The 1,067,080-nt window shown below is 45.2% G+C and overlaps 38 protein-coding genes and 1 long non-coding RNA gene across 127 annotated transcripts; 22 read left to right on the forward strand and 17 right to left on the reverse strand.

The window, feature by feature from the left end:
• Positions 1–4,212: 4,212 nt before the first annotated feature.
• cpsf6 (cleavage and polyadenylation specific factor 6) lies at positions 4,213–15,644 on the reverse strand. Of its 2 annotated transcripts, XM_029162065.3 has the most exons (11): positions 15,497–15,644; positions 14,185–14,394; positions 13,986–14,089; positions 13,683–13,828; positions 13,342–13,518; positions 12,412–12,519; positions 11,382–11,880; positions 11,182–11,297; positions 10,929–11,082; positions 10,510–10,707; positions 4,213–6,290 (listed from the first exon to the last, which is right to left on the reverse strand). In XM_029162065.3, exons 1-10 carry the CDS (start codon positions 15,554–15,556, stop codon positions 10,521–10,523), a joined length of 1,761 nt encoding a protein of 586 aa, XP_029017898.1. In that variant the 5' UTR covers positions 15,557–15,644; the 3' UTR covers positions 4,213–6,290; positions 10,510–10,520. The 2 variants fall into 2 exon arrangements, with proteins under 2 accessions (XP_029017898.1, XP_040928228.1); XM_041072294.2 differs by lacking the exon at positions 12,412–12,519.
• A 341-nt stretch (positions 15,645–15,985) lies between these two features.
• Positions 15,986–73,135, reverse strand: cacna2d4a (calcium channel, voltage-dependent, alpha 2/delta subunit 4a). Of its 8 annotated transcripts, none has more exons than XM_055511117.1 (42): positions 72,698–73,135; positions 72,571–72,619; positions 71,893–72,077; positions 70,175–70,256; positions 68,966–69,082; positions 68,817–68,876; positions 68,552–68,714; positions 68,328–68,459; positions 68,010–68,070; positions 67,293–67,443; positions 66,813–66,887; positions 66,087–66,176; positions 65,758–65,871; positions 65,595–65,673; positions 64,659–64,792; positions 63,563–63,640; positions 63,252–63,332; positions 63,055–63,129; positions 62,863–62,949; positions 62,633–62,704; positions 62,381–62,442; positions 62,036–62,103; positions 61,902–61,947; positions 61,708–61,805; positions 61,508–61,601; positions 61,317–61,409; positions 60,903–61,030; positions 60,227–60,340; positions 59,565–59,633; positions 25,842–25,903; positions 22,930–22,944; positions 22,466–22,510; positions 22,229–22,291; positions 21,406–21,476; positions 20,637–20,712; positions 20,506–20,558; positions 19,835–19,890; positions 19,519–19,539; positions 18,929–19,049; positions 18,143–18,261; positions 17,684–17,763; positions 15,986–17,562 (listed from the first exon to the last, which is right to left on the reverse strand). In XM_055511117.1, the coding sequence occupies exons 3-42, from the start codon at positions 72,054–72,056 to the stop codon at positions 17,470–17,472; spliced, it is 3,462 nt and encodes a 1,153-aa protein (XP_055367092.1). In that variant the 5' UTR covers positions 72,057–72,077; positions 72,571–72,619; positions 72,698–73,135; the 3' UTR covers positions 15,986–17,469. The 8 variants fall into 8 exon arrangements, with proteins under 8 accessions (XP_055367092.1, XP_055367093.1, XP_055367094.1 ...); XM_055511118.1 differs by having other exon boundaries at positions 71,893–72,081; XM_055511119.1 differs by lacking the exon at positions 22,930–22,944 and having other exon boundaries at positions 72,571–73,135.
• On the forward strand, positions 36,626–57,237 carry lrtm2a (leucine-rich repeats and transmembrane domains 2a). 4 transcript variants are annotated; one of them, XM_055511126.1, is made up of 9 exons: positions 36,626–37,078; positions 37,178–37,238; positions 38,350–38,438; positions 42,662–42,843; positions 50,630–50,859; positions 51,205–51,330; positions 51,780–51,868; positions 52,336–52,493; positions 53,630–57,237. In XM_055511126.1, exons 3-9 carry the CDS (start codon positions 38,386–38,388, stop codon positions 54,160–54,162), a joined length of 1,371 nt encoding a protein of 456 aa, XP_055367101.1. In that variant the 5' UTR covers positions 36,626–37,078; positions 37,178–37,238; positions 38,350–38,385; the 3' UTR covers positions 54,163–57,237. The 4 variants fall into 4 exon arrangements, with proteins under 4 accessions (XP_055367101.1, XP_055367100.1, XP_029016884.1 ...); XM_055511125.1 differs by having other exon boundaries at positions 36,626–37,238; XM_029161051.3 differs by lacking the exon at positions 38,350–38,438 and having other exon boundaries at positions 36,628–37,078.
• Positions 73,136–76,230: 3,095 nt separating the features above from the next.
• Positions 76,231–86,087, reverse strand: dcp1b (decapping mRNA 1B). Its single transcript, XM_029162001.3, has 11 exons — positions 85,696–86,087; positions 85,253–85,293; positions 84,864–84,991; positions 80,081–80,147; positions 79,763–79,928; positions 79,562–79,660; positions 78,648–79,392; positions 78,431–78,481; positions 78,046–78,275; positions 77,709–77,921; positions 76,231–77,601 (listed from the first exon to the last, which is right to left on the reverse strand). The coding sequence occupies exons 1-11, from the start codon at positions 85,852–85,854 to the stop codon at positions 77,524–77,526; spliced, it is 1,977 nt and encodes a 658-aa protein (XP_029017834.1). The 5' UTR covers positions 85,855–86,087; the 3' UTR covers positions 76,231–77,523.
• On the forward strand, positions 81,702–209,151 carry cacna1c (calcium channel, voltage-dependent, L type, alpha 1C subunit). Of its 22 annotated transcripts, XM_041072262.2 has the most exons (53): positions 81,702–82,867; positions 120,285–120,717; positions 124,892–124,997; positions 154,673–154,812; positions 157,561–157,700; positions 158,640–158,792; positions 159,620–159,819; positions 162,142–162,245; positions 164,734–164,821; positions 164,917–165,001; positions 170,184–170,274; positions 172,576–172,602; positions 173,583–173,743; positions 173,901–173,974; positions 174,067–174,218; positions 174,375–174,576; positions 174,718–174,838; positions 175,184–175,298; positions 175,834–175,951; positions 176,039–176,108; positions 176,253–176,388; positions 176,537–176,666; positions 177,319–177,378; positions 177,483–177,589; positions 179,654–179,741; positions 179,821–179,928; positions 180,019–180,071; positions 180,155–180,301; positions 180,455–180,656; positions 181,146–181,304; positions 181,409–181,519; positions 183,274–183,357; positions 184,152–184,235; positions 188,664–188,849; positions 190,983–191,120; positions 192,257–192,322; positions 192,697–192,788; positions 193,857–194,019; positions 194,106–194,233; positions 194,320–194,416; positions 194,614–194,716; positions 194,970–195,071; positions 195,170–195,297; positions 195,440–195,574; positions 196,202–196,566; positions 196,792–196,818; positions 198,202–198,330; positions 198,431–198,555; positions 198,653–198,750; positions 198,859–198,955; positions 199,062–199,170; positions 199,253–199,418; positions 199,508–209,151. In XM_041072262.2, exons 1-53 carry the CDS (start codon positions 82,744–82,746, stop codon positions 200,012–200,014), a joined length of 7,134 nt encoding a protein of 2,377 aa, XP_040928196.1. In that variant the 5' UTR covers positions 81,702–82,743; the 3' UTR covers positions 200,015–209,151. The 22 variants fall into 22 exon arrangements, with proteins under 22 accessions (XP_040928196.1, XP_029017809.1, XP_040928197.1 ...); XM_029161976.2 differs by lacking the exons at positions 162,142–162,245; positions 183,274–183,357 and adding an exon at positions 160,720–160,823 and having other exon boundaries at positions 195,440–195,580; XM_041072263.2 differs by lacking the exon at positions 183,274–183,357.
• Positions 209,152–209,382: 231 nt separating this feature from the next.
• On the reverse strand, positions 209,383–212,889 carry LOC114862074 (zinc finger protein 892-like). 3 transcript variants are annotated; one of them, XM_055511990.1, is made up of 8 exons: positions 212,752–212,889; positions 212,022–212,224; positions 211,782–211,892; positions 211,486–211,581; positions 211,297–211,407; positions 211,097–211,217; positions 210,718–210,903; positions 209,383–210,630 (listed from the first exon to the last, which is right to left on the reverse strand). In XM_055511990.1, the coding sequence occupies exons 1-8, from the start codon at positions 212,756–212,758 to the stop codon at positions 209,609–209,611; spliced, it is 1,857 nt and encodes a 618-aa protein (XP_055367965.1). In that variant the 5' UTR covers positions 212,759–212,889; the 3' UTR covers positions 209,383–209,608. The 3 variants fall into 3 exon arrangements, with proteins under 3 accessions (XP_055367965.1, XP_029017835.1, XP_029017836.1); XM_029162002.3 differs by lacking the exon at positions 212,752–212,889 and adding an exon at positions 212,358–212,601; XM_029162003.3 differs by lacking the exon at positions 212,752–212,889 and having other exon boundaries at positions 211,486–211,576; positions 212,022–212,162.
• Positions 211,866–216,280, forward strand: tspan33a (tetraspanin 33a). Of its 3 annotated transcripts, none has more exons than XM_029162005.3 (8): positions 211,866–211,986; positions 214,115–214,172; positions 214,250–214,377; positions 214,479–214,553; positions 214,655–214,750; positions 214,822–214,950; positions 215,035–215,196; positions 215,267–216,280. In XM_029162005.3, the coding sequence occupies exons 2-8, from the start codon at positions 214,130–214,132 to the stop codon at positions 215,366–215,368; spliced, it is 735 nt and encodes a 244-aa protein (XP_029017838.1). In that variant the 5' UTR covers positions 211,866–211,986; positions 214,115–214,129; the 3' UTR covers positions 215,369–216,280. The 3 variants fall into 3 exon arrangements, with proteins under 3 accessions (XP_029017838.1, XP_029017837.1, XP_055367966.1); XM_029162004.3 differs by lacking the exon at positions 211,866–211,986 and adding an exon at positions 212,932–213,066; XM_055511991.1 differs by lacking the exon at positions 211,866–211,986 and adding an exon at positions 212,932–213,066 and having other exon boundaries at positions 214,515–214,553.
• A 268-nt stretch (positions 216,281–216,548) lies between these two features.
• smo (smoothened, frizzled class receptor) lies at positions 216,549–222,310 on the forward strand. Of its 2 annotated transcripts, XM_029164279.3 has the most exons (12): positions 216,550–217,446; positions 217,653–217,852; positions 217,939–218,148; positions 218,222–218,394; positions 218,459–218,678; positions 218,774–218,897; positions 218,980–219,072; positions 219,145–219,253; positions 219,612–219,797; positions 219,885–220,033; positions 220,275–220,409; positions 220,484–222,310. In XM_029164279.3, the coding sequence occupies exons 1-12, from the start codon at positions 217,185–217,187 to the stop codon at positions 221,092–221,094; spliced, it is 2,472 nt and encodes an 823-aa protein (XP_029020112.1). In that variant the 5' UTR covers positions 216,550–217,184; the 3' UTR covers positions 221,095–222,310. The 2 variants fall into 2 exon arrangements, with proteins under 2 accessions (XP_029020111.1, XP_029020112.1); XM_029164278.3 differs by having other exon boundaries at positions 216,549–217,446; positions 218,980–219,253.
• An 82-nt stretch (positions 222,311–222,392) lies between these two features.
• cax1 (cation/H+ exchanger protein 1) lies at positions 222,393–227,437 on the forward strand. Its single transcript, XM_029164280.3, has 20 exons — positions 222,393–222,593; positions 223,081–223,254; positions 223,382–223,564; positions 223,651–223,781; positions 223,849–223,957; positions 224,047–224,163; positions 224,240–224,301; positions 224,416–224,592; positions 224,668–224,853; positions 224,931–225,030; positions 225,169–225,310; positions 225,391–225,574; positions 225,665–225,764; positions 225,854–225,972; positions 226,073–226,110; positions 226,187–226,448; positions 226,546–226,640; positions 226,757–226,835; positions 226,920–227,028; positions 227,114–227,437. The coding sequence occupies exons 1-20, from the start codon at positions 222,518–222,520 to the stop codon at positions 227,185–227,187; spliced, it is 2,517 nt and encodes an 838-aa protein (XP_029020113.1). The 5' UTR covers positions 222,393–222,517; the 3' UTR covers positions 227,188–227,437.
• A 199-nt stretch (positions 227,438–227,636) lies between these two features.
• Positions 227,637–231,971, reverse strand: klhdc10 (kelch domain containing 10). 2 transcript variants are annotated; one of them, XM_029164284.3, is made up of 9 exons: positions 231,742–231,971; positions 230,977–231,198; positions 230,681–230,835; positions 230,454–230,602; positions 230,279–230,363; positions 229,983–230,049; positions 229,862–229,909; positions 229,614–229,753; positions 227,637–229,513 (listed from the first exon to the last, which is right to left on the reverse strand). In XM_029164284.3, exons 1-9 carry the CDS (start codon positions 231,815–231,817, stop codon positions 229,304–229,306), a joined length of 1,152 nt encoding a protein of 383 aa, XP_029020117.1. In that variant the 5' UTR covers positions 231,818–231,971; the 3' UTR covers positions 227,637–229,303. The 2 variants fall into 2 exon arrangements, with proteins under 2 accessions (XP_029020117.1, XP_029020116.1); XM_029164283.3 differs by having other exon boundaries at positions 231,727–231,969.
• Positions 231,972–232,576: 605 nt separating this feature from the next.
• On the forward strand, positions 232,577–236,508 carry zc3hc1 (zinc finger, C3HC-type containing 1). Its single transcript, XM_029164282.3, has 10 exons — positions 232,577–232,741; positions 233,195–233,297; positions 233,448–233,598; positions 233,700–233,783; positions 233,883–234,010; positions 234,186–234,325; positions 234,461–234,731; positions 234,906–235,094; positions 235,233–235,445; positions 235,525–236,508. The coding sequence occupies exons 1-10, from the start codon at positions 232,608–232,610 to the stop codon at positions 235,597–235,599; spliced, it is 1,488 nt and encodes a 495-aa protein (XP_029020115.1). The 5' UTR covers positions 232,577–232,607; the 3' UTR covers positions 235,600–236,508.
• Positions 236,509–237,014: 506 nt separating this feature from the next.
• ube2h (ubiquitin-conjugating enzyme E2H (UBC8 homolog, yeast)) lies at positions 237,015–254,318 on the forward strand. The gene is made up of 7 exons (XM_029164285.3): positions 237,015–237,303; positions 247,241–247,317; positions 248,038–248,112; positions 248,202–248,241; positions 249,135–249,187; positions 250,032–250,160; positions 250,297–254,318. The coding sequence occupies exons 1-7, from the start codon at positions 237,251–237,253 to the stop codon at positions 250,419–250,421; spliced, it is 552 nt and encodes a 183-aa protein (XP_029020118.1). The 5' UTR covers positions 237,015–237,250; the 3' UTR covers positions 250,422–254,318.
• A 12,679-nt stretch (positions 254,319–266,997) lies between these two features.
• Positions 266,998–277,638, reverse strand: nrf1 (nuclear respiratory factor 1). The gene is made up of 12 exons (XM_029163427.3): positions 277,479–277,638; positions 275,857–275,975; positions 275,621–275,765; positions 275,158–275,272; positions 274,865–274,991; positions 274,625–274,765; positions 272,331–272,489; positions 271,927–272,112; positions 271,720–271,818; positions 271,461–271,618; positions 270,226–270,347; positions 266,998–268,063 (listed from the first exon to the last, which is right to left on the reverse strand). Exons 2-12 carry the CDS (start codon positions 275,932–275,934, stop codon positions 267,903–267,905), a joined length of 1,491 nt encoding a protein of 496 aa, XP_029019260.1. The 5' UTR covers positions 275,935–275,975; positions 277,479–277,638; the 3' UTR covers positions 266,998–267,902.
• Positions 277,639–326,693: 49,055 nt separating this feature from the next.
• Positions 326,694–479,780, reverse strand: plxna4 (plexin A4). 8 transcript variants are annotated; one of them, XM_029163423.3, is made up of 33 exons: positions 479,603–479,780; positions 479,380–479,469; positions 460,100–461,447; positions 452,246–452,428; positions 387,388–387,516; positions 379,778–379,878; positions 370,127–370,250; positions 367,395–367,548; positions 365,496–365,595; positions 365,248–365,362; positions 359,622–359,822; positions 358,665–358,761; positions 357,100–357,290; positions 355,693–355,844; positions 354,302–354,425; positions 354,069–354,205; positions 353,802–353,969; positions 353,595–353,688; positions 352,054–352,293; positions 351,827–351,973; positions 351,031–351,265; positions 350,802–350,944; positions 348,913–349,181; positions 344,847–344,913; positions 344,046–344,192; positions 343,416–343,575; positions 340,675–340,778; positions 338,518–338,617; positions 336,927–337,117; positions 334,263–334,432; positions 331,295–331,507; positions 329,950–330,100; positions 326,694–329,820 (listed from the first exon to the last, which is right to left on the reverse strand). In XM_029163423.3, exons 3-33 carry the CDS (start codon positions 461,342–461,344, stop codon positions 329,725–329,727), a joined length of 5,748 nt encoding a protein of 1,915 aa, XP_029019256.1. In that variant the 5' UTR covers positions 461,345–461,447; positions 479,380–479,469; positions 479,603–479,780; the 3' UTR covers positions 326,694–329,724. The 8 variants fall into 8 exon arrangements, 7 of the variants coding, with proteins under 7 accessions (XP_029019256.1, XP_029019255.1, XP_029019257.1 ...); XM_029163422.3 differs by lacking the exons at positions 479,380–479,469; positions 479,603–479,780 and adding an exon at positions 477,473–477,939; XR_008695782.1 differs by lacking the exons at positions 326,694–329,820; positions 329,950–330,100; positions 331,295–331,507; ... (19 more) ...; positions 479,380–479,469; positions 479,603–479,780 and adding exons at positions 365,036–365,168; positions 477,473–477,943 and having other exon boundaries at positions 359,684–359,822.
• Positions 479,781–492,847: 13,067 nt separating this feature from the next.
• On the reverse strand, positions 492,848–536,100 carry chchd3a (coiled-coil-helix-coiled-coil-helix domain containing 3a). Its single transcript, XM_029162821.3, has 9 exons — positions 535,871–536,100; positions 535,095–535,352; positions 534,557–534,638; positions 529,200–529,293; positions 523,226–523,406; positions 512,466–512,549; positions 505,973–506,043; positions 496,098–496,233; positions 492,848–493,281 (listed from the first exon to the last, which is right to left on the reverse strand). Exons 1-9 carry the CDS (start codon positions 535,949–535,951, stop codon positions 493,258–493,260), a joined length of 1,011 nt encoding a protein of 336 aa, XP_029018654.1. The 5' UTR covers positions 535,952–536,100; the 3' UTR covers positions 492,848–493,257.
• A 2,842-nt stretch (positions 536,101–538,942) lies between these two features.
• exoc4 (exocyst complex component 4) lies at positions 538,943–622,677 on the forward strand. 2 transcript variants are annotated; one of them, XM_029161747.3, is made up of 20 exons: positions 538,943–539,102; positions 540,002–540,191; positions 540,390–540,584; positions 543,482–543,675; positions 544,963–545,072; positions 546,353–546,441; positions 546,606–546,760; positions 550,653–550,833; positions 558,789–558,934; positions 559,180–559,268; positions 569,995–570,091; positions 591,224–591,326; positions 591,410–591,526; positions 601,247–601,383; positions 602,339–602,494; positions 603,756–603,934; positions 609,733–609,868; positions 611,493–611,671; positions 611,872–612,031; positions 620,667–622,677. In XM_029161747.3, exons 1-20 carry the CDS (start codon positions 539,023–539,025, stop codon positions 620,902–620,904), a joined length of 2,931 nt encoding a protein of 976 aa, XP_029017580.1. In that variant the 5' UTR covers positions 538,943–539,022; the 3' UTR covers positions 620,905–622,677. The 2 variants fall into 2 exon arrangements, with proteins under 2 accessions (XP_029017580.1, XP_040928127.1); XM_041072193.2 differs by lacking the exons at positions 603,756–603,934; positions 609,733–609,868; positions 611,493–611,671; positions 611,872–612,031; positions 620,667–622,677 and adding an exon at positions 603,079–603,430.
• Positions 622,678–623,123: 446 nt separating this feature from the next.
• Positions 623,124–634,938, forward strand: lrguk (leucine-rich repeats and guanylate kinase domain containing). 5 transcript variants are annotated; one of them, XM_041072345.2, is made up of 20 exons: positions 623,125–623,420; positions 623,874–623,969; positions 624,114–624,195; positions 624,283–624,386; positions 624,667–624,748; positions 624,914–625,038; positions 626,199–626,342; positions 626,870–626,950; positions 627,062–627,148; positions 627,221–627,327; positions 627,929–628,051; positions 628,290–628,386; positions 629,698–629,811; positions 629,988–630,189; positions 630,850–630,966; positions 631,052–631,209; positions 631,511–631,599; positions 632,012–632,080; positions 633,104–633,219; positions 633,440–634,938. In XM_041072345.2, the coding sequence occupies exons 1-20, from the start codon at positions 623,292–623,294 to the stop codon at positions 633,622–633,624; spliced, it is 2,307 nt and encodes a 768-aa protein (XP_040928279.1). In that variant the 5' UTR covers positions 623,125–623,291; the 3' UTR covers positions 633,625–634,938. The 5 variants fall into 5 exon arrangements, with proteins under 5 accessions (XP_040928281.1, XP_040928279.1, XP_029018571.1 ...); XM_029162738.3 differs by having other exon boundaries at positions 624,286–624,386; XM_041072346.2 differs by having other exon boundaries at positions 623,126–623,420; positions 627,932–628,051.
• Positions 634,939–640,234: 5,296 nt separating this feature from the next.
• col7a1l (collagen type VII alpha 1-like) lies at positions 640,235–686,717 on the forward strand. 10 transcript variants are annotated; one of them, XM_041072341.2, is made up of 109 exons: positions 640,235–640,336; positions 648,173–648,355; positions 651,198–651,378; positions 651,547–651,706; positions 652,371–652,464; positions 653,265–653,438; positions 653,626–653,789; positions 653,889–654,018; positions 654,097–654,213; positions 654,367–654,522; positions 654,843–654,959; positions 655,081–655,227; positions 655,327–655,446; positions 655,686–655,844; positions 656,062–656,175; positions 656,289–656,438; positions 656,851–656,988; positions 657,117–657,263; positions 657,353–657,472; positions 657,711–657,857; positions 657,933–658,217; positions 658,321–658,460; positions 658,914–659,037; positions 659,321–659,464; positions 659,577–659,764; positions 659,878–659,958; positions 660,098–660,115; positions 660,200–660,226; positions 660,379–660,444; positions 660,658–660,738; positions 660,831–660,857; positions 660,979–661,023; positions 661,106–661,180; positions 661,263–661,358; positions 661,529–661,555; positions 661,722–661,775; positions 661,958–662,029; positions 662,110–662,169; positions 662,263–662,298; positions 662,390–662,434; positions 662,578–662,613; positions 662,748–662,792; positions 663,390–663,461; positions 663,547–663,579; positions 663,938–664,009; positions 664,128–664,187; positions 664,278–664,313; positions 664,401–664,481; positions 664,754–664,789; positions 664,919–664,963; positions 665,092–665,163; positions 665,286–665,321; positions 665,590–665,616; positions 665,772–665,810; positions 665,914–665,976; positions 666,172–666,210; positions 666,344–666,397; positions 666,501–666,533; positions 667,117–667,182; positions 667,365–667,409; positions 667,540–667,575; positions 667,662–667,688; positions 667,767–667,838; positions 667,930–667,992; positions 668,226–668,243; positions 668,320–668,355; positions 668,439–668,477; positions 668,571–668,606; positions 668,695–668,829; positions 668,967–669,059; positions 669,266–669,448; positions 669,551–669,655; positions 670,514–670,558; positions 670,971–671,048; positions 671,412–671,453; positions 671,553–671,597; positions 671,759–671,860; positions 672,356–672,406; positions 673,524–673,577; positions 673,652–673,705; positions 673,857–673,886; positions 673,983–674,483; positions 674,589–674,624; positions 679,400–679,426; positions 679,497–679,556; positions 679,833–679,958; positions 680,028–680,099; positions 680,233–680,268; positions 680,368–680,427; positions 680,523–680,567; positions 680,681–680,716; positions 681,473–681,508; positions 681,584–681,640; positions 681,750–681,821; positions 681,903–681,974; positions 682,068–682,103; positions 682,227–682,307; positions 682,385–682,438; positions 682,532–682,585; positions 682,683–682,745; positions 682,833–682,895; positions 683,010–683,126; positions 684,036–684,113; positions 684,212–684,265; positions 684,344–684,392; positions 684,909–685,106; positions 685,911–685,982; positions 686,300–686,485; positions 686,569–686,717. In XM_041072341.2, exons 2-109 carry the CDS (start codon positions 648,280–648,282, stop codon positions 686,586–686,588), a joined length of 8,997 nt encoding a protein of 2,998 aa, XP_040928275.1. In that variant the 5' UTR covers positions 640,235–640,336; positions 648,173–648,279; the 3' UTR covers positions 686,589–686,717. The 10 variants fall into 10 exon arrangements, 8 of the variants coding, with proteins under 8 accessions (XP_040928275.1, XP_055367191.1, XP_029018568.1 ...); XM_029162735.3 differs by lacking the exon at positions 640,235–640,336 and adding an exon at positions 643,984–644,286; XM_041072342.2 differs by lacking the exon at positions 640,235–640,336 and adding an exon at positions 643,984–644,286 and having other exon boundaries at positions 671,415–671,453.
• Positions 686,718–688,970: 2,253 nt separating this feature from the next.
• On the forward strand, positions 688,971–690,915 carry ucn3l (urocortin 3, like). Of its 2 annotated transcripts, none has more exons than XM_029164141.3 (2): positions 688,971–689,257; positions 689,503–690,915. In XM_029164141.3, exon 2 carries the CDS (start codon positions 689,511–689,513, stop codon positions 689,976–689,978), a length of 468 nt encoding a protein of 155 aa, XP_029019974.1. In that variant the 5' UTR covers positions 688,971–689,257; positions 689,503–689,510; the 3' UTR covers positions 689,979–690,915. The 2 variants fall into 2 exon arrangements, with proteins under 2 accessions (XP_029019974.1, XP_029019972.1); XM_029164139.3 differs by having other exon boundaries at positions 688,981–689,257; positions 689,500–690,915.
• A 639-nt stretch (positions 690,916–691,554) lies between these two features.
• copg2 (COPI coat complex subunit gamma 2) lies at positions 691,555–696,986 on the forward strand. The gene is made up of 24 exons (XM_029163829.3): positions 691,555–691,709; positions 692,206–692,258; positions 692,335–692,415; positions 692,501–692,572; positions 692,662–692,741; positions 692,840–692,915; positions 693,027–693,119; positions 693,223–693,309; positions 693,387–693,544; positions 693,673–693,806; positions 693,889–693,956; positions 694,034–694,222; positions 694,308–694,403; positions 694,532–694,775; positions 694,862–694,937; positions 695,015–695,118; positions 695,195–695,320; positions 695,415–695,483; positions 695,564–695,745; positions 695,828–695,957; positions 696,048–696,145; positions 696,242–696,380; positions 696,467–696,565; positions 696,653–696,986. Exons 1-24 carry the CDS (start codon positions 691,673–691,675, stop codon positions 696,781–696,783), a joined length of 2,622 nt encoding a protein of 873 aa, XP_029019662.1. The 5' UTR covers positions 691,555–691,672; the 3' UTR covers positions 696,784–696,986.
• Positions 696,987–698,193: 1,207 nt separating this feature from the next.
• Positions 698,194–701,654, reverse strand: mest (mesoderm specific transcript). The gene is made up of 12 exons (XM_029160759.3): positions 701,487–701,654; positions 700,952–701,155; positions 700,724–700,803; positions 700,579–700,656; positions 700,362–700,498; positions 699,753–699,811; positions 699,577–699,617; positions 699,430–699,500; positions 699,214–699,315; positions 699,060–699,136; positions 698,782–698,845; positions 698,194–698,707 (listed from the first exon to the last, which is right to left on the reverse strand). The coding sequence occupies exons 2-12, from the start codon at positions 701,103–701,105 to the stop codon at positions 698,590–698,592; spliced, it is 981 nt and encodes a 326-aa protein (XP_029016592.1). The 5' UTR covers positions 701,106–701,155; positions 701,487–701,654; the 3' UTR covers positions 698,194–698,589.
• Positions 701,655–702,749: 1,095 nt separating this feature from the next.
• atp2b1a (ATPase plasma membrane Ca2+ transporting 1a) lies at positions 702,750–783,453 on the reverse strand. 7 transcript variants are annotated; one of them, XM_029160752.3, is made up of 25 exons: positions 783,381–783,425; positions 783,190–783,264; positions 782,082–782,189; positions 738,636–738,736; positions 722,976–723,469; positions 717,237–717,434; positions 716,738–716,995; positions 716,529–716,654; positions 715,353–715,514; positions 715,081–715,119; positions 713,028–713,183; positions 712,669–712,883; positions 712,080–712,322; positions 711,736–711,977; positions 710,959–711,196; positions 710,538–710,717; positions 710,369–710,456; positions 710,178–710,284; positions 709,904–710,095; positions 709,448–709,661; positions 709,153–709,364; positions 708,948–709,055; positions 708,276–708,464; positions 707,561–707,650; positions 702,750–705,189 (listed from the first exon to the last, which is right to left on the reverse strand). In XM_029160752.3, exons 5-25 carry the CDS (start codon positions 723,166–723,168, stop codon positions 704,803–704,805), a joined length of 3,837 nt encoding a protein of 1,278 aa, XP_029016585.1. In that variant the 5' UTR covers positions 723,169–723,469; positions 738,636–738,736; positions 782,082–782,189; positions 783,190–783,264; positions 783,381–783,425; the 3' UTR covers positions 702,750–704,802. The 7 variants fall into 7 exon arrangements, with proteins under 7 accessions (XP_029016585.1, XP_040928014.1, XP_029016584.1 ...); XM_041072080.2 differs by lacking the exon at positions 783,190–783,264 and having other exon boundaries at positions 783,381–783,453; XM_029160751.3 differs by lacking the exons at positions 738,636–738,736; positions 782,082–782,189; positions 783,190–783,264; positions 783,381–783,425 and adding an exon at positions 732,058–732,218.
• LOC129604549 (uncharacterized) lies at positions 767,706–768,923 on the forward strand. The gene is made up of 2 exons (XR_008695547.1): positions 767,706–767,981; positions 768,234–768,923. It is a non-coding gene; the product is annotated as an uncharacterized LOC129604549 (long non-coding RNA).
• An 18,247-nt stretch (positions 783,454–801,700) lies between the features above and the next one.
• st8sia1 (ST8 alpha-N-acetyl-neuraminide alpha-2,8-sialyltransferase 1) lies at positions 801,701–807,456 on the reverse strand. Its single transcript, XM_029162052.3, has 5 exons — positions 805,561–807,456; positions 805,017–805,161; positions 803,214–803,323; positions 802,671–802,763; positions 801,701–802,458 (listed from the first exon to the last, which is right to left on the reverse strand). Exons 1-5 carry the CDS (start codon positions 805,737–805,739, stop codon positions 801,978–801,980), a joined length of 1,008 nt encoding a protein of 335 aa, XP_029017885.1. The 5' UTR covers positions 805,740–807,456; the 3' UTR covers positions 801,701–801,977.
• Positions 807,457–808,595: 1,139 nt separating this feature from the next.
• Positions 808,596–810,558, forward strand: LOC114862097 (troponin I, slow skeletal muscle-like). The gene is made up of 7 exons (XM_029162055.1): positions 808,596–808,753; positions 809,123–809,164; positions 809,534–809,575; positions 809,667–809,798; positions 809,877–809,966; positions 810,041–810,223; positions 810,291–810,558. Exons 2-7 carry the CDS (start codon positions 809,144–809,146, stop codon positions 810,390–810,392), a joined length of 570 nt encoding a protein of 189 aa, XP_029017888.1. The 5' UTR covers positions 808,596–808,753; positions 809,123–809,143; the 3' UTR covers positions 810,393–810,558.
• Positions 810,559–815,535: 4,977 nt separating this feature from the next.
• iqsec3a (IQ motif and Sec7 domain ArfGEF 3a) lies at positions 815,536–864,914 on the forward strand. Of its 2 annotated transcripts, none has more exons than XM_029162042.2 (14): positions 815,536–816,382; positions 826,479–826,559; positions 838,008–838,614; positions 844,093–845,357; positions 849,053–849,214; positions 850,557–850,679; positions 852,578–852,744; positions 854,339–854,478; positions 856,880–857,005; positions 857,618–857,717; positions 857,788–857,946; positions 858,875–858,967; positions 859,249–859,292; positions 862,014–864,914. In XM_029162042.2, the coding sequence occupies exons 1-14, from the start codon at positions 815,745–815,747 to the stop codon at positions 862,581–862,583; spliced, it is 4,275 nt and encodes a 1,424-aa protein (XP_029017875.1). In that variant the 5' UTR covers positions 815,536–815,744; the 3' UTR covers positions 862,584–864,914. The 2 variants fall into 2 exon arrangements, with proteins under 2 accessions (XP_029017875.1, XP_029017876.1); XM_029162043.3 differs by having other exon boundaries at positions 815,538–816,382; positions 862,031–862,246.
• Positions 864,915–864,930: 16 nt separating this feature from the next.
• Positions 864,931–874,620, reverse strand: LOC114862093 (sodium- and chloride-dependent GABA transporter 1-like). Its single transcript, XM_055512033.1, has 15 exons — positions 870,858–874,620; positions 869,788–870,171; positions 869,331–869,462; positions 868,746–868,846; positions 868,493–868,602; positions 868,286–868,418; positions 867,761–867,895; positions 867,566–867,669; positions 867,360–867,484; positions 867,110–867,222; positions 866,912–867,043; positions 866,560–866,662; positions 866,226–866,326; positions 865,855–866,022; positions 864,931–865,560 (listed from the first exon to the last, which is right to left on the reverse strand). Exons 2-15 carry the CDS (start codon positions 870,029–870,031, stop codon positions 865,465–865,467), a joined length of 1,797 nt encoding a protein of 598 aa, XP_055368008.1. The 5' UTR covers positions 870,032–870,171; positions 870,858–874,620; the 3' UTR covers positions 864,931–865,464.
• A 206-nt stretch (positions 874,621–874,826) lies between these two features.
• Positions 874,827–881,618, reverse strand: LOC114862091 (sodium- and chloride-dependent GABA transporter 2-like). Of its 3 annotated transcripts, none has more exons than XM_029162047.3 (17): positions 881,478–881,618; positions 880,963–881,111; positions 880,485–880,666; positions 880,140–880,274; positions 879,825–879,965; positions 879,621–879,738; positions 879,141–879,191; positions 878,575–878,704; positions 878,175–878,309; positions 877,490–877,593; positions 877,284–877,408; positions 877,026–877,138; positions 876,811–876,948; positions 876,605–876,707; positions 875,751–875,851; positions 875,434–875,580; positions 874,827–875,356 (listed from the first exon to the last, which is right to left on the reverse strand). In XM_029162047.3, exons 3-17 carry the CDS (start codon positions 880,657–880,659, stop codon positions 875,189–875,191), a joined length of 1,884 nt encoding a protein of 627 aa, XP_029017880.1. In that variant the 5' UTR covers positions 880,660–880,666; positions 880,963–881,111; positions 881,478–881,618; the 3' UTR covers positions 874,827–875,188. The 3 variants fall into 3 exon arrangements, with proteins under 3 accessions (XP_029017880.1, XP_029017878.1, XP_029017877.1); XM_029162045.3 differs by lacking the exon at positions 881,478–881,618 and adding an exon at positions 881,190–881,324 and having other exon boundaries at positions 880,963–881,107; XM_029162044.3 differs by lacking the exon at positions 881,478–881,618 and adding an exon at positions 881,190–881,324.
• LOC114862096 (protein mono-ADP-ribosyltransferase PARP11-like) lies at positions 881,527–884,524 on the forward strand. 3 transcript variants are annotated; one of them, XM_055512034.1, is made up of 7 exons: positions 881,527–881,666; positions 882,319–882,439; positions 882,517–882,592; positions 882,719–882,791; positions 882,868–882,995; positions 883,198–883,349; positions 883,445–884,524. In XM_055512034.1, exons 2-7 carry the CDS (start codon positions 882,394–882,396, stop codon positions 883,759–883,761), a joined length of 792 nt encoding a protein of 263 aa, XP_055368009.1. In that variant the 5' UTR covers positions 881,527–881,666; positions 882,319–882,393; the 3' UTR covers positions 883,762–884,524. The 3 variants fall into 3 exon arrangements, with proteins under 3 accessions (XP_055368009.1, XP_029017887.1, XP_029017886.1); XM_029162054.3 differs by lacking the exon at positions 881,527–881,666 and adding an exon at positions 881,923–882,058; XM_029162053.3 differs by lacking the exon at positions 881,527–881,666 and adding an exon at positions 881,923–882,058 and having other exon boundaries at positions 883,202–883,349.
• Positions 884,525–884,658: 134 nt separating this feature from the next.
• LOC114862094 (protein mono-ADP-ribosyltransferase PARP11-like) lies at positions 884,659–887,695 on the forward strand. The gene is made up of 12 exons (XM_029162051.3): positions 884,659–884,891; positions 884,970–885,084; positions 885,160–885,232; positions 885,347–885,410; positions 885,744–885,823; positions 885,937–886,054; positions 886,153–886,267; positions 886,355–886,424; positions 886,553–886,616; positions 886,727–886,860; positions 886,941–887,092; positions 887,171–887,695. Exons 1-12 carry the CDS (start codon positions 884,802–884,804, stop codon positions 887,485–887,487), a joined length of 1,392 nt encoding a protein of 463 aa, XP_029017884.1. The 5' UTR covers positions 884,659–884,801; the 3' UTR covers positions 887,488–887,695.
• Positions 887,696–889,466: 1,771 nt separating this feature from the next.
• On the reverse strand, positions 889,467–915,319 carry tmtc2a (transmembrane O-mannosyltransferase targeting cadherins 2a). 2 transcript variants are annotated; one of them, XM_029163303.3, is made up of 12 exons: positions 914,904–915,319; positions 901,940–902,555; positions 897,243–898,074; positions 896,967–897,081; positions 896,257–896,342; positions 895,671–895,855; positions 895,503–895,581; positions 894,914–895,035; positions 893,731–893,812; positions 893,004–893,118; positions 891,989–892,052; positions 889,467–890,448 (listed from the first exon to the last, which is right to left on the reverse strand). In XM_029163303.3, exons 1-12 carry the CDS (start codon positions 914,984–914,986, stop codon positions 890,245–890,247), a joined length of 2,583 nt encoding a protein of 860 aa, XP_029019136.1. In that variant the 5' UTR covers positions 914,987–915,319; the 3' UTR covers positions 889,467–890,244. The 2 variants fall into 2 exon arrangements, with proteins under 2 accessions (XP_029019136.1, XP_029019135.1); XM_029163302.3 differs by having other exon boundaries at positions 897,243–898,077.
• A 3,066-nt stretch (positions 915,320–918,385) lies between these two features.
• mettl25 (methyltransferase like 25) lies at positions 918,386–923,695 on the reverse strand. The gene is made up of 12 exons (XM_029161288.3): positions 923,339–923,695; positions 922,795–922,977; positions 922,608–922,714; positions 921,964–922,533; positions 921,548–921,695; positions 920,579–920,673; positions 920,410–920,439; positions 919,877–919,950; positions 919,302–919,395; positions 919,157–919,231; positions 918,859–918,930; positions 918,386–918,662 (listed from the first exon to the last, which is right to left on the reverse strand). The coding sequence occupies exons 1-12, from the start codon at positions 923,553–923,555 to the stop codon at positions 918,555–918,557; spliced, it is 1,773 nt and encodes a 590-aa protein (XP_029017121.1). The 5' UTR covers positions 923,556–923,695; the 3' UTR covers positions 918,386–918,554.
• A 112-nt stretch (positions 923,696–923,807) lies between these two features.
• Positions 923,808–925,199, forward strand: ccdc59 (coiled-coil domain containing 59). Its single transcript, XM_029161296.3, has 4 exons — positions 923,808–924,062; positions 924,137–924,515; positions 924,665–924,773; positions 924,912–925,199. The coding sequence occupies exons 1-4, from the start codon at positions 923,915–923,917 to the stop codon at positions 925,074–925,076; spliced, it is 801 nt and encodes a 266-aa protein (XP_029017129.1). The 5' UTR covers positions 923,808–923,914; the 3' UTR covers positions 925,077–925,199.
• Positions 925,200–925,336: 137 nt separating this feature from the next.
• On the forward strand, positions 925,337–931,829 carry cracr2ab (calcium release activated channel regulator 2Ab). 4 transcript variants are annotated; one of them, XM_029161283.3, is made up of 18 exons: positions 925,337–925,517; positions 926,212–926,583; positions 927,324–927,435; positions 927,509–927,692; positions 927,768–927,914; positions 928,237–928,327; positions 928,403–928,498; positions 928,584–928,771; positions 928,848–928,919; positions 929,007–929,055; positions 929,134–929,216; positions 929,396–930,047; positions 930,123–930,264; positions 930,471–930,552; positions 930,656–930,770; positions 930,917–931,018; positions 931,111–931,187; positions 931,305–931,829. In XM_029161283.3, exons 2-18 carry the CDS (start codon positions 926,431–926,433, stop codon positions 931,390–931,392), a joined length of 2,433 nt encoding a protein of 810 aa, XP_029017116.1. In that variant the 5' UTR covers positions 925,337–925,517; positions 926,212–926,430; the 3' UTR covers positions 931,393–931,829. The 4 variants fall into 4 exon arrangements, with proteins under 4 accessions (XP_029017116.1, XP_029017117.1, XP_029017118.1 ...); XM_029161284.3 differs by having other exon boundaries at positions 930,126–930,264; XM_029161285.3 differs by having other exon boundaries at positions 929,489–930,047.
• On the reverse strand, positions 931,611–940,261 carry prmt8b (protein arginine methyltransferase 8b). The gene is made up of 10 exons (XM_041072321.2): positions 939,417–940,261; positions 938,570–938,788; positions 937,558–937,713; positions 936,817–936,880; positions 936,066–936,208; positions 935,715–935,802; positions 934,591–934,706; positions 933,250–933,400; positions 932,354–932,475; positions 931,611–932,274 (listed from the first exon to the last, which is right to left on the reverse strand). Exons 1-10 carry the CDS (start codon positions 939,483–939,485, stop codon positions 932,191–932,193), a joined length of 1,212 nt encoding a protein of 403 aa, XP_040928255.1. The 5' UTR covers positions 939,486–940,261; the 3' UTR covers positions 931,611–932,190.
• Positions 940,262–942,059: 1,798 nt separating this feature from the next.
• On the reverse strand, positions 942,060–944,105 carry LOC114861739 (E3 ubiquitin-protein ligase TRIM39-like). The gene is made up of 2 exons (XM_029161289.2): positions 943,950–944,105; positions 942,060–943,813 (listed from the first exon to the last, which is right to left on the reverse strand). The coding sequence occupies exon 2, from the start codon at positions 943,809–943,811 to the stop codon at positions 942,207–942,209; it is 1,605 nt and encodes a 534-aa protein (XP_029017122.1). The 5' UTR covers positions 943,812–943,813; positions 943,950–944,105; the 3' UTR covers positions 942,060–942,206.
• A 1,619-nt stretch (positions 944,106–945,724) lies between these two features.
• tspan11 (tetraspanin 11) lies at positions 945,725–970,651 on the forward strand. Of its 6 annotated transcripts, none has more exons than XM_029161293.3 (9): positions 945,729–946,036; positions 947,652–947,780; positions 948,629–948,820; positions 950,572–950,646; positions 951,401–951,505; positions 951,698–951,856; positions 952,430–952,516; positions 953,128–953,251; positions 954,610–957,306. In XM_029161293.3, exons 2-8 carry the CDS (start codon positions 947,694–947,696, stop codon positions 953,203–953,205), a joined length of 783 nt encoding a protein of 260 aa, XP_029017126.1. In that variant the 5' UTR covers positions 945,729–946,036; positions 947,652–947,693; the 3' UTR covers positions 953,206–953,251; positions 954,610–957,306. The 6 variants fall into 6 exon arrangements, with proteins under 6 accessions (XP_029017124.1, XP_029017125.1, XP_029017126.1 ...); XM_029161295.3 differs by having other exon boundaries at positions 953,177–953,251; XM_029161291.3 differs by lacking the exons at positions 953,128–953,251; positions 954,610–957,306 and adding an exon at positions 970,346–970,649 and having other exon boundaries at positions 945,725–946,036.
• Positions 970,652–1,002,070: 31,419 nt separating this feature from the next.
• On the forward strand, positions 1,002,071–1,026,345 carry sema3aa (sema domain, immunoglobulin domain (Ig), short basic domain, secreted, (semaphorin) 3Aa). 2 transcript variants are annotated; one of them, XM_029162623.3, is made up of 17 exons: positions 1,002,071–1,002,658; positions 1,012,024–1,012,184; positions 1,013,239–1,013,301; positions 1,016,014–1,016,130; positions 1,016,778–1,016,868; positions 1,016,949–1,017,068; positions 1,018,555–1,018,697; positions 1,018,791–1,018,905; positions 1,019,007–1,019,076; positions 1,021,039–1,021,183; positions 1,021,268–1,021,487; positions 1,021,598–1,021,689; positions 1,021,787–1,021,828; positions 1,022,062–1,022,219; positions 1,023,350–1,023,417; positions 1,023,506–1,023,654; positions 1,024,066–1,026,345. In XM_029162623.3, exons 1-17 carry the CDS (start codon positions 1,002,553–1,002,555, stop codon positions 1,024,780–1,024,782), a joined length of 2,577 nt encoding a protein of 858 aa, XP_029018456.1. In that variant the 5' UTR covers positions 1,002,071–1,002,552; the 3' UTR covers positions 1,024,783–1,026,345. The 2 variants fall into 2 exon arrangements, with proteins under 2 accessions (XP_029018456.1, XP_029018455.1); XM_029162622.3 differs by having other exon boundaries at positions 1,002,072–1,002,658; positions 1,016,011–1,016,130.
• Positions 1,026,346–1,028,967: 2,622 nt separating this feature from the next.
• On the forward strand, positions 1,028,968–1,066,190 carry pcloa (piccolo presynaptic cytomatrix protein a). Of its 8 annotated transcripts, none has more exons than XM_055511519.1 (27): positions 1,028,968–1,029,115; positions 1,033,052–1,033,892; positions 1,034,280–1,034,459; positions 1,034,752–1,035,750; positions 1,041,800–1,042,000; positions 1,044,223–1,048,240; positions 1,048,558–1,050,098; positions 1,050,274–1,052,344; positions 1,053,569–1,053,616; positions 1,053,945–1,054,027; positions 1,054,124–1,054,199; positions 1,054,717–1,054,842; positions 1,055,811–1,055,919; positions 1,056,071–1,056,135; positions 1,056,476–1,056,660; positions 1,056,738–1,056,788; positions 1,056,881–1,057,011; positions 1,057,991–1,058,017; positions 1,058,813–1,058,906; positions 1,058,978–1,059,049; positions 1,059,138–1,059,372; positions 1,061,079–1,061,267; positions 1,062,135–1,062,276; positions 1,062,373–1,062,434; positions 1,063,066–1,063,200; positions 1,063,336–1,063,481; positions 1,063,566–1,066,190. In XM_055511519.1, exons 2-27 carry the CDS (start codon positions 1,033,257–1,033,259, stop codon positions 1,063,707–1,063,709), a joined length of 11,766 nt encoding a protein of 3,921 aa, XP_055367494.1. In that variant the 5' UTR covers positions 1,028,968–1,029,115; positions 1,033,052–1,033,256; the 3' UTR covers positions 1,063,710–1,066,190. The 8 variants fall into 8 exon arrangements, with proteins under 8 accessions (XP_055367494.1, XP_055367496.1, XP_055367495.1 ...); XM_055511515.1 differs by lacking the exon at positions 1,028,968–1,029,115 and adding an exon at positions 1,030,992–1,031,447; XM_055511518.1 differs by lacking the exons at positions 1,028,968–1,029,115; positions 1,061,079–1,061,267 and adding an exon at positions 1,030,992–1,031,447.
• The last annotated feature ends 890 nt before the right edge of the window (positions 1,066,191–1,067,080 follow it).

Genomic DNA, 1,067,080 nt, shown 5'->3' on the forward strand with positions numbered 1-1,067,080 from the left:
ATTTTGGTGGTGACAGGTGCAGCTGTGGAGGCTGGAGAACTGTGGCAACTGAGACGACGATAGGACCGCATAGGACGATAGGAGAAGTTGTCACCCGTGTCTATGGAGGCTCAATGCTATAAGTAATCGCCTGAGCAGTAATTTACCTGAGTAGTAAAGTGGTGATAAGCTTCACATCACAAAGTTAACAACACATCTGTTTGTGATGTTTCTTCTAGCTTCCTGCAGCTCTTTGCTCCCTCCAGCCTCCGGTCCAGACAGAGGGAGCCTCCCAGTCCTAACCACATAGAGGAAGTGTCTTTGTCACTGCTTTCTCTGTGCTGCTGGGTTTGGGAGACTCTTCACATAATCAGCGGTGTTGGCCTCCATCTCTAAACAGAAGACAGTCGAGACGAGTGATTTTCATCAATAATTTGAAACAAATTGTAATAAATACGTTCCATGTTAAACATCATTTGTATTTGTATTTCTTCATGTTTTACTGTGAGATTCTAAATATGTTTGTTAAAACAGTAAAAATAATGACCTATTACTTATGACGTAACACTTTCATGAAGCGCTAAATAACAGACCGAGATCAGAATTGTGTTGTAACACTAATCAGGTGGTTTATTTGTCCATAGGAACTTCTTCCTTACTTCACTTTACTACATACATCAACTTATTGAATACATGTGATAATTAGGGAGTCTGCAACAATAATGATGTACAGTAACTGCATGTTGCGTCCACACTGGTTCGTGACAATCTCCAGTTCCTGACTTCATCTCTAGGAAAAGGAGACAAGCTGATCTAAGATCAGTGGGAGAAGTAAAACACTATCACAGCCTGATGATTTCACACAGGAGAGCCTTCAATGTCCATGTGCAGATGTTCAGCACACTTTTACTCTGAGCACCAAACATTTTGTGCCACATTCTCACTCATGGTGAGATAAGGTGGCACAAACAATTCTATTGGTGCAGAGAAACATTCCACCAGAGCCAGAGAAATGGGTTAAAAGGCAGAATCAACTTGAGGATCGTGGGCTCTTTGCATCACACCCTCGTGGTGTGTGCACTGATCTCCCCAGCTGATTTTTGATTTGTTGACGTGCACAATCAACATCCATGTTTTTGATTTGCTTTCCCCACTATTTTTATTTTTATCATAAATCTCACAAAAGACAACTCTCATCTGCCTCTTTGTGGGAAATTTCCACCCCATTTTTTGGCCACGAACAGGATCCGCTGCAGGTCGTCTGGACGGTGTGACCAGGGACGATGGTCCTGAGGACTAGGGTCACTCAGCCTCCAAACCTCTACAGACATTCAGAGCTGGGAGGACTGCTCACCTGTCTGGATCGCCTCTGACGAGATCCAACGAACTCAAATTCAAACTCAAATCTTAACTTGGCTCGGCCCGGTGAGAGAGATTTCTTTGTGGTGATTGATTTAATTTGGAAAAACAAAAGATTGGAACTTTTATTTTTAATTTAGCTGAAACATTTCAATTGGTTGACAAAAAAAAGAAAATAAACACTAAATTTGATTAGGAAATTTAGATAAAAAAAAACAATAATCCCAATAATACATGTTCTTAATTAGGTCAAAGTCTGCCCTGGTGGCTGAGACGGTGGTTGCTAAGGGTTGGCTCGTGGAACCGAGCTTTTTGTCTGTACTGAGGATACAGACCAGTGTGCAGATCTGAGCGCAGTCCAACGGGAGTGGACAAGAAAAAGAAAGACGGCTTCTGAAAGACGGAGCGCGTTTGCAGAGGGAAGTAAAAACAACACTTGTTGTTATTTATCAAGCCACATATAAGACTGCATTCGCATTTCCAGAAGCCGTTTTTTTTCTTGTCCATCACTCGCAGTGTGTGCGCTCAGATCTGTAAGCTTGTCTGTACTCCCAGTACGGACAATGGGCCCGTTCACAAATCAAACAGAAAACGCACCACAACTGGTCAAACTAAATGCATATAGTCATGTGGAAATCCACCAACCGTGGAGCAATCAGCAGGGGCTGTCCACTATAAACCTGCAGTGTTCCCAAAACTGTGCAGAACTGAACTGTTACAAGCTGGAACGTCCATGTTCAACTGCAGTTTGCAACTGTGACGACTTGAGACACCTAATGCAAACCTCTGAAATATGTGGTGGAACATTTTCAACACCTTCTGATGGCTGCTGCAAATCTCCGCCTCCCGTCATCCTGTAGATCGACGTGGACCCTCAGCTTGTGTGTCCTTTTGTTCACGACCATGAATCTTATGAGCTGAAAAACGAAAGAGACGAAGGAGAGATGGTCAGATTCAAAGAGAAAAGGAAGTAAAACTGAAGCTGTCGCTGTGATGTGGGGTTTCTGACATTTAGGATGAGAAATGTGCTGTTACTTACGTCGACAGGGTCAAAGACGACCAGTTCAGTTCTACTGACATGTTACAACTGCAGCCACGGAAGCTCAGGCACCCGTGCAGCAGGAGACACATAAGAAGTATGTTTTAGTTGAGCTTCTTGGATAGATCACGTCCAGAAATTACTAATAACCCAGAACCAGGCTCAGGTGGAGGAGAGAGAACAGCCACGTGTTATTTATGTAGTTATTGATCAGTCTGATCACAAGAATTACACTGAACCTCGAAGCTTGTGTAGAATAACTTCAACTTCATATTTCTTGACTCACTGCGTCTAATCATTGTTGAAACACTTCCAGAAGAGAAGCTTTAGCAGCACTTTGCGTAACGTCACATGATGTGAGCTGTCAATAGATAGAGATTTATGCTGTGTTGGTGCAAATGACCAGTGATAGACATATTGTAATAATGGACAAATATATCAGTTACTGGTTGTTTAAAATGGAGGGCAGCAGTGGGTCGCACCATCGCCTCACAGGTCCTGGGTTGGATTCCCGGAGCGAACAGGGTGCCTTTCTGTGTGGAGTTTGCATGATCTCCCAGTGTTCGAGTGGATTCTCTCCGGGTTCCTCCCATGGTCCAAAAACATGCATTAGGTTGATGGGCCTCTCTCCATTGCCCATAGGTGTGAGTGTGTGTGTGAGTGGTTGTTTGTCTATGTGACCTGTCCAGGGTGTCATCTTTACCTTCTGTCTACAGATAATCTCCAGTTCCCATTACAGCTTGGCAGGGAAAACAGGAAAATAGAGCTGATTTCAATAGGGACAAAAGTTATTCCATGTTATTGTACCACTGTGATGGTAAGAGAACAACTCCAGCTCTTTTCTCCTTGTCCCTGCATATTGGTTAGGGAAACCCCATAGCTTTACTAACAAACTGAATGCACATCTATGTTTATTTATGTGGCTTACAAAATTGTTCTACTATTGGGCTCATGGTCCAGTTCAAAGTGGAGAGAACAGATCACTGAGAGCTGGAACCGCAGAGCTGGAGCCTGGAGTAAAAGTCCACCCATGCTCTGACACGAAGAAACGCAGAACCAGCACAGACTCATAGGTGGAGAACAGAGGGACATCGGGCTGGTGACGGATACATTCATGTGTGTGGGGAACCTGGGGCCCAGTGTCTGGTCATGTAGTGTCAGTGCTGCCTGCTGCCAGCAGAGGGCGCCACGTGCACAAGGCCCTGTCTCCAGCCCTGGAGCTGAGGCTGTTTGCACAAAGTCCTCATGAAACTCCAACGACACAGACAGAAAGGCCAAGAGCCGAGTCAGTGCAGATAATGATTGACAGCTCACATCATTACACAATATTATGCTAAATCTTCTCTTCAACATTTATTGTGATAGCGAGTCAACAATTATGAAGCTGAAGTTATTCTACACAAACTTCAGTGTAGAATCAGTGTGATTTTTGTGATCAGACTGTTGCACATCGATAACTAGACAAGTAGCACGGTGCTGTTCACTCTCCTCCACCTGAGCCTGGTTCTGATGGAGGTTCCTTCCTTTAAATCAGGTCTTGTTTGTTTTTGTCCTTGTCAAACTGGGTTATTAGAGGCTTGGAACCCTTTAGGTACTGCACGTTGTCATGTCTTATTCTCCACTGACACATTTGAGCCATACTTCTTTTGACCCCGTGCTCTGAACAGGTGACAGTCTATGTTTCAACCTGTTCTCCCACAGCTTAATTATCCTAGTTATATTTTCATTACTTGAAACCGTGTTTTGTGTTTAGCTGCTCTTGTATGACATGTATCATTACAGGAAAGACACTTTACTCATTTATCAATATAATGAACAAAAAAACTGCACATGTATTAATTGGTTTACATTGGTTTCTTTATTTACACAATCCGTTTGTAGAAGCCTCTAAAACGTGGGAGAGAAATTATGTACAAAACTGGAATTAACCAAAGCAAATTATACTAAAATATTTTTTTATTTGAATGAAATGTGGCTTGATAAATAAGCTACGAAATATAACACTATTTAAAACTTAACATTAAATATTTTTGTTGCAGGCTTAATACATTTTCAACCAGAAAGAAAAGCCTAACATTAGCAAAATACTTTTCAACTTCATGAACACTCAATAACTCCTAGGATTAAAATTTGAGATGCTGAAATGTATGCGCCCAAAATCTGATAAACCGTATTGTTCCCAGGTGGAATATCCACTACAACTCTAGATGTACATCCTAGGGCACGTTATATTGGTGTATTCTCCATGCTTGGCCGCATTTGAAAGTTTCTTACCTGCTGTCAAAGAAAATTACATGTAAAAAAAATGTACAAAGTCAGATTAAATTTAAAAACATTAAAGACCAATGACTATTTAAATCATATGGCCTTGCGCCTTTTAATGACCAAAGGCTGGCTTTGACCTTCGACACGCTCTATCTGAGCTCACAGTTAGTTCTATTATTATTTTGAAAACACAAGACACTTGAACATGTTTCATGAGGTAGTGCTGGTCTGACTTGATGCAGACAGGTTTCTTCTGGACTGGATGGTTTCTTCTAATGCAGTGATGCCGACCTGCAAACACTTACCTTCAAACTGTAGAGAGACATCACGACAAGCCAACAACAAACTATGTTTTAGGAAACTTCAGAAAAACAGCAGTGTCCCCCAATTTTTAACACAGATTTCTGTTGAATCAGTTAACATTTAGTTGTTATTCCATAACTTCTCGGGTTCATGGTTCAATATTTTCACCACATATTAGGAAAACATTAGTTTGAACTGTAATTAGAGGATGGTCATGCAGATTTGACCCAGCATGACACAAGATCAATTAACAAGTAAAACAATACGATTCAACAGGACAAAGACAAACTTAAACAAAAGGGAAAAAAAAGACTTAGTGTTATTGAACTGATAATTCATTAATGGTCATTTAACGTTTTAGAAACACCAGTGACACAATGTGGAATGTCTAATTCTTTACCTTAACTGGCCTGTGGTTAATTTTCAAAACCATACATTACCCAACTAGGTCGAGAAGTATAAAACTCAATTACAAGTTAACATTCAAAGATTCAGTTTGCTGAAAACTATTAAGTTTATATATTCAATGCTTAAACAAAAGTGTATCCCATATGTCTTTTTATCTGTTTAACCTTTAAAGCTGTACACACCCACCCTCCCTATCAAGGCACACTGTATATTCATCCATCATTTTCTTACCAAAAGCAGAACAAAGTCTTTCAAATGCAAAGTCAATGTAAGAAAAATATAAAATATACATTCAATATTAAAGATTAACATGTAGAGAATTCACCAAATGCAGAACGTACCTCAGTAAACATTTTTTTATTACAACATCTAGTTTTTAATCAAAAGCAGAGACATTTACAAACATACTAACAATGAAAATAGAGAACGGGAAGAAGGGGAGGGGGAGAAGAGAAAACATCAAACATGTACCCTATAAAAACTGATCTCTAAACTGAGTGTACACAGTATAGCAAGCCAGGTATTTAAAAAAAGCTAACAAATAGGTTGTAATGTTTGTGTCTTCTGAGGGTTGTGCGGGCCATTTTATTGTTTCTTTGCAAAACAAACATCACACATACTCATACTCATATCAAATAAAACATCATAAAAATAAAAGAGCTGTTTGGAAAGTTTCTTTTCTTTCATCTTTAGTTACCATGAGTATAGATGCTTGAATAACATAGCCTTACACAGGTCAGGGCCTTCCATCTACTGCTGTCAATCAGGCAGACAAGATGAACAGACAGAAGTATGGGTGGAGGAGGAGAGAGATGGAGGGGTGGAGGAGGAGGTGCTTGCGAATCCTGCCCGGTCATGCGGTGTGGGGAGGTGGTGGTGGTGGTGGTGCACTGAAAGCGTTCCTCCTTTTGCTTCCATCCATCCTTGATCCCGTTAGCTGAAAGGTGTCAAAACGAAGGGTGGAGTTTGGTTTCGAGGCAGCCCAACAATAAAACCCCCCTTCCCCTCATCATTCAACCTCTAGGCTATACATACATAGAGCTCCCCAGGGCTGGGTTCAGTTCACAATCACTGAGTCACAAGGCTGGAGATTAGTAGAAAGGGCATTTAGCAAACGCATTGTAGTGAGAAAATGGTCCGTCACAGAGACAGAACTAAGAATATAAATAGAAAAAGTTGAATGGGAGAAAAAAAACAAAAACAAACTCAGGCGACTTAACTGCCCCCAACCCTGGCAATAACTGTTCATCCTGCACTGATGCAAATATATTGATTCACACATATGGTAACATTTTCATGAAGACAGACAGGCAATGGCGCTCATATATAAAACTGCATCAAAGTCAAAAGACGGACAAATTTATACGCTTACCTAAGGAGCATAGCTCACTGAAGCTAAAAGCTTTTTTAATGAAATTGACTAAACTCATCAGACAGTGTGTGACAACACTTAACTCTGGTCCCTTTAGGTTGTATTGCTGGAAACTCAACGTACACTTTATGTGCAAAGTTTTCAAAACTATTCTTACCCGTGTCCACTACAACATAAAAAAAAACAATACAAAACAGGTGGTGTTAATGTGAGTAATCAATGAAGGTTTAGATAAGCATTTTGCTAATAAAGCCTGTACACATTTTATGGACGGAAGATTGTAGTTTGGACTAATTAAGCAATGATACAACAGAACAGTACAGACACAAAACTACAGAAGAAGGCTGCATGCTATTGGATCAGACACAGCAGGAATCAATTCAACTGCATCCTACATCAAGTATCGTGGCAACTGGACGTCTTTCTTAAGAGTCGAGTTCAACGCCTAAGAAGAAAGAGGTTGTGTTGAAGTAAACTCTTAAGAAAGACATCCTATCAAGTCAACCTCGTGGTGATAATTAAAAAAAAGGCATTTGACCATCAGCGATTTCTTTCCTTATTCAAAAATCATTTTAACCACAAGGCAAGATATTTTACACAGCAATTATTTTACACAGTCCTTCAAATTTTGATGTGTATATTGCTTAAAAGGCTGGGGATTCTCATTACAACGCCCCAGCACCACATAGAAGCACTATTACCACCAGAATAGCCTCACTTAACAGGCACCAGGTGAAATGGTTACATAGTTCAAAAATTAAAAGGTTCATACAAACGACACTTTTTGCTGTGGAAGGAATTTTGGTTTACATAGAGCTGCCATGGCCATGAAGTCAACACAGTAGTTGAACTCAAGAAAACGCAACGCTGGTCACATTTTAAAAAAAGGGAACTGGCCTGAAGAGAGTTGTTTAAGTTCCGTCAATGGTCAAGTTACATTCAAGTCTGCCATCAAATATGGGCAATATTGTCGACCCTACTGCACGTTCATTATAGAAAATTAGCTCGAAAAACACATTTAAATCTGTCGTAGTGTGTACAGTGTGTAAATGAGCCAAACCAGGATCAGGCAATGTTAAACATTCAGAGGAAGCAAACCTTTAATTTATCATTATAAAACCCCTTAGGGTATTTTTATATATTTACACTCCAATGAACCTGTTTACAACAAATAGGGTGTTCACTGAAAGGCATGTGATTACCTTGATGTAACTACACCTACACTCAATACATAATCTATTTCTGCCACGAGATTCCCTTTGACCCTGGTTTGACATGAGCAGATAGGCTTGTTTTAAAAAGACACACACCTGCATTCTGATTCTGTGCAAACAAGAGAGAAATATCAGCCTGGTGGGAATACTGTGCATTCCCGTTTCTGGCAGTCAATACTTGGACGCAAACTGATCATGGTCAGATGGAAAATGGACATATTTGGGCTTACATTAATTTTGCCCACTTCCTTTTAATCATATTTTAAAAACATACTTGTGGATACATACGCAAAAGTTACATATTAAACGTTTACAGGCCTTGTGCCTTCTGAGAACCTCTTATTTGAGACAAGCACCTGCAGCTGCTACCGCTCAAACCAATGCAGGTAAGGGGGTTTTACCTGGCGACACTATGAAAATAGAGAAATAAGAGAGAGGGCGCATAAGAAAAAATAAATCTATTTCTATTTAAGAGGTTCCCAGTGGGCACAACATCTCCTTGAAACCTTAAATATGTATAGAAGAAATCAAGGTAACAGGTCAGATTAAGTCAGCTACTGTTGACAGCTAAACTCCACACTCAGACACGTGACACATTACCCAAACAGTTACGTTACAATTATTTGATGTGGGATTTGCCTGTTTTCAGACATCAGAATATCCAGAGCAACACCACCCCAGGTAATATTTCTCAGCATGGAAATCAGAGACCAAACTGATAATGTACAGAGGAAGTTTCCCGCTCTGTCGACACACCTCTATCAAAACAATAGCACATTAGTGAATGGATGTCATTTTAAATAGAAATATTATTTAGGGTGATATATGCTGCACAGAGATTCTGAAGGTCCAGTGTAACCCCTGGTCTGCTCTACAAATATATACAAAAAATATATACTCAATATATACAAAATGCTAAAAAAACATCTCTTGGCCCTCGCACTAACAACACAAATTTTTAAATTTTAGCTGTAGTTCCAACGCATCACAAAATATGATGCACTTGCAGAGGAAACACAAATACAGTATTACAAAAGTATATCAATATTTACCTCTAGTAAATATGAAAGTATAATCTTAGTGGGTGTTCAGCTACAAGTGTATAAAAGCTAGAGTCAAGTAGGTTTTACTAAATACATCTACATCTCATCTCTAACATGACTAAACATCTAAAAAGGGCCATGAAAAGACATAATGAGCCACAATACTGACAGACCGGCAATACTGACTTTTACCATTAAACTGCAGCCTAAACGCTATTTATTGAACATGTAGGTCATATAAAAACAATATAGATTATTACCATCCATCAGTCAATAGCAAATCCAATAGGTTTGATCATGAATTTACAGTACTGATTTTAAATCACGGACAGCAGCTGTCCACATGCACACGCTCAGATTTACTTCAAGCTTTTTAAAGTGCACCTCAAAGTCTTAAACTGGAGGTACAGTAGCTCGAAAATAAGCAACACAGGTCTAGAAAACATTCATCTGTAAAATGCCATAAAACATAACTAACATGCAAATGTGACTAATATTCTCAATGTATTATCCAAACGTCATCAGATAAAGACGAGAACTTGACATGACAACTTTTAAGTGAAACGGATCAAAGGCACACATTACTATGAATACAACATTTACAAGTGAATGTGTAAATTTTATTCTAAAAATGAAATAGATCTGGAAAGGCCACAAAATGCAACATCTACATTAAGTACTGTAAAAATGATGAGGACATACTCTGATTTCTATAGCCGGAATATTACTCCAATGACAAACCCTGTCAGCAGGTAAAACACTCTCCAATAAGCTGCAAGCTAAAAGGCAAAGAATCTCCATACCCAAGCTAGAAAAATATCTGAGCCACTGGCTACAGCCGCTAAGAAAACACAATTCTGACGTGACTGAAAAAGTAGTTTACATAAATAATCAGTACAGCGAAACACAGCACTTAACAGTTTGATTTAAGTGTAACACATTTTAAATCTGTATGTTGTTATGCAATTTATTCAGCACATAAAACAAAGGCAGTGAATTTTGTAGACCAGACAGTAAACCGAATGCAATTCCAAATTATTCTCCAGTAATTTTCCACGCATGTTTAAATTTCTAGGAGGAACCACAGCATTTGTACAACTCATACAAACTCCCTAAGCATAGAACAACACAACAATTACAGCAAGTGCATTGTCTGACAAGCAATATTCAAAACAACATTGTGAGAATTGGAGGTAAAACCTACCTTGCACTTACCTGAAACCATTGAGTTTAAAAGCCTTCTCTTCGCTTACCTTGTCTGTCCTCATCATTACATTTTTCAAATTTAAATTGAATAGTTCCCTAAATTTGACCATCTGATGTTAGATGTGAGTAATTTGGGATGTGGATTGAGGCCGAATGTCATAACAGAAGAAGAAAAGCAACCAAAGAGAACAAGGCAAAACTCAGGGATGTTTTCTTCTTCTTCTTCTGGCAGGTTGAAACCTTTAGTCCAGGTCCAAGACAAAGGTAGGGAAAGAAACACAGCTTGTGACAGGCAGAAGGGGAACTAAAGGCTGTACATACCTCTCGTACACCTAGCGGTGTCTATACTCCCTCTCTCTCTCGCGTTCCCGGTCTCTGTCACGGTCCCTCTCGCGGTGGCGGTCCCGCTCCCTGCTGCGCTCGCGGTAATAGTCTTCATGCCTGTCCCGACTGCGGGACTTGTGGCGTCTGCTTTTTTCCCTGGAGCGGCTGTGGTCACGCTCCCTGGAGCGCTCTCGCCTGGCAGAGACAAAGTAGCATCATTAGGCTGTTAAGACTTTAAATAGCATATCTATCGGGGCCAAATCCCATTTATAAATGGTACCATAGGACATGGTCCTTTTGATACTGGAGACAAAAAAAATGGATACAACTGCAACTAACAAAACTCTGGGCCAAATTCCAGTTTTACTGCACTTTATTACCTTATCTAACTGTTACTTCAGTAAATACACGCTTACCTGGAAGCAGAGCCGTAGCTTTTAGACTCAATGCCATGGAGACAGTCTTGCAAGGAACTGATAAGGACCTTACAACGGTCGTCTGCAGATACTTTGGACTGTTTAATCAGACTGATGGCTGTCACCAGAGTCTCTATAGCGCTGCCATAATCCGCTAAAAGGGCAACAAAAGGATGTGTTAAATTTTAATTTGGTCACAGTGATGTTCAAGCAACCAACAGGTATAGATGCACTATATATTAGTATGAGTTACCTGCACTGGCATCAGACACAGCCCTGGATATGGCACTGGAGGAGATGGCCCTATTCCTGTTCATGATCTCCTCAAACTCTGCCTCACTCAGAGGGGTCCGAGAGGCCTCCATCTCCCTGCAAACAGACAAATTAATAAGCCACAACTTATGTTATAAAAGATCACGGATTACAAGTTTAACTGTATTGCATAATTCTTACCGGCCTCCAGGACCATAGTCTCCTCTTTCATATGGTGGTGGGCGTCCATATGGGTCGTTGGGACCAGGGGGCCCTCTGCTGTCGTTGGGGGGCATGTTATTGTTGCCAGGTGGAGGGAAGAAGGCAGGGTTGACATGGGGGGCTGGTGGTGGTCCACCTGGTGGAGGACCAGGCATGTGTGGAGGTGGAGCCAAAGCCATAGGGGGTCCTATGGGACCTGGGGGACGAGGAGGGAAAGGTCCCGGAGGTGGCGGGCCCTGTTGAGGAGGTGGGGGACCGGGTGGAGGGCCATAACCAGGAGGAGGGGGGCCGGGGGGCAATGGACCCATTGGTGGCTGGCCAAATTGACCAGGGAAGAGAACAGGGGGAGGAGGTCTGTCACCACGATTTGGAGGGCCAGCAAGAGGTGGGGGAAGGCCTTGGCCAGGAGGTAGCGGACCTGGGGGCCCGGGAGGACCAGGTGGACCAGGAGGGGGACGTGGGGGACCCTGCATTCCACCTATAACACACACACAAGTGACAAAATGCAAATGCACTTGAGATACAAAAGCTTTTAATCAATGGTCTTTCATGCACGTTCCAGCGGATGCGCACCACAACATTTTTGAGTATGATGGAAGAATGTGAGAAAATTAGTTTAAAGCAAAACAGACAAAAAAATCCCCTTGAATAACCCAAATGGAATGAAGTGGCACAGCTGTTTTCCGAGGCTCTAGTTAAGCAGTCGGGAGGTTGCTACTTGTGTCCCTTCTATGTAAGCACAGAAGAAGTTCCAAGCAACAATGGGTACATATGGGTTCTGCATTGGCCTTCAGAGAAACCCAATATCTATTCTGAATCTTCTACAGTACAGGATGTTTCCAAGTCATTATTTGACTAAATTACCTCCCTATTTGCTTGAGGATGTTGTTTTCCAGATTTTGAAATTTATTCAGCTGTTTTAAGTACCGTCAACGTTAAGTCTCAAAGACACAACTATCAAAGAGTTAGGTTAAAAAGGCAATCGATCAAATCAGTGGAGGTGTTTCACCTCTTCCATGCCAGCTCCCGTTCCTGCCCCCCGGCGGGAAGGGACTGAAACTCATATCCATCAGAGGGCCATCTTGGTGCCTAATCACATCAGGTCTCATCCCCGAGCCTAATGGGGAAGAAAGCAAACCAATCACAAGTCTTCCCATCATAAGCTTCTGCTTACTGAAGGCCATTTATAACCCAGCAGCACGGGGCACCAGCCACTAAGCAAAACTAGAGACTCAAAAAGGTTGGAGGACGGCAAGACACAAAAAATGCGGGGAAAAAAAAACGAGAGGCTCACAACTTCATTCTTCTCTACTACAAGTGTAAGGCGGCCAATCCAAGTTGAAGGGTGGCAGATAGCCAAGCACAGCTTTGAACAAACTGCTTGTCAAGAAATGGTGGTGGCAACTGTCAGCAAGCAGAGAACTGGAGCAAAGGAAGGACCGTTTGTTCGAATGGTAGTCAGGAGGCCCCTAACAAAATAAAGAAAGCAGGAGAGCACATGCAAAAGGCAGAGCCCTGCTAGAAGATTAAATGAGAGATCCTTCCCTGGTGACAAACTACCAAAGAAAAAAACTTCATGCGGGTGTGAGTAGCAGCAAAGCTTTCAAGGCATATTTCAGTGCTGTTTTAGAATGCTGCACTGCCATGTCACGGCCTTATAATGCATCCATCCATCAAATGTCCTAATGTGTTCACCATGAACTCTTGTTTGTTGTTGAAAGGTACTTCACCAATTATGAGGCAATGAGGTGATTTACAATAAATAGCTGACCAGATCTAATTCTAAACTATGAATTTTAGTTTTAATATTGCAATAACATAACTGAACATTTAAATGATATGTGTAAATTTAAAGTTATAAGGAACATCAAGGTTGCCCTTGAACTGTCAAGGACATTGTCTCTATCCCGGTGAATCATACACCTGTTAATTTACTAACCGGGGAAATGTGGCGGTGGCCCCCCAGGACCGACAGGTCCAGGAAACCTGTCTCCTCCAGGGCCAGGTGGCCCAGGGAACCTGCCTTTGCCTCGACCTCCCATGGGGAAACCTCCACGTGGTCCTGCTCCAGGAGGACCGGCTTTACCTTCCCCAGACATCTGGCCTGACTGAGCACCTGTGAAATAGACAAAGACCACTTAATATGTAGGAAAAAATACTAAATATGCATGATACTTGTATCAACACATCCTAGGCTGTATTGCCTGGTCACTCTTGCTATTCATGCTTCTTCATCTAATAGAATCTAACTCTAAAGCCCAGCACACTTGACCTACTTACTTTTGCGGGACTGCATCTCAAACTGGCTAAGGGACTGCTTGTTGCATGGCGTGACAATGGGATTCTGACCATGCAGTTCCCTCTTTGACAAGAGCTCCATTAACTTCCTGGATGATGCCTCTGAGCCCACACAAACCAGAGCAAACCTGAGACAGACATGCAGGACACAAACATACAGAGCTTGTTCAGATTTCCCATGACCCGTGGGTCATGTAAATAATGTGACTCAATATTAGGAAGGCAAATGTCCATTTGCCTGTGGTTTTGTACAATCTCTCATGTAACACACATATCTGTACTCACCCTTTGGACTGGCCATTGGCTCTGTTTTCAAAGAACTTGATCTCCAGCACGTCTGTGATGCCTATAGACCGAATAGCTTCTGTCAGGTCTTCATCTGTTGTCCACTGCAACACAGGAGAGAATATTTATTACATTCCTGTGATTAAAGTCATCTCATGTCAACATTCATAAATGTATGAGAACTCAAATGCCTGCCCACCCATGTGAGATTTCCTATGTACAATGCAATCCTTTTTCCCGTGTAGGTGTACACCACATTTGGTGGGGCACTCTTTCCACCCTCCGTGCCACCAGGCGCAGGTAGCGTGTCCAAGTAGTCTCGATCTTCTGGAGCGTCGCCATTATTAGCTGATGGTGACATTACATCGTCGTACAGATCGATCTGATCATGAACTGGGTAGTCGGCCTCCTGTGATTCAAATTAGCAAATTAATCAGAAGAGTTTTCACACTTGATGCAACTACACAGTGACCTTTAATAGCCAAATGTGTAAAATCATAAATGAATAACACATTTTCATCCTCCCATCATTATTAACAGCGTGCAGTGGGATGGTAGAAAACCAACACTGAATGTTTTTATCGTTACCCATGTAACGTTAACTGTGTAACAGGAAAAACAGGTTGCTCGAGGCTTTTTAAAAAATTTATTGATAAAAATACCGACACACCTACTTAAGCAGTATGGAATGCTGCCTGTTTTAAACCAGACGTTATAAAAAGGGCAATGAATTGCTATTCATAATCAGTAAGAGTAAAACCAATTGTTTTAAATCGAAAACATCAATAGATTCAGCACAACATGCGCACACGAATCCAAACCAGGTGTAAAACTTTATTACTGAACGTAGCGACGTTACCAAGACGTGAATAAATCATTGACCCTAAATATTCTACAAATAGCCTCCATCCCACATGAGTTTAAAAAGCTTTAATGTATTGAGGAAGGGTCGTGTGCAGGGACATAAGAACACCTAGCAAACACGTAAAGACTACATGCTACAAGCTAACACTGGGAAGCTAGGAAATAAAATATCCTGTTTAGCGTCTCTTTATGTAAAAGATCGTATTAAACCTGAGATTTTACAATAACTTAGCCCAACTTTACGGTTTCGTCTATCGTGCTAATGCTAAGTAGCTACGCGAACGAAACTGCGTTTGTTGGAGCCGCTAACCCGCCACTGGGGCCGAGGCCCGGGGCTCCGGCTGCACAAAACAATGCAAGCGGCTGCGTCGATTGTGTGCACACACAGAAATAAAACACGTTTCTGCACAGCGACCACAACACGGTGCACCACCACGTCTCAGTAAACAACAGCACAAACGCGGCATTCCCACTCGTTGGGGAGGACTGAGGCTGCGGACTACTACCTGCTGCGCGTGGGAAACAGGGCCTGCGTGCGCGTGAGGCTAGTCCAGCCATTAAAGCACGGCGCGCTTCGTCCACGTCAAAAGCACAACAACCTCCATTTATACTTCAAAACCAAGTTAACCCGAACGCAATTTAAATACCTGGCTGAATTCCTCCTCTACGTCGGCGTAGATATCGATATGATCGACACCGTCCGCCATTTTCCTCAGACCCGTCGCTCTCAGCTGCCGGAGCAGAGCAGCACTGAGCCACAAACAATGACGGCAAAGGGAAGGAGGGAGGGAGTGATTGGCTAAGCAGCGCCCCCTGCCGGTGCCTGTGGCAGCGCTCCCTGCCGGTGACTATGACTAGCCGTTTTGACGTTTTATTTTTATTTTTAACTGACTATCCATGATTGCATTCTATATATCTAAAACATCATTTAGACTAGTCGACATTACATTGTGATTGGTCGAAATTATAATTAAAGATACCCGCAACTGTATTCTGACAAGGAAGAATTACCGTTCAAGATATCTACAATTACATTTCGACAAATATAAAAAGAATAGTTGACAGAGTAAAGCTAACACTGCTTCTGTTGTCCACATTAATGTAAGAATTACACACAAAACAACGGACACGTAAAGTAAAAAAATCCATATAATTTAATTTTACCTTGTACAAATCATGGCTTTAGTCAGTCAACAAACAACGTGAATATTGAAATCCCACAACATACAGAACATTGTATTGCAAAAGTGGAATCAAAAACAAAATGCAATAATCAAATGAAGTGAATGACTCCAGAAAGAACATACTGCAGTGATGTGCACCAGATAACAGTGGATTTTTACTTCATAAAAAGGCAAAACTTGAGGCAATTTTGTCATCAGTATTAGTTTAACTTAAAACATGCTGTGTAAGATTATGAAAGTGTGTTTAGAAAAAAAAGATAACTGACTAAAACAATTCAAATATAAAATGCACAAGCAAATGTATACAAAAATACCTTATGCAATTAGATTTACACTCTTCATTTACAGTGGAATTACATAATCCTCAACATGACACATGTTTAACAATGAAAGTATTACTACATTTCTTTATCTTTAGTGCTTTCCTTCTTTTATCATGACATCGTGGTTTTTTATGGCCCCAGAAAGGTGTTTGAAAAAGTGCCTTGGAAATAAATTAAAACTGATTTACAATTAAATGCTTTAGGCCCTCAAACATTTACAGTAAGTGCAAACACTTGTTAGTGGTCATGTATATGCATTTTCATACTGTTAGCAGACACATTTTATAACTTTAATCTATCATTGTTTTATCCATGCTGATTCTAGACCTGAGCATTTTGGTTTCCACATGCCCAGACAAGCAGAAAACATAACTCTAATAGTATGCACAAACACAAAGACAAACAGAAAGGTAGACAAACATCTTTTAAAGAACTGTTACAATAACAAATCTGGGTTCAAACAGTGAGGTCCTGGAACAGTTGACAATTGCCATTCTTCAGAATTTCTATTTGTTTAAATTCTATAGAACCTCATTGTGATTATATTTTGTGTGCAATGGCTCCTACCTTTAAAACGTCAGTGGCTTGTCTTCAGCTTTAGAGTGTTAGGAGCTAAAACTCTGTGCATGATAAAGCGGGGAGTGTTTGAGTACAGGTGTGCATGCTCGCAGCCACATATACAATATGCATGTGTGTCTATGAAGCTTAGCTCAATGTAACAACAGGAAGGAGAAGCAGCTTTGTTGAGTTGCATTCAGTGACCTATAATGCCTTTTATATCAATGTACATCAAAGCCACCACTAGGCAGCCCTTCAATGCATTTTAATTTTGAGATGCAAAGGGATGTGTGAACTAATAAAAAAGTATCCATGGCAACAGTCCGCTTTCACTCTTTCTAGTTTTTAATTGAGACCATGTCCAGCGGTTCATAAATGAATGCTCAAAAACCACATCAAATGCTCATGAGAGACTGGGTTGAGATTTCATAATGAAAAAAATGGTTAAAATTTGTCAGATTTAAAAGAAAAAAAAACTCCTGAGGTTTCCTTATACATTTTTTGCTTTATTCCAGTCTCTTCATTCATGTGAGAATGGGTGAAGCAGTCAAGTCATCAGGAGACGAGTGTGGAGAATATGACACAGATGAAGAAGAGAGGTGCTGAAAGAGACATGAAGGAAGCTCCTCCGCAGTCATCAGCATTTTCCTACAGGAATTAAACAGATGCCAATTTCACTTTGTGTGTTTATTATGCATTAAACATAATAATAATTGCTTGGTTGGTGCAAATATTAATTCCAGAGAATTTTACAAAATAAATCACTGACCTGTGGATGGTAAGAGTGGCAGGACTGAGGGCGTCGGCGAATCTTTTGTGACCTCATCCTGTCACACTTTACTGATGCATTATGTATTGTAGCTATAAGAACTAATAACAAGAATCTGAAGTTTTGTGCTTAATTCATTAATGATCCATTTAACAAATAAAGCGTTTTACAGTTTTGTTCCCAATAAAACACACAATAGACCTATGATTTGTTAGCTGTAAATCAATACATACGCAAACCCTGATTAGTCACTCTACATTGCCCATAGGTGTGAATGTGTGTGTGAATAGTTGTTTGTCTATGTGTTGCCCTGTGATGGACTGGTGACCTGTCTAGGGTGTACCCCGCCCCTCGCCCATAGCCAGCTGGGATAGGCTCCAGCCCCCCTGCGACCCCACGTATGGGATTAAGCAGAATAGAAAATGGATGGATATTTATATACCTGTATATATCAAAGGATATATTTGACTTCTTTGGGCTCCATGGTGATCGGGGGGTGCTGTCTGGAGCAGTCACAGTCTGCTTGCACTACCAGCATCAGCAGATTGCTCTCTGGTATCTGCTGCACTACAAACATCCTGAAACAAGTCATAAGTCACATCTATGTATGAACAAATTACATGTCTGGGGTTTCCTCACCTGGATCACCTAGTCACAGAAATGTAAGGACTGAAAAATTTGGTTTTTGATGGTCGTTATCTGTTATGTCTCCTTTGGCTGCACGGGGGCGCTAAAGCTCAATGTATGATCACAATAACCACAGAAAAGCCTATCTCTCTGTATTTCAAAAACACACGCACATGATGATGCTCCATCCCTCTGTTTCTCCTCTCTATATGCCTCCTGCTGTTTTTACATGTCTACCACCCACTCTTCCCAATCTCAGATTTCTTTTAGTTTACCTCTATTAATACTTTCTCTCAGTTTTCCACTTTCTGTCTCTATTTGCTTCTTGTTTTTTTATAACTCCGTGTGCCCTGATCTAATTCCATTCCATTTTACTTATTTCCCCCTTCCTGATACCCTTGTATAAACAGACACTGCTCTCAGTATGCAGAGCAGAGCAAAGCTGTAGAAAATGGATTTTGGAAGGACAATTTAATATGACTGGTCTACGGCTTAGAGAGGAGTGCAGTTGCAGATGTATGTGTGTGTGTGTGTGTGTGTGTGTGTGTGTGTGTGTGTGTGTGTGTGTGTGTGTGTGTGTGTGTGTGTGTGTGTGTGTGTGTGCGTGAGTGTGCTTACTTCTGGCAGCGTCCACACTTAATAATGCTGTTCGTCTCTTTGACTGACGGCTCGTAAATGAAGCTGGGGTACTCTGTGTCACACGGCTGCAGGATGTCCCCTTTTTTCTTATGAGCAGAGGCTGATAGAGAGATAGATAAGGGCCATGACTCAAGGTTCAGAATATGAATAAGCGTGTGTGAGTTGTATGTGTGGCACTTCGACTCTGATTGACAGGCTGAGAATGTGTGACAGGCTACTACTTAAATGCTTCACACTTGAGCCATTTATTGCTCTTTCTACCCTGACCAGAGGCGCTCTAGTTTGCTGCATAGTCCAAACAGAATTGAATATAGAGTATGCCTGGAGGTAGACTGCAATGTTGAAACCAGAAAGAGGAGCCAGAGCAGCTTGTGACACTGTCACAAGTCAGGTTTGGAGACATATGTTTGGCTGAACCTAGTTAGCATTACATTAGCATTACTGAACCTCCAAGATGTTCTTGATTTTGCCAGCTAGTGCTTATTCACACTGAAAGTTACCATGACCATTGCACACCGATTTGTATTTCATTTAATCAATTACCTAAAAGAAAAGGCTGTTTTACTTACACACACTGAATGATGGCTTGGCTGAATAGAGGGATCATGGTGGTGATGATATGGAAGAGGACATGGGATGGAAAAATGGAGTCATGGAAGCATATAAAAGGTAAGAGGGTCAAAGGACACAAATGAACTTCAAACTGACCTTTATGTTTCACACAGTCACACCTTGACGCATAGCGACCTAATATATAATATAACTGTTTGCCACAACTTTTAAAATATACATGATCTCCACATCCAGGGAGGGTATTGTGATAGAGATGCACAGAAACACAGTTTAACCTTGGAGGGTCAAATGTTTTTTTCTGTGTGAGCTCACCATCTGCAAAATGCTCCGCGTGCCAGAAACTGCAGATATTAAACTCTAGGAGGAACCTAGTGAAGAAGAGGGAAGACGAGAGTGGTCTGAGAGAGGGAGTCAATTAGGCGGCCATCATTATAGACCAAAGCAGATTGCAAGCAGATTGCATGCAGCTTTTAAAAACTGGGCCAGGACCCAAAGTTGTGTCTTGGGAATATTTAAATGGGTCCTCAAGTTATTCTGCAGTAATTGGAAGCTTTGGTAGCTGTCTTTCCTTTTAATAAATTCCACGCTGCATTGTTTGGTTTCTTGCTGAGAGTTACCTGAAAAAAGTTAGGACCACACTTGTTGTACATTATAATAAATAAGGAGCAGTCATTTTTCACAAGGCTCATTTATAATATTCCTATACAGGAAACATATTAAACTTTGCTGAGCTAATCCTCAGCAAGAAAGCAAACACATTTAATTTTTAACCCTTTTGTAATAATCAGTGTTAATGTAACCGTAATACCAAGGATTTATTACCTTGAAGATAATATATCATGTATTGTTGTGTATCTAAAAGCAAACCGTCAGTGGCTTCTACAGATAAATCACAGCACGATTTAACAAAAATCCAATTTATTCTTAACATATTGCTACAAAAACGGCAACAGCCAAATCTGGTTGCCCCTGGCAACGCTTACAGCAGGAAGTTGGACAGGAACCACTTGAGGGCTGAAGCCAAACCGTAGAATGGCTGCAGAGAGAGACAGACAGTTACTGCAGAAGTGATTGGATCGATACACTGGTTATAGAGTGTGTTCAGTGTACGTACGCTGAGGAGTGGACGAGCGTTGCTGACGGAGTGCGAGTGCATCTTACACATGGCCTGGTAATCGAACAGGGATACCCTGAGGAAAAACGCGCACATACACAGAAGCTCATTGCGTTGCTCTTCTGGCAGGCTTTCACTGACTTACATCGATCTCTTGACCCTCTCCAGATGATAACATGTATTGTATGGCTGAGCTTAACCTAAACCCTGATCCCCTACTTTAGAAAAGCAAGAAATCCAAAAGAAATGCTCTCTTTGAGCCCAAACGTACTCCCTTTACTTGAGGACTGACCTTGTGCTGCAGAATTATGCAATATCCCGTGTCAGATAAAGACGAAAAGAAGAGCAAACTAGAAAAGGGCCGGGATAAGTTAATGAGGTAAACACGTAAGGTAAACAACCCAGGGCAGAGACAACAGCGCTATTAAAAACCTTCTGCATCTCTATAATGACAGTAAATAAGGCCCTTGGGGTAGGCATCATATGCATACTAATGCACAGCTTAGTTTAACACAACCACAAGCAAAACAAGAAGCATATAAAGGCCTAACACAACCTGTCTGTGCTACACCATGGGGGTGTATTCATGAGATAGATTTAAATTAATAGTTTTATGAGGATGACATAGAGGAATGAATAAAATATCACTTTACAAGGCACTGCAGCAGGAAGCCACTGTCTTAAAAACTTTACATTGATTCAGATACATATTCAGAACCAGGATACGATGGATAGCGAGACATACTGTAGCCGCTCAGCTAGGCATTACCTTTTGAACATGCCCATTCTGATCATCGTAGTCATGACAGATCCATCAATCTCACCGAAGAACCTCCCAGCCTATCAATAAACAGGATAAACATTGCGTAAAGTCATTTGTTGGATTAATGATAATAAACAGCTTCTATAATTAAATTGATGGCAACTCCTTTAATCCTCTCCATTTAATCCTAAATGTGAATAATTATTTGTCCACATTCATTTTACTTCATTAAATTGTGGGTTATTTTTTTAAAAGCCACTTGTTAAAATGATGTTTTATGTTTGCTGTTGTATGTTTTTGTGTTGCATCATTGTAGGCCAGGAGTTGCTGCTATGCTACTCATATTAGTTGTAGTATGTGCTCAGTTGAAGCACTGAGTCATTGCACTGCTTCCGTGTTTTTTAAATTTACTGTGGGAAAAGGTTAAATTTGTAACAAATGTGACATCACTGTAGCTTGTCCTTGTTGCTGGGTAAAAAACATATTTTTAAATATTCTTAAGCCCAAAGATTCTAAAGTCCTTATAAGCACCAGCAGCTGAGTAACATTAAAGCGGTATGAAATGAGGATATGGGATTAATAGGGTTTATTGAGCACTCTTCATGACTGAACCGTGTGATGGACAGCGGCCTTGCCCTACACACTTATTATAAGTGCTGAGAGAAAATGTAATCACAATGTGTATTTCTGTATTTCTAAGGCAGAGACTCATTTGGGATCCTCTGTGTGTTTTTACAGAGATAATAAGCCACAAACAATTGAGTCAAAAAGAGAAAAGCATTTCAGCTAAATTCTCCCTGTTTCTGAGTGTGATTGTGTATTAACTCACATTAGTTCGCTGCTCCGAAATTAGGACAAAGCCATTATTGTCAATCACGTAGCACTCGATATCCTGACGGGAGGAGACAGAGAGTGAAATGAATCAAGGGAAAGATGTCTGTCAAACACCTGTGAGAAAGGTATTAAACATCACCCTAAATATCCTAGAAAAGGTTATTGTTGTAGCTCCATATACATGTAGTTGCACAGTACACAGTTTGAAAATAACATAGCAGTATATTCTTACCAAGCTGTCACAGCGAAGAGGACAAACTCCCTCTACACCGGAGCACTGGAGCGGTAGAAGAATAAAAAAGTGTTTTTAGCTAGTTACCATGACCAATTCTGTTAGTGTGATGGGTGTGTGTTACATTTGACTGGCACCTGTGTTCAGACTGCTATGTCTCTGTGTGTGAGGAAGTGACTGAAACACATGCTTCATGTTCGCCTGGAGGCACTAAACTGGAACATGTGTCAGTGCCGACAGGTTCATGTGTGAAAGAAGCGTGTCTGCGTTGGTGAGAGGGCGTTAATTTATGTGCGATGTGTCCTACTGGTGCGTTTACCTGGGATAGGCGCCAGAGTGTCTCGTTTACAAGTCTGTGCGTGTCTGTGACTGCGTGGGTGTGTGTGTCTTAAACAGGGGTGTGAAGCTGACTTCACAGAGACAGGCAGGTGCCAGGGATGTTAAATTTAGTCATGCATACTTACATCTGTGTCATTTGGCTGAGAGGATACAGAAACAGGAACAAGGAGAGAGAACGGGAGCATGAAAAGATCATTAATGTGTGTGTTCCTGCATAAAAAACTTCAAACATGGACAAAACAGTGACAAACGCCTCAATTTGGTTGATCATAAGTCAAAAAGTCAAAAGTCTTCCAAACTTTGTGGTAACTTCTTTCATCCACAGGATGTGTGGACCAGTCCCTATGGACAATATGTCTTCAGAATCATGGTCCTGCTATACAGAGCGTGTCGGAGCATGAATGAGACCATCTATCATCCTTTTCAGTCCTATTACAGCAAAATGTCAGTCCTTCCTTCACTCTGTTTCCCAACGCTGCATCCTGAAATAAACTACAATTCAGTAAGCAGGCCAACATAAATGATCCTTCCCACCACAGACTGGGGGGTCGGTTGTGGCTCCATGAGCACAGAAATGTGATGGAAGGTCTTTTTCTTTCTGCTAATTACACCCATTCCGCCTAATGATGGCACTACACAGAGAGAAACGAGGTCATTGAAACTGAAAAATACCTTCCTGGGGGTGCTCATCAATTTCACTGGACAACAGTTTTACCACACAGGAAGGTTCACTCTCAATCCTAATGATGAAAATGGAGGAGTCTAAATCCACAATTCAGGTCTGGATCATTTCTTCTGCTTTATTTACAGTCCATATATTTTACACCTTAACAAGCACTGATGCTTATTTCCACCAACATCGGAGCTGGCTTCCTGACGGGGTTGTTAGTGGCTGCTCCCTCAGATCGTATGCTGTTGTGTCATGTGGGAGCTGCAGGATGAGTCGAGGTGCTAGTGAGGGCTTCAATTACCACTTTGTTCCCTGAACCTGAGTCAATCATGCAGAAACAGACTAAGAAACTAAAAAAAGACATAAATCAAAACCAATTTAAACATACAACCACACACGCCCTAATGCTGCAGCTCGTGTTCTCAGATGGAAAGATGAAACACAGTTTGGGTCTTAGTCTTTATGGGACTCATCTTAGTTTTAGTGTTGCTTTGTAATTTGAACAAATTAAAACAGTCAGGGAGTGCATCTACAAATCCAAAAAAAAAAGAAAAAAGAGGGAAGGGGCAGGAGACATGTTGCTCCTTTTATTAAGGATGTCTGGTTGATTCATATTCCTCTGTTAGGAATTGCTGCAGTCTCATAATGTGTCAATTATCTGTGTCCACTGATCCTGAGTAGGATTTGATTCCTTACGTTTTCCTAAATAAGAAATAAAAATATAAATATATTAAAAAAATATATAAAATAAATAGTTTTCCATACATTTTTCCAGTCATTGAATATGACAATGTGATAGATTGTAACGTGTCCCATTTCGTCATTTTTGGAGAAAAGGCATCTGCCCAAACCCAGAACTCCCACTCCTAATGAAGGAGCAGCGTGTTCTCCAGTCACAGTTCCTGCTCTCATTCTTACCGGTTCCTTAAAGATGGAACCTCATGCTTTATTGGTTGCCTCTCTTGTTCATAAATCATTAATTCCATTAAATTGAATTGAATCAATTCAGAGAGTGAAGAGAGAGAGAGAGGATTTCATGCACACATCTCCGTGCTGACAGAGACGCATTAGCTTTCACTTTCAAGACAGGAATACGCTTTGGATGCACATATCTAGAGACCCTATGAAATAAAAATGCCTGTATCCCAATGCATAATGCCTCTGTGCTGTGAGTACATGGCAGAAAGATACAATGATTACGTAAGTGATCTGAGGAGAAGAGGGAGGGCTGAGGAGATGAGGCGAGGAAGGGAGTATAGGAGAAGAAGACAGGAAGAGGCACAAAATCTAAATATATTTTTACACAGCATCAATCTAGTGCTTAATAAGGCTAACACTAATGTTACCAACGACTCCTTCATTAATGACTATGCACTTAACAACACACTGCTGCACAGATGATCATGCATATGGTGTCTGTCAACACTGCAGACACTGACATCAACAGACACACTTACAGTACTCTTTCCTTCACACCTCAGCAACACCAATACAAACACACAGTGGAGCAGCTGAGCCTAGTGGCGGTGGCCATCCATCATTTCATGACTAGCCAGCAGCTCTAATGCTCTTCTAAGTACTGTCATTTACATCGATGGAAGCAGAGGAGGAGATCGGCCACACTGTCAAACACCTGCTACAGTGGAGGTGTTATGCCAAATTAAGCAAGCTTTTCCTGAATGAAACGTCCTAGGGAGTGTGAAAACACACAGGATCCTTCACTAAAACCACCGCTGATGCAATTCACAGGTTGTAGTCATAGTAATATCCACTTACAACAATTGTCATGATGACCTTTAATATTTCAAAATAATGTCTTAAGCAGAGTAAGCACTTTAACGGGTGCAGTCATGGAAAACCCTGCATTAAGTTTTCACTCAAAACAAAGTCTAAATGATGTAATTACTGCCTAATGGAGCAGAAAAGGAACCTATAATCATACTTGACTCCTTGTTATAATGTAATTTACTGTGTCAGAGTGACCAAAAGGTTTGAGCAGCTATTCCTGGATACAAGACAGAGATCACTGGTTACAATCACTGCTCTTCTACAGTATAGGGATCTGGGCTTGCAACATTTTACAACATTTGGCCTTAAAATGAACATGTGAAAGTGAAGCCTTAATGTAAAATCAAGGCCTCAACACTGGAAAGCTAACAGATACCATGATGAAATAACCACTGTATGAGAGCTAACAACCTTAAAGAGCCTTTATACTTGGGAAAAGATTGAGTATATTATGCAGAATGGCTTTAGATTGTGTTTTATTGCACCTGTTGTATCCTGCAAACCATATATCACCATAATGTTTTTTTTAATTTATGCTTCTGTTTGTGTCATGTATGTTTGTGTCCTGTTTGCACGTACCTGTGCCCCGATAGTCCAGAACCTGGACTCAATCATCTCCAGAGTCATCTGGACACCAATGGCTGCAGGCAGGGAGCGAGACACAGACACAGACAGAGAGTGACAGGGCAGTTAGAGGATGAGGATGAGGAGGCAGAAAAGGTCTGCAGAGAAGGGTAGGCAGAAGAAGACCACTGTTTGTGTCCAGCACAGACAACTGTCCACAGTATTAGTGGCTGCCTTGCCTTCCTATGTTACTGTTACAGTAGGTAGGCGTCAAATAAAAAAAACAACAACTAATGTAACAGTGTCCACTCAGTGGCAAACCCTTAATTTTACCCCAGATGCCTTTGATGCAATCAGACAGTATTACAGGCTGTTGATGGGTGTGCTAGCAGTATCATTAACAGTACATTAAGGACCACTTTGCATATGTTGGCTTAAATGTTTGGTGTCAAAAGTGATTAGGCTCATCAAACAGAAAGCTCTGGGAAAAAAATAACAAGCAAACCTAAACTTAGAACTTTCTATTTGTGGTTAAGTGCTTTATCCAGGATCGAGCAAAAACGTACATGCTGGAGATTCCTAATGCTAAAGTAATCCCATCGCTCTGGTAATAATGCTGCACACCATAAAAATGATTCACAAAACTGCAAATTAATCTTCTGTGCCTCACAGCCAGTTTGTTTCTAAAGCACGATGCCATATCTGCTCCTAGGCGTCTGTATAAATTCACTAGAACCGGCAACTGCTGTGATAATATTTGCAGTTTAAGTGGTGGTGATTAGTAATGATGGTAGCAGAAATACTGTGGCATAAATGGACAGGGACACTTTAATTCCAGCAGTTCAAGAGACAGAGAGAACATTAATGAGGCGATTAATGTTAGACTGAGAGACTACACCTCTCTCTTGCCTCCCAGGCTGGAGGAGGAGAAGGCAACCTGTTGTGCAGATCACCTTTTTTCTCAGAACTCAACTTCAAAATCCTTTCACAGTAACTGGTCTTAGGAGGCTCCGCTGTGCAAACAAACCTCCTTTACGTGTGGCTGTGTGTGTTCACGGGCATGTGTGTGTCCTCCCTCTGACTAGAACACAGCCCCAAAACACTGAGCAGAGAATTAGCGTGTTGTATGTTTCAATGTGGAATGTGGCTGTGTCAGCTTAGGACAGCATCCGTCAGCATTTCAGCATCCTAATGCTAAAAGAAACTGTAATTGCACAAGTTCTGGGCGCACACAAACTGTATGCACCCCCACCCACACACACTGCAAGCGAAGACATGACACCTCATATTACCATCAGAGTTGTTCTCCCAGGGAGCTTCCCACTAAGGAAGACCACAGTGGACTTCATGTAAACACAGGGAACTGCAGACATCATCCTTTCAAACTTTGTCACACATAGTAATAAAATAGACACATGTACAACATGCACGGGGAAGGACAATTACTACAACACAATTAGGTGGCAACAAGGTTTTTAACAGGAAATAGTGGGGAACAAATCCATTTTACTGTTGTACCTGAAACAACAAGGCATACATGGCCACAGCACCAAATTAAGATGTGTAGCTGTGTGAGAATTAACTAAAAACAAAGGAATAAACAGCCTCAGGAGAGAAATACAGACAACAACAGCTTCACACTCTACTATGTTGCTTAATTGCTAAAGCAGACAAGGATTGTAAATTAACTAAATGTGAGCTAATGCATATGTAATATAAAGAATATATAAGCTTTGGGGGTCAGCTGCCCACAACTGGCATAGACCAGTCAAAGTAAAGATACAAAAACACGTTCATCAAACTCTAATGAAATCATTCTGCAAAAACGTGCCTTATCACAAGCAAAACAACAGATGGCAAGACACAACAAATGCTGCCGGAAAGAAACACAGACAGTGCCAATTCAGGTAATTGAGGTAGTTTCAGACTTATTTTTAATATTTTAGACTCAAGATATGCACTGCTGGATGACAACACTACTGTCCAAAGCAACAACAGTACGCTATAAATCACTAGAAGTTAGTTTCCATTCACATCTGTATGATAAGTGAAGTAATATGAACACCTCTATGAACTAGCTATGAACACAGCTCACTCAATTATCCCTAATAGACTGTGTTAGATGAGGAATTATGGGTAAAGTAGCCTAAGCTGTACTTGGTTATAGAACAAAGGCGCTGACGTGTGTCTGATCTTGTGTTTTGATCTGTGAGCGCCTGCATGCATCTTTGGTTTATGTGTCCCTGTCTGCGGATGCCATCCAATCTCTTCAAAATCAGCTGTGATGCCAAATCATGACCGTAATCAGCCTGTAATCAGTCATGTAGACAGAAAAGAGTTAAGCTGATTATGGAGTTGTGTATCTACCGAGACAGGTCACAACCCCCAGAATATTATAACAGGTGTCCACAGAATAGAGAATTATGAACATAGTGCACATAAGGATGGAAAGTCAGCGTCATGTTGTTCATACCAAAAGCACATGTGACACGCCATGTGATGTTCTACATGTGATGTTTGGGTATTTCGGGAAGCACTTTCCTACACACTCACACCCTGTCTCTGTACTTGTGTTAGCGACCTTGAACACATCGTTCTCCCCATAATCTCTGATAAAGGTGTTGGAATGCCCTTACTGGTGCATGGAGGTCACCAGTTATGTGCCGTCCTTACGTCTCTGAGCTGGAGGCTGACAGGCTGAATCTAATTAAAGCTATCACATTGATCTGTGTGTGTGTGTGTGTGTGGCTTTGCAGACCAACCCTGTGTTGCAATCAGTGTGAGCCAATCGCGGGGAAAAACAATTTGACCGGAAATGAATTAATAATGAAATAAATAAAGAATTTAAGCATTGGAGAGGCAGAGTTAATTGTTCATTACACTAATGAAACAGAATGAGAAGTGTGAACGAAGGGAAATGAAGAGGGGAACAGAAGCAAACAGACTAAAAGGCTGAGTTTCACTGCGTTGCTGCCTCATTACATTTTGCCCTCATGTACGTTTTAGGTCCTAAAAATAAAGCTGGGACAATGACCAAAGCTAATTTCAAAATACTTTTTAGAGGTCATTGGACTTCTAGGTTGTGTATTTTTAATGACAGCCACAGGGGACTGTGCTGCTCTCAGTGGGTGCCTGTCAGCGTTCACACATTTCTAACATGGTTTAGTTCGTTTGTGTGTGTTGTGCAGAGGTGACATGGGAGGTCAGCTGGTGTTAAAAGACCAGTGAGTAGCACCGTTGCTCCCTAAGACCCTGCAGTTGGGCTTAAATATAATACACACAATACCGCAATGCACACAAGGAAATACACAGAGAGAATGAAAGAGTCAATAAATTAAAGTGGCGCAAAAGCAAAGTCTCTTGGCACAGAGGGGACATGGAAAATAAGGCCAATAGTGAGAAGGTCACTTCATTCTTTTCACTCTCTCAAACACATAGACACAGACACAGACACACACACACACACACACACACACACACACACACACACACACACACACACACACACACACACACACACACACACACACACACACACACACACACACACACACACACACACACACACTGATACAATGCAGTAGTAGACACAATAAAACATAGCAGGGAAATCAAGTGAGGGACACGCAAAGTCATTCTGTGTATTGCATACAATGCAATAAAGTAGAGAATGGGCTGCACACCTGCACTCACAGTGACTCTCAGAAAGGGCAGCAACAAAGCCTGTAATCAAAGGACCAAACTAATTGATATAATGGAGTCAGGTGGCCCGGGTGAAAGAGAATGATGGCAGGATGAATGGAGATAGAGGGCAGAAAACGAAAAACACAAAAGGCTGAGGATGAAAGAGGACGAACTGATGTTTAATAATGTTATGAGTTGGGAGCGCTTTTCATTTCCATTGAGCGTGGCTATTAATAATACAGAGAGCGAGATCAAATGGTTGTGCACGGCTGCATTAATGTGCATGAGACTATTTATTATTTTACATGTTTATGCGTGTTTTCCAAAAATTTCGAAGCGGGAGGTGAGACGGAGAGAAAGGGACATGGTAAGATCTGACCCATCCTCCTCACAGCGAAGGTGAGAGAGACAAAATGTCAGCTCATTATTCTGGTTGGGTCAACTTTATTAAAAAAAAACTGTTAAATGCTTGTTGGAAACTGTTCTGGATTATTGCAAAATTAGAAGGTGTGTGTGCATCTTGTCTGAAGTTATAAAAGCTGTGTCTGTGTGTTTGTTCGAAGGCTGTGGACAAGAAGATTACTGTTTATCTGAGCAAATGTCAAAGACTTATCAAGTCTCTTCTTATATTGTCTCTTTTTTCCGCTTGCTAGCCGTCAAAACTGACAAAGACGCAGTCACACCAACAAAGACGTGCACAGAGATTATAGCTTACTCACTTAGAAATGTCACTCGTGTCTCTCCCACAAACACACAATTACAGTTATTATCAACAAATGTCAACATTCATTGAGAGACAATCCACATTGACCCCCCATATTTACAGCACCTTTCCTATGCTTTTTAATATGTCAGTGTTTGACCTAATGAAAAGCTCTTCAACACGTGTGTCTCCATCCAGATTCTCTTCATTAGGGTTTGTAGTTTTAAAATAAAGGCTTTACAACATATTTATGGTGTGCTCCTAGTGATTATTAACTCTAACTCACTTCTGCAGCGATGCGGTTCAGTGCTTCTGCTCAGTGAAGTAAGCTTTCAGTCATGCTAATCTGCACACAAACAGTGCTGGCACGGCTTTTTAAAATCAATTAAACCTCACAGATCCGATTTTATTAATTAGTTTTTCAGTAAAGGCACTGTTCACAAAATTATTAGTATATTTACTGTCATTATGTTGTAATTCAATAAGGTCAATAAGAAACTCTTTTCTTATCACAAGATATTCATTGTAGGAGTTATTTTTTTGCAGACTGAGGAACTAGCCTTCTTGTAAAATCTGCAATGCAGAAGCTGAACCTTGCTGTATGAGGTCCTCCTTTGTCTGACTAATATGTCCTATCCCACACACAGAACCACTGTAACTAACCTTATGACCTAAACACCAAACATTACTAGTTGCGATTCCCAAAAGCAGCAGCGCGGTGCTCACCAAAGCCTCAGCAGATCTTGTGACTTTCTGATGGCGAGCGTTCAATAAACTCATGTTGCCAGGCAACAAACTCGTCTCCGGCCGCTAAGAGCAAATTCTTTTAGATTCCACAGAAAAAAAGTTGGATAAAGGATGTTTAGAATGACCCTTTAGGACAGGAATCTTTATTGTCTGAACTCAGCATGCTTATATATAAAGTAACACACATATGCACACGCAACACACACTTGTTGTCCGTCAATGATTTACAACTAACAACTTGTTTAACAATTACACTTGACCTTTCACCTTAAGTCCGATCAAAATAAAATCAGAATTAGCTTTCGTTGGGACAATTTCAGGAGAGAGGCAGAGAAACACACATGCACACCTCCACGGTGAAGCTCGCTAGCCTCAGAGGATTCGCCAGAGGCTGCACTGACATCACGTTACCAAAGCAACAGGCAGAAGCCTGGGATTGGACAAAGGGATGATGAGTCAGCCTCTCTCGCCTCTCTCACCAAAAAAACTCACTCTCTCACTCCACAGAAGTGTCTCTCACTTTCTCATGCGCAACTTTTTTTGCGTGTGAATGATGCAAAGGCGCACGTGATGTTTTCAATTAAAATAATGGAGGTGGCGAAAGCTTTGGACTGTCTGCAGAGGAAAAGCATTGACACAAACACACCCCGGCCGTATAAGGATGCACATGTGGCTTGTGTACCATGGAACAATTACAATGCAATAAGATTCAGACAAATGGTTACACTGCTGGTAGAACTGTGACACACAGTGAGGCAGAATAGAGGATGGGAGGAGGATTCTGTCTGTGTTTTTAAGATAAGAAAAAGAAATGCTTTTGTCCCTGTATAGATGGGCATGTGCACCTTTTAGGACAGCAGAACATACACCACCTTAAGTTAACCTAGTTTCACAGACTTCTTGAGCAGCCCTGACGAAGACACCCTCACTAAATCATTCATAGTGGAGAGACATGAGGACATTTTCCTCCTTGTGTGTGTGTGTGTAAGAGAGAGAGAGAGAAACAGAGTAAAGATAAACCACAGATTCTTTGTCTGTTCTGTGTTTGTAGTTTGTTCAGGTTCATCCTCAAGAATTTAAAAAAAGTATGGTGACATTTTGATACACTAATTTAGTGTGGAATTCAATTACCTACTCAATCTTTTATAATGTAAAAAGAGGTCAACAAGGTTGTGTGTGTGTGTGTATGTGTGTGCCTCCGCTCCTCTTTCATCACCTCATTAATCCAATAATAATGTGGCCGTAAGACTGAAATCCAAAGCAATTACCCAGCAGTTTCTTAAATATGTGAACTCTTTTTGATGTCTCACCATAAACTTACATTTAACTGTCACCACCTTCTGACTCGGTTGACCTCCCTCTCTCCTAGCTCTATTTTTCTGACCCCTGCTCTCTCTAAAAAAGCTGATGGAGTCTCACCTGTCCCCTCCCCTTTTCTCTTTCTATCTTCTTTCTCTCTCTATTTCACCTCTTCTCCACCTTCCACCCTCCCCTGGTTTCCTCTCTCTCTCGCCTACTGTCTGTCCCACTCTACTCACTATCTCCCTATTCCTGTCCTCTAGGAAATCCCTCTCTACCATCTGTCTGGCTGTGATGAATTCAGAGCCTTTCAGAACAAATCAACTTGGCCGCATTAATGAGACTCGGCAAAGGGGATAAACTTTGAGAGTGTGCGCACATAAAATACTTCATAATCCGTTGAATGTACCACTTAATTTATCCTGCAGTGACATATAGCGTGTTAGACAAAATATAACAGACAAGGTTGGCTGCACACACTTAGTTTCTTTAACCATTATACAGTGTGGGCCAGGACCAGATGGCTCTGTTTTAGTTGTCTCTACCTGTTTTCAAATCAGGGTGAGACTAAATTTAACTAAAAAATGTCATCACTAAATTGAGACCATTCATAGAATATTCGCGGTAATGTTATGCCCTATTAGTTTTACAAAAGCACATAGCACCATTTCATCAGATTATTAACAACATTTGTTCCACACTGGTCTTCATTATTCATTATTAGTATTTTTAATCAAACCCTGTTGTTTTTTACAAGATACAAGCGCTTTAAGCATCAGAGTCAAATAAGACTAAAATACAATGTGAGTCATTGTAATATATCAGGCTATTCAATGAAACCCTGTCTGAAAAAATGTGTTTCAAGGAATAAACTAAAACTTTATTGACTTAAAAAAGGACAATTAAAACTGACAATATTGACCAAGGGGCCATGAAACTGTCTGTCAATATGAAGATCACAGATGATCGGAAACATTGACACCAATGACTCCTGACACCACAGACATATATTACATCTCAATCTGTGTGTAAAGGATGGATAGTACTTTAAAGACACTTGGTCTATGGAGGAAGTAGTGGTTGTAGTGCTTAACGTGCCTGACTAGAGCTGGTGTTAATACAAAAATTACAGCCGATTCATCTCACTGACACTCACCCAATAGCACAGTAAATTATAAATTGAGGGAGGAGGGTGAGGGGGTGAGTGTAAAGAGACAGAGGATAAGGGAAAGATGGAGGAAAGGAAAGAGACTCGTAAGAAAGAAAAAGAGAAAAAAGATGTTGGGAGCAGTTGATATCCACCAATATGATTCAAACGTGTGCTGCAATATAGTGGATTTACATTCATGCATCATCAATATAAGGCGCAACGAACAGCAAGGAGAACAGAAATTGAGTGATACCACCAAGACTATTAATAATCCAGTATTCCTGCAGCGGGGGAAGCAATGCTGGGTGAGACGATAATAGCCAGACAGAAGGTTAAAAAACACACTTTCCTGCTCCAAAGCTATTGACAGTCATCATCTTTCATCACACGTATTTCCTGCATCATTGATGAAACAGCAATGGTCATAAAACCTGCCTTAGCAGAAGGTGCTGGCACTTACAATGAATCCCACGCCAGAAGGACGTTTTTCCAGACACATAAACAGTTTTGAAAAAAAAATGAACCAAATAAATCAAGCTTCCCTCGGATTTTTATCCAGAGTCAAAAACCTCACTGAACTAAGTCTCTAAGAGGCTGCCTGAGGAAACTGGCCTGTCACAGTCTGTCTGCTGTCCAATAAAGCTGTCCATTAAACTACAATATTTCAATAATCATGCTATATATACTTTACTAACAGTATTGACTTTTTACTGCTGCTTTAATTATAAAATCATCTTCATTTGCAAATTCTATGACCAAAATACCAATTTAAAAAACCTGATGATCAAGAGATCAAGAGTTCAAGGTGAAGAAACCTTCTTCACAGTGATCATGATTCACCTGAAGGTTACATCCCAGACAGATGTCATTTCATCTGCTCCAATCTGCAAGGACACTGAAAAAATAAGTCAAACAGATGTGAAATCAAAGCAACAACGTTTATCATCCTTGCCAGCAGTTCACTGATGGTCACAAAGGTCTAAATTCTACAGACAAAATTAAAATGACTATGTTTTAACGACTGTGTAACAATGGATGAATGACTACTCTTTCACTGCTGCAGACCTTGAAGCACTCTCTCTAATACCCAGTGACCACTGGGCTAAAAGGTCCTTGAGCTCAGCCATCTGTACAGCTGGATGCATCATGGTGGCTAACTCTGGTCACTGACCAATGCCCTGTTGTGGAGGGGGGGGGGGGCAGATTACCCCTGTGGGATAACACACACACACACGTCACAATATCCATGTGGAACAGCATACAGTTCCTTGGCTGCGTCTTTCCTCAACACCACAGAAGAATGTGTCCTATGAAAACAGAACACTGGCAGCAGCTAATGGCGCGAGAAATAGATTTCTGTTTGCCAGGAAGAACAGTCACACTGACGTCTGAAGAGGAGACCAGAGTGCAGTTTAATATGTAACATAAATATAAATATAATATCCATCCATCCATCTTCTACCGCTTGTTCCCATTCAGGGTCGCAGGAGGGGCTGGAGCCTATCCCAGCTAGCTGAGGGCAATTAACGTAACCGCATGTCTTTGGACTGTGGGAAGAAGTCGGAGAACCCGGAGACAGCCCATGCGAACACAGGGAGAACATGCATACTCGCCCTTAGTATAGTATAATATAATATAATATAATATAATATAATATAATATAATATAATATAATATAATATAATATAATATAATATAATATAATATAATATAATATAATATAATATAATATAATATAATATAATATAATATAATATAATAAACATAACATAGGTAGTGTTCTAACTAGCATGTGCTAGTGTGCTAGTAAGTGCACAGGCAGCTGCTCCTGACCAGTAAACAGAACAGCTGGATGACATTTATTATCGCACCCCACAGACCGGAAATTTGTGTTTTGTTTTCATGATGCCGCAGAGTCCAAAAAAACTTGGACTTAATCAACTTTTATAAAGCTGTCTGATTTACAGCGTGTATTTTGTGGTGTATGCAGTCACCTGTGTGTATATGAACTGCCAACGAAACCCTGTGAAGTGTGAATTATGTGTACAAAACAAGACTATAAAAATGAATACGTTATGAAAACAACTGGATCACAAGTGCAAGAGAGAAAAGGACACTTGGCTGGTAAAAACAGGTTTGATTCAATCCCTTGTGGAAATAACGGGTCTCCTTAGGCATCGCTGACGCCAAATGATTCACATGCTCATTAACCGCACAATGTGTGTGTGTGTGTGTGTGTGTGTGTGTGTGTACTATGATTCAGTCCATGTAAAGTAGCAGCCAAGTAATTATTTGCTGTGTGCAAACAAAAACAATCCCGCCAACAGTTCGTGTCCCACCTCACATCCGTCCGACTCCCCCACTCTCTGTCCACCTGTCTGTCACTGTCACGGGTGTCGTCCAAAGGGGACATTTGTGCTTCCCGTCACTAACAAACACACACGCTGACACCAAGGACAGCGTGTTGACCTACACTGATTCACAATTTGGCCGTTTTAGTCCACCAACGTGAGCGTTGCATGTAAACACGTCTGTTATATGTGCCAATGCCACACAACTGAGCGCGCTCAACGAATGCATGCGCTGACACCATGCCAGCCTTTATGAGTGCTGCTTTAGGGAGCAGAGTGAAAAGGAAAACCGAGCCGAGCGAGGGAGACGCGAGGAGAAAAAAGGAAAACGGAAAACGAGGAAAAAATGGAGGGAGGAGAAAAGCCCATGTGGCAGAGGGAGATTCTCATCTTCACTGAAATCAGCTGATGCCTCCCTCCCTCCACTGCTACAGCTTTCCTTCTCACGTCTCTTTCGGTCTCCCTCCCTCCCTCCCTCCCTCTCCTCTGCCTCCCTCCTACCTCTATCCTTCTCCAGCCAACCTCTTCTCTATTTCTCTCACCGCCTCCCACTATCTCTCTCTATTTTCTCCTCTCTTTCTTCTACTCCCTCTCTCCCAGCTTTCACTCCTTCATATTATCACTCTGTATTCCACCTCCCTCATCCTCTCTCTCTGTCACAGTGGGAGAGCTGCAGGCAGACAGAGGCAGCATACACTAATGTTACTATATTTGACAAGACGCACACGCACACACACACATATTCCCCTGCCACATGCTCGACTGCACGCGCACACACACACACACACACACACACACACACACACACACACACACACACACACACACACACACACACACACACACACACACACACACACACAGTGTGCCTGCGCGAACAAACGCACACGCACGAGTCCGACGCGTGCTGAGTGCAGGAATCACAAACATAGCGACACACGGGAGGGTTAGAGCGTGACGCCAGCAACCTAACGCCGTTGCATTGCTCTCTTTCACACACACTCACGCCTCTCATACACATACAGCAGCGCACGAGCCAGTGAGCAGGACAGCGCTGGACGTATCATTCATGTAGGGAAGAGATCAGAAGAGAAGGATTAACTATCTCCATCCCTTTCTCTCTCTAAGGACATTATCCTCTCTGCCTTCCTCTTATGTTTCGAAGCTTCTCTTCCCCTCGCTTTCTCCGCAATCCCTCAGTTTTTCCCCTTTCAATATTCATTGGCGGGGGAATCGCCTGTATACAGAGAGAAGGATTAGTCTGGCATTATTCATCTGAACCAGGATCTTAAACGTATGGACTTCTTTAACTGGAGAGGTGACAGTTTCCTTTCGATGTTTTTTCCCGTGAGCAGTTCTTGATCATTCCGTGTTTTTCCAAGTCCTTTAAATTTTTCAATTTGTGGGATATTTTTAGAGTGATGGCTGGAGGCAGGAAGCGATAAAGGCTAGTGCTGGCTGAGATATCTGCTCAGGAGGTAAGTCTTTTTTTGGTGTTGGTTCCCCTTACTCATTCACATAACAGGCGCTCACCTTCATTTATTAAAATTAAATATGTCACACAAAGTAACGTAACAAGACTTGATTGCTGGTCTGCCCAAACTAACAAATGAGCAAATCTGATGTGACCAACGGCACATGCAGCAAGGAGGTGGATGCAGAAAATGTCAGACCTTAACCTGCCTCCTGGAGAGACGCAAAACAATCAGAATCTTAGGACTGTGGTTCAGGGGAAAAGCTTGTAGAGGTGGACAGTGGGAGGTGAGCGCATCAGTACTTAGACACAAAAATGGGGCGTGTGATTCATATGAGGCTCTGTCTGACAGTAATATTCCTTGTAATAACAGCTGATCAGAGAATTAATTTATGTCTCATCAAAAAACCTTGATAAGAAACTATATATTATACTATATATATATATATAAGTACTGATTTGATCAATATTAGTACTTTCAAAAGCTATGGTTATAACACCTCAGAAACTTATATGCTATGTGCAAGTCTTTGTTCATCTTATGCAAAACTTACTAATGCACATTTTGTTGCCAAACTAAGTTCAATATTAATATTTTATCAGCAACCCAATATACTGTAGCACCCACAGATGAATACAGAATTTCAAACGGTTGTTGCCAGTCCCCAATGTGCTGCACAGTATGGTAAAGGTGGCAGTCATTTGGCATGCAGGTCCAAATTTGGCCACCAACCTCACATTGCATCACCTCACAGGGCCACTGTGTCTATAGGGGCTTGGTGCAGTCGATCATTATCATCCTGCACCCAGTATAGCAAAGAAAAAAAGGGTTACAGTATGTAATTTAAGCTTTAAGTTAATCACGGATATAGTCGTTTCTTAACATGCAGCACACTTCCATTAATGCTCTTGACCTTTTGTTTTACCCTAAAACTGAGTTGATGCAAACTTGATAGAAAATATAATTAAAATGAATTTAACTTAAAAACAGCTGAAGTGGTTTCGTGAAGATTTAACTCAAATATCTTCACAGCCATATGCCAGTTTCTGTCTTGCATGTTTGATGTCTTCTCTGACCTTCACGGCATCTTATGTAATTTTAATACCTCTGTCAGGTTCAGTTACATGGTGTCCTGTTGATCCTCTGTCTGATGCCCACTGTGCACCGTGTTGCTGTTTCCACCTGCTGTAAAAGACTTTCTGGGTGAGGTGTGATATAAGAGTGATTACTTACAGCAGCTGCACTGTGATCATGTGATGATGCATTTATTTCACTATACTCTCAAAGCTCATTTGCATGTCTGCGTTAATTATCAATGAAGGGGAAGGGGTCTAAATAACCCTGAAGTAATGTAAAAGAACACAATTATGGTCAGTAATGGTCCACTAATATCATGGCTAACACACCAACTGACAGCTGTTGTAGCAAAAGTAATCATGACGATATTATAACTCTACCAAGTGTTGCATGACCCTCCCAGCAGCTGTAATATTCATAACTTCTAGTTCAAATACTCTCAGGCATCTGGCATATGACTCTACTGTATAATGTGCATGTATCTGTAGGTTACTACGGCATTTGTTTGTTTTTGGACACATGCACACTGTGTCTGCATAACTACATGCATGTGCAACTATATTTAGTATCTGTACAAATTTTTGCACCTGTCAACATACGTGGATCCATTTGTCAGGCCACAGTGCAAACGTTTGTGTTTGTGTGCACGAGGGTTACAGTATGCTGCTAAAATCTCCTCTGTACGAAAGCTATTAAAAATTGATTTAGGGAGCTTGGCCGGCACTTTCTGTCTTTGTTAGCAACCAGTTACACACATTAACACACCCACAGGCAAACACATATGTATGTATAGTATCATTATGCAACAAACACTATGGTCTGTTTCGTCAAATAATGGGACATTGGTGGATTCTTTAAACAAGGACCAGCTGCCAAATGGCCAAATGTAACTGTGAAGAGACTCAAGGGTGGTGACTGTGGGTTGTGTGTTTACAACTGTGATGTCACTTATTCAGCAGCCAAACACCTACATTTAAATGCACACACACACACACACACACACACACACACACACACACACACACACACACACACACACACACACACACACACACACACACACACACACACACACACACACACACGGGTAGTTATCCTCTGGTGGTTTATAAATGGTCAGACATCTAGACATATCGATTAGAAACTACATGTCAAACCACATGCCTGTTATAAGAAAAATGAAAATGGCATTAAGAGTGTAAATCTGGTACAAAATTGCACAAGCATCTACACAAAATCCTGTGCTGAGCAGGATTTTTGCATCTCAAAATGTTATGCTTTTGCCTCCATTACAAAAATGACATATTTATTATTAACCAAGCGACTGTATATTTTCCAGTGGTTTATGATATTTAATCCACTTTGCCATATGAAGCAATGACAGCTATGCACACTAAAAGTGGAATTGCTAATTGAAATAAAAATACTTTTTGGCATCAAACTGTGCAATCATACAGTGTAGTAATGGACCTCATCCCAAGGCATAAATCTGTCAAATATTAAAGAATAAATTTCTGAAGATTTCCTTCATCCTGCATCAGGCACATGGGAGGAATCACAGGCTAATCTCTGCGTATTTTCTCAGCCCCCAGGTGAGTGGCTAAATTTTTGAGGGAATGCATGTCGGAGTTCTGCACAAAGCCTCCGTAACGCCCTGCAGAGTATAAATCTGGCTTAAGTGTCGACAGAAAACAGTTGAAACACAGGATGGACTGAGAGAGAAGGAGAAGAGAGGAGGGAGGTTACGTGATTCCTCAACGCACAGGGCCACTTTGACACTCAAGTATTTATATACGTGTGCATGAACGTGTGCGTGGCACGTGTGTGGACTTTGGCTGCCGCTGCGTCCGGGTCAAAATGGTAAAAAAAGCTGTGAGGAGCCTGACAGGCAGGACAGCCACCTCACAGCCTACTTAACATGATGGGATGTGATGGGCAAACAGAAACATGTGGCTGCAGAGGTGACCTTCCACTACGCCTTAGACACATTACAGGACAAGTGCAGCATGACCGCAATAAAAATTGTTTTGATACATTATCATTTCTTTTTGCCTACATGTCATTTGCACCTTTTCATAGCTTAAAACTGCACCAGAAATATCTAATTTGTTTAAATACATGTAAAAGTGCAGCAAATTAAAAAAGCAGTAAATATTTTGGAAGTCTGGAAGTGGTTACATACTGTAAATAATCATGTCTTAAAAATCTATCTAAAATGTATAGTCTTGTAATAAATAATAATAAAATAATAAAAAAAACTATAAACCCTAATATGAATCTTGAAGTTCTATGCATATCTATGTGCAATTCTGTATTTTCCAAGTGAAGCACATGTGTTCATTTAAAAAAAAGCAAGTGAAATTTCCCAGTAGAGCCTGGCTAATGTGACTTTAATCACATGCAGGAAATCCATCTGCCGAATATGCTTGCTACGCGTCTCCGTTCTTTTGTCGGGGAAGGAAGGAGGCACGTAGAGTGAGACAGAAAGAAAGAAAGAAAAAAGTGTTGAATATTGAAAGATGAAGGTCGTAAAGAAACAGAGAGAGAAAGAGAGAGGAAGAAACGTTAAAGACGAGAGGAGCAAGTGAGGGAGTACAATATGAAGAAGCAGACTAAAGCAAAGAGATGAGAGGGCTGAGAGATTACACGAGAGTTTGTTATTTTGCTCAGCGTCTGGCAGGTACTAATAGCAATAATGATAACACAAATAGCACCACTGGGGCACACATACACGATCACGTACTAAACGCACACAGACCATGACACTCAGGATGTTATGGACTAGAATGTTAATGTTCTCCATGTTTACCCAGCGCACCAATTTACCTCCAGTCCCCCTCTAGCATTCTGTCTGGCCCATATTTTCCTATTCATCTTTTCATCACTGTCTATTTTCCACTCCTTCTATTTGAAGTTACTTAACACACTCATAAGGTACTGAATTGAGTGTTACCTCTAGATGAGTCTGTGGTGATATTGTTGGACACGTCTGCCGTCTGTCTGTTTGTCATTATGTCATTATTGCTTGTCGTGATTATGTGAGGTAATACCTGTGCAAATGCATCAGCACTAGAGCACAAATACACATTAATCATAGGAAAATGAACCGTATACTATAGAGAAAAACATATTGGTGCTTGAATTTTCCCCACAAACAGCCTGCCGCCAAACAACAGCGTAATCTGATTAGTGTGATATGTCACACGCTGCTGATTGGGTTTTGACAATACTACATTTTGCAGCACCACTCGAGCCTTTTCAAAATTACACTGATTGGCCCTGGGGGGTGCAAGTCAACATTGTACATTGGTCACGAGGTACCAAAGTTCTTGCGAATATCCTCTCAAGGCAGTTTGCCACTTGTAAAATCTATTTTCATTGTGATTTTTCAACCAGAGCTGAGTAATTACAGTTGCCAACAGTTGCAAACGGTTCCAAAACATGTCAAGTTTTTTTCTTTGTTTTACATTTCATCTCTTCCATCAACAGAAAATTGGTTTTAAGTACACAGTATATGTTTGTATAAAACCATCTATTCAGCTGACAGATGATTCATGACAACAGAAAACCAGAAAAAAGCCTATTATGAGTAAATATACAGCTTCATATTTTATAAACAATAACAAAAACTGTAGCAAATACTTTTCTCTTGCTGAGGGAGCTGAAGTTACTGTATATATGTCATCAATGTGTCAAATTTATTTACATACATGTACAGTGTTCATTATTTTGCCTTTAATTTTTTTCAGCACTATACAGCATGAATGTCAACAGCAGTCAAGCTCCTTGTTGCTCACGCACAGTGGTTCCCTTCATTATCCTTCTCATTATATCTTTCTCTTCCTGTCATTTATCTGCATGTGTCATTCTTGCTGAGTCTCGCTCTCTGTGTCAGTCCTCATGCCAGACAGTGGCAGCAGGGGGTCTGTCTGTGGGAAAGGCAAACTGATTGTGTAAACTGCCAAAGACACACGCATCTATTATTTATGCCTATGAAATACCAGGGGACCGGGTGCGATGCTTGCACATGCACGTACACACTCGGGCCAACAAGCGCCCATGAGCGCAGACTCTTTTAATGTATGCAAGGACGAGTTCTTACCAATGTGACGCACACTGCACCCTGCTGCTTAAGCCTGCTTTTCTTCCTGTGTTTGTGTACATGCACATTGGATTGTGTGGTATTGTGCTCCAACAAATTGATATGATGGGTTTAGAATTAGCATTTACAAATGTCTGAATGGGAAAACATGCGATAATTATACAAATTAAAGCTTTTATTATGTCTCCCTCACTCTATTTATCTATATTTGGTTTGTCTCACCTAGTTTTCTGTCTGTCTCTTTTAGGTGTTTTGGTTTTTCGCAGTCGTTGCCCACCTGGAGGCTGTGGGCATGGCGGCTTGACAACCCCTATATCCATCCCTCTAACAGAGGAAAGCCACAGAGCTCTGTCATGCCCCCCAACACCCACCCCCCTGGGGGCATCAGCATGTCCCCATCAAGTGCTACCATCCACCCGTCCAAGCCTGGTGAGTCCACAAACTAAACAGCACACTGAGGGAAAATTACAAGATGAGAAAAAGAACAGCAATAATGTCACATTTCTACTCAGCTCTAATCTATTTTACTAAAATCTATTGTATCTGTAACTGCACATGGAGGAAGGACTGCTGTCTGTTTTGACAGCTGCTAATGTTAGTATGCCAAGCATGCTTGAACAAACACAGAAAGGATAAGGCACAGAGCATGCTGGAGCCACGTGCCAAGTCCTCCAGTGAAATGCCACATTACTGTATGTATTAATACAAACAGAGTGAAGAGACAATGAAATGGAAGAGAAATGCAGCTTATCAGATGCCTTTACCCATTTACTCCTCTTTTTTTACCTATCCCATTTACTTTTTGCTTCTTCTCTCTCCCCTTCATTCCTTTCGCCTGTCTCTGCTTCCTTTGTCTTCTTTTCCCGCAGCCAGAAACTCTTCCCATATTTATACTTAGTCAGGACAAAGGTCTATCAGAGGCCAGGGGACATAAGAGAACTATTATAACATGACACACGCGTGCACACGTAAAAAATAGTATTAGCTCTGCTCAGTAACTCTAAATAAAGACCATAACAATGTCTTGGTGTTGGAGAGGTATTGTTCTAGGGGTGTCTGGCAAAAACGCCTCCACAAACTGATGTGTAAAACCGAGAACACTAAAAAATAGGTCTGTAAGAGCCTCCGCAAGCTTACATTAGGTAGATAGATAGACCTTTATCTGATCAGGCAGCTGTCCTTGTTTCCGATCATCATTTCATCACCTTTCCTTCATATATCCCTCCATCCCTGTGCTGAATTCAGTCCCATTTATCTCATTTATCTTCCCTCTCTCTCTGTATTTCGTTAAGCTCTATCACCATAAATATCGCATTAAGCTTTTTAGAAATGAGAATTGGTCTCTGTCAGTGTCTGTCAATGCTCTCGCTCAGCCTTACTGTCTCTTTTGTGCAATCAAATTGCTGGCATGAAGGTAACACAATTCTGCCAAAAAGTCTCAAATCAGTACTACCAAGCAAAAACAAGTGCTTTCTCTCTCTTACTGTTGCTCTATTCCTTTTTCAATGCTTGGTAGCTCTTTGATCTCTACAGATGCTGTATCACACTTGCACACAAACATGAAAGATGCATGTGACATAGTAGGACAACATTAGGGTGAGCATAAACATGTGTGCAGTGCTACAGTAGCTTTGTGCAAACCAAAAGGTTTACCTAGGACTTAGAGGAGGAAGCAGAACAGAAAACTAATCCAGTGCAAACGTGGAAGCAGCCTTTGGCAAAGTATGAGCCTAATGTTGTGGAACCCTGGTGGTGTTAACATTGCGGTTAATTGCCATATAATCACTATGCTGGAGTACAGGGCAGTACAGTGACTGGGTGTAAAAGTAAAAGAACATTTTAATGAAGGTCGGGTTGACATTTCATCCCTATTTAATACAAATTTAAAACTTTATGGTGACAAATGAGAATTGAGTCCCTTTGAAGGGGAATTATAACTTGTGAAAACACGTTTATATTTAATGATATTGAAAACAAAAACAGTGGCTTAGATGAAGCCAATTAGCATCAATTACTACAAAGTGGCACAGTACAGAAAAAAACTGTAAAAAATAAGAAAAAGCTATAAAAGTTTAAAAAGTTATAGAAGAGACAACAGAAATGACAGAAAGTGTGAAACTGAGGAAGTGAGACAAATAATGGAAACAGTGTTGAGTGGAAGAGAGGAGGAATATAGATGTGAGATCAAAGAGGCATAGTGAAAGAGAGACGACAGCGAGGAGGAGAAAAGATGGAGGAGGCGAGTGAGGAGAACAGAAAGGTCTAGGAGTGACACACCGACCATATGGTGCCTCCAGGCTTCCACATTCTCAACAGACTGTCTCATCTGACACAACACACACACAGATAGGCATGGATTTAGCCTTACTGTATACACACAAGCACACGCTGTAGCTTAGCTGATATTCCAGGTTGTGTATGTGTTTATGCACCTTGTTGCAGTCCCAGACAAAGCCTGCAGATTAACTGACCACATAGCTTTTAATCAACAGAGTGACAGAGAGCGAGTGAAAGTGGTGGGGATTTAGCTTTGAATGGACACCTAATACACAGGCTGAAGGTAAAACATTTGGTTTGGCGTGGCGCCATAATACGGTGATTTAGATTGTATTGAGGTGTAATGCTTGGAGTATATCTGTTATACAGAATACAGAAGAGCACGGTGTCTGTAGGAAAACAGCTCAGGCTGTTAAACTGACTCAGGCTGGTTTGATGAGTGGAGCCACAAAGTTCATCACTTGGTTACTTCCTGGTGGCACTTTTCGCAACCTGCTGGGACACCGCTGTAGGTCTGGAATAGAGCCACAGCCGTGTGACAAAGTGTGTGTATGAGCAGGATTAGGTTTGGAGTGGGACGCGATCCCTTCACAGAGTGTCACATGATACCTCGAGTTAAATAGAAACAGGGATGACAGCTTGCTGGCAAGTCCCCTGAAGCACCTGGTAATTTCAAGTGTATTTTATGGCTATTTTAATTCAATCAATAAGCATTTCAAAAGGTAGGAATCAAAGGTAGTCACTCTTTTAACCACAAGGTTAATCCACTAAGAGAACATTTTGAAATGTAATCTTTAACTTGTTAACGATAATAAACAGTTTTTTCCTTTAGCTCTATGTAACCCCACCCCCCCCCCCCCCCCCCCCCCCCCCCCCCCCCCCCCCCCCTTCCTAGGACTGAAACATCTACTGTCCAACTACTGTGGCTTTGACCCCGACGGTGGATCAAAATGCAGTCTGATGTGGTGAACCTATGTCTTGGCTATGAGCATCGTCTAAAACTAGAATATTTGTAATGCTGATGCAATGAGCTGTGCACACTGCAGAACGAAGCCGCCACGCACATGGCACGTCAGAGCACACAGCGCCGTTTATTTGGTGCAGGTACAAGCGCAGTGTCAGATCAAGCACACATAACATGGTGCTGCCCACTTCCAAAGGACATTGGCAGAAATAAATCTGGATAATCCTCTGCACCACAAACACCACCACTCAATTTCAGCACCCGCAGAAAAATGCTGAAATGGTATTACACATAAAGCAACTCTAGTACGAACCAAGCATGAGGCTGAGCTTCGCTATGATATGATAAGCACAGCATGGCCAATTCATCAAATAAAATGGTACTTTACTTAAGAAGTAATCATAATCATGAAAAACAAAACGGCTGATAATTGTACAGGAATATAGACATTTGCCACATGCTCAATTTGTCTTGGTGAACACTTCACAAGCCTCTGAAAAGGGCATCCAATTAACAGGAGGAGAGATCTCAAGCACTGTACAACCAGATCTAATATTAGGACGAGAGCTACACCATCTCCCTTAAAATGCCCACATTGTATATGTGTGTACTCTGGATCAATACCATCTATTCCTTATGAGGAATGAGTGGGCATGCATGACAGGACAGGAGCTTTTCTATTCTAGTCATGTTGATGCGGATGTGACATCAAAAGGCAGGCGTCTTTCATTTTCTCTCCAATTACTAAATATACTAAGCCTCTGACTGACGCCCAGTTGAGTGGTCAGTGGACAAAGATGCAACATCCAAAGTAATTATGATACAGTGAAGCCCGCAGCTGTTCCCACATCATGGCTTACTTCTACTCTGGTTTTCCTCACTTTGCTGCTATCTGTTTATCTTTCCCTCTCTTTATTGTACCTGTCATTGCTGCTAATTAATAGCCACTATCACAAAAACATTGTCATTGCATTACACATTCTCCCTAGGGCCACAGTGTTGTGTATACTGTGTGTGCTGTGTGTCGGTACAAATTAACAAAGATAGCATGGATTAGATGGACAGATCCGCCTACACATTACGCAGCTGCCCCTCCAAGTCAGAAAAAGAAATTCTGTCTTACTGGCACAGAATCCATCACAGGAGACAGGACAGGAGATACACGGAGGAGGGCAGGTGGGAGAAAAATGGAGGATGAGAGAAAGACAGGAGTAACCAGACAGGGCAGAAAAACAGAAGGGCCACGGGGAGAGATAATTGGAAGCAAACCCAAAGGGAGAAGAGGAACAAATAATGTATAAAACCCAGGATTTTCAAGAAAGTCTGTGCTGCTCTTCTCCCCTGCTCTCCTCCTCTCATCACACTGTCAGCAGGAGTAAAGACTAAATCCCCTACACCACACTCCTTATCCTCAACCGATGTGTGTGTCAGTGTGAGTGTGTGTTTGTGTGGCCATGATTGCCTGTGTGTGAGTGTGCAATTATAGGTGGCAGTGCGTGAGAGTCATGCAGAATGATTGTATGCATGAGAGAGAAGATAATGTGGGTTAAATAACGGGATGTGATTTGTGAACCATAAACTTTTTTTTCTCTTTGCTCATCAACAACATCTCCAGCGCTTGGTTACTAAGGTAACACAGCACTATCTGATCCATTATTCTATTACACCCCTTTTTACTGAGCATTAGAGCCATAAGAGAATAGCATCTAGAAAAGGTTAGATAGTGTATTTTTTGGGCTAGAAACCATCTCCAGTGTGAAAAATTAAAGAGTGAAGAAGAAAGAGAGCAAGTCTGTCCCATGGAGAACAGCTGGTCAGTCTAGTAATAAGATAGCACCAATTCTTCTGCTTGCATGGAAAACAACTTGTCCCCTGCTAAAACGCAACTAGGCTCAGTAACAGAAGTGGCTGTGGTGATGACGCCATAGCTGGGTCCTGTGTCACCCAGGGGCCCCTGGATATAAACTTACAGACAGCTGAGGGCCTGGAGTTGTCAAGCCGGGTTGCCTAGGAGACACATCACATCACAGACTTTCTCACAGGGTCATCCGATATTAGTTTAATTTTTAGGATTAATTCTAAATTAGGTTTGAGTGTATTAAGGTAACAACAGTATGAATTACATGATGTGTCTGTGTGGACAAATACAGACAAAAGAGTTTAAAAATGTTACTGATATTTTGTTATTTAAGAAAAGTCTGATTTAGAGAAATCTTTAATATTCCTCATGCTCAATAGGATAAATCCGACTATTATCAGTCTATTATCCAGACAGACAATATAATCTTGACCCTGAACAAAATGTTAATGCAACCTGACCTAGACTGCTTGTAAGTGACACAAGTGCAGCCACCAGCTTATTGTCAGAGGTTAGAGCTGAAATGTTTGAACCTAGCAGTGCAAAGAAAAAGCCTCCACACATTTGAGCACAAATGTACAGACTGATAAATACTTACTTTGACAGATGTACAAAACCAAAGAAAGAGTGCTACTACCACACAAAGCGTTTATCCAACTGTCCTTCAAGTACAAAATCAAAACAATCTTCAAATACTGTATATAAAGACAACTGATGAAGACAGCGAGAGCTCTAATGTTGACTTTATGTTTTTACAGCAGTGTTCTAAGCCAAGGAACCAATAATACAGCTGAATTTCATGCTGCTCATTCACATGGTCTGCTTATACGACAACATATATTTGCCTTTCAGGTCTCTTTTAGTTTGTTTAGCTCTAGCTCATGCAAGCAGCACTTTTGCAGCACACATTTAGGACCTCTTGTAAATATTCTCTCTGGAAAGCACTTTAACTCATTTGAACCAAGTCTTTCCATATTCCTATGACTGTGGTTGAATATTTTCCTCTTGGTTTGGCTGTGTGGAGAGCTACAGCGGAAAGGATTTGGAGCAGCTAAAATAAGCCAAAACAACAACCGCCTCCTCCACCACAGCAGCTAAAAACCACTCATAAATACTGGAAGACGAGGGGGAGGAAGGGATGGAGGGTGTTATGGGGAGGCATAATGTACAGTAGCAGAAGGGCTAGGTGATGAGTGAGAAGAAAGAGAGAAAAACAACAGAAAGAGAAGTCTACCTTAGTAAAGTACAGGCCATATCTCAATCTTAGAGATGAATGGTGCACAGAGATGACCGCAATTTTAAAAATATGACAGGACAGGAGTGAGAAGCAGAGCAATTTCTCTCTCCCCGCCTTTCTTTGGCTCTATCTCAGTTGTATAACAGCGCTTTTGCCTGTGAGCCACATTGTCCTCACAAATCTCCTGCACTACTGCACCTTTTCTGTTATGGAGAAATTCACAGTCACTGTGCAGCAAAATCTCTCCAAAGCTGCTGCAGTGAAGGATAGGCCTTCTGAAGCATCTCCACTACCAACTATGACAGTGCAGGAAGCTTTAAAATCTTTCTTTGCATCCCTTCTAAAAGTGGACTTCAATTTCCTTAAAGATTAGGATTTGTAGCAGAAATGATAATAGATTCAGGAACAGTGGAATCTCCTCAAAAATGCTGACCTTTCTTATGAGGTCACAGTCTTCATTTTTGTATTTGATTGTATTTTAAAACATTTATTACATTCCCCATCTATACAGTGGCTAAACATCTCTCTGTAGGTCTATTTATAGCTACTTTGAATTTAATAAAATATTATTTTAATGGGAAATAAAAAGATTCTCCTTCTCAACAGGCCTGTAAGAAGTTATTTCACAGTGTTTCATCACATTTAAAGCTATATGGCCAGTGTGTGTGACGAAAGGAAATTTGAAAATGACTGAGAGCATACAACAACGAGCGGGTGGGACACAATGTGACCAAAATGCATTGGTGCACTGAGAAATAGAAATGCTAATAAGATGCAGATGATGCAAGAGATGAAATTTGCTGGTGAAGCAAAGAGTCTTGTCAGGAAGTACAAGTGCTGCGTCTGTGTCTGGAGTTTTTTAATGTCACGCTTTGTGGGTGCTTAATACACAAGCACAAACCTATGCCCCCACACACACTCACATAGCAAATTGAGATAAAGCATAAGTCGTGCTGATAAGCCGGTGGGTAGAAACAAAGTCAGCCACTATAACGAGACACTGAGGGAATACAGAGTAATGTCGAGAGACTCAATGTGAAACAGAATGAGAAAGATAAAGACAGGCCAGAGAGAGAGCGATAATAAAGTGGAGAGAGGGACAGAGGAGTAAAGAAAGGCAAACAGAAACAAATGAAAAAGAAGAAGAATTCATTAACGGACCCCGAGCAGTAGAGGCCTTTAAGTAGACCAAATGAAAACAGAATAGTAAAAGAAAAGGAATTAAAAGCCTTGAAAACGTGAAACAGAACGAAAGAGAAAGGTTAAAACCATAGACGAAGAGTAGGAGTTATACGATGGCTGCTTTCTGCATTAAAACAACAAACTGAACATAACACAAAGAGAGGGGATTTCCCTGGGTGTCGCTAAAATGCTGCAAGTCCCTAGAAAAAACATGTGACAGCAGAAAGGACTGCTGCCCCAGGAACACACAGACTATTATTACTGTACGGCAAGCTCAGGTTTTGTGTTCTGTTGTGATTATTTAGGCTGGATGTAAGGTTCTGAGCGGAAAGTACAGTATCTCAGGGATGTAATCCACTGTACAAAAACTATGAGATTTGTTTCATTTGCACGCTCAAATGCAGAACGTGCAACATACACCATACTATACATCTACAGCATAAAAGTTTACTGTGTGGCTGATGGAAGGAGAAAGAATTTCACTCAGGTCGACAGCTTTGACAAGTCCCAGTGACAAATTGAGTGCTGAGCAATTTTCTAATTAGAATGTCCAGTTAAAACTACTCCATCATTCTGCACTTGCTTATAATCTTTCACTTTTCTCTCCGGTCTCTCTGTTCTACTAACACTGTAATAATTCACAGGAATTACTAATGAACCACATGTTTTCTCTCTCCCAACCTGTTTGCTCCTGTAGCCTTCCTCTGTGCGCTCTGCCTCCTGGCAGCACTCTTACCACCAGCCTCCTCCTGCCCCCCTCCCTGTATCTGCTCCTCAGACGGCCTGGTGGTGGACTGCGGGGGCCGTGGCCTCTCCTCCCTGCCTCCCCTGCACCTCCTGCCTCCGGGGAGCCGCTCCCTCCTGCTAGCCAACAATAAGCTTGCCTCCCTGGGAGCGTCTGCCTTTGCTAACCTCTCCTCTCTAGAGGTCTGCAGCACACAGTTTATTGTTGTCAGTCAGTGTTCTTCAGTTAATCATGCTGGTGGTTTCTAGTGTGCTCATGCCCAAGGACAAGTAGTACTATGTGGAAAGCTTCATGTCAAATATATAACCTCTGCTCTCAGAATGAAGTTTCTTAAAAAGTTTATATTCTCATTGCCAGTCCATGCAGCTTGCAATAGTCTAATAGTGAAAAGCAGTCAAGCTCATCAGCACTGGCTTTCAGTATGTCCATTGTCAAACACTACTAGTGTTTACTATTTGCACAGCGGTTGCAATAGACTGGACCAATTGCATTTAATTGCAGTAAGTGTGTAAAATTGTGTGTTTCAGGAGTTGGACCTCTCTAATAACTACCTAGACAATTTACCACCTGGACTATTCAGAGACATGTCTAACCTGACTAGACTGACTCTGCACAACAATTCTCTAACTATAATGGACAGAGACCTCTTCCAGGTAAGCAGGTTAATCTATAGTACAGTTCAAAACCAAAACCAAAGAGGAAATATAGAACATGCAGGTTTCTGTGCCCTTGCTAGGGGAGTGTGGATGACAACTTCAATTCCTAGGCAAGGTTCAACACACCTTATTTAGGAGGAAAGCCAAACTGAGCTCATATGCAGTACTTAATGACACGACTGGGCCCTGGTCCAGGTGCTGAATAAGTAATAAACCATTTGCACAACACTCTCATCCACTTTTAGCTGAACTTGTGTCATAACATTACTTGAAATATTTTAGCAGGATTAGACCATAAAGTGATGAAAGCTGAGTACCTTGGCATCCAATACAGCCGATAATGACACGACAATAGGTTTTAGAATATAAATGTTACACACCGTACTAGGTATTGCATAGGGTGACCAAAGAAAAACAACAAAACTCTTGTTGTGATGTTTCTACAGGGTTTGGGGGGTCTTCAGAGTCTGGATCTGTCCCTAAACGGACTGTCCTCTGTTCCTCTGGGGCTACTGGACGAGTTGCAGAGCCTCAGGTAGACACATATATAAAGTGACATGTCTTTGTCCACTGTTCTCTTACAGACTGCAATGTACTAAAACATCCCCAGACTGTAAAAATGTTAAAACCTACAGTGAGACATTCAACAAACAAAGGCCATAGTGGGACTTACAACAATACACAGCAAGAAAGATGAAATAGGAAATTACATAAGGAAATCTGACTTTTTATAGTGGCTGAAATGATCAGAGAGTAATGACTGTAATTTACCAGCAAGGGGATGGAGAAGATTGTGGACAGGAGGAATAATGTTACAATGAGAATTCTATATCTATCTAGAATTAGATAGAGATGGCAATATAATTACAATAATTGCCCATGAAGGACACTATGATGCATGCAGTGGCTGATCTGGTTATGAGCTACCTTTTAAACTACTGTCACCTCCTGTCTTGAGAGAAACAGTCAAAATAAAGGAATCTCATTCTACCTGTTTTAAAGGTGGCTGTCACTAGCCAGTAACAGACTTCATGGTCTGGAGAGGGCAGCGTTTGAGCCCCTTGCCAACCTACAACACCTAGAACTGGGACACAACCCCTGGGAATGTGACTGCAACCTCCGCGATTTCAAACACTGGATGGAGTGGCTGCTGTACAGAGGTACATGTTTGATTTATGCTACATGAGCATAAGGGGGAAAGGGAGTCATGAGGTAGAGGGTGAAAACTGGAAGATGCTGGTCTACATCAGACAAACACGTGGCTGGTTGTGTGTTTACGTTTGTGTATCTCTGAGCTTTCAGCTACAAAATACAACTGTGCTGATGTGAATATGCACATTTACATGCTCATTGTGTATTTTCAGCATTCACAGTATGCTATCCATGTGTCTCTGCAGGCAGTTAGTGCATCAGATAACCGCAGCTGCTCTCCGCTCTCTGTTCATGTGTAAAAATCTACATTCACCTCAGAGCCTGGGGCCTCAGCTGCCCCGCTAATGAAGCATCCCTGCCTTTCTTCTCCTGGTCTTAGTCTGCTCTCTTCCGCTTTCTGGGCTCTACTCTCCCGCTCGCTACAGATTGACGCACAGTGGATATGATAATTCAATAATCATCAGAGCAGGAGAGGAAATTGCAAGGTGACATTTTGTAGCTGAACCAGAAGTCGTTGTCGGCGGCTGTTTAAAGGGTAGAGAATGTGCGATAGGTGTTAAAGAACATTTAACAAAGCACAGAACAAGTGTGAAAAGCTTGGTGACAGCGGCCTGCGAGGATGTCTATCTGCTTAGAGCCCCTTCAAGCACACAGCTGGGATATGTGGAGAGACAGAGCTGCGTCTGCAGAAGGGATTCACACGCCGGGATAAAAGCATCTGGCCCTAAATACACTTCCACTTACGTTCTTTTTTTATTATCCCATTGTTTCTGTGGTTACAGGGGAGGACACAACCTCAGGACAAATATTATGGATTTAGACAAACGGCCATGTAATAATAAAGCACACAACCCAGCCCCTTCCACACGTGGGAATTAGTGACTCAGATATTTCTCTCCTCCAAACACACGCCAGAGCTTGGCTAAAGCTAGGCATGTCATCTCATGAATTATACAAGGGCTTAGCTGAGGCTATCTCAAAACTTAGTGTGTGTGTGTTAAGTGATGTATGACTCATTGCAGTGTTGGCACAATCACCCTCCCTTCTCCACGTCTTTTACTCGCTCTCTTTAATTGGTAGCGCTTTACGGGACATAAGGTATTTTAGAAGACAACCTCTCACTGGCCTCCCTTTTCTCCTTTAGGGGGAAAGGTGGATGCCGTGGAGTGTACACTACCAAAGGACCTACGTGGGAGAGACATCCGTGGTGTTCCGGTGGAAATGTTCAACTACTGCCTCCAACTTGAGGATGAGAACGGGGGAGGAGGCGGTGAGGGTTCTCGCTCCGGACACGGAGGCGTTCCTCCATGCAGCAGGAGTGCTCTTAACCCCAGTGGGGCAACACCAATTTCTGACAACAGTGGGAACACTGGTGAAGACTCCTCATCGAACACAGCAGGCGGTGCCGCAGGAGGAGGAGGAGAAGCCCCGTCAGATTGCGTTCGCGCTCGCTACCGACCTGCGAGTGTGCGCCGCGCCATCGGCACAGTGGTGATTGCAGGCGTGGTGTGCGGCATAGTTTGCATCATGATGGTGGCAGCTGCAGCGTATGGCTGCATCTACGCCTCTCTGATGGCCAAATACCAGAGAGAGCTGAAGAAGAGGCAGCCACTCATGGGAGATGGAGAGGCAGATGGGGAGGATAGGGAGGAGAAACAGATCTCCTCTGTGGCTTAAAGATGGAGGAAGGTAGACTTGTCAAGGGATGAAAGTTGGAAAGTGCAAAAATTAAAAGGGCTCCAAGAGGTGAGAGATGGAAGAGTTTGCAGTATGCACATGAACCGTTACGGTATCTCTCAGATTCTCAAACTGGCACCATACTCCTACTATTTGTCTTCCTTTCCTTCCATCCTCTTTCTAGTTTAAACTTTTCTCTCTCTCTCTCTGTCTCTCTCTGTCTCTCTCTTTCTCTCTCTCTAATACACTCGCTCACATACAACTGATCTGTTCCCTCACTTTCTCTTGAATTTGGAGCCTTTCTCACTGCAGCATTGTGACCAATTTACCCATCCAGTCCGCTTACCAACCACCTACTACTGCTGTTGGCTGCTGCTGAATTCACCATTCTATTAGCCAAGAGCGTAAATGATTTTGTACTCTTTCTAGTATGAAAAGTTAGCTGTTACAGGACACTTTTAGTGCATGGTCAGTCAGTATTTTGTAAAACTGGATGGAATTTTTCAGGGATTTATAGTATGTACTTTGGCGATTGGACCAATATTCACAATAATCATGTGGATTTGTGATATTGTAATAATCAGTTCCCAGCTCTTATTCTAACTGCATCTTTTGCCTGCTCAAATTCTCAAAAGCCAGTGGTTTCTCAAAAAACAGGACCTCAGGTCTCATCTGGACTAAGGCTTCTCCGATATTCCTTTGGACCAGTTCCCAAAACATCCATGGACGGAAATCTCAATGGGTGTAGGGGAATTTTTGTCACAGTCACTTTTACCACTTTGCTGCAGCCAGGATACTGAGGATGCAGCTCATGTTTGACAGGTAATCAAACACACAGTCTCCTAAGTCTCTTGTCACTTGAGGCCTGTTGGATGTCAAGGATTCGACAGAAAACCATTTGGACTGACAAAATAACAATTTGTGGATGACTAGGCGATTCAAAACTATGAGGCCAGAGACTGTGGTTAGATGCTCTAGCCTATCTGGACCGCATCACTTCCCGGGGGGGGGGTTGTGGACCAACAACATCATCCAGGCTTCACAGAATGAGCTGTGCATGAGATTCTTCAGCGGATCATATCAATCAGCTAAATGCAGAACAATTTAACTGAATATTTGTCACCTGCGCCGGCCAAATTCCTTTGCTTTTTTGACGGCTGCAAAACAACGATCAGCATCTGGACAAACTGAGAAAGTGGTCAAATATTCCTTTTCAGAATGATGTTTGCTACTATGGCATGTAACACGCTATCTCAGAGAACCCTGTCTCATTGCAAGGACTACAAAAATATATCTAAGAACTATAAACTCAGACTCCTGCACTTTATTTTCCTAATCGGTTTCCCTCTGGCCTCCTTCTTCCTCTCCCTCTCTTTCTTTCTAGGATGGACGATTTGCCCAAAGGGATTATAACGAACAAGGGATTAAACAAAAAAGACGCTGCTATTTTTCCCCCTCCTTCTTGCCCCTTTATCTCCCGATCCATTTTTCTATTCAGTGCTATTTATGGAAGGTTTTTCACACTTGCTTTAAGACTTCCACCTCATTTCTTTGCTTTTATTCCTCCCTTCTATCAAATTGTTGTATCCTGTGATTCTGCAATATGCAATGGAAGTTCTGTCATCACGACATGAAAACCTTTTCACTGCCAAAGACTTAGAAATCATACAGTAATTTTTTCCAATCTGTTCAATTAGTACATTTTTTCTGTACCGTATTTAGCGCATTCACAATGTCCTAGCTAGTTCCAAGACTACCCCATATGCCTTTCATTGCATATTGCTCCTTTACAGTACAATCAAACTACTGTACTGCTCCCTCTCAAAAGTTAATTGGCTCACATATTACCAGTGTGTATCTTATACTTAGGTATGATGCAAGTGAATATCATTATATTAATCCATTATATAGTGTGTTCGCCCAGCAATTCCCATGTTTTTGATGTAACTGTTAGACATTTCTGTATCAGTTCATATTGTATGTCTTTTTTATTCAGACAGTCTATGTTATATGTTTATTTCAGCTTTAAAATCTCTGTACTGTTTGTTAATTTGTCTTGTTCATTTACTTGTGTTCAGTAGTTTGTAAAATTTCAGCCAGAAGCATAGAAAGAGTTTGGTCAGAGGGGACAAGGGCCCTGTGTTCCCTGAAAACATCAAGTGAGCTGACATGCAAGAGTATAAAAAAAAATCAAATAGTATGTAGGTTTTTGGTACATACTGCTCCTATTACGAGTCATAAGACAAGAAACTTTACATACTTATGTATCCATCATAGCTAATATGCATTTAGTCTGTGGTTAAGATAAAATCAGCTTAAGCATAAATGCTATGGTCATGGTTAAATAATAGGTTGTAGCCATGGTTATATAGTTAAAAGTGTAACTTAACTGCTAGGGACAAGTCTTGGAATTAGAAAATGTGCTATTGATGCAACTTATGCAACACACTAACTCTATTTTCTTTAATCATTCCTAAGCAAGTGGGTCATGATTCATGGCAAACTAACATGTATGGAGCTTAAAGACTTACTTACTTAACATTGCTAGGTATAATAGCAAATGTAAAGAGATGAGGAAGTTTAAGCCTACATCAACCATTGGGATTTCAGCAGGTTTGAGATGAACTAGCATCTTCGAGGGATACAGAAGGTTTTCATTATGTAAGCAATGTGACATTTTCGAAGGTTTTAAATGACAGAACATGTAAACATCAGCAACTACTAAACTCTTTCTATGAATCTAGAAGCATCGTCCTCTCAGGCCCGGTCTGTAGGTCTTGTGTTGTTGGTAGCTAAGTATCTTAGCTAGCTGAATCATGCTCTAATAGCCTGTGTGTGTACAAATAATAAATTATAGTTTGTTACATACAGTACAATCTGCAGCAGCCATGAGGCCTGAGGGCCTTAAAGACTAAACTGCCCAGAACTGCCCGTATATGGTGTGTTGTGTTATTATTATGATTGTGATTATGACAATGATGCTACAATGATAATGATGATGATGATGACGATGAAGCACTTACTGGTCAATATGCATTGATTTAAATAAAACATATCACACTTATGCCAAACTTACATCTGGACCACTGACAAACTTTGAAGATCAGATTTTTTCACAACTATCAGTAGCACAATATGTAGGTAAGAAAACAAGTACACACAAAATAATATATTCCAATTCAAGTCAAGTTTGAAAATATTATGTCTGAAGATAAAGTCTGAAGCTGAGGTGAACGAACTACCTGACGTCAAATGAGAACATCAACGAGTCGTGATAGAAGTACCTTATCTCATTTTTTGTCTGGTGCCCTGTGTCCCCTCTCACCTTTCTCTGCGTCTCATCTTCTTTCTCCTTCCCTTGTCCTCTCACTTATCTCGTCTCCATTTATCTTTCTGTCGCCTCTTCGCCCATCATTTTTCAGTCTTATCACCTTCTTTTCTCTCATCTCTGACCTCTTTATCCTTCCCTCTGTCTGGGCTATTGTGTGTCTTTTTCATTTTTGGCCTCCCCTACCTACCTGCTGTTCTCCCTCTTTTTTCTCCTTCTTCCCCTCCTGCTCCATGTCAAATATTCCCTTTCCATCCTTTCCCTCCCTCTTTTATATTTACCTCTTTATCACTCTTTCTCTTTCTGCTTTTCTCGTGTGTATGCCTGACAGTAGGAGCGTATTAGGTTTATTTACATACAGCCTGTCACTTCTGCCACAAGGATATACTAATCCATTGCTGAGCCTTGGAACAGCATAAACACAGTGTTTTTGTAGTCACAGTTGACTGATTTTGGATTAGCCACTGAAATACCAAATCCTTGGCCTTCATCACAGGCGGAAAAATTAAATCTGCCACCAAAATGCAAGAACATAATGTTTACTAAGAAGCTGGGGAAAACTGACCAGATTCTGTTCAGTCAGACACTGACACCTAGTGGTGAGAAAATGAATGGCAACATTTATGTGGCACACACAAATCAACATTTGCATGGCCTTTGATACACAGCTTACCTTCTATCCACAGTGACTGTCTAAAGACGTTCTCTACCAAACTCATACTAACCTCCTGTTTTCATATTACAGTAATGTTATCAATGTAAGTTGTCAGGTTTACTTTTGAAGGCTCCACTTCCTGCTTCCACTTGTATCTATATTCTAGCTTGATTTGTTCCACTAACCATTTCCATCTGTGCTTGTCTCCTCCCTCAGTATATATACTCCTGATCTGCCAACAGTAAGCCTTTCTAATCACCTACTGTCACACTGAACATCTAGTCACCATGCTTTGTTAGACGCTTATCAGGCTTTGCGTAAGTCATTACTGCCATACTTTTTGATAATAGGTATGTTAAGTCTTTCACTTTGATTTTGTCCAAAATGAGTTTAGGCTAATTTAAGCCTCTGCACTGAGCTACATTGTCAGGCCCTCATCTCACCAGTCTTTGTTCCAAACATAAGTTCTTCTAAAAATCTCTTTTCTGTGTTCTTTTATTTTTTTATTCTCATTTCAGATTCAAAGCGACCTAGATCTGGCACGTGGCTCCTCCAGAAGCTGCCCTTTCCATCTGACTCATTCTTCATTCATTAAACATTTTTAACTGAGTTGTGGTTCTGAGGGTCCTGCATCCGAATCATTACATTTCTGGTTTCGAGGTTGCTGACCTTTAGATAAATACATTAGCCAGAGCTCCACCTACTGTGACTAATAATTCTAAATTGACAGAAGGAAATGATTAAAAAACTGCAACAGTGGAGACGAGCCTTCTTTGAACTCCTCTTTCCTTGCTGTGCCCTTTTCCTTTTACAAGTATCACCTGATTGTTGCACCCAAAACAATTTCTAGCAAAGCTGTGAAATACCGAAGTGTTTTTCAGTCTGTGAAATTGGGTGAAAGATGCAGGCTTGCACTAAAGCACATTTACACATACGTGGCACCCCTTAGACAATCAAGGAAGTCAGTGGTACTTGACAGGAAAAGCACTCAACACATCAGCCAGAAACTGACTATTAAATTTCTGTGTGATTAAGGATGTCACACATGGATGAGTATACAATTTAAGTTCAAAACTAAAATAACACTATGGATGTCAAACAGCTGTCTTGTTCAGCTGCCGAACACTAGGCAATGTTTCCCAATTACTGTTGAATTCACCTCCATAGCACACCTGGTAATGCATAAAACTTATTCATTCCACTACTTGGAAGGTGCTACAGGTAGCAATCACTAAACAAGTCAGCAATAGTGCTACAACCACTGTCATGTCACCAGTAAAACTGCAAGACACAAAAACAGAAAGTATGTGTAAAAAAAGTTTAAAAAGAGAGGGAAAACTGCAAATGTAGGTAGGGTGGAGGACATTTTGTGTCCATGGAGGCACTGACATGACAAACAAGCAAACAACATCACCCTACCTCCAGCGATGGCAGTTTTCTTGCCCACCGTAACAGTGACAGCAGTGGCAGAGATCACGATCCTCCCTGCTGGGAAAGTAAAACACTTTCATTATCTTATCAATACATGTATGTTGAAGCTTGAGAGCATGCATGTACATCATACATTTTTTTATGCATTAACACATGCATGATTACATGCATGTGTGCTGCAAATGCATAATTTCGTCATCTGTTTATCTTTTAATTTTATCTATTTTTCTAATAGTGCCAGAAAGGTTTGAATATCAGATTGACCAGGAAGGTCATGCATTCTACTTCTGTGTGTCTATTCACAGCCTTCATGCATGAAGATGCCAACTGTCACCCAGCCACAGATTCCAGTCAGAATAACATCCTAAACATAAAACAGATTATGAGAGCTAGTCGACTAATACACTTATACCAGCTACAGTCTCAGCGCGCCTTGCATTCCTAATCACTCCACTAAGGAAATGCTGTTTTATGGCCTCATGCAAAGAAAGAAGTGTAATAAAAAAACAAATAAAGATATAATAAGGACAAAACAAAGATGAAGGAACTGAAAACTGCAACAGCAGCACTTGTCATGCTTTGAAATTTGGAGTGAGGAGGGACAGAATGTGGAGGCAACATGCCAAGTATCAATAACAGTTTTGCTCTACCCTCTTCCCCCTCCTCCGCCTCCCTCCGTTTTCTCCCCCCCTCCTCAGTGTGGTACTCCACCTTCTCTGCACTCAACGTGGGGCTATAGTCAGGCTCATAGCTCCTCAGTCCATCTGAACACAACACACTGAATTTATCACCATGCCAATAATTATACAGGACTTAAAGCATCTTAAAGTAGGAAAGAACGTCTACTCTGCCTGTGTTTATATTTTTGTGTTCTGTTGTGCTCTAATGGTTTGTACAGCAATTACATTTCACCATAGGGGACAAATAAGAAAATCAAACCTAAAGGCAGAGAAGAGCCATCACATCTTTTATTTTCACATTTTAAACAATTTAATGATGGAGTCAACTGTTGTGCGATGTGATGACAGGAGCTGTTAACGTTGTCCCTCTGGGGTTGCAGATTATTTTTTATGACAACAAAATCCACAAAACATGAACAGAAACAGAAAAGCAACCACAACTGAATAGACTCTGTCAGTCTGTGCCTGGTTAAAAGCATATTTCTCAAACTCGACAAATCTGCATAAAAATCTGCATAAAAGCACATGGAAGTAAATGTAAAGCAGTAATCATAACCTGCTGGCTACAGAGAAATTAGACTGAGATTGAAACAAGGTGACACTGTGCTATGTGTGTGCCTTCTTAGTCAAGGTGTCAATAGTGTACCTTTAGTGTCCTGTCTGGGCATGTAGTATAAAAACTGTCCAGCTGGGTGCTCGGCTGCTCTGCGGTACCACAGTGGAAAATGGTCCAATGTGAACATATTCTCCTTGTCTGTGGAGGTCAGGAATGACCTGTGGAGAGACAAAAATAAGCTTAAAGAACTATCAGACTATCAGCTATCCATAATGACTGATTTAATATGATTTTTTAAAAATCATCAAAACGGGGGACTTGGAAACTCATTACCAGCTGCTCTCTTAGTGACCACCAGAGGGCAAAGACACACTTTTTTTATTTTACCTTCAGCTTTCTCTTTAATTAATAAAATTCTCACATTATGTATTTTATAGTTGGCATAATGTCAAAAAACAATGAAAAAACAAAACAATGATCATTTGATGTGTTTTTCTTACTCACTTGGCAACTCTTCTCTCAATGCCAGTGTACCTCTGGAATCTCATCAAACCTGAACGGGTTCCCAAGAACGCAGTTTCAATGCCCCTATCCATACTGAGACACAGAGGAACATATCAATTCAAATGTTATACATTATTATCATAGTAAATAGAAAAACATTTATGTGAGTATGCATTTGTATGAATGTTTACCCAGATGTGTTGAGCATAAGAGCAGTCCAGTAAGCCTCCATAGGAGCTGTGACCACCGCATCAAATAGAGTCTGTTGCAACAACGGCACATCACCTAGATGAGACAACAAATGAAATGTAGCTATTTAGTTCTTTGAGGTTCATTCCACCTCCTCATACACAGCTTCTATTTGTGATTTTGCAATAAACTGTCAACTTACACTCCAGGTCTGGTTCTTTACCAGTGAGGTATTGCACCACTGCTTGCAGCTGGCTCAGCTTGCGGTGGGCAGGGTCGATGTCTGTTTCGCAGTACGTCCTACCAGCACACAATGCCAAAAAAACAAAAAGGTAATCTAAAGAACTACAATAACTACTAAGACTGCACTGTACTGCAAACACACCAGCATCTTACCACTCGCTTGCAATGGTAAGATCTGGAGCCAGTAAGTCATGAAGACCTACGAACAAAAACAGAAGACATGAACGAGTTAAGAATTGTAAGAAACAGAAAGGAACAATGACATGAAAAAGATGTAAAAGACTTGCCCTCCTCAACAGAGACATTCCCGATGAAAATATATTGCCCAAATCCTCTCGTCAACACTATACCTAAACTGAAACACAAATAAATTGTTACCTTATCTTCAGTTACTATTATTTATGTTTACTGAACTGTGACTTTAGCATCACATGGTAACATCTATTTAGGGGCACATGAATACTTCTGAAGATAAATATTTATATTTATTTTCAAAAATAATTTTAATAATCTGTGTTTCTTTTATCCTTCATAACCTGTTGTGCTATTTATTTCATGCCAATACAAAAGATGTTGTTGTCTGGTGACTATAACATTAATGGATTCTGTTAAGTTCAAATCAACAGACAAACCTGAATGGTGTCTCATTGATGACAGTGTAGAAGTAATCGTTCTTTAGGAACATCACTCTCCTCTATGAAAAACACACAATTTATTGAAACTGCACAGTCACACAGCTTCTCACTTTAAAATAATAATAAAAGTTTCAAATAAAAGTTGGCCACCTTTAAGAATAATATTGCAGATGGAAGAAAGGGAAAAACTCATTGATATGTCTCTTTCACCTCCTCTTCACACAGACACTCAAGACTTAAAGTACTCACTCCTTTATCCACTGAAGTCCTCACATCTAAAGATAACATCCCAGTGTCTCCTTTAACCATGGCTGTCCTCAGCTAAAAATACAGATATGACATACACAGCAATTAAAGAGCTAAATATATTTTATTTTAAATTATAGATTTTTTTCTTTTTCATCAGAAAACACAGCAGCCTGTTAAAAAAGGTAAAAAGAAAAAAATGAGAACGTGTGTGTAAGTGTGATGTTATTCACTTCCTCCTCTGTGTCCTCCCATTCCACCTCAGACAGATCAACGCTGTTGTAGTTAGGTTTTGGCTTTAGCTTCTTCCCCTCCTTATACTAGACACAAATTATATAGTAATCAATATTTATCACCCTTGGTAAACACGTTGGTAAAGTTTTATCAGTTTTTTATTAATTGTACAATCCAATATTTGTCTGTACCAGAGGTCGCAGGTCAGGATGAGACAGAATGTAACCGTTGTTAGTGATAAGGAAGGCGTAACCATGGGTACCCAGCTGAAACAGCAACATGAAACTATTATTATTAATACACCTTTACTTGGAATTACAAATGCAACAATACAACCTGTCAGCGCAGTTTTTTATTGTATGGTGCATAAGAGGTGTGGATGTCTTACCTTGTACCGTGGAGCTAATCTCATCAGTTCTCTTAGGGCCACGTCAGTTCCCACCACTCCCAACAAAATCCCATGTGACAACTGCAGAGACATACAGCACATTTAGAAAACAACAAACTGAGGAGACCCACTGTAGTTTATGTATTATGATTTGGGTGAGTTATTCAGTACTGATGAGGAAATAAAACTGTAAAATCTCCGTATGACAGAATTGCAGTTTTGAATTACATACTGTATGATTGATAATAGTATTGATAATGATGACTAGTACTTTGAGGATAACAGTATTACTAATGGTGACTAGTACTTACTGTCTCCTTCTTCTTGCTGAATACAGGCATGGCTACGGAGGTCATCAGAAGCAGGCTTTGGGCCTGCGTGTTAAATAGCTGTGACACACATGGCATAGTTTATTAGCTTATGAAGAAATAACTTCAATATAATTAAAGACAAAGGGATTTGTGTTTGTGATACAATACATATGCGTGAACTGGAGTTAACGCTTAATTTTGTACATTTACGTCAGACAAAACACAAATGACGAGCTAACGCCAAAGACAAGCTATGCTACAGTAGTTAAGGTTTAGCTGGTTAGACGGCTAAGCTAACGTTAGCATCTGAACCAAAGGATAAAACACTTACTGGAGTCTAAAACAAAACGGTGTTAACCTGTTGCTGACTCTAAATGAAAGGTTAACATTCATGATTTATTATGACTAACTAACTAACTAACTAACTGACTATTATCAGTTACCTCTTTGGTGCTTGGGAACTGAAGATGGAGAAGAATTGAAACAGCAAACAGTGAAACATGTACAGACGATGAAAGGTGACACAGGCAAAAATATAGAATCTTTTGAATTCTTCTATTTTAAGTTTTAGGCATGACAGATTCAGACTTTTTGATTCTTACCATTAATGTCCTATTTCTCAGGTCTCACCATGACCTTTATTTAAATGTAAAATAAAAAGTTTATAACACATATTTGTCTGGTTTATATTATTCACCTCTCTGCATTTGACAGTTTATACTAATTAAATAAAATATAAATATGTTATATATTACATATATAGATATAAAATACATTTTATATAAAATAAAATAAACCTTAAAAGTCCTGAACATTATTTCTGCACATTGATTTTAAAAAACAGTTGACCAACCAATCTACATACCTATCCTAAATATAAGAATACATTTAAAGTAGTACTTCAAGCTGTAGAGGAATACTTTTGTGGCAAAGTAGCCTACTGTAGTTAAACAGGTAGGGTTATTTGTCATGGGCAGGTTACGATAGTGGTGCAGGTTGAATGTGTGTCTGGGGTGAATCAGATGGAGAAGCTTAGATGTTTAGGAAGCATCGTGGGGCACAGATAACGCATTAATAACGGCAGAAGCAGACTGACCACACTGTCCATGTAAGCCTCAGTCCATATGATGTCGTGATCATGATTGATGACCATAGGCCGGCTGAGAACATGGAGGTACTCCATAACATTTTCCTGGACATCAGCCAGTGTGGAGATGTGTGTGTAATAACCTGCAGGACATAAAAAATGATGGAAAACTCAAAATGATAGCAAAGAAAATGTTTATCGTATTATTTTTATCTTGGCCTCTGGACATCATTTTAAGACCAATAAAGTCATTTATCAGACTTCAGAAAATGTTGAGCTAAGCTGCTTTTTAATGAAAGAACAGTTTGAATCTCCTGTAGGGGTGAATGTGCTTTGATGTTTTTGAAAATCTTGGCTTGGCCCTGGTTTATGGCATTTCTACAAGTGGAAGACTGTGACGTCAATGGGATACCTGCAGTGAAGCTGCTCACTGACAACGGGACGCTGATGAACTGCCAAGTACTGCACGAACATTTAAAAGCAAGCAAAGCAAAAAGCTGCTTTTATTCTTTTATTTATTACTTTTATTGTGGTATTATTAAGACAACCCGCTTACTCGGCTGCACACCGAAGCGTTTTGCTGTAATGTAACACAATGTTGAGATGCATATTTTGTTGTTGGCAGAAAAGACGTTCACAACAGAAGGGCGCGCACCTGTTACCCATTACACACACAGACACATGCAGATATGATATGCTTTGGCCAGGGGTGTGTTTACAGTGCATCTGAGCTGATTATCATGTATTTAGTCAGGGTGTGTTGATGTGCTCCAGTAGGATAAAGGGATGTTTTTAGGTCTGAGATGCTGCATGACCCCATGTAATTCACAAGATGGCAGCACCTGATACCCAGTTCAGTACAACAGCATCTGATCAGCATTACTCTTATTGTTAAGATTGTATCCCAACAAAAAGGCAATTTGAAGACAAGCATTTTGTTTTTACCCTTGTTGTTGCAGGCAATCCATTTGACATTTTCTGCAAATGTCACTTCTCGTCCGATTAGATAGGTGAACACTCGAACCTGTAAAGATAAGTACAGCGCATATCACATAAGTCCCACCCATCAAATACATGATATCTGTCATTGATTATTTTAATATTATACCCGTCGCTCTGGCCAGTTGAACTCCTCAAAGACTTCCTGGAAGTCCTCCATAGCCCCATCCGTTATCAGCATGATGGCTTGATTACACAGGCTACCCTGGCCCTGCGTTGTGGCCTACACACACACACACGCACACACGCACACACGCGCACACGCGCACACGCGCACACGCGCACACACGCACACACGCACACACACACACACACACACACAGACACACACACACACACACACACACACACACACGCCGAACAAATTATTGAATCATCTTAGCAATATTTTTTTCCTTTTAATCAGTAGCAGTTGATGCGCTTGTTGCAGTTACAAACCTCATTAAGGATCCTGAAAGATTCTTTCATTGCGTTTTTCACTTTGCCCTCCCCTTTCACATGAAGCCCATCAATCAAGAGCTTGAAATGCTGAACAGAGACACAACAAAAAAGAGACAGTGTGACTAAGCTCTGGTTCATAGGCCCATTCCACCTCACAATGAAGGTAATATAACAGAATCCGAACTTTAATATTGCCTTCCTGTTAAAGAGTGTGTTTGTCTGTAGTACATGAGGATGGCAACATGTGCAAGCCCGTTCTGTTACAGCTTGCCTCCACACACACATAACCAATCAAATCCCTCGCTAACAGATCAAGTGACCTGCTTAAATTCGACCTCACCTGATCTGCCATGTTATGATGGGGAGTGAAAGTAGGGCAAACATCCAACACACAATGCACCCTCACAATGCGTAGACAGAGAAAGTTCGGTTGTGCAAAAATGGGGATCAGATGAGAAATGACGCAATCACACAATGCGATATTAAAAAATAAAACTATACAAGTAGCTGTGGTCTTGAAGTAGAAAAACATGAAGCAGTTTAATGGATAATTCCCGAAGCAAACAGGTTGAGACCTTAATAACACACGTGCATGATGCTTTAATTGTGAAGCGATGACAGCGTACTCTTAGTCTTTAGAGGATCAGTAAGATACCAGCTTATTCATAGGTTAGCACAGGTTAAGTGAATTAATTAAGTGTACAGCATGTGTGTGTGTGTTACCTCTCTGTTATCCAGATCAGCCTGTACCAGCGTGCCCTTGAAGCAGGGCTCCACATATCTGACATAGTCACTGTACTGTAGAGAGAAACCACACGTACGAGTCAGTGCAATAACAAAAGCGTCATTTATGAGAGGTCATCTGTTTGATCGCCGCGGCACTGAGACGAGCCGTGTCAGGAGAATTAAAGGGAATCTCATTTTAAAATAAATGTCAAGAACTGTTTTTCATTTTGCTGCACGGTCGGTCAGGAGTGTGGCTTTAAATTCTGTGTAAAAACAGCTTAAGGGCAGCGGATTTGCAGGCGGCGCATGATTACACAGAGAGTAATACCAGGATAAACCACGCTTATTACACTGATTTGTAGTTGTACGGTTGCGCATGGCCAAAATCCTAAAAAAAATAAACTGAATTAATTTTGAAGCTTTTTATAGTAATGAAAATGGACGTTTGTGTGTGCGCTTTTCTGTGTGTGCACTCACAGCTATGATGTTAACAAAGTCATTTTCTCCCAGTGTGTCCAGGATTGTATTGATGGTGTGTTTAGCGATGGTCAGTCTGAGTCCTTTCATGCTGCCACTAACATCCACCACGATGATCACATCTTTAGGAGACGTAGCTGCTTGGATGTACCTAGGAACCAGAGAGGGGGAAGCATTAGGAAGCAGTGAATGTTTTCTTTTTATCAGATTATGATGAAAACCTGCTCATCAGACATACAGGACATGGAGGCTGTGCGTTATTTACCACTGGGTTACCAGACTAACATGGCAGACAGGTTCAGGTCTTATCCTTTTATTTGTTCCTCTGCCCTTCTGTCCCTGCCTCGCTTTATCTTTTTATTATCATCCCCTGATTTTCCAAGCTCATTACCCTCAATCAGATTTACCTTACAGCAGCTTTGACCGGCAAATGTCCAGACCTATGCTGTCTCTGTACTGTGATTTCCACCTCCCAAGACACAGTACATTCCCAGAGAGGGTTCCTGGAACTTGAACCTGAATTTATCGGACGTCTCGAAGTTGTAAATAAAAAAAAGGTCACTAAACACTGACCACTTTTGACACTTTTTTACACTATGAACCCCAGAGCCTATTTCCCCCCACGCGTTAGAGCCCTGCGGAGCTCTACGGGAGTCCGTAAGGTTGAGTGTTTGACAACTTAAACTGTTCAGAAGACAAATAAGAAGAGGATTTTACCAATTTCTGTTTCTGCAGTCAAAGGTCACGACACCATTTTCATCTGGAATCCACTGAATCCCTAAAGAGACACACAGAAAGGTTTAGCAAATCTGTTAGTGACATGGAAAACCGCTGTTTGGACGCAACAAATAAATGCATGGTTGGACTTGTCTGACTGTCAAATGATGGAGTGAGTTGGCTAATTACTCCCCAACAGAGGGAAAGTCATCAGCAGCCATGTTGCAGCTGTGGACTGAGTCGTCGTGTTGAACAGGCAGGCTTTAGCCATCATCAGTAGCCCAGCAGTGCATGATAACCTAAAGTATGCGTGTGTACCTGGATACAGCCTGAAAAAACCCGTAGAGCTGCCAAAGTACTGCCAGGTGAGAGTTGGATCTTTCTGGAAGTTGTCAATGAACACATCATTCAGCGCCTCAGACATATAGACTCCATTCAGAATATCTGGATCTACAGAAACGGCATAAATAAAATAAATATCGGAACAGCAATTCAACATGTTACACACGTGTGATGAGATGTCGACCTCCTGTTTGTGTTACCTCTATTGTAGACATTAGTGGGGACTTGTATGTTACTCTGTTGTGTGTTGACTGGCAGTTTATTGAAGTGTTCATTCGGCTCCAGGAGGAAATCTCCTCCAAGAGGCATCGGGTTCCCGTCCTCGTCCACAGTGTTGATTAGCATGGAGTTGTAATAATCAAACTAAGAAGAAACAGCAAATAATGACTTTATAAACACATGGGATGTTCAAGATATGCTTTAAAAGGTTGATTCTAATATCTAATATTCGGTTCCATACAGTACCTCCAATGTTTCGTTGTACTCATGGTACAAATCAGCATCCTCTGCTGCTTCTGCCAGTCTCTGTGATCAAATGCAGCTGGTTAGTGAAACACTCCAAGAAGGAGAGGCTACTTTAAAGAGTGTGTTTAGTTTGACAGCAAGTACTTCACCTTCACAGACTTCATCTTCCTGCCGAGCATCTCCTCCATCTCCTCTGCAAACCTTTTCACCAGCTCTTCTCCGTTCACCTCCTCCATCTTCACCACGCCCTCAATATCCTTGAATTTCTTCAAAACAGACGCACTTACTTTTAAAGCCACAGAATTTTATATTAGTAAAGAGAATGTTGGATCCCTGTTACGCAAAACATTTTTTTTCATTATTTTCAACTACACCAAAGATCCCTCTCAATTTCCTTTACGTACATGAGACTATAAGCAAGACTAAATTGGACAAACAGAAATAAATTGAGAGGACAATAACCAGCCCCTGATGAGCAAATAATAATTTAGAGCGAAAGTAAACATCCAGCAGATAAATCTGCTTCAGTTTAATCAGGCACGAGAACAAAACTATAAAATGTTCTGCGAATGACAGAAAAACGTGATAAAGCTGGCTGATGCATTCACACATCAGTGCAGGAATAAAGACGAAACTAGGAGACCTACTGTATGTCTACACTTCACAGAATGATGTCACACACTGCAACTATTACCATTACTATTACTGATATTTCAATGTACTTTGAAACAGTAAAACGAGTAAAATGGTTAATAAATTCCATAAGGATGAAGAAGAAACACGTTGGAGGAAGAGAAGGTCAGTAGGTGCATATATCAGAGTGTGTGTGTGTGTGTGTGTGTGTGTGTGTGTGGCAGATGGTGAACCAGCCTGCTGGGGATTCTACAGGGTGGCATGCAGAGGAAGTCCGCACGCGCTAATTACTAAACGACACACTCCCAGTTTCACACCATCTCATAATCTCTTTGGATTTTTGGTTTCATTTCCCAAATGACCCCAGTTTTTAATTCAGTTCAATAAGCTATGTACAGCGACACTGCCTTTTATTCAATGTGTGCCAGTGCATTTGTGCTTGTGTGTCAAGTGCATTTGTGATGCCAAGTACTTTGCCAGAATGGTCTTTAGGCCATGTGCAGATGGCAAATGTATGCCAGTCAGTCATGTTTTTGTTGGCTGACGATGCTGAGGCAGAGGGGAGGAGGAGGGACCCATTCCAGGCTCCGCCCACATCAGTGGTACACGATGATGATGAATCCAGCTCTCTCACTCTTACTGTTGTCTTTTTAAATTTGTCACAATCAACATGTATTCATATGTGAGTGCATTTCTACATTTAGTGGATGTGTCCAGTTTCTTACCTTCTGCAGAAGTTTAGCTCCAGAGTACCGAGCAGACAGAGCAGCGATCTCTTTGCCAAAGGACACTGCCCACTGCTGCACCCTGGGCACAAGGAAAACTTGATCATACAATCAAGCAAAGTGGCTGTGATAGATTTTTGTATTTAAGGTTGATGTTGTTGTTAATATTGTCGCCAAAGTCAAATTAAATCACAGTCCCAGATAGATTTAAGCTGTTAAAATGAGCAATCAGTGCAGTTTGGTGGAGCACTTTAAACACAGGCTAATAATAGCAGCCTGAGTGTGCAGGCTGCTATGTTAATAGGTCAGCCAGCATCCACCAATAACAGATTACTGCGAAAGGTAAAAGTAAAATCCGACAGGCTGCCAGGTCAAGAGGTTATGCTGTGATCAGTAACATGCAGTACTTCTACAAATCCTCCGCGTGAATGTGGTAATAAAGGTTAGAGCGCAGACAGGATGTGACAGATGGCTGCACCTATGGGGAGTCAGCCAGCTCGCTGCTAGTCCCCGGGCCAGGCTGTAACAACCAGCCTGACAGTCGACAACACTGATCCTGACAGTGGCTGAGGAGCTTCTGCTCCGTGCCTTCAAACATGCAGCTTCACCGGACCAATCAGCAAATCGTCCTCTGTGATGGAAATGCCATGTGGAGAATTCTTCATACACTTCACAGCTTTAGGTCAGGTCCAATTGTTGTATGAGTTGTTGCCCAACTGATGAGTTGTGTTAGGATGCTGCTGCAGAGACTCGCTGCCCACGAGGCTAAGGAATTCACCTCCGTGAACTGTTCTGGTCAGGCACCGGCTAACTTCCAGAGCCAGAGGGGGCCTGCTGCCAAATCTTACCAGGCAAAGTGAAGCACTTTGGGCTCAGTGACCTGTGTTGGCCTAATGAACCCTGTCATCTCTGGAGCTTTAATCTCCCTCAGTCACACCAGCCTGTCTAGTGACAGCACACAGACTCTAAGCTGTACAAGTACAAAACTCACTTACACTAAATAGAACCCCCACGCTATATAAACACCCATTTTGTCTGATTTGGGTTAATAAATCTGACTTATTGCAATATATTTCACCAGTAATAAAAACACACAGTCAGCATGAGTATATTAAAAAAACTTTGCTGGTTCCAAACCATTCTACTAACACACACACACACACACACACACACACACACACACACACACACACACACACACACACACACACACACACACACACACACTGTAGACTGACGGCATTGTATCGATCTCTGTGTTTTCAGTCAGCAGGAGGTTTGAAACGTGTTCAGGCAAAAGAGCTTCGTCCGACTTCTGAGGAACAAACGTAGCATTTCATTCCCAGTTGAGAAGAAATGACCACTTTACCTTTCCAACTACTGTGAGAATAAAAAACTAATAATAGACATTAGGATCGAATCCGTTGAAGCCATCTTTGTATAAATGTTGTTCTCATTTAATCTGAATTCACATTGACTGTATTGCAGTCCAGTGTGATCACTGTATCTGGTCGCTGGTCAGTTTCTCTCACCTGATCAGGGTGAGGAAATAAACTGGACTGCAGTCCTACTTACAAATAGATATTAAAGAATAAAAGATGCAGAGCATATGTTTTGAACTAAAATAATTAAAATATGAGCATCAAAACTTTCTGAACTGACTTCCTCTTGATTCACACGCAGGGCTTATCCAGTGAACCAACTGTGGCCTTACTTACGTTTCGGGTGAGATCTTCATTTGGGCTTCAACCATCAGGCACAGTGTACTGAAGAGGATAATCCTCAGGGTCCCTCTGCGCGGCCCACTTCTGTCTGACTTGCTGCCATCCCCGGCCTTACACAGGCTGCAGAGCAACATGCCTCCAGCTGCTGAGATCCGCATCACTCGTGGGCTCGCTGCACGCTGACTCCAAGAGAGAACAATGAAATTAGGACAATGCACATCACAGTAAACGCGCTGGGGTCACGGTGCAATCCCAGCGAGAGGCCAGTGATAAACGGGCAATAAAGCAGCCTGTGATCGTCAAGTCTGGGGTGCAAACTGTTTCAGGACACTGAGAGTGTCCAACAACCAACAAATCTACATGAACATCCTAGAATCAACACACTTGTCAGCCTTTCTGGCAAAATAAAGGCACCTAAAGATTAAAGGTTTGTTTCCATTATTCAGGAACAAACATCCAACACGCATGTTGTCTCATAAAGCAGTCACGGACTCAACGCTTCACTAGGCTGCCAAGAAATGATAACTGAGAGGCCGGAGGCGATCAGAGCACAAAAAACTGAAACAATCACAGGACGCTAATTTAAAAAAGACAAATACATGTTGGAATCTAAAAGTGGGTTGCGGTAAGATTAAAATACTGATCCATCATTCCAAACAGAAGATTACTCACTATGTTGGGTTGTCAAGGCTTTAAAACTATCCCCTTGAGTCATGTGGGTCTGGAAAGAAAGTTCAAATGTGACTGGTTATGAATATCTGATGATTCGATGTCAGCTGAGATGGTTATCCCTGCATACAAAGAAGTCTCGAAAAGGTTTGTCTCCAGTGTCAAAGGTCACTTCTGCGCCCCGGGAGTCACAACGGAGTCCAGCCATATTCCTACACGTCCCACTCCACGCTCCTTAATCCTATTTCTGCTGCTCCCATCGTCCGCTTCTCTCCTCTGCGCTCCCTCAACAGGAATCCATGACAGAAGGAGGCTGGCAAAAGACTCAGGGGGTCCCGGTAAGATCATGCAACGTCAGTCCTTGTACGAAGCAGTGTGATATTCCCAGGGCAGTACGGACACACGTTCCCCCCAAAGAAATCCTGCTGCAACTCTAGATTTACTGACCTCAAATCTGCATGGATTCAAAACCAAACCACATGCAGGACTGGAGCTTGAACACACCACTGGATGAGGGTAAGACGGATGGAGGGATAGTGGGACTCTCTCTCTCTCTCTCTCTCTCTCTCTCTCTCTCTCCCCAGTGTGTCTCTCCCTGTTCTCCGGGACCAGTTTACAGCATAATCCAGGCAGGATTAAACCCCTCCTCCCTCCTTTTTTTCCTCTCCATCCTTTTTACTGTCTCACACAAGCAGACAGAACTTTTCTATCTTCCTGATCTTACTCTAATGCTTTGTCACCCCTGCTCCTTATGCTCCTGCTTATTTACTTTCTCTGCGTCTATAACTGAAAAGAGATTAAGGTGATCAAACAGTAAGAGCCACCTGAAGTAATTGGAAAGGACAAGAGGAAGGAGAAGGAGGAAAGAGCCATAAGATGAAAGATGAAATGATGAATGGATGAAAGAGAGACAAAAAGCAAAAGCGAAAGGACGCAAAGTGAGTCCTGGTGGGATGAGTCGTGATTTGAGGAAGACAACTGACTTCTGTTTCTATAAACACACTGAGACACCTAGTGGAGTCTTCGTGTCACACACATTGACCATTAAACTAGTAAACACACACGCAGGAGGCCACAGCTCTGTTGTGTTTTCTAATCTAATAATTAATTACCTCCAGAGTAAATCATGTTCAAATGTTCTACATGTGCTTCCTGGAGCTGCCTGATTATAAAATAAATACATCAAGATGATTGAAAATGTATTGACCTCTGATGACTACAGATAACATGTTAGATGTGTGCGTGCTCAGGCAAAGACATAATGTACAAATGACAACTAGAGCTGAGCGAGCTTTCTGCTGGTGGGACCATTAAGCTGCATTTACCTAAATACAAGCGACACGCTGACAAACACAAACACCAGCACGCACGCGTGTGGGTTTGGCGAACACGCAGCATGGAGGAGATCCAATACACAATAACTGTGTGTGAAGATACACAATGGCACACACACAATAAAGCATCTGTTCATGTTGTTATGGAAATGAAAAGGCAGTAAAACATTGAAACACTGAAAAGGCTTCACATTAATATAATAAGAGTCTGACTGCAACACACACGAGTAAACATACTGTATGTAACAACTGTCAGACTCATCCCTGACCCAGATCAGTAAGAGGGAAAGAACCCCCCCCCCCCGTATGGATTGAACTTTGACATCTCTGTTAGCAAATGAAGTAGATTTATAATATCATTGTATCAATGGATGATAAATATTCTAAATTTAAGTGACAATTATTTTTTGATGTCTCGCCTACACACAACTCCTTCATCCATCAATCATGGACACTTCTAGCCTTCGTGTCAAGTTTAAATCTCCACATAGAAGAAATGGTAAGAATCTTGTGAAAACAATAAACTAGACTCTGAGCATGCAGTGTTACTTACCTGTGCACCTGTAGAGCTTAATTAAAGTCCCAGCTCGTCTTTCACCTGGACAGTCCCCCCCCAGGAAAGACACAGGACTGTATTCTGAAAGTTCAGTGTGAGAGCCAGAAGATTTGATTGGATTTTAAAAGTTTCTTGTTTGACGAAGTCTCTGCTGATTTTCATTCAGATGACCTCTGATCATCATCCTCCATCCGAGGGTGCAGTGGCAACAAGAGCGGACTCCTTCTACAAACTGAAAAGAAGACTCCGCCTCCCTGGAGGACGGACACACACACACACACACACACACACACACACACACACACACACACACACACACACACACACACACACACACACACACACACACACAGTCATTGATTAGTCTAAGCCAGCGTTAATAGTCAGCCCTTACTTTTAGCTCCATCAGCTAAACCAATGGTCTGGAACCTCCTACTGTAGTCGCAGAGGAGTGTGTGTTGTGCGATTGTCGTTGCTGAAGCAACACGAAAATAAAAAGGAATGAAAATCTTTAAGAACTGGATTCCCGTGCGTTATAAAATCTACGTTAAAACATTCTGCTTGGGAGGAGGACGCAGGAAAGATGCGAATAAGAAGACGCGGTGCACTGGTTAGACTCCATTCACCTCATGTTGGGTTTGCTTTCCAGTGTTCGGCTTCAGCTGACAGTACTAGACCCATTAAGGAGCCTGTGACAGCACTAATTGGTGCTAATGCACAGACATTACAATTTGTCACACACAGATTGAAAACACACACGGAGAGGAGATTAGAAATTTTCCACATGATAACGCTAGTGGGATAGTACATATATTACTAATCAGAATCAACTTTATTCTACTATAGTAGTGTATTTTCTTTTCTATCATTATCATGTTAAAATGGTCATTTACAGTACATGTAAGTATGGGTATAATCCAGACCACAGAAGGCTGTATTTGCTATGAGAGATGATTTAATTTCAAGGGTAATTTTCTATGACTCAGTCTATAATGAATCAGCCGGTTATATGATTTATGTCCACACTTGTGGTTTGTTATCAGCTCATTTCCTCTGAGACAACAAACGCCAGTGTTGCACTAGGAATAACCCCAAAGATCTGATCTCACTGGTTCTGAGGAACTGCAGCACTTGATCTTCCTCAGAGTGGACAAGAGGATAGACATGATAAATATTTCCTTTAAAGGAGTTCAAGATGGGAGTGACGGGAGTCTCAACTTCACTGAGCCCTCAAGGTTGAGGTTTTAAAGCTCAAAAACATAATTATAACATAATATCCATTTAGTAGCTTCTAGCTGTAGAGATCTCTAGAGCAGCTACTAAATGGAACTTACAGTAATCATTGTCTTAACTAGGTCACCTTCTCTTTCCTCTTTAGGCCTGGTACAAACATGAAAGCCCCTCATAAGCCAGATTAATACTATTTTGTCAGCAGGTTGTGGTTTATTGGAGTGCGCTTCGTGCTCAGTTAAGCATGACAAACTCAGGAACTGATTCAATATTGGAAAAACTAATGTTCTGTAAAGAATACTGGAGTTAATTGGGTATGGTCTTTCAATACTGCTGGGTGTGTAAAAAGCAGTTGATTAATCACTGTTGACACTTTGTTACACTATTGATCGTGGTACAAGATGGCAATGAAGTGACATTAAAGCAATAATGAATGTACCTTTAATGTGATTAGTGCTACTTGAGGCGGCATCTTGAATAATAACTGTGACGATAGCAGTCAGCCATAGTCACCCAAAAAGAAAAGAGACAGTAACAACTGAGGCAGTTGTGAGAACGTTTAATAGCCAATTAAAATATAATTCAGTTTGTGGTCAAGGAAAATAGTTCTTCACATTCCAACGTGTTGTAAAATTTAAATGACAAAGATTCTGGGTGACAAGCTTTAAATGAAAAGATGACAGCATTAATCACATGAGTTACGATATGTCACAGAAGTATAAAATCTAAATATATTTTAACTGTACAGTTACCGGTATAATGCTGGCTATGTACTATGACGACAATACAGATTTCTTGAGTATAAAAATAAGGAAGAGAATTTAGCATTTTCTCTGCGGTGATGTCTTCTTTTCTAGCTACTGTATGGCTGCATGTAAGAGCAATTATACTGTATAAGCTTTGACAGTATGTCTTTATTTAGTGCGTAAATCTATTTCTTTTTTGTTTTTACTAAACTTGCATCAGACTGAAAACGGGTCAGTGAAGTTATTTTAAGCTATATTTTCTATTTTATCTTTATTGCCTCTAAATGTCTTCTTAACCAAGCTACTGTTATTGACTGGATGTACCAATAACATCAGATCCTCTGAATCTGCTATGAAGTAAAAACACCTCAGAACTATCCGTCTGTGAGGTAGAGCAGGTTCACAACTGTACAACAACAATAATTGGTTGCTTATAGTTTGTAAAGTTGCTTCTTCAAAACCGATGGAAAGCGTGCCCCTCCATGTGTTTTGCTCATACTGTATATTAGATCCATACATGTGAACAAATGAACATAAAGAACGATGCACAAACCACATCTGGTGTCTGCAGATAAAAGTCAGAATGACAAACATCATTTTAATAGCTTCAAAATTAACTGGATAGTAAAACATACTGACTCAAGAACTTTTTTTAAAAGCATGTAAGTAAAATATCAACAGATTCTAGTTTCAAATCAGTTTGAGCTCACCCTTCAGCACTTGTTTACCATCTAGGAAGACTTGATTTATATATTTAGTTAAAGCCAGAGAATCTCGCTGGTTATGGAGAAATGACTAATAAAAAGAAAAAAAAGAGAATATAAACATCCTACTGCACAGACTACAACACACTGAGGTTTCTGCATATTTTGTTTTTAAAGATGTAGATGTCCAGCTTACCCACACCTCAACCACTGAGAGTAAGTGCTGATTAAACAAATTAACTGCTTTTTGTGTTGCATTCGGACGCAAGATTGGTTAGAGCACAATAAAGATAAACTGAGTGTGTGTGAGTAGGGATTCAGAGAAGAAGCTGTTTTTTCCTTGGTACACTGGACAGGCTGTATGTATTGACAGGTGTGAACAGTCATCAGTACTTGCTGCTGGGGTTGTCAGCAAAGCGGCTGACGTAGACTTGATATATGCTGTCCAGGAATGAGCTGTCAGTCTGAAACATACAAGCAAGATCATACTGAATGCCCGTGTGTGTGCATGCATGACGATTTGTGGGTGGTGTGAATCTGTTAATGAAGGCACATGGGAATACCATATTACCTGTATCAGATGGAGCAGTGTGAGCTGGAGCTGGCTTCTGGACAAAACTCTGACCTCCTCCTGCACCAAGGGTCTGGGCAGGTTTAGGGGGGCAGGACAGCTCTCCTTAGCACCTGTTGACAAGCTGCTAGTGGACTTTGCCTGAGAGAACACGCTGGGAGAGAGAAGGAGTGTGGGGGCCACAGTGGCTGGTATTCTCTGGGGGGAGATGACCTAAACAGACAAAGTTATTAGTGCTTGCCTTCGTTTTTCATGGTTTTGCACGACAAACATTCGTCATTTTTAATAATTTGTCGTCCATATTCAAAAACAGAAAGGAGACATTCACACCACACACCTGAAACTGCATTGTGGCCTTTTGATCTAGAGCTGCTGCAGTTTGGTTAAACACCGGATCACCAACGGAGTCTGCACCTTGGCTTTGAGTGGGCCCCAAGAATCGAGGGGCAAGTCCTGGACAGAGTCGAGGTGGATCCGGGGAGGCTTGGATTTGCTCCTGCTGGACAAGCTGGAGCTTATGGAGGAGCTCATGAGGAGACACCACACCTGGCATCTGAGAAGACGGACCTGGAAAGAAAGATGGAACCCGATCGATGCAGCAGTTTATGAAGACAAATGAGGCATGTTTAGACATTGTACATTAAGACAAAGCTTCATGACGTAAAGGAGATTCATGTGAAACCTGTTACAAATATTCAGCGTAATGAACCTTGACATGATACCTTGTAGAGGTTGAATGCCTTGGTCATTCGTCCCCTGAGATGGCAGCAAACCTGGTGAAGCAGAAAGATATTGCAGGGAATGATGAAGCTTTTACTTTTTCAGTTGTAATGTGGAACTGTATTAGTATCTATCACTTAAGCCTGAAAAATAGTGTATATTCTGTAAATTAAAGCTATATATGTTTATAGTATATCAATAATGTTTAATATGCGTCACCTGATCCCTGTGCTGTCAGAGCCGACTGGCTGTTGTGCTGAGCTTCTGTTTGAGGCTTGGAAAGGCTGATAAATAGCTGCTGGTTTTGTTGCAGTTGAAGGTGGGAACATGACACAGGATCCACCACTACGGATGGAGAAGTGAGGTGGGGGTTCTGCTGCAGAGGAAGAGACTTGGAGCAACATGAAGAGACAGTAGAGGGGAAGGAGGAGGAGGAGGAGGAGGCAAGAGGACCTGTCTGTGTTTGAAAAAGTTTTTTAATTGGGTCAGGTTGATGCTGTTGATGGTGATGATGGTGGTGGCGCTGTTGCTGATGATGGTAAAGATGGTGATGGTGGTGGTGATGCTCCAGTGGCACCCCATTGTCACATAGCTTGTTCTCAGGGGACTCAGACAGAGTCTGGAGCACAACACCAGCTCCTCTCTGTCCGTGCATGAGCTTCTGAATGGCCGGACAGTGCTGAGACTGGTTCTCCTGCTGCTGCTGAGCATCTTCTCCCACAGTCCTGATCCTTCCATCTGAACACACAGCCATAGCAACATTGCCTCCCTGGGAGGACACACTTCCAGACTTCAATTTACCATCGTAGGTCAGCGTACGGGCTACAGGTGGCCGAAGAACTTTTCCTGTGGATGAACCTGTAGCAGCAGCAGCCATTGGTGAGACTGGGTCCAATTTAGGTGAATGCTGAGAACCAAACAAGGTGGCCAGAGACAGAGACTTAGGTTCTGTGCCTTCATCGTCCTGCAAGGGATGAACAAATGCTGAAATTATTTCTAAAGACTATTAAACATCTGCTTTTCATGTAAAGTCATGTTCTTGTCCATCAAAAAATCTCTCTAACAGACTTAACAAAAAGAATGAATCGATAGAAAGCAATGCACTAAAGGTTCACTGGACTTAGATGGTGTACCTGAGTGAGTGGTTTAACAGGTATTGGTTTAATCAAGTTAGGGTTTCCATATAGGACACTGCTGCCACCAATCTCCTTTGGCTCCGAAGTGGACTTATCCTGAAACACACAGAAAGCTATGGTCATAAGGCCTTTTGTGATTTATGTGAAGCTCATGAATCATGTGTTGCTGAAACACACTATGCAGTTGAACTTGGCTACCTTATCATATTCTGTGCGTGCTTTGGTCAGCATCTGGATAATGTCTACCGCTTTCCCGTCACTTCCACCCCCTCCTGGTATTCCTAAGCCTCCTCCTCCTCCTCCTCCTCCTGGGGATAACCAACCGCCCTGAGACTGAGCCAAGACCTGCTCCTGTTGGGTCAGGCTGCACACAGGAGTTCACAATAAAAAAATGTATACAAGTGAAGTGGCAAAACATATTTTTCTGTTGGTCCATGCCTTTAAGAACAGCGTTCAGAGAACTATTGCTAAATGTAATGTTTAAAATTGTTGTTTTGTATAATATAGTATACATACATCTTCATCCTCTGAGCAATACGGCGACAGTCTTCTTTATCATAGAACCAAATCCCGTGAATAACCACTAGAAGAATAAAAGATAGATGACGGTTAGGAGGTAAAAAAAAGAGTGTTTCGAACTTAACATATTACATAAAGAGGATGCAAAGGAAATGGCCATGGTTTGCAATAATGACCCAATCACTGCTGAGAATCAGGTTAGCCTTTAAAATAATCAAACTGTCTATGACCATCAGCCAACTAAATGAGCTTACTGACCTGCTACATCCTTACAGTCACATAAATACACAGACATGTAGTAAGAACAACAAGAACAATGTCACATGTGGTTCCTTAATAGCATGGCTGGGTCAAACCCATGTTTAAGATTTCCCAGCCAAACTAATGGGAACAGAAGCCAGCAGTGCCATTATATAGTAAAACATGGTCCCTGGAGACTCCTGGATAAAACATGTTCAAAAAGGGAGACAGACACACACACAAACACACACTTGGTTACATTACATTTTTTTTTTATATTTTTTTAATATTTTTTTATTTACGTGTCATTAAAAGCATTTATGTTTCTGGTGTTGCATAAGTATTCAACTTCAGACACCATGAAGGACATATTATTTTACATTATCTTATCTACACCCAGTGCAGGCTAATTCTAATTTAAAGATGATATGTGAACATAGATTTATAGATTGACTCATCATGTTATTAAACTACTGAGGTGTGGTAGATAAAATACCAAGCTCTAAGCAACAAAGGAAGACATCAGCTGACACCTCAGCACATACAGTACTTTAAAAAAGGAACCTCAAAGCAAAGAAGAATGTGTTAAAGACATGAGAAAGAAAAGGCAAAAAGTAACAGATTAGACAGCATGGATATAAAATGTGACAGAAAAGAGACGGCGAGAGAAATAAGCAAAATAGGCAAGCTACTATGTGGTGGCCAGGATTACTAGAGTGGTCCCATCAATAAAACACACACACACACACACACACACACACACACACACACACACACACACACACACACACACACACACACACACACACACACACACACACACACACACACACACACACACACACACACACACACACACACACACACACACACACAAAAATACTAAGGCTGGGCAGGTCATGGGGTCAAGGATGAGGGAAAAAGACAGAGAGAAGAAGGGATAAATACGTACATACACAGAGTTCAGTTGAGCCTGGGAAAAAAGCAGAGCACGACCAAATAAGTAACAGTAAGTACAGTGGGCGACTGTCTGGTTCAACCAGAGCCACTTAGTACTCGCTGGAGATGAAAGTGTTTGACAGAGGCAGAGAAACACAGTCTCACAACTCCAAGGGCTAGAATTTTGACAGAGAAATAGAAGAAGATGGATTTAAACTAGTAACAAATCAGATGTGTTGCAGAGGAAATTTTTAACCAGTCAAATAATAAAACATGTACATGTCTCTTTGGCTGTGAATGACACAAAAGCTACACATGTCATGACATTGCAGTTATAAGAAAGTTCAAAGAAAGAATAAGAGAATGTGTAATAGGGGATAGAGGGGTGTGTATAGACTTTTTATAGATTGTGATTCTGTCCTGACCCCCGGAACAGGAAAGAGAGGAAGACACAGGGAGGGAGAGAGAGAGAGAGAGAGAGTGAGAAATACAGCGTGGGAGGAGGACTACAACCGCTAGCCTTAACAAACAAGTGCCCATGGCCACAAGGTTAAAAGAGAAAAAGGCTTCAGCTGACACTAGAGAGTGAAGAAGATAAGGAGAAAGGACATCAGCAGAACCTGACCAAGTGAACCAGGAGTTAATAAGTGCAGGCGGATGATGAACGAAGGGTGAGACGACTACGAGGAAGCTTTACTAAGGGAGAAATTACACTTTTCAATGTGAGAGCATTTCCTTGCATCATGAACTAATAGGAATTTATCACTCGCTGTCTGTATAAACAGTAGAGCTAGGTAGTCTCAGACCTACAGGACAGTGAATTAAACAAACCAGCAACTACTGAGCACTAGCACATGTGTACATACTGCTGCGGACCCTTAGCAGCTCTAGGGAGCTGGTGGAACTTGACGGGACATGGAAGTACAACAGACTTTCATTCCAGTAGGAATGCATTTCATTTTTTGAAAATCTGAGAAGTAGCACTTCACTGTTGTTTTTCTTTGTGAAGGCTTTGACACTATACATTTGATTTATGTGTTTGTGACTAGCACAGTCGTCCGTTCATCAGTCAGTAGAACAGCGTTGATATTTTTAGCCTCTATTTAGTTTGACACATATTCATGGGCATCTGTGTGGAACCATCTAATCTTTTGTTTGCAGCAATGGAGTAAATAATGTTACACCTTTAAAGCTTGTAACTGAAGCCCAGTTAAGGACAGATTCTGATACAGTTGGGGTAGCTGTGTGCAGACTACCTGGCCAGACTCAAGAGCCTTGCAAAGCGCTACTCATGAAAGAAGGACACCATCAATACATCTACTGCTACTGAAGAGGTTCCATCTAAAAATCTCTTTTGCTGCACCTCTTTCACTTAAGGAATTACTGGATCCACAATTAAATCTAACTGCCTTCGAGTTCTAGTGGGTCTCATATAGACAATTGCCAAAAGACTGTAAGACAACGGAGAGACTGGTGAAGCCATGCTCAGAGCACTCTTTCAAAGGAAGCCTAAACATGAGAGGCTAGAAGAAGAACCTGAAGTCAGATTTAAAGGCTTGCTGGTGTCGGAGAGAGACCTGGGATACACATATGTACGACCTGGAGGTAAGACTGACATATTAAATGGAACACAGCTATTAGCAACTGCCAGCACATGTACCTGGTTGGTTCAAGTACGTAAACCAGTTAAGCCAGTGTAGGGGTGTAACTAATATTTAACTATATGGAATCAATTATTTGGTCTAGAAAATGTCAGAAAGGTTTGATACTATGTCACAGGTCATGGTCAAAACATGGATCTTGTCCACCACAAGAATACAGTAAGTAAATCATCACCACTGACTAGGTAGAAGTGAGGTTTAGCATTGTATGTGCAAACAAATATTCAACTCTTTAATAAATGCAAAATCTTAATCTCAGAACTCATTCTAATAATTATGGTAAATTAAGAACTAGATCACAGGGACATCAACCCACGGCCAAGATCTGTGTGAGGGCAAGTGGCACAGGAAACTAAAATACTGTGCTGAAATTGACCTATAAATCAAGACACTACACTTGAAACTTTATCAAATAAGATGTTAAAATTATTTTTGGCTGCCTGTGTACCTGTGATGATAATAGGAGCAACAGCAACACTATGATGATAGGTGATTTAGGAAGGAATGTAAAAAGCGTCCTATCTGTTCCGGTGCACTGGGAGATTTGCCAGAGGAATAATGACTTGCTCCAGCAAAATGTTCCTTCCCTGAATCTTAGACTGTTCTGTAGTATATCTCCATGGTGTATTTTTAGCCTGCAGTGCCACTTTGTGCCAACTGCCATTCCAGGAAGTTATGGCAACACAGAGCCAAATGTTTGTCTAATGATAAGGTTCCACGACCCCTGCACACAGAGGTCACAACTCAGTGGGACTGGAAGCATTTCCAACAGCTTTGAGCCTAAGTAGTCTTACCAATCCGATGTGAGTCAGTTAAAAAAATGTCTAAATAAACCCTAAGAACAGCATTACTGGTCATAAGGTTTCACTCCATGCTCCATTATCTTGTTTATCATTTATTTGATACTCGGTGAATGTCAGGATTAACATGTAGATGTTTCCTGCCACATCAGAAGCTGCATCTGAATAATGTAGAGTCAGACAATCCATGTAAATTATAAGCGCTATGGAGATAAGCATGTGCTTGATTTCAGCCTCTCTCTTTTAGGGGATGTTTTACTACATATGTAATCAAACACAGAATCAGCTAGAGCCATTGGCCAGCATGTACACACCCACTCATTACCTCACAAACACTAACACAACATATTTCTATTTTTTAGAGAAATATCATTAGCTTATTTAATGTGCTTTTAAATGCCTCTCCTTCCTATAAGTGAGTCAGTTGTTCCCTTGCTATTAGTTTTCCATTACTGATGATGTGACCACATCTAGAGTACTATCGCAGATGTTAACTTTGGTGTAAAGGGTGCAAAGGGGTCACACACAATTTCAGTTACCTGCCTCTGACCGAGTCTGATGTAGACTGAAGCCACAACAAGGAATGGAGGTTTGTATGCGTCAATGATTCATGATGGGTTTGTTTATCTTATCAGTGACTATTGTGGTGTATCTAATCTCTGCTAGCTGTTTTTGTAGTGCTGTCAGGCCCTTCACTCTTCAACATGAGCGTGTGTGTGTGTGTGTGTGTGTGTGTGTGTGTGTGTGTGTGTGTGTGTGTGTGTGTAAGACAGTTATCAGAGGGACTTAGGCTGATTCACTAAAATATCTAGGCCTTATATAGAATGTCTGGTTCCCACCCGAAATGACTGCATGCTATGCACTATCCAAATGCAGATCTTTCATATGATTCTTTTCCTTGCTACAGGTTACTGTCATATAACAATAGGGTGATCACACCAGTGCAAGATTGTCAAATGTTGATATGATATTTTGTGTGTTTTGGCCGTGTTATGCTATTACCCATGATTTTACTGGTTAAACTATATATAGTCCTGTCTAGTTAAATTTTTTATCCTTTTTATCCCAGACACAAACTTTCAATATAGGTGATGCTGCCAATAAAACAGCTGTTGACTAATCTGTGCTGCTTTTACTTACAACGTGCATTGCGGTATAGCAGGAATGGGTCCTGGAGCTGAAAGTCCAGATCTTTGGTGATTGGCTCTGTCAGATTCTCCATGCTGAGTCTATTCATTATTGTGAAGCCATGCCTGGGAGAGGCCAACCTGAAGAAATAATTTAGAGAATCTATGCATAAATAAGCATTTGAACTGAAAACATTAGTGGGATAGTGACTATGCAAAATGTGCAATTGCCCATTAAAAACTTCAAGCCATTCCTTCAGCATTCAAAAGCAAAATTTGTGTAAAAATTACATCACAATTCCATTCTACAAACTTTATAACATATAAATTATGTTGGAGAATCAGAAAAAACGTGAAAAATATTCCAGGCAGTATTTATAAAAAATTCAACAAGGTCATTACCTCGTGTAAACGAAAAGAGTGCCTTCAACCTCGGTCTTTTCCTGAAAACATAAGACACAGAAGGTATGAGAATAAGACGGATGTACTGTCAAAGTCACTATTACAAAATTGTCTTTTTAAATTTGGCAGACTGCAGAATGAGTTTCATTCAAAATAAAAGCCGTATAAACAAAATTACAGCCTTCTGATGAGCCCATGTTGAGTTTTAGTTACACTATATGTACACATTATTGTTTAAATGAGTCGACAAAAAAAAGAAAATGCACTTTCCTAGTTTATGTCAAGTAACTGGCTGCAGCCTTAGCAACGGTGGCTAGTTAGGTAACACTACTACAACTTTAGTTGAAGTAAATCTGTGCCAGTGACTAAGCGCGCCTACCAGGATAAACCGTAAAGCTAAGCTAAGCTAGCAAATATAAGCATTAACCAAAGTTCCGTCTTACCCACTCATTTGACCTATTGTTGAAAGTATACAAAGCGACTTGGCTTGCGACGTCCACAATATTATTTATGTATGGGTCTTGCCTCCGCAAAGCAGCCAAACTTATATCCAGACCTTTAGCGGCAAGGTAGCTACCGCTACCTGCAGACGTCGCTGTCATTGTTCACTGTAGATAGTTAGCTCGCTAACAAGATAGCTTCTAAGGCTAACGAGACACAAGAAGAGAAATAAAATATCAGGAAGTAAAACATGAACTTGACAGCTGCCCGACAGAATTTGTTTTTCCAAACAGAACGATTAAATGCTTAATTTTTAAGCCTCTTAGAGTTCTAACTGCCATTTCTGACTTTGTCAACCGCCATGTTTTACCAGAGAAATTGTAAACAATAAGACATGAAAAGTCGACTAGTAGCTTTGGAGAGTTCAGTCGTATCAATCAACTTCGAATAATCGATGTTAAGCGCTAGCTGTTGATTACAAAAAATCTAGAACTAGTTATGCCTTTGGCAGAAATATATCACTAAAGTCACGTCTGTAGCTCTTCTTTACCTAAAACTGTTTAAATAATATATATTTAATATATATTATATACATATATTTAAACATATTTAAACATAACACACATATATATATATGTGTGTGTGTGTGTGTTATATATATATGTTATATATATATATAAATATATATATATCTATATATGTGTGTGTGTGTGTGTGTGTGTGTGTGTGTGTGTGTGTTGTGCGTTGTTGTGTACATTTTTACCTAATTATCTTGTCGCTGGGTCCTTGATGGTGCATTTTTTTCTGCTTTATTCTCTCATTTATTCTTAAGATGGTTAAATTTGTCTGCCAGTGCTAAATATAAATATATTTATTTCTATTATGTCGCAAGACTAACTGTGGGTGAAACGGTGTTGTGCTGACCACTGAGTCTTCTATGAGAAACAATGCTGTCATGTTTGATCCTATTTGACACTTCTCTATGTAGTTGAGCAGCTAATGCTCTTTTGCCCTTCATTTGTGTGTTTATGACTACTAAGCAACTTAACCACCAGTTACAATTGACGTCTCCCTCCCCATAATTATATTTTTCTTCAGATACACTAGGGGGCATTGAAGAGATAGATAAAACAATCATCCCTCTCCAACCCTCCAACTGCACATACAGAATATTAGACATATGCTACAGTTTGGGACATTTTTAGGATTAATTTTCTTTATTTTGTTACAAAACCATCCCTATTTTGAATGTGTCAATTGAACAAGCTGACCTGACAGCAGATGGTTTGCTAGACCTCTAGGCATTCTTTAGTTTATACTATTTATTAAACTCTTTTAATAGAATTTCTTGTTCATGGGCCTCATTGCAGTCATTTTAGTGCAAAATTCAGCTCTCTTGAGCTAATTTCTCTCACATTTAATATTTCCTGCTTTATACTATTTCACTTTCACCTTCAAGAGTTGATCATCATTTTTCTGCTTTCTATACTTATATAGAAATCTTAGATTGTAGGAAAATGAATGCTCAAGGTCAGAACAGAAGCTAATAAACAAACAGGATATTTAAAACTGCAAGTTCTTGAAATCCACATCAGCAATATCCAAGTCATATAATATCATCCTGACCAGCTGACAGTGGCTCTATTCTTCCATCATCTCAAGTTATTGTGCACTCAGCTGATAGTAGATACTACTGCACTACTGTATGTGTAATCACCAATTAGTTACTAATTAGTTACTTATCTACTAAACTGGGAAAAGTTCTTTTACCATCTGCATCTTTTAAAAATGAATGAAGCTCAGGTCCAGCTTTAACACTTTCACGTCTTCATTAACATGAGTATGGCTGCTTTTTAGTGAAAACAGCCATGTTGTCAGGATTATTATTATATAATATTTACAGGTAACAGCTGTGTTTCAAAATACAGTACTAAGTGAGTGTATGTATTGTCAGGGCAGTGCTGTATCTAAGGTGTTGGAGAAGGGGTGTTTGACAGTGATGAGGTTAATGAGTCACCCATCAGGAGGTCAATACTGTCAATACCCATTCAGTAGAGATTGAGAATGTGCATCTGATTGGTGGGGTTAGGCCAAGAGACGCTGGTTATTGGCTCACAGGCAGGAAGAGTAATAGGTTGCAATGAGTGGACGGCTTGTTGAAATTGAAAAAGGGGCGAGGCTCCTATGCTTGCTACAGTAATGTGTGTTTTCACGCTGGAAGGACCACAAACACACATTAGTCGTACTGGTGAGACAATGAAATACGAGCCAAGAGGACAGGAGTGGATTTAGCTATTGAAAACCCAGTAGATCCCAAAATACAACACAGAGCTTTGTAATAATCACCGAGAGGATTTTACAGCTCGATTATTCACATCGCAGCGGTTTTCTGCTTGGTCTAATCATCATTAGGCAAACAGCAAGGGGAGCCCACCTTGATCCTCCTTCTCCTAGTTAGCAAAGCTAAAGGATAAAACTGTGCCACATGCCAAACATCACTGCTGTTTAAGTGCCAAATGACTTTCAATAATTAAAATATATTCGTTCTCAGGCAAAATGTTGATTTTTTTGTATTATCACATCGTAAATGAAATAGATTTAAAATTAGGCACTGTAAATTGCCCATTTGCTGCATTCTTATTACTGAGTCGTCATTTTCATTTATATTTTACCTTTATATATTTAGTTTTAAATGTTTAAACATATAAAACAAAACAAAATGTTAAATAAGTGTTCCACTTGAATTTGAACATTTATTGATCAAATTATCAATGAAAAGTAGGGATCTAATAAATAAATATTTATTAACTGTCTGCTGAGCAGGAATTCCCCCGTTGACTGACCAGCGGACAGGAGGGTTTTTCTGTGAGATTCCCAGAAACCAACTGAGCTCAGAGTCACACATACAGAGGTCAGGAACTACAAATATAGAACAGTCCTAAATAGAATTCATATTCTGTGTGCAGCCTAGCTTACACAGGGGTTTGTGTTTGTCTGTCCCCTGGGCACCAGTGTCTGTTCCCACGACCTGCCCTCCATCCTTTCCTCCTTCTCTCAAGCCTTCCGTCCGCAGCTCCGTTCATTCACTGGCCAGTGTAATCAAACAAGAGGCGAGTCGGACTGCTTTTACGCCGCTCGGTGCTTCTGCATGGCTGATCTTTACATAATGCTCTACTGTACAGTATGTGGAGTTCTTTTCAAGTTTTTGAAGTAATATGTCAATTAAATGTGTAGTTTCTCTACAGATGAGATGGAAATGCTGCTGTTCTTGACATGTAATGACACATTCAGTGTGCGCTATTATAAAAAGTAGAATGTTTCTATTCATTCTGCAGTAATAATAATAATCCATAGTTTCACTCCAAATACACGCTATAGTAATGCACCACAAAAACACTATACATTGTTCAATTTAGTCTGTCAAGTGTCATCAATAGAGTCATTTATCAGCTGTCTTCCTGTCTTTACTATGTCTGCAGTGACACAAGTAGACAAAAAGCTTTATTCTATTACAGGATGGTGGGTGGTGATTCTGCACTGTGGCGCTGAACAAAGGAATACAGGCTGGGTTGAGTCATCGGATTCACCTCCTGATTATAGCCTGCGGTGAGACTGACGTGAGGCCGGCACATTGTGAAGTTTGCATTCAGCGTCGAGGACAATTACATGGGATGGCCAGGATCATAATTAGAAGCTGGGATGTTAATTCAGCGCCTTCAGTGCATCCCGATGCTTTATTGAGCCCGATTGTTTCAAGTTTGTAAAGCACTGGCAGCTATTTAATGTGCGTCTGACATCTTTAAATCCTTTAACCTGGGAGTGTGTGCGACCAGATCTTTGTGTCCACGCACGTCAAAGAAAACAGGCCAATTTAAAGATGGTGGGTTATTTGTGCGTGCAGGTCTATCGAAAGAGCCTCCGTAGCAGTGGCAGTGCCAAGCGTACTCAGCCTAATCACAGCCTGGTCCAAGGCTGTTTGCTACGGCAGGAATAAGTAATGGCGCTGTTTGCAATTTGCTGGTTTTCTGCATAAGCTGCTTGCGGAATGGTCTCCGATCTTTAGGAAAGTCACAAATATCAACAAACACAATATTACAAAGCTACTAGGAACACAAACAATTCTAAGTTTTCGTGTCTTTGTTGAACCCATCCATTAAACGTACAGTGATGGTGTATTCACTCTCAAACAGCTCCACTGGGTTTTAGATGCTTGTTCAGCGATTTGACTCATGGCTCCTGAATGCTTTCCAGCTGTTACACTGCTCTGTCACCTCACTCAGCTTGTGCCTTCAAAGAGATCCTGGCTGGGCAACCACAGAATCATCTCCATGCAGAAAACCATTCAATTACAAACGGGACTATTACTTTATGTGACTGTAGCGTATGTTTCTCACTTTCTTTGGCATTTTACTTCTAAATGAATGTTTCACCTCATTGTTTTATCCAAATCAATGGACTTAGGTCTCCGGAAAGCAGCTTTGTTTTCTTTAAGGGCCAGTTCAGAAGGGTTTCTTGTTATCGTTAAAACCTACAGAACCATCATGATTCATAAAAAGGGGAAATAATAGACTTTTAAAACAGGTTTGTTGTCACGTGTATGAAGGGATTCACGCTCAGTGACCTCCTTGAGCCGATCCGTGTCACGATATTTGAGTCCGTATTTACTCACCACCCAAAGATCTGTAAAGAATCAGCTTCCATGTGGTTTCTTACAGTTTAAGAGATCCATGAAAAGATCTGAGCTTCAATCATAAAAGAGCTGAAAACCCAGATATTTAGTGTGTGTGTAAACACAACCTTGGCCAAAGAAAAGAATGGGGCTGAAGGAGTCCAGATGTGTCGAGGCTGTGGGCAAATCAGATGTAGGTACACAATCTCAGATCTCGGCTTCTTCCTGCAGTAAAGTCTGTGTGCCTAAAGTACATGCTATGGATGATTATCCCTTTAACATCTTCCCCGGCTTCCACGCACAGGCGGATGCACAGTTTCCCATTTATTCTGGCTCTTTTGAATAACACTGATGGATTTATTTTACGTCTTTCTACTGTACATCTTTTTTTCCTGGTTGTCTGTCTCCTCCCACCTCACACACACACACACACACACACACACACTTTATCAACATCATCGTGGTTGCCTTCATCATCACCACCATCATCATCATCATCTGGATACCAGCCGCTGGTTCTCCACTGCTGCCTATAGTGTCCCCTCCTCCCCTCCTTCCTTTTTTTCTCTGGCACACACACACACACACACACACACACACACACACACACACACACACACACGCACACACACACACACACACACACACACACACATCTGGAAACAGTCAAAGCGTCTACATGCACAGGGAGGGGGCTACCTCTCTCTCTCTCTCGCTCGCTCTCCCTCGCTCTCTCTCCCTCTCTCAGTATCACTGCAGAGCTGAGCTGCAGGGGCAGCAGAGGCAAGAGAGAGCTCAAACTCCCGATCAGTGAGACACAGGCAGACAGACAGACAGACAGGCAGGCAGGCGGGCAAGCAGAGAGAGCGAGAGAGAGACAGACAGACAGGCGAACAGGCTGACTGACAGACAAACCACCGGACTATCATGGACCGGATCGGGACAGAGAATCCAGTGTTCGGATGAGACAGGACGGCCTGGCTTCTGTATTTTGGGGGGACTCTGCTATAGATCCGTGGAATAACCGACAACCTATTGGGAGAGTTAACCCCGTGCTACCCGCGATGGAATATTTACACTCTTCTAATTTTACCATTTTTCTCCTCTTCTCTTCCTCCTCCTTCTCTTTCTCCACCACCTCCACCTCCTCTCCTTCATCCTCTCACATTTTGACACGCTGCTGAAGATGCGCACGAATGCGTCTTTTGCGCACTTCCATTGCGACCGTCACTGACAGCGCCCGTGCTCTGTAACCTTTTGAAACCTTATTTTTCAATTCAAGAAGGGAAAAGAGGGGAGGACGAACGAGAGGGGGGAGAGCGAGCGAGGTGTGAATTGAATTGAACGCGGTGCTGGTCTCATGTTTCTCGCCTAGGGCCCGGATGTACCGAGGGATGCACCGGTGCGTTTTCCCAACCGGTTCCGCCGAAAGCTCCCTCTTTTTTCTCGCTTTCACCTCCATCATGGGGATTAGGTAATATTCACTCCATCCGAAGAAACCCTCCCCATCAATACAAATAACGGAATACCCCAAACTGTCAGTGCCAGACAGTTCTTTCTTCTTTTTTCCCCTTTTTTAATTTTTTAATTTTTATTTTTTCCTCTTGTTTTTTTCCCTCCTCCTCTCCAGCTTTTTCCTGTCTCTATCTGCCATTCACCTATAGGGATAACGCCGGACCACATTTATGGTAAATGAAAGCAAAAACATGTACATCCCGGAGGACACCCTTGAAAACCATCAAGGTATGTGGTGTCTTTTTTATTGCTAACTGGCAAACATCTTGTAACTGTGTATAAGAGAGGGGGAGGAGGGAGGCAGGAGAGAGAGGCATGATAATTTCGGAATGGGGATGGGATGGGGGGGTGGCAGGGGGGAGGGAGGTGGAGGGGGGGGGGGGGGTGTTAGCTCGCGTCTCGTTTTCAACAGATGGACAGATGCAGCCCTCTGTCTTCCACTTCCCCCTCAGAGTGCACTTTGTTGATTTGATCCTTCCTCCCCGACGTGTGCGGTGCGCGCGGCACGAGTCAACTTGTGCCGCGACCACGCATCGCGGCTGCAGGTGCCCGCGCACGGCTGTGGACGAGGCCATTTTCTCGCTGTTTAAACCGCGCACTCGTGGGTTTGACAGGCCTGTCCGCGAGACAGCGGGGGCACGATGGGTGGGCAGTGGCCATTCAGAGCCAACGGGAGACGGGGCAACGTTGTTTAAGGCGCATTCACGGCGGACAAACCACAGCACAAACACATGTGCACCTTCGTTCCCCTAAAGCGTTTACTTCGGGGAATAAACTAATCTGCTCGAGCTATAAGTCTGGCTATAGGTCAGCGATTCATACCCAGTGGTCGCTGAGGCGCAGGGAATAAAGCAGCGCCCCCCCCAAAACGCGCGCTCGATCACTATCGATCCCCCTTCCTCTGTGATCAGCGGCTGTATTTGTCACGTTTTGACCCAAGTTTTTACGCCCGCGGGTTTCTTTAATAGCAACAAGAGAGGGAAATGGCTCAGAGATGACAGGTGGCAGTAGGAGGGCCTGCAGGTCCTATTTGTCGGCTGAGAACTGGGTTGATGGTGTGCTATTTTGGGGGGGTGCAGCGGAGGACAGCGGGTTGTTTCACGCAAGGCTCGACTCGGAAGTTCAACGTGACGACTTTCTGAGCGCCGAAAAGGCAACACACGCGAAGAGTGTGCTCGAAAAGCGGGGCTGTGGTCTGATTTACGGTGAGGAAAGGGTCTGTTTGCATTGCGCAGTATTACGCGTCGCTCCTTCCACCCACGTTGCAGAGAGCAGAGCCCAGCAGTGCATTCGTTTCCAGCCAGCTGGACCTTATAATTTAGCCGGGGGTTGTTTATCCGATCACCATTATCATCCTCATAACCATCATCATCGTCGTCGTCGCCTTCGTCCATCACAACCACATACCTCTGCCTTGGCGACAGGTTCCATAGCAACAGGGGATGAGGAGAGGGGTGGCGGTGTGTGTGTGTGTGTGTGTGTGCGTGCTTCTGTGTCGCAGCGAGGCACATTCACCAACAGTTTGCTCTGAGGAGCAACTAATCATAGGTTGAATGTCACCTGCAGAAGCTTATATCACGTTCATCCTCAACATGGCAGCTCAGGGAGGCAGCATCATGCGTGCACAGCCTCTAAGACGAACCACAGTTACCTTGATTACCACATGTCATGATGTCATCTGAATCTATTATTATCACCATCACCAGAAAGGGCTGTTTTGTACCAAAGTGTCCAGAGAGGCAGTGGACATCATCCTCACCGTAATCGCAGTTGTAAACAGAGCCGCCTGTCAGCCTAACATAGTGATACTCAGACAGATCAGGAGGCTGGACAGCCGGGGAGCTCAAGCAGGTCTTCATTTCCCCAAAAGTAAAAACATATAAATTATATAAAACTCCTATCAAGATTTGGCGCCCCTGTAGTCCAGCATGAGCCGATCGGAGCCCCTCCAAGCTAATTTGCATAGGGGACTGGCGCTAAACGCAACATCAAAGTCTCCCAACTTATTTCAAGTGCACAGCAGGACGTGTTTGAGGGCTGGGGTCGCGGCAGCACCCAGGCGTGGGGTTGTGCTGCGAATGCTCCGTGTGTTGGAGGTGGGAAAAACACACACATGAAAACACTGTTATAACGATCATCTCCAAGCTTATAGACGCGCTTCTGAATAAACCTTGCAGCTTAAATTTAATCATAGTCATAAAGTGTAACAATACTCAGGGCCGATTGCTAAGTACTTCACACTGGAATCGACTTGGGTGGTGGTTTCAGCACCACGGACAGTTCATTCTTCATTGGTCTATTGACAGTTACATGACAGCTGCTCAAGCGTTACATAGACAGATTGGCGCTTTCGCTATCCTCCTTTCCTCAAGTTGTTGTTGTTGTTCTAAGATTTAATTTGACATTGCTCGCTGATGTGTGACCGCTGGAAAAGCAACAAGTGCATCAGATCATTAGCTGCCTAGGAGTCATTTTGGGTTTAAAGTATCAAAGTCACAGCATCGTGTCAAATCATATACGTTAGTGTGACCTGTAATATTAAAGGCTTGTTGGAGCAGTGGTGAAGTAGCTTTTTAGGTGAGTAGATGGGAATCAGGAGGCACTCAGCGAGCCTCCTGAAAATGACAGATAATGACACTTTGATGCAGAGTCATTTCCAAAACTGCGCTTCGACTAAAAAGTTTATTAGAAGTCCAGGTTAGCAGTAACTCACAATAGCCAGTGACAAGCTTCCAAACTTTAGCTGCGTCCTGTACAGACGTGAATCATGTAGCTTTGCATTCACCTGTGGCAGAGTTCTAAGTCACACACACACACACACACACACACACACACACACACACACACACACACACACACACACACACACACACACACACACTCATTACAGCAGCAGTTTTCAGCAGTGTGTTGATCGACTAGATTCCTCCCGTGGGCTTCGTGCCAGAGGCATGATACGTCCGTGAGGAATATTAATTGGTTTGCGATGGATACCCTGGGGTTCTGGCCGGCTGCCAAATCACCTCACTCTAATGACTCGATGTGATCCGCGCCATGATTCCATTGAAGTCGGCCTCAAAACATGTTGCGGCGGCCCACTAATGTGTTGACTTCATATGTTGCTTTCAGCATAGATTTGCCAGAGTCTGGCTTTAAAGGGCGACGTAAAAGTCTTCAAAAAGAAGTAAGAACTCATCGAGCGTTTCTCTCAAGCGTGCATTAATTAGAATCCACAGGGGCAGAGAAACAGCTAAGCGAGCTAAGCCATCTATCAGTGTACTTGACGCAGATGGAAATCTGGGCAATTAGGCGCCAATCTACTGCTTCTCAAAGCAGTCGCTGCAGCGTTAGTTTGTGGCAAGGTGAAACTGTTAGACGCTGGATGTGTTGTGTCACGGTTAGTTAGTGGCAGGCTCCATATGATCAATAAGGCTCCATGCACCCTGAGGAGAGGCCTCCGTGCCACATGCATGGGCTCAGGACGCAGCTGCAGCAGAGGATGTAATGAGAGATTAAAGGCCAATCAGCATTTAAGAAGTTTATATTAGCGCCTCAGAGTGCGCCGTGGCTTTAAGTTAAGGATGTGACTCAGTAACAGCTGCTCTTAACATAAAACACCCGCTGAGAAACAAAAAAACACACATGGTAGCAAGGAAGGGGGGTGGGGGGTCGGGGGGGATCGAATGAGAAATCAGAGGACAAAATGACAGATTGTGTTAGGAGAGATAAAAGCGAAGGGAGATGGAGAAAGAGCAGGGACCAAGACAAAGGACAGGCAAAAGAAAGAGAGGGACAGAAAAGAGCAAGAAGAAGAAAAGGAGAAACGGGCGAGATAGAGGGTGAGTGACAGAAAGGGAGGGAGAGAGGGAGGGACGGAGAGAGGAGCGAGGGAGGAGGACGGAGGAGGATTATCCGTGACTCTGTCTCGCTTAAGCCTCTGGTCGCGTATTGGAAATCTATCCAGAGGCTGTCCTCTGCTCTTAGAGCCTTCTGGCCTCAGTCTTAATTTCTGCTGGGACAATACGCCAACATCAGCAGCAGCACTGTGTGTGTGAGTGTGTGTGTGTGTGTGTGTGTGTGTGTGTGTGCCTGCATGCGTGTGTGTGTGCCTGCATGCGTGTGTGCCTGCATGCGTGTGTGTGTGCCTGCATGCGTGTGTGCCTGCATGCGTGTGTGTGTGTGTGCGTGTGTGCGTGCATGCGTGCGTGTCTGTGTTACACAGGTAGGTCTTTGTCCGGGCTGGGCCGGGACACACACGGCGGCCACGTGGGCAGACGGCGAGGCTCAGCTGCTCGGCCTCGCTCTCACGCTCACCTTCCCTCTGTATTGATCCGGCCGCAGCCACCAGAGGAAGCCCCGCTTGGAGACCTGTAGCATCCTCTCTGATACTTTCTGTCGCACTTCCTTTCTTTATTATTGATTGCTGATCTTGAAAATCACATCCAGCGTAAAAGGGTCTGAAACCCCTACGAACCAGTCGACGTCTGACGAACTTCTTTGGCTTTAATGCAGGAACACGGATTCCAGCCGTTTTACAGTTTCCATTTGATATCGACTGGCTAAAGTCTCTAAGTGGTCTTCTGACGCTCCAGCACCGCGAGTCAAATAATGGATGTTCTGAGTTGATCATTGAAATGATTACCATGAGCTCACCCCATCAAGCTTTATAAGCAAGCCACGAGTTGAGTCTCACACTCGGTGCCCTGGATTTTGCCTTCCAGGATACAAACGACCTTATTCAGGAGACTAAACAGTCTGAGTGGAGAACTCAAACATTTCTCTGAGCTGTAAATCACTTACTAGATCATGTTTACTCAAATAAGTGTGGGCATTTCACTTTTTAAAGTTACAGGAAAGGATGGAGGATGAGGTAAAGCTCATCCATGCGGTCGCCCCCTCTTTCGATCTCCCCTCCATTTGAGGGTTTATCATTCGCTGGAACCGCACTTCCTTCGCTCTGACCTCATCGCTCCATTTGCCTGCATTTACTGTAACAACCCGCAGCACTTGCAGTAGTTCTAACCACGGGAGAGCCTGCTGCAAACCAGCATTCACTGCCCCATCGGGGATGTAGAAGCTGCACATATTAGATGGATTATGAACCTGTTTTCATGTATATACAGTTCTCTCCGCTCATTATGATGCTGGAGTAATGAGGTGCATAGTGTATCAACAGTGACGATCTAGAAGCCATCACCTTCCGGTCACCGATAAGACTCTAGATCTTATCGGGCTTTTCTTGTCCTCTGCGGCTACAGTGGCCCCGGGTTTTTGCTTTGTGCGTGTGAGAAGGAGCCCGTGAGCGCATCCACATGTTTCACCCCTGGAGGGATGGGTGTGTACGTGGTGGCACAGAAGGCTTTTGCATCTAAATAGCTGCTTCACGTTATGTAACTGAATCCCAACTACTGTAGCTGAGTGTAAATGCCTGGGACACGTCCGCTCTAAAAATACTAATTTAATCACTACTGACATTAAGACAGATTTAATTTTGCAACTTCAGCTTAAAATCTGCACAAACACAGCTGAGGTCCCGGCAGCTGCGCTTCTCGCCGGTCACGCGCCGCGCTTACGCCAGCAGCCATGCACACAACACCAGATACCGTGTTCTACAGATCCACTCCCACCAGACACGAGACATCTCATCCCAATTTATTTTTCATGAGGCTAATTTCAGAGTGTGAAGGAGCAGAGGGATGGAGATGGAGAGGGAGGGAGAGGGGAGGAAGAGTAAAATGGATTCAGCGCAGAAGGAGAGGAGGCGAGGAAGGAGCGCCGGCCACCTGCAGGAGCCACGGCCTCACGGTGAGGGGATGGGAGGCTTGAGGGTCGGAGGAAGAAGTGGGTCTCTTAGAATGAGGGGTTGGGGCTTTGGGTGTGCGCTCCTCCGTGCGGGTGAGGTCCCCTTGTTCCTGGCAAGCAGGACCTCGCCTCTGCGTTTTGCTCTGGCGCTTTGATCTGGCAGGATGGGGTGTTTGAAGCAGGGACACTGTGCTTGTGCTTGTGCTTGTGCTTGTGCTTGTGTTTGTGTGGGGCTCTCGGCTCCGGCGGTCGTGTTAGACCGGCCTATGGTGAGGTTGTCGTGGACGAGTAGCCGCGCTGCAGAGAAGGTGGCCGATCGCACTTTGCTGTGAGTGGATTGATGCGGGTTGTTGGCATAACTGTAAGAGTGTCTTTTTGGGGGAAAGAGCAGACATGAGGACATTTTAACTGGTCCTCACTTTCTGAAACTGATTTCACTCACATACGTGAAGAAACGACACAGAGGAATTGATCTAATTTAATGTCATAAGTGGATTTGACAGAAATGCAGGCATCAACATTTGTTGCTTCCCAACCTTTATTTTGTTGCTCTGTCCAGTCTCTCTGCACTTCTGTTGCTTTTCGGTTGGTTCTTTTTCATCTGCCGTTGCCATAGTGACTGCAGCTGGACTCCAAAGGATGAAACTAAGGTTAGAAGGCGAGTCATCGAAAAAAAAGAACCCTCTGCTACATCCATCTCTCCATCGCTCCTCTTTTATGGCCCCATAGCGTTTTGACATTCTTTATGCCTTTCTCTATAGATGTGCTGTCGTCAACTCTCCTTCTTGAAATTGTTCAGCTGTGTGTTTGCTTCCTTCTTCGCCTCATCCCTCTTTTCTTAATAACACAAGGTGTTCCACTATGAAACGACACAGATATACCGGCCATGAGAGTGTCCTTGACTGTCTGTGTGTGTAAAACAGAAGAGGCGGCTGTGTGTGTGTGTGTGTGTGTGTGTGTGTGTGTGTGTGTGTGTGTGTGTGTGTGTGTGTGTGTGTGTGTCCTGCTATCCTATCTATCTAGGCCAGTCTTGATGCGGGTACTCAACGGACCACTTCCCTGCAGACCACACTATACTGTATGTGTGTGTGTATGTGTGTGTGTGTGTGTGTGTGTGTGTGTGTGTGTGTGTGTGTCCACTTCCCAATAGACCAGGCTCATTTTCATACTCTGGAGCCACAGTGACTAAAACAGGCTTGTTACAGGACTCGGCCTATAACCAGCTCCAGAACCAGAAGGACGTTCAAGCCGCTGGTTTAACTATTGCAATCAAACATTGTGTCTGGAGGGAAGCGAGACGGTCAGTCAGGCCGCCGCTCGTTCATCAGCTGTTGGATGTGTTTCCTAGAAATGAAAAAAAGTCTTGTTATAGAAGATACAGCCCAGTAAATAGTGCTGATTATAATAAAATATAATATTTATCAATATTACACTCTTCCTTGTTCTACGTCCTGCTGTCTTTCGTGTGTGTCAGAGCCTTTAACCACTGCATTTCTTCCAACAAACGTCACAGACACTCACGCAGAATGTAAAACGTCTTCATGTGAGAGTTTCTCCTTGCACAGGATTGATACCGCATCTGTGTGCCTATGATTTATACCAAAGTCACCCAGTATGGAAATGAGCGGGAGCACACACTCCATTTCATCCGACTGAGGGCAGAGAGTGGGCGTGGCGCTGGTTCAGATGTGACTGTTCCTGTGACCGTCTCCCTCGTCCTCCTCCATCCTCTCCTCCACTCTCTCCTCCACCCTCTCCTCCATCCTCTCCTCCACCCTCTCCTCCACTCTCTCCTCCACCCTCTCCTCCACCCTCTCCTCCACCCTCTCCTCCACCTCTCCTCCACCCTCTCCTCCACCCTCTCCTCCATCCTCTCATCCATCCTCTCCTCCACCCTCTCCTCCATCCTCTCATCCATCCTCTCCTTCACCCTCTCCTCCATCCTCTCATCCATCCTCTCCTTCACCCTCTCCTCCATCCTCTCACTCCCTTCCCCTCTCCTCATCTCGTCTCCTGCCATTTGTATTCCACGCCGCTGTGCCTGAGAGGAGGAGAGGAAATGAGGGGGGGAAAGGGGTGATGATGGCTTGGTGCCTGTCGTGATGTCATCAGAACGGGAGGTGCGACATCTCCTGTCTGTTGTCATGTCAACCAAATACGATCCACACGCCCGTGTGGAGCGGGACGGCAAGAGGGGAAGCGGCGGAGGATTAGGGAGGTGGAAGTTTAATTATTCATTTATGTTGTGATGCACTGTTCATTGTTCAAATGTCAGAGCCAGGTATGCGCCGTGATAAAGTTGATGATTAACAGCGTGACCGGGACGTGGCAGCTGCGTAGCCATGGCAATACCACATAAAACAAACGCCGTGGTACAAGAGGAACGGGGGAGGGGGAGATACGATAACAACCCAGGGAGAGGAGATGAGGATGATAATGGTGCTGGTGAGCTGTGACATCCCACAGCTCGGCGGAGGTTATGTCACAGCTCAGACCTTTGAAGTGTCACCTCACTGAAGCATAATGAATCGCTGCCCTGTCAGGAAAGAATGACATAACTGCTCTTCTGTTTGTTACGGGAACTGCCTGGTGGCGTTGGTTTCTGAAAGCTTCTCACAAACCCACACGCCGTTTAAACCCATTTCCTGAAGCTCCCGTTGCTTTAGGCCCGATCACATTTCGTGTTTGTGCATTTCTGTCCGCTCATCGTCGCTCGGGAGCGGCCTGAGTTTATGCCCCACCTTTTTTTGCCGTGGCTCCTTCTGCGTCCTCCCGTTTCCCCTTCGTCTCTGCTAATGAAGCTGTGACCTGCTCGGGGCCATTTTCCTCTCTATCAATATTCTATGTGAATTACCAGGGTTGGGTTATTAGCGCTGACACAGGGAACCATGTCAAGTTGCTCAGGCCTCTTATTACCTCGCAAACCCATAAAACATGTAGGTTCACCATCGTCGCACAGGCTCCTCGCTGAGGGTCAGGGGTCAAAGGTCAGGACCAAGACCCAGGACGCGTTTTTCCTCATGCTGACAAAAGCCCATAATAAACAGCAGCGTGACGATAAGGCTAATCATCGCATGTGCTGACAGCAGGTTGTGCAGCGCTAATGATGTCACAGCACAGCGGGGTCGAGTGCAGCACAGATGTTGGGGAGCGGGTGGCGGGCGGACGCGCGAGCTCGGATTGACATCTGAGAACGGTGAGAAGAGACCCGTTAGCGCTGGATCACCGGTCTTTGACGAAGTCTCACCACGGGGTCTGAAATGGAATATATATGGCTTCATTACAAACAAGCCCATCATTTGTGACAAGCTGCGAGGGAGGGACGTTCCGCTGACTGCTGATCAGCCCAGGTGATGCCTGTGAACGGTGCAGTAATATTAGTAGTCCTTTTAAACGTCCGTAACCGTTTTTAACATATGAAAGGAGCCCTCGACGCCCTGAACCTCATAGACGAGGCCTTCAATTATATGAATAGCTCCGGATTCAGACTAAAGAAGATGTGATTAACATGCGTCCCAGCCAGTGAATGAATTTAGCAACATCTGTTCTGTACACTTAAATACACACATCCACACACACCAAATCCACATTTCAGCTCGTTTAGATTTTTCCAGTTGCTGTGAAGAAGCCGAGGGTTTTGGTGTTTGGCACCTCAACCCAGTGACATAAGCCAACTGCCCCGTCTGATGGGCCTGACTGATAGAGGGCCTCCAATGAATGCACACACACACACACACACACACACACACACACACACACACACACACACACACACACACACACACACACACACACACAAACAAACACAAGTACAAATTCCAGAGAGGAAGCAACATCTGCAACATCTGGCCAATCAAAGCTTTGATCTGAGGTCGCATCACAGCCATTTTGGAGCCGCGTGACAGCCCTCTGTCCTCGCTGGCGTGTTGTTCGCTGTCCACAGATCAGGCACAGGAGGAGGACGGCTTGAAAAGTCAGATCCTGAAAGCTCCTTGCCCTCAGGAAGCTGCTCCACGGGCCGCACGTCGCTCACTCCCCTCTGCCGCCTCACGTACAGGTCTGTGCATGTCTGTGTGCACCTCCAGCATCTGGTGGCTATCAGCGCTAATCGGCCAAGCCTCCTGTGAGCGCCGGCGACACGCGCGAACGCACACGCGGACGCACACACGAATGCACACGCGAACGCACACGCGAACGCACACGCGGAGCATGATGCGACGCGAGAGGAAGGGCAGCGGGAGGACACAGGGAAAGGCTGAGAGGGCGGTGGGAAGGAAGGTGCCTGTCACATGTTTAGACGCTCAGGAGTGGAAGGACCTGAATGTCAGCGCTGAGCAGCAGCAGGAGGTGTTAAATGCGTGGAGAGAAAAAGCAGCGCTCATTTAGAGCACAGGAGGCAGAAGAGAAAGACACGACAACAAACACGGATCAACATCTGAACCTCAGACCCAGATGAAAACTAGCTGTAAACAGAGGCTGGAGTCAAAGTCGGACTTATCACAGGCTATGTGATATCACAGGCTCTGTGATAGCAGGTCAGGGCCTGGAAGCCATGATTGCGCTCATGAAAGTAAGACAGATGGAGGGAGGGAGACGGGTCGAACCGGGTCGAACCCGGGCCCCGCTCCGACGCTCTGCTGACGCCTCTCCTGTAGTTTGAGACCAGCTACACTTCAGCATTCACTGTGTGGAGGCAAAGGTCAAGCTGCGCCGTCGCGGCCGCGTATCGTGTTATTTCATATTGTCCCTCATTCAGGGAAGTCGTCCATGTCTTATCCCTCACCGGCGCTCCTCCGACAGCTGCATCCCATCTAAAGTCTGTCCTGTCAGACAGACAATAGAAGGGCATCTGGTGCTCTCCATGTGCGCGTCCCTCTATCGCACTGTCTGCTTTTCATGACACTCTCCTTTCATCCCGTCCTCCATCCTCCCGACTGTCATGTTTTCTGTTTCCGCCTCTCGTGTGGATGTTTACAGGGCCGTGTTCCACGCTCCAACAAATAAGCGAGATTTGCGGTTAATGTTTTTTATTAAGACTATAAATAAAGTCGCACGAGACGCATCATCCAGCGTGTCCAAGGAGGCGCAACATGGCAGGGAAACCGGTCCACTCGCTTCCCTTTGCATAGGTCTGCACAAACATACGCGCCGGCAGCTTTCCCCCAGTCGTGTCGCTCCCTCCTGGGACCAGTGTGAGCAGCTGCGCTCGCGCTCGTAGTAAATTTGAACTTCCTCCTAATTGCCCCGCCTGCTTGGGTGAGTAGTAAAAATGAAATAAAAGCAGCCGGGGAGAGAGAGAGGGAGAAACGCTTCTCTAAGTCAAACTGGGAACGTCGCCTTATTCCAATTGGATGAATCAGATCTACATTCATCTGATGAGTTTTCTGTTCTTAGTCCTAAAATCCTTTCATCACCGTAACACGCTCATAATGCAGCGACCTGAGGACGTTGCCTCTCTTCGTGACGCGAGGCCTCACGCCGACACGCATGTTCCCCTCTCGCGGCGCCCCCTCGGCCCCCGCTGCAGGACGGAGTTTTCCCCCGCGCCCCTCGATCATCTGTGTGTTAATCAGCACCGTGCGGAGCCACTCGGCGTTCATTACTCCTTGATTAATCCTTTAATTATGAGAAAACCCGTTGTTTGACTGTGGATGCGTTGTGTTGTCTTCATAAGCCCGCGTGCGACTGCATACCTTAGTTTTGTCTCTGCAGCATCCAGTGAACACGGACACAAATATCATTTTATACATATCCTCTATGTATAAGTTTAATGCATGTTGTCGTGTGTGTGTGCACTGAATGCATTATTAAGCGAGAGTGGATTTAATTTGCGGTGAGCTAATAGAAAGTGGCCGGGCAGGCGGACCCAGCCGTGCATCACAAATGGCTGCAGCTGGCCTGTTCGCGGCTCAAGGTCACATTCACCTGAGAAGGTACATGTGTCTGTGAGGGCGTGAGGCACCCGCTCCCGCCTGTGTCCCCTCCCACAGAGGGGGAGACTGGGACTCCCACGCCGCCACGGCTGCGTCCTGAGATCCAGGAAGTCATGTCATAGCGGGAGGCGGGTGCGCATGTGATTCCCATTATTACGCAGCAATTTCTGGAAGTTATACAGAATCTGCAAGAAAAATGCTCCCCCCCCCCCCCCCCCCCCCCCTCCCGGGAGGATCTGGTGCTCCATATTCAGCCCTGTGACCCCACTCGCATTGTCTATGCGATAATTGAAGCAGCAGTATAATCAGTCCTGCTGGTCTTAGTCTCGGTTGCGTCCTCATACACTATTTCTCCTTCAGCCTTTCCTGCTCAGGCACCATCGACATCAGACCCCTCGGGGGGGGGTTGCCGTCTGCCTCCTCCAACCTGGCCTGAATAGGAGGCCGACGTCTGAGCCACAGCGTTTGGCTCTTTGAAGCGCAGCGAGAGCGAGGGCTTCAGCCTGTCCCTGAGCCCTGACTCCACCTGAGGATCGAGCCATTCACAGCCTCAGCGCTCCACGCCTTCACCTCTGAGGCCTGTACAGCAGCTGCAGTCTTCTCGCCTGTCATCAGATCATGAGATTCTTATGATCTGATGACAGGCGAGCTGGTGTTCTACTCTGAAAGCCAGAACACCGATTGTAGTTAATATTTGATATTGTTATAATACCCGGCATTAAAAGCGGCAGCAAAGGGGGAGTGAACTGCTGCTGTCAGTGCGGGACACTTCTTCTCTGCCTCCCAATCATAGCGTGTGTTTATCTTTAGTCTTCCTTCCTCCTCTTCTCCTTCACCAGCCTTTTTTCTTCTTCTTCTTATCTCTCCTCTTCCTCTCTCATCACCCCAATCTTCCTCTTTCTCTTTCTCTGTGGCAGTGGATTATTTTTGGGCTGCCTGGTTAATTTCAGTAGGAAGTCAAGCTCCGTGCCAAGGAAAGTGGAACGCATATAAAGAAGCCAAAAGACAAACAGAGACATCAAACGGCTCCTCGTCTTTTCTCAGCCTCTCAGCAAGACGCGGCGTTCCGTCTTTGTCCTCAGTATCTGCGCATGAGCTCGCGTGTGTGTGTGTGTGCGTGTGCATGTGTGTGTTAAAACTTGTTTGTCACTAAATAATATGATTAAATTTGCCTCTCCTGCGCTCTGACAGCTTCCATCCCAACAGCGGCTAACGTGTCCGTCAGCCGCCGCGCAACATGCTAACGTGTCCTTGAGCGCGACACCGACAATCAGCGTAATCACTGTAATTTATTTGGGACCAGAGCTTCAATTAAAAGCCTCAGATGAACTGCAATGCTTTAATCACCTCTGCAGAAGTCACTCTTTCTTTTGGGTTTTCATGGAGATGTGTGCACGCATGTGTGTGGGTCTATTCGTTTAATAGCAACTGAATTCCCCGCTGCCTAATGGCTGCGGCCCGGCAGCTTCCCGCCGCGTGAGGCGCAGACTCGGCTTATTACTAATTCGCGTGTGAATATGTGCGTGTACGTGCGAATGACAGCCACAGGTTACGCTTAAGACGGTCTCCATATGTAGGCGGCACATGAGCGGCTTAGGGGACGAATACGCTGCAGACACTCACAGGCAGGCGTTAGTATCCTCCTGGGCACGTCTGACTCATGCAGTCTATTCACTCTCTCACTTTAACTCGGTGACTCACAGAGAGGTAGATTGCCCTCAGGTGTCATGGCGTAAGATGAATAATTCACCCCCAGGACCCCTCGCCCCTCTCCCTCTCTCCCTCTCTCTCCCCCCTGCCCTTTCTCTCACCCAGTCTGGCTCTGGCTCGCATTTTTTTCCCTCCCCCTTTTGTAATTAGTCTCTGTGTATGAAGGAAGTGGCAGCATATGTTGCACTGAATCAGACTGAGAGAGGCAGCGAGAGAGAGAGAGAGAGAGAGAGAGAGAGAGAGAGAGAGAGAGAGAGAGAGAGAGAGAGAGAGAGAGAGAGAGAGAGAGAGAGAGAGAGAGGAAGGCTGAAGGGAAACATCGGTTTGAGAAGCGCTGGACAGAAGCGCTGAGATACGATGCGAAGCTGAGGAACAAAACGAGCCGCGTCCTGACGGGAACGGGACGTGGCCGCGTGAGAGGGTGCGAGGGCTCCTCTGAAACGGGCACCCTCGTTACCAAGAGGGGCGCAGTAATGACACGGCAGAGCCAGCGCGCTGCACACGCAGGGAGGATTCCTCCCAGGCGAGCCAGCGAGTGATGTTTGGACGCTTGTCAAATAGCACATTAACAGTCTTGGCTGGACAGCGGCGCAGGTTTGGTGCCTCCGCTGCCTGAGACGCCAGCCCCCCCCCATCACCCTGCACATGTCTGCCAGAGTCGCATGTGCCAGTAAATACAGACAATCTCTGATACATAAGCACCAGCTTTCCTGCGGGTGAGGGAGACGAGCATGGGGGGAGACTGGGGCGGGGAGGGGAGGCCTTGAGCCTGGACCACGGGTCTGTTCTGCCTGTGTTCACGGTTACACAGATTCAGAGCAGGGAGCTTGTCAGTGCGATTGTTCTGTGCTGCGATTAGTGGACGCACCGGGCACGTCGGGTACTGGCAAGTTGCCTACAGCATTATATTATTGGGGATAATGGAGTTCTATGTGGGGATGTGGCTAAACAGTGAAGCATCTTTTTTTCCTTGTAAATTAACTGTTTTACATCTCATCATGTGCTTTTGACTGATGTGCTTTTGTAGTGGCTCCGTGTGATTGGTGTATTCACCAGGATCCGTGCTTGTGTTCCCATTTTGCATTTTTAATGCATCAGTAAAGTGACAAATATGAAAGCACTGACGGGATAAAAATATCTGCTCGGACGACTTAAGATGCTATTTCAGTCGCTTTGCGTCTCACATTAGCTTTGAAAACACTTGACAAGCGCGCTCTGTCATTTCTCCTCCTCATTCGCTCGACGACCGTCTCGAAACGAAAGAAGAAAGAGACACAATCGCGTGAAGTGCGCGAGATGGAGCAGGTAAAAATACGGTTCAAAAGCAGCGGCGAGGACGGGAGAGCGGAGGCTGGCATGTTTGCAGAGGAGCAGAACGAGGATGCTGCTCTGCTCCATCGCACCTCAGCTCCGCCTCATTCACCGGATTCGCGTCCGCCTGGCGAGGTCACGGCCCCCCTGCTGAGCCGTGATTGGGTGAACTCTCCTCCACCATTACACACACACACACACACACACACACACACACACACACACACACACACACACACGCTTTCTCACTTTCCTCACCTCGCTCTCCAGCAGTATCCAAAAATATCTTTAAACCCAATTAGTGGAATTAATTTCACTTATAGCAAGTTAATTATTTTGTGATGGATTGAAAAAAGGAGGAGGTGAGAACGGAAAGGGAGGAGAACAGGACAATGTAAAGAGCAGAAAAACCTGAGAGGAGTCCTCAGGGGAGAGCTAAACTTAGTCTCTCCTTTCGGTCCTTCTGTCTCTTTGTCGCTTGTTCTTCATCCAGTCTGTCTGTTCATCGCTGTTTCTGTACTTAATCTTCCCCCTTGTGTCCCTATCATGTCTTTATTTGCTGTAATGTCCCAATATAAATCCTCACTAACCCACGGCAACAAAGTTAATTATTTAACTGACTGGTACCGGTACAGCCAGTGGCTTGGCTGCAGCTGTATGAAGCCTGATTAACAGTGGTCAGAGTCTGCACTTCTCAGTAGGGTCAAAAAAATAACTTTAACTGAGAGAGAGGATGCTAAGGTGTGGCTGTCAGAGGTCAGAGGTCAGAGTGGGAGTGATGTGTGATTTCACAGACACATATATATATAGTGGGAGAGATATACACCATCCTTAAACCAGTATTTTCCTGCCTTCCTGCCAGTTCTCGTCTGCATGTGGTGCTTTAAAGTGCCGTCAAGCTTATTCTGACCTTGTGGCCTCCACAAAGATCACTCCATGTGCTAGACGGAGCCGATAAAGGCTGCACACACAACCAAGGACTCCTTGGACACAATAAATATATATCTCGAATGGAAAGGCCATTATGCTGTTAAAAATATTGGCTGCTCTAGTCTGAGTTCCAGGATTCTCTTTCTCCTTTTACGTTGTTCTGTCTCTCTTTTCTTCCAACCATTATTATTCACTGTAGCCTGTGGTTTTCCCTGACCCCCCCCCCTTCTCATTCTGGGCAACCTTCCAGTTTGAAATGTCACATGGCTTCCCAGTATTCCAGATTTTTCCAACTGGAAGTCTGGAAGTGTCGAATTCCCCTATTCGAGGAATGCTTTCTGGAAGACCTGCAGCCTGCCCGCGTGTTTTATCAATTTCCCGCAATATTAAACAGCCCCAAATTTCAAAGTAGAAAGATCATGAAAATCACAAAAGTATAAACTTTAAACAAACACATACAAAGTGAAGGGAGCGTGTGTGTGTGTGTGTGTGTGTGTGTGTGTGTGTGTGTGTGTGTGTGTGTGTGACATGCCTGAGCTGATGGCGCTTGAGTCTAAATGTTTACAATGGGACCTTTTGGTTATGAAAGGAGGAATGCAGGAGAGAAAGGAGTGAGCTCGTGGCCAGCTCTCTGAGAGCTTTATGAGTCAGACGTGCTGGCAGTCAGGAGGTGCAATTGTTCTTTCTGTGTGTGTGTGTGTGTGTGTGTGTGTGTGTGTGTGTGTGTGTGTGTGTGTGTGTGTGTGTGCGTGTGTGTGTGTGTGTGTGTGTGTGTGTGTGTGTGTGTGTGCTGGATGGGCCTCATACACTAGCGGTAAAGGACGAGTCACTTGTTTATTGAAACATCAAACCTCTGAACCATTTAGTCCCGCGCACATACACAACTCACCCTGACGCAGTGGTTTTGGGACTCACACGCGCCTTCAGGCAGGGGGTATTTTGCCTTAGCCTTCGACTCTGTGTGCGTTGAAAGGGCTCCAAACAGACTCTTTTCATACCAATACGATCCGCTCATCGCCGACTGGAACTGCAAACGACACCGTCCAGGAAGCAGGCAAAGGGTTGATAGTGTTTAGTGCAGAGGCTTTAACCTCTAGTTTGGTTTTGTCAGTCAATTAAATCTGCAATGATTAATAAAGTTAGGTGAGACAAGTGGTGTGTACTTATGTTACAGTCATACTGGGCCTAATGGCAGCTTTGCCTCAATTTGAGTGGTGTTGGGTTTGATTGCCTGTGTGTGTGTGTGTGTGTGTGTGTGTGTGTGTGTGTGTGTGTGTGTGTGTGTGTGTGTGTGTGGTGTGTGTGTGTGTGTGGTGTGTGTGTGTGTGTGTGTGTGTGTGTGTGTGTGTGTGTGTGTGTGTGTGTGTGTGTGTGTGTCTGATTGCATAGTGGATGAGGGGACACTCTGGCGTCACCGCTGTAACCGTGTGAAGAAATAAGACGTGTGGAGTGTGACAAGAATAGTGTGACACAAAATGCAGAGGAATCAGGGGAGAGAGGGAAAGAAAAGGGAAAGTTAGATGTGCAACAAAAGACAGATGATGCTCTTGGAGAGCTTGAGGATGACTCATCCATAAGCTGGTGATGCCACACACACACACACACACACACACACACACACACACACACACACACACGGAAAAATACTTTCACACGCACACAAACATTCAGTCGTGCGCTCCAGCACACATTTAAACACACACCAGTCATTCATTAGTATTTTCCTGATTCAGTGAGACGTGCTTGAGAGGCTTGTTCTTAAAGAGCCAAAATGGCCGCTGCCGCGCCACAGATTCCAGGCCAGAGCAGGGAACAGCCCCAGGGGCAGAGAAACTGGGCGAGAGGACGGATCAGAGGGGCTGGATTTAAATGGAGCTCATTAGCTCATGGTAGCCGTGAGAGGTCCCTGCACACTGAGGACACACACACGCACGCACACATACACACGGAGACACACTTAAGTATGCATGCAAACACAGACGGCTCGCCTTGTGTGCATACAGTATGCACACGCAGACACGCACAAGTGCTTCTCGGTTATATTTTACAAGAGACGAGAAGCTCTGTGCGAGGGTGGGGCAGAGGAAGGGAAGGCGGCTCAGGCCGGGTTTTGCTGGGGAGCTATGACTGTCCAGGCAGCGAGCTCTGCAGATGGCTCAGACACTCGCATGTTTGTGTGCGTGGATTTGATTTTTGCCAGTTGTCCCCCCTTCCCCGGCTTCCCAGCGCGTCCACCCACTCAACATATGTCCTCCCTTCCTCTCCTGTCCCCTCCTCTCCCGTCTCCCCTCCTCTCCGCTCCTCATCAATAATCCTTCTAATCATCATATATTCTGCTGTGTCACTTCCCCCAGCCCTGTGTTTGAATATAAATGTGGGTGGTACGCGTGATTGTGTCGCAGAGAGCGCCCTTTTGTGCTTCACTTCAGAGCTTTCTGATGTATTTATATCCATAAACACACGCACGCACGCACACACACAGAGTCGTTTTCAGCTTTACAGCCAAACTGTCATCAAAGGGGGGGTTTGAGTTCTTCTTCTGCTGCCCAGACCCCACATGTCCCAGGAGGGTGAGGGAAGGAAACGCGGGGAGGGGCTGAGCTGTAAACCCAGCACCCACTAAGCCTCCCAACTATAAATCTGCAAAAACCCCATTAGACGCTTTGTATTTGTCAGTCAGACTCTTTTTTGCTAATCTTCGTCGAGGAAATTCACACGAGATTTGTCGTGTGTCTGCTCTGCTTTTGTCCGGATTTGTGGGAATGCACACTGATCACTGGTGCAATGCAGCGAATGTGGGATCACACAGTCGGTGCAGTCGCCGGAGGGCAGATTTTATTAATATAAGGAGCCACACACGAGCACAACGACGATCTGGGAGCTACCTGTTCTTTCCAGAACAACCTGCTGCGGCCTTCGCTGTTGCTTTGTTACATGACCAACCCTCCGTTGCACAGTTTAAACTAAGAAGGTGTTTAGTTCCAGCGCCTCCGCTCCCATGGCCCGTCTCCTGATGGGGGGGATACGCAGGGTGGGAAGGGCCTGAGTCATAAACCTAACGCTCCCTCCGAGACTGTGACGATGCCAGACTGTCGCGCGGAACTCTGAGAGCACATTCATTAGTGTTTTATAGCTTTGCAGCCTCGTCGGTTAATCACAGGCCCGGAGACGCCGCGCGGCCACACGCGCTCCCCATTCGAACGAACGCCGGGATGATTGTGCAGAGTAGAGATGGATCCTGCGTGTCGTCCACACAAAGACATCGCCGCATATGTGCTTGGCTCGATGGCTCCCTGATGTGTTGTATTTCACACACACCTACTCGTGTCTGCGTATCTACTTCTGTAACACACACACACACACACACACTGTGTAATGTCTCTATTCCGTCTGCGAGGACACATATTGACTCAACAGTAAAACGGCACCACCTCAGCTCCCCTCCACTCTGCACTTTAAGGCCTTATTGAAGGATTCCTAGCAGCTCTTACTGTAAGTGTGGGATCATTTATAGTGCCAGGGTCATCGCTGCCCATAGATCTGCTGATAATGAATAACGACAAAGCCTTTTGTAGGTTGCTCTGACATACGTTAGTCACAGTCCAGAGTTATTCACTATTTTACAGAACACTTCATTTGCATGTAAATGTGTAGCAGGTGCCTGACATGGTATACTGGAGATGTAGGTCAAACCGACCCGGTTACTATAAGCACCGTACATGTATAAGGTCCTTCGTAGCAGCGACGCCCGACTCTCGGAGGACTTGACGCAGATACGCACCGGGACAGATCACGGCCGACACAGAGTCATGAGCAGGAGACAGACCATAGAGCAGCCCCGCGTTCAGTGCGTTCAGTCAGTCTGCGCACTCGGGCGGAACGGCGGTGGGGCTGCAGACGTGAAGCGACAGCACCAGTGCATCGCAGCAAGCGTGAGGCTAAATATGACTGATAAAAACCCACAATCTGATGATGATATTACCACTAATATTAGTGGGATCTATAGGAGTGTGACACGTGAGGAGGATGCAATAATAATAATAATACGTATTGTTCTTAGCAATAGATAAAACCATGGTGACACTTTTAATGCCAAGTTTATTTGTCAGTTATTTCATATTAGTTATTATTAGTTTTCTTCTAAGGCAGAGCCAAAAATTGTGATTCTGTTTGTTTTTCACAGCTTAACATCAAAACTGCCACCAATTCTCTCCTCAACATGCTCTCATTGTTTTGTTGTGTAATGATTTTTCATATTTCGCTCATATTTCTTGTTTTTTAATGAGGACCTTACGGTTTTCAGTTAAAATGCGTGTGTGCTTTAAGGCCGAGGCTCCTCCAAGGGTCTGTTCAGGAGTTTGGCCTTTCAAAGTCAGCGGGAAGCAAAACCAGTGTCTCCATCTGCAGCAGTGTAGTTATACATTGAAAACTTATGTGAGACAGCAACTGAATATGATGCTGTGAAATATTAATTTGTTGCCCCTGTTATAAACTAAATATTGATTTTTGACTTGTTCGCCTGCACTGACAAAAAACAAAGTTTCCCAGTGGAGGCAGAAAATTAAAAATACTCGATTTTTGTTTATCAGACGTCTGTAATGTTTGCATTTGTGTCCCCACGAAGCAAATATATAAATGTCCCTTTGATAAACTATTAGAGTTGCTTCCATGTTGCCGTCTACCAGGCAGCCGCTCCCCAGAAGCATGTGACTAATGCATCCAGGCTTTAGCATGTGCGCTGTTTATTTTGTCAGCGTGTTCAAAGCAGAGAGAAGCAAAGGACAACATCTCTTAAAATGAAAACCAGCAGACGCACTGCTCAAACTCAACAAAGCGTTGCGCTATTATCTCGGGACTGCTCCGCTCTCTGAACACATAAAGTCCTCTCAGTCCGCTGAGGAACAACAATTACTGATAAAAATATTTAAACACAATTGTTGTTGTTGTTTCTATCGCTGAGTTTAATTTTCTTCATAGAGAAATTCGCTGTGAGACAGCAACATTTCCTACTTGCTCTGCTCCACATTCATGCCATTCCACACTCTCGTCTGGCAGCTGTCCAGCTCAACCACGGCTTCCTAATTAGGGTTACATTTCTTGCTCAAGGGCACTAGAGGCGGCTAAGTCTGCACTCTCTCCATGCAGATTTCCCCTGTCTCCTGTAGCCGTCCTGTCCATTATAGCCCGCTCTAACCTCTCGCAGACCCTGTGGCTGCTGCACCAGTTAGCGGCAGCGAGTTGCGTTTGGACCGCCTTTTCCGAGCGTGAGGTCACCGAGTCCTGCTGGCACACTTGGCAAAGTCTGTAAAGTAGCCAGGAGGGCGGCACAATGGCCTTGTCTCACAATTCCACAGTGCCTGCTGCTTGTTCCTTAGATTATTTGAGATAAACACATTAAACAGTCCCTTAGGAGTGGCAAAAGCATAAGAAAATGATTTCTTTAGTGAATGTTAGATGAGCTTATTCATGATCATAGCCCCTGCTGAGAGCACGTGCTGGAATCTCCTCACAGAAGGCACCTGGCCCACCCCAGGGCTCCAGCACAGACTGAAGTCAGCTGAACGGCTGTGCAGTGATACTGGAGCTGCCCAGTTATCAGCCATATTCCTACCATCTAAAGGGGTGTTTACAGGACGTAGACTGAAGAAGTGAGTGACTGAGTTTGCAAAAGATGGCTTGGTTTGCTGCCAAAGTGGCAGCGCCAGCAGCCAAATGATTATTCAGTGTTTGGATTCTGATTGGCGCCGTTTTTGACGACCGGTTGAATGACACGCATGATACGAAGCTACGGTGGATACTGAAGTAGCTACAGTCACAGAACATGTTGTTTTATGAATGCGCTGCAGTGGAACAGATGACCCTGAGTAAGACCCTGCAGGTGATGACCTTTCTACGTTTGAGGTTGAAACCACAGACATCAGGTCTCTGACACCTCTATGCTTTACATCTTTTCTTACATTGTCCCGGTAAAACATTCTGGTGTCAGCTCAGTGACTTATATGTTCAGTGCAAACACACATCATGAAGGTTGTCACGTAAGGAGCAGCGCACAGAGCGAGACAGGTAGGAAGACAGTTTGTATCTGGGTTACTCTGGCCTCACATCACTCCACTGCAGATGAATATTAATAAGGAGTTATTAATATCTGCTGCCTGCGCTGTGTGTGTGTGTGTGTGTGTGTGTGTGTGTGTGTGTGTGTGTGTGTGTGTGTGTGTGTGTGTGTGTGTGTGTGTGTGTGTGTGTGTGTGTGTGTGTGTGTGTGTGTGTGTGTATGTGTGTGAGTGTGTGTGTGTGTGTGTGTGTGTGTGTGTGTGTGTGTGTGTGTGTGTGTGTGTGTGTGTCTGTAAGGTCGGCATGGAGGCGCAGTGTGAACGAGCCTTCTCCTCCTTCTCCTCCTCCTCCAAACACGTATCTTCTTTACTTTTAGTGCTTCTTTCATCCTCTTCAACCTAAAGAAGACAAGCATCGTGTCTCAGTCGTTCCTCTGCACCAACGTAAAGCACAGTGACTCATACAACCTACTGTAGAAGGATGGTCAAAACATTAGAACCCCCTGCTGTGACCTCCGTAAACATGTACTGTAAAAGGCATACTGTAAATACCAGAGTTACTGTAATGACTCTCAGTTATCTCAGAATGAAGACATGTGACTGTGAGCAGTGGGTTGAGCCCCAGCTGTAACAGGTAGAGGTGTGTTCACTGCTCCATATCATTCTGATAAATGGGAAGCACTTTGTTTTCAGTGGACAGTAAATGAGCAGGGATTTCCCCTGACAATGGCTCCTTTCGTCCATTAACACTGAATGGTCTCTACAGTGTAATAACTTTCCAATTTGCTTGTTTAGCAGGTCACGTTGTGTTATTTGCTGCTTCGTGTGCTCTGCTTCACTCTGTGGATTCGGCGCGTGCACGTGCGCTTGCACGTCTGTCGTCTGGTGGAGGTTATAGATCACGGGAAGCAGGTGTGTGTGTGTTGTCTTTTAGCAGGATCTGGTGTGTGTGCGTGTGTGTGTGTGTGTGTGTGTGTGTGTGTGTGTGTGTGTGTGTGTGTGTGTGTGTGTGTGTGTGCACGTGTGTTGAGAGGAGCAGGTGTTTCTGTTCCGCTGTGCTTACTTGGCCAGATGAAGCAAGAGAGAAAGAGAGAGAGAGAGAGAGAGACGAATGACGAATGGGACGCACACACATTGTAACACACATTGCACATGTACACACACACATGCATGTGAAGCCGTGTGCTACTGGTAGAGAAGAGCTCTTACTTTGCTTTTGAGTGTTTTACTGTAATATCTCCTACAGTACAGTATGCACGTGCGTAAGTGTGTGAGAGTGGAGGAAATTATTAAAAGGCTCACAGTATTTCTGTTGACAATGATAATGAGGGTTAAGTATGACGGGATGTCATACGAGCCTTGCAAAACATAGAAGCAGCGCTAATTAGTTCTTATTTAAATTATGCAATGATTTCACTTCCGTTATATTAAATGTTCAATGTTTTAGATTCTTAAAGTCAGTGGTGAAGCAACATGGTGTTTTTGGACCAGCAGCTCTTTTCAGAGAGAGAGAGACAGAGAGAGAGAGAGAGAGAGAATAATTATTAGTCGCTTGAAAATGACAGAGAGGGAAGTGGTGTAAAAAAAAAGAAGGGAGAGGCAGCGAAGCAGGAACGATGGAGAGAAATGGAGAGATAAGGAAGGAGAGATTGATGGAGGAAAGCAGGACGGGGTGCGTAGCTGAAAATGAACTTATCCCCTGCCAGAGTCAATGGAGGGAGTGAGGACTAAAAAGATTAGGGATGGGAGCGGAGAGGAAGGGGGAGAGGAGGCGGTGTAAGTCGGAGGAGGGAGAGTATGAAGGGATGAATGGAAGTACAGTATGACAGGGTGAGGGATGAAAGAACGGGACGCTTCGTCTCCGTCGTTTATGGTAGATGTGGACTTAGAGCTGCTCTGGGTTGTTGTGTGTGCGCGTGTGCCCCACTAATTAGCATCTGATCAAGTGGCATCATCGGTTAACTGACAGATAAGTGCATCATCGCTGTCCACCCAAACAGATCCCTGTTGGTAACGGGCGAAGGAGAAGGAAAAGCGCACGGAGGCAGAGAGAGAGAGATGAGACGGGCGTGGATGAATAAAACAAGGACGGGGAGGCGGCGTGAGAGACTGATTCAGGGTGGGATAATCTGATTGGATCTCCTGCTTTGTCTGTTATCTATTTGAGCCAATTAAAGGACCAGAGCCGCTGAAGGCTTTGCGAGTCGGGATCAAGTTCGACCAGCGACGCGCTGTTTGCTGCTGCACAGATCTGAAGTTATTTGTATGTGTGCAGCAACGTCGTGTTTGAAAGTGGCAGAGACGGCATCTCCCTCCAGCCTTTATCATTACGTTGATAACAGCTCCACCAACCTCAGTTCACAGCCCAACTTCAAGTTCAGTTCAAGTTTGCGCCCGTAGCACAGATGTGAAGATGCTCTGCACTGTTTTAGAACATAGGAGCCCTTTTCATGTGTGTCCCAGCTACCACTACAGTTTAAACATTTTCTTACTGTAGCTCTGTGATCTCACAACACGTGCAACAGGTGTTGTCAGTCACTTAGTAACTGTGAGGTAGAACTGTACTATTATATGAGCAACGCCAATTTACTATAAAGCTGCTGAATGACTGCAGAGGACTTCAATGTACAAGTGAATTAGTGTGTAATGTTTTATGCATTCAAAAAAATAATAAGACCTAAAATGTGAACTTCATGTAATTTAATTACATGTAGATTGTGCATGTAATTTTATCCCATGAATACCGGGTAATAAGTTACTGTACATTTAATGTGAAGGGTTTCAGTCAGGTTAGGGTTATGCCATTAAATTACATAACTCAAGAAAGAAATATACTTTTTATTGATTCTCTTGGAGAGATTGCATTCTCTGCATGTGACCTTTACCTTAGTGGACATTCTCAGGGAGCTACTGTGAAGTGACTTACGCAAGGAACTGGTGGGATCAATTAGGCTTGAACTGTCAACCTTCTGCTTCCCATCCTAATGTTACAGCCACTGAGCCACAAGAAAATTTCTATGTATATATGAATTATAACTATAAATAACTTTCAGCAGTTTTACAAGGACTGCTCTGTTGGGTCAGTTGATATAGTGTTACATGTGAAGCAGGGGGTTTGCAGTTTAAGTCCAGTTGATCCTCCTCATGTATCTCTTATATTGGTAGATATTATCTTATCTTTTAGTGGATATTTCACACACTGTAAGCCTTAACTGGTGAAATAGTTAACATGCAAATTAAATGTAATTAAATTTAATTTCATTCAGTTTAGGTATTAGTCATGATTACGTTTTAGACTGACCAGTTTCATTCATTCATTCATTTCAGATGTTTTTTTGATGTTTTTGCCCACAGTACATTACAGTACAGTACCCTTTGTGTTTTAATCTCCTCTTACTCTTCTTTCCTTGCCTACTGTATATTTATTTCCCCTTCTTCCTCCACTGTTTGCCTTTCTACTTCCTGCATCCTGTCTTCTTCACCCTCTGCCCATTTGTTCTTTTATCTTCCATCATACTTTTACACACATGACTGCACGCACACACACACACACACACACACACACACACACACACACACACACACACACACACACACACACACACACACAGTGGCACATGCTCAGACAGACTATTAATGTTTTACTACTATTGCAGTTCACACAGCACACAAATGTAGGCCTGCTGTACAAACACATGCTCTCAGTGGTGGCAGGAAGTGAGAGATCAAAATGAAGAAAATAAAGAAAATCAGCCTCCATTGACGTGAGTGGTAATAAGGCTGCGTATAAAGCCTAGTGACGTCACCGCTGGTGAATGTGGCTCCTACTGCGCAGATAAATCTTGTGTTTTTTTTTAGTTCTGCGCATTTGCGTTAAGATTAACCTGAGGGCACTGCAGTTTTATTGTAGCTATAATTAAAATAATGAAGTTTATTTATGTCGCTCTTATCCAAACAAATAGGCTATTAAAAGAGCCTGAAATTAAACAGACAAAATATTACAGGAATGAAATCAGTGAAGTGCAATATCAATAAAACAAGTCGTGATATAAAAGTCTGAGACGCTGAGTGTATTAGGCAGTTCAGGGGGAAGATATAGGGTTAAAATAAAATTATTGACAGGCTCTTTAATGAAATGAGCTCCTCAGACGGGTCAAGGTGCCCTGACTGTCGCAGCACCTCCATCTCTCTTGTGTTTCACGAATAAAGGTGGGTGGAGGCGCCACGAGGATCCACGAAGGAGCAGAGTAATATCAGCTGTACAGTAACAACTTAATGCTTTAGATTTGATAACTGCGTCATAGTTAACGGCGCGTGAGCTAGCTTGTTGGCGGTTCCCGGCGGTTAGCTTTATACTGTAAGGTTTAGACAAAAAGAACGGTTTGTCTCGTTTTAAATCACTAATAATGTGTCGTTTTGTTTATGTCACTATTTTGCTAGTCTGCTGGAGGTGCTTCACGTACGTAGCAGCTGAGGAAAAGCAAAATTACTTTATTTCTCAACTTCTAGACTTACAGTAGACTTACAGTAGTTGTGTTGAATAGCAACAAGCTAGCTCTACCTTTAGCTTATGCTACTTACATTTGAAAATATTACTTTTAAAGCGTTGAATTAATCTCATCAAGGTTCCGGCATACACATAGTGCCAGTGAATAACGAAGGGATAGTTTAAGCACTTTAGGAATAAGAAACCAAAGAAATGGAGCTTAAAACATTAATGCAGATAATTGCTAGAGTCATTTAGTAAAGTGACATTTGAATTAATAAGCAAATGCTTGAATTCGTTTTGTATAGGTATATAGCTGTCTGGTTCTAAAGGTTACCGTGGAAAAGATTGTGATTCAGATATAAAAAACAAATGGAGCCTTCATATATTACTGATTAGGTATTTTTAAAACGTGTGAAACTGGTACATATGCATACACTGTGTTAGTGTCTAGCTGCTTTTGGGGTCAGTGATTTCTTTCTCAGTTAAGTGGCAGTAGTGTCTCTGCACATCAGTAGCGTCATGTGACCATACATGACATACTCAGTGTATGAGACCCTTTATGAGCATAGATAACGATCATAGATAATGACTGCAATTAGAATAATTGCGCAGCTTTATTGAATGGGTGTGTTTTGATTGAAATTACACTTGACATTGCCACATTATTGCGCCTGGTACATAGGACAGTATGTCTGTGTGATTAGAAACATGTGAAGGTATTGAGGGTCTGATGTAATGTTCCCCTCAGGCCATCGTAGTCTGTAAATGCAGAAACCTTTAGCTCTGATGTAATAGGAATGGGACTCAGTGGATACTGTAACTGTCTGGTAATCATCCTCTACATACAGGATCAGTATATTTTTCTCTGGCTTGTCTATTTAAACCCCCCACCAGAAACCAGAAACCCCTTTCTCGTTTTTTCTTGCCTTATAACTGGTTAGATTAACTCTTTGAAGGATCTTAAGATACATTTTCCAAAGCACTGATGAAAATACAATACGCCTCAAACCACCATGGCCAAGACTGATGTCTCTGTTTCCACCGGGGATGTCTGTGCTAAAAAATGCATTGACTCATTACACTGCAGCATGTACCCCAGTGTATATATTACAGTCCATGATTCATGCATTTTTATGCATTTACTATATTTGTTACTCTGTACTTAGGCAGTGTGCAGTTATATATATATTAAATAAACATGAACCTAAGTGAGTCTGGCCTTTGTAGTTTCTCTGATGCAATGCAGCATTTTCTATTGTATCTTTCATGTGCCTGCTTTTTGACACCAAGCTAACATTACTGTGTATTTTCTTAAACCAGAAATAATATATCATATATTATTGCACAGAGAGGTCTGTCTAATGAAAATTGAGAGCATTTGTGGAATCCGTGTTCACGTCAGAGAGAAAAGGAGGCTGAGAGGATATTATAGCTGTCTTTAATCTGGCTAAGCATACAGTATGGATAATCCGCGCTCGCTTACTTTTACTCAGTCTTATTCCTTCGTTTTGTCTGGATGATACAATTTTGTAATCTGACTGAGATTATTGTAATTCTGTCTCTCATTTCTTACTCATCTCGTCTTTTATTCCACTACATACATTTGTCTTCAATCTTTTCTCTGACCTGAGACATATACTACTATTACTATATACTAGTGTAAGTGTTAATGCTTTAATTATATAGGGAACCTTAAGTACTATTAGGGGAATAGATATTTTGTATTTCAGAGCTTTTATTAATATATCTTTGGTAATAATATATATATACAAAATAAAATCTCATGACAGCTTACATTTTATAAATAATCATTTTTTATTATTGAATAGAGAGTATTAAATGTATTAGCTAGTAATCATTGGAAAGAAGCGACTGTTGACACAAAATAAACAGACAGGGTAACCTACACAATATGCAGAGGATCTCAACATCATATGCTTAGCTGTGCTGACAGATCTGAGTATATTAGTCATCAGTTTGTTTCCTCAGGGCCTTCAATGAAATATACACCGAGCTCACCAATTGATGTCATCAAGAGTTAAACCTCCAATGAAAATTCAAGGAAATGTGTGATTTGTAAAACCAACATGTGTACCCCTACTACTACTGGTGATTATTAAGAGCTAAACACCTGTGTGATGATTAATGACTCAAGCTTCTCCTGCTCTTCTCTCCACTGCAGGCTCCGACTACTCTCCACCTCCACCTCTGCCACGGCCTCCTCCCCCCGGCTTGACCAATGAGCACAGCGGCAGCAGTAGCCGAAGTGACCATGGCGGAGGAGGGGGCGGGGTCAACCATGGAGTTGGCGTCGTGGGCCTGGCACCGGAGCACATCCCTACACCCGGGGCGGCGCTGAGCTGGCAGGCAGCTATCGACGCTGCACGTCAGGCCAAGATGATGGGCAATGCGGCGTCAGGTGGAGGAGCGGGGCTTGGATCGGGAGGGGTCGGGCCCATCTCCACAGCCAGCTCCACACAAAGAAAGAGACAACACTATAGCTCTAAGCCCAAGAAACAGACAACGACGACGGCCACAAGGCCGCCACGGGCACTACTCTGTCTCACACTCAAGAACCCCATTCGCAGGGCCTGCATCAGCATTGTAGAATGGAAGTATCCTTTACCTAACTAACTTCATGATGGAAATAACCCTTCTTTTCTTTCTCAATCATGTTGTCCCCTCTTCCTCGTCTCTGTTTTGTTTTGTTCTCCACTTGTTCTTTTTAATCCTTTCCCTCTTTCCTCTGTTTTCTCAAAGGAGGATACAACAAATTTTGTCATTTTTATCCTTTCTCAACACCTGTCTCTGGAACATTTCTTTCACCCACCAACCTTTTTTTAACCATATGCCCTTTGTGCCTCCTCTGCATTCTCCCTTCTTTACTGTAGTGTTTTGCCCTCTATTTATTATCCATCTCGGCCTCCCTTTATTTTCTCTAATTCTCTTGATGCCTGTTGTTACCCCACCATCCTTCCATTATGCCCTTCATCTCCTCTGGAGTTTTTGTTTTGCTTCTCTAAGCTGCTGAACATAATGACTTGGTTTTCCCTCAGGGTGAGATGGAAGGAGAAAAGAGGGAAAGAAAGACATGGTCAGAGTCACAGTCACAGTGATCACATGAGCATCAGCTTTGCCAGAGCACAGTGAATGTATCACCCTGAGAGGGGTAGAGGGTTCATGGAAATTAGAAGGGCAGAGATGTGGGCAGAACACCGATGTCAAAATGAGAGATGATGAAGTATTATAGTTAAGGTGGGAGGAAAGGAGGTATTAAGGAAAGGAAAGACAAGGAAGAAAACAGAGCACATGAGGCCATTAATTGAGGAAGAGAGGAGTAGAAGGGGTAAGGAAGAAAAGAGTGGTTGTTTGGGAGAGAATGATTATCATTATTATCATTAAATGATGAAGAAAGGCATGATGAGATGAGTTTGTCTCTGTTTTCAAGAGACTTGCATTAGGGAATTATCAAATTAGAACAAATCAGAGCTGATAATTTTCCAGGCTACAATAAGCAAATGTGTTTTGGAAGATTCCCTCCCAGAGGCATAGAAGAAGCTCAAGGACTGGTCAAAGCACGTGTCACAATACTACCAAAGTTGAAAATAAACCGGAAAATAGTGACTTTGAATAATAGTAGTAGACTTTTCTAGAAATTACTATAAAACTGTACTGTACTCTCCAGCTGTAATAATGCTGGAAAATGGTAGAAAACAGTATGTAAATCCTTGGGGTCTGTCGATGAGGCTCACAGTAAATGATGAACGTTCAGATCATTGCCCACAATTCCCGAGACCAATCATTTAAACTGCTCTGAAGGGTGGGAAGTAAGAAAGATGGGAATGAGTGGAGGAAAAGACGGCATCAAAGTGGCACACAGGGACGATGAATGGAGTGAGAGACACAGGAACATGGGAGAAACACTTGCCACATTACATTAAATTATGTCCTTCACGAAATTAAAAAATCCTTTAAACTCTCACTGGGTTTGCTTTGCTCTCGAACTAATTCCGAGACGCGTGATATAGTTATGCATGTTCAATGTTTATAAGGTGCTTATGTGTTTGCTTGACTGTATCCTCTTTTCTGCTAGTGCCTTTTTTCTCTAGAGATAGCAGATCCAAAATGTTCTGCTTTTTCTCCGTTGTTACCATGGCGACCGCTATTGCTCTCAACAGGTCAACAGGGCCTGTTTCAGCTCACACATCCACATAAAGCGCACACTTAGGTTTTGAGAAATCTAAGACGCATAAACACTCTTAGAAAACATGTGCATGATTACACTTGGGTGATAAAGACCTGAAACACTCTCACATGCGATGTAATTATAGCATTTAAGCATTACCTGCTCACTGCAAGGTCAGCGTAAGGCCCAAGGAAAGAGCAGGGGCAGGTGTTCTTCTAACTACTGTGTTTCATCTATAAAATCATACTAAGTGGTAGTTTCAAAAAGTTGTCACTGAGTGCATTTACATGCACACACACACACTTTGGAGTCTTAGCTAATGGCTTATACATATCAGGTCACATGAGGCATTATGGTATTTGTATACAGCAATGAATCACTCAGTAAATACTCTCAGCAGAGTGTTGAGCTTGCTATCCCAGATAATATCAGTTTATCCCAGGTTTCTTATTTGGGTTTGTCAGAATAAGAGATTAACTGTTTATTGTGAGCTGCATGTGGTGTTTATATAAGCCAACAGCTGAATGCAGAAAATGTCAGAAAATAACAGTGACCTGGTGTGTATGTGGATGCAATCCCACTGTGACAGTTTGTGGTAAGCGTAGTTATTAAAATACTAGCTATACAGAATGCAGAATTTACTCCCTGGTGACTCCTCTTAGTTGAGAAAACCGCTGACTATTTATTGGTATCTTTATAGAAATCAGAGTTAGTTGTTCCAGTTCCTTTAGGCAAAATCATCATTTGAATTTGCTGTAGAAGATGCACATGTATTATTTACTGATAATCCATATACTGTCCAGTTCAATATCAATAGAGTTTCTATGTAGTTTGATGCTTCACTTAGCGTTTTCTCCAAGTGTTGTTTTGCTTTCAACAGCACAGCAGGCAGCAGATTTATTGTCATGCTGATGGAAGCAGACCTCAAGGGTTTTTAAAATTATGGGTCAGGAACCCAGAATGAGTCAGAGGCTTGTTTTTATGTGGGTCTCTGCATGTCTGCAGTGTGTTTTAATGAGCCCTCTGTACAAGGGTGAGTGATTTTTTTTGATGCATTTTAGTCCCAGGTCTGATGATCTTTTGGCCAGGGATGTTCAGGAGTTGATCCCTAATTCAAACATAAACAAAGTATTAGCTCCACTAAGAAAGTCCTTTCTCTTTTTTGGTTTTCTTCTGTCAGCAGGAGTAGAAAAATCAGAAGTTAAATGTTCTAAAACAATAGCTTATCTATTCACGACTGCTAAAATGGTTATACTGCAGATGCAAGAGTGTAAACTTACTGTGTGTTATTTGTTTTTTAGGATAGCTCCTCCATTCTGTTTAGTTTTATCTGTATAGGGCTACTGAAGCATAAACTTCTCTAAGTTTATGTTTGTTCTTTTTGTTTCCTCGTGAACATTTAGGATGTAAATTTTAACGGGTAAGCAGAATTAAATTTGAAATGCAACTTGTTTTTTGTAAGAATGTAACACAAGTAGACGTCCACTGACTGTTATGTAACTGTAGCATGGAAAGTAGAAGATTACTCTGGCTAAACTCTAGCTGAAAAAACAAACAAACAGCTATTTAAGTTTTGTCAAAGTCGCTATGAAATTAAGTAAATCATAATGCATTTCTTGGCTACTATTCTCCAAATCGGTCACTTGCGTTGAAAAATTTTATAATAGTAGATTTCAGTATACCCATACTGTTCGTCCTGATGTTTCCCAGCTAAAAGGAGCTATTGACTGTGTGATAAATGTCACAAAAAAACTGTTGTTCAGTTGTTTTGTTATCTGTATTTTCGCCTCTGACATCGCTGCTTATTGTTCTCTAAGAAGGTGTGGAGTCAAGACCAGTTTGACATGTTGTCAAGAAGAAAAGGTAGAAAGCGAGGTAGAAGGGTAGAAAGGAACGAATGGCAGAAAAGAGGAGGGAGAGCAAAGAAGGTGACTGGAGGTGACAGCGGTGGCAGTTAGTAATTGTGTTGACACAAACCAGACCTCCTCTATCTCTCCTTCACATTCCCTCTCTCCCTTGCTCTCTTTCAGCACTCCCACCCTCTCACTTAGTATCCCTCCCTCTCTGTCTCTGAGGCCAAAAATAATGAGGTCACTCCCCTCTCAAGGACCGCTCCAAATAAAAACCCTCTGTGTTTTTCCTTTCTCTCATTCCATCTTGCTCTGACTCTTTCTTTGTCCACATCCCGTCTTCCACGCGACAGGCCTGCTCCTCACTGCACCATATTTGGGCATGCACTGTCTGTCTAATCCTACTCCACACAAAAAAGTTCTAAAGTGACCCACTATTTCTTAACACAAAGGCAAACTCAACAACTTTGATGTCTTTTATTATGTCATAGTGTATATACAGTAGATATATACATATATACAGGACATGTAAGGATGTATGCCACAATACACCTGCTAGAGTATAAAGCCTCTTTATTTGAGGACAGAAGTCAGTGTCTTTCAAGAGTCTAAGCTCACAGTCGTGGGTTAAACATGTTAAACATACCCAGGTCATACTAACTTGTCCACTTGTTGATCTGTGTAAATGCATCAGCACACACTGCACCTTTTCTTGTTTGTACAGTATTGTACATACCTTAACCCTCCTCTCAGACCATTTGAAATCATTATCCTGATGACCATTTTCGCCAACTGTGTGGCCTTAGCCGTCTACATCCCCTTCCCTGAGGATGACTCCAATGCCACCAACTCCAATCTGGTGAGTAAATGTTTACCTGCTGAACATATTGATGGTGACTGATCCAGTAGTTACTGGTTTATGCAATGTCTCTGCGGCTTCACTATGGGTATGAGTTCTGTGGTTTTGTTTGTGTGGCCTCACACCAGAGCTTCAGATTACTTATCGTGACTCCTGTGTAATTAGGTGCACAAGTGATTATGAAACATTTCATCAGCATAATTTTCTGTTAATTAGCATTTCTGTGCAACATGTCATTTGCACGTTTCAAGCTGATTCTATTGTGCATGTGATTTAAAGGTGTTTATCCAGCAGGCAGGAGTCCCAAATGTTACTGGCTCATGAGGGTGAAAAGCCCAACGGATGGCATGAAAGGAGTAAAAATCACAATTTGATAGGGAGCAGGAAGGAGGAAAGAGTAAAAATCAGGTGTGGAGAAAGAAAGCACAGCTTTTCATATGGGTGATAGCTGAAGAAAATTGTGGGCTGGTTATTTTGACTGTGGACTCTTGAGTTGCATCAGATAAAACAGTGCTAGTTGATTGGATCAAGGGGAAATCTTTTGATTTCTTTTGGACAAAACATTCTTTTGACTAAGGTGAAAATTGCTTTTTTATAGAAAATTCATGAACTTGATGGCTTGACCTGCTTAATAGCTATTGGTGTTAAAATGATTATACTTATTTAATACAAAAATAATCTAAAAATAAAAGCATTTGTCTCCTAAAATATGAATGGTGTGGAAATAAATGTGTTGTTGTGTTTTTTGCTATATACAGTAACAGCTGTATGTTTTTTTTCAGTGCTTAGAAGGTGTGTTCGAGGTGTATGTGTCTGGGTGCAGATGTGTACTGTACCAGTGTATTAGTATGAAGAGGACACTAATCCCTTTCCTTCTTTCTAAGAATGACTTTGTCACATTTACTAATGATTTGTGCTGTATGGTGGGTTTCAAATTGTGAGTGGTGTATCTGGATTCTGGGCTCTGCCAGTTGACAATGGCGGCATGTTCCGTGTGGTGCATTACTGGTTTCACCCTTATGGGGACGCAGCATAATGTTTATGCTTTGGGTTCTTCTCTGTCTATTAGTTCGTCTCTGCTTACTGCACTTGTGTGAGTGGAGAAATAACATTTATTTTTATGTACTTATATGGAGATACACAAATGAAAAAGTAAATATGAAAACTAGAGGGTGGACAGCTGTTTTCTCCACAATCTGATCACCTTCTCTCTCATCCTCCCCGTTTATCTCTTACTGAAGTTTATAGAAGGCCAGCAGTACTGTATGCATAGTAGTTATATTACATTTTACAGCATAGCCAATGTTATACAGTATAGCTAGATTTATGACTAGATATTTTAAAGTTGTTGTTGAAGCTCTTAATAATTATCTGAAGGAATCAGAAAAGTTTTTAACCTTTTCAGTATTATCAGCAAACATTAAAATCTTTATCACTCAGTCAGACACAAATTAAAAGCTTTGACTTTCAGAATCTGTCTGGACAGTCTCCTGGATAATAGTAACAGGTTTTCCAGTCTCACAGCTTCTGTCAACACCATGAGGAGAATTTTAATGCTTCTCTGTTTGCTGTTTTGAAACAGTATACAGCAGTGGCACGCAGACACACATAGTTGGATGAAAGGTTTAGCCTCCTAAAACAGCCTATTTCCCAGTCTGCTATTATAGCCGGTTTATTTTTGTGTTACTGGTGACAACCGTTGTTACTGAAAAGATATACAGTAAGATGCACATATATACACACACCTAAATCCTCTCACCACAACAACAGCTGTGGTCAATTAGTTTTATAACCTTCTGAGAGACAGGAAACACTGTGCAGATGAACTGTTTTGTAAGGAAGGTAGACGAAATGCTGCTTGTTACAGGCATCAGCCAGAGTTTGAGATGCTTTAGGTCAGACACTGTGGTGATATGTATGTCCAATATGTCACTTCTTAATTTAAACATTTGGAAAAGTGGACCTATGCTACTCTTGGATCATTTGAACATTAATAGCATTTACATCTTAAAGTGTTGCTTTTGCATTTCAGTGTGACAACTGTGATGTAACCTTCTCACTAAATATAGTGTGAGTTTAAGCCACAGGGGATCTTGTATTTCCTGTATCAAATCACTTTGAATTTGGTTCACTCTGAATCCCTTTGTGCCTTGACTGAGATTGTATTTTGTTTTTTTTTCTGCCTTTCAGTGTGATGTTCTTGTCTTCGTCCCATGTGATTTGGTTTGAACTCCCCCCATTTTTGCCGATGAACTAAAGGGTTATATGATGTTTAGAAAAATATTAGTTTAAAGCGGCCATCATCACTGTTGCTAAGCATCTTAATGATGGTCATTACATTTACTCTTCATTTTGTGTGATCAAGCCTGAGTATTATTTTTAGTGTGGCACCGCCTCACACAGGTCTTTCTTATGCAATACCAGAGATCTGTTGTATTGCTTCCAGTACAAGATTTCTATTTCTGTCGGCATCCCATAATGTGCCGCTCTGTCTCCTTGACGACATGCCCAATAATAGCAGCCAGAGAGGTTGTCATGGATATTGTAACCGTAGTGATGCACCTCATCTGTCCTTGGTTACAGAGAAAAAAAAGGGTAGGAACCAAAGTGTGAGAAAGTCTCTTCTCTCAGGGAGAAAATACATGCTGCACTTTTTAGTACTTTAGTAACCACAATATTCTATTAGAAATGGTAAAACTAGAGGAATTTAGTTCAACTTTTATACTGATCAGTTACTTATCTTATTTTGTCTGCCTCTGATAGTGGTGATACTGTGCATCAATTACAGGCTACATAGTGTTTGTATACTGTGTCACGAGCGTTTCCACATACAGTAATTACATGTACCTAAATTTGTAGTGTGCAGTAGTTACAGTAGATGTGTTCATAAGGTGACAAGGTGTACAGTGTTAGATGAACTAGCTCCTGGCTCTTTGGTCAAACAAATAACTGTGAATCATATCTTAGATGGTAATACACCTCATCTGATCATGCACACCCACATATCAGTGTTGATGTGTTTTATCCAGATGTGTAAAACAACCAACAGTATTATACTACTTCTACTAATACAGCCGACATTTTCCTAACTTTCACCGAGCTGAACCACAATTTATTCCAATGATGTTTTGTGAATTGCGCTGTTTGTGTTTTAGAAGTACATGTACAGCTACTTCTGAGAATGTTGCTTTAATCTGTTTTATGAAATCGTCTTGATATTACGTACCGATAAGGATTATTCCCAGTATACTTAATATCGTTTGAACTGATGAAATCACCTGAGTTAAGCCTACAAACAAATTCATTACATTTATTGCACCACATACTGTCTGGCGTCTGTTCTTGTCCTCCCTCTTTTCGCTTCCTCCCTCTCCCGATCATTTCTGCTGTGGAGGATCAAGTTAACATGCTGTTCCTTTGGGTGCTGCTCTGCTGGTTGCTAGGAGTGTCTATTTATAGATGCTGAGAAACAATCAGGATCTGTCTGTACATTCACTTATCTAAACAATGTTGGTCGGAGCTTTCTTGTGGTGATGGCGATGTGCAGCTGTGCGCGTACATGCTTTTCTAAGTCGCAGTGGAATGCGGCCACTGGCTGTGAATCCGGATAAGGATTTAGATGTGTGTTTATGACGGTGTGTCTGGTGGTCTGGTGGTCTGGTGGTGTCTGAATTTAGCAGTATATTACCTTTACCGGTCGGGTGTGTGTGTCTGTGTGACGGTGTGTGCATCTGTTTAGATACACACTGTTTATATAAACAGACAGAGCTGAATAGGATTCACTACTGTATTTTATCTGCTCGTATACACATCCGAAGGTCCCTCCACACAGATGGGAATCTGTTGCAAGTTTTCAGCAGTACACTGACTTCCAACCACGCTGTACCCTGAGGAGTCATTATTTGGAAATTAAAAATGTTGTTCCTTTTTTGGCTCCCAAAGGAAGCAAGGAACACCCGAGTTACCATTCATACTGAAGACCTGGGCATTTTCCATCTCCAAAGCAACTTCTTCCTTCAAATGAATTATATTATTGAGGTTGAATAATGTCAGTGTGATTCAGGACACAATGATCTTTTGAAGTAGATGTATTTACATACATTTAATTCAATACTTTTTTAAATTTTACCATAATAGACACAAGTAATTTATTAATTTATTAGAACTGAAGAGCCTTTGTCACTCTTTATCTCACTGGTTGAAAGAACTAGTTGTTAACAGACATTATAATTAAAGTGCATCACTCCGTTACATGCTGTTGTGACATGCACTGTGTTGAATAGTAGCTTGTTATAAAATATCTAATAGGCACGAAATTGTGGTTTTGTTTCTGCTTTAGTCTGTCTCACTCTTCCATTTTCACCGTCTTTCTCTTTTTTCCTCCTCCAATAAAGTGAAAGATAAAGACTCTAACTGATGGCAGCTGTGGCACCACATTCATTACAGCACCATTTCCTCTTCCCTCTCTCGTCCCCTACTTGCCTTTTAATAGTCCCATTTTGGTGATAAAGATTGGAAAGTTTCCACACAAAAACCTAACCTCTCCATCTTTGTTCTTTTCTTTCTTCGTTTGCCTTTATGTTCATTTACCAACTATAAAAAGTAAAGAGTATTCAAGTACTTGTATTTGAGAGTCTAGATAAAATGAATTTGTGTTCCAAGAAGCAGTCCGCTAAGTTGTGTTAGAACACTTTCTTAGACATGTATTGCCTGATTTCCAAAGCAGATCCTTGGAATTGTCCCATCATAGCCCTCTTATTTACTTGAAAATCGTTTTGGTGCATTTTTGTGATGATATATATTTAGTATAATACAGCATATATATTTATTGATTGATTGTAGGGTATACGCATACTTTTGTGTAGGGATTTGTGTGAGGTTGTATTTGAAGTCTGTGCAGACGAGTCATGGTTAAATTGGGTCATATGATCCTTACGAAACTGAAATAAAGTTTCCCTAATTCCGATGCCAAGTCAGAAATTATTAACATTACATAACTGTCTGAAAAGGCTAGTAATAGAGAGGTGAACGTTTGATCATTGGTATGAAACTCCAGATGTCATAAAAGCGAGAGAGACACTGTGAGCTAGAGAATGAGACATAGGAGGATATTTTTCCTGAGCTAAAAGTGTCCACCTCTGCCTCACATCGACCCACATTGCAGCTCCCACAGAACACACAGGGAGAAAGCAAGAGTAATGCCTCTGTCCGTCACGGAAACACAAAGTTCTCAGTGCAGCCTTCCGCAGGGAGCAATGTCAGTCTTAATGCTCTCGTTTCACTCAGAAACATTCTTGTCATTGCTTGCTGTTAAGTTCTTTTGACTAAAGTTCAGTGGCTCTGTTAAAGTCATTTTACAGTATAATGCCAATTTTGAAAGTCATTGTAACTCATAATTGGATTTACTTTTCAACAAAGCAAAATATTTTCCTATACCACAGACACCACTGGGATATTAAGCTTAATTTAGATAAATAAAACCTGTTGCTGCAGGTCCTGTAGATGCAGTACATTAGATGCATTTTGAACACAGTTTGCTTTGTGCTAAGCCTAAAGTAGCTTTCTTCTCAAAAACATGACCTATGACTATCATGTTGTTACTGGTATTGCATAAACCCACACACACCAATTACATACACAGTAAATATTAGAGCCATGGCAACAAAGGTAATGGGAGTCACAGTACACTTCTGGGCACATTACAATGGTGTAATATGTGCGCAGCCTGTGCATGTGTGTCATTGAAGACTAATATTTGACTAGCGTTAAAAGCCTGCTGTGACATCAGTACTGTAGGAAAAAGAAAACTGCACACTTACTACTTAAAGGTAGTTAAAAGGTCCCCCATCAGTCAGTCTCCACTCTTAATGCAAAACATGTCACTTGCTTTAGTTATTACTAGAGGTTGCAGCATTAGTACTGTATACCCGCTTGTAACGTAAGTAACCTTCTCCTGTAAAGAGAAATACCAAATAACAGACAATAGTTCATGGCGGACTTAATGATTACAATGGTCACCCTTTCATTGCTAGGCCTGTTTCTGGTGAAATGCTATGTGTGTATTTATTTCTGGTCTCATGTCTTCACCTAGAAATCTTGTGGTTAGTTCAGATTCTTTTTTTCAAATCCAAGTTCAGAGACCAAAAAGTACGTTGTTTAAAATGGCATAAATGCAGATACGTGCTCCCTTTCATAGGTGATGCAGCGATGCTGTCTACTGCTAGGGAGAACTTGCAGGGATGTTGGTGTGGTATTCATTGACATTTAGCCATCTGGTCTGGGATCTGGCAACCACACATCCTCTTTCGCTCTGTTTCTCTGAGCGTCTGTGTTTCCCTTCTACGACCAGTCAAGGTGGCAATATACATAAAAGTACACACTCTGCCTGTCAATGAGGCATGTCACTGTGATGCACAACACACAGCATATGTGTGTGTGTGTGTGCGCGCTTGCCATTTGGTAGTAGGGTTTGTGTGTTATACTTTATCAAAGGCTGGGTTCCCATAGAAACAGATGTTTCAGTTTTGTTCCTTGGTGGCAACGTGTGACAAACTGTTTGTCTGTGTGTGCTGTACAGTATGTGTGATGTGCACAGAAATCCCTACCACAAGGACATGTGCTTTTTGATTAACTAGAGTCATAAGCCTAACACAGATACACCCATATCCTGCATTTACCAGCCTTTCAGATCATTGCCAAACACAGACTCTACTGTATGTTCACACATACTGTACAGACAAAGGGGCAGTTCAGTATTGAAACAGCGTCCTTATGTTTTGTGCATTCATTATTTAGGCCCACCTGACATGCAGTCAGCATCTCCAGTATTTGTTTTATTCATGTGATGACTCATCTACAGCATGTAGTGAATTAGCATCAAACGATGACTATCAGTTAGCTTTTGCTGCTGGGTCTTTATCGTTCATTGCTGAGAGGCTAGTAGGAGGTAGCTTGGTCATGATCAATGAAGTGGCCTTGCTCACGGTACTTTAATTTAACGCTTCCACTTTTATATTTTACTGCTGTAGGATAAATAGGCCCAGCATGTACAGCAAAGCTTGATGCATAAATTAAGGACCATGCAGTGAAATACAAACCAGAAGAGCATTTCCTTAACTTAGTAGTGTAAGTGACATTTATGCAGAACTTTGCCTTGACAGCCTTAATAGATTTCCATACCCAGATAAGGAATTAAAAGCCTAAAAGAGCGAGAGGAAGTTTGATCAGTTGGTGATATGCCTAATATGGCAGACAATGAGGTGGCATATGACCTCATGATGTCACAGTGTGTGGGTTTTGTGCTATTCATTGGATCTGGACTATTGATCACCGTTTCCCAGTAGCTGTCCACTGCCTGCTCTTTTTGTCATCTTTTCTTTTCCTGTCCTCCAACTTTGTAGGACAACTATCAGGTGTGTCTGTGTGTGACAGCGACCTCCCTCCGCTGTACCCCCCGCACCCTCCTGCTCTTGGGAGGTGACCCAGTTTCCCATGATCCAATGCGGGTGCTTCTGCTGCGTTGCTGTCGGAGTGGTATTGCGAGGTCCTTTAATGCCGACTGTGACTGCACTATGAATAATGGATAAAGAGAGTGACACAGTATTAGACAGAGGAGGAGAGAGAGAAGGGACGCTGGGAGGGGACGAAGATGGAGAGAGATGGGGTAAAAGGTAAAAGAAATGTGAAAAACAACAATAAAAAAAGAAAAGGATGAAAAAATGAAAAAAATGAAATCTGTGCTTCTCTAAAAGCTGTGGCTAATTCGGTACCAATGATATGGTGTTGGCACATATTTGAATAAAATCATTCAATCAATAAGCTCATTAAAAACTTTTCAAATGATCCTCTTTTCCTACAGATGGACGTAATCAGGATGTCCTTTTCTCCACAACTGGTATCAGAGATTGATGGGTCTTTGTCTAATGTCCATTAATGTCCCACCATCCTATTCCCAAAGGACATACACCACATTAGTGTGATAATTAGAACAATTCAAGAGCCTGGTTAAAATGGCTTATGGTTAGTGTAGATAATTTTTTTATGTTGAAGTGCAGCTGCACAAGGTGAAAAGGTCACTGTACTGTCAATCAGTGTGTCAAACATCTAACATGACATTGACGGCTTGGAAACACATTGTGGTGTATGCATGAGTGTGTATGTGTTTACTGTATGTGTAGGTGTGTGTGCTCTTGTGGTCATTTGCATAGTTAACCTCTGTCACTGCTGCCTGCAAAGTCTACCTGTTGAATAACGCCTCAGCTGTCGCACAGTCGCACGCAGTATTTCTCCAAAGCAGACACATACACGCAGAAGCTGCCTATCACCTTTCTGCCAGAGCTCTCAATCCGTGGCTGGGTTGAGTTTGTAAAAGCAGTGGGTTCAAACACATGCAGTCATACACAGCAAAGACTCTCTTTCATTGGCTGTTGTGAATAATATATTTCACTTGGTCTAAAAGGCTCTAATGTGCCCACACAGCCTTTTACTTCAAAGCAGAAAGTTAACACAGGCATGCATGCATTTGCTCAGTAAAAGAAACCAAAGGAAGAGACTACAAAATTTTAGCGACCGGCTTATGTTGTGTTATAATGTGGGGGCTGAACACATGTCTCTGCTTCCCTGTAGTTCATTTTTCAGTGTGTTAATTGTATGCACACAGTTCATGAAAGCCACATTTAAAATGGTATGTGAAGAATTTTCTTCTGGTTTTGTCTTCTTCTTCTGTGCTTCTGATTTATCATAAGTTTAAGTTCCTTTCTTTTCCTGTCTTCCCTCTTTTCATTCTTGCTTTTTGTTTATCTCACTATATTTTTTATCACAGTGTGACTTAACTCTATTATGGAAAACAATAATTCTTGCTTTGCGACATCACAGTGGGTGGTTGTGGATGAGGTTTTAGTGAAGATGCCCAAGAACCACAAGATCAAGGGTTTGATTATGATGTTTATTCTGGCCACATGTACATCAGATTTGTGATGATCACTAATCAAAGGGCCTGTGAGTGGTTAGTGTAGCTCACATAATGATTAATATTTCAACTTTGTGTTGAAACTGTTTATCTCTGGCTTTGAAAGGAAATACGTTTGCCCACTAATTATATCAGAAATGGTTAACAGGCTTAGATGCACATGAGAACATGCTGTCTCTTCCCTCTCCTCCAGTTTCTGTCTTCTCCTCTGTTGCTTCTTATCTCTTCACTTTGCCTTCTCTTCCAGCCTCGCTCTTTTCGTGCCTTTTCCCTGATCTAATTAAAATGCCATCTTCAATTCACTGGTGAGCCCCCTCCCTTCTTCTCTTTGTGCTCTACTGCAGTGTAAACATGCTGTGTCATATTAGAAGTCCTGAATCCGCTTTGTCATGTGTTGGTAGCTTAGCAGCTGAGCTGCCATGTTCTCAGATGGTTCTCGAACAGTTTGACTCTGCCATGGTAGATGACACTGTAGCAGGGGCTTTGAATAATATGTTATGTTTAGACATGTTTGCTTTGGGCCAGTATTGCCCTTGTGGAATTGTTGTGGAGGTTTGCTGCTAATTTCCACATCAATAAATCCCAGTGTACATTTCTAAGTTCCTCCCATGAGGAGATGCTGCAACACAGACCTCTATTGTGGTGGTTGCACTCTGTTCCTTTTTTTAACCTCCTAAAATTGCTTTTTGAAAAACCCTTTTCACTTTTTGCTCAAACGTAATGTCAAGCAAACAGATGAAAGTGCGGTTTATTTAATCCATACATCCACCTTTGCCATCCTGTGTTGAGCCACTCATACTTCATCAGCTCAGAATGAAAGGACAGATTCACAACGTGGAGTCGCTCTCGCATTGGTTCAGAGATGTGATGTAACCTCGTCTGTGTATCATGCACATTGTTGAATGAGTGTTAAACACTAATCTAATTCTAATCTTCAGCGACCTCCAAGTCAGATTTAATTATGAACTAAAACACTTAGACACAGACAGCTTGTAATGCACACCCACATCCACACACAAAGGAACATGACACTTAGCCTCTGCTCCATAAAGCAGGAACGAAACTTTGAAAGAGCGAGTTACGTCGTTCCAGGTGCTTGACCCCTTCCGTTTTCTCCACTAAAGCCTTCAATGTGGCAGCAACATTCCAGCTGTTGTTAACTCTACTGTACTATGTCGACTCACTGAGCAGTGATAACAAAGTGCATGAGCCATTTGCGTGTTAGGCACTGAAAGTGTTTTCCAAATCGTGCTAAAGGACTGGAAAATAACAGACATACGGTCTGTTGTAATTGGGAAGACATTTAAAATGAAAATCTTTTTTTATGTTTTCCCAAATACTGCATGTCACTTCTGTCTAATTTTGGATTTTCTGTCTCACTAATTTTCTTGTTTCTCCTCTTTACTCACTATCTCTCTCTCTATCTCTGTTGCTACCTGGCAACAAGCTCGTTTCCTTGGTGATGGAGCTTAGAGACAAATGATCTCCCTCTGTGACTTTCACACTGAAGTTTTAGGTTGTAGTCACAAGGGAGACAGATGGGCTGTGAAGAAGATGGGTTCAGTTACGCTGTGTTCGACAAAGAAAGGGAGAGATGTTTGTCAATCACTGCAGCTACACTCTCTTGCACACACATACAGTATCGTACTTGGGTGGTGCAGCTCTCCTCTGTTTGTCGTGTTGGTGAACAGGGAAACAAGTGACGTTAAGAGAAAGAAATAGTGAGAGAAAGTGTTGTTGGTGGTAAGATGACATTTTAATGAGTCAAAATAGCAAACAGGGATGGAGGGAGGAACTTCTGTTACTGATTTTGCTTTATTAAAACATCATAACAGCCTCTACTGCTTTTCAGAAGTGTCATTACGCGGACTACGTCTTCCTCTGTAATCAACTCTGAGCTACTTGACTGCTCACTGTGTGTGAGTTAATTGGAGACGTTTGACAGAGGAAACACTTTTGGTAGACTCATGTGAAGTGAATATGTTGCGTATTGAGTGGGGAAGTGCCAAAAAAAACCCCAAACCAAACCAAAACCAAACTAAAGACGAACAGTACTGTATGAACTACCAGATTTAAACACATTTGCGCGTAAGGGTGGCTTTGATTCTGAGTGGCCCCCATCTTCTACCACTCTCTCTATAACTGGTCCTCATATCACAGAGAGGCTAATTGGAGTGGAATTACCTCAACAAGTCCTAATGACATGCTAGCTACAGACACAGAGGGCTCTCTCCTTCAACAGTAATGAGTCAAACTCTCAACACGTCTCAGTGGCGTGCTCTCATTTACCTGCTCTTAGTCTTGATAATTGCTAAAGAGTAGATGGCAGAGAATGGTAGTTAGTAGAGTAGAGAATTTATGAAAATATTTTGTGTTTGTAATTTAATGTCATCTAAATTCAGTATAATATGAGATGGCAATTTTGGGGTAGAACATCTAAGAAAAGTGATGAACACAGTATACAGTAGGTTAATAAATGATTTATTCAAATAATGTCAGTGAGAATATGTAGCGACTGAACATTACCGACACAGTGGTTCTCTCTTTCACAGTGGGTCCCTGACCTTGGCAGAGAGGCTGGTGTGACTGGCCATCTCCCTGTGCTCTGAGTGTTGCATGTGTGTGCTTGGCCTGTAGGCCATGTTGTTGCCCTAGCCTGGTGTTATAGTCCATCTGTCTAGGCTGCTAGCCAAACAGCCCTCTTCACTCACTCTCTAGCGACTTCATCATGATGGTTGTTGAATGTGTCTGATAGAAATGATACAGCCCTCTGGTGGAAATCCAGTCCTTAATTGAAATATCCTCAATTTAATTTAATTTACAATTCAAGATGGATCCTTCACAAGTGAAGGATATGAATGTTATTGGAAAAAAGAGGTTGTATTTTTAACATTTAATTGTGCAAAACTGCTTCGCCAGTGATAACAAGAACATTCTTTGTTTCCCTTTCATTCATGTGGCCACTAAGCTGCCGCATAGCAGTTGGTGTCTAAGTGCCTTGCTCAAAGGCCATATGTTGACATTTGACTAACTGTATAAAAATGAGTTAAATGCCTATCCAAACCTTACAAAGCTTCAACCCATGCAACACAGAAGTGACTAAAGAATATTTGGAATTAGGAAACCGAAGTAAAGTCTTAGTAAATGGCATGTGAATCTCTGTGTGCTCTCACTTAATCACTCTCAATGAATAATATCTATATTTACCTCCTCTGTGTTTCTGACCGTGGCCTTTGAACTGCTTTCTGTCAAAGAGTACGATCATGCTGACAGCTACAAACATCTCTTTGTAAACATTTATATACTGTAAACTACTATATACAGTTAGTGGTCGCAGTGGTAGAAATGTATTGTTTTTCAAGTGTAGTGAATCAAGTGAATCTACAGTATTAGTGTTGGTCACACAAATGTAATCAGCTCCTATTTTTTAATGCTAATTTATTTTTATTTCATTATCTTTAAAAGGCAGTACCTGTGAATTCATTGAAATGTCTATGTCACACTAACAGTAAATAGTAGTCAAGAAAATAATGTACTTTTTGAAAAAACAAACCATATTGTGCCAGTAATAATCAATTTTTGTATTGGTACCATGTCTGAAAAACCCTGCACATATTAAAGATCCGGGGTGTAAGACTGATGCTGTGTAAGCTCAAAGGTACAGTAACCACAGATGCTGCACTCACACCTACATGCTAATTTTAGTAATAATAATAATAATAAATTATATTTGTAGGTGCCTCTCAAGGAACTTGAGGTACCTTAGTTCATGATATTAACTAGCAGTTTAAAAAACTAATATAACTTTAATGATAAGAGTATTTTGTCAGAAAAGTGTTGTACTGTGTGTGCGTTTGTGCGTGAATGCCATATGCCCGCTGACCTGTGTGAGCAGTGGCTGTGTGTGTGACCAGTTGTTCCATCACATCCTATTTACCATCACTCCCCTTCAACTCTTGCTGTTTTGCCCACAGGGCAGAAAAAAGACTTTAGTTTACTTCGTGTCTTGTTGTATAAATGTTGGCCCACTGTACACTTTCACTCAGACAGCTTCGACTTTCTTCTTGTCATGTGTGCAGATCTTGTGTCATCTTCACTTTTCATTCTCATACAAAGTGCTCCTGTTTTTAAAAAAGTATGTTTTATTAAGAACCCTATTAAACCATATAAAACCTTATATTAGTATACAGTAGACAGATAAATTTGAAACAGGAATTTCTTGAATATTTATTACTAAATTTTTTGTAAAATTCCTATAACTCTACTACTTTCAAAAGCACTGGGTGCCTTCTATGTGGAAGGTGTGTGTGTGTGTGTGTGTGTGTGTGTGTGTGTGTGTGTGTGTGTGTGTGTGTGTGTGTGTGTGTGTGTGTGTGTGTGAATGGTTGTCTGTGTGTGTGTGTTGCCCTGCGATGGACTGGTGACCTCTCGCCAATAGATAGTCCAGTACCACATGATCCAGTATGGGACAAAGTGGTAGAAAATAGATGGATGGATGGATGGACTGATGTTTTTACCATATTTCATAACATAGTTGTACATTTTGTAGTTATTTAGTTTTACAATGAATTAATTCCTATCAATGGTTCATACAGACTAAGATTTTATCAACAGGACTTTTGACGTAATCTCAGCAAAATCTTTTTAATGTGATTAACAGCTTATGACTCTAGAATTATACTGCCACATTTTTATAGGACGTTTTCCTGGCAACAGGAAAAATGCAGCTCACTAAACACAGAGCGTGAAGGACAATAGGAAAAAAAACAGGGGAAAGAATTAGGGGAGAAGGTAAGATTGAGGTTCCTGGGAAAGAGAAAGAGGAAAAGCAGGGGATGGGAGAGGTGTTCGGACTTTTGTATGACGCTGACCTAGTTAGGAGGAGATTGGACACACTTCAGCACTGGAGGGACACCGTCACAGCTGCAGTGGACATGCGCGTGTTTGTGTGTGTACATGCGTGCCTATGTATGTTCACTGCAGAGTATATGATGTGCAGCTTTGCTCTCTTAAAGGTATTAAAATTTCCTTAAATCTTGTGTTTAAATGTTCAGTGTGTGTGTCTGTTGCATTATGAATGGCAAGCAAGCAAGTGAGACAGAACAATGAAGACGGTGAAAAGTTAAGAGAAGGACATTAAGAAAGCGGATATCGGATAAATGTGCTTGATTGTTGCATGGTTTGCTTTAATTTAATTTTGGAGTGGAAACAAGGAATCAATAAGGACATGAATTAGGTGGAAAGATATACATAGCTTTGTGGTAATTGGCTAAATAGCATGTAAATTCACATTTTATTTTTGTAGTGAGCTGTTCTCCAACAAGCGGATAAACTGTGCAGTAACACATTTCTCAGGTTTTTTAAACTATTTGAAAGTATTGTGAAAAGTATAGTGTGCCATGCAGACTCTGTTACTGTGGTAGTGAGCATATGATGTCCATATGCTCACCTACAGTAATGTAATGCAATGTCACATTCTACAAATTTCTTCTTCTTTTTGTAATGTTTATGTCTTTAATCGAATTGAATGTTATTTACAGTAATTAGACACAGACCTTAAGCGGGATTGTCTGCACCATTAGTAGTATTCATTAGCGTGTCCCTTTTTAAATCGACTGTCTAGCTGTCAGTACTGTACATAAAAGGCAGTTTGAGTCACTACATTGATTCACAGAGAACTGCTGTTTGAACTGAACACAGTGACGACATCTGGGTGTTGTTCTCAACAAGTTACACATGTCTCTGTCTAGGCTTTATCTGTCAAGTGGTGACTGACTGAACCTGCTCTCTCCCCTCTTGTTCTCTCTTTTCCTTCTCTTTACCTGCTCCGTGCGCCTGAGCCAGCTACAGGCTTTCAATGTTTTATACGCTGTGTCTGAGGTAGGAAACAATGGAGGGAAATAAGGACAGCGTCCTTTTTGGCTGGTGTGCACGCAAGCTAGCTGCTGCTTGTACAGTTTGTTCTTTTTCAATAATAAAAACAATAATACCACCAACTAAATGCCACTATTGTTTTCACACAGATATTCGGTATTTTTAGTTCATCTTTTTTACTTGATATGTTTCCCAACCTTATTTTTGTAATTGTAATTGTAATTCTTTGTATTGTGCCCTGCGATGGACTGATGTCCTGTCCAGGGTGCACCCTGCCTCTCACCCATAGATAGCTTTGATGGGCTCCAGTACCCCCGCGACCCCGCATGGGACTTAGTGGTAGAAAATGAGTGGATGAATGTATTCTTTTTACTGTAACATCTGATTGGGAAAGTCCAGCTTTTCATTGCAATTAAGCTTCATTAGGCTAGACACAGACCTGCATTTTCACAAGTACATGTAGTTTTACTATATCTGAACGTATGGTCTGACCCTCTGTTCTTGGTTGGTATAAAACTGGCGTATGTTTCTTAGGCAATTTCTCCTATGGTATCACTGTGGTATGCACAGAATTTACCTTCCTATTCCCTTTCTTAAATTATTAACCAATTATGAGTCAGAGTAGTGTGTTCAAAAGAAAAAGAAGTTCAGCTCGGTCAAATATGGCCGCCAGCTCCTGCGTGCTCCTCTGAGGGAGATTCTGGGTAGAGGGGCTATGAACATTTCTTGCTCTGTGTGCACATGTACTAGTGTATGTGTGTATGTGGGACAGGGTGACGCATCATGCGGCAGTAGTCTGAATATTTTAGCAGGAAACATTAGTGACGCTTTTCCATCTCTCTTTCATCATTTTCGCCCTTCTTGCTCTCCTTTCTCAACATTTCTCTCTGCCTCTTCCCCTTTTTTCCGGGTGAGTGTGATGAGGAGAAAAACACTTTGAACGCTAACATTGTAACAGTCTTAGCTTTGAATACAAACACCAGCAAAACTGCGTAGGACAGGACACATACACAAACAGACACAAAGACTTCTTCTTTTGTGAATTTGAGTGCAACTTTAGACTATCCCCCCTTGCAGCTTTGGCTCCTACTGTGTGGTTCCTTAAGGGGAAGACATTTTGCAGCTCACTGTTTATAGAATTTACTGGCATCACGTGTCTCTTTATTGTAGAATGTGCAAGTGTCTGTGTCTTTATACTAGCATAATCCCTATAGTATACAGTATGCACATTTGTGTTTTTACTGAGCACTTAGCATAACAGCCGGCAGCATCACTATGTGTCAGAGCCTCTTGTAGGCCTGATAAATCAAGTTTTATTCTACCTGTGCATGTGTGCTTCAGGAAGAACTGCAGACAGAGGCTGTCAATTTCTCTTTTAGGTTCGAGTGTAAATGTGTAAATGTTCCCATTAAAGTCCATATTCAACTTTAACATCCTACCACTTGTAGCAAGGATTCCTCCTTTTTTGGCAAAACAAACTTTTAGTTCATGTGCACTCATCAACGTACAGTAATCACAGACAAATAAGCACATACAGTTGATGGAAAACATGTCAGGAAACCATAGAGACATACAGTACTGTATCACTATGTCTTTATTTTGTATTGCACTCCGTTTCCTATTATCTGTCTATTACTGTCATTGTCCCCATAAAAGACCCAAACCAACAATGAATTAATCCTACTAACATGTATTTCTTGAAGCCAGCGCCAGATTTTGTTTATTGCTCTATACCACAGACATCTGTTGCTTAAAAACATCAGTGCACAATCCATTGTCTTGGCAGGATAGTTTATTAACTTGAACATGGGCAATGTGGTGAAAGTTAAATAAATCCCACACCCATATACATCATAGTGCTGCAATAAATAGAATGAAGCATTAAATATTTGGCTCCTTGTCCCTAAAACATTGCTGATTAATCTGGTGGAAATTCAGTCAAGAAATTGAAGTAGTAGGAGACATCATATTGCTCTCCACGTGGTGCAGTTCCAAATCAAGACATGTCATCATTCATGTGTGTGCATATAGGAATAGCATCCTGTGAGTAGAAAGAGGGAAAATAACAACTGTGTTTTGGTCAAAATATTCCAATCTTGGAGTGTCTTCAATGTTATTTTCATGAAATAGCTAAAGATACACACACGCTAACGTGCCACATTGTCACTATAAAATGACTTGTTGCCTTGGAAACACTGAGGTAGGCTTGCTGCCATCTAGTTAACACAATGGAATTATAGTTTATGTGTGTTGGACACAGCAGTGATTGTGGGTATGTTTTCTCCACATGCTGCATTGCCTCTGTGCTGTCCTGCTGCCAAGACACTGATAGCTTCAAGATGTAAAAGAGTGAGAGATTGACTACAGAAGGGAAAAAATGACATAAAATGGACAAAATGTGAAATCAAACGAGGCAGAGACATCTTGCTACTGCTTGCTTCACTGAAACCAAGCTCTGGGAATTCACTGGAGACTCACAAATAATCAGCACCGGTTTTTAAAAAGCAAAGTCACCCATCTACCAGGGGACTATATAAAATGAGCTAGAATGAGCTCAGTGCCATTACCTGAGTTTAGTACACAAAAACCATGTTCTAGTGGTTTGTGTCTGTAGGAAGTGGTCCAGAAAATACTATAAATATAAATATTTAGCCTAGAGATGTGCGGAACCAGTTGCTTCTTCACCCAAAAGATAAAGAATTAATACTTTATAAACTTTGTTTTTGGCAAATCTGTCCATATATGAAGTGTTGCCACATATAATAGGATACATTGGCCTGTTGACTGAGGAAATAAAGGAAATACTGTTTAGGCAATACACAAATTGGAGCAGGCAACCAGTACAGTATGTCCACTGCGTCCATTTGCACGTTTAGTTGCTAAGTAAATCTGAGCTTTATATGAGAAGAAAGCCATTTTGACTTTGAAAAATAGAGATGTCACAATTGGTCTGCTTTGCTGCGTCTTGCACAGGGTCATACTGTGCCGGACGCAGTGACATCAGAGACCTGCTGCCCAGGGTTAGTGTTAGAAGCTTAACCACAACCTCTGTGATGTTGCAAGACATCACAGGCCAAAATGTTCACCTGGAAGATCCTAACAATGATGCTAAAAAAATATTAGACACCAAACTGATGGTTGAGAAGTAAATCATTTTCTTAGTTAATAATTCAGTAGTGAGTCATTTAAAGGTTTTAAATATATCCAGATAATCTTCATTTTATTATCTCTCCCCATATGTACTGTATTTTAAAGATGCCGTGCATGTGTTACCTTGCTCTACACTTGGCTCTGTGTGTGTGCACATCTTGGGTGTGTTTAGGTATGTTGGGGGATTACAGGGAGCCCTGTAAATCCATTTGTTGAATGCTTATTAACCCTTGTGCCCTTTACTGTGCTTTTAGTGTATCAGCTTAGTACCATGAAATCTCCTTTTAGCTCTGTGCTTGCTTCTTTCTGACACACACAGCAGCGAGATGGCCACACGATAACGGAGCACTGCTGAAGGGTGGGTGGTAGAAATTAGGGGGAAAAGAGATGTTCTGCCACACAGGTGTTCAGTTTTTTTTTATCTTAGGCTTAGTGCTAGACATGCTCATACATATAAGCCCTCCATACGTTTCACAGGCAGCCACGCTTTCATCCCCAGCCTTTTTTCACAAACATGTCCTCCTGTTTATCTGTAAAGGCCACTTTACTGTATATTCCACCTGTCTCCATCCTTCCCTTTCCTGTGCTGCCCTGTCAGCCATTTTGGCTCCAGGCCGCCAGCAGGGATCTTGCCCCTTGGGTCAGCTTCCTGCCAGCTGCAGGGAGATTGATGAATCAGAGGTTCTATCGCAGCTCTAGCTCCAGGCCAGTGTGGGGGACAGGCTCCATCAAACACCAAGCAAGCAGAACTAATGGGCATGCTCTGGAGACAAGGAGGGGAAAGCAGCAGGGAGAGGTGCTCTTATGTAAAAGGTGCAGATGTTTGGAAGAAAGACACACATTGGAGACATTGGAGGTTGGGCAAAGAAAGAGGCAGAGATTTGTAAGAGGGAAATATGCAAACTAATGAAAGAATCAGTGCAGAATAGGAAAGATTGAACAGGGACAGACAATAGTAATAGCTAATTACAGTAGCTTTAGCATAAAATACACTTAAGGAAGAGGCACATTATGTGATATGTTCAAACAAGTCAGGAAAGGATAATAGCATGATTTATACTATTAAATGAATAGACATTGGAAAGGTCAAAGTACAGTAAAGATAGAAAGATAATCTATTAATTTATTTTGAAAATGCCACAGCCCAATACTGTGTTTAAAGAGTCAGTCTTGGACGCTCACACCCTGCAGCCCCTGTGTTTTTATTCTTACTTGCCGGTTTGTGCTTTTCCTTACTTAGTGAATTGGTTTTCTGCTTTCTCACTAACCTGTCTCGTCCGTACACAGGGACACAGACAGAAGGACACTTGTGTCTGTTATGTGCACTATTGCATCACATTTTTCCATGTTAAGTGTGTCAGCTTCATCTCGGATGCATGTGTGTGTGTGACCTGTCTGCTGTACATCATCATAACATTATTGTATCCAGACGGGTACAGTTTGTTCCCTCCTGGGAGGCGTAACTCTGTGTCTGGTCATCACCCTCTAGCAAGGCGTTAGGACACTTCGCCCTACAGATGTGCTTCCTATGCAAGGAAGAGTTTCAGGTTGCCATGGTGATAAGTGTTATCACCATGGCTAACAGGTCAGGTTAGATAGTAATTTACGTCTTCAGACAGACTGATCTAAAGTACTTTTCTACAAAGATGGTGGATGGAAAGTAATGGTGATATTTTGCACATGTTCTGCTTCACAATCCCACTTTGTGTCAGTGTTTAGCCTGTTACCCGCAACATCTTCTGGGCACTAACAATGGCAAAAGAAACTGGAATTAACAGAAAGCATTATGTAATAGTCAGGCAGTTGGAGGCTTAATCCAACAATCCAGAACAATGCATCAGTTATGCTATGTCAGATTTGGGATCACTTGCAAACTGTGCCAGCAGCATGAAAAAGCTTCTCAGATTTTTCAAATAGTTTAGTATGTTACACAGACATAGTTTGAAATAACTGTGATACTGTATTTTAAATAGTAAACTACCATGACAATTGGTTGTCAATATCGATTTACAGTATGGATATTAATGTTGATTGACAGATTAAGAGACAGATACAGTAGATGTGTCAGTTGTTCATGTTCAGGCTGTATTTTTATTAGAAGTCGTACTTCCTGGAGGCAGCTGAGAAAACGCAGAGAAACAAAACATGATAATGATGTAGGGATGGATTGCAAGAGCTGGTCAACATGCCAGACGCAGCAGGGGTTTACATCACAACACTGGATGAAGAGCTAATGAGAGTCCAACTCGCTCTCTCTTTCTCTCTCTCACACACACACACACACACACACACACACACACACACACACACACACACACACACACACACACACACACACACACACACACACACTCACACGCACGCACGCACACACACGCACACACACACACACACACACACACACACACACACACACACACACACACACACACATATACTGTAGATATAACCGGGTACACAAGAGGATCGGAGCTGGGTCATTGTAAATGATTCAATCAAAAAAGTAATGACGTGCCGACACAGCTTTTGACAAATCGCTGGTGCTGACATATGCTGCGCACATACTGTACTGATAACTGTGACGCATGCTCCCGAAGGAATAACGTGTAAAAAAGTTTACAAAGAAACTTGTAAAAGATGGTATCAAAGAAGAAAGGAAACGCATGATGAGAGAGACAAACAGACGTATATTGGTGGGGAGAAAGAGAGAGAGAAAGTCAGATTATTGCATGTTTGCATTTATCTGACATTCCAGTTTGCATTATCAGTCATTGCTCATAAAATACAGTATAATCACTGATGCAAACAGTCAGCATTAAAAGAGATCAGGAACAGTGTGCAGAGTGATGCTAAGAAGGCTGTGGCGAACCCATTACCCATAATTCATTTCATTACTGCTATTAAATTTCATTAAATTTTATTTTTTCAAAACTATAAAGCAACACAAGTAGTTTGATTCCTACGGGATTCAGCTCCTTCCTACAAGTAAGAAAGTGGGCAGAGTACTGTAGCTGTGTTAGTGTGAGGATGAGGTTGGGAATCTGAACGTGCACACACGTTGCATTATTCCCCTTCTACACAGACAAGCATGCACACACAAAGTTTGCATTTCTTCCTGGTAGATATTGACTTGCCCGTACCGCACATGATAAATCGTTGCCGAGGCGAAAACGACTCTCGTACCTACGCATGCTCGGTCTTGTTGCAGCACTAGCTGAATCAGTAAAAGCGCGGGCCAGATGAAGCTTTTGTGTCCACAAAGGCCTCAGTCAGCACGAAACTCAGCACTCGACCACTGCACGGTCAAAAAAAATCACATCGGCGTTGCATCAAGCCATCAGCCAGATGACAGTGCACCAGATCTTTCTGCTGAACTCCTGTTTTAACAAAGTATGGACGTCATTTAGAAAAGAAGCTGAAACTTGCCTTTCTTTTTTTTTGTCTGATTTTCTTTCCCATGTTTTCCCTCCCATTAATTCTCTCCACTCACCTTTTACTTGCCAGTTGTAAACCGTAATTGTGGTATTGGCACATGAATACACATGAGGTATCACCTCATTATGCTGTTCTGTAGCTACAGGTAATTGTGGTTTATAATGGCCACAACTGTACAGCATGTAACAAAGACACATGCCTCGCTCACTGTGTTCCCCCACTGAGCCTAAAGGAAAATGTAGTAGTCTGCGTCCTTTGATTTAGGAAATAGATACAGTACAGAAGAAGGTTTTTGTCCTATAATCTTTGTGGTTATAGGAAGAAGAAAAGGAAGCGTCACATAATAGTCATACAGAATGGTACAAAGTTATTAGTTCACGTGTGTAGTTATATTTGCATCAGGATAAAAAAGGATACAGGATGCATCACAGTCCCCGGGGAACACAATGGGCTCCTTGGTGCGCCCGGAGCAAAGCCCAGCAGACTCGCGCAGAACGAGATGTGGAGGTTACAAAATGCACAAGGGAAGAGATGCTATCACAAGCTATGTTTAGGAGCAAATCATAACAGGACGATGTTGGGGCGCCAGAGGAATAAATCAGCAAAGCCAGTCACAGTGGCTGCAGTATGAATGATCAGAGGAGAGTGAGAGTGCGAGTGTCAGCTTATGTATCCCAACTCAGTTGATACTGATCAGCTGACGGTGTGCTCTGACAGAACTAGTGTGACGCCCTGCAGGTTCACTCAGCTCCTCTACATCACCTCCTGACTGTATCATGAGACTGCTTCTGTTCTGTTTTTGTACAATGGTTGCTGCAGCCTTGTTTTTTCTTGTTACAGTGTCTTACTGTGTCACTCTTCCCAGACTGATTGGAAACATTTCAAAGTTTTAGGAGTAGAGTGAGTGAAAGAAAGAAAGAGTGCAAATGAATATTCATAGCAGGAAATTAGAGTTCTGTTGCAATTAGATGACTAATTCCTTCAAACTAGTTCTAATTATAATTGAAACATAATTAATAGACAGACATTTCAATGATGAGAGAAACATGTCTACTGGTTGCTTGTACTTTTACTGGTCAGATTAAACAAGCGTCTTGCAATGTTCACGGACTGAAAACTAAGTTATATACAAACATACTAAATTCTGCATGCTGCTTTTTACATGGTGAACCATTGATTCATGTAAACCACACAGGAACTGTGCCGATAATATGTGATCATCATATGTAACTTATCCACTCTGATTATTATTATAAAGATCACACGCAGAGACACTAAGCAAACTCAGGTGTTCCTGTTAGATTGACTTAAAAGAATAAGTTGTGGAGTGGTGAGTTTTCACAGATGCAGACTAGAAAGTTTATGCAGAGGTTGATACAGTAGGAGACAAGGTGAGGACAGATCAGCTGAGGCTCCAACAAGGAAGGAAGGAAGAAAGAAATCGAATTTGCTCTCATTTGTCCTGATTAATAACTGTTGTAGTTTTCTTAAGCCTTTGCCCTCTATATCTCCTTTCCTGCTCTTTCCCCTTTTTTAAGTGTGCTTTAGTCAAATCAAATGTGTTAAACACCAACAAAAGATGAGTTGGTAACCTCTCTTCTCATTGCCCCCTCCCCTTATCTTAATTACTTTCTTTTTCTATTTCACTTTTCGCTTTCCTGAAGTTGAGTTTGTCTTTTTATAGCCTGTGGGTCGCTGTTTCAACAGTGCTACTATGGTAACAGCAGGGGAGTGGGTGTTAGCAGCTAATTCTGCCTGGGCGTCATGATGGCATTGCCATGGTTCCCAGTAGGAGAGCTACCCAAGATTTTCTTCACTTTAAATGTATTTTGGCAGCAGAAATCTGGGAAGTCAGAGGTTAAAATGGTAGAATTTCACTCAAATAAAAGTTCACTTTAAGTCATCGTCCTTCCACGCACAGAACAGACTAAGACTTGTCTCTGTTCTCTATACCAGAAATCTCTAGTTGCCATAGTTTCCTGTTATATTATTGGTGTGTCTTTAAACTACCTTGAGAAAGTGACAAAAAAAACAATATCATTCTTTACAAGCTAAACACACAAATAAGTTTGTTTATTTAGTAACACAACAAGTCAGGAGAAAGCGAAATTCATGCTACTATTAAATGGAGGGTAATGGAAATCGTGAGCAGTGAATAAGAATAATAAAACAGTTTGGCAGGAGACAAACGTGGTAAACTGCAGTGGAAATCCGGTGTTTTATTTAAACATCACTTTCTTTTTTGTCTGACATGCACACTCTTACACATCTGTTTTGTTGTCGTATCTCTGTTCCTAGTGTTGTGTTGTGCTCTGGTCTCGCACCACTGGACATTAAGACGCGCAGGAATGATTCTCAACACACAGACTCGAGGCTTTTCCAGCGCTGCAGGAAGATGGAGTGGTTTGTTTTGTGTGTGATTGAAGCAATGCAGTCCAGTCACAATAAAGACAGACACAGTGAAAGAGATAGAGAGAAAGACTGGGGGATTTTTTATTTGTTGTGTAACAAAAACAAAATCTTCACAAGATTTTGAAATAGAAAGCAGTGGGACATAGAGTCTTTCTGTTTTACAAGCAGTGAATAATTTTTTGTTAATAATCCGACTTCTGCAATTGTGCGTCATGTGCCTGAACTATTGAAAATGATTCTGTTGATAAACGGATGAGTAATCCATGATGTCATGTTTTTTTAAGGGAATGTGATTAATCAGTTTTTGTGCCCTGTGCACTGTGTGAATGTGGGGACAGTAACACTGATAATCCTGTTTTGCTGCGAGACAAAAATTGTAAAAGCATGTGTTTGTCTTATACGGCACGCCAGGCCTCATTTGGTGAGCCACAGGGTGACAAATCGACAGTTGGTCATTAATGGGACATCGCTGTTGTTTTCCTGTTCCTTAGACTCGCTCATTCATCCAACTATGTCTGTATCTTCCTGTTATGCAGACAGGAGAACTGATTGAGAGAACAGAGAGCACAGGGAGAGATATGGAAAGGCTGGAAGAGAAACACAAATGGACAAAAAAGGAGAAGATGTACTGTAGAAAGTGAGCAAAGCAGAGAGGTGGATGTGGACAGAGAAGGAGAAGTAAGGCAAGTGTGAAGGCCAGTGGATAAACGAATGTGCTGACTAGACACAAGCATAGCTTTACTTATTGGACTGTGTGTGCAGAAAAAGACTGGAACCACACAGAGATGATTTTTACTGTAACGACAAGCTTTATTTTAATAAATTCTTTTTAGTGGATTATTTTTTATACTAATTGTTGCCCATCTCCACCTTTGCCATATAATATTACGATTACTGTAGGTTCTTATATAGATTGTGTGTTGATCGACTGGTTATATTTCTGCCCCATATGATTTTATTTACTAATGTTTTTTAATCGACTAATCAATCACAAATCATTGAATTTACACCAGAAGTTATACACAGTCTTTGTACAGTAGTGTTGCTGATCACAATTACGTTTTGATATATTAGGTCTGCCAGCTGTTGGTTCTGTTGGTATTTACACATGGTATTTTTAATCTCACGGATCCCTGAGCAAAAGTGACATTTAAGACAAGTGAAGTAAAGTCATGAATATGTTATTTGTGATAAATTGCTGCATGCTGTTGTCATTCTTTACCAGCTGTCAATCGCTTTGTCATCCTTATAAGTCAAAGTAACATTATCAGCCATATTGTGGCCTATTCAGACTCGCAGCCACACTGATGCACACAAGCTCAGTTCCATGAGTCATGCAGTGGGTTATGGAGTGTAGTGATCTGTCTTATCCTGTCAGTTTAGCGAGCAGCTACTCTGATCTTGATGCACCACAGTGATCTGTATGTTTGTGTGTCACTTCACTTTGTCTTCATTTGTAACTCAGCGCGTGTCTCCGACTGCACAGTGAGGCAGGAGGCAGGAGTCGTGATAAGTCAGCGCACATGCAGATGAGCGCGAGAGGCGGTGTTTTACATTTGTGAGTAAAAAGAGAGAGTGTATGTAGCTGGCATGTAGTGATAAGTGGAGACTGAGCAAAAGGATGCTGTCTGACTGTGTCATTTGGCCTGTGTGGTTTACACCATCTAATTCTTTTTGTCTTTCTGCTGTCTCCTGCGTTCTTACCCAGCTCCTTCTCTCACAAAGGTACAAGTTACTGTTCCCTCAGATAGCAACTGGCTTGCACACAAGCGTACGTTTTGCACACGCTCACAAACACACGCTCACACACTAACTGGATGTCTGTACGAGATGATTTATGCTCCTGTGTGCTTTTATTTTTAGACCAATTACTCTGTTTCGCTCCCTGTCCCTATCTTTGCTGCTCTCTAGTCCCTGTTCTTTGAATTTTGCCGTGATTCTCTGAACATTTAGTTTTCTACACCTCAGTTTATTTGCAACGTTAAATGATTGTTTTACATCCAATATACAGTTTTTCCTCTAGTCCAAAGACATGCAGGTCAGACCGACTGGATATGTCTGTATAACGTTGGTTAGTATAGATCCTTTAACGTGACTCTTTATCTAAAATGCAATTGATAGTAAAATGTAAGATATCAGCTTTTAATTCTTCATCTCATAACCTATTACCTAGAAAAAGAAAGCCTTCCAAACTTCGATGTGCATGTACATAATGCTTAAGGAAACAAGACAAACAGAAGAAAAGTAATGGATTTGATCAGGCGGCACCAAGAGTGATGCAGAAAACTTTACAGAAAATATACTTTAAGGATATTTAGTCTAACTCATTTCCTGACATATTACCATAAGCTGGCATTATAACAAATGAATCTATGAGTGATGTGTTTGTGTATAAGCAAAGCAATCGTGAGTTTTATTGAACTGGGTGAGTTATAAAGTACATTGAACCATAGACAAAAACTTTTTATGCGAGTGTTTTGAAACCAAAGAATCAAATCTTTGCTTGAGGACCCATGCAGCAAAAATGAGTGGAATAAGAGAAATGAGAGGAAAACACTTTCATTTTCCTACTAAAGGAGCATAAGCACCTGACAAACATGACTGTCAGTGTATCAGTCTTTAATAAAACCCAAGACATAGCCCAACATTGCTATCTCAATATCACTTACTTTGTGTTGCTCATGTCACCCATTCAAAATGTTAACATCTTGACTGCTGCCTTCTCACCGATTTACCTTTCTTATCCTCTGTACTTTATGTCTTTAGTGCAAGACAGAGGATCAAGTGTACTTTTTTTCTATTTATGGTATTACTGTACATATGGGGGAACTTACTGTACATACTGAGACAATGCTCTAAAACCTGCCATTTTCACTTTTGTGAGACTATTAATCTGTCGTTCTTTATTTGACAGCTTTGATTTAGTCTTTTAACGGATGGGGGAACTAAGTGCAGTGAATGACATGGACCATTGGAGCCAAATACACAAACTGTTTTACACATACTGTATACAGAAGCACAGACTCACAATAGGATGGTTGCTCACTGAAGAGTAGTAATTAGGACTATGTGCTGTGGATATTCTTGGTACAATACTGCTTCATGTCATCTGTGTGTGTTTGTGTGTGTGAGAGAGAAAAAGAATGTCTGCTGTTCCACAGTTTCCATAGTAACGTCGATCTTGGTCTCCATGGTAACTCATGGTTGGCACCTACAGAGAAAGAGAAAGGGATGTGGGGAAGAAAGAGAGAGAAGGTGAAGACAGAAGTGTGGGACAACGCTACAAAGCGAGCCAGAAAGAGGAAGAGAAGTGAAGAGTTAACTGTCAAGGCAGAAGGTCTTTGGCTGGATATAAGAAGTGGCTGTTGGTTCAAATCCAAGGTGCAAGGGAGGACATGTAGTAGTTGTAGTTATTGATTATAACAATAGCAAAGTAAACGCTGTGACATGAATTCAGGAAAGTTCAATAGGGTAAGAAGTGAACCAGCATATTGTTTGTTCTCTCAGCTGAATACTAGAAGTTCAGGTAACCAGGCTTTTTGCTGTTGTCTGACTTCAGACTCACACTCTGTTTTTCCCATGCATGCGTGTTTTTCAGAGTGCAATTTTGTCATTATGAGAGTAATAATTTAGTGTAAGGTTTTAATGAAACAGCTATTTCCTGTTCTTGCAAAACTATTGTACAGTGCTTTACTGTATAAGTTTATCTCAACCACACTTTTATCACTATGGTTAATACTTTTTAAATCAAGCCTTAATACATACCTGTACAGTATGGTGTGGCTTAAAGACAACAATTGAATGGTGTTATTGCCGGTGGAAGAAGTGGTTTTAAGATTAAATGCATGTACTTGCAACTTGCAATGTGCAACAACTAGATATGTTTTGCTGTCAGGTGGTAAATTGTTCTGTTCTTGCTCATCATTACTATAGTGTAAATAAGCATCTTGGCAGTAACATGAATACCTTCATGCTGTACCTGCACTGCTCACTGACATGTCTGTGCTATCCTTCCAATACAGCTTAATGGCTAATCCTGCCTTGCTGCAAATGGTATCATTGTCCAATACATGACAGAAGGTTGACGCTATAATCTGATTGGCTTACTTGATGGATGGGCGGTTTGGTTGACCTATCACAGATAACTGAATTATTGCGCCCATATACTCACCTGTCTGTCATTGTCTGCCTCCTTTTTGCTCTTATTCTATCTCTTTAGTCGGTGTCTCTTCCCTCTCTCGTTCCATTCTCCTTCTCTTTCATCCATCCTCCTCCACTCTTTGGGTCTCTCATCATTTCTCTCTCATTTCTTTCCAGTCACTAACCAGATTAGTCGTGGCCCTTATGGATTTTGCCCTTTATAGGTCCGTATGAGCGGAAGGAAAGGAGGCAGAGAAGTGTTTCGTTTCGTCAGGCTGAGCTGTTCCCACCAGATGTTTTTCTGTGTTTTATTCTACAGAGCGCCGCACTGTCTGCCTGTCATTGGCAGATACACAGCCTGCGTGTGTACGCGCGTATCTGTGTGCCTGTGTCATAAGAAAGTGATTGAGAGTGTTTGTGTGTTTTACAGGAAGGGTCCATCTGTGTATGTGTTGGTGTGAGATTAATGAGTTGTGGTAGAGGGTCTGTAAAATAATTCATGGATATAAAAGCAACTGACACATGCACAGGTAGACCAGAAAGACAATGGATGATTTATCTTAAAGACAAATAGAGAAAACATGTTCAGGTGCAGAATCTCTGACCTAAAAGTCAGTTGCCTTTAAATTTCTCAGTGTTTATATTATATATCATGTCATATTATTAAAACAAGTCTCTTTTCAACTTATAGTACTGGGGTTGTAATTTGATGCAGAATGTATTGTATAATTTCTGAGTCATTTCTGTTACTGACAGGTTTCCTTATACTTAGTAGCGCTCTGAAGTAGTGCAGCTAAAGTTTGCCTGATCATCAGATTATACTAAAGTCATTTAGAATAGGAGCAACTTGACACTCTGAGGAATGAGGCTAAAGCCTGGAGAGACCTCACTGGCCTTCTGTCCCAGGCCGCTTGCCCTCTGTGTGTTTCTGTCCATGGGAAAATGTGGGAACAGGAGATGGATGGACAGATGGATGGACAGAGCTAAATATATTCTGATGTTAAAAAAAAACTACTGGGACGGAGAGAGAGGGTTCCTGAAATACACAATGTCTAAATATACAATATTACTGTTTATTTACACAGACATTTAGTTGTTTCAATAGTGCCACATTGTCTTGAACTGAATCTGCTTAGTTGGAGTTTTTAAATGGAAATATGGAGAGAGGTTTAGAATTTAGAATCAGTGCATTATCTCTCGTGTGTTTTTTTCAAGGCCATTTCAGGACATTTCCCAGGACCCCCTTAACCAGGGTCATTCAACTGACAACAGTCTCTGTAGTAGAAAAGTTGCATGTGTATGTGCCTTTGTGTGTGTAGCGACACATGCAAGCATTCCTTGCTTAATACAGTAGCCTCTTAGGACAGGAAGAGAACTGCTTTGATTAAATAATCAAAATGCTCTATGTGCAAAACATCTTAGAAAAATACACACACAAAAACAATAACACAAAGACCGACAACACAAAGAGCTGGCCAAACAGTAACAGAACATCCTATCCAGGCTGCATACAGTAGACCACAGGCTATTCTTCTCAGTTCCCTCAAATTTTTTTTGTCACATAAACCAGTCAGACTTGACCCTACAATTCCTTTCTATAATCTCCTCTTTTTTATATTCTAGCTTTCTCCAGTGCACATTCATACTACTGCAGATCTGTTGCAAATAAACGACTCTGTCTTGTCTGTCTCTACAGGAACGTGTGGAGTATCTGTTTCTCATCATTTTCACTGTTGAGGCATTCCTTAAGGTAATAGCCTACGGCCTGCTCTTCCACCCCAACGCCTACTTGAGGAACGGCTGGAATCTGCTTGACTTCATCATTGTAGTCGTAGGGTAAGTGAGTGGAAATGAAAGATCTTTGAAATACGTATGTTACTCTGAATGTGTGTCATTTCAAGGACAGCAGACCCTGTAAAACTGTCAATCACTGCCAAGTTACGGGTTTTAAAAAGTGCTACCTGACAACAGTAACATTAGCACATCATTGACAAATTAGTCCTAGTGCCTTGGTATAATTCAAGTCAACAAACAAAACCACAGCCAAGCCATCCTCTGCCTAGTGCCAGGGGTTCCCACAGTGCTAGAGACTGTTAAAAGTAACATCACATTTCCAGTAAACACATCTGATTATTGTAGCAGAGACAAGGAATCAGCTTCACATCATCTTTTTCTCGATGACATTGATAAAACGCATTCACTACTACACTACACACAACAACTTCTAAATAAAGTGTTGTTATAAAACAAGCTATCCTCGCAGTGAATTTGTATTAGAGCCCAACAGTGTATTGGTGGAGGGAGCCTAAACTGATTAGCTTGTTAGATGCTGATAGCAAAGCTCTGCTCCGTTTTTCTTTATCTGCAACTCAGCAACATGGCCCATCTGCTAAACCCTCTGCGCCTGTGTTGTGGATGTGTGCGCGTGCCCTGCCTGCCAGCTGTGCTTTGTGTACAGTTTTGTGTGAGGGTAATGGTACAATAGCCAGTAGACCTGACAGTTACATTAATGCTATAAAGATGGGCTAATTGACCGTGTGTGTGCGTACAAAAGCGTGGCTTAACAAGAAAGCACCTCTTAGCCTGAAGGAAGGGTCTGTGAACACACACACACACACACACACACACACACACACACACACACACACACACACACACACACACACACACACACACACACACACACACACACACACACACACTGGCTGAGTCTTGTTCATTGCCGGTCAAGTGTTCACTCACATTAGCCATCACTAACTGAACATGGTTGGCTGCGCCCCATAGACACACACCCCATCGGCTGCTATCATGGTGCCAGTGCCCCAGGCATAAACACAACCTTTACCACTTTTATGCTGTTATCTACCCTCTCTGTCTGCCTCTCTCTCTCACTCTGTATCGCTCTCTCTCCCTGTGTCTGTGTTTCCTCCATCTGTCTTCATTTCAATTATTAGATTTTATTATAACACGTAATTATATAATGTTAAAAATTATGCTGTGTCACAGTATGTGAATGTTTACTTATACTGCGTTGTTTACGGCAAGAAAATCGTGTTTTCCTTTGCAGACCTTGCCACAGAGAGGTGGGAAGTTATAGTAAAAGCTGATGCTCTGGCATTGACAGGGTTCAGTGTTTTTGCCTGAGACCTCCAGAGAGGCTGTGGAGATCTAGGGACGTGTTCAGCTGTGATGACGCTGTATGTGTGCATAGCTGACTGCTTCCCACCCTGCCTTTGCGTTTGTGTGTGTGTTTGCGTAGATGAGAAGTGGCACAGGTCAGTCCCTCTGGAATGTTCACCATATGGGTGAAAGACTTTGTACCTGGTGTTCAGCCGCCTCTGATGTACACACCCACCTTCACACACACGGCTGTTCCCAGGTGCCACATGCATATAAATGCATGCTAATTTCTGCTTTTAAAGCTTACGGGCTGTGTTGTCTTTATGAATGTTCACATGCATGTACTATCTTTTGCTATGGATGTACACAAACCATTGTGTAGGACTACACTTAAAGGCTCTAATTACCATCTAACACCCCATCACAGCAACACATGTTGGGCAAAATGCTGCTGGTGCAAAACTGTGGATCCATGACATGTTTTTTTTTCATTCTCTATTTCACAAGCATGTTTCCCACAGTGCGAGAGAGAGAGAGAGAATGAATTAAATTGAGAGGGAGGTAGCGCGAAATAGAGAGGCCGAGAGAGTGAGAGGCAGAGAGAGGGCGATATGTTTTGAGAGGTCTTTTCAAGTGGCCATTTCATCTGTGCTAATTGATAATTCTCCATGACTAACATGCTGCTGACTGGCCTTTGAGCCACGCTAGCTGGAAAAAGGCATTGTATGGTGATTTCTAAAGGATCTCAGAGAGACAGAGAGAGGAGGCGAGCGTGATTAGCTCAGCTTGATATACATACATTCACGCGGGTGAGACACTTGTAAGAGTTGTCTGTAAATAATTTCACCAATACGGGAACTTAAAAACTATATTCAGAGATTTGCTGTTGTATATCCATGAGTATACTGTATACTGTATATGTCAAGGGGGTCTCAACCTGTTTGGTCAGAGGTATCCACATACTCTATGCTTTCCGTATATTTGTAAAGTACAGTATCTGGGTCTCAGTGTAATAGATACATGCACAGCACATACACACATGTAAACAGTCATCAGCTATAGCCACACAGACTTTTGTTGAGCTGCCTGTCAAATCATTAAATCCTCTCTTCCTTATCTGTGAAAAACAGGGGACAGATGAAACATTTTCTGCTGTTGTGTTGTAGAGCTACCCAATTAAGGTGCTTTCTTTTCATCTGTTGACTTCTCTTCAACAAATACTGCACAGATGTCTCAACCATTCCCTTCAAACCAGGCCAATATCAAAATTTACTAATGCGCTTATAGCTCATAAAATAGGTGATGCAAACTGTGGAACTAGAAAAAAAGACCATAATGGCAACAAAGGCCTTCACATTGTTTATAGCTTTGTGTTATATCCCTTTATAGATCTCTTTGACTGTTTTCACACTCAGAAAAGTTGTAGTTTGTGCTAATTTTAAGGCATTCCATTCTGTCTTGCAGGTTATTCAGTGCGATTTTGGAACAGGCCACCAAAGGGGATGGGGCCACTCCCATCGGAGGGAAAGCAGCGGGCTTTGATGTCAAGGCTCTGAGGGCATTCAGAGTACTCAGACCCCTCAGACTGGTCTCTGGAGTACCCAGTAAGTACTGTAAGCTGTGGAGAGAAGAACGAATGAATGAAGGACAGATAAGAAAGGTCATACTAACAGCGCTTCGGGGGATCAGGTGTGAATGGTGATTGGCCAGGGTGGAGGAGAAAGGAACCACAAATTGGAGCTTATATCGGTGCTTGACGCTTCACTTGCTGGCCTGATGATGCACATGCACAGATGCAATATAGACACACACACAAGAACATACTCACAGAGAGTCTTGTCTTGGTATACCAGACTGCAGGAGTAGTACTGTACTGTAGATGAGTTGTCTGTCAGCCTGTCTCTATTAGTGACTCCAGAAATCAATAATCTATCTGGCTGGAAGTCAGAAGGATCATATGTCATGGAGAACAGCTGTGTGACTGTGTGAACTTGTATTCATGTTTATGTGTGATGCTAGTATACATCGCGCTTCTGTTGTTTGATTTAAAAGCAGAACGCTGCGGTGCCTAGTGTTTAGACTGAACCCTGTTCAACTTCATTGACCTGTGTATTGACTTTGCTGTCAGGGCAACTGATCAGTGTTTAAGCATATTGACTGACAGATTTGTCTTTCTGACGAATTCCAGTGCCGTTGTTGCTAATTGTATTTACAGAGAAATTTTTAAAACGCCGTTCCCTGATTGAGGTTTGTAATCAACTGTTATGTTTTTTAATCAACACTTACAGGACCACGGCAATAACTTACTGATGTGATATCTTTACTTTGCCAAATGATGTAACTGACAAACAAATCAAAATCTAAGTGGGACCATCATTTGCCCCAGACAATCTTGTGCACACAATGTTTTACTATATGTATTTATTATTATCAACCTATTATTGTTACAGCCGTTAAGACGGTTGTTTAGCACTTTTTGTATTTCTGTGTCCATCCACATATTTCTGTATACTTAGCAGGATCTGTGTGTGTGTGTTCTCCAGGTTTACAGGTAGTGTTGAACTCCATAATCAAAGCCATGGTTCCCCTGCTCCATATCGCCCTGCTGGTCCTCTTCGTCATCATCATCTACGCCATTATCGGCTTGGAGCTCTTCATGGGCAAGATGCACAAGACCTGCGTTTACAAGCATCTAGGTACACAGAAAGAGAGAGTCAAGAGAATGCACACAATCCAGAACTCAGATACTGTATATGCTGAAGCATGTAAACATTTACATGTTGAAATATCCTCTCACACCCAGTTGAATACACAAAGGTTTAGACACTTGCTCCAACTTTAGCGACTGCAACACACAACTGAAAAAACTGAAAAATCAAAGTAAGCCATAAAGTAGACGTACTCTCACTATTCTACTTCCCAAGGTAATAAGTCAGGTACAGTAAGGTAATGATTTGTGCATAATTCTCAGTCATCAACCCTCAGTTAACAAGGAAGAGAGAAAATGGAGTATGTACCTTAAACAGTTTAAATGATAACCTCTATTAATATTTTAATTCATCATTTATGTTTCTGGGTATGAAAAATATGTGCAGTAATTGAAACAACAGCCATAAATGATTGAAACAATTTTCAGTAAAGGCCTCCAGGTATAAATGGACTTGAGTGCTGTTCTAGTGATGTTATAGGTCTCATGAGAGGTATTAGCTTTGTGCCGGTTAAGTGCTGGTTGAACACTCTATGTAATGCTATACATCACTCTGGAGAGCTTATTTTGTATAATTAGTACACCTTTTAATATTGATTTCAATATTACTGGTCTATTTGGTTTTAGTTCAGTGTATCATTTAAGCTTCTTTAGATGTATCACTTTTTTCTTTTCGACTAGTTATATTTGGATAAATGTACTAAAATGTGCCTAGATGCACTTAAACATATCAAGCAAATAATCAAACTAATAATGTGAGCTAAAATTGGATTCAAAATTTAATATGAAGAACACGCTTCTATTTTTTTGCCAAAGGTACAATTGCAGAGGAGAAGCCAGCACCGTGTGCACCTGATGGAGCTTACGGTCGGCACTGTACACACAACGGGACAGAGTGCAGAATGGGATGGGAGGGCCCCAACGACGGCATCACCAACTTTGACAATTTTGCCTTTGCCATGCTGACGGTGTTCCAGTGTATAACTATGGAGGGCTGGACTGACGTACTATACTGGGTGAGCCGGACACCACATTAATGTGCATTTGAGTGTGTGTGAGAGCAGTTATGCTTGATGTGTGTGTAGCCAATCATCACACATGGACGCCTTTCAGGAAAAATATGAAGTTCTCAGACAAGAAAGTGAGCATGTTCCTGTGTAGATGAGTGGTTTGTGGTTGTTTATGTGTATACACATGGAGCAGAGAGCCTACTACTGTAGCTCTACACCCCTTCTGCTTCTACACTGCCTGCTGCAACCTTTTGTGAACAATGTACTCAGCGTCAGATACTTTGCGCAGGTCACGTATTATGAGAGCTCTAGTGTAGTACGACCCATTTATCAGAAGTTATGAATACAACTGACCATACAACAAATATTTGCATTTGCATGGACTTTATTTTCACGTATATTGAGGAATATGGAGTAGGGACAGGCACTCCCTGTCTCCCGTCCTTTATCTGCTCCCGCTTTTCCTCTCTACTCCACTAGTTTATTCACTATTTATTTTTTATAGCATTTGAGGTGTATTTAGGGTTTAGTGTACACTTTACTGTAGTTCAGTATTCCTGGATGTGGATTTTCAAGGACCTACTCTCCAGCTGTACAAAAGGGTGCACAAACATTTAATCATACAGCACAATACTGCCACTCTTGCTTCACCGGGTCTTTCTGCAGCTCTTTTTAACAAGCACTGCTCTTTTCTTAATTCCTGCCTGTCCCCTTTTCTCTTTCCTTTCACTTCTTGACCTTGACTCCCCCTCTCTCATTCATTTGGACGTTTCATCGTCCTTCCCCATTGTCCTCACTCATTCCTTCCTTCCACCTCCCGAATCTTATCTCTCTCCACCCTGACAACACTACTCGTTTTCCTTCCTTTACCCTGTTCCTTCTCTCCTCTGTCTTTTTCTCTCTCAGATGCAGGATGCTATGGGCTATGAGCTGCCATGGGTCTATTTTGTCTCTCTCGTCATCTTCGGCTCCTTTTTCGTTCTCAATCTCGTTCTGGGGGTGTTGAGCGGGTAAGAGGTTAAGCTGTTCTCATGTGTGTACGTACTGTACTCTATGTTTGTGTCTTACAGTATATGTGGGTGTATAGAGTATGTGTAATATTAGAAAAGACAATGTAACAAGACTCCCTTTAGAAAAAGAAACAAAAGTGCACTTTATGGTAGATTTTCTTGTAGGTTCAATGGAGCATAAAAACTTCATGAAATTAAAGGGAAGCAAACAATGGCGTCAAACTACAAAAGCGTGATTGTGTCAGTCCCTTGTCACAACATGCATTCTCACATAAACACCCAACTACATAAAAAGCTCAGTATGATGTATACACTTGCTGGTTTCAGTACTTTTCATGTTAGTCTCCTGTGCAAATTAGCTGGTTTCTGCTTGTAGTGTTGCTGCATATTCCTTACATGTTCAGTGTGTGTGTTTTATGCAATAAACGTGGTTCCAGCAGGCAAGCTGGGTGCTGTTTACCACGCTCTGCCAAGTCACGCAGGCTTAGTACAAGCGCCACCCGGCCTGTAGGGACACACTGGGGCATAAATAATGCACCCCTCAGGTCAGTCATGAAGGTGGAACGCTGGAAACTTGCACAACAGGGATAACAGAGCAGGCAAAAAAGCTTCTCCTGAGGACAGATCAAATGGCATTAAAATGGAATTTATGGGATGGAAGAGTACACAGAGTAAGTGTTCAATAAAAGTGGCTTCAGGTAGAAAAATTATTTGGTTAGTTTAGATTTGAAGACAGTATAATAACCCTAAGAGCAATAATCACAACTAATGAGAAACAATTTATGTGTCTTTTACAGACACTGACAGAGAAGGACTGTACATGTCCAGTCCATGGGAGTCTTGCTGCACAGTCTGTTAAGGCATCTAATTCAAATTCCTACACAGTGTCTACGCCTGATGTGGGCCGATTTAATTTAACATATTACATCTTTTCACAGAAATGCATTAGTTCACAGACCTCACACTGGTTGTTTACCATGTGAATCATTCATAGTCTTCTGTCAGGATCACTGTTGTACTGTAAATTATAATTTGTCGTCCAAAACATCCATCGCTTTGCAACTTTTCCGTGCCAAGTTAAATACAGCTGACTGAATACACTGCCATGTGATTCATTAAGTGATTCTGACAAATGCTATGAAGGCACTGTTTGGAACGTTGACTAGGAATTTAACTCCTTCCTTTGCTTTTTTCCTCCCCTTTTACTGGTTGATCCTTTCATTCGTACCTTTTAACCTTTTCAATCTTATCTACACTGAACTATCTCCCTTTTTCTACCCTCTGTTTGGATTCTCCTCTCCATTGCTCCATCTCCTAGGTAAACGATGCAGTAGGTTACATGTGGCCTTGGGTGTATTTTGTCACCTTAATCATCATCGGGTCCTTCTTTGTGCTAAACTTGGTTCTGGGGGTGTTGAGCGGGTAAGGGCAGGGTCAAATGTCACTTGAAACTAACGTCTCTCTTAACCTTTTGCTGTTGTTTTTGTCGGCCTTTTTTTCTTGTCTTACTGAGAGGAAATGTTCATTTTCACCTTATGTTTCTTCCTTATGTTTCATTTGGTGATGCTTGTAACCACGTACATACTGTATGAGGCTATGGAGCTTCACCCAAGGAGATACAACAACAGCTCAGCTGTGCTGCTGTAGGTTCACTATAACTGTATATCGCTATCATAAAATGCCCACCGCTCAGGACTGCTCAGATAACATTAAACAGTTTTATCTCTATTTAAAACAACCTGAACAGAATATATTTTTCTCTCAGTGGCCACCAGCCTAATATTACACTGAATAAAAGCTGTGTGCAGATTGCATTTGTGTTTCAGCTTTTGGGAATACATGAAATAAACAGAAAGGAAATTCAATAGATACATTATGGATGTTTGACAAATCAAAGCTTATGTGTGCAAGGTTTCAGTTTTCGGGTTCATACAGTATGTTCGTTCTTCTGTGATGCAGCTTGGTAACAAACAGGTCTAGTGGGCTAAAGAGTGTCTCACCTCTGACTGACTGACCTGAATCTGACTTTTGATACCCAAGATGAAGTGACAGCAGCATTGTGGGGAAAATAATAGAGGATTATCTGGCCCAAACAGCTTGGGGGGGGGGGGGGGGGGGGGGGGGCTGTCTGACTCTTTGACTTCTGACTAATGATGCTGTCAACACACTACACAGCGTGACCTTTTACCAACTGCTTCCTCCATGGTGTGTGTGTGGGTCTCAGATTGGCATAATAAGTAATGGCTAAACAGAAAGAGGGATAGTGATACAGTACATGCATTTGTCTGGGTTTGATGTAATATGTAAATTGGAAGAACAGAGCGAGGCTAGTTTGGAAGATTCTCCAAACAGGAAGTGTCAGAAAAAGATAATATGTGAAGCAGACCTGCACACACACACAAAAACCGATCAGTATTACTGGTCTCCTGCTAATGTTGACTAGTGTGTGCTAATGCTTACTGATCTAAATAAATGTGTGCTGCTAACAAAGCCACAAAAAAAGGATAGCGTGTTGATTTTCCAAATACAGTCTTGGTCTTTTTAAACCATCATGGAGGAAGAACCTCTTCCTGAATGTAATTGTCAGTGGGCCTCACTGCTGTGAAATTTGACATTGTAACTAGAAACGTTCCCAAACCTACCAGGTCCTGCCAACTCCCATCCAAATAAATATTCTTTGTTCAAACTGTGTCTTTGACTTTAGCCTGACTTTGACCTTCCCCAAGTGAAGTGTTTAATCAAGTACTACTTAATTCTTTCTTCCACGTTGACACCTGGGTATAATTTCACCGGTTTTCATCAGAATATTTCAGTGTTGTACATTTTTAGTCTTTGTTTCTGTCATGGCCAGTATCAGAGCAGGGACGACCTAAATGCACACTGGCCAGCATAAGAACCTATTATAGCGTTATTATCACTCACACATCTTTCAGGCAATTTAGTGGACATCTAGAGGAAACCTACCTAGACCAGGAAGACTATAGTTAAGTGTACACTGTATCTCTCCTGAATGAAGAATAGCAAACATTATAAGCAAAATACTGTGGAGCCAAATAAACAGCAAGTTCACCACTATACTCCAACTTTATTACAACCTCTGGCCAGTGCATCTCTAGTGACCAAAAGAATGAGTTGGCAGAGGGTTAGGAGCTCAGTGAAGCAGGGCAACCTCACAGCAGAGCCACTTTTCTAGTTTGACAGGAGCAAGCGCCTTCGCCTTCCTCTGGGGCTGTACTAAGCACATTGCATCTTGGAGGTAGACCCAGAACAAGCTGCAGAAATCTCAGCAGACTAGGGAGCACCCTGTACAGCAACACATGTTTATCACACTGTTGAACAGTAAAATACAGAATTTACATTCAATACAGTACAAAAGCCAACATATTTATCACATCCCAGTGTTTTTGATAGTTCTTGCCCTTTATTAATTTGTGTAACAGATTAATTTTGTTTACATTGTTTACATTTTCACATGGGCATTAGGTATACAGTATGCATCAATCAAACCTAAACCATAGTCCAGTGCAATCAGTGCATTGGTGATGTGATTACATAGACTTATAGTACTTGTCCCTGCAGCTCCTTTTGCTTTAAACTGATTGTGTTCAACTGTTCAACAAAAGAAAAAGGGACCTGTATTCAAGTAAATGTGTCTAGATGTGCTTCAATTACTCTTTGCTCACTAACATGTTTCTCCTTGGCAGAGCTTTTCCTGATCACTTTACTTATTTCTTCCTTTGGCAGGTTTCTCCTCCTTTTTATTCCGCAATTCTCTGCATTATCACAAAAACACAAACCCAAAACCTTCAGTCTGGATTTTCAGATGCTTTCTCTGTTCTCTCTTCCCCTGCTTCTTTTTTTGCCCAACTCTCTGTCCCCCCGTCCCTGTGTCATGTTTCCCTTTTCCCAGAGAGTTTTCCAAAGAGAGGGAGAAGGCCAAGGCACGTGGTGACTTCCAGAAACTCAGAGAAAAACAGCAACTGGAGGAGGACCTCAAGGTAGGCCACTACAGTACATACTCACTGCATGTTGTATTTGATTATGTCATTGACAGCAGCCATCTTTTTTTTTATTTATGTATCTTTGCACACAGGGCTATTTAGACTGGATCACTCAGGCTGAAGACATTGACCCAGAGAATGAGGAAGAAGGCATGGACGATGACAAACCCAGAAACCGTGAGTTTATGTTTATGTGACATATGTGTCATTTATTAGGTGTGGTAGCATTGGCATTGACCACAGGTTTTGTGTCCATATGTAAAGCCTTCTTGTGGTTATTTGATCAGAAATGTTGTGATAAACATTCGTGTGTACCAGGAGCATATTTTAATGTAATATGCTCGTGAAATGACTTCTCTTTCACATGGTGGTAGTTCATAGACAGTGAAGGAAAGGCTGCCTTACTGACTGACATACTGACAGGATGTGGATATTGTCTGCTTGTTTTGGCTGAGTATCCTCCTGGGGTTGGAAACCTGTATGGATATCAGTGGAATGTGTGAGACTGTAGCTAATAGCCTCTGGGCACGCGCTCGCATACACTCAAGATACACACACACACACACACACACACACACGCACACACACACACACACACACACACACACACACACACACACACACACACACACACACACACACACACACACACACACCGCACTTCTGGAAACTCACACACAGTGCACTGTAAGTATACACCCTTAGGAATGTGTGTACTAACGTTTTGACAGAAATTATACACACATATTAACACCCTGCCTCTCTCTCTTTGCAACACCTCCAGAGAGAGGCTGCCACACATGGCACATGTCTTCTCAGGACTGAGGTACTTTTCCTGGGGAGGGGAGGGTACAGCATAGACCTCTTTTTGCCTGGAATAAAGAGAAGACAAATAGAATGAGAGAGGTGCTATGAACGATCTGTGCTATTGTCAATACAGATGGTGGACACATACAGTAGACTAGATTGCTAGTAAAGAACCGTGGTTCATTCTGGGAATAAGGGAATAAGAAGATAAATTATTTCAGTTAATCTAAAGAAATTATTAATTAACATGACAGCAAAGCACAACAGCCTTTGCCTGTTTTCACCTGTGACTGCTGGGCTGCGCTGGGCCAGTGTGATGTCTTCTTCCTGGAAATCATCACGTTATTAGTGTTAGTTGTAGGTAAAATCACATGCTTAATATTCTAGTTTTATACTGTACTGTATATGTAGTTCTTAATTTTGCCAAGTATTAAAAGTAGAGGTATCCATGAGATGCTAGACTCAGTCTAGTGCCTTTACTAAATGGTATAACTGACAGAGTGATTCATAAACGTGATACAGCGTTCTGCATCAGAAAGATCCATCATTCCTCTGTTTGTGAAGGTGGAAAATCAAGTCACTTGTTCTTTCTATTGCTCTGCCTCCCTCATTCCTCGATGAATGGATTCTCCTCTGGGAAGATGAATGAGGGCAGTTTGTCCCTCCTGCCCGGGACATTTTGCATAGGCTTGTGCACACATGCACACACATACACATGTCCTAAGTAGAGATAGGAGACTTAGAGGAGTCGATAAGAGGGATATGGAGGGGAAAATAGATGTGGCGATAGAGAAAGATAGAAATAGACGCTGTGTGTGTGTGAGAGAGAAAGAGAGAGAGAGACAGTGAGAGAGTTAGATGTAGAGGTTGTCTGGGACAGAGAACAGATGGGATTTTACATCATGACTACATGTGACCACACACTCAGACACAGACCATACGTCGTTACACATCTTTAAATGAAGAGTTACAGGGGCATAACATTGATTGATGCATTGTGTAATGTTTATATTGTGTATGTGTGGAAAAATACTGGTGCAGTTTACAGTACTTATTATCTTATATTATCCTATTTTATCTTGGATCAGAGGACTAGTTACGGTAGTTTTTTATTTTCCACACATTCTGCTGAATCTCAGGAAGGTATGTTTTGGTCTCAGTGTCTAACTTGTGCTTATTATCTAACTCAAGCCAAGCCTTGGTTTAGATCACCTTCCAGAACACAGTAGGGGGTTTACATAGCTAAGAATTTGTGCATGGTGCTATTTACTGAGACCTGCTGCTATACTAAAGTGTTACTGCAACTTGTGTTTAGTAGATTTTATATTTGAAACTAAAGTATCTGATCATTCTGGTTGATGACAGGACATGTCCTGTCTTAGCTGTTGATATGTTTCTTCATGACCTTTTGGTATTTTGGGGTTTAAAGTCAGTATGAACTCACTTATTGTCATCTGTGAGCCTTTACACTGTCTATGTGTGCCTACTTTTGTGCCATCCTGTCTTAGTGTATGAGTGTGTATGTCTTGCTGAGCCATGCTCTCTGTCCCTAGGTAAGCGCCGTCATTTTCAGTCTCTGCGTGGAGCCGTGAAGAAAAATGCGGCTTTCCTTCGTAAGGCGTGTGCGTCTGTTTGCATGGTCAAACTCCAGTTATCCTCCTTCGTCCCTGCGCCCCGATACAGTATGAAGTCACATGTTGCACTTAGAAAAATGAAACCTGGACCCCACTTGACTTCCTCCTGCCAACCAAAATGGACACACCAGTTGAAAGCAAACGCCCCAAGCTGATTCCAACTTTAAGTTGAACTTAAAATATTTGCTTTCAACTGGCGAAAAATACCCGAAAAAACTCTGCTGATGGAACAAAACTAACCAAGACCAGATTTCATTATTTTAAGTGTGCTTCTGAAATCAAAGCTTGGGTCTTAATAGGTTACAGGTTTACTGGAAACCTAACTCTGGTCTTACTTCTTGCTAGATGCTCCTGCTCTCCTCACTTTTTGTCCCCTCTGATCACTTCCCCTATTTTCTTTTATTGCACTGGAAAAGCATATTTTAAGCTCTCTAGCTCAAGTGGACAATGGCTGCCTTTTAACACTATAACATAGTTTATTCATGTTGTTTTCCCTCATCCCCTTTGCACGCGTTTCACCGATGGTGAATCGGATCTTAAAGACCTGCATATACAATTAAGAACTTTGGATATTGTGATTGCATTAAGGGTATTTTTTGTGCCCCCAAATTACAAAAACATGACAGGAAATAGGCTGATGAAAGAAAACAACATCACTGTATTAAATCAACTCTCCTGTATGGTTCTGTATGTATAGGAAATAGTTATTAATATAATTGCTTGACTCCTCTAAAAAAAGGACTATCTCATCAGATTTCAATACAGTTTACTCTGTGTGTGTGACAACTAAAAATGATGCTATAGTCCTCTTCCTAGATTCTCCCTGCGTTGTGAGAAACCATGCCAGCTTCTGTAAAAACAATGAAAAGGTGGTTTGTGATATGGAGTTTTCACCAGGCAATTGTTACATTTCTTAGTAGAACTGTGTGTTTTTATTAAAAAATATTTGACCCTTTTATTTCACCAACTTATTAATGGTTATTCTAAATTAATTAATGACAATTGCCTTGTGAGGAAAATAAACTAAATCAAAAATATAGGACTGAAATGTGTAAGAAAATATGCATGAAAACGCCGCTAGGATGAATATCCGGGTTTAAATGAAGAGCTATGTAAATGGTACATTTTGGTCTGGTTCAACTTCTGAAAATATATGAAATATTTAGATAAAAAAGATGAAGGTATGGCCAAGTAATATCTCACTGACTCTATTTTTTATGCTGACTCAGATAAACAGATTTGAGATACAGTGCTACGGTATATTAGCACTGGCTGGAGTGAATAAATTCCTCTTCCTCCCTCCTGCCGCTTATTTCTCTGCCATGCTCTCTTTTCCTTTCCTTTGCTTTTCCTCCTTCATCTCCCTCCTTCTCTCAGTGACACTGGTCTTTGGGGTTTACTCTAACAATAGGTATTAAACTAGTTCAGCGCTCCGCTGAGGAGAAGGCACAGGGCTTGGTTTATATTTGAAAGGCTTTAGCCTCGGGAGGCACCGGAGGGCCCTGAGTGCTTTTAAGTAAGTGGCATAGCAGCAGGTGGCACGTGCTGAGCTGAGGGAACAAACAGCATGTTCAGGCAAAGGTCTAAATGTTCAGACAGACCAGCCTGATCTCTGTAACACTGTTCGCTCCCTGTGTCGTAATGATATAAACCACTCTGAAATAACTTAAAACTTGTGAATGCTACTAGTAATACTGTACATCTGTGATTTAGATGAAAACAAAGATCAACAAAACAACATGATTATATGATCATGTCTCAGACTTTTCAACAGTACAGTAGGTTTTGCTTTTTTGTTGCAGTCTTATCATACTTTAACATTGGGATTCAAATGTAGTATCTGACCCTGGTACCCAGAGGGCGTTACAATAAGTGTCTGAGGTGACAGTGAGGGGAGCGCAGCTCATCCCTGCAGGCAGGCATAGACTGACAGAAGCAATAAAAAGCAATGTATCACTTCATATCACTCACCCAACCAACCATCTCCACATTCATCGCATTCTCTCTCTCTCCTCGTCACTCCATCCATGCCTCCCTCAAAGCCTCCCCCTTTAACGCTTTTCCATCCTTAGCTGACAATTCATATTACTCCCGTCCTTCCTCTACTGGAGTTTTTACCCACATCTTCCTGGTATTCATCGTTCCATCTTCACACATCATTACACATGCCTTTCGTTGGAGGACAAAGTAACACATTTGCAGTCTCCTTGCGGTTTTATAAACAAAGAAGGATTGGAATCAGTGAGCGTTCTACCTGTTTACATTTCTGTAAAAGGATCCTTTGATCAAGTTAATTTTTAGATGTTTGCATTGACAAAATTGCTGCACAAACTCTTAGATAGAAGACTGAGTAAAATTAGGTCATTAGGTCCTTTTACCCCTATAGCGTTTACACACCAAAATCTGCTACATGACATGTGAGGACTAAGTTTTTAATTTAAATCATATGGTGGTCCCTCAATTAAAAAATGACATCCATCATAATAGTATTTGCAGGGGTTGTGTCCCAGGATCCTAACCTGTAAAAAGTGTTTGTATGACAACTTGTGTGTAATTAGTTTAGGCAATCAGTGTAAAATTTGGTAATGGTTTAATTGACTCAAGGGACTGTGTGTAATTGTGTCTTAATTAGTAGGGTTGACTTTGAAATTACTTCATGATCCTAGAAATTACTTGTTTGGCTGTTTGAACCTGTGCCCATCACAGTTCTGCTGACCTATAAAGATTTCAGTGCACCTTGGACCTTTTGTGCAGTCATACACTTGTACATTGATTTGCATCTTTACAGTTTCTGGTCCAGTGTTTAGAACAAGCATGAGACGATTTATCTTTCTGTCTTCTGAACATAACTATGGTAACATTATGAAAATCATTGCCTGACTCTGACTCCCTTTCTCTGACTCTGCTCTGTTTCTCAGTGAGCATGCCAGCCAGTGAAAATGAGTCAGTCAACACAGACAATGCCCCGGGGGGAGACGTAGAGGGGGAGACCTGCTGTACCCGGCTAGCGTAAGTACCTCGCCCTCTTCCACGCTCACACCTCTTTTCCCTCTATTTCTCAGCCCTCTCCGTCACCTTGTATCAAGCCCAAGGTTGAATTTTATCCCACATAATTTCTGTATTAGGACAACTGTTTGTCGTGGCACTGTAAAAGTGGCTCAGCCTGCCTCTGTCTCACGAGGCCACACTCCTGACTTATCAAGCTCAGGTCTGGGGGAATTTAATTCTGCATAGTGGAATACAGTGTGTTGTTAAAGTAAAAACTGATGAAATTTAAGCAGAATTAATGAATCCAAAGCCTGAGGCGCTGCTCCCAGAGGGCAGTCTTTTTCATTTTCATATCAGTAAAATTATTTCTGTGACTGTGAAACTTATGTGAATATCCAGCTAAAAGTTAAAAATTCAGGTTTATTGTTTAAGCATCTATCAACAACCTCTCTCATGGTTTAAGTGTCCAGTGGCTGTAAGATAAATGGATCGTCTTTCACGAAAACATCACAAAAGCACCTCAGCAGTGGAAGGCACGTGAAGGAAGCCCATCACTCGGCTAAAGAGACTCTTGACTAGCAAGGTGCAAGAAAAGTGCCGTAATGATTTAGGACCTGACAAAGAGTAGAAAAGCACCACATCTACATCTGTAATTGAATAATTGCCCCCCGAACCCCCATCCCTATCTGTTTCTACTCTCTTTCGCTCCTCTGTGTGTTTGCTGGTGAAGTGCTTTTCTTCCTCCCCTGTGGGAGCTCACGAACAGCTGACTCACTCACTCCTGCTCTCCTGTCTCTTTTTATTTTTTCTACATTATTCAAACAAGTGCTTTGCTTTTTCTTAGACACAAGGCCACGCTCAGCCATGACCCAAGCGGGTGCACTTCAGCACACAAAGCAAACACACCTACATAATAAACTATTCATCACTGTGAACATAGCAGAGTAGAAATGAACAGAATAGAAAAAGTTGCAGTATAAAATAAACAGAGGTGAAATCAAACTGAATGAAAAACTCTCAGGAGCATCACTGCTGGTAAACCTGGATGGCACACTGTGTTTATCTGTAGTCTAGCTGTCCATCTGTTACTTTGTCTTTTGTTATGTTATTTGTTCGTCCTCTGTCAGGCTGAAACAAGTCTAAATGAAAATATCTCAACTGAATAAGCAGGAAGTGAACACATAGAATGTTGTAAAATGCAGCAGCTTCAGCAGCATGTTGTAAATGCCTGCAAGTATAGATTGTTTTAGAATCTGCTGGTAATTTCCTTGATTCAGTTTAGTAGTTGCTTGTCATTTTGATCATGGTGATGATTTCCCAATAACATTATTAATATCCCAATAAATAGTAAAAGTCGCTGCGACGGGAAATGTGAGCCGTGACTCTTCCTCTGCGACACTGCAACAAGTTTGGCTGGAGGCATTAGCTCACACTATTATGGAGATAAGACCTGAGAGTCTCCGTCTTTGTCAGTTCTTCTTCACATCGCTATGGAGACAGACCTCAGGGTAGGAGCTACTTCGGCGTCCGCTGATCTCCTAATCGAAATAGACACATGGAGAGAAGAGACGTGTGTACTGTCAGCCTCCATATCCAGCCAGTCAGTCATTTTATTCTTTCCTTCAGTCAGTCACTGAGTCACTTCATTGCATTAGTCAGCTGGTCAGTCAGTTCATCTGCTTGTACAGGGAACAGGGATCAGTACAAAGCATTTGCACCAGCACCCTAAACGCTTAACGCTTTCAAGTAATTCTTCCAGTCAGCAGATAACATTTTATGTCTACTATAAACTACATGCATATACATCCTCTCTTCTCTTCTTTCTTTCCAGAGACAAAATGTCTTCCATTATATCTTGTCCTCAGTTCTTTATGTATGTAATTATTGCTGTTACAGTGGTGAACAGTCATCTAAAATATTCTTAATTAAGTCAATAAATTGGGATCTTTTTCATATTAAGGTTGACTGAAGGAAATCCAAACTCAGTGTTGTTTGTTTTGACTGGATTCCACTGTATACATGTTGGCAAGGGGTGATTTGTTCAAAAGACAACTTTGTTCCAATGAAAATCTCCATTTTGTTTTACTTTTCCTAGAATTGGACACACAAAAAGTGTTTTTTTTTTGATCATGTTTTAGTTTTGCAGAGTGAGTGTGTGTGGATTTCACCTCACTCTAGACAATGTGATATAACATGATCAAATCTAAAGGTCCGCTCACCTCAGTCCACTCACCTTTATCCCTCTCAAATCACCCCTTTCATCCTGTCTACATGTGTGTTATGTGTGTGTGTGTATAATCCATTTTGTTTTCTGTGTTCCAGAAATAGGATCTCCAAATCCAAGTTCAGGTTAGTACATGTTGTTTACCATAGTCTCAAAACTCACCTGCTCTGATGTCTTTACTCCTGTTGCGTTTGTACTGTCACTGAATGTGTGTGTATGTTTCTGTGCAACTACAGTACTGTGTGAAGAGACAAACTAAAAGGTGATGCTGTTTGAAAAAATGGTTCAACCTGGAAGGTGTTTTAATCCAAACAAACACTACTTCTTCCCTGCATTTATATATTCCCTGCAGATACCGGAGCTAGGATTTGATTGCTGTTAAACCAGTTTAGCTGCTTTTAGTTTTCACTTATCCCTTTATTAATATATATCAAATACTTTGCTTTACAAGAGGACCTTTAATGCTAATGAAAATGCTAATATAAATGAATGAATATACAGTCATCTAAAGCTAAACACATACAGTAAGATGCTCCAGTGCTTCTCTACCTGAGCACCAGTTGCTGTCTCTTCGTGTGACCCTCAACTGACAGATAAGTCCTTAAGTGTTAAACATGCTATTAAAGGGAACAATAGCTCTAATTTTCTGGTGCAGGGAAAGAAAAGCCCAAATGACAGATGACACGAATCACTTTTCCTGTTGAAGATTTTATCACAAACCCACTAAAGCTAAACCACTTTACTTCAAATTTGTGCCCTTCAGTCATTTGCTACGAATAAATTGTTTGCTTTTCGTTTTTGTGTATCTACTCGTGCAACACTCCTCAAATTGACCTTTGCTGGGTAGAATGACTAACTCTGCTCTGCAGCTCTGCTCTCAAACGACAACCACAGACCCATGGATGATGTCATCACTACACTACACTACACTACACTTTAGAAAAACTGACCCTTTTCTTTTCATCTCTCTCTTCTTCTCTTGGTTTTCACAATCATCACCTGTTCCTTGGGGATATATTATAACTTTTTCTCCCTCTTTTGTCTTCTCATTTCTTCCAAATCTCTTTCCTGGCATCTCTATGTCTCTCAATCTCGTCTTTCTTAGTCGTTACTCTCGAAGGTGGAACAGACTGTGTCGGAGAAAGTGTCGGGCAGCGGTCAAATCACAGGTTTTCTATTGGCTCGTTATTTTCCTGGTTTTCCTCAACACTCTGACAATTGCCTCTGAACATCACCAGCAGCCTCAGTGGTTAACTGATGTACAAGGTGCGTAAACTCCCCTTACACAACTGTAAATTGTAAACTGTATATACACACAGAATGAATGGATGTCTGATCTCACCTTTCTCCTTTCTCTACCTTCCCTTCTCTTTCACACGGTTTTTCTTTTCTGATGATGTCCCCTTTCTTCCCTTCTCTCCAGATATAGCCAATAAAGTGTTGCTAGCCCTCTTCACTGGTGAAATGCTGTTGAAAATGTACAGTCTGGGCTTACAGGTAGGAAGCTACAATTTCCAGGACAAACCTAAACCCTCTCCTGTGACTTCTGCCTTTTTTTTACATATCTACATGTTGTTTGCTCTTTACAGGCCTACTTTGTTTCGCTGTTTAATCGCTTTGACAGCTTTGTAGTATGTGGAGGAATTCTTGAGACGATTCTGGTGGAGACCAAGATCATGTCTCCTCTCGGCATCTCTGTGTTGCGCTGTGTACGTTTACTACGAATCTTCAAAATAACCAGGTTAGTGGTATTGATACATATGGATCAGTGTGCAGTTCATACACAGACGTGGACACACACCTTGAAAGTCACTTGAATTACTGCATAGAGTAGCATATGTTATGCATACACACACATGCAATGTCTTCCAGTATTAACTGGACCTCTTTTCCCCAGATACTGGAACTCCCTGTCCAACCTGGTAGCCTCCCTTCTAAACTCAGTTCGCTCCATCGCTTCCCTGTTGCTGCTGCTCTTCCTCTTCATCATCATCTTCTCACTGCTCGGCATGCAGCTCTTTGGGGGAAAATTTAACTTCGACGAGACCCGACGCAGCACATTTGATAATTTTCCCCAGTCTCTGCTCACTGTGTTTCAGGTAATGAAGTTGTGAATGTTCTGTTAACATGGCATTTTTACTAATATAGGTCCATGAAGGTTACCATAAAGTGAAACATAACAAGTTGATTCAAGTGAAGATACTGTAGGTTCATTCCAGCTATTCCTTTTGTTTCCATAGATCCTAACAGGAGAGGACTGGAACTCTGTGATGTATGATGGCATCATGGCGTATGGGGGGCCATCTTTTCCTGGCATGCTTGTCTGCATCTACTTCATCATCCTCTTCATCTGCGGAAACTGTATCCTACCACACCAGTGCTTTACACAAGCTACTGGATCTTGATCTGAAAGATGGCTGTGAAAGACTAAAAAGAAATAAAGCTATGACAAGTCTAGACCTGGGTTTGACAACAACATTTATTTTCCTATTCTGGTCAATTTTATCTTATCAAACTGAACACAGTATGACGGTTTGAGATTTGAATCCCCACAACGTTTCTCTACTCTGGCATTTGGCTGTTTAGTGTCTTTTAGGTGCAGACAGGTTGCTGATTATTCACTTATCCTGTCAGTGCTGTTTCCAGCCCCCCCAACACTGATGATCTGATGGATCGGCAGCCTTCTTTGCTTAACCCCTTGAACAGATATCCTACTGAATGTCTTCTTGGCCATCGCTGTAGACAATCTGGCAGATGCTGAGAGCCTGACATCTGCCCAGAAAGAAGAGGAAGAGGAGAAGGAGAGGAAAAAACTGGCCAGGTGAGGAAGGAAAAGAAAAGAATGAATCCCATAAGAGGTGGGAGAGTTTGGCCAAAGGCATCAAGCCAGAGATTTATCTTGCAGCATTTTATATGTTAAGTAATGTCCAGATTAAATATGATGGTTAGAACCTAAATGTATTATCAGGATTTATTACAGGTTAACAGATGCCTACTTTGCTTTTCAGTTTATTTTTACTGAGTAATTTTAGTGTTTCGCTTGCTACAAAAGGTAATTTGTCAGCAACAATAGATGTGAGATTTTAGTGCAGTTGAAAAAGATAATGTTCCCCTTTCTGGTACAAATCATTAAATTGTCATTAAGTGTGATGAAAACAATTATTTTCCTGTACTTTGGCGTCTTTGTTTGATGGCAACAGGACTGCTTTTCTCTGGAATATAAATAATATAATTAGTGTTTTTTTCCCCCTCTTGTTCATCCAGTGGATTAAAAAGACACTGACACTGCCACAATTAAAAGAAGGGAAAATATACAAAAAAATTAAGGGTGTTCTCTTCTTACTTCTTTTCTCTAGATTGGCTAGTCCCGAGAAGCGACACGACAACGAGAAGCCACCTTTGGAAGAAGAGAAGAAGGAGAAGATAGAGCTGAAATCCATCACTTCAGATGGAGAAACCAACACTGCTACTAAGGTATCATATGAACATACATACACCAAAAGGTTCTGTTTATTAAAAAACTAATTAAATTATTACAATATATAAATCTACACTGTTTAGATCAACATGGATGACTACTGTGGAGATGAGAGTGAAGAGAAGAATCCATATCCTGCAAATGATTATATAGGTACAGTCTCAAATATCAAAAGAGTGGATCAGTGAATAAGTGAATGACTGAAAGAAAAATAAAACCTTGCAGTGATCGTTTTTAATCTGTGTTTATTACCCTTGCTCTCCCTTGTGTGTTTTGTCCTCACTTCCATATCCACAGTAGGGGACGAGGAGGACGAAGAGCCAGAGATGCCTGTGGGCCCAAGGCCACGGCCACTGTCTGATATTCAGTTAAAGGAGAAGGCCGTCCCCATGCCTGAGGCCCGTGCTTTCTTCGTCTTCAGCCATACCAACAAGTACGCCCCTGACTTCTATGCTTATGCTACTTTTTGTTTATTTTTTTGTTTCCGCCTCAGTCTATTTCTTTTTCTATTGTCTTTCTGTCAAGAGACTCAACATGATTATCTCAACATGTTTTTTTGTTTCTCTTTCCTGATTTTCTAGATTCAGGGTTCTGTGCCATAAAATCGTCAACCACAACATCTTCACCAACCTCATCCTCTTCTTCATCCTGCTCAGCAGCATCAGTCTGGCAGCAGAGGACCCAGTCAAGAATGATTCCTTCAGAAACCAGGTAACAAGCAATTTTTCCAGGTCAGCCACAAACACAAAGTACCTATGTCCTCATATGGCTTCTTGTCACATTTACTCAAGAAAGATTCAGTTAATTAATCGATTTTAATGGCATGATGCATCTGACTTTTTTACTAATCTCTGTGTACAATTTCTATAATAATTTCTATAATTTACCTTAAGCCAAATACTGAACCCACATACAGTATGTTTGCACTAAATAGGCATCTACTGTATACATATTGTTTAGTGTTCACTGACACCTGTAAACTGTGTTCAAATAAGAACAAAGCACTATGTTTCTGTACCTAGAGAAATAAGAGAATGGGCCTTAGTTCTAATGCAAATGCGTTTTGTTGTATTTTTCTTGGCTTTTGCATAGTCTTTCCTATATTAGTTTAAATCAATTAACCTTTGTCTGAAACCTTAATAATGTCTGATTCAGTCTAACTGGAATTCATTATCTGTAGACCTGAACTTGAACCATAAGATTTTCGGTATGTTTTAAAGTCTACCACCAAGTGCTTCCTGTTGTTTCCACCATATTTGAATTGTGTCAGATCTGTTTTTAGTAACCTGATCAAGCTGTTTTTGGTGAGGTTTTGAAGGTTGCTGGATCAAGTGATGAAACAAGGCTTACTGTATGCTTTCAGATCCTGGGATATGCTGACCATGTCTTCACTGGACTCTTCACTATAGAGATCATACTTAAGGTAGTTTGGAGGATAGAGTAATGTAACTGTTAATACTGTGTCTTTATTATAACCTAGTGGATTTGCTGCAACAGGACCTGTTCATATAAGCTTGATCTCCACAGATGACAGCGTATGGAGCCTTCCTCCACAAAGGTTCATTCTGTAGGAACTATTTCAACATCCTGGATCTGGTGGTCGTGAGTGTGTCCCTCATCTCCTCTGGAATACAGTGAGTTCATTATGATGCTTGTCAGATGCATAAATCATCAGTGACATTGTACAGTATATTTTGGTTATTACTGGTCAGATTAGATCAGTCACACAGTATAGGGACTTCTGCACGAAACACTGCACAGAACAACAAATCATATTCTAAATTGCCCCATGCTTCACTCGTGTCTCTATTCTCTAACAACTTTACACCTCATTACCCTCAGTCCTTTCTCTCTTTGTAATTTTTATTAGAAATGTTCTCTGCTTCTTGTAGCAAATAACTCCTTGAAATGCTGTGATATTTCTGATTTCTTCTGTTTAATATGCTATACTACACTCTCTGTCTCTAATGCTTAATAGACTAGACTTCTCGACGTAAGTCCACATTAGTCAATATTAATAACCCCCCCTAACAGACCTTCACCTTTACTGTGTAAAGCTGTCACTCTTTTGATTTGGTATTTCAATGGTCTTGGAGAGTTTAGTTAAAGACTCTGTAAGAGCAACTCAGTGATGATTGGATTCAGCTGTATCAGTAGTAAAAATGGTAAAAACATTACATTATGTTTGCAGTAAAGGCAGCTTTTAAATTGGACAACTGGTTAGTTTGGATAAAAGATCTGAAGCATATTTCAAATCCAAGTAAGTTTAATCTATTGGTTCTTGTAGATTTTTCTGATATTTTAAATTCAACTGAACTCTCCTGGGCGATAGAAATGAAAAGTTAATGCTAAAACTCACTGGGTTTTGCTTGTTAAAGGTAGTGAGTGTGTTGGGGATTTTTCCTAAAGGCATCACAGTCAAAGTACCTGTGTTGGACTGCACTGGACTAGTTTATTTACCTTTTTTATTGTCACACTGTATAAAAAGTGTATAAAAAGTATAGAAAAGTAGGATGTGACAGAAGAGTCACATCTTCTATCACAAGGGTATTAGTGAATAGTGTGCAGAAACAGTTTTAAGATGTCTGGTCTGTACTATCGTTGCTGGAGTCCTCATGGCTAGTTTGACTGTGATGTGTTATTGATCATATCCTGCTTCATATAAACTACCTTTAACTGTCTTTAAACTGGACCTTCCTGTGTAGGAAGTTAGGGCTTTTCCTCACTTTCTGTTTTGAAGTCAACACAGGGTAAAGTCACTCTCCTTAAATCACTCCTTTGAAAAGATACATTGACATTTTGAATACGTATTTTCCTCCTGCTTTGGTCGCATTGTTGAAAAAGGTTTTTGTATTTGTTCTTCAGCTGGAAAGCTGAGTAACAGATTACTGAAGAACAAATATAGAATCTTTTAGTTGTAAAATTCAGAATGTCAAGGTATTATTTTACTTCCTCTGTTAGTATGTAGAAACCTTTCTTTTAAAGGTCACACTGTTTGACCTTTGGCTTGTACTGACACTTTCTTACAGCGCAGTAACGATCTGTTTGCCTGTAGATACCTATTTGTTGGTCTATTTGTGTTGTACCTGTGCGTGTTTGTCCATGTGTCATTTGTACTTGTGTGTGTTTTGTGCTTCAAACATTTCTACTAGAATCTATTGCAGATGATTTGTGTTAAATGCTGTTTGTTCTCCTTTGGTGAATTGTGCTATGATATTTGGACCTTAGTGGCACAAGCTGTATAAAACCTGGATGAATCACTTTTTTGATGTGTGTGATAAACAGGTTAGCTATACTGTATGTATCTGCTTTCCTTTCCAGTCCTGTGATATTTGTAATAATAGTAACATACATAGTTTTAAGTACGTTTCATTTTTTGTCTCTTTTCAGATTTTACTCTATAAAGATTATATTTGTAGTAACAAATGTATTTATCTTTATAAAGGTTACATTCATTCATTTCCTGTTATTTTTCATTTTTTCACCTTAATGTCATTTGATTCTTCTCTTGAGCATAATTTTGATTAAGTTGTTTACTTTTTCAATTTCTTTACCTTGTTTGGTCTCACACCTGAGATTAACTGATGCCATGGTTTGTGTTAAAAACTTCCTTAGGCTCTGTATTAATAGAAAAATATGTATATACTGTAATAGAACAACTGGTTGGTACTGTAGTTCAATCCCTATGTATGTTTCAGGTCCAGCGCCATCAATGTTGTGAAGATCCTGAGAGTCCTGCGGGTGCTCAGACCACTGAGGGCCATCAACAGAGCCAAAGGACTTAAGGTTAGCACGCCTTAAACAAAATTCATTTTAACAGGAGACAAACACCTTAACTCTCAATCATTTCTGATGTGTTTTGCAGCATGTTGTGCAATGCGTGTTCGTGGCCATCAGAACCATTGGCAACATTGTCATCGTCACCACGTTGCTCCAGTTCATGTTTGCCTGTATTGGAGTACAGCTCTTTAAGGTAAGGATGAGATCTACAGGCATGTCATCAGTGGTAATCCTGTAGGGACATGTGCAATTCTTAAATACTAAGTCCTCATATTTTCATCAGGGCAAGTTTTTCTTCTGCACCGACAGCTCTAAACAAACCCAAGCAGAGTGCAGGTAAAACATCATCCACACAGCCGCTCCAGTCTCTCTCTTATAGTGTTGATGTCATTATTATATAACTCTGCTTGTATTTACAGGGGTTCCTACATCATGTACAAAGACGGTGATGTAGGGAAGCCTGAAAGAGCCCTGAGAATCTGGGAGAACAGTGAATTTAACTTTGACGATGTCCTACAAGGCATGATGGCTCTGTTTGCCGTGTCCACCTTTGAGGGCTGGCCAGGGTGCGTGTCTGCATGAAAACACAATGCACATGTTCTTTATATGCATATTCTCCTGTGTATACAGTTTTTTCAGCACTGGTGTCACATCTTACCATTTCCATAAGTCTTTATTTTCTCTCCTCTTTCTGCCTATGTTCTCCACCCTGTCCTTAGGTTACTATACAAGGCCATAGACTCTCATGCAGAGGATGTTGGGCCCATCTACAACTACCGTGTGGTCATCTCTATCTTCTTCATCATCTACATCATCATCATTGCCTTCTTCATGATGAACATCTTTGTGGGTTTCGTCATTGTCACATTCCAGGAGCAAGGAGAACAGGAATATAAAAACTGTGAGCTGGACAAGAACCAGGTAATGTTTGTGTTTGTTCTGTGTGAGACTAGTGCTCTGTGTTACTGCAGAAGGACATGAAGTAACTCTGCTCTTCTGACTAAAATGGGACAGTCATTTTGACATTCAAGAGACACAAGGGAGAAAGAATGCAGGCCAGCAATGGGAGCGAGACATGGAAGAATCTGGGCAGGGTGAACATGAGTTTTAGGGGCTGTAGCACTTCAGGAGTCCAGCCAGGAGGGATCTGCAGCAGTTCAGACAGAAGATGAGTTTAAAGCTTACAGAAGGAGCTAGGCCAAGTCCCTGCAGCTGTGTTCTCTGTGATGATCCATGTCTCAGAAAGAGCATGGAAAGGCAAACAGAGGGTAGAAGAATAGAAAGACAGTTTGGGATGGAAAAGTCTTTTTTAGGCTGCCAAGAAAACAGCTGTTCCTCCATGATGGTCTGAGTACAGAGATACAAGGAGATGAAGCTTTGGGGAACTGTGTGTTATTGTCTATGTTGCAGCGTCAGTGTGTGGAGTATGCCCTAAAAGCCCGTCCACTCCGGCGCTACATCCCTAAGAATCCCTACCAGTACAAGGTGTGGTATGTGGTTAACTCCACCTACTTTGAGTACCTGATGTTCACGCTCATCCTTCTCAACACCATCTGTCTGGCAATGCAGGTGAGTCACACACACATACTGTACAGTACTGTACTGTATGTGCATTCACTGCTCCAGTTAAAGTATTGTTTATGGACCATAGTGACCATAGTGTTTCTTTGTAGCATCATGGACAGACGAAAAATTTCACTGATGCCATGAACATCTTAAACATGCTCTTCACTGGACTCTTCACTGTGGAGATGATCCTCAAATTGATCGCCTTCAAACCAAGGGTAGGTCGGCTACTCTAACAGATGTAGGAGAGGATAACTGTAGATGTAGGACACACTCATTGGAGTACAGTAGAAAAAAATGTAATAGATTAAATATATTAGGTTAGAAACGTTTTAATCTAATGAGTCACATTTCAAAGTAATTGCTTGCTGATGTTGAACTGTATTTTCCAAATCTCTATGTCATGTATTTATAACTTAATTAGCAGACAGCATTTGGATTTGCTTTTATATTTCACCACTGCCTCGTTGTCCCTACCTTGCTGTTGCTATGTACACGTAGCTGTGGGATAATTTCTTCCTGTCCTTTGTTGTCTGTGTTTTTAAACAACACAGAGACAAGCAGCTTACTAACACTTTTGCTCCTCAGGTCAATGTGCTCCTGGAAATCGAAGTAGTAGCAGTTGCGCCGTGGAGATTTATGCCTTTCACTTTTTAACAGGTTTCAGGATCAGCCTGTCTCCAGTGGAACATCAACAGTTGCAGGAATTCTTGTGCTGATTCTGAATATTTTGCTACACCTTTACACCCTTGCAGCCTTTTTTATTTGCAATATGTTACTAAAGACGAAAACTATGGCCCAGCCTTCACTGTTCTTAACATCATCAACATAATCTAATCTCTCACGGTTTAATCCTTCCACTTAAATTAATCTACTGTTCAGCACTGGTTCATACTAGTGCTGCCCTTCTAATGACAAACATTTAACAGTAACATCCTCAAACCCTAATATACCTCAGTAAAGCCACCAGAGTCCATGGATGGCATAGGATGTTCCCGTAAGTCTTCTTCCACTGGGTGATTTCTTCTATTTTAATACAGATTAAAGTAGAGCCAGTGTTGATCCGTTTTAAGCTGTATGATTAAACTCGATTAGCATCCCTCTATTTACCATTCTACCAGGTTGATGCAAACAGCTGAGTGGGACTTATTTCTGTGTACGGTCCCACTTCAGACTGTTGTTATATAGTCAGAATATATGTCCTCTAATGTAAACGATGCCTGACTTCTAAGAATACAAACTACAGCATCGGCCGGCCGGCCCCTTCTCCAGACAGCGACACTTAGAATTTCCACGACCAATTTACACCCTTCATTTGACACACAGTAACAGACTCCTGCAGTTTTTCTATTATTAGAGACAATGTAATAAAACAGCTCATAGCCAAGAGTCAGCAAAATTCTGTTTCATTTTTTGAAAAGCATCCATCCAGCATCTGAGAGGCATTTTGTTCTGCGGTACGATGCGGGCCGTGTGCCAGGCCACTTTTAAAGATCTGTTTGTCACATTCCTTTCGCTCAAGTGTAAATCCAGCTGTGTCTACACTGGCAAATACTTTTTTAGATACAGTTCTGTCTGCTTACGACATCTCATTTCACACCAGCCTAAATAAAGCGGTTTTGGCCTGAGGATGTGTATGTAGATGTTTTTCATAAATACTCACTGCTGAAAATCAGCTAAGTAAACAGTGGCCTATAGTGTAATCACTGCCACCATACTCCAGAAGAAATATACAGATGAAGAAGTACTATTAAACACACCGTCCCTAACAGAGAAGGAGATTCAACTGCACCTGATGAACAGATACTGGCAAAGAACAAAGTTGATTCTGTTCATTCCAATTAGAATGAAGCATACTCGTACTGTAGAGCCTCATACCGTCTTAATAGACCTGCAAAGTGGCAGCAGATGTTGTTTTCCTTCTAACCTACCTTTCTTGCCCTCCTCCTCTTGCTCACCTCATCTTGTGTAGGGGTACTTTAGTGATCCCTGGAATGTGTTTGATTTCCTCATCGTAATTGGCAGCATTATAGACGTCATTCTCAGTGAGATCAACGTAAGTATGACTCTCCCAAACTCTCCCTTTCCTTGTCTCTCCTTCTCTCCTTCTCTCTGCCTTGTGCCCTTGTGCTTCTTCCAACCTTTCCTTTGTGGCCACTCTGTGTATTCTCTTCTTATCTCCCTTCTTATCTTTCCCTCCTCTTATCCTCAAATCCGAGACTGCCACTGCGACGTGGGGAATTCCCCCCACTCTATCAACAAGTGTTCCTGAACAGGGTCGAGCTTCTTCTTGGCTTTCAGAAAATCTAGGAGCAACACAGGCAGGGCTTAGCGTCGACCGCAAAGGGTTTCAGTCGTGCGTCCTCCCTCCTAATCTCTGACTGTATCGCAAAGTTGTTCATTTCAGCCCCCCCCCCACACACTTTTTGTCAAACTATGAGATGTCCTCCAGCTTGATTCTGTAACTAACTGGACTAACTCACTGACTAAACCTATTTGTCTTTTGATTTTTTAACCAGATGCAACAAGGGTGTTTTTTCAGTTTTGATTTTGTTGCAACATGTTCTTTACTGTGGTTCTTGTTGTTGACGTATATCTCACATGGACAAGCATGACCAGTCGCTGCTGCTCTTCTTCTGCTGTCCATCTATTCCAGACTGTCCCTTTTCTTTTCTGCCATTTAATTTTGCTGATTCTTCCCCCTCCTCCTACTAAAAAATCCAGTGCTCATATATACTGTCTTTATCTTATTTTTCCTCTCTCTCGTTTACGTTCTGTTTTTCCATTTTTAAATGTCTTATGTTGTGTCCTTTTCTTCTGTTGTTTTTCTGTTCTTCCGCCCCTACGCAGCATTATTTTGTTGATGCATGGAACACATTTGATGCCTTGATAGTTGTGGGTAGCATTGTTGACATAGCCATCACTGAGGTTAACGTAAGTAGTTCAACTCCCTCCCTCCCTTCCTGCCTGCCTGCTCTGCCATTCCCGCACACACAAACAGACCAAGTGCTGATACCCATCTCGCATGCGTTCACATGATTAGGAAACTAAAGCTGCACAACATTTGAACTTTGGCAGGTTTGGCAGGCGAATCAGCCAGATGTACTGTAGCACAATCAAAGCAAATCTCAGCATCCTTTGAAGGAGTTGTGCAAGTTAGAATCTAGTTAGGTTGAGTTTTATTTTAGTTTATCCTTTGATATCTGAATATGTTTTGGCAAAGTCAGTTATAATTAATCCCCTTATATTATTTCCTGAAATTAGACATATTCCTTCCTAACTTCAGCTTGTTTTACTCTTTACAGTTTAGCTGTAAAGGAAAGTTTCCTTTATTGGTTTGCTTTACCAGCATTTGGTTGTGTTTTTCTAATATTTGAACCTGCCTCAGATAGGTATTTATGACTTGGTCTGCTGAGCATCATTAGGCATCAGACACTATTGCATTTGTCTGTGTAACCTATTGCATTGTCTCTTGCACTTGTTTGGTTTCACACTGAGTTTATTTGATTTGTTGTTTTATTCTTATTGCATTTTTATCACTGCCATCGGAGTAGTGTCTGTTTTCCTTGCATGATACACTGCATAGCATGACAGATGTAAAGGTGATATATCAAGGCCTGGTAATAAATATAATTTAGAAAAAAGCAAACTCATCTGGAAGAAGAAAGATTGCAGTGTTTCCCCATTTTAGAACAATGTTGTTTTGACCAGCAGATGATGAAGCAAATACTTAAATCACCCTGGAAACTTTTAATTTCAAATGAGGACCAGAATTTGCAGGGTTTTCCTGCATTTTTGTCCAACTATAGTAATGTGCAGACTTGGGGAACAATTTGATCCATAAATGGATTTACTCAGGATGCGTGAAATTTATGTAAATGCATGTATGAATTCATTTATTTTCAACGTGGAAACCCTATGGTCAGAAGAAGAATGAATATCCTAAACACAAGTCAGATGTTGAGTGTCTATCGTATTTACACTTTAGGGATAATTGGTGTTTTTTTTCATTGGCAGGCAACTAATTTACAACACATGCACATGTGGCAGGACAGTTATTTGGCTTCTTAAAAAAAGTCATTTTCTGCTATGATCAACCTGGCCACGGTGGCAATCACAAAAACACTTATTATATGAAGGAGGTTCTTGTCTTGTAGGACAGCATGTCATTTAATTCCACTTGATGCCTCATCTATAAAACTAGCAGCAAACACAGTGTATCTCACTGTGGTACAGTACATGAAGGCAGCTCCTCTGGAGCACCAGTGATTTATATTTACGTGATTAATTTACAGGTGTGTGGATGAAACCCTCTCATACCTGCAACTATAAGCATGCTGCTATTGAGCAAGAGCATAAGTGTGTACAGGCGCATGGTGGAATGCAACGTGTTCCACCTCAGCCAGCGCTAGTCAGGCATACAAATAAGGTCAGAGTATCCCAGGGGTGTATAAGCTTAGCACTTGTTTTCGTGCCTTTAGATGAGAAACCTATTTGTCCCTGTGAGAAGCTGACAAAGCTGCTTAAGAAGGAATACTTTGATATTTTACAGCAAATGTATTTTATTTGCTATTTATTTGTAGTCATTAGGAATTAGATGTGTGATCATGGAAATATAAATGCATCGGAGCACAAAGCTGAGTTGTTCACACAGACAAATAATCTTGCATAAATTTGTATGTATTGCAGTTATAGCATATGCTGGGAACTGACAGTATATAATTGCTGATGGGTTTGCGAGCACATACTGAGGATTATTGGGCCAAAGATATACATCTTTGTCAACTATACAAGTTGATGAAGTTGCACTTTTGGTTTGGAGTTTGATTATTTTGACTGATGGTGTGCAGTTCATTATTTTTCTTACACTTCTAACCTAAAGGCATGCCCCATCTCTTTATTTTTTCTTCTCCCGTGGTTTTCGACGGTCTGGGACGATGCGGTGCCCGAGCTGCCCTTTGTTCCTTTTCCTTTTTAAGAAATCCTCCGCACTTCAGTTCTGAGAAGCCTTTTTTGAACTGGGACCCTGTTACCTAAACATTTTAAATTCTAGTCTGCCACTGCATTTCATCAGGCACTAAAGGACAAGTGCATGCTTTTTAACCTACTGAGCAATGCAATTAGAAACTAATAGTAGCAGCCTGCCAACAACTACCTCTCTTTCATTCATCCCTAAGTGCACAGTGGCGTGCAGTAACAGGCCAGCTTTTAAAATGTTATTACTTTGCCTTTAGTAAATATTAAAAGGCCAAAGCATTCCGTATGCGTGCACCCACCTCGCTGCTCTATGGGGTGCATGTTCACTTAGATTAGCTGCATTTTTGGTGGTCATAGAAATAGAATACCTCCTTCGTCTTGGGCCTCTAATTCTCCTCAGCAACCTGCGGGTGCTTCTTATATCGTGTATGTCTCTCTTTTGCGCTTTTTGGGTTTGGTTTGAGTAGAAGTAGTATGAAGAGACTGATAGTTGTTTGCTCTGAGCGGTGTCTTGCAGATGATGGACTGCATCTATTTCTCTTTTTCTTTCTCTACCTTTGGAATGCCTCCTGTTCTCTCCTTCTTTTCTCCGTCTTCTTTTCTTGAGCTTTTTCAGTTCACCTAACTCTTCTTTAATGGATGTTTATCTCTCTCCTTCTCTCTGTGGTGTTGCTTGCTCTCCTAAAATGCAAGCTGGGTAACATGGGTCTTTTGCTCTGCTTGCTAGAGTGATTCTAATTTGTTGTGTAAGTTAAATTAGTAGCTATGTTTTACTATGTTGAGGCAAAACCACATACAGTATTAAAAAAAAAAAGTCAGATAAATACATGTCAGGACCCATGTTACCTATTGAACTGACTGAACTGATTTGCTTTGATTATGTGCAATGTGAAGCCCAAGTTCAATACACATGTATTAATTTAGTGAGCTGCAACTAAGGCCACTCACATTTGCGCTGTAGTTCAGCCAGCATTCATTTCCAAATTAGCATTTTGGCTATGTCGACACTTGGCACACAGATCTTCCAGGGCCACATTTGGCACATTTGCAATGGTTTGTTTAGTGTCCGGTCATAATAAGAAATAAGAGAAAAAGTTTAATCTGAGGTTTGATATTATTTCTACCTAATCTGACCCAGTTGGCCCTGTGTGTAACTTGCACTTACACTAGACTTCTGCATCAGACAAGTTCACACATACAGTATGTACTCAAATACACAAATGTTCTTTCTCAGACAGTTCCACCTTCTTAAAATTTTAATTTTCTCAGTTTGTGCAGATGTTAAAAATGCATTAAGTAGATTTTTAATACATACGTTTATTTATTAATTATTGGTAATAATGACAAAAATTTAAAATATTTCATCTTGTTGCATTGTGTACTGTACATGATTACTGTATGTGACCATTAAGGGGTGTATAGTCCTGTTAATATTCCTTTGAATGCCTCATTCTTCCCTTCACTTCCAGTAAAAGAAGGGGAGTAAGGTTGCATTTACCGTGTAATATTTTAACATGGCTAATACCAGGCCAGAGTGAACACCATCCTGAGATGGCTTAAAATACTAGTTCACTCCCAGTATCTGTAATGCAGTATCAGACTTGACCTGTGGAGGTCTGTCTACAGATGGGCTCCAGTTTCCAAAAGCATCTAAGATCTGCTTTGCCATTAGCTAAAAAACACCATAACATGTCTTATATATTGTTATTGTTGCACAGTTTCATGACTCTTTGACCTGTTAGTAGAATAAAGTCCAAATCAGGTTGATTGACAGCTATTGATCCACAGACATACACATACATCGCATATTTATTCGTCCCGCAATCATGACTATTCTCAGGTCAAAGATCATCTGGAATAACATGTATGCAGGCATTGCTTTTAAATGCCAAGATGCATTTGGTAAACATAGCCTCAGGTAAGCTAAAGCTTCAGTCACTGTTACCGTACTACAGCTGTAGCTGGCAGAAAGAATAACAGATAGGCACAGAGGCGCCCCTGTTACCCCAGACATGCACATTCACAGGAATATGTGACATTTCTGTTGCTGCCCCAGATCATCCAGGCTTGGGAAGTGAAATATGTAAATATCCCTACAAGCTTCTGTTTTTTTATAAGGAAATGTGGCCCCTGTGGAAGATTGCCGCAGTGTCTATCTGCAGGAATATGCTCAAAACATCTACAATTTAGCCCAAATGACATTAAATCTTTTAACTTTTCCACCATGTAGTGGTTAACACTGGACCTTTACTAGCCTGGTGGTTTGTGAGTTATTTACTTTGGACAAGTGCTAAATTCACTCTACGTATTTGAACATGCACGCACACATGCCCACACTCAGTAAGGCGCTGCTCTGGTGCTGATCTTTGTTGCCTTTCCTTAAAGCCAGCTGACTCCTCCTCGTCCTCGTCCTCCTCCTCTTCGTCCTCCTCCTCCTCCTCTTCCTCCTCTCACCCCCCTGTGGTAAGGCCAATGGTACGCTCCAACGGTAACCTCGTCCGCCTCCCTGCCTCCTCCACCATCCCTCCATCCCTCCATCCTTCCATCCCTCCTTCTGCTCCGCCATCCATGGTATGATCCAGAACTTCTGGCTTCTCATGTGTCGTGTCATCTCTCACTAAGCTGCAGCATGTCCACAACTGTATGTCCCACGTTTATATACTGTAGTAGAGGACACTGTAATGTTAGACCTGATGTAAGTGGAACCCAGTGGCATGCAGTTTGCTCTCTCTTCCCTTGTGGGTTTTGTCTTAAGTGCTTTAACCCTATTGCAAGCATCATGGTCACACTTTCACCCTGTCACACTATTTTTCACTGACCTACCACCCAGCAATCTTTCTGACGTTCTGTCTAAAATGCAGTCTGTTTGTTTGGATTTTAAATAATTCAAACTATTCTTCATCTTCAGTCTCTGTGTCTCTCTTTCCATCTCTCTCTCTCTCTTTCTCTGTCATTGTACTGCTCCTGCTCACTCCCCTAAATCTCTCGATGGTGCAGTGGTGCCCACTGTGGTCAAGTTATGGTATCACATGCAGTGCAGAGTTTTGATTTATGCTCCTCCAAAGGATGTGTCATTTTCAGCTAAATTACTAGTGCAGTTTGGAATAACAAACATCAGATCTTGAGTTACTTGTCAACACAACAGCAGAAAAATGTGACACAGAACTTTTGAAAATACATTAATAGATGCTAAAATTAGTGTCATTAATGTCCAAAATTGGATGTGTATTGAGTATTTTTAGACACTAAATCAGTATTCTGATAAGCAACATGATATCTGTTATCCCAAACTGCAGTGCTGTTTAGAGAATGGCAAGTTCTTTTTAGGAGCACACTGTGTGTTCTCTGTGGGTTTAGCGTGACGGATGGATGGCTTCATGGAAAAATGATAATGGCAAAAACAGATTCAGTGGCCAGGATGTGTTTTTACTCTTTACATGCAGTTAAGACAGAAACTGTCCCTGTTACTCTGTTATGGTCGATACAGTAACTGATGCTTTATTGAGCATTTCTTGTCTTTGGTTCCTGACATTTGTGGTTTAGCTATGATTTAGATTATTCTTGTTGCATATAAGCTGCATCGTGCTTTAAGCAGATCCCGATGTTACCTTTGTTTTTCCACCTTTTTCCGTCGAACAAGCAGCAGCAGCATAAATAAATAACTCTAAATTGGACTAGCACTCAGAGAGACGGCTGAATATTTCATCATGGAGTTATTTCCTGCGGAGGACTTTTGGCACAATAGACAGTTAGAAAAGCTACTGTCTCTCAACCTTGTACTTGGGAAATTTGCCTAATAAAAATCAAAACTTGCGATTAAAAACATTGTTGTGATGAACAGTTACCAGTTTTTCCTGTGTGAGATCGTAGCCTTCGACTGTAATAACTTTATCCACCTGAATTGCATCTTGCTTCCATTTGTCCTCGAGGTGGCCGGTTTCTGTGACAGACAAAAAATTAGCCTGCCTGAATGATTTATTGAAACAGGGAGCTCCCTGTAGACTAGGATTTTCACCGTATTTGTTGTGAATTATTATCTGTGATTTATGAAATGTCTTCCCTCCATCAACGTAAGTCCTCTCCAGAAGAATCTAATCCTTCAGCTTAGTTTGATGATTTAGCACAGGAGATGTTGGTTTGTCAGAAAAGGATAGATTTAATTCTAATATGACAAAGTAACAAGTGTGTGGTTTCATGTAAAGGTTTTTTAGGATAGTTTCTTGAAGGTTGATGGACTTTGTTTGCACAGATAAACAGTGGACGGATCAGGTGTTCTGAGCAGCTTGAGGAATCAGGGATCTCTTTGTTGCCATGTGATTTTTCCATGAAGCCACGAAACCAAGCATGATTGCCCGATTCTCTCCCAGATCTCTCTTGTCAGTTGATTTTGATGGGATTTTGTAGGACGCTGATTTCCATTTATTAACTTTGTGTATGTGTGTGTGTGTATGTGTGTGTGTGTGTATGTTGCATATTTACAACCACATGTGTGGATGGAAATCTGCATTTTTGTTACTTGTGTGTCTGTTTTTGCATCTTTGTGTACATGTGTATGCTTTTATGACATCTTTACGTATGTGTGTGTGCCTGTGTGTGTGTGTGTTTGTGCGTATGTGAATTTGTTCCTCCCCTTACCTATCTGCATGTGTCCCCTTGCGTCCTGTGTTTTTTCTAAAAAAAAAAACACCAAACCCCACCAAAAAGGGACTGCAGAACTCTGAAGAGAACGCCAGGATCTCCATTACCTTCTTCCGGCTGTTCCGCGTGATGAGGCTGGTGAAGCTGCTGTCTCGCGGGGAAGGGATTCGGACCCTGCTGTGGACCTTCATCAAATCCTTTCAAGTGAGGGGAGAACCGGACACAACATGCTAGTACAGGAGGTTGGGTCTACACAGGACAGAGATGGCAGAAGACTCAGATTTCAGCTGTTTAAATGTAGTGACTTATTTACGTAGTCATCTGCTTAATAAATCCAGAATAGATTTTTTTAAATAATGCCAGAATTTTAATTTAAGTCATATGGGGTTGGATCATTTTTATTCTATGATAAGTCTTACAAGCCACCTTTCCTATCCTTTCCTCCTCCCTCATTATCTTCACCTGTTTACAGATGACATATAAAAGAGGGAAGATGTGAGGTAACGGAGAATTGGTTTAGAGTGGGGATTATAGTCAGGAAGTCAAAACCCTTAAATATATATACTTTTTCCTTTCTTCTTTTCCCCTCAGTTTTTCTTCTACTTTTTTTGCACCTAAAAACCCTACTAACCCCTGAAGGCTCGCCATTCCCTCTAGACAGGTTAAGCATTAGTGTAAGTTTAATGAAGCACTTCACCAAAAAATTAAATCATTTGAAAGAGTAATGGGAAAATGAAAATATTCTGTTCTCTCTCTTGTGTTAGCTGCAATGGGCCACTTCATGCAACAGTCCAGTGAACTGAAAAAAAAAATAGGGGATAAGGCACAAGCCAGACTCATAAAATGCTTAGCAATATATTAGTGTTCATGTTACTTTATATTTCATTCCACTTCAACACTTTTTGTTGGTGACCTAATGGACTTTTTCATGACTTGGCCCTGCCCTCTCAGGCACAAGGGTAATGTTGGCCAGTAGCTCAGTTGCACACAGTTGTCCAGGTGTGTACAAATAGTGAACGCACCTCTTCTAGCCATGTCTGTTCACGATGGGACTGGTCGTCTGGCTGAACTCAGAGAGCAGTTTGTATTTTACTGTGCTTTTCCTCCAAAGTCAGATGATTTGTCCTGCATTGTTTTTGGTGCTGAGTCATACGGGACTGCTGAGCAGTTCACTTTCGTTCATGTGATCAGGTTTCATATTGCACACATTGAACCGTGCATGTTTTTAGTCAGTTGCAGATTTGTTTGAGTTGTACAGCATAAATGAAAGTGAACCGCTTCCAGTCTTGGTGCGTAGTTCTGTGAATGACTTTTTACTGATGTGCCTCTCTTCTCTTCAGGCTCTGCCCTACGTAGCTCTGCTAATAGTGATGCTATTCTTCATATATGCTGTCATTGGCATGCAGGTAAGCTCATTTGCTCTCCTCGTTTGACTCCCTCTGTCTTGATTTCTTCTTCCTCCCTTCAGTAGACCTGTCTTTGTCCTTCTGGAGTCCTGTTCGACCATGTTCCTGTTTGGTAACATCATCCATCTCGTCACTTTTCCCCCCTTATAGCTTTTGATATCTAGTTACTTTCTGGCTTGGTCTTTTGTCTGTCTCTCCGTCTGTTCCTATGTCTCTTTCAAAAACTGTTGTATAGTTTGTGTCACTGATGATGAGAGGGAGACATTTTGATTTGATTTGTTGGGAACACCGGGCCTCTAATTTAGATTGACTCCTTTTATCAATACTGACATCATATGCCGTGTGCTGTTGCTACTTCCTACCCCCCTGTGCAGATGTTTGGTAAGATAGCGCTGCGGGACCACACGCAGATCAACAGGAACAACAATTTCCAGACGTTCCCTCAGGCAGTACTGCTGCTCTTCAGGTGAGGAAGATTATTACCCTCTTTAGCATCATTATTGTCTGCTCCTCTCCTTTCTTTCCCTCCATCATCTTCCTCCTTTCTGCTCCTCTCACATTTTAAGACAGGAGTGGGTTTCCAGAATATCTGTAAATGCCAAGCTTTAAATCCATCTGACTCTGTGACTTGACTTTGTGTAAATGTTAGTGTGAGAAAATGTTTTGCCAGTTTTAACTACGATACCGAGTTACTGTCAAAACGGTGGGAATTAGGAATGAGAATGTTCTAAATAGCTGCTAGGCAACAATCATCCAACGTCCACCTGCACACTCACTTGGTAGATATCTGATAATAATTGAGTTTTTTTGATATTGTGATCCACTGAGGAAGTGGATTACAATATTTCTTATATCCTGGATTCTCTCCCAGAAACCTGTCTGTCCTGTGTTGTAGTGATGATGGTAAGATTCCATGCAAGGGGGGGGGGCAGAAACTAAAAGGATGGCTCCTGCTAAACCTTGCTGTTAAAGCTCATTGTTTTTTTCTAAAACATTTTAAGCGTGATTTGTGTCCATTCAGCTCCTGAACAGACCCCTTTATGAGATACAGTTTATTGAATAGTTCTTCCATTCAGGGAGACGCTGTCCTTGGATACTTCAAAAGTATTCCTATAATAGTTTTAGTTAGCAGTCTTGAATATGATATAAATCTAGCAAATACTTAATTTTTCATGTATACAGAAATATCAAATCCCATCATAAATCACCTGACAAAATGCAACTAAAAAGCTAAACAGTGCAGAAGTATTCAGAATGGAAGATAAATCTGCGCAAGGTTTGAGCATACAGTTTAATATTGGTAATTAGAAAGTCATATAATATGTTTGTTATACTATTACAAGCAGTTTTTATTCTCTAACACTTGTGTCTTACTGTTTTTGTCTTTGTGTTTATGTGTGACAATAAATGCTTGCATGGCTATATTCATACACACGCACACCCACGATCCTGTGTGTCTGTGTGGTTGTTTGCATGCCTATCTGTCCATGTGTGTGCATATCTGCATGGACGTGCGTGCACATGTGTATATCAGATGTGCAACAGGTGAAGCCTGGCAGGAAATCATGCTGGCGTGCAAAACCAATCGGCCATGTGAGAAAGGATCGACCAATGAGAACAGCACATCCAGCGAGGACTGTGGCAGCCAGTTTGCCATCATTTACTTTGTCAGCTTCTACATGCTCTGTGCCTTTCTGGTGAGTTCACCCACAAAACTTGAAAGATGCAGTTTCTTAATGTCTTAAAGTGTACATTTAAAATATACATTTCTGATTTTGTAAAGATCATCAACCTGTTTGTGGCTGTCATCATGGACAACTTTGATTACCTGACACGTGATTGGTCAATCCTGGGGCCACATCATCTCGATGAATTCAAGAGGATCTGGGCTGAATATGACCCTGAGGCTAAGTAGGTTTATAATAATGAGCTGAATAATCATTCTCTCATCTACTGGTCTTGAATTCGCAGCCTCTTTAATACTTGTCCCCTTATAGGGGCAGAATAAAGCATCTTGATGTGGTTACTTTGCTTCGGAGAATTCAGCCTCCTCTTGGCTTTGGAAAGCTTTGTCCCCACAGGGTGGCCTGCAAGGTAACCACACACACACACACAGACACACACAGACACACACAGACACACACACACACACACACACACACACACACAAACACACACACACACACACACACACACACACACACACACACACACACACACACACACACACACACACAAAAGTCAACATGATACCATTTGGACATCTACCTCTACTTTACTCTACTTTGTAGCGTCTGGTGTCCATGAACATGCCTCTGAACAGTGATGGAACAGTGATGTTCAACGCCACTCTGTTCGCTCTGGTCAGAACAGCTCTCAGGATCAAGACGGAAGGTAGCATGAAACTTGTCACTACAGTCAACTAGACACGCGCACATGAGGGTGGACACTTAGCTGTATGAATAGAAATTTTCTTATCAACATATGTAAAAGGTACTTCTACTACAAACAGTAGGACTGATAGGGATACTAGCTTGTAGACAATTTACTGACCAGTAATTTGGCTGCACGTGTGTGTTATTAAAGTAATGTTATACTGTGAAACAACCAGTCATGCTACTTTGAACAAAGAGGACCTTCTGTGCAGGTAACCTGGAGCAGGCCAATGAGGAACTGAGAGCAATAGTGAAGAAGATCTGGAAAAGAACCAGCATGAAGCTCTTGGATCAAGTAGTGCCCCCTGCTGGTGGTATGCATTTTGTTTTAAATGGCTTCATACTCCCTGTTTAGTGATACAGTAGACTCCTAATAATAAGCATATTTTTTATAATATTCATTTTTCTTCAGATGATGAGGTAACAGTCGGGAAGTTCTACGCCACCTTCCTGATCCAAGAATATTTCCGCAAATTTAAGAAGAGGAAAGAACAAGGGCTGGTGGCCAAGGTGCCCCCAAAAACCGCCCTTTCTCTGCAGGTACACCAACATATGTGACATACATAAAAGGCTTTTTGTTCTGATTGCACTCTGGTAGTATAGATACTGTGATTCAGAGCACTGATAACAGTGTAAACAGTCAGTCACTAAGTTCATCCACTTTACTTTTGTCTGTGTGTAGGCTGGCCTGCGGACATTGCATGACATAGGCCCAGAAATTCGGAGGGCCATTTCTGGAGACCTGACTGTGGAGGAAGAGCTGGATAAAGGCCTGAAGGAGCCTGTGTCAGCTGCATCCGAGGACGATATCTTCAGGGTAAAGGTTGGATACACACACCCTCACTCACTCTCCAGAGAGAGACAGACGCCGGCCAGCTTGAAACTCACATGCATGTGCTCAGGTGTTCAGAGAAGCCTCATTTCACACCAAAGCTTTGCTACCGGCTAAAGGACCTACTGGAGTCAGTTGTTGAACTGACCACCGGAACAGCCACACGCAAACACAAACACACACATACTGTATATACACAACATACATACAATCCTTGATGTCAAACAGGTGAGTCAAGCTAGTCACCAGCCTTTCATTTTCACTATCATCGCTACATTAATATGCTCATGGTTTGCTATATAATTTTGTTACATTCACTTAATTGTGTGTAACATAATTTGAAACCAATAGGGCAACATGAATTAACCAGAAATCCAAATTTCTCAAATAACTTCAAATTGCACCTCTCATTGGTTTTTGACATAAGACCATTGCTTTGTATTTTCCTTATGGCTGGGTACAGTTTTGTTGCTGCTAATAAAGCATGTAACTGAAATAATTGTGACTGCATAGTCAAATGTTTTGACTAATGCCAACTTTCTGTCTTTTTATTGTTCTCTATTTTTCCCATCTATCTGTGACTCTTTGTTGCCCTTTCCTCTCACGCCACAGCGTACGGGTGGATTGTTTGGCAATCACGTCAACTACTATAATCAAAGTGATGGCCGCGCATCCTTTCCACAGTCCTTCACTACCCAGCGTCCTTTGCATATCAGCCAGAAGGGCTCACCCTGTGAAGGAGAGAGCCCGTCCCATGAGAAGCTCATGGACTCCACCACGTTCACCCCTTCCTCTTACTCGTCATCAGGCTCCAATGCCAACATAAACAATGCCAATAACACTGGCATGGCTGGGGTAGCAACCAAGGGCATCAGTCGATTCCCAAGCCCATCCATAAGCACCGTGGATGGGCACACGGGGCAGCCACTCACTCCCATCCTGCTGCCAAGATCTGCATGGTGCTTTCCTCCAAAGAGGTGGGTGCTGGCCAGACAGCTGGCTGTGTTGTTAAACATGATTGCCTGGTATATTAGCTATATTAGTGTTAGCTTTCTATTTGCACCAAGGAAGCATGATTACTTCTCTTGACATATATAAAACTAGCCAGCTGATGAACAATGGACATAAATGGCTTCTCTATTTCTTTCACTTCCTTCTTCCTTCCTCTTCTCCCCTGTGTTTTTTAATCTGGTGGCAAGCAGGACGTGTTTTTATGACTCCCTCATGCGGTATGTTGCCAGGGAAAACTGCAGGCAAAAAGGCTTCATAATGCACAATTGCATAGCTATCAAGTTTCTATAGTGACACTTGTTGCTATGCGTGTTTAATGTTAAAGCCAAAGTACATGCTGCTACGATAACATCTGCTACCGAAGCTACCAAAGCCAGAGATAGTGTTTGGTCGACATGGCCAAACCTTGCTTATCCAGGGCTCTTGATGGTGCTGTTTTATTGTATTTTTACGGTAGGTCTGGGTTGGACATGGTCTCAGCTCTTTGTCTATTGGTTCTGTAGAAATATTAATATGGAAGCATTTGAAATTCTTGGCCTTCACATTTTGTGTATTTCATTTGATATTTATTGGGAGAGAAGTAATCCCTAAAAAACATTACTTACAAATCAGCTGTATATATTACATTTAGTGTTGAATTGCTAAAACTTTGAAGCAATCAAGTTTTATTTTTAATCTAAATACTATTCTAACCCAGAGTTTGCTACCAAGCCTATTACTGTATAGCTAGCAATTAAGGGACATCTTGGCATTCAGAAATTTGATTTAGATTCTCTTCACCCGAAAGAAAACACAAAAATTAGTTAGTTGTGTTTGTAATGTTCATCTAAATGCAAACTACACAGTTTGCTGGGAATGTTTGTTGATGTCTATTGGCAACAATTTGGCAAAGTAGAATAGCGTAAAATTCAAATGTCAAAATGTCTCCTTAAAGCTTACATCTGGAGTATCAAACAGATGTGTTACAGAAACGGGGACAAGAAACACACAGGTTATATGCAGAGTGATGCTACTAACCATGTTTTTAGCTCTTCATTTCCCAACTCATTTTCGGCTCTGGTTCCTGCAAATTGTGAACTCAATCAAACCAATAAATTCTATTGATTATTGCAGACTTTGCATGTGCTTCTAGATGAGTAGGTTAGCCTCCAATTCCTGATTGACCTTCATTTTAAAAGATGATCACAGCATAAACAGTGCCTCTTTAATTTCCCAGTAGGCCTAGATCTCAGTACTGCTCTCCAAGTATTAGCTATTAGAACCTCATTAGTTGTTATGAGATCCTATCTTGTCTGTCCTAAGGTTGTTTTTTTAAAGATGCCGGCACCTCAGTTGTGCCATCAGTTTGTCATATTCCAGATGTTGCCTTTAACGCTTTTTACCATGTTGCTTTAACTAAACAGTTGCAGTTGCTCTTGCACCTCGCTCACCTTCTTCTCTAACCGTTGTTTTTTCCTTTTACGTATTCTTACATGCAATAATGTCTCTCATTCTAAACTGCTTTACAAGTTGTTTGCTAATAGCTTCCTTTTGTGTTTGTGTTCATGTTCTTTGTTCATTTGTCTGTTTTGGTTTTGTTGTGTTGTGTTTGCATTTCGCAGCTCGGATTCGAGTGACAGCCGTCTGCCAATCATCCAGAGAGGGGAAGGGTCAACAGAGGAGACATACGATGAAAGCTACGGCGACGACAGGGAGTACCACAAGGATGAGCACTCTCTCTCCTCTGACATGTACTGTCCATTAACAGACAAACGTTTTTAGCATTTGCATGTCCAAATCTGTGTTAGTTTCCACCAACAACCACAACAACCTCCTGTGTGTTTGCATTAGGCTGGTGTATCATGATGAAGCATGTAAGCAGCTGACTCCCATGGAGGAAGGAGAGGAGGTAGAGGAGAGAAGAGGAGGAGGGTGCCAGTCTCCGAGGAGAGTCTTCCTCTGTCCCACTTCTCTGGGTGAGTAACCAGCTACAAAGGTAAAAGTATTCCTTAACTTATTACATGTTACATTTTAGAATTTATGTGTGTTTGCATATGTGTGGTTTGGGTTCAGGCCGTAGATCCTCCTTCCATCTGGAGTGTCTCAGGAGACAATCAAGGCCAGATGTGTCGCAGAAGACGGCGGTTCCCTTACATCTTGTACATCATCAGGTAGAAGACAAATACCACACTCACACTTGGACACACATAAACCAGCAGGCATAGTCTTCCTTCACTGCTTCTTTTCAAGCCTCGCTCTTCTCTTTCCTCGTCCTCCAGGCTTTGGCAGTGGCAGGTTTGAGTCCCCTTCTACGAAGGAGTCACTCACCTACCCTCTTCAGCCGGCTGTGCTCCACGCCTCCAGCCAGTCCCACAGGTGAAGAACATCTTCTGTATATTTGAGTGGATCAAAGGGTGTTTCTGTCATTGTGCTCTTTGAGAAGGTTTGTCCTAAATGTTAATGCTGCTGTCTGTTTTTGTAGGTCATGGCAGTGATGCCTCCTACCAGCGGGTGCCCTCTCTGAGGCTCGAGGGCTCCAACTCCCATGAAAAGCTTAATACTAGCTTACCCTCTGTCAACTGCGGGCCCTGGTAGGACTCGGAGCTGCCGACCCAGGTTACAATTATTGTAATGTTGATAGAAGATTGTTATTGTATCCATAATCTGCCACAGGTACAGTGACAGTAATGGAAACAGTCGAGGGTCTAGCCCTTGTCCCAGCTCCAGTGTCCCTGTGTCTACTGAAAGACCTCGGCCAGTGTCGCTCACGGTGCCCTCACTACTGGGAAAGGACTCCAGCTTGTTGTCACATGGCAGCGCAGGCAGCCTAGTAGAGGCGGTGAGTGTCTCGGGTGAAAACCCACTCCATCCATGTATTCACAGTACCACAGTATCTCCACTTACCTTTTTTCCAATTTCCATTTCAAGGTGCTAATATCAGAGGGTTTGGGTCACTTTGCCCAGGATTCGTCGTTCATCGAGGCGACCAAAGCTGAGTTGGCCGACGCCTGCGACATGACCATTGAGGAAATGGAGCACGCTGCCAACAGCATCCTCAATGGCGACACCACTGCAAACGCTGCATCTAGCACCACCTCCACCTCCCAGCACAGCTCCAATGGCAATCTCCTACCCTTTCACACAACAGCAGCAGCAATGCACATGGACCGAGTAGTCAGCTTGAGTCCAAATGAGGGTGAGGAAGAGGCTGGAGGAAGCCGAGCGTCTGTCCATGGACCGTCCTCTCTGGAGGAGCGGCAGGAGCTGCTAGCGGAAAGCAGAGGACAGGAGGAGGAGGAGGAGGAGGAGGAGGAGGCAGAGGCTGAAGGGAGCGAGGAGGAGCACCACAGAAGCTCGGTTGCGGTTGGAGGAGCGCGGCAGAGAAACAGCGGGCTCTTGGAGGACGATGATTCGGAGTGTGTGACAAGTTTGTAGAAGCCAGCTGGATATGTTTGGCTGGCTCCCTCTGACGTCCTCAGAGACTGATGCTTGTCAGTGCCGGTAGCTGCACTGTGGCTGGCTCTGTCTGTCCCCACCTCTCCCACACACACCCTGTCTGCCTCTTAGTCAGACGTAACTAGTCTGGGCGATGGCGGCCAGTGACGCAACACTTGGTTAAGACTTTGTCACGTTATATGAGTTTGTGTGTGTGAATGTTTCTAGTAAAGCATACCACACAATACTCTGTACTATCCGAGTGTATGTCTGTGCGCGTATGCGACCTATGATTTTCTCTTTTGTATGTGTATGTGTGTGCTCTCCACACGTCTGAGTGTGTCTCTAAAGTGCCTCACAGTTTTATCATGTCCTCAAAGTGTGACGAGCAGAAACGCAGAGACGGGCAAAAAAGGACAGAGTATGAAGAAGAGGTGGAACGGGAGGAAGAGAGGCAGGAAGCTGTTTTTTCTGCAATTGAAAGTGTTTGTTTTCATTTTCTATGCCTACTTTAGTGTGTGTCATTGTTGTTTATCTGGCTGCCATGAAGCCAGGTAGGGGACAGCAGACCAGCTTTTGGAGGGGGGTCAGTTAAAGTTTTAAGTCTGACCACACCAACTCCTCCTCCTTGGTTCACTGATGCTGAAGCGCTGTACAACAGGGCAAGGAACACCCTGGTTGAAATCTTATTTCTCCTTCTCTTCCAAAGCTAAGGAACATCGGAGCACAGCCCTGCCAGCCAGAGGGTTGGGTTGAAGGTGATGCACCACCCCAAGCCACGGGTGGAAGGATTTGAGGGATGGACCTACAGCCACAACAGGGCTGCTTTAGGCGGGCACAGGCAGAGGGACTCTCGCCAGTTCTTTTTTCAGCTGGTCAACCAGACGCCAGCAGGAGTCAAACTCTCCTCGTCTGTCACCTCGATCTGGCCTCGCTCCTCCTCGGCTGCTTTTCCTTGTTTGGTCACGCCCACTTCCTGCCTAAAGCAGGAAATGGGAGGAGCATGTGGTGGCTAAGCATAGACAGCACGCCGCCTTTCTGCCTCATACCTTGCCGTTCCTCACTCCTCCCTCTCTCCTTCCTCCCTCCTCTTTGGTCATACCGCCATCCCTCTCCCTCCATCGCTGGGTTTTTGCTTTTTCAGCCCTTGGGGAGATGTGTGCGTCAAACAGGGCGACAGAGACTGAAGGGTGGAGGAGACCACGGGAGTGACTGATTGAAAAGTAAACAGACTTTGGGCATGGATCCATACCTGACCGGCCCATCAATCAACCTCACTTTCTTCTCCAAGACCCTCCTCTTCCTCTCAGCGTGGAATAGTATGGGATTTGCTGCCACACACTCTCTACAGACCACACCCACTATGTATTTAACAGTTCAATATTGTGCAAAACTGGCTAGCCATGACTATTTTGTTTTTTATTCATGATGTTACTGGTTTAATTTATCCTTGATTTGTTTGCACAATCGGGGTGCTGGTCTTATAAATGTATTTTTGCTCGGTTTATTTTAGAAGACTTTTAAGAGGTTTTAAGTATCGAAGCAGGGCGTAGTGTTTGCGTGTGCGTGTATAACTATATTTGTGTGTGCGGACGTGTGTCTGCATTTTAGTACAGGATGCATGAGTGTGTGACTGTGTGAGATAGTGTGTGTATCTAAAAGAGGGTTCTTTCTCTCTATCAGTATGCACCTTTTACAGATTGTATCTATTTATTTATTTATTTTTCCCAGAAGAGAAAAAAATGTGCGAGCGAGCGTGTGTTTGTATGCGTGTGCGTTTGCCAGTGTTTGAGTGGTTACTTATCTATTCTAAAAAGCTGATTTTAAGCATAGACAGTAAATTAAGGTAGCATTACAAGTATGGTGTGTGTGTGTGTGTGTGTGTGTGTGTGTGTGTGTGTGTGTGTGTGTGTGTGTGTGTGTGTGTGTGTGTGTGTGTGTGTGTGATTATGGGCCTCCTTAACACAGGGTTACCATGGACAGGCATGCTTCCAAAGCTTTGTGATTTTTTTAGCACACGATTTCCTTTGTAGTCAAGCTGCAGAGTCAGAAGCCACTCTAGCTCTGAGGATGAGTCATTGCAAACCTCTCTGTTTTTCTGTTCAGTGGTAGTTAACCCTAAGGTCACAGTGACAGTTACGTTTATAGTCTTGATTAGTTTCGGCATTGAGGCTCGGTTAGAAGGTAATTGCGCCTTCTGTTAATTGCTGCTTTCTTTCTTCATGGACGGTTGCTACGAATGGTTGAAGCACCAAATTTGTATTGCCACAGTGACGCCCCCCTCTCGTATGACCTGGGGGGGGGGCGACGCGCTGTGTGATTGGCTGTAACACCCTGCAATCACACGATCTCACCATCCAGTCAGTATTTCACTCCAAATGAACTTTTAGGGCTGGTGTACAGATGCTGCAAGACCTCTCGATCACATTTCTTTGGCCGAGGTTTGCTCACGTCACAAAACATTATGATTTATTCATACTGAGTCTGAATTATAATATGCTGGTAAAACTGATTACAGCAAAATATAGTACACACCAGAAATCCACTTAATAAATAATAATAATAACTAGATGCTAAATGTTGGGTCGATGTGTTAAAGTATTGGATACAGATCTGAAATGGCTTCTAGTTATATGATTGACCTTTAATCTAGTCTGGTCCTTGATCATATTTCACATTAGACAAGTGTGGCCACAGTATTGCCATAGCCAGGTTTGGTACTCAGGCCTTTACATTGCACAGGACACAAGTCTCATTTAGGTATTTCTAACTATTTTACAAAATGAATATGGTGTTACTTTATAGGACGTAAGCCCACTCAGAATCAGCTCGTGGTGTGAGGCGTCATACTAATCTGGACATTTGTCGTCCTGGTGCACAGTCAACGAGACCCCAGGACTTGACTGAAAGTCTGTATCATACCAGAGGAGACTCCACCCACACGGTAACACACGTCAGCTTACGACCCTTAGTCCTCACTTTACTTCTTACCGTTATGGACTCACTGCTCTGACTCGCTCCTACGTGTTAAGCAAAGCAGGACTGTGGCGTGGAAGGGTACGGGTGAGCACATCGCCATACACTGCATCCTGTGCCAGTAACAGACTTCTGACATTATTATGCAAACTGAATGTGAATGTTGAATGTGTTTCAGTGGCTGTTGCTCTTTTGTGGTTATGCTCGTGCTGGGAAACCTAAAGACGCCTGTAACCTTCATGGCATTTCTGTCGTCCAGTATTATTTGGCTTTCCTTTCTTCTTTTGTCCTTAAAGCACCTCGTTAAAACAGGCACTGTGGTGTTGGTACCAGAAGCTAACAGGTTACATTCTAGTGTGTGTTAGTTTAAGCTTCAGCTGCTCTACTGTTCAAACTGCAAGTTCTTATGGTAGATTTGGGATCGGTTCAGTGGGTCATGGTTTTATGTTTTACTTTATGTATTACTTACTTGTTAACTATTAGTTTCCTAGTTCTAAGTTTTACAGGGAGACTTTTGAATGGTGAAGTAGTGGAAATAGTATCCAAGCTGCTGCAGTGGACTCCTATCAGCCAGTAACATAACAGCCATCAATGAAACTATGTAACAAATGACAGTAGTAACTTAAATCCAAGATTAAATTACAATAGGAAGATTCTTGGCCAAAGTGTAATAACATTCATAAATGTCTAGAAGTTCAGATCCACTTACTTTCTCACAGAAGGACACAGAATATAGTAAACGTGCAGCCACTCCAGAATCTAGTTCCGAGGTATATGTGAATCCTAGTCACACCCAACACTGTCCATGTGTATCAGAAGTGCCAAAACAGAGCCAGTCGTGTCTGTTTAAATGCTGTTCGCTTTTATACACAGGAGAGATTCAAAGACCTGTGGTGCCCCCGTGTGGACGGAAGCAGCATTGCAGTGTTTGTTATACATTATATAGGTTAACATGAGTTCTGAGGTGTTGTGTTACAGTAGAATGGTATGAGTGGGTGTAATCCTACATCCCACAAGATATGCAAAAACAATGCAATAACAATGACTGTATACAAGGATCCCCCAGTAAATATAGTAGAAAGTACAATGTCACAAGATTTTTAATTTCCTGTGCTGTACATTTAAGTAGACTCAGCCATGTCCATGCCAGACGACCTATCATACTTGAAATCAGGTACATTGAAGTGCAGTATAGCAAACTATATTTATTTATCTTTCTGGTATCAGAAGCGATGGACCTGCATCCAAAGTCAACAATGCGTATTGAGACAGTGGCCTGAGTGCAGGTTGTTGTGTTTGTGGGTTAGCAACCAGCCGAGAGGCTGATGGTTTATTTTGGCGGCTCAGCAGCAGCATCAGCTTCACTTCTCCTTCCTGACTCAATACTGTTGGCTGTTCTTACAGTTCATTTCCAGTTCTCCTTTTCTTTTTTATTTCTTGTTACTTGATGGAGCTCTGATGTGTTGCGGTGTTGCATGAGGTATTTCACTAGTCTATCACCTTATGGCAGTAGCTTATCTTATTTTGCTTTCGTAATAGTTACTAAGCTCTGCATTTCTACATTAATATGTGAATGTTGACAGCAGCTATTTGGACGATGATGGAAAATGATTTTGGAAATCTTGCCTCAGTTTAATTATCAGTTCTTAACCTTGCAAAGGATAGAGGTCATATTTAGATTATGATTATTAATGCCACGAGACATGGGATAAATAGCAAACTGCTGTTTTCTGGCAGGTGTCACTGATTCCTTGTCGTTGTGTTGCCACAGTCTCTCGTCTCACTTTGTCTCCACCTTGTACTTGTTCCTCTGCTGACGTGGGAGACCGACCAGTGGGAACAACTTGAATGAAATGGACCAAATTATTTATCATTTGTGGTTTTAGCATAAAAATACTATTAGGTTAAAACCTCGGACTCAGGATGGACAAATACACACACAGAAAGCACTAAGTAGCCTCTACACCTGCTTAGTTGTTATATTCAAGCACAAAGTGAACAGTATGAAGCATCTACAGGATTAAAAGCTAAGTGTAAGCTGGTCTTAAGCATGTAACAGACAGGTTTAGGGCTTTAGAGTTGAATGTATAGAAGAAAGAACATTACCCAAAATCCACCTGTAGTATTTTTCTACAAGTTCTCTTTTCACACAACATTTAAACTGTCTTAAAGTATCAGTCAGAGATGGCTCCAAATCATCATGCCACAGTTCTTCTATGTACCCATGATGGTAATTACTCTACAATGTGTGGAGTTCCCCTTTAAAGCTAATTACACCTGGCCATAGCTCTAGTCACGTACTGTATGGGTGTTTGTTTGTCCGTCCTGCATCCAGTGGTCAAACTCTCCTCCGCCGCCTCCAAAGGTGCAGTCAAAGCTCCTACTCCTCCCTCAGACAAACGCAGAGACGAAGAAGCCGGCCTGGTTTCTGTCCGGACAGTGTGTGGTTGTAGGAGGCTACTTTGAGGGTTGTATGTTTGGATTTCGGATAATGTTTTATGCGTATGGGCTCCTCCAGGGGATAGAAGCGTCAGTCATGTGAATGAGAACAAGGTTTGTCTCACCACTAGGCAACGATTGTATATTTTTAATAACACATATAGCAAAATATATAGAAATATATCATATTTACTCACCAGAATGTTAGAGCAAGGAAAGGGGCAACACTTACAGTATTAGAGAATGTATTTAATGAAATATTGGTCATAATGTGTGTTATATAGGCCTACTGACTAATAGTCGGTATGTTTTTAATGAACAGTCCCACATCATTAGTTTCCAGCAGGGAATGTATCCTCCTATTTACTACAGAAGAAACATTGTATAGTTCGATGGCATGTAAGCACTGGGCAGGTTTCACAGCAGACAGAGGTGATTCCCAGACTGGATTCTCAGTCCACACAAATATGGCTTGATCTTCTCCATCCATGACAGGTGATACAACTCCTGACATCCGTCTAGCGTTGGTCACGTTTTTAAAAAAAGGCCCAACGCCTCATGTGCTTATCGTGCTTCTTGTTTGTGTTGTTAAATTGGCTGAGGGACGTTTAACCTACCAGCAACTTGTCCTTGCGAGTCAAAGTCTGGACACTCTCCGACTGTAGCAACGAGAGGCTCGTCTCTCTTTAACTAGTCCTACATCAGCGAAATATCTACAGACAGTTTTACACTGTTGTGCTTTTTCAGATGTGTTAATGAAGCTCTCTATGCTTTGAGCCATGATAACATGTAGCCTCTTTCTTCTTCCAAGATGGATTTTGGGAGAACCTGAGCTTCTGGCGTCAGAGAGAGATTAAACAGAAGAGCTGTAGCTGCTGTACCTGACAGTCACTGAGCTGCTCAGTATATACAAAGACATTGACGAAACACGAGAGCTGTGTGTTTAAACCTGTTGATTTCAGAGCGTGAGGCTTGAGAGCAGGAACTCCTCTTGTCTCGATCGCGAGGATCTCCCCATTCGGATCCACAACACTCCAACAGATGTATGTTATATTTTCTTGTAAAGTGGAGCGTTTGACGGTCATTGTTTGATTCTGACAAAAAAAATATTTTAAGAGGACTATTTTGAATATAGATTTATTTTTCTTTGATTCTAGGTAAATCAGCGTCGCCTGTCGCTGTAGGATTCTCATTAGTCTGTCTGAATCCAGTTGAGACGTGAATTCCCTTTTCAGGAGAGCAGCAGAGCGTCGCCTCCTTGTTTTCCTGTCCTAAGGATTTATTTTGATGTCACTGATGGTGATGAAAGCTTTGAAAGAAAGAAAGCAAATATATTGTCAAGAATAGGTTTATATTGCAAGTGTCTTATATTTTAGCTATTATCTATGAAAACTATGTCTCTAATATAAAGTATTAAAAGATAGTATGGAGTGAGATGTTGCAGTGATCAAAATGACTCTTGTTTGGGGCTAAGATGCTCAGATTGGGTCTAGAGGTGCTGTAGATGTATTGTTTGTCTCCACACAGGACAGCGTGTCAGTAATGGACCCGAAGCACAAACCCGTCGGCTTTATCATCAGCTGAATGTTTGTACTAGGTTGAAGGACATTTGCCTTTGTAAAAGCAGGATTTGTGCAGCACATGCAGTGGGAGTCCGAACAAAGGTAATTGACAGTATTCAAAGTTCCCCTCCTGTTATACTGCACTAATAACACTTTTGAATTCTTCTTAACTCTATTGATTTTCATGCATGACAAATCTCACAGGCGCATGTGAAGATGTCACCAAGTGGAAGATTTGACCTGTTTTCAGTAGATACAAACCCCCGTTCGTGTTCTCTGGGGCTCGTGAGTCCTTTTATGAATCTGCTCGACAACATGTGCTTTCCCCCTAGATTTAGGAGTAACTTATAGCGTAGCTGAATATAACTCACCCATTGTGTAGCAGCACCTACAGCAGCATCCCTGTGTGAACATAAAAGTGTTACTGTAAGGACCTGGAAAGGATGGTGTTTGTCCACTCACTCCTTGTGTTATTGTTCATCTTACACTTACTTGAATCATGCGTCATGAGAGCCCTGTTTGCACATGTGACAAAACCACGAGCACCACTTTCCTGAAGAAAAAGAACGCTGCACCCTCGGCCCGGCCGGCCGAGGAGGCTTTTCTGTGCCAGCTAGTGTTTACTTCAGCTAACAGCTCTAGAGGTGTGGCAGTAGCTTTATGATGCAGACTCCTTGTCAGTGGTTCTGGTGTGAACGCGACCCGTTCTCTGTCGCTGCCTCCTCCTCCATCTGCTCATCCTCTCGCACCGTGAATGGTAATTGTTTCTACTCTATCATCTCTTGAATGTAGGACGCAGCGATGCTCTTACTGGTGTTTGGGAAATCCTCATTTTGTATTTGGAGGTTAGATTGAAGCTACTGGTTAGTGTTTGGATATTTATTTCTGACTACAACAGCCATGCAGGATCTGGTTTTGACTCTTTCTTGACGCACTCGATCTTTACAGGTCCCGATTCCATGTGGCTCCACCTTGCTAAGAGTTAGAAACTAGTGCTCCTCGTATGCCTGTGTGTGTAAATGCAGCTTTACTGAATGACCTGGTCCTCGTGGGGACATCGCAAGTGTCATGTACAATCAGTGTTTTCTTCCCTCAGTTACGTGGAAACACCTCTTTACTGCATGCAGGCGTTACTTAAACTTTCTCTCCAGGCAGAGCGTCCCCGGCCGTGTGCGACTCTGACGATTCAACAGCACGCGGTCCACAGCTCCATGTAAAGTCGTGTGCAACGAAGGCTTTTCTGTCGGGCTATGTGGCTCTGGTCTCCACTAGTCGGTAGTGTCTTATAATCTTGTTCATAGTCTTAGTTCACAACTCATGCAAAGTGTTAAAGGGACTTTGACAGGATTAAGATGTTTGTTTGTTTTTATTTTTTCTGTCAGGGGGAAAGATTGTCGTTAATTCTCTGGACTATTCTTTGGGAGAGAGATGTTCACAACGAGACCAGTTTGTTGTAATATTAGTAGTGACACTACTGTTAAATGTAGAAATTAATAACAGCACTATTTACGGTCAGAAAATGAACTAGAGTGTATTATTGTGCTTGCGGTAGCTTTGGAGGCAGGTGGCTGTTTTCTGAGTTCTCTAACATAAGCCACTTACCCTCAACTGTGCGAGGGGTTCCATTGGTTCTGAGGTTTCTAAGTGACGCTGGCCCAACATCATTTAGGCTCCTCAGTTACCATCTGTCTCCATGGTGACGACTGCACGGTCTCACGGTTGACACACCCTTTTCTTCTTCTACTTCTTTCAATTTTCTAATTGAGAGTTCTTGATTTTTTTTCCTTTCTGTTGATGCATTTCATTTTAGATTTTAGAGAGAGAAAGAATACAAATGAAATAAATCAGAATATTAATTCAATCACTTTTTCTACTCCTATTTTCAATAAAAAGTGAAACAAAAAAACAAACAAAAAGTTGATTTGTAAATAAGTAATGTACAGTTTGTATCTGTAACTTGTCAGTCTGTCATTGGTGACAGAGTCTGTCTTGCTTATAACGCACGCTACCAGTAAATAAAAAAGGAAAAAGTATATTTAGACTGTATGGTCCCTTGAAAGCAAGTTTTAAATTAATATCTGATGTATATTCCTGTAACATTGCATTTTTATCTGAGGAATGATGTTATTAAAAAATTGCAAATAAATTGCATTTCCTACAGCTGCCTTCTTCATTTACATGATTGCGAGCCATACAGGACCGGCTCATACCATGAAGCTACTAGAAGCTCTTCTTCTGCAATGATGGCTATATTTATATGGTAATCCATCACTGTTAGTTCACTTTTTTCTGTTACAGTTCTGACCCGAGACATTTTGTGCCACATTGGAATCTTGAGTCCTGGCTCTTGGTTTAAATTTCATAGTTAAGAATAACCACAAATAAAGAAGCTTCTCTTATTAGGTTTGCAGAGGTTATTAATATCAGCACATTTTCATTGCCAAGCAGAGATTCTCGAGTAAATATCAAATAAATATAAAAACAGAAATGTTAAATGCTAAATTAAATATATATAAAAAAACAGATCATTTTAAATGTCTTAGGTAAAAGAACAAGACATCAAACAATCTGCTACAGATAATGCCATGACTGAGCCGAGCCTTGAGCTGAAGCCACATTATGTGTCAGTATTGTGAACTGATAAATGTCTTTTCAGATTCCCCTGCTGAGAGAACTCTCTCTCACAGTGTGGGCACTTAAAGGGCTTCACCCCGTTGTGGCTCAGCGTGTGTCTCTTCAGGCAGTTCAGTGTGAGGAAACGCTTTGGGCACTCGGAGCACAGGTACGGCCGCTCCCCCGTATGGGAGCGCGTGTGGATGTTCAGGTGGCCCTTGCTGGAGAAACCCTTCCCACACTGGGTGCAGGTGTACGGCGTCTCACCAGTGTGCGTCCGAGTGTGCAGCAGCAGCTCCCCCGAGGACAGAAACGACTTCCCGCATGTGGTGCACAGGTAGTTCCTCTCCCCTTTGTGCATTAGAATGTGTCTTGCAAAGCCTGTTTTGCTGAAATGTTTCCCGCAGATGGTACAAAGGTGGCTGGGGCCTTTGTGCAGGCTCTCGTGCTGCCTGAGTGCATTCCTGCACAGGAAGCCCTTGTCGCACTGGCTGCAGATGAATATTCGCCCCCTCTTATGGACCAGCTGATGCTGGTAGTAGCCCGACTGGCTTGTGAAACCTTTCTCACATTGGCTGCAGCTGTATCGAAAGCTGTGCAGCTTGATGTGAGCCTTCAGTTGATTTGGATGTTCAAAAACCTTTTCACATGTCGGGCATTTAGTTTCGTCCTCTGTGAAGTTTTTGTTCGTCGGCCGGGTGCTCAGGAACCTTTTGTCCTCACCCATGGGCTCTTTCCGTCGGCGTCGTAGCTTATTTTCCAAGTTGTCTTTCTTCTGCTTGCTTTCACATTTTATTTCAACACCATCTGCCTGTTTGTGCCTTCTCTGTTTCTCCAAGTTGCCATTTTCTGTCTTCTCTTCATTGTTCACTTCTTTACTTTCCTTGCCAGTCTTGCTTTTCCCAGATTGTTTTTTCTGAATGGCAGCTGTTACATTGTGCTCCTGCTGGATGTGCTGTTGGACCTTCTTCTTTATGCGGTGAGCAAATGAACACTGAGGGCAGATGAATAAACATGACAGCGGGCCTAGGAAGAGCAAAAACACAACTTGTTAGTGTAAAAACATTGGTAGTCTTTATTTAAGGCCTCCATCAGTGTGCTGTTCTGTCTAACCTGATTTCTTTTTTGGTAACAAATCATCTTCATTGATGTCCGAACTTTGATTGGACTCTTCCAAATCCTCCAGTGCCATGGTCTCCTCCCTGCTATCATAGATATCCTCAATTAGCTTTCCCACTCCAGTTTGAAAAGGGAGAGCCAGTGTTGACAAAACAGTATCATCCTCATCACTGGATGGACCTAAAACAGAGAAGGAAATTTAATATTTGGCACATTAAACACTCAAATGTTTATAAATATGTATGTGGTTATACAATAACTACTAATAAATAACTTATGCACTGAACGGAACATACAAACCCGTGTTTGTCTTTTCTCTCGATGAAGAATTCTTTAATCTGATGAAGTCCTGCTCAATTTTTGTTAAGCTCACCTGAGCTGAGAGTTCCGAGCTGTCTGTGGTGAAGCAGCAGACTTTTCAAGTCAAAAGGTTCGTCCAGATGTCGTCCTACTTCTTCTGACACAGCTGTTCTATCGGTTAGCCATGCTGCTGTCTGAGACACAGAACGAGGAGATGCACAGCGAGCGTTTGTTTTTTATCAGTTTATGAAGTCTGCCCTGCTGTGCAAGTACCTGTTGCAGGTCTGGTATGGGCAGCAGCTGCTCCAGCTTAGACAAGAACTCAGACACCAGCTGCTCAAGTCGTTGGTCGTAGACCGAGCCATAATTTACAGGAAAAACTTCCTGTAGAAACAATCAACACTTCGCTGTAAATGGTTGATTCTTTGACCAAAAAAATGTTTTTCTCACAGCTGGACTCACTTGGAAGAAGAACTCCTTCTCAAAAGGAACGTTCAGGAGGGTTTGAACAAGGTTGGCGAAGTTGCTGTAAGAGGTCTTCAGGATATCACTACTGCTCTGTCAAAATATGGAAATCGGAAATGTTAAAAACGGTCCAGATTGTTTTGCATTTCAGCTTTATGATCTACATGATCCTGTTTGTCATTAACAACAACAGCGTTATATATTAAAAAATGACCACACTAAGCTGTGAATGTCAGATTTCTTAGCATTATGACAACAATATTGAGCCTTTTAAATGTGCTTTGAACCCCCACCATCTGATCAGTGGAGCCAAGTTCAACGCTGCAGGTGTGGATTTTGTCCAGGTGCCTCTGAATGCTCTGCAGATGAGCGACGCCATCACCACGGCACAACTCCAGAACCAGCTGGAACCACAAAAAGCCTCACTCAGCACGACATCGGAAGAAATATGTTGGCAATATGTTGAAATGCAGAAGTTAAAGGAAGGTTTACAAAAAGGTAATGCGCAAGTTGTCTGGTTTATCATTCCTCACCCTTGCTCTCAGGCCCAAGACAAGCTGAGCTCTCTGCTTTGGGCTGAGGATCTCAGGGACGATCTCTGTCGCCAAACCGATGAAGTCCACCAGCTTGTCGTACTGCATCACGCTGTGCTGCTGTATGACCCGCCACATGAAGGCGGACATAAGCCTCACTGGAGGAACCAGGAGATGCAGGGAGGCCTGGGGAAGCGCAGGACCTGCAAACGACAGTCAAAACAAGCGTCAGTGTTATACATGTTATACATATAGACACATAACACGTTATCTGCTAGCTAACGGTAGCGTCGTTTAGTAGTAGTCTTCACATATCTAATTACGATTTTTAAATACCTTCGCTTTTCCACGCCATTTTCAAAGTTTTCTAAAATCATGTAAACAAAGCTCCACTTTAGCATTAGCTACATAACTAGCAAGACAAGTGACTTCCGGGGGGCAGGTTGTTGCTGTTCCTTAGTTCTTATTGGCGCTTGGCAACCAGCTCAGAGGCGCGTTACCGCCACCTGCTGGGCGGGTGTGGAACTACACCTGTGTTTGTTGTGGGGAAAGAACCAGACTTTTATGGCCTACTCGAGACTAAAATGAAAATACAATCAGACCTGTTAATTACTTGAATTTTGTATAAAGAAAGCATATGGTTTCGTGGTCATTTTCAGGCTTTTTCGTGAAGGTTAGGTGGATGAAAAGGGTTATAAACCCATTAATAAAAGCAACCTCGTAAACTAACCTTGCATCGTCCGGGGGCTCCGGCTCCAGGTTATGTCGACGGACACGCCCACTTTCACCGCCCAGCGTGAGACGCGCCGTCCGCAGCCTGCATCCGCGCAGCGAGCGAGACACTACAGACAAAACTCTTCACCCTTATTATGCTGCGACGCCTTTGTTCGCCCTGCTAAGTTCGCGTTAGTGCGCAAACGTGCTCTGGACGCACGGACACACGCTTGTGGCCATGGGGGGACGAGCACCTGAGTCCAGCGAGGACTTCTCGCACGTCAGCCCAGTTGTCAAGTATCTGCTGTTCCTGTTTAATTTTCTGTTCTGGGTGAGTTTATTCCACTATAAAGACTGTGATGGTTAATCGCTTGTGTTACTTTACACTGTTTGTTCTCGTGCGATTTAAAAAGTTAATACTCTGAATGTGATGTCATTATTTCCACCCGTGCTTGTTTTTCATGTGACCGACCGCTTTGTTGGTTTTAGTTGTTGTTTAACTTTGAGAGTGAAAGGGAACACGAACGCGCGCGCGCGCACACACACACACACACACACACACACACACACACACACACACACACACACACACACACACACACAGGGAAAACTAATAGCTTGTGTTTAGTACATAGAACAAATCTGACTGGTTTCTTTTCTCAGCTCAAAGCAAAGTCCACAGCGCGGGTGTCGGTGTCAGGCGCCTGGGAGCTGCCAACGTAAGGCGCTTTCCCAGCCGTCCCAGCTGATGGGCCGCTGCGTGCTGGAGCTGCCTCACTCACGCCGGGCCGTGTACAGACAGGACCGGGCCGTGTTAAAACGCCAGCCCTCCCGTGTGGAATGTGTTTGCGTCGTTTCTGTTCGTTTCTGTTCCCCCCGGCTACGACCAGCTCAGTACATGTAGGATGATGAGTTCACGGCCAGGGTGTGTGTTCTAGTGTGTGTTTGTGGATCGGACTCGGCGTGGAGCCCGTCGTCCAGTGAGTCGAGCCAGAACAAACCCGCGTTTCTTCCCACACACACCTGTTTGCTTCTGTCTCGCTCGCTGCGAAACGGGCCCTTAACAGTAGCAGGCTGAATAATCACCAGTTTCAGGCTCTCGTAACTGGATCTCCCTCATTCAGGACACTGAAGTCCCTCTATTATGCTGCTGAGAGCGGAGCGCGCTGACTTTAAACACAGCATTTTTTTTCCATCAGCCCGGCTCTGCCACTAAACACCAGCACATATTTCTTCTTATCGTGACAAAGCGTTGGTGGTGAATTGTGCCGCTCCCTTGGCAAGTATGAGCACTGAGGCGATTACTCTACCCGCCGTATTATGGGATGTGCGTGACCCGTGCAAGCGCAGCTGCTGAAGTCGTGCTCTCTTCTCCTCAGATCATCTCGCTGGTGATGGTGTCCATCGGCGTGTTCGCCCGAGTGACCAAGCACGCCGGTAAACGGGTCCCTCCTCATCTCTGCATGTCAGGCTGAATCCTCTGATCCCACACTTCCTGCTCTCTCTCCCCCCAGAGACGGCGCTGGCCTGCCTGACGGTGGACCCGGCTCTGATGCTGCTGGTCGTGGGCATCCTCATCTTCATCATCACCTTCTGCGGCTGCGTGGGCTCCCTGCGCGAGAACATCTGCCTCCTCCAGACAGTGAGCGGGGGGATATTAGTGTGCTTTTATTTTGAAGGGCCACGCGTTCTCCCGCCCCACGGCCTCATTAAGCTACCGCCGCCTCTTTGTGTCCCTCACAGTTCTGTATATGTCTGACAGTGATCTTCCTGCTCCAGCTCATCGCTGGCGTCCTGGGCTTCATCTTCTCAGACACGGTAATGATGCACACATGCGTTCTGAGGCTCTCACGTCGCCTCATGCTTTATTACTGATCCCAGCTGTGCTCCTGTTGTGCTGAACCGCTCTTCCACTCAAGGCCCGTACTAAAGTGACGGAGATCATCAATAAGGCCATCCTCCACTACAGAGACGACATCGATCTGCAAAACCTCATCGACTTCGGTCAGGTGGAGGTGAGACCCCCGCGCCGACACCTGCTCCGTGAGCGTCTCGCCTGCGTCTCACCGTCTGCCTGTGTCCTCAGTTCAACTGCTGCGGTGGCGTCACGTACACCGACTGGTCCCAGAACATGTACTTCAACTGCAAGGAGGAGAACCCCAGCAGGGAGCGCTGCTCCGTCCCGTTCTCCTGCTGCATCATCTCCCAGGACAAGGTGCTCTGCTCCTGGAGCCGCCGAGGGCCGAGGGCCGGCCTTGTCGCGCTTCACGTGCTCATCTGCGTCTGTCTTGGTGTTCAGATGGTGATCAACACCATGTGCGGCCACGGGATACAGGAGCTGGACTACGGTGAAGCCGGGAAACACATCCACACCAACGGCTGCATCGACAAGCTGGTGAACTGGATCCACAGCAACCTGTTCCTCATCGGAGGCATCGCGCTGGGCCTGGCCATTCCACAGGTAGGACCGCGTGCAGCTGCTCAACCCGGCGCCGGCCGCCGCCTCACTGCTGTGCTTCGTCCCCCTGCAGCTGGTCGGCATGCTCCTGTCGCAGATCCTGATCAATCAGATCAAGGACCAGGTGGAGCTGCAGAATTACAACCTCAGACACCGCTCCGACCCCTGGAGCTGAGCTGGGGCGGAGCGGAGCCGGGTATGTGGCTGAAACCACTGTAAAACTGGACCGGGTGGACGAGGACTCTGTCGCCATCTGCTGGCTGTGGCGCCTCCCTGCATCCACAACCCCTCACTGTAGTTCCGCTTATGGGAGTGTGTTTTACAAGAAACACACCTTAGCAAAGACTGACATTCATGAGTCCTGCTGCTTCATACCTAGAAGCCTAATCCTGGTTTTACATTCAAATAAAGCGTTCCGCTCAATGACACTGAAATGCAGCCATGTTGGGCCTTAGGCCGCTCCGCCTCCACCTCCATCCCTCTGACATGTGCATCGTTTGAAACTCATCCTCGCCTATCGTGGTCTTGACTCTCTGGTCAAACTGTTTACAGTTTGTGTTCCCTGGTGAAGTGCAGCGGCAGCGGGGACTCCCCGCTTCTCCACCAAAAGAAAACAGTCACGTCAGCGCCTACGGGACTTGTTCCTGGAGTCTGAGTTCCAGGACCTGGCAGTGAGCAGACTCTGACTCCAAAAGTCCAACATGATTTGGAAAATGTCGCAGCACGATCCCACGTGACCTGTTTTAATCCAGCAGAAGCCTCTGAGCGAAAAGGAAAAGTTCTGGTGTGCGAGAGTGAACGTGTGCTGCCTCTGTGTGTGGTCTCTGACTCACTGGCAGCCATGTTGCTGTGTTATAAGGAGGAGCCCGTAGTCACAGAGGACGGGGCCGAGTTGGCCCAGTTTAACTCTCACAACCCCGGGCGAGGCACCATGACGATGGAGGCGGTTTTACATCCTCAGAGCACCTTCAGCTTATGTTTAAAACAGTGTGTAGGAGTGTTGGGATTGTATTTTATGTTTGCAGCCACCTTAACCACAGCTGGAGGCCCATGTATCGATAATATGTAATAAATATTTAGTAATCAAGGCTGATTAATGTCATTACTGTCTGTAATGTGTGTGACCCCCCCAGACACACACACAACCAGGGCACGCTGTGTGAATGCCATTCAACGCAAACACCAGTCTACGTGAGACTAAACCCACGGGCTGCGGGTCCATGGAGTTTTCCTGAGGGGGGGGGGGGGTCCTTGAGATGAAAACCCCCGAGAGAAGCGTGCCATAAGGCGCATTCTTCCACTGGCGGAGGGGGATGGGAGGACTCGTAGCTCGGGCTCTCCCCCCACCATGTGCATACCACGGACAAAAAGCTCCCAGAGACAGAGCTGCGAGGCTGCGGGTCGCAGCGAAGCCCCAGAAGGCGCTCATCAAACACGTCCCCGGCTGGAAAAGTCACATTTACGGACAGCTGGAGTGAAAAAGGCTCATTTACAGCGTTATTTTGGTGCCAACACAGAAAAGGGGGGCCACGGGGAGGGGGTGGCGCGTCTGAGCCAGAGATCCTATTACAGACATCCAGAGTTTTTCATGGACTTTTTTTGGAAGTGGGGGGAGGGCGAATCCGCCACTTTCTCGGCCTGATGTCTTTTTCATACGCGGCCCGAGCGCGTCAAATTGAGCTTTACGCCACTTTTGGCTGATTACGGGATCATCCGCTGCCGCTTTTCTACGCTCGAGCGCGGTTTTGGGGGGCGCAGAGTTTGGGTGATGAAGGAGTCCGGGAGGATCCCGCAAGGAGACGAGCCGTGCAGAGTGAAAAAGTTCGGGGGAGCTGCGAGGAAACTTTGAAGCGAGCCGGAGCGTTCTTTGGGTCCGCAATGCCGCGTTGGGTTCTTGCATCGAATGAAAACGGCCAAAGACGCCCGTCGACGCACTAGAACACGAAGCAGCGCGATCTGATCTTCGCTCGGCGACCTCTCCCTCTTCCAAGATGTCTTCCCGCAGCCGGAGCCCCATTGTTGGACTTTACGGGATGCTCCGCGTCCTGGCCGCGCTGCTTCCGGGACCCGGCGCGGCGCTGTCCCCGAACGGAACCGCGTTCGAGGACCACTGCAAGAAGACGACGACGTGCGAGGCGCTCAAGTACAACACGTGCCTGGGGTCGCCGCTGCCCTACACGCACACGTCCCTGGTGCTGGCCGAGGACTCCGGCACCCAGGAGGAGGCTTTCGAGAAGCTGACCATGTGGTCGGGTGAGCTCCGCTGATAACACACCTGTACCAACCGCACCGACGAGTAACAAGTCATTACCGGTCGTTATGAAACAGCAGATGACAACGGGCGCAGGGCGATGGGTCGTGAATCAGTGCATGCAGTCAATGACAGATGTTCTGCGGGAGGACGTCCGCGTTCACAGGGTCCGGTCGGTGCGTGACGCCTCGCGCCTTTGTGCCCCCAGGTCTGCGCAACGCCCCCCGCTGCTGGTCCGTCATCCAGCCGCTGCTCTGCGCCATCTACATGCCCAAGTGTGAGAACGGCCACGTGGAGCTGCCCGGCCAGAGCCTGTGCCTGGCCACGCGCCGGCCCTGCAGCATCGTGGACCAGGAGAGAGGCTGGCCCGCCTTCCTCAAGTGCGACAAGTTCCCCGTGGGCTGCTCGGTACGCTGCCGGTACCGGCGTGGATGTGGAGGCTGGAGGTGCGGTCCGCTTCATGCATGTGTGCGTGTGTGTGTGTGTGTGTGCAGAACGAGGTCCAGAAGCTCAAGTTCAACACGTCCGGCCAGTGTGAGGCTCCGCTGGTCAAGACCGACATCCAGTCCAGCTGGTACAAGGACGTGGAGGGCTGCGGGATCCAGTGCGACAACCCGCTGTTCACGGAGGAGGAGCACGGCGACATGCACGCCTACATCGCCTACTTCGGCACCATCACCCTCCTCTGCACCTTCTTCACGCTGGTACGCCGGCGGAGCTCCGCCCCCTCACTGTGGCCCGCGTGTGCCGCTGGGTAACCGCTCGCTCCCCTTCCAGGCCACCTTCCTGGCGGACTGGAAGAACTCCAACCGCTACCCGGCCGTGATCCTCTTCTACATCAACGCCTGCTTCTTCGTGGGCAGCATCGGCTGGCTGGCCCAGTTCCTGGACGGCGCCCGCGAGGAGATCGTGTGCAAGAGCGACAACACCATGCGCCTCGGGGAGCCCTCGTAAGTGGAGGCGCCGGCTTTTTCCGTTTGCCACTCGGCCGCGTTTGAACCCTTTCGCCCGCAGGTCGTCGGAGACGCTGTCGTGCGTCACCATCTTCATCATCGTCTACTACTCCCTGATGTCGGGCGTGATCTGGTTCGTGATGCTGACCTACGCCTGGCACACGTCCTTCAAGGCGCTGGGCACCACGCACCAGCCGCTGTCGGGCAGAACCTCCTACTTCCACATGGTCACCTGGTCCATCCCCTTCGTCCTCACCGTGGCCATCCTGGCCATCGCCGAGGTGCGCCCCCCCCCCCCCCCCCCCCCCCCCCCACACACACACACACACACACACCTGCACAGGTGTCAAACGCTCATTGCCCCGCTGCTCCACAGGTGGATGGCGACTCGGTGAGCGGGATCTGCTTCGTGGGCTACAAGAACTACAGGTACCGCGCCGGGTTCGTGCTGGCCCCCATCGGCGTGGTGCTGGTGGTCGGCGGCTACTTCCTCATCCGAGGTGAGCGCGCGGCGCACGGCTGGCCCGTCGGGTCCCACGGCGCCGAGTCCCACCTCAACTCGTGTTTCTCTCCGCTTTCAAGGCGTCATGACCTTGTTTTCCATCAAGAGCAACCACCCGGGACTCCTGAGCGAGAAGGCAGCGAGCAAGATCAACGAGACCATGCTGAGGCTCGGTAGGTTCTGGCGCTTAGAAGAAGGAGGGTTCTACACCGTCCGCCTTCACCTTGTCACGTTTCCCTCCGCAGGCATTTTTGGGTTCCTGGCTTTCGGCTTCGTTTTCATCACCTTCGGCTGCCACTTCTACGACTTCTTCAACCAGGCCGAGTGGGAGAGGAGCTTCAGAGAATACGTGCTGTAAGGATGTCTTTGATTTCCCCTGGTCGTTTGCTCACACGGGCCACGAGGCGGTAACGATGCTTTACACCTGCTCACTGCATCTGCTGCTGCTCCGGATCCGCCGCTTGCATCCAGCCACATGGAGAAATCCACAAAGCGATGCTGCTGGGACTTCAGAGCGCTGCTGCCACTCAACTTGCAGCCGTGAATGCGGCCTTATTTCCCTACAGTGTTGACACTAGCGGCACTGGAATTAGTTTAGCCTCAAAAATGTAGACCGCCCTCTCCTGTAAAAGGCCCATTTATCAGCGGCAGCAGCTGAATGAGGGTGCTGGAGGGAAAAGGCTGATTGTCTCGCTGGTGTTTTTTTCCACAGGTGCGAAGCTAACGTGACTATCGCCTCTCAGACCAACAAGCCCATCCCAGAATGCACCATTAAGAACCGGCCCAGCCTCATGGTGGAGAAAATCAACCTGTTCTCCATGTTCGGGACAGGGATCGCCATGAGCACCTGGGTCTGGACCAAAGCCACCATCCTCATTTGGAAACGCACCTGGTGCAAGTAAGTCAGGATCAGACTAATGTGTGATATGAGAAATATGTTTTCAGTCTCTGTTTTTCAAGCCCGCGTTGCATATTCTTGCGTCAGGATCATTGGCCGGAGCGACAACGAACCCAAAAGGATCAAGAAGAGCAAGATGATTGCCAAGGCATTTGCCATGAGGAAGGAGCTGCACAAGGACCCGGAGAAGGAGCTGTCCTTCAGCATGCACACGGTGTCCCACGAAGGGCCTGTGGGTGAGTGTGTCCCTGCATTTATTACATAGATTCTGATTATTTGTTCTAAGCTTCATTTGAGTAGAAGACAGTAATGGGCTGCTTTACTACTTTGAGTAAAGTCAGCTGAACCATGTCCGGGGATTGCTGCACGCTGCCACCTCGTGGTAAAGATGCGGAACTGCAGTGGTTCGTGTTGTAGGTGCCACATTAAAAGTATGTTGGACTGAAGGGTGTGTGATTGATGTCTTCTAATTCACAGCTGGAATCAACTTTGACCTAAACGAGCCATCTAACGACATGTCATCCGCCTGGGCGCAGCACGTGACCAAGATGGTGGCGAGGCGAGGCGCCATCCTGCCCCAGGACGTTTCTGTCACGCCCACTGGAACACCAGGTGAGAACTGGAGGACGTGTCCCCTGTTCGTCTCCTCCTCGGGGGGAAATTACTCACTTCTCCTTTTCCTCCAGTGCCTCCTCCAGAGGAACGAAACAGGCTGTGGATGGTGGAGGCCGAAATCTCGCCGGAGATGATAAAGAGGAAAAAGAAGAAGAAGAGGAAGAAGGAGGTCCGCCCGGCGGAGGAGCCCGGCCCGGCGCCGGACCGCCAGCCTCACCAGCCGCGTGAGTTTGGACGCAGCGCCGTGCCCCATCTGCCCAAGCTGCCGTGCCACCCCAGCCTGGTGGCCAACCTGCGGGAGCAGCAGCGGCTGCAGCGGCACGCGGAGGAGGAGGCGCTGCCCGGATCCTACCCAGAATTCCCGCGCTCACACCCGCCGCCCTGCGAGGAGCGGCGCCGCTACCCGGCCGAGTGGGGCGGCCCCGAGCGCGGCCCGCTGTCCGAGCCCATCCTGGGCGAGCGGCCGGGGGACCTGGGCCTCGGCCCGCGCTGCCCCCCCCCGGGGTCCACGTGGCAGCGCGGGGGGTCCTCCCGCTGCCCGGGGGACCTGACGGACGGGCTGTCGGAGAGGATGGCCCACCTGGCCCGCGTGCCAGCCGGCAGGAGGCCCGGCTATGGGCCCGTCCACTCTCGGACCAGTTTAATGGAGGCAGAACTCATGGATGCCGACTCTGACTTCTGAGAACGGAGGTTTTTCCCCGTGGTACACAGACAGTAAGCGATCAAAGTGCTGGATACTTTATAAACTCTTGCTAAAGTGCCTAGAGGTCAACAGGAAACTTTTTATAATTCAAAGGGAAAAACAACGTGTTGTGAATAATTTAAGGAGAAATATTTTTTGTATATTTTATTTTTGTCCAATGGATCCAAATTCAAAGACAACTACGTGAGGACAAGATGAACAAGGCAGCTAACCTGTACGAGGCTTGAACCACTGTGGATGTGTTTATTCTGAGGACGCCTCAGCTCAGACCCTGCTACCGGCACTAAACCACATTAACCGTCACAGACAGAGTCTGCCTCAGAACCTGAGCGACATCAACTAGGGCGTAAACTTGTGTTATTTGAAGTCACAGTGCAGTAGAACCTCACTCACGCTTGGCTGCTCGTTCCCTGGTCGGTTCTTGTGTGTACAGTTATGTTCAGATACTAACCATTACCCCCGTAGATCATTTACTTCATTATTATTAATAGTAGCACTAGTTGGTGCACAATCAGATATTAAGTATTACTCAGCTAACACAGTTCTTTTTTCGTTGCCATTGTTGTGTCTGGAGGACGACCCACAGCAGTTATTGACTGACTTTCCTTGTATATTACAGAAGGCTCCGTCTTCTGAGTAGTTTTTTTTACAGAAGCATTTGTACTTTTGCTAATCTGTTGTATATATTCAGTCTGGGCTCCGCTTGTGTTGGTCCTACATCACTGTCTGTCACTCTTTTTCTAACGTGTGTACTGTACATAAGCTGTGTATAGATTCCTCAATACGTTCAGCTCTATAATCAGATCACGTGATTACTCTGCTGATGCGTTATTAAAAGGGAAGAATTGACTGTAACCGTTGTCATGTAACCAAAACATCACCCTGTACGTTCACCCTGCGCTCGCTGTGGATAAATGATGCTGCCCACATCCACATAGTTAGCTTCTTAGCCGTTGAGAGAATATTTATGGTATTAGTTGTATTCACCGCATTGCTTTGCAGCAGCTGATGTCCACGTAAAAAAGCTGTTTAAGATATTAAATGAGGATTAATTTTATGCCTTGTACAGTAACAGTCGTTTTGTTTGTGTAAGTACTCTGTGAACCTGTGCTTCGTCTTCCAGCTGTGTGAAAACCGTTCACTGACGCTTTTATTATGCAGCTCTGTTATGTAAATAAAAGTCTTCCTAAATTTCCGTGTCACGTTTAAAAGTACTATTTATATTTTAAAAATGAAAAGCAAATGTTATTTAGATAAATGTGATATTAACAGTTACGTCCCCGCCCTTCCCGCCGTCGCCGTGTGTCAGTCTGCTGCGATGCGCGAGCGCTGAGCGCGTGCCAGCTTTTTCTTTTTAGGCCCGGGCGACTCGGGAGCGACACATGGGGAGTAAATAGGCACAATGTCTCAGGGAAGGTCGTCACCGCCGCCAGGTGATGCGGAGAACCTGCGGAAAAGGTCCGTGGACAAAGCGCCAGGTGAGGCCTCACGACTTTTAGCTCCCAGCGGGTCGCTCTTTGCTTCGGTTTGATTCGGTTCGGTTCATTTAGCTTCTTTTGCTACGCGTTTAGGTTTAGCTCTGCTCATTAAAAGTCACCTGTGCTGCGAACAAACCACTTCCGGTATTTGTAAAAAAACAGAAGAAACACTTTTTCTTGAAATATTGCTTTCGTGCTGATTGTTTTGTGTTGGTGACGTCACGGCGTGGTTTAGCTTTGCCTCATTAGGAGCAGCTGAACACTTTGACCCGTGAAGACGCTGCAGAGAAGTGTTTGCAAAATAGAGTTGTTTCAGTCGTGTTGCGTGTCCATAACCAAACTGAGATTAATCAGGAAAGCTCCTCATTGCTGCACGTTGCCTGTAAACTCTTCCATGTCTCCTTAGCATAAGGCAACATTTGAAGCTCCAGTCTTAATTTAGTCAGAGCTATACCTGTTGAAATCTCTCTCTGTCTTGGTGTTCCAGACAGTTGTGTCGATCAGGAACAGGGGTTTCCACGGCGACAGTCTCAACCTGAGCGGCTCTGCGTTGGCAGCCAGCATTCAGAGATGGGCCCAGCCGAGACGCCGCCTCCGGATGCCTCTGCTCACCACTTCTGTCACCACACTCCAAAAAGTTCCACCGCGGTGTCTCACAGAGGTGAATGAGAGGAAAAATGGGTTGATGCTAATAATTTAACACATCAATGAACCAGAAAACCTTTGAAACACATGTTTATGACATTTCTCTCCCATAACCACCTTCTGCATTGTGTTACCTCATTCAGACAATGGCACTGATGCTGAACACCACCACCACCAGTTTCCACGGCGACAGTCTCAACCTGAGCGGCTCTGTGTTGGTGCCCATCATCCAGAGATAGGCCCAGCGGAGACACCGCCTCCAGATGCTGCAGCTCACCACTTTTGCCACAATGCAGCCAAATGTTTCCTCACGGTTCCTCACAGAGGTGAACGAAGTGTTAATGGCTGGTTCTTTTTGTCTCGTGAGACTCTTGTTGTGTTTTGAGCGTTGCAATGGTTAATTTCTGTACAGGAGGACATTGCACCTCAGTCTGGTCTACTTCGTCTCGGTACGGAGACGACGCTTGGCACGAAGGAACCACAAAGACCACAGTCAGAGTTGACAATGAAGTGGAGGCGCACAGGGAAGCCAACAACTACAAGGTGAACGACGGCACGTTTAGCAAACCTCAGTATTGTTTGTTTGATGCATCCTGACACTCGTTTTCAGTTTGGCTTCAGGAAGTGGAAGGGAAACGTTACAGAGAAGCCTATTGAAGAACAATCCGACATCATCAAAGAGCTGCACTCCGACCTTAGTCTTGTTAAGCCCCATGAAGGTTTGTTCTTTCATATTTTGCTTTCATTAAACCGATCTTTAAGTGGTTTAATATGAAGACTCCTAATCTGTGTGACATCTGTCTTTCAGGCTCAGTAGTAACCTTTGGGAACATAGTTTATGTCTGTTTATTTGGATGGTGGATATCTTTAATCTACTTCCTCCTGTGTCCTGTGATGTACCTGACGATCTTCGGCGCCCCCTATGGTGCATATTACAAATAGCTGCATCGTTCAGCATTATTCCTACATACGAAACACTCACACTGCTAATTTATTTCCAGGGAAACTTTGTTTCAGGATGTCATGGTACTTTATTTGGCCATTTGGGAAAATAGTAGAGAAGGTAATATGATATAATAATGTGTTGCCCTGCAGCAGGCTGAAGGCGCATTACACAGATTTTACATTTGTTGTCACCTTCACACATAACAGTTGACACGTGATGTGATGGTTTCAGGCTGGTGGTCTAGTGATGAAATCTGCCAATCCTTCCAAATACGAGGTCATCCCTGAAGCTGAGGACACTGACGACTGCAAGGAGACTGCTCCCCTCATGGTGTCTTCTCCAATGCACCCCTCCCGTGTTGAGATTCCGGTCTCAGAGCTGCCATCTAGAAAAACCTCAAACCACTGGGTAAATATTAGCATGATCACATGAAATGGTGTGCGGAAACCATTTTAATTGTTCTGTCCTTTTTTGTTCTTTCAGTGTCGCATCAGTACTTATGTTTGGCTGTTACTGGGTTACCCGGTTCTGGTCTTGGTCCACTGCCTGGTCTGTGTTCTGTCCTGGCTGCTGGTCTTCAGCGTCCCTGTAGCCAAGGTGAACGCTCGCACACTGGTCACCGTCCTCCTCATGGCCCCAGAAGACGTGCACATCCACAGAGTGGAGAAGGTAGCAAGTCATCAACAGCATATGAGTGTTGACAGGTTTTTAAATTAAGGCTCTGTAATTGATCTTCTCTTATCCAGACATCTGGATGTAAGACCAGAGTCATCCTATGCTGTTACCAAGCATTTAACTGGTATTACTACAAATACGCTGTCCATGGAATCAACATTTTTGGCCTCAATATCCTTTTAGAGTTGATGAATTTAACATTGGGGGGCTTGTAAGAAAAATCTGAGGTTGGCTGTTCATACCATAATACGTTAGTCTACGTTCTGGCCTTTTCATCCTGCATGTTTTCCTTAACTCTGTTCCCTGCAGACCTGCTTCCCTTGGTATTGGCCAGTCTGGTTATTGGTTATACTGACTCTGAGCACCAATACTTGAGTCCTGAGATGAAGTTTGCTACAGCCATCACTTCCATCATCCCTCTGTCCTACTATATTGGCATGGGAATAGCAAGGTAAATACACTTGGTCACCGCAGGGATGCTTAGCTTTTATCACCTTCTGTTTTGTTTCCTATTTGTGCATCGTCCCGCAGCATTTCTGCACAGAGTAACTTTGCACTAGGAGCAGTGGTGAACGCGACGTTCGGCTCCATCACTGAGCTGACGTTCTACATCACGGCCCTGCTGCAGGGACAACGTGTCGGCAACAAATGCTACGAAGAACTTGTGAAGTCAGCACTCACTGGAACCTTGCTGGGGTGTATATTGTTCGTACCCGTGAGTGTTGGATCCTGATGCCACTTTTAATGCAAGATTTAAGAAATCAGTAGACAGATGCTCATGCTCTCAATCTTGCCTTGCCCACAGGGTGTCTGTATGGTCGTTGGGGGGATCAAACACAGGGAGCAGCAGTTTAACAGTCGTTCAGCTGGAGTAAGCTCAGCTTTGCTTTTCATATCCATAGGGGGTACGTATGGCCACATTCTAAACCATAATTCCTCCACAACCCCACAGAATCCTTCATTTTAATCTGATAATCAATGTTGTCATCCCTAGGTGTGTTTGCTCCCACCCTCTTCTCTAAGACCTTTGGTAATTTTGTGTGTGAAAGCTGCACCAATGTCTCGGACAACGGCACCGTACCCTTCATCTGCAGAGGCTGTCACTACGACATGGTGAGCTGTGTACAGTGTTATTCCCCAAGATTGCCTGAAAATGATTAAAACCTTTTTTAGCTCAGATGGTTTAAAACTTCCTTTTCATCCATCTCAACAGAGTCAAAGTGACCCACATTTGGTTCTGTCCCACATTGAGTAAGTCCATACACAAATGTGAATCTACGCTGTCACACCTCACTGCACTTAGCCAAATATTTGATCCCACTTTCAGGCCTCTGGTGTACACAATCTCTGTGCTGCTGCCGGCTGCGTATTTGATTGGCCTCATCTTCACGCTGAAGACCCACTCGCACATTTACGATATCCAAATCAGCGACGAGCACGGCCACCACTCGCATGGTCACCACGTGGTCCACTGGTCCCGCTGGAGGGCACTTGGAGTGCTGATTGTTGCCACGGTGCTCATGGCCTGCTGCGCTGACCTCAGCACAACCAACATTGAACCCATGTTGAGCAACTACTCCATCTCACAGGTATTTGAAGAGCTTTATTTGGGGAAGATGTCTACACACACACAAGTAGGGCTAAAAATATTGTTTCTTCTCTGTACTGAGGCCGGTTTATTTGCAGTATTTCATAGGCGTCACAGTGCTGGCTATGGTGCCAGAGCTTCCTGAGATTGTCAATGGGATCCAGTTTGCCCTGCAGAACAACATCAGCCTGAGGTATGAGTTCGCTAGATGCCAATTCCAGTTCTATTGATGGTACAGGAGACTGGATTTTCACTTTGTTTCCAGTCCCTAAATGGACAAAATTGCTGTTAAAACGTTGTTTTCTGCAGCCTTGAAGTGGGCAGTTGCATTGCTGTGCAGGTCTGCATGATCCAGATTCCTTTGCTCATCCTCTTCAACATATTCTTTGTAAGTTACAAGCCTCATTGTTGCTAGTTACTCTATTTTATGCAAATGTTTCCTTAATGACATTAAGTTTTTTTTTTATTACAGGATGTTGGATTTGTGCTTGTATTCAGTGATATTCACCTCTGGGCGAGTATTTTCAGCGTCATTTTGGTCAACTACATCTTCATGGATGGAAAATGTGACTATTTTCAGGGTAAGTCACATTAAGGTCAAAGTCGCATACTAGAATTAACAGCACATATTCTGTGAAAATGTAACTGACCTTGTTGTGTCTGCAGGAACTGCTCTAGTGGTGGTGTACCTCATCCTTTTGGCCCTTTACTTCTTTGCTCCTTCTCCGAAGTCTTGTTGATTTGACGTTCCCCAAGAGCAAACACACTGTTCGTTCATCTGTAGTCTGTTAGAGTTCAGTGGCGCAAAAGACGGATAAAGTTTGAATTGTCACACCTGAGATGTAATTACACTGGATGGTGTCTGGTGTGTATGAAGGTTTACTCAGGTCTGACTCTTAGTCTAGTAGTGCTTGCATTCAAATGTAAATCATGTTGGACAAAATTTCATCAATTTACGAATAAACGTAAAAGCAAATGCTGCACCGCCTACATCTTCCACAAAAGAATGCTGTTTATTTGAGTAATTATCATTAGAGTCTTTGCTCTGTTTGGGTTTAATTTGTAGTTGGCTCCAAACATTTCATTGGTATTTTACCACATTCACCACATGTACACATGATTTATGTTACAACAAACAGCACAACAGGATTTAATGACACTAAGCGAAGGAAACGTATAAGCAAAAAGCTATTTACAGAATACTTTTATTGACAACAACATTCACACGAGGTCATTTCACAGCTGCTTTAGTTATTTTCCAAACAATGTCTTACAGTAAAAAGTTGATAATATAAAAAGCAAGTAATGAACTAATTTCAATGTAAAACTAATGTAGGATCATGGTAAAAAGGTGACAACGAACAGCAACATCTCATCCTTAAAGTCTTTTAAGACTTTTCTCTTTAAGGGGTAACATTGTTTGGCATCACATCTTTCATCATTCATCAAATGCATGAACTATACTGATCATGTCAATGGCACAATATTAAATATAATACCCCAAAGACTCGGTAAGATTCCAGTCTGATCGGTCATTAAAAAGGGATCTAACATTAAGACAAAATAATGTATGTGGCCACAAACATGTTGACTGAATATGTAATAAATGAAGTGTTATGGGAAATATCTGCTTACTCCAAAACATAAAATCTGATCTTATACTGCCGTTATTTGTGAACTTTTAACCTCATCACACCTTTGCAAAAGGCACTGCAGTATGAACACATGTTTTAGTCTGACAGCAAAGCAGCGTCCTCAAATAAGGGAAGTACATGTCTGAACAGGTTGAAGTCTTTATTTATTAAAATCCTTTTAAATTAATTTTAAAGAGCACCAGATTCACAGTGATGCTTCGTGTGGTTCGATTTACAAAGAGAACTAGGAACAAACAGGATGAATGAACAGGGAGTTAAATAGTCTTAAAGATACCCAGCTTCCGTTAACCTTTCTCCAATCTACGCTGCAACATAATGTATCACAGATATTCAACCTATAACAAAAAGGGCTCAAACAGACAAAACCAGTAAATACTGGTTTTTCTTAAGCTTGTTATCAGTGTTTCTGCAGGTTTTAGCTAATTTAACACAGTCTCTACGTTAGTAATGATTGTATTTAAAGCGTAGACTTTTAAATATTTTGTACCATGAGTCTAACAGATCATTTAACACAAGCAAGTGTCAGGTTTTCTGGAGACATTCCTACCATAGCAACTGTAAAATTACACTACAGCGAGCCAGCAGCAAAGATAATTATGCGTGGCATTTGTATTGAATGGGCTAAAATGTGCAAAAACACTTTCCTTAACAGTTAGATAAAATGGACTGTGGCGATCTCTGCTTAGGGAGCTATTAAAATAATTAAATGCCCACAAATATAAAGGCATGCAAACAGCAATAATGGTGAGAATAACCCAGAATTACTGATTTAGTTCTGTAAATAAACAGACATGCATTCTTCCTTTGCACAGAGGTCTTAAAAGTAGTAGAGATTGATTTAAAAAGCAGAGGATATGACTTGGCAAAGTAAATACTTCCAGCTGTCTCAGTTTGGAGGATGAAAAGCAGGAATTCATACTTAGCTTGACACAAAGGCATCGTGTAAAAAAAAAAAAAAAAAAGGTGGGTGAGGTGGAGTAAAATCCCTAAAATAGTCCACATTTATTTATGATGATCACTAACGGCAAAAAAAGAAAAAAACAAAAAAGGCATCATATTGTTTTGGTTTTAAGGCGGGGCTACGTTAGGCAGGGGAAGAAATTTGCTCTGTATTCAATTCTGTGCTTTCTCAGACCTTGTCCCAGTTCAGTCCTTCAGATAACATCCAATCCACGTGTCTGTCTTACCTCCACAGTGCAGCTTATTTCAAGCGTTCAATGAGTTCCTGTGTGAAGCCCAAGTTAAGCAGCTGCATGGTTGGGAGAGAAGTCAGGTGAGGAAAGGCTCTGAGAAGTTTCTCCCAACAAAGCTCTAGCAGACTGGGAACGGCCAGCCAGATCTTAAACAGTGAGCCAGTTCTCTTGTTTTCATGAATGTTCACCACCCCGCCATGTATGTACATGCAGCCAGCCTGGAGCAGGAATGCAAGAAGGAAAAATTTAAATGTTACAAGCTGAAGCAAACTCTAAAATGACCAATTATCGGATTGGCAAAAAGAAAGCATTACTAACTGGGGTGACAGCAGCACAGTGGAAGTAGGCCGGCTCAGGCATCACTGCTGGGAGTTTACTCCACTGGAAAGTGTGTAGGCTGATCTTCCACAAATCAGCTAATATCAATTCCCCATTGTAGCCACCACAGATAAATACATCTACAACAGGGAAACGTTAAAAAATGTGTAAATGTTTTTTTTTTAAATGTTTTGTTCAAGTCAGGTTTAAGACATCACAGAAGCAGGCAATGCTCATTTATCACTCACCATTTTGTATTTGAACACAGCTATGGCACCTCCTAGGAGCAGGATAACCTGTTAAAAGCATGACATGTAAAGACGTATGCAAGAAGACAGAACAGATAGAATGGAGGTGCAGGATACAAACCTATTTTATCATGAGGTTTAGTTGTAATTTCCTCCCAGGAATTTGTCTCCAGATTGTACGCATGTATCTGAAAAAAGACAAATAATGAATTCAGTAATGATAACTGGACCTTTCTTAAAACAACTACTGCACCAAGATTCAATACAAACCAGTGTGTATTTCGATTCAAATACAAAATTAAGCATGAAGAAAAAAAATATATAAAGAGGTTTGGAAGGGACCCTGAAACATTTTGAACTTGAAAATGTGTCCGATATGCAAGATTGGTAATAAACTTTACAGGATAATAATGGTACCTTATCCAGAGGATAAGATGTCCATGAGGTTCCTCCACCCAGAATGTAGATCCTTTGTCCATCATGTGCTATTTCATGTCTGTACCTGTGAAACACACATCAAAATGTTTTCACTGTATTCGTGAGATTTCTAGCTTATTCTTTGGTTCTTCAAGTGTATTCACAAATACTCTACCTTTCCTCAGGCAGGTCATCAGGAGGGTTATTGGGCTTGAGATGGATCCACTCCCTGGTGGTCAGGTCCAATCTATGTAGGTCTGTGCTGTATATATATCCCGTAGTCCCTCCAAACACGTAGAGGAATCCGTTTATAATGACCATTGCCTGAGGGTGTAGAGTTATGAAGTTGCTTAATTGTATCCTGCATATAAATGCTACACAACACTCAGACTCTGAGATTACCTGTCCATAGATTCTGTTGGGCTTCTTCCCACGACAGTTGAGCAGGGACCATCTCTTATACTTCACATTACAAACATGGACATCATTGCCGTTATTTTCCCCAAATGGGATCCCAGTGCCTCCAAACACCAGGAGGTTGTTGCCATGCAAAACAGCTAAAGAAAGCACAGAAACGTCACTTAGTTTTCTGTAGAATGAAAGAGTAAATAGTTTATTTAACAAATACTGATGGTGCGTATGCTTGGCTACTAACAGGTGTGAAACAACAACAGATTAATACACATGAAATGCTTCACCTGACATAGACGCCAACTCTGTAGGCATGTAGCCCTCTGTTCGAATCTGCTGCCAGCAGCCTGTGGCAAAATGGTACCTCCACAGCTCCCTGAACAGTGGGTAATCTTCATTTTCGGAGCCTCCGGACTCGTCATAGTCTGGGTTGTAGCCTCCAAACACGTAGAGGTTGTTGTTATCAGCGACACAGCGATGTCCACTGCGGGCAGGGGGAGTGCGAAGACCTGAGAAAGAAGGAACACACTTTTATAATAGGAGAATGTTTTCAGAGAAACTACCTAGGTATTAAATTAGCACAAATTAGATGAGCTCATCACTGAGAAATTAAAGACTCAAATTAAAAGAATCATCTGCAGCTTTACCAAAACAAAATAAAAATGCTTAACTGGCTGAAGGATTCCCATCATCCCTATATACTTTTCACATTATCTTAACACTTATTAGCTTTACACTAGTTTAATGCTTCAACACACTCAGTTACATTAACAGAAATAAATTAGCTCTTTATTAGTTTTTAATGGCTAACTGGATTCATGGCCAAGGAGGGAAGCATATGGGCAACATAAGAAAATATACAAAGGCAATAAAGCTACCACTAAGACATTCAAGCTGAAAGTTAGCAGTGAACGAATCTTTTATGACAACGTAAGGCACAAATGATACATAAAGAGTGTATATATTGGACCTGCAGGCTCTATCTGCGTTAAGTTAAACCCTGTGGTTAGCATCGCTTGCTAATGTTGTTGACCGACCTGCTAGCGTCTCACCGTGCGGCGGCCTGCCTGTCAGTCTCTCGAATTTATTCAGCTGGTCTGGACTATAAGGACCTTCAGCGACAGACATCGTTCCCTCGTCACACTCCGGTCCTGAAGGTCACATCAGATAAAAACTACATCTACTAAAGTGCCGATAAAACATTGTAGCGTTAAACCATTTCACGGATCACTCATTCACACATTTTACCCCCCCGCCGGTGGCGAGACGTCGACCAATCAGAGGGCTTGTTATTAGACCCTGGCGTCATCAGAGGTGGGCGGGGCTGTATGAGTCACTCCAAAACAACAACAGGTTCAACAAGTGAAAATTTCGTTTAGTGACGTGATTAATAATTGGTTGACATACAAAGTTCATGTCATCAAATTCACACTGTCACCACAAATAAAACGCTAAATTTTTAATTTTCATTCGTTTTTTCTGTTTTTGACTTTTAGGATATTTTGCATAGATCAGTATCATCAAAAGAAAAACAAAAGGTCAACAAGTTTCAAGTGACGTAAACACACTTTCTGTTATTATTACGATTTTATGTGAAATACAGAAATAGGCCAGATTTAGATTAAAATATTAAATGTTAAAGAAAGTCGTACATTGCATTCACGAGTGTTTTGCCTAACTTGCTAAAAACCACATTCAGTGCCAATCTAACTCGTGGGTGCAAATTGGCTTGTATTAAATAATTTTTTTACAACTTTCCAGATACATTATTCCTGCTTTAAATGTTATTTAAAATGAATAAAATAAACGCATGTGTAGCCATGTCCAACACAGCACGAGTTTTTGTGCCCTTTCTGGGTCGCACAAAGCGGAACCTTTGTTTCCGAGGTTCATTTTCCGGGGGACCACAGAGCCGATCATGGCGACTCTCGGCGGCAGTCGTGGGGATCGTCTCGGCAACTCAAGTAACCAAAAGTCTTCTATCGCTTCTCCGGAGAAAGTTCGTGAACTTCTTAATGAGGGGGTCTCGTCGACAGACGTCAGCGTAAACAGGTGCAGTTTGCGAGCAATCGCGTTAAATCTTCTCGATTTAGAGGGAAGAAGAACAAGTTGACGTTAACGGTAGCTAGTGTGATTAGCCACGTAGCCTGACAGCACTGCTAATGTTACTCAAACCGCATTTATGACAGTGTTTTGCATGTGATTGTATTTATGATTATATTCACCAGCCTAATAGCTCTGTTATAGGACTCGTTGCGTTGTGGCTCCGTTATAATGAAAGAAGTTTTGACCACATGTTTCTCCAACAGAATACTCTTTAAAAATACACAATGTGTACTAGTGAGACTATGCATCATGCATACCATAGTCATTTAGAACAGAGCAGGAAATTTGTTCTTCTCTGTTGTGAACATCTACTTTAATTGAAGCTTGTGTATACTGGTGTAATGTTTTAATGATTTCAATTATTGAAGTAATAAGAAAATGTGATTTTGGATGTTTCAGTGGACAAGGAGATCTGAACAATCTGGATGTGCAAAACAACACTCGAGCGCCTTGTGAGGCAACAGACAAAGAAGATTTTTTCTCTAGAGTGGAATCTTATTCAATATCCTTTACCTATTTTGGGACAGTGTTCAGTTTTGTTTTACACTAAAATGTAATTTTTAAAAGGGCAGCTTGTAATGTTTACACATGTTAAAATATTGTGGGGATATAATATTGAATGTGATAACTAAAGTGTTCCTTAGCAGATTACTGTTTGAAATGGGCAGGGAAGCCCCGGGCGCTGTCCCCTCTCATGTGTGCCAGATATGGCTGGATCAACATTGGCTGCGACATGCTCAAATGCTCCAGCTGCCAGGCTTTTCTTTGTGCATCATTACAGCCTGCTCTAGACTATGTGAAATGTAAGCAAACCCTGAAGCAACAAAAAAGGCAATGTCTAAATCAGGGCCTGAATAATTTTGCAGTTAAGATTAATTTTCATCCAAATTTTACCGTTCAATAGATGAATCACGCATTGCAGAGATATCAAAGCAGCTTCAGACACAGCATGAGAAATTTTGTCCTTGGCCTGACTTTCCTTGCCCAGGTGATTTTTTTTTTTTTAGTGTGGAGAACAAAAATAATCTTTTACATGGCCTATCTTATGTCTTTTTGACTATTATTGACTATTATTGCCTTTTTTCAGAGCGGTTTTGGTTGGTTCCTGCCTGTGAACCGTCAGCACTTCTCGCTGCCTTTTTAGAGCGTTTCCAGCGCACCTGTCTTATTTCACAGCAGCTGCCAGCCATGAAGCCAGAGCAGCTGAAATCTATGGTGAGGAGGGAGAACAATCCTGGTCTGTTAGCCTGTCACATGCACACTTACAAATACAAATACATATTACACAGAACTGGCTCCTGATGTTGTACAAAAGATAGGACAGAATAATTTTATAAGATTTTATACAAGCATTAAGCTTTGTATGTTTGTTTTTTTATTTTCTTTGCAGTCCTTGACTGAGGATATAATAAGTATTATACTGCAGCTGATTGAGGAGGAACAAAAAAAAGGGGGAACTCCTGTATGTTCTGAACCTTTGGCTGTGCAAGTGGCTGCATGCATTGTGTCTCTCTGTGGCTGGGATGCAAGGTGAGACTGTTACATATATGCTTAGTTATGCACTAACAGCATAAGGGAAACTACATTGAAAGAATGGGTAATGCAGCTATTAAACTTAAAGGGACATGGTGTAACATGTCAGTTATTCAATTGCATCCATTTCAGCCCAGTTCTGCACACCATGAACCTGCCCATCCTCAGCTGTTCATACTGTAAGCGAAAAGTGGGCTTGTGGAACTTCCACCAGATGGAAGGAATGGCTGGCGAAGGAGATGCTATACCGAACACTGTAGGCCAGTCTACTCAAGCAACAGCTCCTGCCTCCTCAGCCACAACGGAAGGGCAGGGAGACAATTCTATGTCTGCCTCACCCTCCCCTGCTACAACTCCATGCCGCATGAAGCTAAGAAGTCAGGACAACACCCGTTCTGACCAGGCAGGTTTTACAACTTAAGGCTATTCACATTTATAACTTGAGTTCATACAGTATGAACATGTTACTTTAATCAGCACAACATCATGCTATGTGTACCAGTGGCAAATTTTGGTCCATCTTTTGAAATGGACCAGGCTGCTTCAGCCTTTCATTGTGTTCTCGTTTTTTTTAAAGGGTGAAGGAACTTATTCTCTCGTAGCCTTGCGTGCTCGAAGCAGCCCCAGTGATGAGCTGCTGAGTCCTTTTACGAGGGGCAAGAGGCCTGCAACTCGCAGCAGAGGACAAGGAGACACCTCTGGGTCTGACGGGGCTGCCGGCCTGCAACACCCTCCCAAACGCCTGTGTCTCTCAGCAGCTGGTCCTGTAAGAGCGAAACTGCTTGTTTCAATTATGGTTTACATTTTAAGTATGAACAACAACTGCTTAAAAGTTTGTGTTGATGCAGCTTTATATTACACTATTAGAAGAACGAATATCTACAAGAAGTGACTATATTTTCAGGATGGGCTCCTGCACAAGAATCCATTTGACCCCCTTGCTCAGCATAGAGATTGGTGTCCGTGGATTTCTATGGGAAAAGAGAACGCAGACCCAGGGACGATTCCCTTTTTGGATGGAGGCTCAGGACTGCATCAGCAAGGCTGGAAGGCTGCTCTCGATGTACTCATCGCCATGAAAAAAAACCCCAATACAGTGGAAGGCAGCACTGCACAGGTGTGAATAACAAAGAATGATCAAGCATAACAAAACACCTTGTATGTTCCTGACTAAAAAGAGTTCTTTGTTTTTTCAGGACCCTCGTGACAAGTCTAAAAGGGTGTTTGCTATATTTCGTCAGTGGCAGGTATCTTCCTCCTCATCTCAGTAAATCAGTAAAGTGTTTTCACCCAAACAGCATTGCAACACAGAACAGATGAACTGACCTGTTCTTTCCTTGTGGTACTGAATCTCTAGTGCCAGAGGGCCGTGGTGTCATATAAATCAATGTCTGTCGTCGCTTACAGTCGCGTTTACAGTGTTTCTATAGAGAAAGGGATTTGATTGCATTTTTAAGCAATTGAGTGTCTTCTCCATAAAAAGTGAAATGTGAATGATTCATGTGTGGATTTAAACTGTTGAAATGTGCTATATAAAATTCAGAATGAGCATCTATTGAGGGGTTTATTAGCCTTGGATCCTAATACTTACATAGTTATCAAGCAATACAATACGTCTCAGTATATACTGTAAACTGATCATAAGCCAAGCATCCTCTGTTGGCTTCACATGAAGTCTGCTTCCATAGTCCTTCAAAGATTCTTTGCTCATGAGAAAAGCCCAAATGGCTCGACACTGGAAACGCTGTTTACTTTTGTTGTATATTGAGTATTGAGTCATATGTGGGAGCGGTAAACATTAACCTCTGATCGGCAGAGAACTGTGAGAAGAGCCATTGTGTTTGTGTGCTTGAAAGCAGTGTGGATATAAGTTCTCCGTTTATGACTAGTAGTCGGAGCTATAACTGACTTTTTCGAAGACAATTGAAACCATGTGCCATGGTCTTTAAAGCAGTTTTAAGTTTGATTCAGCTTGCTTATCTTAGTCTTTGCTTTTCTTAAACTACTCATTCTTAATGCAGTCCTCAATGTCCAGCATGTGCTTTTGTCTTTATAGAATTTCATACAGTGGTTTAATAAAATACTCTTTTTTTTAAAAAAAAAAAAGATTTTTCACCTTGTATGTCATTTCTTTGATGTTTTTCACTTGGAGTTAAAGCAGAATAAACACCCCAATTACAGGTCTTGCAAAGATTTTCTTTCTTCATTTTGTTTGCTTTTTTTTTTACCTCAATGTTAAGTTGAACAAATGATGATTATAGATATTGGTGTTTAGATTAGAAATATTATTGTTTTTGGGAAGTGGAATTATGGTTTATATTTCCACCTTTCAGCCTTACTTTAGTCTAATTCACACATTTGTTAACAAATGACCAAGTTAGCTAATTTAAATATTGTTGCCCCAAATATACCATTATACTCTCAGGGCAGAAATGTGAATACTGTAGGTCTTGCTGGGAAACCTTTAAGAAGAACAAAAACCTGAAGATAAATGAGTAAAAGCAAAGCCCCGATCAGCATTTAATGGCGGTTTGCCTTTTAAATTTTCCATAAAACACCAATGTAGGGGTGGTGAAAATCATTTATTGGGAGAAGTTGGCTACAAAACCAAGGGCTTTAAAAAAACTACAAACATGGCCTTTTGGGGGGACGAGGGGTCGCACGTATGTGACGTATCCGCGGAAGGATCCCAGCTTCAGCGCTCTGGCCAGAACGCTGAGAGAGGCAGCGAACAGTAGAGGTCCAGCGTTAGCCTCGCTACTCATTCGGACGGGGAGACGCTGATCCGAGAAGAGGCTTCGCTGGGAATATTCCCAAAAGCAAATGTTAACTTTCGGCTAGCACAGTTTGCTAGGCTGTCTAGCGCGTCGGGGGGCTAGCTCTCAGTTCGCTCGCTGCTGTTCTACGGGGGAAATAGCAAAAATGTCGTCTCCAAGTCCGGGTAAAAGGCGAATGGATACCGACGTGGTGAAACTGTATCCTTTCCGAACATAAACAACAGTCGCTCCGTCGCTGTCTACTCAGCTATTTCTTGCTAAATGTGGAAATGTGACCCCAGCGAAGCTCATTTATGGACGAGGCTTGTTTGTCAGGGCAACTCCAAGTAGACAGAGCTTTCATTGTGACTGGCTGGTGTTTTATGTAAACAACATTCTGCTAGCAAAGACAAGTGTTGGGGCTACCTATTTGTGTCCTGCGAACCTCCAGTGGCCGTTGGGACAGCGGCGTTATCTAACCGTGTATTTTCAGCATTTCCCAGCTCCGTGTTTGTTCTGACATCAACGCTCGCTGTCCGCATTTGAAGATTACCGCACGAGCCCGGACGGACGCTAACGTTGTCCCCATACACAGGGTTGTCTCTCATCTCGCTGCAGCAGCAGCGGATGTCTGTGTAAAAAAAAAAAAAAACCGTCTCGCAGTTTTACTTGTTCCTCGTCCGGGGCTGTTGTTTTTCGGGCGGCTGAGTCAAAGTGGCCCCTTTACACGTTGACACGGCAGCTTGTTTACATAACGTACGGCTAACGTCAACTGGAAACGCTGCTGTCTTTTGTTCTGCTCTCGTCAACGCGTTGGCGTTCGAGCAGCGTGTTTTAGCCTCGCTGCTCTAATTGCTGGTGCCTCGATCACCCGCCGAGGGTCCCTTTTTTTGTCGTGGTGCTTTCGCTTGTGTCACTAGAAATGTTACCTTGTAGCGCTGCCGCCGCTGAGCCGAGTTGCTAGTCTACTGGTTAATTTCAACATCAAAATGGCCACCTGATCTGTGTCTCACTGTACTCCAGTGTCTGCACACAAGGATACAAAAGGTGAACTTTTATAGGGTTACACTCGTTAAAATGTGTTGATTCAAGCATTTTACATGGATGTCTGTGTCGCACCTGTTTAAGCGTTTGAGCATGTGCCACGAGCCTGCTGCCGTCCCCACTGTGGATTAGTTGAACTTTGAGGCAACCTCTCGTGTGTTCTTCCGTCCCCACGCTCACTTCTACACTAGTGATTATGTAGTCGGCCTCACTCTGGGTCGACATGGGGACATTACATCCTGACAAGGTAATTCCGGCCCGTGCTGTGTTTTAGAGGATCACCGGGAACAAGAAGTTTTTGTTTATGTCCCAGCACTGTGGAAACCAGTTTAATGATTGGATCGCCTGTTACTAGCCGGAAACCACAAGAGGGGAGGGACTTAGAACATCTGATGGGATGGCAGTAAAGCGTAGTCAAACATGGGTCTGGAACTGGGCTGGTTGAAACAAAAGCAAGGGGAAGTTGTGCTGACAGGGTCTGTGTAATGGTTGCCTCTATTATTACTGTTCCTGTGACTATACCTGTCATGTGGATGACTGACTTCATACCTCCACATCATAATTGTAGTGTCACTTTATAGCCGGTGCGCGTCAACTTCAGGCTACATCATCTCTTGTTATTTTGGCCTTTTGCCCAGAGCATTGTGCTACATCTGCTAGCCAGCAACAGGTCGTGTCTGAGCAAGTTCATGCCCTCCCCACATGACTCCACTCGTGTGTAGGCCACGGCAGCCATGACAGGCTGGCGACTCGCACAGAACGAGCAGAGGCTTTAAAAATTGCAACACACACACACGGGGTTTGACGGGAGCAGTGCGACTGCTCCCGTCTTTGAGCAACAGGCAGCGGCTGGTTTTGCTTCATGCCACCTGCTCACTTCCATACAATGACCTGTGTGTGTTTATGATAGCAGCGCTCTAAATGTAGGTCTTCAAAACTGAGATTAAGTGGCTTACATGGCACGTGGCTTCGCTGCTGACTAGGCTGTCTTGCTGGATTGTGTAGGGAGCGCTCCAGGTTAGTGGTGTAGCCGAGCGTTCCCTCCTCTGGTTTGCGTCCCCAGAGCCAAAATCCTGAGGCAACAGCCTCTTTCCTGTGCTCGCTATCCGAGCGTCTCCGTGGTGTAATCAAAACCTGAAACTCACACTGACGTTTAGACAGGAGCGGGCTCCTTCTTATAGCCTGACACCGAGAGTCATCGCACGTTAATTTGCTGTGGCCGCTGGAGAGCTCAGAATGTGGAGCGGAGGTCATTAGGGAATTTTTAAAAATGACTGTCAGAATGGCCTCCGCATGTTGTATGACTGGGTTTAGGCTTGGTTCATAGCCACGGTGAAGAGTGTCAGCCTGCTTGTAAAAAATATTAGAATAGTTAGTTGTTTGTTTACACTTGTAGTTTTTGTTTATTGTGGTAAATATGTAATGATGACAATTGCTTTACCACTGTAAACTAAATGCATACCTAATCCTTAGGACCTGCATATCAGTAGGACACCTGAGTTTCACTCTCTTTATTTTAGAAGACGGTGCTTTTCGACAACCTCTGTGTGCCATTTAAGAAAAAGTTTAAATTCACATTTTGTGTGTGTGGGTGACTACACTTGCTGTGTAGGTAGCTGTGCTATTATTTGCATGCATTCAGCACTTTCACGTTGCTTTCGTGCAGTGAGCTGCAGGAATTTGAGCACAGGTATGAAGGACAATGCCTATTGTAAACGCTAACAGAGGCTCTTGGGGTGTCTGAATTGTGCATTTTAATACAAGAACGAGCACAAAACATGTCATGTAGTCAGAGAACTGGAAAGGAAGTCAATTGTGCACTTTCTATATCATTTGTCATTAAATGAACGTTTAACAGTTTACATAGTAAAATGTCATTAAACAGACCCTGCATCCATCACCGGCATCAGCACCTGTGTATGTGGGTCATCGGATGCAAATCTGAGTTACTTTTGAGGTAATACTGACGTGTTTAGTTGTCCATACTGAGGGGTTGGCTTGTGGAGGTACCGTCCACCCCTCCCCACTTCCTCATTGACAATGTCCCTCCACCCTCCCTGAGTGGAATACCAATCCTTAGCTTTATCTGCTCTCCGCTTGGTGGTTCGGCCCCATTGTGCCCGTGTAACATGACATCCGGACAGCAATAACAGCGGGGTCTTTTGGTTTCCCCCGTTCAGAGGAGACCCTGTGAACTCCACCTCCCACTGCTGTGTCAGAGCATGTCACACAGTCACTGGAAGTTAATCTGCACCCACTGCTATTATTTCAGGCCTGATCCATCTAGATCCAGTTACTTTAGGGAAGGAGCCAGCAAATTTCTGCCGCTGCCTGCTCCTGACAGAGTGTCAGTGAATGAATAGGAGCACGACGAACCCATGACAAGAATAGGAAGAGCTCAGGTCAGATGATGCAGCTGCATGATTTAACAACATGATGTGTAATAGAAGCCAGTTTACAGTAGTAGCAAAAGAGCCTAGGCAATGTGCTGAACATTTGCAGGCCCTGCTGCTACTGCTGACAGAAAACATGGCATGTCTTAAAGGTATGCAGGGCAAAGCATATAACAGATGCCTCAAATTGCTTCAAGTGAAATGTAGATTTTTTTTTTTTGGGATGGGAGTCTGGGAAATGGGCTGTTTACCACTTTTCCCTGCATCAGTAGGCCTTTACTGTTTATGCATTAGCCCATATGAATTGTGGTTTGATGTGTTGGGGGAGGCCCTGTATATAGGATTTGTACGTAGCGGCCCGTGGGCTGTGTGCCTGTAGAAATCTGCAAAAGTGAAGCCTGGAAAAATGTAACTCGGAGCAACTTCTTCGCTACGAAGAAGAATGGCTGGCAAACGGATCCACCGTCTTTGTTGGAGCACTTCGTTACACATTTTACTGCGTTTGTCGTGGTCTCTTTTGTTTATGTAGGTCTGAAAGCTTGAAGAATCTGCATCTTATTACTGCGTCTTGCATGTTGGTCAAAATATGTTAGTTCTCTCAGCTGCAAGCAGGCGCCTCATCGTTTCCCGTTTTATCTTTTGACAAGTGAACATTAGGTAATGTGGTCGACTGTGAATGAGGCCCCTTCTAGGCAGGGGCCCTTATCTTGATTGACAGGGCTGTGCTGGCGATCGAGGAGCATGGCATCCCTGGCAGGAGGAGATTTGAGGCCCTCACTGGTAATCCCACTCGGCAAAGAGAGAAGCTTCCCGCACGCATGGCTGAATTGCCTTAGAAAAACAGATGGACTGAAGTTCCTCTCTTGGTTTCCCATATTCTTTCTCCTCTGGCTCTGGGAAGTCGAGCCTGATTCTGCAGCTCACGTGCACCGCAGCCTCAATGTGGAAGAGTGACAGGAGCGCATTTATTTTCTGAGCAAGTGACACAGAATCCTGTTGCAGAAGAAGGATTTATTTTAATATAATTATATGGAAAGATGTACCCGTTTCGGAAGCATGTGAGCCTCATCGGCCTCTCTGACAGTCTTGCTCTTATTACGGGTCTGTGTGAAGCTGATGAAATTAGCGGTGTCGCACAGATTCAGGTTGTCTTTACAGAGCCGTCACTGTTGAAGACATTTTTCCAGCTCGGCTAATCTCGTCTGTTGGATTCGCTCATTAGATGGTCGTCTCGGATTCAGGTCATTGTTTCCGCTGGCCCGGCTCACTCTTGTGATGGCTAACGATCATTTCATTTGCGTGCACGTGCGCACACGCACAGGCCCGGCGCTGTCGCTGTAAATAGACTGTTGATTTAGTGAAGGACTGAAAGGAGGAGCAGCTGAAGGATTCACATTTGATTGCAGTGGGTGGGCTCTCATCTCTCTCCAAAGAAGACAAAGAACTTAGCCTGTGCAGCATTGTGCTGCTCCAGCTCTCACACAGCAAGGTAGCCATCAGCCAGAATAGTCTGCTCAGGGCTCTATATAAAGGAAGCCGGATTTGCATTGCAAATGAGTTATGATATTTTGAGTTAATCGTTGAGCGTTAACCTGGGTCTTTTGTCGCCTTCTCTCTTTCTCCCTTTGATGACTCTATGTACACGTTTCTGTACGAGCTTCGAAAGCGTATAGTAATGAACACAACGCTTAACATTCAACATCTGACCTTTAATTATTCAAGCAGAAATGAAACTGAGATGTTGGTAGAGTTAATTTTCTTCCCGTCCGCCATCCGCCGAGCCCAGCACCTAACAGCTACCAAGCATTTACATGTGGATCTCAGTGAGTCAGGCCTTTGGGGCCATATGTCCATTGATATGTAAAACCTGCTGTGTGGTTTTCTTTTGCACAGACTGCACAAGCTGAGCGCTCCATCAGTATTTCACACTTGATGTGTCAGAAGGAGCTGCACGCTTTAGGAACAGTCGCTTTAAGTCGGGCTTTGCTTAATAACTCCAGACGTGAGAGGGTGAAACAATAGCATATATTCAAAGTTTACCAGATAATTCACTTAGAATAATTTTAATATGCTTTATTATTCTAAAACACAATTAGACCTTTTTTTAATTCCTTCATTCATCCATTCCTGACTTGGGACAACTGCAGATAAGGAACTAACCAGCTCAATTTTGTGCTTCCAACACAACTGCTAGAAGTTACGTAAACAGAACTACTGTCCATGTGGCTGGTGGTGATAAGAGTGTATCATTAACAGCCCGGGAGCAGTCTAAAGCCTAAACCTTGTTAGCCATCAAGGGTTAATAGGCACCAGACCGCAATATTAGGCAAATGCCTCAATGTAGATTTCCGTATTATCCACAAACAAAAGTCTTTAATATTCCTTTACCTGCTTTTATGTGAGGCAGATCTGGTAGAATAACTGTTATAATTGTTTTCCTTTGTTTTGCTTCCACAAAGACCAGTCACATGGATAATCTGTTTAAAGGCACGCTGTATAAAGTCTGCACAGCTAGATGCTTCCACTTTGAAGGAGGAGCAGGAGGCAGGATCATAGGGATTTTACTGCTACATCATTACACCTCTCACCCTCATTTATTTTTTTATAGTAGAGCCGATAACGTTAGCGGCGTTAGCATTTGGGGAACTTGTATGGCACTTGTATGATTTGGATTTTCTAGCGTATGCGCAGCAGTAGATGGTGAAGCCAGACTGGGGGTTGATACATCGGTTTCCAAATGAGTTAAGCAAGGTCGCGTTCAAACAAATGTTCCTGCTGACGTGTATGACAAATTGAAGGACTGCTTTTTGTTTTGCGAAAGAACAAATGGCAACAGGCAGCTGGCATAATGGTTTATAACCATTTAATTAAAACTGTCAGTAGTCTATGAGCTGATATCTTCCCATTTCCTCTATTAGCTCATTCCTTGAATCCATGTCTTCCCTGGATTATCTTTCAGTGGAGTCAGTGAGTTGAAGTTTGACACGTGAAGTGACTCAGTCAAGCGTCAGATCGGCACTGACAGTGACTAAGAGTCTTGCTCAATGAGCAATAAACAGCTGAGGGAGACCACGTGAGAGTCCATCGGTTTGGCTGGAACCCCGGTCCTTTGGTTAAACAAACCCCTGCCTACCAGTCCTCCTGCTGTTGCTGTGGCAGGGTGCTTGCTGTGCTACGCTAGCGGCCTCTGTTTTTAGCCTGCAGAGTGTGGTGGAGGTCACAGTAATCCCATTGCACTGTGTTAATACATGGGCAAGCAGAATGTATAAGTAGGCACGTTTGAACAGAGGCTATGCTCTAAAATATGCATTTCTAACATATTGGCCAGATAAGACCAACCTTCCATTTTGAGTCACATACCTTCATAGCAGCCTGCAGTGTTTCAGGACAGAAGGCCCCATGCTGTTGCATAGAGAAGGCTTCTTCATAGACCTGTAGCTAAAGGTCTTGATGCGCATGTGCTGGGTGTTTTTTGGGGAGGAAGTCTCCCTATTGCCCACACCCTGGGGACAGCGGTGCTTCCTGCCTTTCATCTGCAAGGTCTTTTGCTCGTACTGTCTATTGTCGCTGCGCCTGAAAGTGAAAGATGGGTCTCTCGCTCTGCGTTTCTCATCTTAGAACAAACATGAAGTCTCGCAGCGGTAAATCCGCGCGAAGCAGATTGTTTATTCCATTGGAAGCGACCGTATTAAAACAACGCAGCCTGTGTTGTTTCACCTCACAGCAGGTTATCGCTCGGTTCGAGACCGCACCAAAATCAAAGAAAGAATATTTGCTGCTAGCGTGAGTTCACTAATGTAGGTGTGCCTCATTAGACAGGCCTCTCTGAAACACAGCTTCATCCACTATCATCAGCAGAACAAACCAAAGCACATTCTTATGAAATCTTGATCATCTGGCGTCTGACTTGACTCTAACGAGTGCCTTCGTTTTTCTAGCCTGAGCCTCGTCATTAATCAACAAACAGGTTTTGTGTCTGGGTACAGTCGTCACCAGCCTACAGTCCACAGCAGTGATGTCATTCCCGTTCGCGGATCTGCCCAAGACCAGGCTTGAACCCCGTGCCTGCCTAACACTTGATTCTCAGACATCCCATAATCTTCTCATGCTCTTTTCTTTCCGGCCTCGGCTCTGTTTGCAGGCTGACCTTATGCTACCGTCTCTTTCTCTGCTCTTTTGGGGGTTATTGACTATCTGTTTTCCAGACAGACTTCCTAGCTTTCCACGCATGACGAGCGCTGCTTTAAACGTTCAGTCACCAGCAGTCTTTGCGAGCCAGCGCCATTAAGAACTGGAATCTCCTCTGGTGTTTTGTAACCTTAGGCGTTCTCCACGTCTACGTTTGTGTGTTCTGCTTTCCTGTTATTCCAGCCCAGTCGCTCCAGGAGTACTGTACTTTACTGGAGGCGTAAGCAGGTGGTCTGAGTGTTGTTCAATAAGACCTGAATGCTCTGAACGAGTCGGTTTCACACAGAAGATTCCTCTCGTTCTTCTCTTGTCAACACAGTTTTTAAACTAAAGAGGCAGTTTAGCACATCCTTTCTGAATCTGTGGGGGAAAAACAAGGGCTTCCGTGTTGCATCCTCCTTTTGCTCCTTTTTCCAGAACAATCCTACGGATAGTTGGCGCTGTGTTGTTTGACCGAGAGCTCCTGATGACTCCCCGTGATGTCTGTGCTCCATACTTAGAAAGACCTCGGTCAGCCTGCAATATTTTCAGGCTGGGATAGTGGCCGAGAATGACCAGAATGAAAACAAGGCACGTCTGGACCACATCCGTAAACGCTGCATGTATAGGCCGTGTATTTTGGTTCCACTATTTATATGGATGAACTTCCCTGTTGATCAACATTAAAAGACGCAAACAGGTTCTCTGTCAGTAGCTCTTCACTGTGTTTTGAAGTCTGCATGCAATAATAGTGATATAGTTTCCACATCGGAGGATGTGTTGCTGTTACAGACTTTCTGGGTTGTTTGACTGGACCCATTGCATCAGATTATATGCGTGTATGTACATGTTGACCTGCTGATTATGATTTATCTATTCTAATCCAAGCTGGAGGTTGGACAGACGCAGAAAGGACATGACCCTAATCAGACGACCCTATTGGTAATTTAAGAATGTTAAGAAACATGTCGAACTCTTAGTGATTTAGATTTATTCCTGTTGAGGGTTAAATGTGCACTGACGTTGCTTGAATCGAGAGGTGAAGCTCACAGTGCTTGTGCTCCGTGCTGTGTGCGTGTCCTCGTATTTATCTCTCTGCTGACTGACGGTGCAGCTCATCGTCAGCTGTACTCGCCAGCTGTCTGTCAAAGCATCAGACTGCCTGGAATTTGCAAGTTGTCCCAGTAGCAACCCCTGGTTTAATAGAGCTGTCAAACTCCTGCGTAACAGGAAGAAGCTGCTGTCGACTGGGTTCTTTTTAGTTTCGAGGTAGGAGGGACGAATGTATGCTATGAAACCACTTGGCCGCCCATCAGAGACACAGATAAGGGGTGGGAGTGTCGAGGCTGACGTGAGCCAGGGATTGTTTCCTAAGATGATTGCTAGTAATGACTTTGCAGCTGTTCCAATGGCGGTCGCACCGCTTGATGTGTGTGCCATGTCGTTATCATCTGAGTTTGTGACCTACCTCTTGGTTTTGCGATTATGATTGACACAGCAAAGATCTGTGTCCATTTTCCAGCTAAATGTCAAAAAGGCAAATGTAGAGAAAGATCAGTCCTTCTCTTGCCAGTCACTGTGACCAGTGTCAGTGTAATCAGTAACTGCTTATCCCGCTGCAGCCTACACACTCCATACCATCCCCCTGCCTACGAACCTCCCCTCCCTCATATGATCAAACACACTCACATCAGTGGTTTTCCTCCGGGTTAGATGTCCTTACACCAAGGGCATGGCTGCATCAGCTGCTGGATGTAAACACTATCCAGGCAAACACTTTTGCTTTGCCAGCCGCCTTTAGGTAAACGTTGTCCTGTCCTGTCGTGGCGTCAGCGTTTATTCTTTCACAGGCCTGGAACGGCTCCTTGACTCCAGCGTGGTCAGAACACGGAGGTTCCTCTTCTGCCTGACAATGACACATTTCCTTGCCGAAGCCTCCTGTTCACAGACTCAAGCAGAGCTTAAAATAACCTCCCCTTTTGATTTAACCCGTTGGGGGTCAGCGTGCTGCTAATGGGATACACACTCGATCTGGATTGACAAGCCAGCTGCTGCTGTGTGACATGAAGAGCAGAGTTTTATCCCATCGTCTGTCTCTAGCGTGGTTCTGCCCGTCGCGTTTCTCAGTCTTCGACCTTCCTTTTGTCAAGCTTTTCATTTCCTGTTTCTTTCACCTGCATGAAAGGAAGATAATATTATTATGATGAAAACCACCTTTGGTTCGATTTTTCACACATTATGTGGCCAGCGTGAGCTTGTGTGTGTATAGATTTTTCATTTTGAAAATGGCTATCTCTCACACTTAGTGTATTAATTTAGTGCGCCATGTTCCCTTTAATCTTCATAACTAGATGATATGAAAGAATAATGTTCTCTTCTTTGTATCAAAGCAACGTGTTTGAAGAACTCTCCTTTTGTTTTTTAGAGAGAGCGAGAGGACGACCTCTTAGTGACCCTGAATATTTTTCCAGAATTGTTCTTAATTGTTCTCCCACGCGCTGTGTTTGTTTTTATGCATTCAGTGAAACCATTGTCCTTAGCAGCCTTTACAGCATTGAGAGCAAACATGAAGTCACCATCCTCAGCGGACTCAACGAATTTGTAGTGAAGTTTTTCGGGCCACAAGGAAGTAAGTATTTTGCCTTTTGGTCACACGTACTGCACATGGGAGTTAAACCGGTCAAGTGAAACCTTGAAACCTGTTCCACAAAGAAAATGTGATGTTCTAAGTAGTGTCAGGACATGGTCTCCTCTGTTCCGGAAGCCCAACTTTCCAACCTCTAGCTCTTGTACAGACGTTCACACATGCTGGACAGCACTGTAGCCCCTCAGTGACAGAGCAACCAGGCGGAGAGAGAGTGGACAGACGAGAAGAGCAACCTCATCAGCAGGAAATAGTTCTGTTAACAGCACTGAAACCACCAGCACTTACGCCAGGGCAAAGGGAGGAAGTGGGTGCTTGTCCCTGTTTACGATGCCTAGAAACAAGTCCAGCTCAAAGGGTGCTGCCGTGCACACATGCGCTTATCAACATTCATCCTCAGTGTGTTTTTAGTGGTCTGCCATTCAGCTTCAGTGTAGTACACATGCATCTGTACCAACACAATAACACAATCTTGTCCTTGTCCTCTTTGATGTCGGCCTATTCTAATTTGGAAGTAGGAATCCCCCGGGCTGAAATGCATTACTGCATAAAATGGCAGAGAGAAGTGGCATGTGTGTCTCATTTGTCAAGTGGCCCTCTCTCTGTTGTGGTCCAGAGCGGAGGAGAAAGGAGCGGACCAAATTGGTTGTGCTGTATAGATGTGGTTGAGTGAAACGAATGTCTCTTTTCTCCCCTCGCATTCAGCGCCGTATGAAGGAGGCGTGTGGAAGGTGCGAGTAGATCTTCCTGACAAATACCCTTTCAAATCACCGTCAATAGGTAGGATGTAGTGTGCACATCCCATTGTTTTGGGTTTCACTTCCCTTTTCTGCACTGTCCTCAACTCACCCTTGTTTTTTTTCCCTCAGGATTCATGAACAAGATTTTTCATCCCAACATAGATGAAGCGTAAGTTGATTTTTTTTTATTGTCACTTTGCAGTTTTGGTCAAATAATCTGCGATTTTAGCCTTTCAGTGAGACAGGACTCTGTTGTTCTCTGTACCTCTGGGCTCGTTACGCCGCTGCTTAAAGGCCAGGGCTCCAGTGGAGGAAATTCAGCCAGTCTCTTTCATATGAATTGAATGCGTAATACAGTGCAAACCTGGACTATCAGGGACTCGGCCAAAATGATGCAGTGTCATGCGGGGAAAAAAGGTTGGATCAGCCTCAGCTTTTTCCTGCAAGGTGACGTCATCTGGCGAGGCTCCACACGGGCCATCCCCATACATGCAGTGACACATTCCTACTGGAAAACAGTGTTCCTGCGTCCAGTCTGTTGAGATCCTAACACAAAACCCTCCGCAGCGCAGTCATGGGTGGGAAAGTTCTGGCTGCTTTCATTTTGACCCCCTGTGCTGTGTTTTGGAGTCAAACACATATATAAATCCTTTCCTCACTGGATGTCTGTAGATGCTCCAGGACACGTCTGCTGTCAAGGAAAATGTAACCTTGTGCATGGACCCTAAATGTGAGGACGCGCAGAGGCAGTTCTCCTCCAAGTGTTACATGTGTCACCAGGGAATGACTGGCCTAGTGTAAATACCAGCAGTCAAACGATACCTTTGTTACTGTATATTTCAGCACATGAAAAACAGGATACGGCAGTAAACTGATGAAAGCAACCTTCTCTATTATCGTGTCATATAACACCTGAATGCAAACTAAAGATGAGGTCTAACGGGTGTTCCTGTGATGTGAAATGGGCCTCGTCCATTCTCTCCTTACCTCGCCTCGGCCTCATCGTTCTGAGTCTCTTTTTTTTTTTTTTTTTTGGTTTTTTTTTTTTTGTCGGCTTCCCAGGTCAGGAACAGTTTGCCTAGATGTCATCAACCAAACGTGGACGGCTCTGTACGGTGAGTGGCCCCACTGCCTGCATGTCCATATTGCATTTCCTCACTGGGGTCTGTGTGATTATGTGCAAAGAAGTTGACACACTGCCATCACCAGCCTAATCTACTTATGGTGGGGAGAAGTGAACACTAATGAGGTAATGCCCCCCCCTCCCCAGACAAGGTCAGAGACCATTAACCTTCTAGAGGAATGATTCACTCCGTCAGCTCCATACTCTCCACGGCAGATATTGTTCCTGGTGTTTTTCACAGCTGATCCCGTCACTGTCACTGTGTGTTTCTGCCACTCTCCATGTCAGCGTGCCCTTCCCACTGAGCACTCACACTGAGTAATTTCCCAACAGATGTTTAAGCATCCCTGCCTGTTTGTTTCCACTAAAGATCTGATATCATTTAGCACAATGTCATTGTCCTACAGCACATGTTCAGTTCCGTTGATGTAATTTAACCACATATATGGCTCATGTAGAAGAAAATAGACATTTAACCAAGTATTGTGTAACTCAGAGAGGCCGAAGCTGCTGTGTAAATCATGTAAAATGAATGCACTACCATAGTGAATATGAAGCTTTGGCTTTCCCAACTTGAATGGACCCAACAGTGACACCTAGAAGACAACAGCAGGACTACACATTGCTAGCAGGCCTCAGCTGTGAGAGAAAGCCAAGGCCTGCTAGCAGAGAGCTAGTCCAGGAGATTAGCTGGTTTCTACTGTTAAAGAGTGTGTGGCACTGTGGTCCTCTATCTAATCTAGTCTGAAACATGTAAATTGATTCAGGTCTAGGTCTCATTGGATATGTAATTGGTAATTGTTGGTATAATTGTCTTCTCGTGCCTGCTTCCCCAGATCTGACCAACATCTTTGAGTCGTTCCTGCCTCAGCTGCTGGCGTACCCCAACCCCATCGACCCTCTGAATGGAGACGCAGCCGCCATGTATCTTCACCGGCCAGAAGAGTACAAGCAGAAAATCAAAGGTTTTCCTACTGAACATGCATCTGACTATAGAGCTGAAGTTTTGACTTATTATCCAGCAGATTGTTGTGCATTGCAGTTCAATAACACTGTTTGTGCCTGGTCTGACCACTGATCCCCGTGTATCCTTCTGTACAGAGTACATCCAGAAATATGCAACAGAGGAAGCCCTGAAGGAGCAGGAAGAGGCGGCAGGTGACTCTTCATCTGAAAGCTCCATGTCTGACTTCTCAGAAGATGAGGCGCAGGACATGGAGTTGTAGTGATAGGAGGGCTCCCCCATCCCACCCCCTCCTCTAACCCCCACAGAGACTATATTTGATTTCCTAACCATGAGAAAGCAGACTTATAATATTCATATGTAAACAAGTTGATTTTTTTATTATTATTACTAAACAAGGATTTTTATGGATATCTAGCCCTCGGTGTGTTTGACAGACACCCTTCCCATTCTGTAGCTGTTTCTCCCTCCAGATATCTCGCCTGCCTTCACAGTGTCTCCATGTCACCTCTGCATTTTCAGCTGTGCCATGTCGTTGAAGGCAGCGAATCTCCCCGTGAACATCTCGTTTCTTTACTCCAGTTTTGCTTTTTAAAAACACAACTGTCTACGTTGACCTGACTCCTGATTCCCGTCGTTTTTCCCCACAATGCCAGTTGATTCTGACCCACACTATCCTCCTGGCTCGCCTGCAGAGCTGCGTGGATGTTTCTCTCCTGGGTGCTCTGATGTATAAAATATTACCGTGTGGTCAAGACAGTATTTTAAGGTGCACAATCACACACAAGGTAGCACACTTTATATAAAGATGCAAAACAAGTGTAGTGCCATAAAGACAGGAGGATCAAGCCCAAAGGTCTCGACTGAGACACGTCAGTGACACGACGCCTTCTCTACTCAGTGCGGATGCTACACTTGCTGTTACTTTTTGTTACTATCGATCTGATGCAGTTTCACGCGTCGCTCTGCAGGGCTTAATAAGTTTTGTTTAAGAAATAAATGACATACGTGTTAGGTGGTGAGGTGACAGTAACCGTGTTATGGGCACTTCTGTGGCCGTTTTGTTGAACAATCAAAGTAGTGTTTTTTTGTTTCTGAGGGGTTTGTGGAGATTGTGGTCAGATTCACTTGGTATTATGGTGATTGAAAATGAGAGCAACTTCAACCATCTGACCAGTTTATGTTTCACACGAATTACACTGTTCTGTTATTAGGCAGCAGCTCAAACTCACAAGCAGCATTTATTGTGCCCTTTTGCTTCTAAAGGGGCTCAGTGATAACTGTCCCGGGTCACGAGGACAGGTGGCGATTTATTCCAGTAAACTCAGAAAACCTGCATCAAAGTTAACTTTGCTTCCTGTGTAAAGCAACAACAGTGGTCATATGGTTGACTGGAAGCTCTCAATATGAGATTTGTTGAAGATTTGAGTTTGTGACAGATGAGCCCTCCTCGCATTCCACTGATCCTGTTTGGATCCTGTTTGTGTTTGCTCCAGTGCATGCCCTTCACACTGCTCTGACCCGTAGTTTGTACCCCGGCCACATCGACCGGTCTGTCAATTCATGTGTGTCGACCATTGGATTATTGGATTACTAGTTTGAAGATTTAAAACAGGAGCCCAGTGTTTGGCTTGTAATAATTTTCATTATAGGCAAATTAGTTTAGGGGAAGTATGTGCAAATTGGACAGAGAAGAAAGTTCTTTTGTTGAATCACTGGCAGGTTAAGATGTAGATCCATCCCTTGTGGACAGAGATGGCTGTTGCTGCTTTGTGTTTTTTATTTTTTTTTTTAATTCCATGTCCTCACATTTTTGCCCGATGGGGGGGTCAACATGTTAGTGTGTGTGTGTGCGTGTGTGTGTGAATGCGTGTGTTTGTACAGCATCTACCTTGTACAGTGATAAAACGCATCTCTGTAGCCTCATCGAGTCTCCGCATTGAACCCACAGCTCCGAGTGTTGCTTATCGAGGCTCACATGACAGTCAAACTACCTAGAAAACATCGGCACAGGTCAGACAGCGTCGTACTCAGGAGGTCACGTTTTCCTTTTTGATTTTAGTGCGTGTGCCTCATCGTCAAAGAGGTGTCCATTTAATTAAGTCCCCAGAAGCTATGAAGGTCAGACATAACTCAAAAAGCACATTGTTTCCAATCATTTACCTTTTCTTTTCCTTCTTCAATCTGACCCTGAGCAGTGATTTTTCACATCTCCGCTTTCGCTCGGTTGCAGAGTAGGGAAACGACCCAGGCCCGAGTGCCGCTGGGTGAATTCGAGTTTCTGTAGGATTGTTGGACGTTCATGGTTCAGGTTTGAAATGCAGCTTGGTTGATTCCATTGTGTGACTCATAAGACGTGGTAAGGTTGGAAATCATGCTAATATTTGTGGAACTGTGCTTTTGACATGTCAGGGTAGTTAGTTTTGCTGGGTGGTGACTTCAACTAAACAACATATGCTCTATGGCTGTATTACAGGTAAAGTTAGCTAGTTTGGTATATTCACCTAATGAACAATTCATTGCACATCTGACCTTTAGTTAGTGACTTTTGTGTGGTTGTATGTCGGATACTGTCTGCTTGTTCTCTTCTTGCAGATGCAGGTGTAGATTTCAGTCCGGGCTGACGTTTGGCCTGTAGTGAGCCTGACAGATAGAACTGTACAGAAATCAAAGGCGTGGTTTAGACCCTTTCCCCCAGAAATAACACATTTCTGTGTGCAACACAGAGGCACCTCCTTTAATCTCCAGTTGAAGCATTGGGGATGTTTAGGGGGTTATCTCGTGGTCTGCTTCCAACAGGATGCAGCATTTTACTGAATATTGTTAGAACAAATTGCAGATTGTATGCAGAACCACACTTTCACAATCGGCTTGTGTTTTGCCCATAAGCTGCCTATAAATGTGTATTTATTCATCTAGGAGACCTGTTCTTTTTTGATTTTTAATCTTTGTCATCGAGCACCACTGCTGTAAGTTATGGTTCCGCTGAAACATTGGTCTGCTGAGGACACGCTCTGGAGTTTTTGGGGTTTGTTTTAATTGAAACTCTTGTTTTACTTTGCATTTCTGAAGTATTGTACTGAAAATAAATTATGTCCAAGTTGTGAATTGTAATAGCAAAATATGATGCAGTGGTGCAACAGGGAACTCTTGATATTTTTGTCCTTCTCAGAGACAAGATACTTGTGTTTAGGTAAAATAAAAAAGGGGTTGGTTTTCAGCATAATCTGCATCTGCTGGGCAATAAACAACAATGTATGACCTACTCAGCTGTGGCCTGGTGTTGCTCCTGTAAACATGACAAACACCCAATCTTCAGTGGCCTCCTTTTGGTTTATTCTTTGGTTTGTTTAATCTACATGTTTACTTATTCAGTGTCAAGTGAAAAAATTACTGCCTTTCATTCAGGTTCTCTTCACCTTGAGAGTTTCTTCAAAAATGCTGATGCCCCACTGCGACTTGAATTCTTGAATTATTTTTGTAACTGAATGGACAAACCTGCTTTTAATTCCTTTTTAGTTTTCTGCTCTCCAGCTTTGATAACACACACTTAAGCGTGTTTACTACCCTGAAATCTGGGGGTTTCCACGAGTCCACAAGCCTGCATAGAAAGTGGAGTACGGAGCCATAGCAGAACAGTCGTACTCAGCAGGACGAAGGGCCTGAGTGAACTGCACGGACTGGTCTTACACTTAATCCCTGGACAGGATTTCCAAAGCCAGCTCCTCATTCGCGTCTGCAGCTGCAGAGAATCCTCCCTCGCATCCCACGTCGCCTCCCAATGTGTTGACTGTGTCTCTTTGCGCACTTGCATGCTTCCGGCGTGGGGGTCGAGGCGTCCCACTCTGTGCCGGCCTGCTGCCGCCATCAGGGCATCACCACATGCACAATGGCAGTTTTTATAGAAGCTGTGTATTTGGTACTTAGCGTGTGATACTGGGGGGTTCAAAGGATTTTCTGTTTGGAGAAGTCCATCCTTGGTCTTAGTTTAAATCTCACTCTTTGCCCTTCTCTTGTTCCTTTCTTTGCATTGTGAAGTAGGCATGCCTGTCAAAAAGACAAATGCTCTCTATTAATAGGCTTATAACCTCCATAAATAGTTGTGTATAAAATAAACTGTTATAACTTCTTTTTTAATAAAACATTCAATGTGTATGAACTGGCTTTGTCCAAGGCTGGTGATTCTCATGTACTCTCATTCTTTTCTACAGACTTCCACATATGCTCAGTCACAAATTCATATTTGACTTCTGACCCACTTGGGTTCATTTCAACATTTCCACAAGGTGTCAGTGTGGCACCACGCTCCTGCCTTTCAGCTGTGAACCTGGACAAGGATTATAAACCGTTTGAAACGGTGATGCTCAGTGTCTGCAGCCGTCCATGCGAGTGCTGGTTGTACAACAATGTAATCGCCGATCTGCCTTAAAAGTGTTAGCGGGCCTTAAATAGCATTGCACAAGTCTTGTAGACTCCACCGGCCCGATCCAGATCTGCTAAGCATCTGAGACACTGACTGGGGTTCTATTTTGAAGCCAGTCGCCAGACTGTGCCAGATTAACCTTGGTGTGAGGGCAGCCTCCATGTGCCACAATGGATGCAGCGGCGACATGGAACCAGGTGGGGGCGCCGCCGCCTCAGTCCTCAGCTGCAGCTCCCTAATCACAGCGGGGGGAAATAAATGCTGTGACATAAGGCTGTTTAATCCTCTCTCCTCTGAAAAATGTATTCTGTCACGCAGCAATCCGCTCTCTCTTCCCGTCAGTCTTTTTTTTCTTTTTACCAAAATGTCCACTCAGATTTTTCATTCAGGTTTTGGATGAAGGAGCCGGGGAAATGGAGCCTTCTTCCACCTGCTGCCTCTCATTCAATCAGTAAATTCACACTTAATCTCTCGCGCCATTACGTGTGGTGAGTATTATTAACTGACAACTTCCGAGGCTGTAGTAAGAATATGGATTATTCCGTGTGATCCAGTGTATTATTACTCTGCTCCATCCTCTATACACACTTCACTCCGGGTAATGAATACTCTGTACTGGGCCACAAGCTTCAGCATGTCCAGATCTGAGTCCTCATTTCTGAACAGGAATGGCAGATGATCCGCATGTGTCATCTGTGTGATGGTGTTTGCAGATCAGAGATGTGCAGAGCTGCAGACGTGTGATGAATCACCGTCTTGTAATTACAAATTAAGAGGATGTTGCTGCAATGCATGCATTAGATGATTACAAAAATAAATCAAAGCAGTCCTAGCTCCATTATGAGTTAGAGTAACATCATTTTCTGCCCTGGAGCCACGTAAAACATTAGATATTTGTAACTGACATTCACCTGTGAGCTGTCCCTTTGTCTGCGTACACAATGACAGCAAATGCATCCTGTGCAACCTGCTGTTATGCAGCAGCAAATTCAAAAATACAATCTGACAATTCAAATGGTCACAAACAGCCCCTCGCTGTTTTTTAAGGCCTGTGGTTCAATATTATTCTTCATAACCCTCCTCCATAATCAGAGGACGGGGCTATCTGTCTCTTCACAGTCCTGACCTCCAGAAGTCCAGCAACCTGAGATGCTCAATGAAATATTTAAAGCTTCTGTTTTATCCGCAGTGCGTTGGTCAAGGCGAGCTGCGGGCCTCCATGACGTAATGCCAAAGCCATGCACCAGCTGTGGGATTGGTCTGCACGGAGCAGGGCGGTCAGGTGATCTGTGCCACTGTGGCCTTTTAAGGCATTACCCGGCCCTCAGGCTCCACATTACGCTCATAGACGTCTGCTGCAAGTTATGATCAATGACTGGTGGATGCAGCATTTTCACTGGCAAAGTGTGCAGCTGCAGCACAATCCTGCCTTGTTTATGAACTGACAACACTGTGGTATTTCAAAAGCAGCACATCTCGACAAACCTGCTCATTCTCAGTAATTAGTAATAATTTGAATATCTATTTCCAGTCCAGCTGACAGCTCATCATCCGGTCTGGTGCCGGTCGTGTAGTGGGTTTGTCAGGCTGCAGGGCCTGGTGACAGCCTTCTCTCAGGTTTCAAGCTCTGTTTCAGCGGCACAGGAGGGGGTGGATGGTAAAGTAACGGTCGAGCTGCAGCAGCATCCCTTTACTAATAGATGAACCACTGATTAACGTGACCCCACTGCTGCAAACAGAGCAGAATAAACTGTCAAAATGAATGAAATGCTGCCCCTTTTAAACATTTATTGCATCAGTTTTTTAATCTCAATTATTGCTATAAAGCCAGTGTGTAGCATTGTTTTCATTATCTCACTCTTACTGCTTCATTTTGCTTAGTAAGGCTGGAGCAGCTGTTCAGTAATAGTCTGCACCACTTGGAGATAAACACAATATTCAAATCAGACTTTTTTTCAGATTTAACATTTTTATTTCTTGCAGCATTATTTTTTTATTTTCATATTAATAATATTTGAAATTAATTAAGGCTCAATAATCTGAATTATTATATTAAATGAAAATGGATCTTCGTTGAAATAATACATATTGTACCACTTTATCAACTGATATAATAATAAAGGTCTCTGTCTCGTATTTGATGCTGAGCACCGCCTCCTCATTACAGTGATCTGCATTGTTTCCTTTATATTTTGCTTTGGGTCATTATTATTTCATCCGGCGTCCTATCGTATAGCCTGCATCCATTTATTGGAGACGGGCGGCGGCACAAACGCGCGGCGTCCATCTGATCCGTCCGCTGGCACCTGTTCCATTGGCTTCTGGCACGGCGGCGCAGAACCAAATGAGTCTCTTAAATATTCATCGGGCGCTACTCATCTCCTGCACGCGCTCGCCTCTCGCGCAGATGATCCGCGGCTCCAGTTTCAGCTGTTCCAGGTGGAAACCATGTCAAGGGTCGGAGAGCTGCGTGCTCCGGATCCCCAACGCTGAGCGGCAACGACGAGTCACCTCGGATACATTTCACAGTCTCTAATGACTCTGAAAGGAGCGTAACCGAACCCAGAGCCATCATCTCTAAATATTAGACGAGTTTTGTTCACCTAGTTATCTGCCTAATTATCAACAGCAGGTAAGTGGACTCTGGCCTGCAGCCGGAGTGCACCATGGGTAAATCTCGCCCTCATATATTAGGCATCAAAACGTGAAGCAGGGACATGGCTCGGGTCCACCCTTCAGCAGGAACCGAACCAGGAGCCACACCGAGGCCTCCGCCAGCTCCAGCAGGTTGTATGGCTTTGATTTTGAATGAGCACGTGCGGGTCAGAGACGCGGTGGCATTTTTGCAGAGGCATCTTCTCGCTCTCCTCTCGGAGGAAACGTTACGCAATGTGCGCGCAGCCAGGCCTTCGCCGGTGCACGCTCTGAATGCGGCGCTTGATAATCATTAGCCATCTGGACGTGGTCATTTGATACCGCCGCATCTCGACCCGAGAACTGCAGCCTCAACAGCATCAGCCGACACTAACACTAATCCCCGGGATGGGGGCTGGGAGGATGCGACGGCCAGTCTGTGGGACGCTGTGCGGATGTAATACCAAAAATATACGTATTGAACGATCTATTAGGCAGTAGAGTGATTGTGCGTTTTAAGGGTCCGGAGTGATGAGGACAGTGGTTTTCTACCTATAAAAACACACATCGCCGCCGTACTCCTCCTCAGGCCGCCTCCCTCTCTCCATCCCTCTGCATCCACAGGCCTGCAGGCCTCCTCTGCCCGTAAAGGCCTGGGAGAACAGGCCGGTGAGGGCTGGTAGGTCATAGAACAACATGCATCTCTGCAAAAATCTGTCCGGAAACAGGAGGTGCACGAAACGTGCAGCGCATCCTGTAGTGCCGCTTTATTGAAATCAAGCCGATATCGACGTCGCAATAAAATAAAGCAGGCGGATGCGCGCGTCCCCGACGCAGAGGAGTGTCTGTGTTTTTGTGACCGTCTGAAGAGGGGGCTGGTCCAAAATATTAGTCAGGAAATCGTTTAATCCGCAGAGACAAAACCAATCCTCAGCGCTCGGCCTGCTGCCGTCCCCGGGTGGAAACGGCTCCGCTTTTAAGGTCCCCTCGCCTGCACTGAGCTCCACCTTAAATAAACTGGAGCCAGGCATTAGGGCCCGTGAGCGCGTGAGAGCAGGGACACGCTCGTATCTCGGATTATCGCTTTGATGTGGCGTGAGATGCTCGGTAGTGTTCTCTCTTTGCTCCCTGGACCGGCAGCTTGAGCCGAAGATGGAGACCTGATGGGGAACGTTTGGGTCCTGCGCCACGGAAAGAGGCCCACCGTTAGAAACACAGGTACTAAACAATTCTGGGGTTGTTTTAATGGGTGCAGTGTTTTTATAATAATAATAATTATGATAAATTTTCTGAGCACGGATTAAACACCGGTCACTGGAGCACAAGCCCATTTTAATTCTCTTAAACGAACGCATCACGTTTCGCACCGGGCGCTCGGCTCTTTGTGAGTCTGCGCCTTTAAAAAGGTGCGCGGGCACCCTCTGTTCTGCCAGTGTGCAGCCGGGACGCGCAGGTAAAGGGAGGAGATAGAGTTTGGAGAGAGAGAGGGAGAGAGAGAGGGAGAGGGAGGAGAGGCGTGAGAGAGCGCCGAGAAAAGGAGAGAGGAGGAGAGGACGGGAGCGCAGGGCTGAATTTGATATTTGATACTCAGGAAGTTCAGGACACCGCTTGGATTTCTTTTGTTTCATTGTAATTGCGCAGCCCTGCTGCGGGCGACGCACACCGAAGCATTCTGTTGTTTCGAGACAATTTCGCAAGCGGAAAAGCCTTTTAATGATAATGATAGGTTAAAATGTCCGGTGTGCGCCGTCAAGCCTCAGAGCTCCCTCACGGCGGGACGCGGAGGAAGGTATGGATTATGCATTGTTTTCAGAGTTTTTAATATTAGCTATGACGTTTATTTGATCCAATAATCTCTATTGATGTTAGGTAAAGATGGAATTTAATTTCAAAACGTCAAAGTAGGGCTGTGTTTATGTGTTTCTTGACTTATTGCTGCGTTAAAATACATCCGAAATTAAAACCCAACAAACAAATCTGTTGCAGCCTTGTAGAGTGATCCTGTATTTATTTAGTTTATTATTTTGGCTGCAGATGATCGATCTATTTAAAAATAAAAACAAAATAAAATCCACCGTATTATATAAATATGTCACGTTTAGCTGTGATGTTAATACATTATATGTTGGTCGTGTCCTTTTCTCAATGCACCTGCTTCTATTTCCTTACATACCAGCGACATCGGTTGTAGCGGCTTAATCCCGTGGACTAAAACCGAGTTTTTTTTTTTTCTTAGCGTCGAAGTTAGATGGAAAAAATGTGAAAAATTAATTTGACATTAACTTATATCCGGCTAAACGTGGAAAAAACAGTAGAATGTGAAACTTCACATAAGCATCAAAGTGGAATGTCAGATTTGTCTCGTTTCTCTATTTAAGCTGGGAACAGAGACACATGTCAGGTTGCATGACTGATAGTGAATTCGCTGCAGGACTTAGACGGGTGATAAATCCTCCTGAAATAACCGTGAAGTTGAGGACTTGTAGACTCTATTCGGACAAATGCGATTACGTGAAGGGGCTTTGGAGCAGCTCTGCTGCTGGAGCTGACGATGGCTCCGAGCCATTTAATGTTCCCTGCAATTCACCTGCTGCTTAACGAGGAGGGGAAATAATCATTTCTGAACATCTTCATAGATGTTATATATAAAGGGTTTATCTTCTAGTCTCTGGAGATTTATTTGAAAATGATTAGAGTGGGAAATTAGGAGCTGTGTGACTGCGGAGATGCACAATGACTAAACATAAAACATAACAATATAATAATTCCCATGAATCAGTTTGAAAATTTTTAATATAAAATAATGTTTCCGGTTCATGTAGGCTATCGTGTGTGATTTGTATTTCGACAGCTGGGCATAATGACTCTTCACAGCCAGTTGACTTTATTTGTCATGTATTTACCAGGTGATTATACAAACATTAGAATTGACAGACTAGAGAATAAACACCAGGTCTTCATAATTAAACAGAGGCTAATATAGCATAAAATAATATATTCTATTATTCTATTATATAAATTAAATGAGTTATGCTTCAAACTGCGCTGAACAAATAATGTGCTTGTTTTTGTGTTCGAGCCTCTTGTAATATTATATTTTAAAAATCGAATGAAAACTAATTAAGGTATGGAAAAGAAAGAGATGCACAAACCTTTAAAGGACACGGGTTCTTTTTGACTTTGCTTTTTAGTGTTATTGATTTCTCCAGGAAATGGCAATGGGAGTCTTGCTCTGGGAGCCATTTGGGCGTCTGAGGAATCACTTAGTACATGGTTTGATCGCTGGAATCAATGGGAGCTCCGTGCACTGCAGGGCCCAGGGTGAGGGAGCTAATGGCTAAACTAGGGTGGGGCGTCTGGGCCCTGCCAGGAGAAAACTGAGCACAGGCAGCCTCTCCGGCTGAGATGATGAGAAGCAGGAGATGCTGTGGAAAACGCAGATTTAGCAGAGAAGGGCTTGCAATAGTAACAAAGTTTCCTAAATGTCCACATTCTTGTCAGTTCAACTCTTGGCTGTGAATTACATTAACACTTTGAAAGTTAAATATATATATATTTTTTCTTTACGTCTATGATAGATTTCTAATAAAATGAACACGGATTAAAAAGGCCTTAAGGTGCACTGGTGTAATGGAGCAGACAATAACCTGAATTAGGAGGGTGTCACCCTTTAGACAAGGAGGACAGATCCCTGATGAGATGACATCACCTGCATAACGTTTGCTTCCTTATTGTGACACAGTGTCAAAATAGTGGATTATTTGCAACATTTGATTGATTCCTGAAGATGTTTGTGTTGAGTCCCAGATTGTGCAGAAGCAGCCTCACCTCATACCCAAATCAAAACAACATTGCTCGAACTAACAATGTGAAAATTATATCACACCCTGAATAATGGCTCCTTCATCCTTTCCGAGAAATCTAAAGAGGCCAGTGCAGGTGATTAGCAGGGAAGAGTTAGATGAGCATGTTTGTCCACCCGCAGGATTGACTGCTCTTATTTTTAGTTTCCCCACATTAAGATACAGTCGCCTTTGACCTGGGAGTCAGTGTACGGATCTGCCCACTGCACTGCAGTGTGCCAGTTAAGCTGCGTCACCGCAACACTGGAGGCTGTGGATGCTCCTCTTCCCGTTTCGCTCCATTTCTTCGCTTGCCTCTCGTGCCTTCCTTCACTCTCTCTCTCTGTCTGTCTCTCTCTCTCTCTCTTCGGGCTCTTGTCTCTCCTCTCCTAATGGTGCACGGTGTCGTACTTTGCATAGCTTTGCTTCTCTGGGCTGACTCTCCTCGCTGGCCTGGGTGCTGGGGTGATAATGACTCCTGTTCTGTGTATGGCACTGGTAGAATTCACTGTGAGAGCTCACTATCAGTGAATTACCATAGGGCCATAAACAGAGCAGAGAAAGAACCACTTGATGACAGGACGATGCCCGTGTGCGGCCGCGGACTGTCTGCAGCGCCTCTCCTGTGCTTGTGGGTGGGGTGGATGTGATGTAATGGCTCTGCTGCGGTTGCATGGGCTGGGATGCGCACGTCTCGCTGGGCACTTGGACACGGTGCTGTCCTGGTGCGTCTCTGTAGCGCTGCTTGCATTCGGATGCCCCAGCCACTCCTCTTCTTTGCCCATTTTGGCACTAGCACATTTTTGCTTCTGTGTATATACTTTGAGCAATTATGTGTAGTGCCAATATAGGACAAGACAGACTTCCATCACTTTTGCGTAACCGTGGATTACTCGTGGTTTATTTATGTTTTTAAATCAAGAAATACCTCAATTTGTCCTTCTCTGTTTCTCCCTGTCACTCATTTGATGTAATTCTTATATATTTAACCCCTTGTGTCATTCTGAGAATCCATGTGTATGTCCCACATGGTTCTGCACAGGTCCAACAGCTCTCTGGTGGTGTTTGGCAATGGTAGAACTCACACTGGTGAGGTAGATGGATCCGGTGGTTCTAGACTTGCCAACTACCGCCTGAGAGTGCCGACCAGCAAAAACAGATGCAGGGGATGAAACCGGGCGGCCGATCCCGAATGAGGAAACAGCGTTTTAGACAGTGAGTGAGTGAGTGGCTGATGGTGGTGAAGGGTGGGGTGAGACTCCGTTCCTCCCCTGCACACCCCAGCCTCAAAGCTCCAGTGACTCTGAGGACCGGTACGTGTGGTGATCAGAAGACAGACTGAACAGAACCTGAAGCAAGCGCTTGGAAATATATTGGGTTATGACTTTAAAAGGATCCACTTTGAATCCTAACCTCTGTTTCGGCACAGTAAGGCCAAATATTCTGGAGGCAAAGGAATAAAAAAGACTTTCAGCTTTGACAAAATCGAAATGTGGTCAAAGCTTCAAACGAACGTGATCCTCGCATTCATTTATTTGAAAAAAGAATCTAATTTAATGAAGGTGATAAATGAGGAAAGCAATGGTCTTGTCTGCATCTTTTACAGGAAGCGTTGGGACCCTGCAATCTAGATTCATCTAGATGTTCAGCTATTCTGCCCTCAGCCGACAATCGGGGGTTCCTCTCTTAGCTCTGTGGCATAATTGGCAAATCGTGCGGTGTCATCTTACCCTTCCCCTTTCAATGCAGCCTTTTTCCCCCCTCCCTCCCATGTGAAGAGGGTGGAGAGGCAGAGACCCTTCCCGGGCCTGGATGTGACTTTGGTTCACAGTAACACTCCACTGATAGAAAAGCTCGAAAAGCTGAGTTCCATATATCGGCCAGGGTCTGCCAATGTAGGTGACAGGGGGATCTGGGGATTTAAACCTCTTTATCTGCCTTTGCATAAATCCTCCTTTGGAGCCTACACTTCAGCTTTGCCTAATATGAATTGTATTGTTACCAGTTTGTCTGCAGGCTATAGTCGTGTTTGATCTACAGTATGTGGACGTCTTCTCCAGAACTGTCAATTAAAAGCCAGAGGGAAGAGGTAAGTGCTCAGATTGGGGTGATGTATGAATAAATATCAGGTTAACTGTAGTTGTGTCTCCTGGTATTGAACACGTCCTGATCGTCTGACCATGTAGCGATAAAATGTTTAACACACAGGCTTTTGTCTCTCAAATGGAATATTGCTTTTTATCACACACATTCTCATATCTGTGATGCAAATAAATACTTTCAAAAGACAGTGCGTGTCAGACTCCGTCTAATGATCTTCTCTGCAGCAAAGTGCATTGTGGGATAACCCTTGTCAATGCGAGGCCTTCTCCAGATGGACTGTGCTGCTCAGGTTACACCGCATTTTTCAGTGGCCCCTCTATCCCACAGCCCTCCCCCCGGCCCCTGTCTCCATCTCCCTCTTTCTCTCTCTCTCACACACACACACACACACACACACACACACACACACACACACACACACACACACACACACACACACACACACACACACACTCTTTCCTGGATGGGTAGAGTCAGGCTGAGACAGTGCTTCGCCTGTGTTCTAATGCAGACTGCAGAGCATTAGTGAAATGAGATTATCATCGTTCTTACGCAGTGTCTGAGCTGGAGGTGGACAGAGGTGTGAGTTGGGAAGGTGAAGATCCATTATTAGACCATTAGAGTACATGATTGAGGTAGACGCTTCATCAGCAGGCTGTCTGCGGGGGAACAGGCTTTATAGGTTTATAGTGGTGTGTGTGTGTGTGTGTGTGTGTGTGTGTGTGATATATATATATATATATATATATATATATATATATATATATATATATATATATATATATATATATATATATATATATATATACCATTTGAAAAATAACTTTAAATAATTTCTTTCTCCAGCTGCTCAAATGCTAACGTCATTCGTCGCCAGAAAACACATACTTTTAAAATACTACAATCTACCAACTTGAAGGTTTTCTATAGTTCTGTCTTGGGGCTCCTGTCGCCGGACTGACCTGCTCCTCTAAATTTGTTTGTCTTTTTTATCTTTTTTAAATGTTTTTTTGTTGCTCCATAATAGAAATAGTCAATAACTGATACATTTGGACAAAATCAAATTGCCATATCATAATTTCTGCCTCTTTTGTTTTGTTTCGTTTGGACTGGTACGTACGTAGTCGTAAAGTGAGCGTTCGGTCGTAAGGTTGACATCCTTCTCCAGGTGTGTGTTTAAAATTATACAATACAATTTATTAAGAATGAATTATTTTACTAACATGGCAATGAACTAAACAAAAATAAATTAAAACTGTATATATGCCTCCGTAAAATGCACAGGTTTTTGCGATTGCCATGTCGTATTATTAAGCTAGCTTTCGCGTAAACCAATTTTAGCAAGCTAAGTGGCTAACGTAGTGGCAGTTATATTAAATTAAGCTAACGGTGGTGGCTACGGTCATATAGCTTAGCATGCTAACGAAACTAAACCTAAGATCGTGTGACCCGAGCTGCTGCTACTGCTTTGTTAGGTGAAATATGATATTTTGTGTTTTTTGTAATGACGATTTATAACGTGTGTGGTGTTACTTGGCGTTACAGTAGGCAGTGCCTTAACCACCAACAAAGTTAACCAGAACAAGAGGCGCAGCAGAGCTGGAGCCACCGCCAATTCAACAGGTGACACATAATGGACGTATTTTTTTAAGACTCTATTAGTAAAAATGTTACTGTTGTGAATAATGGTCGTTTTTTTTAGCACTATTCAATATTTCTGTATCCTAGTACATGTTTTGTATATATAAATCTAGACATACCCTAATACTTTAATCTAATTTCTGGGGTTTCACCAGGTATCGCGACAGCAAACAACTGTCAGAAACAGTCTTGGTGCATTATTATTATTATATTACAGTGAGAAAGGTGATTCAGAAATGATTAAAATTGTTGGTTGTGAAACTTTGAATAAGGAAATATACTAGTATCATAGTATAATCATATATAGCAAGACTCAGAAACCGCATCGAACAGGTAGAAATTAGTAATGTGATGGTAATATCTGAGTTTGTTAAAGGGCTATGGCACTAACAGTAGAATAATAAAAACAATAGATGGCGTGGACGGTGATTTTGGGACAAATAATAACTGCAGAAAAAACTGTCAATGCAAGTCCTTGATTAAGTTAATGATCAGCAAGACAAGATTATTCCAGCAGAGAGCCAAGTGAGGGATTATAATCTTTAGTGTGTAACGTGGATTTCTTTGTGTTAATTACTCACTGAGAAGCACTAAATTTGATAAGTTTTATTATTTATTTTTATTTTTCTATGAAGGTTTGCATAAATTGACAACCTTTGGAACAATATTAAAATTAAAAAATATATTCTATGGTATCTAACTTTTCCATTAGCATCGACTTCTGTCAATTAAAAGCAGAGCTGCTGGATGCCCGTGTACAGTATGCAGGGCATTTGTATTATCTTTTCTTGTCTCTCTGCTACAGGCTGTTTTTATTTTCAGCCTGCTCCTAATACAAGTACATGCTGATGACTGACACCCAAAATTGTCAGCCATCGGGGCGGTGTGTTGACCTTTTTACTGGTTTGAGCAACAGACCCTAAAATTGTCTATGCACATCCCTGGGCAGGAGATTATCTCATGTTAGAGCAAGCGGGGGTTTGGATACCAAGCAGTTTGTGCATATGTGTTCGTGCCCGTGTGGAAGTGTTTGTATGTGTGCATGCGTGCGAGGGGGGTGTAGGGCCAGGGATGCACGTATTAAGAAACGATTAGTGGAGATTAAAGCTCTGCCCCAGAGTCTGCCTGCACGACTCCGGGCAACAAGAATGACTAACCCCTCCCTTATCACCCTAGAATACCCCCCCGTGGAGCTGGGTCACTAAAGCCCTGGCTGCTGCCTTGTCCACCGGCTGAGGAGAATCAATTGAGCTTCCTTTCCTGTGTTCACGGTTCTTCCATCATTGCAGTATGTCCGCATGGGCAATGTGTTCAAACACTTGTACTGTAGCCTGACAATCTAGATTTTAATGACATCCACTCAGTTAGTGAAGGAATCCAGTGATTGGAGGATGCATTGCAGTGTGGCGCATGATGATGTAACTATTATGGCTGAAGTAGAGCTGCTCCGAGGTCTAGATGTAGGTCTTTAGAACAGTAGATTTTATTTTGGTGTAGGAAACAGGTTCTTTGGATGGAGTTTGATTCAGCTTTAATAATAAAAGCTGTGATGTTTAAGAACACTTTGTGTAAGTGAAGCTGAGTGGATGGATGCTGTAAAGACAGATATAAAGAGAGAGGCTTAGGTACCATGAGGTGTAGGCCTTTTTCCAAGAAAGCACACTAATTAGGCCTCCTTAATCTGTAGCAGGTTTGTGTGCATGTCTGCACTACACTGACTCATGAAGTTCCCTCTTGCTTGCACAGACCCACACCCTGCATTTTATCTCAGAGGTGGACATAAAACCATAAAGCAGAAGGAAAATGGGATCTTTTCATCTTTGTGAATGTAACCTGGTTCAGTTTTAATCTGGAGAAAAAGCAGGATATACACTAACGCCTGACAGATTAAGGCCGGAACGCTTCTCTCTCCCTCGCTCTCTCTCTGTTCTACTCTGCAACAGAAGGCCCCTGCTAGCAAATCCCAGGCTTTAAAGCAGAGGAGGTTCGGGCAGCTTATGATGTAATCATTGCCCTGTCTGTCACGGCAGGGGCGGTGGAAGAGCTGTAGAGGAGAGTTTGGAGGTTATTGGGTTTGTGGAAACTATAATTGCAAAATTCCTGCTAAAACATGAAACGTACATGTAACCCGTGAAGACAAGCAGAGTGGATATACGTGTTGCTATAATGTAATGCAAGACAGAAATGCAGCAGCATAAACAGCAGGTAGTTTATTGGACTTCTTAAATACATTTACATTGGTGAGCGCTGCATCAACTGTTACCGCTGCACTGAATCCAGTTGATTCTTTGCAAGCAATATTTACAGAAATGCTTTTGATGAAATTTGTATCACAAATAATGCAGCTTCTGTCCTGTAAGACCTCCCTGTGATTTACAAAGTGACACAAACCACAGTTCTAAATGACATACAAAGGAGTTCATGTTACAAAAATAACATGTTGTGTAAATTTATACTTTGCAAAAAAACTCCGCTCAGCAAATCCAGCAGTAAAAAAAACTTGGTGAATATCCTGAGTCTTGACACATCTTGGCATGGATGACTTTAAGACAGCACAGAGAAAAGCACATGACATGAGTGTATTGTAAATAATATTTTACTATTAAATTTTTACTGTAGCTAAACTGAGGTGAAAAGGAGATAAGTTTAAAATAATGATCACAACATATGGAAAACACAGAACTGATTTCTGACCATGGCACTGAATTTCAAAAGTCCTAAAAATACAGAACTCGGATAATGTGAAAAATCCAGGAGCATGTTAGTTAACACTCTGCGTGAATCAGCTGTAGCTTTTCTTCCAGGCTTTTTGGTTCATATTTATTTTAAGTAAAAAATATTTTCAGGAAATAAATACTACATACTTAACATCACAGAGCTACAAAAACATGAAGCTACTTGGGGAAAAAAATAATACACCAACAAAAGCAAAATCTTTACATAGTAAACACAATGCATTCTCACTCACTTTTTTTCTGCAGATGTAGATTAAAAAATATATTTGACATTGTACACAGCGTGGTGTCTTGGAAAACAGTAGGATAAACAAATCTCCAAAGTGGCCATTCAGTGCCTTTCACTCATTCCAGGGTTTTAATTGTCACTGCTCTAGGGTCACAACTTCTACTGCTTGGCCATCCAGTGTGACAGTGTTATCTATGCGAGTGGCGACAGGTGCCATGGCAACCTGAACGGGCCGATTGCCCTGAGCGAGGCTGGTCACTACTGTCTGGTACATGCTGACTGGGATCTGGACCAAACCTGAGGGAAAAATAAATGTAAGACATTTGGACTTAGTCACAGTGACCCAGTGCCATGAAAACCATCATAAATCCCAACATGATCCTATATTTATTCTAGTTGTGTAGACTTGTATAAACATTTTTGTTTAGGCTTAGAGAGAGACAAAGTGGGAAAGGGCTGAAGTTTCAAGACTCTCCAGTTTTAGGATTGGCATATTTTTTCTGGGAATCAGATAATCAAAACCGTAACACAAGGGAAAGAGATAATTTATAATTAAGATGGCCCTTAGCTGTAGCCCCAATGCTATCAGATACAGGCTATTTACTCTGAGCAAAATAACTTTTGGTAACAGAGTTTACGCTTCACAGTGCTTGGGAGACAGTTGAGTCCAAGTAGTTGTCTGGGCCAGGAGGCAGCCATGATACAGAGCCAGCATTTCTGAACAATGGTCCAATTGAATGTTCTCGGCTTGCGTCTCCCATACCCAGCTGTGTGTGTGTGTGTGAGCCTGTGGGGATTATTGCTGCAGTCACGTAGGCCTCTGCCCCACCCTACAAGCTGTTACAGTGTCACAGGAAGGCAAGAAGGTCAGGGTAGAGGATGGCAGTGGCCATGCCTATTCCTCTTACCATGAGCTAAGATACTGAACATGAAAGAACCATTACAATGACGTGGTGCAAATATGTGTCAGAGATAAAAGAAGCCTCTAAATATATTTCAGTCCCTAAAATTAATTGCACAGCCTTATTAATTAATAGTTTACCCAACAATAAATGTAGAAACCTTTTGTAGGACTGGTAATTGTTGGTCCTCTAAAGTGGGCCCTAATCACTTGCTGGTGATTTATGGCAGGTTTAAATTTTGCTAATGCTCAAAACCGTGCCGTGATTATGGAAGAAGGTTTAAGGAGCGGGGCATTGGCCAGGCAGTGACGGCCAACCAGCCCAGTGACAGTGTGTCAGTGCAGGGTCCCTATACAAGCCAACCTGCAGGGTCTGGGCCAGCGCACTTCAAACAGTGCTCTGCACTTCAGTGTAGCACTCCAGTGATTAGCCAAGGTCAATAGCTGGCAGAGGGTCTGGCTTTGACGGTTACGTTAGTTGTTAAAGGAAACTCCTGGAGCCAAATGGCTCAGTGCATGGAAGGATGCAAATTGAGCAAAGGAGTGCAGATGCTGTATTTGAATAACTTCAATTTTCCCAGGTGTACAAATGTAGACTGTCAAAATGTACATCCTTTTGTATTTTGCCCTTGTTTTTGATGTGTATGGAGCTGTATGTATGTGACAGAGGCTGGTGTGTGTACCGACAGCTGGCCAAGTGATTAGACCATGGACTGATAATGGAGTGGAGTGGATCAAAGCTCTTTAGGAGGGCCCCTGAGGGACCTGCTCGTGTTGGACAAGTGTACTTGATTGTGCTTGTGCATTTATCTAGTTGTAGGTTGTCACTGATTCAAGGAATTGTGAATTAGAACAAAATTCACAATTGGACAAGATCAGACTGTATCTGAGCTTTCTTAGGGGAGGAGCTATCTGTTCCTTAACACTTAGTTAAAGAGTCAGTTATGAAAATGAAACACAAAATTAGCATTAGCTCATTTGACATTATCACAAGTTGGAATTGTAAACCAATTAACACATGTTTTAAATCCTATTTTTATGTGTCAATAAAACACCAGGAAACACTGGGAAAATGCCAATGATGTTACTCATTGACTAGTAGTATATAACATCCACCCTGAGGTGAGTGAACATATGCCAAACATGGTTGTTGGTGTTGCTACCACGAGCCCAGAAGTCCCAGAACACAAACGGCATCACTGCAGTATTTGAAATATATATGTAAGGAGGCTGATGATAGGGTCACGTAGCTAACACATCATTAAAATAAAGGAGGACTGCTACAAGGCGCTGCACAGAAACACACCATCTGTCACATCAGCACAGAACAGATTAGAGTGTAGGAGATCTGAGGCCTTGCCACGGTGTTATTGAAGGGAAGCTTACACTTAGTGAGACTAATGAGAAATGCCATTGGCTGGGGAACACACAGGTAGCAATTAGTAAAGATAGGATTCCAAAATATAGCGATAAAACTATTACATTTTAGTTGTAGCAGCAAACCGTAACGAGCAGAGTTTGTAGTGATGAAAGTATTGCAGATGCATGTGTACAGTACCTGTGGCATCCTGAACTCCAGCTAGTGCCCCAACAGCAGCTGCTGCTTCTGCCAGGACAATCTGCCCTCCGCCTTGTAGCGTGGCCTCTGCCAGTGTCGCCACAGCATGAGCTGCTGCCTCGCTGTAACGCACAGTAACACATGTCAGATATAGGCAGGCGCGCGCGCACACACGCACGCACGCACACACACACACACACACACACACACACACACACACACACACACACACACACACACACACACACACACACACACACACACACACACACACACACAGCAAGGGTTATTAGATATGTGGGTGAAGAGGTACGACTGTATGTGCTCTAAGAGGCTTTTCTAGTCTGGACTTATAGAGAATCTGTCACATCCCCTGAGGGCCAGGTGCTACGAATCAAACAAAGCAGTTTTATTAACCAGATCTCTCCAATAGAATTACCATGAGCTTATTACCACGTCAGTGCTTCATTCTAAAGTAATAGAACTGTTCACATCTTGGTTGATAATCACATCACAGGATAAGAACAGACAGAGAAGGTAGTCTATATAATGATACAGTCACACTGTGCCTGGGGCCATGGGAAAGCTTTGCATTTCTGGCCACAATGTCACCATAACAGTAATAAAGAATAGGAAAAAAGAATCTAATTTGTTCATCTGGAGCTGGAAAACTGAGACAAAATGTTCCAGAGCATGTAGAGCTGGGAGCAGAGAGCAGCTTAGTGCAGGTAAACAGCAGGAGGGGAGGGCAGGGGTGAGGAGGGAGGCTCAGGTGGATGCAGGTAACAAGCCCCAATGGGACATACCCATACACAACTGAAATCATTGCCTTGGCACTACAGCAGTGAAAACCAGCTAATATCTCTGTATCTCTTCAGTAAGATAAAGTTAGCGCAAAAAAAGGGAAACTTATTTCCCAGTATCAAGTCATGCCATTACCTGAACTAGTAATTTGAGCAGTTGCCACGTGGAAGACTCAGTTTAATGGTTGTGCTTCTTGCATGCTGCCCTTTTAAAACTACAACCTAATTAATTAGGTGCTGAACTGGGATCAGCAGTAGTAGATTTATCTGCAGGGGAAGCCTGCCCTGACAGTTGTGTCATTCTCATTCAGCCATGGGATGTGTCTGTGTGGCAATTAGGGATTCTTCTCATGCTGTACTACGTTCAGCGGCTCCACCACAAGTAACCATGCGTTTTATGTTGGTGTCGTTCAGCAAACTGTCAAGTGTTACCTGTTGAGAGCCATTGTGACTGTTGCTCCAGGCTGAATCTCCTGACTGGCAGCAACAGCTGCCTCAGCTAGGGATGCTACTGCCTGTGTGGCCTCAGAGGCTTGAGTGGTTTGGATTGTCATTTCTCTGCCCTGGAGTGTCGCCCAGTTCTGCTCCACCTGGAGAATTTAAAAGTTGGATTTATGAAGAAATTAACTAAGCATGGGCGATAATGGGGTAATTGCTGTTGTTGGACTTGTGCATTTCATGTTGATTTTACCTCTCCATCAGTGACAGTGGAGTAGTTAACCTGTGCCAGTGTCACACCCGGCAGCTCTGATGCGTCTGCCAGAGTGGCAACTGTGTGTCCTGTGCCAACCTGAGGGATGCAGTTAAGTAAAAGCTCAGTGAATTAAACTCTAACAAAAAATTAAACGAGATGATAAAACATTACAAATGCAATTTGAAAAACAAACAATAAATGTACCTGGATGAGCGAAACTGTTCCATCGGGGTTATTAATGGTCTGGACCACAGTCTGTGAGGGCACAAGGTGAGCGATGCTCTGTGTGGTGGTTACCTGCTGGTCCTCAAAGGCATACAACAGATCCTCACGGCCATGCTGCTTGTAGCAGTTCTTTACAATGGTCCGTAGCGCCTGCGTCCAGGACACCTGGTGAAGTAAACGTATGACTTAATGTGTGCCTTAGCAGTACTGTACATAGACACTACAGAAAATAACTGGTAATTTAGGCACAAACTATAGAAGCTTAATAAGGAAAACACACCACTTCTTGGAAAATACTTACTCTTTATTCTCACAATTAAAATTTGTAGAGTTAACAAAAATAACATAACATTCAACAACATTTACACCTGTTTTTTTCTCACCCTCTGTTTTTGCTCCTCTGTGCGAACGTCACTACGAACATTGGCCCAAGGGATGTCTTCAGGCCACCACACTGGCTTGCAGCTCTCCTTACCCCAGCCAGGCTTCCCTCGCCCTGTCGAGTACTTCAGCATCTCTGGAATGAACGCTCGCAGCTGGGCCTTGGGAAAAACACATGCAGGAAGAACACACATAATATAGACACCAACACTGTACTGCCCTGAGCATACACAAACACACATGCCCTTGAGCAAGCAGCAGGAGGTTGTATTGATCGGGTACCTGCTGCGGGTGCTGAGCTAGGCAGAGTCTGCAAATAGAAACAGGCTTTCTAAAAGGAGAACAATGTACTCATGTTTATTAACAGATTAATCCATGACTGTGGCTCCAGCCTGATGTGTTAGACCAACACGACATGGAGCATTAAGTAAGTTAGATCCAGTATTGTTCAAAAGAAAATCAATGTCAAACAAAGACGTTAAATTAACCTTTTTACAGACTTCCAGTTTATATAATGTCAGTAATGGGAAATGAGAACATAAATGATTCCACTGCAGTTTTTTTAATGCAGGTAAGGAAACTATTGTAATTGTGGGCTAATTGCTTTGTCTTGTTGCTGTAGAAATGTATTTTTGTCTTTATAGTTTTGAACAGAATTTAAACTGTGGTGAGGTTAATTTGTGTTTTATTATTTGCTTTTTAATGTATAAATGATTTGGATTCAGTATAATTATATTGTCTGGGTATTGACCATGCGTTGTACCCGTGAGCGACATACATGCCGTCGCAGCAGCACTTCCAGAACAGGCACACACTTAGATTCACTGACAGGCTGAGGTGGGGTTTAGTGCCAATGTCCTCAGTGTCCTGGTAATATGCAAGCATCACCAAGGGATTATATTGCACAATGAGGCACTGCAGCGTCTGCCTGCCTTGACATCACTGGGCTAAATTTGGTTCCGGGAGAAATAAATCTCTCTCTCCTCCCCCTTTCTAACTCACTATCACAAACCACCAATATGCAGTTCCGTAGTGCATCACACACGCAGATCTTGAGAGGGAAATTGACTAACAGCACGTTATTAGATCAGCTTTTGAAAAACAAAGGTGGCACCCAGTGGCTACATTAAAGGGGCTTCACATCTAGCCAGCACTGGGTTTAAGTTAGCCAGGCAAACAAGGACTTAAAATGAAAAAGTTTCTTGTATCTCCACCTGTGGTTGGTTGATGTATGTGGATGTATGCATGCTAGGCCAGATGGCCTAATTACAGTGGCTAGCGAGTTAAGTGGCATGTTGCCCGTGCACCCACCACTCCATCCCCCAATCATAATCCTCTAAGCAACGGTCCAATCAGCATTTAGGAAAGCGGGTCCCTGGCCCTAACAAGGCTAGGGGGTAATTATGGGCTCAGGTCTAGAACCGAGATCACCTGCTGCAGACCTCACTTGGGATTTCTTCAGCATCACAAAACCTACAGAACAGAAGACAAAGCCTTCCTGATACAGACAGAAGTTTGAGTCAAGCTCCTCTTTTATTGTAGCACTCTCGTTTTTACTCTCGCCTGTTGCTTCCCAGGGCTGTCAGCTTTTCCCAGACACGCTAGGCACCTTCCTGTCTCTAGCACACAGAATACAAACACCTCCCCCCACATCTTTCTGCCCGGCTTGGTCGCGCTGAGCGAGGCAATGGGTTACTCACAATAATCTCTTACTACAACCACCAGAAAAACAAGCACCAGCTAATAGCTGCCTCCAAGGACTTATCTGACCCTGGGATTGGCTGCTTTGCTCCAAGGGTTGAAGGCTGTCTCTGAGGGCCACTGTCATACTAGTTGCTCTGATGATGATCCAGAGAATGCGTCAGCAGCCCTGGGATGGCAGAGTAAACAAGCCGGGTTCCCTGGAGTAAAGACAGGGCTCGGCTAGTGGTGCTAATGTTGCAGTGCGAGGCTGGCCAAGAGCAGGGAACGCTGCACTTGCTTTCACTGTGTAGCTTATTTTGAGATACTACACAAGGGGTAGAGCCCACTGTATGGATCAATTATCACAATGGTGTTAGACTGTACTACTCAATTAATTTAATTTATTAATTGAGATGGCCTGACATGTTGGCATTCACAAATATAGCCAGCAAACCTCTTCTTTACACCAAATATCAAACACGTTGTGATTTTGATTTGTTGTCAACCAGCGCCATCTGCTGGTAGCTTTGAGTTATGCAATTTCAACAAGAAGGAGCTTCTACACGATGCTAGACCATTAGGGTTATAATACAGAACTAAGTCACAGTCATACCTGAGTCATCTTGTCCACAGAAACGGGGATGCCATCAATAGTGAGAGGGGGCAGCTCCGATGCCAGCTCTCCACCGGCAGGGGCGTGTTCAGCCAGCGCGTTCTCAAGGTCCTCTAACATCATGCTCTTATACTTTCTCACCTGGAGGACATACATTTGTGGCAGTGCAGTGATTACACAATAATTACTTGAGCTTGTCTGTGTCTTCCTATTAATAATTGTACTGTATGTACCACTTACCACATTCTCCAAAGGAGCAGCACCAAACACTTTGAATACTGGGTTGGGTTTGGAGGGAGAGATACACAACACTATAGCCTGTTGACCCACTCTGGTAGTGTACTCATCCAGTGTAGCTCGTAGTTTCCTGTAAGCATGAATGTTATTTACTACATCATAATGAAAGGCTAATACAACCTCCATCAGAAAAAAAAATCTCAAAAGGCGAGATTACCATTATGGCATCGTAGCCTTTAAGGATGATATGAAGTAGCAGGGGGGTAGTGATTGGTTTATTGGTGCTCAAGGCTCACCTGAGAAGACGGGTCTGCTGCCTCTTGCGAATGGAGGGGTTCGATTCAAAGATGTGGGGCCTCTTTCTTTTCTTACCAGTTGCCACGGCAGCAGCTGCTGCCATGCCTACTGGCCCTGTGAGAGGAAGATGGAACAAGCTTTAGTGTTGCTAAAATTGCAGATAGCTTATGGTAGTAAACACCATGTTGTAAGTAGGCGATAATTATAAGAACTGCACAAACGATGCTCATAAACCACCTGTTTTGGTTAAAAGCATTACACTAAACTGGATATTTTACTGAATTTCTAGACTGTTAAATCTAGACACAATAGACAAGATGTTTTGGTTTGCTCATTAGGCGCATGACTTTATAATATTATACAAAATAATCTGTAGGTATTCCTGTATGCTACTTAAAACCGATTCCCACTAATCTGGAACTAATATGCTCAGTTTTTTTTGCTCTTGTAGTTTTTACACACCTGCAGCAGCTAGGTGGGCAGTGACTTCATCTGTACCAGCCGAGTTGAGGATATCTGTGTCATCGTAAGGGTCGTCATCTGGGGAGGACGTCGAGTCCTCCTCTGCACTCATCATAGAAGCCTCAGTGTAGGTAGCCACGTGTACCTATTAACAGTAACCAACAAGGTAAATGGGTTAAATCGCTATACAAAATAACACAGTTCATAGCCTTTAGCCATTATGCTCATCGTTGCACCTGCTGGACCTGCTGGCTGACAGCGCTGGCCTCAATGGTGGTCATGTGTTCTGTCTGGTGAACTGTGTGATCCTCCATTATCAGCCACCTGGTTTACACAGCTACTGGTGATATACAGACTGAGGAAAGAAACAGAAAAGGTGCAAAAGATATCGATAGGAACTACTGTACCTGGTGTCACTTAGGTGAACCCCATTCATTATTTATACAGGCACAGATTGGGAATACTGTTTACTAAGAGATTTACAGCTAAACAGATGCTTATTATTGCATACTTAACATGAGTTACTGGTCAGGTGGATGATTATTTCACAAATATTTACTTACCTTACTGCCTAAACCATTAGAATACACTATTAGAATAAACATGGCTCCAGTCCTATTGCATTTAATGCACCACTGCTGAACTACCGCTAGAGGGCGCCATACTATATCAGCACGAAGATTTCTGTTAAATAAAATAACTGTAATCAAAGCATTACAGGTGTGTTTTCCCATGCATTACATGGCAAATTAGAGCTCTAATAATACATCTATTATTGTTTTTAAAGAACCGATTCATTTTGCCTTGTCCTATTTGTATAAAGCCATTTATTAGAAATCAGTTTCTGGTTTAATAACATGATCTACATGTGAAATAATGGGTGTATCTGCACTTTTACTGGTGAATTTCATCTATATGTGGAGCTGAGGGTTATAATCAGACAAGGGGTGAATGCAACATCCTTTCAAACATGCTTTTATTAACTTGGGAATCTATGACTTGTAGACCCTGTGAGTAAGATGAGAAACTGAAGCTGTTTAATGGGAGTGACCTGTGCTTACAATGGAAGCTGCTTTATACAAGTATGTATTTGAACGAGAGGAACGTCGTTGCTGTATGCCAAACAAAGTGTTAAAAATTCTGCAGAGCCAGGAAGGAGTATTAACATCCCATTACACCACAATTAATGCACTGTAGCTGCTGGCATCAATGGGATGCTACATGAACTGATGCAGAACTCAACAATAACATGATGCACAGTTGTATCAATATTCTGCAATAATGCTGGTTTTCCACGGCACCTAGTAAAGAGGCATGCCTGCCTGTACTAAATGCGTTAGGTAATTAAATTACCCAAGCATTGCTTTAGCAATAATAGGCGAATTGCTGGTTGGTTGACAACTGAGCTAAGCTAGCAATGTCCTACATTGGGCTAATTAGCTAGCTAGCTAACCATTTGGCGGTGTAGTTTCGATTATGTGAATGAACATTAACTCCGATCGACAGATACGGTGGTTTTTTTCTGAAATCCTGCAAACCGACTTCAATAAATTGGACGATCGGTGAAAGCTACGCCGGGATAACACAGCAGCTAACACGAACCCCGCGTAATATGAAACAAAACACAACGCCAGGACAGGCCCGACGGCCCGCCGCTCATCCACCGCTTTTCAACTACATCTAAGCTTGTTGCCGATACGCGCCTACAACGTGATTCCCCACAAAATCATGTGTGCGTCCAGATCCCGCTCCAGTCAACATCTAAACAATCTGCATCTTTCATCCCAGCGCTGCCGGGTTCGATGATGCGGCTGCGCCGGGGCTGAAATAGATGGAGATTGCGCGGTAGGGCACTAACCTCAGAGCGGCTGCGCTACTTCGGGCCTGCGCCGTACAGAGGGGACGGAGCCGAGCTCTAATGGAGGACGGAGGGAGCCAGACGGAAGCAAACACAACGAGCGGTGCGCACACAGCACTGAGCTGCACTGGTGATGCCTTCACGTGTCTTCCCTGACAATCGTACAATTTGCTCTCTAACGTGGAAGCGCGTTTTGGCGGTTTACTAATACTTTTCAGACATTTATGCTCAAAATGAAAATTCGGTGTTTATTTTATGACTATTACATTTTAGTCAATGTGCCATAATGGAGCATTTAATATGCAATAAAACAAAACAGTTTTAAAAAAAAATATGTGTTACGAAGTGGCATTAAGAGAACAAAATGTTCTATATTTTGGATATTGTATTGACGAGTAAATATTTTAGAGCGGCATGAATCAAGCTGAAGTATTTATTTACCCCCGGGGGCTCTCTCTTAATAAGAATTAGGTAGTCTGTGACATTTGCAAACACAAGAAACAAATTTATAGTAATTTTTGATAACCTAATTTTACTAGCATATGTGTTCTTACATTTTCATTGATCTCAGATATTTCCGACACTTGGTTATGGGCGTTTTATTTTTATCCTCTATTGATACAGAAAGGGCGCATTTCATGTGAGTAACCGGCAATCTTTGAACGCCACATGTTTGATGTCAAACCACGCCCCTTTCTACACCACTGCTGCAAGCTTCGTGTTTGTAGCCAGTATACTGTATGTAAATAGGCATACATTTACGGAGAGATAGCTATAAATCTAAATATCACGCGTGGTTCAGTGTGTGCAGGTTTATCCACTAAATTTTACAGAATATAAATGAATTATTTAATATTATTAAGATTAATTAGAACCCAACCTTTACGGTGCTTTAAGAATTTTAAAAATACTTTAACATGTTGTGATGGACACACTATTACTTAAAAAGTGATCACTTCACTTTAGACCTCTGTACAAATACAATAACATTTAAAAGCAAGGGCAATTTTAACGTCTCTTAAGTTATGAATTCCACAAGATAATGCAATTTATATATGATCTTCAGTGATGCTATAAAACTAACCATTTTGTACTCGGAAGAGGCGTGAAGAACATAGAGTATCTGCTAATAATAGATGACATAATTCACGGAAAGCTGCCTGAGAAGATAATCAAGTAGGTCTCAAAAGGTTAAATACTCTTTAAATTACAAGCTGTTTGATATTCACTTGTAGTAGGAACTTAACATGTTCCAATAACCCAACAGCCATGACTTTTACATACCTCAAGGGGGCAGTGTTGCATTAGAAATCACACTTGGACCTCTCAACCTCAAGCTGGTGTAACCAGAGATGGCAGTGATGCTGTTTTCTGCAGGTACCCTGGCGTGCATTCAGGATGATGGATGTTTTACATTAGTGTGTGGTGACAGCAGCTTATGTTTGTGTTTCACTAAATGTCATCAAGTATCATATTCAGAGTTCTGGCAGGACAGTTGCAGAGACTCAACATTTTACAGCTTCTGTAATGTGTAAATGATACCTGTTTCTGTCAAACTTGCCTCTTGCCTTCGATTTCTTCATCTGCAGATAGGATGCCACATTATCAGTGGGATGTCCTCTAATGCATGGGAGATAATGTAGGGCCAGACACAAATGGGTATACCTTTCCTTTAGGGTTTAAGATTGGATTAGATCAATTTTGTCAGTACATAGCAGGACATGCAGTTAATATCTGACCAAAATAGCATTGTTGTCAAAAAGACAGATGCATTTGTTGATCTTTCTTTGTACTTTTTGGTTTTATATTAGGTATTCCTACTTTAGCTGTTGTTTCAGTTCAGTTTAGTTCAGAAATGGTGCTTTTGTGCCCGATTTTACATTTTTTTAATTTGTTTTTCAAGGTCACTGCAATAAGAACGGTTTGTTTGTTATGGTGTGATGTAGGTGGACTGAAATGTAATAATGAATGATAAGGCTTCTATTATTTGGTTCTATTCTTGCCTTTTCTTCCATGGGCTGTGCTTGGGTATAGATAAGGCTTTCAGCCCGGGGGTCTGAAATCAATAATGGATATAATTGGTGAAGTGGAAGTGAGGATAATTGAAGGTAATTGTGTGGACCGTTGCAAGCCTTGGAGCCAGGTCAAGACAGCAGACAGTAGATGTTGGAAATGGGAACAAAAATAGTACAATACTCTTCCACTATACAATAGTTTTACTGTAAGAACTGCTTAATACTTGTCTTTAATATATTTTGAGGGTAATGGCACCTGGTGAGCTGATCTTGGTAAACATGAGCATGTTCGCTATTGCATATAGATGTTGAGATTAGGGAAGGTTTTTAAAATAGTTAAAGTTGCACACATTTGTCTTACTTTGCATTGTGTTTTTGGTTTGTATCACATTCAGTCACTTCATTTATTTACATTTACAGGTGTTCTCTGCCTCAGCTGTGTCCATTGTTCTAGGAGGCACTGTAGTTTTTCTTAGCCGGTGGGAATGACACGAGGACAAGTGCAGGTAAGAGATGAAACGTTCTTGGTGGACAGCAGGGGGCACTGCAGCACCACTTATTAACCTAAAACTCAACAGCACAGGAAACTTTTTGCTGCTCTGCAGAGTCATTACCACTAAATAAAGCACATTCATTCATACTTCACTCTAAAAACATGCAGAAATGACTTCCATCTAGTAGCCTGTGACTAAATTAATCCCAGATCCATGCTGTTATCTTACTCTGAATTCGCTGCATAATTTATTGCTGAGTTCTGCAGTTGAATTTATTTTGGGTGCAAAACAATATTTTGTTTACAACATCAAAATATTGTCTATTGTAACCTTGACTGTACAAATCTGTGATAGGTAATATTTTTTAACATGCTGCTGAAATGCATTAGCAAAAGTCGGCTACACACAGAATGTCATGATAAAACTGTTTACCTTCCAAATAAAAGATTATACAGCAGTTTAGACATTTGTTGCTAGCTACAGACATACATTCTTTTTATAGATGGGAGCAATGGCTGGATTGACAGATGTGAACTCAGTGATACAAGCTCATTCACCTACAGCCCAGGGTTTTTAGCTGGTCATATGGCTCTACAGCTTTGCTTATGGTTTGCTGTGTCAGCTTTCCTCCCTGGAGGCCTGAGTCAAGGATGTTGTCAGTGACCAATGGATTTGTTGTAGTTTGGAAGTGATATTGTGATCTTTCTGTAACTAGCTGGTAGAGAACGTCAATAAGTGGAAAACTCTTATGGTATTCCTCGCTAATGTTTTATCTTACCCCAGTTGTCGGTCCTCCGTCCTCTGTCTTTCTTATATAATATTTGACTGTCATATGTTGTTCAGTAGATACAAGATAAATAGACTCTAACAGAATGAATGTATTTGCATTTGAGAGAGAGCAAGCGTGCCGCTATATAAGAGTTGGGAAGGGAGGGGGGAGAGTAGTGTTTTCATTACAGATAATCTAGTCAAGGCTTTGGCTTTATTCACGAAGCACAGCCTGTTGTCAAGAGAAACAGGAGTGTAGAGAGGATGATAATAAAGGGCAAGAAAAAAACAGGATAAAGGGGAAAAACAAGCCAAAAATGTAAAGAGAAGACAGCAAAATAACTATCAGCGAGGTATTTCTCTCCTCCCTCTGTTCCCATTCATTACTCTTTATGGCAGTGTTCAGCGTTCGCACAAAGGTATTGTGCAGATGTCCAGGATAAGATCTACGAAGGGGAGAAATATTAGTAGGAGGGAATTAAAACACAGGGGACAAATTTGAGTCCACTGAAGGGAAAACAAGAATCATGGATCTTCATACTTTGACATAAAAAGAGATGCCGCAGGTGTACGTTAATGTCTTTTCACACATGCTGATTGTTGTGACCGAGATAATTGGGCCCCTGTCGCTTTGTGTTGTGCCGTGAACGCTCGTAACACCTGCCCAACGGGACACTATAGCTCCGTAAAGGCGGGCTACTGTACAACCTGCAAGCGCAGCTTTTCACCGCAAGGCTGAACACCACGAACGAAGCAGAAAGTGCTGTGCGCTAGCGCTGCTAGCCGCTAGTAAGGTGACATTTAAAGTGAGGAGATGCGGGGCTTCAGCCGCCTCTCCCCAATCTCCACAGAGTTGACTATATGCTGGCAGGCAGTGTCAAGGTCAGATTATCACAGTGTTTGTTGCAGGTATTCTGTGATGACTGAACTAAGGCCGGCTCTGAATCATCACACAAGTCCAATTTTTCTTACCCAGCCACACGTAATAGAAAATAAAAACACTTCCCTCTGCTGTTTTAACTCAAATGAGGTTGGTTAAATGCTTGATGGAGTTCATATTTTGACACAGTGACTCACTTTGCCAAACCTAATAGCCCAGTACATTTGACTTCATGAGTTTCATTAAGTTATGATGACTCACTGTGGTTTGGAGTTTTTTATTGCTGTTGTCAAGCTGAGTGCTTGTATAGTAGACTATTATCATAAAACCTTCCACTCTTTTTGCAGTCCATCGTTAAAGCTGGTTATCTTGTCAAGTGTCACTACATGTCTCACACTACAGTTTACTCAAACCCTTTCTTGTATATACAGTATCTCTGCAGCACTTCGATTTTTCTTTTATAGTCAAGTCTTCACACCACAACCAATGGCATTGTGTTCGCCAAGATTCCCCGATGCGGCAAAAAGAGCTGATGAGCGGCGAAAAGTAACCTCAGGTTTTAAAGGCCAGCCACTTTCACTGTGTGTGTGTGTGTGTGTGTGTGTGTGTGTGTGTGTGTGTGTGTGTGTGTGTGTGTGCTGTCCTTTCTCTAATTGACCAGCTGTGGCTACGTGTTCTGCCTTCTTAAAACCCCCATTGATCTCAAAGCTGTTTCACAACAGGCCCCATTGCTTTGCTTGTACCCTCTGTTCCAGCTGTCCGTAACACTTCTGGAGAGGAGGGAAGGAAACGCTGGGAACTGTGATTGCGGTGTGAGGCAGAAGAGAAGAATTGCAGTGAGGGGAGAAAGCAACTGGGGGAAATTGATAAATGTGGGGAGTATTGAAGGATGCAGGAACTTAGCTAGAGAATAGATGACCAGGTTAGCCTGAGTGTTACTGTGAATCTTAGTCCTCTTATAAAAGCAGTTGGTATTATAGATTAAAGAGGACATTATATTAAGCAAATCATGCCTTAGGAACCTACCTAATAAAGTCTGCAAGGATCAATACATCGATACTAGTACAAATGAATTGCTAAACATTTCCACAGATAGAAGCAACATGCAGAAACAATGTTCTGCAGTTTGCAGTTATTAAAATGCAAATGTCCCTACATTTCTTAAATGTCAAACGTAGTCTCTCTAAGAAAGGCTGTGAGGTCTATGCATGTGTTCCCATCTAATATATAAGACCAAGTCTTGCCAAGGTGTCTCGTAGAAACATAGCATAGCCTCATGTTGTCGTTGGATGTGGCCAAGTGTCCTCACTGTTGCTCTTCTCTACTTTTTGTCTCTTAAAATCAAGAAGCTTTTAAAACAAAAAGTGATTGTAATTGCCTTCAATTTTGGACTATGGTCAGAGAATGTGGTACTTGACTGGCTTTGAATACAAGCTTAAGCATAGTTGGGAACTTGGGAAACTCTTGCTAAGCAGAATTTAGTCTGTTTTGTAGTTAATGCAAAGATGGAATCCTGCCAAACATCCCACACCTTATGAATTCTTGCTCTCTAATATTATTCGAACTTTGACCTGTCTTCCTCTAGGACTCTTCTTTGGGGTGGTGGGCCAGAGTTAAGGCCATTAAACCTGGCTTAATAAGCTGCTGAGCTCCCCTCTGTTCAACCCCTACAGGTCTAGAGGTCCAGAGTCAGCAAAGTTACTTCGGTCCTGTCAGCAACCTTCAGCATTGTCTGAACACTGTGTCTCTGTACTGCCTTTATATTCATCATGCTTGGCTGATGCATGTTAATCCCTATTAACAAGTGTTTAGAAACAGAAGGAGAAGAATACCTGGCGTGTTTGACGCTCGTTTGGGAATATATTAGATTTGTACATTTTTCATTGTTATCTATCTTCTTCCTTCCTGCATTTATTTAGCCATAACCTCAACCTAATGTAATGTTGTAGAACTTCTCAGTCATTCTGCTTTTTGTGTAATTTTATTGTACATCTGCATACATAATACAACTTGGTAATACCACATATGTTCTTGGTCAAAATTTGAAATCAACAAGGCCAAGCTCCAATGTTCTGATCCCCTTCCTATTTGTTTAGCACTTCAGTTTGTTCTACAGTGTCTTACTCTTGTGAGCCCATGCATTTTTAATGTGAACTTATTTTAAACTGAATAATTTAGTGCGTGGTCAGCAGCCGGGGTGATCCAGGATCCATCTGATGGGCAGAAGGAGAGCAGAGGGTATATCTAACTCAGGAAGTGAGAATGGGCATTTTGTAGCACTGTGGGTATTATGGCTGGAGGTAATAGTTGGTACATGGCTGGTGCATTTACCGAAATACACTTATGGCTAAAACTGTGCATGTATCACCGTAGAGATGGATGTTTTTTTTTTTAAATTATATTCGTTATGGCATGTTTGGTCTAGGTTTTGCATTGGTTTACTACAGGACACTGTGGCATAATAGGGCTGTTTCGTGTGGTTGTGCATCATGTCCAATGTGTTTATGATTAGCTCGAGTATCTGAATCATATCCAAATTATTAAGTATAATCAGAAGCATTCAGATTAATCTTGTATTGCAGTTCATGTAACGTATGAAAAGATGTTGTCTAAATGTTAACACTAATTTGTTGATGCTTCAGTTAGACCAAGCTCATTTTATCCTCTCTGACCTCATCCCTTATCCTGACACACAGACGTTTGTTTTACTGCATTAGAGCATTATGCAAATATGTGCATTGTCAGTCTCTGGAGGGAAAGTGTGCTGATGGGACTGAATAGAGCATCCGGAGAGGGCAATTTAACAGCCAGCGATGAATGCCCTGTAACATATGTCAGCTTGTCACACACACAAGTAGGCATGATTCTTGCCATGATTCTTGCAGGGGAGCGGGCGGACCCATCTGTGCCAGAGGTAGGCTGGGCATCCGGGGGGCTCCGTGCCTTTCATTTACTATGGCTGAACCCCCAGTGTGAACTTAAGGTTTGTGAATGGCCTGTTATTAATGGGGCCTCATTTGGGCTGCTGCTTAGTGGCGTGCCCTCAGCCAACGTGAATAACAAAAGGCAGAGCGGGATCATTAGGCCCCCGGATGCCCGAGGGGTCCGTCACGTTAATCACGCCGCGTAATGAATGCAGATGCTGTGAAATGCTGCTTTTTCATAATGTCTCCAAAATGCAGTTGTAATGTGGTATTGATGTCGCTGCTGCCTCGCCAGAGGTGGTGTGTGTCTGTGTGTGTAATTGAAGAAACCAAGATGGTGTCAGCTTTTATGTTGTGTAGACAGTGGTCTCGGTGTTGGTTGACTATGTAACAATGTTATGACAGGCCTAAGGTCACGTTACATTCATCATCAGTCTGGGATTTCCTTATTGAGCCTTTGTGAATATGAGAGATGAAAATTCACAGGCTCCCGAGCATCTGTGACGGTGAAATGTTGCTCCTGTTAATCTGTATTAATCTGCTTCTCCTAATTTGGAACTTGAATCTTTTGTGAAAGTCTTGATTGTGTGTTTTTCATTCTCTCATAATCCAGGCGTAACTTTTTCTGCCCTGTTCCTTCTGCTGAGAGGGCAAAGTCTGTTTCAATAAATCCTGCCACTCGAAAGCGTGATGAATTGTACAGGACTCCAACAGACTCAGGATTACAGAGTTGATTTTGCTTAGGTTCACAGAACTGTAATGGTGTTCCTGAGAATCCCACTCTGCCTCTTCTTTTGGCTGTCATACTGCTCTTCAGGGGGAGTGTATCCACCAGCCTCATACCTCATGACTTGTATCCTAATTTGTGCAATTGATAACTGTGTTTGCTTATTTGTATGACAAGATCATGTATTACTCTTCAAAGATGTATATTACTTTTCAAAGTGTTACCTATACTGTCTACTGTAAGGCCATTGCAAATCTGCTTTCTTATATCTGCCATGTTACTATTGCAAATTCAAATAACCCCAGTGTCAGTCCTGTTTGGCTGAAGTGCTCATGTATATTCCTTATACGAGTCCTCAGTGAGCAAAGGTCTGCTTCATGCTGCTGGACGCATGTGTAGAGATGGTTGTTTGTGAATTTTAGTTTGTCTATTTGCATAAGTATCGGATGCTTTGTTGCTGTCAGTTTAATGAATGGGGGGAGACACCCTTCGAGGCAAAAAAGAGCATTTTGACGGCAGTCATGCCTTCATGATCAGCTTTAATAGGTTATTTTACTGGGAAGTTGTAGTGAAGTAGAGTACATTAAAAAACAGCTTAAAGTGAAGTGCTTGGACCCTGCAGCACTCACTGTCATCATCACCTAAGACACACAAAAGCGTTGCATTTTGAGTATTTACCGCCTCGCCACACTTCACCCAGCGATTTTAGATTCCTAGGTCTGAAGTAATGCTGAGCTTAGCATGCTGTAACAGAAATGTGCCTTTAAGAAAGTAAACTGTCAGGCATGACAGGCATGCTCTGTGTATGCGACTTAGACCAGAGTCACTCATTCTTTTTATTCCCTCTGTTTTAAATGTAGGACCATAATGTAGGAGGACGTGCTGTCAGCTTAAATGCCATTTCAAAATAACTATCTGACTTGAGAAATAGCTGGGTTTTAACAGCCAGTAGCTAAATCCGACCCAATAAAGGCCTCCACGCCAAAAATCCAACAACCAGCTCATTTTATAATTGACTGCTTTCCAAGAAATGCAGATTGAACACATTGGCTTTAGTCGGTCTTTATGCACAGACATCCCCTATATGCAGTCGTCATCTGTTTATGTAGAATCAGAAAAGAAGCAACATGAGTAATAAATAATGAATCATTTCCATTTGTCAGTTCTGAGGTGGGAGAAAGTCGACACATAGCTCAGCTGCTGAAGTAATGCAACATATTTGGTTTCAAGGCAAGTCTTGAAGTCTGGGAATTAGAGGTGAGCAATAAATGGACTTCAGTGAGGTACCAGTGGGTAGTTCCTTCATCCACTCCTCTGAACATGCCACTTTCTCCTTACTTTAGGTGCATCTAGCATGGTTAGCCTATTAGGACTACGCTCACTGGCCACTTCCTTATTCACAGTACACCTGTACAGTCTAACTGGAAACTGGAAACGACTTTTTGAGGGAGTATAATGCTGCCTTTGAATTTTTAACATGTTATGTGAGAAAACAAAAAAACTACAAGTATTAAATCTAAATTTACAGATAGAGCCTATTATTACCTCTAGATGTTGAGCATACCTTCTGTTCAGCCTTCTGAGTGATCCCCCATGTACGCTGTTTTGTTCTTAATATCATCGGCCAGGAGAACGTCTTTGTTCATTTTCTAATCCCAGTCTTGTTAATTGGTAACCAAATGACAACCTTGACCTGGGTTTAAACCTGCGTGTCTGTACAGTACCTGCACGTGCGCTGGTGTGTGTCTAAGAAAGGGAAGGAGACGTGAGAAAACGAACGGTGCCAAGGTATAGAAGCTGAGATGAGGCTGAGATGAAGAGAAATGGATGGAGAGGGCAACTTTGCACTTGGCCCCTATTCAGCCCGCATATCAGCTGTCTGTTGAGCTTTTTCAAAGGCAATTTATTTTTAGATATTTCAAAAACTCATTTGAAGGCGATTTTCACTCTGTGGTTGCAGCCCTAGCCTTCGGTATCCTCCCTCTGCGCCAGTGTTACTCCCTCTTATGTGGCTCCCGATGTGTCACAGAGCCCATTCCTTGGCAGTCAGCACAGTTTTGATTTAATTCTGAGAGCCATCTGTAATCCCCTGCAGGACATGCGGGCCTGTAGCCCGGCATACCACACCTCACTCCCTACCTTTACTTTCCTCTCAGGGGCTACCTTTTCTTTATTCTTCAGTTTCAGCAGCCCCCCATCCATCCAATTACCCCTCCAGCTCTATTGCCCCTCTATGGAACTGTCAACAGATCTCATACATGCAGGGATAATGGGATAGCAAAGCACCAGGCACTTACTCCTGGCATTCCCAGAAACAGATATGAGCCTCAGGACTATAAATACTGGTGTTCTGTGTGGGGTTTTATTTAAGTAGTGGGTCATGTTTCACTAGACACAAACACATTATTGTTTAACTTTATTGTAATGTATTAACTTAATAAAGACTTTAATTGCACTTATATTGTGCATGTTTTGCGCTAGCACGTTAGCGCTAGCTTTACTCCTTCAGTCAGCTGTGCCCTATCAAATCTATAAAGGCACTTGCTGTTTAATCGCTGTAGTAACTGCCACGATTGCTAGTGAAGTATTTTTTCCATTTAGTTCAAGAATCCTCTCTACTGGATCAGTCCTTGTGCCACTGTGCTTGGTGCTTGTGGGATTTCTCAGGTACTTACTGTAGCGTGGGTCCACAATGCTGGAGACTTAGCAGACAGCTTAGAGAATCAGGAGTCGGTCTTTGTGTCTGAATGGACATTTGGACTGGGTCAGTATCTCGTTTCCCCTTTGTCATACATTTGTACTCTTAATAAAGCAAATAGTTTCAAGATTAACGTCACACACCTGCATGATCCCACTGCCTCGTTGACAACCAGCGCCTTTTAGCACCATTGGTAACTTGAGGATATGTTGAAATAGGAGCTTGTGGCTCTTGAAGCGTAAATGTCAGTGTTCTGAACTCGCACAGAACTGTCATAGAAGTTTAGAAAGCGCGTATCGGCTGCTGAGAAGTTACACTAGCTTGGTGAAAATATCTTTCCCGGACATTGCTCTTCACAGGCTGATTGGAACTTACCTTTTGAGTGTCTGACTGTCAGGGTAAAGCAGTTTGGCGGTCGGTTGACTCTGTAAGCTCTAGACGGAGATAAGCACCTGGCTGGAGAGCTTTTCCATTTCCTCCCAAAGCACCCAATCAAGCAGTGTCTCCAACTCAGCGCTAAAGAGACCTAAATACTCCTTATTCTCCCTGGTGGAAGTCTTTCTGACATGTGCCTTCTCGTTGTCTTTACAGTTCTTTCATTTTCCAAAATGCCAATCAGTCACTCATTCTTTCCCAAAGAGCTTCAGTCCATTCAGTACGTTGCAGCCAGACGTCACGTATCTCATCCTTTTAGGATTCAGGACATATTAAATTTTGTGTTGAGGAATGCTCATTTTATCCCGCTTTTGTAGGCATGCGCTAATCTGCCCTGTTTTGGCTGAGTGTTGAAGTTGTTGAAGCTAGGCTAGGACATCATCAGTGGGTGTTAATTTTGAAAGATCAAGGGGCCACAGTGCCTTTAATCCATCCTGTCTGATTCAGGCTGAAACGTGTGGCCTAATCTTTAAAGTCCGAGTTTAAATTATTGGAATTAGCTGCTTGTGACATTTGCAGGTAAAATATACAAACTGTAATGATCAACTAATGTTTACTAGTTCAAGAGTTATGAGTTGTAATTTAGGTAAAAAGGTAGAAAGTTGGAGGATTTGATGTAACTAAAATATGGATTACTCTAAAAGTGCTCCTCTAATTGTAAATTATTTATCTAAATTGTCAGATAATATTATGGTAAGTTAGATAATACAACCAAGAGAGTGACATCCAGGATTTTTATGGATATTGTTCAGTCAGTTCCAACATGAAACTTTCAAGATGATGTCCTGATGTCCTAAAAAAACATATATAAATACTTACTGTACGTCTTTATGTATTCCAGATAATATTGCTTTTACGTCTTTTAAACTTTTTACATCTATACCTGTCTTGCCATTACAGTCTGTTCATTTTTTACAGTCTGTTCATTTTTTAATGGTACATTTAATGTCTGAAGGTGCTGAAAAAGCTGTGCCCACAGCGGCCTGGTGGCTACTTCTTCTCATGTCTTACTTGTGACCTTTGCTGCTCGTCTGATGTCCAAAACAAATTGCCCCATAACATCAACATGATCATGCAGTGGCAAGACAGCACAGAGAATAACAACAAGCTTGTCCACAGTGCCTGCACATTTCAATTCATCCCTGTCTGACTCCACAAGAAACACAGTGTGCATCTGTAAATATGCTGTGTCTAATGACACAGTTATTAATTTGGAAAGTCTGCATTCCAGTTCATATTCTAGTCTATTTAAATGACAGGCATATGCACATTCACAATTGGCTGCCTGCTCAGCTGTTTTTGCCCCCTCCCCTCCTTGTTGCCACTGGTTTTAGTTATTAATATGTTGCATGTTATTCATTCCATGCTAATGGCCTGTTGGTCACTGCTGTGAGTGCCCGTGTCATCCACGAGCACTGTAAAGCTTGTAATTACCTTTGTGTTCAATACAGTCCGTTGGCCTTGAGCAGGCTGATCTGGGCGATCTGCTGCTGAAGCAGGATTTTATGGTGTGTACATGTGCAAGTGCAGACGCGCGAGTATACACAAACATGGGCTCGTGGCAGTGACTTCACATCCAAACGTCACTAATGGAACCCCTCTGTGTTGTGAGTCATTAACCTACTATTTAGAACCGCTCACACACGAGTGGTAAAGCACTCGAACACGGCTAGTCCTTCTATCCAGATTTGATGGGCTTTTTCCTAGCCAGGGTCACTCACGTGGACCTGTGAGCCCCCATAACACTCTCAGCTCAGCATGATAGATGAGCACTCTTATTGTCGAGCTAAGCTAGCTAACACCCTCTGCCCCCACCCCCAAAAATCCCAGCCACACGTACACTATGCTGCTGTCGCAGCACCGCACAGGCACACACCTTCTTAAAGTTCCAAGGGCATCGATTCAACTCTGCTTCATTAATATGTATTGGAAATTATTTTCCACTTTGTTAAGGCAAGTCTTGCTCCCCTGAAGGTTAGGTCCAGTGGGAGTGTGTATGCATAGGTGTTCAGTTCTTGCTCAGCAGAAAAGGAAAATGCATTTTGTGACTTGCTACTTGGTGGCATGTTGTTCAGTTTGTGTTCTCTATTATTAGGAGCTTAAAAAGTTTGGTAATGACATTAGCATTTCTTTAAGGTTAATGATTCAGGAGAAGTGGCTGGGTTATGATGGGGGAAGCTCGTCTTACACCCCAACTTCATTTTGTATCTTTAAAATTAAACTGCTGTTCTTTATTGAGGAGCATGTTATTAATTCCAGGCAGCCAGCAGTTTTACCACAGCTCAAAGGGGCATTTTTGACAGCTGGTGAACATGGAGGAAATAAACAAAGATTGGAACGGGATGTGGCTTCATACTGTTCAGCCAATATTGAGCCATCAAGAAGCGCTTGGACCAGTCCCAGCATCCATCCTCTGGGTTGACTTGGAACACAGCTCCTGAAAGTTTCTAGGAAGGTTTTCTGACAACAGGCTTGCTGCTGGTTTGGTTGTTGTAGTAGTAGAACAGCAAGTTCATGAAACAGGCTATCCATTTAATATGTAACTTAATCTTTGGTTTCTTTTCTGCATAAACACCCAAATTGCCATATGTAATAAATGTGACATATTTTATGTCTAATAACATCCATCACTTTGCTTCTTATACTCCTATGATGCAGACCCCAGGCTCCCAGTACTCTTAATTCCTCTGATTAGTGTTAATCAGTGTGTGTGTGTGTGTGCTGGGTATTGTTTCTTAATGGGGCATAATATTGGCAGCCTTGGCACAAAGCTGGCCTCAATGGGAAGCTGGTGACGCCCGGGGCTGATTTGATTAAAGCCAGCACATTTCCTGTGTAAGGCTGCTCATGACACTGGGCAACCAGGGACCCAGTGACAAAAGCACTTAGCATATGTAATAGCTAGGTAGTGGGAGATTTATGTAAAGATTAATGGGAAGGTGAAAGGTGCCCTGAAAAGCTGGAGCAAAACATGAAAACTTTTTTTGTTACGTGTAGTTTACCCTAAAGATATACACTTTATTGATGAAATGTCAGGAGTAATTCTAATGTAGCTCATGTTTAAAATATGGGCCTTTCAAAGAAAAAGAGACCAAGAGCAAAATGACAGTTTTCAGACCCTGGGGCCAATGAAAACACAGGAACCCGCATTAGTGTTATGAATATCCTCCCAGATGTCTAGAATTAATCCACGAAAATCTGCACCTATTTTTTCCAAAGTGCAGGACGTGTTGCCTTCTTTTTAAATTGAAAATATCAGAATGAAAAATTTTTACTGCACAAGGCATCACATGCGCTTACCCCCTGTGTGCGGGCTCATAGAAGATGATTCTTCCTCTGCATCCTTTTAGAAATACTGTAAGAGATTTAAATGGAGGTGTCAGCACTTGGAAGATGGATAGGTCTCAGTTAATGTGTTTTTTCTTTTCCCCCCTTTCACTTGGTGGAAATTAACTCCTCTTCTCTCCCCTTGCTCACCCGGGATCGGCAGAGTAATGAACCCTAAAAGGAAAGCGCTGAGCATGTTTATCTTTTTTTTTCCCAGCATCTCTACTGCCCCAAACCAAAATTCCTTGACTCAACCCATGACTTATTGAGGGGCTCAAAGCTCAAAGCCAATTTCACAAACATGTCCTTCATCTCCTATTTACTTATAGGTGTGTGCATTGAAGGGAGAAAGAGGCCTTTGGTGTATATGGGTTAAGATTTGTGTATAGCCTGAGTGTGATTGTGAAGGAGTGTATATACAGTGTATGTGCTCCTAGGGAGCTTTGCCCCCCCCCCCCCCCCCCCCCCCCACAGAATAAAGTAGGTTTTGTTAGTATTGGATTTTGTTTTCCATTCTCCAGCGAGCTGACCAGTCTGTACAGCTGGAAGACGGACAAACAGACTATTTTCTCTATGCAAGCTTAACGAAAGTACTAAGGTGTTAATCGATTTTCTGCACAAATGCAAATATGATGGATGTGCCTAAAGTTCTATTTTAGGTCATACAGTTGTTCAAAATGGGCTGTAAGCATTCTGGCTGAAGCAACAGTATAGAGTATCACAGTCAGATGCTTTACCAAAGCAGAGAACACACATGTTTGATCGTCAGTGTCAGTGCCAGTGCCAGTGCGGCTGGGGAAGAACCTGAAAAATTTCTAATTAATTTGATAATACAGACACAGCATCAGCTAGAAATTTCCATTCAGCTGACTCGTTAACATCAGATAGAAGGACATATTACAGGAAACTCTTTTGTGAACCTTCTTGTAACTGGAGATAGCTCTCGTGTTAAAAACGTGCATCACTATTTATATTAAGTGTTTATTGATTTATTACTGTTTACTGTACTCCATTTGGTGTGAAGTGCAGGGATCCTCTGTGGAAAGTGTATCTGGTTTCATTCACGTAGCATTTCTGGATGAAACTGAAAGGCTCATAAGGGCTGTCCTCTGAAAACAGAGGGCCTGTCCTGGTCTCTAGAGGACTGCTGTATTTGACTCCTCACCACAAGGCAGCACCTGACCGAGCTCCTGTCCTCTGCTGCCTAGACCTGGCTCTCTGCTTCCCTGTATTTCCCCTTGCTTACCTTGACATCCGTGACAATTAGCTCAGGCCTCAGGGAGAGGACGAAGACGACGCGCACATTTATGTACTGCATGAAAATTTGTGCCCTGCACTGTGTGCACATACAAAATTAGTGACCAATAGCAAAAAACCCACATTTTCATAAGCATGATGTTAGGAATATGTAGATACTGTACTAGGCTCCCACATACTGTGAATGGAACATCCATCCATTTTCTACTTCTTAGTCCCATGCGGGTCGCAGGGTTAGTGGAGCCTATCCCAGCTATGGGCGAGAGGCAGGGTACACCATGGACAGGTCACCAGTCCATCGCAAGGTTTGAATGGAACAGTACACAGAAGAACAACTATAGTTTTGTGTCCTTATCCTTTCCAGTTCATAGAATGAACCCAGTTGGTGTGAAGCGATATTCTCCACCCAACCAAAGTCTAATTCCACATCTTCAATCCTGTTTGAGGACACATCAGATGGTTATTGATGTTAATTAGCCAGCTTCTACTTAACAAGTTGGGTGCTCAGCATTATCGTCCATTTAAATTGTGTGTAATGTGCCTATTGAATAGATTTTCCTCTAACGAGATAACTATCCATCAATCTGTGTCAGCTATTGAAAGGTGGGTAATGAATTGCTTCTTCATGTAACCATAAATAATGCAATTCACCCTATCAGGGCATTAAACTAAGTCACAGCCTTCTGTGTAGCCATACAGATTGATGAGCTCAAGACTTTGTGCAGCTCCGGTTAAGGTTAAAGTATTTACTCTTTTATTGTCAGAAAACACTTTATATTTGACTGTATTGTCTGTGTTTCCTAGTCAGCCAATTAGACAGAAACAGAACTAAAAATTAAAACAATCACCTTAGAAAACATTTTTTGTTTTAGTTTTTTCATTATACTCCTGTGGTTTGTGGATGTGCCAGACCTAATTCCACACAATGATAGCCAGGCTCTGAGCCTCTATTTGATTAGAATCCTTTTCCGTCAGTGAAGATCAGCCCTTTGGATTGCTTTGTGCCATGTTTAACAAGATTAGGCCGCCTTTTCCCCCTTTGGGAGACACACCAATTGGTTGCAATATTGTGCGTTCTACTATTCCAAATTACTGTACTACTGGATGGTATAATGAGAAAGAGTCATGTATGTAAACACACATTGGTTGCGATTATTTATTACGTTAGTAGGCAGTCGAAACTGGCAGAAAGCGGCCTGTTCTTATAGAAGTTTTCATTTGCCTGAACCTGCTGCGTACAGCTGTGTTCGCCACTTTTAAGTCCATATGTTTGTAACACTGAAGTTGCTTTATGTACATAATTAAAGTCCTAACAGCTGCCATGTGAGGCACTGCCAAGTCATTAAGGCCTTTCACTGTTTAACTCAATTAAACCAAAAGTGGTGAATCAGCTTGTGTGTGTTAGTCAAGTCCAGACTAGAAGAATCTGCAAAGTATGAAGTAAGTCTCAGAACTCACAAACACTCACAAACATTGACATCCACAATACTTGATGTAAACGCAATCATTATAATCCTGCCAGTGCATTGATTCGCTCTCAATTAAAATTGTCAAAAATGGTTGCTGTCAGTAACATGGAATAAATTGGATATCTTCTCATCACGCGTAAACGTCTGACTCAGCAAACGTGCAGTGATGCGTTCATCCAGGTGTAGAAAATGGGCGTATTGATGTCAGAGTAAAAGAGAAAGTGTCAGCTGTTTTACAGCTCACAAGCCAGGCGATCACTAAAATAAATCAAGAATGGCCCAGTTTTCAAATGTAATGTTGAGAGAAAGAAGCCAAGATTTAAACAGAAAATAGCCATTTACCCTCAATCGAATCCTCCTGCACATACAGCAGTCATATCAGTTTCCTTGCTGTAACACTTACATCACAATCATGTAAGCATTGACTCAACAGTAACAATTGCCCTATTTGTATGCTGGCATTTAAAATGATGTGTCACGTTGCAAAACATGACAGCATAACTGTTACTATTACTTAACTATGAAGGCAGTCTGAACGAGCACCATTAGACTTGGCAGGCAACACTCAGAGCAACATCTGACCTTGGAGCCATAATATTTGTAATACTTTGTGATGCAGCCGAACTGCGTTACGTATCACAAATATTCAGTCCCATAAAAGTTGTATCCTGTATCCTAAACTCAGCTCTGCCAGTGGGCTTTTACAGTTTTTATTGGTAGCTTTGACGCAGCCGTCCAGTGAAACAACACATTTTCTTGACAGTTCACAAACAACAGTTCTAAACAGCTGCTCCAATGCCAAAATGACACGCTTTGTTTGCTAAAGCTTCTAACTGTGTCAAAACATTTGAAGTACGCAGTTAAGAATCATTTTGCCTTCAAACAATACAACTTGCAACCAAGTATATGATCAGGTCCAATCAGTTATTACACAGCAAAATACTAATCCCATCATTGATAGTCATTGGAGCGTGTTGCTCTTTGTTGACTTTGTAGTTTATGTCAATTTTACCTTTTATGCAAAGAATTGGATCCAGATGAAGTGAAGTCAAATGCTTTGATTTATTGAATTCATGACATTCATTTTTAAAACCGGGGCAGAAAACTGAAGTACTGTAAATATTACCGAAAATACATGTAAACTAACTAACTAATACAGTCAAATCTTTTGGAGGATGAGACACGGCCACTGTTGATACTCAGTCTCTGCTTTAGACTTCCTCCATCCATGCTGGTAAAGAGAAAAACAGAACTGGCACCAGCAAATTGAGTGATTGTAGAAACCAGTAATTACAGTTTTTATTGGTCGCTTTGACGCAGCCGTCCAACGAAACTCCACATTGTCTAAACAGTTAACACATAGGCATTAACAGCTGCTCCGATGTCAAAATGACATGTTTTGTTTATACAAATATACAACAAAAGCTAATTTTGATTCTCAGTCTTTGCCGTAGACCTCCTCCATCCATGCTGGCAAAGGCCAACACAGACCTGGCACCTTTTTTAAGGTCTGAAGACGGATGCTAATTGAATATTTGTGTAAAGGAGTGTCAAACAGTTGCTACCGTGATTTCATACTGGTCTTGCTAGTTTGTAATAATTAGTATTAGACAGTTTCTGTTTGGTCACCAGAGCTAAAACAATGGAGTTTAGACTGTCTGACTGACATCAGTGTTAACTATTTTGCAAAAGGTTGAAGAAAACGTGTCAATACAATGAGAATGAGTTTACACATTTGCTTCATATGTCTGATGCTCTGCTGGAATAGTGATGATAGTGATTATGGAGACTGAATGGAACCTAATTTCTTAAAACAGGTTACCACAAACCTGTTTATTTTTGTAGTGCATGAAATAAAAAGTGTCTTTAGTCGGTGCAACACTAATGAAAACGTTACAATACCTCAACGATCTGTTGACATAAAAAGAAACAATTTTTTACAACAGCGGAAACCTGTAAATCATAAAAAAACAAATAGTTTCTTAGTAAGATTCACAACATGATACTTTGCAGGTTCGATTCCTGTTACTAAATCACCACCATGTGAGGAAGCACAACGTGAAATCTTGTAAACAAAGTAAAAAGCTATTGTTTTGTACATGGCTTGAAGATGGAGAAGTTGTTTTCAGATCCAATCAGGAAACTTTGAAATGATGAACCTGAGCAGTAAAACCTAACATGGCAGTGTTCAGGGGCCTAATGCGAATCTGTGGCCGTCGGCGATAGCGGCAGTTGCCTGGTGACTTTCTCCTCATACCACTTCCCTTGTCTCCGACCCAGAAGGCTCAGCAGTCCCACAAAAAGATTGGCTGAGATTACTGTGCTCCACTGCATCAAAAACGACCTGCCCAGGGGCAAATTTGATTGGATAAAACACGGCATCCATGGCTATTTTCCATGTGGTAGAACGGAGGCCCACAGCAACACACCAGCAGAGCAGATTCATAATACATATTTATACCTGTAGTCTGAGGAACATTTATACCTTTACACTTTTCATTTATGTGTTGCTTCTTATCTACTCACCCCTGGCTGTGTTTTTCATTATGGGGGCAGATTTGCCTTTTGTATTTTTTTATGATTTTTATTTTTCCTGCTCACCTTATGGAGAAAGGCTCCAGGGAGTTAATGATGGAAGCAGCTGGCAAAGAATAATAAAGTGATGTCCCCAGTAACAAACTTTTTTATGTACTTTTTTCGTCTATGTTGTTTTGGTACACTTTGAATTAATTGGCCTTGTGTGTTTGGTAAGTATAAAAAGCTCATTGAGAATGGTTGAATTTTGCCATTTTTTAATGAAGTAAAGGTGAAGTGTAGCCTCTTGACTGTGATACACTAACAGTGTTTCTCTTTCTCAAACAAAGCAGCCATGAAAAACAAGGGTCCATATGGGCTCATTTTTGTGAATTGTGAGTTGTAATCCTACAGTGATAAAATCACAGCAATTTCCTGTTGGCTCTCCTTCTTTAAAACGATTCCTCTTTGCGTGTAATGTCTTCGATAATTGGCTCAGGTTGACAGGAACAATTATGAACTGTACAATTATTAGTCCAATTGTATGTGATGTAGAGCAATAAGACATCTTTTCTGTTGTGGAGAGAACCTTGAAGCAAAGGTGGAGTGATTTGCAGCATTATACCGTTCTGACTGACATAAAATCCTAGAATTGCGAACGTCGTCGTAATGGCAATGGAAATCTTCGCAGATACAATTGCTTGCTGCCATTATGCACCAGGGCCTCTTGCTTTTGTGGAGTAGACACAAAATTGCTATGCTATTATCTAACCATTCCCCTCCTCCTCCTCTCATCATCTCTCTTTGAATAAAGTTGCCCAGAGAGCAGGATAAGCGGGGACGCAAGCTGGGAGGTTTTTTCTTCTTTAAGATACCAAGACAAACCTCTGTTAGTTGTCAGGAGTGATGAGTTGTCCCTGTTGTGTAGAATAAGAGGATAGCGAAATGTGTTTTTCAGCTGGTTCTTGAGCCAGTGATTCAACTGAAGGAAGGGATTTCCTATTGACCTACAGTATGACCTTCGTGCTTGATCCACAGCCAAATATTCTGCCACGCTTACAATTTGTATCCCATTTTGTACATCAACAATATATTTTTATGTTTTCTACACCATCCTCTCATCATCTATTACCTTTATTATAGTCTCTCGACCCTCTCCCTGAGGGAAAACATGAGACAAGGCATAAAGAGTCTGAACCACAGCAGTTCATTGTCCGTCAGTGTTTCCATTGCTCATTCCTGTGATTGTCAGTAAAAAAGTGTTTATTTAACAAAATTGTCACAATATCATTCTCACCCTAACCTCCTCTCCTCTGCGATCCCGCTCAATTGGTAATGTTGAGACTATTTCTGTGACCTGCCCGCCCAGCTGAGGCTTGGTGTGTCTTCCAATTACATTTCTTTAAAAGTCCTACCTGTCAGGGTTCCCAGCTCTGCATTTTCCCCCTGTCCTTACCCTGTCCACCTGTACTGCCAATTTAAAATGGGCCTGCACTATTCCCAGAGAGGGAGAGAGAGAGCACAGAGCTAGCTCTTATTTATGATGATGCTCTGCAGCAAAGTAGAACCAGAAGAAGGGGACTGACGTGGAGTGTTTATCAGTCATCTGCCGTATATAGGGCTTAAATTGGGCCTGAATTTTGTACAGAACGATTGCATTATAGGTTCCTCGGAAAGGCCAGAATTTGATTGAAATGGAAAGCGGGGCCTTCTTACTCTGAAAATATATCAGATTTGATTAGATTATGAAGAACTGCAGGGGTGGAAGGGAGAGTGTTCAGGGCAGTGGCAGATATGAAGGCAAAACACGAGCAAAATGTAACGTGCAAACAGACAGGAAGAAAGCCGAATTATAATAATGAATGTGGCGTAAGAAGGGAGAAAGTCGTGCATCCTCTTGACTTTTCACTCCGCTTGCAGTAACCTTACATTGATACCGCATTAGCTGGAGTCAGAGGTTCTGCAGCGAGGCAGCTCACCTTTACATTGACAGACGGAACGGATCCCTGCCATTCCCAGCCACAGGGCTCCCAGGCCTTGCATAATCAATTAGCAATTAATGGAGTAAGTGGCTGTGGAGGGATATTAAATGTTAATTGCTGTAAGGTATTGATAACACCTATTGAGCTTCTACATCATTTTTAATCGGTGAAAACAAAGATAGATTATACCAGAATGACATGAAGCATTTTTCTACCAAGCCATAACATATATGCTGATCCTACTGAGCTGACTCTCTAAACGTGGCCTATCTGGTATTATGTTCATTTCTTTGCAAAGCTCTCTCCGTCTGTGTTCTTCTATCATCTCCATACAGCACGCCTGTCTGCTGGGCTGAGCTTGGTGGGGTGGATAGGGAGTCCGGACCACTCCTAGGCCACCTGAGAGGACTTGGCAGGCCCTGGCGAGGCGTCGGGTCAGAGTGGCTACTGAATAATGCATGGCCTCAGGGCTGTTGTGCTCTCTAATACCACATGACGGTGAGACACCGCTCCTTAGGATCAATAACACTCAGAAGCTACTTTATAATGAAGGAGACGCTAAAATTCCATCATTGGGCAATTAGTTGAACTCTACCTCTTAATCCTCAATCCTCCTCCTCCATTTGCCTCCTGCCGTGCTACAACGTCAGGGACACCACTTGTTAAGATTTAGTAATGGATACAAGGGCTTATGTTTAATAAATCAATCTCTGCATTGAATCAGTTTTCTTTAAATACAGTCAGATTCCTCTCCTGAGGTGTATATTGTTTGGCACTGGATTTGGAACGGTTGTCCAGAGCATGTACTGGTCATTATCACACATGCACCCACTATAAGTACCGTGTATAATACATCATCCAGTAGACATAGAGTTATGCGGTTTAGGTGCATGCATGCATCTCATGACTGAATAACCTCTAGACAGCACACGACAGACAGATCTTTGCTCTACTCCTCTGGGACATTCAAGGGTCAGGAAGCCATAATGGAGTTTAAATGTACTGCTACAGGATTTTGGAGTTCATTAGAGGTCCATTACAACCTTTGAGTGACATCACTCTTTGGCAGCAGGATGAGAGGAGATGTGCAATTTGTCCCACAGTGTAAATGACGAAAACGCTTAATTGTACAATAAGCATTTTTGAACCTTGTGTTTCATAATAGAGAACAGTATTTAAATATAAATATATATAAAAAGCTGGGTCAGTTTAGAAGCAGAGTGTATGGCAAGGAGATGACATTAACGTAGAGGGTTATCATGCCATTATTTGTCTTGGCTGTTTGTTGGTGAGATGCAGGGGAAGCAGTGTAGAGCAGTCAGAGCCGTGGAGTCATCCAAGGCTGTGTTCTTCTTCAGGGGATCTCTTCTCTTTCGCTCCCTGGGTCCTGGAGGTCAGCTTAACTCCGGCCTCCTCCGTCAGTGTGGAATAATAGAATAATGGCATAATTAACTGGCAAGAAGATTTTGCCCTGGGGACGCGCTCTGCTGCTCTATTAGAAGAAGCTGGAGCCTTGGCCCTTTCTGTAATTAGGTCTCCAAGGGTTCTAATTGTCCTGTAGTTGGAGTTTAAATGGTAGCAGTGTAGTGGGAAGAAGAAGAACTGTGACGTGTAGACCCAGACACAAGGTGTTATCTGTTAGGCAGCACATGGATATGATGTGGACAAGACGCATATATTTCTGTGGCGACTAAAATGTGACAATGGGTTAAGTTGGAACTAGGACATTATGGATGTTTGTGCCTGAAAGTTTTATCAACACATGCTTCAGCGCTTTTGATGGATTTGATTGTTCCAGTGGCTTTTCTGTTCCCCATCACTGTCCACCACATAGATAGTTTGTTTTTTGCAGCACCATAGCTCCTAGCGTAATAGAAGAGTATACAGTATCTGTAGTAGTTTATTGACTCTCCAGGGTTTTACCAGTGACCCCTAGGTGTAACCTATCCACCCCACACACTGCTCGTTGAACCGGATTGTTCTGGTTCTTATTGTTTTTTTCATACAGCTGTTTGTACTGTGCTTCACCGTAGTCCGAGGAGAGCTCTGATTCATTCCTGCCGCTGATTTATTTGAATTTTCATCACTCCAATTGATCGAGACCCTTTACTCAAGGGACAAAGATACAGACTAAATGACTATTGACTGCCAAGTGTTTGAAAAATGCATTTGTCAGACCACCAGTGCTATTGATGAGGGTGTATTAAAAAATGTATCTGAAGAATCGATGAAGAGGAAGGAAACGCTCCAAAGCAGATTCCTAGTGCGTCTTTTGCTAGGTCGTGTTCTCACTCTTGTTGTAACTCTGACTGTATTCAGCCTGTCTTGGTGTCCTGGAGCTCATGTGATAACCACTCCTGGTGCATTGCAGTAAACTAGGGGAGGCAGCGTAGCGTATGTGTGTCTGAGTGTGACAGAGGGAGGAGCAGCAGCAGCATCAGCAGACGCATCGACAAGCACCTACGTACGAGTTTACTGTTTCCATAAATCCCACTTACTCACTGCACGTGTGCACATCGCAGCCAGAGGTGCTGACCTTTTCTTTTTCATTTCAGTACAAAATGGTGATTAATTTTAGAATTTCAGTAACACGCAACATGGCACGGTTGAAAGAGATGGGTGTTGAATAAGAGAGAATGTCCAGTGAGTGTCAGTTCCCTTGGCAATAGGGGACAGAAAGGCAGCGATAGTCCAGTAACAGCTTGTTACAATCAGGGTAAACAGGAGAGCATCTCTGAATGCAGTGTGTCAAATGTTAGAGCCGATCGCCCGCCGCAGCTGAAGACAGGAAACCGACTCACAAAGGCTCCCCAGCAGACCAGACAGCACAGGGTTCAGTTGTGCTGTGACATTTGTGTGGTTAGGTCAAACTACATTGTAAACATGAAAGTGCCACAGTGTACTATCACGCTCCTCCTATTCCAGCAGGATAACACACTTTGTCACTAGGATAAAATCATCTCATACTGTTGTTTTAGATCTTAGTCTGATTTTAAAGAGAAGGTTTGCCTCATCAAGAGAGAGAAATGCGAAACTGGCGATGTGCAGCTTTTGTGGGATGGTATCATATTCACATATAGTATTCATCAAAATGCGTAAGAGGTGTGGAGTCTACAGCACAGTTTATGTTGAAAACATTGTATATAATCTTCAGAATTTTAAAATCCCGTTTGCATTGGGGGTGAATCACGTTAGCTGTCAGGGAGCAGGACGTGCAGTTTGATGGTTGTTTGCTGTTGGATTTTAACATCCTCATTTCATGACTGGCTAGACTTTATAGACGAGATGATGAAAGGTGCAACAGTCCAAGCTGTCTCGTATATCACGTCCTTTTTACACACGCTCACTGTTTCTGTTTTCCCTCCGAAGCTGTCCTCATTTTATTCCTCCCCATAATCTGGCAAACCGTCCAGCTAATGCTCCGTCAGGACCGCCAATGAGTGATGGACACCTCTTCATCTGTGTCATCACTGACTGGTAGGATGTGTGTATGTTTAAGTCCCAGTCAAATTAGTAGCTCAGGCGCCTTTGACAAGTGACCTTTGACGTTTGAAAGCAGGAAACAGAACAGGACAGAATGATAATGGGCCCAGATGAAAGCAATAACTTTAGGCTGGTTTGATTTTGTACGGTCTGTAGCGTTGAAGGAAAATAAATGGCGCCGGGAATATATTTGTAGCTTTGAAGTAGCTGTAATGGCACTTCTGTAATGTGACCCTTAAAGCAGGAGGACATCAGCATCACTGCTAGTTTTTTATTGTAATTTTGAGTGCAGGTGTAGATTATAATTACACCTAGAAGGTGATTTTGACCATGCTGCTGACTCTCGTTCTCTGAGGTTCAAGTGTAAAGTCCAGGTCAAGAACGACTTAGAGTTAATTAGAGACAGAGAAAGGACTTGAACGTGAGCTTGCTTATCTCAAGGGTGCAAGGCGAGTGATCACAGATTAAAAGGTCAATACACGTCACTTTGTCACATAGGAGGGTATGGAACCGAGCACGTGTGCACGGGCACTGTCTGATGTGCACGCAACTGTATGTGACACCCAGTGAGCAAATGAAACTTGTCTGAGTGATGAATGGCATTGTAAACATTGAGCTGGGCCAAAACAGCCCCCTGGAGACCGTCCATGTTTGTGTGAGATCAGCAGAAAAAGCCCTTATCAGGCCTATTACGGGCCTTCCCCTCAGTGTGGGAATGGCGTGTGCTTTGCATCCTAATGTCCTAATCTATTCTTCATTAAAGCTCAACACAGCAGTTAACTCGCCCTCTGATAGCATCACACCGCGCCCTTGCAGCAGCACGGCCGAGGCCTGCGCGCCACTGATAAAGTTACAAAAAGCAATAAAGATGAGTAAAATATGGCTCAGAGAAAGCTAGCTCAGGATGCGGCCTCCGCAGACGTCCCATCTCATTAGGAATACTGAAGTGTTAATTTTAAGGGAGCGCTCTCCATATCTCAGATGCCTCAATAATTCAGAGAGGATGGCCACGTTCCGATGGCCCTGTCATGAGGTGCCATGTGTTCCCCGGTGGAGGATGCCATCTGGCCGCTCCGCAGCGGGCTGCTGGGGCCGCGGCGAGGCTCGAGCAGCTGATGTTGAACTGGCACAGGCGTGAACCCTACACCAGGCGGAGTGTGTGCGTGGGCAGAAACACTCCCACACCTACAGTCTGTTAAGTTGTACAGTCTCACTATGACAGATGTGGCAGAGCGAGCGCCGGCATTCGCCAGGAAGTACACAACTACAAGGAGCATATTCACAAACACGGTGCCAACAAGTCTCAAGTCTGCAGTGAGATAAATAAATAAAATACAACATTTAATTGGAAATGTTCATCAATCTGTCATGCATCGCAAGTCTGAGAGGCTTTGGAAAAAAAGTGTTCACAAAGGAGTTTTGGAGTAATGGATTATGCAGCGAAAGAAAAAGATAATGGAGGGAAAATGAAGAGAAAGTGGATACTGGTGATTGACGGTGACAAGTATGATAATAGAGAGAGTGATCAACATTCACTAGGATCTGCTCTGTATTCAGGCAACACGCTAATTATGCACAACCAAGCGCAGTTGATATCCTGCAGGTCCCACAGTATGTGTGTCTGCTCAGCAGCATCTCAAGGAGCTCCATGATCATTTGTTGTTGGAGTTGGGATGAGTTTGTCATGCATTGTGTCCCCCCACTTCATTTGCAAATCCCTCCAACTTTCTACAATCTGCTGCTGTCAGGGCAAATACTCTCCTCTCCCAGATTTGTTTGTCAGTGGTTTGTCAGTACATGATTGATCCATCTCTAATATAATAAGATTCACTAGAGCATGTAATGCATGTGACGCCATGTGGATTCTTAATGCGAGGGAACTGTTTAGAATGACTGCCTGCAAAGTTAAACACATTGGTGTGAATAGTAGCTGCTTTGCACTATTAGGAAGTGTTGTCTTAGAGCCTATGGGTTACAGCTGGGGCAGAACCACGCTGTACAGTGTATGTGCAATGTATTTTATAACATTCATAGTGAAAAGAACTTTTCAATATGAGCTCAGCTTTTATTGTTAACTGCCTTATTTGAGTTGGTTATCTCGCTTTGTGATCATGTTTACTTCATGGGAAACCTCTCCTAAAGTTTACCCATTGAGCAGGAGCTCAGTGGTGTCCTCCTCGTCCTCCTCAGTATCACACATTGTGAAACCAGGGATGAACTGCGCAGCACCAGTATTGTGCTGAGTGTAACATCACATGTTCAATAACACACAATGGTTTCAGCTGCTGGTAATTGGACTACTTTTGCTATAGACCTTTGTTTGTGTCCAACATCTGACTGCTTTAATGAATGTAAAACACTTGGGAACATTTATCCTTTGCTTAATTCCAAAGAATCAAACCAAACACAACCATATAATGACCGTAGTGCCTGAAGACGAGTGCACCCTGGTCTGCTGGACTGTAAGACATGCTGCTGAGCACCTGTGGACTTTCTCTTTCTTTGAGCTTGGAGCTTTGCCTCCAAATCAGACTTCTATAAAGTTTAGTAGTTATTTCAAAGGGGCTTCAGTTGTAACGGGCACAAAATTTATTAAATGTTTATGACACTGTTTTTGTCCTTGAAGTCTCTTTTTTCCTCTCTCGTGTGAAATCCAAAATGTATTTCACACGTGAGATTAGCTGATGGTAATGTTTCACAGGAAGGGGAGCGCTGCATTTGTAACAATTTAGTGAAACAGACTGACGGTAATACAGTACTTAGATGTGATAACTTTAATGGGGGGTACCTATAATAATGGCTTGAGGCTCGGTGCTTGAAAGTTGATTTCACAGTTAGTTGTTAAATTGCGTCACAGCACTGCAAGCTGAGAATATCTTGGGGCAACAGAGCCTCAATGCACTTATCCCTCCGCTTGCAAAAACATCTTCCCAGTGTGAACCGCTTCAGTCTTCTGCAACTTTGTAAGAAACTCCCTGAGTTGTGATGAATCACTTGTGGTGTGTCTTGAGATTTATGACCTGCTGTTCCTCTGTGTGGCATTATGAAGTTGGAACGAGTGACACAATCTAATATACTATACTTAAATGATGAATAATGTGACACAGCACCCGGCGCGGCCTATAGGTATCAAAGCAGTGGAATATTAAGTACGCCCAAATTCGATTTGAAATCCACCAGTGGGAAAATGGTGTTTTTAATGGAGGCCATCGGGTTTGAGGGTGAGAGTGGGCTGATGGCAGCTATTTTTCTGTGGCACTGCTGGCGCTATCAATTTGAAATGGTGATTCGGATGGCAATAAGGCGGCTTCGACAGGTAATCTGGTACAGCCATTAGCGCCTCTTAAGTGGCTGGGTCTCAGTGTCACACCTTGTCCATCAGTCTCTATTTGGTAAAGCATGGGCTTTCTATTTCAGAGGCTCTTCCCCCAGATCTCGGTCCACCTCTGATCCGGTCGTCGGTACAGGTACTGTAGGCGCACGGTGATGGTCTGACAGAAGCGCTGACCCCAAATCAACAACACAGACTCATTTAGTGTAAATGGATGAGCTGGCCTGTCGCAATGGCCACCAGCAACCCCCAGCCCTTGAACCCCTCCATCCAAGCACTCAGTCTCTATAAGTGGCTTGTGATAAGGGGCCGTGACCCTGCGAGGCCCCTTAATTGGAAGAGCTAATTCATGGTAATAAGGAGAAGCAAAAATGGAGGATGATAAAGAAGAACTACAGTGAGGCATTTCCAGTTCATTCTTACTGAATGGAAAGAAAGTTACAGTTTGAGTGGAATAAAGAAACGATGTACGATAAACGATGTTATGTATTGATCAATAATAGAATGAAGAAAGAAAGAATAGAATAGAATAGAAAGAAAGAATATATTGTATGGGTAAACTCGTGTGATTTACATTTTAACACTGATTGAGTTTCTGGGGGAAATAAGCTCCTCATTTTTACTATTACAGCTGCCACTGTGGCAACTTTAAAGCTAAGCTCTAAATCTTTTTTAGGGGAAGTAAATATACGAATTATTTTAATGAATTAAAGAATTGGGAAACATTTCCTTATGATGGGAATGGCAGAAAAGTGAAAAAAAATTCTCTAGATGTGACCTTTTTAAAGATGAAAGTGTGAGTAAAGACTCCAATTGTAATAAAGGCCACTGACTTTGTGCTGCGTTTTATGTAAATGACACTAGCACCAAAAAGCTGCAAGCAACACAAACAGTGGCCAGAAGTATATTCATCTTGCACTGAAACTGAATAAGCAGCCAAAGCCAACCAGCGTGTGGACAGTTGTTGGCCCAGATACCTTGGCCCTGTCGGACAGTGTGCTGACACAAGCTGGGAACAGAGCCTCCAGATTTGCAGTGTTTAGATTTGAGCTCAGATAATTGTGTTATTCAAAATCAGTAAAGGTCTATATAATTCCAGCTGAGCACTGTTTGCGTGTGCTGTGGCTCCAATTAGAAGCCTCTCGCCTGCAAAAAGAACCCGCTCAAGGTCTAACATGCTGCATGTTTAGCACGGCCCACGTCTGCCACAGGCCCCTGGGTTAAATTAGTCTGAGTTCACCCATGAAGGTAAACCAGAGACAAATGTTAAAGGGTGCACATGGTTCGCGGAGGATAAAGAAAGTGATGGCAATCACATCCTTGACAAAACAATTATGCCTCATCTCACTCCGCGGCGACAGCTGACGCTCGGAGGCCAAGACGGGAGCCCGCACCCCACTGTTCAACACTCTCCCCACGTCCATTTATCTCCCGTCCTCGCCTCCCTCCCACAATTTTTTCGTCCTCTCCTCCAGCAGCTATCACAGTAATTATTGCCTCTGACATTTGCTCTGACATGGGTGTGCGCATGACGCCGTGTGCATGTGAGCGGCACAGCCAGGGTGCGTCCGCCGGCCTCGGAGCATGTGCTCGTGTGATGGGGGATGAAGCGGAGTAGCAATAGGTCGACTCCCAGAGCGATCGATTCTCAATCGCTGTAGAAGCGCTTTCCTCCTGTTTTTTAGCCAATTCAACACATGATTAAAGTCGGCGGGGCAATTACCATTCATCTGGTAGGAGACAGGAAGAACAGGCCCTCAAAGAAATGTGAGAATCAATCCATTATGAACAGCTCTCCCTCGCTCTTTTCTTTCTGTCTCACAGCTCTGTCTGTTCCCTTCCTGCTTTTCTGCTTCTCTTCCTCTTCCTCTGTCTCTATCTGTACCCAATAGTCAGATTTATACCTCTCAGTCCTCCATTTTATCACGATCCACTAACGTGTGTTCACATTATTTGTGTCTCCAATCCTTATTTAATTTGTTGTCATTTAGCATCAGTACAATATCACCTACTCTTCATGTTATCAACAAAACATACGTGCCTTAAAGTGCCTTGGAAACGATCACGTTGGTCTCTGTAAAGATCCATTTAGAGCTCAAGACATAATCATTTAAAAAAAGCTTGGACCAAACTTTCTAGTAAATAAAAGCATGTTGTGCAGCGGCCTGTCTGCTCCATGTGCTCACGGTTCCTCATATGCAGTCACAGTTTTACACTGTGCTGCTGGTTATTTCATGCTCCAAGTGTCACTACATCCCAAGCGCTGCTATTCTAGTTGTTAGTTTTAGAGCACGGTGTAAGAGTGGAAGGGATGTGTACACGCTGTATAATTGCTTTTTTAAGCAGGACTGTCCCAGATCTGGCTCATGTGTAGAGAGAACCCTGGCCTCGGGTTATTAAGCCCAGAATTGTGTGTGTTTTAATCAAAGTCTTTGTGATTTGTTGATGAATTGAGCATCAGCAGAAATAAGGAGATGAGGGGAGCTTGTTGTAATTGAAGATTTTAGACACCAATGCCTCATCTATAGTTCTGTAGTGCGCTAACACACAATTCAAACAGATATTTGCACACATGCAAATGCCATTTGACCTTGAGGAATGTGCGCATTCAACAATCCCCAAAATCACTTCACTTATGATAATGTAAGAAATCCAATTTGTCACACTTGCTGACGAGAAGCAAACAGCGTTTGTATGAGTACATCTCCACCTATGACGAAAAGTGACTGAGCTGAGCACAATCCAAGGGCCGGGACTCGGCTCTTTACTCGAAAATCACACAGCCGAGTCCTTGTTCATCAAAACTGAGAGGTGTAGGCTCTCTTCCCCAACGCAGCGGGAAAGCGTGACTGATTGAAGTTGATTTCCCCGCGCACAGCTTTGCATTGCGGCAGAAGGGTGAAACATGCAAAGGCGGTCGAGGAGGCAGACGTGGCCGGGCTGATAAGTAGCAGTCGCCACTGCAGAGTCGCGTGGTGGTGAGCGAGCGGTCAGCGCCTGTGTTTGTGTGTACAAACACACACATAAACACATTCATTCAATAACATGACTTATGCAGGACTCTTATAGGACATTTATTTTAGGGCGGCACAGTGGTGCGGTGGGTAGCATAGTTGCCTCAGCAAGAAGGTTCTGGGTTTGATTCCCGGAGGCGGCTTAGGAAATGGGTGGATGGATGGATGGATTTTCTTTTTTTTTTCTATATACAGTAAGACTAGTTGTTGGTTTGCGTGCCATGGAAATGGTGCTATTGTTGACACGCTCCCTTTGACTACACCTGAGTGTCCAGACTGTTCTCTGGTCTTTCATCTTCCTACTTTCAGTCTCAAAAATGTGCCTGCTTGCTGTGACAAACAGCCTCATAACAAGGAGCATCATTCCTTCAACGTAGTGCTGCTACAGTACTTGCACATGTCGGCATATTCACTGCAGCTTTATGCTACGTCGCTATGATGACTAGCTACACTGCGGGAACTGTGTTTGTGGTTTTTCTACTGAAAGTGAAGCCAGCAAGTGGACGTTACTGCATTTTTTATGCATATTTTATATGTTATTATTATGTAATCTTCCATAGTAGTCACTTTATCAATAGCATTATGAAACACACACTGTATTTGTAGACTTTTGTATTACTCTCCATGCCAGATGTGCTGATTACACCCTGTGAACCATAGGCGGATATTCTTCAGACATGAGGCCACTCGTATTCATAAGACGGCCATTAACATTTTCCATTTTCTCGTGTCTGTTTAATTTCCCTCAAAAAGCTATTCCACGTTGCTTTGGGCGCTGAATGATGGCTATAAACGATCCTTTATGTCCAAGAGAAATGCAAATAAGCGCATATCACTATAAAACAGTACACTGCTTTAATGCCCCGGAGGCCAGATACTGTAGCAATGAAATTGATTGATAATTAACAAATAGGATCAGTGCAAATATGATCTTTGGAAATTAATGAGGCTATTGTATCAACACGTTTTCTTTCGTTAGAGTCCAGAGGACCCTCTATTCTAATGAAGTGCTGAGAGCGCAGAGTGCTTTTTAGGTGGCAGACCTTGCTTGGTTGTTAATCATATAAATGGCACAGTACCAATTAAGCCCCACAGTGCTGGGCATTAAGGCTTTTAACAGGCCCCAGATTACCCCAGACCTCTCCACTAAGAACCTTTAATTACCATCCTTACCATGAGAAGGTCTGAGTCAATGAACACATCAATGTGTGGATAAATTCATAGAGCAGGCTACTTGTGTTTAATTGCCACGATCGACTTTTATGGGAGGGTTACTTCCGGACAGAATGTATTTCAAATTGTGTTTATGAGACGATGAGCAAATAAAAATTTGGCTCCAGATATGGTTCCACTGGAGACGGCAGAAAAGTGAGACAATATTACAGTCAGGCCTGAAGGTTGGACATCTCGGGTCCTTTGATGCATTAATGAATATTTAGTTCTGCAGTTTCACTTCAACTAAATGTGAGCAATTAAAAGAAATGTTGTGTAAAACAAATTTCTAAAAGGCTCAGTGGAGTTGTACAGCAAGCGATGCTAATCACATTTCTTGAATATCTCATTAGACCAGACGGAACTAAAGCGAACCACTGTCCAGAAACAATTAAATTATATGCATGCAAGTGAAATAATTTGTCGATTATGTTATCTAGTCATTTCATCCAGTAAAGATTGGATTCTTTCTCATTGGGATTCTCTGGTGCGCCTGCCATGCTTCTGATGCTTTCTTGACACCAGACAAGCTGCTCTTCTCTTGGAGCAGATATATCATTAATTAAGGAAAAGAAAAAGACCCTGACAAGAAAATTGATTAATTGTAAGTTTAAGATCCTGGAAAGTGGGGAAAGTAGGTAAATTTCTCTTGAGACTGAAGATACGGCCAGCTACTATCATAAATGAGAAATTTAATTTGGCATTAGGAGCTGCTATAAAATTACATGATAGATTAATTTTTATGAAAGGGGAAGCGAGACCATAACGAAAATGAAAGAAATTGCTACTAAAATATTATTTCATGCGGTGAAATGTCTTCAAAGGAAAAGAGTCTGATTTTCCCCTCAACATACATAATGATTAATTGATTGATTGATTGATTGATTGATTGATTGATTGATTGATTGATTGATTGATTGATTGATTGATTGATTTGTCTGCAGAAATTAAATTAACTCCACAGGTTTCAGACGTTATGAAAGCATGTGTGCAGATTGCATTAAAACCATGTTTTCCATGAGACCCCCCCCCTTTTTAGTGTCTGCTGCAGTGAGACCATGTAATGCTATTACGCAGACTTTGCATTTGAACGCTAACGTGCTCCAGAATTTTCCTCATGACGCTTTTCTCACCTTCAGGCAGCTCTGGCAGCAGATTAATTTTCACTATCAGCAGAGCCGCGGCCCCTTAGTGTTTGCCATTAGCCAATACAACGCTGCATCCTAACTATGTTCTTTTTAGGACTTTCAGTAAGCATCTGAGGGATGATGACATTGTTGTTGTTTTACAGACCATTTTCTAATTGCCGTCTTCAGCTCAGTCAACCACGTCTAACAAATGCTCCCCTCACGGTGCTGTTTGTCTTTTCGCTGCCCTGTTAGATGGAGCACACACACACACACACACACACACACACACACACACACACACACACACACACACACACACACACACACACACACACACACACACACACAAATGGTCGCAATCAGAAGCATGCACGCCACATGCACATGCACAGTCTGCGTAAGCACACGACGAGCAGCTGCCTGTCGGGCTGAAACAGCTGGAACAAACGCATAAAAACCGCCATGCGCTACGAAAGTTGCTATCATATTCTGAGCGCCAGCAACACAATAGAGGAAAGCATCTGATGAACAGATGGAAAGTCAGGCAGCTGACGGCACGCTGCTCAGTGTGAGCCAGACCTCAGGCTCCCCGGTTTTATAATACAGGATTAGTCACTATGAAAATTGCCATGAATGTTAAGAAGCCGGTGGTGGTGGAAGAAGAATAATCCATTACCAGTAAAATCAAGCCTTTACTTGAGCCAAAGTCTGTAAGGTTTCATAAGTGATGATTATGCAGACAGATAAAAATGTAATATATTATTACTAATAATGCTTAATACGGCTTGACAATGAGCTATTTAAACCAGCGTCATATACTGTGGCTTTATTTTTTACAAAGGTGGAACCTTATCACCTTCATGCGAGCACATTTTCCTTTTTGGGTAAAGGTTGGTCAACACAAATGAATGAAGTTTGCAACGTAGCTCACAGCATAGTAAGACTCATAGAAAGCTGCCAGCTGCCAAGCAGCCAATTGCATGACTGAATGGACATTGGCCTGTAATTACAGCCTAGACAATATGTCTGCTGCTCGCTGCTCCTCACGCTCCCTTCCCCGTGTTTCCAAAACCACTGACCAGTCGGCTTCCATGTAATGACCACTGAAACGGGTCATTCTGTCTTATTGACACAGGCCAGACGTTATGGTACGTCAGTACTGGGGATTACAGTTGCAAGAGTAATGGCTGTCGTCGTGGATCACAGTCTCAGTTAATGACCTTTGCTATGGGTTGCCTGTGTCGCTTTGTCTATATGTCTGTCAAAAGGCCTCGGCCTGTTCTGTGTGACTCACTGACGGCAGCATTCATAGTTACCGTTAGCAACGACGAGCGCATTACTTGACTAAAACAAGCAGAAACACAGAGGCACGCCCCTGTTCTTTAAAACTAGTGGATTGCTCCTTTAAATCAGGACTCTGAAGTAGAATGTTTCAGTACCGGAAATATTCTATTTTACTGAAAGGAGAGGTCCTCATTCCTCAGGGGTCTGAATTAGGAATGTTCCTCGGAAACAAGGTTACCTCTTAAAGGTAACATCTCTGAAAAGGTCCAGGGGGAGCAGAATTTAGATGAGGCTGGAGAGAGCATAATCTCCTCAATTTCATTGTTTTCCCATTTCAACATTATTTCCATGAAACGCTGGCATCTCGAGGCCCAGCTCAGAGATTGAATGTGGCGAATGTAATTCTGTCTGCGCTCCCCCAGGTTTTGTCTTGGTGTTAGTAACTTCAGCCTGGAAGCGTGAGGCACCTGATTGGGATCTTTGCCACGCGTGTAACTCATAATCTGTCTGCAGCAATCCGGTCCCTACCCATTCGCTTCCCTTCCCGGCCTCGGGGCTGTTTGACTACGTGTCTGGTATTGTCTGCATTCGCGTGTACTTGTCAGTCTGCATAAGTTTTGCGTAAATTCTTTCTGTCTGTTTGTGTGATTGACTTCTGTCTATCTCCGTCTCCAATTCCCTGCTGTCTCAGAGTCCTAGAGGAAGACTGGATCGGTTAGTGTTTACAAATGGAGGCTGTCTCCATGGCAACAAATGCAGCTTCTCCTCACCCAATTATCTGCCTTCCTCAGGCATCTTGGACTCAACTTTTCTCGAGCTCAAACACTCTGTTTTTCACTTGCAGACATTTTGGTGAGCTTGCATTTGCCGACAGAAAGATTGTGGCAGAGTTGGATTTGACTGTTGAAGTATCAACGTATAGTTACAGTACCAGTCTTCATCTCAACCTGATGCATCAAAGCTGAGGATGGTTTGATAAAACATCTCTTTAAGACCTCACAAACTAATGTGGTTGCATTAAGTTGAAAGGCCAAGTTGGCAGGTTAGATTTCTGTAGTCAGTCTGACGTTATTACCAGCACAGCGATTTCCCACACTGTGCAATAATTACAAAAGCACCACACCAACAGTGATTTGGGTATTAATTCTTCCCATTAGAATAATGGTATAATGAGCAGAGTGAATTTGGTACCAAAAACATAAGCCCTGAGTTTAATGCAGTGAGTGAAATGAATGAAATTGAAAGGATTTGCAAGCGAAGGATTAAGAAGTTATGAATTAATCAGTGGATGACAGCAGTGGCAGGTTATGGGACTGGAATAAATTGTAGGAAATGAATAAAAACACTGCTTTTGTTTTCAGTTTATCTGTCTTGGCCCAAATAAGAATTCAGTAGTTAGATCATCCCTGGCAATAACATGATTTCCAAAACTTTTGCTGTGTTGTAGGAGGTTGATATTTTGTCATTGGAGCACATGGGACGGTTTCTCTGAGTCTGTGCATCTCTGAGGATGCACAGATGTGGATTTATTATGTTCCTGCTTTTACTAAGAACTTACAAAAGCACAATTACTCCAGGTGGAGAAAGCAGGAGGTTTCATCTGGTGTTTAACTCTGCAGTTTTGTGTCGACTTCACCGACTGTGAGTGTTTCTATTGTCGCGGAGGTGAATGTGAAGTAGCGAGGTTGGACAGAAGATGAGGCATTAAGGTGAAGGATCGCACAAAGGCTCACCAGGCAATTATAAGGAGATTAAGAGATGTGAGGTGCAGCCGGATGCTCGCGCACATAGGCAAACCAATCTCAGTCCCTCCGACCGACTCGCCCACACTGTAATTTACTTTGCCTTTTAGAAAGGGCGGCTGGTTGTCTTTGCAGAGACGGAGTCAGTCAGATTGTCACAAATATAGATGCTCTGACACTGATGACAGGTGAAGGAGTGAGTCCTCCCCGCTTCTGCATTTTGTCATGTGTAATATTGTAATATTGGCTCCTTCAGGTTACTGCTGTGCTGTTCACAGAAATGTGTGGTACTGTAAAACCTCAGCATTCAACGTGCATGACTAATTCCTGATTTGCTTAGGTCAATATCAAGGGGAAAAGCAATCTGACAGACACTATTATCGAATTTTGGATTATTCAGTATTTTCTATGGTCCTAAACTGCTACTGTATATTTAGGTTCATATGAATTTCTGCTGTAATAGAAGAATTGCTTGACTTCATCATAGTACTGTTGCTGCCTGTGATACTTGCATCAGCAGCTAAAACACAGAAACTCAAAGATCTGAGACACTGTTTGACCTTCTCAACTGAAGTCCATTATCAGAGAGCATCGCTGAAGCATCACGTATAAAGACACGACACAAGACTGGAGACACAGCTACATTAGTTCATAACTGCAACCTCCCCAGCCATTAGTCAATTAAAGGGTTAATGGTATGTCACAGACGTAGTTGGCACACAGCGTTCCCAGCCACCCAACCTTTAATCTAACCTGCTTAAATATGCATGAGCTCTCCCAGCGGGGGCTCTAATGGCCCCCAACTCTTCATCTAAACCTGCTCCTCAAGACAAATCTTTGCTCAAGCTTCTGCAAAAAGGAGCGATGTGGGAGTAAGTTGTTATTTAACGTTTAGCATTTAGTCTTTCTTACATTCTAGCTGGATGAGCCAGACAGTATGGGGGGGGGAAGAAGCTTTCGTGTGTCAGTTTAAATAGTGGGCACGTTTTTGTGTGTTAGTTAATTATTGGCACAGTCATATACATTGAAGTGCTTCCTGCTGTAAATACATCCTCTCTCACTCTCATATTGTTGTCCAAAGGCATTTCTCGTTATTTCGGGATCAATCGCTAACATATGGATACCCTGGGAATGTCAGATGCATGGTTACAGTTATTGTACACACGCCAATAATATCAATAATGGGAGGCTAAACAGCAGAGGTCACTTGGATTGGCTCTAAACACGTCAATAATGTTCATGAAGAAACTCAAGTGATTGGAATCTGAAGGAATCGTAGCGTTAAGTGAGCTTATGCGATCGCAGCACGAAGTGAACGCTTTGTCCTTGGCTTTTCAATTTTCGCCCTGACCTCACACAGATTTCCCCACTAGAATGATAATGGGAAAAGTGGGCTGGTTACTGTGGTACAGTGGAGGGGACGAGTCTCATCGCACTTGGGAAACAAGGTCATCCACTAACCTTCTGTCAGCAGCCACAAAGCAAATACACCAAGGAGAGGAGCGCCATTACCAGCTCCCCGAAGGGGGTATCGAGTCAATTCCCGCCAGGCACACATGCAAACACACAAGCAGATGGATGAGGTAAAGCTCTCTCTCTCTCCATGACACACAGTCACAATCATGTCCACACTCCCCTCAGTCCCTCTGACCTCACCTCAATTAGCGCGAGACGTCTGTGTTTGGGTTGCGGAGCCTAATTAGCACGGTTCACCACAGAGCAAGCGCTCTGTTAAATTCGTCTATCAAAGGCGCCGGGACAGCGTTTCATGTCACACCATTAGGACCGCAATCTCTCTCATCTCTCCAGCTCATTTCACGAAAGTCATTTGACAGTTCGGAGTGTGGGAATGAGGGGCGCGGAGGCAGAAGGGGTGAGGGGGGCGAGGGAGGCAGCAGCATGCGAAAGCGAGGGACGCGTGCGGACGCTGAGCGAAGCGGACAAATTGCGTTATCGGGAGGGGGCTTAAAGATGAGCGGCAGATGGAGGAAGGAGACGGGCCGAGGATGGAGGGAGACCCTACCTCCGGGGCGGGGGGTGGCTGCAGACAGATGTGCGTGGCCGGCGTGGGCTCCGCACCACAGAACGTCTGTGTGCACAGCGCCTATAGAGGCCACTGCAGCCTTCCACACGCTGAAGAGCTCAGAGCATCTTCTCCTCCCACGCACGCACAGACGCACGCACGCACGCACGCACGCACGCACGCACGCACGCACGCACGCACGCACGCACGCACGCACGCACGCACGCACGCACGCACGCACGCACGCACGCACGCACGCACGCACGCACGCACGCACGCACGCACTTTCTCACACCCTTTAAGCCGTAAATGTCAATAAAGACAGCGAGGCGGGCTTATCTCCGCTCCTCCCGCCTCTCGCCGCCCGTCCCCGCTTCGCGTCCTTCATTTACTAAAAGACATTGTTTATCTGAATTATTAAGGAATTCCGCATCGTTCTCAAAACGTCTGCGCTTGGTATTTCTCACGCAGTGTATGAATTGACGCCCGGGGAGCGGACGGGAGGGAGGGGGGACAAGCGGCAGACAATCAATCCCCGCGAAGTGTCCTGATGATGAGGAAAAGGTCACAGACACTTTTGACTGACTTGATTAATGCGTTGTTGGACTGTGTCAAACTTGTGGTCTGGGTTTGGAGCCGATGCTGTGACGCAGCCACACCGTGCGCTGAGCAGCAGAGCAGTGAGCAGAGTTTCATCCTCATCACGTTACCTGTTCATTAAGCGGCTTCTCACTGATTTGAATGTGTTCCAGTGATTGTGCGTCAGCTGCTTCCAGCACGTGGACTTCGTACAGTAAGTGCAGTGTGAGGTTTCCCGGCCGAGCTCTAATGCACAGGTTGGCTCTCAGTAATTACGACTGCGGCTCACAGATTGTGTCGTGCCACAAACGTGACACTGAAATCCTTTCAGCTTCTTTGTGCCGTGAGTTTGGAGGATGTTCAGGTTTACTCAAGGTCAAGTTGTTGTCATGGAGGAGATGTGAATCCCTTCACGTGGGCGTTTGTGTGAGTGGACAAGAAGCGAAGTCACTGATTGTGATTGTGATTATTCCTGGTATTTCTGGATACGTGAAGCTTTTTTCATTCTCTGAATATAAAAAAACACTCCCAGCTTATAATACTTTTTCTGCCTGTTGCTCATTAGCTTAATAAAATTCAGTAACTGCTGTAAATATAGCAGTTCCCAATAAACATGGGTTCCTGTTTTTTCTGTTATTATACAGTATGTAAACCAAACCCAGTTTGTTCTCACTCTGAAACAGAGTCGCTCTTTTCTTTGTTTCCTTCTGTGTGAGCTCTGTTTCACACGTTCCTCCTCCAAGTGTTGAGGGTGGGGAGGCAAGGTGACATTTGAAAAGTGCATTTCCCTCTCTGCCCCGTCAATCTGTTCTCCTTCCTTACAGACAGGCCCCTCCGTGTCCAGGCAGGCACACACACACACACACACACACACACACACACACACACACACACACACCCTGACGTCCCGGTTACCAGCGAGGCTGCGCGTGTTTGCGGGACCAGACTCCGACCCCCGGACCTCTCAATGACACGTTGGCTGGCTGCGCTGTGACCCGAGGGCCCATTAAGAATCAAACCCAACATCAGATCTGTCACATACACTCCTGTGACGAGCTGTTGGATGGAGCACGGTCACCTCCCGATGACAGGTTGTCAACACCTGTGTCAAGATGATCGATTAGCAGGTTGAGTCGGAAGCTCGTCCCTCCCACCTGCTCCTTTTTAAAGGCCGCCGATCATATTTTACCAGTAGACATCAGGTTTATTTATGAGGAATGAATTCACCGCCTGTCAGTTTGGGTTTTAGTGCTTTTCTTTGGATTGGCCATCGTATTGTTGTGAGGTGTTGGTGGTCTCCCAACCCGGGGCCTTCAATGGTGCGAGCGCTTCGAGGAAGCTGTTCATAATTGCCTTCTCGGAGAAGCGCTTCTTTCCGTCACTGCCGCCATCTTGGCGAGGAGGTAAACAGATGGTGAGTGACAATGAGCGAGCGTCTCACAGGTGTCTGCCTCGTCTTAGCCCGGACAAAACGCAGCGAGCCCGCGCCCCGCTCGTGTCTGCTGCCAGGGAAATAAACAGCAGACATTATAGGGATTTATGTCGCGCGGAAACGAGAGGAAATATCAATATGAAGCTGACAGCTTTCCTGCTGCAGCCACAAATAACAGGGCTGAACCGGGTTCGTCTGTGCAGCCGGCTCAGGGTTTTATTGCTGTTACTGCTGCCTTTTATAAGAGAGGTTCGGTTTTAAATGTTTAACAACTTCAAATAAACCTCGCCTCTCGCTCTCTCTCTCTTCCACTCTGCTGTTCCTGCTTAACATTTCAGTTTTGTCACACACTTTCTTTCATTTCCAAATTCGCAGTGAGCCGCTTATCAATTAGGTGACATTTTCAGGTAAACACAGCCAGACGCGCAGCGCTGTGATGTCGCCTCCCTCCAACGCCAGCGCTCTTGTACCGATCACAGAGCCGCTGGCGACGCGCCGCGGCTCCTCTCATAAACAACCGATTCATTAATCACTTATCACTGATGGCTTGTGATCGGCAGGGAGAGGCTGCGCTCAAGGACTCGTCGAAGGTCGCAGATCTGCGATTGCCGTGTAAATCGATTATGGCAACACCTCCCTCCAGAGCAGGCCGGAGCCGGAGCCGGAGCCGAGGGATGCGTTCGCTGGGAGGAGATTGGATATTGAACAATGCGTAGATCGTAGAGGAGCATACTAATAATATTTTACACACACACGTGTATATATTTCATAATACGTAATGTACCGTACGACATACTGCATAAAGGACAAGTATCATCACATGTAATAACGGGATCGATCGGCTTCAAAGGCAAGTGTTACATGCGGGAGAGCTTCCACTGCTCCTTAAAAATCCATTACGCGGTTCTGAATTGATCAGCGGCGTTGTGAACATCCTTGGCCGCCCTTGTTCTGTTTTTGAACTAATTCCCTTTAATTTCCACCTGTTGACGCTTGTTAGTGTCGGGCGGACAGATGTGTTCCCGGCCCCGAAGGGCCGAGCGGTGATTGATCGGCCGACAGCTGTGGCGCGGCCGCGTCCCGTCATACGTAGGGCTGCGTCTGGGGACGCGACGGGCGCCTGGATCGTCCCGCTGGAAGGCGAGGGGCAGCTTGAAGGGGAGGCATTTGGATGCAGCGCAGGAGCGAGTGGTACAGAGGCGGGAGGGGAGGGAGCCAGGTAAAGTTATTTCCAGGCGTGCGAGGGGAGAAGTGGCTGATTTGTCAGCTCCTACACACTGAGGGTTATCTGTCTCCCCCAGCTGCACCACCCAGCTGTCACACGCCGCCGTGCTCCTCTCTGTCCTGGCATCCTGGCACACGGCTCCCTCTGCCCACCATTATCTCCCCGTGTGCCTACTCCACATTTGTCAGGCTTTATGCGTGCAGATTATTAGCATGGAAACGAAGAGGTTCAGGTTCTTCCTGCAGCCTGCACCAATATGAGCTCCCGCCATCTGCACGGCCGCTGACTGTTACTCATACGAGAGCTGTGAGCCTTTTATAGTCCTCTGTCTTTGAATTAATCAAATTATTCTTTGCGAAAGGCAGGTTTCCTTCTCCAGACAGCCTCGGAATCTCTGCGGAGAGGACGCGCCGCCTCTGCAGACACCAGACCAATCTGCGGTCCCCACCGCTGCCCCAGCGCCGCCGGGTAAGAGCCTCGATTACCCAGAGCCCATCAGCGCTAACAGCCACTTTGCAGCCAACCACCTGTGACTCGCACTGTGGGAAGCTTTGGCTGGTGGCGTGAGGGGAGAACAGCCAGAGCCCTGGGCTGACCGGCCAACCATTGATTAAAGGAATCAGTATTGATTAAGGGAGCAGGGGACATCTGGAATGGACCAATTTATGTCCCCGCATCAATTATTCAAATGGCTGCGGCTGAATTGGATTAGAGGACGATCTCTCTGCCATCGTAGCCTCCACAATCTGTACCCTCTCAGCAAGCTGTCGTCACGAGCCTCCCGACAAGTCAGCCCCTTGAAATGCAAAGTTGGGTTTCAGCACACGCACGGTGGCTGCATAATGCGAGCGGTGCAAGGCGCTGTTCAGAATCAGTCCGTTAAATGAAGCACGCTGGGAACGAGGACCAGCCTTGCTCAGCGCTCCGTCGTTGGCTAATGCCCGTAGCCGACTGCAGGCCCACACTGTGTTGTCAGATTTGTTTCTCAGTTTGCCCTTCTGTCTCTGTGTTGACATCTTGAGGGTTTGAATGCAGCACCGAGCGGCTCAGCCAGCGAAAGCCTGCGCCAGAGGGTTATTCATATTCATAATGAGGCCGGAGAAGCTGAGAAAACCATGCAGTGCTTTCCTCACGTACGCCGTGTCCTTTTTAAATTCATTTTGAGGGCGAGGGTGTTAATCTTTGTGTTAATGCGCCTGGCCCCGGTCCTCGGGGGCGGCCCAGCTCTGTGCCCGGCTGAGGGGCGTCTGTCCACCGTGGACGGCTGACGCGTCGGGACGAGGGCTGTGACGGAGCCAGGGACGCCAGCCCAGCGGTGGCTGGCTGTGATAGAGAGCTGCCCTTTGTCTGCTGCCTCAGCGGAGCTGATCACAGACACGCTGATGGTGCTGACAATGATTGATGAATGCCCCCCCCCACCATCCCCAAATGACCTAAACAGTATAACAGGCACAATACTGGCCCTTCATCTGACATGTGAGAGAGTCCAGTGAGTTCCCCTAAAAGCTGCTTTTAATGGGATGCTGGGCTTCCATGTTGATGCACTGCGTTGCCATGATCCATTATCAACGGGAGGAACGTATCGGGTGTGGAAGCATGTTCTTCCGTGTTGGAAAGAAAGTGATAATAATTTCAGTGTACTTCAGCACCAGATAATCAATTCACTGTGTGGCCGCGCAGCTCTGGTAATTTGCGTTGCAGTCGGAGCATATGGTGCCGAAGCCTGGAGAGCAAATGTGCAGATTAGAAGGAATTGCAGGGTTGTTATTGATTAGGGGCTGAACTGGGGACGTGTGTGTGTGTGTGTGTGTGTGTGTGTGTGTGTGTGTGTGTGTGTGTGTGTGTGTGTGTGTGTGTGTGTGTGTGTGTGTGTGTGTGTGTGTGAGAGACTCTGGTTTTCAGGCAGCTCAGACAACTGTCATGTGAAAAACGTAGAAGTGGCACTCGTTATTTTAAACCGTTTGACCTCATGTCAACTTACTTTAACAAACCCACGTCGTCTTCAGCCTCAGCGTCGTTGTTGTGAAATGTCTGACAGACGCAGGCTCATGTCTTCGTTCTCCATCTGCAGCGTTTAGGGTGTTCCTGGCACCGCCGACGAGTCCGCCTGATTCCTTCTCCGCGCCGCCACCAGCAACACAAATGTTTACCAAGACAGAGCAGACGGAGGAGAATAGACTAATATCCGTAATTGCGCCCATCTGCTCGCTTGCAGTTGTCAATATCTTTGAGTCCATTGCTGAAATTAGACCTGTCAACCGGTGTCCAAGCTGCACCCTCCATCATCAATCCATCCTTCCAGTCGGCCGGTTGACACGGCAACCAGTTATCCACTAGCGGGGGCTCCGGAGGCCAATTCCAAAAAAACAGATGTTTTAAGCAGATGTGTTCACAGCGCCGAGATCAATAACAGTGAAATCTGGCACCATTTTATATTGGAAATCCCAAATATTTAGCTTGTGTCTGCACAGTAAGACAAACACGCCAAAGAAGAGGAGACAAATAATGAAAAAGGTTTTGTGATTTTTACAGCTTGACACCCGAGAGTCTGATAAAATCCCTCTTCCCTCCGCGGCTCAGCGTTGGAGGTGCATCATTAACGGGAGACAGGCTGGCACCTTCTAAACCATTACTAACCTTGAAGCGTTTTCAGATTCCAGGGTAATTGTGCTGTATGTGCAGTCATCATAAATGATTAACAAGTCCTTTGCAGTTTCCATATGTCAATATGCCATAATGTGAGCGGTATAGCACTTAGAGCTCTGCGTTTGTTTCCTTCCTGGATCTGTTATGCAAGCGCGTCTGTCTTGGCGGGAGGAGTTTTACGGCAGCTGATGGAGGATTCGTCTTTTGAACAGCTCTGTTGACAGTAAATGCAGCGTCTCCCGCTCGGCAAGATGAATATTTCAGGATGAGGCGGCCGGGTTCACGCCCCGGAGCGGCAGGTTTGGCCGGTTCTGCCTTACGACGGCACGCCGACGGGCTCCGAGCCCCAGACTTCATTTGCTGCTCTTCTCTCCATCGCCGCATCTCCGCGTCGACCTTTTACTGCCTTGCTCCTCTGCGGCCGCATCCCGTGAGCTCGGTGGTGGGACGGGGGTCCGGGGTGAAGGGGCTGCGGCGGTCGCGGGAGCGCGGGAACCCAGCGCCGGAGCGAAGCAATCACCGCCGGCTCCCCGTCATCCTGCCCCCTTCACCACCTCCATCCGACCTCTCAACCCATCACCCCACAGACCTGCCTCCGCTTCCATTTTCCCACCTCAGTAGGCAGAGAATTAGGGTGACACTTGGCAGCCTCTCCCTCTCTACCTTTCCCTTTTCTCCCCCCCTCCCATCTCTCCTCTTTCTATTTCTCACCCATTACTCCCAGTTCACCGCTCGGTATATGGAGGGTGACACTGGGCCAATTCAATCTCTCGTCCCCATCAGCCTCTCAGCCTGCCGCGGAGCCACAGCCTCTCGTCTATTGGCGCCACTTCTCCGGCAGGTCATCGCTCCGTTTTCCACACTTCACACCTCCCCTGCCCTCCCTTTGCTACACAGAACTTTCTATTTCCTCATCTGTCACTCATGTTTTCCATTACCTGTCATTTCTTTAAGCCTCCTGCCGAAGTTTAACGACCAGTGTGACTCGCGTGAGGTGTTATGAAGATGGTTTTGCTGAATTAGTGGAGCTGAGCGCTGCAGAAGTTACTGCAGAAGCAAGTTAGAAGGATGTGTACAGTTCAATTTGCTGGTTCCACTGTTTGAGTCCCTCAATGACTGCATCTGCATGAGAAAGTGTAGTTGAACCAATGTTGACACATTTCACTCAGCAGTGTGTTTATGTTTCCAATAATCATAACCTGGGTTCCAGGAAACCGTAGATCTGATGAGCCAGATGAACAGCACACCTGTACCTGGGCCCGGTCCCACATATTTACAGTAGTATTGTTTCTGGCTGCTTGTAACAGACCACCCCAGTCTTGAAGTGATTCCTTCCTCTATTCCTTGCTGGCAGACATGTTTGCTTTTGTCCTGGCCAATATGAGCTGGATTTGTTGTTGGGTGGAGAAGCTGCTTTGTGAGCCAGAGTAAACCACTGATGACGACGGATTAAACAGCATGTCATCGCCGTGTGCTCGGCTTCTGTCCCTGTTCTTATTCGTGACCACATTCAACTGCTAATTGAACCAACAACTGCTTTGCATTAGCGGTTTGTGATTGTTGGCACGTGTTTTGTTCTCAAATGCGACTCTCTCTCCCCTCTCGGGTCACGGTGGCTCGCATGGCATTAACTGAATGATGTTGACGGTGCGGGGACACTTCAGCTTCAATGACAACAGAGAACACAGGCCCATCAGCAGCACTGTACTGGACTGTGTGAAATATCTTTAAACCATTGTGATTGTGCTGAGAGCAGTAAAGCTACATGAGCCAGCCTGCTATTGTTTCTTAATACTGTATTCTGGTCGTTTTCAGTATGAATAGTGTTGTGTTCAATCTACAATAATGTCTGACTGTGAAACTCCAGCTGTTGTATGAAACAGTTTTATTATAAAACCAAGTGGAGAGAAAAGTAGAATCCTATGAGAAGCCATTTGCATGAGGCAGGAGTCAGAAAAGCCATGATGAAAGGAAACGTTCAAATGGAAAAGTGCTACTTTGTTGCACTTCTGGCCTAAAGATGCAGCAACAACAGTGATGAGAGCTGAACCTGGGCCACTGTCCCGCTGGTTCCAAGTGTCCCTGCTGTCGCTGCAACCGATGATCTGGATCAGGTGCGTGGACTCAGTCAGCAGCTGGAAAAGGCTCCAGGAAGGCGTAAGGAGCAAGGTGGTGGAAAGTGTGTTTGGTGTGAGACATGAAGCTGAAAATCAGGTGCTGGAAGGCAGCGTGGGTGTGGAAGCGCGTGTGGTAAGTGTAGGTGACGGTGGTGCCGCAGCGTTCGAGGAAAATCTGTGCAACGTAGACTTGGTCCCATTCATTGCTTGTTTCATTACTTGGGTTTAGGCTGGGCTTGGCTTGAAGGGCGACAGCAGCAGGTGATGGGTGTGAGTTGTGGCCAGCATTGACGCCTGGCTGGTCATTAAGTTAAGCTGTTATTTCAGTTTTGCCAGACGTATTTGTATGATCAGGTGATTTTAACCTGGTGTCTGGGTTTTGAGCCATGTTTTTTTGCTGCCAGAATAGTTGGGTGGTTTGTGAATGTGCGCACTTTTCACCTGCTCACTGGTTGTTTCTGGTAAGGTTTGCTACGTCTAACCTTTTTCTGTCTTTCAGATTCCACCAAATGTGTTAGTTTGCATACGTCTTCTGAGGTTTTCTCAGTGGTAAATAAGTGGTGGTCTTTTAGCAGTTCTCCCCCATTAGACCCAAGTAAAGTATTTTTGTGCTTGTTTCTTTAGGACCTGGTGGCTTGTTGGAAGAGGCTGCAGAAGGTAACAATTGGAAGATTGTATTAATGTTCAGTTTGATGATGTTTTCAGTAGACAGGTCTGAATGTATTTGTGTTTTCCAGGCTGTCCCTCCAGAAAGGGTTTTCTCTGAATGAGGTGGGGATTCTACACTTTAAAATTTTGCCTACTGTAAGTGTTGATGTGCTTAAAAGGGAAGGGGGTGTGAACATTCATGAGCCATAAGAGTACTTAAGGCTTTTTCTTTATTTGGGGGGGCTCCTTGCAGTGGAGGGGCTGTGAACGGCCCACATTAGGCAACCAGAAACCCAGTTTGGCTCCCAACACGTGCAGAGAAGAGGTGGTGGTGGGAGGGGCTTATTGGCATTAGTAAAGTTTATTCAGGAACCACAAATATCAACACTTTAAGTGCAAAGTGGATCTGGGTACCGTTCACACGATGACTTTGCATACAACACAGCAGCACAATGGTAGAATCTGCAACACAAAAGAAATTAGTCTCCAATAAATACTGTACATCAACCACTTACTTGTAGGGACACAACTACAAACTACCAGCAGCTAATGTGGCAGCTATTTGCTTTACCTCATGTCTTCAGTGTCAAATACAGAATCAAATCATCCACTATGTAAAATTATCCTGATATGTAATTCACAATTTTTTGCCAAATAAATTACTTTATATAATAAATGATAAATAAGTAATTAAAAAATTAGCTTTTAGGTTTCACATCTTTTTAATCACATATCTCTTTTGAAAGCAGCTTCTTATAAGTTGTAGCTAATCTACAATAGCTAATGTTTAAAATGTAATAATACTACAGTTTAGTATTTTTCTGGTAAAAATATAACTTCTTTCTGCTTTATGATTTGCATGGTTCATTTGGAAAGTTTTTACACGGATGCCCTTCCTGACTCCACCCCTCTTAGGGGATTTGAACCCACTGAGTATCAGCAGCACAACACGCCGACCACTGCACCAAACGGCCACCCGACAGTGTAGAGTAGGGCCCTTGGTGCAACTTTCTCCTTCGCTGTCACAAACACAACTTCAGCCAACTCATGACGTGTTGCTTCTCATCTTATCAGACAGAAAACGTCAAAGCGCTTCACAAAGTACAGCTTCAAACCTTCCGAGCTACAGAGGTCAACTCCGACTCCAGGTCGACGTGTGCTACTCTTTAGCATCGAGCCACGCTAAAACATTAGCTGCCTCTGCGCTCATCTCATCTGTGGAGATCGACACAAACAGACAGAAACCAACACGTTCAAAGTCCAACACACTATCTGCCTCAAGGTGTGCTGCCTCGTAGTCTGAAGCTCTCCTGCAAAGGGGGCGTGGCCTGTAATTACAGATGTGGCTTGGAGGAGGACAGACCTGAGCACAGAGCACTGTTCAAATCCCTGAACAGAGTAAGATGTGAGCTTTCATTCTCTGGAAGAATAACACCAGCGATCTGCTGAAAACATTCACAACTAAACAAAAGCATGTACATAACTTAATAAACAAATATTGCCCCTCTGACACGCACGTGGAGCCTGGGCTCCTGCATTAGTATTATTGGTGTTTCACACTCACTGGTAACGGTGCATGATCCCTGGATCCCGTGGAGGCTCCCTCCCAGCGACCTGGCCTCTGCCCACAGCACCTCTGGATCACCACGTCCTCCAACCACCTGGCACAGCTCTGGAGGCCGGCGCCATCTTCCTGCTGCACCGTGCTCCACTTCACCTGGAGGCAGATCTGTACTACTTCCATCCATGTCACATTCAACTCTCTGCATGATCTGCAACTTCCTGCACTGCAGGAAATGATTGGTCTAGTTCAAATGTAGTTGACTAATAAAATACATCACACGCTACAACACCCAATCCTTGGTTTCATAATAAAGTTTATTCTATATTACAAATAGTATTTTGTTCTTGACTGCAAAATAGGAATGCATTATATTTACATACACAGGTATACAATTAATTATAACAAAGTTAGAGAAGCTCGCCTTATATCCCCCACATTTTGTTTTTATCTCTCAATAAGATACTTTATCCTTCAAATATGGTCTGGTAAAAGTCTTATCTAGCATGTCTCTGTAACACCTGCTTTAACACTGAGCTACGTGGACATTTTTATTTCCTACAAAACGTTTGAAGGTGGAAACTTTATCTTTGCTCTTGGCAACGCGAGGCGGCTACTGGCACACGACCTCGGTTGAAGGGGAAGACACGGAGCAGGGCAAATGAAAGACGGGTGATTGGTGTTGGGCTCGTAACCATCCACTGTGGGGATAGAGACGCGCTGGACGTTTAACTTGGACATTTCTTAGGACTTTAATGGCAGCCTGCATAAAGGAGTGATCTGGAGGCTAAACTACTTGATGCGTTCACTAAAACTCTCCAGTAACCGTGGAAACGGAGAAGGTTACAGGCTGCAGGTTCACTCAACGATACAGTACATTGCTCTTGTAGCCTGTTTAAAGTTTCCCTACATCTAATGTTAAATAATAATTTTGTCTGAGATCGGTTTAATCACAACAACTTAATCTGAAGCCAGAGCAGAAAGTCTGAACAACAGCGAGTCCCTACAAGTTAAAGCCTCAAAGCTGCAAATCAACAGCCAATAATTCCCTACATGCAAGTCTACATCATGTTCAATTTAACACTGGACAAAAACCGTGGACGTCAGGTTCTGCAAAGACTGAACTGGATAAAGGTTCCACCTTAAACGCAAGTTATAGATTTAGTACATGAACAATCCACTGTTTCCTTCTCGATTCTTCCAAGCAAAAGAAAGATAAAAGAACACATCCACATCATCATTGCAAGGCTTAATTTTCTTATTTTTCATTTTTTTAAATAAGTTTCTTAAGTTGTTTACGTTTTACATGCGCTTAAAAAGCCAATAAAGGACCCAAGGTGGACCTAGGGCGGTCTTCACACATTCACATCACCACATGGGGCACGTTGTCAAGGCAAAAGAAAGGGCAGAGGTCAAAAGGTACGGAGGGCGCCTCCATCTCTCTTTCCATCAGTAGTGGGGATCGCATCCAACAAGTCTTATCTACTTTGAATCTCTACAATTGTCTGTTTATCCTGTCGCGATGCTCAGTTCTGGTTCGGTTCCTGCTCTGCATTGTCACGTTCTTTCTTTTTTTTCCAGCATGGAGAAGGCTGCCCCCCTGCCACCGCCGAGGACGACTACATTAATACAGACGAGAGCGCCCTAACGCTTACGCGCTCAAGAGCTGGGGTTTTTGCCGTATGCAACTAGCTACAATCTCCAACGCTTGTGCAAAACAAAAGCGGACCGCTAAGTCAGGAGCCAGACACGAGGGTGAATGGCGTGCCGAGAGCCGGGGAGACCCGGGACGGCGGAAAGAGAAAGGAGGATGGGATCGCATCGCCCGCAGAGCCTCTCACCTCGACACACTGAGGTCAGAAAAAATCACACGCGTTTCCTAAAGTCCCAGTGACATTTGTTTGTGCTAGTGTGGCCTCTTACATAGTCCTTTTTGTCAGTTCCTCAGTGGCCCCTGACAAATACATTTATGACCGTTTTGAAAATTTCAAGCTCCTTTGGTTTTTGGCTGACCGACGTAGTCCATCTGGTTTCATTCCTCCACTTAAGTCTTTAGGTAAGAACATCCCGGGGAAGAGGCGCTACTGTGGGAGCGTGGGACGGCGCTCAGCAGTCAGCCGTCTGTGGCTACACTGCACTGAGTCGACCGCCGCACATGATCAAAGGTTTCTCGCTCAGTTCGTTTCAGTCAGCTCTCTGCTCAACCTCTCCCAGGTGTAGATATGTGGCTGGTCAGGACGTTGGGCAGCTGCTGAGTGTGTGTGTGTGTGTGTGTGTGTGTGTGTGCTTTGAGAGACGGTCGCCGTGGCGACTGCAGATTGGAAGTGTCGTGAGCCACACAGACACTGCTTCTAGTCAAAACGCGGCATTCCAAAGTTGGCGCTGTGCTTCTCAGAAAGGACCCGACTCGGGTCGGGGGCCCGGGGGTTTGTCCAATAGGTTAATTTGCAGTAGCCACGTAAGCCGGATGGAAGCAGAAATCATGAGAGGTTGTTTAAGTAAATGTGTGCTGGACTCAGACGAAGGGATCGGGCCGGGGATGCTCTGGGTCGTAAAGGTTTCAAAATCAGTCACATTTCCACCGAGGACGGTTCAGAGAAGCGCTAATCCTTCCCTGCCACCCCGCGTCGGCTTCTTATCTTAAATACAACTCCAGCTACATTGAAGGAACATTCGAGGTTTGCGGATATGTACTGTATGCTTCACTTGTAGGTACAGTGTAAACTTAGCAAACCATCCTTGCATTCTTTTTTTTCAGAGGTGTGAATTTGGCTTGCAGTCATCGTTTCCTCTCGATTCAGTATGTTTATATAGAACTACGATAAACTGGACGCTAGATGGTTTTACTTTAACTACCCTATGTTGTAAAAAGTCCTCAACAGAATAGACAGCCAATATCGTGGTTTTGAAAGAATCACTTATCAGTGTAAAGTCTTAAAGGCAACATAAAAATGTTCCTCCCCTCTGTTCATCCAGTGGGGGGACTGACGCATGCCAATATGGCCAGCTTTCAAGCAATCGCCCCTTGAAGCTCTCCCTGTGGTGAAGCTGAGGGATCCCCCACATTGCGCTGTGGAAGATTCCGACTCCAGCCCGAACCACCCATCAGATATGTTCAGGTAAACTAGTCTATGCAGCAGAGTCGATGAGGAAAACAAAAGAACTTCTCGGGGGGAAGAGGAAGCAGAAAAAAGGGTCGAGGAAGAAGTCATCTTTGAAAGGCGGCAGGAGGAAGTCACGGGATGAGAAAGATGGGGACAGGTCTTCGCTCAGGCACAGCTCGGTTTCTGACGGGGTTTCTTCCCAGTGCGCCCTGGGAAATGCGGTCCTCAGCTCTCCAGACTCATGAAGGCCACCACCTGCTCCAGCTTGAAGGCCAGCCTCTGTTTCCTGGCTGCGTCATCCTGCTCCAGTGAGCACACGATCTGCCGGGAGGACGGGAGGCAAACACGAGACATCACTCACAGGGTACGAATAAATACAAGTAAACACAACCCCCGCTCACTAGCTCCTCATTTCAGACCCTGGCGTTCCTATCGGTGAGTGTTACCCACCTCCTCAGTGTATTTGCCCACGTAGGAGTAGATCTCACTGAGGGAGCTCATGGTGTTGAACTCGTTCATGTGCATCCGTGACTGCTCTGCCAAGTAGGCGTTCATGTCCTGGTCGCTGATCGCCGGCATCTTGCTGATGTCTGAGTAGTACCTGCGGAGGGAGCGGGATGAGCAAATCAGCTGTTTACAGCAGCGAGATGTAAAATGAAATGTGTGCAGGCAACAAGTGTGCTGCGTATCAACATGAATGAAACAGTAAACACTCAGAGACCTCACGTTTCAACCTTGAACACACACACACACACACACACACACACACACACACACACGCACACACACACACACACACACACACACACACACACACACACACACACACACAGCCAGCAGTGAGATAAAAGCCAATCAGTCACTGTCAGCAGCAGCTGTGTTGCCCCTATCAGCTATGTTAATTAAAGCTGCCTATTTACATATTATATTCCTGTAGCTGCTTTTTGGCCGGCGAGTTGTGGGAGCGTGTGAGGAGAGACGATATTTGCCAGAAAACAAGTCATCAGAGCAAGCGGGGCAGGCAAGGGCGGGCGGGTGTAGCTTGTGGCCTCTGCGTGGAGGTCACACACACACACACGAGCACCTGTTCAGAGTTAGAGGCCGGTCACAGGGACTGCAGGCCATGCTGTGTTCATGTGGAGGCCAGGTGAGCCTGCTTTCTTACTGTACCTGCTCAATGCTACAAGCGCTCACTTACTGTACGTAAGTACTGTACGACGTACCAGACGCCTTCTATGGGTGACGTCAGCACCTCCACAAACCCAACTAGCATCAAATCAAGCATCGTGGCTTCACCCAAATGCTAATAGAACAGCTACTCCAGCAGCTGCTGACTTAAGCAGTCCATCAGCAGCTCAGGTGCTTCTCTACATTTGCTCCAGCATAATCACCTCACCTCTCTGCGAGGTCAAACAGCTGCTTCACAGAGATTCTGATTGAAAAGTAATTCAAGCATTGGCTGCGCATCTGTGTAACAAGAGCACGCTCACAGTTTCCTCAGACACGGGACTAACGAGCACAGGCCTGAGCCCCACGCCGCCCGTTTGGCTGCAAACGCATCTATTCTGATCCTCCGACTCGTCTACAGTCCCAGCTACAACAACGCTTATTCAGATGTCCCGCCTCCTGTGCTGACAAACACATTTAATACAACTCTGTGGGTCACTCCCACTGCAGCAAACACACTTCTGCACTCAAACACACAGGGTGGATCTCTCTCTCTCTCTCTCTCTCTCTCTCTCTCTCTCTCTCTCTCTCTCTCTCTCACTGGTCTGGTCCAGACGCGTGCCCTCACCTCTCCACCCAGTTCTTGTAACTGGGGATGTCCTTGGCGTAAAGCAGCTTGTTGGAGGGCGAGTCCTTCCCAAGGCGGTGCTCGGAGGTGGAGCAGGAGTCCATGAAGGTTTGGGCCACCACGGACAGACACGCGTCTGTGATGCTGCTCTTGTGGATGTCAAACACGAACTGAGGGTTCTTGATCACATTCACCCAGAAACGCAGAGGTAGGCTGCAGAAGGACAAGTGGTTTAATGGAGAAGCAGGCTAAGGCTGCAGGAGGTTCCGTTTGGCCTGCTGCTGCAAACAAAACGTGGGATTAATAATACCAACAGTGTGTGTTTATAGCCATACAAGCAAAGAGCGTGAATTAAAACAACAGGTCTGTTTCACCTGCTGTCACATTAAGTCTCTAAAGGCTGTTTCATATTACGGCCAACCAGGCAAAGACAGGATCATATTATGACCAGAAGGAGGCAGAGGATTCATTCGCTCTGCAGAGCTACTACATGGATCCTGCTGCTGATGTGCTCAATTCAATAAAGCCTTTATCTTTAAAAACAGGTGGCTGGCTCCCATTGCTTCCAGCAGCGCCCAGGAGTCCTCGCTGGGGGGACGCGCTGTGGCACAGTTCATATTGCCTTGTTTGTGCGGCCGGGTCTCATTCTGTCTGCCCAGAATAATAAAAATACAGCCGTCCGTTGGCTTGTTTCTGCTTAAATGAACAGATACAGGGCCACTTTTGTCTGTGTGTTGCAGTAAAAGGGTTCAGTGTGTTACTCGGATCTCTATATCTATGCTGTTCTGTGGGTACAGTGGGTTTAGCTGATGTGGCAAAAATGAGACATTAAACACACAGCAGTGTACCATCACCAGGGTGTGTGTGTCTGTGTGTGTGTGTGGCACAAGACTAACTACCAGGGGATAAACAGTGGGGGGGTTCCAAACCTGAAATGCAATCATTTGAATACCAGCAGTGGTCCCTCACCGTCCCACTAATCACTTATCCGAGCACAATCGCCCACAAATCCATTCAGATGTACAATCTAACCAAAGAGGATTTGGGTCTGGAGGAAGAAAAAACTCTGCATTATGACTTCAAAATGAGTCTAAGCTAAGAATACAGTGGGATTAGGTGCACGGATCAAAGGGATATTAACACCGCTGCTATGCTGCCTTGATTGTTGACAGTCTGCCCCAGCTGCCCTCTGCTCTGAGCCATGAGCTGCGTCCCACATAATGGCCGCCATAATAACGCCTATACATTATCTGCTTTGAAATACAGAAATGTCGTGCAGTTTGCTCACGCTGCGTGGTTTCAGGACTCTGAAGGACGGCCATGGTGGGGCCTTTGGTCAGGGATTAGGTTAAATATCAGCTGCCAAGATCAAGGGCACCTCTTATCCTCCAACAATTATACTGACGGAGTCAGAAAAAGCTGCTTTATCAAAAAGCAGCACGTCAAATTAGGACTACAAAGCGTGGTCATTTCAGCCGGAACCCTGGCGACGCCGTTTACGACGCGAGGGGCGACATGGAGGCCGGGACGAGGGGTGCGGTGCTCTCTGTTGTGGACAGAGGAGTGAGGATGAGAGGAGGTGCTGTCAAACTCATTCCAAAGATGCTACCTGGAGATGCACGCACGCACGCACAGGGGCCTTGATTAAACTGATAGAGCTGTCGCTACACCGTGGTGGTGGAGGATTGTCAGGGGTCAGGTAAAACTCCTGGATGTCGCTTTTATGCTGTCGACTCAAAGGAGCCCAGATAATGCCATCAGCTACATATTATAGACACATAAAACCCTGCTCCCAGAATCATTCCAGTTCGATTCATGCAAATCAAACCTCCTTTCCATTGTCTTAATGACACAGGAAGCAACAACCCGGGGCCTGAGGCTCCACCGTGTGAGGGACGAGCAGCTCCAGGAGCCGCGACGCTGGGGGTGGGGGGCGGTGGCTCCGGCTGCACTCATGGCTTAGTTAATGGTGTGTGATGACGAGGGGCCTGGTAGCTTTAATGGCACGGGGGCCCAGTGAGGAGGAGCCACCGGCGTTATTATCCTCCACTGGCACACGGAATGAAGGCTTTTGTTGTGGCCAAGATTACAGTGTTTAGAGGCGATTAAAGGTTACAGGTAGGCGCGTGGCGAGGGGCGATGACACGGGAAGACGTGCACGGCCCACACAGAACACGCCTGCGCTGGCACACGCTGGCCTTATGATGCATTAGCATCTGCAGACCTCCGGAGAACACGTCCTGTTAAAAGTCTAATGACCACATGCACAGTTGGTCTAAGCAAACCAAAGTGTTTCTCTCCTGCCTTTAGCCTCCCTCTATACTTCCCTCCATTCATTTCCCTATTTATCCATTGATGCGGATCAATCTCAATGACTCCTTTGGGCACTGGGGTGAGCGATGCATGCTGGGAACTTGGCAAAGGCCAGGAAGCTAATGAGATATTAGCGTGCGTTTAACTCCAGCCGAGTTCGCTTCCCTCTCGTCACCCTTTCATTCCTCTCCTTGCCGCATTCTGGAGCGCCGCCGGTTCTTTAACCCCCACCAGCCTCCTGAGGTGGCTTCGCAGAGGTCACAATGGTCCACATCAATCAGCGGATATTAATTTGGAGGTGTACTTCCTGCACCTGGGAGCGTACATTTGTCACCGTGGAGATCTCCAAAGTGACAGGCGTTTTTTGGCCCAGTTATCCACGATAATAGATGGAGAGTCTTGGCAGCCAACTGGATTAGCCCCTTGTGGTTGCCTTTAATGAAGATTACATGCCCCTGTGGTTAATGGATATTAGAAAGGAGCGAGGCGTGTGGCGAAGCCTGGCACTGATGCCAGGGCGGTGCCGTGCAAATGGCGCCAGAAGGCACTGATTAGACCGGCGTCGCAGTAATAACAGGAAATACAAATGGGAGGAACTTGTGCTGATGGACGGACGATCCCAGAGACGGAGGCGCGCGCCTGCATTCAAACTCACCAGTTGCTCTTCCATGTGTGTCGCACGTGGGGGTCGTGGATGTTGTGTTTGTCGGCCTGCTCGTCCAGGAAGTCGAACATGTACTTGATGGCCAGCGGCAGCGCGCTGCCTCGATGGGCTGTGCTGAAGATGGTCTCGAACAGGTCGTCCACAAACTTTTGTAATGTGCCCTGTGGAGCGGGAGGAGGAGATGAGCAACGGATTACACAAAGATCTAAACCAGGCTTTCTTTTATTAAACAATCCGAGAGTCGACTGTATTGATTGGTATCCGGTGTCTAGTGTCTGACGTTGGTCGACTGCCTGAAGTCTGCAGTCACGTCATTCTGTGTCAGTGTGTGTCTGACTCCTCCAGTATCTCTCAGACCTGGCCTCTAAATCTGCTTTGATGGGAAAAATTGTTATTTCACAGCTGACTTTTAATAATATCTGGGAACAGGAGGCGCATCTCCTAAGCCTCTTTGTGCTGCCGGATTAGCTCCCACACTGCACCATTGACCCTAATTTGATTTAATGTTGGTGACTTTAAGGAGGAAGAGGAGTAGACAGAGTAAGAAAATCTAATCCTCTTGTAAAGAAGGAGCTGATGGGATGCAGAGAAAAGGGGGGGAGGGAGGGATGGAAACGAAACGACGGGGGGGGGGTCTCGTCTTGGGGAGAGGAGGCCATCGAGTGTGGCAGATGAGGTGTGTACCGGCGCTGGCAAATAAAAATCCAATTTGGGCTGGAGCGGGCGGCCGGATCGCAAAGTCAAGAGAGGTTGGGAGGAAGGAATCCTGGTAGAACCACAATTACGGCTATAACTCCAATTCCTGACAGCTTATCGCTCCTCTATGAGGACGGACCCGCGTATCTCTACATCAAGCCCACGCGTCTGCATCGGCCGCCCGCCCGCCGAGGGGAAGCCCCTCAGGATGTGCACCTGAACCGAGACCGTCACGGAGCACGTCATCGCAGGGGTTCTCAGGATGCCATCGCATGTCCACCAACACACACACACACACACACACACACACACACACACACACACACACACACACACACACACACACACACACACACACACACACACACACACGTGTTCAAGTGAGGAGAGGAAATGTAACCCCCCCCCAACGCCAGCTACCCACACTCTGTCAGAGCGACACTGATGGAGCTAATATGAGAGATGTCAGTGGCGTTGCCAGGCAGAGCTATTTATTGGTAAGGTGAAAGCCAAATGCAGTCAGTTACACGGCTTGTCTGACCAATCATTCCTCACAGAGAGAGATGACCAGCCAAGATAAACTGGTTATTCCACAAAAACAATCCATCTGGGGGGATGATGGGCTGTCCGAGGGCACCTGCCCGCGCTGTGGAAACGGATGGCGGTGGGGAAATAGAGCAGCTCAGAGAGGCCGGGAGGTGACGCCCCCCCCACGTCTCACTGCGCATTCTTCCGTCCCTTTGTTAATCGCTCCTACTTGAAACGCTCGCCTCGCCTGACGCCTCGCCGTCATTTAATCACGCGTGCGCCCACTGTACACACCTGTGAAGTCATTAGTTCTTCCAGCGAGGAGCAGCCGAGTCGTTTGTCACTGTGTCTGTTTCGCCTGCCACCTGCGGTTCGCTCCATCTCCCCCCATGTAAAATGACATTTACCTGCATCCATACGACGCGTCTGTGCAGTTAAGGCCATAACAATGATTTATTAGTTATTAGAGGATGCTCCATCTTCTGTGTCTTCTGACAGTTTGACTCTACTCCTAATTACAGTTGCATGTTGTCGTACCTAATGAGTGATTTGCATACGACGTGGAGCCTCAAAGACACACTGCTCTCGTCTCCCGTGTGTGTGGACACAGACTGGGTCTGTGGAGGGAAGCGCTTCCAGCCCTAACAAGTGGCTGCGTTTTTGCGGGGAGCCTAATTCGCCACGGTATTTAAATGAGGGAACTCGACTGCCGCTCAACAAAGACACAAACTGGATCAAACAGCAGCAGCACCTGAAACGGGCCTGGATTGAAGGAAGAGCCTGAACGCTCTCCGGCTGCAGCCTCACTTTCCCCGCGCGCCGCCGTTGTTCTTGGCTCTCTTTGTGTCTGATAAAATGGGCGTCTTGATGAATAAAAGAAGGAGCGGGTGGCGCTGCGCTCGGATTGGTAATTTGCATTCAGCTGTTGGATCAAAGTCACATTTGCCACCAAACCAAATTAACATTTTCTTCTTCTCGGGGACCATTGTTGCGGAGCACATTCAAAGGGAGTCATTTTAGAGTGATTTCTATTTTTGCCTGATCATTTTTTAATACAGAAACACCTTCGCTGGCTTTGCGGGTTTCTCCGTCTTTACCCTTTTTGATATGCTGCCGCATCAACTCAACAGTAATGAAATGAGAAAACAAACAGAAATATCTATTTTCTCTTTCTCACCTGAGGGGATTGAGGAATACATTTGAATAAACTTTTCCAGTGAGATGACTCACACAAAGTAAACATGCATATTTAAATATGTGCCGGGTCTTTTCTGATTCACTGCAACCCAATGCCGAGTTGCAGTGACCTTTTAGCCTTTGACCTGCTGAACTGCTTTAGGAAAAAGATTTTTCCACATAAAACGTGAGATTGTACTGTTGCGGTTCAATACGATCGTCATGGCGGTCATGTTCTAGCACCCCTGAGCTCACCTTGGTAGCCAGGAGTCGCGTCAGGTAGATCTCGGAGACCATCTTGCTTCCTCGGTCGCCCTCCTTCTGGTCTCCGTGCTCATGGTTCTTCACCAGGTGCCAGACTTTGACCCCGCTCTCCAGATCGGGAGTGATCATGGGAGTCCGTGAACGCAGGCTGTCGGGACTTCCAGTGTACTTTATCATGTTCTCTGTGGAAGAGCACAAGAATTAGACCCTGCAGTCATAGAAAAGAACAGACCACAAGCTCTCGCACGCAGCAGGAGGCGCGTGACCTGCAGCCGTGGCCGGTTCACAGGTCCGGAAGGCTGGGTATCAAACTTTTAGAAAGTGTGCATGCTTAATATTTCATGGTTTCTTCTCCCGGGGCCCAGGCGCGGCATCGGCGGCTGACACAAAGATCGAACAGGTGTCAGACGAGATGAAATATGTATGGCCCACCCAACAGAAGGAGTGGCGATGACATTTCCAAGCGCACGGCTCAATGAATGTTTACGCAGTGTAAAAAAAAATTGATCGGTGGACGCAGTTTTGAAAGAGAAGTGGGGGGAAAAAAGGGAGCGTTTTTCAGCGTGACACAAATCAATCTGTCCGGAGAGAAAAGCAGCAGGTTTGTGGGGAGAAGCAGAGAACGAGAGCACAAGGAAGTGAAAGGGTTCAAACTAGCGTGACTCTATCAGCGGAGAATGATATTTGTTTGTGTTAATTATGTATTGGAGGAGTCGGGGTGAGACGCAGGAGAGAAGCTTGATTTGGTTTGTGCTTGGATTTATTCCCGTGCACCTCCTCACGCAGGAGCTGTTATTCTCCTTGTAGTTTTTGATGGAAACATTACATCAAAGATCAAACACAAAGGCGTCTCCTTTTATTCTCTGACTCAACATGCTACGCAGTGTTTGTCTTAATCTTTGTACTTTTTTGCACAACTTTCTCCCCGGCTTGGCGGCAGGAATACCAAATGCGGCATTGTCTCCCGCTTCGCGTTCAGCCGCGTTCGGGGAGAGTTCAAAGTCGCTCTCCAAGTGGATCGCGCTGGCGTTTGAAGTCGCTCCCTCAAAATGCCGTGCGCTGAGATCCCGCCTCTCCTTTCCCGCCGCTCGGCTCGTCCTAGCTGGCCTAATTTGAGGCCGGGGGAGGCGAGGTGAGGCCGTATGGAGATGAGGCGATGCTAATAATGTGGCACCATATTTGATGTGTCTGAAGTGTTTGTGGCCGGTGAGGCTGGCCCTTTGATCAGCAACTAACTTGATGGTTTCTCAGGTTCAAGGAGACGTGAGGCAGACGGACAGGCGGAAAAAAACACTGGCACACGGAGGGATGAGAGGACACACTTTGGAGTCTCCAAAGGCCCAAACAACAGAACAAAGAGTCTATTTGGTGCCTTTAGTGCCTACATTTTAGAAATCTAATGAATTGTGTCTTCTCTTTCCAGGTCGCTCACTGTGCTAACGCAGGGTCTAGCTCAGCATCACGCATCCACCGTCATGTGAGGGGAGTGTTTGCACGGATTTAATTCTCTTTAATTATGTCTGTGACTTACAGCAATCTCAGAAATACAAAACAAAACCTAAAGTTTCAGAAGAAGACTCACCGTATTTACTTGCAGACGTCCGGGACACAGTGGAGTTGTTGACTGAGTTGTAGGCTGTCACTTGCTTGGGAACCAAGGCCATCACTGCATTATCAGGTACCTGAGGAACAGCCAAACATGCAAATGACGGCTTAAAACAATAACATTTGTATTTTCATTTTGGCCGATTTGATCAAAAGGCCCATACATCATTTCATCTGTGTCACTTTCTATATTTACAGCCATCTATCCTGTTTGTATTGTGGCCAGATGTTGAATTTCTCATTACCCTTATGTGTCCTAGTCAACCCAACGCGTGCACATCATGACTGACAGCGAGCGAGTGTTTGGAAAGGCTTTGTGCACACGTCCCACAGTCTCCATGCAATAACGCCTTTCCTCCGAGGCCGTGTGTACGTATAGAGGCGTGAGCACTCCAACGTTGTGCATTTGTGTTGAGCTATGTGTAAATAAGTGTGCGAGTCTGTCCCCACTCCTTCTTAACCCGTCTGCAGGATTCAATTAACACAGCGGGGATGGAGCTGGGCCCAGCCGTACACACATGGCATGTCCCTGCTCTGCATAATCTCGCTACCCTGCATGCTTCAGGGTAAGACAGGGTTAATTGAAGTGATCTCTATCATGTGTGGGTGGATGGGACGAGGAATAAGGACTAAGGGTTTTGTATGCGTGTGTGTGTGTGTGTCCTGGTTTATTAAGATTGTATCATTAATTCACCAAGTCACTCAATCTGCTCCTTATGCATAATATGTTTATATCATTGTAAGCAGGAGATCCACAGGGCAGATTTTATTATAGCTTTGTGGTAACCCCCCGACTCTCCAACACCCGAAGCATGTTCCCTGATCACTGCTTTTAAATGCTGAATGGATATAAAACGAGCAAAGCATAATGGAACATAATGCAATGAAAACGGGAGGAGTGGCATTTGGGAAAATAACATTTGGAGGAGAGGATAAAGGCAGAAAGCAGAGCACGGTTTCCTGAAAGAGGAGGAGGAGGAAAAATGTCTCCCATTATGGGACAGAAACATCTGATATGGCAAATGCCACATTTGTGCTTTTAGTACTTTTCTGATGTTTCCCTGAACATGAAATCAAAGCGGAGCTACTGTAGTGGCTGAGCTGGAGCCATATTAGTAAAAAGCAAGATTATCAGTGTGTCTGGCTGATGATCTTAACTTCTACACAGACGACTACTGTAGATATCATATAAGCAAATCTGGAAACATTCACAGTAACAAAGTTATGGAAACAGGAGTGAGGCTGTATCAGCTACAGAACACATATTTGTTGCTCACTCCTTGCTCAGTTTTCTCTCACTGGTGACGGATGCAACTGTTTGTTTTTTGCGTTCTGTCAAGGATGAAGCGTCCTTCCACCCTAGCCTCAAAAAATGTACTTCTGCCTTCATTATCCTATTCCTGATTCAAATCACTTTCCTAATCCTTTGCACCAGCGCCTCGTCCTCCAGGGCTGTTGACATTTAATTTAGACACCACACAAACTGTGCTGGGGGGGAGGTGCTGCTTGCTTAGCTCCACAGTGCTAACAAATCATGCTAAGATTGGTTTCCTTTCATGGACAGTAAGTCTTCATTCACTCATTTGTCCTTTCGTTCCCTACATCATTCATGTGATGGAGAGATCTAAGTGTTGTGTCCCTGTCAATCAAGGGCTGGAAGAGAAGAGGTTAAGTCAAACACAACAGCCTCGTTTGATGCTGTTTGTGCACCTTTGCTGTGATAAGGATAAAACAACCACAGCTTTTTTTTTGCAAGAAAAAAGATGTGAATCTCTTCAAATAAAAGATGTAATCAATTAATTAGCAGCTCCAAACAGATGATGCTAATTATTTGCTCATTTTTTCGCATAGCGTTTTTTTATTTTTATTTTCCCTGTGAGATGAAAATCTTCAAAACCTCTTTGAATTCGTGAAACTTCAAGCTTTGAAACTGTGTTAAAATCATTTTTGTTTATGTCAATTTAACAACTTAGAAACTTGAACAACATGGATGAACAACAAAGCAACCAAAGAAAGTATAGTTTTATAGTTATAGTTTAATAATTAGTTACAATGCTATGATTTTATTGGTCTAAAAATAAAATTTGGGATGAATTTAACGTGGTTTCATGGTACATTATATTCTATATTGTACCTGATAATGGGCCAGCATGTTCAGTCTCTTCCAGTCGCCTTCGATTTTGGTGGTGACGTCCTCATCCTGCAGGATCATGCGCTGGCCTCGACCCTGACGCCACTCTGCACAGAGAAGCCAAGAAAACCCTGCATCAACATCGCATTTGTGAAATTCAATGTGTTCAAAGCCACTGTGTTGTGTTATAGGAGTAACAAGTGGTTCTGACTGCATAAATCTTAACTGCAGGCATCTTTATATAGCTTGTTAACAACTTCCATCATTATATTACGAACACTACTTGTACTGCATTTGTAGCAACCCAGTGCTCCCCAGGCATTAATAAAGGTTAATTTGTCATTCTTAATTGAAAACAAGAATGATATTAAAACTGTGAAAATAGCCCTGCTCTCAGCATCTTCTCTACTCAGAGTTTCCGTTGCCTTCTTACAACAGTCAGTTCACAGTGAAAGGCTTGAGTGATTGCGAAAAGGGGAGAAAGACAAAACCTGCAGGAGACAGACAAACAGCACCAGAATAGAAGTGGCACACGTGACAGACAGTAAGGACGGGTTAAATCGATCACCCCCTCTGCTCTTAGAGTGAAGCTTGGCTACGATCGATACAGCTGCGTGTCCAGGGCTCGTGCTGAAGAGCCTTGCAGTGTGTGTGACGCAGGGTTTAACACTACATCTACATGAGGTCCGCTCGCACAAACGTCTCTCAATAAACCACCAACATCACCATTAGTGGCAAAACCATCTCATCCCAAAACACAGAGGTGCAGATGACGCCTCTTTGTCTTTTTGCAGACATCAACAGTTTTATGAATATGTTACTGCGGCTTCCCACGTGCGTCGGCCACTGTCATCTCCCATTCTGATCACAGACGGGAAAACAAAGCGGCAATCACTGCATTGCATGATTGAGTCCCGTCTTTGGAGAATCAACCGGGATTGTGTTAGCATCTGAAAAATCCGCAGGAAATAAAAATTCTCCTGTTGTTTTTGTCCACGCAGTGCGTCTTTCCATAAAGATGCAAATGAGCAGCAGTCTCTAGTCGAGGCACGGTAAACAAATGAGAAAGAAGCAGAAAGGCATAAAAACAAGAATAAACTTAGCGAGATTACTCTGATTCTCAAATCTGGTGGTCTCAGCTCACTGGGAAGGGAGCAGCACACGTGCTTATGGACTCAAACACAGCAAAGCAGATAAGGGCCTGGGAGAGTGTAGGGAAGCTGGTGGTGAGGAGAAAGGCTGAAGGTGACTGTTGTATCCCACAGAGATGCTGACACACGTTTGTTACAGGTGACACGCAGGCAGTGACACAAAGACACGTATCGTCTCTGAAGCCCTGCGGAGACTGCGGATTGGAATTAAAAACGGCCGCACACAGGCCTGTCTGCGTCCCGTCATCCTTATCGGCCATCAGACTGAGAGCAGAGGCTCAGAGACCATCGGAGCTCGTACCTGCCTCTGCGCTGGTAAAATTACAAGGTGTTTTACACACACACATGCAAACAAGTCCAAGAAAACAGCACGACTTCAAATGAAAAGTGTGAAAGGAGGTGTCAATCATGCTCTCAGTCCGTTTATGGTCTGATGGTCTGTGCACCCAAAAATAGGCTTTTAATATTACATATTTTCATTATATATTTCATACACGTTCTTTTATGCATTTACTCCATTATTGTGTCGCATACAATTCCTCTGTCTCGCTCCCACACACACATGCACTGAGCGAATGGCCATCTAAATCTGACAATTTCCAATTCCCTTTTGTAATAAAACAATAATAGAACAACACATCCTGCCCAAAGGGGGCCATAAAACAATTTTATCCAGGAGTGTCGTCAAAGGGCTAAACCAATCTCTTCACTTAGCGAGCACACAGACAGACTCCCTCCGGTATGCAGCCGGCCCGTCTTACATCTGGGCTTGGTTATAAATATGCTGCAAACACACAGCGGGGGCTCGAAAAATCCATCTGGCAATATTAAACCATAAAAAGCCGAGTGGACAGTGAAGCCACAAACTGTAGGTATGGACGGAAAACGATCCCTTTTAAAGGCAGGTTTGTGAATACGGACTAAAGAGAGTAATATGAGGGAGCAATGGTCCAAATGACGCACCATAACAAGGGACTGTAATAAAGTCCTTACTGACCATGAGGAGTAAAGAAAGGACCCAAAGAGAAGGACGGCCAATGAGTTCATCGATGGGAATTTTAGGAAGAGACCAGTCTGGTGACTTATTGTAGAAAACTAATCCAGGAAGTAAAGTTTTGCAAGGTTGAAAAAATCTATAATCTATAATTAAAGAGAAGCCGCCAAATCAATGGGTTCAGCCTGCTTCATCCCAGGTACACAAATAGGAAGCGAGGAGTCATGAACTGAGTACAGGACACGAGCCGAACCCTGGTCCTTTATATGCAGAAATACGAAAGCTTCATCCCACAAGCTGTGGCTGATTCTTCAAACACACCACATGGTGTCTTTTTTGTTTTACACCTCGTGACCCTGGAGCCATGTGGGGTTTGAAGGTGCCAGGGAAGACTCTGGGTTGATGCAGGAACGCGTCTCACATGACAGATGCGGGAGCATCCTCCACCTGACTCCTCACACACTCTCTGTTGCATGCCCATGAAATGCAGGTCCTTTTGCTCATCAGCATCTATGTTTTTTTGTAATACTCATAACAGATGCTTTCAGTAACTGCATCAAAAAGTGTTTACAGTACATGAGAAGTAAAAGAAGTCAAACCTAGGTCCATGTCTGTGGCCTTCAGGCGATGCGAGTGTGGAACGTTTTTGTAGATGGCATCCAGGATCTTCTCCTTCACTTGGCTGATTGTGTCACAGTTCAGCACCTTGACCTGGATCTCTGGGCTCTTCTCGTTCTCTGGATGGATGCAGTTCACCACCTGTAGCACAGACACACCGAGAAGGACAATGAACGCTGTGGGATTGCTGTTGATGTTTACCGACAATTTATAATTATTTTACTGGACCGACTGAGTGATGGACATGTATATTTCTCAAGTGTGTGCGTTTCTCTCAATCAATGATCACATCCCAGTGTGGGGAGATGATTCCAGGAGGACAAAGCTGCCTCGTCTGTGTGCTTGTGCAGACTCATACACATGCATAATGTCTTTTCCTTCCTCTCATCCACAGGTCCCCATCTTTTCCCTGACAGCTCCGGTCTCAGGAACCCAGGTCGCCCCTCCTTCGCCCTGAACGCCAAGCGTGACGACGACAACTTCACATCCCACACGTTGCACATCCTGTGACTGACAACCTATAACCACCTTTCCTGCTCTCCCCTCGTCCCTGATGGCATATTAAGTGCACCCTTTTACCCCGGGGAGCCCCGCACAGATGAACTCCTTACCAGTGTCTTGTAGTCAATCTGTTGCCTGATGAGCTTGTCCTCGCTGAGTGAGTAACGTGCTTCTCCTGTAATGGAGTCAATGGGGCCTTTTTCCATCTGCTGCTTGATGGCACAGAAGAGGGAGAAGAGGGGCTCGCCGGCACATTCCTACAAAGTGATGTGAACAGAGAGGAAAGGAGAAAGAAAGTTTGGGCCGAGGCTGAAAGCTGTGAAGCAATTTGTGCACTCAGGTCCCAGATACACCGGCTCCAGAGTTGCTGAGCACGACTTACAGTATAAACATCATAACCAACTCTATCGCTCTCCTAAATTATAGAGAATGATACCACCTATCTGTACACCCTATAAACTCTGCTGAACGGAAGCTGGAGCTGGGGAATCGTTCGACAGAAGCCCTAAAAACACTGCTGTTCATCAAACAGAACAGATTTGCTGTATCTCATCATTTCTATTCTGCTCCCAGGTGCAGCAGGGGGATAAGTGGGGAGACGGAGGGAACGGAACGACGGTGACATTTTCTTCACTCGAGTGTAGAGAGCAGGGGAGGTTTTGCTTTTACCGAACACTTGGTCTGTGAAGCAAAAAGCACTTCGCTTCGATTGCACGGCAACACGGCAGATTAGACGCACATTAGAAAATGATAAGTGATGACTGTAAGGAGGCAGGGTGATTTTTAATCAAAACTAGCCAACGTCTGGAATGAAAACAACTTTCACAATAAAAGCACAGACGACACATCATCTTTAGTTTAAAAGGACCTGTAACTAGTTCTTTCTCCACTGAACACAAGCATGTAGTTACCTTGAGAAACTTGTAGAGAAGGAACGTGAACCAGTTGGTCAGCATCTTCTCTGCAACAGACTCGGTCCTGCAAACAGACAGGCACATAATCAACATATGATCTCCCACGCTCTTATTACCGTCATAAATATTCAACGCCACCATCACACATCAGCTAACAGCTAAACGCGATGACCGCTCCTAATGAATAGGCTTTCGCTACACAAACATAATTGCAAAGACATGAATTGAACCTCTGCACATGCTACATGACGGCCTTTCAGACCGTCTTCGGGCTGGCTTTTATGCTCAGGCACGCCGAGGGCAGCCCGTCTACAAGCGCTGGGGATTTTAATATGAGGCAAAGCAATTAAAAGCCTTTATTTGATCCCGGTGGATTGATGTCGTTAGGGGCCGGAGCAGCTCCGTAATAACACTGGCCTCATTATCAGGCGCTCCCTCGCCTATTCACTGGACTAACACTCGATCCGGGCACAATAGAAAGTGAATGAATACATCTCTCTCTCTCTTCCTCCGCCTGGCATCCATGCTCCGCTGGCGTGGTAAAATGGTGTGCGCCCGCGCTCGTGTTTGCGCATGTGTGTACACGATGACCCGGGCCAAGAGTGTGAGCGATCCCGTGTGAATGGCTAATAAGCACACACAATAACAGCAGCGAGGGGAGCGGAGGAGAGGCCGGGCTATCGGATGTCCTTTGACGGCAGCCTCCTTGGCCGGCGGCGGGGGTGTGCGGCTAATCTGTCAGAACACCTCAAACACGCAGCCCCCTCCCTCCGCTTTCAATAAACTACCAGAGGCATCAGTATTTTAGGATTAGCCTCCATTGTGCCTGTGTGTGTGCGGGTTTTGTCCCGGACGTTTTCGGCTGCCACCTGCAGCCCTCGCACCCCTCGACGTGCCGCCGGCCCCTTTAAGGGACTCCACGCTGGGAGGGGACGGGGGGGAGGGGCTCCGTGTCTGCGGGCGCTGCCGGGGTTGCCTGGCACCCCTGCCAACGCTGGCACAACACCTGGGGGGGATTAGGTTCCTGCCTCTCACTGTGCCGCCACTTTCATACCGCTGCCCCTCCCGCCCCTCCTCCGTCCACGTATCCAAGGGTCGCCAAGGTCACGTTTCATCTTTTCTTTCATGTGTCCTTGCCGTCTTCCTCCCTCCCTCTGGCCTCCCCACATTTTGGACCCGGTAATCATACACACTTCCAAATCCTCTCTATTTCCACAAATGTAGCCCATCTATCAAAGGGATGAAAGGAGCATGGAGAAAGGAGGAGGTGCTCCAGGAGGAAGGAAGCAGAGTGAGAGCAGTGCGAAAGGGAAATGAAGAAAGGAGCAGCTTGGCTGGGTCCGGCTTCCGCTTTCCTATTCTCTACCTGCGTTTGTGTCAGTGGACATGCGTGCGGCCGCTTCACGGCGACCGCGTACAACCACAAATTAATTCCACCGCGTACGTACACAAATCACCGTGTGCCGCGTGGCGTTTGCCGTGCGTGCGCCCGTGCATGCTCCTGGCAGCCAGCGCCGGCCCTGCAGTAATACCCGGCCTTGGCACCGCACCGCCACTGTGCTTATGCTCATTCTCGACGGTCTGTGGGGAGCGAGGATAAAAATGGCACGGCGACGGAGCTGCTTTAAGATCTAACGTTAGCGTTGGGTTCCACAACACGACCTGTTTGGGCTGATGCAGCCGATCGTGTGGCGCTGTGGTTCTGCTGGCACGGTGGGGCTGGTCTACCTGGCAGTCAGTCAGCAGGGTGGTGGGCGCTAAGGAGGATCCCAGACAAAGGGCTTAGTTTCATTTGCTTTCTGCCACTTTCAGCTTTGTGGTTGACCACAGGTGCCAGTAAGAAGTGGATTAAATGGAGCGTTACGTCCTGGAGAGCTGTGAACGCCAACCTGTCTGTCAGCTCAAGCAGATGAATTACAACAGTTTTCTGTGATTTGCTGAGGTGGTGTTAAACAGTCAATACATTTTTTGTTTAGATGTAAATATACAGAAAAGACTGTTTTTTTTTAACGTAGATCATTCATACAGTTAAACTGCCTCCAGCCCCATGTATAGACTGGATATCCATGCTGGAGCCAAAGCAGGGTTTTAATCAACACAAGAACATATTGCGCTTTCATCTTTTGACCAATATTAAAAACTGCTATTTTGACACATTAACGAAAGCCAAGCTCAAATCTGGGGCTATGAAAGCATTTGAACGGCGCATGACAGCAAGGAGGCACGGGGGTGAGCGGAGGCAAGCGAGTGATGGAGGAACGGAGTGGAGGGAGGAGTTGAAGGAGCAGGATGCAGCAAGGAACGTGACAGATGGTTGTGGAAGGCTCTCGTTAGTTAGCTTGCCTGGTGGTTGTGCTTCAGCACAGGTTGAGATGGGACAGATGGAAGGATGTGTGTTTGTGCGTGGAGAGAGAGAGGAGAGGGAGACGCACACACACACACACACACACACACACACACACACACACACACACACACACACACACACACACACACACACACACACACACACACACACACACACACACGTACAGATTTCTTGGAAGAGGAGGCAGTGGGTAGCCGTGCTCAGATACTGTGCCAGAGACACCTTGCTCACGCACTTTAAGCATTGATTTAGCAATCAAGAGAACAGGAGAGGGGAGAGAGGACGGGAGGAAGAGCTGGGAGTATAGATCCAGAGAGTAGGTATAACAGAGGGGGAGAAAAATAAAGACACAAGCATCAGAAGTGAAGAACAATGGAGGACAGCAGCGAGGCAGAGTCAGGTGAGAGAACGTGTGAAAACGTGTGAAAAGGAGGAGGAGAGACTTCCCTCCACCAGACTAAGCCTCGGCTTCACAGGCTTGTGTATCTGGGCTATTTTCAGCTGCTACCGAGGACATGCCAGTCAGTCCACACTGGGGTACCTCATCACTGCATCTGAACTGCATGCTGGGACGCTGAACCACTAAGGAGCGCCTCCACTGAGGAAGACGGTTTGATCCGTGCCCATTATGTGTTCCACAAATGTGCAATCGGACTGGGCACGGATTCAGAGTAAACACGCTCAGAGCGAACGCGCCGCGGCGCCTCCTTTGTCTCCGCTTCTCCGTTGATGAGTCTGAACTGTTGACGCGTCACTTCTTTGGACTCTTCCCTCGAGAACTTGATCTTCAACTCAAACCCTGACGTGACATGAGAAGCTGGAGGTTCAGGCTGTGGTGACGCGCCGGGTAAGCGATCAAAGCCTCCGCGTCGCAGCAGCTTTTCCCCTGACATATGTTTAAGTGTTCACCGTGTCCTTGACGCCCCCCGACCCCCCCCCTGCTGTACACGCCATTTCTAACGTAGCATCCACTGCTGGGATCAGCGTTTACGCCGCTGTTTAGTGGCCGCACCGCCTTCACTCAGCTCCGTCTGCAATTAATCACGCCTCCTGCCGAGGCAGCAGTAATCGCTCTCCGCCTGCATCACCAAGACTCCAAACCCTCCGAGCTCCCGTGAGGTGAGCCTGCCCGCTGCCTACCGGACGCCATCATTTTAGTCCTCGCTGCAAATGCTTTTTGTTTACGTACAACAAATGCGAGTTTAAGCCAGAGGGAGAAGCACAATTTGATATATTTATGTGTATATGTGCAAATTATACACACAGCTGTGAGAAAGGCTGCTCACTGAAGTAACTATAATCTTTACATTAGCCATACACTGCAGGCAAGAAGCATAATGACTTCAAGTGCATGTCATTAAAGCTCTGCCTATAAATCAAAGGAAGGATCGCGAGCGTTTCTCTGTTCCGTACTTCATAAATTTGCATCAGTTTCCTCTTGTGCCATTTAAATTTGAATCCGCTGCTAATTAATCATAATTATTTGTTAATGATGAATGCGGCATGTAGTCAGAGACTCAAGGTCATGGTAGTTACAACACGTCACAGTGATCACTGAAGTAAAGTGGTGACAGAGCCAGGACAGGAGCGAGCAACCCTAAACAATCAACATGAAGTAAAGGAGCAAAGTCGGCGTGTAACTTTGGGACTCGCTACACACAGAGTGAAGTCAAGTCAAGTACAGCTGATCGTTACCTGCGGAGCAGCAGCTTGGGGTGGTTCTTGCTCTCGAGGTTGCGGTCTATGAGGTCAGACAGCAGGTGCTTGAGAACATCAGTGGCGTACTCCAGCTTGCTCTGCAGCACTGTCATGATGAGCGAGGCCACGTTGCCCCGGTCCCGCATGGAGAAACCACGCTGGGCCTCCAGAGTGCGAATAAAGCACAGCAGGTAGACCTTGTTGTTAATGAGCTGGCCGAAAAGTTTCAGGCCCTTTTCCACCTGCTCCTGGCGGTAGCCCGGCACCTGAGGAGGCACAGGAAAGATCACCATGAACAACTGATGCTTAGTCTGAAGGTACAGTAGCACATAAGGAGGAAAACACAGCCTCAGGAGGGGTCTTCATTACTTTGTTGGCTCTGTGTTCCACACTTATGCAAGTGCAGTGCAGTCAATTCCCTCACAAGAGCCCAGGTTGTCCCTCCACCATTTATACCAGTCACTTGCTACACATCATTCTCGTCTCCATTTTCCCCATAAATGGCTCCTGTGGAGACTCTTTCTTTCATCCGTCTCGAGCGCTCGTGTTAAGGCGGCGTCTCTTTGCACCCGGTGCAGCTGTCAACAACATGTGTTTCTACCTTTCCTGAAGGAGCTCCATGTAATGTGCTGGGGACTTTTGTTAGGATGGAAGTCTAATTTTATGCCATTTGCCCATATGTGCATGTGTGATGTACCGCAGCACCTTCATTCTATCGCTGTTTATTTGCAGACTATTGTGAGTGTAGCTCTGTAGCATGTGTGTGCACGTTTCGACCCTCAGTTGTATTAGCCTCAATCTATTGTGAATGACTCTGACCTACTCCACAGGTTTCAGCAAACAGCTGCCCAAACGGAGTCGTTTCTGTCGAGATCAAGAGGGATGTGAGAAATATAAAAGCAGGAAGCAAAATGAGATTCAGGGATAAAGTGAAACTGCTGGGAAACACTAAGAATAAGCATCAACTGTAACAAAAGAGCAGCAGCCTCGACTTTAACAGTTTTCCACACTTAGTTCTTACTGTAACTCAAAGCCTGGTACGCTTTTAAATATCTCAGCACCAACTGATTCTTTGTCATGAGCTTGCTGACCAAAGCTACTGTAGGTTTTAAATGCTCCGACACATAAATAACAATTAGGCGGCTATCAGGCGCCCAAGACAAGCCCGCTTCCTTCTTCATTATGCTCCTATTCCACATTATACTCCTCATACAGTTTGACATTTATACCAATTAAAACATAATTAAAATTGCTTATTACTGGAAATTCTCATCAGGCATCGAGTGGCCAACCCGCGGGCAGCGGAATGAGGGTCCATCATTCTCTTAATGGAACAAGACGACCTGCTCAATTATGGCTGTCTGTCACTGTCACCACTAGGGATAAATGACTTGATTTTTTTCTTTTGCTTTCCTCTCTCTGAGCGACTTTTAATTTGTTTTGAGGTGGAGGGAGAAAGCAGCACAGTGTCTCTTATCATTAGCGTTATTAATAAGAGTGCGTTCGTGATTCGAGGCCTGCCTTGTTTGTTTTTGAAAAAAAGTGTTGTCGGCCGTCAAAGGGTTTTTGTTTACCAGACAAAAACAGCGCCGGTGTCAATTTCACCTACTCTGACCCAGCACATTGTTAATTTGTTTGCTCATTTTGCTCTTTTTTCAAATGAGGCTAATTGCATAGCATTTGTTATGCGATAGAGACTGAAGATCAGGTGCACGCAGTTGTGTAGTTTGCACAATCCAATCACACGAGTGGTAGTGGGACCCTTAATTGACTTGGAAACGACGACAACAACAACAGCTTCAGATGTAGCTGTCCTGTGTCTGATCAGCACAGTCTCTAGCAAAGCACTGTTATTTCCTTCTTTACAGCCTGTAACTGCATCATACCTCTAGGTCTCTGAGTACAGGATGCTCCTCAATTCCTGGAAAGAGGACCCTCATGGTGTAGGTTCTGTAGTCCAGGAATGGGATTCCTGCACCATCCAGATCACTGGTCAGCTCATGAATGTCTGTCTGGAGCTCTGCAAAAGCTGATGACACACAAACGCTGTGTTATTTAGAACGTGCATTTGTTAATTCTCGTATTTAATGCCAGCTGTTCACGCATGAATCCTACCCTCCTTGCACTCCAGCGCCACCCGGGACTCAAGGTTGTCCATCTGCATCTGCAGTCTCTTCAGAGTCAGGTCGCTCTCTCGAGACTTGCGCTTGTAGGCGATGAGCACCACCACGATGAAGAGGATGAGCAGGGCTCCGGCGGCGGCGATGCCGATGATGGCGGTGCTGCTGAGCGGGCTGTCGGAGGTGATGTGCACCACGCCTGGGGAAAACTCGATACCACCCACACGGGCCTTGAAACGGGGGGGAAGACAAAGAGGCAGATTATAATTACATGAAGCTACCAGACAGTAAGTGATACCGGAGCTATAAAAGAATAACTTTAAACTTCTTACAGGTTCTTAAATACACTACCCCATCTTTAAAATCAACATCGCAGCTCAGGCAGACATATTGATTTACTATTTCAGTATGTACACACTGGTTTACTTGTGTGTCTTCTAATAGTTTTACAGTAAAGTGTATATCTCTGCTTCGCTGCAACCAGGTGGTAACATCAGAAAGCGCTTCGTTCAAAGTGGTCCCTTTAAAAACCACAAATGGAATCTTTATTGAATTTGCTGGGGCCCTAATTCCTCCGACCGAAGGCTTATTTGTTTGTCATGCGTCTGGTTGCGGGCAGTAACAGGAACCGCACGGCCACACGGCTGATTGGATTAGAGCTGTAGTCTGTTTAGAAGTGGAGAAGGGGGGAAAAAGAGCCAGAAACCAACAAGGAGTGTCAGCTGCCTCGAACGTCTGAGCTCCTGCCTAGCAGTGGTGGAGCCTTGGCGAGCGCGTGCTGTGCCACTCACCAGGACCTTGTGTCGCCCTGTCAGGTTGGGCGACTCGCACAGCAGCTGGGTCTCTGACACCGTCAACACGCAGGGCTTCTCCCCAATCAGAACCGTGTAGTTGAGCTTTCCGTTCGCGCTATTGGTCGGCGGGAGGAAGTTCCGCCCCTGCAGGAGAGCACGGCGTGTGATTGGTGCGTGCAGTGCTAAACGACCGGATGGTATGAAGCAGAACCCACTCCTCCTACCTTCAGTATGATGGGTGATCCAGGTTTCAGCTCCAGCACCCCGGACACACTCAGAGGTTCAAACTCTGGATTGGGGTAGTAGATAAAGTTGGTGGTGTTGAGAGCCATCACAGCCTGCACGTCGTCCAGCTTGAAGCCGAACTCGTCAGGTCGCTCGGGGACCTCCTGCTGTCGGGCCAGGCTGATGGGCAGCTCTGGGGCCTGGCACAGCATGGACGTAGGGCTGAGCACCTCGCACAGCTGGAAGCACACATGGGAAATCGTCGTGAAGGGGTGCGATCTACGCTAATGAGTGGAAACTAGCAAATACACATATTTACAGTATGTAGCTATAAAAACTGATATACACTTTGGTGATGACATGTTGCTCCTCATCACATTGCACCAGTTTGAAATATATATATTATAGGGAATCCTTTCTCGGTTCAGACCAGAAGCTGCTCCCTTTCAAAAGGTGGGAAGAAAACCTGTTGGATCATTTGAGCTCAAAAAAAGTTAAATGAAGGGCTGTTAGTGATCCTGTGCAGACTTTGATGTGTGAAGATTCAGGCGTGATAACTAGGTCTTACCCTTCCTTCGTTATGCTCCGCAAAGACATTTCTTTATCCCGCTCTCCTCTCTCTGATGTTTTGTTCTCTTTGACACTTTTATACTCACTCACTCATCTTCCTGCTCGATTATGGCGCCTGGATTTTTTTCGTGCCGTCATTGGCGCCGTCTCTAATTTGACACACGCTTTAAATCCTTTAAGGTTCCGCATTCACAACTCAAAGTCGGGGTTTTCTAAACAAGGACAGATTGTCCAGGCTGTCATTGTACGGCTACCTGCCCTTCAACGTCTCCATTCGCCTGTCGAGGGATTGACTTATCAACCGCCGGCACAGGCCTCGTTCACAGACAGCTCACTGTGACCTCTGTCACGCAACCACTCAACCTGTTTCCTGTCACTCTAATTGGTTCCTTGAACATCAAACTTCACATTTCTGCCGGGTCTTAAGGGCCAGGGACATGTTTCCTGCAGCCCTACTGTATAGGCAGCTAAAGTAAATGCAAAAAATAAAACTCTTTGTTGACAAATGACGTCTGTCGGCACTTTCAGTTTATCAGTGGCCGAGGCACAAAGACATACACATGAGCACAGCTGTTAAACGCGGAGGAAGCTCAAGGAGAGAGCATTACTGTGTTTTGTCACATTGTCGTCATTCAATCTGATCCAGAGATCCCTGCAGAGTTTTATCTATTCTCCCCTGGGAACAGTGGGAAATCCAGGGTGAAAACGCCTGATGAGGGTCAGTCTCTATCCCTATTCTTACCAAGGTGTGCACAGGTGTCACATCATTAACAACCTGCTGATCACTACGCCCTCAGCTTTTTATGACACATTATCTAAAAGCGGCACTGTGGAAAAGAAACCCGACAATTACTGTGACCGGGACGTGTCGCTGTCACGAGGAGTTGGGACGTTACAATTAAGCCTAATTAGGAATCAGCAAACACCACTCGACAGAGAAGAACTGCTGGTGCAGTTACTGTACACTTACATTCAGTGTCTCGTGGCCGTTGTATTTGGCTCGGATGAGTGGGGTCTGAATGATGTCCAGGTTAGTGCCTGTCACTGTCACTGGGGTGTGTCCACTGAAACATGATTGACAGGAAGGTGTTATTTGCAAAATGAATTATTTATCTGTCATTGGTTTAGTTCATTTAAAGAAATAACATCTACTAATTAGCTCCACTTTGTGCCGTACCTGTAGATACTCCACTCAGGCTCTATCTTGGTGATGGTGGGATCCTCCACGTACTCGAACAGCAGGTCCTTCTTGAGATGAGCTTTGTTGATGCTCACGGACACAGACATGTTGCCGTAGCCGTGCAACGAGGCGTGGGTGCGACAGGTCAGCCACTGCCCGCCCCTCCTGAGGGGAGAACGCGGCGGAATTATGATTAGAACGGACTGTGTCACATGTGACAGACTCAACTCGCTCATATTGGGTTCTGCTGCGTTTCCCATTAACCTCAGGTAAGTGCACGGCTGATCCCTAACAGTGATCGACACGTTGCTCCCAGCATCAAGGTGGCTGCCGGTGATGTTGACAACGGTTCCCCCGGACACTGGCCCTCGGTTGGGCCTTATTTCACTAATCCTTGGAACCTGGACAACGAGCCAAAGAACGAAGTGAAGAAGTGAAAAACTAAATAAAAACTACAGCATGTTTTACCGAAGTAATGGGAGGAAATGCAGCCTCACCACAAAGTAATAGTACTTGGAGGATTTGGCCATGAATTCTGGTCTGCACTTTCCAACACCGACGCAGACCTGCACATTCCCAGTGTACTGGCTCTCCTCCGCTTTCCCCATCTCACATACAATCCTGTAAACACACATTGACCCAGTACTTCAATATTTACAACAGCAGAATTCACATACAGACACAACTAAGTGTAGGATGGTGACTTTTTAGGGTTGGAAATTAAAGAATTGTCTTTGTCCTATGAACCTAAAAACAAAAAGAAACAATGAAAATATGTTTAAGAAAATGTTAAATAAATTAAATGACTGGAACTTTTAATTAATGCCCTTTAGTAGTAACCTTAATTTAGTACTCCATAAACTCCAGCCTTTGGCAGTAATTATAGCTTCAAGTCTCTATATACATCTCACAACTGGGAGCTTTCTTTCTTTTCCTTCAGGCTCTTTCATGCTGGATGGCAAGCATCTGGGAACTGCCATCTCTAAGTCTCTGCACCATTGTTCAGTGAGCTCTAAGCCGGGCCTTCGGCTCGACCACTTCAGGGCTCTGCCTGCTTCGGGTCGTTGTTTTGCATAAAGGTGAACTGTCGCTCCAGTCCTGCATCATGTGCACCGTGCAGCAGCTCCTTTTCAAGGTCCTGTCTGAATTTAGCCACCTCCACGCTCCGATGGAGGGGCGGAATGAGCCGGCTGAGCAATGCCTGCTTTAGTGCTTGAATTTCAGTCCAACTACAAATTGTTTTGTCTCATGAGCTCAGATAATCTTTCGCATGCACCCAGAGACCTTTAAATGTCTTGCATCTCTCTTACACTTCTACACTGCACGTAAGCTCTGAAGGTCAATTTTGTCATCGGTTAGTGAATGTAAACGCATGTGAGGAAGTGTTCTGAAAACTTCCTGAAGTCAGTACATGCCCTATATAAAACTTTCTATGCGACAACCTCTGCAGTTCTCCAGCAAATGCAGAGAAGATTATAGAACCAAATTGACCTTAACTAATATTAAAGCCTCAATAAAATAATGTATTATTTGGCAGTGGCTTTCACCCATGCCCACCTCCACCTTAGGAGCAAAATGAAAAAGTCTCTATGCTTTAATGTATGACCTCAAATGCAGCCGCTTCTGCAGGGTCAGCATTCAGATACAAAGTGCTGGCACACAACTTTCCAGCAGAAGAAGCGCTGGGTCTGTTGATAAGCAACTCTACACTAGTTTAAAATAATTTGATAAACCTGCACCTGGATTAAAGCCGAACATCATGTAAATATAACTTTCTAAAAATAATCATAGAAATGTGTGTACTATTAGCTCTTTTGACCTCATGTGATATTAACAGTCAAATAAAAACTCAAAGCAAGCTTCATATTAATGGTTCAGTGTGACTTACTGCTCAGCCGGGACATAGCCTTCATGTATGGGGGTGCAATTGACTCCGGCCACCTTTACATTGCCCTGAATCTCTGTAAAGTCCAGTCCCAGGTTCTCACCACGGATAGTCACAAGCACACCGCCCTCCCTGGGACCCCGCAGGGGGGTGATCTGCAGAAAGTCAAGTAAAATGACACAAACAAGCTTATTGCTTATTTAAATGCTTTTAAGACTCTGTTGCGTTACTGTGGTGGGACAAGGCTCATGTGGAGGGATAAATACTACAGAGAAGACACAATAAACAACAAAATAACAGCTCCAGTGGCAGCTAACGGGTCAAGACTCTGGGTCAAGGAAATGTCATTTCTCAATCCTCTATTCACTGTAATCCACCACAATCTCCGCCACATGAGATTAACCTAAAAGCTGCCTCCGGGTGACATCTTCACAGCAATCATGATTTCCTGTGATTTATCGCTAACATCTCTTCGCTGTTGATAATGCAGTCCCGGCATCCATCAACGCTTTACTCACACAATTACATTTTGACCAGTGAGTGTGTGCACACATCACCGGGCTGCTCCAGATGAATGGACTGTAAAAGCGTCCCTATCTGTCTTTGCCAAACAGAAATGGTCCGTACTGCGGTCTGCAGCCAGGAGCCCACCTTTAAAGCTGCCGTCTCACCCTCAGTCCACAAAAAAGGACTGCAAGAATGGTCATTGTGCTTATTTCAGACAGAAAAAGGTTTATTGTTTAGCCAGACTCACTTTCAGGCTCTTTAAGGACACTTCATGAGTCAGAGCTTCTGATGAAGATGTGCAAGAATAAAGGAGAAGTAAGAAGTGAAAGAATGAAGGGAGGAGGGGAGCAATGAGGCGTTGATTAGATTTGTGACTTTGACAAGATAATTGACGGTCGGGTTGAGGCAAACACTTAATCACTTCTCCCTCTCTCTCCTTTTCTCTATCCACCTTTGTGAGCGCCTCTTCCTCTCATATCATTGATGGGAGATGTCATTATAATGAAGCGTATTAAAATGCATTAGGGGCCCGGGCGTCTGTGAGAAGTCCTCACTCCTCGCCCGCTGACAGTTTTTATGGGGGACCGGAGAAGGGAGCAATATGTCCACTGCTGCAGCCTCAGGGACGTGAGGAGGCTCCTCTCCACGTATAAATCCACCACTTAGAGGGAAGACAAACACTGGAGTGGAGGAAGGATGGAGCGCACCGGACCAACCAACACGTCATGATAAGTGACCTAATGCCACCTTCTCCTTCATCCCTCATCTGATCTGATTCAGATGAATCAGGATTGGAAAGAGGTAATTAGGTCTTTATGCTGATGTATCTAGGACCTAGGAACGCACGGCCCAACCCCCCATTCCAAGAAAAAACCTGTACAGTGTGTTGCATTTGTGTCTCACCTGTGTGATCCGAGGATCGGTGCACTTGCTGTTGATGCCGTTGTGCTCCAGCCACTGGTTCTCAGGGTGGGGACAGTGCTGCTTGAGCATGCAGCGGTTCTCTCCTTTGCACCAAACGCACCCGAACAGCGGGTCCGCCTTCAGACACAAGCCGCAGCTCCTGCGCTGGGCGTCGCACTTGTACAGATGGACTGTGCAGGAGAGAGGGACGTGGGGGGGTGGCGTTTAGGAGAAAGGGGAGAGACGAAAAGTATTGGCAGAGATGTGAACAACCTTTGTGCAAATGATTACAGATATGCAAATGAATGCAAATTCATTTTTGGGCTAAAGCCTGTGAGATGACGGGCAAATGCTTCTAAACACACAAACTAAAATTCTGGTTGTTTACCCATATCTCTGCTTGTCTGTCAACAACTCACGGAGACATTCATTGATATCTTTGTCTCATTATTTCGGCATCCATCATCTGTATACGTTCCCTCTCGCTCCCTTTGAGTTTTTCACACTGCTGCCCCCCGTCTCTGCTCACCCACCACACATTTAACATATCTCCATGGCAACAGGCCAGCAATTTTCCTTTAATTGCCATTAGATTCATGTGTGATCTGTCCATCAAATGACACCCCACAGCCCTCTTCATCCACAGGCAAACAATGACAGCAGAAGGTTTGTTAAAGACTAGTTCAAGCGTCTCCTATGTTGTTTTTCCAACTTTTGGTGCCTCTTCCGCTCAAGGATATGTTTTGTACATTGCATTTGGCTGAGACACACATCTACACAACTGTAAACACACACACTCACAATCCATGTACAAACTCTGGCTTAAAGCGTATCATTCACAATTTAACAATGTGTTTCTCATGTCTGACTCTGCTGCCTGTGTTTATAATTAGTTGTTTTCCTGTCAGAGAACTACAACCCCCAGTATTTCGTGGTTTTTCAGTCCTAGCAGGGATCACTCACAGTGTGGTGGGTTGCCTGTGGCCTAAATGAATCAAGCCTGGCACAGAAAGGCTGAACGCGTTCTCATTTTAAATGTGCTATATTACAGTGCGTACTTAATAAGCTAATATATGATTTGCCAATATTGCTTTTCTACAATTTATGCCAGTGTGCACACTGAATTGCTGATATGAGAAAACTGAAATGAAGAGAAAGATTGATAGATAGCCGAACTCCCAGAGACGTGTTGACAGAGCAAATAACAGAAACACCTGAAATGAAAAAAATAGATGGGAACAGGAGTAGAGAGTTGAGGAAGAGACAGACAGGCACCGGTGAAGAGCAGTGGAGACAGATGGAAGGGGAGAGGGAGACCTGGAGAAGCAGAGCCTAACAGCGGATGTGTGAAGTTAACCACTCTACAAGGCAACATCAGGGGATGGATGCTGCACCTCAGCATAGTGCCTGCCTGTTGCCATGGAGACCAGCTCTAAGGCTAACAACGGGGAGACAGCGGCTTTACTTTGTTTGTGTAAATGAGAGTTTATAAGAGCTGTTGATCATATGCGCGTGTCACACTATGCGACGAACTGATGCTGGAATCGAGTGTTACGGGCGCTCACCTTTGTTGTGGGCGGGGTTGTCAATGCTGAAGTCCCCGTTCCAGATGACTGTCAGCTCCACCGGAAGACTGCTCATCTCCATCCCATCGTAAAAATACTGTCACCGCGGCAACCGAAGAGGGAACAAAGAAGAATGGAGAGAGAGAAGAAGGGAGAGAAGCGATACCACTTTAAACAGTTTATTGTCTTCGAGTCCAGAAGCCTCTGATAACTCGAACGCAAAGCACATCAACAGGTGGCAAACACACATGAACTGTCCCTCACTCAAATGCTTTGACTCCACAACCACACACAAGCGCAGCAGAAAGCTTTCAAAGACTCCATTACTTTTCATTCGCTTCTGTAACGCTAACAGCGTGAAGGGTTCGCGCTACAATCATAATTTTCTGCTAAATTACAGTTTCCCTCCTTCACGGCTCAATCAAAGTACAATATTTGGATTGTACTGTGATTATACACAGAAATCCAAGAGACATCTCCACACACAGCCACTGACACATACATTGAGGGTGATGAAGACAGACAGGAAGATGAGATGTTATTGTATCAACAGACGATTAGCATCAAGACCAGCACGGGCCTTTTTTCATGCTAGTCTTTCATCGCTGTCAATGCATTATTCAGCCAGTGAATGGAGCCTGATCGCAGGGATGGCTGTGCAGCAGAGTCAGGCTCGTGTCTCATCTACCCACTGTCTAGCCGAAGAGCAAGGAGCAAAAACCCTTCAGCTGGCAACTGGGTGTGTGGCAGAGACTAACAAAAGATTATGATCACATTTATGAGGGACTTTATAGAAACTGGGCGTTGTGATAGAGATTGTGTTGGCGTGTGGGTGGTCCGAGACGCTGACGCTGACGCAGACACACACACACACACACACACACACACACACACACACACACACACACACACACACACACACACACACACACACACACACACACACACTGTCCTCACCGCTGTGTTCTGACACTGCACGGACGAGCTGTTGAAGCGCAGGGCAGGGACGCGGTGCTCGTTCCCCTGGATGGTCAGGAGACACTCGTAGCCCCTCTGTCCAGACTGGGGCTGGGGTAGGTTCTTCGCTCGGAGCGTGATGGGCTTCACTACGTTGACTGGAACCAGGATCTTATCAGCAGGCAGTAACTGGGGACACCCCTGGAAGAGAAACAGAGAAAGAAAGATTAGTGAGTTTGGAGACATCAAGCTCATCTACAGCATCTGCTACATCACCAATACAAAACTGTACTTCAGTCAAATGTGTCTCATTTAATAATGCAGTCACTTCAGTTATTTGTTATGGGTTTTGGGTTAAGTTTAGCTCAGTTCATAATTTCTAGGACCTGCTCATATTCAGTATGAAGACTGGGCCACCTCAATAGGTCCTCCACCATCCATATCCATGAAACAGGCTCCTATCCTGAGTTAATACGAGCAGTTCATTTGTATGTTGCTGTTCATATTTCACGTAGGAATCACTACAGGGTTTCTTTTTCGCCTGTATGTTAATTAGACAGGATGAATGACAAATGCTGAGGAACGAGAGAGAAATTGGATGTCTAAAATGAACAGCCAATTAATTCAGGTGTGAGTAGCTGGCTAAATATAGACAGTGTGACTTGGCTGAGCGATTGAGAGGAGGAGGACAGATAGAGATGGACAAAGATAGAAAATGGAAGACAAACAGAGAAGGACACGCTGGGCAGGTGGCAAAAACTGCAGCAAGAACAGGAAAGTGACTGACAAGCACAAGTGAAAGGTGAGGAGGGAGGTAAAGGAGGGTAAAGATAGTAAACAGGGAACAGCACTACTTTGCCAACTCTTTCATGTTGTCGCAGGAGAGCAGATAGAGAGAGAGAGAGAGAGAGAACAGGTAAAATGAGAGAGAGGGCTAACAAAAGAACAGAGTGAGGGAAAAAGGCAAAAAATACCATTAAGCATATGTGACAGAGGGAGCTTTAGCATGTCAAAGAGGCAGAAGCAAAGGGTGAAAAGGAGGCAAGCTGATAAGGTGAGCCCCCGCATGGATGGAGCTGGGGGGAGCCGAGCATGGCGCACGGCGAGCCGGGTGATAACGCGTGTTTGAAATTCATTAAAAGCCACTTGATTGGGTTAGGCTGAGTGACTGACTGGATGGCTGCGCGGTGAGAGAGGGGAACGCTCTGTGACACTACTCCCAAAGTCATTATAGATAAATGACACACCGGGTGAGTGAGTTCATTGGAGGAGTGCTGCAGGAGGGGAAGGAAAAGTTGCCGCGTGTGTGTTTGCTCTTCCAAATCTCATTTTCCTAAGAACCAAGGCTTGTGTTTGGAGAATGAGAATGAGTGCGAGCGCAAAGAGAGATGCAATCCATTTTTAATCACATCTCTTCCAGTTAATCCACTTGAACAATGGGGACAATAAATTTGATCTGGTTTGTGGAAATACAGGCATAGGAAGCGCTGGAGCGTGACGTAACATGATGACTTAAGCTGAATGTTAAAGACACAGATATGCACCGATAGTGGCATATGGCGATGTGGCGATAGGGCTGCGACGCAATCACACACACACGCACGTACTGTACGCACGCACGCACGCACGCACGCACGCACGCACACACACACACACACACACACACACACACACACACACACACACACACACACACACACACACACACACACACACACACACTTAAGGTAAGTAATATCTGAAATAGCCAAACTCATATCAAAACAACACAGCGGGATCCCAGTGAACACAGACTGACTTGTGAGCGTGTGCATCCACATTCTGCATTAATTCAGGCCAAAGGCAACAATAAACAACCACGAGCCAAACGAATGGCAGCTGCGGCATCTCCTTCATCATCTGCCTTTACGATAACATGTCATACAGACGTAAAATGCAAACACACATCAGCATCCCATTAACTATTTTCACCCTTTTTTTCACAAGGCTACTTTTAATGGTTCAATCCATGTAAACAAGGATGATATGGCCTTGAATGCTAAAGCAACTTTACCTACTATTACACACACACACATTTTCCGTATTTACAGTACTTCTACCTACAGATACTGCACATGCATGCTCATAGCGTACCACCACCACTGCCAGCAGCCCTGAGGCCAAATGGGCCGTGAGCCGTTTGGACAAACACCTGTGCATCCAAGTGGGTACCGATGTTGGTTGCGTTGGCACTAATGCTCACTGTCGGCTGTTAAGATTTATGTCAGCGCTAAGCTGATCTAATGTCAGAGTCAATGTTTATTGCTGCTCCGCTTCCACTCAACCCCCAACGGCTGAGGTGTGATGAATAACAAGAAGAGCAGATGCAAATGACTCCATCTACAAAATGCTACATTAAATGTGAGAATGCTGCACATTGTGACTAGTTCTTTTAAAAGTAAGTTGAGTCCTGCTTAAGACAGCAGGTACAATCTGCAAACTAAACCCATATTTGATTCATATTTATTTGAATGAAGCGGCTTTAGAACAGCTGGGAGCTCGGCTGAAAGCAGAGACGGTTCATTTCATTAGCGGACGAGAGAGACTTTTTGGATGTGAACAAAGTTAGGACTCGCACTGAAGCACTAGAAAGAGGAAAGTACTCGTCAATAGCGTAACTCATTGTCGCCGCCTAATCAGCTCTGACTCCTGAAAACCAAGTTGGCGCTTCTCTTTTTCCCCCATATATAATTATTTTTCATTGTTCCTCTCTCCATCAGTGACTCATTGTTTTCTCTGACCTCATGTCTGGTTCGCTGTCATGCTCGTGCTTCATTCCTCCTCCAGCCTGTGTTGTTCATCCCTTTCTTGCTCACTGACCCTTCCCACTTCTCTCAGCAACTATCTCTCCCTGATCCTCTCTCTCCCCATCTCTATCCCGACTTCCTTTCTTCTCAGGGACCTACTTAGATCTGATAATTAGAGGCTGGTGGGAGGTGTGAAGGGTGGCTATGGGGAGAGTGACAGAGAGTAGGAAGCAGAGTGGGAACTGTGAATGTAAAAGCCCTTGGCATAGTTTGAAGCAAGAGAGGAGGGAGGGTGAGAGCGAGAGACAGAGAGGGCCCCATAATTATAGCAGTGTAAGGTGTGAAGATGAAGAGGATCTGAAGTTTTCATACACACAGATACACACACACCTTGTGGTTACCAAGAGCTCCTCCTAACTGTCCTCTGTTTTATCATCTCCTACCAAGCCTCGGGCAAAGACTCTCCCTCTGTCTCTCACCCTCCCTCCCTCCTCCCTTCCCTGCTGCTTCTTACCTTGTTTCTATCCTGCTGTTCATTCTTTACTGTAAAGTTTCCAAATACCTCTCCACTGGCTGCTGCCACTTTGGTCTATCGCGAGCCTCTCTGTCTTAAGGGACCAGCCGGGTTTATTGTTGTAATTGTAGTTAAACAATTTTGTTAAAGCTCATCTAAAGTTTGAGTATGTCTTTGTTCTCAGTCCTACGCAGCTATATCTAATCTGGAGGTTTGTTTAAAAGCTACAAGCTCCTACTGCAAGTGAACGGCGACCATAAATAATCTTAATTACCTGATTCAAATAAGTGGAAAATGATAAAAAAAGTAACTAATGCAACTAATGCAGCATCGTACTGTACATGTGTTGGGGGATAGTGATATATGGCTCAGTTCTGCATCATCGTGCCAGTGAAGTGTGCTTAGGAGAGGCTTGACAGCGGCAGGATATCGCCCCGCTGTGCTGCAGTCAGGATGAAAAGAAAGGGATTTTGCTCCTGAGGTTTTCATCAAACTAAAAGAACAGGAAGCGTCCTGAGTTTCATCAGATGCATTCAGGGTGTCTGCTTCACATAGATGCCCCAAATGCAGATAAGCCAACTGTTTATTTGTTTAGATCATAATCAATATGAGGGCTGTTGTATAAATTCAGTGTTTTAAGATTAAGCCACATGCGGGTTATTTGTCAGTGAAGCTCATCAGAAAGACCTTGAGATGTGTGGAGCACAAAGAGGGACGTGGCCTTGGTTAATGTGCCACCAGGCCCATATCGCTGCTGGTAAAAGTAAAGAGACGCCCACTGTGGGCTCAGGTCTGGCTGTAGCCCTGTTCTGCCCTGCATACTAACAAAGTGCTCAACCAGTAGGAAGATCAGCTAGTGTCGACAATTAGCATAATGCTACGGGCTTATTCAGATCGTTGCCTGAAATAAATTAATTGTAATAGTACACACAAAAAAAGACACCATCCCATAGAGCTCAGCTGCCTTTCATGAAACGGTTCTGTTGGCTGTGGGTGTGTCTGCATGTTCCCACGTTCCTGAGCTTGTGTGTGTGCAGGTCTAAACAGCAACCAAACATCTGGCTGCAAATGCGGGACCTTGAATTTGAGGGGTTAATTAAAAGCAAATTAAAAGTCATTAAGCCTGCAAAACACCTGCTTTCTGAAACAACATGTCAGAAAACGGATGTCATTAATGTGCTAATACCAAATCCCTGCTGCTTTATTTTCCTTTCAGTCAGCAGCACAATAGGAAAGGATTCACACATTATTATCCTCCGTCAATATTGACCACCAGTGCCTGAGTTAATTGGAAAAGTAAACCTGCAAAGAATCAGGCTTGGGCCTGACCAAGCAGAAGGTTCAAAAGGATAATGGAAACGGCAGAAAAAGAAAATAATATCATCTATGCAAGTTGAATGGCTCGGGGGAAACATGGGTGGAAAGACACAATTGAGAGCAGACTGCTCATCAAAGGAGGCAATCTGGCTGGGCTTGTCCCTGCCCATCACGCAGCGTCTGCCAACCCAGACACCAGCACTTAGTGATCTTCATCATAGCTCACCTCAGGCTAGGATTAACAGGCCACTATCGCTCTGAAAGGCGGCAAGGCCCCCAAAACAGGCACGGCTGTACCGACATGCAGCAGCACACGCTACAGTGCATACATCCACCAGCACATACCCAAATCTTCCTTTAGCTGCTTGAAGTGTCCCGGAGGCCTGCACTGTGGCTGTGACTCAGAATCAGAGTAAGACCCCTTTGATAGGATGGAGAGAGGGTGAGTTGGGGGCATCCAGTGACTGGCCTGTCCTCTGCAGCAGGGCAGCCTAATTACAGTGGGCTCTGCTTCGATGGGAATAGACCTGGCTGCCAATACTATTGATAATTCACACGGACTAAGCTGTTGCAGGGAATAGGGATGGGCAAGAGGAAATGGCTCAGTTTTATTAGCCCTCTCTGCCCTTTGATGTGCAGTCAAGAGCAAAGACATGCCAGGAGACTCATGCCAGCTGAAAGGTGTCTCGGCCCCTTCAATGTAACTCTTTTTGCTTGTAAAACCTAGAATTAAAGCTATTAGTCTCACATAGCCTCACATTCCCCTTCAATTTATATCAGCATGTTTTATTCCTTACCCTAAAGCTGGTGTATGGAGTTTGCTAGGCATCGGCCCTGTGTGGAAACACTCTGACTTCTTCTTTTTCAAGCTGCTGCAGCGGCAGTGCCAGACATTTTGGGTCGCCTCCTGACAACCATTCATTTCACTCTCTGTTGTCACAGTTGACAGTGTGTGACTGGATAACAGGAAGCACTGTTAAACCTAAAAAAACCAAAAGTCTGCGCTCACCTCAGGTTTCTTGACTCGTCCCTCCTGAAAAGAGCACGTGCGGGGGTCATGGGTGCAGTCATGTCTGTATTTACACCAGTGGCACTGGTAGGGACTGCTTACACATGATAGACACCTACAGACAGCACATTACAAATTATTCATACATATACTGTACGCAATGTCAAAATCAACATGAGGTCACATGCATTTATGATAGACACACAACTGTGACATAACCTTGAGATCATGAAATTACTTTGACTTACGATTTGTGCACGCTGCAGTTGTAGAAAACAAAACTGGTGTTTGCGAAGGCCAGGCCCGTCTCCTTAGATTTAAGGTACAGCTGCACGATCTGGTGATCGCCTAAAATCAAGAAAAACACAGATCGTGGTGAATACAAGGATGCAAAAGCCACATTTTGCTATCTAGAAAGACGGAGCCACAGGTGCTGGGCCTGTTGCAGCGTAGGCCGTATCTTAAGACAGAGGGAAAACAGACAGGTTCTGTTGGATGGATTAGGTCTCCTGATCCCTTTCGCCTTAATGAAAGCTGTGCACATGCATTTCCCTTGGGATGGAAAAAATTCCCCAGGAAAAGTCTTTGAGAGTGTGTCTGACAAGGTAAAGTGGAAGCAGATGAAACAGACACCATGTGCTTTTTTTAGGGTGTGTGCGTCTTCTGTACTTGGTGTGTCCTTTTGTCTGGCCCTAATGAAGGAGTTCATGTTTAATTCAACAACACATCCACACATCTGCAAGCCCTCTCTCTCTCTCTCTCTCTCTCTCTCTCTCTCTCTCTCTCTCTCTCTCTCTCTCTCTCTCTCCACTCTACCTCTGTACCTCTCGCTCTCTCCTTCCCACTCATTCGCTACACACAGGTGTCTTCGCTGCCTTCCCACACTGCAACTTTTCTTCTCCCCTGCGTCTCCCATCGTCTTTCTAACAAAGAAGGAATCATTCATCAATCACACCAAAGCACCTCTGACAACAGATCTGTCCTAATTAGGCCACCTAAATGTTACCTTGAAGCCTCCATCAGTCTCTTCCCTTCTTTTGTGTCTTTCAGCCAAGCTTAGACTAATGAGTACTAGTACAAATGGACACAAATATACTGTGGGGAAAAATGTGGATTTTTCTCCTCCTTCAGAGGGAATATACTGTAATCTGTGGGTTGGAGAAAGGAATTGCCCATCTTAAAAATAAAAAAATGTTTCTTAATCTCCAAAGAAAACCCCAGTGCTCTGTCAGCTGTAGATGTGTGTGCCATCCATCCACTGTATCCACTGCCGTGCGTCTGGACATGTGTGTCTCATGTTTCTGCTAACATGATTAAATAAATGAATAAATGAAAATGTTAATATTTGTGCATGTCTACGGCTGAGGCCTGACAGATTTCACCTCTGTGTAAAACCCATCTGGGAGCTTTTCTTTATATGTAAATTTTGAGCATTACTGATGGTTCACCCTTTATTTTCCCTTTTCATTCATTATTCATCCCTCTTTTCATGAGAGCACAGGACGATGGCATCTTCATTATCCCAACATGAGGACACTTTCAGGGTTGGGGATGAAGGATTGTCTGCCTGGGGACAGGCCTTCCCACATGGGAGCTTAGTTCAATTAGATCAGGCTTAGCCAACCACAGGCCAGGGAGGAGAAGAGCAATGCAATTAAGACAAAAATATACAGTATACTAAACAAATGATATCAGGTTTTGGATGTGAAATGAATGTATAACTGATTGTAACTTGACTGCAATGAAAAGGTGCCTTTATTAGCAGGGACTCTGGGTTTTGCCTACTTTGTGCTGGGCTTAACCATGTGCTCCGCACATCTGCATCAAGGGAGGGCAGTAAATAAACCAAATGACAACATAATAACAAATGTTCACTCAATTACTGAGCATGTCCTAGGGCAGCGCTCTGAGGTCTGCTGAGTTACTGATGGCTGAGGAAGCCAGAAAGACGTGGAACACTCATAGCCCCAGGACGGACACGCTCCTGACTGAAAACGCATGTTTGTATTCAACAGGTCCTTTAACTTTGACACCTTGTTGGTTCTGGTGATACGTTTCAAAATGTAAACTCACTGATCCCTTTTTCGTCGCCTTAGGCTCTGAACAAAGGTTGAAACGGGTCAATAAAAGTAAGCACGGCCTCTCACCTTTGTCAACAATGATGCGCGGCATCTCCTTTTCAGCAGGCGAGGAGCACTTGATCCGGTTCCCCTCCACCAAGCCGTTCATCTCAGCCACGTCCTCAAAGGTGCAGTTGACCCCGGCAGACAGCTCTGGCACATTGTGGGCCTCCAGCACCAGCTGCCGACAAGCAAAGAGGGCAGAGGGAGTGGGAATATGAATATACACCTAATATATGAAACCATATGAAAAATAAACCAGCAGTGGGTCCAGAGTTTTAGTGGCCGAGGAGAAAACTAGCAGTAAGACTGAGGTGAGAAAATGAGCAGAGGAATGAGGGGATGGAGGGAGGCCTTCTGGGAAATAGGCAATGCTAATTTAAGCCACTATGTTTGAAAACGCACTGTAAGCTCTTTATTCAGGTGGGGACAACGCTGTCCTTGAGCAGGAAATAGAAAAAGGGGGTTGAGAGGCAGGTGGAACAATAATATAAAGTAGACAAGCTGCAAAAGGCTGATTGGAAGGTGCAGATGTGATCAGAGAGCTGCCTGACAACAGCTTCCCACATACAGTAGGATGAACAGTGACCAGGCGTCTCTGTCCTCAGGCCGGGGCACGCTTTGTCTGTATCCACCTCCTTGCTGTTCGAGGGCCCAGACAAACTCATCTGTCTTCTCTTCTAGCTTTTAATGACTCACAGTATGTTTGAGGGAAGGAATGCAGCCAGAGCTTCGGGTCCCCCACTTACATTCAGAGGAGCCACAGCCACTGCAGCCTTGAACAAATGTACATAAAAACAACATCCAACATTTTGAATGCTGTGTCTGTCGCTGAGGATATTCACAGTGTAATGATGGAGTGGATTCAACTGCACCTATCATCTGTAATTTACTGCCAACATTTTGTTAGTACTCGCTCTTTATTCTTATCACTGAAGCTGTAATTTCACATTATCAGGTATCAAGGACTGCCAAAGTATTATTGTGCCTGTAATGAGATGAAAATAAAGGTCTTCGTATCATCATAGCAATCATAATATATTGTATATCAAGTGAATAAAACCACAAGATTCAGTTTTTGTCCTGTTTTATTTAAACTACAGTAAATATTTTATTTCTAATGCACAGAAACTTTACTAATTAAAAGAGACTTAAAAACTAAGAAAAATACTTCTGTACTTTATTTAACAATAAGCTTCAGTATTAAAGTATCATTTTCTCTTGACTTCGCTTATCTTTCCAAACAAATATATAACACAAAGGTCAAGAAGGAGCCGCTGTCCATCTAACAGAAGCTTCTGCCGCTAGACGGGAGATGTGTGGCATAGCCTTTGAGTAGAGGCTGCTCGCGGGGAAAAGGTTAAACATTTTCTAAAGGCTCTGGCTTGACCAACATCTCGCACACCATGAATATCATTAGAGTGATGGAGAGGTGTAGCTCAGAAAATAAACCTGTTGTGTGACCCACTGAACAACACAGACGGAGAATAGTCATCCAATGCTCGACCTCGGAAAATCAGATTGGATATTTAAGCAGTTGGTCTTGGAGAATCAAAAACCATTTCCAAGCCATTATTAAACAGGAAATGGGATTTGAATTGTGGCGTCACTCATGGTGGTTAAGGCCAATGGGATTTTTATAACATTCGGTGTTACAACCTTTAAAATTGGTTGCGACATTGAATGTGTTGACAAAGGCAAGCAGTAAGCCTCCGAGGCTACGGTGGCCTGGCGCGATGCATTCAGGCAATCTCCTCTAATCCTGCAGCAAAGCACACACGGATGCATACAGTACATGTGCTGTAGGCGCACAGACACGTCCCCGTCCCAGAGATAAATGGGCCTCAAATGGGGACGGTGGGGATGAAATCAGGTAAGAGGTGAGAAAGCAGCCTCTAGCTCTGCACACCATTAATTAAACACACACCACGCGTTTTGTGCACTCTGCTGACAAAGTAGCGCTATCAAACTAAAAGCCCAACAAGTGTGTGAATTTCTTCCCTTTTTGCACGTACAGTACACATTTTGGCTGTCGTCGACCGTCGCTCCTTGAACGCTAATCAATAAACTTCAACAATCAAAAACAATTCGTACCCTTTCATATTTGGCAGCTTTTTCACAATAAAATGTTCCGGGGGGGGAAAAGTGGCGCATTTAGCTGCCAACAATCACAAACACAGCTGGGCAACGCCGCGCGCTGCTAATGACTGTTGACATTTGTTAGGAGGGCATTTCGCTGGACGGGGCGATGAGTTATGAGGTCAGGATTTGAAGGACTCGTGTTGGCAGGCTGCAAAACGATGTAAAGCAGGATTATAGCGCTAACACTAGCCACTAATCAGCATCTAGAGCGTAATTACATTGCATCACAAATTACGCTTGAGTGTGTAATACTGTCAACGTGCCAGACAAGATTTCTCACTTGCAACACATTCAGCTAGCGTCACTGTTTACTGCTACATGGCAACATTAAGCAGCTAAGCGTTTACTCTAATGTGTTCTATCCTGATTATCTGTATGGACTTTCTTCTGATTAAAGTTTGACCACGTTTATCAGCAGCGTAGTGAATAAACTGTAACAGTGTCGGGGTTACAGTATGTTAGACAGATTAATTAGTGTAGATATGGTGAAAATCATCACAGGGCCAACAATGTGCATGCACTCAAAGCCTTTATTAATAACCTTTACAAAAGCTTTTAAAGAGAAAGCCCCTTGTTTGTCTCGGGTATGTGTGAATGACGTGTTTCTATCCACTCACCGTCACACTAAACTGGGACACTGAGATGTTATTGGGGTGAACGCTGAGACGCACGCACTGCTTGATGTCCGACGCAAAGCGCCGGGGCTCGGATGAGCGTTCACATTTCTCCTTTCTGGTGCACCTGAAAAAAAAAAAAGAAGACAGAGGGGGCGTTATTCTGGAATAATAAATACGCACACACACGCAGGCAGTAACCTGATCAGGGTTTATTCCTTTCCACCTGCTGCCACCTGGGAGAAGGAGAATGTCCCGCCGCCCTCCGACAGATTTATCATATTTCATGTCCAGCACTGCGCTGGATACAGTGGTGGTGAATGGAAGCCCAGTCTCCACTGGGAGGGGCAGCTGCATCTAAAACAATGGTTGCTCTATATGTGGAAGAGGAGCTGCTCTGTCGGTAAAGACGCAGGCCTCCTCGGTGAACCTGAGCTAGCGACAAGTGTTCCTGGGGAAACCCAGGTATGGATGCGTTTTTGCGTGTGAAATTCTGGAAAAGTCTTAAGACTTTATATCAACCTTTCGCCTTCTCCCCCTCTCTCCACAAATGCAAGCACTCATTTAATTCCTTCATAAATGTATTCAAGTTTAATCCCCTATTGATTTATACAAAAACCTGCCGCACAATTAACAGCCCAGCAAGTTCAGAGGCTGCCCTAAAACTCCTTAAAAGAAATGAAAGGATGAAAGGCAAAGCAAGAGGTCGTAATGAACGAGTGCACAACTTTGAAGGTGGGTGACGTTTGAGATACAGTAATACCTAATGCAGCGTGAGCCGGGGTGAGGGGGGGGGGCTGCTTTGGACCTGACATGACTATTGTAAAGTTAAGCGGCCTAACACGCTGCAAAGAGGACAGACATAAAGAAAAAGAAAGAAGTAATCTGTTTGAGGGAGGGAGGGAACAGGAGGAGGGGTAAAGAGTGCAAGAGAGAGAGAGTGAAGAAGAAAAGCACAAGGAGCAAGATTTAAAGGAAGGCAGCCATTGTTGGCTTCCTCTGAAGCTAAGGCCGCTAAGCTGGTTTGAGGAGGGTTTTAATCGCTTCGGCTTCTTTTGTGCCTCTCTGTAACTCCTGTCTGTTCATCCTGCTCTAGGCCTAGTATTTAATAAGACCACATCCAGGCAAACAACCCACACAGGAACCCGACACTCAGGATTTCACCTACAAACATCCATACTGTACAATGATCATATAGATTCAGTTTGTTTTCATCTCCCTCTGCGGTTTATCGTTTTTTCGCAGGCACTGCATGCAAAAAGAATGCACTGCATTATTAGTGTTTACTGGAAGCCCTTCTGTAAGTGAGTCATCGCTAAATGAATCATAGACAGAAGTGAGCAGACGTTTATACCACACCATCAATTTATAAATCATCTGCTAACACTCGCAAACACATGAACACACAAGGAGATTTGCTCTCTTCAATGTCTACACGAGCGCATCACAAGTTATTGATTCCTGAGGGATGCGATGACACATATATGAAGAGAATGCAATTACTCGTAAGTCTCACACTTCCCACACGCTCCGATTTAAATATAGAAGAATTTACATCAAGCCAAATCCTGCAGACATCACCATCACTGAGCTGCATGCGGCGCAGGTTCAGGACGTGATCTCAGGATGACTCTGAGCTGCTTTACATTACAGGAAGAGATAAAGCAAAGGCACTGAATAAGACATGCCGCAGACCTGTTAATGTCTGCCACACAGGAAATGACATTTTAGGCCTGATTTTGTATGTGTGAGTCACGGCGAACAGTATTTATGAGAAATAATTACTTCTGCAAACATTTACAGCCCACAGGTTTTATTGCTGGCAGACTTTTATGGATCTCTCAAGCCGACGACACATAATGAGGCCACGTGAGTTGATGAAACCAGGCATAACTGGACCGGAGACTGCTAATACACCGTCATTAGTGAAGGTTTATCGTTATAGTCCGGGGACTGTTTGTTGTGCCTGTTATATAGATGTGTAACAGACATAGACATTGTACAAAAACTCTCAAGCGCAACAAAATATATTAATCTGAGACCTTTGTACTTCATCTGTATATCCCAGATTTCCAAATGTAAAGAGCACAAACAAGCATGTAATCCTCACTTAATTCCTCCCACAGTAGAAAGTTTCACGCCTCAGAATCGCTCACACTACTGTACCTGTATGCAGCATAAACTGTCAGAGGACGGAACCTGTGAATCACCAGGCATATTGATTGGGATTAACTTTGTTATTGTCCTCGCTGGTGTTCTGCTTTTGCTGTCTGCTGATGCAGTGAAAGGATAGAGAAGATAATGCTGTACATGAGAATTGGACATTATTGGTGCCAACCACTGGATAATTGTTTTCAATTATCATCCAAACGGACCTTGAAAGAAAAATGATTGCCTCGTTTGTAACAATATGAAACAATCCCACCCTCTGTAAACTTTGTAATCAAAGACTAGACCAGAAGCACAGAAATCAAAGCGATTTAGATTTCAAACGCTGCCATAAAGAGCCTGACTGGGGCTATCGTTTCTGCCACGCATTAGATGTCCAACATCTATTCATTTAGTGAGTAAACAGTGCTGTTGTGGAGAGGCGATTTCACTAGCAAAGACACATTATGAGAGAAGGAGCTGAAAGGATTAGATTGGCCCTGAATAGAAACTAATCTGCACCCTTGTTTCTTCCAGCCTTTGATAAGGTGATACAATTAGAGTAAGACTGATGAGAGGGCACGCAGGATTTCTAGCCTCTGCAATTGTTGCTGATGAGACTGTAACAACCATTCAGAGCCTTTACATCAAATATTCAATCACACGTATTTTCGACTTTAATTTTTGATGCTCTGTGTCTAAATAGTGTCTCAGAATGCTGATGATGCCCGGTATGTTCACCAGACCTGCTCGCATACACCTTCAACCCAAAACAGCAACACTCATTCAATCACAAGGGTTTAATCATAGTTTGTGTTTTGAACTGTGCACCAGTATAATTAGAACAAATAGCTCATGCTGGTCCACAGCAAACAACTCCAAAAACAGAATAACAGCAGATGTAAGTAAAGGAACATATAAATATAAACATGCCAATACAGAAGAGCCCATAAATAAATCAAAACACCACACAGTCCTTAGTCAGGATCAAACACACAATACTCTGACATTTCCAAGGCACTGGGGCAGAAAATAACTCAAGGCTTGATCCCTTGTGGTTCAAGCTAGTCAAGTATCAGTGGGGCACAGTTGCAGGGCTCAGGGGAGCATACTCTAAGGAGAAGGTGCAGATGCATGTGGCCATGTGAGACTTCAGGTGTAATGCATATCTAATGTGGGGCTTGGGGAAAGTTAAGCAGCCTGGGAAATGAAAGCTATTAAATTCACAGAAAGCTGGGGTCCAGCCGTCCTCAGCACGTGGGTGAACACATGTAGACACACGAGCATCAGGCGCAAAGGGATCAATAACTTATGTTTGTAAACTCTTACATAGCAAATCAGAAGCATTACTAGTTTTGTGATCATGAACCCAAAACTGTGGTGAGACAATAAACCACAAACCCAATCACCATTTAACGGGCGAGTGTAGAGGTTCAGCCAAATGACACATCAACAACCAGCCTGTCATGCGTACAAGTGACCACACACACACACACACACACACACACACACACACACACACACACACACACACACACACACACACACGCACACACACACACACACACACACACAGGGCAGCAGTCAGCGTGCATCCCTGTGCTATCATTAAGACTGCTGGTCCACGGAGCAGAAATCCGCATGGAGAGTCATTACCTGGCCCAGTGGCCATGACCCTGTTACTCCCGCTTGTGGACACACACACACACACACACACACACACACACACACACACACACACACACACACACACACACACACACACACACACACACACACTCTGTGTCTCTTATTTAAACCCATATCCAAAGACACAGAGATTGCAGCTCACCTGCCCCCCGTCATCATATTTAGGTTCTACGAATGCAAGAACACCGGTCGAGCAGAAAATTACACAGTAGCACTGCTGCTGAGAGGCTGCACCTACACACACTGGACCTCACCGCAGATAAAATCAGCACTAAAAACAAATAAATAAAACATTAAACCTAAAATGAGGGCTACTAGCGTTTAATATTTGGAACAGCCTGCATGAATTCTTTATTTCTCTATCACACATGAACATGCTGGGATAGATGGTCGTCAGCAGCATTAATGCCGCCCTGTGGGCAAATAAGCAGCAGCTGCTTTTCTTTCTCCTGAGTTTCGGTGCTTCACACAGCCATGCAATTTAATCAGCTGTCAAAAGATGTGCCACCAACTTCCTTCATCTCTCTCATTTACACACACACACAAACACACAAACCCCTGCTTTAGTGGCGAGGTGGCCTTATTAGGTGCTCTATCTGGCGTATGTGACGCCATGAGGCCAGCTTCTCCACGTTACGCGGCTTTATCTGCCCGGCTCAGACGTGTGCTCACGTGCTGCTTAGATGAGAATTAAGAAGGTTACAGAGGGTGACAGGCAAGCAGATACAAAATTAGTCTGTATGAATTTTACCAGAATATTGGGTTCATTCAGTTTTAATATAGAGGATTACTGTAGTGGCAGATGGTTAAGCATCCAGCTAAATGTGCTTTTATTATATTCTATCACCAATAGAATGTGGAGGACGGACGACTGCTGAATGTATAACATGCTTATTTGGTTTCTACGATGCTGCTGTTGTCATAGCAACCACAGTATGAGGTGACATGTTTAAGTAGAGGTGATCTCTGCCAAAGTCCATGTGAACCGTGTGTGTGTGTGTGTGAGAGTGAGAGTTTGCCACACACAACTAAATCATCTACTTTAAGATCTGATTTCTTCAATTCTCTCATCTTCTCTCTCCTTTTCTCTCTCTTGTCCCTCTCACCCGTCTCATTGTCTGGAATACATCACCATATATCTTCACTTTCTTTTAGCGCCACCACAACTCTCATTCATCCTCTGTCTTGTGCCAGTCCCTGTGTCTGGTTCATGCTCTGCTGGACAAAGGCAAAACACCTTCCACTACTGTGTGTGTGTGCGTGTGTGTGTGTGTGTGTGTGTGTGTGTGTGTGTGTGCGTGCGTGTGTGTGTGTGCGTATGTGTGTGTGTGTGTGTGTGTGTGTGTGTGCGTGTGTGTGTGCGTATGTGTGTGTGTGTGTGCGTGCGTGTGGGTGGAGGGGTGACAACAGGTGACAGTGAGCAATGGTCCTGACTTAAAAGTGGACATCCAGCTGTTGTCTTTGTGCTCGTGTGCCAGGCTCGGGTAGCTCAGTTTGTGTGTCTGTGTGTCTTCACACTATGATGGTGACAGAGAGACAGAGAGGGAACCGGGAGGTGCAGTACTCCGTTCCATCCTGATGCCCCTGTCACTTCTTGGTCTTGTTCCCTTCCCTCAACTTCCCTTAGCATTCAGTAAGAGGTAGAGGGTGGCGGTGGGGGGTGGCGGGTGCTCAGGAGATGGCCATTGTCCCCAAGAACAAACACCAGGGCAAGTGTCACTGATGCAAAGATGAAAGAAGAAACACTGAATAAATCTAACAATAGCTTTTGTTAAAACTCTTCCAAGCCCTGTACAAAAGTTTATGCATTGGGGAGTTTCTAGATATATGCAGACCCTGAAAATGAGGCAGTTTGAAGTTAGTGCAAACAAAATATCAGTCTATTCCTACTTATTCTGTCTTCATAAAGGTGTCCAGCCTGTTAAATCTCTCTCCCCATAATAGGGGAACTAGTTTATTCCAGTGTGAACAATGGCCGTCCCTGCCAACAATATGTTACCAAGCACTTATGGTTATCTCCAGGGGAAGGCCGGCGACTGCGGCAACCCAACACAATGAAGTCCTGGTAGCATGCTAATTGTGGCACTGCAGTTTAATTAGCATTAGTGTGGCATACCACAATAATGAGCACGCTGAGGTAACGGATGACTGTGAACATAGCGACAGGTTGCAGCCGTGCAGAATTAATATGAGCGAGAGAAGAGCGAGAAAAGGGGAAAAAAAAACATTCAGTGCTGCCAATTAGCTTTTCCCTCTGAAAAGGTTATTCATTTGACAGCACCAAAGATGTCTTAGGAACACAAAGGATTTAGAAGACAAAAGCGTTGCAGCGTGACTTGCAAGTTTCATCAGCCACGCTGTGTGTTTACTTGTAACTTCTTGAACTTTTTTGTATGATCATAATGAGCTTGTACATGTGTTTGACAACGGTTTATCAAGGTACAAGTTCAAAAAAGCGTTGGCATCTATTACGCTCATTTAACCGGTTAGGTCTCAACTGTGCGTGACGGGTGCGTGTCGGCAGTCATGATAATAACATGGCAGTGCACCGGTTCATAGGGGCCGCCGTGCACATGGCAGTTTACCTCTGGTTGCCTATCGATTGTATAGACCGACCTTCTCTAATGAACTAGAAGAAGGCATTTGCCTGTGGCCACTGGCACAGATGACTTTGCGGCCCCCGTTTCCACTTCAGGGACGAAGGATCGATGTTTATGAGTGTGTGGAGGCAGAGAGAGGAGTTGGAGGAGCGGGAGAGTGTGTGTTTACAGACATAAATGCCTCGGAATACGAAGCGCACTGGGTGCCATCACTTCCACATCACCCCTCAACGCACTGTACAATCACACAAAACATGCACTGGAACTGACACCAAAATGCAAATAAATAAACGCAAACTGTGAGCAGGCGCGCAAATGTAATGTATGATAAGCTGCTGGAGATGGAGAGCGACGTCAACGGCAGAGGGGAGCAGGGTCTGAGGGGAAAGAGGAACATGAAAGTGAAAAAAAACGTGTGTGCGTACATATTACCGCTGTCGAAGGCAGAGATTGAGATATGTCAAGCCAATTATTAATGTGATATTAATGTGCAACATTAGCACCGCTACTTGGAGACTGACACTGATATTACAGAGTAATGTGAGATATTCTCAACATCCGTGCCAAATATGATGACATTCATTTTGACAATGCTACTTCTCCAAATATGGTTTCCAATCTGTCTGGCTGTCACGCATGACAGGCGCCTTGACAGCCTAGTTAACCACTTACAAAACTGACAGCTGACAGACTGGCATTAGGAGAGGTATCATATCCATAACGTAGCATCAGCACGCCTGGCAGTGTTTCACTGCAAAAGCACAGAGATTTCTTCAAACTGAAACAAACAGCTAATAAGTCTGGTTTTGAAAATTAATTCAAACTTGTTCATTTATATATTTCCTCATAAATATTTGGATACCTAAAAATAATGAATATATACTGTATATTATTAGCAGGTATTCATCTATGGCCACTACCTCTGTAGATTCTGTACTATGAGCCATTCATATTCCCTAATAGATAATCTTCTTCTGGCTCTTCGCTGATTGACAATATGACGTCCACTGTCAGTGGGATGAGACTGGGAAGAAAGGCGTGATGAGAAGGAAGGGCTGATATGATATTTCACCTGGCGAGTTCTATGAGCATTAGCATAAGTTGTGCATTTCAGAAGCAGAGGGGATAAGCTTTAGTTTGATGGGCTGAGACAGTGTGGTTGACAGGGGAGGTTTCCGGCTTGGTTGAGAAGGGCTCACTGCGGGTGAAGGGAAAATAGGATGCAAGGTTTCCTACTGCGCTCAAAAACTTAAGGCATTGAGGACACTGGATAAATATAACGCTGACTGGATAAATATGCCCACACACACCCTATACACCTAATGTAGTAAGTAAATGGAGAGCATCAAGGACAGTAAACACACACACACACACACACACACACACACACACACACACACACACACACACACACACACACACGCACACACACACACACACACACACACACACACACACACACACACACACACACACACACACACACACACACACCTTCCACTCCTGTTGATTCCCTCCCCTGTACTATTGATTGCATTTCTCCTCTTCCCCTGGTGTTTTCTCTAGGAGCTCCTCTCACCGATCTATAGAGTAAATAAAGGCAATGCAGAGAGAGAGGGCGAGAGCAAAGAGAGTGAGAGAAACAGAGACGGCAATTTTGTTTGGTCTCGGACCAGTAAGGTGATTTCAGGGTTGATTGGGAACAGCAAACTATTTGGGTGCACACTTCCAGAATGGCAACTGCCTGTTATCCTCCACCACGTGTGGGTCTGAGAGGCTGCGTGAGGTGCTTTTCGCTCTATGTTTTCATAAAGATAAGTCACAATATTGTTATCTGTTGTTCCTCCAGGCAGAAGCAAAATGCACAAGAGGCTTTTGCATTTCTGGGTTATCAAAGCCAAAAAACACACACGTGCTAAATATTCGGACGGTGGATGGAGAGCCAGCAGCACATTCAAACTTAAGATCTGAGTCAGGCACATTTAAAGTAACATGACAGACACTGGTAGGCCTCAACAAGTAGACTAATTAATCTGTTAAAAAAACTACAGACTTCATTAATGTTTAATTTCATTTCTGGACTAAATACTTATTATGAATTATAAGTATTATTTCTGTGCTTGACTTCTGCCTTAACCTCTTTGTGACCTATATCACATCAAAGTGTCTACTTTGTCGTCTAATGCACAATATACCCTGGAGATGTGAAGCATTTTAACATCTGCATTAATTCAGGCCTTAGTTCAACAGTGTATCCGAGCTGGTCACTTTGATGTCACATCTTTCAGTCCTAATCACAAATGACTAGTCTCTGTCCTCCATCTTCTCCTTTGCTGTGCATCTGCATTTCCCTGGGTTTCAGTGAGTTTCCTCCTCACAGTCACATTGCTCCACTGCCCTCACCTTGTCCCCTCAGTGCCAAGGTGCTAAATGTACTTACTCTCTCTCTCACACACACACACACACACACACACACACACACACACACACACACACACACACACACACACACACACACACACACACACACACACACACACACACACACACACACACTTGCGCTCTACCCAAGGGCAGGCACCAACACAAGAAACCAATTTTCAATTTACAGTGAAGTGCAAAATCTCCCTGCCCCCAGCAAGCACCATCTCCCACTTCAATCTTAAGGGACAAGTTTCTGTGTGTGTGTGTGTGTGTGTGTGTGTGTGTGTGTGTGTGTGTGTGTGTGTGTGTGTGCTAAAAGAATGATATAGAGTCAGATAAGGTTATAGGTGAAGCAAGAGAAATGCAGAACAAGAACAAGTAAGTAAAGGCTGAGAGTGAGTCAATTGTGGTTAATCTTTGAGCTCCCCTTCATTTTCCTACAATAAGAGACGCTATCGCTAAGTTTGGAGCGGTGCCCATCACAGCCTTTGCAGTGCCCGCCAGTCTGTGCTCTCACCAGGCTCTGGTTTCAGGGCCGGTAAACAATGCCAGTGGTTAGGGTCGGTAATAGATCTAAGGGGGCACTGGCACAATACCAAGCCCCGGGAAGGCAACCTGAGACCTGGCCTGAGTCGGCTGGAAGAGGCACAGGAAGCTCCAGGGCTGCAGGGGATGGAGTGCTGGGCATGTGAGCAGGCGCTACCGAGGGAGGAGACAAGAGCAGCCCGAGCACAGCCTTGTGCTGGAAGCCCAGTGAATGCGTGTGAGCGGAGTCCACGACGGGGACACTTACATGTTGTGCAGGACACACCAGCCACAGTGTGGGTCTCCTGAGCCCAGACATTCGCTGCAGGTTGAATACTGACCGCAGGCTTCCACTGGGACCCTGGACAGCTGTGGAGAAATAACAGTGGAAAGATACTTCAAGTTCAGGCCTTTTACATTTACTGATGGAGTTAAGACGCCACATATCCCCTTCACATTAACATACAGCACAGTGTTTTGTCCGTCTATTATGATATATGGTCCTGCCAATTCAAACTGGCGTTGACTGGCACTGATTGACGTGTGACTTGAGCGAGCGAGCACAAAGGGGAGGCCGGGGTAGGTCCGGCCGTCCCCTCCTCCCGTCTCCATGGCAACAGAGTGGCGCAATAACAGATGTCGCTGGCACTTTTGATTTATGAGCCGTCGTCGTCGGATGACCGCTGTCACTCACGCCGCTCGGCGATGACAGCGAGGAAACGGAGACGAAGCGATCGGCTTGGAGCTGATACGGCTTCACGATGAGACTAAAGCTGCATGTGTGCGTGTGCGCGTGTGCGTGTGTGTGTTTGCGTGCGTGTGCACATCACCTTCTCTTTCAGATGGAGCTAAGGTTAAACAAATGTTTTGTTTTCCTTCTGTGACCCACCATTTCCCCAAGCAGAACAAAAAAAGTAAAGTAAAGAATCCAGCAAACAGACTTATATGTAATATATGATGATGACAATTTAGGAATAAAACGCACAATTTAGCAACTTCACCTTCAACAGGTGGTGAGCAACCTATTATTTCCATCTTTTTGCATAGTGGTCACTCTATACCTCAGGATATAAGTGATGCAATATTTCTTTCTTCTAACATTTTACTGACTAAATTCTATATTTAAAAGTGTGAAAAGAGCATAATTAAACCATCCAATGTAGGGCAGAGTGAATGTAACCGGAGATCAGAAATGCCTTTGAGTAGTGGTATCTCTACAGCACAGCCTGGCACTGACGGCACTTCTCTCTGTTCAATTTGAGAATATCACAGTACATCTCTGCTTAACTGCGTCTCTCTCTCTCTCTCTCTCTCTCTCTCTCTCTCTCTCTCTCTCTCCTTCTCTCCCTTAAATAAAAACCCATCAAGTCAAAACTACAATTTTGCAAAAAGTCACATTTCTCTACAGACGCACACTGTCACTGAAGTCAAACGTTGACACAGTAGCTCTGTGGAGATACTTCAAAAACTTTCATGTGTGTATCTGTCAGTGCTATAAATAGCATGTTGAGGCAGACATGTGCACGTATGCAAAGGCACAAACGCGGCACCACTCAGTTGAGTGGGGGTGCATCTCTTTGCCAAAGTCAAGAGGAATCCTTGTTAGAATGCCGCTGCAGATTAGAAACAATTTGAGGCAATAGCTGTGTGTTAAGAGCGGATGCAGGTATGTTTTTGTCCTCACTACTGTGTAGAGGCGTATTTGCATTAGCCAGATAAAGGGAATGAGTTTGAGATAGAATCTGAGCGATAGCGCTGCGACTGTGTGAGCACATGATCCTCGCCGCATCTCGCATGAGAAATTTCCTCCCTTCCTGTCACTCTTCGCCAGCACCCTCCTCCTCTTCCTCCTCCCAGTGCTCACCACTGCCTCAGACCCCGCCAGCCCAATAACCTGTTAGTCACCGACCAGAAAGACCTTTGTTAGCCTATGGACAGATTTCAGCTGCCAAAGCATTTCGCTAATCTTTGCAGCCATGTCCCCGCGTCGGGCGGTTTGTCGCCTCGTGGTTTGCTATAAAACCCCAGCACCCAGACAGAACTCCAGCAAACAATGCCACCATATCTGGACGCCTTATAATTTAACACTTCATCGGTAGCAGATATCCTGATACACACACACAGATTCAGACTAGAATGGAGGAGACCTGGTGATGCCTATCGAGGCCTCAGATGCCTACATGTGGGGGAAATGGCTTTACCTCAGGAGATAAAACGAACGCGCACACGCACACATTGGGAGCCCAGCGGAGGCAATGGGTGCCAGCGTGAGCCCTCTGTTCCAGAGTGTGCGCCCTGATATCATTCATTCTCCCCCGTCCGTCTGTCTTTCTCCGTCACTCAGACGCTCTGAGGTGTGTAAGATCGTACATTCATCATCTCTCCAGACCTTAGTTATCTATCCGACTCACACACACTCAAGCAAGCAATGCTTCTGTGCCCCCCCCCCAAAAAAATGGAGGGATTTGGGGGCTAAACGACCCAGTACACCTCTTGTATCTCCCATCTCGGTATAACATTCATTTCATGTTATCTGTTTCATTGGCTTGGCCATAGAGGCTGCAGCCATTACGCCTCAGCGTCCCTCACTGTGGCTGCACATCATATCAGCGGGGATAAATACAAAAGATAGGGTGCATGGTATTTTTAATTCCTCCCTGTTCCAGGTGAGCAAATGACAGCCATTACACCCAGCACTCCTCCTCCTTTGACAATAGAAAGATTGCAGCCGCTGAATATAATCATGCTTTTAAAAAAAGTACTTGATGACTTAATGTTCGGGAAGAGAGATGAAGATGCACTTGACCATTTACTGAGGCAGCGCAGCGGTTTCAAATTATACATAAAGTACATGTACACTAAGTGCACAACAATAGTATTTTTTCCCTTTTCAGCATGGCTCTCCAGTTAGATGAGTGTCAGGCAGGAAGAGCTCAGAGTTTCAGTAATCTCAGCGCAGACACGGAGCAGATCAACCCTGACTTTGTTTTTCTTTCGTGTCGCCTGGACCCCCACTCCTTATGTAACGCCAGGGGCCTCTGAGTCAACCTGCAGTTGGAAAGTAATCATTTATTAAATCAGCTGAGACTTCTATTATCAACTAATTCTGCCTCATCTCTATTCCTCTCTTCCTCCTACTCTTTTCCTGCCCTCTCCACTTATAATTAAACTGAGATTGTACCTGCAGCCAAACTCCAACACTCCAAATGAACAGAGAGAGGGAAATTAAAGTGATAGTCCCATCCTGCTCAACAGCCTGTAGGGCACAGTGAACCTCTCTTATCTATCCTCCTCCTCCCCGAGGCTAGCTTTGTCTTTTTCTCCTTGCCTGGTTTACGTTCGTTCATTAGCTCGGCACAATGCTAGCACTATGTTCAGTACCACTGGCCAGGATGCAGCTAACGACCGAATTAATAAGAAATCATTTCATTTCATTTACTGTATTTAATGCAGTGCTAACAAAGTTAGCAACAATGTGCACGTGTTAAAGTAATAGTGCTGCATATGACACACCAGCTAATTATTTATTCCTTCCTTTATTCACTAGTCGCTCTCCATTTTTCTCGTCCCCTCGTGTCCCACCTCACTCCTCTACAGCTGGATGGAGGGGAGATTGACGAGGGAGTCAAATGAGGCGAAGGACACATCAGCGACCGGCTGCCTCGTCACAGCTGATGCGCCACTCAATCAGTCAACAGCTAACCAACGATGCGATGTCAAAAACCCATTCAGCAGAGCGGGTCAATGGCTGTAAGCGCAATATTGTTTTTATAGGACGTTCTCAGAATTCAAATCAGAAAACCATTTATTGTATTGTCAACGCACGGCAAATGACCGGGATGCCATCAGTCATCTTTATCTATTTTCAAGTAGGGAATGGCCACACACACACACACACACACACACACACACACACACACACACACACACACACACACACACACACACACACACACACACACACACACACACACCCTGCGGTGGCCTAAACTCAGCAGCACTAAATTCACAAGAACCAGCTCGTCTCGACATCAAGCCAATGCCTTTTCATTTCTCCGTCAAACCTAGAAATCCGGGGATGAGACAGGCGTTAATGTAAAGTGCATGTAAGCTGCAGGGTGGAATCTGACCCCTGGGCATTTGACATGCGTGCAGAGCAGGTAATGCTCAGCGTAACGCATCAACTCGCCCTTGGGCATAGCCTGGATGAGAACAGGAGTCATATAAAGACTGGTTCAACTCACTGGGATGGTAACAGAGATAGTGTTTGGTACCACAGGCCTTCAGAGTCATAACCATATACAACTGGGAAGACACCAACCTCATCAGATCACATTAGATCAGCTCCCACCGAGGCCCGCAGTCAAACTGTGTCACACCTTCATAACTCACAACCACAGAGGGGTGAGAGAGTCACACTATAAGGGATGCAGTAAAAAGATGCCCTCTGAAATTTAAGAACACTGTTACGCATCAAACATCTTTGATGATGTAATGCACGTCCACAAATTGGCTTGTGGGGTTGTCCTTGAGGAATTCACAATATTCCACTATAGTACACACAAACTGAATAATTGACACTTACTAATCTGCATTTGCTAAGCTGAATATAAATAATTGAGTGGCTGGCACCATGAGTGTGGCAGCCACAGCATTTAGCAACAATAATTTATAAGCTGTATATAAAAGCCACAGAAAGAAATGATGTTTTCAAATCAAACCCTGACCGAGCAGAAGCTGGAAAACGAGTTATCCGTTCCAGGACCGATTTGGATTTAACTAATCTGTCTTCTGGTGTCCGCTTCCTGTTTTGATCATCTGTCATCGTTAAAAATCTGACTTCCTTTATTCTACCCAGATGTTGAGGCTGACGGACAAACCAGTGTTAACGGGGGAGAAACGTTGTGGTGAACTACAGGGACCAGTCCCCGCCGCTCAAATGGCAACTCTAATATCCATAATCATGGTACTCGCTATCAGCTGACTGACCTCTATATGCCAGAACAGCTGTTTAAGCCACTAACAAGACGAGTGTGTGTGTGAGCGAGAGAGAGAAAAAGCTCCAATTAGAGGAGAACCCATCACTGGATGAATAAGACAGATTACTCTGCTAGTGAGTAACACTGCAGCAGGAAAACGAGGGACGGACTGTTGTATTAAATACAATAAGCAGCAAGAAAGAGTTGGAAATAAAGATAGAAGGAAAAAATTATTAGGAAAGCAAAACAAGGAAAACAAAAGCAGGAATCTTGGTGCTGTTCAATACAAATACTCTGAAATGAATATATGTAGGAGCAAAAATCTATAATCCTGAAAGAAAACAAACCCGGCAAACAATACTTTCAGAGCAATTTTGCTGAAGACGTGTCTGCTACTAATTGTCTATGGTCAATTGTCAAGCGTGTACTTCAACAACATGAATTAAATGAAATATAAAATCATCCAGAAAGCATGAATTGAGCTACTTTGGCCCTGCCATGGTCTCATATTGAGCGCCTCCCTGTCATGGGCCCTCTCCTCCTCTCTCTCCTTCCATCTATCACACTCTGTCAGTGTCTGGGTCCCAGGCTTCACCAACAGCAGGTGGCCCTTTAGCTATTGAGCCGCTCGGGCTGCTTTAATAGTGTCTGCCACCGCTGGGAATTGACATTGAGCATATGTGTGTGCACGATGTTATCCTAAACCACCACGGTGACAACGATCCAAACAGTGTGGGCTTGGGTTTCACAACGCTTGCGTGGACACATAACCACAACCTGACCTTTGGACTTGTCTGTTGCCTTGAGGCAACATGACATAGCAAACTAATTTTCTATGTTGGCGCTGGAATCACAGACACAAGCTTATCATTCGTTAATTATAATTATCTACTATGCCTAAATATCAGAAAACTGTGGAAAATGGATCGTCTTAATACATCTTTCTGTACATTTGTTGAACTTTCTCTGACCTGTCCGGACATTTAATGAAATATGCTTCGACTCAAGGCAACAGCGTGACAGGCTGCGATTCTGATGAATGTTTATAGGGAGGCGTCGTGAAGCAGCTTGCTCTGAAGAAAGCTGTGAGAACAAACGTGCTGTGTCGAAAGCCTGTTGCTACAAGCTCTCTGCTTTACCCTCAGAGCCGGTGCTGTGTTTATTAACACAACCAACAGGAAGTTAACCATCACTAATAGAACGAGATTCTTCTCTCGCTGAATGAGAAGCTGGGACAAGACATGATGACAATGCATGAGAAACAGGAGTCGAATGAACCACAGAAAATGTTATTATCAAATGTCAATCGTGTCTTTAATACCTACTAGAAATACTTTAAATAATAAAGAGGCTTCATTTCTAAAGCCTCTGGTTTATGCAGTGCCTCCGGTGAGATTCTGTCCGTCCTGTGTGTTTGCTCTGTGTTCATTAACTAATTTCTATATTTGTGTGAATAGCAATTCCCAGATGTTCCTCCTAAACAGTTAGTGGAGGTCGGCCCTCGACAGTAACTAGGCTAATAGACTAATTATTACAAAGGCCGCATGCACACATACACATGGGATCAGTATAGCACAGTACAACTCACTCGCATGCTGTTCCCCCCTCCAATAGAAGCTAATTGGCATCCAAATTAAAATTTCTAAATTTGTAATGTGCTGTTAGGCAACAATGAAGACACACACGCGACTCGAACATACACTAATGTAAAGAAAAGGAAATTAGGCATTCATGATATTGCATTTGTTATTCTGTAATATGTTTTGTTGGCCCATTTCAAGGCACAGCAAAAAAAAAGGCTTTCACGTTCCTGGTTTGCTGATTTGCACAAGCACTTGTAATTAAACGCTGGTACAAAGCAACCTTTTAAATGTTCTTCTTCCGCTCGCTCAACGTTCTCTTCCACTTCACCGACTCAAAGGCAAATAGAGATTTATTTAACATCAACAGCAACATCAAAACTTGTTTGGTCTGTCTGTTTTTTTTTTGCATGCTGTCATTTTCATGATGCCATAGTGTTATGTAATCCTCTGGAAGCTGCAGACAGAACGCAGGTGAAACAAGGCCATCACTGCCAACAAAACAGCAGCAGCCTCCTGTGTTACAGCTGGCACTGGATAAATGTAGTAGACTCTGACTTTAGAGCCTCATTTATGGATCTAATTCAATAATAATGGCCTGAATTCAAATGAAAGCAAAGGGAAATATGTGCATTATTCATTCTGTTAATGTTGGTTATTGTACAGGTGATGCAAATACATACTTGTGTAATATAAAGAGAGGGTGAATATCTCAGGCAGTGAGTCATCAGAGCGTGCGTGCACTTATGTGAGCACAGCATGCGTGTTATGGACTTTCTCTGGTGGTATTTTAGCGAGGCTTTGCCGCTGATAGAGGTGTTCACAGTCTTTACGTGTCTGTGACCATTACACGGAGTGCTGCTATTTCGCTCCACATGCCGTGTCATCAAAGGTACTGGGAGAGATAGTGTGGACGTGTGAATCTGGGCACAGGCATCCAGTACACACACACACACACACACACACACACACACACACACACACACACACACACACACACACACACACACACACACACACACACACACACACACACACACACACACACACACACACACACAAGTGGACTAAGATCACTCTGCTCTCTCCCTGTAATTCAGCACATTTATTCACTCCAGCTCTACCCTCAGTCTATTTCTATAAAAAGACATGGTCATAGCATCCAATAGTCCATCTAATCCTTTTCTCTGCTCTAGTCAGGCTGTAATGAAATCCTCTATGCTACACTAAAGGTTATTCTGCACTGTGACATAAGAAAATGATAAATGCCAGTGGTGATGCTGAGTACGTGTGTGTGTGTGTGTGTGTGTATGTCTCACCTGGGTCTCGGACATGACGTAGAGGTAGTGGTGGTCTGAAGAGAAGGCCATGTCTCTGAGGACGGGTCCGCTCTCCACCGCCTGCACTGTCTCGTACTGCAGAGCATGAGAGGAGTCGTCGACCCGAATCTGCAAGAAAACGCAGTCGGCGTCAGATTCATTCGTCACGGCTCAAACATAAAAAAAGAACACATTTGGATGAAGCGTAGCCGAGTAATTAGGGTATGTGAATGCTGTGTGTAATATTGCCTTGGAACAAAGCTGCTAACTTGTGCTATAATGTGCAATTAGGAGCCAAGGTATCACTAAAAACATACTTTGGAGCATCGTTATTGGCAAAAGTGCCCATCTACCACACGCTGCTGCTGGAGCTTCCTATGCATCATGAATTCCTGTGCTTCACGTGAGAACCACATCCTCCTGCATCGCAGTCTGAGGCCATTTAAAAGCGATTATGGTAATTAGGCATCTGGGCAAGAGGTGTGGTCTGTGTGCCCCTAGGTGTGTCTGCTCAGCAGAAAGTTCATGAAGCTGACTGCACACACAGTGATGAGAGTGCTCTGGGTTCTGCCTGAACATCTGCCTTCATCGCCCTGCACACACACACACATGGATCCAAAAGGTCTTCTCCAAATCAGGTCCTCTGGCTCTAATTTTCCTGACAGATTCCTACCCAAGCAGCTTTCAGTACCCGGTAGACTACAGTACGTGCTCTCACACACACACACACAGACACAGACACACACAGACACAGACACAGACACAGACACAGACACAGACACACACACACACACACACACACACACACACACACACACACACACACACACACACACACACACACACACACACACACACACACACACACACGCCAGTGTGGGCTTGCGGACAGGTGTGAAGCAAGTCTTGTTAAAGTTGTGATGACTCTTAGCGGTTCTTTGTGCTCTTCAGCACTAAAGGGTTCACGAGTAACAGGCACAAATTGGACAGGAAGCAGATGGCAGAGCAGACAGGTGAGTCACTTTATGATTAATTATAAAAACGCTGATGACATACTCTGTGTTCCCTCTGTCAGCATATCATTAAAAACACCGCTCTGCTGGCCTGTGTGAAGCTAAGGTCGCTAAAGGTCAGGGAAGCTCAACTGTTGTAAGTAGGTAAACAGAATTTACCTACTGGAACAGGCTGTGGAATCTAGACTCAAGATTTATTGAATGCCAGCTGTGCCCTTATTTCTTCACAGAAAATAATCCACAAAAGACGTTTTCTCTCTTTGTGTTTTTGCTTGGCCAGTTCAGGGCCTTCACCTGCTGTTTCTAACGATATCCAGTTTCACAACATGGCATTTTGTTAAACAGGCGCCATCTATCACCCCGATTTCACCTTACTCCCCTTCCTTCTTTGTTTGTCGGCCATTCTTCTCCCGCTCTGCCTCCTGTTTGGCTTGTGTACAGATCTTGATCTCAAAGGACCTTGGGTTCTGTGTATCAAAGCCTCACACACTTTCATTGGGAACCATTGTATGCACCGGGGGGTCAGTTACAAAGAAAGGAACAGAAGGCAAATAGGGCAGGGAGAGTAAGACGAGCGGGACGTAGGAACTAAGAAACTTCCATGTGAGCCAGGGCCAGATTCAGCAGGTGGGGTTATCTAATCCGCCCGATCAGGTGAGTTCAATTGAGGTACTGTGCATATGCACACACTATACATACAGCAGGTGTGTGTGTATGTGCACGTATACAGTGTGTATAAGCTTGTACATATGAAAGAAGTGTAGTGGCACTGCTAAAGGCCACACAGTGGCTGAATATAGGCTTTAATTGAGATGGGACAGGTCCACAGTCACCAGGGAGCAGAGGGCCTTCAAGAGGAAGCTCCTCTATATTATCCTTCAATCTGACCAGCAACAAAACAAATGAGCCACCCGGGAGCAGACAGCATGCACACAAGGTTGCAACACTGGGACACAAGGACAACTGATCAAAGACCAGGAGACACATTAGCGCCAATAAATGGCATATGTAAAGTATGTAATAGATATTTGTCAAAATGCTCTGGTCCAACCTGAAAAACACCATCTACACACATAAAGCCTACACAGGGTTAACACAACACACACCTTACAGTAACTCTGCTATTAAAAATCAAATGCCAATAATTGTGATTTGTTGTGAAATGAGTAATCGTCATTTAAATGTCAGCTACAGTAATTATTAATATATCTTAAAGTATTTTTTCATCAGCTTAAAATCATTAAGTCAGCTACAGTGGTGCTAGCCAATATTATCTGATTCCTTTTCAACAGTAATAAAGTGGATTAGCTGCTCTATGCTAAATGGATTACAATGCTAATCTCTGCTATCACATTAGCACGACACAATAGACATTCAGTACCAGGCAGACTTCATTCTGCCTCTGAGTAGCGGGAAGGTGAGAGATGTATTGGGCTCATCCATAAAAGTGTGTGGTTTCACTGTCACACACACACACACACACACACACACACACACACACACACACACACACACACACACACACACACACACACACACACACACACAGGCCGTCTGTCTGGAGCTGCTCATATGGTAATCAGAGGTCCTCTGGGAAAAGGGGAGAGTTACTTTTGACTCAGAACACATATCATCAGAATGTGCGTACAAAGGCTTTTTTAACAGATGAGCGTGGTGTTATGATCCACGTGTGTGCACACTTACATGTGAATAAGATTAATGCACCAACGCAGATTTAATAGGAGAAAAAAAATTCAAGACACTGGACTGGTTATAAATTGTATCCACCTAGTGGCCATAACAGAGAATTACACCTGTGCTATGGCTCCATAGAAACACATGCTAAGGCCTGCAGTGTAAGTATCTCTTCTCTAAGAAGATATTTAGTGAATGTTTCTTAAAAGTAACAGATGAGTACAGATGAGTGGCTATGCTTTGCATGTGCAGATGGCATGTTCTGCTTTAAACCTGTCACTGAAACATGCGTGCACAGTGACTGTCCCTCTCCCCACGGGGCTAACAGCTAGCAGAAGGTGCGATGCAGACAGGAAAGCCCTTCCGGTGTGAAAACCACAGGAGCCAACTCTTCAGTTTAGTTGCCTCGTACTGGCATTGGAGACTACAAAAGGGCTGCATCTCCTCTCGTTTGGTTGTAATGTAATACTGAAGCGCTGTAAATATACAACAAATGGAAAAAAGCTTTAGTCACATGTTGAAACTGTGAGATATGTTAAATGTAATGCTGCGGTCCCTGTGGAGACTCCAGTGACCTCCCTTGACATTTACTACTTCTGATTACACATCTAAGAACGTCTATTGATTTTGGATAATCTCTAAAGTGGTGTGCCATTATGTAGATTCTACTTCAGATCAATTGGGGAGATTTTAGGATGAGTCTCATGAGACCAAATGATGAAACACACCTGGACGCACATAATAGTGAGCTAAGCCATGGGTGCTTTCCTGCTAAAACGACGTCCTTGCCTGGGATGCCGAGGATTTAGGAGGTGGAAAAAAGGAATGGAGGTCACACTGAGCGGCAGTCTGTTAAGCATGGCACACACACACTAACGCACCATGGCTGGAAAACACGCCGCGACCAACACGCCGCTGGTGAAAGCCAGAAGAAGCTGCTGACTAAAGTATCGCCGGGCTCGAGCGAGGCGAGTGGGCCGGAGCAGAATGTCATCCAAAGTCACACAGCATGCTGGGAAACTTAGACCGCCGCAGCGCGTGTGCAAGGGATTCCACCGAGCCACAGAAGCACGCGTATGGGCAAACCCAAGCCGGTGCCAACACTTCTGCAGCCAGAAGAGGGTCATGAACCTTTTACTGCTGGGCCTCTACATGATGAAATACCTGCAAATATGAATATACCTGCCTCCAAAATGTACTTACTGTAAAATACCAACCCTGCAGGTCAATGAAGTGATCTTGGCCATTAATTCACTACTTACAACTTTATCCTTAGCTACAAATTTTATGGACTATTAAAAAGGCGGAAACGACAAAAAATTAGAACATAGTGGTTCATTTTTCTTTATAATGTCATCTTGCTGCAAATCCGTGGCTCTTTTAGGGTGTTTGAAGCTAATGGCCACTATCTCAAGGGTAATTGTTTGTCGTTCTGGGGCCTCCTGGGGTCACTGACCGGTCCGGAGTCAAACGTTTTGGAGCAGCACCAAGCGCCGTAACACAGCCTGCTGTAACAGATTTCCCTCAGGTTTCAAAACGTGAAACCACGGCGGAGTGTTAGGGATTCAAACAGGCGAGGCAGGGCATGCAATGGGAGTCCAGAGAGAGAGAGCAGCAGACGTTCACATTCACTGTGAGAAAGAAACAACGTATCATCACTACATAATGGCAATGTGTCTCTCCACGCACTCTATTCATACCGACAGCAGCACAATGGCTGCTGTCTGATTGCCCAAATCTGTCCAGCTCACTGAAACATACGGCAGACAGGAGGAAAAGAGGGGGTGAGGGTGGGTAGAAGGAATAATAGAAGGAGAGGGGGTTAGGGGGTGGACTGGATCCATCTCTGAGTGCCAATCAATGCCGGAACAAACCCTCCAATTGCACGTTCAGCGCCTGAATATATAGCTTTAAGCGAGCTGGACTGGTGGAAGAGCCGTGGTGGGAGTGTGGATGATCTGACATTAATCTGAGGGTATTAACGAGGATGTGGAACTCTTAAGTGAGGTGCCAAACTGAGGCTGTGCAGCATATCTGGAGCAAAGAGACACACGGTGACCTGGCGTTGATCACTGAGGCAGACGTTTATTTTACAGGCTGTATCTCTATCTCCTATTTAACAGTACTTACTGTAATGTTGGAGATATCTTGCAGTTATGGAAGAGTACGACATTGACTCAGTGGGTTACAGTCTGCCTTTATGGTTGTAAAATATTCATTCAGTTCATTAAAGACAAGTTTCAGGGCCGTCCTCCTTTCCCACCTTCTGGCTCCACAGCTCTCTGTTTAGGAAGATGAGTAGGCAAAAACCCCGCAGAGTGGAACTGAACTCATTCAGCGCTTTAATTCTCTATTCTCTGTTTTATGTTTGTGATTAGCCATATCTGCTACACAGCAGGATTTTAATTAATGCCTTTGCTCCCCGTGCGTGCACTGCGAGGGAAGGTGCTTAGTGGGTGAAAATCGGGGAAATGTCATTGTTAGCATCAAAGCTGCCGAGGCCGACCGGCGCGGGAACGGTCAGGACTGGGCAGGAATATGACCCGCACAATGGGCCTCATGCCGAGCTCGGCTTAAAGAGGGGTTAATCCTCTTAATTTTATGTTTTCAATATGTTGTTTAGGAACAGGAAGTGCCGAACCTGGTGCTTCTATGTGGATTCAGAAACCTATCATGAAGCCATTTAATAAATAATAATTCATTTTGACATGAGAGCCTGCAGGTTCACATACAGAAGCTTGGTGTTGGATGTCAATGAGGACAGGTGTCTGGGGACTGCCTCCCTCCCCACTGGACCCCTCCCTCCCTCCCTCCCTCCGTCTCCCCTACAGGTTTAGGGGTGAGTGGCGTCGGTCTCCTGGCGGCTAAGCTGCCTGTAGCGCTGTAGCTGAAGCAGGGGGCTCACAGCTCGGCTTCTGTTACTCGCTTCCCTCCCGTGTTATTGCTCTCACTGTGCTTCCCTCTATCTGCAGCTCCATCGTTCTCGATCCGCCTCAATCTGTAAGTCTAGAGGTTGACTAAAACACCTGCAGGCTTATGGCCAGTTCAATCCTCTGACCTCTTGACTTCTCGCTACACTCTTGTGTATTTGTTTCCATCTTTCTTTCCTGGATTTATTTATTAGCAACCTATTCCTCTGCTACTCTGACAATGAATACATCTACACTCACTTTAAACTCAAACATCTTCACTTCCTCATGTGAACTGGAATAAAAGTTAACAGGCTGATGTTTTTATCGGCCTCTGCAAAGCCTGCTGGTTTATTGCTATTGACTCAACCTATTTTTCAACAGAACATATGAAATGGTCCCAGCACTTAATGCTTTAATCTACGTGGACGTGGACAGGAAGGGCTCCTTTCAAGTCAATAACGTAAACCACAGAATTGCATTCATAGTGCTCAGTGAAGAGCAAACATGCCGTTCTGTCCCTTTTCCATTCCTTGCTCATCAAATGCTCCCTCTCTTAAGCCCTTAACTCTCAAACGCTGCGTTCGCTTTTCATCGTTTTGATTCTTTTTATTCAACTTTTTATTTCTTTCTGTTTTCCCTTTCCTACTGCAGGATTCTGTCGTGGTAGGAGCTGCCGTGCGCAACACTACTGCGCCTACTGGCTAAGCCTTGAGGACTCCGAAGAAGCAACAGTATAATTCGAGAGCACATCACCACCTGTGTCTCTATTAGTGGCAGTGCCAGAGAGTGGGGTGCACCCCATTATATTTTGTGACCAGAGGCCAGTGAGAGAGCTAAAGGGCTTTGGGAGCCATTAATGAAGTCAACATGCTCCCGAGAGCAGCAAGGGCACCAAATCAGCCTATTGTGCTGAATCAAGACTTGGCCTTTCAGGCAACGCAGCGGAGGGTAAAGTCGTAGCTGCGTGTTCGTTCAGCTGAGTGTGGACGGCAAATGGTTTCCACAAGCCGACAAGTCAAAACGCAGCTCGCTGTGTGCAATCACGTTGGAATCGCACTCAGAGGGATGTAAATCTGCGTGAGCTTGTGTGTGTTGTTAAACTCCTCTGCTGCCGTACGGAGGAGAGGAGTAAAGCAGTCATTAGACAAAAGTCCCCAGCCTAAATATCTGCCTAAAGTGTAGTAATGAGAGTCATATTTAACAATTATACATGCATTTTTAATAAGCCAACAACAGAGTGGTCCATGGTTCCACTGAACCTTTGAAATAAACTATGTCAATTGCACTTTTATCATCTGACTCCATCCTGCATCACCTGCTGTCAATCACCCGTTTGTTCAAGTGTTGAAAATAAAGGGAATCTGTTTGTTCTATGGGCAACGGAAACAGAAAATTACTGACCTGTGATAACCCAAGGTTAAAACCTTAGATCAACCTTACACAGAACATGCATGAAGCTCCTCTGATGAGCATGAGCCCTTCAAGATAATGGTCTGGTGACAGCCTTTGATCCACATTCATAGGAGCATCTCTGTATAGGGTCATATTTCACAACAACAAAACAACAGAGGTGGATCCTTTCATCCTAACGGGGTAAACTCGGTGGAACCCAATCAGCCGGGTCAGGCCCGTAAAGAGATGTCTAGGTCTGATAATGACCTACTGACAGGCTCAGATCTACAGGACCGTGGTCAAGGTGAGAGGAGCATTCTGAAACCTCCATCAACAGGCCAGAGCTGTTCAGCCACAAGCACTGTCTGTTGTCTATAAATGAGGAGAGCAGCGTGTGTGCGTGCGTGCGTGTGTGCGTGCCTGCATGCATGTATCCAGGTGTGTGAATAATAGATGCTGAGCTGAGAGCCAGACATCAGCCTGGATCCCGTTACCACACTGTGGCACCAGAATAACTCTGGAGACACGAGTGCGCCCTTGCACACACACACGCGGGGCCGTGTTCGCGCACGCTCCTGTGCACGTGCAGCCACAAACGCTGACCTTTCTGCAGCCCTGGGCCAGGTTTTTCAACACAACACTATCTCCGTCCTTGGTCCTCGCTCAGGCGTAAACACACAGACGTGCAATCTGATCGGGAGTCTTACAGGTGCTTTTAATCGTCTTTAAAAGACGAAGTTGAAAACGTCCACATTTTTAGGCAATTTCGCTAAAATGTGGGATATTCTACTATTCATAAAAGGTCTTAGCTCTCAGATGGGTCTGTGTACAGTATGTGTGTGTGCTCCTTCGTGTACTGTACATAGGGAGCATTTATTGCTAACCCTTCAGTTTTATGTGGTGATGATTTATGGGGGTTCATACCAATGTTTCTAATTAAATAGGGAAGCCCCCTACAAACCAATTTCTCAGAGATAAGCAGGTGTGAATTGCTGTGCTCCCTTCCCATTGTCTGCGCAAGTGTGTTTGTGTGCGTTTGCGTTCAGCCCCAAGGGTGCTTCCTTTTTCTCATCTCTCCTCTTTGCCTTTATTTCTTTATTAAACAGACTGGCAGAGTCCCTCCATTATACCTGTTTTCGCACTGAAGTGAAAAATTGTGTCGCTGGCATAGCAGGGGACGGAGAGAGGAGGACAAAGGGAGAGTCTGCGAGAGAAAATGAAAAAACAAGGAGAGAGAGAGGGGGCCATCGCGAGAGAGAGAGGAATAACACTGCACTAAACCCTTGAGGCATGTGTGGATTCACCAACTGCTATAATAATGGAAGTCATTAGAGGAAAGATGATGAGACTGAGAAAGAGCTAGAACACTAAAGGCCAATGTCCACTGAAAATGAGTTGGATGCTTTCCATGACACTTATGTGCATCAGAATAATCACTTGTTCAAATTTCCACCAGCTGATGTTACTTTTTATGCAATAAGCGTACAATAGTAAAGCTACAGCTAAGTATCAGATCCACGCTTGCTCAAAGGAAGTGCTCTGCGAGTATATTTATTCACAGTAAACAAAGATGCTGTAGAACCTGTTAGGGTCCAGTTTGTGTTTCAGATGGGTTAATTAAAATAATTTGTGTAAAAGCACAACTTAATTGTTCCATTGACCTTTAAAGTTAACGAAGCAGCGATTATTGAGACTGAAAACAACACTTCAACTGAACTCAAAGTGCATCACTGTGCTCTACAGTGCAGCAAAATACTGCTAGTATCAATGAGATTTCATTGCAATTGCTAGGAATCATGACAAAAGCTGCGGACTGAAGCCCATTCATCAAGAAGATGATTCCCAAACTGCTTATGAACTCACTCGCTAAACAACTCCCTGTCTTCCAGCAGTGGAGACATCATAAGCCATCACTTCAGCGACTTCACAGGAGGTATTTCAAAATTTGTTTTTTCTTTATCAGGGGAGCTGCATTTGCATTTCACGCCTGCGCTTTCTGCCGCAGCACAAAAGCAAAGTATAGTTCACTTTAACGGAAGTTTCACAGTGGGAGTCAAATGGCTTCACCCCATAAATAAATGACCATGGTTTTTTAGTCGACAGGACAAATGAAAGATGGATTTAAAAGCATATTTTTTATTATTATATTAAGAATTTAACCCTGTTTAAACAGTTTTTTTTGCCATCTCGTCTCCTTATCGTTCATCTCACTGTTTAGTCATCTGCAGCCATCTCTTCCCCAGCTTCACTTTCTGCCCTTTCTGTGAGGTGACATACTGTATCAAAGGGCGACAAGCCAACAGGAGAACCAAGTGCCCCTGTTGGTGCCGAGAAATCCTGAATGACAGAGTGGAAGAGAGACAAGTTAAACGTGTCACCTGCAGCGCGTTCGACTCAGATGGGTGTGGGCTGAACCCAAACTTCCAGAGAGATAAAAGTTCATTCTGTCTGCGGCGGCGGGAGAGGGAGGGGAGCCTAAGCGGATATTTGGTGAATGGGCCCTGTCAGCTCACGTTGTGCAGAAATCCTCTTATACCTCAAAATTTCAATTAGGCGGGGAAGCGTTTTGGCGTGGCGCGCTTGTCTCGCGCCGCGCAGGAAGTACAAGGTGTATGAGCTAGGATTTGTCACGGCAGCGACAGGTCCGCTCCACCTACATTATGATTTAAAGAACACACAAACAGGCACCAGAAGCCCCCACCACCCGACTGTCACAGCCATTTCCAGTGACACCGCTCCACTGTTCAGTGAGTAGTGTTGCAATTGAGTTTGTTCCACTGAAGAGGATCTGAAATTTAAACTCCACAGGTTCATATTGGGCCGCTGTCATCTCGGTGACAGCTACAATTACGTCTCCCAACGACGCTGACTTACAGTAATTACAAAACCAAAAGCAGACGCCTGTTTCCATGGCCTGCTTTTATTTAATTCTCACCTTCTCATTCAAATTTGTCTGTCACCATCTCCCCTCAGAAAAGCTACGACTCACCTGGAACTGGATATAACCTTGCAGAATCCTGGGCTTGACTGAAATATTCCTGCTTTATTAGTGTAAGTAGAGTCTAATTCCAGTTGGACCAGGGACCGTCCCAGATGTTGTTTTGGACTGACAGAAAAGCGGGAGCCAGTTCATTTCCACCGCTCCCTCTCAGCCCACTCACGGCAGTAATAAACCCGTATCCCTTTTCAACTTTCCATTCGGTAATATGTGTCACTTTCAGGCAGCTTTGGCTCCATTTCTCACCTCCACAGGTACTCACCCCTCCATCACTCTAATCCAAGCATTTTACTCATTCTTTACAAACCTTCCATCTCATTTCTTCTGCGTCCCCTCTCTCCACAAACCCTCCTTTACTCAGTCTTGTACCATTTTCCATGCCCATCAAGCCCCTTTACTCCTTTCATTCCCAAAACTCTATTCTGCCTTTTTCTTTCTCGTGCCTTTTCCCCCCTCGCTCTATTCCCAGCTTCCCAGCTGGCTTTCATCTTCCCCAGGTTAGATTACTGTAAAGCATTGCCTGTCTGCCAGCATTCCTGAAAGCTTTTCATCTCTGCTCCGATTCATCTGGGGAGACAGAGCAAGCGAGGGAGAGAGTGTTAGAAGAGAGAGAGAGAGACAGAGAGAAGGATGCGTTATACTGCGACTATGGATTTCTGAGCCTTCAGTGGTTAACCTGCGCTGCACACTGCACCGCGAGCTGATGGGAAATTTTCCCGTTGGTCTCTTGGCTGTCTGTGAAACACCCACTCGGAGCTGAGAGCACACCTCGCTGGGGACGGACAAACAAGCTCACACATGCATGCGCGCAGTGGCTGAAGCAAGATGCAAAGGGAGTAGCCCGACAGGTCCCACAAACACCGGCGCATCCTGAAGATGACGAGTGGTGCAAGAAACACCTCAACATCATAGAAAACGCTCCCAAACTAAAAACCTGTAAAAGAAATAACCAAAACAAGATCACTATGACCTGGAAAGATTTAGTTCATCATTCACACAGCAAAAACACCATCACTTCCCACCTTAAAGATGAAACACTCAGTAATCTGTATGATAGCATCTGAATGTTCAAGCCGGTAAAAATCAGAAGTGGTCTCGCAAACTGGAGATGTGTTTATGATGGAACTGATCAGATAGGCTCCACTTATCTCTGCCCAGCACTCTGAAATTTACTCAGCCTTGAAAGGAACAAAATACATGAGATGTAAATGCACCAGTGTGTGTGTGTGTGTGTGTGTGTGTGTGTGTGTGTCTTTGCGTGTGTGTTGTGTGTGTGCGTGTGTGGTCCTGCCCACGTGCAGCGCCTGCACTGACAGCTCAAAAACAGCAGCACAGGTTTAATTACAGCAGGCCCTCTAGCTGTTTATGGGGCTGCTTTCAGTGTGAGTGGCTGTGTGTTTGTGTGTTTACTGGATGTGTTTTGAGGGGAAAATGTGTTGCTGTGGAACAGGAGGGGACTGTGTCAGTGGGTGAGACACCAGCTTCACACTGTGGAGCAACATGTAGCACCCAGGCTTCAGTTAGTGACAGTAGGAGATGCTGTGTGTGTGTGTGTGTGTGTGTGTGTGTGTGTGTGTGTGTGTGTGTGTGTGTGTGTGTGTGTGTGTGTGTGTGTGTGTGTGTGTGTGTGTGAACGTGTGAACAACTGGTAAAACAATTAATCAGCGTCTCCTTAAAACGTCTCATAAGGAATCACACGCCCACAGTCAGATCTCACCACCGCTTGGGACGGGGCTGCGTGATCATATGGTGGACTGAAGTACTAGGGGCATCCCTCCATGTGATATTTATGGACCTGCCACTCCTGCAGCCATAGTCACAACTCCCACACCCTTTAATCTTCCTGCTGTCATCTACTGTCACTGCCTTACGACTATGGCCTTGGCTAACGGCCAGGTGACACACAGCCACCAGATGTGTGTGTGTGCACGAGAACACGGCAAAGGCTGTGATATGTCAGTGGAATGTAGGGCAGCGGTGATTGGCATAAATTACCAGAAGACACCAGCCACGACTGCCTGAAAACGAAAGGTCGCATTTGTATATTCGCAACAGGCAAAACGCACAATATCACAATCCCTCGGCCCCAAAGCAACACCAGCAACACACTATAATAAGAGAATGAGAAAGACCTGAGGGGGAGAAAACAAACACAACTCAAACTCCACTGAATTAGCAATTACAGAAATAAAGCTCCTTTACTGTTTGGCAGAAAGTACCACTCCCACACAGGAAAATGAGAATGACACATGGAATACATTAACACGGACTGCGCGTCAGAATAATTCTCATAAGTGAATTCTCCAGAGTTGTCTCAGTAAGCCCTCGGAGGTTGTTTGGTCGCTGTCCACATCCTCTGGAGGTACATTCAAAAATCACTCGGTAAGTGAATGATCGTTTGATTGTTTTTAAGAGAGAGAGAGAGAGACACACACACACACACACACACACATACACACACACACACACACACACACACACGCACACACGCACACACACACACACACACAAACACACGCACACACGCAGCACACACACACACACACACACACACACACACACACACACACACACACACACACACACACACACACACACACACACACACACACAGCAGCCAGGTCTTCACTGTTGTGATGAGAAGCCTTCCACAAACACATAAATTGGCAGCGTCTGTGAGAAGCTCATTGTTCCAGGAAAAGGTGATCAGACACTTAATTGTGAACGGAAACATCCACTAGATAATAGTACAGCGTGAACACGTCACAGTGCATCGTACAAACAGTCTGCAGCTTGTGTATTGTGGCTGGGCCTCCTCCCACCTCCTAGGTTCTTGACGGGGTAATTGCACAGCGCTTTAGCTTTAGCATCAGACAGACAGATGGATGCTGCTTGATCTCTCCCGCTCTCTCTCACTAAGAGGCTGGTCCTTAAATGTCAGCTATCCATCCCTCCATCTCCCCTTTACATCTCTACAGCCATTACTCTGGGTGAGTAGAGTCACTTAGACTAAATGGTGAAACCAGCACAATACTAATTGTTGATACAGTTGCTGGCACTGTAGCGTTTAAAACCCAATCAATAAATGCAATTAATAGCACAAAATAGCAGCAGCATTTTTTTTCTAGCTGCCACTGTGTGAGAATAGTAAAAAAAGGATTATTGTTGCCACTGCACACTACCCTGTGTAACACCAGTCTTTAGGGAAATTAACAGCATTTGCTTGTTTCCCTCTGTTTTACAAGGCCTGCAACTTCCACTGACTGAACGGCTGATGCACTGTGGACTCGGCTGCACTGCCTTGCAGCTGAGTTTCCCTTTTGGGAAACACAACACTGAACATCCAGAATTATTTACCGGCATGTTGAAAAGGTCCTGCAGTGTCCAGAGTATTCATTATTGATTGGCCACATCACCAAATGGCAAATCAAAGCTGCTTTCTCCTGAGTGGCTTTTCATTTAAAAGTATAAATAAGCACCATTTGCCTGTAGTACAAGTCAGCGGCATGATTTGACTGCTTTATTACAGTGGCATGGCTGAAACACATGCAGCGATGAAAAACTGGAAAAAACTGCCTGGACTTGCATTAATGATGACGCTGGCAACCCCCAACCCCCTTCCCCTCAGTCCAAGCCGCTCGACAGTCCCATTGGAGCCCTGTCATTTCCATCTCCCCGTGGCTATGTATTATAGCAAACCTAGTCACAGCCCCTTAGCTTCTCTTGATCTATACGCACATGTGCGTTTAGGGGTCTCAGGCCACGAGATGAGGGCTCTAGTATGAAACTGCTAGAAGGATTAGCTTTCCTATCCTTCTCTGGCTCTTTACCATTTTAATGAGGTAAGGCCACGGGGTCTTTCTTCTGCCCCAGCCAACTGTGTCATAGTCTGGGCCTGGGGATAGAGCACGGCTGCGGGGGTTCAGGGACGGTTCTAATACAGTTCAGCCATTGTACAGGGAAATAGAATGAGATAGGGCTCTGATGAGAGGGGAATTAGGAGAAGTGTGTGTATGAAAGACAAACAGACAAAAACAGAAGTGTTTGGCGCCATACCGTACTGTATATGTGTGTATGCACAGACCTGTGTGAGTGTGTGTGTGTCTTCCCCCAGAATAAAAGAGTAATTTAGGTCTTTCTATGGGCCTGCCTCCAAAGCTTCTCTGCTATGCACCCCGATAACACAGAGAGGGCACATGTGGATTAACTCTCTATTGAAGGAGCTGTAATTACCTGTAGATAGGAACACTATTAATACTGGAGGAAAACCTGACCAAATTCCTTTTAAAAACTCACAAAACCTGCCAAGTAAATGGCTGGAGTTAACTAAACAGAGAAAATAAAATGTGTTTGCAGCATCACGCTCTCAAAAGACAACAAACACACTAAGTTGGTGAAATGCTGTGTGGGATGTCACGGCCCAGGGAACAAACAAATGTATACATGGTTTGTTTCTCATAATTGTTAAATTGCGTCTAAAATAAAGTAAACTAAAATAAAGGCTTTTGTCAGGGAAAGCGCGATGATTCATGGTGCAATCAACAGGACAGGTGGGTGCTACTGTATTGAATATTAGTAAACCAGCTCTGACAGACGTCCAAAGCCACCTGGGGTCATGCAAGGCAGATGTCTAGGAGATGCTTAAAGGAGGACAAAGCTACTGTCACTGGAGTAGGAGAATGGACAAAAAGCCATAGGGCTGCCATAGGGCTTGACATCAATGGACGGAGGGGAAGACTACAGGGCTGCGGATCAAAGGTGTGTGGGTGTCTGGGCACTTGGATGTGCATGTGCAACCCTGTTCCTCTGTGAGCAAGCAGCCATTGACACCTCCAAGAACCCGGACTGAAACTATTTTTTCTGAAGCTAAAAGAAAACCCTTTGGCAAAACAAAACTGAACCCTCAGCAGGAGGTCCGAGGGAGCCCTCCGTATTGGACAAAAGGCCTGTCAATCATCACAGAGGGCAAGGATGGTGACCCACACACACACACACACACATACACACACATATGTGCAAAAACAGCATGGTTAATCAAACTAGAAGGAACCTTGAACTGATGTTCTGTGGGTGTCACTGATAAAGGATTTCATAAAAAGGAGGAATGAGAGCGGCCAAAGAATGCTAATGGTGTGAAGGCAACGGCTATTGAACTGGTTATAATGGACCAGTCCATGAAGAGAAGTCATTGATACCGGCTAAAGTCCACTTCACGGTGGTTTTGGCATTGAGAGTGTGAGACTGAGAACCATTTCACAGCCAAAGACACTTGGCCTCGGGGCAGGAATTCCTATGGAGCAGCACTAGGCTCAGTGTTATGACCTGGGTGTCAAGGGGCACAGAACACTATCATTACTGTCACTAGAGCTCGACAAAGACTTGGGCTTTGTCCTTATGTCTCTGTCTTTCTCACGCATGCATGGAATGATCTCACACACACTCGAGTGTCTCTTTCTGGAGTCATTTCCGGAAGCAGTGAAGCAGCCAACACTCCCGACACGTTTTCTCTAATTCTTCTTGACCTTGTAAACGACCTTCTCATCCCTGAACTCTTTCCCGCTCACCTCCATTCTCCTCATCTCAGCTCAACGCGGCTGTTTCCTCCGTGGCCCACAGTCCCAGGACGAGCTAAATCACAGCAAGCCACAGGCACTAAATAAGAACAAACACCCCTGCTTTACCTGGACAGCATCCCCGAGGGCGCACTCGGAGACGCCAGCGAGCGTCCACTTCTGTAAGACCCCTCCCCAGCTCCCCTCACCACGTGTAATTGAAAAGCACAAGGCCCAAAGGCCTTTATATTCTCCACAAAAGAAATAGGGCAAATGCCTCATGGGGAGAGAAGGAGCGTGTGTATGGGGAACGTGAAATCCTTTCACGTTGATAGGCAACGTGAAAGGATTTAATTGGACAATAAGGTGAGCACTGAGGCCTCTATGTTAATAGTACAGTATGTTAACATGTTAAATATTTAGCATATATACACATATTTATACATAAAGCAAGTCTGTAACCCACAAGCCACAACTAGAAACACAGCTTCAGATCCTCCTCTCATATACATGTTTTACATGCACAACTCACAATTGACTAAATGGCAAAGGCCTGACGTGTTCGTCTCCACGACGGATGTGCATACATTTGATGCCTGCGTGTGACTAATTATTAATTTCTCCTTTGTGTATTAGCGTGTGTCACCGCTCCAGCCTGACTGCTTTGCATTCTCATCGCTCCCGCTCGCCGTGCACAAGGATGAAAGTGGGACTTGTGTGTAATTAATTGGATATGTTTGTAATTAGGGGGCGAGAGAAGTAGAGATGCATGCGAGCATCCTTTTGTTTTGTCTGTTGAGCCTAACAACAGCACAGGAAAATAAAAACTGATTAGACACTAACACTAATTACCATGGAATTATCCCCCTCACTTCATGGGGTTAATTCTTATTCCATGTGTGTCTGTGCGTGCACATGTGTGTCTTGCTGTTACTTGGATGGACACAGGGCTTGGTGATACAGTCAGTATGATATTGACACCATGATAGAAAAACATAAACATGTGATGGATGACAGTAAAACATGCAGCTGGTGATCTGCTGCTAGACCCAGGTGAGCTCTCAGAGCCACAGACTTTAAGGAGGAGGGAGGGAGACACCATGTCTGGAACATAAGCAGAAGCGGTCAGTGATTCCAAACCCTCATCATTGTGAACACCTTCAACCTGTCTCTCATCCAGTAAGGTAGAAGTAAAACCTCCCGAGTAATGTAGTAAATGAGAAAGTGAACATAGCATCTTCTTAAACAAGGCCAGATAAGTAAAACGGTTCAAATGCTCATCACTGCTGGTCACAGACGTCACACACACACACACACACACACACACACACACACACACACACACACACACACACACACACACACACACACACACACACACACACACACACACACACACACACCTGAATGCACATTCACATGCATGCACATTACTCTCAGCTGTGCCTCAGATGCCATCTGATTAACAGCCCCATTTTTTGCCTGGTGGTGTTAATAGGCTTATCCTCTGGCAGGCTTTATACAAACAAACAGACTCACAACAACACCAAGAGACTAACTATAAAAGCATTTGAAGTTTTTCAGTGGCAGCTTCTATTGGCACGGGGCAGGAAAGTGGTCTACACAGAGAGAGAGAAAGGGAGAGAGAGGGCGAGAGAGACATCATAATAGGTAACAAAATCTTTCTAATCCCTTTGCAATTTATTTGGGTGAAGCCTCAAATAAATGTGAAAAAAGCGCAGCATCACTCTACAACACATCATTTGTCTTCTCTCATCATCCATCTATCATCTTTCCACTGGTGTGGACCTTGGGAACATTCTTCCCTGTAGATTAGGCAAATGGAAGAGTAGTTCCCTACAGATTTTTCTCTCTTGTTCTCCCTCTCCCCGTGTTTTCCTACATGCTTGTATTGGCTCGGCTCGCCCGGTGTTACCATGGCAACAGGAACTGCAGCAGCACGGCGAGTGCGACAGAGGGAGAGAGGGGAGGAAGAAGAGTCCACCTGCAGGTCTCCTACCAGCAGCAGAAACCCTCCGGGGGAATACGGTGGGAGAGCCACGGATGCAAGAGTTCAGGCCCAACTTTCGTCCACATGGAACATCTTTGTCCTTCAGCATCAACCCTGACGTGTCCTTCTGCCCCTTTGTCCCTCATCTCAATTGTCTGCACCTCTATCCTTTTCCCTTCAACCTTCATCCAGCTAACAATTCTCCTCTTTCTCTCATGATTGACTTCACCCTTAAAAGCAGCCTGCTACTTCTTACACCATCATATTAGATGTATATGCATGCTCAAAGTCTAGAAAAGCATTTTCCCCTTATCATTAAAATGGCTTTACCTACACCTGCAACTATTGTGAAGGCAGTCTTCACAGAGTGTGATGTCAACACCGCCCTTAAAGCAGAAACACACAGATCAAGCGCCTGCGTTGGCATTGGCATGCGCCCAGCGTGCTGGGCTGGGCCTGAGAACAATCCTGAATACCTATCAGCTCCATAGACCGTCTATCTGATCCAAGCAACGAGACACCAACTCCTTAATAAATAAAATAGTCTGAGAGCATCATATAAAAAGTTGAATCTGCTGTGAGTAGTGTTGTAGTGTGTGTAGTGTGCAAAATCATTGCTCTATCCTTTGATTATGATCTAAGATCATGAGATGTAGTCTTATCATAATTCCCACTAGGTTATTATATGATATGAGGGATTATATGGCTCCAGTGGCTGTGGGGGGCAACACAGTCTATATGTTTGTCTGGCAGAGTCCTAAGTGAAGGCACAGCTGTCACACTGATGTAACAATCTGACCTGAACAGGGCGCGAGTGCAGGGACCTCCAGCGCGCTGATAAAGATGTTCATAAAAGGATTTATATTGACTGTCAGCGAGTGTATAGATTATTATCAGCCACATATAGATGCAGCATCAACACACATGCACGGTAACACAGCACGCAGCCCGTCCATTCCCACGTTATGCTGCCACGCCGTCCCCGATGTGGTGATCAGACTGGCTGATCCTGGTTCAGATTTGGTGTATTGAATGACAAGAGGAAATCACACAGAATCTCGATACGATCTGATTCTCAGACATCCTATTGCCGCGCATTGAAACACAACTGGATCACGTTTTGACACATAACACAGGCAACTAGCTCATTAGCGCAGCTCACATTCCATTTGAAGGACAACAAAACCCAATTACCAGCATCCTGTTTTCGACAAAGACAATATAATGGTGTGTGACAGCGTGTGTGTTTTCTGTACATACGGTGTGTGTATATTAACAGGTTTCTGTGTAGATATTATTACACTAGGACAGATCCCGCTGAAGGTCATGCCCCTAATCTGGTGTAAAATAGATCTTGGGCTTTGGCCAGCATGACAGTCTTGTAACCATCTGGTGGTACTTTTAATATTACTCTGTGTGGAAAAGTATGGAAGTTCACATTTTAAGACAGTACCAGTAAAGATAAAGCTCAGTAAATCAGGGTAGATGACTTTCACAAGCATTTAAGTCCTCAACACCTTCTCTGCTCTTGTCACTGTTCATTAATATAATAAGATGCAATAATGAGCTTGTTGATTGGTATAAATGTGGTGCGCCGCGGAAGCGTCTACGTAAACATAATAAACAGAGCTTGATAGTAAGATGAATGCGGAGATGAAGGGGTGAAAAGGTGGCAAGGTGCAAGGCCCGTTCATTAACGGGCGCCATTAGCACCAAACGAGCAGCACAAAGAAACAAACGAGAAGGACTAATTGTGATGAGCTGACGAGATCCGGCGACGTGGGCTCATAGGTTCTGTTAAGCGTCCCTGCTGCCTCGTGTGGCTCCGGCGCTGGTGAAATGTGGAAACATGACATTGCTGAGCGTTACTGGGCCCTTTTTCAAGGTTGCAAAAAGTTCCACTTTAATTAACACACGCTGCCAGAGGGAGGCTCCACTGATAAAACACAAGCACACCCAAATTCTTTATCTGTGTTCCTACAACACTGCTGCAGGCTGCGAGCATTTATTGTTGCCACCGAGATGCTCCGGCAGTAAATTGGACTGAAAGAAAACCCGAGCACAAACACACGGGTTTATGTAGAGAGAGTGTCTGTGTGTAATCCTTTCAACATGCCAATTATGTTTGTAAAACCACTTAAGACTTTGTCAAGGTCAAGTTGTTGTCATGACACACACGGTCTGCAACTTTTACTCTTTAAAACTCAAAGCACACAGTAATTGTAGGGTTTCTGGTTTGTTACACAAAGTAGTTGCTCCTGGAAAAGTCTGTGGTTCACGAGTACACACACACACACACACACACACACACACACACACACACACACACACACACACACACACGTGTGTTACTTTCTTACACATACATGACAACACACAATCATCTCGTTAACGCCGCTGCGACTGAGTCCGGTCTCACAGAACACAACAGAGAACTGATCAAACACCGGCCTGCTGTGTTCCTATCACATGCACACACCAGTGCACAACCAAACACACTCGCTGTGATCTGACACAAGTAAACACATCAGTGAAACACGACATCACCACTAGCAAGCTAACGCGCATGCTAAAATATATACACGTGCACATTTACACGGACGGAACCCTCAACACTGCTACAAAGACTGTTATAATTTCATAGTCCTCAAACACACAGGCACGAAAACTAAACCGCAGAAAGTAAATAAGCAGTAAATCCACAGTGATGCTTTATTCAGAGTCATCTAACACAGAATCAAATCCCTCCTCGATTAATCTCCCTTCAGAGTTTGCCTTTGACACAGTGTTGCTCATCTTGTCTTTTCTCCTACTCTCCCATCAAACCCTCCTCTCCCTGATGGCTGCTGTCTGCTGTTTCCCCCAACATCCAAGTGAGAAGAGAGAAAATCAGTAGAACATAAAGGGAATAAAAAGGAAAAGAAAAGGATGCTCGAGAGAGAGCTTCTCTACAATTATGGAGTTGAGAGAAACAAGGACGAAAAAACGACGGCGGTAAAGCGGTAAACAAGAGGGAATGAACTATCAGCGCAAACAAGTCATTAACCTACTGCAAAGCTTTGTCACGCGTGCATTCATGTAACAGGTCACAAAAAGATGCCACGACACGGGCAGCGAGGAAGATGAAAATAAAGGACAACCTTGATGAGAAGCGAGTAACTCCAGCACGTACGGTACCAAAAGAAATGGAATTAAATGGAAGCCAGATCGGGCTGAAAGACAAGTCCGTGGAAAAGAATGACCGAAAACGGCCGAGACGGGCAGATTCGCAGGCTGAAGCACGGCTGCAGTGCAACAGACGACTCCTCTGAAGAGGTTCACATCAAGGGAGAAAAGGGAACAGAACAAAGGATGGAGGGAACGAGCAGAACGAGGATGGGAGAATAGACGAGAACGCATTTCCTCCAGTGCCGAGTTCCCGTGCGCCTGACAGTCCAGTGATTTATGGTGAGCATTATCTAGCCGTGTAATTGGCCGCCATGTTGGCTCCTAGTTGGGGAGAGGGACCACGGGAGAAGTGGAGATGTCTCAGCACTTGTGTGGACCGTGTCCAAGTAGCAACGGTCTAATGAGACAAAGGGAAGGTGAAAGGATGGAGAGGTTAAAGGCGGAAACGTGAGAACAAAACCCAGAAAACGGATGCCGGCTAATGATCTAGTGCTGCATAAACAGATTAGTAACACCTGAGGGACAGTAAAAACTTTATTGATATGTTGGCCTGGCAGTGAGGTCACCCTTGAGGAGTCAGAATGAGGTCATATTAGGCCCTGTGGGATTCAATCAACCCCAGGGAGCAGCTCTGAGTAAGGCCACGGACGATCTGCTTCAGGAACACCACTAACCTCTAAATGTGCAAACTAACTGAGTCTACCAACATGGGGACGCCACAAAAGGTTAACGAAAGCCCAGCCTGGAAGAAGTGGCTATCAGCGCAGCGAAGCCCAACAGCGCACATGCATTTTACTGCAGAGGAAGTAATCGTCAGCTCAAAAGTAGCAGTCCTGTTTGATCTAATTTCGTAATAGAGCTAAATGACTGAGCATCTTCAATCATCTGCTTGTCCAAGTAGGCAGACATGTTTGATGTGCGGCTCTGATGTGTAAATAATGTTATAAAAAGTTGAGTGCAATTTGGTGTTTAACTGATATGGTCTTTGAGAAAGACATCAAAGGGTCCACTGTGTCTTTTATCTTCCCGTTCCCCAGTTGATTTAATGCATACACACATCCACCCACCTACAGGTACACAAGCGTAGAGGACGCCGTCCACTGAGAAGCCAGATAAACGTCTGTCTCCTCCCTGTCCTCTCGCTGACGCACCTTCATCACACCCTCCCTCCCTCCCTCCCTTCCTCACCCCCTCCTCCCTCTTTTGTCTCCACTTTTCCCACCAGCGCTGGCACTAAGAGAAGTTGTTCTCGCCATTTTCTCTGTGTGAGTGGACCCGGCCAATAACTTCTCTCTTTAATGAGCATGTCGTGTTCCCCTGCTCTGCTCATTCCCCAAATACACCCTCTCCAACACTGGCAGCTTTCTGGGAAGAGGAGAGCGTGTGTGAGTGTAAGGAAAAGGAAGTAAAGAAGCACCACCAACTCCTCTTTAAGGAGTGAGTGTCACGTTCCCTTTCTCTCTCATCTCTCCTAACACACCCTCCTCAACAGTGGGATGAAGAGAAGAAGCATCACAGGGAGAAAAGTGATTTAGTGAAGATGAAGGGAAAAAAATTAGAAAAACTATGTCTAGAAAGGCAAAAGGCAGAGACTAAAACAAAAAGACAAGACCGACAGGCAGAACTAAACCAAACACTTTGAAATCAACTGCAAACTAAAGCTGTGAATGCTTTGGCACAAACAGCATCCCACACACACACACACACACACACACACACACACACACACACACACACACACACACACACACACACACACACACACACACACACGACACCCTGAGGGTACAGCGTCAATCCACAAAACCCTTCTCACCAAAACTGTAATCCCCTCCACCGTCCTCCCTCCACCCTCCGGTGATTTCCACACCATCCACTGATGTTGCATCAGCGCTGTTGTCTTTTTGATGACATCCCAGACTTTCCTTGAGGTACAGATCACTGTGCATCGTTCACCAGACACCGCGTGTACCACCGACGGTCCTCGCAGCCCGAAGCTGGCGGATAAAGCTGCATTTGCATAATGTCTTTGCTATTCGTAGGTAAAACAAATCAACCTGTCACCATTTAGTAACCCTTTCTATTTTATAGGCAACAGGAATGCGATATGAAAGCTCCCACCACGGAATAAAAGCATAATTTTACCACAAGGTCAAAATAGCAACCAATTATGGTTAATACATTTTTACATGGAAAAAGATATTACCTTAGTGTGCAGGTAGAATATTATATAGGGAATAAAGATGAATAACTCACACACACATGCACACACACACACTAGACAAAAGAGCTCTGGTCCAAACTTCTGTCTAAGCGGCAATGGAACCTGTTAAAAGTTTCTGCCGGAAGCAGGTGTGAATGCATATTCATGAATGAGCCGAGCATCAGCTTGCCTTTCCAACTACTATCTTCTGAGGGAGACAGACACTGTGTGTGCAGCCGCCGCCGTTCCATATAGCCGCGTCCTCGTGTAGGTGGGAGAGTGTCGGGGGGTGAAAACAAAAAGCACACCAACACCTTGTGAATATTCATGAGGCTTTAAGAGGCTCGTGGCAAATCGGCAGGAAGGAAGACGAGGGGGTTGTTCCACTAATTTCTGTTTGATCAAGTTTGATAACGGCTTGTAACTATACTACGCAGTCAGGAGTTCTGCTACACTTACAGCAGAGTGCCTCATAGTCAGGCCTTCAAAGAGACCCTCGGAAGCCAACAATAGATTTCCGTGTCGTGTATGACAGCATGAATGAGATACGTCAAGCTGGGAATACTGAAAATCTCCCACTGACACAGGGTGGAAACAGGTGGCAGTAAAACACTATAGAAAGGCAAAAAGAGAGAAAGAAATACATACACACACAAGATGCTGATGGTTAACACGCTGAAAGAAAATCATGCATTATTTATGGACCCCATTTTCCCTCCAAATCAGGATTTGAGGGTGTGTAGGGTAGGAGCAAGCAGAGACATACACAGTAAGAAAGGAGATGCAAAGGAGCAAATATGGGGGAAAGTGGGAGAAGGGGGAATTAAAGTGAGTGGCATTTTAATGTGAAACAAGCAAACAGATAGCTGTGAGCCCAGCGACTCACCATGCCTTCAGTGATAATAATGATCGTAATAATAATGGCTTTGCAGAGCGCAGCCCTGAAGCTATTTGTTTCTGTCTGCTCGGAGTCTGTGGAAGTGACTACACCCTGTTTACAGCAGATTGTGTGTCCCCTTTAAACAGTTTAATTTAATTTCACTACTTAAATCTGTGGAGCTTCAAACTTAAGACATGATAAAAGGCCTAATGTCAGAATTGATATAGTCACATAATTTTCAATAACAGAACCTCAACAGCTTTGATGACTTGATTTATTCTCTGCATTAACAAGTGGTGGTGACCTATAAATCAATAAACCCACGACGGCTGACTGCAGGACTGAACTACCTCAAGGTCTGGGTGTGCGTGTCCCTGCATGTGTCTGACCTCGACTTGTCATATCTTGTCAGTCAGTATAGTATGCAAGGAAAGAGAGAGAGAGAGAGAGCGATAAACAATGAGTCAGCACACACCCTCAGTGAATTCCAATCAAGCCAGCTGGGCTCCTGCTGCGTCATGAGAAATGCGGAGACCAGGCTGCAGCGGCTACAGCAGAGAGACGTAGACGTTTGCCTTAAAATATTAAAGCATGCACAACTACAATATTCCAGTTTTTTTCTCCGTGATACCTCCGAGCCACCAACTAGGAGCCCAAATGTGTTACTATTTTCATCTCCACCTTTAATTACCCATACTCCTACTTCACCCCGTCCTCCAGCTGGCCAGACGGCTGTTCCGCTGTGTCCTTTAGGTAAAGCGCGATCGCTCTGTGACACCATGCTGGGCCGTGTGGCACCTCTGCAGCTGCACATCTCATCTGCCTATATTAGCATGCATTACACTATCACACGAGCAGCTATGGCGAGAGGGTGGAAGATGATGCGTACGTGGTGGGACGGGCAGGAGGAGAGTGACTGTGTGGTCGATCATGCAGAGGGAGCAGAAAAGAGGGAATAAGACATACACAACGAATTGAAATAGGAAAAGAGTATATCCAGGCCAAGTTAACTATAAACTTAAAAAAAAGAAATCATAGGCTGTCCTGCTCGCACACTTTTCCCCTCACTTGACACGATCGCAGCCCTCTGACACCAACTGACGGATTAAGTGCTTTTCATCTTGTGGCAAGGTTTTTCACCCAGAAACAGCAACTGAAAATCTAGCTAAAAAGTCCTATTAAGAGCTTAACAGCCACCTTTGAATTGGGGGAGGAAAAGCGCTGGCTAAAAAGGTCAATAGGCTTCCACTTAAGATGGTTTTGACAACAGCCAGAACGACAGCGCGTGTTGGCACCATAATTCCTCTGCTGATGCATATTGCTTTCAGAGAGCGTTTTCCTCAAAAGCCATGCTGCGGAAGCTCTCGATCCCATCTGCATGCGCAGGAACAGAACAGAGAGGAGTTGCTGAACTGTACATCCATCCTGGCACATGTACAGAGGACATTTACAAGGCATTACTTCCAATACGCGCACTCACAATGAAGATGGGAAATGTGCAGCGACTGTTTAGACACGTCTGCCGTCGGCTGGATGTCAAAAGCCAATTCTGGGAGAGACTGTAAAAACTTAAATTGCCAGCATCTGCCACGTGGGGAAATGCAACAGGTGCCAAGTGTTTCAAAAATCCCAGCACAGACTATGGAGGTTTTTGTTTTCTTCCCTGCCACTGACTACATTCCTTATACTATGAGAAGTGACACGCCTGGTAAAGCAAGCAGCTTATAAATAACACTAGGGATTCTCTGCACCTACTTACTGACCCAAATATGATCAATTTCAGAGATGTCAAGGATTTATTTCAAGCTCTGTGTGTATTCAGATGCATGCTCCCTGTCAGTCCGTACAGAGGGCAACACTTAAACACCTTCTGAAGACAAACTACAGGGACAACACAGGAACACTAAGAAGACACGATGGAACAAAAAAGACTGTCATTAATATATTAATCCTTCCCACTGACAGTAAAGACAAGTTACCATGAGCAACAGACCAACAGCCAACATCTCTGTCGCAGGGATGCGTTGGAATGTGGAAGGAACCAAAGCATCCCGTCAAGTGTGAGTGTTTTTGTCTGACTGCCTCCATCTAGGTCGAGACGAGACCTCAAGAGCGGCTCCTTACATAACAGACTTCCTGTTTAATGTGTTTGCAGGGTTTTTTTCTTCTCCTTGTTTGTGTCTACACCGAGTAGATTATGAAAATTTCATCATTGCCTGACATGTGAGACGAGACATGTGCGACAAGACAACCAGGCGGGAGGGAAAAAAAAAGCAACATCAAAAACCAATCAGTGTGTGACACCGCCATCAACAACCAATAACAGCGCCATTAGTGCCGAGGAGCGCAGAGTTGCTGATTATGAAGGAGGCTGGAGGAGTGTTAGAGAGGAACACGGTTCAACTACTGCTGTCTGAGGAGAAGAGACTCTAACATACCTCTGCCTTCCTGCATATAAACTACAGAGCAGGAACACAGATCAGCTCCTACACTTCAGAAGCTGAGGAGATGCTACATGCGGTGCCTGCGTTGAGGTGGCAGCTGAAGGCGGACCAGACGGAAGATTAACAGAACCAGGGTCACGCATGACGGACTGTACCACAACACTGTCACACGACCTCACCTTAATTGTGGCGCGTGCTCAGAGAGCCGTGAAAGGTTAGCATGACAAGAAGATGAAGAGGGTGGAACGGGACGCTGACCAGGCCACTGGGCGGGTCAGCAACCGGACCCCAAGAACAGCCTGGAGAATTCTGGCTACTGCCTCTATTACATGCGTTTGTGCACCAAGCAGAGCAGTAAGATAGATAGGAAATTTTAAATATTGGTCACATACCTGACATTCCATAGTTGCACAGCAGAAGAAGCATCACAGGAACATGGAAGGAAGAAAAAAAAAAGAACATATTGATACAGTATTGACCATATACTAATAATACATTTTGAACTCCAATGACCTGGCACCACAAAATAACTCAAACATGAAATGCTCCATTTACACCACGTTCTAACCATATGCCAAACTCATTCCACAAAATTCCGCAGGGGGCCGTGTGTGTGAAGCGACAAACACCCACGGGCTGAAATGATCAAATCTGTCAGGCGGTTTGTGCTGGTACCCGGGGTCTAATTTCCCTCCGCTCACTCGTGCTCGCTCTCGGGCCGTTACCGGTGACGGCACCCGCGCCCCGTGCGGCGCTGGCACGGCGCTGGCTGGTGAAAGTGCAGCCGCCGCGGGTTGGAGAGATGTGATTCATTAATCAACGCTGCCCGCGGGGAATAAGGCTGCCCGCTGGCACAGCCCTTCCCTCCGTTCCCCTTCACTCCCGCCTGACTACGCGCTGGACAAACAGCAAAACAGCGCGGCGTGCGCATAGGGTCCGCGTGTGCAAACACACCTCCTATGCGCCGCACACATCATTAAGCGCAGGCAAACATGCACGGTGGCATAAATATTCCAACTTGCTCAGCCTGGTTGTCTCCTGAGGCCTACCTGTGATAGAATGGGCTTAGTTTGGGGACGGACACGGCCAGGAGAATAATTAGTTGAAAGCAGAGTGGGAATTTTTATCTGAAAGCTCCAGATTTCTCTCCCGGTCCTGTCCTCTATGGTCAGCTACATACATTCACTTCCTATTTTTGTTTAGGCAGCAACATTGGATTTATTAATCACCGTCAAGCATAATAGGCCCTGAAGTGGCCAGTAATTGCTGCTCGCAGCGTTACAGGCCCCCTGTGATCTGCAAAGGTGAGAAGCAACGGGGTGGGATGAAATAAGATATTTTTCTGGATAAGACTAAGAATGAGAGAAATGTGTTTGCTTTACAAAACCATTCGCTCACATAACGGTAAATGAAAACCTTCCACTCTGATTAGCTCCTTTGAGGAAACTGTAAATTGAGTGGAAGCTAAGCCACATTGTGGTTGCAGTGGTTCCTATCAATACACTGAGTGTCTGGCTCAGAAGGAAAAAAAAAAAGCTGCACATGCCATTAAATGCCCCGAGGTTCCCCGGCTCTTGTTAAGTGCCGGTTTAGCATCGGGAGCAACCATGCAGTCTGCCCCACGGAGCCCTGAGATAGACATTTTAAGAGGACAGCCTTGCTGGGATTAGAGATAAAAGGTCATAGCTGTGCAGCCAAAACACAGTTTGATGCAGTGTGTCTTTCACATGGACCTATAGCAAACACTTTTAATGGATAAGCTTTCGTAAGGGACAGAGCTGAAAATGGCAACAGATCCCTCTGCAGGCTGGAGATGAATCGCTGGGGATACACAATTTCTGAGACTTTGAGGTTTGCTCTTTTATTTATTTTTATTTTTTTTTAGATTCAAGGAGAAAAGCAGAATGTGAGAGCAGTTCACGGACAACGTCTGCTTTCTGCCTCTGAAGGGGCTTGATATGCTGCAGGTATATTTGGGATGATGCTTAAAGACGAACAGTGAGCAGAGGTGAAATGTAAACAGCAGCTCGGCGTCTCTGAAAGGCTGGAAGTAACTCTCCCCTGTTTTCATGTGCTGAATGAAATTTATGTGGATACTTGCTCACATTTAGGTCAGGCTGCAGACACGCTGCTTCTTGTTCCTTAGTAACGACTGACTGTACTGTTTGGGAGAACGCCTCACCTGGCAAGGATACAAATACCACTGTATTTATGGAGTATGGAGAACGTCTGTTGATAGCTTTTTATTTATTTATTTAGTCCATAAACGAAGTAAACAATTAAAGCCAACGTTTTGAGTCCACATAATCATTTCTCTGCTATGAGCTAACAGGCACCAACAATATCCATTAACTAACTATTAGCCATCTGGTTTTGCCTGACTGCTCAGGCGATTGAGCTGGAGACCAATATTCACAAAACCAGTGTATTATTGAGTGTCCAGCTGGCTGTGACCTAATGAAAAGGGGGGGGACTAATTCCTGCTGAAACAACACATCAATGGCCCGTCCTGTCAGCCTCTAAGGGGTGTTCCTCCATGGCCACTGACCTGTCACTTACTTCAGATTAGACCTGAAGTTTCCTTTAAAGGACAAGAAAATCCTTTAAAAGGACAAGGGAGATCGATACTGAAGCAAAAGAGAATGCAGGTCCATTGCCAGTCATCGCGGTGGGGTAAAAGGAAATGGACTGCGGCCCTCTCTGCACGTTATCTATCTATCATGAAATTACCACAGCAGGTCAAGACCCGTCTCATAGTGGGAGCAGGTCGTTTCTAGCGGGAGCCACTTATTTCATTATCATATTTTGAATTTACATTTACACAACATATGTGCCCACCCTGAGAATACTCTCCATTTTACGAATTAGCATTTAAACTCTGCAAATGAGATAGGAGGCAGACAGATGAGAGCGGAAGGGAGACGAGGAGTGAAGAAACATAATAGTGCATGAAGGAAATTATGGAAATTTTGATTAAGGTTCAACAGATGGGCGTCATTTAGCGGAGCCACAGCTGACATTTCCGTGCCAGGGGAAACGGGCACTGAGGCGGCTTCTCCTAAAATACGGCTGCGCTGAGTAAACACGGGAGGAGAGCGTGTGTTGTGGAGCATGTGTGGATGAGTGCGCGTCTGCGTGTGCATGCGCCTGTACTTCATGTACTTCAGGGAGCAACAGGGGGGGCTCAAGAGCCGCTCGTTGGCGCCTGCACGCTGCCTTCGCACACTTGACTGTGGCTTAAACTAATTACCTGTAGAATTCACATTATTTCACAGCGACTAATGACTGCTCTTAATATGCCTGTAATTACCTGCCAATAGGACATAATTGACAATAACAGCAGCAGCCCTGAGCCTGAGGAGAAGCGTTGGGGTACAGGAAAAAAAAACACGGAGCCGCTGAATCATTAGTCATAAAACTTGCAGACATATTAGGAAATGTTGACAACACTAAACTGTGCTTTATTTGTTTCCTTCACCTCCTCACTGTTTTCTTTATTTTTGGCTAAATTTGTGAATTAAATTGAACTGAACTCACAGTGTCCCAGTTCTAAGGAATGATGCTTGAAGAGAACCATCTTACATCATCATCTCATTAATTTTACACGTCCTATGTTACACAGGAGACTCTGCTTTATTTGGACTATGTAACAGATACAGTCCTGTTATTTCTTCCTATCTCCTCCAGCCCTTTAACCTTTACGTCTCTCCAGGCTCCGCACCGCTCTCGTGGCTTCCTTTTGCAGCGCTCTAGATCCCATGCGCTTTGCTTCCTGTTCCTTCTCTCACAATCTGTTAGCTGCATACTCTCATCGCCTCATCCCATTATTTATTGATTGAGAAATGAGGGGGGGCTGAGGAAGGACTGTGTACAGAGTCTGAGAAGCATTTCCATAAAGGATATTTAAGGCCACTGCCTCTCGATTGCTCATCTACCGTCCCTGGAAGACATACTGCGGGGTCAGAGGGCACGTTGAAAGGACGACCCGGCCCTCATGAAATATGGACAGCTTCGAAGCGTGGCAATGAGGGGACAGCAGGGCAATGGGGGGTTATAGAGGGCTTGACTGAGGATTTGGTGACTACGCTGTAAATCTGACAGTAAGAAAGACATTACCATTCTATATTCATTCACATCTAAGCAGCGGGATGGGCTGTGTCCCCACTCGCTCCCTCGTAGTCAGACCGCTTTGAATAGAGGACAAATGGTGCACCTGGTAGTCTGGCCAGGGAGCGCTGAAATTGAAGCGACATTGTGTGTCATTAAATTCCTCCACACCACTCCAGACCCTGCTGATTCAGAGGCTCCAGCAGTGTCTGTGTGTGTGCGTGCGTGCATGCGTGCGTGCGTGTGCTCAGAACCCTGTAAAAGGTCAGCGGTGGTACTTCAGTCTCTTGTCAGCATTTATGGCGAGCGCTGTGGCGGGAGCGAGGAAAGGTTGGTAGTATCTTTTCATTTGGGTTTCCCTTGGAAATAACTGGGGGAATGAGGCTGCGTTTCACGGCTGTCTTCACAGCACCGCATGCAGGGAGGCGGCAGCAGAGAGGGGATGCTGAGACTGTTGAGGTCTGACGGAACCGGCCCGAGGTGTGAGAGCTGCTCGGCGCAAGGTGCTGCACGTGTGAGTCTGCGTCCCGCTAAGGCCAAAGGCCGAACTCAGCCAGCGACGCTGCACACTGCACAAAGACACAGATGCCAGGAAGCAGACAGACTTACAGAACACAGCTCGTCTAATACTGCAGCACGAACTGAAGACAGGAATTATAGGCCGAAAAACACAATAATCCACCAGTGAATAGAGAAAGAATGGTTAATAAGGCAATGAGCTGGGTTCACACTAAATAACGCTGACTAAGCAAGACAGATTAGATCAGACGGTCTAGGAAGAAACCCTCCTGCTGTGAATGAGACAGGGAGAGATGGATTCAGCCAACACAGAAACATGCTCTTCCTTCCCACCGGTCTCCGGAAGGTCTTCCTCTCCAGTTACGGTATAAATGATCCGTTGGCCATCATTTAGCATCGGTGCTTGCTAATCATTCATCACGGCAACCGAGCAGCGTGTAGGAGGCCGTTAGCTGGCTGGAAAACCTACTGTATGTGAGACAGAGAGTAGAAGGCTCCCTATGGGATCCGGAGGAACGGCTAACAAGCAATGGATCACCCCAGCAACATTAATCATTCTAGCCTAGTTCCCAATCCAAAGTGCAAATGGGAGGCGGCTTAAAGAAACCATATTCATGTCTCTATGTATTAAAGGAGGAGGAAGCACCTACAGTATTAATGCAATATTCCAAAGCAAATGGTCCAGAGAGAACAAGCTCACCACATTCTCATTTGCTTAGAAGTGTGTACAGTACAATACAAAAATCATCTTCTCCCGTTTACCTGAATAGTGAAAAGGAGGGATGGCGACGCACAATTACGGGCAAGCACAGAGTGAACAGGGGAGCGAGAAAAAAAAATAGACATCAACAAACGCCAGAGGAAAAAGACAACAGCAGCCATCTGGTGTGTGTGTGTGTGTGTGTGTGTGTGTGTGTGTGTGTGTGTGTGTGTGTGTGTGTGTGTGTGTGTGTGTGTGTGTGTGTGCACGCTGAGTGAAAAGCCTCTGTTTGTTAGACGTCAGTTATTCTGTGGTCTTCAACACAGGTACAGTAGCTTCTACCGATACAGAGATCGCACTCATACACACACACACACATAGAACCATTACCATGAACTAAACCCAATTCCTACCTGAACCCCCAAACTTCAACAACCATGTGAAGCTGTGAGAACTGCTCATGTTCTCAAACAAATCAATGACCCGCGTGTGAGTGTGTATCTTCCCAATGTCTAGGTAATAAAGAGTAACAGCTGCAGTCACTCCTAATTAAATAGCAGTGCATCTGCTCCGAGGTCTGTCTTGCTGCTTGTGTGTGTGCATGCATCACTGTGTCATACGCAAACTTTCACTACCCTGTAGTGTTCGCAATTTAAGCCACTGAACTACTACATTAGTGTAATCGCTTCAAATTCAAACCAATTGCACACTTTTAACGTGGCATCATAAAATATATGACTCACAATGGGTCTGATTTTGACTTTCAACAAAGGTGGAGCCGTTGGTGTCATGGTGAGCATCCAAGTCAGAATGTGGATGGAGAAAGCAAGGGTAGCTATAAAGTCATACAGCAAAAGAGGAAGAAGAGCAGACAGAACATGAATCACTTTGGAACCAGATAAGAGAAGAAGCTTGAAGGAAGAAAAGCAGATGATTTTGTTGCGATGAAGACCAAGATGAAAGACTGCGCGGAAGGAAACAGAGGTCTTTGTGCACCATCAATAGCAGCCAATGTCCAGTTTCTAACTATGTCAGTGTGTCTGCCTCCATTCAGCTCATCACCTTCCCTCAGGCCACCGCTGGCGCAAAATTGAGGGCAGATGTCAGCAGTGAGTGTGCGCGTGTTTTGTTCTCACATGCGTGCGTTGGAAGGGTAGGCATCGAGTCTGAAAAGGGCTCGAGAAGAGCCAGACGCGCACACAAACATCAACTAGCTCGTGCCTTGAGGGGGGACAGTGGTACTTGACCCTATTAAATATTTACTAGCACTGCTGGCATCAAGTGTCTCACACATTTAACTGCTGGCTGTAATAACACTGTGTCGATCGTCCGTCATTTCAAACAATCAGTCATTAGGGTAATCGCATACATACAGTGCCTTTCTCCAACCTTTAACCTTTGTAACAGAGCCACCTTCTAAGGCAGCGCTAATGAAGACATGGAACAGCTGATATCCACAGAAAGCTACATGTCCATGATATATGTCCATACATTGGACAAGTGCAATTACTCAATTATCCAGCTGACACACTCCATTGTTTGGATAATGGTAGAGACAAGTCATGCATGAATAAAGACATGTGTGTGTGTGTGTGTGTGTGTGTGTGTGTGTGTGTGTGTGTGTGTGTGTGTGTGTGTGTGTGTGTGTGTGTGTGTGTGTGTGTGCATGCCTGCGTCAGCCGTTGCCCCAGCAGTGACACCCGGAGCAATCATTCTCTGCTCTGCGTTGTTTTTAACCCCCGACCCTTTGGAGCGATACGGTGTCAGAGTGCTGAATACGTCTAGACCCCTCGCTGATCCCTGGGGTCGGAGGGAGAGAGTCAGCTGCAGGACGATCATTGACTAAGATTTATGAATCATGGATGGACGCTTAGGGTGATGAGAGATGGGAGCTGGAACAAGCCAGTCAAAACAATTCAACAGCATTTAAAACAACTGCTCTTGTCAAAGGACAAATCTAGATCCAGTATAGAAAGCTGCTCTGTAGCCTTGTATACAAAAACATAGATCAAACTTTGTCAAACACAAGGAAATAATAGCTGAATAAGAACTGTCTGAAAAGCCTATGCTGGTCGGAGGTTGTGATGGCGTTTGTGTGAGAGTGTTTCTACTACGTGAAACCCCATCTGTCATAATGGTCCCTCTGTGTTGTGCCAACACTAGCTCACGTGTGTGTGGGGGGGGGCAGCGGGGTTAGTGTCATGTCCTTAAGCCATAGTCCTGGGCCATTTACTGCCCGACATCACTCGAACCACTTGACTTGACATTTGACTCCTACAAGTGCGTTTTACGTCTGACTGTGTCTATGGAAATCAGGACAGGCTGATCATCCTTAGATTCCACATACTCCTGTTACAGAGCATAAAGGGCACATGTAGATTGAAGGATGATAAGAAAGTCCAGTTATATGAAACACAGCATCTACTACCAAGGGACACGCTTCTGTGGGAATAAGAGAAGATGAAATATGGCGGCTGCTGCAAAGTTTACCTTAGGGACGCTCTCTATGGCTCAGGTTCCGTCCTCCACTCTATAGTGGGATGCTGTGTTTCCTAGGCCGGTCGATACCCCCCCCCCCCCCCTTCCTAGGGGTAAGCCCGTCTAAAACATGCATGAGTTTATGAGTTGGGAATGTCCCACTGGAGGCCTTTAGGGCTTTTCAAGGTGGTGCAATATCTGAGGCTAAGAGAGAGCATATCGGCAGGATTAGGTTGAGTACTTCCCAGTGTCTCCCTAATGCTCGTTTATGCTTTCCATTCATCTTCTCCTTCCTCTGCCTCTTTTTCCCTTTCCTCCTGGACAGACATACAGTATGCCCCCATACATATAAATGAGTCCTTAACCCTCCAGCCTTGGGCTAGGTATATCCACAGATCCAGGCTGTTTAGTGTAATAAGAGAAACTCCCAAGCTTCAATTTCAGTCACTCCATCAGAGTATGTACAATCCAACCATGTCCAGCAAAGGAAATGTCCTCTTGATCAAACCTTTACAGTCTTTTGAGGCGTCTCCTTTATAGTGACAGAATTGAAAATACTCTCATAACACTGGGATAGTCCACGATTCTGGGCTATTTGAACATATAAAATGAGGAGCTGTTCCAGTGGAAGTAGTAGCACAGAGATTCAGGTTGATAAATGTTTGATGAAGCCAAATGGCCTATTGGGTGACCCAGCTGTTTAGGGCCAGACGGGCTTTTAGAGGAGAAAGTGCTGCAGAACAGAGCTGACAACCTACAGGACACATAAGAGGAGCACTGGTAAAAAAAACACAACTGTTTGCACAAAATGAGCTGTATTCTGTCTCCAAATTCCCTTCCAGAGGCACTTTGTTTAATGTACATTCAAAAAAATTAAGTGAGGGTAAATTCCTTGTTGTGTCTAATGTGGACTGTTTTCAAACATTCATATCTGACACACATCCCAAACCAAAGCATGGAAGAGAGCGAGAATGATGGAGAAGAGAGAGAGCGAGCAGCTACAGCTGATGGAGGAGCGGACCCCCTACTTACAACATTAATCATTAACATACAAAAAAAAGCAGGGATGAAGACAGACGGCACGACGCTGAAACCACAACACTCTACACGCAGCTTCCCATCAGACGCAAGGACAGCGATTAGAGCTGTACTTTAATATTTAACCATTTCACCCTCCTGCTTGTCTGCGTTTCACACAACGTCCCCTAGACCCCTACACTCATCTACCATTTCCCCTGCATTCCTTCACCGCCCCCCCTTCCTTCATCACACACAGTTACTCTCAGTGAATATTACACTCATCACCCACCCTTCTTTTAAGTGCCCCCATTATGGTTAGCAGACGCACTTACGGCCATTTGGGCCCATTGATTGGCACAATCAATACGTCATCTTAGCAAAGTTTGGAGACACTACAGTGTACATCAGCGCTCCCAGACGCCCTTAAAGCTTTAAGCAGTAATTCGTATGGAGATGCTGCTGCTTCGCTGTATTAATGGTCAACAGCAGGTGGGGTGGGATGAGCTGGGATCTCATTGCTTTCCACTACTTTTTTTTTTTTACAGACTTACTGTGGTTGACATGCTAAACACTATCTTTTCAGGCCTCATCCCCATGATTAGCGTCATTAATGTGTGCAATCATCGTTTCAAAACTGTCATCAACTCCACTATAGTAGTCAACGGCAAAGCACAGCATACAGTACAAAGTGGCCGAGATGTTTCCTTCTATAATTACTTATAAGAACAAAAACAGAAGACAACAGACAGCTTTAGTGATGTTCATTTAAGTCTGAAAAATGAGATATTATGGACTAATGCACTGAGTAGTTTGTCCTGCATTCAGAGACAGTAAAATGAAGAAGCTTTGCCGGTGTGGAATGTCTGGATTGGAGATCAGTCCTGCCTGTTACCAACTATCATCTGACCACACTTTGATGCTGCTCGTGTGAGTCACAATGAGCTTCATGACCACAACTGTTGACAAACTTGCGCGGCGAAACCCTACTCAACCGCTTCTGAATGCGCCCACGTGAAACCTGAGCCTCCGTCCTTATTACGGCAGCCTCTGCTGTTGAGAACTTGCACTACGCTACGCCACAGATAAGCTCTGATTGCTCCGCTATCTTCCTGCTGGCCGCCGAGCTAATCTGGCATGTCAGAGCCGCAATCAGGCTCAAACAGGTGACATACGACTGAATGGCTGAACAATGGGAAGAAGCTTGGGCCTCAGATAAGAGAATTAATATTGATTGCATGCATGTCAGACAGATTGTGCCCATTAGGAGTTGCAAAGCTCTGCTTGGGTGATACTGGGAACGTGCACTGGTTGTCCAGATGAGTCAGTAATGATCATTACAGAGTATATTTATGATCTGAGTCCTTTAGTTAGTTAGTTACTTCTAGTGTGCTGCAGAGGCCTACAACACCAGGGGACGCGTTCAGTCCCTTCCTGACTCGCCAGCGTCGCATCGTGTTACATGAATGCTCCATCCACTCACCAAGCTGCTGATATCCCCACACAGGAAGTCACCTCTTCACAGACAAGGTCTAAATAAAAGCACTCACACACTCAGTCTGCGTAGTATAAGTAACACCCAAATATAGATCTGTGTGCATGAGGGTGGATGTTTATGTGCACGTGAGCGGTGCCTGAGAGACCCAGCGCTAAAAGCTAGATCTGTGGGAGTGTTTTACATGCGCCTGCTCCTCTAATTCAGCGCACACACTGCACTTTCAGCAGATCAATGTTCCCCCTGTGCATCATATACACAATTCCTCCACACCGACCCGTGCTGCTCACAGTGCACGCACACACCAACATGCATGCTGCTCACTGCATCCTCCTTTCACTCCTACTCCGTTTCCCATACGTCCCACCCTCTCCTTTTCTTTCTATCACCCCTTCTCTCTGAAGCCCTGAGCAATTACTCTTCCAGACTCTAGAGGAGGCTTGATGAGAGCAGAGAGAGTGCAACTGAAGACAGAAAGAGGAAGGAGGGATGAAAAGAGAAGATATAGATGTATCATGACAGCGGATGAAAATTGCCTGTCTCTGGCCACTCAAAGTATCTGTTCTTGACCGAGGTCAATGTGTCAAGCGAAGCTGTGCGCGCCTCATCTGCGGATGAGGACGTGTGTGCGCGTTTGGCGAGGTCTGCGCTGCGAGGTTAAGGGGAGTGTGTGTCTGCGCGATGGGTCACAGCGGAGTGACACAACATTACTCATGCGCCGGGGAGGGCGGCGTGTGCAATACAGCTGCGGTGCCGAGCTGCCATCGATCAGCTGCGGCCCTCCTCCTGCAGCACGCCGCTCAGAAACAGAGACCGAACAGCCGCGGCGTCCTGAAGGAAAGTTTCAACAGTTATTACAAGAAAAGCCACAGTTGTGCACAGTACGCGCGTCTCTCCTTGCGGCGTCCCCAGACTCCGCTAAGCTCTCAGGTTGATCCATTTAAAACACAATGGAGGATTACATTCTCATCTGGCCACTGGCTCCAGTCTGCACAGAAAAACACTAAGGCTTTAATGCTACCTTGGCACAGGCTACCTCTGTTTCTAAGGAAGCGTGGCCCTGTTTATATTTTATGCAAGCAAGCAATGCAAGATGCAGCATACGACCGCGTTATCTAGCGGCGTGCGTGTGTTGGTGTGCAGGAGCTCAGGCCTGCCATTGCGAGGGCAGGCGGGTGGGGGGGGGGTGAGACCCCCTCTCCAGTGTGGAGTGGTTCTGAATTGGTTTTGGCTCTGGGCTAAATCCCCTTACAGACACCTCTCGGTTTTCTCCACAAGACCAGAGAAGAGACGGCCTCGCACAATGCATTCAATTCACTGTGGTTTGAGCCAGCGCTTGGCCAAAACGCAGGTGTGAAAACGTGCACGCGTGCATGCACGCGCACGGGCCGCTTCCCCTCGTTCTCCCTGCATTTCACTATCGCGTTCCCACAACCGCCGCTATTTTCGCAACAAAAACGTCTCCTACGAGCCTACGACTGAATTACTGCAGGCCCCTGCTCAGACACGCGCGCCGCCACACAAAGACGACCACAGTTGCAGTCTGTCGTCTGTCTATCCAGTCGCATTCAGGCCCCTGATTAAACCAGTGCTTATTGGTAATTAAACACTGTTCTTTGTGGTAGTATCCAGAAAGCTGTAAATCACTCCACCTCCCCACCACAAACACACTCACCCCACCTCCGCTGGCACCGGCTCTCCTCTTTTTCTGCCTTTCAGGGGGCCGCAGGTGGCACAATTGGCAGTAATGTGTTCTAATTGTTGGCAGCGCTGCCCGGGTAAAGATATGTAGTGGGGAGCAGGAGCTTGGCAAACGTACAGCAGGAGACCGGATGGAAGGCGGCAGAGATGTAAAGCCAGAGAGAGGGGAGGTGGTAATAATGAAAGGGGGGTGGGCCGGCAGTGGGATATATGGAGTAGGAAGGAAGAACGAGAGGAAATGTTAAAGAAGCGGAGAGAACATGAAAAGCAGGAGCAGGACTGTGAATTCCCCATAATCTGAACACGTCACAGTAGCAAGACGCCGTTCCTGTCGCGGCCGAGTGTTTCATCCGCCGCTGCTGGCGGAGAGGTTCCCCAGAGCCGAGGCTTAACTCTAAACGCAGTAGACACGGACACAGAGCGAGGCGCTGACTTCGTGTTTGACAGAGTTGAAACACAGCCCTAAGTTGCTGAGCTAGACCCGTATAAACCCCCGGGAGCTGCGATCTGCATATATGCAGCAGAGGGCTATAGTGTCTGCACATGGGGAAGCATTATACTGTTGCGTAACGCTGGGGCAGTTAGTTCCCTTATTTTACCTACATGGAAGTAACAACACTTCTTCTGCATCTAGTGCGCAGAAGAAAAAGTACCTGTGAGGTGTGACATTAGAATGGCTTATAAAACAAAAAACGCTGCTTAGTGCCAAGAGTGGCAGTGATAAAAATAATGTCCAAATAAATCCCCACCGTGATAAAGCCATAAAATAAAATGACTTGGTGGTTTATTTTGATATTGACTGGCGTATTTGGTGCATGTGTGTTTATATGTGTGAATGTGACTCAGCGGCTCTCCCATGGTGCAATAGCACCTGTTCTTCATTGCTCATTGACAGGTGTTGGCATCCCCCCTGAATGTTGTTAACGTGGGCTAAATCAGATGGAAAGGCAGACTGACAGCCACTGAGCACATGTAGCTATGCCACAAGACACCCAAGCCAGAAATAGTCAAGCGTTTTGATGATTCTGGTGCGGCCTCGTCCGCGTGACGGCAGGTACAACACTTCCACTTCTAGTTCGGAACGCGTGAAAGTCCACCAATCAAACCTGCAGAGAATGGCCGCATCACGTGAAGCCACGGCGGCGCTACGACGGCCACGGCTGAGCCTCCGGCTACACGCTCTCTCCGCGTCTCCCACTCCGTGCGACAGCTCGCTGGCTCAGCTTTCGGGTCATCTCCGTTCCACTGGAGGCAAAATCCACTCACTGCAGTCAGCTTTTGAGAAAACACTACACTGCAAGGCGCTGCTGCTGCATTACCATGGCAACGGCGAGGAGAGCATGAAGTGTTGGAGTCAGAATCTCAAGGTTACTCAATCTATTCATGTTTTAATAATACCACTCCGCTATGAAAGGAATATTACATCCCTTGTAAGGATGATGAAAATACGTATCGGATCTTTCCAGTCAGCGTGCTTGTCCAATAAAGGGAGGGAACCTGCCATCAAGGTTAAGACATGGAAATTAAGTGCACAGTTCCCAGTTTCATTAAACAAGACTCGGGTTGATGAGGCCTTATTTCACATTATTACATGGACACACTATTTCTAGGTTGGCCTATTTAAATAGGACCAAACTGATGAAAACCACCCGTATGTTTCCTCCTTGGAATAGAGCTGGGATGAGAATGAGCAGCAAGGTGGGGCGATGAACACATGAATCCAGTCTGAGGCAGATGGAAAGGGGAATGGAAAGCTAGCATTAGCAGGAGGAGAGTGAACTGGTGAACGCAGCAGGCTCCTTCTCCCAGGTGTTTGTGTCAGAGGTGAAGCAGCAGGTGAGGGACGGAGCTGTTCTGTTGTCTGCTGATGGGGTCAGGGGAGCCTGCTGGGACTGGGTTTTCCACCTGATCCATCCTTGGATGCAAATGTGTCCTTCTGAAGCAGATGACAAACAGAATTCTGCATAGAGTTAATGAGCAAGTTATAGGCTGGCCCCCGTGGAGATGCTCTCAATAATTAAGCAGTGATAAATAAAAACAAATGGAACAAGATTCACACGCTCGCTCATGTACACAGCACAGTAGGTAGACAGCTATGATGTAATATATGCTGCACAACTTACAAGAAAGAAGCATCCAACCACTTCTCTCAAGTGGTTTGAAGTCTTTGAATGTGCCCAAATTATTTGTGTGCTTACTGTGTGTGTTCACTGGGCTGCAGCCTTCTACATAGAATAGTAGTAGGGCTTTGAGCTTGTCTCGTTTTCCTTGTCTTTTGCAAATAGTCTGGCATCTTCAGTCAACTGATTCAGTGCAGCATAAACTCTTGCTTTACTTGCTTAAATAAAAAACACACAAACATTAAGGAAAACCCAATTTTGAACCACTAAAAACACAAACAAATATGTTTTTAGAAGTGAAATTTAAAAAAGATTTAGGCCCAAATAAGTAAGATGGTGGTGGCGTATCAGAGCGTGAACCACTAAGACTGGTTATTTCATCGCTCTCTTCCATAAACTATTAATTAAGCCCCAGGGAGGCTCACTGTTGAAGCTCTTCAGAGACACAAACTGTACCACAACTTCTAATGGAGACTGGAAAACACCCCCCACGGGTACAGAACTCCGAGTGTCAACGGAGGCTGAGAAACTCCGTCTGTGAGAGCACCGTTTAAAGGGCTCGCCATCACGTGTGCAAACAAAACAGAGGTTCCTGGATAATGTGCAGTTTGAGATATTTAATAAATGTCCAAACTAGCTTTCTGTTCTGACCCTAAAAGCTTAAAAGTTCATTTACCAAGGTCACAATCTGGTTACAACAACAAACCAACGACATTACAAATTCAACTAATTTGGTTAACCATTTGAAATTCAAATTTCTCTGCACTTATAAATGATGAATAAGGACTGGGATGTTATCGGCAGTTCTGTTCTATGTGAGCGTGTCTGTTTTTATTATTCATAACATTACATTTCACTATGTTTTTGATGTAGTCATGTCCTATAAGCTGAAGGGGGAGTTTAATATTAGAGTGAAAACATACCTCAGTGTTATCTGCTACAGAAACACTTATATTTATGTATGATATTCATGTGGCAGGGATGTACCTGTCTAATTTGTGGGTTAACTACAAGCATCTGTTGACTGGCAGATGCTCATGATATGTGACAATGGTGAGGCTCACATACAGTATCAGTCAGCCACCATTACTTGGCTGTCACAAGTAAAAGAAGACTGCAAAAAGCCGACAGCGCTAAATACCAGAAGGGAAGGGTCAGGAGAGGATAAGACAGGATTGGAGAGAGAGATTGCTAAGACAGATGGTGAAAGGGCACCAACAAACTCCTGTTGCCCAAGTTACTCCTGTAATATGTAGAAGACTGGCTGAAAGGGTCAGAGCAAGATCCAGTAATTAACAAAGACGTAGTGTAGAGAATTATCCTGCTTCATCTGGCACACTGTCATTTCCTGTAGGATCGTTTTAAACCTACTGCCAGAAAACAAAACAGCTACAGTAGGAGAGACGTGACCATGTTAATAAGATATTAATGGATAAGATGAGGGATGGAGGAACCTGGCCTAAGATGTAAGAGAGGCATTCATTTGAATTGCTATTGTAATTGATCAATAGTCATTTAATACTTAATAGCTGCACTGTCTGAGCATTTGAGAAATGCCTTTTTGAATGTTTTGATCTTATTTTCTGTGTATTCCTGAAGGTAGAATAAGTTACAAGCATCTATAAAAGCCCAGAGATGCATATAAGAGAGTGAGGATATGCCATGATATAAAGTGAAGCCACCCAAATCATTTAAAAAAATGTAATCTCAGAGAAATACAAGGACGCTACATAAGGGGGAGCCCACATCTCAGTCTTTGCCAGCAGCAAAATAACATACAACAAAGCGTACACCAAATTATACATACACCAAGCTCTGCTCTCACGGAATAGGTGATGATGCATTTGCTGGAAAGGTGCTGCTCCTTAATAGTACATGATCAGGCAAGTCTATGATTCATCAGCATCATCATGTACCACGGGAGACACACACCACAGCAGTAAACAACGGAAGAACAGTCCCGAGAGGTCACAGAGGGGAACCTCGCCTGTGTTCGTGAGTATGTGTGCGTGCACATGGAGGCTTGTGTACCCATGTGTTACCAGCCCTTATAGTTGAGGACATCCATCACTACGAGCAGCTGAATTATTCAGCGCCACAGAATAAAGCAGTATCCTTGTGCATGCTGGAGAATAGATGGCTTCATAAATGATGAACCAGATGATGACAAAAATAAAATGTTCACACTTTACCGTTTTCTGAGGTGAGACTCGGCTCGTGTGTCTTCAATGACATTTATCGCATCACGCATTCCGTGTATTTAAAAACTACAAACAGCAAGGCACACACAAACATTCACATAAGTGGCTATTATACTGAGCTGGTCCCTTCCCCCTGGGGGTGACTTATAGCACAAAGCAGCTGGGAGCTGAGCCAAACAATTTTCCTTAACACAACAATAGCAGCGGTCTTAAAACTTATATCTAAGGAAGCTTTGCTTATTTTGAAATGACTCACAGATAGAGAGAAGAGAGATATGACAAATTCAAAGTGAGACAACAGTGAAATGGAAAACGAGGGAGGGAATGGAAATGAAAAGACAAAGGCAATAAGGCAAAGGCAAACACTGGGGCTTATTGAAAGTGCCAAGGTACACACACACACACACACACACACACACACACACACACACACACGGACGGAGTTGTAGCATATGCCTGCAGTAGTGCCAGCTGGAGACATCTGGTGCCAGAACTCCACAGGTCAAACCAAGTGACATGCGCCCTGAGGCGTGGCGTGTGTGTGCATGTGTGTCCGTGTGCCAAAAGATTAAAATGGTCATTATGTTTGGTATACAGTGTTCACATTAAAGCGGACAGGAGGTGTCACGTACGCATGAACGCACACACATCATCAAAAAACATCAGCTGCGTGTGGAATATGAACAAAGAAGGGTGTTTTATTGTTTGTGTTGTGTGTGATAGCACACAGACGTCCACCAGAGGGACAAGGAGCGAGGCGGGAGAGATGAGGATGCAGGAGGCAACATGAATTATAAAAGTTGGTTTTCTAACCAGAGGAACTGGCAGCTTCAAAGGAAATATCCAAGAAGACAAAGCTCTGAACCTGCAGCCAGGAACACGTGGCTGCACTTTAGCCAACGCACAAACCCATGGATACAAATGTAGGCTGGGATGTTGGTGGATGCACTGAGGCTCCTTCTCCTGCAGCAAGCTGCTCTCCTTCAGAGGGGGTCATTTAGGGGGAAAAGTGCTCAAGCAGTGGTGCAATATATGGAGACAGTCTGCCAAGAGCACATTCACAAACACACTCATCGCCCTGCCAATGAAACGGCTCCGTTTCCACACAGCTCTGGGTTTCATCATTCACCTCCCCTCAAAAACGGCAACGATTTTATTTCTTCACTTCCACAATGAAGTGACAAACACGGTTGTTTTCCTAATGCTAAACCGTGACACAGACATGCAATCCAAACATCCTCTACAGGATTCAAACAGCTTTATGTGGCAGCAACTCTCTGCTCTGCTGAGGAGCGTCAAAGTACACCAGCGCTCATGGAGCTGCACAGACTCTACTGTAAAATTAGCATTGGCTCACGGTCTGCAGCGCAAATAGACAAACACAGAAACCAGCGATATGATTGTTATACTGGCTGTCCAGCATTGCTCATTAGACTGAAGTGAGACACACTGGCAGGGCCCAGTCATGCTCTGTGTGTGTGTGTGTGTGTGTGTGTGTGTGTGTGTGTGTGTGTGTGTGTGTGTGTGTGTGTGTGTGTGTGTGTGTGTGTGTGTGTGTGTGTGTGTGTGTGAACAATCAGCTGTAGTTGCATTTGTGTATTCCACAGAAGTCGGTGTGCTCATTAGATTTCCTATGGAGAGAACATGAGGCACCGGCCAGAAACACGCACACAAAGACACACGCAGTAATAAGCTGACAAGCAGCAAGGCTGCAGTGAGAACAAAACACGAGGAAAGTGACAGAGTCAAGCTACACTTAACAATGTGATCACGATTCGAATAAAAGGGGCCCAGCTGCATAGGAAAAAATCTATTTTAATGTTTTAGGCCTCATTTATTTTAAATATAGTGGTCAAAACCTTAGACAGAGAGATTAACAGAGAAATCATAACTTTACTACTTACAACTGAGGCCTGTATTGGAATGAATTAGACATGTATACCTAATAAAGAGGTCAATGAGTGTATATGGACATTCAGAGGGTATCTTCAGAGGAGATTATAATTTTTAAGGTGCTCATACACACAAATAATTCATCACCACTAACTATCATTTTGCTCAGATGCTCAGATCTTGCACAGAGACACAAGAGGCGAAAAGGAGGAAAAGGTTCACATCCATTTTTGGCATTCTCTTCTTTTTCGCATGCTTTCATCTGAGTCACCAAACTGCTGCTGGTCACCCTGAGGTGAAACGCTGTGGTTCAGTTCAGTTACGATCAACATCCAGATTTCAAATTTTGCATTTTTAGATGAGAATATTGCAAAGTAACAGACAAATACAGCATTTGTTCCTAAACTCCAAATGAATGAATGCAATGAATAATGCAAGTATAAAAATCTACTACAACATACTTTCCAGGTTTACAAAATATTTTTCCCAAAATTATTTTACTCTTTTAAAACAATAATATCGAAGAAGGATTAGTTGCTGCATAGTTTATTGGTTTCACTATTGAGCTTGAAATCTATGATGATTAGATTAAAATGATCTTTACTTTAATACGTGTCCAAAAAGTACAGCAGGGGACATGTTAATGATACGGTGGACAGACAGCCCCATTGTCACTGCTGTCACTGTCACAGAGATACTGAGCGGGAGAGAAAGGAGAAAGAATGTGTGCTCACCCACACCCATGTGGGTTAGAGCCAGTAAGCACATTTACAGAACCCATCATTAAGTTTTCTCCCTTGTGGTTGGTGTCAGGATCTAGACAGAAAGACAAAGCACGGGCCTTTCCTCCACATGGTACCCGGGGGGAGAGGGCAGAGGCCTAGGGGAGAGAGCTGGGGTGGGACAGCACATCGATGGGTGACAGCCAGGCAGCAGGGAGGGAGGGGATGGAGGGGGGGGGGGGAAGAGAAGGAAGTAAGGACGGCACTGTTTGATGTATGAATACATGAGGACAGAGATGAAACTACAGTATCTTTCTTCCTATTAAGGACCAGGAGAAGAGGAAGGGGTGCCTGCTTGGCAAGCTGGTGTGAGAGGGGTAATTAGCGGGAGAGACACACATGTCCCTCTTTGAGGGGGTCCCCTGGGTCGGGAACAGCTCAATCAGTAACCAGCTGCAAGTAGAGTAGTCGTGTGTGTGTGAGTGCAGGTGCCAGTGTGCAGCTGCACTTTCACCCTTTGCACTCGGACTCATTAATTCCAATGCCACATTAAAAGATTTACCAACACGCGTAGAAAGGGAACACGTCTCCACTGGCTGCCCACTTCCTCGTACACCTCAGCCAGCACACATACGGTGGAGTTCAGCCCCCTTTGGTGCGCGTACTGCCAACACGTGCCTTCCTGGAAAGACTCAGGAGGCACGGTGATGGCAGGGTGAATTATATTCATACAGGAAGGTATCTGTGTCACGCACCTGCTGTTCACCTTAGGCTCCGTCAAAGTTAGGAGGAGATCTGCAGGAAAAGTTTCTGTTCTCTGCCCTGCACTTGGACTAACTACTCACAAATGTGCATTGGTCTGTTTAAACAGTGCATACAGTATGTGAGTTCACAGGGAAACAGAAGTCTGGTAAGCAGCAAGGAAAAGGAAGAGCGTACTGTAGGGGGAGGTGGGGGGAGGGGGCCCGCTTGGCTGAACGACAGCTGTTAGGATTACTGTTTAATAAAAGCCGTCATACGCTTGCACTCCCTCGCGCCCTCCTATGGAGCGGACCAAAAGGCATTGCTGAGCAGAGCCCAATAACCTGACATCACAGTCAGCCCACCACCCCTGGGGACCCGACGCCAGCCACCTCGTAGCGCGGTGCCAGGCCCCCGGATCTCCCACCAGGCCTGCCGTGCCTCTAGGCAAGTCTGCGTCTGTGTGGGTGTTTCCTTATTATCGGCCTATGCATATGTTTATATGGCGAACAGATGAGTTGTGCACCTCCAACACATTGGAGGAATGGGTGTTTTTATAGCTCCGAGCTACTGTTGTGAGAGCATGGGCTAACAGGACATCTGCATGTGTGTGTGTGTGAGTGTGTGTGTGTACACACATATATGTCTGTCTGTCTGTCTGTCTGTCTGAAGAAGGGGGTGATCATCAGATAAGCTACCTCATTTGGACCGCTTCAGGAGAACTGAAAGGAGCTGTGGGGAGGCTTTCATCTCCGAGACAGAAAAAAAAGGCAGAATCTAGATGGAGTGAGTGTGAAAGAGGATGAGAAGGCAGGAGAGAGGGGGAAGAAAGGGGCCTGAAAGGAGGAAAGAGTGAGATAAAGAATGAAAGCGATAATCCAAGAGGATGTTTACCTTGGTCACGCTGGCAGAGGACAAAAGAGGCCACTAATAGGTAGTGCCCCCTGTAGGGCCACAGGATATTGAGCAGGCAGAGAAAAAGTTGAGTGAAGAAAGCCCAAGCTGAGGTGCGAGTGCACTAAAGCGTCCCTCTCCAACACAGACAAACCGCTTAATTAAACATGAGCTACGCCAGCGCGGCCTGTCTGCGTCTGTATGTCTGGATATACGAGTGTGTGTGTCTACTGTGCATTCATCTCGTCTTCGTGGAAAGCACAAGAAGGCCATTTGCAAGTCAAATTCTGAATTTAATGACACGGGAAATCATCTGAATTTATTGAAAGCCAGCATGGAGAGGAAAGGAGCTTGTTCAAGTTTCAGATCAAAATGCATAAAATTGCCATCCCTCTTTGCCTGCAAATAGAGCTTTGAGTGCTCCTGATTTTAAATGATGGGATACGTCAAGGTGAATGTGTGGCAGGATGATAGCCGGGGGCTCCCTGGGTGGAAGATTACAGACATTTAAAATATAGAAATTATTGCAGGGAAACTACTGCTTGTTTGGCGGACTATGATGCACATATGTCCTGCAGTGGAGGCGTCAGTGGCCTGTGTAGGTGCATGTGCATTGACTGTTAGCGACAAGCTAACATCCAAACAAATGAACGTTTCATTTTGCCCCTATCCATAAAAGTGATTGAGGGCAAACATGAGCGGCCCTGCGCGCATTCGTCACGTTATGCAAGTGTGTAAATAACAGACTGCAACAGTGGGTCAGGTTTGCAGTGGGAGAGCGGAGGAGAGGAAGGCAGCGTGTTGTGGTCTGCAGTCATTATGCTAATTGGACAAAAACAGGAGCTCATTGTTTGAAGGGAATTTAATCAAGCTCTAATGAAGCCTCTGTTTAGAATAGTTAAGCTTGCTTAGTTTTTATATATTAAATTCTAATATATTACCTAAATGACTTTTTATTTAAGGATGTTTGACTGTGTGTGCAGTAATTATTTGAAACCTCTGTCTTTACTTACTTACTTATTACTAACTGCACAGTGTGTTTAAACTCTCATTCCTTTGTTGATTGCCTACACAGTATACCTCATGTACAGATGCAGTGATTTCTAATTCGAATTTAATTTTCTAATAAAGATGGAGAATCGGCATGAAGACAGAAGACCTAAGGACTATTAGGTTAGGCAGATAGTGTTGATGTCTGATCCGTATCTGTTGTGATGTATGTTTGGCCTAATACACTTGTATTCATTAGACCATCTCTATCTCAGTATTATTTCCTCTTATGTCTTTAGTTATAATTTGCTTAATGCTTCCTATTGGTGGCACTTAAGCTACAAACCACGGCAATGAGCAGGCGGTCGATAGTTACAAGAACAACACATGCTAAAACATGGAAGCAGATGAACCAGGCAGCAAGACCGATGCATATACGGTAGAACAAGCCACAGACATGAGGAAGGCAAAGAGGGATGCAAAGTTGTGGATGGCATTAAGATTAATACAGTCAGACAGAAGAGCAACCACAGAGAAAGACGGGAACAGAAAGACGGAGCTGTAGCTTTAATGGGATCAATAGAGGGGGCATCAGTGCAGGTCAGTGGCCGTGTCCATGGTGACCTGTCTCACTGGCTGGATGACTCACATCAGGAGTCCTGTGTCCATGCTTATCTCTCTTGCTCACTGGTCCCTTATTTCCTCCTCTGTCATCACTTCCCACCTTATTTCATTCATTCGGCCATTTCAGCCTCTGACATTCACCTTGATTTGCTATTTATTTCCACGCTGGCTGTGCTCTCTTCCTACTGTGATTTCACTTAACCACTAATTCAACTGTACCTGGTCACACAACAGCACCAGCTGGGTTTTCCCACCTTGCTGCTTACAACAGTGCATATAAATAACACGTCTTTTTAGTCGAGATAAATTCAAAAGTGCACAGAACGGCTAGTTATTCAAATTTCACATAACAGCACACTATGATCAGTAGTGCAGCAGTTCTCAAAGCATTCACTTCATATTAAGTGTCGACATGATGCCTGACTTTCTCTATGGCACAGTACTGTACCTACAACCCTTTCTCGCTGGTGATTCCGGTTGGCAGAGTGCAGCCTCGTGTCCTGCTGGCTGAATTATTTACAGTGGCACAGTAGGGCACACTGCACACTGTTACCTAACCCTGAAAGAGACACTGTCACAACAGTGAGACAGAATAACATGCGTGAGCGTGGATGGGAAGGGGAAGGACTGCACGCTGCACACAGAGGGGGAGTAGAGAGGGGACTGAGATGAATGGGCTGAAGAGGGAAAACAGATGAATGAAAAATGAGCAGAGCATGGAAATGAAATGGACTGAAGAGGGAAAATAAATGAATGAAAAATGAGGCTACCTGCATGAAAAACAATGTGCGCGCGGTGGAAGATCGGCAAATAAATAAAAGAGAGGCTGATACATTAAACTGGAGGTAATAAAAGTGTTGAGACTGTTTAAATAGTGAAGGAAGGAAGAGGGGATCGGAACGTGAGGGAGTGAGTCTCATGGAGAATGACGTGCAGCTGTTATAAAAGGAAGGAGAGGAGAGGTAAAGGGAGAGAGAGAATCCCTATGCCTTCATCTCCAATAATAGCCCCTCACTTGTGTATTTCACTCTCAATACAGAAGCTGCCAGTTCGCCTTCCCTAAACAAAGCCCCGAAATATCACTGCCAACACATGGCACATGCATTTACAGAGCCCTGTGTATGCGCACGAGTGTGCTTCAGCTTCCCAAGCTGTGGGGAGCGAGGAGTTCGGCATGAATAATTGAACATGGGGCGAGCAGCCTGCCTTCCAAAAAGCAAAATGCCAACTGCCAGACTCATTTTATTTTAGAGGAAGGGGGGTCCAAAGGTGGGATGAGGGGAGAATCAGAGACAGAACGAGGACAATGAAAGAAGATATCACAAACTTGTAAAGCCTAAGGAGCCCATTACTGTAAAACCACCAACAGCTGCACTGCCCTGCTTTCAAACAAGCACAAGGTCACAGATCAGGGGTCAGGGGGCGTGAGGTGAAGGTGAGGGTTGGGGTCACAGCCTTCCTGAAAGCTCCACAATAGAAGGTACTTCATGACCTTGGCTGAATAAACACACTCATCATAATTGATCGTAAGGCAGGGGGCCGGCCAGTGCCAATGAATAAAGATAACGTTGTTACGGAACAATGGAGTCGCTGCTCCAGCGCCTTTTCAAGTTTCCAATCTGGACCCATAAGCATCGCTGAGAGAACGAATGATGATTCAATACCACAAACAGCTAATCACATTTTCTAAACAATGTGAACAAAAGGTTCCAAAATTTAATTACTAGAAAAAAGGAAGCAGACAAAATAGGAAGAGGAATTAGAGAGACAGGCAGATTTTTTTAATGATAATCCTCATTCGCCCCTGCTGGGAGATCACAGCTGTCCTGCTATTTTATCTGCAGGCTCACATGTCATATTACCCAACCACGCGCAGCACAATATGGCCAGACTCCTTGCTCTCGCTACCTTGGCTTTGGTAATGGTCAGTTTCAAACTCATTAGTCCATTTTGATAGATAAGAGGCTTGCAGCTAGAAAACCCCAGCAGCCGTGGGCTTTGCGGGCTAGAAAAGCGATGTAATCAGGTTTTGGCAACAGAAATCTGAGGAGTTTAGGGAAGGAAGGACTCGCTGATTTGTGCATTTGAATTGGATAGAGACTCATCTAGAATCAGATCTAATGTGGCAAATGGCTGTAATCTCAGTAGGGCTGTGTGTGGCAGAATAATACTGGGCTCACTGGTTTTGTCTGCCTTCGACTCATTATCCCTCAGTGTCTGTCACTGAATCCCACTTTCTTTATATTTGCCTTTTTGTGTTTCTCATCCCATGCCCTGCCAACACGCTCTCATCTTTTTTTTTCCTATGCTCATCTGCCCAATTTCATCTTCCACCCCCTTTACAGCCCTTCACAGTAATCCTCTCCTCCCATCCCTCCTTCTTTTACTCTTGCTGTCAGATCTTTCCATCCACTCTAGGCAATTACACTTTTCAGATTACACCCCAATTAAAGGCCCGGTTGCTACTGTGTTTGCGTGCTGCAGCTTGTCTGTGCAAAGGGGGGAAAAAGCGAATCATGTCTGTGCAAGTGTGTCCCCATGTGTGTGCATTTAGGCAGCAAAAGGAAGCATTTAAAACACCAGCAGCTGTGAAAAAAAACATGTTTTGTATGTCTAATCGCAGACGGCAGCCCCCTGCTAAATCCCTATTAATAATCCTATTTACACTTGTTGCCAGATTGATCAAAGTTTAGCAGTTGTGTGATCCACTGCCTTTTCATCTCAGCTGGTTTGGTGGAAACGCGCCTTCCTATGTGTGTTCGCCTGTGTGTGTGTGTGTCGAGGTTGCTAGTTAGCACACTATGGGGTAGTTGGCACAAACAAGGGCAAGACGCCATGATATAAAGGGGAGAACAGGACGGCGTTGAGGGTGTTTATGTAGCGCCTGTGTAGTGCATGTGTGGGGTGCTAGCTGCTGGCTGAGATCAGAGCGTTGGAGGAAAACAGCCACGATGGTCAAGGCTGACGGTGCTGCCGAGCAGGAATCACACATCAGCGATATCTTCAAAACTCAGTAAAACACACACGTCTGGGATATATAGTAAATTCATGTGGACGATCAGCATCCTGCATGAATTAGCCACTACTGATTTGACGGATTTGCTTAATTCCCCCAAAAGATTGAATCCTCTATCCCTTCATGCACACAAGCCCAGTCTTGTCTCAAACTTTCACCACGAAACCTGCTCCCTCCTTTCCTCCTCCTACTCGCTCTGCAACTCGTCTCTCGTTGCGTTGTCCCCTCAGGTCTTTGCCTTGTTAATTGTTCCAAACAGAGGAAAACTTTGAAGTCACTGTCCCGTAAAATAATATTGCACTCATTTGTTTGCTGCCAGAGCTTTGGCCCGAAGCGGCGCAGAGCGAGAAGAGGCTCGTGAGGAAAGACAGATAGATGACACTGAGAAATACAGACAAAACAGAGACGGGAGTGGAGAGAGAGAGACAGTGGTGGAGGATTTTAGAGCAAAGATGAAAGGACACAGGACGGTACAAAGGGGGAAAGAATGGATTTTTTTATAGACACTCTCCTCCACTCAGCCCCCTGGCTCATTTATCACCTGGACATAGGCCCTAACAACATAAACACCCAAGCACGAACACACACATGCTCTCACACAAGATCTCTACCATTGTCTTTATGGCTGCTCATTTTCTGTAAAAGCACTTCTCTTCCTACGTGTGATTCACCACGTCCACGAGCAACACACCCACAAACACGTCAGTGTCATACGCAACCTGACCAAATTTATGCCTTTGAATAAGCTGCTCCATATTTTTGCCTGTAAGAGTGGGAAGCCGCAAAGTTGCATGAAGAAAAAACACCAGTAACATGCTTTCAAGTTCATGCTAAGAAAATGTAGAGGACATCGGGAAGATCTTTCACATCAATATGTGGCACATCGGAGAAGAAAGAGAGAAAAGATGTTCCTAGACCTGCAAGGAAATGAGCCATTCATTCCATCATTGCCTATTCACGCTCCTATTGACATGCAAATGCAGCACTGATTGGCATCAATCACTGCTTTTCCACCCCCTGACGTGCCCACACTGCTGGAGTTGACATTGAGACTACCCACTTGATGATATAGAGCTGCAGAGTTTGTGTGTTTATGGCGTCTGTGTGCAAACAGCCCACTAGCACGTGTTATATTAGGCTGAGCAGTAATACTTTTAATGGAAAGGGTGGGAAGGTCAGAGTCTCGCCTCTGATGGGACTGAGTGTGTGGGAAACCATCAATTTCCAAGTGACAGGTAAAGGAATGAAGACAAAGTCTATGTCTGTGTGTGTCTGCGCCGACAGACACAGTAAAAGTCACTCGTGTATTAATAGCCGAGCTCTCAATTAGCAGCTGGGCCGTGCATCGACCCTCAGCAGCCTCCACACGTGGCAACAGAGGAGAAGACCAGTGTAGTGTCTGCATCTGAATGCACTGTGTTTTGTTTTAGGATCTGGTAGCATATATGTTTATGTATGAGTATGCTGACTTGCAGCTGTTGTTTACTCCCACTGCAGCAAGATGCTCGTGGCTGCAACTTGAACATGCAAAATATGACACCGCATAGTGTACAAAACAGAGGGCCAAACTGTCCACGCTAACATCCCCATTGAGCCCCCCGAATCCCATAATAGTAGATAAACCGTTGCCTAGCAACAGGGCCTAGCAACGGCAGCCGCCGAGATATGCTATCGCCGTGCAAAAAAACTCGAGGGGAGAAATGCCTCCACTTTCAGCAAAGCCGGAAATTATTAACAGAGGACCCAGGGAAAACATCAAACTCTGTCAAAATGGATCCGCCATATCAACTGTAATGTAGACACGGATCCCTTTCCTCTCAGATGCTAACACAATGGCCTTTGATGAGTAGTGTTCAGCGCTGGCTCAGGTTTCTATTGATTCACAAACACGCACACTTGCAGCTACGAGGGGAGCCATCCAGCGCGGATGCAAAAAACTTGGCGGAGGTGTGAGTACGAGGTACAGTGGGATCGTTTTATAGTCCAAGTTCAGCATTTCAGAGGTAACTCGGGTCATTGCTCTACTTCGCCACGGGCCAGCGTTGCAGAATGAGACAGAAGTTTAAGATCACTGCTTTTAAAGAGTGAGCTGATAAAACCAGACTCAGGGCTGTACGTTTGTCATTTGTTGGCACATTACAGATTCCTTCTACTCATATGTGTTGAACAGGCTGAAGAAGAGGCCGTCTCCTCTCCACAACTTAACTCAGCGCACAGTTTGGCACACAGCAGCCTGAAGACAAAATGCCTTTTTCTCTCGACTGATGAGTAATTTCACTCTTCATCCACAAATCAATTATGTATAATCCCCTGATACAGAGAATTAGTGTCCATTTAACACAAGGAAGCTAAGTGTCTCAGTGTGTTTCGCCCATGAACATGCAGTTTTCGATGTGGGAGGATTATGGCCATGTAAAAATGCTTTATTTCTAAATGCAGTGTTAAACTAGAGTTCAAGCTTGGCTTCTCCGTAGTGAGCAGAGCAGAGACCGCAGACAGACAGAGTAACCATCCCTCCAGTCATTTGCTATGGTGAAGTGACAAATGCAGCGCTAACGAATCATCGCATGGTTTACAGCCTGAATCACTCTCAACATCTATCTACTAATAAAGTCCCCAATGTTATTTTAGGAGCAATTAAATGCTAAGTATCACACCTTAGCCGTGGAGCTGGGTGCATTTATTTTGCTGCTGAAGGGGGAAACTAACAGGCAGCATTAGAGTCTACAATCATGAGTAAGGAAAAAAGGATGAGACAAAAGCAAAGGTTACAGAACTGATCCTCAGAACAAATACGTCTGGGCCTTGGAGGGCTCTTGAACTTTTTCTGGAATTCCTTTGGGACAAATGAAGCCTAAATAAGAATTTCCTAAGATGGAAATGCTCCCTTCGTGTTTCTATTTTGAAACGTGTCTCCCTTGGTGTGTCTTCGTCGGCCAAGTCTGTAGCCCACGCTGTGCAAAACGCGGCGTCTGCCAACACGTTCTAACACACACATTGTTACATCTGTAGTGTGTTAATCCGCCTGGGAATCCGAGCAACATAGGGCACTGGATCACAACACAAGGTACTTGTGAGCATAAATAGAGCGAAAGCAGCTTCCACCTTTAAAAGAAAATGTAAAAACGTGCTGATGATGCAACGTGATGCAAGAATGACGTCCGCTATGCTTTGTATTATTTTGTTGGTTTTAGCATCTCAAATGGAATCTAAATAATTCTCATAATTGATTCCGTGCACTTATGTATGCTCTAAAGCTGCACAGCGTTCAGGACAGGACGAGGGTGGGGACAGCAGAAGGAGAGGAGGGCACTGGTTTGGTTGGTTTGCCAGTTGTAGAAGCGGACAGCTGAGACTAAACGGCAGTAATGGCCTAACAAGGAGAGATCTGAAGAGCCAAACCAGATGGAGCGGCCACAACCGCGTGCCTGTCTGACTCTCTCATGGCTTTGTTAGCCAAACACAGACACAGACAGGGATTTACGCAAAGATGACACCAAAAGATCGAACAAATGTTGAATTGTTTGTCTCCTCTACATCTCAATTTTCTCTTCTCCACGATTCTTGTTACTTTATGTATTTCATGCATATATTTTTTCCATTTTCACCTCCCATGGCATCCTCTCATTGTAACTACAACTCATTCTGCTATTGATATGCAGCACATTGGGTGACTGAGCTCCTTTCCCTTCGTCTATTTTCTCAGGGCTTAACCTTAATGAAAGGGGAGAAGATGATTACGTGGAAGGTAAAGCTAGAAGTCCAACACATCCACTAGTTTAGAAAAGAGGAATTGAGAAGCTAACACTAATAAAATCCTTAGCAACCAGCATGCTTTAGCTTACTATACTTTCTATTATAGTGATGACGTTTATAAAAAGAGCAAGAAGAGATTCAGAGGTCTGTTTCCTCTTTGCAGTCCAGTCTCACAGCAGGAATGAATATGATGCAGGAAGGAGCTGACTCTCACTGAGCAGGAGAGCAGGAGCAGAGATTGTGCCAAACAGTATCACGAGCATGTTGTCTCCAGTGTGCTAGTGATTGTAAGCTCGGAGGTACTGCCTTCCTAACTGCCCTCCTGTGAACATGCAGCGTCACACCCTGATAATGTGTCTTAGAGACAGCGATGTGACCCGTGTGAACAAAGGTATCAGAGGTAAAGCATAAGACCTGACACGCCAACTAACAAAAAAACTATAAGCTTTCTCACCGATTCTGCATTATTGCGTAAAAACAAGGAGTGTCTCCGGCTACAGATTGCCAATTACCATTCTGCGCGTAGTGAGGAGAAACAAAATCCCATAATCCTTTGGGAGTGCTGGTGTAGCAGAGATAAAAATCCACTTATTAAGCCCTGCCTTACAGATGAGAAGGGAAAGGGTGAGGTGGCAAAAAAAAGACTGAGGGTCAGTTTGTAAAAGACAGATGTTATATTTACGAACCTCGGCCATAATTTTAATATCTATCCCCGCATTTCACTCCCTCTCTCCCTGATTCCACCTTCATTTATTCTTCTCCTCTTGTCATTGTGTGAGTGAAGCAGCTTTGATACCTGAGGCACACTTCAAAGTCTTGATGTCTGACAGACAGACAGACAGACCCAGGGACCCTTTTAAAGATGTTTACGCTGCCACCTGCTTAATGGTAGAGTCAGAGTGATCTAAATCTCAACTCACTGATGCCACTGCAGCTACATTAGAGGGTGTACGTGGCGTGCATGTGTGTGAGACGAGTGGGAGCGAGGCTGAGCAATAGAGCAACATACACCAAAACAAACACACAGGTGTTGAGATGCAGGTGATGCTGGCAAGATATCCAACAATGCATGAGGAGATTACCATCCCAAACATATAACCCAGAAAATGAAAATACCAATTCACACATATTAACACACCCACATACTGTACTGTACATGCAGAATGGAACTCCCCTGACACAACAGGGAGACTTTGAAGAGCCGCCTTTGCGTTTTAGCCTGGCCACAGGGCAACCTAGCCTCGCCTTTATGACAGGCTATGAGCCTTTACTGCAGGTAGAAGAAAGAAATGACCCAGTTGTGAAGCAAACTGTTCTCTGCAGAGAGATAGAAAGGAAGAATAGGAACGGAAAATGCAGAGGAGAGGAAAAGGTGCACTGGGGCACTCGCTGCCCCAAGAGACGTACACTGTTCAATGATTGGATACGACCGTGTACAGAAGGAGGTCATATGAAGAGGTGGGACAGAGAGCTCACCTGCAGTGGTGTGTCCTCTATACAGTGGCTGCAATAAGTCAGCCATAAATCACAGAGGGTGGGGACAGAAGAATAGAGAAACAGAGGATATAAAAAGGTAAAGCATCACAGTACACGGGATTTGTAGGGTTCTACAGTATGTGCAATGTGATTGATACCAGAGAGGGGAAATGGATCGCAACCAGTCATCCATTTATGACTTTGAGATCATCCATTACATCCAAGTGGTGAACGTTTGTGTAGAGAATGAAAAAGAAAGGGAGACAGATTTGAAAAGGAGAACATTACTTTCCTTCTGATACGTCACCCCAGAAATAGTGAGAACATTAATCTTTACTTATCCTTAATCATCATGAACCTTTGGTTATGATTGAAAAACGACATAATAAACCGAGGAGCTGGAAGATTCTTCTCAGGCTCCTTGCTTTGTATTGCTTAAATGGACTTCTGTGTACAACAACATAAAGTAGTGGTTTGAGAGGTGCTGAAGGGAAATTACAGTGGCTCTGGCTGCGTTGCTGCAGAAACACTGTGTGATTAGTTGCTAGACATGGTATTGATTTTCTACCGCTGGAGCACAAATTAACAATCGCGATGCAATCATTTGGAGCTCGCACGCAGGCAAATGCCCGTGCATTAAAGAAAATTGAAATGATAATTGATGCACTTTTTCTAAAGCATCTACTTAATCATAACACACCTTTAAGAATTGTTAAGTGCTAGGGAGCTGCTGCCATCGCATTGTACTACACAAGAGAGATTAATGGCAGTTGAAGCGATTCCAGCCATGGAAGACATACACAAGCATATATCTGAAGCATCTTCAGCAGCAGCCACAGAGAGAGATTCTTAACTCCTCAGCAACCTTTGACATGAGTACAACCTGAGTAAATGTGAAAATATCAGCATGGGGGGCCCCAGAATGCGGTGCGGAATCAATGATCCATCAACAGTGTGAGAAGCAGTGAAAGAAAGCAAGCTTGGGGATAATTACGTTCCCTTTTGTTGGCTTGACACTGACTACTGTGGATGTGGCAGAAGCATGTTAATAGTCATGCTAATTAACTGGCTAAGTTAATTTAAGCTGAGTCTATCAGGCTAGATGAGGACAAAATGAAAAGAAAAAGGTGTTTTCAATCATATTTATATCTAATAGCACCAGTGTTGGTGAAGAATGCTAACCTAAAATAGAATGAATCCAAGCCCCGTGCCCGCCTGGCAACGCTGGCCTCAGTGAGCAGCTTGTAAACACACACAAGCTGCCAGCCATACAGCAACATGTTAATTAGAACAGAGAGAAGGGGGGACGACAGACGCAGCACGGAGAAGAGGCGGCGTCCAGCGAGACAGACGCACAGGAATAAGACCCAGCAGTCAATGGTACAAGTTAGAAACGGGAGAGAGCGTTTACACAGCATTTCAGGCACTGCAGGTGGAAACATAAAGACGCACGCTGCTAATGGACAGAAAGTAATTTGAACTAAATCATATCCCAAGACTTCTGAGATCTGGACCAGAAGCTAAAGCACCAGACGGACCTTCCATTGGAAAAGAGATCAGGAGCAGGAGCTGCAAATGATACTTGTGATCAAAGAACAGATTACAGATTCCCTGTCAGGCCTTTGACTTGTTTATGTCCCCGGATCTTGACTCATCTTTCTCTGCAGCCAACCTTGTCCTCACCCTCACATCAGAGTGAACAGTTCAAACAGGAAACGGAAAGATCAGACTGAAGTTAGTCATTTTCTCTCTCCAACATGTCTGCCGGCGCGAGCCTTTCAACTCCACGCGCACACGACGGAGAACAGCCACTCAAATCACTCGCAGCTCAATAGGCTGCCACATACTGGTACTCTTCTCAATGGGTGCAGACTCACAAGAGTGAAATGAACATCAAACTCTATTTCAGCACTCTCACCCTCTCCTCCCATCAAACCGTGTCCCTTTACCCTATCTCGACATTCTCTCCACCTCCATAGCTTTCACCCATCATTCTTGCTCGCCTTTTTGCCCTTTGCACCCTCGCATTCTTCCTGCCCTGCCTTCCTTTTTGAGATGGCTCAGCCGGTCTCTTCCTGCCTTCCATTTAAGAAAAGATCTGTGTAAATAAAAAAAAAACATACTTCACAAAGCCTCGCGTCTGAATACTAATTCAATTTCAGAGGAAGTTTGGAGGGTGTTAAAATACTCAGCAGCATCCTGAGGTAGCTTAAATTCAGCCTGAGAGCTGCTGCAGCTCAGCTGTAGCACTACACCAACCATGGTTCATAGCTTGAGGCTCACAAGGAACACAGGAAGTTAAAGCGACCACATGTGTCTGAGTTACTTTGTCTGTGCATGCAAACATGGTGTGAACCTGCAGTAAACCGGCTGGTTACCAAGGTGGGTTGTGTTAGAGCTGGTGAGGTGTGCAGCCCGCTCAGCCTCAGGCAGCTCATTAATTATAAAGGAGCCCTGAAAAATAGGGATGAGGCCAGCTACAGCAATGGCATCTATAAATACGCACCTGAATGAGACACTGGAGGTGAGCAGCTATTTCTGGGCACGGCCACGCAGGCACACACGTGAAAGCCGACAGCCGGACAAGCGCGGAGCGCATGCAATGTCAGCCGAGCCAGGAGGAGCGTCAGCTAGCTGCACTTGGCCAAGCAGAGCACCACGACGCCTTTATTCAGATGGATCTGAGGGGAAATAGTTCTTCTCTCTATCTAAACCCTGCTGTCCCCTTCCTTTACTCCCTGTGTCCCTTTACCTTTTCTTTTTTTGCTCTTGGATTATTCAGCTTTCGGTTTGTTTTTGCACCCACCTCTGCTTTCTCTCCACGCCCTCTAACATGTACTGCAAATCCACTCTTCCTGCGACGAATCCCTCTCCATATCTCTGTCTGCCTTTTTTGTCTCTCTATAATGCATCAACCCATCCAAGCATCTCTCTTCACCTGCCTTTCTAACTGCCTAAAGCAAGTTCATCTCCCCTTTCTGCTTCTTACCTCGCTTCAAACCTACCCTTATATATGTACAGCATAAACATCCAACAATCCTTCCTTAGTAAACACAGCATAGCCCCTGCCTGATGCTCAGTCAGGACCACCTGGCTACAGCATGAGCTGCTTTGTGTTGGCAGAAGGCACGACAAGCATTGAGAACTACCATTTGATCCCCTTTCCAGACCATTACTGGACTTCGCTCCTCATTAGCTACGGTGATTTTCTCCACAGAACTAATATATGCACACACACACACACAAGCACACACTGAGTAGCCACCAATTCCGGATCTAGAGAAGGAAGAGGGACTTGGAAGCAGGCTTAAACAAACCCTATACTAAAAAGCGAAAGATGCACAGAAAAACAAACAAAAACAGGGGTTTCTCCTGACTGACTCCTCTTGACACGCCTTTCTATCTCTACAGCAAATAACGAAGCAAAGCTGGATAACAGACAATTATTCCATTCAAAGCCTAAAGCAACACACCTGTCGTCACCTAAGGCTCCATCCCATCATATAATTGTATCAGCTCCGTACTGTGAACTGCGGTATTTATCAGCCGGCTTGTGTCTGCCGTTTGCTGATGCATCTATACGTTCCATCCTAAGTGTGTAAAACAGCCTTTGCTACCATGGCAACTCATGGCTGAGCTTTAGTATGTACTACTGCACTAGCTGGTGTGGGAGAAGCAACACGCGCACAGTGCCAAGGCAACTAGGAGGACTGCAAAGGAATACTTAACATTATAGGAACGTTGGCACTCTGGGAGTGGTTCAGACTTCGGGGCAGAGTGAAATGAAACGGGGTGGGGTTGTAATGGCTGCTGGGCCGGGTGATAGCAGCAATGTGTGCACGGCGTTGAAGAGTAATGTGTTTATAGCATAACAAGGCTGGCGAAGAGATCTAAATCATAGGCTACTGTCTGCATACGCTGAACACACGCGTGACGCCTGCTTGTCCTAAAGCATTTTTCATCATTAGCTGTAAGCAGTTAATCCTCTGCTCCACTGACCACAGCTCAGCTCAGCCCATTTCAATAATATGCTTCTGGGGCTTACCATCACACCGCGCATACACATGGAGACGCCACTGTAGCACCTACACGCGCAAAACAAGGACACAGTCCACCCACGAAACATATGGAATTGGTCCACGGCAATAAATATCTCCAGCGAAGCTCCCTCACATGCATGTAAATTCACCCATAATCCATTGTGCTGACAGGAGAGTCAGTCAGCGGAACACCCCCCTGCTTATTTATTAGACAGCGGCTGCCTCAGAAATCCAATGTTAATTATAATGCTTACAAATTTATTAAACAGATCAGACAAATAGTTCAATCAATATGAACCTGCGACCAAAACCATTACATCCTCCAGTTGTCTGCACATACACTCAGCGAAGACAACCACGACTACCTACTGGAAATGTGCTACAGGACACGCAGTGAAACAGGTGAGCATGAAAATTAACCGAAAGATAAATGTCTGCAAGGAGAAAGACGGGGGGGATTAATGAGACAAGAAGGAGGGGCCACGGTAGAAAGTGACAGGCATCAAGCCAAAAGTACGGGGCTGACCTTTCGCTCCCCAACAAAAAGTATTAACCATTAAGAGTTGGAATTGACCTGTTTCTCACTCGTGCCATCTCCCCTGACAGCCTTAAGTGACATCTTTCTCTCACGCTGCTCTACCGCTAACAGATTCTCTCCACTCCCTCCAGAACCTACAGTGGAGCTTTGCCGCCTGACCTTCATCGTTCCACAGTTTCCTTGCCAACCAAACGCCTACTCCTCCCTTTTCCTTCTCTTTCCTCCGTCCTGTTCTGTGTATTTGTGTCACGTCCTTCCTACGTCGGTCTGACTTGGTCGGATTGAAAAAGAGTGTCAGTGGGTAAAAGGTGAACAAATTGCCGCAGCCAACACAGTGCTCGCTGCCGGTGGCCAAACACTAACAAACAAGGCTTTTTTCCTTTCAGTTTCCCCCTCTCTCACTCCAGGAAGCAGGCTTTGCCACTACATTTGGCAATGCTTTCCAGAAACTGGAGCAGCTAGGACAGAGAAACACACACTTATTCTCTGCTTCTTCGACCTCACCAGCTTTGTGTGCTACGCCTTTGCTCATTTTTGTGCTTCTGTGGAGTTCAAGGTTAGCTGCTCATTGTATTGAGCGCCAATGCTCCCCCAGCGGGACGCATAGAGGGGAGATGCATTAGCACCTCGGCATGAAGTCCTCAATCTCATCTCTTCCCTCAGATTTCTGTGCACACCTCCCTGTCATCCCCTGGTCCACCTCTGGCCCCATGCAGGTACCTGGCCAGTCTTTGTCCAGCAGTGTACACAGGCTGGTGTGCAGGTGTATGTTACACACAGAGCTGTACCTCACATGCAAATGTGCAGCGTGACCAGATGACCATGAACTAAACCAAACTCTGCAGGGGGTTAAGATTTTCCCCTTGACCTGCTGCTGCGCACTGACCTGCAGTAAATGGGTTTAAACCCACCGAGGCACGGCCTTTTATCTCTGTCACATCTCCATCTCCTCCTTAAGCCACGGACCAACTGGCCAACAGGAGTCATATGGTCTATTCACCACCAGTGGTAGGAGGTAGCCATCAAAGAGCTCTCAGCTATGGACAGATAGACTGAGGGAGGGACATTATGAAGAGAGGAGAGAAAAAAGGGATGGAGGGAAAAGAAGAATGTGTGGAGGGTGCTAAAGAGAATAGAAGAGTAAAGGACATAAAAATGGCGAGGCAAGTGCTTGTTCAGATTATATAAGCCCTGTGTGACCACTAAGGCCAGGCATGACTGTAGCTGTGGGCTTGTACTGTACTATACAGAGCTCTACCCATTCAACAGCACCACCTGTTTCATGCCGACATGAAGGTGTGTGTCAATACTACACAGCTACTCAGCATCAGGGGCATCTCAGACAGAGCTGGTTATTGTGTGTGGTCTTGTACTACAAACTTTCTTACTTCTTCAAAGCACTGCTTGAGAGTAGAGCCTTGGTCTTTGTGGTAAGGTTTAAATAGCATTGGCGTAGGTTCCTGCTTTGGGGAATCCTCTCCCACTATTTTCGGCACAGGCTTAGATTAAATGGAAATACTCAACAGTAGTAGTAGATATATTTTTATTCCAGTCTAGGTTGGAGTTATATGTATTCTGACCTACAGGCTTCACATTACACTGGTCAAATTTGACAGTAACCCTCAGCTCTGTAAAACCTTTAACAAGCATATTGAATTTAATTCACTTAGCTTCCATTCCAGCTCAGCTCAATGATGTCATAAACATGAGACTGTAAATACTAACATTTAGCTCACCCCAACAACACAGCATTAAAATCCATTATGTGTCTTTTACCGTAATGCTTATATATTTTGTTTTTCAGGGTGACGTGCTGGTCACAAGATCATAAATAACACGGAATAAACAGAAAGCGCCAGACAGTGTGTGACAGACGATGTGAGAAGAAAGGAGGAGGCCGCGGCTGAGGGACGAAACAAGTAAGGTGGAGGAGGGAACATAAATCAACATCCATTAGTAGAGGGGTTATAAAGTCACTGATGAAGGAGGTGGACTGAGGCGCAGGCCTTTTATTGTCTTGTTGTTCTTTATTGCCTGTGATGTCATCTAATGGTATACAGTTAACCACAGGGGCGGGAAACTACATATGTGGGAGGGGAGGATGTGGATGTAATGGGGCTGCGTGCGCGAGTGTGTGTGCGTGTGTGTCTCTGTTTATACCTGTGTCTACGCTCACAATCTGATCTGCCTTCATGGAGATTTCTAACAGGAAAAGTACCAAAATCATAGAGAACAGAAACTGCTGAACATGCTAAATGATGACAATGTTCATAAAACCCACACAAACCCAACACACACGTATCAGTGGATATTAAATAAGATTACACAATCTCCTTTGTCTGTATTGGTTTATGTCGAGCATCATGGGAAATGGTGTCTGCACATGTCTTCGCCTGGAAGGCAACAACAGCATCAACACACAAGGTAGTCAACACCAAAGTATATTCAAATCTTCTTTCCCTGACCCTGAAGAATAAAACCTCATCTCCCCCTTTTTAGGACGGCGACTTCAAGAATATATTTCATGTCTCCCCGATCTTTCAACTCAACTCTCCTTCCTCATTTCATTCGTCTTTCTTGCTGAGTGTAACGCTGTGTTCCCTGGACGTGTGAGGATCGCTGGCCTAGAAAAACCCAGCCACCCAAAAATTAGTCTCAGTCACGGCCTGTGATATATGTAAGCGAGGAAGGAGCTCCCGCCTTTCTATCCCACCTGGCAGCGGTCTATCATCCCATTAGCCCAGAAAAGGATCGCCACACAGTGGAGGACCCCGGGGCAGGAGCGGTGTCTTAGGTGGAACCACAACATGCCCAAACCCAGCTTATCCAGCGCCGTTTAAGTAAGAGCTTTGCTGACACACACAGTGGAACATGTTCAGACAGTCATGGTGTGACCTATCCATCAAATGCTACAGCCAGCAATCCCACAGAAGCTAGGCTATTTGGAACTAAAATGAGAAAGAGTTAGCAAGAAAACCGCCAAAAGTATGTGCAACAGCTACACGAATCACTTAACAAATGGTGTGCTTCATCCCATTCCGACGCCTCAATTTGCCTTAAGAAACACATAGAAACATGAATCAATAGAGCAACATGCTGATCTGTGCTGTCTAGCAAGTTCTGCAACATGCTGATACAATCCACCCTCAGGGCTCTGGATTATACGCAAGTCCAAAGTGAAAGAAAAGTACTGTGGATACTCCTGATATTGGCTGTATACAAGTGTATGTGTGATATATGGTGCAGCGGATAAGGAGGATGTTGAGAGATACCAAATCAGCTTGGTTGTAGGAATAAAACCCCCTCAGGGGCGTTCCCTGATCTCCCCCTTCCTGAGACACACACACACACACACTCTTCCTCTTTTCACTCTCCTCCTCTTTCATACACCTCTTCTTCCTACAAATACAGTCGACTCAGCTGATTTGTTTGAAAGTCAATCTGCCCCACTAGTACTATCCTGCATCCAATCCATCAGTCCCCAATTCCCAGACCTAACTCCACACTCCAAACACAGAGAAACCCAATCAGCTACATTTAATCCTGTATTTGTCTGCCTTACCTTTTTGACTTGACCGCTTTTTGTGCCCACGAAGACCAGCGAGTGGTTCTTGTAGACGTAGGCGATGACCGACGTCATTTTGTCGGCGTCGTCGGAGAAGAGGGGTTTGCCGTGCACCATCTGAGACACGCCCAATGGTGCGTTCATGTCGAGGCCACAAAAGTCGTCATCGATGGTCAAGAGCTGCAGTGAAGACACAAACGCATGGGATGAGATTCAGAAAGCGTTGGTTCTGTGTGGTTGGTGGTTTCCTGCAGTGAGGAGGAGGTTTACAAGGTGAACCCACAGCAAAGCAGAGCTTTACATTAATGAAAATGCAAATCAACACTTCAGGCCCCTGTGCACATCGAAGTGTATTTCCATAAGAGGCAGATACAGTTTGGACAAGGAAAGAGTCAACAAGGACAAATCCCTGTGTGTGAGTGGGTGAATGTGCCATTTGTGTGTGTGTGTGTGTGTGTGTGTGTGTGTGTGTGTGTGTGTGTGTGTGTGTGTGTGTGTGTGTGTGTGTGTGTGTGTGTGTGTGTGTGTGAGCCGCTGCTGCTCTGCACAGGTGAAAACAAACAAGAGATGAAGATGGAGGCAGACTGCGCTTAGGCTCCAGCTCTGTAATAGAGCCAGAGGCTCCTCTGTCAGGCACAACTCCCCAGCACTCAACCCATACAACAGCAAGTGCAGAAATTCACTGTGAAATAATTCAAAGTGAGGGAAGTGAATGAAGCGCTGCACCGTCTCAGCTCGCAGGCAAATCACTGCTGTGTCAAAATTTAAATCCATATGTATTAAAAAATAAATTGAGACTAATCTGAAGCGGAGCTCTTGATGGAGGCTCATCTGGGTTCTTTATGGACATACTGCAGTGATTTAGTGATTACACAGCATATAGACGGGTTCGTTTCACGTGATGCATTTCCCACGTATGCATTTTATCCTGCCAGGGGATATTCATACAAGGCGTTGAGGGCAGAATGATTCATGAATTTTATTTTGAAAAATCCCCGCGCTAGGGACTGGCCACCTACTTTTATCATCATAGCATTTATAGGTGCATTTAAAATAGCAGTCGGAACGGAAGCAGGCTGATTAATAGCTTTGCTATGGCAATGTGGTGGGTTGGTGTGAGTAAAATTATTCCGACATTGCCGTTACTATCTGTGAAAAACGTACAAAAAACATCAACATTCATCTGCGGGCGAGCGCAAGGTATAAAGTTTACGCACGGCTGCACTGACTTGTTGAAAAGCAATTTATTGTGGACTGAAGATCAATTACATGAAGACCTTGTAATATTGGTCTGATATGAATGATTGAACATGCACAGGCTGATCACAGCCAATTATAAACTACACTGAAGGCTGCGTGAAATGAAAGTTTAGAAGTAAATAAAATGAAAAGAACTCCATCTTAAAGCCTCAGGGTACCCAGAAGTGCAGCCACAACCTTTAAACGGAAGCGATGAACATGCGCGATGAGACCTTGGCTTTCATTCGGCCTAAAACATCAAACCATTTCAAATTGACAGTTGCTCAGCGGTTTGAATGCTCCGGGGGGCACAGAGTCTTTTATGTTGTTGTATTCTCTGTTTTTCTTAGTGGAAGTGCACAACCTGGGCTCTCGATCAATCATGTAAGCACCAAGTGTCTCCTCACAACCTTTCACTAAAGGCCATCATCATTATCTTCATCATCATCATCAGAAGCCTCAGACTGAGCCACAGAGGAAATATGGGCTCCTCTTTCATTAGACAAATGGACCATGGCTGGTCTAGGCCAGAGCGAGCTTTAGGCTATAACATAGGTTTATATCAAGTGGTATGTATGATCGATAGAGACAACCTGAATTTGGGTCAAGATCGTGTCACATGGTTAGATGGTGCGATAAAGCTGAAAGGGAGCAGGAGTAGGATGGATTGGCTTGGAATGATAGATAACGACGCGGGGCCGACAAGTCAAACTGAGTCAACAAAGACGAATACGCGCGCGGGCCAGAAACATATCTAAGTGGACAATTTTTATTCCAATTTCTCTCCCTGCCTTCTGCGTCTGACCTTTCCAGAATGTCAAGAGTGCAACTGTCATGTGGCGGCTCACTGTTGACTAATAGAGCTCCGGCGAGAACTGGGGTCACCGCCGTCACCCGTCTGCGTTACACACTGGCACCATCACCACCTATGCTGCATTTCTATGCATTTGATCATGTTCTGTTTATGTGACAGGGATAAATATTGTCTGAGCGCTGCCATCAGTTATACAGAGGCCTCGTTGTCCAGGGGTTCAGAGGTTAACAGGGTCTATTCAAAGGGAAAATGGAGAACTTTGGAGTATTTGGTGCCGCTGTAATTGAATGCTTCCCCCCAAAGATAATGAATGTCTCCGAAGATTGATTACTTTTCCAGAAAGATAAAAGTGTTTTTCATCAATAAAAATGTCTCACATTACGCGTCTCTGTCTGCATGTTTAAAGCGTCTCTGCTTCAGGGATGGCGGGTGCATGTGCAAGGAGGACGTTATTTGGTGTGTGTGTGTGTGTGTGTGTGTGTGTGTGTGTGTGTGTGTGTGTGTGTGTGTGTGTGTGTGTGTGTGTGTACGCCTGTTTTCATCTCTCGCCGCCCAACGCATGCTGTATTATTTGGATACCAATCAGAGCTGCCATCTCTGTCCCGCATTCTGCAATCTAATGAAATATACTTTCTGTCTGTCAGGCCTTTCAGGACGCAGACACGTTTTCATTACGCCACCGGCAGCACATGACATTTGTGGTTGTGATGCCACAGACATCGCTAGTCGGGAAACCAAATAACAATGAAACCCCACATCGCCAGTCAGACACTATCACTGTTTTTACCCCATTTACTGCTATTACTGCACCTTATTATTGTACGATTTAAATCAATTCTAGTCCTAACTTCATGATTAGTAAGTATTGGTTTGGTAACGCTTTCCTGTGTTTTCACCAGACAGCATTAGTTCTACATCTGTGCAAAATCAGAGGAACTGCTTGACTAAGCGCTCAAATGCACTGAAGCTTTTCACTTTTAATCAATTCCTGCTCCCGTGTGCGAGCATTTCAGCCAGAGTCCCGCATTGTACTGACGGCGGAGACAGACGTGGGTTCCTCTCTAAATACAGACAGACATTAGAGCGGAGTCTCTATGTTTGGACGGAGGCCAGGCGCAGAGGCAGAATCAGGTCACTCACAGCCGTATCCATCTCTCCGCCACTGCCTGCCTGCCAGCACCGGCACAAAGAGAGCTCTCTTCTGGACCGTGCAGCGGGATCCACACATACAGAATGTGGAGAAGGCGAGCGGACAGCGGCAGCACGCGGAATAGAGAAAGTCGCTCCGTGTGATTAGCGTGGACTGAAAGAGATGGTGACAGAGGGTTGCTCCGGCCCAGTCTGGGCTTCGACTCCACTGGCTTAGACTTCACACACTTGTTTACACTACTACGTCACTACTCAGCTGCTGGAGGCCGACTACTTTTTAAGCACTTAACTATTCATTTTAATTGCCGTTATTACACTGTAAGTGGGAGTTTCACTGAATTTATTCTCTTAGCTGTTTTTCGTACTCGTTGTTTCACAGCACAGTTACAGACGATACAGAACCTTCGCTGACGGAAAGATCACAGCTACAGTATGAAAAGGAAAAACACCTTACTGGATACTCTTAGGATAATTACCCAGTTCCACTTCCACTCCAGCCCGACTGTGTTAAATGACGGACCTGCCAGGATGATTGGCAGCACTAAAAAATTATGTGACAACTAAGTGGGAGCACGGCGCTCACTGTAATATATAATGTCAACACTCGGTTTGTGCTAAGTCAAACATTGGTCATAGGACTCGTGCAGAAACAGACTCACTTCTGCTGCATAGCAAAGGCTGCAGGAGAAGCACTACTGCCCCTGTTGCAACTAAACTCATTGAAACTCAAATGCGACTTTCGGTTGCGGAGCCAAGCTTGATAAGCCCGTGATTATTTGTAAGAGTGGCTGCTCCCACCTGCCAACGGTTAGTTGAGCAGCTACGGCATAATTAATAATCAGGACAAAACAAACGCAGCATGAAAAGTTTGGAATTAAACTGATACATCACTAGAAAAGAACCAGGGGGTTGTAAACAATGCTGGGAATATAAATCACACAGAGATAAGAGAAGAGGAAAAAATGTTTCACATTTCTTCTGTCCCCGTGTTTTATGCTTCTTTTATTATTGATTTCCAGAGGGCTCACCATGCATTACCAAGTATTTTAAACTTAGAAAAGGAAATTTACCCCAGTGTTACATTTAGCCAAAATTGAGGTGTTTGTGCTTTTTATGTTTTGATATAATTTATATTTTCCTCAAGAGCATTTCGCAATTCCTAAATATCTGTTTTTTATATTAAATGCAGAACATAATATCACCCAGTTTAACGCAGCCATTTTACAACAGCTAAAAATATGAAAAACTTCATAAACATGTGATTAATGGAAAGAACTGCTGCCAGCTTGGACTGCATGTACAGCAACTAGCTGTAGTCAATAAATTACACTGCCGATGCAGTGGTTCTTGCCAAATGACTTTAAATAACGCACAGTCCTATTCGCTGGGAAGTGACTGAATTAGAAAGTGGGAATACAGACAGAGCAAACAAAGTGTTTAATCATGAAGCAAGAGAAAAGAAATAAAGGTGCCCAATTCAGGAAGACTTTCCCCTACAGAGGAAGCAGCAGACACTTGTTTAATCACAGAATAATGATATTGTGATGGATTCTGACCTTTAGCAAGTGGTATCATGTATGGAGATTTAATTAGTGAGTCTGCCAAACAGGAGAGCGGATATCTGGCTGGAGTAGGGTGAAGTAGGGGTGGGGGGTGGGCCGGTCTGAAGGTTCTTAATGAATCCACTAGCCTTTCCCTTCCTGAGGATGTGGCCTAGACTGACTCATCAGCAGCGACAGCCAGCGACTGATTACGCCCGGCAATCAGGAGAAGGGATATAGAGGCCAGCGCAGGAGACAACATCTTACAGAGGTGGTCAAAAGCAGAACAAGAGCGAGGTGTAAAAACAATGAGCACAGTCAACGCTGACTATTGTGAATATAGCTCCTTTCAAGTGAAGGACAAAACGAGGCACGTTTGTTGTGGGACTGTGAGAGAGATCAAGGAAAAGACTGCAACGGCAGCAGCCGACTAGAATAATCTAATTAATTGGACTGAATTTGGAATGTGAAGTCGATAGTAAATGACAAATGTGGAAGAATAGCCCGTGGCATGTTAGTTAATGACATGTAATTAATGATCATTAGCAGAAGGATGAGGGGACGGTCGTGGCCTGTCGGGGACTCACGGGCGACCTTGGGAATTTACTGTGAAGTTAAAGCGGATGAGAAACGGCATTTAGCGCTGTGCTTAAACACGGTAGCGGCAAATAAAGGGGAGAAAGTGGTACGGTGGCGGCAACCTTCAACACAACCGAGACGGACCGAGGCCGAGGACCGAGAAAAGAGCCGAATAGGCAGTTAACGAAGAATCAGGGATGAGAGAAGAGGGCGGCGGGGGAATTTCTGCGATCCTGCTGTTTTGTTGTTCTGTTTTTTTCTGCTGACACAGTGAACACGAAGGGGACAGGCAGTGGTTTTTTATAGGTCACACGCCACTTCACAATGATCTATGGATGCAGGCCTTTTGCGGACTTATACTGTTGAGCGTGCATTATGTGGCCCGGCCAAGCGTGGCCGTTTAGAGGAGAGCAGCCCCCCCCACACCGGCTCTCTGCTTTCTGCTCCATCAAGCGACGCGTACATTTTCTTGTGTGAAGGCAAAGTGTAAAGATAGTGTAAATGTAAATGTACAGATATAATTACATGTTTTTCCTTGACCCCCAAAACATCATATTCATATGCTTAAATACTATTAAAGTATTTATGGCACATAAATTATGATAACATTACCAGAAAGTCAAAACTGAAATTAGTTTGGTGCATAATTCTTTGTGCTAATGGTCGTCATGCATCTGTTCTAGCAGGACAAGAGTGTGGACGTTGTGTGGTTACGTGGGTCTATCCACTTGGGCTTTGAACGCGTTTCATCCGTATCAAAAATGGATGTGTGTTCGTGTTGGTGCGTACAGCCGGCTCACTCTAATGAGCCTGGGGGCTGTTCATCCTCTCCCTAATTGGAAGAAAAACACTTCATGTTCAAAATACGACAGCGTTTGAAAGACCGGAGGAAAAAGGGTGGCGTGACAATGTGAGAGAAGCCACGGAGCTAAAGGGGAATAACCTTCAGCAGAAAGTTTCATTTATTTTGAGCAGCAACGGTCACAGTAACATAGAGCCTCGTTTTGTCTGGTCTTGTTTTCTTCATGTCAATTTTTACTACATTTTCGATAAGCAGAGGCTGATTTCACCGGTTTGTTTATAATTGGTACGCTTGCCTTCCACATCAAGTGTTTGTGTGTCTTACCCTCGAGGGAAACAGGGTAGTGAAGATAAATGATGAGTTTAAACTACATTTCTGATGATTCTGACACACCACACTCCCAGTAATGACTAATTTAAAGTAGAAATGAATTTAATTTCAGACTAACAATCAACAATTTATCAGAAATGAACATGGCATATTTAAAACGACACCCGTTCATCACTTAGACCCTAATCATCTGTGATTGGTTGTGAAGGTCCATGTTAATAGCTAAAGCATCAAGCAACATTTAAAAGCAGCATGCAAGTATCTGACATGCAATTTAATAAATTCCCTATCAGGCCTTTATCATTTACTTCTCTCTTAACAGCCACCATCTCAACTCTGCAGAAGCCAAACTTAAAAGCACGAGTGTTTGCGTGTCAGAACTCATCTATTTCCTGCAGAGTCCACCGCCACTTGTTCAGCAGGGTCTAATTTATGCGGCGGTGTGGCGATACAGTGGCGCATGCTGAAATGGCATCATTCCTCAGCGCTAACCCCTGCGTGCTCCCTCACACTTCCTCTCCCTGCTGACAGCTCCACCCCAGGCATGATTTATCAGGCCCTCAAGTAGCAGACAAAAGCTCCCTGGCACGTGTGCTGTGCCAGAGACAGATTCATAGATAAACACTTACTCCACAAGCAAACACTAGAGAGGGTCAAATTCATAATGTGCACGGCTACGGCCAGGGATAAAGAAGGAAAGGAAGCTCACACTAGGCTATACTCGTCATCTATGCTATAATAAGAACCAGCAAATATCTATTTCCTGAGCTTACTAAGTTCAAACTATTGAGGTAATATGAGATCAAGAACAAAACCGCTTCGGCTGGTTGTGAGGGTGAACACATAACACCCAATTTAACCTTGTTATTGAGAGAAATCAAAGGGAAAGAATCAATGAATCTCTAATGCTATTATGAAGAATGGGAACATGGTAATTTGGCGAAACATTCAGCTGCATTGTTCAAAAGAGTGAGCGGACTAAAGGAAGCAGTGGATCTTTAGCATGTCATCATAATGGGACCAAGCATGAACCCACCCAAGATCAGTGTTCACCAGGCCCCCCACAGAGAGTTATATTGTCCAACATTTAGACGTTACTAAAACAGCAAACCCTCAGACGTTTGCTTGTATTAATGTGGGCTTGGGCATATGGCTTTTTAGAAACGAGAGGGTTTTGTCAATTCTTTAAACGCACATGCTTGACACCTGCTGTTCTGAATGTCACAGTACATAATGTTTACACTTGTGCGTACACAGCACGATATGTGGGGAATAAATCATGTCTAAATGTATTCCTCTTCTTTCACACTGCAGTAACAACATCTGTAGTGTTTATTCGCGAATCACATGACTGTAAAGCGTCGCAAAATTTGCAACGCATGCACACTGCTACTCACCGCGCTGCTGCAAGGGATGTCTTTGACTTTGAGCCAGGCCAGGTCCAGCGTGCCCTCTCCCTTGTAGCAGGCCTGCAGCCGGTTCTTGATTTTCTCGTTAATGGTTCGAAGCGAGAAGACGCACAGCGCCGAGTCCTGGGACGCCTGGCGTGGACGCCTCTTCTGGCCTTTCGAGAAGACAGCGAAGAGCACATCATCGTCTGGTGCCACCTCTAGCGAGTGTGCCAGGATAGAGCCAGCTTTAGACAGGTAAGCCGCCTCCAGTAATCTGTACTCCACGTTGTCACTAATGCATCCAATAGGCACCTCTACATAGGAGTTAAAGGCGGTGTCTGCCTTGCAAAGGCGGACTATTTTGGAAGTGTACACCTGTTCCCGACCAGCAGAGGACGAGCCAGTAGTTGGCCCATTCCCCATTTCTGGCTGCAAAGTTAGGAAGTAGACAAAGTTCCCACTAGCAAAGCCATAAATGTAGTATATGTCAAAATCTGGGATGACCGTGAAGGTGTCTGAAGGGATTTTAATCATAGAGGCCACAAACTCGTCGTGAAAGACATAGGCAAACATGCCGTCCTCCTCGGAGTTTCGGGCCAACTTGCGGCTCGATATGGTAGGGAAGTACTCTGGCTTGCCGTCCACGGCTGTGGCCACGAATAGCATGTCCGGTGAGGCGTTGCTATATGAAACGATGACACCAAAGACAGAACCACTCTCGTTGACCCCAGAGAGGTAGTGCTCCTTCTTGTGGAAGGGCTCTCCTAGTTTGAAGAGATCGTCTAGACGGAGGAGTTTGCAGATGCCCTGATAAAGGCTCCCACAAGCCAGCAGGCGGTTCTCGCGATAGTCCATCAGTAGCATCTTATTGACGTTGTTGGTTAGTGTCAGAGGCTCACTGCACGGCTGCACAATACGTGGAGGGTAGCACTTGCGATTGTCTTCATCTGGGCCAGTCTCATGCGACACCTGGACCTCCAAGTCTGGGGAAAGCTTGTATATGCGATTTACAGCTCCCAAGTAAACATTGCCATTGCGATAGTCCACCGCCAGATGGTTGAATGTCCACTCAGGGTTCTCAGCGCGAAACGACGCATACTCCTCCTCCTGCAGAGAGGCTGTGATCACCTGGGAGCCGGCACTGTGAATCGGCGATGCTTGCACCACGGTTTGTGATGTCACAGGAAGCACCACGCTGGACAGAAAGCAGCATAGAAAAAAGCAGGTCCGTATCCTGGTGAGGGACGTCATGGCTGTTCTGGTGATGGGAGTGGCGGGCGGCGGGAAGAGGCACAGTCCAGTACTGTAGGCCAATCAGGATCAAGCTTCTCTCAAGACGGAGGACATTCTATACCTGAATGGGGGAAGAGACAAACAATTGTGAAAGCAGCACTGTAAATTCATATCAAGATGTGATCTAAGCTGTAATGTGTGGCAAGGATTCAGTAGGATAAGTTCACTGACAGAACAGGAGCAAAGAGCTGTTCCTAAGGAAGTGATCAGCATGGTCTGCACCATCTCACTGCATGGACCCCTGCCACTGATTCCTGCCTTTATGCTCCAGCTGCTATGCATCTAATTGATTCTCCCCTTGGAGTAGCAATTTGCATGCTTTGGCAATTTCTCTCTTTTCTCCCAATAGGGCTGCTCACCTGCTGACACTGCTAGCAGAGAGAAAAGCACCTTCTTTCTCTCTTTAGCATAGCGGCGCACACACCGACACAGGCGCACAGCACAAGCTGCTGGGCAGACGAGGGACAATTAGGGAGGAAATGCAGGTGGCTGCAGAAATACATTTCCCTACTGTACAGTCTTCAGGGTCATCTCAGCAATACATATAAGCCATTACAGACAGGCACGCACACACACATAAAACAGTTTGCATGTACTGTATGGGATAGAAATGTTAAGCTATATTATCAAAGTACCTGACACACAAGCACAGATTCTCAAAAGGAAATGAGGGTGTTTCCTGTGTGTTTCACCTGCTTATTAGAGCTCTACAGTGGAAAAGTGTATGAGCTAGGAACTTAAATTGCAGTGCAACTCTAATAGTACTGCAACCAATACAGCTCACACTAATATGAAAATAATTAAAATCCTTACAAATGTAAGATTAGTAACATTATGATTGATAATAATGCTCGCAACCACAAATGGTAGCACTACCTGACTTCATCCATACACAATTTAATAGCTGGTTTATAGTCAAGGAATCACAAGTTGTGGTGGTGTCAAATGCAACCTCACTGCAATCTTATCAATCTCCCCTGTATCTCCTGGCAGGCAGGGAGAGAATGAACAGAGCAGACAGACTCTCAGAACATGATAAGAGGACCAGAGAGGATGATGAGAGGGATAAAACTGATACAGAGATAGACACAGGTGACATGTGCTCTCAGATGTGACTGTTTGTGCATGGATGAGTGACTCATTACCATAGCTATATATACGGCACAAGAAAGAGCAACAAGATGAGGAAAGCTGAACACAAAATCTGGGAAAAGTGACAGATTCCAGGCCAGTTTTGAACTTTATAAATGAAAGTCCTCAAAGGTGAGCATAGTGTATCTACATGTGGTCCTGTGAGAAAGGGTCCGTCTACAACTTTATTCAGCTTTAATATGAAAATCAGGAGAGTAAACGAAAGAAGAAAAGGGTGTGAGAGACGGAGAGGGAGTCATGAGCACCAACGTCTGGCACATACTGAAGCTCACGGAAGTCTCCCTGGAAAAGGAGGAGGAGGAGGAGCTTTGCAAAACACAACACCCTCAAATCAAAATAAAACCTCCGCATTGGTGGCACCTAATGACAGTGTGTTTGCACGAATGTGCCTGTGAAATGTAATTATCCTCCCTGACGGGGGCAAAGCTCGTTCAGCTGCTGTTTGGCTTTGCCTGCTGATCATCAAGCGCCATTAATTAAAGCTTTTTTGCTTCTGAGGGTGTACACATTACACACAAATTCCTAAGTGCTAGTAGTAGATGCCTTTTGCTTTGGCTGCTCTTATATGTAAAGTCTGTCTAACTGTATGGAGTTGGGTTTGAGAACCAGGGCAAATCCCCAGACGACAGCTTTGTGTACCATCACTTCGCATACATTCAGCCTGAGGCGAGCCACAAACAACCCAGCGAGCCCAAAGATCACCTCCCCAAATTGCCCTTTCTCCACCAAAGTATTTTGATGCTGCAAAGCAAATTTCAGGAACAACAGTATTAGACAACGCTATTATAGATACGTCAGGAGCCATTTTACTTTGGCAATGATTGTGTAATTGAGAGCCAAGGCCAGACATGACAATTGGAGGAGACACAACAAAAAGCAAGGCTCGACAAAATAATCTCCAACTATTTATAGTGCGACGGAAGGGAGGCATTTATATTGAAGAAATAAAGAAATCGTCAAAGTCTTTGGTAAACAGCTTAACTCCTCTGTGTAAAAAAAATGCTCAAAAACACTATGAGACCAATGGGATTAGGAGATTATGAGTGAGTAAGAAGTGGAGTAATTACACATAATCCTTTATATTCATAAAGAAAAAAATACAGATTTGTACACACTTATCTAGGGTGATCTGTCACTGGGTAAAAAGGAGGTGAATAAAAGGCATTTAGACATACAACGTAAATGATGAAGATGATAAAGAGAAACTCAATGCACTGTAGGACAAAGTCAAGGTCAATGGGAAGTCATCCAAAGTGGAAAAAGGTCAGGTTGCTCAAGGAAGCAATCAAGATGCTAAGAGCACGTCCTGCACACATACATGATCACTCAGGCCCGAGTGGAGTTGTTTGAAAAGGAGAGTCTGAGGGAAAGACTTTCATTTCATGTTGGATCTCTTCTGAGAACTAATGAAAAATTCAGACGCTAGCGACTAAATGCATGTAAGCATGTTTACATTTTATTCAGTCTGTAGATCAGACCATGCGTGGAAAGTCTGATCTCAAGGGTTTGGCAACCCCCACAAACAACTGGAATGAATTCTCTTTAGTGACCTTTTTATTCTTCTAAGTACTGCTCATCTTTTTCTTATTTTATTTTTGACCGTTTTGTGGGAAGTCGCACCCTGACCAGCGGTGTCCACTGCGTGCGTCTGTCGGGTTGATGTGATATCAGCTGGCACGGATCAGGATGGTCGGCTGCTGCTGTAGTATTTATAAGGTGACCGTGAGCACCGCTTACGGCTATGCACCTGCTCTTATGAGAATGCTAACGTCCTAAAATGAGATGTGCCTGGCAGCTTGCTTATGTCTCTCATGACCCATCACTTTTCAGCTGTCCAAGCAGAGGGATCTTCGGTGTGAATAATGTGACACGATGAGTGGGAACCTTTTGGGTGAGATACATGGAGTCATGCTGTGGTGGCGGCAACAATAGGTCTGCTGTAGTACTAGCAGAAGTAATGGTCAAATTAGGAATATGCTTATGCATAAATATGAGAACAAAACTCTGTGGTTCTGTGCAAAGAACGAAAACAGCTGGAGCAGAAGCATGAAAAAGAACAGACAGCGACACAGAAGCAAACGCATGCACGTCCCACACTGATGATGTCCCCCTCCCATCCCCTGCTGAGCTCTGGCACTGATCAGAGGAATCAGCGTCACTCTGCATCACAGCCACATACTGGGTCTGGAGCAAAACAGTGTCCCACTCTAACCCGGCATATTCACAGGCACAAATACATGCACTCACAAACACACTACACAGCAAGATACACTCTCCACCTCAACACCTTCGCATAAGATACATACAAACATTCCGAATGCATATGGAGGAGAACTCATCCGCCCCAACTACCTACACCTACACTACAAGACTAGCAAAAGAGCGGATTTATCCTAGAGGAAGGTACACCGAGGCAGATGCAGCTTGCCGGTGGCTGGGGAAAAAAAACACAGGCCTTTGCTACCAAAGCACGCAGCACAGGAGAAGCTGGAGCTAAGAGAGATGCCAAACAACAACACAGACAGGAGAGTCTGCCTGAAAGACAAGAGAATTAGCAGGGGAGGATTCCCAACCAATTGTTGTAACAACGTCAACATGCATTCATGCAAATCCAATTATATATTTACAAGGAACCTAAACATTCAGGTGTACACACACATTCTGGGACTTAATCTCCAATTACAAAAGCAAATAGGATGTGCTGTTACATATCATGGGCACATATGCTTGTACAGTAGGTGTAGCATGACCATGCATGTATAGACACCAAGCTGAAACTACTGTATAGCTATCGCTGTCTCAGAACTTAAACTGTAACATGTTTGCTCTAAGATATTTTTACTGCTTCATGCAGTTTGTGTGAAAGTAGCAGCTGCTAACAGCTGTTTCTACACAAAGCAAGCACAGAGAAATGTGACTGAATTCCTCAGCAGTAACCGAAAATGATGAACGGGAGCATCCTTTAGCGCGCGAACAGACAAAATCTTAAGTAAGGATAGAGTGATCAGGTCCAACATGCCTATGAGGGCTAAGCTAACCCCTGCTGATGCACAAAACAGATGGCAGACTCATCTCTCTCAGGAAAGCAGCAGTAGAAGAGAAAAGCGAAGGACAGAGAGGATGGAGAGGATAGAGGGAGGAAGGCGGGCTGTCCTTGGTGTTTACATCAAGACATGGATTAGCAGCATGGATTACTGTCACAAGATACCCCGTCTAGATCAGGGTTAGGAGGTCTAATCCACCACAGAGCTGTTGATATTACAAAGAAAGCCTTCAGATTGCACTGTCAACTGGGTTCGTGCCACTCGAATGACAGCAAAACCGAAGGCACAGCAGAAACGTGCAGCGAACAAAACGCACTTTAATTATTAAAGCGAGCACTGTTGTAAAATCTTAATGATTTCACCATGCTGGTTTTTGGCCGATCGGTGATGCAGAGGTTCTCCGATCCTCTCTAAGTGCGTCGAGCGTGAACACAGTCTCTGCGTCACCCATTTCCTTGCTTTCCTGCTGGCTATCTGTCAGTCTCTGCTTCTCACTCTCCTACAATGAGTCAGAGCGTTTCAAAGATGGGGTCTAGGCAAAGATCCAACTGGACAACCCCTCTGGAGTTTAGAGAAATAGCTGACATCTGCCGATCCCCCTCTTTGCACACTTCCTTTCATTCAGCCACTCCTCTTCTACGCTTTCACATCTAAGAGTTCCTAATCCTCCTCACAAGGATGAAATTCAGACACTCCTATTTTCTAAAACACACACTCAAAGTCAGGCCCCTAAAGGAAAAAACTCATCCCTGCATTGTGTCTTTCAATACAATGTCACTAGAGGTATAACTACGCTGCAACAAGAGCGGGGAGCGACACAGCCATGCGGGAGTAGAGCACTCTAACAGTCCTTGGTTCCTAAGTAAGGTCACACACACACACACACACACACACACACACACACACACACACACACACACACACACACACACACACACACACACACACACACACCCTCGGCTCAGGCTGGGCCTCTGTGACGGCTGCTGATGCAGGTGGAGGTTGGTGGAGTGCGCTATCATCAGTGCAGATCAAGAGGCTCTAATGTCATTAGGAGGACCGTTGAAGAGCTCACGGGCCAGCCATCAGCGCCTCACACGCGCTGGGTCAGACTGCGTCCAACTTCCTACGTGGGAGGAGCTTATGGGTTCCACACCGATCACATATTGGGTACCCACGGTACTGTATGTGTAAGAGGAGGGTTATTATTATTGCAAACAAACTAACAAGAATTACAGGTTGCGCTGCTGGCCACAGTGGCACATGGTCAGTCCGTTTATTATTTCCACTGGGGCTTGTAAAAATGTAATCAATCATATGTTGTAATAAATGACTGGCGCTGAGCTTTAGAATGCGTTTAATCCTTATTTAACTGGGAGAAATGACATTTGGTGCAGACAAAGATCATTCTTCAAACTGCCTCCTAGTCACAGCCACATTGTGCCACATAAACTCATTTAAGCAGTAATTACTATAACTGCAGCCAAAAATCCTTCATAAATGTTGTTGCTAGGCGCTGTGTGACAGTGGCTTCACAGAACAAATTCAAAGCCTCTAGATCTCGCTCCTTTATCATTTCTATGTCTGTCTGTCTCTCTCGCTCTCTCTCTCTCGCCCCCCTCCAATTCCCTATTCCCCGCGCTAACGGGCAGGCAGGAATGCAGGGCCGCGTAGACAAATCAGCTCTCGCTTCCTTCGGCTGCCGCCTGGCACCATCGTGAGTCCCAACACGTCTTCCCTCTCTTTCGCCGTCCATCCACTCTGATTTCCATGTACATCTTGTCCATTCGGCTCTTACTTTGCTCTTCGGTAATTTCGTATCATCAGCCCTTCAAATTTCCACCTCCTCTCCTTTTATTCTATATTCTCTTATTCCCTTGTCCGCTCCCTTGGCCAGTTTTTTTGTCTCTTCGGTTTCTAGTGTTTTCCCTTTTTTCTTTTGACACAGTAATTAATTATGAGTCCTACTTTGCTTGAAGCTGGATCGACTGAACGTTTCATTGCAGTAGTAGAAACATTACAGCAGCACATTAGTCAGTGTATTTTGTGTGCATATGCCTGCGTGCTTTGGCTAAAAAGACAGAAACCGCTTTGCTGTCTGTTCCCTTCAAGGCAGGATTTTGCTGTGATGCTGCTAAACAATCAAAACGAAGCCTGACTCTTACATCAGTGTGGCCATGCAGATGCACATACATCAGCCAATGTGCCCAGCAAGCACAATCTAAAGCATCCGAACACATACGCAGGCGTAGGGTGACCTTAGGTTTTAATCATCACACAGTCGGGCTCGCCGATTAGACTTAGAGTTGATTTTCTGCAAATTTGACAACTGAGCTATTTCTCACATTAGCCTCTCATTCTTCCCGTCTCTCTTTACACCTGCCTCTCTCACTTAGTAATCTCCACGCATGTCAGTGCCACTGGAGCAGGTAATAAATCAGGAATTACAGTACAGCACTTCATTTTGCATGCAGCACATTTTAGATCTCCAATCATAATAAACATCTTATGCAAGACTGTGCCTGAGACGGAGGGAAAGGGAGGCCTCCCCTATAGACGGCTACAGTAAAGTAACATCAGTGTGAAATGGAAGTGGCAATTATCAGGCTCCACCGCAGACAGAGAACCACACAAGCAGACAGACAGTGGGTCTCGTCACCATTTACTAAGCTGTTCATGTGTAATGGGTGGCCCTTGCTGCCAAGTAAAGTGATGAGAAACTCTTTCTCAGTTCAGAGGGAGGGAGAAAAGGCTCAACTTTCACATAGAACATTTTGTACGAATGCACAAGCAAAAGTGAGTGCACATATTTCATTGTTGACAGCAGGAAAGCACAGGTGTAATTACCAGTGACGATGGATTTGGTACGACGTGAATAAATTTGTCAAAACTTTAGAATGTTATTAATTCCACCGGCGCTTGTGCTGCTAAGCCATGACATGAAGACACACTGACAGACATTCCACTTTCCCCCACACACACGCGTGCAGCCTGAGGGAAGAGTCTCGATGAGCTGAATAGCTGTGATCCTGGTTGAGACAAGCCCACAGACTACTAGCACCTTCAGGGGAAGCACATGTAAATGATTACCGTGTTATTTGAATATCCTCAGATGTAGAACAACAGCGCGATAGAAACGCAGGCGCTGAAAACAAACGCGCAGGCTTCTATTTAAATGTGGCCACACAGAACAAAAGGAGCCCACAGAACTGTCAAATGCCCACGACACAGGTGTCACGGCACATTTTACTATCTGGTAAAAGCAGAACTGAGCCAAGTCACTTTTATCTGTCCGACACTTTTCACACACAGTGGAAACTCAAAGTGCACCTGGCAAAAGTGGCCGTAACAAGATTTCACAACAGCTGCGCTCCTGACTTGGCTTCGTCTCAGGCAGACAGACCTAAAAACCCCTGGCTCTCTTTGAATTGAGCTTGTATTAACTTGTACCACTGCGTGGAGTAGCAGGCACTCAGTTGTGACAAATAACCGTCGCTGTCAATAACAAATCCAGTTACACAGTTAGAACGACGCTTATTTCCTGGTTTCAGCTTGTGGCTCGTCTGCAACATGCAAAAATAAAAGGGTCTGCACTCACTGACCATAGAAGTGCTTTCACGCTTCCTCTGCATTGATTCTTTCTTTCCGTCTCTATGTCTGTGTCTTCCTTTTATCAGCGACCTGTCTGTATTCACTGCCTCCTCTTACAGCTACTAAACCACATTAAAGCTCACATGACCTTTGAGATTAACATCTTACACATGAAAGCGTGATCATTCAGAAGGCTTTGTGCTGATTATAATGAAAGGTTAAACTGCTTTATGTACAACCCCTCCTTCCTTTTGTTCGTAAGATACCTACCAAGGCATGAGTATGTACTGGATGTCAGTTTGCATTGCATGCGGCGCGCCAAATACAAAAATACGTGGAATAAACTGCTGGACAATGCGGTCATATTAATCCATCCCATTCCATTACACACACAAAGGAGGAGCGCCGTGCACATCTGCGAGCCTCATCAGTGCGGTGCTTGATTTGGTTTACTCAAAGCACATGGATTACAGCTTTGCCTTATAATCCGTGGCGGTGATGAAGAGGAGTCTTAAAGATCTCAGCTGCTGGGGTACAACGCACAGCTGGAATGAGGTCACCCGCCCGGCCGCCAAGCTTCCAATTGTCATTTCCTTTGTTTTGCTTTTTCACACTTGCAGTACATCCTGCTACAGTTACCAGTTGGAGTTGTACCGCTCACTTTCACTTGCTCATGGGTCATTTGGTGGGAGCAGTATGGCCTGACATCTGAGGCTTCTTTTAGAAGAACTAAAGTATGCCACGTTTCGTCATCTGGCTCACAAGTCACATGTTCAGATCCTGGTACCCTGTACCTGGCCTGTACCCAAGTACAGAACGCACTGTGAATCTGGGACATATTAGTGAAGACAGAACGTCTGCTCTCACAGCTTGCACTAATGGTCTCAAAAAGTGAAAAATGAGCAGTTTGACAGGCTGTGTGTCAAGAGTGGCAGCTAGGATACCCGATTTTCATGCACATTCACCAAAGGTGCTGTGTTGTAACTACCGCCGGAGACAGAGCTGAGGCAGAGAACGGGAAGCAGCAGCAGCTGGCAAGATAAAATGAGCAGAAGTGAATGTGTCATTTCCATGAAAGGTCAAAGTAAAAGCGATAAACTCAAGAGTCAGTGATTTTATGCTGCGCAACACTGACATAACACTGATGTCATTACCATTACAAACAACGCTGATTGAATTGTGCTCGATTCCAATTATTCCTTAACACGCTACGACTGTACACACATATATGAAAACACTTCTTCCCTTTTATGTCATGCTTCAACAGTTTAATGAGGAAAAATGTGCATCCATCAAAACTCTTAAGCTAATGTTGGCATCGTGACATAATAGATAGTAATTGGCAGTAATCTGCAATAATTGTCGGTAATTAGCAGCACAGAACAGAATCTCCTTTGGGCTCGTTATGAAAATGTTAATATTTAATTGATGAGTCCAATGATGGAGTGACGTTCACGTCACAAGGCAAAGCTTGTGCTCATTAAGGTGGGTTTTAAGGTGAAGTACACAACAGTCAGACATTTTGCTGCCTACACTGAAACAGACTGATTGTGTTATAGGTGTAATACACACACACACACTAACACAGTCACACTGAGTGGATATGTACAGTATGTGTGTGTAATGAGAAGCACAATATGTATCTGCACCACAAGCAAAATGTCAGCATTTGGTCTGCGGTGCCCTGGGGCACAGAGGAGCGTGTGAGGACAGGATCGTAAGGAGGTGAAATGGTTCACACACACGCTCAAATCAACTCTGATGTCACTCTAGAAGAAGACACAAACCAAGTCACACTTCCTACCACAACATCGTGATCCTCCAACCATCACACTAAAACTACTGAAACGTGGCCTCGGTTGCATGCAAATGTGGAGTTTCCAACACAAATATGTAAAACACATTCCTGAACTGACCAATCAACAGTGTCCCACTCTTAATTTACAACCTCAACACTGTGTGTGAGTCACTTCCCCTTCTGACAGAGGGGTGAACTGAGTTCAGGCAGGTTTACACTCCATTAACAGCCTCTCTGAGGCACCCCCCGGCCTCCTTGCCATTCGCCTACCTTCAAAACTTTCCCTCTCCCTTTCAGTCTACCCCACAAAGCCTATGGCATAAACACATCAGACAAGCTTTCTAGCCAGCTGTCGTTCACGGTGGCATGTGAGAGGATGCAAATTGTTATCCGCCGTTCCACCCCTCCTCTCTCTTCCTCCCTCTCCTCCTCCCCTGCGTTCGTTTCTCTACTGGTCATGGCCATTTGAGACTTTGATTCTCTGCGCGCTTTACCTCTTCACATTGCGTTTCCCACAGACATGGAGGAAAACCTGTTACACACTTTGACTTACATATGGACAAACATGCACAGCATATAACCAACTATCTGCTTGCCAGATTAGCCGGTGGGCCCGGAACAACCCATGTGAAGCAAAGCTGGAAGGACTGCCATGACAATGAAGATCAGATGGACAAAGGAAGAGAGGGAGGGATGGGAACCTCTGCGAGAACCCATGCTTTCATCACAGCAACACATGCAGACTCAGAGACAGAGGATGGCCTTTTGTGAGCCAGCAGAAAAAGAGGAAGGACGCCTGATCCAGTACAACAAACCAGCTAACCTTTCCTACGCATCTGAGATTTGAAGTACAGTGAAAAACGTAGTACTGCATTACTCTGTGTGGGAGTCAGAAGACAGGCTAGATGTTTGCTTAATGCTGAAAAGCTTGTATCAGCACAAAGCCTGTACATATAAATGCCACTGTCTTTGGCTAGAGGTATTTTTTTAGTACGTACGTCACTACAGTGGAAATTTTAATAGGTTATCTATATGCCGAGCAAAGCAGTGATGCAGGAAGATTAAGGCGTCCTAAGAGTCTTCAGGGGACAGAGCGGAAAAGCGTGATGTGTCACAGCTGATGGGATGACATCATGGTTAAACGCACTGCAGATTAACCAAGTTAATGACTCACGAAACTGGGGAAGAGGAAGCGAAATTTGGTCAGACGTGAAAAAATCAATACCTAAATGTAATCAAAGTCTTAAAATAAATGTAAAACGATACAACTTCTCCCCAGCATTTGGCAAGATGTGAGCCCTGGCTAAGAGTCAACCACTGCATTCACACAAGCCATTCTATATCCCATCAACAGAGAAAACACACACGCACAGAGGAAAACCCCATGTAAGCCTTGTTAAACCTCTCTTTAACATCCCCAACATTATGCTGCTAGACTCTGATATGTCCTGAGGGAAGGAGGCTCGGGTGCAGATGACGGATGGAGGAGTTGGGACGATACAGGGAGACATGGGCCTTTCCTGAGCCTGTTGTCTCATTATCACTGTAACGCTGCATAGTGATGAACCCTAACACCCTGACAATGAGCAGCCAGGAAAAACGAGAGGAGACAATAAAGGGTGCACGACTGTCAGCACTGCTCAAAGGGCCAACATTTACCACTTAATAAAATCTACGTGGATATAGACAACAAACATCTCAATGTAGTTACAGCATCCGAGCCTCTTTCAGCACCTACAGTACCACTGTAAATAATGAGGATGCTCCTCAGGTTGAAAAAAGCCTGATGCTCAAAGAAAGGGCAAAATATTCCAGCACAACACATATCAAAGGCTGAAGAGGAGAAAACAAAGTTGGTGTGAGCTCAGGAGCAGCATCAGGGGGGTGAATTACAAGTCATAAGCAAAATGCACATGTTGCTCATACGTTCCTCGATAAATATTATACCTCTGATGGATTAATACAATGTGTGAGTGAACTCATACACGCATGCATACTTGAGCACGCAAGCCCATGCTTCTGTGCGACAGGGAAGATGAAAACAGAATTAGGAGCCTAATCCTTGCGCGGACTTAAGGCAACAGTGAGGGAGCAAATAAGAGCAAGCAAGTGGGGGAAAAATGCTGTAATGCTGGCTGCAATTTTCTCATCATTTCATGCATCTGAAACAAAACTAATTTACTGCTTGTCATGCTCGGCTTGGCACACACAAACATAAGAGCCAATATGCCTCAGCGTGTCATCTGCCGCCGCATCAAAGAGAGCTGTTTATTTATCAGACTCACAGCTTCATATGAATCATAGAGACCTGGGAGAAACGCTTAATATGCTCTTATCAAAAGGAGCAGTCTGGCAAAGCGGCTGATATGTCGGTGCCTTTCCACATCTCACTGATTCCCATCTAAAACATCCCATGCCTTCGCACTTTCTGCCTCATAGGTCATTCCAATGTCATAGGCAGGGTTTATTTGCCCGGTTACACACACACGCACACACGCAGATAAAGTTATAAAGTTATGTACTTGGCAGCTTACAGTGAGGCAGAAAGATATGGGAGGAGAGGGCTGCAGGCAGAAACAGTCAAAAAGAGAGAGAGGTTGAGGAAAAGATGAAAGGAAGCATGAGAGAAGGCTGGAGGGAGAAAATAAAAGTGGCGCAAGTGTGATATAGTAGCATGTACATGTATTGGGACCCATTATAAAGGCACATGACAGCTCAATAGGCCTGTGGCTGGAGAATGAAAAAAGTTCCCACCAGCAGGAATCGTGTGCGTACACCTACATATACAGAATATGATTATATGCCGTTCATATGCTGAGTAAACGATTCAGACAAGAACAAAGGTTGTTTTTCTTTTAAATCGTGACGTATATTACTTCCTCCCTATAGAATTCATAACTCCTATTGTTTGATGCTCACTCCAGACCCCTGCTGTCATCCCTGCAGCCCTTCGGTGCATAACCAAGGGGTTAATTATATGCTCGTAAGCAATTATTCTCTTAATGTAGCATAGAATCCTCCCCCAATATTGGAATTTAGATGAAAACCATCAAGCAGTCAGTCAGTGATATCAAGCCTCTAATGAAGTGTCAACTACAACATAATAGAGTCCGAGTCCTACGTCACAGACCAGGGCAAGCTGTGATTGAATGACTCTTGTAAAATATATTACTGCAAATTTAGCTCTCTTTAAAAAAAACCTAATCGCTAATGGAACAAATAAACACAGGCCACATTTAACTGAGGAGCTAAAGCTTTTTACAGAACTGCGTCTGACTGTCCCAAAATATGGGAGACAGATTCTAGTGGGAGGAAATGCTGGTGACATGGAAACAGAATCTGCAATCTCCTCTGTGGTGTTTGGTGGCGTTAGGGAGGAGGGGGGATAATTGGAACACTAGCCTGTGTCTGGTAGTCCTGTCACAGCCCAGAGGGCTGTATGTGTGTGTGTGTGTGTGTGTGTGTGTGTGTGTGTGTGTGTGTGTGTGTGTGTGTGTGTGTGTGTGTGTGTGTGTGTGCGCGCGCATGTTTGTGTGTGAATGAGAGAGGGAGAGAGAAAAAGAGAGAGAGAAACTAGTGATAAAGAGAGCAGCAGCAAGAGAATGAGAACAAACACAGAGCTCCATTCAGGTCCAATCCACAGACACGTCATTCAGTCTAACATGATGATACATCTCTGAGACCAGAGTATTCATATAGCGCCTCGCCAGGCCAGTCACGGATGCATCATTCACACCCACTCAGACACACAAACAGACTTCCGCTTGAATCTGTCCCAAACCCCTATCACACATTTGTATCTGTTCCCCATTGTCATTCATTCACGCCACCCCCCTACGACTTGAGCACACAGCAAAGATTATCTGTGGAGGCTTTCCTTTCAAGTGCACCACCCTAAAATGCAAAGAATGTCTGCCAAGGTCGAAGAAGGAGTTTATCCATTAGCGAGCCATAATATTGACAAGGCCACGCTCTCCGGGTCTAAACTCTTGCATAGTAGCCGTAACACTGGCTGACAGACAGGGGGTACGGCGTCGATATGAGGTGCTTACAGGCTGATAAAAGCTGCTGCTCCTATTCCGAGGCAGGCCTTGATGGATGGCGCACGGGGAGAGATGAGGAGGCGAGGAGGGGAGGGAGGGAGAGAGGGTGCAAGAATGAGCAGCTCGCACTCTTTAAAAGTTTGGGGTAGAGCTGGAATTTAGTGAAAGGAAGCCAAGATACAGATGAGATAAGATTATCAAAGCGCCGACAGACTAAATGTTTTTCCTTGAGAGCTGCCCAACAAGTACGCTATGAGTGCAAATTTATATGAAATACAGATGGTGCACAAACCACCTACTGTACAGTACTTACTGAACTCTTTGACTACAATGAAAAACCACTGTCCTTCAGACGACCCGCTTGTTTTTAACTTAACGGGAGGATAAACAAGAACTAACATGCAACATTTCAAACTGGTGTCAAACTATTGTGCAATACAGAACTTTCACGTTCAAAACTATCACAGTGCTCTGCTCCTGCCACCTCACAGTAGGGGAAATTTTATCATATCAAAAACAAACATTTAACATTTAACTAAGCATAGAAACATCACAGTAAAACACCCGATTAAAACCTTGGATATGGGATCAATCCATCCCCTTCACCAGCCTGTGAAGCCACACTGCCCCTCATGGATTTCCCAGCATACAGCCTCTCTCCTTTAGTCACAATTTGTTGAGTGTGCATTATTAAAATACCGTGAGATCATTAAAAGTGTCTGTCAGTCAGATTTTAGTAACAACAACAGTGTGTAAATACTGAACTGATGCAGTGTGGACTGCAGGTGGATAGAGCGAGGAGCCGGCAGAGGCTCTCCGAGGACTCGTGTGACTGCCCTACTAGAGATCTGCGATTTACATAGGCTTGAGCAGCTGCTTTCTGTGCACGGGAGGCGAGAGAGGGTGAAAAGGAGGGAGTCGGGGAGAGACACCAGGGAGACCAGGGAGGCAAAACTACATCTGAAATCAAAAACCTATGACAAGACTGGAACTGAACCGCAGAAACATCTGTGTACGAGCCAAATTAACAGCGTTGATCAAGTAGCAAACTGTTTCTCATTTGAACGTGACGTGTACAATGTCAGCCTTCGTGGACCGAAGAATTACGCTTATCGCTGCATCTCTGCTCAGTCCGTGCCGAGCATCCCCACAAGGAACAGTGCGGCAAACAAAGAAGGTGATCTATGAATGCGAGTGCCTCTAAATCACTGACTTTAAAGGCACCAGGTTTGTTCAACTGCGATTTGTCAGTGCCATGAACTTCTAGTCTCCAGTGAACTGTAAAACTGCTCTCAGTCACTTAATATTCCATATCTGCTCAACATGTAAATACTCTAAGGACATTTACGACTGTAACATTTGTAGAATCACATTTAAATATTTTGTCTCCAAAATATACTCCTTAATTTAATTTATTTCAATTATGTAAAAATATACGTACATCCATCATGACCCTATGACTTTTATGCTCAAACTGTAATATACAGTAAGTGACAGACTTGTCATGTTAGACCATTTCATGAGCATCCCTGAAGTCAAGCCCATCCTTAGGTGCCGACTGAGCCACAGTCACGTCCAAAAGACCTGAGAGGAGACTGGTCCCAGCACAAGAATAAATGAACCAGGGGTCGTTTTACACTAACCAATACCAGTTTTCCTACAAATTAAAACACCACTCAAATAACTGCGACTGCACTAAGACCACATGATGATCAAAGGTATATAAACCCTGGTACAGACTCTTTTATAAAGGCTCTATGGCGCCACGCTTCAATAGTTGCAGGCTGCATAAAATCCCTCCAGATGGATGAAATAACTTTTTATAAATAACCACACCGTGTTTATCACCGTGCAATGCGCTTACACCCCCCAGTCACCTCTAGGTTTTAAACGTGCCATGAAGCGTGTTGACAAGCTCATGTGCAGACCACGCATCAGACCGTGTGTGCTGCCGAGCCACGTCTGAAAGCCCCGCACGCAGGTCCAGGAGACTGCGTGCCCACAAGCGCTAGTCCTCCGCATTGGCTTCGTCCCCGAAGTCACTGCGTAAATCCCGACGCGGAATCCCCGAGCAGCCCTTCAGTTTTGTAACCTTCAGAGTCGAACGCTGCCAGAGGGACGGGCGCAGGTTCGAGCATGCGGCTGTCCCGGACGCGCGTCGGATCAAGGGCAAGTGACGCGCCAAACAGCGCAGGTCCCAAGTTGAACGCAATACGAAGTCATTCACGCGTTCTTCAAGCCTCCACGGGATCTGCTGCAAGCTCCGAACGAACCGGTTCGGAATGAAACCCGCCCCGTGGCCGGAGCACGCCGCGCGGGCATGGCGCATCTAGAACAGGTGCAACCCGCCTCCCATCACCTGGATGGTGCAGTGACAGCCTCGCCCCCAAGACCTGGAAGGGCACCAGAGCCCGCGAGGACCCCGAGCCCCGGCGGTGGGAAGCAGCGCTGGGCTTACCTGTAATCTATGCAGATATCACTTCACAGCCGCATCGACACTGCGGATAAGAAGCAAGTCCAGAGCAGTCTCCAACTCCGATTACTCCCCCCTCCGAAAAAAGATCACAAATGCTGAGAACAGTGTATATCCTGATCAAACGGCGTGTCCACTTTAGATCCCCGACAGAGGTGCAGCTTGGAAGCGATTCCTGCACGGGAATGAGAAATAGCAGCAGACTCCGGCAGCATCCCCGATCAGCAGGAGTCTACTACGCCGCTCTGAGCGCTCAGGAAGCCGCGAGCTGCGCCTCCCATCTCCCGGCGCGGACGCACTTGGTATGCCGTTGGAAAAGCCGCTGCGCCGCACGGGATTACCGCAGGAGGCTGTGCTTGTGTGCGTGTGTGTGCGTGTTATGTGTGTATGTGTGCGTGTATAGATGTGACTCAGTGCGGTGCTCCTGCTCGACTGAGGTGCTGAGGGTGCTGCAGCGGAGTGCGAAGGAGAGAGAGAGAGAAAGAGAGAGAGAGAGCGGAGGGATTGGAGAGAGGGAGAGAGAGAGAGAGGTGCGCTGCCTTAGAGTTTGCAGCCAGCAGCGGATCTTTTGCCTCGGGGGGAACCGGGTAGAGAGGCAGTGAGGAGGGACTGTTTTCACCAAGGATCCTGTATCGCCCGCAGTAACATCGCGGATCTGGAGGGGCTGCGCTCTGGTTACATTTAGGTTCTTGGCAACTACCCTAAAGAGGCTTAATGCGCGTTAATGAGCACTATACAGAACAATGTCCGTCTCAGCGAGCCATTTATTACCACGATCCGGTTTATGATTTAATGCATTTTAAAGTGACAGAAGTATCCAGACAGTTCTCCTTCACGGCAGTGCCGCGTCGATTCCCGGAGCGCCTCCACACACGCGGGGAAACGCTCGTAACGAGAACAATCTGAAAAAGTTGTTTTTGCAAATTTAGCAGTTCCGCCCCCTTGACTGCGTGGATGTGACAGAACACGAGATTAAAACGCGCGTGGTTTGTTGAACTAGGTTTATGCAGCGAGCGGGTACAGGTCCCGCAGCCAGGCAAAGGTTTATGTAATGCATTCACCCCGGTGAGAATAGGATTTGGCGATGCCAAAGGGGAATTTGTGCACATTTACACAAATACGCGACAAAGCCGGGGTGGAATGATCAGATCATCAGATCTGAATATCTAATCGCGGGATCAGTTAGAGGCAGAGATTAGGCAGGGCTGCATCATAATTACGACACTTGCATCGTTGCAGGCCATTACAATCTGCATTTCTGTTCTTTGATGGTGTTTTAATAAGATATGCTTCACCAGCCGTACATTAACTAATTAATATTCTAAAGACTAATTAGGTAAACAGGCGTTTAACAGCACAGGGTCTGGCACATGTTTCTATTGTAGCCTATAGATTATAAAATAATAAGATAAATTCGCACAAAATCCTGTGCACGTTTGGTGTTTTCTCTAATAACCTTAATCAGTTTAAATACTTAGCTATTTTAAATGCCAAAATAAAATCGGCGGGGTTTATCTGTTGTGCTCAATACAAGCAATTGACCAAAAAAACACATGATTAAAAACAATTAATAGCACCAGAGAACAGAGAAGGAACATGTCTTTTAGGAAGACACCCGTGGCTGCAGCATCACCCTCTCCCTCCTCCTTGTCCTCCCTCCCCGCTGTCGCTTCCACAGGGCTTTAAACACTGCATCAGAGCCCCACCTACAGGACAAAGACGCTCTGCGGCGTCTGACACTGACTGATGGCGGCACAGGCAACGTGGCTCTGCGGTTTTGACTGATTTAAAGAAGTGGGTCTGACTGTATAGAACCCGACACACACCACCACGGCGTATGTAGATCAACGGTAACCATAGGATCATGAAATATTAATAAATATGAGACTTACTTCATGGGGCAGGTAAAGGTGAGAATCCTCTCAGGCACTGGGGGCCGTGACGTGTCAGCCATCACCGGTCTCCCAGGGAGCTCCACGAGCCTGAACGGAGCACCCGTTGCGTCATATTCTTTACTTTGGTCCAAAAATGACAGTTTATTGTGCAGCTAACCGAGACAATGCTAATGCTAACGTGAACGTTTGACTAGCACGCTCACAGCAGGAACTAACATACCTTATTAATACGTCCCCTGGATGTTTAACTGATATGTCAGTACAGCCGTTCATATCTTTAGCAGTAGTCTCAAATCTGTGCTGAAGGTAAAGAAAGGAAAATAAGGAAACGTAAAACCGTTAGGATTTGTAAACAAGGCGGCTGATTCGCGCCGTTTCTTGCCCTTGTCGTCACGTGACACTGACCACGCCCACACGTGCGGCATTTAGCGGCAGCAGTTTTCAGAGTCATAATTTTAAAATAAATAATAAATAAATAAAAATGCACGTAGTTCTACATTAAATTTAACATTTTCTTGTGCTAAAATTATGAAAGTAATTAAAGTCAATTTAGTTCTTCATTTGGATTAAAATATTATGACTTTGGAAAGGCTGGATCACAAGACATTATAAAGTAATAGCAGTTGAAGAATTGCTAGAAATGGTTAAGATAGCTTTTTGTAAATAAATAAATGTAAAAACCAACAAAGCTTTTTATACCCCCTGTAACACAGACTTGCTGTGAACCAGTTCCCACCATGAATCAACAATAGCTGTGAATTCAGGGGTGACTTCTGTTTACTAAAATCTCTTTGACAGCCCATTGATTTTAGTCCGTTTCAGGTGTGTGCTCATTTATTATACTTTAGTGTCGTGACAGACGCTGAGAGCATCTCGTGGAGTCATTTGAAGGGTGAAACTGCGTACAGATCAACCCACCTATTGTCTTCATTTAATTGTTCAACACGAGCGGAGCTAAATCAACAATCTGTGGATTTCAATATCAACAGCACAGCAAATCAATACCGCTTCAATCCACAGTGACAATAGCAATTCCACCAAGGGTCAGCATTGCATGACCTAACGAAATTAAAGTTGAGGTCATGGGTCCAACTGTAGATCAAACAGCCTTGGACCAGAGGATAATGGGTTTGTGTAATTATTTTTTTATCACAAAGAAGCATCCTCTCTATGCTGCATGAGCATACATTAACTCAGAAGAAAGTTAGTTTCTTTTAATTATATTATATTCATATTTAATTAGATTTAGGATGAATTAGATACACATTGGCGTGATATTATATAAAATATAATATATACAGAATGATCCAACGACTATTCTTTTTAAAGTGATTCTTTAGGATATGTTTATGTGACTGTTCTTGGTGAACACTTTAAAGTTTGCATTTATTTGAGGGCAGTGGAGGCTCAGTGGTGGTGTGGGTGTCTGTTAACCCCAGGGTCAGTGGCTCGCACCCCAACCTCCCACTGGCCATACGCCACAAACCCAAACCCGCTGTCCAGGCCTGGGTCACAGAGGGCGGGTGGTGTAAAAGCCTATGCTGTGGCCCCAAAGCATTTTTATGCAAGTTGCTGAGAACGTGAACGTGCCCTGCTGTACTGTGGTTTCCATGACAGACTGACAAAAACATTATGACAAAATTACAACTGTTGAGTTTATTGCACCCGAACGTGTAATTTCTGACTGGATTAGACGACAGCGACGACAGGACAAGTCATGCCTGTATTTGACAAGTGTTAACATACAAATGTGAGCTGGTTCAGTTCAGCTGTTTGCAGGTCCACGATGCGAGGGCGGAGCCGAAGGAGACGCCGACTCGGCGCTTGGCTCTTCATTAAAATGCGCTGACCACTCCGATTTCCCCACTTGTCTTGCAAATGAGTCCATGACTTATGGAGGCGACTGTGATGAAGCTTTTCATGCAGTCCAGCGGGTCGGAGGCAGGCATATGTGCGCGCGGACCCCGTTGCCAGCTGGAACAGCCTTCCCCATCCTGCCCCGCGCTGCACGCGTGCACCCATGAGCCCCGGTCGCGTCCTTATGAATTAACTCAGCCGACCCCGTTAAACACAGCTGTATGTGGTTTATCTTAAGCCTGCGGGGACCCAGTCTTCCCGAGGGTGTTCCCCTTTCCCCCCCCTGCAGGCCCCAAAACACACACCATCCACCCACACACACACACGCACATCATCTGTTACAGTACATCCCTCGACGCGTCAGCTTGCTGAACCGCGCATGCAAAGTATATAAAGCTGCCTTATGGTCAATTTACAAGTCATTTCTCCGCCACAGACCATAATATTTATGAGCTGTCAGCGGTGATGCCGGATTTAGTGTGTCCGTCTTCATAAGCGTCCCTTCCCGCGTCTTCCTGGTTTAAATCACGCAGAAACACTGGCTATGTCAGCCTCGGCCATGATATCACATTTTTGTACAATATCTATTAGCATGTCGTTGCGTTAATGAAGTTTTATGTGCTTTATGGACACACTGAATGACACCCTGATATCCTATTGATTTGGACTGTAAATAGCTTTTCAATTTTCTGCCTGTATAGTGAGCTATTGGATAGTAAATTATATTGAAAGTGACATTTCTGCATACCTGGAGTGTGTGTGTGTGTGTGTGTGTGTGTGTGTGTGTGTGTGTGTGTGTGTGTGTGTGTGTGTGTGCGTGCGTGCGTGTGTGTGGTTTGTGGCATGGGGGTGGATGGATTAGTGTGTTGAACATGTCACTTAGTCATATAATTAGTTATTTTGCATATTGATGGCTCGCAGCTCCTTGTGAAAATGTGTGCACCTGTGTGTTTCCGCCACGTAATGTGTGTGTTTATCCACCCGTGCATCCTCTCCGTGGGCCTCCCCATCAGGCTAGCAGCTGCCTGCCTGCCTGTCTGTCCACGCAGCCCAGTGCTCCGGGGCCAGGTGAGCCATACCCTGCCAGCTAGTCCTCCAGAGAGCCAGGCTCCCAGGTCCATGGAGATGCAGGCGGCCACTCCCACCGGGCTCCTTTCTGCCCCCCACACCCCAGAGTTGAACTCCTCCACTGGGACCGGCCCTGCAGATGGCTGGAGGCCTGGAGACTAGACACATATGACACAGCTATCAAAAAAAGCCCGGATCAGGACGCCGCTGTTACACACAAGCGACACAAACTACAACGTTGTTTCCTGGATGCGCGTCTTCAGATCGTCCTGTCCTGTGGTGGTTTTCTTGACTGCACTAATGGACATGTGTGTGGAAGAATGTTTTCGGGGCATGTGATGGGTTTATTTCTGGCCGCTGCGACCTGCAATTAAACTGTCAGACGGAGCCGCCTGTGCGAGCGGCCGTCTCCGCGCACGCGCGTGATTCCAACCCGTCCTGACACGTGTCCCGGTGCGACGCGCGTGAATATTTGCAGACAAGAAGATTTCAAAAGGAAACGACAGCACAAACAAATCGCAGGCCCAGAGGCGCACGTGTGCTCCGTTGAACACATGAATGGAGCCTCCGTCGGTCACGGCTTCACTGAAAACGGCAAAGCCACGTGACTGAAGCCAAATATGTTCCACGCGATCCACAGCCTAAAACCTCACCCCAGGCTTTACACGATGATGAACATAATAACACTAAACTGATGGGGAGGAACAGGAAGGGAAACATTACCTTAACTACACATTTTACTCTCATTGTTAATTGATTGAACATGGAGGGAACGCATTTACATTTTAAATTGATCAGTCTTGCGAGTGTGATGGAGGAGCCGTAAATGGGGCCATTATGCATGCATGAATACGTGTCATAAACACCGTACGCAGAGTGACAGGCTGCGTCGCATTCATTCAGCACGGAGGCGCCGCGGACGACGCTACAATGACGCCGCTTCGCATCAAAGACGCAGATGTACGAGACGAAAGACAACACGAGCGAACGCGTTCAGATCTGTGGGTCGAACAAAGCGCAGAGAGCGTGAATAACTGTCAGTGGATGGACGAGGGAACCGGCTTTAACGCCGGCCCTGAACCCACCCTGCTTTGAGAACCCCAGTATTTCAGCTTTGATGATGAAAAAGTGAATAAACGCAGGGGGAAACACGCGACTGCGCGTGCACCGCCACCCGCGGGGTCAGGTGGGAAAAGCCGGGCCGATCACTTCACGATCACGCTCCTGCGGGAGCGAACGGGAGAGCGCGCTTCTCACAAACACGGCAGAGCGGAGCAAATGAACGCCGTTTGAATCACAGCGCGAGCCCGACGCGCCGAGTCGCTCCGCGCCGCTCCGCTCGCTGCGGCGGAGGCGGTGGACGCGGCGGAGGGTCGGGGCCGATCAGTCCGCAGCTGCGACCCGCGCACGTGGCGGAGAGACGGATGAAACGCCGCGCAGGAGCGTCTGACGGCGCAGGACGGAAAGTTCATCACTGCCGCCGCCGATCGCGCGTTCTGTTTCCGTGTTCACGGAGCAGAGCGACGTAGGAAGCAGCAGGACGCTGTTTGTGTCCAGATGAATTATAGATGAATTACAGCAACGCCTGGTGTTTCTTAAAGACACAATTTGTCATCGGACAAAATTCTGAACACGACTTTAAAATGACTGGCAGATATTTCAATTCGGCGACTAACACGAAGCAAGAGCTCTGTGTACATTATTAATGCCGCTGGTGTGTTTGAAGGGTTATTTACAGCAAAAGCAGTTCATCTAAATCAGCAGTAATTTGACTTCATCATCAAAGGTTCATCTCTGTAGCTGAGATGTAAGAGGTTCCAGCGAGTCCTGCTGTGACAGAAGCCACTGGATCTCCCCCATTGTTCCTTTGGCCATCCAAACATCTCACATCCAGGAGCGTGCACGTTCACGTGTACACACACACACACACACACACACACACACACACACACACACCAAGGTCCTCAAAAGAAGTGGATGAAGGAGACGACTTCAGCGAACTGACAAGCGGGAGATTAATCCATCTTCCCCGGCCCAGTCACTCCCACTGCCTCCCTCCTCCCGTTTCTGCTTCCAGCCTCATTGTTTTCAATAAAGTGTCAGGACTGGCCATTTTATAATCACATTTGTGACTTGGGATCTGGGATTCAGATGCAATCAATGTCTATTAGAATCACAGGGTTATTGATTGAAAGAGGAGCGATGGTGTGAGTGATCGCGCCCATTTTCATTCTCGCTGGCTTCCTCGCACGCATTGTGCTCATAGTTACATACAGGCAAAACTGGAGCGTACAGTCCTGTCCGCACATGAGTACGAGCAGCACGAAATGAAGCCAAGACAAAAAATATATATATTAAACTTCATTTCTCTGATGGGAACCTTCTCTACAGACACATTATACATGTACATGCTACTGTGAGATTAAGCAATGACGTCTGTTTGATGCTTGAGCAAATGACTTAAAATGAAGGCACATGGTATTATTGTCTCTCTCTTTTTGGGTGTTTGTACAGAGCAACAAGGTGACGTTTAAGGCAGTTTCATGCTCCTGAAGGAGGATGTGGCTCCTCTAACTGCAGTCTGTCTGTCGTCTGCTTCTGGGCTCCAGTCTCCAGACGTTTTCTACTCTCCATATTTTATACTTCACCATGCAGTGCTACTTTCTCATGATGAATATGCTCGCTGTACAACAGCTGTCATCAGTGAACCGATGGAGGCAGATGGCCGCTCAGCACTGATCACTGGGACGTAACTTATACTGCATGTGATCTATCTGAGACACGGAGGTGACATCATCACAGACACTGATGACATCATACTGATAAAGTACAGGTATGGGCTGAGAGTCTGAGTTTGAACTTAGTTGGGATTAGGTTAAAATAAGATGCTGCAGGAAAGGTTTTATGTCAGTGATGGTCCTCACAAGACTAGCAGTCAAAACTGTGCTTGTGTTAAGCAGCCTCAAATCCCAGGACAACTCATTAAGTGTGCAGAGGAGAACGGAGAGCAGGACACTGCTGCAGTCCTGCACACAGGCAGCAGCATGTGTGTCCCAAACACACACACACACACACACACACACACACACGCACATGCGCGCACACACACACACAGGTTTCATCCTGTGTTTCATCCTCCCATTCAGACCGACACACGCAAAGCTCACAGAGGCCAGCGTGGATTTACGCTCCCCGCCGCTCAAGGAGACAAGCCGCGGGCCAAAGAATACACACACACACACACACACACACACACACACACACTCCACCTTCGCAGGAAATGGTTTATTGACTGCGCAGTGTTTAAAGCTGACTTGTGCGTGCGAGCGGCTGTTGATTTAGTCGGTGCACTCTGCTGCTCCTTAATGGAATAATTAAGTCTAGGGCTTCTATTGACGCATGCTCACATACAGGCAGGTGAGACGGACGCACGGACGCACGGACCGACCGACCTCTGGAACACACGCGGTCATCACTGATAAGGAGCATTTGCATTGGTGTCATCTGAATGGAAATGAAGGACGCGATTGTGTGAAATGTGTGTTTCCATGACATGAGGCGAGTGGCAGTGATTCCTAGCAGCACCGGGGACGACACCCGTTTTAATGAGCCTGTGTTTGACTTGGGAATTGAAAAGTCCAAGGTCACGTTGATTTGTTTAATCCGGGGTCAAAGCTGTTTGCATGCGTGCAGTATGTAAGTGTTTCGCCTCCTGTTCTTTCAGCTCCTTCGTCGCCTCTTTGCTTTCCTTTGTCTAGCCTTCATCCTTAATTCAATATTTTCTAAACGCCGGTGCGAAAATGAGATCCCGGCACAAGTCGAGGGGGCGAAGCAGAGAAGCTAAATGAAGGAGGAATGACATGATCCTTTTGTGCAGCTCTATTTCTCCGCCAATCTCCCACTCAGTCGATGAACCCGGGCAAGGGGGAAAAAACAATACAAACAAAGGGAAAAGAGCCTGTTCCTCCATCTCTCCTCGGCCTCCTGACAACTCCACGCCGATCGATAATCAATCTCTAATCTCTCGCGCCTTCTTTTTTTGCGCCATCCTCCTTTCTTTCAAGTCCTTCCATGTCACCAGCTAAGATATTGAACCTGCTGCAAGGACACACACGCACACAGATACTCAGGTTACACATTAAAGCGCTTTATGCTAAGAATAAAAGCAACAAATCACATTACAGGTGCAAATCTTGAAGCACTAAATGTGTAGTAAATCCAATGCAAAGGACTGGGAGAAAACATTTCTGCCTCATCCTTTATTATTTATCAGTAAATGCCAAAAACACGAAATATTGTATGCCATAGAGAAAAGATAGGAGGAAGAATCATCTCATCCCCTGCGATGGAACATCCACAGCTCAGTTTCAGCGTCGACAGGACATTAAACAACAACACTGACACTGTTACAGGAAGCCACCTGCTGTGGGTGTCTGTCTGTCTGTGTGTGTCTGTATGTAAGTGTGCGTCTCCTGCTGTGGTTATTAGTGATGAGGAGCTGTCCCACTCAACACCTGTCCAGCTGCCAGCTGTGGCAGATCCACACTAAATTGCTGGGGGGATAAACATGAATATAATGGTTCGACACATGTGGGATCCGTTGGTTCACGTGTATGTAAACATTAGCTCACGTGTGGGTCAGGGTCACAAACACAGAGCACATCCAGAAATACCTGACTGTTATTATTATTTCTATTTTGTGTCCAAAGCATCTGTGTTTATCTATTTATTGTTTTGAATGTCCTTGAAGGCAACATCTCTAATATTCTGAAGTCGTCGCTTCTTTTTTAGATCTGTTGCTGTTGCTGAAAAATCAAAAAATACAGCAAGTTACAAAATGTTTCAAGTCCACGTTTAGCTCTCACGCGTCTGCATCCTCTTTGGTTTCAACTCAAACCTCAACATCCCGGCAGAGTGGCTGGTTGGGGGATCAAGACAACTGGAGATGGTAAGAACGTCTGCACCTGCTCACCCGTCTCACTCTTAAAGGCAGCGACGGTGAGCAACGCGCCGACGACAGCTTTTTTTTTTTTTATTCCGCCTCCACAAGTGGTGGAAAGCGTGAGCAGGCTGAGGCGGGAGTCGCTACAAACTCCGCTCGGCCTCTTTTGGGCTTTGTTCCACGGCCCCACATCTCCACTCATTTAAATTCCAAACGCCGCCACTCGAAACTCAAATCTTTTATTCATCGGTCTGATTGTGAAACACGTAGGTGGCTTGAAGTGCTTACGGTCACTTCCCCAAACGGCATTTAGTGATTACAGGGCTGCGAGAGAAACAGCGGCGGGCGCCATTATTCCACAACTCTCTTCTCTCTCTTACCAGCAGACACGCAGCAGCTCAGATCCAGCACTGCACTCTATATTTACCTATTATAACAGAGTCCTGCTCAACAACCTGTTCAACCCGAATTCTTCCTACTCTCATACAGTAACAGTAAATACGCCATTAAAGCCGTGGATCGGTCATGGAAAACATAACGTAAAGCTAAAAGAGGTCCTGGATGCGCAACTTATGCGTTTGTGGCCCATCTGCTGCGGATAAAACTGGGGATGGGGAGGCTGCAGGGTAATTAAAAAAAAAAAAGTTAACGCAGAAGCTCATAGAGAGAGAATAACAATGAATGATTAATGGTTTTCATTAAAACACCACAATCATTTCTCCTCAGAGCATAAGATGTTTATTACCCCAAAGCACTTGTCATTAGAATAAGTTTCTGGGATCTTAAACAGGCAAATTCATTCCAAGAACAGTAATAAGGAGCCACTGATACTACAGATACTAGAGTAGCTAGAGTAGCACTACAGGGACTGTGCAACACATTGTATAGACTGTGCATGTGTGTGTGTGTGTGTGTGTGTGTGTGTGTGTGTGTGTGTGTGTGTGTGTGTGTGTGTGTGTGTGTGTGTGTGTGTGTGTTCCATGTAATCCCATTTCAAAGTGCTGAGCAGACACAAGCACCGAAACATCCTTTAGTTTTACAGACCTGCTTCTATTACCTTTACTGCCACTTAAACACAATAAGCCCCCATCATTGATAAGATATTGCCCATCGACCCCTTCAGCAGCGCAAACACACACACAAAGGCACAAAGCAGTCTCGCGCCTCCAGGGTTAAACTCCAACGAGCGATAAGCCCACGTCGCTCACACGGAGCGCGGACGCGGCGCCGTCCGAATCAATGACGGGCCCCGCGGTCTAAGCGCCACGGCCAAACACACCAGCAGCAATAATAACCATGCTAATGAGCTCCAGAGAAAGGTCAGGGCCAAACAAAAGAACTCCTCCTTATAAATATTTAAGTGTGATTAAAATTAGCGGGCCTAATTAAGCCATCAGTCTTTGCCCCATGAAAGGCCTTTGATTACGCTGCACTCAGGACGCCTCACTCCGAAGAAGAGCAGCTCTGCACGGCCCGATGGGGAAGTGGCGGTGGAGTGCGTGTGCGGGAGCTTGTATTTTTTGTTTTTGCACTAAAAGCAGATTCAATTATGACATTGACATGATTGGTTTCCGTGGCAACCGCTACATCTGAGGTAAACAACACGCCAAAGTTTCTGTCGATTGTGTCTTGAGAAAATTAAAATGAGGAGGAAATTAAAAATAAAATTAAAAGTGCGTGTCAATCAACACAAACACGATCCGTGCTAGACTGTTGCTGTGTGTGCGTGCAGGGTTTATGGTGATGATGATGATGATGACTCCATGATGTCAGCCATGCCAATATGACCCAGTCCCACATATGAGGATAATCACATCTGAGTGTGTCTGTGTTGTGAATGCCTCGAGGCCCCATAAAGCTGGGGACAATGAGGGCTCACACACAGAGCGTGTGAGAGTGTGTGTGTGTTTAATGTGTCATAACTCTGCCATTGCCCTCCAGCCCCCTGCTTTCAATGTGCATCAGCTGAAGCTGTACAGTAAATAACAAACACCTGCTTGTGTGTGTGTGTGTGTCACCTTGGTGGTTCTTGTGTTTGTGGGGACCTTTTTTAACTTTAGCTGTGTTTGTTGAGGTGGTGTTGCTCCTCACATGACAAGCGAAAGGCAGCCACAGTTCTGCAGCATGCACGGCACCACAACATACAAACGGACCTCGGTTCTGGCCTTGTGCACAAAACCAAGCAGCAGAACGGCCCCGGGCAGCAGCTGCAGGCCACATCATAGACAAGCCAGGGTGTAAAGTAATTTAAATCCTCTTCTGAAGGGTGAGAAAACATTTTATACAGTTGTGAGGATTAGTCTGAACTGGGTTCTTGCGGGTCACGGGTGGATAGGCTTACGCAGGGCCATGAAACAGGTTTAGAAGCCACTGACTCAAGGCGTCAGCATTTCTAACGTGATGCTCAGAGTATCTACCTGTACCTATTGTTGTGTGTGTGTGTGTGTGTGTGTGTGTGTGTGTGAGAACACACTCGCTGACCACTTCATTAGATACACCATGAAGTGAATCAGCTGTACAGGTGTAACTACAGAAGGCGACCGACGACAGCAAACCCACTAATCCAGACAAACGTTCAAACGCAAATGAGCTGAGAAAAGTAAAACCTCAGTCAGTTTTCCTCATTACCACATTCACATCTTACTCCTTTCAACGAACGATTTGCTGCAATGTGTTGGAGGAGGAGTCAGTGACAAACAGACATACGTCATGCATCTGTTGCTCATTCTCGTCTTACAACAGGAACAAGATGGACATGCGCAGTGGAAAAAGATGAACGACGCGGTGCCGCGCGTTGTTTATGGCCTCATGAAACAATGACAATACTGAAACAAATGCACTTTTCCAATAGCTGGTCTTCAAGGTCACGCTCCTCCCCTGGAGGTCGGGCTGCATCTTCAGCTCAGGGCCTCATTACTGCTCACTTCATCTCTGGAGAGGAAGCTTCGTCTCTCACATACGCACACACACAGACACACACAGACACACACACGGTACGACCACATCACCCATGTCTGAGCACGTCTTCAACAAGTGTTTGTTCTGTTGTTGTCTCCGTTCTCTTTGGAGCTAAGAGCTCCTCACTTCTCATCAACTCAAAGTTTTTTCATGAACTGGCCGCGTTGAGTCAGACGAGACTGGAACCCGGGCTGTAAGTGTCCTGTGTGACCAAACCTAAAAAGGTGGGAAGACGGAGCAAAGTCTGGGCCGCAGTGAGGCAGACGCTGGCACCGACTCACAGAGAGCAGGAGAGGAGGCGCAGACAAACACAAAAGGAGCAATAAATAAGCGCGGCGGAGGAGAGGAGCGACGAGGAAGTCCATAAATTGTACGGCGGCGCAGGGCCACGGGGAGGCTGCAGCCGCCTGACGGATAGAGCCATCAGCCTAAGCAGAGGCTACGGCGCGGCCTGCCATCTGCCCGCCCATTACATGAATGGAGTGTACGGCAGGGCCACTGGCATCACCGCTAATCAACAACATTTCCCTGTGCGTGTGTGTGTGCGCGAGTCCAAGCAGGACGACACGTCCTTGTCATAACAATAAGCACATTTTCAGATGGTCTTCTGTTGTCGTTCCAATCTGTGTAGGACGATGCATTCGTCAAGTCCTTAAATGCGTCCTGTGTGTGTGTGTGTGTGTGAGAGCGCGGCCCTCAGAGTAGAGTTACAGCGGCTTCACACCTCATTGGCAAGCAAGGGGAGCCAATCAGCGCCAGCGGACCCGCCTCCCCGGCTGCCGGGCCGCTCGTCGCCATCCTTGATGATGAGAGAAATGAGGAAGTGGATAAAAAGTACTAAAAAAAAAAGAAAAAAGAGCAGAAGAGAAAGAGAGAGAGAGAATGCGAGGACACAAAGGGAGGCACAGACAGATAAAAGCAGTAGAGAGCGTGAGGAGAAACCGTCGAAGGGAAAAACTTCAGAGGTCATTAAACTGAATGCGATTAGTCATCGTTGTGGAGGATGTCGTCTTTTGTATCTGAGTGCTTCCTTGTGTGTGTTTCTCTGCAGGGAACACACGAAATAAGACCAAAATATCATAAAAGCCTCCAAATGAGACTGTAGCTTGATTCTAAATGCTTTACGGAGTCAGAGCAACAAAGTGAGAGCACTTTAAGAGGCAGCGACAGCACATGGACTCATCACAAACATCGAGGGCTGACGTCCTTTATGTCCACGGGCTTCTAATGGACAGAGGAAACGACGTCTTCGCTGCAAAGACGACAGGAAGGAGAGCAGGGCGACGGGAGCGAGCCTCAGACACCTCCCAGTGTCCGGCTGAGAAGGTGCTTTGTTTGTCCACACGTCTTCCATCCAAGCACCGATACTGATGACATCACCAGCCCTCAGATCGGCCTGGACGCTCCTTCCATTAAAGGGAAGTGGTTTCACGGCTGATCTTCTCCTGGGACTGGGCAGACTTCACCCCACACGTCCTGCACTGCACACGCTCATTCTTTATGTGGTGATGAATCTTAAATCTGATCTTGTAATTCTTAGGAAATTCATTAACTTGTAGCTTCAGAAGACCTACAGATTTCCTTTAATACTTGAATGTTTCAAAAGGTTGTTGAGGTTGTGACTGAGAAAAAAAAAATAAAACAAAAACGTAAGTGCCATGTTCAGACCTCATGATTCTATAATTGTGCTGTAATGATATTAAAGAGGATCTAATCTCATCACAGGCAGAACACCCGGTTGAAGCACACATGTTGGCGCTGAGATAGCGGGTCAGAGAGTGCAACCAGGGGAAAAAACAGCCGGAACAAGATGGGAGGGGGGACATGGAGCTTACGCTGCTCTGTGGAGAGACACCTGCCATGAACTTCAACACCCATTATCCCCAACCTTTAGAAAACCCTAGCAACACACACAAATAATGGAAGTCGACCTCTGACCCCTCTGAGACTCCAAAAGTCAGAAATCAAAAGGACAGCTGACTGACAGACCGAGGGGGATTAGTCACAATGAACCACATGCACGCGTGCACACACACACACGCACACACTCTGATGCTGCATTAAGATACTGTCTCCTCTGCGATTGCCGGTGTCCACCTCCGACACAGCCACTGTCCCTCAGACTCGGATGCTGAGACTTTCCCCCGGCGACACGTTGCTGTCGCTGTGATCCATTGTGCAGAGAGAGAGCGTGAGCAGCTGGATGGAGGCTCTGGGTTTGTTTTGGTTCTCAAAAGGCCCGTCTGAAATTAGCCGGGAGAATAAGAAAAACACACACTGGAGAGAAAGTAGAAGTAGATGAATGAGCGAGAGGAAACACAGAAGTAGAGATGCCTGCTCTTTACTCTGAACTGGTACAATTCACAGAACGACTAGAGAAACAAAGCAAGAGAGACAGAATCAGAGGAAAGGATAGATTAAAATCTAAAAGACATCTGAGGCCGGCGGTTCCCCCACGGTTCATCCGGGCTCGTTCCCTCCATTTGGCAAAATGTCGTGGTGACATGAGGGCTGCACATCCATCAAAGACGCACAACGCCGCCTCGGAATTAGCATAAAACACACACGCACGCACACACACACGCACGCACTCAAGAGACACAGGCCACTAAATATTGATAGAAGGAAGTTCAACAACAGTTCCTGCATGGTCTCGTCTTTTATTTCCTACCATCAGACACCGTCACAAGTCTGTTGGTGGAGAACTCAACATTATGATTGCGTCATTACTAACACACACTTACACAAACTGATGGATAGAAAGTCGAGGACATGCACAGGATGCTACGCTGTATGTGCTTGTAACCAGGGCCACCACCTCTATGCTAATCTCACAGCAGACACAGACAACGGTTACAGGAGGACGGGAGGGAGGTGGAGTCATGGGAGAGGCTGCTGCGTTCAGTGCCTCTAGTGTGGTTTGGTTCAGGTCTCCACTTGGTGTGTGAGGGTTTGTGTCTTGGTGCCGGCTCCTTCCTCTGTGTTTGGTGTCAGTCGCTCGAACATCAGTAATCCCACAGAAAAAAAACTCTTCGCTGCGTCTTTGTTCCTTAACCCCCGGTCGTCAACTTGTTCTGCAGACGAAAACCAAAAGTAAGAGAAGTGAGAAAATCACAGCAAATAAAGAGAAGAAGCAAAATTATCCTGAGAGGACAATAAAGAGGTCATAGTTCATGTACAGAAGGAAGCCAAGGGCAGCGGCGTCTGTGTTAGAGGTAAACTACTACACAGTACGTGCAACCACTTCCTGTCAATAAATGTGATGCTGATGCCACTGGATGAAAATGGGCCGAGAAAAAAAAGGGGAGAGGGAGAAAAAACAGGACGGGAACGTGGATAAGTTAAGAAAGCAAAACAGAAAATGTTTACTCACAGGCCAACGCCATGATAGTGTTGTGGATCGAACAGGTTCATGTCAGCAAGGCTCCATTTCTCAAAGGGAGTTTATTTTCTACGCTATTGATCCGACTGTAAAATGATTATCAATAAAAACAGCTGCTCCTGGTGCAGGCTTTGAAAAAAAAAAAAACACTTTGGGGACGCGTACGGCTCGGCTCTGTGGCTCAGGCTGTCACCGCCTCTCTTTGTTATGACGAACGCGGAGCAGCTCAGATCTGGGAACGCGGCAGCTCCGAATCCCGGCGAGGCAAAAATATTAAAGATGCAGCGATTCAAATCACATCTGTGCCCAAACTGATCTTATTAAAGGTTCCCCGGCGAGGTTTCGTGTAAACAGAGGAGCTGAATCTCCCCAAATTGCATGAATCTGTGAAGTCCATCAATCGATAACAGTAAAGCAGTCTGCAGGAATGTGCTTCATCACATCCTTCCTAATAAGTACTTTATACTCAGGAGTACGCGTTGAAATCCTGTGAGCTAAATATGAGGGATCAGGGGAAGAAGCTGCTCCTTTCCTGCCTCATTTAAGTCTTTACAATCACAACACCCTCCAAAATCATCAACAGTGATCATGCTCGGCCCTTTGGGAGTAAAGTGGAGATGGAAGGGTCAGTCTTAAAAAAATAAAGTGGAGGAGCAAAAAGATAGCGAGCGAGGCGGCCACGCGGCGAGAATATGGAATGAGGCGAGCGGCGGATGGAGAGATGGGCCTCCGCGATAAAGTGGCATTCATAGAGGGAGAAGCAGGAGGAACGCTCGACTTTATCTGTCCTTCAACTGCCTCTTCCCTCACTGTTTGCTATCTGGACCTGTTAAGTGGTGAATGCATTAGAAAATGTGACTAGGGATGAAGGGATAGCGGACGGAGGGAGGGAAGGAGCGATGGCGGGAGGGCGAAGGAGGCACAAAAGGGAGCCAAGAGTGGGTCTAAATGTTATCGCCGACAGCGGCGATAAGGGCCCTAATTATCAGAGACAAAGGCGCGGTGGCTGACGACGCCTCGTCTCAGCTGGTCCAGGATCAGGGCCGGTTTTGTGAAACTGAGATTGTTTTTATCCTCGGCCTCAGACCCGGCTGTAGTAGAGTCTTCAGGGGACGCTCATATTCGTAGCGGGAAGGACGAGGGGAACTTCCAGCTCCTCTGAAGCGGACAGACGTTTGGGGACAAGGGCATATTTGTAGGTTTTGACCTTGAGAAGGTCAAAGTCACGGCCTTTAGCGCTTCTCCTCGCTGCAGCTTCCTGCTCGGCTCCGATAAAGCCGTGTAAACATCCTAATCAACGAGCTGCATCGGCTCATATCAATCCTCCTCCATTCCTTCCCCGGTTCTGTCGGCTGCGTAATTCTGCATATTATTCCTTTAAAGCCTTATCGCAGAACTGTTTCTTTTGCACCTAATGATTTTAAAAGCGAGTCTCGCAGCGATAAGCGCAGATGAACAGGAGTGTGCTGCGATTGCTGCGGGGTGATAAACACAAGCGGATTACCATATCGTCTCAGGCTAGCTCCCAAACAATTTACAAGATCATAACAGGATCCGGACTGTGAACATACCCTCGCTGAATCCTGACAAGGCTACAGGTAGCTCTCTTAAACACGCGCACACACACACACACTGACATCCACATGATGAATAAAACATTGTGCAATTTACATGATGTATAGCTTAAAAATCTGCCTGCATCTGACTTTTAGATGTAATACTAATACCCACGAGGGTGAGTGGGAGACACCAAACTCAGTTTCCTTCATTTCCGGCAAAACAATGCAATTGTAAAAAAATCTAATAGAAAAGCTCTATGAATGTAAATGGAGTCTTTTTTGAGGCAAATGGATGTTACATATTGCAAAGTGCAAGGGGGGTGGATCAAGTTAATATCAACCTGGGTGACATACTATTACCATACAGTGTGAGAGCAGGAGACTGAGGGCGAAACAACATTTGCACTTGGCAATGAAAGGAGCAACGGCTCCTGCCTGGGCGTTATTGCATTAAAACACACACTCGGACACAGTCGGGGGAACGCCTGTGTCAGCAGGTATTATGGAAATAGGTCGCACGGTTCAAACGGGCTATTTAGAGGGAGCTTTACTCAGGCGCCGGGTGCCCGCTGGAAATCGCATTGAGCCGTCTAGAAAGCGGGGAGCGGGCGCATGTAAATGGATGCTGCTGCGCATGTGTGTGTGTGCTGCTTAGTGCGTACGCGCTGTTCATTGATGCAGACGTTTTAAAAGGCAGCGGCGGTTCTACTATAGCGAACGTCTGACCAGTCAGCAGTGACGTAAGCTACAGTCGACACAGACACAGACACGGGAGCTGGATGCATTAGGACTTGCGCGTCTGTCCATGACGATGTGTGAGCATGTTTGTCACTCTTCAGAGGGGGAAAATACATTGTGATCAGCTGCACACTCTCATTGGTTTCATTTAACAGGCTTTACATGCAAAAGCTGCTACGGCGAGCTCGTCCTTTGGCGGCTGAATGCTCACCTGTTTGGCGTTGTTGACGCACTGCAGGTACAGCGCTGCAATGTTGGAGCAGTGGAGGGTCTTCCCCACGTTCTCCTTGTAGCACGCGAGGATCTGGCCCTGCAGGTCCGCGCAGACGGGATACACCTCATACCGCCTGCGGGGGGGGGGCAGGGAGAGACATGATGTGAGCAACAGGGAAAAAAGGTCTATAAATATGTGAGTGAAAGAAAAAAAAATGACAAAATGAGGATGAGCTGCAGCAACTGAGGAGACGAAAATAGGAATAAGGACTTATTGTTGGTTTAGAAAATGAGCATATTGACAGTCATTTTCATCTCAAGAGAGCTCATGCATTATTACAGCACTGTGAGCTGCACCGCAGTCAATAATGTGTGCGCTCCCTCCGTTCCCCATCGCCTCTGTCCCTGCCGTTCACAGCACCTTGGGCAGAAATCGGCAGCAGCGCGTCGGCAGGGCGGAAGGTCACGGGTCAGTCTGGCCTGTGCAGTCGGCCGCGCGGGTGCATTAACGCATGCATTAGAACATACCGGCGGAGGCTGCAGGGCTTTCTCTGACAACGGATAACGAGACGCGTCAAATAAAGCTCCCAATAATGGCTGCAGCCCCTGAAAAAGGCAGATCCATCAGCGTCATGGGACCATGTGGAAGAAGAGCTAATCAATGGTGGGGCCAAACAACAAGCCAGCGCTGGTTTAGTCTTGGCTTGTTACAATGCATGATGATGATAATGATGATTAGGTTAAGATTAGCTGCAAACTAAAGACACGCTGCTGATCAATAGGCACCTCATACGTCTTACTACTAAAAATCCTTAAAAGGCCTCACAGAAGCAGAGTATTGATCATTCTACTGGGTCCTAAGGAATCCATTAGTAAATACACAGTGGCCTCCTGAAGCTTCAACCACTTACACACAGAGCATTGGTGGAGTCGCCGGCTGGTCTCCACCAGGTTAGCATGCTCACTCCCAGACGCTGCTCAACCTGGGCGCTTCCATTAGACGTGTACGGTCCCACAGTATCTCTGGGGCCACACCAAGCAGGGGGCCGCGCCGCCGGCACCGCGGCCCTGCCTGACGTTAACTGCTTTTGTCTCTCTCTCTCCACACATCCCATAAAAATCCATAATGACGACACATGCCCGTGCGAGGGCTATTATGCTAATGGCGGTGTCATCGTTTTGTTCACACCAGTGCCCAGGACACTCCATCTGCCCCACTAAACACGCCTCGCATGTGTGTGGAAAGAGAAAGGGATTCTGCTCGTCAGCAACTCGGGAGACTCTCAAAGGAATATTGGGGGGCGAGGCAGAGCCCCTTTAGTCAGAATTGGATGTTTGATTTGCTCCCTGGAGTGAGAAATTATCCCCCGCTGGATACAAAGCAGGGGATTGATCGCACGGGTCATTACACAAGGTGCAATGCAGCAGGAACGCGGTGCAGTGAAGACGGCTGGATGGATACGTGGGCATATTTGTTTTGGATGCTGGAAGGATCTATAGTCCTTCAGGCACAGGTCAGTCTCACCATCAGATGTGATGGCCACACATTTACTATCAAACCATTTAAATAAACACCCAGAGACTGTGGAGAAAGCTTATCAACAGTCCAAATGCCTGGTAATTAGTAAAGGCTTCAGGAAATTACTGGTCTGTGTGAAGAAATAAGCTGACAAATCCCCCCGTAAACCGGCTAATTGTTGGTTTAGCACTTTGTGTTCGTCAGTGAGCCACGAATGCAGGATTTCAAGCCACCGCGGCCGGTCTGGACGGACCTGCGAGCTCTGCCGTTACGGCCTTTTAGATGCCGGTCGATCCCAGGACAGGTCTGTGCCTCGAACAAGCCCTGGCGTTCAACCCCCTAGAAAGACCGGCAACGTCATGGGGCCGGGCGCGGGGAGGGCTCTGCGTACGTGGAGCCATCGGGGGTGAATTCTGCCGCTCGCCCGCAGGCGCGGCGAGGCCGTCGCTTCGCGTCGGGGAACTGAGCAACGACAGCAGTGCCAGCAGAAATTGTTGCCATCCTATGGATCCCAGCTCTCATTTATTAAACCGCCTATGGGCATCTACGGGGACAAGAGAAGCCACATACACCCGCTAATTACTTTCTTAAGCGTTAGCGTTAATGCCAGGTGCAACCTGCTGATACAAACCGCAGTGTTTATCACCACTAATGGCCTCTGAGAGAGAGAAAAGAGGACAGGGACAGACGCAGGAGGGAGGGTGAGGAAGAGGATGAGGGATGGATATAAATGAAGAGCGTTTCTTGATGAGAAACCAGACGGTAGTACTTCTATTTTTGCTTGCTCTCATGTTCTGTGTGGGGAACGGGCTGAGACGGTGGCTGAGTTAATCACGGAGACAATAACACTGTCACACACACTCTGTGGCAGCACGCTGCATTCCCTATCATCTATCATTAAGATTAACATTAAGTTCCTGCCACCAGCCACACGGAGCCGCTAGGAAGAGACGACAGCCTCGCTCCCTCCTCCTCACTTTTACATTAGGTGCCCTGGTGTCATTTGCTGCAGCGTGAATGCGGATGCAAATAAGACAGACATTCATTAATAGGCTTTACAGCACAAACACTACAACGCTGTCCTTTTTCCTTCCCACATTTTTCCACAGAAATGAAAGGTCAACAAATACATCAGAGCCAATAATGTACTTACATGCATCTGAATATGGTCAAAGCTTATTAAAAGTAAAAAATCTGAGCTTGTTTTATTTTGAAATCCATGTCTGGCCTTAAGATATCACCAAATTCCTCAACCTTGTAAAACAAATATTCAAAACTTGTCGAATTTCTACCAAACTAGTTCAAAGTGTTGGGAGCAACGCGCAGCAAAGTGAATACACAGTGAATGCTTCAGCTGCGGGAGTTTAATTATAAATACAGGTAAAAACAACCATGAATCACCCGGCTCCTCTGTAACCGGCGCTCGCAAATAGCGTCACATTCCCAGAGCGAAACCTTTTTAACAGCGTTTAAATTATGTTGGTTGAAAAAAATAAAAGAAGGTCAAAAGTATTCTGACATTTTTCCTGGTTGGACAGGGTCGGAGACGTGGACAATGTTTGGTGCTCGAGTATTTGCTTTTCACAAAGCGATGTCGACTGTGTGACCGCTTGTGGTGAAAACTTGGTGAAACACTTCTGATCAGCTTCTTTTAGTTCCAATAATTTTTAAAAGCCTGAGGCGGTAAAAAAGACAAACAATCAGACTTTTATCTTTTATCCTGCTCCCACGTTCTTTACATCTTATTCAACACAAAGAGATACATTCACACACTTGTCAGATAACTATGATAAACACACAATGATCACATGATCAATATAAACGTCCCCACACAAGCTTCCAGATGTTTGGTGATGAACAAAGCTCCAATCTCTGCTCCCTCTCCCTTTCTTCCTCTCTCCTTTATTCTGTGCCATCCCTCATTCCCATGAGGCTCTCGAGATATTTAATAAAAGTCCGTGTGGAAGGTGAATCTAAAACAAACAGGCACATCTACCGCACATGCATTAGCTTGTTTTTCTCTGACAGGGAGAGAGATGCTGCACCTCTGCGCCCTAGAGACTGTAAATCTAAACAGTCATATACGAGTCTCGCCTTATGCCATCAGCAGCTGTAAAGGTCTCTCCTTAACACCTCCAGCCCAGCCCCCAACACACACACACGCACACATGCACACATGCACACATGCACACATGCACACACACACACACACACACACACACACACACACACACACACACACACACACACACACACACACACACACACACACACACACACACACACACACACACACACACACACACACACACACACACCGAGCCCATATTGCCACGATCTGCTGATAGAGAGAGGGATGAAAGGGAGGACCAAGGTTGGTCGAGATATCTATATTACAGTTTCACAGCTCCGCATCATAAATCACACGGCGGAGAGAGGGAAAGGCAGTGGACAGAGGGGGAGAGCGGAGGCACTCCATTGAGAAAATATGCTTTATTAGACAAACAGAGACAGAGAGGGCCGAGGTGCATCGGTGAAAAGAAATCAGCGAAAAGTTGTGTCACCAGAGACGCGATGGGAGAAAGAGAAGAAAGGATATAAAGGAGGCATAGGGGGAAGCGGAGGGAACCTGCGAAGCTCGCGCTCATCGCTTCCTCTGCCAAGTTTTCTTCTAGGAAAAGAACAGAGGAGGAGGTTGAGAGGAGGGGCAGGAATGGTACGAGGGGACGAATGTGTCCCATTTAACATGTAATAAAAGAGAACAGATTACCTGCTCGCTCCCTCTCACTGTCCGTCTCCCTCCTGAAGGTGTCTCTATATCATTTAATACAATCCCTTCTGCGGCGCCAGTCAGCACATTTCCACGGAGGGGACACGTTCTGCAGGGTTTGTGGCCGCGGCTCCGTACCTTCAACAACGTATTGACTGCGAGCAGCGGGGACGTATTCAGATCGATATGGAGATTTTCATACAGCACGCACGTGTTGTGCCAATAGTGCGAGAAGCGCTATTAGTGCATTTCTCCATCAGCATATATTGACCATGACTACCATCTGCTGTAATGGTGTGGAGCTGTGCACTAAAATTGCATTCATAGATCTCTGTTAGGGACTGAACGGGCTTCGATGTTTGGACCAAGTGCCAGGCACATCTGGAAGCGTGTGCGTTCATCTGTCATGATTTGATGTGTGTTACAACTAAAGAAAGACAGAAAGCCGCACGGACTCTCCTAAACACACGTCAGACGGATAACGGTGTTATGGTTTACCATAAACAGGGAGGTGGTCTGTGTCAGACATGTGTCCTTTCTTTGTCTATAGAAACAACACGTAATGCATCTCTATTAAAAGTATGGATTACTGTAGCCTGCCATCAGATTGAGTTCCCAATCACCACATTGTCTATTTATCATCATTTGGGTCCACTTAGGGGTTAATAGGGTTAAGGGGCGGGTGCCGGTTTCCCTTTAAAAAGCCCTCATGTTCTCTCTAGTTAAAGCAGGCGTCAGTACCGAGGGGGGTAAATAAATACAAATGATCCAGTTAAGGAGAAAAATGACACACATTTCGCTCACGCTGCTTTTTAAAAGCAGACCTGAGTGACCCCCCGCAGTGAAGTCCATCAGCATGGATAAGAGGCAAAATGAGAGAGAGAGAGGGGGAAAATGAGACCGGCAGCGACAGACCGAGGCAAGAAAGCGCCAGGGACAAAAGGCTGCCGAGGAACGGAGAGAGATAATGTAGGAGGACGGCAAAACGCAGACAATAACAAAGATGGAGCGAGTGAGGGAGATTTAAATGAAGACAGAAGACGGCACAGTCAAACCAGTGAGAGACATCAAACCCGTTCACTGGTTCACAGATGCTTGTTTAAGGTGAACACATTAAAATAACATTGAAAGTATGGAGATCCAGAACTGTTCCAGGAACGGCAACACAGCAGAGTTACTCTGTTCCATCGTTCACGTCACGTCTCCTAATACTGGATATGGAAACAACAACAAGCAATAAACGCTGAGTGGATTTCTCAACCATTTCCAAAGTCACTAAATCATCCGCTAAAAGGTGCACATAGTGTCTATGTGTGCGCCCACGCGGGTCCTTCGAGCTCGCTGTGCCTTTTACAGCCGGCGCTGCAGAGCTCTTAAGGCCCAAAGAAGAGCTTTTAAAGCAGTTATTGACTTCTGCCTCCTCAGCTGACCACCGTCTCGTGTCTGTGCCCTGGTTGCCTGGCGACCGGATTGTGGTGCACCCTCACCTGACAGAGGGGTCGAGGTGCTGCTCGGTGCCTCTTACCTCGCTGACCATTTCACAGACTGACACCTTCACAGGAACACGCGACGGACCCGGCGGTGGCTCGGCTGCTAATTATTTACTAACTGCTTGGCCCAATTAAACTTTAATAGATGTTGACTTCATTAATTTTGGGGCACAAACAAACAGGAGCACAGCCAAGAACACAGAGAGCTTCTGCTGCTGGTTTACATCCTGAATGCATCAGGTTGCATTCAGCTAAAAAACTCACAACCTTCACAACAATTTCCACTAACTCCTGTTATCGTCAACTGGATTCAATTAAAGAGATTTATTCAAAACAGCTCAAATACAAACAGAGAAAAGAAGTGAATGTCTAGCCTGAGGGAGAAGAAGAGTGACAGTGAAGCGACAGACGAAAATGAGCTTTGCACACAAGCACACACACACACACCTAGACACCAGAGTTAAAAAAGTCCTTGTAGCCTTTTCTGATCTTATGACAAATGTCACCATCAAGGCAGCAAGCGTTGTCTGAGTTTGTCAGACTTCAGACGGGGATTGAGACGGTTGCTGGCCTCTATCCTTACAGCATTACACAGCCTTGTCAGATCCACCCATTCACCGGTACGTGATGTCCCGGGCCCGTTGCAAACCTGCAGGGACCTGCACCTGAATGACTGGCTCCAACAAAGAAGCCCCCAAACCCGGCCAAAGGTTAGCGCTGACAGGGGGCTTAAGACTCCGCCGCTGTTCTTTCGTTCCCTATTCCATCTTCTGGCATAATCTCACATCTATCATTTTCTTCCATGCCTGTCAGCGCGCGTGTCAAACTAAAGCCCCGCTGGGGTCAGCGCAGCCTGTCGAGAAGCCTCTGCCTCGCACAATCACCTGTGTACGCGGGCGCGCTCAAATGCATTCGTCTTCATATGGAAAAGCATGCGGCGTAGGCGCGCTTACATACATGTGGCGTGGCAAAGGTCACGCATTCTGAGCCGGACAGTGTGATAAGGCATTGGACTTGGCTAAACAACTAGCGGTGAGAGTGGCAGCATATAAATCAGGTGGAGAGAGAGATAGGCTCCTTTCCACGGGCAGCGGGGAGCTCTTATCTGCAGCCAGTGTCACGGGGAGAGTGAATAAAAGCTTTGGTCCTACGTGTACGGCCGCGTGTCTAACAAACTGTTATTACTTTATCTACTGCATGTTGTGTATATGCGCCTATACATGAAGGAACTGCGCTGCTAATGGATTTGTCTAGGTCTATGAGAGAAGACCTTGCAGTTTATGAAAGAAACAATTCCAGCCACTGAAATTGATTTTTCTCTTTTTTTCCCTGCAGTTTAAGTTACTTTCATATCTCATATTGCAGAGGAAAAACTTGAAGCATGAGGTAGAACTGCCAAAATATAAAAGGTCTCTATGAAATGCTCCATGTATAACGAAAAGCTGTGGGAAAGCCTGAATGTAGATACTGACAAAAAGGGTCCACTCCTCCTGCAAGTTTTCACTTTACATCAGATCATGCCGCTGATTTAATTCAGCTTTTTTATGGCAAATATGACTCGAGCAGGATTAGCCACTAGCAACTGGCTCCACTAGCAATAATACATTAAATATTTTAAAATACCACATTTCTAAAAGCGTATATTTTGTGATGCTCAAAGCAAAACCGCCTCTATAGTGGCTGTACTGTATGTACCTTGTTTGACTGTACGCGTGTGGATGTAATGAGGTCACTGTGATGCAGTAGTGTTCTGGTTGGGGGGGCTCCATTATTCTGGGTTGCTCTGGTGGGAATACAGCAGAACTGCAGGTAACACCTGTACTGCACGGCTGCACGCTTGCACCTCCCTCCACTGAGCTCCTACATCTCACGCTTTCATTTTATTTCCTCTGACGTTGCTGAGGAAAATGACCACGCGGCACCGCTGCGGCGCGTGCCTAAAATGTGACAACAGATTCCCTCGATTAGTCACACAAGGGGCGCAACTTAAATGATTTGCTTCTTGTCCCACTCCATCCACTCGCAGCGCTGATGGCAAAAAACCAAAATAATTATCTCCCAAGTTGCTTGTTACAGAGCATCCACCTGTATAAGAGAACAGGTGCTGCATTTACCTGTGACACATCACTTTCTCCGGAGGCCCTGCTCCTCTGTACGCCACTAACTGGTACCAGCTTACAGTATATTAGTTTAGCTTAATACCTCCCAGCTCATCAGAGACATATACATAAGGTCAGTTCAGATTTGCAGTGTACATAGACGCTATAACCTCCTCTCCTCTTTACTGTAATAATCTCAGGCCCAAAATTAACCTTCTTAATCAATCCCTGGAGTCCTATCACTGCCTTTACAGCTGCACCGACATGAGATACAGCGGAGAAATGAAGACATCCGAACACAAAAGATGTCATCTCACACTTTATAACAGCCCACATTAACATATCAAATGTTAATTCTATCAAGTATGGATAAGACCCCGGCTTTTCTTCCTTTCTTTTAGTTTTATCTCTCGGGACATTTTCAGCTTTGAGGAAATCAAAAGCCTACGTGAGACAAAAAAAAAAACATTTCCCCTATTATTCAACAGAGGCCACAGATAGCATCTTATCTCTGTAGGGTCTCTGTCATAAGGGAGACAGCTCTGTGCAAAGGCGCACATTATGTTCACACAACACGCGAGCTCATGCAAACATACACCATCATGCATGAACTCACACAAATAAACAAAGACGGGCCAAACACGCCCTGTTAAATGCAATTAACCCTGCGCTCTGATCCTCTGGATGCATCCCTGCTCATGCCTTGTAACACCAGACCTTCCCGCCATTTCATTAGTGCACACACACACACACACACACACACACACACACACACACACACACACACACACACACACACACACACACACACACACACACACACACACACACACACACACACACACACACACACACACACACACACACACACACACACACACACACACCGTCGTGCAGACGCCCCCTCTGCTTTGTAATCCAGTCACAGTTCCGCTAATGCACCTCTGATGATGCAACCCACCAATGGCTGCTCTCCGTGCAGCGCCGCGCGCCACATGACTGCCCGCATGTTAGCCCCACGTTCGCTCGCAGTTAGCGCTGTCATTTGGCACTAATGTTATTCCGCTGAATATTTTTTTTCCTTTAATGTGATTTGGGAAGTCTCAGCTCCAGCTTCCACCAGTCTAGCGCTAAACCCCCCGCGGGCTAGGCTAATCAGTTTCCAGCATTTCTGTGGGAGACAATGATCCCAGTGTTAGCGCTGGCTAATGACGAGCTAACGCAATTAGCCTAGCCTCCCAGGAGTGCAGCTCAAAGCCGCGGCCCATTCCAGCTCCGGCTCCTGTGGGCTCCTCATCCACTCTCCCTACATTACTATGGAGCCTAATGGTCTCTTATTAGGAAGACAGATGGAACACGGATGGAGAGGGATCGGGCATCTTCTTGGGTTACATACAGTATATGTGTCAGCTTGGATGTTTAATATTATCTCCCCTGCTAACAGCCTCAATTAATGCAAAGTGCATTTGTAACCTGTATTTAAATCGTATTGTAGCGTATAGTGCAGCAGTGATACAATGTCACAAGCAAAGACGTTGTCAAATCTGTGATTTGATACATTAACCATGCTCAAAACCTGCTCAGATTTATTCGTTAATCCTGGGTGAAGATCAAATTACACAAAATCACACTGGAATATTAAAAAGAGCGCAAGAAATATGCCCTATCAGCTGCAGTATCATCAACATGCTATCAAGCTTATCAGTGAAGTGCATCATCAGCTGCAGCTAATGGCCCGGCCTAATGTGCTTGTGATTGAAAGACGTAGGTTAGATGGTGGCTAGCATAATTAAATAGCGCATTCACTGCTCCGTGTGGATTTCTAATCTCTGGCAAGGCATTATTTTTATGTTGTCCCTCTTCATGTGACATTACAGAGATTCATCAAGATCATCACAAATAAGAACCTTTCAAAGCCAAGTGCACTTTTAACAGCAAAGCAAACGAAGAACAATAAAAAAAAATGTAAATAAGTTATTAAGTCTTTGCACTTACTTGAACTTGGCGTTCACTTGGTCTGCAGCTTTGTGGTAGTTCTCTGAGGTGACCTTGTAGAACTGTGCAGTCTGTAAGGAGAGAGAGGGGGACACACCAGTGGGTGAGAGAACTGCATGAAAACGATCGTAATCTCTGATGGAAAAAGTCAGTCCCATATATTCACGCATCTTCCCTCCACTCTAACGCATTCAGCCAAGTGACTCCCAACATTTTAGATCAAATATCCCTGCCTCATCCACCAGGACTCAAGCTTCTTTATGGAGAGAATATGAAGAGCAGAGGTCTATTACTAGTTGGGTTTAGTTTCATGCTCTACTGTACTGTACTGTACTGTAGCCATTTCTTTGTTATTGTGTTTGTGAGAGTGTCTGAATTATGGTTATGTGTGTGTGTGTGTGTGTGCGTGTGCGTGTGTCTGCTATGCTTCAACAAAAGACTTCTGTAATAACAGCCAGCAATCCTGCGGGGTCAGAGGGCTGCTAGTCAACAATGTACAGGCCACCGGTCACAATCCCCCAGTGACCCACAGCGAATGAACCCATAGCGGCACCACTCAACCTGAATTACCTCTTCAAACCCCGCTATACGAGTCGGCTCCTACACAGTTTATATGGCTCAAGAACGCTCTTTTGCCAGGCCTTAGTGGTTGTTCGACATTAGGATCAAATGTAAGGCTGTAAAGTGTGACAGCGAGGCTGTAAGAGGTTTAATCCAGGTGCAAAAGAAGGACATGTTCACTGGTATTAGGAAGACATCATAACTCAAAAAAAACATCTAACCATCTAAATATAAAGGCTATTACACCAATTCCTTTACCCATCTTTTCCTGTGAACTCACATACGTTTAGTGATCTTGCAATAGAAATGTGATGAATGAAAGCCTCTTGGTCCTTTCTGTCCTAACCTAACCTCGCAGGGAAGACATTCATCATAGTTCAGAGGGGATCAATGGGAATAAACTGCAGTGCTAAAAAGATCAATAGTCATGCGTTGTAAAGCTAAAAGAAGATGGGACAAGACAACGCTGACAAAAGGTCTGGTACCAATTTGAGCCCTCTTCATTTGAGGCGACGCTCACGCTGCCAGTCCTTCACCTCGCTCACACTGAGCTGCGTTATAGACGTGATTCACAACTAATTTGACCACGTCAATATCCACATGGTTTTCAATAAAAACATACAAGTTAAAGGTATAAAGAGACACTTTCAGCTCTGATGCTTCAAGTTCATATTTGATTAAATATTATCTGTATTAAAAGATCTGTAAAGGGTCTCTTGAGCACCTTATAGGTTTAAAGGAGCTAATTTAACTACTTTAAATACTTAAGCTATTCATTTGCAAGAGAGTATAAGAAAGTGGGAGACTTAGCTTCAATTCTTGACCATAGAGGACAATACACAAAGTTTAGGAGTTAACTTGTAAGCCGGCGTTGTATCTGTGCACCCCTGGCCTTGAATCAAGTGATTTTTAGTATAGACAAAGAAACTGTCAAGAGCTACGAAAAAGGATTTAAAAAGAGAGGCTTATTCACAGATAAAAAGACTAAAGAGATTTTGGGAGCTGCTAAAGAGGCAAGAATAAGACTTCTCCTGGGTGCTGAGATTGAGCCATTGGAAGAGAAAGAGGGAGGCTGCGAGAACTGGGTTTGGCTCTCTGTCTAGAATACTAAGCACAAGGTAATAATACCTGCCTAAATGGCAGAGCTGGCACTAATCAGCGCACTAATCCACCTGGGAGGACAAAAGGCCATGTGTGACAATGATTGCGGAATCACTTAAATTACACAAACAGCACACATGCATTTAAAGCCACAAGCACGGCCGCGGCGCTGGCTTGGGGACGCGGCGACGGGTAGACGGCCAAAAGCATCGACAGCAGCCCTGGTGCTTAGATATAAAAAGGTAAACACACACACTCAGACAGAGAAGAGTGCAATTTGTGTGATTACTGAGTGGCCTCAAATTGTGATTTCCTGCTGTTGCCCCAACTGATTTAGAGCGTAGCCCTGACCTTTTATTAGGGAGACCATGCTTGGCTTGGCTGAAAACATTCTTCCCTTGACCCAAGCTAAATCTTTATTTTCCCGCAACTCCAAAGCACCGCTGTGATTTATGCCTCATAGAAAGATGCGTTTTGATCACTGCTGAGCGGCTCTTTGTAAATGGATGAAGAGAGCTGTGACGCCACGGGAACCTGCTTCTGTGTATTTTCTCATCTACCATCTCTTGAATAAAATGCAGCTCGTGTTCATTTGTCTCCGATTTGCTCTATTTGTTTACCACCAGGTTTTTAGCTCATCTGGAGCCAAACAAAACGCTGGCGGGGGGTGTCATAGACAAATTAACTCATTACAGCTAATGCGCCGCAGCGATATGGAGAAGATAGACGCTGCACCCCAACACAGGCTCCGGCTCAATTTAGAAAAGCGCCGAAAATTTTTAATGAATAAAACAAATAACTCCCCGTGCTGATGGCTCCTTTCTCTTATCTGCCGCTGAGCAGGAGGGCCGAGGCGCGGAGAAACCCCACCATGGTCAACATTACGCTTCCGCACAACTTAATAAAGAGATATCTGCTGCGGGAAACTTGGAAATAAGGGAAACAACTGGGCTAATTTTGCATCCATTGAAGTGAGTTTTCTTTGATCAACAGTGGTAAAGATATTGCAATAAATATGACATCACACCAATAACCAAGCAAACCGCATTAGCGCTGGTGGTTTTATGGAGGTTATGAGTTTCAGCGCCACTGATTTTGTTACCGCTGACAGGGCCGGGCTAAGCTACGCTAAGCAAGTGTCGGCTATAGCTTCGCATTTAACACAAAAATGTGAGAATCCTATAATCTCACATTATCTAAGTCATCACGCAAGCAAAGAAAATGACAAAGCGAGAGACTTGAGTTCTGTGAAATCACCAGAGCAGAGCCCCAGAGAACAAAAGCCGCAGTCGCTGTGCAAAAACGTATTCAAATGCATATCTAAAAGTAATGATGCTTCAGCAGGAGCAGTTTATCAAATTACCCTAAAGAGAGCTTTCGTTAAGCTCTAGTGGAAGGATACCTTTGTTTTTAATGTTTTACACAATGACACTAGGACCAAAATAGCAGCAAATCTCACACTATCGTAATTAAAATAAACATTTATGCTATTAACTGCTCAGGTTTCATAGTGTTTCAACTGGAGGATTACTTGCTGCTCATATGATGGACATCTGACCTGAATCTGTTTTCTACAGTTTGTAGAGAAACACACACAGTAAAACACAAGCCGCTACAGAAACTTATTACTTCAAACTAAATCTCTGTGACTTAGTTTGAACACAACTGAGCCTTATAAGCTGACATTTCAAAAGTTGTGTCTCAGCATTCATTAGTTTAGCTCGTGGAGCTTTACTGTTGTCGTTTCCTTATTTTTTTTTATAAACGAACACGCTGTTCTGTTGTTGTAAATGCACCATGAAAAGACTTCCTGTTAAATCCATGTGAATCCCATCATGCGGCTAAAACAGCAAACGGTCTCAGACACGATGTTTCCACACTGCAGCGCGCTGCCTCGTGTTCACTGTGGATTACGGGGACTGTAGTCACACAGGCAGCAGCGCCACACGCTACAGTATACCGACTGCTTCACGGCTGAAGATTCATTTTAAAACATCTTTATTCTTCTATAAAACAGCAGCAACGCAACAAACAAACAACTGCTCTCATTTCCAAAACTGTAACTTTAACACACACTTCAAAACTCCAGCCTTCGAAGGAGAGGAAAAGTGTGAGGGAGAGAAATGACAGAGACAGAAATGAAGATACCTAGTCAGAGATGGAGAAGCCATTACTGTTTGTTAATGCCCGTTCCCCTGCATTTCTTCCTTTCACAGTGCTGTGGAACTTTGCTATGAGATGGCAATTGCTGCCGTGATTGTCCTCCATGGGAGAGCAGAAAAATCCAATTTCATCGATATACAAGGCGAAAAGAAAGTCAGAAAAAAGGAGAAAAATCCCCTCAGAAAAAAATGAAATTGAGACAGAAAAAAAAATCTACCAAAAAAAAAAAACAATAAATAAAAAAAAAGCAACAGATATAGACACACTGATGTGTCAAAGAGGAAAGGCTGGAATGAGACACAGTAGAGAAAAAACACACGGGCCAGCTGATTGTTAAATATGAGATTGTTTTACAGCAGGGCAGGTATTGAGTGAAAGTGTAATAAATATACAGGGGCTATTTGGTAGTTGTGGCCCCAATGAAGAGCCGCAGCAGAGGCAGCAGGCTGAGCTGTCTGGGAGCCTCGTGATGGCCTGTCACTGGAAGCCCCACTGATGAATGGCCACGTTGGATTGGAACAGACGTGTAATATATATCAGACTTATATTCCCCCTCTCACTCCGCGACCTCCTTCCGTTGGCGCGCGCGCACGACGTGCCGGGGAATCCTGAGGTAAAGGAAGCGGCGGCGCGATGGCAGGTGATATTAAGCTGCAGATACACTTCGGGTGGAATCTAATTCGATGCGCTCTCGTTTGGGGAAACGGAGGGTCGGCACGGCGGTGGGGTGTGACAGACTCACAAGGAACTGCTCAAGCACCAGCTTTAACGGCTATAAAGTCACTCACAGTGAGAGATGATGAGCAACAGCACGGCCCGGCATCAGTGGGATGACGACAGAAGGCCAGGACTGTACGTGAGCCAGGAATGAGATGCACAACAGCCGAGAGACAACATCATCCCCCGTTTCACTTCATTTCATAGACAACGTGCAAAACTCCTGTTTTCTCTGCTCTCGCTGCTTTCACTGTTAAGCGCGTGGCGGTGTCAGCGAGTACACAGAGCGATTTTATTTGTATGGCGGACAAAGAGAGCAGGGAGCGCCGAGCCAAACGGGACGGCGGGCCAGGAAAAAGAACAGGGGCCGTTAATAACGCAGTCCAAACACAGCGCGCTCCCTACGGAGCCCCAGCCGCTCTCCACGCGGGAGGGCACCGCGCAATATGCTCGCCATTGATCCTCACTTACACTCAGGATCACACGCCGCCACGCCAAGCGCCCGTGTGATGGTTTGTAAAACAATCATCAGCAAAGTAAAACGCTGATGCATGATTTATCACGAGTTCTTGTGTATTAGTCAATAAATAAGTCCCGTCTCCCAGTTTCTCACCTTGTTTACTCGTCTTTCTATCGTTCTCTCTTATTGACTCTTCTGTTTCGTAATCTCTCGTGTTGATCTTCTATTTTCTCATTTTTCCTTTAGCCTCTCTCTTCAGTATCTCCTTGTTGTCTTTCCATCTCTCCTCTCGTGTGATGGAGATTGGTTGACAATTTGATCACAGACATATTGACCAGAGGTCAACATGGCTGATGCATGGCTGCTGCCTGAAGTCAATAATGCCTGCGCTGGTTGTGTATCATGATCAAGCATCAACACTTGAGTGTTACCTTATGCAGAAGATCCAAAGGGGCAACATACAGAAGCAACATGAGCAAAGGAGGCAAAGACTGCAATAAACTGAACCCTCCTCCATCTCCACAACATTATTTTTCTTGGCCAAACTCCTGAAGAAGTTCTAGCTTTCTAGGAAATGATCCGTCAATCACGTCCTCCTGAAGGAAGTAAATGGCCTCCTCTCGTTCCCGCTACTGAACCAAAATTGTACAGACCAATGCACTTCCAATTACTGACAGAAGTCCACTACCACTCAATACCCACTGTCTTGGCTTAGGAGTTCATCCTCAGTGGAGGAAGGGAAATTTGCAAGCTTTATTGACCTCAGGGGAGCCGGTCTTGTGCGTAATGGGAACCAGCAAATCCACATTTTAAATATTAAACATGCACAGCTACTGCAACAGCGAATTATTACAAGTGCGCTGCTTGTTTAAATAGCTGAGATGAAATTAAGAAATGGCTGAAAGAAAAGTGACTTTTACACATCTGATTGCCTCCTCTTGCACATGAATATTTGCCTTTATAACAGCGTGAAGACATTTCCATTTGGCTTTCACTGCAGAGGGCATTTGACTTTCTGCTCTCTCCAAAGGGGAGAAAACTCCTTCCCAGCATGAAGGTGTCATTAAACAGGGCACTGTATCCTTCCTAAGATACACTTATGAATTGAAAGCAGCGTGAGGGCGTCCTTTTTACCACGCTTTATCGGGGCATTTGACCCCGGTCCCCTGCCTTGCAGGCATCTCTTACTGGGACCAGCATGGAGCTGCCATTAGAAGAGGGCTAAGCTCCTCTGACCCCTGTCATCCTCCACACGGCACTGGTTTGACAACGGGCATCAGGTTAGCGTCACTTTCAGACACAAGGGGACACATGCAGGGATGACTGTGGTCTAATGCTCCATCCTACAGCAGGAATGCAGAGCGAAAATTAGAGTGAAAGGGTTAGAGTTAAGTGTTAGGAGTGATAGAACATGAGAGATGAAATCACCACAGTGCAGAGGGATGATGCACCATCGTACTTAGACTAAGGCACATGCCAAACTTTCCTTACCCTTTCCTCCAGGCGGGACAGCTGCTCTCTGTAGTAAGCGTCCTGCTTCCGTAGGTCGGCTTCTCTGGCCTCCAGCTGCTTGGCCTAAACATCCACACACACACACAAGGAGGAGAAACAGAACCACTGTATTTACATCGTGGAGCATTTTACAACATACTTGCATGCACTTGTATTCAAAGAGTCAGAGGTTTTGCATCAGTAGGAATACGGTATGTCCATATTTCGCTGTGTGCCCATGTGTGTGAGACTGGTCACGCCTTGGCGGGTACTGTATGAGTGTCTTTGTCCTCTTGTATTCAATCTCCAGCCAAACCGCTTTCAGGCCAAGAGGATAACATCAGTTCTCAGTGCGGACAAGCACCATAGTCTGGCGTATATATTTAGGCAGCCTACCCATCGCCGCTGTCCTCCCCTCTGCTGTGACCTTGACTAAATGTGCGGCTGACTTTCTGCGTGATACACAAAGCAGATAAGACCAGGATGTATCTGCTTCCAGAGTAAAAAAAAACACCTTTACACCAGGAAAAGGGCGAGTGCCTCAAATCAAAATGCATCCCTGAAGTAAAAAAAAAAAAAAATACAAACAAGAGACATCAAAGACAGTGGATAAGTTATGAAAAGCGACTGAAAGGAATCTAAAAACCTCATGTTGCAATGCTGCTGTTATCACTTGTGCCAGAAGAGGAGGCGCCAGGAAGACAGTGTTGATTTCTGTTTATTTACTCGTGTGCTAATGAAGGCCACCCTGTAAGATAACGCTGTTTACGGCCGTGTTAATAAATAAAGCAAAGCTACATTAAAATGGCTTTTAAACACCTAATAGCAGGGAAGAGAAGACGAATCACAACCTCCTTGGCTTTCGATAAATTCCAGGATCGTATTACTGTTCCTTCCTGTTAATAGGTCTTTGGAAACAACTTAAAATCAACCTGCCAAGGCAGTTAGAGCGAGAGAGCTGCGAAACGGATGATGGAAATATAAAAAAAGCTGAAATACGGCGCGGAAAGAAAAATGCAACATGTCGAGGACGCTGAAGGGGGAAAGAAATCATTCACTCATATCATTCAGAAACAGTGGGAGAAAACGAGAGTCTAGGAGATGGTAAAAACCTCTAAACCTGCATCCAATCTCCTGAATAAAGGAAGCACTGAGAGAAATCGAGAGAGGGAGAAAGATTGTAAAGAGGCACTGATTCATCCAACTTCTTCAAAGTGACATTTGGAGAGGTTTAGTATTCAGAGGCTAAGGGTGACTGGCTGCCACACTGTTCTGCTTCAATACCCACACTTCACCTTCTCAATCTCCTCACACACACACACACACACACACACACACACACACACACACACACACACACACACACACACACACACACACACACACACACACACACACACACACACACACACACACACACACACACACACACACACACACACACACACACACACACAACTTTAGGACTCTCCTATGGAAAGCATCCATGCAGATGGAGCCTCAAATCTTTGGCTTTAAACGCTACAGGATGTGGTGAACGTACAGACGGAAGCAGCGGCGCCGCCTTATCCGATCTCCAGTGTTCAGCTGCTCCGTGCAGAGCTGTGCGCTCCCTGCACTGAGGAGAGGAGCCGTGAAAGAAGGCTGAGCTTGCATGAGATGATAGAGGCAAGACTGAAGTCAAGAGGATGCTCCAAGCGCACTCCAACACGAGTCAAAAACAATGCGGGCAAACACACAATGTGATCACTATCGGTCTCTGATAGCTCTCTAGACCACTGTGTGGTCACATCATTGTCTGTTCATCGTCTGAAGCTGCGATGGGTGAGGCCACCCCCGCATTCACTTTTCAAAGTATGTTGTAAAAGTACACTTTTACTAGCACTATTATAACTTTTAAATGCGTTATTGATTTCAAATGCGCAATCAGAGTTTTTGGCAAAGTTTGTCAAAAGACTAGATTACACTGGCAGAGGTGCCAAAAACCTGTCTCCCACCAACATCTCAATTTAGGACGTGGAGAAAGGGGATGATGGGTTTGAGGACGCCCGAGCGCAGGATTGGCTGGAGGCTGTGCACTGTGACGAGCTGACGTCAGGGTGAGGGAGGGTTCCGCTGACGGGTGACGGAGTTGAGCCTCGCAGAGGGAGACAAAGGCGCAGACGCGGAGACGCTGATCTGAAACGCACACATCGTTACAGACGCATGTGCACACGCTCGCACCAGCCGGAGCAGCTGTGCCCACAGAGAGCGGGCGTGGAGGCAAATGTGTGCCGAAGGCGAGACTAAAGGGGTCATTAAAAGAGGAGAGGTCGCGGCAGAAATGTGTACCAAGGGATTTTCTCTTTTTGCCCACTTGTGTGTGTGTGTGTGTCTTCTGTATATGTATTTGCACCCATCCTCAATTTCCATGTGCGCAGGTTGCTCCTCCCCTTTCACGCAGACACACAGGGATTGCTTCCGACTGATTAACCCCATTCAGCAGACTTTAAAGATAATCTAATCACGCTAAAGGCCAAAGAATAGGACAGACTTCACTGCTGCCCATGCACCTTTTGTTCCCCTAATGAAGAGGCGGTTGTGGGTGGAGAGGGGGGACCTGGGTGAGGAAAGTGGGAGGAAACAAAAAGAGAAGCATGGCATTGAACGAGAAAATGGGAGTGAACTTGAGAGTGGGAAGCACTAGGAGATAAGAGGATGAGGACAATATGTGGTGATTTATCATCGGAGGTGTCATGAACTGAGAACTGGCTGCTTGATGGGTCACGGAGCCATGAGTGCAACTTTAGACAGAGGTTCAAGGGAGAAAATGACCACACAGGACGGGATTAGTTCAGGAAATAGAAAATAGAGGGGAGTAGGGATGTTCCTGCCTGGAGTACAAGCCAGGGAGTGAATGCCCCATCCACACATCTATATGGTGAATGTACTAATGCACTAATCCTAATGCAACCCTAATTTTCCTGTGCAGCGACCCATGACATTAGGACAAATAGCTTTGTAAAGACACACATTCAGAACAATATCCTCCCACAGGGTGTGGACTCACACACACACACACACACACACACACACACACACACACACACACACACACACACACACACACACACACACACACACACACACACACACACACACACACACACACACACACACACACACAGCTCTTTACTAGGACCATATCAACACCAACAGCCAACTTTTTACATCCCCCTCCTTGTTTCCATCTCCCCCCGGTCGCCTATTAAGTACAGTAGCACAAAGGGCGAGAGTGACAAGCAGCTGCGAGTGAGACCGCGGTGGTCAGATTAAACGGATCGTTTAGGCAAGGTGAACGCTTCTGTGAATATCAATTAGCCAGGCGCTGAATAATTAAGAACAGCCATGTTTTTTAATTAGCCGACTGCCGCAGTTCGAGCTGGGATTGAGGGCGGAGGAGAAGCGAAGGGAGCGGGAGAGGAGCGCAGGAGGATGGAAGAGCGATGAAAAACAGCTGGATTGTGCTGCGTCAGGCAGCCCCCACCCACCGCTGCTTCCTACTGATTCACTCTCCCTACACCCTACTTTCTCTTACACCTGCTTCTTCTTTGAATGTCTGCTCTGACTCTCCTTTTTTCTAGAGCAAGTGACACAAATAAAACAACGGCATGTAAGCGCTGTGTTTATAGGGTGGTACTGTTACTGTATATGTGCACATTATGCCCATTACATGGAGAATGATGCTCCACGTCATCATTTTGGGAAAAGCCATGATCAATAGAGCCTCATCTATAACCTTGGTCTCCTTTTTCTTCCCCATGACACCATTAGCTCGGCCCGGATTCACCCCTGTCAAAAGCAGCATCATAATCAATGCTCCCTCACGCCAGCCGAGTGAATGTTGCAGCACGGCGGGTCAGAGCCGCTGAGCCGGGCCCATCTATCACAGGCGCGCGTGACAGGGCCCGGTGACAAACTCGTACTGATGCCAGGGGCCTCGGGTCCCGTGTTCTCCGACAGGCAGAGCGGGGTCAGAGGGCAGCCCAATGTGACCGTGCTCCGGTGTTAATTGGCATGGCGGAGGTGTCAGTGGCGCGTTGGAGGTTAGAGATGGATCGAGGGAAGGGAGCAGAGGAGATAAAAGGAAGATGAGACGATTAGTGTGGGTGGAGAGAAAAGAATGACAAGACATTTGAATTTTTGACTTTCAGTCGCTGATGGGAGAATATTTTAAAAAGGAGGATGCTAATGAAAAAGACTTTTCTTGTAATGCATCTGCAAACAAATACTAACACTCAGTAGGTTTCAGACAGACCTCTCACATCCTGTAACTGCCTCTAAAACCACTGCAACTGTATCTTCACAGCTACAATATCACTGGTAAATCATCTGTAAGTGATGGGAGTGTAAAACGATCACCTAATATAGACCTTACTGGCAGCTTCACACATCTCACTTAGAGTCATGAATGAAGCATAAGTCCTAGTACAGTAACTGTAAAAGTCCATTGGAAACCATTCACTTTGCTGGTTCATTAGCATGATGGGGTTTTACTGCACAGCAATAACACTTAGGGTTCAAGGGTAGGGTTATGGGCGATGTACAGTGGTCAGCTAACGAGCTTCACCTTGACTGGCGACACTAAAGGACAAACACACAGGCAGCTGCCGATGAGAGGAAATGTGAGAAAAATGTCAGCAGCCACAAACAAGATAATCACAAATAAGCGGCGAACGAGCCAAATGGCATTTATTCCCAATTTGTCCCTGTGAACAACTTCCTGGCTTTAATTAAAATTAAGTAAAGTAGTAAACTGAATATTCAGGTTTAATATAATTCCCTTCACTCATAGCGTTTAGTAGTGAGAATTGTTTAGAATATATTACGTCGTTAAAATGTGTATTTACTTTTATTTGATTATACTTCAATCACATACATTTTTTTCACTGATTGGTGCAGCGCTACTGTGTATTACACTGTGCTCTCTCTTAATCATGACCAACGTACGGGCCATTCCCATGACACAAGGCCTCCCGCCACAGGCTGCAGACACAGTCACTCTCCCCCAGGATCTCTTTGCGCATTGAGTGATGACCCAACGACCTGACGGGTCAAAGGATTCACCCGACCAGGACAGGGACGGAGGGGAGAAAGCGGGGGCCAAAGGCCAGCGAATGTAGGAGGCGAGCGTGGGCACTGTTTAAGGAAGATTAACATGAAACGTTCTGGTGGAGTCTGCAGATCATTGACTGTGAATGAAGGTAAAGTGCTTTGAACTGAAACAGCTGTCTGGAAGACAGGGGAGTCACAAGCCCCCATTCTTTAACTGGGATAATCCCTCTTTCAAACTTGAAGTGTATAGTGCGTAGTATAAAATGTGAACCAAAGACAGTTACAACTAGGACCATACTTTATGTAACATGTGAACAAGAAATAACATAAAAGATTCAGAACCAACTGAACTATTGAGCCCACAAAGGTTGAAATGCTGGTAGAAACATGACAAATGACTTTCCTTTCTACTCTCAGACACTTCAAGCCCTTCGGCCTTTGTTGAAGACCCCATCTCCACCGCTCCACCGCCAGCTCCTTCGCTGGGGGACAGGAACAACATCTGCTGGCTCACAGATTGATTAATTAGCTGATCAGGCACCTGCGGTGTAAACTGATTGATTGATCATCGCGCGGGTTGGACCTGCCTTTATCTGGAGCCCTGAGGAGCAAACCTCTGGAGGTCCCCAGTCATCTGTCATGTCTAACACACAGGAGGAGGCGAAGAGCTGTGGGTTCATTACCAAGACACGGGGGGCATGTAGGGAGGAAGCGTGGGGCCAGGATGGGAACGGGGGCGTGATGACAAAACAACAGGATCATGAGGACAAAAAGGCTGAGAATCAAAGACGGGGGGAAACAGTTTGGTGCTTAAACACGAACACGGATGAGGGCAGAAGCAGAAAGGCACATCCCAGTGTAGCTTTTAAATAAGACGCTGTGTTCCAAGGCCTGATGACGCTGCTCTACCTGGAAGCCGACCTGAAGCTTCTGTCAATCAGGTCCCCTCTAATCCGCTGAATACTCACTTCCTTAAAACCCCATTAGCAGAGCCCAGAGTGAAAACACAGCGATAGGCCAGGAAACGGCAAAGGCACGAGCACAAAATAGAAAATCCCTGTCACACACACATCTTGCGTAGCAGCTGAACTGAGCCACCTGCAATGCTTAAGCTAACGCACTCCTGTACCTCTGCACTTTATGTCTTCAGGTAAGTCCTATAGGCCTTGAGGAAAACAGGAATATACTACGGGCAGCAAGATAATATAACATAACTGAAGTCCTCCTTCAAATTGCCCAAGATTTTTACTTACTTTAAATCAGATGTTTAGGAAATCAGAGAACTTAGATTAGCATCCATTTAAACAAATGAAATGATTTAACTGCAATGAAAGAAACAACAATGAAAGAAAGTGCAGGACCAAAGGAAGGACCTCCTCAGGTTTCCAACTTGTTAAGAGCAAAGATACATAAACAGATGCAGTGCCCAGTGAGGTTCAAGCCGTAATTTGACTGTACAAGCTCCCTTGTCAGAGAGAAGCTTCCCAGACATGAGCGTCCATCCATCAATCGAAGCGCCGCGGTTTCCCAGCCTCGCTGCTGGACGCTCACAGTGCCAATTAGCTGACAGGGTGAGGGCCTGGTGCAGAGAGCCAGCCAATTAGAGCCTGACCTCCCGTCTCACCCTAATGCTGGCACGGTGTGTGGGTGCTACAACCTGGGCAGGGACGGGGTACGGCCGCCAATATGTAAAAGGCAGAGCGTTACAAAGACAGAAGGGAGCGGTCTCTGCATAGACACAGCTCCAGTATGTGGAGCGCCCTGTCAATGCCTGTGTACGCACTATTAGCTGGGATCATTTTATACTAGAGGAACGTTTGGCTCCTACTGCATTCAAGAAAATAAATCGTTAACTTCATCTTAACCAGGCTGACAGTTCTCCTAAATCCAGCTGCATTAAACCCTTTTTAAGTTATTAGAGAACAGACCTGTAATTAACGATCACCTTTATTTCATTCAAAAGTCAAGGACATTAAGATTGTTCCTGCATTCTGTGATGTGGAGAGAAAAAAATAAAGATGGGAGACAGAAATGTTTAGTTGTTTTTTACAACTTTAAATACCACCAACAGGCACCAATTCAGAACCCAGCAAGGCTCCTCTAATACCTGGGAAATTAAATTGTCAGGCCATTATCAGCCGGGTCCAGTCGTCTGTATCTAAAGTGCAACAACGTGCAACTGAAGTACACAGGCTTCACCAAAGAAGCAGGACATTTGCTGGAGACTGCAGTTTTGAGAGAGGTCGGGAGGTAGTGGAGGCGATCGGAGGGGGTGGGGTGATGGAGGGCTCAGTGCATTAAAAATGTTAAGGCTTTACCCAAAGTCATTTTCAAGCCAGCCAAGCATCAAATGGAACAGAGTTTAAGGAAAGAGTAGGTACTGATTTTCTCCAGGAGCACTGACAGGATGGACACGCCGTGTGTGTGTGTGTGTGTGTGTGTGTGTGTGTGTGTGTGTGTGTGTGTGTGTGTGTGTGTGTGTGTGTGTGGGGCAAACAAACAGTCTTAGCACGCTGTATTATCCCTTGCTGTGCAAGCAGAGGTGGAACATCACATTAGCAACTGGTAAGTGTGAGCATGTGTGTAGGAAGAAAGAGTAAAGGTGGAGACAAAAAGCCAACAAAATCAATGTGTAGTGAAAAAATTAATTTTTTAAATGTAAACAAACACTATATAAACACTAGACTATGACCACATTTAAGCCATTTTTGTGTTGTATTCCATTATGTCAGTGAGGACAGACTACAGTATTATGCAGAATGTCAGCGTAAGGTTTCAAGTTGGACAAGAGAACCTTAAATGTAAAATCCGATCAAGTGTTTTAGACCAGTTGCCTGCAGTGGACAAACCCACTGCCGCCAGGTAGACCCCACCCAGGCCACAGTTTGGAGCTGGAAAAGATTGATGACTCTGGGTTTGATTGAAAAGTTTGCCTCGGGGTGAGAGCTTGTGTCTGGGTGAGACGCTGTGGCCAGTGATTGATTGGCCACTGGGCCAGTTTGGCGCCGCGGGGAGAGAAGTCGTTGAAAAGCAAAAGAGGGGACGAGGGCAGAAGCCTGTGATTTCATTAAAACGCAGATGTGTGGACTGACGGCTGGATGGAAACTGAATGAAAGAGTTACATGACGCGGTAATGGCTAGTACATCACTGTCAAAACACGGCCATCTATCAGTAAATAAAGACAAGATTATACCTGCGCGGAGCTGAGTCAACACACTGCTGTGCTCCGTCCTCAGCTGGTGTCCACTAGAAACAATCACATTTTGTTAATTGACACAGCTGATAATTAAGCGCTAACTGACCTCCTATCTAATTAGGGCTTGTCCGTGTGGGGATTCACTAAATAATACCTTGATGGGGCAATGCTGATTATTCAAAGCCACCGCTCACAATCAAATGAACTGCCACACGTTGTTTCTTCTGGATCTTCCTGACGTCTCCTTTCCTTTCTGTCCTTCAGCTGACGCCGTTCAAACATAAGCTCATGCAAAACACACTCGATACCTAACGAACGCGCTTTTTCATTACCGCAGCAGCTCCTGAGTGGCAGAACATGTGTGAGCACTGACACCGAACGCGTTTCCCAGCACCAAGAACCCAACGACAATGACAAGTCCCCCCTCCACCACCACACACCCACCACACACCCACCTAGGCTGCTGTGAAGTTTCAATTACTGCTGGACTAGCTGGCTACTGCCAGTCACGCTGACAGGGAGGTGGCGTGACTGGAGGTTCAAAAGCCTGATGGACAAGCACTCAGCAGGGTGGTGGGACGCATCCAAGTCCTTAGACTCCAGATCACTATGGTTAATAGTTGCTAAACCTACATGGAAAATTCAGCTTTTTATATTTAGGTTAACACTATGACCATAATTCAATAGCAATTGCTGACTTTGCCCAGTAATCAAAACCAACATGGGCACATATTTCAAGTTAATGTCTTAGGGTTTCTTGCCATTTTGTTCCTTTTGAGTAAAAGACACACACAAAACACGTTTTATGTCTCATCAAAGATAAACCCACAGTGTGCGTCAGTCGACAACCGTGCGGCCTGACAAACACAGAGTGAAATGACAACCGGGGGGCGACTCGGGCGAGAGCCTGCCTTTCAAACAGAAACATCCATTTACAGTTGAAAAGAACAGTGGCTGTGTGGGAGCGTCTGATTTGACAATTACATGAGTGGCGCCAACAGCACTGCACCGCCACAGATAACCCGGCGGATTCTATAGGAAACCCAGCACGCACGCACGCGCACACACACACACACACACACACGCACACACACACGCGCACACACACACGCGCACACACACACGCGCACACACACACACACACACACACACACACACACACACACACACACACAAAGGAGTGCGACTCTCAGCAGCATGTGAGGTCGGACGAAGGAGAGACTCGTCACAATCAACCGATTTCACACAGGAGCGAATCCTGACTCACACCGGCGCGTGCTACATGTAGCCGTAGCTTCAGAGGCTGCTAACGGCCCTGGGTTAGCCTTGGGGCTGCAAGCGAAAGCTTCACAGGGCACAGCAAGAGGCGCTCTCTCATGTACAGCGGGTTTGTGAGTTACAGTGCGGGAGAACGCTCAAGGACTGTGGTCGGCAGCAGTTCAGTGGCTCCCAGCGCCCTCTGTGCCGCTTTATAAAGGATTCCAAGCAGGTGTTGCTTTCTTGTCCGTCCTCTGCCTCCTCCCCTCATTTGTCTCCCTTCCTGAGAAACCCAGCCAAAAATTAAATCACAGAAACGGCTGAAGCACCTTTCTACACAGATCCTGGAGGGAGAAAGGCATCCCATCAAGTGTCTCCCCCCATGCCATGCCTCCCCTGCACTCCTTCTCCTCTGATTTGATCGCCGTTCCAAATGAGGGATCCCTCACACGCTTGTCCTGCGGCGCGGAGTCACGTCAACGCACCGCTCCCAGTCTCTCTCGCGACAAAATGATTCATTTTTCTATTACGGCGATGAGCGTGTGAAATGAGCTATATAATCAACAGCATAGGTTTGTAAACAGCAGACACACTCCAGGGAAAATGTGTTTTCTTTTGGAAAACAATATGCTGCCTATGTGTGCGGTGAGGAGCGCTCGGCTGACAGTGTTCACAAGGACAATTTAAGGGAAAAAGGATACACGCTGCCCAATGTGATGGCAGCAAAAAAAGATAATATAAAACTATAACATCTGAAACAGTCATCTGAGGTTGAATAGAGGAGATGAGGCTACGATGCAGAGATAGTCTTATGTAAATAAAAGAAACATTCACCGAGTCCCGGATGTACAGTATGTGTGTGTGTTCCAGTCAACACAGTTCCATGAATTACTGCTCACAGAGATACACACACTCATAGCTATGACATTAGTCACTGCACTAGGCATGACCTCCCGATTAGCGCAAATAGCTTCGCTGTGTGATAGAGCAGGAACGTGTGAACATAAAATGTGACATGTCTTTATGTAAAAAAGCAGCTCCCATCAGTGAGTCAGAGCTTTCAAGGTCACACAGTCAAAATATTCAACGCCTGTTTGACACCGCGGTGCCGATTTGAATGAGCTGAATGCTAAAAAAAGGAAAGGGGACATATCGAAATGCTTCGGCGAGATGAAATGAGATGGTAAAGTTCACGGGCCGCGGCAGACTTACATAGAGCTGAGCACGGAGCCTCTCGTCCTCCGTGGCGATCCGCTCCCTTATGACAGCCTGCTGGATGCTCTCGCTGGCTAAGGTCCGCTCCGCAGACAGGATCCTGGACACCTCATCTTGGACCTGGGACTGGGCCTCGGCGTGAGCCTGCGCCGAGGCACGGGCCTTCTCCGCCTGGAGCCTGTGGAGCATCAGCAGCATTTAACAAGGGCGATGACATCACACGACTGTAGCACATGTTCCTCCAACGTCAACTTCTACATAATAAATACATACATCTACATAGTATATTGCACTGTGCATCATCCGTTAGTTTTCCCCAATATGTAATACATATAAATGCACAACAACTAATATGATAATGCTTTTATTTCCAAAGCAGCAACTTATTTTTTGTTGATTTGCTGATTGTTCCTGTTGTGTGTCTCTCAACAGTATTTTAACGGTCATGAAACAAATTATAAATTATAATTATAATAATATTTTAAGTGCCGTCTATTTTTAACATTGATATAATACAACATTTATGTAGTATTCATCTACACAGGCTTTCTTTTCCACGGCTGACAAAGAGGGAGCACGACTAAGAAGTCATATCCAAAGCTGAAAGTTACAGACCCCGGCTGCTCCACTGTTGACAAACCTGAGGTAGCAACATCTGTCAAACCATCTCTTATTTCCAGATAATCAGCATTAAAGAGCAGATTGACAGTCGGTGTGTATTAGACGTGAATCAAATAAGGCAGCCATATAGACAGAGGCAGAGCGCTGTCTGCAGAAGCAAGACCACCATTTGAACCCTGTCACTGGGTTCTCATAGTTGCCTAGCAACGCACTTCCTACTTGGCGACAGCATGCTTGATTGGAGAAGAGGAGGAATGTCCCTGAAACCACCAAAGTCTTCCTTTGCTTAGGAATCAAACGCTGGTGACAAGGTAAAATAAACACAGAACAGACAGCGCGAGCGCCCCGGTGAATTATAACAGGGCGAATGAAGACGGCAATGGTCTTAACACACCTCTGCCCGGGGAAATTCGTGAGAGAGGCCTGCAAGATAGCCTTGATGACAAGAGGGATGGTGGAGAGTGATGGTGAATGCTCAACACTCGTGTGATGTATTTCATAGCTAGAAGAAGAATGGCTCCACATCTAAATGAACCACCTGTGATCCATCATTTGCTGGTGGATTCACTTATGAATAACTGTATGATGCTTATAGACACCACACGCATCAGCGGAAGTGTTTCCAGTATGTCTCATATTAAAGACTTGAAGACTATAGTTAAAGGCTCATTTACAACATCATCAGGTTGGTTCACTATGATTGTGTCAGTGCGGCATCCTGGCTGTCACGCTATGTGGCCGTTTTTCTCCACCTGGCTTTTAATTCTTTGTCTCAGTGATTTATTTGTGTGAATAGTTTAGATTTCTTCTTCTAAAAAAAATCAAAAATTCTCATTCATCTTCTCACACACCTATGAAAATACTTAAGACAGCGTAGAGAGTGATGAATGGGAATGGACAGTGTGTCTAACTGATCACCGCTTCAGCTTTCAACAGATGACAGGGAGGACTAATAAAAAAAAAAAATGTGGATTTCTAAAGCCCTCATTGGCGCTGCAACACCACTACTGTAAATGTCAGGGAGCAGAGGAGATGGGGAGACAGAGAAAAGCAGGGAGCGAACGTGACATGTTTGGCCCTGAGGAAGCGAAGCAGAGAGGGAGAGTCCGGCAGAGAGTGGGTGAAAGAGATGGAGGAGACGGAGAGAGTCCAGCCATGTCCAGTATCACAGTCCACTGGGCTGCACACGTCAGCACACTCCATCCATCATTGGGCTCCGGCTCACACACACAGACACATACGGGGAGCCTCCTAATGGCCTTTTACATTCACCATTTCCCCGCGATCCACGCCTCCCTGCCTGCACTGCTAATGCACCTAAGCCACCTTTCCTCAACAAGCGCGGGCTGCTGCAACTGTATGACAAAGAGGGGTCAGCACACAGAGCCTGAGGAAAAGTCAAGTCCAGCCACGACAATAAAAAGTTGATTCTGCTAAACGTAATGTGGTTTTTAGTTATTCGAAATCCTAAACATTGCTAATTGTATTAAAAAAGACAATGTGAAGTGACCAAAATCTATTAGGGGAATCAGACCAAGAATAGACAGCCTTGCAGAAAAAAAAGTCTACTACTCACTTCTTCACAAGTGCTAACTCAAGCAAAGACCGCTATCACTAGCTGGATGCTATCTGTCTGCTTCACCTCTATTGCTTTCCAGTCATTATTACCCTGTCCCTGGGATATTGGACGCATTTTTCATTCGACCATAGAAGATTGGCACTGGGTAGGAAATCGGGAGGGGGGGGTGTCTTTGAGGTAGAGAACGGCTGAATAAGACAGGCAGAGGAGAAAGACAGCACCTAGTAGGTAAGAGAAATAAATAAATATCATGAGTTCTGAGGATAAGGAGGATGATATAGTGACCTGTATTCTTGATGGCTTAGTGGAGCCGGCCTTAGAAACAGAACAAAGGAAAGACAGGACTAGTGGGGTGTCGTTAATTTCAAGAGGAGTGGAGCACAAGCGGGACCTTCTTTGGTAGCTTTCCTAGAGAAGAACCTCTATTGTTAGGAGACGACAATGAACACGTGGACACATCACTTCGTTAATCACTCCACCTCTGGCAGACGTACAGCTGTGGCAGCTCAGTGCATCTTTTGAGGACTTTCATAGAACTAGAGCGATGCAGTGTTTATTGTCTGTGCATGGATGCTACTACATATAAGACTTAAAACAAAACTTTAAATTCTATGTGTTCTGGCTTTTCCCCCTCCACATGTCACCTTACTGTATGTCTCTGCCCTCAGCACTTCACCCATTATTGGCTCCTGTTGTCGAGCTGTCATCTGTGCATGATGTGTCTCAATACCGACTGGCTGGAGGAACAGATTCTGACAGTCCCGCAAAACAGTGCAGACTCGACCCAAGCGCCTTGAAACAAAGGTACTGAAAGGCTCAATGTAATATTGATGTTAGGAATAATGTCGCTGAATGCTGCCTATGAATATTTTATGGAGCTATTCACTCTGGCTGAAGCACACGCACTCACACATACTACAAGCACACAAACACACACCTGGCTGGAGGTGAGATGAAATGTTGGGACAGAGCTAAAATCAAATGTTGGGAAAAGAGAAGACGGTGACACGGGAAGAATCATTCAAGGGAGCGAACTGTAATCAATTCAGCTCCAATGTCTGCCATCCAGACATGTAATGCAGTTAAAGGGCAGAGCAAACAGTCCTGCTTCTCGAGATGGAATACATGCGCATCACTACCGTGTGTCACATGCAGCTCATAAAAATATACAAAGGGGATACATATATGGGAAAAAAAGCATAACAGAGAGAAAACCTGGTTCAAATGGTGACACAGGAGGTTTTGGGGGGTGCAGTGTGGTGTAGGACTCCTCTCCCCCTCATCCTCCTTCACTCTCATCCTTTTTCCCTGAGTTGTTCTGCTCTGATGCCTCACAGTGAAGCGGCGGAAGGCAAATCTGCTCCCCACAGCCGCTCCTAGCTACAAATGAGTTGAGGCTGCACCCAAATGAACTTCTCACAGAGCCCTTACTTCACTCCAAGCAGAGCAGAACATGCAAAGCCACATCTCCGGAGTTCATTTATGACCTTAAAGCCAGAAATAGTGAAATAGTGCCTAATCTGTTCCTCGAAACTCCCCGGATCTGTGTAGCCTCCACAACATTCCTGTCCCTGTACTGTGCCAACCCTGCAGAGTATAATAAAGGAAAATACACTCAAAAACATTCAAAGGTAAAATAATTTAGAAACAAATCACTGTTAATCTAATCTATCAGTTCAGAAGTTTTTTATTTAGTTTGTTTGTTTTTGTAGGTTGAGTAATGTAATAAACAAGCAACACAGTGCAAGAGCAACTGCTGGGGTCGAACATGACCTTGAGATTTTGTGTGTGTGTGTGTGTGTGTGTGTGTGTGTGTGTGTGTGTGTGTGTGTGTGTGTGTGTGTGTGTGTGTGTCCTGGAGGGGGAGGCGATCACATATTCTTCCATTTCTCCAGGTTCAAGCTGTGCAGCAGTTTCACTGCAGGGTTCTATAACTAGTGAGCCACTGTGCGGTCTTGTTAGCCAAGCTTTGATACACAGACACAAAAAAAAATGTTTTACCTCTTACTCCAATTTCGCACAGCAAAAGCTTTTCAGTCTCCTCGCTGGGTTTTACAACACAGTGAAGGCCATAACCACTGTGCCTTGTTTGTCTTCAACAACCAAAAGCTCCCTGTAGCTTCTGTTTGTGCTGATGGAAGGTGAAACTTAATTACTGCTTAAAAGACATTATGTTCCTGTCGGCTGTTTTAATTATAACCTCACATTAATAAAAATGTTTAACTGTGTGTAATGAAAGAGCGGATGGACAGCGTCAGATCTGAAGGATGCACACGTCAACGTATAATCTGATTACATTGGGAAGCATTAGATATCAGATCTAAATGGAGCTGATACAGAACCAACCAAGTCTCACCCTGAGATGGATAAACAATCAATTATGATCAAAGCTGGATAAGCGTGAACCAGCAGTCGCTGAGCAATCAAACTATTTAACCTTACTTAATATCTAAGCGTCATTTTGTTTTTTTTACTTGCTAGACAAAACCCATTATTGAGCCACAACATTTTAAGCTGTCCACCAATTAATGAATTGAATTAAACTGGGTGTATCATTTGCTATCAAACAAGTGGAATAACACATCCATGCACAAATACACTTTCATCCCCACATAAATACAACAAACCGGGGGCAGAAATACAGAAAAAAACAAATAAGGCCACATTAAAACTGATAATAATACGTCTCTACACAATAACACATATACACAAGTGGAGGGTGATGATTGCTGATTTGCCATTCCATGTTCACTGAAGTATTCTTAAGTGAAAATGCAGCCCATGCTAAGCACAGACCAAAGCCGAGGGCTTGAAAGCCACGTTGATTTCGCAATTAATTGCATAGAGGGCGTAATTTCCAAGCACTCACTCCTTTGAACAGACATCAATAAGTGAGCAGTAGGAAGCAGTTACATGAAAAAAACGAAATGTCCAGAAAGGGGAAAAAAATCAATCAACAAATGATTTCTCAACTCCACTGTTCGTCTCTCTCTTCCTGAATGACCCTTAAAAACTGGGCTAATTGCTAGGCTAACACCACCTCCTCCTGGACGCTGAATGGTTGTGTTTTTATCCCCATAGACTAAGGCTGTATTTGGCTGCTAATCACAGTTGTCCATTGACTAGCGTCTGTTGAAGATCATCTGGGCCTATTAAAGGGGGGGCAACTTGATTATCACACATAATGGCGTGTGCACCTGCTTCTTCAGGAGAAGAGAGAAGAGAAGAGGAGAGGAAAGGAGGGGAGAGAAGAGAAGAGTAAGGAAGAGAGGAGAGGAGAGGCGAAGAGTGTGTTTCTTCATTAGGCAAAGCTAATGGATCACCCACTCAACACCCAGGAAATTACCTCAGGACACCAACTCCTTTCTCAGGCATGATTAATTGATCTGGAGAGAACCACAGGAGAGGGGATGCACTGAAAAAGTCCTGATGTGCTTGGGCAGAGAGTTAGATTGGAAGCGGTGGGAATGGTGTAGAGTGACCTTTTTCATTATTACTGAAACAAGACAATGGTAATGCCTGAAAATGTCCTAGATTTCTCAAAAGATCCCGCAACACGAATTCACAACAGCGGTCTACTCGAACAAACCTGAGACAGGTAATGAAGATTTGCATATGAGGATGCAGGGATGCAGATATTTCGCTCAAAACAAAATTTCAGCTCTTATGAATGAATAATATGAATAGCTTTGTGTCTACACCACCCACTGCCTGGGCAGCATACAAAGTGCAGGTTAAAATAACATGTATGTCGGGATGCATGCATTTTACCAGGCTTGCAGCTCCTTGTCTGCCTTGGCCCTCTCCTGCTCCAAGCCCTGATACAGCTCATCAGTGATCTTCTTCCTCAGGGCTGCCTCGTCAACTGGGGGCCAGAAAGACAAAAAGAAGCAAAGTTAAACAGGCTGATTTTGAGCTTAACAGCTTTTGTTTGCTGCGAGGCTGACTGTATTTACTGGAATGGAATAAGAGGAATAGTGGGTGTTTTCCAACAGGTGTTAAAAATCTGCATTAATCAAAACATGTTTTGTTCCGAATAAACATTTGGACATTTATGACTGAGCTGTTTTGTAGGTGGTACATTTGCTGTGTGCTATTGAATATAATGGAGTGTTTGTGTTGACTGTGGTCGCTGTGTGCGAGGTGAGCTGGGACAAATCTTGTTCCTCGGGGTTCCATGTAATATGTGGTGTGTGGATGTGTGCAGCAAACACACACCTCAGCGAGGACTGGTGACATTAAGATACGTTTCAACACTCCCTCCAGTCCTCCAGAGTGAAAAATGGGTTTCAGTACATGCACAACCAGGCATACAGTACGTTTTCCCATACTCAAAATCGCAGTCACCCTGTCTTCATGTATTCACGTCATGTATGATTCCGCGTCTCTGCTGGTCCATCTTTGCAGGTAATTAAGCATGAAAGTAAAGATGACAGCCAGCGACCAGGCCAAAACGTGCTCTGCAGACACAAGTGCCATGCGGTGCGCTGTGACACTGCAGTGATGGGGAGTGTCTGAGCGTGTCAAGATTGCTACGCCGCAGCATTTGTTAGACGCTATAATCCCTGTTATCAGCATCCGTTAGCAGCTAGTAATACAAGGTAACATCAGGACGGTTGAAAAGCAAACACGTACAATACAATTCCACCAAATCAGACGCATGATGAGCAGAACTATTACTATAATATTACTGTAAGGATAAAGGAAAGTAAACCAAGACATAGACTTAACTAATACAGTATATGCACTATGAATACAGTATAGGTTTCGACTGAACTTCATCAAATGATTACAGGTGATTCTTTAAAACAGTAAACAACACATAACAAGCATGTGCCGTCTAACTATATTTTATATGCTATATTAAAGACAATGAATGAGCATCAGGTCAGAGGAGGCTTCGGAATAAACATCCAGCAAACACAGGCATGACTGACATTTAACAACATCTGTTGCACACTGTCCTTAAAGACAGAGTCCCTGCTGTCACCTTCAGTCCTGAGCATGAGCAAACAATATCCATCATGTTTGACAGCAATCAGAAGCCCCATTGATCTCTCTGCAGAGACAAGGGTAATTACAGCTCTGTTAAGAACGACAGCGGGATGACAACCTGTTCCTGACAAAAAATGCTATTTCATGTCAGAAAAATATTAAAACATTTATAAAAATATGTGCTTCAGGTACCTGTAAGAGAACAACAAACCACACGGTGCAACAAATCTGCCATAGAAACTCAAACCCGAGGTTGAGTTGAGAGCAAATATCCGACCTGAATCTACCATGAGAGAAGACACGCAACTTAAAAGTGACTCCTGTGCTGCACATTTTCTCCTACAACTTAATCTGCTGCTCTCAGCCAACACAGATATTAATCTTGCCTCTTCTGCTGAATTGAAAAAATACATAATTAAGTAAATATGTACAGGATTACATCTCATTTTCCCAACATCTGTAATATTTGGAGAAAAATAAGCAAAGAATCTGCTTGTTAATTCTACACCTTTCTACAACTCAATCCCAGATGAAAACCTCTCTATTACTTGCCGTTCCTCCCGTAGATCATAGAGTAGATGAAGAGCTGGTGTAGTGGACTCTAAACTTAAGTGGCTCTTTGAATCGCAGTTTTTAATCAAACCATGTCGTTTGTTCGATCAGACATGGCTGACATTTCATAGTCAGCTTCCCCAATAGCTTACACCTATATTGACATGCGTAGCAAACTGCGATGCGATAAATGTTCCGACACCTGTTGATGCTGACTCGTGACCGCCACATTAAAGCACAGTGAGAAAAAGTAAAAATTTCAAAAGTCCGCCAAGTTCAGGCAAGCCCGAGCAACTCATCATTTATCACCACATTCTCACCAGCCCTGCAGAGGGAGAGGGGATTCAGATAGCTGGCAGGCCCACAGGGTCAGCCGGGGAACAGGTTCTGATATGATAAACACTGTCTGGGGTCCTGGAGGGAGGCTGGTTAGGGTCAGAGACAATTCCAGATTGACAGAGCCTGTGTCAACCCTGAGTAGGACATGTAAATGTTAAAAAGATTAAAAACTCATCATCTTTTTAGATGTATCCCTCTCCTCTACTTTACCGCCAATCGCTAAACCCTGTGGAAAAGGAGGAGGCGACGCCGCAAAGCACCGGCTATTGGCAGTGGAGATAATAGATGAAGGCAAATTGCATTTCTCATCAGAAGTTTCATTAACCCCAGGACCCGCGTGGAGGGCATAATCTGTAACATTACCACTTCCTCACGTTTCTAGCATGCACTAGGTTGAGTCACCGCACACCTTTCGCTATGTTCATAAAGGAAAAGAAGGAAATAAAAAAGCAAAGAAGCGCCAGCGGCGAGCTTCCAGCCCTGGCAAGCAGGTGTCATTTCTGATTCGCTTTCATTCACACACTCGGCTGTTAATTCAATCTCACGTTACGGACGAGGACACAACGGATCATTTCGCATTTTCTAAAGATAACAAGAAAAGTCAATTTCAAAAAGCAGAGCGATACATTTCACGAGCTCCACACTCACGTTTACGTGCGTACGCACGGACTAAGTCACCCACGTCCCTCCCGTGCTCCTTTTCTCTATGCTGCACCTGGGAGACATCTTTAAGCAGGCTATTAGTCCAGCGCAGTGTGTGGGCTCTGCCATATGAATATTTATAGCACATTGGAGTGTAGGAGTGTAGGAGGTTCAACCTTGACTATGGTGTAATCAGCGCACACACTGACTCGGGTCATGATTTAGAGACAGTGGACCTGCTGAGAGCCTCACTCGATATCCAGCGCTTGTGGACACACATAATCAATGACGGCCTCATTAAGGGCGCAGCCTTTCGGGATTGGCCTGAACTTTGCAACTTTTAATGAGATTCACATTCACATTCATCATAGCTTTAGATTTTGGTTCTTTAAAAAGAGCACTCTTGATCACTTGTCCAAGTTGACTTTTCCCTCTCCTTCACGAGCCTGGTGCACACTAAGCTGGGAGGCGACCTTGCAAGAAGGGTGTATTCACAATACTGACACACTATGTAGCAACATTAAAAATAAAGTCAAAACACAAACAGACGAAACTAAATAAGTGAAAACTTACTCAACACAAGTAAGTTACTTAGCGTGTCTAATTGTGCTACTAATGCGTCACATTCCGTGTCACATAATGTCCCTATAGAAAATAAAAACTTACCACACAAACACACCCACCCAGCACCTCCCTCCCTTAATGAGGCCTGGTGGTCTGTTGTGTGAAACTGCGGAGGTGTCGTTTTAATCACTCGAGTCAGTGTGGCGTGGCATAAGTTGGCCTTTTTTAATTACCTCACTGATTGAGCACAGTCAAGGATGGGGAAGCCTGCTCGCCCCCTGGATGCCACCCTCTGACTGCACCCACGCCCCTCTCTCCACCGTGTAATGAATAGGTGACATTCAAATGTCCTCCGACGGATATGTACACGGATAAGTGTGAGGTTGTGCCCACACAAAAGAGAAAGGACTAAAACTTTACTTTGTCTAATAAGGGTTTGTCAGTGTAGAGGAGTTGTTGCTGTACATGCAACCCAATTAACCCTGCAAGATCAGAACTGTTTCATAATATATAATCTTGCTATATTTTTCTAAATGTTATCAGGAGAAATGTGTGATGTGACCACATACAGCACAGGAATTCGGACTGATGCTCTGTTACTGGCCACCTGATGAATTCAAATCCAATATCAGTGTTCAACTCCTAAGGGAAATATCTGGCTCTTAAGCAGCTGAATGCTCCATTATGTTTACCACCTGGTGGCCAACTTCATCTATATGCTATTAGTTGCTGGACAGGTAGTGTGTGGTGTATTTTTGGAATTTAAAGATGCTACTTGCTATGGCTGAAAACAACACTGAGAGTAGTTATTGTGGACCAGAACAGTCCATGTAATATAAACCAACACTGTCAGAAGCTGCACAAATGTTTTTTTCGTAATACATGGTTTTCCTTTCACATACATTGTCATGATGATTTGAGGTTGAGATCAATATTTTGAGTCCTCTCACAACTGCAGTAACGAGACAAGTTATCATGACAGCTTTAGCTCCATAGTGATGAGGCAGAATCCAGAGAATTAGTGGATGAGGAGCTCCACTAATTACAGCATCTATTTATTAACATTATTACAAGAAAAAATTAATCATTTCATTAACAGTTGGGGGGTGGCAATGAATCATAATACGACTAAGGCACAATTTTAAAATGAAGACTAATTGCAATGTGAATGAAAAGTTGGAGACAAAAAGCTTAAGGTGGCTTAAAGTAAATAGTCACACAATAAACATCATTAAAATTCAATCTAGCCAGACTTAAAAATTAAATCCTCGGACACTTCATTCTTTCATAACCTTTGCTTTTTAATTAACCGTGCTACTGAAGATGTAAGGCCATACATTCCAGGATAAAATGAGCCATTACCAAGAACAATTCGTTTCCGTTTTTAGAAATGAGCATTCGCTTGCCAAAAGGAACAAGTCTGTCCCCGTCCGTCCGTGTGTCTCACAGGTTGGAATTTACAAATGCACAGAAAAGACGAAGGAATTCTCTCCAGTGGGAAGCGTTTCTTGTTTAACTGTATTAGTGCTGAACTCAGAAATCATTCACTAAACCCTCACACTGCGCCAACATCCACTCTACTGTATGAAGTGGGATTTTTCTCAGCTTATCAGTTCCTCTGCATTAATGAAGTTAGACTTGACCACCTGAATATTACACGGTTTAAATCAACACAATATTTCTGAACAACACACACTTACTGGCCACTTTAATCCAATCGAAAGTTCCACCATCTAACTTATTGCTATATCTGTCCTTGCTGAAACTGTGGTAACAATAATGTCACCTGGATTTTATGAATGAGGGCGCCAAACTCTGATAATCATCACGAAATATAATAGGCTCCAGAAGAACGAGAAGAGCCGCTTTATTCAATTGTATTAGACTGTACAGGAGAACCTAATAAAGTGGCCAGTGAGTGTACATAAAAAAATCTTTGAAGCATTTTACATATTTCACTTTTTACAACTGACTGAATTGTAATTTGTTTGCACAATATGTTACACAGGTTTTCAGTGTCCTGGAATACAACTCACCTGCTGGTTTAGCCGAGGGTGTAACTGGAGTTGTCTGAGGCACTGCCACTGGCTTAGACACTGGAGGGGAAGAAACCGGTGCCTGAGAAGGAGGTGCAATTGGTTCACTAGGAGCAGTAAAATCAGGTAGTGGAGGTGCTGCAAATGGCTTAGAGGTCTGAGGGGAGAGAGAGTCCCCTGAAGGACGAGCAGGTGGTGAAAGGATAGCGACAGGCTCGATAAGAGGAGGGGATGGGAGGGGATCTGATTTAGTAATAGGGTAAGTGAGAGGAGGTAGGATGGGTTCAGCTACAGATGAAGGAGCAACTGAAGGAGCAGCAAGTGGTTCATGAGAGGCTACATGTGAAGGAGGAGCAAGAGTGATCCCTTCCACCCCATCCGTAGCAGAAATTAGGGAATTATTAGTAGCTGGGGGAGTAGAAAGAGGAAGAGCAGCAGCAGCAGCAGCAGGAGGAGGAGGAGGTGCAGCAACAGAATTTGCAGAAGGTAAAGACCATGGGGATGGAAGCACCATTTCAGTAATGGCGGGTGCTGCTACCTGTTGAGGAGGAGGCGGTGGAGGTGCAGCCACAGTCTCTGTGGCTGATGGAGATGATGGAGGAGGAGCCGGAGCTGGTTCTACAAAAGGAGGGGGAGGAGGCAAGGAGGTGATGGGCTCAGACAGGGGAGGCACTGCCCGGAGAACGGGAGGAGGTGGACTGAGAAGAGGAGACTTGGATGGTGGTGCAGAGGGATCATTTTTGTGTTTAGGAGGAGATGCAGGCTCCTTCATGCGATTGATGACATTCTCTGAAAGCTGTGAGGGGGGAAAAAGGGAGAGCGGTGTAAAAGAGCTGTCTGACATAATGAACCACAATGTATTAGATCTGTTCACATGTAGACAAACAGGACACACTGATCTGTGTCATCTGTGCCTTTTTTCGGTTAGCATGTCCATGAACAATTAAATAATCTGTTTTAATATTACAACACAAACAGAAGGACAAGTTATTTCAGGCTCTCAGAGTAATAATAGACGGAGCCTTGCCAAAAAGCATGGGTTCCACTAAAGCCTCTCAGTCTATATTTAACAACAGCTGACAGTGGCAAAGCCGAGCTGGTGGCAGCTTTAAGTGAAAACTCAAAGGTCCCATTCATTCGTACGCTGACAGCGGAGGACGAGGCTGGTGACGTCAACGTCAACACTGCCAACTTTTAAAAGTTTATGATGCATGAATCTCCCAGCCTTCAGCCTTTACAAGGCGGCATTACTGGACGTGGGATTACGTGTAACACGTGTTTGCCCAGCACTAAGTTACTTGGACTGTGACTTACCCTGATGCCCTTCACCACTGTTACGTTCTCGTTCTCGTCTGACTCAAATGACACGCGGCGGGTGCTGTTGTTAGCTCCCATCTTCAAACGCAGCGTGTCAACGAGCCAGTAACGCGCGCTGCGTGTGAATATCAGGCGAACATCCGCTTTTATTTGTTTGGATAGTTTGCTTGCGTTACTGAGTTAACTAGCTAAGTCCCACACACTTGCTGACTGCGTTTGCGCTTCCTTAGCACGACGTAGTTGAAGAACGCGACAGGTGATTGGACGGAAGAGATGCGCGCCGATGTATGAGCGAACATGATTGGTTGGTGTTTGAACGCACACGGAGTAGAGCAGCTCCTTCGACTGACAAGTCCCAGACTCGCTCCGATGTCTTCGTTTAAATATAGCCTTCTTATTAATAAGTAAATAATTTGAATGAATATGTTGTAATAACCTTGCTGTTGATACTATCTTTGAGGCATTATCATGTTACATTTATGGTATTGTTAACTTGTTTTCCACGAAATATTTATGTTTAAAAGCTAAATAACGTATTTTACATTGTTGTCTTAAAAACCGAGGTCCTAATATATTTTTTCATTATTATACGTATTAAATGGACATCTCTCTAGATTATCGTTGCCTTTGTAACTAACCTGTTTGCTGTCGCGTTAGTGGCACACGGGACTCACGTTCTGGTCTGTCATAATATAAACCTTCATCAAATCAAATGTAATTATTTACCAGAATGAAAAACCCTCTACAAAAGAAAATGCAACAAAAGATAATATTAAGTAATTAACTCATGTGCAAGCTATAAGACCAATTAAGATTAGCATTGTTAATGTTAATGTTACTGCAGAGTACTGTACATGCAGATGTAGGGTGTGTGTTTGTTTTCCACATCTGATTGCCTAATAAACAATTACAATGTGTCGCAATACCCTGAGGGCAGACTCTGAAAAGCCTCAGGCAGTACTGAATATAGTGTTTGTAGAACAAAGCCACAATTGTAAGTGCGTAGAGCGTGGACAATAGCAGCGCTTGCTGTTTATGACAACATTATTAGTGTAAACTATATTTTCACTGTTATTATTTCACATGACATCTGACTTTGATACTGAGCAATTATCCATCTTGGAGATGTGATTAATCTGCTGATAAAACAGACATACTGCCTTGCGTATGCTCTGTGTCCTCATATTTGCCTCATATAGTACCGCCACCTGAATACCTGATGATATCAGAATAACTTGCATTTCCTGCAACGGTCTTGCTGCTCTTTGCACCCGTTTAGAAAAGTATATGAAATATTACCGTTTACATGCTCTCTTGCGAGTTGAGGTTCACAGAAATGTGAAATTTGTTAAATATTTGTGATTAAGGTTATGAAAAGTTCATAGCATATTTGTATAACTGAAACCTACTCTTGGCAATGCCAGCATTGCTATGTTGCAGTGTTTTGCTATTTGGTTTGATTTTGACATTTGAATGGATTAGTCATCGACAGATCTTTATCAAATTTGATCGAATTTTATCTCTATCTCTCCCTGTCACTTAAATTAAATAGTAGTCTTGATAAAGATATAAAGATATCTGTTAGTGGAATAGGGCCAAATCTAAAAACGGTTAAAATAGTTGACCTGTGTATTTGGAGACACTAAATGCATGTTTTAATTGAGTCAGTTCAAGATCATGTGAAAAATAAAGAACACATAGATGGAATGTTTTGCTGTTTTGCCTAACCACATTTCCATGGAAACAAGTAAAGAAGCACCTTATGCTTAATCACTAAGCAATGGCATTTTGCTACAACTTTTGAAGAGGAGTAATTGGTGAGGTGACAAAAATATTTTTACAGCTTTTGCTTCTTTTTGTTGTTTATCTCTTGATAATTATTAAAGCTTTTATTATAAATGAACTGTTACTCATCTGTAATTATTGTACACTGAAAATGGCATGTAAAACATTGTTTTAAGATCAAGGACATTAGTTATTCAATGACCACAGAAACTACTGTATACAGTATATCTCTATTACTCCCTGTTTGCTATTTATACTGGCAAAGTGGTTGCACCATTATTATAAATGCTTGTGTAGGCAGAATTAAACATGACTTATAGACTTAACATTTGTATTTGTGTATCAGCAGATTGTAAAGGAATGTTCTTCACAGACTTTAATATCCCTGGATTCAATCCACGCACAAGTCTGTCAGTCAAAGGAATCACTTAGTGTCCAAACACATGTCAGGCTGAAAGAAATAACCTTGGTGCTGCATTATTGGACAAAAGAAGCCCAGTAGATTAGTTGGACAGATGGGACTGCAGCTGCAGGGTGATAAGGATTTCAAAATTAAACTTGGACCAGGGAAGCTGGATGCCTTCAAAAGAAAAACAGTGGCTCCTGCATGACACAAGGTTTTTTCCTTTTTTGGAAGAGACTCAACGATCACCCACAATGTTATCTCATCAGTTCACCAGCACATCAATCAAGGTCCAGGTTGCTGGGAATCGACCTCGTTGCTCCAAAATCAATGCCCTCTCCCATTTTCATTGGTACAGCAGTGATTGTCAGAGATACGAGGTAGGAGTGCCCTACCAAATCCAACACTATATGTTCTAAATGGGAAAGGCTATTAACTCACTGACACACACTGTCCCTTGCCTTTCTTCTCTGCACAACCTTTCCTTTATCAGTCTCAAGAGGAATGGATTGAAAGTGTCACAATGAAACAGTTTTACTGTAGCCTGCTACTGTATGTGTGCTGTATACAGAGAACTTAAATTAACACATAATATTACAATTCAATATTATTTAGTCAACAAAGGCGCTCGACATACATAGGGCATCAAGCATATCAGATTAAAAGTAATCCACTACTGAATTTGAATTCAATGGTTCATTTATGTTAAATATCAGTTGACATGTTTGTTTTATTTATTGGGAAACACATTCATTATGATTTACTGATTTCAGTTTTGTTTTATTTAGCCTGTGAAAATGTCGGTGGACAATGCGTTTCACATTTGCAAACCTGTCAGAGAAGTCAGAGAAGGTGTTCCTAACTTTTGCAGCGCTGCATTGTCGCTCGAACTACAGCTCCCAGAATTCCGCGGTGAAACCTTACGTTTCTGTCTTCCTGTTTGGGTGCCGCAACTGGAAAAATGGCTGCCGATTCAGGGAGATACAGGAGTGCCGTTAGCAAAAACAAAGACCCGTCTGGTCTTCTTATCTCTGTCATAAGGTAAAACAGTGACATAATATTTCTGTTATTTTATCAGCGCTGATAAAATGTTCTACTTGCTCACGTTTGCTGTCATACACTGACTGACGGGTAGCCTCGTATGCTAGCTATTAGCTACAGCCTTCCTGTATTGTTAATTCCATAGAAGCGTTTAAAGTATACGCATTATCAGTTTGTTTTTAACGCTCTATATGATTAATGATGAGCGCAGTATTATTTATATCTAAAGCGTAGAACGTGTGTAATTTATGCTTGCGTTTGCACAACGTCGTTTACCGTTACGGTTTTTCAAGGGTAACGAACTTACTGTAGTGACTAGATATAGAATTTCTTGAACTGTGGGAAACTTTTACAATCCTTTACCTGGAAAACCCTGTTGTCATTATGTTCAGTGTGGCTTGACAAATTCAGGAAGTGCTGCAAAAAAACGTTAGGGTTTTTAAAGTTTACTTCACTTCACCCCTCAAAAATTGTGAATTTCCTTCAAAGCACACGTGACAAACCGATTCCACCCTTTTAACAAAAGTGTAATTACAAATGGTCCTCAGTACATAAATAAATAAATGGATTGTCATTTATTTAATGTAAATAACATGCAGAAAGAGATTTAAGATTTATTACCACAATATTAAAATAATAATCATAGTATAAATTATAATTCATATTATAAGAAAAAATGTCAAATGAGAATGGCCCTACCTGTTACTAGATTCAGAATGTATGTGTTAATGTCGTGTATGCTGTAGGAAGATGGCAAGCATTCACCATGCTATTAGACCTCAACCAGTTCCCTCCAGTAAACTCACTTCCACCTCACATTCCATCAGTGCTTCGTGCATATTATATTTTTGGAATTTAATTATCGAGCTGAATTCTGTTTTTCCTGTTCCACAATACAGAACTCTGTCCAGCAGTGATGATGTGCAGGACAGGGAGACAGAAAAGGGCCGTCTGGAGGAAGCATTTGAGACATGTGACAGAGACTTAGATGAGCTGATTGTTCAGCATTATGCCGAGCTCACTACTGCAATCAGGACCTACCAAAGCATCACAGAGCGGATCACCAGCTCCCGGAACAAGATTAAACAGGTAGAAAGAGGAGACATGTCTGTAAATGTGCACACTGCATGAAAAAAATCTAGAGGATTAAGAAAGATCTTACTGGAATGCATGCTTACATGGTTTTAATTTGGATCTCAGAACAGTGACTCTGCTGTAGATAAAATCATAATAAATTAGCTTTTTGTTGATTTTTGTGGTAATTAAACCTCTGACTCTCTTCTGCAGGTGAAAGAGAATCTGCTGTCTTGTAAGATGCTGCTGCATTGCAAAAGGGATGAGCTGAGAAAGCTATGGATAGAAGGCATCGAACACAAGCATGTCCTCGAGCTACTTGATGAAATTGAAAGCATCAAGCAGGTGCCTCAAGAGCTGGAGGCATATATGGCAAGCAAGCACTACCTTCATGCCACAAATAGGCTGGTAAGTAGACTGATGGCCACAGATGCTGTTGTATAGGAGAACCTTTGGATGTCATGGAACATTCTTATATATAAAAAAAGATGTTATAATGTTTAGTCATTCAAGTGTGCTTTGTCATGTTTGTTTTGAATGTGAGCTGAAAAATAATGAAAAGAGGAAAGGGAATAATTGTTTTTGGTTTGAAGTTGTGGGAAATGTATTGTTGTATCTAAATCCATATAGGACAGTTGCGATAGTGTTCACAGTATACATGCAACTCCAGTGCTCATGAAGTGTTACTGCTATAATTGATTTCCTGGTGCCTTTCATTTGTTTAAAGAATATTTTTTTAGCCTTGAAAAGTCCAGTGGGAGTAACCTTTCTTCAAATGAACATCATCTAAGTGCAATGAGGGCTGCAGGTGTGTATATATGCACAAGTGCACTTCTTTTGATGTGCCTGCTCAGTAGGGGAGCTGGAGAATGGCATTGACCAGATGCCAGATGATCTCTCTGTTGATTTTCTTTAAATGTCTTTCCATGCTATCTTTGTCATTTCCCCACATTTCCATCAGACATTATTTAATAATTAGTTTGGAAAAAAATAGACTAATGATGACGGTGTGTCCAAAGGACCATGAAAAATCATCTGAGGGTGGAAAGAAGTGGAACATCATTCAACCAGTGCTCAGTCAGTGCAGCCTGTATTGAAAGCTTGTAGAATGTTCAAAGTCAGTTGGACTCTTTGCCTCTTTCCTGCTAAATTCAAATGCACTTTATTTGATTAGGGTGCTGCAATTTCATTGGTGAGAAGAATGCACACTTGAAAGAATGCTTTAGTTGCCTTTACGTATTAAATGCATTTGTTCTGTCACTCTGTATTTTGCTTTGTTGGTGTGTTTTTGCAGTGTAAAAATGAATAATGTATGAAAAATAACTTACAGAAAAAGCAAATATAGCAGTTATTTTAAATGAAAAATGCCTTGAAATAACCTATTTATTTTGTGAAAGATTACACTGATATAATCCACATCCATTTTTAATTTTCTATATTTTGCACTTGGTTGAATAAAGGCATCTTATGACTGTTCCTCTGTGATGGACACTAGTCAAACAGTCATCTCATTGCAAAATGTTAAGCGGGCTGTTTTATTATTATGTTTAAGTATTTATGTTACATTCATAGTGTGAGAATTTTGATAAAATGAGGTTTTCAGATAGTTCTAGATATTATTTTTGCATTTTTATTGAATATTCACAAGACACACACTGTGTGTCTCTGCTGTAGCATCACACTGCCTGTGTTACTTCTTTGAATCCCTGATGTGCTTATTCCCACCGTGCTGTCAGTCATTATGGCACTGATCCATCTCCCTGGTTTTCATATGCACCGTGGTTCTCACATTTTGTTGGTCTTGCTTTTCAACACTACGTTTCTGTGCTTACAGAGGGGTGCTAGGGATATACAATACTTCCTAGCCTTAACTCCTCTTCATTCGCTCTGTGTATGTGTGTTTATGGGAGGCTTATCTCTAAGGGTTGACAATTAGAATTCAGACTATGCTATCTGTCTGCTATTGAATGGCAGTCCTGGACCCCATGGGGTTGGTTAAAAACAAGACTGGCTATGCTTTCCTCTTCTTCCTCGCCTTCCTCCTCTAGTATCACAAAAACCCAGGTGCACACATGTACTACCACTGACACTCCCCTTAGAGCTGAGGGCTTCTCACTCTTCTCCTTCACTCAATTTCTTCCAAGCAAACTCACTAGAGGCTTCATATCCCTCATTACGCTGACAGGCCTGGCACCCTAATGATGTTAACCAGCCTTCTTCTGTCATCCCAGCCCAGTGGTAATGAGATACCCCCACACACACAAATACATGAGCGTTAAATGATTTACAGTCATACAATCACACACATCTAATCACACAGTGACACATCTGAGAGGTGTGTACACGCTCACATGGAACATGCAAAGCCTTGCAGACATGCCAAGTTATTCTATTAAGCCAAAGGGTGCTGATCACGCAGCGCATTAGCTCATCTTGTCACCAGAGTGGAGCTCATTTGCATCAGTGCACACTTGACCCGTGCCCCCTGCCCAGCATCCTTCCCATTTACTACCCATTCCCCACTGGCCTGCCTTGGCCATACAAATATGCTTTTCTTTGTAGTGCTGTAATCTGTCCATCAGTGCCCTTGAAGCGCCCACATAAATAAATGTAAAAACATATATTTTATTTGATTGCGTAACAGTTTATTATTAGCTTTTCTTGATAAGAACTGAGGAAAACGCAGGCAGAACGAGTGCATATGTGGAAAAGGGTGTGAAGAGTGTGAATCAGAAGGATGTGGGAATTTTTTAAATTTTTGAAATATAGTTCTCATATAGTACAATATTTATAATGAACTAAATCTATTTACAGTTCTTTCAATGAAATGTTCACAGGCCAGTGCTTCTCATAAACTGGCCTTAGCCAAGTTGCATGAGAGATCTTTAATGTCCTGGTGAAATTCTGCTCACTGCAGAGTTTATGGAGTGATTAGTTCGGCACTATTTAATATTGGGAGTGTTTTTTTATGTAGATAATAGCCCGTAGCCCGCATTTGTAGTGTGGAGTTTTGGAGTAGTATCAGGATAATTAGTGTAAGCAGATGTTGGTTTTATGATTAATGTGCCATGGTGGTTTTATACAGAATAACCACAAGATGAGGTACATTTGGATAAGTTTGTTATGTGGTGCAGCTCTCTGTTGGCAAAGTGACACAAAGTTTGTGCTCGCAGAGGGATAACAATAACAGCAGGTACGTAGGTGGCACAGTATGAGTTGTCAGATCAGACCCTGTGAAGCTCAAATCTGCATCTACTGTAATACTGATGTAAAGCGGTGCCTGGATGCTGTGTCGTCACATGCAGGTGTCAGCTGTGGAGTCTCTGGAAGGCCCTCTGCTGCAGGTGGAAGGGCTCGGCGATCTGCGTCTGGAACTGCACAGCAAGAAGCTCAACCTCCACCTCGTTCTCATTGAGGAGCTGCACCGACATCTCTACATCAAGTCCACCAGTCGCCTGGGACACAAGAACAAGGACAAAAACACTGCTCGCCTTCCAGGGTGAGTCTTCACATCTTGGATCCTGATGTCTTCACAGGAAGAGAAACTTTTTAACCTCTTATTATGGAAGCCATACATACTGTTATATAGGTCCACACAACACAACTAATCTGTTTAATGTCCTCATTTTGAAATAGCATCACTGATATAGCATATGAAAGTTTTCAAGGGTGAGCGAGGCAGATGGAATGAACATAGGCCATAGGCTGTTATGAAAATACTTCTTTAACACGTTTGTTTGCTCGGATGTAGCAAAAGCTTTCATTGTCTTGTTTTACGTAGTCCACAGAAAAGTTTAGGTTCTATAGATATCCCTTCTTTATAACTTACTCCGTTCCTGGGACAATCAGTTGTAATTTGACAGTTATTTACTGTATGGAAACCAAGCCAATTACCGACTAAAACAATTAGAGCTTGTATAAGTCGTTTCTCTACTTTGTCATGTCTGTACCTTTTAAACAGGCGAGACACCCTCCATCATTTAGAGTGCAGAGGCCAACAGCGGAATTGACTCACAGGGAATTAGGAGGGATGCGCGTAAAGCCATGATAGGTGCTACCGTGGAAACATGGCATGAATGAGCACATCGTTGCTTAGTTGGGTTTTCAGGAAGCAAACCGTTTTTTAAACCTGGCAGACAATGTCAGCTGCCAATTATGAGCAGCGAAGGAGTCAAACAGAATGCAGCACCCGCAGTTTCTGTGTGACACCAGTAATTCCCCAAATGATGAAAAAGGCTTAGCAGCCACTGGGAGGATGGCTTAAACAATGCCTCCGTGACCCAGGCGCCAGGTTTTCGCTTTCTTGTAAAAATTATTAGCGATAATGCACCGCAATGGCTTCAAACACACGGCTGATGCTCTTACTGTATGCTGTGTTTAATGCATTCTGTCTGAGCGTGTTTGCACCTTTTCACGTGTCTCTGTGTGTGGGTGTAATAATTATGGTTGTAGTGGTTTGGTGTGTTACTATGATTTATTACTGGGGGTGAGCCAGTGACAGGTCCTGGCCTCATTGTGTTGGGTCGCCTCTAACAACAAGCCAGCTTCCATATACCCCACTCACTTAGCAGGCACCCTGTGTTTCTACCGTCCAACTTAAAGAACCTGGATTGCTTCCACCCCCAGCTTAAAGCTTGATAAATGGCTCATTGGAAAGCAGCGCCAATCCCACCCAGAGATGCTGTGTGGTGTTTTTAGTAGAGAAGAAAAGGGGTAGTGTTCTTTTTGTGCATCCTAGCCCTGTATGTTTATAAGAAGCCATAACATCAGTGTATTCTTCAAACAGCTCCACAGTCAAAGACGCATCACCAATGCCTGTGCTGGACGTCAGCAGCATGTCCACCCCCCGCAAGCTTTTGGATTCATCACAGTTCAGCACACCTGGATCAAGCAGTGGTATGGTCCTTCACCTTTAGTGTATTGTCAAAACAGCTCTATGATCATAATATGCATTTCCTTTGCTCGCATTATAATTATCTTGTCCCTCCTATCTCTGCAGTTAGTCACCCACTGTTTCTGTCATCCCAGCAGGGGAACAGCCTTCATTACAGTAACATTGGTAACCAGCCCTGTAACAGGGACTGATGCACCAACTAGAACTAGAACTGAACGTATGAATTCTCTTCTGGTTGTAGGGGCGTAGAGTCAGCGCCACATTCCTTCCAGGCAGAGCACAAAGGAACACAAACAAGAAGATAATGAAAAAAGTTAATCCTGCAATAACTTGGTGTTCCATTTGTGTTTCTGAGTTTTTATATTAAGCCTGCCACTTTTTTCCCCACCCACTCTTAACATTCTAAGTTATCGGCTCACCATTTTAGCTGTGTCATTACAGTCCACATACATGAAACCATGTTGCTCAATAAAGTTATTTCTTTTGCATTTATCAACTCAAGGAGCATTTGTTGGATGCCATTATCATTTTAGTTAACGTTTGCTGTACCTCTTTATTTGCTCGCATGTGTGACCTGAAAAACACACGCACAAATATACAAATTACCACTAATGCATGATAAATGTCCGTTCAATTCACCCACCCCATATGCCTAAAAGTAAAATTTACCGCAGCTTTGCCTGCATTATGGCAAAGGAAAACAAGCAATTAGCCACCGCCGGGCGTTAAGTGTCTGTGCAGCATCATGCTAACAACTGTGGTCACGACACAGCAGCCGGCTTCCATCAATGGCCTGGCTTGCTATTTTGTGTAATAGCATTAGAGCACCTCATTTGTAGCTAGTAATTGTCATAATTATTACACAAACTACAGTTGGAATGGAGGGAAAGAGGAAATACACCCAAAGTCCATTAACTTGCCATAAACATTAACTCTCTTAACGCGCTTTGATGGGAAATTGGGAGGCCCATCTAATGGAAATTAGAGCGTCACTTGATGCTGCCACTCTCAATTTAGCTGCTAATGTGGCTAAGTCATGTGGTGAGAGCATGAGGGGGGAGGATAACAGGATAGGTGCAGGTGTGGCTTAAAAATAGAACGATGGAGCAGTAAAACCTTGTTTCCTGTCTTCCATTGTTAAAGCACTGGTGAAGCTTGAGGTTTGTAGAGGGTATGTACTCACTAAAAGGGTCTGTTTAACTTGGAGTGATATGTTTGCTGCCCCCCCCCCCAATATTTAAAACCGCTATAATACAATGTTCTTTGATTCTACCATGTTTAGTGCGTGACCTGCAGCAGGATGTGCAGGCTGAACTCTCTGAAATAGATCCAGAAGAGAACAGTGCAAAGTTCATGGGCATCCTGATAAAGGCAAGTACTGTACATGAACATTAGTGAGTACTAGGCGCACAGATAATTGTAAATGTTAACACTGCAATATTGTTACAATTACCTTTGTGTTCTGTGCTTTCATATCAACATCCCTGCAGTATCATTGCTTCTGTTGAGATGTTCACGTTATCTTGTTCCTTCAGGCCCTGGCCAAGTTGAAGAAAATCCCAGAGACCATTAAAGCCATAATGGAGCATCTGGAACCTGAGCTGAAACAAATCGTCAAGAGGTCCACCACTCAGATAGCAGACCACGCTTACCAGAGAGGAGAGAACCTGGCCCAGGAGAGCAAGCCAAGGTAAAGCCTGGTGACTGGGAAGACGCAGAAAGCGCACTGGTGGAGGAAGTCCCTAAGCTATGATACCGTGATTTGCTGAAAGTGAAGAGACTGGACAGTTTCTGCAGCATATTGAAACAAAGCAGGTTAATGAGGTAATAAGGTTAATGTTAATTGATGATTAGTGAATGTGGAAGACTACGCTAAGTAGCGAGCTATAAAGAGTAATTCACTATTATGGCTCTGTAAAGGAGTTTTATTAAAGCAGCCTTCTGCTTATTCGTCTGTACTTGTAGTTTTCCCAAAAGAAAAATTTCCCCAGCGTCATTATATAATGATAAGAATCCCAATATTTAAATGAATAATCCTGCTGTTGCATGTGGTCCTCCTAAGTATATTTGAAGTTGACAGTGAAGCCAGTAGACAGCATTCCCTGGGTGTTCGTACTCAGACAGTCAACCAAGTATGAAACACAGTAAAAGGAAGGGCTGGTGACTTCCAGCCTCAGACCATGAAAACAGATATTCTGCTGCCTTAAACCCAGACAAGTCATGGTTAAACACACCCATACACATACAAACAACTTCACACCTGCTGTAGAGGGACTGCTGCATTTTAAAATCAGTCACGTCAGCTCCTGCAGTCGTACGCGTACACTGAGCAGACTCGGGAGCCATAGGTCTCAGTCCACTGACCTTGAACCATTTAGGAGGAACGTCTTGTTTTCTGTCAGAGGTGTTCTCTCTGGCTTCGTCTGCTGTCCTTCTCCTGTTGCTCACTGAATCTCATTTGACCTCAAAGCAATGCTGCTTCTTGCTGATTGCATTACGTTTTCCCTCGTACGTCCAATTCTTGGACTATTGAGTCAGAATGCGTGATGCATGCATTTAGCCAAACACTTAGAGGTTTGTGTGTGCGCTCGTATTTGGAAACATCCACACCTTGTTCTGCCTATGTTCACTTCAACTTAAAGTCAAAGCTTGTTGCTATGGAAACTCCAACCAGTGTACCACTTGTAGGGAACAAGGTTGTTGCATATTGCACACTATATTTTATAGCCTTGCACACTAGCAAGGAACACTTAAGCACTTTACAGCGTATATAGCGTTGTGTGGTTTGCTGCTAGAGGTTTATGTTCTCATTCATATCCTCGCTGATCAGCCACACTGGGGCTGCATTTGCTTTCCAACTTGATTTTACTTTGACAAAGTGAGACCATGCAAGTTCCCACAGCATGCAATCAAGTTATTAGCATGCACCAGTGATCTGTGAGCAGTTTGGTTTAATTTACATCAAATTAGACTTGTTGAACTCATATTCCCCCTTTTCTTATTGCATTACCAAAACAGAGCCTTATTGCTTTTTTTCTTTGTTTTTGGTGTATAGAAGGCGCTGAATCTAATCTGACTCCCTCAGAAAGAGAGCTGATATAAAATGAAGAAACGCATGAATGATCAAAGAACATTAAAACCAAAAGCAAAGTATTTAAAATCCAATTTAAAAACAAGACAAACTCATTGATCACACCAATGATTTCTGTGTCTTTTATTTCTACCTGTTTATTCAAGCGGTCAGTGCAGATTTTTATGACTCTCTGTGTCCATTTCTTTAAGACAGCAGGATGACCTGACACATTTACTTTGTCAAATGTGATGGAAATATGTCCATTATCCTATTGATGACCTAATGTGTAGTCCTGCTACCGTCCTGGCAAAGCGAAGCACACCTGTGATGTCAGTCAGTCAGGGGCTGTGCGTCCACGTGTGAGCTCCCCGCTGTCTCCTCCGACTTTTCATCAGCCACGTGTTTCAGGTTCGATCCTGAGGGGAAATGAGAAGTGAGGTCTCAAAGAACAGGCGATATGGATTAGGATGGCCTCCACTGGGATATAATGAGGAGAACTGCGCTCTCTAGTGTGTGTGTGTGTGTGTGTGTGTGTGTGTGTGTGTGTGTGTGTGTGTGTGTGTGTGTGTGTGTGTGTGTGTGTGTGTGTGTGTGTGTGTGTGTGTGTGTGTGTGCTTGTGGGTGTGCGTGCGACTGTGTGTGTGCGGGTGTGTGTGCCGGGAGGTGAAGTAGGTGTTGCTTTTGCAGTGGTTGCAGAGGTTTAACAAAAAGCAGAGGCAACAAGGTCAGAGCTGTAAATTGTGTCGGTGTCCACCTCTATGCAGGCATACGTATATCATGCATTGTTTGTCCGTTTTTGAAGGTTGTAGTTCCCGGCCTATTCTTTTTCTTGTCTGTTGTCCATGTTTACGCATGAGAAAGTGACAGACGGACACAGAGAGATTCCCTAACTCGTTGGCATTTCACAGCTCCTCCCCGCTTCTCTTCCATTCTTTGAGTTATAGCTCATAGTGATTTGTGCCTGCTTTTCCCTCCATTAATAACATTTACTCACTGCTACTGCCAGTGTACTGACAGACAGCCAACCAAAATGCCCCCTGGTGAAACATCCATCTAGCCTCTGCATTATCCTCAAACCCTCACACGAAACATTGGCCACCTCCCAAAATCTTTATGATGCTTTCCTTTCCTGCAGCACTTACATCTGTGCTAATTTGTATTGAATTGGCATTAATAAGGTCTGGGATCTGGTGCTTTTGAGTATAAATAACAAAATTGTTTGTTTTTGGCAAGCGCAGCCTTTCTAAATTTTATATTTAGTTTATTTACTTTTTGTATGATTTACTATTTAAGCATCAGGCTTGTTTTTCTCAGTTAAATGAGCATAAACACTAATTAGAAACTAACTCCATCAGGGACTTGAAATAGCTTTTGCAATGTAGTAACCTATGAAAACAGGCTTTACTTACAACCCATTAAATAAAAGCCAATTGAAATGCCAGAGGAGCATATTAAAACACTAGTGGTAGACAAACAAAAGCATGACTGTATTTATATTAACAGTAATATCGCACTCAGTGCCATGGGTGCAGCAGGTGCTCATTCAGACTCACATAATTTAACCTTTGCTTTGAAAGCTTGGTCCTTGTACAGAAAGCAGATATGGCAAAGTCTGCATGAAAACACGCGTCGATGAGGCGACTATGACTTTCTAATTCAGAGTGTAGCACTTAGATCAAGTGGAAGGTCAGTTTGGTTGTGGCTGCACTCTATTCTTCAGCCAGAGCCTTTTAGGACTAATGGGAGAAGCTGTTCTCTGGATTCCAGCTTGGGCAGCTCACTACTTTTCAATAGTCACCCTAGGTGTTAGTTTACTACTGCTCAAAAATATGTGTGAATGGGTTCTCTGGATGAAAACAGAGAGCTGCGTCACCTACTGGGAATGTAGTGTACTTGATTGTTTTTACCTTTTCATGATGTTGAACCCATCCATTCCATCCATCATCGCGAAGCTGGATGTATTTGCTGTTGTCATTGGATGAAATGCAGGCACATAAACATGCATTTAAAAAGGCATAACAAAACACATTGTGAGGCTGAGCCCAAGCAGGACAATACTCCTCTCCCAAGGCAGGTGTTGCTATAAACTCACGCTGCTGTAATGCATGCTATGAATTCAGGAAGCGGTCCGTAATCATGCCAATATTCTGGGGTCCTGTTGTGTGTAGAACTGTTAACTTGCAGGCTGGCACCACCAATATCACCACATGCTCATAAGTCATATTGTCCCGTCTGCACAATATTAAAATACAGTAGAATCAAAATCATCTGGATACTCAGGAGCAAGTAGTAGGAGTAAGCTATTTCCTTAACAAACAAAATGTTGAGTCAATGCTGGTAGAGTTTCTTAGCTGCTGAATTGGACTGTGGATGACGAGGATATGGACAAATAACTACATAATAAATTTAGAGTTGTATAAAAATGTATTATGACTAAAGTAACCCAAGATCTCTCCACAGTTTGTGTTCTTCATTACCTGCGTTTGTCTCTCTCTGTCTCCCTCTGCAGGCTGCTGCTGGAACTGCTGGAGCTTTTGTTTGATAAGTTCAAGGCTGTGGCCCAGGCTCACAGCGTGGTGTTGGCCCACCTGCAGGAGATCGCTGTGCGGTGTCCGAGTGGGCCCCACGAGGAAGGCATCAAGCTTTACGAGCAGGCGGACGTTTCTGCCAAAATCCAGACCGTGCTGCAGGTGAGTTTTGAGCAGTGGTGAGGCTCACAGGTAATACTCAATACTGAATGGGATTCAAATTCTTGTGATCCGTGTGGTGAAGTTGGACAACCAGCAGATTCCTTTTATTTCTCACCCACTGTTTCCCCATTCAGATGTGTTTAGTCTTGATTTGTTTTACACTCTACCCTTTTAAAACAGTGTTTTGATTCACCTTTTCCTAAACTACATGTGTCATCAGTAGAGAAACAGGCAGCAGTGTGACGCATAGTGATGAACAGACAGGGAAAGCTTGACTGGCTGGATTAATTTGAGGTTCTTTAATTGGCATGTATTTATGCTGGCTCCTTGCTCCCTTCTTCTGTTTGATTGGTTCAGGGGATGAGCAGCTGTTGAGCTTGACCTATTGTGAATCTCTGAGGAAGATCTGTGTGTGATTGTGTCTGTGTGTGTTCATGCCCAAGAAAGCATCATTGTCTCTCACGCTCATTTGCTGGAAGCTGTGAACGTGGATATCATCACACACAAGCTATTGTAAATCTTACTCACTTAAAGATGATGGTGTATGTCTTTATAGATGATGGTGTATGTCTTTATTTACATGTAAACTTTCCAATAAAGACACAGAATGTAGATATTTAGTGTTATAAAAAGTAGCTTAATATGTAGCTAAATATTTTCCCACCACATTGTTTTGACCCATCATAAAAGTATAAAAATGGAGAAGGATCACATGATCACATAATGCATTGAAAGTGGATCTTTTTTTAGCTGGGGCTACGGCTCGCCTGCTTCCAATAACCTCAGCTTTTTCCAGCTGGCATGCTTGGATGCGTAAAAACAGGCGCGTTTAGGTGTGTGAATGTGCATAGGCATGTAGTGTGATAGCTCGGCTCTACCAGTGCTGTTGTAGCAGGCATTAAGGCATTCCCCAGCTCGTGACCACTGCCAACACCCAGTTGCCAAGGGCTCCGCTCTCCCTGCGATGCGAGATAATGTGGTCTCTTGATTAGAATGCTCATTATGTGAAATGAGGTTTTCTTATTCACTCACTCGTGTTATTATTTCCTTACCGATAGTATCAATACGACGGCCCCTTTCTCCTCCGTCCATTTCTCTCATCTCTTCGTTTTGCTTTGTTGTGCTCTCCCTCTCTCCATTTCCATTTCCCTTCCTTCTCCAGTATCATTCCTTCTGTCTCTGTATTACAGGCTCTCAATTTCCCAACACCTTGTGCGTACCCCTTTTTCTCCTTGTAATTTCCTTCTTAATCGCATTATCTCGCTTCCTTCTTCTCATAGCTCCCATACTCCCTATCAACTCTCTTTTGCATACCCCTTCATTTAGCGCTCTCTGTTTTAGAGAGCCTCATATCAGCAATAAGGCAAATTAAATTCCTCCTGTTCCCATAGTGGCTCTGGCAGGTTTTATTGGATACTGAGACTGTTCTATATGTTATACCTTTATATACCTGAAACCCACTCAGCCTGCCTCAAAACCTAAAATGATCATAAATGATCTATTTGTTAGTTTCTCAACTTGTGTCTAACAAGTTTCTCCTTTTTACTCACCTATCTGCTGTAGAATCCTTTTTTTATTATACTTCCCTACTACCTATGGAATATATTATTTCACCACTACTGTCAACTTGAACAACCTATTAACTGGACACCACGAGAACGAGAGTTTTAGTATCAGTTTCATTCTTTCACAATTAAAGCAGTTGAACCTCTGCCCATCTTGTTGTGAACTTATTGCAGTTCGCGTCTTTGACAACCATGGAAACCTCCTGGGTAGGTATTATCTTTTCTCCACTTTGAGAAGTGGAGAAACCGGGTTGACCTTTCCACGCATGACATACCAGCCGACAGATGCAGGAGCCGACAGAAACACAGGGTGCACCCAGTTACAAGGCCTTGGCTGAGAAACACTGTTCATCATGTGTGACTGAGGCCCGGTTGGCTTTTTACAATGGGGAGTAGGTGAAGAGGCTTTTGAGAGACAAGATTCATGTATTGCCTTCAATCCTTGCTTCGAAATAGTGCATTTGGTTTGGCTGCTTGTTTGTTGCCGTGTGGAAGTATTGATTAGAAGCATGAAAGGCTGGATCATAATTGGTAGTATTGATGCTGGAAGGAGTGTTTTATTGCTCCTACTTGATTTTTCAAGCCTCCTTCAGTAGAATCTGTTTGCGTATATGCATTGATTATTCACAGCATTATCGAATTTCCATTTCTAAGTGTACGTCATTGCACTTCAGTATCCTTCTCCTGCTGCCTTGTTCCCTTTTCCATCAGAACCTGCCCTGTTCTTCAAAGCCATCTTGATTCAGTGAGTGGAATTTGTGTGTATCCATAAATGTTTAATGTCTTTCTTTCGCCGCGTCCAAAAAAGTGCAGCACAGCACCAGCACAAAATTGAGGTAACCCGTCTGCTTGCAAAGATTCAAGCGTTAGCCCAAACAGCGGAAGCGCCACAAGTTCCCTTTGAATCATTAATGACATGGAAGTTGCAACACTTTGCCAGGTAATTGGGTAACGCAGTTCATAAAAGATCACAGTTCACAAACCCGTCCATGCATTCTTCATTAAGACCACCTCGTTGCAGTGTCATTTAATGTAGAGTGTCTCTGGCTACGGACGCCCGTCACCCTCTGACCTGGATGACCGTTGAGCTTCAGGTGTGTGAGTTCGTTAATTATCTCACCATTTGTGCATTCTGGGAGAATTTGTGGCTGGGTGATAGCATGCTGTTGTCTGCCATCAGCATGTGACCAGAGTGCAAATCACACTTTTAATGAGTTCCTCATTGACAGAAGGAATCTAGACTAAAAACTGTGGATGAATACTGACTGTGGGCTTTCTGATGGACGTGATTTGTACATTATAGATGCTTGACTGGACAACTCTTTTATATTTTTACTATTACTCATATTTTGTCCTTGTGGGTTTCCTTCAGGGACACTTGCCTCCCACAATACAAAAATACAAAAGACATGCACTTAAATTAATTGATGACTCCAAATTAACCAAAGCTGTGAAAATGAATTGAATTGTTTTATGTGTTTGTACAGTACATGCCCATCCTGACTGTACACCCTCCTTTGCATTGATAGCTGGGCTCAGCTCCAGCAACCTCTCAACCCTTAAACAGGATGAGCGGTTTAGATAATACATGCACTGATGCATGTAATAAATGGCCCTTTTTCTCATATAGCTCTTGGGATATTATTGCAAACCAAGTTTTCTAATACTATTTCCCAGTTTTTATGTGTTATTTTACAACATTCTCGCTTCTAGAGCCAGCAGCTTTATCTAAAACAGCATCTTAAATACTTCATAAAGATTTTACTGCCATGGATTACCCAGGGCAAAGCTGGGGGTGTTAAATGTGTGCCAAAATATTAAAACATACAAATGGCTTAAATATGCATTGCCTTCCCTCAGCTCCTCAGCAGAGTGAAACCAAGGCGAATTGAACTGCCAGAGAGCAGCCAGAAGACAATGATCTCTTTTAATTAGATATGAAGAGCAGACAACGCTACGTTGTTCGCGCCCAACATTTTAATCAATGTGTCACATTTATTCTGCCCTCCAAAGCTCTGTCATATTTACTCATTGCCGGAGCACAGTGAAGTCTATCACATCCAAAGCACCACCCTTCTCACATCAAGAGTTAATTCAACACTGATAGGAAGGTTTTTTTTCAGCCATTTTCTTGACTTGTTGATTAAAAAGGGAAGATTTAGTAAATTGACAATGTCTCTAAGCAGATACTTTAATTACCAGCGGACTCCAAGATCTCATTGTTGAAGTGTACACGCTCTTTATGAAAAATCCAAAAGGTTGATTTGTAACTAAGCAACACACCTCCCTTCATTCACATGAATAATAGTCACTGTAAGTACGCATACGAATGCTTTACATCGCAAAACATGTTGAAGGCACAGCAAGGACACAGAATAGAATGGGTCTTACTAAACATCTTCCTTTCCTCCCTCAGCAAGATGGTCTTCAAAGGATTGACTAGACGTGGCCGACATCAGGTGGGAACCCCCACCGCTTAACGCTAGTTGAGTGCGGTGGGAGTAGTTGTAGCCGAAGCTCTGTCTGAACTTGTGAAGGTTATTGAAGTTTCTGGAACACAATCAATACAGGGTGTATACAGAACCCTTTCTTTGATGGCCAAGGACACTTTGGGCTTTAACTTCAAGCTAGCAGCAAGGGATATCAGTCAATATGTTTTGTGACAAGACACCAGCCAAGGGATTTAGTGGGGAAACAGCCTCTTTCAATAAAGCCTTGAGAAAATACAAAGTGCTGAGATGCTTCTCCCAGCCGCTTTCAAGACGCGGTAATAATAAAGGGAGGAAGCAAACAAGGAAAGAGGAAATTAAGTGATATTTATTTCTTTAATTATAGTCAATTGACTGGCGAGTTTAACCAATGACAAGTGCTCACCTGCAAAGCCTCGAGTGATGCTCTCCTAATTGCAGTGATTTGTTGGACGTACAAGCTCTAATGGAAGAAAATGGAAGATGAGTATCGCCTTTCTCCAAGCACAAAGTGTGACATTTGGCGCAGCATAAATAAGTGGCAGTGCTGGTAATGAATGAGAAAGGCAGACTTCCATGAAGCCGTCCTGCTTGTTTCCTACAACCTGTAGCTGATGTGAGTCTTGGGATGAAGCCCAAGCCCTCAAACGCAGACATACATTCGAGCTGGCGTGAAGGCTTAAACTTTATCTTATTATCCAGTGTGAACATCCATTTACCACCTCTCACATGCAAAGTTTTTGTAAATTCAGCCTCTCCTCACCTTTTTCCTCACTTTTTTGTTTCTCGGTCAACTATGAAGACCTTTTGAGTGGTTGTCACAGTGGAAGTCATTGAACCAAGGTCACGTACAGGTCCCTTTTTGCGCAGACGTGATGTTTAAATGTCTGATTTTCAGTCTAAACTGCTTAAAGAAAGAAGAAAATGTGAAATCAGACATGAGTTTGTTTCCATCTGCTACTAGCAGTTGCCAGTTGAGAGTGGGAGACCGTGTGTTAACATTATATTTGTGTCATTTCTATAAACGTCTGATAGCCAAGCCAGTTACATCAGATGTTCCCAGCACTTCAGCTTTCATTTTGGTCACGGCTAATTAATATTGGTGATTGGTAGGTCTGTTAGATGCAGGTTTGGATTGTTGTGATGATCTGGCTGCAGCCAGCTCCTCTGCATCACCAGCTTTCTCCTCATTACAATGCTTTATGTGTGTTTCAGTGCTTTCACCTTATACTTTTTCATCTTTTTATTTAACTATGCAGAAAACTTTCTAAAATAAAAGTAAAAGTGATCTTACTGTATATGTTTGACCTGGTGGGTACATGGGAGAATGGAGGAAAGAAGAGCAAACTGTCTTGTTCATTGTGTGACGACAGGTACAGTACAGAATGTTCAGGTCATGTTGGTAGGTGCCCCATTTGATTTTTTTGAGGTAAGTAATTGATCTGCAAAACACTTGTTGCCTCAAATTAAACAAACAAATGTTTTATTCATTTAAAACTAATTATAGCTATGTTCTCTTTAAAAATGTTATTAAGGAACATCGTCATATTTTTTATACCACTACAGGTAGTAACATTTCTCCAGGTGTTTTACTCGTAGTAAATGACATCACAAGAGAAGTGAAGTTTATTATAGGTGTTGAATAGGAGTGTGGCCTTGCAGGCACGGTTCCCTGCTATAGTTGGAATATTCAATGCTAGGCAACTAAGTTGAGGCTTTATTGTATGGAGCAGATGCCAGGGAGTGCTTTGTGGGTGGTTGTTGACTTATCTGTGTAGTTTGTACTTTGTGGATATTTAGTTAAGATAAGTAGAATAGCTGACAGCTGGAGATGAGCCACTCACCGCACTTTAAAACACAATACTTCAAGAATAGATTGTTGCTAATTGAGTGTGTTGCTGCCAAGGCACAATATTCATGTTTACATACATGAAGGAAGTTGGTTTTAACTGACTCCTCAGTCGCTGGTGATGGGGGTGTGGATTCAGCAACAACTGGTTATTGATTGGAGTTCCCCCATTAGCATTCTGTTTGCCATTCTTCCTCCACCTATAATCACTTGCTGTCTCTGCTCTCCACAGCTCCTTCCCGCCTTTTCCTGCCCTTCTTTCCTTTTCTCCTTCGGTGCTACTCTCTGCCTCCCATCCTTCCATCTTCCTGTCTGTCCTAGCAGTGTAGTTAATTGTCTCCAAAGTTCACTCTGTCTCTGGGCTAATGCAATTTAAGTAGGGTCGGAGCCCCTTCATCAGCCCAGCACTGGCATTTCATTAAGTCTACTTGGGTGTTAGCTTGCATGGAAGTGGGGGGTTTTGCCCCATCAGCTCATCATTAGTAATTAATACACTGATAGGATTAACTACATGAGGCAAGTGCAGGCCCTGGTGTTGCCAGTTGCGATACGGCCTCTAGCACCGCCTGTGATGAGGAAAGTGTATTAGGAGTAACAGGGTGTGTGGAGGAAGACTGAGTGTGCATGTTTAACTTTTGCATTCACATTTACAGCCTAACGATTTGACCCCACATGCATTTAATTTCACATTTTTGCATTTTATTTTGCACTAAAATGATACTGACCTCTTTCCCCAACACATCTGCCTTTGCATGTATAAGTGCAAAGGCCCGCATGCGTGTGGACTTGAATTAGCATCAGTACTAGCATGTGAAGGCTTTCCCATGCATGACAGGGGGTGCTCTCACAATGTTAATTACATCATTATGGTCAGGATGGATCTCCATCTGCTCTGCCATTACTCCTGTCCCGTTCTGGGCTGACCCACACTGCGCCTCAGAATTAGACACACACGGGCTAAATGGCCCTGTTAAATTATGAAGCTATTAGATATGGGAGGCTATTTTAGAACATATGTATTCACACAGAGAGGGATGAGGAAGGGGCGAGAGAGAACGGGAACAACGCAACGAGTTAGACGGAGCAGATGAGAGAAAATAGAATTGTGAGGAATGAGAGATTTTGAAAAATGAGAGCCAATCAAAGCAACACAGGGAATGTACAGATATAATGATAGAGTAGAGGAAGTTAACTTTCTTTGTCTGGACAGAGTTTCAATGCGCTTGTCCTATTGTTAGAAGTTGATAAGATTTTTATGAAGCATGATAAGACGTTGATGGATTCCACCATGGATCATGCAGACGGAAAAGGGAAATGGAGGACAAGAATTTAACAGTGGTCATCAGAAGCGTTCAGTCATGTCAGTGGCCTTGTTCCATCTTAAAGTTAGGGTTGTTTTGACTTGATAATGTCTAATACCACGAAGACCATTCTGCTTCAAGGGCTGTAAGACGATCGTCTAGATACACGTTTCTGTTGAATTAAGCTTTTCTTAGTTGTAAGTATGATGATCACAGTCGGCGACAGAGCGACTGGGAAAACCAACTTAAATCCTCCTGTTTTCAGAAGCACCTCAATTAGCTGCGCTGCAAGGCAGTATCACACCGACAGCCTAATCCAGACATTCAAATCAAATGCAGCACTTTTTGCACTTCCACACTACAGTAATTTTTGGTTTAAGCCTGTATGGGAATGAGTTCCACAGAGATAGAGCCTAGTCTGATGGCGTGTGCATGACCAAGTGAGTGTGTGTTGTATTTTACTAGCCATAGAAAGTAGTCGTAGGCAGTAGTTTTATACATATTGTTACATTGTTATTGGGTTGTTTTGAATTCTGATCATATTTTACATAGTTAATGTTATCATATTAAATAAGCAATAACTTTTGTTATGGTTTCTTTGTTTCAGTCTCTCTCTATGTTTATGGACCAGTTTACAGTAGTCTTATACAGACAGTATTACACAAATCCGTGAATCTCTTTCACGCTAAACAATTGGCATCAAAATAATAGTGAAACATTTGCTGTGCCTTAAACTTTCTGCTATCGACCAAGGAATCTGTCTTTGCTTTAGGTTCTGCTGATGGAGTACCTTGATGTGAAGAACAGCCGCAGTGCCACGGAGCCCTCAGCTCAGCTCTCCTATGCCAGCACCGGCAGCGAGTTTGCTGCTTTCTTTGCAAAGAAAAAACCCCACCGTGCCAAGCAGTCACTTTTCAAGTAAGGACCCACTCTTAACTGTACTTAAATGTCCAAATGGAAAATATTTCTCTGCGTATAGGAGTAGTGCTTTTTATTATTACACATTCTAACATCTTCAAATGAAATACACAGAAACAAGACTTACATTAAAGTCACATTATTATAAAGTCACTATTCTAAAGCCAATAATGTGATTTTTTTAATATTGTTTTCAGTACTACTGTATTTTGTGGCCATTCGTTGACCCTTTGTATATTTCGCAGGTTTGAATCCTCTTCCCATGCCATCAGCATGAGTGCCTACCTGAGAGAGCAGAGGCGAGAACTCTACAGTAAAAGTGGAGAATTACAAGGTGAGAGAGTGGAGGCTACAGAGAACTCATGAAGAGCCAGATAGCGTGAGTTGAGATGACCAGGCAGACGGTGTGAAAAGTGTTGACAAAGCGGTGATAAAATGGTAAAGTGGGCCAGAGAAAATTAAAGGTGTACACCAAGGGGTTGGCTAAGGAAAAAGCAGACACCGTAGTAAAAATAGAGATCTATTAGGCAGTCAGAAAAGGCAGGAGAATGTGTGGAGAGGGGATTTGGGGAAATGGAGAGCAAGGTGCTGTGTTGATATAAAGGACATGCTGCAGGTCAAGAAGTTACACTCAGGAAAAGGAGGGCAGGTGACAGGGGTGTGGAGAGGAAGGCAACCATAGAGAGATTGACGAGAGGCAGAGAGCGGGGTGACTTTGCACAATTCTCCTGCAGGGAGAGAAGCCATGAAAACTTCTCCCTCGCACACACATGTAGAGAGCTACACAGCCAGACTCTGGAGAGCCCCGGCTGCTGAACTGCCCCTGCTTCTTCTCTTTCTCTCTCTGACTCTCTGTTTCTCTGCCTGTGACCTTGAGGTTTCAATCAGCGGTACCTGACAGCGCTGTTTGTCTGCTACTCTTCCCATTTTTACCCCAGACTCTTGGCAATGCCCGAATAGCAGAGAGAAAATAAATGTGTTTAATCTAAGGGACTACAACACATGAGCGAAATGATGCGTTGAAGTTATTAAACTGACATTTGAGGGTTAACTACTTGAATGATGTTGAATTATATTAAAAATAACAATAACAACATTAATAACAGCTTTGCAGGTTACTTCAGTGCAGACTGTGGTTGTAGTTTTTGACAAGAAGCCCCACTCTTACAATAGGTAGTCTGTAAATGTATTCAAAATGTACTACCTCAGTCTTACAAAAAGAGCACTGATTAACTGTGGATAAAGGAAAATCCCAAATGGTCTTCAAATAACGGCTCACTTTTTTCTCTTTCCATCTGTCCGTGCCTCGGAAAGGGATTGGGGGGGGAGAAAAATATTTTTTTTGACTGGCTGAATGCCTCGAAGCGTTTATAAGAAGATGAGATTTCTCTGGGCTTTCATTTCACCTGTCACAATGCGTAGCACCGGCCACAAGCCCAGGCCGAGGCCTGAATGGCTGCAGAGAGATTGAAGGAGTAAGAAATCATTTAGAAAGTGAAATAAGTCGACTGCGATGGAGGGAGGGAAAAGATGGATGGAGGGGAGGAGGGAGGGAGAGGAAGGTTAAAAGTCATTGTTTTCATCAGGGTCCAGCGAAGAAGCTATTAAGAGATTTCTGAAGGAAGAAATTAGAAAAATATGTATTGAGATGGTGTGGAAAGGGACATTTTCTCTCTCTTCAAATTAAACTGACTGCAGGGACGGCGTGAGCGAGAGGAAAAGAGTCAGAATTGAGAGATTGACTTGATGAGTTCTCCTGGCTATGGGATTACTCAACACTTAAAGCTTAGTCATGTGTGTCTCTTAGTCTCTCCACTTGGAGTTTCCTCAACTCTTTTTTTCCCCCTCAGCGGTCTACTTCAAGTCAATATAGTTATTAACTCCAATGCTCACCAAGACAACCTTGGAAAGAAAAGTTAGATTGTTCCTTTTAAATCCACAAATGCACCCAACAAGCTATGACGTAATGAGATGATAGTGGCTTGTGCAGAGGTTACTTTTAACACACTCTGACACTCTTGTACAAGTTTGCGGCGTGTCTGTAGGGAAAATCCAAACAGCAGTGTGTAATGATATTGTAACTTTTGTAACACTCAGACTCCTCTAATGGGTTTTAAATTAATCTGTAATATGTGCAATATGTACGTTACGTCCCCTGGGGCTAGGACTACCATATATCATTAAACACAGACACACACAGGCGCATATTCACATGCCTCATGTACGCATGCAAACATCCTGGGACTTAATTGCTTGTTTTCTTCACTGAAGCGCATCTCCTACACTTCAATTAATCCAATGCATCATCTGAAGGCTTTATTACATCTCCACATGTAGCCACATCTGGAACAGTGGATCTGAATGTAGTGAATGTGTGTCTGCACAGCATATAGTATTGATATGTACAGCAGATCCTCAGCTGCGTCTGTGTGTGTGTGTGTGTGTGTGTGTGTGTGTGTGTGTGTGTGTGTGTGTGTGTGTGTGTGTGTGTGTGTGTGTGTGTGTGTGCGCGCATCTTTGACATAAGCACTACTTCAGAATCACAGACCCTCATCCAGATTCAATCATATTCCCTATGAATAAATAATGAAAATAACAATATTCCAGCTGCAGATGTGTTGCCATGCCCAACATAGTCCTCTGTGTTCCTTCCAACCTCCAGACTTTTATGTCCTCACCCTACTCTGTTTTTTATTGTGTCTGCAGTGTGTGTGTGTGTGTGTGTGTGTGTGTGTGTGTGTGTGTGTGTGTGTGTGTGTGTGTGTGTGTGTGTGTGTGTGTGTGTGTGCAGTGGATGACCCAGTGGTCATCTGGGAGGTGAAGTGTGAATATATCTTAATAACGACTGCAGTCTTGCCCCACGCTGAGCTCGTAATGCATTTATAGCATTCCTTTGATTTTATTTCTCTTTGTGCTGTGACCGTTCATTGTGTTTGGGCCTATATTACCTTGCCCCAGGGCACGTTTGAAGTGACAACTCCACCCCTGTACACAACCTGCCTATCACCACACCACACCTGCCCTGGATATAAACACACACACTTCAAACTTCCTCCTTTCCCCACTGACACGCACACACATCCAGTATGAACACCCCCATTCCCAGCTCTGTCACACATCTGACACCTTACCCCACAAAGATGTAGTCATAATCAACTCATTTCACACATTCCCCGTTTGTCTTTTGATATTCAAATGCTGTTATTCGCAGGGTGTCCAGCAAACAACACAAAAGCCGTCTCCTCTGTGCAAGCATTTTAGTTACAAATGGATCTCCTGCCTAGCCCTCAAAAACGAAGCCTGGGGTAGAGGAAAAAAAGAGCCTGTGTTGTTTCAGGGGCTTCTTGTTTATATATAATAGCATCATGTTCCCATGAGAGAGGCAGGAACAGGGAAGGGGGTGGGGGCGAAGGAGAGGAGTGACTGCTGGGGGGCAACCAGAAGTGGTGTTCCTTGTCAAGCTAATTTGTGCACCCCAACGGGGAGAGGAGGTGCAAATGGAAAACTGTCTAGTAGGAGACATGAGCGTGGAGGTGCTGCTGGGTGGGATATTGGGTGGGGCTGGCAGATGTTGATAGCCGCATGTTCACAGGAGAGTGTGCGCTGGTAAGGTGAAGTCGCAGAAACAGTGTGTTCCTGCCAAGCGATGTGTGATGCTGCACACGTGGCCAAACGGGATTGGGATTATGTTTAGGGAAAGGTCAGTGTGGGCTCATTAGGGAGAGCTCAGAGGAAGCACGCCCCCCATTGATTGTTTATTGTGAGTCACATCTTTGTCATTTAGACCATTTCTTTCCACATATTACCCTATTCGCATGTAACTGTTCCTCATCGTGTATCACACTCCAGTCAATCCAGTAAATCACTTTTAACTGCAAAATCACTTACTTGCAATTCAAATGATTGTTTTTCCAATAATTCATTCTCTTTGTTTGTTGTCAGAATTCGAGCATACTGTGATGGTTGCTCACGCGTCTCTGGGATTAATCGATACTTGACTTCCATTGACCTTGCAATTACAATTTATCATATTTATAAATGAAACCTTAGGTGGATTTGAACTTTGTTGGTTAAAAAGTCAATAATAATTAGGGGATTATGATTCTGGAATGCCAGAGACACCTGCTTAGCTGGGATTGATGCCCTGCTCTTGATGTTTTCTTGATGCTCTTCATACACTGGCTCTGATCATCTCTCTTTTCTCAGTGTTAGATTTCACTCTTAGCCATTTGACAATTGCTGTTTTTAACAGATTTGTTTGTATTAACATGAAAAAAATTATCTGAAAATCATAAACACATTGAATTCTTTACAGTAGCTGATGTATCAAATAAAATTATGTTTAAAAATTTAAACACACATCATATTAGTGACTAATGAAAGCTAAGCTTCTGGCCATGACGTATGTGCAGGTTATGTTTATGCATGCTGAGTTATGTCATACATGACAAGCCTGACATGCTTTACATTACCTGACTGACATGTTGTTACTGAGTCTATGCGGCCTCAGTTCCAAGCAGAACTGTCACCAGAAAATGATGTTTCCCCTCTTGCCCCAGTGTCAGACCTTTATGAATTGCTTTGTTCCAGCAGCAGCGTCACTGGGCTTGTAGATAAAATGTAAGGTACCTGGGTTACCTGACAGGCTATTACTGCGCAGAGCTGTTATTTGTGTTCAGCATGAAAGCAAATATGGAACAGTCCTGCAGGAACACAGACCCAGTCTCCTGAAGATGCTCTTTGCAGTTATTTAGCATAGTCTGTGTTAGCTTGAAGTCATCATGTTCAAATATCCCTTGGATTTGCCCTTAGATATATTTTGTAAAGGTGCATGATAATTGTTAACCCGTATTAGCTTCCCCATGGGGCAGCATGGTGGTGCGCTGGTTAGCACTATCTCTTTACAGCCAGAAGCCGCCGGCTTCAAATCCACTTGCTGTCGTTCACTGTGGACTTTGCATATTGTCCCCATCCGTGTGCTTGGGGTTTCCGGCTCCGTCTCGCCTCCCCCTCCCTGAAATCAGGTTTCCAGTTTTCTCTCCATGTGGGAAAGTGTGTGCTATTATCTTTAGTTTTCTGTGAGATAGCATAATAGCAAAAGAGCGGCGCACAGCATGTTTTCTGTTTAGAATGAACTCTGCAGCATGAAAACATTTACAGATTGACTGTGATCTGAATAGTTTATGAAGCAGGTGCCAATTCACAGAGTTGAATTCTCAGCTACTGTGGGACCTGTAATTCAATTACAGTTGCCGTGGTGCTAAAAGTAGCAGAGCGAGGCTCAGACTGGGTGAAACATGCCGCGCTGGTTTTACTTAGTGTCCCTCATCAAGCTTGTGATTAGGGAAGGACGCTTTCAGCGTTGCCGGCATTTGATTCATTATTGCTATGTCAAATATTTGTGGACTTACTGAAATGAGACCTTTTACAGAATCTATACAGAATTGATCACAGTATATTGCACCTTGTTTCTTCAGCTTGTTTAGCTTCTGTGGCCTTTCACTCCTGGACAAAATGTGAATCACAGATGATTATCCAAAAATAGACCAGCAACACCTGCTGAAATAGCTCAGCCCAGGGGTAAAACTGGATGTCAGCCATGATTACTCCTACATAAGCCAAAGCCCCCTACATTAAACAGGTTTTATTCACTCAGCCCATACATGCACTGGCCCTGAAACCAAAAGGACTGACAAATGTGAAAGCAGCTTTTCATTATCATGCACCAGACATTGTGGGGTGATACAGAATTATGAGCTTTTCACATGAGGTCAATATTTACTTTACATCAAATGCTGAGGAGATGGAAGAACGAGGGACAGAAACGACAGGGGCATAAAGAGGACAACAGGAGGAGAATGGAACAAGGTTGTAATCGTTTACACAGTGTGGACATTTAATCAGAGAGAAAGAGGTTGGTCTATTTTTACAACCTGAGGCTAATTTTAATCAGCATTGGTCTTGTCATTATTGGCGCCTTCTGCTGCCACCTCTTTGTTTATTTTTAATCTCAGACCTGCTGATTGGAGAAGATGGAGGGATGAGCAAATGAGGAAAAGGGACGGAGCGAAGGATAAAACGGTGCAAGAAGGGCATTTGGGACTTGAGGGTGTAGAGACCTTGGCGTGATGTAGTGGCTTCACCAGCCAGACAAATAAGCAGCCACATTTCTTTCTTTACCAATGCAACAGGCTGTTCCACAGACGGATAGGATGCTCAGTGTGTGGTCTGATTCCCTGCTGAGTCCAAGCAAAGAAATGATATCTTGGTCTTTCATACACATGTGTGCTCTTCATCATTATTTATGTTATCAGAGGCATGGCTGGTGTAGTTTATTCAGGACTGGGTGTGTTGCTGTGGTGGCGTTGCCTTAGCTACTGGGTGGAAATGTAACATACAGACAGAGAATCGCAGTCACACCATTTGACTAAATTGGTTTCTAGCGTGTATTTTACTGTGGGAGTTGTTGCACTCCAATCACAGATGATTGTGATATCATGGTGTGAAACATTTAGACAAACAGCAAGTGTTTCAGCGTATTAGATAAATGTTTAATCTAATTTCATGATTTTCTGCTCGGCTCTAATGTTTGTAGCTACTGTACAGGTTTTTAGCTTGTTTGGAAAAAAAATGGCATTTAAATTTTAGTTGAGGTGGATACAAATATTTAATCTGTTGTATTTAGAATGGAAACCAGTTATCAGATTAAAGCTGCACTGGAGTTTCATAAACAATCATCAAACAGCCCCAGCTGCTCATAAATCCCCGTCCTCAAAATCAGCCATGTTTAGGATTACACCTACTCATGTCTCAGACACTTTCTGCACAATTAATATTCATCCTGTTACCTGAGTGCATTGTTGTCATACCATCACTGACAGATGTGCATTCATTAAACCCAGGACCAGGGAGACACATTGTATGCCACGGTGACATTTTAATAATTAATTCAACTCAATTTGCACCTGAATTTATTTATGCTGTCATTTATTTATGGCGTTTATTCTCAGCTGAGCACTGAATTTGGTCTCCTGGTCGGTGGAGTCGCAGATAGATCCCTTCAAATTAATTTCAATAATAGAAGACGCTCATTTAGAGCCATCGAGACATGAAGACAGTCTGAGTGAAATGGGATGCCCGGAATTGACCAGAAATTCATGCATTATTGACACAGATACTGATCTCAGCAGGTTTTCGTTTTTGTGAGCACGCAGCCGACGCGCGCGCGCACACACACACACACACACACACACACACACACACACACACACACACACACACACAGAGTCGTGTTTCACATCTACGTTGGGACTCACCATTGACATATTGCCTTCCCTAGCCCCTAACCCTAACCATCACAACAAAAGGCAGACGTCTCACCTTTGCTCTAATTGGAACCTAAACTCAATTCTAACCACCTCGGTCATAAAATCACATCTTGACCATCAAAAAAAGCATTTTGGACTGGTGGGGACCTGCCAAGTGTCCCCGCCTTGATAGCGAAAAAAAACATGGTTTATGGTCCCCATGTTGAAGGAAAAACATGTGTACACACACACACACACACACACACACACACACACACACACACACACACACACACACACACACACACACACACATTTAAATACAACACATTTGTACATGGGGGATATTACCTGAATTGATCATTCCTAAACTAATTTTCATCGCATAGCAGCTACAGACAGTCGAGGTCATCAGGGGGTGAAAAATTGAATTATTCTACGTATGTGTTGCTTTCTGCTTGCACAATTTAACTTGTGCGTTCCCAGCCACCGGCACAGATTACACACTTCAATCAAGCAAAGACCATCGGCTTCACTGCGCCTGTTGCTCTGAATACTGTGAACCATTCACATATCAGAGGATCTCACCTAGCATCTTTTAATTAGGATATGTACTGCTGTTGTCCAGTCATGATTGTTTGTCTGTTTGTTTGCCGCTGTTTAATTCTGCTCATGCTGTCTTGCTCAGCGCAGCCAATTGTTTTCATCTTCTTGAGCCTTTCTGGCTCCTGCTTCTTTGTGAGGGACATGATTGTGTGTCAATTACGCCAATCACATAGGTGCCCTCCTGCTAGTCCCAATCAGAATCTAGCCGGAGTGATCACAGACGTCTTTGGTCCTCTGGCGCTGACCTTTTGATAACACGTGGACGCAGGCTCACTGGGTAGAAAAGGCAGATTACAACTGTGATCACAAGACGTGCATGGCTGTTGTAGCGAGACCTGGGCAAACACAGGTTGGGCCCAGTGATGTGTTGTGGTCTAAGCTTTTACCATTCCTTCATACAGTATATACAGTATACACACATTTGCGCTGGAGGTAACTGTTTCTTTGCACTTGTGTCTCGATTTCCTCATCTCACTCTCTCTCTCACACTCACGGCCTCATACAGAAACACACCGATCCCAGGAGTGGAGGAAGTGTGTTAAAGAAGGCATCACACGTTCGTTTCTGTCTCGGCCTAAATCTGCAGACCCGGAATTCATCACAGGATCAAACCTGTTTCTCATCAAACCCAAGAAAGTGTAGCTAATGCAATTTCACTAAGTCAGTGCCCAACTTGATTACATGTTGGCTGGGGAGCGCATGCTAAGGCTGGATGGGTGTGTGTGTGTGTGTGTGTGTGTGTGTGTGTGTGTGATTGTTGTGCTGTTAAAGCCATTGTATCTTATGTACATATGCTCAACTGTATTCCACCTATGCTTTTATGGATAGAAGTTGTGTGTCATGTCTGCTTTGGGCTGCAGAGAGTCCTCCAGGGGGATTTCAGGCAGCTTTGACCACATTAGAATGTGTCAGTTCTTCTTTCCCAGCTTGCAGTTGCCATCCCACTGAGCACCACACCTCCACACACCCCTCCTACTAATCCTGGATCAAACCACACACACACACACACACACACACACACACACACACACACACACACACACACACACACACACACACACACACACACACACACACAAACTCCGTCCAGAGAGGGCTGGCAGCAGTTTGGTGGCATCCTGACCTGAAAGCGGAGCCACCCTGTCACGTCTAGACAACTCCGAAGAATCCCATGCATATTAATGCCAGCCTATTTAATATTCATCAGTGCTATGCCCCGTTGGCAGCTGGTCCCAGACCCCATGGATCAATGAGGTCTCTTCCTCACTGCTTTGTCTGACACGGATGCAGATGTTTAGAGCATGAAATTAAATTGGTCACCGTCACTGGAAGTACGTACGGGCTGGTCTGTGTGGTGCACGTGTTGGCGTGCGTGAAGTGTGTGTGTACTTGGGTACCAGGTAATCAAAGCTTTCGGAGCAAGTAACGCTAAGTTCTCCGGAGTCTGTGACGTGTGGATGTCGTTCATGGGAACCTGAGTGTTTGCAAGTTGATGACTAGGAAGCAGAAGTTTAGCCGGCTGACGATGAGAGAGAAGTTTGTGACTGGGTGAGGGCGAGGAGAGGAGCGCGTTGGCGGCGGCTTTGTTTAGGTGCCTGTAATAGAGTCTTAATTGAATCAGCACCTAAGGAGGTATGAAAGGATAGAAAGACGGAGAGAGAGGGACTTTTAGCGAATTGGACCTCATCTCTGTCTCCACTTAGCAACACGAAAGTGAAGTTACCGCACAAGCAAATTTCATGGCAACAGGCTGAAATCAGAAAGTCGTGGATGGAAATGAGCGCTTCCCCCGTCATTATAATGAAAGTAAGGGGAGTGTTGTCTCCCCCACTTTTTAAATGAAACTTGTTCCATTAGAAATGTATTAGGGAGCCGGGCAAAGGGAACAATGGGTTGATATGCATTTGAATGCAGGGCTGGGATGAGTGCGCAGGTAAGGCAGGCAGCTTTCGCACGGCGGCGAGGCGTCTTTGTGTTATATCACACAGGCTTTGCATTGGACATGGAAATGAAACAGAAGAGCCAGACTTTCTGCCAAGCTGAAACCTCCGCCATTTCAGAACACAACCTCACCCTATCAGCGTAGCTCGGATCACAGACTTGTTTGATTTATATTCAGAGTTTCCACTTAACTCGCTCAGCTCTGTCGACGTGGCGTCGCACCTCTTTTAAACTGACCAGAGTTCTACGGAAAAGTGCAGTCAGCAAGTTGAGGGTGTTCTTCTTAGAAACTTTTCTCAGAAACTTTTCCCTAAACATTTCCCACACAGGGTTAAAAATCCTTTGGTTTGAATAATAATATCTGTTGTCTGTTGTTGCAGTCCTTTGTGTGTGTCTTGTCTCTCTGCGACGTGGGACTTCTAATAAACAACATTGTGTTGATGGCATGAAGACAGGAAGGCTCCCGCCTCGCCTTTAAGTTAACGTGTGTGCATGCAGCCATGCGTAACGTTGCACTGAAACTGTTCTGCATGCACACACACACGCACACACAACGCCTCCGCAGTTCGCTGTATTGACAATGAGTCGCAATTTCTCCCCCATCAATTATATTGATTACTTCAGGATGAGTGGAGGTAATGAGCTTCGGTCTTCCTTCTCTCCCCTATGATCTCCCCACTTCCCCTGTGTGCAGACACCCACCCCACCCCCCTCCCCTCTGCGCTGTCTAACCCGCCAACTCCTTTCTGAGCATGGTACAGGGCAGTGATTTTCTGATTAACCCTGTTAGCCATGGGCTCTGCCCATGCAGCGAGTAGCATGATTTAGGTTTGTGACGGTCAGACACTGATTGAATGACGTCTTCTATTGTGACTGATGGTCTACTGAAAACACCCTTTAAATATTGGCAGGTAAATATTTTAGGATGCTTAAAATGGTTCATAATTAAGGACATATTGATTAACTAAAGGGACGGTATTGTTACATCTATCAAGGCAGATTAGAGTTCAGGGTCACTTTAAAAAGCAGCAATGTTGGGACAGTGGAGGGTTTCATATTTTATTAAACGGCCTGTCTTCCCTATTTTTATGTGTATGTTGAAAGAAGACACACCCTTCAGATCCTTACAGAACTTTTCAATGGTATCCTCTCTATGACCTACCATGATGCTTTTCATTGACTCGGGCTCTGCTCCCTGTGCTTCAGGTGGCGCCGATGACAACCTGATCGAAGGGGGCGAAATGAAGTTTGTGTGCAAGCCAGGAGCGAGGAACATCACCATGATCTTCCAGCCTCTTCTCAGGTACACTGGAAAAGTTAATGTCAGGTTTTTAATAGGAGTGCTTCAAATTGTTGGCGTGTCACTGTGGGCTGAGTGGAGCGACATGCGGAAGATATTTCAACATTCTTCAAGTGTTAGCAAATTATCATTTCACACAGCCCTTACTTTTAATTTGTGCTGCAACGCAAGTGAATTAGTCATGGCCCGCTGAGTACCAAAGATGTTGTAATATTAATACTAAAGTGATAGCGTTGCATATACAAAAGCGTCGTAGTGCTGCCTTCAGCAAGCAGCAAGGCATTCAAATGCACGACACCCCACATTTCCAGAAATGTAGGACCTAATGGGATCACATTAAAATAAAGTTAATAAAGTCCGACGTCTGCTCAGAAAGGTTTTACTAATACCATCCAGGATGTGGGATCTACTGCCGTGCTAGCGTTTATTATGGGTTATAGAAGAGGCGGTCTTTGTAGTGATGCTCCGTTCTGTGTGTCTGGTAGTTTCCAGTGCAGCACCGTGGTCCCTGTGGAGTTGTGCAAATCTGATAGTGAAGCAGTTTAATGGAATTAGGCTGCGAGCGGTGATACAGTACCTTTGAGGGTGTTACCTACTTCCACACTCTTCACAGTGGCACACATTTATTAACCCACATGTTAATACAGAGGTTTCTTCATGTTTGCTCTTTATCATGCTAAACTGAGCTGTCACCTGATTGATGCATTTGGACCAAATTCTGCCTCTGATGTTCATGTGCTGACGTTCACCTCGTGCTCACCATGGGTCCGGCCAAGCTCTTGTCTGTACAAATGGCCAGACATAAAACGGCGACTAGGTCTCTGCGTAGCTTTCCCATATTGTCTGTAATGGTGTGTATCAATCACACCAAACTGCCGTGCACACAGGGCTCCCTCTCCTCCCTCCACCTACCTCCGAACCTGTTCTCTCCAGACCGCTGGTGCCAACGGAGCACTGTTACTTGCAGATGGTTTTCTAATGGCAAAGCTCTGGCACTCTGCTGATGGATCACTACACCTCCTGCAGCCAGCCATGCAAGTCATGGCAGCTTTAATGACAAAAGCAGTTGGGGGGCTGGAGCACAGGAAATGGGTGTGTGTGGCAAATGTGGGCGTTCGAGACAGTAGGATCCTAATGTTTGATTGCAGATGCTTTTTGCGCTTTTGTGCTATTTTTCTTCTTCTCTCCTTCCAACAAATGCTCTTTTCATCACTTTTGTGCGTCTGCTCCACGTGTCACAAAGTGCGATAAGTAGGTTAGCCAGCTGCTATCTTTGGACTTGACAATAGTTTTCAGTATCATGGAGCTAGGTCACTTTTAATTGGGATTGCTCACCATGGCAACCTATGCCAAATGGCTGCCTTAGAGCAGTTCTACTACAGAAGATCACATCAACATGTGTCAGCAGACTGCATGATAACCAATGGGATTATTTGGGGGCTCGTAGGATAACTTCTCTCTTCATCGTGCTGCTTTTATCTTCACATTTGATTTGTTTTCTAAAACTTATTTTGTTCTAAATGTGACTCCATGTTTGCCTCATTGAGTATCACATCCTGCTACTATATTTCCCTGTGTGTCACCAGTTTGTCTCATCTCATAATGCCACCTTTAGGTTCAGATTACCACCTCATACCCAGATTACTAAACAAATGTTAACTAATCATCCAGATAAACTGCTTTATAACATTTGTTCTTGCATTATGGGTACTACATATTACTAAAGTTTACTATTAGAAGGGCTGGTGCTATTTAGATTTTCTTTGTATATAATATAAAATGTCCTAAAGCACAGCAGCAAATATATACTTTCACCTGCCTGTGCAGTACATGTGAGTGCCTGTGATTCCTGAAAGCAAGGTTTAGAGTTTTCATGTGTGACTCCGGGACGTCCAAAATATCCGTTTTAAGCTCAGTTGTTTCTAGAGCTTGTAATAAGTGAGTGACTCCGATTGCTTCCACCCTCACAAGAACAGCATGGCAGCCAGATGTGCCAGAGCATAGAGTGTACTGTATGGCTGTAAAGATGTGCTCACAAATATGGGACAGAGGCAGGGGAGTGTTTGTGCATGTAGCAGCCAATTTAGTTTGACTTGTAGGGCCTCCTGTTGACATTTGGGTGGCATTTACACCTCTTGCTCTGGACGAGGTTGGCATTTTGAAAAGCTTCAGCAGGCCTCTAATCTCTCCCAGTTCACCATGCACAGGATGACCAGACATGGCAGCGCCGCTGCTTTGGCTCTGTAGCAATCTGTACGTGTTTTTGTGTGAACCGTTAGATTTGCACATGCAGCTCACGCCACATGATCACTGTTTAATTAGAAGCAAAGTACTAACACGCACACAATCACTTTGCCTTGTTAAACTCTTGAAGGGCAAGGTTTATGGTTCTCGTTAAGATATGAATAAATGTCCGTCAGCACTTATACTGTGTGGGTCACTAATTTCAACATAAAACCTTACCCTTGATGCCATTTATCATAAATCATTGTATTTACATAATCAACACAGCTGATTGCAGCAACTACCCATATTCATCCATTTAAGAAAGTGAATTAACCCAACCATTACAGCGATTTTGGCCGGGGCCTGTGTATGAGTGATATTAAGCTTTCATCTGCCTTTTATTTAATTATGTCTCTTCTTCTTGGTGAAACAGTTCTAATGATGTTACAGTATGTATCGATGGAGAGATAATGTGGCATCTGTGCTTTCCCAGTCCTTTAGGTGACTGCTAAACTGTGTAGTTGTCAGATCGTATCACATTTCTCAGTGAAAACATTTCTCGGTGAATAACTTACTTTAACTTTGACTTTGACTAAACCTGTTGTGTATCCAGCCTCATCAAAAAGATGCAGAGTCAAATATTACCATGAATGAGGAAAATCATTATGAGACACAGAAGTGTGTAAAACTCATTTTTAGAAACAATTTCTTCAATAATTTAAAGTCATTAACTTGTTTGCTGAAGGTGCTAGTGTTAAAAGTAAACTCAATTTAATTCTGTCTGATGTTGTTTCATCTACAGTAGCGTCTATGTAATTACTAGTTCTGACTCTGAACTTTAGAAATACTTGTGGAGGTGTTTTGGATTCACTTATCTTACAAATTGACTGTATCATATCCAGAGACTTTCTCAAACCCCTTTTTATACGTGTGGCTGAGTTATTTCCTCTATTTCTTCTTTGTCTATCAGATTTGAAGCAAGCTTAGCAGCAAAGCGCATGGACATAATATCAGACTGGGAGGTGTACCAGGTCAAACACTTCACTGCTGTTCCAGTTGACTGAGTGCACCGCTCTTCGTGTAGACACAGAGCAGTGTCTTATTAAAAGCACTTGTGTTGATGTGCAGATACTTAAAAGCATACAAGGTCTGCCTAAAGTTGGTTGTGCTGCAAGTGGTCATGGTCGAGTGGAAAAGTGCGAGGAGGAGAGGAAAGAGGAGGTCGGAGATTGATAGAACGTGCTCGGGGAAGGCGCGCAGGGAAGGACAGTGGAGCAAGTGATGAAAGGAATAAGAGGCAGATAGAGAGCTAGATGACAGGAAGAGGACAGAGCAGCTCTGCCTCCTGTCACTGTAGCATGGGGGGAAAATGATACACACCATGATTCTGCACTAATTTCACACTCTCATTAACTCCCCCCGCTGAGCAGCACGCACAGATAGAGAGAGCAAGTTAGAGGTGAACCGGCGTATCTTCAAAGAAGTTTTGCTTTTAGCTCTGCCAAATGTTATGATTTAAGAAAGCTAAACCCTATTGAGCTCAGCAATTATTACAGATGAGGACACTTATACCTTTCCAATCAAATTTTGTCACGCCTGAGAAGTAAATGATTAATTGTTATAATTAATGCAGTTACGAGGTTTGATTTGTCTGTAATTGCATTTGAGTTGTCTTTCATCATAGGTTAGCTAAATATCTCATCTATAGTGTGTCCTGTGGTTTAAGCAGGCCATGCAGTTGCACGGTCCTTATGTTGTCGATCCACAGTTTGTAGGTCAGCACTCAAAGGAGACAAGACAGTAAAGCACACGATCAAAAAAACATCTCGTTCAACATTTTTGGATCAAGAGCAAGTGTCTAAAGTCGGTTTGTGACGAGGCTGGCGTCTGTAGCCGCACGCTGATTTGTCCTGTGTATGACCCATTTCAAACATTTAAATTCCCACTGCAGAGGAGAAGAAGGGAAAATGGCAAAAATTATTTGTGTTTGAACCCTAACCTTCATTTAGTTAAGCAGCAGCTCCGTAATTAGGTGTGAAGAGGAGAGTTTTCCTTCAACAATAACATCTGTAGTCAACCTCAAAGAGGTGTCTGCACGTAGGCTATTAAAATGCAGCTCAGAAGTCCTGTCTTAAGTCTTACCCACACGTACAAGCACGTACTGCTTTTCTCTGCCAGCCTTTGCTCTCTTTTCTAATCTTTTCTCACTCGTTCTGAAGGATTTTCCTCAGTAAATAGCACCAGTCCCCCCCCAACCCACACCCATTAAAAACTGGGAGTGTAGTCGGGAATCAGAGGTAGGGAGGATTTGATACTGGAAAGGTCAAAGAGGGAGAGATAAAGAACACAGAAGAAAGAAACTAACAACAGAGAAAAGAGACCAGATGGGAGACAATGGAGGAAAAACACAAAGGAAAAGATGATTAAAAAAAAACGCCACTAAACAGACAGGTGGGAGGAGAAGAGGGCGCGATAAGACAGAGAGGAAGAAAGGAAGCGCAGAGGTGTATAGAGGCTGGGGTTGCGTGTATGCTGGGTGGCATGCTAGCGGGCTTTGAGTTCAAGTTGTTCATATGCACATGAACACTGCTCACAGATCTGCACAACACTGTACACGCCGAATGGAAACAAAGACCGACTGCTTAAAAGTGGATTGTAAACAGTACGTGAGCCGCTGAGAAGTATTGATGAGTGAGTTGGAGAGGGAGATCTGAGCACCGTTCTTTTTTTTTTTTCGTCTTAAACGTCAATACAGCGGCAGATTTCTTTTTTAATGGTTGCTTCTCTTGTCTGTGTGCCTTCAATCGCTCTCCTGCATGTCAAACCTGAGCCTAGACGCCGCTGTGTGCAGCCCGGCCTGTTATCTGCCGTACTATAACGCTTTTCCTAACGATTTAACGACGAGTGGCTCTAGAGTGAAACTCATCTTTGGCAAATAGTAAATGTGGCTCTTTATCTAAAGCTATAAATGAGCAAAACAAAGGAACAAATGTATTTTATGGAACGCCAGCAGCGGTTGGTTTGTATGGAAAAGGCATCGCGCTGGATACCTGCACAGCACAGTGGCAGTTAGCCGTGAATCTGTCAGCGGCTCCCGCTTGTCAGTGGCAGCAGCGCCGCCGTATCTTTATTTGTTTATCTGTCTGATAGCCCCCCTACAGGACACGGCACGCACCGCGTTGTAAATAACTCCGTCGCTTTTATCACTTCCCAAAAGTGCAACTTCAGCCACTTTCTGGTGAAGTGCAGAGTTTTTCAATCTCCCGTGTTTTACGAGCGCACGCGTGCACGGACACGGGCTTCCGCACACATACGCCCGATATTGTGCAGCAGATTAGAGCTGTCATTGTGGGAGTCTTTTCTCTGCTATAGAAGGTGGATAAACTCTTTGATTGTATTTATCCATCCCATAATGGAATCAGACTTGGTTTCTGGGCAACCTGTCCAATGGACTCCAGGGAAGCAGCCAGTCGTCAGTCTGAGCTTAGCGGGGGGTCTAGTTTATCTGAACGCTCAGCGGTAGACCTCTTATAAGTCTGCTTTGAAGGCCCCAAGCTTTTAGGTCTATGTGGGGGGAAAAAGGAAAAACATTGGTCAGATTACAGGCAGAAATAGTGTCAGAGCACAAACGCAGACAGGTTTGTGTACAACTTGCCTGCACATACTGTACAGCAGGTCATAATCACATGGATGTTCACACGGTAATGCCGTCCCTATCAATGTCACCCCCCCCCACAGAGCCTGATCGTCTGTGATTGGTTATTATTGAAAAGAGATTAGTTTGTATTGTCAGGAGATTTGTCAGTCTGTGTGTGTGCGTGTCTTGGTGCATTGTGTTAGCAACAATAATTTAATGAAAAGAAAGTCCCCATTTTCTTGTGTACAATAATCTAATTAGGCCTAATATGGCTCTCCAGACCTGTTGCTATGAAAGGACAGAAGTGGGAGGACAGAATGCCCTTAATGCTTATTGCATGAATGCCAGAGGGAGCCACTGCCAAGGAGAGAATTACTGCACCACAATGAAGCATGTGCTTCGTTCGGCCGTGTTCTTTCTGTGCGTTTCCCCTTTTTTGTCATTTGCTGCATTTAATGGGGATGTAATCATCTAAACAGATGCAGAGAAATGGGACAGACTTTTTACATCCTCAGAAAACCATAATAGTGAGAAATGGTGTTCTGCATTTATAAAGGAGTGTTACGTGTGGCTTCTCCTGTCCTTTAAAGCGTAATGTCAAGGTGAAGGCAGAGTGCAGGAGATGGGTGATTTACAGATATTCTCTTGTTCCTGTCCAACACATTTCTTTCTGTTTTCTCCTTTGAATTCGCCCTCAGACGTCTGTCTTTCCTCTCTCCAACCTTCTATCCCCTGACAACATGAGCTGCCACTCTGTGTTACTGTCACACGAGTGAGCGCCGGCTCCCACATCACAGCAGCCTTTGATTGGCCGTGCCTTTCCAGGTCGGTGAGCTGCTGCCTGATAATAACCTTGTTTGATTGCTGGAGCAGAGATGTAATTGATTGATCTGCTCACCCTGTCTGGGGCTTGGCTTCTGAAGTAGCCCCATGGATGTGTGAGCGTGTGGGTGGGTGTATGTAGTGAAGTGAGGAGGGGAGTCGGTTGGTGGATTGTTGAGGGGAAGACTAGATAAGTAGACGTACACATACTAACCTCGATGCGCCCGAGATGGAAACACGCCTTCGTATAAAACCAATTCCTTCTGGTATTGCACATCCCTGGACATCCCAACAGCAGGTCATTAAATCTCATTTAATGGTCTCTCTCGCCCTTTAAAGAAATGTTTGTGATTGGTGGTTGCATAAGTTAGTTTGTGTGCCGGAGTGGTTAATTACTCCCAAAAATAGAGGGTCTCGACTCAATACAGAACCTAATCCAAAAGTGACTAAACAAACTCCAGGCAGTTCTAAGCGCCGCTGCTTCACACTTAATGATTGGAGCCGTTTGCTGCTTATGTGTGGGTAAAATTGAGTTTTAAAGGCTAACTAAGGTTGCAGTTTGTGTTGTTGTCAAAATATGTTGCTACTTTCACTTCCTAACTCATTTGCTTGCTATAATTACTATTGGGTTTTTCCACATAATGGTCAGAGTTGACTCATGTTGCACTCGGTACGAGCAGCAACAAAATAAACTGGTTGTCTGACAAAGGGTTTATTTGCTGCTCTTGTCTACAATTTGTCAAATTTGGGTAATTTTGCTTCTGGCTGTATAATAATGTTTATTTCTCTTTTTTATGCCCCAAATGGACACAACATCCATTTTAAGTAGGGATGAATAATTGTCCTTATTCGTCCTTCCTTCCCTAATAATGATGGTTTGATCCATGATCAGTGATGCTGCAGTCGTGGTGTGCCCGTTGAGTGTGCAACTGGTGGAAAAATCAAACTGGCAGACTCTGATTGAGTCCCTGCCTCCTCTTCTTCTTCCTCTCCTCTCTCAGCTTCTTGTGCAATTGTTTTCACATTCAAACATCAGGATTTTCATACAGCTCAGACAACGATCCGGTTTCCTTCTGGGAGTTTTAAATTCTGGCTCAGAAGAAGGAAAATCGATGCACTTATTCATCACTTCACTTTAAAAGTTCTCTGAACCAGTAGTACAGATGGTTTCCCCACTTTGCACTATCTGTTCCCCTGTTTGTCACTGGAATAAGTCAAGCATGGGAAGTCAGGGGATTGAAACACTTTTGCAATAAAGTGCAACAGCACTGAACTGCCAGGCTTTTCTTCAGGGCTGATGAGCAGCAGCGGTGTAAACACCTTCCCTATCGCCCCCTCTGCTTGTAAGTGGCTTCCTCGCCAAACCTGTTTGGCTAAATTCATTACCTCCACCCAAAATAGAACTTGCATCCACAACAGTAAAGATTGGAGGGGAAATGCATTCACAACAGGGCTGAACTGACTCTAAGAGGGGAACGAGTAGCACAAGGGAGGTGGAGAATGAAGGGAAGAGGCAAAAATCCATTATGTTTGATGTTGGTGTCTCATCATGGCAGCAAATGCTGGTGGAAAAACCCTGTGAAATGACATTAAGGGCGACTTGTAATGTGATTTTTGCAATGTGTGAATATGAGATTTCTAATGGATTTGAGCACATTAGAACAGTCTTTATCTGTAGTATTTATCCCCCTGGTTTCAAATGCAATTTGCTAAGGATGACGTTTCACTCTCCTCCAGCTCACTAGCTCTCTGGCTGGAAGGGATGTGGAGGTGGATTATATTATTTTTTTCCTTTGTGTGTGCCACTATGTAAAGATGTCATGATAAATATTCCAGGCACAGCGTTGGTGACAAATTGGAATATTATGAAAATGAGAGATTCAGCCTATATTATGTGCAGAGAAGAGCATAGAGGAATAGTTTGGTGAGAGTCTGTTCTGAATTCTGGCTCAGTGTATTAAAGTGTGTTTACACTTACAGGTGGCTGTTGTGGGTTTGCATTTTTGTAGTGGCTTTTCATTAAGTACCCCCAGTATTAGTTGAAGTTGAGTATACTGAGGTACGTGTTTACTAGTACCTTTGAAGGAAGATGGACATTATGTTAAGACTTGAAGTAAACATGTAATTGCTAGCATGCTCTGTGCTGTTACTGAGCTCCTACACTGCTAATAGCAAATTGTGCAGCATCACTTGTACACTTGTCAACAATGCACATAAAACCCAGAATGTCATTTGTGCCCAGATTACAGCTGTAATGTAGGAATCAAAGCGAGTGCTTTCAGATGCACACTGGGAAGACAACGGCTTGGGATGATGAGAATAATAAGGAACTTCATCCTTCACATCAGTGTGATTTACCGATTTGTTGACATCAGTCTGGACTAACTCTTTCCTGATTCTGAGAGCCACGAGTGCACTTGTGAGCACACAGTGGTGCTTTGAATTAGGTTTTGCGGCTCCTATGCTCTGACCATATTCATAGCTCTCCACCAGTGTCTCCCACTGCTTACATTACAAAACAGACAAAGACGCATACTCATCTTTAATTTTCCTGACACCCTAATATGTGTCTCTGACTGATTGGGGTCACGGCATCCCTGATTAGCATGCACATTTACGTGTTCCTGCCAGCATTTCCGCAAATTGTCCCAAATCAGCCGTTGTGGTGGACCCGGAGCTCTCTGCAGGCTTAATGAGCTAGATTAAGAAGGAAGTCATTTAACCCCTGCACACAAACGCGGTATGGATGGGAATACGCAGTCATCATGACCACACGAACATGGGCAGGGGCGCGCACGCTCACACACCACCCTACCTCCGCCGTGTATTTCATGAGATAGGAGATGGAGCAAGGCCATTATGCAAATGTCAGGTGTCAAGTGTAAATGAGATTGGAGGGATGGGAAACAGAAGTATTGAATATCACGCCGGCTCCCTTGGCAACTGCACCAAGGTAATGAGAGCATTCCAGGACGTAGGCTGGCTAAAGCCTTTGTTACTGAAAGATAGCAGAGTGAGATGAATAAAAATTGCTAAGAGTAAGTCCACCGGGTCCAGTTGATCTAAGAAAGAGTATAACGTAACCACTTTGCTTATTCATACATGGAGTGTGAATAAGCGAGGAGTGGTTTCCTGTGGTTGGAATTTTGCCATGCGTTTCTATAGATCACACACAGTAAATGCAGGGAAAAACAGTTGCCTTTTGCAGCTGCGTGTCCAAACCTTGTACTGTCTGAGACAGGGGAAGGGTGCTCGTGTGCTATTTAGGGATGGCTAACTGTAGGCGGACGCCAGGTCCTGTAGACCAGCAGCTGTTAAACCCATGCCTCCTTTATTTCAGTTGTTCAGTTATTACTTTGAAAAAGTCCAACATCAGTGTTTCAGTAGTTCAGGTCATGTCATCTTCATCTGCCACGGGCCTTCGGCTCAGCTGCTTCACACAAATGCCTCGCTGTCTCTGTTTAATTCAGGTTATCTGTCAGTATCTCTATTCCAGCTATGACTGCAGACTATGTCTGACGCCTCGTGTCTAATCCTCCTTTATTGTCTCTCCACCTTGTTCTTCTGTCTTCCTCCTGCTTCTCCCTGGCTTATCTACTTCGAGCAATAATTTCCCTGAAAGAAAAACAAAAAGATGAAATTCCCCTGTAATTACTGCAACGCCAGTCTACAACTTTGAGTTTAATAAGGGTAACTCTGAGCAAATAATTGTAGAAATGTCACTTAAATGTTAAGTGGAAGCCTTCCCATTCATGGTTTATAAATGAGCATTTACAGATTGACCTATGAAGAAAAATTCTTCTGCAAATGTAGAACCATATTTTATTAAACAGACATGAACAGGACCATCAGCCTAAACAATTCAATACGTTTTTTGCTGACCTTTAACAAACATGCTTTACGCAAAAGAATCCCACGTCTCCTGGCAAATACGGTATGTTTCAGTTGGCACTGTAGAATATTTCAGTATTTGGATCTGGCACATTGCAAATAAATGCAGTGTGATATTTCCTGTGTGGTGTGAGACAGTCCTAAAACTAGAGCAGGCGACAGTTAATACATATGATTAACACTGGAGAAGCAATGACAGGAAACGCCACTATGTTAATCAGCTGGACGATATCGCCTAATAATCCACACAGAGGGCAGGTCCTCGCAATGTCTCTAGTAATTAGGGACTTCTACGGGTATGAATAATAGAGAAACACCCCCACAACCATCTGTAAGTGGAATATGGTCATCATTCAGATTCCACGGCCACCGCGTATTTGTCACATCAATTCAGAACTGTTCTTGGCGCAGCCGAGCCGATCAGATCCCGATCAGCGAGCTGCCACCTCGATCACAACACGTTTGCAACACCCGCACTCAAGCTCATTAATTTAAATATAGTCCGTCTGAGTTCAGTATCTGCAGTAGCCTGTAATTTATCCCTTTATTATTTATTAAAGGAGACAATAATTACACAATTAACTAATAAAGATGGTTTTGTTCTGATTTTAATGCTAATTTATTTCAATTACAGTTAATTATCTTGTTACGTTAAGACTGTGGTGAAATGATTACGGGAATTTTCTTCATCAGGAAGTTGTTTGGATCCTTGAGCCTTCCTCCGCCATCCCCACCCTTTCTCGCTCCTTAATCAAGCACATTGCTTGAATAGCTTATGGATTTGCACACATGGTCATGTACATAGAACCACAGAACCCGCACGGCCCTGTCACTTTTGAAAGTAAAACACAACAAGCTAAAGGTCATTGCTCGCCCAAGGTGGTCTCTCTCTCTCCCCCAGGGGAACCTTTCAAATGGACACGTGGCCCATGACATGACAGTACAACAGGCCGCCTTGGACAGGATGTGAAAGGATCGATGAATAATTTAACCCGTAGCATCGTATTTCCCCTGGCAGTAATCTATACAGAAAAGCAGCACGTGCACGTCGAGTGTGCTTGTCCGTGGCACGTCTCCGCGTTCGTTTTGTCTATGCTCCATATGCAGAGAGGTGGCTATTAGGCATGTAATGTGACGTGTGGGACGAGCTATGACAGACACACAGCCCTAGAGCTGAACTTCCTGGAATTGCATTTAGTTGGTCGTCTTCAATATGAGACCTGTCACCTCGCTCCCTCCAGGCCATGCAAACTGTGATTGAGGCATTTCTGTAAGGTGTCACTATCAAGGGTGCATGCTTGTGAGTCTATCTGCTTGTGCACGTTGGGTAATAGGCTGCTTTTCGTGCCGATGGAGACCTTTATACGCTTTCAATCATACTGTCCTTTTTCTCTGTCTCCCTTTTTTCTTCTCTGCTCCGTTTTTGTGCCACCACCTCCTTCCACCTTTACGTTGTTGTCGTCCCTCCCCTCCTTCCATCCTTTTCTTACATCTCTCCTCTCCATCCATCCTCACCTCCGGTGTACCCCTCCCTCCCTCTCCCTGTCAACACTGTCATAGCTTGTGGAGCCCTTGAGTGTATTACAGATCTTTCGCCACTAGTTCTCTTTATGGCACTTTCTCTTTTTAAATTCAATCAGGCTTCAATGGAACCCCAGAACCATTTCAATTTACTACCTGGACACCACAGGATGGAAAGTTGTATGCTAACAAAAAAAAGGTCTAAATGGAAGAGAAGGCTAGCACACAGAGGGAGCGATAGAGAGGGGAGATGTTGGAAAGGTATGGCAGCGAGGGGAGAAGGGGGGGGGGGGGTCTACTGAAACGGTGCCGTGGAGAGATAACAGCGGCGGAGTGGTAAAAATAGAGAAAGGCTGGGGAATTGGGGGGAAAGAGGGTGAGAGAGAGGGATGGGAGAGAGGGACGACTCTGAAGTGTTAAAGGGGATAAGAGACCAAACATGACAGTAGGGGAGAGGAAAAAAGAGGTGGAATGAAGAGTGTGAGATGGAGGAAGGAGATAAGGGCAAATAGTAAGGAGAGCTGATAAAATCATTAGTTTTGCAATTAAAGGAGATTGTGTTGTGAAATGACTCACATGTGTATGGTACTATGCGTTAGCCAGCCAGTCTACCATTGCCCACCTCCTCACAGGCTGTTTGGCCTCAACCTGTTCAGTTTCTGGAGGGCAGCTTCCCGTTCACTCTTCCTTTTTGGGTGAGAATAGTCTCCTTCGTGTTGGTCTTTATGCGCCAGGTGCAGGTTAAGTGTTTTTTTCAGTAGTTTTCCGGGGAATAGGAAAATGCCTTTGCACTTAGCTCTCTCAGGGACGGTTGCCATTTCAGACTCGCTGAGTCATGCACTGAACCATGAGTGTCCTCCGGTGGCTCCAAAGGTCTATATCATCACCATCAACTCTGATTACCGTAGAACACTGTGTGTGTGCACCACTGTGGCGGTGTTTATGAAGGCGGCACGAGATGGGCTTTAACATGACTTTGGCTCCTGAGCTTAAGCTCTTGCTGTCTTACTGCCACATGACATAAAAAGGAAGATTGTGTGATGACTTTAGGTGGAAAGTAGTATCAAGGCTTCAGTGGCCCAGATAAACAGGATCACCGATGACACGCAGTATGTTTTTCTAGTGTGGAAAGCACCTGTGCCGTTTACGTCTGGGGTTCTGCATATAGATTCAGGTATGTTTTCCATGATGCAGAAAAGCCAGTCAACTGAACGGAAGGTGATCTGGATACTGCCTCGTTAATAATATGAGCCATGTTATTTTGAATAATTTATTATTGGTGTCTGTGCTCTGCTCTATCAGCTCTTTCTTACTTCCTGCCATACTTTAATGAAGCAGTCCCCTTCCCCTTGTTTCTGTAAATGTCACCTGTGGGAGGCCACTTAGAGCTTAGCTTTTTAATCAGACCTGCTTTATAAGAAGGAGATGAACACTTAAATGCTTAAGAAGTGAACAGAGGACAATCAAACCCGATCGAGCTTTCGCCTGCACCTGCCTGTGTGACTAGGGGATTGGGTGTGTGTGTACTGTATGTGTGTGTCCAGAATTAAGAAATTGGTGCCTCTTCTATTAAAGAAACAGACAACTAAACAATAGGTTGTAGGGGCCATGCACACAAACAATGGGACCCACTATGAGCAGCGCTGTCACCTGCCTCTCAGTATTGACTGACATTGTACAGTGGTCACAAAAGCTGCAATTTAGGCCCCGTAGCTGGCTATTGTGACAGTGAAGCATCTTTGTCTCTCTGCGGTCCTAATGGCTCAGTGTAGCGTAGGGAAGCAAACCTCCCTTTGCGACTCACATCTGTCCTGCACTCACTGCATAGAACAGTAAGCTGGAGATGTGCTCTGTCTCACAGGGGAGAGTTACATGAAACCTTGTTTTCAGTATGAGTAAGGCAAAACCAGATTGTTTTAAACGTCTAAATATAAATGCACTAATAAGGACTTTATATTATTCAGCATATCTTTCACTGGTAGCTTTCATTCCACTTAGTAATTGGTATTCATTTGACAGCAAAGATAAGCCTATTATTTAAAATTCACCAGCGCAGTCCTCAGTGAATGGGAAAAGAGCAGCACGGCTCAGGTTTGTTTCCCTTCTGCTACGGTTCCACTGCCTCGCAGACTCTGGAGAAAGTGTGTGTCTTTGAGTTTCAGCGGAGTGGAGGCGTCTGGCAGTGCTGTCCACGCATAAAATAAACACACTCAGCTGAGAATCTAATATCATGAGAATGCGAAGTAGATAATGATTCAACTATAATTCACCAGCATGCTGTTGTCTCCCAGCGAGCAAACCAAACCCTAATTTATTGTAATAATACAGCGTTGCTTCTGCATAGCAAGATAGCCAGTCTGTCCTCAGCGAGTCTCATATGCCCGCCTTCATTCTGAACCTAAGCTGACTCACGCACCTTAAGTTACTGATGAACAAAGTCTACCTGTAGACGCTCATACTTACAGTAACGTCTGCTTTGTATGCATTTAAAACCTCTCTTAGAGAGACTAATGGGAGAGCTAGTCGGGAGGTATAAGAGTGAGACAAAGAGTTGGAGAGCGCGCCGTAGGAAGATGGAGGAGCAGCCCAGTAGCATCAGTGAGGTGGTGATTTGTCTTTGAGGCTCTGTGCTGTTGGTGTTGGCAGCGTCAGCTAAACAAGGCCATCTCATTTCCTGTTGTCTGCAGGAAGCAGCTGTCTGCTACCGCTACTGCTGCTGCAGCCCCTGGTCATCAATCTCCCCTCTTTTAATTGGTCTGCACCACACTGCGACGGGCCAGCACGCACACGCGCTCCTACGCTTATACATGCACACGGACAGAAATAGGTACCGAGGCGTGCCAGAGAAAATGCGCATGCAAACAGCGCGTCTGTGGACACACTCGAGCACAGATGACGTACTGTATGTGGTAAAAGCACACATACAGTATATGCTGTTGCTGTTGCATCCCCGTCAGGCACAGATGACAACTAATGAATGTCGCAGTAATTTCCCCACATATTTTTATCAACTTTTACGCAGTAGTAGGTTAGTCAAACTGATTACTGTTGTCATTCATTTACCTAATGTGAGGCCAATACCACTGTAAGTAGCCAAACTGCTTCCTTGCTGGCCTGGTGCATTCAGGTACCTCCTCCACAAGCTTGAGGTAATACTGAAGCATGTGACTGGCATAGCAGTGGATAGGACTGATAGGGCAGGTGCCTGAGAACAATTTCCTTTCTTCTGACAAGGCATTGAAATCCTATAATAGTGTCATCATCTATGTTTAGTTGTCCAATAATTTTTTTTCAGCGGGGATCGCTGAAGTAGGTGAAATGATAATATGATTGGTTTTTACTTTTGGCCAATATCAGTGTTCATATTTGAACACTGATAATTGAACATCTACTTTTACTTTTCTCAAAGTGTCTGCAACTCCGCTAAACATGAAAGAATTGGCTTCTCATTGAAATGCACCAGGGCCGTGCTTCCAGTTTGGCCTAATTTAAGAGCTGTTTGAAAGCCTGCTAGGACAGAAAGACATGACCAGTGATCACATTGTCACAGCCACCTCACACAGAGTTTCACCAAAGGAAGGTCTGTGGTCACTCTTATAATCCAAACGAACAGCTGATCTTTCTTCATTTATAGCAAGGTTGACTTGAAATGATGGGCACGGAAACATTGCTGGTTTATTTCAGACACAGTGCTTCTTCCTGCCTGACATCCACGGCTTTCTGTACGAGTCGAACTTTAATGTTGTCACAGAACGACCTCACTTTTTTAATTCTATTATCCTCCCTCTCATAAGCAAAGGTCCTGAATATAGATCTCATTTGTCCCTGCTGCTGTAAGCATGTGGACCTGCACATTTACATAATTCATCTCTCCCTCTTTCTGTCTTCTGAGCTAATGCCCCCCACCTATTGTACTCCCACGTACACACACATGTTCGCACGCACGCATAAACGCGCCCAAAGCTGTGATGCAGCATCAGGGGCAGGAGCAGAGTAGGAACAGCAGGGCTTTGGCAGGAGCGTGGGCGGCGTGTGGGAAGGCCATATGCATTTCACAAGGCACTGATGAAAACACACGTTTCCACACTTAATCACACAGACTACTGTTACATCAAAAAAAATAGAAGCAACAACAACAATACATTCAACCATCTTTTCTATCTGTCTTTGTCTTCCCTCTTACTTATTCACACCCATGCAGCAAATCCTGTGCAGGTTTCAAATGGTGCACACCAACTGGAATGTTAATTCTTCCTCAAAAACGCAATTGTGAAAAAACAGTCAAGGGACTTGTGTGAAGTGGTCAAAGCTGACACAGTGCCATCCAGTGGTGGTTCAGGGTGTGAGAGCATTTGTTTTAGTGCATGTTTATAGTTTTAGCAGTGCATTTTGTGGATGAAAAGGTGTTATGAATCAGGCCAACAGCCACTGAGCATGTTTCTTTTCTTGCTGTGTAATGCTGCTGACTCTCTGCTTCCTATCGCTTCATTAGTTTAACTCTGTTGTAGAAATGAGCAAGTCAGACATATTGGGGTGTGTAATATTGCCAGAGAATCAATACTGAGCGTGTAGTTGGATAACAATTAAAAGCTGCCGTTCTAACATTCATTGTCTGCCCCAGCGGAGTGAAAGCTAATGTTGGTTGTGCCCTTAAACCCACAACGTGTCCCCATCCACTATAATCATTTGTAAGTGTTCCAGAAGTGACTTGATGCTGCGATTGAGAATAATCGCTCATAGATAAGTGCTTTCGAGTGTCACTGGATGTGGTATATTGACATATTGATGCGAGGCTGTACGTTTTTATGTCATCCCTGAATGTGCGTCGTATGTGTTAGTACAGGCAGCCTCAGACGCACTGATTTAGTATGTTGAGCACACTCAGGTATGCACGCACACGTCAGCACTCAGCCGCTCTGCCTCCTTCCCTCTCTGAGGTTCACTGTGTCCTGTCCTTGGTGTGTGACAGGTCTTTACAGAACAAGCCTTCCTCTCTGGGCAGGGGAATCAGAATATCACCATAGCTGATAGGTTCGTGCCTGAGGGGAATTCTGGGAGATTTAAAAACGCTGAGTCTCTAATCGATCTTAGCACACTCTTATTCTGCTGTCTTTCCTAAGTCTTTGTCTTTATCCCATTTCTCTTTCGGCATCATTACGCCGCCGCTGCGGATAGAGATGGATGACGGAATCCCAGCCCTTTCCATTTAAAGGAGCATTTGTTACCTTAGGTTTAGTTTCCAGTGGGAAATGAATCCAGAGCAGCCGCTATAAAGCATCTTTGCTCTGTCTGTTCTCATATGTTTTAGCTTTCCTAAAACATTAAGCTTTTTTTGTGTGTGTGGATTATCAGAGAGACATTAGCATGCAGAGGATTCACTCATTAGACAAATCCCCCTTGGTATAAGCACATTCTGCCTTTCAGGAATGTTATTCCTTGACATGCATACACATAGGGCTCGGCATTGACAATTACACAGCTCCAACACCTAAGCTCTGACATCTGTTTGCTAATGATAGATAATTGCATGCTGTCAAAAGCAATCATCAGCAGTTGCTGCTAAGAAACTGTGTTTGGAGCGCAACTGGTGGAACCTCGTTGGTTCCAGGGGAGATGACACACTGATGCTGTGGCAAACACCACCGACTACTGAATAGCAGTATTAGCGTCTGTTTGTGTGTGTGTACCTGTTCACATGCGAGCGATTAAAACCGCTTATGATGAGTTCCCGGTACCAGCACGGAGACGCTTGTGCGGGATTTGTTATTCCTGTCGCCTCTGTGGTCTTCAGCATAAATTGATTCAGACGAGGTTTTGTGTTTGCGTAGTTGTTGCAGCTGTGACTGAAATGACTATCTGCAGCTTTACCTTAGCAACAGAAGGTATGGTGCTAAATGAATCACGTCAAACTTAGATTAAAGTTCCGTATTGTCAAGCAGATGTTCTGCTGTGGTCTCCTTGAACAAACTGTTTGGTTATTAGCTCATCATTAATGCATTTGTTGCTACTATGATCAGCAGCAGGCAGTAAATCAATTATCACCACAACCGGGCTCTTGTTGTCTTTTTTTATTGGTCTGATCTATTTCTCCTCTTGCACCTGATGGTGACTATTACAGCCCAGTGCTCCATGCCAGTCGGTGCGTTATTGTCTGGCACGGTAATATTTAGGCCAGTTGGAAATAGCGTGTGTGAGAAGGTAGATAAGCAGATTATTTAAGGTTATTAAGATTTCACACACAGAGGCGAGTTCACACTGCGTTGTTGCTGCTGTGTCTCGGCAGCGCTGCCACGGCGTCTCCTTAGCGACTTGGCTGACATCTCTGCGGCGTACAGCTGCCATATGCTTGGCTGGTGTGTTTTGTTGTCACCTGGCAATGCAACTGAGATCGTTAACATTACATTGGGTCCAATTATAGCAGCCTCATAAGATGAAGCAGACCATTTTACAGAATTCTTGTGGTTCTAAATTGACTTTAAGAATATATTCTTTTAAACAAGAGGCTGTTTAGAGGCATGCTGTCTGTTTGTGGTTTATTTACTCTAACACGTCATGTACATGCTTTCATGTAGCATGTGCCTCTGAAGTGAGCTACAACAGAGCAGGCACATTTAATCCAGTAACAGAAATGCTTCATACCCGCTTTTTATAACAGGAAAGTGGCACTATGTTGCTTCTAAAACGTCTCGGAGAGAGCGCGGGACGAAACTTTGGCCCTGACACTAATGCAGAAGGAATTCCAGGCAAACGGCTTGAGAAGGAATCAGACCGTGTCATTTTCTGATGTTTTGTGCATGAGCTCATGATAACTGGGGAAGATGTCAATTTTGACCAATGTATAGTCAAACTTTGTTGTAGCCGTGAGGGATGAAATGAGGCTAACTGTCATTCTTCGCCAAGAGGTCAGGCTGTCTCACTGTGTTTCTGTGTAGGAGGTTTGGCTCAGACGAGGAGTTTCAGAAAATGACCCCGTGCAGCCTGCAAGCCGTGCTTCTCCTTCTCGTCTTCACCGTTTCATGATTCATTTAGAGTTGAGGCTCTTTGATGGCTTTTGAATGGGTGCATGCACACAAGTGTGATGTTTTTTTGTGTGTTAACTTGTTTGGTGTTCTTTGATATCACCCCCATCACCGTCATCATCACCAGAAGCTGTTAGCTTCTGTACTGTTTGTCACGCCGTCAGCGCTGCAGACGTTGGGAAGATGTGCTCGTAATGATAATGTGCTGGGATAGATTTTCTTTTAGGATCCATTTGGAAATCTTTAAGCTCTGCTGTGCTTTGCCCCATGTTACAAATCCATTTGCATTTTGACGGGCCTCATCTCTCTAAATTCCAGAGGATTTTTTCTGACTCCTTTTATTGAACGTTTTGGGTAATGCGTGTTTTCCTCTCTCAATATTGAAGTTTGCTAGCATGTTCTCTAGCAGCACCCTGGGTCTCCAGTGGAGCTTCTCGCCCAGCTACCTTGTTTAAACGTCCTTGCATCACCCATGGGCTCGGGATCCTCACAAAGGGTTCCTGCGGCTTGGCTCCAGATGGCTGTCTGGATAGACAAAGCCGTTTTACTGCCTTCTTGCTGCTACATTACTCAAACGTTATCACCCCTGCCTACAAAAATCCATCTGTGCTCACACACTAACTTGAAGATCCATCATCTTGACACTTGTATTGAAACAATGACAATAATGACATCACGAGATGGATTTCAGAACAACACGATGCATGTTTAAACCGGCAACTTTTGTGCTAAGATCGATTTCTGCAAATGAAGTTGTCAGCCAAAAGTATGTTTTTTTTCCCTACAACGGAGAAACCTTTAAGTTGTTCTCTATACATATTTTACAGGAGCAGTATATGTGTCCTCCATTGTTTTGCAAGCCTGACTGTTCTAATGAGGCCACAGAAGAGTTTCTCCTACTTAACTTTCTGTTGTGGGATTCGGTGCGAATCAATGAAGGATTTAGAATAGGTTTAAGTTCCTCGTTCACTCTGACACACAAGCATGGACACGCACACCTACACACGCTTGCTCCAGCTCTTGCTGACTAATTGGGTGTAGATGCTGAGTGGTGTGATCTTCCAGCTTGTGCTCCCCGTGTGTTTGTTTTCCATGTGTTTGCATGCATGCCTGCGCATACAAACGCCAGCTTAACTTATCCTAATCCATTATCTGCTCCCACTGATCTATAGCTCATGAAAAGCCTGCGTATCCATGGTTGTCTCCTACATTCTGCAGCCTTGTTAATCTAACCTCCACTTCACATTACTAGAGTCCAGACACTGTTACCAAGCAATGGAGCATTTCTGTTGCATTTCGCCCACAACTTTCCTACGTTGTTTTGTGATCTTCTTTCATAAAACCTTGTTTTCCTGTTCGGCTCTCTCTCCTATAGGCTCAGCTCATATACTGTATTTTACAGGTCTTGTAGATCATAAAATTCTTTTGTGAGGAGTTTGATTTATTTGTGCATTTATATGTGTTGAGCGCTTGAGAAGGTACCTGCTCTTGCATGCCTCGCCCTGTGGTGTGTGTGGGACGAGGCCAGTGACCAATGATCCTCTGACAAACGAGGTGTGCGTGTGCCTCCACCAACCCATATATAACTGTCTGACCCTATATGACCAAAGTGACACTGGCTTCCCAGGAGAATTCACAGAGCATACATACTAAAGCTGTGATCCCTTGCTAATGCTATAAATAGCTTTGGTTTTGCAGTGATCCGACCATACAGAACAGTTGGACTTTCATTTTACCTCAGAGAGAGCTTTTGCTGCACTCATTTACTACTGTTGAACACGCTGAACATCTGAGAGTTGTCTAAATTAACTAATGCCTGCACTAATAACACTGAGCAGCTCCTTCAGTGCACTTTAGGTGCTTAAAATCACTTTAAGAGTCAGACAAACTTTCTAAAATTGGATCCCATGGCAGATCTTACTCTTCCAGTGAATGTTGACACCAAGCTACTGTGTTTCTAGTGTGTGAGCTGTGTCTCATTGCCCCCCTGTTAATGTTATATTATATTGTTGTGTCCAGATTCATTCAGGAGATAGAGATGAACATGGGACCAGGCCAGGCCAAGCCGTGCCAGCTCCGAGCCTTCCTCACTTACTACATCAATGACCTCTTCCTCAACCAGGTGGGTGGGATGCCTTCAATTCAAATAATCCTCTAGTAAGTCAATAATCGCACTTAGAGTATTGTTTGTTACCGAACCATTAGGTGCGAACGGAAATAAACAAAGAAATCGAGGCAGTCAGCAAAACAGCTGATCCCTTGAAGATCCTCGCAAGTGCAGATACCATGAAGGTTCTGGGCGTCCAGAGGCCCGTGTTGCAGGTGAGGCACTTGTCATTGTTATTTTGGACCATCCATGACTTTTTTTTTAGGGGGGGGGGGTCGACTTCAGACTTTTGGTTCCCAGCACATCCACATGTGAGCAGTTAGGGAGTCTTTCAGAACACGCTGCGTGTTTGTTTGGCACCATTTTGCCTTTGTACCCTTGTTCAATAGAGGAGGGCTCTCTCGAGTACACTCACCTTGCAGTTTTCCTGTGATCTCTGTTAGTTCAGGGCCATGCAGACACACACACACACTCCTCCACCCTCTCTGTTTTTCTCTGTTTTCCACCCTGCCACCTATCTCACAGGATCATAATTGCGACTGAAATAGTGCTTGATCTTTTTTGAGTGTGTAGCGGTTGCTAACTGGTGGTTATATAACTTCACACACGTATACACATACACACAGACACAATACTTGTATCTACCAATTTCTCCTTTCTCCCAGGGCCATTTTCTACAAAAAAAGAGTTTGTACCCAGAGATGAGAGAGTTAAGACGGCACATACACTGTGAGCCTCTATGCACAGTGGATGTCTCCTGAAATAACGTCAGTTTACTTCAACATATTACATCTGGTCCATCAGTTTTTATTGTGTACAAATCTACCTTGTGCCGATCAAAAAAATTTTGAAGACCAATTTTTAAATGTAACTAAAACCAAAAATCTAATGATATCGACTGCCTCACTGATTAGTCCACAGACAACCGCACATCTTGCTGGTATTGACAATTTGTCTTATTCCTAACCGAATAATGACAGGTTGAAGATTACAGCTGCGTAAAAAGTAAGATCCAGGGAGTTGGCAAGATTATTCGAGTAGGTCTGAGCTGTCAAATATTCTTCATGTCTGGGGGAGTTTCTATATCTACACGTGTGTAAGAATGTGGACATGTTTTTTGACATTTGTGGATTTTCCCATTTTGACCATGCAGTCATCAAGGTTGCCCTGGTCCCATAGACGGAGTTTGTTTGTGTAGCAGAACCTCGGCTGTGTATTTGTCAAAGTGTGTGTTTGTTGCGCTTTGAGGTGTGTTTGTTTCTGTCAGAGCCTTCCTGTCTGTGTGCTTCGCTCTCTCACAGGGAGGGAACAGCGGTGGCAGTTCATTACAGAGAAAGAGACCGTGGGCGTTTGGAGTTCAGCGGGGTTTGTTTACGACTCAGGCCCCTCCTTAACGAGGAGTGCAGCATCTTGCTAATTATGCTGCTGTGGCTAATGAGGCTTTCTGCTGAAAGTGGGGAGTGCAATAAAACACTCCTTTTGTTTGGGCTTTTTGCCTTTTTAATTGGATGCAATAAAAGAGCCTTCCACTCTTCTTCGCCTGCCATTCACATTTGAGGGTCAGGATGGCATTCAGGTGCATTTCTGATGCTTTTGCTGGTGTGTATTTGTAGCCATGCGAGTCTGTTTTGCTACCTGTGTGTGGTTGTGTTTGTTGGTCTCCAATTTGAGAGTCTTCCCACTGTTTCCTTTGATGGCCTTCATCCACGGTGTCACCGTTATGACAGACTGCTCCCTTCCTCAGTTTGTACTTCTCTTTCACTTAGTTGTCGTGAGTGCTTTTGATGAAGGGATTTGACACCTTTTTATCCAGAAGATATAAACTAAATAGGCTTTTAAGCTGGGTTTGCACAAAGTGCCTCCAGTGGGCCAGGTGGCAGGACTGCCCAACTCTGTGACTGCAATGGATGATTAAAAATTATAGCTACAGGACTGTAAAATGGTTGTCAGAGTTTCCAATAACGCGGCAGATGTGGCTGTGCGTCCTGTGTTTCCAGGCATACACATCTATGCAGGACTTTGGGAGCACACATGTACTGTACATGCCCCATTTGAGTGCCGTGATCTTTTCTGTGCCAGGTGTTATCGGAAAGAGGCACACACCGCTGGCGTCGGACCCCGCATGGCTGACAGGAGGGAGCGGGCTCAATGTTGCCACACCACATTAAACACCCGCTCTCATACACCTTGGCTGCAGCCACATAGGAGAAACCATAGGGGAGCACATTTTATAGATGCATCTGCTCTCCGCAACCACTGAAGCGTCCATTAATGTGGTCCATAGTTTGAATTGAAGACATTAGCTTGTACAGAACTGTAATAGCACACTGGGCAAGTACAGTATATGCTTAGTAAAGCACTATCTTGTATTAACCTTTCAAAATGGACAGTTTACTAACATAATATTGGCTGTAGATACTTTTCTGACCTTGTGCTATAAGATACCGCATGATACTACCTCTGGTCGGTGTTAGCTACCCCCTCGCTGCTTGGATAGAATATTTATGGATGCATTTCCATATCATTAACTTTTGGAGTGGACCTATGTTATTAAATACATTTATATTATATGAGTTATTTGACCCTTTCTCAGGGACATCACACTAGTAGAAATGGACAAAGTGGTTTTGTGAAAACACTGCACAGGAGTCAAGGTGAGTATATCACCTTAAACCGCTCATAATAAGGAATGCCGAAGCATTCTGGGCTTTGGGTTAATAAGCAGTGTTGATTTGGGCAGGGGATTTCCTATCGCTGAGCCCCAGCAGTGTCAAAAGCTGCATTTATATATCATGTACATATACTACATAATAATGATATGATTATGAGCCTGACACTAGCTATATATTGTTCTCCAGGAACATGAGATAAAGGCTGACTGGGACAGTATATAGTTCAGTGGGAAAGGTTAACGTCCGTTCATGTGCCTGTGTGATAGCATAAGAGCTGATAAGTCGGGGGAAGAGCAGTGGTGCTAAAGAAAGCAGGAGCAACGCCACAAGTATGCGCTTCCGTTTGATCTCCACCTTCCATCTGCTGTAACCATAGTTATTCCCATTTTATTCTTGCTTTTTTTCCCCTTGGGCTCGACTCCAGCAAAATAGCAATGCACAAACATACAAGCTGTTAGCCTCAGTGGAGTGATGCTATCTGTCCGGCTTTGGCATTGCCACTGATTGATTCATTTAATTAGAGCTAGATCGAGGAAACGGGGGTGAAGGCGGGAGAAAGGGCCAGCGATGGGGAATAGAGCCGAAGAAGTAGGATAGGGAGGGTATGCTCACTCTGCTGGGTAGCTCAGGAGATTGGCTCCATTAATCTTGGTAGAAGCCCCCCATCCCAACGCGTCCCCTGGACTCGTGCACTCTGTGACACACTAACATACAGGCATACACACAAAGTGCCAGGAGAAAATCACCAAACCAACAAATGGGCGACCGCACTTTGTTTGTCCACCCACCGTACATGGACACACCTTGTGTAGCATGCAGGCCGCTAACGTAACTATCACTTACTGTAGCACCTCTGTGTGCGCTTTTGTTTGCTTTGCATTTGTTATACATGTGATTCTGAGGCTCCTGCATTTGCGCAGAACTTGTAGCACGAGTTAGAAACTGATTTCATTCCCCGGAAAGCTCTCCGTGCTGCAGATACCTTCAGTACCGGTGGCCTGCTAATGACGTTGACCTTTTAAATTTCATATTTACCTTTAGCTTTGTGAGGGAGGAGGGTGGAACCAGGCACGCACGTGTTACTTGTGTATGCGCCCTCACCCGAGCATCCACCTCTAGTAACCGTAATGACACTGACCTTTTTATTTGTGACGATGTGTGTAGGCTGTGTTTATTTGAGGGGGGGCTGATCGTTTCCTGTTGATTGGCTCCCCGCTGCCCCCTCACAAGCGCCCCGCCATCACTCACACACACACACACACACACACACACACACACACACACACACACACACACACACACACACACACACACACACACACACACACACACACGCTGGAGATTAGAGTGTGCATCCAGAGCGTGTGTGTGTGTCTTTATTAAACAAACTCTCAACATTCGCCTCCCATCAACTGACTCAGCGATCACAACACATCACACCTGTTAGCTGCATCAGTCATGCACTGTGGGAGTGGGTGGGAAGTGGGAACTGCGCAACCCTTAGATGGAGCCACGCGCCACTAGCGTGACCAAACCAAAAGCCACCTTTTTTTAACATTGACTTCATATGATCCCCTGCTTTTACGTTATATTATAATCACAGTCCCATGGCAGCTTATTACTCTATCATGTAAAAGTTGTTTTAAATTTTATAGAAATTATTTTAATAGTGGGTAAACATTATATTGTGTTTCTTGCTTTCTCATTAACAAGTGTTAAAATGTATGTTTTATTTACTGTATTTTCAGAATTTGATGCTTTACATTATTTGTCTAGTTTTATGTGTTTGAAATCCAAGTACGTTTAGTAGTTTACAACTGCTGTTGGAATAACAATCACGCATATTATATTTTGACACACTCCATGGTTTTGATAAGCTTCTGTATTTATTCGGGTTCAGTAATGAAGAAAGTCACTTTCTTGTTTTTTTTTTACTAAACTGACTCAAGTCCTGATAAATTCTGTGACTGTTTTTCTTTTTTCGGTCTCGCTCACCTCAAAGCCTTATTTCTGTGCTGCCTCCTTCCTCACCGCTCAAGGTGCAACAATCCCTACCTCGCCTGGTTATCTCACACCAAACACATGTACTCCTGAGGCCCACACCCAGCTGCCCTGGGCCTACAGTGCCATGGAGATGTTCCTCTCTCACAATGCAACTGTGCTGCGATTTTGATGCTGTTGGTATGCGTATATATATCTATATAATAGATATATCAAATATATGCGTGTATGCTTATTCTGTGTGAAGTGAAAGTCAGAGCATTTAAATGTGTCAAGGAAACAGTGTGAGCAACGGCAGCCTGAGGTAGTGGAGGTTCACACCATGCAGCGCTGCCGCTGACAGACTGTGTCTTACAAGACATAATCTTTGCCTTTGGAATGAGTGAGTTAGAGAGAGAGAGAGCAGTTGAAATGTCAGCTCTACCACACATGCCCTTTGGTTTGAAGGAGAAAGGCTTTGGCTGTGGGCACCTGATAAAAGTTTGAAGTTAGTGCTGTGAATTTGCTAATGACTAAATCTTTGTCTCGTTGTGAGCACACACATTGTCGGGCGCGCGCCTCTGCGCATGCGCTGCGTTGTATTGATGCACATATGGGCCCGATGGAGCACAGAGGGGAACATACACCCCACACTGCTTGCATTAAAAGCCCTTATTATGTCTCTTTCATTTGGATTTGCATTAATTCTCACAAACCACTCATGGCTTAACCCAGGTTTCTGATAAATAATTCATAATAATTAATGATAGCTAGGTGTACATAGTAGTATGTACTGTATAATGGTAACTTGATCCCTCTCACACCCACCAGAAGACAGTGAGTGATCCAGTGTGTAGGGGAGGGACGGTGTCATTAGTAGAATGCAGTTTTGGCCAGTACAGTATGTGGAGTTACAGTAAGTGGCAGGTCTGAACTCTGGGGTGATTTCCAGGATTAGATTACGCAGAAGCTCCACATTTGAGCCTCCATTTGTGTTTGTGCGTGGGTGTGAATAAAGTGTGTGTGTAATATGAAGGCCCATCTGTAATCAGCCAAGTGTGATATTGCTCCTCATCTCTCAATTAGAACACTTACAAACACTGCATTAGGTTTTGCATTAGAAGTGATGACAGCGGAGGTGAAAAGAATGATGTGTTCTTTTAATAACTCAATTTCCTCCACCCTGCTGAATGCGTGGTTACTTATTTTGTGTGGTTCTTTGAGTGGCTGTGAGTATCACAACTAAGCCCATACACATGTCATTAGTTGCTTTTCATGGCTCCCTTTAAGCTAAAATCGATCATTACACCATAACTACCATCAATGATGTCCTCAACTGCAGTTTGATACTTTGAGTTGGAAACATGTGGAAAGGATTAGCTTGTTATGCAAATACACATGAAGGTTACTGCAGTCCATCACAAGGATGATTACCTGTAGTTGATTAGAGGTGACAGCTCTTGATTGGTGATTTCCAGGTCATGTAAGAATTGCCGAAGTGTGTGTGTGTGTGTGTGTGTGTGTGTGTGTGTGTGTGTGTGTGTGTGTGTGTGTGTGTGTGTGTGTGTGTGTGTGTGTGTGTGTGTGTGTGTGTGTGTGTGTGTGTGTGTGTGTGAGAGAGAGAGAGAGAGAGAGAGAGAGAGAGAGGTACAAGATAAATGCATGCAAATGAATAATAGGGCTTCAAATATTTACTCTATATACAGTGCTAAACCAAATCCTGAACCAAGTACATGCAGCTAATTTAAATATATATATTAATTTCAATTTAGATCTTATAATCTTAGAATGCTTAGAATCTTGTGGTTCAGTGGGGGGCAGTGGCCACTTTTGTCTGCACTTTCTGCATTCTCTTTTCATGGTGTTATACACACTTGAGAAGGCCAAAACACACAACCTCATTGTCAGAACTAAAACAAACTCCCTCACATGCGATCATACAAAGAGGTGTGTGATGTGGTTGAGCAGGCACAAGCGTGAGCGCCACACAGTGTGTCAGGGGAGTCTTTGCAGTGTGGCTCTGCTCTGACATTGATGAATGATCTGTCAAGGCGATGTCCCACTCATGCCCAGCTCCCCTTTACTCAGGAGAGCGACAGGGTGTGTGTGTGTGTGTGTTTGTGGGATGCCGGGTGCGTCGCAGAGGTTATCTCTGCATGTGCCTTTTGTTGGCATGTGGCCGAGTGCAGCTGTGAGCGCGCTCTGCTGAGTGTGTGTTATTTTGTCAGCCTTCAGTCGCACATGTGAGCGACGCGGCAGAGGCATTACACGCGCCGCTGGTTCGGGGTCGGGAGTGCGAGCGGAACGCCAGACGGCGTGGGGTTAAACACTCTGACCCCGGCACAACCTTGGGGGGGGGGCATTTCACTATTTTAATGGGAAAGTCTATGATCCATTTTCGATTTCAACCTGAGGCCCCAACGTCTCACTTTGACATGTGAGAAAGCACATTACAGGAACCGACATTCACACACGAGCTGTCACAGTCCACACAAGCCCGGACGCTCTCGCTTTTACCTTTGCTGGTGTCTCAGGACTCCAGCAGCATATTTATCCATTACTATAATAATGTGATTAATTGCATTGTGCTTTTTACTCACTGCACCAAAGATCATTACTTCTTTTAGCACCAGCTTGTGGCGGTATCTGCAGTGATGACATGCATTAACAGCTTTTTCGCTGAGGTGCCAGGCAAAGTGCTCGCTCTGCCTGCATGCTGTGATTAAGCCACTATAGCCGTGGCCTTCGTTTCGCTCCCAATAACAGTAGTTTAACCCAGCAAAGTCTCATTTTGCTTGATAACTATGTTTTAGCTAGTAATGATGAAAAAGAGTGGCGATATGGGTGCTTTTACATGATGCTGCAGCTCGGTGCGTCTGACCTTCAAGCTTGCAACAGAAAGTAAGATGGGCACAGATAAAGAGGACTCCGCTGTGCACGCTGTCCCATGTAACAGTCGAGTAAGACAGACGAGATGTAGCACAACATACTTTCCCTCTCTCTCTCTCTCTCCCTCTCTCTCATCCTCCCTTGATTGCTTTTTAATGATTTCTGCTGCCTAAGACAAATGGTTGTGTTAAATGAGCAGAATTAGACAAGGGAGCCGAGTGCAAGAGCATTTGTTAGAGCAGGAGTAATGGATCGGCCATTCGTTGTTTACTCTTCTCCATTCATTGCTATGACCTGCTATTGAGCTCTAGATCCTCAAAGCAACAGCACAAAGCACAGGGGCTCTGTGAATTTGTTTCTGACAGGAGCATATGTTTTTATAATATTTAGATTAATAAATGCTCATTTTCTTCTACTTCTTCTTTTAAGGGACTTCCTTGACTTCTCAGTAACTGTAACTGAATTTCTCATGTTATAAATTACGCATATTATGAACATTTTAGCTACAAGGAGGGACATAATTCATATAGAGAATCAATGCAGCTGTTTAAAACCATTTATAGACACATTACTACACTAGACTTGCCATTTTTTATTTATATCCTATTGGTACTTGCAGTCTTTGGAAAGCCTTTGGAAAAGCATTGTTGCTATGAATGAATTAAATCAGTTTAATTTGTTGCATGGTTTAATAAAATCAGTATCAGCCTAATTCACTCCACTTACTCTGAGGATGTGTGTTATGAGTGTTCCTGAAGTTCTCTTGAGCTGCCTTCACATTGGTGACCCTACAACCGGACCTCCCTGGAGGAGGAGGACGAGGAGGAGGAGGGAGATAAATGGATCTCTCGTCAGGGATCATAAAGGAGCATATCACTGCTACTACATTATCACTGTAGTCATGGTAACAGGAAGTGGAGGAGACGTCGTTGTCACTTTTTTTAATTGTGTTATGTAGATCACTTCACTGCGCCTCCGTCCTGCATCCTAGCTGCTGCCTGAGCTACTAACAGCTCGCCCTCCTGCAGGGTGTGTGTGTTATTCCTACCCTGGCAAGCTGTCAGGGAGTCGGACATGGATAGTAAAGGGTGTTCCCCTGGCAGACACACGGCCTTGGTTAGCACTCCATGGGCATGGGCACTGCCATGGATCATTACTTCCCTCAGTGGAGTGGCTACTGTTTGCGTGTGTCTGTGTCTGTGTGTGTGTGTGTGTGTGTGTGTGTGTGTGTCTGTGTCTGTGTCTGTGTGTGTGTGTGTGTGTGTGTGTGTGTGTGTGTGTGTGTGTGTGTGTGTGTGTGTGTGTGTGTGTGTGTGTGTGCGCGTGTGCATGCTTCCGACAGAATAAGTGAGGGGGAAACTGAATCCAAGCGCATTATTGCTCAACACTTGCAGTCACTGCTGCCCCCTACAGTTTTAGCAGCTAGCTATTGACTAATGATAACCAATAAAGCTGATGCATAAATGATGCAGATTAGTATGTTTATTTCATCAGGGTGTCTGTGTTTTTATTCTATGAGGGCTGCCACCTAAAAGCAAGTTAGACTATATCCTACAAATGTATCTTACTTCTTTTTTTCTTTGAGTATAATATTCATTTTTACTATATCTGTACATGTGCAGAGTGTGACCTGAATGTCCCTCTTTGTGTCGTATGGGATTAAGCGGCAGCAGGTGCTGCTTTTGTGGTCCAGTGTGTTTGAGAGTAGCTGCAGCAGGGCTACTGCCAGGCTAATAGCAAGTTATCACTATTATTGGAGATGTAGGATAGATTGGTTAAGTGCTAGGAGCAGACAAACTGGAACGTACTGAGTTGTAATCTCATTTCACAGCTTTTAAAATTGCTCAAAGGTGTGTGTTTTGAAAAGTTTGCTCTCTGCATGTGTGTGTGTGTGAGCGCGGCTGGGGATATGAAGCTGCTTTGCTGTTCCTGGGCCAGCTATTAGTCACGCAGGAGTGGCTAATCTGTAATGGCTGCTGTCACAGCCCTGCCATGGCTCCTGGTGATGGGCGCCCTGTGACAAATGCGCACGCACTCACACAACCCACACGTTCAAAGCGCACACAAAATATGTGCACCCGCACTAATTCACTCACACACAAAGACTCATCCATTCCACCAATGCGCCGTTACGACTTCCGACAAGCTCTCCAGCACTAGTCATCCGTCCAGCCCACAGGTGACAGATAGAAAAGTGAAGTCAGAGCCATCCTATTACACTGGCACCACAGCAGACCGGATCTGACTCCACACTTGCATAAAATCACGTCCCCTTTCATCTTTCTGTGTCTGTACCTCTGTTTTTTTCGTCCTATAGGTAATAACTTCTCGAGAACGTTATGTTTAGCCATGCAGCAAAACGCTGATTGCTGCACTCCTGTTTCTGCCCTATAGAGCACGGTGGATGTGGAAAAGTCCATCCAGGATCTAATGAGCCTGATGCAGGACTTGAGTGCCTACTCCAACCAGTTCCTCGAAATGGTCTGTGACAAGCTCAAAGAGTACAAGGAAATCTGCAACACTGCATACAGGTAAACGGAGTGTCATTTTTCAGTGAGATTTAAGATCTAGGGCTCCTGTACAGCCAGCAAGAAAAACACCCTAATCACAAATTTTAGATGGGATGTGAGTCATTTTCTCAAAAGTTTTTTCTCAATACTAGAAAGAACCTGCTGCTCTCATCTCATGCAGAGGATGAGCAGGGTTTTAGTGTCTCTTTGGCTTCTGGATGATAAACTGTTGTGGGAATAGCTCAAGCTCATGCTGCAGTCTGTATAAGTGCATAGCTTTTGGACAATTCCCTCAGCAAGTTCTTGGCAAACACAATTAGTCGTCTCACAAAAGCAGACGTTATATCCACCAATAAATACATTCATGGGTAAATGCTGGTGTGCCTTTTTATGAGGCATTTTTTATTTATACTTGACTTTTTATACGAATATGGAGTATAGTTAAATGTTGTTTTTATGATCAGCAATCACACAATAAACGCCCTCCATCTGTGCTCACTTGGGACCATGTAACACCTGGCCAGGTAACGGGAGGGTTGGCAGATATGGGGGGGGGGGCAGGCCAGGAGGCGCAGGAAAGGACTGACTGACTGCTGAGAGTCCATCTGGACCCTGTCACAGGTCAGCTTCAGCCTCACAGGAGTCGCAGTGTGATGAAGACAAGCAGAGGCTGCCAACATACAGTATGTGTGTGTTGGGAACCAGGTAATGCTGTAATCTGGGACCAAACATTTCCCACACAAAGCAAATACATGCTGGCAGTCCAACACAAGGTTTCCTTCCATCAAATCAGAGCGTGTGTAATACTGTGTTTCACAGTGTGCCAGTACAAATCTGCTAAGTACATTATTATGTAAACTGTATTGATTAGATTGCATTACATTATACAAGTACACACAGTACACACAAGGGTTTAGTACTAGAGTGACTGGCTGCATTTCCTCACTTCTACTATTTATTATGTGTGTGTCCTCAGGGGCGTCGTCCAGTGTGAGGAGAAGCTGACCATCAGTGCTTCCTGGTCCAAAGACGAGGACATCAGCCGGCTGCTCCAGTCGCTCCCCAACTGGGCAAACATGGCCCAGCCCAGACACAATCGACAGAAGAGAGAGGACGAAGAGGACTTCACCCGGTACGCGCACCTACCCCGAACACCAACCCTGGCTGACATCATCGTGCGGACCTAATATGTCAGAGCCGCGTCAATACCATTACAAAACCGACCTTTTTTATCACGGAGCTTGTTATATGATTAAGTTTTGCTTTGCTTTACTTTACTTTGGTATCTTCCCACAAATAGGGCGAAAAGTACGCACAACACACACAAACAAGAAGGAGACATATACAATCACACCCGAGCACTCAGCCAGATAATCCTTCCCTCCCGTCTCTGCTCCTTTATTCACATATTATTGGACCCACTCATGTTGACTAAGATGCAGCCATAAAAGAAGTCATGATTGCTCTTTTAAACACCCTCTATCTAAAGGAAGCGAGGAAACGAGGGACGAGCAAAATAGGAAAATATAAGAAGAGCGGGGGGGTGGGGGGCTAGTCTTATCGAAATTGCCTTTGAATGTGCGCACTCTTCAGGGAACACTGAAGCTCATTGGAGCGGAATAGTAAAGTAAATAAATAAATTGGTTATGTGGCCAAAGAAAGTCAATCTGTTGTCTGTGTGCCCTTTCTCTCCCCCCTCCACTCTCCCTTTCTCAGGCACGCATGCAGATACACACAGACGTAGCAAGGGGGAGAGCATACGGCCGTTTGATTTGAGAGCAGTAGCTGTTTTCATCACTATGAGAAGGGGATTAGCTTCTGCTCGACTGGCAACCCAGCGCTTTAATAAAGCCTCATTAATAAGCTACACATGCCTGTGTGTGAGCGAGCGCTCGGGTTTGTGTGCCTGGTGTCTTATCCATCTGTTGTTCTCGGGATCTTGATCTTGTGGGCATCCTGGTGACTCTGGAGGCCGGTCCACATGCCGTGTGTTTGCAGCACTGCTGTGTTGAGGCGCCCTTCTCCAACTTTCCTCCAGTCTCCGTAGTCAATTATCCTTGCCGAAACCGCAAGTGATTTTTAATGTGATGCGAAAGAGGTTTTGATCTCTATCTTTGTTTAGCCACTCTAAGTCTGTAGTTTTTGTTTTGAGATGCTTGTCATCACCTGTAGTTTTCTCTTTTACTGACTCCTGAGCTCCTAGCCTCTCCTCCTCCTCTCAAAGTTACGTTCTCTTGACACTTTGCATCCCTAGCTCTCTGTGTCTACCTAGTCATTATCTTTGGTTCCTTTGTGTCTGTGTAACTCATTCAGACATGATGTGGTTGAGCGATGTGTTATGTCCACCCGTCTAACCATAAAAACCCCTATATCCCTACCTCTCCATTATTCAGGGCGGCTTTTGCCAAGGAGTCAGAGGTGCTGACCGGGAACCTGGGTGACAAGCTAATCCCCCAGAATGAGATCCTCCGCGATGTTAGTGACCTAAAAGCCCTGGCCAACCTTCACGAGAGTATGGAGTGGCTCGCTGGGCGGCTCAAGACGTTCTTCGCCGCCCTGCCTCAAGCCTCCGGTAAGTCAGGAAAGCTGCGTTGAGGATTTGAAGTAAATGACACTTTTTTGCACATAAATTGGGTCTTTAGGGTTGACCTGCCTGTCATTGTGTCCTATTCCCAGTGTTACTGAACCAATCGCTCATTATGGAATGAAGTGAAACAGACATGGTCGTATTTTCCAGATTATTTGTGATTTTCATGTTTTATTTTCAGAAGGTGACAAAATGCTGAAAAATGTGGCTTCAGTATTTTTCACACAAAAAGTGAAATCTAGTGGATACAAAATGCAAAACCTTTGACCCTTATTACATGTGATCACAGTCTGGAGCGACGCCTTCTACCTGTGCCTCATTAAGCTCTTGTTTGAGTATATTATCACACACTCATTAGCTTCTCTACTGGAGTTGTCAAAGAGCACTTTACACACATGCTCATTATGCTTGGCTCTGCCTCTGGAAGTATGTGTGCATAAATGCCGACCATAATCAGGACTCTTAAAAGCATTTTGGTCCCTGCTCAGTCATCACTTCACTGTCATTAATCACACATCAAAATGAGTCCAGCATAGACTTTATGAGAGTCTTGTTAGTCGCTTATCATTACACTAATGCTTTTATCCACATCATCATGTTGTGAATTGGTTTAATCTTATAAAGATTCTGGCATATTTCAGTATTTTCCTTCAAGTTCATAAATTTTTATTAACGTCATTTGATAGCAATCAGGGAGTTATTACTCCCGTTAGAGGCTTAAAAAGTAGCATTTGATTTGGACTGCAGCTTGTAGAAACATGACGCTTGTTTAGTATTTACTAAACTGCAGTGTAAAAGCCTGTGATTTCCCTATTTTACTTTTTTTACATAGGTTATGTTTTTTTTAATGTGGTGTTTGTTTCATTTCAGACATTCAGGTCTTGATAACATACCCTTTGACATTAGGCTCCATCATAGTACAGTTGTCCTTAAGGTCAACATTTCATAATGTTTAATGACAAACATGCATAATCACCGTCTTTGTCCGATACTTAGTAATGATGCCTTTTTCATTTGCACCACAGTAAGTGCTGAGGACTAAGGGATCCAGATTCACAGCATTGTTCTCAGACAGAACTCCAGGACGCAGAGAGAGACGGCTTCAGCCTTTATCTCTAACCTTTAGCTGTGTAGCACCAGACCTGTGATTGCCTATTGAATTTGTTTTATTCCACTGTTCTGTTTCAGAAGAAATTTTTGAGATATTCATATTTGCCCTCCACTTAATCATCATCTCGTTTTAAAGTCTTTCCTTCCCTCTCGCTCTGACACTAGCTTTCTGCGTCTATTCATAGATAAGAATTCAATAAAAGTACGGAATGAGACGTGACATAATTATCATTAATTCTAGCGCATGGCGCTAATGGGAAGGATAGGGCAGTCACTTATCATGCTGAGACAGCCTCCGTATTGTTCATTATTTAGTGTTTGCCAAGAAGATGGTGAAATACGTGTGCATTGGTTTGTGTGTGTGTGTGTACATAAGTTTGCATGAGATTGGACAAGGGTACAGCACGGGAAAAAGGACCCCACCTTATCTACTGAACCCCCTCCTCACGTCTATGCCTCTCCAAATTGGATTTTATATTACAGAAGCAGTCAGGTATGAACAACTCATTTTCCTCTCCTTCTTTTTGCCTTTTCTCTCTTTCATTTCTTGCTTAATTTCTACTCTGCCTTTCTTTATTTCTTTCTTCCATTCATTTTTTCTTCCCTTTCCTTCTTGCCTATTGTGACAGTGTAAGAATTATTATTTCTGGTTTTCCCTGCACTTTTGTTGCCTGGTACATTTGCCCATGCCTCACTGGTCTTTGCAGTGGGCATTTGTTTTGATCACCGGTCTTCTCCATGCGTACAGTAGTTACATCTACTTCTTATGCTCAGAAACCATAACATATACAATGGATTATTCTGCTTCCCTGTGGTAGTAAATCTCAATTCCGTTTGTGTCAGATTAAGAATTTCTCTTGTGTGTGTGTGTGTGTGTGTGTGTGTGTGTGTGTGTGTGTGTGTGTGTGTGTGTGTGTGTGTGTGTGTGTGTGTGTGTGTGTGTGTGTGTGTGTGTGTGTGTGTGTGTGTGCGCGTTGGCAACCAGACCCCTGATGCTGATTGGCCGTGACGAGAAAGGGTCTTATCACCCATTTGGTCGCAGCTCTGGACCCTTAATCCACTCTGACAATATTCACATAACAGCACACAAACACAGATGCCTGAGGTGCAAAGACAGCACAGCAGCCACTTCTTGTGAACTGCTGTGTGTCTGTATATACATTTGAGGCTTCTTCTTTCAGGATCTGAAGGCTGTAGGTCAGGCACAGTGTGAATGTTTGTCCCAGCAGGTGCTGTAGGCCTTTTCCTACCTGCCAGCTCTTTATTTACTGCTATGTGTACAGTAAATGTGTGTCTTTTATGAAGCTGAAGACCTGAGGATAATGAGGTGCATAGATACAGGTCTCTAATCTGTGCTTCGGGGTTTGTAGATAATATTCATGTGGTCTTCTGATGGGAGTGAGCCCCTTCTCGTCAGCGGTTGCTCAGCTGCATGTGTGATGGCCTGGAAAGGAATAACCTTGACTATTGTAAGTGTAGGTCCTCACCCTTTAGCAGTGATTTTTTTTCCTGACTTTATTTAACAGGGCAAGCTGACTCAGAACGCATTCCTATTCACTGCTGAGACCTGAGGGAGTACAGTAGCTGCAGCTGGAAATCATGGGGTTGTTTTGTCAGTAGTCGAAATATTGTCTTTTGTTCTGCCATTCTTCACCTTTATTCTGAATATCTTGCAGATTTTTCTCCTCCATCATTACAGGACACTATTAAGCAATTTGGGGTTTTCAGATATAAACTCATCTTATTTCATTCTCATTTTTTTCTGTCTCTGTCCTCCTCGCTTTCCCTGATATCTCTCTGGACAGAAGTTGAGATCCCATTGTGCAGATGTTCATCTTCTACCAGAGGCGGCAAAATAATTAATAACTCTTCTCTCCTACTCAGTCAGTCATTTATGAATCATTCATCACTTCATCCCTGCAGGATACTGTCCTTTACTTTCTCCATTTTCTCTTGCTTACCTCTTCCCTGTCAGCACTGCGCTGTTTAAACAAAGCAGATGGCGATTTCTAGCAAGTGTTCAGCATCTGCATTTATCAATGCCACAGAAAATGTCAAGTCATAGTGTTTACGTGTTTCCTGGTGCATTGTTTATGCCCTTGATTGCAGACAGGACACTGAGTGTACTTCTATACTGTCTGTACCTTATATGTATGCATGTGCATGCGTATGTGAGTGTGAGTGTGCGAGTTCCATCACTGTTCTTCTTTTTTAATGTCTGCCATCCTAATCTTCCGCAGATGGCAAGCAACAGACGTTTCTCTTAGATGGGATTCGAAAATAATTGGATAAGCACAGCACACACACACACACACACACACACGCACGCACACACGCACACACACACACACACACACACACACACACAGCCTACACATGGGTGCATAAACAGATACATGATACACACATACATATCCCCACATTTAGTCATGCACACACAAGCAACTTATAAATAAGAGATGGGAGTAATTCGGTTTAAGGGAAAAAGAAAGCGCAGGGAAACAAAAAGTGAAAAAAGGCAGCATGAAAGTTGTCAGTCAGGACCAATGAGTCGTCTCCTTTTGCCCGTCTGTCCCTGACTCTAATGGTGCCCCCCATGCTGTGACGCCTCCCTTGCATCATCAAAGCGACACGGGCTGGGGACACGGCAGGAATCCGCATGTGTGTGTGTGCGTGTGTGTGTTTTGGGGCCTGTGTGTATTTCACAGGCACCCCCTGGAGAGACCTCCAGCAGTGTGTGCCACAGCGAACCCTTTTTTTTCTCCCTTTCTGCTGCCAAAGTGAGTGAGTGTAATGCACATGAGAGGAAACAGAAGCCTTCGAGTCACTTCCACACACATCTGTGTGCTCGTACGCTCACACGTTGAAGGAAAACTCCCCCACAGGCAGAGCAAGTGAAATACTTCTGCTTTTTCTCACAAATGAATGAAAAGAGCAGAAACGAGGGAAGAAAGTAGTTTATTGGTGACACATATATGTTCATGTACCCTTTCAGCTGCATAGAATATGAACTTATTAAAACAAAAATGGCAGCTTTGTTTCTTCACTGCACACTCCTCTGCTGCCAATAGACACTAATAAAGTCATAGATCACCTAATGCTGTTTTCAGGTTTCACGCTGTATAGGTAATGTCCTTGTAATTGTGGTTCTTAGAGTGGAAGTATTGTATTTCAGCGCTGGGCTCGGTATCTGGTAATGATCTGATAAGGTGACCAGGGAGAATAAACAACTTCAGCTAAATCCAATCGAATCAAGTCAATTAATGTCATTATGGTCGAATCCCCTGAGAAATCATTGTGGAATCTTGCTTAGGCCCATCCTGATGATGTGCCTGTGGCTCATTTAGCAGGATTAATTCAAAAACAACAGTATGTGTGCAACGTTTGGACGCAGACGCGTTTAGCAAGTTTCCTTACAGCTGCAAAGGCATTGAGCTCTGTGCACTTAGCAGTCAACACACACACACACACACACACACACACACACACACACACACACACACACACACACACACACACACACACACACACACACTCACACTCAGCTTTAATAAGAAATACAATCTTGAGCATTCATCTCTGTTTCAGACACGCAAGCCATAGCAGCAGCTGTCGAGATACTGCATCATATCCGGCCGTGTTTGCGTTGGTGATTGGACGAGCATGGCACTAACCTCGCCGCTGTTTGCACAAGCTAATGGCCTCTCACCTGAGCAGGGGCTGATCAGAAGTACAGGCACATCTCACAGAGCATGCACCCAAATGCTCTCAAGCATATTAATATATTGCATTGTTACAGGATATGGGAATCAGTAAATGCTCAGTACCTGTACCTATGCCCTACTTCCTGGGTTGAAGGAGGTTGTTCTGCCGTGTTAGTCGGAGAGAGGGGGAAGACAGATAACCAAGTTATTTTCACCTTAGGTTGGACTTGCTGCCACTCTGTCCTCACCTGTTCGTGTGCATACATACATGCATGCATGTGTAACCTTCGGAAGGGCAGGAAGAGTAACTGGGGAGCTGGCTCTCACTGCGGCACATCGATCGTGGACCCCTGCATTCTCCTGCTCACTCTGTCACTCTCTGAACACACACACACACACACACACACACACACACACACACACACACACACACACACACACACACACACACACACACACACACACACACACACACACACACTCTCTCTCTCTCGCCTCATTGACCAAATAGACTTACATATGACTGACGGGGCCAATTTCTCTCCCTTTCCTCCCCTTGCTAATTTATGGCCATTGATCTACACTGGGCTGAATTTATATACACTCATCATGCTCTTTTGCTCCCTGGTCCTCTCTCTCTCTTTTCACACACATACGCAGGTCCTTTGTGTGGTTTACAATGCAGTGCACTGACACATGCTCCTGCTGTCTCAGCACAAGTGGCAAGAAAGTACAAGAACACGCTGAAGGACTCGGGAAGTGTGTGTGAAGCTTGACTAATGGCTGGGTTTTGTGCGTACTGCGAGAGCTTGTGAACTTTGAAATACATGAGTGCAGTACAGCGTGTGTCCTCACACGGGTCAGTGTAGAATTGGGAACGATGACCCATAGGTCAGTGTCACCTGCTTAAGGACAACCACACACTTCTATTTTGTGTATGAATATGTGCTCCTCTTTCTCCCTGTCCAGGCGCCTCTCCGTCCGCAGACAGCCAGGTTGTTGGGGAACGCAGCAGGGAGCAGATTCTCCAGACGCTGAGCGACCTGTCCAGGGCTTTCCAGGACATTGCTGATCGGTGCCTGCTGGTATTGCACCTGGAGGTCAGGTATGTAGCACAGACTCCCTGAGTGGGCACAGAAAATGTGCAATTTACAAATCCTCGGGTGAAAATAGGAGATGATCCTCATGGGTTGTCACACTATGACTTTAAATCACCTCACTTCAATGCAGGCTTAGAGGACGTGTCATTACATCGAATAGAGTGAAATGATCAGCAACATCACACTTGTACTCTTGTCTGAAGTTTAACAATTTATGCTGTGTTGCTTTGCTGGGTTTTGTATGTAAATGTCCAAGTTAATTTACCAAACCATCCATTGCCTGCACAGCTGCTAATATCCTCCATCATCCTTCTCCGCTTGTTTCCATCCCTCCATCTACCACCATTTCCCAATAGGCTATTGTGTAGCTTATGCAATATTGTTTATGATTTCAGTAGAAAACCCTCCCTGAGGCTGATGTCTAGCTCTATGCTACACTCCATTGACTCTCCCCATCTAGCGAATTTCCCCTGATAGTGGTACCAGCTAAATGAAGCCATGAGGAAGAAAGCAGAAGGGGAGGGAAGAAGAGACGGGAGAGAGATGAGTGCAGATGTTAAAGTGGTAATGGTGGTGGTGGGAGTTAAGGATGGGATGTATACAAGCTAAGTGAGAGGAATGATTAAAAGTGGAGAGAAGGAAGGGAAAGGGAGGCACTGGAAATGTGGTGGAGTTGTTGGCTTCGCCTCAGGGGGAAGAAACATTCACCCATGTCGTTTCACACCTTTCTGCTCAGGGCGCTGTGATTATAGAATTCTATTGTATTGACTGCCCATGTCTAGACAGAAATGAGGCATCTACCAATCTAAAGAACCCCCTACTAACATATAAGTGTTTAAACTCACAGAGAGAAGAAACACTGTTCTGAATCATGGCTCAAATCTCTGTTTCTACACAGAACAGTCCTAAAAGTATTATCTTAAAATTAAAGCAGACAACAAAGTTGTTGAGCACTAAAATATTAACCATGTTAACCACCATCGTATCACTGTACTTTGTACTGCACTATGTACAAGACTAAAAACTAAAAACATACAAAGGTGTTAAACAAGAGACAAGGTTGCTTTGCATCTAAATGTTACTGTTATATTTGCATAGACCCTGAAATTAAAAGTCTAGGTAACAGTCAATGAGAAATGTATTAATAAATCTTAGAACTGAGAGTTTGGCCTCTATACTTGGCCTCATAATCACGTGGGCCAAAATTCTTAGATCTCGTGTTAGTGCTGTTTGAACCACATATTCAGTATAAAGAAACAGACGATGAGTTTCTCTGGAAATACATTTTAAAACTTTAATTAAGTGCCTTTAATTAGCAATTCACCGTTGGAAGGTGAAAGCATGAAAGGTCTGATGGTGTCAAGGATTCCCAAGCTGAGGAATTTCTACCCAATGAAGTTAAGATTCTTTAAAATACCTTTTCATACTAGGAGGACATAGTATATTTTGCACAATGTTTGTCATTATAATAATTTTTGATTAAATTATAAGGTTTGCATACAGTATTTGAGTTGGGCTATGAGAACACTCATTGCCCACTTAAGCGTTCTCTCTGTAAAAATGTCATACTCCAAGGACAGATCTTTATATTGTGCCTTTTTCTTGCTCTTTCTTTCCGATTAAATCCAGGGTGCACTGTTTCTTTTACCTGATCCCTCTGACCAAGCAAGGGAATTATGCCATAGTGGCGAACGTGGAGAGCATGGACTACGACCAGCTGGTGGTCAGACTGAACAAGGACATCTCTGCCATAGAGGAGGCCATGGGAGCCGCTCTGCAGCAGCACAAGTTTCAGTACATCTTTGAAGGTGAGCAGTGAGGAGTATAAAGCATATTTCTCAGCTGCCTGATTTACCTTTTCAATGTGATTTTCATTTTCCTCACGTAGCTGAGCCAATGTTGTTATTGGTTCCCAATTTCCCCTCTTCCTCCTATTAACTTTCAGCTAATTCAGCCGCTCTCTCCTTCTCTGTCGTGGTCTGACAATCATTACTCTCCCTCCCACCAGGCCTGGGTCATCTGATCTCTTGTATCCTAATCAACGGAGCCCAGTACTTTAAGAGGATCAGCGAATCAGGTATCAAGAAGATGTGCAGGAACATCTTTGTCCTCCAGCAGAACCTCACCAACATCACTATGTCCAGGGAGGCGGACCTTGACTTTGCCAGGTCAGAGCTGTTATCCACTTGCATCTCACATATTCACACTTATTCATTCGTTTACTCCATGCTCCAAAATATATAGCTTAGATATTTTGAGTGCCTCTCTACACTGTGATTCCAGTTTCTGGCAGTACTATATAAATCCATGCTGTGCTCCCTTGAGTTTTACTGTTGTCATGGTAATAAAGCCACTGGTATCATAGGACTCTTCCTGGAAACCATAGACAATAATAATCCTTGAAATAATAATATTAACATTCATATGGTGGAGTCTTTTCTGACATAGATTTCATTTTGAGACATTCTGAGATGCACAGAGTTTTCAAGTTCAGACCTCAACTTTGTGAATGCACAAGTCAGAAAGATGGTCAAATAGATTGTCATCCTCACTGCTGGCAATTGTTGCTGTTTATCTCTCCATCATACATTTATATTTGTGTCTACCCGCCGTTGCCCAGTGCTGTCCAGCCCCGACAGGCATGAGGGAAATGAGCGCGCCGACGTCTTTGTGAATAGGAAGGAAAGAGAGACACGGAGAGCAGGAGGACGTGAAGAGAAGAGTGATTTGCGCGACTCATATGGTTTTTCTCCTCTTTTCAAAGCTTGTGTCCTTGACAGATGATAGTATGTGAGAGGAAGGGTGATGTGATAGGTGGAAAACGAAGGGAGTGCTGGGGGGAAGGAAAATTGAAAAAAGCAAGTGAATAGAAGTTATTGAAAAAGAGGTCTTTCACAGGAAGAAGGCATAGAACGAAAAAGAAAAAATGTTGAGAGCATATGGCGACGAAAAATACTATTTTAGCATCCTGAAACAACGGAATGACTATTTCCTGGTAAAATGTATATGAGGTCAGTGCTTTCCCTGTCAGTGTTTCAGTTTGTAATTTTTGGTGTTGTAAGTGATCTCACGTGTTGAGCTGTAGGGTCAATTAGCTTCTTTCCTGGCGTGTGTCATGTGCTGTGGATGAGTGGATGGGTCGACACTCTGTGCTGGCAGGAGCTGGACATCGCCATTGTTTGTATTATAATGGTAATGAAAGCCAAGTTTCTCCAGGGTAAAAAAACAACAACAACAAAGGACTGACCTGAACTGTACTGAATGTGGAGGACCATTGATTAGTATGTTATTTCTACCCTCTGTCAACTTTGATTATGGAGAAACGCCAGTGATGGCTTTTCTGTCTTTTCTCTCCTTCTCCCACTTTCTCTGATTACGAGGCGTGGGCGGTGTGGAGGTGTTGATTGGGAATTGCAGAGCACATTGTTTATACATTCATGGCTTTTTGGATTGGCCGGCCTCCGGCTCCGAGAGACACAATCTCTTGCAAGCACACAAACCCACACACACAAAGTCATATTCTCACGTAATATGTATTCCTACCTCTCAGCCATGCGCATACACTCAGCCGAGCCAATCAGTGTTTTGTTACCACCACACTAATGTTTAGGATATGAATATTCATAAAGTATTCTTTATAGCTTACAGTGCAATTGCCAGTGGAGCTGGCCAGTTGGTCTTTATGGCAAAGTATAATAATGGTAAAATTATGCATTTTTGCCTAATAGACAAAGAATAATATTATTAGGAAACTGTGGCTTTTTAAGGTTTGAATATATTACATCCATTTGCACCTGAGGTTGTCGATTGATTATTGTTATTTAAAAAGGTCAAAAGTGTTAAAAATCCTGCAAGTGAATATTTTCTTCTCTGAAATGCATTTGTTTATGTGTTTGGATTATATCCCTTCAGGTGATAATTGTCTGGAAGGTTAAAGCTAATTGTAAACATATTATAGGTAAGACGGGCCAGCGAGGACAGGCAGTGAAGGAGCAGTGAAAGGAGCAGGCAGCAAAAGTGGAATGTTCATCAGTGTTTTATTACCAGCTCTGTAGAAACAAGAGCGAAATGGGGAAAGGAAGTGATAGCAGCAGGAAGCCTTCTTCAGAGCCTGCAGATGTTTGTCTGTGTGTGCGTCTGTGTGTGTTTGTCTGTGTCTGTGTGGGAAAGAGAGAGAGCTGGACAAGGGCACAGTAATAACCATTGATCTGAGTTAAAACTAAGAAGAGGCCCAGCAACCAGTACTGCAGAAGTCATGAAGACTCTCTCTCTCTCTCGCTCGCTCTCCCACTCTCACTCAGTGGGGAAATAGTGCCCCCTCGTGGCTGAACCCACGTAAAATGCTCTAAAAACCTACAGCATGTCAGCTGTTAGTGCTGCTCAAGGTGTTAAGACTCAGATGTGTGTGAGTTTGTGTGTTTGCATTGCAGGGTGCTATGGCAGTCTGTCTCTCAGTTAGACGTTTGCTTGTGGCTGAAGGTCACACACACACACACACACACACACACACACACACACACACACACACACACACACACACACACACACACACTGACACACAGTTGTTGGACACACACAGACCATCTGCTCAGGAACAGTTCAGCGGCTTGGTCCTGTTCTGCAGACCTGTGTCACTGTGGTGGTTTGTGTGTGTGTGTGTGTGTGTGTGTGTGTGTGTGTGTGTGTGTGTGTGTGTGTGTGTGTGTGCATTGATGGTGCCTTCACCTTCGTTGTGACCCTGATCTCCTCTCATTGTCCTGTGGGTCTGCCTGCCTGCCTGCCTGCCTGCCTGTCTGCCTGTTTGCCTGTCTGTCTGTCTGTCTGTCTGTCTGTCTGTCTGTCTGTCTGTTGCTTTGTCTTTTTTTAATGGTTTCTTGGAGATAAAAATGAAACAAGTTGCTTGTGAGGCTTTTATCCCAGAAGGACCAGAAGTCACGATATTTGTGAAAGAAGCTTTTATAAACTTTGTGTTGCCTGGCAACAGTCCACTCCTGCTCGTGGATAAATGTGACTTATTTTGCCCTGCAACAATTTTAGAGACCTTAAATGGAGACTAGGCGTAATTATCTGTCACTGAGATTTGAAGTCTTCGTGCTGCACAATATAGAAAGTGACCTCAGAGGTTTAGCTCTAAAAGGGCGCTGCACAGGCTTTGTTTTTCTGCCTTTCAGGATGCATTACATTACGTGTATTCTGATCAAAGCTCATGTACACATCCTAGTCTTTACCAATTTATTACTGCAGGATTAGATTACTTGAGATTAAAGTGTTCACATTTGAATACACAGGTTGACCCAGCCATAACTTGTCATGCTCCCGTTTTCCAGACATGACACAAACACACGCGTACAGTGGAGCTGCGAGCTGCTCGGTGACCCGTGTCGGCCGGTTGCCGGGCTGTCATAACAGCCCTAACAAACTTGCAAAGCCCTTAGCCGGTGGCTAGGCTAAACGCCGGTTTGACAGGCTCGCTGTAGTGATGCCCCCGGGTTCAGCCCATGGCACCCACCTGTCTGCTGCTGGAAATTACTACAGCGGGCGGATGTGCGTGTGTGAATTGTACAAGAGCCATGGGTGCTGTGTTGTGGCCCGCAGTGCGCCGCCCCGGCCTTTGCGTGTCCCCTGGGATCCTGTGTGTGCTTGTCGGTAAATAAACAGTCTTTGGTTGGGCCTGTGTGTGTGTGTGTGTGTGTGTGTGTGTGTGTGTGTGTGTGTGTGTGTGTGTGTGTGTGTGTGTGTGTGTGTGTGTGTGTGTGTGTGTGTGTGTGTGTGGAGGTGACAGGTCGGTGCGTCTGCAGAGAATGTGGTAATAAGTACAGTTGACGGCCGTGTCAGGAGGTAGTGGGTGTCAACAGATAAAACTGTTTGTATTTAGGCCTGGCTTCGATACACTGTCACTTCCCTCGGCTTCTGTCTCCCTTCCTGTCACCTTGCATCTCTCCCTTTATCTCTCTCTTCCTCCTCTCCCGGTTCCCTTTTCTTCATTTTTCTCTCTGTGCCTATTTTCTTCCACTACCACCTGCACTGCATCTGCTGAATTGTTACTCTGCCTCTTATCTGCCTCTCTCAGCCCCTCCCTCCCCCACCTCCCGTTTCTCTGTGTGTACGAGGCAATACGACGCGCGCGGCCTTCACCGCGTGTGAACGTTTTCATGTATGTGCCATCAGTGCGATGACGCCGGGCTCTGGTGATGGAGCAGGGTACTGGTTCAGACCGGTGTGATGGAACTGGTCTTTGCTGATGAAGCGTCAGTTTCAGAGTCTCTGCAGACGTTTCCTCATTACCAGAAGAGAGACAAAAGCACTGAGACAAGAAGGAAGAGAGGGACGAATTCAGCAGAACTACATTCGTATGAAGTTGGTTCATTTAGAAAACAAAATCTATTTTTAAAATTGAGGTGCATGCACATTACCATTTTTGGCTTGTTTACATCAAGATCAATCTGCTATCACCCTTGGCCTAAATGAGTTTCTCATGTCTGGATGCTTTGTGGATCCACAGCAGTCAGTATTGACTGTCGGAGCTGCAGTGGAAAGAAATAAACAAAGCTGAGAGAAGTGTAAGCGGCATCAAACCCACCTGGGCCGTACAGTGAAAGCTGCTCAGTTACAGTTACAGTGCACCTGGTGTCCACGATTATTCAGGGGGAGTGCTTTCAGATCAATCAAAAAGTTTAGTGTGGACACAGGGCAAAAACGTCCACAGTGAGCCAACTTAGTGTTGATACCGCTGGGACCGCAGCCAGAAATAAGACAAGAGAAGGTGCCTTGGCTTGTTGTTGATGTCAGTAACCGTGGTATTTGTTACTGCAGCAACAAGCCTCGGTTCCAGCTGATGGAGAGAAACATCCAGCGACTCTCCCAGCCCGTCTTCTCCCCTCTCCTCCTTCCTCGCCTCATCTCTCTCCACCTAACTAATGTGTTGTTCCAAACACGCTGACAGAGGCAGCCTGTAATGGCCTTAATGTTGTACACACTGGAAATGAGGGGAAATGAATTGTGCTGATTCTTGTCTTTCTCTCGCTGTTCTTCTCTCTCTCTCTCTCGCTCTCTCTCTTTGTCTTTTTACGCCTGCTCCCCTGCTCTCCTCCTTCTCTCTCTCTCTCCCTTTCTCGCCCAACTCTTGTGCCATTGACATGCGTATCTGTCTCCCCTATGTTGCATCCACGCATCATAAATTTACTTAATATTCGCTGTATACGAGGAAAGGGAGGGGGTGCCTAATTAAAATTTAATAGAAAGCGCACCGTGGAGGCACGCTGAGTCGCACACACACACACACACACACACACACACACACACACACACACACACACACACACACACACACACACACACACACACACAAGCATTTCTAAGTCGGTGCTCTTTTTGACGATGCAGGTGGAAGTCGGTGAGATGTGTGCGTGTAGGAGTGTGCACAGATTGGAGGGGGGGGCACTGACAGACGCTCAGGGCCATGAAAGGAGAAACACTTGAGGACGGGGCACTCAAACAACAATTCCCTTTATTACGGCTAAAAAAATGAAAGCTGCTTTCATTAGGTAGCTCTGTGGCGGATAAAACACAAGCCTTGGTGTGTGCGCGTGTGCGTGCGTGTGTGTGTCTGCGTGCGTGTGTGTGTGTGTAGGCTTGCGTGTCACTGGGGGTCCTTTCTTGATGGTGGGGCGCAGAGAGATTTTAATCTTATTAACAGCCCTTACCCTGTTTGGCAAATGGCTTTCCAACTGCTTGGGTAATGAACTGTTGGAAAGTGTTTTCAGCGCACACTAACATACATCACTCAGACACACGGTGATACACAGACATACCTCGCGGCCCCCACTGGAGGCCAGATTGCTGTCCTGACGGCTCGGACAGCTGACAGCGTGTGACGCCGTCTTGGCTTCTGCTCTGATGTTAGATGCTAAAGTAACTGCGCTGTGGATTTAGGAGCCCTTCATCATTTATACATTAAGCATGAGTCGATCTGCTTTTAACAAATCCTGTGTGGGATTGTTTTCCTAAATGCATCGCTGCCAAGTGAATTATAGTTGCTATTATACTGTAGTTAAGCCACGTTTTATAGCACTGATGAGGTATTTTTTATTTTCTCCTACCGGCTGCCACATCAACAGATGGGTTCCGAAGCTTTCCAGCCACTTTTACTATTTTATCAGACAAATTGTTTTTAGACTCTCCATGTTGTGTATTGGTATGTGTCACAGTCGTAATTTCACTTTTCGCCAGGCACGCTTGTTACTAATTTCCCACTGTGCGCATAACTTAACCAGTCCACCAGAAGGGGTATCTTAATTGAAACAGGGAGCCGAGCCGGAGTACTTGTCAGTCATTCAATCTGCCTACACAAATTCAACTACAAGGACTTTGCGATAGTTTGTACTGGTACCAGTTTTTTAGGTTCTGAATGTCAACCCGTCATTATTTCTACCACACTGCCTGTGTAGCTCACACTGAGTGACAGGCAAGTCGTCCCGTCTGTCACACGACTTGAATACGGAGACACCGACGTGCACGACTTTGAACTCGTGTAGCACAGAAAAGAACAGCAGGATATAAATAAACAAGCTAATTTATACACACAAATGCTCTGTATGTCTGAAATATTTGATGATCATTAGAGTGAAGCAGTCTTTGGGAGTCAGGTGCTTTCCCGCATCATGTCTAGAGGGAAGTGTTCTGCTGAAAACCTTCCTCAATGGAATAAATAACTGGGCCTTTTTGTGGTTCTATGTGTTTTTCCCACTGGATTATGTAACGAGGTGATTCGCCTCCAGCGTGCAGTTAATCGCTGGGTCTGGGGAATTAAATGGTTGTGCTCTGGAGCTGGTGTTTTGCTTAAACACACAGTCTAAACATTCAAAGCAGAGACACGTTTAAAGGCAGTAAGACTCCGGCATTTATCAGCTGAAAAGACAAGGCGCCCAATGCTTCCGCTAGCAGCTAAAGCCCAGGGTGGGACTCCTCCCCTCTCCCACCCGTTTTGCCTTTCTTCTGTCTTGCCCCTAGTTAAGGGGAGAACCAATGTGACCCTCATCAATATTGACAAGTGTTTTTTATGAAATGAGCTCAGGGATGGAAAACGAACAAGACCTTGGAGAGAAATTGAGAGCCGGATGAAGAGCGAGACAGAATGCAAATGCTCCCATAACCAAGGGCATTACTTGTCAGCAGAAGGCCAGAAAAACAGATATTATGCTCCTCTGTTTTTCACTCATCTCTTAAGTCATTACTCATTTTCGCTCTTTTCCCATCTCCCCATCTCCATCTCATCCGCGCAAGCCTTCCATCAGTCTTTCCAGGTCTTTTTGCACTGTTGAATCCTCACAATGACAGCACATAAAACACCTTGGAACAGAAGCTCCCCGAGTGCTCATTAACGCCTCGTTAGCACCGAAAATGATCATCTCAAGAACGGAATGGGTCTTGGATGAGTGGTGGAGCTAAACAAATGAGATAAAAATATCTTTTCTTAACAGAGTGTCTTTTTACTGCACCTATCAGAAAGATTTGAATCCACTTACCTTCAGCTTCCTCTGGCACAATAGGAAGCTTAACCCTCTCTCACCAGATGCTTTGATGGACATAATCGTAAATGAGTTTCGTCTCTGCTTTTGCACAAAGGTAGATTAGAAAACAGGTGGATGTAACATTTTTATTTTCTCCTCTAGGGCCTTTCTTTAGCCCAACAATGTCAGAGCTACAGTTGTCTACCTCATTGGACTGCTGCTGCTGAGTGACTGGAACTGGAAGCTCTGTGTGACTCTTTGTGCAGTTGGTTCAGATGGGCGTTCAAATATTTTGTTAGTTGTTGCTTTTGTGTGCAGTAATTTGCACACATTCTGTGATGTTGTGTGTTCTAATGTTTGTTTGTTTTTGGTAATCACACAAATGGACTGTCAGACGTCACTCCAGCGGTTTTCATTTTCATGTACTTCTCCTCTTTCTCTGACTGTGTGTGTTTTTCATAGCCAGGGGCAGGTGGTGGTGGAGTCTGCTTTACTGTACGCCTGAATTCTGCTCTTTTGCGTGTATTTTAGAGCACAGCCTTGCAGCACATACACACACACTGCACTCTCTAAGGTATTTGACCTGTTTTGCCCCACAGCAAAGGAAAATAGTCTGTCCTGCATCCCAACACTCTCCTGCGCATTAGTTTACCTCCAGCCTCTTCCCAGGAATGTGTAAATTGTGTTTATGACAAGTTACCTTCCAACTAAAATCCATATTTATGGCCAGACATTGTGTTCTCCTTAGTGGGTTGATGCTAATGAATTATACAGCCATGTTTACATACACAGGAGGCCCACATATGAATAATTAATAATATTACGTTAAAAAAATGAAAGAAAGAGGAAATGCAGTGCTTGAACACACAAACACACAATCTCCCCTCACTGGTCGGGCACATCTGACCTTTAGGTGATGTTTATGTCAGCAGGTTGGAGTACTGCTCATTCAACAACGCTCCCCCACTCTGTGAGTGTCTTCTATATCAGAATGTGCTTCGTGGTCTCTTTTAAGTAGCTCATTGTGGCTCTTGGGTCTTGCTTAAACCTATTAATTCTTTCCCTCTACCTCTACTTGTTGATAGCAGAATGATGAAGTCCTTGAAGACCTTTCTAAGGAAACTGGACTTGGGCTTTTGGTTTTTCTTTTGATTTTCCACTGAGAAAATGCAAAGCATAGAAATATCATTTGTAATTAAATTTTCTCTCCCTTGTCTCTCTCCCTCTCTCTCTCTCTCTCTCGCTCTCTCTCTCTCTCGCTCATGTCACTCGCTCTACGTATCTCGCCATTCAGGCAGTACTATGAAATGCTGTACAACACTGCAGACGAGCTGCTGAACCTTGTGGTGGACCAGGGCGTTCGCTACACAGAGTTGGAGTACATCAACGCCCTGTCCCTGCTTCATCGCAGTCAGACGGGGGTAGGGGACCTGAGCACCCAAAACACCCGGCTGCAGCGCCTCAAGGAGATCATCTGCGAGCAGGCCGCCATCAAACAGGCCACCAAGGACAAGAAGATCACCACAGTGTAAAGAGTCCAGTAAAACAGGGCATGCTACTGAGGGATATTTTATTGAGTTGAATTGCTATTCAGAGAAAGGGGAACAGTGAACATGTGTTCCATGCAAATAACCTCTGTCCTACATGGCTCTGGAACAGGAATATTCAAGAATATGTGTTGCAGAAAAGTAGGTCATTAATGCCAGGAGACACTGTCAGGACAGAGGATATTTGTGAATTGGGTCGTAAAACACTGAAAGATGCTTTATCTAGCCCCTTATATTATAATATGTAAAATCTGTATAAATATATTTGGCTGACATAGATCAGCCTATATATATGTCATGTATATATCAGCCTGTGCAGCACTGACTCACTCTAATTGGAAAGCGAGCAACACAACTGCAAACCTCGCACATCTAGTTCACTATCTATCCGTCTATGTCACGTCATGTAGTCCCATGTAGTCATTTTCCAGCTTTAAGGGACAACAAATGCAGCGTGCACGCCCAGACTCTGACAGCCCCCTCCGCTCGCAGCGACTCCAACTCCAGATAAAAGCCAATTGTTTTGGACACTCACCCAAACTTAGGCCCTATTGCATCTCATTTTCCTATTAGATCTAAACTGCTGCTCTCAATTACACCTCTATCTCTTTTCTACTGCCGTCCCCATGGGCCCACTGATTCTGTCTGCAATAACAGATGCCAGATTAGACTGTCTGAATGAGGCCACATCTTCCTCCTGCTGCCAATTTAGGTTGGTCCCCAAAGATTTCCCTAGCCGTGAATTGTATCATATCTACAGTACGTCTGTTAAAAATCTGTTTATTGGACTTTTTCTTATAGTTTGTGCACTAAACTTGTGTATCTACTGTTGAAACTTGTTGAAACTGTTGAGCTGGTAAAACTATTTTACAAACTGGACAAAGGAGACTAAATCTGGTCTCATGTTTATTCTTCTGTACAAGCAGGGCTGGTTTTATTTCAGTGGCATATATTTCACATTTCACGAGTCATACTAGCTTCATAAACTCAAACAATGTGAATCTTTATTTTGCTGGAGTATTTTAAAGTGAACCACGCGTATAGGCTCGAGTCGCTCACAAATCATTTCCCTCGTTGCAGTCCTCCTCTTTTTTTTCGTTCATTAACTTGGGAGAAAAGTACTTAACGAGAGGAAGAACAGGGGAACGGGAGCCTTGTCAATACAGCGGGCCCGCGCTGGTCTCCCAGAAGCCCATAGAGCAATCCATCATAATGACACATAGGCAGGAATCAATGGCAAAACAACTGTGGAGCTGCTGAGGGAGTTCGCCTACCACTCTGAAACGTACACTTAGAATAAAATCTAGAATCTGCTCATTCAGCTGTTCACTTCAGAGCTACTTTTGTAATGTTCTAAATGGGAAACTTTAATACAATGTTAACCAGGTGTCAGGTCACAGACACAGATGCTATTATACATGTAAGACTATAACACGGCACAAGCCAGTAGGAGTTGTTATCTGGGCCTAATCCATCTACTCCTGCTGTCTGCTTTTTTTACTCATGAATTAAATATGTAAAGGAAAAGTTTTTTGTTACTAGGAGAACTCACCCTTTTCTTTGCACATCTGTCAAATAAGAGGAATTGCAAAAATTTATGTTTGAAGTAAGAATGTGTTGATTTCTATACATGAATCTGATCTAGAGGATTATCTGATCTTATCTGATATGATCTTTAAGGTTTGCCTCCTCTAAATTAAGCACACGAGTTGTTAATGTGTACACTAATGAAAATGAAATAAACTAATCAAAATCCGAGCATTTCCATTTGTGTGTTTTGTGTTCCGTGCAGAAATGGAGCAGACAAGAGCTCATCCATTCTGCAGCACATCTTTACCACATGTTTGGTGGAGTCCAGCTGTTTCCACTTTATACAATTAGAGTAAGACACATCCAGAACCAACACCAGAGGCTCTGCTCTGCCAGAGCTGTGATGGTTTGTGTGACATGAATTGAAGCATAAAGCGCAGCATAGTGGGATGAGAAAAATAAGCACGGACAGCTGTCGGAGTAGGAAGTGGTCCAACCCAACAAGCGTGTGTTATCAAAGCGTCCTGTTAATGGGTGAAGTGAATAATACGCCTTAGCTCTACATATGTTTAATTTATTACATTAAATGCTGAATCTTTTTATCGTATCTTCGAAAATGCAGATATTACGACTCCGCCTTCTTTACTACATTACCCATAATCCTTTCAGCTCGCATTGGACGCCTCCGTTGCTAAGCGACGACCGCCAAACGTGGCGCAAATACGCTAATGAGTTAGCAAAAAAACACGAAGTTCTACATAGTTATTCATCCCGAGGCGGGTGCTTTTACTGCCTGTTAGTAGTTCTAGCGCACTTTAGTGCCGGTTTCTCGACGGTGAATAATGAAGGAAAGGACCGTTGAACTGTTTCCCGCCGCGTTGCCTGGCGTTTGCCCCCCAGGGTCCGTCAGCGACGCGCCCGCAGAGGAGGCGCCCGGCGGCGCAGAGCTGGAGGACAAGTCCGACATGGAGGTAAGATGCTGCTTAGCTTAGCTTTTAAAACTTTTACACGTCTGTCTCAATTTCTTCATTTGAATATTCGCATTATAATGCACAGTATCGGCGATTCAATAAAAGTGTAAATAAAAGGACAAGTGACACATATATATGTTTGTTCCGTCATGCAACAGGTAAAGCAGGTAACCTTGTACAGGAGGTCTGGGGAAGTTAAACAGCACAGCAAGGTCAAATAATTGATTCACGCTATTTGAAATTTCTAATAGTGGAATTAAGAGCAATTAAAGTCTTGTAAATTCTCTATAGGCACAATGTGTGTGTTTGCTGCATGAAGAGATGCATGTGTGCTTCTCAGGACAGGAAGCGGTGGCTCAGTAGTGCAGTAGGTGATGCTTGTAGTGGCTTAAATGTGCCAGCTTGACTATAGTGAGATGGGATGAGTAATGCACTTTATATTGAAATTTTCAGAGGTCCTGTGTTTTAACTGCTGAGCTGGTGTCCAGGTGCATCTCCCACCTTGGCCACTTTGGCAACGGGCCGCCCTTGTACCAACTGTCCCTGCCTGTGAGTCACAGCTACTGTTGTGTGGCTTCAAGCCTCTTTGCTGTCAGATTCAGCCACACTTGCTGAAACTCACACTTTTATTGCGTTACAGTTACAGTATGTTGGCAGCAGACGTAGTAAAATCTACATTGTATTTTCCTCTAGAGTCAGAACCTAAGTGACGTCTCCATCCTACGAAATTATGCCCATCTTCAAAAACTGGAACTGCCACACAACAAAATAAAAGGTGATCTTCACTCCTACAGTACTTATTTAGTTATTTACACCTGCAACCTGAACGTTTCTGATGCTGCCCTCTAACTTTTTTAACTAGTAGATTTGTCCTGTGTGAGCCACATGCCCTACCTCGTCATTCTTGACGCTTCTCACAACGAAATCTTTAGCTTCTTTGGATTCCAGCCACCCAAGAGTCTGAAGGTAAAGCAGGACCTTGAGCTGACAGGAAAAGACAACGTTTGATTGGTGTCTTGGGCTTCACTCTCTCCTGGTTTTCCCTTAAGATAGGCCTGGATTTACATAGCCCATCTGTAGTCACTGGGAATATGCTTACAAGGCATTAACTGCCCTTGAATGACAGTGAACCTCGCTAAATTAAAAATTCTTTCCCACACTTTATAGATTAATTTGATGAATTCCTCAAGTGAGATGTAGTGAAGACATTCATGACTGTTGATAACGTGCTGATTTCTTTTTCCAGGAGGTCAGTTTCTCATACAATCGTATGGCTAAAATGAAGGATTTGTCAGCCTGTTCCTACCTTAGTAAACTAGAGCTGGACCGTATCCTTTGATTCATCAGAATAACTGGACACATGCACTCGCAGACACTTCCCCTCTCTCTGTCACACACTCAACATTATTTTTTCACCCTATACCCTTATAATAAATGTACTAATTGTTTATTTGTATTTCTTATGTATAATTCTTAACAGTGCTGTTCATCAGACAACAGTTTCAGCGAGATCACTGGTCTCGAGCAGTGTTGCAGGCTCAGCCATCTCAGACTGGCGCACAACAGGATCTCCAGGATCAGTGGCCTGGGCAGTCTACCACTTACACACCTCTGCCTTGTAGGTAACATAAAACAGACACTTTACACGATGATTCAAGTTCACAGTATATAGCAGGAATCTTCTTTAGTCTTTTTTTATGTATATTTTATATGTTGTGCATTGCTCTGCAACCTCTGTGTTATCCACTGTTGGGTACATACTGTTGTTAAGTTTTTTTCTTGTTTTGTGTATTCTACCTCATGTATGCTCAATTTCACCCATTTCTGTTTGCCTCTTTTAGTGTTCTCTTTATGTCAGTGTTTTTGGCTGGTTTTTCACATTCAGTAAAACCTTGGCCCCCTGTTTGAGACTTACCATATGGTCCAACAGCAGGCCTTTCTCTCTTTCTCTCTCTGCTTGTGTGTAAGTGTGTGCACCTGCATGTTGTGTCCTTTAGCAGTGTTTCCTCATTGTCAGAAGCCATTGGTCCGGCTGTAACTGCCTCAGTAGCTTTGCTTCGGGATTATCGGCTGGTGTTTGAGTGACGCTGGAACAAGTTCAGCACACACACACGCGCACACACACACACACACACACACACACACACACACACACACACACACACACACACACACACACACACACACCTTGTCCATCCTGCGTCCATCGAAACTCATCCCTGACCTTTCTTCCTCTCTCGCTGCCTCCCTGAACAGCATGGCCCTGTCAGCCTGTTTCCCTACCCCTTCACAGCACCGACCCGAGCTTCAAGGGACATCACAGCACAGTCATCCCCACTCCCCCACTCACCCTACTGATAGGGATTTACTGCCAGGCAACATGCTTGGCAAGAGCAGGGTGAGGTGTGGCCAAACGGCTCGATAACAACTTTAGTCAGTGGAATGGAATGAGAAGCAAGCTGGGGTCCCTGTCAAGGGAGGAATGCCCAGGTCTGGTTCTTTAGTTTTTTGCGTGCTGCGCTAACACCTCGCCAGCTGTTTGGCTGTCAGCCCTCAGTCAGGATTTAGCATTATGAGGCGGATCTGCCACTCAACTCAGCACTGAGGGGAGAGAAAGTTCCGGCACCCTGCAGAGTGACCATGACACGTCCTTAATATTTATTAGTGGGAATCATTGACCATTCATAAAGTGGTGCTTGGAAGCCATTTATATGTGCATGCAAATTAATGTGATGTATCCGCTTCTCTGAATGTGTGCTCTTTTCTGTCCGCGTCCAGAGGGGTAACCAGCTGGAGAGAATTGAAGGTTTGGAGAATCTGAACAATCTGCAGGTCCTTGACTTGTCTCAGAATCGCATCACCAGTCTTTCTGGCCTTCAAAATCTTTGCCTGCTTGGCTCCATCAATCTGGAGAAAAACCTGGTATGTATCTGTGAGCTCCTTTACACATGCCACACAGTGAGCATGAGAGAGTGAGAATAAATGTGATTTAGCTATATGAGATCCAAATTAAACAGATTTCCATCATTTCGTCATTTAATTAAAATGGGAAAAACCTGCTTCATGAGCAAATGGTAGTGACCAAATCTCCTGCATGAACAGCAAACTGACTTCCAGTGATGGCACTGGAAGCTCTCTAAAAATACTGTTTATACAAGACTGTGAAAACATAGACCTCTGTGCCCTCCTGACATCTTCTCATTTTGTGTAACTCATACTATAAAAATGGTAAGCTGAGCAAACAGAATAATGTACAAAATGTCTTATAACAAGTAAAACAAAAAAGAACAAAATGTCGTTATCGGTCTGGGTCGGTCTATTTATATTTTGGAGTGACCTAGTCAAAATCCTTCAACTGAGCAACATACAATATAATAGTTTCATTGGATTAGGAAAAATACAATATTTAATATATATATTTTTTTCATTTACTGGGAATTTATTTTTAGATTACTGAAATCCAAGAATGCAAGCACATTCATGATCTTTTGCTGTTGCGGGATCTCAGTCTACTTGAAAACCCTGTACAGGTAAGCCCACCTGTACTAATGACCCTAGGGCCTAATGCTTTAGGGGCTTAGATGCTTCGCTACACTGTATGTTTTTAATTGTGTACTGTGTGAATGTGAAACATACTGTAGGAGCAACCGGACTACAGAGTCTCGGTGGTTTTCCTACTACAGCATCTAACTGTGCTAGACCAAGAAAAAATCACTGCTGAAGAAAAGGTATGCATAAATCTAATGATGGCTTTGGTAACATCATAATCAGAGGTAGACTTACAGTATGTTAAACTCCAGGTGTCATCTGTAAACAAATACGATCCCCCTTTGGACGTGGTTTCAGCAAGAAATCACCTTACTCACATGGTGTATCAGCTGATGCAGCCCCAGGTGCTCTATGACAGGTCAGTGCAATATTGTTTAATGTGTTTCACTGACTGGTCTTCTGCATTGTTTTAGAATCTAAAGTTAAACTTAAAGTTAAAACTTTCTTTTGTAAGGAAATGGGAACATTTAACAGTGGTTACTGAAAAATGGCATTTGGTAAGTGTGTTTGTAGCACATCAGATGTGATGATTAGAATCATACTGATGCATATCTTGGAAAATCAGGTACCAAGAACATTGTTTTCAGGATTTTATCTGCCGTGGTCCTGAATTGCTCGTGTTATCTACTCTCTTAAAGGGAAAAAAATGAATTTGTGCATCAGCAGTTTTTTTGAAAACATCCATCATCAGCGAATAAAATGCTGCAGTTACAGTCAATTTACCATTCTCCTCTTTGCGTCCTAGAAAGAGTACATCCATATTGCCCACAAGGTTCCCATTAATATTGACTGTAGGAGTGGCTTTCAAGAAGTTTGTGCTTCATGGTTTATTATACTTAAATCTTGCTCGTTTTTGGAGGCTTGATTTATTTTCCTGAATAAAAGAACGTAGCAGTAAAGCTGAAGTTCATGAGGACCCTCTCTGTGTGGCTGTGTGGGTGTATGTTTGTGTCTCCAAGCAGTACTTTGCCCAGTGCAGACTCTCCGTACCCTATGCTGGTGCTGACAGGTCCTCAAGGCTGTGGGAAAAGAGAACTAGCCCATCGACTGTGTCAAGAGTTCAGCGAATATTTTGCATATGGGTCAGTATTAAAATGTTTGCACGATTTTAATACATGACATAGATTTTAGCTGTGTATCTTTGTATACTGAATATACTACTGTACAAATGCATGAAAATCTGAACCAGGTATTTAAATGTGTCCTAATTGCTGTCCCCTTGAAATGGTTTGTGTGGCGCGTTTCAAAGGTGGTGAATTTAGACATTTAGCTAAACGTGTGTTTGCTGAAACTCCACGCAGAGTGTTTCTGTTTTCACAGAATCTGTCACACCACAAGGGGGCCCTACTATGGAGAGGAAAATGGGATTGATTACCATTTTGTCAGCGAGGAGGACTTTCAGAACATGATTCTCATGGTACGTTGGTTTGACGGTAAAGTTTTTTATCACCACAGCTCCTGGAACCAGTGCTGTCAGTCATTGTACTCATCTATAAGTTAATCAAGCTGTTCTAATCCTTTAACAAGCTTGACACTAAATTCACACTCTGGCTAAAATAAGTTGTGATTATTGATATTTGATATTTGAAAAGCTATTAAATTTTTACCTTTAAATTTGACAAAGGGGTGTAGGACACATTTGTTTTTCATCCTGCCCCCTGTCTAGCTGCCTGTTATGTAACAGTGGAGCAGTATGATGGATAGAGGTCTAGGTCACGTAGTGATTTACACAGCAAGGGCTTTGATGCTAGCATCAGGCTGGTGGAACAGGTTAACTTGACAGTGTGTCCCGCCCTCTGTCTGATTCCTTCATTCCTCACTTTCTTCCTCCATTCCTCTGTCGGCAAGTGTTTGGTTTATTACTGACCTGTCCTCCTTACACCATCATGCTTTGACTTTCATATGTTACCAGCCCTCTCCCTCCCTCATGTTTTGTCTTAACCCCTGGTAACCACTTTTTCTCACCTATCATCAACATTCCTGTGCCATCAGGGAAGAAAACCTGGTCATTTAGTACAGTACATTAAGGTAGTCAGCTGACCCCATTGTGTCCCCAGATGAAACATATTAATCACTGCAGTAAGGCAGATAGACAGAACGTATGCGAGCACAGCAAAAGGTTTGGCCACGGTCAACTCACACCAACTGGCTTTCTAGCTCCCTTTGCATATTCAAGGTGTCGGAATTATTTTTTAACGTGCTAAAATGTTGTTTGTGTCTTGTCTGTCAGTCTGTCAGCACTTACTACTTTTGCTGGGTACCCATAATGCTGCCACAAATGCATGTTCTATCCTAATTTCAACCTCACATTTTGTGCACTAATGCACTAATATGTCATGACAGCTTTTATGTTTCATGTTATAATGTGTTTCATCGCTGTCTTTTTACAGAAACCAAACATGGCAAAATTAGATAATTAATCTCCAATTGCACTAATTCTGAATTGCTTTAGTCGGTATTAGATTTGGTTCCAGCTTGTTAAGACCTACAAATGACGTGGTTCAAATAATAAACAGGTCAGGGATCATCCTGAGGAGTTTTGCCCTTATCACCAGGTCAAAAGTTCAGTTCACAGGTGGCCTGATGACCTCAGGTTGTTTATCTTGACACAACATGCTGGGGTGCACATGTGCGTCAAGTGGTTTGTCAACTTGAGGTGATAGATGTAATTGTAACTGTGCTAACGTGATGAATAATGCTTGGAATGCTTTTTCCTCTCCTTTTTTAGGGTAAGTTTATCCAGACAATGCAATATGGGGGTCACAGCTTTGGCCTGACCAGAGATGCCATAGAGGACGTGGCCAGAGAAGGGCTGGCTTGCTGTGTGCATATGGAACTGGAGGTACTGTACGCACGTGGAAAGTTAACACTTTTGCAATTAGAGTAGATGCATTAATCTAGAATGGACCGTCTTAAACACAAAATGAGAAAATTCCATTATGAAAACATTGTCTGATGCAGCCTCTTCTCTGACCTGCATTCATAAGAGGAATTCTAATTGTTTGTTGATGCTTCCAGGGTGTGTTTAGCCTGAAGAGATGCTGCTTCGAGCCTCGATACATCCTGCTGTTCCCCAGCAAGGCGGAGAAGTACAGGGATCGTCTGAAAAGCCGCGGCCTCTACACCCCAGCACAGATTGAAAAGGCAGTGTCACGTCTAGACGTGTACGCCAAAACCAACATACAGCGGCCTGGATTCTTCGATAATGTCATGCCCTGTGGTATGACTGTAAAATATATTAATATGCCACTAAATGTTCATTCATGTTATTTGATGCTGTGTCTGGGGGCAGATTTCAGAGCATATTAATGGTAATTTCATAGTCTCCAGTGTCTAATTCAGTCCATTTTACTAATTGGTTTCTAATGGGCTAATGCGTTATAACAGGATATAAATCTTAACAATTCATTTTAAAAAGCATCTGTCTTAAGGTAGGAAAACAGTAATATTCACTCATCCAACCTTTGGAAATGAAGCTTGCAAGAAAAAATTATATTCCGTTCACTGTATGTTACTGTAGACTCTTACAAAGAGCCATACTCTAGTGTTGTTGGCGTAGACTTAGATGAATTAACAGGCCTCGGTAAAATCCATACACTACACTTTCAGTCCAATTACCACATTTATTAAAGGCACGTAGCTGCCGAGTAGCTCTGTTTATCATTCCCTCATGAAAGCACTCGGACATGTTAGCTGTTTTCTTAATGAGATGAACATACTGGGAGCGGGGGACACTTATCACTTTTATGCACCTCATTACATTAAGGTCATAATCCCCATATCTTTGATTCATCACTGTTTGATGGGAGATGTATTGGCTCTGTTCATGGCCAGACTTTTTACATGGTGGTGCTGTGTGTGTGGATATTGAATACTGTAGATGACTTGGAAGAAGCCTACCAGATGCTGAGGCTGGTATTGAAGGAGTACTTGTTGCTAAAGGAGGAGGAGGAGGAGGAAAAGCACAACAGAGCATCCCCTGACAGCACCTCCATGGGTGTGTATTTGTTTACTTGTTCAGATAATCATTAGTAATGCACTGTACAGTGTGGATGTTACATCGGTGTCTCTCTGCCTCTCAGCTTCAGCTAACGAGCCAGTGGCGAAACCACCCTCACACTTGTTAGGATCGGGCACACTCACATCACAGTCTGCCACAGCTCTTGACCCTTCAAATCCTTCCTATAGGAACTATTTTACCAAGATCCAAGCAGAGCTCAGCCCTGAAAATAGCCCAGCGGTGAGTTACAACACACCAGATGAAAAATGTATTCGTTATGAAGCATGCAAGTGAATGTTAAATAGCCCAGAACTAATTTGTGAAAAATAATCCTTAATTGTCTAACAGGATCAACTCTTTCTTTTGTTTCCCTACCTTACTGCTCCCTATCATAATTCTTGCTTCCTACCTTTTTTCCTTTAATAACCCTCCACATAAATTTTCCTCTCCTTTCAAATCTGCCATTCCTGTTTATCCCCTCTTTCTGTCATCTTGCTGCTTCATCTCCTCCTCTTTATTCTCTCCCCCCTACTCCCTGCAGGAGTTTGCTTCCATCAGGAGACGAGAGCGGTTGGTGAGAGAGGCCATAGTGGGGAATAGTCCAGGGGTCTACAGCCAGCGCTTCAAAAGGTTTATTACAAGTAGCACACACTCCAATGCACTCCAACGCTTAGTTTCAAGAGGGAGCTCTCAGCTGGGCCAAATTAGTTTAATTGGAGCACTTGTCCTAACAGCATTTTAATGGTTTGTTTTGGGTCGCTGTGTGACTTTGAGGGTGAAGTGGCGGGGGCCCAAATCATTTGAAACAAACTGCTAGTTAATGCGAGGAGATTGTCTAGTGGCGCCTTTCACCCGTGTTTCCTCAGATATACTTGTCACCACTCCTAACGTCAGGAAATGTCTGAAAAACAAAAATGAACAACTTCGCTTTTTGTTCTAGTGGGTGGCGTGAAATAGCTTTTCCAAAGGATTTATACTGAAGGACAATTTTTCAGTCTACTGTAACATTTATTCTATTCATTTATTATTTTCTTTACCTCAGCTCGGCTCAAAAAGCACCATCATCAATGCAGACTCATGACTCTGGATCACACTTTAGTGAAGACAGCAGGTAAGAACACCCACACAAATGCACAGTGGATAAACACATACAGGTGCACATACGCTACAGATTTCTCCTTGAAACCTCAAGGAAAGCCAGTGATAATGCATAACAATTACAGATACACACATGTACTTCAAAGATGGAAAAGTTTCCATCTGCATATGGTTTCAAAACTTATTTATGATGAGGTCAGATAATCCACAGGAAGTCTTTCATAAGAATATGAAAAGTCCTTGTAGAAGGTATCTTCTCTCTCTAAGGCTGTTTTTACGGCTTGTTCACTTTTATTGAGTTCATTTACTGGTACAAGCCATGTGTGGACAAATCTGGGGTCACATTAAAAGACACACTAATAATAAATTCTGCAGTTACTGTACCGTATTCCTTCGTGTAGTGCATGTGCCACAACGATCTATGTTTAGATTAAAATATAAAAATATGCATCAATTTATTTTGAAGAAGAACCTTCAAAGTATGTTCTGTAGACGCAGACATACAGTACAGGTCCTGGAGTAAACTGGTTCTTACTGTGATCATGTTCTCATCTGTTCTGTCATCATCACCTGAGTGATACATGCCCCCAGTGTATACAGTTAACATTCCTTAGCTCTTTAGTATTTCTGCAGAGGATTGCAGACATCTGTCTACTTGTTGGCACGACTCTTAATAGAGATGTGTCTCCGCTTGTTTCTGTTTCATATTTTGTTACAAAGGACCGAGTTGTATTTTTCTAAAGGGGTTTTTGTGTAGTGTGCAGTGGATGTGTGTTTGGACATGTAAGGTCTAATTCTGTTCAGTGATGGGAACATTACTAGAACATCATTCTGTTGAAAAGTTTCTTGTACCAGCTCTCTTAACTTTCTGTTTCTCACTTTCATCATAATTCTACCAGTACACCTCTCGCTGCATATGCTACTTTGTCCCTGTTCCCTTCTCATCCCTATCCGTGTCTCTCTGTTTCTGTGCTTCTATCCACTGTATGCTTCTGCTTCCTCCAACCACTAACCTATTCCACACCTGCACAAGCAGCTCTGATGAGTCACGTGCTTCAGAGCTGTCTGTGCCCAGTTCAGCTGGGGCCTTCGCTGGCTCGGTGGAACCACTAAATAGCTCTATTGTGGAACCCACGCTGGAAACACTTAAAGGTTAGTATAGAGGAAAGAGAGACGAGTGAGAGGAGAAATACTGAGACAAGGGGAGCACTCCTAATAACTATAAATAATATTGCAAATTATTTGATGCATGATTTAGTGGTTAGCGTTTTGTTTTGACATTGTTTATTTACTATATCTCACTCTAAATACTGTATATTGAAGCTGACTGTAATGAGTTCTGAAGACTATGAATGTAATATTTGAATTTCAGACCAACTGTCATCTGACCAGACCCCAGATCAGCTGGCTGCAGCCACATCTCCCTCTTCTGACCGACGTCCCGGATCCAACGTCAGGCCCGTCCTGCCGCCGATTCCCACCGGACGCAAGACCCCTGTAGTTTCCAGCCCAAAGCCACCTGCTGGGGAGACAGAGAGTGCAAACATGAATGGATAAATGTTAAATCACTTTTAACTGACTCCTTAAAATGTGTGTTAGATCACAAAAAAAATGTCTCTGAAACCACACATTTGTTGCTGTCTCACCACAAACTACAGTACACTGATGGTAACACGATACAGTCAAGCCAAACACTTGAGGTTAGATTTTTGCACTTGCCTTTTCCTGCATCTGTTGCTCGTGCTGCAACATGTCTGGATCCTTTACCCCCTTCTATATACTGTGTTCCTGTGAAGTGATGGCGCTAATGGCCACATATACTGTATGCTGACTGGAGTATAATTATAAGGATGTGCAGAATTACTGTCTTTCTGACCTAAAGGTGTCTGGTGATGACACACATTGTGGTTTAGGCTCTCACAGACTGATGAGCATGTCTTTCATCCATGTGTTGAACTAAACAGATATAGTTCCTCTTTGTATTAATATGAGGTATCTGTTCATCGTGGAAATGGTTTTTGTCAGGTTTTATGAGTGAAGCATTAATTTTCTTGACAGTGAAGTGGTGTTGCATTTCCTGCTGTTCAGTAATCTCATCAAACAGGATTTGCCATCGACATCTAGATACTGATCTTTTATATTTAGCGTGAGGCTCTTGTCACTGGATGGTAAATACATCATTAATCTTTATCTCCTCTGATGGGATTATTTATTCAACTGGAAATGCGTTGGTATGGAAGTTGTTGACAGGCCGTAAACAGTGAGCCATCACACCACGGCACCGTGTTTGTCAGCTTGTGTGTGCACGTTTGTGAGTGTTGCACATTTTCTGCTTTTATATTTGGTAAATATTGTTTATTGCTGAATAGTTGCCTGTCACAGTTGTCCGCATCTCTTATTCAGCTCCTCAGCCCGTCAGCTCGTGCTGTTGCTGCACGTGAACGCGCACGTGTGCATGTTGTTTCCTGCAGTACGGAGTTCTACACACACACATAGAGGACACCTGGCCATCCATCACTATCTGTCTTCCTCTTAGGCAGCAGATGTTCCAACCCCGTCTTAATTCTTTGGCAGTTTGAAACCAGCCAGTGTCTTCAGGGCCCCTGGGGTCTAACCCACTTACACTGCAACCTGCACCCTGTAGCACAGCCTGTCATTGGCTAACGTGGTGTCTTCCTGCACATTAACATTGCATGAGATGCAGGTATATGAATATTGTGAATGCATGATCTAATAATCTACATCATCTGTGTCTTTGTGTCTGTGATGTATTTTTCATGCTCATCTGTTACTCTGTGTCTTTGTCTTCATGCCTACTCATTGTAACACTACAGCCTTCATGGTCAAATGAATAAAAACTTATAAATAATGTTATGGGCATCTTTTTGCCTCATGTTTTACACGAGCGAACCCCGGGAACTTTATATCTGTACTGTAGTAGCAACAGCCGCAGTTCTACCTCTCTTGTTGCATTACACTCATCGCAAACCTTCACCAAAGCTTTTCCAAGCCAAACAAAGTTTAAACAGCATACAGTATGTGCGTAATACATACCGCACTGTCTACCCAACCGCTCGTCTTCCTTCACTTCACCAGCTGAAAAATAAACACGTCACACACTTTCATCTCGACATAACTCCTCAAGACAGCAACGCTTCACAAAGAAAAGAGCCGAGCACATTTTCTGGGCAAAACTAAGACTCGCTTGCATCTGAGATTTATGTGTGCAGGAGAGAGTTGTCATGGCATAGATATGCATAGGCTCGTTATCAATTTTCTCGAAGCTCATGTGCCCAGTGATAGGAATACATTTTTTATGATATTTGTAAGACTTGAGCAATAGGAAGAAAGAGAATTAATCTGTATTTTCATTCCGGGATGAATGTTGCAACATATAACAGATGGTGTGAAATAATGGAAATGTCAAACAAGTCTATGTCTGTTTGAGTGACTGAGTCAATATATGTTTGACTCTAATACTTCACTGTGGTCTGGAACTATTGTGCACTTGTGTAATTCAGTTACTGTGAGAATACATACAGTAAAGTTATAAATAAGTTGTTTTATATGTGTATATTACACTCATAAATCACTGATCAGTCATAAGTGTCCAGGTCTGAGGTTAGTTTTTGTAAAATGCAAACAACTAGCAAACCTAGAATGTGTAATTGTGATTTTAATCTGTTGAGGATGGAAGTAATTTTTTTAGTTGACACGGGAGGAGATGGTGTTTAGACAGATAACGTACTGTATTCAGTCAGGTTCACTTCCACTCAATTTCAAATAATGAAGCCCTCGCGTTGCCAGAGCTTTTTCCACTCTCCATTCGCTATGCTAACATGGGATAAAGCTCCGTCTGAACCTGCTGTTGAGACCTGTGTTGTGTGAATTTTGTTCAACCCAGCCTGACTTGTAAATAGATGGGTTAAACTATGCCTTGCTCATAGGTGCAGCACTGTTTGTGGAAGTCAAACAGACACTTAGACCTTTTCGAGGCAGAAATCATTCTGACCTGGAACACGCGGCCATCACGATTCCCACGGCGCTTCAAACAGCCCTCGGTGACGCTCCTGCTTTATAGTGACAGTGACTTAATTAGGTGCCAGGCCACCGCGGCTAGTTTCCCTCAGTGCGGGTTCTCCTTTTAAACCCATCTTGTGAAAAGCCGAGAGGCAGAGAATGAACTTGCAAAACAGTCTGTGTGAAAATACAATATGGTCCAGGCCCAGCTGTTAACCTGTTAACCAGCCTTTGTACATGTGGATTGCTCTGTTTGAGCAGCACGCCCGCTCATTTCAAGCTGAAACAGCCCGCACTTTCCTGCAGAGATGAAATGATACGCTCCATCTTTGAACCTCTCTGATGCTCATAACATCTGTCTTGATCCTGCACAAGCGCACGGTAGACTTCAGCTAGGTGTGTGCGCTGCAGCGCGTCTCTAATTATAAACAAGAACTTTCTTTGGGCCTTGAGTGCTTATCTAGCTTGCCAAATATTTTCTTTAAGTCACTCATTAGCATTAATGATTCTTCACCTCAAGGGTACAGGCTACAGACTGTTACCAATGGCAAAGACTGAGCCATTTTAGCAGAACGCACCGGATTTACCTCTGCATGCTTGTCTGGAGGATGTTGGAATAGGTCACGGTGGTACTATAATGAAAACTTAAATAAGACAAACACAAAGCGTGCACCTCTGCCGCATGATGTGACACCGCACTCGGTAACTATGGCAACGGCACACCGCACTGCACATCCCCGCGTTTGTGTGTGTGTGCGTTCACTCTTCAGCGTGTTCCCTGCGGACAGATTAATTCCCTGCCAGATTCATTCCCTGTCAACTTGCTGAAACAAAAAGTTTCTGTTTTAATTAGTTCGGTGCAGTGTCTCGCTTCATCTATCTATCTGTGTAGTGTCTCTCACGTTGGCAGTCCCCCTCGATCCCCCTCAACACTCTTCGTGTTGCTCTCTGGCGTAATTAAAGGCAGTCAGTGCGGATAATAGAACCGTAATAGTGTGTAATTGCAATAATCAATACAAAGTGCGTACAGAGAAATTCACCATTCGTCAGTATTTGATAGACAGAGGAGGGAGTGTGGCTTCCCAAATGTTGGATCTCTATTTTACAAAACAAAGACGCAGAAAGACTTTGGTCAACATTTGATCTTTATTAGTATAGTGAGTGTTACAGGTGTCAGCAGATTGAACTCAGGACATTTCCTCCTAATTGGTGCCGCTGACCAAGAGACAGGGGTGAGAATGATTTCTCATCTGTGTGAGATTAGATTAGAAATCCTCGGGTAACAAACAGGAACATCTAAAAGGTCTGTATTCATTGTTGTATTGAAAAGGTAAAATCAAATTTAATGTAAAAGTAAAGTGAGGTCAAGTTATTACCAGAGGCCCTCTGCAGGCAGACTAGTAAAAATACAAGTTAAAGTTGAGTAGGGTCGGCTGCCTCCTCAGTTCTGAAGAAACAGACTCCTGTTAAAGTACAAATCAGTATGAAACTTCACTTGAAAAAGAAGTTCACTTTTATTTAGATCAGGCTTTATTAAAACGGGAACGCTTTACCTGCAGTAGACACAAACAGGCCTCAAGCCTCTAAACCGAGCCTGAGCCCTGCGTCTGCTGCCCAGGGCAGGGGTAGGGATGCTCTAACTGTTAGACCTGCCTCCAGTGGGTGGTGCCTTCTGCTTCAGCACAGACTGCAGAACCCTGATATATCTTAATTACAGTAGCTGATTACATACAGTAGAAAAAATGAGAACGTCTCAGGCTGATTCTTACATAAGAAACAAACTAAGTTGCTTTTGTTTATCAAATTTGCATAACAGGATTTGCTGGAACCCGAAGTCGATAGATTCAACTGGACAGGTGAACACACACGTTGACCGTACAACATGTGCATCTGGCTCTGTTTTGGCACTTCCCCTCAGGATGTGGGTCAGGCAAGGGAAGGTCTCCGTAGGTGGAGCGGAACGTGTCCAGACAGATCTACTAGAGCAAAGCCACGCCCCCTCCAGGGTCAGCTGACCTCACCTGAGAGCCAGGGAATGCTGAGCTGCCTGAGGGGGGCCGGGGCGCAGAAGCAGATAGTGCGATTGTGTTTATGTGTCTGCGTGACAGCCGAGTGAGATCCTCCATCATGTGTGCGTATGAGAGGAAAGCGGGAGCATGTACTCTGACTCGGTGCTTCTTTAGTCTTTAAGGGTTTTGACCTTTCACCATGCGTTTAACCTTTGCCTTTGACAACCCTCCAGAGGGTGATGACGGCAGTTTTCAACCTTTAATCTCCTCTCCTCCATCCCCACAACACACCTCTGCTCTCCTTTTTCTCCCCTTCTGTCATCATGTCTGTCTCCCCCCTTCTCCCTCTTCCTCCATGTGTTTCTCTCTGCAGATGTGATTTTCCTCAGCAGAAAGCATACATGCTCCTTTCTTTTTCTTTTTCTTCTTACTCCCACCTTTCAGTTTCAGTTCCTAGTATTAAATGGTACTAGGGAACATGGTATTCACATCACTACTCACTCTGCTTTTCTTGCTCTTTTTCCCAGCGTCTCATTTCCCCAAAAGCGCTGCTTTGTACACCCACATTTCATTTCCCACTGTGTCTTGTGATCCACAGTAAACGTGCTCTTTGTGGTATCCTGATCAGGTTTTCAACAATTTGCTGTCCTCATACCCCCGACTGTGCTATGCATATTAAATCAGGCCTAAGAGGGACATTTAAGAAGGCAGGTGATGGGGGCGACTAGACAGCCAGGATTACAGCGGAGGAAGCAGGGGCAGAGGTGTACGATGAGGACAAAGGTTATGTGAAAACCCCTAGGTGTCCCGCTTTGAAATCCTCCACCCACCATGTGTTCAAGTCATAATGACTTTGAGTTACTAGCTAGTCAGGGTGTGGAAGTTCAGTGAGGTAGGTTTGTGTCTGCCTTCATTCTGTTGTGGTGGGCCATAAAAGCAGCAGTAGCTGGACTTAATGAAAACCCAGTGAGGCACAGATCATGCTAGGAACTATACGTCTTTTCCCACATCCTTGAACAACTTTTTCCTCTCCACATTTTTGTCAGCTTTCATTTTTATAGGCAGGGAACTACGTTTTCATGCAAACACTTATTTGTGTATAATGCTATAAAGCAGCAGTTCGTCCCGCTGGTCATTTTCCGTTCCACTGAGTAGTGCCGCAGAGCTCCACTGAAGCGCTCTCAGACTTGTCTCTGCTTGTAGCTGTGTGTGTGTGTGTGTGTGTGTGTGTGTGTGTGTGTGTGTGTGTGTGTGTGTGTGTGTGTGTGTGTGTGTGTGTGTGTGTGTGTGTGTGCCATCTCACAGCCTTGGTCAATGTGTGTTATTGTACAGCATAAGAGGACACATTCCACTGACTTCACTGTCTGACGGATGGGATGCATTTTTACAGCATGTCTACAGGATTCAGCATACGCTCCTCAGACAGCAGCTGATTAATGGTAGTCAGGTTGAATGCATGGTGAACTCTCACCCATGCAATATTCAGAAGCTCAGACACAATGATGGCAGAGGTCATCAACGCCTCGTTTCGTCAAGAAATTACATTTACAGACTAAAGTGAAGTTCATGATTGTTCCTACAATAAATCCTACGAAATAAAATATGGTGGTTTTAATATTCAAAGTGTTTATTCATATGCTTAATAAACTGTGTACCATCCTTCACAGCCCTGCTCTGTGAGCTCATTCAAATTCCATTCTCTGCACACTCAAGCTGGATTAGGGTTATCAGAGAAGTGCAGAAAAGTATGAAATCATAATTCTTGTAAAGAGTGTGAATGTAAAGAGTAAACTACTTTAACATGATAACCTTTATACCCAAACTCTCTTTGGTTTCAATACTTACTGTGTTTTTTTAGAAAGGATGAAAATGACAAGTTAGCCTCTGCATTGTATGTTTGATAAACTAATGGATGTATAAAATATTATATAAAATATTTCATGTTTATATTGTAACATTTATTTACATTTTGCAAAATCAGTATATTTAGTATTCAAGAAATGCTTAAAGTTCTCACAAGACCATACATTTGATGTCCTTTAGCCAATCATGAGTGAAATCACACTGTATTATTACAGAAACACTGGCATTTACCATTGAGATACTTACAGTACCTTCTGTTTGTCGGTGCTTTACAGCCGAACATCAGGTGAGAAGTCTGCAGGATGTGCCGCATGCAGGCAGCGAGACAGACGCCACGACTGATGTATCATAAAATAATCAAACACAGATGGATGGAGGTACAGCACGCACGCACGCACGCACGCACGCACGCACGCACGCACGCACGCACACAGTTAATCTCTCATTTTTGAACTACTGAAGGTTTTTTGTTTCCCCCCTTGAGCAAGGCGTCATCATATATGCATGGTAAAAATTCTCTGTAGATGCTGTTTAAACAAGTTCAGTCAAATCCTGCGAGTGTTGGAGTTATACTGACACAGGGGTGTTAGGAAGCAAGTTATTACATCATGTCATCTAACTCTGGAGGATTCCTCTCTGAGCCGTAAGCCTGACAAACACTTAAAAACATAGTCATTGCTTTGCATGTTCTTTCTTCAGTAAGGAAAAGCCGTCGCCCTTTGACCCTTAGGGTTCTCAGAAAGACCACATGCATTTAAACCACTTCTCCAGGTGCATCACATAAGGAATAGGAAACTCCTAGACGACTGTTATCTATAATCAGCCTCAGGTATTAATAGCTCTGCATGAGCTTCAACATATTAATTGCACAGTTTGTAAACAAATATACCAACACAATCTACAGTCACAACATTTAAACTGGCTGAATGGATTTTAATTATATGCAGCTTATAATCATAATAATTGCTGCCTTTTTCTTCATACTTCTCTATATGTTCATGAAACTCAATGCAGTCTTACTTCTATAGGTTCACATTGATTTTAATCTCCGCTATTCCACCTTTCAAGGTGAGCTGTTGTTTTCTTTTTGCTTGTCTCTGTCAATTTATTGACTCACATTTCTACTTGCGTATACCTGGGTTTGTGTTTGTGTTTTATCCTGGACTTACCAAGACGCCACATCTTCTTAAGCACAGTGAGGAGAACTGGTCTTAGTCATTATTTTGACGTCCTTTGTCGACTTCAGAGCGGTAATTGGACACACACTCATGACTAATTCTTTCAGCCCGGAGATTCTGCTGCATCTCAGCTCTCTGCTCTAGTGCAGCTCGTCCCGGCAAACCAGCCTTCATGTCGCAACTGCTGATTCCTTCTGTTGCCATGACAGCGCGTATCTTAGTCAGGGCTGGAATGTCGCACGATTGTTGTGAGATGAATTTATCATGACAGAAATTGCCTCAGCAAGTACACGAAGTGTCTTGTTCACATTGTAGCTTATGCTGTCAGAGTGGATCTCTGATCTGTGTGTGTGCAGGCGTGCACGTGTTTATTTGTATGGTTGTACTGCCAAAACACAGTGGGCCCAGCTTGAATGGTTTATGCGCTGCATGTGAGTCAGAATTGCATTAGTCTCCAGTCAAAGAGAGAATGCCCGTCTTCCAGCTAAGGTGCCAGCACTGACGGCATTAAACAAGAAAAAAATGACACGAGCATCCATCCGCCAGACACGCATCTCACGCTGTCAGTCTATCAATAGTTACATTAGCGGCACACAAAAGGAGGCAGAAAAGCAAATGGAATACCAGCGTGCAACAAAAACGCCTGTGAGGCTGATTTCACACAGCAGCAGGTGATGGGGTGATTCTGAAAATTTAATTTGTAAAATTGTAATTTGTGAAAAAGTGTAGGTGGTCAAAGTTTAGCTTTGAGGGTTTAATACATTTCAGGGGAAAAACGCACTCCACCATCTCCAATTTGAGCTCAATTTAATGATATTACACTAATACTCTCCGCAATTATACAGAACAGTGTATAAAGAAATGATCAGTTCTGAATGTCAACCCAAAGCCTCAACTTTATATAATTAAAGTGTCATGTGAGAAATCGTACAATTAATGAAGAGCTTTACAAGCGGCAGCTAAGGCAGTGCTTGATTCTGGTATTATCTGTGATGGAGCCAATGGAGCAAAAGAAAAAACACTGGAGAAATGAAGATTTCAGAAATGAATAAAATCTGTATTTCATCGAATGAGGAGTGGAGCTCGTTGAAAAGCTGCCACGAGGCATGAATGGCCAATGACTCCTCCAAACAGAATATTAATAGGTAATTATATCCACTCATACAACCATTTTGTACATCATCGGCGCTAATACAGTGCTTATGAAAGTGATGTGGAAATAGGAACTCTAAGATGCTCTAGTAGGTTTTTTTTCTTTGGTTTGTTTGTTTTTTTGTTAACTCCCACTTACGCTTAACTGCTGTGTAACCAGTATGATTGATTGATAGTTATATTGGCCTGTCTGCAAACACAAATACACCACGTGCGTCTGTTTTACGCGTCACTCCTGTCTCACACGTAATAACTCTTCCTTCTAAAGTCCCACTGGCTTCAGTAATTCTCCACTAGTTTCACCTGCCGTTTTATTTCTCGCTCCTCTTCCTTTTATAGCTTTGCTTCATTCCCGATGCACATGATTGTTTTCTGGAGTTAGCCTGCAGCTTAACTTTAATCATAGCTTATTCTTGAGCCAGCACCGCTTGTGACTGAGGGGTGGGGGGGGGGCTCAGAGAAGGAGTGCAATTAGCTGAGACGAGGCTGGTAAATATTTCCCATATGAATTTCCTCAACAGGTTCACAACACCTTTTATTTCTAATCCCACCTGGTGCTGACGGCACGTCTCATGATCTAACGCAGCTTAGGAAGCTCTAAAGGTTGTAAAGTGAGCGAATGTTTAAAGTGTAAGGTCTGGGTGGGATTCAGATCTTTTCAGGTTATGTTTGCTCAAATCCATATTGTAGATGTTTCTCCTACAGCTTCGAGTGAAAATACTGACATCCACACACAGAGGCGCTCTTACCTTTGACTGCTGTGCGATTGGTCCTGATTGATTTGCCCTCCTGAACTTCCTTAACGCGTGTAGAGGTCAGCAGCAGGGCAGCAGGCTTTGGCCTCACAGCTCAAGGCCAGACCCTGATAAGGCACCTTTCTGTTCTGCAGCGCACACACATGGATTGGAGTAAAGAATTTTCAGTTCTCATGATTACTGGAGCTGGGTGATCTTTCCTGGCTATGCTCACACTCAGGCACAAGTAGTCATCAGTTTTACAATTTGACCTGCACCAATTCCTTTAGGGTCTGTTTGGGAGATGCTTTCATGGGTAGAGTTAGCCATGACTTTACAGCAGCTTCCACCATAACTCTGTATCTCTCTGTATGACACTAATAAATAGGTTCAAATGTATTTACCACAGTGTAATTGCATATTGTTGCACCTCTTCCAATGTGACCCCATCATCCAAATCTGCACCTCAGCTAAATGTTGCTGCTCTCTCGCCTTAGGTGGGTGCGTTGAGTTATAGCATGTCATGACTGACAGCTGGCTAAACCCCATTAAACTAGTCCCCACATTCCTGGGATCCACCATTAAAAGTTGACCTAGTGCCCGGCAACATAGAGGCTCACACACTCTCACACACACACAACTCATCCAAAATGGTCTAGTAAAACATGACAGATTAATCCTTCTGCTTCCTCTCTGCTCACAGAAGTTGTTTGTGCCACAGTCCAGACTGGTTGGGTTGATTTTAAAATTTAAAAAATCATGCAGCACCAGAGCGTGTTTGGTGCTTTGAGCATCTGATATCCATCCAACCAGGCAGTTTTAAACTGCATGTACTGACATCATTTCACTCCACCATCCTGTTACTCATGTGCCTCAGACCTCTCTCTCTTTCGCCCTCGCCCTCTCTCTCTCTCTCTCTCTCCCGCTCACTCTGAGCCAACAGGTTGCAGCAGCTTCACCTCCACCCCTCAAAGCCCAGGAAACAAAGTCTGTATCATTCATCCACTCTTACACACAAACACACCTACTTCCTCACACCTACTTTCCCTCAGACGTAGACAACTAGATACACACATCGATTCTCCTGCGCCGTCCAGTCGATTATCTCTGATAACAACCTTTGCAGGGAAATAATAGCCCCGAGTTTCTTTTTGCCTGACTTGGATGAAACTTTTTGTCTATTTTAAGGGATAATTTTCTCCTCTCAGCCCTCAAGCGATCACCTGGATTGGGAAGATAACGATGATTCACTTGTCTGCAGGGGTGAGTGAGATTGTATGGGCCAATTTTAGGGCCATAGTCAAAACCCATTACTTTAACTGCACTTTAATATGGTACTTTATAGAGTCGTTTTGAATTCCTAACTGCCCAGATACCCTTATTATAGCCTAAGTGTCTGGAGTAAGGCCAAAGCCTTTTAGACTGCGTCTTTCCAGTGCAAATTCTCCTTAAACAGCACTACTTGTGTTAAATTTAAGCCGTAGCTTGCAGTTAGATGTCTTTGTATTGCCTTGCTGTGCAAAGGTACAGTCATTTCTCCAAATTTGCCATTTTATAGTATACTATTTAAACAGTAGATGCACCCTAACCATGCAGCTCAAATACTTGCACCTTGTATGTTTCCCTTTACAACTCTGCTTCTGTGCAGGAGTTTAAGTGACGTGTTAATTTGACCAATAAACCAGATTCCATGCCTTTGAGAGTCATGTCCGCTTTGGCGTGTTTGTGAATAATAATAACAGTGTTATCAGGAGATGGAGCTCTGTTGAATGAATTGTGGATGTTTCCCTTTCAAGCACAGACTTGTCAGAGTTGTTTGACTGCAAAAGTGATATTAGGATCATTTGCTGCAGCCTAATGAGCTGTGTATGAGTGTGCACTTGTTTTCTTGTGTAGCTGCAGATCTGATACTGAAGACATCTGCTTCGGTACGTTCTAGTTCTTAGCTCTGTGTGTGCGCGCCTTTTCCCTGTATTCACTTCCCCACCTATAGGGATAATCCATCCTGTGAAGTGGTGAGGTGGAAAATACCATTATGTAGAAAGAGCTGACATGCAGCTAGGCTTGTAGGGCAAGCGAGTGTGTGTGAGTAACAGATACAGGGGGCTACTGTAGATACGGGGCGTTTAAAGGCCAGAGAGAATAAACTTCATTTTGTATTGTTTAATCCTCTCAGGGCAGTGATAAACTAAAGGCTTCAGACACAATGCATCCCATGTTTCCCTCAGCCAGGCTGGGTGAGCACAGGCACATGCCCTAGACGGGGCACTGGAAATGTCAGAGCTCTTACTGGTGCTTGTGATCCCAGCATGGTGTGGCTGATGGGGGCCCTCTTGTCTACATGTTTTCTCTGATGTAGTGCCATTGCAAGCATGTTATAACAGTTGTATCTAAGACTAGTAGTAGACTCATTCCCTTACCGTACATTGCAAAAATACTGTAACTTTAGCTGTTATACAATACAATACAATAATGCATTCCAAATTCCATTATAAACATGTATAGGAAAATATCTGCTTTTCAGTCTTTGTTAATCAGCAAACCTTGGCATGAAACATGCTGTTTCGTCTCATCAAAGCCACTGTAAAAGTCTCCAACTCTGCTTTCCCGCTGCGTCTCTGAACAGCCCGTGCAAACCTATTTGAAAGTAAAAGGAAGATACATGCAGGGGCAGATCTTAGATCTGCATCGGTATGTGAGGCAGAGTGTGTAGATTTGGGCCTGAGTTACATTAGAGTTCAAGCCCTGCCAGATCGGTCTCCCATCTGTGGCGACTGTAAACTATGGCTTCAACCATTTGGGCTGAGTCAGACCAGGTGGACACAGCACAATAAAGGATTTGGTGGAATGCAATGTGCTTCCTGCGAAACTGATTTATTTATTCATCATGGCACTAATTTACAGTTACAGTGTAGAAATATGTTCCCATGGGAACACTGGTGATGTATTGGTGGATGACATGATGGATGGAATGTGAAGGAAATCTGTTCTGTTTTATGTTTTATCTCATGTAAAACAGACTGACGGTAGTAGGTTATTGTTCAGTACGCACACATGCAGCACATAGTTTTGTGGAGCCTTTGGGGTTTGCAGGCTAATGTCAGATGTAACAGCACAAACCATTTCCTTAGATCACGGTTAATGTGCTCAATGTGTCGCTCTCTGATGGAAGTACATTCATTCCAAATGGGATCATCCATTACAGCTGCACGACCCCCCCGCCGCTGCGTCGTGTGGTGATTTAAGGTTGGGATTTATTCTACTTAGGCATTGATTATGCTCACTTAAGTGAATGTTGTAGCTCTTTCTGTTGATACATTTATGTGCTGCTCGGTACACATTTAAGAGAAGGCTTTAACACAGCTCATTATGGCTGCGCCATCCTTCAGTTGAATGCAAAGTGGAACACCGAGCAGCAGAATTGCAGCACAGATCATGCAATAAGTTACAATCACGCTGTGGTGGTATACTTACATGCTTGGTTTTAAATATCACCTTTCAGTGGGTCTCAGTGGGAGATAATGTGCCAGTAAAGTGCTAGCTGTCTGAATGGGACTGGGCCGCCTCAACTCAGTGTGGTGTACAACATTAAGTCACAAGCTGCAGCCTCCTCTTTTTAATGCTACCCTGAAGTGTCCTCTCTCTGTTGAGGAAGAAGAAAGGAGGGTTTTCTTTGTGCCCCAAAGAGTTACTGTACCTCAGTTTACTCTCGTGGACAGTTACTCATGTGTAAATGCACCTTCTGTCATTTCTCAGAAACACTGGCACCATCTCCACAAACCACCCACAGATCAAATTATTAATGCTTGATGCATGATGTCTGTGTTGGTCTCTACTGGTGAATGTGAAACTTTAATTAAATTTGATAAAGTGGTGCAAACATTTCTTAGCACAAACTTACATTTTATATTTTACAGATAAGAAAAGTGAGACTGGGTCTTTTTAAGTGTAGGCATGTTAAGATAACAATGTCATTCATGCATCATACATCATGCTTCTATAATCATTTATGGTGTCCTGCCTAAATGTGACTCACACACACACACGCACACACACAAACTATAACAGAGAGCAGGTGGAAACGGTAATTAGGCACAGTTGGTGCCTGTTATTGCAGGTTTGCCTTGGTCCAAAATTTTTTTAAGCAAGTGCAAGGTAATATGCACAGACATATTAGAAGTGATTATCCACGCTGCCTCAGCCTCGGCTTTGTAGATAATCGCTTTCGCAGGGCATTGCTGGCCCTCAGTGAGTTACTCTACAACAGGTGCATGACAAGTATGGCACCTTGTGAATTCACAACTATACAGCCCCCAAACGCATCGCAGCATGTGACTGACAGGTGCGTCCTCTGTGTTGGCTGCTCAAACAGCAAAAGATTGGCTTTAACCCTGGGATTTATCTGTGGTGATTGCATTCATTGTTAAAAGGGATAAATCAGCATGAAACTGAAGAAAAACAGTCAAAGGTGTTGCACAAACAGTTTTTAAGGACTTAAAAGACCATAGACCACAAGCAGCGTGACTGAAGGGAGGTCTGTAACCATCATAGTGATAGTTTCATGGCTGCAGATGAAGAGATGACAGAATTGTCAATGTTGAAAAGTATGAACTCGGTCAACAAAAGCCTGAATGCAACTAGCTCAACCTGGCTCCCCATGTCAGAATATTGGGGTAATAACTTTTCATGTTCATCTTTGCCTGGACCCAATAACTGCTTTTATTGTCTGGGTTAATACGGGACAGTTTTAAAGCTCGTTTGATGCTTTTATTTCATGGCTGTCATCGGAATGTGATATAAAAGTGTTTACAGGGAGCACACCTGCTAGCAACTGTACTCACACAGTGATGGGGGCTCGTATAACGCTATGCTAATCTTGGCCTGAAATTAACATTGGTCTGAATCGGGCCAGGTCGTAAAGAGAGTGGGTGGGATACAGTTGAATACCCTCAAACTAAATGAAGAAAAACAACAGGACAGAACGGATGCATGTGGAATGTGTCGTTGAATAGTCTGAAGGACTTTAACTCAGAGGAAAAACTAAGCAACTTGCAAAAGTTGCATAGAAATCAGATGTCCTTTACAATTAATAGCTAATTATATTTTATCTGTTTTTAATTACACCCTCTTTTCATGTGTATGTTTCCAGATAAGAGAAAAGGAGACTTACAATTGATGACGGTGGAGAATAATTCAACAACAGGCTCTGGGCATAGAAGCAGGTGACTGAAGGTGGACGAGGAAGACGGAAGGACTATGGGCTGCTGTTGTGTGTGGATATTCCTTCTGTTGATTTCTTACTCCCATCAAAGAGTCACAGCACAACCTGAAGGTAATAGACTACATCTGAATAAACACAACATTATTTTTTGTTTGTGATGTTTCTAATTGCTTTTCTTACATTAAAACTATAGATACCCTCTTGCTACTACGGGTAGTGATCATGGCTTGCAGCATATGTGATGCTGTCTCCTGCCCAACGACGGGCTGCTCTCCATGTGACATGTAAAGGACACCTTCAGAGGCCATTTAGAGTGCACTGCTCAGGGAGGTCAGAGCTGCTCTGGCAGCTCAGGCGCGTGCTTTTGTTGTTGTGGCTGATCAGTGTTCCCCATCTAATACCAATAGCTGAGTCACAGCCATATGTCTGATTGTCAGCGGGATCCATGAACCAGATAACATTGCAGGAGATGCTCGGGCCAAAGAAAGGGCAGCTGCTCGGTGAACACTACCTGGGTGACTGCTCCATCATTAAATCTCTGCACCTGGACTTTTAGGCTAACCCACCTCCATATTCTCCCCCAGATTGTGTCTAGTCAGGGAATTGAAACATCTGCTAGCCTCATGTACAGAACAGCACTCTGTCTGCCAGCCTGTCAAACCAAGCCCCAGGTGCTATTGGATGTCAGGGAAAGGTCAATCAGCCAATCAAAAGTTATATTTCCTCCACCTGGAAAGTGGTTGGCAAAATTTCTGGGAATTGTGGAGGGATACACACAGCCCAAAGGTATACTGAGGCCAGATTTGCAACTGTTATCACTGTTAAAGTGTTAATTTACCTGCCCTCGTATAGAAGTGGGTTATATTCCACAAGGCTTATAGTGACACACAAATGGGGTACGTGATGAAATTTAGGAACAATGAGGAAGCTGACAGCCTGAAGACGCATTATTCAGTATTCTAACACTAACAATGAATAAAAAAAGTATTGCTCGTGTTGCTCTGCAGAACCACGGAGCTTTGTAGCTTCTTTTAGTTTTAAGCTTTTGTTTAAAGGCCCCCGGTGCAAAGTGAGAAGCTGTCTGAGTCACTCTTGTCAGCTGCAGCAGGCAGCTGCGTCAGCAAATAAACTCTGATAAGCTCACAGTAAGCTACCACAAATATCAAAAAAGTGATTTGCCAGTGCAGAAAGTCAAATATTCAGAGTATACAGAGAGTATGACGGCTGACCGGTCTGAGGGTAATCGACACACAAACATCATCAACATGCCAACACATGAAGCTGCAAGTAACAGTATGTGAAGTGGCAGCCGGTAGCTGAGTCCTCTAGAAAGCCTGGTCCTGTCAGAAATGCTGCAGGCGAAGCAATGTCATCAATTGACAGGGGAGCGGGGATTAGCATTACCTTGAGTCATCATCATGTGTCTGCGTTTGATGTGTGAATACACGCACAATAATGTGGACTTTTGTCTTGATCATAATTTCAAAACGGTTACATTTGGTAAAATGGACGTGTGATGCCAGTAATACCTGACTGTAACAAGGATGAAGGCTCGGTGAATGAGGTGATGGACACTAATGTAAAACCAAACACAGCAGAAGTGTCCTGTGGAAAATAATGTAGCTCCCTTTTCCTACAGTACTGTTACGTTCACTAGTCTGGATAAAAAACGAGCGGCTCCTTCACTCACACCTTCTGATGCTTGCTTGGTTCTTGTTCCTGTAGTGTATCATTATTAGGATTATTGCTCGCCTGGCAGTGTTTTCTGCAGCATATGCTGAAGCCACTGAGTTACATCTAATGCGTAAATCAATGGTGGTCTGACCCAGAGGTGTACACAACCTTTGAGATATCAGCATAGATAACCTTCAAGAAAACCAGTCCTAATCCCTCAGCATGTGTTGCCTCCTTATCGAAGGCATGCGGTTCTCACCTGCCAGTCCAGACAGACGAATTTCTAGATAATTGATCTTGTTTTCCCGCTCATCTGTGTCTGTCTGACGTTACGTCGACCTCCAGCTGCTTTCTTGCTCAAAGTGTCAACCGGGTGGTTTTATGTTCTCAGAACACTGTGGTTAGCAGAAATGGATCCCAGCGAATGGAAAAAGCATGTGTCTGGATGGCTGATGGGCCTGTATGAAACTCAGCTAACAAAGAGCATTGTTGCATCCTCTGAATATGCATAAGCAGCGCTATTATATCACAGGGGTCCAAAATTCTATTACATTGACACTGACGTCCTTGCTGCATGCCAGGGATGTATGGGAGTGTGAGGGAGCACATAATGCTGTGGTGACACATGCCACCCCTAATGAACCCTGGGATTTTAGACAAAGCAGTAAGGGGCGAGGTAATAGAGGCAAGAAAGCTTGGTAATGAAACAGAGGACAGCAGTGAAGCTGAGTTATCACTTACGGAACAATCGGCGTTGCCCATCTCTAATCAATGCTGTCGTCACTGTGGTTTACTGCATTTGTAACACCACAGTATTGGCCTGGAGGCCGTGTGCAGACGCAGCAGGTTCCAGTGTTCAGCGTGCGCTCTAGTTATGTGTGCAAGTACAGTGGTCAATGCAGCATCGTGCAGCACACGCGCGCCACATTAAAAAGCATCTGAATCCTTTCAAAAGCTGCAGATCTGTATGTTAAATGCATTTGTTTGCGTGATCAAGGGGACTGACCCTGATTTTGGGTGTGTTTACCTTATTATTCTAAGCGTTCCTCATCGCTGTACTAAGGTTTTATTGCTGGAGTGCTCAGAATATTGATAGTCTCTTTGGCTCACTTGTGTCTCATTAAAAATTCATGGGGATTTTCGTGGCGCTCTGGATGCATGACAGGAAGGAGAGGAGCGGAAAATGCTTCACATCATGGAACAAGGCTGCCATCTGGTGGACAATGTTTGAATAATACCTGCACGTCGCACAACAATTCATCTGTTCTTCCTCCCTCAGCGTGCAGGACGGTGGTGCAGGCGGACATAGTGTTTCTGGTGGATGCGTCATGGAGTGTGGGCCAACAGAGCTTCTCCACGGTCAAAGGCTTCGTGTCCGCCGTTGCGTCCTCCTTCCAGGACAGTGTGATCGGAAGCGACGGGGTTCGCTTTGGCGTCACCGTCTTTGGGGATGTCCCAAGGTGAAAACTGAAATGCAGAAGGGGAGAGCACTGCACACACCTTTGTCCAGTTTACACACATGTCATATGTGGAACAGCGAATCGTCATGCAACACACATACTGTACAGTATGTGTATTTGCTCCTTCGTTTTTTTACCATCCTGCCTTCCTGTACTCCCTCCTTGCAGAATGCGGATAGCTCTGACAGATTACAGTTCTCTGGGGGACGTGCTCAAAGCCATCAAAGACCTCCCCTACGAGGGTGGATCCAGGAGGATTGGTGATGCCCTCCAGTTTCTGGTTGACCCGGTGTTCAGCCCCGCCGTCAGTCGAGACCATGCCCCAAAGGTGCGGAGGTTCCAACCACCTACAGTTAAACAGCACACGTACTGTATTGTATTGTATTGTATGACAGACCAAATGGAAACAAGCCTCTGCACAGAACCTGCCACCAACAACAAGTGAATTGAAATGACCTGTTGGGCATCTCTATATGTGCTTCACAGGCACAAACTAAACAGAACCAGTGTACCATTTTCACACCACTGTCTGAAACCCATTTTGAATAGTTTGCTTTACAACCATCTCCCCATCTCTGAGTGTCTGTGTGCGAATGATCTTGTCATGGGAAGGCACACAATTGAGGATTAGGATAATATATTGAACTGTGCAGCCAGAGCACATCCTCATTTTGAGGATTTCTAGCCTTTGTTCACGTCGACTGAGGGCTGAACTTCAAATGAACTGAACTAATTTTTCTTTAATAGGGAAATTATCAGTCTCCGTTGCAAACCAGCATCCTTGTATTCCACTTTGTCTTTGATTTATTTAATTATGTATTCAATTACGAGCTAAACCATGTTAAGTCCATGGGGGCTTTTATGGGTCTAATACAAGGCTGCTCCTTTTTCTGCACAAGCAAAACATTGCTTGGAGGCTGGATGGAACCTCCAGTGATGCAAACATTCAGGAAAATATTGTTTTTAGAACACACATGTCTTTTTGGGGCCAGATCACAGTTTTGATTACCAGTGGACGTTCAGACGACCAGGTGGATGCTGCAGCCAGAGCCGTAGCCGACAACGGGATTTCTCTCTTTGCAGTAGGTGAGTGTTGAAGTTGTTATTGTGAATTTCTTCGACACCCTCACTACCCTCACAGATTTTTATCTGAGCTCTGCTGGCTTATCTGCACAGTTTGCAGTTAGAAATTCATTTCCTGAACATTTGAATTCAGTGGAGTAAACATATGTATTTGTAACTTAGTTTGACGCTACAAATAGCATTTATATGTGAGAATGAATGAGTTATTCATTCTGTTCCTATACTGTATACACTGTGTAGTGTATTATTTTATGCTGGCTGCATTTACTTACAAATATCTTGTTCTTTTTCTCCTGCATGCACATAGTGTATAAGGACACAAGCCAACCTTTTCATCCTCTCAGGCAATAATTACTGCTCATTAGCCAGTGGTGTGATAATCACAGCTATTTTTCTTTGGGTGATTCAGTGCACCCCCATCTGCACCTCTGACACAGAGACCTGCACATGTCGTTCATCATGCTCATAGAGAAGTTCTGCATGCATTTTGTTTACTAGTGCAAGACCAAACTGCTTGTAGAGCATATGTAACTTTAATAACACACTTTGTTGTACATGTGGATAGAGTTTGTGCATGTACTGTAAATGTGCCCTGCATTTATTAAAGCAGTCAGTCTCTCCCAAATGTCACAGCTCCCCCTAGTGGTTTGTGTAGGGAAAGGCCTTGGAGCAAACCGCTCTAAAAGATTGGAATGAGATTTTCATTTAAGGATGCATAAGGATGTAAATCATTGCTGCTGCACTTAGGGTTCATCTAACTTTTCCCAATGCCATGATGTTTATCCTGTATATCCTGTGGCCAGGTGTTCGTGGAGTCGACGAGACAGAGCTTAGGAAGATTGTGACGCAGCCATATGAGGAGCACCTACTGCTGGGTGCTGATTACTCTCTCCTGGAAACCATCCTTCCCAAACTGTCCCGCAGAGTGTGTTTTACTGCCTCTGAACCACCACGGCCTGTGAAACCGTCCCAGCCTGGTGAGTAACGTGAATGTGCAAGAAATATTTCTGTTATTTCACACAATCCAAGATTTCTTAGATGGATGTTCTGTCAAAGACAAGCTTTACTCCCACCATTTATTTTCCCTTTAAAAAAAAAAAAAGTAAGGCTTTTCCTTTACTTTTTAAATCCATATTTTTGACTTTCTGTCTTTACTTCGCTTAGTTGAAACGCTTATAGTGGGCCCCAGAGACCTTCAGGTCAGTGAGTTGGACTACAGCTCCCTCAGACTGACATGGAGTCAGGCTACTGGCGATGTCACCGGATATCGGATTCTGGTCACTCCTCTCAACACCAAAGAGCACTCTCCCTCCCAGCAGCAGAGAGAGGCGAGTGGATGAGCAAATGCTTTGTGATAACTGAGTATCATCAATGCTTACTGTAAATAGTTTGTAAGGTGCATATTAGTGATCTCTTGTCTGCAACAGATTGATCTGAAGGCAGATGTGAGCACAGTACTGGTGACAGAGCTGAACCCCAAAACAAACTATTCCCTCACTGTCCACGCCATCTACCCCGGCCTCCTCGGAGACTCTGCCACAGTCACCACACAGACAAGTTGGTACCACTCATTATCTAGTGATAAATAAATGAACAAATACAGATATCAACTGTGTACTACTTCCTGTCATTTAGCTCCTCTGCCCCTGGTGTCAAACTTTCGTATTATTGAAGAGGGGCTGTTCTCTCTGCGTTTGGGCTGGACTCCTCCTTTAGGGAAGCTCAATGGATTCAAGATTTTTATCCCAAGAAGTACGTTGACATATGCCAATGTGACTGCAATATTGGTAATTTAAGTAATTACTTTAACACTCTAACTCAAGGCAGCTTGCATAACAGGAGCAAGGTGTTTAGAATGTATCCATTATTTCTCTGGATTCGTCAGGATTTACGATTGTTTTGCAGCCAACAGACCAGGATTCAGCTACGAGCATCTGCTTCCTGGAGACATCTCTTCTCATGTGATTGACAGCCTGGAGGAGGATAGGAAGTACACCATCAGTATTTATGCTGTGTACCCCCAAGGACCAAGTGAACCAGTTTCAATAGTGGGGAAAACATGTGAGTTCGATGACTTATACATGAGAAAATGAATTTACATATGACCTAAGATTTTTCGCAAACAAGTCTTTTTATGTATCTGTCTAAATAACCACAGGGAAAAGCTGATGTGTTTGAGTAGCATGAGAGCAAAGTGCAGTACTATTATACATCCACAGGAGGGTGATGTTGTTCAAGAGAAATACAGTATGTAAGCATCAGGTTGAAATTACACTGTATCATTTGTACTTCATGATGATCTTAGGGAACTATCTTTAGAAGCTGTGTATTACATATAACATATACATTAAATGTTTGTGTGTTCTGGATGTGTTTAACAGTGAAGCTGGTGCCGATTCAGACGTTCCTGGTGGAAAATGCCACCACTGATACGGTCCAAGCCAGGTGGACTTCAGTAAAAGGCGCTACAGGATATCGTCTGACGTGGGCATCCCAAAGTACTGCTATGTTTTTAGATATAGACTCTACATTGGACTGTAATATGTACTTTTAGTCTACTACTACTACTACTACTACTTCTACTACTTCTACTACTTTCCCTGTTTCCCTGTCTTCTAGATGATCACATAGAGAACATAAACCTTGGAGACAACTTTAATTTCTACATGATCCAGGGCCTCCATCCTGGCGCTGAATACACCATCAGCATTAATCCTGTCTTCGGAGACGTGGAGGGACCTGTCACCGCTATGAAAATCAAGACACGTAACTCAAACCTTTTCTAGACGGTACAGCAGCAGAAGAGTTGTTGCAGTATTCAAGGCATACAACAGCCCTCTCTCCCTCTGTCTCTCTCTCTGTCAGTGGAAAGCAGCGCAGTGCAGACTCTGAAGGTGTCTGCGGTGAGCACCAGTACTGCTGTAGTCTCCTGGAATGGTGTCCCAGGAGCCACAGGATACAGGCTAGCCTGGGGACCCACCCCAGGTGATATCACAGATTCCACACATGGCGCCAGGGCTCTTGATGATTCTATGCAGCATACAGTATAGGCTCGTGAAAGATGTTTTATTTGCTCACAATATGCTATTTGCATTGCGTTTTCCTCCAGTCTCAGGAGCATGGGAAATACATTACATACCGCATATGTACTGTATAGCCCACCAAGGTGCTGGGGGATTCAATCACATCGACCCATGTTTATAAAAGTTTCTTCTGCCTTTCAGAGTTTGTTGGTCGGGACCGTCCCAGGCAGTTGGCTCTAAACGGCAGCACCACAGAGCACCATCTGAAGAACGTAGCCCATGATACCGAGTACGTGCTCACCCTCTATGTCCTGTTTGGATCTGTGGTGGGGCCTGGTATCACAGCCACCTTCAGAACATGTGAGTACCCGTATCAGGAGGTCCCCACTGATTAAATATATACTGTGTAGACACTGTGTAGTTTGTTTGTTCTGCGACTCAGCAGAATCAGACAAGCGTAAAGTAGCTTACTGCTAGTTCCTCTTCCTGTCTGCTTGAATTAAACAATGTCAATAGCAATGGACTTCCATAGGCATCTACAGACTGTTAATCCCCCCCCCCCCACCTCCTTTCTCAGCTCCTCTGGGCTATGTCTCCAACTTCAAGGTGACATCTTACACAAGTACTTCCATAGATGTGGAGTGGAGTCCCATCGTAGGAGCCACTGACTACAAACTCTCTTGGAACACAGGTATTATATTAAACTTTAGTTATTTTGGTTTTGATGTTTCAGTAGGTACCACTATATTCAGTTTTATACTGCATGCACTGTAATACAATTTCTGTATATGTGCTAACCTGCAGGCGATAGCAGCCCCCAGTCTCGTTACCTGGACCGTAGCATCCTCTCCCATCGTATTGAAGACCTGACCCCACAGTCCACTTACACGGTCACTATTTGTGCAGTGTACGGCAACTCAGAAGGGCCAGAAATCTCCTTATCTCAGCTCACAGGTACAAAGTGAAAGTGAGATTTTTTTTTATTTATCCCAATTCATCTTTAGGTTTAAATAGCTCTATGCAGCTGTGGCCCATGCTAATTAAATGGGTGGGAAGGGGAAGTTCTTCATCCCGTGCTCTGTCCCCCCTAGTAGTGTCGTCCGTTGACTGGCAGGTCATGTACTTTGGTCTTTCCATTTTAATCACAGTTCCTGTCGCTTTCGCTTGTACTATGTGTCACCACAGAGCTACTATCATTTTATCACTGTCGCTGTCAATGCTAGTGTGTCACAAGCTTTAGCTGCCAAATTTATTATACTGACAAATGGTGAAGGAGAGTCTGGATAGACTTTTTATTGGAATTTGGTTTTAATGGACTGTATGATCACATGACATGTACAGTGTGTGACGCGATGTTATTTTTCAGCTGCTGTCTCAGACTCAGATCCCATCCAGGCAGTGAAGGGGGTCAAGGTTGTGGACATAGGGGTCAACTCTTTCACCCTGTCCTGGAAAAGGACACCAGGTGCAACGGGGTATAAAATCTCATGGGTTCCTTTCCTGGGTAAGCAACCACTTACAGTACAGTCAACTGTGGGAGTTGACATTCATATACAGCACATACATGCATGTACAGTATGCACACAGGGCTCACACTGTTTGAATGCTTGATCTCATTGTTCTGTGTTTTAGGAGGTGATGAGAAGTTCCACATGGTTTCAGCTGCCTCCACCACTTTTACCATCCACAACTTGCAGGAGAGCTCAGCCTATAAGATCCAAGTGTCCTGCACGGTGGGAAACAAGGAAGGAAGTCCAGTTCTGGTGACAGCCCGCACCTGTGAGTGCTGGTCTCAGATCTGCTCTCAGTCACATTTCTGGCAGATATTAGGAGCATAAGTGTATTAATGATTTGGTTTTTGGTTTCAGTGGATCTACCCAAAGTGAATGGCTTCGCTGCTTTGAACACTACAGACAGAAGTACTGTTCTGAAGTGGACACGAGTTGCAGGCGTCTCTGGTTACCTCCTGTCCTGGAGGCACATCTCAGGTCAGTGGTTTTGTGTGTTATAAGACTAGCACCGGTTTATAAAGACTGCTTGATGCAATGCACCTGTGTTGGAAAGTGCTGTGTTGTCTCATTGTTTGAAGTGAAAGTACCGTGGCACATACGTCTATAGTATGTACTAGCAAAGTTTCAGAAATTGGGTACAGAACAATACTTTTCATCCAACACAAGGGTCAAATATTCAAATAATAAAAAAACACGTTTATTATGTTCTTTTCAGTCTTGGAGACTAAAACGGAGATTCTGGGCCCTGCCTTCACATCCTATAAGCTCAGTGACCTCCAGTATGGCAGAACATATATTTTCACCATTAGGCCACTGTATGGAGAAGTGGAGGGGCCTATAAGCACTGTGTACCACAGAATATGTAAGACATTACTCTCCTTTTTTGTTGTTTGATCTTGTGAATATGAGTTAATTAATTAAAAAACTATCATCTTAGTGGGGCAGGATTCTCCTGTGGCAACAGTCCAGGTTGTGTCAACAGCCACAGTAGCCCCTGGTTCCTCTCACATCACCACTGCCTTACAGCCAGCCTCCGTCACCAACACCAGCACTGACACAACCACTAGAGCCACACGGCAGCCCGTTGTTGTGCCACCAACCAAAGTCATAGCCACCAAACCGCCCCCTCGTCAGCCGAGCGTCACTGAAGCCAAAGCAGTAGCAGTCACAACGCAACGGCTGGCCACCGTCAGTGCACCGAAGGCAGCTCCACCACAGCCAGGTATAGGAAGATGAGCCGCTAGATTATGTTTCATGCAGTAATTAGTATTGTCGAGCGGCACATTTCATTAATATGTACATGAATGTATTTTTTTGTGTTTCAGTTTGTGGTAAGACCAAAGCAGATATAGTTTTTTTAGTGGATGAGTCCTCCAGCATCGGGGCCAATAACTTCATTAGGATGAAGGACTTCATGTTCAGAGTGGCCACTTACTTTCCTGTCATTGGTCCTCAGGGTACACAGGTTGGTCTCCCAGCAAGAGCTTTGCCATTTCCCTTTTGTAATGAAATGCTGTGGTCTCAGCTTTCCTTACTTTGTTTAAAGTGGCAGAACAATTAAAGCTTTGAATGGATCACAGTGATTTTAGATGATGATATGAGCCTGTAAAGTAATAAAAAGCTCCAGTGAGGCTACTTTGCAAGTCAGTTCCATTAGCAGGAACATAATGTGTATTTTTTTCACCGAATGGACAGAAGTGAAATCAAATATTGGCAGCTAGAACAAACAGGGAACAGTGTCACACTGCTTGTAATCAACTCTGCGAGTGATCCAGAATGTGTCTTATGATGCATACTGTAGCATGTTTGAGAAATGTGTACTTTAATAAAATTAACAGAATTATTGCTCACATTCAGCTTTAAATCACTGGAAATGCTGTGATGATGATGTGGAACCTCTCCATCATTCCTCCCTCAGATAGCTGTGGTTCATTACAGCGATGAGCCTCGCACTGAATTCCGTTTAAGCGACTTCAAAGACAGAAGCTCTGTGCTGAGGGCGATCAGAGCGCTGCGCTACAAAGGAGGCAACACCAGAACAGGTTTGTAATATTCACACAGCGCATATGTGCACACAGCCCAATTTAGTTCCCGCTGTTGATGTCCTAGCCTTCAGCTGCACGTCTCTCTCTAGACACTATTTTTAGTGTTGCTACTACTGTTTTATGAATATTTACAAAAAATGAATTAAGTATTGTTGCTTATATGAGCGACTTATAGCCCGCTCTCATGTGCACAGCCTCACAACACAACAACCACACAACAATATGTTAAGAAGTCAATCTACTTATTAGGTTAATTCATTTTTCAACTAATTCTTTGCAGGAAAAGGCATCGGTTTTGTTCTGCAGGAACTGTTCCAAGAGTCTCTAGGGATGAGACAGGATGTGGCCCATGTTATGGTCCTGATCACAGATGGCAGGGCTCAGGATAATGTGGTTCCACCCTCCCGAATTGCACGCGCTCTGGGTCAGTTGAAAAGTTGAACGTTACCTCAAAGCGTGTGAAGAGTTTGAAAAAGAAGTGATCAAAGCAAATGGCTGTAGTACCCGACTGTTCTGTTGAACCCGTCTCTCTACAGGCGTCAGTATGTTGGCAATTGGAGTTTCAAATGCAGACGTGGATGAGCTGAGTAAAATCGCAGCGCCCACAAGCTACAAGAATATTTTCTACTCACCAACCTTCGATGACTTTCCTTCAATTGAGAGGGAATTTATCAGCAGTATCTGTAGTGAGGAGCTGCTCTCTGAGTTCAAGCTACAAGATGAGGTGACGCAAAACAAATCAAAACGCTTTGTTGAGCTACAGTAGAAAATGGATAGTCACTGTATCAATACATATAATAAAGGTAAGTGTAAATCTCTTGACACTTTTACTTTCAGTTCGCACCGTTGGACACCCCGACTGAAGACCCAGAGAAGGTGCTCAAGCCTGAGGGTCCTTGCTCCTCCCGGTGCGTAAAGGTTAGTAGTTGAGACATTAATCCTTCCCTGCCTCTGTCACCGATCAGCTGTTGCCAAAATGCAAATTCACTATTAGGTGATGATCTTTGAGTTATTTTTATTTTTTGCACTAATCATAATAACAATTTGTTCTTCCCAGGGACAAAAAGGGGAAAAGGTAAGTAGGTGGACTGTGTTTAATGTTAAATATATCCATAGGTTGTTGCTCTGTTTTTTATTAATATTATGTTTATTCTTTCAGGGAGATGGTTCAGGTTTTGGAAGTCTGGTATGTGTCATCAGGCTTGCTTCATTACAGTTTTGCACCTATTCTTTTATTCATTTCCAACAGAAATCTTTGCAAACATCCTTCAGTGCCTTCTTTTTCTGTGCACCTTCATAACAATTGTATTAAATATTGTTTATTTTTTGATTATGTAGAAATTTCGGCAGAGCCCTGGACAGTTTGATCCTTTTGCTCCTTCCAAAGGAGAGAAAGGAGAGAGGGTAAGAATGTGAACACTCACCGCTTACATACATGGTTGAAGTGAAATAAAAGGTGACATGTGGTCTGTTGACCAGCTGCACCAAATGTTAACACATTCATTTCTGTTCTTATAGGCTCAATATCAAATTACTGTTATACCTACTGTTACAATCTCAGGACTCTGCTGTTGCTGTGAGGGTGGTGTGGCTTTGACCATTGTTTTTATTTGACAGGGGCCGTCAGGAACAGATGGTGTACCGGGGTTGCCTGGACGGCCGGGGAGAACCGGGCCCCCTGGTTCTGCTGGACAGCGGGTAAATATTTTCAGACAGAGAACTTCACACTGACCTAGTTAAAGTTGAACTGATTTAGGTGTATCTTTCAAAATGCTGCTGTTTATTTGCAGGGGCCACAAGGCATACCAGGTGACATGGTGAGATCTAAATAATTTGCAAAGTAAACCTTCTTATGGTGCATGCATTTCATTTTTTGTTAAATTAAATACTATTGGTATAGGATCCTATAATTGTCCCCTTTCATGTCTCTTTTGTCAGGGTCCTCCTGGAATCACTGGTCCAAAGGGACAAAGAGGAGAAAGAGTGAGTCCTGCTTAATCTACATGTGGACTGAATTCTGTCACCATCTCTCTCATTCTCTAACTTTTTAAATGTCTTCACACAGGGAGAGCCTGGCTATGTTATAGCTGGCACAGACTCAAACTTTGTCCCTGGACGAAAAGGAGAACCGGGATCTTCAGTGAGTCATCAGAAGTAAAAACACTTTTGAATACACTTCTAATTAACAGTAAATAAGAATCTTATTTATCTCAATCTTACAGGGGCCTCAGGGGCCTCCTGGCATACCAGGGGTCAATGGAGCTCCAGGTCTGCCTGGTCAGCCAGGACCCTTAGGGCCACCAGGAATATCTGTCAAGGTAAAATGGATCTGTCTGACAAGCTTATCAAAAAAGCTGCACACATAGCTTGAATAATTATGATCTTTAAAATTTATTATGATGCATTTGTAATGCCAAACCCAACTTTGAATCTAACATTTATTTACAGCAACAAATATTCAGGCAACATATGTACTTTTATTTTGTAGGGAGATCCTGGAGAGCCAGGAGCTAAAGTAAGTCTGCCTAAGTCTAATTCTATTAGTTTCTTTAGGCGTGACTTGTTTCTATTGAGTGCATTGTTTTTATTATCTAAACTGAGAATAATACTGTATATTTATGAGTTGTCTCATAGCCACTGTTTATTTCTATATCAGATAATACTTTGATTCTTTTTGAAAGGGTTTACGTGGGAAGCAGGGCGTGAATGGAGACAAAGGAGAGCCGGGAATAAATGTAAGTACATAGTTGATCAAATTATCAGTAGTAACAAAGAACATGTTGGAAAGTGAAAGGACTATTCACAGTTGGCTCATGGATGAATCTGCTGCATCTTTTCAAATGTTTTTTCTTGATGTTTTGTTTCTGTATCTCTTGCACACAAACGCTGACACACACGTATATATGAACACTTGCAGGGTACCGCAGGTTTGCCTGGACCCATTGGCATCGATGGGGTGCCAGGGTTACCAGGTCAGAAGGGAGATAAGGTAAAGTGTGCTATTTTTTACCACCTGCTTATTTACATGATTCTAAAAGTCAGTCAAAGGTCTAATAAATAGTTTTTCAGGGTGAAGAAGGAATCGGCATACAAGGCATTCAGGGCCCTCGTGGGAAACCAGGGGAGAAGGTGCATGATATTAAAAGAAAAAACTCATCCTTACTTATGTAGTTTCTATTAGAATGACTAATTTTTCTTTATGTTTGAACTTTTGTTCCGCAGGGTAATATCGGTTTAACAGGACCAGTTGGCCCAAAGGTTAGCAAGATTATAAAGTTGTCCATTAACTGAATATGTTTTATTTTAATTGAAAATAAGAATAATATTGGTCTGTAATTCATTTTCTGAGGGTGATCGCGGAGAGCAGGGCATCCAAGGAATCATCGGACCTCGGGTTGGTAACCTAAATAAATGGCTATGAAATTAATACCAGCTTAGTCAAATGAGATGAAAGCGAATCCTTTTAATGAAGGGTGAAAATTGTTTAAGAATCAGTGATGAAAGGATTCAGAGTTGGTGATTTATTTGTACCTGCAGGGAAAGAAGGGATTCAAAGGGGAGCAAGGGGACAAGGTGAGTTCAGCGCACATACACATTTGCTCGAATCACTGGGCTAAAAATATACTGTAGCAAAAAACTGACATCACATCGTAATGAAAGTATATGGATCCACATATATATAGTACTGTATGTTACCATGTTTTTAGGGAGAAAAAGGAGAGACGGGACCAATAGGACCACAAGGGCCAACAGTGAGTGAAAATGACATAATTCACCTTAATTAGAGTCGTCAACACACATACACAAACAGTTTGCTGCTCACATTTTGAAATGCTCAGTCAAGGGTACGGTGGTGGAAAAAACAGAGGAGCACTATTCAATAAAGGCGTCCTGTCTCCATACACACTTGGATTTTCGTATTAACAAAGGAAGAAACCATTTTATTCTTGCGCGTGAAGATTAGGCTCAATGAGATATGCTTCTGATTAAATAAAATAACAAGCCAAGTTGTCAAACCTCAGTGGACATCTTTTGCAAATGAACCCTTTTTGTCCTGCTTCAATGATTTTTAATTTGAGGCCGCCTAGTCTGTTGGATAATAATATCACAAAAATGCCATCACAAGGCCCACACTGTTCCCTGTTGTACTGCAGTTTTAATATTTCAATTTTCAAGATTAGCTTTAAGGAAAACAGTTAAGAAGCTGCTGCTTAATACGAGATAGAATAGTTATGGATATTTGGATGGAAGTTTTTTAGTTTCACAAAATACAAATATACCATCAATTATACTGTAACAAAGGCTGCCACACTGAATTCAGGTTGAACTTTTATTTATCTTGTTTCTAGGGGGTCGTGGGGCCAATGGGGTTAAAAGGAGACGAGGGTCAGAGGGGAGCCCCTGGTGATCCTGCCAAGGGTGTAAGAAACAGTTCCACACCTTGTGTTTTTTCAAACACTGCAGAAACACTTTGCATTCAATATTCAGGTTTCTTTCTTTTGACAGATTATTGGTCCAACTGGAAAAAAAGGTGCCAGGGTGAGTAATCAAAGTATGTTAAGTATTTTATGCAATTATGCTTCAGTCACTCAAGTGAATTAGCAGTCACACAAAACATTTCTATTAAATGTTGTCACAGCATTGTATGTTGCATTTATCTTAACTACCTTAAAATAAGTCAGACGGCCAGAAGCAAGTGATTCTCCTAATGATTTATTCTATCAAAACATTGCTAATTAATTGCTCAGGGTATTGTCACACGCTCAGAGTCCCCTGGGTCCACTTATCAAACACAATTAAGGTTTTCTTTCATTAGCTTTTGCAGTGATGAGACCTTTTCAATCTTAGTTCACAGGGTGCTGTTTAAGGCCAACAGAGTTTTGTTTTTGTTTCTCAGGGAGACATCGGTCCAGTTGGCCCCACAGGGCCCCAGGGAATAAAAGGTGAACGAGGAGACAAAGGAGAAAAGGTTAATAGTGAGAAATGTTGCACATCATTCTTGTATTAAATAAATTGAATTCCTATTGACTAATATATGAATATGGCTAATAGACTTTAATTGCTGTGACTGGTTATGGTGTGTGTAGGGAAATCCTGGGTTTGGGATTCCAGGACAGCAGGGACCAAAGGGAGAAAATGGTGAGAGGGTGAGTGAAAACCACATTTACTCATGTCACATTTCTTCCCTGTTGCCATTCTATAATAAGGCATCACTTTATTGATTTTATTGTTCATAGGGGAATGTTGGTCTGTCTGGAAAACCAGGACCAAAGGTAAAGTTTGCTAGCTTCTCTTATATGTAACATTAACTGTATCAGAGTCACATCTGCAGTTATGTTTTGTCAATTTTGAACTTCCAGGGACAGGATGGCTTTAAAGGTGACAAAGGGGATATCGGGCTCCCTGGCAATTCTGGAGAACCAGGATTAAGAGGTAAAGATGTAAGTAAATCCTGAGTGGTTGTCACAGTAAGAAATGAACGTTCTTTGTATAGTTCAGTAAAATATCAATCTAGTCTATCTTTCTGCCGTCAGGCTAAAGATTCAACTTCAGTGCATCAGTGAAAGAACACATGTCATCTTTTCCTTTTTAGTGCATTATGTCTATTCCAAAATCATCAGTTTTTCAGTTTTACACACTGTATTTGCTAATACGACTCATAAAATAATAATATAAAGATACTGCTGATATTTACTGTTGACTTTGTGTGTAGGGTGCACCTGGAGTTAAAGGAGACCAAGGAATTAAGGTACAATCAGTTTGTTGAGTTGCCTGTTAGCTCACGTTTAACATCAGTTTAGTGATTTGTAGTTAAAAGAGCAAGCAATACTATATAACTAACATGAAATGAATACTATTGTTATTGTGTCTCTAATAGGGTGAACATGGACCAGCTGGAGAACCTGGTGACAGAGGAATCAGGGTATTTTTTGTGTTTTCAGATACAGAATGACAGAACAGTTGGAAAAATAATTTAAATCATACTTAGGTTAGCAAGCACAGCTTCATCTGTCATCTTCATCTTTTTTTAATTGTGCGTTTATTGATCAGGGTCCATTGGGGTTAACAGGACGGCCAGGGGACCCAGGAGAGAAAGGAGATACTGGGAAGTTGGGGGCGCCAGTGAGTTATTTGTCAATTTACGCTAAACAAATCCTCACTGCTAGATTATAGCAGTTCCTTAAGTAATTCAGAGTAACTGCAATAGTTGAATACAAACTGCAGCTTTTTATTCCGTTTGGCAGGGCGCTGATGGAAAGAAAGGCGACAAAGGAGAGCCAGTACGTTTGTATCTCCCCCAGCGAGATGATCATGTTTATTGTCTCCGTCTGACGTCCAATGGTTTCTGATCATTCTTCTGTGTCAGCCACCATGTCACATCACCACAACGTGCTATCCTCCTGTGACTTCACGATTTCTTTTTTCGATACGTTCAGTAATTAACTTTGGGGCGTGCTACCCTCCAGTGCTTCTACTCTGTTCCTTTGTGTTGTGACGTCTTCGATTTTAACTGTGTTTTCTAATCGTCTCCTTTTGTTGGTCACACAGGGAAAACCTGGACTTCCAGGAGCACAAGTAACGATATTTTTGTTATAATTTTTGTTGTCTTAGCATTCATCACATCAGAAATGTTTTACAGGAGCATTTACTGCAACAATATTTGTAAAGAAAAACCATGTCAGCTCAATTAATCAACTTGACTAAATTTAATTTTCATCTTTTCTTACTAGATTGTTGGAGACAGCAACATACTGACAAGAGTGATTAAGGTAACTTTGATCTTAATATATAACAGTATATGCTCTCTTAAACATTTTTGTTTATCAAGGAAGTTAATTGTATTCTAGCTCTGTCCTGTCCTTTCTCCTTCAGGGCGAACCAGGAGAGCCTGGCCAGCCTGGCTTGAGAGGAGAAACAGGTTTGCCTGGACCAAGAGTGAGTACTGAATCACTTATCATCAGCATACTGCATATTGTACAATCAATAAATACTAATTCAGTTCCACAGAGTATACTGTAGTATAGATTTAGACCTATTAACTTAGACTGTTAATAAGTCTGAAATTGTAAATTACTGTATATTATCTTTGAGAATTATTTTGTATAATCTATATATTTTCTCTCTCCACAGGGCCCAGAAGGTAAACCAGGGTCTCCAGGACCATCTCTGGTATGTGTATATGTTATATGCGCATACTGCTTGAACGTGACCTCCACTTGCATGTTACATCACATTACTGCACTTTTCCTCGTTAGGATGATACGTTTGTGTGACGTGATGTGTGTATTTCCATGGTTCGCAGGGTGGTTCCGGAAGAGATGGTGTTGATGGCTCACCAGGCAAACCGGGAATGAAGGTTATAAAATCTTTGGCTTAGAACCTTCTGTGCATCATTGAACTTTTAACATAACAGCTTACTCACAATGTGTCTGTGATATTGTGTTTCATAATAATTGCAGGGCGAACAGGGACAGAAAGGTGATGATGGTCTGGTGAGTACATATATTAGCAGATGCACATGGATTAAAATGTGATAAACAGGGACGTTCTGTTTCGACGGGTTTGCATCCGTAAGGCAACATGTATAAAAAGTATACATGTAATACTATAAAATAGCAACGTGATTAAAAGGATTATCTAATCATCCCTCAGAAGCTGTTAATAAACCGCCACATGAATGGAGAAATAATGTGATTCACTTCGGTCACATATTAAGAGGACTGCTCTGATCTCATTATGCTGTTTGAGGTTGTGACTCAGGTGCTGCACAGCAGCTGAAGCCGAATAGAAAGACAGAATATAAGTTTCTGGTACATTGTGTCACCTGTACAAAAAGGAAAAAAAGATGTTTTATCATTCTTTGAGTCTTTTTCCATTAGAAAACAGATCTTTTATTCCTCTCTCATCCTCCTGCACCCATGCATTTGAGGGTTTTTCATGTTTTGTTGTGATTCTTTTATATGTATCTCTAATACTCTAATACATTCTATTTAACAGCAGTTTTTTTGTATATTTTTAATACTGCGTGTTGATGAGTGATCATTAAAAACTGTTTACGTCTGTGCGTGTGAACAGAAGGGAGATAAAGGAGACCAAGGCCGAGTGGGGATCGCTGGAATGCCTGGTCTACCGGGAACACCAGTGAGTGCCACGTTACCTAATCATCATCATCTATGTGTTGCGATGGTGCCGGTCAAGCCAACATAACTAACTGTATTACTGATTCAGGCATGTAATTGGCATTAGCATATTAGCACATGTCTGCTTCCACCTTAATGATCAATCTGAAAAATACAATCAGTGTTTGTTTCGTTGCTCTACAGGGGCGACCTGGTGTTGATGGGAAGAGGGGCCTGCCTGGCAAAGATGTGAGCACCATTTCCATATGACAATTAAATCTGTGTCTGTGTCAGACAAAGTGAATTGGTTTTATGTGTGATATCTAAGTTACTTTTATTAAATTATTCAATCTGAATATTAATATTTTCTTTTTTACAGGGAGAAGGAGGCATAAAAGGAGATGATGGCAAAAAGGTTTTTAAAATTTGCTGAAATCCATTTAAATATGCACATAGAATTACACCTTACCATACACATACATGCTTCTCACTCTATTCCAGGGGGAGAGGGGTGACCCAGGTGCAAATGTAAGTGTTTCTGTACAAAAGAATCAAAATAATAATAATAATTAAAGCAGCATGATTGAGCATTTTGTCCTTTCTCAGGGTAAAGATGGTAGTAAGGGTGACGCAGGGCCTCCAGGTTTGCCTGGAAAGCAGGTGTTAGTCACTACAGAGGTAAATATTCTGTGATACATTTGTAGTGTTTTTTAAACAGATCCATCTAGACCTGCCTGGCTGTTTAAACCTCACTCATTTTGTAACACAGGGCGCCACCATTGACGAAATCCGACAAGCATTTCCAATCCCAATGGGTCCCCCAGGAGCTACTGTGAGTGCTTCCACATATTTATAGCTCACAAATAAGGGCACATAATTTAAGCTTGTGCATGGTATAATTTGTGTTTTGCTTGCACGGCATGTGAGTCATCATTCAGCGATGACTATAGGGCTTTTATTAAGGGTGCAATATGTTATGCCATCATTTGTGAACTCTTATGGCAAAGTTGATGCCACGCGTTGTAGATGCATGTTTCAATGTCCCGTTCTTCTGCTCCTGTTTAGGGTTCACCAGGAATGAAGGTAAGATGATAATGGCGTGTGTATATATATCGAAAACAGCAATATTAGCGTTTTGGTTCATTTTTCATTTTTGCAGGGTGATCCAGGAGAAAAAGGCCTGAAAGGAGAGAAGGTAGAGCTGAACAATCCCATCCCTCAAAAACACGAACACGGAAATGACATGATTTTCAATGCATTTGCTTCCTTTTATCAAAGGGTGATGCTGGAGCTCCTGGAAAGTCTATTGAAATGAAGGTGATTACAGCATGTGGTCATTTCGCCTTTGGGATCTACTATGTTCTTATTTTCCATTATGTTTTGAAGCAACACATTTTCTCTTTGATGCAGGACATTGAAGAGATGTTTGAAGCATATGGAATAAGGGTAAGTTGCACATGTGAATGAGTTCAGATCATGACAGAAATGTAATAGCGTCGCAGTTTGACCTTCACAAATAAAAACTGTTTTTCAGCTTCCTTTGCTGAAGGCTTTGATTGACAGACTGCTGCAGGACGGAATAGAGGAGCTGCTTCATGTGCTCGGCACGACCAAGAAGGCAAAGGAAAACACAGACAGTCACACCTCCAACATCATCACAGAGTACACAGTACGTGGACCCAAGGAAAAACATGCATGTGTGGACATTTATTAATAATGAGTGTAAAATGAGTTCAACTCATTTTTGGGAATTTCTGGAGGTTTACTTGTATTTGGATAGTATATTTAAGCTTCACACCTCCACAGAGTTCAGTGAAGTTTGACCTCACCAGCCAGCCTTCGTCTGACTTGGGCACCATTGAAGATGCAGCTTTAGATTTTTCAGAGTCTTTGTCTATTGTAAGTAACATGAGTATTAATCCAATGTTTTTATAACACAGGTGAAGATTTGTATGAGTAACACGGACACTCATTTTAATTACACTGAACTTTAGTTCAGCAAAATATCTTTATAATTTAGAAGACTAAATGTTTGTTGTTCACACACTGTGGACTGTTACCTGTCACATTTTTGCTCTTATTAATCTCTGCCATTGGATGCAAAGGAGCCTTTAAATGAAACTGAAGAGGGTCCGACTTTATGGACCGTCACTGCACTGAATGGAGAGCAAGGGCTTGACAAGACTGAAACCAAATTAAGGGGATCCAGAAGGAAGGAGATGGGGCCTTCACTCAAACTTAACCTAACTGTAGTCAATACTACTTTTAATTATACTATGATGGAGGAGGTGAGTGTACTTTAAAAGATATAACCTGTAAACTCACTAAAATAGTAATTGGCTGAAAGTTGAGAGAAAGTGGAAGTAAAGTTAAAAACCTGTGCATGTCAGACGGTTTCAGGTTTACCTGGACCTGTGGTGGAAACTGTTCTTCTCACTCACGAAGAGTCTCTGACTAAGAATGCGGGACAGAAGAAGAACAGGGAGCGTGGGAAGGTAAAGTCACAGCAGCTACCATCAGATGAATGACTTTGCCACTGACAAGCATGTATGTGTCTTAATTGGCTTTGAGAATGTGTATTATTAATGGGCCATGCTAGTATTTCATGTTTTAGCTCATATCTTAGTATTTAAGCCGCTGCAGCATGAAAATCAACTTACAGAAACTGGGAAATGAACACTCTGTGACCCTTTTCTTTAGGTTAAAAAAAAGTTTAACTCCTGCAACAGGGAAGCAGCAGGGACTTTGATGTTTTTATCTTTTTAATATAGGATATACATGCATGACGTGAAAAGAAGTAAATACTGTGAGAGAAATGAAAGGGCAATCAAATGTTAACTGTTAGCCAGAACCAGTGGCTTCTGCAATGCAATACAATTATTATAAGCCACAATAATTGTAATTTTATGAAAGATTTACCTCTGAACACATTCAGCAAGAAGCTTTATAAAAATCTGTGTGTGTGTGTGTGTGTGTGTGTGTGTGTGTGTGTGTGTGTGTGTGTGTGTGTGTGTGTGTGTGTGTGTGTGTGTGTGTGTGTGTGTGTGTTCAGTAATGTAAAGTGAATGCAATTGTAAGCAAAGTGCTGAAACATGTAAAACATCCAGCGTGGTCCTATAAATACAAGTAGGAGTACTATAAGTACTATATGGTTATGTTAATACTAAGGGCTCCTCAACATCTTTGTTTGAAGGTGTTGCATTCATTGATATTCATTAACTACTTATTCCCCCCTTGAATATCTCCCTAAACTTACAGTATCCCCTCATAGTTTCATACTTGATCATCAGCAACGCCTGAAGCATGAGAAACCTTTATCTTTTCTTCTCTCTGACTGTGATCATCTTAACCAGGCCAAAGGAAATAAAGGACGACATAAGAGGCAGAGACAGCGCCTGGTAAATGTCCTTAAAGGGGTCCAACTAAACCTGGAGACTAAACTAAACTTTACTTTTGTGCCGATTAAATGAACAAACTAACAGCACAGAATTTAAAAACAGAGGCTCACACTGGCTAATACTAACATGCAAGAAATAAACGCTTCAGTACTAAACAGACATAATAAAGTAGTGTCGTTTTAAATATATACTGATCAATATTAACCGCTGTGTTGCAGGCAAAAGCATGCATTTGTCTCCACACCCATGTGCTTGTCATTACACTGATATCAGGTCTGATTAGTCTGATGAATGCGTTGCTTTGTGCAGTAATTGATTGACACCGTTGTCTTCCGGCCACTCACACAAATGATAAACGATTGGCCATAACAGTGTATTCCGGTAATGATTGTCATTTCTCCTTTATGTGAAGACAAGTGAAGGTGACAAGCAAGAAGAAGAGGAAGAGGAGGAGTTTTATAACGGTGAAGAACTCAGTTATGAGTATGAGGTAGGCAGCCGCTGCGATGAATGACTAATTCATGCACCGTGGGAAACTTCAATTTAAAGTGATGATTGGTGACGTGAGGTTGGTACAAATTTGGAGCGCAGTCGAAGTGGGTGCCTTCTGGTTAGCAGCTCTGTCAAACTCATAATAGCATTGTCTGTTTTCTTTTATAATAGCAGCATCTCAGGGGACTGAAATATATCTGTGCCCACACTAAACACTTGATTAATGACACACCCACTACCCACTACTGAATAACTTATTAAGAATAAATTGCTTTGTCACTACAGCCCACTGCGCGTCATCATCATCCACGTTAGTGTCTGTCGGTTGTTAAAAGCAGCCGTGTGTTTCTTTTTTTAAAAGCAGGAGGAACCCTCCCCAGACGACCCCGCAGCCTCCACACAGGTGATTTGCTTCACGCTGCATGCTCTCATCTGTTCAAGAGATTGGGTAAATTGTTGTGATTCACTTATCAAGTAAAATACGTTTGTTTTCGTCATGCAGCTTGAAGCCTTAACAGATGGGTCCCTTCGTCTCGTGGATAAAAAGGTGAACATTAATAATATGGTAGCCCACGGAATAGTAAAAACTCATTTACTGTGTCAGAACTATGCTATGATGGACGAGCGGCTGAGACAGCTGAGCTCTGTTAGTCACTGCTCTGTTGTACCTGAGGAAAGCGGCACATCTTGTCCTGTGTGCTGCTTTAGGAGGACGAAGTATCCACACACAGTCCCATCCAGAGAGAAACATCAGCAGGAGCCTCCAGTCGTCCTGTGGCTTTACTCGCAGAAAGTGAAGCACCTGCAAAGGTACAAGGAACAACAAAACAGCTGGTTAAAAACGGCTACATAAAATAAAATAAATATCTACACGCCGCCTTTCCTTTATCCATCTACATACAGAAGTGAAAATAAATAAAATTAATATTTGCATTAATCAGTGAGAAGAGCTCATATCTTAGTAGATTTACAACATGAGTCACCAACGGTGCACTTAAATAGAATATTATCTCTCAGCCTGAGGCTTTTTTAAAGCAAGCAAGGAAAAACATTTTTTATCCTTCCTGCCAAAACTCCATCCATATACTGTATTAAATAACATACACAAATATGAACACCTGTCATAGTTGGGTTTTAGATCTAATTGGGTCTCAAACTCATGTCCTGCCATAGGTTGTTGAATAGGTGTTTTCATAGTCAGGTTCCTGGCAGAACAAGGTCAGAAGGTGACCCCTGGTTCCTCCACAATATCAGTAGAGTGTATAGGAACCATGTTAATTCACTGTGTTTTCTGCTTTTAACTAGGATGAAGTGTCGCTGGCAACACCTCCCATCACAACAGAGGAACCAGACGAGGTAGAGTGTTGCTTTTAGACGTGACTGGATGTTTCTGCAGCATCTGTGTTGCATGCACTGGAATGCAAATATCTAAATTATACTTAGACTTAACACGAGGTCTGAATGTGATGGACATTTGACAAAACTCTTTCATTTACACTTTTTATACACAGTATTAACAATATTATGGACAAATGCTCTTCACTGCTGCATTTGAAAATTTCACCAGTGAATACTTAATTCCTATAACTCTTGGACATTATAAAGCATGAGAAAGCACAAAATTTTTAAACAGCACGCTTTGAGCATGTTTTTTCTAAATAATGCCTGAAATGGAATGAGAAGAAAGATGAGACTATCCTCTAGTGAATTACTGGCAGAAAAAACTCCTGAGAGTTACTTTTAATATGATATTTTTCTCTCTCTCATTTTTTTTAAACAGGACATCTCTTAATTCCCAAGAGACCGTGACTATAGCGTGTTAAGAATTCATAGGAAAGTACACAATACCTGAAGAGTGTGAATAACGTGTGAATTGTTTCGCTGGTGAGGAACCTTGAACCTGATCAGCGTTTCATGAGCGGGGGGGACGTTCGCACACAGCGATGATGTCACTCACCCAAAGCCTTGGTCATAACGCGGTCGACCTGTAACTGGGTTTTTGTAAGAGGAGTTTGATTCAAAAGTAGGCACGAATGATAAAGCTCGACCCCAATGTCAATCAGTTTAGCCTTTGCTTTACTTAACCTGTCTTCAATTCAAGATTTATTTATTACAATATTCATTACTGTGTAACAAATACAACAAGCTTATCCAATCATGCCAATGCGTATTTCTATTGAGATTGTACTGCACGTTATTTATTAAACATGGAAAATGTTTTTTTACTTTAACTCAAATCAATAAATGACATTTAGTATGGCATCATAGGTGATTCTTTTCACTGGTGAAATTTTTCTGTCTGACTTGTTTATGCATGTATCAGTAAAAATTGCTAAAACTACTTTAAAACAAATTGGTGTCCTTCTTTCTTGGTTTTATCACCATCGCCCACAACATCACACTCTATCACGACTATAATAATAACTTGCTGCTTGCTACTTGTTGCTCATTAAAGTGTTGGAGGACTTTACAGGTGCCTCGGTCTCAGTTCAGGGTGAAAAGAGGCACTGACCAAGCGGATGTCATGGTAAGTGTTGCCTGGTTTTATAGAAGACTGGTTCAGAATAAGAAGTTACAGCTGTGATCATTTATATATTTTAGGTTTTCATGCCCGGCGCTGCAGGTGCAAGAAATCGATTCAAGGGCACACAAAATGTAATTTCTTCTCAATATTTCCATTCTCTAAAAATTAAACCGTCATTTATGTGATATAAGTTGTACCACATACTGTAATTCACCATCATGCACGTTCACGGTCATTGGGCAGCACATACTGTATAAGAACTCTTCTTCGTTTTAATTTCAGCATGCGTCCTCTGGAGCTCCAGGTTATAATGTAAGTCGTCTGTAAAATTAAAAGATAATGAACATTAATCCATAGTAAAGTGTGAACGGTACAAACTAGTTTGTGTTTCAAAACTACTTTCTCTAGAGGAAGAAGCATGAACATCCTGAGGTCCTAAAACATTCCAAGCGAAAGAGGAAAGATGGAAGAGAAAGATGGAGATACAGTAATACAGATAGAGAAATTCTTACAGAAATTGAGGGTGGAGAAGGTGAACTGACTAAAAACACAGATGACTGGGATGAGAGAGACAAAGATACAGGAACAGACCCTGGCCCAGTCTATGAGGAGGAAGAGAGGAGTGGAGACAACGACTGGGGGACAGAGGAGGATGTTGACAGAGAGCGGGAAGGAGAGGAGGAGGAGCTGGAGAGGGAGAGGGAGAGGGAACGGTTGGAGATGGAGAGAGAGAGGGAGGAGCTGGAGAGAGAGAAGGAGGCCGAGATGGAGCTGGAGAGGAAGGGGACAGAGGAGGGGGACAGAGACTTAGAGAGAAAGAGGGAAGAATGGGAGAGGAGGAGGAGGGTGGAGTATGATGAAGAAACTGGGCAGCCATACCCTTACCCTCCAGAATATTTTTTCCTGAAGGTAATTACTTAATGTGATGAAAATGTTAAACGTTTGTTTTCTCATATCAGGTTAAAACACATGAAATAAATGTTCAGGTAATTATGCAATTTTGTTTTGCATTAGGGACATCCAGGTGAGAACGGGCAGCCAGGACCGAAGGTGACTATCCGTACTATATGACTGAGTGATTGATTTCAAGTCTGATCCGTTTCTTCTAAATGAGCTGACTGTATTATATAAAACCCATTCTTTCACCGTGAACATGCACTGAGTCACTGCTGCCGTCCCTCTGATTAAACTGATTAATACTATCATCATCATCATTCTGAGCTTATGGAGCAACAATGGCAGTCGCCACGTTTCATAAAGCCTAATGGCTCGCTCTGCCTACTCACATTACATCAGCGAGCGACGTCAGAGTTCGGGGAGGAGCGGTTGAGTTCTTTCTGACTGGGAGACAGTCGATTGAAGCCGATATTAATAATAATGTGTCAGGACTCGGGCAGGCGGCGGACCCACATGCACAGCACGGAGGCAGGATTATGGTTAAGCACGGGTTTATTAGGTAAAGCAGAGTCAGGCAGTCCAGGTCATACACGGAAGAGTTCGGTAAGCAGTAACAAGGGGAGCAGGCAATCTCAAGTCCAATGTCCAGGCAGGGTTCGTACACAAGTAGGCTCAGCAAAAGTACAGGCAGGGATGAGACAAACTCACGGTCAGTAGTAGTCCAGGGTCAGGCAGGATACAAGAGGCAAAACAGGAACACGAAACACGGGAAACTCGGAGACACAAGAAACACGAACGAAACTAGGAACTTTCAAGAAACACGAACGCTGAAGAAACACGACAATCTGGCAACTGGAGTCTGTGAGAGGTGGAGGCTATATACTGATACTAATTACTGATTGGCAACAGGTGTGGGTAATGAGAACCGGAGAGTGACAGGAAGTTAACAAAATAAAACAGGATGTGCCAGATGACATGAATCATGACAAACAGGACATGGCGTGAAACATGACAGTACCCCCCCCCCCTATGGCGCCTTCCACGGTGCCCACGGAAGCCCCCCCCCCAAACCAGGGCGGGCGGAGGGAGGCCCCAGGAGGAGGGACCGAACCCCTACCCCACAAGGCACACGAGCAGGATGGGTGGAGGGAGGACCGGAGGAGGGTCAAGGCAAGAGTCCATATAACAAAGTCCACGAACGGGGAAGAACACGAAGTCCAGGGATTCCGTCACGGAGGGTGACGGCGTGGCGAGATCCTGCTCAGCAGCCGCTGAGCCAGGGTGGCACTCTTAGTGCCCTTGAACTGGGCCGATGTCCCCGGGGGCCACCCCGAATGGCGACGTCCTCCAGGCGGACGCCGATCCGAGATGCTGAAGAGTCGAGGCGGTCGTCGCCGCAGGAGAACACGGGAACCAGCGGCGTCCTCCTTGGACCACCGCGACGAGACACGGGAACCAGCGGCGTCCTCCTTGGACCACCGCGACGAGACACGGGAACCAGCGGCGTCCTCCTTGGACCACCGCGACGAGACACGGGAACCAGCGGCGTCCTCCTTGGACCACCGCGACGAGACACGGGAACCAGCGGCGTCCTCCTTGGACCACCACGACGAGACACGGGAACCAGCGGCGTCCTCCTTGGACCACCGCGACGAGACACGGGAACCAGCGGCGTCCTCCTTGGACCACCGCGACGAGACACGGGTGCAGATGCGGCCGGAGCCGGACCGCCAGGAACCGATGCAGGAGCGGCCGGAGCCGGACCGCCAGGAACCGATGCAGGAGCGGCCGGAGCCGGACCGCCAGGAACCGATGCAGGAGCGGCCGGAGCCGGACCGCCAGGAACCGATGCAGGTGCGGCCGGAGCCGCGACGGGAACGACACCCTCCTGGAGGTCCGCCGGAACTGCGGCTGGCGCGACCCCCTCCTGGAGGTGCGCCGGAACTGCGGCTGGCGCGACTCCCTCCTGGAGGTGCGCCGGAACTGCGGCTGGCGCGACCCCCTCCTGGAGGTGCGCCGGAACTGCGGCTGGCGCGACCCCCTCCTGGAGGTGCGCCGGAACTGCGGCTGGTGCGACCCCCTCCTGGAGGTGCGCCGGAACTGCGGCTGGCGCGACCCCCTCCTGGAGGTGCGCCGGAACTGCGGCTGGCGCGACCCCCTCCTGGAGGTGCGCAGGAACTGCGGCTGGCGCGACCCCCTCCTGGAGGTGCGCAGGAACTGCGGCAGGCGCGGCCTCCTCCTGGAGGCCGGCGGGCGCTGCGGCTCCGAGGGTGACAGGGACTGGAACGACCGCTACAGGGCCGACAGGAGCGGGGCCTGGGGCGCCCTCTACTTGGCCGACGGGAACGCCCTCTACTTGGCCGACGGGAACGCCCTCTACTTGGCCGACGGGAACGCCCTCTACTTGGCCGACGGGAACGCCCTCTACTTGGCCGACGGGAACGCCCTCTACTTGGCCGACGGGAACGCCCTCTACTTGGCCGACAGGGACAGGAGCAGGAACTGGAACGCCCTCTACTTGGCCGACAGGGACAGGAGCAGGAACTGGAACGACCTCAACTTGGCCGACAGGGACTGGAACGGCCGCAACATGGCCGACAGGGACTGGAACGACCTCTACTTGGCCGACAGGAACAGGAACGACCTCTACTTGGCCGACAGGAACAGGAACGACCTCTACTTGGCCGACAGGAACAGGAACGACCTCTACTTGGCCGACAGGAACAGGAACGACCTCTTCTTGGCCGACAGGAACAGGAACGACCTCTACTTGGCCGACAGGAACGGCCTCAACATGGCCGACAGGAACAGGAACAGGGACTGGAACGGCCGCAACATGGCCGACAGGAACGGCCGCAACATGGCCGACAGGAACTGGGACGGCGTCCCCTCCGGAGCCGGCATAACTGCTTACAGCTGCCGAGCTCGACGGAGGAGACGTCGGGCCTGATTGGGTGGAACTAACAGTCGTCAGACGGACGGTGCCCTCTGACTGGGACAAGGACTGAGCGCGACCGGACTGAACGGGAGCCTGAACGTGACTCGACTGGACTGGGCTCGACTGGAGCGGGGCTAGAGCCCGGACTGGGCTCGACTGGAGCGGGGCTAGAGCCCGGACTGGGCTCGACTGGAGCGGGGCTAGAGCCCGGACTGGGCTCGACTGGAGCGGGGCTAGAGCCCGGACTGGGCTCGACTGGAGCGGGGCTAGAGCCCGGACTGGGCTCGACTGGAGCGGGGCTCGACTGGACTGAGGCCTGGAGATGACAGGGCTGCACTAGAGCATGAGCATGGCGAGGCTGAACAGCGGCTGGGGACTGGGCAACGCGCGGCTGAGCTGGGGACTGGGCAACGCGCGGCTGAGCTGGGGACTGGGCAACGCGCGGCTGAGCTGGGGACTGGGCAACGCGCGGCTGAGCTGGGGACTGGGCAACGCGCGGCTGAGCTGGGGACTGGGCAACGCGCGGCTGAGCTGGGGACTGGGCAACGCGCGGCTGAGCTGGGGACTGGGCAACGCGCGGCTGAGCTGGGGACTGGGCAACGCGCGGCTGAGCTGGGGACTGGGCAACGCGCGGCTGAGCTGGGGACTGGGCAACGCGCGGCTGAGCTGGGGACTGGGCAACGCGCGGCTGAGCTGGGGACTGGGCAACGCGCGGCTGAGCTGGGGACTGGGCAACGCGCGGCTGAGCTGGGGACTGGGCAACGCGCGGCTGAGCTGGGGACTGGGCAACGCGCGGCTGAGCTGGGGACTGGGCAACGCGCGGCTGAGCTGGGGACTGGGCAACGCGCGGCTGAGCTGGGGACTGGGCAACGCGCGGCTGAGCTGGGGACTGGGCAACGCGCGGCTGAGCTGGGGACGGGGGACCGCGTGAGTGCAGGAAATCCTCCCAGCGGAACAACCATGGAGCTGGGCAGGTTGGTGCAGACACGACGGTCCGACGGGGCTGGGAGGAGGAAACCGAAACCATCGGCGGTGCGACCGGCGCTGGCGTGGTGCGGAGCGCGTCGCTTAACTCCTCGTGCCTCGCGCACAGCCGCTCATAGAGGCGACGAACGCTGGGGCGCTCTAACGCGCTGTCATCGTCCTCCAGCGTCAATATCGCCACCTCAACGGCGCTACGCTGGTTCTCCGGGTTAATCGCCCGTCGGTAATCCTCCGCGAGGATCTTGAAATAATCACGTAGGTCGCTGGGTAGCTCGGCGCAGGTGAATTCCATGCTCCCTCGGGAGAAGAATATTCGCCGTACGAAAACAAGGGAAAAAAAAACAGTCACTGACCTGACCAGAGGCTAAGTGCTGGCTGGGTCCAAGTGTGGCCAGATTGTTCTGTCAGGACTCGGGCAGGCGGCGGACCCACATGCACAGCACGGAGGCAGGATTATGGTTAAGCACGGGTTTATTAGGTAAAGCAGGGTCAGGCAGTCCAGGTCATACACGGAAGAGTTCGGTAAGCAGTAACAAGGGGAGCAGGCAATCTCAAGTCCAATGTCCAGGCAGGGTTCGTACACAAGTAGGCTCAGCAAAAGTACAGGCAGGGATGAGACAAACTCACGGTCAGTAGTAGTCCAGGGTCAGGCAGGATACAAGAGGCAAAACAGGAACACGAAACACGGGAAACTCGGAGACACAAGAAACACGAACGAAACTAGGAACTTTCAAGAAACACGAACGCTGAAGAAACACGACAATCTGGCAACTGGAGTCTGTGAGAGGTGGAGGCTATATACTGATACTAATTACTGATTGGCAACAGGTGTGGGTAATGAGAACCGGAGAGTGACAGGAAGTTAACAAAATAAAACAGGATGTGCCAGATGACATGAATCATGACAAACAGGACATGGCGTGAAACATGACATAATGAGCCTGCTTATATTTATAGATGTGTTTTGTTGTGCACTGCAACTTACGTGTGCTTGATGAAATTTTAGGGTGAAGTTGGTGAAAAAGGACAAAAGGTAATAGTGTAAAATAAGCACGCTGTCTGCAGAGAAGTGTACGATGTTACAGTGGTTTGTTTGTGCGTAGGGTGAACCAGGCATCGGCCACAGAGGCCCAGAAGGACAGGCCGGTCCTCCAGGACACAAGGTGAAGAGCGAGCCCACCGAACATTTAATTTTCACTGTTTTCCATCACACTCACTTTGATCGACCCTGGTTTTCATCATGGTTTTAATTTAGCGGTTTTAATTGGCCCAGTGACTCCATAACTCGTTTAAAGCTGTGCTCAAGTGTTTAATTCCATAAAGGAAATGAGGACTTTATTTGAAAGCAATTATTGGTGTAGCTGAATAACAGCACTACATGAAACAGGTGACCTTTAATGTTTTCTGTCTGCTGCTCCCTTCTCTCTGTTCTCCCTAAGGGGGAACCAGGTGAACCAGGACCTCCAGGTGCGCAGGGCATCCAGGGTATTCGTGGCAATGCAGGCGTCCAGGGCTCGTCAGGCCTCAGGGGTCCCCCGGGAGACGCCGGGGAACCAGGCAGAGTGGTGCGTCATTAGCGATTACTGCGCTTTACAGTGAATGCAGAAAAGTTAAGGCTCTGTTTGATGCTGCAGGGTGACCAGGGTAAAAGGGGGAAGAACGGATCCCCTGGAGCTCCTGGGCTTCGAGGACCACCAGGACCTCAAGTAAGAGCATTTGAACAACCCAAATACTTTTAACAGTGATGTAAAGGGTTTTATTATCATATAAGATTAGCAATGCTTACATTTGTATTGTTTTATATCTGAGAATTACTACCACTATGTATCTCTAATCAAGGGTCCTCCTGGAGTCTCTGGAGTAAAAGGAGATAAGGTGCCAACATTAACATCATAATTAAATGGTTTGTTTGTATTAGCCACATGCTGTAATTTGCATCTGCTCATCAGAGTAAAACTTAATTAATTTGACCAGGGAGACACGATTCCAGGTGAGCCTGGAGCAAAGGGATTGGCTGGCTTCCCAGGCAGAAGGGTCAGTTCGCCTTGGACATGTCAGATAACAGAGTAACCCCAAAGACTTTTAGCACTTTTACTGTAGTAAGTGATGAACCATGGTTCTTCCTACAGGGTGAACAAGGCACTCCAGGTATTAAAGGAGCTCCTGGGCATATAGTAAGCAACGCTTTAATGCTTAACCAAGAGATTTGACAACAGACTACTGGATTGTTATTAACTGGTTGTAGACTAGTACATTAATGAATGTATTTAATTCATTCTTTGACTAGGGTACAAAAGGTTTGCGTGGCAGCAAAGGTGAAAAGGTGAGTGAGTTAGAAACTCTGGATCAGCTGTTTTTCTGTGTTCTTCCCAGAATCCCAGTGTTGACAGCAGGGAGGGTAGAAGATAAATGTTTGCACCCGCTGTGAATATGTGTCGTCTTCAGGGCCGATGCTGGAGCCAATCTGAGGAACCATGTTACACACTGTCTTAGGTTTACTTCTTGCTGTTTTCTGACCCTATTCATCACAGAAGTGTGCTGAACTATTTACACTTCCCATTTCTGTCAAATGCTGGAAGGGCAGTGACCTCCGTGACCTTGTCAGTGTGTTTTCTACTGTATGTCTTTTACTTTTACATGACTCAGTGTTGTGTTTGCGTCAAACGTCAGCTACAGTGCGGGGCTCGATGGAAGGGGCCAATAGTGACATCTGGAATCTCAGATGCTGGCAGCAGCTCCTTTCATTCCTATGACGGATATTTCCTATTCTTTTTAAAGTGTCACTGGGCCCAGGTTTTGTTGACAGGGGTGATGTCAGCTGTCAGTCAGGCTGCCTTCATGTGTTTGTTTCTTTTCTATTGAAGCGTCACAGCTGAGGTGATTTATTTATATATCACACTCATTCATGTGGTACTGTATATTACTGTAGTAAACTGTAGTCTTGTTATTTTTATGACAATATGTCAAAGAGAAGTTAAATAAAAAAAAGATTTGATAAACAATATCTAAACAATAAACACAGTTTTAAAAAAATACAGCTAATTGTTTTGCTCATTCCTAATATCCTGCTTGTTTGTAGGGTGACCGGGGTTTACCTGGAGTCAGAGGAGAAAGGGTAGGCAATGTGAATGTTAACCAAGAGTAACTTTATCATTTATCACATTATGTTGAGTCTAATTTTGTTCGACAGGGGAGTGTGCTTCAAATTCAAGGACCACGTGGATTTAAGGGATCCAAGGGCGAAGCGGTGAGATCTCAAAATACTGCATAACGTTAGCGTGCCATGCAGTGCATTACAGTAACTCCTTTACAAATCCAGGAGGCATACGAAGAATTAATTGAGCATTTTGTTTCAGGGTGAACGAGGTCCTCCAGGGTTTGATGGTGATAAAGGAGAGAAGGGTGAAGATGGTCCACCTGGAGTCAAGGTAATAAAAATTGAAAGGTTTAGTGACATTTGCCATGGATCAAGGGATAATAATTATTCTCTTCTTCTACTGTTTTAAAAGGGTGTCAAGGGTGCTGCTGGTACTAAAGGTGCACTGGGACGATTTGGAGCACGAGGCCCAGTAGGACAGAAAGTAATGTTTCAATATAATTAACTGCACAACTAAGTGCCACTACAGCATTCTGTTTAATTCTACTGTATCTGTAAATGGTGAATCTTTAAACAGGGGGAGGCTGGAGAGCCCGGACTCAACGGTGTTATGGTAGAGTTAATAACAACCATTCAGTCATTTTATACTACACATCCCATCAGGACTGGTTGAACACATTAACATCATCATCAGCATTAGGAACTCAGTGATAAGCGGTATATGATGTGATTTAAGGGTCGCATTGGTGATCATGGTGTGGATGGAGCCAAAGGGGACAAAGGAGACATGGGCTTGCAAGGCCAGAAGGGAGATCAGGTACCTTGAAAAGCGTTATATAAACAAAGATCTTTATTCAAGATCCCATTTTTATTTTTCATTTTGTTGCAAACCAGGGTGATGCAGGGGAGGCAGGCCTGCCAGGAGACAAGGGGGAGAAGGGGGAGAAGGTGGAGGCTTGATGCTTTTTCCATCTTCTTTGCTTATTGATGTGTTTTCTTTTGTTCTCGACGAGTGAAAATTATTTTCAACCTTGTTTTCAGGGTTTCAGAGGATTACCTGGCCGCATTGGGAGTCCGGGCCTCAATGGAGATAAGGTTTGTTCGATTCTTATTAGATGAACAATCAATGATATTATATTTGATGTGGATCTGTGTGTATGTTGCACTTTGACTCAGTGTCTGTTCAAAACAGGGAGACATGGGTCCGCCTGGCACCCCTGGTATATCTGGACTGAACGGACTCACAGGACGCAAGGTAGACTTTCAAAAGAGAATTACTCTGTTTCTCTTTTGCAAATGTTGTTTTTTTTTCATTTGTATTTTCCCTCGTGTGAAATGTTAGGGTGACAAGGGAGAAGGGGGCATCAACGGTGTTAACGGTGAGCCAGGAGTGAAGGGAATAAAGGTAAATACATTATCAGATAAATTTCACCTCTGTTCATTTTCAAATTTTTTATTTATTAAAAGAAGTTTAAATCTTCATCGGTTTGCTCTCTATTAAAATTCGTGCTCAATTCAGGGTGCAGCGGGTTTCACAGGTTTCCCAGGCTTTAAAGGATCAGCAGGGAGCCCAGGGAGGGACGGCGATGATGGCCCACCAGGACCACTGGGTCCCCGTGGTGATGCAGGGCCTAAGGTGCAGCAGTGATACGCTGTTATTAGACTGACTAATGCATTTTTTGTTGCAACAATATTGCCTTACTGTAGTGTACAAGTACAAATACTTGTCCTGCTTCTCAACTACTAGCGAGGTAGGGCAGCTGCCCACCAATTCTTGCCATGTCATGAAGTGTCTTTAGGCAAGACATGGAACTCTAAGTTGCCCCTGGTTGTCAACATTACAACGGAACCACAAAAAATATAAAAAATCTTCTCACTTTTCCCCTTGAAAATAAAAAGAGAGCAAGTCTAATGCCCAGAGGCTGGAGAGGGAGGTGAGAATTTAGGAGTACATCAGTAAAATGGGTACCCAGACACAGCAGGCAGGGATTGTAGCCCAACCAGAGGAAGTGCCATGGCAAGACAGGGCCTTGCTTCCACAGACGGTAATTCCCAGCGACAGCCACATGAAGATAAAGACGTATGAGACATTAGGGAAGTACCAGGGCCTGAAAGAGGAACATGGAAAATGGTGGCCAATGTGGCCCCAGTGGTGGAACAGTTACAGAACACAGAGCAGTAGGATGAGCTGGGCTTAATTACAGTCATCACCGTGTCTGAGTCTTGTTCAGAGAGAGTGGCAGCAGTGGATACAGCAGAGACATGTCCTTAATTAACACACACACACACACACACACACACACACACACACACACACACACACACACACACACACACACACACACACACAGGTCTATTTCCATCGTCAGCCTTCAAGTAATATCTTTGTCAATTAGCTTCTTTCAGCTACAATTAGCAGACTCACAGGGAAGACGAGGAGAGTCTGGAAACCTCTAATGAGGATATTCAAGGATGCACCTAATTGGTCTTTCTTTCTTTCATGCTGCATAGAAGTGAGCTGAATCTTCTGTTTTTTGTGAAACAGGGAGAGAGGGGCCGAAGAGGCAGATCGAAGCCATGTGAAAGGGGAGGACCTGGGATCCCAGGACAGAGAGGAGACACTGTGAGATTCATATTTGACCACACTGAAAGTTTGTCATATATACGTACTGTATTGTAATAAAGCAAAATATTGATGATCCGTCTTGCTTTTTCTGACAGGGTTCTGTAGGGATTGAAGGAGCCAAAGGGGAGAAGGGAGAGCCTGGACTCTCAGTAAGTGATTGCCAAATCCACACACACGTTATGAACATGATCCAGTCAGTTAAACCTCTTGTGTTTCTCTGTTTTAAGACTGAAGAAGTGAAGGAGCTGGTCACCAAGGAGGTGGTGGAGAAGTGTGGTAAGCGTGTCTGCGTCCTGCCTGAACATGTGCTCATTGCGGGGCCGTGTTTGTGTGCGCGTGGAGGTCGTGCGGCTGCAGCACGGCACCCGCGTGTGCTGCGCCATCTGTTCTGTTCTCTCAGAGGAACACGCCCCATGATACCAGCACCAGTAGAAGCCATTCACAAACACGAGAGCGCCATTAATTAGGACACACAACCGAGGATCCACTAGATCCAAAGACTGCGTTAACGTTATTAGAAACCAAACATCAGCTCCGGGGCTCCATGTGCCTCAGGGACTCATGACAATCTAGATTAGTGTGTATCAGCCTCCTAGACCCTAAACAAGTCACCACAAAGCCTTTTATTTGCTCTTCATTGCCCCCAAATGCAGTCTTTTGGTCTAGAGTTTAGCGTGATTGCCCTGTTCAACCTTGACGCTCCTTTTAACCAGTGCAGCAACAAGGCATGAAAATGTGTCTATATTCACACTATGAAAAAAGCACAGACTTGTGTGTTTGGTGTTGTTACAGGTCTGGAGTATAAGTTCATGGTCAAGTCTGTGGATCCAGACGCAACGACCGCGGTGACTGACAACAGGAAGGGGCCAGAGGACGTGGTGATATCCATCTCTCGTGACGTCCATGAGGGAGAGATGGAGGAGGAAGAGGAGTATGAAGACTGGGTGGAGGAAGTGGACGTGGGAAAGGAGACGTTTCCTAACCACACTGGTGAAAAGAACCGTCTCTGTTATACACGACCACATAAGCGCTTCCTGAGCCTCTGGCCAAACACACAGATGCCTTACAAAACGTCTCATTTGTGTTAGTGTGGTCAGATCTGTGCTGTGACCACATGGCTACGTGTGTCACACTTATGAGTAACAGCTGTGATTACGAGGACTAGTGGGAACTCTGTCATCCCCCAGATGATCGCTTTTGTCGTCGTCACTGAAGGACAGAGGCACTTCAGCAAAACTAAATGTGCCCGTTTCGAAAAGCAAACTAACTGAGGAGTTAAAGTTTTTGTGTTTCTAAAAAAAAAGGCCCAAAAAATGTTTGATGCAGCTCATTAGCGCGTACGGCCCCGAGGCCACGGCGTGTTCCTGCATTTTAAATTATTGCAGCTCTTGCTTCAGGTAACTGTAACAAGAAAACTAATCAAGGAGTGAGCCTGTCATTGCCCAGCGCCAATGTCAGCATGTTTATTCATAACGTACAATAACCGCTTTGTTTATGGCGTACGTAAAGTCGCTGAGCACAATGGGCCACAGCCTAAGGTCACACTTTAATGCAGAACCTTCACCGCGTTGAACCATGAGCCTGTTTCTGTCCATCCTTTACTGACTTTACGGCCGGTTTGGTCTCTTTGCTGTGGGAAACGTGAGTCCTGCTGCATGAACCTGTGGCTGCAGGGATCACGCGAGGTCCAGGGTTTCCTCTTGCATCGCTGAAGCGTTGGTCCACTTACAGTTGTTTCTCTGACGGTTGAATCCGCCTGAATGCAAGCTTCGCTCTCGCTGGTTTTGCCTTCAGGTTCTCTTGAGGGCGGGACTGGGGATTTGGGACAGAGGAAGAAAAGAAGGGTTTTTGGAACAAACACCGCTGGTGAGTGGCCAAGATGACTGATTTACTTCTTATCTGTCTGCTTCCTCTCATCTTCCTCCTGTCTACTTGCTCTGTATATTTTCGTTTCATCTACGATGTGGGCAACGAGCCAAAATTAAGAGCATAGGGTGGAAGAGAGCGATAAGACGGTTAAACTTAATCCCAGCGTTGATGTGATTGTGATTTATGAACAGAGCCACTGCAGAAACGAAACCGATGCTGAGTGGAATAGAACAATGTGGAGAATAAACCTGTGACTGTGTGTCGCGGAGCTCAGGTAGCAGGTGTGTGAAGGTTCTTTCTCACCCGTCTTGCAGCTCCAGGGAGCGAGCGCTGCCTGGAGCCCATGCTGGAGGGCGTGTGCTCAGACTACGCCCTGCGCTGGTACTTCCACCGGCCCTCGGGGGCGTGCAGGCCGTTCGTCTACGGCGGCTGCGGCGGGAACCGGAACCGCTTCTCCTCCAGGGACGAGTGCCAGGGCTGGTGCGGCGTGGGGAGGAGAGGTAGGGAAGCGCTGCGGGGGCGCGTGGGGGCGCCGTGAACGCCAACACACCACAGCACTGACCCCGCGTTTGCACCCCTGCAGGCTCGGAGCCCCGGAGGTGAAGCCAGCGACGCAGAGCAGCCTCCGCCTGTACATAACTGTGTGAAGTGTTGCACTGTTCTTATCACTGCTATTTATATTTTACGTGTTGAAATTGATAACGTGAACTATAAAACACTTTGGGAACTGTTCTGGGAGAATTTGTCTTTTATGTGACGAGCTTTCCAACGTAAATTCCTGGTCTCTTGTCGCCTCCCCACCTCTTCATCTCCTTACGTAACGCTCGTCTTGTGTCGAGCCCATTGTCCTTGCTCCCGTCTGCTCGGAGCCACCGGGCGGCGGCGGCTCGCTGCCTGCTGCCTCCCCCGCTGCTGCGTATGTCGCTGTGGCGGGGGGTGGCGCGGGGCAGGCCGGGAGCCGGCGGGGGCCCGGCGAGGCGCCCACTGGAGGACTTTCCATCAGAGCGGCCCGGCGGTAGCAGGGGATTCCTGCGTGGGTGTCGATGCGGGGGCAGCGCATTGACACAACTCGGATTACGAGCTTTTCATTGGCCGACGCTTTGCAGAGGATACCACAGTATTATTTCTGTCCCGTGGGCTGAGTTCCTTTTGTCAGCAGAGAAATCCCTATTTAAAGTGGAATTTCGATGCACGCGTGTTCCAGCGGCGAGCCACTAAAGACTCCTCTCGCGCCCGTCACGATTCCGCCCCGCCGCGTACTCCCACATAGGAACACGCTCCATAGATACGGCTGCACAGCCCGCGGTGACAGGCTGCTGTCACTGAACCACGCCCCCTGCCATCCACAGCTAATGAAGTCCTCACAGTCCCACGCTGCAAAAAATCTCCAGCTTAGGAGCAGTTGTTTTCAAATCATCTGCAGATGAACTGACGTGTGGTGCATTGGGGCCAAATGAGTCAGACTGTAAGGATTTCCTCTGAATCCACCAGCAGCTGGAAGTTTTGACTTTATGCGGAGCACACACATAAAGTTCTGGCACACAGCTGTCGGTCCTCCATGATGGGATTGTTGCTAAAAATCTGATACAGAAAAATGAATCGTTCGTTTAAATTTAGCTCGTAGCATTAAATTAAGTGACCGAGTCAGAGCCAGACTCTCACCCTGAGACGTTGATTGACAGATTAGATGAGACTCGAGGCCTGTGTTAATGTCAGAGGGCCCGGCTTTCCTGCAGGTGAGACTTCCCACCTGGTCTGGTGGTGTATGTGCAGACTGGTCCCCGCTTTTACACCTCAGCCGAGCAACAGGCAACAACAAATGTGCCATTTTTCTATTGGAGTTGAAGAGGACGGAGTAATTCAATTTCAGAGATCGGTTGCAGAGCGGCGGATAGAGCAGCACGGTGCGTCACGGACTGATTACACCAGCGAACACAAGTCATATTGATCCTGCAGTGTCAGTGCTCATTAGAGCTTGACCCAACACCTCTTGATCCTCCCGCTCCTTCCCCACTCTTTTGTCAGTCTGACACGGTCGTGCACATCAGCCGTGTGTGCGTTGCAGGTGCAGTCACACTTTTAATTAAGCCACAGTGTTCTCCAGATATCACAAACACATTTCCTCCATTTAAAACCAAATATCCCTCCATCGCGCTCGCCCCTTTCTCCGTCTTTGAAATGTCATGCATCCGGCTGCCAGCCGGTGGAGACGACTCCTGCTGCAGCCTGTTCTCCTCCAGTGACTCCTGCCGGTTGCTTGAGCTCCCTCTCCAGTTCACCACGTCCGCACATGTTTCTGCGGGAGCATCTGGCGAAAGCCAAGTGTTGCGGCTGCATTGTAAACGGACCGCTGCAAGCCATGAAGCCGTTGGTTTTATAGCGCGGCGCCCACTGTCTGTGTTGCCCTGCTGGCCGCTGGCCTGCTAGCTCGTCTTCCTCGCAGGCACGGAGAAGCAGAGCGATCTGGGGTGACGTCCTGCCCCTGGGTGCGACTCTACACACTGGCTTACAGGCTAGCGCTTGCCCAATTTAAATTTTTTAGATCTACGAACCCGCAGCAGATGCAGATTCAACGAATGCTTGGAATGAAGGCTTCAAAGACAAGACGGACACAGCCAAAAGCCTGGCAGCTCAAATGCATTAGTCAAACTGTGGCTTAAATTAAAAGGGGCGCTAGGCTACAAACTGTCACGATGGCTCAGTTTGCCTGTTTCTCCACTGGAAAAACAAATGAGCACAACATTAATAACCACAAAGGCTTTTGTGGGCTGGGGAGCTGTCCGTGGTGCTGAAGGAGAGCTGCCATTTTCTTAGTTCTGCAAAATATCCTTTATTGACGGACAGACGGTTCCGTTATGGGTTATTACTTCAACCTAAACATTAAACCTTCAACGTGAAAAACATCAAAGTTCTCCCCGTGCGTGTGATCGTGATTCACCGGAGGGAGGTCACATTTGACAACTTTTTTATTTACCACTACATCACCGCATCACAACCAATGGGGTAGTTCACAGCGGAGCGGAACGTGCCCGGGATGACGTGGTTGCTGGCGTAGGGCTGCGTTTTGACGGCTCCTACTAAATGAGTGCGGCGTGAATGGACGAGCGAGACACGCTGCCGGTCAGACAGTGAGCGCCGCTGACCTCCGCGCGCGTCCGGAGCCCGTCGGGATTTATTAGCAGCGTTTCACGGCTGAGGTCCAACCTGCCCGTTTGCCCCGCTTTGGATACGCGTCACCCCACGTTTCTCTCTCCAGTCTTAGGACACGAGCGGTAAGTTACACATATATTATTGATTCGATTCGAGTGCGTTTCTTTGAACTTTATTCAAGGACTTTTGCACTTTTTAATTTTCTGCGCGTCCTTAACTACCGTAGTGAAAACTGAGCGTGAAGCTGCTGTAGCCTCGTTTTAAATGTTAAACAGTACAAATGTTTGCTGATGCGCTGGTTTTCCGTGCGCGCATCTAAACGACACGCACTAACTCTTTGGCGTCCCCTCTCTCGCTGCTGCAGCAGGACACAGCATGCTCTCGTCCCTGAAGACCCTGCTGCTGCTCTCGGTCCTGTGCACGCCGACCTCCAGTCTGTGCCTGCGCCTCTACGGCTCCGACCTCCTGTGCGACGACCAGATGTCAGTGGGGGTGCGTAGAGTCGAGGACGAGCTGGGCTACTCCCCCGTGGACGGGCTGGGCTCCCTCCTGCAGTCCGCGGAGTATCTCACCTCCTCCTCCTCCTCCTCCGCCTCTGCCGAGTCCAGCCGAGAGAAAAGGACTTCAAGTCCCGCAAACTACCGCTTCATGAGCCGGACCAAGCTCAGAGGGCAGATGCTCCGCAACAGCGGCAAAGGGGACCGCAGGAGCAGGCTGACCCTGTCCCTGGACGTCCCGACCAACATCATGAACGTCCTCTTTGACGTGGCCAAGGCCAAGAACCTGCGAGCCAAGGCGGCAGAGAACGCGCGTCTCCTGGCGCAGATTGGACGGAGAAAATGAACTCGCTGGACAAATTCACCACGAGAGCGGTGTCACGAATCATTCCATATTCACGTTAAAGTAATGGTGTTGATTTGTTCCCGCAAGGGGACGGTGTTTTCTTTGAAATACCTGCTCGCTCCAGTTACAGGTAGACGCAGATTCCTGGTGCCGATCATTGTGAGTGAGTCGCTGTCGTGTTAAAGGTCGTCGGTTCTGTCACACCACTGGAAACCGTCCCTGGCTCTAACAGATGACACGGTTATCACCGAAGGTTGGACGAGAACGTATGAGGTTCTGATTCTAGTGGTGTCTAGCGCTTCACTTCATTTAAATTACGCACCAACCTGAATTTATGTTTAGAGAATAGCAACAGTGTCACAGTGTTGAATCCTAACATGGTCCAGGGCCTTAAAGTCGTTGAGCAGTGAAATTTGGATTTGCAATTATCTCAGATTCCTTTAAAATCTTTAAATGATTTATTCAGCAGATCAAGTTGCCTCATAACAGTAAAAATATATATTTTTCAATCAAATGCATGTTTAATGTGTTTAGTTTGCCCCAGAGTCCTCAACATTTATATCTCGAGCTACAAGAACAAAACCACATGAAATATTAATTTTGTTGCATACTGGCATTATTACAGTTTCACAGTAAGAAGGTTTTTTTTCTCCATTGTCTTTGCTGCTTTATTGATTTGTTTATCTAAAATGCTTTTATTGTTTAGACGATCACTTGGGAGCCTTTAGCAATTCCAGATTGAAGTGCGACACACTGACAGAGGCAAAGACACAGCACTGCACATGTACACTGATATAATATTTAAAGCAAGTGCAGCATCAAGAAACACAGTAAAATGCAAATGCATGAGAATGTATGTGTTCACCAGATGTGATGTTATTTTTATACGCAAAATAAAGGATTATTTTTCCTCAAATAAAGCAGATGTACCTACCTACGCTTGAATGGTTGAATGCATTTATTCATATAGCTACGTATTTAAAATTCCATAGAAATGCCAAAGATACGCTGAACATTGACGCAGTTATACATTTTGTCCACAAGAGGGCGCGGATCGGCGTAGTTCTCATTTACTGGTGGATATTAATGTTGTTAAATATCTTAACTATCATTCCTTGTTTACTCGCGTTATGTGTTTACCTAAGCATACAATACTTTAAATGGGGTTGAGCTTACTTTGATTAGGATTTAGTTTAGTCTTCACCGCTAAGGGTTCTAACAAATAATAAGTTTCATCTAAGTATTTGAAACCTGTACAATGTCTCCACCCTGTGGCCATTTGTGAGACCTACACCCTTACCACAAATATAAAATAAGACATTACAACAAACGGACACAGTTACACCTGTGGAGCGTAACTACTGCAGATTATTGTGAAAAATAATCATAGCTAAAAACAATAAGGGCCTTGTTACTAGTTAGTTATGCTTCTACCAAATAATGAATGCCCAAGCTCATCCAGGTCTCCTTCAGGATAGCAGAAAGCAAGCGTGCCAACTTCTGAACCACAAGTATCAGCACGCGTCCTTTAGCGCCCCCTGGCGGCCACGCAACGGAACGGCGCTGACGTATGTTCCGCAGACGTGGACGTTGCAACAGGAAGTGAGTTCTGCTTTGGCTACGTGGAAGTAGCTTCTCTCCAGCACCGAGGCGAGAGCATCCTAACTCTCGTGCATCAACTTTGTTCTGACACCATGATTAAAAAGTTTGACAAGAAGGACGAGGAGTCCGGTAAGAGCCGAGAGTCGTTGCTTTATATGTTGGCGTTGTTAGAGTAAAAAACATCGTGAAAGTGCTCTTATGATGTTGATCGCCGTGGAAGCTAATGCGGCGCTAGCTAGCTTAGCGTACTCACTGAAGCTAATAGTAGCTACTGGACTGTGATTTGTGAGGTAATTTATTGAAGTCGTGTAGTTCATGGCGATGTTGAACAGGGTTCAGATGAACGTCAAATTCCAATCGCTGCATCTAATGGCACAGAAACACTAACATGACTATGTTTATCTATGTTAGAACTCTGTTAGCATTAGCAAGCTAGTTGTAACAGCTTGACTGCAGCTTGTCAAATCTGCTCGTTTAATCCTCCAGCGTGTATTAATGAATATAAGTTTGTTTGCTTGTGACTCATTTTGTTTTGTGCGTCCTTCGCGTCAGTTGTCACTGAAGTTAATCAGGCAGATTTAATAAAGTTGAAGGGCACGTCTGCTTCTTCTGTTTTGACATGCAGGGAGTGGGTCCAACCCTTTCCAGCACCTGGAGAAGAGCGCCGTGTTGCAGGAGGTGAGTTTAGCATAAATGAGAAATAAGCTGCTATTAGAAATGTAATAGAAACTAACTGAAGCCCCCCCCTTCACAGGCGCGTATTTTCAACGAGACCCCCATCAACCCAAGAAGATGCCTCCACATCCTCACCAAGATTATCTACCTTCTCAACCAGGTGTGCTCTCCTTAAACGATGCGCGAGGACCATCTGTTGAATGTTGAATTGTGCTCATGTTTAACTTATTTCCATGCTTGTTTAGGGGGAACATTTTGGTACCACAGAGGCCACAGAAGCATTCTTTGCCATGACCAGGCTGTTCCAGTCAAACGATGTAAGATAGAATTAGTTCAGTACAAGAAGCGGATTACGTTGTAGCTCAAGCTGCACAGTTACTATGTTGAATGTTTTTGTTTGATTCAGCAAACCTTGAGGAGGATGTGCTACCTGACCATCAAGGAAATGGCCAACATCTCTGAGGACGTCATCATCGTCACCAGCAGGTTTGTGTCAATTTGTTAAATGTTATAGTTGCGTTACAATGGAGTAAAATCAACATATAGAATATTGTTTTAATTATTTGTAATTTGCTCTTTTCCAGCCTGACCAAAGACATGACCGGAAAGGAAGACGTGTACCGTGGACCTGCGATCAGAGCCCTCTGCAGGATTACAGACGTGAGCTCTGCTCTTCATTAGTTCTTTCCTAGACCCAGTCTCAGCTTTTCTTTTGCTTTTATTATATGATGCATGACCACTTTTTGTTCATACTCCGTTGGTTCTTTGCAGACCACCATGCTGCAGGCCATTGAACGGTACATGAAGCAGGCTATTGTTGACAAGGTGCCCAGTGTGTCCAGTTCAGCTCTGGTGTCCTCACTGGTAAGACTGCATTTCTACTGAAGAGATGCAAATGTTTTGTGTCGGTGTTCAGTTGCTTGTGGGACTTGACATTATGTCTGTTTCTGGTTGTGTGTGTCCTCAGCACATGGTGAAGATGAGCTACGACGTGGTGAAGCGTTGGGTCAATGAAGCCCAAGAAGCTGCTTCCAGTGACAACATCATGGTCCAGGTGGGTATTGATGTACGTTGTGTAGGGTGGGGCTGTGTTTAAACCACAAACTCATTTGTGTGTGTCTTGTCTTCCAGTATCACGCCCTCGGCCTGTTGTATCACCTCAGGAAGAATGACCGTCTGGCTGTCACCAAGATGCTCAACAAATTCACCAAATCTGGACTCAAGTCTCCCTTTGCCTACTGCATGCTGATCCGGATTGCTAGCAAGCTGCTGGATGAGACCGAGGGAGGGTGAGTGGACCTGTGGCGATCTGGATACTTCCAACGTCCAGATGATTCCTCAGGAGAAGTTATTACTAGTCACATATCATGCCTTTGATTCAGACAATATACGCAGTATTTCGTTGTCCTTCCTACAGACACGACAGCCCCCTGTTTGACTTCATCGAGAGCTGTCTGAGGAACAAAAACGAGATGGTGGTGTACGAGGCGGCCTCTGCCATCGTCCACATGCCGCACTGCACTGCCAGGGAGCTGGCCCCGGCTGTGTCAGGTCGGTATGCAGCCCCTTGATCCAGTGGTGTTCATGTAAACTGAGCTGCTCTTCTCATTACCTGTGAACTGCTTTCCTGCAGTGCTGCAGCTCTTCTGCAGTTCTCCAAAAGCTGCCCTGAGATATGCTGCAGTCAGGACCCTCAACAAGGTACGGCGTCGCCCTCTGACCCTTCCCTCTGATTGGCATCTCCTGCGCTGTAGTGACCCCTTCCTTGTGTCCACCAGGTGGCCATGAAGCATCCATCCGCTGTCACCGCCTGCAATCTGGACCTGGAGAATCTGATCACGGACTCCAACCGTAGCATCGCCACGCTGGCCATCACCACGCTGCTCAAGACAGGCAGCGAGAGCAGCGTCGACCGACTCATGAAGCAGATCTCCTCCTTTGTTTCTGAGATCTCTGATGAGTTCAAGGTGTGACATTGTAGTTTTGCAGAGTTTTTACTGTTATTTTCCAAACTTGAAATCTAAATCTCGCCCCTTGTTGTTTTTCCACCAGGTGGTGGTGGTTCAGGCCATCAGTGCTCTGTGCCAGAAGTATCCCAGGAAGCACAGCGTCATGATGAACTTCTTGTCCAACATGCTCAGAGATGATGTAAGTGGATCATTAGCCAGTCCTCATGCACTAGTTCAAAGTCTGTCAACCACTCTAGTCTAGTAAAGCAGTGTTTCATACATGACTTTAGAGCCACACCACAGTGACAGTGTCTCCTCTCCCTGCAGGGTGGGTTTGAATACAAGCGAGCCATCGTGGACTGCATCATCAGCATCATCGAGGAGAACCCAGAGAGCAAGGAGACGGGCTTGGCCCACCTCTGCGAGTTCATCGAGGACTGCGAACACACGGTGTTGGCCACCAAGATCCTGCACCTGCTGGGCAAGGAGGGCCCGCGCACTCCTCAGCCATCCAAGTACATCCGCTTCATCTTCAACCGAGTAGTGCTGGAGAGCGAGGCCGTTCGTGCAGGTAAGCGTGGAGTTTATATGTGGAAGCGTCTATCAGCTGTTCTGTGATGTAATTATTTACATGTTGCTCTTTCCCTCGATCCTCAGCTGCTGTCAGTGCTTTGGCTAAGTTTGGAGCCCAGAACGACGACCTGCTGCCAAGCGTCCTGGTTCTGATGCAGAGGTACCAGTGTTTGTACGTGACTGACTGAGACTGTGGGAATGCAGCATGTTTCCTGACGTCAACATACGCGTTCACAGGTGCATGATGGACAGCGATGACGAGGTGCGCGACAGAGCTACTTTCTACATGAACGTGCTCCAGCAGAAGCAGAAGGCTCTGAACGCTGCCTACATCTTTAATGGTGAGTTCACGCTCAGGCCTCTGTTCACCGTTCACTGCTCACAGCTGTAACACTTCTGTCTGTATGTCGCTCTCAGGTCTGTCTGTCTCCATCCCGGGCCTGGAGAAGTCCCTCCACCAGTACACGCTGGATCCCTCAGAGAAGCCCTTTGACATGAAGACCGTCCCGCTGGCCACCACTCCCATCACAGAACAGAAAACAGGTTGGACCACATGTTTACTAGTCTGCAAAGATGTTATCGCAGTCAGTAATCGGATAGTCAGGGATCCACTGATAATGTTGATGATCCTAACTAGAAATCGCTCCGATTGCTACGAGCAAGCTGCCAGAGAAGTTGGCTCCTTCGCGCCAAGATATTTACCAGGGTAAGAGCCTTGAAGCTTCTGTGGGACATAACGCCTGCGTCACATTGCGAGCCGCTTATTCATTTATATATCCACTCCAGAACAACTGGCGTCCATCCCAGAGTTCCAGGGTCTCGGGCCGCTCTTCAAGTCGTCGGAGCCGGTGCAGTTGACGGAGGCTGAGACCGAGTACGTGGTCCGCTGCATCAAGCACACCTTCGCTAGACACATGGTGTTCCAGTTCGACTGCACGAACACGCTGAACGACCAGCTTTTGCAGAAGGTACTGAGGCTGAAACTGGGCAACTGAGTTCTGTGTTTCATCCCAAGCTAATCTGTGACTGCAACGTGTGGTTCTTTTTCAGGTCATGGTACAGATGGAGCCATCAGAGGCCTATGAGGTGATACACTACGTCCCGGCCCTCAGCCTCCCCTACAGTCAACCTGGGTCCTGCTACACTCTGATCCGTCTGCCTGATGACGACCCCACCGCAGGTAGGAACGCAAGAACATTCCTGATGAAGTACAGTGAGATGCAGCTCAACAGCTCTGACAGTAATGTTCAAATGTGTCCCGTGGGTCCAGTGTCGTGTACGTTTAGCTGTACCATGAAGTACCTGGTCCGAGACTGCGACCCCAACACCGGAGAACCCGACGACGACGGCTACGACGACGAATACGTCGTACGTAATCCTAGCGACGGCACAAACCCAAGTCAAACGTTTTTCCCCACCTGTTATTTACTTATGTTGACTTCTTCTCTAACTGCTCTGCTTCAGCTGGAGGACCTGGAGGTGACGGTCGCGGACCACATCCAGAAGGTTTTGAAACCCAACTTTGGAGCCGCGTGGGAGGAGGTGGGAGACGAGAACGAGAAGGAGGAGACGTTCGCCTTGGCGTCTGTACGGACCCTTGACGGTGAGTGAGAGCGTAATGTAGCTGCTGATGTGAACAATGTATTTGACCACCTTGCGCTAAATGAATATGCTGTTTCATGTGTGCAGAGGCCGTGGGTAACATCATCAGCTTCCTGGGGATGCAGCCGTGTGAGCGCTCTGACAAGGTTCCAGAGAACAAGAACTCGCACGTCCTCTTCCTCGCTGGTGAGACTTATGTTTTTATTTGTTAAGGGCAAAATCGGGTTGTATGTGAGAAGCGTTGAGCTGACATCTGACTCCGTCTTTCCGTAGGCGTGTTCCGCGGAGGTCACGACGTGCTGGTTCGCGCTCGCCTGGCGCTGGCCGACGGAGTCACCATGCAGGTGACGGTGCGCAGCAGCGAGGAGACGGTGGTGGACGTCATTCTGGCGTCTGTGGGCTAAAGGTGCTCAGTGCTACCCCTCCAGCCCATCAGCAGCATGATGGACTGTGGGACGTATATATTCCATAATTGTGATTCTGCTGACAGCATCCAACCTGAACTTAAGTGTTTTGCTGTTTCTTTATAGTGTCTGCTGGTTATGTTTCCTTTTAATATGGATATTTTTCTGTTCAATCTCCAATAAAGTCTGACTGTCAAACACCAGCTTCAGTATGGAAGAGTTTTATTATAAACTAAGCTCAGAGTCAGGGTAATGGGTGAAAAAAAAAGAGAGCCTACAGACGAACCACTATGTCCTGCACCTTGTCTCGATCACAACCCAGGACAGAGCTGGACCTCTTGATGACCTTGTCCAGCATATTCCTTACACGTATAAAAAAGCAAGTTGACTTTTCATTCTCTCAGTAAGAGAAGTGTTGTATAGAGTAAGTAGTATCAATAATAATGAAATTGCACGTAATTACCTTCATAAGGCAGAGGATGAGTTGGGGGTTGAGGGATCAGCCAGAGCAGGCAGTTACAGGTAAGATCATTATTTGACCAAAGCCAGAGTGTAACTGGATGATGGAAACTTGATGTATCTAATTATATCAATGGATAGAGTGTTGGACTTTAGGGCAGATTGCACATTGATCACATTTGCCCAATATTTTCTCATGTACTAATCTGCGTTTCCTTCTCTTTTTCAACATTGTGTTGACTGAAATCCTCTCATGCCTCTTGAATTGTTTTTTTTTAGTAATTCTTGAGGCATGAGGTGCAGGCCCCATGTCTGTTTGTAATAAACCATGCTTTCTCAATAAGAATACTGAAGCAACCATTGGTTTTACAATTTTGCCCAAGTGTTAAAATACAATGGGAAGGGGGTGTGGACATGCACGAGCCACTAGAGGGCACCATGAATCCCAGTACTTGAGGCAACCATAAACTCAGGTCCCACACTTACAGAGAAGAGGTGGTTGGGGGAGCTTATTGGCATTAAAGACACAACCAAGTTGATTCAGGAACCACAAGATCAACACTTGAAGTGCATCTTGGTACCGTTCACATGATGACTTACATACAACACAGCAGCAAAATAGTGGTATCTGCAAATTAACAGAAATTAGTCTCCTATAAATAACAACCACTTACTTGTAGGGATATACAGCTATAAACATCTCCACACACGGCTCCAAACTAGAGCTAACGTGGTGTCTGTGCTAACGTTTCCTACTCTTCAGCATTGACCCGCGCTAAAGCATTGCCTCTACTCGATTCTCTCCTGGAAAGGAAGCACAGGTGTCACCAGCTGACCCTTTAAAGGAGGAGGGAGAACACCTGAGAACAAAACACAGTAACATGGGCAGCCTTCTTCCACCACCAACCCATTTCCACAAGTTTTCATCTTAAATCAATCAGATTTCACAAATAACTTTAAAATAAGGTTTTATTTAGCTCACATACACAATTACTGTAGGCAGAAAATCACTTTAACAACCTTCCAAGAGCTATAAACAAAATTATACTAACTGAAGTGAGAAGGTATCTAATCCTAAAAGGATGTTACAGTCCAGAACCAAATCATTAAAATGAACTAAATACACATCCAAAAAAGCCAAACTGGGCACAGAAGCCAGACAAAGTCAGCAGACAATGACGGGATACATTACAGTATCATTAGCCACTCACCTGATCGAAGGACAGTTCTTTCACACTCACATTTGCTGACTATACGTGACCAGCCATCACTTTGGTACAGTTCAGGAGAACGTGCATTAGTGTACTGTGACTTTGTTCGATATGGCTGTCGGAGCCCCCACCCCTTTTAAAAAGAGTGAATAAAATTAAAGTAAGCATTGAGGAAGCCGGTGGGATCCTCCAGCTGAGGGTAGTGACTGATGTGTTCGTCCAGAACGGTGACGGTGGACCTCTGGACCAGCTGCCTGCGGGGATCACAGCAATTCACATAAACGAGGCCTAGTGTGTATTACACACAACCTGCACGAGCTTTACTCACTGGTAAACACTGATGAACTGGGGATGAGGGTTGACTGGGTCCAGGGGTCCGTAGATCATGTGCACTGCAACACAACAAAGATCTGAGAGGTTTCTTCTAGAAAACAACAACATGTGGCTGTGAAATAGCCTGCACATCTTAGTACCCTCCCCCCAGAGCTCAGGATCACAGATGGAGGACAAATCAGCTCCTTACAGGATAAGCAGCTCTGGTGGAGGCACCTTTTAGTCTTTCAACAATAATACCCTTTAATGTTGTCTGAAGCAAGGGGGACTCACATGGGACAAAGGTGGACATGAGAGCCCCCACCCAGCGCTCTCTGTGTTTGAACCTTTGGTTGATGTACTGCAGAATGCTGCAAGACAGAGGGGGAGTTGTGAATACAGAGGGACAGCAGTGAGGACGCACAAAAGGCGATGCACAGACACACACCTGTCCAGGACTAGGTTCCCATCGTTGTAGCGTAAACCGGTCCACATGTCCCAGAACTCCGTGTCCGTGGGCTGCGTGTACGGACCGAACACTTCTCCGATCCTGAGGCCACAGAAAAAACACATAAAAGTTTTTATGCTCACGTGCTCATCCTTTTGAACTGTTTTTGTAGCTGCTGTAACATTTGTGGGAACAATAAAGCTTATCTGCTCTTACCCCTTTTGGAAGAGCAGGTAGTTGACCAGACGGGTCAGAACCGGGGCCAGAAAACTAGAGTCTTTCAGCAGCTACGGAAACAAAGCCACAACAGAATCATTCCACATGAGCCACAAAGCGGGACGAAACCAAGCGGAGGTGACTCACTGTCTGCAGCAGCCGTGGGTAGTGTGTTTCTGGAAAGATCCCTGCGGGAAATAAAATGGTCAGGACCGTGTGTGCTTCCATGACGTGATACCGCTTCACTGCTACGTTAATGCACAGTAAATGTTTGGGCCACACTAAAAACAGCAACCCTACCAAGACAACGACCTTTACTGTACCTCCGTTAGAAAGACACAGGCTGTTGAAAGTCAGGTGACCCGTACGGTTCCGATCGCTTCTGGTTTTGGAGCGGAGACACGGACAGAGTGATGGTTAGTGGTTTATGGTTTCTAAAACAGAGCATGCGGTCCAGCAAACATTCTTAGCCTTTGTGTCTAATCTACGTGAAGCTATGAACCCAGAGCACAGGCCAAGTGTCAGTTTAAATAGTGGCTGAGGCAATCACCCACAGGCGCATGCCGAGGGGGGGGTGACATCACCTGTGGTTTCAAATTGGCCCCAATAAGAACTTACTATGTATTTCATTTTTTAATGTCATTTAGGAAATTATTTATATTTTCCTGAGTTGAGGGTTGAAGGAGGGCTTCAAATGGGTGGGGCTCCGTCTTTATAAGCCTCTGCTCATCACTTGGAGGGGTTTAGCTGGTGGTTCTGTGAGCAGGCAAGTAACTTAATGGTTTTGTGTCTACTAGTTACAGTTTGTTGATTTTTTTTGTAAGCTGTTGTCAATTCTTCCCATTTCTGTAAATAAAGCATCATTACGTTCTCCATCTCCGGCCATCTTGCTTTTACATTTGACCCATCGATTGTTTGTGACACCCACACACCTGTAGAGCAGCTCCAGCGCCACAGTGTCTCCGTAATCATGAGAAATCACATTGACCCGTTGGTTGACGAGGCCCAAGTGGGCCGCCAGGGCTTCCACCAGGTTCGCCTGCTCGAAGATGGAGTACCTGTGGGGTCGCTGAGGTGTTGGGGAGGGAGCGTGATGAGTCGCCTTAAGGCCGGTGTGACACATTTAAACCACGTGAGGGTTTTACTCACTGGCTTGTCACTGAAACCGAACCCCAGGAAGTCCAGCGCAATGACCCGATGGAAGTGCTGCGTGAGAGGCTCCCATATCTGCGAGGAAGCACACAAACACTAGTTTCCCTACAGCTCCATGACAACGTCCTAGAACGAATCCTACCTTGTTCCAGTCGTAGCTGGAGGTCGGAAAACCGTGGAGCAGGATGACGACGTCGGAGCTGCCCAAGGCCCCGAGAGAGTCTGGATGGAAGGAGGACGTGTCGTGAGAATCAGCAGGACAAATGATGATGTGAAGAAGAGCTGCAGCTCGAAGTTAGGAAACCTCTGCAATAGGGTCGATAACTCCAACAGAGGACATTTACTATGGGATGAATACAGTATCTCCAACCTCTGTAGAAGACCCTGCTGCCTCTGAAGTGAAACACCTGTCCGGCGTCGTACCACTTCTGCAGGGCCCCGGAGAGCTGCGGGGGCGGGATGTGCAGGTAGACGGCCACCAGCGGCACGCAGATCAGACCCACGTGGACCCACCACTCTCTCATCTTGAGCTCAGCGACGGGCGACGCGCGCTCATGCCTCTGGGAGATGGAGTCTTAAGCAGAAAGACAGCGGGCGGAGGGGGCAGAGGCGCAGGTGAGTGGTCGCGGGTGCGGAAGATCGCCGCGAGGCGCGTACGAAGCCGCCGCCGCCGCCTCCACGTTCACAATAACACCTCAACATTGGACAGTTCGACAGTATTGTGCTTTAGAGGCATTTTTGCGTTGTTATCGCTGGACATGAACCACAGCAGAACAAGAACTAAGCTAAACGTGAATCCAGCGACAAGTCCAGGACGCACGACTCAGACGCTAAAATCTACAGGTTCTGCTTCATTTGCGACACTTATGTTAACTTCATAGTCAAACCGCCAGACTAGTACTTACACAAACGTGTCCTCCAGTCATTAGCACAGCGTCGCTCGCTGCTGTCGTCGTCGTAGGGCTGAGGACAAACGTCCCACTCCGCTCGCCTTTCTGTCTCTGTACGTCATCTACGGGCGTTTGTATTCACGAGTCTGGAGACGCAAGCGTAAAACACGCCAACCTCCCCAACAGATCTAGGAGGGGTCGACGTCTTCCGCTCACCAGGAGACTACAAACGAGTGAATCATCACGCTAATAAACGATCTTTTCTAATCTTCAGATTAAATCTGTGACAGAGACTGGGGGGTTTACTGCCCCCTGCTAGTCTGGGTGAGCAGTGACGACTTGTCTAAAGATGATGGAAGTACAAAGTGGTAGTAAAAATTTCTTAAAATGCAAGTATAAATATGCACAACTGCATTATAATACATAATATTACTATCCTTCCCTCTGTACTAACAGAAAACTCTTGTGTAGAGGCAGATCATTGTTGAACAAAACCACATCAAATCATCGCCTTACCTACAACATCCACATGCTCTTTAAATGCTGAAAGACCAATGAGGAACGTGGCCCTGCTGTTAGGCTAAATACATTTTTTATTTTTAAAAACCATACACATTACTCGACAAGTTTTAAATGTAAATCCAATCACGATATCCATTTAAAATGCTCAAGATAAACAGACATGAAGTATTTATTTCCAAATGTTAAAAGATAAAAAAATAATAATCCATAAAACAGATGGAAAAACATTCATTCCCATAACATGAAGAAGCTACAGAACAAACTCCTCACATAGATTCTGCTTCATTTCAATGTTTCACTTCTAGCTGCTGTTTTGTCATCTATAAAACAAGGACAAAAAAAAACAACAAAAAAAAGCTATTTCCTTTGTGAGCATTGTGATAATATTAATATTCCCGCCTCCTTCTCCCCTCCGCGGCCAGAAGGCTGCAGGAAAAATCTGCAGCCTGCTGCCCGAGTCGTCTCGCTCTACGGACGTTTACTCAAGTGTAGTGATGGACAAACTAAAAGAGGCCTGTTCTCTCACACCATTTGCACCCTGAGATGAATATTCCAGAACAACACACGTTTTAGTGGCCAAAACCCTCCCCGTAGAATGAAACTGGTGTCAAATCATCCAAAATTGGTTTAGTTCGATGAAAGGTATCATCGGTATCGTCAGAAAAATACAAAGGTAAATATTTTCATTAGTAGGATTTGTATCAAAATGCTTTTCCTCAAGGAACGCTATGAAATAAAGTACCCTGTGCAGATAGATACCAGTGTATTCCTAGGCTTTATTCTTGAAAAATGCACATGTCAAATACTTTAGTGTTTCCAGTACATCAGGTGTCAAAAATATTTTACAAACAACTCAAATGCAGCAACATTTATTCATGAAGAAAAGACTTTTATGAACAGGGTTCAATAAAAAAAAAAAGCAAATTAAATAAAACCTTCCCTCCACAGTTGCTGATTTCTAAAATGTCAAACCACAACTGGGAGAAATTAATTTTGATTTAGAGATTAAATGAGATATGAAAATAATTCACTTGATCTTCGACTAAGACGATGTTTTACTACCTAAATACACAAAGTCTGAAGTGTCGCTCTTTATAGATTTATTTTAAATAAATACTTTTTCGTTGCCTGAGTAAACAAATGTCAACATTGTACATTGGCAAGGGGCTAACATTTTGCTGAAAACAAAGAAATATAATGCACTAATTAGTAACAAACAAAAAAAAAAAGAGACAAGGTCCATATTTATCAAGCATCCAGTGGGAGGAAACCAGTCCTGACTGGCCAACAAGCATGAGGATGACCTGCGTTAACTTTGAGCCAAGGGAGTAGCAGGAGAGTCCTGAAGGTGGTCAACGATGGGATAAAGCATCGTCTAAATCATTAGTGTAGCCAAGGCACGTTCACATTTAGACTTAAACGTCTTACTGAAAAATAAATAGGTGCACTGGTCGAGCAGGTCGCAATACAGTGCTGGTCAAAAGGAAATAAGTTGATCTGCGAGTGAATATAGTGCTTTTAGTGAGTTTTGGCAAAAAGAGCCAAATTGTGCATAAACTAGCTTATAAGAGATCAACAAGTGAATCAGTTTGATAATTCCTGCATTAAATAATCTACATCGTTTAAGTAACAAATAACAGCTGCTAGAAGACACTTTGACTGAAAGAATCCAAGTGTTTTCTAACCACGGAAATGTAGGAGACATCCTGAAAGTGACGGTCACGTCCCACTCTGAGGTAAGACTTTGTTTCCGAGTCCAGCTTTTCAGCGTGATTTCTAGATGCTGTTCTGAGATGCTTGCTAAATACGGGCCCAGGTGTTTTCTAAAAAAAATCCCTTTATTAAGCGAACCTTTCAACATGTGGAAATCCTTGGATACAACATAATGAATACAAAGAAAGTCCAGAAACTCCAGAAGGTTTGTGCACATGAAACTATCGAAGAAATGGAAGAAGTAAATATTTATAGCGATGTTAGTGGACAGAGGCCCTGTTTGTCTTTCCTGTCTTGTCGCCTGTGAAAGGCCTGATGGACCTCTTTCTATACAAGCCTTAATGTTTAACCATTTGGCTAGAAGGTTCTATATTTATCTACAAATATATAACAAATAAAACTTGCAGGCAAAAATAGTTAAGTTTCAATAGAAACACCCCTTTTCCTGAAAATACAGCAGTATCTGAAATAATCCTCATTCATTTTTATTCTGTCCCAGTTCTCTGCATCATAGATCAGGAAGCTCTTCGCCTACAAACAGAAAAAAAGTATCTACAAACTTTGTAAACAGACCTGCTTTTTCCAAAAAACATAAATAACTCAAAATATTAACAGCCAATGGAGCAGAAATAAGTTTTGAATGAGCAAGGGCCAAAGAGATAAATATACAACACCATTCAGATAAAAAGAGAAGCTAAAGGTTCTTTGTAATTCATACGGTCGATCTTCAAGCCAGGAGGAGACCCCCCTTCCCCTTCTTACTTCAAATAATAGAATAAAAACAGGTCACTTTCAATCAGTTTTTAATCACCCCTTGTTTATCGAGAAAAACGCAAAGTTGTCAAGAAGGGAGGGGTGGAGACGGAGTCCTGTTGCAGCGGGGTATTAATAAGAACCAAAAAAATGAAAGAAGACCAAAGCGTCCACACCAAGCCGTACATTCATCTGAATGTTTGCTGTTCTGTTAATCCAGCCCAAGCCAAGCTCACAAGACTCCGCTTTCCTCGCCTTTCGTCTCCTTTCCAAGGGTTCCTTCATGTCGTCTGAGCTGAGCTCGTAGAAGTGGTGGTGATGATGCGTGGAGCCGCGGGTCGGATCAAAGGGAGGTCTCCAGGCTGTGCAGGGGGCTCTCCGGGGCCGAGGGGGGTCCTGATTTGGGGCCCTCTGGGAGGAGGTGGTTGCCGCTCTCCACGGCATTATTGTTCTGGTTAGGGGAGGGGGAAACCGGCGTGCTGGGGGCGACGGTAGTGGTGAGCGAGGGAGAGGGTGGCGTGGGAGTGACATTGCGAGGGCTGGCGGAGTTGCGCTTGGTAGGAGCGTCGTCCTCTGCGTCAGTGTCGTCTATGAGGGGGATATGGGGCTCAGAGTCCTCTATCCGGAACTCGGGGTGGGTCATGAAGTTGTGGATCGATGTTCGTGACTCTGGCTTCTCCAGCCCCTCATAGAGGGAGATGGAGCTGCGGAATGCATTCACCACTCGGATCTAAAGGGGATGGAGAACGGGAAGGCGCACGTTTAGTCGCATTCACGAAATGACGCACGTGGTTCGTATTCACACCTGCATAATCTGATGGTGGAGGTTTCATTGGGTCAATAATAGATGAGTTTGGTGGGCAACACAATGATCGTTGACGGAAACTCTTAGACACACGAAGTTATTTAGTAAAGTTACAACTTGGAAAAATCAGTTAATTGTAAGTTGGTCTTTTTCATATTCTCATGTCAGCCTCAAAACCACCTTAACGTGAGCCGGCATAGTTAAAGTCACTTCAGTGTGTGTCCAGGTCACTGGAAAAATTCTATTTTCACTGACTTAAAGCCTCTCGTCTTCATTAAACTAATGTCAACTTACTTACTGTAGGTAGAAGGCATGGCATAGATTTACAATAGGGGTGTCCAGCTGATCCACAAGGGTCCAGCCCTGCTTATTTTCTTTGCCTTTACCTACATCAGGTGCATTCAGTCAGTAAAAGGTTGGAAAACAAGCAGGCCAGTGGCCTTTGAGGACCAGAACTGGACACCCTGGCTTAAAGTGTTAAAAAATAAAATAAAAAATACTAATACTAGTTGGTGAGAAAGTACAAACCAGTGTCAAACCCAATGGATTGTGTGATTTTGGTTTTGTAAGTACAGTAGTAGCATTTCACACAACACTTGGTAGAGGCCTGTGTCCAATTAATCAAAATGCTAAACGGAACCAGGGGACAAGAAAAATATTGTGCTTTAGACAAGATTAGACCCAAAAAAGGAGACACAATCTGGACAGGAATTTACTGTTGGACATGCTTTGAAAGACAGAGAGAGGGAGGAAGAGAAACAGAGAAAGAAAAGGGGTGGTCAGTTATAAGCTTATGTTTGTGGAGTAAAAACAAAGAAGCTGCAGCAGCCAAGCATGTCTACAAGCTGGTATACATGTCAAAGAACGGCACAAAGAGAAAAAACTCACAAACGAGACCAGAGACTTTGAACCCATGCAGAGCGTGGCGCTACCTTGTGTTCAATGGTAGTAAACCTTTGAGTATAGCCCATGACACATTTCACAGAATCTAAAGGAGAATATGTGGGGAGTCAGTGGTTTTCATTGTTTCGGGTTATTTTGGCAACACGTTGCCGGGTGGACACGTTCTGTCGACAAACAACAAGGATTCACACAGAGAAAGACTTGGTCCCGGTCTCGGCTGGAGCACCTAAAAGAAAAAGCTTAGAGTTTAATATGGAAGCACCCACTACCTCAAAGTAGGAGGACGCGTGCTGTGCTTTACCATGGCAACACGTCTTTTTTTTTTTAAGCGCATGGGAAGTTAGTCTCCCTGGGAAAATCCCTCATGTTTACATTCAGAAGCACAGTCATTTATTCCATTAAGCTCTTTCTGTTTCATCTGTTAGACATTCAAAATGGCCTCAAAGCAGCTGAGGGGAAAAAAGGTCATTGTCAGCAACCACACAGTCGTTGTGAGGGCAAGTTCATGAGGGCACACACTGGAAACGCTACTGCAAAGTGATCTGCGTCGGCTCTGGACACACTGGGGTGGTGTTAAGGTTGTCAAATCCTCCAAACTCATGCAAAGTTTGTATCCAAACGCTCCAAAAGCTTTAGTGCAAACAGACACACTCTGGGAGCATCTCCACAGAACGCACAGCCCCATAAAGAGCCACAGCTGTGGAAAGAAAACGTCATTGTATCACCACTGACTGACAAGACGTCCACCGACTCACACAGGGCTGCGTCGTGGTTTCTCCCTTACTTTGTTTGTTTTAGACTGTGCTCATGGGCATATACTCAAAACATTTACCCGGCTAGAGAGCTGCAACACAGACCCATGGGTGCTACAGGAGGCACAGAGCACACGGAGGCAGCTGCAGACAAACGTGGTGACTGTCAATCCAGAACACAGCTCGTCAAAATATTAAATATACATTATCGCCCCCCCCCCAACCGAGGACACAAGTGAAATATTTTCCATCTCTGAGACCCAAGCAGAAGCAGAACAGAAAACATGATGACACAGGGAAAAACACCTTGACGCTAGAAGCCACTTGGTTACAAGGTACATGTACAGTAGATACAGCAGTGTTATCGCAGCAGTGTGAAATGCAGTATTTTAGTGTGTTTTTCTTATAAAACACAGGGAACATTAGGAGGAGCATGAGAGTAAACGTGTCAACGTTAGGTGAGAGGAAGAGTGGAAGAGGAAGATGTTAGAAGAACAGAAGAAATAATAAAAAAAAAAGTCTCATGCACTAGAGGAGAACACGCACTCACACCCCACAGTGGCAGAAGCGGTGTTGGCGGCAGTGGCAGTAGTGGTAGTAGTAGAAAAGGCTACATGTGTAGGGCTAGAAACATTGGTTACATCGTGCTGTTGTTGGCTGGAGTTGGAGGCCTGCCGCCTTAGAGCCCCCTGAAAGGAAGTTCCACTCTGGAACGCACTCACTACATCCATCTGCAAAGAATCAGACAGCGTGACAGGAGAAAAGCCCAGAGGAAATAAAACAACACAGCCAGAGGAGAGAGAAAAGAGAGAAAAAATAAAGAAAAGGCACCAGTAACCAGAGAAAAAAATGTCACTTGGAAATTGGATTAAGGCATTATAGTTGAAGAAAGAGGAAAAGGGGGGTGGTCAGGTTTAAAGGCACTGATTGGAAGGAGCACTGACTCCAAAATCGGACCCCACTTTCACTCTTCTCTGCAAAATCTTTCCGTCCTTCCAGCTATAGCCATGCCAATACTCTTCCGACATTCAGCTGTTCTATTGTGCTTTTCCATCCAGTCCAAATTGCTTATCAGTACCTTCAAACTAGTGTTTTTAGCACACAGAGTCAGACTGGCTCAGAGATAGGCATAGGAAACCGCTTTAGCTCAGAAGCAGAACAGAAAAATTAGAGGGAGGGCGTTTGTTTTCAGGGCACAAGCCATTCTTTAAGAATGCCAAGAGAGAAAGACAACAAAACAGATTCTTAAGCTGCAATAGAGAGTTAAAGGGTTTATGGCTTTGGATTCCCTTGGTGTTGGTGTGCGGTGTTGGTGTGCGGTGTTGGGCGGGACACGACCGGGCCGTTGACGGTTACCTGAGTCTGGATGCGGTTAAGGCCCCGGAACCAGAGGATCTGGCCTCGACGAAGCTCCCGTTCGGCGTGGTCAATCTCATCCATGTCCTCTAGCTCCTCCAGCTCCTCGTCTGGGATCTCCTCCTTCTGGGTGCCATGACCCGCCGTCTTTAGGAACTTTAATCGGCTGGTGGGTATCGAGGAGATAACCTGGATGACATCGAGGAAGTGTGTTAACATTAAGTGATGTTAAAGATGATAGTGTATGTAGCCGCTCAGTGCAGTGCTGTTTATCTGCATCTTGACAACTAGAACTGTAGATGCCATTCTTTCTAAATTGACAAGTGTGGATAATGACATAGTAGGTGTGCTGCTGTGTACAATGAGAGTGGGCAGTGGGAACAAACAACACTGTACAGTCATTGTGAATCTCTGGTATGGTCAGAGAGTTGATAAGTATCTCTTCCACCAAGCTGTTAGTTTCGATTACAAAACAGGAGAATAAGAGTCTGTTCTAATAAAGTAAATAAATCAGTATTAAAAAGCACAGACGATACAAATGGTTCCCAGAAAAAGGCTAAATGGTTCGCTCTTTACAGTGGCAGAACGATTCTCCCCACTAACCCTGTTCCAACACAAGGAGGCAGTGTCCACCCACTGCACATATAGCTCAGCTTCACTGTCTCATCATACCTGTCCCCACAGTAGAGAGCTAAAGCCTAAGAAAGTGCACCACAGCCACTGGTCAATGCTCAGAGCCACGCAACTGAAAGGTTTGCCTCCAAACTGCACAATGACGATCTACAAAACAGAGAGAGAGAGATGCAATCAATGACAGGTCTAGATTTAATATTTACAGGATAAATACTGGGACAAGCAGTGAAGTAGTATACTGTACCTGGATGACGAAGGTTCCAAAGACAATACTACAGAAGATAGGGTTGTTGAAGATGCCATCGAAGACGTTCCTTTCGCCGTGGATCTTTCGGGCGTTGATCTCGTTGAAAAGCTGCATCATGACAAAGGTGTTGAACACAATGGTGTAGTGTTCTGAGGGTGGAGCGTGGAGGGGCGCGTTCCTGCCGCTGTCAATGTCAAACATTTTCTCCCCTAGACAGACAGTCAGATTGTTAACAAACGTTCTCTTCATGGAAGTCAATACGTGAGCGGCCGTGCCTGTCGCAGCGACTTACCAGCAAAGAGCAGAGTGAAGATAATGACTAGCTGGTACACGCCGTGACCCAGGATGTTCTTCATCATTGTGCGTGAGATGAGGGGCTTGTTGCGGCCGTAAGGCTTCCTTAGCAGCAGGGATTCTGTGGGGGGCTCCGTGGCCAGGGCTAATGAGGCGAACGTGTCCATGATCAGGTTGACCCATAACATCTGCACGGCTTTCAGTGGGGAGTCCTGATGGTGTGAAATTAGATTGCATTTAAAAATACATCAAACGTGATGGAATTCATTAGCTGTGACCGTACGAGCGCTGAACCTTGATTTGAGACTTAAGACTGTTACTGCTCCTCAGAGTCAAGTTCTCAAATGTGTCAAAACATGAAGGACAAAATTTCCCTCCAGAGATTCTACTGCTGCTCATCCACAAAGATACGCATTGTTTTTGTTAACCAGTGTAAAAGACTGTTGTTACCAACCTGTGTGATACAGGCTCCAGTGAATGCTACAATGACAGCCACCACATTGACAGTAAGCTGGAACTGGAGGAACTTGGAGATGCTGTCGTAGACATTGCGTCCCCACATGACAGCTTTGACGATGCTGGAGAAGTTGTCGTCAGTCAGAATGATGTCAGATGCCTCTTTGGCCACATCGGTGCCGGCAATACCCTGTGCATCAAAAATCACAATCAAGAATCTGTTTTGTAGGGATGTAAGTCTAAACAAACCCTTTCTTAATTAGGAAACTCACCATTGCGAAGCCAACATCCGCTTTCTTCAAAGCAGGACCGTCATTTGTACCATCTCCTGTCACTGCTACTACCTGCCTCTGTTCTGCCACTGTGCTGTCGATAATGCCTAAGGAAAGTAAAGCGTAAATATTTAACAATACACCTTTAGCAACTACAACAGCAAACAATCTGCCTGTAACAGAACAATTACCTTTCACTAAGGTGTGCTTGTCTGTGGGGGAAGAGCGAGCCAGAACTCGTAGTTTGGGCCAGATCTTGTCAATGCGCTCTTGTTCAATCTAGACACATGAGACAAAATCTAATAGAATCCCACCAACACACCCGCAACAGTGACTTCCGAGACTTTTTCTGTGGCCCACCTCTCCTTTCTCATTGCGTATCCGTCGGTTGAACTCTTTGCCTTCCACGCAGAGGAAGTCGTCCCCGGGCTGAAGGATGCCACACTTGGTGGCGATGGCTCGAGCTGTGTTAATGTTGTCCCCAGTCACCATACGCACGGTGATGCCCGCACGTTGGCATTTCCTGATAGCATCTGGGACCTGAATGAAAGCGGAAACACCAAAGGGAGAAGGAAATGAGCGTTGTTTTTAATTAAAGCCCAAATATGCAAAAGATCAAAATATTCCCTGTGTTGAAGCAGTGAATTGCAACCAGCCACACAACTACACAAACACATTTTTGTTCATCAATTCAATTTCTCACCACTTGTTTCAATAAAATATCTATTATTAGGCCTTGTCCTGTTGACACACTACATTTGTCATGTGTCAAACCACTAACCTCGGGTCTGACGGGGTCTTCGATGCCCACCACACAGATGCATGTCAGTCCAGTGAGGATATCATTTTCGTTGTCCCAGTCGGGCTCTCCGTCGGTGGCAGGAAAATCTCTATAGCCGAGGCAGATGGTCCGTAGACCCTCTGAGGCCATGGGCTCGATCACTTTCTTTACCATGTCATCTCTGTCACGTGGGCGGAACACCTTGGGCTCACCATTGGCTGTCAGGATTTTATAGCACCTGAGGACGAAGGCGACATATACATAGGTTAGCATTAATATGACACCAAAAAGAAAGTGTAGGAGGGCGAAATCTCCAGAGGGGTAACGACATTATAGGAGATGAAACAGGGAAAATGTAGATGGACAAGCTGTAGAGATGACAAGGGCTGATGGACAAGAACAGAGAAGAACAGAAGACAAAGCATGTGAATGGAGATCCTAGTAGTGAGAAGTCACGCTAAGCCATCTGTGGGTTAAAAAGAAGCCTGCTTGGCTAAGAGGCTTATAGAGTTGTTACCAGCTCATTTTCTCAGTGCCTGTTTTTAAGTCGCAAAGTAAGGGGCTTGGGTGGGATGCACTTGAACTTCTTAGCTGCTTAAGCCATTACACATATCGTTAACTCCAAAGTTTGGCCAGCTGGAACAAGTAAACACCTACGACATAATCCAAGAGTGAGGAGAACCATTACGTTTGTGTCTTCAGCAGGTAAATCCAAAATACATCTTCACAAAAAAGATCTATCGGAAGAAAAGTCAAAGACGAAAACAGTTCTCTTACTTTTTTAAAAGAATTTCAGAGGCCCCTTTGCTGAACATGCGGTAGCTGCCATCAGCCATCTTCAAAACGGTGCTCATGGATTTTCGGACCGAGTTGAAGGTGTAGACTTTGTATAGTTTCTCTTCTGGGATCTCGTTGCGGATAGCCTGGTAGTCACGCTTTAGGTCATGAGCGAAGCCAAGCAAGGCACATTCGGTCTTGTTACCAATTTGCCGTGGCAGGCCACCTTCCTTCTCCGGAGGCTGAGGAATAATTCAGAAAACGGTTCAAGTGTCTAAAGCCAAAACTGTGATATTTACCGTGATACCACACACACTGGACTGCACTGCATTTCCCACACTTACCATGATCTTAGTGGTGTAGGCGCAGTTGACTGCAATGCCCAGAATCAGAATGTCTAACGTGGAGGCGGGGATGTTTTCTAGTTCGGGGACTTTCTTGTGATGCTTTTCTGCAACGTAGGCTTGGACCACGGTCATGCGGTTCATTGTGAGGGTACCGGTCTTGTCTGAGCAGATGGCAGTGGCGTTGCCCATGGTCTCACAGGCGTCCAAGTGACGCACCAGGTTGTTATCTTTCATCATTTTCTATAGAAACGTTTTAAAATTTATTCATCGATTCAAAAGAATGAATTATATAAAAATGTACTTTAGCATTAACCTTGTTATCAATACAATACATGCACTCTTAAAAACTGGGCTCAAGCTTATTACTAATGTTCAAGAAGTAGTTTTAAGGCCATGCAGTAAACTTCTTGAACGTAAGCTGCTTTTTTACACCAATTTGAAATTAACAAATTCTTGAAAGGATAAAAAAGCTGATTGGCTGACAACATAAGTGAAGGGAATTGTTGATACTCTCTTTGCCTTAGCAGCTAGCTGGAGCGTAAGCTGGCCACTTCTGGGGTCAGCTCACTTGGCTAGGACAGTTTACCTTAACAGAGTACGCCAGGGAGATTGTAACAGCAAGAGGCAGGCCTTCGGGGACAGCCACCACCAGGACAGTGACGCCGATGATGAAAAACTTCACAAAGAACTGAATGTAAACTGGTGTGCATTCTCTCGTCCAGGGCACGTTCTGTATCCAGAAAGTGTCTACTACAAACAGCACCACCAGGATAATAACAGTGATGGCTGACATAACCAGACCTGGAGAAACAACAGACAAGAGAGAGTCAGCCAGTCCATCATGCATCATGTACAAAGGCGTTAGTCGTAATTCCAGTTATTCTAAACAGCAAGCCTTCCCAAGTGGAACCTCCTGCAATGTTCAGGTGCTTCTGTTCAACTCACCTGCTTTGCCGATTTGTACAGCTAGTTTGGTCAGTTTGCCCTGGAGAACAGACTTCTCTTTCTTTGGCAGGTTGGCTTTCTTCTTCTCCTCGGCATCAGCTCCCTCATCGCTGTTCAGAGGCTGCATTTCCATCGCAGCACCATCCTGAGCTTTAGCTGCAACAAAGACAATGCAAAAGAAGCTGTGAAATACAATTTCCGTACAGTGTAGACAGGCTGTTACTTTTACTGATGTCAAGTGATAAACACAAACTTAATATTTGGACAAAATAAAAACATTAGGGAAGAAGTTTTAATATTGAAACGGATTCCAGGATTTATGGAAAGAGCAGTAATCTCAAATGAAAAGGATTTCTGAACAAACCGGTCCAGCAGTTTTAATAAATCTGCATAGCACATACAGAAGTGTTATTCTTCAGTCAGGCTCATGATGAAGCCCACTGACATTTGCTTATGTTTGCAAGACCTGAAAAGCTCACTATTATCAGCAAAGGGAATGAATGAACTGTGAAGCACATACAATGTTTAGTCAGGGGTGATTTAGGGGTGACATAGTACGCAATATCTCATACATATATACTACATATCGCCTCTTTTTGCATCCTGTGTCTGATAATCAGCAACACCTTAAACGGTTTGGTTACTGGTGTTGCTGATAATTATGGCTGCATCTAAAGCGTAAAACAATCTCGTGTTGGACTCCATGACAACTGACTAAATGAAAAATGACCTTGATGGAACACATGACATCACTCAAACTTTTAATATGCTTTTTGCTTCCCTTTCATCCTTGGAACTATAATTATGTTTGCAGTGATCTGACTGCACGGTAATTAGCTGGAAGATTTGGAGGAGTAATTATCATCCTCCCACCTAGAGATTTAAGGAACAGGTTAACTCGCTAGTAGCTCTGGGATCTGTCTGAGGAATTGCCTCCTCCGTTCGACAGCAAATGTTGCCCAGTTAAATTCTCACAATTCCATTTCACCACTTCCTCAATATTTATATCTATAGGACCTACAACTGACCAGGTGTAACCTTGGAGACTAACCCTAACCCCCCCAATGGTAAAGGGGCAAGAAGAGGCAGCTGGCAGGTCAGCGGGGGCTAGACTTTATCGTGTCACTCGCTGCGATAAAATCATTACCTCTGCTGGGCACTGGCACCACGGTTACTACTACAGGACAACTGACATGTCTTTCCCAGCTTCGAGCGACCATATTCTTATATTACTACCAAGCATTATGAAGGTGAGCTTCTCATGTCTACTTTGTCAACGCTAACACGTACTGACTGTAATGTGAACTGCAGCATGGCATCGTGTTTAAATGTATGTAGCAGTAATAGAAGGGGCATTATCACCGGGCTACTGCAGCTGCTGTGGACTGTGGCCTGCTCTGCACTTACATGGCCTGTGTAATCTCAGTCTAAAGGATTACTGTTGATTCCTGGCAGGCAGAGGGAATCTGTGCACCAGGGACTAGCACCAGGGCTGTGGTCACAGAAGCAAGCACTACTGATCAGCGTCCCGGACGGACTGCAAGTGTGGCTAGCAGGTGAACTTGCCGCTAAACAACCTGATTATCATTGCTGTCTGTTTGAAATTGCACCAGTGCAGATCTTATAGTTTGACTCTGAATAGTTCAGATGTGGATGTCAATAGAAATCAAATTGTGGGGGCCTAAGGAAGAGTTGGAGAGAAACATGGGTGGGAAAGCAGATGTTCTGGCCCCAGAGTTGTTGCATGGCTTTAATCCCCTCATCACTAATCGCTATAACTGGATTCAGTAGCACCTGCTGCTCAAAGCACAATGTGCCAGGGAAGGCCGAGAAAAGAGGGGAGAGAGAGACAGGAGGGCGGGTCAGACAGTATGGATGGGCAAGAACAACACATAAAATATGCAACTCCTCATTACTTGAATAAAACAACTGCAGCCAATTATTAACAGATTGAAGACTTAACCTACATCTAGTGCTGTTAAGTGGGAGGGAGACAACGCTGAAGCCAGGAGTTGAAAGGTAGGTCCTAAGCAGTTTGTGTGAACAAACTTACCTTTCTTACGATTTTCCACAGATCCATCCTGCTTCTTATCTGGAAAAAAATAGCTTGGCGTTAGAAGATACTATACTATAGAAGGTATTTATACCTAGTTTTCCGGATGCACAGTTCTACTGTAGCTGCTGGTTAGAACCTTTCAAACCAGTGATCACATTTTGCATGTTCAGCCTAAAAGCTTTGTGAGATGAAAGAACAGAGAGAAAATCTAAACCTCTGTGCAAAGTGTCCACCTGGGTTATGGATTCATTAATGAGACGCCTACTCACTTTTTTTCTGCTTCTTCTTCTCTTCTTTTTCCTTTTTCTTCTCTTCTTCTTCATCGTCCTCATCCTCTCCTCCTCCAAGTAGAGTGAAGATAATTCCAGTTTGAGAGTTGACACCCACAGCAGTGACCACCATTTTCCCTGAGCCTTCCATTACATGGGTGCCTTTGGACATGAGAAGGAAAATAAAAATATCAGGGCAGAGGAAATGACTGTGTACAGTATCTGAGTGTTTCATTTTCAGACTTTCAGTGTTTTCACTTTGTATCACTGAAAGCTGTTTGAAATATAAAATCCACAAATCAGCTTTTGAGTTTCATTTTCCTTTAGACAAATATTTAGATCTACATGCCTTTGCTTACAGACAATTTGGTTTGGCCAGACTTTCAAGTCACACTGCCAGCTGAGCACAACGAGGAAATAGGAAACAATATAAATAAAAAGTAAAACAGAATGAAGCACAGTCCAATGAAACTACCACTCAAACTTCTAATCAAAACTGTCAGTATAAGAAATTTGAAAACAAAAAGAAAACCCTGAGAGCTCTTAAAAGTTTCTTCATACCTGTGCTAATTAAAGAATGCTTTGCTTTCATTTCGGAAAAGGATGGCTTTACAAACCTGCCTGCGCCAAAGGCCTTCAAAATGCAGAGCAGTACACGGTAGAAACACTCTAGTCTCTCTATTCATTCATTACCCTGTTTAAAGTTACCTCTTCCCTGCAGATGACACCATTTTCCTTTCAGTTCTATTTCAGTTTGTCCCTTAAGTCCACAAACTCACATACAATACTGAATAGAAGGAATACTGATGAACTGTCATTTCGTCATCTTCACTCCCAGTGAATCATTCAGTATAATCAAAAGGTGGTTTTATCTGATCTCAACTGTGATGCAGATCAAATCTCAATCTAGATTGTATTTTAATTACAACTATATTTCTATCAGTTTTGTATTTGAATATGATGTAACCGTATTAAATAGGATAAACACTTTGAAGATCATGTGTATAGTATAATTCAAATGAAGTCTGAATGACTTGTGTACAGGTTTAAGCTTCACAAACCAAGCTATGTCTTTAATCAATCCATCTTTAATTACTACAGCCTTAACTGGCTTCTGATAACATTCGGGAGAAACGATAAAATAAAAACACAAACCGAACTGCAAGTTTATGCTACCTGATAACAGCATTGGATCCTTTTCTAGTGTTTTCTTGACATGGTCCGACTCCCCTGTAAGCGAGCTCTCATCAATCTTCAGGTCGTTGCCTTGGATGAGGACTCCGTCGGCAGGCAAAAGGTCGCCTGAAAAACCAGACGAAAGGCGTGTTTTTGTATCTATATTAGCATTTAAAGACACCAAGCCCGTAGACGGCATTTTATCTTACCATATTTTACTTGTGCAACATCGCCCACGACAATATCAGCCACAGGAATTTGGATAACTTGTCCTCCACGAACAACAGTAAATTTCTGTTCCTGCTCGATGCGGCTCTGGAGGCCCCTAAACTGCTTCTCTTTACTCCAGTCATTAAATGCTGTCACCAGCACCACACAGATAACTGACAGAAGAATGGCAGCACCCTCGATCCAGCCTGCCTCCGCCTCATTTTCATCCTCCACACCGCCAGCAGCCTTGCCACAATCTGCAGACAGGGACAGGGGCAAACATTAAAACAAATACACCCTTATACTGTTGCAGCTTATCACATGTTCCTATAGGGCAAAATGAAAATGAAACAGTCCCCATCAGCACATTTGGTGGATACATATAGATAATAGATTACTATAAACAGCTAAATAAAATACCGTTATATCAATATTTCATTAAGGTCAGAGCAGATCAACAAGATCTATTACGAATATTATAACAAAGTTCTTGCTTACGGTCTCTTTCGGCATTTGGAGGTCTATAAAAAGAAAGGGCTAGTGAAACTACGGCTGCCACTTCCAGGATAATCAGTGTGACATCCTGTAGTGCCTCCCACACTAACTGTAAGAAGGTTTTGGGCTTTTTGGGTGGTATAAAATTTTGCCCAAACACCGTTTTCCTCTTCTCGATGTCTGCAGGCTGGCCACTTAGTCCTGGGTAAGAAAACAGAACAGAGGAGAATGAAGCACTTTATGACATATTTAAGAATATACAAAGAAATTAAGGTGAGCTTCTCACACAGACACACAATCTCCACTAGAAATCTGCATTTAAACAGGATATTGTAGAAGCAACAATTGTGGCCAACAATGAGACATTCTGTGGGCATGTCAGAGAGAACATGGATCTAATCTAATCCCATTTAAACTGCTTTTAAATCAAATACAATGACCAACTCAGAAGAGAGGTTGAATCAGCTTTAAACTCATGGGTGCCTGGTGCATACTAGTGTCCTGCTAATTCTTTGGTAAATGACATGACCCAGTCATGCTGCAGCCATCCATACAGATGTCTCTACATTCAAGGCACAGTCACATATTCAGAAGGGCCCTCACACATTTGAGGATGCATGACAGTTTTTCTAACTCTGTTTATGTTGACTGTGTGTGGGTGGCTGTGCAGAATGGATGGATGTGTGTGTGGTAGAGAGGAGGTGGAGCAAATCCTGAGGCCAGGGAAGTGTGTAAAACTGCAACTGACAGCAGATGGGGTAGGTGGGGGTCAGGGGTAAAGGTAAAAGGGACTGGAACCACTGAGTGAACAGCAAGCCACACTGGGAAGAACATCTTAATATGAAATAGGAACAGTAAGGTCAATGTATGGACAACAGAAAGACACACATGGAGTAAAGCACAGTGTCGTTGTAGCATAATTAACCAGAGTTGAATACATATAAAATGAAAAGGATTGTGCTACAAACCCATCAGCTGGTTGAGATTGAGTCCATTCAACAAACATTCTTCACTTAAAACAAAAAAGTCTAGTCTAAGAGCTCTGACTAGGATTTTATGCCTTCACTTTATAGCGTGAATATGTAAAGCAATGCAAAGAAATTTTTTAAATACCATGAACAGCAACTGCAAAATAAATATTAAAAAGTCAGTGTACAAGTAGTGGGACTGCATAGTTATGCAATCCAGCTTAAAGCTGTGAAATTATTCTCCAAAATCAACAATTCAGTACATCAGTTTTTGTTTTGCGTTTAAGAGGCAGTAGAGTACAGTACGACTATGCCTTATTCCTGAATACTGTAAAGGGCTTGCAACATATAGAGATCAGGTAAACAGACTTGTATGTGTCATATGTTGTTTAATTACTGTAAGTCATAGGAATCATTCTCAGTTTTTCCTTTGGTAGGTGGCAAATCTTGGTCTATTCATTTTAAAACATATAACGCATTCTTTACAAAAAGGAGAGAGAGGCGAGATGACTCACCAGCAGCATCACGTTAAAAGGCCATGGGGTTTACTTTGCATAGTTGCCTGTTGCTGCTCGCTGGCTGTCTCCCACCATCTGCTTTGATTCCTCAGTGCCGCTAATGAAAACGTGCTGACAGCTAATACTCCATTCAATTTTACACCACATTTTCCCTTAGCATTAGAGCAATAAATACAAGTGACAGGGACCGATCAACATGTCACCCCTCCATTATGTGCAAACAGAAAATAGGTTGGCCTTGGCCCCTCTGATCATTTTGTCACACAGAATGTGTCTCAAGTCAAGCAGCTAATCATTAACAATTTAATTTGGCTGCCTGTCCCCAGCTGACCCCTCTGAGTACTGTCATTTTAGCCACTACAGAGGGGTCGAGATAAGCCAACACTCTGAGCCAGTCACAATTAAATAAAATAAGGCTGTCCACGCATAGCTAAGTGGCAGCATACTGTCCAGTACAAGACACTTACCAGACAAAGAGAGCAATTATGCACATTGTAATGCACAGAATACACTTGTTCTCATTCAGAGAACCTTAATTTGAGTCATTACGCCTCAGACTGCAGGTGCATCGAGGTATAAAAAATTGAGTGGCGTCAAATGTAATCCAGATAGAGCTTTTACACTGGGTTTCAGTTCTCATGGAAAACCTTTTAACCACACTGCAGTAGTTGCTATACAGATGAAAAAAAGAAGCTTGGGATCAATTTCAAATTTCTTCACATTTTATCTGTATTTTTCAGTACGTGTCCTCTTTGACCTTAACCAAAATTTAAAATAAAGCTACATAAAGTGCATAAAGTGTTTACATTGCTGAGAGGTTAATCTCAAATCAGAGTACGTTAATATGATATTACGCTCAGCTCAGTCGAACAAAAATAATTGGATGAAAGGATTTCAATCACCTCTGCTCATGTTGAAGTACTGTGATGTAAATACCAGAAGGTCCCCACTGAGAACCTATAGTGAATAGTTGTTTCATCAAGTAGAAACAAATATAAATACTAAAAGCAAATAAATGAAAATGCTTAAAAAGCGTCTTTCCTACCAAACAGATAACCTTTCTCCTTTTTTGGCAATTACTTAATTACTCATAATTATTGCAGTTATTTTTTAAACATCCATTAGCAATAGTTTAGCAATTACTCATTAAAGGTTGTCTCCCATTTCTAAGTAACTGGGGCATTTTGGATGTTGCTGCACATAAGCAGATTCTGTGGTAATGAGCAGGGCTTTACTTAACGAGTGCAACAACAGTGTGGCCCCCTCGTTACAGCATGACCATTCTGCCACCAAAGCAGTAAATGGGTATTTTCATGCAATCTTTTCAGATGTGACCCTAACCAGCACTAACAACACTTGTGCATCCTTAAGAGTTAAATACAACACAACACAAGCAACTAACTGTGCTGACCAATCAGGTTCACAAGCCAGAGATTACATGTAGATTAGCATACCACCCCAGTTCCTGCTGGATATCACATCCAGCAGAAGAAGGCTCTGATCATATGCTACATCTACTCACTGCCCAAAGCCAATCTAACCACAACAGGAGGACAAGCTTCACCAGCTCCCTGAATTACAAGAAACCTATCATTTCACTGTCCAGACCTTCCTGCTGAAAGGAGGGAAGTGGTGTCTGGAATGACAGATACTGAGAGCCTGCTGTCAGCTTTTGTGAATTTTAACCCAGTTGCAGAAGCCTCACAGCCCACAGTCAATAGGATCAATAAGGCTGAATCCCAAATATTTGACTAGGCAACAATAGCCAAAGGGGAATACCTACGGAAGGAAAAACAGGGGAATAGTTTGTAGAAAAGGTGCTGAACAAAAATGTAGAAGAACATAACAGCTGTGGAACAGCACTCCACACAATGCACTGGCTATGATAAATGACAAGCATACCACCAATACCCATGTAAACAATGAAGACACGTTAGACACCAAGCCCAAAATGGAGACAAGACTTGTGTTATCTCCTGTGCAAACTCTAAGTGGTGGTTTTAAGGCGTAAAAAAACGTAATGGAGTTCCCCTAATCAATGCTATGTATGGAACTGACAAACACAGAAACACAGCGCATGCATAGATAGAGAGAGGGGCCGAGCTGAAACTTAGCTGGTGCAGTTATCGCCGCGGTTTTCTACTAAAGCAGGGAAAGCAAATACAAAAAAGTCCTGTACACACAGGAAACCAACTTCTACAAACAAGAGTGAGACGACTGTCACTGCTTCTGGTATTGGTGAGCTCTGTCTCCACAACACAAGAGGATCTTTACCCCTGTGGTTTACATACAGTAGTTAGTTTGAGCATTGAGCTTTCTTTTCTCTCTCTGATTAATGCCCTTCAGCTTTCACCTTTTATTGCATTACTGTGCACTGTGACTGGGTTAATGGTTTACATTTGTCAAATAGACCAAGGCAATACTTCAATGACATGGAAGCGTTCATTTACACAGTTTAAAGAGCACATTATACATTGTGATTCAAATTTATTTGGTAATTAACACTCCCGTATTCTTCTAAGAGAGCTAATTATGCTCACAATCCAGAGAATAGGTGAAATTTTACCCAGGCACACCCTAAAGAATGAGCAGTGGCAGGGCAATATTTTTTACACTAGGCAACAATATGAGACAGTCTAACATTCTAAAACCTAGTTAAAATGGAGTGGTACAGTAATGCACGCCTGGAACAGAAACTTCTTTGAATGAAAAAATAAAAGAGCTTGGAAATGTGGAGGATTAGCAAAGGATTGGCTTAAGGGGTTTGAGAAATGACCAACCCGCTAATTAAAAATCCCTTTTCAATTGTCAAGCTCCTATAATCTTAAATGATGGCTTAATTTCCCAAGCCAATGACGAATGAGCTGATTGAAACTAAGCATCAAAACTCAGTGTCTGTGGACTAAGTGAAACAGAACTGGCTGCTGGAGACCCAAACTGTGGACTTTGTCAAGCTTATCAGCACCACACAGCTGCAAATAGCAGCAGAAGCAAAAGTAACACATTCTGTAAACTGGACAAAAGCTACCACTGCTTGTGTAGCACGAAGCTTTGTTCCGATCACAAGTCTACAAAACCACAAAACAAATTTCTCATTCTGGCATCACCAACAGTTGTTTTAGAAATTACAAATGACTTCCTGTAAAGTGGGCTGATATTCTAAGCGTGGACCAGTAGGAGAGGAGGGGAGGACAAGTACACAACCAATGACATTCAAGATACACATAAGTGTGGTTCTCAGAGGAGCTCTATGCAAATGAAATTGCTGTTGATATCTGTATTGTTCCATTGGTTAGGATGTGCTTTCCTTGCTTTGAGACACTACATACAGAGAGGACTGTTGCTGCTACAGTGAGTATGTGGTGCCGTTTTAATCTGGGATCAAACTGAAAATCCCCTCCCATAAGAGTTCAGTCAAGGTCATCCTGGCGATTAGGCAGACTGTCTATAGAGAGTCGAAATGAGACAGAGAGTGAAAGTAGAAAAAAAGATAAGTACTGTCAACCAACTCTAGCGTGGCTTCACATTTTTCCCGAAGCATTATGTTCACGTTAGAGTCGGGTGGAGAAAAAGCGAGACGAGGAGCTACTTAAGACAAGTTCACTCCGTCTCCAGCATGCTCAAGTCATTACTACCGAGTCTTACAGCCTCCCGTTTTGTCCGCCACATGTGGGATATTGACCTGCCTGAAGCCTGGTGTGGTGCCCAGGCAGACAGCTGGTCTGTCTGAAGCCTACGCACTGTGACTGACACACACACACACACACACACACACACACACACACACACACACACACACACACACACACACACACACACACACACACACACACACACACACACACACACACACACACACACACACACACACACACACACACACACACACACACACACACACACACACACAGAGAGAGAGAGAGAGAGAGAGAGACAGAGAGGTGAAAAGGGAGAAAGGGAGGGTGTCAGGGACATTTCCACAGGCCTTGAAATAGAGCAGGACTGGCCCAGGTCAGAGCCAGCTTGCCCAGCCACCTGTCTAGCGTACAAGTTTTCCTAGGAAGTGATGTCAAGGTATCCTCAAAGTAGATGACACGGCCAATGACAAGCGTCTTAAACTATGCGCACACCACATTATCATTCCAACAGCCCTTGCAAGCAGCAATTCACTACTAAAGCAGTACTGAAAATATACGGTTTTAAATGCAGGTAAACTATTCAGCATTGTGTTGAATGTATGGGAAAATTTACCGTACCATCTATAGATGATGTTTTTAATCGGTTGCAGAGTCCTTGAATATCCCCATAAGATTCCCCAATTTTGCCTATTGCTTCAGCGCCCCTCAGTTCCATAAGAGAGCGCAGTTCTTTGAGCGAGCAGCCAAACTCTCCATCGTGGTTGGCCTCTACTATCGAGTTCTTTACCCCAGTGTACGAGTTGTTTGCCATTGTGTACCCGCTGTACTGCAAAGTGCTGCTGCTTCGGTGTCAAAAGGAGGGGTTGATTAAAAAAAAGAGTGTCGTCCCGGAAAAGCTTAAATCCTTAAGTGTGCAGCAAAAAAAAAAAAAAAAAAAAAAAAAAGGTTCCCATTAACAGCCGACGGATCCGTCACAGGCAGCTGGAGTCGACTGCCAGGTAGCAGGGAAGGGATAATACAAAAGAAGCCATTTCCCTTGGAGAGCTGAGTTCCTAGTCTTTCATGGTGACTGAGGATCACCCGCAGAGCTGGAGATCACCATGCATGCAGCTCTGTAAGGGAAAAGCAAACATACAGAAGTGTTACTGAGACTGAGTGTTATTTCATCTACAGCAGGGTTTATTTACATAAGATTTATTGTTATCACACTTATCACGCTTACAATGACGACCCCCCCCCCCCTTCAGATTCCTGGACAGGCAGAGATTCTGACGATGTTACGACACCTACACTGTCAATAACTAAAATTATAGCTTGGAGACATTCTTTTACTCAGTGAGAAAACAGGTAAGGTTAAACAAGGTTTCACTTCTCAAACAAGCACAGAAATTGATTTATATCCATCACTAAAATATGATTATTACTCTAAAAACATATTGACATTACAATGACATATACAGTACACATTCCTTTTACTCTGTGTAGTTTCCCTGCTTGTGTGATCGGTTGTTGTAGTACTGACTATAGCAGCTGGAGCCTGTGTTCCACTCTTGTTTCTTACTGCTGGATCCAGGGACTTACTCAACCTGTAAGTTCATCTGGTCACAATTAACTTGCTTTGCCTGTTTTCCGCTGCGCTTTTGTGTTTTCATCTAGACAGGCGTAATTTCATTTTCTCTCTGAGAACAACACTTCCAATTCTGCCTGTTAAGTACATGCCCATTAGCTAGTATACGATGAATGAATTGCGTCTTGGAAAAGACTGAAGTGAATTGGTCCTGCACTGTCCTTTAAATGTATATTGAACAGAAGTTCTTTAAACTTAACCTAACATCATAAACCATATATGATGTCACAGTTGCTTTTTTTTTTTTTTTTTTACAGCTACAAAGACAGAGACCTTTGAACATTAACTTTGAACTGATGTGCTTGTAAAGTCCCAATAAAATAGTTTGTCCTCTCCTTTTTGATCAGCATATGTACGCAAAGTGGAGTATTAGCATTCAATAATCACTGCTCCAAACAACTCCCCGGGATTTTCCTGCACAGAATTCATTTAGTAGTAGTAGCAGCAGCAGCTTTGCACAGACACAACGGGCAAGCGAGTTTCTTTTCTCACTATGCTTAGTTACTTCGACTGTTATCGTCCCATTAAAAGGCCATTATCAGTTTGTTATTGGGAGCATAAATATAGGTTAGTAGGGCTCAGTCAAACTTCTCATCAGCTCACCCGACTGTTGACGTGCTGCTCCATCAACACCATCGTGGTTACAGTAATAAATGCAGGGCAGACCAGGTTTAAGCTCCAAGTATCTGGTTAGCTTTAGTAAAATCCCTCATTGTGTCAGCGTTAATCATCCCAACCTCATTCCTACATAGATTACAGGTCCTGTCGTAATTGCAACAGTTGGAGGGATGCTATGCACCTTCTGCCTAGGTCTGCTCCACACTAAAGCATAAATATACAGCTGCAAACAACTAATATAAATCCTTTATTCTCAGCCTGACTATGTCGCTTAATGACCAATCCCAAGGTTTCCAGTCTCTCATTTCAAGATAACAGTAATTTTACATTCTACCTCTGCAAACATCTTAATTAATCCGAATCCATGCTACATTAGCAAACGAGGGGATGCGAACTTGACGTCAGCTTTAATGTGTTGATTTAAATGGTTTAACCATTTTCAAAGTGCCTGGTGGGTAACAGTCTGCGGGAAACAACTGACTGATTCAGGAAAAGCCGTCTGTTAAATTTAATTAAGACTATCTGCAGCATCAGGCAGCTCTGTGTTGCTCTACATGAGAGTCCCTTCTAATAAGAGGCTGTATCCTCTGTGCTTAATACATGATGCTGATTTATTCATGTAAACCAGGTTGACAGGAATCCATGTTCATGTGTCTTAGATTTACACAAATCTCAAATTACATATTCAGAATCACAGCAGGTGTTTTAAGAAGGACTTGATTTGTTGAATTTCTCATAACCGAGTGCTAGGTTTGGATATAAGATGGGCATCACATCTAATCCATCTATAGCTATACCTTCAGGTGGAAAGCCATGGCAGACTATGATCTGCGTGGCAGTGATCCTGGATCTAGCCATTAAATCCATGAAGAAAGGCACCAGTGCAGACGGGTATGATTTTCCTTTGTGAGAAAAAACATTGCAGTTATCTCTCAGCTGAAGAGGTTTTACTCATCCCATTCATCTTGTCTTTTTACCAAACATGACTTCAAATGCAACCCCAAACCAACATCCAAAACTCAAAAATATGTCACAACTTAAACTGGGACGCAGACGGAGAGAAAATATAGCTTTTATTATTGCGCAGTGCACAAATGAATGCTTGCTGCTTATTCCATTGAGATTCTTGGAAACTATTCTGTCACATGTGAGATTCTATTTGGAGCCATCTGCCATGGAAAACGGGACAGAATTTATTATTTATTGCACAGCATAATTGCAAGACCGGGTGTATTACTGAGGTGGGAAAGATTAGAGAATGCCCTGCTTTGACGAAGACGTCCAGCTGTTGAACCGGTGACAGATTTAGTAAAATGTCTTTAAAGGACTGCAATCATTTTTTTTCCTTTTGATTCAAACTAATCGGACTCAAACTGTGATGAATAATGTCATATTAATGAAATTAAAACAACCTGGCAACTTTGTGACACAATTTCACAATATGCTGCTAAACTAAATCATAACTGAATAAAAACGTTGATACTGCTCAATGTTATTTTCATTTCACATAATGACTTTGATGACTTAATTCATCAAAAACACTCATTCAACTAGGGCAGTGCAAGTGTTAATGTTGTTTATAGATTCTGTCAGAACAGTTTGAGTGTCTTGCTCCAAACAATAAACCATTTGACCAAATGCCAACACAGATTATTATTTTGGCCGAACAACGAAAACACATTTGGCTTTGCAAATGTCTCGATCTTAACCTAGGACAGAGCCTACAGTAATGATTGTAATTCCCTGCCTTCATGTCCACCTCTGTGAGCCTTCTCCCACATTTACACCCCTTAACCCCACAAGCAGCTCCAACGCCAAGATAAAGGAAGTGCCAACATTTGCTGTGCTACGACAGTTTCGGGTTGCAGAGCAGGTCACATGTCACAACAGTGGAAAATCATTGTGATTGGATCTCTAAGCCAACAGCTGGCATGGTATGGCTGAATGGCAGAGGCTAAGGTTAACCCTTTTCCAACAACAGTGGCAGAACCGTTACTCAGCATCAACGTGTACTGGTTTCACTCAGGACCCTTGGCTTCAGTCACAAGTCTCCTCCACCCAAGTAACTAATACTGCTATCGCACATTAGTTGCACACTGCATCTTATACCCATAAGGCTGTAGCGAGTGCAAACAGTACACAGGGCAACAGTGGCACAACTCAGAAATATACTCATATGGTTGATTCTTCACTAAGGAAACCCTCTGGCAATTTGTACACCTCTACGTGCCAACAGCTCGATGCAAGTCAAGGATGGCAATTCTAGGGATCCCTCAGCAATAGAGCTGCCTAATGCGAGGGGTGGTATTTTTAGCTTCCCCCAGACTGCGCCCTCCCCCCACTGCTAGCCGTTGCTGAACTGGGTCAGGCCATGTAAATGTGGAGGGTACAAAGCAGAAACACCCAGCCCTCCTTGCGCTGCATGGCTCGCAGCTGAGAGAGCTACTTCACCCAACAGCCGGGAACCTCTACACAGCTCTGGAAGCCTGTCAGGCTGCCAATTCATAAGAATGCACAGTCAGAGGTGTCACCGTCAACACACTTTTCCCCTCCAGCTCATCTTACTTCATGTATGGAGGATGGCCTTTTAAAATGGAAATAAGCCATCATCTCTCTGACAGGGATGTGAAACTAGGAAGTACATGTTTTTGTTGACACTGCAAACAATTTAACCAAACCATACCAATCCAACAGTTCATGTTGACCTGAGTCTAGGTGATTGAGCACTTCCTATTCTGTCTGTTCTTTAACAGGATAGTACTGTTACAATAAACAAGTGTGAAAGCTGGACCTGTAATGTAAACCCAAATCAGGAGCTCAAATTTATTTGCCTCTAAAAACGTCTTGAGTGCACCATGTCACACAAAGTTCAAAGTTTTCCTAAGTTTCTTCACATCATAACTTTATCATTGTGAAGATATTTGTGTAAACAGTGAAAGGTCAAATGGCGCAATGATTAACTTCCCATTTGCTCAATATTTTCCAAGCTCAACCAAGTGCTGAAAGACAATCCTCTTCTTGAGGTGTAATTGATTTAAAAGTACTGTTTTTCACACTGTTAAAGCTTTGAAGGAGCATCTGCAATAAAAATATTCTAACCATCAAATATTTATGAAACTAGTCATGTTGCCAGTACTACTAAGTAATGTTCAAAGAGATTATTTTTCTCTTAATCAAAAAATATCACTATAACTCTGTTGTGCTATAACCAATTTTAATCATGTATCACTGATGTAACTGCATGTCTACATACAGTACAGGCAAAACATTTTCCATTCGGAGTTAGAAAAGCCTGGGGTGATGATTTTCATCTAACCATTACAATGTCCTTCATGTCCAAAGGATGGAAAATATGTCAAAATGAAGCTTCTTTCAATGAACCACTTTGAAGATGAGACACTCTCTGTGTTCTTTGTTATACGTGATTCCAAATAGCAGCTCAGTGGCCTGAGGTCCTCCCGCCCTGCCATTTGCTGCCAGTGTGTGACCTTGCTGTCCTTACTATTTGAATTTCAGAATGCACTAGTGTTGAATATTGGGCTTACTTCACTAAAGCCAGTGATGAGAAATGCACAAAGCAATTTTATAGAGGGAATACTGTGAAATAAATGACGTCTGAAAATTAATAATAGGTTTAGAAATCTTACTGCAGTTTATATCTTCTTCTGAGGGCAATAAAATATAGACCTACATCTCAAAATTATGCAAAAAAAGTTATATTGCAATCTAACGAAGCAAATGTAGTCGTGTCCACCTGTCAAAAGAAAAAAGATTGTAATGCATTTGATTGTCTTATTCTTTTACTCAGACATAAAACAGCTGGTACCTCTTGGCCCAGGGTGCTCATCATTTTGGAAATCCCTCTGCCAACAGTGTTCATGCGCACCACATGTCTTGCCAAGTAACACGTTATGGAGTCGATGACTTCTTTATAACTCTACAGCTGTCTCTACTAGTCAAGCTTTTCACGGTCACACATTCCGCACACTTTTCTCTGCGTTCAAGGTGCTGATATAAATGAGTTGTGATAAATGTAGAGAATTTGATTTTTGTGTGTATACATGCACTGTGTCTTTAGGCTTAAATCACATCCACTGTCACATAATATTCAAACTAACAGACAAATCATTCATGACACGCATTCTATTGGTTATCTTCTATTGCAGGCGTACATTATCAGAATACGCTGCAACCTTAATAAAACACAGACGTTTGCATTAATGTACATTAACATGCTGGCTGTCGTGATTACATCAGGATTAGACATGCAAGTTTGTTGTTCATACATCTTAAAATATCTTCAAGAATAATAAACATTCCCTTAATGACTGCATCATTATGATAAGATACAACCAGCTTAGGACACGAGTAACACCGACACCAGGACGTTCTACTGAAACAACTTTTGCTACTGATGATGATTGAATGATATCATTTTACTGACTGGTGATTTGGTTTGTATAAAATCGTTATTTTCCTGTCGACATAGATACATAATACTATAACACCAAAAAGTAAATACTCCTAACCCAGCTTATATAAAAAAATATTTGTTTGATTAGTGGCATGTCAAGCATCAAAGCCCACCAGCTTTTGAGAAAGGAGAAAAATAATAAATGCCCGCTACAATGATTTGCAACATAGTTGGAGCTTCCAGCTGTTTTGATGACTAACTGGTGATATTTTGCAGTTTGTGCTTCACTGTTTTTATAGGAGTCCAGATCCTTAGCCAATTAGTTTTGCAATTTTTAAGAAACAAGACGCCCCCTTGCTTTCCCTAAAAATGCAAGACACTAATACTAAGATACAGCTAATAAGTTTCTTTTAACTGCTTTGCTAGGCGAGACTTGAATGAATAAGCAGTAATGACCGTGTCAAACGGCAGTAACCTAAAACCTCTGTAGAGAATAATTGCTACTTGGAATAACCGTGCTTTTTACAATTCACACAGACAAGATAAGCAGAGCATCATCACATGTAAATAGTACTCTGAATATGGTTTACACCCGATTATATTTAGTTTCCTATGCCAGTTTACATTAAGCCCAATGTCACCTTAGTAGAATGAGCTACAGTGCTTTGATATATAATCAAAATAAAAATAATCACTTCTATGAACAGATAACAAATGTTAGCAATTGTCTATGCTTCTAATTAACTCAAGTGAAGACAACAAAATGAGTGCAGCTGTAGGGGAGACTGATGATATGATGAGATAGGAATAGATTAGACAAACGATAACTGCAGAAAAGAAATTAGATTCCATTACGACACCTCAACTATGACTCGGTGACAACAAACACCACTTTTCGCCCCAACGGCGAGCGATGATGTTACAGTAGCAGAGCTCCCAGACATTCCAGCATGCCTAATTTACTGCAAAGGAGGAAAACCTAGAATAGTCTTGAAAGGTTGTTAGTCCACAAATGTAACTAAATACAATCCAGCTGGTCCACACAGCCGAGGGGGGCAATCAGTCCCCCCTTTGAGATAAACCGTTTCCCCCTGACTTGTATGAAACAAGTAACTTTTGACTTGAATCATTTAAACAGGACAAGCTACACTGTCAGTGTTAGGATTTTATCAACAAGCGTGCTATAGCAAAGGATACGAAAAGGATATTTTAGGCATTCTTGAGTGACAGCAACAGTCAAGAGTTCAAAGGGCTTAGACACAGGCACGGATTGTGTTACTAAATGTTTAAGTCAATCATTAAACAAGCTCTGAATGTCTATATGCTGAGCTCCGCAGCTGTGAAGAAATACCACTAAACATTTTTAATGGACACAATTTAATCTAGATTGATTACACACACACACACACACACACAACTGGAACTTAAACAAGCCAGCACTCTGCAAAAAGGTGTTTTTACCCATTATAATGCTAGACGCTGAAATGCTTAGCAGCCATTATGCAGTATTACATAATCCGTCTACTGATAACTGCATGAGCTGACTGGCACGGCCTTGCATCTCAGTAAATCGCAGCCCAACTCTAAACCGAAGCCAGCGTTCATATACGTTTTACTACTAGTCTAATGCTGCTTGCAAGACAGTGTGGGATCACACTTCCCCAAACGCAGGAAGACACCGCTGGCGCTGCAGCAAGCCCGGGGCTGTTTAATTGGATAAGGGGTGATCCCTTCAACTGGACACCAAAAGGTGCTCAGCGGCTGCGCTCCACCAGCAGCCGGTAAAACTCGCAGGTAACGTTAGCGAGTTCGAAACGACATCCCATTGTACACTGAGGTCCCGAGTGTCACGTTAATGTGCCGTAATCAACCTGCTGTAGTTGGAAAAGCTTAGGAAATACGAGACGCCTCGCCGCTATAAGGTAACCTGCAGGGTAATTTAAAGCGACGCGCTACGTTCAGGGGAATATTCAGTAGCAGTGTTAGTCATAAAGCTGTGAATAAAGCATTACTGGCTACACTAATAAAACTGTCAGGCGTCTGTTACGATGGCGTTAAACTAAACAAAATGACGCTTCGACGCCTAGACGGGGAAAAAAATACGATGAACGACACAATAAATAAGTGGCAGCACGCCGGCGAATGACATCCCCAGACTGGATGTTTGATCCACGGGGAGCACGCGGAGCACGAAGCGGCGGTGCCGGACCAGGCTGACGCCCGCGTTGAACTTCACATGCACTGAGCGTCAGCGGACAAAAATGACTCCAACGTGCGCCCAGGCTGCGCGCGAGGTAGCGGCAGCTGGAGCCCGGCGCACGGAGGATCCCGCCTCAGGCCGGTCGTTACCTCACCAACGTTAGCTGGTTGACATGATCGTTTGGCGTGTGCATAACGCGGAGCGCCGCGAATGACATGTCACGAAACGCGCCGCGATGCGAGCGTGGCATCTGTACCTCGAGAATGAAACGCTGGGAACTTTCTCACAACCGGCGCCGAGCGCCGCGTTCCCCGTGCTCCTCTGGCCCGCGTGCCCGTGCGCTGCCAACGGGCGACTGTCGCGTGAGGACCACGTTAAAAAAAACAAACACGCACGAAAACAACGGTGCAGGCTAGCGTGCAACGTTAGCCCCCTAGCTCCCAGGTTAGCCCGTGATGAGTGTAAAGAAGCCAAACGCACAAAAGCACCTTCAGCACATTGTCAAGTCGAAAAACTTAGCACGAGGATGTGTTCAGGGCGAAAAAAACCCAAGCACAGCCAAAAAAATGCGGCAGCATCCCGACTGACCTGGGCTGGAAAGCAGGAGGCACCATGTCAGTGTCTATTCCAGCAATAATGCAAGCTAACGCTGTTAGCTTGGTATAAAAGCTAACTACCCGGGGCAGCTACCCACCACTGGCTGGCCCTCGTTTATCACTGCACAAAAAACAAAGACTTAACTGTTCAGACTTCTCCACACAGCGCCTGTACAGCATGGACGCGGCTCTCATCTACACTCACTCAGAGGCAACGGCACAGAAAACAAAAGCACAATACTTACTCCTTCCTGTGAAGAGTACCCCAGGTCCCTTTCTCTCTTTAACTCCCCCTCAGTCTCACCAAAGACTAGACTCTCTCCCCTGATCTGGGCTCAAATCCCGCCCACCGCGCTGTCACAACCACAACCGAGCTGTCCAGCCGCCACTGTCAAGATAGTTCATTTCCAGCTGCTGCCAGTGAACGGCTACGCCCGCTAGACCGGAAACCACGAGACACACGCAGCTGTGTCATCTAAATTATGCTCGGAAGTCGCTCAAACGAACAGTAACGATGAACACGGGAGTTATTCATAAAATGTGGCGGTATCGATGGCGAGCATTGAGCCTTACAATTTTTGATGATGTAAATTAACGCGTCTCATAATAATACAATGTATTTTTAAATTTCAAAAGGGCGTGAAGAGAAACAAGACAGCGTGCGACACAATTATCCAACATATGAACTGAATGAGTGAGTGAAACGGTTTAGTTTTTAAAAGTTGAAAGTGACGAAGACGGAAGTACGATGACATGAACTATCTCGCCTCGCTCGCTTCCTTTCTTCCACAAAATCACCGGGGACGTGTAACGCGCGTCAAAAGGAGGATGGGTATGGACCGCTGGTGTGGATTCCCATTGGCTTAGCCAGCATATCAGTCGCCTATGGAAACGGTTACGTCATGATCCCCTCGCACTCCCTGTTTGCTCCCGTGTCGCTTTGTAATAACAGGATTATTCAACTGTTCACCCATCACATAATGTTGCCTGCAAAAAGAGCGCGCCGACAACTGGCTGCGTCGTTTTTGCTGGTTTTTGAAATGCACCCGAGTCACACAAAGCTCGTCCCTCGGCGCCCAATCAAACCTGACGTCATTCTTTCCATGACGTAGCGTTTTTTTCTTCTCCTGATTCAATGACCGTATTCTTTGCGAATCTGAAGTTCTGTTAAGGAGGGGTCATACACACTCTGCACACCCCTGCCTGTACCTGCAGCCAACTGCCAGTGAATTGCAACGGCCTGCATTTCATTACAATCTAAGCAGAAGTCTATCTTTGCCTTTATCACTGAACTACACTTCTGCTTGCTACAGACACTACACACTGATAAGACACTACAAAGTGCAACATACACAATACTCCTTATGTGCATAGGGGTAGTTAACAGCATTTTCCAGTTAAAGTGCATTCCTTGTCTTTTGACAAATTTGATTACGTAATGGGCCTGAGGTTAACAGGACAAGTGGTAGATGATAAACAGACAAGGCAGGGGTTAAACCTCAGTGTGACCAACTTGCTGCCTTGACACAATAGGATTTTTTTATTAACAAGATACTCCTGAGTCCACAGAAAGTTTGACACTTTCATATCTGTGAATGGAAAAAGTTCAGCAAAAGTCAACAATAAAAGTTAGTGCCTTTGTGCAATTTAAAAGTTGAAATAAATATTTCCAAACGTCTAAGTTGGATAAATGTGAAGGAAACACCGAGACACTGGAAAGAGGAAGTGAAAGAGTGTTGATTTATGTAATGACTTGTGTAATGACATGAACTTCTGTCTGTGTGATGTGACTGAAAAACAGAAAACATATGCACAAATAAATACAATTTCTTTTCTACAAGTTTCTTCTGAATACTAAGATGATCCTAAAATGATCCTTCTATAATCTGAAGGTGAAGATGATCACTGACCACTTTATTATTTACACCTGTATAGTCGAATTTAGTCCAATTCAGCAACTTTGCCATTAATTCTACTTTTAAATTTAGTTGATTTTAACATGAAGCTGTCAGAAAGGTGATAATTCCAAGTAACCTTTCTTCAGATGATATTTTGCTATAACAAAAATAATGGAGAGAGGGACATGATGCAGTCAGTTTTGTCTGATCTTTGCTCTCAAACATTAAACTAAAGCACTGGCACATTTTGCTGCACAGTCCTTCAAAACCTATAGTTGACACAAGGCTTATTTTTACATCTGCTATTTTCCAGTCCACTGTCAGTGGTTTTGGTGGCTTCCTGATTGGCAGCCTGCAGCATTTTGTCTTTGGCAAACCCTTTGCAGATGTCCTTCCAACAGGACAGTGCTGCTGCCCATTTTGCTCAGCGTATCTTGGTCTGTCCATCAGCCTGTGTGTCCTCCCTCCTTCTTTATCTTAAACTTATTTAGAAGCTGTTGAAACCAGGACACACACAAGAATGTAATGTTGAGAATGCAAGTGTGCACTCAGAACATGCTCTGCGAAAACAGTTCACAAGGTCACAAAGTTAAAGGAATGAGTGCGGCAGGAAAAAATGTAGATTAACTAGTGAATTGGACGTCGACATTCAGGAAATTATGTGCTTCTCTTTCTGTTAAACACATGACGCGATGAGAAGATAGACTGATGTCTTGATGCTTAAATATTGGAAACCGGAAAAAAAAAGCTGCCTTGGCCCAATCTGGCGTTAAGCAACTCTGCCAAGATCATTAATTAAGTGTTATGTCTTGTTTGATTTATGCAAAAACCAAAGTGTACCAATAATAATTAGCTGTTTTGCAGGGTGTTTTGTGCAAAAATATCCCCCAGCTTGAATCAGTAGCTTATGTATTCACACTGATTGCACGATTGTTTTTTAATTAGAGGAACAAAACTAACTGAAACTTACTTTCTGTATGGGTTTTGCACACACCTATAATTTAAGGTGTTCTTTTTTAGCATGCTTGCCACAGCCAGAGTGGCTAGACCCCCCCCCGTCCAAGCTTTGTGCTGCTATCTGGAGGTGGCAAGCGACTCTGACTATGACTGAGCTCAGACCTGGAACTGGACTCCCAAAACTCAATTAATATTATTTATCATCAGCAAAGAGCAGTAAATAAATATTCAACTAGCAGCATTCTCATTCTTAGCCAGCGCTGACTGTCGCATTTACTGATTAAAATGATAAACACTGCTGAGGGCAGGTCGTTCCAGGTGTCTCTGGTGAACAAATGTATCCTGTGTATTCAGGGATTAACGTGCTCTTTGTATCTCATGTTTGTGCACCAGAAAAGATATTTTTTGTTGGAAGATACTCTAATCAGTTTGTGTGCTTTCCTAAAACGAGTGACAGGTTTATGTACTTTGGTGATCATACACATATTTGCATACACTTAAACATAGATAGAATTGTTTCTCTAGTTTTTAAGTTAGGACCAATAATTTCCCCCCACAGCTGTTGTCTAAGTCTTGCAGTTGACTCAGTTTCTTGGTGGAAATTTGCCACATGCTCTCAAGCATTTTGTGAACTACAGTAAATGTCAAGTGTCATTAGCCTTTGTGCCTGCTAATGTGTTGTTCATGCTGTCTGAGTAAGCATTAATGATGAGGCACGCCAAAACCCTTCCAAAAAGGGAGATGCTGCCTTCAAGGTGTCTTCTGCATTTATCAAAAACACACTCAAAACGCAAACGGGAACATGTGTCCTCACAGGAGAGAACACGAGACAAAAAAAGTTCCACAAAAGTCTCGTCACATTTGAGATTACACCCGAAAGCTGTGGTTTTGTGTATGTTCTCATCCCAACATAGAACTTTAATTACCGAGGCAGAGCTTTACACACCATGAGAAAAGATAGCCTGACAAATAATTACAGGTTTAGAGGAACAGTGTCTGGCAACTGGCATTGTGTAGATGTGTCTGCTGCTCTAACTGAGTGGAACTTAGCTGCAGACTCTGCATCTTATCACATGTTGGACAGCCGCGTTGAACTGATGAGGTAACAATGTGCTAGGGAAAAGCCAATAGAAATGGAAAAAATGATCACAAGAGGAAGAAAAATCAGTTTATCTATTGGGTATTTCCTAAACAGTTCTCAAATAAACATATGACCCTGGTGGAAATCGAAAGATCAGGTGTCCCCTGAGTCAAAGCAAGTGGAAAATGCAAACATGAAGATGTCTCATTACACAACCAGGTCCCCATCAGTGAGGACGGACTGTATGAATATCACTTCCTTTGGTCAACTGATCTTTCTACACCACTTTGTTTCTTGAACAGACGTTGGATTTTCCACTGGCTCAGCACTTCACCAAAGAGCTCTATGTGAAGAGCTTTGTGTGTGTGGTTGTGTGTGTGTGTGTGGGGGGGGGGGGCTTCCTTCTTTTGAAAAGGAAGAGGAAAAATTGTTGCATACTTGAGAGAAAGACTGCTGATGGAGGTTCATGATGTGTGAGAACTTTCCCATTGCAAATAAACTAAAACTCCATGTTAGCCAATTCATTGACCAATATATCACTTACTGGGCTTAGTGTTGCACCAACATTAGACTTTTAGACCTATTATTCCAGCAGGGCAGTAGTTATATCAATCAGACAGTTCATATTAAAGACGTCTCACACATTCTAATAACTAACTTTCATTATCTAACACATCATTATCTAGGCACAATTACTATAATCACATTTTTTCCCAAATTCCACTAGAATTTAAACATTGGTTTATGTCTAGTAGAGGAGTCTCAGGTTAAATGATTAACATTCACACTGTGCTGACCAGCAAAACAACTGGAAAAACAGAGCCGTGGTTTATACCTATAATCCAGGTGAACAGCGACTGTAAAATCCCAAACGAAAGAAGCTTTGTGGAGTAGGCGCGCACACAATGATCCCTTGTTTTGAAGGAAAGCTGAGAGAGCAGTGGAGGTAGGTGCAGTGGTGGCAAGGATGGGATCTATCATGACTGAGCTGCTTGCCCTTGGCTTGTGCATGTTTGTGTTTCCAACTACCCCTGGAATTTACTGCAGGCACAGCAGGCGAGGGCAGACACAGAGAGGTGAATGTCCTGTAGAATAAAGGCCAGATTTGTTGGGGAAAGGAGTAAAGTGAAGAGAACCAGAGAAAAGACGGAAAGAAAAAGAAAGGGGACACCAAAAGCTCAGACAGACAAGAAGTCAGCAAATACTCTATGAATTAACAAAATCTGTGTGTACTGTACAAAGAAAGAGGGATTGGTCTCAGTCGACCCTACGCCAACAACGCAAAGATTATTTCATGTTTCCATTAGCAAACAATATTTCACCTCAAATGCCCATGGAGGCAAGATTTTGTCAGGGCAATGACTCACCGGGCCCAGAATGCATGTGTCTGTGTGGCAGAGACGCACAGCAAGCAAGTTCTAATATGGCTTGGAGGTACTGTCACTGCCCTCCAGGGCGTCTTTTCACGGGTCTGTTTTCCGTTGATATCTTCTGTATTTACATTTGGCTCGGCAAGTGGTAGAGCTGGAAAGTGTATTTCATTCAGGCCAGTGAACATTTACATGTCATAAAATGTAGGGCATATAAACAGTCTTGATTCAATTACCGCCAAGGCAGAGAAAACCACCTGAGATTCCACATTTAGACACAGTGCAACACTCATGGAAAACACTGCCAGTACAATCCAACAGGAATACAAGTGGAAAACAAAACATACAGTACAGGGCAAAAATATTCTGCAGAATAATCACACTTGCTCTGTGTCTTGAAATGATGTATTCAACGAATGGCAGCAGACATCAGGGAAAGACAAAGGCGACAAATTGTAAAAGAGGGGAAGCTTCTGTGTAAATAGAGAGAGAGAGGGCGAGTTAGCTTTCTGGCAGAGGTGACTCTGGGTGAATTAGCAGCAATAGGCAGTAATTAAGAATCGTTCTCACTGTGTTGAGTTGTTCAGTTAGGCGTGGAGCCCATCAGCCCAATAAATCGGCTGTTCTCTTCCCCCAAAGTCACTGAGTGCCACCAGGGACCCGGCGAAACAATTAATGACAACTTAATTACAGAGCCGCATCAGATTTTTGCCACGGAAAATGTAGAGAGGAGGAGAAGAGGCAGTGTAAAAGGACTCGCTCCCTCAAGCCCATGCAGAGCTTTCCCAGTGGCCGAAGCAGAGTGGCACAGAGTGGGCACAGATGGGGCTTGGAGGAGGAGATCCAATGGGAACTCCGTGCCCTTTACACCCCATTTCTTTCCTTTCGCATGGGGGCTTTTCCCTTGGGAGGGACAGAAGGCGCAGCAAGTGAGACGGGCAAGGTTCAAGACTCGGACCTATGCGTCTGGGTGCAAAAGAACCCGGGAGCATGTGTGCACCAATAGGACGCACACAGACACACAAAGCTTAGCAAAGGCTGCACAGAGGCCTAGTAAGAGACTGTATGTGCTGTGGAGGGAGCACGGCACACAAGGCATACACAAGAAATAGTACCCTGCACATTTAAATCATGTGTAATCTGTAGGCCACAACAACAAACCCATGAAGATTCTTCCTCACAGGGTCACAGGCTTTTAAGAATTTTAACTATCTTATTCATTTTACCACAAAAAAAAACGGAGTAATATGACATGTTGCTCCAGAAGAGATGTAAATGGGAGTCAAATCATAGCCCTGCGTAGTTACCACGCTGTGACCAACCCCGTGATTACATGTCATGTCCCCATCATCACTGCCACTGAGAAACCCCTTACCCCCATTTAGAGCGAGAGGGAGAGACGGCTCCAGCGTGATGAGGGCACGGGAGATGGATACGTCAGATATGCCTGCTTGGGCTTATGGAGATGCTTAGTGGTAAACGTAATGACCTGTGTGGGTTTGTGCGTGTGCGCTTACCCCTCAATCCACTGCAGAAATTGCCCCGGGTCTGTCTAGGGAAAAGTCGGCCACACTGCAGTAAAGTCAGGGCAGAGCTGGAGTCACTTAGACGTTGTATCCTGAATAATTGGATGACAAACCAGAAAAAGGGAAGTTCAGTCAATGTGTTTATTTAGTTATTTTAACTGACAAATTAGCAACTGCTGAACTGGAAGGATGGAGAATAGCGCCAAACCTTCCTAGTTAAATCAGCTACATGACTAATGTGAAATTTGACGGTCGCAGTTTTGTGGCTTAGTTCAGGACAATTCCTTTTCAAGAAGCCAACACAAAAGAAGGTGAAGAATAAATCTGCCCATTCAAACTCATCGCTTGTTGACCTGGTTTGGTCAGTTGGGTCTGCTTCAGTCTAATTAAAGAACACAACGCCCAGTTCAATTACAGGACACACTGAGTAGGGTCAACAAGGCTGTGGTTCAATTATTATGAGTCATGGCATGTGATGCAGACGAGTCTTTGTTCGTTTACTGTTTTCCATTTGCTGGTATTACAAACTTCCTGGGACTTATTTAAGCCCTTTCTAGAACACTTTTCATTTTGGCTCTGGTTGTTATCAAGGTTTATTTTCATCCATCCTCTATAAAAATGTTGCTGTGAATCCCCTCTCTCTTGTCCTTCACACTTCCCTCTCCTCTAAAGTCACAAGCTTCAGCTGCTGTACAGCAGTTAGTGGAAACTTTCCTCTCTGTTAGCATGTCATGTGAAGGGCAAGGCAGGAGTTTTCCAGCACCGTGCCTGTAGAAAAACACCCATCTCCGCTGTGATGTACCAGAAGCCTAGAGAAAGGGGAGCTCGTGTGGTGGGCTTTCTGTTCTGACCTTCAGTTCTGTTCTGACCTTTGTGTGTGTGTGTGTGTGTGTGTGTGTGTGTGTGTGTGTGTGTGTGTGTGTGTGTGTGTGTGTACCTTGTTTTGCCACCTGTGATGTTGAGACTCCACCTCGTTCCACTAATGAGGCTATGACACAGGTAATAATGAAAATGCTCACATTCAGACACGGAGCATTAAAGTTACACTTGTATCGCTGTGCCTCTGCACGGTGTCTGTTAAGTGGTGGCCGGTGCAGTCTATCATTAACCTTGACTATGTAAAATTCCACTCAGATCTCTAGTATGTGAGAAACCATAGAAACAGACTGGCCTTTGTTTCTTGTGCTCGGGAAACTGTCCTGTGAGCTGAACTGAGTAATACTGCTGTGGCAGATGACTGGCCCACTCACACACATTCAGAGTCACAGGGAAGAATTGGGTGAAAAATGACATTAATAAAAGGTGCGACATTTTGAAGGGCTGAAGATGATTTTTCCATCAACTCCTCTTTCTGATAAACTCCTTCTTAACACAGAGACTCGTTGTACCAGAAGCATGAATTGTGATGTTTTGGAATGTGAAAAGCGTTACAGTTCTGTCATGCACTACTTCATCTGTCATTAAGATGAGTGGCGACTTCAGAGAGCGCTTCAAGCGATCAGGTCATTATTTGGGGACAACTGCTTATGTACCACGTTCTTTAGAGTTAAATTAAATATCTCTCAGCCCATAAACGTATATGAACTAGTGTATGTTGAAAGTTTTAAAAGTTAAAAGCCTTATTAGAGTAACCAAGCAACACAAAGCCTAGTTGGAGCGGTCTGCATATAGCCTAGTTAAGGGCTAGCCTACTTTCAGTTCCATAGCCCAGTTACACAAACACCCAGAAGAGTCAGACTCTCCATGAGAACAGAGACCAAATAAGTAATGGCAACGCTGAGCTAATGCCACAGCCACCCTCGCCCTCAAATAAGGAGGTGAGATTGGCCAGAGTTGTCACATGGAGCCAGAACTGGGATGGGATATATTTCATGAATATTTCAGGCATCTGACAACTTTATCCGTAGTGACTTACAGGGTGTTGCTCAAGGACACCTTGGCAGAACACATGTCTGTTAATGAGCACTCGCTGCACTTGTGGCGTATAATAAGAATTTAGTGTCAACCTGGCCTGACATATTCCTCCACAAGCTCAGAACCACAAGCCAAAATAATCATCAGAGTTTCCTCCTTCCGTCCTGTGAGAGTCACCCACCGGTGGCTTCATTTACTTAATTTCACTGAGTGCTTCATCTGTTACTATTATGTTCCACTAAACGTATTATAGCAGTTTAAAGCCTCCTTTAATAACAGCGTATCTGGCTGTTTTCAAGGTCTAGTTGGCAAACATTAGCCAAGACCACTGATGTGCTCCAGGCTGGAACGAAACATGGGTTCTTTCCAGTTTACTTCCCAATGTCAAACAAGTGCCTCTCGACTGTCAAACGCAGGGGAGCAGTGACGAAACACATTCCCCGGAGCAGTCGCATCAAGGAACTCTTTGCTATAAAAGGGAAAAGGACGGAGAGGAGACTAGTGAGAGGCTGCAAGTCATCATTAGTGTTATTATCTGGATCTGTTGTTGGATGCGCTGTGAGCAGGGGCAGCGCCGGTTTTAGTAGATGCTAATTGCTATCATTATGGACAGACTGTTTGCTTAAGGTATAAACTGTGTTGCTCTGACGTGAAATGGAAAAGATCAACTGATAGGAACACCGAGCGAGATGCAATGCATGTAAGGTCTTTGTTTGGGAGTTTTAAATCATCGTCTTATCACCCTCCTAATCATGGCTTTGCGTCATCCCAGGAATCCACTTCCTTCCTCTTGTTTTACGTCCAACCATCCTGTCTTCCCTCTGTCTCCCCCGTTCCCTCTTGATGCAGCTCACAGGCCGCAAAGTTGATAAAGAAACTTCAGGGTGGTGCAGGGCTCTGGCAGGGTGGCAGCAGTGGGAGTGTGGGTTCCGGAGCCATGTGGCATTGTACCTGCTCATTCATTATGGATGCGGGTCAGCAATAATGGATGAGGCCGGTGAGTAACCTGAGGATGCAGTGGGACATGGAGACCTGCTTCGGCCTTAGCCTCCTTTTCCTACTCCTCCGTCTTCTGCTTTGTCTTTCTCAGAAAACACAGAACATGATGCTCACCCAGACACAGACACGTTAAAAACAAACACAGGGGAACTCGAATAATCCATATTAGCCCTGCAGCAAACAAGCCTGCCAGGATTACACTCACGAAGAAGGACTAATGAGGAGAATTGTCTCATTGACTAATTGATCTATCTGAACAAAACTTTTTAATCTAAATATAAATCTTTCTATAAATATATGCACAAGTCTTGTGTACTAATGTATTACTACATTAAAGTTAAAATTAAATGTCCCCAACAATTTGGAATAATCTTAGGGGCGAAATTGCTTTTATATTTATAAATTGTTAATAAAAAAAACACAAATTTTACACAAGATTCAGCCAGCTTCCCATGAGGAAGAGCAACCCACTAGTGTAACTGCTGATTTTCACACCCACAAGGCCATGGCCCAGTTGAGCGGTCCAATATTCTGGTGCTTGGCCCATACTGTACGTGCTGCATATCCATCCTCTCCTTAACATGTCTCTATACTGAAGTCACAGGGCTACCCCTTAAAAGGCAGAATTTTAGCTGCTTCACTGTGTGGGATGAATCAGCCAGTGATCCAACAGCTAAGTATTAACTATCCATGAGAAGATCTTTGAGTCAGCTGGCCCCTACTGTACCCGAATAGCTGCCACTTCCCACACTAAACCCAAAGCGGAGTCACTTGAAATCCAATCCCGCAGGGCCCATCCCACCTTACAGTAGCAATCAATGACCAGCACTTTGACAGGCAACACTGCTGTCTGCTTAGCAGAGGGTGACAGGTGGGAAACGGGGATAGCGCTGTGCGTAGGCTGGATGGTGGGTGGGGGAGGCTCATCCTCAGTCACACTGACAACGGCATGCTTAGTCAGACACCTGATGGGCTGTGAGGAATAGATTGTGTGTATCTGCGTGATGGGAACGGCAGGAGTTGGTGTTGTTTCAATGGGCCAGTGACTCATGGGCTCAGAGTGGGATCCTTAAACAGCAGAACTACACCCTGGAGTTTTCCCCTTTCTCCCTTCTAACTTTACAACATGTGCTCCATTTATTTAATTATGATTATAATGATTTAATTATAATGATTTCTGCAGTTAACGCAAAAAAGCCAATGTCACTGATGAGTGGGCCAGGAGCTCGTGAAGCTTTAGGTGTGAAGGTAAAAAAAGGTGTAAAAAAAAAAAACATACTTTGTGTGATTACATGAAGAAGGTTTTGGTTGCGGCACAAAATAGTAACAGGTGTTGATACAGGGTGTATCAGGAAAAATGGAAGATGGGAGGAAATGGAAACATTTACAGCTTGGTAGATATAAAGTATAACCATAAGACAGTCATTCAGAAAAAGCAGTGATGCTCAGCAGAAGCAGCTGTGGAGGAGGACTGTGACATCTCCGGCATGTAGCTGACACACTGCTCAAGGAATTACGACTTCAGTGTTTTGTTCATAAACACTCAGAAGCAACAGTGGGATTTTCCAAATAAACCTGAGTATATAAAAATGAGAATCCAGCAGTTGTGCTGTATGTACAAATGTTTTTGTCTGTATGTGTCAACGTGGAAAGCGCACATGCTAATTTATGGCTTGAAGACTTGATAAAAATACAGGGTGGTGTTGGCACACAGTATTAATATACAGCACAACCAGAGAAATGATTGGTCTTGATTTCCAACTGCTACCAGCTCTTTTTCTATCTAATTGCAATCAAAACAGAAATCATCTTGAGTAACCACAGTTTACATCACACCTCGGGTTGTAGTTCTTACTTGACCTGCTACTGCATTCCGCTATTCAACAATGCATGAGAACTCATTGGCCATGTGTGATGCTTATACAGTATATATATGGGGTGGTCTGAAAGTCAAGGGAAGGTCAACAAACACTATAAATCAGAACTGACTTTGGAAGCAATGCTACTTATGTAGAGGCTTCTCCACATTCATACTGTATCAACTATTTCATCTTCTCGGGCAATAAAAAAGTCATGTTCCATTTCTGCAGCGCTGATAATGCAAGGCCATGTAATCTCACTTCCATTTGACACCCTATGATTGTACATTCAGCGCCATGTCAGGGAAATTATTTCTGTAAATCCATTTCCCAAGTCTAGATTGACACATTGTGTGGCAGTGGATACTTCATTAGCTGTTTTCAAGTGAATAAAAAAAATTCTGCGGATAAGACACCGCACCAAATACACCATCTATTGAAGTGATCTGCTTCATTTGAATATTTGCTGGACCATTGATGTCTTAGTCATTCCTTGCATTGCCTCAGAGGCTGCCAGCCGTCCAGTTAGCTTCAGTAGCTTAGTCACTTTTAATTTCATTGTCATTCTGTAAAGTAGGTATTATATCTCAGACTCATACACACATGTCATGGTCAGGGCCTATAGTTTTTTACAGACAAAAACACATTGGCCTTATTTTATGTGGGAGGACATCACTGATATAAAGCACAACTAACCCACCATAACTCAATCCAACACACACAGCATTTAGAGCCCAAACATCCTCATGATGATATTACAAAGTCAAGTTAAATTTAGTGTAAGCAGCCACTGTTCACACACACAGCATACCTTATTGTTTTGCAAAAGTAAGTTTAGCATAAGTGCTACAGTCAGTGCGCCACACCTCATGATAAACATCGCTGCCCAGACAAAAGCAGAAATAAAATACTAGTTCTACGATGATGCTTGGGCATCAATAATGTGGAAAATGGACCTGTAGATTTATAACATAAAATCAAAGAAAATCCAAAATCAGATATAACAGATAATATTTTCACATTTTACGTAATTCAGTCATACAGCTAAGCCATTAAACAGGAAGATGAAGAAGTCTCCCATCAACTGGACTGGATGTGACACTGGCAAGGTCCCTCAGAATGGATGTTTAACTACTGACAGTGATTGATGAGTCATCACAGGCAGCATCACCCACCCACAGTGGCTCCCTTGGGCTGAGTCCTCGTCAGATCAAAGCGCCTGCAGGATTGTGGGTAGACATGGACGGGGCATCAGGAGAGGGACTCATTTCTGAAATGATGAATCTGTATTAAAGTGCACTGGTGAAAAGTGACAGCTGCTCTCATTGTTGTAAATGAGCATACTCATGCAGCTCCTGTATATACTCACTGAGCTGCACACAGACGCACAGATACAGGCCGCTGCTGCTTACCCCTACGGGTCATTTCATTCCTGTAGTAAGAGACAGCTTAACATCCCTGAGCTTAACTGCTCCCTGCACAGCCACCTCAGTACAGCCAGTCTCAGCAAGTCACCATCCCCCATACACAGATTTTACAAGGCAGCCGCGAAGCACAATGTAAGTACTTAAACGAGAACGAAAACAATGTTATAGTTCATATTTTCTCTGGTAAAGAATACATTTAAATGCAACTGCACTGATTCAACATTTTAAAGCTACACACCATTCAGTAGTTGTCTGTGAGCTGCTGGGATGAGTATGAAATAGTTCATCATTCTTCGTGAAATATTCGATCTTTGCAATCTTTCACGTTCACCACAAGACTGAAAGGTTCTACAAACGAGTGAAACAGATTGTGTGTGAATTCTAGCTCCCAAAATCACAAGTTTTGTGTCCTCAGCAGGACCAGAACTGCAGAAGGGTTTGGGTGTTGAACGCAATTAATATGCTGAGGCATGAAACACTGAGGTTTTAGATCAAAGTGCCTTAGATGCCTCATGATAAATGTTTTTATTGTTCCAAATCCCCCAGTTAATTTTCAGTATCTAATGTCCTGATGGGCTTTGGCCACATCTGGTAATCCACAGTGATGTGATTGGTGAGTATCTGAATATAGTGACCTATTTTCTAGTAACCCAACACTGTGTGACAGCATGGCTTAACTGATCATACAAACCTGTAACTGGATGGTCACTTGTGTTGCAATAATGTAATTTGTGCTGTTGTTTTGGTACACGGGTAGCTAAACAGTAGTGGAGCCAGTGTGTGCAGATGCATCTTTGTTTCCATGTGGTGACAGGTAAGACAAACACAGCTAAGGGCTTCCAGGGGTAAAGTACCTCGCCTTTTTAGTGTATGCACGGTTGTCACGGTAACACAACAGGAAGCTGTGTGCCTGTAGAGAGGATGTGACCCCTTGTGATAAAATCAAAAGCAGCATCACTTATCCACAACTCGCCCAGTGTAGTTTTCACGCACACACACGCACGCAGGTCTAAATTAATATTATAAAAACACTCTGCCAACTACAGAGACAAACAACCTCCGCATTACAGGCTGCCTGGCTATATATAACTAAATGCTCATATACTGCATCCACACAAATGTAACACGATATCAGAGTTGCACATACCCTTGAGCACAAAACACTTTATAAATAACTAAGAGACACATGAACACGAATCATTAACATTATCATTCCACACACAGAGGACATTCAGGATATAAATACTGTGTGTATTTCTCACACACAGAGTAGCCTTAGATACAAACAACCACCTTTTAAGAGTCATTAAAAAGTCTGCATAAAATTTCACAATGATCCATGAAGTAGCACATGGTATAGATGGTGTTTGCACCCATGCTACACTTGCTATGACAACAAGACCAAGGCCATTACTATAGGAGGAGGCCAAGTAAGAGACAAGAGACACTGAGAGAAATGACTGAATAAAGCCAAGCACTGTTAGTGTAAGTGCACCACTGTGAACAATCACGCTTTGGAGAAAGATAGATGTAGGAACGAACGAGTGGACGGCTGAAGGCTGGGATGGCCATCGGTTTGTTACCACATAAATAAATGAATGCCCTGACTAGTAGATCTCACCAGGTCTGCCTTACATTCTGCATCGAGTGAACCAAATGTGACCACAGCCACAACAATCGCTAGTGTGTGTCTCTGTGCTGAAATGGTAGATGTGAACTGGCAAGGACAGACGCACAGCTGGAGGATTAGAGGAGGGTAGATGGGTGAGGGAGACACCAGCAGCAGCCAGTTTGTAGGTGGAGGTGCGCTATGGGCCACAATGTCCTTTATCAGATAGAACCCTTTGTTCAACTTTGACAGAGAGAGTTATTATTATTATTATTATTATTATTATTATTATTATTATTAATACAAAATACTACTAATAATGAATGTGTATTTGTTAGAGGACACTAAATGAAAAGCTGTTAGTTAAGTATGTGTGTCTGTGTACAGCAGCTCTGTTCTGAACTGGCCGTGGTCTAGAGAGAACATCATTACTCTGCAGAGCTGTTACTTCCACACTCCAGCCTGCTGTTTCCAAGGCAATGAAGAGAGCCAGTCACATTCCACCTCAAATGCATTAGATGCACGTGCTGTCTTGGCCATTGTGCTTCTACACAGAGTGCACATGAATTATGGTACAGTATATATTTGTGCTTGTGCTTGATATGAGAGTATGCATGGAACACTGCTACTGAATTACATACTGTAGCACAGATAGATACAGTAGGAGGCATATACGTTAGTGTGACTACCCCCCCTCCTCCCTCTGTACATGCCTGTCACCTGCTGATACAGTAAAACAGAAGCCAATTTACAAGCCACTTTGCTGACACTGAGGATTTTCCACCCAAAAACATTTTTAAACAGACCTCAAATTAGTGAGAACCCTGCCACAAGTACATTTCTCTGTATGTGAGTAGTCCTTGCTGCTCCTGCAAGTCCTCTGGGTAATGAGAACCAGGCTGGCATGGCCTGGCTGCAGATATTTTCTTCCCATTATACACTTGTCTTGGGATCTTTATGATGGATTTAATTGGACAAAACTAGGAGGGGAAATGTGTATATGTGAGCGGTTGTGTTTGCTCACGGGTGTCTTTTATTGCTGTCTGGGCGGTTATTGATCAGTAATTAAATGAGGCTAAATTGCTAGAAATGGCCCGTGGAGCCCTGTGTGGCACGCTTGTGTTCATTGTAGAAAAAAATCTAATATGAAACAAATTAAATGGTTGCAAAGAGAGTTAAATACAAGTTCCTAGGATTTCTGACTGCTGGATCACACTGCAAATATGGAAATACGGTCCATTAGCTTGTAAAAATAATTTTGAATATTTTAAATACATATTTTATAATTATAATAATAAGTTCATTGTTAGTATGGAGTATAATATCAACCATTTGCTCAGTTCATTTTCTGGAATGAGTAGATTTGGGCAGATTTTCTACATAAGACGTACAAATACTTAATAACAAACGGTTTAAAAGAGGAGTCAAAAGACACTGGATAAGGCCGTTGTGTTTGTTAGTTTGTGTCTTGGTGACAACGGCTGCACATCATGCAGGATGGATTTCAGTGAGTAATGGAAACATGATGTAAGGGACAAAGTCTGGAGGAGGGAGGGACAGTCTAAGAAAATATGAGAAAAATAAACATCTAAGAACGAGGAATCATATAGAAAAAAGGTAAAAGGGTTTGAACCAAAAGGAACTAGGTAATTTCTGAGGCCACAGTCACGAGCAGTGCTGAAATCGAACACCAGCAGTGCTCCAGCTCCAGCTCTGTTGGTTCAGTGACGTCAGCTCCCCATGCAGACGTCTTAGAGTGACAGTGGGAGCAGACAAACCTCCCAAAGTGTGCAATACAAGATGTAAACATGCAGCTCATGCTGATGAAGAAGACGGCGACAGAATGGATCATCACAGATATTATTCTGTCTAACAGGTGCAGGACTGCTGCATGCTAGTTATGCAGGCTCAGGAGGACACACTGTTCAGAGACTTCTATTCAAATTTGAGAGCTATTTTTTAAACTAAAAGCAAGGTGAGTACAAACAATATGCAGTTTGTGCTGTTAAATGTGGGCTGTTGTCATCACACTGGAAGTACATGTTCATCTGTGAATGAACTCTGTGTACATCTGTCTGTGTACATCCTCTCCATAAATGCTGTAAATGAGAAAGTGATGACTGCTCTGTAAACAACAAGACAGCAGGTAGGAAAAAAAAACACATCCCCAAGGTTGGGCAATAGCCAGGCATGCTGGGATTGATGAGTCTCTGCACAAACAGATATGTTTCCAAAGCAACTGTGGCAATGAGTACAATGAAGACAAATGTGCAAAAGAAAGCGAGAAACAACAACAACAACAACAACAACGCGTGAACATCAAATTTACAACTAAAATGACACTACAGAAATCATTCAGCATCTGTTTAAGGCAAAACATGAACATAATAAAAGTTAGACAGGCACCACTTCCCTGATAACAGCACAATAGCAGGGTTACAGTTTCATGCTGACAACATGGAAACACCAAGATTTGTAGCATATCCTCCAGTGCTATCCAACAAAGCTGAATCCTGGTAAATTAGTGACTTCTTAAAAGTGTTACCCCGTGTAAAAAATAGCACAATTCCTCCTAAACTAGTCTTAAAATGGACTAAATTTACCACCTGGCCACAAGTTATCATGTAAGCAATTAAACGTGGACGAGGACAAACTACAGAGGATTTGAGACTCTATTTGGGTGGCAGATCTGTGAAGATGCAGCCGGTGGCTATGTCCTGTGGGCCTCCCACACAGCCAGTTGGCTTCTGGCTGTGTGGGAGTGAGACAGACTGATTGAAATTCACCTCAAAGTGCCGCTTTGCCTTCACTGACACACAGAGGGTAGACTTCATCCAATTGCTTTTTGAGGTGAAGGGAACAGGCTGCGCTCATTTTCATGTGACTGTTATTTTACTGTGTGAATGCCTTCATTTGGAGGATGCAGCACCTTCTTTATTCCTGTGGTAGAACAGACATACAGTGTTCCTAATTTTTTAGCGATGTTCATAAGAAAAAGGAAACTCATCAACTGGGACAGTTACAGTAGAAGTAAAGTTCTGCGTTTGGCTTCCTGACTGACAAACCAGTGATTCAGTCTCTCTGGCAAACACTTTGTGGCAACACCATACTGCAGGTCGTGCGCCGCTAAGAACACGGTCCTTTAATAAACACAGTCCTTTAATAAACACAAATCCTTAAACGTTTGGAAAGTGTGAACCAGAAGTACATGCAGCCCGGGCAGCCTCATTAAGTATGTTTATGATTGTCTAGAGGCAGTTTACCCGGTCTCGCAGTGACTGGATGAAAAACACATTTTCTGTGTGCCTCAGAATAATCTAATTTCATTCTTCCAGTTTATTTATTTTCTCTCAAACACAAGAGGATAAACACCTTTTATTGGGTCTCGGGAGTTCATAGAAGGCTCCTAATAAAAGTATGGTTTAGATTAGTGTAACGTGTGTGAGCGTGTGAGAGGGAGACGGTGGAGACATGGGGTGGCACAGCTGATTCTATCACAGGATCTACTTCCTCTCCACAGGGTTTGTGCTTCCTGTTGTGTTGCCATGGTGCCGCATACAAAAGGAGGACAAGCTACTCTTCTCCAGGAAGCCATAAATAATTGATTGGCAAGTGGCTTAATCAGCCCTGAGGCTGCTTGGCAATCCCACAGCTAATTCCGCAGCTGGCTATAAATAACTCATTACGCTAATTATGGTATGTGAGCACACAGCTAGCCTGCGAGCTTAAACACAGTCAAGCGTGACTACTGCGGGTTCAAACGCGGTGTCCATATGGCCGCGTCGAGGCGTCGGCAGCCGCTGCTGTGAGGCTGAGACGCTGCCGGTGGTACCTGGCAGCCTTCGGAACACACAGGTCTGCCTCCCTCCTGCTGTTGCACGAAGGAATCCCGGCAAATCGTGTTTACTGAAGATAAACAGCTGAGATCCCCGAATGTTTGACAGGTTGATTCATCGTGAATGTGATTCCCCATGACATCGGCCCATCAGAACACTCTAATCATGACAGGCATCGCATGCTGTGACTTTGACACATCTCAATACCACTCTGGTTTTGATGGGGTCTGTCTTTCAGATAGCCGGGGGCGACAGGGGCATTCAGAAGACGCTAAAGCAGAGGGAGATGCACTTAAGAGACCTGGGAGAAGAAGCAGCAATAATGACCTGACCGTCTTTGACTATGTCAATAGCACTATAGTGTGTATCAACCTCAATCACGTCCAGGCCTTCTGCTAATGACAGGAAGCGCTGATACTACAGCACGGCTACATCCTGTGCTTCAGCACGGCCCAGAACAGGCTGCATTTTGGAAAAAGCTATTAACTGTCTTAGATGTTTATTTCCTACCGAAGACTTGAGGGCAGCACACAGGACAACAGGAACACAAAAACAGACGCTAAATGCCACGTTTGACGGATGGTTAAGGTTGGTCAGCAGCTGAATCAAAAGGCGGAACACACAAGCACGCACAGCCTTTAAGCACAGTTGTATCCCGAGGCCAAAACAGTCATTTTGGGAGAGAGACTGAGGTACAACCTACTTTTATAATCTGCTACCACTAATGCAATCTTCTTTCACGGAACCACAAATTACTCTGCACTATTCATCTTTAATGGTCTCATGAAAAACATTATGGTGCTGTAATTATATCTAAACACCCATTCCCCTTCCTCAGAGGGTGAGTTTGAGCTGCTTTTCCCTGCATGCAGCCATATATCAGCTAAAAAAGTCTCAAATGTACCGTCCAAAAAACAAAAAAATGTCCTCTTGTGAGACGAGTTGCTGTACCACAGCATAAAGGTGTTGCAGTGTGTCAGTCAGGTGTGAAGTGAGCAGAGCATAGTGCCCCTTCATCACCAGTAACAACCTACTCGTGCGCTCTCCCAGCACCGTGCCCACTCACAGCGATGAGGTGGCAGGATGTAACGCCAGAGAGGCTGTGACACAAGGTCGGCACCATGCCAAGCACTCAGTGCCCACTCTGTCCTCTGAAGTGGATTGAACCTATTTAGTTAGGTGGCCACTGTTAGTGCACACATTACAGGAATAACAAAAGCCTGATTCGCTTCTGATACATTCCTTAACTCTGTATTAAAAGGTGACAGGACTGTGTTACTACATGGATGATTTAGTTTAACGCAGCTTTTCTTAATCCACTTTTGGGACATTGCTTTCAACAACAACGAGCACCTCATCATTTTATCCACAGACATGTGACGCTGCCGGGTCCTAGGTCCCCATATGTCTGTCCATACTCAGATTCTAAGCAGCTCATCCATGAAGGTATGTGGATGTTGGTGCCAGACGGAATTCTCTCCGGGCCGTTCCAAAACACTGAGCCGATGAGAATAGGACAAAAGTTATGTGACAGGGACCCGCAGATCTGATGTCTTGGTGTCCTGGACCCTTGAATGGTGTTTACGAGAAAGAAAGGAGTTGATAAGTCGATGTGTTCACTGCTTTTTGTACAGGACACCATCTTAAAACGCTGGGTTGCCTCTTCAGACCATAAAAGTCGCTTTGTTACACGTTAAAATACTGCAGGCCATTCGATGTTTATCAGACGGAGTACAGACAAGTCTGGGGTTAAGGGAGCTGCAGCGGGAAGGTCAAAAATAAATGGCAAAGGAGGGAGGGTGACACGGCCAGAGGTATTTCCTTTTCCTGAGGTCAATGCCAAAAATGGTCATGAAGCTGGGAATAAGCATTTTCCAGCTCCTTGCAGATATTGTGCGATCAGTCCGTTGGGTAGAGGTGTGTGTGTATATATATATATAGTTATTTTCACCCTAGGCAAATTGCTGGCAGAGAGTGAAGTCCCAATAGCCCCTCCTGCACTGACCACGTCTCCATCTGGCATTACTGCCTCCTTCCCAGGGCCTGCCACAGGAGAAGAGCTGTGAAAGGCTGAAAGCAGAGTGTGTGTGTAGGAGACGGTGGATGGAGACAGACTCAATATTTAATGGTATATGGTGGTGAAGGATGGATGAACATCAAAGCAGGGGCTAGAAACTGCACACGCAGCATCCACACACATGTGGCAACCCCCCCCCGACCTTTCTCCCGAGTGACAGTTGTGTTCCTTCAGGACTCACGACAGGCTGTGTGAGCATTAGTGTGCCTTTGTGCATGTGTGCGTGCGCTTGCGTGACGTAACATAAGCCCTCGCTATGCCCAGATTCTGCACAGCTGGGTTTCTCAGTATTCCAGATTACAATACGTCACCACTTTGCTCTCAGCCCTCCCCTCCACCCAGCACACGCTCCAGTGCGCTCACGTCTACTTTCACCACATGCACACTGACACAAACCAACTCAAGTGATGTCATTGAATTTGCTTCTCTCTTTGCCCCTCTCTCCATCTGCCTCCTTATCTCGCTCTCTCTATCATGCATACAAATTTGTTTACCCTTGCTCCCGTCAGTTAGGCTCTGCATATTTACCCAATCTCCTCTCATCTCTTTTTATTTTATCACAGATTTTTTATTTATGACCCATCCCCCCCGTTTCTCTCTACTCTGCATAACTGAAATGACAGCAAAACCACTGTCCATAGGTCAAACTGTATTACACATAATGGTATTTTCACACGGGGTGGAAAAATGATAAAATAGAATATTATTCTAATTTTAGGAGACATAGCTTTGATCTTCAAATGAACAAATGCTTTATTTTATATACTCCAAGTAGCATCAATTATCATTTTCTTTTTTCAAACTTTCCTTTCCTCTCACTGATGACTATGTATCTAAAGAACATCCTGCTGGATACATCTATTTCCTAAGAGATTAGGCCAATTTTCCAGAAGATTGTATCAATTTAACCCAGCTATCACGCTGTCGCTCCTGCTCTCAGCTTCATACGCTTCAGGTCACTGTCTGCACCGTGTACCCTGTTGTTAAAGAACAAGGAGCAGGCAAAAGGGAGGAACATCAAGGAGGTGAGAAAAGTACAAATGTACTCTGATGAAGAGATGAATGAGAGAGGGTGCTGTAGGAAGGTATATGTGAGCTGATACTCGCACACACACCACACGAGTCTGCGTTTTGACTACGCTGTGCATCATGCCAGGGAATAGGATGAGCAGAGGGTTTGAAATAGGCATTTGGCTGGTCTGATCCCTCATTGTGCCTCTGTGTGTGTGTGTGTGTCCTGTTGTAAGTATACACATTATGTCTGTTAAACCAGGATATAAGAGTCTGAGTCCAACAATAAAAGCGTGAAGCAAAACTGCTGGTTGGTCTACATTTGTTTTGGTTAAAAAGAAACAGGATGTTGTAGACTGGACATTTTGTTGCAGAAATCATCTTTAAAAAAAGTAATACTTAAAGTTATCAGTGTGTATGAAATACTACAATGCACACACAAAACCCACAGAAAACACAGATAATTCCTATTGCAACAGACACATCAGGATTAGACTCCTATCTATTCTCCCCTCGCTCACACACACAGAAACACAGACACACACAGACACACACAGACACGCACACGCACACACAGAAACACACACACGCGCACGCGCACGGGCACACTGCACACGCACACACCAGAGATTACAGCGCCACAGCACCTCTAATGGTTTCCAAGGCATCATGAGAATAAGAATTAAGTACAAATACAAAATATCTTGTCTAAACTACACCTATGTATATCATCGCAACCCTAGTTACCACTGAAGTACACTTACCTACAGAATGAGGTGTGCCGTAAATAACTAAACCTCCAGTTTCCTACCAGACTCCACCTATATATGCAACACTCTGCACATTTGTATACTTAACTGTTCAGAGGCGTTGTGTCTGAAATACATGTTAAATCCAGATTAAGCGCCATGAGTCAAGTGAACCAGCCTCTAAAAACAAACAGTGGGAGTGATTGTGCCTCTGCCCAGCACCATGTTTTCACAGTTTACACCTGGACCCTGCCAACTACAACCACAGGCCACTACTGTGTCCCGAGCTGCTCATACAGAACAACTAGGGGCGTCTGCACAATCTGGATCTTTAATATATTACAATTTCAAATGATCCGAAATTGCAGGTAGTTGTGCCTTTAAAGCTCAGCGGCTCTAAGTTGCAAACTTTGAGTCCCTCACCCGACTCGAACCGTCCACAGGGCCTTGCTGCTCACACTATCGCAAATATAGCTTCCCATAAATACAACGAGGGAAAATGATATCACAACAACGAGCTGTAGCCGTAGTGACTGCAGGAGAGGTTACATCATTACCTGGCTCAGCATACTGCACTTGTGGGGTTCGCACAAGTGTTAACATGTTGCCACAAAGCTGTTGGGACATACGGGTGGCAGACCTGTCATGCCCTGACAGAAGTGAGTGGCTAAACTTTAAGTGCTGAGTGAGGAGAATGCCAAGGTCCAGTGAGCCCCCGGGGCAATTAAGGAGTACAGATCATACCAGGGACCCAGTGTGTGTGTGTGTGTGTGTGTGTGTGTGTAACAGAGTTGGGAAACTTAAGGAGTTTTGTTGAATTGAATTTTTCAACCATAGGAGTTAAGTCAACAGGTACAAAAAGGCAAGTTCAATCTCCCTTTACTTCTATATAAGTGCAAGAAACCTTGACCCCTGGGAAAGTCCACCATAGCCGTTATTCATAGCCACGTGAAGTGGCGTAAGTCAACAGGCTTTGAGAACACTTTTACACAAACAGCTGGTCAGGCCCCAGTGCTCAACTCTGCATCCTGCGCCGCTCACACGGCACCTGTCCTTCTGCGGCACAGCTCAAATCAATCAAGCCCTATAATCTAGGAAGAAGACTTCATCATTGACTAAAATGTCATAAACCATACTGACAGTAAAAGAATAAAACCATTCCTGAAGCTCGGAGTATGATATTGGGGAACAAAGTTTAAACACAACAGGACTCTTTTTAAAAGTAGCTACCGAGGAAAACTGAGCAACTGGGCAAGCAGGGCCCAGTTATATCTATATATACACACATTGATCAAGTTAAACATGCCTTTAACATCCAATTCAGTGGTGTCATGTGTAGAGTAAACGATATTCTCAAATCAAAGAAGGCGCTCTGATCAAATGTCCACTGCCCTAAAATGGAAAGGTGACAGAGTTTATGGCTGTCAGTAACTTATTAAGACTCACTTTTCCTTGGTTCACATGCAGAAGCATCTACAACCCGAACTGCAGTGGAGGGACAGTCTGCACGCTGCTAACTACATGTAGGTCAGCTGAGGACATACTGGAGCTCCTTGGTCCATTCAACATGGAATTATTCCCATACTGATTGGGGTTAACCTTTACCAGACCCAAACAGACCCACTCACAGATTAAAACTTATCAAACACTAACCTGCCGCAGCAGAGAAATCTTTTGCTTATTGTAGATTTTTAATGCTTCTTAAGTTATAAAGATTATAGCTTGAGCTTTTAAAGGCTTATCGACATACTGTATTAGCACAACAAGGTTATTTAGCTCTTAGGCTTAGGCTGGACTCACCATACCATACCATCCCCCACGATGCTCATCAAAGTTTAACGGGCTCATATAGCAAGTCTCTTCAATAACCCAAGTCCGAAAAAATGTCTCACCCATAACCTGGAGTCGGAGATGGAGTGGACAGGGTTAAATATCTGCAGTGTTCGGTGAGCGTGCAGCTTTAGACCCCTCACTCCATGGGAAACTATTTTCCTTCTATACACTGCACTTTGAACTTGAGACGTGAGCAAACATTGAAATGTTTAACAGGGTTTCCAACAGTTACTAAAACATCTTACATTCCATGTAATTGTACCACAGCAACCAGGGGGAAAAAAGCGAATCACGTGCTCTTTCAGCAAGAGAACATACTCTGCCCTAAGCCACTGTCACAGTGCTGCCACCTTTGGTCTTTCAGGTCTTGTAAGCGCTAGATGAGCCAAACAGCTTGGCACAGTGTCATGCTTAGTTGACAATTTCTCTGGCCTCCAGTGGAGGGTTCGGGGCACAATATTAGCATTAGTTATTGCAAGGGAAGGAAACGATTTAATAAATGGGCCATATTATCAGTGGAAGGGATCAGAGATAGTGAGGTCCGCTATTTCTCTTGGCCAGAAACCAATTCCTCATTGTTTTGCTATTGTAAATCCCAACAATGCAGCATTAATTAGGCAATTGTTAAACACTTGTACAGAAAGTCAAACAAGTCGTCCTAATATTACTGTTGATGAAAAGATTATTTTTATATTATTTATTATGTTCCTGATGAGACACAGCAGCCAAGTGTGACATAGCCGGTGATCCATTACACCCAGTAAGGTATCATTCTGTCAAACTGAGGGGTGAGGATAAAGAAATGCCTGAAGAACAGATCTGTTTGCCAACTACAATGGACAGGTTTGCAGCCAGACCTTGAAATCAATCATCATGGCTGAGGAGGGAGGGAAGTTAATTCCAGCCATTGCGCATGTGGTCAGGTCTGCTGAAGGATTCCTACTGAGACAGACACTGTCCACTGAGGCTTGTGGTCTTGGAGCTCCACTCTAGCAATAAGATTTTGCTTAGCACCAAATGGTCAGCAGCAATTTCCTCAAGTCAAGCCTGGATTTAAGATATTTAGATATTTATCGCTGTTGGTCAAAGGAAATATAAAAGAGCTGCAAATATCGCTTTATTACCAAAATCCAGAGCTATATCTGCTACTCTGCTCCCTGTTTTCCCTATTGTGCCTGCATCGCCTCCCTCCCGTATTCTTTTATTCTGCCTGCCTGCCTATATCAGAGCGGCTGCTTCTGTTGTGCCCTCAAGCACAGGCACAAATTGACATGTTGAATTCTCAACTGGGACATTTAACCCAAGGGATCATGCTCACAGAGAAAGCTTTTATATCCTCTCCCTTTGGAAATTGTTTATGTTCATCACAAGGTGCACTAGGTGGACTTCCTCACAAAGGACCTCAGCGTCCCTTGTCTCAAATCTGCTTCAAGGCTGCAAGCACAAAACCTTTTTCTCTAGAGAGGCAGATGAGAGATTACCAATTTAAGATGGCATATCCCCGCCTTTATTTATATCCCTTTAATCGGGTTTATTACTATTATCACACTCCTCCTCACTGCTGCTCACCTGCCCACCACTTTGCTGCTTCCACTACCATAGTAAGAGACTAGTAGCATTTAATTTACACGACCGCACAAGAGGATCTACAAGAAAACAGACGGGACACTAGAGAAGTACAACTAGGACACTTTAAAGCTATATGTACATGCAGTCAAACCTATGCCTACACACGTACACTTGTCTTTTCAGGTCAGCTCAGTAGAGAGCACTCTGCGATAATGAGCTGCTCCACTTTCATGACAGATGGAAAATGTGCAGCATGCTGATCTCTGCTCCTCCCTTCCCTTCTCCACTCCACTTTGTCCAGCCTGCCCGACCGGCTACCTGTCGGCCCAGCCGCTGCCCCGGCACCGCGTCGTATCAGATGATTGGGACGACTCAACGCGAAGCAGAGCTTCTGGGAGCTGAGGCAGTGGAAAAAGCGCTTCATGCTCCTCTTCATCAATATTGCAGCCTTACCTGGTGAAAGCTAATACTGGCCAACATTTTCCATCTTGTCACTGGAAGAGGATCAGATAGCTTGGCCTGACATGCCAACATTGTTACCTGTGCTAATAATGACGCAAAGCTTGCTTCATTATTCATGGCTACTTTAAAAGAGGAAGAGAAATGTGAAGGGATCGGAAAGCGGTCGATGTTCAAAAGTCCAATTATCAAGTAGGTCAGCAGAAAAGTTGAGAAGCGGCAGAGATGTGAACGCGAGCTCCTCCTTGTGCAACAGTCAAGGCTGGTCTTGAAGTAGTGGGCAAGATAATATAGGGACGGGTATAAATAATTCATATTCAAGCCTCTGCAGCTGGTCTTTCCACCGGCCTAAGATGCAAGTTGCTATGGCCTCTTGCTGGGGTAAAATATGTATACATGTTATATATGTATATAAATATGCTGGGCTAAATAATGTTTCCACAAAACAATTGCAAAATATAGGACTGGGTTATGGCACAATCTTTACATGAAAACAGAGATTGTTCAGTGAAGTTCAGTACATGCCAGGATGCTACCTGCAACTCATATTGGTCAGTAGGAGTGTTGCCATCACTGCTGTGCCTGGGAGAGTGTGTCCGTGTGTAACACTGTCTGGCTGAGGTCAGGCCTGGTGCACATTTAATCTGCTCTGTTTCCAGGCCACTCCAAGGACTCGGACATGTCATGCGTATGTTTTATTCACAAGTGGTCTCAGACTAGTAGGTTGTGAGCATGTCTGCGTAGCTGTTCTGCACCTGCGTGTGTCCTTCAGCATCACAACACAGCTTAAAATCCTCCCAAAATTCTTCCTGAGTTTTATTTGCAGCTATAATATCAACCCTGTTGCATAATCGGACCTTTTCTACCGCATACAAACTTACTCTCACACACGGGCACACTGTGCTCCCACTCCAGTTGCACAACCCTTGAATTTTAGGGATAGAATGGCCTGGTTTCATAAGCAGTCTGCTGCCTACTGGCAGCTGTGCTGTCAGATGAGGTCATCACTTGGGGCGGGCCACAAGCGCAGACAGGACATAATGTTGGACACATTGGTAAAAACCCACCGAGTGTGAATGAGAAAGACTGCCAGAGGTGGCTACAGAGCCGCGATGATCCTGTCCAGGGAGGAAACGAGACCGCCGCGTTGTTTCGGTTTCAAGTCACGTCGCTGCGCTTATGGTGCAGCGATGCACTGAAGTAAACAGGGAACAGAGGACGTGATGATGCTGCTTGTGTGTCGGCGTGTGCGTGCAGGCTGGTATTACTATCAGCTCACTGCCAGGGTGGGGTGAATGGCCTCAGTGCTATCTCTGGAGCACAGCTTGTTTACCCTAATGAACACAACTCCAACTCCACTCCAGCCAATTGCAAAGAGGACATTTGCCTATTGACGCTGCTCCAAAACTGGAAATCTCTGAGGATGTGAATATACATGAGAACAATGCCGGTGCTACTCATACTGGTACGGTGGAGAACTTCTGCGGGCGCTCTCATGCCTGCTTAAACAAATAGCAATGATAAACTGACGCTGATGGCTCTTTCAATATTAGATCCACATTGTTGAACAAGTACAGAAATAATTCTTTGCTTTATTGAAACAGTCTGTTATGGAGCTGAAGAGCACTGCCCCATCAGCTGAACCACTTATTTTGACATCTGTACCAGAAAATAGTTTCAGCTTTCCATGAATGTAAATCAACACCAATAGTCGACATATCCCTGAAGAAGACGTCTGTTAATACTGCACCAGAGTAGAGCATTCAAATCGTTTTATCATAAGGCTAAATCTTCTTTAAATCCCCCCCAAACATGAATTTTTTGGACCAATGGGAAAATGTTAATATGACAGGAGTAAAACACCACCCCGCCCAATGGCGGAGCACCTCGCTTGTTTACCTAAATCTCTGAAATCTCTCCATGAACGTTTGTTCAGCCAATGCGAGAGCCGCAGCGGCGCACAAGGACGAACGTTCGCCTGCGGGTCCACGCTGATGTGGCGCCGCATAAGGATGTGCCGTGGCGTGCGTGTGACCATTACATCATGGCAATCCCTGCGCCACACACAATCACGTGACCTTCTGTCGACATCTCAGGAGCAACGGCGTGCCGTGCAACGAGACGATTTCCTGCTGGCATCCAGCTGTGTGTGTGCGTGTGTGTGTGTGTGTGTGTGTGTGTGTGTGTGTGTGTGTGTGTGTGTGTGTGTGTGTGTGTGTGTGTGTCTTAATCCCTCTGTGCGGTCGGACGTTTTGGCCGGGAAGCAACTACGAAGTGCGACAGACATATATCGGAGTGCGCATCCGCTTTTCGTGTTAATATGTGTGTTCTTAAGTACGAGTGTGTTGATCCTCCTTATTATCCACTGTTTTCTATGTCACCTCTTTAACCTCAAGCTTCCCCAACCCCCTCCTCTCTGCACCCCGCCAAAGCCGCTTTGAGCTTTTTGCTCTGACATCACCGCAGTCATCATCAGTAGGCATGGAACGGACCATTGGGTGAGTAACGTAGGGAGGCTTTACATGCAAATCAGAGCACTTTAGCCCAGCGTTGTCACAAGTGAGTCTCTGAAAGCCCACCCTAGGGCAGAAAACTGAAAAAACACAGCCTGTGTCTCATTTTTAAACTTTCTGCATAAACAGCTGACACTACAACAAACAAAAATGGATGCCGACATCCCTCGGTCGCAGGAGGAACGCTCCAAAAATGTCTGCATCAGCAGACTAAAGCAGCCCTTCTGACTCTGGCTCTCCATCTTTGTGTTCAGTTGTTGTAAGTGAGAGGTCGTGACCTGTGGATGTGTGTTAGAGTCACACGTCTTGACTAAAAAGAGACTAAGTTTGTAAGGGAAACTTTGCAACTGACATGGGAGAGTGTGTCGATGTGTCGGCCTGTCTGACTACATGACACCGCGACATTTTAGCACGCAAGCCGATAGACAGTTTCCACCAGCTCTGAAAACCCATTCATTGCTTATTAAACCTTTTAAACACAGGTACAACAGTGGCAGCTTCACACTTGGTTTACTCACTTTTAAAGGGTACTAAGATCATTTAGGATCAAGCTGTAGATCAAGCATTTATCAAAAAAAAATAGCTAAATAACTGTGACAAATGCCAACCACAATAAATGATTGACACACAAAGCATAACCATAAAAAAATAATCTATGACTAAAAAAGCTTCAAAAAAGAAAGGAGGTGCACATCACAAACACAGACTTGTATGAAGTCTGACCTCTTTCTGTTACGGCAATTTTTTTGAACACAAGCAAAAAAAAAACATGTTATAATGATAATGATTAACAGTATTATCTAAGCCTAACCCTGGATCCTGGAGCATTGTACTGCTGCTGTGGGTCACAACCACTTAAGAGGGTTGGAAAATTCCTGTGTAGTTGATTTAACAGACTTGATAAATTATTTATCCATCTGTACAAACGGAAGAAGCAGTCTGGATGTGAGTGTAAATATTGCCCTGATTATCTAAACATCAGATTGGGAAGCTTTTACTCACAAATTCTACGTTCAGCAGTAAAGTCCTCTGGAGCCCTCCGGCGCTGCTTCTTTCATCTAACCCAAACGTTCTACCTCAAAGTCAGAATATGTTTATGGGTGTTTTGTTTTTCTCCTTCAAATCATGATGAAAAATACAATTAACTGCAATTTGTTTTTATAAGTTAATGTCGGAAACAATCTGTCCTATTACTATAATATCTGTCCCATAATTAAATAAAGATACAGAGCTGCTGCTGCTGCTGCTGCTGCTGCTGCTGGACAATGACAGACGAAGCTTAGGTAAAGTCAGGAAATGCAACGGCATGAAGGTACCAATGAGAAAAATAATTAAACACACACACTCATAGTTAGACAGAGAAACAAGCCATCATTTTAGTTCATGAGTCCATATATTTATCTGTCTCATCAGTGTCAAAAACAGTGCACAGTATATGTAAAAAGTCTGCATCAACAGGACACTTTGTACAGAATGTTCTATTATGAATAGGAGGGAGGGGTTTAATTACGTTAGACAGTTAATTCGCTATAAACGTTTTTACTGTCCGTTAGTGAGTTTACATTCCTTCCATTGTATTCCAACTATTTTCAGATTATTAAATCTGTGAAAACCCCACTTCTTGAACACCTACTGTAAATTCAAACAATGTTTGTCAACACCACAGCCCCATTTGCCTAATTATGTACATGAGTAGCATGAATGCAGGTGCACACAACACAAACACGCCAATGGAAAGAGCTGTATCAACTTCAGGAAACAACAAGAAAAGGTCTGGTCTGATTTGACTTATGTGCTCCATTAACAACATCATTCAGAAACATTGGGATAAAGAAAAGACAGTTTTACTTGTAATGTATATGAAAAAAACAGTCCGTTTTGAGCTGTATTTATTATGCAGCTTAGTTGCTAAGTTAACACAATTAATATTATTATTATTCCCACCAAAGATCCTGTAAATTTGTTTATGCAATCACACAGGAAAGACCACTTACTAAATTTGACCCCAGTAGTCCTACCAACCACGACTATTTTCCAAGCCGCAGTGTGTGTCTCACACTAGCTGACATAATGTTACAGATCATGTGGATGGATGATTCACATTCCTGCTAGGACACCCTTGGCATGATATCACTACAGCTGGGATGCCCCATTATGGAAACCCCTAAAAGTCCCCAGACGTTCCCCTGATAGCTTGACATTAGCCCCCATTCCAGGACGCTAGGCACTGGCTGTGGCCGGGGAGATAAAAATAAACTGCCAAGACGCCACACCGGTCCCGATGACATGCGTCTCCATGGAAACCTGATACGACAGGTTGTCGGAGGTCAGAGGTTGGATCGTAAGAGAATCATGTGAACTTGGGGACGTGGAAGGGTGCAGGGACTGGAGGGGCAGAGAGGAGAGAGGGCCACTCAGCTGCAGAAAGGAAAATCCCCTCAGTGAGACACACGAGAGAGGCACAGAGGACGTCTTCTCACTTTCTGCCTCTGCCCTCCGCTATCACTCACTTGGAAATATAAACATGAGCTTTGCAAGTCATTAAGTCATTAAGCCAGCAGGGGTTTTCGGCTGGACATTTTCAGTTACTGTGCGTATAACCAAAAATAGAAGCCATCCCCTCCGTCTTGCTGCTGTGCTGCAGCTGTTTCTATTTGTATTTCTTTGAAATAACAGCATGTGCTGCTTACATCAACATCTGCTTTGGCTAGGCATACAAAAAATAATAAGTAAACAACAACAATTGCTTTTCAAATGTGCCATACCCATCTGGACATGCCACACAGCTGGCCATGCCATGATTACCAATGTCAGTGTGCTTTGGGCTCTCCTCCCTCTGGAATACAACCTAGAGGCTCTGGTTTTACTTTGGCTCATGATTAGTTTAGGAAAAACCTGATGCAGCGGGGATAAATCCCTCCTACTCCCCATGTGATGGAAAAAGAGGACACAGCAGGAAGTGACAGACACTGTAAAGGAGATGGGGGGGAACTACAGTCACGAAAGAGGAGCTGAAGGTGTGACCTATGGGGAAACCCCAGGCCACAAAGCGCTGCCTTTTGGTCGTACATGCATGCTGTCATCACCCAGCTGATGAATATCTTGAACCTGTGACCCCTTTGCAAACACAATCAGACTACGCTTTCAATTTTTGAATGCAGGCAAAAACCCAGACTGTTTATTTACAGGAGTTTAAGCAGACGGGACTACAACAATAATTAATACATTGGGCAATATCATGTCAAACTTTCATTTTTAGTATTTAGTTCCCTTCAATATTGACTGATTTCACGATTACTCTCTGTACTGGCAAACATGAGAATAACAGCACAGAAAGAGAAGAAGGCTTTCATTCAGTGTTCAGGTAAAGTCATAAGCGTTTGTCAGCGTGGGCACAAAATCTAAACGTACAAAAGCCGATAATGAAACAGTGTTTGAAGCTCAGAAGTTCACTGACAGTCCATTTGTCTGTGTTGCTGCAGTAAAGAGTTTGTGTTGACGTCTGAGTAAAGGAGAACAAATCTATTCTTCAACTTATTAAAATGAAGTCATTGTCAAGCAAATCCTGTGAATCAATTCTGCAAAGCTTCAATATGCCTTAATTCTTACTTCATCAAGTTGCAATCCTGAGTTGACTGTGCAGTGTTATTAGTTCATGCCTCAGGGATTTATGAAATACGTCAACCAACAAACCCATAAGTCAGAGGTTTAAAGCTTTTTTTTGTAAAATTACAGCTTACACACATCAAACCATCTTTTCTCACATCAGTGCATTCAAATGCATGTTATATTACTTCCATACAGGCGAACCAATTCAAGTGCAATAACTGCCAGACTACAAGTATATGAAAATTATTGATACTGTACATACAGTAACACCATTCTTTTTCATTTCCATAAATTAACACAAGGTCGAACTCTTATTCCTTCTCCTAACTCCTCACTCAATTTATGAATGCTTCTGCGTTGGGAGTGCTTGTCTAAAAACTTCAAAGAAGATGGCTGCGCATGGAGGGGAGGGGTCTTCATCAAGCGAGTGCCTGGAGGTGTGAATGACTGTAATAGTAGAGGCCATAATTCCTTTGACACTGCAGGTCTCTGGTGTCTACACACAGAAACACTTAAATTGCTTGTATTGTGGGAACAAAAATAAATGTCTGTGCTGAGCTGCTAAATATAATCGTCATACATATGCAAATATGAGACACTATAAATATTTACACTCTGAAATACAGAAAGAGCGAATTATTATGCAGAGCGCACATGCCCAGGAGCCCAATCTTTATTTATTTACATGATCACAAGGAAACGCTATTCACGCATTATCTAAACAGGATGATTCAGGGTTTAGTCTGATTTGATGGTATTGCAGATTCTCCAAAACGCATTTATACCATTTAATGAACAGCCTACAATAGTTCAAGCACTTGGGGTTCTGCTAGTGTTACCGTTGAAGGCACGTTTGTGCAAACCTGCAGAATAGGAGATGCAATGATTCTGTAGGTAGAGGTGAACAGGGAGTGATGGTCAAGCATCTACAGTGAGAGGTGAACACCTTTGCGTCTGTTTTAGCCCAATCCGTCACTCTCCCGCAGGCCCAGTCCTCACTCATTATAAGACCAAGGTTACTAAATGCAGCACTGCACAACTTCTCCTCCTTGCACATACAGTATGAAGGTGTCCATTCAGCAGCATGACTCATGTTTCTGTGCTGAGTAAAACTACAAAGGTCAGAAGCAAACAAAGGCCAAAACAACAGCCCTACTTATTCCTGGTGTATAGGCTTTAGTTAGGCATTCTACTGTATTCTGTGCTGCTCTTAGTCATCTATTGACCAGAATGCACAGTCACTGCCTGCCCACACAGGCTCAGTAAATGACTCTGCTTTGTGGCCTTTTTGGGATAGTGGGATGCAAAGTCCACATTGTCTACATGAAAAGGTTCATTTTAGTACGAGAGGTACGACTTGCTGATGAATGATAACGGAGTGTCAGTAATAAATCTTTGGCTTACCATTTGCAAGCATTTCAATCTTGCTGTAGTTTTGTTTGCAACTAGAAGGATTTGTTGGCCAGCTGACCAACCACTTGACTGAAATGAACCATCTCAACAATTACTGGATAAGTGCCATGAATGGCTGTATAGATATTCACGGTTCTCGGCTAATTTAAGCTTGTAGCTGCATAGACATCCACATGTACCAAGCAAGATCCAACCCAAGCCCTTCACAAACTATTACTAACTGAAAAACTACATTTCCACATGCAACATGCACACAACCCTGAGGAAAATGACTGAACACTTTAAATTGACCAATTTCAATTACACTCATCATGTTCTTGAGCATGAGGTCAAAATGTGCAGTACAGTGATACAGATGAGGCAAAGTAGAACTCCTTCTGCGTTGATATTTAAAATGATTCGAGAGGCCTATTTTCTATCATTTTATGTAACAGTCAGCGGAAAATCATTAAAACAACGTTTGAAGTATTTTTGGTTCCAGGCATGAAAAAAAAAACAACACAACACATTACCTCAGAGACGCCAGCATGATGTAAAAACAAGTATGCATGAATAAATAATGAAAATTGATTAACATGCAGCAAATGGAAACTCTATATGGCAGATGTGATTTTCAGAGTTGTTAAATGGCTCTGCCTTTTCTCCTGCTCAGTGTGTAACCTTTAACAAGGTTACTCTCATGATAGAGCAGTGAATTTCGCAAAAGGAGCACAACTTTTCAACTCGTGCAATTAGGAGAAAAAATCTAAAATATAAAAGCATGACTCAGAGTCACTGTACAAGTTGAGAAAGTACCTCTGCTAGAGCGAGAGAGTGGGAGGACGTAAGAAATCATGCGAGTCTGAGGCACATTAAGCTGCATTAAAAGACAAGGGAACAGAAAGTGGCACAGAAAACATTCACACATATACACAAACAGTCTCTGAAGCAGAGTAGCTCCTGTCTCTGTCACATTCACTGACTGATTTGATCACACACACGCACGCGCGCGCGCGCACACACACACACACACACACACACACACACACACACACACACACACACACACACACACACACACACACACACACACACACACACACACACACACACACACACACACACACACACACACACACACACACACACACACACACACACACACACACCTCTTTGCTAGACTAAAGCCTTTTCTCGGCTTGTGACAGCCCAGCGCAGGCCTTTTGGTCCTTGTGGCATGTTCCCCTTATTGGTCGGCCCTGCAACAGCCTCTGGGGACCCGCAGGGTTGTGAGGATGAAGTGGCTGCTAAGAGACTGAGTCACAACATGCACCGCTCTGAGCTCACAACATCTCCCATGCACACCTGTGACAGCTACATAAAGACAAGCAGACAGACTCAAGACAAAGCCAGTGCTCTCAGTTTTTAACTAGATTCAGGACTGTAAGAATCATGTTACCTAACTCAGCAGTTATTTAACTGACTAATAATTAACGGCTTTTAGTACAATATTGGTGGTTGCCTAAATGACAAATGAGCAAATTAATTCTTTATCAATAGCCAGAAAATCATAATTTCTTTGTAAAAGGGACACTTTCGTGGCTGCAACCAATAGTTGAGGAGTTGAAGTTGCTGTTTTCTTTTCTTAAACAGAAGGGAGTGTTTTAGAGTGCGTTTGCCTTAAATGAGATTATCTCAAGGTGTTTTTGCATTGTCAACTGTCCTTTATTCATTGAGCTGTAAAGAAAAAGTGAAATGATGGCAGGATGGCACTCACAGGAACAGTGTACACAGAGTGGTGAGGCACAGATACAGTAGACCCAATCCTTTTCTCTCTCTGCCATTTCCTATTCCCCCTTCCATCCAAACAAGCATGTTGGAGCTGCAATTATGGGAAGGAAACCATGTATTTATAGACGGGCGAGGATCAACGGCGGAACAACTAGTTGTGTGGCACGGGAGGCGGATATATTTAACATGCTGTGATGTCAACACGTGGCTGGTACGTTTCCATGGTTTCTCCTTCGAGACAGGGCGGGCACTTTCTTATCAGTGCGCTACAGACACAGATGAGGCAATAAGAGAGCCGGACAGACGGATAGACAGGCAGACGGACTGACAGACTGAAGGGCACCAGTAAGAGAAAATAAAGACAGGGGTGTGAGAGTTTAAAAAGGGAAACACAAATAACATTTCAACATAATGGACAGGCTGTGTAGGACATTGTTTGCCTCCCACTATACACCATTCATTGACCATGAACTGACTACCAGTAAAAGCTTTCCATCACCTTAGGAAGACTGTTAAATGTTACTATTTACTACTTTCTTTCTTTACTTTCTTTCTTTCTTCCAGCTCTGCCCCTTCCTCTGCCTTTTAAGGTTATCTCAGATGCTACGTGCCGTCTGATAAAGGTTAAGGAGCCTTTTAGCTGGCAGCACCTTCAGTATCCAGCTTGTTTGGCATCTCACAGCCTCCAAGGTGACAATCCCCTGTCACCCCAGCTGAGAAAATATAAAGAAAACATGATCCACTCACGACATACGCCGACTTATTATCAACACTTTTAGTTTTCATTCAGGGAATAGACTGTTAAAATGTACCATTAAAGCATTTTAAAGTCTTGATAGATCGTGCCAACAGCTTACAACTGATACAAAACAGCTGAATAGGTGGTGCTCAAACAACACTGTTCGCAGCACATTCCTTATTTTGAATCTGTTGATTTTGCAGAGTACACAGTGATGATGGCAGCTGATGGTGAAGATACACTCCACAAAGCTGACTGCAGCAATGACCCCAACCCATTAGCTATTTTAGCGAAACTATTCAAGACTTGCCCTGCATGAAATAGCTGTGTGTAACTATGTTTAATAGGCCTACAGTATGTGTCAAGGCGGTTGTCATGCCTGCACATTATGTATTCCATAATACCAGTGACAGATCCCTGAGAGTCTGAGCCAAGGCTGTGATATCTACAATAGCGCACTGGCTGTGTGGATTAAGCTCAGATGGGCAATAAACCAAGCAAGGGGAGTGGAAAGAGACCGAGGGAGAGGCAGCGTCAGAAAGAAGCAGAGAGCAATAAAACCTCCAAAAAGCAGCGATTAGCTAAAGCGCCTTAACCTAACTGGTTTCATTAGGAAGACACAACAGAAAATGAGAGGTGTCATACTACAGCTGAGGATGCTAGCATTGCTACAGGAGAAACAGCAGGCAGACTCACACATATGGAACAAGATCATTTCCTTTTGTGTGTCCTGCCTTTTCATGCAAACGTTCCCATGAAGTCCCCCGTATTGACAACATGCTGGACCGTCCTGTCTCCTGGTATGTTTAAAAGCCCTGGACTTTCTGTAGATGCTATCTTTTCAATCTATTACCACACACAGTGTGAGAAATTAAACCATGCCAAGACATTAACAGCTTCTAAAGTTTGTTATTATATGAAAACACAGCTTTGGCAGAGATTGATGTTCTTGAAGGGGGGCATCTAAATTAAGGGTAATTCAAGTTCTCTTTCTTGCCAATCACTTTCCTGTCAGCACTGCGCTCCATTTCTATCTATAACCTCCTGCTCAGCCTCGGTGACATGACTCTTATACACAATTATGTCACACTGGCTACTCAGGGTGCCCTCAAACAGGAGAGGACGGAGAAGACAAGGGTGAGTAAGGGAGAGTAGACGCAAACCTAGAACCGAATACTACAGGAAATGAGATTGTAGGGTTAAGTTTGTGTTTTCATACTTGTAATGAGAGCATCATCAAAAATAAATAAGGTTATAAGTAGATAAAAGAAGCGTGGCAGAGTAAATCAGGACAGAAGAGTGAAGAGTAGAGTAAGTGAATGAATGTTGGAAAGCAGCCATGGTGAGTGATTCACATCTATTTTCCACCAGCAGGCAAATGAATCGCACACTCAATAGAAAAAAAGTCATCTCAAAATAGTTTTCACCCCATTATGTATGCATGTGCGCCTTTTTCTCCCTCTGTGAGACAAAGGGCACACATCAAGGGCGTTTTATTACCAGCCACGTGAGTCCCATGCGCTGTTGATACAAAAATAGATCATAAGTCTCCAGTCAAGCTTTGAGTCTGTTCTCCATAAATGCTGAACCATAAATAAAACGTTAACTTTGCTGCAGAACTGAAAAGAAGAAAGTGAAGAAAACGTGAATGCAAACGTGTTGAGTGGCAGGACCTTAAAGGTTCTATTTAGAGAACTTCATGAATAAGACAGTTGTGTGTTCACAGGAATGTTCTGCGTATTCCACGACGTTTGAATTGACGACATGCACACGCATGAGGGCAGAGATGCTTAGCTGAAAAGTAAAAATTAACAGACTCTAAAAGTAGATCATTCAAAGAATATTACAACACATGTTCACAGTATATATTCATGCATGTGTGCATTTAACTACATGAACACACTACAATAATAACAATTTGGGCGTTTCAGTGGCATGAGTGGACATTTTTTCTGTCTAAGGTCTCAGACAGCAGCGAGCTAAATGTCTTATGTAAGGATGTTGTTAAAGTCAGAGGATAATTGGGCTGATGAAGCTGACATTTGGAGCCTAGAGACGAGGGTGTGGTGAGTGTGCGGGAGGGGTGTGTAGTGGAAAAAGATGTAATTACTTTGCATGTTACATATAGTAGAAGTGAGAGTTATATCCGTGTTAATACTGGTGCCATTCGACACCAACCGTCACTGGAGCAAAAATAGAAAACAGTAAAATGGACATAAATAGACACAATTTTACAGCAGCTAAAAACAGACTGAACACACCTTGAATGTTTTGGGATATGTGAATATGAACCGTGCGTCATTGATAGGCTGCAGGAGATTTGATTTCATTATCTTCTGCAGGTAAAGTGTCAATGTTAAATAAGCATCCATAAACTGTGCAGACATTCTTGCATAATAACCACCATAAGACTCTGCGCGCACCTTTGTGTCACTAAATGATAAACCTCTGCAGTATCTGCAGTTTATTGCAAACGTTAGCTGATTCAACAGCGGGGTTCGCCAGCAATTGTGCAGTACAGCTCGCTGAAAAGTGTGACCTGTGATGAATAATTCAGATATACAGCTGTGAATGATTTGTGGCTACATAGCGAGACAGGCATCCTTATGTTTGTAGGATGACCCATCATGGGAGCGTAGTGGAAGCTGCACTTCAGCCAAACAAATGTATGCAAGATGCAAATGAATCTGCATGTGGCACGCTTGCAAAGCATTGATAAAGTATGCGTGCGCTGTGATACAGCATGTGCACACCAGCGTGCGCATTATTACACATCACTGTATCTGGGGCATGCGAATGCGCTTGCACAGCTCTGTTTGCCACACAAATGCGAGCATGCACTCCAAAACACACTTTTTCATTTAACACAAGCCTCGGATTCAATTTACGCATTTGATGCTCAAACGAAAGAGCATGAATTACATCAGTCATCCGGAGGAGTTGTTAGTTGGCTTCTGCTCAAACTGGGCTCATTAGTGAAAAGACTTTAGCTAAGGCTCAAATTTACTGTAGCAACAGAGAAAGAAAGTGACAAATCCAGACAATAGCCACTAAATTGCGAAGGCAGCAGCAGCACACAAAAAGAAACAATGGCTCTGTTGGTCACAAACATCTGTTGGACATAATTCAACGCCAGCACTCGCTTACCATAGAACACATTTGTTAATTGAAAAGTTTCTGCTTTTAAGCAAACCACTTAGTACATTCAACTAATGCCTCTACGTATGAGCGTGGGCCCCACTCAAATGTAAAACTGTCCACACATCCTTATTAAGTATGTAACAATAGCATTTAGCCCCCAAATAAAGACTGACAGTTACATTAGCTGGCTGTACAATATGAGCCCAGGCTCAGGGAGGGAGACAAGAATTGAATTATTGAATGTTATCAGCATTATGCCAATTGCTGTTATGCCTTATATTAAATGTTGATTAAATTAACATCATTCAAATAATGATTTTTTGAAACTCAGAGTACAAAGTAATTTCTTTTCCTTCCTACTGCAAATGTTTACTCCGCTTATGCAGATCCCCTTAATTAGTAGGACAAGATTTAAAAGAAAAATAATGTAATATATTGTTTGTTTCCTAACTGTTTTACAGTATACAATTTACTTAATGGACTGTGTGTGTTGTGAAGTAAATGTGGGTGTCTGTTTGAAAGGCAGAAATGTACAGTATTATCCCTGAAGGGACAGTGTGATGTGATTATAATGAGACGTGAAAACCCCATTAAGTCACAAACCGCCTACGATCTTGGCAAACTCGCATTAGCGTCACAAGAGAAGAACAAACACACACGCGTGCATTGGCGGGCAGAGCTACAAACGCATTAGACATGCAGCCCACTCCGACGCCCCCTTGCTACGTTCAAAAGCGGCCGCCCTTCTATGATCCATGTATGTTCACTGACATGAATGGCACAACAGCTCCACAACATGCAGTCACTGATGCCGGGAAGTTCCACATCTCTCCTTCCTCCTGATTCGTTTCCATCACTGCTCAGTCACAAGCAAGCGTATAATGGAAGGCAGTGTGGCCTGATTTTTTTTCCCCGTGTCTCACATTTGTCTGCTCCAGTTCTTGGTAGCGCTGCGGCACGGAGTCCTGCTGCTTTAGCGCTGATGTTACAACTAGCAGTCTGAGCTCGCACTAGGCCTCGTTAGCTAGGACTCTTGCTTTTGTACTTGTTAGCGGTCATGGCTTTGGTCGGGTGTTCCAAGTCAGTGTGTAATCTGAAATTAGCAAACATTCTAGTACACACGCAGAACCCCCCTAATGATAGTGGTTTAGCATCGTAATAAATAAATCTTCTATTGAACATTTACAAAATACGACAAATGTGTATATCAAAATGAAAGAACATTGAATCGTTGGGGAAGAAACGCTGCATCTGCTGCATCTGTGCTCTTCTTCTCCCACTGCGCTGCTTTTTGCTGTTTTCACACCCTCTTTGCCTCTTTATCTCTCACTCAGTTCTGCTCTCGCTGCGCCCTACCTGTACCCTCATAATGGTCAAGTAGCCGCAGACGCTGGGTGGGAGGCGGATGTGAGAACTGAGCACAGTCAGAACCAATTTTTATCATCTCCTCCCGCAGCCCCACTGACACTGGCCCTCGCTCCAAACTGCTTCCAATCTCCACCACACGTCCACACATGCACGGTACAGGCTCCTTTTAAAATGTAATCTGTTACGGATTACTGAGCACCCGCTCGAGATTTGACCCAGCAATATAATCCTTTGTGTTGATCTAACATAATCTGATTTCTCTCAATTACTTTGTCTCCAAAACACATGGAATATGATGCTAAATGAACAATGTACGCTGGTTACAGACTCATTGAAAGACCAAAGTTTGTGTATACTGATGCTCAAACCCATGACCAAAGATTATTAAACACGCCCAGTCATCGGTGTCTCTAATTTTCCATTTGTGCGTAAGCATTAAAGTGACCAACTCAGATTACTCGATTCATGGTACCTTCACACACACCAGACACACTCGTACCCGACACCACCCACTGTCTCTCTCCTGCAGTGATGTTTTTATCATCTCCCCTGCACACCAGGAGCTGTCTTGAATTTGTTCTCCACTATGACTTCTATCTGACAGCTTGACGACGTGAATCGCTGCTCTTTATCTCCCTGGGCCTGAGGCGAATCAGAGGAAGACGGAGCGCTTCTAATCTTAGCATGACCACTTTGTAAACTTGTATGAAACTTAAGAGCAATTAAGATGTTCGACACATTTAGAGCAACGAGTTTATATCTCATCACTTCATATGCTATCATTTTTTGATTATCATGGCCCTGCGGGTAAACATGGACATTAATTATGACCGAAGCCACCCCTGGATATGAACTGGTATTATCTGACAGGCCGCGACCCTTTTGGTTCGACTTAAGCATAAATAAGAAAGCAAATCTCTCAAAGTGTGAAAATACAACATTTTTTGCGGCAGATAATGTGAAATGGTTAAGATGTCACTGGTAACACTTAATTTCATCATGTAATTTCAGCGGCATGTGCTTTTGTCTGGAGGGTTTTTACACGATGTGATCAAATATTTTTCATTATGGTAATAGATACCGTACACAAATGTCACAGCCCATTTCGATGTCTCGCAGAACTTCTCTAAAGTTCAAAGCTGACATCAAGAGCTAAACTGTCAGAATACAAAGCATTTGGCTGGAGCTGCGTTCATTCCCCAGCCTGGGGGGAAACATGAATATTAACTGAGTATTTATAGCCCACCCAACATTAGAAAAAATATTTAACACACACATAATAGACAATATGATTGCAACCTGTATCTTCTTGCCCGAGGCTGCCCTCTTAGCAGAGGCTGTGAATAAGCAGCTCGAAACATGACATCAAAGCATTTTTAAAGCAATTTATAATTTTCCCCTATAATCGGTATGTGTGCCTTTCTTGTGTAATAAGCTGAGTTACAGGGCATATAAGAAAAACAGAAATTGCGTCAGCAGAAATGAGATGGATTAAGCCTCTTGGACACTGAAGCTGAGCAGAGCTTTACAGCATCATCAGTGTTTGGCTGTAATGATACAGATGACCTTCCTAGGTCTACAATCTATTGATCTGAACTTCCAACCAATTCCAGACCAGATAGGAGTCTATAACAGTGCTCTGGTAATGCAATATGCCATGCATGTCCCTCATTTGTCATGATAACCAGACTTAGATGAGTTAAATATAGAGGCTTCCGGTTTAGCAGAGGAGGGTTTTAAGGTCTATTCTTAGAATTTAGAGCTGGTTTATGCACAGCAGCATGCAAGCTGCCCTCTGTACCAACGCACATCGTCACACTTCAGGAAATCACTATGTATTTCACTTTGTTTAATTTGGATATGATATCAAAACTAAGACACAATATCTTTTTGCCAGAATAATATACTGTAGCTGACTGATACTCACGCAGGAGAATACTAATACTGTACATCATCAATCCATCATTTAGAATAGGTAGCTAAGACACAACAACATATGTCTGCTAATGAAGATATATATTTCGACGTGTATATAATAAAAGGTTACAGTATTGTAGCTAATGCATCACTAGTATACAGTAAATGCATCACTAGTATACAGTATTTATGTGCTGACTCCAGTTCAGCCACATGTCTGCACAGCCTTCTGACTCTTTGTATCTGGTGGTGTGAGATCTAAATTTATTGTCCGCAATAATATTTTGAAACAAGGCCAAACTAATAGTTGTTAGATGCTAAAACACATTGGAAATCTGCTTTGGCTAAATTAGAAACAATAACGGCAAACAGTCAAGGAGCAAAGCAGCAAGCAGGAAATGCTAGCAAGCTGTAAAATAAACAGTCAATCGATCACTAACCATGTTATAGAGTAATCATTTGCAATGAACAAACAGCAAGATAGTAAAAACACTCGCAGATAAAAGGCTCTTAAATGCGGCCAACACTACACAAGGTTGGGCAGTAATTTAAACCAGAAGCTGAGACAGCAATTGGGAATTCACCCAAGATAGCCAAAAGCGCTAAGTGGGTAGCACGGCAGGGAAATAAATCTGGCTACTCACCTAGAAAAATAACCGGACACTAACGACCAATTAGACTGAGCATGGTAAGAATAGCAGATTGACAAACAACGTCCAGTGACAGGTGTTGTAGTGAGGCGCTCACACTTCAACATAGGAACCCACCAACACAACACGCTCAAACACTGGGGCTCAGGTGTTTCTGGGACTTGCTTACACACTTGCCATGTGTCTCACTGTCTCCCTTGCCAACAACACACAACACGCACACAAGCCGAGGACAAAAGCGCACACACTCATGCAGCCTGGAGGCAGGTCTGGAACGCACACAGGCCCGCAAACATGCATGTAAGCGTTACACACACTGACACCACTATCCTCTGGCCTTGAATGCTGAAATGTGTACAGGGAAGTGGTGTGTGTATCGTCTGCATGTGTGTTGACAGACTATATGCTTAAAACTGACACCACCCACACTCTACCAGTGACAGCAGGTTTCATCACAAGGCCCAGACCTTGTGAACTTATAAGGTAAACAGTGTGTGGGGAACAAAACAATTTGTCATGGACGCCTTTTCACACAACAATCCACAGGATAGCATCTGCATCTTACCCATAGTTTACTCACACAGGCAGGACGTGTAGCAGGTCTGATTATCAACAATTAATCCTACCGGCAATTCAATTTGAAATCACTGCGAGTATGTGGACACAATGGCCTTCGCAGTGGATTCAATATTTCAGTGATAAAACTACAGATTTCTTTACTTGACCTGCATTTAAGACACTTCAGACATTCTCTTTCTCTGAAAGTCAGGATTTGTGGTGAACAGATGCAGGAGGAAACGTCTCTTGCATTGCTCTGCAGCGAAGTCAGGGTGTAACATTAGCTAAGGCAGTGGCTGCTGCTAGCTAGAGACCTGATGTGTTGGTAATTAATTTTCCCTGACATAGTGAAAGCAGGTGGGGAGGGGTGTTTTTCTAAATTGACAATACCAGCTGTCAGAATGCCAGGCACCTCAACTCTAGCTCGGTCCCTATCCTTCTGTTTTCAGGACAAAATGTTCCTGGTTATGAATGAAGTCAGAAGACGTATGGTGAACATTCATTCAGTTTTTGTGTGCCATACAATTCACAAGCACTAGAAACTACTACACAACTAAAGCTCAGGATGAAGTAATCTCACAATGTTCTACAGATACTGTGCAGCATGTGTGTCTTCGTTGTATGGGGCATATAGGAGGTTGAAAGGTTGGATCAGATCACTGTAAATTTGGATGGGATTTATAGTGATGCTGTTTTCTTTTTTTTTTTCCAGTGATGTCCCTACAGATTTATAATGCTGCATTTAATTCTTAGAAGACCTAAGACCACTATGACCTTTGATACAAATCCATATTTCTACACAATGTCACTGTGAACTGTTGTAATTCATCCTATTTGACAACAAAGCCGACAATGCAGAGTGATAGACACAGTGTATAAACGGGAATGAAGGAGTGATGGGGGAGAGAAAGACAAAAAGGTTGATCTATTTCAGGACTGGTAATCTGTCTAGAACGCCCAATGCCAGTGACGCTGCATGTGTCTTTACATGTCACCGTGATGCTGTGAAGGAAATAGCGGCGCACTCAGTGGTGGGGATGAGGTAGAAAGGGAAACAGATCGAAGAAGTCAATGGATGCAGCTGTTTCTCTTAGCATGGTCTCACTTCACAGGCCTGCAGGGCAGCAGACGTTTGCGTCCGAATGAGGGCAGAGCATGATCCAGTCTACAGCTGCATGCAGCCATAAACAGCACAAATACTGTATAAGTGTGTATAACATGTACAGCTACTGTACCATGAATTTCTGTGCACCGAGGTATTTGAAGTCAGCTGACATTAAAACAAAAGGTAGGGGGACAAACAGCGGGTGGTCGGAGGTCGACGTGTGCGACAGGTGAACTGTGAACCTTTGGTATTCTCACATCAAGAACATCACTGGCAAGGCCTGCAGAGAATAACTGCTAAGAATAAAATGTGGAGCGTCTCCCCTGGTGGACAGTCTGTGTAGGAAACAGAAAACGTGGACACAGAAAGTGACATTCAACAGCGTGTGACTTGGATCAGGACTGCTATTTTTATAATTAGCACCACACACAGCATGTCATTAGTTTAGCTTCATTTAACAGTTAATCTTTGGATTAAAGGTTGTGCTTATTTGTAAACTAGCTAATTAATCTTTTAAGTAACTGCCCAATAAATACTAATTAAATTCTTCTGTCAGACATGCTAGTGCAAGTTGTAAAAACACTTAAAAAATAGAAACATTATTCTCAATGAAATAAATATTTATGCCACTGTCCTTTTATTGTGAGGTTAGATGGCCCAGGAATTCTTATTTGAAATGCTTAAGTACAGCAGTTGTGTTTGTGATTTTACTTTTTGCCCTTTTTGGGATAAAGACCCTTTTCCAGCATGCCAAATGTGCCATAATTAGGGATGAATATAAACACTGTGATGAAGCAATGTACTCCACACAAACCAGTGATTACGTCAATTAGGTAAACGCAACATTTCAGCAGACAGACAGTATTTCAGGATAATAATGAGGGTCATAGAGCAAGGTTTACATCACAACCCAAGGATGGCATCAAAGTGCCACTGCTTCAATTAGCAACGGCTAAAACTGTGAAGAAGTCGTTTCTTTATCTTTCACAATCCATCTCCCAGTACTGATTCTGATCTAATCTAGAGAAGCTTTCACTGGGAATCAGTGCACTACACCCTGCACATCTCTAGAGTGGATCTACAGTGTACGAAAATGATCATGCTCATCCAAGCATTTAAACCAGATTTCCTGACCATGGTCCTTACGGACTTGACTGGACGAGTCCCAGTGAACCGCAAGCAGATGAAACACACCCAGTCCAAACCAATCATCAGTCGTTAGGCAGATGTTAACACATCCTGCTCATTTGCATATGGTAATGAAGAAGATGATCAAAATAGGACATAGGGGGTGTCAGCTTGTTGCTGCCGCTCAGTGATGTCACCTCACTCAGGGCTGGGACTATTCTCTTTTGTGTTGCTCAATAATTGTGTGTTCCCATTGGGAGGTGTGCCTCCAGACTGCACATGCAAATCTCCAAAGATTAATGCAATTGTGTAAGGGTGTGCATTCAGGATGGATGTTTCCCCAGAGAGGAACTTCGTTTCCCACAGCATGGTATATTCTGCCAAGTCAACACAGAATCACATGGTAGAAAGCATTAAATGGATTTGAGCTAGCTGATGAACTGCTATCTGAAGTTTTGGCCATCAAGCACAGTGTCTATTGATTTTGGCCTTCTATGTCATTTCAGCACAAATTCATCAAGAAGTTCAGTGGCGAGGGCCAGAATCAGGGTTGAACAAGTTTAAAATTACATTCCTAAAAAAGGCCAAAAATTCCTGCAGGAAAAATAAGACCAAAGTGGCATTTTAGTACCATATGTCTGAGCACAGGAGAAGAAATCAAGCTTGTTACACTCATTCAAGCTGTTCTTTATCATGACCCTGGCATTCACAGAGTAAATGAAAGCCGTCTTCCTAATAAAGGCAGACCAGCACATTATTCCTAACTCTCTGGAGGGCTTGCTTCTTCTCTGCCTTGATGAAAAGATGGCACTTTGGCAAATAACAAAGTAAGCTTCTTTATAAAACTCTGCTGCCGTCATTCAGTTACGTACCACATTTTCAATAGAGCTCTTTTGTGAAGCTTCAGCCCAATGAAACATATTCATCCCCCTTTGCTCTGAAGAGAATGTAGTAATTTTTGGTTGTTTTGATCAGGGTGTATCCAGATGATGTCAAACACGTGAAGACAAAGCAGTGCTGACCTCTTTCTCTTTCAAGGGCATTTAATCAGCTATCAATCCTGGGATTCAGCAAATGTCTTCTAATGTTTTTTTTAAATGCCTGTATTCGACATTGAAATTTCATAAGTGGATTTGCTGAAGGACATGGCATGTTATACAAACAGGACAGTTCAGAAAAAAGCCCAAAGCTCTGAGTCAACATTTGATGACAAAGTCAGCTGTTGGTTGCGTGATCCATTTCAGGTTTATAAAGTGACGTGGGCACTTGCAGATGAAGACTAAATAAATTGCCCTCTAGGACTGTCTCTGGTTTATTTGTACAGATAGACATGCTGTACAATGTCTGACCTCTCTAGCTCAGGTGGAACAATTTGATTTGTTTGATTTCCTGCTACTGCAAAACAAAACTTGACCGGGAGTCAGCGTAACAGAAACAAAACCCCAACGGGAAATTGCAGATGCAGTACCAAACAACAAAATAAAAACTAATTATAGCGCTAGAAAAGAGTGAAAGCGCAATTCAAACGGTTTATCGTTTCCATGGCAACAGCATCCCTCTCAGTTGCATGGTATTGACAGCTGCATACACCCCATACAGGTATGTGATGAAGTGTAATTTCTAGTAAGCACAAATGGATCAGTGATTATATGCCGGCACCGCTTTCTGTGATCAAATCAGCAACAAATCAGACAGGTACAACACACCAGCGGCTCAGTGGGCATTTAGGTGTGTTTGAGGGTCTATCAATAGCAAGTGGGCCATGCTTCAACCACTAAACACTTACTTAGGACTCTCAGTCGGCATCTACGGGGACAGTGCCTCATACAGAGTGCTCAGGCGGTCCATCAGCCCCCTACTGATGACCACATGAAGGAGGACTGCAACCAACATCAGTCTCTCTGTTGTGCCAATAAATAATTCCTCTATGTGGAATTTTTAGTTTTGTATTGATTGATTCATTATTTATTCCTAATGGTAATTTTAATAGAAGGTCACTTTCTTTTGTTTAGAATGATCTTAGTGCATGTACGTTTTTGTGTTTATTGCACAGAAGCATTTTCTGTGGAAAATGCAAGAAATCACCAATGACTGACACATGAAAAGCATCACCATCAGTGCATTAAAACAAATTAATTCCCTAACTGCACATAGGAAGCTGCTTCCGTGTGCCACAGCGCCCCTTTGTTGTATCAGAGCGCTCATGTTTATTCATTTTGGCACCACAGCCAAAAGATCAACAAAGGTGTGTTTACAGAAATTCCCATATTCTCATAATGATTTGCAGATATGATCCTAATTCCAGAAGGCAGCCAAGTAAAAGCCCTTTGAAGTCTTATAGTGTAATAGCTAATTCACAAGCGTTAGCATCAAGTCATCATATTTTGTCCAGTTTCACAGCATATGATAAACACTGTTTGCATAGCTGAAATGCTTTGGTTTAATTAATTGTATAAACGCTCATGCAACTTTTTGCTGACCCTAAACATTCAACTGTTGATGTGACCCTGGAGCTTTTTAGTTGGCAAGGGCAGATGTAAAGCAGCCTCACCTGGACAAACCCCCCATGGCCCAATAGTCATTGGTTATTTTGGACAAATGTCACGCACCACGCATCCAGCCGTGTCAGAGCTCTCACCCTCTACTCAGGAAGTGCGAGGCCACCAATGCAATACCATCATCCCTCTGATTCTCTCTCTAAACCCTGCAGCATGAAACATGTCACACCTTGCTGGGTGCTTTACTTTCACACATACTAAGTACAGTTAACGTTAAGCAAAAACAGGTTTTTCATGTAAATACAAAATCTGAGTGTAGGCATTCACAAACAAAACAACATCCACCACATCGTCCACTCCCTTGTAACACCACCTTTCTTCAAATGTCATATGTGAAGTGCTCTCCTGTCCCTGGGACAATGAGAGGTATAGGGTTTCCTGGCAAAGACTTAGCAGCACCCAAACTTAGAACTGACTCTCTAAGGATGCCGGCATGTGTGTGTTCATCTGTCGATAGGAGAGAGATCTACACCAAAAAGTAAAATTAGCTTCTTGCCAACAGCCTTGACAGGATGTTCTAGTAATATCCTTCATGTGTTGTGGAGGTTAGACGCCACGCACATACACACACACACACTGGTGTCATTAGAACAGCATGCTGCTGAGAGTTAAATACGCCTATTTCGGCAGGAGAATTCCTTTTGATGTGAATTCTTGCTTGCTGGCGTCCAGTCAAAGCTACCAAGCAGACTTTAACGTGAGAATTTATACCCTGGAAAAATACTAGGAGAAAATATTAACTACCATGGCAGCAGTCTATGTTCGTCGGTCCAAATGGAAACGGTCCTACAACCACAGATGTACAAGCGTTAAACAAAGCAGCACTATGCTTAATAATTTCACATCACTGTCATTCGCCACCAAATGACTCCGGGGTCCTCTTGCAAAGGGGAGCAATCGATCAGAGTGGTCTCTCCCACCCAGGAACAGTGTCACACAGGGGTCTGTCTAGTGTCATGTGGATAGATAACACAATCTAGCTGGATAGACACTCAACGGGATACGACAGATTCAAAAGAAAGGCTGTTCTATGTGCTACAGAAGGCAAGGTTTAACTATTTAATAATGTATTCATGATTTGCTGCAGCTCTAGAAAGTAATACTGATTACAATTGACAGCAAACTGTGAATTTTGCAGGACAGACTTCTCTTTCAAACTGGCCTAAACAGAGACTTACTGTATATTTCATTAGCCACATTCAATCATCTTAAAAAAAGTTTGAAAGGAATTTCAAACATACTTAACCAAACTAATGCGAGCAGGTGCTGGTAAGAAGGAAAAAAACTGGCAGACTCGGTGTGTGTCTGTTCTCACCAGAGACAAACATTTCAAACCTTATTATTATCTTAGATCGTAACACTGATTTGTGTAGAGATAATAAAACCAGTGCAAGTTTGACATCATTTTTAAGCAATAGAAGAAGCTATTTGATTTTTGGCAATAAGTGCTCACTGGATATTAGATATTTGCAGGCCACATCATGGCTTCTCAAATGCACTAATGTATTTAATCTTTAAATAAAATAAATGTAATATTGTCACTCCCAAAACATAACAACTTTATCTGAATAAAAACAAAGCATAAATACATTTGCATGTTAATAGAAACAAACTGCCCAGACTCACTGAAGCCCCTGGTGTCAGTAGCGGTGATAAGGACTTCTGGACCAAGGAGACATCTTCATGCTTCTTCACACCATCAGTCAGTCTCTCCCTTGAGATGATTGTAAAACTCTTGAGAATGCAGAGTGTCAGAATGCAAATGTTTAAGTGCGGTAGGTTCTTAACAATTATCAATACTGTTCTAGCAAACAGAACATATTTAGGTGTTTATATAGGCAACTGCAACTGCAAACCTATTCAATTCAGTTTTTAGTCAGGCACACTAAACTGAGCACGTCCTATTCTGGTTTTAAAATCAAAGAGTCAAATGTTTTATTCAGAAAAAAAGGATGAATAAATAATCATGACCTCAATACTGACAGAAAGAAATCCTTATTTAAATCCTAAACATGTGCCTCGAGTCAAACATCACATTTTCTTGTATATGATAATGTCCTCCTGAAGATTTCTGACATGCGCTACAAATAATGACTTCAAACGTGGAGGAGTGTGCGCGTGGGGCACAGGCACCTTTGAGTGCCTTTCTACTCGAGTGAGGATGCTCGAAGCGTGCATTACAATAACACGAGAACAGGTGAAGAGGTTAATGTGAGGTAAAGAGGGTGATGGAGTCATGCGTTTTCCTGCGCAGGGGAAAAACGTGAGCTCAACCTAAAGGCAGAGGAGTGGAGAGGATCTTTGAGGAGAGGATGTGTTTGCTGCTGAAGTCTATGAGGAAACACAAACTAAGACACGTGTTCAGATGAGTACCAACAGTCCTGATTCTGGGCACTCACTCTAATTGATGACCTTATGAATGTGAGTCTCATCGTGTTTTAATTAATAAGCACTTGTTATATCCAATCATACCTATAACATACCTCAACCCCTAATTTACAAATATGTCATTTTTATTTTCTGTATTGTTGTATTTTTTTCCCTAGTGAATGTGACGTCGACTTTCTGTGTTGACAGACATTTAGCCAACGGCCTTCACATTCAAATCACGAAGCACTTTGCTACTCTGAAATATGTTTGATTAAAAAAAGCTCAGTTTATGAAGAAACCTATCACATTCAGGCCTCGGCGACCGTTTGTACATTGTCTCCCTGATTAGATATTTTTGACTTACTTCCGTTTGGTTGATCGTAACTCGCCATGCTGACGCTAGCTAGCTAGCTAGCTAGCACGTAGCCGAAGACGTCCTCTAAGGTGATATTACAAGCAAACGTACAGTTTCACGTCAGCTTAGGACAACCTCATTTAACGTCATAAAGACGAATGCGTCGAGACTAAACATTGTGGCTAGAATCGTATTTATACCTATATTCCAGGTACAGATGAGCAGCTGATGGGAGACCGTCTCGTCAATCGATCAAGGCCTGAAAAGAGTTCGACAAGTAGTTTGCCTCCACGTGGAGCTGACTAAAACATATGTAAGCAAATAAAGATATTTATTTAGAGCTCGAATGGGATGTCCACCTAAAGAAAGCAGCATGCGGACACAGACGGACTCACTTCCTGAGTGACCAACGACAGAGGTCAGATGTCACGTCATTAAACCTGCCTGGATTCTAATAACTTTATTGTGAGTTACATAAACGTAATACTATACATATAACAATACACATTTTGCTTGAATTTGAATTCAGCAATCAACTAAAGCAAAACTTTATCATGTGTATACAAGTACAAGTTTATTCATCGAATTTAATAAATGTTGTCAAAGCTACTATGTTGAGTAAGCATTAATTCAATCAGAGTGTGATATTTAAAATATACACATACATGCATACATACAAACATACATCCTATATACAAAATTATATGTATATATTATAACCATTCATGTTCCATACTGTAATGCTTTAACTGCTCTCTGACATTACTGTCCATTTAGAGTTTTTTTTCCAACATCCTTTTTTGTGTTGTTTTTGTGCATTACTCTTAATTTAATATTCTACTATGCTCATTTCTTTTTCAAATAGGGTGTGAGGAGGACAGCAGTTCCATTGTGCCCTAGGGAAGGATTCATTGGCACCACATACACTAAATGTTTATTTGCATATGTCTGATGACAAAGCGGCCCAACCGGTTACTTTTAGCCATTTCCAAGCACAAATCTCTTGCAGCAGAATAACATTGATCGGCGTGACATGTCTAGATACAATTTCACATTCACAATCAATTTTATGTAACACGAGGAAAGCAAAGAGTATGACCAAAATAGGAATTGCCTCATTTACTGGGCAGACAAGATCACTCTCTAGGGGGTTTTAAGCAGTCATGGGCTTTTCAGGTGATGGATGCAAGGTGAAAATATGGTGTGAGTGAGCAAACACACTACATCTGGGCTGCAAAGTATATTTTTCTAGCAGGCTTAGACGTCACATCTTGTGGGCCGTCTCTGGTCTATGATTGATTATATTGGGAACGTTATGTCCACTGTTCAATAACCTTGTTCACAAAATGATGGGCTGCTGAAAAACACATACCCATATCAATATCTTTCTGTCTGCGTCAGCATAGCAGGGAGCAAATGAGACCAAGGTGGCGAAGAAAAGACTGGGGGAACGATTTAGTTTTGAATTCCCCTTCTCGATCTCATTCTATTTACTGATCCCTATAAGTGTGCGTCTCTGTTCTCCATGTTCTCCTAACACATGGCTCCTGTGCGGGGACGTAAACCCGGCAGAAAGAAGATCTCTCGTCCTGGAAATCCTGAAATCATGAGAACAGAGTCTGATGAATCGCTGTCCTTCTCCTTGGCCATAAAGGGGAGGGGAGCGTGTCTGTGTGAGAGAGACAGCGCACAGGGGCTGGGTGAAGAGTGCGACAGAGGCTAAAAATAAGCCTGAGTGTAGGCTATGCATGTGTGTATACTGTGGTTTTGTGATGCGGAGTCCAATCAGAGCCGGTCTACACTCGTTCTCTTCCAACTGCGCGCACGCACACACATTCAAATCACATACAACAAACACATTGGGATACGCTTATTAAAATCCCCCCCGCCCGGGCACAGGCATGTGAACGCTGATCGCACTGACTTTCCTTCGGTCGCTTCCCTATGTGTCTCCTCCACGGGGCATTTCACTGAGCTCCCTGGAAGTAGAAGAGACAAGCCCCCGTGTTCAGACCAAGGGCTGAGGCTTCTAGCTCGGACAGAATTAAACAACTCTTCCTTGCGTCTCTCTCTCTCTCGCTCTCTCTCTACCCTCCCATCCGCAGCCCTGAACCAAAATGCAATTCTTTATGCTCATGGTCCAGATAAGAAAGATCCCCCCAGTATCAGAAAAGCATCAGTGCATTTGTGTCTGCAGAGGGCCGATGCAGCAAATACCAAGCTCTGATAAAACTTCCCCCCAACATATCAACGCTCCACGCCGGCGTGACATTCAGCCTCTGTCAACAGAAGAGGGGAAACACAGAGAACGACACGAGGACATGGGAGATAGGAATAGAGGAGGTAATCAGGTGAGAAGAGGAGCAAATGTCAGGGACACTGCGAGGGATGGGGGTTGCGTCAGAGCGCCACCATGTGGACCGTCTCTGGGCGCTGCAGGGCCTCTGGAGGAAGAGACCAATCATTGATTTTCCACACAGTCAAACAGAATGTCTTTGCCATGCAGGCTAAATATAACAGCTCCTCGTGGTGCTGGTCCAAAACACACACATTTATGTATGCATAACCAAATCCCCGCAGAGCGCCACCTGGCAACGGCACACAAACTGGATATTTACTGAGTCAAAAGCCTCCGTGACTGCGCGTCTGACTGTACAGATTCATCAGCGTAAATGAACCACATTCTGGATTTAAAAATGACACATTTACATGCATGACGCCTCTACCCTGTTCAATAGAGGCAGACAGTCTCTTCCCACTCCTTCATTCTCTTTTCCTGCAGTGTACATTTGCTTCAATTTTCTTAAACCCAAATTAAATGCCCATGTCACTCATTTGGCCTCATATAATGACTCCGTTTATTAATGCTGCCCAGAGTCTGTTCATCCTGCAGCGCCTGACCCACCAATGGCAGACAGAGTTGCGCGTGTGTGTGCTTTTTGTAATTGCAGAGCACGGGCCTCATTAGCATTTTAGCAGCAAGCCTGGCGGGGAGGCAGGCTCACAAGATTGGCTAATGACAGAGATGAGATCATTTACAGAGAGGGTGAGGGTGACGGCTTCGTCTCCTCACCAACACGGGGTTATGCAACATGTGTGATCTCCGTGTTCCTGCCCACCCCGCACCAAAACACGCATATCACATCATAAGCGTAAATTCAAAAGAGACGGCAGTAAATGCAAACCCAAGGCAAATCGCTGTAGCGGTTGTAACAGAATCCGACTGGAGCCACGTCGTTATCCATCCAGTTTTTTTTTATGTCGCTTTGTATTAAAAAGGTTTTGCACTTTGAAAATGCTGTATTGGCTCCAAGCTGTAGTGGGTCGGTATTAAAGCTGAATCATAACAAGCGGAATAATAAAAATCCTAAAAAGGAAAGAAGCAGAAGCTTTTAAAAAAACAGGCAAAACTATATAATAAAATAATGACTCCTTAACAACAGAACACGGACAATACAAGGAGACAGATTGTATATTGCGCCTTTAAATACACTGTACATACTGAGGTGTGAACAAACGAGACTCAAGAGTGCTTCAGTGGACTCCTGAAGGGCACTTTAACAACGGGCTCCTTGACAGACCGTGGCTCCTTTCTATTCCTGTTGTTGTAATTACACTGACAGACAAATGAGGGAAAAATGGAAGGAAAGAACAACCTGTTTGTTCTGCCCACAAATGGAAGTTGAAAAAAAAGCTTGTTTGACTGATTGGTTGATAGAAATTAGCGCCTAATGGAGCAGACCGTCGGACTGCGACAGGAGCGGAGCCGTCCAAAGCAGAGGAGCGGGTCGGTCCGAGTCCGAATGAGTGGAAGGCTCCAAAACAGGAGACACACGTCCACGTGTCCTTGTGTAGCCATGTAAATACTGACCTTTCGCAAACATGAAAAATGAAATGAGTTGTGACATTCAAGTCACGCCTCCACCTCCACTGGTAATCATGGCCGCTATGGGCAGACAAACACAGGATGGTTGTTTATTAACATCTATTTGGCTCAAATATTCATCATTTGAATAGTTATGAATAGTAGATATGGTTGTCAGGGGAACCAGACTGATGGATGTGACAGAGATTAAAAGAGCTGCAATCTAAGCGATATCAGCTTCAGATTCTAGCAGTTGGGGGAAACGCTCCCTAATCTCTTCTAAATGATGCAAATTAATGACATTTCTTAATAATTAAAGCTCAATAGCGTTGAGTGCCAATGTTTCAATTTGTGGAAATGAACTAGCAGTGTCACCACATTCAATATAAACGGGTCCAGACGCATAACTTCTCCACCACCTCCTTATCATAACATGTTTGCTGATGATGTTTCATGCATGCTTCCTATATCACAGCCAGGTCGGCTTTATGTTTGCAGTAATGTGCATGTTTCACACACCGCATGCCTTGTCCCAGAGCTGCTTCTGTGTCATGTGCTGTTTATGCCACACTTGACGATCCCCCAATATGATTCCTCCGCCTGAGTGGACTAACAATTCGCCAGATACATTCTGTAATGCTGCATTTGTCGGCGACAAATTATGCAGGCCGCCGAGGCACTTATGACTGACTTTGACACGGATCCAGAACGACAAGTTGACACATTTTTTCTGGGAGAGCTCACGGAATGACAGAAGTCTCAGGATCGAGCAATTTTAGATCCAGTCACGGTGCGAGAGAGAGAGAGAGAGAGAGAGAGAGAGAGAGAGAGAGAGAGAGAGCTTCTGACAGGAAGGGCAGCCAGGGCGAAAGCATAACTGAGGGGTAAGATGTGAGATTCAGGAACAGCTGCAGACCTTCAGTCACACAGTGTGAATGAATGCATCTTTTTATTTTTTTTAAAGGCAAAGACTCTGACAAGTGATAAACATGTAACTCCATTCACAAAATGCAACACCAATGTTTGCTGCTGTTCCATTCTTTCTTCTAACTCAAGGTGGCGAGACAGCGTGAGTCATCCTTCACTACAGGGAGTTGAGCAAAAATCTATTTCCTTTTGTTCCCGGCACCGGCGAATCAGAGTAAGCATGATCGATTCTGCAGCGTTTGTCCTCGAGGCTCGTGTCGTTTTCTACTCGCTCTGTTTGGGAGTTTGGATTTTTTCTTTTTTTTTTTCTATTATTGTGGCACTCGTGAACCTGTGGACATGCTCTGATCACATGTGGCGTGAGTGACATTTACTGTCCACGCGCCAGCAGCGTAATTTCACAGCAGCAGCAGCCAAGCGGTGGCGCACGTGCACATCCCAACGTGCACAGAGTGTCAGCTCGTGTCTGACTGATGCTGTGTCCTGATGATTGCACCTGTGTGTGTCTGCACAGGCTGACAAACAGCTATCGGGCCCGTGTCCAGCAGCGGGTGATGGGTTGGGGGGGGCGGGCTGGCTTTGTCCTCGGCTCCCTCATCATATTGATCGGCCTCCATCTTATTTAGCTTCTGCCAAAACCACCAGCTTTGTATTGACTCAAGCTTATTACACCTCATTCTGTGAGCGGCATAACAAAATCAGAGCAAAGCAGGCGCCGGCGGGCCGGATGGGCCCGAGAGCCGGCTGTATCGGCTTTGCTGAGCTCGGAGGTCGGGGCTGGTGACAAACCGCCCAGGTACCAGCTCCACCATCTGCTGTCTACACTCCGCTGCCCTCGACAGTATGTGACAGCGACACAGCTGCCCTGCCGCCGCGGTGACAGACCCTGGGAGTGTGTCAGTGAGCGCCTCTGCACCAATGATCCCGATGCACTGAATGATGACTGCCTCCGCGGGGGGGGGGGAGTAACAGTACAAATGTGATAACGAAGCGTCATGAGACGTGGACACATTGGGCACGTGAACGACAGACGCGTCCAGACCCCTCCTCACCCGCCGCCACGCGCTTCCACCGTGACCTGGCGGCGTGTCAGGAAATGAGGTCTGACACGAGGACGCAGCATCCAGAGCGGCCGGACGAATGCGGCTCAACAAGAGTGGAACAAGATTGACAGTCCGGAGCGTGGGCGGGTGTGAAAACGAATGAGTCACGCGTGGCACCTATGCTGTACTCACAAATGAACAGATCGCACCGAGCAGCGACTTGGGCTGGCTGCGCATGGATGCGGAGAGGCTCGCGCTTCAGTCTGGAGTGTTTTCACCTAGTCCTCCTCTCGCTGGCTTCTGTTTACGCCCTTGACACACTTAGAGGCCTGCAACCACCAAATCCCACCTCTGGACGTCATATCAGTGTCTCCACCTGCCCATTTCCCCGAAACTGCTGGGTCAATGGCCATTAACGTCCTCCTGCTAGTCTCTCCAGAGAAGCAGAGCGACACCGGGAGAGGGGGACAGAAATAGACGTGGCACAAACATCCCTCAGTCCTTCCTTCGCCTCGGACTGTTTTGACTAATGAGCCGGTAGAGAGGCCCGTTCCCGGAGGGCGCCGGGCTGCGTCACCGCCCCGTTCTCCTTGCCCTGCTTTTCGCTTCGCATGAGTGTGTGCTTGGGTTGAACGTGCGGCCGACGTGACGCGCTCGCCCTGGGCTGGCCGAGGCTCGTTCGTGGGTCACGGGGGGAAAAAGGCAGCGACGGTCCAGCGAAGCGGGTCTCAGCAAACCAAACGCAGTCAGCGAATCAGTCAGCGGTCCGCATCTTAACCGTGACTTCTGTCAGTTGATGCACGGCCCTCTCTCCGTCCTCGTTGCACCACCGAGCTTCATTTGGCCTCCAACCGCTCCACCAGACCTGTGGAGTGTGGACCGGACCGGTCCGTGCCGGGCCGAGGAGCCGCCGGGCCTTCCTGAAAAAGAGCGTTCAAACCCAACAGAGCTGTGAGTGAAGCCCAGGGCGACAACAGAGCCGCTGCCAGCAGGAGGTCAAGGACGACGTGCACAAAAACCTGCCTACGTGCAGATGAGGAAGTCTGGGTCAGTGCAGTCTGAGGCGAGGACCACCTTCCATGACACTTTACAGCAAAGGCCACAGAAACCGACACGGCGGTTCCCTCCTCAGCTTTGGACTACGGTGGCGGTGGAACCAGGCACGATCAATATCTACACTTAATTGGAGATTAAATGTGTTTATTCATTTGAATTCAGTCAGTTTTTTGTAGCTCATTATCAAGATGTTTTATAATCTTTGTTTGCAGCCTTTTCACAATATATCTATTTTAAGTCCAGCTCTACATTTAGATATAGAGAAAAATAAAAACGAAGGACAAATGAGTCACATACAGACGCACGACCTCTCTATAATCTGTTGAAATTCTACTGTCTGCCTACAAAATGGCTGCTTTGTCCAGCCTTCTGCTGCCATCTGCTGTACAGGAGAACTATTTCATTCATTCTGTCAAAATCTTAAAAACAGTAAAACCTTCATGGTCATTATTTTATTAAAATGACTGTTTATTTGCTTAAATGTGCCTGAATCTTCCTCATGAGATCTTAAATTACCAATTACTTCATTCGAATTTGTCAGAGGAATCTCTTATCTGATTTCTCCAGGAGTTCACGCTGTTCTAGACTTAGGAGCACAGATAATTATCAGCTGGCAGCTCGGTGCTTCAGACTTACTTCCCACCACACTTAACACAGCCTGACGTTTATGCCTGGTGTGTTTAAGCAGGTCTCAAAGTCACACCGATTCACCCAGAGTTTATATGCAGTTTCAATTAAATTGGAGACTGGACCCAAAGTCCCTTCAGAGTAAAATCCCAACTCTGGGCCAGAAGCCCCTATTGTTATCTAGAGCCACGTGCCATATTGCCCCCCTGGATGAGTGCATCCCTGCTGAGGGAGGGAAACAGCTGCTTATGATGCCTCCTTCCCCAGTGGGGTCACTTGAAGTGTTATAAACACGCGAGGATACTCGATCTGAGGGGACGCCTGCAGCCATGATAGTTTGGGCTCTTTATAATAGGAGTGGGTCTTACTTGTAACCATCACAATACAGCAAGGCCTATTTATACTCCTCACCACCTTCTCAGTGTGAATGATAACACTCATACTTAAAAATATAAAGCAGCTGCCAGTGACTGAGTATGTTTTACAGTAGGTTAAACTAAAGTCCTGTCCATCTAGCTCATTACTTATTATACTTACTATACTATTCAAGTACTAAATTCAGACAAAAACTTAATTGTAGCTTAATTAGTGTGAGATCATATTTAGACTTCTAAGTGGAACTTTTGTTTTTGAATTTTATTTGCACAAGGTTTTCACTGAACAGTTGAACATCTATATCATTTAATGCATATAGTATTTCAACTTTTCACGAAGCACACTGGCTTTAACATTCTAGTATCTTGCCATTAAATAACCTGAGTTCAAGTAAACTGAATAGAATAGAATTCACAGTAATTTTAAGGAGAAAAGAACATTCATCTGGAACGTCTCTTTTGGGATTAATAAAGAACCTGACACAAATTCAAGTTTACAACTGTGTTCATTGATCATCCACTATGACCAGTTTATTTGCTTTAGACTGGCCAATTCTAGATGAACCTCAGCGATACATGACAACCATCAAGTTGCAAACTTCTGGTTCAGCAACAGAAATTCAAAGTATTATTACAGTGACCATCGAGTTTTCGGACTTTCCTTTCGACGTACAAGTCATGTAAGCGGCCCAGTCAAGGAATTCTGACCTGCATGACGTCTCCAGGTAAACACTGCCATCAAGTGGTAGCTTTACATACTGCAGCAAGAGCTTCCGTGAAGGAAAAAAAGGGGGTGAAAGTTAAGCTACATTTGTTTAGTCATCACTGCTGTGGTGTGTAAACCAACGTTCATGGTTGCAAAACCCATCTGCAACTACATTTACACGAAGCTGCTATGCTTATTCCGTTTGTTGAGTCTTTAGGGAAATGTGCAAAAACCACACAGCTAAACTATAGTTTATAATAAACACAAAAGCAAACAAAGTTTATTTAGTATCATTTAATATCCGATCTTATAAATATCACACTCAATCTCATTTAAATCATACATAATCCACAAAGCATTAACTCATCTTTACACCAGTACACCTTTACGTTTCTGTTCTGTACGTTCAAACTCAGTGGAGTTTCAAGCGTCACCTCGTGTCAGTCCCGCTGAGACCGAGCCCCTGTTGTCCCGCTCCTCTCCCAGCAGAGACATGCAGCCTGGCACCTGGAAAACGCTCACACAACAGTGACTGCGAAAAGCACGTTCTATTCATCGCATCACAGTCTTACCACTTTCGCCATCGTGACAGTGCAGTGCGAGAGAAGACCTGCCAGGGGGGGAGGGGGGGTTACCTGGTTACCTCGCAAGGGGTTGAGCAAGACTGAGATGCGTTTGGTTCGCTCCCCGGGGCGGCGCGACGCATGGCTCAGGAACGCACCCTACTGGGCGGGCAGCGTCCAAGTGCGTCGCTGTGAGACAAATAAAGCCCAACGATGAATCACGTGACAACTCACATTGCATCGACTAGAAAAGGCGTATTAGGTGACGTGTTCACATGATACATGCACCACATGTCAAGTAATTACATGGCAACTCTTCACACCTTCAACAAGTGTTCTTTGGGGAAAGTCACTGCAGCGCAGGCCGCAGTGAGCAGTTTCACGACGCCACGTAGGCCCGTTCGCTCGTTAGCACTGCAGGCCGTACGCCTGCTCGAAGTCCCGCTGCTGATACGCCAGGCAGTCGTCGAAATCACAGTCCAGGGCCGCGTACACGCTCCTGGGCGACAGGCCGTCGTCATACACGCGCGGAGATGTTGAATGTGGATCAGCAGCCGTCTGGTCGCTCGTCTCCATGTCGTCGTACACGTTGCTCATCAGGTACTGCGTGGTGTTCGCCGGCGCCATCGCCCGCGCGCGGGCCAAAGCGCGGCCTTCGTCCCCCACGGACTCCTCCCCTCGCTCCGCCAGGGCTCTGGCGACTTTGGCCCGCTGCGTCCGCTTCGGTTGCCGCCCGAGGTATTTCTGGATGGTGGCCCTCACCGCGCTGCTTCGGCCCAGCGTGACGGCGCCGTCCTCCGCGGCCACGCGCAGCAGCCGCCACCGCAGCTGAGGAGCGGGTCTCACGGATTTAAACAAGCAGCAGCTTTTTGTGTGTTTCGGTTTAGTCTCCATCGTCGTCAAACACATTTCAACCGAAGCAAAAAGCGGTAGAAAAAATGTAAAACAAGCAGACCCTTGTTCCAAAAGTAGAGAAAAAATTGACAGCGACGCTTATCCGAATAAATGTCTCGGGAAAGGTTCAAAAAGATTGCTACTCAGGTCGCACAACCACCACTAACTACGCTCTACGTGGAAAGACTCAAAACGTCGGGCTCACGTAGACTTTTCAGGGAAAAAAAACTCCCACAATCCTCTGCGCAACCAATTTCCTTGTAGGTCTTCAGGGAGTGCTGCCACCTTGTGGTGCGGAAGGGGAAATGTAAGCCCGGATAACCGCGCTTATCTAAATGATTGTATGTACAAACTTGTGTTATTACCAGTCAAATCCATCCTAAAATATAATTAAAATTTATGAGTAAATATCTACATTTGCAATGTAAATTGCGCATAAAACATTTCAAATGCTAAGAAATACAAAGACATTGTAGGGTAGTAGCTGTACATTTGTTTAAATACTTAATTGTTTTAATCCAGTATTTAGTTACTTACCCAACCTGGATGTATGACTATTTACATCAAGCCACTACTGCTTTATGCATCTTATAAACAAATTAAGTACCTCCTTGTCTTTATTTCCCACGGTGTTAAGATCAAAGAGAGCCTCCAGTCAAATAACATTTACTTCACTTGCTAATTGAATCACTGCAAATAAGGGACAATTTTAATAAAGGTTTAACGGTTTTATAAAACACCTTATGTACCAGTACTACTGGTTGTTCCATTTTTTCTAAACACCAGGGGCAGCAGATGACAGAGTTCTTTTTGTTTAGTGAGCACAAATGGACTCTTGTGGGGACATGTGTTTCCCTCAGCTCCTAAGGTCAACACATTATGTTGAGTGTGTCAGTGTCTGAAATATAATGGGATTAATGTATTTGATTTTAAATTCACTGAACCACTTTCTAGCTGCCTGCTTTAATGTAACAGAGACGGTCTCTCAAGCTGAAGGCCTGAGGGCTTCAGTCTGCTAGAAGTGAGGGGATCGATTAAAGAATAGGGATGTTGGAGGCACCTGAGCAGTGGAATCATACTGGTGTCACAGGAGAGGAGCCTCATAGCGGAAGGCTGTGTGTGCCGTCTATATTTAGAAGCTTTAGAAACCACAAGTAGACCTGCAGTCTGACAGTGAAGAGTTCTGTTTGGTTATGTAGCCTTTTAAACAGGAGGTACTTGTTCAAACCATGCAGCACAACACCTGATATGTGGCCTGAGTGTTGCATTCAATTCAAAGGTACCACATATCTTTGAATTGGATGCAATGCTTAAAAAATACAATGAATGTCCTCTTTGTGGTGCTTTTTCCAGTTTATAAGCTGTATTTTGAAACTGGAGGCGATCTTGACTTGTTTCATTCAGAATTTGCAGGCTGCACCGAAGTCCTGCAGTGTGTGTTTGGGACTGGGTCAGAGCTGTGTGGCTGCTATTCATGGGAACTGGGCACAGTTCAAGTTTCCTCCGCACTGCAGTGGCGCTGTGGAGAGAGACTGAAAACGCGCATGGTGCCAAACACACGACCTAGCAGCGGTTTAGAGGGTTAGGGTTGGACATTAGTATCATTTTATTATCGTGCATGTCAGTGATGTTGATGCTCTCTGACCTTCAGGTCAAAGCTTCAAGCTTTACTATCAGTTTTATTTTGCACCACTCTGCCTCTTGGCATCATGACTAACACAACTCACTTTCTGTTCAGGCATTCATTTTTGTTACTGTGACATGTTAGTGCATGTACCCTCTTGAGCTATTTCTAATGAGCAAAAAGTATTAATCTCCTGTCTTCTCTCCTTTGAGCTTCGTCGGTGCAGATTTGATGTGGTGTCTTTTTTACAGCGTACTTTGGCAGAAACCAATGGACGCTTGTTCTTCAGGCTTTGGTACTTGTTGCCATGTCAACAGAATGAGCAGAGCAGCGCGGGCACATTTCTCCAGCATTCAGTCTCGTAGCCGAGGGACACGATCAGCACCCTGCATGTCATTTTCACAGAGGATTTACACCACGCACCGCGTTTTGTGTGGGTGTTCAGCACCATTCTCGCCACCGCGTCCTTTTGTCCATAGCAGCCTCCCACACTTCCTACGCCCACTGGCCACCTGCTGCACCAAATGCATGCTGGGATGGCGATATGGACAGATGATGATGTTTTTTTTTGGGTGCAGTATGTGAATATGAATCCTGGGAGAAAGAGTTCAGTTGTGTGATAAGACCCTAGCTGTGCCTCACTGTACACTGTGTACCTGTTTCTGCAGTGGTCACTCAGTCAAATCAGGTGCATCTCTGTATGTGTCGTGCACTAGAGTGTGCATGCCTTCCCGGCGTGAGGCGAGTGTAGACTAGTGTTCACCTCCATGCGCTGCGACCCTGGCTCTAGTGAGATGTGTCTAATGAGAGCTATAAATATCCTGGAACAGAGCTGGGTAGCTCACGGGAACACAACCTCTGCAGGCACACACACGCGCATGCACGCGCACACACACCCGCACACACACACGCACACGATAATGGCTGCACTTATTCCCATAGCTCCACCCATGGGTGAAAAGGAAGGGAGACAGAGAGATAAATAAATAAATAAATACTACAATACATAAATTATGAACCTCGGCACAGGCAAACATCGACCCCCTGCGATGTCCAACCTCTGCCTGCATCTATTGAAGCTCCATCATTGTGCATCATGCCTGGAACGTAAGTCATCTCAAAACTCAGTCAACCCAATTATGTGTGCATTATCAAAGCAGTCATGTAACAAAGATGAGTGAGGAGCTGAAAAGCAGAAAGCTCCTAAAGCATTCACGCTTACTGACCAGAGGCTGCCCACATGTGCAACCACATTCACAGTGAAGGACGGCGTTAACATTAACTGAATTAGCTGTAAAGCCTGAAAGCTGGTTTCTGCCATCAAGGCCTGTAAACCTGTCACAGACATCAGAGGTCTGCTCCCACAACGGCTGTGAGTAACTGTGAACAAGATGAAAGGGAAGCTGGAGCCAATTCATCCCTGCTCTCCCTCCGACGTAAAGTGCTTCCCATTGATTAGCCAGTAAAGATCTCAGAGAGATGCCTTGATCTGTATGTCTGTAACTGCGTTCTGTCATCATCCCTCCAATCAATGCTTTTAACTGTATTAATTTCTTTCTATTGGTGCTAAAGAAGGTCATACTGTACCTCAATTCAATTAGAAAGTAACATTTCTCAGACCCAGTTTCTGCCAAGAGAGAAACTGGCACCAAACCAGCCCGTTCGCTCAGATACAGCCAGTCCTGGTTCAGATGCAACGCAAGAGGCTTTAATTGAGAGCTGCTCTCAGCGCGGCCACTTCATAACTCAGCCTGTTTCCCATCACCTCCTACATGCTGAGGTTGTGATAAAAGCACGTCTAGACACTTTTACTTTATTTACACAAGCTGGACCAGCCATTAAAAGCAACCGTGGATATTTTGCACTACCACACTGGTAGATTTTTTTAGCCGACTCTTTGAACCAAAAGATTAAAGCTGATTCACAGCAGCTTTACTGATGTATATGTGTGCTTCCTATGGGAGTGTCCTCCCCGGCGCTGAATTATTTCTCAGGAATTGCTGAAAATGACTGAAAAGTCTCAAGTAGAGCACTTGGGCCGTCTCCAGATTTTCCCTGTCCTTTGGCAAACATCCTGGAAGCGTTCTGCCCCCACCCGTCGGCTATGTGATATATAATGGATTGGATGGAGGGAGGGAATGGCACGCAGTCAGAGGACGGATGACAGCTTCTCCATGTCTCTGTGTTAATATCCTTCTTAAAACAATTTTGCTTTTTGCCTCCGTTTGTGTTGCTTTTGAAGCTCCACACACTAATTGCTAAACTCCCATCCCTCCCCCTTATTACTGCTCTGTAATGTCAACACTGTGGAGTCTTAGCAGCAACATGAACATCCTGCAGCCTGCCCTGATTGACCTGGGGGGGTTGCATGCTCTTCCGTCTAATAAGAGATGACGCAGGGCGCTGGTGGGAAAGCATGTTTCTGTTGCGTTTCCCATTGGCCTCGTTGCGTCTGCGGTTCCCCCCCTGCCTACCTGAGAACTCAGTGGGCATGGATGTGGACCGTTTCCCCATATCAACAGTGCAGAAGCCAGTGTCTCCTCCTTCGTTGAGCAATGCTTAGTAGCCATGTTAGTTACTGAATATTTATTTGTGCTGGATGCCACCTGACTGAAAAGAGATCACGGGGCCTGTTTCATATGTTCAGCTGACTCAAAGAGAAACTGAAGCTGAAGCAGACACTTCCTGTACAGTACATGGCCTTTTGCTACGCACCGGTGTTTCATAAGACCGAAAACAGGTATGAGACCATAGACTGTTAAAAGATGATAAGACGAGTCACCTGCTCGAGCCAGACAGTCGCAAAGTATGTTTAAAGTGTTTATTACAGACTTACAGCAGGTCATTTGTCTGTCCAAAACAGTGCTTACTGCTGATTCAGTGTCCAGCTGCTAGAGGAGCTGAACCACCATCAACAACAAGAAGACCGAGAGTCCAGAAATGGCCGAAGGAGCTGTGAGCATCCACCATCCAGACGATTTTGATTCATTCGAGGGGTCAAAAACCCGGCAATGTTCCTCTGAGAACCATTTGAACTAAGAACAGGCATAAGACCCAATTGCTCACTCAGCTGTTTCCCCAAAGGCGAAAGATTGGAGTTGACACAAGCGACCCAAGCATGTTCTGATGGGAAAGCAGCTTCCCTAAACTCAAGAGGAAAGCTCTACATTCCCCATGAGTGTCTAAAGGCCATTCATCTGTGTGTGTGTGTGTGTTTGTGTGTGTGTGTGTGCGCGCACATGGAGAAATTATCGAATAATCTGAGATGGGGCAAAGGGGACAGCGGGTTCTAGCAGGACAGTGGGTGCATTCAGGGGTTTATTTGCAGTAGAGTTGCTTCAGGCAAGCGTAGCTGCTGAAGGCAAGGCAGTTACCAGCAAGGAGCGGGGGGGAAGTGATGTGGATCCAAAATGGCAGCAGTGGGGAGTACCCAGTAAACCCAGTACACCCAGTACCCACGCATGTTCTCACTCGTCTAGCAGAAAAGGTCAAGAGTACAGAGTGGCACAGAAGTGACCTGGATCAGTCGTCAGCAGAAATAAACACGTATCAGGCTGCAGGGTCTCTGTTCTGAATGAAAACATACAGCACTGGGCTAGAAACCCGTGCTGGGGGGAGGAACAAAGAGCACAGCCTCCACAAGGACAAGGCAGATATTTGCCAGACATGAATCATGACACACATGCGTAATCTCACCAGTCTAACCTCAATGCCAGGACCTGGATCCCACACACAGGATGTGCGAAGCTGGAAACGGGGGGAGCGTGGGAGCCAGACTGCTGCGCAGCTTTTGCTAAAATATCTTTCGTGGCCCAGAGAGCAGGCCAGGCAGAGGGACTCTGACCCCAAATATGTGTGACCTCCACACAAACGCCAAGGGCAGTAAAGCTCCTGGACGGGAAATGAAGCAGAGCCTTTTCTCTTCTTTTATTGAATACCAGTGTTTGCCTCATACATGGATATGGTTGTGTCACCAACATTTCCTTCACAGACACATCCAGCACACACGCACTTTATTTCAGCTGTCAGCAGTGTCCTGAAAATAGCACGTTCTCCATTTTTTGTAACAAATTCAGTCAGTCGTCAAGGCAAGAAATCACATTTACACCAGATGTTTTAAACAACCAAGCTCGGCATCACATCAAAAATACTTAAGTACGGAGGAAAGCTGAGTCTATGGCCACAACTAAAACAGTGCTTATTGTCCAGCAGTAATTATTCTAAACATTTGATTCATTAGATCAGAAGCCACTACGTGTAGAGCTGAAAGATGAGTGGGCACGACTTAGGATTTATTTAGGATTGTTCCTCCTCGTCAGTAGTGAGACAAGTCTACACGTGGTGGCTTTGCCTGAACATTCAGTACTTTTATCAGCGTAAAGCAAACAGCAGCATGTGCTGCGAAAAGGAAACCCTTCATCTGATCAGCATGAAAAATAGAAAAGCAGCCAGAGAGCGAGTGAAATCCCTCCATTTTGGTACATTTTCAGCAGTTTAGAATGATACACGTGTGATTGGAATGTAGAAAAGCAATGATACTCACTGATGGCCGGTGTCCCTGACTAACTTTAATACTGACTCGCAGGTTGTTTGTGATGGTTGGATGTTGCCGCGTAGTCATGCAGGAAGTGGCCAGAGGTTTCCTCCACACAAAACCCGCAGTTTCAGTCGAAAAATGAACAAAAGTACATTTAGATCTGAGTCTGACTGGTCACCATGGTAACGCAGCGACGCTAACGCCACACACAGCATTCACCCCCGACTCTGTGAGGGCTCCAAGCTCCGACCGTCGCTCAGACAGCACATAAGAACCATCGTAACAAATCACAGTTTTAGAAAATTGTCATGCTTACCTACAACTTACTACACATTGTGTCATGTCTCATTCATTCACAACACCGGGCAGCAGATGGGAACAAAGGTGCAAACATCACAAGAAGGAGAAGAAGCTCAGTCTCAAAGAGCCCGTTTGGAACAGGAGAATACTGGAACTCGTTTCAGGGTTCAGTTGGTCCAGCTGCCTATTTTACATATTCTCAGGGGCTAATGGATCAGCAAACAACAAAAAATCGCAGGACCAGCGATAGACATATCCCTCGCATGGATGGTTCTGTGTCTGTGACGTCTGGAAGGCACCGGACGCTAAACGGAAGCTAAACGAGAGCGAGGAACTCAACACGTTCCGTTCTTTGAGGCTGAGAAGTGTGTTGGATATGGAGAATTACGGTTCAGCCCATGCACCTTCCATGCAGACCAAGCCTTTGTTACAGTATTGACAAATTGCACAGTCACATGTATCACTCCTAAGAAATAAAAAATAAAGAACACTGTTCCCAAGTACAAAAACACTGTCTGTGTTGGTCATGTTTGTTCTGTGCACAAGAAATACGCCAAAACACGGAATCACAATTAAAGGGGTGCAGAGAACAGCACAGAACAGATTCGGTTCCTGCATGACCAAATGACCGCTGACCCTTCGAGGTGCCCTGCATCAAAATGAGGTCAGCTCCAGAACCCTCCGCCTCTCTGAACCTCCATCCAGCCAGACTGGGAATCAAAGGGCCACTGTTCCCTGGCTTGGCACTTGGTAAGGGTAGTGTCTAACCCGGAGACGGCCTTTCACTCGGGCCCCTCTCCAGAAGCAGCGCATCTTAAGCGCCTGCTTGTGACCGAGCTAAAGCAAAGAGCGGCTCAGAGGCTGCGTGCGAGGAAACCCAAGTGCTGCACGCACTTATCTTATCACACATCTGGACAGTGTTCGCTCCCTTCTTCTCATGGCCACTGGAAAAAAACAAATATTCACATTAATCAACACCACGATAATAAAAATGAACTACGTCGGGAGGTTTGTTTTCCCTTTCCAGCGAAGGGTTAAACATTCAGCTTCAGACGCGGGTTCTAAATGGCTCCTGCTTTGAACTAAAGCTGCGTTTGCTTGCTTGAAGAGAAGCTGAGGAAAATCCCTTTCACATGTATACCACCAGGGGGAGCATTGTTCTCTGCGTTCTGGCCCGTCCCAGTCCAGGGATACACACCTGGACTGGAAACTCCCTGCGTCCGTGCGGCTGCATGATGGAATTAAGACCAGGCTTAAAACCGTCCTTCCAGTTAGAGACGGGTCACGTCACTCTGCACCACCTCTGACTAGAACCAGCAAAGCCAGGGTTTGCCTTCCAGTGAAACAACAGCAGAGACGGAGAAGATTAGCTGGCCTTTAGTGCCTCAGCAGCAAAACGAGGCACGTTGAGCTTCCCTGATGACATCACTAGGTCCAGCACCACGGGCCTCTTGCTCAATGTTTGGAACAATGACATGAATTGTACTCGTGTACTCTCGTGTTCACCCGTCAAGTTTGTGCCCGTGCTGAGGTCTGAGGTCAAAGGTTAAACAGGCTCCCGCCTCCACTCTCCAGGCCAAATATTGACAGTCCAAGAGTCACATGGACAGAAGTGAAGGCTGGGACGTGTGACTTACGCTTCCTGTCAGTGGAACGTTTGACATGAATGTACTCACATTCAAACGGGGTTTTTCAGTCTATTTTTCTCAGCGTTTATGACTCACTATGCTGCCGAGTCGTTGCTGAAGCAGGCCTGCACCCCTCCGTCCCTCCACAGCCGCTTGATGACCCCGGCCAGCTCCGCCATCATGAGGCCTTCCTCCGCCGAGCCGGCCAGCAGGAAGAGAAGCTGAGAAAAAACCCTTTCATATGCATACCAGCTTTGGCGACCCCCACCCCCCTCCTCCCCCCTGCAATGTCTTTCTCTCTGCGACACAATTATCTCTTCGCTTCCACCGTGCTGCCGGGCTTTCAGTGCGTTTTTATAACCCCCCCCCCAAACAGTTTCAGAAATGAGGGATGGACATGGCAGGTGTGGGAATGTGCGTTTCTGTGTGTGTGTGTGTGTGTGTGTGTGTGTGTGTGCAAGCAGCGTGTATTCAGTCCCTGATGGTGCAGAACATTCTCATGGTTAGGGACGAGCAGAGGGAGGCTGCTGGGGTGCAGCGCTTCCTCGGAGGAAACACACCACGACCTCAGCGTCCTGCGCCGCTCCAAACCCGCCGTCGTCCTCTGCTTGCTGCGACCGAGTGAGCCTCGACGGCTCCCGCTCCGCTGGCTCCTAGCTCCCCCCGCTCCGCGGGGGGCAGTGGCCCAGCCTCATGCGCAGCGTGCCGCTTTTGTGCAGGTGCCACAGCTGGACGAACTCCTCGGGCATGGCGTGGAACCACTTGTAGGGCAGGATGTTGTCGTAGTAGTGGTGGCTCACGGGCCGCTCGTCCAGGCCCACGGAGAACGGCCAGAAGCCGTAGGCCGTCACCTCCTCGCACAGCCCCAGGGCCAGGCTGACCAGGAAGAGCCCCGTGGAGAGGCGCCGGGCGTGCACGCCGCGGGCCTTCCAGAACTTGCCCACCGTGGCCAGGAAGTCGGGGTTGGCGAAGAGCATGGTGAGGTTGGACGAGGCGTCGGCCAGCGCGTAGTACGCCCGCAGCGAGGGCTCGGTGCCGGGCTTCATGGAGAAGGCGGGCATGTAGATGTAGCTGGAGCCGTACGCCTTCATGCTGTCCACGAAGGCTTTCCTGGACCACAGGAGGTTCTGAAATCTGGGAGAGAGAGAGGAACCAATGACTGCGGGGCTGAGTGCTCCCCGTTCCGACTCTGCTGGTCTGTTTAGGGAAACGAGCTTCCTGTGTCTCATAAAGAGCAGACTGCTCATATCGTCAGTAGGTGAAAGATGAGACACATGCATATTCAGCCTTTCATTTATAAAAGGCTATGAATACATTGATATATTGAACCCACTGTGCTTCGTTACCTTTTCTCGATGATGCTGGGGTTGGCTGTGACCAGATGTGATCTCGTCCCCACGTCCTCTACGTATTCCTTTGAAAGCGGCGGAAGGTTACACCTAAAGGAGCAAAACGCACAGTCAGCAACTCATAGATCAGAGATTAAACCCCGACACAAGTGAAGCAGGCACATTTGAAATAATGACATCCTGCACGACTGCTCTGTCCGTGTATGATCATCAGACGGTGGGGGAGCTGAAAATGATTCACTGTTTTAGAAACAGACTGTGTCTTTTCTCCCTTAAGATGATGAATTCTTCATATAAACCAGTTCTCTCCTCCTGTGTCCCGTCCTGCGTTCCCATTTTGCTTACTCATGCTTAAACTCGCTTCTCCCCTGCCCTCGTCGTGGCCCATTTTCCCGCCTCCGCCTTTGTCCCTCGGCTACAGTCGAGACCAGCTCTCATTATCTAATGGTGCTTCAGCGGCTCCCTTGGGGGCTGCTGGTTCACATCGGAAGGTGCAGAAAGAGAGAGGGAGCGAGAGAGGGAGAGATTGCCGTGCCTCACCGCATGATAAAGTCAGCCTGGTCAATGTCATGTCCACACTGGCTGTGGCGAAGGATGCCGCTGTTGCCCACCACCGCGCACCGCTTCAGGGGCAGCTGCAGAGGGTTGTCCTGAGCAGACACACACACACACACACACACACACACACACACACACACACACACACACACACACACACACACACACACACACACACACACACACACACACGCACGCATAAAGAAACTGCACGAAAAAAACCCAGCAATTTACAGGAAGTGGGCACAAAAAGCGAAACACCTCCCGACTGCATAAGTCAGTGAAGGTCGGGTCCAGTAACCTCGTGCGGAGACAGACAAACCAGAACAGTAGAAAGAAACGAAAACTGGCTGAACACAGATACTTAGAGTGTTTTACTGTAATGAATGCATATTGTCTTCACGTTTGTCCATCTACAGCAGAAACAGGCTGCAGTACTGAGCTAAGAACCGGTGGCTGTGAACCTGTGCCCTATCATCATCTAAATGGAAGCCTTGTAGGGACAGTAGCCCATTAAAGCTGCACAGACTCTGAAACAACACACTTCACCGAGCTCGGGCCAAAAGAGTAAATGTAAGTCGCAGGCATGGATTTAGTGAGATAGCGGAAACAATCGTGCCCATTATTCCCCTGAGAGGAGACATGCACACATGCACACACACACATGCACGCACGCACACACGCACACACACACATGCACGCACGCACACACACACACGCACGCACGCACGCACGCACGCACAAACACACACACACTGTGACCTCTTTGCCTCGGGGTCTCTTTTGTCCGTGACAGGGAGCAGAGTGAGGGAACAGTCCTCCGCTAACAGCACATCGAGCCACCAGTGAGTCGGCTTTAAACCTGCGAGGGGGCAACTTTCTGGAAAGTCAAATCAAAGTGAATCAATATGTGGACTCTGTTTTTCGTGCATACAGGGAGAAAAGACCTGGCGCTGTACAGTCCAGTGAGCTCTGCAGACGCTCTAACCTGTCACTACCCAGCGAAGCCCTAATTGGCACATTTCCTGGCGGCGGCCCAGAAGCCGCGGTTCCGGTCAGCTCCGTGCAGCGCAGCCTCACGCTTCTGCAGAACACTTTAAGAGGAAGTGCACTATTCAAAGAAGGCAAGGGTGGTTACGGGGTGACAAACACAGTATTAAGTAAGGACAGTTGTGAGATTTTTCAGTTGCTCATAGCGACCGAGTCATGGGCGACAGCCACAGGACAGATTAATGGGGGCTGAATCCGGCAGAAGCAAATGGCCGCCCAGCCTGAGCCTGGTTCTGCCCATTCACTGGATTATAAAGCTCTAGAGTGGTGGATCTGTAATAGGGGTCCAGTCTTGATTGGTAGCGAGGCGTTGCTGCCCCTGGACACAGAAACCACGGCAACGCCACTTAGCGCTGGACTGGATGGTTTCGTCCTGTTTCCAGGCACGTCCAGACACATTTGAACAGCCTCATCCAGATGCACACACACGCGGAGCCAAGTGAAAATAGCCTGTGTGTCTGGTCACAGACACACGCGTACAGTGGCATGAGCACAGTTTTAGCCCAAAGCCCATGTTGTGTGAAAAAAAAAGAGGACCTGACCAACAAAGCAGAATTTGAGGAACCATGTAATCGCATCCTGTGTGACACCTCAAACCTCAAACATCTGGATGAATAAACAGACAGACAGAAGAGGACATCTGTCTGTTTATTCAAAACCCCTAAACAGCATCGTACGGCTCTGAGTCAGAGAACCTGGTCCCAGTCCCGTCCCAGACCCGGCTTGCGTCGGTACCTGCACAAAGAGCGGGTAGGTGTCGTTGGTGACGGTGCGAGAGTGGTAGAACTCGCCGTCGTACCACAGCACCTTGCCCATGGGCGAGTTCTCCTTGGTCACCGCAAACATCCTCCTCGGATCGCAGCAGTCGGTCAGCAGCTTCCTGCACAGCGGAAACAGAGACGCGGGTCTGCGTTTGAGACAGATGCACCACAAGGCCAGAGCATTTAAGATCTGTTAGCGCCAAAATAATGCTTGTGGTTGTATTCGATTGGACACATTTTAATTATTTACGTTACACAAATTACAAATCAACGCCACGTGTGCGACGGTGAATGTTAACGTGCCCACAATCAATAAGATACATATTAACTTTAACCCTTTGTGTCGCATCATAATGCCATTGAGCTCCACATAGACAAAGGAGGTCGCATGCTCCCGGTGATGGTGAGAAACCTCATCTACATCCTCTTCTGGGGAGGTCAGAGTAAACATAATACACATCACAGAAGCGCAACATTAACGGCGTCATCTCGCCTTTTAGACGGACCCCGAGACGAACCTGTACAGATCGATGCCCGTCTGGTTCTTCTGCCATGCGTCCCCCTGCCTCAGCACCTCCTCCACTATGTCTTTATCCCGGGGAAGCCTGTAGACGGGGAAGATGTAGAACCAGCACAGCACCAGGACGCACAGCGCGGCCCACACGGACAGCTTGCCCCGGTAGCATCGCGCCAACATCTTTTATCCCCCTCCTCACTCTCGTCTCTTCAGCGTCGAAGGAAGCGTCGGTTCAGAGCTGCCGCGCGAAGATCCCCCTCATCCCGCACGGGGGGGTGGACTGTAATTGTCTGCTAGGAATGGAGGTAGGCTCTTGCCCGCGTGCCTGCCCCGAGCATCGGTCAGGGAATCTGGGCTCGTCTTGGCGAGGGTGCGATGCTGGAGACGCGTCCGAGCCCGCAGCAGCGGCAGCGGCGGCGCGCGCTCGGTTGCGGGACTGCGGTGCAATGTGTCGAGCCGTGCGGGAAGCTGCCGCGCTCTCCTCGGTGCATCCCCACCGTCAACACAGCCCGCGGATTGTGAGGAGTCATGCGGGCCCCGTCCCCACCCGGTGCCCCCAACGCATCCCCGAATCCCCAAAACAGGTGCGCATGTGCGTCCGTCACTGCTCTCCCTCGGGCCCTCGGCGCACGTCCTCCCGGTGCTGCTACGGCGCAAGTGGACGGGACAGGTCCAATTCAGGTTCCCTCCACCACCCCGCTTTCTCCTGTCAACACCCCTTTCCTCGGAGACAAAGTGCTCCTTGTGCGCCTGGTCCCGAAGAGCGGAGGTTTGCTTTCAAAGTAAAGGCGATCACAAAAACATTGATGCGAACAGTTACAAACAAAAAATGATTCTTATCATACGCAGTTAAATTATAGAAAAATGTGTCTGACACTAGCAGGACACATTTTTAAAAAAGTAGCAGATAATATTAAAAAAATAAACAGTGCATCAATAATAAAAAATAAAATGGGAACAGTAAAGCGTTTGTCCTTCCTATTAACTGTTTTATTTACCAAAGACTCACTGTGCCGCAAACTCCGATCTCGACATAAGATGCTAATCTCCAATTTCTTTAAAACGGCTTGTGCGACCTTTATTTTGTTAAAACCAGGTCCGCGTCCGTGTTTCCGGTGGCTTGGCGGCTGCCAGGGCAGACCTGTGATGTAAGCCAAGCGAGGGGCGCCCCCTGCTGGACGCCGTCTCGGTGACGTGGTCAGTGGTAGATTGATCGATGGGTTCAACATAGAGCTCCTCACTGCACCAGCAGCTGGTCACATCTGCAAATGAGAACAATACCTGCACATGCACCACTACAATATTCATTTTCTATTTTGTTCTGATTCTTTCTGAAAAGTGGCCAATCGGCAAAACTGCTCTGCTGACCTCGTGTGGAAAGCGTTGTTTAACAGGGACACTGCACCACTACAATTAAGCATCTCGCTCCCTTATCGCCCTGATATGCTGTGTAGCTGAGTAATGCGGGGCGCTCGCAGAACCCTGCTGGGAACCTTGGAGGGCGGTGTCAAGGTCAGCCAGCCGGCGGAGGGGTGCCAGGGAGAGCCGCGGGCCTGAAGTCATGTGTCAGCTGCTCTTTGTGCCTCCGCATCCAAACAAGCGCGCCCCTCAGGAGGCTGGAGAAGCTCCAAGACGTGCAAGAAGGGCGCCGGGGAAGCGGCTCCATCCTGATGAAATATTCATGAAGCGGGGCCCGGGGTAAACGTGAACGGCCACGCTGGTCTGTATCTATACGTCAGCCATACCATAGACTATGGACCTACACCCCCCCGATGGGCTTGTCTCCAGCAGCCCTGCCTCCCCTATGAGGAAAGCACTTAGGATAATGGCTGGAGTCTCCCTGTGGCTGAGCTCGGTTGTGTGGAGGTGACAGAGCGGACGTGAGGTCGCTGAAGTTCGCGAGGAGACGCGGAGCTGTCTGACTGCCCCCCCTCTGACAGCGAACACACCGAGGCCTTCCTGTTTCTGTTTTCTTTTCATACGCGTGCGTCTGTGCGGGGGGGGGGGGGGGTCGGGTTGCATCCGAAATAGCGGTCCCACCTGCTGAGGATGAACAAAATCACAGAACATTTGTTGCCCCTCGCTTCTTCTCCGTCGCTCGTGGAGGTTTTGCCTCTTTAGCTGATGCTCCTGTTCCCTGCGTGTTGGTTTTGAGGCACAGCATTGAGATGGATGGCGTCTGACAACACAGCAGGGGGTCTGGGCGTTTATAGGTGATGGATGAACGGGCAAATCATTGGCGTCGACGGGAAGGAGTACTCATATTTATTATAGTGAACCTGATTCTAACCCCCCTCACAACAGGAGGGTTCAACTGAGGCTCCTCTGCTGTTGGAGATGCCCTTGGAGCTAATGCTCGGTTAATCAAACACATCTCAGCGCTTGCGTCGCCTTCTCCCTGTGTAAGTCAGTGGAAAGAGGAGAAACTCAATACTTAGGTGTCAGGTGATTTGCAAGCGGCGGAGGAACTCAGGCAGAGATTAGCACACAAGCTCTGACATCTTGATAAAGTCAGGCCACAGAACAGCATCAAAACCTAGTTCATGTTGTTACCATGGTTACCGAGGTTCCCCTCCTCCCCTTCCCTTGATCTCGTGGCCAAAACGGAGCAGCCTGGTTATTTTGGGACGCTACAGAAACACAACAACACATATTTTGATCAAAATGCCTGAAATGCATCAGGGGCTAATTCCTGCTGTTTGACCTCGACAGCGTCAGTCAACACTTGGACCCAGTGAGTGATGGATCGCGGTGGGATTGACATCCTCCAGCCAACGTTCACCGCATGTCTGACTCACGTGCTTTCAACCTTTCACATGACTTATAAATGCCCCAAAATAAACAGCTGCTGATTGTGAATTTGTGAATTGTTCAGCTACTTTTAAAACCCATTGTGATTAGAGCACAGTAATGCTCCTGATTTATTATTACACGTCGCCGGCGGTGTCACGGCGTGATGGGAGGTGATATCCCATTCTTGGCCCGGTGCCAACACATGCTCGGGAACAGAAGTCATCTCTGCCGCCCGCTCGTCAGCCCCCCACATAAAAAGCCCATTGTCTTCGGCTGGTCGCCGTCCGGCTCACTGCACCTCAGCGGACCCTCGTTAGAAGCTGAAGCGACTGGAGCTGTGGAACAGCTACACTTAGTTTAGGTCTGATTACATTTTACTGACGTTTTGACTTTGGCTCAAGGTAAGTAGATTCTGGATGAGGATATATGCTGGCATTTTATTAAATATTGTCTCATTGTCACTATAACAGACATTTATTAATGTATTTGTGTCAGTGAGATGCTTCATTTATTATATCATTATTATATTAGAGGTTTTTATAAGCATATTACCTATAAATTATACGAACACGCTTTTTTTTCTCGTGCTGCTGCTTTTTGTTGTGAGGCCAGTGAGGCTCAAACTGCAGTAATACTTAATGTAATGGATGTGTCCAACTAGCTTCTTTCTCATCTCAAATATACATGAAAGGGTGCTTCTTTTCATCCAAACCCTTTGTGATCGCCTTCAGTAAACATCCTCCTCATTTGTCCCCCGTCCGCTGTTTCAGGAGCCCGACAGAACCGCAGCGATGAATCCCAAAGGGGATAAGGTGAGCCGGCTATATTCCACCGTGCTAATCCTCCGAGCGTGGACAAGGGTCACGGTGTCCTGACGCACATAGCAAAGACCTGGCACCAGTCATCTATCACAGTAGCTATCAGCATCCCAGAGAGCCTTCCTCTTGACTTCATCCTAATAATAACTTATTATCTTTTCACATGTGGCTGCACTAAGTGGTCTTTCCAAATATATATTAATGTTCACGCAGGGACATCTCTGTTATTTATGGAAAGTTGCCCCGCATGGCCACCTGTTCCTGTGATGTTTAGAAATTAAATTTAGTGAAAAATGTCTTGGTATCAGATTACACGGTCCACTTGTCTCATGCAGTGAACTGAACAAATGCTATTTTCTGCAGCCGAAGTCCAAGATTTCGGCTTCTCGCAAGCTCTCGCTGAAGGTGGGTGTTTATATCAGTAAAATTAAACCTAATGAGGAATGCTGGTTGGGTCATTTCTCTGCCCTGGTTTGACCTGTTCTTTTCCTATCAGATGCTTCTCCTCACAAAAGCCTGTGAGGACCTGGAGCGGGAGCGGCAGGAGCGGGAGGAGGAGAAGGTCCGTTATTTGGGGGAGAAGCTGCCGCCGCTGCAGCTGTCGGGGCTGTCGCTGAACGAGCTGCAAGTGAGTCAGAAGCACAAAATGAAGCGCTGGATTTCTCTGCAGCGGGATGTGTACATGCACGTTCGTCCTCTCCCCCAGAACCTGTGCAAGCAGCTTCACGCGAAGATCGACGTCGTGGACGAGGAGCGATACGACTGTGAGGCCAAAGTCAGCAAGCACAACAAGGACGTGAGTCCCCGAAAGCGCGACGCTGCACGTTCGCCCCCTCTCCTCCAGCCCCACACGCTCTCGCTATCGTTTAGATCCACGAGCTGAAGCTGAAGGTGCAGGATCTTGGAGGCAAATTCAAAAAGCCGGCGCTGAGGAAGGTCAGGGTGTCGGCGGACGAGATGATGCGAGCTCTGCTGGGGTCCAAACACAAGGGCTCCATGGACCTCAGGGCCAACCTCAAGTCTGTGAAGAAGGAGGACGTCAAACAGGACAAGGTACGACTGGCAGGCGTCATGCTGGCGCTCGGACACGGGGGGGCCTCACTCGTGTTCTCAATTCCAGGTGCTCACTAGCGAAGTCGGCGACTGGCGGAAGAACGTGGAGGCCATGTCGGGAATGGAGGGCCGCAAGAAGATGTTCGACACGGGTGGAGCTCCTCAGTGAGACGCTGCGAAGGGGAGCCATCGACCAGAACAAAGCAGAGGAAAGCAAAGATCTAGCACTTAACATGTTCCAGCAGAACTCATAGGTTTTTGTAATTACGACAGGAGATCATTTGTTTTGTTATGATGTGTTGACATAGATACAAATAAACATAATGTTTATGCTGCTTGATGCCGTCATGGTTCAGTTACTGGTCTGTGGAGGAAGTATTTATAGCCGTGATTCGACCGGTGTTACTCGCAGCCTCAGACAGAGAAACCTGAGCTGGCTTTGTTATGCTACACTTCACACGCATCCATGCGATGTGTAGATGTGTGTCGACAGATGTGTGCTGTCGATTGATTTATCGCCTCAAGCGCAAATATAAAAGCTCTGGACCTGCAGCTCGCTGTGTCTCTCAGGCTGAGCTGAGAATGAGAAGCGGCCCAGGCCTCGCCGCTATTAACAAGCACTGACGGGCACACGTATCAAGTGTTCCCCATATTTATTATCTATCTATTATATCTAGATAGATACTTATGAGAAGGATGGAAAAGCGAAAGGTCACGGCTCGTGTCAGCGACACGCTGCGCTTCCCTGATGGAGCCACTGGGGGGCAGCGCACACTCGCGCTGACACTGCTGGTGCCAGGTGTGGTTCCAGAACAAACCCTGACTTGACTTGGGTCGTTCTCATTGTTCCACCTCATCATTACTGGAGAAAACAAACAGTATTTCCTACAGGACGGAACAAGAACTGGGGTCTGGCAGTAAATAATTACCAGCGTGGCTAAAAGCAGTGCCAGTTAATTTCAGGCATGAAATAACCCAAAGGAAAAGAAAATGTGTGTATGCAAGCGGCCTGATGACAAAGCGTGATTGACGATCATCATTCATTATTACAGAGACTGTGGTTATTAGAAAACTGGGAGCTTTAGGCTCCTGTGAGTAACAAACAAGAGCTCAGGTGTCTGGTGAGAAATAGTGACGCTGGCTGTGACAGAAACAGGAAGGCGGAGGTATTATAACAGGATGTAATGATACATGCGTTTACTGTTTTACTTCACAAGGCTGTTTGATGCTCCATCCTGACCTCTAGGCTCCTGCTGCACTAACTGTGTGTGTCTGCAGCGTCGTGCCGTGATTTGGCAAATAAGCAGCTTGCGGCAAATCCCGTTTCTTCTCTGAATGAGTCTATATTTGGAGGTAATGACACAACACAGGAGGTTTATAAGGCATTAGGCTGGTGGATTCAAGGGTTTCAACATAGCTGAAAACACACACACACGCACACACACACACACACACACACACACACACACACACACACACACACACACACACACACACACACACACACACACACACACACACACACACACACACACACACACACACACACACACACACGTTATTAATTGGATTCAGAAGGGTGAGTATCTTTTTAACCTGCACAATCAGCAGATAAATATTACTGCAAACACACATTAATCCGTCTGACCCACATTATAGGTTCAGCCTTAAAGTTACACTCGTCTAAAGATGAACTAACTCCTCGCATTTCCATTGCTGTCGCTGAACTTTCTGCAGCAGTAAATCTGGTTACAGAGCACGATCGCGAGCGACGTCTGGCAACTCTGAAGACGCTTCACGTTACTTTTGGTTTCAAGAATATTGGAAATAAGTGGAAGCATCATTTAACAAACTATTATCATTTATGATGAAAATCTTCTCCAAAGCTTTCTCTCAGATGAACACGCCTCTGCGTGTCAGACAGATTCTGTTCTTTCTCCTCTTTTATTTCAGGAGTGAAGGTCAACTTTAAACAGAACCTCTATATCCTTCTAAATGTGCATTTTAATTCCAGCTCTGCACCGTTCACAGTTTTTCGCCCACATTTAACATTTTATGTTAATCTACAGTGTACTGACCTCACTCCTCAGTGATCCTCGCTGAGCCGACAGGGACGAGTGTTGGTTAGTGAGTTTTCTCGTCCTTCAGCCAGGACGGAGGACCTTCTTCCTCCCACTGTATTCATTACGACAGGTAGGTCCTCATGGAAGTGAAGCCAGGTGCTGACATATGCCACTGCAATCACTACATGACGCACAACAAAATAAGTCCTCGCTCGGCTGATCCTAAATTGCCCCAAGTGTCCCTGGAGCCGCTGTGTGAACAGCCTGTTTCCATAAATTATTAACAGTAATGCTGGAGTTCGCCACCGTGGAGGTTGCTGGTGAAGTAGAAACCACGGCAGCAGAAGTTTGCACTAACAACTCATTTTTTTTGCAGAAGCATCAAATATTATGTCATTGAAAGAAAGGTCTTTTTTAAAGGAAGTTGCTCGCTGCTACAAAAATGTGACATTGTTGCCACTGAATAAAATATCGCATACATTTTTAGTTGTGTTTTCCCCACATTTCACGCTGCTCCTGTCTCAAAGCCTAAAGCTGCGTTACTCATCGGCTCCTCTTGTATTTCCATCATCCTCCCGTCTGTGTGGAGACACTTGGGGGGAATCAATAAAGACCCGACTCACCTCAGCAGAGTGCTTCATGGGATGAGTGCGGTACTCTCTGCTCTCAGGCCCCGACTTTCATGGGTTTTAACAAGGCTTCAAGTCTTTGATGGCGGATCTGTTTACATGCCGACGCGTGGACGTGGTGAACAGGTGCTCTGGGTGCGGCGGATGGGGAGGAGGCTGGGGTCAGCGCAGGCCAGGGTTGCTGCGGCAGGATGGGAAACGACAGCGCAGTTAGCGGAGATGGCAAAGGAATGAGAAATTGAATAAATGGCCTGTGACAGTCCCCCCAGGATGAACCCGGAGAAGTCTGGCAAGCAGCGCTGTCAAGTCAGAATGGGAAATAAGCTTGTTCCTTGCTTCAGTTTCTCTGCAACGTGAATACAATTATTATTAGAATCATTGCATAGAATCACTTAATGCACCTCAAAATCTACTAATGCTGGTCATGTTGGAACATTAACCTTCATCTTTAAAGGCTGCATGAGGAGCTGCAGATAAATCAAGCGCTGCATGCTCTCGGTGTCAGGGACTTGCTCGTCTCCAGTGGCTCCGCTGCACTGATGAAGTCTAATGCTGCAAGTAATTAATCTCTACCTGAAGCTAATTGCTTCATCATGTCATCGACTTTTATTCCACACATTGATGTCATGAATGCTCCAAGGTTTCTGGAAATAAAGGTTTAATCTCTTCACCGTCGTTGCATCACGTCTCAAAGAAATCATGCAGAAAAATCCATAATCATTGAGTCATCATAAGGCATAGAAGTTTATATAGTCTAAGTGAAGTCTGGCGGATGCAATGAACTCGTTATCAATATTAATAAGAACTGTTCCAGCTGCCTCTAAAAAGAGCTGCAGAGAGAGCTGAATCACTAAGTACAACCAACGGAAGCTTTATGTGCTGAGCGCGAAGGCCATTCAGCACGAGCACGAGTCCTTGTTTGCTCCAGACACTGTGTGAATGTTGCTGTGGGTTCACGAGTGCAGTCAGTCTGCGCCGGCTCCGAGCGAGCGACGCAGCCGGGCCACGTTTGACTTAGCGACGGTGCCGGGAAACAACAGCACTCTGGGGAGCGAGCCTATATTGATATCGCACGGTTCTGAAATTAAAAGTTCTCAAGGAGGAAGTTCGGGGGCAGCGTTTCAACCGCTGCCAAGCAACTTTCTAACTCGGAATTAAATGATCTCCGTGAGGTGGTGCAGTTTTTAAAAGTCATAGAAGTTTTTATTTAAGTTTGTGCTGTTCAAAAGGAGCCCTTAAAGTTTCGGGACGTGGCCTAACTGGATTATTCCCATCACCCTTGGAGTCCCATCACGGCCCCGTGACCCCCCCCCCAGTTGCACTCCTCTGTGAGGTAATTGGTGTTAAATATGGGTTGCACCTCTTCCAGCAGGGAGTCCATAATAAGTGAGGACGGACCTTGCAGGTGTCACCCAGGCACTAAAGTCACCGCTGGCACCATTTCCATTTTAACAATCCCGCTGTAAAACCCATTTCTGGCTCTGTCCACTCAATCGCCTGCACAATCCATTTTTCACTTCATGCAGTTTATAAAGCAGCCATTTGGACCGAGGGGCCGGCTGCACCCACAGCAGCCCTAAGGTTCCGCTGTCTCAAGGTCGCACCATGGTTATGTTCAGAGCCGTATTTCAAAGAATGCTTCAGAAAGCAGCAGAGGATTTGAACCAGTTGAATAAATCAAAATAATTACTAATTAGCCTAATTAGTATTTAAAGAGGAGTTCTGCAGGAGTTGTTAATTACACTGGATACAGCGTGAGTGCAGTATCTACTTATTGCGTATCTGGACGGATCATCTCTGCAAACCTAAAACCCATTTCCTTCCCCTGCTCAGGCTACATGCAATCTGTCTGGCTAATGTGTTTTTATTTCCCTTTTGGGTGAATTCATTGATACCAGGGCCTCCTCCCTCATCTCAGGCGGGAGGGAGGTTTTATTTCAGTCCTAAAACCAGAAAATGGCACAGAAAATGATTAATATGCCAGAAAAACGATATCTGACTGCGAAACAGTTCCACATTTCGTCAAGTCATTTTCAGACTGAGCTGCTAAGTGAGCGCCATTACGAGGGAGAAATTACATTCCCCGCCATGACAGCGTGTCCCACTCCTGGAGGGCAATAACCCAAAGCATGCAGCACAGAACGGCTGCTGGTTGACAGGAGGATCGGGAGTCTCATCACACGTTCACGTGGAGAACGGGGACTTCCTGAGGTTTGACTCGGCTTCAGAAATCACACGCTGAGGCAAAGGCTTCCTGGAAAACGCCCCCATCTCATCCCTTTGATTCAGGTAACGTGGATGACGAGCACATGAGAGGACTAGAGGATCAAACCAAACGGATGTGACAGACGTCCTGACCTCTGCTCAATCAATCTGGAGAATATGGGTTCAACTTGTGACATATCAATTGTGTAAAAAGTCTTATGTGACAAAATAATTGTGTAAAAAGTCAGAAAGGATTAATTCAGTGAAGTTGCGGGAAAAAAGGAGTTTTCTACCGCTGCAAGTGTAAAAACTACAACTCAAACGTCTCCCTTGCGTCTTGACGTCATCCGTCCGCCAGAGCCCCTCCCCCGCACTCCGCTGAAGCTGATCCTCCCCTTGCATCAGCACCATTTCTGTGTGCGTGTGTGTGTGTGTGTGTGCGTGTGTGTGTGACTGAGGGAGAGAGAAACTACCCAACCCCAACAGAGCGTAGACGCGTCAGACGGCAGCCAGAGTATCCCGGTTACGCACCGTGCAGAGGCCCCGTCGTCGGATCGTGGAGCTCGAAACCAGCTGAGGAGGAAGTGAACATCGCCTGGCACACGGCCACAGCTACCGTCAGTGATGGAGAGCCTGCTGGATAATCCAATGAAAGCCGTTCTTTACCTGAAGGAGCTCACCACGATCGTCCAGAACCAGCAAAGCCTGATCCAGACGCAGCGCCAACGCATCGACGAACTCGAGCGAAAGGTGGAGGATCTGATCGGCGAGAACCGGCAGCTGCGGGATCCTCATCACTACGTCCAGCAGCCGGCTCAGCACCACCACCACCACCACCACCACCCGACCCACCGCAGCGCCAGCCCCCAAGCGCCGACCAACCTCCATCAGCACGCGGGGAGCACCAAAGCCGCCGCTCACCTCGGCCAGCAGGCGCAGCAGCACCCGCCGCCGCCTCAGCAGCAGCAGCAGCAGCAGCAGCTTCAGCATCAGCATCAGCATCAGCATCAGCATCAGCATCAGCATCAGCAGCAGATTCCCGGCGTGTCGGCCCAGCCTCAGCAGCACCCGGCCCCGCCTGCGACGTCCTCCCACCACCCGCAGCAGCTGCAGCTCGTTCCCACCTCCCCCCAGTCGCCCAAGACGAGCCAAGCCAGCCCGGACTCCGCGGAGGAGGACAAGAGGAGCCCCTGCTGCAAGTCGCTGGTTCCGCAGACTCCCACTGCTCTGTGCCGCTCAGTCGGACTGGCCAGAAAAGCCGAGTAAGTAGCTTTTAAGCTCTCCATCTTAACGAGACACCTCCAATAATGGAGAAATCCAGCTCCAGTTTCTCATTTTGGCTTTTCCCAAATGACATGTTAATAAACGCCTAAACCAGTACTGACACGTGATATGCTTTCACTACACAGTCAAGCTTATCTCTGAAAACTGAAACACATCTAAAAGACTCAGTGCTCCACTCAGGGACCTGTATTTAAGCAGTAAATGCATTCGTACAGAAAAAACAGATTATATCAAATCCGTACAAAATGAAAGCAAGGAAGTAACAACTGACTGGGTACAATATATATTATAATATATAATATATATATTCTATCAAATTCGTATGAAATGAAAGTAAGGAAGTAACAACTGAGTGGGTACGAGGCCTGAGTCAGACCACACATCATTTGCCTTTGATTAACTCCACAGCCTCTGACAAGCGGAGGCTTAATTCTTTGACAGGTAATTTAGGCTCCTGTACTTTCACATTATTCATTCAGCTGGTGCCCTGTTTAATCAATCAGATGCTTTATGGGTATCGATCTCCAGGATCCACGCCGGCATTTTAGCAGGGTGGTTTGTTAATTCTGCGCCAAAGTGGCCTGTCACTGCGCGGAGGCACTGGACACAGGAGATAAAGTGACTTTTGGGGCTAGTGACTATAGGATGATGAATAATACAGTCTATGTTTTTGGTTGATGTGTCCTTTGTGTTTTCCACTGCATGAATGTGGAATGAGCTGAGTTTGTAGCCTTAGCTGAGGTCGTGCCTGTTGACACAGTGGAAACACAAACATTTAAAACAAGCAAAGCGGCAGCACCCACCCAGAAAATAACCCGCGCCTCATTAGAACCCAGGTCGGCGCCAAGAAGAGACGAGCAAACACGGAAGGATGCAGTGTTATTGTACCCTTCATGACCCCTTGGTTTTAATTACTGATGAGAACTGATGAAATGATGGGCACATTCTGAGACATGTAGTGTGTCAGTGTGGGTGTTTTAGTGCTGTTTGTCCTCTGGCCCAGTAATCCCTCCAACCAGCTGTCAGACATCAGCTAAGGCGGTTAGCATTCATTCTAAAAGGTTCCTCATTTCAGCTTTAAGCTGTGGACTAGTGCATTAATTTTTCTTTGGTAAGTTGATATTAATAGTCAGCTAGTGTGTGTGAGCGTTTTGTGAAAAGGGCTGCGTCCAGGTCCGATTGGCGAGGAGGTTGCATTGAGATCACGAGCGATTTCGGCCACGTTTCGCTCCTCCGTTTAGCTGGAAATCAGGTCTTTCGGCTTTCACGGAGACTGCATCAATGTGCTCCAGCATATTTCTGGTGCTGCGTTCATCCACACTAACAAGTGTCACAGGGCTGCTGTTTCAGGAGCAGTCGCACTAGTGGAAATAACGTTTCTAAAATCCCGCGTGCAGTGCTTAAAAATAAGCGTCTGAACTGTCCGTGGTGCTGAATGTTCACTGGTCGCCACTGTCAAGGTCACACGGACTGCTTCTGCTGGAGAAGGCACGCACGCACGCACGCACGCACGCACGCACGCACGCACGCACGCACGCACGCACGCACGCACGCACGCACCGAGCCCCATCTGTTCTGCTCAGCTGCGTTCGCATTGTTTCTGTTAATCCAGACTGATTTATCGTGCCATCAAGACATAATTCCTAAAGAACAGGCAGGTCAGGGATGCTATACGTCAGCATGGATTCTAAAAATAACACAAGCGATACGTTAAAGCGGTGCATTAGTGATTTACAGACCACGGTCGCCCTGATCGTCCGGCTGATGAGCAACGACAGAACATACTGTATAGTATCATCTGTGTAATTTCCACTGATCACAGTCAGATAAGATGATGTTCTGTATGATGGAGTAGTGATGGAGACAAACTTAGTAATAGGCGCAGGATGGGACTGTTAGCGCTGGTGAACGAACAGTTCCCGAACACTGCGCCTTTGAACAGACCTGCGCTTCCACCTGTGCAGAAAAGCGAAAGCAGCCCTCCTGCTCCCACTCCGTGCATTTCTCGCCTTCGTTGTCGTGAGCTCCAGCGTTTCCCACAGAGCCTGAAGTGCTGCCGCTCTGAGCCGCGTGGCCCTCAGTGACCCCGTCCACTGCTCTCTCCTCCTGCCTCTCGCTCTCCCGGCGCGGCCCTTCCTGCTCCTCTTCCTCTCCCCATCACCTTTCCTCTCGGCTCATGCCCCGGTGGCCACCTCTGCGGCGCGTATCAGCATTCAGAGCCATCCTCTTAACACAGACTCTCTCACCCCCCCCGTCTCCTGCCGGGGCCTTCGGTCCACCCTGGCCTTTAGCTGCACTTTATCCCGGGGGCTGCCGAGTGTGTGTGTTAAAATAGGAGTGTGTGATGCGTGCATGTGTGACAGGCAGCATTCCCGCCGCCCGAGGTGGAAATCCCAGGGTTCACGCACAGCTCCAGGTGCTTCTCTGCTGCCTCCCACGCACGCTTCCAGGCTTATCGTTAACAGCCTGCGTGTTTTTCCACGTCGCCAGTGTCTCCCTCCGCCCTTTTTTCCTCCTAACGTACCTGATGCACCAACTGGAGCGCAGCGTGTTCGCCGGCGGTGCAGATTTGTTCACACCTCTTGTCCTGAGCCGGCCTCGGAGACTTGATCCGCCGATGTCTTAGGTTGTACAAAGCCTTAAGATGAGTTTTGTTGTGATAAGCAGTAATGTAAGATTAAACCTTTCACCCACGCTAGCCTGTGTTAGCCTAGAGAGGGGCATTATGGGTAGGTGGAGGGAGTAGTGCATGCAGGAGTCTCAAACTTCCTTTACGCCCGAGCGCTGGAGTCTCCCCTGCTGCTCCGGCTCACAGTCTGCATGGGAGTCACGTCGGCTCAGTTATGACAGGGTGGCTCGACTCTGCCGCTGCAATCCAAATCATGAATATCGCATTTGGTGCATAGTGCTTTTAAATTGCTTCATTTCTCAGAGGATGTAGCTGCCGGGTGATTCCTGACTCCATGGCATCGAGTATTAGCCGTTTTTATGCACAAGTTGAGCAAAGCGAAAGACAGTCCCAGTTGTCTGTAATCCAGCCGTGTGCGTGTGCGGTTGACATGGATGAAGGCCCGGGTTGAGGTGTTTTAAGTTTCCTTAATGAATTGAATGGACACGTGGATTATATGTGCTTATATACACTTTTTTTAATTAAGGGTTCAGTATGTTCAGGCTGTTGCCCAGATGTTTTGTTCAAAGCTATATACAGTAGACGGGTAAATAATTAAAGCAGGGCATATGGGGAAAACCCACAGGGGGCGAAGCGTCCAAATGTCCCACTTTCCTCAAAGTTTCTTCTTAAAGTGTCCTCTGCACTTTTAAACTCTAATCCATCATAAAACTAAATTGGGACCATCGTTATTTTCCTCCACTGGCAGCTCTCAACCAACAACAAGAGTCTCTGAGTCCTTGACAGTTCCATAAGCCTCGTATGACATCACCTTTCAGATGCAAATACGCACAGGCACGTGAATCATGTACAGTAGCTGCACAGTGAATTATTCACTCGTCGGTCTGATGCATTTCATCTCGTCTCCGTGCAAATGAGCAGCGCACCCAATGAGCAATCAGCACTGTGCCTACATTAGTATGCGATCCGCATACATCAAAGCCATGCTGCGCGTGGAAGCGACATCAGCACTGTCATCTGGCATCACTCAGTCTGATCGTACAGTGTAGGCAGAGAAATTATTATTACTATTGTTACTAAAATGGAAATGCAAATGTTTTATTCCGTTTAAAGCTGCACTGATACTTAAATACGAGGCCATCTGGTGTGAACATGAATAAAAGAGAAGCACTGGTCTGAATGCAGTCACAATCTCTATTAGGAACCGGCCAACAGTGTAAATGTGGCAAGACTACTTTACTGGCAATGCTGATATTAGTTAGTGGATAAAGCTGTGCCATGAGACCAACCGACCAGTTGGCTCCTCAACCAAAAGTTGGTTAAAAGAAGCAACAGTGCAGAGTTATGGGATAACGTCCGTCCCATCTGTCCCAGAGCTTTCACCCTGTGAGGGCTTAGTGCCCAAAATCCCTCAACAGGCAATTGTAATTGTTTTGTAGCGTGTGTGTGTGTGTGTGTGTGTGTGTGTGTGTGTGTGTGTGTGTGTGTGTGTGTGTGTGTGTGTGTGTGTGTGTGTGTGTGTGGGTTAAGTGTGATGGGCTCATGTCAGGGCTCAGTAAACTATTACATTACTCCAAAATATATGAATATAATCTAAATAGTCTGATAATTAATAGGTTATTTTTTTGGCCCAGTGACTGATAGGATTCATGCAGGAAGGCTGGTGGAGGGAAGCAGAGGAGGATCATGGGTAATATTTATGGCTGTAATCCACAGGACGGTTTAGTTCTCATTCGTGGGACTGTTTCACATCCCTGAATGACCCGCGAGCTGCTCTCCACAAACAATGTGTGACTCGCTGTGACTCGCATCGAGCTGATCGGTCGCCGCTCTCCGTCCCACATCGCGTTCCCGTCCGCGAGCACGGGCCCGGCCGAGGCCTCGCCCGCCTCAGGGCGTGTCAGGTGCGGTTAGCTTTACGACCCACGGAAACGTTCAGAGGCCTCCACCTGAGGCCGCGAGGCTGATGGCAACAGGCACGAGGCGTCCAGTCGCCTTCCCCGGCCTTCGCGGCGCCTCACACCACGCCTCCACTGTGACTGACTGTGTGGAAGTGGACGCACACGCCGCTAATTTACAACCAAATGCACTATTATTGCATCATAACGCGCCGCCCACCACCCGTAGCCAGGGTTGCGTCAGTGGGAGGGGCCCGTGACTCCGCCGGTGATGTCACTGCCGGCCTCGACGCGAAGCAAATCCCACAAGGGGCAGACGAGAGGAGCGGAACATGAGTCACGCGTGTGGGAACTGGAGTAAAGACAGGCTTTTGTTTGGCTGTCATGTCTCCCCCATCGGCCGCCCACGCGCCTCCTCTCTCACTCCGTCGAGCACAAAGGCCGTTTTTTTCTAGCCGTCGCTCACCGACACCCAAGGCCTTGCGCGCGCGTCGGGATTCGACTCGTCGTCCCTGAACTGAATCGGCGTCGGTTCGATGGCTGTCGAGCGCCGGCGTGCGGCGCGGAGGACGCGCGTGAAATCACTCCAGCTCCATGGCTGCGACAGCGGAGGCACCAGCTGGAGATCAGACAACAGGGGGACGACCCGCTTCCTTCATGGGAAATTAAGCAGCTGTTGTGGGGCGTTTTGTTTTCACTCGCTGCGTAGGAACGCGCTCCCGGGTCGTTGAGGGCAGACGTGGACTAATTGTGCCTAACAATCTGCAGGAAACTTGGGATTCCACGCACTTCTCGGCGTTGCGTCATGCGACTGATGAAAACCACCGAATGACGTGGGCTCAGCCTCGCCCTCGACCCCCTCGGCCTCTCAGAGCTGCATCTGACAGGCGCAGCAGGCAGCGCCCCACCTCGGCTCTGTCCCGCGCTCCGCTCGCTGCTTGTTTGCCTTTTACCTCCTCCGTCAGAAAAAATTCTCTTTCAGGTTTGATGGGATAAGGACCAACAGTCGGGAGCCGAGTTAAAGGAGAGAGTGAAATGTTAAGAGTCCAGAAGAAGCCTCTTTGATTTTAAGGGGGTGACATCAGCACTTGACATTTAGCAATGATATTTTAGAGGAATACTTTCCTCAGAGAACCCGTGCTGATATTTATCAGGGTATAAAATCAAATAAAACCTTCCAACACGACCAACAGTCTTAAAAAGACACAAATTCCCATCAGTCTTTTTACTTTGAAGTCACCAGTTTCGACGGTGTCATTGTGATCTAAGGAGAAGTTGCTCGTCTTCTCTGTAATCACTGATGCAGCAGAAATTCAGCAAAGATTCACTTAGACCTTAAAGCTCAAGCCGTTGCAGCTCCAGCAGAGTCAGGCGATTTTTAATGGACTAAAGACAAGGATGAAGTGTTTTTCCTTCCTGGTTGTTGGTTTTCTCGTGGGAAACCTTGCTTTCTCGTTCGTCTCCAGCTCCATCCACGCTGAAGTAAAGCGCGACTTCCCTTTTTTGCACAAAGGTGTGTTTGTGTTTTTGTCTGTGTAAGACGCTCCTCACGCCGGGTGATGATTTCCTTCAGGCATATCTCGTCACCTCGCACGCACACCGCCAGCACCATGTGTTTGTGTGGCCTGTCAAACGCTCATAAACTCCCACTTTCAGCTGCAAAGCGTATTTTTTGGATGCAGCGCCATCAGGGAGCTTCTGTGACGGTGTCGTCACGAGGCCCGAGCGTCCTCCGTCCATTCTGACGCGTGGAGGTTCAGCGGGGCTGCAAGTTTCCAAGGTCATTTCCAACCCATATCACCATGAATACATATTCACCTTCACCTTCCAAACATTAATCTTAGTTTAGCTTTGACCTTGACTCTAAAATGCATTTATCCAAAAATGCATCAAAACAAAAATGGAAATAAAACCACAGCAACTATCACAAAACCCCCTCAGCCTCACGACTTAACGTGACTTAGTGCGTTTGCTTCCTTCAAGGTCAAATGTATTAGTCTGTGGCGTCAGGAGCAGACTAACAGGCAAACTATGTTATTTCAATAAGCGTTCACGCCATTTCTTTGCCCCTCACTGTCAAGAAAATGGTCTGTGAAAACTAATCCGTCAATTATTGCCAGCTTTGATCCCCCTTTTCTATTTCTTCCCCTCTCTCGCTCTGTCGCTCGCTTCAAAGTGCTTCTCTTTAGCGTGCGCTGATCTCTTTCTGCCTTGAGCTGGGTTCAGCCAGCCGGGGAGCTATTGACACAATAAAGCTGAGTTCGACACTGGGAGGGGCGCATCGACGAACGCATTAGACGGCGAGAAAGTTAAAACAAAAACGCGGCGCAGTCGCGGCGCGCAGATTACGCGAGTGCGGAGGAGCTCCTAAAAGCTTATCGATTGATTTTTCATAGGTGGTATTAGCGAGCTTAGCCCAGGAAAGGGAACGCAGTCGGTGGTGTGGGAGATCAGGTCATGCAAGTTTAGCTTAATCTTCAGCGCCCTGATCAAACGGCGCGGGCTGGAAAACGGAGGCATTTGTTTGAGAAATGTACCGATTCAGATGTGTGGAAATGAATTAAAGCTGATGCGTTGTAGAGGAAGTGTCTGTTTAATCCTGAAGAGCGGATCAATGGCGGCTCCCGCATCAGCACCCGTCTCTAGCAGCAACAGCTTCACGGCCTCAAATGTGATGGTGGACGTTTTGCAGTTTCGGACGCCGTCGAGCAGCCGCGCCTTTTAAAAGACACCTCATAAAGTAAAATCGGCATAAAAGGCTCGCGAGCCGCTTTGAGCGCGGCGATCCAGGCGATAAAAACGAGCCGAGAAATGGCTAAAATAATGGAGGGAAAATTGTGAGAGGATCAAAGCAGAGAGAGACAGATGAATCAAAAGAAGGTGCTTTAAAAGATGAAAAGAGCTCATACTCTTCCCATCCCACTCCAGTTGTCTGCGAGGTGTTTTCTCCAAATGCGGTGAAATCAAAGACTCAAACGTCCTGAAGGTATTGACACAGATTGGCCTCTGTGGATGCAGGTTAGCTGCGGTGTGTGTGTGTGTGTGTGTGTGTGTGTGTGTGTGTGTGTGTGTGTGTGTGTGTGTGTGTGTGTGTGTGTGTGTGTGTGTGTGTGTGTGTGTGTGTGTCTGTGTATCGCCTCTAGGCCATTCATCATCGAACCTAACTAACCCGGCTGCACACTGCGCATCCACACCATTTATACCTATTGATCTCATGCAAATTTAGTTCAATTCAGCATATTTCTAGAGCGCCGGTTCACAACAAGAGTCTCCTCAAAGGTCTTATAGAAACTCAACCCCCTTAAGCAGCAAAGGGCAAAGAGGAGAAATAAAGCCCAACACAAGCAGGCTCAGAGCACATGGACACCTGCCTCGACCGGTTGGGAATGATCTTCAGAAAAGCATCATGCGTTAATCAAATCCTGGTGTCAGAAAATGATTTAAGTCTTAAAAGGAAAGTCGGACATTGTTGGCGCTGACAATTTATTGTCTGAGAGCAACTTTCAGGCAGCCAGAAACCAAACTGTCCTCATCCACAGGCATAATCATCTGAGATAACGAGGAATCAAAACACACCTACCTGACCTGGACGCTGCGCAGGGTTATGAAAATGTTTGTTCCCCCGCTTCCATGCGAGCAGTTTATCACAAATGAGATCAGAAACCCAGACATGGCTCAGAACAGAGCGCCAGTAAACAAACCCAATAAAATCATCACGATGTAGAAGAAATTCTCCTTGTTTGCCCTTTTTCCACATGTTGAAACTTTAATTTTGCACATCTGATGTATTTTTGTCATGGAGGTTTAGAGGTCTGGTTAATTTGTGGTTGCATGTGTCGTCTAGTGACTGAATAACAGTGACATCTCCGAAGATGTATTTCGAATGATGAATACATTGCTTTCAAACACAGGAAAACCTTTGTCGCTGGGGAAGAATCACTAAGGATAAGACTTTGCTGGTTCTGTAATTTCAGATGTTTTCATGTTGCCCTGCAGAGGGTAAAGCCTTTATCTCTGTGAACAAGTGGCTGCTTGGTTCCAGCTCTCTCCCTAATCTGTTTCCCTTCAGACAACGCCAGTGTTCCCGACCTATTAAAAAATGGCCACAGCAGTGTCATGGTCATTATGGCAAACACAATTAGAGGAGCCCCTAACAAAGGGAATTAATACGCTGTCATACCCTCCTTGCTGCTATTGTTGCCTTCAAATACCCACCAGGCTCCCCTTTCGAGGGCTCCACTTATTTCTGTATCCTCAAGGAGTCGAAAAAACTCAATAAACGGTAATTATATGGTCTAAAGAGCCTTAATATCAGTTGCGTGTTGCGTGATAAAGTATCGCACTTCACAGCAGAGTTATTAGCAGGAACAGACTGCAGCGTTCTAGAGGATTCATGCTGCTGGAAGAGGTTTATAAGACGACACACAGGTCCCGTTGGTTTCTCTTCTTCCCCTTTTCCCAGAGGACAGACAGCAGGTGAAACACAAAGAGATGAGGACAGGGAGAGTGGCTGTAGGGAGGAAGATGCACCCTTTTCCCTTTCTGCCCTTCTCCCCGTCCTGAGTCCAGTCATGGGATGGCATATGGAAAACAGATGCTCCCTTTTTATGGCTACATCTTCTGGCAGCAAGAGTAATTGAGCAAATTCCTCTCTCGCACAACACGCCGCCCCCGTAGGACGTGGGAGAGGGGGATGGGAAGAGGGATGGTAAATCAGTGTAAAAGGGGCAGAAGGAGAGGAGATGAGTGTGGGGGGGGCATGAGATGGATGAAGCCTAGAAATCGGAATGAGAAATGTGAGGCAGTGTCTCGGTTGAAGGAGAGGACATGGAGACGGGTGAGGAAGAGCCAGGCCACTCACGGCTCTCAGCCACATTAAAGTTTGATAGTTTTGCTTTGCCTGGTTTTTCATCTTCACCAGCTTAGTTACTGTTTGAAGTTTTGTTGAGAAGGAGATAGTTTAGCAGGTTCTCTTAAATACAACTCGGCTTTCGAATACTGAAATATGAATTCTGTAGAAGAGTAAAGTGCTTTCTTGCACCCATCTCTTTGACTGTGTCTCTGTCCATGGTGCTGAAACAATGTGAAGGCTTCAGCCAGTGGTCGGTCATCACTCAAACCCAGACTGTAGACTGGAATCACAGCTGCTCCATCATGTTCATGCTATCAGCGTAATCCTGAAAGTCTGCTTTAGGTAAAGCCTGTCGGCACCACCGGCCTCGGTGAGGTGGTGCTGTGTGAGAGTGTGTGTAAAATGTAAAAAGCAGCACACGTTGTAGCCGTGAGCACAGACCGGTCTCTCCTTTCCTGGCTCATTATTTAGAGAAGCAGTTGTTTTGGAGAGCTCTCACAAGAAGCTCGACAAAGCCCAAGAGGCCGAGGGGGGAGAAGGAGTGAAAGGGAAACAGGAAGACTGGCAAGCAACAACGCAGACGCTGAACTACAGCTCAAGGGATTTTAGTTAGAAGACTAAGTGATTTTGATGAAGAAGGCAGAGCAACAGATTACAGTTCTGCATCACTTATTCATTCATTCTTCTCCACTCAGGAACCCAACAGTCCTCCACCAGTTCTGCTGCCCGGCCCCAGAGGCCCCCGAGGCGGAGACCAGTACCGCCTGTGTCCCCAGGTAAGACCACTGCATCCTTGTAACATCTGCACAAAAATATTTATTGATTTTTTAAAAATATGCTATTTGATTTACTTTCAACAATTATTTCTTCCTGTAAGTTTTAATTGCAGCCACTTATCATGCATCCTGTTAGTGGCCGTGGCGCAGGAGCCACTTTAGCTAACGACCCCGGCAGTGTTAAATTGAAAGTGGTTGTAAATGCTTCAGAATGTTAAAGCAGCCAACGCAGCCATCGGCTTGGGTTTCAGCTGTTGCGGGACATCATTTGCGATCTCCACAGCGCGTTGATCAGACTATGAAGCCAAATCCACTGAAACAGTACTAATATCCAAATTAATCACATCAAAATCCCATTTCCTGGAGGGTGGTTAAGTCTTTTCTGGAGCTCTTGATGCAGTTATCTTTTGTATCTGATTGGCGTAGAGCAGTGATGGAGCTGTGTACAAAAACGGGGCTATCAGCTGTGTATCATCTCCGATTATAATAATAGACAATAAACTATTCCAATAACGTTTTATAGTAGGGCGCTTTCAAAGCTCTGATGTTAGTTTGATGTAGTAATTAGCACCCACGGTTCTGGGGAATATGAAAAAGCAGAACTAATAATTAGCTGCGATAATGACTGTACTTTAGAACAACTATTACAGTAGCTGCTTTGAGAGAGCGCAATAATTAACATGCAGCAGTGCTAGGAATATAAAATTAGATAAGCATGAACAAAAAGAAGTGATGAGGAGCTCCGACAAAACAAGTCCAGCAGAACCTGACAACGGGAGATTTGTTTGCCTCCTGCGCTTATTTTCCCCAGCGGCGCCGCCGGCACCAGAGTTTGCTCGAAATGATGGCGTTTATCTGGCCGAGGCGCATCGATAGTAATTAGGCCATCCATCGCGAAGCGCCTTGTTTGTTGTGGACTGCACATTTCAGGGTTGTGTTGCAGCGTCGTCTGAGCCTGGCAGGACATAGCGCGTATTGACAAGCGCTGCAGCTCAGCGACAGGCACCCGTGAGCGGCCCCGCGGACGGGCCGAGCGATCGGCCCTGTTCGCCGCACGCAGACCCTCCGCAAATGTCAGCCCGCAGCGTCACCAGACGCGCGCGGAGCAGCAGCGACGCTCGCGAGCCCAAAGCTGCAGGTGAAATTGGAGCGGTAAACAGAAAAGAAGAGCAAAAAAAAAAAAAAAACAAGAGGAGAATCGATCGAGTTCAGCAGCTTGAACTTGGCTTGATAGGAGCCGCTGGGCGCTGCTGTGTTGTGTGATTGCTTTGTGCTGAGGGACCATTAACTAAGGGTACAAACCAAGTGCACAACAGAAGGTCCCTGCTAAACTTGCCGACCCCTCTGACTCTTCAAAGCGCCGCTCCCCTGTCTGAACGTCTGAAGCGAACCACTTCAAAGCAGGACTGCTCGGGGCTCGAGACAGAAAGCAGCTTGTGGTTGTGTCCTTTTCTTTCCTTTCTTGTTGCGTCCGATCTCCTTTGCGAAAACGCTGTATTTCGTTGTTGATTTCTGTATTTCTGCATTATTATTGTCAGTGATTCGTTGGTCGTGTGGCATCAACCACGTTCACGAGGCACCCCGCGCCCCATCGCATCCATTGTCACCCCCCCCCCCCACTCCATTCAGGCTTGTCACTGTGCTCACGTTAAGTTTGAAAGAGTCATGTCTGAGTACAACCATGCAACTACAGTGTAGTGATGCTGTGTACAGCTGCAGAACCATAACGCATTGATGTGTGTAGCGTAGGGGGTCGTGCCCATGCTGGATTCTAGGCAGCCTTCCTGTTGACACATGTAATGCATCTGTGTTCATGTGAAAAATACGTTCTTATCATGTTGCATGCTTTGGCTTGGCAGTAATCTGCACATAGCTCCCAGTGTGTGTGTGTGTGTGTGTGTGTGTGTGTGTGTGTGTGTGTGTGTGTGTGTGTGTGTGTGTGTGTGTGTGTGTGTGTGTGTGTGAGTGTGTGTGTGTGAGTGGATTGCTCACAGCCTACAGTAGATGATTACACAGAAAAACACACCACCAGCTCAGTGATTGACTGGCTGGAGAACTGTGAGAGTCGCCTTACTGAAGACCCATGAATGCATCCTATACTTCTATCTGGTGGATTGTTATGGTCTGAGTTTCTGAATAACTATATTGTTGCAATATATCAGATGCATGACTGAGGTGATCCACTCACCACCAAAAAAGGCCTGTTTAACACAACACAAGACCAATTCCCTGCCTCTCTGTGTCCACCTCAGCAGCTAATGAAGCCTTAAATCACACTGATATTTCCTTTGAAGCATCTCCACAAAGGCAGCAGCTGTGAGCTCCTCCAAGTTCCCAGCATCTTCAAATTCAGGCCCCACGTGTCTCTTTTTCTAACCATCCGCCCCTCATGAGCTGCACTGGATCAGGTGAGCATCAGGTAGCCACGCTGCGTGTGTGTGGGATCCTTTAAATGAGGAGGAAGCTGGAAGTCACCAGCCGAAGAGCGGAGCCAGAGTTTCCACTGTCACATATAATGAGGACCCGACGGAGGCTGGAAACTCGCCCTGACAGCCCGGCCACTCCTGCCAAGCCTTAAGGAGGCACGGGAGGCCTCGCGCACTGCAGGGGATTGGTATTCAGGGTCACCAAGTCACATCTATAATCGCTCACCGAACGGACCGATTGTGTGAGACGGCCGCGGCTCCTCAATTAGCGCCTTCTGCTGCAGTGCGCTAGAAAAGCGCCCAGGAGTTGTGCTGTTACTTCCACAGTTCCATAGGGGAGTTCAGCCTCAACTGAGAACTGCTGCGGTCAACACACCGGAGCCCAGAAAGGTAATAAATGGAGCGGGAATATTATCAGGAGGATGTTTCACCTCCACTCAGACAACGGGAGGATGCTGGCGGATGAGCTGGACCGCGTCCAGTTCATGTCAACTGGAGCCGATTGCGGTTTCCCCTTCGCAAACAATGGCTGCAGTCTGCAGCGGCGCTCCAGCAGCCGCGAGCTGTCAGCTGGCGAGCCGTGTTCTACCAGCAGATCAAGCGGCGCGCGGACGCCGCCTCAGCGTTGCTGTCGCGTGAAGTAGTCGCTGATTTGTTGACTAATTTCAGCTTTGAGCCGCTGCTTAGGAGGCGTCAGATGCTGCAGAAACACAGTCCACCACAGTGACTGTGTGAATAACATTAGATAGTTTAAGTTGCCAAGGTGAACCTGAGTAGCCGGAAAAAGAGGGGAGCTGAATCTGTTGCAAAAGCTGATCTTCTTCAGGCTGATTTTTCAATGTTAGGAGGACCAGAAAGTGTTGCTATCACTATTTATAGTTCAAACTCAGCTTGGTTTCCCCAGAGTTAATGAGCGTTGCCACTTAAAACAACACAGTAACAAACAAAGGAGTGAATATCCGTCATGGCTGAGTCATCCCGGACACATAATGATGTCGCTGATGGGATCGGAAGCAAGCGCTCGTCTGCTCACAGAGTTAAATATAAACTGACCAGTCAGCCTTTGGCAAGTGACAGCGCACATTCTGGGCTTGACGCGTGAGCCTGGTGGTGGTTCTGCTGCCAAGCCGACGCGCACAGACCCGGCTCCATCCACAAGACGTCCCCTTCAAGTAACACACACACACACACACACACCTTAATGAGGTATGCTACGCTAATTAGCTCTCAATCCGTCATAATGAGGCTCCTCGTCACAGAGGAAATTAGGGAGCGAGTTCACGTTTTGTCAGAGAAGTTTTATCCTAATGAACATGTGACAATCAAATAAGATTCATGGAGTTCATTTTGGGAATCACTCTTGGTTGCTGGGGAGCACGTCCGCTAATAAAGGTATGATAAAAATGATAAAAGTACATTAGTGGAGATTTTTACTTTCCCTTCCAGCGTAATTAAGCTTCACAGCCAGTTTTTAATGACGGGCCGTAAAGAATGCTCGCGCAGCCGACGCACTCCACCTGGTGAAGCGTGTGACTTTGGAGGAAGATAAAAGCAGAGGACAACATATCTGGTCCGTGGCCAGGTGCGATTTAGGAGCTTTGTCCGTCCTTGATTGTAAACAAGCATAAAAAGTCGATGAGCGGCTGGTGATGAAGGTGACAGCAGCTGGGAGAGTCACGGCGTTTCTACAGGAAATTAACTCGCCGCTGGTCGTGGCACGAGTCGGCGGCGGCGCCGTCTCGCCAAGACACCTTTTTATCCTAATTAATTGCCGCGATGAATAATAAACGGCTCTAATTAGCGAAGACATGCTGCCAAATGCAAAGGTGGCGCCGGATGAGTAAGGACACGGGTGCACATAGTTTGTCACTAAGTGAAGTAGGTTTTGTCTGTAGAGTAAGCGGACTACAGTGACCATGATGCATTGGGGCTGGAGGACGAATGGATGCAATGACGGGTCCTTCTTTGCTGGAGGACGTTCGGGGACGTGGGAGCTCGCTCCGAAGCTACACGCCCACTGCACGGGCGAACACGCACCTCCATCATCGTCTGCCAGGCCTCCTGCCCCTCCTCGCCCCGTAATCTAACATTCGTCCTCATCTCCTCCGGCGCTCGCCTCCGTCGTTGCTGTTGCACGCTGTGCTTGTGCTAGAACGCTTGCCTCAGCTGGAGGAAGTGACCTTGTCGGGCGAGATGCTGTGTTGTCAAGGGAACGGAGGGCACGGCAGGAAAGTCTGCGTCCGGAGGGAGGCCGCTCGGCGAGCGAGTGTCTGAACGTATGTGCACATATGAGGACTCACTTTAGCCCTGGTTACTGTAACGGAGAGTCATGGGCAGAGTTAGCCTGATTCCCGTTTCCTATTGGCTCAAAGCTGTCGCCTCTCAGCCAATCAGAGGAGCCCTCCGCGTTGTTGGCCTCAAAAGCAGCATTCTGCAGCATCGTCAATGAATGAAAGCACCTTGGAGTAATTTCTAATTAAAGTGATGCTCTGACTAAATAATTTCTACCCTAAGGCCTGTTTCAAGCGAGACATTTAGCGCAGCCCTGTGACACCTAATCAGCTGATTGTCATTCACTGTTTATAAACTATTGTACAGTAGGTCCTGATGGTGCACTCCAGCATCCCTGTACTGTCATATTACTCATACTGTAACTCATCTCTCGCATTAGTGGAAACAGGTTACTCTGCATTGTGAAGCAGGCGCATGGTTTTATTATGTTTGTAGGATCCTGCATCTCTCAACTTTCGAGCAACCAAGACATTGTGTGTCGGTTAGTTTAGTCATCCAGCTCAGGCATTTGTTCCTATTACACTTGTGGTTTGCTGCAGTCAAGGGCGGTGATTAAATATATACAAGACATTTCAGGCTGTTTTTCTGACTTTGTGTGCTTTCCCGGCATTTATTCCATCCAGCATGTTTCCACCGCACTGTGCTAGACAATGGTTTCGGTCATTTCTAGGGACTGACTCACTTGTCCCCGGAGGCACAGCTCCTGCTATAATATCCACAGAAATATGCTGCAGGGAGCCTTATTATGCATTAATAACCAATCTGCTCTGCAACTGTACATGTACATGTTCCCACTAGGGGCTGAAGCTCGTGGCAGCCTGAACTCACTTGTTTGGATTTGTGAGCGGGTGAAGGCTGCGTCCCAGCTACAACCAGCCCATGATGATACATCACTGGCAGAGTTTGAAGTCGTGGAGGCTCGCTGACCTGAGCATCCTTCACCCTCTATGCTGGTTAATTAATCCTCTTGTCGGCAATCTTTAATCGTCTGCCATCTTATTTGCATTCATTCAAGGAACTCAGAATATCTATAATCCCATTCTGCGGCTCAGTCCTCGGCCTCGTTGTCCGTCTGACCACATATGGACAAAATGGCTGCCCTCTGGACAGCAGGTGGCGCCACTGAGCGGCTCTGGCCAGAGACATCTGTCTGTCCACATGCTGGCTGCACATTTCGTCCTGACCTTTCTGCCTTGGCAGCCGGCCCACCTCGTCATTCCTGCTCTTCCTATTAAACCGCGGAGAAGTCAACGACTGCGGCTCTAAAAACTTGAGCCCGGTGACCTTACGTTTCACGCATGCAGCTCACATCATGTCAGTCGCTGCCAACTTGTGCACGCGTGCTTCATTGTGGCGGAAAGAAAGGCAAGTTGCCCCCGGCCGCTCCGCTCATCACACTAGATGTCAGATCTCACCCTGAGAATGTAGACAGTCACTGATGGAGAAACTAATTTGTGGAGTAGACATAAATGGTAATGGAGGTTTGTGCATGTGCAGGTTATAAATGAGGTCAGACAGGAGGGTTGCTATTCATTAGTCCATTCATGGCAACGCTGCAACCTGACGGATCTTAATCTATGAACAGAGTGGGAGCAGACATTAGGGCAGATTGAACCCGCTTTGATATTTTAACCCCAGCAAAGCGCGGATGATTCAGTCCACAGTCAACCACAAGGAAGCGAGCGGTCCAACGGCTGCAGGTTGTTCCCTGACTGTTCCCATGTGAAGGGACGCGAGGCGTCCCGGGGCGTGGGCGACGCCGTCAGGTCCAGCGTGCGTCACCCAGTGCTGGTCCTGACAGCTCACAGACAGCCACACGTCAGTAGATCAACCAGCGGAGAGGAGGAGGAAGAAAAAATCTGCTTACCAGGCAACCTGCTCAGCTGTCGCCTCGCTCACTAATGAGAAGCAGGGATGAAGAGGAGCAGAGGGAGGGGGAGGGAAGGAAGGAAGGGAGGAACAAGGCTGAGGTTGGGATTAGGGAATGAAGAAAGACGGGGAAAATTTAATGATGTAGATACTAGACATCATTATTCGCTAGCGTAATGTATATGTTCTTGGTTTGGTCCATAATACAGGAGCATATATTTATGACTCACACAGACGATTAAATCCTGATGAAAGCAAACGTTTCATCCCTCGGCCATTCTTTTGTGCGGGCGTACAGCTGTTACCATGACGCCAACTTTTTTTTTTTTTTGGTTCCTTCTGTTTTTGCGGTGACTCATCTTTGCAGAGTGCACGTCGCTGCCCATCAGTGGCGATGAGCGGCCGAAACCTCGTCCAGAACGCGCTCAGGAGGTGTCCAAGTCACAGAGGCATCGTTCCAGGCACTCTACCTTAAAGGTCAAGACTTTGAGGAGTTTTTAGCAGAGAAGAGCAGCACTCCTCAACCCTTGAGCAAGGCAGCAGTCAGGAGGAAAGGAGCCTGAGCTTAAATATCTACACCAAAGAAAAGATTTGATTCTCTGACTTTGCCAAGCGGTCCAGATGTTGTCAAAGCGGGACCGATGTCAGAGAAATGATTAAACATGAGTGAAGAAAAGCCTTTCACATTTCAGTGGGATGTAATTGAATTCTCCCCTGCTCTTATCGCGCCCAGCGATGGGACGCCACCTCCGCTTTCTGCTGGAGAGTCAATGGAAACGCCACGGCGCCCGACGCGTGGCTTAACTTTATTTTGTGCCACAGAAGTGAAGCGTTTTCGTTTTTTACCCCTCCCTTGAAAGCAATTTCACCGATGAGGGGAGACTGATTTGGAGTATGAGCGTGTGTGTGTGTGTGTGTGTGTGTGTGTGTGTGTGTGTGTGTGTGTGGTGACAGATAATCAAGGACGTGCCAGGGAATGAATAGTGAGGCCGACGCCGGACCAGGACTTGCCTGCCTCGGCTCACTTGTTACAATAAACAACCTCTTTCTGCCGTTGTGGCGCTGCTGACAAATACAGCCTGTAGGAGGTTAAATAAATAACTTCACACTGGAAGCTGCCACCAAGCACAGCTCACATTATTACTCCTTCAACATGTAAATAGTCGAGACGAAGATGTTGAGACGTTGGACTTTATGCTTGAATTTGCTGGTGTTCACGTGAAATTCTCATCAATATTTCTGCTTGGTGCGTCTCCTTTTTTTAATGGGGTTGAACTCGTCTGTTATCTGTTTCTTCTTCGCTTGTGGATCTGTCATCGTCCTCCTCCATCCACGTCCTAATCTGACTTATTACACTCCTAACCAAGTCCAGCCGCCGGCATAAATTCCAGGCGCGTTCCTCCTGGGTGTGATTAATCTGCCCACGTCGGCTGCAGCCTCCGATTCCCCCGGACGGACGCCACCTCCTGAATCAATCTAGCAGTGTTTCATTTCTGTCAAGCGGGCTCTGTTATTTGTCCACTGCATGTCCCTGTCCATCCGTCTTTCCATCCTGCAGTCCACCATTTACAGCTCAGGGCAAACAGCTGCTCCTCCTCCACCAGTGCTGTGGGACCGACTGGTTCCCATCCTACACTGAGACTCCGCTGTTCACTGCTCACTGTGTCTTCAAGAGGCCTCGCTCTTATGGCCCTCGTGTCATTTCACAGGCTCATTTGTTTCGCTCTGATGTCTGTGTGTTAAAACCTTCCTGAGCGTGAAGCCAACGTGTAGCCGGTGCCGTCAAAATGGAGCTGACAACCTGCACTTTGATCATAACGGCTGCGCTGTGAATTACAATGATTAGAACCCGCGTTGTGGCTGTAGCTGTTCGCGCTTCGCGTGCCGGAGCCACTGTGTTGGCTTTTAAATACGACGTGTTAAGCGTTGTGTGACGCTCAGAGGAGGCAGACTCCAACAGCAAATTCAAGCATCCGCAAAGCGCCTGAGGATATTTTTAAATATGTGAAACAGGAAGCAAGCCAAATAAGGAAATAAACAGTTATTTCCCCCCGATGCGCCCCGTAATAGGCAATTAGCTTGTGAAATCATCAGGGTGGGGGGGCGGTGGCTCATTTGTTTGTTCCTCGCTCAACGAGATGAAGGAGCAGCGGAAAACTTTCTCCGGGCATTGTTATTCGTGAACGCACCTTTTCCTCTCGGCTGGAAAATCTGCTCTTACGAGGTTCAAAAATAGCGAGACGGGAGCGAGACGCGCAGCAGGGAAGGCGCGGTTGGAGCCGGAGACGGGCCGAGGGGGAAGCGTGTGTGGCAGCGTAGCGAGGGACGGCCTCGCCTGAAGGAACCCAGCTGATTCCACCCGCATCCGAGGCCTTTCCAGTCAACTCCCAGCGCTCCCAATACACGGATCACAGCCCCTTTTACACCTCCTCCCTTTGTTGCCATGGTGCTCTACGGTACATGACCCACGGTACTGGATGCTGCCCCTCCCAGCTGACCGCCCTATTGATTGGCGCCTCCATAGCTCATCCATCACCTGAAGATTGACCGCGAGGGGCGAGCGAGAGAGAGCGAGCGCGGCAGGAGAATAGTCAAGACAATGTCATCCTCGTGACTCATTCAGCGTCTCTCCTGTGATTTATTCATGCCATGGCTATATTTGTTAAACCACTCCGCACTAAAAGTCCTGCGCTGCTGAGGATGTGCTGTCTGTTCTCTAGAGATTGTACAATAAGCACAAGGCATGAGAAATGGCTCCATGGCTCCTCTGGACTGCGTGCGACAGAGAACAATGGCTCCTCGGGACGATGACGGACTCGTTTATGCTTCATCCTGATAAACCTGCATGATACACAGTGCTTCCTTCCAAATATTACAGTATTCAAATCTGTACAAAGGCCTAACGCTGAAACACAGCCTCTCATTTGCTGATGCAGCTTGCTCCTCACATACAGTATTGCCCCCGTCAGCATCTCCTTGGCTGCAGGCCACCGGGGGCCGGACCCCCCGGACCCCGGTGGCCACACAGAACAATATCGGCTCTGCTGCAGCGCCTCCACAGTGATGAGGCAGCACAAGCCGCGCCATCAAGGTTAATGAAAGTCGAACAGCCCGCGGCGCTCGACTTCACGCCCAAAAACCTAATCAGGGGACGAAAACAGGTCCCCTGTTGGATGTCACCGCCCCGCGTGCAGTGCAACAGATGCTCAAAGGCAGAGAGACAGAGGCTTAGTGTGCTCCGACCGCATTAACACTCATCAGGTGACAGCGGCAGCGTGTTAGCATCCCACAGCAGCGCTGTAACGACATCCAGCGCCGAACCCACAGCAGCTGAGCTCATCAGAAATAAACCAGAAGCCTCGGCTCGTCTCCGCCTCGGCGGCGCCCGGAGCTGCTCCGTCTCTCACCCGACGGAGGACGGCGTGTGTGACAGGGTCGGACACAGAACCGCAGAGAGCTTGACAACATGGATGAAAGGACTGAGCGAGTGAGGTTGGAGGAAAGCGCCTATTATACATAGGCTGCACTTAAACACCTGCATACATTAGCAGTGATTCATTATGGATTATGATTTATTTACATATTCTTTGGAGGTAATCCCCCCTGAACACCTATTACACAGCGTGCAACTTTTTTCACGGGCGCCTTATAAAAATTTGACTTATATCCATTTGTCGGATTATCTGCCTGGCTCCGGCAGAATGTGCACGGCAACGGCTGCATTTAGATTCACAACAATGAGCGGCGGCACAGCGAGCCGCGATGGCGCTCCCCTTAAAAGAAGTCTTCTGTTTTCCAGGCAGGTCTATTTTTCGCACAAGCAGAAGCGAACCTGCAGCCCGAGCGTGGAGGCAGCCGACTTTATTTCTCTATTCATTATTCATTACGCGCGCAGGCTCTGCTTTAGATGAAGCAGAACCAAGAGTGCGCTCGCTAAAGATACTCCCTCCTGATGCATGTGTGTGCCAGGAATTGTGAGGCAGGCGACACACAACACAACAGCCAGCTCTGTTGGAGCCTTTAGTCAGATTAAGGGTGTGGACACAAACACACACTCTGGACCACGGCGGGTTCTACACACACGCTGCTGTTTGGACTTCAACTTAGTCCCCGCATAAAAAGAATCACCATCCTTTCCTTCTGCAACATTTCGCCTCACTGTCCTGATTTCACGCTGGCATCTCCAGCCTTATCAGCAGATCCAATGAGGGAAAACTAACTTTTATCTTAATCTGGGTAATAACATGCCGGCTGTTATCGCCAGCGCTGTCAACCCGTTCGCAGACCTGCTCAGACTCAAAGGATCCGTGAGGAAAATCTGATACTTAGTGTATCAGGCTCAAAATGAGGCGGAAACATAAGCAAGTTTTAGAAGAAATGTCCTTGTCAACATAGATAATTGTTGCTTGAAAAGTCCACGGTCTTCAGTAAGCTCTCACAAACACAGTCTTTAAAGCTGCAGACACTTGTTTTAGCTGCATGACTGTCCCTCGTGTGTGTGTGTGTGTGTGTGTGTGTGTGTGTGTGTGTGTGTGTGTGTGTGTGTGTGTGTCTGCATCACTGTTTGCTGTCAACTTTCTTGTTTTTTCACTTTTTATACTTTTCTGAGGACATTGATGAAATAATCACGTTAGCTTTTTTTTTTACGCTGGTTTTGTTAGCTGTTCGGTGCTGTACTTTTTCTCCCCCGTTCTCATTGTCTGTCAGTGTCTAGACAGACAGAGTAGAGCAGATAGGCAGCCGCACCGGCCCTGCACGCAGGTAGAGTCAGAGAGGAAACTCCTGCGGCCCGGAGAAGAGGTCAGAGGTCACCACGGATGCCGCAGCCACCTCACTCTGCATTTTCTCCTCCTTTCTGCAGCGATGACCTTTCTCCAGACCTGTCAATTGGGGAAGGGAAGGGAGGAGGAGAGGGGGAGCTGCAGAGTGAGGCCCAGTCACAGCCAGAACCAGAACCTCAGCAACAGCAGCAAGAGACTCAGCCACAGACTCAACCGCCACAGCCTCAATATGAGCCCCAACCACAGGTTGAGCCTCAACCGCAGCCCGAAGCCAAACCTCAGCCAGAACCGGAGCCCAAACCCTGGGCCGCACCAGAACCGGAGCCCGAGCCCGAGCCCGAGCCCCAGCCTCAGCCTCAGCCTCAGCCCAAAGCTGAGCCACCGAGCGAGGGAGCACCACAGGCGGCACCCGAAGCGCCTTCGCCTTGCAGGGAGGAGCACGCCGAAGAGTCAGAAGAGGTCGCGGAGTCCAAGACGGGGCAAGACGGAGAGCAGGCGGAGCGGCGCGAGGGCGAGGCGGTGCAGGGAGAAGAGGAGGAGGAAGGGGGAGGAGCAAAAGGAGGTGGGGTGGGGAGGAGAGCCAGCCTGCACCACACGGCCTCACCTTTGCGGGTGCAGCGCAACGGGGCCGGCTCGCACTCCGCCACCTCCGACTATGAGCTGTCGCTCGACCTCAAAAATAAGCAGGTAGGGTTGTGTTGGGGGCCGGGTGGGGGCTGTTGTGTTGTCGGGGGTGGGGGGTGGGGGTGATGTAGCTGCGGCGTGTGCGTGTATTGTGCGTCCTGTGGTCTGACATGTTTGTGATGTTCGGTTTGAGGGCGGAGCTGGCGCTGGTTGGATTTGTGTTGGTTTGTGGAACCGATCCCCGGTGGCTCATTGGACCCGACCATCAGCTCATCATCAGACCGCCATCGTCACCTCATCGCTCCATCAACCTGTCTCGCACCAAATTTGAATTGTTATAGTTTATATTATTCCCACCGACCCCAGGCATCACTGCTGCTTTGTATGAAGATGAAAACAGAGCAACTGAGGTCCAGTTCATGAGGTTTTGGCTGCTAGAAGGTTCTGGACTATTATTGTTCTAGACGATGTGCATTTGTACCTGCATGAATAAAAAACCCTTTAAATTGTGTTTTCTCTCTCCTGAATGAAACAACTGGCAAAGAGCTGCTAGAATAAAAGCATGTTTCGTGTTCTCACCTGATTAAAGTCGTCTAAACTGATTTGTGTCTGAACGGCGGCTGTGTTCGTACGTACGTCTCTGTGTTCTCATGTCGTACGTTCTCATCATCAGGTTCTCCACAGTCACATCCATTACATGTCCATGAATCATGTCCATTCCAAGACGCGCCAGACATTAGTCATTCGTCACTGTCACCATCATCCATCTCATCAGCGTTCCTCAATCCATGGGACTTCTACCAGGTAAGAATTTGGCCTCTTGAACTGCAACTTTCATGTTCTTTCACTGTGAATAACAAGTGTTGTCACACTATTGTTATGTCTCTGTCCTTTGTGGCTCTGAAGAGAGGGAGAAAAAAGTGAAGTAACCAGCAACAAAACAATATAACTAAAAGCTTAAAATAAAACTACAAATTGAAGGTCTTCGATTGAACCTATATTGCTGTTGCATTCTGGGAAAATGTGGGAATTAACATTTTGGACATTATTTGAGCTATAGTTTAATAGCTCAGATTCATCTCCATTCAAGTCATTTTTGCAGCCTCTGCAATAATTGCTCATCATGCAGGTTTTACTTTTCAGGACTCAGTGATTAATGGCTGGTGCCGCTGTCGCTGTACTGTAGGTGCTGTGTGCACACCTATTGACCACACTTATTCAATAACCCAGGGCGCTAGGTAAACACAGTATAAGTGTTCCTCAGCCTCAGGGCCCCGTCCACAGGCCTGTATATAAGCAGTAATCAACCGCTAGATGCGATGCCTCTGCATAATTAAAGTTGTTGTCCATTAGAATCCATTAGAAAATGACTTGTGTGGGAGTGCGGGGAGTGGGGGGGGCTTTCTTTCACTCTGTCGGATCCGTTTTCTCACCTCGTCCTCGTTTGACACTCGGGGTTCTTTTAACCTGAGCTCCCTCTGACCTCCGCGCTCACTCTTCTAGTCGCCCCCACCACCCACCCACCCACCCCCGCCCGGTCCACCTCACACTTTCTGCCCGGCATTGACGCTTGAAGATGCGCGATGAGCCGGATTGATCTTCTGTCTGTGCAGCTGGAGGTCCGGGCACTTGATGGATCCAAAGATCAATGTCGGGGTAATTGGATCTGCGGGGCGATATCTTGATTTCCTCGTTAGTTTTTATAAACGGTTCAAAGTTAGAGTCGGTGCTTCAGTTTTAAATAATGCCTGGAACGGTTGCTGGCGTTGTGGATGGCCAAGCATCATTCTAAAGGTGGACGGCTCCTAGAATAAGCCTTTCTATAAAAACAGACTCAGGCTCATTTGCAGTCTGCTCTGATGCACTCTGGGTTTATTTACTCTCTCGACTGCTGGATTTCTTCTGCTTGCATGATACCAAAAGGTCTCGGAGAAGGAAATAATTCATGCAAACTGCACCACCTTTAGTATCGTGGCGTAATGAAGTAATAGGTGATGAGACCTGACTTTAAACGGCTGCTCCTGCTCCGTAATTGCTGCTAATTTCTGCTTTAGTACTTTGGGTTCTCTGGAGGACAAAGTGACATTTATCTCCATAAAGTGCAGCGCTGAGCAGCGGAGACTTGGGTCCTTCGGCTCGTGTTCCCTCACTGCTTTACTGAAACAAAGCCTGATACACTTAGTCACCTGTTACAGAGCTGCTGATGCAAAAAATTCTCGATTTGCAAGCGATGACTTTGTTTAAAAGGCTAAAATGACTCCTGGTGAGACTGCAGCCTCATCTGCTCCCGTCTGTATTTACACGAACTTTAGGAAAACTCGTGACCTTTCCAGTGGCTGACTGTGCTCACGGATGTAACAGCTAAGCATATCTTCATCATCGTCATCCTCCTCACCCAGTCTTTTACTGTCATGCTCGTGCTGTAACACCGTCAGCATTAGTTGTGTCCCAGTTTTGCCGTTATGCAATCGCCTCATTAATCATGCAGATGTTTCCGTGCCGTGAGATGCCGCGCATGAGCATCAACGCTAATAATCACAGCTTTGCATTCACTTCGTCTTTCTTCGTCTCTGCTGCATGAGAAGCAGGGTCATTTGGGGGTTTCCATTTTCTTCGACACCAGTAAAACCCCAACAATCAGGTTACAACTACTGTACAACGTAACCTGTGGATTTACCTATATCCTATTATCATTTCAGTAAACTAGTATTCAAATCTGATATTTCAGACAAGCTCTTGCGTCGTGACATTCACCGTGCAGGTGACCTGCAACTTTACACACAGACATCACCCTTAAAATCATGCTCGTATTCTGGATTTATCTGCAGAGAAAAGCGAGCCGGCAGTGGAACTGAGCTTGTGATGTGGACTGTGATGCTAATATGTAAAGTTTTATTTTAAGCTCAGGCGAAACACTTTCCCCTTGCAAAGGCTGCGTGTCAATATTTTATATACGAACAGAGAAAGTCCATATTTGAGAGAGATCTGCTACGACTGATACTCAGTTGGAAATTATGTAAAGAAATCTGCATTGAAGCCTCGTTTTCCGGCATAAACTCAGATGCAGCGTCCTGCAGCTTCTAAGCGTCCTGCGTGGTCACTTTCTCTCCGAAACCGAGCAAAACCTTGTTTTGTTAAACTGTCGTCTTGCACGGCCGTGCTTTCCACCCCCCACGCACCCTCAACACACTGATCTGTCTGTCAAAATTAATTTCCGGGGGCCTCCTGGAGGAGAGCGGTGCCATCGCCGTGCTCTGAAACCATTTGGTCTCTGGAATAACGTCTCTCCATCAGCACTGTCGTAATCAGAGGTAGAACTGGCAGACAGCTCATGGAGGGTAGCTCGTCCATCTCGCCCCTTCTCTCTCTCTCACTTTCCCCTCAGTGAAGCTCCTTGAGCTCTGTTTGGGCTGTCTGTGCTGTAGTGCTTTGGTGGTGATGTACTACAGCTGCTTGTCTCTCAAACAACACAGACATAGTCACTGTTTGAAGTTCAAGGCAGTTGATTTTTTCCCTAAAACAAAACTCCAGCACTGTCCTTACTTTATATTTCATGTTTCATGTCTCGGCAGCATAAAGCTACGACAATCCTTCACGTCCCCCTCCCCACGCTTCTATTCCCCATCCATCATGTCCCAGCTCATTGCTTTGGCTTTAACTCCATCTGAATGGCAAAGTGTATCAGATGCACATTGTGATAAAGAAAGCAACGTGACCCAAATGCTTTATTCATCATCCCCGGCCCGGCTTACGCAGGAGGCAAAACAAACAAGCTCCACTGCCACATTTAATCAAATGTGGCCCCAGCGACGGCCTTTTCTCACAACCAAGGGCACCTCTGCATCGAATCTGCTCGGATGAGGGACACGTTTCTGAATAAAGAGATCAGCCCTCCTGCATCTGTTCCTATCTGTTTTAAGGGAAATACATCAGGTCTATTTGCATCAAAGTCGTGGTGAAAGGGGAAACCGTGGAATTTCACCAATGCAAACAGTGCAGTCAAGGGATAAATATTCAGTTCTAGTAGTTTGGAAGCGCTGACAGCCACTGAGAAGTCACAGCTAGGAGATACAGTAACGCCACACCAGCACGCTGCACTGAAGCCACCTTAATATTCTCAGTATGTCTCACTTTGCACGCAGAGGCTCTGCAGTGAAATGTAAATCGAGTAGATAAGATGGATTTTCAGTGTCATTCCACTTTTCTAAAGAGCTTTATACGTGATTCTGCTCCCGCAATGACAACGAGGGCCTGCATCTTGTTGAACTAGCCACTTATCACAAATTGCACGCCCTCCAGGCATTACAGCCTATCAGTGTCTATTTGCAGAAGTCTGCATAAGGTGGTCGGGTGACTTTGTCCAGGACTAAAGCAAAAGGAGATTAGTGGCTCAAAGTCACATGTGATCCTCCATGGCCGCAGCGCCACAATGCTCCGTTGCATTCGAATTTCCAGGAGGGATGTTTTATACGGACTAAATTAATCCCCGCGTGCACCCCCACACACGCCCGCACCCCCACGACCCCCGACACAAGAAGCCGACCTCACTGTTCAGGGAACACTGGCAAGGATTTACATTTCCTTATTAATGCCGCGCTATTTTTAATAGTGCAAAACTCGCCACGCAGAAATCCCGACTCCGCACGTGCCCTCGATGGGGTTAGAACAAAAGCAAATTCCATGCGTCGACGTGGTCTGAATGAAAAGGACTTGAGAGTGACAGGAGGAGATAAGCGGCCGCTCTGAGATACCCACGGCCCCATTGTTCTGGGGGGAACTCAAAGAGGCTCCGTCTAGTGTTTGAGCGGCTGCCAGATGAGGACGGCTATATTACATCTCTATCTATTTCCCACAGCATTTGAGCAATATTTCACAGGCAAGATTAATGCCTTGTTCAGTTTCAGACAATTTAAAGTTGCATCAAGGAGCTCTCTGTGGACTTCGCACAGATTATGAGTTCTATTTGCTGAGGAAATGAACAGTTTGTTCAAATGTCATGAGTCAGCCTTTACTGTGCTCCCTCTTCCAAACCATGGCTTTGACTAAACTGTATATAGATTAAGTACATACATCACAAGGATAGCTTGCTAAATAGAATTACAAGGCCGTCAGAGAATAATGTTATTTAAAGAGAACATATTTCAATATTCGAGTTTTGCCGACTTCTCCCAAAACTTGTGGCTTTACAACCTTTTACATCTTGGGGGAACTGCATTTAATTCTTTCTTCCATTTCCCACCATAATTAACTCATTCCTTTTCTCTGTTCAGTTCAATCAGTTCCCACTATCCGCACTCCGCTTCTCAGTTCTAGGATATTCATCTTTCATGCAGAGACAGACGAGAAAATGAAAAGCACTGAAACATGCAGCGGCATAGCAGATGCTAGTTCATGATACAGGGGCTGGTGGGCGTCTCATATGTGTGTGTCCTCCTCCTGTTGATCGATTCCTATCACTGTTTTGTTTGTAATGCGCTTATTGCCTTCATGTAATGTTTAATGCGCTTTCCCTCTCTTCCCACCTTTTCTCTCCGTCCGTAGATCGAAATGTTAGAGCACAAATACGGCGGCCACCTCATCTCCCGCCGCGCAGCCTGCAAGATCCAGACCGCCTTCCGCCAGTACCAGCTCAGCAAGAACTTCGAGAAGATCCGCAATTCCCTGCTGGAGAGTCGGCTGCCCCGGCGCATCTCCCTGCGCAAGGTCCGCGTCCAGAACACGGAGGGCTTCTCCGCTGAACGGGCCCTGGCTGAAGGCTGCAACCTGGCGGGCATCCCACTGGTGCGCTCGCCCTCGCTGCCCGCCACGGTCGGCGGCACCCTGACCGACCTGGAGGACTCCTTCACCGAGCAGGTCCAGTCCCTGGCCAAGTCTATAGACGATGCTCTCAGCAACTGGAGCCTGAAGACCATGTGCTCGTTACAAGAAGGCGGCACTTATCAGTTCAGCGCCGACTCCTTCAGCGCCGCCGCGGCAGCTGCAGGGGTGGGAGGCGGGGAGGAGGGCGCCGGCGGGGGGGAGGCAACAGTTCACAAAGGCCCCGTGGACCCCAGCGACTTGTCAAGGAGCGCAAGCAAACTGATGATGGCCTTTCGAGACGTGACGGTGCAGATAGACAGCCAGAACTTCCGCGTGTCATCGTCGGTCATGGAGTCGTCCACATCTGTCTCCCTCGGCGGCTGCGTTCAACAAGAGGCCTCCTCCGCTGTCCGAACAACCAACTCCACGCCAGCTTCTGTTACATTAACCATCTCACAAGCGCCCCCTCCTCCGCCTCCGGAGATCCCGGCGCAACCCATGGATCCGCCGCCTCCACCCCAGGAACCGCCGCCGCCCCTAGAGACAGACGGATGCGAGCAGGATATTGAATTCCCTGCTCCTCCTCCGAGCGAAGAAGAGCTTGGAGAGGAGGAGCAGCCCCCCCCTCTGACCCCTCTGGATAAGATGGCCGCCCCTCAATGCCCAGAGGAGATCGTAGCGGTGGTGCCTCCGCCCACAGAAGCCTCTCACGCTCCTCCACCGCCAGAGGTGGTGCCGCCCGGGACCCCTTCGGTGGTGGTGCCCCTGGAGGTGAAGCGATGTGGCTCGGAGACGGCAGACAACAGCTCCGAACAGATGAGCAGCAGCAGCACGTCGACCGAGGCGCGCTCCACGTCCGAAGCCTCGTCCAAGGAGGCGCTGCAGGCCATGATCCTCAGCCTGCCACGCTACCACTGTGAGAATCCTGCCAGCTGCAAATCGCCCACGCTGTCGACTGATGTCATGCGAAAGCGACTCTATCGCATTGGCCTCAACCTCTTCAATGTGTGAGTAACACTTCGTCAATGCCCCCAGCTGCACCGAACCACAAAAGTACTGCAAATGAAAGTAAACTGTAGTAGCCCAGAGTGAGAATTCATGTCTGGGAATAATTCCCACAAAGGGCAAAGTGCTACAACAAGAAATACACGATACAAGCCTAAAAACCACTCCCTCTGCTTTGCTGAGGCACCAAACATGCCACTAAACACAAGCAGCAGCTCTTATACGCTGCCTTATGCCCAGGTCCCAGTGCATCAGCATCAGCATCTGTCCTGCTTGTTTACTGGTTTCAGCTTTCAGTCTTTCTGAATTCAGTCCCTCTGCTGAACGGTGAAGAGTGACACAGTCGGAACCAGATAAGAACTTCCCCAGACACGCTCCAGACAGGTGCAAGGTGCTTACATGGCAGCCAAAGATGGGGAGGAAGGGTTGCCATAGCGACGGCAGACGGAATCACTGCTGATTTGTTAAGAACAGTTTTCAAGTAGAAACCTTGCTGAGTTAAACCAGAATAGAAATAATCAAATAATTAGTATTTTACTTGGTGATAAATACTATTATTAAAATGTTTCATCAACCTTTGTCAGACAAAACAAACAGAAACAGCAAATTGCAGCTGAAGTTTATATTTCGCCTGAACATATGCTCAGCATCAAACAACACAAAGATTAGATCAGATTAAATCCAGTTTTTTACCAAGAGTACATCCTAAAAACCTCAAAGATCATTTGTAAATCAAACAACCGCAGCCATGCACCTATATTTCAAATTATATGCTGGAGTTTGAATGCACGAAGGGCAATTGTAAAAAATAATGAAAATGATCCACAGCCTAAAATTCTCATTAGTCACTCAGCTCTGAGGTGTAACAGTTAAATTAGAAGCTGTGTGAAGTGGCACCTTGGGAGCTAGGATGAAAAAAAAGAACATCTGAAATCAAGCAGTTTCTTTTAAACTTTTTTGCGCTACGGACCGGTTTCATGTAAAATATGGGTTCGTTCATGAACACCCAGTCTACTCCACATTGTTTCACTCACATGGGTCCTGGTTTGTGGGAATCACTCGTAGTGACGGTGATTCTACATCTGACTCCTGGTGTAGAATCCTGTCTCCTCGATGGGCCTTGACCAAGTCACGTGACCAACACGAGCGCGTTGACGCGCAGACTTACAGACTTACGCATCGGGTGGTTCTGATCGTCAGTAGACTCTCTTCTCATCAATACATAGCAGTGCTGTTCAAATCCCACTGTGATAGCGTCAGACTGAACAAGTGTTCAGCCTGAGTGGCTGAGAAAAATGGAACGTGGCATTGATGTGTGTGTTCAGCAGGACGTGGACGCTGTTCACATTTGTAGTGACTAACGCACCAAAGCTCTCATTCTGATTCTGTTACTTTAAACGGACCTAGTTTTTGTGTCACGTTTCATAGTGTCTGTCTATTTGCAGCGCCCCTTTTTCATTCCCCTCATCAAACACCTTGAAAGATAAGCTGACTTTTAATAAATTGCCTACAAGGGTAGCGGGAGATAGGACGAGGAAGGGAGAGCAAAATAGTGGGAAAGTAGAGAGGGAGAGGCCAATCAGGTTGGAGGCTTATTAGTTCCACCAGTTCATATCCTGCCTCTAATACCTGCAGTGGTGTATCCTCTGCATCTTAACTAGGGCTGTTTGCTTTGGGCTAGAATGTGGGTGTTGCTTGATCATGCAGACGAACGGAGCTCACACACTCTGGTGATTGGGGAGCGCGTTTGACTGGCAGCAGGTGGTCCATGCGCCGTGTCATCCGGAGAAGTGAGGGTGGGAGAAAGTAAATTAAACACAGGAAAAGTCAGTGTGTGTGTGTGTGTGTGTGTGTGAGATGAAAACGATACCGTAGCGAGTGATGGAAATGAAGTGCAGACGCGAGAGAGGGGAACTGAAAGAGACACAGAGAGCTAGAGGTGGGAAAAGGTTGAGAGAGGGAGTACTTGATAAAGGTTCCACCATGAATGTGGCTTGAATCACAATGACTGCCGTGTGAGGAGAAAGTCAAGGACGACACCGCCGCACAATGGGAGCGACAGGGAACAGAGGCAGGACGTTGACGCCGAGTCCACCTCTGCTCTCGTACGCACGACTCTCCCATTTCTCCAGTTGCGTCACGCATGGGCTTTATGCAGTGGGAGATGCAGACGCGTGGGGGGCACAAGCAGAGTCAGCAGACAGTACGGCGTGACCTCAGGAGGAGCTCCGGCCTCACAGGGTGCACGTCAGCGTGTACGACGAGAGCTCATTTGTACATAAACCTCCACGGTGTTAACATTCTGCCCTCAGTGCATAATTACACACGGTGGAACCCAGATGGCGAGCAGAGGAGGCGTTTCCACATTCCCATGGAGCACAACAGCCTTTTCCCATTAAAGCCGCAGCGTCGTGAACCTCGGCGCAAAGTAAGGCTGGAGTCTCAACAGATGGAACCAAAGAGAGAAACAGGAAGCAGGCGCTAGACGGACGGGTGCGTTTATCCGGGGTCTCCGAGCGATTAGAGGAGCCGAGCACGCGTCAATCTATCACTCGTTAGCGGCGCAACGGAGTCGGTGCGTCTGGAGAGACAGGCAACGCGCGGCGCTGACAGTTAAGCACTTGTAGGCGCCGTAAAACACAGCGGCGAGGCGCGCGGCCGCTGCGCACATCTGTCCGTCAGCAGTAAACTAGGCCAATAAAAACGGACGTGGAAGCGGAGTGGGAGGGACGAATTTATGAGTCCAGTATGGTCCAATCAGAGGAATAGATGGGGGAGGAAGAGGAGCCGCTGCTGTGAGACGGTCTGACATCTGGGGCCTGTCACTGTGTGTGTGTGTGTGTGTGTGTGTGTGTGTGTGTGTGTGTGTGTGTGTGTGTGTGTGTGTGTGTGTGTGTGCGTGCGTGCGTGCGTGCGTGCGTGCGCGTGTGTGTGTGTGTGTGTCCTAATTGCGTATAATAACCGGCGTGTGCGGTCCGTGTGCGGCCGGGCCAACGTCAGCTGAGCGATAGCTGCCAAACGCGCTCGGCTTCACCTTTCAGCCGAGCGGATGAGTGTGGAGGCTGTGGCAGCAGATGCTTCCAGGCCTCATCGCCCCCCCCATCTGACCTCGCACACATCTGCCCTGTCTGGTCCTCCTCTAACCTCGTTCTCTGCCCTTTATCCTCGCCTCCCGCCCTCGCCGTGCTAAACCCATTAGCCGTGGTGCACAGCAAACACACACAGACCCCAGTCTGTTACGTAAAGGCCGTGTTTCACCAGCGTCTGTGCACTAACCTCCCCACAGCCTCTATTCTGTCTATAATATGCTTATAAATACTTTGGATTTAACTCCCTTCGCTGTGAGACTTCTGCCCTGCAGTCGGCTTAAACCTGTCCCTGAACTGTGACGAGCAAGGACGCAGCTCATGCAGCGTAAATGATAAACATAACAATATCATATGTTTAATAATTGCTAATGAGCTGTGTGTTTTATCATCTGTGTATTAGTATTAACTTAAATGTCCTTGTACCTGCCTGCAGACTCCTAATTAGAGCAAATTGATGTTTTACTGCTGCTCTGCTAAAGCCTCCATCATCTTAAATGGTGGGATCCTGTATACGAGCAGTGATATTGAAGACACTTCAAGGCGCTGCTGGGTCAGCGAGGCCACTTCCCCTTCATTTACTCCCCTTCTCTCTGTCCGGTCCGACCCAGGAACCCTGACAAGGGCCTCCAGTTCCTGATCTCGCGCGGCTTCATTCCCGACACGCCCATCGGCGTGGCCCACTTCCTGCTGCAGCGCAAGGGCCTGAGCCGGCAGATGATCGGAGAGTTCCTCGGCAACAGCAAGAAGCCCTTCAACCGAGACGTCCTGGAGTGAGTAGCGCACGTTGTGTTTTAATGTGCTGCATTACGTCTCATGGGGGGATTTTCACAGGACTGGGTTCATCTGGGGAGCAGGGTTGTCTTCTCCAGCTTGGAGTCAGTGTGCAGCATCCACTATACATAATGTACCGATAATGTAAATATTACATCTGAGCTCTCCTAACCCTTCCTCTTTCATCTCCTTCTGTAAATCTCTGGCTCGTGTCATGTTTAAATGACCGTAGATCTAAAGCACAGAAGCTGATTTGATTCACTGATCCTCAGTGTGTGTGTGTGTGTGTGTGTGTGTGTGTGTGTGTTAGACCGCTGCCTGTGACACACATCGTTCATATACTGCCTTCACATCGTTCATATACTGACTTCATGCTTTGATGTTTGTGCATCTCCTCCTTGGCTCTCCCTCTCCTCCTCATAAAGCTAATGAGGCTTCCTTCCATTCACATTGTTTCAAGCATAAACAACAATAGTTAAAATGTCACGAGTCAATTTAACCAAATTGTGGTTATAGATTTGTGTTGCCACAAATGTGGCTCCCTGCGGACTCATTCACTGATAATGGAGGATAGTAGCTTAGCAGGAGAATATGAGCTTTTCCTAAGCATGTCAGGCCCCTCAGGCTGCGACTGGGTCTTTTTATGTGCATGCGAGGGGACTGATGTACTTTGGCTAGAGAGCATCTCGCCCGGTGTTACATAAACAGCGAGCGACAGCCGGGCACAAAGTGCGAGAGAGGCGGTGGCGCGACGAAGTGTCTCACGGAGAGGGGAGAACCGATCGGGAGGAGGATCGGGTCGGACTCAGCGCGCCGCCGCTGCCTTTAGGGCATCCTGAGATAAGCAGCGGTCGGTGGGTTGGGAGCAAAGTTAGCAACAGCCCGAGAATCACCGCTCCAGTGTAACCAGACAGAACAGCTCCCATCAAAGTCCCAAAGTCACCTTCCAGCGGGAAACGTGGGAATTCACCCCCCCTGAACCCAGCCAACGGGATGTTCAGCTTCTTTAATTGAAGCCATTAGGCCGGTGCTGTCAGGTAATAGGAGGATTTTCTGCTGGTGTTTGTGTGCATGTGCGTGTACGTCTTGGCAGCTGTGGCTCAGGGACGATAATGGGCTTATTACTTATTATGATGGCTGGTTATTACCTGCAGTAAGCAGACAGAGCTGCGAGCAGAAAGCCAAGGACAGATCCTCAGTTTCCATCTACGTGTTCAAGCGCGGCTACTGCTTTCCCTACTGGTTTAATATATTGCTAAGAAATTGTCTATTAATTTTAATATATGCTCATTTCTCCCCCCTTTGATGCTGATTTCTCATCCCTCCGCCTCTGCTCCGCAGCTGTGTGGTGGATGAGATGGACTTCTCAGGTATGGAGCTGGACGAGGCTCTGAGGAAATTCCAGGCCCACATTCGAGTCCAGGGAGAGGCCCAGAAGGTGGAACGTCTCATCGAGGCCTTCAGGTATTTTTATTTTGCAGAGACACACATTTTTGCTTGGCCGTAACAAAACCTCAACGTTGCAGGCTCCACCTGAGTAGCCAGGCAGCATTTAATTTCTCGGCTCAATCCGCGGCCCAGCTGCGGCACCGCGCGTTAACGCTGGCTGTTTGTCGCAGGGCCTCTGGAGTAACAGGCACCTGCCACAGTTGTCGAGGTGCCCAACGAGGAGAAAAACGGCAGCATTGTCATAGTCAGTGGGCCGAAAGGTTGGCACCGGCAATGTTTGGGCATCGGGCTGCTGCCGCGTGTCATCAGGAGCAGGAGGGGGAGGGGGGAGAAGGGGGGAAGGAAGGGAGGACGGAAGGATGGAGGATGGGGGAGAGGAAGGAACGGAGGGAGGAGGGTTTATAAATAACCAGCATTGCGTAACCGCCACTGCCTCCCCTGCCGCTGGGCTTTGATATGCCTCCAAATACACACACACGTGCACACACACACGCACACACACACACACACGCACACACACACACACACACACACACACACACACACACACACACACACACACACACGCGCGCGTGCGCGGAGCATGAAATCTCCGAAGTAAGCGAAGGGGATTTGAAGCAGCAGCGAAAACGAGCGGGGGGGTTGGGGGGATTGGGGGGGGGCAGGTGAAAAGCAGCCAACAGCCTCAGTATCTGCTGTGTCAGTGTACTAATGAATGAGCGCGTATGAGCCAGCTCCCAGTGCTGCAGATATATTTAGTTTAGCTTCTCATGTCTGCATTACACGGCAGACGTCTCCTCCTCCAGAGCAGCCGCATCCACGGCCCCGTACACGCACCGCACCGAGCCGGTCTTTGAACGCATCGCCGAGGAGCCGGACGCTCATTACCATGGAATGCATAAGTGGCTGAGGAGACAGCAGCGCAGCGGGAGCAGCGGAACGCGCCCCTCCAGCCGCCCCCCGCTGCTGTCATCCCGCGCTGAGTAAGAGCACACTTAGGTGGGAAGCCGCTCGCTGCTGCATTAGCATTCACAGACGAGAGTGTAATTACTGGCTGCTGTCAAGGCACGGTTTTCACACGCCGAGATGTGAAGCATCTGCGCGCAGCCCTGTGATTACCATGCTAAACTGTGCGAGCGATGCAACAAACACGCACGAGGATGGAAGCAATATAAATATCGCCCGGCTCATCTCTTTACGCGGCCCACACACACAATCACACTCCAACGCTGAAGGAGAACTCACTGCACCAACACTCTGCCCAATAGATTGTGTTGTGTGTGTGAGACAGCAGCGAGTGAGTGCTACACACATCAGTGTGTGCCTTTAGCCCCACAGAGACATTAGAGAGCAATCATGTGGCTCGGTGATTGAGCAAAAGTGCTGCTATAGCCCCAACGTGGAAATGATGGCTGATTAAAAGTAACGATTATGGTATGTGCAATGATGAGACACACACACACACACACACTGCTCCTTGTTATTCATCTTCTTCTGTTGACTTTTTTTAGCGTCTGTGTCTAGAGAACCAACAGACGGGTGAAACTTTTGGGATGATTGTGGTCACTGGCAGATAAAGACAGTGAGGCTTTTCCGCGCGCCGCCCTCCTTCAGTATCTGTGTAATGCCTGATGCATGTAGACGTCCAATCCAGTGGGACAAATGTGTTTATACAGGCAGACAGCGATTCGGCAGAGCACCCGCTGTGAGGCTCATTGTTGCTGAGAGGCAACTAACGGCATTAGACGAAGCCGCGGGCAAAATGAGAGCCGTAACTCTCGTTTCTGCGCGACAGCACCGAGGCGTTCGGGGGCGCGCGGCCGTTTCAAACACCCCTCTGTTCCTCCGTCCTCGTCGTGGCCCGCCCGTGCTAGTCACTGGTGTTGATTCCACGCTGTGCTTCCCTCCTCCAGCCAGCGCTACTGCATGTGCAACCCGGATGTGGTGCAGCAGTTCCACAACCCGGACACCATCTTCATCCTGGCGTTCGCCATCATCCTGCTCAACACCGACATGTACAGCCCCAACATCAAGCCCGACCGCAAGATGCTGCTGGAGGACTTCATACGCAACCTGCGAGGTAAGGCTGGGCTCCAGCGGGACGAAGGAGCAGAACTTTACTACAGTGGACATGAATATACAGTACTGTGCACGAGGAAAGGGGATTTACATCAGTTCCTCAAAGGCTTTGAACAAGGCCCAGATAAATCAGAGGACGTGATTTTTTTGGGATCTGCATTCAGTCAGAGCCGCTGCATAAATTGAAGCAGTAAAGATAAGGTTACATTTCTCTGCCTGCCTGCCGCGCTTCACGCGTTCGCAACTCACCGCCGCCCAGACAGAAAGCACCTGTAATTCTCGTCTGCCGCATGCAGATGGATGCTCACTCAGCCAGCGGTGTGGTTTCTCTCCCCCTCCGTGCAATCAATCAGGGGAGGGCTGAGGTCGATGCGGAACAACTTTAATAGATTCATCCAGACTGTTCCCCGCAATTAAATTAAGTTGGAAAATCAATTTCTGCATTTTATGCAAATGAAAGTGTGCGTCTGTCTGTCGGCCTCTCCGCGAGTCTCCTCTCAGTTTGCTGTGTCGTCTCGCCGTCAGTTCTTGTCTTAATATTACACCATCTGTTTATTCCTCCTCCTCCTCCTGTTTAGATTCTCTGTGCTTCCCTCCTCCTCCTCTCCTCGCTCGTGACTCTGTCTCGCACAGACAGAAGAATGGTTCACTCAGCTAATTGGCCGAGGTGAAATGCAATTATACACCCGAAATCGATAGTAATGAAGAACCATAGAACATTCATTACCTCAATTAAAACGGAACGTCGGTGTCAAAGCTATTCAACAAGGGGCCAATGTGATATATAAACCCAGTATGGGCGCTCGCTACAGACGCTACAGTAATTGTGCTCTCTTTGTTCCCGGATCCTTTATTTGTTTGTACAGAGGGTCTCTGATTGCACAATAAGTTCATGTCTCCGTTCAAGCCCTCCGTGTGGCCTGGTGTGGGGCAGGAGAGATGATGGAAACAGGAGGAGACAGGAGGAGGAGAAGCATGAAGGGGAAGTGTGTGGGTAAAACAGGCCCAGGAGCCTGTAAGCACACAGAGAGTGGCAGGTAATCAGCAAGACGTGAAGGAGTCACTCGCATATTTCCGCCTGCAATACACTGCAGCTCGCTGTCGTGCGCAGAGCTGTGCTGGTGGTCCTGAGGAGAGTAAATAAAGTGAGGCTCTGTCAGAAAAGGAGCAGGAGACACAGTGACTAAAAAAGCAGCTTATTAATGTGACACTGTGTACACATCTCCCCCCTGGTCGTCTCCTTCTCTCCCCTTGACTACATAATGTGCAGCGATGTCTCAGCAGAGTCCCAGGGTGCCTCGCTGTCACCGCCATCACTTGTGGCGGCTTCATTTTCTCCCAACACGTTGCAACCCAGTGGAAGCTTGTCCCACACTGTGCTACAGCTGTGCCGGCGTCTCGGGGGCGACCTCTCAGCCTAACGGCTCTACCTGTGTGCAAATGCCAGAGAAAGTCCTCTACGAGCGAGGAGGGATGTTAACCTCAGCCAGTTAGACCCCCCCCCCCACACACACACACACACACACACACAGAGGCTGCCCTCACTCAGACAGAGTACAAGGCGCTGCCACGGGGTTTCTCTGCTCTCGTCGCAGGTGTGGACGACGGAGCCGACATCCCCAGGGACATGGTGGTCGGCATCTACGAGAGGATACAGCAGCGGGAGCTGCGCTCCAACGAGGACCACGTCACCTACGTCTCCAAGGTGGAGCAGTCCATCGTGGGCATGAAAACGGTGAGGACGCACAAAACAAGCTGGAAGACACAGGAACCACAGAGCTGTGAGGAAATTAAATAATTGGGTAATAATCCGGAAAGATTCCTGCTGGTTTTGTCACGATGAGCAGCCACCTTGAAATGACACTATGTAATTTTATCCACTGTTAATAAAATTTAATTAGCTTTAACCCAACTGACCCTAATATCCTCATAGAGTGAAGCTGGGAAGTTCATTTAACTTTCACTGACTTACCAGCAGTGATGCCGGGTTGCTGTTTTATCGCTCGGCCTTCACCGGGTGACTCATTCGTGGATCGGTGTCCTCGCGCACAGCTGCTGTTATGTCAAGTCACACACACGCGTTGTGTTTGCGCCACGCAAGTCCCTCACTCATCATTTCAGCCGTAGTGGAGGGAGCAGAGCACATTTATAAGTCATTACAGTAAATGTCTCATCAGCAGCGCCATCATTACCTCAGGTCATTACTCCTGCTACTGTAGATACGCCATTAACCACTGCTATGATCGACCGTTCAGGGTTCAGACGCACCCGGAGCAGCTGAACCTATAGATCTGACTTAAAGGATGACAATGTGGGCAGATGTCAACAAGTGAGCATGGAGTCTTAGCTTCAGTCATGAAACACAAGTCATTGTATTCCAACATAAGTGCAGTCAAAATGCTCCATATCAGAATCTCAACTATAAGCTGTGTAGTCACGGTAACCGTCTCCTTTCTGGTTCCTTGACCAATCACAGCACGGAGCTTGTGCTTCACTTTAAATCCACTTTTTAATTTGTTTTTGAACGCTATCTCTGATGACTTTCCGGGTGACATTGGAACTCTGGATATTGAAACGACTGTGGACGTTATTAATTTTTTGGCCCCTGCTTTAAGTGTCTCTCAGTGATGGATGAGTCGCCGTAGGATGACAGAAGGAGTGTTGTCATTGCCAAAGCAGTGATGGATTGCTGTGACGTGAAGTGGCCATTACTGCCCATAAGAGCTGTCCGATATGAAACAACTCTATTGTTAGAAACACAATCACAGCCCGTGTAAACGTTGTAACTGGTCTCAGAGGGAGGCGCCCACAGGAGGATGACTTCACTAGCAGGTCTAAATATTTGATGACTTGATGAAAGTCTGATGACGTATCTTTACAATCCTATGCTTGACTTTTTTAGCAGGTTAATGATGCTACATGTTGCTGACATTGGTGTAATGATGAGGCATACTGGGTGGGAGTTTTAGACCCCCCCACTGTAGTGTGTGCCTGCTGTATTGAAAATTACAGGGAGCACAGGGAAGGAAATGAGTGAGTGCACATGGAGAACGCTGAGCCGACGCTGCGTTCGCGTGCATTTTATCAGATCCATCTAGCGATAGTGTCACCCAGTCATTCAGCTGCTGTTTGGCTCTCTGCAGCGATCCGACACCAAAAGCTGAATGAGACAAGAGTGTGAGGGAGTGAGAACATGATTAGATCACTCTCCAAAGGCATGAGCCCATTTCTGCGGCGTAATCTACTTAAACTTGAAAAAGCACTTGAGTCCAGAAGGCGCAGCCGGCCTCCAGCAGCATCCTGCATCCTTTACATTAGAGCTCCGAGTGCAGTGTAATACGAGCGCCACCTTGGCTAATCCAGTTTGGCATAGTGTAAGAGCCAATAATGAAACAGCAAGATGTGTATTGGAAAAAAAATATAATCCTCTCTTTGGCAACAACTCATAAAAGTTTTGTATGAGCGATAAATCCTCTCCAGAGGGCTGCTAGGATTAATGGAGGCAAGTGAAGCAGCTGAACCCGGACACTTCAGACCAGTTCAACCACAAACATTAGGTCTGTCCTGCCTTAACGTGAGAGGCGAACAAACCAGGCAACTACAGGTGAATAATTAGTTCAAAGTCATTTTACAAATACAAACTAATCTTAATTAATTTGATTAAGTTCCATGAACTCAACATAGTGAATTATATCAATGACGAGATATCAAGAACGTTTTACAGATTTTTTTTCATAATTTTTAGTCCATAAGTCACGAGGATCAATTTAATTTAGTTTACATAATTGACAAATGTTTAAATTTGGACTTATTCATAGTAGCTTCACTGGTCACAAATCATCATCATGTAATTAAAACAGAGAACCCATCAACACAGAGCCCCAGGGAGTAGAAAACAATTACAGGTACTGAGCAGGTACATTAAATCCTAGCATAATATCTGAAATAAAGCCAGTGGCCATTTGTATTTCCTCACATACTGTACAGTTCAAGCTTCTCTCAGCACAGAACCACACGTTCCTCAGAGAGAGCCTCGCACTGTTCCTCCTGCCAGCACTTTGTCTCAGCACAGTGACTTTAACAGATGTTTCCCTCGCATCGAGCCTCCCTTTACTTGGACGTGCGTGTGTCTGCAGGTTCTGTCTGTTCCTCACAGAAGACTGGTTTGCTGTAGTCGCCTTTTCGAGGTGACGGATGTCAACAAGGCCCAGAAGCAGGCAGCTCACCAGAGAGAAGTCTTCCTCTTCAACGACCTCATCGTGGTAAATATACCCACAGTCGCAGGCTCTCATTATTTTACCGGCCCAAATCAGAAGATTGCGTCTTATTAAATCAATATATCTGCCTTTCCTCCGCGTGTTTACAGTTTCCTTTAAACCGCACTTCAAGCGCTTGTTTCTGCTGCACACAGTTGAGCTTTAAAGCCGCTTATTTTGTTGTGACAGCTGCAATGCACCATCACCTACTTCAACTGTGAGCCGTTCCTCAGAGCTCGCGCTCTCCTTTTATTGTGTTTCATAACTCAGGGATCTCTCAGGCCATTTCTTTTAATAATAGATGGCAGCAAACGCAGCGCTGCGGCGCGGAGCCGGCCCACAACCGCCGAGCGGCTTGAAGGAAACCACGGAGCGAAGATCAGCTGATCATTTGGTCCAAAGGTCTCGCAGACGGGGCAATTATCAAATGTTCACTTCTCCCTTAATGATGACATGTTGATCTCACTCCAACGCAGGCCGTGGCTATTTTGCTCATCGTCAAGTAATTGGTAGCTGCAGGAAAATGGGGTCAAAGGGTCCATTTTTGAGGTGAAAGGCGAAAAAGGATCAAAGCGAATGATCAGTCTGAAAGGGTTCACTCGTCTCCTCCGTCTGCAGATCTTAAAGCTTTGTCCAAAGAAGAAGAGCTCCGCCGCCTATACGTTCTGCAAGGCGATGGGTCTGCTCGGCATGCAGTTCCACCTGTTTGAGAATGAATGTAAGTCCCCACGCTGCCTCACATTACACTCCCTTCCTGCCTTCTTTAAGCACTTCTTTCCGCCCAGCAGACTACCCCCACGGCATCACCATCCTCTCACCGTTCGGCTCGGACAAGAAGCAGGTGCTGCACTTCTGCGCGCAAAGCGCCGAGGAGCTGCTCAAGTTCGTGGAAGACCTGAAGGAATCCATCGCAGAGGTGTCAGAGATGGAGCAGATACGCATCGAGTGTAAGCGGCGCTGTTGTGCCCTAAATGACCCAAAGTGATTAGTCGTCAGGTTTAGTTTAGAAGAAACAAGTATGACGATCAAAAGGTCAACATCCCCTTTTTGCATCAGACCAGTCGACTCTCAGAATTCATCCTCTGTTTGTGTGCGATGCGTTTTGTTTCCTCTGCTGCACTGCAGCGCAGACAGACGTAGGAGGGCATGAGCTGCAGGTGAAAGGAGGCCAGTGTTCCTGAACGCAGCCAGGCGTCCCGCTGAATCTCTGGCAAACGAAATGCTCCAGTCAATAAGACATGCACATACTCAGACACGCACGGAGACGCAGAGGAGCCGGAGCCGGAGCCAGGCTCCTGGCGTCACGGAGGACCCGCTGGGCTTGGCCGTCACAGGGAGGGGAGGGCCAGCAGGCAACAACACATGTATGGAGACAGGCAGGGTAGAGGGGAGGAACCAGACAGGACCTGTGTTGGCATGTGAGCGCAGGCAGGAACACACGACCTCTCGTCAAGAGGAGATCAAATATTTAAATCAGTTACCATTAAATGGTTTTGCGTAAACATTTTCTGCTCTAGTTTGTGTCTGATTTGTGTCACACTCGCCACTAAAACGGCCGCTGAACACCGTGTGCCGCGGCCCCGGAGGTCTCACCTGGCAGCGGTGTGGCTCAGCGTCAAAATTAGAATGCAGCACGGCGCCGGAGACAAAACAACATTTAGTCATCGTGATTAGAAATGACATGCAATTACCATCAAGTGTGAAGTTTAATTAGAGAGAGGCAGACAGAGAAGAGAGTGGGAGGCGAGAGTGTGTGTGTGTGTGTGTGTGTGTGTGTGTGTGTGTGTGTGTGTGTGTGTATCCACCCATCTACCGCTTTTGCTCTCCGTCATAGTGATTACGCCGATGATCATGTCTCTCATCCGTTCTCTGCAGGGGAGCTGGAGAAGCAGCAGGGGGCCAAGACGCACTCGGTAAAGAACAACGGCACGCAGTTAGAGCTGCGAGGCAAGCAGGGGTCCCCATCAGGTGCGTGTGTGGGCACGGCTGCTTTTTAATGCTAAACCCACTGCGGAGCCTCCGTCTCCGCGTGCAGTAATGCACCGGGTGCGGTTTTAATGGGTTCATAGACAGAAATGTGGGCCCCGCAGCCTCCGGTTTGACAGATGAGTCTTTCTCTTTGCCAGAGCTTAGCTGCCACCGTACATCGTACCGTGGCCAATACTGTTGTCAGCTGTAAAATAAATGAGGCTGGTGCTGTTTAACATTTGGCTGCCACTCTTGCCCCCCTTCTCTGACATTTTCCCCAGGTAACAAGGATGTAGACGACAGAAGCGGACACGGTGCTGTGGAGGTAAGTGCTTAGTGATAGGGCCGTGTCCCAAACCAGAGGTAGAACAGGGCGGCGTTGCAGCATCCCAGGATGAGACAGGAGGAGAGCCCAGAGCTAGTCAGGCTGCATCCTTAGGACCAGAGGCGTCAAGCAGGAGTGGCTGAGAGTGGATGAGAGTATGAGTGCTGCTGGGGAAAGCGCTGCGGGCATGAGAGGAAACCCCAACAACCGAAGAACATGTGTAAAGTGGTTTGGGGGAACTCGTTCAAACAATATTTGTTCGTCTGAAAAAGGAACTGGCTGTAAATTCCTGCAGCCGCAGACGAGGAGAGCACAGAGCGGACACTGCGATTAACACAGCGGCACGCAGGCAGATAGACTGACCCGGGCCGTGGCCCTCCGGCCCCCTGCTGGGACTCCAGAGCCGAACTACATTACCCACGAGGCTCGGAGACGACCGTCGGAGGCCTCCGACGACCTTTCAGATGATGAGCGAAACGGTCACCTCGACATTTAACTGGGCCCACTGTCCCCATCAGGCTGCGAATCTACGGCAGGACGGCGCAGAAAGCCTTTATAGCTGCAGAGCGACACGCTGCCGCAGAGCAAACCTCCCCTCGGTGACGCGAGAGGCATTTAAGGATAAAAATAAGTGGGCAGGCCGCTAGGTGCTGCTAATAGAGAGCTTTGATCAACATGAGCCTTTTATATACTTCAGTAAATTCTAATGCTCAGTACAAGTTCATGGAAAAGCCACTAACCACATCCTGGAAGAACTATAGTTCGTTAAAATCAATTCCAATTCACAGGATTTTAATATCTTTCCAACGGGAGGATGCTTCTCCCTCTCTCTCTCCCCTTGTTTGCGCCTCGGCGCAGCCTTCAGCTTCCCTCGTCCCTCGCAGCCTACAGTAAATGTCAGGAGCTGGTGGGGAGCTGTCGAAACACATTTATCTTGGAAACCGTGAGGGTCACTCAGAGAAATACCGCTGATGCCAGGGGCACGAATACAGACCTGCCTGAACCCACAGCAAGTCGTTAATCACAGAATACTTGATAAGAACTGTGCCGGGATGCTAAAGCCAGCGACGATAAAGTGGACTGAAATCAAGCTTCACACCTGTGGATGTTGCTTTATTGAAAAGATAACCTGAAGATAACCATAATCATCTTATTTTCTATTTTAATAAATTAGTTTATTATTCTTGTGCATGTCTTCACTTCTGCAATCAAACATTCCCCTTGATAACCTCCGCATGGGAGGAAGCGAGGTTTAGGTTTCAGACAGAACGCAGCTAAAAGACAAACGCCTGCTCTGCGTCGGAGAGGAGGCCCAGACAAACAGAAGCCGGCAGGTTTTCCCAGCTGCAGCCAATCCAGCTAATGATCCACCCAGTAGAGAAGGCAATTAAGGCACCTGGCCTCGTTAGAGCAGAGGCGGCTTCTCAGCCTAAATCACCGCTTAGCACCAAAATGGCAGGAAAACATTTCAATAAGAAGCTTTAGCATAATTTGAAGCTGCTGGTTATTTACAGTAGCAAATATTGTGCTTGTGAAACACAAGTAATCTGTTAAAAATAAAGTAAAACTGTAACATTTTTACAGCAGATACTTTGTAGCCAGATTCATGGTGTTTTGTGGATTTTCGATTCCACAGAATTCGAACTTTTTGAAAGTCAAAGCAACCCTTTGCTCTCTATCTGTGTTGCTAAATTCTCAGCAGCCCGTACGTTCTCGCCAAGTCATCAAGGAGAAACAGCGGCCGGCAAACTGAATGGGAGCAAATGTTAATGGAGTCCTTTCACGCAAGCGCTACAAGAGAATGGAAGAACCCCGCTGCACCCCCGATGCCTCACACTAGCTCTATTATACTGCAGGAGAATTACCACGGGTAATTCTATGCTAAACGGGCCCCAGATCAAGAGTTCACCAAAGATCTTACAGACCATCGCGTTCCAGAGAGAGCGAGAGAGACGATGTGAGACAGGGGAGGACAGGAGCCTTCATGAATGCAGGCTGGACGGAGTCAGCTGCTGGCTGTGAACAATAAAGCCCTGTTATTGTGCTACGCGCGTTAGGATTCGGACCAGAATTAGTTTTATGAAAACTTAAAGGAGCATGGTCTGAGCGCTGAACCTTTCGCGCTGGCTCGAAACGCAGTAGAGACACATACAATGAAGCAACGGCAGCAGCCGGTCCGGCTGAGTGAAGGGAGATACGGTAGACGACAGGCAGGAATGTGACATGTGGAGGTGTGCATCCTGATGAGTGTTGCCTGTGGATGCCTGTGGTTGTCGGCTTGCTCACCTCCTGTCCTCCTCTTCTTCCACCGCCCCCTCTTCTTCGTTGAACCCTCGTCCCTGTTCTGGTTCAGTCGCCCCCCGCTGGCCGCCACGCAGTGGTTTGGAAGGAGACACGGGGGCCCTCGGTGTCCCCTTTGGAACCACCGGGCCCCTTTTGTAGCACCGCACCGAAGCTCTAACCCCCCCCACTCCCCAACACCGCCCCCCCCCGAACCGGGCCACACACTGGTTCTCCCAGCACCCAGTCCACACTGTTGGGGGTGCAGCAGTCACAGTATCGTTACACCCCCCCCCCCCCCCCCCGACACGCATGCCCTGTATGTGTGTGTGCTGTGCGTTCTCCATCCCCCAAAAAAGAAAAAGAGGGCTTGACGGACTGTAGAGGAGGAACCAGTTTTATAACATTTGATGCTGTTCTCTTGGCTGTTTTCTAAACTAGGTGTCAATTCACAACAGGCTTCAGACGTACCAGCTCAGCAGCAGCAGCAGCAGCAGCGCGGCTCAGAGTCCCGAGAGCGCGGCCCTTCTTAACCAGCGGGGGGAGCCGCCGCTCCAGCAGGCGGCTCCGCCTCCGCGCCCGCAGCTGCACTCGGCGGCGAGCACCCCCGCCCACCACCTCCGCCTCCAGCCGCACCCCCAGCCCGCCGTCAGCATGGCCGAGCTGCGGCCCGACACGCTCATCCAGTGTCAGCAGATCGTCAAGGTCATCATGCTGGACAACAGCGGCCACGGGCGCGTGGAGGCCTTCCTCAGCCAGACGCCCACCCACCACCACCACCACCACCACCACCACCTTCACCACCAGCATCACCACCACAGCCTCCACCAGCTCAGTCAGTCGGCCATGTCCACCCCGGTGCGCTCGCCGGACGGCTCCCATGGCAACGACGGCCACCAGCCTCCGCTGCCTCCCCCGCCTCCGCCTTACAACCACCCGCACCAGTACATACCACCAGACCCCCGCCTCAGTCTGCACCGGACCCCAAGCGGCTCCCGGAGCATGGTGTAAATAGGAGAATTAGTACTGCTTCCCTTCCAACACACTCGCACACACACGGCCACTCAACCTCACCAGTCTCCACGTATTTACCAGTACATATTGTACATAGATGCATAAACTGAAAGAGCTATATTAAAAAAAGTAGAGTCACATTAATATGCACATATTTAAAGAAAAGCAGAAATCAAAAAGAGGTCTCAGAAGAGACAGGAACAAAGTGCATATATAAAGATTTACTTGATTCCACATGTATTTTGAAATATTGTAGTTTTAACAAATTTCTATACATTTTGTCAGTTTTAACTCCTGCTAGACAAAACTCATGGATTCCACGCGTGAATCCCTCAGACTTTACTTCCTGTTGGGTTGTTTTTTTTTCAGTTTTGCTACGGGATGGACGCGTCCTCTGCTTCGTCTTGCTTTCACGGTCCCAGACCTCATGCCTATCGTGCTGTACGTGCGCATGCGTGCATAGCTGAGAAAAGAGAAAAAAAAAAACCTGTGCCAAAATACATGCGCCTCCACTCAACAATGACTTCTTTGCACTTGACTAAACGCTAGGGCTAGATGAAAAGGAAAGAACCCTCCCGCTTTGAGATAATAGTCCTTCTCCCAGAAGGAGCGTAGAAAATAAGGACCAAAACTGCTCTTTAATAAAAAGCTCTTTCCCCATTTGCACCGTTGCTGATTTCTTTGTGTGATGGGAGCCTCCTCTCTCATCCTCCACTCCTCCGGATTAAAAGCAGCATCCTGAGATAGCGCTGTCATCTGCGCCTCGTCGTGTTGTGGCTCTCGACGCCCATCGCTCTTCAGAGAAACACCAAACAGACGCAGGACTTTCCCGCTTCGCAGGAACTGTCCACTTTTCTAAACCCGGTTCAGTTCACGTGTAACACGCTGTGTGTGCAACCGTTCAGGAAAGCTCCGTCGCTTTTCAGGGAGGTGTGAACTACCATGAAGACGCTTCTGCTGCAGCTGTTAAAGGTCACGATCTGTGTTTAGTTTCATTTCCAGTTCTGTTTCTTCCCGTCGGTGGAGAAATGCCGGGTGGAGACCACCCACAAGCGCCCAGACACCGTCCCGTCTCTTTTATGTTGGTGTTTTACGTTTGTTTTGTGTTTCGTCTCCTTGTGACGGGTTCCTCCTCCCTGTTAACCTTTCAGTGTGACATTTTCCACCAGACAAACAAACCCGCGCGCAGCCTCTTGCAAATGGTGGCGTTGATGGTATCGCCGCGCGCCGCTGGCGGCTCGGCTTTAAATAAGAGCAGGACGGACGGGAGGCATTATCTGATCTTTTCCTTTCACTCGAGCCAAGATTGTAAATATCACATTCAAGCAGTGTCGGAACGGACGAGCAAGCGACCTTTAACCCCTCCAAAATGCTAGCGCCCCCGTCACGCGTTTCTCATTATGAGACAGGTCAGCGGCCGCCACCGCCTCTCGAACGCGAGGACGCTCGTTTAGCCGCGCTCCCATCTGGCCTCCATGTCTGATACGATGACTTCTCATCACAGACCCGTCCTTTTGCACAGAGGGTGCAGGTTGTTGAGGTGACCTTCCTGACCTAAGGAGCCCAACCATTTTAATGTTTTTACTGGCTGCGAACCTTCGAAGGTTGTGCGATACATTTTAGCACAAGAGTTTTAATATTGACCCCTGGGACGATTTGTCCACTTTAACGCGGCTGGTTTTTATGCATGGCATCAGCTCGGAGGCCTCCTGAACCTGGACCCTTAAACCCGGTGAATTGTCTTTGCATGTTTGTGAGCAGATGAAGATTTGAATTTTTGTTATGCTGGAAATGATGCTTTGAAGAAAATAAAGATGTGTACTAGCGAATGCCCCTCCTCCGCTGAGGCGGACATGCTCGAGCCCAATTCTGCCAAAACGAGGCCAGTTTTGCCCCCCTCGTCTTTCTCCGCCCTCCGTTTATGGTTTCACAGCTTTTCCTGACGAAGCGTTTAAGCATCTTTTTAAAATGCCCCTGCCGTGCGTGCAGAAACACACGATCGGAGGCAGGTGTGCGACCAATGTAGCATTTCTGGAGTGTAGCGTGTGGACGCGCAGTGGCTGACCTTCACAAAGAAACTGACAAAAGGGCTCCGCTTCACCAGTGCACTGCTTCGCGAGCGGCGTGGATGTCGTCTGGCTTTTTAAACACTGTGTTTGCTCATACTAGTTTAAAAAAATGACAAAAAGTGAGCGGACTTAGCGTCAGACAGGTGGAAAGACACTGTTTGAACCATCACCTCCCTGAGTTGGCTTTGATTCCTTCTCTACCTGTCTTTGCAGTATATCTACATGCTATTAAAGATGATTTAAGTCTATTCACCACAAACGTTTCCTTTGCTTCTTCTTTTTTGGAGATATTTAATGATTAGATCATACAGTGCATGCTATTTTACAGTATAATGCCTAGAATATGACAAACTGAATGTATATATTTCATAAAAACACAGCGTGCCTAAAGTAGTGATTGTATTTACATGTTTCTTCTCACAATTTTTAAATCAAACAAGCTGCTGTGTGAGCTAAGACTTATTAAATACATTATACAGAATTAAACTACGTCTACTTCCACTGGGGAAAAGCAGCTTATAGTAAACAGCCTGTACAACTTTATCCATATTTACATAAACGTTCAGCATCTTGTTGACTTTTTAAAATGTCCGCCTGGATTTGCAGCGACAACAAATATCCATCAATATTTACAGCACAACCTGCTGGAGACTAAGCATCACATTGGTTTGTTCTTCACACACAGAGTCATCTTGTTTTTACCACATTGTTGTGCCTCCTCATGAATGAATCATTTAATTATTGCTGGACGTTTCAGCACAGCTTCAAGATGAAATGGCATCAGATCGCGTTAACCTGAAGCGCCCCGGCTACACGTGCGCGTCGCCTACGCTCACTGCGTGCGTGCACTCCTCCTGCCCCGAAGGCTTCCTGTCCTCCAGGGCAGTTGTCATCTTCCGCCAACGCTAGTCAAGTAAAGAGAGTCACGTCAGAGTCTGAACATGCTTAAACTGAGTGAGTGAAGGTGAGTCTGGAGGTGGAAAAATACACACAGGGTCAACAAATACGCTTAATTATAATTATAATTTGAGTGTCTTAATATAGAAAAGGCAAAGAAATGGCACAAATGCAGTTACTGCTAGGTTTTCTTTTTTTTCTGTTCATTCGCGAATGAGTGCAGGCGTCACAGGATGTAGAAGCCTGCATGTTTCTGCTCCACGAACCACGAACTGTCCACACAAGCAAACGCGCCACGTTACCTGCTTGACGCTGCCTTTAGTGGAGCTGAACATGTACGTGACGTAGCCCGGGATCAGCACCATGGAGGACAGAGCCATGAACCAGCCCACCGCCTGGCCCCACAGCGGGTACACGTACGTCTCCAAGGTCAGTGGGGTCATCTGGACGGCGCTGAAGGTGAACACGCCCTACACACACAGTGAAGTTAACCAAGACGACACATGGATTACAGGCATGCATGCTGTAGATCTAAAACTAATGCCTAAAAACCTTATACTAAAACTGTATCGGGGAAACATGCAACCAATGGTTATTCATCCCATCCACAGAGCAGGGATTGATTTGGACGGATGGACTGCCACAGCAGGAGGTCGTGATCGTTCCCGCCTACCACGCAGATCAGCGGCGTGAAGAACTTCCAGCAGAGCTTCCACCAGCCGCACGGCCGGTAGCCGATCATGTCTTCAATGTTCTCATAAAACCTCTCAGCTCCTGCAGCATAAAAAGAGAAACGGACTTATACTAATGACTAAATGAAAGATAAACAGAAAACCCTTTAGAGAGATGAGCCTAATAAACACAAACGACACGGGTTTATATGGAGCTTTTAGCTGCACGAGCAAAATCTAGAAAGCTTGGATGCATTATGATTGTATGATGTTTAGTTTAAAATGTGGTCCTCTAAAGCATGAACTATTAAAAACGTGAATTATTTAAAATACTACCATAAAACCAGGATATGGAAATGGTTTCGAAGAAGACGAGGAAGAGGAGACACATCCCACTGGCGGAGTAGTAATCAAAAAGACTGAACACGTACAGACCACCCTGAAACAACACAAACACAGAGGCTGAATATTAAAAGCTCTTTTTACTAAATAAAAAATGCATGATGAATGCACACCGCGGGTTGTTGCAAGACCATTTTGTCATAATGTATTATGCAGGAGGGTATTTCTTTTCCTAGTGTTGAGAAAATGCCTTCTCTCGTCGTAAGAAGCTCAATGTTCAGTACGAATCAGATGCACAGATTCAAACTAAGAACAACGAAGCAAATGCACAAAGGCGTCTTAGCACCTGTGTGATGTTGGAGAAGCCGATGATGTAGGAGATGAAGCACACGATCAGGATGAAGACCTTCTTCCTCTTCCTTAGGGCCATGGGATATTCATCCATCAGAGCTGTGATGAAGCCTTCAACTGTGCAAAACTATCACACGGGTTTTATTAAGACACGAGGTTCTGAATAATTAAAGTACGCGACGGCCGGTCGTACCTGACTGTCCAGGCCCAGCATCACAAGCATGGAGAAGAAGAGGATGGACCACAGAGAGGACATTGGCAGCTGGCTGACGGCTTGAGGATAAGCTAAAAATGCCAGACCTGGGCCTGAAACGTACACACGCACTGATTCCAGCGCTCAAATATTTGAGTTATGACAGCAGGAATGCACTGCAGAATCCAGACTCTAGTTCGGTGGAAGGTCAGTAAAGGCTCCCATTACTTGGGTTTGATCGACACCGTACCTGACGCTGCTAATTCCTGCACAGGCTTCTTAGTGATGTGCGACATGAAGCCGACGATGGAGAATATGACGAAGCCGGCGAACATGCTTGTGCAGGAGTTGATGCAGCACACGATGATGGAGTCCCTGCAGAGGGAGAAGCAACACGAGCCGCATCAGGGCATCTCCGAGCGGGACGCACGGAGCTGGCGCTGGGCCGGTTCTGACCTGTACACGTCGTTGTTGTAGGGATTGTAGCTGCCCAGGGCGATGAGCGAGCCCAGGCCCAGGCCGTAGGAAAAGAAGATCTGGGTCGCCGCATCCAGCCACACCTGTGGGACAACAGACACCCAGTACAGGACAGAACGTTCCCACCTCCACTGCCTGCACGACAGTGGCGTGAACGGCCTACGCTACGTGTACCTCCGACTTGATGAGCTTGTGGAAGTCTGGGGTAATGTAGAAGAGGATCCCGTCCACGGCTCCGGGGAGGGTGACCCCACGGAAGAAGAGGATGAGCAGCATGAAGTAGGGATAGGTGGCCGAGAAGTACACCACCTAGGAGAACACTGTGTTAGAGTTTAGACTGCGAAGCCCAAGCGATTCCTTTCTCTTCCTCTCTTGTCACACAGGTACTGCACAGCCTTCAGGATGTGTCCCAGTTCTGCAGCACAGTGATGCTGCTTAATTGGTGACCTCCATCAAGGCTGGGGCCTTGGGGGAGTTCGTTTTCCTAACTGCTCTCAGACACCACACATTAAAATCCAATTATTGTTGGCAGTGAATGTGTAAATGTGCTGCTGCCCACATACATCGCCTGGACTTGCTATAAATTAAAAATCCCAGGCAGTGGGCAGACAGACTGACTTATATTGACATTTTTAATACCTCGGAATTTGGGGATTAAGTGAAAGAGAGCAGGAGGAGTGAGAGAAGCTGGGGTCTGACCTTCCCCGTCCATTCCACTCCCTTCCAGATAGAGAAGTAGACGAGGACCCAGGCGAGGCCCAGGGTGCCCACCAGGGGCCAGCGCAGCTCCCCTGGCTCCTCCAGACCGCTGGAGATCTGGTGCATGTTGTGCCTAGATGAGGTTCAGACACAGCGCTTCAGATCCAGAGCACGGGGGTGTGACAGGAACACAGCTCGCAGACTCACTTCCAGAACTCCGTCACGGCAGTGGTCAGGTTGGTGGTGTCCGTCAGGCTGTAGTTGGAGAAGCATTTCTCCGTGTTCCAGGGGTTATTACAGCTTTGCCACGGCAGCTCCTGCACGCACAAGCATAGAGAATCTACAGCCAGGAATCAGATTGGCGACAACAAATATTAGGGTCCAGGTGGAGTTTTAATTTGTGAGGTTTTGCTTTCTTGGCACACTGGCGTTTCTAGTTTTGGCCTCATCCTCCACTTACCGATCCGAAGGAGTGGAATAAGTAGTAGAGGGCCCAGGAAATGATGACAATGTAGTAGATGTTGAGCCAGAAGGACAGAACCACTGCTGCCAGACCCACACCTGCAGGAGGAGCCACAGATGAGCATGAGCTCAGCTGATGCTCCAGACTGACGCTGATGTGGCCCGACACCGAGAGGCAAAGTGCATCACGCCACATATCCCCATGTTCTCCATCTCCACCGGCTTCGGCCCCTCTTCGTTGCGTTGCCATTTCTAATGTTTACCCGCCCGCGGCTTTGACTATCGGTTGGCACAGCAACGCACTCGCGATGCCGCCGTCGGCGCTGGCGGCAGACGAAACGCGCTCCGCTCGAACTCTTCGAGCTCGGAGGCGACGCTATAATTGCCACCACTGATCATTCCAACGGGAAAACATCCCTAATCGAGTAAACGCATTCGCCTCAACCGAAGTTCTGCTCCCTGATAGCTTTTATATTCATGGTGTTTGGCACGGAGCGAATATAATGAGCAAAAACAAAACACACACACAAAGCGACTCCTCTTTGGCCTCTCCTCCAACGTCACACCTCGTTGCTCGTCGTACCTTTCATCATGGGGATGAGTTTCCACACTCCCAGCCCTCCGACGGAGGTGAACTGTCCCAGAGCCGTCTCCAGGAAGAAGAGGGGGATGCCAGCAAACACCAGGGTCAGAAAGTATGGGATGAGAAAGGCCCCTAACAGACACACCGGCAGACGAGCATGTAAGATGTTAGACAGGATGGTGCGATATGTAACAGAGCTTCACTGCTGGTTTAAAACCTTTCATTACTTATTACTGCCTCGCTATAAACCTTAGTTTCTAAAAGGAGTAAATAAGTTTGACTGTGGTAGTTTTGGATGAAGTGTCTCTGCTTTACCGCCGTCCTCATAATTAGAAAGCCATTAAATTGCTTCCCTGTAAAACTGTTTATTGTCCACAATACAGTTATACTTAACACGCTGTCATTTCGGTGTTTTATTGACTGGACCTTTCGCTGCTGTGCCCACTCACACACTCACCTCCTCCGTTCTTGCCGCACAGATAAGGGAACCTCCAGACGTTCCCCAAACCGATGGCGTAGCCCACACACGACAGCAGAAAATCAAAGCGTCCCTTCCAGCTCCCCCTGTCAGGCGGCTCCTCCTTCTTCTTCTTCTTCTTCTTCGCCGGGGGCGTCACAGGATCCAGCTCCTCAAACGGCACAGCTTGCTTGACCTCTGTGGGGGAGTTCAGGTCCACTGTACTCTGCCCAGTCTTGCCCATGGTGGGAACACGGTCGGGTCAACGGGCCGTGTGGTCCTCGGGCTGCGACAGCCCACCTGCTGCTTTCAATCAAGGTTTAGAGCTCGATGGGCCACAATCAGGACAACGTGGTGGCACTCAGCGATCAAGAAGAAGAAGAGCTGCAAACAAGAGGACAACGCCACAGGTTTGATCGGTGTATTAGAAACCCTTCAGCTTCAGACCAATCCTGCATTTCTATTCATCTATCAAAATCAATGAAGACGTTCACCTTTGTTTAATTACCCCAGATCTTATGCCTGGTTGGCGTCACACACCCAGGAAGTGCAGGCACCAGGAGGAAGTCCTTCATGTCTGCAAATATTGATCAACCCACAAATGGTCCCAAATGCTTTATGAGCTTTACTCTGATTAGCCTCCACAAAACAACTAAAACACTTGACACTTTTCATGTCAATGGTGATTTCTTGTATATGTTTGCAAATTCATATTCACCTAAATTTTGTTGCTGTCATATTTTTTTTAGTTTTTTAAAATATTTGAGGGAATAATTGTGATAAATGAAACAACACTAAAATACATACACACATACATACATACATACATACAGTATATTAAAAACATAGTTCAAACTATTGTCCAGGTATCCTCAGTAGTAACACATTATTCCCCATCAGCCTTTTCACAGAATTCAGTTAATTCATTCCAATAAATCATAATTTTTAATGTACTGTGGCAGTTTATTAGATGAAATTATAAACTGAATCACTGAGCTGAACTGGCTCATAACTAGCTGAATGGATGTTTAAAGCAAATCAAGGAGCAGAGGGAACAACAGGAATCGTACCTGAGAGACTTCCAAAGTCCTTCGTCACTTTGCCAGCTTCACTTTATCACACCAGCAGTTCTCAAGTCCCGAATCTTAAGCCTTCTTGCGCCAGCTGTAAACAGCTTCAAGCCAAATCTCCAGGCTCGACACAAGCCATAAAATACCAGCTGCTGCAAAAGCCTTTTTTGAATTTGCAGTCCACCAACTGCGTTTTGCAGGATCTGTGGCTGTTCCCGCTGCTGCTATCGAGTGGTTGCTAATAAAGTTCGACCTGTCTCTGCTTTGATTGCTACTCAGCTCCGACTAGTGAGGCCCTGAGGCCGTTGGGGGGGGGGGCAGCATGTCAGTCGTCCCATTCTGGGGAGCTCTAGCACCAACGGGTGTGTGTATCGGAGCACTGTGTGCATGTGCTGTTGCGGCAGAGGTCAGCTCCTGCCAGCTCTGTTACCATGGCATTTCCCACCAGAGAAGGGCCCGATCTGTGAAAGAGCTCATGGAGCTTTTGGAGAATGAAACCAGAGATGGCCGCTGGCAAAGACCCTGTAGACGTATGAGCACAAATGTGGGTACGCCAGCATCACACAAAGGCCCACTGATTTTAGAATTTAATGCAACATCCAGTCCCACGGGCACCGTTGGTTTGGACGATTCTAAAATAAATGAATGTAATTTTGCCTGAATACGGATATGTTATCATCAAAACAAATAATTCATCACGCAGCTAGATTGGAATCACAACCTTAATTACAAGTTTATTACAAGTTTCGCAGTCTAACCAACTTCAACAACCAGGGAAAGTACTGTAGGAGGTAGTGGTCAGTACTATTAATAAATCGTAGGGCCGGACCGCGAATTTTCTCCATAGGGCCCATAACTGCCAGTGGCGACCTGCCCAGCCCACCCTGAAAGACAGGAAGCACATGTACTGCAGGACGATTTGCATTTCAAGCATTTAATGTTTGTCCATTACTGCTTATTTGTCTTTTCCCTTTGTGGCCTATCACTCATTATTGCTGAAGCCACAGAGGCTGGTGCCTTTTGTCTGCTCAGGAATCCATCCAAGGGTTAATCTTGACATCATTCAACAATGTTCTTAACATAAAAACAAGTGCACTTGTGGCCTCACACTCACACACAGCTTGTGTGATGTTATCCGTGTTGCCTTTTTAATTACTCTGGTGACAGTGGAACAACGTCTTCATTAATATTAATGAAATTAGATACGAGATGTCAACTGATTGCCTTTCTCCTGGCAGGCAGGTAACCTCCAGGTGTTAAAATCTGCTCAAGATATTCTATCGCCAGCCAATTAGAAAGACTAATGAACATTCCCACAATGGCCTGGCAACACCACACCGGTGGGCGAAAGCTGAGCTACTGCAGTGGTTTTCATCAAACGCAGAGTCCATGCACCTGCAGTGTAAAGGAACCTGTATCATCACGTGGTAAATGCACACTTAAGGTGCCACAGTGTGAGTGCAGCATCTGCCATATTCCTCAACCTTGCCCAGTATTTATCCGAGGGAGACAGAACATCAGCTGCCGTCTTTGAGGCCTCCCTGTGAACTGCCTACAAATCACAGCATGTGAATGTAGGGCTTATTACAGAGAAACACCCAGGGGCCATTGGCAGGCGTAGTTAGGATAACACCAGTAATGCATGGGCTGATGCATGCTGCATACATTACATCAGGATTGGGACAAACGATGCAAACGTCAGCAAGACCATGATTGTGTTAATGATAAAAAAAAAAGATTAAGCTCTCTCTTAATCTTTTTTAAGCAAGGGCAGAGAAACCACTGCCAGGAATAACAGGTGTATACAGTACACAGCATAAACTGTAAGGCTGCACTGTGCTTATGGGGGGCAGAATGGAATGATAGCGAGATGAAAATGGGAAAAGTTGATATGTCACAGTGGGGCCTGGGTAGATAAGATGGAATAAGATGAAGCGATACACAGAAATGGGGTTCAGCGGCAGCAGATGGAGAGGAAAAAGTGAAAGAAAGAGCATCAGATAAGAGCGGTGACAGAGGGCAGCGAATGCCTTCATTTACAGTTCGCCTGATACATGAATCCAGCTGCCGTCGCTGCACTGGGCTTTTCCTCCCCGGAGGATCCATTAGCGGCCCCGTTCTCCGCTCCCATCATCTCAGAGTCACGTGTTACCACTGCAAGGGTCTGCAATGCTAGCGACCTTGCTGTACGTAAAGCCATTGTCCTTCATGCGCAGCAAAACAAATTACAGCAGGGCGCAGCCCCCGTGAAAGCCCCAGAGGGAGAATCAAGCCCAAACACAACGCATGTGAGGAGCCTGCAGTCTGTTACCATGAGGCATTCACTGTCGCTGAGTGATGAGGCGCGGCCTTTTTCTGTTCCTTGACTCTTTACCTGTGGGACTTGCTGAGCTCAGAGACACATTAAATATTGATCAAGACACAAATACATTCCCTGGAATGCATTGATATTTGGACTGAGTATGTGAAATAATAAACTAACCCACATTACATAAAATGCCATGGGGGATTTTTAAGGCTCAAAGTGACTTTTGCCTGAAAAACTGCAAATAAAACAGCATAGTAAGTATACAGTGATTCTGGCATGTGTTGCCTCTTAGGAACTGTTAATCTGTGATAATTTCATAAAATGTATCCATGTCCTCTGCATTTTGATGCTTTTTGGAAAGTTGCCCAGGACCCTGTGAGGCCAGCATTTCTGTCCAACGAGACAGCGACATAAACAAGCGAGGACTCAGAGGTTGCAGGGATTTAACGGATTTACAGAAACAGGATGTTAAGGCCCTTTAGTTATAGAACAGCAACCACAACCTGTAGATCATTCAGCGCTTCTGAGGAACGTTTGAAGATAAACACACAATTTATAGACAGATAGAATGAATGACAACCTGACAAGCAGCAATGGGCAACAGGTGAAGTCCCCACGTTACAAACCCCATGAAGAAGCTAACGAGATGCGAGCCAACCCAACAAAGGCCGTTAAATATGAGCCGTGGGACCAGAGACGCTGAATCAACGCATCTCCCTGCTCTTCACTTCTGCAGACAGAATGTGGGGAAACATGGGCAGAAGGTGGCTTGGCAAACAAACAGCTCGTGCTTTAACTCTGTGAATCTGATCCTCGACGCACACCTCATTACTTCCTGGCCCATTTTTATTGTTGTGTCTGATTTATGGGCTGTGATATTGTTGTGATTTTTGGAAAGGAACTATAAAATGTCCTTAGTGCTTGTTTTTGAAGTACTGCTGCTTCAGAGTGCTTCCTAATGTTGTGTTGCCGCTCCATTAGATGACATTTCAATCCATTGATTTTAACATATAAACACAAGCAAAAGTATAATCTCGTATTGTTCTTTCCATGCTGAGTGTTAATGGCCCACTGGCCTTATTGTGTTTGCAGTGTCAGGGACTGGGATTTTCCATTACTGTACCTCTGCTCTGGTTATGTAAAGGCTGATGGGTAGAAACGCTCTGTGATACCTCTGGTATCTTGTAACTTTAATATAGTAAATTTCTTATGTCCACTATTTGACCAAATTCATCATGTAGGCGGTTTTGGCTTTTAAGCTCAAAGGGTTTTGTTTCCGGACTGACGGTCATTCCGTGTCATCAAGGACGGAAAGGAGGAAGCTGAGGGTGAAGTGAGGTAGTAACTAACTGGGCGGTCTGTTAATTGAATGCCTGGTTGCATTACACACATGGCTGAGTTTGGCATTACAGCACGCTGTGGCAAGTTCATGGTCATCAATCTCTTCACACATAAGCGGAGTTTCAAGTCATTTTTTTGCTATGTAAAAATGGATGACCAGAGCAAATTTCTTTTTTGGGGGCAAAAAACATCAAAACTCTCCTAATGTCACAAAAGATCAATTAATTAAATTTATAAACTGATTGTCCTCAACTTGTATGGAATGTTTATCTGCTCACTCACCAACAAACCAATCAATGGGCAAAGCACAGCATTATAGATCAGATGCAATACAGTATTTATCTCAATGAGGCAGTAGTGACAGATCAATGTAAAGTCCTAGATTCACCTCCTCACATTCAAATATCACACACTGAGATTAACATTGACATTTTGGCTGGATTCACTGAATGACAAACAAGAACTGCAAGAACACTGCAATCAAATGTTGTAAAAACATCAAGTGAAGACTGTATGTAGTAAAAACTACACAGAAATATCCCTGACTCAGGAAGTGGGTAAACTTTAAAGTAGAAATGTAAAAAAATATTGCATAGAATTGCAATAGTTTGTTTTTGGCCTAAATTCAGCCATGCCATCTATGCACCATAACCTCGTGCAGGTCAATTACTGTCAACAACCATCAAACCCCAGTAGGTTCCTCAGTCCTCATCTTCTCATTACATTCATCCACGTCCCTGCTCGGTGGCCCTTGTGCCCCGCGGATGACGCGTTTACACAGTGTCAGCACCGGCTTGTGTGGCTGAGCCTGACGCAGGTCACTGGAGGGTATGGTCATGTTTCCGTGATTCTGATTGGAATAAGGAAAATGCCGTGCACAGGTAAGTAGAACACGCATATCTGCAGAACAGTAAAATATTAGCTCACCCTGAAGGCTGCAACTAGCATGAATGCTGGGATGCACAGAAGAGGAGTGATGACCAGCAGGGTGCCCAGCGTGCTGCCCCAGGAGCCCAGTGGTTGCCCGTTTACCAAAGGAGCACGTGTTTGAGCCAGGTCATACAGCATAGTGATCTGTGGGGGAGGAAGTGGTCAGGTCTGAAGGCGTATCTGAGTGTAGACAGTTGTGTGCATACAGTAAAGAAATAATAAATCATAATTGTTAACATTGAAGAGAGGATGTGAAATAAAAGAACAACGTAGGAGTCAAGTACCAGAGACGGGACTCAGGTGGGAAGACTCACCGTGCAGATAAGTGGCGTGATGAACAACCAGCAGTACTTGATCACCGGGAATGGGGAGTACCCGATCATGTCCTTGATGTTGTCATAGAAACGGTCCGCCCCTTCAAAAGTACCCAGAGCCATTTGCCAGAAGAACAAAAAACAAACCAGGCTTGTTTTTTAAAAAGACGGACTTTCAAATTAATGAAATTGACTAAAACCACAAATTCCACCTATTACAACCTTAAAGTGTTGCCTATAGGTGAAGACATCATTATTGACTCAATTGCAGAATAACTATTTTGATACAAGGACGATGAAGCTCCAACCTCCTCATTGACTGGGCTACTGAGAAGTAGATCAGGAGATAAAGAGAAGGAAGAGCTGCAAGACAGAAAAGTACAGAAGAACAGAGAGACACACAAACACAAAACACAAGGAAACTAAAGGGAGATTGGAAAAGTACACAAGCTGGATGATGGAACAAATGCATTATACATAATAATCAAGCCTGTTTAGGAAAGCAGACAGAGCCACATTAATGCTACACTAATCAACCTTGAGAGAGTGGCCTCATTTGAATTTGGGAGGGGAAACATGTCCACACATTAGAGGCAGACTCACTTTAACAGCATTCTTCTAACAAGGAGTAAGATGAGAAATAAGACGTTCAACCAAGACATGAAACACAGGAGCACAGGTGTCACCCAGTAAAGGACAATGAAGGAGAAAGTCCCACATGTCTGACTCTAAAGCGACAGACGCTGGTGCTGGTTACAGACCAGTAGGTGGAGCACTTTCCCAGTTGTGCATAGGACTGTGTTCATACTAATGCGCTGATGGTAATAGGTCATTTGTCACGTGACACAACCCACCATAAACCCAAGCAACAGCAATAGTCTCAAAACAGGCGATGATGAGGAGACTGGTTCCACTGGGACCATAGCTGTCAACGAGCTGGAAGAGGACAATTCCTCCCTGAAACAGGAAGTGATGACAGGAAGTGAGACGTATGTGTCACCAGGTGCCTCCTCACCCGGCCCTGCTGACTATTTAATGATAATAGCTATTGACTGTTTACCTCAGAGATGAGTGGCAGCCCCAGCAGGAAGCACACGACCGCAATGACCAGCACCAGAATCTCTCTGGCCCCCGGTTTCCTCAGCTGACGTGGGAACATGTCTGTGAGGGTGGTGCTCAGGCTCTCCACGCACACAAACTGTGACACAAACCAAAGACTGTGAGAACAGGCATGATGCCGATGCCGTGTGCTACGCGAGGCCTCGTGTACAGTACCTGACTGTCGAGGCCCAGGAAGAGGATCATGAGGAAGAAGAGCACGGCCCAGAAGGACGAGCCGGGCAGCAGGGACAGCGCTTTGGGGTAGGCTATGAAGGCCAGCCCAGGGCCTGTCACAAACAACACAGGGAGGAGCGCGAGCCAAAGATCAGACGCCATCTTGTGGACATCGCCGGACGTTGCCAGCAAAGTCATCGCGCATGAAAACGTCCAGCAGAGGTGGAACACAGGAGGCGAGGTGGAGGCCAAACTCACCACTCTCAGCAACTTCATCCATGGTTATCCCCAGGTCATTGGCCATAAATCCCAGCACTGAGAACACGGCGAAGCCGGCGAAGATGCTGGTGCCGCTGTTCAGACAGCACAGCGCTACGCAGTCCCTGCAGGAGAACGGGGGGAGCGCTCAGACCGGCACGCTCACACGCAGAACAGCCACACATTGAGCGGCTGAGGGCACCGACCTGTAGCAGTTGTTGTTGTACTGGTTGTAGCTGGCCAGCGCGGTCAGGACTCCCTGACACACCGCATAGGAGAAGAACACCTGGGTCCCTGCGTCTCGCCACACCTGGAGGAGGCCACAGCAGCCTTCAGGTCAGCCATCTTGTGTGTGTGACTCATAAGTGGCCAGCTTAGGATTTGTGTGTGCAGATTGGATGTTTGCCGCGTATGACGGACGGTCTACAGGCCTTGACCCATCTGGTTAGCATCAGACAAACCGCAGGGATCTTAGTCCCGCCCACTACGTTGGCCAGGCTCCAGAGCAGTATACAGACCCCTAGTTGACGAGTGAGCGCCTCCGCGGCAAAACATCTTCACTTCTGACACCAGACAAAAAGGGAGTGATTGTGTCCGCGGAGGCTTGAGTTTTATTTTGAAATGCTCGCGTGCACGCACGCTGAGCGACGGGACAAAAGGCGCTGTGACACACTGAGCAGAGCACTTATGAGGACCAGAGAGCTGTGCAATGTCTCCTGCAGTCCACACAAAGAACAGCAATAGATGCTTATAGGCGCCTGTTTGACAAGAGGAAGTGACCCCCGGGGGAACAAGTCTGCCCTGAAGGATTGCACGATCAGATGCTAGTTATGAGGCGTGTGTACTTTATGTCTTTAAACAGCACGATGTGAAAACCGTGTATGTTCTTACATCTGGCTCTGTGATCTTGCTGAAGTCAGGAGTGAGGTAATATTTCAGGCCCTCCGCAGCGCCGGGCAGCGTGACTCCACGGATGAAGAGGATGAAGAGCATCAGGTAGGGGAACGTAGCAGTGAAGTAGACCACCTAGACGCACACACACACACACACACACACACACACACACACACACACACACACACACACACACACACACACACACACACACACACACACACACACACACACACACACACACACACACACACACACACACACACACACACACACACACACACACACACACACACACACACACATCTGTTCACATCTGTAGCTCCTGGCACTGACTGCAGGCAGGTCGACTGCCAAACATCATACAAAGGAAAGAGGGGACGACCCGTGGACTCACCTTCCCGGTGGATTTGATTCCCTTCCAGATGCAGAAGTAACATATAACCCAAGCAGCCATGAGGCACAGGGCCAAGTCCCAGTGGACCTTACCCAGAGACAAGTCGTCCGACAGCCTCAGCACACGGTTACTGCGATCGGATCGGACATGTAAACACACACGCAGAAAGAGGACGCTCAAACACGTGCCAAGTCGTAGTCCTTCATCAAAACAGCTGTTAGGATCAGATGAGTTTAGCTCACGCAGCTTCGGTTTACATTAAAAGCTGCCAGAGAGGCCGCACATTGTTCTCATCACGCTGCACGGTTGTTTCCCAATGTCTGCTCTCACAGTAAATCAGGCGACGATCATGTGAAGGGAAATGTGAAATGTGCAGCAATGTGAAAGGAAAACAACTGAATAAAAGATAGAGCGACTGCTCGTTTGTGGTTGTGGGGCCTCTGCGTACTGTATATGTATCTGGGAACCAGCGGCTGCTGCTCAGGAGTGGACCAGCCGACGGCGGCTCCCTGACTGGGAGGATGCCATGACTGTCGGCTTGTAGGTGTTAGTGTGTTTTTGCTCACATCCAAAACTCCTCCTCCGGCGACTTTATGAGTAACGGTTGCGTTTCATTGCTGGAAATATACAAAAAGACACACAGGTGGGAGATTAGTGTAAAACAAAGCTTGTACAGTACAACAAACAGTTACAGTGAAACGAATCCCTCAAAAAACCTATTGTTGTGTTTATTTTTTGATGAAGCTTGAGGACAATATCACTCCTGAGCTGGGAAAGTATAAGTGATGTGTCTGATCATGTGCAGTACAAAATGTATTTATTGAGTCTGCCTTTCAACTTTTAATGTTCTCAGAGCTGCAATTAATATTAATTATTCTGTCTGAACACATGAAGACACGGGTGTGCCCACATAAAAGCCAAGGCTACTCCCACAATTCTTATCCTCCTTTTAAAGTATTAATTCCAGTTTAATGATTTGCCTCCAGCATTCATCACGTCCTGGAAATTAACAAAACCCTGTGAGCGGGTCGCTCGATAACACTCACATGTACGTGAAGTTCTCAAAGTCGTCAGAGAGGCTGATGTTGTGGAGGAACGACCAGTTGGAGTTGGGCTGGAACATATCAGGGTTGGCAAAGACGCCGGCGCGACTGTAACACAGCTCTTGAAGAAGGAGGTCGATGACAGTTTAAATACATGGAGCACCTCTGATCCGATCACAGTGTTTGTGTGTGGTGAGGTTCCTTTACCAGTGTTCCACCAGTTGTCACATGTGGACCAGGGCAGGGGGCTCCTGAAGGAGTTAATCAGGTAGAAGATCGCCCAGGCCAACACCACGATGTAGTAGATGTTCAAATACATCACAATGACTTGACACGCATACCCCACCCCTGCAGGACGCAGCCGTTTCATCCAGTCAGTGGGCACTTTCTAGCATTTGTGAGCTTCAAGCATTTGATCCCTTCTTTGTTCATGCAAAACCAAGGTTGGACGCTTGGCAAACATCGCCTTTTCCCAACACCCATGTCATTTGTTGTGCAATTCTATAAAGGTTTTGTTGTTACCCTGGAACATGGGGCATATCTTCCTCCAGGCTGTCACCCCGCCCTGACTGGTGTACTGGCCCAGAGCAGTCTCCAGGAAGAACATGGGGATGCCGCAGAAGAAGAGGAACACAAAGTAAGGAATGAAGAAGACACCTGAAAGCAGGCAGGGATAGAGTTTTACTCTGATATTACATGAATATAGCTGCATTGTTACCCTGTAAACCATCAGGCTAGCCTGGCAATAGAAAAGCACTAAGCTGCATTGGCCATAAAAAAATCTGCTGAGTACTCTATGTGTTCAGACATGCAACTCAACCAACTGGAACCTAACGAGGCAGAGCCTTCTAAGCATCGGCCCCTCACCTCCTCCATTCTTGAAGCACAGATAAGGGAAGCGCCAGACGTTTCCCAGGCCGATGATTTCTCCAGTCATGGACAGTATGAATTCCATTTTGTTGGCCCACTTCTCCCTCTGCGGGAGCCCTTCCTGGGGAGCTTTATCTGCCCCCGACTCCCCCCTGTCTGTCTCCACAGTCATGATCTCCCTGTTGAAGGCACATGGTGACGCAGTGTTTATGCATCAGAAGCAAATGAATCGCAGGCTATGCACAGGATGCCATGTTGGTTGTGCGCAGCTCCCATAAATGCAGGTATGAGTCAAATGCATGCAGATCTATTACAGTTTCATCGTAGATTAAAATCAATGGCAAAAACTCCCAGATGTCAATAATGACATTACTGCACTAGTTTCTCTTTTGGGGGGTAAATAACTCACTAAAACGTCACAATACAATACAAACAGCAAATATAGAAATACAAGCTATGAGTGCACGTAACTCACCAGGCGAGCGTGCAGTGAAGGAATTCCTTGAGCGACTGAGCAAAGTTGGAAGAAAAGGCAGATTTTCCAGAGGGGTGTGTCCTGAAGCCAGCTCCGCACACTGCCCCCACATCCTGCGAGCTGCCGCTGGGGAAGTTAAGCCAATCTGTCTTTATAAAAAAAAGGAAAATGATGTTCACGTAAGCTGATTAATGACTTGAAACTGGCCACTAGGCATCATAGCCCACCGCGTTTGCCGTGGGTTGACGGGCAGACAGCCCCACCATGAAGCCGCATGCGGTGGGAAAGCGGCCGTGCACATGTGCACTGGATTCACCTCCCAGCGTTCGCTTTTGTTTTCCCAGTTTGAGTCCCATTATAACAGAAAAGCTGCGGGCGCTGCGTGCTGGGGCGTGTTTGCGCCGCGAATCCGTCGGGTGACGTATTCTCCGGCGTGTTTGTGCAGAGATCCGATATCGTATTTCATCGCAACGTCCAATTCCCTAGTCTGAGCGGCGCTTCAGATAAATTATTACCTGGCCGAACACGCTCCGGGCCCTGACGCCCCGCGGCGGTGTGACGTCACGGGTGACGCTGCGTGCGTGACAACCAGGAAACAAATGTAAACAAGGCACGGGGAGGCGAAAATGTTACGCAGCGCTGGTCGTCCGCTGCTTTCCACGAGACTCCGTGACAACACATGACGGATTCGCCCCCCGATAAAGGCAGGCAGCCGGTTAGAGGCGGGCTGAACGCGGGTGCGACGGCCGGGGAGGCGAGACGCGGCCGCGGCTGGGCAGCGGCGCTAGCTCGACGTGTGTGTGCGGAGGGGGGGAGTCCTGCAGTAGTTTGGATTCGCGAGGAGGATGAAACGCCCTCGCGATCGTGGTTCGGACAACAAACGTCCCCTTGACGCCGCGTTCGTGTGACGAGGGAAGCGTCGCCCCGGCGAAGCGCTCTGCCGCCCGTGTCCTACGCGCGTTCCGCCGCAGATTTAGCGATGTTAGCCATCAGGTCGTCAGAGGAGGAGTCCTCTGAGATTGAGGAGATGGACACGTCCGAGCCCAACTGGTGCTGGTTCTACTTGGCCGAGTGTGGCGTGTGGCACATGTTCGAGGTAGTTCACAGCAAACACACGTCGTTGTACCGTTCAGGCCCCTCCTACACCTCATCTGCGTAACCTCAGCGTTTAGTGCCCGTCAAACACTATTAGATTATCCTAAATCATCTATTTTGGCATTGTATATAAAAAAACCAGTCATTAAATGGCAATCACTTTTTGTCAGTTGTTAAAACCCTTCACATGTTAAACAATAATAACAGAACCGTTTTTTTGTGTGTGAATGAGCTCATTCATTTTCTCATCATTCTGATCAGATTGATCCCAGTGCAGCCTGTTCTGTGACCAGTGCCCAGATCGAGCAGTGCTACAACAGAAACCAGCGCGGCGTTATGGAGTTCTACACGGCCAAGTACACGTACAGACTGGACTTTTCAGGTTTGTCGATAAAACAACGTTGTTTTGGGTGAAGGCGGTGCTTTTGCAGCTCTAATCCTTTATCATTCCCCTGCTAGTTATGCGGCAGATTAACGTCACAACAGGGAAGCAACGGCCGATCAAGCGTTCGCTGCACTCTGCAACTGGCTTCAGGTAAGAATTGGTTGTTTGAGGGGGAAATACAGAGAACAGAAACCGTGTGAGGCAGTGAATGTCATGTTTTATGTGAAAGGTCAGGGTTTCTGTAACTCCTCTCCTCTCTTCGCTCTGTTGTGTCAGGTTTATTTGCGATAATCTTGCCCTGCCTGTTCCCTGTCACTGGGAGAGAATCAACACCGATGAGCCATATCAGGTGAGCGCTGTTGTTGTATCTGTCTGACGCCTGCAAATTCTACATAGTGTTTAATCCACAAGTGATTTATCCGCAGCTGATCCAACTGGGCAGAGACACCTATGAGTTTAAAGAAGTGGCCAGGCTGTATGAAAGGACGATGGATCATCCAATCAAATCCATTCAGAGGATTCAGAACCTGGACTTGTGGGAGTTTTTCTGCCGGTAAACCGCAGTTATCAGTCCATCCAGCTTCCACCACAGACAATAGAGCATTGTCACCTTTGCCAAAACATTGTCTTTGCCCAATAAAAGTCAGTTTTGAGCAGATCCCTTTAGCTCCGCATCACACTCATACAGGAACGAAGCTATGACCATTGTTCTGTGTTCTGCTGCTCTGGGCTAATTTCACTCATTCTCCCCTAAGGAAGAAAACACAGCTGCGAAAAGTCAAGCGCACACTGGACATTGAGGAGCGAATGCTGTTCCATGGCACAGGACACAGCAACATACAAGCTATATGTACGTTTAACTTCGACTGGCGGCTCACAGGAAGCCACGGCGACGTCTATGGCAAAGGTAGGTCCCCTCCGCGTTGTGATGAGACGACCGAAGCGATTCGCTGCGCGCCCTCCGTAAGGCTTCAGCATTTCTGTCGCACTCATCTCTTCCAGGGAGCTACTTTGCTCGGGACGCCAAATACTCCAGCAAATTCTGCCACACCACGGGCAAGCACAGCACGACGCTGCAGAGACACGGACTCGCCCCGCCGATATTTGCCAGCGAGCCTCCCTACAAGACCATGTTCCTGGCCAGGGTGCTTGTGGGAGAATACACAGTGGGCCACCCCATGTACTGCAGGCCACCCTCCAAGGACGCCAGCTTCACCAACTTCTATGACAGCTGCGTGGACGACATGGCCACTCCGAAGATTTATGTCATTTTCGACAGCAATCAGATTTACCCGGAGTATCTGATTGAGTTCTACTGATGCCAAGCAAGAGGGAGCGCAACCGCTTCGTGGAGGCCGAGATAAAGCTTGAACAAAAACAAGCTAATTAAGGAGATCCAGCACTTATTGGAGCAAGGATCATTTAAAGTGCCTTTGAGGATACATGGAAACTCACATGGATAAGACACTAAAGACCATATACAGATTTGTACGGTTGCTGTTCTGTACAGAATAGTCGGGTTGGGTTGTTAAAGGATGAACCACTGTGTTAGTAAATGCAGACTCCGCTTGCTTGTTCAGCTTTGGTGCAGTGGCACATGCAGGCTGTGTCCCACACCTGCCATCAGCCCGTTGATCATCAGAGCCGTGCACGAGCAAGCGATGCGGACCTAGGTCCACAAACCGCCACACGGCTCCACCCGCCTTCACCCACCAGTCGCTGACTGAGCATCCCTGAGCATCGTCCAACCTGGCACCTTGCGTATCATCTAAGTGCTGATGGTCCTTTCCATATTCTGTTCATGAAAACGCTTCTACCTCTGAATTTTTTGGATCATGCATCTGAGCACTTTCCTCTCCTTTCCACGAAAGGTTTGTGTAACTGTGTCACATTGACACGTAGCGTTTGCAATGTCGCGCCGTTTAATCTTCCTCGAGCAATACGTTTGTGTCATGAACTGGTGGGAGTGGACGTGACTCGATTCCAGACCCTCTGAAACAGGTTCTCTTTGCACCGTGTGTACATTTATCATAAAATGAATGTAGCCAGCACATGTACTACTGTATTAAAAACAAACTCGCACATTGTCGTTTGTCATTGCTGTGTGTTTGTGACGTCACAGCATCCAGACCAGTACTGTTAGTTGGCCACAAGGGGGTGCAACCCTACAGGTTTCCAGCAACTCTTCCTGTACTGTGCTGGTAGCGATGCGACAGGCTGTTTACCTCCTTCCACGGTGAGCAGGCCAACCTACCTCAGAGGGTGTGGCTTTAAGTTACATTTCTTCAGAAGTAATAGTGGCCTGAAGTCAGGCAGTCAGCCTCTTTTGTTTAGCTCTAGCTGTTGCCTTGCTGGGACAATGTCGACTGATACAGATGCTGCACCCATGGAGATAAGCCCATGGTGCTGGTATTACCTAGCGGACTGTGGAGGATGGCACCGATTTGAGGTAAACCTTTCTTGTAATTTTTTTTATAAAGTATAAAATACTAAAACTGTCATGTGTTACCTTCTGATCATTCTAAAGGATGAGCCATGTCATTGTTTAAAGAGTGACTTTATTGAAAGGAGATACTCAGAAGACCTAAAGGGGGTGTTAGATTTGGATGAGTCCTGGAGTCCTAGCAGGATTGACTTCTCAGGTATCAGTCCATCTTCGTCCTTATAATAAAGTTCATGCATGGGTGATCTCGCTGATGTGACATGTTTCCACACAGCCATGGTACAGACCGACCTCAGAACCAACAGACAGAGACGGATCTGTAGAGTAGACTTCAACATAGAGATGAGGTATAAATGTAAAAACCAAAAATAATCACACTTTGAATATTGAAAAAACAGTGTCTCAAACTATTTGTTGTGAAATGAAAGTGAAACTGTAAACTGTGCTCCTTCCTCCCACAGCTGTTCCTGCTTCAGTTCTGATCCAGTCCGTAGGAAAAGGGTGGCTCCTACTTGTGCATATCAGGTGACAGCGATAGAACAAACTACAAACTATCATCAGTCAGCATCCGTGCTGCCAAACAGCAGGTGGTTCAGTTGGTCTGATGTCAGGCGAACGTGAGGGTTGTAACATATGATTCATTGTTTCCATAATCATCAGCAGGGTTAGAGTTATGTAATCAAAATGTGTCTATACAGTATGTAAAGAACAGCCTAACACCGACTTTAATGCACTTTAGCTTAGATTATTTCATTCTGAAAATTAGTCAGAATGGGTCACTGGAAAGCTTCAGCAATATGTTTTATTTATTTTGTATGTAATTATAAAATTGTACTTACTGTGAATGTTTATGTCAAGAATAAATGGATTCTGGACAGAAATAATATACATATACAAAATGCAATCCAGAACCAGGACCTGTGTGGAATATCCTGCAGGTAAATCTTTCACCTTTAGTTTTATATATATATATCTCTATTTAATTAACCATCTTTCAGTTCAATTATCCATCTTCTTTGTCAGCTAAAGGACCTTTTCTTTTATGTTGTAGAGAAAAGGAACAAAAAGAACGGAGGATTCAAGGTGTCACAGAAGAGAGAGATGTTCAATCAGACACTTCCTGGTTCTGGTATTACCTAGCGGACTGTGGTAGACGGCACAGATTTGAGGTTAACCTTCAAGCATTTCTTTACTTAATTACTTTTCAGCATCAAGTAGAGTCAACTAAAGCTGTACCTGTCCCTGAATGTCTCCTAACCTTCTACAGGACGACCCTTGTAGCTCCTTAAAGAGTGAGGATATTGAAAAGCATTATTTAAAGGACCCAAAGGGATTTTTAAGTTTGAATTCATGGAGCTGTCACACCAGGATTGACTTCTCAGGTATTAGAGTCCTTTTTCCTCACATAAAGGCAGAGTTCTCTGAATAATGAATGAATAATCTGTCTGGCCTAACCTGTTTCCATACAGCCATGTTACAGACGGACCTCAAAACCAAACGACAGAGGCCGATTTTTAGGGACATTAAGGTTGCCAGGAGGTACAACTATAAAAGCTAAAAACGATTCATATTGATAACACGTGAAGTGACTGGTACATAACTTAACCTACTGAACATTTCTTGTAAAATGAAAGTGAAACTGTCTACTGTGCTCTTCCGTCCTACAGCTGTTCCTGCTTCAGTTCTGCCCCAGTCTTTTGGGAAATGGTGGATCCTACACGTCCATATCAGGTGACAGCCATGGAAAAACTGTCTGAATAAAGCCACACTTCTAAATATTCTATATTTTATAGATGCTTTGAGTTTCAGTATTTGTATTTTTGTGATTTTTTTTTTTACAGTTAATCCCTTTGAGTAAACTCACTCCTGAGTATCAAACCGTGACAGGTTATGTTAAGAAAGACGGCTTGTTGGACAACAATATTGTATCAGTTATCAGGATACAGAACCTGGACCTTTGGGAAATATTCTGCAGGTGTACAGTATTTTCAGTTTTATCTCTAATCACAAATCATCATCTTTGTAAGCCAAATCATCTTTTTCTTAACGTCATAGGAAAAAGCAACAATTAAAGAGGATTCAGGGCGTCAGAGAAATTCAGGAGAGAAGACTTTTTCATGGGACGAATGTCAAAAATGTTGACACAATCTGCAAGTATAATTTTGATGTACGGTTAGCTGGACGACATGCAGCCGCATATGGCAAAGGTAAATCTAGTTATTCAGCAACAGGAAGAGGACTTCATGTAAACTAGAGCCCAGGTGATTGTCTTTTTATTTTTTTAGGGGTATATTTTGCTAAATATGCAAGTATTGCAGACAGATACAGTCGGACCAGCTCCAGCTCTCTGCCTCTGCACCGCGGGGACACACAAAGCACACGGTTTGGAGAAACCAAGGTGCTGTTTTTGGCTCGGGTGGTGATTGGAAAACCAACTCTGGGAGCGCCAGATTTACAGAAACCTGATCATCAAAGCTCAGAAAACTTTCACGACAGCTGTGTTGACAAAATCGAAAACCCAAATATTTTTATTATATTTGACTCAAACCAGATTTATCCAGAGTACTTGATTCAGTACAAATCTAAGCCAGAGAGTGTCTAAAAGTGTGCTTAACCTCACGATGTTCAGGGAATTTCTTTCCAATTTGCACTAAAAACATTTTAGTTCAAGTTGGAAAAGAAGCATCATCAAAGCTGCTTAATTTTATGACCCTTGTGTCACTTGTTTTATTAAAATACCATTTTCAGTCATAACCACGCTCCAAATATTTGAAACAGAAAAACTTAATAAACAAAGTTTCCTGGCTGAACCCAACCTTCATGTGTTTATTCCTGATCCACCATTTCGTAATTTATTTCAGGGGGAAGTGATGAAGGGCAGTTGCTAATAATAATTACTTAGAATACGACAGACCCATTCATATCATCTAAGATTGATAGAACTGATAATTTAGGCGTTTTAGTCTTAAATGTCCTGACTATTATAACACAGGAAGTCAGGGAAGGGCCATCCTTCAAAATAATGTTTTAAGGAAGAACATAAAATTATTGGTTCAGTTTGATGTTTTCTTGTTCACTGTGTGCCAAAAATATTTATATAAAACTATATTCACGTCTGAAATCGCCTGTCAAAATTCAACCAGCAGATGTCGCTGTTGCCACAGTCAACAAACCTAAATACTGTTATTTAATGCTCCTTCATAGTTATATTACCTGTTTTCGTATTACATGCCGATTTTAAATAATTGCATTACAGAAGTTTGTTTCAGTCTTTACTCATTTCTCACATTATTTCATTTTACACCTGTGTGAAAAATGACAACACAACGTTAGGATGATTGTCATCGTTCCCGCTGTGTTAGGGGACGGTTTGCGTTTGGGAGGAGAGGATCCTACTCCCTGTTTTCCCATGGCAGCCGTCCCAGTGGTGTGGGTAAACCCACAGGCAGACGGAGGAGGAGGAGGAGGTTATCAGAGCGTTTCCTCATTGGGTGTCAACCAGTGTGACCTGGAAAATACAACGATGTGGGTCTAACGCAATCTGTTTCCTTTCTCCTCAGACGTCACCGGATATTACCGTTACCTAAACATCTGCCGACGCTGATCAAAACATCATTAAGTTCATGTAAATGTGTAGCAGTAAAAGTTTATAAAACCTTACACATGCATGAGACGATTGAAGAGTTTTCCAGAAGCAGGCCATTAATCTGCCAGTGAACTATGTGTGATGATTTAATTGGCCTCGCTGTCAAGTTGAACAGATTCAATCATGAGTCGAGCAGATGCTCAACAAACATTATTATTGTGATTACATCACAAAAATATGTTGATGTGTGATTAGGAACGCAACAAAACTGGGCCCGCGAGTTCTCGCCTGTGTAATGAGTGAATCGGGCTTCATATCTTCTTAAATATTTACAGGCTGGTGTGCGCAGAGTCTGGCGCGTGATTAGGAAGGCTTTGATGTCAGCTCCATCAGATGATGTCAACATGTGGAGTCTGTGGAGCGACCAGAGTCTAATTAGTGGCTCCGAGTGTGTCATTGGGAGAGAGAGTGAACACTAACTAGCATGTCTGCTTTAGCTTAATGCTGCAGAGCTGCTTCCTGTTTACCAGGTCTTCTATACGTCTATAGGTTGGTGTTTTCGTGTGTACATGCGTTTTTTTCTGCATTGTTGTCAACAGTCAATTACTTGAAAAAAAACTGCATTCACAGTGCAGTACTACAACAATAACTACATTTCACTACAACTCCACAGATTCCATATATCCAGACAAGAGGCCACTTCACTATACAAAAATTGTTAAATTTCTCTTACCTTTACTGTAATGCCAAAAAAGGCTTATTTTACTGTTACACTTGCTTCCTGTCCGTCCCTCAAATGAGTTCTAGAGGCTGATGGGCTTTACAGTAGGCCCTTGTTAGCGCCTTTGAAGCTTTGGCCTTGGCTCATTCTGACTGACTAGTAATGCTGTCAATCAGAGCCTCATTCGTGCTGCTTGTCAAGAGGTCATTTGTTTTAACAAGTAACACATTTACTAATGTAAGACATGGCAAAAAATCGCACTTCGTGACATCACTCTGCAGAGCAAAAACCTTTATTGTGGAAAAAAGTTTCACGTCTCTTTACAAAACACAACAGCTACACGTTTTCTATAATTTAACCAAAAATCATTTACATTTTGAAGACGCTCTCGGTGTCACGCAGTCGCTGTGTGACAGGAATCACCGTGATGTCCCTGAGCAGAGCGAGAACAAGCGTGGCGCGCGTGTGGAGGGGCGAGCGAGGGTGGGCTCTGACAGCGAAACACAGTGTTGGCGTCCTCACACGTTATAACGTTAATAAATTACCTTTGACATCTTCATTTGACGAGAGGAACACGACACGCACACGACGGCAGCCTTCGCTTGGCACAAGCGGTGTGGCGGCTCCGTAACAAGCTTTGGCACCAATGAGGAGGCTTTCGTTCGAAACAGCCTTCGGCTCCGACGGCAAAACCGACTGACTGCTTGTTGAACGATTCATCTGTACAAGTCTGTAAACATACATTTATGTGGCGATTCTGTTTCCCCCTTTAACACAACACCAGCTCAGTGTCAGTCGATTGGTTGATGCTGGCAAACTGAAGAAATGAATCTTTAAATAAAGTTGCTACATCCTTTTTTAAATGAAGTCCTTTGAAACACCCAGCTTTTCATTAGTGAACCATAAATCAGCTGATGCTGGTTGTCATGGTCCCAAATTGTCTCCAAAGTCCATCCCATCCGGTACCAAGAGCGTTTAGCTTCCAGCTCTGTCACCTCCTGTCCTGCCTCATTCCCTGGAGGAGTCTGTGTCACCGTGGCAACGCCCTCAGTTCAAAGGTCGCCCCTCTGCGTCCCGAGGCTGTGCTTAGTCCTGAGTCCCTGCCTCTCCATAATGTTCCACAGCTTGCGCAGGTTGGACTGGGTTATGACATCATCGGGCTTGAGCTGGAGCGCGCGCAGGTAGTTGGCCTCCGCCTCGGGAAGCTTCCCGTTCAGGTGGAGGATGGCACCGAGGTTCATCAGAGCAGCCGGGTACTGGGAGAGAGACAAAGACGGCAGCTAGATCAACAACGTATAAAAGTCTTTACACAAGACGCACAGATGCTTAAGTTTTTCCCCAGACGAATCTGACGGCAAGTGAACAATGAGGTAGTGACAGACTGTGAGCAGCGGAGCATTAAGTGTTTTTATCATACGAATGAACAAACCTGTTCAAGGGGTTTGCTTCTGGGCTCCTATTTCACATGATGCCATTATTTGGAGCTGCAAAGTGAAACCATCTGGGCCTTAATAGAGGACCAGTTGGGGAAATCTCCAAAATCCAGGTCACACTCTCAAACCTCATCTAAGAAGTCATCAGTCCTGTACCTGGCCTTGTTCCCAGGCCTGCCTCCTCGTTGCCCCACATATGTTTAGCAAGTGTTTAAAGACGTTTTTTTAATCCTAATGTACTGCAGCAAATTAGTCATATTGCAGTACAACGTCTAGTTTATATAGCTCCCAGTCATTGCAGCCTATTTATGACCTGTATTTCCAGTTCCCACACTCTGTAAACATCTATTCAGCTTGATCGAAACATCCCAGTGGTGTGTGTGTATGTGCAAGTATGTGTGTGTGCACGTGTGAGTAAAATGAAAAACCCTTGCACCTGTCTCTAGAGACACTTGCTCCCTCTCTCAGCGAGCAGAGCCGGCGCTTTCATGACCCGACAGCTCCTGGATTAAACTGATATTTGAGAAAGTGTCATTCAGCGGGAGGACGCGTGCAGGGAAGCGCCAGCGACAAGAGGCGCTTCACCCGCGGGAAGCGACGAGAGAACCCCTCAGCGTGTCTGCACGAGTCTAAAGCCTCCCGTCACTGTGAATTACCGTGACTGGGACTGTGAGACAGACGGTATAAAGCAGTGACTTGCTCCCGATGGGGAACTATAGCACTGAATTTAGTGCATGTAAAAACTGGAGGGTAGCAGGGATTATATGAACAGAAATGCTCCTTGGAGGTTTCATGAAAAGCGCTCCATCATGTATCCACTAGTGTCATAAATACCCGCTTGGTATTAATTAGCCAGACAGACAGCATTTAAAATGAGGTCAAAGGTCACAGGAAACAGATTTGGCCATTTAAAGCATTAGAAACAAGCCAAAACAGACACATGTAGCAATATAAAGCCAGTCAGTCCAGCAAGGGGGCTCAGAAGTGAAAGTCTACCCAGGTCCTGAATGAACATAAATCACAGAGCAGACAAACATGACAGACGACTGCAGGGAGCTCATGGAGAGTCACACAAGTGTGTGCGGCCGTAAGAGAGACGCGTTCCCTCATAAGAGCTGTGTCCGCGCTGCACGTCAGATGAGACTAACCGCTAAACTCCTGCAACACACACACACACACACACACACAAACACACACACACACTCCATTTTTCCCATTTTTACACGCAGCTGTTTGCCAGAAACAACAGCGCTGTAACGTGAAGTTGGAGCGATGTGTGTTGTAAAGTGAATTTACTGTGCCGGCGTGTGCGCGTTTCCACGCCACGCGCTAACAGGCCCACCGGTCCAGGTGCCGTACTCACATCTGGCCGGAGCCTGGCCGCCCGCTCGTACTGCCGCTCCGCCGCCTCGTTTAGACTGGCCTGTCTGAGGAGGGAGGAGAGAGAGTCATAACCCATTTCATACAACTAGGAATTCACCAGTAATTGCTTTATTTATTAGACATCTTCCTGTATTAATAACCCTGTAAAAATGTTCCTGTGGGTGGTGTTGACCTCTACCCATGAATCTGCTCTGCACAGAAACGACCAGACACAGATTTCACCCGACATTATAATTCATCTTTAGAGTTTGATAGTAAAATCAGGGTGCGTGAGAGTCCATCTGTTAGTGGGTCGTCTTCCCGTCTGTGATCAACCAGTGCAGAACCTGGACAGGAACCGAGCCAGGTTTCACATCTCACCTCTTATCAGCGGCGCGGCTTTAGCTTCGATTTCACTTTTAATGCCAGGTGTGTGCTGTTGTCACTTTCATTGAAGCCTAATCCCTAATCCGCTTAGAGTTACATCACAGCGAGCGGAGCAGAACACGGCGGAACGATCTGTCATTTCGATTTACTCCGAGGCTTCCAGAGCGAACCTCCACCGAAAACCCGGAGACTTTCAACTCTTTACCGAGCCTCTGCGGCGCTGTGTTTATGAGGGATGCTTAATGTCTTTCCCAGATATGTGGAGCAAGAATGGAATTAAGGCAGATCGCCTCAACGCTCCCTCAGCTGCTAGAAGCCGACGACGTCTGCAGTCCCCTTTGACACGTTCTCAGACTCATATGCTCGTCTGTGTACAGGCTCGCCATTGGGAAAATACTCCAAAGGCTTCTTTACAAGCTCTGGACCACAACATCAAGAGCACGGACGAAACTGCTGTTTATATGTTTAATTCAGAATAGCTTTTATAGCAGCTATTTCCATACAGGGGGCCTTTACTGTTCTATAACGCTGGTACAATTTATATGTGGAAGGCGGCTGTAAATGGAAGCAGGAAAGAGGCAGCATGTTTGTTCTGGACCGAGGTGGTGCTTGCCGTGCGTCGGGCCAACCTGAGCATGTGGGCGGCGCTGAAGACCACGTCGAACTCCGAGCCGTCCGCCTGCGCGGCCCTCTCCGCCATCGCCGCCGCCTCGCTGAGACGCTCCTGCTCCAGCAGGAACTGCCCTGCAACGAAGAGAAGGCGGGCGAATGTGTGGAAGCTCCGGGAAACAGGCCATCAGACGCCGAGGCGAAGCCGGTCTGCAGCGGAAGGTCACCCCCACTGCTGTGAGTGTGTGTGTGCAGCCGTCGAGTCACCCAGAGCAGCGAAGGCAGACAGATATGCGATAAAAAGCAGGTGACCGGCCCAAATAAACACCACCTATAGCGCTGAAATAAGAAAAGCTCCAGATAGGGATCGACAGAGGAGACGGAGGGACTGCAGGAGAAGGGGAAACGGCGTCGTCCAAAGACAGCAACGCGCCCTCCGCCAGGCACCAAGCGAAGCTGCAACGCTGCGATATCCAGCGGAGAGAGAGCACCAGGAGGGACGGAGACAGGATCAGGGGGAGGAGAGAGAACGGGACAACACACAATGGTGCTTGTTTTTGCGAGACGGGACTAATTTCCTATGAATGTCTGGGAGATAGTGGCCCGAAGCAGCACGGGGCTCCTTCCTCCATTTTATCTGTTAGGGAGGGTAAACAGCGGCGCCCTCACCCTCGAGAAGCACAGCACACATCTGCAAAACAGCTGCCATTTAAACAGTCAAACAGCAAAAAACGAAACCTTTCCTACCGTAGTGCATGTAGCAGTTCCCTTTAGTTGGGTCCAGTTGAATAGCTCTCAGATAGTACTGCTCTGCTTCTGTCTTCTGACCCTGAAAGACAAAACATTTAAACATTGTGGAAATGGATTTTAAATAGTTAGAAAACAGAAACCCAGAGTGATGACTGACAGGAAATGCACACTCAGCAGGACTCTAGTTACACCAGACTTCTTCTTAAGCACTCTGACCTTGAGGGGATTACGGTAAATCACTGGCACTTGTTACTTGCTGAGGGATGAGGATGGCTACAAGGATATCAGTTTCCAGACATACCATAATGCGGATTTATGTAGCCTCTTTAAAAGTTGTAGAGAAAACAGACAAGACTTCATTTTAACCTTACACGTTTGCGTTGTCGATTGACTCCAGCAGGATGGACAAACCTGTAACCGATGGACTGATTCAATAAGGAAGCGGAGTAATTGCATTATAAGCTCGCCCACTGACCCATTGTCCAGGGTCCATCCAATCTCCTGTCCCTTAAGCTATGTGGTGGTGTAGTGAGACTTGGGGCCCTGGAAGGATCTGGGGGCCCGAGCCTTAAGGAAGCACAGCAGATGTCCAGCCCCACTGGATGACTCCAATCTGAACCTGTGTATGTATATCTTTAAATCATGGAGGGGGAAGCGACCAGAACCAAGGCGGAGAGCCTGCGAGGGCTGCAGCTGCAACGTGAGCGAGAGCTGCAGGTTGGTCGTGTCCTCACTCAGCACCTGAGGCGGCAGGATGAGAGGTCAGACGTCTCCAAAGGGGTTCAAGCGCACAAAAGTGCTTCTGTTTTCCACCCGGTCCCTAAAGCGCACGCAGCACAAGACCCCCAACATACGCCGAGATAATGTGGAAACCGGAATTCTGCACCAGACAAACTCCCCACGTCTCTGACCTTCAGGCATCCGTTTCATCTGTTCGGCATCAGCCCCGGTTCAGGGTCGAGCCAAAGTCGCACAACCCCAAGCGTTTCTGGTGACAATTCCGCTTCAACTTCCTCCTTGACACTTTTTTCTTTTTTTCTCGCTCATCACAGGAACAAGAACAGCTTTCAGAGCCGCAAGCTCGTAGCTGCAGCGATCGATAGAAGGATCCCGGTTTGATCCAGCGTCTCATAAGTCAGCGAATAAGCACGACTGATCTCTGCCGTCAGGCCGCACTCACAGTGATGGACAGGAGCTTGCCGTAGGTGAGGTGAGCAGGGATGTGGTCAGGCTTGGCCCTGAGGGACTCTCTGTACCAGTGGCCTGCGTCCTCCAGCCTGTTCAGCCTCATGTAGGCCTCTCCTGGAACACATCGCACACTGGGAGTCAAGCGTTGCTGGATTTCACACAACGTCGCACATTTTTGAAACGAACACAGATTTAGATCATCACCTTGCTTTAATTAGAAGCACTGACAGACAGGCAGCAGCCATTCCTGCTATTCTGAGCACGCTAGAATAAAAACAATTTCCCACCAAAAGTTGGAACATTACTCAAATGACCTCAGTGTAGCTCCACGTGGAACACACACACTTTTGACTGATGTTGGATTTGATCTGGTGATGGGCTGTTTTCCTTCGGGTTTAGGACAGCACCTGATAAAACACTTCTCATTCTCATTCACTCCATCTACTTCATCTCTCAGCAATCTCAACTATGCCATTGGAGCGAGCTTCCAATAATGTGATTAGAGTTAGAATAACAAAGAGCATGGTTTATTATTCAGCTGCTAATTAACTAGAAGAGTAAATGTTTAATCTGTAACTTACCCATCATGTTGAAAAGGCTGTGTGGTGCGAACTGTCTGGGCATCTTCTGCACTGCTTCCTTATAAACAGACAGGGCCTCCTGTCAGGGAGGAACGAGTAAAACTTCACATCCAAAAATTAAGATCACTGCAAAATGTCGCATTAAATACTCCCAGATGAACCCCTCACCTCCTGCAGGCCTTGTTCATGCAGCAGCTTCCCCAGGTTGTACAGGCAGCTGGTGACGGAGCTCTTATGGGCGTGAGGGTCCTTCAAGTTCTCATCGGGAATGTCGGCGCAGGTGAGGAAGGTGCGCTTGGCCTCGTCCAGGTTGCCCTGGTTCATCAGGATGATGCCCGTGTTCAAGTAGGCGGCTGCGAGAGGACGGGGGAGGAGACGGGGGTTGAACCGCGTTCATCAGAGGGGGTCAGCGATTTAAAAGCAATCTGCAGTGCAAACCAACTTCACAGCACATCACATGTTCTCATTGCAAATACAAGGTTGTGTCCTTCTCTATAAATTGTCCTTGGCACCAGAAAGTCGGACCCGCCCTCATCCCGCATGCGTGCAGCCAAGTGTGAGATTGAAAGTCATCAGTTCCCATCAGGCTAAAGTGGCCCGAACGTGGCAGAGGAGCCTCCGCCATGAAACGCCGGCGCGGTGCCGGTCCAATAACGGATCGCCAGCTCGCAAACAAACACTCGCGTCTAATCATCGCGGCCACTGCCTCGTCACGCGTCGGCCCCCAAATGAGACACGTTTTTTACACACTTACATGCCAGAGTTGGACGACTCCCTATGGCCAGGCTGTAATAATGCAGCGCCTCAGAGAACCGCTCGCTCTCCTGCAGCAGCAAACCTCTGGGGGGACAAAAAGAAGAGGGAGACATGTTCAGACGCCTCGCAAAAAGACAAAAAGATGTGAGCGCGCGTCAACGCCGTCAGGAGACGGAGGGTGAAAACGCAGAAGTAAAAACAATGAAGCTCCGCGGCGCCAGCGCGTAACCTCAGCAGACCCAGGATGTTTGAACAGTGACTGTTTAGAGGCATGTTAAAAACCCCATCAGGCGTCTATTTCCACTGGTGACACTCACACCTGGAGAGGGGGAAACAGCGTCAGCGTGAGAGCAGGAGGCGCAGGTCTGCTTTGAGCTCCTGGCGCCTTTGACGCGTGGCTTTGTCTTCCTCCGCAGGCCCCGCAGTCGGCAGCAGAGCAAACAAAGCGCCACCAGAGACACGCTTTGTGTCTGTTTCCTCCTTGTCACACTCTTGCATCACGCCTCCCTCTGCCTCTCTCGCTCGCTCGCTCGCCTCCTGCTGCGTTAGATCTATTTTGGCTTTGCTCCTTTTTTCCCCCACTTCTCCGTGCACTTCACGCCTCCTTCCTCCTCCTCCTCCTCGCTGCCGCTGTGATCGCGCGTGATGGATGGGAGCAGTCACGACTCATTCATGTCAGGACGCAGGACGGGCACACTTAACACTCACAGGTTGTACAGCATGTCAGCCATGTTCCCCCGGTAGTGCAGAGCGTTCCTGTACGCCGTCTCCGCCTCTGCCATCTTGCCCTGGTTCTTCAGTACGTTCCCCAAGTTTCCCCAGGCTACAGAAGTTTGACAGTCAAAAGTTACACTTTCAGAGTGTTTCATTTACAAAACTGCCAAAATAAAGTGAGTTGAGCACATGGTTACATCACACATGCGATTACGTTGCATTAGCAGTTAGCCAAACAAATAAAATAGTGAAATTGTGCAGCTCTTTTACCTTTAGCAGGGTTCACATTAATCCCAGACTTGTAGAGGTTTTCCTCGTTACTCCAGTCCCCGTTCCTTTGAACAGTTCGAAGCCCGTTCAGCAGGACGAGCCCCGTGCACGCACACAGCAGCGAGGCCCTGCGGCCTCTAGTCCTCAGTCTGACGTACCAGGCTCTGGCGCCGGCTGCGATCAGCAAACAGAAACCCATGCTGGGAATGTAGAGAACCCGCTCGGCGATCACGAAGCCCACGTAAAAGAACAGGTTGGTGGCGGGGACGAACGGCAGCGACAGGAGGCCCAGTGAGAACAGGACCAGGTTTGGAGTAGGGGGCACGGACGGCGGTGGAGGGAAGGGGTGAAGGCCGGCCGATCCATTCACGCCGTTCTTCGGAGGCGCCTGCTCTGTGTTATGGTTTGCATCAGTGGCATGATAACCATTCTCGTTAGTGACCGATTTCCCATTGGCCACGTGGGCTTTCCCATTGCTCTCCTTCGCTCTGCAGGCCGGAGGGCGCACGCCAACGAGCAGGAGGAGGATGAATCCCCCATAGAAGGCAGCGGTGTGAAGGTTCCTGCCGTCAGCCAGGCCCCTCACCAGCGGCACGGCGTCCATGGACCAGTCGAAGCTGAGCCTGTCGGGGCAGAGCAGGATCCAGGCGTTGGCGGCCGGCAGGTGGAGGAAGGTCAGGGTCCGGGTGAGGAACTGCGGCGAGTCGGCTGCAGGGTTGTCCGAGTTGGAGAAGTTGGGAGGCTTGTTGCCCATCCAGTAGAGGCGCGCCGACAGCAGAAACATTCCCCAGGAGGCCAGGACGCCGAGACTCAGCAGAAGAGGCATGTTCTTCTTCTGACGAAAGAAAAACATGGCATGAAAAACACCTCATTTGAGTCAAACGCAGCATTCTGCCTAATGTCATCAACAACCTTTTGTTTGTGCATCTCAGCTTTACACGAGTCTGACTAGTAAAGAGCCCTAGGAGCTCCCTATTTCAACTCAGTACATAGAAGAGAGCTGCTTTAAGAAATCTGTGGAATGTTTTTGATAGCTGCCTGGGCCTTAAACCACACTCAAGTACAATCATACAGTTTAAAACGCGCCACAGCCAGAAACAACAGAGCTATATTTAACTGGAAATGACACGTTATGTGCTGCAATAGACGTTTCGTTCACACATGACACATTAAAAGAATAATGCATTCAGAATGAATAGAGAAAAAGCCATGAACTGTGTATATATATAGATAAATTGTGTATATATAAGGCACGTATACATTTTTGCTGCTCGGTGTGAGGCTTTGCCCTAAGTCGGGCCTTGTTGCCTCTTAGTGTGACTGCTAATCAGCTTAGACCTCATTGTGTCGTGTGCCGACGCTGGTTGCATCTCATAAGAGCATTAATGCCACGGTGCGATCACGCAACACCTTCCACTGAACTTAGACCTGATGCGAACCTCCAGGCTTAGCATCATGCTAAGCTAACGGTTCTGCTAACCCGCGCTTGGGGGCAAAGAGAAAGTTAAAATGCCAAAACTATAATTAACTTAATTAAACATTCAGCTGCTCCACGCTGGGTTGTGCGGATGTTTGCGAGCAGCCACTTTGACTTGTAAGACGACGTCGTCTGAAGTTTATTCTGTGTAGCAGTACAGGCGACGGATGTTCGCCTCCGATGCGTTAGCAGATGTGGGAAGTGCAGGCACTGCTGGTTACAGAAAAGGCACCTGTCAATAGCAAGATGGAAAAGGACCAGTTCAAGGAGTCCAGCGAGTCACTGAGTGGAAAAAAATTGGATATTGATTTGAGCACTGAAAGGTGGCGCACAAAGGATGAGGGCGAGCGCCTTTTACACGAAAACAGGGTGGTGCTTATTGATGGATGAGCCCATATTGGCTGTCAAGGGAGGAAATTGTCTGAGAAATCCAATTTTGCTTGGTATCAGGAGATCGGCCCATTTCAGCAGGGGACTCATTTGCGGTGTGTTGGTGAATGAGCTTTATTTTAGCCCCTAGTGCCTTGTCTATCCCTAAATTGGTCCCTAATTGACTTCCAGATCAATGGTGCACAAGTCAGACTGCTGAGTGGACGTCTTCCTTTTCAGGGAGAGAATACTGTGGGTTACAGGCCTCACAAGCTCTGACTTCTATGATGAAAAGTCACCTGTGGAGTTCCTTTGAGCACGTCCAGCTTTTAAACAATGGGTTGATTAGCTATCATTTGAAAAAATCGATCAGGACATTGTGTTGCTTTTTATTCATCTGAATATTCATGACGACGACTTTTGAAGCGCTGGGCAAAAATGGCGAAGCATTGATTTTTGTCTGCGGGAGGATTTATTGTTGGTTTCAGTGCTGTCTAATTGAAATTCCAGGGAAGTGGTTCAAGTGATGACTCACTGGCCTTCATGAGATCTGTGCATAATCCCTGTCCAACTGTCAAACGCTACATCCCCTCAGTCCAAGCCTTTGATCCCAACCACCTTCCACACATCTCCTCCACTTTGGATCCTCGTTTGGAAATTCTAGGTCCATTCTGTGGTCCATTCTCCCCTCAGATTATTCTTATCCATTTTCCTTCCTGAATGAATCCTTCTCTCGTTCTCTGTTCATGGGCAACATCTGAAAGACACAAGCAGGCCTGCACCTAGCTCAGGTTAGCATGCTCTGCTTTCTGCTAGCAACACGTGTGACTTTGATACTGTCCCCTGATCATCCCATAGTCCTGCTGCTGCCGGCGGCTGGGTCACAAGAGGAGGCTCTGCACAGCTGATTAAAGCGGGAGCAACACAGGTCGACACGGAAACGCTTCCTGTTTGAGTAACGCAGGGACGGCAGCGCTAGAGGAGGCCGGCACCACTGTGCTTCACACGTCTTTGTCCTAGTAGACATCCAGACGTGATTTAGAGCATTATTACACTCGAACGAATGTAATGTAGCTGTAATGGAAACAGAGTTCATGTTCGCTCTGGTGCCAGACAGGACTCAGACTGGAATTATCTGTTTAACATCTCCCGTCACGAAAGGAAATTTAAACTTCACTGAGAGCAAGAGTTGGTGTAAAGGTGCCAGAGAGCTGCTTCTGCCTTTTCAACTAGACTCCAACGGGACACCAAAGAACACGGAGCTGGACCTGCAGCAGCTGGACCCACTTCACAGCTGGACGCCTCAGCTCCAGGATAATCGTCGTCAGCGGCTCACGGTGAAGCTAATCAATGTGCCTGCAGCACTTATTGAGACAAACGAGGAGCACCGGTCCACAACTATTTCATTGCCAAGTGGTCGGAACCCCATTGTCCATTTCTCTATTATCTCTGTCGTCCTCCTGCTCAGCAGGCACAGACCAGGAAGGTGTAGCTTGATGAAAACGTCCTCTGGCCTGTTTCACGTCTCCACCTCATTCACCAAGCACAACAAACACATTATATTCATATGACCCTGGCTCCTTGTGCTTTCTCACTAGCCTGCGTCCCAACACCACCTTCCTTTGTCTCCATCTATCTTCCTAACTCCCCCCCGCATCCCACCTAGTCTCGTTTGAAATCTCATCTCAGCCTGATTAGGGAGTTAATAGGATGAGAAATGAGGCGCTGGTGGAGGCGCATCTGTCCCCTCGTCTGTGCTGGAGCTGATCTGCATTTCCTTATTGTGTGTGGCTGCAGCGAGGCGGTGGTCGCCAGGACTTTTTGAAACCCTCATTATAAAAAGGATAGAAACATTCACATCATACTGCAACAGCTCGTGTTTCCAATTACCAACCGACACAATAACAACGGACTGTGGCACAATGGAAGCGGAGGTGTTGCTTCTCATCTTCGATCGCGGCGGGTGTGAAGCCAGAGAAGAGACAAAGCAGAGGAAGTGAGGGCACAGCTTCCTTCGCTGTGTGACCAGCGACGTCTGGCTCACAACCGGGGGAAAGGATTGCCCTTTCTTTAACGGAACCGGCGCACAACAAGCCTGCTGCCAAGATAACCACGACTGGGCCACTGCCAGGGTGATAAACAAGACAGATGCTCTGGTGGCGGCGGGTGCTGCTGGGGGCCGGGAGCAGGGATCCAGTCCAGGGCGACTGTGTCTGGGCAGAGAGGAGGCGAAGGCTGATCCAAACGCAGTGAATGAGGGAAATATATTGTCTACATCTACATGTGCTCTAAATGCTCTGTGTTTACACTGATGTGTGTTGCGGCTTACTCGACAAGTGGACCACACCAGTAACCAGCCAGTTTCTGCTTTTCCTGCACACACCTTGAAAAACAACTCATCCTGAAAATGGGTTTTCCCAGCTCAGCATCAATTTCCATAAAGGTTTATACATTCGTCCATGCACACGTGCATTCACGTAAAACGAGGCAGCGATCCTGACCCAGCCCCCCCCGCATTAATCTGTATCTATTTATTGCAGCAAATTGAAGTTGGCAGCAGTGTTGAAGGAAGTGGAAAACTTCCCCCCACCACTTTAGAATTCCTTCCTGTTTGCACAAATGAGAATAGTTTACTCTGTGTGCACTGGGTGTGCGGTTTGCACGGGCAAACAGCTTTCCTAATTACACTTCTAATGAAAAGCAAACACGCTCACACATTTTCTTGCACAAACAAAACCACATTACGTACACACACGCGAAAAGAAATCCCCCGAACGGGAAATATTAACAGCTGGAGGAGGAAACTGGATATGCGGAGATGCCGAGACAAGACACACCGTGTGTCGTTTACCTTTCCCAGGAGGAGGTCAAGCGCCTGGCGAAGCCGGAGTCTCTGGATCACGAACAGGTCGTACGCAGCCGACACGGCCAGCACCGTCACCCCTTGCTCCTTCCACAGCATGCTGGCTGCAGCGCACCACAGGCTCCCCAGCATCCAGCCCCAACACCTGGCCGCTGAGCCGCCCCCGCGCTGTCCCGCGCACACGGCCCCGCCTGCATCCCCACGAAGCCCGCAGTGCCTCGCGTAGCAGTGGAGGGACAGCAGGAACGCCAGCGCGGCGCCCACGTCCGCCCGTCCCACCACGCCCGCCACCGCCTCCGTGTGCACCGGGTGGGAGGCGAACAGCAGGCCGGCCAGCAGGCTCCACGGCCCCCCTCCCAGCAGGGGGCGGCTGAAGGCCGTGAAGAGGGCGGTGACCAGGCCGTGCAGCGCCACGTTGAGCAGGTGGAAGCCCCACGGCCGCAGCCCGTGCAGCGTGTAGTTGAGGCGGAAGGAGAGGGTGCAGAGAGGACGGAAGGACTTGTGGCTGCCGCTGTGGGTGAGCAGGGTTCCCCAGAAGTCGTCGTACAGGATGTTGGTCCACGGGGTTTCTGGGAGAAGGTCCTGGTTGGTTTTGATGGCTCGACTGGAGGAAGAACGGAAGAAATGACATTTTATGATGCATGATACGATAGCAAGGAAAACGGTTTTAAATCATCATGAAACCTCCAAGGGTAATGTTTCCAAACCTCCTGACGATCGTCTCATTTAATAGACAAACGCAACGAGGACGTTAATTACAACAAACAAGCTGCAATGTGATTAAACACGCCGGCGCCGTGGCCTCTCGCACAGCGTGTACATGTGTCACAGGTACCGGCGCTCTCGCGGACAGGTGGCGTCGCACCCCCGAGGCCGCCGCCGAGCTCCATAATTAGAGAATCATTAGCCGCATTCCTGCACGCTCGCAAATGAGCCCCGCCGCGGGATTAGGAGTGATGAACGCCGAGGCAGCTAGCGCTCAGAGCAGTTTCCAAAATAAAAGGACAGGAATAAACTTGAATATGAAATTTAAATCTTCATGTCATTTGAATGAAATAGACCAGATTAACTCCCCTCCCTTACACTCGCTTTCCCAAAGCTACGCAGCAGGAAGACAAAGGCCCGCTACACAGCGCTGCAATGGAGACATACTGTATGTTTGTATTACCACTGCATTGTTTCACATACAATATCATTTTTTTTGGCCAAAAAAAAGAGGAAATTTTCTCAGGGTAGCTGAACACAATGTCCCCTTCATCTCCAATAAACTCAGCTTCAAACATTCACAGAGCACAACACGTGCGCATGCCTGGTTTTCGTGCACGCACCCACATGCAGACTTAAGTTATATGAGAATATCCTTTGCAGCATTTTCTCCCACTGACCCAGTGGCACCATCCCTGAGTCCCTCCTTTATTCAGACCGTACCTCAGCTCTGGGAGCCTGAGGGAGGGAGCAAAACTGCAAACCAAAATAAGAGCAGAACTAGGACGTAAAAACCTACAGGTTCGGTGTGAAGGTGAAAACCTATGAGTTACTGCTTATTCAAATCTGTTTTCCTTCCAGCCGGCAGCGCTGTCATCGCGTGAGCCGCTGTAGTAAATCCCTCCATTTCCCAGGATTGTTCTCCAAAGCCGGAGTGGAGCTCTCCCTCGTGTTATCTTTCGAAGGACCCGGCGCATTACATCACTCCGTTTACAAAGCCCTTTCTGCTGTTTTAACGCATTTCCACAGTGAGCTATTATTTAGGAGACTGGAGTGTGGAGAAGGACGTGAGGGCGGGAGGACTCGGGCTACAAGAGCAATAAACACGCTGAAATCTAATGATTATGAACATTGAAAGTTTTATTACGGCCGTGTAGAATATCTGCAGGATATATAAACCACGTCAGTCCCACTGCTGCAGCAGAATAAATAGTCTCAGTCCACTCTCAGTACACGTCATTTAAATATTCAAATCATCTCCCTCCCTCTCCCTGCAGGATGAAAAGAATGCATTAGCTGAGAGAGGGTGTGTGTGTGTGTGTGTGTGTGTGTGTGTGTGTGTGTGTGTGTGTGTGTGTGTGTGTGTGTGTGTGTGTGTGTGTGTGTGTGCACATGCGCGCCTACACAAGCTACATGCAAGGTGTGCGCTGTTGTGTTTGCGAGGGCGCGCGTGTGACAGCGCAGCCGGCGCTGATGGCTTCATTGAGGCCGGCGCTGCAGCGGTGCAGATAGAGTGGTCTCCCACAGTGATTGCTCTTACAGAGGGGCTCCTTTGTATTCCGCCGCCGTATGTGGGGCAGGCGGGGGGCGGGCGGGCTGTGGGGAACTCTATTCACATGTACAGGACGGATTTGCTCTTTTCAATTTTCCCTGTTTTCGGCGGAGGGAGGTGAAATGGAGGGATTTCCATCAGAGGCTGAGAGGAGACATTAGCGGGTTGGGTTTTTCTTTTCGCCCGCGTGGCGAGGTCTTCTTTCACCTGTCCACGTCTGTCAGCGATGACCCGGCCTTGGCCTTCGTTCGCCGCTCGGGGGGGATTGAATATGCAAACGTGGCACCGCCTCCCTGAAAGTGATCTCACCAGCAGTGAGCTGCTGCAGGCCTCTTTACTGACGCACTGATGAAACGAACGAGGCAAATCTAGAATTAGTGGTTGTTTACTTAATCCGCTCCGTCACATTAAAGTTTACATTACTCACAACTGGTTCTGAGACACAGCATCTGTGAGCACGGAGGGATGGATAGAAACGCAGGAGGTTACAAGTGTGCATTTAGTTATTGACTCACTCCAGCGGGTTCGTTTATGCCGATCTTATTTACAGTTAGAGGAGCGTCCTATAAACACATTTACTCTCTGTGGAGCCACTGAATCGCCCCACGGTTTGTGCAGTCTATTAGGAAGAGCAACAATATTAGCCGCACTTGAGTGCGTTTTAAATATTCGGGCCTGTCCGTCTGCAGCGCGTGCTCCCGCCAGCCGCCGCGCTCATAAACATCTGCAGCGTAACCTCATATCATCGCAGCTGGCTGAGTTACGACCCCGCTGCTCCCCGGCGGCAGTAATGAGATGGATTAGCCAATCATCATGAAAACACGGCTGTTAATTGATACTGGCCTGGACATTATTTCAAGCTTATCATCGCCTCTTTGTGCATTTTCCTTTCATTTCCTCCGGCCGTGCGCGCGCCCACCTCCATCCATTCTGTCTCCATTTCCTTTTCTTTTCGCCTCATATCTCGCATCGATCTCATTCCCTTCACTGCCACCTTCGCTCCCCTGGCTCCCGCTCCTTTCTCCTCTTTATCATTACTCTCTCCATTACAAACAGCCTCTTATCTAGTCTGCTTCACTGCCGAGCCCTTAACAATACACCTCGTCTGGCCAATTAACTTCCCGTCTCCTCGCTGAGCAGGCGGAGTGCTAATGAAGCACAGGGAGCTGCAGACACGTTCACACAATGCTAATCATGGCGCACCGCTGACTTAGATGCAGGAATTCACTTTCCAAAGTAAAAGGGTGTCGTCACTTGTGTTACGATACGGCTCTAATTTTATAACAAGTATTTGGCAAAGGTCAGTTTCAGGCACTAGAGTCCTAATAGGAATAGTCACTATTAAAAGGTGTTATGTGGATTATTTCCACTTGTCTGTAAGAAAGTTAAACACAGATTTTTACAATAACAAATGTTTAAAGATTTACAGACTGTAAAACCCATGATTTGCGTTGGAGGAAGGCCTGTAATCAATATTGATTTCATCATCGTTAAAATTCTGTCTCAGGCACTTTAGCAGTGGAACAAAAGGCAACGGAGTGAAGAGTGGATGTGTGGCTTGGCAGCAGGCTTCAGATCAGCTCCGTGTTAATCCAATGGTAACAGGATTAGAAGGCGAGCACAGAACGTGTAACTTTCAGTTTCAGAGGCGCCCACGGAGGTTTGGGGGTAAAGCAGTCATTTGATTAAAGGCTGTATGTTTGAGGCGGCGTCGTACAATCCATCCGATTCATACGGAACACTGTTCAGGCTTTGCTCCTCGCACACGTCACAGCTAGTGGAGGCGATGTGGCGTTTCTCCCTGATAATCCTAGAAGAGCCCGAGCGCCTATCGCAGTGCTCATTTAAACAACCATGCGTAAAGCTTGAGCGCTCGCCGGCTGGTTATTAGCTGCTATAATCCTGCCAGCGTGTGGCCACGGTACGACAGCAGGCGATGATGATGATGATGATGAAGCAGCTAGAAGTGGAGGAAAGACTAGGGCTCAAACTTCATCAACGTGCTCTTTCTATTTAAAACCATCATGACATTAATATTTCCTTCATCCCGAATCTTCTCTTTGTGTCGGTTCACTCAGGAAGCGACTAATAAGGGCGTGTTCCGCCACCACAGGCAGAACAATACCCGGCTAGGGGCAGGACTGCTGCGTTCCCACAGTGCACACCACCACACCGGCACAAATATGGGAGGAGAAGAAAATGCATAAATGTCCAGATAGCATTCATAAAAAACCCTCTTGTCCTCCTGCCGGTGGTCGACTGGTGAAATATTTATGCTGAGCTGTGCAGAGGCTCTTCCCTTTCCTGCCATGTACGATGAAGGTTTATGCCCAGAGCAGAAGCAATTATTTGTTTATTTCCACGATTTGAAGCGTGTGAACTGTGATAAATTGCTCCTGGCTGGCGTCCAACCGAGCTGGGCACTGAGGAAGAAAGCTGGACACGCATCCTATTTTAGCTGCAGATGATGAGAATTACTTTGCATTCGAGGGGCTAACCTACATATTTTCTCTTCTCAGCTGGATTCATCTTTTCATCGATTAAAAATAGCCCATCCTGAGGCAGTTTCCCCAAGGGAGCAGAACACCCAGTGAATATAATAGACGAGTGAAGCCACTTAATTTAACTTTCTAATGCAGATATTTGCACGTGAGCTGCGCAGAGACGTGCTCTGCTACCCACATTGTATGAAGCATGGGATTATTAATACATAAGAGAAATGTGCCAGGAAGTTGATGAAAGCCTGAGCAGAACTACAAACATTTCTGAGTTCAACTAGCATTTATATCTGGCCCAGGTCCCACTGAGTAATACAAATATTAATGCCTTTAATTAAAGAGGCGATCAAACGAACGCACTCCTGGATAGTTAATCCTCATCACTGGAGTCCAGCTGTGGTGGTTCTATCATAAACACAGGTCGACTGTGGGCTGATTACGATGGAGTCTCCTCCGCATCCTCACTCAGCTCACGCAGCCGATCTCAGGGAACGCATTTCTCCCGGGCTGTCGGCTTCAAAGAGGCTCAGAGGGTCAGGACGTTGGCCGTCGCTCCTTTGTCAGGCCTTGAACTCGCGTTCATGTCGCCTGTTTCATGATTAGCAGGACAACGATCGACCCACAGCGTTAAGACGAGGGCGTGATTTTAATTCCTGGTTTGTTTTTCGATTGAATTAGTCCCAAACTCAAAGTTCACCCACGCCATCGTTCTGCCTCATCTGTGAGCTTCATTTTTAACGATGAAGCTGCTGATCGAAAGTGCGAGTCCTTCATCTATTATCGATCGCCACATCTTTATCGCAGCGCAAGCGACTGATTGATCGCTTCCCATTAAGCGGTCGCACAAGGCAGCGGTGATCTGACAACAATGACGCCACTGCCACCTCAGCTAAAGGAAAAGACTAAGAGAGAGCGTGAGCTCAGCGCAGTGTTCTCTGAGTGATGGTGTCAATAAAAGGCCGTGATAAATCTTCAGGAAAGCTACGGGAAATCAATGGCTAATAAAACTAATGCTTTACTCTCCCCTGGGACTAAATACTGCAGGCGCAGTAAAGGCAAAGACAGCGCTGGGATTTCAGGAGGTCAAAGCCCCAAACTTACAGCGTTTTATTTGGAGACGAGGACAGGTCTGCTGAACACGGTAGCGTTTACACTGGAAAACCCAGAGACCACCAGCAGGTTCCTCTACACATGCACGGCGCTGCTTATAGACTAAAATAGGAGGTCTGACTGTGAAATTTATAGGTAAGCTGAAAATATCGCACCCAGTAAATAGGCCAGATGCCTTCACGGTGAGAAAAGTCCTAAGATGAGCCAACATCCAGGACCATTTGAGTTTTATACGCTTTCCCACACACCCAGCTCTTATCAGCGAACAGCTGCCAGCTTTAACACCCTCCGTCCCTGTGGTGGGGCCGAGCCAGAAACCACCTCCGGCACGTTACAAGAAAACAAACGAGCAGCCAATCAGTCCGTCGCGAGCCTGCATCCACTTCAGCCCTGGCACTTAATTACAGTGTCTGACTGTGACGGGTAATTAGAGGGTGGCCTCCCTGAGTCGCCTGCATCCACAGTGATAAATCTGCTGCTTGATTAAAAACCGGCCCGAGTGCTGTTCTCTGACTAAGCCAAACAAGGCATAAATCACGGCTGTGTACAGGCCAGGATTGGATTCAAAATGCCAGACAGATGTTGATGGATCTCAGCTCAGCTCGCTGCTGTAGACACAACACTGCAGCTCCACAGAAATGTGCGCAGGATTATTATTATTGTTGTTATTATGCTGCTTCTTAGTACCAATAACACATGAGCAACAGGTCTGTAGTATTTTTATTGCAAAAATCCAAAATCCAACCCATTCTGCCCGCCTACTTCCAGAAACGATGTCGGCACGGTGACCTGTAAAACCGTGCACCTCTGGCCGCCTGAACGCATCATGGTAGAAGTCCTCCTTTCAAAGCTTGAATCCAAAAGGTTTCTGGCACTGATGCGCCCGTTGTTTTACTGCTGACAGCTCACTTTTCACCTCAGTCCAGCTGTATAATTTGCGTTCACACATGTTCAGACCGTACGTTCCCGCTCGCAGAGCCCCAGATGTGCTCAGAACTTTTCGGTTACGTCTAAACCCCTAAAAGTCCCAGAAACTGGAGCCAATGATTGTACCAGCCCTTGACACTTGCGACGCTATAAAGTAGAACAAAGACTTTCTGCTGCACGCTACTCAAATCTGAATATGAGAAGTCCATCATTTGTGGTACGGGCCTGATCCACAGAGACAGAACTTCTACTCAAACTCTGCATTTTTTCGTGTGAAACCAGATCACCTTTGATCTGCTGATGAGATTATGACAAAGACAACTTTAATTGCTGATGACAAATCACAGAGCCAGTTGACGAGCACTGCGGCGTTGCAGCCAAGAAAGCAACTGGACAAACAAGGACCCATTCTGTTTCGACTCAAATGCCTCTAGAAAAAAAAAAATCACTCCAGCCTATTATGTTCCACCACAACTGGTTTTTAATCCCATCGCAAATTTTAAAAAAAAATTGTTATTTTGGGAATGGTCAGTTTTGTGCCTTTGTGTTGACAGTAAAGAAGGAAACACGTCCTACAATTCTCCTTATTGTGTAGAACTGAGGCTTCTTTCTGGATGTGACAGCTTTCAGCGGGCAGATTGAAAGGGCCAAGTATGCCCCCGCTAACAGACCGTGCACAACTGTATCCAATCCGGAATAAGCCCTCCTTTCTTCTGTCGTGACCAGTTGTCACATTCCAGCATTAGCTGGAGAGAAGCGGCATCTATAGAGGGGTTCCCCTGGGGCGGCCCAAACCAAATCCGCCTTCTTCGCGAGGATCTACTCTAACGATCTGAGATCTTTCAAAATTCTGTTAAACACGGATGGTACAACTGAACCGAAGCGGTGAAGTCATCCCCTAGGTCCCCTTAGGACAACACAAAAGTTGGCCCGAGTGGTGGAAAGATATTTTAACTCGAGCCATGTTTTCGTTCATCCCTGAAACACCTCTGCAGTACAAATCCAACTCAACGATCCAAAGGCAAATAACTACCAGTAAATCCAAGGGACAAGTCCAGTATAATCCAAGTGTGTCAAACTCACAGCAGGGGTCCCACAGTATATGGCCTCGCTGTAGGAAACTACATTAGAAAGCCATAAAAGGCATCATATAACAGCATTAAAGTCCTGTGTGCCCTGGAGGAAGGTGCAGACATGACGTCATGACGTCATGACGTTTGTTACAATAAACCGTAGCCAAGTTCTTCTTTTATTATTTAACATAAACAAATAAATCTAAACAATGGACGAGAGAGAAACACGTCCAGAAGCTCAAACACTGACTCTTTACTTGAAAGAAAGGCTCAACACCGTCTCCTCAGGAGAAGGAAGACGGGCAACCAAACCGTGTCCAAGAAGCATCGCTTCACATCTCCGTGTGCTGATAAGGCCGTCGGTGAGGAGGACAACAGTGAGGTCACAAAGAGCTGAACAAAGCGTAGCTGTCAGCCCCTCCGTAACGGATTGACGTGGAAGTGGTACCGCGGTGATGAGCGGCCCCTGGGGGGAAACGCTTCCTGATGAAACACACCCCCAGTGTTGGATGATGGTGACCTCTAATCTCTGAAAGGGTAAAAACTATTATCCCCCCCATCAGGACTGCTCCAGAACTCTACACCCCTTCCCACTGATCCATGAATGTCAAGATGATGCCAGCTCTTCTAACGGAGTGATTATCAAATGCATATTTACTCCTTGTAAACGCGAGTCTGAACCGCCTCGCTGAGCTCAGAGCCTCTCACTCTAGTGCTTTAAAAAAGAAAACGGACTGAGGGGTTTCCTTGACTGGGTTCCACAGATTTAGCATCATGTCTTGTTTCAGCCATCTATCGACTTGTATCATCCCTCCTCTAGATAGCCGTCCATTGTGTCATGACAGCTCTAAACAACGCAGCTGTACCGAGAGCTCCTCGCTTCCTCCACTGTCCGATCTTATCACGAGGAAACAGAAGGAATTATCTCTCAGTGCAGCGTAAAATGCAAGGATTTCTACTTTTGCTGGCGTGTTGCGAGTGTACAGTCTGATCTGACGTCCTCCAGTCTGTCTAGCAGAGCTAAGTAAAGCCTGTGAGGGGCCACCTGGTCTCCTCCGAGCCCTCACACTAACTCTCGGCGTCCCTCCCTCAGGGCTTTATGAGGTGTGAAGCGCAAACTCATTTTCTCCCCACACACTCTGCAGTTGGTCCCGTCCTGACCCAGAAACTCTTACGCATATTAGTGTACTTTGCGAGCGTCCGCTGGAGTAGGATGCATGGGGATGGAAACAGCGTGTGCAGCGCTCAGCGAGGGTTCGGTGCCAAGCTCGCAGAGCTAATGAATCTCTATTGGTTTTCTGAAGCGCTTGGCACTTAGAATTATAATTAAGGCCCGGCACAGTCTCAGTAACTCAAGCTGAGCTGTGTTGGAGTCTCACTGCAGCTTTCACGGCTTCAACAATTTATACTTCATCATATTTTAAGGGGTTCTCGCCTTCGTTTTCCATAAGAGGGTAGTTTCTTCCAGCGGCGTCGAATGTGTGAAGCTCGAGGAAGGAGCGCTTCACATGTTTGCTCATTGTTAATCTAGAAATGTTCAGCAGATACTTTGCTTCAAACCAACGCAAACGCAGCAGCAGTCTCCTGTCAGACGTGACCTTCCTCGACTCCCTCGTGTACCACACATCTTCCAGGTTCAAGGAATCGCAGGAAGCTCAGAGCGCTCTTCACGCTCAGGACTGATCCTATAGTGGAACATGATGGCGCTTGTCGAGCGCGGCAAAAAAAATGTGCTTGGTTTTCTGCTCTGACAGCTGTTCTGGGCTACGAACCCCCACAGTCACGGGAAGACGATACTCGATGGTTATTGATTACAAAAGCTGGAAAAGGCGACTGCTCAGGACTTGTGAACCCATTCCGTACCGCTCCCCCGAAGACAGACTCGCATTCCCTCCATTCGGCACATTAGACGCCGACGCGTGTGGTTTTAAAGCAGCCGCAGCATCTGCAGAGTTGACCGCCAGGCACACGTGCCAAGTCAAGAGGAGACCCCCGGCTCCCGGCTCGCCGTTGTCTGCGTGAGCGTCCACGCCCTCGCCGCCGAATGCAAAACGAAGACATCAAGGGCACGGAGCGAGAACACATGTTCACGCGGTTTTACCACCGAACCAGCAGAACCTGCCTCTCCGTCAACACAACCATTTGGTGAAAAGCCACAGAAACGCTTATTCATCCTTCATCCTCACCACATCTTTTTACTGTCTGCTCCTCTAACAGTAATTCCCTTCTGACAGACACAGGCCTTTTCACCTCATCCTCAATACTTACTGTAACACACATGTTCACTCAGAGCAAGAATCAGGAGATGTCAAGGTCTTCAAGGACTTGATGATCACAGATCTAGAAACACAGAACTCGAAATTCAGGAAAACTAGAACGCATAAAGCTGTAACCAATGCTGTAACCAACTAACAAACCTACAAACCGGAGGTAATGAGACGAGCTAGAGGTCGGGGGAAAAGGAGCAAGCAGCTGAAGCAGGAAGACCAGAGATGACACACTAGCAGATAGAACGACAGTAGAAACCCACACTAGAGGGGAACACGCACCATTAGCCTACTTCTGCCCCAATATTTATCTCCTCCCAGCACATAGTGTAACTAAAACGCAACTAGGGCACATGTTGCAGATAACTCTTCCAAGGGATTCGCGGCACGGTTGCTATCGTGGGCCAAAATCCATCACGCGGAGCCTTGGGAGCGTCACGGGGGATAATAATTACAAGACGCTATCGGAAACAGACACGACGCGTCCCTTTGTCGGGGCGTCACCGAATACAAGCGTCAACCCCCGAGGAGCGTTGACATTTCATGAGGTCGAAGTGTCTCCTGCGGCGACAGGATCCGAATGCTGAGGTGCATTTACTTCAGGACCGCTGGGCACAAAGTGAAGTTCGCCCACAGACGTGGATCAATAGACCGTTTTAGCTCCTCTGTTCACTTAACAATCCAATATTTACACTGCTTTTAAGCCAGGAGCGAGGTTCTTCTGTGTTCACATAGAAACACACACGGCCCCTTCATCAGAATACAGCTTACTCTGATGAAAGGGCACTTCGCGAAGGCGATTCCATATTGATGCATTTACTGGTTAACCTCAGAAACCCAGCTAGAGAAGTTACAGATGTCGCAACCAACAGACCGTAATGATCCGTCCTCAGTCGCTGCTCTGTGTCACTTCTGTGCTATTTGTGAGTCACATTTAATCCATTAAATCCTCGACTGGAGCAAACGTATTTAATTTAAACAATAAATAAAAAGGAGATGGATTTAATAACCGAGCTTCGCCCAGATTAAAAATTGTTTTTCTCTTCTGAAACCGAGTGGTGAGATGTTTTCGCTTCCATCCCCAAAGGGGCCGTTACGCATTGCTGAGCCGCACTCAGGGGCCGTGATGCGTTCGGGGGTAACTGCTAAAAACCCACGTGGGACGCTGCTCATCCTGCGACGTCGCCTCCTTTGTCGCTGCCCCCGTTTCCTGAATTTCATCCAAGTCCAAGTCGTTCGATCTGTCAAAAAGGTGCTGCAGCAGAATTGAACAGTCCGCATCGAGCAGCGCCTCATTCGTTAACCTGTCACCGGCTTCGGTTGCGGAGTTTATGGTAAATACATTTTCCAATCTACGACCACAGAGCCGAAAGCAATCGATCCAACAGTCTGCACAGCTCTGTGAGTAAGTTGTTTAAAATATGATGTAAATCTGCCTTGGGCTGAAACCCACAAAGAGCCCGACTGCAAAGGTCTCCGTTCGGGTTTTCTTCTGGCTGGAGTCGACTGCAGCTCCAGTAAAACGCGGGCCTTTCACACGCAGAGGCTTTTCACTGGCATTACTGAAGCGCTGGCCAGCAGCGCGGTGCCCAGGAAAAACACTTGACATGATTGGAAAAGCAGAGAGTGACCAGCGCATCGCTGCCAGTCGGAGCGCTCCCAAACCTCATCCGCACCGAGAGCTAATTACAGTCAGAGTGACTCAGAAAACAAATGCAAACCGTCACTGGCCGGGTTTAACTCTGTTAACGCTGTTTTTATACTTCTGATCTGTGGCTGACTTCCAATCCAGACCAGAATACTTAGTGCACCTCTCCTCCACCTTCGGCCCATAACTCTCTTCTAATCCCACGGGAAGCGGCCGCGAGTGCGGGATTCCTGACCCTGGGAGAGGACGGCGTCTGACGAACGACCGGCGGAGGCTCAGACCTTTGATTGGTGCTCAGCCTCCTCCATCTGGGAGCGCTGAACCCGAACCAGCCGGTCCTCGACCCCGCCCCCCCCCCCAGAGTGCGAATTACCACGGTGACACTGATAGATGCGCAGCCTGAACTTCCACCGAGGGGATGAAGCGTGAACGCGGGCGGCCGCGGGGTGATCCGTCACCGCGGGAGGTTTCCATGACAGCCTGGGGCGCGCGCACGGGCGAGGAGGAGGCCGGCGGAGGAGTAAGCGCCTCGCCGGGAGGTGCGACGCAGCTGGAGACGACGCGCGGGGCTCGTTGCTACGGCTACTCCTCCACCTCCACGCCCTGACGCCGCTGAAAGGTGAAGAGGAAGGACCTTTGACCTCTGCGGGTGTCTGGAGACGCTCAGCAGACGGCTGCAGAGCGACCTGCTCACAGAACAGCCGGGTCCACTCTGTGATTTAATACTTGATAACAGGATAATTAATAACAGTTGTGACAGAGTCTAAACCGCTAATGCCCACATTCTATCAGCTCATCTATGACCCCGAAGCCCCGAACCACTGATGTATGGCCTCCGAGAGCGGCTCGGTTCCCTCGGGCTTCGTGTGTTGTTAGAAGATGCAGGGGTCCTGACACTCTCCGCGCGCGCGACGGCAGCGAGGCTGCGCGCGGCACAGCTGGCAACGTGTTGAACTTCACCCCCGTCCGTCTCCGTGGTGACGCGCCAGGCGTCGGTTTCACGCGCACACCGTTATAAACTCCGAGGAGCACGTGCAACTGCAGTAGCTTTCGGCACGTGGGCTCCAATTTAATTCTCAGCTCGCAGCTACAACTAAGCGGTGATTTATTGCCAATGCTGGCGCGCGCACGCACGCGAGCCGCCCCGCGGGTGGCGACGGTGCGAAACGTACCTGTCATCGTAGCAGAAATCCGCGTCCAGCGTGTTCAGATAGAGACCCACTGCCGCGGCGGTGCACAGCAGCTCCGTGATCATCGCTCACAGCCGAAGTGGAGGAAGCGGGACAGAAATGACTGGACTCGGGTTCCACTCCTCTTCTTTCTACTCTGTTTGTGCGCTCGCTCTTCAGCCGCTCGGCAGCGCGGCTCTCCTGACGACGCAAGGCATTTCGCGCGACAGGCAAAGTGCGTCAAAACGTGCCATGGTCCGTCTAACCCATCGCACCGGGAGTCGGGTCATGGGTGCGGGGACGCGCGGCTATCGCCGGGCAGGACTCGGGGGTGCGGCGTCCCGAAGCGCGCGCATCTCTCTGGGTCGGAGCCGAGAGAGCGGAGCAGGGAGACGCATGTGGTTTTCAAGGAGGCTGCGCATGCGCAGTGGGCTCTGCACTGGAGAGAAAAGGTGGAGTGTCGCAAGTTAGTGGGTATGATGGTTGAAAGCTCCAGATCAACCTGATTCAGACACAGTGAGCCAAAATCACGTCTATGTAACCGTAGCAACGTTAGATTCTCATTATGTTTTCACAAAAATAAACAGAATTAATTATTAATCTGTGAATCAGTTTGAAAATAGCACTGCATGATCCTAACCAAACAAACAAATTAGAGTAATTTCTTGCTGCTCCTCTCTGTGGACATGCTGTAGGTGATCTATCTCACCCTATGGAAACCTGCAGCCTGGTCCTCCTGACCATCAGCTGGACCTTCACCTGTCTCATTCATGGCTCCAGGAGCATCAGTCCAGGAGGAGACAGATGGATGGAGGATGCGAGGAGCGTCAGGTAGCGATGAAGCATCCAGTCACACTGACTTTGAATTGACCTTGTCCTCATAGAAGCTTTTGGGCACTTCTTGAGACACATCTGTTGAACTGTTCAGCAGCATTCATCAAGGTTCAGCGTTACCGTGGCAACCGAGAAGAGGTCACTCTCATCTCTTTGACATGTGCCTGGGAGACGACCTCAGACTTGTTTGATTTATTAAATCACGTCCTTTTATTGGAAGCGTGTGCGCCGTAGGTGAGCACTGGGCCCTGCTCTGCCCCGTGGGGACAAGGGTGCTCTGTCTTTAGCAGCCGGTGCAAGTGATTAAGGGATTAGCTAAAGAATAGCAGGAGAATTATTCCTGCAGAGTATAAGCAGGCCCAGAGCAAAGCAGACACGCGTGCTCCCTCTGACTGATTACCTCTCCCTCCACGTCCTGCACTGTGGATCGATCGCAGGCTCTTTGTTTGTCTCTATTTTTCAAATTAAAGTCTGCATAATGTAGAAAATATCCGTCGTTCTTTCCCCATTAGGTATTTTAGATTTTTACGACAGTTATTTGAACCACATTTTCCTCCTGCTTCGGCATATTTCGCTGACGTGGGGCCTTCCTCGCAGGCTTCAGCGTGGGTCTGCGGTTTGAAACCAGCACTGGCTGCACATGTTGCGCCGCTTTAAAGACAAACCCCCTCAGTTTCTGTTCACAGGTCGCAGAAAGTGAAAATCTGATAAACTGCCTCATCATCACTGCTAATGAGACAATGATGCGTTCAAAGCCTGCTTCTCAGGCCTCGGTCTACACAGTTTCAAATGTATATTTCCAAGTGAATGTTCTGAATTGACTGAATTCACATCCTCAGGCAGTTTAAAGGAAACTTCTGTCCCCTTTAAAGTCCTTTTAAACTACCGGTCATTTACTGGTGTTATTTACGCCGGAACCGCTGCCTCTGCCTCGACCCAGCAGATAACCATCACACAGGAAACAGATAATCACAGCTGGAAGGACCTCGGTACAGGCCTCACAGAAATAGCACACTGATGGTATTATTATCAACACTGAAGCCCAACCAGCTGAATTCTGGAGCCAGGTCGAGCGTCGCCTCCTGATTCTGCTGGAAAAGAGGGGAGGTTGATTGGGGCTTAATTAGGAAGGTTAACAATGTTTTGTATAATAATGTCCCTTCAGGAAGACACGAGGCATCATACAGGTTATAAAGAGAAATAAAACACTGCCTTCTGGGAGCCACACATACTGTAACGATGGTTCTAGTTTTCTCTGGATTCTGCTGTGACTTGGCCGATGGCTCAGATTGATCTAATTCAGTATTAAGATGGATAGCGTTACCAAAGAATGGGCAAGATTAATGGAAAATGAGAATCAGAGGGATACAGACGTTGTTCAAAGTAAGTGAGGGGTTCGTTTCGCAATACAAGCAGCGGGACGTTGCTCAGGGGGCGCGTAGAGCTTAGAGTCATTCAGATCTGCAGGCGTCCGAGGCGGTAAGAGGGGCTGAACCTAAAAAAGCAGCGTGCAGAGCTTCATCCTGTCTCCTTCACTACAAGGGCATCTGGCAGACGTGGAGTCTGTTTGTGACGGATGGGACGGCGTGATGGCAGCTGGAGCATCCTCCTCTCTGATGGATGTCTGCCAATGCCAGGGAAAGTCCCTCGTTTATCTTGGGATGGTTAAAGGTGGGCAACAGGATGGAGGACCTTCAGCTCAAGAGAACAGGAGCGGATGTAAAAGCGGAGTAAAGGTGCAAAAGCGTTTTCCCTTCCTGTTTGTGAAAGCAGAGGAACTGAGAGATGACTCGTCGTGCGGAGGAAAGGCGGCAGGTCCAAACGCCGCCGTGAGAAACGGAGCTCACGCCTGAGGTTCAGGGGAGACGCGCTCTCCTCGCTTCCGCTCATTCCCACGTTGCAAAAAGGCCTGAGAGGTGGAGCTGAATGATTAGCCAGACCGGCCATGAGTCCCAAGCGTCATCACATCCTGGACCCTCCTTCCTGTCCTGTGTGAAGTGCAAAGTCAGGAAGTGGCGGTTTATGTATAGAGCTGTGGCGCTTGTTTGCACGCTTCCCTCTGACTGATGACAGGACGCGCCGCGTCATCGCGTCGTCTTCTAAGCGGGCGCACGAAAGCGCCGGTGCCAGGCCGCACGTGGAGGGATGCGTGCGAGCTTCGCGGATGCGACGGGTCAACAGGACGTGACTCAGGCGCCCGCAACCAAACCAATCAGCGGCTCCGCAAACAAGCATCAGTCGCACGTCAGGCTGCTTGGATTCCTGTCACTCTGGAGCGTGTGCAGCCAAACAAGTCCAGATGCAGACACAGTTTCACCACGGTGACGCTGACGAGCTCCTGGATGAGCTGCAGATGTGCAGCTACACATAATAATGTTCGTGGCAGCTTTAAAACAAACTTTATTCTTCCGCTGCACTGATTCAGTCAAACCTTTGTCTTTCAACATGACTTATTCAAGGAGCAGAGACGGAGGAGACTAGAGCTCAAGGTTCCCTTTTGGAAGCCTAGATATATGGTTTCCAGATCTGTCAACAGGCGGGATTTCAAAACAAGTGTCTTCTCCAGAACCAGTCCAACGTATAGACGAGAGGACTGACAGATTTTCCAGGTGTTACGTCCTGTTAAAGGAGCAAAAGGTCAAAGACTGAGCTGCAAAAACATCTGAGCTTTATTCTCCCATCAGAACCAGTAAAAGCAGTAAAAACAGAATTAAGAAAACGACACAGTTCAGAAGAAGTCACCCACTTATGCATCACCATTAAAGTATATTCACTGATCGTGTACAACCATCCACATCTGTGTGCATGTGAATGTGTTTGTCAGCTCCTCGTGCTGTTTGTGTGAGGTTTCAGTCCCACGACAGCGTAGCATCGCGGCGACAGCAGGGGGTCAAAGAGCTGCACCAGCGCAGAGAACGGCACGTCCTCCTGCAGAAACACAACAGTCAGACGCAGCACGGCCTCACACAGACCACATGGACACAGCCTCACACATCACAACACAGGCAGCCGCGCGTGGAGGCAGAGCATGGGTCACAGCGTCGGGCCAAAGGTAGCGCCACAAGGTGGTAAACGGCCTCTAATTCAGCCCACACCCACAAGTAGGAAGCTGTTTATGTGTTACCTGTTCCTTCAGGAAGCAGAGACGGTCCAGGAGGATCAGGCCTTCGATGCACGGGGCCAGGGTCACCTTCAGCTGGGCGACAACAATGAGGACAGTCATTACATCATAACACTTCCAGCAGCAGCAGGACAACACGGCTGGCTTTTCTCAAAAACCAGGGGGCTGCTCAGTGTCATGAAGGACTCCTGGTCTGTCTGCTGACACCATAATTAGGGACTGGGTTCCCTCCCATTCTCCACAACCACCGCTGTCTCCAGTGATCTCACCGACTGCTCACTTAGGGGAGAATCGGACTCACCAGATTAAAGGCGTGCATCTCCCCCATCCGTGGCCTGTACGCGTCGTGATAGTGCTGGATGTCGCCGTCAGAAAGCTGCAGGAGACAAAGGAGTGCGTCAGCCTCTCAGAGGAGTGAGTTACAAAATGGCCGCTCCGGCCCTGACCTTCCATTCGTCCAGGTCCAGTCTGCGGAGGGCTCGGCGGACGTAGTCGACGAACGACTCAGCCTTGGAGTAAACGTTCCCCACTCGCTTTTCACTGTGGAACAAACAAACAGAAATATGCAGCTCGTCAGTCCCCAGACATCTCAGTTTGTTTCCTACAGGATAAATAACACTCAAGCCTCAGTCTGAAGTCTTAGCAACAAGAACCAAACACTAAAGAACCCAACAGTGATGAATGGCTGCTGCTAATAGATTTGCGATCCTCATCTGATGCTGGCATTAAACCGAAGGTCACCCGGCAACGGAGACCAGGTACCAGGTATGAACAACCAGCCAGAGCCTCTAATTGATGCTCAGCTTTCCTGCCTCGTCCTTAAACACATTACACATAAACATCTGGCGACACGAGGCCCAGAGGAGAACTGCTCCAACTGCTGCATTATGCGTCCTGCTGCTGTAAAAGCGCCTGTGACTGTATCTGGACCGTAAAACATAATAAAAAGTCTCAAAGCTGAACATGTTGGACACCTCGGGGCTATAAACAGAACCCGGCGATGGAATCCCAGCGGTCTTACCTTTTGTGGGAGCCGTAGTGGTCTCTCAGAATAACGTGCAGGACTGCGCGGTAGAACAGGGACTCCATCTGAATCTATAGGAGCGATCAGAGTTTTTACACCAACATAACCTTATTTTCTATTTTCATGTTTCCCCTTATTTATATCCTCTGTGTGAGACAAATATTTCTGACACATTTGAAGCCGATGCAGAGCGGGAAATCAGGCCTGTTTTAGGAATCAGACCCTCGCTCCAACAAGTAATCAACTTCGCCATGATTGCATTAATATTTATAAACGCTCCATATTAATGCCTGCTGGTATCGTGTATCAGCTCTGGCTCGGGGCGCTCTGCTCCACATTTCAAATAAACAGGCTGCAGTCAATCACAGCCTTAGAACAACAGCGGGATTAACGGGCTGATGTTCCGAACACCCAGGTTTGCGGCTTTTGAGCGTGTGACGGCTGAACGGCAGTTTAGCGCTGCCACTCTGGCCTCATGTTGACTGCTAGTTTATGATACTGAGGCCTATTAGGATGGATGTCTTCCTCACCCCCTGGCCAAGCGAAACTCTCTCCAGAGCCTGTTTGCAAAAAAAGAATCAAGCGTCAGATGAAACCGTAGCTGCAGCCACTCAACTCATTAAAAGCTCATTACAAACCTCCCTCATCCACAGTAAATAAGAGTTCATGGGGGAGGGGGGGGTTAATGCCCACACTCACCAAACACGCCGACATCCTCGCGTTCCTGCCACAGAACCAGGACTGGTCGCGGAGGTGCTGACTCAGGGGGAAGCCACACGCACTGTGGGACGCTTCTGCAGTGAAACAGACAGTCAGGTACGCGGAGGCGTTTACAGCAGCTGGTCTGTGGGTTCACACTGTCAACGGGCTGGAAGTGAGGACGGGAAATATTTCTGATGCACTCGCCTGCAACCGGACACAACGCTTGAACCTATGAGACGTTGAAGGTGATCCTAACGCCGCATACGGCCCCAAAGATTCATGAGGCGCTGGAGGAAATGCTCCCATCACACATGGGCAGAACACATAAACGAGAGAGGGAAACTTTAATTCTACAATAAAGCTTATTCAGCTCCTTTTTTAGGGCCACGGCAGGAGCTGGCCTCCATCCCAGACGGCAGCGCGAAGCCAACGGGGGGAGAGGCCGCGCGTGGACGCTGCTCAGCCCCAGGATCAACCGTGGACAGGAGGGCTTTCAAGCTCGTAAACTGCACGAACAGGACGCCATCGCTCTGTTAACCTGAACCAGAAATCAGGGCATAGTAGCAGCAGAGTGACTGCCATTACCTCCAACTGGTTCCCGTCTCGAAGAGAAGGTAAAAAAAGTCTCATTTCAGCAGCTGTCCCAAATCCATAAATCCCCTCTAATGGCTCTTACAGTGAGTTTCGGAGCTTAACTCAGTCACCAGAAGGGTAATTTGGCTGCCGCTGCCTTCTCCCGGCGGAATATCTGACTTGTTTACTATAAAATATGAATGAGTGTTTATGAGGGGAGATGATATTTTATTGGAGATTGGAACAGTAGTCGGGAGAGCGCTGCAGGTGAGTGCAGTAGCATCATGGGAGTGTAGCTCTCTAGCAGCGGGCCAGACAGGCAGCGCAGCACCGATCGGGCCCGCGGCGAGCTCTGCGTCCGCGTCTGCGTCCGCGTCTGCGTCTGCGTCTTACCCTGCGCGGCCGGGTCGAACTCCTCAGACAGCAGGTGGTAGCAGCAGCCCACGCTGCAGACGGCGGCCAGCTCCGGCCTGGCCACAAACATCCGGAGGGTGCTGGGAGCCAAGTCGCCGCATGTGTGCAGGCCGACCATGACCGCATCCTGGGGTGGGGCGGGGAAAGCGGAGACACGGAGGAGAAGGGGGAGAGGGTGGAGATCGATGGTGAAATTTATTGACGATGACGTGCTGCGCATTTGGCGCGCCGCTCGCCGCCGTAATGCAAACTGCAGCCGCCGTCAAAGGCTCGTAACTGTAGCAGCGGCTGTGGGAATCGTGCTTCGCCACTGCACCGCCGGCCTTCTACCTGCACCGCAACCTGACACGCAGCCAACGCATTCAGGTTGGGTTTTTTTTGCTCGCCGCGCTCACCTCCAGCCCGTTGATGAGCTCCCTGAGCTCTGTTTCCGCCGTGACGTAGGACGTGAGGGGGGAGAACACGGCGCCGCCCCCCTTGCTTCTGCTCAGAGCCTTCCTCTCCAGGTTTTCCCTCTTCCTCCGCTCCCTCTCCTCGGCGCTCAGTTGACTGGGGGGAATCCTGGGGGGGGTTGTCTGCATCGCATCTGCTGCTAGGGAGCTGAGGAAGAGTTCCTCTGGCTCTGACTGGTGCTCCACTGCAGGGCTTAAACCCGTCAAGCTGATCGGCGCCCTCTCCTCTTCCTGCGGTGGGATCCCCGCTGCACCACCACATAAAACGCCATCGTCTCCATCAGCGCCCGTCTGAGTTTGAAAGTCCGCCAGGCGCGGCTGTGTGGCTTCGCCCTGAGCCTTCGCTGTCCTGCTGTGTTTCTGGTACGCCCTCGAGAATTTCTTCAGCTTCCTGTTCCTTTCCTGGGCTCCACGGGTGTTGATGCTGGAGGAGTCGATTCCGTAAACTCCAAGGCCGTAGTGCAGGGACAGGAAGGAGCTCAGGTAACCCTTTCCAGAGCCCACATCTATCACCTGGATGGGCACAAAAGGAGGTAAAGGAAATGGATCTACTCCAAGATAAGACACAAGTTGAAGTTCTATTTTACCTGTTTCACCCCACAATATTTGGCTAAACAGGCCACCACCTCAGACATGGACTGGACTTCATGGGATTTCTTAGAGTTCATGAACTCATCTGTCTCAAACTCAGCACCTGGGTTAGAAAAACCTCCCAGGTATTATATATAAAATTAAGTGGACACGCGCAGACAATAGAAGTCCATTCTCTCCTACCTGCCTCTGCTGGTGGAGTGCCAGACTCAGACATGTTCTCTCTGAAGGTCTGCAGTAGCTCATCTCTGCTCAAACAGACCTCGAGCCCAGGAAGAGAGAGAGACTTGGCCGTTAGCAGAAGCTCATGGATGTCAACCAACTGCTTTGTTTCTTTGCAAAACCCAAACATGGTGCTGCTTTGCTCTGTTGGGAGACAGACAAGTATTTATAAAAAAACTTTTTACGGTGTCTTTCTTACTTTACATAGAGACTTTGTAGATTTTGGTGCAATTAGTGAGTGCAATTAAAAAGTGAGAGAAACAAATTTATGAAATAAATAAGATAATTAATCATTCATAACACACAAACAACAGCTGAGTTGTCACTTTCCTTTAGCTTTTTGAACTATGCCGTTTGATTGTGTTTGTTGTTCTTAAAAAAACATTTAAAAAGCTGCTAGATGTTTTATAGAATATGCCAACTGCAGTCATATAACCACAGATTTTCATATTTCTGAAATTTTATTCTATTATATTATCTCTTATTCAGCCTGAAACGTATCTACCTTTCTCTTTGTGTTGTGGCGCCCCCTGCTGGTCACGAGTGGCGCTCACGGCCTGTAGCACATCCTCCGGTGGCACCGCCATGAAACGATCCCACACGTCATGTGTGTAAAACTCCACGGTGTGAGCATTAGCGATGCTCAGGGTCACTGAAAGAAACTGCGTCACCTCATCTATCCGTCGCTGAATTTCTGTCAGGCTACAGGAGGAGGACAACATGTTCACGAGCTCTTAAAAGCAGACCAGAGCGAAACATGCAGTTACTCTTCTCGTCTGTACCCCTAGGCACAAGCAATCGAACTCATCGTTCGATGATAGACATTTTGCCCGTTTTCAATATAATCTCTTTTCAGTAGGTAAAGTTGTCTAAAAATACACTCAATTAAGATTTTAATTGTGATAAATAGTACAACTTAATGACTCTTATTTTTAAACGTTTTTGAGTCGACATATTTTCTGATCGATTGGTCATGCCTACTTTACAGACGTCATCAATTAGCGTCGGTCAAAGCTTACACGCAGTGCTTACCCGCATGGAAATTGTAAACATTTAACGTTTCTTACACCATTTGATTGAAATGGGACCGACAGATAAGAAAATGAAGAGTGAGACGTTTAGAGGGAAAGGTGGCAACTGGAAAAAGCCAAGAAATGACGCTCGTGGTGTCCAGAAGAAAAGGAAATGGATACCGGAGCACAAGACGTACGAAGGGAGTGTTAAAGAAGGTGAGTTTACAAAGGAGGCACTGTTGTATCCACATTTTAGTAGACACGTTATCATTTTCTTCATTCCTCCTCAGGTCAAGGATTTGCTTTCAGGAGAAAGCAGAAGGTCAAGCACGACTACAACAAACTGCTGCGGAAAGAGAGGAAAAAGCAACCCGAGACCAAACCGCTGTACCAGGAGGAATATCCGGAGCACCTCAAACATCTTTACGTGTCAGAAGCCAAACAGCTGAAACAACTGGACTGGACCAACACCGTTAACAGGCGAAAGGCTAGAATGAAAGATATGAAAGGAGACACAACAGCTGAAGCTGAGTCTGCTCCCGAACCAGCGGAAACGACTGTTAAAGAGCCAGAAGTTGAAGTTAAAGCTGAAGCTGAAGCTGGAGTTGGATCTGAGCTGACAAGTGTGACTGAGATCCCTGAGCCAACACCAGTCCCTGAGAAAGAAATGTAAGAATGGTTTGACTGAATATACTGGCTAGCCACGAATCATCCTGAAAACACATACGATAAGCTGAGACATGGTTCCACATAAAATCTGATCTTTAAATGCCTTGAGAGACACAGAGTAATCCTACTTCCCTAATGTTGCTCCCCAGTCTTCCAATCAGCAACCGCATGAGGAAAAAGATGCTAAAGAAGACGTCCTATCAGAAGACAAAAGAAGAATTTGACAAAATAAAGGAAAAGCGGAGAAAAAAGAAAGAGGTGAGCTGTTACTCCGGCTAAAAATCACCCATGTGAAAAATAAAACCTTTTGTCACATATGCTTTACTGGAATTGCAGTCTGGCTCTGAGCTGACATGTTATCTTGTTCTTTTCTGTTTGTTTTTTGTCCAATTCCAGGAGTACCTGAAGAACAAGCAGCAGAGAGAGGAAGCTCTCCAAAGGTACAAAAAGAAAAAGATGGAGATGTACCAGATATTGAGCAAAAAGACTAAGAAAGGACAGCCCAATCTAAACCTCCAGATGGAGTATTTGCTTAAGAAGATTCAACAAAATATGAAATGACTCTTGAGATACAGCTGATGGAGAATATGAAGAAATAAACAAGGATGGATCTGGTGCATGTACAGATTTTACTATTGTTATTTTTGCTTTTACCAAATAAAATGAAATTTTGTGACACTCTGATCTCAGACCACAAGAATTCACAATATCAAAATATAAATAAAACTACTGCCACGTAATGCTCAAGATACTAATCACCTACATACTAAATACATAAAGGGTTTAGTCTGCAGCCCTCACTCTCCAGTCTAAGTTGTGGGAGCAGCATGTGGACCCAAGCTGAAAAGCCTCAGGCTGCTTCCTCATGACATCACATGGTTGCAGAATGACTCGTTTAACAGTCTGTGAGGCAAGACTTCCTAAACACTGCTGCTCCGTCTCTGATCTGTTGATACCGAGAGCAGGAAAAGGCTGCGGCTTCGTGTGTATAATCAGTAAAAGGTAAGATTTGTAAGATTGTCGTTTTGGTGGATTTGAGTGTGTTTGGTTAATTTGAGGGAATTTTCTTAGTTAAGAACCTATTGGCGAAGACTCATCTAAGAAACGGTTAACTGTTCCTTCACTGTAACAAGACCTGAGCTCAGATACAAGACTACTTATACTCTTTATTTCATTGTGTTTTTTGTGTAAAATCTGTCTTAAATCTGTTTCTCCTATTTTGCTTTCTGTAGTGTTTCCTTTATGTTTAGACTTTAGACTCTAACATGTCAAACTGCTTCAAACACCACGGTAGAACAACCAGGACAGCAGTAGACTGAGAACTCCAGACCTCAGTTGAGTCAAGTTGAGATAAAACAACAAGGCAGTGTGAAAGTGCAGAGTGCTGACAGTATACAGTGCCTCTGCTCCTGGTCAGTGGCTGCTGCAGTCTTGCAGGCATTATGCAGTCATGTGTTCTGTATGGCAGGGTATTAGGTTAATCCTTTACACTGTGTTTCCATACCTCGCTGAGCTGCTTGGTTCTGGCCTATTAGAAGGGGGGCGTTCTATAGCTACAACAAGTGTGGTACTGTTCTATGGCTGTTCTGACCAATTGTGTAACATTCTCCCAGCACTTATCCCATTGCTGTAGTACATCTATTAAGGTCATCCAACATGTTTGTATTATTCCGCTTTGTCTCTCTCTTCCTCTCAGGAGCTGGCAAAAAGCTTTGAGCACTTTTATATGTTTCAACACTCTCATGATCAGATGCTACTTCCTGTGTTCGTGGTCACGGTGACCACTAGAACCCGACAGTGCTGGATGCAGGGCCAGTGAGGACACCTAATGTCTAACATCCACTCCTAACCGCAACTGAAGTGCACACTACTTACACGTTCTGCCGCTGAGGAGCCCGTACAGCACGTTTCAGACATGGAGAAGCAGAGCAGAGTCAACGGCTTTGAGATCAACCCAGAGAGAAGGAGCTCAGACTGGCGCTACGTCGCCCTGCTGGACAAGACCAAGGAGTTCTTCCAGACCTGCGATGTGGAGGGCAAAGGCTTCATCGCACGCACTGACATGAGGGTTAGAGCCAGAGTTTCCTGTTTCTCCAATGAGACATTACTTTAATAATAAACTTTTAGATCAATGCCATTTGAGAAAATGGCCAAGCAAAAGTTTAATCAGCCATAAGTAAGAAGCACTTCTCTGAGAGGTTTGCTTTTCTTGTTCTGTTTAAATGCATGAGCGTTCCGCGAGCCCATTCAGCCTCTTCTAAGAAGAACAATAGGTCTAGAGGACACGCTTTTACCTGTGGCATAATTTAGTGTCCTGCCGCGCTGTAATGGCCCTGAATGGCAAGTAACAAACACTTTCAATAGTGTCATAGTTGCTGATTTCACTTAAATCGCAGATTTTTTTTCCATGTTATATCACCATTTACCCACTCAACCCACTCCAGCAGCTGGAGAAGTGGCGGAGGAGCACCGCTGATGGAAATGTTTATAAGTTTAACCCTTTCTCACTCACACATCCTTTCAGTCGCTGAAATGAAGAACGCGGCAGGAGTGACGCGTCCCGGCCTCTTCAAAGCGTTCACGGGGGCTTCTGTGTGCTCAGGTCTTTTGTTGCTATTGTTTGAGCCGAGCTCGTCCTGCACACACAAAACAGCCACTTTGTGCTAGTGCTAGTTCTATGAAAGGTCAGAGGTGCAGCCATCTGATTTAAATGCTATCACAGGATGATGATGAACAGGTTTTATATTGTTGAACACTTAAGTGACATTCAGCTCAAAGCATGAATATTTACATGGTGTCTCTTGGCAGCGGCTCCACAGAGAACTGCCGCTGTCTGCAGAGGAGCTGCAGGATGTGTTCGACTCTCTGGATACAGATCACACCGGCTACCTCACGCTGGAGGCGTTCTCCTCCAGATTCAGTAGGTTTGCTGGCATTTCAGGCCTTCATGCTGTCATAGAGGCTCCAAGTCACCTGTACTTTGTGTGTCTCAGGTCAGTTCCTGCACGGGCGGAGGATCTCTGTCACCGATGACCACACTCCCGGATCCGTCTTCAGGGCCAAGGAAGCTCTTTACCAGAGCCAGTGGGAGGCCAAACTGTCAGGAGAGGAAGACGAGGAGGAGAGACACTTCTGCATGCTTCTTGAAAGCCTGGGGGCCAGTAATGTGTTCGAGGAGTGAGTGTAATTCTGGCAATTTTGCACCCAACCCGCCCAGATGGTTTTACGAATGTGAAATCTTTCTTTTTCCAGCCCCGGTGAGGTGCGCGGCCTCTGGGCCCAGCTCCGGCGAGATGAGCCTCACCTCCTGTCCAACTTTGAGGAGTTCCTGGCCAGGGTGACGCATCAAATCAAAGAAGCCCATCAGGAGAAGAAGGAAATGGAGAGCGCCCTCCAGAGGTAGTAGCATATGTAAAAAAGCCTTTGTGAACAGTGTGTTATGAACCATATAGGTTTTGCTCTCTCATTAGCCACATAAAGACCCAGTTACATAACTGCGCTTCCTGCGTTTGCATGGATTTACTTGTAATTCCCTATAGAACATTTATCCTTTATCCACGTCAAATGACCACTAATCTGGAGACCTGCAATTAAAGCTAAGCATGTGCAACAATAGAAGCAAAGGAATGTTTCACCCTTCAGCTCTATCGACTCAACAACGTTCCTCCGGCCTCAGATGCTCATCCCTCATTCTCAGTATTTGTACTGTTACTCGCCACAGGAAGGCTGCAACACACGACAGTGAGATTCGGCATTTGTATGAAGAGATGGAGGCGCAGATCAAAAATGAGAAGGACAGGTTGCTTCTAAAGGTACGAGAGCCCAAACAACCTAACAACTGCTTTCCAAACTCGTGCCCTTTAACTTTTTGTTTTGGGGCTGTTCAGGACTCGGAGCGTCTTCAGATGCGCAGCCAGGACCTGGAGCACCAGCTGTCTTCAAAGGAGAAAGAGCTGGAACAGCTTTTCCAGAAGCAAAAAAGGGTAAAACCTGTTGTCCATACAGTTCAAATCTGCAGCCGTGCCATTGTTACCTCTTGACTCAAACTGGACTCCGGTTATATTTCAGCTGGAGCTCCAGTGCCGCGACCTGAACAGCGAGAAGCAGGAGAGCCACATGGAGAACGTCAAGCTGAAGACGACCAACGAGGAGCTGTGCCGCGCGCTGGAGAGCACCAGCCAGGAGCTGGCGCTGGCCCAGGAGCAGCTGGCCGTGCTGCAGGAGCAGGCCGGCCGGCTGCGGCAGGACAAGGAGATGTGAGCGAGAAGTGCTGACCTCTGACTAGTCCTCCGCTGAGTGTTGAGGTCATCTTCTGTTTGGCCTTGCTTTCAGGGAGATGTACAGAATCACCGAGGGACTGCAGAGAGAGAAGCAGAGCCTAATGAAGCAGCTCGACCTGCTCAGGTACGAAGGATATTGGGATCATAAGACCTGGTAGAGGCGGATGAAACCCTTGTTGTGCATTCATGGCCTGTTTTCGATCTTCCCCAGGGAGATGAACAAACATTTAAAAGATGAGCGAGACATGTGCTGCGGCGTGGTGAGCACCTATTCTATCTGACTGACTCATTACCTGAGTGATGAAACAGCTGTGTAACAACCCTCTTGTTTGGAGCAGCCTCGAACGTCCCTCAGAAAGAAGCAGAAGCAGCGAACGGGCCTCGCCAACATATTTGACGACACCAAACAGCCGGCAAGAAGGTGATTTCTGAGCCTCGAACGCAAATCACTGCTGTCAGAATCCTTTCTTCATGCATCAGTGGAGGAAAAACAGAGGAAGTCTGATCCTACACTCCTAAATAATACTATATTAACATTTCATTTAAATCTGAGTGCTGAATTGATCCAGCATATCCTCTGTTTCCCCTCTGTTTCCAAAGAGCCCCATTGTTGGTGGATGGCTCCTACCAGTCTCTGGAGGCCTTGCCTAAAGAGCACCTTCAAATCGTGTTTGTTGCTTCCTCCTCCTGCAGCGAGGAAGACGTCAGCGCCTCCTCCTCCTCCTCCCCCGCCACCCCTGCGTGTCAGCAGCGTCCTGCAGCCAAGAAGAACTCCGGCCCCGGCGTGGCCAACGGCTACTTCAGCCCGGCTTCAACCAGAGCGCCGGACACAAAGGCAAAGGCCAGGAAAGCAGCCAGCAAGCTGGGCGCTGCTAAGAGGGCGATGGGGAAAGACGGCGCAAAGAAAGAGACAGAGAAGAAGACGGGCGTGGAGGAGGAGGTGCTGGACGCTCCTCTGGATGGGTGGCCCCTGCGTCGCGTCATCTCCATCGAGGAGGACCACCTGCCCCACCTGCTGCAAGGGGGGCCCCAGCCTCTTCTTCACCAGCTCAGCGAGGAGGACGATGAGGAGGAGGAGGAGGAGGAAGCAGAAGCAGCCCAGAGTGACACTGAACCCACCACTGTCGCCCCGCCCTCCAGCCACATCCCAGTTTTAGCCAAAGCCGCTCAGGCGAGGAAATCCCGGTTTAGTCGAGCCAAGAAGGCGCCCACGTCTTCCAGAGGACAACCGGTGGGGAAGGAGTCCCAGCAGGTAGGAAGGACGCTAGAAGCGATAGATACGAGTGTGGTGCGACCCGTCTCTCACGTGTGGCTGTTCCATCACCAGCAGCCGACCAAAGAGGCGGCGCTGTTCGTCCCCGACCGCCTGTTTAAGGTGGTGCTGGTGGGAAACTCCAGCGTGGGCAAGACGTCGCTGCTGCACTCGTTCTGCGAGGGCCGCTTCCACCCGTTCAATACGGCCACAGTGGGTGAGGAGAGAGACGTGAACGGAGCAGGGAGACTTAGCATCACATGAAAGGGCTTATGGAGTCACACTGTCTGGGAGGCCTGGCACACACTAATGCAGACTAAGTCCCCTCACACCTTTGGATCCCCAGTATATTAGTTTCCAGCATGCACAAAATTCTGCCTTATGATTGTTGTATTGTTTTGAGCGTCTCTGTGTCTTGGGCAGGAATCGACTACAGTGTGAAGACCCTGACCCTGGACAACATGCAGGTAGCGATGCAGCTCTGGGACACAGCAGGTCAAGAGAGGCGAGTTCCTTTCAGAGAACTGCATTTATTACATTATTTTCCGCAGCAATATTATTATCTAGGTGCATTCAAATCTAAAACTAAACCTCCTCGCTTAATACAGGTATCGCAGCATAACCAAGCAGTTCTTTCGCAAGGCCGACGGCGTGGTGGTGTTGTACGACGTCACCATGGACGACAGCTTCAGGGCCGTGCGCGCCTGGTTCACCAGTGTCCAGGTTTCTGAAGTTAAAGCCATTATTAAACGCTGATGGATGTGAAGTCTGTAAACGTTAGAGCTGCTGAACTGCATTTTGGGAAATGAAATGAAATGCTGTGAGCTTGTGTGCATTAGTGACATAACCTTGCTCATGTCTCTATTCAGGAAGCTGCAGGAGAAGGGGTTCCCATCCTCCTGCTGGGGAACAAAATGGACATGGATGGACAGAGGGAGGTGTCCTTCGAAGAAGCTGAGCAACTGGCTTATGTGAGTTTAAATCAAAGCTCCCAGATCGCAATTCACGCAACGAAATGAGCACCAGCGTGTGCGACTCACCTCTGGATGCGTGTGCTGTGCAGGAGAATAAAGTGATGTTCTATGAGGTCAGCGCCTACACGGGGAAGAATGTGACAGAGTCCCTGACGCGCCTGGCCAGGTGAGAACCAACAGATGTCAAGGAGCTAACCCGCGCGCGCGCACACACACACACACACACACACACACACACACAGTAAATACCCGCCAAAATTACTCTCTCTCTGTGTCCACTCAGACTGTTGATGGAGCAGGAGGACAGGGTGAGGGACACCACGGTCGTCCTGAGCTCTCAGCCCATACGGAAGAAAGCCTGCTGCAAGTGAAGCCTCACTCTGGAGCCTCAGCGAACACAAACCAAATCATGCAATAACTCAGTTCAAGAGAAAAATCCTAAACACACATAGCTCTTCCAAAGCAGAATATTAATTTTTAAAATGGTAATTTGTTTGCATTTATCTTGTGCAGCCACATTTGATTTGGTGTTGAAACAAGTTATTTCTTACAGTAGCAGCCTTAAATGAACATAAGAAAAAAATTGAGCTTAATTCTCAGATTTGTTTTATTCATCACTGCTTTTTTGTTCATCTCGCCTGCAAAACAAAGCGAATGATATCCACATATTGTGTCAGTGTTTGTTGTTGTTTGCACCAAAAGACAATTCTTCTGAATTACCATCAATCAAAGGAATAAATAAATCATAAAACATTCTTCTGTAGAAACCAAAACACTTCCACGTGTAAATAAATGAAATGAAGCACTAGTACCGTTACTCGTTAACTACACGGTCCCTCCTCACATCACACAGATCAATGCATTGCAATTAGCTGCACTAACAATATAAAGACTCACGTTCTTCTCATTTGATACTCAAAATATTTCTGGAAACTAGTGACAACAGAAAGATCAAGTTTTTTGAGGAAGTTACATTCACCGACGTGCCCACATTGATCAGGCTGGTACACGCGATGGCACTATTGCTGTTGGGTACAGTGTTGGCTTGTCGTGGCTCGGCCCGACGGCACCGCTGCTGGCCCGACTGGGACGCCCGCCGGAGAGCCTGTGCCCTCCCCTCTCCACGCGTGAACCAAAAGGGAGCCGAGGGCAGGTCCGCGTCCATCCTCCTAACGCATCTTATAGTCGTGGGAGATGGCGGCCTCACATAGTTGTCCTTTGAAGTCCAGCTCCAAGGTGAACTCCAGGTCGCGCTGCCGAGGACAGGGAGCATCACATCATTTAGGAAGTCACATTCCAATATGCAGCCTTCTCCACTGTGATGGGTCTTACCACATTCTTCTCATTGGGCCTCACAGCAATGCTGCCAAAGATCTCCTCTCCCTTCTTGACAGTTAGGTAGTCCTCTAAATAAAACACTGTCTGCTTCCAGTGTGTGCTGGCAGCATCTGGAGCTGGAGACAGGAGAACGAGGACGTGATGGTGAGGGAGGTGCGTGATCACGAGGAGCGTTACCAAACGTTTCCAAATATCGCCAAATATCCACCTCCTTCTTAACAGAAGGAATTAAAAAAGCGAAAGCGGCCACAGTTCAGTCGCCCAGTGGGAGAAGAACGGAGGCCGACGGCGATGCTCAGACCCAGCAGACTCCACCAAACATAGAACCTCCTCTACACAACGTTATGTAAGCAGTGCATTAGCATACGCTTGCATAAGAGGTTAGCCGCTCCCGCTATTAACGGCAACGTCAACGCCGCGCGCGCAGGAGCCGCACCAGCAGAGTGTAGCCAAGAGCTGAGATGATGAAGCGAGCGCAGGAGCTTAGAATAGACGCTGGAGAAATGGGAACACTCGCTGGACAGGAGACTGGGTGGGAGGCCAAGTCTAACCCACAGTTACCAGGAGCTGGTATTTGTGAAAAAAACTAGTGAAACCACAAAAACTTAGAGAGTTGCCTGAATGACTCCACCCTCATCTGGACCCCCGTTTTAATTATTAGCAAGATGCTAATTGCTATTATCATCAACCCTGAATGTGTTGGAACCGTTACACTACATTTGCCTCGTCCCCTCATCCTGTGAATGTTTTATGTCTCGGCTGCGGCAGCGACGCTGTTGAAACTGATTAATGACAAACCTGGGAAGCGAGGTTGTCCATGTAAGGAGACAACGCAGAGCTGGGCCCAAAACAGAAGCGCCGCCGGCGCATTTGGGAGAATGAGGTCTAACCTGTGGAGAAGCCGGTCTTCTTGTGACACTTTGTGAACTCGATGGTGAAATAGGTGACCAGGGCGTGGACGTAGTCGTTGCGCTGGATCTGCAGACAGAAGGCCGAGGTGAAGGACAGGTCCTCTGGCTTCACGGTATAGATGTCCACTTCCTGGCAAAAAGCAACAGACGCTTCATGAATGTGTGTTGGAACAGCTCCAAAGTGATGTACTGTACAACGCACACGCCGTCACCCCCACTCGTTAACTCTCACATATGCAGCACATGTATATGTCAGTTTGTCTGGATTATTCACCATGTGTGAGTGTGTGTGTGAAAGCCCACAGGTTGAATCATGGCTGGCTGGCGAGCGAAGCCTGCTCACAGTACACATGCTGTGTGGGTGTCCTCCCTCAAGTCTGCAAGGGATGGAGCTTCTGCGCTCATGCTGCCGCGTCTAAATCCAGCACCGACTTTACCACCGTGCCCGCGGACGTGAGCGGCGCATTTCCTCACCTGACGGGCTCCGCGGGGCGTCCGCTTTGCATGCAGACGACTCTCCCTCCGCGACCCGTCCTCCCGGGCCACGGATCACCACCGCCGTGAGGCGTCAGCATGACAGATTGTGATTTAACACCTCTGTCCTTTCCAATGAGACCCAGCCAGCGTCATATACAGCAAATCGTAAAAAAGGGAGAAAAGAAACGTCCCCTGGGGGCCGGGGCGGGGGGGACTTTGTAATTTTAGCATGTGAGGAAGGAACGGGCGTCTGAATGAGATGGCTGGCAGCCGGCGAAGGGGCGAATAAGCCCTGATTAGATGCTTGTGAACGGAGGAGGATTCATTTTCGGGGGAAGCATGTCGCTAACTAACACGTAGACGTCCTTCATCGAAGAAATAAATCACCTCTTTGAACACAAAACCAGGGCTGGTGCTGTTCCAAGTCACTTTGTTCCCAACGCCTGCTCTTATTTGACACCGCACGGGACAGCGAGCGCTTCCTATTCAGTCGGACCAGCGAGGCCTGGCGCCGTTTAAATGGGAGAATGCGGCAGGAGATGAAGCCAAGGAGACGCGCTTGATTAAGAGTGAACACTGGGAGGAGAGCAGATGATGCTGCTGAAGAGCTGAAGGCAGCAAACAAAAACACCATCACCTCTGTGAGTGTTCTTATCTGCTGTTCATTTGAAAGGCGAGAGACGAGCCGCTCGTGTATCTTCAACGGGGGAAACGGAGCCGCAGACTATTACAGAAACCTCCATTATGTGCTAGAAAATAGCCTCAGCAGAGGCAAAGTGTTCAGAGGCTGGGACCGACGGCAGTGCTTTTAGAGGATTCAGAGCAAAAGGCGACACGTCTGACCTTCAGCAGGCAGGCGTTGGTCACCACCTGCTTGGAGTCCACCACGTCCACCAGAGGCTCCTTGATGGCCACGTTGCGAATGCAGCTCATGTCGAAGCCGTACACGTTCTCCCACCCTGTCCACACAAAAGGTACTGTTAGCTTCCTGTCTACCCAGAGCCTATGTGGAGAAAGACAGGCCCTCCTGAAAATAGACTCCAGCCTCCTCCACTGTGTCTGGAAAGCGGTTTTTATTAGAATTTGGGCTGCGCGTGCCAAAAGAACCTTCCCTCCCTCATTCCCTCTGTCATTCTGCTCAACCTTGCTTTGTCAAGGGGGGGATGAAGATACGAAGGTGCAATACGCCACCAACGCAGAGAAGAGCTAAAAATACGAGGGTAGACTTTGTTCTTTTGGGATTTGAGTGTACAGTCAATGGACACTTTATTCAGTACACCTGTACAATCTAACCCAGCACAGCTTCTATACGCGTACATCCAGTGCTGGACTCCTATAGCACATTTAGATATAATGGAACAGGGAGCGCCACCTGTGCATTGAAAGGAAACTCAGTGGAAGTCATTGACCCAGATTCGACGTCAATGCACAAGTGTGAGCGGAACTTTTAATTCTGGCGCTTTGATGTGGATCAGAAGGTTAAGCCTGGCTCTGGCTCTCCCGCTGCGACAGCTATTTGAACGCATGCAGCGAGAGAGAGAGGGGGGGGGGGGGGGTGCGCTGTAGCGTCAGCCCACCTCGCTGCCTGGAGCACACACGCTGCAGTTTCCTAAAAGTTTACCATTTCTAACAGCTCGTCTTCATCAGCGCCTCTCTACCGGTTGATCAAGCACGAAAGTGTCTCAGTCAAAGTGTTTCAATTAACCGTGTGATTCCTTTGGATCACTCCAACCCAACTCTGCAGCTCCTCTCAGCTTTGTGAAGTGCCTCAGCATCAGCCTGTAGCCCGCAAAGTAAGCTAAAGATACAGCGTGTGCATCCTGCCATCTGCAGCTGCTGCAGGCTGACATGGTGGAGCACTCACGCTGATTAGAAAGTGGAGCCGCACATATTGATTTCTATCTGCGCAGCGATCGCTGATTATGCGCAGTCAAACGGGAGGCGGCGACCTGGCGAAGCCGACTCACAGTGAATCTTGAAATCCTTGTACTGCCGGTCCTCGATGGCGACCACGTAGAGAGCGGCTCTGTCGGGGAACATCAGGCCTCCGGGTTTCTGAGCACGAGAGAGGGCGTCAGATGTCAACGCACAGGCTGCAGGGGTTCATCATCTCTGCTGTTCGCACACCTGCAAAGATCACATGCGCCTGCAGGCGGCTGCTGAGCCCATTCATGGGTGACTGTAACGTCTGGGCTGCAGACAGTACAGTAAATGCTCTGCTTCTCCACTGTTGGGCACGTTTATGTGTCAGAAGCCTTACTTATCCATTTGGCCCAACACACACACAGACACAGAAACTCTCGCTAGCCAACACATACCAGCCATTTGTCCCGGGCGAAGATGACGGTGTTGAGCATGGACTCATAGAAGAGGCAGTAACCCATCCACTCCGAGATGATGATGTCCACCTTCTCCACAGGCAGCTCCACCTCCTCCACTTTGCCCTTGAAGATGGTAATGACTGCAGCGTGGAGAGTCACAGCAGGCACCAAATCACTTCACAGCATCTTTAACACGTTAAAGGTAATTGGACGAAAACTATTCTCAGACGGACGACATTATTTCTATGCCCTGCAGTAAATTAGTAAAGGTTAATTACTGTGCTTATATTATGTCTCCATTTTTATGCCTTGCAGTCAGTATTAGTATTATTAGCAAAGATTGTTATTTGAAGCTGATCTGTTTTAAGTCCTACACGTCTCACTGAGATCATCACCTAAATGCCTGATCTGTAAATATAAAAAGAACAAAATCGGGAGAATTTCGACTGTGCACATTTCAAACCAACCATCTGTTATCAGTTCTACGTCGGTGAAGCCCAGGGTGGCATTTCACAATGGCGATCACTCCCACTGCGAAGTGTGATTGATGGTGGAGATTATAGTTATTTGACATGAGAGACCGGTTGCCAGTTAACCATCAGAAGTGTGACTAACATCGTTGGGTGTGACGGGACTGATGGGGGAAACGTGCGCGTCACTCAGAGTCCACACGCCATCGCACTGTTCTGCATTCAGACAGATGGCTTCAAAGATACAAATTAGTAACGGGAAGCGCGCTTCATCTTACCGTTGTGCAAGTGGTTGGACTTGATGATCTTCTCCGAATATTCAGATATGCTCGAGCATTCTATCTGGAGGAACAAAGAGGAGACAACAGATCACGTTCAAGTGTTTCCTCGACTGGAATGAATGAATGTGCACAGACTGAAAACATAAAATGACTGATTTCATTCCTGCGCGCTTCCCTGGTGAGGTGTCTCAGCCTACATGGCGTAGGATAACCTTTGGTTGTATTGGAAGTACAGATTTAATCAAATCCTGTTAATCCCTTTAAAACCAAGCGCTGCTGTTCACTCATCTCAAACCCTGCGCTGCATCAGAATGAGTTGCATGGCTTTGCTCCTGCATCCATAGGCGTAATACAGTAAATGAATCATGCATAACCGAGGAAGACGCTGCAGGTAATGTATAACCTGTGATATGCAGCCCGGCTCTAAGGGGAGCCAGATGTCTTATTGCCTCCGTGCGTTAGATTGTCTGAGGGAGATTACCAATTTATGGCCGACTGGCTCGCCCTTCAGTGGAATGTTAAAAAGGCGGCGAACGCGCATGTCCTTGTATGTGATGATATAGGGAAGGAAAGGTCACAGATGAAGGATAATGAGAAGGCAGGGCCCGATACGGCATCCGAATCAGACGCCCAGCGGACGCGTGACCTCTCCCTCGTGATCGTTTCCACAAACGCGGGCGTGGACGGATGATCGGCGGCGCGCTCGTTTGCGGTCACGGGCGCAGCCGTCGGCCTCACCCCGTACACGTGCTTGGCGCCGGCGTTGGCGGCGAACATGGAGAGGATGCCCGTGCCGCTGCCGACGTCCAGGACGATCTTATCCTTGAAGACGTGCTTGTTGTGGTACATGGCGTTGCGGTACGTCAGCGTCCGCACCTCGTCTTTCAACATCTCCTGTTGAGAACGGAGACGGAGGAGATTAATATTGTTCAGGTATAATTGAAGTAGAAAAGACTATTTAGGCCAAAAGCCTCTGTGACAGCAGCTGAGCTCCTTGAAATAGACAGGAGTACATCACAAAGCCTTTGGGGACTGCCTGATATCCATCTCCCTGAGCCCATTCACATATCCCACTTTCTTTTTCCCTTGCTTTGCACTCCTCTAATCAGGACACTCCCTTTGTCTGCAAGCAGACAAAAACCTGACCCACATGCTAAATATGGACACTATTTAAAAGGTTCTATATGTCCCCAAACTTTTCCACCCCCACCCCCTTCGCAGATCAAGGTCATTAGCTAGGCTGTAGTGACACTCTACCTGGTCCGGAGCAGATCTCTGCCCAGGAGAGATAACGGTAGTTTGCATATATTGAGTGTTGTGGGGAAAATTAGATGTTGAAGGTCTTAGTAAAAGGCTTAACTTTAACTTTGCTTAACTAATTCAGTACTTTAGCTGTTTTTTGCACTCATCGGGGCTTATATTTTGGATTTTTACTGCTTTGTTGGAAAGAACTGGATCAGATGTCTGTACACACCGCAAGTGCTCACCAATGAGTAAAAATATCATCGGTGCCAGACAGAAGATTTGGATCCTACCAAAATCAAAGTCTGTCTGTTCGTGGAAATCAGTCGCTGTTAAATCAGCTGAGGGTTTTTTTATATTTCCTGCAGAGAAAAAAAGTAAAGCCAAAAGTGTTGAAACTTCTTGGCAAGTTGCAGCGTGTGAGTTTACACCGAGCGCGGCATCTGATGTCACTCCTCTCCTCCAGCCCCGGTGAGGTGCGTATCGGACATCAGCCCAAGCTGCCTACCTCGTGGATCCCAAAGTGAGCATAGGAGTCAAAGTAGTAGTCTCGAGAGGTCATCTCCTCCGGGCTGATGAACTTGGCGATCTTGCCTCGGCCAGGGCAGGTGGCCAGAGCTGCTACATGAGGCGTGTGGGGGGCGCAGGGCACGTGGTGGGTGGTAGGCACAGGTTTAGGCAGTGGGGAGGGCTGGGCAGACTGGGAGGATGTGACAGGCTGTTGCCGCTGTTGTAGAGGGGAAGTAAAGAGTAGAGTTTTCATCAGAATCAGAAACTGACAGACATTTGCGAATCCAGCAACAATGACCCAGTGAGGACATCCACGTTGGACAATCAGAGAACGGCGAGGATCGTTTAGAGCGAGCTGCATTGGCTTCGTATTCACACGGGACGTTTATAAACGGGGTAAAAAAATGCACGTCGAATGAAACCACTTGCCCGCTCGTGTTAAATCACGGAACCAGCGTAGTAATACAGACGGAAGCTTTACGATGCTGACGGTACACTCAAAAGAAGAGCCGGCAAAAGATGCCGGTTCCGTTTCAGCACCAAGGACAGCGGACGAAGCCGCGTCCACGCAGCCTGAGCGGATCAACAGACATTCATTTATTCATCCCCATCTTTTCCGACACAAATCGTACATGTGTGCATATGCATCAGCCCTAGAATCTGCGGGACACTTTCCTGTGCATGCAACACCCTTAAAGCGTGATCGTGTTTAGAATAACTTGCGATCGCGAAAACACAACATATGCAGAATATTGAGATCACATGTGTTGTCACCACGAAAAGAATCCCAAGGAAAGTGCGCCCGTCCCGCTGTTAGCGGGCGCAGGACGCCACAAGGTCCCTACCTCCGAGCTGTCCGCCTCCGCCATCTTCCGCCGTAGCAGCAAACAACGCGACGAATGCCTCAATCCCATGAGAGCCGGCGAGATTTAGGCTACAACTCTTTCAAGTGTTCGCAGGGGTTGAATTTTGAACGCAAACGTGTCAGAAATAACACAAAGCCACCGAACGCGTGGCTTAAACACACGCGCGCATCCAAGCCATGTGCAGGTGTCACAGTTTGGATCAATTTAAATCCGACCCCCCAAGAAAAGTTGATAAATGGATTGGAACACGGTGGAACGTCCAGCATTCCATAGTGTGAATATGACACAGCTTGGTTTTAGCGGCGGTCTGTTGGCTGGAAGGTCCGGGCTGCGACGGAAAGGTTGCCGGTTTGATCCCGGCGGGAGTCACCCACGCGCCCCGCTCAGTCCCGGTGCGTCACCCGCGACGCAGACGCGCATCCAGCTTCTCGTGAGCACAAAGTCCCCATTGGAAAACGCTTCTCCTTCTCCTTCTCCTCCTCCTCCGCTTCAGTTCTCCGTCTCTCGAGCGCGTGGAAAGTCCTGTGCGCGAGTCCGTGGAGTGGGGGGGTGTTCCCTGGGAGAAAGTTACAAGGTGTTCACACTGTGGCTGCGCGCTGCTCTTACTCACGAAGCCGCCGACGGGAAATGGAAAATCGATTTTAGCCCAATAACAGCATGAAGGAATACCTCCCAGCAGACTTTCACCCACACCGAAGCAGCTCTCTAGCGACGCGCGAGCGTATCAACTCGCTTAGCTTACATAACACAGATATTTAAGTATCTTGTTTTAAATTTCATCCATCTAGAGCCGTGCGCAGCCGACTAATGTTTACAGTCTGGGAGTTGTTGAATTAATTGTATAGCGGTCACAGGTGTGCATTTTTTCCACTGTGACTCTGTGAGCCTGTCAGCCAATCAGAAGCGGCGACTCATCTGCCATAACAACCAATGAGCTTGAAAGACGCAGGCTTCTTTTCTTGTAGAAATTACGTAGGAGCAACACTGATTAAACTTCCAGACTAAACCCAAATAGGTTCACACCTTTAAGCTTTTTCTGTTGTATATAATGATTGAAATGAAATGATTAAACCTTCTAACGTGTTTTCTTCTCAATCAGTGAAGCCACAGCAGGTGCTTTTCACCCACTGCTAAAGGGAGAACACCTCCTGTGACGAAGCTGATTGTCACATAGCGTCAGGTTCAACATCTCTGAGGTTTGAGTGATTGAAAGCAACATTTGAATAGATTGGCCACTTTTCTAACAGTCTGCTGCCATTTACTGCCCTCTTGTCATAAATACAATCTGCTCGTTTTTTATGCACAATGAACCTTCCCAGCGTTTGGTTTCCATGCCGTACAGGGCACTGCTGATGTCTAAATCTTCATCACATTTCATGCTGTAGCTTAATTAAAAAAATATTGCACCACACATATATTTGCCGCAACTGAATAAAAAAAATACTCTACTGTCCCATTAGCTGAAGACAAAACAAGATGAAAAGCACCAGGCTTTAGCCACAATTATGGATGAGCCTCATCGGTGGTGCTTAAGAACACCGGCCCACGCATCACACTCGAGGATAATGCGTGCATCCACTGTAACCTGCGCGCACACACAAATCGCTGTGGTGTAGGAGCAGCAGCTCACGAACAGGAGCCACGAGTGAAAGCAGTGGGAAGACTACTATTGATTGATTTGCAGGCGCACAAAGCTGATAACGTGACAAAGACGTGAGAGGCTATTCCGTTGAGTAAGCTTAATTTGTATCTGCGAGCAGTCAGAGCTCACGAACGCTCAGCAGTGGCCTTAATGTGAACACATCTTACGGAGCAGGGTTTATTTTGCAGTCAAGCTTCAGATTTAACGGCAGTGGATCCATGACCACCAGATGTTCGCTCTACGTTGATTCCAACATGACACACGGAGACAGGTGGTCTGCTGTGGTTCTTTAAGCGCATTCTTATTTATAACCGCACACCCACATTGCACATTCGAGAGGTGTTCACGCGCTTTACAGCTGCGAGCTTTGTGCTGCGATAGGACGCCTATGCGAAGCACTGGGAAATCAGCCTGAACGGAGGTTTTGACATCCAACCGCACAACACGTCCTCATTGCAAAGTGCATTTCCCTCCAGCAATATCCTCTCCTTCAGTTAAATCTTGTGTGATTTCATAGGAATGTTACATTTTTGTGTGATAGGTTTTACAAAAATTTAAAGTAGGGAACGTGTTACAGTTTTTCTGGATTGCTAAGCCACCTTTAAAACTAAAATTTTAAGACCATATGTCCCGTGATGTGGAGAGTCTCTGGCCTGACCCAGAACAAAGACAGCACACAACAGTTGAGGTGTGTAGTACAGAGAAATAAAAATGTACCAGCGCATACATTGTGTTCTGGGTTCAAGCAACAAGGTTTATAGAGGGGGAGACTCTGACTCACTGGCTTTAGAACAATTGCTTTAAATTTTGAGCACCAGCTTCTAAGACCATGTTGTAGTGTTTGCATTTTTAAAGGGCTTGTGTGTATTGTTTGAGGGCAAAAGTTTGGTTTTGGAGCCAATGGAGCCATTTTACTCCACTGGATTTGTGTTTACTGTAAGATGTAGCGCCACGAAACATGTTTAAGCAATCGAGAAAAATGAATTAATTCACACTTTATTAAATCATCTTTAGTGAAAAAATAATAATAGTACCTAGCGACTCATCAAATTCTCTAAATTAGAATTAAAAACCTTGTAATACAATAGTTAGCAAGTCTAGTTCACATGTAGAGCAGAACCAGTCATTCACTCTTGTGGTACAGGTGTTATGATAACAGGGATATTTCCTCTGGAGGGTTTAAGATGAAAGCTTGGATAAAGTCCCTCAGTAAACATACGAAAGGAACACATATTAAAGGAAAATATGTGCGACTTAGAATCCACATCATAAAATGAAACCCGCTCCTTGTCAATTTCCACAAAGATGCCCACTTTCCCAAGGTTGCCCCCCTTTGAGACTTTAGCAACTGGTGTTGTACTTGCGACACACATCCCATTCCTTGTCCCGATCATCCAAAAGCCGTTTTTTGCTAGAACCTTGGTGTTATTTTTTCTGCCACTGGATTCTATGGCCACACCAACACGCCACTCATCCCTTCCTGTCACTTTCACCTCGTAATAAAACTTCCCTGACGTAAATCCCTCCTTTGTCAAAACCGAGCAATATTTGTCAACAGGATTATTTACAACATCTAAACATGTCACTTGTTTTCCATCCTCACTAATGACAAGTGTGCCCTGTGTTGTATCTGGGTCAAAGGTCAAGTCCACAGCATGCTCCCTCATTCTTCTCCAGCTCAGCTCAGGAACCTTTTCCATTATGTAGTCCACGCGCTCATGAAGTGCAGTCACAGCCTCCCTCACTGGACTTAAGCACAGGTCACTGTCAACAACAGCGTCGGTCCAGTCTTTCTCTGACAAACAGGACAGGGCCTGGAGGTTCTGGAGAAAATGATGATGATCATCAGACAGCTGCTCTAGGTGGCTGCTCCTGCTTTCAAGCTCAGCCACCTCCGTCCTCAGTTCTTGGAGAAACCCTTCACCCTTCTCCTTTGATGCGCTGTATCGTCCCTCAATGACCTCCACAAGCTCGTTCTGTCTCCTCTCAACAAACCGCATGAAGTTGGTGAACACCTGCATGGTGGCTTCCTTCTCTTTCTCCGCTTCGTTCTTGCCGGCATCGAGTGCCTTTTCGATCTCGGCAATCTTATCTGACCGAGACTGTATGATCTTCTGAATATTTACCATTGCATTGCTTTTTTCTTCCACCGCTGATTCATACTGTTCTTCTATTGTCACCACATTGTGAAGCTTGTGGTCGTCTTTTAAGCACAACACACAAATACAGGATTGGTCCGTCCTGCAGTACAGCTCAGTTAACTTGTGGTGCATGCGGCACATCTTCTGATCAAGATCCTTCACAGGGTTGATTAGTCTGTGGCCATGGAGGCCAGCGATTCTCTCATGAGGCTCAAGGTGTGTTTTACAAAAAGACGTCAGACACATCAAGCAAGATTTAACAGCCTTGTCTTTCACCTGAGAACACACATCACAGGGAACATCCGCTGAGGCAGGAACATCTGTTCTTGAAGCTGATGCTTTGGCCTGATTGGACCTCTTAAACTCAGCAGCTAACTCAGACAGGACTGTGTTCACCTGGAGGTCAGGTTTCGTGGGAAAGCTCCTCTTGCACAAAGGACACCGCCAGACGACAGTGCTGTCCCAGTACGTGCGGATGCAGCGGCGGCAGAAGTTGTGACCACATGGCGTTGACACAGGTTTGGTGAACACATCCAGACACACCGAACAAAGGAACGTGTCCTCCGACAGCAGGCTGCAGGACATCGCCATTACTGGACAGCAACGAAGAATAGATACAGTTAAAACGACATACACGATCAACTCAACAACTTTCAGGTATAGATAGATACATGATATGCAACAACAATCCAAAAAAGAAATGTAAAAAAACAAAAAACCGAGGTTTACCTGAAAGGCTGAGACAACTTCAACGGCAAACGCGCAAGGTTTAAAGATAACGTAGCTTAAGTAGCGTCTTTAAGTTAGTTTCGTCCCAGGCCACGCCCCCTACGCTGCCCGCTTCCTGTTCAGATTTAACTCTTTCAGTTCCGCATGGCTACATTTTTTTTACAAATTTCTTACTCAGAAATATAAAAGCTATGTAAGCCCTGAAAACGAAGCCTCATCATTGTGTGTTACTATCACCAGAAACATTTTTGTTTTCCATTCTGCCCAATTTTTTTTCAGAATAGGAGCAGAGCAATGGGGTGTCAAACTCGGGCCACTCCTTTTCTGGTTTTCCAGCTCTCCCTGTCCCAGCTTCTACTAACTATCAGGTGTGTTCAGTCAATCAACAGCTGGATAAGTCAATTGACATTTGTTCAAGGTAATCAGCAGAGAGAGTTGGGAAACCAACATGGATACAGACATCTAGGAGGACAAGTGACTTAAACTTGACTTATAGGGTGTCAGTCAATTTTTTATTAAATATAATTTAATCAGTAAATCACAGAATCAGTCTGTGCTTCAAATATTTCCTCTGTCCTTAATTTAGCTACACCTTTTCCCTTATTTTATGTTCATACATTAAACCCATTGCTCATATCGTCTAACCACAGTTTCCCCAGTGGAAGAAAGCGCAAACCACAGTAATGAGACTGGTATTGTTTGAAACTTTGTTTATTTCGTCTCTATTATTATTCACAGACCTCTTTTCTCAGTGCTACACATACACACATACAAGCCAATGCACACCTTGTTTGCTTTTCCCTTAACCAGTTTGTGTTTGTCATGCATGCTCAGTCAAGCGCTGCTCTTAGCCTCCCTGTGGGAATGGCCTTTTGAAGGATTTAGTGGGATACAAAACACAGGAGGAGTTGAGACTGGACATAGGCGCACTCAATGAGCCTATTTCTGGAAAAAATGAATTTTTATTTGTTTCAAGCTAAATGGTAAATAGACGTGCTGAATAGTCCTGTCCACATCCATGTCCTATCCTATTCAAGACAGTGTTGTGCTTGGATCACATTTACCGGGGAAGGCCTGAAGTGATGGATGACATCCTCATTGTAATTCTGTTTTAGTAGACGGATTGTCATCAGTGCAGGTGACCACTGCAAGATCCCCTCCCCGCAGCCATCATCTGCTCCCAATAGCTCTTAACTTATTCAATTACTGACGACAGGAGAGTGAAGATGTCCACATGCTACAAACAGAATCATGTTTTATTTAACATTATATTTCATCGCTTTATTTTCCTTTGTGAACTTTTATTTTTGGTTTTATTCCTCTGTGTGTGGTTGCTTGTTATGGTAATTAAATGGTGCCCGTGGAACACAAAGGTAGACAAGTCTAGACAAATCAATTTAGATCAGCTCAGTGCTGAAATACCAATTTACCATCTCTGCCGCTGGGGTTGCACAGGCATCTGTTCAGTATTTCCTAGTCTGCTTTACTTAATGACGAACACAAAACAAATTGTTAGTCTTACTGGCTTGACTGGAATTCACAAGGAGACGAATTCAGCTTAACAATAAAAGCTGCTAGTGTACCTGATTGAGATTGTCTGTCCCTGTCTTTTATCTGTTTGGTCAGAAAGACCTCAGCGTGACATTCTGAACAGGGTACTTAGTTCCACTGTAACCAAGGCGGTGCTGTGGTATTCAGCCTGTGAGGTGGGGGAGCAGCTTCATTTCCTTCTTCCTATTGTGAATCATTCACAAGTTCACAATAGTGCTGCCTTCAGGGACAGTAACATTTAAAATGATTTTGAAACAGATAATTGAAGAGAATGAATGAAGATAGGATTTGATTTTCAGCAATGCAAATCTTGTCAACTTCAAGTTTCATATACTTTTGAGTAATAAAATTAAACTTCGATGAAAGTGGAAAGTACGAGTTGTACGTGAAGGCAGCACCTGCACCAGCCAGTGCTCGGTCAGCGTGGAAGCAACAAGCTTGACGGGACCAAAGGCTCCGCGCAGCCCAACTGTTTCCACCGATTCGGTAGGTAGCAACAGAAGCGAGGTCATTTCTGGTACCCACGCGTTTCTCCGGTGAGTATTTTGTCGACTGTGAGGTTAAAATGCCACTTTAACCATGTAACGGTATGATTCAACGAAAGTTTGCCTCGCGCATCAGCGACGCAGGTGAAGGGACGTTTTTCCTCCTGGGCGATGATGCTCGTGCGCACTGAAAAGAGCTGGCGAAAACAACTTTATTATTATTCGTAAAGGACGTGTTTGCGCTGTGTCGGTGTGCTGGAGACGAGCTGCGGCGGTCAAAGTCCGAAATACGCAGCGTGAGTCCTAAGAAAGCGAGCCAGGAGTAAGTTAACGCCAGGTTCACCGTCAGCGCGGCTGAGCACGCGACGGCGCCTAGCTTAACCTGCTAGCGTCACCGTTAGTTAGCCACGTAGCTAGTGAACTAGTCAGACAGTCGTCTAGACGTGTATCCAGACGCGACTTCATTATTCATGTGGATTATTAATATTTAACAGTTTACTGCGGACTCAGGTCCAGTCCACAGTTGTCATCCTGCCAGCATTCTTTCCATTTTCATTATCTGTTTAATATTAATATTTATGGGTTATATTTAGCTAAAAATACATAGAAAATATACTGTTCATTTAAACTATGGAGTTGTTGGTGTAAATTAATAATATAACAATATAAGAGCTATGGTAGCAACAGCTGTGCGCCAAGATTCCAACCAGGTATAATAGAAGTGGATTGAGTGTCTCCTCGCTATTCACAACTCTAAAAAAAAGATGAGTTCTCTGAAAAGCCATTGTTTGAGCTACCTTTGGGTGCAGATAAGATTTATGGCCAAATCACTCCAAAATTCTCTCCAAGCCTTGTCTAAGTCATTGTTGGGCAATCCAAAACATGCATCACCAAGTTAATGAGTAATCCAGCACTTCCTCAACACATACTTTCTAGTCTACTGTTTTAGCTGCGTGCGCCTTCCTGGAGAACCGCCACTGAACCCCCACTGTTTACTTTGGTGCTATCTACTGAAGGATACTGTTTGGATCAATTTTATGGTTCTAAGTGCTTCCCAGCCCTGAGGTGAAGCTAGGCCCAATTAATGATTCAGAGGTTTATAGTCTGTTCCGGCCATGAATAATTCATAAATGTGGTTTGTGGATATAACATAAGGTGATGATATTTTCAACTTGCATACTGCAACAGTAATAAACACGATAGATCTACTCCAATGGGGCATTTAATTATACTGTAAAACTAAATGAGGACATTGAGTTAGATTACAGTGAACTGTATAGTGAAGTGGCATTAATGTGACTGAATTAGAATGATGTAATTTCCCTTTTATTTCCAAAGGCCCTTTGAGGTTGTTACTTGATACTACAGTATTGTGTGGGTGTTATGAACAGCCAGAGGAGAAAAATGTGAGAAAGTACTAAAATCCTTTAGTCCATTAGACTTAGATTGAATTAGGATTCAAAACTGGAAAATGGCTTTTTCTACAGTAGGCCCAAATAAATGGAGTCATGTAAAAGGATTACTTTCATTATGTTTTAATAAAAGAGAAAAATGAATCAGCAAAGAGTTATGTTTTTACTCAGGGTTATATATATAACTATCTAAGCTTAACTGTTGTTCATCTTCATGTATTGCTGCATAATTTGTATCATCTTTTTGTATTTAGAAAAAAAACCTGGAGCTTTAAAAAAGAATTAGAGGACTGAAGATGTCGGCAGTTTATAAAGATGACCAAAACGACTGGCTCACAGTCTGCCTCAAGTACTTACTCTTTGTTTTCAACTTTCTCTTTTGGGTAAGTGATAGAATTCAAATTTATTTAGCATCAAATGCCTCAAAAAATGTTTGACACATGTATATTGCATAGCTTCATATTTATAAAATCAAGCTAAAATTTAGATGAGTGCTTTACTGTGTAATAGGAATGTTTCAATAAAAGTGTGGACAGAGACACATTAGTGAAGCGTAGAGCGGATTTGGGAGTTCTGAGCTATGGACTTGGCCCAAAGTGAGTCATAGACTATTTACAGCTTGTCAGTGTACAGTAGGGAACAGTGCATTAAACCTGCTTTCTGGCATTCAACCTTGCGATACTGCAGTTCACTGCTAAAACCGTATGCTCTTATAGCTACCTTCAGAGTGTCTGGGGCCACTTTAATACATTTTCTGAGACATTAGCCTTTCTGTGTATCCAAGTGGTGCATCCTTGGCATGTGTTTTTGTGAATAAAAGGATCTGGTGTTTGACGGAAAAGGATTGGGAGGATGAAGGTGAAGGAGTCTTAGAGGCATTTCCTATCCATTTGAAATGAAATGTGAGGAAGGAAGTGGTCATTATGCCCCGACTCGAACTCTGAAGTCCCACTTCTCCTATGGCCATTATCCTACGTCTGCCCACTTCCCCCTGTTTCTCTCTCTATTTCCTTGTTTGTTTTGCTTATTCTTGCTCTTTTTCCTGCCCTCTCCAGCCCTCTTTCCCTGCTCTATCTCCATTTTATGAATCATACCTCTTCAACAGTCATACCTCTTTGTGTTTTTGTTCTTTGAAACCATTTGTTACACCCATGTCAGGTTTATAATAGCTCCTACCTTAATACTCTTCTAACATTGCCGCCTTGTCTTTCTCTCTTATTCCGTCTTTCAGGTGGGTGGAGCTGCAGTTTTGGGTGTAGGTGTCTGGACCGTAGTGGAGAAAAGTGACTACTTAAGCCTGTTGGCCTCCAGCACATTTGCTGTCTCAGCATATATCCTCATCCTGGCTGGCAGCCTGGTGGTGGTTACGGGTTTCTTGGGCTGTTGCGCAGTGATCCGGGAACAGAGGAGCTGTCTGTCTATGGTAAGACAGGAGACCCATAGCAAGAGTTTTCAGACAAATTCGAGGAAATACAAAATGTACTGTAGAGGGTTAAATTTTGAGATTAATTTGTCACTTATATAAAATTTTAAATTTATTTTTGAAACTGCAAAATGTTTGTAATGTGCTTGTGTTTGAGGTACTGTAGATAATACAATAAGACTTTGTTGGAGGTAGACAGTAATAATTTATGTAATATGGTTTACTGTAAATATAAGAATGAATTGTTGTCTGTATATGTCAGACCTGTCCACTTGTAAGTGGCTTTTCCATTTCTGTATTGCAATATGGAACAATATTGTCCATCAACAGCTCACTCAAAACAAGGTAAGTGGGGAGCAATACTTAGGAGGTAAACACTTTCTGGCATTTCAGTACACTGCTCATTTAAATTATAGCACAACCATACTGTCTCATACAGTAAGTTAGGTAATTTGTAGGCATTGGTGATGATGTGAATGTGCTACTGGTTAGTGGCGTAGTACCAGGTTGTTGTGCTTGATGCTCGACCACATATGTACAACTGTTTAAATTCTCTGTACAACTACATGACAGCTATGAAATGGTGTAGTGGAGAAGATATCCTTCCTTTCCTTGGTCTAAGCTCTATCAGTGGATGTGGACAAATGGCTCTGACAGGGCCCTTACTGTCCTCATTATTTTACAGAGACAAGGCCTAGTGGGAGAGAGGCAGGCAGGAGGTGAACGTTCACTGCGGCACGACTATTTATAGGTCTATCTATCTAACGTTGATAGATGGAGGAGCAATAGGAGCGAGAAAGTGTCTTGCAGGAGTGAAGAGGTGGATGTGTACTGAATTTGGAGTCTATGGGGCATTTTGGTTAAATAAAGCTGTTGTTATTCATAAATTAGTTTTGGAAGTGATACCAAAATGTAGGTGTGTGGGAGAGCAGCACACACACACACACACACACACACACACACACACTGGTGTGTTGTTGAATATCTTGTAGCCAGGAGTCACGGGGCGGTGTTTCTGCATGATGTAATTACTGTAGCAACAGCAAAACAGGAGAATATTTGCTCAAGTAAATATCTTAAATACATAATTATCCTCACTGCTTTGCTGCAGTTTTTTCAGCCATTGTGGTCATTGCATTGCTTATGTTTACTTAAACTGGGTTTGTGTGGGATTCTGGACCATTTAGGTGTAAAAAGCTACTTGTTTTTTGCGTCCTGAAAGCTGTTGTGTTGGCCTTATTCATTCTACCACAGTCTGTCAGAGCACTATAAAAGTGTGGGTGAGCTATTAGTTATACAGCTAACTACTGTATGCACTCCATTTCTGTATGTAGAGATATCTGGTCTTTTATATTCCTTGTTTATACTGTGGTGAGTCATATTTAAATTATTTCATAGTAACAGAAATGTTTACCACAATAGTGTTTTGGAGGTAATTATGATGCATAATGAAGCTGTTTTCAAGCAACAGGGAGAGTTATTTAGAAGATGCCCAAGAGAAATCAAATTCTAGCCTGCCTGTCAGTCTGTCAAATTGTCTTTCTCCATGCTGTGTTGCCATCTGTGTTAAATGTGACAGATGCAGCCCAATGACAGTTGATGGAAGTTTTTATTGAGCCTTCTCAAGTGTGAGCAACGTTCTCAAATTAGATCAGGTGGCATCTGTGCTGAAGCTGTAATGTCATGATGAAATAAAGTCTTTAGTCTGTTTTACTGAATTGCTTTCTTTCTCCCCTTGTCATGTTCCATAGTATTTCCTCTGCCTGCTGTTGATCTTCCTGATTGAATTGGTGGCAGGGGTACTGGCTTATGTATATTACCAAAGAGTAAGTGATTACACTTTATTATTTCTTTTCCTTTTTCATCTTATGGTTGTTGTTGTTGTTGTTGTTCTAGAATTGCTATTCTCACAGAATTTTCAATTATGTATTAAAGAGCAACACTTTTATTTATAACAATGGTTGAGTTTATCTAAATGTAGCTGCATTTGTGTAGCTTACGGTGGTGGCGGTGGTGATAATGGATTTGCTATGTCGAACAGTGTTTATTCCTAAACCACGGGTGAAGATGAGTTTGTCACTTTTTGACATTTGAAATGATGCAGTGACAATTTTTAGGATATCATTATCACATAATAGAAAAGGATCCAGCACAGGGTAGATAGTCAATTTAAAGATAAAGGGAGTCATTCTCCCCCTTTGTTTCCCAATGCATCTTGTGCGAGTGGGAGGCAGGCTAGGTGGGTATAGACGAATATAAAAAAACATCTGAAGCTCTATTTGAAGTCAGTTTTTTTTTCTGTGTCACAGCACACACAGATGCCTGGGAGTTGTTACCTGTCTGTCTCTCCCACTTTTTCACATTCATCATACTTGTCACTTCAGTACTCTCACATTTTCCTGTTCTGTGTTTTGATGTGTTGCATGTTAAAAAATGAAACAACTCATGATTACGTACAGTTAGAAAATTCAAAACAAAACATTGTTGCGTTTGCTGTTAACAACCCAAAGTCACGTTTCCTGTTTTCACTCATGCTGTTTCCAATAGTATGTATGTTACCTCTATTTTCTCTTTTTCCAGCTGAGTGAGGAACTGAAGCAGCATCTCCACCAGACCATGACAGAGAACTATGCCCAGCCAGGGAAGGAGTCAATCACATTAGCTGTGGACAGACTACAGCAAGATGTATGAACTCTCTGAACTCAGCTAAATTATAGCTGCTCTGTTATAAAAGGGTTTGTTTTTCATAACTTAGTCTATGGCTTCTGTGTTCAAATATGATGAATTACAAAAGTAATCACAAAAACAGAGGGATTTTTGATTTTTTTTTCTGAGTATCACAGAACAACTTAAGATCTTTCCTCTTTCTCTATGCAGTTTAAGTGCTGCGGCAGCAATAACTCCCATGATTGGACGGACAGTGTGTACATTCCTTCAAAGCAGGCAGAGGGCAGGGTGGTGCCTGATAGTTGCTGCAAGACTATCACTCCTCAGTGTGGCATGAGGGACCACCCCTCCAACATCTACAAGGTGGAGGTGAGTGAATTACAGCCTTTAGCAACATCCCTATTGAGTTCTACTGGTTCACAAAAATGTTTGTAAGACTTAAATAAATCATTATCATTAAAAATATTCACATTATTATCTGTGGTGTGTTTCTTTTGAAATTAAATGGAAACAGAAACACTGCCCATTTTTCTTTGTTGGAATGAATAAAAGATGAGGCTTTAAAGTGTTAAAAGTGTTTCTCCATGCAACGCAGGTGAAATTCCTTCACCTTCTTGTGTCAAACCCTGTTATTTTTTTACCTGTTACAATACAGTCATCATCTATAAAGGAATATGGATAACAAATATGTTACGTAAGTTTACTATTGTTGTAGGTGGAATGTGTGGAAAGTTTGTTTATTTTTAGACATCAGTGGCTCTACTAGTAGCATGACATTCACACATAGTTGGATAAATAGGTAGCTTTATTTATTCCCTTCAGAACATTTTTTTTTCTGGTGCTGCAGTTTGGATATTATTCAAAACAGGCTTTGAAAAATGTGTTTAATGGCTGTTGTGTTGTATATTAGGTGTTTTTGACTTTCGGTATTTGACTCTGCAGGGTGGTTGCATCACTAAACTGGAACAGTTTCTGGCGGACCACCTGTTAGTCATCGGTGCTGTGGGGATTGGTGTGGCCTGTTTGCAGGTAAGTGAAATAGGTCATGCAGTGAAGATCATGAAAAGGCAGAATGCCACCCTGCCTACTTAAAATTGGACAATGACCTTACTGTAGAAGACAATTATTACGTTATTGCTGTACATATTTGAATAAGACCATACTTAAAGTCAGGTAGATACTAATCTTAAAAACTAAAATTATTTCTATCTCACCCTAGTCTTTCAGTCATATTAATGTTCATTTGTCATTTGAGTCAAGCTTTTGAGCCATACGCTTCCCAATACACACACATCCTCGGCTGCTAATTTGAGTCCACTGTATACTGTTTAAATAAGGTGCTGAATAAATATATAAAGACAATGCATGATGTACAATCCAAATGATCCAAGAATGTTTAATTGATTAATGTTTTGTTGTTCTGTTCTATAGACGTCTCTGTGTCTTGTCTTGAACTCTTCCAGCCTGTCTTGATATTACTATATTTCATATCTCTTGTCTTTTTCTTGAATTATGTAGATTTGTTGCAACTCAAGTAAAGTTGCACTAGCTTGAGTTATAATCTTCTTGCTACTGTATCATGTCTCGTTTATTTGTGTATGGTGCATTACTGTATGTCTTTGTGTCTGGTGTCACTGTAGCTGGCCGGGGCAGCCTTCACAGCCTGTTTTATCTATCTGCTTTATAAAGAAGAGGAAGAGGACTTCGGTACATTGTGATTTAGCTGTAGAGCATCTTTGTGGTTAAATCAACTCGAGACACAAGGTTGGAGGGCATTGTGATTTGTCTGCATGTTTGTTGACATGTGACTGCACTGCACTGTGTTGAATGGAAACTGGCGCAGAAAACTCCACGCAGAAGGCAAAATGACCACATTTCTATGTATTCTTGTGCGCTTTGTGTAGCATGAAGCTGCCTGGCTCTGTCTGTATTGCAGATTGCTGCTCTGCATGGTGTGATAATATGTGATGTTGCTGAGGATGTGGTGACTTGAAAAAGGTCAAACACATCTTGAGAATGGCTCGATTAATCAAAGCGTTACTGCTTCTGGAAAGTGTGCTGGCCGCAGTCATGTTCTGTCTCCTTTTATAAATTTGTACTTTGTATATGTACTTCAAAATAAGAGAGAATGCACAACACACTTACATTATATAAAAAATATTGTCCGTATTTAAACACCCACTGGTTTATTATCATGTAAGAAAAGCCATTGCTGGTGTTGCTATAGTTACTTGGAATCTAAAATAGACAAGGCTATCATGAATATTAAGCTTCATGAAAAAGCAATGCTTCTTAACACACCTGCCAATCCAGCCAGAAGAAGTGTTGTTTTTCAGTTGTCTCCTCATTATGGCATTAAAACTCTGCATATCCTCTCAAATTGGGCATCAAAACCAAAAGAGCAAAGACGTTGTTTTGCCTCACTTCCACATTCTGATCTACTCGTACTGTACGTTACCTGTATGTCATGTAGCAGTAAAACATGTCTGAACTAATGTTGTGATGAGTCAGTAGACAGCACTCATCTACTGTATTAGACACTCTTTCTTGTTTAGCCATGACACCTCAACTGGCCCACATCAGTATTTGCCTCTAAAACTTTTTGAGCATTTTTATTGTGAATAGTGCAGTAGTTTTGTTATACAGTAATTCATTGATTTGAATTCTCTATGCTCTTTTTGTGCCAAAGGAATATAGCATCGGACCATGTGTTTGAGTTTTGTATGTGGGCTGTAGTTGTGAAATGGATAACGTACAAAATTAGTCAGTCTTTTTATTTTTTTTTATCTGCAATCAAATCAGCCTTTATTTGGGTGTTATTCATTTATTTAGTTTATATTTAGAGGTTCAATTTTAAAACATTTGGATGTTGAACACTAACGTGTATTGTGCGCCTGTGCGCTTTATTCTGTTTCTGCTTGGCAAGCCTTTGCACACACATGTTACTGGAGTAACGGCTTCCTGACTCCTGACATCTCCATAGTAACTAATTACATTCCAGGGACCTGTACACATTTCAACCCTGTCGCCCCTTTATTCCCACAGTCCATACCTTACTAGCTTCCTGCAGCTGTCTGCGGTGACTGAGCAGCACTATTTGACCTAAAACTTCCTGTTTTCAGATTTGTGGCATGGTGCTCACCTGCTGTTTGTACAGACGAATCAAGATGGAGCCTTACTGAGCACACCAGAACCACCACCACCTTCCACAGACAGATGGAACAATGACCTGCTGACACATAACGCCAACCTCTGAATCATGAGCTTGCCTGATCTGATCTGAAGACAAGTGTTAAGACACGTTTAAGGTCATGCTGATACAGTAACTCAATAAGCCTTTTGTTTTATTTTTGTGCAGTATAATGCTGTTGGATAAAAATGGTGGCTATACTGTATATGTGTTTCTAACAGTATCCTAGACCTTCTACAGCATTGCTTGTGGTTACATCATGGCCTTGGCTTATATGCATGCTTTAACAGAACTGAAGTGCTGATAATGAAGAGCTGTAACCTATGGTTTAATGTAAACACAATGTGCCTCTATAATGATGAAGCTAGTTAATGAATATATGAGAGGAAGTAAATTATAGCCTTCACTAAAACCTTTCAACTCATGGGTCTGATGAAGCAAGAATAGATTAGTACCAGTTACTGTAAAAAGGTGCGTCATAGAACATATTTCTTTAAATACTGTAGAAACTTGGGACAAAATCTCAGACAACCTTTTCTCTGTCATTCTACATATTAACATCTGGGCGGAATTGCGTCCAATGGTTTTATCACTGCTTAACGGTAATCACCGTTAGCCAAAACTCTTTGGCCATGATTGTACACACAGTGGATTATGATTATATGTGCCTATGTTGCCTATATATTATGACTGCACTAAATACAGAGATGCTTTATTTTACATTTGATATACTGTAAACCATAAACATTTAGATTTGTCAGTCCCATGACTAAAGGGAAAAAGTAAAAAGTTTTTTGGTGGTGCCTGGATTTTTGACTTTATACCTCCACCTAGTGGCTTTATTGTGATATTAAAGGCTGCTCGTTGTTATTCAATAACATACAATGAATTCAGGACTATACTGTACATTAAAACCACTACTTTTCTTGACAGTTGTGATTTTCCTATTTAGAAGTAACAACAAAGCTGACGTGAAGGGCTGTTCTTACCGTCTCATTTGTCACTAACCATTTCTTTTTGAATATTCCATTATATATAAAGTAACCTTGTTGCTGATATACTCAGAAGTACTGCGGTTATAAATTATAAAGTTGGTGTACTTATGTTCTTGTGGTTGTTTTGGTTTCAGGAAACCATTGGTGATGACATCATGATATAACATTGGCAGTTGTTTCTATTGACTGTGCTATTAAAATGCTGATATAAATAAAACAATTAAACATTCTTGCAATCAAACTGCACTATGTGAAAGGCAAATATTTACCATTAGTTTAGACAGGCAGATGTGATGAAGTGATTGCTGGTTGCCAGATGCCAGTTGATTAGTTTATAATAGTTGGAGCATTATTTCAAGTTATGTTAGTGTGTTTATTCTGGCCATAATGACAAGTTTGTGCTCGAGGGCATTGCAGTTCAGAGCATAATAGCCCTTACATGTGACAGCTGTGAGGGAAGGCAGAGTCACCACTAGAGGGAGACAAAGATTGTCAATTTGAAATGGTAGACTAATAACTACATGTCAAAAAATCGTTGTTTTCCTACATGTGACCTAGATACTCCTACTCCGATGTGACCATTTCATTTAGTCTTACAAGTATTTAGTTCACGTTTACTTATTTTGATGAGCTGAATAAATTATGTGGTGCTGATCATAATTCATAAGCATTTGCTTTTTTGGATAGTGAAGTGGTGAATTATGAGCTTCCTCAGAGGTGTGTAGACCTTTGCTGATGTCTTGGGCTATTATAGAACACATTCTGATTTCCTCTGTGAGCGTCTTGGACAATTTGCAGGGAAAAATATTTCCAACTGCAACACTTGTGCTGGGTTTTTGTGCCCTAGCTTTTTGTCTCTGAAGCACAATTTCCCATTTGCTGTTTCCTAACTGTGTTGATTCAATGTGAAGTATCGTTACTGGTTTATGAGAGGGAAAGAAGTTTGCTTCAGTGAATAGCTTAGAAATCGTGGCTCTCAAAAAGCACACACAGACATCAACTGATAGAAACACAAACAGATGCTGTGCATTAGCGTTTGGTTTACACCATTTGTCATGAGAAACCAGTGAAGGAAAATTAGGGACACCTGGAGATCCACTACTCCCATGTGTCTGGACCTTTGCATCAGAAGCACAGGCATTACTTACACCTTCGGTCCTCATCGCATCGTAGCCGTGGGGATGATATTTCAGTGGGTCAGGACAAGAATTAACCCTGGAACAGACGTTGCAGTTTACATTAATCCACTGTGAGCATGTTTGCATGTGCACAGAGGAGACATGTGAATACCTGCAAAATTACCCAGGAGAGCAGTGCATCCCAGAAATGAGCAAAGGAAAACATTACTTCCATGTCTGAATTATAGACCAATGCATACTGTATAATTCTGTGCTTCTCTACTTTTATGCCAACATGCAATGCAAAAATAGATTTATGGGACTTTGGTGTCCATAAGGCATTTGTTAAGCTCCTAAAATGTATTCTGGCATATTCATGATTAAGATCTGCAGTGACTTAGCATAATAGATGTTTGGGAACGAACTTATGTAACATTTTGTGTGCAGTGTAACGCGCCTTCAGTGTGTTTGTGGGGTTGTGAAACTGACCTCTGTCTGAATAAATGAATAAATGTGTCCCTGGATTGGGCCTGTGGTCGGCCATTGTACCTGACTATACCGGACTAAAGCCACATGAATATACAGACAAAGCACCACAAAGACACAACTAAAAAGACTTTGAAGTTAATTCAACAATTGTTGAACTTTCTACAAAGGTGAGTCAACTGCAGTTCAATGAAGTTGAATCATCTGTACACAAACTGTAATACCAGGACAAACAAGCATTTTAATCTGTTTTCAAGTCCAGGCTCACTTTGGTCTGGGGCTAAACCAGATCTGTGACAAATGTGGTTTCTAAATCTTCATTGACCTTTATTCTCCTACTCTCTGGTCTGCAACACATTAGCTCTGGCCATAAATGTGTTTGACAGATTTTGCCGAGGATCAAAGGCGTATGCATGAATATGCTGTGCTTAAATAAAATAGATGGTACACTGGATGCTGAGGAAGCATCAGCACAGCATCATGGATAGAAACGTGATATCTGTCTCTTTAAGTTAAGAAAAAATGAACACGTATGGTGCTGTAATGTGCTGCTACCAGTCATGAGCACTGGCTCCAAACACCTATTACATTAAACCCACATCTGACCTTTGGACCTTTCAGATGTTTATTGCAATGTCACAATATATAATTATCTAAGTCAGTAATTTAAAATAAGCTCTAAAAGCGCATGTCCAGCTCTTAAATGTTGCGCCCGTGCTTCCCAAAGCTCCCACAGCGGACAAAGCTGTGGTTTCCGAGGTATGTGAGCGTATTTCACTGTGTGTGGGAGCGAGTCTTTGTCCCTGGGAGAAGGAGCCAAAATGGAAACAAACGTCAGAAAGTGTTTCAAGACGGCTTTTTAAAAGTCCGTTGCCTGATAATGATGATGAGCATCATGCTGATGGGGGCGTTGATTGATACCAAACAGATGATGCGGCGGTGGGAAGGTTACGCAGACGCGCTGTGTCTGAAGGCGTGTTGTGCTACCACTGTGGGGTCGGGTGAGACCATGATAAGGCTGGAATTTGTTTAGAAACACAAATGGATAATGAAAAATTGTCATTGTCTGTCCCCTGTGAGGCTCAACGCCGATGCGATCTCGTTTGGTGTGCTAGCAAGCATTTTGATAAATAGTGACAGCAAAATCAGCATGCTTATATAAACTAGGTTTGTGTATCACTGTGTTTGTGTTGTATTGAATAGACGTCTGTGATTTGTGCTATGTGATCAGGTTTGCTTACGTTATGGTCACAGCAGACAGGCTTATTTCCCACTGTAGGCCCAAAGACTCAACAGTTTCAAAGTGATGGATGTTGTGTTGCTTCTATGTCGCAAAGCGGGACAACAAGGCTATGGGGTTTCAGGGCTGCACTTGACGTGCCTTTGGCTTTAACATGCCTTTTGGCGTGTACTAATGGCGTCTATACTCTGTAATTTATACGGGCTGAGTGGGGTTTCTGTTTAAAGTAAACTTTTACGGGCTGGATGCTGGATGCAGTCTGTCTGCCCTATGGATTGTTCTGCCACTTGGTTGACGTGCACAAACAAAACTACACACTCAGCTCTTTGGTGTTTTATGGGTAGAATAGCCTTAACAGCCACAGCACATAACACAGTTTTAAATCCAAAACATCCTTATAAAGAATAAACATATGTTGCATGTTTAGGTGCTGTCTACGTATGTGCACTGTGTGCAGATTCCTTTTAGATGTAAGTACACAAATAGTTTTGCGTGAAAGGTTTTCATTATATCAGCACTTTGTGCCTTTCTCGTGAATGGAAAACATGACTGACACAACTTTTCAGGGGGAATGGAAGAGAAGCATATCTGGTTCAGACACAGAGCTGTGAGCTGGAGAGAATAAGACCTTTGTATAAAAACAGATTAGTCTGTCAACCTGCGTTTGTTTATGCTCCAAAGATGAATAGGGAGGAAGAAGCAAATATGATATTTTGGGTGGGAGTGTATTTATCATAGGCAACAAAAAGGGGGGGGGCACAGGAACAAACTAGCGTGAGAGGAAATTCTGCTTCTCCCTCTGAGATCGATGGCATTGAGGAGAGCATGGGAGCGACCTCGACTTGGCCGTGAGGGTGTTGTGAACTCAGGGAAAAGATACAGAGACGGGAGCATTTGTTCTGAGTAAACAGGCTCTGGAGTGCCCTTCAGGAAGCAAAGGCATAAACACGCGGCGCTGTGCCACCACAGCACATGGCCTCACGACGGACGGAGGCAATGAGACGGCAGACAGATGGCAAATTGGGCTGGAGGGGCGGAAAAGAGATGTTTGCACTTGAAAATGCGCACACGCGGGGAAAAGTTGGGCCGAACGGGCGCAGACGTCCTGCTGTGATACACATGCTTTGACTCGTTTGCCGTATGCTGTTTTTTTTTTTTTGTTTGTGAGACAGTTGATGGTGAGAATGTTGATTTTGTTGTAAAGCATACAACAAATATACTACAGTACGTTCTTAGGAGAAACTTTCCTCTGATCTGATCTCAGATGTCTCATATCAGTCACGTAATAATTGATTCATTAACTCACTTTTTTCCAGCTACTCACAAGCGGTTTGGCCGAGGCCATCCAGCATGTGGAGCTCCTAAATGACAGTGATTACTTGAGTGTTAGCAATTATTGCATCCCTCACATCTGTCATCATTCATCAGCCTTTACTGCCTGAATTATCCCACTATTCTTTTGCTTAAACACCTCCGCCACATTCAGAAACGTGTGTAATAATGGTGTGGATTTGCTTCTGCCTGCCGCTCATCAGGAAATGATGTGTTTATCTGATCTTGGATTGTAATTGACAGTTTTATTGCTGCGGTGCGCTTGAGGTATTTATCTGCATCGGAGCATTGATATGAATGTAATTTTGGCTCTCGTGACGCTGCGTAGCATGCGTTTGGAAACATAAACAGCATGTGGTGCTTCATGAGAGTCTAACACTGTTTGCATTCAGCTTTTGAAGCATCAACGCTAATTTTCTCCCTTGCACAGAAAGGTGCGTGTCAGGCCTGGAGGTGTGCAGCTGTGGGAGCTGTACGGTCCATACATCTGGATGTCCTTTTCACCATTGACTTGGATGAAACGTGTCTCAGTAAATCAGGATTTATCCAGAGAGCAGGACTTTGAGTGTTGTACTTGTTGGGCCTGGCACACTGCTGCTTCACATCTGGGAAACATATCTGCACATTAAATGATTACAAGCTGATGCGAGGTATAAACAAAGATAGCTCCAGGTTCAGGCTTAATGTAAAGTAGCTCCATTGTGGGTAAATAGAACTACTCAGTGTGGAGTTGAGGCTTTGAGTCAGTTTGTCCAGACAAAATAGGAGGACTTTCAGATCTGCACTGCCAGCACATACTGGTGGTTCAAAGGTACGTCCTGCAGCTAATTTGAATCTAATACTACCAATAGAGTGTGGATTCATATACTTGTGCCTTGATGATAATATTATCACGTTGGTGTAAACTGTAGTTTCTGTGCAGCCAAACCTTGAAGAGGTCAACAAGTTCAACTGCTCCTGTACGCTTCTCTCAGGTGATTTGCATTCTGCTCGAGGCAGAGGGAAGATTTATTGCTAACAGTTTGAACTTTGAGTGTGGTTTGTTGTTCAGACGGCTCCGCAGACATTGGTAAGCTGTTTCTACTGTGTGGCAAGGAAAGTTTCAGCAGCGCTGAGACCGCAAGTCTGTGTGTGTCTTTGAGTGAGAGGAACTCTGGATGACTGCAGTACGCACACACCTCTGCGCCAGAAACGCACCAACACGACATAGACTCTGTGAGACACATGCCCCACATTAGTTCAGGCATCTTTATTGCCTCTCACAGCGAGCTGTTAAGACTTAGACGTGTATCTGGGCTTATCTGTCTTAGGATGAAGTGGAATGACACGGGAGTCAAACATGATCCAGGTGTGATGCGGTGATTTTCCACCAGATGGACTCAGTGCTCTGAATGGCTGTGTTTGCGCTGAGCAGACGGACGTCCCTTCCTAGTCTCCCTCATTGTTACAAGTGTAAACCATCAGCTACATGAACATGAGAATCATGCCTCCAGTAGTGAAATAAGAACAGATTCACAAAAATGCTGTGTATCGCTGGAGAAATCACAAACTGTTTGTTCCTGGCACTTGTTTCTAGATGTTGTATTCTGACCAGAGTATTTATTGTTCCAAACAGAAAGCTGTGTAGGAAATGGAAAAAAATAGCCGTGCGCTTATGAATACATAACTACCGTTTTATTACGCGAGAAATAAAGCACAGAAACAGATGCAGGGGGCAAGTTCGCATGGCCACTCAAACAATCACCATGGAGACCAGGCTCTCGAGTGCGTTGCTGTGTGCGTTCCGCGTTCTTTGTTCGCCGGGCGCACACGTGCGCTCGTTGTGTGTGATGTTTCGCAGGAGCCGCGCCGACATCTATTACAGAAGCGTCTCTCTGTGTAGGAACGAGCACGCCTCCATTTGGCGAGCTACATCGAGCGTGTCTGTCTCTGGCCAACTGGTGTTGCGTGCTGATAGAAAAATGCCTGCTTGGTTCGCGATCATCACACCAGCACGGAGATGCGATGTGGAGGCAGAGTTATTGCACAGAAACAGCCTTGCAGGTGCCCTGGGTGATCTGAATACGCTGATTCTACTAAGTAGGAGACACAATCAGGGACTTCTCCCTGTTTGCTAACCTCAAACACTCATTGACACGTTTCCTCTTTAATTGAAAAACAAAAAAACACAGCGTGCCTCTCGAGACGAGAAGTGTCACAGCCTGCTGCAGATCTCTGCCAGTGCTCATTATGCAATCCTAAGCTTTGATAATTCCTCCACTGCACCGTTTAATTAGGAACACATGGCCCTGAGATCGCAGAGGAGTACAGAGCTAATGTCTGCGCCCTGAGTAATTGTGTCTCCCTTGCTAGCGCTGGGCCATTTGTTTAATCTGCTGACAGCCAGCGAGCAGGAGGAGGAGAGAGGGAGATAAAGATGAGGGTAGAGGAGAGATCGGAGATACATACGCGGGTTCCTGTTGTCGTGTTTGATAGAACGAGAAGACGGAAGAACCGAATATAGATGAGGACAGTGGTATCAGCCAGGGGGGGTTGAGAGTGAGGTCCCAGGTGAGCTGACGTCATGACAGGGCAGTTCATCAACGCCTGCGGAGGCTGTTGGGAAACCTGCCGGGTTCTACTGTCCTCTGTAGGAATCCTTTCTACTTTTTTCTAATTTTCTATTCTTGGCAAAAGGATTTGGACCCGCCGCTCCTCCTCCTCGTGTTGAACTTTGCTTTCCCATGCGCTCCCATCTCCTCTTTGTCACATGTCAGTCATTCCTGACCAGTGACCGCTGCACTGCTGGGCGCTGGTAAGCTCCCACAGCTGTTCGCAGCCACTTTAGACGCGAACGCTGCGGAGGAAGAATGGAACTTGAGAGGCATGAAGGCGACCAGCTTTTTAAAAAGTCACAGTTAATTCTTCCCCCGTCTTGTCCAGAATAACCATTAGGCTCGATGTGGCTGGAATTCCAGCTCACTTGACTCAAATCCCCCCCCAGTGGGAAATCCAGCATCTCGCAGGATGCTGATGTCACCGACCCGGGTCCCTCCCTGGAGTTGGAGCTGGAATCCAGGGGCTGATGTCACAAAAGCCGTGTTGTCGTGAGTTTGAGCCGCTGACAGACAGCTTGGTGTGTTTGTACGGCACAGATGGTTGGAGAAAGGGGGGGGGGGGTGCTTGGATGCCAGCATGGGAGGTGGCAAAGACGCGCCTTATCAAGCGGTGCCACATGCGCGCTCTGATGTGCCATTGTGACAGGACGCGTTCTCCCTTTCATCTAATTCAGTCTCAGATTGTCTATTTTTCTCCCATTGTGCCGCTTCCCCTCATTCTTCCCAGTAATTAATTAATTTCTCTTTGGCCTGTGCAGTCCTTTTGCTGGTTCTTGCTTGGTTTTTGTCTGTGTTTCTGCCGCTTGCTGTGGGTCTGTCCTCGCTTTTAATTTGCCAGCATACAGTACTTGTTCAGTCTCTTATCGATGCTCTCTTAACCTCCTTTCTGCTTTTTAATCCCTCTCTTGTCTGTTTCTCACTTCCTATTTCCTCACGAGTTGTCCGTCCCTACTCCGTCTCCTCTCTCCTTCCCTCCTTCCCTCCTTCCCTCCCATTCGTCTTTGTCTGGGATTGTGTCTATTTCTCTTTTATGTGCGCTGACAGGCCTCTTCCTCTCATTCATAGTGATGGCAGGCTCAAGCGCCTCCATAATGCTGCTGATAGTTTTCCCACTGGAGACCCCACTGTTGCTGCTACTGCTGCACACCCCTGCATCCGAATAAAAAAAAAAAAGCACAGAGATGCCTTCCTCCCTCTAATCCATACTTCTCCATTTCCTCTAACTCTGCCAAGCTTCTGCTGTTCAGCAGGGGGTGCGGTACAACAAGACGGGTTTGTTTTGGAGTCACTGGGCCCCAGCCTCTTAGAGATTAATGCTTAGACAGAATGGTATGACATTTATGAGGCATGGGCTGGGGCAAAGGATCGAAGAAAGAGAAATAGTACTGGCTAATGATATTGGGTCAGATGTGACCATTTTTAAAGGGTTAGCGTAAGGTTTAGTAGAGTGTTTTTGAGAGAGCAAGAGTGTGTGCTTGTGGGATTTGAGAAAGGGACATGGAGGCCACATCTGTCTGTCTTCATGAAACATACAATCACAGCCACAATGGGCCATTCTTGCATTTGCTGCCTCAGCACGATCCAAGTGCATGCTAACAGTTGTTCCTGGTGCATAGTGACAGGCTCCAGCCATGTTGAGTGCTCAAGGAAATCAAACTAATAATTAAGTTCTTAACAGTTTGCCTAGAGTAACCATCAATTCATGTATCGACAGGCTTCAGTGGTGATGGCCTTCAGTTGCAAGTGATCATGCACACACAGCAATCAAAGCTTCATCCATTCATAAATGCCTGCAGTAATATTTGCTTTTAGCAGAGTGATGAATACTCAGTGTTTATTCTGCCCTCTTTACATGCACTGCACCGCCCTTTAAGGTTCTATAGGGGAGACGTTATCAATAAAGGGCCAAATTAGAATAGATCTGATGGAACTGGAACATGCACACTGCGGTCTGCTCAGCTTCATCACTCTTCACGGCCATGTGATCAATGGGCTTGATTCGCTGTGTCCAAGTGACCATGCATTCTCATTATGGACACTGTTGCCGTGGCTGCTGTTTTCTTGTCGTCGGCTCGAAGTTCAGACTGTCAGCAGTACGTTAAAGTCAATGACGTCCCTTAGTCTCCAGACACATACTGTGACAAACAAACAACTCCCCCTCCATAGCCTTTTACAAACAGCTCTATTGGAAGCCTTTTGGGGGCAGAAGGGATCAGTGTAACTAGATTGAATGGGCAAATAATTTTCCTACAACGTCTAAGTGCTGTTGTTATGTAATAAAGTAATTGTTGTGAGAGCAAGAGATTTACTAGTCTGGTACAAGAAGGCTACGAGAAGCCTTTTGTTTTCCAATCTGTGTATTTAAACACAGAGCTGTTTAAACAGGATTTGAGTTTAGGACCACTAGAGTATGAGATGGTGAAATCCTAGGGCTTTGTGGGTAATTCAGCCATGCTAGAGGCTCTAGGTATGCCATTTGGTAGTTTTATGTTCTCTGACCAACCCATGCATGCATGTATATACAATATATATTGTAGCATTGTTTGTGTGGCCATTCACATCTTATCTCAGTTGTAACTGCAAAAAAATAATATTACTCAAGAGGAAAGGAAGTAATGAAATCCTACATCTGGTCCATTCCAGCGAGTCCTGAAGCACATTCAGTATAGTACATAGCATTATATTGTGTTGTCATGTAAATACATTCAAGTAATCCAGCAGTGTTTTGCTTTTATTAATCCCAAGTTGGTTGTTATGACTAGGAACCGCCACAGAGGCCACAGCGAACATGAAAGCTGATATGGGTTTTGATGAATGCCAAATGTGCACCACTGGAAACCGAAGCAGTTTCACAAGGGTTGCGGGTCGCATTAAAGCGCAGCGTGTCTCCAGTTTCAGCCAGCGCTCATTCGCGAAGTGCGCAACGCGATTCATTCGTCGCCGCTTGTCGTGTCACAGCCGGGGCAGGTTAGCGACGGTGGCGGCGGCGGCGCGGTCCTCCATCGCGGCAGGCGGGTGCGACAGTAATGCAGACTGTAGCCGCTAATGGGACCTCCGGGATGTTCCGCTGTGTGATATCAATCAGAGCCCTCAGCACTCTCACTCAAATGCCCTCCTCACTCAACACACAGCAGATGCCCCACTCTGATCCCACAGTACACATATGAATGATGCCAAATGCACGCGAAACAAATCCCCATTATGACTACAAATGGCTGCAAGGTGCTGGGCGGGTTCCTGCATCCTGTTCAGTGCTGTTCAAGGAGAAAAGGCATTTCCTCTGCAAGGAATACAACTGAGTTTATCACCACGACCATGACCCTCAGTGTCTGTGGTGTCTGTCCTACTTATACTGTAATAGCACACTGTAAAGAACAAGCAGAAAATATCTTAGCTGGCAAATTCATGCCTGTTCACCCAGTCGTTGTGATGCAGCTCATATTGCTCCCATCACATTATTCACTAAAGGACACAGCCAGTGTGCAGGGTCCCAGGGGTGTCTGTAAGCAATAGGAGGACTCACCTTCACAAAGGATGTTGCGCGTTCCTCAGAGCGAATTGAGATGTCACTTTCTTTATCTTTTGCCCCGTCCCTTTGTTCAGGTGCTGAATCAACACAGCCGTGTCTGTTGGAGCGGAGCATCGATCCCCTCCAACAGTACGCGTGTCCTCGGGGGGTGAGGAGGGAGCGATGTGCTTAGAGCAGCACGGCCACTCTTGTAGCGAAAACGCTGAGGCAGAGAGGAGACGCGCTGATCTGTGTAAGATACCCCCCTGAACACCGCACGATGGACACGTTAGTCTGTAACCTTTTGGCAAAGTTTCAAGGTGTTTGGCACATGGGCGTAAACTGCTTTTCATCTGCAATCGTCTGACAGTCGGAATAATCTTCTTCAATCTGTTCTCCATCATCATCTTCTGTCATTCTCTGAACCCCTCTTGTCTCTGTGTACCTGCTCGTTTCTTTTATTCCCACTGACGCTGGACTAAAGCCCCTTGATTTTTATGTTGGAAGGCAGGGCTTTTTGTAGTGGGTCCCCTTCTCCTGCAGGCTGTAATCACCCTGGGAATGGGGTAATTAGGGCCACTGTCGGGTAATTACCAGAGCTTGAGTTGTTTAATTACGGCCTTCTCTAGAGCTGTCTGATGCCAGTGACAGCGGAGGCCCCACTTGCCGATGGAACGATTTCATCCTCTTGACTGCAGCACCTTGTGAGGGACCGACAGAGACAGAGAGGAGGCACATAGTGATAGAATTGGGGGGCGTGAGTGGGCGTGATCGTTAGATTGAAAGGAGGAGTGAGAATTCAGGCATAAAGCAAAAAGAGATGTGTGATGAATGTACATGTCTACAGCAGCGAAGGGAGGAACTTATCACAAAGAGATATTTGTGATATATTTGACCCTGGTTGTTTTCCTTTGCTTTTTTATTTGTTTTTAGTTGTTGGGAAGACGTGTGATTTATTAAGCCTATCACGACGGTGCAGCGTCAGTGAAAAATGGCAAGTAGCTGGAAGCAGTGTTAGGATTATATAGCACTGAAGTGACAACTTGTGTTTTCATAGAAATAATTCAGACTTTAGAGTTTATAGCCACTCAAATGTGAATTTCAACAGTTTTAACTGTCTTAACTAATTCGATTGATTAAAACATTTCAGTCAGCGTCAAACATTAATCACAGGTGCAAAACGAGAGACTAGCTTCCAGTTGTCAGCGTTAACAGGTTTCTGTTCAAAGAGTCGCTCATGAATGTGACCGAGAGAGACGGGACCTCCCTGTCGTCTCCTCCAGGGGCCATGATGCCGGCGGGCGGCCACGTTAGCCTTCAACAGTTAAAGACCTGTGCAGCTGAAGATTTGTGGAGCAAAGGGCAAAGAGGCCAATCCCCAAACTAGGGGAAAGGAATTCACCCTGGCGTCCGAGCATCGGCCCCAACCGGAAAGAAGACTCTGGCCGCGCAGTGTCACAGATCAATCCTGGAATAGTGCAGTTCGAGTTTCACACCACCCACACACTGAGATGCTTAAATCCTAGATTAATACACACGATTAAAGTGTGTCCTAATATTTAGACATAAAACTGTGTCACCAGCCAAAACTAATTTACTTTGACTGAAGTGGAGGACTCCAGTTCAGAAGGACCTAATTATGTGGTCTGGCCTTCTGGACTACCAAACAATTACTTCTTCCGATGTTTCATCATTATGAATGATGATTGCAGGACTCTTTGATGGTGCGATAACCTCACGTCGCAGGTTTCATTTTAGTAACTTGCAAATGAGACTCTCGTAACCCAGAGCTCCACATGATGGAGATATACTGTGAGGGCAGAAAGCATTTCCTGACAGATGTCAATTGATGGCAGCCCTTTGGCCTCGTGAACCTTAGCCACCTCTCCTATCGGTAGGTGTAGCCCCCCCATCCCATATTATGTACTGTTAGTATTTTTGTGTTGGTTGAAGTAAGTTATCACTGAAGCTGCATTTTAACAGTTACAGTGGGACAGAGGTTAGTTATAGATGACCCAGCTGCTTTCTCTGGCTGACCCCTGCAGTAGAGAGGCACTCACCTCTGGTAAAAGACAAGGATGAGTGAAATAGTTCAGGGGACTTTTGTTTGTTTTACTGAGTGCCTATTAACAGTGTGAATGTCAGTCAGGTGACACCATTGACCAACCTGTGACTTGGAGGCTTGTGTAGAAGTGCTACTTCCAGATGCACTTGCCCCAGAATGTGGAATAATGTTTTTTCTTTATGACAGAGACAAAATGGTCAAGTATTCTTTGGCGGGATTTGTTCTGGCCTGTTTCAGAAGAAGAGGGAACTTGCAGACAGCAGGGTCCAAAAGGCCAAGCATATGTTTCAGATCTTCACTGATGTGTTTGCCATGTGCCATACCCCTTCATAAATTAATGAATCTGCAAAAGTTCGAATGGTTTGGATTTTATTAACTCTCTTTGCTCTGTAGAAGCATTGAAATCCTGACTTAACAAGCTGTTTGTTTGCTGTTACTTGGCTCTGATTGGCTGAAAATTGATTGCACAACGTGTAATTAGTTGCTTCCAGCATAATTACTCTTTCAGTGGCGAGGTTCCCATACAGAAATAACTGTGCTGCATTTAGAATGCATCTCATTCTGCCAACGTGTTTGCTGTGTGCATATGGTCACCTGGCAGATTTCTCACAGTTCAACTTCCTGCTGTCTCTTGGGATACTTTGTTTTTTTTTAAAAAAGCACAACACTTGTGAAACAGTTTCAAAGCATTTGAAAGAAGAAGGTGCCTCATATCAGTGACCTTCCTTAGTTCCAACTATCTCCCGCATCCGTCTGTGAGTCTCCTCTCCAATTAGTGGAAGAAAAACAACCTAACTCAGAGAAGTGAGACCAATTCAATGGGAGATTGGAAAAAAAAGCGGCCTCTGTTTTGATCTAGAAAGAAACCTTTGCTGAAACGTGTTATCTTCAGAAAAATGCTGCAGCCGTACCTCCTCCGCCTCAGCGACCTTGTCATTTGTCTTTCCATCTTATCAGAGGAGGGAGTGATGTCAGCACTCATTCCTTTTCACCGTAACAAGGGGTGAAACCAAACTCTCCTGCAGCCGGCCGGTTACAAATAATTAAAGTGGAGGCTCAGTGATTTAACAGGAGACCACAGATCAATAATAGCCTGTAGGGTGGAGATAGAAAATGCTGGGGAGGTGTTTGCAGAAAATAAAAATAAAATAAAAAGCCCTCTCCATGGATTCTGATGCCTTTCTAGTGTCACACGAGGGTCAGTGTAATGCAGTTGGCTGCCAAAGTCTGGTTTTTAATTGGCTCCCTTGTGTTGATCATTGGACTGTTCTCTCCTGGATTCCTGAAGCTGCAGTACAGCTAGCGAGTTGCTGCCTATTAGAACTGACAGTTTAACATCCATCACTTAATGTGTCCACTTTCTTATCCTCCTGTCTGTGTGAAAACTCAGCTTCTAGTCTGGCTGCTCAACTTTGTCTTGTTATTTCTGCTGCGTTGTCCTTTTGTCGAGGCTGTATGGACGTATGCAGAATAGCCTCAACCCCAACCCATAGTGTCTGTCAGTCAACACAGTGCCTGTCCTTTGTGCATCACGTCACTTTTGCTGAGCGCTTTCAGCAGAGATGAAAAAGCCACCTGACCCCTTTAAAAGTGAGCTCCACTTGCCGCCCTGTGATCGCTCTACCATTTGTGCCCTTCCCCATGGTTGGGCTTTGGCCCCACATTTCATGGCTTCAGACACTCTCACTGAGATCAAACTCCCAAACTCCCAGCCCCCTGCTGGGACTCCCCCTGAAAGTGCTAATAACCCCCGTTTGTCTGAGGAGAAACCAGCTCTCCTCTCTTAGGGGCCGTCTGCCTTTCCCCCCGGTGCCCTGACTTCATCTTAACTTTATAGTGATTACTTTGCCACTTGTGCCCTACTTGAATGACCTTAAGTGCCTTGAGGGTGGAGGATGGTTGAACTTTCCCTGTAGGTCAGTGTCTTTGGTGGGGGAATTGTGCTAGTCTAGTTTTGTAGGAACAGACGGTGCAAACACCTGCTGACTTTCCACAGACACAGGTGTTGACATGTCACATAGTGTAGACTTCTATATTAATACTTGTTAGTCATACCGTTTTAGATTAATGAAGAAGGTTTAGCCGTGTCAATTTGATTAATCCACAAAGACAAAGTAGTTGCAGTAGCAGGAGTGATGTTAATGTCAGAGTTTGCTGGATGTGCATAAAATCTGTAAATCTATCCTAAGTAACAACATGACAAAAGACTAGTTGCATCGTTTCCATCTGGCCGTGTTTCAATAGCACAAACTATGTTGGAAACCTGATATGAGAGCTGCGGCTGTGTATCTGGTGTTGTGCACTGATGCATCTTTCCTCTATGTCAGCGGTTGGGATCGCGCAGAGATCATCTGAACTGCGATGATGCTTTCCTGGGCGCCGACCAACTCAGTGTTATCCATGAGACTTGGCTCTGCCACAGCCCCACCCCCGCTGCCTGAGGCCTCACATTACCACGGCCCGCGAGGTAATTTGTAGATAGATAATTTCAGTGACCTCTGACAGTGCACACGTTGTTTGCCGTAGACCTGGTTTGGCAGAATTACCCTGGCAAGAGTCTGTTGCAGCCGAGTTAGTGGTTTTGGCTGATGGTGCAGGCCATAAGAGTTTGTCAGTGAAGCGCAATAATGTGCTTCAGGTTGCTGCATTAAAGAGATACAAGGTAACTAGAGAAAATCTGATTTGTGTCCACTTTAATTGTTTGCTAAAAGATACAATGTACTTGAGAATGTATCGGTGTGAGCTACAGTAGATGTTATGAAACAGAGTCTGGCATCAACTGCAAACCCACCCTAAATATTACAATATAATTTAAAAAGACAAAACTATGACAGTATTATTATTTTTATTAGACATGTTAACATATAAAGAACGCTTTTCAGTTGTTGTAACCATTAGGATGCAACAGTAGAACAACATACTCACAGTCTGACTGATTCTTAGGCTGGATATCCATTTATGCACAAGGCTGTAACATTTTTGTGGAGACATTTTATATGTGGGTAGAACTGCTCTTCAAAAACCAGCCATTTCTTTTTAATCACTGTCTCAACATAGTAAAACAGCCATATAATGGTCAGAATAAACCACTATCACATCCTAAATGACCATAAAGGCTTGATTGTCAGCACACAAGTAAATTCAGAAAGCCTGGGGCTGGATTACTCCTGGCACGAGCCCCACAGGCCACTAGTGAATGAAACAAACCCACTCAGAGGCGTCCGCTGTCCCCACAGTACCTGTGAGAAAACAACCCACTGTATTCTAGGTCTCTGGTCAATGAGTCAATGGTTTGGCTCTGGCGCTCTGGATGCTTGTGGTTTTGAAGCTAAAACCTTGACAGGAATCTAACTCATCTTGAGGCAAACCCAGAATAACTCCTCTGCCTAGTGAAGTCTGGTATGAAGAAACAGAGTTCAAAATCCGAATTCATCCTCCTCCTGTGATGGGGAAAGTAAAACTTCCTTCCATACAACCACAAATAGAAGAGACAAATTTTGTTTTTAATGTCATTACTGTAAGTGCAAATTGTTTTTCATAATGTGTGTGTAAAATTAGCAGATGAAAAAAATTACACATTCTGCTTGTCGCTAAATTTAAACAGAACTTTGTGAACGACGATAATAATCAAAATACTTAAATTGCTGGGCTGCAGAGTTGTCGATGTCTGTTTCACATTCGGGAATTTGTTTTATATTGTAAAAAACAAAATCAGCTCTGTGCTTTTATTGGTTTAGGGTGATGGGATGTAAACATTGGTTCTGACCGGCAGAGAGATCCGTTCACAGCTGGAATCCATAGACTTTTCCAAGGAATGTGATGCATGAATAGATAATTATAGTCAGTGCGCTACAGAGAGAAGGCCAGAGGAATTGTGATTGTTCCTTAATTACTCTTCAGCACGTGAAAATAAGTGCCTGCAGAGCTGAATCTGGTGCTGTGAGTGTTCGCTGTTAAAGGGAGCTGATAACGCCTGCAGAGTCACCGCTAGCTCCCAAACAAAAGTAGGTTACTGACTGAGAATGTGAGGAAGAGCTGCTGATGTGACAATACTTGTGCGGAGTGAAATGTGTGGCGTGAAGGCAACACAAAGGCGTCTGCTTTAATGGAGCTAATTAGTTTCCCCGCTCTGCGTCTCACTCAGATTTATTTTGAGAGCTTTCGACTTCGTGCTTTGGTTTTTCTTGGAGCGTGCTGGGGAGTGTTGTGTGTTTTACCTGAATTTGATCCAGGATGGTGGAAGCTTTAGCTGGGGAGAAAGTTGTACACCCACACATGAGGGCTGATTTGCGGATGTGGGATGAGGTAGGATGAAAGCAATTTGAAATTAGTCACCACAAACATCCCCCTCGTACTGACCATGGGTGGTATCAGAGAAGGCCGCTCTTGGCTGCCTGTTCCGTGCCTGCTTTGTTTTGTGACGGAATGAAAGGACATCATCTAAACACTGATTCCTGCAAGTGTTTTTATGATGCAACCACCAACTTGAGCGTGACAGCCAAGCACAGCCGCAGGAATCCATTACAGGGAAGGAGAGGCTGCGTTTAGACGTGGCTCTAACATGCAAGGACAGAAAATAACCTTTTAGAACCCAGGCGTGTTATCCACCGGGATCTATTTCATGACCCTGTTGTTTATATGCTGGTTATTGTTCGGAGGAAGAATCAGAACCCAATTTAGTGCTGGAGCCACAATCTTCCCTGTAGGTACCAAGGTTCACCCGCTCTCATAATGGAGGCCCTTGCTGTGGAGCAGTGGCAGCGCTGTAGCCGTTATAACGTATGTCCTGTGGGACGTTGATTGAGTTTGAAATAGCCCCGAGGTATTAAAACAGGACCCGAAAGACCTGCAGGAGCCCCATGAGAGCGGGGCCGGCTAGTAAGGGTCACAGCCGGGTCATGTTTAGTCAGTGCATCTCGGAGCGTGCCGACATCACGTGGCCTCCCTGCGTCCTCAGCACCTCCTTCACCTATCCTAACTCCAGCTCTGGCTGACCATGGGCTGAGTTCAAGCCACATCTGGATGCAATTCCCTCTCTAAGCTGCAGCCGAATCCTACTGAAAATCCTCATGCCCAGAGGAAGTGCAGAGATTTTAATATAAACAAAATGGAAGGAAGATGAAAATGTGAAGTTGAGCTGCTTTTTTATCCTTTTAAATCTATATTTCACTGCACTGTGGTGTCTTTCAACCTTCAACTATTTATTGTACTGTGTGCTGTCATTCCTGCAGATTTACACAAACGTGACATATTTATATGGATATATATATAATTATCTGGAGCCTGGTTGGATTAGGCAGAGGGAGCACACTGTCATACTTGAGGCATGTTTGAAACAAGCATTCACATTTCATTAATACACCAAATATAAAACAGAATGAAGATGGAGAACTGACAAGGCTCATATTTAGCACTTTAGACCCTGGCCAAGCTACAGAGCACCATCATTATTACAAAAGATGCACATTCTGGCCTTATACAAAGCAAAGATATTATTTATTCTTATATATTCAGTCTTTAACTCCCAGTAGGTCCAACTGAATGTGGAGCTACCTTGACTGTACAGTAGGTCTCACAGAAGCTGATTGCTGCTCAGTTGGCATCACACACAGCTCAGTTAAATTGCCTCTGAAAGCTGCTCATTTGCACTGATGGACTGTGGACTTCACCACTGGAGCAGGCAGCTAAAAAAATGCAACTTCCATTGACTTCAAATGGAAATTTTGCCTTAAAGTGAAAATCCTTTAATACAGAAAAGAATACATGTTGACACCTGCCACCTCCTATACGAGTGAGTAGCCAAAGAATATGACGTGCATTCGAAGACGTGGTCTCTGAGGGGCACGGTGTTGATTTCAGATTGTTCTTGGGGGCATTTTAACCTGCACAGGTCTCACCAGACATGGCTCTGACCATTAGTTCGTGCACTCATCCGATGTGTAATCCTCGGACGGCAGTGGTCAGAGCCCCGGCTTTCTCCAGGGATTTGAGTGGTATCATGTTTAAGATTTTGCGATCCGGTGTAGATGTTGACTGACCCACTAAGACAGCACAAAAATGTAAACCAGATGGGAAACGTCACTCAGTGTTTACTGATATTTATCGGTGACTCACACTGATTACACGAGCGCTATCGAGGAAGGGTGAGCTGGTGACGGAGAACGAGCCGGTGAGGAAGGACTGTGGTGAAATAAGCGGCGAGGGGCGACGGAAACGGGGGAGCGGAGGATGTCTGAAAGATGAAAGAGGTGATAGCAAGGGTCAGCTCACGCAGATTGCACCTATGGTTTTTTAACTGCTGGTGATTTTAGTGATTGAAATCTCTCCCGGAGCCCAAATACAAATCTAATTTCTAGTGATGTTGGCACTTTTGTGGTCCGGAGGACGTCTTGTACCTTCCTGCCTTTGGCTCCTGCTGCGGACACTAGTGGACCCGCGTACAGCAGCATCACATACACTGCTGTGCCCTTTTGCTTGATAACGAAGTGGACGTTCCTCTTTGGTCTGGCACGGAGAACCCAATGCTCACTTTTTCCTGGCCACAGAACATGTTTCCGCTGTCTTTCGGTCCATTTGACTCCGTGGCTTTACTGCACAGTAGTGATGTATGGCTTCCTCCTTGTGTAATAAAGTTTTGGGTTGCATTGCTGGATGAGTAAGGTTTTCCGAAATGCTAAGCCCATGTGGATAGATATTCAGTAGCATGACATCTTCTAACAACTTTTGGTTTTGGTGAGCCATGACCCCTTTTTGTGTGCAGAAACTACACCACTTATAAAACTCTCACCTGCAGCCCCTTATTTGGAAATGTGCAGATAAATGCATAAAGTCATCAGAAAATAATGATGAAAACTTTATACACAAAGAAAGAAGTGGAAAAACAGCTAACCCTCTACCCTCTGATAATTTAGCTAGCATCTGATCCCCTCACCTCTTCTGTCTTACTGTACCTTTTCATCAGACCGTGGCATGATGCTCCGTGCTCATGGATCAGTCTCCCTTTCCTCCCCCGTCCTCAGAGTTATCATCTCTGTCAGCGCCACAGACAGCAGAGGTCTGGGACCCTCTTCCTGACCTGCCCATCAGCTCCCACAGGATTTCCACTAATGAGGCACTATGGGGACCAGATGCAGAGAGGGCAGCCTGGGCAAAAACAACCTGCCACAGTCGTTTAATGATCACACACACGGTGATGTCACGGCTTGTTTGTGTGTGTTTGTGTACAGTACATCTGGAGGTGCCTGTGCAGTACAGTCATTTTACCCACGTCTATTTTTGTGAGTCTTTAGACCATGTGTGCAGCCAAAGTAAATATTATTTAGTCATCTCCCATTTGAATGGTTATTTTCTTTGATGAATCATCACATTTTTCCGTTTATTCCATCTGTGTCAGCCTTTGTGCTAATTTCAGACCATTTTTGGTACCTCTGAACACACTCTGTTTTCATTATGAACAGGTTTCATATCTATTCATATCAGGCAGAAGAGATGCCCTCAGCATTCGGTATGTAATTTCAGGAAGGGCCGTGCAATCAAGAACACTTCATCCATCCTGTCCAAAGACATGAGGCGGTGTATTATTACAGTACTGAAGTAATATCAGATGTGATGCGTCCATGCACCAAGAATAATGCCCAGAACATTCCTTACGTCACACATGGTCTGTTCAACTGTTCAACCCTGCACACATGTGTTCCGCCTGCCCTTGGGAAATGGGCTCGTTCCAGCTCCTCAACTTTAAGGCCTTCACTTCAGTCATTGCTGTAAATGTTAGGACATGTTTGTGTTTGTGCAATTGGCTGGCGTACACTCCAATGCCCCGTGTTGTTTGCATCAGTTGTGGTCGGATACGATTGAACGACCGGTTCATAAAAACAAGAGGCGCCTGCCAAAGAGCAAGTACGAGAACAAAGTTGGAGCGAGCAGAATTAGTTCTCACAGAATCTGAGTCGTCATCTGAGAAGTGAAACTCTTACGTAATTAACAGAGATGAGGTGTTTTTCTGTTTTCTTGGGTTTGATGAGCACTTATTGAAATTAAATTAGACCAAAGTGACATTAAATGTGTTGTTTTACTTTAATAGGAGCATTAGATTAGCAGAATATGGAGGTAGTTATCATCATGCTGATGTTGACACACCATCAAGTTGTTTGATCAGGTCTCGTCAGGCTCAGAGTTTGATTTTGTCTCATCACTTTCTCTCTTCCCGTCCTCTCCCACTGAGGCACTTTAAATGTCCACCTTATAATGCTGCGCATAAGAGAAAGATGATGCACACAATGGAAATGAGCACATACCAGCTGTTGGTAGCGATCAGATCACGCTTACCTCAGCACCGGATCGGACCACAGATTAAATACAGAGCTAACTACATCTGGACGCTGATTCATTTTCATGAGATCCTGAAGTGCTTTTGGCCCAGCGTCAACCGAGGCCCCTCTTTCATGTACGTATTGAGATTTATGAAGTTGCAGCACATGATAAAAATTGATTTATAGACTCCAGTAGGTCTAGATTGTGAAACACAGATCAGGGTTTTATAAAATCATAAAGATTTAGTTGGTCTTCTAATTGGCTTTCCTCCCCATTAAGCGTGTTTTAACTTGGACTGTGCTACAATGCAATACGATACCACATTATTTAAATAAAAAATATAGTTTTTAACATGCGAGTATTTATTGTTAGAGACGACAGCCATAGCTTCCTGATATGCTATTATTTTAAATTCAGTGCTCTGAATAAATGCACAGGTACGTTTTTCTCCCTTAATAGCACAGTTTATATGTCTAGACACATTTAAGATCATTTGCAATGCCTTCCATTTGCAACTGGAATTAGCACTTTCCTGGCAGGAAACAGAAGCTGAAATGCCAACTCACCACCGTGGCACAATGAAATCAGCTCCAAACAACTGCACCCACGCAAAGACCAACCTTTTAACAATACAAATGTCGCCCAGACGCTGATCCTTCCAGTGTTGCCTAGTGCTGAAGGTCTTTAAATGTCTCAGGAGGAAAACACATGCACATTTACTGTACTTAAATGGAAGGAACTTATTTTGTCATTGCTTCTGAACTTGATGAGTTCTGATGGTGTTTTGTGTCTGGCAGCATACTGTCAAAGCAAACGGCCTAATCAGCACTATTGAATTGAGGTTTAGTGAGCTTTCACAGGCTCTAATCACAGCGATTGACCCCTGTATTGATTAGGGCATAAATAAGAAGCATGTCCTGATAAAAGGGGATTATAAAACAAACATCTAGTGAATTCAAAGATCTGCAGTGCGTGTGGTGGAGTTGACCTGAGGGCTGAAGTTGGCTGACTTTAAAACTATCATCTCCGAACCAAGGTGCTGTTAAGGTCGGCCCCTCCACTGAATAATCGAAGATGCACACAGAGGAAATGAAGGAACCTGTTTGGGAGGATTGGCTTATCTAAGTAGAAAATTACAGTATTGATTTTCATTAAAGTGCCTGGGCCCAGGTAGGAGTGAAATCATGGAGAAACAGTTTTTAAATCAGTCTGTCTGCACTTTGTTTTTTCCTCCTCCTGCTTTTTCTACTTGGTTTATAGTCACAGGAATACAGTCTGCAACTTTTTTCCCCAGCATCATAAAGATGAACATGCAGCTCTATAGGTTCTTATGCCCTATCGGTGCTTCCGTGTCATGTGCTTTTCAAGTGAGACATATAAATGAAAGCACTGTTCTCCTCCTAAAAGAAGGAAGCTCTGAGGCAGCCTGCTTCAGCTTCTAATCTTCAAAGACGTTTCTTTGTGTTTTTCCAGAATACTCCCTGCTTTTGAACGCTCCCACCTCTGCGTCCGGTGTCATGTTTCTGTCCTTTATGAATCTGCCGTCATGTCTGAGTGTGAATGACGGGACAGTGCTAATGCCAGGTTACTTATACTAAAGCTGTGGCGGAGCAGCCAGATTAAATCGCACCGCGTCGTTGGCAGTGCAGGATTGGACGGAGTAACGAGTAGACGTTCGCATAGCACAGCAAGCTGCTACAAATAAGGTGTGTCCTCTTTAGGCGGTATCAGTTTCACTTGGTGATTGTGAATGTCTCTGGGTTAACAGATATTTCATCAAGTAAGCGTTCACCCTGGGCAGCAGGTTTTGCAGAGCGAGACAAAGGTGTTTATGTACTTCACCTCTGACCTCTGGAACCTTTAGTTATTTCCTCAGATGTCTCAAATGCCAGTAATTGCACTTCAACCTACAGAGGCTTTAAGAGCAATGATGAAACGGCACCTCCTCACCTTTAAAACCCTGTTTTACCCATACAGCGGGGCGTAAGTCATGACTTCAGGTCCATGAATTTTTCACTACACAGGAACCGTCCGCCCCCCTCAAACCCGTTGACCTCAGCACTAATACAGGTAACTGGTAATGCTGGTATTGAGGCAGCTTTGGTTGTGAGAGCAAGGCAAACAGAAAAGTGGCTGGGGCCTGGGAATCAATGGCAAGGTGGACAGGAGGCCAATGCAATCAGGCAGCAGAATGGAGCAGAATCAGCCTGCTGAGTCAGCCTCGGTGCACGGAGAGAGTCATTTGGAAGCGGGCGCCTTCTACTTGTCCTCTGGGCAGCAAACACAACAAAGGTACAGGCATTACAAGCGGGAGTACAAGCATTCTATCCTACCCGCCGTTCATCTCCATCCTGGCCGTTCTAATTAAAAAGCGCCCATGAGACAGAGACAGATGAGTTTCATTTTGATTTCAGTGCTTTTTTATCTGGCTGCAGAAGGAGGGACTTTTCCATGCATATGTGTTGTGTACATGCTGCTGGTCATGGAAAAAACATTGGAGGATTAATACGTGCAGGTGGACTTTGCTCTGACCGTAACGTGTGTTTGTTTGCGTGGCTCCAGCACATGTTTTTTTGTGATGCTTGTTTGCACGTGTGGCGCATTCTGCACAGGCTTGTAAAAACTGGCCAGCGAGCTCTGCTGGATGTCCAGGTTCACTTATAAACGTCAGCACGTAGATGTTCTGCAGCTGCGCCTCCACATGTGTCAGAAGTCAGCGCGGGCGCCTGATGGAGAGATTCGTTTCTTCTAAGGCCTCAAACACTGACACTTGGTTTTCTCTGGGAGCTTTCAGGGGTGGTCCAGCAGTAAGGTCGTTGCTTTTGTTCATTTCCAATGAAAGCATGGGTGGTGTGGTTATTGTAGACCACGAGCAGTAGTAGTTACTGCAAAATCAGTCAAAAAAAACTACACAGGTTTTGCTGCAAAACACCCAAAATGGCCAGCAACAGCTTCTCTGGTTGGAATAATACGAGGCTGTTTTCTTAGTGAGAGCTCTGCTGGCCGGCCAACGTGCTGCCACGCTGTTTTCCTGTTTAATCACCTCTGGCTGAGGTCTCTGTCCTCTGGCTCCTTTGTGTACACAGCCTCATCTGTGAGCGCAGTGGGAGTTTTCCATGAGCTCTGTGCGCGCAGATTCTGTGTGTGACCTTAAAAATTCGCACGCTCAGGAAGAATTAGATATTCATGCTCGTTGTGGGGCAAAATCTGACCCCGTGCAGGAAGCGCCATTGTTGCTTTGACATTTGCTGTGGCCATTTATGGAAAAAGGCAGATAACCTATAGCGGTAGCACGAATCTGACTGCTAATTTTACCCTGGAGGGAGTTTGTATCATACAGGACACTTGGAGACAAAGAAATCTGTGGTTGCCAAGATTTTAGCGGTTAAAGTAATTTGATAATCCTAATAATAAATACGGTGTCAGTAGAGGTATGATTAACAAACTGAGTCAGCTGAGTTGTGTGTGTATGAGTGCAGGGCTAGTTGACCGACTGCCAACATGAAAGCGCACTGTGGTGACTCTCCTGGGGCTGCAAGGGGAAAGTGAACGCTGCCAGTTTGGACACTGGGCCATGACAACTGCACTCAGCAACGCCTCATCTGACAGACGTACATGACCGACACGCAGACTGTAAACACACAGTACAGTAGAAGGAGGTCATGCTTGGAAGCGCTGACATCTGTCCGCTCCTCATAACTCTTACATACCGACAGTAGGCAGTGAAGGGCACATTTCATACGGCGCCTCCTCTAAACACATCACAAATCCTGGGCCACAGAGTGAGACGTTTGTGTTTCATTTCCGTCCACGTTCTGCAGCACACGCCAGAAGCTGCCAGTTCCCCACATAGAGGAAATGAAAACATTAAACTTCTGTGATTATCCGAAATATAATAATTTCAATTCATGTAGAGAATTGACAATTAATGAGGTGTACAGTAACTGGGTGGGACCATAAATTAGGAAATTTCTCTGGTTACATGGTCTAAAATAGCTCACAACGGGGTGTTCAGCTAAAAATGCCTGCTGCACTTTGAAAGCTTGCTTTTACCCAAAAACACTTCTCACTTTGAGGGACGTGTTCGGCAGCAGAAGCGAAGAATTAGACGCGTTTTAGCATTTCCTCTGCAATCGTGATTATTGCTGACAGGTGACCCGCTAATGACTTCAATCACGTATTAAACTGCCAGACCAAAGAAATAAGCTAATGTCCAATTTGGAAAAAATGTGGGACAGATGATGGACAGAGGGAGGGAGGACACCATCAGTCAGTAACCCACACACAGACTAAAAAATGCAGGCGGTTTTTAGATTTCTAGTCAAAGGGCCTTGATTAGGTTTGTTCTAAGGTCCTTTTAGTGTTTGTTAACCCAAAGTTCTTTGTGGATTAGAATGTGAATTTGGATTATTTATCCTAACTTTGAGTTGTTTATTGAATGTTTACTGCTGAGTATCTGATTAATGTGAGCGCCTCTCTGTTCTTTGTGCTGAGTCTTTGATGACGTCATAGGGTCAGCCGTTTGTGTACACTGCTTTAGCTCTTGACTGTGTGAAAAGAGGTCTTGATTTGTGCCGCCTCGCTCTTAATTATCTGCTCGGGCTTTGATTCGTCGGGCCGATGTTGTTGCTCAGACACCCAGGTGTTTCTCATCAGTTCCATGAGAAGGAGTTTACTACTCACCTAAACCTTTCCATACGTAGACGTGCCCTTTTTTCCTCTGATCGGGTTTCAGCTTACTGGCATTGATGAACCTCAAACAGAACTCTCTAGTCCTTTAGATCTGGAGATTATTAGGACTTTGTGAAGAAACACAAGATACAAGTAGAAGCTGCTGAGAGATGCGTTGTGTTAGTTGATAATGAGTCTTGGTCCGCTTCACTTTCTGAATGATTGACCCTCAGTCAGTAAAGTTTACTTCAGGGTTCACATGATACTCTAAATCCATACAACTTATTACCTAGACTAAAGACTTAGTGACTACAGTATGTTGTCTCTAATGGGTGAAATGGTTCTCATCACATGGAATTCAAAATTCTATTTTTAATACCAGATTTCTGACTGATTTGAAAACAAATTGATGAATCAAGTGACTTGTATTTTTGCATTTAAACCGACAGTAGTATGATTTGTGGTTTTTCCTATTACAAATCACATCATAAAACTGGTTTAAGCGCTGGAACAGAATCTTTCTAATAATCCACCCAGGTATAAACTATGTATGTTCTTATTTCTCTTGGACGTTTCGGGACTGAATGACTCTGTCGTGTGTTTTAATCATCAGCAGGCACCTGTCAGTAGAACACCACATGGCATTGTGGGAGAGGGTGCTCAAGCTTCACGGGGGCCGGGGGCCAGCACTTTAAGCTGTTCCAAAGGCCTGGCCGAATTCACGCCTCTCTGTTTCAACAGCTTTTGGACCCGCTTTTAGGAAAACAGGGTTTGTCCTTTTCATAGGCGCACATGGAACAATTTTATTTGGCAGGTCTGGACATTTTCAAGGTGCAAGGAAAGGGACACGAGTCTCTTGGCTTTTATTGTCCCATGCTATGCCAAAGCACTTTTTTTTCATTGCTTCCCCCAACAGAAATAATTTTCTGCTGCTCAGCTTGGTTGTTACGTTAACAGTGGGAACAGGGCTGGTTTTGAGACAGTGATTAATGTAGTGACAGCTGTTTGAGGCAGGTCAGCGCTGGGTGAGATTTTGTGCCCATCCTTCACTACAGGGATGTGAACCCACGATGATATATTTCCGTCTGTGTGTTCTGCTGAGTCAAGACTCCATTTTTAGATATATTGTTTTCATGTAATCATCATCCCTTTCTCTCAAACCTCAAGCTTCTTACCCTACCATGTCACTCGTTTTATTCTGTCCTTTAATTGTAGCAGACCTACTTATTCAAAAGCCACAAAAAAAAATCACAGGCCAAGCGATGGCATGGCCAACGGGCTTTGAAAGCACTGCACTTGCACATGCACACATACACACACACTCATGCACATCTGGTTTCAGTTTCAAATGCCTTTCCTTATATATTTTTCCCATTCATCCTCACGCACACAATAGTCCTATTATCCATTCTAAAGCTGGCTCTGTTCAACCACAGCCACTGTGTCCAAGCAGGCCAATAGATCGCAACATGTCATCAGCATAATTAAGCCAATTAGCATAGAGATCCCGATGTGTTGCACTTTTCATTCGATGCGATGATTTCCTCATATAGGCCAGGTAAAGTATTTTAGTTGCTCTTGATGAAAGGCGGGGTGTGGAATAAAGAGACTTCAGGGGCCGTGGCATTTCACAAAAAGCAATTACCATCAATCATGTTGAGCTGCGTGTCGAGGTGGGCTGGACTTGACTCCTGTAGAAGGGGTAGAGCGTTTTGACAGTAACATAGGATCCTCTGTTGGCTCCAAACAAGAATGTTGAAGATGAAATATCTTATTGGACCTAATGGAGGCCATGCTCCGAAATGTAATGCATCGCCATTGACTATCATTACGCCCTTGAAAAGCCAATAAACTGCTCTAGGACACAGACCATTATATGTCATTAGAACTGTGATCTGGACACATTAAATTATACTACACCCGTTTTACCCACCAGCACAGCCTCTTTGGAAAATCATTGTAATTTCCAGTAAAGCTATCAAAGGACATTTCCTGTGTGCAGGCAGGCAGACTAACGTATATGTCTTTTTGCTTCTACTCTGAATTTTATTTGCACCACATTTTCAGTACTGGAGGAAAATTGCAAATACTTTTGTTGGCCTACAGTAGTCACCTCCTACTTCTGTCTCTTCTGTATCTATCATTTCACACTCAGCACCATTGCTGCACTGTTAACACGAGAAGCAACTGTACACACATAATAATCACCTGCACCCAAGTGTCTTCCTGTGAGTGTTTATAGTCCCAGTAAAGGGAATTGACAGATCCCACTTCAGTTTCTCCTGCCTTCAGCGCGGAGCATTCCAGCGCTCTGCAGAGGTGTTGGCTAATTAGTCAACTGACCTTTTAGGTCAAAGGTCGCCGGTGCACACAGCCTCGGGGGGACCCGGTGATATTTTAAGTTTTGATTGTAGTACTTAAAAATGAGAAATACCCGCGGGCTCTAAAGGCTGTCCTAAGTGCACGTACCTGGGTCACATTATGACAGTTGATTGGTATCAAGATGAAGTCGCTGCGTGGCTCTTGCTCACCCGAAGCCCTCAGGTGAGGAAAAGAAGCTGTAGTTGATGATGCAAGGGGAAAGAAGTAGTCCTTCAAAAGATGACCTGGAATAGTTGCTTTGGGCTGTGGCTGGTGAATTACAGCGTGTTCCCTGCCTGGACTAGAGAAGCCCAGGGGACAAAGGATGTAATCACTTATCACAGCAGCCCCTCCACTTCTTTTAATAGACACAGAGGGTACATAAAAATCATAGTCCATTCTCACAAGGCGCAAATGCATGTTACAGTGTAAACAAAGTCATATTTGAACCACTGGAGTAAGAAGTTAAACTAGTTGATCAGACAGGTTTTAAGTGGTGACCTTTGAGTCATAGGGTTCATAGCATCCACCAAAGCAGAGGCAGTGATAGAGTGAGAGAAAAAACAGGTGTAACTAAGTGTGGGGGGGAGACCCATAACCCACAAACATGGAAACCTCATTTGCAAGTGCTGGCCTCTTCGTAATGGATCCCAGTGTATATCCTCCCCACTTTTTGACAGGTGATACCTGACATGCATAAATCCATAGCATTCCTCCCACTGTATCCTTACAACTCGCCACCCACGTGGAGCGTATAGCTGTACATATTGGAGGCCTGTGAATGAGTTCTGTCAGGCTGTTGTGCCCCGACGGCGTTGGAACATATTGCAGATGACCTCCTACAGCATTAATTAAGCCGGTTCAGGTGTGCCGTGTGTGAGCGCAAGCCACTGCATGACTCACTCCAGTCCGTTCTGTTAGTTTGTTGAGGTTTGTAGGAGAGTGAAAAAAGACTCAGTCGCCTTTGCAGTGCTGCTGCATCCTTCATGAGTGTCCTTGTGTTGCAGACATCGTTTTTCATCCGCAGTGCAGTGTTTTGCTTTGTTGTCCTTTTGTTTGCACATTGTATTTGTCCATTGTCCTCACAGAAATTTAATCCTCTGAAATGGGAAAAAAACGAAAACAAAGTAAAAGATTGCAGCCAATAACAGTGAGTGTAAATTCTTTATACAGTAGGTTTTATTAATATAGAATTTATAAATATTAAATGTTACACTGAGGTTACCACTGAAGGATATCCTTTCTAAACTTTTTAAAGAACATGTTTATCTGTATACGTCCCACTGGTTATAAATGCACATTTTAAGCAATTGTGTTGTTGCACAGGAGCTGCAGGAGGTTTATGAGTGTATAAAGTGTTGGGAGGCCACACAGACAGTAATGAGCCTGCTCCATCCTGACAGATAGGTCCACTTAATCACAGCAGCCAGAGCTGAAGCCCTTGAGGGACGCATACCTATCTGCATGATAGATAGAGACTTCAGCCACAACAGAACACGCTTTGTGTTTTACTTTTATTAAGGTGTATATTGGTAAAGTACTGTTTGAGCACTATGGGAACGAACAAAGTACAAGTGGAAAGTTAGGAGTTCAAGCTGATTATGTATTGTGGATATAGGGGAGACAGGTTTCGCAGGCTTATTTGTTTCTCTCGCTCCTCTGAGGATTCGACTGAGTGAGCTCCACGGTGCACAGAGGCCAAGCAGTTAGGAAGTTTGGAAAGTGCGAAAGTAAGTTGAAGGTGCTAAGTTGTCAACCAGCCATCAGGCAGCAGGGAGGATGTATGTTTGTAATGAGCTGTGTGTGTGTGTGTGTGTGTGTGTGTGTGTGTGTGTGTGTGTGCGTGTGCGTGTGCGTGTGTGCATGAGACAGCAGGAAGGAAAGGAAGGGGTACTTTTGATTGATTGTGTTACCATGTGTTTTTTCTTTCCTTTCGTTTTCCATTCCCCATCTTCCTACTTCTCTCATACTTTACACTTCCATTCACACGGACAGTCGGGTCATTTTAGACGTACATTTTTCTCTTTTATGGGAGAACACAGTGAATAGCTTATCCAGATCAACGTCTTTTCAAGTCATTGTCGTTCAGAAAGCCCCTCTTTGCTCAGATCTTCAAGTTGATTGTGTGTGAGGTCCTTGAACGTACTGTAGGACAGTGCTTGTGTTGCATATCGCCACCAGAATGTATGAAAACATCACCTATTGATTCATATTAGGGCGTTAGGTTTATAAAAGTCAAGCTCTGATAGATGGTGGTCATTGGCTTAAAAATGTGTGTCAGTCTGCCTGATGGATGTTCGGCCTGGGTATCGTGTCAGTATTGATAGGCAGGGATGGAGGGATTCGGCGCTGAAACGCGTGCAGGTATCGATTGGCTGATGGAGATGAACCGGTGCGAGGGTCAGAGCAGGCCTTCGGGGGCTGTGCATGCATTAGAGTGAATGTCAACCAAGGTTGGGTCCAATCATTCTGCAACACGTGTGCTTTAGATGGGCGGGGGGCCAAGTATCACAGTGTGTCTGGCATGCTGATACATGATCCACATCACAATATGACTATTCATAAGGCTGTTTCTGCGGCCAGCGCGGAATTGGCCATTTTCCTTAAATGTTTCTCCCACATAGGTCAATGCTACAATTATGCAGTAAATACATGCAATAAATGGAATTGGACGTCTTCCACTAATATGACATGTAGCCACACCAAGATGAATGTGTGGAAGAAGATAATTTAGGTCGATATTTCTAAAGTGACCTAAATTAAACCCCAGCTTATGTCCTCAATTTGAAGATGTTAATCAGTGTTAACAGAGTTCACACAGCTGTTTTGTTTGTGTTATCAAAAAATCGAATATCTGTATGTAGAAACTGAATATAGAAATAATGAAACACTGGAAAACCACAGGCAGATTTTCTATTAAAAAATGTTTACAGTGAAGGCACTTCCCTCTGGCCTCAACGCTGTGAATCATCACGTCGACACGTTCATGCCTTCCTTCAGTGAGAACACTGACACTTTGGTTAAATAAACAGTCGCGTTTTAAACTCACTTCGACAATAGCACAGACAGTAAAGCATGGGGAACAACTGGCCTCCGCATTGATGAGATGCATTCACACTAATGTGTGGTTTCCACCAAAGTATTTTTTCCAGTCTAGGAACAAACACCAACAAGTTTGAGAATACTAAGATTGAAGCCATATGAAGGCAGAGTCCATGCGAACAGCTGTGTAGCTACTGAGTGAATCTGTAAATAACACTGGTAACATTTGTTTTCAGCTCTCAAACTGAGTCCTCGTAATAATCAATACTTGCCATTTTCACTCACCCTGTTCTGACCACTGTACTGTTACGCACCTTTTGCAAAGCTGTAATCGTGTCCGGCCGTGGAGAGCGAGCATCTGCTCCACCCATCCATCACAGTCTGGGTTAGGAAATCTTGAGTGAGGTGTAGATTTCTCCAGATACTTGTTGAGTAATTGCTAGCAGAGTAATCTGTGTCACTAATGGTCATGGTTATTGTGTTGGTTTTGTCACTGAATAGCAATAAGTCTTATCTAGAGAATCCTCTAGACAGCACCTCTAGAGATATTATAATTTGATCCTGATGATCTCACAGTTCAGGCCTTTCAACAACTGATAGCAAGGGTTAACAGTCTTCCCGATGAATGCAGTCTCTGTTTGGATAGTATGTGCAGTGTGAACTGATGGTCTGGGCAATATTGTGACTGACTGTGTTTGATAAAGCAGCCAGAATGGGCGACACAGTCGACCAGATCCTGCTCTGCTATAGATCACCTTGATAATGGTTCTCTTCTGCTCACTTTTGTCTTGGAAAAACTTTGAATTCCTTCGAGCCATGTCCTCGTTATTCAAGCATCTGACCTACAAACCTGACTGTGTCATATATAATGCATCTTGGTGCCGCGGTGTGTTAACCTTTTTGACTTGCTTTTGCTTACAGTTTCATTTTCCAAACACAGACGTGCACAAAGTTTAAGTTTAGCACAGCTCGCCCATCCTCACACCTGCAGCCAGCACAGAGGAGAGGGGGAGGGAGGGAGGAAGAGGGAAAAGCAGCAGTAGATCACATGTCTTCATGGCTGTCCAACAGTAAATTAAAACGAGGAGCAATTTCCTGAGGCCCAATTAGCAGAAAATTGGTCCTGTCTGTTGGAGTGAGTCCCTTGGGGAAGAGGGAGAGAGGTAGGCGGGGGCTTCACTGACGGAGAGAGGGGCTAAACTCCACACAGACAGACATTACAGTGTGTGGACATGAAATAGTGAGAGACGGTGGAACGAGAAGGTTAAGCTAATGAAAACAGGGACCGTGTGTGGGCTCTATCGCAAAGTGTAATTTTCTTTCATGTTTTCAGGTCATTTTATTAAGATAGACATCTTAATCTCATCCTGTTAAGTGGTTCTGCTGCTAAATTAAGATTTCTTCAGAGGAGAATTTGAGCTGCCATAGAAATATGGTATTTCTGATTTTAAACTCACAATTTCTTTAATATTTAATTCTGCAATTGTGCAAATTTTAATCAAATATACGTATATTTACATATATGTTTGCCACACGCCACGTAAAGTATGTTTTTAGTCGAATAAAGGGAGGGGGCTCACAGTTAATGAGATGAAATGTTTGATTTCATTTGACTATAATGGAGAATTGACTCCAGGGTGAGGGCTTTTGAGTGAGGTCCAGTGCCGCCACATGTAATACGCTGCACGTGCACTCACCATTATAGCCATCCTGCCCTCGTGCCTTTGGCTATAGATGATGGGGGTGACAGACTGAAGTGGACACGGGACTGATTCAGGGGGGAACTGGGTCAATGTCAGGCTCGGTCCAGGATCGACCGGTGCCAGGCGCCAGTCGATCGGCATTAATAAAGGTCTGATCAGTCGTCTGCACGAGCCTGTCACTACAACAGAACTCACCCAAAGTCATTAGTGCAATTAGATATGATCAAGTCGATGCCAAAAGAGTAATTGCAAAATCTCCCTAACAACTAACAGTTTACCTTCATTTACAAGCAAGCTTTTTTCCTGCCAAGGCCTAAAAAGTTTTTTATTCTTCATTGACTGTTGCATAACAAGCAATGAAGTGATTCTATACACAGCACGTTATCTTTAAATCTCATTTTGAAGTTTTGTGTCACCAGAGCTACAGTACAAGAGACATGACTAGCCGATGCTTTGACCCGGTTGGTTCATTCATCCTCCTGCTTTGAATTTAATAAAAGATGGCCTGTCTCTGCTAATGAATATCATGCTATCAAAAAATCCCCAGTCCTCTCTGGACCAATCTTTTGTGTTCTCTAAGGTACAAGCTTGTCATCCTGACCCAAACATAAAGAAAAAGAAAAATCTTCAGCCTTGTTTAGTGCCAATTAGACGTTATTTTAGTAATTTGTAAGTCGGGTAAAAATGTTTGCCCTTGTTAATCTCAGACACATGAACTATACTTGTTTTGCAGACTTAGTGTCGCGTTTTGTTCCAGAAACTTTTAATGAGCACGTGCGTGTGGATCCATCAAAGAGACGAGGACTTAGCGACCCAGTGGTGTCTGCTCCCTTGTTGTTCCTTGCTGATAAGATTCAGCTCTGTGTCTACTCATCCATCTAATTGTCTGTCTACCTGCCTGCCCCTGTCCATCGCCACCCTTCTCTATTGTTTTTCACTCCAGGCAGTACAAACATGACTTGCCGACCTCTGGCCATTAGAGAGACCTTTCAAGCTGACAGAAAACTGTGACCCTTTCTACCTGTAGCTCTCAGGGTCATCGAATGCCACTGTTTGAATGCAACATGCCAATATATCATTAGAAAAAAGGCTGATGAAAAGGTATGTAGCTCCAACCAAATTTAAACTACTACCAAGAAGACAAAAGACAGATAACTGAAACCAGATGAAAAGCTGCCCTCCTTTAAACGTCATCGAGCATAAGTAGGGAGCTGGGTTAATATATAATCACCCACTCAAGAGTTTCCTCCAAGATCTCAAAGACACAGAAGGGGCTTGACCTGGATTTCTCTTAAGCTCTAACTCCAGGCGACAGTCGTACTATTCAGAGATATCAAGTCTTATCATCATCTTCTTTTTTCTGTATAAGATAGCTTACTTTCATGAAAGCTCCAGATTGTTTCTCCTAATGATTGAGGGGCAGTTTTATGCTATAGCCCTTGATGTATAGGAGGGTAATTTCATGGCTCCCTTCCTGCAGACACGAATCAGGCACAAAGCTCTATTATTCAGGCCTGAGTTAGAAAGCGCATAAGCAGGGGATGGAGGTGGAGGGGATATTAGGCCTGAAAGTGTGTGGGCATGGAGCGATGTGTCCGTGCGTGCATGTTTTTCCTTCAATGTGGGGACCATAAACCATGTTTTTGCTATAAAGGTGAGGACATTGTGACAATGACCAGTTCGAAGGCTTTTTTGATGGGCTTTAGGGCTGAGATTAGAATTGAGTTTTGGTTCTAATTAGAGCAAAGATTAGACGTCTGCCTTTATTTGTGATGGTTGGGGTCCCGCAATAGAGGTGGGACTCTCGAATGGCCCTTTGCATGATGGTGACTGCCATAACATCAAAGAACAAAAGGGACATTAATGTCAAGCTCGACTGGTTTGATTTGTATTAATGTCGTACCTTCCTTTCTCCTGCTGCTCCCATCCATATGTTCCTCCCCATCCCCCATTAGATCAACCCCAAACACCCATTTCTTATGCATTTGTCTCCCACACGCGCGCACACACACACACACACACACACACACACACACACACCACGCAGGGTTCTCGCCCGTCGTCTTGTCTCAGCTGGGGCCTCCCTGAAACGTGCCATGTATTCTCCCAGAGTGCATGAAACGCACAGGCACACATTCATTCTCACTCGAGCTCCTCTTTCTCCCCCTGAGCCATTTACACGGTGAAAAAGGTTAATTGCTTGAAACACCCGCAGTGTTATTTCAGCTGATTCCAGAAGCATTGCATGTGATATTAAACAGACACGAGATTACTGTGATGATAACAACGTATGTGTTCATGGAATACTGAATGGGTTACGCTTCTATTGTTTTCTTTGATAATTAAGATAATTTAGAATAATGACATCAATAATAACCTCTGGTGCAGTAAAATAGGGTACAGTATGAAGACCAACATACCAAAAAAAGCAGACATACAGTTTAGATTTGTCTTTATTCTGAGCTGTCCTCACCCTTGAATGATGGGCCCATGTGCAGACCGCGGCACTGATCCCTTATGACACAGTACCGTCACTCCATGGAGGCTCTCAGCATCGTAACTGTGTGTGATCGGACCCTTCAGCTCAGGGTCGGCGCTGAGTTGACTATGGGCTAGTGGGAGCCTGGAAGAAACAAGTGTGTGTGTCACAGTAGGAATTTTAGAGAAGCGGGAAGAAGCCAGACAGATACAGAAGAGGATTAGCTGAAAGAAACATTTGACCTGACGAGGCGGAAACCGTTAGCAGCCAATCACTGCATCCTCTGAGCCGCATCCTAATTAATACTCAACCCGTAAAAGCAAAACATCATGTAATGATTTGCAAAACAAGTGACTTAGGCTGTAACACACTCAAGCACAACTCTTAATTTTATTCTGTCAGTATATTAAACTTGAAGATTAAATAAAAAATCCAATACTAGAGTAATTACTCAGCCCTCAAGATTTACTACAGGCTCCAATGTCCTTTTAAATGTTAATTATTCATGTTCGATGAAGTTTCTTTCTGCCTCTTCATGATCATTTTAAATTAAACACAAGATTGTAATTGCTGGCACGGATTCACTTTATGAATTACTTATTTAGTGTGACTTTGGCTTCATGAGTTGCAGGTAAAAAGTTTGAGAGCGTGTGTGCTTTTGTAAATGCTCCAACGCATTAGGCGTAAGTGGCGTCGGAGAGGCTGGTGTCGTCAAACAAATCACACAAGAGGAGGAAGCCGGCGCTCTCAGCCAGGTTACAGTGATCGAGCCTGAGAGCCCGAGTGTGGCATTCTTTAAACACGCCGTGTTTGGGAAGGGCTGGCGTATTCAAACACATTACGGATAAGAGAGACGGGGGGGCTGTGCGGCCAAATGCATTACGGAGTCAGAGAGGTTGAGGGAGTGCAACATTTCTAAACACATTACGCCGGAGCTGCGCTGACATGCTTAAACAGAGTGTTGATGGAGAGCGCGGAGAGAGCGAGTTCCGCGGAGTTTCTGTTTTATTTCGCCGAGCTTTGTGTGCTTTGTCTGCCCATTGAGTGCTGACTGAGTTTTGACATGGGCTCAACATGGGCATACAAACTTACCAGGGTGATTCATCTCCTGCAAGGCGCCCCTGAGAGGCTATTGGCACAAACAGACGCCCACATGTACAACACGGACACGTACGAGAACACAGTCACAAATTAACAATCGTGGTCATTATTCCTTTTTTCCCCCGTATAAAACACAGAATCACTCCCAGAGCTCCACTCCTGACCCCACTGTCATACCACATTAAGCTCACATCCAGCAAAACACTTCAAGACATGTTCCCTCATACTTTTTCTTGGCACCGTGTCCGGCCCAATTAACCTTACAAGTAGCCCCCTTTTCACGTTGCCAACTCTGGAGCAGCAGGGGCACCTCGTCCCTGGCATTTTTCTGCACTTGGCAACAGAACACCTTGAAGAGCGCACGAAACCAATAATGCAAGAAATGCTCTCCTCCACTTCTCTGCTCCGCTGTGACAGCTGAGTCTTTTCAATTAACCAGGTTGACTTTGCATGGCTAATTAAGTCCTCATCCTTGACGAGCTGTCTGACTTCTTCTTCAAGCCTCTTACCGGAGGCTTACAGCCCCGCAGGGGCCACCGGCCAGACGGATTGTTGTCCAGCTGGAATGGGATTAGCCGTGCGCCAGGGGCCTGAGGCCCACAGCCCCTGAGCCTTTGTTTGAATCTGAAGTGTCGAGTTGGACGGGGTGAAGAAGGGAGAGAGGATTGAGGTAATCCCCTTCACTTCAGGGCTGCTGCCCGGAGCGGCGAGCCCCCGGTGAAGCTCTGAATGCTGCAGACCACCAACCACCATCAGAGCCACTGTTTACCCACTGCTGCCCAGCAGGCAGAAGACCCCAAACGGCCCTGACATGAATTAATCAATGTTCTTAGAGGTGGAGTTTATTAGCTGTTATCAAAACATGTTGTTCACTGGCCAGGCATTAAAATATAGGCGCCATCCGGCAGGATTACAGGCCTCATGCTGTGCTGTGAAACACACTGCTGGATTCATATAATCAACCAACTGCCAATCAATATTATTAAATGAGTCTTTATAAGATCAAAAACGCTTCTGTTTCCAAATGTCTAATTAATAAACTACTCTGATGTGTTTTTAAAGCAGCTGTGTCTTTGCTCCATGTTGTGTATGGTATAATTGAATGGAATTGGTACGTCATAGATGATTCAAGGGGCAGGTATGCTGTCCAGGACATGTCTTGTTTTGTGATCGGGGGCTTGCCTACATATCTTTCCTTATGGGTGTTGTTTTAAGGTAATCTGGTGTGTGGAAGATGGAGATACATTGATCAAGAATGTCTTTGGTTCAGGGACTAAACTTGTCAAATCTGCTAAACCCTAACACGAACTCATTGTAGCGAGTGGTTTCTTTCAAGGACGCCGCCCTTTTTAAAGGATTAGGTAAGAATAAGTCCGAATAACATTGTCATCTCAAAATCAGGTTTTGCAGGTTGAAACCAGGACGTTTCACTTCTGTAGAGAGATTAATTATTTGTGCTTATAAGTTGATGCGTTTGGTGAATCTCGGTTTGTATTGTTGTGCACAAGCGTGGGGTTGAGCCTCCAGTGTGACCGCTCCTGTCCCACGGTGCACCTGTGCCTGTGAGTCAGCCTCAGCGCTGAGCCAATACCAACAGGCCGTCTTTCATCGCAGTGTGACAGAAGCACACAAGATTAGAGAAGAATCCACCAAAAACAACCGCTCTGAGCTACAGGCTAATCCACACAGCCAAGCATCAGAGGGAAACAGGAGGACACTGCTCTATCTATCATCCAACCAGAATCCACCCTGAAGAAAAACAGAGGCATGGGATGCGCTGGCCATTATCTAACCTTACTGGTTCAGGAAAAACAGGATCTGATGAATGCCGGTGGACCACTGTGCCTCCAGGCAGGAAACCTGTGATGTTATTGGAGCAAACACTTGCTTCATTTGTTTATGTTCGTGGAAAAGTTTTTTTTTTATTTGTGTTTTGCTTCATTTGAAAGCAGACGAGTGTGTTAAAAAAAAAAAGTTGGCTCAGGTGCCTTTTTATCAGCGATAGTCTTCAGGCTTCAGGGCAGATGGGCTCCATTATGCACCATTCACTGCTCAGGTGACTGATGTGGTTTTGTACACCGGCCGTAGCCTACATCTTATTTTACAGTTACACAAAGGCTTCAGTTGGGAGCTGTGATTCAGTCCCAGGATATCCACTACAGTTGTCTGAGACATGTAATATATGGGTCTCCTTATATTCTACCCCTGGCAGCCACACAGCCCGCCCCACTAATGTGAATTATCTCGTTGGCGCTCCTTCAATGCAAGATGGCTGGAGTAGAGTACAGTGAGGCTGTGTGCCACTGCATGATGTGATTGTGTGTGCGTGTTTAGGAATGTGCAGCGCCAGCCGTGCCCAGTTCTCACCAGCAGGACCAGGCGCCGTTTTTCAAGCTGCATTTCTTGCGTCAGTTCCTCAGAGACGTCAGGACTGTCGGCCCGGAGAAAAGGAGCCTCCGACTGAAGAGGAATGAGTGTGATGCCTCGCCAAACAGCCTCAGCTGGGGGCCAGCATCCACTTCGTTTTTTTAACAGGTCTCCACCCCCACTAAGTTTCCTGCATGTCCACTGTCCACCAGCGCTGCCTTCATTTCTGGACTCGAAGCGATAACAGAATTTCTGGGGAGCCGTCCAGACAGACTGCCCTGCGTTACAGCGTGTGACATGTGCTGTTTGGGATTTGGCACCATTCAGGGTTGTTTCATTGGACGGGCACTGGCTGCCCCTCGCATTGTCAGGGAAAAGAGTTTCCCAGTTTGTGACGTTGAGTAATGGAACAAACCACAGCTCGGTATTTTTCCCCTGATTTTACTGTGAGCTCAATCTCTTCTCCTAATTTGCCAGATGCAAAGCTGGAGAAGCCAGATCTTTGTTCTTGAGCTCGTGATATTTTCTCCCAGGTCCCAGATGGACTGTGTTGTGTTGGTCAGCATGCAAATGACACACTGACTTAAAGCCTGTTGCGTTGTTGAGATTTCCATTCCAATTAATCCAATTTTTCTTTCTCACAGTTGGAAGAACTAAGAAGAATTAATTTCATCTTTGGCATTTATTATAAGACACTTAAGGGTAATGGGGTGTTTCATTTACCATAATGACACCTAATCACCCTGTGGACAGTGCTTTGAGTGCATGTGTCTAGTGGCTTAAACATAATGGCAGGAGGTCATCATCCAAAATTCACAACTCTTTATTTCCTGAAGTCACAAAATGGAGGTGTTGTACTTTGGATTTATGGGCATGAGTGAGTTTTTAGCTAGTTTTTAACATGAGACTTAGGTATTGGTAATATGGAGACAGTAACTCTGTCCCAGAAGCCCACATTAAATGTTAAGGAGCATAATTCACTCATGTTTTTTCGACAGGGCTTTCACATCCAAACATGAAACCTGACTTGCACGGTAGACTTTGCTGTTTAGCATCTGCCTGCAGGTTATTGGCCAAGCTTGTGTGAAAGATAATTGTTCACTAGGAGGCTTTTATGGGGCTGCTTTGATGGAGTCATTTAGCCGCGCGGCTTCGCATTTCATCACTCCTGTCTGTCAATTACAGCTGATTTACAAGGCGTTTGAGGGGCAGCGAATGTGAAGCATCAATTTATGAGTGAGCGATGGCCCTGGAGAGAGAGGAGATGGCAGAACATACCGATCATTAACACGGCAGGACGTCCTTCAATTATGCCTCATCCAACTTGAGTGAGTTATATGAGTTAAACCCAGGCAGTGGATGAAGCGAGCGTCTGCATCAGTCTGCGTGTTTGTTAAGCGCTTCAGAAGCACGGGAGAGGTTTTTGTGCAGGTGGGACCCATCGCTCACCGTACAGGCCTGTCAGAAGTCTGTGTTTGCACAGATGGTTCGTATTCACCCAAAGTCCTATATGAACGGAGAATACAATGACTTTGTCTGCATGGAGTAATGAATAGCGAGTGCATGACAGGTCGGTTCTCAGGGTTACATGACACGAGGGCTCATAAAAGACAGACATGAAGCACTTCAGCCAGACGGAGTGGGGCACAAAGGCTGCCTGAAGTTCCCCGAGGTTGCGTAATGACCAACTGATAATATTATACTAATGGCTTCGGAGAAGGACTTGGACAATAAATAAAAGGCGATAATTATGTTGTTAAAGACGGAGGTCGTGCCTCTGTTCAGGAGCGCAGACTTTTAACTGGAGGGAAAACAGAGCTGAGTAAGTCGATGCCGTTTGCGGCGTGATGAGTTTTCTCCTGATAAAACACAGAGTTGTTTTCCCTCGGCGTGGAAGCGTTAGTCCGTCCACGCAGCTGGCTCGCATCACTGTGGAGACGCATAAACATGCATTTAACAGGAGACGTCCAGCAACCAAGCAGAACTGCATCCTTTTACCTTTGGAGAGCATTCTCCACGTCATGTGCTAGTGATCAATGCCGGGCTCGGCTCTCCACAAATCCTCATTAATCATTTCGGAAGGAATATTGTTCATCCAGTTGTTACCTTCTGCAAGCAGTGATTTATTGAGCATGTAGGACAAGGTTTTAGTTACAACCACAAAGTTAGTAAGTGCTTCCTTCTTAATTTTAAGTGTCCGCTCAGAAAAAGTTGTGTTCAGGCGTTGTGGGATGGAACTGCAGCTTTCTTGTGTGGTGTTTTACGTGAGTTATGTGAGGTAGTGTAGCATTCAGCTGGGATCTCTGTCCGTCCGTCCGTCTCGCTCTCCTTATTTAACACGCATATTCTTGGAAGCGAATGTGAGACGTATTAAATCTGACTCCTCCGCCCGGCGGTAATGCGAGCGCCGGCGGTTGGCTTTATATGTTTCACAAGCGTGTAAATATTTAATAGACGAGCGGGATGCAGTGCTGTGTCACCGTCCCTGCGCTGTCAGGCGCACAGACGTGGAGACGCAGATACTGAGAGTTCCCCCCTGAGCAGCCGCACACAGGGCTTCTTCTCAGACATGTCGGATCATGTGACCTGTAGACATAGATATACAAGCTGTTTACGGTGGCAGATTATGTTAGTTGGTTATACAGGTTGATACCCAGCTGCTATGTATGGAATATGATGGTGACCACCAGCGTTCCAGACCTGTGATGTGTGTTTGGTTTTTAGTTACCACATACTGGATGTGTTGAGAGCCTTCTGGGAGGTCACAGACTCGTTACTGTATTTTTCATCCATATGCGTCTGACACATTTGAATCTCTGTTTTAAGGATCGACTAATTTAAGTAGCTGAATAGTAGAGTAGTGGTCAAGTCAAGTTTCTGTGGTAAAGTCGACTTGGCTTTTACATAATTAACAGTCTTTTTTATAATAGACACTGGATATATGTGTTTTCTATTTATGTCTATTAATAAACATGTTATGTAACTTAGTTATTATATTATAAAACATACTTTAATGATCCCCTTATTAACAATTAATACTATTTTATAACTTACTGATTTTCCTCAAAGCCTTGATGATTAATGAGATTTTCTGTTATGTAGTATTTAAGATGATAATGGAAATGAGAGTTAAACATACTACTTGTTAATAATTAAGTACAAAATAATATTTTGGTTGTTTTGATATTTTCTTTTGCTTTATAATGTCCTCACCTGAAATGAATCATAGTGGGCTTGGCATAAACAAGGTCAGTGGCAAACTACTTTCTCATCCTTACAAATCGTTATCGCTCAATTAAGTAACACTTTAATATGAGCAGAGGCTGAAGCTCTTTGAAGCATCTCTCCTGGGCCCTATTCATGTTGACTGTGGGCATAGATGGGATGCAGGGGTGAAGGAGAGCAGATTTCCTCCTTTGGCTATATGCAGGCAATAATGAGCTCCTATACACTGTTTTCTCAGCCCAGCCTCAGACTTAAATCCTCCCCCCAAAAAAAGTCCATTCACAAACGGTGTGCGTTGCATTTACATATACATACAATTTAAAGGCACCGTCCGGGTCTTGGATTAGCCCATGCCCTCCTCGCTTAAGGATTTCTATTGGTCCTTTCTGCATCAGTGAGGCCTCATGATGAGCTTCTTTTGGACTCAGGAGCCTTTCATGTGAGAGCTGGAAGTCGCTCAGTCATTCATTTGTAACGTCATGCTCGTTGTTTAGCTGCTCTCCATTAAAAAGCTGGCGGGTGAGTGTGATTTACTTCGGGAGATTACGCTCCTCCTCTGGACCAAGGTTAGCTTGCTCAACAAGCGCTGCTCAGGCTGATACCGGTCGAAACTACTCCTCCGTCCTCCTCCCTCTCGTCCGTTTCCCCCACGTCAGCAGCGAGGCGTCGCAGGAAGTGATCCAGTTTTATGAATCAGTGTTACGTTTCAGTCCGATTTCCTCACTTACTGTACCCCCATCATCACATCAGCAGAGCGGACACATCTGTGTTATGCACAACGCTCCACAGGAGACTTAGGTCACCCGTGATGGATGGAAATGAATCAGCAGTGACTGAATGCGCTCAGCCACTTGCGTTCATCCCGTCCTCGTTGCAACAGATGTTACAGCTCGGACAGTGTTTTCTCTCCTGTGGTGCAATGTGGTTCCACTTTTGTTTATTTATCCTATCGTTCTTGTACTTGCCTCGAGTGGATGCGGAAACGGGATTTGCACGCATGGAGCAGCGTGTGCATGTGTAGGCGGAATGCCTCTTAGAGAGATTACCCAAGGTCTGTCATGCACTCGATGGGGTTGCGTGACCCCATTGTAAACCTGGAGGTCGCCCTTTGACCTTTCTGAGACGTGATGAAATGGAGGGAAACCTCCCATTTCCCTCCGCTGGGGCCTTTGGGGCTTGTTCTGGTGCTAAAGGAAGCATTGGTAATGAGCTCTAGGATGGATTTTTAATGACGCCGCCAATAGGTTTGAAGAGTGAGAGTCGGGCCAAAAGAGCGGGCGAGAGGAGAAACAGGTGTCAACGCTGGACCGGGCACATGATAACTCAGAAGGATGAGTTTTAATGTCATCCTATCACACTCCTCATCTCTTCTTATCTCTGGGCGGAGGGCGTAACAGAAAGCCAGAGTTGTCATTTCATGCTGTGACGCACTTTCAGGCTTCATATAATGTGACAAACCTCTCATTGCGCAGCTCTCAGTCACAGACAGGTTTACAGAGTTACAATAATAATTGCCTACGCAGATGTTTTTTCTTTCCTTCCGATGACAAAGTGTTCGGTAAGTGCTCAGCCGTAACACTGGTGCAACCAGTGATATATTTAGGGGATTTGTTTTACAGCCAAGCACGTGCAATGAAAAAGTCCAGTCTGTAACGTATGCTGCTCTGAACATTTCTTACAGTAAAAGCCATTTGTAAAACTGACACATTTTACAGTTCCACTTTCCCCACTTCATCCCTGACTGTGTCTTTTATGGTGCTGTGAGTTCAGGAGCTTCTCTTTGACTCTGGCTACTGTTCTTCCTGTGTCTTTGCTGACTTCCTTATCCCTGTTTCCTGGACGTGTCATTTGCTGAATAAGGATGCTGGTGTGTGACCTCCCTTCACACGGAGCGGGAGGTGGTGTTCGCGAATAGGAAGAGCTACGCCTCTGGAATAAAGGAAGTGGAGCTTGTTGCTACCTTGAACTTGATAAGTCATGTATTGACACGGTAATTATTTAATCTACGCTCAGCACAGACTCATCCGGATGTGGACGGGGTGTTTTGTAGGCAAGTGGTCAAAGTCACAAGAGGTCAGAGGTCAGTGCGTGTGCAAAGCACAGGGTGGGACGCTTCCAGTGCTGTCTGCGTAAGAGATAACTGGGGTCACGTTACCGTAATCATTTTCTCTAACACACTGAACATTTACAGTGCTTTCCATACCACCGGATGAAGACACACCATCATATCAGTAACAGCACACTGACAGTCGCCGCGCACACAGGCCCGTCTGACGCCTACCGCCCATCCGCTGCGTCCTCACAAGCACGGTGTCTTGTGTCCGCTTCTATTTTTACCGGCAGGCGCTGAAAGCCCCTGGAAGCTCCTTGTCAATGGGCATCTCAGTGCAGCGCCAGCGGCGTGTCACCATTTATTAAGTCGTCATTACTCAGCGCCGCAGCGCCTACCGGGGTGCCGAGGGGTGTCACAAATAGACCAGCAAGGATAGGTCGGCCTGTTGCTGCACTCCCTAAAGGGCAACGCATAAAGGCGTGTTCCAGCACATCTCATTCCTGGGGTTAAGATCGATGCAGGTAGCCGGGCCGCTGTTGGTTTGGCTAACGCAGACAAATGGGAGGCAGGCGGTGGCGGCGGGGGCAGAGCGGGGCTGAGTGAGACCACGGGGAACCTTCACGCGTCTGTCCGCACAGGTTTTTGTTTTGGGTAAACATCTAAAAAGGCTGTTTAGACAAAAGGGGTGATGAGACACAAGGACGCGGACGCCACGGTTCTGGAAGTGAGTACACGCAGGAGATGAATGCATGGGTCACACAAACACACACACACACACAGACACACACACACACACACAAACACACACACACACACACACACGGTTTAATTTAAATCAATAAATCTGTCCTATGAAGCTGACAGGTGCTGTCCGAAGAAAGTCGCTATTTATTAGGACGCCTCCGGCCGTAGTTTTATTGTACTTGGATGCAGAATTACTGCACTCACCACAGTTGTAAATTCTGTGGCACTGCTTAAATGTGTTCAGCATGGTAACATAGCATGATAGATTCAGGTCCAAGCTGGGAAATTAGCCTGTAGATTCTCCTCACACAGTTAAAAGGGAGACTGTGATAATGACAAGGCAATAAAATCTCTTTAAAACTACAAAATGAGCGACCAGAAAGTGCACAAATAAGCCCAGATCAGATAAAGCCCTGGTGAGAGCTGACACACGAGCGTACCTGCATCCCACTCACTATCAGCGCCTTTTCCTCTGGAGGTTTCAGGGTGTGTGAGTTGCCACATCAGCTCTGTTTACCAAAGCTTTTATCACCTCACCACTATGTCACTCCCGGGGAGGAAACAGGAGGTGCCCACTCGCAGACACACCTGCGGGGGCCTGGGGTCGACAGGCGGGTGGGGGGGGTTGTCGAGCTGCCTGGCTGATGTGAAGGACTTTACCAGAGACGGGGTCCATCTCACGCCGCAGCCTAACCGCCAGCATGTGCTTCTGTTACGGCAGGTTTCACATGGATAAAGGTTTCAAAAACACTCAAAAAAGCGCCGCTGTGGGAAAGCTGTCCGTTGTAGTGTAAGTAGCTTTTCAATAGTAAACCTGAAAATGTGCACATAAATAACCCAAACCTAAAAGAAAACAAATGTCAGACTTTAATGGGGAAGTGAAAACCTGACTTTTATCCTGTGATGCTCAGCACATTATAGAAATAAGACACTGTTGTTCTCTGGTGCCTGGTCTTGATTTATTCCACTCCACTTTTCCAAGAGCCACTGTTTTTCTTCATCCGTGTCATTCAGCTCCAAACTCACTGTCTCCTAAATCCACCTAAGTCCCAAAGATCTTCAACCCGAGCCATAAATATGATCCGTTTTCCCACCTTAAGCAGCCTGATTCATGTTTGTGAAAACATGCATAATTTCTGTCCAGTGGTGTTTGGCAAATGAAGCTGCGTTGTGGTTAAACAGCTGCAGCATATGAAGTCGCCATGAGATGAACACGTTGCAGCGACTGGACAAACACGAAGACCCGATCTGACAACCACTCCTTTCCTGATAACGAGCCTCCAAAGGTGTCTGCTTTTTTAAAAACCTTGGAACTGTGTGTTACACAAGCAGGCGCTCAGGAGCAGCTACTCCTTGGACAATTTAATGATTTATTGCTTCCAGTGTTACAAATAATAATGAACAGAGCCTATATATGGTCTTAAAAATAACACAGGAGGAAATTATCCAAACCTTAGTCAGCCATGTGTTATTACAGTTTAAAACGCAGGTGTTGGTTTAAAAACACGCCGAAGCCAGCGAGGGTTTACAAAGACACATTTTGGATTTGAGTTGGAAGCTTCACCTTAAAATGATTAATATTCTGACATTTCATCACAGAATGCTCATTCTTCACAGTTGTCCTCCAGCTGGTAGAAAATGTGACAGGAGGGCTTGATCACGCAACTCTGGAAAAACTGGCCAGAGAAAGAGAAAGGTCAAGGGATGCACGGCGACAGATAACAGGACACATGAGACACATCTGGAAAAGTGATGAGCAACAAAAAAGGAAACAAGGGCGGAATTAGTTGCCACTATAAAACCTAATCATCCAGTCTCCATCTATCCACTGCACGGGTTCCATCGTGGCTCGCGAGTCATCCCGCCCCCCTAATGCGCTTCTCTCTCACCAGCACTCTCAGCTGCTCTCCCTCCTCCCCTCTCTTCTGGTGGACGGTGTTGCTCTCTCTCTCTCTCTCCTGTTCTCTCTCTCTCTTTCACAGTCTGGTAAAGCCGCACACAAGGATTAGAGGCTTGGTGTGAGTGTCTGCTCAAAGGGAAGACGCCAGAAGACAGAAAGAGATAAAAAGAAAAATCTGTAGAGAAAGAGCCTCACTGTTGTGGATAAGTGATCTGATTTCCCTCAGCCAGGCTTTACCTCTCCGCTGTGATCACGCCGAGCTGAAGCCCTGCTCCGGCTTCACCTGGGGCAGGACAGAGCAGCCACGGGACTACAGATCCTGGACCTCCACACAGGGAGTCATGTGAGCAGCACCTTCACCCACTCCACAGTGCAGACGTCCCACCACCGTCCACTCCCTGCGCTGGGAAGCACGACCAGGGTTCCCCCTCCTGCCCTCCCGGGAGCCTCCAGTGTCAGGGCGCGCGTGGAGGGTCCGGACTCAGCGGACCCCAGCGGGAGACGCTCATCTCGGGGCATTGCTCGGGGCTCGAGTGCCCCCTGGTCTGGAGGCCAGCCAGCAGCACTCCAGCACCATGGATTACCTGTTTGGGATTGTAGCGCTGCTGTGTGGGGCGGTGCAGCTGGGAAAAGGAGATGAGCCCAGGCACAGCGTCCCCAGGCTAAAGCTATCATACAAGGGTAAGATTATTATCAGTAATATAATTATTATTATTATTATTATTATTATTATTATTATTATTATTATTATTATTATTATTATTATTATTATTATTATTATCATCATCATCTCTCTTCCATTTACTCACTCCTCTCTTCCTCCTTTCCTGCTCCTGCCTGTCTCTCTCAATTCACTGTTCTCCCTACAAATAGTCAGATTGGTTCCACATGCTGTGGACCTGCTCACGCCTGATGTTAAATGTATATATTGGCCCCTGTACCAGATTTTCCCCCGTGCCGTTCCTTTCTGTCAGTAGTGCACAGCCCTGTTAAGTGCTCTGAACAGGCACCGGAGCCTCTGTTTTAATGGCTTCTGTCCCAAAACCACCCTCCGAAGAAATCAGTTCGATCCTGACACGGATACAGGCTTTACGACTTCTCATAACTTTGTTCCTACCAGATGAAACTGTTGGACTTTTATTCAAACAGGAAGCTACCTCCGCATGTTGATTTAACGCTCACACATTAAATCATTTGCAGCAGATTGTGTTCATCGCGGATAAGAGGTCGAGGGACTTTGGTGTCTCCGTTCAGATCATGCACGTGTGCTTTTTTGACGTATACAGCAAACATGTTATTCTCTCCCCTTCTGTGTTATTTTGAGGGGAGACTGCGGAGCGCCGGTCCTTCTTCTCCTCCCTCCCTCCCTCCCTCTCTCTCTCTCCTTCGCTCTCTGTCTCGTCTCCTCTCTCTCACACCCTACACTAAATCAGGCTCTTTGCAATAGCAGACTTTAAATCCCAGCTACAAATAAATGGCAACATTTTTGGCATATTTTGTGAAGTTTTTTTAGTTTCTTCCTTCTTTTTTAACATCAGGGCAGGAGGCTGTTGTGGTTCTTTGTCCTAAAACATGACCAAAACTATACAGCTGGCGGTGTGGTCTCTTGATTCTTTATTTTAGTCCTGTTTTGCTCGTGAAGCCTGCCCTCTGAAGATTTATCCCCCTGCTGATTTGCCATGGGTTTGCAGCCTGAAACGCGGAGCGAGCGTGCGGTTGAAAGTCAGCGTGTATGTTTGACTGTCACCCAACGCTTTGCTGCCTCTGATCACTTCAACCCATGCTGGGGCAAAATCAAACTGTCCCTCCGAGAGGGTGAATATGATGTTTGTCACTGTAATTCCTCCTCTATCTTTAGCCAAGATGTTTGGTGTAACTTATGTTTAGAGGCCTGCTACATGACGTGCACTTTATTTTTTAGATGCGTTGCAAGTTGTAATTTAGGGACAGTATATTTTCTTTATCACCGCTTCTGTTTCCAAATGCGTATGCCGATTGTCTGTGCTAAACTTAAACCAGGGTGACATTTGCATCTTAAAGTTTAATGCACTTTTCCCAGCGCTTCCTGGTGCCATGGGTTTGATGCGGTCGGCACATCGCGATAAAATGTCTCGTGCACCAAATAAATCTGGACAGAGTCATAGTTGACCTTACCTGCTGCAATTCATATATCCCCAGGGCTCCATGTATCAGTTGACAAGAAGCCAGGCCTCTAGCCATTATGGAAAAATGTCCTCCCTTCTTTACACAGCCATCTGGGTGAAGAATGCGAATATTGTTCCCTCCTGCCCCCTTTTGTGATCCTCCTCACTGCTCAGGCTGACAAGTGAACACGCTGCTGACAGTGCTGCACAGCAGATATGTCACGAGCATCAGAGTCTGTATTGAGCATCTGTCTATGTTGTGCAGGAGGAGAGGTCTTGTGGTGGCGGAGCATGGACGTGCTGTCATTCTCTCATTTACGGACGCATGTGAGAATGTTCCTGCCGCGGCTGGTGTGAATGTTCGACACCCATGCACTGTGTGACTTTTGTTTCGGTGAGGTAAAAAAGTGTCAGGTCTGGCGTGCGCTCATATAATTAGACACCTGGTTCTGTGCGCGCGTCTGTGCACATATGCATGAGCTCACAGACGGACATCTTTTATTGTGCTCTTGAATCAGGTTTTCTGTAATTACGTGTGATTGCAAACTGCTGTTGGCTTGTGCTTGTGTGTGTGTGTGTGTGTGTGTGTGTGTGTGTGTGTGTGTGTGTGTGTGTGTGTGTGTGTGTGTGTGTGTGTGTGTGTGTGTGTGTGCGCACGGGGTGTAAAGGCATCGCGCTCTTTTGTGCGTCGCTGTCTCGGGCCCACAGGTGTTTGATGGCTCTCTTGATGCCTGTCAGGGGGACGATTCTCAGTTAACACCCACACTTTGGCGGATGAGGGAAGGAAGGGCTGCGGCGGCGGAGGGGTGGAGGTTCGCCGTTAATGAAGCAAAAGCTGGCAGACAGTGCGCGACGCGGGAAGAAAGGGAGGCTCGTAGCGAAGCGAAGTGTCACTCATCCTCTCTCCCTTCGCAAAGCCAGCATAGTAATTAAGTCAAATAAATGACAAGGAGGGATCCTCCTGGGAAGGACAGTGAGACAAGCAGAGCTACGAGAGGGCTGGGCCCAGGACTGGGACCGGAGCGAGGCAGAGCCTGGGGACCCCAGCAAATCAACGCCTGTGTTTTAGGAGGCTCCGAGGAAAAGCACGTACATGAATGAGTCCCAGCAAATTGTTCTCATTTAAGCGCTGATGACTCGTCCGCGGGGACAGATAGTCAGACAGAAGTGGGTGATTTCATTCTCCTGGAAAGGACAGACAAACGACTGCAGAGTGAGCAGTTTAGAGAACCAGGAGCACTCAGGAATGGAGTCAGGTAGATAAAATGACTTCTGGCGGGGCGGCTGGCGCGGTAAGTGCAGAGTAAATGATTTCCCAATGGGGTCAGTTAGGCATTCAGCGAAAAGGATCCAGCTTTATGGGGACAGAGCGATGATCACCAGAGTTAATGATTTCCCCTTCTCCTTGACATGAAAATAGACCTGATGTTCTTTGGCTCGGACCAGTGAATTAAGGTGGGAGGTGATTTTAGGTAAAGCTCAAATCCAAGTTGGAGGAATCTTGCTTGGCCTGTTTAGGAGGTGTTTTTGTGTGTTTGCAGGATTGTTAAACTTTTTCATATTCACACTCCAACTCCAACCACTCAGGAACACTGACCCCTAAAGGCCACTCAATGCACACACAGCGCATATGCATTCAGATGTATGTGGGGGGGGGGGGGGGGGGGGGGACTGCAAAACGTGACCCTATTGTGATCCCTAAAAAAACACGCAAGCACCACTTTAAATCTTAAAAGGTCTCGTTAAACAACCCAGCAATTACCCCCGGCTCTGGGTAATTAGGGAGCCTACTGTATGACCTCTGAAGCCGGCACACGTTGGCCCGATGGGTGGAACCCCGCAGCGAAGATGCAGCGAGACAGCGGAAGAGTCGGGGAATCTGGATTTGGCTTAAAACCCTTCAAAATAGACACTCGGCGCGGAACCGCACTCGGCGAAGTCTGTTTGCGGATGCTCGCATGTGCGCCGGTTTGATCTAGTCATTGTTTATGTGAACGAGCATCGGAGCGCCTCTGGTCCCGCGGGCCGGGGCTGACATAGCGGATGTACATAATTATAAGGTGTTCTCCCAACGTGCCAACTTTGGAGATGTCTGCCTCCCGCTTTCCCCGTTTCCCTCCCACCGTCTCTTGTGGCTCGGATGCTTCTGGAGGAACCACGGCGCTGCGGACCCACAGTACAATCCTCAAGTAGTCTTGTGAGCGCGCTCCCGTTCTCCGCCTCTCCGCTGTGGCTCACTCCGCACATATCTTGTGGTCGTGCACGCTCTGAACGACCCTCATCTCCGCTCCCGCGCAGCCACATCCCAGTTGCATAAACCCGGGTTTCGCAGCGACTTGCTTTTCAGCTATGCCCCTGTGTTGCAGCACATCCTCACTTTTCCTCACGCTGACTCACGTTTCACCACAGGCTGGTGAAGCCCTGCTCCCCCGTAAACCCAGCCCACAAAGTGAAAGATGGCACGACGGCGTGTGTGTACTTGTGTATTTGTACTGACACTGAGTCATCAAGCTGCCCATAAGTCTGTCACTTGTTTTAATTTTTTTTTTTAATTTTTTTCAAAAGTTTATTTCAGGGCCAATGATTCTACAGAGCCGCTCAGGCCGGTGTTGAGCTGCACTGACAGGACATTAGTGTGTTCGCTCAAAGATTTATGCGACGGCCTCGGCATTTGTCTGTGTGTACACAAGCACTGTATGGACACGCACGCACGCGGGGGACCTATCCCGTGTCTCTACATCTGTGTTGGGATGTGGGCTTGGGTTACAATTGCTGAAGCCGTGGGTATGAACGGGCGCCGCCACCTGCCAGGACCCGTCAGTCAGACGGAGAGCGGGCGCGCCATTCAATCTCAGCAGCCTCCAGTTACAAATGAGGGATGGACGGGCCGCAGGCGACAGATGTACTAATGTGCAGTCATTTATAATAACTAGAGGAACTCATGTTTTTAATGTCACTGTTGACTGTTAACTATTATTATGTATTTTCTTTTCCACTCATAAATAATCGAAGGCATCAAAACCATTCGTATTGTCATAAATTCAATTGTGAATAATATTATAATATATCTTTTCCGGTTCAAACACATCTCGCGAAAAGCAGGCGCTTTCATGACATGAAACCTCATTTTGTTGCGAGCGATCCTTAAATAGTGCCGTGCAGCTGCATCTGTGTGCCGCTCTCTGTCACATCCGTGTGTTGACTGTCACAGTCTCCCCGCGACGCGTTCAGATCTGCAGCCCTGTCTCATTAATTCCCAGTAAAATGGCAGCGCTCGCATGCCGCGGCGCCGCACGGCTGACAGGCTGCACTAACAGGGAGCGGCTCCAGACGCGGCCGCGCTAACAGCAGCCCGGTTCCCCTTCAAGCCCAGGACGGCTCTGTGTGCGGGTTTGGGTCTGTGGCCGCATTTGCATAGAAAAGTGTGCGTGCCCGTTTTGCCTGCGCCGAGGAGCCTGGTTGTTGGTTGTGCTCGTGAGCGTTTAGTGGTGTGAGAGTGGGCTTTGTGTGGCCAGGCCTCCATCCGTCTGTGGTCGCGGCGCTGCTGGAAAACCACACGTCCGGGAGCAGGAGGGGACGTGCTTCCATATACGAGGCTTTTTGTTAGCGCTCATTATCTCTGATTTGAATTCTCCTGTCTGTCGATTTCCTCCCCTCCTGTCAATTGCGCCGCGGCTCTGTCTCCCGGCGTCTCCTCTCTCAGGGGAGAACAGGAATGCGGTGCCGTGATGAGGAAGTCTGGTGAAATTCAACACATCCTTAGACCACTTGTATAGATTCTTTGCGGTCCGGGATGTGGTCATGTTTTCCTTGTTAGTCGCTCTGGTACAGATCCTAAGGTTAAACATACTGAGTCATATTCACTGGACAGAACGTAGCGCCAAAACGTCCACTAGGATTCAGCTCCTTGTTCTGAATTATGGCTATGAGTCACTTTGAGTCACGTTGATTCAAATTCTTGCCAGTTTAAAATAAAAAAGCTCCCATTTGTTACTCATTCTTTCTGCAATGCATTCCTAGTCCTGTCTCAATGGCAGCCCTCCTCGTTTTACATACAGTCCAAAGTGCTCATGCAGACATTTAGAGTGTTTGCAATGAATCTGCCAACTCTCTGTGGCGCGCGTATGCATTTCCATGGAATTAAAGCAACCATGGGAGCTTTTCTTAATCACAGAAGTTAGAGCCGTGTGTGTAGTGCAGCATATTTCCTGTTAGAGCTGTCACTCAGCTGCACCTGAACGAGAAATCAAACGGCCCGTGTTGTATTATACAGGCGGTCGCCATGGAAACCAGCCCACACCTGCTCCTGCGCTTAGAAAGAGGGAGAAGGACCCGGGAGGTGAACTTTGGAGGCATGCGTGGATATCCTTGAGCTTAGGCTAATGTTTGAACGCTTTGTTAAGCAAAACTCGCGGCGTATTTTCACGCCGCCTCGTCTGTTTTTTCTAGCCCACACCTGCGTTTTGTGGGGCCGGAGACGGGGACCGAGGTGCAGAGCCTGACGTGCCAAACCCTGTTAGAGATGCGCGGTCCCTCTCTGAAGCCAGCCTTGGTTTTGGAAGATAAACGCCAGCGATTGTTTGCATCCCTTTTCAAACTGCCTGTTTTCCCTTCCTGTCCAGAAAGTCCTACACGCAGCGAGTGAGTCAAAGCCACAGCTGCACCACAAAAAGCCCGGCATCAATGAGCAGGAAATGAACAAGTGAAAACGCGTCAACGCACAAGCAGCGTTTTACATATCCACAACTTCATGTGTGAACACCGCCGTGAATGGTGCATTAGTTTAATGGAATATTACCCATCTGTTTAATCCAAGTCAAGTGTTTCTCCCAGTCAGGCTTTTATGTCGCGCGTCACTCAAACATGCGTTCGCAGACACACATTCAGATAAATATAATTTAATGCCCCGTCGCTTTTGTTCCATGCGGTTTCATTATTCCACTACTCCGTGGCATGTGGGCGTCTAAAACGCCCGCCTGTTCGCAGAATGGGGGAGTGAAGAGTGCTCCACACACAATTGCACTTGAATGTTGAATGTGGCTCTCTCTCTCTTTTTTTCCTGGGGCTTTTTAAGACAAGCACCTTTTTTTCCATAACCAAATATATCGAGCAGAGGGACAAATGATGATTTACATGAATGAACTGTTTGTATACACAGGACATACAACCTCACCCTGGAACATGTATAAATATGTATATACGCATTCTCTACAGTCGGACAGTAGACATCCATCATCCAGCCACACTAGGTCTCCAAACAGACACCATTGGCATAAATGCATGCATGCACACAGATAGCTCCAGATTTGCATCCGTGTGCTCGCACATGTTTCCCATGTAACGTCTGCGGCTGTGCCTGCGCAATTTCATGCGCGGAAGACGGACCGTGTGATTGAAAGAGAGCAGACAGAGGACGAGTGTAACAGGAGAAAGTTGGATGGGAGTTGCCAGCGGAGCCTAAGCAAAGTGTGCGTAGCCTGGTGTGTGTGCGTGGGGCGCGTGGACCGCCTCCATGTGTGTAAGCGTGGCGGTGGGGATGCACGGGGGGTGGGGGGTGGGGGGCTGAATGTTGGCGGTGGAAGCTGCTGAGTGTGCGGGCTGTCCGACAAGTTTGTGCTGCATAAGCAGAAATATTGATTGGATTAGACTTAATCTGAGGAGAGTGATGTGTGTGAGTGTGTGTTTTCAGGGGCTATTGATGCAGTGTAAACATTCAGGTCAATATTCATACCTTCATGTCAGGTTAAGGGTGTGGTACAGTAGTGTTTGAGTTTAAAAGAGGGCAGCGATTTCATATGGAACCGTTGTGTTATTCCATGTACATGTTCCCTTTGTGTATAGTTACTTTATTTTGTATGAGCCCAGTTCCAAACAAGCGTGTCTGTGTTTAGGTTAGTGGTTCTGACGTGCTCGCGCCCCACTTCCCCCGGTTCTCCAAACCACAGCAGATCCCGGCTCAGATAAAGCCTCTCTGTGTGTTTTGTGTGCGAGGCCACCTTGTCTTTGTCAGAGATCACCACGCGCTGACATATGCGTGTGTGTGTTTTTCTTTACTTTGGCCCATCGGGGGGAAACCTTTCGTGACGGGCCGCGGTAGCTGCCATTTTGGGCCGCGGGCCCCACTGCCCCTGGGTGCAGCTCCAGAAGCTCACTTTGAGCTGATACAGGTCATCCACTTTAGAGCAACGACTGTCAACTCTGAGAGGAGACATAGAGACGATAATGACCATTGTTATTTATGTGCTGGTGTGTTCGTTCATTCATTCATTTTCTTCCACGTTTCCTAAGAGTTTATTTTTCCATGTAAATCCCATTGATGTCTACCTTGGCCTGCTGCCACGTCCCGTTCCTTTTCCATTCCTTCACAGCTCAAACAGAAGAAGACGTCCCCTGTGTGTTCTGTGGACTGGCAGAAGCATTTCCCCACTTCCCTCCTTTAGCCACTGCCTGTCTTATTGGTATCTCACCGGCTCCCGCAATAACAAAACCGCTCAGAGACACCCCTCAACTCCAGCCCTTCGCTCCTCGTAATGTGAGAGCGGCAGCGTTGCTTCTCCTGTGGCGGTCAGCGTGTGTACGTTTGAGTGCCAGGATGTCGGTTTGCAAGAAAAAAAAAAAAAAAAAAACATACCTACACACTGAAACCCACACGCGTACGCTCACCCCATCTGTGGCACTGTACAAGTTCTTACACAAACACTCATCCACAGACCTCCATTCATGCCCACACCCACCCACTCCTTCTCCTCAGGCTGTAATCCCAGTGACACAGATGAGCTGTAACCCTTTTTATTAGGTGATGACCACTCCCCCTCACGGCCCTCGTGCACCTCTGAAGAACCCGCCACACGGACAGGCTTGACACACACCACTTCCCCCGTCAGCCCGCTCTTTTATGTAGACACAGATGTCCAAGCGCTTGTGCACGGCGACTGGCACAGATGGCTTCTATAGCAGCCTGTCAATCAGAGCAGGGGGATCACAGTCCACTGGACTGTATGTGTACACATGTACAGTATATATAGAAGTATATGTGTTTGTACACTGTGTGGTGATGGATAGAGAGCCCTAAAGTCAGCTCATATTACATTTAAAATGACTACAAGTAAGGATTATGGTAATTAACGCATAATCTATGTTTTGTTGTTTCATAATCACCAAATGCTGGAAAAACATTAGAACCAGAGAAGAGTGTTGCTGCTTGATAATGACTTCAGTGATACAGCTCATCAACTCATTACTTAGTTAATTTCAGCCTTAGTTTATTCTGAATCACTTGTAGTTTGTCTTGAAAATGTTGAGGTTCTACTGGTTACTGGTTAAAGATGCAGACGAAAGTGAGATGTGAATAGAATGTGAACATCTCGCGAGTGTCGTGGTGCTCTTTGTGGATGCAGTCCTGCTGAGGCCAGTTGACCTTTCACATCCTTGGTGATTAAACGTTAACTGTGGACATTCTGCAAGGCTTCAGCTTGGTTTGCTTTTAACTGGGACCTTGTACCCCTGAATGCAGCCACGTGTAGAAATGTGTGTGTGTTTGCAAACTCTGTAATGCCACTGCACATAACAACCCATTTTACAGATGCATCCCACATACGCCCACACAAACCTGCAGTACTGACACACAGTGTCTCCCCCTGGCCCAGACTTCATATGAATTATTCAGCCAATCACACGGCTGAACAGTCTGAACTGTGTCTCCGATTGGGACATGCTGGCTGTGTTCACTCTTAATGTCTCACGCTAAACCCAGTGTGTGTGTGTGTGTGTGTGTGTGTGTGTGTGTGTGTGTGTGTGTGTGTGTGTGTGTGTGTGTGTGTGTGTTGTTCATCTTTTTGAGGTGAAGACATCAATGTGGAGGTGGTGTGTGCTTACCTTTGCTCTCCTCTTAACCTCCTGCAGAGATGTTAGAGTCCAGTAACCTCGTCACCTTCAACGGCCTGGCCAACAGCTCCAGCTACGACGCCTTCCTAATGGATGAGGAGCGAGGGAGACTGCTGGTTGGTGCGGAGGACCACATCTTCTCATTTGACCTCCTCAACATCAACAGAGACCACAAACAGGTTGGGTCAAGTTCAGGGATGTTTTAAATGCTCACGCACCACGAATAAAGGGTCTTATAGGAGCTCTTCTCTTCATCCCCCCCCCCCCTCCCTGCCGATCCCTCTGGAGTCCATTACTCCTCTCTCCCTCTCCTCCCTCCATTCCTCCCACTGTCTGTCTCAGTCCAGACAGGGCTGTTCGTAATTCCATTACTCCACCTGCACAAGGTTAACAGTCTTTTTATCTGATTCAAGCTGCTATCATGGACACACATGAGTTGCCTGCAGGCTGCAGAGTGCTGAACAGGAGAATCAAAGTGCTGAAAAATAGCAGGGAGGAAAATTGTGTCTCTGAAATGTTTTTGCCCTTGGCTCAGATGTGCAATTTTTTCCTTCTCCTCTATTGTCCTGATTTTTGCGTCATTATATGATGAAGGAAAAAGCAGCGATTAAAGCAAAAGTATTATAATTGTCCCAAAACCAACAATAATGATGCACAAGAAAGGAAAACTCAGCTGATCTAGAGAAGATACAGTCTAGGAATGAAAGGAACAATGTGTATGGACGTGCACGTGCAGGTACGTGCATGTGCATACATTTCCATTGCTTTTCTATGTGTGGCCTTCAGCAAAAAATGTGAGCTCAGTTACACCTAATCTTTGAGTCTCGTACTTATTACAGCTCACACATGCACACTCATAGGCTCCATGTGTCTTTACAAATCATGTGACACCAGGGTTTCACAGATGCATTTGCCATGAGGATTTAACAAAGCCAGTATTTATCTGACAATGGGTCCTATCTTGTGCAAAAAAGAAAGTAGCAAAGGCCTGTGCTCTTATTTGAAGTGAAAAGTACATCCATATGTTCAGGACCTGACCTGTAGAGAGCAGTTGAAATTGTCAAATCCTATAATTTGAACCAGAACCCATAAACCTACTATATAAAATGAAAATGTAAGACCAGCAAATAGAGACATTGTAATATTTGTACAGGTTCTGGTGTTGGTATGAAGATAGTGAATTATAATCCGAATAGTATGACTTGGTCCTCTTCTTTCCTGTCTTTTGAACAGATCGCTTGGCCAGCCACTCCCTCTAAGAGGGATGAATGCAAGTGGGCAGGAAAAGACCTTGGGGTAAGTGCACAGTCACGACCACATCATCATTTCAGTTATTAACTGAAATGTTTGCATCTGTTGTTCTGGGATACAGTCAAGAAACAGCATAGAGGTACAGGAGCAGTGTAGGTACTGTAGGAAATGAGCTTAGACCACAGGACAATAAGGCATTAGCTCTGAGCTTATTCTCTCCTCTGATGTGCGGCTATATGTGGGGAGTATGTCTGTACATGTGGCTCTAAGTGTGTGCAGCGTGTGCGTTTATGTAGGAGTGTGTTGTTTGAGTCCTTATCTTGCGTGCTCTATTAGCTCACATGTGCGATTCTGCGCAGGTTTGCTGAACACGAGCTATAGGCCACCAGCTTTATTTGCGTTGCGTTGCTGTTCGATATGCATCTGATCCTAATTTCACGGCTGAACGAGCCTGGAGTGCAGCAGCGGCTGCGGGGTTTGAGGATTATCCCTCGTTACACAGTCCTTTTCGAATCACAGGTTCCACCGGGGTCTAATTCAACGCCGGCTTTTTTAGTTTTCACACGCCGACGCAAAGTCACGGCCACACAGGCAGGGCAACACCTCCACTCCCTCACACGGTGGAAGGAGCGAGCGAGCGAGAGAGAGAGAGAGAGAGAGCTTTGGCAGCGCAGCGTCACGCCAAGCGCAACCATGAGGTATTTGCGTGCTGCGAAGATGTTTACCCTTGAAAATGAAGTGGGTGAGAGTGGAGACACAGTGCAGCGCAGCCTTGATTAGGACATCGCTGAAGCATCCACAGATCCCAGGCTGATGCGTTTTACAAACCACAATTATAGAACAAATGGAACAGCTGATCCCCCGCTTCCAGCACGACTGGTGCTTGTATCGTTCTCGTTGGAGAGATGAGTGTGTAACACGGCCCAAGTTATTGAATTTGATTCAGAGAACAAAGAGTTGACATGATAATAATACTGTGGAAGTGCCAGATGTTATTTCCTATTATTATATATATTATAGAATTATGAGCGGGTCTAAAGTTATGCAGTGAAAGAGCTCAACACTCAACTCATCTAGATACATACAAATTTGTCCACTCATTCCTGCCATGGAAAGTCACCATCAATATCCAGCCTAAGGAGAGTCATGCATTTTATCCAATAATGACTCATTTGTCCTCTGTGGTCGATGTGGTTTTCACATAATGATATGGTTTGTGATCAGGGATGCCATTTTTTACCTGAGGTGACCGGCCTAACGAATGGTTGTCAAGGCTTAGGTGCAGGCTGCAGCACTGTGCTGTACTGTACCTACCACGAAGCCCATGCGTCCGGCTGCAGGACGGCCGTGGAAAATCCTAAACAGACCTGACATAGTGGGAGATTAGAGGGCTTGGTGACATGCGAATAATAAGGGGCGTGAGAATGATGTGGGAGAGACATGTGGCCCACAGAGGGGAAAGTCATTAGGTGACACACTCTTAGAGGCATACAGGCGCAGAGTCCAGGTCGGCCGCAAGACATCATGCACGTTTGCTCTTTTCCTGCGAATTCAGCAGGAGCTGCAGCTTCAATGTGTATTTGAGATGGGTTAATATGATCACAGGCCCAGACAAGGAGCTCACACCAGCTTTCAAACGTGTGTACAGCTAACGTATAATTAGCTGCCAAGTCATTTGTTGGTTAATTTCAAATGTTTCAATTATTTAATCTCCACAAAAACGTGTTTAATTTTGCTGCTGTTTTTTTTGGCTGGCTCATTGACTTTATGGAGCGCTGTCTGGTTGCCCTGCAACCTAATGCTCATGACACAGATATTGGAATAAATGGCAAACCCACCAAAAATTGTAAACCCTTGTTTGCAAACCCACAGAGCAGTGCTTAGGTTTGTATCAATCAAACCCATATGAGACATGTATTGATCGGTCTAAAACAGATGTTTGGCCGTTATCATGGTCTAAGATACAGTAGTAGATTACTGTGAAGGACAAACAGACTGCTGACAGGATGAAAAGAGTTTTTGACTAAATTACTGGGGGATGTGTGTTTTTCGGGAAACACTCCCAGTAAATTTATCATAGCTCTGGAATATGTCATTGCTTCAAGAGAAAATCCATTTGTTTCTCATTCAGTGTGAGGCGTCATCACAAAAAAAACAAACTGAAACACACAAATGCCCGAAGAAGGAAGATTAAGGGATAATTGGGCTGCGTCTGTGCGTCTGCGTGGACTGATTTGTGTCTCCAACATCTGCGTGTTTGTTAGCTGGATATTGTGCATTTATTCACAATTAGGCGAGCACAGTCCTAATCTCTTAAACACTTGTGGCCAAATCAAGTGCTGGAGGCTGCTAATAACACTCCTCCATTACCCCGTGCTGTTGATTAGCCTGCTAATAAACAGTCTCACACCACTGGGACTATCAGCGTGTGCTGGGGAGCCAACCCAAACACCCTCAGCGCAGGCGAGCGTACGCCTCATTACAGATCGGAGGCACTGGCCTGATCTGACTTACAGGTGGGATTTCCTTGAAGGAGCCTTTATACAGTCTGTTTCTGACCAACTGGAAAGTCCCGGCTTTAAACAGGTTTTTTCTCAGGTCACTATTATTCTCAGCTTGGTACTTTGTGCCTCTATTTTCACTTTTGCTTTTCTCTACCACCAACATTATTTACATAAAGACAACTGAATGATGTGGATGAGTTGGCGCAGGGTCCCTCCCAGGTTCTGATGCTGCCGCTCGTTTCTTTTCCAGAAGGAGTGTTCCAACGTCATCCGGGTTCTTCAGCCGTACAACCAGACCCACCTATACATCTGTGGGACAGGAGCCTTTCACCCAATCTGTGGTTATCTGGAGATGGGCAAGAGGGCGGAGGTAATGCATTCTGTGATGTCGCTTCTCCCAACGCCGCACGCTTTAATCAGTTATATAAATGCAAGGGGCGCTGTAGATTTCCACTGAGCTGCCGTGACACCGGTGCCGGAGTAAACTAATCATTGTTTCCCTTTAAAAAGAATTTGTGCACTGTGCGTGTAGAGGCTGCTTGCACACATCACAGCGCAGCAGTATTCGCTCCCCTCATTGATTATCGTCTCATTAGTGCAATCCTTTGTGCAAAGAAGTGGTCACTGCGAGGTTTAGCTTGAGCCATCGCAAATGAAGCAGCCTCTCCCCCGCATAAGTTTCATCAGTCATCCTGATGCAGGTCTACAGGTTAATCAATGTAGCAGCATGGATTCTGCAGCCAACAATGGGGAGAGGATTGAGTGTTGGCCCCATGCAGCTTTTAGAAGACATGGGTTTTCTTGTTGAAGTAGCTCCTTTTTTGTGGCTTGTAAATTCTGCAGACACGTCTGTTTTCTATGACTTGCTCCTATCGAGCTGAACTCTCCCGTTCCTAAATTAGCTTTCTATAAGCAGACGATGCTGTAATCTGAAACGCAGCCTATAAATGTACATTTACTGAGTTTAGCCTGACTTTCGTTGGCCCCCGGCTTGAACTCTGACCGTTTCCACCACAGGACAACATCTTCCGACTGGCCTCGCATTTCGAGAACGGCCGCGGGAAAAGCCCCTATGACCCCAAAATGCTCTCAGCCTCCCTCCTCATCGGTGAGCTTGATCTATGCCTTGATTAGTTCCGGGAGGAGCTGAACCGCTCATTTGTTCTAACTATGCTTTCTTACTGGCAGATGGAGAGCTGTACTCTGGCACATCCGCTGATTTCATGGGAAGGGACTTTGCTATTTTCCGTACGCTGGGAGACCATCATCCAATCAGGACAGAGCAGCATGATTCAAGATGGCTGAATGGTAAAAAAAAAAAAAAAGGTTCATTCGCATCAAATTGAATTTGGTATTTTATTATAGTGATATCACTATGTCTTAATACATGTTGCACGTTTGTTCACCCGTGTTGTTGGCCAGTTTTCAGGAACAAACACCAGCTTTTTCAGATATTTAATAGTCTTTGAAGCATTAAAGTCTCTCCCAAATCTCAAGTTTCCCACCATTTCCATTCATGTGCAGACATTTGATGTCAGACTAGTGCGGCAGTACAGGTTTCTGAGTGTTCGGGCCGTCTGGCTATCGCTCGGCACCGCGGATAACGTAGGAGGTCACAAAAGGTCAGCTTCAACCGTTCCCTCAAGCTGTGCCATCCCCTTTCCCACAGAACTAATCCCCTCTCAGCTGTTTTCCTGTAGTGGAGTCGAATTCCATCTCAGTTCCCCTCTTCCACCCCCCCCCCCCCCCCAGAGCCATCAGAAATCACAAACACTGATCTCTGCAGTGCTGATGGCTGTGACATTTTAATAAAGAACATTTTAAAAGGGAGATGTCATGGATACCAGATTAATCCCCATCGATCTTTCACCTTGTTCAAACAAATGCTCTGGGATCCTCCACAAAGAGGGGATTGTAACTGCACGGCCCACTGGGATGAGGCTTCATCAGCAAAGTTACAAGGAACTCAGATATAAAAAGACGGCAACGTAGGAACAAATCTCGAAAAGGTTCTGAGCTCAACAGGAACTTGGCTTTGCTAGTCCTCATTCTTTAGTTTTATTTACACGTCTCTTCACCTTGTACTGGCCTCCCACTCACACACAGGTTGGATCAAACTCCCCTGAATGGTGGCCCTTTGTAGCGAATTGAATGTAATGAACAGCATGACCTCGTGGCTCCAGCTTGTGTTCGCATGCAAGCAGATATAAATTCATGAATGAGTTGATTTCACAGTGCAGGTATGAGGTGCACATGATTCATAGACGAGGTCTCCCACCTGCACAGCACTTATAAATCTCTTTTCCACTTTGGCCGCACTCTCCTTTTTCACAGCTACTCTATATCTTAAACGGCCACGGAGGCGTAACATGGCCCTGCTTGTTTCTCTCCAGCTAACCCCCGAGCGTTCAGGCACGGTCTCGTCTTACGCGAGACGCCGCCTTGGCGACTGCGACTGCTTTTCTGCCCCCTGTTCCCGGCCCTCGGGCCAGAGCTCGCCCGTTTAGCTTTGATTTCCTCCCCGGGCTTAAAGTCGAGATGCATTTATTCGAGTGCTACCCGGGACAATCAGAGCCATGTGCGTTTGCGAGGATGTGGTCTGGAGACAGGCGTTATGTGGGATTTGGACCTGGAGTAAAGTCAGATACTGTAACACCGGGGTGTGAAGTGAATGGCAGTTATTACCGAGCCATGACTTTTGGTTTCAGAGGCGTGAGGTGTGGTGAAAGGCTTGTTGTCAGGACAGAGCTTTCACATTTATGTTGAGTTGAACTCATTGTCTTTGTTCTTCTAGATCCCAGGTTCATCAGTGTTCACTTGATCCCTGAGAGCGACAACCCTGAGGACGACAAGGTCTTCCTGTTCTTTAAGGAGAATGCGATGGATGGGGAGCACACTGGGAAGGCTACCATCGCAAGGATAGGACAACTGTGTAAGGTAACAACACACACACGTCACAGAGCCGGTTTTAGACAGAGGCTCGTGTTGATCGGGAGCTGACAGACGATGGATGGGTGGCTGTCGTTGCAGAATGACATGGGAGGACACAGGAGCCTGGTGAACAAGTGGACCACGTTCCTCAAGGCTCGCCTGATGTGCTCAGTCCCCGGGGTTAACGGCATTGACACGCACTTTGACGAGCTGCGTAAGTGTGTGTGTTTGTTGAAGCGCGCGCGGAGGATTCAGGTCGCTGATTGTTGCTGGTAAAAAGCCTTTTGTTCACCGGCTTCCGTTTTGTATTTTCAGAGGATGTGTTTCTCATGAGCTCCAAGGACCCGAAGAATCCCGTCATCTACGCGGTGTTCACTACATCCAGGTACAGTCCAGTCCAGATCTCTTTGTGGTGACCTTTAAAACGTTCAGATGTCATATTTGTTTTGTTGATTTGTCACTGGAAGATCAGAAGCAGCTGATACATATGCAGCAGGCGACTGAGCTGGACAAGCAATTTCCTCTCAATTTGAAAAACACACACGCTTTGTGTTCGCTCTCAGAATTTCTTCCTTCATTCCTCTCTTTTACTTTTTGAAATGACATTCCGTGATGCGAGCCAGCGAGCATGCCTCTGCCCGACCCCCTGACAGGGCTCCGTATCCCATAATCCACTTACAGGTGTCTCAGGGTTTCTGTCCCTCCCGTGTGGCACCCCCCTCCCTCCCCCCACGCTGCAGATTGCTTTTAGCTGATTCTCCGTTCCCTGCTACCTGTCCCGTCTTTTCATGGAAACCCGGGCAGAGTCTGGCTGAAGAAATCCGATTAGGGAGCAGGCGGGAGCGGGAGAAAGGCGATAGTCACTCAGCGGGAACGTACGGCCGCGCCCCGGCCGCTGTTCCGAGCGGCCGGGGCGCTGTTCAGGCATGTGGAGAGGCGAAGGCGCAGGGTGGTGCAGATAAGTGAGTGGAAATGGCACAGATGGTGGCACTCATCATGATGATGATGAATTAGCATTTGTAGGAGGAGGGTGGGTGCGTGCCGCATCCAGGACAAACACTTCACCATCACCAGGACTGATGAGACGAAGAGAAGAACATCAGACACGTCGCATCACGGGGCCAAGAGATAAGGCCGGGGTGGGGTGGGGTGGGGGTGTACAGCCCCACACCACATGGTGCCCACATACGCACACATACACACGCTCACTTTAAAATTCAATTATGGGGCGTTGAAGAATTAGAGTGGTTAAATTGGTTTTCTAAGTGGCCGGTTTTCGGAGATGAATAGAGCGCGGATTCCGAGGAATAGCTTTTAATATCATTGCTTAATGAGGCACAAAGCCGCCTCTGACAGATCAATGTTTGATTCGGCCTCTGTTGGTGTGTGTGTGTGGGGGGGGTGTTTTTGTGGGATTGTGAGCCTCTGCACAAACACATGTTGGAGTGCCTTCTTCGTGCCCCCGGAGTTAATTGAATTTCTCTCTAATTAACATTTTCAAATGCTAATCCATTCATCTTCCACGCTTTGGTGAGTACCGCCGGCTCCGCGTGCGCCAGCCTCATCCATATATTAGTGCAGAACGACGTCCCCATTGCAGTCGGCAAGACAAAAGGATGTTCTGAATGTTACCGGAGCGTTTGTGTCGGCTAATGCAAGAGCTTAACTGTACAAATGAAAATCAGCTGCCTGTTTGCACATCTTCAATTAAACAAAACAGATCCACTCTTAATGTCAGAGGTTAAGGTACTTGATCTTGTGCAGAGCAAACAGCAAACTTACCTCATCCCCACATGAATATTTAATACCTCTTGTGGAATATATATCTTGGATTATTCATGCGGAAACAAACCTCTCTTTTAAATTAGTCATAGCTCAAATTGCTGTATTTTGGACCCCACTGTACAAACCGATGTAAAATCCACCACTCCCTTTTTCATTTATTTATTTATTTTGAATTGATTGACCTTGTCTGCTTTGGCCCTCATCTGGCCAGCGAAGGCAAAACCCACCCAGCTGGCTCGCGGACGCACTCCACAAAATATTGGAGGGGATTTCAAATAGGCTCTCCTGTTTTGTTGGTGGCGTGCCCAAATTCCTGTCTGTTCTCGAGAGCCTGGAAGCAATCAGAGAGAAGTTCCAATCTGTCATTCCCGTACTTAGGTAACGACAACCTTGCTCCCTTCTGTCTTTGTGCGATGAAGGGTCATTTTGTCATCTTTCTTCAGCGCTTCACAGGCTCCTAATCCCTGTTTTGTGAGCCATCCTTTACTTCCCCCTTTGTCTTGTCCGCTCTCTCTATTTCACCACGCTCACTCCCTCTTTCTTTGTCTCTTCTCCTCCACAGTAACATATTTAAAGGCTCGGCCGTGTGTATGTACAACATGGCAGACATCAGGAGGGTGTTTCTGGGCCCCTACGCGCACAGAGATGGACCCAACTACCAGTGGGTGCCTTTTCAGGGGCGCGTGCCCTATCCTCGTCCTGGCACTGTGAGTCTTCAAGACTTTCCCTACGTTACATATGCACGAAATATGCAGCAGCACATGACCTCACGTGTCCCTGTCTCATTTTAGTGTCCCAGTAAGACATACGGAGGTTTTGACTCCACCAAGGACCTTCCAGATGATGTCATCACCTTCGCCAGGGGGCACCCGGCCATGTACAACCCAGTGCACCCGATAGGGGGGCGCCCCATAATGGTGCGGACGGATGTGGACTACCAGTTCTCCCAGTTGGTGGTGGACAGAGTGGAGGCAGAGGACGGACAGTATGACGTCATGTTTATTGGCACAGGTACACAATAACACGTCTTCTACAGCGTTTTGTATTCTTTTACTTCCGTTTGGAATGGTGTAATAATGTGTGATTCAGACATCAACGCGCTGCATCTGGCTCTTTTTCAGACGTGGGAACGGTGTTAAAGGTGGTGACGATCCCCAGAGAGAGCTGGCACGACCTGGAGGAGGTGGTGCTGGAGGAGATGACTGTCTTCAGGGTATGGAGTTAAAAAAGCACTGACTGAACCAGAATCTAGTGTATAAACATTCACACACTGTAGATGTCCTGTTAAACTGGCTGCTTTTGTTTTACAGGAGCCCACTCCTATTACTGCGATGGAGCTGTCGACCAAGCAGGTAAAACATCTTTTCACACATAATAATGCTTCTAAAAAACCACTGACAAGGTCACAAGTCCAGCAAATGCAAGAAAGTGAGAACTTCTGGGTCTTTAAACAAGCACAAAGACTTAATGTCTCTACTGAGAAGCAAACCCACACCGCCACTCCTTGTTTCACAGCAGCCTTTCCAAGCGAGTCACGCGGGAACGCTCACGTTATATGTCCGTGCTCTTTCCCCGACTCCCACAGCAACAGCTGTACCTCGGCTCGGCCCTGGGGGTGTCGCAGATGTCTTTACACCGTTGCGAGGTGTACGGGAAGGCCTGCGCTGAGTGCTGCCTGGCCAGAGACCCCTACTGCGCCTGGGACGGCAGCGAATGCTCGCGATACTTCCCCACCGCCAAGAGGTAGGAGCGCCCGCTCACACGTCACTGCTGAGCCTGCATGCTCTGCCTCTGTGCTGCTGGGGCCACACCTGGGAGTTATCAGCACACCTGCACCTTTAAATGCCTTGCTCGAGGGCATCCTGACGTACTACCTCCTTTCTCCAACCTCAGACATCCACAAGTGTGCAAACAAATTCTTACAGATGCAACAGACCTGCCGCTAAAGCAGCTAAAGATGGAAGTAATCTGCAGAAGTAATGCTGCGCAGGCACAAGCGGCCATTGGTTAGAGCGAAAACCGGGGTTCAACCTCCCGCCAGTAACAGTTGTTCCGAATTGTGTCTGTCACTCTACAGCCAAGATGAACGCACACACACTTAGAGAGGGAAATGCAGCCATACACATCGACGCGAGTGCACGCACACACTAAATTATAGCCAACGGGAGCCGTCTGACCGCTTCACCCTGCAGCTAGGAGGTATGAACATACACACCCTCAAATTACCCTCTGCTGAATCCAGCAGGATTAGGTTGACCATTACAGCCCTCACACACACACACACACACACACACACACACACACGGCTCTACACCGCTGCGTTTCATTCATCCAGAAATTCTTACACGTAGCAGAAGTAGGCCAGCAGCTCGACAGTACTGGCGCTTGGCACGGCTACGGAGGAGGTGGCACACCCCATGGTTGAGGCCAGGGCCGACCCGTCTCAGCTCTCCTTTCCCTGCGCTGCAAATACTTTCCCTCCCAGAACGAGAACCGCCAGACACCCTGGCCCGCACGTGCTCAGACGGCCAGAAGAGACGGGAATGCCAGACCCACAAATGTGCAGAAGAGTGTGAGAACGCAACAGAAAGGGAAGGAGGAGGAGGAGGAGGAGATAAAGTCACAGCTCGTCAGTGAAGTAGAAAAGCCTGAATCACATCAGACGCTCACTTCAAGAAGACAAACAGCAGAGAGGGAACAAATACAGTTTGTGTTTCACAATAAGAGCTCATCAAATGAATTCCTAGCGTTGTGCAACAGTACCACCTAGTGGCCAAACTGGAGCAGTGCGTTGAAGAGAATGTGATTATTGTATATTTGTGGGCAGTTTATTAGTAGTTTCAATAATAATTTTTTATGTGAATATCTTTCAGACGAACCAGACGTCAGGACATCAGAAACGGGGACCCTCTCTCCCAATGTTCAGACCTTCAGCATCATGGTACGTGACGACCTTGGCCCAAATACAGACACCCGGACCTTCTTGTGGTGTCAAACCCCCTTTCTGTGTGTGTCTTTGGTTGAAACAGATGATGTGGACGGCACAGGAGGCAAAGTCGAGGACAGGACAGTGTTCGGTGTGGAGAACAGCAGCATGTTTCTGGAGTGCAGCCCCAAGTCTCAGAGAGCGCTCATCTACTGGCAGCTGCAGAAGCCCAACGACGACCGCAAGCACGAGGTGTGTGACAGTCTCCATGTATTCATTGTGAAAAACACTTCAGTATCTATTTCACACTGGTTCGATTTCTGCAGACAAAACATCTTTCCTGCTCTGCATTATCATGTCATGACCCATGAACCCTTGACCTTTAGCCTCAAAGGGTGGCAACCTTCCATTGTTGATGTTTATGTTGACTTTTGACCCTATGATATGAGAGAGTTTCAACTGTGGCCATATCTATTTAAGATTCAGGATGTCCTGCTTTAAAAACCAAGATGAGGACATGGAGTCCAGCAGATTCCTCATTCCTCCCCAAATAAAGCATCTAACTATAATAAACTATCATGTTAACTATCATGTGTTTTGACCGTGGGAATAACCTTTTGTCAAAATGTCAGACTGCTCATCAGACGTTACTTTGTCTTTCAGATCAAGGTAGACGAGCGAGTGCTGCGCACGGACCAGGGCCTGCTCATACGCAGTCTGACGCAGTCTGACGTCGGCGTCTACCACTGCCAAGCTGTGGAACACGGCTTCATCCAGCCTCTGCTGCGCCTCAGCCTCCAGGTCATCCCCGCCCACAGACTGGGCGACATCCTCCCAGCGCTGCCCAGTCCGGGTAGCGTGGCGGGTCAGTCTGCCAAGCACCGGCTGTGGTACCGAGACTTCCTGTCTCTCTTGGACCACCCGGACCTCAACAGCGTGGAGGAGTTCTGCGATCAGATTTGGAAGAAAGAGCGCAAACAAAAGAAGGTGAAGGCTCCCATCGCCAAGAACCAGGCTAAACCCGAGGTCTCCGCACTGCGGCCCAAGGCTTTGGCTCCTAATGCCCAGAAGCAGCAAGCCAGCCCACCGCAGAGCAGAGCGTGGCTCCAGGCTGGGCTTCCGACATCGGACGGCCCAGCGCGCGGCCAGAATGCCCAGAAGGCCAAGCCAAATCTGGGTATGCTGAGCGGCCAGCCGTCTAAAAATACTCAGAAGACGCAGAACGGCCAGAAGGGGCAGGCCGGCCCGACCGGGCCTCAGGCCGCGGGGGGAGCGCGGGCCGGCAGCCAGCACGCGGCCAAGTGGAGGCGGATTCAGGAAAATAAGAAGGGCCGCAACAGGAGGACCCACGAGCTGCAAAGACCTCCACGTAGCGTTTGAGACGAGGCACACATGCAACCAGTTCACAGATTCTATAGCTTGTGTATCCAATGTACGATTCAGTGACTTCTCCGTAACAGCAAACAATAAAGCGTACTTTTTAGGTAGAAATAAGCCAACTGCACAACGAGTCTCTCATACAGAGCGGGAGCGACTGCAATGCTTAGAACTGTGTGAGGATGGGACTCGTTGCCTGGGCGACCGCCAGGCAGACATTTGTGTACATAAGCTACGAAAATAGGATTTGGACATTTGTCGGTGAGGAGGTAGCGACTCGATGTACGGGACACGCGCATATGTACGGAAGCTTGCTGCCCTCATGGACCCGAGCGTGAGAACGTCACCATTCACTCTGGAGCCTCCGACGCGGAGGGGAGGCGTGCACGGCGTGCACCGCCCGCCCCACGCAGAGTCACGCCGCGGTGCAGAGGAGGCGAGAGAGCCGCCCTCCGCCTGCAGCCGGGAAAGCATCGTGCATGTTGTTGTCAATCAGTGTTTTAATAAGCTAGTTATTATTGAATTCTAGAGGTTTTTTTACACCTTACCTTAAAAAATATTACATTTTTGTTTTATAATTTCTTCTCTTTTCCAAACCAGCGCTTTTAAATGACGAGGCAACGTCTCAGTGGCCTCACTGTGTGTGATCCCTTCCGCTCCCCAGGATTCCGTGTAAGTTATTATGTTGTTGCTCCTCCTGGGATTCATAGAATCTGGGCACAAGGTCCAGTCGCGCGCTACGAGCTCTGTCTGGAATGGACCGCCCCTCTTCGTGTACATATATACAACAAACTTAACTCTGTGTATATACAGTACATATACAGTACAAGAACGCCACTTGATTATTATTTATTGCTCATGTTTTGTGAAAGGGTTGCATTTATTTTTGATATTATTATGGTATTTTTGGCTCATCACTATATCGGAGACGCGATGGCAACAGCAGCTGCCAAAACTTTGGTGGACCAAGTGGCTGAAAGCGTGTGGAGGAGTCCCGTTTTGGGGGATGTGACGTGTGAATTGAGTGCAGGGGTTCGTGAGATCCCACAACAATAAGCACAATTTAGTCTCTTTTGCCTTTAATAAAAAAAAAAAGATCATTTTATGTTTTCTGTTCTCCTGAATCCACCACATTTTTGTTCATTGACTGATTCATTATGTGTAAAATAAATCGCCCAACTGAAAACCTGTAGCTGTGAATAGTGGAGAAAAATGTTAACGCTAGTCTGATGCATGTGAATGCTGCCTACAGTAAGTGCATCTTTTTTTAATTGTCTCTTTGTGTGAATTACTTTCGTCCCTTTGCCAAAACAGTGGCTTCAACAGCCCCGTGATGCGACCGGAGCTGTTTTAAGATCCGAGCTCTCCAAGTAGCACCCTGTGTCTCCCCTGCCCCCTCAAGCACACGACCAGGACTAATGTGTCGATGCAATAAATTAGAGCAGACTGTTCCGTTCCAAAACTCAAAAGATGGATGCGTCCATACTTTGGGTGAGAGAGCTGCTGTAACACAGTTCTTTCTGGCATGCATTGGGTTGTCTGAATAAACATCTCTGTTACAACGACTGCGGCTTCGTTATCATTTTAGCCAGTTCATGTTCACAGCAGCAAAGTTTACCTTTTACCGTTACCATGGTGATAAGACACAAACCACTGCGCTGGTATCAGATTATTTTAAGAGCATAAAGTCTGTCAACTGGAAATGGTTGTTCTCGTAAACCACCACCAGAGGGCGCTGTTGTGCAACTACCTTCTTATGCTGCAGGCCGAACCGAGCCGAGCCCTGAGGCGACACAAGTGTCTGCTCTCATGTTTCTACAGACACACCTTCTCCTGAATGCGCCACTTCTATGTGTCTGTGTGTATTTGAGTCTGTCAGCTGAAGTGATTAGCGGCACAATCAACGTGAGGTTTCACACGTGCTATCAATTTGCTGCACCTGTTACCATAGTAACGGCGAGTGATCGCCTCCCTGTTTGTACGCTCCCTGCGCTGTGTGTGTCAGCCTACCAACTCCAAGTAGGTTTCTATTCACAACCTTTGGCTCACTTACAGTGCAGACCCCGGGGATTGTGGGAAATCAAGGTCGCGCGCGACGGCATTTAGGTCAGCGACAGGACGGCACACCAGCAGGCGGCTACTTTCTCCATCTCTGCCACCATATACAGCACATATGAAGGGGTCCTTGTCCGATGCTCTCCTGCTCCTCTCTCTCTCTCTGGCTGATGTTTAAACATCTGCACAGCCCTGACCTCTCTTTCACTCACCTGTATTTGCTGCCGTGCCACACTATGAGACGCACAGACGCCAGTCTGCGAGCAACTGTAACGTGCACCGACACTCAAGTGATCCCATAATTAAGAACCTGCAGGTAAGTGGCAGCTGGGCAGAAACCATGGCAACTGTGGAGGGATCCGTGCATGTCTCCCCGATGACGGATGACATTCTCCATCAAGCCCGCGCTCACAGCTCTGCAGGTGTAGCTTGGTCTTCTCACTGATGGCATTGAGATTCCAAACGCTCCAGTCAGGCTCCAGCACACGCACCTCGTTATATTAAGGATTGTGTTTAGTCAGCACAGGCCGCGATGCGTGCAGGCTTATATAGAGCAGCATCATTTCCCTGTGTTGTTATGAAGCAGTGATTTATGACTGCGTTCCTTCCTCTTAAATGCGGCGCCACAGAGTCAGACTGGAGGTAAGCGCCTTCCACCCACACACCGGTTGGAGCCCCTGCATCCACATCCGCGGGGATTGATGCGACCGTCCATGTTCAAGGACTTGATAAATCATGAAGGACTGCCAGACGTCGCGTTCAGGCTCGGCGTCGCCTCCGTGGATGTGACCGCTCCCGAACGTGGCGACTTGGGCTCACGGGCGCATTTGCTTTGCTTCAGAGTGACTCATCGGTGCTGAGTGGAGCCAAACGGAGACTCACCCCCGTGTTGCAGGTTCACGTCCCGAGCTGTGATGCGGCGCCATGACAACAGGTGTGTGTGGTTAATGATTCATCGCCTGTGGGTGTGTGTGTGACTGAGCCGGCTTTCAAACACACATTACCGCCACTCCACTCTGCCTCTCGTCCCTTTTGTTGCTTTTTAGGGATTCTCCTCAACAGAGTTGTGGCACCAGGACACAAGCGTTTGCTAAAGCAGCGGCTGAGGCTTCAGAGCGGAGGAGGCCGCGCTGCCGCTGGAGGAGCGGCTCTGCTGATCGCCTTCCACGCTCCCACTGTGAAGCCCATGACCAGGCCCGGTCCCAGCTCAGGTCCCCCCCCTCCGTCCTCCCAGCACTGTGGCTTCAGCTGGGTCTGGTTCAGAGCGGTGTCAGATCCGCTCCCAGCGCCAGCGCAGCCTGAACACGCTGTGCTCCTCGTCAGCGCAGCACACAGTGACTCTTTCCTGCCTCTTTGAGAGTGCGCCGCCGTTGGATCTGTGTGAAACAAAGGCGCTTACATAACTCGGGCTGCGCTGCGTCTCTGAATCAAACCCTTTGTGCATCTTCAGGGAGCGAGAGACGTTGCGCAGAGGGAACTGGGCGACGCGGACGCCCTCTGGAAGCCCTCGCGTCCGTCTCTAGTTTGTTTTTACCGGCGTCGACACATGATGGGTGTCATGGCCCCAAAAAGACGAGATCAATAAAGTATAGCTCCAGTAAACGTGGTTTGGCGAGGGGTGAATAATTGATGCGAGGGCCTTTTTCTGCTTGTTTGTGTTGTTGTTGTGGATTGTGGAGGCCGTGGAAGGACCATATGCACCGCGTGTGTACAAGTAAAAGGCTTACGGTGCCGAGAGAGCGATTGGCCTATCTGCCAGGAGGAAAGAGGATTAGAGGGACGTCCTACAGTACGTGTGTGTGTGTGTGTGTGTGTGTGCGTGTGTGCGTGTGAGCGTGTGTGTGTGCGTGTGTGTGTGCGTGTGAGCGTGTGTGTGTGCGTGTGTGTGTGCGTGTGAGCGTGTGTGTGTGTGTGTGTGTGTGTGTGTGTGTGTGTGTGCGTGTGAGCGTGTGTGTGTGCGTGTGTGTGAGCGTGTGTGAGCGTGTGTGAGCGTGTGTGAGCGTGTGTGTGTGTGTGTGTGTGTGTGTGTGTGTGTACAGGCAGCAGGTGTGTGAGGATCCCAGCAGCGAGGACGGGAGCGTCTGTGACTTTAAAGGTATTTCTGGCGCGTGGCCGGCGTGGAGGGTGGATTTAGCGGTGGCTAATGAGGATGAGGGCGGCTCAGCCCGAGTTTAGGGGAAATTAAACGTCACTCGCCGGCTCGCCGCCGCTCGTGTGTCACTCGGCTCTGCCTCAGCCCGCTGCACACGCACTCTGGGGACGAACCGGCTGCTCGGCGCAGGTAGGTCCCTGTTTTCCTGTTTCTGCGTAGAGACGGGCGCTCCCGGGAGCGGCCACAGTTTGTTTAGGCGACTACCGTGCATCACATGGGACGATGAGCCGTGCTGCTGCTGGGCCGTCTCCCAGGCTCCTGTGTAAAGCCTGCAGTGACGTCGTTGGGGGATTCCTCATGATGAAACCTGCTGTAAAACCTCTGTGAAAGTCGCAGCTCGAACCCCAAACCTGAAGTTCACAGCGTCTCTGCTCTGTACAGCCTTTGTTGGCCTCTTCGCCTCCTGCCCACGGAGTATTCAAATTTAATGAACGCAGCGCTGTGTGCGTTATCTGGTTACCGCACTCATGTTACACCAGCGAGGCCGCGCAGCCATCATCCATATCTCCCGCACGCCGCCAGCGGCCGCGGGCTAGGTCCGGTGGCGTCGTCACGGTGACGTGACGGCTGCGGGCGCGAGACGCTTCCAATGAACATGAGCGCGTGTGGAAAGTGCTGCGTTGGCGCGTCTCCGGGTCCGCGTTGGACGGTGCCGTGCACCGGCGCCGTGTGTCCGAGGGAACAGTTTGCTCTGCTGGATGCTTCAGTCAGTGTGTTTATAGGAGTATGAGGGCGAGAGAGACAGAGAGGGAGAGAGAGAGAGAGCACGCTCGGGCTGCTTCCGCTTCACAGCATAGAGACAATCAGGCCATGCCTCAGTGATCAGTGGGAGGAGAGGGAGGCGCAGAGCCACCGTTACACTCGCACTGTAAAGCAAACACTTACCTTTGCCTCAAACCACATACGGGAAGGACGTGGGGAAGGAGGAGGCGAGGAAACAGGAAAGGAAGCAGGGAGCAACAGCTGTAGCTTCTTCCACCTCCTGTACTGTACACTAGCAGGCACACACACACACACACACACACACACACACACACAGCTGGCCACATCTGCTCTCTAGTGACCCGGTTCGTCCTCCCCCAACCCCGGCCCAGGTTCCGAGGGTTCTGCTAACGAGCACCACGTCCGCTTGACGTGAGGCAGCGGTGGCGTGTTTTAATAGCAGCCGGGTTCTAACTCACCGCCTCTGTTTTCATTCCCAGTCTGTGTCACGTCGTTGTGTGGTTTGATTTACCGCTCCTGTGAGTGGGAACCTGGTGGTGTCTGTTACAGCCTCGGGCCTTTTCATTACTTCATATTACACTAATTTGAAGACATGATGACACCAGTCTTCATTCTGCAGAGGCTCACAGCAAACAGACTGTGGTTTATCATTCTCCAGTCAGTGGTTTCTCCACATGCTGCGCCTCCAGCTGCACATTAACACGTCGGAGTTAGAAACTGGGGCTGTTTCACGAGCCGGAGCCGCTAATATTTCACCCACAAACAACACAAGTTGCGGCTGATGTGTGTGACGGACGCTCATCAGTTCTCTTTGTTCAGCGCAGCCTCCGCGCGTTTAACGACCAGATGGACGTCGTCGGTTCGGTCCCCTTTAAAAACACATTTTCTTCCACGGACGTCTTGTGATCACCTGTCAGAGGCGGAGCATGCGCGTTGGACGCGTGAGCGCAGAGGCTGTGCGAGAGCCTGCGTTATGATAATCAAGGCTGCGCAGGGAAAAGCGGAAGTGATAAGATTTGGACTTCAGTATAAAAGCCTCAGATGAAGGCTGTTGAAGCACAACCACCAAATGCAGCCAGGTGCGCAAACACAGCGATGACGCGGCGTTTGGATTATTCTCTAAGAACTGATCCACATGAAAAGACCAGTTATGATATTAATATTTATTCACCCGTAACTTGAAGGTTAAGTCATACGCAGTGACGGTGACTGCAAATTTTATTTTGCGAACTTCCACCGGAAGCCACGTTTTACTGCTGTGAACGTGTAGTAAAACAGAGACCCCCCTCACGGAAAACTGTGGTAACTGTGGTGGACAGCTGCAGATATGCGAGGCGCAGAAAAACGAGGGAAATGTAGGGACGACGCCTGGGAGGGGAGACGCCGCGCACAGTAACCCCCCCCCCCCCCTGGGATGCTCCTAGACGCACGGCGACGCCGCCTTCGCTGCGCACTTTGGACGAGAAAACGCGGAGCGAGCTCGGATCGCGCATTGATCCGACGACGGGGAGCGGGAGGGGTCCATCATGGGGAACGAAGCGAGCCTGGAAGGAGGCGAGGGGCCGCCGTCCGGGCTACCGGAGGGGCTGGCACCGGACGGCAAGGGCGGCTTCGTCCGCGTCACCGACGGGACCCCCGTCGACCTGAGCGCGCTCAGCGCGGAGGAGCGGCGGCAGCTCGCCGCGGCGGCGTCAAGGGCGCAGGGCAGGCAGCCCGGAGGCGCGGCGCCCGCACGAAGGCAAAGCTCTTTATTTCTGTCTTAATGTTTCACTCCGACATGTCCGTCGGTCGTTTAAACAGAACTACACTCACCGGGGGGCTGATGCGCGTGAGGGGAGCGAGTGGAGGTGTGTTCGTGTGCAGCATCTCTCGGAGAGCGTCTTAGAGGCTGCGAGGAGCCAGAGAGCTCGTTCACGCCCATTTTAAATCCCCCCATCCGCACCAAGACACGGTTCTGCTCTCGGGACTCACTCTAACAACAGCTGATGGCGTGGATGACCGCGGCGGGTGCCTGCCTCTGTCACCGAGCCCCCCTCACAGCGGCTGTAGTAGTGGCCATCGTTACGCTGCCGCTCTGCAGCTTGTTTATCGTCCGCGTCCTCCGCGAATACGGTCTCAACTCGGCCGCTCGGCCCGAAGCATCAGAAATTAAAAAGGATATTAATTAGGCACATTTCGGTGTCGGGGTCCGCGGTTTTGCGTGTCCGTGAGATCACAGAGTAAAAGAGACACGCCTCCGGCATTTGTGCGAAATTTTCGAAGTGCCTGCTGGGTAAAGGAATCTGTCGTGCCCAGTGTTTTTCATTCATTTATATTTCATTTTTTTAATTCATCGACGACTTAACCTCTAGAAAAACAAACCCGCCGCCTCGTCGACCGTGTATTCGCTTTCTAACGCCGTCAACTCGGCTGTTTACGCCTCTGAGTATGCATAAATTGCATTTTTATCGGCTGTGTGTGTGTGTGTGTGTGTGTGTGTGTGTGTGTGTGTGTGTGTGTGTGTGTGTGTGTGTGTGTGTGTGTGTGTGCTATGAGATACAGTCGTATAATGTGCTAATTGGCTCCAACTGGGGGTGAATTGTTATTTATATCTGAGCCCGAGATGGGGGGAGGGGGTGCATCAATATTAATACAGCTATAAATAGAACAACGGCGTTAATGTCCCCACTCAGTGATGTCAGTCTTGCTGCGTTCTGCTGTGTTTTTAATGTAAAATTTGATTCATGCTCTCGTGTCGAGGCATCAGTCTGCGTTAGAGCCCGGTCGCTGTCCGTGGTGCTGAAACGCGGCGTAGTGGAGTTAAGCCCCACTGTTCCTGCCTTATTGCTCGCCTCCGATACTCTAATGTTTTGTCACTGCTTGTTTATGAATAATCAGCTGTCGTGTTCACTACAACAGTAAATAGCTGAGGCATCATTATCGAACAGCAGCCCGATAAACCGGTGCTTCCTGATGCTGCGTACGCACAACATTGTAAACAATACGAAGTGCAGTCGCACCGCTGGTCTGCAGATGCGCTTCTCGTCGACTGTCACGCCCCGTGCCTCGCAGTGTGTAGGTTGTTTACGTTGCCTCCTCCTTCTGGAGTAGCAAAGAGGTCCCAGCTTGCCTCCATGGAGCTGAGCTGTGACAGCGACTCTATGTCATTCACTGCAGCCCAGAGCTGCCAGCTCCACAATCTGTGTTCACTGGTGTGTTGAAGGGGCCCGAGAGCGAGTAGTGATGTGCTGCTAGTGTACATTATTAGCACCATGGAGGTAGTGGAGTCGTTATAGATACACACCTGAACAAGCAGTAACCAGGGTTTTAATACGAATGCCTGTTCTTTTTTATCTTTTGCAGACCTTCAGAATCTGATGCTCAGCAGCGATCGCAGCAGGCAGGGGCCTCCAGGGGCCCGCCAGGTCTCAGTAAGAGTCGAACTGTAGACGCCTTTAACCAGGGTCCCCCCAGCAAGCCCTCACCTGGACGCAGCCCTTCATCCCTCAGTCTCTTTGAATCACGATTCCGGCAGGAGCCAAAAGACCCAGAGACCAAATCATCCGGCATGTTTGGCTCCAGCTTCCTCAGCGGGGCCAACCCCCTCAGTGCCATGTCATCCATGACTTCCTCTGTCTCCTCGTCCATCTCCTCTATGGGCGATGTCAACATACCCAAGTTTGGAATTTTTGGGGATGAGGAGGAAGGCGATGCATCCGCAAAACCTGAGCCCAAGCAGGGAGGAAAGCCTCCAGGCAAGGGCCCCCAGCAAGGGCCAGGTCCAAGGGGACCACAACAGGGACCCCAGAAACAGAGTCAGGGACCACCAGGGCAGGGCCCAAAGCCAGGACCAGGACCCTCTGGACAGGGACCCAGACAGGGCCAGGGGCCTAAACCAGGCCAGGGTCTTCCTGGGCAGCAGGCCCCCAGACCAGGTCAAGGACCACCAGGCCCTGGAGTCAAACAGGGTGCCCCTCAACAACAAGGACCTGGGAAGCCTGGACCCCAACAGCAAGGGCCACTGGGCCCTGCAGCTCAGCTAGGGGAGCCAGCTAAGAGTGGAGCTGGGAAGCCTGGACTTTGTCCGCTGTGTAAGACCACCCAGCTGAACACCAGCTCGAAGGAACCGCCCAATTACAACAACTGCACTGAGTGTAAGAACCAGGTGTGCAGCCTCTGTGGGTTCAGCCCTCCTGACTCAGCGGTAAGACGTCCTCATTCTTCTATGTTCACTTCACAGAAGGTCCTTCAACTGGTTTGTATGCTGCCAGTTTTGCACATGATTAATATGTTGTTCGGACTCTTCCTGTCCACTGGCATTTTTCTACTGTAATCATGCACAACACGGCCCGTGTTACTGATGGCTGCGGGTGGGAAAGGTCACAGATCATTACTGTAGATGTGTGTAAAACGTCCAGTTCTGAAGTGTCGGTTTGCTCAATCAGCAACACTGAAGGAATGATCTTAGTTTCCAATTATCTGCCTCATTAACTGGATGAACCTCATTGAATATTGAGTCCAATTGTTAAATAACACACGTGAAGCTAGACCAAATAATCTGAACCTTTGTCCACTAGACCTGTTTTAACAGTGCAAATGTAGCTGTAGCCCGTTAGCCTCAGAGCCTGGCAGAGATGGGGCTGCTGATGAGGGTGGCACACGAAGCGGGGGACAGAGGGACCATATGGGCCCAGAGAGTGTTGCTCAAGGTGACTCATGTCACGGCCACGGGAAGATGCTGTGCCAGGCAGCGGGGACACTCTCACGGACGGTAAACAGTCGTGGGCCCTGAATGCAGCACAGTGACAATGGTTCATTCTGGCTGAGGATTAGACAGTGGAATGTAAATTCAACATGTACTGTCCCTGTGATTAAAGATGAAAATGACACATTTAACAGTTGCTTAATATTACAAGATCTTAAATTTGTGCCTTGTGCCTCAAGCATCATTGGTAACACTAATTAATTATTGCTGTTTATTCTGGAATTGCATGTGGAAGTGATGCTTGTGTTTACACCAGTGTTCTGCAGACAGAGCTAACCCACATCTGTTTGATGCCCAGGGTAAAGAGTGGCTGTGTCTCAACTGCCAGATGCAGCGAGCGATGGGAGGCATGGACCCCCCTGGCATGGGGAAGCCCAAACAAGGCTCGGCCCCGCCCTCACCTCAGAGGCAGGCATCTGGCAAGCCTGGCAAGCTGCTGATCAAGCAGCAGAGCACCACCGACCAAGGCTTGACCCCGCCGACCACACCTAGGCAGAAATCCCCCGGTCCCACGTCTCCAGGGCCACTGTCTCCGGGCTCCTCTGTGGGCGGATCGCCCAAAATCGACCCTAAGACGGGCCGCCCCATGCAGCAGAAGTCCAGCCCCCAGCCGTCTCCAGCTAAGGCCAAGCAGGAATCCAGCTTCTTCGGAGGGTTAGGAGGTATCAGTCTGGGAGGTTTGACAGATGCAGCCAAGCCTCCTGCAGCTGCTTCACAGGCTGAGTCTGTTACGGGGAAGCTGTTCGGGGGGTTCGGCAGCTTGATGGAATCATCAAAACCTCCAGCTCAAGCGGCGCCGAAGCAGGAGGAGTCGGTGGCGGGAAAGTTGTTTGGAGGCTTCGGGGGTTTGACGGAATCGGCGAAACCTCCCGCTTCTACCTCCCAGATGTTCAGCTTCGGCTCGTCGCTCCTGAGCTCGGCCACCAACATCGTCACCGGGGAGGACGCCAAGCAAGCGAGCTCTCCGCCGGCGTCGCCGCCGGACTCCCCCGCCGACTCGGGCCCCGGCTCACCCCCCGACTCCCCGTTCTCCGCCCCCGGCTCTCCTCCCGATTCAGACTCGGCTCCTGACAGTCCGCCCGCCAAGTCCGAGAAACCCACCGGGGGCGTTTTTGGGGATGACAAGGTCCCAGCGGGGGAACCGGCGCCTGCCGCGACCGCCGGGGGAAGCTGCCCTCTTTGCAACACGGAGCTGAACGTTGGATCGGCGGACGCGCCCAACTACAGCCTCTGCACTGAGTGCAAGAAGACAGTGTGCAACCTGTGTGGGTTCAACCCCACTCCCCACTTAGGAGAGGTAAGAAACCGGATTACTGCTGCAGTGTTCTTAAGCTCCTCCGCTTCTTGTGCCCCCAGCCGTAATTTATGCATTCTGTGGTTTATAAATAGATAGTAAACATCCTCTAGGTGTTGTGTTGAAGTGGGTCACTGTCAGGATACAATCAGAAGCAGCTGAGGAGTTTTCTTGTCCTTTAGCCACAAGCGTCTAGGAAACGACTGCGCGAGGAGCACGGCATGTTATTAGGGGCACTAAGTGCGTTAGTTTAGCCCAGACTGCCACTGTAATGACATCTGCACGCGCTTGACCACTGAATGAATGGATGTGGTCAATTATCCTGCCTTTGAAAAGCCAGCCTCGTGGCTGCGGGGCTTTCTCTAGAGAAGCATGGAGACAAATGAGCTGGTTTAAACGCGTGTGTCATCATCAAAGAGCCGATTCAGACGGTCGGCGGCTGATTCTGTCATGTGACCGGAGTCCGTTGGCCGAGCAGCGGCTCGGTCCCGTGCTCACGTGTTCACTGGTTACCTGGCTATTTAAGGGATCGCTAATCTGGATCCTCGAAGAGTCCTTTGTAGCAGCAAGCTACAGATCAGCCTTTCTGTAGGAAATCGTACGTTGTCATGCAGAACCAAACGTTGGCTGAAGTTATTGTTAATAAGCTAATTGCAGATGCATGCTGGGATAATGAGGAGCTGAACTGCTGTACACAATCAGCTAATTAAGGCTAAATCTGGGGACAGTGTAATTATGTGAGAGAGAGACGGGTTTGTTGGGACCATAGAGAGGTTAAAGCAGCGAGGCCTGAGGGCTCACGCACACGGCACGCCGGCCGAGTCATCACTCCCTCGCGTGCGGCGCCTGCGTCGGTGCCGCTCGCCGTCATAATGTGGAGCGATCATTTGCTGACGCGTGGTAGTTGGTCACGGCGCGCACCTGAGCGCGCGTGTGGGGAGCGCCGCTGCTTCGGCGGCAACGACGTCGAAGCATCAGGAGAATCCGCTCCGACACGTGCGCATGTGCAGCTCTAATCTCTGCTTCCTAAAAGGATTGAAAAGGCAAAAGGAAGCCGGCGATTTCAATCAAGCCCTGATCCCAGACTCAGGTGTCTGCTCGTAATCCCCATCCATATCACCAGTAGCTCCCTTCACACCTGTTTCCTCCTCTGTTGTTTTTCAACCACTGTTTTTCTGGCTGGAGCTGCTCTTGCTCTACTTTAGGCCCTTCTCGCTGTCTCTGCCGTTTGATGTAGGGAAGAGGCTGTAATTGTGTGTCTGAGGCTCCATGTCGTGTTGCCCTCATCTGGAAAGAGGCTGGAAGAGTTACGTAAAATGGGAGACACCACTTTGCTAACAAGCAAGACCCTAAGCTGCTGTAAGACAGGATCTGTGAGCTACAGAGCTTGAAGTATTTCCTACATTAGAGCATTTATAACGTAAACAGCAAACAGTCCATCTCTTCAGTAGAAACTGAAGCACAGCGTATCAAAGCTGACACATGCTTCAAGTTGTAGGAAAGTAGGTCATTCTCATCCGGACCGACGTTCGGGTCAGAAGCAGCGTCTCAGCTGTGCCGATGATGAGGGGCTTCATGAGACGCTGCCTCCGTAATCCTCCGCGGCGCTGACTCTTCTGAGGCCCGGCCTCATCTGTGCGTGGTGGTGTTTTCTGCGTCTGCCCTCCTCATTGTTATTCCGCTCGTGCCCACGCCGCCTCCCAGCGCCCGAGTCCTCGCGAGCCTGCGCTGGGAGACAAATGCATCCACGCAGAGGACGGTAAAGGCCGGTTGCTGTTTACATTTAACTCTGCTCCATGTAGCGCGGTTACCTCACCGCTCTCACATCACTGCCCCACGAGGCTGACGTGTATAAAAATAGTCCCGGCCACAAAAGAGGGCGACAAAGGGGACGACACAAGCGCACGCTCTCTCTTTTTCTTGCTGTTTACTGTTTCCTGCTTTCAAAGGGTCTTTCTGCGGCACCAGGCGGCCCACAGTCCCCCACGAGGCCGCGTTGGGCGGCCCGCAACACGCTGTATTTTTAGACGCTGTGAATATATCTGCTGTGTGTTGAGCAGATATATTCACAGCGAAGCCAATTTGGCAGCGTCACACTAGTGCATTGAGTCTTTATTGCCTTGCCTGTGTTCACCAGGTGCAGAGCACGGACAATGGGTTTAATATCCTTTTAAGAAATTATGATCCTAAGGAGCTGCCGTTTGTTTTCCTTTCGACACCCCTGCTTAAAGCAGCCCTCAGCGAGGGGCTGCGTTTCAGCCGCGGAGCCCTTAGTGCCAGGAAAGAGGAGGGGGAAACCAGCCAAGACATCTTGTGTGGCAGCGTGGAGCCTGGTGAGACAAAGGGGCAGCGAGGAGCAGGCTGGACCTCACACACACGCTCACACACACGCTCACACACACGCTCACACACACGCGCGCACACACACACACACACACACACACACACACACACACACACACACACACACACACACACACACACACACACACACACACACACACACGGCTCCCGTCTAGTTAGCACAGATTGTTGTGTTTACATCTTGACTGCTGCTCGCTCATCCGTGCAGCACACACTCCACTGTCGCTACAGGAGATTAGTCGATCTGACTGAAAAATAAAAAAGAGAGTTGGCTTTGTGCAGGCGGAGCGTTGGGAAATTTATATTCGGTGGGCGAGGCCGGCGGCAATTTCTGGATTAGGACAGGGTTTCACCTCCAAAAATCATTCCTGAGCTTTAAAGAACCTGAGAGGCGAGTGGATTAGTTTTTTTCCCCTCGCATTGAGAGGAGAGCCTCTCATCTTTATTGGAGAATATAGAAAAACGGTGGCAGGAATGCAGCCGGAGGCCACTGCTCGGGTTGACAGACAAGCCCAGTCATAAACTGCCACTTTATATTCATGGCAGTGAAATAAGAAGCTGTAAAATGAGCACACGGACCCACACGCACACGTGATCCGGGCAGAACAACAGCCGGCATCCTCCCCGCGGTGCATAACGACGCACAGAAAATACAAATAAGAAAATAAGAGCGAGAGTCCAAGCGCGCGGTGTCACAGCGGATGTGACTGCGCTCCCGTGGCGCCCCGGGCAACCAGACCATGACAACCTGGCTTCTGCGGTTTGTCCCGGCTCTCGTGAATCACAGGCGTGAGTCACGTTAACATCACCTGTGGGCAGGACGCGCTGTCACGCGGAGGAGCCGGGCTTCTGCGTGGCTCATTACTACAAGTACACGGGTTCCACATCCACGAAGTGGGTTGTGAGCAAACGAAGCCCTGGATCAGACGCGTTGCTCCGACCTCCACCGCGGGAGCGTCTCATCGCCGCGGGGCATTTATTAGGACAGAGATCCTTTTTGGCTTGCAGGGGAGCCGATGCCGTGACGTCTGGTGCATTATAATGAAGTTGGCCGCTCGGCATCGCTCATCAATGAGAAAAGGGCAGCGGCTTCCAGACTTTCATCCCAACGAGAGCCTGAGCAAAGAGTTGAGAGGAGCTGCAGAAAGGGCAGGAGCCTTCCAGCCGTCCTCTTATGACTGCAAAGAGGATCCTGTTGTATTTAGTTTGGCTTAATTGTGTCATGGTGTTAAGTCCAGGTTAGTTACTGTATCATTAACTGTACCACTAGCGCCCACTGCTGGTTATACTAGGAACAAGGGGTTCACTAACCCTGCCAGGAGCCGCCAGGTGCTCATAGATGGGTATTTTAACAGTCGGTGCCAGGTTTCTCCTTGTTCCCATTTGATGCCGAAGTAGCTCGTTGGTTAAACTCACATAACAGTGGCGCCGTTGCTCTCATTCGAGTCATGGCTAACTGGACCATTGTGAGTCAAACAAAATGAGTCGAGCCAGTGTTCAGTTCCCAGGCGTCAGTGTTCAGCTTGGCGGCAGCAGCTGGTGGTGGGACACCTCTGATGGCCACATCCACCTCTTCCTGGACTCACCACCGGCCTATTACAGACTATTATTGCACTTCTTTTCTCACTCGCATCTCTCCATCCTTTTATCGGTCGTTATCCATCTAAATTTAGGCGGCTAAAACCCTGCAAGGGTGCCTCGTCTTAATCGAAGCGCTGCGCTGACCTTCAGAACGGTCCGACTCCCATCTGGCAAATATAACCAAGCATGGTTAAAACCCATCAGTGTCTCGTTACCGTCTGTGGTTTTCGCTTCATGGGCGCTTTTGTCCTTGCGGGGAAGTTTGAGGAAGATGGAAAGTTTTTAGCAGCGACACCGGATCCGTCCTCATTCCTGCATGGATTGGCTTGAGCTGGCATCTAGAGCAAGCTGGCATCTCCTTCCGAGCTCCTCGTGCCCTAGAAAAAAACGTGTTTGTCTTCAGCACTGTTACAGAATCATCTCTGTGGGTAGCGGCTCTTTTGGTGTCTGAGCACAAGCGATGCTAGAACCCTCTTAATGATGTGCACGTGACGGGGCTGCTTTTTATGAATAATCCATGCTGCTGTGTCACAAGCTCATGCTGTAAATGTGTTTATCTAGTGGATACCTGCAGAAACTATTACACTATAATATTTTATATCTATGCTTAAGGTTGGAGCTACCAAACAACTCGGGTTCAGAAAGTGGTCTGCGTTGCATTAAATGAACTCAGGATCATAAATAACGGCTTAATGGGATTTTAAGGTGATGGCCATATGCATTTACGGCTGTAAGGTGAATATGGGCTATTCACAGCAGCTACTGTATTCGAACACATTCAGCAGGCTGCCTGAGAGGGCAGCGCCAGCTTGAAGCCTCCTCGTTCTGATGCGTTGATAACATCTGCGATGACTGGCCGTGAAGTGGCTTTTCAGCATTTCCTATCCGTGGCCATCTTAGCGCCCGCTCTCTCTGGTCCCACTGATAGAGTTCTGTCTCGAGTCCTGCCAGGAGGGACGGGTGGGGGTGGGGGTCCCTCGCATCTGTGCTGCGTCCACCGTCAGCTCTGGGGATTAACTGGAGTGGACGTTCAGTATTGTCAGCAGAGTCTCCACGTGGGTTTTTTTAGCCTCTTGTCATCTTCTGTTAAATTCTCTCCTCATAGACATCGTAATGTTTCCCTCTATTTATATTTCATCCATTTCGAGAGTCATAATACTCTAAAATACAGTATTTGTCTTGTCAAAGCACGTCCACTCTTTAGCAGGGACCAAAACACAGTGACTCATGCATTATTTACCTGCCTGTGCTGCTTCCATCCTCCTCCTGTCTCCCTGTTTGGTTCCTTCTTTCTTAGAGAGAGTTGGCTTGTACGGTGCAGGGCTTAGCATGCAGCCTGCCGTCTCCTCTCACGGCCAAATTTAGCATAAACCCCGCTGTTAAACCAGGCGAAGGCTTTCAGAGGAAGCGAGTCACACGGGAGTGTTGGAAAATGTGGAATGAGGTGTTTACGTCACAGTGCAGGACTTGCTGACTGTTAACTCCTCTGAGGGTCACTGTGTTTGTGTTGGTTGTGCATGTAGTTGTGTTTCAGTAAGTGCTGTACAGGAACAATAAAACATTTGCCAGGACAAATATAGCATAGCTGAGATGATAGATGAGACAGCGTGCGTTGTTCTGTTCCAATCAGCAGCATTGGTCAAAGGTGCACATTGTAAAACATAAAAACACTTCAGTGCGGTCTCTCTCTTAAATCTCCACATGCGCCACCAAAGCCTTTGTGACATGCTTTGGTAAACCTCCATTAAAATGCATTATGCATGGATCGATTTCCTAAGTCCTCTGAATTTAAAAGCTTCTCTTGAGGGAGGAGAAGTTGCACGGTGGCGCGTATCCTACGTACAGTAGCAGCAGCTGTTCCATGCATTTCTTCATCACTTCTCTGCTGTGTTTCATTCGCTTCCTATTGTTTGCCTCTAATCACACAGACGGGTGCAGGCAGCGCTGCAGCACAGGGCTCTGGCTTCATACAGTGACAAACCCGGAGGTCAATTTCTTACCCAGGGACACTTGAAGATTATGATTAATGATTATCCATAGAGAAAGCTTTTATGCAGAAATATTTGTGAGTTTGTGTGAACATTTTCTTCATGTCTTTGTTTTGCAGAAAGAATGGCTTTGCCTCAACTGCCAGACTCAGAGGGCAAAATCTGGGCAGCTGGGAGACGTGCCGCCTCCTGCTACGGCTTCTCCAAAGAAGCAACCTGCTCCTCCTCCTGCTCCCTCCTCCACCCCTGCCTATGCTGCTGTAGATAGCAAACCTGTAGTAGAAGCAGCAGACCCGACCCCCGCACCTCCCGAAACCAAGGTAGTGTCTGCAGCCGCTCCTACACCTGATAGTGTGGTAACTTCATCTAACCGTGACGCATCTCACTCTGATAGCGGCACCCAGGAAACACGGCAGTCAGAAAACAGGCAGCCGCTAGCAGGTGAAGCAGCATCTGAGCCAGTAATGCATCAACAGGTACCTGGAAGTGTGTGCGCGATCCCAGCAGCTGAGCCGCAGCAGGGCGACTCAGAAAAACACGCAGAGGAGCCTCCTCGGCCTGATGCTGATCCACACACACACAGTGTATCTGTCAGATCAGTTCAGAGTAGCTCTGAGAAAACAACAGCAGAACGTCCTCCCCCTGTCGAAAGTCAAATGCAAAATCAATCGACCACAGGTTTAGACAAGACAACAGTCCCTGCTGAGGCGAAGATGGAGCCAAATCCCAGGATTACTCAGAGCGAGACTGCAGCTCTCTTGGCAGATATTGAGAAAGTGGAGCTCACTTCGGATCAGGGAATTACTGATCAATCCCACCCAATGCCAGCTCCCACATCTGCAGACACAAAAGCCGTAGAACCTGATAAGCAAACTGAGAAAACCCGGGCAGGGCAGGAAGCAGAAGCCGCAGATCAAATCCTGTTAGAAAACGTAGACGCCGTTTCTAATGCGGTGCAAACAGACACGGTTGAAAAGCCAAACGATGACAGTCAAACACCTGCTGGTGCAAACGTTGTTAGTGAGATGAGCAAAGCAGACGTAGCAATGACAGAGGATGCTCCTCATGGTAAAGATGCAATAGTAGAGGATGTGTCTCCTGTGGCCCCTGTGCACACAGAGTATTCTTCACTTGACGTGTCACATCCTGTTGTTCCAGTTGAAGTAAAACATGAAGATCATGACGTGGTAGACAAGGAGAACGCCGTGGAGAGTAAAGTTTTGGAGAAAGCCCCTTTTAAAGGGAAGACAACAGATCCGAATACACCAGAGAAGGCTGTTGAAACAATAGGAGACACCAAAGAGGAGAAAAACAACGGGATAGTTGTTGAAAATGAGACCTTTGAGGAGAAGACAGGAGCTGAGAAAATGTCGGCTAATGGTGAAGCCTTTGAAGAGGAAGGAGTTCAGGACAGTGCAGGTGCAGATGAGGTGATCGAGGCAAAAGCTGATGACGGGAATGCTTTTGAAGGAAAGAAAAGAGTTGAGAAAGCAAATGATCAGAACCCTCAAGGGGAGAAAGGTAATAAAGTTGAATTAAGTCCTGGATCCTTATTTACTGAAGGAGAGAAAGTTTTAGTAACAGACAGAAAAGAATCTGAGTCAGCTCAAGCTTTCCCCGAAGAAACCCCAAAAGAAGAAACACAGATACAGAAAGAGATAAGAACAAATGAGCAGTCATGTTTTGAGGAAAGACTACTGCTAAATACATTAGCGGAGGAAAGAAAACCTATAGCTGGAGCTCTGACAACTATAGATACAGTGTTAAAAGCAGATAATGAGTCTGAAGCAGTGTCTGCTCCACCAGTTCCAAACCTTGAACAGCAGGAAAAAGTCAAAGTCAAGGAGCTTGTGCAATGTGTAGAAATGGTGTCATCCTCAGTCAGGGATGACGCCTGCGAGGAGAAAGTGTCTCAGAATGACGCACAAGTCGCTTCACAAAATACCAACAGAATCATTGAGGATCCACATGGGGCAGAGAGGGAGATGTTCACGCTGACAGACGGTGATGAGAAACAGGTTGAGGAAGTCGCAGAGCTGCCAGTCAACGAGAACGAAAAGCTTGATAGGAAAGATGATGAGTCACAGCCTGTTGCAGGAAACACCCAGGAAACTATTTCGGTATCTGAGACGAGCACAGCGCCTGACAAAGATGGCGCCGCACAGTTTGATGTAGAAGACGAGTTGGTGTTAAAGACAGACAAGGTATCTGACGCGGCTTGTAAAACTAGAGGTGCATCAGAATCCGTAGCTTCAGTTCCTGTTGCGAAGCCTAAAATCCCAGTCAACACTGTTGGCGAACAAGACAGAAAGTCAAGAAAGAACAACACTGAGGAGGAGAAGGAGGCTGAAGCTCAGCCTCTAGGAAAGTCCAGTGAAGATGCAGCAGCGGAGGTGACCATAGTAACAAGCCCCAGTAGAGTTAGATGACCTGCCATGCTTACAATAAACTATATTGAAAATGATCTTTTGTGAATTATGTTTGTATTTTCTTGTGAAATATTAGCAAAAATAATTAATTGTGATTTATATCTATCCAACAGGTGAAAGCCGAGACCTTGAAGGAGCCTGGGGAAAAAGAAACCGCCAAAAAGGAGGCCAGTCCCACCAGCCCGTCAGACCTAGCCAAGCTGGAAAGCACAGTGCTTCCCATTCTGGAGGCCCAGACAGGCGCACAACCCAAGGATGAGCAGGAGAAACTAACAGACACCCTGAAGACCAGGCGTAAATTAGAGGTGCTTCCTCTTTCACCTGACTCACCAAGCTCAGAGGATGATAGAGAACTTTCTGAGAGGAACACTAATGGTACCATGAAGAAGAAGCTCCTTGTGCCCATGGATGTTAGAGGAGATTCCTTGGATGATAGCAGTGAAAGCTTTAGCAAGGAGAGCCCAATGTCTGGGGATGATGAGGAATTTATTCGAAAACAGATTATAGAAATGAGTGAAAATGAGGATGCGTCTCCATCTGATGAGGAAAATCTAGTCCGGAAAAAGATCAGAGAGAATGAGAGGAAACAAACAGAGCCCAAGAAACCAGATGGTATAGAGAAGAGCTCATCTGGGAAGGTCAGACGACTTACTAAGAAAAGCACCATCAGTCCAGATGATGAGGACGACAAGCAATTACATGGAACCCTGGATAAACCCAGTCTAGACAAAGAGCAAGTACCAGAACCAAAAGAAGACGGGCTTCAGAGTGGTCCAGCTGTTCGCAAATTCCCAGCTATGGAGCTTAATGCAACCAGCACCCCTGTACGGATCCTTAATGATGATGGAGAGCCCGAAATGGAATGCCTGACTGACTCTCCAGATGATCGGTCTAGAGGCGACGGGTCGTCCAGTCTACACGCATCCAGCTTCACCCCTGGGACATCGCCAACATCCCTGTCTTCACTGGATGAAGACAGTGACAGTAGTAGTCCCAGCCAGATTCACTCTGGTGAAGGCAAACAACACAGGAAAGCCAAACACAGACAACCTGGTCAAATGCTGCCAACCATTGAGGACTCGTCTGAGGAAGACGAGTTAAGGGAGGAGGAGGAGCTGCTCAGGGAGCAAGAAAAACAAAAGGGCTCTGGGAAAAAGTCCAAAAAAGACAAAGAAGAAATTCGAGCCCAGAGGAGACGTGAACGTCCAAAGACCCCACCAAGCAACCTTTCCCCTATTGAAGATGCCTCACCGACTGAAGAGCTGAGGCAAGAAGCTGAAATGGAGGAGATCAGGCGATCATCCTGCTCTGATTTCTCCCCCACTATTGAATCAGATCCTGAGGGGTTTGAAATCCACGCCTTAAAGATTGCAGCGGTCCAGAAGACATATCAGCTACCTACATCCGTGTCTCTTCACTCACCAACAGATGATCAAATTACAGATGAGCCTCAGAAAAAAAGCCTGAAGTCTGCTGATGAGGCCTATGAGGAAATAATGCTGAGGGCCAAGTCCCCAACGGTTGAGAAAGCTGAGGTTCATTCAGGAAAAGAGTCTCTTTATGGAGGTGTGCTCATTGAAGACTATGCGTATGGATCCCTCGTTGACAACTCAACAGCTGATCTGGGAGAGTCGGAAAAGATTGTTGTTCCTGCTCAACCCAAGAAGCTAAGATCACCAGATGAAGTTTATGAAGACATGATAAAGAAGAGGAAGGAGTTCATGCAGCTAGAGCAGGAATATCAAAAGATGCAGCCCAAAAAGGAGAGCCCCAACCCAGAAATTGTCTTAGAGCCTGCTGAGAACAACTTCTCCAAATGCAGCACAGTTACACTGGGCAAAGATGGGAAACCACTGCTCGATGCGGAATCTGCCTATGAAGAGCTCATGAAAAGAGTGCTGACTCCTGGGACAAGTCCGACTCAGCACGAGCCTGAAGTGGAAGGCACTGCTCCTAGAAGGGCGCTGCACCCAATCCCAGACCTGAAGGTGACACAGTGCTCTTCTGGGGAGTTGTCCTCTGATGACGAGAGTATAACGAAGAAGGAGGAGACGACAACTGCAGAGTCAGAGAAGGTATCGACTACGGAAACAGAGCCTGACATTGCTCTATCGTCCACATCAGATCAGCAGCCCCAGCCCACTCTTCCAGCATCCCAGGCTGATATTGTGGACCTATCTAACACACTGCCCATGACACCACCCCCCATCATTGGCAGTGTATCACCCTTACCCACAGTGCCCCAGTATACCTCCACCATCCCTAGTGTAGTGTCCACTGCCCCACCTGTTCCACCCAAGCCAAGTGTCCTGCGAAGGGCAAACTCTCAGGAAAAAGCAGAAGTACCTGTTTCACCACCACTGCCTCCCCCCACCCCACCCAAACCCACCGTTTTTCCCAGGAAACCTCCGGTTCCACTTCCACCTCAGGCAACAGCGACAACAATCAGAGCAGAGACAGGGGTTACGACTGCAGCACAAGGAACGTGTGCAAGACAAGCAGTCACGCCAACCTACAAACCTCATGTTCCCCCTCCTGTTCCCCCAAAGCCATCTATCTCTGCTGGGATTGGGGACAGTCACAGACCAGGACATGGTGTCAAACCACCAATTGCACCCAAGCCTGGTTCACAGCCTTCTTCACCTGCTCATGCCCCACATCCATCAAGACCCACTGTACTTCCCACTGGACCCTCTGACACAGCCCTGAATCTAAGCCCCTCCTCTGAAAACAAGCCATTCCAACCATCACCAAAGTCCCCCTCCTCTCCCAGATATGCCAGCAATCTTCGTGATACATATGTGGTGATTACACTGCCGTCTCAGCCCAGCTCCCCAGTCGATGCTGTTTCCACTCAATCTCCCTCTAGTCCAAGCCCAGTGCAGCCTCCACCTCCGCATCCACAACCAGTCCCTTCTCAAACAACCAGGGTGCCTCTGGCATACACGCGTGTCACAGAATCTATTGAAAGCCAGGAGATCCATGGCCCAGAAAAGCACGTGTCTAGTTCTTGCCACATAATTGAGGCTATATCTGCCTCCGCCCAGCCATCTGTGGTTATGCCTAGCCTAATCTCTCAAGTGGTCACCACAGAAGTCCAGAGGACCACAGTTTCTATTGTTCACGAAAGGCCGCCACCACCGGTGCCAGCTCCAAGGGCAAATGGTGTCCCGATCTCACTGGAAAAACCTAAACCCCAACTGCCGGCTCCAAATGGACAGCATTCGGAGGTGGTCGATCTTAGGACTGTGAAAGCTGACCCAGAATCAGACATGAATGGCGTGGATTTGTCTTCTGGCCCGGACTCGAGACTTCAGACCTTTACAACTGAGTCAAGTCGCCAAAGCAGTGCAGTTCAGTCGCCTGTGGTCAACCTGAGTGCTGAAACATCTACTGTTTCCATAGTGACCGACAGCATCACCATTGTGACTTGCTCCGCCACAATCCAGCGGTGCGACAGTGTGGACGTCACTCAAGTATCTTCTATGCCCCTTCAGTTGACCAAAAACAAAGCATTCGAACCGGTTTCTCAAATCATATATAGGCCCATTGATTCTCAGCCCTTCACTCACGCTGGTGCAGAGATCCCTATTAACCTCTCAGTGGGAGCGAGCACGGGTGGAGGGACCTTTCAAACCACCCCCGTCACTGTCGCACCTGCTGTTGCAAGTTGTGTTGCTAATGGCTTAACTACAGGCACAACCACCGTGGCAGGAGCTGTTGACCTCACGACTACAAAACCATTCAACACAGTGGTATCAGTGGATGGTTCTTCCACAGAAGTCATTACAGCTGTAATGACAGACGATGACGGCAAGCCAGTGGATCTGACCGCAGGGAAAAGAGCAGTGTGTTGTGATGTTGTGTACAAGCTTCCATTTGCAGGAAGCTGCACCACTCAGCAGCCGACCACACCCTTGCCCGAAGACCGCTTCGGATACCGCGATGACCATTACCAGTATGACCGGTCGCCCTATGGCATGAGAGGGTTTGGTGGAATTAAACCATCAATGTCAGACACTAATCTAGCAGAGGCTGGTCTGTTCATTTACAAAAGTAAGAACAGCTATAATTTCAGTGGTACGACAGAGGGGGCGGTCGATCTTACCTCCACAAAGGTTTCTGATGCAGGTCAGTGCAGTGACATAACAGACCTGTCACTTAAATGTCACTTCGAGCTGCTTCCACTCATTCATGGTTAATGTGTTTTTGTTGGCTTTTTCTTCGTCTCTTATTTCGCATGGACAGTTTAAATTTTATTTTTTTTTCTGTTATCATTGCATGTGCATGCATGCTGTTTCTTGTTTATTCTTCTTATTGCTCAGCACTGGACTCAGTTTTTCTTTTTTTTCCCCAATTTTTTCATAATTTGGATAATGCACGGCTTACTTCAGCATTTAAAAGGTCTACATCCTTTGGACTCAACTGATATTTTTGACTTTCGACAGGTGAAGCTGTTGACTACTCCAAAAAAGGAATTTACGCAGGAATGACAATTCCACCATATTCCCAAGCCAGAGTCACAGCTGCTGTTGGTACACTCTTTGGTACAACCAGCGTCTTGCGATCATCAAATGGTGTGGTCTATTCCTCTGTCGCAGCACCAATCCCATCTACATATGCAATTACCACACAGCCTGGATCCATCTTCAGCACTTCCTACAACACCCTGTCAGGTATGCATACCAGTGACACCATGCCATCCTTGTCCAACCTGCAGAACCTGCCACTTACACGGTCCCACAGTTTCCTATCCACCATCTCCCTTACTGCCACAGAGGAGCAAAGAGATGTCCCACTCAACCTGGAGATCTGTAGTGGCAATGCTACTGCTGCAGACGCTGTCACCACAGCGACAACCTCTTTGTCTCTTGACTATACGGATGCCTCTCTGGAAGCCATAGCAGCTTCACTGGAGGCTTTGTCTTCACCTATGGTCCCTGGGGACGGTCAGTATCAAGCAGAGCGTGAGAGGCTGGAAATGGAGAAACTCAAACAACAGCGACTGGCTGAGGAATTAGAATGGGAACGTCATGAGATTCAGCGGTTCCGGGAGCAAGAACAGCTCCTGGTGCAGAAAGAACTGGAGGAGCTGCAGGCCATGAAGCAGCAAATCCTGGCACAACAAGAAGAGGAAAGGCAGGCTCACCTTATGATGCAGAAAGAAACCTACGCTCAGCAACAGCAACAGCTCGAACAGATACAGAGACTCCAGGAGCAACTGCGCCTCCAACTGGAAGAACAAAAGCTCCGTCAGATGTACCCAGGCGGGGACATGCCAGGGCACGGTTACCAGGAGGCAGTTGTCCTGGGACCCGATGGCACAGTGCTGTCGCGAAAGATCACAGATAGTGGGTGCCAGACAGATGAAGAGGATGAAGCAGTCAGCAAAGCTTACACAGCAGGGAGGAAAAAGAGAAGTGCTAAAAAGAGCGTTGACAGCTGTGTGCAGACTGATGATGAGGATCAAGAGGAATGGGAAGCTCAGACCAGAAGCCGGCAAAGTCGGCCACGTACCGCCAGGGGTGAGAGGGGTGGACAATCAGAGATGTCACTCCAAGCTCACACTGAGATTTCTATACAAACAGATACAGAAGGAAACATTAGAATGGACACCAGGATGGAGCTGTCTGACTCGGAAAGGACCTCACCAAAGAGAAGACCAACCCCGTTAGAAATAGAACAGTCTGCCAACCTCAAAGTAGATTCCTCTTCCCTTCAAGCCCCACCTAAATCCCCCAAAGTGCTCTACTCCCCCATATCACCTTGTATATCACCTAGTAAATCCCTTGAGTTTGTGTCCTATGACAAATCTCTAGGTGACACAAGCCCGCAAAAACTAAGAGGAGGCACAGATCCATCAAAAACCTCTCCAGCAAGTCCAAGGGGGTCAAAGGCCATGCAGAGATCAATGTCTGACCCTAAGCCCATGAGTCCAACTGGAGAAGAGAGGGCAACATCAGGCACCCAGTGTGGTGACAGCTATAGTGTGAGTCATCATTTCATACAGATATTACAACTGTCATAAATGTAATAAAATAAAACCATCACTTTGCATATTGCTGACAATGATAAAGAAGAACTAGGCAAAGGTGGACTGATGCTGAGAGATTGTGAGGATCCTATAATTATAATCATGTATTTCTTTTTCTCCATTCCAACAGGGGAAAGGCTCGGGTGGCACACCAACAGGCACTCAAAAGAAGGTAAAAAGGACACTCCCCAATCCACCATCTGAGGAGGAGTCAACAACGAGTGGCCAGACCGCATACAGCACCGGTTCTGCCCGCAGAAGAATGTGCCGCAACTCCAACATGGCACGAGCCAAGATCTTGCAGGACATTGATCGTGAGCTGGACCTGGTGGAGCGGGAGTCATCAAAGCTTCGCAAAAGGCAAGCAGAGCTGGATGAAGAAGAGAAGGAGATTGATGCCAAGCTTAGGTACTTGGAGATGGGAATTAATCGGCGTAAAGATGCACTACTGAAGGAGAGAGAGAAGAGAGAAAGGGCTTATTTACAGAGTGTTGCTGAGGACAGGGACTACATGTCAGACAGTGAGGTTAGTAACATACGTGAAACCAGAGGTGGCCATGGCGACGGTGAGGATGAGGAGATGGAAGGTCATGGTCTGGAGCGTCCTAGAACAGCTCCTCAGTCAGAACTTGAAGACTTCGTCCCACCTCAAACCAAAAACGAGTATGGAAAATACTTGCAATACCAATTTCCTCAAAGCCAATACCAGCAAACTCTCTACCAGGCTCCCCAGTCCTACCAGTCCCATTCAATCTACTCCTCCGTCCCCTCCCTCACTAGCTCGCAGCAGCAGAGTTATCACCAGATGCTCCTGTTGCAGCAGAAAGCTGCCAGGCAAGCGGCCCTCCTCCAGGAGTTGGATGCAACTAAGTACGATGTCATTAGCCGCCAGCCTGACCCCACATCATCCACTTACCTGGGAGTCAAATATGACAAATATGGCAACCACCTTGACTTGAGAGCTTTGGAGGTGGGAAGTATAGCAGGTAGCCCCATGTCAGCTGTGTCTGATTCTTACTACACAGACGTGGATCACCATACACCTCGGAGCTACATGTTATTAGAAGATGCTGCAGAACTGGCTAAAGGCTCCACAAGCCTGTCTTCATCCTACAGTTTAGCTGAGAGGGAGCTGGCCAAGGCAGAGAAGCTACTGCGAAGGAGTGCTGCAGATCTGGGCTCTACTGACTATTTGGGGTCCACTTCCAGGCTTCATACCTTTGGAAAGACACCGGATGAAGAGGACACAATGGAGGAACCCTACGAGCTGAAACTCCTCAAGCAACAGCTAAAGCAAGAGTTCAGGAGAAGCACAGGTGGGACAGAAAACTTAGAACAACTTACTGGTCTCTCACAGCACTACTACACACCTACCACTGGCATTTCTAGCTATTCTCAAAGACACTATCCAAAGACAGAAAAGTACAGCATCAGTCGACTTACTCTTGAAAAGCAGGCAGCTAAACAACTCCCAGCATCAATGTTGTACCAAAAACACAAGACCCCCCTGTTGGACCCTAAAGTCTCCTCCAAGTATTCTTCTATTACAGACACCAGAAGTTTAGAGACAGACTATAGCAGCTATTTGGGGTCTACCAGTGCATCCCCGAGATCCAGTCGGCTCATGCAGGATGAGATTACCTTTGGCCTTCGTAAGAATATTGCAGAGCAGCAAAAGTACCTTGGCTCCACCTTGGGCGCCAACCTTGCTGGCTCACTAAATCTGGGCCACAGCTTGGGTCTGGACTCTGCCTATCCTAGTGGTAGCCGCTCAAGACCTTCATCTAGGCCCACATCTTGCTATGGTCTAGACTTGTCCATGAAAAGGGACCCTTCCAGCTCCTCGCTGCGACTTAAAGGAGACGGTGAAGCACCTGGAGATGGCTCATCGTACCAAACCCCCTCAGGTCGCACCAAGCCCACCAGCCTTCCTATTGTGCAAAGTGGGCGTGGCCGCATACCTATAGTGGCCCAGAACTCTGAGGAAGAGAGTCCGTTAAGCCCGGTTGGTCAACCTATGGGTATGGCCCGTGCCTCAGCAGGACCTTTGCCACCCATCTCAGCTGATTCAAGGGACCAGTTTGGTTCCTGCATGTCCTTACAGGAGTCCCAACAGCAGCAACATGTCAGGGAAGAACCAACCAGGGGTAGGGGGTATGTGCTGCTGGATGACCTTCAGGGCACCATGTCTGATAGTGAAGGTAACAAACAGACTAACGCTGTCACTATTCTACTATTTATTGCTTCTTCATTGAGAATGACTGCTTGCGGTTTTTCTGGCATGCACTTGTCACTAAGCTTTATAATATTAACTACTGCCTGCATGTCTCTGTCTTTTTGACTTTGAATGTATTTGGTTTTGGTTTTCCTGTGTCTGTTTGTATGTTTGGTGGTGAGCTCTGCATGCATTCACATTGTTCTGTATGCTGCATAGTGTGGGCTGACATTTCTCTTTTGCATGCTCTTGTATATCTATACTGCTCTATATAATAATGATAATAATAGCTTATAGCGGATAGCTTAATAACTCAAAATGCAATTATTATATTAATATTATATTATACAGAGATAAAGTGCCTCCCTTCTTGCAAAGGAGCCAAGTATAAATCAAAATGGCAGTACATTTTCCTGTAGGAGCGCATCACATTATTAGGGCTTGTCTAATTTGTATAGTAATCAAAGATGCATTTGTTTAATGCATAGCATTTAAGTTATATATATTATATTATCATCCTAATAGTCTATGTTCAACTTGTTCTAATGACATACTGTACCTACTGTTGAAGGTCTCCTAGTGTAGCTGAAGAGCAGACAGACTTTGATGGTTTTATGTTGTGATGTCATGATATTTGGTCCATTCAGGTGTTAATAAACTTTAATGCATGTCTTCCTAAAAGCTTGCTTGTATGTTTTGTTAATGTTGTTTGTTGCATGAAATCCCCTCCGTTCCACTGGTCTCTCTATACATTTGCATTTTCTAAGGGTATTGCTGCTTCTTGGTAATCGTAATGATACACTGTTGGTACTCGCTGTGCTTAGCTTTTGAAGGGAAGATGTTCTAATCGGAGGCCTGTGTGAGCTGTGGGGACACTGTGTTCACCCATTAACATTATTACCACCACAGATACTTCTGCTCGGCAAAGCTACAAACATGAATTATAGATAAACTCCACATAATAAAGTCAGTGTCTGCTCCTGCAGTTCCTACCACAGTAATGCATGTATTTTAGGACCCTGGTCAACTGCCAAGCTGAGTAAAGTGTTTTCAAATATGTGCCAGTTTACATTTATGAACCCGTTGTTTATGTTTCTAGTTTGGTGCTTTGGTAGACGCCAGGCATGATGCAGCATAACTACTAACTATGATAATAGATTCACATGGATACCATCATTTTGCAATGTAAACCCATTTGCCTTGATTCCAGCCCTAAGCGATTCCCTGATGGCTTTGAACAGAGACGATGCAACCAATGGTAGAGTATTAGTTCAGTTCCTTAGTTGTCATATAATAACTTACACCACCAGTCAAATGCACAACTCCATGAAATGATGACGCACCACGTAATGTCATGTAATAATAACATTCACACAGTTACCGTATCGCAGCTTCAGATTGCGCCAGTTCCACAACATTTAAGTACCTACACACTTTCTGTTGCAATACTTGTGAAAATGTGTGGTCATTCTTGTCTCTTCCAAAAAAAATGGATTTTGGATTTGGATTTGCCATATTTTATTCCTTACGTGAATCGAAATGGACCGGAAGCCGAGCTTGTGCTAAGCTTGTTGTTCTCCTTGAAGCCTACCACCTCAGGCGCGAGGAGACCGACTGGTTCGACAAGCCCAGAGACGGGAGGCCGGAGAACGGCCAGGAGAAGAGACAGGTGACACGCACCCACACGTTCACGCACACACACACACACACACGTTTGTGACGCTAGTGCGAGAGGCGACGTCTCACCGCTGTGTCTGGACCGCAGGGAAAAGGCCCGTACTACCCCTTCCCCCACCTCAGGGTCAAGCTGCAGCGAGATCCCAAAGACCGCAGCGTCTCAGGTGAGCTACCACGGTGCACTCCACACCGCAGCATCCGCCCGTCACGCGACAGCATGCGTTCGTGCGCATGTCATTCTGTGTGTGTGCGTCGAGAGGCTCGTGCCAAGTCTGCACGCATCCACTCCCCCTGCCATTGCGTTCCATCACACCATTCCTCCAGGCTCGGAGCGGGCAGACATTTCATTCGCCGCCTTCCCCTTCCTGATTTGGCTGATCTCCACGCTCATCACTCATCTCCACGCTTAAAATGGCGCATCCCTCACACTCAGGATTATTTGATGCAATTAGGAAGCATATTTAGAGAAGCGATGCTGAGTCATTTGGCCTCAGTCGTTTTGCTTCTTGTTGCCATAACAATAATAAAGTGAGTAATAAAGAGGCTCCGTGTAGGTGAAGGCCTTTGTGTATAAACTGTAGATTAATATAATAGATACAGTATCTGCTCAAACGTTTGTCTGTGTTGGAGGTTGCAGCCTCATTAATAACTGACTTGACTCTGTTCTCGCTCCTAAAATAGGAAACGGTCTGGGCATCCGTGTGGTCGGGGGGAAGGAGGTTCCTGGCAGCAATGGAGACATTGGAGCTTACGTTGCCAAAGTCCTCCCCGGTGGAGCCGCAGAGCAAACGGGGAAGATTCTGGAAGGTAAGACGGGATCCGAAAGCTCTATGAGCTGTAACTGCGCGTTCCTGCTAAATACTTGAACACCGACTGACATCACCTGAGGATGCGCTGGGGAGCCATGGAAACGGTTCACCCGCTCAGCCTCTCGGCCCATCTGTCTGCTCGCGGTCCGGGGGGAGGGGTGACTGGTGAGGCTGTGGCGTGAGCGCCCGGCGTGGACCCGTGCAGCCCGTCTGGGACCAGCGTGGGCAGCTCCGCTCACACTCTGTCCTCCTTTGTGCCTCCTCCTAGTTGTTTTTTCTCTCCAGTCATCTTAAGGCTTTTTGTTCTAGGCACAGACAGACGTTGATTGTCCTAAATGATGCTGTTGTTTGGTGCAGCTCGAGAGGTGCATCTGTCTTGTTGTTAGCCCATGACTCCAAGCATAAATCCCACCCATAACCCTGTCATCACCACTGAGCAGAATGGCCTGTGGTGTGTGTGTGTGTGTGTGTGTGTGTGTGTGTGTGTGTGTGTGTGTGTGTGTGTGTGTGTGTGTGTGTGTGTGTGTGTGTGTGTGTGTGTGTGTGTGTGTGTGTGTGTGTGCGTGCGCCTCCCTGTCGCTCACACGCTCGCAGCCAGAGGTTGGCGCCACAAGCCGAAGACCCTCCTGATGAGCTGCTTCAACCCGTGTAAGTCTGTGCTGCCGCGCAGCTCGGGCCGCGGAGGACGCGGTGTGGGGTTTGCTGTGCTGTGTGAGCGTTTCACGGCTAATTTAGATAGAGATGAAGCGCAGCTGGTTTGATGCTGTTTCCTTTCCAGGCTGCGATACGTCACGTTTGAATCGATTATCAAATGAGGCCACTGTCACAATTCACTTTTCTCTGAGTGTTTCACTTCATTCCGACGTTTATCTCTGGGCTGCGGCACGGTTCAAAGCTTGTTTTCTCTCCTACGAACTTACACAGTATGGAACGAATTCACTGACGACTGCGTCTTTGCCGATTCAGGAATGCAAGTGCTGGAGTGGAACGGTGTTACTCTGACGGGGAAGACCTATGAGGAGGTCCAGGGGCTCGTTGGACAGCTGTGCACCGAGGCAGAAGTGTGTGTCAGACTGTGAGTACACCCTCATCCCCTGATCAACCTGATCCCAGCTTCACCGCCATTCCCTCTGGTCTCCGTTATAACTTCCCCCTTAATGACTCAGCCTACTTTAAAATGCACCTACTTCTAATTTTAGCTGCATTTAACATTTGATGTTTTACAGTGATCTCAACATGCTGGATGAGCCGGAGGGTTCCCAGCAACTGGATTTCAAGGAGCACAGCAAAGGTGAGCTGCTGTGTTTCCTTGATGTCTCTGTAGAAGTAGCTCTGCCTCCTGTCTTATTCTTCCTTCATCTATTCCTTGTGTTTAACAATGCATCACTTGTAGCCTGTTTCCTCCATCTGTATGAAGGATTGATGTGACATATAACGCTCATTTCTCTATTTTAGCTGAATGTGTAAATGGTCAAGTAGCAGATGGGTGACTGCTGGTTCAAATCCCTTTGTTCCTAGAAATGTCAAACATGCCTGCTCATCTTTCCCTTTGATACTTACTTGCTATAATCAGCCTTGCTCCTGTGTTTGCGGCACCCTCCCCATTCTTCCACTCATGTGTGACCCTCCAGGGGACCGACCTCCCAGGTCTCCAGGCGTTGACCCCAAGCAGCTGGCGGCTGAGCTGCAGAAAGTGTCCCAGCAGCAGGCTCCCAGCTCCGCCTCCTCCTGCGCCATGCCCAGCAGCACCTCGGCGACCTCCAGCCCCGGCCAGCCCGGATCGCCCTCTGTGGGCAAGAAACGCCACAGCAGCAAGGCGAGTCGCTTTGGTTTCATAACCAGCACATGATCCCTCTATAGAGCGCGTCACACTCTTCCCTTCCTTCCTTCCAGGCTGCAGAAGGAGCAAAGACGCAGTCGCACCCCGTCTCTGGAGAGATACAGGTCTGTGGGAATCGAAGGCCGATGCTGTGTTCCTCCTTCCACCTGGATACATTTTGAGCACTTTTAAATCTGTTCCGCTTCTGTTCCCGCAGCTTCAAATCCACTACGACAAGCAGCTGGGCAACTTGATCGTGCACGTGCTGCAGGCCAGAGGCCTCGCCCCGCGCGACAACAACGGCTACTCCGACCCCTTTGTTAAGGTGTATCTCCTGCCGGGGAGAGGGTGAGTGAAGGCCGCGGAGGCGGGAGCATGGGAAGCGGTGACGCTGCTGTAGGAGCCACGAGCTCATAGACACGAGGGACGGCTTTCTCCCAGTTCGATGGCGCAGATCTTCTCCTTTACATCCAGGCTACACAGGCTCCAACCTGATTTCCATTCATTTTAAAATTGATTTCGACGTACCATGACATTTTTCAGTGTGCCGCACATGGCCTTTCTTTGTTCCGACATCCATGGCACCAGCGCACCGCTCATTAGGATCCAACGCTCTGGCTACTGACACACACGTATGAGACAGTGTTCTCCTCACTGGGGGCTGCTCTGCTGCAGGTGCGAGCGCAGTCCAAATCGATAGCTCTCATATTTACTCGCAACACGATCCGCGCTCTCCTCTCGCGGCCGCGGCGCTTTAATGTGATTGACTCTCCCACCGTCTCTCTCCAGAGCCTGTTGTTTTTCCTCCCCTAAAAGCAATAATGCGTGGCTGTGGGCTCTGCAGCCGTAGTCAGGATTGTGGCGATGCTACACTGTCACGAGCTTTGGGAACACGCTCACCTTAGCGCATACAGTACATGCACATCAAGTATATACATAAGTGTGTGTATATACATGGACAATCCCTCGGCAGTCGCGGCCGCTCAGAGGCTGTTCAGGTGCATCACGGGTCTCCATGGCAACCACAGGTCCGGTGTGGGAGCCACAGCTTCGGGCGGGAGCAGGTCTCCGCTGCGGTTGCCCAAGGACACGTTACGTCACCTGAAAGGCCTCTCAAGGCTCACGCACACCATTCCAGCAACTCTTCAGCACCGATTGATCGGTTCCGCTGCAGACGCCCACAGGACCGATCTCGTCCCCCCCCCCTCCCCCCGTTCCTGAAACACGACACCCGCCCACACACACGCTCTCACTGACCCACTCCCTCCCTCTGACTGCTGTTTCTATATGTTGTTCTCTATATTTAATGCATGCTGGACCCCCTCAGTCAGGTCATGGTTGTCCAGAACGCCAGGTATGTGACTCGCCCGCTTTGGGCCTTTGGTTCTGTTTTGGTTAAACTTTGTCAGTTTGGTGAAAGGTAACCACACACCCAGTTCCACTAACTCGCTTCACCCTGATTGTTATAACGACCCCCTCACTGTGAGGCCTGGTGTCTTTACATTGCATAGCTGAACAACCCGTCAGTATTAACAACCATCTCTTTAACACAACACATATAAACACGTAGACCCCTGTGCTGACTATTAACCCACAGACGTATGGTTTTCTTTTAGTTTCTCCCTGTTTTGTGATTGAACTCTACCACTAACGTCCAACACTGTGTCCCCACATTGTACAGTGCCCTGTGATCCCCCGCCACGTCCAGCACATTCCATTCTTCTCCCAGTATGACCTAGATTGTCCTTATTCCCGCTGACCTCCTCATGCCTTGTAGTCTTAGAGCAAACCTGCAAAAAAAAAACATCCTTTTCATCTTTCAAGTCATTTATTCAACAGCTGAGTCTGTTGTCACGCAAAACAACCGCAGTCAGATTCTTTGTTTCTGACCTTTTGGGATTTTCTCTGATTCACATTCATATTTTCCCAAGACTAAATGACTTGATGGACATTTTTGCAGCACACCCTCACATTGTAACCTGCCGTCCATGCACGTACATGTTGCCGTGCATCACACTCATTCTCTCCCCTCTACTGTCATACCGTGGTCTCTTCCTATATTGTGCTCGTTGCCTCGTGCTGCTCCACCGACCTCGGGCCTCCTTCGTGTTCGCCGACCCGCCGTATCTCCTCTGGTCTGTTCCTCTAGTGCTGAAAACAAGAGGAGGACCAAACACGCCGGCAAGAGTGTGAACCCGGAGTGGAACCAGACTGTGATCTATAAGAACATCCACCTGGAGCAGGTTGGGCCGCACCTCGGAGCCAGATCATGCGGTTCTGTGTGCTTCGGCTCTCTAACGTCTGTGTTTTCCAGCTGAGGAAGAAGACCCTGGAGGTCAGCGTGTGGGACTACGACAAGGGCTCGTCCAACGATTTCTTGGGAGAGGTAAGTCTCCATTTCCAACATGAGGGCGGTCCCCCGCATCGCTGCCACGTTTCACCCGCGTCAGCCTGCGCGCTGTGTTTCCCCGCAGGTTCTTATCGACCTGTCCAACACGGCCCAGCTGGACAACGTCCCGCGCTGGCTGCCCCTGAAGGAGCAGAGCGAGGGCGAGCACCACCGGCGCTCGGGCCGCCACGGCGCCTCCAAACCCTCCTCGCTGCACTCCTCGCCCAAGACCGGCGGCTCCTCGCACGACAACCAGGACTCGCCCAAGTCGTCTGTCAGCAAGAGCCGGAGCCACGGGATCTTTCCTGATCCAGCCAAGGGTAGGACGCGACGAGAAGCCCCGCCTGACTTCACCACCATCATCCCTTAACGAGCACCGCTGCTTCCCTGCTGCCTCTCTCTCCCCCTCCCCCCCTCCCTCCTTCACTTGGGCTTTCCTCTTCCTGTTCTTTCTTCTACTTCCTTCTACCTCATTCACTTCCTCTCAGCGTTGCCCGCACCTTCCTCTACACATCTTTCACCCCCACTGCAGCTTCAGCTTTGTGCTTTTTGCTTTCCCATAGTCTGTTTTCTTGGTTGCCATGATGTCACGCAGCTCAGAGGCCTAGCCTTAGCTTCCCTCTACCTTTCTTCTAACACAGAGGGTAACGGAGGCCGTGGAAGGCTTTGAACGCTCCCTAACTTAGAAAAACGAATCGTCAAATTTAACGAGGATGCTAAAAGAGCCCAGACCTAGCAAGGCAGTTAAGGTCACGAAGGTAACGCATAGCCTCTTATGTTAATTCGGTTGATCTGGTTGTTTTAGACACGCAGGTGCCCACTACCGAGAAATCTCACAGTAGCCCCGGCACGTCGAAGCCTTCCCCGTCCGAGGGCCAGAGCCACAGTCACAGCCACGGACACAGCCAGCACCCTCGCTCTCACGGCGCCTCGCGCTCCGCCAAAAGCGCCGCGCGCCAACACCACCAGGGGAGCGGCCGAGGGTCGGGCGAAGCCCCGCAGCCGCAGCCGCCGCAGCCGCAGCCGCCGCAGCCGCAGCCGCAGCCGCAGCAGCGCCTCCAGCCAAGTAAACCAAGACGCAGATAAAGCCCACGCAGCATGGCCTCGTCGCACCATCTCTACCCCCCGTTCTGTTCTTTGAGTTCCCTCTTCTGTTCCCGGTTTGCGCTCCCCCCTCCACCTCCAGTCCTCCTCCTCTCTCACAGTGTGTTCACGCTGCTCCAGCCCCTCTGCTTCTCTTCTGTATGCTCTCACAGGCGTTGTAGAGGCAGCACCTCACCTGTAGCTCACCGCCGCTGGCCTTCCCTTCCTTTTATATGAGAGGCACCACGCTCGCTTATAGAACGCTAAGAAGGAATATTTTAAAGCGCCATAGATAAGATATAACTTGCCATTTCCAATGAATGAGCAGGAACGGTCGACGACATGTGCATCGGCAGCTCCTTAAAGGACAAGACCAGCAAATTACAAATGTTATCGCCATAGCTTCTGTTATTAGAGCAGAAATACCAGAGGAACGCTTACTGCTTCTAGGAGAAGTTGCTCTCCTCAGCTAGCAGCAGTGGATTTTAGATCATTTGATCCAACTTTTAAACAGAAGAAAGCTGTGACCCCTCCCTCTCCCTAAAACGCCATTGACCTCATTTAATATTTTCATTTTCATATTATTTAACTTCCTCCTCCTTCAACAATAACCAGCTCCTCCACTGTGATGGCTGTGCATGCCGTCCACTAGCCTCCTCTTTTGTTTTAACCACCCCCGGACCCACAATGCACCTCAGTCCATGCTGCACAGCCCCGTCCCAGCGACACGGGAGAGGTGAATGTGCACCACACACTGTGGCTGCATGCGGCTGCCAGTCAGGCTGGTTGCCCTGCTGAAGATAATACCGCTCTCTGAAACTCCATCTTGCTCCTCCCTCCTTTCATCTTCGACGTCGACCCCCATGACCTTTCCTTCCCGGTGTTGACCCCCCCCCCTTGACATCTGACCTGCGAAAACACTCAAAAAACCCCACACGCCCAGGCCAAAGAGGCCACTTCTCACTGAGGCACCAGAGGCACAGCGTCGTGGGCGTGCTCACCATTCAGAGAGCCCAGTCCGACTGGCTGCCGGCCCTGCCAGCGCTGGCGTCGGCCAAAGGGAGCAGAGCAGACGGCAGATACCTCACCCTCAGGAAAGCCGTGTCGGAAGAGAGGCCGCAGAGCAGCGGAGGTGAGCGTTTGCCCGGGGGGGGGCTCCTCTCTGTCGTGTGACTGAAGCAGAGCTGGCAGCGAAGGAGAGAATGAGAGCGAGAGAGAGAGAGAGAGAGAGGATGCGACAGTACTAACGCACACCTGCAGGAACAGAGAGGGAGGGGGCTAATTAGAGAGGCAGGAAGGAAGGCGCACACAGCCACATCCGCAGGGATTCATGCATCGAGACGCGCCTCTTCACAGCCGGCACCGTTCACTAATGCCAGGAAGCGCTGCTCGGTGCGGGCTAACGCCGCCTCCCGGCTCCACCCGAGCTCCTCTGGAGCTGGTGGTAGCGAGGCCCCGGCGGAAAAGGCGTCGGCATGGATCCTGCGCTGCACCACATCCACGCATCTCATTCATACTCTGTCACACGCCTGAGTAAAAGCTGCATAAACGGGTTTTAACCAGGCAGAGTAGCTGCACCAGTAAACATCTCATAAACATGGCATTTAAACCTTAGGTTAGACGTGAGATTCCATTTAATAGCTGACTAACGATCTCAGTAGGGTCTCTGTGCCTCTTGTCTGGTCTGCATTAGCACATACACTATATGTCATATCTCTGGATGTGTTTGTCTCATATAAAAGCTTTAAATGTGAGTTTTTACTGTTTTGTCTGTGTCTGAGCGGACGATGCGAACTGCACTGTGCTTCCTCCTCGTCCTCGGTGCTCGTGTGCTGTTCATTAAAACAAGCCTCCCCCTCCAGACATAGTGATTTGCTTTAGTTATTTCCCAAACTTCCTGGTCCGGCCACGTTTGGTTTTTAAATTCTGGGACCTGGCAGAGGTGCAATCCTTTCTTCCTGTCTCTTTGTGCTGGTGGCTTGGCGCCGTTGCTGCACAGCTCGGTCCGGCTACAGGTCCGGCGACGCCCCGGTCACGGCCGCCTCGCTGGACAGCGGCCTGAGCGGCAGCGCCTACAGCCTGTTGGATGAGGACGCCGAGGCCAACGAGGTGGACAGTGCCATCTTCCAGGTGCCCAGATTGTGAGTCAGCCCTTAAATATGTTGAATTAATAATGAATTCAGATTAAAAAAAGAAAAACTGGAGTTTACTGGTTCATTGTTTTTGCTTTGCTACAGTGGAAAGATCCCGAATGGCACCGACGGGATGAAATCAGCTCTGGGACACGGTGACCCTGAAGGTAAGACTAAGGACTAGGTGTTTTTAGAAGCACTCTGATGCATGTTAAACAGACAATCTTAGCATTCCGAGCATCAGTAGTGTCGTACGTAGGCGTGTTTCTGTTGCTCCTTCCTTCCTGTGAGTCACGTAAGAATGACTAATGCAGCGGCGCAAGGATGACCTTAAAATCTAGAAAGACCTGAGGTCTGTTATCTCGCCACCGCCTTCACATTAGAGTGTGAGACGTGAGCTCAGTGTGCGCACACACACACACACACACACACACACACACACACACACACACACACACACACACACACACAGATGGATGAACACACTTACACTGATGCTCCTTATCTCATGTGCTCTCAGTCTCTTTGCGTGAGCATGCTCTCTGTTACAAGCCTTAAATGTTTGAACGGTCTTATTGACCCAGCTTTCAATCCCAATCTGTCGCTTCAGCTCGGTTGCCAAGGCAACTGGAGGCTGCGAGCAGCTTCTCATAACTTCCCTCCATCCTTGAAATGAGCGGTTTATGATTGTTTACAGGGGGTGTTTGATGTTACTCGCCGCGTGATTACACCTGCGACCAGTAGGGGGCAGTCACAGAGGAAGAGGAGATCAATGTGACTTTGTTTGTGTGCATGCAGGTAAATCCCAGGTGATGGGGGAGATAAAGATCGCTCTGAAGAAGGAGATGAAGACGGAGGGCGAGCACCTGGTCCTCGAGATCCTTCAGTGTCGCAACATCACCTACAAATTCAAGAGTCCGGACCACCTGCCTGGTAATGGATGAGCACAGCTGATCTGACACCAAGCGGCATCCTAGATGGACAGCCAGGTTAACCATTTGTGTGTGTGTGTGTGTGTGTGTGTGTGTGTGTGTGTGTGTGTGTGTGTGTGTGTGTGTGTGTGTGCAGATCTTTACGTGAAGCTCTACGTGGTGAACATTGCCACGCAGAAAAGGATCATCAAGAAGAAGACCAGAGTGTGTCGCCACGACCGCGAGCCGTCCTTCAACGAGACCTTCCGCTTCTGCATGAACCCCACCGGACACTCCTTACAGGTGCGCCGTGCTTCCCCGCGGGTCCGTGCAGCCCGTCCTTGTCCTAAACGCTCCGCAGTGACACTGTCTCACCGTTTCCCGCAGCTTTTCCTGGTGTCCAACGGCGGCAAGTTTGTGAAGAAGACGCTGATCGGGGAGGCCTACGTGTGGCTGGACAAGGTGGACCTCCGCAAGCGGGTGGTGAGCTGGCACAAGCTCCTCGCCAGCACGGCCCAGATCCACTCGTAGGGGGCGGGACATGTGATGGGACGAGGAATCTCGCCGCGCCGCGCCGCTGCTCCAGATCTCTGGGTTTCGGGGGTCAGATGTTTGGGCTTTTGGGGAGGAAGTAGTGGAGGAAGTAGTTTACAGGAAATAGACACATGTTTACAGGACGTTGGACGTACGGCAGGGTAGACAGGTGCTGAGGTCAGAGAGTGCGGAATCAACCAGGTATTACAAACACACACGCGCAGCAACACAACACACGTCATACACACCAGATACAGGGACACGCTTGTAGAGTCTAATTTATTTCCAGTAGACGTTTATTCATGAAGACAGATTTTCCTCATTGATCCTCAGAGTTTTATTCATTTAGCATTGGGAGGAAATGATTAAAGGCTTTTAAAGGAGACCTGCTATTTATTTTTGTATGATGAGATCAGCGTAGAGTTCTATCATTTCTCTTCTTATAAATCTATCCTGGGAAGCAACCATAGTATATTTTCTAACACGCTTTTAGTTGTTCTCCATTTTCTGTCACCTTACGTGTGAACAAAGTTCCATTATAATTATTATTGTAAAGATAAATGATGGACATCAATATATATATATATATATATATATATATATATATATATATATATATATATATATATATATATATATATATATATATATATATATATATATATATATATATATATATATATGAAATTGGACATTATATATTGTGCGCATGAGTCTATCTGTCTGGTGAGCAGTGCCACATGTTCTGCACAAACAAATCACGTTGTATATAGTGAAGTGTCATAACTGGAAATTAACTATAACATATATAAATATATAGATATCTTTATCGGAGACAATCGAGTCCTGATGATTGTGTCATAGAGGTTTTATTTCCATGACGCCCCGTAGAGTGTGACCTGCTTTCGTTCGCGCGTCTGTGCTGTTTTGCACTTTCCCTGCTCAGAATGTAAGAAACAAACTGACATGACTGACGTAGACCGACGAAGAGGAGGGGTCCCATCAGCCGAGCAACGCTCACCCGCCACTAACTAGGTGTGAAAACACGGACCGTAGCACGTCCATGTGTGGTCCCGGCCTCGCCGCGTCGTCACCGCTCACGCTCCAAACCGTCGTCGTGTCCTCTACGAGTCCGCTGTGTCGCAGAGCGCGTCCCGTGTGCTAGCGCAGGGTCAAAGGTCAGGGCGGTCCACTCAGCATCTACTAGCAGACGCTACAGTACGTTTAATATCGGAGTGATTTCTATGCAACATCTAAGTAACTCTTCTGCATCTTGACTTTGCCGGACGCTCCGTGGGAGAGAAAACCTTCGATTTTAATTTTGCTGCTACGTTTCCACATCCGCCACCAAATGGTTGCTGCTTTAATGGGGTTCATTTTGTCGTTTGTTATTTTGTAACGCTTTACGAGTCTTTATTTATTGCCTGTGAGACTACTTCACGTGTATTATATTTGTTTACAGGTGTACAGAGAAGAAATCTTGCTTTTATAAACACTATTGCTTGTTTACAAGGTTTAGAGGCCTGAAACTCAGAGAACCAACTTTGATTTTTTCGTCCGCGTACACGAACACTCGCTCGACGTGTATGATTTCGGTCCTTTGATTGTTTTCCCCATTCGTGTAATAGAAATGACCAAACAACTAAAAAGTATTGTAATCGGTGGATGTTAAATCGAGTCGGTGTGTTTTTTGGTTTGACCTCATACTCTCCCGCCCCGTGCTCGTGTGCATAGCATCGTCATATCAAGTCCGTGCATGTCATTGGCTCTGATGCATATCTCTTCCTTTCAATGTCGTCCGTCTCTACCGAAGAGAGAGTTTCTCGTAACACACCAACAGTCACACACGCTCACACGCTCACACCGACACACACGCAGCGGCCATCTCTTTATTTCCAGCCTTGTAAATACATAGCGTCTTTTTATACTGGGGTCTGGGGAGCAATAGGTCTTTTAGCAGACACAAAAGTATGATGATAGGAGTCGCAGGTGTTCTTCTCTCCGTCGGTGTACAGTGGACGGACCGAGAGGCGACCCGTCCTGTCCGTCTGATGGGAGCCCGATTCAACCCGACCCTGTGCACCAAACACGGACGCCTGACTTATCTTAACAACTCGAGTAGCTGCAGGAGAATTTAAATGTGCTCACACTGGATGTTGCATGTTTCGTTGGTGGTTCATTCTATTTTTGTGTCCAGATATAATTAAAAGAAAAAAAGAGTGAGGTAGATGGAAAAGCTCTAGAACAAAACGCTATTGATTAGGGGGAGACATAACACTTATCAATGATGTATGCTGACTGTACAAAGATTATGCTTGTAAAACCCGTCTGGTTTTTCACTTGTAAGTAAACAGAAAAAAAAAACTCTACTGTCATGGTTTCGTGATTGTATACAGGAGGTATTGATAAATTATGCAAATTGTGCTGTAAAAATGGCTGTTGCCCCATGTCTAAACATTAAATATCAGTACAAATGAAGTATTGTTGTGTTTTCCTGCATAATTTTTCATGTTTCAAATGTTTTATAGTCTGGTTAGAGGTGAAATGGCGACACGTGTCCACAAGAGGGCGACAAAGACTTATTAAGTGAAGAACAGGAGTTCATAGCTGTACTGTAGATACAGGGGCGGATTAGACACTAAGGGACTTGTTGAAGTCTGAGAAGAAAACGAGGCATATTAAAATTAATTACTTGTCCCCTGAGCCGCAGCCAACAGCAGACTGGACATGAGTTGTTTATTTCCTGTCATTTTGTTGTATCTGTGCCTGCTGTTGAGCCACAGACATAAAATGCTGCAATTTGTCACATTTGCATGCGGCACAATTTCCATATTGATCTTGAATAATTGTGATTTTTTTCAGTCTCACCATTTTGTGTATCTCAGTCTGTGTCTGCTCATTTTAAGGTTGCATTTTAATTTTGCATCCCAGCTCCGTCTGCAGAGGGAGCGAGGAGCCCGATTCACATCCACCCACTGCTCCTTTGTTGACGTAAGCCACTGTTGTGTGTCTGATGCGTTCGGATGGGTTTCACCTGTCGTCACCTGCTGGGCGCTGTGATTCTGCAGCTGCAGCTGCTGTACAGCCGCCTGCCTCCCGCTGCTGAGTCTGCTGAAATATGAAAGCGCTGGAAGTCTCAGTTGCTCGCACCTCCAGAAACTTTCAAAATGAATAGGGAAAGACTGATTATTACAAAATCTATCAGCTCAACTCCTGGAGCCCGGAGCCTCTCTGCACTCTGAAAAAGAGTTATTAGCAAAAAAAAAAAGTAGATGAGAAGTGACCCCTCAGAACTGGAATCTGTGTGAATGAAAGGCTGGTGACCTCCATGAACCCGCAGCTCAGTGTGTGCCTGTGCCTTTAAACAC

Source organism: Betta splendens, chromosome 9, assembly GCF_900634795.4.
Source record: "Betta splendens chromosome 9, fBetSpl5.4, whole genome shotgun sequence".
NCBI classification, from domain to species: domain Eukaryota; kingdom Metazoa; phylum Chordata; class Actinopteri; order Anabantiformes; family Osphronemidae; genus Betta; species Betta splendens.

Excerpts from the sequence above, each read along its gene's own strand:
- exoc4 (XM_029161747.3), top strand. The coding sequence starts at position 539,023 with ATGGCTGCCGATTCAGGGAGATACAGGAGTGCCGTTAGCAAAAACAAA. Across the intron at positions 603,935-609,732 it reads CGCCCTGCCTCAAGCCTCCG|GCGCCTCTCCGTCCGCAGAC; the intron begins GTAAGTCAGGAA and ends CTCCCTGTCCAG. Across the intron at positions 612,032-620,666 it reads GCGGACCTTGACTTTGCCAG|GCAGTACTATGAAATGCTGT; the intron begins GTCAGAGCTGTT and ends CTCGCCATTCAG.
- nrf1 (XM_029163427.3), bottom strand. The coding sequence starts at position 275,934 with ATGGAGGATCACACAGTTCACCAGACAGAACACATGACCACCATTGAG. Across the intron at positions 275,273-275,620 it reads TGCCCACCTAGCTGCTGCAG|GGCCAGTAGGCATGGCAGCA; the intron begins GTGTGTAAAAAC and ends TTCCTCTCACAG. Across the intron at positions 271,819-271,926 it reads GAACAGTTTCGCTCATCCAG|GTTGGCACAGGACACACAGT; the intron begins GTACATTTATTG and ends TGCATCCCTCAG.
- mettl25 (XM_029161288.3), bottom strand. The coding sequence starts at position 923,555 with ATGTTGTCCTCCTCCTGTAGCCTGACAGAAATTCAGCGACGGATAGAT. Across the intron at positions 920,674-921,547 it reads GTTCGACCCGGCCGCGCAGG|AAGCGTCCCACAGTGCGTGT; the intron begins GTAAGACGCAGA and ends GTTTCACTGCAG. Across the intron at positions 919,396-919,876 it reads CACTACGGCTCCCACAAAAG|TGAAAAGCGAGTGGGGAACG; the intron begins GTAAGACCGCTG and ends TTTGTTCCACAG.
- cacna1c (XM_041072262.2), top strand. The coding sequence starts at position 82,744 with ATGCTCAGAGCACTCTTTCAAAGGAAGCCTAAACATGAGAGGCTAGAA. Across the intron at positions 165,002-170,183 it reads CGATGACAAACCCAGAAACC|TGAGCATGCCAGCCAGTGAA; the intron begins GTGAGTTTATGT and ends TCTGTTTCTCAG. Across the intron at positions 180,657-181,145 it reads GTGAGCTGGACAAGAACCAG|CGTCAGTGTGTGGAGTATGC; the intron begins GTAATGTTTGTG and ends TCTATGTTGCAG.
- zc3hc1 (XM_029164282.3), top strand. The coding sequence starts at position 232,608 with ATGGCGACTCTCGGCGGCAGTCGTGGGGATCGTCTCGGCAACTCAAGT. Across the intron at positions 233,599-233,699 it reads TGCTCTAGACTATGTGAAAT|ATGAATCACGCATTGCAGAG; the intron begins GTAAGCAAACCC and ends ACCGTTCAATAG. Across the intron at positions 233,784-233,882 it reads GCCTGACTTTCCTTGCCCAG|AGCGGTTTTGGTTGGTTCCT; the intron begins GTGATTTTTTTT and ends GCCTTTTTTCAG.
- atp2b1a (XM_041072080.2), bottom strand. The coding sequence starts at position 723,168 with ATGGCAAACAACTCGTACACTGGGGTAAAGAACTCGATAGTAGAGGCC. Across the intron at positions 715,515-716,528 it reads GGATCCAATGCTGTTATCAG|GCACCCATGTAATGGAAGGC; the intron begins GTAGCATAAACT and ends TCATGTCCAAAG. Across the intron at positions 713,184-715,080 it reads TGTGGAAAATCGTAAGAAAG|CTAAAGCTCAGGATGGTGCT; the intron begins GTAAGTTTGTTC and ends TCTTTGTTGCAG.
- cracr2ab (XM_029161283.3), top strand. The coding sequence starts at position 926,431 with ATGGAGAAGCAGAGCAGAGTCAACGGCTTTGAGATCAACCCAGAGAGA. Across the intron at positions 926,584-927,323 it reads TCGCACGCACTGACATGAGG|CGGCTCCACAGAGAACTGCC; the intron begins GTTAGAGCCAGA and ends GTCTCTTGGCAG. Across the intron at positions 928,499-928,583 it reads TTTTCCAGAAGCAAAAAAGG|CTGGAGCTCCAGTGCCGCGA; the intron begins GTAAAACCTGTT and ends GTTATATTTCAG.
- ucn3l (XM_029164141.3), top strand. The coding sequence starts at position 689,511 with ATGCTCTCGTCCCTGAAGACCCTGCTGCTGCTCTCGGTCCTGTGCACG.
- LOC114862091 (XM_029162044.3), bottom strand. The coding sequence starts at position 881,318 with ATGGGACTCAAACTGGGAAAACAAAAGCGAACGCTGGGAGGTGAATCC. Across the intron at positions 880,275-880,484 it reads GTGCTTCAAGAATGGAGGAG|GTGTCTTCTTCATTCCTTAC; the intron begins GTGAGGGGCCGA and ends GCCTGCTTTCAG. Across the intron at positions 876,949-877,025 it reads TCCTGGGCCTCGACAGTCAG|TTTGTGTGCGTGGAGAGCCT; the intron begins GTACTGTACACG and ends TTTGTGTCACAG.
- tspan11 (XM_029161291.3), top strand. The coding sequence starts at position 947,694 with ATGTCGGCAGTTTATAAAGATGACCAAAACGACTGGCTCACAGTCTGC. Across the intron at positions 951,857-952,429 it reads CCAACATCTACAAGGTGGAG|GGTGGTTGCATCACTAAACT; the intron begins GTGAGTGAATTA and ends TTGACTCTGCAG. Across the intron at positions 952,517-970,345 it reads TTGGTGTGGCCTGTTTGCAG|CGGTTGGGATCGCGCAGAGA; the intron begins GTAAGTGAAATA and ends CCTCTATGTCAG.
- iqsec3a (XM_029162042.2), top strand. The coding sequence starts at position 815,745 with ATGGAGAGCCTGCTGGATAATCCAATGAAAGCCGTTCTTTACCTGAAG. Across the intron at positions 854,479-856,879 it reads CCATCGTGGGCATGAAAACG|GTTCTGTCTGTTCCTCACAG; the intron begins GTGAGGACGCAC and ends GTGTGTCTGCAG. Across the intron at positions 858,968-859,248 it reads CAAGCAGGGGTCCCCATCAG|GTAACAAGGATGTAGACGAC; the intron begins GTGCGTGTGTGG and ends CATTTTCCCCAG.
- ccdc59 (XM_029161296.3), top strand. The coding sequence starts at position 923,915 with ATGGGACCGACAGATAAGAAAATGAAGAGTGAGACGTTTAGAGGGAAA. Across the intron at positions 924,063-924,136 it reads CGAAGGGAGTGTTAAAGAAG|GTCAAGGATTTGCTTTCAGG; the intron begins GTGAGTTTACAA and ends ATTCCTCCTCAG. Across the intron at positions 924,516-924,664 it reads CCAGTCCCTGAGAAAGAAAT|TCTTCCAATCAGCAACCGCA; the intron begins GTAAGAATGGTT and ends GTTGCTCCCCAG.
- plxna4 (XM_029163423.3), bottom strand. The coding sequence starts at position 461,344 with ATGACGTCCCTCACCAGGATACGGACCTGCTTTTTTCTATGCTGCTTT. Across the intron at positions 343,576-344,045 it reads AGATTGACTACAAGACACTG|GTGGTGAACTGCATCCATCC; the intron begins GTAAGGAGTTCA and ends TCTGTGCTACAG. Across the intron at positions 340,779-343,415 it reads GGCCACAGACATGGACCTAG|AGTGGCGTCAGGGTCGAGGC; the intron begins GTTTGACTTCTT and ends TTCTCTGTGCAG.
- ube2h (XM_029164285.3), top strand. The coding sequence starts at position 237,251 with ATGTCGTCTCCAAGTCCGGGTAAAAGGCGAATGGATACCGACGTGGTG. Across the intron at positions 247,318-248,037 it reads GTTTTTCGGGCCACAAGGAA|CGCCGTATGAAGGAGGCGTG; the intron begins GTAAGTATTTTG and ends CCTCGCATTCAG. Across the intron at positions 249,188-250,031 it reads AACGTGGACGGCTCTGTACG|ATCTGACCAACATCTTTGAG; the intron begins GTGAGTGGCCCC and ends CTGCTTCCCCAG.
- LOC114862096 (XM_029162054.3), top strand. The coding sequence starts at position 881,942 with ATGTTAGCCATCAGGTCGTCAGAGGAGGAGTCCTCTGAGATTGAGGAG. Across the intron at positions 882,440-882,516 it reads GTACAGACTGGACTTTTCAG|TTATGCGGCAGATTAACGTC; the intron begins GTTTGTCGATAA and ends TTCCCCTGCTAG. Across the intron at positions 882,593-882,718 it reads CACTCTGCAACTGGCTTCAG|GTTTATTTGCGATAATCTTG; the intron begins GTAAGAATTGGT and ends CTGTTGTGTCAG.
- copg2 (XM_029163829.3), top strand. The coding sequence starts at position 691,673 with ATGATTAAAAAGTTTGACAAGAAGGACGAGGAGTCCG. Across the intron at positions 693,310-693,386 it reads GTGACAACATCATGGTCCAG|TATCACGCCCTCGGCCTGTT; the intron begins GTGGGTATTGAT and ends CTTGTCTTCCAG. Across the intron at positions 696,566-696,652 it reads GCACGTCCTCTTCCTCGCTG|GCGTGTTCCGCGGAGGTCAC; the intron begins GTGAGACTTATG and ends GTCTTTCCGTAG.
- pcloa (XM_055511515.1), top strand. The coding sequence starts at position 1,031,236 with ATGGGGAACGAAGCGAGCCTGGAAGGAGGCGAGGGGCCGCCGTCCGGG. Across the intron at positions 1,048,241-1,048,557 it reads CACAAAGGTTTCTGATGCAG|GTGAAGCTGTTGACTACTCC; the intron begins GTCAGTGCAGTG and ends GACTTTCGACAG. Across the intron at positions 1,058,907-1,058,977 it reads AGAACATCCACCTGGAGCAG|CTGAGGAAGAAGACCCTGGA; the intron begins GTTGGGCCGCAC and ends TGTGTTTTCCAG.
- tspan33a (XM_029162004.3), top strand. The coding sequence starts at position 212,974 with ATGGGGGGACGAGCACCTGAGTCCAGCGAGGACTTCTCGCACGTCAGC. Across the intron at positions 214,173-214,249 it reads CCGAGTGACCAAGCACGCCG|AGACGGCGCTGGCCTGCCTG; the intron begins GTAAACGGGTCC and ends CTCTCCCCCCAG. Across the intron at positions 214,951-215,034 it reads GCATCATCTCCCAGGACAAG|ATGGTGATCAACACCATGTG; the intron begins GTGCTCTGCTCC and ends CTTGGTGTTCAG.
- col7a1l (XM_041072341.2), top strand. The coding sequence starts at position 648,280 with ATGGGCTGCTGTTGTGTGTGGATATTCCTTCTGTTGATTTCTTACTCC. Across the intron at positions 662,793-663,389 it reads TAGGACCACAAGGGCCAACA|GGGGTCGTGGGGCCAATGGG; the intron begins GTGAGTGAAAAT and ends TCTTGTTTCTAG. Across the intron at positions 682,896-683,009 it reads CAGGAGTGAAGGGAATAAAG|GGTGCAGCGGGTTTCACAGG; the intron begins GTAAATACATTA and ends TGCTCAATTCAG.
- LOC114862097 (XM_029162055.1), top strand. The coding sequence starts at position 809,144 with ATGAATCCCAAAGGGGATAAG. Across the intron at positions 809,576-809,666 it reads CTCGCAAGCTCTCGCTGAAG|ATGCTTCTCCTCACAAAAGC; the intron begins GTGGGTGTTTAT and ends TTTTCCTATCAG. Across the intron at positions 809,967-810,040 it reads TCAGCAAGCACAACAAGGAC|ATCCACGAGCTGAAGCTGAA; the intron begins GTGAGTCCCCGA and ends GCTATCGTTTAG.
- cpsf6 (XM_029162065.3), bottom strand. The coding sequence starts at position 15,556 with ATGGCGGACGGTGTCGATCATATCGATATCTACGCCGACGTAGAGGAG. Across the intron at positions 13,829-13,985 it reads GCCAATGGCCAGTCCAAAGG|GTTTGCTCTGGTTTGTGTGG; the intron begins GTGAGTACAGAT and ends TGTCTGTCTCAG. Across the intron at positions 11,881-12,411 it reads CGGGAGCTGGCATGGAAGAG|GTGGAATGCAGGGTCCCCCA; the intron begins GTGAAACACCTC and ends TGTGTGTTATAG.
- smo (XM_029164278.3), top strand. The coding sequence starts at position 217,185 with ATGTCTTCCCGCAGCCGGAGCCCCATTGTTGGACTTTACGGGATGCTC. Across the intron at positions 218,395-218,458 it reads ATGCGCCTCGGGGAGCCCTC|GTCGTCGGAGACGCTGTCGT; the intron begins GTAAGTGGAGGC and ends TTTCGCCCGCAG. Across the intron at positions 219,254-219,611 it reads AGCTTCAGAGAATACGTGCT|GTGCGAAGCTAACGTGACTA; the intron begins GTAAGGATGTCT and ends TTTTTTCCACAG.
- LOC114862074 (XM_029162002.3), bottom strand. Across the intron at positions 211,893-212,021 it reads TCTTGGGCCTGAGAGCAAGG|CTGGTTCTGGAGTTGTGCCG; the intron begins GTGAGGAATGAT and ends TTGTGGTTCCAG. Across the intron at positions 210,904-211,096 it reads GCTCGGAACTCTCAGCTCAG|GTCCATCCAGTGATGAGGAT; the intron begins GTGAGCTTAACA and ends TCTCTGTTTTAG.
- chchd3a (XM_029162821.3), bottom strand. The coding sequence starts at position 535,951 with ATGGGAGCTAACAACAGCACCCGCCGCGTGTCATTTGAGTCAGACGAG. Across the intron at positions 529,294-534,556 it reads ACCCTCGGCTAAACCAGCAG|TTGACGAGGCAGCCCTGAGG; the intron begins GTGAGTTGTATT and ends TCTGGCCCCCAG. Across the intron at positions 506,044-512,465 it reads TGTCCCGCCTGGAGGAAAGG|ACTGCACAGTTCTACAAGGT; the intron begins GTAAGGAAAGTT and ends CTCTCCTTACAG.
- lrtm2a (XM_055511125.1), top strand. The coding sequence starts at position 38,386 with ATGCCCACTGTGCACCGTGTTGCTGTTTCCACCTGCTGTAAAAGACTT. Across the intron at positions 50,860-51,204 it reads CTAACCTCTCCTCTCTAGAG|GAGTTGGACCTCTCTAATAA; the intron begins GTCTGCAGCACA and ends TGTGTGTTTCAG. Across the intron at positions 52,494-53,629 it reads GGAGTGGCTGCTGTACAGAG|GGGGAAAGGTGGATGCCGTG; the intron begins GTACATGTTTGA and ends TTTCTCCTTTAG.
- tmtc2a (XM_029163302.3), bottom strand. The coding sequence starts at position 914,986 with ATGATCACGGAGCTGCTGTGCACCGCCGCGGCAGTGGGTCTCTATCTG. Across the intron at positions 898,078-901,939 it reads TTGACCTCCTCCTGGGAAAG|AAGAAGAACATGCCTCTTCT; the intron begins GTAAACGACACA and ends TTCTTTCGTCAG. Across the intron at positions 895,856-896,256 it reads GAGTCGTCCAACTCTGGCAT|CCGCCTACTTGAACACGGGC; the intron begins GTAAGTGTGTAA and ends GTCCTCTCGCAG.
- sema3aa (XM_029162622.3), top strand. The coding sequence starts at position 1,002,553 with ATGGATTACCTGTTTGGGATTGTAGCGCTGCTGTGTGGGGCGGTGCAG. Across the intron at positions 1,017,069-1,018,554 it reads TGATTCAAGATGGCTGAATG|ATCCCAGGTTCATCAGTGTT; the intron begins GTAAAAAAAAAA and ends TTGTTCTTCTAG. Across the intron at positions 1,022,220-1,023,349 it reads TACTTCCCCACCGCCAAGAG|ACGAACCAGACGTCAGGACA; the intron begins GTAGGAGCGCCC and ends AATATCTTTCAG.
- dcp1b (XM_029162001.3), bottom strand. The coding sequence starts at position 85,854 with ATGACAGCGACGTCTGCAGGTAGCGGTAGCTACCTTGCCGCTAAAGGT. Across the intron at positions 79,393-79,561 it reads CTGTTAAACCACTCACTCAG|GACGATGAAGGCACAGAACC; the intron begins GTACACCATCTA and ends CATCCCTTGCAG. Across the intron at positions 77,922-78,045 it reads AGGCCACAATGCAGTTTCAG|GTCATCTCCCCCCAGAGAAT; the intron begins GTGTGTGGTGTG and ends TTGTCTGTTTAG.
- lrguk (XM_041072345.2), top strand. The coding sequence starts at position 623,292 with ATGAAGGAAAGGACCGTTGAACTGTTTCCCGCCGCGTTGCCTGGCGTT. Across the intron at positions 630,190-630,849 it reads CGATAATGTCATGCCCTGTG|ATGACTTGGAAGAAGCCTAC; the intron begins GTATGACTGTAA and ends TGAATACTGTAG. Across the intron at positions 633,220-633,439 it reads CACGCTGGAAACACTTAAAG|ACCAACTGTCATCTGACCAG; the intron begins GTTAGTATAGAG and ends TTTGAATTTCAG.
- mest (XM_029160759.3), bottom strand. The coding sequence starts at position 701,105 with ATGAGAGAGTGGTGGGTCCACGTGGGTCTGATCTGCGTGCCGCTGGTG. Across the intron at positions 699,501-699,576 it reads ACCCACGGCTGCTGCAGACA|CTGCTGAAAGACTCTAGTTT; the intron begins GTGAGTCACCTC and ends TTGTTTCCGTAG. Across the intron at positions 698,708-698,781 it reads CAGTTCATCAGTGTTTACCA|GCAGCTGGTCCAGAGGTCCA; the intron begins GTGAGTAAAGCT and ends TGATCCCCGCAG.
- st8sia1 (XM_029162052.3), bottom strand. The coding sequence starts at position 805,739 with ATGTTGGCGCGATGCTACCGGGGCAAGCTGTCCGTGTGGGCCGCGCTG. Across the intron at positions 805,162-805,560 it reads ACGGGCATCGATCTGTACAG|GAAGCTGCTGACCGACTGCT; the intron begins GTTCGTCTCGGG and ends TCCGCTGTGCAG. Across the intron at positions 803,324-805,016 it reads CCTACCCGCTCTTTGTGCAG|GACAACCCTCTGCAGCTGCC; the intron begins GTACCGACGCAA and ends GTGTCTGCTCAG.
- cacna2d4a (XM_055511117.1), bottom strand. The coding sequence starts at position 72,056 with ATGCGGATCTCAGCAGCTGGAGGCATGTTGCTCTGCAGCCTGTGTAAG. Across the intron at positions 20,713-21,405 it reads AGAATGGGCATGTTCAAAAG|GGTATCCCTGTTCGATTACC; the intron begins GTAATGCCTAGC and ends GTTTTTCCTCAG. Across the intron at positions 20,559-20,636 it reads ACGCTCGTCCACTCCTCAGC|CCATTCTACGGTTTGGCTTC; the intron begins GTACGTACACTG and ends CTCTCTCTGCAG.
- LOC114861739 (XM_029161289.2), bottom strand. The coding sequence starts at position 943,811 with ATGGCGATGTCCTGCAGCCTGCTGTCGGAGGACACGTTCCTTTGTTCG.
- cax1 (XM_029164280.3), top strand. The coding sequence starts at position 222,518 with ATGTCTCAGGGAAGGTCGTCACCGCCGCCAGGTGATGCGGAGAACCTG. Across the intron at positions 223,782-223,848 it reads GGGAAGCCAACAACTACAAG|TTTGGCTTCAGGAAGTGGAA; the intron begins GTGAACGACGGC and ends ACTCGTTTTCAG. Across the intron at positions 225,973-226,072 it reads GAGGCTGTCACTACGACATG|AGTCAAAGTGACCCACATTT; the intron begins GTGAGCTGTGTA and ends CCATCTCAACAG.
- klhdc10 (XM_029164283.3), bottom strand. The coding sequence starts at position 231,817 with ATGTCTGTCGCTGAAGGTCCTTATAGTCCAGACCAGCTGAATAAATTC. Across the intron at positions 229,910-229,982 it reads TAAACCTCATGATAAAATAG|GTTATCCTGCTCCTAGGAGG; the intron begins GTTTGTATCCTG and ends TGCTTTTAACAG. Across the intron at positions 229,514-229,613 it reads ACTGTGCTGCTGTCACCCCA|GCTGGCTGCATGTACATACA; the intron begins GTTAGTAATGCT and ends TTCCTGCTCCAG.
- LOC114862094 (XM_029162051.3), top strand. The coding sequence starts at position 884,802 with ATGTCGACTGATACAGATGCTGCACCCATGGAGATAAGCCCATGGTGC. Across the intron at positions 885,824-885,936 it reads CTGTGTGGAATATCCTGCAG|AGAAAAGGAACAAAAAGAAC; the intron begins GTAAATCTTTCA and ends TTTATGTTGTAG. Across the intron at positions 886,861-886,940 it reads CTTTGGGAAATATTCTGCAG|GAAAAAGCAACAATTAAAGA; the intron begins GTGTACAGTATT and ends TTAACGTCATAG.
- prmt8b (XM_041072321.2), bottom strand. The coding sequence starts at position 939,485 with ATGGGATTGAGGCATTCGTCGCGTTGTTTGCTGCTACGGCGGAAGATG. Across the intron at positions 936,209-936,816 it reads GTCCAACCACTTGCACAACG|TCATTACCATCTTCAAGGGC; the intron begins GTAAGATGAAGC and ends TCCACGCTGCAG. Across the intron at positions 932,275-932,353 it reads GGCCCAATGAGAAGAATGTG|CGCGACCTGGAGTTCACCTT; the intron begins GTAAGACCCATC and ends TGTCCTCGGCAG.
- LOC114862093 (XM_055512033.1), bottom strand. The coding sequence starts at position 870,031 with ATGGGCAAGACTGGGCAGAGTACAGTGGACCTGAACTCCCCCACAGAG. Across the intron at positions 867,485-867,565 it reads TACAACAACGACGTGTACAG|GGACTCCATCATCGTGTGCT; the intron begins GTCAGAACCGGC and ends CTCCCTCTGCAG. Across the intron at positions 866,023-866,225 it reads TCACGCCGCTGATCTGCGTG|GGCGTGTTCACCTTCAGCGC; the intron begins GTAGGCGGGAAC and ends CTGTGTGTGTAG.